Raw genomic sequence first — 1153433 nt, 5'->3', positions numbered from 1 at the left:
GGTTTTTGGACAGACAGCACCGGCATCATCTGGGAGCCTCTTGGACAATCTTGGACCCACTCCAGACCTGCTGAAACAGGAGCTGCACTTTAACCAGGGCCCCGGGTGAACTATATTCACCTTAGGATTGAGAAGCTTGCTGACACAGAGCCTATTCAATAAACATGACTAAAGAGGCACACATCTGATCACTTTAGTTCCCCAACTTATAACCCTTCCTTGGACAGCTTTTACTTTCAGAATAAAACCCAGCTTTGTGATCTGGCTCTACATCTGAAGCCATCTCATTCTCTCACTTCAATGACCTTCTTTCAGTTTCCGTAACAGTCTTTCTTTTTTTGTGGAGTTCACACATCTTTTTTTCTCTGACTAGGGGTCTCCTTACCCCCGCCACCACCGCCCCCAGAACTCCCCACCCTGCCCCAAGCCATTTCTTACCTTCAAGGCCACTGTCTCAGGAAAGCCTTTGGTGCCCAGCCAGGCAAGATTAAATCTTCCTTGAGTATAGTCTCACAGCTCCTTGCTCTTTTCTTGGATGAAATCGTGGATGAATAATCTTTTGGGTTGAGAAGGAAATGGCAACCCACTCCAGTATTCTTGCCTGGAGAATCCCATGGACAGAGGAGCCTGATGGGCTACAGTCCATGGAGTCGCAGAGTTGGGCATGACTGAGCCACTAACACAACAATGATCCTTTGGTAATTCTGTCTGTGGTGTTTTGTAGATGATTGTTACCTATCCATAAATGTACACGTCAAGTTCCATAACTGGAGTTTGAGCTCCTTGAGGGTAGAGAATATTCTTTGTTCTCTACAGTACTGTGCCATATGGGGAGTACTCAGTAAATTACTTTAGTAAATACTGTAGTAAGTATTCAGTGAGTAGTTGCAAGTTCTGATGTGCTAGGTGGTCCCAATAAGGGTGGCAAGTCATTCTAACTGAGCTACCATGTTGGAAAGCAGAGTTTATAAATCGATCATGTAGACTAGCTGGTTACTGGGACTGAAATGCTAATACACACAAAGACACAAACTTATTAATCAATGAGTCTCAGTGTAAAGGATCAGAAAGTAACCTGTTGCTTGTAAGCAGGGTGCGCCTGGGTAAGTGGTTAAGACAGTAGGTCTGGTTTTGGAATTCCCATTCTCGATTTTATTTTAGGCAATAGTTACCATCCCTCATACCCCCTGAGCTTTTTTTTTTTTGACTGTGGCCACTTCTCTTGAGGTCCAAAATGGTACCAATGGATACATAATGCTAACTGATAGTAGAAGGCGTGATGTTTGTTCACTGGTAATATACATCATTTTTCTTTTAAAAATATTTAGTTATTTTAAAGGAAACTCTACCCACTGTCAGTTATGTGTCTTCTAAAAATATGGACATTTTATTCTATAACAATGTGCTATTATCACACTGAACAAAATGTTATTCCTTTGTTTTTTCTAATAGTCAATGTGTAAGTCAAATTCCCCTAACTAAATCTTTGAATGTTTGGTTTGTTGAAATTAGGATTCAAAGTCCACACAGTGCATGTGACTTTTGTATCTCTTAAGTTCCTTTTAATCTAAAGTAGTCCCCTCCCTTCCCCCGCTTTTTTCTTTAAGCCACTGAGTTCTTGAAGAGGGTATATTTTCCAGTAGTCTCTAAAAACTCTCTAAATGTCAGGACTCATTAATTGGTGGGGATTGCAGGACAATTAGGAAAAGTGAGTAAGAAAGACAAAAAATATTTGCATCAGGAAGGTATTCGGAGTAAGGCCGTGTTGCTTAAGCATAAAAAGGTCCTGCTTTTAAGAGAAGGCATAAAAACCAGAACTTTGCATGTGAACCATGGAGTCTCACTGAACGCTGACTCTAGGATCTGAGAACCATTACCTTTATTCCTAATGTGCAGTCACTGTATAACAAATGAAGGATTCTGGACTGTGGTGTTGGATTAATTCCTGTGAAATCTATAAAACTGGCACTATGAGTATGCGTTTGTGTATATTATCTACTTCTCTATATTTCACCTAAAAAACAAACACAACTCCATAAAAAAGGTACAAACAAGTACATAATCCCAAGGGTTAGAATAAGATGGCACAGGCTCATTTACAAAAAAGACTACGCATTTCTCCTCATTAATTTATCATTTAATATAAATGCTGACAGAAAGCAGATAAAGACCTTGTAGACACTTTCATATATTTACAAACCAAAAGGCGGATCACCTCCGATCACCTCCTTCTACTGGTTAAAATAATCTTTTTATCTGCAACTTGTGGGAGCCTTAAACACTAATTTGGAGCAACATGAGGCTGAGTCAGTTTCCAAGATAATAAAGAAAATAACACCATTTTAACAAAAGTGGCAACTTTGATATAAACAGCATGCACACAGGTTGAACAAGATGGCCTCATCCTCTCAAAACCCTGCAACAAGTAGACTATATACTTACTCAGACCCATGCATTTAGCTGTCCTAAACATCTTTCTATTACTACTTTACCCCACCTCACTTTTTTTTAAAGGCCATTTAAAAACTGAACATATAAACAGATTTTTAAAGAGAGAAAAATGGTCTACTTCAAACACAGGGTTCTTCTTTCCTATTCCCAAAGAACTTCTAGGAGATAACGTCTTCAAATAATAAGATTTCACAGCTTGCCAGATGCTAATTTCACAGCTTGTGAAATTTCAACTCATTATCTGTCTTCACTTTTTAAAGAAAAGTTGGAAACACTTGGAAAAAGTGAAATTTCACAAACTTTAGCAATTTAAAAACGAGCTGTCCCTTTAAGGCTCAATATTTTTAATTCTTAACAGGTGGGTGAGGCAGGCGAGAAAGAACAGGGAGCTAAGGTAAGGGGAAAATAACAGAAATGCACAAAAACTTTTAAAAATGATATTCTGTCTAGCACTAATTTAAGAACAGGAGACATAAATTTTCACTATTCAAATTGTAAATGATTTCATGGTCATTTATAACCTGACTCAAATATAATGGGCTCCTTTATTAACCTACATTATTTTTGTCTTGTTAAATATACCTCTGTAGGGCACAATCACATACAATCAATACGATTGGTAAATTACACAAGCTCTATCCCAAGCAAATATGCATCAATATTAAAAAGTTATTAAAAAAAAAACAACAAAATAAAACAAAATAAAATCCACCCAAAAAGGTGATAATGACTGCAGAATGTCTCGGGGAGACTGGTATGAGCCTAAAGACCACACTGACTATAGTCAGGGGAAAAGGGGTAACACGGGGAAGAGACCACACACAAGAAGAGGAATCTCACAACTGGAAAATGTTTAAGTGGGTGAAAGGTTTTGTTCATTATCTTAATTCATTTTTTCCATTTCTGTTGTTCTAAAAAGTCATAGATTTACTATAAAGTAAAATAATGAAGCCTATGGATTAGTGGTGGGGTGGGGGTGGGGGGAAAAATCAACTTTTTTCTTCTAAGTTCCTTTCATTCCCAGAATGTAGGAAGAAGAGAAAGGATGAAGAAGAAATAAAGGAAATTTAGGCAACAATACACTTGGAAAAAGTAGCTCTCAGAACAGTGTCTTGGTATGAACAGAGGATGTAAACATGATAAGCAAAAGCTTAAAATGCCTTGAAATCAGAGGAACATTTTACAGGGTGGCTCAGATATTACTGTGAGAATGGCAGTCAATTAGTGGAGAAAGATAACGCTAATAAATGGTGATTTCTTAAAAAAAAAAAAAACAGGCTACCGATTATCCACCCAATAGTTTGCTTCCATTCTTTTCCTGATCCTTTCATACACCAGCTGGAGTTGGAGGAGGGGGCCACCTGACAGTTTCCAGTTATAAGATGACTCTTGAGTGTACAACCTAGAATGGATGCCAAAGACTTGTGAGCTCTGTCTACTTAAGAGTTTAAATTAAAACAAAACCAAACCAAAAAAAAAAAAAGAAAAAGAAAAAAACCACACAAAAAACCCCAACTAGAAACAATGAGACCTCAATACAAGAAAATAAATCACCTTATCTAGTATATAACATACATTAGGACAACAAACTCCACAGGATTTTATTTTTCTAAATACATATTTTGGACACAATATTTTGTCGTGAGGCTTATTTTAAATTCTCTCTCTCTTGGGTTATTGTGCCTTATTTTCTTTTGAAAATAAAAGTTATTAATCTAGGGATGTTCTGCTCAGGAATAAAGTTTAGGGGAAGGTCAGTGTTTGGCTGAAAACTCACAAGCTCTGTAATTCCAGTGGTGAGGTTAGTCCCTTTATCACAATAGAATTTCAAAGGGATCTTTACCCACTTTGTTCAGTGCAGTATTGAAAACTCACCCATTGGGAACATATTTATTATTAAAAGGTGTTACTTCTTGGTGGTGGCAGTTTTTTTATAAAGTAAACTTGCTGCTAGTGTTATTATCAGTTAGAATCTAAAACATGTGAAAACATCTTTAGCAAAGAAAATCTTAATCAAATTGTAAGCTGGCATTTACTATAATTAATAGTGTCTTTTGACAAAAACATCTTTCTTGTTCCAAGTGGCTCAGGAAAGTTGAAATAAGAATTTAAAAAAATATATTAACTGCAATCCACCTGTAATTCCCAATAAGTAATTTCAGCAGGAAATTTTCATAAAGCTGAGTTGAAGCCACAAATAAATATAAAAACCATAGTTGTCCAAGGCAGAAAAGTGTGCATATAGGCCAGCAAAATGCACAGTCAGGTAAAATAATGACAGCAGTAGACTGCTTACTTTTTCAATCCCTAATGTAGAACATAGAATATGCTTTAGTTTAGAAGCCCTAATTTTTACCTAAAAGGATAGGCAGATTTTTCATGGAAGATATCACCTTGCAAACACAATAATCATCTATCATCAATAACAACAAAACACAATTGGACTTTTAGGGTAAAAATCTAAGTAAATACTGCAGTTAATTTCCAGACAGGTTCTTAATTTCCCCTAAAAAGTAACTGGGCCTTTTAATGACATATAAAACATTACAAGTGCTTTTCACAGACACAGTTTATACATGAAACCTTTACTCAACTCTTTAAAATGAGCAAAAAGAAAGCAGAAAAGAGATGGTTAGATCTCCATCTATCACCATTTATATATAAGCAATAGCAACCGAGTACTCTTTATCTTTAGTGAAAAGAATCTCTTTTTCTCTGAATCTGAATATAATCTAACAGGTACGAACCACAGTTAATTATTTTTCACCAATCACATGTTCATGGATTCTTTTACTCAGTCCCAAGACTTGATCATACTGACAATAGATTGTCTTATAGGCACAAGTAAAACAAAAATATAACAAGCTATCATGACAAGACAATCTCAGTATATGGGGGCAGGAACTGCTTACACACAATACTGTAAAAGATGACATTCATGGTTTTAGAAAAACTGATGGATTTTCATTACTTTTATATTTTATAAGGCCAGCTAACTTTAAGAGTCAACTTTAGACCTATCTCCCTACACAATATAATCAACTCATGAATACTAAAAGGTTTCACAATCAAAATGGCTATTTCCTCCCAAACCAAAACAGAGTAAAGCACAAGTCTTTGGCTCTCCTTTAAAGAAAACAGCAGGTTACCATTCCTAACCAGACCTTTGTTTTGCCTACCAGTAGGGCAAATACCACATTTGTGCATCACTGAGTAATAACACCATTAGAAAAGGCAACTTCACAGAAGTTATTGGCTAAGCGAATTCATTTGAATGCTCTGTTTTGAGGCAGCAAACTGTCACTGTTGCAGATTGGGGAGGGCAGTGGGTAAATCAAGGGGAATTTGCAAGATAGAGAAGGGCCAGAGAAAAAAGAAAAACAAAAGCAAACTTTGAGCTCCAACTTTGAAGACCTATGGAAAATCTGATGGAGTTACATATTCAAGATAGCAAATGAGAATCATACCAATTTTAGGTCTTTCAGACCGAAAAAAAAAAAAGGGAAAGACTAGGAGAAGGAAAGGGAAATAAAATGGGAAAAGGAAATTAGCCATATTAATGCTGTATGAAATATATTTTTATACTTTGAGTAGTTAAGTATGTTGTAGCTGGTATTAAAAATAGTGTCTTACTATTTGAATATTACTAGAAACCTATAACTAATTTTTCTTTTGATTAGAAAAGTAACAAGGAATGGATCTTTGGTCACATCAGCCTCTGTAAATTACCCAAGACATTGCAGCTACTGAACTTATGACAGTATCTACAAGCAAGGAGAAAAAACTACATATAGGTCAGAAAATTGAGTCTAGATATCTTATTCTCAGTTCTTCTACCCTTTTCCTAAGACCCAATGAATAAAGAAAAGGTCAAAGTACTTTTATACTCTGGTTATAATAAAATTATGGTGTTATCCAAACAGAACTGAAAGAAATGCTTATTACTCCTACCTTAACCCTTCAAAAGTGTTCATTTTCATCAGATGTCTGAGTATTGCCTTATAATTCAGAAGAAATTAACATCTGAATAAGCAAAAAGCCTAAAGATGGAATTTCCTATCTGACTGGCTTCATCGTTTTACCTGTCTCTGGGAATAAATCTAAGAAGCCAGAAAAGTCACTTTCTTTCACAGATTTTAAGAAAAAAGCAGTTAAAAAGTCAAACAGTTTTGCCAAACAGGCCATTTACCACCATAGGCTCATCATATGACAAAAAAATATCACAGGGAAAAGGAAAACAAAGTAAGAGAAAAAATTTTTGGAGGTTTTATTGAATTCCTAAAACTGCTTATAAGCACTGGAAAAGTTGTAAGAATTTCCATGAGGTAAGGCAAAATAACTAATCTTAAATAGGCGAGTTACAGGCACAGTGGGACAGTATAGCTTCCTCTTGCTGTTCTACCCACCCAGACTTCCTCTAAAGGGTGGGGTCTTAGAGAGGTATAGCTAGAATTAAGGCTATAATTTAAGAGATCTGCATCCTCACTCCATGAAAATACCTTAAAAAGAGAGACTATTTTAAGTCAGTTCCAAACAGTGGCTTTTCTGGTTTTATTCAGAATAGGAAAACATAAATTAATCTCTCTTTCTACCTAGCTTACAAAATCAAAATGGTGAAAGAATGAGTGTATTTGAAGGAAATAAACAAGAACAACAGAAGTTGAGTTATTAGGAGTTTCAACAGATACCCAAAATGGAATTTTACTTTTACTCCATATTTCAACAAAATCAACACCCATAAATTTCTTTTTAATACCAGAATCATTCTGAATTCCAAACTGAACCAACTGCTCCTAAAATTTAGGAATTATTTAACATGTCCAAAGAAGAAATAAGATCTGCCCAAATCTGCCTACAGAAGGTTAGAGGCCAAGAATGTTGCCTTTTATGGTTAGAGAGAGAAATTATAAAAATCTCAGGACTCTGTCAGACATAAAATTTCTCTCCTTCTCCTCCCCAAAACAATAAGTACTTAAATAGTAAATGTAAGAGGGTTTTAAGCAAAATAAACGAAAAAAGGCAAAAAAGCAAATGTATTTTTAAAAAATAGGAAAACATGGATATCAACTGATAAAATGCCTCATCTTCATTCAGTGCTTCTACCTCCCAATCAGTCATTTTATCGCAACAGCTGCGCTCATGCGAAAAAATCCATAAAACATACCCAATATATATACAGATATAGCTATGTATATATGTATATATATAATATATATATATAAATTTTTATTTAAATAAAAAAGAAAGCTCGAATCCCAAGCCAATATGTGTATATCAAATCCTTGACCAGCCAGGTCTGTAGGGCATAATCAAATTCAATGTGAAATAGTATATAAACACGGTGCCTTGACTGGGCAAATTAAATAATTGCTACTCAAAAGAGTGTTCTGTTTGGACTCTCCTACTGGTAGGCAATGGCAGGACTGTATTACCCTCCCCCCTCCCTTACCCCCCATTTGTTTCATTTAATAGTACGATAGACACAGAGCTTAGACTGAGGTGGTTATGACCTCAGCAGGAGTTACGGGTTAAGAAAATAAGAAACAAGAAAAATACAAACTCTTGCTTTTACCCAACCAAAGCAATGCAGTAACTTATTACATAACCAGTGCTTTCTGTTTTAGTATAATCCAGAAAGGGAAATTTCTAGAAAATCAGGCAAACATAGGGATACGGTGGGTGACTATGTCAAATAATCCCCACTAAACACATTTTATATGGTCTTAGTTCAGTATAGACATGTGGCATCAGAATATGTGCAGCAGAACTAAATGAGAAAAATTATTCCTTATTCTCTTCAACATTTTCATGAAAAGTCTTTTCAGTATAGTGAAGCCAAGACTACAAAAATTGACTTCTAGGTACTTACTACCTACTTGCGCTAATGATTCCAAAAGGCAACTACCGATCAATTTGTAAACTATCCTTAAGATTCAGGCAGTTCTCATTTGCCAAATCTCCTTGAAAGCCAGGGGCTCCAGTATATAGGAATTTTGTACTTTTGGTTTTTGAGAGTAAAACAAAACATTCATTGAAATAATGTAGCTCTGCTCATTTTAAGTTCAATCAAGTGTTGAGCAGTTTTAAAACATGATGGATTATCCTGGTTTTTGAATATTCTATTATTTCAGAAGTTCAACTTGGAAAAGGATTGCTCTGAATTTCCAGTCATCAGCTCAATATAGGTAATAAACTAAATATGTATTTTCAGTGCTAATAAATTATAGTTCATCCTTAAAATAATTTCCATTTAAATCTAATCAAGCAGTCTAAAATTGACTTGGATTTCTGATTACATTAAGAGAATGAAAGTGGTTCATGATATGAAAATGAGGTCTTCAAAAATTAATTGGTAATTATTTCTCTGAAAAGCTGATATAAACAAAAAAACAGAAATAAAGCCCTCCTGAGCAACAACAGAAAGTTTTAATGCCATATGAAAAACCTCCCTACACATGAAGCTTGTGACCCAGAAAGAAAGCAAATTATAGCTTCCAAATAATGGCTCTTGGAAAAGTTGCTTTGCTGCACATTTTCTAATAACTAGTCTATTACTAATTCTCAAGCACCACAGAATTCTCAGAATGGCCGGGGCTTTTAGTCTGTGGTAATTTATGGGGTTGTGAGAGCTGGAAAGGATTGGGGATATGGAATTATACACTGGGTATGTAATAATACCAAAATACAAGAAAAACCTACTTCATTAAGATCATACAATTAATCAAACAGAGTGTATATATAATATCTTCTTCTTTTTTTTAAAGCCCTGGATCCAAGGCGTCCAAAGTTATTAAAATAAAGTTCATTCACAGAACAAAAACAAATTTAATCTGAATTGCTTGCAGATACTGCTAATTTTCTTTTTCTTTAAATTAAAAAATGCATTACTGTGAACTATGTGCAGGGTTTGTTTTTAGTAGTGGTGTTTGTGCACATTGCCTCCGGTGCTTTTCCTGGATTTCTCTGACCACCCTCAGAGAAAGGTTAAGAAGTTATCTGTTCTCCTACCCCTATGCCCCACAGATTGGTTAGGAGCAGAAGATAAAGGTAGGACTCCTCATATTTTATGGAGTAGAACTGGATGTAACTCCTGATCTCTGGGAGTCATTATTGTCCCCTCCTCCCTCAGGGTCCTCTGACAGGTTCAGAGAGCTGGTCTTGTTGGACAGGAGGCTGATATTCTCTTGTGTCAATGCTGATCCATTAGGCACGTCACTGTTAACATTTAAAAAAAAAAAACGAGTTGGAATTTTAAAAGAGGAGAGAGAGAAAACTGATTATTAGTAGAATAAAATCAACAGGGCCTTTCTATATAGCACTTTGGAAAATACGTGAATGGCTTTCAAACTTTAATTTATAGCTCTATATCCATGCTTTATTTTAGCATATGGGTTGGCAAACCAAGACAAGCTAGGTGACTGGTTTCTGTTTTGTTTAGCTGTTTCTATAAATAAAGTTTTATTGGAATACAGCCTGCCCATCTGTTTACATATTGTCTATGACTGCTTTCACATTACAACAGCAGAACTGAGAGTTCTGACATGGATAGTAAGACTAATAATTTTAAATATTCACTATTTGGCCTTTAGGAAAAATGCTGACCCCTGCTTTAACAGGTTTAATAGGACAAGATAACACATGGATTTAAACAGACAAAAACTTAAGCCTGGAAGCAACAGAGCATTAGAAATTGTTGTTGTATATCATCAGGAAGGCAACTCAGGACTATGCATTAAAAGCCTCAAAGTGCCCTAGTTGTAAAATATCCTAAGGTGCAAGATGTACAAAGAATTAACTACAATATATTTTTTGCAGGGTTGTTCATAATAGTCGATATGTATTCTTCTGTGCCTGTAGAAGACTAATGGGTGATATGGACAGACCAAATTAAAAACCAGGTGGGACAGAACAGGGGGTATGTGGGTGAAAGAGGCTAAATGCTCGCACACTTAAGGGTATATATACATCAAAATGTTAACAATGGTTTTAAATAAATTATAAAACAAGGCGAAGAAGGAGATGGAAGCAGAAAATTTCATTTCCTAGATATTAACTGATAATTCAACCTTGACTCTATTCTAAAATAAGTTTTATTAACTCCTTTTTGTTGTTTAGTTGCTAGGTCGTGTCCAACTCTTTGTGACCACATGGACTGTAGCACTTCAGGTTCCTTCTATCCATAGCATTTTCCAGGCAAGAATACTGGAGTGGTGTGTCATTTCCTTCTCCAGGGGATCTTCTAACCCAGGGATTGAACCTGTTTCTCCTGCACTGACAGGCAGGTTCTTTACCACTGAGCCACTAAGGAAGCCCCTTTATAAACCCCCAAATTTATGCAAAAATATTATTTTCTCAAAGTATACAAAATAATGATATTGTAAAAATCAAATTATATTTATGAGAGTGCTTCTATCATGACTGTATGAGACTATATGGAAGTGTCCCTTTCTTTACCTGAATGTTAATGTAAGGTCCTCAGCTGGAACCTTATTTTGTGGTTCTGGTTGTCCATTTTCTGCTTGCTTACTTGTATTCAATTTGCTTTTCACGTCCAGAGAACACTGGTTCTCCTTTGAAAGAAAAGGAAATAAATTTGATTATCTTCTATTTAATAGTGCTGATGGAGGAGAAACCAGCTACAAGTAATACAAAGTGATGAACAGAAATCATATTTAGTTATGTAAAATGACGAAAGAAACAGGCAGATTAAAAGAACAACAACACAAAAATATAGTGGAGTATGGTCCACTTGCTCATCATCCAAGATGGGCAATAAGGGGGCAATGTCTCATGTTAACATTGGAAAATCTCATAGGAAAACTGATGATTCAGAAAAATCAAGTCAAAGTATAGTAAGTATCTATAATACATTTATTGAAAACAGGAAAACAAATAAGCCCCATGTATTTCCTTTAAAAGAATGTGAAAACTATGCAACAACATCAAAAAGAAATATCAATTACCATGCAATCTGAAGGAATGTTTCAATCACCTAAGATTCAAAATTTACTGAAATGAGTGTTCATGTACCATAACATAAATCCTAAGCATATCTGTGGATTCAATTCCACAGGAAAGAATATGCTGATAGCATTTCATTCATGACAAAAAAAAGGTCATCAATAACTTAAGGGCTGTGAAACCTAGAAATGTTACTTGGTAATATACCTTTGTATAACATATGATGTGAAAGTCACTCAGTCATGTCCAACTCTTTGCGATCCCATGGCCTACACAGTCCATGGAATTCTCCAGGCCAGAATATACTGGAGTGGGTAGCCTTTCCCTTCTCCAGGGGATCTTCCCAATCCAGGGATCAAACCCAGGTCTCTTGCATTGCAGGTGGATTCTTTACCAGCTGAGCCACAAGGGAAGCCCAAGAATACTGGATGGGAACCTACCCCTTCTCCAGCAGATCTTCCTGACCCAACCCAGGAATCTAACCAGAGTCTCCTGCATTGCAGGCAGATTCTTTACCAATTGAGCTTCAAGGAAGCCCTTGGATAACATAGCATTGCAAAAAATGCCATCCCCTCTGCTTCCTTAACCAACATGTTTAACAGAAATATAGTAACTTTCAGATAATCACCCTGTTTTCCTTGAAACTTTATTATAAATACAGAAATCTAAGACAAAAACCACACTCAAACCAATAGATAAATGAGGAGAAAAGTGATAAAATAAGAAGGCAGTCCATTTTCACGACACTCTAAGTATTAATCACTCATTTTAGCCTTGGGGTGATGATTTTATAGCTCTAGATGATTCTAGAACTCTAGAGCCACACGTTCAGTGACACAACTACACACAGGGTTTCCTTTCACCTTCCCTCTCTCTTTCCACAGTAACACTTACCATACTCAGTTCCCGGGTTCTCTTCCCAATTTCCCTTTCCACCTGGTGCAGTTCCAAGCTCAACTGCTCACTTGAAATCATTCCAGGCCATTTTGGAGGTGGTGGTGGTGGGGGCTGTGACTGGCCTGCCAAGGTGTTCGCCTCCCTCTGCAACACCAGTCTGTTACTAACAGCCTAGTGCATAAAGCCAAGCACATACACAGCTCAACACATTTCACACCAAGCATAGAATGACCAGGCCCGATTCCAGACCACAGCCTTAAGTAGCTTATTACTCATATATATTTGCAATAAAATCGATGCAACTATAAGGCACTGTTTCTTTGAATACCATTTGAATAAAAAAGGAAGAAGATGGGGGATTTAAACTTGGTGAACAGTAATTTAATCTTTGGTTTAAGTCGCTCTTCTTTTCTTATTTAAGACAGAAGTCAACTATAAATGTGGGGGGAAAAAACTATAAACATGCTTTTTTTTTTTTCTTTTTTAACTGAAAGAGAGAAGTCAACTATAAATGTGGGGGAAAAAAACTATAAATGTGCTTTTTCTTTTTTAACTGAATTTTCTCTGAAATAAATTCTATAATTTCTTTCAATGAAACTTCAATTATGACAAGGACTTTTAACCACAGTGAGTTAAACAATGCTGAAATTTTCTGGAACAGAAAATCAGTCTAGGAAATTTCAACTAAGATAAAAAGCCATGAAATAGTAAGGTAAAGAATTATATTTTATGAAGTTAAAGGTCCAAATCTTTAATAACTAGTTACCTGAAGATGAACATAATAAACATAGCATTCTTTTTTCTTACAATAGGAATTAGCAAGAAGTTTTGGACCAAGGTAAATAAAGCAATGGAAAAAGGAGACAAACATGAATACTATACAGGTTTATATTTCTAAACTTTATCACTTACACAAGAGTATAAGCCAGACACATGCTCAAAAATAAGCTCAAAAATAAACACACAAAACATCCTACCTATTGGTCTTGCTAATAAGAAAGTCTAAGACAGAATCAGTTAGAAATTTATTTCCAAAGCAATGCCTTACATATTATTAAAGATCCTGGTAGAAAGATAAAGACTAACGTTCTAAGAGTATCTTTTTCTTCAGAAGAGAGCAATGCATTTATCACTAGAATGTCTTTAGCTTTTCATATTCAAAGTCTATGTTCCAATCCAAAGGATAATATAAACAACCTAGTCTTCCTGATGTGGCACTTAAAGAACTTCAAGAATTTTTTGTCTTCTGACATTCTGTTTCTCTTAAGTACTAGACAGCATGGTGGAAAAAACAGTGAACTTAGAGTATGAAGACTTGGGTTCATGTTCAATCTCTGTGAAATTCATATCCTTCAACCAAAAAGGGAGGAAAATACCACCTGCCCAATCTACGTGTCAGGAACCCATATGGGTCAAATAAGATATGTAATAATAATTTATAAAGTGAAAAAACTATATTAATGAAAGGTATTGTTATTATGTAGAGGATTTTTTTTTTTTTAGGTCAAAGTTGTGAGCTTCTACTAAAGATACTGAGGAATAAAAGAAGTGAGAGAAATTTTTTAAAATTAAAGAAAATGTGAGAAATTAAAAAACAAAATTTAAGTTAAAAGCATCTGTTGATTAAAAAACTATATAGTATACCCTCAACTTAAATGTGTTATCAGGGAATATAAGCTCCTTTTATATATTTTATTTTATTTAATATTTTAGATAATCTAGGAAATTTAGATTATCTAAAATATTATACAGTATAAAAATATAAAAGGAGTTTATATATAATATATAATAACATATAAAACATATAAAATATGTTTTCTATTCTCAGATAATAGAAATTCTAAATTTCCTAAAGTCTGAAAACTTCAAAGTATTAAAATTCTTTGAAAAATGGACACCTATACTAACTCTTAAGAAAAAGACTTTAAAGTTTGAGGTTCATTGAACCTCAAAAGTTCCTCCTTTTAAAATCTCTTTGAGAAGCTTTAAAAACTGGAATATTTCTAAGCTTGTACCTCTAGTCCACGTAGCTGGGTCTGTTGGCTAATTTGATGGTTTAGCTGCTGTAATTCTAGTCGTAGCTGTTCCCTCTCAGCAGACGGAAGGGGTTTTCCATGACTAGCCACTTCTGACATAGATATTCTCTCCCTTTGGTGGGAAGGAAAATGTGGAATAAATTTTACATTTTATTAAAAAAAATACTATTGATCAGAAAAACAAAGCAAGTTGAGTAATTCTAAAGGTTTATAAAAGTAATAAGAATGACATAATACCTCTCACTGAAGTGTCCCTGAGAAGGTATGTTTTGATGAGGTGAATATGGAGAACCTCCCCAGCCACCATGAGTTCCATATGGACCATAATCTGTAAGAGAGTAATTTACAGTGAAATGATGCAATTCGTGGATTTGATTCTCCTTTTCAGGTAGTCACAATCTAAAAGTCAAAACTATATTCTGTACAGTTATCTTCAAAGATGGCTACCAAAATGGTAATAGGGTATTGATGTTTGCTTTTTCCCCACTAAAATATCAGTCTTTGTAATTTTTCCTCTGGTATGAATTTTTTAAAAATAAGATGTGTTATTTTAACAAAAACAATAAAACTATTAAAAAACACATAGGTTATCCCTCATATACAGATATTTTAGTTTGTACCCCTATAATTCCCCAGGTTATAATTACTTTTCTACAGGGCTAATTCCACAGAAAACTTTGCAGACTACTGCCCCTGAAAATTATGAAGAGCACTGATGGTAAATAGGGAGAAGGCAGTGTTGACAGTTGTGAATATGAACCCTCTAAAATCTGATTACATCTGATTACCTGAAATGTTAGTAGATTTTGTGGGAGCTCCCTGAGGTGCCATAGCCTGCATTGGGCCAGCACCCTGATAGATCGTTTTGGAAGTTCGAGAAATGGCACCAAACCGAGATACTGTTGGTCGGTCTCCAAATGGGATGAGATCATCATCACTGGTTTCTGCTGCTCTTCTCTGAAGGTCCAATCGCTGGTCTCTCATTCCTTTACTCTCCACATTCTGAGAAAAAATGCAATGAGAAATCCACCCCTCACTTAGATCTCTAACATAATTTCCTTTAGCTCTGTAATAATTTACTGGTAAAAACTAAAATCATTGGTTGCTTTTAGTTGTCATATAAAACACTACCTTTTGAATCTCTGATCACTCCCTATAATGGTATTTTTTTCTACATCATCAGAAATATTTTTTACATCATTATCCAGTATACATACACACACACACACACACACACACACATATACAAATATATATATATGTACACATTCAAATAGATATATATAAACATTCTTTAAAAATATGTGCCAACATAGGCTTTTAAAAGGGATTACAGTCAGAAAGATAAATGGAAACTGAACTGTCCGACCCTTGCTACTTAAAGTGAAGTGAAAGTCACTTAATCGTGTCTGACTCTTTGTGACCCCATGGACTTCATAGTCCATGGAATTCTCCAGGCCAGAATACTGGAGTAGGTAGCCATTCCCTTCTCCAGGGGATCTTCTCAACCCAGGCATTGAACCCAGGTCGCCCACATTGTAGGCGATTCTTTACCAGCTGAGCCACGAGGGAAGCCCAAAGTATAGCCCAAAGTCCAGAAGCAACAGCATCACTACAGAACTCACTAGAAATGCAGAATTTCAGGTCTCATCCCAGTCTTACTGAATTAGAACTTGACCTTTAACAGATCCTTAGGTTAAATTCTAAGGATCAGAATTCACATCCAGACTCATGTTTGAAAACACTGGGGGAGATTTTTATCCATTTGGGAAATGTTCAATAACATGTAGGTTAGGTTGGACAACATTTTTATTCTTCAGTAATTTATAAAACTTATTTTAATTACTCTTTCTGAAACAAGGGTTTCTATCTACTCTGCCTCCTTATCTCATTCCTGTTCTTAGAGAGGCTGTTTTTTATGGCCTAAAAACAATGTTGCCCTAAACCCACTACAGAAAAGCAAAAGGTTCCTTTCTGCTTTTTTCTCCTCTATATTCCTTTCTTTCTCTTTCTTTTTTTATTGCCTGGCATCTAATCATATTCATGCTATAGATGCTACTTCACTCATTTACAGCTATACTGGCATCTAAGTCTTGCTTTTCTATTACCAAGAACTGGTCTTCTCTCAACCTGCTGGACAAGTCTTCCTCTTTGAAAATCTATATCTTACAACCCAGGGAACCTTTCTTAGAATTAATAAGGGCAAATGGCTTAAGAATAATAGTAAAAAAAAAAAAAAAAAAAAAAAAAGTCAAGGCATACCTTTAACTCATTAACACTACTCCTAAACATAAATTTCATCCATGTAAACAAGGAAACATAGGCAAGAATGTTTACTGTAGCACTGTAGATAATAATAAAAGATCAAAAACAGCCTAAAAATATCAACACGAAAATGAATAAACAATTATATTTATTTATTGTATGATTATCAGTTATCATAAATGGTATCTGATAAAAGAAGTGAAAATGAATGAATTTGGACTTAGATATAAATTTGGATACATCTCAAAAAACAATGCTGAAAGAAAACATAGGCTGAAATTTATAATATGTATAAGGTCTATAAATATTCAAAACAAAATTATTTATAAGTCAATAAAAGTATCCATGAAATGATAAACTCTCAATTCAGGATAGGATTTACCTTAACTCCAGGGAAGGAGAGGAGCAGAAAATGAGATTAGGAAGGTATAGAAAGTCGGATTTAATTACTTAGGTAAAGTTTTATTTCTTTAAAGGATAAAGAAGCAATTAAGATAAAATAGTCATATATTTTAAGCTTGAGTATTAGATACACTGGTGTTACACTACTTTTGTTAAAAAATAAAATGATTTTAGTGTAATACATTTCGGTATACCACAGCTTATTTGAAGCTAAGTAACTATAATTGTGACACAAAAACTAGTGTTGTTCACTAGATTCAACTTTATTGTTTAAACTTAAGAGTTAAGAATTATAAAAGAAATCAAAAAGGTTTTAAATATAATTCAATCACACAGTATAGAACTATGGCTCAGTTGTTACACATACCATCATTTCCACACTCCCTGCTGCCACAACATCTTTAGGTTTTGCATCTTTAGTTCCAATGTAGGAGCCAATAGTGTCACATGACCAGGGTGAATACTGGCTATAATCATTTCCTTTGTATTTCCCAGCTACCTTCAAGTCTTCATCCAAAAACTAGAGATAGAAAAAAGAAAAAGGAAACAAAATAGGAAATAGGTCTATGAGTAACAACACCGAGAAAGCAGGAATTTCTTTAGAACAGCATGCTAAAGCAACAAAATAATGGTTATTTGATTTGTGTCACAATAGAAGATTTTTGTTGACTATGAAAAATGTAAAACAAACAAAAACTGATGTTGAGCCATTACATTTTGTTAACACAAAGTCAAAAAGAAGTATCTCAAAATCTTTCAAAGAATCAAATTAGGATTTTTGAAGCAATTTGCTCATCCCCTTTCTCAACAGATTAAGTTAACATTTAAGCAAATAAGTACTAGGCCCTGGTTTTGCTAGACTCTTTTTAATGTTTCTTTCAATAATATTTCAGGTAAACAAGAGCACTAAACACTCTTTAAAATGTAATCATAAATGTTCTATTTAAGTACATGATGACATAATGACTTTTTCCCTGAATCTCTTTAATAGCAACAACTTGTATCTTGAATAAAATCTGGTCCTTACGTTGAATGATTCAATGAAGTGAAGATTCCAAATTTTCTTAAGATGAGCTCTGAAGTTATATAATAACCAAATAGGTATTCTAAGTCTGATGTATTTTTACTTACATTCACATTTGTGTAACCTTTTACAGCCTTCTAAGTGCTTACACTATCTCATATGTTCTTCAAGTCCAGGTGAGACAACATGGGTGATCTGACCAAGGTTATACCAGTATAAGGAGTGCTAGGACACTATTAAATTGCCCTCACTTTATCACAGATGTATATACTGGCATACTAACACTCCAGGGGGATACTGGTACATTTAAATGGCTCTATGCTTCCCCTATACTGAAAAAAAAATAAAATAAAAAATTCTATTTTCTGAGTCATCATTCTGGTCTTCTGCAATGGCAGAAGGATCTGCTGTTCATAAATACCACTCATTTTCAAGCACAACTCCTGTTTCCATTGTGTATAACTTCTTCCCATTTTTTTCTGTCCTACTTCTATTTTAAAAATCCCATCTCTTTTTTACATGTCTTCTCCACACACAACTTTTGTATAAAACAACTAGTTTTTTAAAAGACATGGTCTACTAACAAGACCATTTTCTGCCTCCAACAGCAAGACATGCAAGATAATTGGTTAAGTAAAAACAAAAACCAAAAATATGCAAAACACAAAACCTGAAGATGTAATTACTAAATAATCCTATTAAAAATATAATGATAGGTTAGTTCATGTACAGAAAAGTTGAAATACATATTAAAAAGTTGAAATATAATAAACTGACAATGATACAGAAAATGAGATTTTGGAGAAATTTCTATGTTACATTATTTTCATAATGTATCAGTTTAGTATAACTATATGTGGGGTTGTAATAATCAGAACTGAAGTTTAATTATATAGCTTTATGTTATTAATAAGACAAATTCTAAAGTTCCTTAACAGTCACACATTATTACTTTTTAGAAATAAAAAAAAATACAAAGTTATTATTTACTGAATGCCCACTATGTGCCAGATGCCTTGTGTCATATTTAATTTTCACCACACCACTATGAGGTAGGTTTTGTTATGCTTGATTTACAAATAGAGAAACCTGAGCCTCAAGGTTAAGGAAAGCTAAGTAACTTACGAAAGATCTGAGCCACAAAGCTGAACGTGACAGATAAGTGTATTTCATTCTAAAACTGGCTCACTTTTCATGGTGTCATATTGCTTTCCATATTTCTCAAAAAATGGTATTGCATAACAAAGCTCAGGGATGTCTCTAATAGTCAGGTTTTGAAAAAATATCATGTCATGTTTATCCTTTACAAGTAAAATGATATTAAGAGAAGATGTTACAGCTTTACTAATTAACCTAACCTACATTATTGTGGAAAATTCATACAGTGTTTAGACAGGAAAGCTAGATACTGTGAACTATCTTTAGTAATTTTACTTTCATACATCCCAAAGTTTACTGTTTATTATATGCAATATGGTATACTTTACTTTTCAACTTTCATTGCTTAGAAATACTGTTTAGAATTATAATTCTACACGTAAAGCATGTAAGACATTTTCCTTACATAAGATAAACTGCACCCATATGAAAAAAATCTATTTGACTTAAAATGGCTATACACATTGAACTGAGGCAGTATGTATAACAACAAGCCAAAATAAATACATAAGATCAACAAAGCAAAAAGATAGCTTTCTGAAGAGATAAAATTGATGATAAATTCCTAGTAAGACATTAGAAGTGGAATAAAACCTGTAGACATTAAAAAGATAGTAAGATAATACTCATAATAACTTTTAGCATTGTCTTGTTGAAATACTGATAACCTTGAAATTATTGTTTATTACTCTCTAGTTTATTCAACTATTCAACAGTTTATTCTAGTAACTCTATTTCAGTGTTTTTCTGCCTTTTACTACCTATATTAACCTGTCTCTTGTATTTGAATTAACCTTATCATCCTACTGCTTTCCTCGCTATTGAGTTCAACAAAACTTAGACATGTCTCAGTTATAAAAATAGTCTAAAACTAGAAATACAAGGAAACTTTATTAATCTGATAAAGATTACCTATGAAAAAGCTGACAGCAAACATCATAACGTTAAACTGTTAGAAGTTTCATTTGCTCAAAGACCAGAAATAAGAAAATCTATCATCATCTCTCTTTCTAATATTACACTGGAGATCTAGCTTACATAACTAATAAGAAAAAGAAAATACTTTAGAAAAGGAGAAAGCAAAATGGTCACCATTCATAGAGAACACAAAAATCCAAAAGAATCCACTAACAAATACAAGAATTAATAGGGAAATCTACCAAAGCTGCTGAACACAAGGATCAAATTCATAAAAATCTACTTAATTTTTCTGTAATAAGAACAAAGAGAATATGAAACTTCAAAAAGGATTCCATTTAAAACATCTTCAAAAACATTAGTTTTCTAGTAATAAGTTTAATGAAAGATGTGAAAGACACTGAAAACCATACAAGGTAGGACATTATTGAGAGAAATTAAAGAATATTCAAGAAAATGGAGAGTATACCATATTCGTAGAGACTCACTACTAGAAAGATGTTACTTCTCCTCAAATGGATCTAAAGCAACACTGTCCAGTGAAAAATATAACTGACTCACATATGTAAAATTTTTTAATAGGCACATTAAAAAATAAAAATATAAAATTCATTTTAACAATACATTTAATAATCCAAAGTGAAAAGGGGACTTTTCTGGTAGCTCAGACAGTAAAGAATTTGCCTGCAACAAAGGAGACCCAGGTTCAATCCCTGGGAGGGGAAGATCCCCTGGAGAAGAGGTTAAATTGTTAAATAATTTTAACAATACCTTTTATTTAACTTAATAATCCAAAGTAGTATAATTTTAACATGTAATTAATATATATTACATATAATCATAATTACTATATAGACTATATAAATTAATATAAATGTATTACTGAGGAGAAGGGGACAACAGAGGATGAGATGGCTGGATGGCAACACTGACTCAATGGATGTGAGTCTGACTGAACTCCGGGAGTTGGTGATGGACAGGGAGGCCTGGCGTGCTGCAATTCACGGGGTCGCAGTCAGACACAACTGAGCGACTGAACTGACTGACTGACTGAAATATTTTTGAGGGGGTACTAAATCTTCAAATCCAATATATGTTTTATGCTTATAGCACCAGGGAACTCAGATTAGGCTTAATTTAGGTATCATTATCCATATATGGCTAGTGGTTAGCATAGTGGGTTGTGCAGATCCAGAGATTCGATGTAATTCTAATAAAAACTGCAGCAGATATTTCTGTGGACATCCACATGCTGATTCTAAAGTATGTTTGGAATTTCCAAGGACAAAGAACAGCAAAGATAAACCTGAAGACCAAAACTGGAAAACACACATCACCACATGAAGACAGTGTGATGTTGGTAGAAGGACAGAGAAATAGATTAATAAAACTGAAACATATACAGTCACTTGACTATGACCAGATTATGATATTATATACAAAAATCAATTCTAGATGGATTACAGATCAAAATAATAATAATAAACCTTTCAGAAGAAAACATAAAAATATCTTCATGATCTTGGGAAGGGTGAAGATTACTTAAACCGCTGATAAAGGAAAATTTGATAAATGAGACTAAAAAGTCACAGGCTTACTTCCTCTTGATGGAAGGCAGAAGGCAATGTTGGTGAAGGTGCAAAAGGAGGTGGAGAGATAACCTTCCTTTCTTCTAGCTGTGCCATTATTTCCTTTCGTCTTCGATGTAACTCATCTAGACTAGGATGGGGCTGGGGAGGAGGCGGAAGCCGACTGTACGGAGGCTCCTGGAAGTGAAAAGATGAGTATAAATTGAAAAAGAATTTCAGGACACAATGATTCACTTAGCACACATTTTGAATAACTAGCCTGTATACTCATCTGCTGTGATTCATGGGACCGCAAAGAGTCGGACACAACTGAGCGACTGAACTGAACTGATACTCATCTTAACATCTGGAAATAGCAAGACTTAATAAAACAAAACAAAACCCCTAAAAGTTCTCAGGACTTCCCAAAGACCTAAATATAAGTTTCTTTTTCTTTGTCAGAGACCATACTTTCTAAATGAATCTAGAAACATTAATAAAACCATCTAACATTTTCAGAAACTAAGATGGGTTAGTGGGAGTGGGGCAGTAATTTATTTCCCTTTTAATAGTCAAAAAATAAATAAAACCTAAATCTATGAAGATTATGAAAAGGTGACAAAAGTTGCTTTCTTTTAAAAGAATTAACTGATCAAAGGTTTATTACCATGGTAAAAGGTTAAACAGAAAATCGCTGTAAGCAATAGTCTAATTAAATCTACATTAATAATAAATAAAAGAACTCAGCATACTCTGTTGTATGAAGGTCTGATCTGAGTTGGGTGTGCAGCCACTGGATAGTAACCTTCCATTTGTTGGTATCTTTCTCTGGGTTCTGGTACATAGGGTGGCACTGCTGCAGGTGGAATCTCAATGGGTATAGGACTTTCTCGGAAAATCTCCTCTCTTGCATAAGACTGAGCTGGGTATACTCGACGGCCATCATAGTGTGGTGGGTACATAGGAGGGTACTGTTGTGGCTGTGTGCCATACTGTGAGTTTACTACACGATCTTGGAGGTATGGTGGATAATGATCCAAGTAGGGAGCACCAGGTTCAGGAGCAGATGGTGGAGGTCGGACAAAACGAGACACACATTGTGGAGGTGGAGCATAGTACATACCTGTACAGTACAAAAGAGCAACCGAAAGCAACAATCAGCCAATCTATTTTTCTATGTAAGACTTTTCCTTTTAAAATATTTCAACAGCAAAGAATCAAAAATCCACTCATTTTTTAGATGTTTTCCCCTCTGCTTAGGTATGTAGTCAGGCTAGATTTATGAAAAATATCAAGCAAAAATTCTCCTTCCAAATTATTGAAAACACCAACCTATTCACAGTCTACAACAGTAAACTGGCTCTCTCGATTCTCTGATCATCTTTCTGGTGTGCCTAATATACTGCAAACACTGGAAAGCAAAAGAACTATATTTTCCTGAAGCTTAGGTTCCACAAATCTTTCATTTGCATAAGTTTAGAATGTGAGACTGAGTTAACTGGAAAGAGATATGGCCCTCAAAAGATCCATTCTGCTGGTACAGATAGAGTGGCTAACTGCATAACTCTAGAGTTATTTTTTTGGCCATGCTGAAAGGCACGTAGGCTCTTAGTTCCCCAATCAGGGACTGAACCCGTGTCCTCTGCAGTGGAAACATGGAATCTCAACCATTGGACTGCCAGGAAAGTCTCCTAGAGTTCCCGACCCAATAGTTGTGGCAGTAGCTTCCCAATTTCAAGACATTTGCCTCAACTGATGAGCTCCTCTGTTGGCAATCAGGACAGAAGCTTCCTATATGTATTTTCTTCATTGTTTATTTTTTTTTAACATGAATTACATTATGTGAAAACTCATTCTCCATACCTAGTATTACCATTAAAATTGGCTATGTCTGTTTTCTCAAATACCTGCTTCCTATTTTCTCACCACATTAGTCCAGACCTCAAGTCACACCTGGATTAACAATAGTCTTACTCCTCCTTGACTCTAGACTCTCATCTTTACAATCCATTTGTAAATTTTCCTTTCTATTCCCAAAACCTCTATTTAGGGCATTCTTCCTGAGTCTTTTGAGTCCTCAAGTTCTCAATGATCTTCCTTGAGTCTTGCAGTTAATTTCTACCACAGTAATATTCACCACCACAAGTGAACACCTCATTTCAAACATGCATATAGTTTTCTATTCTTTATAATATTGATTCTATACTATGAACTCTCTAGAAGTACGTACTTGCATTTTCTCATGTATATTACAGGACCTAGAAAAAAATATTACATGACAACTGAAAGGAAAAAATGTACCATGTGTGTTTAATTTATATTCACCATAATATTATATTCTTTTCTCATGCTTGAAGAAAACTTTTGTCAGGAAAATATATATTGTGCCTCAGCAAATTTCCATTGTCTACTTGAAGGACTTATTTCCATAAATATGTAAACACTTTTAATATACAACTGCTTCTAGCAGTTAGGGTAAACTGGTTTTCCTAGCTTTGCTACTTCATTTGTTTCATATTATTTAGCTGATCATATAACTTCAGTTTTTTCCCAAGTATTAAAAAAAAGCATTTTTTTGAGGAGATTACTGAAAATATGGTCACTCTTACTTGAAATCATTCTTCCAACTCCTAAGAAAAGTGAGTGACATAAATGAAAGATCATTACCCTGCTGATAAGGTGCTGATTCGAACGGCGGAGCGGCTCCTCGAGGATCCTGGTAATAAACATCAGCCTGCTGTGCTGGATAGAGCTGAGAACCTCGCGCCACCATCTGAAGAGGTTTAGTGACAGGCATAGGGGGCAGCTCTGTTGGTCCTCTTGGAGGTACAGGATGCGGATTAACAGGCAAGGTAGAAATACTCTTAGGGACTGATTCTAGCCTAGGGGAGCAAGAGTCTGCATGTCAAGTTTAAGGTCTTAAAAACATTTCTAAATGTATACAAACTGTTACATGTTTAAAAAAATTGCCAAAATTTGGGAAACAGGTTTCTTCCAATAACCATTGTTTTCCAGAAATCTTGCAAACTTTGATCTTATGTCACCTATACTGTTTCTCAAAAAATCACTGGCACATGAAATAGAAATAAAAAACAACAGAATAGAGCCCTCCAGTTAAGGGTTTTCCCCTCCCCCAAACAAAACACTGATTATTCTTTCTTCCTTCTACTTTATGTCAATAAAGAAACTTTAAATAAAAGTTAGTAAAAACAACGTACAAGTCAGGAGGGGACCCAGGGGCACTACTGCTCAAGTGATCGATCTTTCCTGGTTTCAGACTGGATTCGTAGCTGGGGTCTGTCCCTCGTGGAATCAGTTGTGTTACTGCATTCCCTGCTGATACAATCCCATTCGGCAGAGCAGGGGTTTTTCTGCTAGGCAGATCCACTGCCCCTTCTTCCGGAAGGATAGCTGTTGAAGGCAGGCCCACCTCATTAAGTTGACCCAAAGAGGCACTCAGGGGTCTTCTAGGAACCAGGCGTTTGTTCATTTTACGAAATCTATAGAAAAAGCAAAGGTGCACAACAAAAACCAAAATTGTGGAAGCAAAAATTAAGAAATAAAATGTATTTAAGATACAAAAGGAAAAGATTCTGAGCATATTACTTTCTAGAAATTCTCTTGAAACAATGGCTCTAGCTATCATCTTGGAAACTTGTGTGTGTGTGTGTGTGTATATATATATATATATATATATATATGTCTGTATATATATAGACACACATAGACAAACTTTGGAGTAGGGGTTGGGGAGGGATCACCCATCAACAGTAACTACTGTTAAGAGTTTGATATATAATACAGATTTTTCCACTCTATGCACTAGTTTAATATTCTTACATTTATAAGATTATTATTTACAGAAATAGGGTTATATATGGCAAAGAGTCAGACACGACTGAGCAACTGAACTGAACTTAACTGATGACTGCTTAGTAAATTTTTTCCTCTACTTCAAAATCTTAACTATTCCTTTATGTCAGTATACTTTAGGTTGCCCCTAATTTTTGCTATTAAAACAATGTGGTAACAGAAAATTATATACATATACTTCACACCTGTGTAAATAACCAAAAGCAGAATTACTAAGTCTAATGTATGCATATTAGAAATTCTTATAATGTCCAAAGCTATTATAACTCCTACTGATTTTTTTTTAAAAAAAAAGGCTTTTTTTCAATATCTTATTAAACATTGGCTAGTCTCAGCCTCTGACAGTTAAAAAAAAAAATTATGTTTTAATTTGCATTTCTTTAACAATTAGTGAAACTGAACATCGGAGAAGGCAATGGCACCCCACTCCAGTACTCTTGCCTGGAAAATCCCATGGACGGAGGAGCCTTGTGGGCCGCAGTCCATGGGGTCGCTAAGAGTTGGATACGACTGAGCGACTTCACTTTCACTTTTCAGTTTCATGCACTGGAGAAGGAAATGGCAACCCACTCCAGTGTTCTTGCCTGGAGAACCCCAGGGACGGGGGAGCCTGCTGGGCTGCCGTCTGTGGGGTCGCACAGAGTCGGACACGACTGAAGCGACTTAGCAGCAGCAGCAGCAGAACATAGTTTCACATGTTTGCTGGCCATTTGTGTTTCTTTGGTGAATTGTTTACATGTCTGATCCATGTATCTACTGGTTCTTCTCTTTCTTATAGATTTGTAGGAGATCATTTTGTGTTACAGGTATCATGTCATTTCACCACCACTTTTCCTTCTTACTTTTGTGGTATTTGAGCCATTATCTTAATTTTTAACTTTCATTTAATCAAATTTATTCATCTTCTTTATGCATGCAGGTGTCATTCTTCAAAAATCCTTTCCTGGGCTTCCCTGCCAGTGTAGTGGTAAAGAATCCACCTGCCAATGCAGGAGACACAGGTTTGATCCCTAGTCCAGGAAGATCCCACATGCCACGGGGAAACAAAACCTGGGTGCCACAGTTACTGAGCCTGTGCTCTAGAGCCTCGGAGCTGCAACTACTGAAGCCTGAGTGCTCTGGAGCCCATGCTCCGCAAACAAGAGAAGCCACATAAATGAGAAGCCTGTGCACTGCAACTAGAGTAGTCTCCACTCACCACAACTAGAGAAAAGCCCATGCAGCAATGAAGACCCAGTGCAATCAAAAATAAATAAATAAAATTATATTAAAAAAAATCCTTTCCTACATAAGATAATGTAACAACAACAAAAATCTCTAAGTACTCTATAATTTTCTCCTAAATATTTAAATCTCTGAGAAATTTATAATTCATTTTGGTGTAAAGGTTAAGAATCCAGCCCTAATTATTTTTCAAATAGAGTTGTTTCATCATCATATTTTTTTGATATTGATGTGAAATGTCACTTTTTTTCACATTGCTGAGTTCCTATATGTATCTGGAATTCTTTCTAGATTTTCTACTGTATTTCATTGGTCTATCTATTCCTATGCTAATATCACAGTTTTTATACTTTAGCTTCATAAAACAGGTTAATATTAATAGTTATTAGTCTAGTCCCCACTGAAGACTTTTTCCCTCAGAATTTCCTGGTTATTGGCAACTTTCTTCTTCCAAATGAACGAATTTGTTAGGGCCTAAAAATCATCCTGTTAAGATTCTGAGATTTCACTGAATTTACTGTTTAAGAGAAAATAAAACCTCTTTATTTTATTTAAAAAAATAATGCCAAGTCTCATCCAAGAACACAGTATGCTTCATTTAGTCAACTCTTATGTTCCTAGGTAGTTTACTAATTCAATTCAATATAGATCCTGGGTATTTATTAGATTATTTGGTGTTTAACATTTTTTGTTGTTAATGCAAAAGGGATGTTAATGTCACCTTAATTTTTAACTGGTTATGTTTCCCTTTTTAGTTTATATGAAAGCAATTCATTTTTTTGATTTGCTACTTACTAAATTATTGGTTCTTTTGATTCTAGCATTTCTCTTGAATTTTCCCATTTAATGATTTTGGATATTTTATTCTCTTGCTTACATACATTAACTACAACTTCTGGAATGTTAAGTAACACTTTTTACTAGCAGAAAAATTTCCCTGAGTCTTGTCTGAAAAAGGACTGTATATAATAAACTAATACCAAGTAAGCATCTGGCTCTTGACTTGAGATATAATTATCATGTTGGGAAAATATCTATGATATTTTTGTTCTACCAAGGAACCTTGATGGACATCAAATATTATTCAAATGCCTTTTGGTATCTTTGGCTATGATCACATGGTTACAAAACCCTTCTTCTCTAACCTACGGTAATTATACTGTGCTACCTTTGCACCTTTGTAATGGTGTCTATTTTAATGTACTGAATTCCAAGTTGTAATAGTTGGGATTTAAAAAATATCAAGTGAGATGAATCTGTAGCTTTCTTTAATTGTGCTATCTTCGTCAAATTTAGTGTCAGTGTTACACGGGTTTTATAAAACAATTAAGAGGTTTTTCCTTTCTTTTTACTCTGTGCTGGAGATTTAAAATCATTGAAATTATCTGGTCCTTGAAATTTGAAAGAATCTGTAAAAATGAGCCTGGCAGTAAATATTTTCTTGATAGACAAAGGGCAAAATTTTCCACTGGAAATGCAATTTTCAATTAGTTAAGTTCAATCAGTTAAAGCTGATGAAAATTCTGAGACTTTTAATTTGGGGGAGGGGGTAATGAAAATGACTCACTTCTAGATTTAGTTAACCATAAGTAGTTTTCCATTTGTAGGCACAATGTAATGAAAGGTAAGGAAACTGATTTGCTTTTCTTTTTTTAAAGTTTTGTATTACTTTCCAAACATTTCCTATTCATCAAAGGGAATGCAAATACATTTCTTCCTATTTCTCAATGGCAGCAAATTATTCTCTAACAAATTATTGGAAGGTTGAGTCTGATGACTTTCAAACTTACTTTTCCAGTTCCTCCTGTGAGTGTGCAAATGTACAGCTGGCCCCCCGAGGGCATCCTCCTCTCTGCTTCATGTCTCGACACATGTATGTTTTATATTTGCTATGCTGTGGAGGCTAAGATCAAAATTAAACATTAGCTATTTAAAATAATGTAAATTTTGTGTCACTATTTAAAGAACAATCCAGATGAATAACTCAGACTAACTTATACACTTACCTAGACTACTCAGAGCAAAAGTGCTGGAACATTATCCTGTCTGAGGTCTTAGAGAGTCCAAAAATAAATTACTTAAAAAATGTAGCTCTGATTTTTCTATGTTGATATTAACTATCAAACATGTAACATCACATAAATTCTTGATTCAATCTCATGAGGGCTCTATGATCTTCCCTCCAACATTGTACAGTGGACAAGCAAACCCCTGGAGTTTAGGACCTTCAAATACTTAACCTGTCTTTTAATAGTTGATTTGGATAGTGTTCAATGTAACTATGCTTACAATTATGTTCCTTTATAACATACTACAAAACATGGGAAGAACTTAAAAGTTAATATTATTTTTGTAACAGGGAGTTAAAAAGTAATTTTAACTAAATTTTAACATTAATTTTTCTAAATGTCTTAATCATAAAATAAAGTTCTGATCTTAGATTGGGAAAGCATATGTGTACTATTCGACTTAGCAGGACACTTTTAATATTTCTTAATTTTAAAGAAATTGTTAATATTTACCTGAGCCAGATAAATTAATAACAAAGTTTTAATTTCTCAAGCTTCCTATGGCAAAATAAAAGATAAAGTGAACCTAACATAAATTCTGAGGGTGAAATGAAATCTTTGGGAGTAAAATTTAAAATTCCAGCCATAACATAGGCTATTATATTTTACTGCCATATATTCCATTAAAAAATATCTGAGGAAAATTTGTCCCACTGGCATAAGAGACATTATGAATGAAAAATATTTAAATAGTAATAGAGAAAAAGCATTTACAAAATATGTGAACAGTACTGGAGAAATACAGCATTAGCACTAGAAAGTAATACTTATAATCAAACAGAAAGCAATAGTAGCCACGAAAAGAATAAGTTTATATAACTGGAATGACCTTTAACATGGAATCAAATGCTGCTATATCCAATGTGAAGTGACTCCAGCACGACATCAGGCCAGCAAGGATTACTTAATTTCAATGCCGTCAGACAAAATTACTAGGCTAATCCAGTAAACTGGCTGCTAACCATTCTCTATAAACCTTATTATTTTTGTTACATTTTTCTTGATGTCTAATGGAATAGGGAGTTAAAAATAGATTTTTAATTTTAATTTCTAGTCTTTACAGAGTCTAAAAATATTCTCGTCGTCTTATTGGGTTAATTTTTATCTGTAAGGATAACCACAGTAGCTTACTTTTAAATTTCAAACACCTCCCTTACCTGCTGTTGATCTGTTCCTTTTTTGCTGTGATTCTGGATATAATCAACCAGCCCATGTACCACTGTACGCACAGCAACCAACCCATTTTCTAGCTGTTCCCAAGTAGGAGAAGGAGCATCTATACAACAAATAAAAAATTTTTTTTCAAACTATGTTTTTCAAAGTTCTGCCCAATACTAAATTAGTAAAGGAGTGTCAGCCCTTCAGTGGAATTAAGCTAAGTTTTATACAGCTATTCATGAAATAGCTTATTCACCTAAACATCATTTTAAAGAAATAAATATATCCTTTTAAAGTAGGGGCTGCAATCTAAAATAACTACAGAGAGTGTGAAGGTAACATACAGGAATGAAATATGACAGATAATAAACAGCAACTGTCATCAGACCCTATTGTTGGAAATAACAATAAAGAGTAACAGGCCTGGTGCTCTGTGATGACCTAGAGGGGTGGGGTGGGGTGGGGTGGGTGAGAGATAGGAGGGAGGTTCAAGACAGAGAGGATATATGTATACTTATGGCTGACTGACGTTGTTGTATGGCAGAAACTCAACACAACATTGTAAAGCAATTATTCTCCAATTAAAAAAAAAAAAACTCATATTAGAATCACTGAAAAATAGAGTAAAAAATAAATTCCTAAGAAATAAAGTACTTTAAAAAAAAAAAGGTGACGGAGACTGTGTTAAAGAGTATGTCTCCCAGCTAAGGTTACGGTGACTACTCAACTTTAGCTGACTGCTGTTATGTGAAGATGCAAGGATGACACTTTCAGATACACTTCTGTTTCCCAGGGAAAACTGAAATTTCAGATTTTTATGTAAAAAGTTTTAGTTTTTAAATGTTTGCACCTAAAAAAATGAGAGTATAGTACAGACCAACACACTTTGGATCAAATGTAATTGTGAACTGCCTATAGTCAAGCCAAATTGTAATGTCTATTTTGAAATTTTGTATAAGTCAAGTACTGGTAAACAGAATGCTTAAAAAGTTTAATAGAAGAGCCATTATATAAAGCAGCTGTGCTATACACACTCTTCATTTAGTAAGTGCTGTCATTTCCTAAAGGAAAAATTAATTACAAAGCTACATATGAAATGTTCTCTAAAAGAAATACAAAATGAAGCAAGAATGCATATGTATAAATGACTTCCTGTTGGAACACTGAAAAACTTCTGGGTGATGGCATTTGAACTACGCTTTGAAAGACACATGGAACTTCATCAGGAAAAAAGGATAAAGGCACAGAGAAAGTAAAGAGAACAGTCATACACAAAGTATTTTACTGAATACCTACAAAGTTTCAGGTATTATTCAAGTTGCTCAAGAAGCAGTAGATATCAAAACAAAAATCCTTATTCTATTCAAGGAGAAAAGCCAGACAATACATAAGATAAATAATCAAAACACAAATTATCTAGAGAATGATGAGTTGAATAAATAATGCAAAGAAAGGGAGTGGAACAGGTATGTGTAAAATTTTAGACAAGGTTGCCTGTAAAGGGCTCCTTGAGAAGGTCACATTTGATTAGAGACTCAAAAGTAGGGTTTGAGTGTGCCTTGTGGATCTACTACGATATATGGGGAGAAAAACATTCCAAGAAGAGAGAAGAATAAGTACAAAGGCCCTAATATGGGAGTATGACATGTTAATGGAGGTGAAATTTGGAATGAATGCAGTGGGAAAAGAGTAAAAGAAGTAGGAGAGAGGTAAAGGAAGACCAGATCATTGTGAGGTCTGGTAGATCATAGAAAAGACTGGCTTGTATTGAGTGATGGAAACCACTGGAGTTTTTGAGCAAAGGGGTAATAGAATCACTCTGGTTCCTATGTTAAAACCAGACAGACAACAGGAGGCTATTCCATCATCCATGAAGATAGAAGAGGGAGGTAGTAGAGAGGTGATAAGTAGATGGATTCTGAACAGATTTTAAAGGTAGACCCTATGCGGTATGCTCAAAGATCAGATGTACCTTACGAGAGAAAGATGAGTTAATGATATCTCCAAGGTATTTGGCCTGAGGAAATGGAAGAATGGAGTTGCCACTAAAAGGAATGATGGGTGGGTGGCTGGAGGATATGGGCTGGAACTCACTTTTAGACAGACTACTCTTATAATTATTAGATTTTCAAGTAGAACTATTGGATAACAGGCAGGTAGATATACAAAAGAATTTAAGAAGAAAGTCTAGGCTGTAAATACTAAGTTATACAGATTTTTAAAACACCATCAACTATAATATGTATAATCATTTTATGTGCTACCAAAATAAAAAAAAATTGCTAATTATTACATGTCACTGATTATACAAATGCAGCCCAATTTCAGAAATACTAAAATCTGAAAAAATGTGAGCCTCAGAACTGATGAAATATACCAAGTTTGTGAGTCATACAAATAAAATCTAAAGCTGTGAGACTAGATGAGATTATCTAGGGAAAGAGTATAAATAGAAAAGAGAAGAGACACAAGGATTAAATTCCAGATGCACATCAAAGGTTAGAAAATATGGGGGGGAAAAAGAAAAAAAGTTTAGAGGTTATGGAGAGAAGAAGAAATCAGCAAAAGAGGCCGAGAAGGAGATTTCAATGTAGTAAGAAGAAAACTAGGAGAGTACAGTGGCCTAGAAGTGAAAAGAGTGGTACAAGGAGTAGAGAGTAAACAACTATGTTAAAGGCTAACAGGTCAAACACAAAGAGAATCAAGAATTGATATTTGGAATTAGCTGCATGGAAGTCACTTGTGACCTTGAGAAAAGCCACTTTGATTGAGTGGTAGAGATAAATGTCTGATTGGAGTGTGTTCAAGAGAGTGCTATAAAAAGTATAGAATTGGAGTTGTAGGTAGATGGCAAATGATGTCAAAAGTGGATTTTGATGAAAAGAATGATAAAATGTTTGTATGTTGACAGAGCTACTCTATAGAGAAGGAAAACTGATGACATAAGAAACAGAGGCTACTGGAAGGATATACTTGACAAGATGATATTGATACATAAGGAAAGAGGGTAGCCTTAGCTAGAAGTATGGTTTATCCACTGTCACACAAGGAAGGAGTAGAATATATTGGCTCAGACTGATGTAGACATATTGGTGACTGATGAAGTAGTGAGCTTATGAAGTGATCTTTTGATTGCTCAGAATGTTCAAAGCACAGCAGTGGGGGGAAAAATAAAATCACTGTGTTCTAAAAATAGATCTTAGAATCCCTGGCAGTCCAGTGGTTAGGACTATGGGCTTCTACTGCAGGGGGCCCAGGTTCACTCTCTAGTCAGGGAACTAAGATCCTGAATGCTGTGCAGCATGGCCAAAAAATAAAAAAATAAAAATAGATCTAAACTGATTTGATTAAGCAACTTTGGTAATAAATTTACTACTCTGAAATGTCATGGTCAAGTGTTCCAAGCCTTATTCTACAGGCAATGCATGTCACTAAAAGTTTGAGTATTAAAATCAGAGATGTGATTTATTTTGCAGCAGTAAGCATATAAGATTAGAAGAATCAAAAGAGTAGAGGAGAATGAAAGGCATTTAGTTTCAGGAAAAGGAATGAGGCACTCATTGAAGCAGTATTAATCTATGGGTTAGAGAGATACTGTGAAAGAACAGACAAATCTTGTCTGAAATGGGGTGTAGAGCAAGTGAAAGGAAAAGATATTCGGTAAGACAAAAGACTCAGGTTTTAAGCTTGCATACCTCAGAGAATCAGGTCATTTATTGAGAAAGGGAACACAGGAAGAAGAGCAAGTATCACGTGAAGATGAGTTTGCTCTGAAACACTGAGCAGAGAGGATGTAGAATCTCAGAAAGCATTTGGGAAAGTATGTCTGGAGTGATGAACAGATAATAGTGACAGAGGTATTTGGGAGTCTATTATCTGTGAAGGAATAATACCTGATGCTGATAATGAATGACAAACATCTTCAACAGAGAGTGTAGAGAAAGCAAAATTCCAAGAACACAAGCAGCCTACTCTTCAGGGGGCAAGAGAGGAAAGAGCAGACAAAGTGAACAAAATAAGACAGAACTAGCATTCAGACAGGCCAGAAGAGAATCCTAAGACTACAGAAAGATAAGGTACCAAGACAGTTTATCAAGAAAGTAGTCGACAACATTACCAAATGCTGAAGACAAGTAATTTAAGAAGCCTTTGGAATTAGAAACTAGGAAATTACTAGTAAATATTAAAAGTTTTTAGTTCAGTAGTAGGAATAAACACAAAGACAGTAGCATATAAGCTAACACACCCAAGATTTAAGTATCAGGTGAAAAATGAAGCTTGGTTGATTTTCAGGTTAAGGAGAAGGAACAGGAAATGGCTTGACAAATTAGACACGCAAAAGAAGATATGTGATGGAACAAGATTATGGTGGAGAAGGGAAACTTGGAACCAAAAAAATGCAACTAAGGACATAGTATACAGAAAAAAATGAAAAAAAAAAAAACAAAAAAACCCACAAAACTGGAGTTTTGTCAAAAGAGATGAAAATGGTAAAAATATAGCACAATGTTGTGATGAGACAGGGAAGAAACATAAAGGATCCCAGAAAGAATCTATTTTCCTGGTGAAAAGTAAAAATAAATTAAAAAGTATTAAATAAATATTAGTTGAAGTAACAAACAGACAGACAAGATCAGGACCAGAAACTTAACTACTACGTAAGAGATTCAGAATTACCACTCTGGGAAATTCTAGAGAAATTTAACAAAAGACAAAAGAATCACTGAATAGTACTAAGGCACATATAGGATAGTCCATTAATTCCCCCTGGATTTACCTGGACTAGGGTCAATGTTTGCTAATAGCTCCAAATGGGGTCTTAGTCGATTCAAGTTTGCTGGATCTCCAGTCCGCTGGAGAGCAATTGTTAGTTCCTGAACACTTTGTGCAAAAGAGGCTGGGGTCTGCAACTTAAAAAAAGATAAATATTAACTTCCCCCAAAGACCAGATAATCCTTTTAGAATAAAGATTATTTACAAGATCACAATCAGTTTTTGCAATTAATTACATTTAATTTTTATCCTCCCCCAAATCCCATGTGTTGGCCAATTGGATCACTCGCTTCCTGAAGAAGCCTTGCACTTCTCTGCATCAACACGTTGGTATATTGTATACTCTCTTCTCTCTGTCATTACACTCCTCAAATGTGAGATCGTTCTCAACTCCTCAATTTGGAAATACTCTTTAGAGCTCAGGTTCTTACAGCACCATGTTAGTTTGCCTCCTGGATCCATTCAAATAATTGAAATTTGGAAATACAGTCTAGAGATAATGTTATACAACAACAAAAGCAATGAAACTGGAGTCAAACTGAGTTTGAATTCAAGTTCTGTTATAGACCAAAGGTTATGGCACCATGTACAATATTTACAGACTCGATCTGAACTCACCTGTTGCACGGACTACATAATTTGAGCTAATTCCAGTTCGGAAAAATTCTGTATTTGGTTTGGGATTCTTGGAAGCTATCAGATTGCGTGTTTTCCTAAGGCTTAATGGACACACATACTTGCCCTAACTCTCCTAAGGGAGCCAATACATTTGACCGTTAAAGAAAAGATTAGGTGATGCTTCCCTAGTGGCTCAGTTGGTAAAGAACCTGCCTGCAATGCAGGAGACCCGGGTTTGATTTCTGGGTTGGGAAGATCTCCTGGAGAAGGAAATGGCAACCTACTCCAGTATTCTTGCCTGGAGAATTCCATGGACAGAGGAACTGGGCAGGCTACAGTCCGTGGGATTGCAGAGTCGGATATGACTATGTGACTAACTTCCACTTTTCACAACTAAGGGTTCTTATTTGAAAACATTTAGCTCTGTGGTTTATTAATATAGAAGAGGGCTGCTCTCACCTTATGAAACTGACTGCATCCTGCCTATGACATGCGCATCTTTCTACTTTCACTTAAAAAAAAAAATACACGTATGAAACTTTTTCTCCCCTACAGGTCGTTTTAAAAGGTATATTTTAAATAGCATACATTTAAAAAAACATGGAGTAACACAACTAACTAATCATTAAAATGGTGACATGCCTTTTATTCAATTTTTTCATCTTTGCATGTTTTTCACATACTTTTAATGGGCTATTTATAAACTTCTGGATTTGTTTACCATTAACATTATAACAAAGATATTTTTAAAATATCTAACCGTCTTTATTATAAAATACTTCAAAGTAATTGTCTAATATAATTCCTGTGCATCTATCACTGAGATTTAACAAAAATATTTCACTAACATTTTTAAAAAGAAATTTAATGCTATTTAATAGCTGAAGAGGGTATCTGTCCTGACATAACTGCAATTTTATTGGCCATGTAACTACTCAGTGTTCTGAGTAGATGAACGTTAACTTCTTTAACCATCCCCTTATAATAATCCTTTATAAATAATTTAGCAAATAACACTTTTGAATTTCTAACTTTTTTGAAAGTTTGGATTATTCCTTTAAAATAAATTCCTGGAAATAGTAACTTTGGTAAAGGCCATGAATATTTTGAGGTTTGGGGACTTCCCAGTGGCCTGGTGGTTAAGACTCCTCTTCTGCTGCAGGGAACTAAGATCCCGCATGTGAAAGTAATAGAACACTGTAAATCAACTATATTTCAATTTAAAAATGGAAAAATTTGAGGCTTCACTGACAAGTTAGTTCCCTCAAAATCTGTAATCCATTTTACAAACCACAGCAATGAATGAGAGAATATGTTTCTTTATAGTTTAACAGACAATATTTGTCATGTTACTGTTTTAGATGTGTATTTATTATTGGGGTCCATTCTATCCCATCAATTAGATACACTTCCTCTTTGTGAACTCCAAATTCATATTTATTAATTTAGTACGGTTATTGATTTTCTTGTCACTTTTAATAAGTTCTCTATTTCCATGGTCCAATACAATAGCCCTTAGCTACGTAAGGCTATTAAAAACTTTAAGTAATATAAAAATTTTAGTTTATCAGTCACATAAGATACATGTCAAGTGTTTAATAGCCAAGTATGGCTAATGATCACCATATTGGACAATGCGTGTATACAGAAGATTTTCATTATCACAGGAAGTTCTATTGCTCTATATAGTAACAAGATATCACACTGCAAACTTCATTTACCAGTTTGTTGCATGAAAGTTTAGGACATTAAATTCAAATTAAATTCACAATGTGAGCAAATTATTACAGAGTATACATTTAGGTATATAGTCCAGTTCAGATAAGAAGGTTAATAATCTCCTACTAGAGTTTTCACAAAAGTCAGTCAAGTTTCTCTTCAGAAGTAGAAAGGAACTCCTCTAAAAGATCATGATTAAGGTTATAATCAGTCTATTACATAATTTCACACCTAGGAGTGGCAGGTAAAGTTTTGGTAAAGGTATCTACTGCTACTGCTGCTGCTAAGTCACTTCAGTCATGTCCAACTCTGTGCGACCCCACAGACTGCAGCCCACCAGACTCCCCTGTTCCTGGGATTCTCCAGGCAAGAACACTGGAGTGGGTTGCCATTTCCTTCTCCAATGCAGGAAAGTGAAAAGTGAAAGTGAAGTCGCTCGGTCGTGTCTGACTCTTAGCGACCCCATGGACTGCAGCCCACCAGGCTCCTCCATCCATGGGATTTTTCCAGGCAAGAGTACTGGAGTGGGATGCCAGTGCCTTCTCCACAGGACAGAACAAATAATATATACTGAAAATTATGCATCACATAGTTATAAAACACATTTCCTAATTCTCCTTTGACATCGACCTACTACTCATTTCAAGAATCTTATCTTTAGGAAAAGCAACAACAAAAAAAGGGTGGGGTGGGGTGGAGAGAATAGCCTGGAAAGAGGTTTGCGTGGTTAAGAGCTGGATTCTTGAGTCAGAAGGTCCAAGTTCAAATCCAGCTCTGTCACTTATTACCAATATGACCCTGGAGAAATGTACTTAACCTGCCTCTGTTTCTGTATAAAAGGAATATTACAGGGCTGTTGAGAAGATTAAATGAATTATTTAAAACTACCAGACAGGGAGTTCCCTGGCGGTCTAGTGGTTGGGACTTGGCACTTTCACTACCATGGCCAGGGTTTAATCCCTGGTCAGGGAACAAAGATCCCACAAGCCATGTGGTATGGCCAAAAAGTAAAACATTCTAAGCAAAGTATTAACACATTAAAATAAAAAAATAAATAATTAAAACTACTAGACACACAGCAAGCTCTCAGTAAGTGTTAAATATTTTTTATTTAGGCTACTCTTACATACTGACATTTCTTTAAATTAAATATAGGGTGGACTCTCACATATAGTCTCATTTCTATGGTTATAAGGATTTAAGATAAAGTAGCAAAAATTAAGGAAAACAGAAAGTTTTTAAAAATCATTGAACATAATATATACAAATGGCACTTAAAGACTTTTATACAGCACTTTCACAAATTTCATGTTGAATTACAACAAAACCAGCTTAAATACTTACTCTATAGCTTTAAGATAATTAAATATAGCTTTTAGAGTCAGAAATTTTAGGGGTCTGACCTAAAATTCATGTGTACTTAAGTGATCTTTTCATCAGAACAAACAACAATTAAAAGTAGAGATAAACTGAAAATCTGATCAAATTTAGAATGGTTGATAATTTATTATGTGAGATTTTCCTGGCTGAGAGTCAAAAGAAACCTCAGTGTACACATCTTTCAGGCTATTAAATAGGTGCTCCAGGAAGAAGATAAAAGCACTGAGAAAATGAGTTTAACAAATATAGTGATCAAAACTCAGAGAAAAATAAAGGGGAGAGAGGCAATGAGAAAATAGAGACGGGAGACCCTCAAAGGGATGGAAAGCAGCACTGGATAAAATGTAAAACATTAATTAAATCAATTCTTATATAAGCAATGTCAGCTACACCTCAATTTAAAAACCTTTATATGAACAAACTGGTATTATGATGCGACTAGTTATGACATGACACTCAGCTATAGAGAATATAATTTACAAGAGCCTGATATATAGTATTCATTTTAATACATATTTATTAAATAAATGAATTACCAAACTCCATGATTAGTCCAAGAAATAAAGAACAAAAAAAAGAGTCTACCTTGTCAATAATGGACTGCATATGAGATTTGTGAGACTGGTCCCCATACAGCAAAGAGGACCACTGGTCTGGTGCAATTCGTAAGCCTGCTTCCATAGCAATCTGCACTATCTGGGAGTCATGTTCTCGCCGCAGAGCTTCATAGGTTCTAAATTCTTCTTTCAGCTGCATCAAAGAAGAGTCTTCATCACGTTTGGTGACCTAATAAGACATATGTAATCTCATGAGTCAAGTAAGAAACAAACTGTGTTTATATATTATAAGACCACATAGAGACATGAAAATACTTTGAAAAGAAGAAAATTCTCATGCAACTATTCTGAAAAACACTGCCTTTTTTAGTTTGAGTGTCAGATGAGGGGATGCGATGGCCTCCTTATAGCTTGTTATCAATTAACAATTTTTTACACAGGCTCCCTGGCCCATGAAGTACTTGTTATATGTTGTGTCAAAAGCAGGAAACCATGACTTTAAGAAGGAAAACAAAATGAACAGCAAGAGACAACATACTGGACACCAATGTTTGAAGTGTGCCAATTCAATCTGGCATACAAAGGACTACGTTCTGCGTTACTGCATATACTAAAATCAAAATGGCAAATGGAGCTCCTGTGCTGTATATGTGGAATTATGTCAGGAGCAAATAGCCACGTAAAATGCACTCCTGCTTTAATGACTCTCTCTTTAGATCAATTCTGTTTGTAGTCTTGATGGAAAACTGACATGGCTTTATAGTCTCTTCAAATAAAAAAATCTATATGCCTTGATTTGATCTTTGCTGTTCAATATCTAATATAAAAAATTCAATGCAACAAAATTTAACTTTAATAAGACACCATCTCCCTGGACAAGGGAATGGCAACGCACTCCAGTATTCTTGCCTGGAGAATCCCATAGACAGAGGAGCCTGGTGAGCTATGGTACACAGGGATGCAAAGTCAGACACAGCTAAGTGACTACATTCTTGTTCTTTTTTTTTAGATTTTTTTTTCTTCTTTTCTTGATAAGGACTATTTTTAAAGTCTTTGTTTAACTTGTTACAATATTGCTTCTGTTTTATGTTTTAGTTTTTTGGCCAGGAGGCCTGTGGGATCTTATCTTCCTGACCAGGGATCCAACCCGCACCCCCTGTTTTGGAAGAAGTCTTAACCACTGGACCATCATCTACATTCTTTAAAAGAAAATCTGCTAAAATTTATGAAAAGATACAGGCAACTTTATTAAACTCAAGTTTTACTACTTAAGTTTGGGGAAAGAAAGTTTCCTTTTAACTTGAAATTTACCATACCTTGAAGCAGGAGGCTCTATAAAGGAGCTGGACAACATGCCCAATGCTAGTTTTAGAGGCTTGAGGAAACCGTGGCTCCAATCTTTGCACCACAAAGAGAACCAATACTTTTCTAGACAAAGCAGAACCATCTTCTAAGGCCAGGAGAACCAGCTTTAGGGCTTCCTCCTGCATTGCTAGGAAAAGTTGAAAAAAAAAAAAATTTATCATGTACAGATACTAGATAAATCTATTTCTTAGAAGGGTGATATTTAATAATTTCTACAGGTACCACTTAATTAATGGGCAACACAACAACAACCAATATTCACAGCTACACTTTTTGAACCATATGGGGGCAATCTTGTATTACATTCCATATATTTAAGAAAGCAGGTTAATACAGTTAAGAGAAAAGTTTTAAGTGTACTGAAAAACTGACCTGGAATTACCCACGCCATGATTATAGGAAACCAAGTGAGACATTACTTGATAACAACAGAATATTGCAAAGAACTGGCCTTTTTATATCACCTATAGCGCCTACACTATACTTTAAATATAAAATTATATACCTGGTCCAAGGAACTGGCAGCCTCTAGCTCTGACTGCTGCCCAAAGATTGGAAGAGAGTTGCTGAGGATTCTGGTGTTGGAGAATGAGCTCTGTAACTGTTCGTTCACCTAAAGATCGGGCTGCCCTCATGGCACGAATCCTGCCTTCTTCTTCCACTAGTTGGCAGTGGACCAGCGTCACTAGCTTCCTCTGCATTGGGCGACTCAGAACACTCTGAGTAGTACTATTCAGACCCACGCCTTTAAAATAGAAGAAAGAGTTATTTCTAGGTTTCCAATGAAGTTTTGGAGTCCAGAAAAACTTCCTCTAATGGGCTGACTGACTTACAGGTATATGGAATAGTTCTGGGTTCTATCAGGATATTTAAAATAAACAATACAAATCACACAAATGAAGCCTAGTTTGTAGTTTAAAAGTATACAAAGCTGTTAACCACATGCAAGTGGAATACTCACGATGACATTAAATATATCATTATTCATTTTAAGCATAATTTTAAAAGGCTAGTCAATATTGATAATTAAAAATTCAAATCTTAGGTCCTAACAGATTTGGTACATTTCACAGTGGTTAAGCTCACCTTTTCAATGAAAACAAGCCATACTGGCAAGACAGTAATGGTAACTTTCAATTGTATTATATCCCCAATAGCACACCACACAAAACTGGATAGAAGGCAGACAATTCAGGGCTGTCAAATGATACAAAGCCCTTCTGAAACCACTAGTATGCTTATACCTACTTTTGCAACCCATTCAAAAAATGTTTCCAATAAACGGTACCTAAACTTTAAATTCACTACTTTATTTGATATGGTTTATAATGATATTATTTAACATCAGTGGGTTTGGCTTATAATAAATAAATGAATTTTGTTAACACAGCCCACAATTTTTATGGTCACAAAAGCATCTTTGATGAACTTGTGCTTAATTAGCATGGATAATTTCATCCAATTTACCTCTAGCACTGCTGAGTGGTTTCAGGTACAGTGCTAATTCTTCTACACATTTCTTGGCTTCCTCATAATGTTTTGTATCTTCAACCCCACTACACAAAGTAATGGGCTGCTGCTCAGGAACCTAGAGGTCAAAAAAAGGGTGTTTGAGTGCTCACTAATTATGATCAAATGCTTTGTTGAATAGATTTTATGCACTCCTACTCTCCCTGGTGGCTCATGGTAAAGAAGCGGCCTGTAGTGCGGTTCACCCAGGAGTGGTAGTGTAGTGCGGGAGACCCAGGTTCAATCTCTGGGTTGGGAAGATCCCCTGGAGGAAATGGCAACCCACTTCAGTATATCTTCCCTGGAGAACCCAATGGACAAAGGAGCCTGGTGAGATACGGTCCATGGGGTCGGAAAGAGCTGGACACAAGTGAGCAACTGACACTTTCATTTGCACTCTATCACTGTCACTATCAAAACTCCCATTAAATTAACTGAATTCTTTCAAAAGATCTTTTCTATACATACATACAAAATTATAGCATTTTAAAATTTTTGTTTTATTTCTGTAACAGCTTTATTGAGACATAATTTGCATAACATATAACTGACCCATTTAAGGTATATATTCAATGACTTTAAGTATATTTAGTTATGCAACATCAAAATTTTAGAACATTTTCATGGCCCCTTAAAAGAATCCCACAGTCACGCCTGCCATATTTCCCCTCAAACCTCCTCCAGTTGTATGAAGAAACTATTTTTTGTCTCTCTGGATTTGCCTATTTACAACATTTCATATAAACAGAATCATATAATAACTTCCAAAGCAGCTGTACGATTTTGCATTCCCATCAGTAATAAATGAAGGGTCTCTGTTGCTTTATATACTCACCAGTATTTTGCACTGTGTTTTGAATTTTAGCTATTTTAATTCATGTGTAGTGGTATCTCATTGCTGTTTGCACAATTATTAAAGGTTATATTTTGTTTATACTTGCTATAAAATGTGGGCTATCTTTTCCTTATTGTAAAATATATCTTTGCCCCTTATTTATTTTCTACATAGTAGTTATACCTCTGACTGTCATTTTAATTTGCAATTTTTTAATGACAAACAATGCTGAGCAAGTTTTTATTTGCTCATTTGCCATGTGCATATCTTTGGTGAGGTGTACAGATCTCTATCCATTTAAAAATGATGTTCTTTTTATAATGGAGTTGAAAGAGTTCTTTATATGTTCTAGATACATGTTTCTTCTCAGATATGTGATTTACAATTATTTTCTTCCATTCTGTGAGCTGTTCTCTTACTCTCTTGACAGTGTTGACGCACTATGCTTCTGGTTTCGTATTTGTTTTTTGGCTGCAGCTATTGAGATCTCAGTTCCCTGATGAGGAATTGAACCTGGGCCCTCGGCAATGGAAGTGCAGAGTCCCAACCACTGGATGTCCAGGTAAGTCCAGTAAGTTTTCCTTTTGAATAAGCTGTTCTAGAATCACTCTCTTTATCTCCAGCATACATAGTATCGACCTTCCTTACTTTTTATCCACTTAGAGGAAGACTGATTCAGCAAATATTAGTGGTACTAATATTAACATAAGTATTAATGTCCAAGTTCTAGTATATTTAGAACTTGGACAGAAAATAATTCACAGTAAACATAGGACACTTCAGACTCACACTATGCAAATCAGTGAGGGATTGTTTAAGTGAATCATATTTATCTCTGAAAAGCCTGCCTTCCTTGGCTTTGTGAAACCTTCTGAAGATACTACTGATCTCTAACTTGAGAATACTGACACAAAGCTTTCAGAGTATCACCTTCAGAATCACTAATTTTTACATTTTATGTATTAAAGGAGCATTTGCTCCTACTCTAGACAAAAGATTCCAAAGGCAGTGTTCTACAGTTTTCATTACCTTCTGTATCTTTCATTTCAGTTAGTATCTACTAAGTAAAATTGTCTGAAGCAGCTTCATTTTTCTTATTAAGTAAAATGCAATTGTTTAGCAAATAATATCTTCCTTAATATTAAGAAGTCCTTGTGACTTACCTCTAAGGTTTCTCTAGTGATCTGAGAGCTAAGGCTGTTGAGAAAATCTAACCACCAGATTGAATGTTACTGTGCAATGAGAAACACTGCACCAGCACAACAGAACCTAAGGTGCTGAAACAAAGTGTCTAAACAATACTTTACAGAATTGCATCTATTTAAATAGAAGGCAATAGGACTCAATCTTAATCAGTTTCTCTCAGAAGGAAAATACACATATACAGACATTTAAAAATGTAACAAGTTACCCAACTAACCTGAGCACCCACTAGCTGCAACAACGCTGAGTTCACTGGGAGGAGTTCAATGTCTGTATTGATAGTGGTCTGGTCAAATGGGCAAGCCTTGCGGTGGAGTTTGTTCAGGCACATCTTGCAGACAGTATGGCCACAACCCAAACTGATGGGCTTTCTAATTGTTTCGTCAAAAGTCTGAGTGCAAATTGGGCAGGAGAGGAAATCCGTCCACTGTGGAGCTTGCACAGGCATTGTTCTGGAGTTACAATTTACTCACACACACACAAAATCTAAAGCAAAGATTCCACTGGAATCAAAATCTTTGAAAAAAGTTTTTTTTTTTTTAAATATCTTCTGTAAATACAGTCAGCACATAGTGTGAAATATAACCTGAAAAACAAAGAAAGAAAATGACTGCCTTCCTTTACTGTACATTCTCACCCCACTACCTATAACATTTTATACCACATTTATATCAACACAGTCTACCTTTTTTGCATTTTGACAAAATCAGAGCCATAATAAAACAGCTAGTCTCATCCCTTCATTTTAGAGATGGAGAGTAGACCTCAGAAAAAGGAAGTAATTTGCTGTAGGTGACAATAACAAAGCTGGATCCAAGATCTAAGTCTCTCAATTTATCTAAGTTTATGATTGTTTTATATTTTAAAATTAGACTTAAGATAGCTAAGACTACTTTGATCTGCACACAATCTGTTCATCTGTGAAAATTCATGAAGCTCTACACTTAACAATGTATACATTTCAGTGTATGTTATACCCTAATAAAGAGTTTTTTTAAAAACTGGCCTAAAGTAAAAACTACCCTAAAATATTTTTATCATCAAATTCAGTGTGGGTAATGAGATTAAAAAGCGATTGTGGGGTTTTTAACATTTATCTTAAGAGTTTTTTTGTTTGTTTTTTAACTGGTAAAGATCTTTAAGCCTCTGTTATGGCTTATATTTGCTGCTATAGTATATTGTGTTATAGTTAAAATTATTTACTTCAAAAGATTTTTTAAATTCTCAAGTTTAAGAATGATAGAACAATACAGTTAACCAGAACACATATACATACAGTAAAATTTTACTGTCTCTCCACTTCCTTTTGGTAGGGGATAAAAATCAAATTACAAAACTTATCACCTGTGTCTAACATAAATTTTCTTTACATATAAAATCTAATCTGAAATTTCTTGCACATATCTTAAACAACCTGCTATACTTACTGTAACTGTAGTTTCTAAAAATGAGAACTGATGAACAGAACAATAAAGTAACACAGTATTACATGTTCTTAAAGATTTGATTATGCTCCCTAGAGACTGCTTATGGAAAAAAAGAAAAACTCATCTAAGCTGTAATTAATTAGAAAGGTAAATTATCTACACATTTTATTTTCCAAGCATTACATTTAATTTAGGTTTTACTGAAGTAATTCAACCTTAAATGCAAGCCCATTATTGAGAGAACAATTTCCATTAGTATGCTAAAAAATTTTATCCAGTCACTGAACAAATTTTTACTAAGCACTACTAGTACTGTGATCCAGACTCTGAATTATTAGGGAAACAATGAAACTCTGTAGTATCTGCCTTGTGAGTAACCTGAGCTTTGTCTGGATTTTTGTGCTATCAAACAAATGGATAATGGGGGAAAAAATATAAGAACCTAGACAGTTAACAAGTTAATTTCATATGTAGATCTAAAATTAAAGTTATCTGTGTATATGTTCAAATGGCCTGTGCAATAACAGGACAGAGTGAGTAAAGAAAATGCCCACATTTTTATTTCTATAATTAATTATAAATATTTTAAATAAAATATACCTGCAAATAGAATGAGTAGCTACAGGCATGTTTACATTAATTAAATCTTTATACTTAATAAAAAGAGCCCATCATCCGAAGTGTTAAAAAAGAAAATGAAGTATCTAATTACTCAATTGTAAAGTCAAATGCTACAATTTGCATGGGGTTGTAGAATGCTCCAAAATAAAGGAGAAAAGTGCTTAAAAGACATAATATTTAGAACAAGAACTGGTTATTAGTCAGAAATGTTTGCTGAAGTTGATTAAGTATCATCCAATCTTTTCTATAAATTAGCATGCAGCTTAAATTAATGCCTAAAAAGAATGTGATCTTAGGTTAAACCTTCACACAGTGAATGATTCCTTCCTTTTTACTAGTATGGCTGTGTAAAGAACTTAACATTTGTTAATTAATCATAAAACAAAGTTAAAACATGGCTCTTTATTCCCTTAACACTGTAAAACTATAGAAACCCAAAAGAGCACAAAACATAAATGCTTTATTGCACAATCAGTATAATTTTTACTATTTATATGTCATGTGCCACATACTATAAATGTACTAAATGCTTTACATAGAACAAAATGATAAAAAGTAGGTAACTACTGTTATCTCATTTTACAGATACAGTTGACCCTTAAACATCATAGGTTTGAATACCAAGGGTCCACTTGTACGTGGAATTTTTTTTTTTCAATAGTAAATACTGCATATTACAACGACCTGCTTCCCTGGTGGCCCAGATGGTAAAGAATCTGCCTGCAATGTGGGAGACCTGGGTTCAATCCCCGAGTTGGGAAAATCCCCTGGAGGAAGGCATGGCAACCCGCTCCAGTATTCTTGCCTGGAGAATCCCATGGACAGAGGAGCCTGGTGGGCTACTGTCCATGGGGTTGCAAAGAGTTGGACATAACTGAGTGACTAAGCACAGCACAGCACAACAACCTGCAATTGACTGAATCCTTGGGTGCAGAACCACAGATAAGGAGGAACCATACATATGGAGAGCTAACTGTAAATTAAACATAGATTTTCAACTGATCAGAGGGTCAATGGAGTTCAACTGTCAACTCCATGAGAAATGGAGGTTTAGTAAGGCTGAATAAGCTAAAAACAGAAAGAGCTGCAATAATAACCCAGATTTTATTGTTTAGTTGCTAAATTGCGTCCTGCTCTTTTGCAACCCCATGGATTGTAGCCCTCCAGACTCTTCTGTCCATGGGAGTCCCCAGGCAAGAATACTGGAGTGGGTTGCCATTCCCTTCTTCAGGGGATCTTCCCAACCCAGGGATTGAACCCAGGTCTCCTGCACTGCAGGCAGATTATTTACTGTTTGAGCCACCAGGAAAGCCCAATATGCGTTGTGTATAGATTTTATAACAGGTAAAAGAAAAACATAATCACAGATTCTGAGACTAAATTCAATATAGTACAAATGGGGAGCTTGAAAAAAAAATCAAAGCTACAGGGAAGCCAGAAACAAAACAAAAAATAAAACAGAGAGCAAGACAAAAAGATATGAGGTGAGACTAAAGAATTAGAGGGAACCAAAAACTATAGGATCTTTTAACTCATAACCAGTAGCTCATGGTAAAGAATCCACCTAAAAAGCAAGAGATTTTCCTGGGTCTGGAAGATCCCCTAGAGAAAGAAATGGGACCCACTCCACTATTCTTGCCTGGGAAATCCCATGTACAGAGGAGCCTTGGCAGGCTATAGTCCATGGAGTCACAAAAGAGACAAACATGACTTTGCAACTAAACAACAACAATGGTATCTGATCGTAATGTTAAGGCACTGAAGAACCAGGAAATGATCCACTTCATTGTTTTTTAAAACAAGGTATGCCTATACTATCAAAACATGCAGAATAATTAAAAAGAGAATTAAGCATGCAGAAATGTTAAGTTAAAGCAAAATTTTCAGACCAATATGTATGATGTCATTTGTGTTGGGGGGGAAAATCCTACAGTCTTGGTATCAATGAATATAAATGGATAGAAGAAAAAGATACAGAAAATATCTAACAAACTTGACAGCAGTTACACAGTTGGGCAACTTACAAAATGTATACAATCACAATTTACTTATATAAGTACAAAAAACCTGAAATAATGAAAACAAGAGAAGACAGACCACATTTAGAACACAAAGAATTACTATAAAACTATTAAAAATATTTTCTTTAATAAACTGATCTTCTTTTACTATACATATTTGGATGGTCAAGTCATCAAAATTACTTATTAGTTCTTTATAAAATTCATTAAAAACCCTTTAAGAACTTCTCTATAATTTATGTTTCAAAGAACTAGCATAGTTTATTACTTTTATAATGAAATGTATCATTTCCATCTGTATTAACCTAGTAAAATGAAGTATATAATTGCTAACCCCTCACACATTCCAGTTAAGTAGCTCTTAGAGGCATAACAAAGTTTATAGAATTATCATTCAGAATCAGCACCCAGTTCTTCGCTAAAAAGCACTCTTTTGACCAAAAACATGGGTTTGAGAGACAAGGAGAGAACAATATTTTAAAAGTTTGACTTTGGATAGAAAATTTAATGAATAAGAATAGGGTTAAGTCACACTTTGATGATTCTATTTCAATCAGCAAAATCAAAAACCAAAGCTTTTCTCAAGACTCAAACTGTTGTAGTAGATACAAGAAGAATTTCCACTTCCTCATTCTTTAAACATCTTTCTCCAAAGTCATCTTTTAAAACATTGTTCAAGCTTCTCAAAGACAGTTCTTTACACCACCTTCAACTACAAAACACATCTAAACCACAAAGGACATATGACTTTGCGAATATAATAAACATTCTTTCAATCAAGAGTAAACATGAGACACTTTAATCATAACAAGCATGAGGAGGCTGAGAAGACAAAGGAGCTGTCACTGGACAAAGAAACAGGAATTAAGTGACTTTGTTGGAATTCTAGGTGTGTCCAAAGAGATTATTGCAACAGGTGACCACCTGGAATAAAAATGAAAAAAATAAAAAAGTAACAGGAAGAGAGTGCCACACCCCACCTACGGCGACTGTGCTGGTATTTTGGTCTCACCACTCCAGTGAAATAAATGGCTCTTCTCAACATCACCAAGATCAAGCCCTGAGCTTTTGGAGTGGGAGCACTGACTCCAAGACCCTAGACTACCAGAGAACTAACCCTAGGGAGTATCAAATAGTGAGAACTCCCACAAAGGAAACCATAAGTATTCCTTGTGAGGAAAACACAAGTATTAAATAATACATTAGATGAGATGGATCTCATTGATATCTTCAGGACATTCCATCCAAATACAGAAGAATACACCTTCTTCTCAAGTGCACATGGAACAGTTAATTTAAGAAAATTGAAATCATTATCAAGCATCTTTTCTGACACACTAGACTAGATATCAATTATAAGAAAAAAACTGTAAAAAACACAAACACATTGAGATTAAACAATACATTTCTAAATAACCAACAGGTTACTGAAAAAATCAAAAGGGAAATCAAAAAATTTCTAGAAATAAATGACAATGAAAACACAACTCAAAACCAATGGGATGCAGCAAAAGCACTTCTAAGAGGGAAGTGTATAGCAATACAGTCCTACCTCAAGAAACAAGATAAACATCGAATAGACAACCTAACTTTACACCTAAATAAAGCAAGTGGAAAAGAAAAAGAAGAACAACAACAAATTAGCAGAAGGAAATAAATCATAAAGATTAGAGCAGAAATAAATGAAAAAGCAATGAAAGAAACAGTAGTAAAAGATTAATAAAACTAAAAGCTGGTTCTTTGAGAAGATAAACAAAATTGACAACCCTTTAGCCAGACTCATCAAGAAAGAGAGAATAATCAAATCAACAAAATTAGAAATGAAAAAGGAGAGGTTACAATAGACAACACAGAAATACAAAGGATTATAAGAGACTATTATGAACAACTATATGGCAATAAAACGGATAACCTGGAAGAAATGGACAGATTCTTAGAAAACTTTAATCTTCCAAGACTGAACCAGGAAGAAGCAGAAATTATTGAACAACCCAATTACAAGCACTGAAATTGAAGCTGTGATCAAAAATCTCCCAAAAAACAAAAGCCCAGGACCAGATGGCTTCACAGGAGAATTCTATCAAACATTTAGAGAAGAGCTAATGCCTATCCTTCTAAAACTCTTTCAAAACACTGCAGAGGGAGGAACACTTCCAAACTCATTCTACAAGGTCACTATCACCCTGATACCAAAACCAGACAAAGACAACACAAAAAAAGAAAACGACAGGCCACTTATCACTGATGAACATAGATGCAAAAATTCTCAATAAAATTTTAGCAAACAGAATTCACCAACACATCAAAAACCTCATACTCCATGATCAAGTTGGGTTTATTCCAGGGATGCAAGAATTCTTCAACATACGCAAATCAATCAATGTAATACACCATATTAACAAATTGAAAGATAAAAACCATATGATAATCTCAACAGATGCAGAAAAAGCCTTTGACAAAATTCAGCAGCCATTTATGATCAAAACTCTTCAAAAAATGGGCATAGAAGAAACCTACCTCAACACAGTAAAGGCCATGTATGATAAGCCTACAGCAAACATTCTTCTCAGTGGTGCAAAACTGAAAGCATCCCCCTAACATCAGGAACGAGACAAGGGTGTCCACTTTTGTCACTAGTATTCAACATAGTTCTGGAAGTCCTAGCTACAGCAATCAGAGAAGAAAAAGAAATAAAAGGAATCCAGATAGAAAAGAGGAAGTAAAGCGCTCACTGTCTGCAGGTGACATGATACTGTACATAGAAAATCCTAAAGATAGTATCAAAAAATTACTACAGCTAATCAGTTAATTTAGCAAAGTTGCAGGATTCAAAATCAGTACACAGCAATCACTTGCAATTCTATATACTAACAATGAAATACCAGAAAGAGAAATTAAGGAAGCAATCCCATTCACCATTGCAACAAAAAATAAAAATATCTCTAGGAATAAACTTACCTAAGGAGACAAAAGAACTCTACACAAAAAATTATAAGACACTGATAAAAGAAATCAAAGATGACATAAACAGATGGAGAAATATTCCATGTTCCTGGGTAGGAAGAATCAATATTGTGAAAATGACTATACTACTAAATGCAATCTACAGTTTCAATGCGATCCCTATCAAATTACCAATGGCAGTTTTCACAGAACTATAAGAAAAAATTTCACAATTCATATGGAAACACAAAAGACCCTGATTAGCCAAAGCAGTCTTGAGAAAGAACGATGGAGCTGGAGGAATCAACCTTCCTGACTTCAGATTATACCATAATGCTACAGTCATCAAGACAGTATGGTACTGGCACAAAAACAGAAATATAGCCCAATGGAACAAGATAGAAAGCCCAGAAATAAACCCACACACCTACAGGTATCTTATTTTGACAAAGGAGGCAAGAATATACAATGGGGGCAAAGACAGCCTCTTCAATAAATGATGCTGGAAAAATTGGATAGCTACACGTAAAAGAATGAAATTAGAACACTTCCTAACACGACACACAAAGATAAACTCAAAATGGATCAAAGACCTAAATGTAAGACCAAAAACTATAAAACTGTTAGAGGAAAACATAGGCAGAACATTTGATGACAGAAATCAAAGCAAGATCCTCTATGACCCACCTCCTCCTAGAGTGATGGAAATAAAAACAAAAGTAAACAAGTGGGACCTGATTAAACTCAAAAGCCTTTTGCACAGCAAAGGAAACTAAGCAAGGTGAAAAGACAACCCTCAGAATGGGAGAAAATAACAGCAAATGAAACAACTGACAAAGGATTAATTTCCAAAATATACAAGTAGCTCATACAACTCAATGCCAGAAAAGCAAACAACCCAATCAAAAGTGGGAAAGAGACTTAAATAGACATTTCTTCAAAGAAAACATGCAGATGGCTAGCAAACACATGAAAAGATGCTCAACACTGCTCATTATTAGAGAAATGCAAATCAAAACTCCAATGAGATATCACTTCACACAGGTCAGAGTGGCCATCATTTCAAAAAGTGTACAACAACAAATGCTGGAGAGGGTGTGGAGAAATGGAACACTCTTGCACTGTAGGTGGGAATGTAAATTGATACAGCCACTATGGAAGATGGTATGGAGATTCCTTAAAAAACTAGGAATAAAACCACCATATGACCCAGCAATCCCACTCCTAGGCATAAACCCCGAGGAAACCAAATTGAAAAAGACACATTTCCCATCGTTCATTGCAGCACTATTTACAACAGCTAGAGCATGGAAGCAACCTAGATGTCCACCAACAGATGATGGATAAGGAAGTTGTGGTACATATACACAGTGGAATATTACTCAGCCATAAGAAGGAACACATTTGAGTCAGTTCTAATGAGGTGGATGAACCTAGAGCCTATTATACAGAGTGAAGTAAGTCAGAAAGAGAAAGATAAATATTGTATACTAATGTATATATACGCAATCTAGAAAAATGGTACTGAAGAATTCATTTGCAGGGCAGCAACGGAGAAACAGACATATGGAATAGATTTATGGACATGAGGAGAGGGGAGGAGAGGGTGAGACGTATGGAGAGAGTAACATGGAAACTTACATTACCATATGTAAAACAGATAGCCAATGGAAATTTGCTGTATGTCTCAGGAAACTGAAACAGGGGCTCTGTGTCAACCTAGAGGGGTAGGACTGGGAGGGAGATGGAAGGGAGGTTCAAAAGGGAGGGGATATATGAATACCTATGGCTGATTCATGTTGAGGTTTGACAGAAAACAACAAAATTCTGTAAAGCAATTATCCTTCAATTAAAAAACAAATAAAAAGAGTAAACACAAAATAAAATTATTAAATACCAACATCTAGATTCTTTAAACTTCCTCAGAGCAAGGCTATGTAAGAAAAAAAATTTTCTATTAATTAATGCACATGTGCTCAAAGTCTGCAGGTAAAATATGTGTTAGAGCTCAGACTGAATCTAGCTCATTAAGAGTAATTCTACTGGAACCTTCCTAATCAGAAACAGAACATAAATGATGGATCCTCTTATTTCTAAAAAAAATACAAGAGTCACTCTGCTGCTCAATGATGAGAGCAATGGTTAACTTTCCCATCAGTTTAAACAAGACCTACTCTCCTTTGTAGATGGCAACAATTGGTGATCTTACTGTTGATAACTGGTAATAGATCATTCAGAATACAAATTAAACAGCACTCAGTCTGACCTTGAAGAGAGCCCAAACTTATTTTAAAAAATCATATATAACTTCCTAAATAAAATACACATTCTTACACCCACAGGAGTATGCTTAAACAGCATTTAGAAGGTCATCTTCTGTGCCTTCTTCCATACCCTTGATAGGAGTTACTAGACAGAATGTGACATTGACATTTTACTAATTCTTCCCAACTTCTAAATTCTGATTAAAAACCATCACTCAAAATATCTCTTATGCTGTTGATGTTCAATCACTCAGTCATGTCTGACTGTGCGATCCCACACACTGCAGCATGCCAGGCTCACCTGTCCTTCACTATCTCCCGGAGTTTGCTTAGATTCATGTCCATTGAGTCCATGATGCTATCTAACCATCTCATCCTTATCCACCTATATTAATAAAATTAATCTTCAATATTATCATCAGAGTTTTTTTTTCTTTTAAAAGGAAATAAAATCTTATCAGAGTAAGAAAATTATTTCAGTGAACAGTAAACAATAAAACCACTGACTCATTCCACCAGCTAAGTGACTAGTTTGCAGACATCAAACTCCAAGTCATGTAAATGCCTTGTAGTAACTCCTTTCAAACCCATGCCTCTGCAAAACAACAAACAACTACATGTTGTGAGCCTTAAGGTTTAAGGGTGATTAAAGCAATTCCCAAAGAGCTACTATAGGCAAAATTATGATAACATGATGTGTAACAGAGCTTGGCTTTCCAAAAGTAAACCATGTGTCATGTCTCATGCCAAGTGTTTTCAGGTGTGTCTCTCATTTAAATGTCCACCACAAATCTAAACCACAATCTAAACCACCACCAGTAACCAGTATTTGTTAAGCACCAACTAGGTGCCAGTACTTTCAGTGCTCTATATACTGTATCTAATTAATTAAATGTTCACAGCAACACTGTGATATAGTTATTTCCATTTTAAAGATAAAGAAACCAGAATACTAGTGAGTGGCTGGACTATGATTCAAATTCAGGCCAGCTTAACCCATAAGCTGGTACTTTAAAATTCTCTAATTTCTGCCACTTAACAGGTGCAATTAAGTCATTATGGCAAGGGAGCTTAGGATGATGGAAATGTTCTAAAATTGTGCCGATGGTTGCACAAGTCTAAAAATTTACTAAAAATTGTTGAACTGTACACTTAAGTAAATTTTACAGCATGTAAATTATACTTCAATAAAGCTGTTTAAATAGCCATTAAAGGTTTTTTATAAAGTCATAGTTTTTAATTTTAATGTAGTAATTTAAAAATATAAAGATACGTTTCAGACTGTTCTATGAGCACAGCAGTAATTCTAGTAGTAGTAGTAGTTTGGTCACTAAGTCGTGTCCGACTCTTGCAATGCCAAGGACTGTAGCCTGCCAGATTCCTCTGTCCATGGGATTCTCCAGGCAAGAATACTGGAGTGGGTTGCCATTTCCTTCTCCAGGGGATCTTCCTGACACAGGAATTGAACCCAGGTCTCCTGCATTGCAGGCAGATTCTTTACCGACTGAGCTACAAGGGAATAGCTAAATTAAATAAATAGCTAAATTATACTGCTTTGAAGATTTCATTTAAATATATTCAAACTGACATTTTAAAAATTGTTAAAAAGTTATTACCATCTCCTCCATCAAGGTTTATTTTATGTGTGTCTGATTTAGAAAGAGAAGTAAGAAAATTAAAATTCCTCAAGCATCTATTCTGGCCTAGTCACTCTTCAGAAGCATTATTATACCCATTTTATAGGTAACTCTTGATCTTCAGCAGCATTAAATAACTTGCCCAAAGTTAATAAATTGTCAAGTTGAGACTAAAACTCAGTTCTTATGTTAATTCACAGCGTAAGTTACCTAGAGCAAGATATTACATCAAACAAAACCTTATTGTCTGTAAGAAGAAAATCCTGGATCTCCTTCCACCCTGCCCTACCCCATGAGATGAGTTTAATTATTATCTTTGGCCTTAATTTGCCATTTGCCTGGGACATTTCCATAGCAACCAAAAAACAGGGCAACATCAGAGAAGAGAAAATTTTTAACTATCTTGAAAAGTGATGCTAAGAGCAGAAAATAAAAACAAAAAGAAGAAAAATAAATGAAGGTTTAGTACAATACCACTCAGGGTTATAATTCTCAGAATATTAGTTAATTCACATATAAAACAGTGTGAGATTTCTGAAGACTCAAGGTTTCTCCAGCAATAACACCCTGTGAAGACTCAATTTTGACTGTAAAAATACTTCTTCCCAAAATAAACAAACTGAATTGTAACTTTATACTGTTCACAACATCCTAGATATAAATAACTTAATATGCTAATGTTAGTGCAAATATAGACAAATTCTTAGGACCAGTATAAAGAGAAGGACTTCTGACTTAAGAGGAGGAACAGGCCTGGAAAACAGAACTCGATTAAAAGGGTTGAGAAAGCTACACAGGGCTAATTTAGGTGGCTTATTTTCCCAGAGTTCAGAGGGACAAAAGCAAACACTTCTATTTCCAATGTAAAGCCAAATTTAGCAGAAGAAATAGTAAGGAAGGATAAAGCCATTCACAGAGAAGCTGCTTGATCAAGCTGAAACACTGCAAGTGAAGGACAGCTACTAACTTTTGGTATAAAGTCTGAAGCTTCAGATTCCTATTCTATATAGCAAAGTTCTACACTGTGTGTAAAAACGTGCTCCACAAGAGGTCATTAGAGTTATTACAGAGGTGGTGAAATAAAAAGGCCAAAGTCAAAAGCATCATCTTAAAGGAGCTGTGAGGCAGTAGGCAGGGAAACTTATCTGTCATAGCAAAACATCAAAGAGTTTTTTTTTTAGTTTGCATTAATAGTCTGCTGAAGATTACATATGCTGTATGTACATATGTCCTCACCATTTAATGGTGGCCCAAAAATCAAAGAATAATGAGAATAACAAAGTCAGATATATGTTGTTAACTGCTTTCAAATTAATTGTAGATGTCTGAAACTTGTTTTCTTTGTGAAAACTGATGTCTTATGAATAATAACACTTCCTAAAAAACAATAACAAAACCAACACCAAGAACAATGCACAGAAACTGTTTTGAGCCCTTTCTGTATATTAATTCATTTTACTTTAAAAATTAAATATCTTTTAAAAAAAAGAAAAATAAGAAAATAAGCTTAAAGACAGGAGAAAAAAAAAACTGAAGTCTCCTTAATTAAGACTCTTTTTTAAGCCAAAAAGATAACTCACTTATCTTTTGAAATCTGTCCTCCTGCTAAAATAATGGCTCCTTTTCATAAAGGAAGTTTACTCCTCCTGTCCCTAGAAGTTATTTTGAGACACAATGACAAATCTGATTGGCAAGTCCTCAATAATCTTGAATGTAAGGGAAAATGTTCACTATAAAAAAAAAATTAACTTGTGTCTCAGAAATTTATATTCCAGATTGTTAAATACTAATTTATAAAACTCCTGAGGAATTCAATGAAATTGAGACATTTTAAGGTACAACACTAATACTGTTTCTTTAATGTATCCTAATTTATTAGTTCTTTCCTTGCTTATATGGAAGCATTTAAACTTAAATCTTTGTGAAAAGGAGCTAAAAAAAAAAAATTTTACTTCTATCTCCACAATGCTATAAGTAAAAAAAAAAAAAAGTAACTCAATCCCTGTGCCTATCCTCTGGTCTCTATTTTCTTCTCCCTCACCTCTGAGTTTTCAAATTATCACTTTATTCCAACCACTATTAGTGTATCAACAATCTTCTTATGAAATTCAACAGTCACATCTCAATCCTTATCTTCTTTCTATGTGTTTAGTAATGTTAACCAGTTTCTCCTGCAAATGCTGCCCTTCTGGGCTTCTATAATGGCATACTTTCCACGTATTCCACTAATTAGCAGGCTACTCCTTACATGTCCCTTTTGAGGGCTTCTCCTTCTCTGCCCATCCTTGCCCTCCACCCATAAATGCAGTTCTTCAGAATTCCTTCCTCAATTCTCCTCTCTACAAAATTTCCCTGAGTGATTTCATCTACTTTCAGCCTTTGACTACCAACTGGATGCTTATGACTTCCAAAATTTCAAGCCACTCTTCTGAGTGCCAGCATCATATAACCAGTTGACTACTAGTCATTCATGTCCAACTGGGGTCTCAAACTATCTCAACCATACCAAACCTTTTGTTCCGTATGTTAATGATGAAGTGACTTACCTATTGAGAGAAGCATAAGTAATCATCCTTCACTATTCAGTTTTCCTCAAACCTGCTCTCCCCTCAACTAACAATCATTATGTCCCATTCATTTTATTTCCTCAGTGTTTTTTGAAACCTTTCCATCCATTTTTAAATCCTTACTTTAGGCTGCCAACATCTCTAACTGGGATTGCTGTGACAATTTCTTAAGTCCATGTTAAAAGTATCCTCAACAGAGCAGGTTCTTTAAAATCAGAGAATGTCTTGGGCTTCCCCCCGTCCCCTTTCTTGATATCTTCCCTATGGTTTTAATACAGAAGAAGCCAGCTAATATACAATAGCAAACATATCAAGCTGGAATATTTATGCTTTCACCAACAGAAAGTCAACTGAATTAATAGAAAGCTGCTAGAGAAGAAACCTAGGGCTTTACTATCCAAAGTATCACGTACAGATAAACAAGGATAGATAAGACTTGAATAACACTATAAATCAACTAGACTTAAGACATCCATAGAATGTTCAACACAACAGAACTCTTTAAGTGCTTATGCTTATGAAACATTCTCCAAGATAGACCATATATGCTAGATGATAAGACAAGTCTGAGTAGGCTTAAAAGGATTGAAATCATAAACACTGTAGTCTCTGAATACAATGGAATGAAATTACCAACAAAAAAACCCTTAAACTCACAAATATAGGGAAGTTAAACAACATACTGTTGCCATTTCCTTCTCCAATGCATGAAAGGAAAAAGTGAAAGTGAAGTCGCTCAGTCGTGTCCAATTCTTAGCAATCCCATGGACTGCAGCCTACCAGGCTCCTCCGTCCATGGATTTTCCAGGCAAGAGTACTGGAGTGGGGTGCCACTGCCTTCTCCAATACTGCTAAATAACCTAAGTCAAAGAAGAAATCAAAAGGGAAATTAGAAAATATTTTGAAATGAATGAAAATGAAGATACACCATACCAAAATTCATGGGATGCATTTAAAGTAAGGCTTAGATGGATTTTAATAGCCTTAAGTGTCCATATTAAAAAGAAGAAAGTCTCAAATCAATAATCTTACTTTCCCACCTTAAGACATTGGGGAAAAAAAGATATCTAACACCAGCAACACAATGACAAATTCTCTGTGGCCAAAATATAAGTTCTGAATTTAATATTGTTAAGTAATGCCAATTTTAGATGATTTCTTCCCTAAATACTACAAAAGAGAAACTTATAAACAAAAGACATTAAAAACTTAAAAACCCAAGTATTCTAATATCACAAACAGTTTAATATTAGTTAATGAGGTGTAAATGCAATTTAAAAAAAATCTTGACAGTTCCTTTTTACAATGAATATACATATTTCAACTTGGAAGAGGGAGGTAGAGAGATACTTCAAGGCTGATGTACCCAAATATAAAATCTAGGGTTTTGTTTGATTATTTTAAGCAGATAACTTATAAGCAATCAAGTCTTAACATCAAAGCTAGCAAATAATAGAGGAAACAATTCTCAACTGTATCTTTCAGAGGGCCTCTGGGATACCACTTATTAGTAGCAAATTATGCTGGCATTCCTATCTTTGAAGGAGATTATCATAGGTTCAAGTAATAAGTGAGCAATATGACAACCCAGATAGCATACTAAAAAGAAAAGACATCTCTTTGCTGACAAGATCTATAAAGTCAAAGCTACAGCTTTTCCAGTAGTCATGTACAGATAGATGTGAGAGTTGGACCCTAAAGAAGACTGACAGCCGAAGAAGTGATGCTTTTGAACTACAGTGCTGGACTCTTAAGAGTCCCACAGACTGGAGATCAAACCAGTCAATCCTAAAGGAAATCAACCTTGAATATTCATTGGAAAGACTGATGCTGAAGCTGATGCTCCAATACTTTGGCCATGTGAGCCTATTCACTGGTAAAGACCCTGATGCCTGGAAAGACTGGAGGCAAAAGAAGAGGGCGGCAGAGGATAAGATAGCATCACCGACTCAATGGACATGAATTAGAGCAAACTCCAGGAGACAGTGAAGGATAGGGAAATCTGGAATGCTGCAGTCCATGGGGCTGCAAAGAGTTGGACATGATTTAGCAACTGAACAACAACATAAGCAAATGGAAATTTAAAGGAATGACAAGTTCTAAAATAATAATAGAATGTATGGATGGGTCAAAATATTCTAAAAACTTAGAGTGCTTTATTTTTTAATCCTCAGAATAACCTTGCAAAATATTATTACAACTTTGAGAAAATCAGGGCTCAGAAAAGTTAAGCAATGTTCTTAAGATCTCACAGCCACCAAGGGTTGAGATTCCAACCTAGTTTATCTAACTTTACTCTGAAAAAAGTTTTCCCTTAGGTTTTTGAATCATTTCCTGTGACAGTCTGCAAAGATGGCCACAGTTCCTCCCATCCCTTTAGCTACACCCCTTTGTAATTTGACTTTGCTATTCTTTCTATCAAGAAAGAGAATCTTTTCCTCCACTTTGAATCTGGGTGACCTTGGCTTACTTTGAAAACTGTAGTTGAATATAGCATTAGTGATGTTTGTAGAGCTCCCGACAGAACATAAAAGCCTCAAGAAACCTTGCAACTTTCCACTCTTACTCTCTTGGAACATGGTGCGACTATGTGAAGGGCACCTGAGCTAGACCTGAGATGAGACCAACAGAACAGAGAAAAATTGTCCCAGCTCAGACCCCTAGAACAATCAGCCCCAGTTTTAGCTGCCAGATGACTAACCTCTGAGACCAGCAGCAGAACCACCTGCAGCTAACCTAGTTCCAAGCACTAACTCAATTATAAGCAAACAGTTGCTGTTTTAAGCCACTCTAAATTTTGGAGTGGTTTGTTACTCAGCAATAGATTATCTGATTGTTTATATAGTCAAGACACAATTTTACATTTATAAATTTCACTAAAGCCTTTTGAGAAAAGAATAATACTGAATATTCATAGTAGAATCTAAAAGGTTCCCTCAACTGAATTATAAACTTTTAATAAAGTGAATCTCTTCTTTTTATAAGGCCTAAAAATTACCAATATATTTAAATACCTTCACAAACACCACATGCCTAAATTTAGCTTCTTATTCTTGCAGCATAAATTATCAGTAACTGAGAAGAGCACTCAAGTGTACCAAAATGGTGATATTTTCAAAGCACAGCATGAACAACAAATCCTTAGACTTAACAATATGTACTACTTAGGCTTAATTTGGAGAAGGCAATGGCAACCCACTTGCCTGGAAAATCCCATGGACAGAGGAGCCTGGTAGGCTGCAGTCCATGGGGTCGCTAAGAGTAGGATACAACTGAGTGTCTTCACTTTCACTTTTCACTTTCATGAATTGGAGAAAGAAATGCCAACCCACTCCAGTGTTCTTGCCTGGAGAATCCCAAGGACGGGGGAGCCTCGTGGGCTGCTGTCTATGGGGTCGCATATAGACGGACACGACTGAAGCAACTTAGCAGCAGCAGCAGGCTTAAATCTATCTGAATCTTTGTGTTCTATTCCAACCTAATACACTGAAACTGTCATCTATGTAACAGTCCTCCATGTTAATGTGCCAGAGCAGCATTATTAACTTATTGAAAGTGATTCAAATACTCCCAAGTTAGCTATTATTAGTCTTCACTGGTACAATCTAAAGGCCTAAACTTCCTTACCAGCATCACCTTAGTCATCTTCAACAGGCTATACTTGCTTTCACCCACCTCTAACTTACCTTTACGTACTCCCTGAATCTTTTCCCCCTCTATCCCATATCCCAAAACTGTGTGTGGCGGGGGTGGGATCTGGGTGCTAAGCACTTACAAACCATCTCATTTAATCCTCCAACAACCTTCTGATCAGGTTACAGCAACTTCTATTATTTCTTTGGAAGAGAACCACAAAGCATATTTTATTAGAATATTTCACTGAAAAATAATCAGGGGACTAAAACACAAAGTGAATTTTAATTTTATAAATATTTTAAGATACTTAATATATTGAAATATAACATACATACATAAAAGGTATACAGAGTGTTCAGCTCAATGAATTATCAAAGTAAGCATACCTGTATACCTCGTCCTTCCCAGAAAGCCCCTCACTATCCTTCTCAATCATTATCTCTTTATTCTTGTCAGAGCCCACTGCTATCCTAACTTCTAATATTGTAGATTAATTTTAACTATTTTAAAATTCTATGTAATGAAGTCATCAGCATGTGTTTTCTATTTTGGCTTCTTTCATTCAACATATTTGTTAAGGTTGTTTTTCCTACACTTACATTACTAAACTGTTACAAAACATTCCAGTTAAACTACAATTAGAAAGCAAACCTTCATGAACTCATTTTTGGAGTACTGATGATATTTGATTTTGAATGAAGCAAATTTCTAGTGCTGAACTAGAAGGAAAACACCAGGTATCAAACAACAAAACTGGAGAACAAAGAATTCCCTCTTTACTCAAGAAAACAAAGCAGCACATGTGTTACACTAATAGCCCTCAGTCCAGTTCAGTCGCTCAGTCGTGTCCAACTCTTTGCGGCCCCATGAATCACAGCCCTAGGCCTTTACTTTTACTTGTTTCTACCTTTTTCTTCCTGAGGGAGCTTGTGTCCTAGACTTCCTTGTGGAACTTCGTAGCTACCACAGGGCTCTGACTGAGTCTAGAACTGGGCAGCAAAGAAAAAACAGGCACATGTATTCAGAATAGGTAAGCTTCAAAGGCAATGTGCTTCTTTTGCAATGGGTGGGTGATACTTAGTGCACACTCTGACCTAGGGAATCTTTGTGTTAAAGATATAACCTATTTAATAATAGCAAAATAACAATAACATTCGTACTATTAAAATGTCCCCATAATCTACTGGCCAAGGCCTAAGGACATTTTTATCACTGTTTATTTTAGTGAAATATGCCTAAAAGAATTCAAACTATTTCCAGAACACAAAGTCGCAAGGATATTCAACTGCACATACTTGAAAAAGAATGCTTAAAAAAAAAAGTATAGATTCATTTTCCACTTTAGAACTATTTCTAGACTGTTAATCTCAGGCAAACTTCTATTTTGAAGAGTTTAAAAGAATGAACCAATTGCTACATGGAGTCCAAACCCAGAAGCCTACAGCTACAATGTATCTTATTTACATATATCAAGTGGTTTGAAAAAGCCATATAAATTGTAAAAAGATATTTTGCTGTTCCCAAGTAGTAGCTCAGAGAAGGCAATGGCACCCCACTCCAGTACTCTTGCCTGGAAAATCCTGTGGACGGAGGAGCCTGGTGGGCTGCAGTCCATGGGGTCGCTAAGAGTTGGACACGACTGAGTGATGTCACTTTCACTTTTCACTTTCATGCATTGGAGAAGGAATTGGCAACCCACTCCAGTGTTCTCGCCTGGAGAATCCCAGGGACTGGGGAGCCTGGTGGGCCGCCGTCTATGGGGTCGCACAGAGTCCGACACGACTGAAGTGACTTAGCAGCAGCAGCAGCTACTGTTAGAGAACCTACTGATTTGTTACTACTGTACCAGAATTAAACACAAAACATTTCCTCCAAAATAGGTAACAATGATCTCTGAGGGAATAAATACGTGCTTAGGTCTGTGTAGTGTGTGCAACAGGCAACAGAGGACAAAAGGATGGGATACGCCAAACCGCCGTGGGTTATACAACAAACAAATCTAATTTTACATGCTATTCTTTCATAAAATAGGGGGCCTCCTTTCTTATCTTGGAGAAGGCAATGGCAACCCACTCCAGTACTCTTGCCTGGAAAATCCCATGGACGGAGGAGCCTGGTAGGCTGCAGTGCATGGGATTGCTAAGAGTCGGGCACGACTGAGCGACTTAACTTTCACTTTTCTAATCTTAAATCACGAACAATTTGTCCCTCTCCCAATCCTGAACTTTCTCCCTATTTCCCTACACATATTATTATGTGAATTCCCTGAGGGAGGGCCTCAGTTGATTACCTTATTTAAAATGGACCCCTCAACCCTAATCATACTACCACCACAATCTGTGCTTCCCATCTCATTCCTGATTAATTTTTCTCCAAAATACTTCTCACCATTCAATATGCTGTTTCTCTTATTTTGCTACAGTGTGGAACTGCCACTAGTAAAATTTAAGTTCCATGAAGACAGAGATTTTTGTTTGTTTCTCTCTCTCATCGTTTTTGAGTATATTTTATGTGCCAGGCACTATTCTAAATTTTACATGCATTATCTCACCTAGTCCTCACGATGATCCTATTAGATATCAGATATCATTATATCTTAATATTACAGTTGAAGAAACTCAGCACAAATGTTAGGTAATAAGCACAAGGTCACATGGTAATTAACTTGTCTCTATTTTTTTAAACTGGTAATGCCTTCTGTAGCCTTTGTTTCTTTAGTTACCTCACTACACAACGTGACACTCAATGTACACAACCTAGTAATCTGGTAAGCATCCTAGATTCCACCCTCTTCTACCTTCATTAAAAATTTTATATCATTTCTTACATCTGTATCTTCCTTTCTATCTCTCTTTCTATGATTGAAGGCTGTATTCATTCATTCATTCAAAAATTACTTACTGAGCACTGACCAAGTGCCACACACTGTCTTAGGATCTGAAGATGTAGTTCCTAGTGAAACAAAGTCCCTGCTCTCATACAGGATATATATAGTCTCTCTCACCTGGATCACACAGTGACCTTCTAAGTGATCTGTCTCCAGCTTTGTCTTCCTTCACCCTCCTCACAGCAGCTGGTCATTCACTTATGGTTTTCTTCTATGACCAAAAACAAAAGCAATAAAAAAGGACAATAACTTGAAAGATCCTCTTTCACAAGAGGATATCAAAATGGCCAATAAGTGTATCAGATACTTCTAAGAATCATCACAAGGGGAGTTTAAAGTAAAATGGCAATGAGAAACTATACCTAGCAGAATGGCTAAAAAAAAAAAACTAACTGACAATACCACATATTAAAGGCTATATGAGCATGCAAAATTCTCATACAATGCTGCTAGCAGTGTGAACCGGTACATTTGGAAAACTGGCAGTATCCTCTTAGATTAAACAAAAGCCGACTAAGGACTCCCAAATTTCACTGCCAGAGGAATGACTACATATGGTTACCAAAAAACGTATGCAATAATGTTCATAACAGCTTTACTCATAAAATGCCAAAAACAGACTGTAAACAACCCAAATGTTCATAAACAGTAGAGTGGATAAACTGTGACAATTTCATACAATGGAATACTATACAGCAAAAATAAAAACAGAACAACTGATCTACTGTTAAATATAACATGGCCAAATTTCAGAATACTACAATCAACAAAGCCAGATACAAAATAGCACCTTCTGCAGGATTCAGTTTATAGAAGGAGCAAAAAGAATACATGATGTACGATTTAGAAGAAAAACAGACTATGGTGCTAGAAGTGAGAATTTACTCTTGGGAAAGTTGGGAAACACTGGGGAGGAGAAAGAGTAGAAAGAATTCTTAGGTGCCAGAAACACTGAGTATCTTGATCTGGATGGTGGTTACACAAGTGTACATACATAAAAAGTCATCAAGATGTACACCTATGATTTTTGCCCTTTAGTGGGTGTGTTTTGTACCTCAAACATAAAACAAAAACAAAAAAAAACACAACTCTTTGATGGTGCCTTAGCAGAATTGATCCCAACTGCTTGAACACGTCATACAAGATCCCTGGGTTGTGGCCCCTACCTACCTCTCTAGCTTTATTTTTCATCACCATCTGCCTCAGGTTTTATATTTTAGCAACGAAAGTATGAAGATTTCCCCACACACAACATATGCTTTTTCACTCTAGGTCTTGACTGGCTCAAATAAGTTAGGGATGTTAAACCCCTATTCACCCTTTAAGTCTCATTCAATTCAGGAAACTCCAGAAATCTCTTTAAAGCCCAGTATATATTAGGTTGCTCCTCTGATGGCTCCAATACATTCTAAACTTTATCTATAAGAGAAAATCCATACTGTTGTATACTGCAGTATGCCATTTCATTATTGTTTAGTTGTTCAGCTGTGTCTCTTTGTGACCCCATGAACTGTAGGTCACCAGACTTCTCTGTCCATGGAATTTTCCAAGCAAGAATACTGGAATGGGTTGCCATTTCCTCCACCAGGGGATCTTCCCAACCCAGGGATTAAACCCACATCTCCATGTCTTCTGAATGACAGGCAGATTCTTTACCACTGAGCCACTGGGGAAGCTGCTCCATGGCACATATCTGCTCAATAATTTTTAAATGATTGAAAAATATCACTACCTGATTGTGGCATGTTTCACATTTCTAAAGATAGTGCTGGACAAGTCACATGAAAGGTAAGAGTGCAGAATATATCACATTGGTTCTATTTTTATAATTCTGGTACTTAATATTTAGAAGAAAGTATACCTCCAAAATTAACCACATTCTTAAAAATATCTATAAATGAGGCAAAGCTAAAACTGAAGTAACAGATTAAAAAGTTAAGGATAAAGAAGCTAATCTGAAAAGACTATATATTGTGTGACTCCAGCTACACAATATTAGATTCCACAGAAACATATGAAAAGATACTTCACATCATATGTTATCAGGGAATGCAAATTAAAACAATAAAACACCACTACACACTATTAGAATGGCCAAAATCTGGAACACAGACAATATCAAATGTTGACAAAGATGCGGGGCCAACAGGAACTCTAATTCATTGTGGATAGGAAGGCAAAATAGGCCAGTTAACTTGGAAGACAATTTGGCAGTTTCTTACAAAACTAAACATATTCTTACCATACAATCCAGCATGACTCTCCTTGATATTTACCCAAAGGAGCTGAAAATTTGTATCCACACTAAAATCTGCATGTGGATATTTACAGCAGCTTTATTCATAATTGCAAAACTTGGAAGCAATCAACCAAGACGTCCACCAGTGAATGGATAAATAACTGTGGTACAATCAGACAATGGAATATTATTCAGTTCTAAAAAAAAAATAAATGAACTACCAAGCCATGAAGAGACATGGAAGAAACTTGAATGCATATTACTAAATGAAAGAAGAATGCATATTGTACAAATCCATAGAATGTACAACACCAAGAGTGAACCCTAACCCTAATATAAACTATAGATTTAAACATCAATTTTAAGTTTATCAATTATAATCAATGTACCACTCTGGTGGTGAATGTTGATAATAAGGGTGGCTATGCATGGGTTGGGGAAAACTTGGTACCTTCTCAATTTTACTGTGAACCTAAAACTGCTCTAAAAACAAACAAAGTCTTTTTAAAGCTAAAAAGAATATTTTAAAAAGTTAATAACTGAATTTGAAATCTTCCTTCTCCTTTGCCACTTATCATTTTGTCATTATACAGCTGTAAAGATGAGTAAAGTTTTAATACTCTGAATACGGTGAATTAACTAATAATGCATGTCAATCATTAGGGGAATAAGTGCTACAGCTTCAATATTTAAAGGTGTTTTCAAGAGATTATCTGTTCTAAGCTACTCTTAAATGCTTTTAAAGAGATTTAAATATTACATTTTCTATCCTAAGGATTTTCTTATTCAAAAAACCCTCTCTCCCTCCTCCTCTCCTTTTTAAAGCAGGAGAAAGAGAATAAATTGAAAGGAACTTTTGTGACCTTATGAGTAGATTTTATCAACTGCAGACTAACATAATAAAATGACATTTTCAAAAAACTTGACTCAGGTAACTCATAACTCAACTTTTCTAAATGTATGAAGAGCCTTACATTTTTTTAAAGTTTTTAATAAATTTAAAGAGAGGCTAGATTCAAGCAAAGAGTGACAGTTTTAATCAAAACAGTAATTAATGTAAAAACTGACATATAAAACATGGGTTTTAAGAGCAGTAATTACAGGGAAAGCATTTCAAAATGAAGGTTAAAATTCAGGCTTTTTTTTTTAATACAGTACTTGAACATGCAAGACTACTACTCTTTTAACAGAATGTCTTCACAAAAATGAACTTTTGAGCAAGCATAACTATCAATAACCTCAGATATGGAGATGACACCACCCTATGGCAGAAAGTGAAGAACTAAAAAGCCTCTTGATGAAAGTGAAAGAGGAGAGTGAAAAAGTTGTCTTGAAGCTCAACATTCAGAAAACTAAGATCATGGCATCTGGTCCCATCACTTCATGGTAAATAGATGGGGAAACAGTGGAAACAGTGTCAGACTATTTTTTTGGGCTCCAAAATCACTGCAGATGGTAATTGCAGCCATGAAATTAAAAGACACTTGCTCCTTAGAAGGAAAGTTATGACCAACCTAGATAACATATTCAAAAGCAGAGACATTACTTTGCCAACAAAGGTCCGTCTAGTCAAGGCTATGGTTTTTCCAGTGGTCATGTATGGATGTGAGAGTTGGACTGTGAAGAAAGCTGAGCGCCAAAGAATTGATGCTTTTGAACTGTGGTGTTGGAGAAGACTTGAGAGTCCTTTGGACTGCAAGGAGACCCAACCAGTCTATTCTAAAGGAGATCAGTCCTGGGTATTCTTTGGAAGGACTGATGCTAAAGCTGAAACTCCAATCCTTTGGCCACCTCATGCGAAGAGTTGACTCACTGGAAAAGATTCTGATGCTGGGAGGGATTGGGGACAGGAGGAGAAGGGGACGACAGCAGATGAGATGGCTGGATGGCATCACTGACTCGATGGACGTGAGTTTGAGTGAACTCCAGGAGTTGGTGATGGACAGGGAGGCCTGGAGTGCTGCAATTCAGTGATAGACAGGGAGGCCTGGTATGCTGCGATTCATGGGGTCACAAAGAGTTGGACACGACTGAGCGACTGAACTGAACTGAACTAAACCAGTGTACAGTGAAGGTCAAATCAAGACCATACACAGTATGGCTATTTTCAGCAAAAGCAGAGGTACAGCTTACCCCAAAAGAAAAGCAAGAGAGACTGACACAAGGCTCTCCATTTTTCAAGCTCTGGAAACTTGAACATGATAATCTGAAGAATGTTTAAGAAGATACAGGTTTATGTGGTAACCAAATTGGATGTTACAAAGTATTTGAATAGAATATAAACTACACCAGGGGCCAACAGAGAATTTTGGATGGCAACAATGTTCAGTTAAAATTCTATTCACTCTTACCAGCTAATATTCATATTAGTACAGGAAATTAATTTTTATTAGACAAAGTGGGTCATACACAGAGCAAAAAAGTTTTTCCATCATAACTGAATTATAGAGAAGAATCAGTGAAATAAATTTCATTTTCAAGTTCTCATTTTTTAAAGAATTAGTACATCATTATTTATTAAATCTATAGCTATAACCTCTACAGTTTTGATATAAATCACAGTCCCCAATAAACTCTTCAAACGTAACTGCAACTTTAAAATTACTGTAAAAGCAACCCCAACTAGTGGAAATCCCCAGAGAGAACTAGAAAAAGGAGTTCTAGATTCTGATCTAATTTCTGCCAGTTATTAGCTCTGAGACATGTTTACCTTTGATAAGAATTCAAAAGGTGTAGAGAAAAAACGAAGAAAAAGATGACTCTAGATTTTAGGGACAAGAAGAGTGGAGTAAAAGATGATGCCCTGATAGGAAACCACATTATAATGGACAGCATCTGAAAAGGCTGATTCTTTGGGAGAGTAAAGAATTTTAAATTATGTTAAGTTTAGGACTGCTGGCAGCATAAGCCAAAGCACTGAAAATGTAGGCTTAATGACAAATTGAGGCTGTGTAGGTAAATTCTCTGTGAGAGTGAATGTAAATGGAGAATCAGATTTTGACTGGTATCAGCGTTCTTCAATAGAACTTCTTGAGATGATGGAAATGTGCTATATCTGCATTTTCCAATATAGTAGCCACTAGCCACATGTAGCTACATGTAGTGATGGACAAGGAAGCCTGGCATACTGCAGTCCATGGGGTCGCAAAGAGTCAGACACGACTGAGCAACTGAATTGAACTGAGCCACATGTGGCTACTGAACCCTTGAAATGTGGCTGGTGCAACTGAGGAACTAAATTTTAAATTCTGATTTTAATTAATTAAAATTTAAATTTATCCATACAACAGAGCATTATTTAGCAATAAAAAGAAATGAGCTATAAAGTCATGGCGAGACAGGGAAGAATCTTAAACGTACGTTGCTAAGTGAAAGACAATCTCACCCGTAGAACCATACAATACAAATCATGAACTGTAAAGTAAACTATGGACTTTAGTTAATAATTTGTCAATACTGGTTTATCAATTATAACAAATGAACCAAACTAATGTAAGATGTTAACAGAAGTAACTGTGGGGAAAGGCATACATGGAAACATTACTTACAGTGCAGTTTTTCTATAAACCTAAAACTGCTCTATAAGAAAATCTAAATAATCACATGTAGCTAGTGCCTGGTAACAGCACAGGTTCATATTAATGAAAGACTGATGTGGGAAGAGAATGAGAATGGTATTTCATTCTTTACCACCAACTCCACCAGTACACAAGGTTTATTTTTATGTTGAATACTAACATTTGACAGCAGAAAATGTTCAAATATTCTAGATGAATATCTTTCTAAAGTGATTTTTATTAAAATTTAAGAAAGTAACATTTATTGAATGCATACTATACTAAAGATATGTTAACTCACTTAAATTTCGAAACAATCCTTTAAGATATTACCATTTCTGTTTTTAGAGACAAAAAATTATACAGTTATATGATAAAAGATGGGAACTAAGATACATCTGACTCCAAAGTCTATGTTTTAATATACTCTGTATATAGTTTTATGATTCCCAAATCACACACATAAGGGAATGTTCCCAAAATGAATCTACCATGAAGAACAACAGGTTATACTGCAAAATACAATAATTAATTAATTAATGATATACTCAGAAGTCTAAAGTGTCTTTGTATTTCATTGTCCCAAGCTAATGTGATAATGTAGGACTGGATAAATACAAGCTGGAATCAATACTGCTGGGAAAATATCAACAAATATGCAGATGATACCAGTCTAACGGCAAAGTGAAGAGGAACTAGAAGAGCCTCTTGATGAGGGTGAAAGAGGAGAGTGAAAAAGCTGGCTTAAAACTCAACATTAAAAAAACAAAGATCATGGCACAAAGTCCCATCACTTCATGTCAAATAGAAGGGGGACAAGTGGAAACAGTGGGCTCCAAAATTACTGCAGATGGTGACTGCAGCCATGAAATTAAGAGACGTTTGCTCCTTAGAAGGAAAGTTATGACCAACCTAGACAGCATACTAAAAAGCAGAGACATCACTTTGCTGATAAAGGTCCATACAATCAAAGCTATGGTTCTTCCAGTAGCCATGTATGGATGTGAGAGTTGGACCATCAAGAAGCTTGAGCGCTTAAGAACTGATGCCTTCAAATCAGGGTGCTGGAGAAGATTCTTGAGTGTCTTTTGGACTGCAGGAGATCAAACCAGTCAATCCTAAAGGAAATCAACCCTGAATATTCATTGGAAGGACTGATGCTGAAGCTCCAATGGGAACAGCTGACTCATTGGAAAAGACCTTGATGCTGGGAAAGACTGAAGGCAAAAGAAGAAGAGGGTGGCAGAGGATGAGATGGTTAGATAGCATCACTGATGCAATGGACATGAGTTTGAGCAAACTCCGGGAGACAGTGAAGTACAGGGAAGCCTGGCATGCTGTAGTCCATGGGATTGCAAACAGTCGGACACAATTTAGAGACTGAACAACAACAACGGTGATTTTTATCTTACTACTCTTCCTGCTGTCCATCTTACCTAGAGTGCCTCTACTCCCACACCTAATTTGCATTTTTAATCTGCTGTGAAATTATATCAAACTTCTTAGAATAACACACAGTGCAAGAGAGGTTCTAAGCCAGTTGCCTTCATATAGATGATTTAGTTCATTAATATTTAATGAAGGCTTTTTGGCTATTTCTTATTCTAAATTGGGATCTGGCCAGATGATACACTGTTTTATAATGAAGCTAAGAATATAATGATCCTGTTTCATTCACAAATCTTACACTAAACCATATTTTCAAGCATAATCTCTAAACATAACCTCATTTAAAGATGTTCTTTTATGATTAAATGTATTAATTTAGCACACTAGCTTTCTAATAAATGTTACTAATAATTCTAATAATTAAATGTTCTAATAATTATGTTATCAACATAAACGAGGTATATGTAAACATAAATATTTACAAAGAGAGTTGAAATTTTCCTGAAAAAATTCACTAGTAAAAAAAAAAAAAGAAGGGGACTTTGCTGGTGGTCCAGTGGCTAAGACTCCATGCTCCCAAGGCAGGGGATCTAAGTTTGATCACTGGTCAGGGAACCATATCCTACACCTGCAACTTCGACCAGGTGCAGCCAAATAAATAAATATTAAAAAAAAAAAAAGAGAGAATAAGAGAAAGCAGGAATTTTACGGCATTGAATTCTAAATATATCTATATAATTTTTTAAATCACTTTTAAAGTTGCTCTTAAAACACTTAATAATTAAATTTTCCCTAAAAGAGATGAAATTAGCATCAAAATTTAAATTTTTCTTCCCTGCTTAGAGCTTTTGTATCTGTAAAGTATTATAAATCTTTAACAGATAATATAAAATCTGTATTTCACTTCTCATCGTAAACATTAAAATTCAAATTTATTAGGGGAAGTACCTAATTTTGAATTTTGGAAAAGAATAAAAGAGTATTTTCAAAGCCCAAAATTGAAGCTTTAAATTCAGCAGTAATTCTAAATTTACAGAAGTCCAACTTTATTATACTTTATTCCAGAAAGAAAAAAAAGTCTGTTTATTTTCTCCCTCAATCAACCAACAAACATTTACAAACCAATTGCTTCTGTTTAACATGCTTTTGGAGGGAATTAGGTATAGAGTTGGAGAAGGCATTGGCACCCCACTCCAGTACTCTTGCCTGGAAAATCCCATGGACGGAGGAGCCTGATAGGCTGCAGTCCATGGGGTTGCTAGGAGTCGGACACGACTGAGCAACTTCACATTGACTTTTCACTTTCATGCATTGGAGGAGGAAATGGCAATCCACTCCAGTGTTCTTGCCTGGAGAATCCCAGGGACAGGGGAGCCTGGTGGGCTGCCGTCTATGGGGTCGCACAGAGTCGGACATGACTGAAGTGATTTAGCAGCAGTAGCAGCAGGTATAGAGTCTGGAGAAGGCAATGGCACCCCACTCCAGTACTCTTGCCTGGAAAATCCCACGGACGGAGGAGCCTGGTAGGCTGCAGTCCATGGGGTCGCCAAGAGCCGGGCACGACTGAGTGACTTCACTTTCACTTTTCACTGTCATGCATTGGAGAAGGCAATGGCACCCCACTCCAGTGTTCTTGCCTGGAGAATCCCAGGGACAGGGGAGCCTGGTGGGCTGCCGTCCATGGGGTCACACAGAGTCGGACACGACTGAAGCAACTTAGCAGCAGCAGCAGCAGCAGGTATAGAGTCAAGACCAAGGTTTTGAAGATTTAGTCAACAAGCAAATCCAAACAGCCTCAAATGTTAGCTGAATAAAAGTCATAAAGTTAGACTCATAAAGATAAAAGACCTTCAATCTAACCAGCATTTTCTACTGTAACTTCAAATAAGTTCTTGTTTATTAATATTCCAAGTTTATTTTATATATTAAGAAAAAACAAAAGGCAAACAAGTTGCAGACAACAGACTAAGTATTCATTGCTCACAATTGTAGAGAACATTAAAATTTAGTTAATTCTCACAACCCTAATGAATCTGAGAGTTTAAGTACAACTTCTCTGGAGTGATCAAAACAAAAACGTCAAAATGCTGTGACTTCCAACTTTTCTCCCATAAAGAATCCCTGGCAGCATGCCTACTGTACTTAGAGAAGAACACAAAGAATGAGGTGGTTTTTGATTCCTAACAATCATATCACAAAGTCTTTTCTTGCAATTTCAATTATACACAGCACTCGTGCTCAATCTTGGCTCAAAGTGATTTTATGTTAAATTCACACAGACAGAAAGTAGTATGGTGGGTTGCCAGGGACTGGGGGAGGGGGAATGGGGAGTAACTGCTCAATGGGTACAAAAGCTTCCTTTTGGGGTGATAAAATGTTTTGGAATTAGACAGAGGTGGTGGTTGTACAACATTGTGAATGTATTGGCACTGAACTGTTAAATATGGTTAATTTTATATTATGCGATTTAAACCTCCATTTAAAAAAATTTATGTTACAACATATAGACCATTTTAGAGTTCTTCAAAAACATTGTTACCACATTCAAATGCTGTTTAGATCTTGGAGATATTTAGAAAAAAAGCATTACAAGCTAAATTATCACCATATATATACAGTAATAGGTGTGTATTGATATCAGTGCTAAAATGCCTGAGAAACATCGAAATATTGCTGACATACTTTGTAAATAATCTCAAAAAATATATAAATGAACCTTGCGATATTTAATCCTCTAGGACAGAACACAATTTTAGTCAGCTCAACTGGGCATGTTAAGGTGAACTCAAAATTACTAAAATTTTTCTCTCAAACCTCAATCAGAAATACTGTAAACTGATGAGAAATGTCTAATATTACATAAAGAGTAAACAAGAATATAAGAAGTAAACAAGCACAAATCTGACCAACACTGGATATAAATAAATATGCTAAAGCTAACTGTCTTGCGGATGTAGCGCAACATCACTTCAGATTGAGTAAACTTCACACATGAAAATGTATAAACTCAACATTAAGAAACTTTGGAGTAAGAAAAATTCCTTTATATAAATGGTTGACAAAATTAATATTATGCTATACCCTCAGAGGCTAGTCCAAATACAGTCTAGACTTTAGGATTAAACAAAAGAGATGGTAATCTTAAAGTAGATCCTAATAGCAGGCTGATTTTGAAATATGTGACTGTCTTGATGCAGGTCAACCTGAGAATTTAAATCCACTTGAATCCAACCCCAAAGAATACCTGAACTCCTGAGCACATACAGGGCCAAAGCTAAACCAGGTCAGCATACCCTGCCAAGGAACATCCTGCTCCGAAGTGTCCACCAAACAAGGATCATTTATCAGTTTATTCTTCACTTTACTGGATACCAACCACATCCAAGATATATGCAAGAAAAGACTCATCAGGCCCCACCAAACTCCATTTCAAGCTCTAATATCTGGAGATAAAAAATGCTGCAGAATTCTAAATGGTCTATGGCTTTAAAAAATTATAAATGAAGAGCTTCAAATGTAAGCTGACCTGACCTTAACATCATTGAAAGTTACTAAAATCATTTAAAAATCTTCGTATTTATTTCAAAGGTACAATTTAGTTAACAAATTAAAGCCATGAAACAATTACAACATTACCACAAATCTGTTCTATGTAAACAGTATGAGTTTCTATATGTATGGCATTCAGATGTAATAAAACCAAAATCGAGGGTTTTTTCTGTAATTTACATGAGTAAATACTTTCTCAAACTTGTAAGTGAATACTGGCAGGGTACAAATAATGAAAATAGAAAGGATATTAGCACAAAAGGCAAACTCAATATTACAAAACATAGTTCATAGTTTAAAAAAAAGAAATTCGTCACAAAGGAGATGCAAATTTAACCTTGGGACATATGGCAGGAGTAGCAGTAGTAAAACATCTATTAATAAGTTGAGTCACAAGACTTGGGTTTGAGTAAGCTTTTTCATCTATTAATTAAGTGGTCTTTTTGCCAGTTATAGTAGCTTCTCCTTAGACTGAGACTCTTACTATATAAAATGAGAATACCAGCAATACTACAGACGAATTAGGAGGAATAAATGCAAATATTTTTATTCATTTTATAAATATGCTTTGAAAAACTGTAATTTTAGATTTTTAATGTATTAAAAAAAGCCTTTCAAATTTCTTCAAATGAATCAAACATATAGTAACTTTTAATATTACCTCAAAAATACAAAACTAATTCTTAAGCTGTAGTCCCAAAACTTCTTAGAGGAAATTCTTAAATTATCACTTGAGAAAATCTGAATTGACATAATTGGAATAAACATTAATATTGAGGACATGACAATTGAGGGGTCACATCTTAAAACAGCTTGACACAAACAAAAGCACAATTCTCCAAGAGCTTTTTCAATATCGAATAGAAATTGGGACCTAGCCTCAATGCTTGTTGGGTCAGCATCTAATTTCAAACACAAAACCATCAACACTTAAAAATCTTTGTTTTCAGGAAGATGATGAGGCAAATTAGTCCTTAACACAAGATCTGTTTTCACAACAAAGCACACTGACCACTTAAAATTTACAAAATCATAAGTTACTACAATTGTTCTAATAGGTTTAGAGTCACAGATAAATTTAAGTATCAGTCACAGATAAATTTAAGTATCATGATATAGAGATTACTTGCACTCTGTATCAATCTAACACAATTCAGCAAAAAAAAAAAAGACTGACTGATTAAATTATAACTTTGAACACTTTAAAAATGTCCCTTTTGAAATGTATTCCCAGAAAATTCATATCAGCAGGAGCCATGTGAAAGTTGTTCTCTCCCCACTACCTAAAAAGTCAAAACATCCGCAACGTTATTTATACTAGACATAAAATGAAAGTCATTCATATTCATCTATTATACTTCAATTCTAAACAATAAAATAGTCCAACCTCCACGTTTATTCAATTGCTAGTCTATTTACCGTGAGTTTTTGTGGAAGAACCAAGGACCAGTGCCTCTCATTAAAGTTCATATAACCTGAAAATGCTCTAAATTACAACAGACATGGACAATTCTAACTAGAAGTTCACCCTAAAACTGTGTAAAAGATATTAACTGGCATATTCTCTGCACAGCACAGGTTCTGTGAAGAACGCAAACCAGTTGGACCATGAGAGTGAATGTTAAATAGTGCAAAGCAGTCTTTCGGACGCATTCAAATATTTTTAATATAAATTTCTCCATACCGCCGTAGAAACTGAAATAGAAATAACTTGGATAATTTCCTCCTTGAGAAATTAAGTTTAGGAGAAATAGTAGTTAATTGTTTTTTTTTTTTTTTTAGTAGTTAATTGTTGACGTTTCAGAAATCACTACACAGGGCAACTACAATGCGTCTTGATAAGCCTAAACATTCAACAGAGTACAGTTGTTTCTACTTTTTGAAAATTGTTAAAAAAAAAAAAAAGACAAGTTCTAGCCTGGCGATGAACCTCTTCTGTCTCCTGAAGAAATGCTTCATTCGGTCTATTTTATCTAGTTAATATTGCTTCTTATGAGGCACACTAATAATTTAAAACGGTTCCTTTGAAGAAAAGTTTTATTCAAACATTACAATTTGTCTCCGCGTTGCCAGTAAGCGGCTTTGTTTCCAGTTTCTGGGACTATTCTGGGATGTCAAGAGTTACATTATTTACCGTTCCAAAAGAGCCCTTGTTTCACTCTCACCCTGGACGCGAACACAATTGATGTTTACAGAGAACCGATGCCTAGAGATGTTTAAAGAGGAACAGTCTTTAGCTCTCTCTCTCTCTCTCCATCCTTTGTCGATAATCACATTTTACCTGGTAGATTTCTTGCTGTTGTGCACTTAATTTTTTTTTTTAAACACCTGCAAACATAACCGCCCTAGCGCCGCCGGGAAGAAAAAAAGACTACCGGGCTCGCTCTGCAGTAGCTCCAGGCAAACAGACTTCGTAAAACCCACTTGGCCAAGGAAAGGGAGCGCTTAAGGGGTAGGGGAGAGGGAGCAGCCTTGAGGTGCAGGGAGGCAGAGGCGGCGCCTGTTTACAGACGCCTTCACCTCCTCCACCCCCGCAGCCTGAGGGTCCAAAAAGCATCCCCTGGGCGCTCTCTGCTCCCGCCGAGGTCCTCGGACTAACAGAGGGGCTGGGCAGCCTGGTGGCCCCCTCCCTATGGCCGAAGCCTCCCTCGCCCTCCCCACGTCCAGGGCGGCGTCTGTACCTCCCCACGGCCTACCCACCCCTGCAGGCCCTCCCGGCGGCATGCGGAGGCCTGAGGCCTAAAGGACGCCGGCCACTGACAAGCCCCTGGACCACCGGCGAGGTCCGAGACCGGGCGGGCGGACGCCACGGCCGAGGAGCCGAGGGCGGCCGAGGACAGACCCTGCCCCGCCGCGGCCGCCTATTGTTCCCGACGGAGGCCAGGCCGCGGCCACCCGGCTCCCCACGCCGCCGCCGCCGCCGCCGCCGCCGCCTGCCGCTCGCTCACCGCGCTGGTCCGAGCAGTAGCTCCTCTCAGCTCCGAGTCCCCGCGGCCGTCGCCACCGCCGGGGCAGCCACCGCTGCCGCCGCTGCCACCGTCGACTCTGACTCTGTCCCAGGCCGCCGGGCCACGGCCGCCGCCGCCACCACCAGCGCCGCCTCCGGCCCCCCACCTGCTGCTGAGGCTGCTCCTGCAGCAGGGGCCATCTTGTTGGTCTGCCTCCTCTTCCTCCTCCTCCTCCTCCTCTTCCTCCGCCCCGTCGCTAGTTGTCCTCGTCCCCTTCCTCTTCCTCGGGCTCCGGCCCGCCCCAGAGACTGGGGCGGAGACGAGGGCGAGGCTCCTCCTTCCGGGGGCGGGCCATGCGGAGGGGGCGGGGCGGGCGCGGGAGCAAAGCTCTGAGTCACCCGCCACCAACGCCGTGGAGGGAGGGCGGCGTCGCTCCCCGCCTGGACCCGGCGCGCACCCACGCCCTGAGCCGAAGAACTGGTCCCCCAGCGCCTCGGCGTCCCGCGGGCAAGTGGCCAGACGGCGAGGGTGAATTCGAAAATTTCTGACATTTCCAACCGGTCCGGCGCTCACCTCTAGTCCCTTGGCTATCTCAACCCGTCCCTCTACTCTTGTTTCTTTTTCACGTCTCTCCTCCTACACCTCAGAAGAATTTGTTCTTATCTCGTTTTATCCTGGTTCTTGATCACATCAGCTTTGCCCTAGTCACTCCTTTTACAGAGTCTCTGAAGAATTCAGCCTCCCAACAGGGCTGAACAGTCCAAAGGCCTGGACACTCGACTGCCTCAAAACGTCTCTCCAGGCCTATGTGACCAATTAACAGCTGTCTGAGGGAGGACAGGAAAAAGAACTGGCTCTTAGAAGAAAAAACTCGGATCTAAAAGCTAACCTTGTGGTTATTGAAAGTCTCTTCTCCCTTATGGAAAAGAAGTCATCTTCATTTGGGGTCATGGAAGACCCCTTCAAGACAATTCAGTTTAACCAAACATTTGCTTTTAAGAAAGGAGAGAAATGGGGATTCTTCTTATACCATACAGTCCTAATTTCAAAATAAATCAGCTAGAATAGAGAGAGACGGTCCTCAAATAAGCACGCAATTAATACTCTTCTGCATTATCATCCCTTTGTTTTTTCCTCAGGTCTGGCCAAGAGAAGAGAGATTTTGCTGTCCTGTCCTTTCTTCCCTGCATACATCCCCAACACCAAGAGAAGTACTATATTTAGAGAAGCTTCTGTTTTTAAGCTGATAAATTCAATTACTGTAACAGCCAATGTTTTTATATTATTTGTAAATAATATATCACACACCTTCCTAAATTCTGAGCAGAGAACAGTTCTTTTTAGTTGCTAACACCCTCCTGCAACTCAAATTTCAGCTTCTTTCTAGAAGACCTATTGATGCCTTTATACTGATTGGAATTTAGTCTCTTTGAAGTGGGCTGAATCAGTAACCATCTCTTCAACCCAGTAAATAGTAACCCCAGTCCTGACAAGGGCAAATTTCTAGCTACCATGGAGGGATTAGGTGGGTGTGTGCTAATCTAAAGGCTGTCTTTTGGATAGCATTTCCCTTCTCAGCCAGGCCTCCCGTCTCCTGCTGGGAAAAAAAGATTAATCTGTTCCTCCAGTTTTTCCTCCTCCTCCCTTCTCACTCCTAGGGAACCTTCCACAACAGAAGGTTTCAGCGGCTGTTGCTAGGCAAACATGCCAACTTCCCTGTTTAGGTGAAGCAAGTAAGCCAACTTTCATTACAGTCAACCTAGATAATGTAATTTATTTGAACTGTTAATAGTTACACCTCAACAGGTAGACCCACTTCAAGGTTCCCTTAAAAAGTGAGATTTTTAAGTTAAATTTATTTTTATTTTGGTTAAAAATAAGTTTTAAATGCAGGGGCTTCCCAAAATTCATTTTAATGATATAGTTAAGAAAACATTTGGCAAAAAAAAAAAAAAAGACCAGCTTTGAAGAAAGCAAGTGTTTGCAATAAAAACTAATCTACAAAAAGTAGTTTATATACTTTGAAGCCCCAGGTAGGGTAGATGTATAAAGTGCAGAGAATAATTTATCCCATGAGACTAAGTCTGTTTAGCAGATAATATGGTTATTCGGTGGAAAAATATATATATATATCCTGGATTTTATTCCCAAATTAACTCTGTAAGAATTCTAGCTAGTGAATTCAGCACTTTTCCCCCCTGATGCTGCTGTTTAAAATTTTTACTATGTTATTGTTAAGTGATAGTAACCACTTTTAGGGTGTTGAGAGTTAATATGAATAAGATTAAATAATTATGTTGAAATTTAAATTATATTTAAGCTTCTAAATGCTTAAATTATATAATTTGTTTTAATCCAGTGAAATTTATATGTAAATTTTCATGTAAAGGGCTTAGAACAGCACATGGCACACAAAAGGTATACAAATGTTCTTTAAAAATCCATTTTAGATATATATCATTATAGTCTTTAGTTTCTTGATCAGTCAAATAAGGATGACAGTAACCAAATACAATTTTGCTCTTAGCATGAACCCTAAAAATTTTTAGTGCTGTTTTTTAATGTCACACACAAATCAGTTAGAATAAGCCCTTATAAATTTTTTAAATGTGTTTTCTGATATGCCTATATAATGTTTTTCTTTTGATTATTTATTTAGAATAGGCTATGCTTTTTAGTTTATGCTAAGTGATTTTCTAAGTTACCATATGCTTTAAAATTGATCTGGAATGTGTAATTGTCAACTTAAAGCACTGCTTATTGTATTAGGGCTAGGAAAAAACCTTACTGCAAACCAACTCACTGCGACAGCTGAAACAGAGACTACTATAAGTTAGGTAGGTGACATATATACTCAACTCTTTGTTACAGATAAGTGCCATGTTATTGAGTAGGGAGGCTAGAGAGTGGGACGGACTGGAGGAGGAGGAAAAAATTCAAAGATAAATGAATCATGTGTCCCTGCCTTAAAAAAATGTAATAATCTAGTGGGAAGAATACAATGAGAAGTACTTATCAACAGCTAGAGTATAAAATAGATGATTCTTGCATAAAAATATAGAATTCTGTGAAAGTTAAAAGGAAAAACTAGTGGGAATTGTCATTCTTATGTCATAGAACCTACCTTTTGACAGATGTCAATACTGTGCGTTAGATCTGTATGTAGAGGCATATAAGTACAATCAGCTTTCAATAGACGCCTGATTGGAGGATTTGCTCACACACTAGCAAATAAATCTATTAATTAAGTTGAATTAGATCTATTAAAGTACAGCTGATTTTGGTATTGACCATCTGGTGATGTCCATGTGTAGAGTCTTCTCTTGTGTTGTTGGAAGAGTGTTTGCTGTGACCAGTGCATTCTCCTGGCAAAACTCTGTTAGCCTTCGATGACCTGCTTCGTTTTGTACTCCAAGGCCAAATCTGCCTGTTACTCCAGGTATCATTTGACTTCCTACTTTTGCATTCCAGTCCCCTATAATGAAAAAGACATCTCTTTTGGGTGTTAGTTCTAGAAAGTCTTGTAGGTCTTCATAGAACTGTTCAACTTCAGCTTCTTCAGTATTACTGGTCGGGGCATAGACTTGGATTTCCGTGATATTGAATGATTTGCCTTGGAAATGAACAGAGATCATTCTGTCATTTTTGAGATTGCATCCAAGTACTGCATTTCAGACCCTTTTGTTGACTATGAGGGCTACTGCATTTCTTCGAAGGGATTCTTGCCCACAGTAGTAAATAGAGTGGTCATCTGAGTTAAATTCACCCATTCCAGTCCATTTTAGTTTGCTGATTCCTAAAATGTCCACTGTTCACTCTTGCCATCTCCTGTTTGACCACTTCTAATTTACCTTGAATCATGGACCCAACATTCCAGGTTCCTATGCAATACTACTTTTTACAGTGTCAGACTAAACTTCCATCACCCGTCACATCCACAACTGAGTGTTGTTTTTGCTTTGGCTCTATCTCTTCATTCTTCCTGGAGTTATTTCTCCACTCTTCTCCAGTAGCAAACTGGGCACCTTCCGACCTGGGGAGTTCATCTTTCAGTGTCATCCCTTTAAAATCACTGCAGATGGTGACTGCAGCCATGAAATTAAAAGATTCTTACTCCTTGGAAGGAAAGTTATGACCAACCTAGCATATTAAAAAGCAGAGATATTACTTTTTTTTTTTTTTTTCAGAGATATTACTTTGCCAACAAAGGTCCGTCTAGTCAAGGCTATGGTTTTACCAGTGGTCATGTATGGATGTGAGAGTTGGACTGTGAAGAAAGCTGAGCACCGAAGAATTGATGCTTTTGAACTGTGGTGCTGGAGAACACCCTTGCGAGTCCCTTGGACTGCAAGAAAATCCAACCAGTCCATCCTAAAGGAGATCAGTCCTGGATGTTCATTGGAAGGACTGATGCTGAGGCGGAAACTCCAATACTTTGGCCACCTCATGCGAAGAGTTGACTCATTGGAAAAGACCCTGATGCTGGGAAGGATTGGAAGCAGGAGGACAAGGGGACGACAGAGGATGAGATGGCTGGATGGCATCACTGACTCGATGCACTTGAGTTTGGGTGAACTCTGGGAGTTGGTGATGGACAGGGAGGCCTGGCATGCTGCAATTCATGGGGTCACAAAGAGTCAGACACAACTGAGTGACTGAACTGAACTGAACTGAATTGTTCATGGGGTTCTCAAGGCAAGAATATTGAAGTGGTTTGCAATTCTCTTCTCCAGTGGACCACGTTTTGTCAGAACTCTCCACCATGACCAATCCGTCTTAGGTGGCCCTACATGGTATGGCTCATAGTTTCACCAAGCTATTCAAGACTGTGGTCCATGTGATCAGTTTGGTTAGTTTTCTGTGATTGTGGTTTTCAGGGTGTCTGCCCTCTGATGGATAAGGATAAGAGGCTTATGGAAGCTTCCTGAGGGAGAGACAGACTGAGGGGGAAACTGGATCTTGTTCTGATGGGTGGGGCTGTGTTTAGTAAACCTTTAATCTAATTTTGTTGATGGGCAGGGCTGTGTTCCCTCCCAGTTACTTCACCTGAGGCCAAACTATGGTGGAGGTAATGAAGACAATGGCAACCTCCTTTGAAAGGTCCCATACAGGCACTGCTGCACATTGCCTCTGACCCTCCAGCTGGCCACTGCCAACCCACACCTCTGCTGGAGACTCCTGCACACTCATGGGCATGTCTGGGTCAGTTTCTTGTGGGCTCACTGCTCCTTTCTCCTGGGTCCTGGTGCACAAAAGATTTTGTTTGTACCCTCCAAGAGTCTGTTTCCTCGGTCCTGTGTAAGTTCTGGTGGGTCAATGGTGGGGTTAATGGTGACCTCCTCCAAGAGGGTTTATGCTATACCCAGGTCTGCTGCACCCAGAGCCCCTGCATCAGGCCACTGCTGACCCATACCTCCACAGGAGACATCGAGTGGGTCTTAGGAAGCAACACTACAAGCAAAGCTAGTGGAGGTGATGGGATTTCAGTTGAGTTATTTCAAAGCCTAAAAGATGATGCTTTGAAAGTGCTGCACTCAATATGCCAGCAAATTTGGAAAACTCAGCAGTGGCCACAGGACTGGGAAAGTCAGTTTTCATTCCAATCTCAAAGAAAGACAATGCTGAAGAATGTTCAAACTACCACACAATTGAACTCATCTCACACACTAGCAAAGTAATGCTCAAAATTCTCCAAGCCAAGCTTCAACAGTACATGAACCGTGAACTTCCAGATGTTCAAGCTGGATTTAGAAAAGGCAGAGGAACCAGAGATCAGATTGCCAGCATCTGTTGGAGCATCGAAAAGGCAAGAGAGTTCCAAAGAAACATCTACTTCTGCTTTATAGACTATGCTAAAGCCTTTGACTGTGTGGGTCACAACAAACTGTGGAAAATTCTGAAAGAGGTGTGAATACCAGACTACCCGACCTGCCTCCTGAGACATCTGTATGCAGGTCAAGAAGCAACAGTTAGAACTGGACATGGAACAACAGACTGGTTCCAAATTGGGAAAGGAGTATGTCAAGGCTGTATATTGTCACTCTGTTTATTTAACTTACATGCAGAGTACATCATGAAAAATGCTGGGCTGGATGAAGCACAAGCAGGAATCAGTATTTCCAGGAGAAATATCAATCACCTCAGATATGCAGATGACACCACCCTTATGGCAGAAAGTGAAGAGGAACTAAAGAGCCTCTTGATGAAAGTGAAAGTGGAGAGTGAAAAAGTTGGCTTAAAGTTCAACATTCAGAAAATGAAGATCATGGCATCTGGTCCCATCACTTCATGGCAAATCGATGGGGAAACAATGAAAACAGTGACAGACTTTATTTTGGGGGGCTCCAAAATCCGTGCAGATGGTGACTGCAGCCATGAAATTAAAAGATGCTTACTCCTTGGAAGAAAAGCTATGACCAACCTAGACAGCATATTCAAAAGCAGAGGCATTACTTTGCGAACAAAGGTCCTTCTAGTCAAAGATAAGGCTTTTCCAGTGGTTATGTATGGATGTCAGAGTTGGACTATAAAGAAAGCTGAGCACCGAAGAATTGATGCTTTTGAACTGTGGTGTTGGAGAAGACTCTTGAGAGTCCCTTGGACTGCAAGGAGATCCAGTCAGTCCCTCCTAAAGGATATCAGTCCTGAATATTCATTGGAAGGACTGATGCTGAAGCTGAAACTTCAATACTTTGGCCACCTGATGGGAAGAACTGACTTGTTGGAAAAGACCCTGATTTTGGGAAAAATTGAAGGCAGGAGGAGAAGGGGACAACAGAGGGCGAGGTGGTTGGATGGCATCACCGACATGGTGGACATGAGTTTGAGTAACCTGCAGGAGTTGGTGATGGACAGGGAAGCCTGGCATGCTGCAGTCCATGGAGTCTCAAAGAGTCAGACATGACTGAGTGACTGAACTGAACTGAAAGTACAGCTAGGTCCTGAGACCTCTCCAGTGTAAATTATTTATGTACGCAGAGGAAATGACAGCCTCAAAAATGAACACATGCACAAAATACAGGGTACTGGAGCTGAGTCATTTGGATTTTCTGAATTGCTTTAGGTAAATTAACTATGGGAGGCCAAGTTAGGCCTCTCTTTCTCACCCTCCTTTCCTTGTATATAGATTCCCCATAGTCTACATTTTCCCCCAGTCTACACTCTTTACCAGTGTTCATTAAGATAAATCTGTGGGATAAGAAATAGAGGAAGGTGTCCCAAGGAAATAGGAAATCAACAGTTTCTGACCTGCCCTTAATCTTTACAGTCCAATCTCAAAAGAGGCCTGAGGTAGTAACTGCAAACTAAACCTAAAGGTTGCCTTAGATCCAGGGTAACAATCCAAAATGATCATGGAAGATGTAGCCAAGTTAGTTCTGGGATTTCTGGAACTAGATTCCTGTAGACTTGATTTCAAAAGAGCTAAATAATATGATGTTTCTGAGTCCTGCCTGTAATTGCTTTTGAACTGGCCTACCACCTTATTGCCAAATTCAGACTGAAATTGAAGAAAGTGGGGAAACCACTAGACCATTCAGGTATGACCTAAATCAAATCCCTTATGATTATACAGTGGAAGTGAGTAATAGATTTAAAGGACTAGATCTGACAGAGTGCCTGATGAACTATGGACTGAGGTTCGTGACATTGTACAGGAGACAGGGATCAAGACCATCCCCATGGAAAAGAAATGCAAAAAAGCAAAATGGCTGTCTGGGGAGGGCTTACAAATAGCTGTGAAAAGAAGAAAAGTGAAAAGCAAAGGAGGGAATGAAAGATATAAGCATCTGAATGCAGAGTTCCAAAGAATAGCAAGAAGAGATAAGAAAGCCTTCCTCAGCAATCAATGCAAAGAAATAGAGGAAAACAACAGAATGGGAAAGACTAGAGATCTCTTCAAGAAAATCAGAGATATCAAGGGAATATTTAATGCAAAGATGGCCTCGATAAAGGACAGAAATGGTATGGACCTAACAGAAGCCGAAGATATTAAGAACAGGTGGCAAGAATACATAGAAGAACTGTACAAAAAAGATCTTCATGACCCAGATAATCACGATGGTGTGATCACTCACCTAGAGCCAGACATCCTGGAATGTGAAGTCAAGTGGGCCTTAGAAAGCATCACTACAAACAAAGCTAGTGGAGGTGATGGAATTCCAGTTGAGCTATTTCATATCCTGAAAGATGATGCTGTGAAAGTGCTGTACTCAGTATGCCAGCAAAGTTTGGAAAACTCAGCAGTGGCCTCAGGACTGGAAAAGGTCAGTTTTCATTCCAATCCCAAAGAAAGGCAATGCCAAAGAATGCAAACTACTGCACAATTGCACTCATCTCACATGCTAGTAAAGTAGTGCTCAAAATTCTCCAAGCCAGGCTTCAGCAATACGTGAACAGTGAACTTCCAGATATTCAAGCTGGTTTTAGAAAAGGCCGAGGAACCAGAGACCAAATTGCCAACATCTGCGGGATCATCGAAAAAGCAAGAGAGTTCCAGGAAAACATCTATTTCTGCTTTATTGACTATGCCAAAGCCTCTGACTGTGTGGATCACAATAAACTGTGGAAAATTCTGAAAGAGATGGGAATACCAGACCACCTGACCTGCCTCTTGAGAAACCTATATGCAGGTCAGCAGATTGGTTCCAAATAGGAAAAGGAGTATGTCAAGGCTGTATATTGTCACCCTGCTTATTTAACTTATATGCAGAGTACATCATGAGAAACACTGGGCTGGAAAAAGCACAAGCTGGAATCAAGATTGCCAGGAGAAATATCAATCACCTCAGATATGCAGATGACACCACCCTTATGGCAGAAAGTGAAGAGGAACTAAAAAGCCTCTTGTTGAAGGTGAAAGTGGAGAGTGAAAAAGTTGGCTTAAAACTCAACATTCAGAAAATGAAGATCATGGAGTCTGGTCTCATTACTTCATGGGAAATAGATGGGGAAACAGTGGAAACTGTGTCAGACTTTATTTTGGGGGGCTCCAAAATCAGTGCAGATGGTGACTGCAGCCATGAAATTAAAAGACGCTTACTCTTTGGAAGGAAAGTTATGACCAACCTAGACAGCATATTGAAAAGCAGAGACATTACTTTGCCAACAAAGGTCCGTCTAGTCAAGGCTATGGTTTTTCCAGTAGTCATGTACGGATGTGAGAGTTGGACTGTGAAGAAAGCTGAGCACCGAAGAATTGATGCTTTTGAACTGTGGTGTTGAAGAAGACTCTTGAGAGTCCGTTGGACTGCAAGGAGATCCAACCAGTCCATTCTGAAGGAGATCAGCCCTGAGATTTCTTTGGAAGGAATGATGCTAAAGCTGAAACTCCAGTACTTTGGCCACCTCATGCAAAGAGTTGACTCATTGGAAAAGACTCTGATGCGGGGAGGGATTGGGGGCAGGAGGAGAAGGGGACGACAGAGGATGAGATGGCTGGATGGCATTACCGACTCGATGCACGTGAGTCTGGGTGAACTCCGGGAGTTGGTGATGGACAGGGAGGCCTGGCGTGCTGTGATTCATGGGGTCGCAAAGAGTCAGACACGACTGAGCCACTGAACTAAACTGAACTGAACTGAACCACCTATGAATTAAGAATATCTGAACATCAACTGATCTCCTGAGACCTATTCCAGGGTGATAGTAAACAGCACCCCTTTATGAATGAAACATCAGACAACTTGAGGCAGAGAGGTGCATTCTAGGTTCTATAATACTTTAAACAGTGTTATAGGAGAAAGTAGCTCCACTTTTAAATTGGGCAAAACTCACTGGAATGTTGTTGGTTTTCATTATTTTGTTAGTTTGCTAGGGCTGTGGTAACAAATAGCACAGATCGGATAGCTTAAACAACAGATATTTTTTCAAAATTCTGGAGGCTAGAAGTCCAAAATCAAGGTGTAGGCAGGCTTGGTTTTTTCCAAGGCCTCGCTCTTTGGCTTGTAGACAGCCATCTTCTCCCTCTGTCTTCACATGGTCTTCACCATCATGTCTGTCTGTGTACTATCTCCTCTTCTTATAGGGGCACTAGGTATGTTAGATTAAGGCCTACCCCTATAACCTTATTTTACCTTAATTATCTCTCCAAAGGCCCTATCTCCAAATTCAGTCATGTTCTGAGGTACTCGAAGTTAGGGCTATAACATGTGACTTTGGTGGGAGCAAGAGGGATCGATAGACACAGTTCAGCCCATAACAATAATAAATGCTCATTTTTAGAGTATCATCAGATCAGATCAGATCAGTCGCTCAGTCGTGTCCGACTTTTTGCGACCCCATGAATCACAGCACGCCAGGCCTCCCTGTCCATCACCAACTCCCGGAGTTCACTCAGACTCACATCCATTGAGTCAGTGATGCCATCCAGCCATCTCATCCTCTGTCATCCCCTTCTCCTTTTGCCCCAAATCCCTCCCAGCATCAGAGTCTTTTCCAGTGAGTCAACTCTTCGCACGAGGTGGCCAAAGTACTGGAGTTTCAGCTTTAGTATCATTCCTTCCAAAGAAATCTCAGGGCTGATCTCCTTCAGAATGGACTGGTTGGATCTCCTTGCAGTCCAAGGGACTCTCAAGAGTCTTCTCTAACACCACAGTTCAAAAGCATCAATTCTTCGGCGCTCAGCCTTCTTCACAGTCCAACTCTCATATCCATACATGACCACTGGAAAAACCATAGCCTTGACTAGACAAACCTTTGTTGGCAAAGTAATGTGTCTGCTTTTGAATATTCTATCTAGGTTGGTCATAACTTTCCTTCCAAGGAGTAAGCGTCTTTTAATTTCATGGCTGCAGTCACCATCTGCACTGATTTTGGAGCCCCCCAAAATAAAGTCTGACACTGTTTCCACTGTTTCCCCATCTATTTCCCATGAAGTGATGGGACCAGATGCCATGATCTTCATTTTCTGAATGTTGAACTTTAAGCCAACTTTTTCACTCTCCACTTTCACTTTCATCAAGAGGCTTTTTAGTTCCTCTTCACTTTCTGCCATAAGGGTGGTGTCATCTGCATATCTGAGGTTATTGATGTTTCTCCCGGCAAAGTAAAAGGCACCCTAGTGAAAGTACAATTTTAAATCTACCCAGTGAAATCTGAAGCTACTTTTCTTTTTCTAATTACTCCTTGCACTATAAAATATCAATGCTTTGGGAGGCATAAATTAGCAACAGTAAATAGGATACTAGAATTATAAAAACCAAATTATCAAAATTATCTAAGTCACAGCTCAATGAGAGTTAGCAGAAGACAGATACTTGAAATTGAATAGACCCAAGATTAGTATGACTGGATTAAACATTTTTATCAAGCTAATGATTTGAACAGCATTTAGAGCTCTGCCTAAATAAGTAATTATAGATATTGTTGCTGTTGTTCAGTCACTCAGTCGACTCTGTGACCTCTGGAGCAGGATGCCAGGCTTCCCTCTCCTTCACTGTCTCCTGGAGTTTGCTCCAACTCATGTCCATTGAGTCAATAATGCCATCCAACCATCTCATCCTCTCTTGACCCCTTCTCCTCCTGCCCTCAATCTTTCCCAGCATCAAGGTCTTTTCCAGTGAGTCATTTCTTCCCATCAGGTGTCCAAAGTATTGGAGCTTCACCATCAGTCCTTCCAATGAATATTCAGGGTTGATTTCCTTTAGGATTGATTGGTTTGATCTCCTTGCTGTCCAAGGGACTCTCAAGAGTCTTCTCCAGCACCACAGTTCAAAAACATCAGTTCTTCAGCACTCAGCCTTCTTTATGGTCCAACTCTCCCATCTGTACATAACTACTGGAAAAACCATAGCTTTGACTAGATGGGCCTTTATTGGCAAAGCAATGTCTCTGCTTTTTAATATGACATCTGGGTTTGTCATAGCTTTTCTTCCAATGAGCAAGTGTCTTTTAATTTTATGGCTGCAGTCACCATCCACAGTGATTTTGAAACCTACGAAAATAAAGCCAGTCACTGTTTTCCATTTTTCCACATCTATTTGCCATGAATTGATCGGACTAGATGCTGTGATCTTAGTTTTTGAATGCTGAGTTTTAAGCCAGCTTTTTCATTCTCCTCTTTCACCTTCATCAAGAGGCTGTTTAGTTGCTCTGATATATTGAGGTTAAATACATTCTGTAACCAAATTATATCATCTAGCAAAAGATGTATGTTCAATATTTCTTAGGCATTATTAGATTTACCTTGTTATAAGTAACCAGTTTAAAAAAAGTCTGACATTGATATGTAAATCATTCAGGAAACCAGCATTTGAAAGTTGTGCTGTAAGCAAGATGGAGAGGAAACTTCCTTTTGCTCCATGCCTTAATTTCTAAGATCTGGGCTTAGGTGAGTCTTTAGAGTTCTTTATGATGTTCTAAGAGGTTAGGGATTAAAGTTGAGCTCTACCAGTGGGAGACAGGTCATGAACCAGATGTCCCTGTGGCATACTCCTCATTGAAGATGAGTTTTCACCCTTATGTTACTCCATAAATTTATTTCCCTTTTGTTATCCTCTAGATTTGAATAACATCTTATTTGAATGTTCCAGTGTTTTCTCAGACGTGGTAACTTCTTTTAACGGGAGAGTTCAGCAGTTATACCTAGGCCTAAGTCATACTCAGCCCAACCATTCTTATGGGCGGAGAAGGCAATGGCACCCCACTCCAGTACTCTTGCCTGGAAATCCCATGGACGGAGGAGTCTGGTAGGCTACAGTCCATGGGTTCGCTAAGAGTCAGACATGACTGAGCGACTTCACTTTCTCTTTTCACTTTCATGCATTGGAGAAGGAAATGGCAACCCACTCCAGTGTTCTTGCCTGGAGAATCCCAGGGACAGGGGAGCCTGGTGGGCTGCCGTCTATGGGGTCACACAGAGTCGGACACGACTGAAGTGACTTAGCATAGCATAGCATAGCATTCTTATGGAGGTCCGTGTCGCATTAGTAACAGGAAATACTACAGCTCCCCCAGAGAAAATGCATATCTCAGGAGATAAGAATCAGTATCTCTTTCCACCTGTATGTTTTTCTTCTGTTGTCAGTCTTGGAGAGGTAGACCTAGTGCAAACCCTTGTCCCGTTACTTACTAGCTGTGCTGTACAAGTTAACCTTAGAATGCTGTATTTCCTTTGCTATAAAATAAGGATTAAATGTATTTAATGTATTAAATAATTCAATTAAAATGTATCTAAGATGGTTTTTACGTAGGCAAATGAAAAATACATGTTGAGCATCTAGTGCAATGCCTGACATCTATTAGTAGTAGACACTCAGTGAATGAAAATTATTAAAATTATACTGTGCTTGTGTGTGTTCAGTCCCTTAGTCATGTCTGACTCTTTGTGACCCCATGGACTGCAGCCTGCCAGGCTCCTCTGTCCATGGGATTTTCCAGGTAAGAGTACTGGAGTGGGTTGCCATTTCCTTCTCCAAATAATCTTCCCAACCCAAGAATTGAAGCCATGTCTCCTGGTCTCCTGTATTGGCAGGCGGATTCTTTACCACTGAGCCATCCGGAAAGCCAAAATTACTAGGTACTGTGTATTATATTAGACTGGTGATTCTCAATTTTGTGTGAACTTTTAAAAACTATATCTCCAGCTCTTCAGAGATTTCCATCTAGGATATTGGTGTGGGACCAGGGAGTTTTTCTTTTTGGGGATTTTACAGAAGGTCCCATCCTGTGATCTGAGATGAGATCCACTGACATAGATCAATGGTCAGCAAAATTTTTTGGTAAATGGCCAGATAGTAAATATTTTAGGCTTTACAGGCTATCTGGTCTCTGCCACAACTACTCAACTCTGTTATTATAGCATGCAAGCAGCTCTAAACAAAGTGTAAACTAATGACCATGACTGGATTCCAGTACAACTTTGTTTATAAAAGCAGACATAAAGAGATGCTGGTGGGCTGGATTTGGCCCCCACACTGTTGTTTGTCATACCTGTCTTCCCTGAAGAGAGATTTTATTTGCTGTAGCCAGGCAAGCTATTTAACAGCAGCTTTAAAAATCTTCCTTACGTGTAATGACCAATATTTGATGTTAAACACAATTAGACAGAGATCCTGCCTTTTCAAGGAATTAGTAATCCAGAATAACAACAGCACAGACATAATATTTGCAAAGAATCCTGTATGAGTAATTGTCATGCAAACAGATGACTCTACAAGACTAAATGGGAAACTAAGTTCAGAGGTGGGCAGATTTTCCTAATACTTTTGATTTGTAAATATCAGATAAAATCAAAGGAGCACAAGGGGTCATTCAGGAACCAATGTGAAGAGAACAATGCCCCTGATTAGAACTTCCTTCTCATCAGTAAGCTATATAAGGGAACATCTTTTAAAAGGAGTCCCTTAAACAGAACTTCATGACTGTACATGGCTGAATTGCCTTCTCACAATGTCATTTCATCAAAATATATTATTTTCAAATTTATTCTCTGAGGTTAGGTGCTATGATACAGCTGTTGTTTAATGACACCTGTGACCGTACCCTTTATTTGACCTGGAAAAAAGAAAGTTTCCTTTTCTCAATAGGAACAGTAAATGTAGGAAAAAAAGAAAAAACTTCAGTGGATCAATTTGTGAGCTTGTGTGTACATGTATATATGGATATGTTTATATCAATAGTTGGTGATTTAGTAAGCTACCACCTCATGTGTGCTCAGTTGTGTCTGACTCTTTGCAACCCTATGGACTAGGGCCCACAAGGCTCCTCTGTTCATGGGATTCTCCAGGCAAGCATACTGGAGTGGGTTACTGTTTCGTCCTCCAGGGGAATCTTCCCAACCCAGGGACAGAACCCACACCTCCTGCACCTCCTGCACCTCCTGCATTGGCAGACAGATTCTTTTTTACCACTGAGCTGCCTGGGAAGCCCCTAACCTATTGCCTACAGCTGCAGAAATGATGCATAGTAGCTGTTGGACAGAGCAAGATTCTCTTATATTGCCTCATACCCCTGAAAGATAGATGTATATAGTGGATATTTATAGTTCTTTGACTGCTCATCATCTTACCCTTCCCTTCTTATACTGTTAGGGAATTTTCCAATTGGGAATATTTGTGGGTGGCAGGATCTTTCTTCCCACTACAGGCAGAAAATCCAGATATTTGCCTTCGGCCCTCCACCCGCCACCTCCTCTCCCTATACCCCACAGCATCCTAGAGTAAGAGAAAGTGATCTAAACTTGGTAGGCTGGATGCTGTTACCTAGAACTTTGAGTCTAAACTGAGTTACACAGAAGTAAGTAGAATTCATCCCACTCACAACTTTCATACCCAGAGTCCGAAAAAACAGTGGCAATAATCCTGAGATGGGGTCCAGCCTCTACTGGTCAGGTCAACAGTACCCTTACCAGGCCATTTCTGGACTGACTTTAGCCCAAGTTCTGGCCATCTAGCTTCCTTCAGTTCCCTACCTTACTATTAAAAGTATAAGCCACTCAGGGTTCTTCCAGAAAATTCCCTCTCTGCTGATGTTAACCACCAAAATAGTTTAACATACAAGGGAAAAGGTACAGCAATCAAGGGTCCACAGAAATAAGCCGTTTTCCCATTTTTCATATAGTTGACATTTACTCACTTTAAAGGAATTACCATGTTTTTTCTTCCTTTGGGCCCTGATTTCATGATCCTAGTCAAACAATCTCAAAACTTAACATCTGTATCCATTTCACTTAAACTGAAGTGGAGATATCCTAAATTATATGTTTCCTTCTGTTACTCAGTTCATTGATATACTCAAATAATAAGCAGTCCTCTCAAGCTTTTGATGTGATTGTTTTCCTTATTCTGCCAAGAATGTTTAGTGTCTACATTAAAAACTAATATTGCACAGATTTCTCAAGGGAAAAGTCTCCATGTAAATATCTCTTAGCTAAAAATTATGAAAAATGCAAAGTGCTTTTTATTTTTTCTCAAATTCCTTTTGCTAACAGGCATTCTTTCTAATCAAGCATTTCATCTGGGGCAAAACCTTCTTTGCTAAAATTACATGGAAAAAGAATTATTTTAAAAATTTTGTGCAAAGGTATTTCCACTCTCATAATTGAAGTGTTAATTTGTGGTTCTTTTCTGCAGAGATTTGTAACTTTGTTTCTGCAGCATCTAACTGAGCATCAGATGTTCTCAAATGATGATATAAAAGTCACAGAACAAAATTAATTTGCATCGACTTTATCACAAGGAATCACAGCAAATATTTGATAACCTGTTATATATGCCTATCCCTGGAGAAGGAAATGGCAACCCATTCCAGTACTCTTGCCTGGAAAACTCCATGGATGGAGGAACCTGGTGGGCTACCATCCATGGGGTTGCAAAGAGTCAGACACGACTGAGCGACTTCATTTTCACTTTCTTATATATGCCTATAAACATCATTTTGCTTCTCAGATGAGATTGATATGCAGAATGGGTTTTTTGTATTTATATGTATTTAACACAAATGATCATGAAAGAGTATTTGTGTAAACATTGTGGATGGGGGTTCAGATCAGGATGATGCCTGGGATGGATTGTCTTGCTATGATGCTAACGTGTAAAATATTCTGTCACATACTCACACATAAACCCCAAACAAAACAAACCATCTATCAACTTTCTGACCTTAACAGCAATTCCACTTCTAGATATTTACTCAAGAGAAATGAAAACACATCTCCACAAAGATTTACACATAAATGTTCGTAGCAGCTTCACTTATGATGACCTCACATGAGAAACAGCATTTTAGTGTCCATCAATAGAAGAAAATCTAAACAATGGTGTCACCATGCTGCTGCTGCTGCTGCTGCTGCTGCTAAGTCGCTTCAGTCGTGTCCGACTCTGTGCGACCCCATAGACAGCAGCCCACCAGGCTCTGCCGTTCCTGGGATTCTCCAGGCAAGAACACTGGAGTGGGTTGCCATTTCCTTCTCCATTGCGTGAAAGTGAAAAGTGAAAGTGAAGTCGCTCAGTTGCGTCCGACTCGTAGTGACCCTATGGACTGCAGCTCACCAGGCTCCTCCATCCATGGGATTTTCCCATACAATATAGTAATACTCATCAAGAAAAAGGAACAAGCTAATTATACTTGCAATGACATGAATGAGTCTCAAAAACATCTTGCTGAATAAAAGAAGCCTTACATATAAGAAAGAGTTCAGTTCAGTTCAGTCACTCAGTTGTGTCCAACTCTTTGCCAGCCCATGAATCTCAGCAGGCCAGGCCTCGATGTCCACCACCAACTCCCGGAGTTCACTCAGACTCACATCCATCGAGTCAGTGATGCCATCCAGCTATCTCATCCTCTGTCGTCCCCTTCTCCTTTTGCCCCCAATCCCTCCCAGCATCAGAGTCTTTTCCAGTGAGTCAACTCTTCGCATGAGGTGGCCAAAGTACTGGAGTTTCAGCTTCAGCATCATTCCTTCCAAAGAAATCCCAGGGCTGATCTCCTTCAGAATGGACTGGTTGGATCTCCTTGCAGTCCAATGGACTCTCAAGAGTCTTCTCCAACACCACAGTTCAAAAGCATCAATTCTTCGGCACTCAGCTTTCTTCACAGTCCAACTCTCACATCCGTACATGACCACTATATACTATATAATTTCATTTATATGAAACTCTAGAACAGGCAATCTTTGGTGGAAAAATATCAAAAATATGGTTGCCTCTGTGGGAGAAGGCAATGGCAACCCACTCCAGTACTCTTGTCTGGAAAGTCCCATGGACGGAGGAGCCTGGTGAGCTGCAGTCCGTGGGGTCTCGAAGAGTCGGACAGGACTGAGAGACTTCCCTTTCACTTTTCACTTTCATGCATTGGAGAAGAAAAAGGCAACCCACTCCAGTGTTCTTGCCTGGAGAATCCCAGGGACAGGGGAGCCTGGTGGGCTGCTGTCTATGGGGTTGCACAGAGTCAGACACGACTGAAGCAACTTAACAGCAGCAGCAGCAGCAGTAGCAGCAACTGTGGGAGAGGGAGTAGAGACTGACTGAAAGGGACTTGAGGGAATTTTCTGGGGTCGTCATGATGTGTATATATTGATAGGAATTTGCATTAAACAGGCAATTATACATTTGTTAAAATTCATCAAATGGAACATTTTCATTATATATAAATTTCAATTTAAAAAGTCCCATAGGCCGAGAGGAGTTACCCCTCGCCCAAGGTCAGGGGCAGCGGCCAAGAGGAGCTACCCTACGTCCAAGGATCAGTGGCTGCGCAGGTGCAGGAGGGCCGAGAGGAGCTACTCCACGTTCAAGGTCAGGAGAGGCAGCAGTGAGGAGATACCCCTTTTCCAAGGTAAGGAGCAGTGGCTGTGCTTTGCTGGAGCAGCCGTGAAGAGATACCCCACGTCCAAGGTAAGAGAAACCCAAGTAAGATGGTAGATGTTGTGAGAGGGCATCAGAGAGCAGACACACTGAAACCATAATCACAGAAAACTAGTCAATCTAATCACAGGGACCACAGCCTTGTCTAACTCAATGAAACTAAGCCATGCCATGTGGAGCCACCCAAGACAGGCGGGTCATGGTGGAGAGGTCTGACAAAATGTGGTCCATTGGAGAAGGGAATGGCAAACCACTTCAGTATTCTTGCCTTGAGAACCCCATGAACAGTATGAAAAGGCAAACAATAGGATACTGAAAGAGGAACTCCCCAGGTTGGTAGGTGCCCAATATGCTACTGGAGATCAGTGGAGAAATAACTCCAGAAAGAATGAAGGGATGGAGACAAAGCAAAAAGAATACCCAGCTGTGGATGTGACTGGCAATAGAAGCAAGGTCCGATGCTGTAAAGAGCAATATTGCATAGGAACCTGGAATGTCAGGTCCATGAATCAAGGCAAATTGGAAGTGGTCAAACAGGAGATGGCAAGAGTGAACATCAACATTCTAGGAATCAGCAAACTAAAATGGACTGGAATGGGTGAATTTAACTCAGATGACCATTATATCTACTACTGTGGGCAGGAATCCCTCAGAAGAAATGGAGTAGCCATTATGGTCAACAAAAGAGTCCAAAATGCAGTACTTGGATGCAATCTCAAAAATGACAGAATGATCTCTGTTCGTTTCCAAGGCAAACCATTCAATATCACAGTAATCCAAGTCTATGCCCCAACCAGTAACTCTGAAGAAGCTGAAGTTGAATGGTTCTATGAAGACCGACAAGACCTTTTAAAACTAACACCCAAAAAAGATGTCCTTTTCTCTATAGGGGATTGGAATGCAAAAGTAGGAAGTCAAGAAACACCTGAAGTAACAGGCAAATTTGGCCTTGGAATACGGAATGAAGCAGGGCAAGGCTAATAGAGTTTTGCCAAGAGAACGCACTGGTCATAGCAAACACCCTCTTCCAACAACGCAAGAGAAGACTCTACACATGGACATCACCAGATAGTCAACACTGAAATCAGAGTGATTATATTCTTTGCAGCCAAAGTTGGAGGAGCTCTATACAGTCAGCAAAAACAAGACCGGGAGCTAATGGTGGCTCAGATCATGAACTCCTTATTGCCAAATTCAGACTTAAATTGAAGAAAGTAGGGAAAACCACTAGACCATTCAGGTATGACCTAAATCAAATCCCTTATGATTATACATTGGAAGTGAGAAATAGATTTAAGGGACTAGATCTGATAGATCGAGTGCCTGATAAATTATGGACATTCATGACATTGTACAGGAGAAAAGGATCAAGACCATCCCCACGGAAAAAAAAAATGCAAAAAAGCAAAATGGCTGTCTGGGCAAGCCTTACTAATAGCTGTGAAAAGAAGAGAAGCAAAAAGCAAAGGAGAAAAGGAAAGATAGAAGCATCTGAATATAGAGTTCCAGAATATAGCAAGGAGAGACAAGAAAGCCTTCCTCAGCGATCAGTGCAAAGAAATCGAGGAAAACAACAGAATGGGAAAGACTAGGGATCTCGTCAAGAAAATCAGAGATACCAAGGGAACATTTCATGCAAAGATGGACTCAATAAAGGACAGAAATGGTATGGACTTAACAGAAACAGAAGATATTAAGAATAGGTGGCAAGAATACACAGAAGAACTGTACAAAAAAGATCTTCACGACCAAGATAATCACGATGATGTGATCACTCACCTAAGAGCCAGACATCCTGGAATGTGAAGTCAAGTGGACCTTAGAAAGCATCACTACAAACAAAGCTAGTGGAGGTGATGGAATTCCAGTTGAGCTATTTCAACTCCTGGAAGATGATACTGTAGAGTGTTGCACTCAATATGCCAGCAAATCTGGAAAACTCAGCAGTGGCCACAGGAGTGGAAAAAGTCACTACTGCAGTTCATGGGGTCACAAAGAGTCGGACATGACTGAGCGACTGAACTGAACTGAACTGAACTGATAGATAAATATTGAACTCTGGTTGATGTGCATGCTTTTAGGGGTGAAATGTACTAATATCTGCAGCTTACTTTGAAATGCATCAAAAATAAAATACCTTGTTAGATGGATAGAAGACTAGACAAATAAATAGAAATGGGAAAAAGCAAATATAGTGAAAAGCCAGTTATAGAATGTTGGTGGTGGGTATATGGATGCTCACAGTTTAACTCTTTATGTTTAAAGTTTTTCATCATGAAGTGTTGATGAGGAAATTATGTTCTTCAAAGCTTAGTTTTAGGCCCCCCTTTTTTCTTTATTCTGTTCTCTCTTCCTGTTTAATCTTACCTACTCCTGTGACTTAAATACCAACTGATGATGCCCTCATCCTTGTATCATTATCCTAGATCTATCTGCTGAGCTTCTGATCCATATATTTCTTACCTGACACCTCACTTAGATGTCTGGTTGCTGCTGCTGCTAAGTCGCTTTACTCGTGTCCGACTCTGTGTGACCCCATAGATGGCAGCCCACCAGGCTCCCCCATCCCTGGGATTCTCCAGGCAAGAACACTGGAGTGGGTTGCCTTTTTCTTCTCCAATGCATGAAACTGAAAAGTGAAAGTGAAGTCACTCAGTCGTGTCGGACTCTTAGTGACCCCATGGACTGCAGCCTACCAGGCTCCTCCATCCATGGGATTTTCCAGGCAAGAGTACTGGAGTAGGGTGCCATTGCCTTCTCTGTAGACATCTCAAATTCAGCATTTCAAAATAGACTTACATTTATCTTCTTCTTGATCTAAACCTGCACTTTTAGTGTTTCTCACCTCAGTAAATTGAGTGCTGCACTTTCACAGCATCATCTTTTAGGATTTGAAATAGCTCAACTGGAATTCCATCACCTTTAGCTTTGTTTGTAGTGATGTTTCCTAAGGTCCACTTGACTTTGCAATCCAGGATGTCTGGCTCTAAGTGAGTAATCACACCATCATGATTATCTGGGTCATGAAGATCTTTTTTGTATAGTTCTGTGTATTCTTGCCACCTTTTCTTAATTATCTTCTGCTTCTGTTAGGTCCATACCATTTCTGTCCTTTATTGTGCCCATCTTTGCATGAAATGTTCCCTTGGTATCTCTAATTTCCTTGAAGAGATCTCTAGTCTTTCCAATCCTATTGTTTTCCTCTATTTCTTTGCATTGATCACTGAGGAAGGCTTTCTTATCTCTCCTTGTTATTTTTTGGAACTCTGCATTCAAATGGGTGTATCTTTACTTTTCTCCTTCATGTTTCACTTCTCTTCTTTTCACAGCTATTTATAAGACCTCCTCAGACAACCATTTTGCCTTTTTGCATTTATTTTTCTTGGGGATAGTCTTGATCCCTACCTTCTGTACAATGTCACAAACCTCTGTCCATAGGTTGTCCACTGGAATGGGTTGCCATTTCCTTCTTCAGGCACTCTATCAGATCTAATCCCTTGAATCTATTTCTCACTTCCACTGTATAAATGTAAGGGATTTGATTTAGGTCATACCATTTTAGTTCAATGATTCCTAAAATGTCGATGTTCACTCTTGCCATCTCCTGTTTGACCACTTCTAATTTGCCTTGATTCGTGGATGTAACATTCCAGGTTCCTGTGCAATATTGCTCTTTACAGCATTGAACTTTACTTCCCTCACCAGTCACATCCACAACTGGGTGTTGTTTTGGCTTTGGCTCCATCTCTTCATTCTTTCTGGAGTTATTTCTCCACTGATCTCCAGTAGCATATTGGGCACCTACTGACCTGGGGAGTTCATCTTTCAGTGTCCTATTTTTTGCCTTTTCATACTGTTCATGGGGTTCTCAAGGCAAGAATACTGAAGTGCTGTGCCATTCTCTTCTCCAGTGAACCATATTTTGTCAGAACTCTCCACCTGCCTGGCTCATAGTTTCATAGTGGCCACAGGACTGGAAAAGTTCAGTTTTCACTACAATCCCAAAGAAAGGCAATGCCAAAGAATGCTTAAACCCCATAGTTTAAGCTGCTCTGGGTTGTTGGACATTTATATTGAAGAATGCTCCTCTAAATTACAAAGTGCAATTAACCATGGAACTAGAGTTTTATTTTTGTTAAAACTTGAACCAAAAGTAGACTGTCACATTACCGACACTGGAGGCCTAGGAGGGCGGCTGCCTGGGGCCCATGGCTTCTATATTTTAAAAGAATATATAAAGACAAATTTAATTTAGAGATTTTTGTTTAATATCTATAAAAACTACACTCCCATGTAGGGACCAGGAGACCTCCAGCCATATTGATTTTTAAGTTATAGCGGAATTTTGATGAAAACGTGAGCTGCAGTAATTTTGTGTTGCAGGATGGAGCAGTAGAGGGGTACTGGGGAAATGGACATATTTTCAATAGTTTCCCATATTTTTCTACATTTGCTTCTTTTTGTCCCCCTTCTCTACAAGGATGGTGTTTCAAAAAATTAATGCACATTTAATTCTCCAAGCCAAGCTTCAATAGTACGTGAACCATGAGCTTCCAGATGTTCAAGCTGGATTTCGAAAAAACAGAGGAGCCAGAGATGAAATTGCCAACCTCCATTGGATCATCAAAAAAGCAAGAGTTCCAGAAAAATATCTACTTCTGCTTTATTGACTATGCCAAAGCCTTTGACTGTGTGGATCACAACAAACTGTGGAAAATCTTCAAGAGATGGGAATACCAGACCACCTGACATGCCTCCTGAGACACCTGTATGCAGGTCAAGAAGCAACAGTTAGAACTGGACATGGAACAACAGACTGGTTCCAAATCGGGAAAGGAGTATATCAAGGCTGTATGTTGTCACCCTGCTTATTTAACTTATATGCAGGGTTCATCATGCGAAATGCCAGGCTGGATGAAGCACAAGCTGGAATCAGTATTGCCAGGAGAAATATCAGTAACCTCAGATATGCTGATGACACCACCCTTATGGCAGAAAGCAAAGAAGAACTAAAGAGCCTCTTGAAAGTGAAAGAGAAGAGTGAAAAAGCTGGCTTAAAACTCAACATTCAGAAAACTAAGATCATGGCATCCAGTTCCATCACTTCATGGCAAATAGATGCAGAAACATTGGAAACAGTGACAGACTTTATTTTTGGGGGCTCCAGAATCCCTGCAGGTGGTGATTGCAGCCATGAAACTAAAAGACACTTACTCCTTGGAAGGAAAGTTATGACCAACCTAGGCAGCATATTCAAAAGCAGAGACGTTACTTTGCCAACAAAGGTCCATCTAGTCAAAGCTATGGTTTTTCCAGTAGTCATGTATGGATGTGAGAGTTGGACAATAAAGAAAGCTGAGTGCCAAAGAATTAATGCTTTTGAACTGTGGTATTGGAGAATTGAGAGTCCCTTGGACTGCAAAGAGATCCAATCAGTCCTTCCTAAAGGAAATCAGTCCTGAATGTTCATTGGAAGCAGTGATGCTGAAGCTGAAACTCCAATCCTTTGGCCACCTTATGAGAAGAACCGACTTGTTGGAAAAGACCCTGATGCTGGGAAAGGTTGAAGGCAGGAGGAGAAGGGGACAACAGAGGGTGAGATGGTTGGATAGCATCCCCAACATGATGGACATGAGTTTGAGTAAGCTCCAGGAGTTGGTGATGAACAGGAAAGCCTGGCATGCTGCAGTCCATGGGGTCACAAGAGTTGGACAAGACTGAGCAACTGAACTGAAGTGAACCTCAGTAAATTATGCCACCATCCAGTCATGGCCATGCCATAAATCTAGACACTCAGGTCTTGCTTACATCAAGATAATCACTAAATGGTGACAATGCTTATTCCTAAATTTGTCCTAGAACACATTGAATTCTCTCTGCTCATCACTGACACCAAGGAGGCTCCAGCTGCCTTATTGTATCTTGGCTATTTAGTCTCGTAACTGGTCTCTCCTCTTCTGTCTTTGAAGAATCACACCAATTCTTTCAAGACATAAACTGATCATGTGACTTCCTGGCATGAAACTCTTCAATGGCTTCTTATCACACTTAAAATGAATTTGAAATCCATGGCATATGCTACAGGCTGAATTGTGTCCCCTCCCCAAATTCATATGTTGAAGCTCTAACCTCCCATGGATTGTATTGGTAGTAGCATCTTTAAGGAGGTAATTGAGATGAAGGGTGGAGCCTTGATCTGATAGGGCTTCCCTGGCAGCTCACATAGTAAAGAGTTTGCCTGCAATGCAGGAGACTTGAGTTCAATCCCTGGGTAGGAGGATCCCCTGGAGAAGAAAATGGCAAGTATTCTTGCCTGGAAAATCCAATGGATGGAGGAGCCTGGTGGGCTATACCCCATGACATTGCAAAGAGTCAGGCATGACTGAGTGACTAACACACACCTGGTCTGATTGCACCAAAGCTCTTTATAAAAAGAGGAAAGGCTACCAGAGCTCTCTCCCCACCACATGAGGCCACAGCCAGAAGGCCACTGTCTGCAAGCCAGTAGAAGAACTCACACCAGATCCTGCCCATGCTAGCTAGCACCTTGATCTTGGACTTTCACCCTGAATAACTGTGAGACAATAAATTTCTGTTGCTTAGGCCACCCAGTCTTTTGTAGCAGCCAGAGCTGACTAATAGAGCATAGAAGACCATGTATGATCTGGCCCCAGTGTATTTCTCCAGCTTGTGTCTCACTCTCTCCCCCTTGGATCTCTACTACAAGTTCTCTGCTTGATTTCATCTTCAAAACATGACACGTTCCCTCTTGTCTCAGGGACTTCATACATGCTCTCCCTTCTGCCTGGAAGTTCTTCCCTTCCCTCTTCACCTGGCTAATTCTTATTTATCTTTGAGTCTCTAATGTTTCTTGTTCAGAATGGCCTACCCTGACTTCTCAGTCTAAACTGAGGGCCTCTCTCATAATACCCTCTATTTTTTCTTCATAAGAAAGTTTGTAATTATATAGCTTGTTTTGTTTGCTAAGTCACTTCAGTGGTGTTCAACTCTTTTTGACCCTGTGGACCATAGCCCACCAGGCTCCTCTGTCCATGGGATTCTCTAGGCAAGAATACTGGAGTGGGTTGCCATGCCCTCTTAAAGGGGATTTTCCTGACCCAGGGATTGAACCCATATCTGTTACAACTCCTGCATTAGCAGATGGGTTCTTTACCACTAGTGCCAACTGGGAAGCCCAATTATATAGTTTACTGTGTTATAATCAATAACCTCAGATATGCAGGTGACACCACCCTTATGGCAGAAAGTGAAGAACTAAAGAGTCTCTTGATGAAAGCGAAAGAGGAGAGTGAAAAGTTGGCTTTAAGCTGAATATTCAGAAAATATTGGCATCCGGTCCCATCACTTCATGGCAAATAGATGGGGAAACAGTGGAAATAGTGCCTGACTTTATTTTTCTGGGCTCCAAAATCACTGCAGCCATGAAATTAAAAGACACTTCTTGGAAAGAAAGTGATAACCAACCAACAGCATATTGAAAAGCAGAGACATTACTTTGTCCACAAAGGTCCATCTAGTCAAGGCTATGGTTTTTCCAGTAGTCATGTATGGATGTGAGAGTTGGACTATAAAGAAAGCTGAGTGCAAAAGAATTGATGCTTTTGAACTGTGGTGTTGGAGAAGACTCTTGAGAGTCCCTTGGACTGCAAGGAGATCCAACTAGTCCATTCTAAAGGAGATCAGTCCTGGGTGTTCATTGGGAGGACTGATGCTAAAGCTGAAACTCCAGTACTTTGGCCACCTGATGTGAAGAGCTGACTCATTTGAAAAGACCCTGATGCTGGGAAAACTGAGGGCAGGAGGAGAAGGGGATGACAGAGGATGAGATGGTTGGATGGCATCACTGACTCAACGGACATGGGTTTGGGTGAACTCCAGGAGTTGGTGATGGACAGGAAGGCCTGACATGCTGCAGTTCATGGGGTCACAGAGTTGGACACAACTGAGCCCCTGAACTGAACTGAATAGGTTGATATTTCTCCTCCCCTAGAATTTAAGTTTCATACATATAGGAACTGTGTATTATCCATTGTTGTATCATTAGGGGCTAAAAATGTCTCAAAGATATCAGGTCTTCAGGAAATATTTGTTGAATGAAAAAACAATTGATGATTGCAGACACATATTCCTTAAAATATGTTCTTTATACATGGTGAATATTAAAAAGCAGGTTATAAAACCATGTATTGATACAATATGATCCTTTTGAATAACATAAACAAAGAAAAATAATATCAGTGACTTAGACCCTCCTGTTGAAAGCAACAAAAAATGTTGGTTGAAATATTTTCTTAAAAATTATCTTGTAGGGACGTCCGTGGTGGCATAGTGGATAAGAATTTGCCTGCCAGTGCAGGGAGGGGACATGGGTTCAATACAGAAGACTCCATGTGCGATGGGCAACTAAAGCCTGCAACTACTCTAGAGCCTGTGAGCTGCAACCACCTGACAAGAGGAGTCACCATGAGAAGCCTGTGCTTTGTAACGAAGAGTAGCCTCTACTCTTCACGAGTACAGAAAGCCCACACATAGCAATGAAGACCCAGCATAACCAAAAATAAATAATTTCTTAAAAGATCTTAAATATATATATATAATATATATATAAACCAAAAATAAATAATTTCTTAAAAGATCTTAAATATATATATAATATAATATATATATAATATAATATATATAATATTTTATATATATATAATATATATAATATAATATATATATAGAGAAGCTGGCAAGGAAGTTAGGAATATTCAGACCAAGTTCTGAATAAAGTCAGGCGCTCTCAGTTTTACAAGGAGCTCTGAGTTTTCTCCTTGAGAACATTTGCTGAATTTGCCTCTCTTGGTAAATTCAGTTTTTGTGACCGAGAAGGACTAGGGGCACAAAAAACAGAGGAACATTCAAGATGTAAACTATAAAATCAGAGTTTTCCCTCCTAAAGCCAGGATCCAGAGGGCTCTACCCCCAATATTAGGATGAAATATAATATGAACCTGCCCCCACCCCACAATCCTATTTTCAAAGAGAGACAACAGTAGACCACAGTTAGGATCAGCCAATCAGACAAATGTTTACTTTGTTCCTTGTTAAGTGTTGTACTCTGTGACATGCCAAATGTATATCAAGAACAGTCTTTTCCAGACTTCCCTGGTGGCCCAGTGGCTATGAATCTGCCTACCATTGCAGGGGGCATGGGTTTGACCCCTGGTCCAGGAAGATTCCAAATGCCCTTGGGCAACTAGAGCCCATGCTTCACAACAAGAGAAGCTACCTCTATGAGAAGCCAGCACACTGCAACTAGAGGAAGCCCATGTGCAGCTACCAAGACCCAGTGCAGCCAAAAATCAATCAACTAATTTATTAATCTGGAAATTTATTTAAAAAACCCCAGTCTTTGTCCTCAAGGAGATGACAGTCTCATTGTGTACATAAGAACAACAGGTTCGATCCCTGTTCCAGGAAGATCCCACATGCTCTTGCACAACTAAACACATTGGCCACAACTATTGAGCCCACATTCTAGAGCCTGCGTGTTCAAAACCACTGAAGCCCCCATGCCCTAGAGCCTGTGCTCTGCAATGAAGCCCATGCTTTGCAACAAGAGAAGCCACTGCAATGAGAAGCCTGCGCATCACAGCTAGAGAGTAACCCCTGATCGCCTCAACTAGAGAAAAGCCCAAGCAGCAAGGAAGACCCTGCACAACCAAAAATAAATAAAACTGCGTTAAAAAAAAGATTGTGGCACAAACTCTAGGTGCCTAGATGTCAAAACTATCAGAAAAGAGAAATATTGTTGAGAGCTGGCATAGTTAGAGAAGGCTTTAAAACTGACCAGAAACCTTGAGAATGGTTTTAATTTAGATTGGTGGAGGCGAAGGATAGTGCCTCTCAATGGTTTAAAGATTATGAAGGAGGGAATAACCTCCAAGGAGAACAATGCAGCTGAACAGAGAGTTACACAGGGTAAGAAGAGGGGGCCTGATGATAACAGGCCTTCAAAGGCAGGAAGGGGGTTTAGACAGGATAAATTTGGTATACAGAGTGAGAGTGTTCAGGGATGCCAGCCAGGTGACTACTGTGGCGATCCAGATCTGAGATGCTGAGGGATCCAGCTGGGGTGAGGCAGGTGTGAATGGCAGGAGGAAGTGATATTTGAAAGGAAATATTATTAGGCCTTCATTATCAAGAGGAGGGAAATAAAGGATGGGTTCAAACATAACTCTCAGGGGGGTCTCCTCTGTTCACTGATGTTTATGCTTACCCAGTGTTTACACCCTCCTTTCTTCGAACAGGCTTCCATCAACTGCGTGTAAAACTATGCAGAGTAAAATAAGATCAAACATTTTTGATAAACTCTTTCGGGGCCAGTTTAGAGTTGTTTATCTCAATGGGAAAAGAATCTTGAGAATCAAGAATCGTTCTTATTTTCAGTCTGCCTTCTTTGAACATTGAGTATGTGGGTTTTTCCGCCCTTTCCTTTCTTTGTTTCTTTCATTCTTTTTGATATTTAGGTATCATTAGTCTGTATTTCCTTAGTCTACAACAGAATTACATCTGCTTTTGTCAGTTACATGTTTACCTGAAAACTTCTTAAGTTTCATTCAGTTCAGTCGATCAGTCATGTCCGACTCTTTGCGACCCCATGCACTGCAGTATGCCAGGCCTCCCTGTCCATCACCAACTGCCAGAGTCTACTACCCAAACCCATATCCATTGAGTCGGTGATGCCATCCAACCATCTCATCCTCTGTCATCCCCTTCTCCTGCCCTCAATCTTTCCCAACATCAGGGTCTTTTCAAATGAGTCAGCTCTTTGCATCAGGTGGCCAAAGTATTGGAGTTTCAGCTTCAACATCAGTCCTTCCAATGAACACCCAGGACTGATCTCCTTTAGGATGGACTGGTTGGATCTCCTTGCAGTCCAAGGGACTCTCAAGAGTCTTCTCCAACACCACAGTTCAAAAGCATCAATTCTTCAGCGCTCAGCTTTCTTTATAGTCTAACTCTCACATCCATACATGACCACTGGAAAAACCGTAGCCTTGACTAGACGGACCTTTGTTGACTGAGTTTCATTATATTCCTCCAAATGCTGTTTGGTTTTTCTACAAACACTAATAAAAAATAACCTGAAGTTAATACTTCAGCTTTCATTCAGAAAGATCCTAACATTCTTTACAATGTGTACTGATCTTATTATTTTATGTAGACACACTGCATTTCCTTAATGCCTTTCATCTTAGGATCATAAAGTACAGAGCAAACATTAATTAATTTTAAAAACAACCTTGTGAACTATAACTTTCATGTGTATATAGTAGATGAATCACCTGAAGGATCAGCAAAACACAGGCTTTGGGAGGAAGATTAGGCTTGGCACAGCTTACTATGTAAACAGCCCAGTCAAACAGTTTAAAGCAAGAAAGGCAGTATCATTTTTTAATTTAACTATAACCACCAATGGAGTTTCAGTGACAGAATAATTATGCAAATAGCAACTTGTCTAGGTTTCTATAAGTAGCACTTCATGTTTTGAAACAAACAGTGCCAAAAAAAAAAAAGGAGTTATTTTTTAGTTAGAGTCTGTTAATATCTACACCCTCAGACCTATCTATGGTCATTCCCGAAACAAGTGTTTCAGCAACAAAGCAATCCTACTCATTAACTGAAGCTCCGATTTAGTATCAAGGCAGAAAAAGTGTACCACCAGCTGACTCATCAACACTTTGCCTCCCACTGAGGTTTCCCTGGAGGGTCTCTCCTTCAGGTTCTTAGCAGGCCAAGGCCTGTTTTGCTGATGAGGATGAAATCTTTATTATTGTTATGTAGGCTGCATATAATGGAAAAGATTGAAAAGAAAATGGACTCTTGCCTTCCTAAGTTGACTCACTGAACAAACAAAGATAGATATTAACAAATGCTTTCCTTTATTGGAAACTGAAAAGTGTTAGTCACTCAGTGGTGTCTGACTCCTTGCAATCTCTTGCACTGTAGTTTGCCAGGCTCCTCTCTTCATGGAATTTTTCAGGCAAGAATACTGGACTGGGTTGCCTTTCCCTTCTCCAGGCAATCTTCCCCAGGGATCAAACCCAGGTCTCTCACATTGCAGGCAGAGTCTTTATTGGCTAATCCACCAGGGAAACCCTTTATTAGAAGCCTTCCTTTATTGGAAACCCACCTTTATTCTAGCTGTTTTAGTAAAGAAAATTCCTGTACAAACAGAGGTAGATTGAATACTATAATCGAGACCCTAAATACTCATCACTTAACTAGCAAGTATCATGTGCTTTGTTTTACAAACTATAGTCAAAGGATCTACTAAAGCTCAATTCAAAAGACATATGTCACTAAAGTTAGAGGGAGAAAGAAAATGGCAGTTCTAATTTGGGGGGAGGGTGTGAAAAGAAACCCTTAAGAATTGTTGAAGTTTAATACCAAAGCTAAGGCAAGGGAGTTAGTCAAGTCCACCTTGCATTTGCTCCATTTAAAAGAACCCTAGGACTTCCCTGGTGGTCCACTGGTTGGGAATCCACCCGCCAATGCAGGGGACGTGGGTTCAATCCTTTCTCCAGGAAGATTCCACATGCCATGGGGCAACTAAGCCCGTGTGCCACAACTACTGAAGCCCAAGTGCCTAGAGCTGGAGCTCTGCACCAAGAGAAGCCACTGCAACAAGATGCCTGTGCACCATAATGAAGAGTAGACCCAGATCCCTGCAAAAAGAAAGCCTGTGCCCGGCATTGAAGACCCAGCACAGCCAAAAATAAATTAAAAATTTGAAAAGAACCCTAGATATCTTAATATGACAAAATGAATAAATATGTCATTTGCCCAGCAATACAATCATTTAAAATAGCCATAATTGCATAATAAAGACTATTTTAAACTTCCTATGGATATAATGCTAGGTTAGATCAGAAGCCATGCAAAATCACCATTAGTGCATTCTCTAAGTCCATTATAAGCTCATGTCTAAGTCCATTATAAGCTCATGTCATTCAAGCACAATGCATTAACTTGAATTTCATTGGCTCAGTCATCCTTACCTTTTATAGCAAATTGATTGTCAAGGTGCCAAAAGAGCAAGTGCAAATTTGTTTGGCATATTTTTATTTAGGACAAGTGATCCTTTTGTGTTCAGCTTTTATTTATAGTACTTAGATATTTTATAAGAGAAAATTGTTTTATTTAACCTTTTATCAATTACTTAATTAACATTTTAATCAAAGTATTTGCTACATGCACATATTTTTAAAAAAAATCAAATAGCACCTAATAAGTTATAAAAACAAACAGGAGTTTCTTGCCCCACTCCTTCAAATTATCTCTCAGTGACTGCCTCTGAAACAATTACTTTTTAAAAAAAATCCATATTAACTGTTTCTTTGTGTATAAACATATCTCCATATTCCTAGATACCTCTGTCTTTTTTCAATCTGTATTGACTGTTCTCTGGGCCTGCTTCTTATATGTTGCACTGTAGTGTTTCCCAGATTGCATGTCTTTCTCTGTCTTTATCTATATCTCTCTTTTGTTGTAGTACATCTTTAGTAAAATCCAGAGAAGGATGGACAGAAAATAACATATCTGGGTCCTTGAATCAATGAATCTATGTTATGGCCTTGAATGGTACTTTTTCCTCACAATTCTGAAAGCACTGTTTCATTATCTTCTAGCATTCTTACTGATGACAGAATTCTGAAGCCATTCTCTCTTGCTTCTATGCATACCACCTGTTTTTCCTCTCTGGAAGATTTCAAAATCTTCATCTCCGGTGTTATAAAACTTCACAATGACAAACTTTTGTGTGAGTGTTTCTTTAGCCACTGCTTAAGGTATCTGGGCTTTTTCAATTTGTAGCCTCCTGTCATTTGGGTCTGGGGAATTTTCTAGTATTATTTCATTGATAATTTACTCATCTGTATTTTCTCTTTTTGCAAAAATTCTACAACTTGGTTTTCAGCCTTACTGGATTGATCATCTATATCTCTTTTATTTTCTCTTTCTCTGTTTTCCGGGGGATTCATTAACCTTCTCTTCCAACACTTCAAATCACATTATTATTTTGGCTATTACATTTTTAATTTCTAGATAGCTTTTACATTTTCTGTTTAATTTTTTTACAGAAGTCTTTTTTTTTAATCGACTGTCACATAATCTCTTACTTCCTTGAAAGTTTTAGAGTTTTAAAAAGAATTTTCTTCTTCTTACATTATCTCTGTCTTCTCTGGGCCCCTTTTTTCTGTTTACTTAGGATGATTAGGCGGAAGCCAGCTGTTTCACTGGAGAGTTACAAAATGTATTTTTTTCTGGAGCTATTCAGTTTCTGCTTTGCACAATCAGTAACTGCTACTTCATCTGATCTTGGTTTAAAAAAAACTGTTGACATTTTTAATCTGCTGTTGTTTCTTCTCCAATTCTCTTAATTTTAAAGAGGTTCTTAGGCAGGCAAGGAGAAGAATTTATATGATCAGCCTGTCACTTTCAGCTAGAATCTACTGGAGAAACGTAAAAGCCCTCAAAAATACAATTTTTGGATTACTCTTGGTGGTGATTGTTAATGGAGGCAGCAAGATTTATAGAAGTAGTCTTAAAATCTCATTTTTCAGCTTTCTCTGTGAACCCATTAGCTCGGCTGGGCAGAGCACGGTAAAATAATGCCAAGGTCATGAGTTTGATTTCCGTGAAGGTCAGTTAAACTTACCTAATTTCACGGGCTGTCTTCTCCCTCATCTCAGAGAAAATTAAGAATATTGTTTTGAGTAGCTATAAAATAGGCAGGGAATAACACAGCTTTCATTTTACTGCTGTCATTAATACTGTGTCCTATGCAGCTGCAGGAACTTAAAAAGAACAAAAACCACTGGAAAATTGAAGGGAAATGTTAAGAAAAAGAGTACAGGGCTATTGCTGAAACCATTTGGTGTCATTTCAGGGGCTTTGTAGGGCTCTGGTACCACAGTCCTTTATGTTTCAGTGCAGAAAATAATTCAGTGAGAGGCAGTGTGATAGATAGGAAGTGATTTATTAGAATAGGATGCTTGTGAGAATTACAAGCAGGCAGGCAAGGGGGTGCCACACCCTGAGAACTTACTTGGCTATAGTTTCATAATCATAGGAAAAGGGGGAAATCATGGGAAGGGGGAAAATAACTTCTTTGTATTTCTTGAGTAGAGCTCATGCTTTCATCATCAGTTCCTCCACCAGGTCGACAGGTGAGTTTTCTTGTCCTTACTTGGTCAAGCTAGGTCCGCAAATTATTGTTTTTGGTGTGTGCAGAAAGCATGTCCTAGGGATCATTAACTTACTGAGCTCACTGGGCAAGATGTTGTTTTATTGTTTGGGGACATGTCTCATGCTTCTGCTGCATGGGTTTTATTGCTAAGCAAGCCTGCTTGGTTTTGTGGTTAAGTAGACCTGCTCTCTTGAGTAATCGTTAACTTACAGGGGTCTCCCATATTTTTCTACTTACAATCCCCTACTGGGATTAACTATTTAATCACCGACTTTGTCCCTTTCCTCTGTCCCTGTCATTACTACAAAGCAATTTACTTTTGCTGGAAGAAAATAAAATATGCCTTAGATTGTCTCCTAGAAGCAGACTCTTACTTAGTGATTGATGGAGAAAGGTTTTTTGAGAAGTACTTTCAGGGACAGCACCTTTAAGGAATGAAAGCAATGGGAAAAGCTGATCTTTGATCCAGTCACAAGAGAGGCCTCCACAAGAAGTTTTGGAGCTGGGAGTCCCTTCACACATGTTCCACCTTGAGACAAGAGGCCAGTCATTTATAACCTCACATTGACCAGTTATCGGGTGAGAACTATCTTTGGGAAAGAAGCATAAACTTTTGAAAGAATGGCTTTCATTAGCTGATGGAAATTTCCAGAGTGTTTTGAATCAAATTTGGGCCACCAGTGAGCTGGAGTAGCAGACCATAATATTGACTATACTTTATAGAGTACTGTCCTTTTGAAAGTCCAAGATCTGAGATGTTGGTTCTTCTTTTTATTTCTCCTAGATTCTTATGGGGAGAAGAAAATGAGTGGTTAAATGGCAGAAGTATAACTATATTTGGAGTGAGAAGGAGCAAAAGATCTGTTCAGTCCATAAACCAGACAATTATGCTCCAAGAAACGAAATGAATGGAGTAAACTCTCCAAGGGTTTGAGTATTTTTATTCCATATTATTGCTTGCACTTGTGCATTTTGAGTATATTTGCTTTGGTTAGCAATCGTTCTTAGGTTTTAAAAATGAAGCCAAAGTTGTTATTTTTAGGTTTATGCTGTTAAATTTGGGGTAAGTTCAAAGATAATACCTCCAGGAGGAAGAAAACACTCAGGGTGTATTTCAACTTTGGTTAACAGAGCACAGAAAAGTAATGGTCAAAAATTCTCACTAATTTTTCACTCTTTATTTATGGAGAAAGAGTAAACTAGTAACTCATTACTGAAATAGATGTCTTTGAGCATATATATATATATATATATATATACACATATTTTTAAATTAGTACATTATTTTAATATTTATGGCAGGAATCTATAATATTGCCTATACTGCATGCTCTAAAATTGTATTTTGTTGTTGTCAGTAAAAATATTTTTAATGCTTCAGAAAAAATGATTGAGGATAACAGGGTATCAGTTAGAGTAGTCCCATTTCCATTTCCTTAACTAAGGTTTTCCTTAAGGTTTTCCTTCCATTTCCTTAACTAAGGTTTATGTATGCTATTTTATCTCTAATAATTACATTTTACTTCTTGGAAAAGAGAAATTTAATGACATCTTTTGATTCATTTTGTCGTTTTTTAAAAATCAGAAGTTCAGTATTTTCTAGGCCAAGGTATATCAAAATTATTCAAAACATAGCTAAATAAAACAATGGCTTGAAACTTTACTTATTTTCCTTCAAACTTAAAGTCTGTGGAAAACCAAAGATAAAGAAAGAAAGCAGAACTTCACAACCTATAAGTCTATTTCTCATTGCCGGGAAACTGAAGAACATTAATCAACTAACCCAAAACTGTAAAAGAGGGAGGGAGCAAATTTTTGTTAAGCAGTGACTTAATGGGTTCAGCATGACAAGATGCACTGTGAAGACGAGTGGTAGCTGAGTCATGTGTAGGCAACAACTAAGCTTCAACAGACATCTGAATTTAGCATCCCGTGGTAATTGAGAACAAAGTAAGTTGGTTTGTCTGTGTTGCAATAAAGGCTGGGAATATGGTGTCAGCATCATCTCAGAGAATCTTCAGAAAACTCTGGAGGTTAGGCTCATACAATTCAAAAGCTACTTTACATAGACAGTAAAATACGTCTTCTTCCTTCTTCTGTTCTCCAGCCTTCTCATTCCCTTGCCAGAGGCAAACATTGTTTCCATTCCATTTCGTTGTGTATTTGCCCCTAAGATATTCTAAAATGTAGGTTTTAAAAATCCACACTTGCCTTTCTACTTTTGCCCCATTACCTCCTTGTCATTTAGAATCAATATAATAACTTTGAAAAAGAATTTTGTCTTAGGAGTTTATAGAAAACCTCTTGGCTCTTAATGATCAATTACTACTTTTTCTTAAAGTGATCCTGTGCAGTGTGTATGTGTCCTCAAATTTCTCCTGCGACAGATTTCTATGGTTTCTGGGGTTATATATTGAAATTTCTTTGCGGGCCAGACAGGAAATCAAAATATATAAGATGGCTGGGAGAAGACAGCAGGAAGTGGAGGGCAGGGTACAAACTGAAGTGCCTAGTCTAAAGGTATTTCAAATACCAAGACTGTTATATATATAGTTCAACTAAATTATCTACTTTTGTGGTCCCTTATTGTATAATTTGCTCTTCTTAAAATCATAAACATATTTACCCACCATTTAGTATTGGTAAGACTAAGTCTTCTAACACTTAGTCTGTTTTTTCTAATTTCTTCATAATTACAAAAAGCACTTTAAAACTTTTAGGATCCTGATAGATAATGTGGTTGGGTCCCAAGAGGAACTAAAGAGCCTCTTGATGAGGGTGAAAGAGGAGAGTGAAAATGCTGGCTTCAAACTCAACATTCAAAAAACTTAGATTGTGGCATCTGGTCCCATCACTTCCTGGCAAATAAATGGGGGAAAAGTGGAAATGCTGTCAGATTTTCTTTTCTTGGGCTCCAAAATCACTGCATCACTGCAGACAGTGACTGCAGCCATGAAAGTAAAAGACACTTACTCCTTAGAAGGAAAGTCATGACAAACCTAGACAGCATATTAAAAAGCAGAGACATCACTTTGCTAACAAAGGTCCATATAGTCAAAGCTATGGTTTTTCCAATAGTCACATATGGATGTGAGAGTTGGACCATAAAAAAGGCTGAGAGCCCAAGAATTGATGTTTTCAAACTGTGGTGCTGGAGAAGACTCTTGAGAGCCTTTTGGACAACAAAAAAATCAACCCTGAATATTTACTGGAAGGACTGATGTTGAAGCTGAAGCTCCAATACTTTGGCCACCTGGTGCAAAGAGCTGACTCAATGGAAAAGACCCTGATGCTGGGAAAGATTGAGGGCAGGTGGAAAAGGGGGCAACAGAGGACAGGATGGTTGGATGGCATCCCTGACTCAATGGACATGAGTTGGAGCAAACTCCAGGAGATAGATAAGGACAGGGAAGCTCGGGGTGCTGTAGTCCATGGGGTCGAAAAGAGTTGGACACAACTTAGTGACTGAATAACAACAAGGGATTTAAATATAGTATGGAAATGTTTTGCATTCATTGGGCAGAATCACAGCATGTTTAAGGACACAAGCTCTGAAGTCAGAGAGACCTGAGTTTGAACTTTGGCTTGGACATTGGCCAGATTGGGCAAATTCCTTAAGCCTTTGGCCTACTTAGCTTCTTTATCTACCAAAGAGGATAACAATCCCTTTGCTTTGAGGATTATATTAGATAATATAGGTTAAGTGCCTGACACCTACTTGGTGCGTAATAAGTTATCTCAATTTTCAATACTTTGTTTCTTCTTAACCAATTTTTTCCTACATTTTTTTTTGCCATGCCACATGAGACCTTACGAACCAGGTAAGGTTGGTACTAACCTTCCCCAACTAGGAATTGAACCCATATCCTCTGTATTGGAAGCATGAAGTCTTAACCACTGGACTGCCAGGGAAGTCCCTTTTTCTTCCTTGCTTTAATCCAAAGGTCATTTTTGACAAAAGACAGAAACAAGACAGGTTTGTTTTATTGGCTGAATTATTGGATTCGGCCAATAATAAATATTTATTGAATATCTTTTATGACAGGTATAGTTTTTGCAGACCGAGTATTGATGACAAAGTTCCTCTGCTCATGGAACTTACTTTAGAGTGAGGAGACAGACAACAAACAAATTAACAATGTATAATACAATTTCAGGTATTGATAGGTGCTAGGATTTAACTTGGGACTTCCCTGGTGGCTCAGATGGTAAAGTGTCTGCCTACAATGCAGGAGACCCAGGTTCAGTCCCTGGGTCAGGAAGATCTCCTGGAGAAGGGAATGGCATTAGACTTCCCAGGTGGTGCTAGTGGTAAAGAATCTGCCTGCCTATGCAGGAGATGTAAGAGACTCAGGTTTGATCCCTGGCTTGGGAAGATCCCTTGGAGGAGGGCACGGCAACCCGCTACGTATTTTTGTCTGGGGAATCCCATGGACAGAGGAACCTGGCAGGCTGTGGTCCATAGGGTTTCAAGAAGTTGGACACGACGGAAGCAACTTAGCACACACACATGGTACAGAGTAAAGCAGAGTTAAGAACCTCAGGTGTGAAGGTAGTGGAGGCCCAATGGAGTAGAATATTGATAAATCATAATTACTGGGCGCCTTGTTGACACAAAGGTAGGAACCAATGAATTAACATTGCCATTGGACCCAAGAGGTAGGTTAGTTCATTTTTCTGCACATCCTCCTTAGCATTTATTCACAAGTCTTATTAGTTCATTTGGTTTCAGCCTTGCTGATACTTTATGTTAGAGCCAATCTCTTATATTTGCTTTTGGCTATGGATCTTACTTTGTGTCTTCTGGGTTTTTTTGTTGTTGTTAAGAATTGAGTTTATGATATGTTGCACACTTGAAACTAATATGGTGTTAAATGTCAATTATATCTCAGTTAAAAAAAGTACAAAAAGGCAGTATTGGAGGAACAACAACAAGCTATTAAAAAAAAAAGAAGAAGAACCAAGGGACTTACCTGGTGCTTCAATGGCTAAGACTCCACACTTCCAATGCAGGGGTCTTGGGTTTGATCCCTGTGTTAAAGCCCACATGCTGCAACGAAAAGTTTGTGTGCCACAAATAAAGATCCTGCATGCTGCAATTAAAGATCCTGCATGCCCCAACTCAGACCCAGCACCACCAAATAAATAAATATTAAAAAGAAAGAATTGAGATTATCAGAGACCTTCCTGTGTAACCACAGTTACTTCCCTGACTCCCTCTTGATTTTAGTCTTACCAGAGATGTTTGCAAATGCTTCCCCTAGCACTTTGCTGTTGGTAACTGTAGTCATGTAGCCATCCTACCATAGACCATGTCTGGCTTCTCCTTGTACAAACCTTGAGACACAATTCATTTTTTGCCACATTCCCTCTAAAACAAATCTGCTCCACAAAATATTGGGAAGAAAAGCCAATTTTTACTATTGATTTCATTGGAAGAAAAAAGTGTAGCGTTATAAGGCATACCACACAACAAATAATTTTCAGTTCCCAGTTGGACTTTTCTATCCCCTTCCCAAAATGCTGCCAGCCACAGGGTGTCTCACTGTCTTCTAACCCTTTGTATACTCTCCCCATAGAGTATTTTAGGACTTCTCAACTTCTGCAAGTTACAATTTTCTACCTTCCCATAGACTTTTATTTTTTAATGGTTTTATGAATTATAGTTGATTTATAGTGTTGTGTTAGTTTCTGATGTACAGCAAAGTGATTCAGTATATGTGTGTGTGTAGTATATTCTTTTTCAGATTCTTTTCCGTTAGGTTATTACAATATATGGAATACAGTTCTCAGTGCTATACAGCAGGACCTTGTTTTTTATTTTATATATTGTTACACATATATGTTAATCCCAAACTCCTAGTTTATCCCTCTCTCCACCTTCCCCTTTTGGTAACCATAAATTTGTTTTCTATGTTTGTGAATCTGTTTGTTTTGTTAGGAAGTTTATTTGTGTCATTTTTTTTTTTTAGAGTCCACAAAAAGTGATGTCATTCAATCTATAGACTTTTGAAGCCTAACCTCTTCTAACTTGGTCTAGCACAGTAGGTCTCCTCCTAGGGAAGGATTCATCTGCTCCCTTCCCCACAGTCTTCTTACTTATCTTGTTACATTTCCAGTTCTCTTTTTCCAGACCAAATCTTTCGTATGAACTCTTGTTCTCTTTTTTTTTTTTTTTTTCCGCGCCTGAACTCTTGTTTTCTGTATCTAGTTGCCATCTGCCTTCTCTGCCTAAGTGTCTTGTAGGTACTTTATTTGATCATGTGTTAAATCAAGCTTGCGTTCTTTCCTGTCTTTCCATTCTGTTTCTCTTCTGAGTTTTCTGTCTCAGAAAATGGTACCACCATCTACTCAGGTACTTTAAGTTAGAAACCTGAGAACCATCCTTGACTCTTTCCTCCTTTCTCATACCTTCTGTGTTATCATTGCTTGCATCAGTTTAGCAATCAATTACCAGGTTCTGTTGAGTCTATTTCCTAAGATTTTAAAAATCTACTTCTTTCCATCCCCACTTGTCATAATGAATGGGTTTCTTTTGCTCAAAAATGTACAATGCTCTATTGTTTGGCAAATAAAAACTTTTTTGCCTTTAAAATGAATATTAACATGAAAACATTTTATTATGATCAGAGGATTATCAGTAGTTTCCCTTTCAATAAAGCCGTTTACATCTGATTAATTTGTAAAGATCCCTTTCTCTACCTTCTTCTTTTTTAGTGTTTATCTTCATGAAAGATATACACATCTCTAAAGATAAAAATAATATTGTAAGATTTGAAACTAAAATGAGCAGTCCATCACATTTTACACTTTCCTTCTCTGTAGAGGCAGCACTTTTCAACTCTTAATTCGTTTGGTATTCCAGATCTGTAAGCATACTATCTTTCTACTTCTTCTTTTTTTTTTTTTAAATTTAATTTTTATTTATTTTTGGCTGTGCTGGGTCTTTACTGCTGCATAGGGGCTTTCTCTAGTTGTGGTGAGTGGGGCCTACTCTTCCTTGCAGCCCACGGGCTTCTCACTGCCGTGGCTTCTCTTGTTGCAGAGCACAGGCTCTAGGGGTGCAGGCTTCAGTAGTTGGGGTGCATGGACTTAGTTGCTCTGCAGCATGTGGAATCTTCCCGGAGCAGGGATCGAACCCATGTCCCCAGCATTGGCAGGCCAATTCTTCACCTCTGGACCACGAGGGAAGTCCCTTTTTTCTTTTTCTAATTGAAGTGTAGTTGGTTTACAATATTATATTAGTTTCAGATGTATAATATTGTGATTCAAATTTCTTCTAGATTATACTCCATTTAAAGTTATAAGATACTGGCGATATTCCCTATGTTATACAGTATGTCCTTGTAGCTTATTTATTTTATACATAAATAGTAATTTGTACCTCTTAATCCCCTCTCCCTATTGTGCCCCTCCACTCTCCTTGCTAGTAACCACTAATTTGTTCTCTGTGTCTATTGAATCTGTTTCTGTTTTGTTACATTCAGTGGTTTGTTTTACTTTTTAGATTCTACAGCTATTAATACTTCTTAATTTTGAACTTTAGGTCTTATTGTAATTTTGCTGTGGTAAAGTGTTCTATAGTGACCATGTAAAAACTGTTAACAGTTAAACCAAGTAATAAACTATGACAACTATTCTTGTACAACATTTTGTTTCCCTTAGAATTAAGTGTCTTTTTTTGAAGCTGTTGTTATATAGTTAGTTTTCTATATACTTATCAATAATTCAACCCCAGCTCTCTGCCACATATCTAAATCTCCTCTCCATTCCTTCAGCTATATTAGTCATTCTTTTGATTTAATCTTCATGGCAAAATGTCTCCGAGTATTCTGAACTGCTCCAGTGTGGACTAGCTGTCTGGTGCATGTCATTTTAGGATCTTCCTGCACCAATATCCTGGGAATTTTTACACCTCTACCTGTATACCACGTATTCTTTCTTGATTTATCCACTCCCGCTCCCCCCCTTCCCCAATTTTGATGAAGCAGGTACCAGTATCTTGCTAAGAAAGAATACATAGGAGCTAAGTTTTTGAGACCTTGTATGTCTGAACATATCCACAATTAACTGTAAGAGCTAATTGGCAGTTTGGTGAGGTATGTAATTCCAGGTTAGAAATTGCTTTTCTTCAGAATATTGAGTGTGTCTCCATTGTTGTCTAGCTTCTGTTGTTGCTGAGAAGCTGTGCTCATTTTCTGTTGCTGTTAACAAGTGACCACGAATCTAGCAGTTTAAGCAATACCTATTTATTAGCTCACAATTCTATAGATCAGAAATCTGAGCACAGCATGACCAAATTCCCTGCTTAGGATATCACAAGGCTGAAATTACCTCCAGGCTCATTCAGGACATTGGCAGAATTCAGCTCCTTGTGCTTATAAGACTTGGACCAGTATTTCCTTGTTGACTGGCAGCCAGTGACGCCTCTCAGCTGTGATCAGTCACTCAGTCATGTCCAACTCTTTGTAACCCCATGGACTGTAGCCCATCAGGCTCCTCTGAAAATGGGATTCTCCAGACCAGAATACTGGAGTGGGTTGCCATGCCCTCCTCCAGGGGATCTTCCCAATCCAAGGATCAAACCCAAGTCTCCCGCATTGTAGGTAGATTCTTTACCGTCCGAGCCACCAGGGAAGCCCAAGGTATTTCTTGCCACTTGACCTCCTTGTCTTCAAAGTCACGTATGGACAACCTCCTTTCTCAGAAAGAGCAGCATCACTTTAAAGTGTCCTTTTCATTCTGATTCGGTCAAGCTTTTCTTAAAGTCAGCTGGCCCATATAACACAACCTAATTATGAGAGTAATATCCACTGTATTTATAGTAAAACATGTACACAAGTGATGGGGAACCTTGAGGTTAGAATTCTGCCCACCACCGAAGTTCAAAATTATTTGAGTTCATATTATATGTCCTATTTTTACCTTTGGAAGCTTGTAGAACGTTTCATTGTCTTCAGGTTTCTGAAATTTCATGATGTGCCTTCATATGGGTTTATTTTTATCTATTGTGTTGCACAGTAGATGTGTTGTGTTTCTCAGTCAGGAAATACACATCTTTCAGTCCAGTTTGATTATGTTTATTGATTATTTCCTCCCTTTCATTTTCTCTGTTCTTGTTTTCTGGAACCTGAATTATTTGGATGTTGGTCCATCTGGATGAGTATTCTTATTCTTTTTCCCACTCCCTTTCCCATTTTTTAATCTCAGTTTTTTACTCTTTGCTGTACTTGTTTATCTACAACATCATCTTCTGATATTGAATTTGCATCTGGGTTGTTTAAGTCTTAATTTACAAGGGCTGATTTTATTTTTTTGTCTTGTTTGTTTGTATTATTATTATCAGTGCTCTTTTTATTTGGTGTCATGTTCTTCTTTCATTGATGCAGTGCTGTCTATTATTTATCTGAGTCTAATGAGGATATTTTTTAAGAGTATTCTTTTCTCCACATGGTCTTTTTTTCCTCCAGTTACTTTAACATATTTGTTAGAGGCTTTTCTGAGATAACTGTGAACTTTACTTATCTGTTTGAAACTGCTGAAGAGCTGATTGTAATCCTGAGCCCACGAGAAAAGCATGTGTATTGTGAAATTTACTGTAGAGTGTGCTGCATTGGCCACTAGGTTAAGGAAACCCCAGTGCTGGTATCTTTACGTCTTTCCTCTTGGATGACTCAGATAGTTCTGGAAATATATCTCAAAACCTTTTATTGGAGATTTTTGGCCTGGTTTTCAGCATCTTGGAGCTGAATGGGGGAAAGAACTGAAGGTGTATATTCCTGGTAATATATCTGGAATTCAGAATTCTCTGTGTTGTGGTATCAATATTAATATATGCCCTGGTTTTCACCAGGTGTGAACCTGGTGGAGTGCTTAGAATGGATTCTTTACCCCTCATCTTTGTCTGTTGAATTTCCACCATTCTTTAGAACTCAGTTCAGTTGACCTGCCTAGATGTAGTCCTTCCCTCTTTTGTGATGATTTAAAATATGGTTTATACCACTCATAGCACATTAAATACGCTTGCCTTGAATCATGTATAATACTTGTTTACTTATCTCTTTACTAGAGACAAGCTCTTTGAGGGCAGTGACTGTGTCTATACAATGGAGGTTCATATCATAGTTATCCTGCCCTTTATAGGCTTCTAACAAATACCTGTTGAGTGACCAGTGATCACAAAATTATGTTGATATTCTCCAAGACATATCGCTACTAATTCTTTACTGTTGGTCTTTCTGGAGAGAGGTTTTTTTTTTTTTATCTTATTCATTTGGTTTTAGATATATCATTCAGAAAAGCACATTGTGTGGTTGGAAACATAACAGGAATAGAGATGAAATGGCCCACCATCTTCCTGTATCAGCTAACTCCCATGTGGAACAGTAAGGGTCAAATATATAGATATTAAGATAAAACTATCTCCATTTCCTGCTGCCAGATTATTGTCAGAAACTTCCATGGCAGCAGGTACTACTCATCCTTAAATAATTTGAAACTAACCTCTAGCATTATCTAGTTTATGAATGGTTGACAACGCTTTTTTTTTTGGTTGACAATGTTTATGATAAGATATCTAGTCATTCTCATTCATTCTACATTTATAAGGCTCTGTTCAAATACAATCAATCTGATTATATTAATGCTATTCTCCAACAGAGATGTTCCAAAAAACTCATTTTTAATCCTAGAAAAGGCCTTTTCCCCAATACTATTAGCAATGTAGCCTGGAGTATCAGAAGGGCTCTTCTTTTTCTAGCTTCATTATTAATTTTTGTGAACATGTAACCTTTCTTATCTTGGTCTCAGCTTCATTTTGTAAAAATGACAAATAAAATGCCCTAAATGTCAAATCTCTTTTTGAAAAACATCTTGGAAGAAGCAACTTATAGAAACTCAATTTTTGCCTGCTTTTTCTTTTTTTTTTTAAAAGTATTCTATTGATGTATATTGACTTACAGTGTTGTATTAATTTCTGCTGTACAGCAAAGTGACTTAGCTATATATATATATGTATACTTTTTCATATTTTTTCCATTATGATTTATTACAGGATACTGAATATACCCTGTGCTACACAGTAGGACTTTGTTGTATATCAGTTCTTTATGTAATAGGTTGCATCTGCTAACACCAAACTCCCAACCCATTCCTCCCTAACCCCCCGCCCCCTACACATTGGCAACCACAAGTCTGTTCTTTGTCTGTGAGTCTGTTTCCTGGATAAGTTAATTTGTGTCATATTTTAGATTCAACATGTAAGTGATTCCCTTGCTTTCTGATTCACTATAGGGATTTTGAGAGCAAACCTTAAACTTCCTCCCACTTACTTTTCTGCAAATTTTTACTTAATTTCTCTTCATTTGTCAAGACTCAGCACAATTTTTACCCCCCTTAATAAGTAATCTCCCTTAATTGAAAAACAGTTGGAAATATAAAACAGAGAGGGAAATAAAATGTGTAAGCCTACCATTCATAGAAAGTAGTTTATTAATATTTTAGAATATCTTCTAATGCTTTTTTAGAGCACAAATATACTATATACATAATTTGATTAAAATTATATATAAAGTTATATCAATATCTTGCACTTTTTAATCTAAAAATGATAGTACGGATATTTTCCCATGTTGGAATCCTTTTCTGGAGATGTTGTAGTTAAAAGCACAGGCTCTATAGTCAAATTCATCTCTGGGTTCAAATCTTTCCTCTCCCACTTACTCACTATATGACTTTGAGTATGTTACTTAGCCTCTCTGTGCCAGTTTTCATATCCTACAAAATGAAGTAATAAAATAGGATTTCTGTGTTTATTAAGTAAACTACTATATACACAACACTAGAAGAATACCTGGCACATAGTAAGCACTGAGTGAACATTAGTTACTACTATTTTAAAATATTTTGAATTGAAACAAAATTCCCCATTACTTAGATATTCTGTAACTTATGTAATTAATACCTTATTATTGGGCATTTAGGTGGTTTTCAATTTTTTAATGTTGTAAATAAGCATTTTAATATGTCAGTATCTTTGTGATCACATCTAAGTTCAGTTCAGTTCAGTCGAGTCACTCAGTCGTGTCCGACTCTTTGTGACCCCATGAACTGCAGCACGCCAGGCCTCCCTGTCCATCACCAACTCCCGGAGTTTACCCAAACTCATGTCCATTGAGTCAGCATGAACACAATAAACATTGTCTTTGCAGTTCTTCCCACAGAGGATATAGAGGAGAGGGCAGTTAACCCCAGGCATATTCTCAGGACCCTGGAAGCTGAACCATAATCACATTGGCCCCTTTTCTATCTTCAATTCAGTCCATCACCAACTCCCGGAGTTTACTAAATTCATGTCCATCGAGTCGGTGATGCCATCCAACCATCTCATCCTCTGTCGTCCCCTTCTCCTCCTGCCCTCAATCTTTCCCAGCATCAAGGTCTTTTCAAATCAATCAGCTCTTCGCATCAGGTGGCCAAACTATTGGAGTTTCTGCTTCAACATCAGTCTTTCCAATGAACACCCAGGACTGATCTCCTTTAGGATGGACTGGTTGGATCTCCTTGCAGTCCAAGGGACTCTCAAGAGTCTTTTCCAACACCACAGTTCCAAAGCATCAATTCTTCAGTGCTCAGCTTTCTTTATAGTCCAACTCTCACATCCATACCTGACCACTGGAAAAACCATAGCCTTGACTAGACGGACCTTTGTTGGCAAAGTAATGTCTCTGCTTTTTAATATGCTGTCTAGGTTGGTCACAACTTTCCTTCCAAGGAGTAAGTGTCTTTTAATTTCATGGCTGCAATCACCATCTGCAGTGAATTTGGAGCCCCCCAAAAATAAAGTCAGCCACTGTTTCCACTGTTTCCCCATCTATTTGCCATGAAGTGATGGGACTGGATGCCATGATCTTAGTTTTCTGAATGTTGAGCTTTAAGCCAACTTTTTCACTCTCCTCTTTCACTTTCATCAAGAGGCTCTTTAGTTGTACATTTATCTAATTATTTACTTTGAGTTCTTAGAAATTATGAACCACATTAATTAATTAATTATTCTTTATTTCTTCCTTGACTCCCTGCCATTGTAAGAATAGTTCCAGGCAGGCAGAAAATTTGTCTTTCTTATTTAGTATTTAATTTCTAGAATCTAGAAGATTCCATGAAACATAGTAAGGACTCAATAAATTCTATTTGTTGAAAAGAGTATGTCTGGTTAAAGAATCTTGACAAATTAATCTCCATAAACACTTTACCCTAAGTCTGTGAGTGCCTAGCTCATTCCTCCCTTTCTTGTCTGACAGTGTAGTTTACATTTTTTGTGTGAAGCATCTTTGATAATATCCATGAGAGATTGTTGCTCTTCTGGTATGCTGTTTGTCATACTTCACTAGCTCGATGCTTATTAAAGAAGGTGCTTAGCCTTATCCTTTTTCATTGCTACTCAGTGTTCTGTGTATAGAATGATCTGCTTTAGTTAATCTTGTCTGTTCATGATCATTTCCATTTTCATGACTGTACTGGGCTCAGTTCAGTTCAGTTCAGTTGCTCAGTCGTGTCCGACTCTTTGCGACCCCAAGAATCTCAGCACGCCAGGCCTCCCTGTCCATCACCAACTCCCGGAGTTTACTCAAACTCATGTCCATTGACTCGGTGATGCCATCCAGCCATCTCATCCTCTGTCGTCCCCTTCTCCTCCTGCCCCCAATCCCTCCCAGCACCAGAGTCTTTTCCAATGAGTCAACTCTTCGCATGAGGTGGCCAAAGTATTGGAGTTTCAGCTTTAGCATCAGTCCTTCCAATGAACACCCAGGGCTGATCTCCTTTAGAATGGACTGGTTGGATCTCCTTGCTGTCCAAGGGACTCTCAAGAGTCTTCTCCAACACCATAGTTCAAAAGCATCAATTCTTCAGTGCTCAGCTTTCTTTACAGTCCAACTCTCATATCCATACACAACCACTGAAAAAACCATAGCCTTGACTAGACGGACCTTTGTTGGCAAAATAATGTCTCTGCTTTTTAATATGCTATCTTGGTTGGTCATAACTTTCCTTCCAAGGAGTAAGTGTCTTTTAATTTCATGGCTGCAATCACCATCCGCAGTGATTTTGTAGCCCAAAAAATAAAGTCTGACACTGTTTCCACTGTTTCCCCGTTTATTTGCCATGAAGTGATGGGACCAGATGCCATGATCTTAAGTTTTCTGAATGTTGAGTTTTAAGCCAACTTTTTCACTCTCCTCTTTCACTTTTATCAAGAGGCTCTTTAGTTCTTCTTCACTTTCTGTCATAAGGGTGGTGTCATCTGCATATCTGAGGTTATTGATATTTCTCCGGGCAATCTTGATTCCAGCTTGTGCTTCTTCCAGCCCAGTGTTTCTCATGATATACTCTGCATATAAGTTAAATAAGCAGGGTGACAATATACAGCCTTGACATACTCCTTTTCCTATTTGGAACAGTCTGCTGTTCCATGTCCAGTTCTAACTGTTGCTTCCTGACCTGTATATAGGTTTCTCAAGAGCCAGGTCAGGTGGTCTGGTATTCCCATCTCTTGAAGAATTTTCCAGTTTATTGTGATCCACACAGTCAAAGGCTTTGGGATAGTCAATAAAGCAGAAATAGATGTTTTTCTGGAACTCTCTTGCTTTTTTGATGATCCAGCGGATGTTGGCAATTTGATCTCTCGTTCCTCTGCCTTTTCTAAAACCAGCTTGAACATTTGGAAATTCACGGTTCACATATTGCTGAAGTCTGGCTTGGAGAATTTTGAGCAGATAAGGCAAATTCCTTCTATGCAACTAACTTGAGGCAAGTTAAGCAAACAGGGTAATTATCTTAACGACAAGGAATTTTCTTACTGAATTCAAGGATAATGCAGTGAGAGACTCTGGAAGGGTGTAGAGACTCTTGAACCAAGCAAATAAGGATTTTTCTCTTGCTCCTTCATCTTGCAGATCAATTTTCCCCACTTCTCTGCCTATTTATGGCTCCTGATGTTACATGTTACAGTTCCGCCTTGCTTAAAGACTAACCTACCTGTTTTGAGTTCCAATTTATACTGTCTGAGATAGAGAATTTGATTGACCTGACTTGGTTTGGGCCAAGCATCCAGGGAAGTCTAGTCAGTCTTGCCATAGTATAGGAATCACACAGTAGATCTTGGTTATCAGGTTCTCATTCCTGTGAAGGGAGGGTCAGTTGGCCAAGAAGTTCGAGTTTTTCTGTAATGCCTTACAGAAAAAAAAAAAACGAATGCACTTTTTGGCCAACCCAGTATTTTGAGCTGAGCAGAAATTCCTAAAATATTTGCCATAATAATCTTATGCAGATCCTTTCCTTGCCTGAATTTGTCGGTTCACCTAAACTTTATATATCCTTAAAATCCCCCAAAGAATCTTCCTTTTTAGAACTATAAACATACCTGGATAGTCCAAAAAAAATTTTTTTAAAACCTCTGTTCTTCTTGAGAACTTACTTTCTGCCCTTAGTATTTAGTATTATATTAAGCAATAGGTTACTTTCTAATTGTTTAATTCAGAGAGCTTTTGATTTCCAAGCTGGTACATATTTTGAGGAGGAGCAAAATCTCTCAAATTTTATTTCTATACACTTAGAAGGTATTCGATTAATATTTGGTAAATTGATTGCATTCCTTGATAACAGCTTTGATTTCATTGAAAGAGAACTCATCCTGTCAAGAGAAAAGATTCTATCTTATGTATTACGCATAGAAAAAGTTTACTGATAACCAGTAGAACAATAGGTATATTTGATACACCTCCAGTTTGTGAACAATTTTTCATATCATCACCATCTTTGTTGAATTCTTGTCATCTATCTGAGAGAAATAATATGAAATAATAATGATAAAATGAAATAATAACTTAATTACTCTCATTTTGGTTCCCTGTTGCTTCTCTTGCTCCTTTCCAACTCATTCTTCTCACAGTAGCAAAAAGATCTTCATGAAATACAAATCCACTCATGTCATCCCTCTCTTTAAAATCCTTCTGGTGACTGTACATTGTACTCAGAAAAACATCCAAACTTTTCCATGGCCAGTAAAACTCATTGTGATCTGACCCCACCATATGTCTTAAACCTCGTTTTCCAAGTCACTCTCCCCTTGCTCATCTTGTTCTGACTACCCAGTCTTCTTTCAGCTCCTGGAGCACATCAAGATCTTTCCTCAGGGTCTTTGCATGTGCTATTATCGCCTCTGTCAAGAGAGCTGCAGCCTTCACAATCTGCTGCTCTTTCAGGTGGTGATGGTGGTGGTTTAGTCACTGAGTCATATTTGACTTTTGCAACCCCGTGGACTGTAGCCCACCAGGCTCCTCTGTCCATGAGGTTTTCCAGCCAAGAATACTGGAGTGGGCGGCCATTTCCTTCTCCAGGGGATCTTCCTGACCCAGAGATCAAACTCACATCCTTGCAGGCAAATTATGTACTGCTGAGCCACTGGAAACCCTGTACTTTTAGGACTCAGCTTAAATGTCATCATCTTTTACTGACTTGACTTTTCCTGAATTCTCTCTAAGATCATTTTCCTCTGTTTGTTTCTATTTTAACGTAATGAATTCGTGTTTATTTCCTTTCTTCATGGAATGTTCACAACTCACAGCTATTTAATTTTTCTCCTCACATTTTTTTGGGGGGGCTCTGTTTATCATCTGTCAGATGATAAACTTCCTGTGCAGGGACTGTGCTGGGTTCTTTTTCCCTCCTTATTGTAGCTCTGACACCTTCCGCAGAGCCTGGCATATAGTAGCTATTCGGAATATATTTGTTAATTTCATAACCTAATGAATAATAAGATAAACAGAATGGAACTTAGAATGCTAATTTTTCAATAGTCCCATGTGATTCCAGTTGTTGTTCTGTTGCTAAATAGTGTCTGACTCTTTTCAACCTCATGGACTGCAGTACACAAGGCTTCCCTGTCCTTCAGCATCTCCTGGAATTTGCACAAACTCATGTCCATTGAGTTGGTGATGCCATCCAACCTTCTCGTCTTCTATTGTCCCCTTCTCCTGCCTTCAATCTTTCCCAGCATCAGGGTCTTTTCCAGTGAGTCAGTTCTAAACATCAGGTGGCCAATGTACTGGAGCCTCAGCTTCAGTCCTTCTAGTGAATATTTAGGGTTGGTTTCCTTTTGGATTGAGTGGTTTGATCTCCTTGCTGTCCAAGGGACTTTCAAGATAGTAAGGGGTTCCAGGATGATTAGAAGGTGAATGTCCATGATTGACACTATGTCATTTTAAGTAAATAATTTCATCTTTCTGTTCCTCAGTTTTCTTATAGATAACTAGAACATAATCATATCCTATGAATTTGTTAATGGAAACATTACTCATCAAGGCATTTGGAAGTGATGCTGAGTGACCATACTGCTAATTAGGCATGCAAATGGGGTGTGTGTATGCATGTGTATGTTTAGTGCAAAGTGTACAGATGGATGTGTTTTTCTCCCCCAAAACTGGGAAATCTGTCTGTGCAAATTAATGGAAGTTTTTCTGTTGATAGAGATGATTACATGATAAAAAGATCTCTTATCAAACCTTCATTATTTAACTTGTACTTTTTCAAGATTGAGGAGGAAAAAAAAGAGACTTGCAGAATCTTAAGAGGGGAGAGAGTATTCTGAAATCGTGATAGTAGATTTCTGACTTTTATCTTTGTCTACACTAACAAGATGAACACTATTGTCAGAAGGTTCTAAAGCCAATCTCTGTAGACCTGGAATCAAAAGGGTATATTGCATTTAGTTTCTGGAATTTTTTTCTAACAGCTTGACTTTTTACACTTTGTAGTACCTACCTTACGTATTTACAGCACTTTGCAACACACTTTTACATTCCTAAACAGGAGCAAAATTATCAATATTTTAGATGTATGGAACCTGAAATAACACAGTTTGCCCTCAGGTTATACAATAAGTAAGAACTGATGGGGTGAGGGCAGGCGAGAGATGGAGGTAGATAAGTGCTCTCAAACCCTAGCCTTTTGATTTCTGGTCCATAGTTTATTCCACTACCCTAAGCTATCTCTCTCATAAGTACTAGGTGCTAAACTGACATTTCCTGGTGGTCCTGACACTTGCAAATAAGTAGTGAAAATCATATTATAAACAGAATCACTCAATGACAAAAATTTGTAACTATGCAAGCATCTAGAATATTAACCTTAGTGATCTCACCAATATTCATATATAAAACCTCTTTTCTTTGGTTCATGACTTGATATGCTTTTTAAAATATAGTAAGTCCCCACATATTCCATTCTGAGAGTACATTCATAAGTCTTATTTGTTCCTAAATCCAACAAAGTTAGCCTAGGTACCCAGCTAATACAATCAGCTGTATAGTACTGGGCTGTAATAGGTTTATAACACTTTTTGCAAAAATAATACATACATAAAAAATAAACATAAATGTAGAACATTTAAAATCTTATAGTACAGTACCTTGAAAAGTACAGTAGTGCAGTACAAAAGCTGGCATATAGGGACTGGCACACATGTTTACATCTTTGAAAGTTAGCAACTTGAAGGTTCATATGTAGGGGACTTACTGTAATGACTACGCAGTTCTAAAAATATGCATCTATTAACTATTTTGCCACCTGAAGTTCAAAACCATCTTGATCGCCTAGTGCCCTCTACTGAAACAGCCATAGTATAACAATCAATTTCTTCTAAGAGACTGATAATTTATTGTTCTTAGGATCACAAAGGGCTTTCAATTTTGTACTGGCTCTTCAACAAATCTTTATTTCTAAGTATATTGTATTATATATGAAGAAATTATATTGCCAATACTTAGCTCAGCAACCAATTCAGAGGTCACTCCATAAATGTTTGGTGAATTAATTTTGGTTTATTCTAATAGTTCTCATGTGACAGTCTACAGTGGCATTCTTTTATAAAGTAATATCATTCTTTTGCAGTTTTAATTGGTCCTCAGTAACTTCCTCTTCCACTCCTAGAGGCTTACCTTGAGGCTTGACAGCCAGAGTGATTTCTAATCTTTCCCCATTCCCCCTTTCCCCTGGTTGTCAGTTTCGGTTTTGTTTGAAGTACACTGGAAGTTTATAAGAGCTTTGGCTTTTGAGTAAGACAGATCTGAGTTTATATCCAGACTGCCATTTCCTTGAACAAGTTAGTTACTCATCCTTTTAAAGATTTTCCCATATGCAGAATGGAGAAATAGTCAAATCTAACTCCTAGGATGACTGTGAGGATAGAAATGATGTAATGCAAATAAAGGACTCAGCACAATGCTTATCGCTTAGCAACTGCTCAGTTACTGTTAGCTTTTACTATTATTATTATTTTTTTTATTATAGTTTAGCTTAAGCATTAGGTTTGTCTTGAATATTGAATTCACTGGCTGAGTGAATGCCCCGAAGGACTGGTTGTTGCCATACTTAACAGCATCTCCAGAATGTATTTGTTTAATAAAAATTTTTTCTTTCAAGGAAGGAAATTTCTGAAGAAGATCCCCACATTCTAGAATTCATTTTCATATCTCATGTTCTAACAATTTTTAGCCCAAAAGACTTGCCCAAGACTCCTATTCTTTTGAGCCTCTTTATACTTGCCATTTTTTGTTTTTCCTCATTCTTTGTGAAAGTGGCAAATAATTTTCATTTAATAAAATCTGAGGGAGTAGAGCACCAAGAAGAGGAAATTTGGAACCATAGAAGTGGAATAAGATCAGACAAACAAGATTTTGTGTATTTTGCTATACTTATATAAAGGAGTTGGCTACATTTTAATTTTGTTTTAGTAAAAGAAAAATCTTCAGTTTTCAGGGTTTTTATTTAATCTAAATTTTTGTCACAGTATAGGATGTACATAGTTTAAAAAGTCAAATTATATTATAAGGATTTTAATGAAAAATGTGATCTCTGGACTTGTCTTTCCTCCAAGATTACCCTCCTCCCTCCATTTCCGTGAGTCACTGCTTTCAAATCTTTAAGCTGGCTGTTGTGGTATTTACACTCAAATGTCTAAATAACATGTCTATACTGCTATATCTTTTTAAAAAATTGTTGTATAGTTGCTCTACAATGTTGTGTTAGTTTCTGCTGTACAACGAAGTGAATCAGCTATATGAACACATATGTCCCCTCTCTCTTGGACCTCCTTCCCATTCCACTCCCCATTCCACCCATCCAGGTTAGCACAGACCAACAAGCTGAGCTCCTTGTGCTATACAGAAGCTTCCCACTAGCTATCCATTCTACACACAATAGTGTATTTGCATCAATCCCAATCTCCCAATTTATCCCACCCACTCCTTCCTCCCCACCTTGTCCAAAAGTCCATTCTCTACATCTGTGTCTCTATTCCTGTCCTGCAAATAGGTTTATCTGTAGCATTTTTCTAGATTCCACATATATGCATTAATGTACAATGTTTTTATCCTTCTGATTTCATTCTGTATGATGGTCATTAGGTCCATCCACATCTCTGCAAATGACCCAGTTTCATTCCTTTCTATGGCTGAGAAATATTGGAATGGATTTCCATTTCCTACGCCAGGGGATCTTCTCACTCCAGGGATCAAACCTACATCTCTTGAGTCTCCTGCACTGGCAGGCAGATTCTTTATCACTGCACCACCCAGGAAGCCTTGCTGCTGTATTGGATCCCATTTCCTGGGTCCTGTATCTCCCGCTATACTAGATATCCAATATTCTAGATTCTGCCCCCTCAACTCCTCTCCCCACTTTGCCACTCTGCTATATACAGGCATAGCTTGCTTTATTTCACATTGCAGATAACACATTTTCTACAAATTAAAGTTTTACAGCGGCCCTGCATTGAGCAAGTCTATCAGCACCATTTTTCCAACAGCATTTACTCACTTGGTATTTTGATATCACATTTTCATAATTTTTAGATTATTTCAAGCCCTCCACTAGCAAAATAAATTATGACTCACTGAAGGCTCAGATGATGGTTAGCATTTTTTAACAATTAAGCATTTTTAAATTAAGGTACATACTTTTTTTTTTAAGACACAGAACTATTGCTCACTTAATAGACTATAGCATAGTGTAAACATAACTTTTATATGCCCTAGGAAACCAAAAAGTATGTGTGACTTGCTGTGATACTTGCTTTATTGTGGTAGTCTGGAGCCAAATCTGCAATAACTCTGAGATAAGCCATTCTTTTTGTTTTTTGTTAGGGTTTGGCTAATTGGAGGCTCAGCATTTGATGTGAGGGAGGAAACTGAAAATGGAGTATTTATTCTCCTGACTCCTTCCCTCTGTCTAAAGTCACAACTCCTGTCTGGTAGTCTCCACCAGATAGCGCTGTCTCTTATCTCTGGTTTCACTAACCACTCCTGCCCCTTGCCCTTTCAGGCCCAGAGGCGTTACTAGGTCCAGAGTACTACTCTACACCTTATTGCTTTCCCTAAACCCTGTCCATGCCCTTCTGAACAGTCCCTTTATTAAACTGTCTTCAGTTACCCAGTTTGATGTACCATCTGGTTCATTCCGTCTTTTTGGTGATACGTTCTTCAGCAGCTTCCTGAGAAAGGGTATATGAGAAGCAGGGTATATGTGGACTTGTTTGTCCACAAATGTCTTAATTCTATCCGTACACATGACCACTAGCTTCGCAGGGATGGATATCTAGGTTAGAAATAATATTCCCCCATACTGTTCTTGCTTCATTGTTTTCTACCTTCAACTGTTGCTACTGAAAATTCTGAAGATATTCTGGTTTTTAACTCTTTGCATGTGACTTTGTTTTCCTTCTAAGAGCTCTTATAATCTTTTCCTAATCCCGGATTTGAAATTCAACCATGATGTGCCTTGATGTGGGTCTTTTTCAGTTATTGTGCTGGGTACTCAATGAGTTTCATTCAGTCCTAAAATTTGTCCTTCAACTATAGGAAATGTTCTTGTATTATTTCTTCAATAATTTCCTACATGCTTTATTCTTTTTCATTTCTTTCCAAATTTGGGTGTCAGAGCACAACTGACCCTTAAATTTTCTTACTTTTTAAATCTCTCATTTTCCTTCAGTTTTTGTTTTTGTTTTATTTTCTGGGAGATTTCATCAATTTTATCTTCAATTCTCCTATGTATTTAAAATTATTTTTATATTATCTATTTCCTAAAATATTTTGTTGCTCTCTGTGTCATCCTTTTTAAAAATAGATTTGTCATCTCATTTCATGGATGCTATCTCTTTTATATCTTTGAAAATAAGCTAACTAAAAAAAAATAGGAATTGTTTTTCTCCCCATCACCTATTTTTCTCCAAGTTCCATTTGGAGTATTTCTATTGGTCTGTTCCATGTTAGAGACTATCCTGAAATATCTGATGATTCTTGATGTTTATTCACATTTAAAGTTAAATCTCCTTCAGGGATTCTAATTACATTTATCTTAGGCTGCTTAAAATGATCTCACAGCTTATTCTCTGTTCATTTTCCCGTCTTTTGTTTTTTTTTTTAATCTGGACATATACATAGAAAAACTGTATTGGATAATTTTTATCACTGTCCCTACAAGTTCACAAAAACCTTCATCTGCAGCATCTAAACTACTGCCGTTTCCATCTTCTGAAGTTCAATTTGTATCTTTTTACTATTTTCTGTGTTTGTATTTATTATTCAATATTTCCTCTACCCTGTAGAGCACATGGAATATAGTTATAATAAATTTTTATATGCTTGTCTAGTAATTACATCATCTGTCTCATTTGTCAGTATGTTTTTATTAATCTTTTTATACTTATTAAAAAAAATTTATTTATTGGATTCCCTGGTGGTCCAGTGATTGAGAATCTACCTACCAATGCAGGGGACATGCGTTTGATCTGTGGTCTGGGAAGATTCCTCATGCCATGGGGTCAACTAAGCCTGTGCACAACTGCTGAGCATGGAAGCCACCACAATGAGAAGTCTACGCACCACAACTGGAGAGCAGCCCCTGCTCGTCACAACTAGAGAAAGGCCGTGTGCAGTAAGAAAGACCCAGTGCAGCCAAAAAAAATTAATTAATAAAATTTTAAAAATTGTTTATTAGGCTGTGTGAGGTCTTAGTTGTGGCATATAGGGTCTTCACCATGATGTGTAGGTTCCTTGTAGCCCCTGCTAGAAACTTAGTAGTCTTAATTCCTCCTCTCCCTTTTCTGCAGTATCTAATCATTCACAATATCCTACTGGTTCTGTCACCCGAGTGTATGTTCCTCGGTTCTTTGTCTCGTCACAACAAAGATGTGGAGCAACGGACATTAAAGCCCTCGGCATGTCACAGCTCTCAGGTCTTGGACAAACCGTGCTACAGCTCTTAGGCAAATCAGTGTTACAGCTCTATTTTATTTAGAAGATAGCAGGAGAGAGAGAGAGAGAGAGAGAGAGAGAGAGAGAGAAAAGAGCGCATGCACGCGGGAGAGAGAGTCCGAGAGAAAGCGCTTTGGCTCCTCCTTTTATATGTTTTTTCCTCCACCTGGGCCTGCCCTATGCAAATTGGGCTTACCAGGAGTGCTGTTTGTTCTGCCTGAAGTCTTCACTCTGGTCCTCGGACCTTCCTTGTCTTTTAGCCACCGCCATTTTGGACTCCTTTTCCCTATTCTACCTACCTAACAGTTCTGTCTCCTAAATGTCTTTTCTTGGTCAGTATCTTCTGAATCCACCCACTTTACCTGCATTATAGTTCAATCCATTAGATAATTTTTTTTTCCTGAATTTTCTCAAATCAGATTTTCTCAAGTCTGATTATCTCTTTCCTGTTAAACTTTTCCATAATCTTTCAACCTACCTATGGGATAAAAGCCAACCCTCTTGGTATGGCTTATCCAAAGATGGAGAAGCTCTATACAGTCAGCAAAAACAAGACCGGGAGCTGACTCTGGCTCAGATCATGAACTCTGTATTACCAAATTCAGACTTAAATTGAAGAAAGTAGGGAAAACCACTAGACCACTCAAAGTAAAGAAAGTGAAAGTGAAGTCGCTCAGTTGTGCCCGACTCTTTGCAACCCCATGGACAGTAGCCTGCGCCAAGCTCCTCCATCCATGGGATTTTCCAGGCAAGAGTACTGGAGTGGATTGCCATTTTATTCTCCAGGGAATCTTCCCGACCTGGGATTGAACCCAGGTCTCCCGCATTGTAGACAGACGCTTTACCTTCTGAGCCACCAGGGAAGTAGACCACTCAGGTATGCCCTAAATCAAATCCCTTACCATTATACAGTAGAAGTGACAAATAGATTCAAGGGATTAGATCTGATAGACAGAGTGCCTGAAGAACTTTGGACAGAGGTTCGTGACATTGTACAGGAGGCAGGGATCAAGACCATCCCCAAGAAAAAGAAATGCAAAAAGGCAAAATGGTTGTCTGAGGAGGCCTTAGAAATAGCTGTGAAAAGAAGAGAAGTGAAAGGCAAAGGAGAAAAGGAAAGATATACCCATTTGAATGCAGAGTTCCAAAGAATAGCAAGGAGAGATAAGAAAGCCTTCCTCAGTGATCAATGCAAAGAAACAGAGGAAAACAATAGAATGGGAAAGACTAGAGATCTCTTCAAGAAAATTAGAGATACCAAGGGAACATTTCATGCAAAGATGGGCTCAATAAAGGACACAAATGGTATGGACCAAACAGAAGCAGAAGATATTAAGAAGAGGTGTCAAGAATACACAGAAGAAATATAAAATAAAAGATCTTCACGACCCAGATAATCATGATGATGTGATCACTCACCTAGAGCCAGACATCCTGGAGTGTGAAGTCGAGTGGGCTTTAGGAAGCCCACTTTGTTCACTATGAACAAAGCTAGTGGAGGTGATGGAATTCCAGTTGAGCTATTTCAAATCCTAAAAGATGATGCTGTAGAGTGCTGCACTCAATATGCCAGCAAGTTTGGAAAACTCAGCAGTGGCCACAGGACTGGAAAAGAGGTCCATTTTCATTCCAACCCCAAAGAAAGGCAATGCCAAAGAATGCTCAAACTACCACACAATTGCATTCATCTCACACGCTATCAAAGTAATGCTCAAAATTCTCCAAGCCAGGCTTCAGCAATACGTGAACCATGAACTTCCAGATGTTTAAGCTGGATTTATAAAGGGCAGTGGGACCAGAGATTAAATAGCCAAAATCCATCTGGAACAAAAGATTTTTCAGAAAAACATCTGCTTTATTGACTACGCCAAAGCCTTTGACCTTGTGGATTACAACAAACTGTGGAAAATTCTTCAAAAGGTGGGAATACCAGACCACGTTACCTGCCTGCTGAGAAATCTATATGCAGGTCAGGAAGCAACAGTTAGAACCGGACATGGAACAGCAGACTAGTTCCAAATGGGGAAAGGAGTCCGTCAAGGCTGTATATTGTCATCCTGCTTATTTAACTTATATGCAGAGTACATCATGAGAAACTCTGGGCTGGAAGAAGCACAAGTTGGAATCAAGATTGCTGGGAGAAATATCAATAACCCCAGATATGCAAATGACACCACCCTTATGGCAGAAAGTGAAGAAGAACTAAAGAGCCTCTTGATGAAAGTGAAAGAGGAGAGTGGAAAAGTTGGCTTAAAACTCAACATTCAGAAAACTAAGACCATGGCATCTGGTCCCATCACTTCATGGCAAATAGATGGGGAAACAGTGGAAACAGTGACAGACTTTATTTTGGGGGGCTCCAAAATCACTGCAGATGGTGATTGCAGACATGGAATCAAAAAACGCTCCTTGGAAGAAAAGCTATGACCAACCTAGATAGCATATTCAAAAGCAGAGACATTACTTTGCCAACAAAGGTCTGTCTAGTCAAAGCTATGGTTTTTCCAGTAGTTTTGTATGGATGTGAGAGTTGAACTATAAAGAAAGCTGAGCGCCGAAGAATTGATGCTTTTGAACTGTGGTATTGGAGAAGACTCTTGAGAGTCCCTTGGACTGCAAGGAGATCCAACCAATCCATCCTAAAGGAGATCAGTCCTGAATGTTCATTGGGAGGACTGATGCTGAAGCTGAAACTCCAATCCTGTGGCCACCTGATGCAAAGAACTGACTCATTGGAAAAGACCCTGATGCTGGGAGGGATTGGGGGCAGGAGGAGAAGGGGACAACAGAGGATGAGATGGTTGGACAGTGTCACTAACTCAATGGATATGAGTTTGAGTAAACTCCAGGAGTTGATGATGGACAGGGAGTCCTGGCATACTGCAGTCTATGGGGTTACAAAGAGTTGGACATGACTGAGTGACTGAACTGAACTGAGTCATTATCCAGGCTGTTGGGGGCCGGCGTGAGGCACTCCGCCCGTGGCAAAGGTCATGAGGAAGGAGGCTCAACATACGCAAAGGCAGGATCGAGCCTCAGGAGTCCCCCTGGAAATCCTCGAGCATCTACCCCCATAACCAGAGCCTGCCTACTTTACTACTTTGTGCTTTCACCTACACCTCTGACTTTACGGGGGGGCTGTCCCCCACCACCTCTTTCGGAGAAGGAGTTAACTTAGAGCTCCAGTTAATAAAAACTCCTGGGCGTGATAGGAGTGTTTCAACCTACAAACTCCTCTGAAGGTTCTCTAGCCTGCCTGACAGGCTTGTCCAGCCACATGTGATTGCTCACAGCCTCCCACCTGTGAGAGGCATGAGATGCTTTAAACCTTCTAAAAACAGGTTCTTTAGAGAAGTTAGAAAATTATTAGTATAAGTATAATGGGCTGATTAGAAATTGTATTGGTGAAGGGTTTTTCATTTGTTGAGCCAATGTTTACTGCTAAGTTTCCACATCCCCTGCCCTTATACACGTTAATGAATATATAGAAGAAATAAGTATTAACCTTTGATATAATCACATTGGACCTTAGGCTAAGTAAATTATTTCCTTAATTAAAACCCACTACACCCTCACCCTATAGGAATGTAACTTTATCTGGTACCTTCAGAAGGTGGCGTCTGTTTAAAAAATAATCACCCCTGGAGAAATAAGTGTTCTGGTTGACTGACCGCTGTCACAAGGAGAGGGTCATAAATTGTCAGCAGGCCCCCTGGCCAGAAGATGATGTAACACCCCTAAGACCTCTGTATACATTTGTATGAAGCACCTGACTTTGATAAAAGTCAGGACTGCTGACCCCGCGTGACTCAGTGTATAAAAGTAGACCATGGAAAATAAAGAATTGGGATCAGTTCCTCGAAAGACTGGTCTCCCCATGTCTCTCTCTCTCTCAAACTCTGGCTGAGTCTCCACCTGGAGTGCAGAACCCGCCATGCTTACTAATTATGCCTGGGCTTCTAAGATCTGACCGGGGAGGCCTCAGTGTCTCCTCTCCTTTGGGAGAAGGGAAGGATGCCTACGGCCTACGTAAGTGGTGCAAACTTCTTGTCTTTAAGTTTTATTGGTCTCCTGCGTAAACCAAGCTACTCAGCCTCTTTTCTCCACTGAATTTTCCTACTGAGCTATCCTCATTCTATTACTCTTTACATCTCTAATTAATATCTAATTGAAGCTATTGTATCCTGATCCTCACCGATGCCGTCCCCGCTTCGAACTCCCTGGATCAGCCGGGGCTGGACCCCGGCACCAGGCCCAGACTATTTCTCTAGCCTGGTGTCCAAGTTCCACCTACAGTGAACATGTTTTGTTTTATTTTGATACTGTATGGTGCAGCTTGTGGAATCTTAGTTCCCTGACCAGGGGTTGAACCCGCACCCTTGGCAGTGAAAGTGCAGAGTCCTAACTGGACCCCCAAAGAGCTCGCAAGTGAACATGTTTCTGTTCTTCAAGTGTCCTCTATTGCTTCTAAGGCTTATAAGAGCTCTTTATTTTTTCTAGAACACTGTCCCCTCTTCTTGTTTGCCTGGTTAATTCTTAGCAATCTTGTAGGTCTTGGTTAAAATTTCACCTCTGGTTTGACTTCTTTGACTCCTAAAATAGGAGGTCAGCTTCATTGCCACACATGATTGTGATTATTTGTTGAGTTTTCTTTTTCTATTTCCCACAAGTTCCTGGACAAGTCTTTTTCACTGTTGCATTTCCAATGTTTATTACATAGTAACAGCTGAATAAATACTTATTAATTAAATGAATGAATAATGTTTAATGGGCTTTAATTTCCGCTGCCCATATTTTACAGCACAGCTTCCTCATTTGGAATTCCTATTTTTCTTTCTTTCTTACTTAGTTGAATATATACAAGATTTCTTTAAAGAAATGAACATGAATGGCATTCCGAAGCCTCTCATTCTTCTCTTAACATCACACGTAAACTCAGTGGTTCATGCTTGCTTCATACTTAAACCATAGCTTGGATTTCAAATGTTATCCCTGCAAATTTGTTACAAACTCTGTTACAGTGCTGGTGGTGGTGTTGGTTTAGTCCCTAAATCGTGTCCGACTCTTGAGACCCCATGGACTTAGCCCGCCAGGCTCCTCTGTACATGGGATTCTCCAGGCAAGAATACTGGAGTGGGTTGCCATTTCCTTCTCCAGGGGATCTTTCCAACCCAGGAATCGAACCCATATCTGCATTGCAGGCAGATTCTTTACTGACTGAGCTATGAGGGAATCACTGCAGATTTGTTCCAAACTCTATTACAGTGGAAACTCTGAAGGAGGACTACATGATTTTTGGTCACTTAGAAGTAATCTGTTTTAATCTACTCAACGCTTGGGCTTCCCTGGTGGCTCAGAGGTAAAAAATCCACTTGCAGTACAGGAGACCCAGGTTCGATCCCTGGCAACCTTGAAAAGTAGACAATAATCTGAGATGTGAAATCTGTAGGGGAAGGTAAACCAAGAACTGGATCTTTTTCAAAGATTATCAGAGAAGATTGACCTTAGTGGACTTCCCTGGTAGTACAGTAGATAAGAATTTGCCTGCCAGTGCTGGGGACATGTGTTTGATCCCTGGTCCAGGAGGACTCCACATGCCATGGAGCAACTAAGCCCATGAATTGTAATTACTAAAGCCCACACCCCTATAGAGTCTGTGCTTCACAACAAGAGAAGCCACCACAGTGAGAAGCCCAGGCACCATGACAAAGAGTAGCCCCTGCTCACTGCAACTAGAGAAAGCCTGCAGGCAGAAACCAAGACCCAGCACAGCCAACAATAAAATAAATAAATAAATAATGATTAAAAAAAAAAAAGATTGACCTTAGCTAGTAGGTTCTGAAGACAAAGCCAGGAATGCTAACCTGAGGAAATAAAACACATGAGCATGTGATAGCTTTTCATAGTGCTAGATTTGGTGGGAATTATGAAGACCTTAAGTCAGTTTGGAAAGTTTTTCCCACTCTTTATTTTCTCATCCTCAACTGTATATGATTCATATAGGAGGAAGTATGGATTTCCTTTGGCTCTACTCTTAGATCTTTGGGGCTTCCCTGGTGTCTCAGATGGTAAAGAATTCACTTGCAATGCAGGAGAACTGGGTTCTATCCCTAGGTTGGGAAGATCTCCTGGAGAAGGGAATGGCTACCCTCTCCAGTATCCTTGCCTGGAGAATTCCATGGACAGAGGAGTCTGGCAGGCTACAGTCCATGGAGTCCCAAAGAGTCAGACGTGACTGAGTGACTAAGACATTCACTTAGATTACTTAGCTAAAGCTAGAGCCCAGATTAGTATGCCCATGGCCAGGGCCATTCCCAGTGTTTCTTCTTACCCGGCTCTGCTTTATGGCAATGGGACACTGTGAACCTAATGTTATTTATGTTCTGCCTGAGGGATAGGAACTAACTGATTCTCTGATGAAACAAACTAGTGGAATTCATGATCTGCTATCAGCTCAGAAAACATTATGACCAGAACTCTGTCTATAGACTTTGTTCATACAGACAAATCTGCTAGAGCACAGTGGACCACTACCTGCTTCTCCATTCCTACCCCATCCTTCCCCGATGAACTTTGGAAGTTGCTATCTTCCGACATACAGAGAAAGAGGCTAGCCTCTAATAGTATTATAACCAGAAAGCATGATTTGGGATTTTTGGAGGCAAAAGAAGGTTGATAGCTCAGTTTGCAGCTCTGTATGGATCCTGGCTTTCTGGGTCAGCAAATTGACAATGGGAGAGGGATGCTCAGACATCCTACCTTTTTCTACATGATTGGATCTGCTCTTAATCATGAAGCAGAATGTGGGCATGCCACCAACTGTTTTTCTGAATTCAACTCCATTGACCTCATAAATTGGGGTAATTCCTCTTGGTAATAAGCCACCTGTCCATCTTCATGCTCTGTGTTGGTATAAATTTTATCATTTTTGTCTTTTTATGTGTTTTAAGCAGCAGTTGGGAGAGACTGAGTCAGGAGCTGCCAAATACTACTTAAAACTAGAAATGACTCATTGATTTTTATCACAGTTGCACATCAGTCTGGTCTCATTCCATCAAGCCTCTGATTGTGGGATTTCCCACGGCATGGTTTTTGGCTGGTTGTTCAGTCTACACTCTCCTTCAGAGGATTAATCCTCTCGTACACCTTTACATTTGATACCTGCTGACTGTCAAACTGCTGTCGCCAGTCCTGGAGACTAGAGACAGAAAAAATAAATATATGTGGGCGTCCCTGGTGTTTCAGAGGGTAAAGAATCTACCTGCAATGTGGGAGACCTGGGTTTGGTCCTTGGGCTGGGAAGATCCCCTGGAGGAGGGCATGGCAACCCACTCCAGTATTCTTGTCTGGAGATTCCCCATGGACAGAGGAGCCTGGTGGGCTACAGTCCATGGGGTTGCAAAGAGTCAGACATGACTGAGCAACTAAGCACACACACACACACACACACACACACACATATAGGCCACACTGCACAGCTTGTAGGATCTTAGTTCGCAACCAGAGATTGAACCGGAACCCTTGGCAGTGAAAGCACAGAGTTCTAACCACTGGACCTCCAGGGAATTCCTAGGGTATCGTATATTAATCAGAGGTTTAGAGCATTTATTACATTGTGTAGGACCATGTCAACTTCACACCTCAATACAGCATGATCCCCCACTTGACAAATTCAGTAACTGAGTTTTTGATAGCCATGTCACCATTCTATAAGATCAGTACCAACTGCTTCTGGGTGATGAGATGCCAGATAAGATTTGTAAATCCAATGGATGTCATACTATGGACTCTTTTGTCTGCAGCAATGCTATGTGGAAAATTCATATCATATAAAATGTTTTCAGTTGTATGGAACAGAATATCCTCTAAGTTATCATTCTTAAGGTTTTTGCCACAGGGGGATATTTCTTTGCCACTGTCCTTCAGGGTTCACCTAAATGAAACCAAATATCACAGAAGTCCTTTTAGGGCAAGAGCTACTATATTATACAGCACTTTCTATGAACTTGTTAGATTCCTGCCCCATTTCCTCAAGCAAATGATCAGAACCAAACAGAAGTGGGAGGCCATGGAAGTGGGATGTAGGAGGCATGGCAGTGAAGTCAGAAAAAACATGCTGGCAGTGTGACAAAACTACATGTGTAACTTCCTTGTGACCTTTAGACCGGCTTGGCTGTAGTCCTGTTTATGTTTCTTCCATTTGATTATGATGTGCTGATACTTTACTTTGTGTGTAGTTAGATAATATTAAGTTTATGATAGAAACAGGTATCTCATGATCATGCACTCAGTATCTACCAGGGATCAATATGTACTCAGGATCAATATAGCAAGCCACAGGCAGTTTCTTTAAAAACAACATGTAGAACTTCCCTCGTGGTATAGTGAATAAGAATTCAACTGACAATGCAGGGGATGTGGGTTCGATCCCTGGTCCAGGAAGATTCCACGTGCCGTGGAACACATAAGCCCACGTGCCACAACTACTGAGCCTGCGTTGCTGCATCTACCGAAGCCTGTGCACCTAGAGCCCATGCTCTGCACCAAGAGAAGCCACTGCAATAAGAACCCCTTGCACTGCAGTGAAGAGTAGTTCCCACTCAGCGCAACCAGAGAAAGCCTGCGCAAAGGAACGAAGACCCAACAAAGCCAAAAAAAAAAAAAAAAAATTTAATGACATGCATTACATGTGTTTTTACTATATTTTATATACTATATTTTTAATGAGAGAATAATTTTATTTTGCTTTAAAGTCCTGGTATTATTCACCTAACAAACTTTGGAATACTCTCTATATAAAATAATCAAATGCAGCCACTGGCACAGAACTACTTGCACTTTAGCCTTGAAAAGTTGGGGTATTTTTCTCTAAATGAACATCAGGTTGCTTCTCTACCTACCACTAAGAAAGAGACAATGTTTGGTGAGCCCCCTTGGATTTTAGAGGCAACATGTGTCACATGAGCCTGCTGCTCTGACCCAGTTTCAGGTTAACACAAAAAGTTCTTGACTTGAGAGAGATCTAAAGCAAGCTCAGTTTTTCTAAATGATTAAGGCAGGTCTGAGAGCTGTATGGAGATGATGGTAAGTTCTAATGTTGTTTAGCTGCTCAGTCGTGTCCAATTCTTTGTGACCCCATGGACTGTAGCCCACCAGACTCCTTTGTTCATAGGATTCTCCAAGCAAGAATACTGGAGTGGGTTGCCATTTCCTCCTCCTGGGGATCTTCCAGACTCGGAGATAAAACCTATATCTCTTGCATCTCCTGCATTGGCAGGCAGATTCTTTACCACTTAGCCACCTGAGAAGCCTGGAAAGTTCTAATAGGTAAATCAAAATGGAGGCATCCTACAATCTGGGAGAAAAACTGTACTCTTTTTGGCAAGTAACTACGTTATTTTTGATAAGAAACTCTTTTTTTTTTTTCTTTTTTTATACAAGTCTCTTGCAGAGACTGAGTACTTGACCTCAAGATATCAGAGGGCTATGAATTCTGAGGAGCCCTCCATAAACCAAACCATAAAGTCTGATGTTCTCAGCAGTATTCCATCATCAAGTGAAAGTGATATATGTATGGCCATGGACAAGCAAAGTAGTAAATAACATTAATAGCTTCTTTTCTGCTGCTTTTTCCTCAACCCATACCTAGTGCTTCATGTGGAATTCTCTATATTCATTCACTGAGAAGAAAAAAATCCCATCCTGACTTACATTTATTCAGGTTTTACAACCAGAAGGCTAACAGTTCTCTTCAGCCATGACAGACCAGAGGCTTAATTTTGAACAAGTTGAATTTGAGACAGCTATTATTCATCCAGGTGACAATGTCTTCAGTTGGATATATGAACCTGGATTTTAGGGAGGAGGATCAGACTATAGCTCTATGGAGAGGTGATTGTGAAGGGCAATGGAAGAGAGAGCCCCTCCTACCCCTCATCAATTAAATTTTAAGCAGGACATTGCATGGCTCACTTCACCTAGAAAAAAAAGATGTCATAAGGTAAATATGTCCACTGATTCATGGGCAATAACTCATAGTTTTGATGAACGGGCAGAGACTTGGAAGTAAAATAATTGAAGAGTGGCTTACAAGAAGTTTTAGAAAAACAGTATGAGGGCACATTTCTTTAGAGTGGGCCCAGGATATTAGAATATGTATGTCCCATGAGAATGCTCACTAAAAAATGCCGATTTCAGAGGAAGCACTCAATAATCAGGTAGACAAAATGTCCGATACTCTTTTCCCATCCACCCAAGTGTTTGTTGAGTGATCTCATAAATACTTAGATTCACTGCTGCTGCTGCTGCTAAGTCGCTCAGTCGTGTGTGACTCTGTGCGACCCCAGAGACGGCAGCCCAGCAGGCTCCGCCATCCCTGGGATTCTCCAGGCAAGAACACTGAAGTGGGTTGCCATTTCCTTCTCCAATGCATCAAAGTGAAAAGTGAAAGGGAAGTCGCTCAGTCGTGTCGGACTCTTAGCGACCCCATGGACTGCAGCCCACCAGACTTCTCCATCCATGGGATTTTCCAGGCAAGAGTACTGGAGTGGGGTGCCATTGCCTTCTCCATTAGATTCACTAATTGTTAACATTTTGCTGCTGCTGCTGCTGCTGCTGCTGCTAGGTTGCTTCAGTCGTGTTCGACTCTGTGCGACCAGGCAAGAACAATGGAGTGGATTGCCATTTCCTTCTCCAAACATTTTGCTACATTTGCTCTCAAAAAACATTTTGCTACATTTGCTTTATTTCTCTTTCAGTTGCACTATTAATGTACACACACACACACATTTTTGTTGTTGTTGCTGTTCCTTTGAGAGTAAGTTGCAGGCATCATTATGCTCCATTCCTAAATAATTCAACATTCATCAGTTATGATACATATAGTACATAACCATATCACACTCAGGATAATTCACATTTGTATATATATCCAGTCTATTTTTGAATTTTCTCAATTGTTCCAATAATATTTTTATAGCTTTTTAAAAAAGTCTGATACAACAGCCAATCAAGGATCATGCATTGCACTTAGTAGTCATGTCTCAACATTTTGAAGTCTAGAATGGCTCCCCAGTTACTTTGTTTTCACTTTATAGCATTGATAGTTTTAAAGAGTCCATGCCAGTCTTGATAAATGTGTTCTAAATGAAAGCATACTAGTTTCCTCAAATGTTTTCGCTTCCTGTACCTGCAGCTCTGAGTGTTGATTATTTATTAACCTAAGAAAGCAAGAGAAGAATGCTTCTACAGGGAATACAAGAGCAATTTAATAGTTTTATCTGGTCATTTTAGGTTACTTTTACCATTGGTCCAATTGACCCAGAAAAGGGGGATATTATGATGATTTATTGAGGTAACTGATTTTGGATATGGGGAAAATAGGAATTGCTGCTCCAAAAAAGGGGGGAGGAATGTTATAGGTGGAGACCATCTATTGGGGCTTCTGTTATTGACATATTCAGAGGTATAAGGTGATGGAAGACTGTAGAAGATTATACAGGCAGGACCACCAAAGATTCATATCTTTCAGGAATGAAGAATGACTACCTGGTGACTATCTCGCTAAAGACAAAGAGAATGTGCTATCTTCATCTAAGACTTAAGTTCATAGATATCTCGTATGCTCTCATAACCATTTTCAGGGAAAAGAACTGCAGTATAGATCTGTATTTTCTCCTCTGCTGTGTCACATCAGAGAAAGAGTTAAAATTTTCATAATAACTTTTTGACTACATCATCTGGCCCCTTCTTTTTAAATTTTTTTTCAAATTTTGTATTACTTTTTAATTGGAGGATAATTGCTTTATAATGTTGTATTGGCTTCTGTCATACAACAACATGAATCAGTCGTAAGTATACACACATCCCCTCTCTCTTAAACCTTCCTCTCATCCCCTCACCCTACCCCACCCCTCTAGGTTGTGACGGAGCATCAGGTTGAGCTCTCTGTGTTATCCAGCAATTCCCGCTGGCCATCTGTTTTATACACAGTAGTGTATGTGTTTCAGTGCTACTCTCTCAGTTCGTCCCACCTGCTCCTCCCTGAACTGTGTCCACAAGTCCATTCTCTATGTCTGCATCTTTATTCCTGCCCTGCAAATAGGTTCATCAGTACCATTTTTTCAGATTCCATTGTTCCTGTTCAGTCGCTCAGTTTTGTCCAACGCTGCAACCACATGGACTGCGGCACGCCAGGCTTCCTTGTCCTTGAGCGATCTCAAGCATCTTCTGGAGCTTGCTCAAACTCATGTCCATTGAGTCAGTGATGCCATCCAACCATCTTATCTCCTGTTGTCCCCTTCTTCTCCTATCTTCAATCTTTCCCAGCATCAGGGTCTTTTCCAATGAGTTGGTTCTTTTCATCAGGTGGCCAAAGTATTGGAGCTTCAGCTTCAGCATCAGTCCTTCCAGTGAAATTCAGGATTGATTTCCTTTAGGATTGACTGGTTTGATCTCCTTGCTAGATTCCATATATATGCGTTAATATATGGTATTGGTTTTTCTCTTTCTGACTTACTTTACTCTGTATAACAGACTCTAGTTTCATCCACCTCACTAGAACTCTCAAACACATCCCTTTTTATGGCTGAGTGATATTCCTTTGTATAAATGTACCACAACTTCTTTATTCATTCATCTGTCGATGACATCTAGGTAGCTTTCATGTCCTGGCTATTGTAAATAGTATTGCAGTGAACATTGAGGTCATCTGCCCTCTTTTGATCTCATATTCTACTACTCTCTCCAACACTGGCTTTCTTCCTTAGAGCTTCAGTGCATGTTGTTCCCCTTATCTCAACTGATCTTCCCCATATACCTGCATATCTCATCTCATCATCTCTTTAGGTCTTTATTCAATGTCAGCTTCTCAACAAGGATGTCTTTGGTTACCCTGTCTAAAATTGCAACTCTATTCCTCTTCATATATTTCCTCCCTCCACCCGTTTTATTTTTCTTCTCATCACTATCTAAATGATATTTATTGCTTGTCACTCCTAATAATGTTTGTTCACAACCATAACTCCAGTATATGGAAGAGTACACATGGTAAGTATTCAATAAACAATTGTTGAATTAAGTAATAAAGTATAAATTTATCTTTGAAGATTTAAAAAAATGTTTTCTATTTTCCCCACCATTTTATACTGGATTTGTAGTTGGTATTTGTCTTTATAATTTAGTTTGGAGGTTAGAATATTGTGATGGGATAATGATATGATTAAAGGAATAATAGATATTACTCCAGAGAAGGCAATGGCACCCCACTCCAGTACTCTTGCCTGGAAAATCCCATGGATGGAGGAGCCTGGTGGGCTGCAGTCCATGGGGTCGCTAAGAGTTGGACACAACTGAGCGACTTCACTTTCACTTGTCACTTTCATGCATTGGAGAGGGAAATGGCAACCCACTCCAGTGTTCTTGCCTGGAGAATCCCAAGGACGGCAGTGCCTGGTGGGCTGCCGTCTATGGGGTTGCACAGAGTCGGACACGACTGAAGTGACTTAGCAGGAGCAGCAGCAGCAGCAGCAGATATTACGCAGAAACTGTGGACTTGGAGCTGAATGAACTAATTCAATGGTCGGTAAACTTTTTCTGTAAATGGTCTGATAGGAAATATTTTAGACTTTCTGAGACATACAGTCTCTTACCACTGTTCAACTTTGACACTGTAGAACAAAAGCAGCCATAGATGATATGTAACAAATGGGAATGGCTGTGTTCCAATACAGCTTTAATAATAGTTAAACCCTCCTGCACCAACTGATGATGTCCCCATTTGGGGGTGATAGAACAGGTTTCAATTTGTTGAAGGATATGTTACAGTTATTATTGAGCAGAAGTAATTAGTTATATAACAATAGGAAGAAGTGTGTTTGCTTCTATTGGGCAGTTACAGAGTGAATTACAGTAACACTGGCTTTTTTCTTTTTGACTGCCTAGTATTTGAAGCTCTTTGGTAATATGGATGGGCTTCCCTGGTGGTTCAGACAGTAAAGAATCTGCCTGCAATGCAGGAGACCCAGGTTTGATCTCTGGGTCAGGAAGATCCCCTGGAGAAGGGAATGGCAACCTACTCCAGTATTCTTGCCTGAAGAATCCTATGGACAGAGGAGCCTGGTGGGCTACACTCCATGGGGTTGCACAGAGTTGAACATGACTGAATGACTAATGCTTGTAGTATACAGGGTTTCTGTCTTATATTAGAGAAGCTGACTATTCCAGATACCTGCTCTTCCAGCACCAGTCAGAGCCACTCTCCTGAAACATTTAGCAGGTGGTAGTGGAGAAAGCAATGGCACCCCACTCCAGTACTCTTGCCTGGAAAATCCCATGGACGGAGGAGCCTGGTAGGCTGTAGTCCATGGGGTCGCTAAGAGTTGGACATGACTGAGCGACTTCACTTTCACTTTTCACTTTCATGCATTGGAGAAGGAAATGGCAACCCACTCCAGTGTTCTTGCCTGGAGAATCTCAGGGACGGGGGAGCCTGGTGGGCTGCCATGTATGGGGTTGCACAGAGTCAGACACGACTGAAGCGACTTAGCAGCAGCAGTAGCAGCAGTAGTGGTGGCTGAGACTGTGAGGAACTCAGGGGAAGTTGCTGAAAGATCCACTCCCTGGAGCAGAGTGATAGACATGTCTTATGGTGATACAGTGTCTTGTATTAGTGGTATTGGGTGGTACAGGTTGTTGCAGATGCTGCTTTGTGTTAGGAGGAATGGTGCCTTTCCTGTGCCAGTCCTGAAATATTATTATGAACATCATTTAAGTTTAGGTAGCCTAAGGATCTGGTTCTCCAGTTCTTCAGTAGATTCTGTAAGTTATCCAACATCCATAAATTCTTTTTCTATTTGAATCAACCAGAGTTGATTTCTATTGTCTAGAACCAATAATTCAGATTTACGTTCCTTTTATATTTATCAAACAATCCTTTGACACAGTCATGAAGCTCTTTTTATAAATGATCATCAGCTAGCTTAAGTAATTTTCCCTTGGGTTTTTTATGTCCATTATGGTATTTTTTAGTTTATAAAAGATCTAGTCGGTTTTCTTAATCTGCTTTAAAAAATAATATCTTATGTCTCTTTCCTACCATGGTTCCTTCCTGTGTTTCTTTAAATAGTGCTGGATTTATGATAGCTAGAGTTTATGAATAGTACAACTCTGCTTCTCATCACTCCTTTTTTTTTTTTTCAAAATGTCAACATGATAACTACAATTTAACTTGAGAGGTACTATTTTAATCTGAGTACTTCAAAGATATTCTCATTACTTTACTACCAAAGTAGTACACACACAAACACACACACATACACACATAGAGAATCTGTCCTTTTAACCAAAGCTCTTCCAATACTTAAGACATTCAGCTCCCTTTTCTCTAATTCCTTTTGTGCTTAATTTCTAAACTGCATAAATCATTGGGTTATTTTGTACTTCCACAATATTATTTGTGTAATATGGCTTTTAAAAGCAATTATTTAATGTATTTATTGTTTGACTATATTGTGAGCTTTTGTACCCAAAGACAACATGCCTAAGGACCTACATAGAGGTTGCTCAGAAATTGTTGATTGACTTTTTCTGCCTTAAAACTAGGCAGTTCCTCTCAGTGAAGACTCTATTTAATATTCAAAATAGTAACAGGAAGGAGGACCTGAATGGGAAAAAAGAATGTTGTGACCTAGTTCTAAACATAAACTATTAGATAATCTAAATATCTAGGGATCTTCCTGTAGCAGGTTATTTGGCCCTTTGGAGCATGGAAATTTTCTCAAAGACCAGAGAAAAACTTCCAAATTCAGAGGGACTTTCCAGGCAGGGTGAAAGCGAGCAGGGAGATATGAGATAATCTAGTTAAAAAGCCATTTGATAGCTTAAAATGCCTCTGACAGCTATTTGAGCAACAATGGCTCTAGCATCTCTGATTTCAGGAAGTTCTGTTATTAATGCATGTATGAATGTTTAACCGAATTGTATGACCTCTCTCTTCTTTCCTTTTTAAAGAATGGGGACTCTTGTAGTCTACATGAGTAAGAATAGGGTTTTCTGGAGAACTCTTGAGCACTGTTTTCACTTCCCTTGTAAGTTGAATGATCATGCAATTTATCTCCCAGATTGAGATGAGATTTTTTTTAATTAAATTATTTATTATTTTTAGTTACACTGGATCTTCATTGCTGCACACGGGCTTTCTCTAGTTGCAGCAAGCAGGGGCTACTCTCCAGTTCCAGTGGGCAGGATTCTCATTGCAGCGGCTTCTCTTGTTGTGGAGCACAGGCTGTAGGGCATGCAGGCTTCAGAAGTTGGGGCACACACAGGCTTTGTCCACAGTATGTGGGATCTTCCCGGACCAGGGTTGGAATCTACATTGGCAGGTGGATTCTTATCCACTGACTACCAGGGAAGTCTAGATGTTGTTTTCTTTAGTAATGTAATCTTTTTTTTAATAATCTTTTCTATTTGGAAAAACCTCATACTCACAGAGATTTAATTTACTGGATAAATCTTCCATAACCTCTCCATTTGATAAAATGCCCCAAGCTTGAGCCATTTATTTTTAAGTAGCATACTTGAGGCCTCACCTTGATATTAAGTGTTGCTTAATGCCACAGAAGTCATGCTGGGAAGTTTGGGAGTGGTGGTAAAAGGGAATGAGAGTCTTGTTTTCATGCCAATGGAGCATATGGAGTCTACTGTTCAGATGACCTTTTTTATATTTCCACAGTGTGATTGTAGGCATGCTGATTTTATTAGTTCAGGGACTGATTAAATTACTCATGGAACCTCTCCCCACTCTTCTTGTTCTTTTTTAAAAAATTAATTAATTTATTTAGTTGCATCGGGTCTTAGTTGCATCACACAGAATCTTCATTGCCTGGCTTAGTTGCCCTGTGGCATGTGGGATCTTAGTTCCCTAACCAGGGCTCAAACCCGCAACCCCTGCAGTGGAAGTGAGCAGCCCTAACCACTAGACTGCTAGGGAAGTCCCACAACCCAGTTTAAAAATGGGCAAAAGATCTGACCAGACACCTCACCAAAGAAGATATACATATGATAAGCATATGTGAAGAGATGCTCAACATTATGTCACCAGGGCACCGCAAATTAAAACAATAGTGATTTCCTACTACATATCCATTGGAGTGGCTAAAATTCCAAATACTGTCAACACCAAATGCTGACAAGGATGAGGAACAATAGGAACTCTCATTTATTTCTGATGGGAATACAAACTAGTATAGCCCCTTTGGAAGACAGTCTAGCAGTTTGTTAAAAATAAACATAATCTTACCATCTAATTCAGAAACATTGCCCTAGGTACCCAGATAAGTTGAAAATTCATGTCCACACAAAAACATATACACAAATGTTTATAGCAACTTTATTCATAACTGCTACTACTTGGAAGCAACCAAGATGTTCTTTGCTAGGTGAGTGGATAAACAAACTGTAGTACATCCATACAGTGGATTATTTTGCATTGATAAAAAGACATAAACTATCAAGTCACAAAAAGATATGAAAAACCTTAAATGTTGTTTCACATTGTTAAGTGAAAGAAGTCTGTATAAAAAGGCTGCATACTGTATAATGTCAACAATATGACATTCTTGAAAAGGCTAAACTGCGGAGACAGGAAAATGGTCAGTAGTTGTGAGTGATTTGAAGAGAGGGAAAAAAGGATTGAATAGGTGATGCAAGGGTATTTTATGGCGCCAAAACTATTTTGTATGACACTACAGTGCTGGATACATGACATTGCATTTTTCAAAACAAACAAAAAAACCCTGTACAACACAAAGAATGAACCTTAGAGGAAACCATGGACTTTAATAGCATATCAATATCGGTTCATCAATTGTAACAATGTACTCCACTCATGCAAGAGGTTAAGAACAGGAGAAACGGTCGGGGGGTAGAGAGGGGTATTTGGGAACTCTGTATTTTCTGTGTAATTTTTCTGTGAGCTTATAACTGCTCTAAAAATGAAGTTTATTAATAAAAAACAGGTATTAATTTTTAACTAATAGTACAGCCTAAATCAATATTGTAGAAGAAAATACGTCATTGATTAGTGATGCTTCACCCTACCCATATTTTAATGGGGCTTCATTTTTTGTGTGGAGTGACATGCCGTTTTTTTCTCTTCATTAGCTCCTACTGGAACAAGAGGAGAACTATGTTAGCTTTTGATGGTGTCTCTCTGATGATTCTGGTTTGGATTAAATTCCTTTGATTCAGTAGTCTCCCAGTAAAAAAATAAATGGGGGTTTCTCAGTTAAAGGGAGCATATACACCTAATTTTGCTCCTTCCCGAAACTTCAGTAAAACTAGGTTTTAAAAAAATATAAGGCCATAAACTGACAAGCTAGAAAACAGGAGAATAAACAAAATTAATGACATTTTGTCTGCTATGAAGCAGACAGGTATAGATTGGTGGTTACTGAGAGGAGTCCAGTGAAAGTAACTTACTAAACTAGCAGGAGGAAAGCCAAGAACTGAACTGACTTGTGCTGCAGAAATGCTTAAAATGCCAGGAATTAGCACGACTAGATATCTCTTTAAATGCAAATAAAAATAGGGGGAATTTTTTAAAAGGAATGTTAGTTGAAAGATAATAAAATACACAGCTAGATTTTATTTCTCAGTCCATGCTACTGATTGATTATCTACTCCCTGCCCCCAACAAAAGACTATAGACTTTTTCTGTGGAGAGGGTAAAACAGAGAGGTCTCCGGTCTGACTGTCATTAGTCACAGTTGAATGTTGAATACTGTACCAAGCATGGGAAAATGTGAGTGCATGCTGACTGCTGAATCCTAAGTCCTCTCACTAGTTTCTCAGGTGGCTCAGTGGTAAAGAACCTGCCTGCCAATACAGGAGACATAAGAGACACAGGTTTGATCCCTGGGTTGGGAAGATCCCTTAGAGGAGGAAATGGCAACCCACTCCAGTATTCTTGCCAGGAGAATCCCATGGTCAGAGGAGCCTGGTGGGCTACAGTCCATAAGGTTGCAAAGAATCAGGCATGACTGAGTGTCTGAGCAAGTACTCTTACGACAGTTGACTCCAAAATACCAGCAGTCAGGCCTAGACCTTCTAGGCAAGAAGTTGGAAGATCCTTCTCTGAGGATCACAGTGCATAAATAAAGCTAAAGATAATACTTCAGGGATTCCTCAATAAACAAAAAACAACTCAACCATATCATTTCACACTAAAACTTGAAATTGACATATGCTCAAAGCTTTCAATCAGCTTTCAGTGTCCTACATGAGCAAACAATCAATTTAATACCATAAAGTTGAAGAAATCATAAAACAGATAAAAATAAAAATGAATATTTAAAAAGGAAAAGAAAAAAAAAGTTGAGATAGCAACTAGGCAAGGAGAAAAAAAACTTAAAAGAGAAGATGTTATATTCATGAAACAAGATGCTACATAAAAACAATATTCAGACAGCAAAAATTATTCTTTGAAATGAAAGTCATGGTAGCATGAAAAACTCAACAGAAAGCTTGGAAGATCCAATTGAGGAGATCTTTCAGAAAGTAGAGCAAAAAGAGCAAGAGCTAGAAAATAAGAGAGAGGGAAAAAAAATCCAGAGAACAAGTCCAAGAGGTCTTACAACTGAATAATAGGAGTTCCTGACAGAAAGAAATAAGAAAACAATTGGAAAGGAATTAATAAGATAATTTACAAAAATTTCCTAGAACTGAAAGCCGTGAGTTTTCAGATTGAAGAATCTTACTTGGGTATATATGATCAAGGATGGAAAAAAAAGACCCCCACCCAGACACATGACCATGGATTTTCACTGGGAAAAAGGTAGGATCCTACAAACTTCCAAAAAAGAGGAGAGAGGTTTCATACCAACAATCAAGAATCAGAATGTCTTTTGCTTTTTCAGAAGCAATATTAGAAGCAGAAAGCAACAGTGAAATGGCCTCACAATCATGAAGGAAAATTATTTCCGACCTAGAATCCTATACTCAGTATGCAAGTAGAAGGGGGAAAAGGCATTTTCAGACATGCAAGGTCTCAAAAAACTTATTTTCCATGTATATATCCTTTCTCATGAACTTAATGAAGGTTGTGTTTCAATCAGGACATCTTCATAGGACAGGAGTGAAGGATTCTCCAAGGTGTTTGCCAAGGGAGATCTTAGGACCATAGCTATGCAACAAATCTGAGCTGGAGTAGGTCAGAGGCTGGGGATAGAAATATTTAGGAAGATGAAACTGATAGTATACATTAATGAATTTAAGTACCTGACTGTTTGACTGAATTAGGGATTAGAATATTAACTAAACTTACATAGAAGTTATCAACTCTAGAGAAAGCAAAATATTTTGCAAAAATGGCCCTAGTTGATCACTGTTCTGAAAGCATATATAATCATAATAGAAACAGTATACATTTATCTAATCACTATATTGGGATGATGAGGAATGGGAACTTATCATGATTGTGTGTGTCTCTGTTTAATTGTGATGGAGTGAGGGAAGACTCTTGATAAAAGTGAAAGAGGAGAGTGAAAAAGCTGGCTTAAAACTCAACATTCAAAAAAACCTAAGATCATGGCATCAGATCCTATCACTTAATGGCAAATAGATTTGGAAACAATGGAAACAGTGACACACTTTATGTTTCTGGGCTCTAAAAATCACTGCAGATGGTGTCTGCAGCCATGAAATTCTAAGACCACTTGCTTATTGGAAGAAAAGCTATGACCAACCTAGACAGCATATTAAAAAGCAGAGACATTACTTTACCAACAAAAGTCCACATAGTCAAAACTATGGTTTTTTCAGTAGTCATGTATGGATGTGAGAGTTGGACCATGAAGAAATCTAAGTGCCGAAGAATTGATGCTTTTGAACTGTGGTGTTGGAGAAGACTCTTGAGAGTCCCTTGGACTGCAAGAAGATCAAATCAGTCAATCCTAAAGGAAATCAGTTCTGAATATTCATTGGAAGGACTGATGTTGAAGCTGAAACTCCAATACTTTGGCCACCTGATGCAAAGAACCAACTCATTAGAAAAGACCCTGATGCTGGGAAAGATTGAGGGCAGGAGGAGAAGGGGATGACAGAAGATGAGATGGTTGAATGGTATCACCGACTCGATGGACTTGAGTTTGAGCAAGCTCCAGGAGTTGATGATGGACAGGGAAGCCTGGCGTGCTGCAGTCCATGGGGTCTCACAGAGTCAGATACGACGAATGACTGAACTGAACTGAATGAAAACAACAGAGAATCCCTACAACAGAAAGAACATGGTATAGCAATAGTGAAAGTGAAATCCACTCAGTCATATTTGACTCTGAGACTCTATGGGCTGTAGCCCACCAGGCTTCTCTGATCCCAGCAAGAAAATTGGAGTGAGTAGCCTTTTCCTTCTCCAGGTGATCTTCCCAACCCAGGGATCAAACCCAGATCTCTTGCACTGCAGGTTGATTCTTTACTGTCTGAGCTACCAGCAATCCAAGTGTGTTATTTGCAGTATGGAAGTTCATATGAAGAAAATCACAAAGAGTTGAGAGTTACTGTCTTTGGAAACAGAGAAATGATAGGTGGAAGGACTTAGGACTCTTCTCTGTTTTAAATATCCTGTAAAACTTACTGACTTTTATAAAAGAAAGACAAAAATTTAATTGATAATCATATTTCATAAAAATTATTTAGAACACTGCAATAGGAATTATTATTTTTTTAACCATGCCTTGAACATGGTGAATAGTCTCAATTGTATTTTTGTTTTGTTTTGCTTCTATCCGTAGATAATTTTATTGTTAAAGAGTCATACAGACAATGCACAAAACAGATGTACATTTTAATGAATTATGTTTATATATATGCCTGTGTTCAATTGTATTTTAAATTGAGTCTTTTATTTATTTATTTGGCTGTCCCGGGTCTTTGTTGCAGCATGCAGGATCTTTAGCTGTGGCCTGGGAACTCTTAGTTGCAGCATGTGGGATCTAGTTCCCTGACCAGGGATTGAATCTGGGCTCCCTGCAGTAGGAGGATGGAATCTTAGTGACTGGATCACCAGGGAAGACCCTGAACTGAATCTTTTAAAAATGTGTCAGAAGTTATTGTAGCAAGTCATTACTAGGCTGTGATATCCTTGTGATCAGGGATTATTTCTTATACATCTTTATAGTTCTTTCAGGGCATAGTGTGGCATCACCTGCATTCTACTCGTATTAATGTGTAGGGTTTTGCATGTTTTAGCCTCATGAAGAAGTAAGTCAAATTCCGTCATATTCTTAGGTATTAAAAATCCTGAATTGAATATTTAACTCTACAAATAGGATCTACTCTCTTCAGCACTGTGAATCTAAGCTCTGCCTCGCAATCAAGAAATCAACCAACAAAAAGTTTTCATCATGAGCAAGACAGATCACATAGTTCTTTATTAACTATATCACATTCTCTATGAAAAGAATCTGAGAGCTCGCCCAAGGTCACCCAGAGAAATAGGCAGTACTAGCTCTGCAAATCAAACCAATTGCTTAAGCCAAACTTCTGTGATAAACACACTTAAAGTAGGTGTGAGAGAAAAGTCAGAAGGGTTTATCCCACTTGAGATTAACAGGCAGTGTAGTTTGTCTTCAACTAAAGTGCTGATGGATAAAAGGCAAAATCTGGTGTGTAAATTCTGCTTTCACTATGTTGAAAGGGGATTAAAAATAGAAAGGAATTCTATTTAGGTTTAGACAGCGAAGGCTGAGATATAGAAAGGACTTTTGTAAAGGAGTGGGATTGAGATATTCTTTCCCTACCCAAAAGCCCCAGTTATGAAGCTGCCAGAATATGCCTCTTGCCTGCTTGCTTATATTTCTGGTATCTTGATTAATCACATGGCTGTCCTATATCAGCAATTTTTAATCTATAAATTTACAGCTCCAGAGAGTTAATGTGAGATTATCCAGACACTGTTCAAAGGGCCAGCTATCAAGGAAACAAAGGAGCCTCTTCATTGGGGGCATGTGAGTACTTTTCTAGTCCTTAGGCACTTGGTAATTTCACAAAGTAGATATGGTATATTTGTCAAGCAAATCTCTTTCAACAGATTCTCCTCCTCCCCATTTGTTCTTCTCAGTATAAATGGAGTTTACATTCTATACTTCCATTAGGGGGCAATTATTTTAAGTAGAATCATTTGCTACTATTTCCTGTATTAATGGTTGTCTCTTGTATGCAATCTTATCTTGGACATCTTAGGTTAAAAAAAAGAAAAAACCACAGAAGAGCATCCCCAGGACTTCAGAGACTGTAAATATAATTCAGAAAGCTTTTGAAAAAATGGAGTTTAGGAAACGGTAAGTGTAAGAAAACTGAATTAATAATTACCACTTAAAAATCTACCATGCAGAAGAAAACTATAAATGTGAAAGGATTTATCTATTAGCTTCTATAATTTTAAATTTATTTTCAGAGACATATTTTCCAGATAAAATAAAAGGAAGCATTCTGCATTTTTAGCACTAAATCCTGAAAGAGTCATTCAATAATAACACTTTGCACTTATTGTTCTATACTTTTAAAAATCTTTTTCTCATATATATTTGAAATAGTATAGATATTATCATTTATAGATCAAAGAAATTGACATGTGAGAATTTAAGTGATATTCTCAAGAATGCACAATTACACCATGAAAGGCAGGACCAGGCTCTGAGTCTGTTGTTTTGTTGTTTATAATCAGTTAAAAACTGTATCTTTGATCTATTATGGGCATTTTCACTTTTATAGTTCAGTATATGAAGATAAGACAAAAAAATTTTAATGGGTTTGTTCCAGGTCATTCTGCAAGAGAAATGAACAGCTACGAAAAGTATACAAGTGCTGATTTGAAATCCTTTGCTCAAGTCACTTAACCACAACAAATGTAAGAGTGAAGGCCAAAGAGTTACGCAGAACACATTGTCCATTACTGTTCTTAACATTTGTCCTTGATAAAAGTTTTCCATTCAAATCCATTTCTCCTTGGCAAATATTTGTCTTCTCTAGAAATATTAAAAATATTAAAAACAAAAGAGAGAAAAGATTTCTCCTGAGAAAATAATGAAAAGGGAACAATCCATTGTGGTGGATAAAAATCAGAGGATTAAACTTTTTACAACCTAAATATAGGATTATGTTTGTCATATAGTTATAAAATTTTTAGCAAACATAAACTATTGTGTGATCAGGTAATTAATATTGTGTGATCAGGTAATCAGGTAATAGTATTACAGTGACATGTTGTTAGTCTGACTTTTAAAACTTAATTTAAATCAAAGAAACTACAATGTCAGCAGGAGCATCCATATCCTTACTGTGTTTGGAGTGCTCTTGGTTCTGAGCGGAAGGGAAGGCCAGAGGGGCCAGAGAAGGGAGGGGCAGCTCTTCCCTCAACTGTTGGTCATCAGGCTGCAGTGCCTGTCTCACCCACTGAATCACAGTGGGAGACTCACAGCATTCGCATTATTGTGACAGCCATGAACCCATTGCTTACAGCCCCCTTCTGTTTCATCCTTGGTCACCCTGACCTTTGGTTCTGAGTCGTGTTCTGGCCAAAGCACGATGACGAGTGTTTAGGGTTTAGTGTTTAGGAGTGTTTATGTTTGCATAAGGGGGGGTTAGTGGGAAGGGACGGAATGAACTTTTTCTGCATTTTGTATTGTATGTTTTCTTTAACATGTAACCAATCAGAATCCTGTCAATATAGTCAGCCAATTGATCGACAAAAAAAAAAAAAAAAAGACAAATGATTGCCTTAGTGTCCTGTAATGTTAGAGAGTTAAAAAGATTAATAATTTGGATTCTGTAGGGGAACTGGTCATTATTTGGGTCACCTGCACTGCTTTCCTCTATCTAGAGAATTCCTCACTGTGTAAACCTTGGTGGTAAGCAAAGATGTCTCCCATAGTAGAAGATGTCAAATAATCTTTCTCTGCCTTCCTTGCAGCTAGGGTAAAGGCATATGACCCATGACCCAGGCTTTTCAATCAGATATCTCTGCTGTACTTTTGACTCAAACCTGAAGATACAAGCAACCATCTCTCTCTCTTAATCTACTGGCAGGAAAGATTACTGCAATCTACCATTTCCGGTGTAGAGGTAGCCAAATGGCAGACTGTGTGGTCTAGCCTGATGTCCCTGGCACTGGCTGGGGGGGTGCGGGGGGAACCCTCTTCTCACAGCTTGCATAGCTCTTACCCAGTCTTAGCATGGAAACCTCTGAATCTCTGGAAATCATTCGACCCCAGGAAAACCAGGATGGTTGGTTATTCTAGCCAGCTCCTTCATCAGATCAGTTCTGTGGGTGGTTTATCCCTACTGCTTGACTTCAAGCTTAGTTTTTCAAACATTCCTAGCAATTCTGTGAGGCACTCAATATCATTTTCAAAAATTATGGAAGTATAACCCAATATCCTGGGGAAGGCAATGGCACCCCACTCCAGTACTCTTGCCTGGAAAATCCCATGGATGGAGGAGCCTGGTAGGCTGCAGTCCATGGGGTCGCTGAGGGTCAGACACGACTGAGCGACTTCACTTTCACTTTTCACTTTCATGCATTGGAGAAGGAAATGGCAACCTACTCCAGTGTTCTTGCCTGGAGAATCCCAGGGATGGGGGAGCCTGGTGGGCTGCTGTCTATGGGGTCACACAGAGTTGGACACGACTGAAGTGACTTAGCAGCAGCAGCAACCCAATATCCTTTTAATCCACTATTGATCTGCTTAAATCCGTGAGAATTGGTTTCTAACTACTGCTACTAAGAACCTTGGCTAAAACAGACACTTTTGTGTATAGTTTGGAAACCTGCATTTCGTGATGACCTATGAATCACACTGCTTTGATACAGCTTATATGGGCTTCCCTGGGTGGCCCAGGTGGTAAAGAATCTGCCTGTGAGGCAGGATACCCAGGCCTGATTCCTGGGTCAGGAAGATCCACTGGAGAAGGAAATGGCAACCCACTCCAGTATTCTTGCCTGGAAAGTCCCATGGACAGAGGAGCCTAGTGGGCTACAGTCCATGGGGTCGCAGAGTCCGACATGACTGAGGGACTAACAACACAACATAAGGTTATTACAGATGCTGTTTGATGTTAACATTTTGAAAGGTGCTATAAAAGCATCTGTATGATGGTTCTTACTGTATATTTGAAATCTTGAGATATTTCTGATGGTTGAAGACTATTGTGAACCATTTTTCCTTGGTGATGAGATAAACACTGACAGAAGTAAAGCTGCTGACAGAAAATATTTGAATTTCCCCACTCCATCTCATCCTATATCCCCCAATTTATGAAAGTGTAGTTCTCCAGATGAAGAATTTTTTAAGCCAGAAAAATAGAATAAAATGATGACCTAAAAAAATCTTTGCTGAATTAATCATTTCTGGAGCATGTATAAAAGTTCTTCATTGTTTTTCCTGAAAGTTAGACTCTTGAACACATGCAATTCTCATTCAGCTTCATCTTCTGGACATCCTCACACTCCTGCATTCTGATTTTTTTCATTCTTTGGAGAGAAAACCTTGAGTGAAAATACTTCTGTTCATAAAGTAGTCATTAAAATGTTATTATAGTGCTTACTTTGGCAACATTTACACTAAAATTGGAATGATATAGAGAAGATTAGAATAGCCCCTGTGTAAGGAAGCAAATTTGTGAAGCATTCCACATTTTTTAGACTTATCACAGTGACCATTTCAATGACTATAATTACTATGATGTACAGCTGAAACGAATGATATTGTATATCGATTATGCTTTAATTATTAAAATATTGTTACATAAATAGTACATCTTTATTAAAGAAAAATAGAAAATATCAGAGGATAGAATAGGTATCCATAATTCTGTCACTGCTAACATTTTGGGCTTTTTTGGGGGTAAGCATTCATGTCTATAGTTATAAATTTAAAAAAATTTGAAGTCAAACTATACAATTTCAGAACCTACTTTATTATTAGCATTATGAATTTCTTCCCAGGTATATGCATATAGGTATAATTTTAAATGACTGCACACTTAATGGATAGAAATATCATCATATTCATTAATTAACTCTTGGACGTTTTCAGCTTTGTAAACAATACTATTAAAATTTTATATCTGGCCTTAAACATTCATGCTAAGTTGCTGCAGTCGTGTCTGACTCTGCAACCCTATGGACTGTATCCCTTCTGTTTATTTCCCCAAAATAAATATTAGAAATAAAATTCTACATCAGATGCTTGGCTCATTTTTGAGATTTTTCTTATATTTTGCTTCCCAGAAAAGTCATACCTTTTATGCTCCCTCTAGCCACCTGTGAGACTATACAGTTCTACCCTCAACAACCCTGAGCATTATTGTTTTTTTTTAAATTTTTATTAACTTGATAAAGACATTATCTCATTGTTATTGATTACTAGTGAGGCTAAATATTTTAATGTATTTTTTTGGCCTTGTTTTCCTTCTTTTTAAAATTATCTGCTCTTAAAAACATGATCTGAAAGGATACACGCACCCCAATGTTCACTGTGGCACTGTTTACAATAGCCAAGACATGGAAGCAGCCTAAATGTCCATCAACAGAGGAATGAATAAAGAAAATGTGGTGCATATATACAATGGAATATTGCTCAGTCATTAAAATGAATAAAATAATGCCATTTGCAGAAACATGGATGGACCTAGAGTTTGTCATGCTGAGTGAAGTAAGTCAGACAGAGAAGGAGAAATATTGTATGACATCACTTACCTGTGGAATCTAAAAAGAAATTATACAAATAAACTTACACAGACTCACAGACTTAGAGAACGGACTTAAGATTGCTGGGGGGAAGGTTGTAGGGAAGGATAGTTAAGGAGTTTGTATGGACGTGTACACACTGCTATACTTAAAATGGGTAACCAGGAAGAACCTACTGTATAGCACAGGGAACTCTACTCAATATTATGTGACAGCCTGGATGGGAGGGGAATTTGGGGGAGAATAGATACATGTAAATGTATGGTTGAGGTCCTTTGCTGACCTCCTGAAACTATCCCAACATTGCTAATCAGTTATATTCCAATAAAAAATAAAAACTTTAAAAAAGTGTTTGCTCCTGTCAAGTTACCTGTTTTATTCAACATGAATATATGAGATTAACTACTTCATTATGTCATGAAATGCAAAGAAGTAAACTCAGATTCTGAAAATTTATCACCCCCTCCAAGAAATGTCATGATTTGCTTTGTCACCATTATCTACCTATTTGATTTTCACAAATTATTTCCTCCCTGAATTAGGTTTCTGGTTGATTTTCACCCTTTTATTCCCTTTTCAAGAAGTCCTTAGATTTTTAAAATTTATTTTCTCTTATCCCATGAAGTACCATAATAATATTACACTATTTTAAATACAGGTGTTTAGGAGTTTATGTCTTGCAGAGGAGGAAGTCAAGTAGGTGGTACCAAAATGTAATTAATCTAATCCATTTTCTCTTTTTATTTTTATTGAAGCATTGTTGATTTACATTGTCATTAATTCCTGTTATACAACAAAGTGATTTGGTTGTGTACATATATATATATATTCTTTTTAAAATATCCTTTTCCATTATGGTTTATCATAGGATATATTTTCAATTGGAGGACAATTGCCTTACGATGTTGTGTTAGCTTCTGCTGCACAATAATGTGAATCAGCTCTAAGGATACATACGTCCCCTCCCTCAAGCCTCCCTCCCACCCATCCCTCCATTTTCTCTTTAGGTTAAAAATATTGTTTCCCTTTCAAAAAGAAAGAACATCTTTTGTATCCTGTCTTCTGAGGGACATATAAACTATTAAGTAAAATATTTACAATGCTGGCCTTTGTCCCAGGTGGGAGTTGAGAGAGGTGTAATCAGTATCTTTGCAGCAGGATTTGCTGTCTGTTTCCCAACTACTTCACTGTTTTTTTGCTGACCCTCATGTCCACTGTTGCCTCAAAATCTATCATCACCCACTTCTAAAGCCTACCTGGTGGGCGTTGCTGGAGGCTGTTGATATCTGTCACATCAGAGAGAGGAGAGTGGGTGAGAAACTCTGCAGGGGATCTTGGTTGGCTTCTATTTAGTGCTATTTTTAACTCTCTGCGGTCAATGCTGATGGCTTTAGACATTTGCTTCATCCCAGTGCAGTCACTCACCGTTTCTTTGGCTCACACCTTAGTGCTTTCTCCCAAACTACACCCTGTGCTTCCAGTGACCATATGCTGTCTTCTACTGGAGAGTCCCAATTTCAAATATTCTGTCATATTGCCAAATCAGATATCCGACCATATGCTTCATTTTCTCTGGGGAAATATATTCACCTATCTATGCATCAGTTTCCTAAAAACTCTGCTCATCAAGATTTCTTTTTTTCTCTTTCCTATTTAAAGTTATGGAAGTGTGATAACACATTTACAGAAGACTAGGAAAATACAGAACAAAGTTACATATACTTGGTTTTGCTAGACAGTTTATGGAAAATGTTATTAATCCAAAATGCGGCTCAGATGTCTTCTCCTATGGGAAGCATTCCTTCAGAGCCCTCCTTCCTTGGATGTCACTCATATGTGCTCTCAGAGTTCTCTATTCATCCTCTTCAGGGCACAACCCAAACCTCAGATTTCCCTTGCCCACTCACTGGAATCACTTTCCTTAGTATACTTAGGAAAATGAAGGGTAAGAGGAGTTGCGCCACATCCATTATGGATTCACCCACCTGCACTCTGTTGCTCAGAAAGGCATTCTCTGTCCAGTCAGAAAACACTCTTCATTTTTCCGCTGCTAATGGTTTGTTTGAATTGTAGATTATAGTTCACAACCTCCTTTCCTCTCCTGATAGTCTATGGATCTGAGTATCTCCCAGCAACATGTTTCCCCACCTTGAATATTTCAGTCTAGAATCAGTTCAGTCACTCAGTCATGTTCGACTGTTTGCTACCCCATGGACTGCAGCACACCAGGCTTCACTGTCTATCACCAACTCCCAGAGCTTGCTCAAATTCACGTCCATCAAGTCGGTGGTGCCATCCAACCATCTCATCCTCTGTTGTCCCCTTCTCCTCTGACCTTCAATCTTTCCCAGCATCAGGGTCTTTTCAAATGAGTCAGTTCTTTGCATCAAGTGGCAAAAGTATGAGTTTCAGCTTCAGCATCAGTTCTTCCAATGAATATTCAGGACTGATTTCTTATAGGATGGACTGGTTGGATCTCCTTGCAGTCCAAGGGACTCTCAAGAGTCTTTTCCAACACCACAATTCAAAACCATCAACACTTTGACATCAGTTTTCTTTATAGTCCAACTCTCACATCCATACCTGACTACTGGAAAAACCATAGCTTCGACTAGACGGACCTGTGTCAGCAAAGTAATGTTTCTGCTTTTTAATATGCTGTCTAGGTTGGTCATAGCTTTTCTTCCAAGGAGCAAGTGTCTTTTAATTTCATGGCTTCAGTCACCATCTGCAGTGATTTTGGAGCTCCCCAAAATAAAGTCTGTCATTATTTCCATTGTTTCCCCATCTATTTCCCATGAAGTGATGGGACCAGATGCCATGATGGGACCAGTCTAGAATAATACCATGGAAAAGGCATGGTGGTTCCAGGCGTACTTTCTATTCTAAGTCCAGCTGCATAGTCTAGTATCTAGAAAGAGCCTTGTTATTCTGAGGATTTAGTAGACAATCATCAAATCAGGCACACAAACACACATTGATCTGCCAAGGACAAACGTCAGTTTCCAGAGTGGTACCAACAAGAAGGAAAAGAAACATTTTCATGATTTTCCTACATAACACAACTCTCACACACAATGAACTTAGAATTTAAATTATAATGCAGAACAGTCTTAGCTATTTTGTTCATCTTTTTTCCTCTCCTGCTTTTTTAAAAAATTGAACTACAGTTGATTTACAATGTTTCAGGTGTACAACAGTGTTTTATATATATATGTGTGTATATATATACTTTTTAATATTCTTTTCCATTATAGGCTATTACAAGATTTGAATATAGTTCCCAGTGCTAGACAGTATATTCTTGTTATTTATCTATTGTGTATATAGTACTGTCTATGTGTTAATCTCATATTCCTAATTTATCTCTCCATCCCTTTCCTTTTCGTGACCATAAGTTTGTTTTCTATGTCTGTAAATCTGTTTCTGTTTTGCAAATAAGTTCATTTGTATTAATTTTTAGATTCCACATATACATAATATATTTGTTTTTCACTGTCTGATTTTATTGCATTTAATATGTTAGTTTCTGGGTCCGTCTATGTTGCTGCAAATGGCAATATTTCATCGTTTTTATGGCTGAATAGTATTCATATGCGTGCGTGAGTGCTTAGTTGCTTCAGTCGTGTCCAGTTCTGTGCGATCCTATGGACTGTAGCCCTCCAGGCTCCTCAGTCCATGGGGATTCTCCGGGCAAGAATAGTGGAATGGGTTGCCATGCTCTCCTCCAGGGGGTCTTCCAGAACCAAGGATAGAACCCACCTCTCTTTTGTCTCCTACATTGGCAGGCAGGCTCTTTACCACCAGTCACCTGGGAAGCACACAACAATGTACATAAATTTCAAAATAATTACGCTGAAAGCAAGAAGCCAGACAAAAAAAGAGTGTGTGATTATATTTTAAAAAAATTCTAGAAAATACAAGCAATACTTGTATTTTATGTATTTTATACTTGGAATTATGTATTTTACAAACATAATTTGTGAATTACAAACATAATCCTATGTTGTTGTTGTTCAGTTGCTACGTCATGTCCAACTCTTTGGGACACCATGGACTGCAGCATGCCAGGCTCCCTTGTCCTTCACTATCTCCTGGAGTTTGCTCAGATGCATGTCCATTGAGTCGGTGACGCTATCCAACCATCTCATCCTCTGCCTGCCCTTTTCCTTTTATCTTCTATCTTTCCCAGTATCAGGTTTTTTCCCAAAAAGTCAGCTCTTCACATCAGATGGCAATAGTATTGGAGTTTCAGCTCCAGCATCAGTCCTTCCAATGAATATTCAGGGTGGATTTCCTTTAGGATTGACTGGTTTGATCTCCCTGCTGTCCAATGGACTCTTGAGAGTCTTTTGCAACATCACAGTCCAAAAGCATCAGTTCTTCAGAGCCCAACCTTCCTTAGGGTCCAAATCTCACATCCATTATGTGACCACTGGAAAAACCATAGCTTTGACTATACAGACCTTTGTCAGCAAAGTGATGTCTCTGCTTTTTAATGTACTGTCTAGGTTTGTCATAGCTTTCCTTCCAAGTAGCAAGCATCTTTTAATTTCATGGCTGCTGTCACCATCCACAGTGATTTTGGAGCCCAACAAAATAAAATCTGTCACTGCTTCTACTTTTACCCTTCTATTTGCCATGAAGTGATGGGATCGGGTGCCATGATTTTAGTTTTTTGAATGTTGAGTTTTAAGCCAGTCTTTTCACTCTCCTCTTTTACCCCTCAAGAGGTTCTTTAGTTCCTCTTCAATTTCTGCCTCTGGAGTGGTATCCTTTGCATATCTCAGGTTGTTAATATTTCTCCTGGAAATACTGATTCCAGCTTGTGATTTATCCAGCCTGGCATTTTGCATGATGTCCTCTGCGTATAAGTTAAATAAACAGGGTGACAATATACAGCCTTGATGTACTCCTTTCCCAATTTTGAACCAGTCAGTTGTTCTATTGTTGCTTCTTTTCCTGCATTCAAGTTTCTCAGGAGACAGGGAAGATGGTCTGTTATTACCATCTTTTTAAGAATCTATTTCACTGTGATGCACACAATAAAAGGCTTTAGCAACATAGTGAATAAAGCAGAAGTAGATGTTTTTCTGGAATTCCCTTGGTTTCTCTATGATCCAGCAAATGTTAGCAATTTGATTTCTGTTTCCTCTGCCTTTTCTAAACCCAGCTTGTTCATCTGGAAGTTATTGGTTCATGTACTGCTGAAGCCTAACTTGACGGATTTTGAGCATAACTTTTACTAGCATGTGAAATAAGCGCAATTGCCTGGTAGGTTGAACATTATTTGGCACTGCCCTTCTTTGGGATTGGAATGAAAACTGACCTTTACCAGTCCTGTGGCCACTGCTGAGTTTTCCAAATTTACTGACATATTGAGTCAGAAAGTAAATTAGAGGTTGCCTAGGACAGAAAGCTGGAGAAGGCAATGGCAACCCACTCCAGTGTTCTTGCCTGGAAAATCCCATGGGCGGAGGAGCCTGGTAGGCTGCAGTCCATGGGGTCGAGAAGAGTCCGACACGACTGAGCGACTTCACTTTCACTTTTCACTTTCATGCATTGGAGAAGGAAATGGCAACCCACTCCAGTGTTCTTGCCTGGAGAATCCCAGGGACGGGGGAGCCTGGTGGGCTGCCGTCTATGGGGTCGCACAGAGTTGGACACGACTGAAGCGACTTAGCAGCAGCAGGTCAGAAGCAGACAGGAAGAGATAAGAGGGAGGGATTAAAAAGAGGCATGAGAAAACTTGGGGTGATGGATATTCATTATTTTGATCATGGTAATATTTTCACAAATAATTTCATAAATACATATGTCAAGAGGTATCAAATTGTACACTTAAATATGTATAATTCATTCTGTGTCATTTCAATCTCAAAAAAGCTATTAAATTTTGGAGGAAAAAGAGTGAAAGGAGGCTGTCTCCATGCCCTAACAATGGCCTAAACGTCTTTTTTACCCCATAATTGAAGAGCAAGGCATGGGGCTTTCAATTCAGGTGGCCAGGCTTGGACCAGGTACCTGGTCAAGGCTTCTGATGATGCCCTGGATCTCTTTAGAGGAACTGTTTTTTGGGGACCAGCTGAGATTCTTCACTGTGACTTTAAGTGGTGCTGCCTCTTACTCTTTACTAACCTCTCATTTGCTACTTTAAAGCAAAGATAAGAATGGATGGGTTGAGACTTCTGGTTCTCTGCAGATGAGAAAAAGATGATTTAATTGATTACACTAAATAGAGTCTGTGTTCTTTAAGACTGAAAATTTTTTTTGCTTTTTATTGAAATTTATTTTTGGTTGGAGGATAATTTGGTTGGAGGATAATTTGGTGTTGTGTTGGTTTCTGCCATACTACAACATGAGTTGGCCATAAGTATAAATATGTCCCCTTCCTCTTGAACCTCCTTCCCACCCCGCACCCCATCCTACCCCTCTAGGTTGTCAGGGAGCACCAGGTTGAGCTCCCTGTGTTCTACAACAACTTCCCATCAGCTATCTATTTTATATATGGTAGGGTACACGTTTCAATGCTACTCTCTCAAGTCCCACCCTCTTCTTCCCCCTCTGTATTCACAAGTCTGTTCTTTAAGTCTACATCTCTATTCCTGCCCTGCAAAAAGGCTAATTAGTACCATTTTTCTAGATTCTATATATGTGTTAATACACAGTACTTGTTTTTCCCTTTCTAAGTTACTTCACTCTGTACAACAGGCTCTAGTTTCATCTACCTCATTAAAACTGACTCAAATCCATTCCTTTTCATGACTGAGTAACATTCAATTGTATATATGTACCACAACTTCTTTATTCATTCATCTGTCGATGGACATCTAGGTTACTTCCATATTCTAGCTATTGTAAATAGTGCTTCAGTGAATATTGGGGTACATGTGTCTTTTGGGATTATGGTTTTCTCAGGGTATACGCCCAGTAGTGGGATCGTTGGGTCATATGGTAGTTTTACTCCTAGTTTTTAAATCTCCATACTGTTGTCCATAGTGGCTGTATCAGTTTACATTCCCACAAACAGTGCAAGAGGGTTCCCTTTTCTCCACAGTCTCTCCAGCTCTTATTGTTTGTAGATTTTTTCTTGATGGCCATTCTGACTAGTGTGAGGTGATGCCTCATTGTAGTTTTAATTTGTGTTTCTCTAATAATGAGCAAGCAGAAGATATTAAGAAGAGGTAGCAAGAATACGCAGAAGAACTGTACAAAAAAGATCTTCCTGACCCAGATAATCACGAAGGTGTGATCACTCCCACTCACCTAGAGCCGGACATCCTGGAATGTGAAGTCAGGTGGGCCTTAGGAAGCATCACTATGAACAAAGCTAGTGGAGGTGATGGGATTCCAGTTGAGCTATTTCAAATTCTAAAAGATGATGCTGTGAAAGTGCTGCATTCAATATGTCAGCAAATTTGGAAAACTCAGCAGTGGCCACAGTATTGGAAAAGGTCACTTTTCATTCCAATCCCAAAGAAAGGTAATGCCAAAGAATGTTCAAACTACCACACAATTGCATTCATCTCACACGCTAGTAAAGTAATGCTCAAAATTCTCCAAGCCAGGCTTCAGCAATATATGAACCGTGAACTTCCAGATGTTCAAGCTGGTTTTAGAAAAGGCAGAGGAACCAGAGATCAAATTGCCAACATCCACTGGATCATAGAAAAAGCAAGAGAGTTCCAGAAAAACATCTATTTCTACTTTATTGACTATGCCAAAGCCTTTGACTGTGTGGATCACAATAAATTGTGAAAAATTCTGAAAGAGATGGGAATACCAGACCACCTGACCTGCCTCTTGAGAAACCTGTATACAAGTCAGGAAGCAACAGTTAGAACTGGACATGAAACAACAGACTGGTTCCAAATAGGAAAAGGGGTACATCAAGGCTGTATATTGTCACCCTGCTTATTTAACTTATATGCAGAGTACATGATGAGAAATGCTGGGCGGAGGAAGCACAAGCTGGAATCAAGATTGCCAGGAGAAATATCAATAACCTCAGATATGCAGAGTGGCAGAAAGTGAAGAACTAAAGAGCCTCTTGATGAAAGTGAAAAAGGAGAGTGAAAAAGTTGGCTTAAAACTCAACATTGAGAAAACTAAGATCATGGCATTTGGTCCCATCACTTCATGGCAAATAGATGGGGAAACAGTGGAAACCGTGGCTGACTTTATTTTCCTGGGTTCCAAAATCACTGCGGATGGTGATTGCAGCCATGAAATTAAAAGACACTTACTCCTTGGAAGGAAAGTTATAACCAACCTAGACAGCATATTAAAAAGCAGAGATATTATTTTGCCAACAAAGGTCCATCTAGTCAAGGCTGTGGTTTTTCCAGTAATCATGTATGGATCTGAGAATTGGACTATAAAGAAAGCTGAGCACTGAAGAATTGATGCTTTTGAACTGTGATGTTGGAGAAGACTCTTGAGAGTCCCTTGGACTGCAAGGAGATCCAACCAGTCCATCTTAAAGGAGATCAGTCCTGGGTGTTCTTTGGAGGGACTGATGTTGAAGCTGAAACTCCAATACTTTGGCTACCTGATGTGGAGAGCTGACTCACTTGAAAAGACCCTGATGCTGGGAAAGATTGAGGGCAGGAGGAGAAGGGGACGACAGAGGATGAGATGGTTGGATGGCATCACTGACACAATGGACATGGGTTTGGGTGGACTCCAGGAGTTGGTGATGGACAGGGAGGCCTGGTGTGCTGCGGTTCATGGGGTTGCAAAGAGTCGGACACGACTGAGCGACTGAACTGAACTGAATAATGAGCAATGGTGAGCATAAGATTGAATTTTTTATTTTATTAAAAAATTTTTTATTTAAAGACCCAAATTTATTTTAGTATTTTGGCCACACTGCCTGTCACGTAGGATCTTAGTTCCCCTTCCAAGGATTGAATCTGCACCTCTTGCACTGGAAATGCAGAGTCTTTTATTTTTATTTGTTTAATAAGCATTTAGTGAGCACCTACTAAATGCAAGATGTTGTGGACATATTTACTGAGCAAGTTCCTCACATCTTGAATGTGGGCCTCATGATTTTCTGTGAACAGTACAATGTGGTAGAAGTAATATTGAATGCCATTTCGTAGCCTTCACCTTAAAGGACCTGGCTTGCCTCTACTTTCAGTTTTACATAACCTTCATAGTCCATGGGCTAAGCCCGGGCTAGTCTGCGGGAGGATGACAGACTAGTTTAGTCTAGTCTGCTAGATGATGCGGGCTCAACTACCCCTATTCCCTAAACTGACAGCTTTTTTTAAGTGTCTGAAGTAGGACCTCTGAGCTGCTGGGCTTTTGACTGCAGAGACGTGAATGAGTCAAACTGAACCAGAAGACTTAACATGTTTAAGCCCAGCCCAGACTTCTGACCCATAAAACCATGAGTTCAAGAATTGTTTTAAGTCTTACACACACACACACACACACACACACACGGTTCCTATTCTGATTACTAGTGCTCGAGTGACTCAGTCAAGTTATTAAACCTGACTGTGCCTCCATTTCCTGATTTTAAAAATGATTGTAAAGCATACCTGCCACATAGGATTATAGTTATAATTAAATAAGATGGCACTTGTAAAGTGCCTTACACAGTGCTGGGCACATAGTATGTATTCAGAATTTGGTGGCAGTGTTTTTATTTTGTGTGTGTGGGGGGAATGATTTTTCACGTCAGGACCCATATCTTACTCATCTCTGTTTCTCCAACACCTGGCACAGGCTTTTCTTCATAAGAGGAATTGAGTTAAAATTGTGACTATTTGGGGAACTGTAGTAAGTTCAGTGAATATTCTGAGGGTGCTAAGTCGGTTCTGTTGTGTCTGACTCTTTGAGGCTCCATGAACTGCAGCCCATCAGGCTCTCCAGGGACTGAACCTGTGTCTCCTGCCCCTCTTGCATTGTCAGGTAGGCTCTTTGCCACTAGCGCCACCTGCGGCTAGTACCCTATAGTTACCTGGGGCTTCCCTTGTGGTTCAGCTGGTAAAGAATCCACCTGTAATGTGGGAGATCTGGGTTCGATCCCTGGGTTGGGAAGATCCCCTGGAGAAGGGAAAAGCTACCCCCTCCAGTATTCTGACCTGGAGAATTCCACGGACTGTACAGTCCATGGGGTTGCAAAGAGTTGGACACGACTGAATGATTTTGACTTCACTTCACTTCACTATACTTACCTAGGGCTTCCCTGTAGCTCAGTTGGTAAAGAATCCACCTACAATGCAGGAGACCCCAGTTTGATTCCTGGGTCAGGGAGATCCCCTGGAGAAGGAAATGGCAACCCACTCTAGTATTCTTGCCTGGAGAATCCCATGAACAGACGAGCTTGGAAGGCTACAGTCCATCCATGGGGTTGCAATGAAGGAGGAAACAGAACAGGCTCTATCTTGAAAGCAGGACTTCATCTTGGGCCGGACTGTGGACTTTGAGCTGTATGCCTAGTATGACATACCAATTGGAAAACCAGGCCCCTGCAAGGAAGAGCCCCAGGGCTCTCCATCACCTAAAAGAATACCCTAATTATCTGTGTAACCTAATAGATCATACATTCTATTATGCTTATTGGGATATGACCACAAGCCTATTGATAATTGTCTACTGTTAACTACCTAGGCTTAAGGCATATGAATCACGGGTTAATTTTGATTGTATTTTTCTTTTTCCTTTGTTTAGACTAGTTTCAGGGAATTTGGGGAGGTGGGTTTGGGCACCTACGCTTAGGGTATATAAGGTTTTCACAAAAACTGGTTGGGGACCTTGGCTAAGAGAAGACTATGCCTTGGGCGTGCTGGTGTAATAAACTGCACTCCACTATCTGCATGCATTGTCCTCCTGAGGGAGTTTGTTTCCCCAGAATGCAAGGCTACAACAGCAAGAGTTGGACACAACTTAGCAACTAAATCACCGGTGGTTCCTGCAATGCAGGGGATGTAGGTTCCCAGATCTATGGTCCGGGAACTAAGATACCACATGCTGTGGGGCTACCGAGGCTGCCACTGCAACTAAGAGCTGATACAGCCAAACAAAATATAAATAAATAAATGCAGACAAACAAACAAACAAAAATTTTTATCTTCATTCCATTGAAACTCAGGACTGATACTGAATTGCTCAGTTCTTATCTTCTTGACCTATCAGCGGCATTCAAAACCAGCTGATGATTCCTTTACCCTTGAAACATTATCTTCATTTGGCTCTACGTACACACGCTTGGTGATGGACAGGGAAGCTTGGTGTGCTGCACTCCATGGGGTCAGAAAGAGTCACACACGACTGAGTAACTGAAACTCACTGAACACCACACTTAATCTGATTTCTCTTCTACTTCTCTAACCACCTGCAGTTTCCTTTTGAGAGTTCATCCTTATTTCTTCAGCCTTTAAATATTGAACTTCTCTAGGGATCGGTCCTTGGTTCTTTTCTCTATTTCTATTCCCTCTCTTGGTGATCTAATTAAGTCTATGGCTTTAAATATTGTCCCTATATACTGGCAGTCCCAAATTTATATCTCGGCTTCTCTCCTGAACTCCAGTTTCATAAATCCAACTTTGTATATCTAAGTGCCTCTTTGACATCTGTATTTGGTTATTTAACAGGCACCTGGAACTTATTGCATCCAAAAATTAAGTCCTGATTCTGTCCACTCCTATGTACTCCTAAATTTTCCCCTATCTCAGAATATAATGATTCCATCTTTCTAGTCCCCTTTTCTGTTAGAAGAACCTAAAACACAATTCTCCTGGTGTATTTTTCCAATGCTCTGCTTCATATTCCACATAGCAGCCAGGGGTAAAGAGGAAGAGATGAGTTGTGACAGTACAACAGTTCTCAGAAGTTGCCAATCTCAGCTTGAGCCCATTCATGACCCCCTGCCTCTGCAGCAATTCTCCAGTCCTAATTTGCTTTTCTTTCTGGTCATTCTAGGTGATAGGACAGATACTATGATAAACTATTAGCCTTAAGGTGCTATTTGTCAACAAAGTTTTTGTCCTTAAAAATCTTCCCTTTATTAGTGGATTTCACTGCTGGTATCTTATGTTGTGGTTCACTTGCCAAGTCATGTCCGGCTCTTTCTGACCCTATGGACTGCAGAACATCAGGCTTTCCTGTCCCTCACCATCTCCCGGAGTTTGCACAAGTTCATGTCCATTAAATTGATGACGCCATCCAACCATCTCATCCTCTGTCACCATCTTCTGTCTTCAATCTTTCCCAGCGTCAGGGTCTTTTCCAATGAGTTGGCTGTTCGCATTAAGTGGCCAAAGTATTAGAGCTTCAGTTTCAGCATCAGTCCTTCCAGTGAGTATTCAGGTATCTTATAAGGAACCACTTTTCCTTGCTGAATTATTTCAGGATAATATGTACATATTAACAGAAACCTTCAGTGTCTTAAATTCAAAGCAATAATGTTAGCCACTGTAACCTGACCAGTGGAGAATATATTATTAGGCAAGATACTCTTTCGGTATCAGTCAGGGATATTGTACTTGGCCATCTACTTACATTTCTCATAGATGAATTCTCCCTCTCACAGGAGGTAATTCTGACTCAAAAGTATCATTTTAACATTTTTCTATCTTCTTTTCTTCTTAAGAGTCTTATATGCAAGGAGCCTAATTCTCTTTCCAGAAGAGTATTCCTGAATGAAACATAGTCTCTTCCCTTTTTTGTAGATTTATCTACAGTCTGGAAGATCACTCAAAAGAGGAGTTTATCTGCATGGATTGGCTCACATTGTGTAAAGTTTAAAGATTATTTTCCATCTGATTTCTTGTCTAATTCCATTTCTATCCTAATTCTAATACTATTCTTATCCTAATTCTATTACTATTATTACTATTGTATCATTACCACCACTGCCTTTCATCCCTACCATGAACTGGTAACACATCTTTACAAACCAATTTATTATATAGTTTTCTAACAGAGTCTCTGACTCTATATTCTTTCCTCTGATTCATTATGCATTCCTCTATTTAAAAGAAACCCTGATTTATAGAATCTGGACTACTTTTTCTTCCTTTAATTCTTTCACTTTTGCTTTGTATAAAACTTTAAAATTTTCAAGGAGTTTTCATATTTATTATATTGCCTAATTCTTATAATAATCCTGTAAAGTATTATTAACCTTCCTTTAACAGACAAGGCAACAACACATAGAGAAACTATTCCTTAAGAAAATCACAGGAAATGTATATCAGATCTGTGATTCAAGTCCAGATCTTTATTTTTTTTAAATGATTGTTGATGTACAATATCATATAAGTTATAGGTGTGCATGCATGCATGCTCGGTTGCTTCAGTTGTGTCCAACTCTTTGTAATCCTAAGGACTGTAGCCCACCAGGCCCCTCTGTCCTTGGGATTCTCCAGGCAAGAATACTGGAGTGGGATACTATTCCCTTCTCCAAAGTTATAGGTGTACAATATAGTGATTCACAATTTCTAAAGGTTTTCCTCTGTTTATAGTTATTATAAAATATTGGCTATATTCTCTGCATTGTACATTATACACCCAGATCTTCTTATTCCAACTTGTGCATTTAAAAAAATAGAGATGCTCTTTTATTTGGCCCAAACTGAGTCATTCAAATTCTTCCTTCTGGGAAATTGGAAATGGATCACAGAGACTCTGATAAATTACTGGAGACTAGTGCTTGGAGACAGAGAAGACAATGGCACCCCACTCCAGTACTCTTGCTTGGAAAATCCCATGGATGGAGGAGCCTGGTAGGCTGCAGTCCGTGGGGTCGCTAAGAGTCAGACACGACTGAGCGACTTCACTTTCACTTTTCAGTTTCCTGCATTGGAGAAGGAAATGACAACCCACTCCAGTGTTGTTGCCTGGAGAATCCCAGGGACGGGGGAGCCTGGTGGGCTGCCGTCTATGGGGCCGCACAGAGTCGGACACGAGTGAAGCGACTTAGCAGCAGCAGCAGCCGCAGTGCTTGGAGCTGGGGTGGTTTTTTCCCTATGTGTGTCTTTTTTCTTTTTTTAAAACCTTTTGTATTGGGATATAGCCGATCCTATGTGCATACTCTGATGTTTACCTCTTGGAGGCTTCAGACTGACTCACCAGGGTGGAGAGAAAGAGAAAAGACATAGACAATGAAAACTAGAAGTGAAGGAAAGATTAATCTTGGTTCTTAACTTTCTTCTTCCTGGTTCCATATACTTGTCTGGCCCAGATCCACTTTGTACCATTTTTGAATCTGTGAAAAATTCTTTTTAAACAAATTCTACTTTAAATTTTATCAGTGGATTTTTGCCCTTGCTACCAAATGATATCTAAAACATGTTATTCTTGGGAGTTCCCTAGTGGTCTAGTGGTTAGGATTTGGCACTTTCACAGCTGAGGCCTGGGTTCAATCCCTTGTCAGGGAATTGAGATCCTGTATGCCATGTGGTGTGGCCAAAAAAACCCAAAAGACAAAAACTAAAGGAAACAAAATAACCAAAATAAAATAATGTTCTTCTTTCCACTCGTTTCCCCTTCCTTATCTCCATGTCTTTGCTCACCCATGCTTTTGCAGGGAAGCCTTCTTATTCTAGTCTCTGTCTTTCAAAATTCTGCCATCTTCAAGTTCAAATACCACATCTCCATATCTTCCTTAATAACTTCTTTGTTCATTCCTGGAATGAACAATCACTCTGTATAACTATAGGTGCAATTTATATAAACAATATAACACTCATCACAGACTGCTTTATGGAATTATGTGTGTGTATGTCTCATCTGGAAGACTGTTGAGGAAACCTCTTGAGGGCAGAAAGCATAGTAGATTAATTTCTGTGTCCCCCCACTGAGCCAACACAGGGCAGTTGTTCAAATAGTTGTAAGAGAATATACAACGGATGACTGTGCAAAGACCTTGACCCACCCAGTTCTAAAAGGGACTGAGGCCTAAGGCACATCTGCATGTCAAAAGTGGAGCCATCTGTGATACACACATAACTATTCTCACAAAGTCAATACTAATGGATTTTCTTACTGGCTTATACTGTTTGGAGTGAGATAATAAAATTACTAAAGTAATAGCCATGTAAACTGTTGGTGCCTCAGGACGGAACAAAGGTGAGATGAGTCAAAACAGTTAATAGCTTTCTAGATGCAAAGAGAAAAGTCTTAGCCCTGAATTTCCTAAACTGCATTCAGTTCTGAAATAAGAAACAATAGCTATTTATTACAGAGCTCATGGTTGTATAGTGAAAATATTGATGATTACAGTAATACTGACTTCTGAATTTATTTAGCATTTGTATCTTTTGCACACACAAATAATATTATCTCCAAAAGTGGCTGTCAATTATAGTTAATAAGATAATATTTTTATCTATCATGACACATATACATTTGGAAAACTATTTTATAATGATTTAAATTTTCAGTAAAATGCATTTTTAAACATTATATAGCTAATATTGTTTAAACTCTTTCATGAGATGGTTTATACTGTGAGAGTCACACCCTCAACACTCTTTTCTCTCCTTTGGTATTTGCTTGCAGAGCTTCAAGCCTCCCTACCTACTTAGTGCCTGCACCTGATCAGTTAGAGAAAAAAAAATCATCATGCTGACTGGACTCACTTTAGAATTATGGCCTCAAGTTTCAAGTGGGTTCTCAGCATTATCCAGCCATTCTTTACATTTCTCTAGTCATTGTCTCTCCCACTCTTCCAGATGATGCCATTCCCCTCAAGCATCTTCCTCCCTTCTCCCTCTCAGCAGATGACCTTGCTTTTTATTTCTGAGTAAAAAGCATCAGTCAGAAGAGAAGTTTTACAGTCTCTCACCATTAATTCCACCCCCCTACTTGCATTTCACCTTCCCTCCTATTATGAAGACCGAACTGTTCCTGTTTCTGTCCGAATCCAAACTTTCCTCCTGTGCTTTGGGTTCTAGCTCCTTTTGCTCATTCAAGAATTTTGCTCTTAAAATGATCCCATCTGTTTCCTGTATTACCCTCCCCCCACTACTTCATGGGATTATTAACACTAATGGGGTGACCCAAGGACGAAAGAGCAGATAAAAACCAAGGAGGGTCTTGGAATGCAGGAACAGAAAAACCAGACCCTTATTGTCCTTCCCTCCCCCATGTTGTAACTGTTAATGGAACAGTATAATCTGTCTCTCCTCCTACCCCACAGGGAGAAGGTATTTGCCCTACTCTTCCCCCACCCAGTATACATGCCTCATCCAATCAGCAAATGAACTGCAAGACCCTGAGCCCACTCCTTGTACGCTGGGTATAAAAGTGGACTGAGGATATCTGTTCAACATCGGTTCTCCCTTGAGCTGACCCATTGTTCTAACAGTGTCTCCCGCTCTAATAAACTTTATTTCCCTCTCATTCTGTCTCATGTCTGGAAATTCTTTTCCAACTCACACCCAGACCATGACAACCAACATACAAATATATTTAGTATCTCAATTAATAAAAGAAGCCCTCTCAATCTCACAATCTTCTTTAGCCACTGTCCCATTTCTCTACTCCTGTTTACAGAAAAACTCAAAAGAATTTTTATATGTGCTGTCCCATATCATTAACTCTCATTCTATCTTGAATTTACTCCAGTTACATTTTTTCCCTCACCATTTCACTGGTAATACTCTCATCAAGTATACCTTTGCTCTCCATATAACTAAACCCAATGATAAATTCTTCATCATGCTTCACCTTTTAGTAGTATTCAATGGAGTACATTGAATAAAGGAAATCATAATGGAAATCAGTCCTGAATATTCATTGGAAAGACTGATACTGAAGCTGAAACTCCAATACTTTGGCCACCTGATATGAAGAACTGACTCATTGGAAAAGATCCTGATTCTGGGAAAGATTGAAGGTAGGAGGAGAAGGGGATGACAGAGGATGAGATGGTTGGATGGCATCACTGACTCAATGGACATGAGTTTGAGCAAGCTTCAGGAGTTGGTGATGGACAGGGAAGCCTGGCGTGCTGCAGTCCATGGGGTCGCAAAGAGTCGGACACAACTGAGCAACTGATCTGAACTGCATGGAATATATCTTTTTGGATTTTGGAACACATTCTACATTGGCTTCCAAGAAATTTTACTCTCCTGGTTTTCCCCCATCTCTGGCTCCTTCTTTGCAGTCTGCTTTATTTGTTCCTCCTCATTATTTTGACAATAAATGTCAAAGTTGGAGTTCCCCCAAGGCTTATTTCTCCTCTATTCTCATTCTCTAAGAGATCTCACCAGTTTTGTGGCTTTGCAAACTATATATATGACTAAGCCTCTTTCTTTTACTTCCTCTTCTTCCCAAAGCCATTAGGTAAGACAGAGTAAGGCTGGCATTACGTATGAGATGAGAAGAATCACAGAAGCTCAGAGAAGGGTTTCAGGACCATCTGGAAAAGGAGAGTGCCTTATAAGAGGACTGCCTAGAATGGATAGTCCTAGCCTGATCCAAGTGAGGAGGACATGCATGAGGAGGCAAAGGTTCAGCAATATGAGGAGAAGCTTTATATTGTAGGAGCAGACAGGTATGAGGGTCAGAACCTGAATGGGTGAGGAGGAAATCTATGCAGAAAAGGGAGTGGGGTGACCTTGGAAGACCTGTTACTTATAGGGGAGTTGATTACATAAGTTAATATATTAAAAAGTTGGGACCAGGTTTCCCACTATCAGATGGAAAAAAAAGAAAACTACAATATTGTGGTGTCGGATTATTGTTGGAAATATTTGTGTGAATTTGTGGTTATATCCAGATAAATTATATTTATCATAGATAAATAGATGGATAGATATAAAGAGATATAAAACAAATATAGAACTAAAGGTGTGTTTTTGTATCTCTATATCTATATCTCTGTCCACTGAAAGGGCCTGGGAGAAAAAACATTTCAATACAATTGAGCACATCTATTCCCCAGATTTTGGCTTCTAAATACCATTTCCCACAAAAGTAACCAGGATTCTTGGAGAAGTAGCTGGTTCCAGTCCTGGGGCAGCAACAGTACAAGATAAGTTTAGAACATCTAGGTGACCCAGAAAGCAAAGTGTTCCCGGAATGAGGGGGTCTGTTGAAGAATCTAGCCTGAAGGGTCTACATGGGCAAACCTGGCACATTTTGAGCATTAAATTAAATATTGATGGAAATAGACTATAACCCATTAAATATTCTAAGAAACGATGAGTCAATATATGAAAAACTTTGACTAAGAAAGAAGGGGAGGAATTTGAAGTACTTTTTTTATCCTCAAAAGGTAGAGTTTCAGGGGTAAGTAAAAGTTGTTATATTTTATTCAGGTTAGAGAAAAAAGTAATAAGGAAATCATGCCAGAGAAACAAGTCTACTACATGCCTACATGTTTTCTTCTTTCTGTTTACCCATTTAGAAGAAAAGGAAAGTCTTTGGATAAGAGAAAGTTAAAATATGTAGAAGCAGCAATACATATATCTAAAAGGAATTTTGATTCTTAAAGAGGTGTTTGATTTTCAAGAGGACAGCCAAACGTATATTCTGAAAGATTTTTTTTACTCTGAGGTGAAGAATGCAGGGTTTGTTAGAGGAAGGTTTCTTAGTTCTGAAAATATTCATGATGGAGTAGGGAAGAGGATGTAGTAATTCAAAGAAACTATTGATAAAAGTTACTGATCAGAGAGAAAAATACCAAAATTTACTTTGAACTGAATGACTAGTCCATTCTGAAGGAGATCAGCCCTGGGATTTCTTTGGAAGGAATGATGCTAAAGCTGAAACTCCAGTACTTTGGCCACCTCATGCGAACAGTTGACTCATTGGAAAAGACTCTGATGTTGGGAGGGATTGGGGGCAAGAGGAGAAGGGGACGACAGAGGATGAGATGGCTGGATGGCATCACTGACTCAATGGACGTGAATCTCAGTGAACTCCGGGAGTTGGTGATGGACAGGGAGGCCTGGCGTGCTGCGATTCATGGGGTCGCAAAGAGTCGGACATGACTGAGCGACTGATCTGATCTGAATGACTACTCTGGTATTCCTGTTGTTCTAATAAAGGATTTTAATTTTTTAAAGCATAATTATTTGGAAAATATGCTAGTTTTCTCTTGGTTAAATAATTCTGTGAAAAACATGGCTTTTGAATCCTGAAGCTATAACAAATGTAACAGGAAGTTATATAGGAAATTGTGAGTAAAGCACTCCAGTGCAACAGGTGTGATTCTTCAGGGTGAAAGTACCAGACCACCAAGCAGAAATTTCAAACAAATTTCCACTGATTAGACAGTTCTTAAAAACCACAAGGGTCAAAATGATGGATAGTAAGATTGAATTTGTGAAGAGGCCTTCTTTAGAAGAAGCCATGCTGTGTACCCTAGGCTCTCTCACAAAGGTGAAGGAGGAAAGGATGCTTGCCCTTTCACCTTCAGCCTAGTGAGTGTGGACTCTTACTGGATTATTCAGAGAAGAGTGGTACGAAGGATGGAGTATAAAGGACTTAGGTCTGACTCCTCCCTCGTAAAATCTAGATGGCCAGAAAGAGATGGCCTGGCAGGCTCTTTGTTATTGGAGAGGATATACTCAATAGTACTGGGATCTGGCTTCTCTGGTAGCTCTGGCGGTAAAGAATCTGCCTGCTATGCAGGACACCAAGGTTCGATCCCTGGGTCAGGAAGATCCCCCTGGAGAAGGAAATGGCAACCCACTCCAGTATTCTTACCTGGGAAATCCCATGGACAGAGGAGCCTAGCGGGCTACAGTCCATGAGGGTGCAAAGAGTCGGACACAACTGAATGACTAACACGCTTCAAACAGTGGGATCAGTGAACTCTCTTAGAGTTTGAAGGATGAAGGACCCAAAAAGCTTTCCACAGAGCAGATGTGGGCTACACAGGGGAGAAAGAATCAGTCCAGAGATCTTTTTGACTCCCTATTCAAGAAAGCTGACTAAAATGTCAATTTGGCTTTAACAGAAAGAACCAAATGATGTAGATGTCCAAGAAATCTGAGGATGAGGGATAAGTGGCAGCAAGAATAGAGTATATGCCCAGTGTCAGGAGTTGTTGACAGAGTTGTAGCTTGTTTGACCAACCATGCAAATCCCTGAAGACAGAGGATCAGTTTTAAACAGCTGCTAGTCCTAGAAAATACAAAGTCATCTCACTACAGTAAGACCTTTCTGTTCCCTGTTTCCTATTTGCTCCTTGTACTCCAACCCAGAGAGTCAAGAACAGCAACTACTTAATAGGAAGAAGGTAAGCAGGAAAGATGAAGCAGCTGACCACATTTCTTTTCTCTAATGCTTTCCCTTCTAAATGTCAAATTGAGGCTGACTTTTGTGATTTTAAAGTGATCATAAAATAAGTGAGCAGAAAGGTCATGAGACATGCTGGAATTTTCTTCTTAGTGGCAGAGGGAAAAAATCAAAGAGAATAGTTATGTTTTGACTATATTTCACAAGTCATACTATCTCAGGGTAACTAGTATACAGATTTTCCATGTACAGTTAGTGGAAACCTTTCAGAACTTGCAAGTTCAGGTCTTTGGAGGAAATAAGCATTGCATATCCAGATTCATAAATTAAAAAAACATACAACTCCTGTGTTAGTTTTATTCACCAGTCACTGCAGCGGAATCCTGAGATAAATGAGTATAGAATACTCAAACCTTACAGAAGAAATAAATGTAAAATTTGAATGAAAAAATTCAACCTTCCTAAGACAGGGAGAAAATTCAGTGTCCTTTCAGTAAAAAGAATATCAAACCCAAATGTACTTAAATCATACATTTTAGCTATGGTTATTGAGATAAAATAATTACTGAAATTTTTATCCAGCCTTCCTGTATCAGCTATCATAAGTATGATGCATCTAAATAAATAATTCCCATTTTAAAGGAATTAGAGTATTATGAAACTATTTTAACTCTCTATTCTAAAATCATGTGAATCAATGAAGGAGGATTACCTGAAAATGACTTAAGCATTATAGCAATATTTCGATTTAGGTTCAGCTGCAGTGAGTAAAACCAAAGTTAAAAAAAAAAATAATGGATTAAATATACAAGGTTTTATTCTGTATAAATGAACTGAAGAAAAGCATTTCTAAGACAAATGTGTGAATGTGTTATTTAATTTTTCATACAATAAACATTTACTAAATGTTTAGGTACTAGGTGAAAAAAGACATGATTTTTGTCTTCCAAGAGATAGAATCTCAGTTCAGTCAGTTCAGTCGCTCAGTCATGTCTGACTCTTTGTGACCCCATGAATCACAGCACGCCAGGTCTCCCTGTCCATCACCAAGTCCTGGAGTTTATTCAAACTCATGTCCACTGAATCGGTGATGCCATCCAACCATCTCATCCTCTGTCATCCCCTTCTCCTGCCTTCAATTTTCCAGGGTCTTTTCCAATGAGTCAGTTCTTCGCATCAGGTGGCCAAAGTATTGGAATTTCAGCTTCAGCATCAGTCCTTCTAATGAATATTCAGGGATGATTTTCTTTAGGGTTGACTGGTTGGATCTCCTTGCTGCCCAAGGGACTCTCAAGAGTCTTTTCCAACACCATAGTTCCAAAGTATCAATTCTTTGGCGCTCAGCTTTCTTTATAGTCCAACTGTCACATCCATACATGAGTAGAATCTAGTGGAATAAATAGTCATGAAAAAATTCAAAGATAAGAAAGTGTTATAGCTGCTGTAAGTAAATGTGTACCAGACATTGTGGGGGTACAGAAGAGCGATATTAATTCTATAAAAGAACTTAAAAGGTATGTATCCAAAGTAAGGCACAAAGTGATAATGGAATTTAAAAATTATTATGCAATTTTAAGTATACTGAAAGACATAGAAAATGACATAATGAACATCCAGTCATCACCAGTTATCTTATAAGATATTGTGAATATGATCATAGGATATACTTTTTAAGAAAAATAATCCTCAAACCTGGATTTTGGTGTGAAATTTAAAATATTAGTAATAATATATACAGGTATAAATATCATAGATAAATGATCTTCCACAAAAAGTTCTTATTGTCATCAAATCAGGAAATTAAAGGGAAGTGAGAATCTTCCTGAAATTGGGGAAATTTTAGAGAAAGTGTTAGGAATCTTTTAGTATGCTGCTGCTGCTGCTGCTAAGTCACTTCAGTGTCCGACTCTGTTCGACCCCATGGACTGCAGCCTACCAGGCTTCTCTGTCCATGGGATTCTCCAGGCAAGAACACTGGAGTGGACTGCCATTTCCTTCTCCAATGGATGGAAGTGAAAAATGAAAGTGAAGCCGCTCAGTCGTGTCCGACTTTTAGCGACCCCATGGACTGTAGCCCACCAGGCTCCTCCATCCATGGGATTTTCCAGGCAAGAGTACTGGAGTGGGGTGCCATTGCCTTCTCTGAATCTTTTAGTATATTCTAAAGCAAAAGTGTCATTTGATAAGTCTCAATTACTTTAATGTTAGATAGACTCTTATAGAACTTTGACATAAATCTTTTTTGCTTCAAATTTTCAGCTTATTTTTTAACACGGCAGAGGGAAAAGGGAGTAAGTGAATGTCTTGGGGGAGGGGTGGGAGGTGGTGGAGAGGGCAGATTTCTCTCCACCAGAAGAGGAAAGTGGTAATTTTCCTCCCTTTACCATGAAAGTATTTGTAATTTTTGAAGTTGATTTCCTGCAAAACATATGTATTTAAGAAATATATCTTATATGTCCAAAATCTAAATTCTAGGCCTGTGGCAAGTACTTCAAAGGAATGTGGGGTCACTGCCAAAGCTGTTTGCCTGCCTGGTGCTGGGAATTCATTGAGGAGCAAAAACTCTGCTAAAATGGCTGACACCACATCAACACATCACTCTTTGTATAGCTTCTTTTTTAAAAAAAAGATTTCTTTATTTAGGCTGTGCCGGATCTTCGTTGTTGCGTGTGGGCTTTCTCTAGTTGCAGCCAGCCGGGCTTCTCTTGTTGCGGGCCTGGGCTCTAGGTGTGCTGGCTTCAGTAGTTGTGGTGCTTAGGCTTAGTTGCTCTGCAGCATGTGCCATCTTCCCAGACCAGGGATCAAACCCGTGTCCCCTGCACTGCAAGACAGATTCCTAACCACTAGACTACCAGGGAAGCTCTGTATAGTTTCTTGACATTGTTAAAAAAATAAGAATTCCTTTCCAATATGTGTTACGTTGCTTCAGTCGTGTCGAACTCTTTGCAACCCTATGGACTGTAGACCACCTGGCTCCTCTGTTCATGGGATTCTGTAGGCAAGAATACTGGAGTGGGTTGCCATGCCCTCCTCCAGGGAATCTTCCCCACCCAGGGATCAAACCCATGCCTCTTAGGTCTCCTGCATTGGCAGGCAGGTTCTTTACCACTAGCACCACCTGGGAAGCTAAAAGGGAGTTTTTTTCAATAGTTTTCAAAAACTTTGTTAAAAAATCAATCAAATTCCTATTAAAATGGTGAGGTCAAAAGTCAGCTGATAAAGGAAGACACTCTTTTTTGTTGTTTTAGTCACTAAGTCCCATCTTGACTCTTTTGCAACTCCTTACCTTTCCAAAAGGGCTTCTCTGGTGGTACTAGTGGTAAAGAACCTGCCTGCCAATGCAGGAGACATAGAGAGGGGATTCGATCTCTGGGTGGGGAAGATTCCCTGGAGGAGGGCATGGCAACCCACGCCATTACTCTTGCATGGAGAATCCCACGGACAGAGGAGCCTGGCGGGCTACAGTCCATAGGGTTGCACAGAGTCGGACACAGCTGAAGTGACTTAACACACATGCAGCTTTCTAAAAATACACAAATGCTAGATAATAATGTAAAAAATTGAAAAAATATGTTGTCAATTTCAGTATGTTTTGAAAGCAAGAATGGGGAAATTGTCAGATTCTAGAAAAAAGGAAACAGAAAAATGGATTATTAAACTCTACTCAATGCACTGTAATGGCCTGTATGAGAAAAGAATCTAAAAAAGAGTGGATATATGTCTATGTGTAAGAGAGTCACTTTGCTGTACACCTGAAACTAACAAGACATTGTAAATCAACTACCATAACATTTTTTGAGAAAAGAAAAACGAAGTATTAGAGCAAGCTGAAGCCACAGGCTCACATGGGTACTGGAGCTGGAAGCATGCCATGAGACTGGAAGGCTAAAAAGCAGCTACTGATATCTACACAACTGAGTGACTGAACTGATACGTGGATAGGGAGGATTAATCTCAAATAATTCTGTTGAGGGAAAGAAGCAACATCAAATAGAATACATATTGTGTGGTTCCTATTTATAGAAAACTCTAGAAAATGCAGACTAGTCTAGAATGACAGCAATGCCTGAGGTGCCTGAGGACGGAGGAGAACTTACAAAGAGGCACAAGGAAACTTTTTTGGGTGATAAATATATTTGCTATCTTTACTGTTGTGATGGTTTCACAGGTGTATACATATGTTGGAACTTGTCAAATTGTACATTGTACATATGTAGAGTTCACTTTGGCAATTAAACCACATGAAGCTCTTAAAGCAGCTTCCCAGGTGGTGCTAGTAGCAAAGAACCCACCTGTCAGTGGAGGAGACATATGAGTCATGGGTTCAGTCCCTGGGTCAGGAAGATCCCCTGGAGGAGGGTTTGGCAACCCACTCCAGTATTTTTGCCTGGAGAATTCCATGGACAGAGGAACCTGGCGGGCTACAGTCCATAGCATCGCAGAGTCAGACATGACTGAAGTGACTTAGCATGCATGCATGAAGCTTTTAAAAACAAGCAAAGAAAATCAAAATTCAAGCAATTTAAACATATTCTCCTTCCTAATTTTATTTACGCAATACATTTGTTGAGGAACTTGGTGGTTTGTCCCGTAAATTCTCCCATATTCTGGATTTTGTTGATTGCAAAAAAAAAAAAAAAGAAAAGAAAATTTCTTACCTTTTAGAACTGTATAATGAAGTATATACATATATTTATTGTATTTTTTAATAGGTAAAATCCATATGAGGGATAGGGAAGAGAAGATTGGCCATATGGTGATAATTGTTCAAGCTGAATGCTTGGACATGACGACAAAATACTATTCTACTTTTTATGTGTTTAAACATTTTTGTAATAAAATGTCAAAATAAAACAAATCCTGAGCTTCGTCCCAGAGTTACTGAATCTCTTTGGGGCTGAGTATAGAAGTCTGCATTTAAAAAATAAACTCCCAAGGTGATTTTGTTATACATGAAAGAGGAAGGCTGCCTCAGACCAAAGAAAAGGACTCTGAGGGGAAGATGAATTTCAGACACCTGCCACAAGGTATGGGAAAAGTTTTGGTAAGTGTCCTTTTTATTTCTTATTGAATCACAAAAGTAGTACATCAGCATTCTTCTTCAGAGAAATATCTATGATTCTGCTTATCTTTTCTACTGCTGAGGAAATTTTCTGATTCCTATATACGTATTGTTTGATTTTGCTCTTAGTCTTATAAGGGTGATTTAATAGGTTTGGTTTATCACGTAGGCTTGGGCTTCCCACATGGCACTAATGGTAAAGAACCCGCCTGCCAATGCAGGAGACGTAAGAGACACAGATTTCGTCTCTGAGTCAGGAAGATACCCTGGAGAGAGGGTGTGGCAACCCACTCCAGTAGTCTTGCCTGGAGAAACCCATGGACAGAGGGGCCTTGCAGTTTACGGTCCACAGGGTCTCACAGAGTTGGACATGACTGAAGCAACTCAGCTCAGAGTGGCAAAATTGTGAGGCTTACACGAGCACCATCATGTAGGCTTAGTATGACTTGCGTGAATTAGTCTGACGAAACCTACATGATGGTGCTCATGAATTATTCTGAATTTTGGGCTTCCCAGGTGGTACTAGTGGTAAAGAACCCACCTGCCGATGCAGGAGATGTAAGAGATGTGAGTTCGATCCCTGGATCAGGAAGATCCCCTGGAGGAAGGCATGGCAACCCTTGGAAAATCCCATGGACAGAGGGGACTGGCGGGCTACTGTCCATTGGGTAACCAAAAATCGGACACTACTGAAGCCGCTTAGCATGCAGGCACACACAGTCTGAATTTCAGCTCCACATAGAACTGTGAAATATAAAAATTTGTCTTCTACAATATATCTATGGTCTCTTTTTTTAAAAACATTTTTTTCATTTGGCTGCGCCAGGTCTTAGTTGTGGCATGTGGGATATTCTATCTTACCTGTGGCATGTGCAAGCTTTTCTTGTGGCTTGCAGAATCTTCTGGTCGCAGCTAGATGTAGGATCTAGCTCCTCGACCAGGAGTCAAATGCAGGCCCTCTGCACTGGCAGTGTGGAGTCACCAGGGTCACCACCACTGGGTCACCAGGTAATAAGTCCCAACAATATATAGTCTCTTCTATCACGTCTTTCTCTGTTGAGTCTTCCCTTCCTCAGGTTCCCATTGTCTCTTTTTCTATCTTTCCAATAGTAAAAAACCGCTCCAAACTCATATGATAAACTCATTTACACAAAATTACTGATACTCTTCTCAGTGAAAGCTGATTTAAACAGGGCAGAGGATTGAAGTCACAGTTTTTTTTTTTTTTTTTTTAATGTAGTGATGGATTCTAAGGGATAAGGTTACCTAGTCAGGGAAAGATTTGTGGGATGGTGGTGGTGAAGGTCCTTTCAAGACCCTGTAGAATTTTATCAAGTAGGTTGTTACCTATTCATCCCATTGGAAGTGTATTCTTAGAAGTGTCAAATAATGCAACTATAGCTTTTTTTTCTGTAACATGCATGGAAAATTCAGCTTTGGCTGCAAGTAACAAAAAGCCAAATTCAAACTTTCTTAAATAGATAAGGAAATTTATTGGCTTAGCTAAGTTACTAAATGCCGAGGAAGGTTGTCGGTTTCATTCTGGGTTCAAGCTTGTGTGTCATGTGTCAGCTTCAGGCTGGCTTCACTTATGGCAGCAAACTGGCTATAGTAACTATGGGATTCACATTCATCCATCACACTCAGCAAAGAGAGACAGAGAGAAAGAAAGGTGAGAGGGCACTTTTCTTCTCCCAACACAAGCCCAGGCCTTCCTTATACTGGACCAATTTAAATCTGTGTTAGCATCTATTACTGACAGAATCAGGTGAAGACCTGATTAGACTGATTGTGTGCCTCAGTCAGGGTCTACACTTGGAACTGGGCCTATTCCCATTCAAATCATTAGCTGCCTTATAATTGCAGAGGGCTGGAAATGCACATGTGGGTGGGAATCAACCAATAATACTCATCATAAAAACAAGATAATATTCCATCTCGACTTCCCCGGTGGTACAGTGGATAAGAATCCACCTGCCAATTCAGGGGACATGGGTTCGATTTCTAGTCTGGAAATACCCCACATGCTTTGGAGCAATTAAAGCCTGTGTGCTGCAACTACTGAAGCCCATATGCCTAGAGCCTGTGCTACATAGCAAGAGAAGACACTGCAATGAGAAGCCCATTCACCGAAATGAAGAGTAGCTCGCGCTCACTGCAACTAGAGAAAGACTGGGTGCAGCAATGAAGACCCAGTGCAACCAAAAGATAATGAATAAATAAATAAAGCTATAAGAAGATTATAAGACCTTTTTTTTTAAAATTCCACCTGCTTAAATACTATAGTTTAAACTCTTCCATTTTTATTCAACATTGAACTTCTTCCCAGTTTTCGATATTCTGATATTTAAAATTGGGAACTGCAGACCCACATGGAAGAAACAGGGCAATGTGAGATACAATAAAGAATGCAGAGACTTTGGAAAAGAGACAGTACGTGTTTTGTAGCTTTTTGTCCCCATGTGAAACTGTAATCCCACTATTTCCAAATTTTCTACTTTTTAAAAAGAGGGCTGAAAAGAATGTGGAATCTTCTGGCTTTGAACTTTGGCTAACTTTTTAAGCACCATGCACGCTAAACAAAATACATCTGTGGGTTAGATATGGATCTAGGCCACTGGCTTAATGTTATGAATCATGTTAGAACATTTTATAACACCTTCCCTCAAAGTGAGAGCCTCAGTCCTCTTATGAACCAGGGCTGCTGGTGTATGTTTAACGCTAAGAAAGCCACAGTGGGGAGACAAGTGAGCAGTACTCATTTTGTGAAGAACGCTTTGTTACTAGTTCTCTGGCATATACTTAGAACTGTTTTTCTGGTAGCGAGGATGCGTTTGTATCAAATCACCTTCACTGTCTCTTATCTGTGTTCTCTTGTGACTCACCTCTTATCTAGGTTCTCTTGTGACATCTCTTATCCAAATTCTATTGTGAGGAACAGCTCAGTTTTACAGAATGACTCCTCGTGATTAAGAGGTGTAACATGTGGCTATGGGACAGAGTACTTTTCCTTGTGGCAAGCTGGCACATCAATGACTTAGCTGTTATGCTCCACTTTAATAGGACAATTAACTAGCAACAGCCAATGGTAGACATTCTTATGCTGCCAAAGGCTTATGGTACTGAATATGGGAACACTAGGAACTAAAAGGCCTCTTGATGAAAGTGAAAGAGGAGAGTGAAAAAGTTGGCTTAAAGCTCAACATTCAGAAATCATGGCATCTGGTCCCATCACTTCATGGGAAATAGATGGGGAAACAGTGGAAACAGTGGCTGACTTTATTTTGGGGGGCTCCAAAATCACTGCAGATGGTGACTGCAGCCATGAAATTAAAAGATGCTTACTCCTTGGAAGGAAAGTTATGACCAACCTAGATAGCATATTCAAAAGCAGAGACATTACTTTGCCAACAAAGGTCCGTCTAGTCAAGGCTATGGTTCTACCAGTGGTCGTGTACGGAAGTGAGAGTTGGATTGTGAAGAAAGCTGAGTGCTGAAGAATTGATGCTTTTGAACTGTGATGTTGGAGAGGACTCTTGAGGGTCCCTTGGAATGCAAGGAGGTCCAACCAGTCCATTCTGAAGGAGATCAGTCCTGGGATTTCTTTGGAAGGAATGATGCTAAAGCTGAAACTCCAGTACTTTGGCCACCTCATGCGAAGAGTTGACTCATTGGAAAAGACCCTGATGCTGGGAGGGATTGGGGGCAGGAGGAGAAAGGGATGACAGAGGATGAGATGGCTGGATGGCATCACCGAGTCGATGGACATGAGTTTGAGTGAACTCCGGGAGTTGGTGATGGACAGGGAGGCCTGGTGTGCTGCGATTCATGGGGTCGCAAAGAGTCGGACACGACTGAGCGACTGAGCTGAACTGAACTGAAACTTATTTTGAACTTATGATTTAAAACTTTTAGTTCCTTTTTTGGGGGGTCTGTTTCTTAGTGAGTGCTGATAATTGTCATGGTGTTGCCCTTTTTGTCAGAAAGCTTTTTTCCAGTTAGCAGATATCAGAAAGCAGAAACCATGTCATTGTCATCTGTTGACATCCTTGTGCCCAGTGTAAGTTTACTAGTATTTTATTTAGTAGAGGCTCAGTACATACTTGTTGGCTTCTTTATTAATAGATACATTTGATCTGAGTTATTCTGACCTTAACCTTATTAAATACCAAAAGTTCAGCATTTACTGGGTCAGGCTCAGAGTTAGGTAGTCTCTTGGAATACATAGGTTAAAGGATTTCCTAGGAAGACGCCCAGCGCCTAGGGGAAATATTAAACAAATGTAATACTGTTGGTCTGTCCCAGCATCTATGAAAGTGAAAGTCCCTCAGTCCTGTCCCTCGGTCCTGTTAGACTCTTTGCGACCCCATGGACTATACAGCGTATAGTCCACTATACCACATATGGAATTCTCCAGGCCAGAATACTGGAGTGGGTAGCCTTTCCGTTCTCCAGGGGATCTTCCTGACCCAGGAATCGAACCAGGGTCTCCTGAATTGCTGGTGGATTCTTTACCGAGCTATCAGGGAAGCCCCCTAGCATCTATAGAAACTTAAATTAGGGATTTCTCAAGGTAGCTTTTGGATCCAGGTGGGGAAATGAGTGCAGAAGAATTTAAGCAGGAGAGAGAATTTTAAACTAAAGAAGTCACTTTAGAGTGGAAATTATGGGACACATCTAACTCCTCCTGCGATGTCTTCACTTATTTATACAATAACATTTATGGAGTACTTTCTCTGAAGTCAGATGCTCTGCTAGGCACGTTGGAAGATAAAAATGAAGCAGAGCCTCAAAAGATTCTTTAGTGGGCTAAAGTATCACACAAATTTACCCAGATAAAGCTGAATATATTCGGTGCCACAAACCTTTAGAAACAAAGTGCTAAGGAAATTCAGAAAAATTCCTGGTCTTTTTTTTTTTTTTTGCCTGTAAGATCTAGGAAGAAGGATATCCACAGTTTAAGGATCAGTACAGTATTAGTCGATGAAAGAGTTGGCTTATTTTTATCTCTGCTAGTTTGTACCCCCCAATTTATTACCCCACAGGATAAAAAGGTGCAAATGAGGGTAAGTTTTCTTCATAAATACATAATAGTGCTTCCCGTTTAATCCCCACTGGTTATTTTCTTAATCTTTCCTGAGTCCCACAGAAGGAACCGTTATAAGCCCACAAGACACCTTGAAAGAGGCACAGAAAAGAGTAACTGACGAGAGAAGTTAGAATTCTTTAAGGTGACTTCCCTGAGGAGTACTGGGCATTAAGAATGACAATATACGTAAACCAGATTTATGAGCAAGAACACAATAGCCCCAAAGTAAGAATTATCTAAGAGATCAGTAATCGCTGGGCAAGGCTTCAACCCAAACTCGCTCGGAGATTGAGGTCGCCCTAGCGAACCCGCGCGGCTGGGCTCCCGGCATGGGTAAGCTCTGGGAAGTTCTGAAGCACCGCGAGCGTCTCTAGCCCCTTCCCGGGTCCCTACTCTTCACAGTCTAGGTGGGCCAGGTCTTCACTCACAGAAGTTAACCCAAACACCGCCAGGCGCGGACGTGTACGCGCGTGCGCGCCCGCCGCTCAGGGCAGAGAAGGCGCCTCCGCCGTCAGGAGCGCGCACGCCGCGCCGAGGGGCCCGGACGTGCGCGCTCCCGACACGTCATCACCACCGCCACCACCTCCTCCTCCCCGACCCGCCCCCTCCCTCGCCTCTTCCTGCCGGGCGGTCCTCCTCCCCTCCTCTCTCCGCTCCCTCCGCCCTGTTCCCTCCGCCCTCCCAGGGCTTCGGCGGCGGCAGAGTGAACGGGACGGGCCGGGCCGCAGAACGCTGGGCGGCGGGTGCGACGCGGGCGCCTGGCAGAGTTGTTCCGGCCCTTCCCGCGGAGACGAGAGGAGGTGAGACGAGGGCGGCCTCGTAGGGGCCGGCGGGCGCACCAGCGGCCCGGGGCCGCGGGCTGGGCTGGGGGTGTTGGCGCCGGGGCTGCGCCTGGGGAGGGTAGCTGTGGGGGCCGGGCCGGGACGGGATGCGAGAGGACCGCGGGAGGAAGGCTCGGGACTGTCGGTGGCTCCGCGGACATCGGGAGTTCTCCCGGGCGGCCGCTCCTCGCGGCCGGGGCGGGTCGGCGGGCGGGCGGGGTCGGCGCCCCTCACCTGGGGGCGGGGGTGGTGACTTGGGCGCTCGCCTCCAGATCTGCCCTCCTGACACTGCCGCCGGCTGCTGCCGGGGTCGCAGTCCCGGCAGCCCCACGTCCGGGGGTGGGGGTGGGCGTGTGGGGAGGGTATTTTCTTACCCACGTTCAGGCATCTGTTCGTGACCGCGTCTCGCCCTCGCGCTCCCCCTGTCTCCGCCAGGCACTTTGCTCGGCTCCTGCTGTTGATGCTTGTGGTTTTGCTGGCTGGGATGGGCTGCGTGCTGGGCAGATCTCTACCTGTAAAGAATGCCCCGCTTCAAAGTTGACCGCCTGGCCATGCCAAACATCCCTCGTCCAGGTCGTGGGTATTCAGTGTCCTGATAACTGAGTCAAAGTTTCTGAGACTGGACTAGTACTTTGCACTGGTCGCCAGCGGTGCAGGGCTGGGCAGTGCGTCAGCATGTGGAAAGGGGCCACTGGCCAGCGGGGAGGTGTTCGGGTGCTAGGGAACTGGACCGATAGGATTGTTTCTGATCCCAGGGCAGTGTGTCCAGGTGCTTGTGTATTGTCCCTGTACTTCTTAGATAGGGTCAGTTTAGAAAACGTACCGAAATTTACGTGGTCACTTGTAGAAATGAGAGTTTCATGTAAGTGACGAGAAATACCAACCTTATTTTGCTGATGGTAAGGACAGCTTTCACTTGCCTGATAGATTTCAACGCTGACTGGAAACTTGATTTCAAGGTCTGCAGTTCTGGTGCTGGAAGGTTTAGGGATTTAAAAAAATACATTTAAATTTTCTTGCATGTACTGGGGAGATAGTTGCTTTTTATCATTCTGGAAACACCGTATCACGGAAACCTGACTTTTCTCATAATAGTGTTTGTGTGTGGCTTCCGCTGCACTTCAGTAGAATATCTGCGCATTTGTAGAATGATGGCAGAAGATACATGAAGTTTGCTTGTGGTAAAATTGGAAGTGGATTTTTGCCCATGGAAAATACTGGTCCACAAGTTGCCAGTATTGGAAAACTGGCCTGTGATTCATTATCTCAACAGAGTCCCATGTGAAACTGACAATGAAACTGCAAAGGAGAAAGACCAGGTGAATTTAATGTATACATTATCTTCAAATTGTATTAAATGCTTGTTTGGTTGGGGAGTTAGTTGAGACTGAGACTGGAGTCTTCAATCAGGTCAAAGTGTGCCCTGATATTTTGTATTGAGAAGTCATCTGGGGAGAAGTGATGTAGTTGGTCAGTCTTTATATGTGAATGTATTACATAGCCTACATTATATTCTAGGAAGCTGGAAACAAAGTAGTAAGTCCCAGTACTATTGGGACATAGTGAATATACCAACTGACATAAAAGGCATGAAAGGTGTAAATGTGTGACTTTTTTTTTTTTGACCTGAGTTATTTGATGGTGATTTTTATATATTATAGTTGCAATGTTCTGTGAATTTTTGTGCCCTTGCTAATTGTTTCATAATTCAGATAATTTTCTTTTCACCTTAGTGGTTATTATGGTGTTTTAAAACTTGAGTAACAGAATTTTATTGGGTATGTGAAACAGTTTTTATGTTTTATCAGCTCACCAGTTTTAAATTTGTGATTTCTAAAAACTTAAAATTTTCTTTGCCTTAACCCAAAGTTGAGCTCATTCAGTTAGTGTATATTTATTTGAACTCAGATGATACAGCATTGAAGCTCAAAGTGTTTTTACCCATTCTTTTGGAGGAATCAAAAGAAGGAATTCTCTTGTGCCAAGTTAAAATACTGTGAATGGGAGCTTTGAGAGATTAGCTTTGAAGAGAGTAGTAGCTAAGTAGCAAAACTTTCTTGTTTTGAGGGTGTAGAAATTGGTCTGAATTCTAGCCTGCTGTTGTCTTGAAGTGGTGTGGGGTCTTAATGGCTGAATAGAGGATGTTTGGAGGATGGATATACTGTAGGCTATGGGATTCCCAGGCACAGAGTTTTCTTTTTGCTGTGTCTCACAAGTTTTAATGAGTTGCTACATGTGCATAGCTCTTGTATGTGTGTTTGTGTGTTTTCAGTTACTCAGTTGTGTCTCACTTTTTGCCACCCTATGGACTATAGCCCTGTAGACTTCTCTGTCCATGGGATTTCCCAGGCAAGAATACTGGAGTGGGTTGCCATTTCCTCTTTCAGGGAATCTCCCTGACCCAGGGATCGAACCCATGTTTCCTGCATTGCAGGTGGATCTTCACTGCTGAGCCACCAGGGAAACCTAGGTATAGCGCTTACTTTCTATTCATAGGTCAGCCAGTGGACCTGAGCATGACCAGCAGCCCCAGGCTATTCCAGTCTCTGGTACAGCCTCTTATAGAGATGGTCTTATGAGCATTTGGCACCACAGATAGTGGAGGCAAAGAAAATATTGACTAGAGCCTGAGTATGGTAAAACACTCAGTTTTAAAGGCAAAGTTTAATATTGTGACCATGAAGAAAGACATTGCTTGACTTGACTCTTGGCTTTTCAAAGAATCAGACATGACTGAGCGACTGAACTGAATAATTTTCACTTGATGGTCAGTATTTGAAATTGGATAGAAGTACCTAGCAGTGGACCCTAATAAGGAATAGTTAATGGAATTAAGCAGGACTTGTATCTCAACATTCTCTTTTTCCTACTTCATTTACTTTCCATATTGTACTCATGCAACAGATAGGATACTACAATTGAGTATTGCCAGTTTGTGTTCGTGCTGACTTCTATTTTTCATCTTCTGTGTTTTTTGGTGTAATTTTTGGGATTTTCCTGGGAAACTTCTGTGCATATATTCAGTTGATTTGGAGTTAGATTTGAGCTAACATTATTAGCCTGCTTGAAATTCTGAGCCTCTTTGTTTTCTAAATAACCTTAAAAATAGAAAACACAATTCTTTATAAACACTCAGGAAAAATCTGGTTACGGACTGTGTTGTTGTGATAGACATAGTACAGCCCAAAATATATTCAGTAAACTTTACTTCTCACCCAGTTTAGTAAGCTTAAGTAAGAAAATAAGAAAGTATGTTTTTCAATAAAAGCCTGATTTTCCTAGAATATCAAGTCTAACAACTGTTTGCTGTGCTATTTTTCCCCTTGCCTATTCTAAATTCAACAAGTACTACATGTCTCTAGTCCCTGGCAAAAACTTAATTTTAGTAGTAGGGGATTCTCAGTAATGGAAGTCTATTGAGGGATGCAGGCTTGTGCTGGAGAATTTAACAGGGAAACATCAGGGATGGAAATTCACCTTTTTATAGCTCTGGTTTTCTTTGTACCCAGGTTCTAAGCAAGGGCTTCCCTGGTGGCTCAGTAGTAAAGAATCCGCCTGCAGTGCAGGAAATGCGGGTTAAATTCCTGGGTAGAGAAGATCCCCTGGAGAAGGAAATGGCTACCCATTCCAATATTCTTGCCTGGGAAACCCCATGGACTGAGGGGCCTGGCAGGCTACAGTCAATGGATTGCAGAGTTGGACAGAACTGAGCGACTGAACAAAAACAACAAGGTTCTTAGTTGGGTGGGTGAAGGGCACATATTCACAGTTACATGGACCTTTTTTCCTCCTAAGATTTCCTTCTCCTTTCCTCCTGTCTCCCCTAACCCTTTGCTGAATGAGCCACTGCAACTAGTAGGAGGATGTTGTAGCCCTGGGTTGTAGCTGAACAAAGGCTGAGAACCTTGGTCTTTTGCTAATACTTCCTAAGCCAAATTTTCCCTTCCTGTAATTTGCCTTCTGGTGATGCCAGTAGGCATCTCTCATTTTTGAAGAGACATATAAATTTTGATGTCGAGATTACGTATGTAACTAAGAGTGCAATTTATTGCATTGTGTACACATGGAAGAGGACTAGGAGATTGTTTAGCTGAACATTTATGAACGGTTTTGACTGTGACTCACAGTAAGAAATACATTTTATACCGATTCAGCATGCACGTGCGTGCACGCACGCACACACACACACACACACACAAACACACGCGAAGTTGAAAGAAAATTTTGGTGAAGTAATACTTGTCATTTTAGGCCTTTGCTGGAGCTGGCTTATCAGTTGACTTGTAAGAGTAGTTATGCCTCTCTTTCCACCCAAGTGCATGTGTAGCTTGAAATTGGCTTTGGTGGGAGTATTTACACCACGGACATCAACAGATGTTACAATTCAGAGCTTTTCTCTCTCCTTTGGGTAGCCAGTTAAACATTCACAGTGTACCACTTCACTGCCTACAACATATTTTGATATTTTCTATTTTATTTCATTTTATTAAAAAGATAATGCTGGGTTTTGACGCCAAAATTGATTTTACAGCCTGATAATGGATAACCGTCTATGGTTAAAAACTGGCTTAGTCCACCTTCTTGACTTTGTGGATGAATACAGTAAAAAATTGAAGTTCAAGGTCATATAGCTAGTCATTAGCAAAGTGGGGTCTGTGGACTCCTAATCTGAAGTTCTATCTAGTGGATTTATCTCTTTTCCTAACCCATGGAACTCAGAGAGTTTAATATGTGTAAGACGTGTTAAGCAGTTTGAACAGAGATGAATAAGGCATGAACCTTGACCCTGAGGCTTTATGCTTGTGTGGGAGATTAAATATGGAAACAAAGATAATGTAAGGCAGAAAGTAATATGTAGTAAAGAGATAAAGATAAGGAGGTACAAGTTAGAGAGAGGAGGGAGGGATTACCTTTAGTTGTAAGGATATGGGAAGAGGTGACATTTAAACCATGCTTTGAAGAATGGGTAGGATTTGGACATGTGGAAATAGGACGCATAGTAAATAGAGAAAGGTCTTTCTGGGCCAGGGTGATCAAAGGTATAGAGCGAAAGAGCTAGGCAAGAAAGAGTCAGTACCAAATGGTGAAGAGCTTTGAATGGCAGTTTTCCTTTCTGTTTTTCAGCTTATCTTTCACTTTTGTCTCTGCAGTCATTTGGTACTCACTTCTTAACGTTCAGTAAGCTCTGTATGCTTTGCTCCTGACTTGACTATGACCCAGAGAGCACTTAAGTATCCTTAGAGTAAAAGCTGAGGGAAAAATTATTAGTGTAAGAGAAGCAAAGTTGAGTATACCAATCCTAAAACTGTTGGAAAGAAAGGGAAAACATTTTCTTTGTAAGGAGATACCATTATTTTTTGTTTTGCCAAATAGACAGCATCAGATTGGCTGTAGCAGGAAGCAGTTTTGAAAGACTTTTTAAAGCACCTTCTAAAATGTGCTTTCTATATGACTGGGTCTTAATTTGGAGGCAGGTTTGGCTTAGGCAGAAAGGCAGTTGATACAGATCCACAGCTGAGCTGACTAGTTTTCAGAATTTAGGACAGCAAAGCAGGGTATTCATACCACAGCCAGTTGTGAAGACTTGCTAGATTCTTTACTCAAGTAGTTCCTTTGATTTCAGCATTTATGTCTTTGACAATCTGTATGACGGGGGATGTTTTGAAGTCCTGGATGGAGCTTGCTTTGTTCCATAAGGGAATTAGATGGCTGGAAATGAAGACAAATGACAGTATGTTGTATCTGTTAATGAAACTGATTCTCAAGATTTTCTGCCTGTTGAAGATTTCATACTCACTGCTTCTAATTAAAATGATGCACAGTCAATTTGAAGAAGCTTTACTTCTCTTTGACCTACCTATTCTATAAAGTAAAAGCCCTTTTAGATTGTTGCCCAGGTAACACATACAGACTGCTGGAAGTGTGTGGAAAATTTTGGTAATCTTGGTAATGAAGTTGCTATAGTAAAAAAAAAAACAAACAAAAAACAACTTCTTGGTAATAAGTTGGGCTACTTCTGGATAGTTGATAAGGAATTTTGGGGTTGAGATTTGGTTCCAAAATAAATATGAATGAATGTCTAGCCATACTGTTTTCCTCATTTAAAGTTCTGATATGTATATTGTCCTGTTACTGTAGGTTTTAGCAGTTTCACATGAACTGCTTCACAAGATAGCACATCCCAAATAGCATGATAAGAGTTTAGAGGCAGCATGCTTCAGATACCTCACACCACTTGAATGGTGCAGCTAATCATGTCAGCACAGAGGTGTTTTTTTTTTTTTAACATGTTTTTACAAATTGAGTTGATTAAAATTTTCTACCATCAGTTTTTTTGTGTGTATGTGGTACACAGTGTCCTTAATTTAAGCTATGCAAACATTTTCCTAAACACGTACACATTGATGTGTATGTATAACAAACACCGCTGCTGCTGCTAAGTCACTTCAGTCGTGTCCGACTCTGTGTGACCCCATAGACCACCAGTTGTTGGAATTTTTGGTGAGAATACAGTCAACCTGGTAAATGACTAAAAGTAAGTGATTTGGCTCTTTGAAGACTATCTCTTAAGTCACAAATATAAAAGAGCCATGCATACCCATTGGGTTTTTTTTTTTTTCTTTGTATGCCACATTTCCAGGAAAGTAGCACATTTTACAAGTCAAGCATAGAATTCATTGGTATCAGTGAAGGAGTTCCGAATTTCACCCTTACCTGTGTTTTACATGCACCTCTGTTCTGCCCTCCTTATCAGCAGTAGGAAACATTGTATTATGCGCTCAGACACGCAGTTTGCGACCCCATGGACTGTATAGCTTACTAGGCTCTTCTTTCCATGGGATTTCCCAGGCAGTAATATTGGAGTGGGTTGCCATTTCCTCCTCTAAGGGAATCTTCCTGACCTAGGGATTGAACCCGTTTTCCTGCATTGGGAGGCAGATTCTTTACCACTGAGTCACCAGAGAAGCCAGGCAAAATTACAGGACCTAAAAAATCAAACTTCCACCAGAGGGGATGCAAATAACAAACACTATTTTTAGAGAAAATACAAACTTGTGGTTTTTCAGTTTTGAAGGTTTAAGAGAAATGTAGCGCTAGTTTTTGATAAACAAGGTTGAGTGTTTATTCTGTGCTTCAAGATGTACTTTGTCATTTTTGAGCCCCATTTCTAAGAGCATTGTATAAATGCGAATGTTTGTTAGAGTGGTTATTAGGTATTTCCTTCAATAGTTTCTCTTTAGTAAATTTATCTTGATAAGACACTTGGGATGAATTATATCTTTGTTTAGTGAGAAGTCAACCTCTGAAGGGAGACTATACGTATACTGGCAGGTGATATGGTTTCTTAGGTTGTTTTATAGTAATTTTGTTGTCTCAGCAGCTAATAGCCATCTGACCTTAATCATTTATTATTTTATTTCCACAGAGATCCCTCATGGGCTGTATTCTTTCATTTAAAATCTCTGCCTCATATTTTGCCCTACTGTTAGTGGTCAGGTTTGGACTAATGTTAAAGACTTTGTCCTAGTCTTTCCATGCAAATATGTTGCTTATCAAGTTGGTACTAAATTGTAATTTAGTTAATGTCCTCTTTCCTGCATCTATTTTTCTCTCTTAATATTCTAGAATCTTCTTTTAACACTAACCCAAACTTCCTGGTAAACTTAATGGGAAAAATGAAGTTAGATGTTATTATTCAAATCTTTGGACCACCTGTTTGCTAGTACTACAGAACCTGTAAAAATTTTTTTGCATAAGTTTGTTTGTTGTTCAGTTGCTAAGTCATATCCAACTTTTTGTGACCCCATGGACTACAGCATGCCAGGCTCCCATGTCCTTCACTATCTCTCAGAGTTTGCTCAGATTCATGTCCTTTAAATTGGTGATGCTATCTAACCATCTCATCTTCTGCATGAGTTAGGCAGCTTAATTTTTCAGTAATGAGTCTAGGCCTCTAATTTTGTATTTATTTTATTTAATTTTTAAATTGAACAATAGTTGATTTAAAAAATGCTGGTTTCAGGTGTACAGCAGAGTGATTATATATACAATCACTCTGATTATATATATAATCAGAGTGTGTATATATATATATAATCAGATTCTATATATATGTAATCAGAGTGTATATGTATATATATATAAACACACACACAAAAGATCTTCGTGACCCAGATAATCACAATGGTGTGATCACTCACCTAGACCAGACATCCTGGAATGGGAAGTCAAGTGGGCCTTAGGAACCATCATTACGAATAAAGCTAGTGGAGGTGATGGAATTCCAGTTGAGCTGTTTCAAATCCTAAAAGATGATGCTGTCAAAGTGTTGCACTCAATATGCCAGCACATTTGGAAAACTCAGCAGTGGCCACAGGACTGGAAAAGGTCAGTTTTCATTCTAGTCCCAAAGAAAGGCAGTGCCAAAGAATGCTCAAACTACCACACAATTGCACTCATATCACACGCTAGCAAAGTAATGCTCAAATTTCTCCAAGCCATGCATCAGCAATATGTGGACCGTGAACTTCCAGATGTTCAAGCTGGATTTAGAAAAGGCAGAGGAACCAGAGATCAAATTGCCAACATCCGCTGGATCATCAAAAAAGCAAGAGAGTTCCAGAAAAACATCTATTTCTGCTTTATTGACTATGCCAAAGCCTTTGACTGTGTGGATCACAATAAACTGTGGAAAATTCTGAAAGAGATGGGAATACCAGACCACCTGACCTGCCTCTTGAGAAACCTGTATGCAAGTCAGGAAGCAACAGTTAGAACTGGACATGGAACATCAGACTGGTTCCAGATAGGTAAAGGAGTACATCAAGGCTGTATACTGTTACCCTGCTTATTTAACTTATATGCAGAGTACATCATGAGAAACGCTGGGCTGGAGGAAGCACGGACTGGAGGAAGCACAAGCTGGAATCAAGGTTGCCGGGAGAAATATCAATAACCTCAGATATGCAGATTACACCACCCTTATGGCAGAAAGTGAAGAAGAACTAAAGAGCCTCTTGATGAAAGTGAAAGAGGAGAGTGAAAAAGTTGGCTTAAAGCTCAACATTCAGAAAACTAAGATCATGGCATCCAGTCCCATCACTTCATGGCAAATGGATGGGGAGACAGTGGAAACAGCGGCTGACTTTATTTTTTTTCTGGGCTCCAAAATCACTGCAGATGGTGATTGCAGCCATGAAATTAAAAGACACTTACTCCTTGGAAGGAAAGTTATGACCAACCAAGATAGCATATTCAAAAGCAGAGACATTACTTTGTCAACAAAGGTCCATCTAGTCAAGGCTATGGTTTTTCCAGTGATCATGTGTGGATGTGAGAGTTGGACTATAAAGAAAGCTGAGTGCCGAAGAATTGATGCTTTTGAACTGTGGTGTTGGAGAAGACTCTTGAGAGTCCTTTGGACTGCAAGGAGATCCAACCAGTCTATCCTAAAGGAGATCAGTCCTGGGTGTTCATTGGAAGGACTGTGTTGAAGCTGAAACTTCAATACTTTGGCCACCTGATATGAAGAGCTGACTTACTTGAAAAGACCCTGATGCTGGGAAAGATTGAGGGCAGGAGGAGAAGGGGATGACAGACGATGAAATGGTTGGATGGCATCACTGACTCAATGGACATGGGTTTGGGTGGACTCTGGGAGTTGGTGATGGACAGGAAGGCCTGGCGTGCTGCGGTTCATGGGGTTGCAAAGAGTTGGACACGACTGAGTGACTGAACTGATGTGAACACACATATAAATGTATATATAATTTTTGATTATTTTCAATTACAGGTTATTATAAGATATTGAATATAATTCCCAGTACTATATATTAAATCCTAGTTGTTTATTTTCTGTATGCTATGCTAAGTCACTTCAGTCGTGTCCGACTCTATGTGACCCCATAGATGGCAGCCCACCAGGCTCCCCTGTCCCTGGGATTCTCCAGGCAAGAACACTGGAGTGGGCTGCCATTTCCTTCTCCAGTGCATGAAAGTGAAAAGTGAAAGTGAAGTCGCTCAGTGTCCGACTGTTAGTGACCCCATGGATTGCAGCCTAACAGGCTCCTCCGTCCATGGGATTTTCCAAGCAAGAGTACTGGAGTGGGGTGCCATTGCCTTCTCTGTATTTTCTGTATAGTAGTGTGTATATGTTAATACCAAACACTCAGTTTATCCCTCCCACCCTCTTTTTCCCCTTTGGTACCATAAGTTTTCTCTGCCTGTGAGTCTATTTCTGTTCTGTAAATAAGTTCATTTGTATCACTTTTTAGATTCCACATATAATATTTGATATCATATGATATTTGTCTTTCTCTGGAATAATTCACTTAGTATGATAATCACTAGGTCCATCCGTTTTGCTGCAAATGGCATTATTTCATTCTTTTTTATGGCTGAGTAATATTCCATTGTGTATATGTACACCACATCTTCTTTATCCATTCATCTGACAGTGGATACTTAGGTTGCTTCCATGACTTGGTTTTTATAAATAGTGCTGCTATGAACAGTGGGGTGTTCTAATTTTTTTAAAATTTTGATGTGCATTTTATATTTCTTGTTGGCACTGTCAATAGTTTTGATAGGTGAAACAGGTTTCTCCCCTTGCACTTGATTTCACAAACAATAAAATAGCGATCTCTACCATATGAAGATACCAGATAAAGGTTTTAAAGGATAATCCAATAATAGTAGTTCATAGAAGCTAGTTCATTTAGCAGTTGATGTGGTGCTTCTCATTTTACTTGTAAGTTTCATTATGTTTACATGCTAGTCATGGTGGAACTTTATTATTATGTGCCATTGAGAATTTATTTTTCTAGATAGAGAACTTTGGTAATTTTTATACTTGTGAAAATTTCATTTGGAAGAGGAGCATGATAGTAGATTTTATAAATTATAGTTGGTCAAAGTGAATGGAAAAAAACATGTGCTTTAAGCCACAAATTACTGAAAACATTTTTTGGTTTTGTGGAACACAAGGTAGGTAGAGCCTAAGAGCTCAATTTTCGATGTAGTGTTGCAGTTAAATTCTGAGAGCATAAGTGATTTGCCACAGTTTTTCCTCTTTGCATAATAATAATAACAAAAACTAACATTATTGAGTGTGAATGGGTTAGTTATTCTATAAGATAATGTTCATTATCTAGTTAATCTTCACAATAACTACCTGAGGTAGGAACTATTACAGTGTCCAGTTTGCAGGTGAAGGAACAGACTTAGAGAAGGTCATAACTTATGATTACGCAGCTCGTAAGAGGCAAGTCTCTTTCGCTACTAAATTACCTCATAGCAACTCTCAACTGCTACTCTATATTGATGATTTCTTTAAATGGGGTTGATGATACTTGCCTTGAGTGTTTTGTAGGGTAATTATGAGAACCTAAAAAGGTAAGATTTACAACAGGAAACCTATAAACGTGCCTGGTGTTTTCATTTTACTGGGAATTTTTTTGAGAAGCCAAAGAAGTCTTTGAAATAGATAAGCACATATATTACTTTTAATCACTAAAATAAGTCAAACCATAAAATAAATCGAGCAAACAGATTTTGATAGGCTGCTGTCTGAACAGCAGAAGACATGTTTTGTGTGGGTCCAGATGATCAGTGAGTGAAAGGCAAGTGGAGGCAGAAATGTAGGGATGTATTGAGTAGAAAGTGGATTGGATCATCTCTAGCAACCTGAATTCTTTCTGCAGTGAGGAGGAGTATTAAGTAACATTAGATGATCTCAGAGATGCTTCCAACAGCAAGATCTCTGAGTGTTTGTAATGGGTGACTTTTATTTTATTCTTGTACCTCAAAATAGCTAGATATACCCCCAAATGTTTTTATTTTAGCTTGGATAATTAACAATCACTGTTCTTTAAATGTCAGTTTATTTATTTATTTTTTTTGCACTGAGGGTGGAAAAATATATTATGGTTGCCTGGAGAGAATATATTTATGTATTTTGCTTTTTTCCCTACAAGATAAACAGATTTTTTTGAGGGTGCAGTGGGTAAAACAGCTTAATAGTATATTGTTGCTTGCTTGCACTTACTACTTTTTTGTGATTTTCCCTCAAATTTAGATTTCATAAGTTTGTATTTCCAAATGAAAGTTAACATTATGAGTATGAAACGTCATTTTTATTGTATGGGGTGTTACAGTTTTATGGCTCTTTATACAGTTGGTTTCATTCTCTGACACTGTTTTATTCAGCAGGCATTTGTAAGGCAAGGAAAGGATTCAGTGCTTGAGAAACAGAGATAAGAGATGGTTAAGAAAATGACAGTCATATTGGAGAAACATACAAGTACAGTGGGGTGTAGCCAGGATGGGGGCAGTGTCGGATGTGTCTTACAGGAAAGCTTCAGAGGGTTCTGTAACCTGGTCTGAGTTGAATTTAAAGAAGGTGAGAGAGGCCTCTTAGGGGTATGAAAATTTGAAGTTGTAACTCTTTACTTGGGTAGACCCAGTAGCTCCTTATCTTCTTTCTGAAACATGCAGAAACCCCCAAATGGATGTAATTTTTTATAAGTAAGTAATTAAAAATAAAGCTCTCACTGAGAACTTACTTTTACTTTATATATGATGCTGTGGTTTCTAAAGTAGCAGATTAAAAAGAATAATATAGAATTGAAATGGTGTCATAAATATACATACTGTAATAACAGATTGCTGACATTGATAGCAAGGAAGAAATAGGAAAAACTAAAAAAAAAAAAAAAAAAGAAATAGGAAATACTATACACACACACACACACACAACCCAACTCTAAAAACCATAGATAGTAAAGGAAAACAGCCTTGCACACCCATTTAGCTTTGGGTATCTGTTGTATTTCTATTGGTATATATAGAATAATAATGAAAGTTTGTCATGTTCTCTCTTATAAGAAAAGGTTAAATATATGGTCTGTATAGTTCATTTATGAAGACATTAAAGTTTTTTCTTAGGAAGATTTTAAAGTATGAAATAGTGTGAAAACCAGAGAGTAAACTCTTATGTCAGTTATCAAATTGTTTATCTTGAGTGATTGATTTCCAAAGGGCTTTGAATAACCTTAGATTTAGTTTTTTTCTTATATATGACACATCTTTGTTGTTGTCTAGTTGCTCAGTCATGTCTGACCCTTTTTGCAACCCCTCTGTCCAGGCTCCTCTGTGCATGGAATTCTCCAGGCAAGAGTAGGTTGCCATTCCTTTCCCCAGGGGGTCTTCCCAACCCACATACTGAACCCACGTCTCCTGCATTGCAGGTGGATTCTTTACTGCTGAGCCACCGGGGAAGCCCATATGACACATATACTGCATATTTTATGGAATATTAGACATAGTTCAGACAGTAAAGAGTCTGCCTTCAATGCAGGAGACCCAAGTTTGATCCCTGGGTTGGGAACATCCCCTGCCGGAGGGCATGGCAACCCACTCCAGTATTCTTGCCTGGAAAATTCCATAGATGGAGGAGTCTGGCGGGCTATAGTCCACAGGGTCGCAAAGAGTTGGACACGACCGAGAGACTTCTCTTTCTTTTACTTTCAGACATAGTTCAGCACAGTCTTTGCTGTGTAACATTGGCTAGAAATTATTTGCTTATATTGTTCATTTGCTAAGTCCTGTGTGACTCTTCAGAGAAGGCAATGGCACCCCACTCCAGTACTCTTGCCTGGAAAATCCCATGGGCAGAGGAGCCTGGTGGGCTGCAATCCATGGGGTTGCAAAGAGTCGGACACGACTGAGTGACTTCACTTTCACTTTTCACTTTCATGCATTGGAGAAGGAAATGGCAACCCACTCCAGCGTTCTTGCCTGGAGAATCCCAGGGACAGGGGAGCCTGGTGGGCTGCTGTCTATGGGGTCGCACAGAGTCGGACACAACTGAAGGGACTTAGCAGCAGCAGTGTGACTCTTCTGTGACCCCATGGACTATAGCCCACCAGGCTCCTCTTCCATAGGTTCTCCAGGCAACAGTACTGGAGTGGGTTGCCATTTCCTTCTCCAGGTATTTGCTTATATAAAATATCAAACTTAGGATTCTTGACCGTTTGGGTATTAAGTCCTTTTGAGAGTATGGACCAGGTTGTCTTTCTCTTCTGGATGACTTATAGTTGTCTCTCTCAGTCTAGATGCTATCATCTTGAAAGCCTTCACTGAGATTGTAGACTGTTAGAAATCTGTTAGATATCTCTTATCTGTGTTTTTGGAGCATCTTATTTTCCTCCCTGTTGTGATACTAATAACATTGCATTGTACCTTGTCTGTTTCTACTTTAGACTACAGTATAGGCATTTTGAGAACAAAAGCTATTTTGTCTAGGGCTCTTGAATTGGTCTCCCCTTGATTTGAATCTTGGCTGTGTGTGGCATTGGGGAAATTATCTGTAAAGTGGGGATAATCGTACTACATAGAGTTATTTATCTTGAATATATTAATGAATGTAGAGGATAAATAACACAGTTTCTGGCATGTTGTTTAGTTCTCATAAATGTTTCCTCTTCCTTTTTTTTTCTTACTGTGTCTGGCATTTACTTTTAAATGCTTTTAAAAGTATTACTACAGTAGTACTTTTAAGGTGGTTTTGTAAACTATGTTAGAGCTCATTTGGATCTATCATTATTAAATGAAAATTTCTTAAAATGAATAATAACTAGTATATAAAAAATACAGTCTTTGAGCTAGATATCAGCAAGTCATGTAGTCTCCAAATTTCATTATCAGCCTGAAAAACTTTCTCCAGGCCTTGTCAAGCATGTAATTGTTGTGATGGCAGTGAATTTCAAGTAGGTGGGCCTGGTGCTCTGTCTGTGGTGACCTGGAGGATGGGGGTAGGGAAAGAGGGGGAAGCTCAAGAGGGAGGTGATATATATGTATATAATTATGGCTCATTTGTGGTGGTGTATGGCAGAAACCAATACAACATTGTAAAGCAGTTTTCTTCCAATTTAAAAATAAAAAATAAAGATGCTTCTGAATGTAAAAAAATTAAGTAGGTGGAAAAGATTGTAGAATTCCTTTTTCTGAATTTGCTGCTTTCTGACCTTGTTCACTTGTCTTGGTGGCTGTGCCTCTTACTGCCATCATCTTGGCCTTGTTATTGATCTGTTTCTTGGAAGGAAAGAACCCTGTCTGACAAACTTACTAGCTGTGTGACCCTGGGTAAGTAACCTTACTTCTGGGTTTATATATGTGTATAATGAAGTAATAATAATACCTCATGACTCTGAAATTTTAGAAATAGGTGCCTGGTGTATAGAAGGTGCTTCGTAGATGGTAGGTATTCTTAGCTCTCTTTTCAAGCCAGAATGCTTGGTATTCCTTCTTTATTAGTAACTTTGTTTGACAGCAGCAAACCAAGAAATAGGGTAAAGGAGAGCTGGATCACCAGGGGAATGAAAGCAGAGATTTTGCACCAGCATTCTTGACCTCAGATGGGAGATGGGTGGGAAGGGCCTGTAGCTTTATGTGAAGGAGGATGGGCAAAACCTGATTGGATCAGATGTAGCATAACATCTGTAGTCTGGCCTAAACCCTCATCAGCTGGTTGGGTGGTTTTTAATTTACTTAAAATTTAAAAGTTTGGTTTATTTTTTAGTTATTAAAATGCTTACAATACTAAACTACTTACTTGATTACAGAATGATTTTTCAATGAGCTGAGCACAACTTATTCAAGGCTTATGGACTATAGAGCTGTTCCTCTGTGATAGTGTGTTAAGACATTTCTAGAAACGAAGTGTCCCCTACCCTGCCTCCCCCCACCTATCCTTTACTCGCTTAGTGCCACAGGTTGTTGAGATCTATATGACTGCTACTCCTGTTGGGATCTGTCATTTCATTACATCTCTCTGTTGTTTGCAAGGCGTCATGTTAAGTGCTGTGGAGGAATGTAAAGAAGTAAAACCATGTATTGCAGGAAATTGATTGCAATGGGGAAAATGATACATACATGTATTAAAAATAACTAATTTTTTAAAAAGCAGAATTATTAACTAAAACATCTCATTTTCTGAGCCCAATGTCCCTAGGGTCATTTAAGGTAAATAGTTTTGCTGGAAAAAAAGTCTTAGGCTGTTGTTATGCAAGTGTCAAACTTGCATAGAAAAGTTGGAAACTGAAGTTTCTGACTAATGTTAATTTTTCCATCTTATTTGTGAACCTTTATTAGCATTATCTTGTACTGATTCCTTCACTAATATCTTCTAACAATTTAAAAAATTATTTGTCACCTTCAAATGTGATAATTGAAAAGTTGGTTAATTATTCTGTGTCTTTCAAAGCAGAATAAGTTAAATCATCATGATTTAGATGTTTTCCTATGGTAGTATTTTATCTTAGTTTGTGTCATTTGCAGCAGATCATCAAGTTAGTGCTGTATTTATTATTAAATCTAGTATAAATGTAGTATCTTTACTGCAGAATGGTGCACATTTTGATCAAAAGAAGCACTGCCACCCTCCCTGTCACCTCCAGCTGTACCTTGACTAATATTTGGATATAAAGGAATCTAATCAGATTGCTCTCTCCTTTGATTTTCCTGTTGCTGACTTCCTGTCATTCAGATCTCTGCTTAAAAAAATTTTTTTGAGTGTTTCCTGAACCACCTAATCTGAAGTGGTTCTTGATGCTCTTGGCTTGCTCTGCCACGTTGCCCTATGTATTTTCATGCAGAATACTTATCCCTGTCATAGAAACTTTCTTCTTTCCTTTCTCCCCCCTCTCCCTTTCTTCACTCCCTCCTTCCTTTCTTCCATTCTCCAGTAGCTTGTATGCTCTTTGAAAGCAAGGACTTAACTGGTTTTTATCACTTCTGTTATCTCTAGAGCTTCAAATAATTCGCTCAATAAAGTTTTGTTACTGTAGAATGAAACAGACATTCTTTCCCCTAAGTAGCTTTATGACTGTCTTGAAAGTTCATTTTACTTCATTATGCCTTGGTTTCTTCCATTGCAAAATGGGTGGGGGATGGGAGAGGAAAGAGATTGAATTAGATTATTTCTAAAATTTCTGCTGTTAGCTTGTGGTGAGCTTTGAGTCCTGCTCTAATGGTGTTGATGAAGTTGGGCTTAGCTACTTAATTATTTTCTTACTCTTCTCTTGAAACCAGTAGTGCATATTTATATTTGTAAGATTACTGACAGCATTGGTGAGTTAACTCTGATTGTAGACTCAGTTTTTTGGTGTATATAGATTATTAAAGAGATTAGATCTGCAACATGATTTCTGTTTTGATCAAATTAGGTTCTGTGGCATATCCAAGTATTAAGTTGAACTGATCTTTCTGGTATTTACTCTAAATATCAGGAAATTTTCAGATCAGATCAGTCGCTCAGTCGTGTCCGACTCTTTGCGACCCCATGAATCGCAGCACACCAGGCCTCCCTGTCCATCACCAACTCCTGGAGTTCACTGAGACTCACGTCCATCGAGTCAGTGATGCCATCCAGCCATCTCATCCTCTGTCGTCCCCTTCTCCTCCTGCCCCCAATCCCTCCCAGCAGCAGAGTCTTTTCCAATGAGTCAGCTCTTCGCATGAGGTGGCCAAAGTACTGGAGTTTCAGCTTTAGCATCATTCTTCCAAAGAAATCTCAGGGCTGATCTCCTTCAGAATGGACTGGTTGGATCTCCTTGCAGTTCAAGGGACTCTCAAGAGTCTTCTCCAACACCACAGTTCAAAAGCATCAATTCTTTGGCACTCAGCCTTCTTCACAGTTCAACTCTCACATCCATACGTGACCACAGGAAAAACCATAGCCTTGACTAGACGAACCTTTGTTGGCAAAGTAATGTCTCTGCTTTTGAATATGCTATCTAGGTTGGTCATAACTTTCCTTCCCAGGAGTAAGCGTCTTTTAATTTCATGGCTGCAGTCACCATCTGTAGTGATTTTGGAGCCCAGAAAAATAAAGTCTGACACTGTTTCCACTGTTTCCCCATCTATTTCCCATGAAGTGGTGGGACCCGATGCCATGATCTTCATTTTCTGAATGTCGAGCTTTAAGCCAACTTTTTCACTCTCCACTTTCACCTTCAACAAGAGGCTTTTTAGTTCCTCTTCACTTTCTGCCATAAGGGTGGTGTCATCTGCATATCTGAGGTTATTGATATTTCTCCCAGCAATCTTGATTCCAGCTTGTGTTTCTTCCAGTCCACCGTTTCTCATGATGTACTCTGCATATAAGTTAAATAAACAGGGTGACAATATACAGCCTTGACGAACTCCTTTTCCTCTTTGGAACCAGTCTGATGTTCCATGTCCAGTTCTAACTGTTGCTTCCTGACTTGCATACAGGTTTCTCAAGAGGCAGGTCAGGTGGTCTGGTATTCCCATCTCTTTCAGAATTTTCCACAGTTTATTGTGATCCACACAGTCTAAAGCTTTGGCATAGTCAATAAAGCAGAAATAGATGTTTTTCTGGAACTCTCTTGCTTTTTTGATGATCCAGCGGATGTTGGCAATTTGATCTCTGGTTCCTCTGCCTTTTCTAAAACCAGCTTGAACATCAGGAAGTTCACGGTTCACATATTGCTGAAGCCTGGCTTGGAGAATTTTGAGCATTACTTTACTAGCGTGTGATATGAGTGCAATTGTGCGGTAGTTTGAGCATTCTTTGGCATTGCCTTTCTTTGGGATTGGAATGAAAACTGACCTTTTCCAGTCCTGTGGCCACTGCTGAGTTTTCCAAATGTGCTGGCATATTGAGTGCAGCACTTTCACAGCATCATCTTTCAGGATTTGGAATAGCTCAACTGGAATTCCATCACCTCCACTAGCTTTGTTTGTAGTGATTCTTTCTAAGGCCCAATTGACTTCCCATTCCAGGATGTCTGGCTCTAGGTCAGTGATCACACCATGGTGATTATCTGGGTCGTGAAGATCTTTTTTGTACAGTTCTTCTGTTTTAGTCATCTCTTTTAATTAATTTCAGTTATGAGAGTTATGATTTCTATGAAATGAACTTTGAGATAATATACATATAAATAAAATGAAAGTTTACATTAAAAGTAACTTGTAGTAATTTCTGGAAGGCAGTTAGAATTGTAGATATAAACTAGTTTTTCCTGTGGTGCATGTGACTATAATTTTAGACAGTGGGCTATTTTAGTCTTCATTTGTGAATTTGTTTTATATTGAACAAAAACATTTTTGAAATGGGTAAAGGAAACGAGCAGACAGTTGATATTAGAGGATATACAACCTGTAAGCAACTGTTAGAAGAATGTGTGATCTTCTCAGTAATCAAAGAAATGCTGACTAAAACAAAATGGAATACTTCTTTATACTTATTTCAGATTTTTTCAAAAACAGTTATATGTAATGCTGGTTAGATATTAATAAAGCAGGCGTATTCAGATAGTGCTACTGGATTGCAATTTGGTAGGATGTATCTAGAATTTTTAGACTATTCATAATTGTTTTATAAATCTGATCAGTAGCTTTCCTTCTGAGAATATCCTAAAGAAATAACTACAGAAGAAAGAAGGCAAAGATAAGAAACAGGTATTTGCAGGAGACTATTCAGAGCAATATTATAGTAGTGGCTTATTGGAAGCAACTTAAATTTTCAACAGTAGGAGACTTTATATATGGTACACTTATTGCAAGAACCATTGTGTAGCATAAAAATAATTAGAAAGACTATCATTTTAAGGAAGAGTGAATGTAACCATTTAAAATTATAAGAAAAATATCAGGAATGCACTAAAATGCCAACTGTATTAGCTCAGTAGTATTATGGATCTTTTTTCCCCCTAAATTTGTGTAACTTTTATAATGAAAAAAGCATAAGTAAAATCAGATTTTGCTAGCAATGATAAATTTGGTAGTATAACTAGGGTTGCCAGATTTAACAAATAAAAATATGTACACTATTTGGGATGTATATTCCAAATACAATAAAATTATTTTTCTGAGATTCAACATTAAACTGAGTGCCTTATGTTTTATCTGACAAACCTAAGTGTAACACATTTTGTTATAGTTGAATGTTGTTGAGAAATGTTGGGACACTCTACCTCCCAAATAATTCCAACAATTGTTTTCAATTTAGTTAAAAACTAGAATTATTTAGCTAGGAAAATTACTCTTATGGTCTAATTTTTTTTCAGAACTTTTTTGACTGATGCTTGAAGGAAGTATGCTTCAGTGTTTGGCAGGAGTAATTAAAAACTCATGTTACTTAACAAAAACATGATACTGGATACTGCTTTTTTACCTTAGATAGAAGGATGACTTGTTGAGTTAACATTTTTTTAGTTTTAGAAATAATAGCATTTCTGGATTTCCCTGATGATCCAGTGGTTAGGACTCCATATTTTCACCGCCAGCGGCCTGGGTTTGATCCCTGGTTGAGGTCCCGCAAACCAGTAGCTGTGGTGAAGGAAAAAAAAGGCATTTCTGCAGTGAAACATCTTTCTACATATATCTGGGAAGGTGCTTTCCCTATCAGAGACTTATTGATATAATGTTTGAGAGGTCAAGGAAATGAGAATAAGGAGGGAAGTTGAAATAGGATTGTAACTACTCTGCTTTGAAAACTGGAACTTTTAAGTTTCATATTTGAAGTGAAAATAAAATGCACTTGTAAGAAGTTCTGACAGTTTTCTAAATTTTAAGTAATCCTCCCCCAGAGTAACATGTCAGGACTTTTTGGATTGAAAAAGATGCAATTTTGGGGTCCAGCTGAAAATAAATCATACGAAAATGAAGATCAATTTAGTAATTATTGTTGATATAGTTAATGTATCCAATCAAGGGCTTTGGTATACTAGGTACTAATAACAGAGGTACCCCGCCGTCATAGAATTTATAGTTTAGGGAGGAGTTAGGCAATTACTGTGCTCTGTGATAAGTATAGTGATAGGCCATTTGAGCTGCAAGGCTAGCTCAGAGGAGGGGCACCTTAGCCAGAGGAGAGATTCTACAATCAGAAGGAGTAGGAGTTAGCCAGGGAAGATGATGTGCGAGTCCTGGAGATTGAGAGCAGATATGAAGGTCCAGAAGCAGGGAAGAACATAGCAGATCTGAAGAGTGAAAGAAGGAAGTGGACAGCAGTGTATTTGAAGGAACGGGGAGAGCACGTGGTGAACACATGAGGCTGTAAAGGTAAGCAGGGGCCAGGTAATGGTGGGTCTTACGGATCATTTAAGATGTGGGCTTTATTCTAAGAATGCTATGCTGTGCTTAGTTGTTCAGTCATGTCTGACTCTTTGCAAACCCATGGACTGTAGCCCACCATGCCCATGGGGATTCTCCAGGCCAGAATACTGGAGTGGGTTGTTGTGCTCTCCCCAGGGGATCTTCCCAACCCAGGGATTGAACCCAGGTCTCCTGCACTGTGGGTGGATTCTTTACCATCTGAGACACACATTAGATTTTGTTCTAGAGAGATTATTTTGGCCTGGGGTGTGTACAGTTGATTTGGAGAGAAGTAGGCTAGAGTATGGAAGACAATTTAGAAAATTGTTACAGTAATCCAGGTAACTGAACTAGGATGAGAGCAGTGAAGCTTGAAAGGAGTGGACAGGTTTAAGTTTTTATGAGACAAAATTATTGGGACTTTTGATATGTTTGATTTATGTTTGATATATGTCATAATTCTTGGGCAGGTTTACCAAGAGGGATTGGAGGAGGAGCAGTGTTTTGGGGGAAGAAAATACGAGCTCAAAGTTTGACATTGTAGATGTCTGTAGGCAGCTTGACAAATGGTATAAAATGTGAGAAAGATGTCTGGGTTTGAAATGTACTAATTGAGATTAAGTGGGTAGAGTTGAAGAGACCCGGAATAGAACCCTGAGGAGCTCCCTTTAAAAAAAAAGTGATTGTTTCGAAAATCTTAGATTTTTATTTGTTTTTCTTCCGTTTGTGCTTACTGTATTTACTTTGTTTTTACATGTCTTTCCTCTGTTAGATTATAAGCCCCTTAAGGGCAGGACCATGTCTCTCTTGTTTACCTCTGTATGCACAGTGCTTGGCACATAGTATACACTTGATAAATATTTGTGAAATGAATACAGTTTTCCCTGTTACTTTTGTTCCTCATTTGAGTCTTTAGTTGTGGGCATTTATTTCTGGAATCTCTGTTCTATTGTATGATCAGTTTGTCCCCTTTCAGTCAGTATCATGCTGTTCAGTCACCCAGTCATGTCCGACTCTTTGTGACCCCATGGATTGCAGCTCTCCAGGCCTCCCTGTCCCTCACATCTCCCAGAGTTGGCCCAAGTTCCTGTTCATTGCATTGTTGATGTAGCCAGCCATCTCATCCTCTGACATCTTCTTCTCCTGCCCTACATCTTTCCCAGCATCAGGGACTTTTCCAGTGAGTCGTTTGTTCGCATCAGATGACCAAAATACTGGCGCTTCAGCATCAGTCCTTCTAGTGAATATTTGGGGTTGATCTCCTTTAAGATTGACTGGTTTGATTTCCTTGCTGTTCAAGGGACTTTCAGGAGTCTTCTCTAGCACCACAGTTTGAAGGCCTCAATTCTTTGGTGTTCTGCCTTCTTTACGGTCCAGCTTTCACAGTCAGTGTCGTATAGGTGTGTTTTCTTTTAACTTTTCACTATGGAAAATTTGAAATTCATGAGAAAGAAAACAGTTTACTTAATATCCACATAGTAATCTAAATTATGTTTCTCATTTTTGCTTAATCTCTTTTTTTGGGTGTAGCACTGCAAGTTACAGAAACTGGTTTATTTTTATCCCTAATTACTTGAATGTATCTCTCAAAAGTAAGAACATTTTCTTATATAACTATAATCACATTATCACAGTATCATACCTAACTAAATTAACAATTTCTTAATATCATCAGAAACCCAGCCTGAATTAAAATTTTGCCAGTTATACCCAAAATGTTTGTGTTAGTTTGCTAGAGCTGCATAACCAAATACCACATACCAGGTGGCTTAAAGGACAGGATTTATTTTCTCAGAGTTTGGAGACTGTAAATCCAAAATCAGTGTATTTCTCCTGAGGATCTCTCCTTGGCTTGCAGGTGGCTGCTTCTCTGTGTGTCCTCACGTGGTCTCTCCTCTCTGCGTGCATCCCTGGTGTTTCTGTGTGTCTGAATTTCCTGCTTACAAGGGCACCAGTCAGATTAGATTAGGACCCACCCTAATGGCTTCCTTTTAACTTACCTTTTTAAAGGCCCTATCTCCAAAAATAGTCACATTCTGAGGTACTGGGGGTTAGGGCTTCAAGATATGTATAATTTTTTTGTGGTGGGAGTAGGGGGCACAATTCAGTCCTAAACAATGTCTTTTATACTGCTGGCTTGTTCAAAGCAGGATTTAATCAAGGACTATGCAGTTGCATTTAGTTGTAAATTTCTTGCTGCTGCTGCTGCTGCTACGTCGCTTCAGTCGTGTCCGACTCTATGCGACCCCATAGATGGCAGCCCACCAGGCTCCCCCGTCCCTGGGATTCTCCAGGCAAGAACACTGGAGTGGGTTGACATTTCCTTCTCCAATGCATAAAAGTGAAAAGTGAAAGTGAAGTCGCTCAGTCGTGTCCGACTCTTCACGACCCCATGGACTGCAGCCTACCAGGCTCCTCCATCTATGGGATTTTCCAGGCAAGAGTACTGGAGTGGGGTGCCATTGCCTTCTCCCCACGTACACTTTAACCTACATACATCTCCCCACTTTACCCCTTTTCTTCTCTTGACAATACAGACATCTAGCCAACTGTCCTGTAAGATATTCCGTGTTTTGAATTTATCTGACTTATTTCATTGTTTCCTGTTTCCTATAAGCTGAAAGCTAGATCTGTAGAAGGTTTATTTAAACTAAAACATTTTGGGCACCGGTATTTATGGTTTGTGCTGTATGGGTCATAATGGTTGTGTCTGGAGGCACATGTCTCATTGTCCTACTCTTAGTGATGCTGAGATTGATCACTGGGTAAAGTGGTAACAGAATCGAGTTGTTCTGTTAAAAGTTTATTTTTTTCCTTATCACTAAGAAGTTATCTGTGGTACAGCACTGTAAGTATTATATGGTTTTGATCGTTGCAATTTAGGGTAGTGTGGTTGCTTGAATGCCATCAATAAGGGTTGTTATGAATAGTGAATATTTCTCATTTTTTGCTTTCCAGCATTTGAACCCCTTACCTGTATTTGGCAAATTTCCCCAATTTATGAGGCAGAGCCATCTTTTTACTAGAGAAGCTGAAAATGTTAGGTGCTTTACTCCCAGACCCCTTTTCATCTAGGGCATGGATACATACCTGTGTTCTATCAGTCAAATACCTATCTCCAGTTTTGGACTAGAAGCTTGTAATATGAAGATGACCCTGGGAACAGATCCCTCCCAGTGAGGGTTGGTAGCAGTAGCCACTGTCTTGTCTAGTTTAAGAAGCAGCAGGGGCGCTGATTCTCAGTGTGGCATCCACCCAATGTCTAGACCGTTGGTAATGTGGGCGGTACGAGCTCTCACATCTGTGCCAGCGGCAGCGGTGTCGTCACTGGAAAGGTTGAGGCTTGCTTTCAGGCATAGCCTTGGCTGTGTGGCCTTTTACAAGTCCAGTTCCTTGCTTTTCTGAAGATATATTTTAATAAATTCCATTTCTGCTCCGGTAGCTATAATTTCTTTTTCTTCTTAATAACTAAGAAATCTTACTGGGAGAAACACTGAGGGGATAATTTAGGTCAGAAGTTGGATGCAGTGTCATCTTAGATCCTCTTTTAATCTGTAGTTATGTTTGCCTACCCATTCTTGGTTTATAAAAGTCATTTTATATTTGTCTTTATTTCCTTTTTTCTTGTTCTTTGAAATACAATTTGCCACCATTGTTAAGTTTTACAAGTATTCATTGCAAAAGCATTCATTTTATGCCCACTGTGAGCCTGAGCTGGAAAAACAAGGTGAATAGTAATCTGCCCTCGAGGAAGATAAATCACGTAGAGGTGTTAATCTTGAGAGAGGTTCAGATAAAGTGCATTGGCAGTTCAAGTAGGAAGAAATTGTTTGCATTAGGAGGGGTAGGAGATGATGAAAGAGGTATGATTTGAGCTGAGTTTTGGAGGCATGGTAGTGTCTAGGTATAGCCAGATGAGAGAGAAGGGGGCTTTGGGTAAAGGGAGTAACCAGAGGTAAGATGTTGAATGTGTATATGGGGATATTTATTCTATTAGGAAGCAAAATTGATAATTTAGAATGCTTATTTGTTCATGAACAATAATGGTAAGAAATCCATTGCATGTTGACATAAATGACATACATTTTATTGGAAAGTATTTCTAAAAACAGTTTAATGAGAAAGCATGGTTTTGCATTTTGTGAGTTCCTTTAATGTCTGCCTTAGTAGATGACAGATTCTCGTATCTGCTACTACATTCACTTCACGGTAGTATGTTGTTTGGGTTGAAATATTTGAAGAGAGTCTGGCCATTTTCCTTTACTTTTAGCCACCACTCATCTTGGGGCAAGGAGTGAGGAGCTGAGAGTGCAGGTGTTTGAAGATGGTCTCTGCGTACTATTTAACCAGAATTAGATAAACAGTGAAGATTTTGTGGAGGAGGTGAGATTTGAGATGAGGGTTGTAGGCATTAGATAAACAGGAGGAAATAGAAAGGCATTATTGTTGGGGTCAAATAGTATAAACAAAGTTATGGAAAATTAAATGTCTCAGGATCAAAAGATTGAAACAGTTGCCTTGATTTCAAAAGGTAGATCAAAAGTAAAAGTGATCTTCATGTCCTGGGATCTGATAAACTCTGGAGGATAATGGAAAGGCCGTGGTACGATTAGTTGGCTCGTAATGCTGGAGAGTAATAGTGGCTTGCTGTTTACTGTGTGCTTTCTACGTGTCAATTCCTGATCTAAGTTTAATACATGTATTCATACATGCAAATAACCTGAGAAGGTTCGTATTATTATTATCATCATCATTTTGCGTATGAGAAACCTGAGGCACAGAGAAATTATGCTACTCACCTGAGGTCAGACTATTAGTAAATTGCAGAGTTGGGATTTAAACTCAGACAACTGGATTCCAAGGCCTATTCTTTTATGGAGCACACTAAATTGCTTCTTAAATATTAAAAAATAAGTTTATATAACAAGGATGGTACTAGCTTCTGAAGGAATATTGAAACTGAGGAATTTAGACTTGTACAGGAGAATCTGTAAATGTTTGTTTTTTTCAGTTTAATTTATTAGAAATTTTTATTTCAAAATATTTATTGAATATGTTAGCCGTTGTGGTGAGGGTGTAAGCATGAATGTGGCAGAGCCTGCTAATTTTTCCTCAACAGCTGTCTGTCCTTTCTTCTGAAGTAATATCTTCTTAAGCTGGGCTCATGTTCATTGATAATAATGACTACATCTCCCAGCCCTTTTTGAAAGCTGGCATGGTCATATAACAAGTTTAGGCCCTTGGAATATAAGTAGAAGTACTGTTGGAACTTGGCTTAAGTGATAGATGGTATGTATCCTTTGTTCTCTCTCTTTTTTCTTTTGATTTGGGCCTTTCCTCAGTCTTACAGCCTGTAAGGGTTACTTACTGCCAAAGGGAAAAGTGTTAAAAAAGAACAGAATCTCTTTGAATGGAAATTCTTATAAAGGATTACATAGGAGCTGTCCACAATGTCAAGTGAGGGAGAAAACTCTACGTCATAGGAATTAAAATTTGGTAGCACAGTAAGAATACCAAAGATGTGTGGAAAACTTTATTAGAAGTACTCAGTTGGTGAATTTGAACATGCTGATCCTGGAGCAGCTAACATCCTTACTCACAACCTGGCATTCTCAGAAATTTTGAACTCCTAAAGATGCTTGGCCAGAAAGGGCCATGATTATCTATTCATTTGAAATGTAAGTAAAGCTTGGGAAAAAAGTGGCAACACGACTCAAGTTACACAGGCAGCCCTGCTTTATTTTTTTTCTTTTAACCTCATGATACTATTATTTCTATTTCTTTAAAATATTTGAATAGATGATTTTTCAGAGAAGTTTTAGGTTCATAGCAAATTTGAGCAGAAAGTACAGTTTCCATAGACCCCTCCTGCCGTATCCTCCATGCAGAGCCTACTTCACTGTCAGCATCAGACATCAGAGTGGTACATTTGTTACCATTGATGAACTTAGGTTGATACATAATCATCCCCAAAGTCCATAGTGTACATTGGAATCAACTTTTAGTGTTGTACAATTTATGAGTGTGCATGTATAGCAACATGTATGTGCCACTATAGTATCATACAGAATAGTTTTACTGCCCTAAAAATCCCCCATGTTCTGCTTTTTCATCCTCCATCCCACCTGACCACCACTTATTTTTCTTCTGCCACCAGTAATTTTGTATTTTCTCGAATGTTGCATAGTTGGAATCTTACAGTAAGTAGTCTTTTCACATTGGCTTCTTTCACTTAGTATTATGAATTTGAAGTACTTCCATGTCTTGATTGTTGTTGTTCAGTTACTCGGTCATGTCCGAATGGACTGCAGCATACCAGGTTTCCCTGTCCTTCACTGTCTCCCAGAGTTTGCTCAAACTTATGTTCATTGAATCTATGATGCCATCCAACCATCTCATCCTCTGTTGCCCCTTTCTCCTTCTGCCCTCAATCTTTCCCAGGATCGAGGTCTTTTCCAATGAGTCAAGTCTTAGTGTCAGGCCAAAGTATTGGAGCTTTAGCTTCAGCATCAGTCCTTCCAATGTATCAGTCAGTTCAGTTCAGTCACTCAGTTGTGTCCGACTCTTTGTGACCCTGTGGACTGCAGCATGCCAGGCCTCCCTGTCCACCGCCAACTCCCGGAGTTTACTCAAACTCATGTCCATTGATTTGGTGATGTCATCCAGCCATCTCATCCTCTGTGTCTCCTCCTCCTCCTGCCTTCAGTCTTTCCCAGCATCAGGGTTTTTTCTAGTGAGTCCATTCATTGCATCAGGTGGCCAGAGTATTGGAGTTTCAGCTTTAGCATCAGTCCTTCCAGTGAGTATTCAGGACTGATTTCCTTTAAGATGGACTGGTTGGATCTCCTTGCAGTCCAAGGGACTCTCAAGAGTCTTCTCCAACACCACAGTTCGAAAGCATCAATTCTTCAGTGCTCAACCTTCTTTATGGTCCAACTCTCACCTCCGTACATGTCTACTGGAAAAACCATAGCTTTGACTAGATGGACCTTTGTCAGAAGAGTGATGTCTCTGGTTTTTAATATGCTGTCTCTTTTTAGCACTTACTAATAGTCCATTGTCTAGATTATTTATGAATTCACCTACTGTAGGAATCTTGGTTACTTCTACATTTCTGTAAATATAAATAAAGCTGTTGCAAATATACATGTGCAGGTTTTGTGTGGACATACCTTTTTGGTTCCTTTGAGTAAATAACAAGGAGTGTGATCACTGGATCATATGGCTAGTTTTGTGAGAAACCACCAAATTGTCTTCTGGAATGACCACATCATTTCATATTCCTGCCGGAAATGACTGAATTTCTGTTACGTCATGTTCTTGTCGGCAGTTGGTGTTGTCAGTATTCTGGGTTTCAGTCCTTCTAATAGGTGTATAGAGGTATTTTATTGTTTCAGTTTGCATTTCCCTGATGACTTAGATGTGGAGCATCTTTTTATGTATTTATTTGCTATCTGTTAAGTTCTTTGAGATAATCTATTTTATCCCATTTTTTAAATGAAGTTGTTCATTTTCCTGTTATGCTATTATTTTCACGCCTTTCTGTTTCTTAGTGAAGTCCCTTAGAATCAGACTGTTAAAATCCTGCTTCCATCATTTAATCACTGTGGTTTTGTGAAAGTTAAAATAAGCTCTTGTGCCTCAGGTTCCTTCTTGGTAAAAGAAGGGTTATAATGTGTGATGGTTAAATAAGTTGATATATATAATATAAAAAGGGCTTGGAGTAGGGCTTGACTTGTGTTAGTACATAGTATTTATTATCCCATCATTTTATATAATTGTTATCAGTCACTGCTCTTTACCACATTCCCTCTAGAAAACTTCTGTTAAACTTATTTACACTAACTTGTGTATGATTTTTAGGAATATTTATATTTTCAGTCTTAATTGAATTTTAAAAATCACGTTGGTACCATATGAGCATTTTCTCTTGGTAAAATGTTTAATAAATACACAAGTATATCTAGTTAAAAATAAAGTTTCCCTGCATGTAACACCTCTTCCCCTTATTTCCTCTCCTCTTTCCAGATGCCAAGTACTGTTCACAGTTAATAGTAGATTGAGGCTGAGCAGATAGGCCTGTGGTGTTCCATCTTAAAAATATTTTAAAATCTGAAGTCTCCTGGCAGCTGTTCTAATCTAGAGTCTCTTGTAGTAGAAAAGTTTCACGAAACCCTGCAGTGTTAATCTCTTGTACTCTCCTCAGGATTTATTTGTAGATCCAGTACCCTGAGTACGATCTACTGCTCTTTGTTTACTTCTTCAGTTTGTGGTCATCAGGGTATTTTGTTTCTCATCTTGGCAGTTGTATGCTAAGAATTCCCAGCTTATTTAAGAAGATGCTCAGCCTTAGTGGTGTGGAAGTTGATCCCACAGGTCGTTCAAGGTTGGGGTGGAGTTATGGTGGCAATCTTGGCCTGCTCATGTTGACATTTTCTGTATAAAGCAGTGATTCTTGACTGCTTAGGATTCATGATGGGCTCCACTGAAACGTGATTGTAGAAATAGGAGGCATCAGAAGGGATGTGTCAATGCTCTGGGTCATCCAGCTGTTAGTGATCTGAGAAATGTAAGGAGACCTGGAGATGCCTTACAGTCTTTTAGCTCTAACATCAGAGCTTACTGGCTAGCTGCTGTTCACTAAGAAAATATCCAGCTGAGAGGCATAAAATTGTATGCAGTTTGCTTTGAAAACTATGGTGCTTAAAGTACTTGAAGGGTAATTTAGAATTTTGTTTTGGGTTTTACTTATTGAAATGGATTTTTAAAAAATGTTAAATTGTACATTCAAATAATTATTTCCTGAAAATTTCCACCTTTATTTTAAAATCCTGAGTAGTATGTAATCATTGTAATATATTTAAGAGTACAAGTAAAAAGTGAAATCTCCTCATTCATTGTTTACTAAATACACACATTTAAAAATTAAAAAAATGAGCTTGCAATGGATAGTGTATTTTGGATATTTTTCTGTGACAATTATTTGGCAGCATAATACTACATAACTTATGGAACTGTTTACTTACTGTTGGATAGAATCTGGATCTCCCTTGCTTCCCTGGTGGCTCAGTGGTAAAGAATCCGCCTGCAGTACAGGAGATGTGTTTTGGTCCCTGGGTCGGAAAGATCCCCTGGAGAAGGAAATGGCAACCCACTCCAGTATTCTTGCCTGGAGAATCCCCATGGACAGAGGAGCTTGGTGGGCTACAATCCATGGGATCACAAGAGTCAGACACGACTTAGAGACTACACCACCACCTCCACTGAAAGCAAATCTAGTGTTCTTGTCATTGTATTTTCTTGTATTAATGGATATTTATCTAGGACAGATTTTTACAGGTAGAAAACAGTGTACCTTTACTTTAAAATTAAAAAAAATTTCAGTAGAATTAAATGTTGATCTCTGTAAAGCTCAAACTCGTTTTGGTAGAGATGAAAAGTGTTTCATTTAATAATGAAAAACGTTTATCCAATAGACTATTGCAGGTAAAAACTCCCAAGGAAATTTCTACATAGTTGAGTTTCAGGTAGATGAAGATGTGAGGATAATCTCACAAAATAATGGCTAATACTTTTTCATTGTCATTAAAATTAAGAAGAAAAGATTTCTGAAAGACTTGGTGATGTTTTGGCAAGAAGTTACATCAATTTAAGCTGCTTCCTAGTGAGAGATGTAATAATGATAGTTGATGTTTTGTTATAAAAGTGATGGATTCATATGGTTAAAATTTAAGCAGTTTCAGAATGTCCGTATCTTCTGCATAGAGCCCTGCTCCCATTCCACCCTCACCTTCAGAAGAACAACTGAGTTCATTTATGCAGAGGGTGATTTCCCAATTTGTCATTACATTTCCATGTCCTTTTTTTCCCTTGAGGTACAGTTGATATACAATATTAGGTAAATTATATGTTTCAGGTGTACAACATAGTTTCACAATTTTTAAAGGTTCTACTCCATTTATAATTATTATAGAATAATGGCTATATTCCCCATGTTATGCAGTGTATCCGTGTACCTTATTTATTTTATACATAGCATTATAGTTCATACTTCTTAATCGACTGCTCTTTTCTTGCCTTTCCCTTCTTTCCTTCCACTATTGGTAACCATTAGCTTGTTCTCTATATCTATGTGTCTGGGTGTTTTTTTTTATTCACTAGTTTGTTTTATACTTTGAATTCCACTTGTGATACCATACAGTGTTTGTCTTTTCTCTGACTTATTTCACTTAGCACGGTGCTCCCCAAGTCCACCCATGTTGCTGCAAATGGTAGCATTTCATTCTTTTTGTGGCTGAGTATCACTCCATTGTGTATGCCACCGCTCCTTTATCCATTCATCTATTCATGGACACTTAGATGGTTTCTGTATCTTGGCAATTGTAAATAATGCTTCTGTGAACATTGGAGGGCATGTATCTTTTCTGATTAGTGATTTGCTTTTTTCTGATACATACCCAGGAGTGGAATTTCTGGGTCACATGGTAGTTCTATTTTTAGTTTCTTGAGAAACCTCTATACCCTTTTCCACAGTGGCTGTACCAATTTACTTTCCCACCAACAGTGTAGAAGGGTTCTCTTTTCTCCACATCCTCACCAACATTTGTTATTTGTGATCTTTTTGCATATCCATGTACTTCTAGTCTCCTTTGTAGTTAACCACTTTATTGCTCAGCTGTATCTCTGCTGATGTGAATGTGTAAAGGGAAAGCGAGGAGTGTGATCATGTCTGGTAGATGATGGATTATTTGAAAAAGTTGTTCAAAATAGGGAATCATGCGAACATAACACAAATACCTTTTAACATGTTAAGTGGAAATCTATCTGTACCTTTATTTACCAAGCTTTTGATGTAGGGCCAAGGCCTTCTGGCATTCTGTATATTGGTCTTTCTTGCATACACCTCAGCTATAATGCTTCATTTTAGATTTTTTTAGTGCGCCTAGAGTAAAACCTTAAACCCTTAAATGTGGTACAGAGCTGTATACAATCTTGTCCCTTACCAGATTCTAAGAAATCTACTCTTCCTCTGGTTTTCTGTGATCAAGTTAGGCTGACTCTTCATTTTCTGAAACTTGCCTTAGAACTTTCCCACATGCTGCTCCCATAATCTGAAATGATCTTTTCTTCAAATCTTTGAATGTGGAATCTTAATCTCAAGTGTCCTGTTTTTAGAGAGGCATCCTTAGTGTTCCAGTCTAAAGCGGGATTACCCCCAACCCCTGCCACCACTAATATCACCTGACTCTCTTCCTTCATTCTACTTGCAGCATTTGATGAGTATAGATCTGTGGGTTTATTCGTTGAATTTCTGCCTTTTCACAAAACTAAAGACTACAAAAGGCAAGGGTTTTATGTGTTAGACTTGTCATAGCCTATGCTTAGAACACTGTATGGATATAAGAAGAAGCTTAAATATTTGTTGACTTAATTAATCAAATATTTATTAATTGTGTTTTTGTCAGTACTCTAGGGGCATTAATAAAATGCCACTTAGTCACCGTATTGGTAGCCTGTAGTATATTTTTAAATGGAAATGTGTACATTCAGGTATGCATCATGTTTAATAAAATATATGACATTAAAATTTTCAGATGATAATATTAGAACATGCAAATTTTCTACTAAATTAAATAGAACCCTTTTTAAAACATGGGAGAAAATGTTGCTTATCTTTTTGAAATTAGTTACTCATTCCTTTTTCATTGACACTATCTTGAGAATTCTGATCATCTTTGAAAACCTAGGAAGATCATAGGCATTGTAGCCTTTTTTCCCACCGAAGTAATTAAAGTTTTCTTTGAGACTCTGCATAATGTAGTTATACTTGCCCTCTGGAGAACCAAATAGGTTTAAAGGATAGCACTAGAAGGAAGTCCAGCATGGGCAATTAAAGCTAAACAAACACACTGCAATTCTGATTTGTTATATCTTAATATCTGTTGTCCTTAATAAGATGTCCTGGGATGAACAGAATGACAGTCATCACTTGTAAAGGTTTTTAATCATAGTTTTGTTTTTGCAGGACCAGAAATTTTCTGATTTGAAAGGGTATACTTTATATAAGAGAACTGTGTGCAGTAAGTGTTCAGCTTTTGTTTTTATATTAAGTCTATGGAATGTAGTTTCTTGACTATGGGTGAGTGGATTAATATTTCAGATCCCATTATAGTGGTAAAGTGGATTTGGGTTAGGTATTTGTATGGGTTGTCTGTGATTAACATATTAAAAGATTCTGTGTTGACATGATCTTGCTAGAGAGAAATTATTTGGTCTTTGAAATGTGTAAGTTTACCCCAACAAATGTGAGGTGGTGTACTATGTTCTTGACATTTTCCTAGGAATTCTAAATAAAAGACAAAGAGACATATGGTTGCTGTCCAGGAGGAATTAGTTGTAATTGATGAGGTAGACCCATAAGTTATTATGTGATTGACAAATGCTTAAGTAAGAATATAAAGTCATGTAAAATGTTGTATAAACACTGTAGAGGGAGTGATCTACTCTTTCTGGAAAGGTTGTTAGTCAGGCAGATCAAACTGTTGGGATTTTACCCTCCCGAATTTGTATAAAATAGGGCTTCTTAAACTACCTGAAAAGAACCTCACAGACAGAGGAGAGTACAACTACCCTTTGAATATACCTCAGAGCAACTTGGAAATTTCTTAAATTCTGTTTTATATTAAGAAGTCATGTGAATGTTGCCTTCTATTGCATACTGATTATATAAATATAGTAATATTTCACTCTTAGAAGAGAAAAAAAAATCCTGCGGGTCTATTAATTTTGGAAGACTGGGGTGAATGAAGAGGACTGACACAGTGTCTGAGACACCTTCATTGTCTTAGTGTATCCCCAGCACGCCTCAGTTTGTGCCTGAGGGTATATGTATATTGATTGAGAAAAAACAGATTGGTCAGTCAGATCATGGAGCATTGCATTCTCCCTCATTTCCTTCCCGCATTCCTGTTGCTTTCTTTCTCTTTTTCCTTTACTCTGTTCTTATAATTGCTTGGTATGCCGTGATCGTTTTGCTTACTGCCCGGCAGGTCTTTATCAGCCAGTGAATAGAGAACATTGCTACAAGATGTTTGGGGGTATAACCAAGGGTGTTCCTAGAATAACAGAGAAAAGCTGAGTCAAGAGCATTCATTGTACACGAGGAAAGGGTCGGATTTGGCTCATGAGAGTTAGCAACAGTCTAGGAAGGCAAGTATATTAATAAGGGAAAGATGGGCCAGACTATAAAGTTTGGGATTAGAAGATAGAAGTTCAGTTTCATAGCAACAACAAAGTGGGTGGTGTTGACTTAGTTTTTTCCCAAAGTGGTCAGGGTATTAGACCAAGTGGTCTAAAGATTTCATAAATTAAGTACATATTCAAAGATAGATTATCTGTGAAACTTTATAGTTCAATATCAAAAGGAATTATGTTACTGGTTTATTTTGTAGATGATAATATCCCTCCCTGTGGTTCTCTTGATGTTAGTGTGTTTCATTAATGACAGCTGCTTGATCTCTAACTTCCTCTGTTTCTTACTATGCTGCACATGTCAGTTGGAGTTTCAGGAAGGTCTGTTGAAGTCACTTCTCCACATTTCCAAGCTCTTAATTCATTGAGAACAGAAACGAGGAGCCGAGTGAAGTGAAAGGGTTAGTTGCTCAGTTGTGTCCAATTCTGTGTGACCTCATGGACTGTAGCCTGCCAGGTTCCTCTGTCCATGGGATTTCCCAGGCAAGAATACTGGAGTGGGTTGCCTTTTCCTTCTCCAGGGGTTCTTCCCAACCCAGGATCTAACTCGCATCTCCTGCATTGCAGGCGGACCCTTTACCATCTGAGCCACCAGGGAATCCCAAATGTGGGAAAAAATTGTTGAGCTTTAGTACTAGTAAGGATGAATTGTGAAATGTAGTAAGGATTCTAGTATTGTATTCTTCCTTGCAAGAAGTGAAAGCCCCCACACAGAAGTAAGAGAACAGAAGAATAGTTCCCCCGCCCTCCAGTGCAATGAATCATGACACCTGCTACAGCCACAGTTCATTCAGATGGAAACTTTGGTCAGGGAACTAGGCAGGCATGTTTTTAATTTGGTCACTTCCCAGACCAACATCAGGCACCCAACCTATGGGCCATCCTTGCAGGAGACACACTGCTATAAAGTGAGATTGATTTGGTTGCTTTGAATCTGGTCTCTGTTTGATTAGCTGTATTAACTAGAACAAATTGTTTAATCATATGAATGTATTTCTTCATTTATAAGGTGGGAGTGCAATTAGTTCAGTGACTGTTGTGAACATAAACAACAAAAAGATAACTAAAATGCCGAATACTGTTTGGTTCATAGTAAGCATTTAGTAAATAAAAGTAATAAAATGGTAACTGTTATTTATTTTCAACAGACTAGACCCTGAATGTTTAAGTCTTTAAAAATTACAACTACCACATTAAATACACAGTATGTGATACTTGTTACATTCTAAATTGTACTGTTAATAGACATGTATGCCTTCAAATTAATATTGCTTCTTTGGCTTACTCATTTCATCAAAGCAAAGGTTATTATTTTTATGCTGAAGTACCCTTATACTGCAGGGTTTACTGAATATTACACAGACAACTAGGTATAAGTTTTCATTTTCTTGTCAGAATGAAATCTCAGTAATATTTTCCACATTTTGAGGGAAGGGTCAACCACACATTCATAAACACTTGCTTATCTTAACTGTCTTGTGTCATTTGAAGTAGGAGCTTTAATTTCAGACATGTTGATATTTTGTAAGAAAGGTATTATTTATATTAGTGTGTAGCAACACATCCCAAAAGCATTGACTGGCCTTAAACTTTATATGAATGCCTTGCACATAATTATTGTTTAGTAAATATTTGTTGACTGGCCTATTTTGTACATTCATTTTCTCAGATACTCAGATTAAGGGAGATCCTAAAGTACTTCATTAAGATTTGGATATGTAAAACAGGGTAAATCGGAGAAGGCAGTGGCAACCCACTCCAGTACTCTTGCCTGGAAAATCCCATGGACAGAGGAGCCTGGTGGGCTGCAGTCCATGGGGTCGCTAAGAGTCGTACACGACTGAATGACTTCATTTTCACTTTTCACTTTCATGCACTGGAGAAGGAAATGGCAACCCACTCCAGTGTTCTTGCCTGGAGAATCCCATGGACAGAGGAGCCTGGTGGGCTGCCATCTATGGGGTCGCACAGAGTCGGACACGACTAAAGTGGCTTAGCAACAGTAGCAGCAGCAACAGGGTAAATGGGCTTCCCAGGTGGCTCAGTGGTAAAGAATCTGCCTACCAGTCAGGAGATAGGGCGTTTGATCCCTGGGTCGGGAAGATCTTCTGGAAGTGGAAATGGCAACTCAGTCTGCCAGGATAGTCCTATGGATAGAGGAGGCCTGTGGCCTACAGTCCATGGGGTCGCGAAGAGTCAGACATGACTGAGCATTCATACAAGCAAGCAACAGGTTAAAGAGTCCCTGTATCTATGGAATGAGATAAGGTTAAAACATAGTTGTATAGAGTCTGTATGCTGTGAGAAATTGTAACAAGGGGTGGGATTCCTGGTACTAAATTATGTTGTTCTTTGGCTGAAGAAGTCAGGAGCTTTTCTCAGACTAATTACTGTTTACCGATTTGGTTTTAAAAATATACATGAAGAAAACCATTTAAGACATGGACTTTGCTGAGTTTTCTTAATTGCCTGCATTAAACTTTTCCCTGCCTCTCTCCCATCCTCCTCTCTCCCTCCACCACCCACCCCCCAGCCCCCGCCCCCAGTAGTTAACTCTGCATTGGAAGTATGCTAATCTTAAATTTTTCTTATTTGAAAGGTAGAAACTACTTCATATTGGATCTGAATTGAAAGGACAGCGGTCCCCCCAGGGGATTTTTAATCGTTACTGGTTAGAAACCAGAAAGTGAAGAGATAGGCACCAGAAGTTAGTATTTACTATGTGGGAAAATGCCTTTGATTGCAATTAAATGAGGATATCATTTTCATAGAAGCCAACCTTGGTCTACTGTGATGCTCTTCGATGTCTTCTCTGCCAAGGTAGCCTTGCTCCCTGGCTACTCATTATTAGGGCATGCATGAACTTTTGAGTTCATTTCTATGTGACCTGGAGTTTGAAATACTGTTGTACTTTTGTGAATCAAGGAGGAACCTGAGATTTTTTTTCTCCCAAAGTGCAATATGTGATTACTAGGTAGCTATATCTAAAACATAATAGATTAAGATTTACTTCAGATGTAGTGTTTGAGTTTTATTTCTGGATATGTCAAATGTGAGTTTTATTTCTGTGTTTCTCTAGCTGTTTATTTTCCTCATTCTCTTGATAGAACACACTAAAATATGTTCTTGGCTTACAGAAGTTTGATGTATTTTGACAAGACTATGACAAGTTGTAAAAGACCCCATCCTTCCATATTTTAAGCTTTCATCTTCTGGTTTGTCATATCAGGTGTTACTGAATTTGTATGCTTAGTACTCTTATAAAAAAAGCTAGTGATATTTAGCATATCAGGTACAAGTTACTTAAACAACACATATAAATAAAAAATAAAGTCGGACAGAAAATTTCAGGCCCTGAGATGGGCTTTGACTAGAGGGAGGAAAGTTATTCACTGCTATTTGGGGGAAAAAAAGGAAGTGAAGTTCAGATGTCAAGTTAACTACTCTGGTTTATTTGTTGATTTTTCTTGGAAACAGCTTCACATTTGTAGAAATTGATTTAGAGGTAATTTTGATATCAGGTATATGAGTTTTTATCTGAATTCCTTTGTTCAGAAGCAGGAGAGAATCCCTGCCTCATTTTTTACCTTTAGGGAAAAAATATAACAAATAACATTTAGCTGTGTGTTAAAAATATAAGCTGGAGAATTTAAGGGGAGGGGGGACCTTTAACTTCTCACTTTGAGTATTGGCTTGCAATTGTTAAATTCCCAAGTGTAAACTTTGGGAATCAAGAGGGGATTGCCTGAATAAAGTACCATTACTGTGTTTATGACTATGTGTTCACTGTCTGGGCCTATTAGGAATAGTCAATATTTATTTTGTATTTATAACCTATGATATATTTTTTTATGGTAGAAATACTTGTTCATTTCTCTATTATCTCATCTGTGACTGGATTGAGTAGATGAAAAGAAAATACCATTGGTTAAACTGAACTCAAATCTCCTAACAATGTAGTAAAATAAAAATGCCTTTGGGCAAGCAGAGTTATCTTCCCAACTTAACTAATAAGTAAGTGAGACTGTCATGTTGGAGGATCTGTACCCACTCTTAACTTATTAATTGATAGAATTAGGGTGAACACTTCGTTTATTTTTACTTGCTCCATGCTTTTAGATGGAGTGCTGTTTTATGTATGAAGTTTTGATGGTGACTTTAAAATGTAACAGTAGTCAGACTTTGGGAACCAATTAGATCACTATACTCACTTCTTTAAAGTATTTTATAACTTCCTGGTGGAATTGGTTTTGGTATTGAAATTTAGCTTAGTATAACTAACTGGAACTTTTCTTTTATATCTTTGGTTTCATCTCATGTTTGTAAAAATTAGTATAGAGTTGAAAATTGTTATCCTAATGATTGAAGTTGTGAAAGCCTTATTTGAATTCAGATAAGACTAATTTTTGTTTTGTTTAAGTTTACAGAGAAGCTGCATGCTTTGTGACTTGCAGCTGTAAGAGCCAGTATTAAGTGGAGCTGTTTAAATTCCTCTCTCAGCAGTCCTCACCCTTTTGGGCACCAGGGACCGGTTTTGTGGAAGTTAATTTTCCCAAGGCCTGGGGGTGTGCGGGACAGTTTCAGGATGATTTGAGCGCATTACATTTATTGTGCACTTTATTTCTATTATTATTACCTCCACCTCAGATCATCAGGCATTAGAACCCAGAGCTTGGGGACCCCTGCTGTAGATGAATGCTTCCATTTGTGAACCTGTTACACGGACGTAGTGCTTTCCATCTAATTCTTATGCTTCAAAATAGTCTCATTTTGATTTTCTGTCAAGTTCCATAAGTGGGTTGGATAAATGGTTTGCTCCAAGAGTCTAAATAGTATTTTTGGAGAGTAGGGAGAATTACTTGAAAGTGCTGAGATTTTTGTTTATTTTTAAAGAGATCAAATAATCCCCAAAGCATATGTGGCAGTGGAGAAGCTGCAAGGATCTTCTGTGTTGTTGCCGGTATCAGGGCCTAAAAGAGCCCGCATGTTTGATTCATCCTCCAGCTTAGAGTGCTAAGTATATAATGGACTTCCGGTAAATGCTTGAATTAATGAATCTATGTCATGCACATTAAAAATAATTCTTTGTTACCTTTAGGCAAGTATTTAATGATTTTTCTTCCACTTTGAGGAGATCGTTTTCAGAAATTGTGACATATCCTGTTTGTTCCATTTTTTTCAAAATTGGAAAGACATGACCATTTATAGAAGTTTTTAGTTTTTATCTGGTTTCCATGTTCTTGTACTTTTTCATTGTTAACCAATTAGTCATTTAAGTGTTTCTTAAATAATTCAGATATGGAATGACTAGTTTCTTATTTCCAAGATTTTTCCTACTCTCGAATATATAAGATTGCTCTCCCTTCCCCCTCTTTCTTCATCTAAATACATCTCTGGTAATAAATTCCCTAGATTTTAAGGTATGAAATAATTTGAGAGTGGTACTTTGGAGGAGAATTGAGTTTCCATCTCATTTTCATTGCTTACTGGTTGTGTGGTTCCTAGATGAGTTACTTAATTCCTTTTTAATACCAATTAACTAATTAATTGACTCCTGGCAAAGCAACTGAAAAATAGTCAAATAGTAAATGCTAATACTCAATCCAGCCGAACTATTTTAAAATACTAAAAGATGATGCTCTTAAAGTTCTGCACTCAGTATGCCAGCAAATTTGGAAAACCCAGCAGTGGCCGCAGAACTGGAAAATGTCAGTTTTCATTCCAGTTCCAAAGAAGGGCAGTGTAAAAGAATGTTCAAACTACCACACAATTGCACTCATTTCACGAGCTAGCAAGGTCATACTCAAAATCCTTCAAGCTAGGCTTCAACAGTACATGAACTGAGAACTTCCAGATGTACAAGCTGGCTTTAGAAAAGTCAGGGGAACCAGAGATCCAGTTGTCAACATCTGTTGGATCATAGAAAATTCCAGAAAAATATCTACTTCTGCTTCATTGACTATGCTGAAGCCTTTGACTGGGTAGATCACAACAAACTATGGAAGATTCTTGAAAAGATGGGAATGTCAGACCCCTTACCAGTCTCCTGAGAAACCTGTATGCAGGCCAAGAAGCAACAGTTAGAACTGGACATGAAACAACAGACTGGTTCCAAATTGGGAAAGGAGTATGTCAAGAATGTAGATTGTCACCCTACTTATTTAACTTATATGCAGAGTACATCATATGAAATGGTGTATATGAATAGGTACAGCCTGGATGAAGCACAAGCTGGAATCAAGATTGCTGGGAGAAATATCAATAACCTCAGATACACAGATGACCTCATTCTTAAGGCAGAAAGTGAAGAAGCACTAAAGAGCCTTTTGATGAAAGTGAAAGAGGAGGGTGAAAAAGCTGGTTTAAAACTCAGCATTCAAAAAACTAAGATCATGGCATCCGATCCCATCACTTCATGGCAAATAGATAGGGAAACAGTGGAAACAGTGGCTGACTTTATTTTTTTGGGCTCCAAAGTCACTGTGGATGGTGACTGCAGCCATGAAATTAAAAGATGCTTGCTCCTTGGAAGAAGAGCTATGACAAACCTAGCCATGTATTAAAAAGCAGAGATATCACTTTGTCAAGAAAGGTCCGTATAATCAAAGCTTATGATTTTTCCAGTAGTCATGTATGATGTGAGAGTTGGACCATAAAGAGAGCTGAGTGCCGAAGAATTGATGCTTTTGAACTGAGGTGTTTGAGAAGACCCTTGAGAATCCTTGGACTGCAAGGAGATCAAACCAGTCAATCCAAAAGGAAATCAGTCCTGAATATTTGTTGGAAGGACTGATTTGGCCACCTGATGTGAACAACTGACTCATTGGAAAAAACCCTGATGCTGGGAAAGATTGAAGGAAGGAGGAGAAGGGGACAACAGAGGATGAGATGGTGGATGACATCACCAACTCAATAAACATGATTTTGAGCACACTCTGGGAGATAGTGAAGGACAGGGAAGCCTAGCGTGCTGTAGTTCATGAGGTCACAAAGAGTTGGACAGGACTGAGCGACAGAATGACAAAAATGCTAATAATAACGATTTGTTTCTAACTATTATGTTAATTAAAGGAAAAGCAGAGTTAATCACGCAGATTTAGAATGTATTCATAGTTGAGGATGAGGGGATATTGCACAATTGATAAAATTGTGGCAACATAGTAAAGATATTGTTGATGTATTGAGGACTTTCTAAATTTGTCTTCTAGATTTAAGTTACTTTTTCTGTTAAACATACCATCTTAAAATTCATTGAAATGGTGAAGTAAAAGGCTGTTTTAGTCGAGGAATAGTAGTTGCTGAACTTTTAGAAATCTAGAGTTTGTTTAGTTGTTCTTGGAGGTTCTTGTGAGAAAGAAAAAAGTATGTAACACAGTGCCTGCTAAGTAATGAGCTTAATGATTGGCAGCAAATTCGTGTGTGTGTGTGTAGTGGTTAAGGATGTGGTCTCTCTGTTTGAACTGTTGTACTAGTCTTGTGACCTAGGGTGTCATTTAGCATCCTGTTGTTTCTTCATTTATAAAAATAGATTAATGTTAGTTCTATCTCATGTTTTTGGGGTTACATGAAATGGAGTGTAAAGTGCGTAGGACAAAATAAGCACTCAGTAAATGTTAGATGTTATTACTGTATATATTTCTTTTGAGAGGCATCATTTCATAGTGGAAAAAGGAGAATCTTTGGGATCTGGTTAAGTTGGTTTTGAGTTTTGCCTTAACTGTATACTAACTCTGTGTCCTTGGGCAAATTACTTAATAAATATTCTTTTCCTGTTTTCATATCTATAAAACGAGACTAATAGGTACTTTGTAGAGCTTTTGGAAGTATTACAAATACACAGATACTCAGTGAATAGTAATTATCATAGGCATGATGCCTGTAATTCAGGTCAGTAGTATTTTCTTGGGTTGGCAGTGTGAGCCAGCTGGATAAAATTTTCCCTGACACTGATGGCTTTCTGAATTGATACTTAGTCTATAATGAAGTCAATTATGCCTTTTCTATAACAATACAATTTTATAATAACAGTTTAGTGTTTACTTATTTATAATATTTTGAAATGAAATACAAATTATGTATATTATATTTTATTTCTCGGGGTTTCTCTTATTTTTTTTTTTTTGTAGAACAAAGGTAAAAGCAACACCACTTTGGGCTCAGGATAAAGAAATGCCATTCTGACTTCCCCTAGACGGCTTTTGCCCTGTGTGTCCTGGAAAAGAGAAATCCTGCTTATGTGGGGTTGTTTCTGGGCTTTTGGAGCCTTTAGAGAAGTGACAGTTATCTGTTTGAGGTAGACAACCTAGAACTTGCCTTGCCCAGAACACAGAACTCCTAAATCAGAAGTGGCAGGTGTCTTTTCTTTATTGTCACATTCTTTGTTGTATGAACAGAGCTGTAGCTGTCAGTGGGATCAGGCAGCCCAGCTCTCAGCTTAGGTCTGCAAAGGTCTGAACATTTTTCCCACAAGAGAGGATCCAGCTATTAGAATTTACTGAGCATCAGTGACTAATGTGGAAAAAAAACAAAAAAACAGTGATCAGCTACTCTAAACTGAAACTGTAGCAGACTCTCACAAGGTTCTCACACATAGAAACTGTTTATGGAGAATGTTAACAAAGGATTTACATGTCCGTTCAGATATTCAAATCATGGGGCTTCTTAGGGTGACTAAATATGTACTTATGCCCTTTCCCCCCTTTTTTGAGAAGATACATTTTGGAACTTATAGAAATCTATGGCTTAATAGTAGATTCTTGCAAAACACAAAATTTCTTATGAATAACAGTCATTTATGTATATTTTCCTTATCTTGGGAGGTTTTGCATGTAAATGTCAATTTGACACAAAATTTTTGTTTTTGAGATGTAATTTACCATTTTAAAGTGTACAGTTGGGTGGTTTTTAGTATACTTAAAAGATTGTGCACCATTATCTGTTTCCATGTAGAGTATACATTTTAAAGAAATACATCTTTTCCCACAGTTTGATGAATTTACTTATGATTTTCTTTTCTACCTTAAGAAAAACTTGTTTTGTCTTTCAGTTTATTTCTTTTAAATTCTTTGAAGCTTTGTTTTGTTTTAGTTTAGAGGGATTGATCATCTGGTTTTTTCACATGAGTTACTGTTGTTGTTCAGTTGCTAAGTCATGTCTGACACCATGCTCTTCTGTCCTCCATTATCTCCCATAGCTTGCTCAAATTCATGTCCATTGAGGCGTTGATGCTATTTAACCATTTCACCCTCTGCTGTCTCCTTTTCCTATTGCCTTCAGTCTTTCCCAGCATCAGTCTTTTCCAATGAGTTGGCACTTTGCATCAGATGGCCAAATATTGGAGCTTCAGCTTCAGCAACAGTCCTTCCAATGAATATTCAGGGTTGACTTCCTTTTAGGATTGACTGTTTTGATCTCCTTGCTGTCCAGGGGACTCTCAAAAGTCTTCTCCAGCACCAGAAATTCAAAAGCATCAATTCTTCAATGCTCAGTCTTCTTTTTGGTCCAACTCTCACATCCATACATGACTACTGGAAAAACCATAGCTTTGACTAAATGTGCCTTTGTCGGTAAAGTGATGTCTCTGGTTTTTAATATGCTGTCTAGGTTTGTCATAATTTTCTATCCAGATATCAAGTGTCTTTTAATTTCATGGCTGCAGTCACTGTCCACAGTGATTTTGAAGAAAAAATCTGTCCCTGTTTCCACTTTTCCCCCTTCTATTTGCCATGAAGTGATGGGACTGGATGCCATGATCTTTGTTTTTTAAATGTTGAGTTTTAAGCCAGCTTTTTCACTTTCCTTTTTGACCCTCATTAAGAGGTTCTTTAATTCCTTTTCAGTTTCTGCCATTACAGTGGTATCATCTGCATGTCTGAGGTTGTTGATATTTCTCCTGGCAGTCTTGAATCCAGCTTGTGATTCATCCAGCCTGGCATTTTACATGATGTACTCTACATATAAATTAAATAAGCAGGGTGACAACATATAGCCTTGTCATACTTCTTTTACAATTTTGAAACAGTTACTTGTTCCATGTCTGGTTCTGTTACTTCTTGACGTGCATACAGATTTCTCAGGAAACAGGTAAGTTGGTCTGGTATTCCCGTTTCTTTAAGAATTTTCCACAGTTTGTTGTGATCCACATAGTCAAAGACTTTAGCGTAGTCAGTGAAGCAGAAGTAAATGTTTTTCTGAAACTCCTTTGTTTTCTCCATGATCTGATGAATGTTGGTAGTTTGTTCTCTGGTTCCTCTGGCTCTTTGAGACCCAGCTTGTACATCGTTAAATTCTAACAGCTGGATCTTCTTGAGGGAAATTTTTTACCAGTTTCAAGAAGTCCTCAAATATTTCTTTCTGTATCACTTTCATTTTTATTCTATTTCAGAGAAGATGTGGAGAACGCAAAGGCACCCTACTCCAGTACTCTTGTCTGGAAAATCCCATGGATGGAGGAGCCTGGTAGGCTGCAGTCCATGGGGTCGCTAAGAGACAGACACAACTGAGCAACTTCCCTTTCACTTTTCACTTTCATGCATTGGAGAAGAAAATGGCAACCCGCTCCAGTGTTCTTGGCTGGAGAATTCCAGGGACGGTGGAGCCTGGTGGGTTGCCATCTATGGGGTCGCACAGAGTCGGACACGACTGAAGCAAGTTAGCAGCAGAGAAGATGAAAACAATGTCATTTTGGATGACTTTGCCACAAAGCTGAATAATTTTTTTTTTGACAATGGAACATTTGTTTCATTAATTATTCACTCCTTCCTCCTGTATGAGTAGTTAACTTTTAATATAAGCATTATTTTTCATAGACCAACTAGAGATGATCAGTTTTCTTCCTAGAGAAGCTATACCTCTCTTTCCATCTGACCAATTTCAACAAGATTTGTACAGGGCTTTATAATTTTCTAGGACATTTACTTTCCCTAGACAATGCAAATGTGCATTTAAATTTTTCATACAAGTAGAAAGAGATCAATACATATAGAATTTAGCTTTATCTACTTAATTTGTCTAGCCTATTATATGTCTTTTTCCTTTTCATACTGTTCATGGGGTTCTCAAGGCAAAAACATGGAAGTGGTTTGCCATTCCCTTCTCCAGTGGACCACGTTTTGTCAGAACCCTCCACCATGACCCGTCTGTCTTGGGTGGCCCTGCATGGCATGGCTCATAGTTTTATTGAGTTAGACAAGGGTGTGGTCCATGTGATCAGTTTGATTAGTTTTCTGTGATTGTGGTTTTCATTCTGTCTGCCCTCTGATGGATAAGGATAAGAGGCTTATGGAAGGTTCCTGATGGAAACTGGGTCTTGTTCTGATGAGGGCCATGCTCAGTAAATCTTTAATCCATTTTTTAATGTCACATGACCCTGATGCTGGGAAAGGTTGAAGGCAGGAGGAGAAGGGGACAACAGAGGATGAGATGGTTGGATGGCATCACCGACTCAATGGACATGAATTAGAGCAAGCTCCAGGAGTTGGTGATGGACGACAGGGAAGCCTGTTGTGCTGCAGTCCATGAGGTCGCAAAGAGTCGGACATGACTGAGCAACTGAACTGAGCTGATTGGCACTTTCAGTCCTCATAACAACCCAGTGATGCTGGTGTTACATCGTGACTTGAGAGACACAAAAACTCAGATGCAGAAAGGTTTAGTACTTAGTTTGAGATCATATTAAGCTGAGGAACCAGAATTCAAACCCAGGCAGTCTCTGGCTTTAGAGTGCAGGCACTTACCCACCATCCCAAAGCTTATTTTGTTAAGTTTCACAAGAGCTTCTTTCTAAAATTTTGATGTAGATTATTTTGTTAAGTTTCATAAGAACTGCTTTTTAAAATTTTGATGTAATTTGATCAAACTGGTAAATCAACTTGGAGAGAACTGGCATCTTTACACTCTGTAGTTAGTTACCTAATGGTCTGTTTTCTGAATTCTACTCTCCTGAAACATTGTTTCTATTTGTTGGCTTTTTTCTTTTTTGGGTCTTCAGTAGAGTTTACTAGTATTTTTTGTAGGTCTGTATATGTAAGAAGTTTATATTGGGCATTTATTTTATTGATCCTTATGAATGGGTTCCTCCCCACCTCCTTTTTGGCATAGAGTGATTGAAGGCAGGAGGAAAAGGGGATGACAGATGAGATGGTTGGATGGTATCACTGGTTCAGTGGACATGAGTTTGAGCAAACTCCAGCAGATGGTGAAGGACAGGGCAGCCTGGTGTGCTGCAGTGCATGGGATCACAAAGAGTCGGACACAACTGAGCGACTGAACAACAAATGAGATACAGCTGGCCTATAAGAAACCTATTGAATTAATATACATTATGCCTGACAATCTTGCTTAATAATACAAGCAATACTGATTATCTGCTATCTTCACAGAGAATATATGTCCGAAAATGTTTAAAAATTAAATGTCTAATCGGAACATGATTGATTTATGTGTCTGTGTGTGGCGGGTGGTGGTGAATATATTCTATTTATACTTAGCTAAGAAAGTGTGAAATATTTAGATAACAGGCTGAGGAAAATCCTGTAGCTAGTTGAAATTCTTTCCAGAAACTCAGGGTCCCTGGGTTAGGAGGGAGGCCCACTAACTTTCTTAATACCTGATTGGCCAGGTAGTCTTCGATGGGACCACACGCTTGTCTGTGGTAGTGTGTGGGAGGTGGTTTACTCGAAGGGCACTGCTGCAGAGGAGATCTGACCTTCTTCCTCAGGGGCAGATCTTGTCACCAGAGAACAGGAAATAATCTTTGCCTTGTGGATATAAATTACTGAATTTAGCATAAGAAAGGTAGGCTGAGAGTGTCAAAATTGTGAAATGTGTGAAAATAGAGAAGTATCAAAATAACAACAGCTTGCACTATTTTGTGTATTTAGTGTCCTAAGAGCTGTTATTTTTTTGGGAAATCTTTTACTAGTGTTAATAATTTTTCAGTTGACACTTTCAGATTGTGGCTGTTTGTGCAATAATATTACTGTAAAGGTATTGTGGAACAAAACCAGCAAGATTTTGATATGTAGTATTCTCATTTTCACATTTTAAACAATCTGTGATGGTAGCTCTCATATGTTTTTTGGTCCAAGTGTTTAGTGATTTTTAATTTTGTTAATTTAGTACATATTTGGTGTTTACCATGTGTTAGACAGTCTTAGGTACTTGATGTTTTTATATACGTTCTTATGTAGGTGGTAGCGAACAGTCTGGTATTCCTAGAATGTGAAACATGTATAGTAACATCTTACTCTTTGGCAAAGTAACAGAGTAGGCTGTCATGAATAACAGTTTCTATTCCTGATGGGAAAATTTTATACCTTTTGTACTTAATCCATTAGGTCTTTATTTCCAGTTACTGGAATGTGAATTAAAAACTGATAAACATTTATCTGTACATGAGCATGATGGGTAGCTCGCATCTTGATATTAGGAAATATTTTACTAGAATAGGTTTAATCAGCTGAGGAGATTGTTGGAACTGCTGCCAGTGTTATAAGGTATGTTTTGAAGAATGGAGTTTTATTATATCCAGTTTATATTACCTTAATAGTTGTAAGATTAAATTTTTTTTGTTTACTTGCTCTTTCTGGGATTGAGATAGTATTTTTGTTTCCTGCTATATTTGTTTTCTAGTCAAGTTGGTCCTTATATTTCTTTTTCTTTTTTTTTTTGACCATGCCTTGCAGCATGCAGAATCTTAGTTCCCTGACCAGGGATTGAACATGCGCTTACTGCAGTGGGAGTGTGGAGTCTGAATCACTGAACCGATACTTGTATTTCTCTGGGGTCGCACAGAGTCGGACACGACTAAATCGACTTAGCAGCAGCAGCAGTAATTATGCTGCAGTGTTATTTGGTACATAAAATTTCAACCATGTTCTCTTGTCCTTGATAAATATAGTTTGCATTTATATAAATGACCTTTTTGGAATATAGTACACTGCCTTTTATCTTGGAAAAATATGAAGACTTTTCATTATGTTCCTATTCTGTCCAAGTCATCCATACATATCTGAAGTCACTGTGACCATCACTTTGAATCTCATTTTTATTTGAAGCCGGGCCTAACTTTAGTGACTAATTTTTGTTTTAGTCTGCTTGGCATTATGGTAGTTTATAGAAACTATTGTTTAGTTTTGACATATACTTTAGTCTTTCATCATTTATTTATTTCATTTATTATTTAGGTGCCACTAATGTGTTAGATGCTAAAGGTGATATAGGCTTTTGTTTTTGTGTTTTTGTTTTTTTAAAACCTACTTTCCATGTTATTCTTACTTTGCCTTTTTTCTCACAATTTCCAAACATATGCAAAATCAGGGCAAATGATGTAAGTGTTCCTATGACTTTTTACCAATTTAGCAGTTTTAAAATGATCACAATCTAGTTTCCCCTGTGCTTATCTCAGATTATATGAAATAAATCTCAATGATCATATCAGTTAATTAATAAGTATTTCACTATGTATTGCTAAAGGCTCCCTCCGATTGATTCCACATATTGACACTCAAAAATATCAACAGTAGCTTCTTAATATGACTGACTCTCTAGTAAGTGTTGTCATTTTTGTTGCATAAATGGGAAATTCGGTGAGGAGGTCTCTAACATTTTAATTTACTCTGTCTTCTGGTTATTTCATTAAATCATAAACCCTTGGAAGTACTATGTAATGTCAAGAATGTGTGCTGGTTAGTTACCCAGTGAAAGAGACCAGCAGTGCTCTTATCATGTCCCTTTAGAGATGAAGTCCTAATCAGGCTGGAAGGCATTACAGGGCTTTTTGGGTTTAGGAACTTTGTGTTTCTTCATCTTGGACATTCATTTATTCAGCAAATATTTACCTTTCTGCTACAAGCCAGACATTCTTCTAGGTGCTTGGGCTACATCAGTGAATAAAAGAAAGATCCTTGCCTTTGAAGATGCTATTAATACATTCTAGTGTATCAGTAAATATAATACAAAAGTGAAATTGATTGTATGTTAGAAAATAAGTGTTCTGGGAAAAGAGTAAGAGTAGGACAAAGGGGTATTGGAAGTTGGTGATGGGGAAACAGGTGGGGAACTGTTATTAAAGTTATGAATAGGGCTTCTGTGTTACCTCAGCTGGTAAAGTAGAGAGTCCACCTGCAATGCAGGAGACCCTGGTTCAGCTCCTGAGTTGGGAAGATCCCTTGGAGGAGGGTATGGCAACCCACTCCAGTATTCTTGCCTGGAGAATCCCCGTGGACAAAGGAGCCTGATGGGCTGCAGTCCATGTGTCTCAAAGAGTCAGACATGACTGAGTGATTAAGCACAGCACAGCCATGAACAGGGGACTAAGAGTGTTAGTCAGGCAGACATTTGGGAGAAGAGTGTTCTGTCTTGAAACAATCAAAGTATGTACGTCAGAGTTTTTGAGAGAAAGTCAGTTCAGTCTCTCAGTCAGGAGAAAATAAGGAGCTCATTTAGGTGGAGTTGAGGCAACCAGGCAGAGAATTGTAGGGAATAAGTCACAAAGGTAAAGTAAGATGAGGTGAGGAAAGTAATGAGGAGGCATAAGTTTGTAGCACAGGCATGTAATGGCATTGAAACTTATTTGGCTTTTGTATGAGTGAAATGGAGGAGTGATTGGAGGGTTCAGAGGACAGGTAAGAACTACATTAAAGGGATCATTCTGCTTGCTTTTGAAAATAGACCATAGAGGAGCAAGTAAAGGAAATGAGTTAGGAGGCTTTTAGAATAATTTAGATAATAGATGATGGTACAACTGGATAGTGGCAGGGGAAGTAAGGAGAAATGGATAATTTCTGGATGTGATTTAAAGGGAGAACCAAGGGAATTTGCTGACAGTGTAGTTGTAAAGTTAAAGGGAGCGAGTGAGGGAAAAAGATTGATTGGTGAAGGAGAGAAAAAGGAGTATCATGACTCTAATATTGGCTGGAGTAACTAGAAGGATGGAGTTGCCATCAGTCAAGATGAGAAAGTCTATAGGAGGGTGGTGTGGGATGACTTGGTAAGGTTGGTGGGGGAAAGTTGGGAAGTATGATTTTTGAATGTGTTGAATTTGGAATGTCTCTTAGATACTTGGTATGCCTGTCAAATAATACATGTTCAGCATTAGCAACAACAGCGAAAGGTTCTTAAAAAATTAACTGGATTCTGTGTGAATGGCATTGAAGACCATGAGGCTGTAACACTCCATTCTTTACCTACAGTATGGTAGGTACAAGTCTGTTGTGGCTTGTAACCTAGGATTCAAAGACATGACAAATACCAAAATGGATATGTGGATTTAGGATGGTGAGAAACCATCAAATATTGGGTTTCTGATGGTTTGTATTTTGTCGCATTTTTCCTGTTTAAAATATCAGAAAACATTTGAAAAACATCCTTCATGTAGGATATTCAATAGAAATGGTTATGAAGCCATTGAATAATTTACTCTTCTAATGATATAATGTATCACTGGGTTTTGTTTGCTTTGTGAGAGTGAAAACTTGTCAAATAGAAACCAGTACTAGAACACTTTTTATTTTGACTTCTTTTTCCATTGAACAGTGAAAACTGTTTTTAGTTTATAGTTTCAACTCAGCAAGACCCTCTTCCCCTTTGCTTTTGTAGATACATGACATATAATTTCATAGAAACTGTTTTCTTATGAATTTTAATATTTAGGACATACTAGCTTCTTCAGATTATTCTTGGTATTTTACTTTTGTTTTGTGCAACAGAATTTGGATGTCTTTTTTTTAGTATTTCAAAACTTTTTTTTTTTTCCCACATTTCTTAACTTTCCCCATAAGCATCCCGCTGAGTCATTTTACTGAAAAAATTAGGAAGTAGTATTATATATTATCCCTTTGTTAGAAATTATAAAATGAAGGAAAAATGGCTTTTCTTGAAACCTAATCTGAGGGATTTTCATGAATTTTAGCTCTTTTATGTGGATCAGTAATTCTGTAGAACTAAGCATGTACAAATACATACACAGATACAAACATACATTCACACTGTATGCCAAGAAGCTTTTGTGTGCTCTACATTTAAATTTCTTCTCATGAGCAGGAAGGTGTTAAGTCAGTCATCTTAGAAATACTCAGTGTTCTGGTATACCCAGAAGGACCTGTGCTTCCAAGACAGAAGTCAGGTCTTTGCTTATGGGCTCTAATAGGGGGAAAAAAAAATGAAAACACTTTTTACTTAATTTCCTGATTTGTGTTGATGCTTGGGCAATGTCTTCTTGGGCAATTACTGAGTCTCCCCTGACTGATGAGCTTGTATGGATCAAATAGTTGAAGAGAGCAACAGGGAAACCCTTATTCTTCTCCTTAGCTTCAGAAACCATGTCTGGTTGTCCAGTTCATGAAGTTTTGGTTGCTACTTTGAATCTCTCCATGTTAGAACTAATAAATTGGTAATGACCATATCTTCTATTAACTTAGTGCCAGTTATATGGGAAATAAACAGTAAATATTAATTCACTACTTTCCTCTCTTAATTCTGCTTATTGTTACCAAATTCTGCTTCAGTTCAGTTCAGTTCAGTCACTCAGTTGTGTCCGATTCTTTGCGACCCTATGAATTGCAGCACGCCAGGCCTCCCTGTCCATCACCAACTCCCGGAGTTCACTTAGACTCACGTCCATCAAGTCGGTGATGCCATCCAGCCATCTCATCCTCTGTCGTTCTCTTCACCTCCTGCCCCCAATCCCTCCCAGCATCAGGGTCTTTTCCAATGAGTCAACTCTTCGCATGAGGTGGGCAAAGTACTGGAGTTTCAGCTTTAGCATCGTTCCTTCCAAAGAAATCCCAGGGCTGATCTCCTTCAGAATGGACTGGTTGGATCTCCTTGCAGTCCAAGGGACTCTCAAGAGTCTTCTCCAACACCACAGTTCAAAAGCATCAAGTCTTCAGCCCTCAGCTTTCTTCACAGTCCAACTCCCACATCCATACATGACCACTGGAAAAACCATAGCCTTGACTATACGGACCTTTGTTGGCAAAGTAATGTCTCTGCTTTTGAATATGCTATCTAGGTTGGTCATAACTTTCCTTCCAAGAAGTAAGCGTCTTTTAATTTCATGGCTGCAGTCACCATCTGCAGTGATTTTGGAGCCCCAAAAAATAAAGTCTGACACTGTTTCCACTGTTTCCCCATCTATTTCCCATGAAGTGATGGGACCAGATGCCATGATCTTCGTTTTCTGAATGTTGAGCTTTAAGCCAACTTTTTCACTCTCCTCTTTCACTTTCATCAAGAGGCTTTTTAGTTCTTCTTCACTTTCTGCCATAAGGGTGGTGTATCTGCATATCTGAGGTTATTGAGATTTCTCCCAGCAGATTCTGCCTAGTTATGCCAAATTGAGGAATTTGGTATACTTTCTAGAGTATATTATGTGAAGGCAGAAGGGATAATAAGATGAAAATGTTTGCAGTACTCAAACAGAGCAGGACCCTATGTGCTTTGTCCCCTCATGTTCTCTGCTTGCCTTTTGTCTTTAGCCAAAGAATGAGTTTAGCCAGAATAAGTTTAATCAAAGAAGTGAGAACATGCAGAAACAAAGGAAAGCAAACAAAGGAGACCAAATAATAATAATCACTAAACATAGTTAAGGACCTTTAGTTCCTTCTCAGGGGTTATAGACAATATTCTGAGCCATATCCTATGAGCTGTGTTGTAGATATTGAAACCCCCACCAGGTGGAAGAAGTTAACTACGTGATGATCAGACTGTAGCCATGACATAAACTGCCACAGTTCCGAGAACTGGCTTCAAAAAATGGAAACAAACCAACCCTGGAACTCGTACTTAAAACAATCAAGGATGATGCTGGTCAGACCACTGATGACCAATTTCAAGATGCTTATCAGCTCTGACTGTGCTTTTTCTGGATGTAGCCCCCTCCCGCAGCCTATAAAAGCTCTAATCTGCCTTTGGACAGAGTCCCCCATCCCTTCTTATTTGCTGGCATCCAATATAAAGCAGACTTTTCTTTCCTCCAGCCTCACCTCTTCATTGGCTTTGTATGGCGAGCAGCTGGACCCCACTTTGGGTTATAAAAGGCAATGGCACCCCACTCCAGTACTCTTGCCTTGAGAATCCCATGGGCGGAGGAGACTGGTGGGCTGCAGTCCATGGGGTCGATAAGAGTCAGACACGACTGAGTGACTTCACTTTCACTTTTCACTTTCACTCATTGGAGAAGGAAATGGCAACCCACTCCAGTGTTCTTGCCTGGAAAATCCCAGGGACGGGGGAGCCTGGTGGGCTGCCATCTCTGGGGTCGCACAGAGTCGGACACAACTGAAGCGACTTAGCAGCAGCAGTGTAATAGTTTCCAACTCTTGGAAAGGTAGTTTGCTAGTAAATAGATTTCTTAACAGAGGATTTCTAAATTCTACTTCTGACTCTCTAACTTTTTAGAGAAGTTACTTAATTTCTCTGTGCCTCAACCTTTTCATCTATATTCTGTTTCTTCTTCATCTACAGATATATTCAGAAAATAAATGATGTGTACATTTTTTAGAGTGAGGTCAGTTAGTCAAACCTCCTATTTTTCAGATAAACCAGCATGTTCACAGAAGTGAGATAGATGCCTTTCCCATGAACACAGTGGGGCAGAAAGAACTCAAGATTGTTGACTGTGTTTTGTATTTTTGTGCAGCAGCATACAACATATGAAGTATTAGATGGTTTTATTAGACAAGCGAAGGAAGGGGACTGTAGTTAAGTGGACTCCCTAGTGTAGTCTGTCATGTGATGGATTTTTTCCGCTTGACCATATATCTTTACCTGCTGGGCATAAAGCTGGCTGTTAATCTTAAGCCAAGTTTCTGGAATACTGACTGAATTGCTTAGTTGACAATCCTTGGTTTTCCAGGCAAAAAGTGACTGTATAGTGCATATAACTTCGTAAACTTTATTCTTGAATAGATTGCATATATAGTTGTGGTCCAAAAGCCAAGAGGAAAATCTAGAGTTAAACTTAGTCTTCATTAGAATTTTTATTGTATTTATTTTCAGAATATTTTTCATTTGTATTATTGCCTAAGAGATACTGCAGAATAGGCTTTTCTAAACAGCGATATAATGCATGGGTCAAAGTTTTACACAACTGAGTATACTTAAGGTTGAACGTTAGTATTAGAAGGATAGACTATTGACGTGCATTGTAATTCAGTGGAATATAAATGAAAATTATGGAGAGCACCAGATTTTTTGAGGCAATAGTTTAAGAAGTATATCAGTCTCGTCTTGGAGATTAACTTATTAGTTGCAGTGGTAGCTTTAGCTGATTTGTATTTGCAGATAGTATAATAATGCTGAAGGAATGTAAATATAGTAAGTCTCTGAATTAGCTATTACTCTGGTAATGCTGTGTAACAATGCTGGAGTGTTTGGCTTATGACAAACATTTAGTTTTTAATGCATGTTCTATGAGTCTGTGAGGGAGACTCTTCAGGCTATAGATTGGATTCAGGTCTTTTCATGTTGTATTTTGGATTCACTAATTTCCTGGTACATATTCTCCTTACGATAAATGACAGAAATTCAGGAAACCAAGTCAAAAAACTCAAGTACCTTTGAAATCTCAGGTTTTGTTTATTGATATTCATTGACCAAAGCAAATTACATGGCTAAGCCCAAACCTACTTGGGTAGGGAAATATTTTGCTTCACTTACTCCAATTGGGGATGTTAAAGAATCAACATGGCAAGGGGCATAAATGTACAATTCTGTAATAGGGAGGAAGTAAAAATTTGGTAACAGTAATCTGATCTACTTCAGTCACTCCACACATCTCACCTCCCTAGTATAAATTCTTAGGTTAAATTTTTTTTCCTCTATTGCAGTCTGTTTTTATGACATAGGAATATTAAATATATAGCAGTAATCATAATGTGCCAACCATTTAAAATTCCTCTTTGTCCTATTTTGATGGCTTCCTATTTTGGTTATAAAACATTCTTCTATTGCCTTTTAAATCATGCTTTGACTATAAGTACTTGTATTATCTTTTTTTCTTAGAATTATCTCAAGTAAGTGTTTTTATCTACTTTTTTCCTTTCTTTCATTTCTTTCACTGTACCATTTATCTGGGAATTATTGTCAGCTTTTCAGATTCTCTTCTTCACTTATATTTCTTTTCCCACAAATATTACTATATGAAACCATATGGCCATCTTCAGCCTATTGAAATATATCTTGTACATCTTATTGCTAGCATATAATTATGTTAGGACTTAATTAGATGCCATACGACAGAAATGCAATTTAAGCATGCTTATTCAAAAAGAATTTATAAGAAGTGTTAAGTCTCTCAGTCGTGTCTGACTCTCTGCAACCTCTTGCACTACAGCCCACTAGGCTCCTCTGTCCATGGGATTTTCCAGGCAAGAATACTGGAGTAGGTGCCATTTCCTTCTCCATTTATAGGAAGGGAGATGGGTTAATTGGTCTAGTTTGGATTCAGTGTTCACCTTTAGATCTGTTTGGCCACAGGGTTGAGGTTTCTATAAAATACATGTGATTTGAGTAGAGGGAAAGCTTGTTTTCAGAAAAAAAGATTTGGAGAGTATTGCTGGACAAACAGAAATAGGTATCCACTAAAGTGACGTGAATTAATAAGGCCCCTCTGTGCCTTGAATCAGAGGCAGGGACACACATACATACACTGTTGGTGTGGCCCTCGCCTGATAACTAAAATAGCAGATGGACTGGTTAGTAAACAGAGGTCATGGTTGTTTTTTCTAGGACCAACTTAATTCTTCAAAGCACAGAGGAATTATGGTTGGTAAATGATGTTTTAAATTATTCATGTCTGTTTTCTTTCTGTAAGTTAAGAATATTTCCTGTTTCCACTGTTTTAATGGATCTACTATAGTCATTCTAATTTTCATGTCTGGTTATCTCCCAGCTTACCAGTTTTGACTCACACTCATATTTTCAGTTTCCTATTTTAGTTCAAGAGTCGCTTGAAAATGAATAGGTACAAGCCCTCAATCTTAAAGCAAGAAGAAGTAGGCTAACAACCACATTTGGCACAGAAAGAAATTGGACCATGTGTACCACACCACGATTTTATAGTTCTGAATATGTTTGGTTATTTTGGGAAGAAGATAGCTTCCAGTTAGGCTTTGCTGAATGTTGTACTGTTTATTGTACATGTGAAAACTGTAGTTTTAGGTCTCCAAGTGAGGTGTTAATATAGATATATTGCTCATTTGACAAAAATTATATGGTATTAAAGTAAGAAAAGCTGTTTCACTTAATAGAATTTCTAGAATTACTATGTGCTTGATGCTTTTGAACTGTGGTGTTGGAGAAGACTCTTGAGAGTCCCTTGGACTGCAAGGAGATCCAACCAGTCCATTCTGAAGGAGATCAGCCCTGGGATTTCTTTGGAAGGAACGATGCTAAAGCTGAAACTCCAGTACTTTGGCCACCTCATGCGAAGAGTTGACTCATTGAAAAAGACTCTGATGCTGGGAGGGATTGGGGGCAGAAGGAGAAGGGGACAACAGAGGATGAGATGGCTGGATGGCATCACCGACTTGATGGACGTGAGTCTGAGTGAACTCCGGGAGTTGGTGATGGACAGGGAGGCCTGGCGTGCTGCAATTCATGGGGTTGCAAAGAGTCAGACATGACTGAGCGACTGAACTGAACTGAACTGAACTGATGCTCAGTGGTTTCCAAGTCTTTGCGACCACATTGACTGTAGCCTACCAGACTCCTCCGTCCGTGGGATTCTCCAGGCAAGAATACTGGCATGGGTTCCTCTTCCAGGGGATCTTCCCAACCCAGAGATCGAACTCGTGTCTCTTATATCTCCTGTATTGGCAGGTAGATTCTTTACCATTAGTGCTACCTGGGAAGCTCAGAATTACCATAGGTGTGGGGGAAATGTGTGTTTAAGTCATTTAAGTCAGTCAGTTTATAGAACATTTTTGGGTTTAGAGCAGAGGAGAAAAAGATGGATAGAAGAAACAGTAGACTTTCTGAAGCACTGCTTAGTTTTCTTATTCTCATATACCATTAAAATGCCCTCCTGCTGCTGCTGCTGCTGCTAAGTCACTTCAGTCGTGTCCGACTCTGTGCGACCCCATAGACAGCAGCCCACCAGGCTCCTCTGTCCATGGGATTCTCCAGGCAAGAACACTGGAGTGGGTTGCCATTTCCTTCTCCAATGCATGAAAGTGAAAAGTCAAAGTGAAGTCGCTCAGTCGTGTCTGACTCTTAGCGACCCCATGGACTGCAGCTTACCAGGCTCCTCTGTCCATGGGATTTTCCAGGCAAGAGTACTGGAGTGGGGTGCCATTGCCTTCTCCAAAATGCCCTAAAAATAAAAATAAAAATGTTTATGCCTAGACTATAGTTCCCAGTGTTGGTGTCTTTGTTTTTGTTTTCCTTCTTCTGTGCCTGAAGAGATATAAAAATCCTTTGTCAGGTTTTGCATTATAATTTTGGGGTTATAATAGGCCAGACTTTTAACAAAATGCATTTAATTTAATTTATTTATTTATTTTTAACAAGATGCATTTTAAAAGCAGCTTTGCTTTTGTGTATTGCTGTTTTACGTGCTGAGTTGAAATGGATGTATTAGTCTTGAGTTCGTAGAACAGTGAAGGTCCATGTTATTTAAAAGACTGAAAATTTTCCAACTGATATTTCTTCTGATTTGATGTGATAGCAAATCACCATATATAAAGAAAAAGTAACATTTTACTTAGTGTTTATTCTGCTGCATAATAGTAGACTTAGTAGGTTATATTTTGAATTGACTTGTTGGAATGGAATTCTTCTGCACTTTATGTAGAATGAGAATCTTAAGATTAAGTGACGTTAGAATCCATTCAGTACAACTTGCTATCTGATGCATGAGTCCAGCCTGCTATATCCAAAATAATTGACTTGTTTGTTAAGCAGATGTTTATTGAGTCTGTAGTTTGTATAGGTACTGTGCTGGGGATGTGTTGGTGAATAAAATAAAACTAGATATGGTTCCTGTCCTTGTGTCGATAGGTGAGTGCTAAAGATGTTTATTCAGTCTTAACAAGTTATTTTTTGAATCTACGTATTTAAATAGGAAAGAATCAACATCTTAGCAATACTGAGTTTTCTGATCTATGAACATTTGAGTATCTTTTCATCTTTTAGATCTTCTTTAATTTCTTTCATTAGTGTTTTGTAGGTTTCTACTTACGAACAGATCCTACAGGTATTTTGATAGATTTTTTACATAATTATTTCATTTGTTTGGTGTTATTGTAAATGGTATTGCTTTTTAAAAAATGAAAAATTCAAATTCTTTATTGTGTGTATGTAGGGAAGAGATTGACTTTTGTATATTGCCCTTGTATCCTGTGACTTCTGGACTCAACTCAGTTTGGATAGATTTTTGGGATTTTCTGCATAGATAATTATGTAATCTGTGAATAAAGACAGTTTTATTTCTTCCTTTTCAATCTTCATAGCTTTTATTTCTTATGATGTTATGTAATTTGTTAATAAAGACAGTTTTATTTCTTAATGTTAATCAGAGGTGAGAGAGAGGGGATATCATTACACGGTTCCCAGTCTTAAAGGAAAGTGTCCAGTCTCTTTGGTCTCTCACAGTTAAGTATGATGTTAGCTGTAGGTTTTTTTTTTTATAGATACTCTTTACCAAGTTGAGGCAGTTCCATCAATTGCTGGTTCACTGAGAGTTTTTATAATGAATGGATGTTGCATTCATGATAGTGATTTTACTTTTGCTTATTGATTAATTTTTGAGCCAGTCTTGCATACCTAAGGTATAATTCTTTTTAAACGTTGTTGAATATGATTTTATAATATTTTATCTATAGTTTTCTTGTCTTGTACTCTGGTGTTAGTTTTTAATATTAGGTCAATTCTGGCCTCATAGAATAAGTTAGAAGGTATTTCCTCTCCTATATTCTGGACGAGATTATGGAGAATTGATACTGTTTCTTCCTTAAATCTTTGGAATTGCCAGTGAAGCCATTTATGTCCAGTGCTTTATCTTTTGGAAGCTTATTAATTATTTTTGGTTAAATTTATTTAAAGATATAGAGCTGTTCAGATTATCTATTTTTTCTGGTGTGAAGTTTGGTACTTTTATGTCTTTCAAGGAACTGGTCCATTTCATCTAAGTTACCAAATTTGTGGGCATAGAATTGTTGGTAATATTTGTTTATTATCCTGTTGATATCCAGGGATTGGTAGTGATGACCTTCTTTCATTTTTGATATTGCTAGTTTGTGTATTCTCTTTTTCTTGTTTAGCCTGGCTAGACCTTTTATCAATTTAATCTATATTATTTATCTTTTTAAAGAGCCATATTTTGATTGTTAAATGTTTCTGTATTGCTTTTCTACTTCAATTCATTGATTTCTGTTTATTATTTTTTATATGCTCCCCCTCTTTTTTTTTAGTTTCCTAAGGTTTCTAAGGAAGCGTAAGTTTTAGATGTTTTTTAGATTTTAGATGTTTTTTCTTTCCTAGATGTATGCATTCAGTGCAACAAATTTCTAAGTACTGCTTTCACTATATCCCACAACTTTTAATGTGTTATATCTTCATTTTTGTTTAGTTAAAAGTATTTAAAATCTTTCCTTGTTTCGTCTTTGACTCATGGTTACTTAGGCGTATGTTATTTAATTTCCAAATATTTGGAAATTTCTGGGCTATCTGTTCTTGATTTCTAGTTTAATTATATTATGAGTTTGATAATATTTGTATAGTTGCCGAAGAATTGATGCTTTTGAACTGTGGTGTTGGAGAAGACTCTTGAGAGTCCCTTGGACTGCAGGGAGATCCAACCAGTCCATTCTAAAGGAGATCAGTCCTGGGTGTTCATTGGAAGGACTGATGCTAAAGCTGAAACTCCAATACTTTGGCCACCTCATGCGAAGAGTTGACTCATTGGAAAAGACCCTGATGCTGGGAGGGATTGGGGGCAGGAGGAGAAGGGGACGACAGAGGATAAGATGGCTGGATGACATCACCGACTCGATGGACATGAGTCTGAGTGAACTCCGGGAGTTGGTGATGGACAGGGAGGCCTGGCGTGCTGCAATTCATGGGGTCGCAAAGAGTTGGACATGACTGAGCGACTGAACTGAACTGAATTTTTAAAAATTTACCAAGGAGTGTTTTATGGTCCAAGAATATGGTCTCCCTTGGTGAATGTTCCCTGTAAGAAAGTACATCCTTCTCTTTTTAGATTAGTATTTTATAAACATCAATTACATCAGGTTGACTAATAGTGCTGTTTAGGTCATGTATTTCTTGCTTAATTTTCTGTCTGCTTGATCTCTCAGTTTCGGATAGAGGTGTTGAAATATCCAACTATAATAGTAGATTTTTCTGTTTCTCCTTTCAAGTTCTACCAGTTTTTGCCTCAAGTAATTTGATGCCCTCTTGTTACATGCGTACTCAATGCAGATTGTTATATTTTCTCAGAGAATTGACCCTCTTATTATTTTATAATACTCCTCTTTATCTCTGATAATCTTTCTAGTTCTGAAGTCTGCTTTGTCTAAAATCAATGTAGTTATTTCAACATTTTCTTTTTTGAATGTTAGAAATTTCTTTATTATTACTTATTATTAAGTACCAACTAAATATGAAAAAATTTGAAGCCACCCTTCCACAACCCACTGTCCACTCCCACACTCAAGTCCCATACTTAGCTTCCGGCAGTTTGTCAAAATTAGCATTTAAGTGTTCCTTCCAGCTTATGGCTCTAGCAGCTCTTACTTGCTGTCTTTCTCTTGCTTGTCCCAGATTTGAAATGGCAGTTTGTCCTGTGACCTCAGTTTTCTAATGGATCCAAGGAAGCTTTGCTTTTTGGTTTGTCCAGCCTTTTCTTCTTATAGGGAAGAAGGTGATAATGTCCATGCTCTTTAGCTGGTAACAGAAGTTTAATTATTTGTCTTTTTATTATTGACTTGTAAGAGTTCCTCATTTAATCTGGATAATCAACTATTGTAAATATTTTCTCATCCTGTGGATTTTACTTTTTCATGGTATCATTTTCAGTGCATTTAAAATTTCAATGTATTTAACTGATATTCTTTTAACTGTTCAACTATTTTTTTCTTCTTTCACGTATGCTTTTACTGTTGTATCAGAAACCATCCTTAATCCAAGGACATGAAGATTTACTCCTTTGTTTTATGCTAAGAGTTTTATAGTTTTAGTTCTTATATTTAGGTCTACAATCCATTTTGAATTGAGTTTTGTGTATGGTGTGAGGTTGGGGTCCAACTTCATTCTTTCACATTTTGATATCTAATTTTCCCAACACTATTTATTGAAAAGACTATCCTATCCCTGTTTAAATCTTATTACTTGCTGTTGGAAATATTTTAAGTATTGACTTTTCATTCTTTGCACTTTAAAGTATTGCCTTTCACTGTGTTTGTGTGCAAATTTGATAAGCATGTTGTCTCTATATTGAGGTTCAAAGCAGTCTTCAATCCTGTAAGGTATTAGTTGTTGTTCAGTAGCCAAGTTGTGTCTGACTCTTTGTGACCCTGTGGACTGCAGCATGCCAGGCTTCCCTGTCCCTCAACATCTCTTGGATTTTGCCCAAGTTCATGTCCATTGAACCAGTGACGCCATCCAACCATCTCATCCTCTGTCACCCTCTTCTGCCTTCAGTCTTTACCAGCATCACAGTCTTTTCCAAAAAATTGGCTATTTGCATTAGGTGGCCAAAGTATTGGAGCTTCAGCTTCAGCATCAGTCTTTCCAATGTGTATTCAGCATTGATTTCCCTTAAGATTGACTGGTTTGATCTCCTTGCACTCCAAGGGACTCTCAAGAGTCACCACAGTTTGAAAGTATCAGTTCTTTGGCACTCTGCCTTCTTTATAGTCCAGCTCTCACATCTGTACATGACTACTGGAAAGACCATTGCCTTGACTATCCAGGCCTTTTTGTGGCAAAGTGATGTCTTTGCTTTTAACACTCTGTCTAGGTTTGTCATAGCTTTCCTGCCATGAAGCAGCCATCTTCTAATTTCATGTCTGCAGTCACCATCTGCCATTTTAGAGTCCAAGAAGAGGAAATCTGTCACTGCTTCCACCTTTTCCCCTTCTGTTTGCCATGAAGTGATGGGGCCAGATGCCATGATCTTAGTTGTTTCAATAATGAGTATTAAACCATTTAAAAATTTTCCTCCTTCACCCTGCTTTAGTAGTGAAGGTACTAGTAATACCTTCACTACTAAGATAGTAGTAGTACTTGGCAAACTTATAAAAGTATCTTTAAGACCCTTCAAGGCAGGGTTGTGATGGTTGTATTAAGAGCTGTCTTAATTTTGAGTAGAATGAGAGGTGCCAGGCTATGTTTGGAAGAGGTCACAAAATTACATATGGTAAACTTAGTTTTCCTGTTAGCATGACAGAATATCTGACATTCCTTTGGGATAAAGAAAACCTCTATTAAAAATGGACATCTTATTTGAATAAGTTACCACAGTGCACATTAGTATTGAGTTACATGCTAATTCAGAATTAACTGTTAGTTTAACTGTCAACCACTAGACCATTCAGGTATGACCTAAATCAAATCCCTTATGGTTATACAGTGGAAGTGAGAAATAGATTTAAGGGACTAGATCTGATAGACAGAGTGCCTGATGAACTATGGATTGGAAGTTCCTGACATTGTATAGGAGACAGGGATCAAGACTATCCCCAAGAAAAAGAAATGCAAAAAGGCAAAATGGCTGTCTGAGGAGGGCTTACAAACAGCTGTGAAAAGAAGAGAAGCAAAAAGCAAAGGAGAAAAGGAAAGATATACCCATATGAATGCAGAGTTCCATAGAATAGCAAGGAGAGATAAAAAGCCTTCCTCAGCGATCAGTGCAAAGAAATAGAGGAAAGCAATAGAATGGGAAAAACTAGAGATCTCTTGAAGAAAATTAGAGATAACAAGGGAACATTTCATGCAAAGATGGGCTCAATAAAGGACAGAAATGGTATGGATCAAACAGAAGCAGAAGATATTAAGAAGAGGTGGCAAGAATATACTGAAGAACTGTACAAAAAAGATCTTCATGACCCAGATAATCACGATGGTGTGATCACTCACCTAGAGCCAGACATCCTGGAATGGGAAGTCAAGTTGGCCTTGGGAAGCATCACTATGAACAAAGCTGGTGGAGGTGATGGAATACCAGTTGAGCTATTTCAAATCCTGGAAGATGATGCTGTGAAAGTGCTGCGCTCAATATGCCAGCACATTTGGAAAACTCAGCAGTGGCCACAGGACTGGAAAAGGTCAGTTTTCATTCCAATCCCAAAGAAAGGCAATGCCAAAGAATGCTCAAACTACCGCACAATTGCACTCATCTCACATGCTAGTAAAGTAATGCTCAAAATTCTCCAAGCCAGGCTTCAGCAATACATGAACTGTGAACTTCCAGATGTTCAAGCAGGTTTTAGAAAAGGCAGAGGAACCAGAGATCAAGTTGCCAACATCCTCTGGATCAACAAAAAAGTAAGAGAGTTCCAGAAAAACATCTATTTCTGCTTTATTGACTATGCCAAAGCCTTTGACTGTGTGGATCACAATAAACTGTGGAAAATTCTGAAAGAGATGGGAATACCAGACCACCTGACCTGCCTCTTGAGAAATCTGTATGCAGGTCAGGAAGCAACAGTTAGAACTGGACATGGAACAACAGACTGGTTCCAAATAGGAAAAGGAGTTCGTCAAGGCTGTATATTGTCACCCTGCTTATTTAACTTATATGCAGAGTACATCATGAGAAACGCTGGGCTAGAGGAAGCACAAGCTGGAATCAAGATAGCCGGGAGAAATATCAATAACCTCAGATATGCAGATGACACCACCGTTACGGCAGAAAGTGAAGAAGGACTAAAGAGCTTCTTGATGAAAGTGAAAGTGGAGAGTGAAAAAGTTGGCTTAAAGCTCAACATTCAGAAAACGAAGATATGGCATCCAGTCCCATCACTTCATGGCAAATAGATGGGGAAACAGTGGCTGGTTTTATTTTTTTGGGCTGCAAAATCACTGCAGATGGTGATTGCAGCCATGAAATTAAAAGATGCTTACTCCTTGGAAGGAAAGTTATGACCAACCTAGATAGCATATTCAGAAGCAGAGACATTACTTTGCCAACAAAGGTTCATCTAGTCAAAGCTATGGTTTTTCCAGTAGTCATGTATGGATGTGAGAGTTGGACTGTAAAGAAAGCTGAGTGCAGAAAAATTGATGCTTTTGAACTGTGGTGTTGGAGAAGACTCTTGAGAGTCCCTCGGACTGCAGGGACATCCTAGGAGTCCATCCTAAAGGAGGTCAGTCCCAGGTGTTCATTGGAAGGACCGATGTTAAAGCTGAAACTCCAATACTTTGGCCACCTGATACAAAGAGCTGACTCATTTGAAAAGACCCTGATGCTGGGAAAGATTGAAGGCAGGAGGAGCATGGGATGACAGAGGGTAATTGGTTGGACAGCATCACCAACTCAATGGACCTGAGTTTAGGTGGACTCCGGGAGTTGGTGATGGACAGGGAGGCCCGGCTTACTGCGGTTCATGGTGTCGCAAAGAGTCGGACACGACTGAGCAACTGAACTGAACTGAAGAAGAATCCTTTGAGGGGAGACACAGTTGGAATTGGAAAGGGGGTATATTTAGATAGCCTTTGTGACAGGGGTGACCTCAGGCACTCTGCCTTCCTATCTATATTTCATTTCATACCAAGTATAGTTGACCTTTGAACAACATGCGTTTGAATTGTCTGAGTCTACATATACATAGATTTTTTTCAATAAATACTACAATACTACGCAGTCTGGTTGGTTGAAGCCACAGATGACAAATCGAGGATATGGAATGTCAATTACGATACTTGAGCATCTGTGGATTCAGGTGTCTGTGGTGGGTCCTAGAATCAATTCTCCATGGATACCGAGGGACAACTGTATTCGTACTTATACTTATTATTTTGAAGCTATCATGGCCTCCTTTCTGTTTCTCAGTAAGCCTTCTCTTAGTGGCAACCCACTCCAGTACCCTTGCCTGGAAAATCCCATGGATGGAGGGGCCTGTTAGGCTACAGTCCATGGGGTTTCAAAGAATCAGACACGAATGAGCGACTTCTCTCTCTCTAATTTCAGTTCAGTCATCTCTGACTCTTGTGACCCCACGGACTGCAGCATGCCCAGGCTTCCCTGTCCATCACCAACTCCCAGAGCTTGCTCAAACTCATGTCCATTGATTCGGTGATGCCATCCAGCCATCTCATCCTCTGTCGTCCCCTTCTCCTCCTGCTTTCAATCTTTCCCAGCCTTAGGGTCTTTCCCAGTGAGTCCGTTCTTCGCATCAGGTGGCCAAAGTATTGGAGCTTCAGCTTTAGCATCAGTCCTTCCAATGAATATTCAAGGTTGATTTCTTTTCGTATTAACTGGTTTGATCTCCTTGAAGTCCAAGGACTCTCAAAAGTCTTCTCCAGCACCACAGTTCAAAGCATCAATTTTTCACTGATGAGCCTTCTTTATGGTCCAACTCTTAAATCATACATAACTACTGGGAAAACCATAGCTTTGACTACATGGACCTTTGATGGCAAAGTAATGTCTCTTCTTTTTAATATGCTGTCTAGGTTTGTCATTGTTTTTCTCCCAAGGAGCAAGCGTCTTTTATAAAAATTTTCACGGTTGCAGTCACCATCTGCAGTGATTTTGGAGTGCAAGAAAATCAAGTCTCTCACTGTTTCCATTGTTTCCTCATCTGTTTGCCATGAAGTGATGGGACCAGATGCCATGATCTTCGTTTTCTGAATGTTGAGTTTTAAGCCAACTTTTTCACTTTCCTCTTTCACCTTCATCAAGAGGTTGTTTAGTTCCTCTTCACTTTCTGCCATAAGGGTGGTGTCATCTCTATATCTGAGGTTATTGATATTTCTCCTGGCAATCTTGATTCCAGCTTGTGCTTCCTCCAGCCCAGCGTTTCTCATGATGTACTCTGCACATAAGTTAAATAAGCAGGGTGACAATACACAGCCTTGACGTACTCCTTTCGCAGTTTGGAACCAGTCTGTTGTTCCATGTCCAGTTCTAACTGTTGCTTCCTGACCTGCATACAGATTTCTCAGGAGGCAGGTCAGGTGATCTGGTATTCCCATCTCTTCAAGAATTTTCCACAGTTTGTTGTAATCCACACGGTCAAAGGCTTTGATGTAGTCAGTAAAGCAGAAGTAGATGTTTTTGTGTGATTTTCTTTTTCTATGATCTAACAGATGTTGGCAATTTGATCTCTGGTTCCTGTGCCTTTTCTAAATCCAGTTTGAACATCTGGAAATTCTTGGTTCATGTACTGTTGAAGCCTCCTGCTGCTGCTGCTAAGTCGCTTCAGTCGTGTGTGACTCTGTGCGACCCCATAGACCGCTAGCTTGGAGAATTTTGGGCATTACTTTGCTACTACTCATGTGAGATGAGTGCAGTTGTATCTGTGGACACACACTCCTGGAGGGCACAGACAAAACCTTATGCGTACCAGGACCCACGAGAAAGGAGCAGTGACCCCACTAGAAACTATGCCAGCCTTCTCTTACGTCTTGGTTTTTGATTGGATTGGCCAAGAAGATTGTTCGAAATATCATCTGGAAGAATCCTAACAAACTTCTTGTCCAACTCAGTATTTGCTATTTCTTCTACATGAAGTTCTTTCTCCCCAGTTCTTTCCATGATTTGCTCATCATCATTAAATCCAAATGTCGATTGAATCCATATTGCCTCCTGCCTTCTCAGCATCTTTTCCATTGCTTATTCCAATAGATGATCCTAATTTACTTTGTTCTGTATTATTTAACACATCCTTAAGAATGTTAGGTCTAAAAAAATTGGGCCTACATTCATCTCAGTAACTGTTTAGTCTCTAGTTCCCATTACGATTTCTGTCACGTAGTAGGGACTCATTAAATTAATATTTGTTGAGTCTATGAATGGCAGGTGATACCTTTAGGAGTCAGCCATATGAAGGCAGGGGATAAGTGCTAAGACCTAAAGTGGGAAGGAACTTTCCATGACTAAAGAGCTGTAATGAAAAAGTGACAGATGCAAGGGTGTGTCAGGCATTTAAGTCATGGCAGGGAGTTTGGATTTTATTTGAATTTTAGTTAAAATACTTTAGTCTGGAGCTTTAATGTAATCCAACTTAGCTTTCCAAAAGATTTCTTTGGCTGCTCAGTTAGTAGATCAGGGAGGAGAAGACTGGAAGAAGGAGATGGGCTGCTGCTGCTGCTAAGTCGCTTCAGTCGTGTCCGACTCTGTGCGACCCCATAGACGGCAGCCCACCAGGCTCCGCCGTCCCTGGGATTCTCCAGGCAAGAACACTGGAGTGGGTTGCCATTTCCTTCTCCAATGCAGGAAAGTGAAAAGTGAAAGTGACGTCGCTGGAGACTGTTATAATAGGTGAGATCATGGCTTGTATTAGGTTTGTAAAATGGATGTAGAGAGATAGATGTGGGATTTATTTTGAAAGTGAGATTGACATGACTTGGTAATGAGAGGAATGAAGAAGCAGAGATGAATCAAGGATGATAACCAGATTTTTTGTTTGTGCAACTTAGTAGAAGGTGGTGTTCTTCAGAAATGGGAAATCTGAATAAGAAACAATTTTGCAGGAGACATTAGGAATTCCACTTGGGTCACATTTTAAGATACTGATAGAATTCCACAAGGAAATATCAAAGAGTTGGATTCAAAATCAGGAATTAGAGGAGACATTTGGGTTGGGATAGAAATTTGGGAGACTTTCAGTATATAGATGCTATTTAAATCCTTGGCAATAAGAGTGAGTGGCAAAGAATCAGAGAAAAAAGCTCAGAATTTGGGGAATTTCCAGCATTTAAATGTCAAGTAGAAGAGTGGCAACCGAAAAGGATTTGAAGGATTGGCCATAGAAAGAACACCTGAAGTGTGTAATGTCTTGACAATCAAGCTTTCATGGGGCAGCCGGAAGGGTAAAAAGTTGCTTCTAATACATACTGCATTTTCAGAAACATATAATATGCAAGGGCGCTAGTGGTAAAGTCCCCGCCTGCCAATGCAGGAAACGTGAGACATGGGTTCGATCCCTGGGTCAGGAAGATAACCTGGAAATGGCAGCCCGCCCCAGTGTTGTTGCCTGGAGAATCACATGGACAGAGGGAACCTAGTGGGTTACAGTCTATAGGGTTGCAAAGAGTCAGACACAACTAAAGCGACTTAGCACACACACATAATATGCAAAATGAGAAAAACCTTTTAGAGGACAGATGAATATGCTTGAAGGGTTTTAAAAAAGAAGTATGTTTACATGCCTAGCAGAAATAAATGAGAGGTAGGCCTTGGAGTTGGCAGTAATTATTCTTCGTTTTGATGTTATTAGAAACTTTGATTTTTTCAATAATGTTAGGAAGTAGTTTTTTCAACTGTGACTTGAAGGAAAAAGTAATTTTTTTTCCTCCTTTTTTGATGAGAGTAATGGTATTAGTGTCACCTACTGGCAAAATGAGATATTGCAGCCTTTTTTTTTTTTTTTTAATGAGGAAGTGAACAAAATAACCTAATTAGAGAAAAAGAACATTTCTGGGGGAATTTTTGGCATGGGTCAGCCTTACCATGGTTATGAGGTCCTGCATTCTTCAGCACTGGTCTGCTTGTCCGCTGAGAGGGCTCAAACCTTGTGCGCACCAGGACCCAGAGACCTCCACAGAGACTGAGCCAGAATTGTGTTTGAGTGTCTCTTGTGAAATTATGGGTCAGCAGTGGCCTGCCTCGGGGGCAGGGGCTCTGGGTGCAGCCGACCTGGGTATGGCATAAGCCTTCTTGGAGGAGGTTGCCATTCACCCCATCATAGAGCCACCAGAACTTACATAGGACTGGGGAAGCAGACTCTTGGAGGGCACAAACAGAACCTTGTGTGCTCCAGGATCCAGGAGAGAGGAGTAGTGACCCTACAAAAGACTGACCCAGACTTGCCTGTGAGTGTCCAGGGGTCTCTGACAGAGGCATGGGTGGACAGTAGCCTGCTGCAGGGTCAGGGGCACTGAGTGCAGCAGTGCCTGCATGGGACCTTTCAAAGAAGGTCCCCATTATCTTCATTACCTCCACCGTAGTTTGGCCTCAGGTCAAACAACAGGGAGGGAACACAGCCCTGCCCATCAACAAAATTTGATTAAAGGTTTATTGAGCATGGCCCATCAGACCCAGTTTCCCCCTCAATCTGTCTCTCCCATCAGGAAGTGTCCATAAGCCTCTTATCCTGATCGATCAGAGGGCAGACAGAATGGAAACCACAATCACAGAAAACTAACCAAACTAATCACAGAGATCACAGCCTTGTCTAGCTCAGTGAAATGGTGAGCCATGCCATGTAGGGCCACCCAAGATGGACGGGTCATCTTGGAGAGTTCTTACAAAACGTGGTCCACTCAAGAAGGGAATGGCAAACCACTTCAGTATTCTTGCCTTGAGAACCCCATGAGCAGTATGAAAAGGCAAGAAGATAGGACACTGAAAGATGAACACCCCAGGTCGGTAGGTGCCCAAAATGCTACTGGAAAAGAGTGGAGAAATAACTCCAAGAAGAATGAAGAGATGGAGCCAAAGCAAAAACAACACCCAGTTGTGATGTGACGGGTAATGGAAGTAAAGTCTGATGTTATAAAGAGCAGTATTGCATAGGAACCTGCAATGTTAGGTCCACGAATCAAGGCAAATTGGAAGTGGTCAAACAGGCGATGGCAAGAGTGAACATTGACATTTTAGGAATCAGTGAACTAAAATGGACTGGAATGGGTGAATTTAACTCAGATGACCATTCTATCTACTACTGTAGGCAAGAATCCCTTAGAAGAAATGGAATAGCCATCATAGTCAACAAAAGAGTCCAAATGCAGTACTTGGATGCAATCTCAAAAGCGACAGAATTATCTCTGTTTGTTTCCAAGGCAAACCGTTCAGTATCACGATAATCCAAGTCTATGCCCTGGCCAGTAATGCTGAAGAAGCTGAAGTTGAATGGTTCTATGAAGACTACAAGACCTTCTAGAACTAACCCCCTCAAAAGATGTTCTTTTCATTATAGAGGACTGGAATGCAAAAGTAGGAAGTCAAGAGATACCTGGAGTAACAGGCAAATTTGGCCTTGGAGTACAAGATGAAGCCGGTCAAAGGCTAACAGAGTTATGCCAAGAAAACGCACTGGTCATAGCAAACACCCTCTTCCAACAACACAAGAGAAGACTCTACACATGGACATCACCACATGGTCAATACCAAAGTCAGAATGATTTTATTCTTTGCAGCCAAAGATGGAGAAGCTCTATACAGGGAGCAAAAACAAGACCGGGAGCTGACTGTGGCTCAGATCATGAACTCATTGCTAAATTCAGACTTAAATTGAAGAAAGTAGGGAAAACCATTAGACCATTCAGGTATGACCTAAATCAAATCCCTTATGATTATACAGTGGAAGTGACATAGAATCAAAGGATTAGATCTGATAGACAGAGTGCCTGAAGAACTATGGACAGAGGTCCGTGACGTTGTACAGGAGGCAGGGGATCAAGACCATCCCCAAGAAAAAGAAATGCAAAAAGGTAAAATGATTGCCTGAGGAGGCCTTATAAATAGCTGAGAAAAGAAGAGAAGTGAAAGGCAAAGGAAAAAGGAAAGATATACCCATTTGAATGCAGCATTCCAAAGAATATCAAGGAGAGATAAGAAAGCCTTCCTCAGTGACCAATGCAAAGAAATAGAGGAAAACAATAAAATGGGAAAGACTAGAGATCTCTTCAAGAAAATTAGAGGTGCCAAGGGAACATTTCATACAAAGATGGGCTCAATAAAGGACAGAAATGGTATGGACCTAACAGAAGCAGAAGATATTAAGAAGAGGTGGCAAGAATACACAAAAGAACTATACAAAAAAGATCTTCATGACTCAGATAACCATAATGGTGTGATCACTCACCTAGAGCCAGACATCTTGGAATACGAAGGCAAGTGGACCTTAAGAAGCATCACTACAAACAAAGCTAGTGGAGGTGATGGAATTCCAGTTGAGCTGTTTCAAATCCTAAAAGATAATACTGTGAAAGAGTCGCGCTCAGTATGCCAGCAAATTTGCAAAACTCAGCAGTGGCCACAGGACTGGAAAAGGTCAGTTTTCATTCCAGTTCCAAAGAAAGGCAATCCCAAAGAATGTTCAAACTATCACTATCACACAGTTGCACTCGTCTCACATGCTAGCAAAGTAATACTCAAAATTCTCCAAGCCAGGCTTCAACCGTATGTGAACTGTGAACTTCCAGATGTTCAAGCTGGTTTTAGATAAGGCAGAGGGACCAGAGATCAAATTGTCAACATCTGCTGGATCATCACAAAAGCAAGAGAGTTCCAGAAAAAAATCTGCTTTATTGACTACGCCACAGCCTTTGACTGTGTGGATCACCACAAACTGCGGAAAATTCTGAAAGAGATGGGAATACCAGACCACCTGACCTGCCTCTTGAGAAACCTGTATGCAGGTCAGGAAGCAACAGTTAGAACTGGACATGGAACAACAGTCTGGTTCCAAATAGGAAAAGGAGTACATCAAGGCTGTATATTGTCACCCTGCTTATTTAACTTATATGCAGAGTACATCATGAGAAACGCTGGGCTAGAGGAAGCACAAGCTGGAATCAAGATTGCCGGGAGAAATATCAATAACCTCAGATATGCAGATGACACCACCCTTATGGCAGAAAGTGAAGAAGAACTAAAGAGCCTCTTGATGAAAGTGAAAGAGGAGAGTGATGGCATCCAGTCCCATCATTTCGTGGCAAATAGATGGGGAAATAGTGGAAACAGTGGCTGACTTTATTTTTTTGGGGTGCAAAATCACTGCAGATGGTGACTGCAGCCATGAAATTAAAAGACTCTTACTCCTTGGAAGAAAAGTTATGACCAACCTAGACAGCATATTCAAAAGCAGAGACATTACTTTGTCAACAAAGGTCCGTCTAGTCAAGGCACCGTTTTTCCAGTAGTCATGTATGAATGTGAGAGTCGGACTATAAAGAAAGCTGAGTGCAGAAAAATTTATGCTTTTGAACTGTGGTGTTGTAAAAGAGTCTTGAGAGTTTTTGGACTGCAAGGAAATCAAACCAGTCAATCCTCAAGGAAATCAATCCTGAATATTCATTGGAAGGACTAATGTTGAAGCTGAAACTCCAATACTTTGGCTACCTTATGCCAAGAACTGAGTCATTGGGAAAGACCCTGATGCCGGGAAAGATTAAAGGCATCATCAATTCGATGGACATGAATTTTGAGTAAAGTTCGGGAGTTGGTGATGAATAGGGAAGCCTGGAGTGCTGCAGTCCATGGGGTTGGAAAGAGTTGGGTATGACTGAGCAACTATACTAAACTGAACTTGTCTTACCTCCCTGTCTTATTATCCCCTTTGTCGCTGAGCAGATTGTTTAACCTAAGGTTCCTTTTTTAAATCTTCCTGCTTTCAGCTCAAATATTTCCCTTTCAGAGAGTCTTTTCCTACTACCTCCCTTATAGTCATCTGTATACTACTCCTTACAGCTCCTCTTTGTTATATTAGGGCTGTTGTGTTTTCTTCATAGCCTGTTGAATGATTTGGGATTTCCTTCCTTACTTGCTTGCTTGTTTCCTCACAAGCTGTAAGCTCCAGGAGAGGAGGCATCTTGTTTGCCTTATTCACTCATGTAACCCCAAATGTTGAGTATAGTGACTCTTATGTAGTGTACATGTTCAGTTTAATTTAGTTGTGTGAATATTTGGGTTTCTGGAAGTGGTAGAGAATGTTGAGTTTCTATGGTGTGAAGTGAAAGTGAGTTGCTCAGTTGTGTCCGATTCTTTGTGACTCCATGGACTTTACAGTCCATAGATTTTTCTAGGCCAGAATATTGGAGTGGGTAGCCTTTTCCTTCTCCAGAGGATCTTCTCAACCCAGGGATTGAACCCAGGTCTCTCACATTGCAGGCAGATTCTTTTCCAGCTGAGCCACCAGGGAAACCCAAGAATACTGGAGTGGGTAGCCTATCCCTTCTCCAGCGGATCTTCCTGTCTCAGGAATCAAACCGGGGTCTCCTATATTGTAGGTGGTTTCTTTACCAGCTGAGCTTCTAGAGATCTATATAGAAAACAGTATTGAGATCTATATATAGAACACAGTATTTGAATACTGCTGCATGAGTGCAATATAAAGCTTTGCTCCCCTTGGCACGCCTGCCCCAACTCCCCATTTTCTGCTTCCTATAGATAAGTGGTTTTGTGTTTGGAAAGGAAAAGATACATGGCTTAGAATGTTGAATTCTGTATTAATCTGTCAACTTAAGTGACACATAAAAAATATTTTAAGGTACAGTGCTTATTAGTGTGAGGAGATAAGTTATGCAGACATTTGGATTTGGTTATAAAGTCACCAGTGAATGTATTTTTGTTTGTGTGTGAATTTGTACATACTTCTAGCTTATTTCTTATTTGTTTTCTATATTTATAAAAAGGACAAAAAGTATTTCTCAGAGAAATATAGAGAGTGCCTTATAGTAGTAAATCCTTTTAGTTGAGATGGGCAGGTTTGTGGTGGTGTTCAGAGAACAATATGGTTCGTTTAGTCTGGAAACTCAGGGTACATCTCTATTATGTGGCCCAGTCCAAGAAGGTAGACTCCCTAGTTTTGAGATGATTATCTAGCCAGCAGAATTCTTTGCCTGAACCATGTTTAAAGGCCCCCCCAAAATTGATCCAGGTACTCAATAGTTCATGTTTTTATTCACCAGTTTTTTTCTTAATCTTTGTGGTTTTGACCAGGTGGATGTGGAAAGAGAAGTTTGCAGAACTGAAATGGAGGTCAGAGCTTCATTACAGAAGGTTAGTGGGTCATCGGATTCTGTGACTACACTCAACAGTGAAGAATTTGTTTTGGTTCCTCAGCATGGAGGTGATACTTCTACAAAAGATGATGAAAAACCTGAACTGAAGGTATTTTTTCCTTTTCTACAAATGATATTATTTTAAATTATTCTTTTTAACTAGGTGCAACTTACCTTAGGAAGTGTATACAATCCAAAGTTTTTTCTTAAGTACTCACTTTGAGAATAGAATCAATGTTTGATTTATCCAGAGACATAATTGTTAGGTTTGTTATTTTTAAATTTTTTTATTTTTGGTTGTTTATCTTTTAGAATTCAGAAATAAGAAATAGGAGGGAAAAAAGAAGAGAAAGGATAATTGGCAAGTTAGACTTAATGGTTAAATCTTACAGCAGTTTAATTTATCTGGATACTTTTGTCTCTCTCACTGCTGCTGGGTTTTAAAAATTACTTATATAAATATGTAGTTATGTATTACTTTCACTTGAGAGACTTTGCTTTATGATTTTTATGCTTTAAGTCAGCTTGTAGCATTCATCTGTGTGATTAACACTTGTCTGAATATTTTTTAAGTATAGGTTTTGTAATTTTAGTCATTGAGTTTTTATTTAGATGTGGTCGTTTTTATTTTTCATTTTTATGTTGCGTTTTTGTTAGGCAGCATAACGTTTGAGTTATCAAAAAAAGTCTTTTCTTTGAAGCTGTGTACCAATTCAGGTATGTATTTGATATATATATGTTTTTTATTGCAAACAGATATATGTATGATGTTTGACCAAATGAAAACTGTTTTCTTATTTATAAATAAAACCAAACAAACCCAGGTATATATCTATGGGAATTGCATAACCACCTTCTAGATATAGGGAGAAAGGAATTAGCCTAAAATGCTGTATATTATTTATGACTTGTATTTAGTATTAGTTATGATACAAAGGTATGTTAGTATGTTAATCTAATAAAATATCAATCTAATAAAAAATTTTACATCTAATTTGTAAAAATTAGATGGTTAAGTAATCATTTTACATTATGTTGAGGATGTATAGTTTTATAATTTCATTAAAATAGTCAATCAGATCAGATCAGATCAGTCACTCAGTCGTGTCCGACTCTTTGTGACCCCATGAATCGCAGCACGCCAGGCCTCCCTGTCCATCACCAACTCCCGGAGTTCACTCAGACTCACGTCCATCGAGTCGGTGATGCCATCCAGGCATCTCATCCTCTGGCATCCCCTTCTCCTCCTGCCCCCAATCCCTCCCAGCATCACAGTCTTTTCCAATGAGTTAGCTCTTCGCATGAGGTGGCCAAAGTACTGGAGTTTCAGCTTCAGCATCATTCCTTCCAAAGAAATTCCAGGGATGATCTCCCTCAGAATGGACTGGTTGGATCTCCTTGCAGTCCAAGGGACTCTCAAGAGTCTTCTGCAACACCACAGTTCAAAAGCATAAATTCTTATGTATACTTAAATAAATAGCTATTTAAATTCATTTAACTCTGTTTTCACATTAATGTGCTTAAGGCATTTATTTACTTATGCTTGGTGTGTCTCACTTGGCTTTTAAGAAAAAGGTCAGCCAACTTAAATATAAGGAAATTACCGATACTCCTTGGCCGCTCAAGCAAAATTTGTAAAGAAATCACAAACATATTTATGTTATGATAACAGAAAATATGACCTTTTAAATGATATTAACACTATATATTGTCTATTTAAACTTATCAATTTTTCTCTTTAAAACACATAAATTTAGGATTACTTGATTTTTAGAATGTGTTACTGAAAGGTAAAAAAAAGAAAAAAACCCCGAAAATCTCTAAGTAAGCTCCTAGGCCAAATATAGTTGGAAACTGCCTTGGGTTTTTCTGGAGAATCCTTTTCTGAAACTAATAGTCCTCTATTGTTTCTTGGTTTTTTAAACTCAGAATTTTCTGTTATATCTCATGAAATTAGGTACAACTAATTCTTGGTATTCAGTAACTATTTTTAAATTTAAATATGTTCTAGAAATGCAGTATTTTGTAGTAGTAGAACCATATTATGATTGAAAGGAATTGTTTTCCTTTGTCTGTAGATAGTTTCTAATGGTGATGAACAACTGGAAAAAGCCATGGAAGAGATTTTGAGAGATTCGGAGAAGGGGCAAAGCAGCCTTCCTGTTGATTGTCCAAGTTCCAGTGAGATTTCAGACCATTCATTTGGAAATATTTCAGCCAGGCAAACAAATAAGCCATCTCTTCAGTTAATTTTGGATCCATCAAATACAGGTACTGTATTGAACTCTTGGAAACTGTAAGAGAAATACTGATGATGAAAATTTTATTAGCTTAATTTTCTAAGATCAAGGCCACCAACTTTACAGTTCTGGTCGAGAGTTCCCACTTTGGTTCTTAAGCTTCTGTTTGTATCTCTACCTGTAAAATCAGTCTCAGTGTTGCTTGAGAACTAGTACTATGTCTGGGTACTCACTTTACTATGGTACTCAGTTTACCCATTAATTTCAACCATGAAATTAAAAGGCGCTTGCTCCTTGGAAGGAAACTGTGACAAAACTAGACAGCGTATTAAAAAGCAGAGATGTCACTTTAACAACAAAGGTCTGTATAGTCAAAACTATGGTTTTTCTAGTAGTCATGTAGGGATGTGAGAGTTGGACCATAGAGAAGTTTGAGCTCTGAAGAACTGATGCTTCAAATTGTGGTGCTGGAGAAGACTCTTGAGAGTCCTTTGGACTGCATGGAGATCAAACCAGTCGATCCTAAAGGAAATTAACCCTGAACGTTCATTGTAAAGACTTTGAAGCTCCAATGCTTTGGCCACCTGATGTGAAGAGCCAAGTCATTGGAAAAGACCCTGATGCTGGGAAAGATTGAAGGCAGAAGGAGAAGCGGGTGGCAGAGGATGAGAAGACTGGAAAATATCACCGACTCAGTGGGCATGAATTTGAGCAAATTCCAGGAGATAGTGGAGGACAGGGGAGCCTGGTGTCCTGCAGTCCATGGGTTCACAGAGTTGGACATGGCTTAGTGACTGAACAATGACTTGGAGTATAGTAGATCTTCAGTAAATGCTTAACAAATGAATAAATTCTTGGGTATCAAAGAATAATTAATATACACATTCTTTTATATGCTGTGCCTTCTTATTCAGTTTAAATACAGTTATTTTAATTTATAGTTTGTGAAAATTCTAAGTAAAATAGCATATCAACTCCATCAGTGTAATAATACTGTAAAAGTGTTTATTACAGTATAATAAATGATAAATACATGCATGAATAAGTAGAATTTATAGTAGGAATACCAGCCTTATAAGTGAAAATGATTTTGGATCAGGAAAAGGCAAACCCACCTCATCCCAACTCCTACTGGTTTAAACACTGGAGGTGTGGTTTGATCTGGGCTCTGGTAATATTTCTTTGTAAACTACTGAGCTTTGATCTTCTCCATGTCATGGCTAGTTAGCAGCAGAAATTGATAAGTAAGGGTAAATGATTTGTTTATACCTGGTGGTTGAGAGAAAGGCTCTGGTGTTTTAACCATGGAACAAAAAGTTGTGAATTTTACTCTGATTGGACCAACTGAACCATTTTGTTGTGGTCAAGGGAATGACATGAATCAATACATGCTGGTCTTGGTTATATTCAGATTCCTCACTAAGTCACTCTGCAGAAGAGATAGCATCCCAATTGATTTAAGGCCGTGTGATCCATTTCTGCAGAGAGGGCAATGGCAACCCACTCCAATACTCTTGCCTGGAAAATGTTATGGGCGGAGGAGCCTGGTAGGCTGCAGTCCATGGGGTCGTGAAGAGTCAAACACGACTGAGTGATGGGGTTGCTAAGAGTCGGACATGACTGAGCGACTTCACTTTCACTTTTCACTTTCATGCATTGGAGAAGGAAATGGCAACCCACTCCAGTGTTCTTGCCTGGAGAATCCCAGGGACGGGGGAGCCTGGTGGGCTGCCGTCTATGGGATCACACAGAGTTGGACATGACTGAAGCGACTTAGCAGCAGCAGCAGCAGCAGATCCATTTCTGAATGTTTATGTAGGCTAAATGTAAATCTAGGCCAAAGTGCTACAAGCTAGCTTGTGCCTCCTGCAGTGTGAGGACACAGCGAAGAGATGCTGTCTAGAAAGTGAGCTCTTATGAGACAGCCAGAGCCTCAGTCGTGGACTTCGCAGCATCCAGAGCTGGGAGAAATAAATGTCTGTTTGTAAGCCATCCATGTGGTATTTTGTTATACAGTAGCCTGAAAGAACTAAGAGGAGACTTTTCAGCTGCCTCTTCATAGTTGCAGTTTTTAAGAGAATTCTTGTGGTGAATTTAAAATAACCCCTAACTTGAATGGTAAGGAACTACCTGGAAAGTGTCTATATTTAAATGGGCTGAAGTGAATATTAAAGATATGTAGTTTGCCAGTGATAAAATTGAATAGATAAATGCTTTTGTTTAAACATCGTCAGTTTAACTTATTGGTTAACTTTTTGGTTTTTGTCATTTGATGATTGTATATCCTGGCTACTTGGATTCAGCTGTACAGGGAATTTTTGCTAGTTTTCGGCAATTTACTAAAATACTGTTTGGTTACATAATGAGTCTTCTCTTTCATGCTCTTTGTTACTCTTTGCATCTTTCTGCTGAGGAAGGGATAATAGAATTGAAGAATGACTTGTATAAAACTGAATTTATATTTATAAAGATATTAGCTTATTGCAGTGGTGTGTGATTTTACTAGGTCTAAAAGTATTGGCTTGCTAAAAAATATTTGCCTCCTTAACCCAGGATTTCCACTCATCATGAGTTTTTGTCTACATGGTGGCTGCAGTTATGATACATTTAGTTGTGGATAGAATAGGATCCAGGTGGTGTCCAGAGATGTGTGTTTGCCATTACTTGGTTGCTGAAAGGATCACTAACTCTAAAAAATTTCATTTATTTACTGATTGATTTGTTTGGTGTATTATTGAGTATCTAGTCTTTTAGAGACTGTTAAAAGTGCTGGGAATAGAAGAAGGATAGAACAATTCTTTCCCTTGAAGAGCTGATACTCTCTATAATTAAGAGCAGAATATACTTCATTTTGCTTTTAATTCATTCTATTTTAGACCTTTTTTAGAGATTAAGACATATTTGGAGCTCAGACCTGGGTTGAAATCCAGGCTCTGTCTGTGGCTTGGGCAAGTTATTCAACTTCTCTAATGGTAAGTTATCTCATCGGTCAAGTAGAGTTAAAATAGAAACAATTTCATAGGGATTTAGAAGCTTAAATGATACCATCTGTATCATCCATAGAAAGTATTTTGTATTAATAAAATGTGTGGCACAAAGTGAGTACCAAGTTAAATGTTTGTCATCATCAATAGTTCTGGAAATCTTGAACCTTAAAATAAAATTGCACACAATTTTAAGTCTGAGCCCGATAGTTACAACACATCTGCTTAAAACGGGCCCTGGGCAGGGTGTAGGCCTTTTCTCTCCACTGATGTACCTAACCCCTGGAATTCTGTGGCGCAGTCAGTGTTCTTTGAATAGTTGTTTTCTTTGAGTACTGTAAAGATGTTGTTCTGCTGTCTTCTTTTCTCCATAGTTTCTGATGAGAAATCTGAGTCATTTGAATCATTTGTTGTTCCCTTGTTTGTAACATGCTGTTTTTCTATGTCTACTTTTAATATTTTCATTTTCCAGCAGTTTGATTATATGGGGATGATTTTCTTTGAATTTATCATTATTGATGTTTATTGAGATTTTTGAATCTGTAAATTTACATCTTTTATGAAATTTGGAAGTTTTTTTTTGTGCATAGTCTTTTCCCCTAACACAACAAAACTGTTACATTTTCCTACAATTCCTAAGACTCTTCATTGTTCCCAATCTTTTTTCTCTCTTCTTTAGTTTGGAAAATTTCTGTTGATCTGTGCTCCAGTTTACTGACTCTTAGTTCTGTTACCTCCTTGCTTTTGAGCCCATCCAGTGAATTTTTAATTTTAGATATTCTCTCTCTCTTGTTTTAAGTTTACCTTGTTCCTTTTTATATTTTCTGTTCCTCAGCTGCAGATTTTAATATTTTCATTCATTCTGAATTTTTTCACCTTTATGCCACAGAGCGTGGTTATAATACCAGTTTTAAAGTTTTTTTCTCATGCTTCCAGCAACTGCATCTTTTGGGGATTGGTATCTGTTGATTGCTTTTTCCCCTTGACAGTTGGTCACCTTTGTTTGATTTTTTGTTGTTGTTGTTAAATAATGGAATTTTTCCCCAGACTTTCTGATTCTTACATTTGAGATTGTGTTTCCAGGTAAAAATCCTCTGAAGGATGTTGATTTTATTTTAGCAGGCAATCCAGTTGGTTGCATCCAGACTGCAAGTTCTGTCTTGCTTTCTGGTTCCAAAGTCAGTCAATTCTAAAACCTTTGCTATGCTTCTTTGGTCTGTTCCACACATGTATAGCATGGTGGTGAACCCCAAGATTTATGTTAGTTCATACACAGAATTAGGGGATTGCCTACTCCAACTGTCCTCCTCACGGTTTCCCCCATACTCTTTGGCTTCTTGGGGCCCATTTTCCTTCTTCCCCTAAGTAGAAAAATGGATTTCTTACTTAGAATTTTTGTTACTTTGTACTGTTATGTGGTCTTGTATGACTAGAGTCAACTTTAGGACAGGGTGGTGAGAGAAAAGAAAGAAAAAAATAGCAGAGGCCTCCTTTTTCTTTTTTGAACCACAAGATCCTTGCCCCTTGCTTGGGTATTTTAACTACTGAGAGGTTTCCTTTCTTCTCCCTGGAGTTGTAGATGCTCTATTTTCTCCCCCAGTCCTCCCCACCCCATGCTCCCCCAACACACACACACACACACACACACACACACACTCTCTCTCACACACACAGTCCTCCCCACCCCCCACCCCATGCTCCCCCAACACACACACACACACACACACACACACACAGTCCTCCCCACCCCCCACCCCCCCACCCCATGCTCCCCCAACACACACACACACGCACACACACACACACACACTCTCACACACACAGTCCTCCACACCCCCCACCCCATGCTCCCCCAACACACACACACACACACACACACACACACACACACACACACACACACACACACACACAGTGGTGCAGCTCTATCACTGGGGCTGGCCTTGTGGTAGAACTGGGAGAGAAGAAAGAGAGAGAGAAAAATGGTATAACTCCCCAAACACCCTGTGGTTTACAAGGACTCCTTTTTCTGTTTGTTTTGGCCAGATATTGGATTTCTCTCACAGTTTTGTTGCTCACTGCACAGTTCTGCAACTTGGGCTGCCCTTAGATCAAATATGAGATATAAAGGATGAAAAAATATAAAAGGAAATTCAGTACTATCCTGGTAGTCCTTCAGGTTTAGACTTCTCTTTCCAATTTGTCTATGGTTATTTGCTTTAAACAAAACAAAACAAAACAAAAACAGTCCTAAGGTAGTAACTTTTTATATTCTGCCCAGTGTTTTCAGTTATTAGATAGAAGCTATCATAGACTTGTTACTTTGGCTTGACTGACTCAGTGTGAGGGTCTTCAGTTCTGCTAGTTTTTGCTTCAGGTGTTTTGAAGCTCTGGTATGAGGGTCATAGCCACTTTTTAAATTACATTTTTCTTATAAATTGACCCTTTTGTTATTGTGAAATGTCTGATTTTCTCCTGTTACTGTTCATTGTTTTGAAGTCTGATTTTTCTGGTACTGATATACCCATTCTGGTTTTCTTACAATTAGTGTTTACATGGTGTATCTGTTTGCATGGTATATCTAATTTATTTCCTCTCTCCCTCCTTTCCTTCCTTCCTCTTTCTTTCATCTTTATGGAAATCTTGGTGGCTGAAGTATAGGTAATAAATTGGAGAAAAGAAGAACTGAAAGTTACTGCTGTAGTAATTTGGGTAATGAGTATGGAGCCAAAGAAAAGTAGGATGGATTCAAGAGTTATTTGAGATATGAATAGTTGAATAAACATCTAATGAATTCAATTTTAGACATACTAACTTATAAGATTTCCAAATGGATATACCCAGCAGTCTGTTGTATTTTAAAGAAGTTAAACAATAAGAAAAAAGTCATATTTATGACTTTTGGTGCTCTTCAGTTTCCCTCTAGTTTCATTTTTCTTTAACATTCTTATTATGTTCTTTACAATATAAGGAACTTCTTTAACATTTGTATTTTCTTATGCAAATTAGAATTAGTTATATTCACCAAGAGAATACTTCATTTTAGCTCTTGCATTTTTTGGCTCTAGAATTTCTTTTGGTTCTTTTTTTTCTGTCTTCCACTTTTCTCCTTTTGTTAGGTGCTTTCCTTTAATTCCTCTACCATATTTATAATAGTTATTTTAAAAGGTCTCATCTACTGATTTTGCCATCTGTCGTTTTTGGATCCATTGGTGTATTGTTTTTGTATTTGGAGTATACAGGGTTTCATGAATCTGTGCATTTCACAGATTTTATAAAATATTTATTTCTTTAGAAAGCTTTTCCTGCACCTTGCCTCTTTTGTAGGACTCCAGTTACACATAAATTAGACCATTTGAACTACTTAATCTACCATGTTCATCAGTCACTGAAGCATAGTTTTACCAGTGGCTCTTGCGTGTAATTGTTTTGCATAAGTACTTGCTCGGTTAACAAAATTCATTCTGTGCACACACACACGTAACATATTAACATTCAGGCTTAAATTGTATTTGTAGTTTTTTCTTTCTTTTTTTTTATATTGTATTTATAGTTTTTTGTCTCTTTTGAAATACATTATACTGAACTGATTCAAAGCAGGGAGAAACATGCTTCAGTGATTGAAGAACATGGTAGATAAAATACTTCATTTTGAATGGCTTTAGTTTTTGAATAGAAAAAAAAGTGGTGAAGGGTGCATGGTTTAGTATAATATTTGAAAGCTGGGGTGGGGAGGTTGAGAATGGCTTTTATGAATTATATATTAATATCCTGTAAGTATAATTTTGCTAATGAGAATTAGAGCATGCCACAAGGATCTAGTTTGGGTGAGACAGGCATGCTTAATATTGTACAGCATGGATATGGGTAACGGGAAGAGTTGGAGACTAGCTGAATGGGGTTTTTAGGTGCGGATGGGGAGGGTGCAGAGGGGAAGCTTTATACTAGCTGATATATGCAGATGAATGCTGTCTAACCACAGTTGGGACTTTGCTACGTGCATCCTCTGCTAGAATTAAAGTGGATTTTTTAAAAAAAGAATTGGGGGAGCAGTCATAGGATAATTCATCAAAATAATTACTTTGAGGAAAACATTTTCATTGGGATACTTACATAGTTTGTAGAAGCCAGCAAGCCAGGATCGAACAAAATAAGGAGTTTGACTTTTGTTGATACTAGTGTGAGATGAAATATCTTAACATTGTTAATTTTTGCTTAGGAAATTAGGCTGCTTAATAAATTTGATGTTATTTTCATTATTTTTTGGCACTTTTACACTGTCTTGGTATAGTTTTTTCTCTTCAATATTTTATATCATTTGAACTCTGTATTTTTGACTTTTTAAAATACGAAGTGTAGACTTTTTTCCCTTTCCTTTAAAGAAGTTATAGATAAGTAAGATAATACTTTGAGAGATCTGCAGTACAAAATGGCCAATTCCAGAACTCATAAGATATAGGATAAACATTAAAATAAATGAAAACACAGAGAGACCTAAATTTTTTAAAACTTGAACACATTCACTGGATCATTGAAAAAGCAAGAGAGTTCCAGAAAACCATCTATTTCTGCTTTATTGACTATGCCAAAGCCTTTGACTGTGTGGATCACAATAAACTAGATCACAATAAAATGAAAAAGAAAGAAAATTCCGAAAGAGATGGGAATACCAGACCACCTGACCTGCCTCTTGAGAACCTGTATGCAGGTCAGGAAGCAACAGATAGAACTGGACATGGAACAACAGACTGATTCCAAATAGGAAAAGGAGTATGTCAAGGCTGTATATTGTCACCCTGCTTATTTAACTTATATGCAGAGTACATCATGAGAAACGCTGGGCTGGAAGAAGCACAAGCTGGAATTAACATTGCTGGGAGAAATATCAATAACCTCAGATATGCAGATGACACCAACCTTTATGGCAGAAAGCGAAGAAGAACTAAAGAGCCTCTTGATGAAAGTGAAAGAGGAGAGTGAAGAAGTTGGCTTAAAGCTCAACATTGAGAAAACGAAGATCATGGCATCTGGTCCCATCACTTCATGGCAAATAGATGGGGAACAGTGGAAACAGTGGCTGACTTTATCTTTTTGAGTTGCAAAATCACTGCAGGTGGTGATTGCAGCCATGAAATGAAAAGACGGTTACTCCTTGTAAGAAAAGTTATGACCAACCTAGACAGCATATTCAAAAGCAAAGAAGTTACTTTGCCAACAAAAGTCCGTCTAGTCAAGGCTATGGTTTTTCCAGTAGTCATGTATGGGTGTGAGAGTTGGACTATAAAGAAAGCTGAGTGCTGAAGAATTGATGCTTTGGGGGTTTTTTTTTATTATTATAATTTTTTTTTTTACTTTACAATATTGTATTGGTTTTGCCATACATCACCGTGAATCCGCCATGGGTGTACACGTGTTCCCCATCCTGAATCCCCCTCCCACCTCCCTCCCCATACCATCCCTCTGGGTCATCCCAGTGCACCAGTTCCAAGCTTCCTGTATCCTGCATTGAACCTGGACTGGCGATTCGTTTCTTACATTACACACGTTTTAATGCCTTTCTCCCAAATCATCCCCCACCTCCCTCTCCCACAGAGTCCAAAAGACTGTTCTATACATCTATGTCTCTTGCTGTCTCTCATACAGGGTTGTCGTTAACCATCTTTCTAAATTTCATATATATGCGTTGCTGCTGCTAAGTCACTTCAGCCGTGTCCGACTGTGCGACCCCATAGATGGCAGCCCACCAGGCTCCCCCGTCCCTGGGATTCTCCAGGCAAGAACACTGGAGTGGGTTGCCATTTCCTTCTCCAATGCATGAAAGTGAAAAGTGAAAGTGAAGTCCCTCAGTCATGTCCGACCCTCAGCGACCCCATGGACTGCAGCCTACCAGGCTCCTCCATCCATGGGATTTTCTTGGCAAGAGTACTGGAGTGGGGTGCCATTGCCTTCTCCGATATATGTGTTAGTATACTGTATTGGTGTTTTTCTTTCTGGTTTACTTCACTCTGTATAATAGGCTCCAGTTTCATCCACCTCATTAGAACTGATTCAAATGTATTCTTTTTAATGGCTGAGTAATACTCCATTGTGTATATGTACTACAGCTTTCTTGTCCATTCATCTGCTGATGGACATCTAGGTTGCTTCCATGTCCTGGCTATTATAAACATACAGATGGCTAACAAACACATGAAAAGATGCTCAGCATCACTCATTATCAGAGAAATGCAAATCAAAACCACAATGAGGTACCATTTCATGCCAGTCAGAATGGCTGTGATCCAGAAGTCTACAAGCAATAAATGCTGGAGAGGGTGTGGAGAAAAGGGAACCCTCTTACACTGTTGGTGGGAATGCAAACTAGTACAGCCACTGTGGAGAACAGTGTGGAGATTCCTTAAAAAACTAGAAATAGAACTGCCATATGACCCAGCAATCCCACTGCTGGGCATACACACCAAGGAAACCAGAATTGAAAGAGACATGTGTACACCAATGTTTATCGCAGAATTGATGCTTTTGAACTCTGGTGTTGGAGAAGACTCTTGAAAGTCCCTTGGACTGCAAGGAGATCCAACCAGTCCATCCTAAAGGAGATCAGTCCTGGGTGTTCATTGGAAGGACTGATGTTGAAGATGAAACTCCAATACTTTGGCCACCTGATATGAAGAGCTGACTCATTTGAAAAGATCCTGATGCTTGGAAAGATTGAGTACAAGAGGAGAAGGGGATGACAGAGGATGAGACAGTTGGATGGCATCACTGACTCAATGGACGTGGGTTTGGGTGGTCTCCAGGAGTTGGTGATGGACAGGGAGGCCTGGAATGCTGTGGTTCATGGGGTCGCAAAGAGTTGGACACGACTGAGTGACTGAACTGAACCGAACTGAATTAATTTGTTTTAATTGGAGGACAGTTACTTTATAATTTTGTGATGGTTTTTGCCATACATTGACATTAATCAGCCACTGGTGCACATGTGTCCCCCATCTTGAACACCCCTCCTATCTCCCTCCCCACTCATCCCTCTGGGTTGTCCCAGATCACTGCTTTGAGTGCCCTGCTTCATGCATCGAACTTGCACTGGTCATCTGTTTTACATATGGTAATATACATGTTTCAATGCTATTCTCTGAAATCATCCCACTCCCACATTCTCCCATAGAATCCAAAAGTCTGTTCTTTACATCTGTGTCTCTTTCACTGCCTTGCATATAGGGTCGTTACTGTCTTTCTAAATTCCATATATCTGTGTTAATATACAGTATTTATGTTTCTCTTTCTGACTTATTTCACTCTGTATAATAGGCTCCAGTTTCATCCACCTCATTAGAACTGACTCAAATGTGTTCTTTTTTTTAACAGCTAAGTAATATCCCTTTGTGTATATGTATCACAACTTCCTTATCCATTTGTCTGCTAATAGACATCTAGGTTACTTCCATGTCATAGCATTGTAAACAGTGCTGCAATGAACATCGGGGTACATCTGTCTCTTTCAATTCTGGTTTCCTTGTGTGTATGCCCAGCAGTGCGATTGCTAGGTCGTATGGCAGTTCTATTCCCAGTTTTTTTAAGGATTCTCCACATTGTTCTCCATAGTGGCTGTACCATTCTCACCCTTTTCTCCACACTCTCTCCAGCATTTATTGTTTGCAGACTTTTTGATGGTGGCCATTCTGACTGGCATGAGAGGATACCTCACTGTGGTTTTGATTTGCATTTCTCTAATAATGAGTGATGTCGAGCATCTTTTCATGAGTTTATTAGCCATTTGTATGTCTCCTTTGGAGAAATGTCTGTTTAGGTCTTTCGCCCACATTTTGATTGGGTGGGTTGTTTTTCTTGTATTGAGCTACACGAACTGCTTGTATATTTTGGTTATTAATTCTTTGTCAGTTGGAGACCTAAATTTTATTTGCAATTTTTTCATTTGTTTTTGGGCAATAGGTGAAATTATACTGGGAAGTTTTACATTAACTTTTGGGTGTTTCTTTTTTTTTCTTCCCTCAGAAATTTCTACACCCAGACCATCTTCTCTAAGTGAAATACCTGAAGAGGATAGTGTTTTATTTAACAAACTGACCTATTTAGGATGTATGAAGGTTTCATCCCCACGTAATGAAGTGGAAGCTTTACGGGCAATGGCAACTATGAAATCTGCCAGTCAGCACCCGTTTCCTGTTACTCTGTATGTGCCAAATGTTCCAGAAGGTTCTGTGAGGTAAGCGCTAATCTTTTTTTACTGCCCTTAGACACGTATGAAGTTTTTTTTGGATAGTGGTGATAATATTTTATCATGAATGAGGCCTTGGACTTATTTTGAATTCACTTTTACTCTGTAGCTGTGCAAGGCAAACATGTTTAGGTTTAGACTGTATTCCTTATTTGCTTGGGGTATTTGTAAATTTGCTTGGAATACTGTAAATGCACCTATAACTAAAAATACCTATGATTTGTGTTTCACCTTGTCATTTAACAGTGATTCAGAAAACAACTATTCCCTAGATTTTAAGCTCTTTACATCAGACTGGAAAGAAGCAAAATGGCTTTTTCTCGTATGCTTTGCTGGGAGTAATTTTTAATGTCATCTGAATCTTGAATTTCTTTTTTCTTTTTTTGGCCTGGTTATATTTATTTGTTTTGCATAGTATCTGGAATGAATTCATCACATTATTAGTTGGAGAGAATTACGGCCAGCATATGTGGTGTGTTGTGCTCTGTGGGTATGTAAATACAACCCATTTGTTTTATTTGGGCTTCCCCTGGTTCCAAATAGGAAAAGGAGTACGTCAAGGCTGTATATTGTCACCCTGCTTATTTAACTTATATACAGAGTACATCATGAGAAACGCTGGACTGGAAGAAACACAAGCTGGAATCAAAATTGCCAGGCGAAATATCAATAACCTCAGATATGCAGATGACACCACCCTTATGGCAGAAAGTGAAGAGGAACTAAAAAGCCTCTTGATGAAAGTGAAAGTGGAGAGTGAAAAAGTTGGCTTAAAGCTCAACATTCAGAAAACTAAGATCATGGCATCCAGTCCCATCACTTCATGGGAAATAGATGGGGAAACAGTGGAAACATTGTCAGACTTTATTTTTTTGGGCTCCAAAATCACTGCAGATGGTGACTGCAGCCGTGAAATTAAAAGACGCTTACTCCTTGGAAGGAAAGTTATGACCAACCTAGATAGCATATTGAAAAGCAGAGACATTACTTTGCCAACAAAGGTTCGTCTAGTCAAGGCTATGGGTTTTTCCTGTGGTCATGTATGGCTGTGAGAGTTGGACTGTGAAGAAGGCTGAGCGCCGAAGAATTGATGCTTTTGAACTGTGGTGTTGGAAAAGACTCTTGAGAGTCCCTTGGACTGCAAGGAGATCCAACCAGTCCATTCTGAAGGAGATCAGCCCTGGGATTTCTTTGGAGGGAATGATGCTGAAGCTGAAACTCCAGTACTTTGGCCACCTCATGCGAAGAGCTAACTCATTGGAAAAGACTGTGATGCTGGGAGGGATTGGGGGCAGGAGGAGAAGGGGACGCCAGAGGATGAAATGGCTGGATGGCATCACTGACTCGATGGACGTGAGTCTGAGTGAACTCCGGGAGTTGGTGATGGACAGGGAGGCCTGGCGTGCTGCGATTCTTGGGGTCACAAAGAATCGGACACGACTGAGCGACTGAACTGAACTGGTGGCTCAGACAGTAAAGAATCTGCCTGCAATGCAGGAGACCCACGTTTGATTGCTGGGTTGGAAGGATATCCCCTGGAGAAAGGAATGGCTGCCCAATTGAGTATTCTTGCCTAGAGAGTTCCACGGACAGAGGAGCCTGACAGGCTCCAGTCCATGGGGTTGCAAAACAGTTGGACATGACTGAATGACTAACACTTTATTTATTATTTGTACTAGAGTATAATTGCTTTGCAATGTTGTGTTTATTTCTGCTGAACAGCAAAATGAATCAGCTATATGTTGAACCTTGAATTTCTTTAAATGTAAATCAGATACTGTTTTCCTACATTCAGCCTATCAGTGTCCTCCAGTCACACTTGTGATTATTTTTGAAGTTCTTTCTTACCATGTCTGGCCCTTATGATCTGCTTTGACCTGATCGTCTCTCCCACCCTCTCTGTTCTCTCGCTTCTGTCACTACATGTACTTCATTCATTCGCTCTCTTCCTGTCATAGTAGCCTCTTTGTCCTTTCTCAAAGGTAGTCATGAATCCTGCCTCAGGACCTATCAGTCAGGAGTCCTCCCATGGGGCTTTTGTTTGGTCTCTTTACTTTGCCCAAACAAGCTTTCCTTGGTTTTCCAGTGACTCTTTCACTTCTCTCCAGTTTCACCTCAAGAAACCTTTTGTTGAAAGAAGTCTTTTTTTTTCTCCCTGTTTTTCTTAATAAGGTTTACTTTTGAGAGTGATTTTAGGTTCACAGCAAAATTGAGCAGAAAGTACAGAGATTGACCGTATCCCGGATAGGCACCCCCATCTTCCCCAAACACACACTTCCCTCACCATCAACGTCCTCTTCCATGTGGTACATCTATTACAGTCGATGAAACTACACTGACATATTTTAGAAAGTCCATAGTTTACATTAGGGTTCCCTCTTGGGTGGTGTACATGCTGTGAATTTGGACAAATATATAATGACATGTATCCAGCATTAGAGTATCATGTAGAGTACTTTCACTGTCCTGAAAATCCTGCCTTCTGCCAGTTCAGCTGTCCCTTCCTGCAGCCCCTGGCAACCGCTAATCTTTTTAGTATCACCATAGCTTTTGCATTTTCCAGTAAATTATATAATTGAAATCATGTAATAAATAGCCTTTTCAGATATTAGACATTTAACTTTCTTATTTTTTTTAAATTTTATTTTATTTTTAAACTTTACATAATTGTATTAGTTTTGCCAAATATCAAAATGAATCCGCCACAGGTATACATGTGTTCCCCATCCTGAACCCTCCTCCCTCCTCCCTCCCCATACCATCCCTCTGGGTCGTCCCAGTGCACTAGCCCGAAGCATCCAGTATCGTGCATCGAACCTGGGACATTTAACTTTCTTACATGAATTTTTGTGGCTTGGTAGCTCGTTTCTTTTTAGTGCTGAATAATGTGCTGTTGTCTGCGTGTACCACAATTTATTTGTCCATTGGCCTATGGAATGATGTTGCGATTGCATCCAAGTTTTGGTGATTATGGATAAAGCTTCTGTAAACATCTGTGTGCAGGGTTTTAACTCATTTGAATAATACCAAGGAATGTTATTGCTAGATCATACAGTATGATTAGTTTTGTAAGAAACTATCTAACTATCAAAATAAACCTCCTTTGATCTTATCATAACCATCCTTCTTTGTTTTCACTGGGCCTTTTTCCCTTCAAAGAACTTTTCTTTGCCTTGATATTACGTATTTATTTGTTTATCGTTTTTCTTCCTCGCTAGAATGTCAGTTCCATGGAAGCAGGTTATTGGTATTTCTTCCTGCTGCAGCTTCATTGCCTGGAGCAGTTTTGGTCCATAGCAGGTTTTTAGTAAATATTTGTTGAATGAACCCATAAATGAACGAAGTCTAGGAAATTAGGTTAAATGTATCTTCAGTTCAGTTCAGTCACTCAGTCATGTCTGACTCTTTGTGACCCCATGGACTGCAGTATACCAGGCTTCCCTGTCCATCTCCTTCCCTGTCCAACTCCCAGAATTTACTCAAACTCATGTCCATCGAGTCAGTGATGCCATCCAACCATCTCATCCTCTATCGTCCCCTTCTCCTCCCACCTTCAATCATTCCCAGCATCAGGGTCTTTTCAAATGAGTCAGTTCTTCGCATCAGGTGGCCAAAGTATTGGCCTATACTATTCTCTGAAGGCTGATTTAAATCTTTTTCAAAACTGTTCTGATTTGCCTCATTCTCTGAAGTTGAAAATGTGGGAAAAGCACTAAGTACCACAATAATAGCAATACAAATTTACAAGATTTTGGTAAAAATGCTTTGATTTTTCAGGAAAGGGTTTTGTAGATGGACTGTTTGTATAATATCTCTTATAAGTGTCAAAATGCCTTTCACTGTTATCTGTTGAATTTCACAGTGCCAAACATGCCTTAACAAAGATTTAGTGTTTTGATTTGCCTCTCTATTCCTAATGGGTACCCCTTAGTTTTACCACTTGAGATCCTGAAGTAGTCTGGAGGTTTTGGATCAATCCACAACCTTAGGATTCAAACAGGGAAAGTCAGAGAAATATTTGAAAAGTTCCACAAACTCCTTTTACCTCTTAAATTTCATTAAGTTCATCTTTGGAACCACTCTGACCTTTTTTAGGGTAAGAGAGGTCTTTGTTGAACAATGAATGATCTGGGACCTAGATAAACTTACAGATATTGCTTTAAATAGAAATGAGCTCTCCAGGGATGGTTTGTTCCTTTTTTTCTGGGTGTTTCTTTTGCTATAACAGAAGAAGTGTAGTATTTAGGGATAGGCGACATTAGTTTTACCAGGCAGAGTATCCTTGGCTTTGAGATGAAGTGAATTGGATCATGGGACACAAAAGTGAAGTAATTGTGAAAAGAAGGTAAAGAATTTGTGTGTGTGTGTATATAATAAAAATATGAAGATAATTTGTTTTCTTGGATTATTATTCAGTTCAGTTTATTAGTACCAGTTTGTTTTTGTGATTTTAAGATAATTGTATGTTACTGGCCTAGTAAAACTGCCTTTGTTCTTTGCTAGTTAATATTTAATCTCATTTCTCATAACTGTTTTGCAGAATCATAGACCAATCCAACAATATGGAGATAGCATCTTTTCCAATTTATAAGGTATTGTTCTGTGCACGTGGCCATGATGGGACAACAGAGAGCAATTGCTTTGCGTTTACAGAGAGTTCCCATGGTTCTGAAGAATTCCAGATACATGTCTTCTCCTGTGAAATTAAAGAAGCAGTAAGTATAATATTTTGTAGCAATTTGCTATTGAGATGATTCAGTATTTGATTTGAGTTGCACAGAGTCGGACACGACTGAAGTGACTTAGCAGCAGCAGCATAGTTGAAATCAAATCGACTATTTGATTTCACTGTCAAATAATTTAGTATGTATGACCATATATCATATTACATAATACGTTTGGAGTATCTTTCTAAATAGAAAGTTAATATTTGTGATGGCATAGAATGAAATATGGAAATTTAAATCCGGTTACTCTGTGCTCTGAAGTGGTACTCTGAGTTTAACATATGTAACAGAAAAATCCCACTTGATGAGCTGTCCTCCCATCCCACCATGGTGGTAATTGCTCAGGCTTAGAAGGGAAGAGTATTTTTGCCTCTCTTTTATTTTTTTGATCTGGTTGTTCTCTGTGACTTTAAAAAATGTCCATAACAATACCTGTTTCTCTACTGAGCCTTCCACTTAGATATTGCACTGAGATTGTGTTATAGATCTCTGCGGTTTTCACTTGTGATCATTTACTGTGTGCAGTTGTTCAGAGGCTGGCTTTTGTTCTATAAAACTGTTTTAATTGTAAATGCAAATGCTCCTATTCAGCAGAACTGTTTGAAGATGCCAATGAGTTCCTCACACTAATGATTAAATGTTAGTTTATTTTTAGACTCAGAGTCAAATGGCTGTTATGTATATACATGGGGAAATTGCTTTCTCTTTGGTATCTATTGAATTCTTCTCAAATTAAAAATAAGTTGCACTTTTAGAACTTCGGTAATTATACAGCAATTTTAGAGGCATTAATAACTGGGTTTGGATGGACAAATCTCAGTTGTGTTTGCTTTTGGAAATATAAGTTGTCAGCAGAAAATGCTAAAAGCAGCAGTTACTCTGTTTTCTCTTTACTGTGAAACGTAAATAAACCATTGTATGAACAGGAGTTCTGAGAGTTTATTTCTGGCCACAACATGGGAACTCATAGAAATTTATATTTCTGTGTGTCTGATACTAAGCATGAGCAGTATGTCACTTGTTATGCCCTGGTGATCGATTCTATTTACACTGAAACAAACATGTACAGACATAGAAGTTCTCTGTCAGAGCTGTGCCCATGTGAGGAGTTCACATTTGTTTTGTTTGTTTTAGGCAGTTCTAAATCTATCTAAAATAGTTCTGTTTTATCCATGTGTGTATGTTGCGTGTATATAAATATATATAAACATGTGTATACATAAATATATATATAAATAGAGATACATATATCAATACATATACCAGTATGTATACATATATGCATGTACTGACTGCTTGGCCAAGTGTTTGATAGAGTGAATGAGTACAAGTGTGTCTGGTACATAGGAGACAGTGAATATAAATATGTTGAAAGAATGTATGTGTGTTTGTGAATTAGGGAGTCTATTTCTGATCCTTACAACTCCACTACAGAGGTGGGGAAGCAGATGGTAGAATCCTGGCATTTCATGTTGGCAACCATCATTTAACATGCCTGTGTGGATTCTGGATAATTGGCGCTCAACAATTAAAAAAATGAACTTTGAAGAATTGGAGAACCTGCTTCTTGGAGAGGCAGAAACACTGCTGTGGAACGAAATTGAAAGGCACCTGGTTGCAAGCATTTTTCATAACTGTGATGGTATGAAACTCTCTTTTTGGATTATAGCATCCACTTGTTTATGTGGGGGGTTATTTGTCATCTTGAGAGCTTTAACAGTGGGTAAGCAGTGGATAAAATAGTGGAGGGGATTCTCGGCCTATTTTGGGTATAGTATTAAATACTATATTTCTAGAGAGGGTCGGAGAAGGCAATGGCACCCCACTCCAGTACTTTTGCCTAGAAAATCCCATGGACGGAGGAGCCTGGTAGGCTGCAGTCCATGGGGTCGCTAGAGTCGGACATGACTGAGTGACTTCACTTTCACTTTTCACTTTCATGCATTGGAGACGGAAATGGCAACTCACTCCAGTATTCTTGCCTGGAGAATCCCAGTGATGGGGAGCCTGGTGGGCTGCCGTCTATGGGGTCGCACAGAGTCGGACATGACTGAAGCGACTTAGCAGCAGCAGCAGCCGTAGCAGCGAGGGTATTTGGTACATGTAGATTGTGAGAAAGTGATGTTCATGTATTTAGTTTTTTTGAGTAAGTTTTTCAAAGTGTTACATTCTGGGACATTGGTGGTAAAATTGTTTGGAGGAAAAATACTTGACAGTCATTCAATTTTATTATGAGCGATCATTTCTAAATACATATAACCCAGTATAGACATAGGGCTTATGCCAGGCACTATGTTACTTACTTACTTGATACTCATAACATCTCCATAACAGAGATAGTATTTATTTAGACTAGCGATCTTACACTTCTCTTTGCCTGGAGCAGTCATAGATTATGCCTGTTGTCTAAGTATATTATTAAAGCCTCCATTTTATTCTCAAAAGTGTTCTGGTTTGGGTGATAAATTGGTTACCATTTCCGTATCCCAAGTCTAAGAGAATAGATAATAAAGCTGGTTTTCAGAGGAAGTATATGATTCTGAAGACCCACGTATTTTTCAGTAACAACTTTCCTGTTACTTTACATAAAAAGTAAATGTAGATTTTTACCTTTCAGTTATGCTTTATAAAGGGATATCTTGGTCATTCCAGCAACCTTTGGGTTTTACTCATGCCTTTTATAGAAGGTGTCTGATATCTTCCTCTCTCCTCTCAAAAAATAATGACTTGGCTTTTGTCGCATTTACTGGTTGTCTGATTATCTGGTTCCCAGAAGTTTCTTGTTCTATGGTGAAGGGACAACATTAGTTCTTAGTATATGGGCCCCTCTTAATGGGTACAGACAATTGGCAAAGATAGTTCTGGCACAGACGACAGATGTTCTTACTGCTTAAATATGTACCATGCACAATGTCGCTAATTTGTTTTCCATTGTTTGCAGAGTCCCTGGATGAGATTTGAAGAAGTTTGTCAGTTAAAAGCAAGAAGACAACTTCTAAACAGAAAGTTGCAGCATGGCTGCCACTACCATTTGTCACTGTGATATGCTCTTATTTCACCATAAAATTCCACAAGCAGCAGATACCAGCCGTGGTAGAGGGGAAGCCCAGTGTGGGTGATGGGTTTTTTGGACCTATGACATGAGGATTAGGGGTTCCCACAGGAGTGTTAGGATCTGTTTGATCTGTTACCCTGGGTATTCTTTCGAGAGACTCTGCTGGAGTGGATGTTAATTGTCTTTGGCAAAAGAGTTGGGGGATCCAGCCAGAAGTATCTTAATGCTGATGATCTTTGTACAGGGAGCATTCTGGTGAAGAATTGCAGACAAAGCATAATACCAGAAAGCATAGTAAAAAAAGCCATAGAGGCACTTATTCTTGTTGAATCTTTATGGATATATTATACAAAGCTATTTTTAAAGATACAGTTAAAAGTCTTAGTTGACTCTCTTAAGAATTTATTTCTACTAGTCAGTGTAACGGTTTCCTTCAAAACAGATTTTTCTGTTTGGATGTTATACTTACTATTACTAGCAGTTCTCAGTGTTGTATTTTAGAAGCAAGTTGTTATCATCTTCTGTTAAAGGCATTCAGCTGTATTTTATGATAAATACCAAGAATATCATTAAGAAGATCTTTATTCTTAATGCTCTGGTTTTTCTTGGGATTGCTGATATACCACTACATAAAAGAAACCATAATTCTTTGGGAAAATATTGTTTCTAAACATATATTTACTGAGACGGTATTTTAGCAAAATACCTTATTTTGGAAATTAATTTGGAAGTTGTTAGTGTTTTTCTCAAATAAGTTGATTTTTATTATTAAAAAATTTCTTGTTTGATAATGCCTTTTTTTGTTCCTTTTAGTAGTATATTTGAGCAAGTTTTAAAAAATTTTAACACATACCTTTCTGGGTATTATTTTATAGGTATTTTATAGGATTTTTCTACATTTATTTTTTGGGTGAACATTTTCTTGATACTTGTTTTTAAAAGAAGTGATTCTCTTTCACCATTTTTAGTGAAAAGGCCTTATTTTAGAAGACTTGGCTATGTTATTTAAGTAAATATTTTGTCTAATAGTATTTCTTGGACTGTTAACATGTACTACATATTTGAAAATTTGGAAACTACTGAAATACCAAAGAAAGGTTACTCAGAATTCCACCAGAATTAAGATTTTGGTGTATCTCCTTTCCACGTATCTACCTGTGCCCTTTTCCCCAACTCTTCAAAAACAACAGCTACCACACCAAGAGATACTTTTGTGTTTAACCAGTGCTTTCTATAGGTACTGCCTCCTGGGGAAAAATTGTACTGTATTATTTGTTAATAAACCTTTTGACATCTGCAAAGAAAATGCCTGTTCTAGATTTTGTGTGTGTGTGTATTTAATAGTGTGATGCATATAGAATATTTTCCATGGTATTATGTCTTAAATTTTCTTTTCATGATGAGATCAGTTACCCAATTTGTTCCAATAACTATAGATACTGATAATCATTGTCTTTTAAGCCACTCTACCTTACCCATTCTTGGATCATCATTCCAGCTTATTCACAGACTCTAGAAGTCACAAATGATTTTAACCTTGTTGGAAATAGCAACTTCTAAGACATAGTCAGGAGTGGATTAAATTGTTGTTAATGTACTGTTGAGCCCTTCCTTCAAAAACAGCAAGTTGTAGTCTTATTCCACTCCCTCCACTCCCATCATTCTCTGCTACTCTGGCTCCACTGCATACACTTAGGTTTTTAAAAAAGAATTTCCTGACCCTTGCCCATGCTTTAGAATTTGCGAAGTTCTTTGACTTTTTTTGGTGTAGACTCAAATGGCAGGCTTGCTGATAGCTCTGATACAAAGAAAACGAAATGACTATAGGAGAGAATAATAAATATGGTTGGGGTTTAACTCTACTAATGTATCAAAAATCATAGGTATTCTGTTTTCACATATAATGTTTTCTTAAAAATATGCTTAAAATTTGTTTTCTTAAAAATATATAAAGTAAATAATAGACTTCACATTGTATTTGAAGTTAGGAACTGGGGAGTACTCAACTGAAAAGTTTATTTTTTTTTTTTTGAACCTGGACTGGCATCTCGTTTCATACATGACATTTCACATGTTTCAATGCCATTCTCCCAAATCTTGCCACCCTCTCCCTCTCCCACAGAGTCCATAAGCCTGTTCTATACATCAGTGTCTCTTTTGCTGTCTCGTATACAGGGTTATCGTTACCATCTTTCTAAATTCCATATATATGCGTTAGTATACTGTATTGGTGTTTGTCCTTCTGGCTTACTTCACTCTGTATAATAGGCTCCAGTTTCATCCACCTCATTAGAACTGATTCAAATGTATTCTTTTTAATGGCTGAGTAATACTCCATTGTGTATATGTACCACAGCTTTCTTATCCATTCATCTGCTGATGGACATCTAGGTTGCTTCCCTGTCCTGGCTATTATAAACAATGCTGCGATGAACATTGGGGTACACGTGTCTCTTTCCCTTCTGGTTTCCTCAGTGTGTATGCCCAGCAGTGGGATTGCTGGATCATAAGGCAGTTCTATTTCCAGTTTTTTAAGGAATCTCCACACTGTTCTCCATAGTGGCTGTACTAGTTTGCATTCCCACCAACAGTGTAAGAGGGTTCCCTTTTCTCCACACCCTCTCCAGCATTTATTATTTGTAGACTTTTGGATCGCAGCCATTCTGACTGGTGTGAAATGGTATCTCATAGTGGTTTTGATTTGCATTTCTCTGATAATGAGCGATGTTGAGCTGAAAAGTTTAAAGTGCCTATTTACACTTTACCTTGTAGGCATATTCTTTAGTGACTTATTTCCAGCATATTCTTTGATTCTGTTGTCCTTAACACTTAAATTATTGTGCTAAGTGAATTAAAGATCCAGTTGAGACTGAACATGTCTGCTTTTGTGTTACCTAATGATTCCTTGCCACTCACCCCAAGCACATTCAACTTAACCTGTGCTGAAACTTAAGCTCCATGTTCATTGTTGTATCCCTTGCCCCTTAAAACAAATACTTAATACACAGAAGACACTAAAAGAATATTTGTTGCATGAATGAGTGGATTTATCATTGGCTTAATTGTATAAAATTTGAAGTATAAAGTTTTTATTCTTTAATTTTACTTTTTATATAAAATAATAGTAGCATTAACATTTTACAAGCAGTGTTATACAAATATGATGCTGTTGCTGAAGCTCAACTTTGGGATGACAGGCAGCATTCTTATACAGTTAAAATGTATAAGTCAGTTAATTTAGATAACTATTGATTTGGGCCTGGAAAGGCAGTTAGGATAATCTTTCAGTACTTAGGTGTAAGTGTGGCTGCTGGAAGTTTTTGAAGTTTGTGATGGAGTGTGTGTATGAGAAAAGGTAGGATATAAGAATGTAGCAAAAATAGAAAATTGAGGAAAGACCTCCATACTTTAAGAAGTTCTGTTAATGAGAGTTCTCTTACTTCGAGTGAATTATAAAATATTATAGTCTTAGACTAATACCAAGAATAATTTGAATTCACTTTATCCAAAGTGAAGGGTTTGTTAATATTCAGAGAAGTCTCTTTACTAGTACCTTCCAGTGTGAGATTTTGAAAATGTTACTTTTGTTTAAATCATTCTTATTTCATCTTGTTTTTATTTGTTCAATGCGTGGGTGACCTGAGAGATTTCAAAGGTCTTTTGTGCTTCAAGAATACAAATTTGAGATGATATGGTACTTCTTTTGGAACCAAGGAAGATAATAACCTCTGGAAGATCGTGAGATTTAGAGTGCTCCTCCATATTAGGGGAGGAGAGTAAGTCATTTATAATATATATATGCATATTTATATATCAAGTAATCACCAGGGTGGCTTAATACTAATAAATAAAAACATTTCAGATTCATTCATTTTGTGACACATTTATATAGCAACAGCATTGGGAAACAACACTGGAAGCTCTTTAAATCACGTTGCCATGTTTTGTTTCATTTTGCAAAGAACAGAGTTTATTGTATGGCTCAGGATCTAGCCCTCTGAAGCTGAGGGAAGTGAAAGGAGAAATTGACAACTTGGGCTAAAACCTCATTTGTGTGTGTTCACCGGGAAGATTTAGATGCCAGCATCAATCTAGTAATTGTCTTAGGATTCATTCTTTGCAATATAGTATCTTATGAGTCCTAGAAACATCTATAAGTACATGCAACTTTGTTTGTGACTTTAAATGTCTTTATTATGCTGTTTATTAAATGCCAGATTGAAAGAAACAAACTACAGTTGACCCTTGAACAGTGTGCTGGGGAGGTGGAGTGTATTAGGGGCACTGACCTTCTGCCCAGTCAAAAATTCATGTGTAATTTATAGTTGGCCCTCCATATTAGTGGTTCCTCCTTATCCACTGTTCCACATCTGCTGATTCAACCCACCATGGGTCATGTAGTACTGTAGTATTTAGTGTTGAAAAAGTGTAAGTAGACCTAGGCACTTTAAACCCGTGTTGTTCAAGGGTCAGCTGTGTGTGTCTGTGTGTGTGTATACACTATATGTTACAAACTCTCTCTCTATATATATATATTTATGCTTACCCTATATCTACTTTGTCTATTAGGAACATTGTGACCTTGAGAAATTACAGATTAAAAAATTAGAGGTGATCAAAATGCAGTTAAAATCTTTGTCTAATATTATTTCCACTTTTTTTCTTTTAGGTAAGCAGAATTTTATATAGTTTCTGTACAGCTTTCAAACGTTCTTCTAGACAAGTATCTGATGTTAAAGACTCGGTTATTCCTACCCCCGACAGTGATGTGTTTACCTTCAGTGTCTCCTTGGAGGTAAAAGAAGATGATGGAAAAGGAAACTTCAGGTGAGATTATCTGGAAAAAATAAAAATTAGTATTGTGTCTGAAATATAATATTGACTAATATGTAGGTTCCAGAAACTATACACTGTTGTTATAAAGCTTTAGGATGATACAGAAAAACTTCATTGGTGGATGCGTGGTTCACTTTTGTCAGGCTTTTCAGATCGTTTGTGTAAATTATTTTCTTGATATTTTAAAATACTGAAAATTAGAATAAAAATTTTTGGTCTTTTCAGCAATAATCACTTTTTAATATTATAAAAATTTAAAAATTATTTTGTCAAAATTATTAAAAATAAATTTTATTTTATCACAATTTTATCAAAAATATTTGATACTAGGGTGTACTTTTTAAACTTCATATTTTATATTGGAGTACAGTTGATTAACAATGCTGTAATAGTTTTAGGTGTACAGCTAATTATCTGTATACAAGTCTCTATTCTTTTTCAAATTCTTTTTCCATTTAAATTTTTACAGAATATTGAGCAATGTTCCTTGTGCTATACAGTAGGTCCTTGTTGGTTATTTTAAACATAGTATGTACAATCCCTACTACCCCTCCCCCTCCACCTCCAGAGTGTATTTTTTACAGTTATATATACATATATATATATGTAGTTTTTTTACTTTTAACTTCATGATGTAAGAATTTTTCCATTAAAATGTTTTTATTTATTCATTTATTTTAAAATATTTATTTGGTTGCATCATGTGGGATCTTGTCTTACGGGCTCAGTAGTTGCTGTATGTCTGCTCTCTAGTTGTGGCGTGCAGGTTTAATTGCTCCATGGCATGTGGGATCCTAGTTCCCAGACTAGGGATCAAACTTGTGTTCCCTATATTGCAAGGTGGGTTTTTAACCACTGGACCACCAGGGAAGTCCCTAAAATATTTTTAATTAGAATTGTTTTTAATAGTTGTCAGTAGTAGTTTGTATGATTTGACCATCATTTAATTATTTCCTTCTGTTGTATATTTGGAATGTTGTTCTTTAGTTCAAAAATAGGCAGATAATAAGAAATAGTTACACTCTTATTGATCACCTATGTGCCTTTACTTTGCCTTTGTTTCTGACAATAATTATTAGGTAGGTATTTTATCTTTTTTTTTTTAAGTTATAGAAATTGAGACTTAGGCCAAATAAGTTACTGAAAGTATTTTTCCTTTTCAAATAAGACAGCTTATATTACAAACACTTATTGTTTTAATGGACTAATTCTTAAGAATTGTCAGTCTGGCCTAGGTTAGAATTTAACTTGGCCTGATCTATTCCTCTTTGTTCATCTTTTATTTATATTTTCTTGGATTTGTCACAATCATCTAATTCTGGATGTTTAAAAGTAAGCTCTTTTTCTCACTTGTTTTGCCTTGGATTTAACTGTGTTAAAAGCATTCATAACCATATAACCAGCTAAACCAGAAATATAACAGTCTTAAAATTAAATAAACCGTGTTCCCAAATTTGTTAAAATTTAAAACTAAAATTTGAAATGATGTAATTTAAAAAGTTTTGATTTAAAACAAACTTACAGTTACAAGGGGGAAAGTGAGGGGAAATGAATCAATTGGGAGAATTGGGGTTGGCATATACACACTGCTATATGTTAAAAAGACAACTAATTAGAACCTACGGTATAGCAAGCACAAGGCACTCTACTCAGTACTCTGTAATGACCTATATGGGAAAAGAGTCAGGAAAAGAGTGGCTATATGTCTATGTATAACTGACTTACTTGCTGTACACCTGAAACTGATACAACCAAAGTTTGTATTTATTTTGTGTCAAGGTGAAAGTTTTATATATCTTAATAAGGTTGTTAAATACTCTTGTTTCATTCTAACCTTGAAATAGATGACCTTTTTATTGTTTTTAATTATTGATCATTTCTGTTCTTTTTTGCATTTTTCAGTCCTGTGCCTAAGGATCGAGATAAATTTTATTTCAAATTAAAACAAGGAATAGAGAAGAAGCTTGTGATTACAGTGCAGCAACTTTCTAACAAAGAATTAGCTATTGAAAGGTAAGCAGCTTGCTCCTACATACTATCAAAAACTTGTATTGACATTGTTATTGTTTCAAGAGACATGCTATTGAATCTCTGCTGTATTACTGACTGTGGCTTTTCACCATGTTTCAGTTTCTCCATTTAAAAGTGAGAATGACAATAATAATGTTTTCCCCACTTAAATAAGTTAGATGTAACTGGTTCATTGAAAATCTCAATTGATGGGGGTAAATAAACATGAAATGGCTTTATTTTTTCAGTAGTAACTGTTTCAATCCAATTTGGGCTTTTTCTTGCTCTTCCTTATTTACATATAGGACAGACACCTTCCCTTCTCAATCATTTTTGATTATTAAAAAGTCCATTTATTTACTGAGATTTTAGAATCTTTAAGAGATTTGTGTTTTAAATATATAAACACACCCATACATACATACACATGGGTGTGCATGCATTTCTATATTTATTTCTGTGTTTAATTTTTGTTAGCAGTAGATATAGCAATGTGTTAAACTTTTTATTTGTAAAAAATTTCAATTACAGAAGAGTTAAAACAATAAAACTAGTACAGAGAATATACTAGTATATTCTATATATATATATATATATATATATATATATATTCTATATATATCTATATATATATATACTAGTATATATATATACTAGAATATACATGTATATTCAGAATCACCTTCTAATAATGTTTTATCCCATTTGCTTTCCAAACATTTTCTCAGCCTATGTCTCAGTCTTTCCTTCCCTATACACACTCATAGACACACACACACACACACACACACACACACCCACCCCACACCAAAAAACATGATTGTTTTTCTGAACAATTGAGGAGTGGGTTGTATATACCATGATGCTTTTTCCCTATCTACTTCATTAGGAAATGTGTCTTTCCCAGGAAAACTACGGGTAGGGCTTTCTCTTATGTAACCACATTACATGTATCATCTTCAGTAAACTTATTTTCCATACAATACTTTTTATCTAATCTTCTATTTGATTTTGCCAGTGAACCCAGTAATGTCCTTTCCCACCCATCCAGTTTGGGATTCACATTAGGGTCAGATACTTTGTTTAGCTGCCATATGTCTTTAGGTTTCTTTAATTTTGAAAGATTTCCAGTCTGTCTTAAAACATGGACATTATTGAAGAATACATCTCTTTTCACTCTTTTTAATATGACACTGCTCAGTTTGGATTTATCTAATATTTCCTCATGATTAGATGCAGATAATTTATTGCTGCATAGATTATTTCTCTCCTTCACAGTGTATCACATGTGGAGGCTCTTGATAACCATCTGTCCCTTTCTGGTGATGGTAATTTTTGATTTCCAGCCAAAATGTCTGATTTCTCCACTGTAATTCCGCCCCCCCCCACCCCCCCGCTTTGTAACTAGTAAGCAGTTTGTTGGGAGACCCAGGAAAATATCTTGCTTTTCATCAAAATTTCCTCTTTGGTTTTGCTTCTCATCAAATCAAAATTTCCTCTTTGGTTTAGCTTTCATTCATAATTCTTGTCTGATCCAGTCTTTATCATGATGAATGCAAAGTGGTAATTTTCCATCTTTTACATTTTCTCTAGGCAGCCCTTGACATTTCTCCTGTAAGCCAGACCTCTCCCTTTTTGTTTTTCCATTTATTACTGTTTGTTTTTGATATTCACTCTTTTTTTTTTTTAATAAAATTCTTTAATAGAAAATTATTTAATTAGTATACATGTGTTCCCCATCCTGAACCCTCCTCCCTCCTCCCTCCCCACACCATCCCTCTGGGTCGTCCCAGTGCACCAGCCCCAAGCATCCAGCATCGTGCATTGAACCTGGACTGGCATCTCGTTTCATATATGACGTTTCACATGTTTCAATGCCATTCACTCTTGAATTCCCTCTCTGAAATAGTTCATGATTCACTGTAGTGTTTAATTATCTAGGTGCTCAAATTGTCCCAGAATTTGCCAGGAGCCCAGTCAAACCCTTTGTCTTTGAAAAATGCCCTGAGCACTTCCTTTCTGGTGTAAAAAAAGGCATTTCTCTTTGGCATAAAAAAGGGCATTAACCAGTTTGTAGTATATGAATAACACAGGCAAAGAAGTGTTAGGTGTTGGATAATTTAACTTTAAACAAATAGTAGTTACTAATATTGAAGTTTTATGATTAAATGATACATTATGCCTGTACTATAGAGGCCTGTACTATGCTTGTATATAAAGCAGTCCTTCCTTTTACCAATGAGAAGTTCCAAGATGGATTAATTTGAATATAGAAACCTTGGTGAATATAGGTGAAATAGTTGAATGCCTATTTATGTTTTCATTGTTAACTTAAACATTTATACATACATTTAAAATATATTGCACATAATAATTACTTAGAAATGTTGCCTTTACCCATATTCTCATATTCATAAGACAGCTTAATTCAGGCTCTTCTCAATAATCTTTGACATTAATGCCTTCATCATTGCTTAGCTACTTTTTAAGTAACTTTAAGGCATTTTTCCAGAGCGTAGTATCTCAACTTCTGCCTAAGTTGTTTGAGATGAAGCACTTTTTGAATGATATATATTGCTTTCATTAGAAATTTTACCTAAACCAGATGAACCCGTTTGTATAACAGTAGAATAGTTTAAAAAATTCATTCCATGTATAACTACTTAATATATTGCTTTTATTTTAACATAATTAATGTAGATGGTAATGTCTAACAACCATGTGTTCATATACTCAGCAATAATTACCAAATTTGTTTTTTTTTTTTTGCTTCTTTTTTCACACATTCTGTCAGATGACCTCTAAACATCCAAACTAAACCTGACTGAGATTGCTTCTGCTAATGGGACTTGCCCAAGCAATACTTGGTTTAACACAGCAGACATAACTTCCTGTGACATGGGGTGTTTTTTAAATACTTGAATTTCCCTTTTTTTAAAAAAAAAAAAAAAAGAAACCCTTGCTTTTTATTGGATTATATTTGTGTTTAAATCACAAAATGTTAATAGTGGAATTTAAGGTGATCCAGTAGGTGGCAGTCTTGTCAAGGGAATTCTTAACCTCTGAATTTTAAGCACTGCTGTCGACAGAGTTTATTTGTAGTATAAAGACATCTGTGTTAAGGTAAATACTTCAAATCACATAATTTTGGCTTACCTTCTGAGATGGAAAGTGATTTATCATTTTTAAAAACAACTTCTCATTATGTGAAATTTATAACATACACAAAAGTAAAAGAATAGTATATTGAACCCCAGTGCACCCATCACCCATTCTGGATGCTAATTTGCAATATTTTGGGATTTAAAAATGTTAATTTTTATTATGAAAAATTTATTTATCTGTGAATTCAAGTTCAAGGATTCCTTCAGTTCAATTCAGTCGCTCAGTCATGTCCGACTCTTTACAACCCCGTGAAACGTAGCACGCCAGGCCTCCCTGCCCATCACCAACTGCCAGAGTCTACCCAAACTAATGTCCATTGAGTTGGTGATGCCATCCAACCATTTCATCCTCTCATCCCCTTCTCCTCCTGCCTTCAACCTTTCCGAGCATCAGGTTCTTTTCAAATGATTCAGCCCTTCGCATCAGGTGGCCAAAGTATCGGAGTTTCAGCTTCAACATCAGTCCTTCCAATGAACACCCAGGACTGATCTCTGTTAGGATGGACTAGTTGGATCTCCTTGCAGTCCAAGGGACTCTAAAGATTCTTCTCTGACACAGCAGTTGAAAAGCATCAATTCTTTGGTGTTCAGCTTTCTTGATAGTCCAACTCTCACATCCATACATGACTACGGGAAAAACCATAGCCTTGACTAGACAGACCTTTGTTGGCAAAGTAATGTCTCTGCTTTTGAATATGCTATCTAGGTTGGTCATAACTTTCCTTCCAAGAAGTAAGTGTCTTTTCATTTCATGGCTGCAATCACCATCTGCAGTGATTTTGGAGCCCAGAAAAATAAAGTCTGTCACTGTTTCCACTGTTTCCCCATCTATCTGCCATGAAGTGATGGGACTGGATGCCACGATCTTAGTTTTCTGAATATTGAGCTTTAAGCCAACTTTTTCACTCTCCTTTTTCATCAAGAGGCTCTTTAGTTCTTTTTTGCTTTCTGCCATAAGGGTGGTGTCATCTGCATATCTGAGGTTATTGATATTTCTCCCAGCAATCTTGATTTCAGCTTGTGCTTCTTACAGCCCACCGTTTCTCTGCATATAAGTTAAATAAGCAGGGTGACAATATATAGCCTTGACGTACAAGGATTCCTTATGTGTAGATAATTGTATATACCATTTGGTCTTGACTGCTTTGTAGGCAAGTTCAGTTCAGTTTAGTTGCTCAGTCGTGTCTGACTCTTTGTGACGCCATGAACCGCAGCACGCCAGGCCTCCCTGTCCGTCACCAGTTCCCAGAGTCCACCCAAACCCATGTCCATTGAGTTGGTAATGCCATCCAACCATCTCATCCTCTGTTGTCCCCTTCTCCTCCTGCCCTCAATCTTTCCCAGCATCAGAGTTTTTCAAATGAGTCAGCTCTTTGCATCAGATGGCCAAAGTATTGGAGTTTCAGCTTCAACATCAGTCCTTCCAATGAACACCCAGGACTGATCTCTGTTAGGATAGACTGGTTGGATCTCCTTGCAGTCCAAGGGACTCTCAAGAGTCTTCTTCAACACCACAGTTCAAAAGCAAGTACTTGTAGGCAAGTACTGTGTAATTTATCCCTGAATCTCCAGTATCTAGCACCATGCTAGGAACCAGTGCTTTATAGTTACTTAGTCCTTCCTTAGAACTTTCTCTGTGCTGAGCACTGTTCTAGATGTTGCCTATGAGGTGGAGATCCTATTGTCTTCATTGTACAGTTAGGGCGACTGAGGCTAGAGAGGTTAAATAGCTTTCTCAAGGTCATACAATCAAATATCAACTACCACATAAATATTCTTACTCTGGTCTTGTTAAACACTTGTTGAGTAGGTGAATAAAAAGTATGTGAAGATTTTATAAAGTTAGAGCATTGACTAAATTCACTGTAATTTGTAGAGAGTAATAGAACGTTGTACCTGATAGACTCCTAACTTGTTTAGAGGATATGTGAAAACTGTTCTCATGTTTTGAAGATTTGTTGTGTTCGTGTTCTTTTGCTTTTTTCAAACACTCATGTTAGATTTTACATATTAAGCTTTATTTAGGAACTGGACATAAGAAAAAAAATATTAACAGGCAACATTTATTGACTTACTGTAATGGCCATTGTAAAATTTAATTGTCATAACAACATGTGAGAGCGATAATTATAATTATTACCCTATTTTTTTTTTTCGGAAGATGAAACAGAAGCTTAATGAAATTAAGTACCTCAGTCAGTTGGCCAGAAACTAATAGAGCCAGGGTTTAAGCCAAGCCATTTAACTTCTGAGTATATACTTTTAAAGACTGTACCCAATTAAATTTTGTTTATATGCTAAATTTAAAATTAAACCAATTAGAAAATAAATGGATTGGTATTCTTTGGTGTGTTTCCAGTGGAATTTGAAAGGGAGAGTATACCTGGGGCATTCAAGTGATTGCTCAGCGATTTCAAACCCCAGGACACCTTGCCCTGGGAGAAAAGCTGATTTGTTTAGGAGAAGACCAACAATAACAGCTGAGGGGTGAAAGCAAGATGATTGTAATCTGAAATGTGTGAGATGAGCAGCCTAAGCCTAATTATTGAGAGGTTCCAGTTAAAATGTCGAAGCAAATCCAATCAGGTCAAGCTCTTCTGGTGTTTCCAAAGTGGAGATGGCAATCTTCTCTGTCCTTCTCCAGCTGCTGTTTTCATGGATTTCTGTCTCACCATGTGTAGAAATACTGCAGAGGATTTTCTTATATACCCTGAAATTGATATGAATTTTAAAGCTTTGTCTAGTATTTGAAATACACTATATACACGATAAGTAGCGTTATTGTATAGTACCCACTTTGATGCTTTGATGGATTGTTGGTTATGCTACTGCTGCTGCTAAGTCGCTTTAGTCATGTCCGACTCTGTGTGACCTCATAGATGGCAGCCCACCAGGGTCCTCTGTCCCTGGGATTTTCCAGGCAAGAATACTGGAGTGGGTTGCCATTTTTTCCTCCAGTGCATGCATGCATGCATGCTAAGTCGCTTCAGTTGTGTCTGACTCTGTACAACCCCATGGATAGCAGCCCACCAGGCTCCTCTGTCCACGGGATTCTCTAGGCAAGAATACTGGAGTGGGTTGCCATTTCCTTCTCCCTTGGTTATGCTAGATAGCCAAAAAGTGAGTGGGAAAAATTTCAGTTTTTGTTGTATTTGTTTTATGACTAGTTGATTTTTGCTAAGTATTACTTCTTAATTTGTAATAAAATGATTCAGGGAAAGTAATACCATACACATTTGGAAAACTGGCCTCTTCACAGTTCCTTAACAAGAAGTAGAGTTGTAATGATGGTAATTTCAGACTTTGTGGAAGGTTAGCTGGGGAGAGATTTTGGCTTCATGGTTTTATGTCTGTCAGATCACTTTGTTCCCAGGGGTCTGCCTTGATGTTTGATGTGTGAGTCAGAATGAAGTATTGATATAGCAAGCAAAGTGTAATTACTAGATTTGTTGTAAGTATGCAGCTTCATTTGTACTGAGTAACATAAGAAGGCAATGGCACTCCACTCCAGTACTTTTGCCTGGAAAATCGCATGGATGGAGGAGCCTGGTAGGCTGTAGTCCATGGGGTCGCTAGAGTCGGACACGACTGAGCGACTTCACTTTCACTTTTCACTTTCATGCATTGGAGAAGGAAATGGCAACCCACTCCAGTGTTCTTGCTTGGAGAATCCCAGGGACGGGGAAGCCTGGTGGGCTGCCATCTATGGGGTCACACAGAGTCGGACATGACTGACGCGACTTAGCAGCAGCAGCAGCAACATAAGCCATTACTGCTAGGAAGAAAAAATTTCCATGGGTTACTTGTATCTGATCCTAATTTGGGAGAGTACAATCATTACACATACATTTTTATATGTATACACACACACACACACACACACACACACACACACATATAAAACACATCACTACTAGCCGGCAGTTTGATCATTTGTAGGGTGATTCAGAGATGTGCCTGTTTTGATAATAAATTGTTTCAGTTTTTAATTTGTGCTTGCTGGCTTAATGCAAAAACTATATAATGAGAAGTTGACGTAACTATTGTACAATACACAAACTAGAAAATTGACATTGGTACAGTCTATAGATCTCTGTTGGAGCTCTTTTTGAATACTTTTGTAAATCATAATGTCATTCTATAATAGAATGATAATTTCTTGTTTTTCCAGTGGCAAAAGACCTTTACTTAGCTTTATTTAACTTAAGGTAACTGATCAAGATAGTTGTGGACAAAGAGGCTACCAGGTCCTAGCAGAGAAGAGTTCCAGATTGTTCAAATGCAGTAATTTTTTTGAAAATTGAAATATTTTTGACATATAACATTGTGTAAACTTAAGGTGTACAACATGTTGATTTGATGTTTATATATTGTAATATGATTGCAGTTGTAGCATTAGTCCCTCTGTCACATCACATGATTATCAGTTATGTCTTTGTGATCGGAATGATTAAGATCTAGTCTCTTACCAGTGTTGTCTATATTAACTATACGGTGTGTTAGATATTCAAGGCTTATTTACCTCTGGTTACAAGTTTGTACTCTGAAACAACATCTCTCCTATTCCCTCACTCCCCAGTAACCACCAGTTTACTCTCTGTTTTTACGAGTTTGACTTTTTTAGATTCTTCATATAAGTGATATCATGCTGTTTTGTCTGTCTCTGTCTGGCTTTATGTCACTAGCATAATGTCCTCAAGATCCACTTTTATTGTTGCAAATGGTGAGATTTCCTTCTTTCTCATAGTTGAATAATATTCCATTGTACACCCTTTCTTTAAAAAGAATTAATTTATTTATTGATTTATTTTTGGCTGTGCTGGATCTTCGTTGCCATGCGGTCTTTTCTGTAGTTGCAGGAAGCAGGGGCTACTCTGTAGTTGTAGTGTGCAGGCTTTTCATTGCAGTGGCTTCTTGTTGGGCTCTAGGTCACGTGGACTTGCGTAGTTGTGGTCATGGGCTCAGTAGCTGCAACTTCTGGGCTCTAGAGCACAGGCTCAATAGTTGTGCCTGGGCTTAGTCGCTCCATGTCATGTGGGATCTTCGCAGACCAGGGATCGAACCTGAGTCTCCTGCATTGCAGGTGGATTCTTTTTCTATGAGCCAGCAGGGAAACCCATATGCCACATCCTCTTTATGTATTTGTTGCTGGACACTTAGGTTGTTTCCATATCATGGCTATTGTGAATAATGCTGCAATAAACACAGGTGCATTTATCTCTTTGATATCCTGTTTTCATTTCCTTTGAGTATATACCCAGAAGTGGAATTGCTGAATCATATAGTAGACCTAGTTTTAACTCTTTGAGCCACCTTCATTTTGTTTTCCATATTGTCTGTACCAAGATCCACTTTTATTGTTGAGTGTATCTGTACCAAGATTTATCTTGAGTGGATCTGTACCAATTTACATTCTTGATTTACATTAGGAAAAGAAATTTGACTTATAACGTGGATATTAAGTAATTAGAAAAGATGATATATTTTAACTGTATCCTCCCTTTAGTCACTAAGTCATGTTTGACTCTCTGTGCCCCATGAACTGCACGCCAGGTTTCCCTGTCCTTCACTGTCTCCTGGAGTTTGCTCAAACTCAGTGTCCATTGAGTCACTGATGCCATCTGGCCATCTCATCCTCTGTCACCCCCTTTTCCTCTAGCCCTCAATCCTTCCCAGCATCAGGATCTTTTTTAATGAGTCTGCTGTTCACATCAGGTGGCCAAAGTATTTGAGTTTCAGCTTCAGTATTGGTCTTTCCAATGAATATTCAGGGTTGATTTCCTTTAGGGTTGACTGGTTTGATCTCCTTGCTGTCCAAGGGACTCTCAAGAGTCTTCTCCAAGACCACAGTTTGATAGCATCAATTCTTTGGCCCTCAGCCTTCTTTATAGTCCAACTCTCACATTTGTACGTGACTACTAGAAAAACCATAGCTCTGATTATATGGACCTTTCTTTGCAAAGTGATGTATCTAGTTTTTAATATACTGTCTAGGTTTGTCATAGTTATTTTTCCAAGAAGCAAGTGTCTTTTAATTTTGTGGCTGCAATCACCGTCCACATTGATTTTGGAGCCCAAGAAAATGAAATTTGACAATTTCCACTTGCCATGAAGTGATAGGACTGGATGTCATGATCTTCATTTTTTGAATGTTGAGTTTTAAGCCAGTGTTTTACTCTCTTCTTCTAGCTTCATTTCTTCACCTTCATCAAGAGTCTCTTTAGTTCCTCTTCACTTTCTGCCATTGAAGTGGTATCATCTGCATATCTGAGGTTGTTGATGTTTTCCCCGACAATCTTGATTCCAGCTTGTGAGTCATCCAGCCCAGCATTTTGTATGATGTACTTTGCATATCCGTTAAATAAACAGGGTGACAATATACAACCTTGGCGTACTCCTTTCCCAATTTTGAACTAGTCTGTTGTTCCCTGTGGTTCTAACTGTTGCTTCTTGAACTGCATATAGGTTTCTCAGGAGGCAGGTAAGGTGGTCTGGTATTCCCATCTCTTTAAGAATTTTCCAGTTTATTGTGATCCACACAGTCAAAAACTTTAGCATAGGCAGTGAAGCAGAAGTAGATTTTTTTTTTTTTTTTTTTTAGTTCCCTCGCTTTTTCTGTGATCCAGCATGTGTTGGCAATTTGATCTCTGGGTCCTCTGCCTTTTTTAAGTCCAGTTTGTACATCTGAAAGTTCTCGGTTCACATTTCAATTCTACCCTCATACTTGATCTGGAAGGGAATGGCTACCTACTCCAGTATTCTAGCCTAGAGAATTCCACCGACAGAGGCCTGGCAAGCTACAGTCCATGGACTTGCAAAGAGTTGGCCACGACTGAGCAACTGTCACTTCTTCACTTGATCTTCATTATTCCAATTTTATGCATTTATTTTTTGCAGCAAGTGCAGTATTAAATTCCTGGAGAAGGAAATGGCAATCCACTCCAGTAACCTGGCAGGGAAAATCCCATGGACAGAGATGCCTGGTGGTCTACAGTCCATGGGGTCATATGCTATGCTATGCTAAGTCACTTCAGTCGTGTCCGACTCTGTGCGACCCCATAGACGGCAGCCCACCAGGCTCCCCCGTCCCTGGGATTCTCCAGGCAAGAACACTGGAGTGGGCTGCCATTTGTAGTTGGATATGACTGAGCCACTGAACACACGCAATATTAAATTATGCCAGTAGAGGGTGCTGCAGAGATACCCTGAGGAAGGGACTTGTGTTCTTGGTTGTGATGTGTTGTGATTGCTCCCTGCTCTTGCTACAAGATTCTGGTACATCCAGTGGTGTTGTGCTCCAGCTGTGCACACAGTTCGAGCATTCCCTCTGTGAACTCATGGTCTAGGTCCTGGCTCAGTGAGGTCTTCCTCAGTGGTCTTCCAGAAACAGACACAGGCTCTGCCTCTGAGCTGCCTCCAGGAGTCCTGATTTTCTTTGTTCACCTGCCTGCTGACATTGGCTGCCTGCACCCTAGAGGATGTTTCCTGTTACCTTGTGGTCCTGCTTTGCCGGGGCAGTCCATAAAGCTTCTTCGTTATCCACTGGTCTACAGTCATACCTTCTACAGTGAGATCAGACTCCCAGCTTTAGGGAGAGGATCTTCTTTCTTGATTTGCTCTTCTTTGGGTTTCTCTTCCTCAGCCTTAGGATAGTTTTAAAAATTATTATATACAATTTTTTTTTATTAATAAGATTTCCCTGTTCAAATTATTTTTGTGCTCTCTCCCCTATTTGGACTTATACTGACAGTAATTAATTGAACTAGTATCTAACAAAATTAGCCAGTCTGGTAGATAAAGTTCCTGATACATTTCTGGGGGAAAAAAATTTTAATAGTATTTTTTTTTTTTTCCCATCTCCCAAACTCCTTTTATTGGGAAACTACTGAAGAATGTCCTCTACCAAAAAATGAGGTTTTGAATTAAATAAATACATACATGGGGTCCAGGACTCAGAATATCCAATGCAAGACAGAATCAGAAGGAGTCCTGAGGGTGACAGTAATGGGGACCCAGGCCAAGAGAACAGTGAACCCACATTTTTAGAGCAGTCTTCAGAAGTGATTTCCTCAAGAAGACAAATTTAACGCAACACCCACAGTACCAAAACATTTGTAAAAGAGATTTACATAATTAAGAAAGTGTTTGAATTTGAATTACTGTTAAGTACATAGAAAAATTAAGCCAATATAAAAACACTGTAAAATAATTTCGCTCCAGGGAAAACAAAGTGCACTGGAAAATACTAAGAATAGTATACTATATGGTTCACCTACCCCACTCCAGTACTCTTGCCTGGAAAATCCCATGGATGGAGGAGCCTGGAAGGCCGCAGTCCATGGGATCGCTGAGGGTCAGACACGACTGAGCGACTTCACTTTCACTTTTCACTTTCCTACATTGGAGAAGGAAATGGCAGCCCATTCCAGTGTTCTTGCCTGGAGAATCCCAGGGACAGGGGAGCCTGGTGGGCTGCCGTCTATGGGGTCGCACAGAGTCGGACACGATTGCAGTGACTTAGCAGCAGCAGCAGCAGGAAATAGATGCCGTGTTGTTGTTTAGTCAGTTGTGTCCAATTCTTTTGTGACCCCATGGACTGTAGCCCGCCAGGCTTCTCTGTCCTGGGATTTCCCAGGCATGAATACTGGAGTGAGTTGCTATACATAGTCTTTTTAACTGACAGTCTTTTTTTGCTGTTCAAATAAAAACGTGTAATTTAACCCCAGACCTTTAGAAAATACAGTACAAACAGGTCAGAGTTCATTCAAGTCAAAGTTAAATGGAATCATTTCTTATCTCAAATTGTGATAAAAAAAACTTTTTATTTTTTAATGGGTTATAGCTGTATTAACAATGTTGTGATAGTTTTAGGTGAATAGCAAAGGGAGTCAGCCGTACATATACATGTATCCATTCTCTCCAAACTCTCCTCCCATCCAGGCTGCCATATACCACCGAACGGAGTTCCCTGTACTGTACGTTAGGTTATCTATTTTAAATATAGAAGTGTGTACATGTCCATCCCCAATTCCCTAACTATCCCTTCTCCCCATCCTTCTCCCAACAACTGTAAGTTTGTTTTCTAAGTCTGTGGGATCATCCTGGATGAGGGATCAAACCCATGTTTCCTGCATTGGTAGGCAGATTCTTTACCACTGAGCCAGCAGGGAAGACAAAAAAATTATCTTTTTATTTACTCTTTTTTGGCAAAGGAAGGAACTAAAGTGTGTTATTTTGCCTGCTAAGAAACAGCTAATAAGAGGCAGCAGGGCTTCTTGCTAGTCTTCTTAATGCTTTTCTATTTGACCCTTTTGTATGACTTTTTTTGGGGAGAAGAGCTGAGGGAGCTATTGTACCTATGGATACAATTATTTTATATCACTTAGTAAACATTGTTTAATTACTAATGTTTTGTTCTTATTTGTAATGGCAACATAGTTTTTCTTTTTTGAAAGATTTTGGTTTATTTGAAAGGAAGCAGGAAGAAGAACTACATAAAATGTTCTTTTTATTTAGTAGGAGTTTAGGCAATAATTAAAAAATGTGAAAGAAGTTTTCTGTGTGGAATACTGTATTTGTGCTCTAATTATTAACTTGATTTTATCTATTTTAAATACATTTTACTAAGTTTAGTCATCCTTTTTCAGTTCAGTTCAGTTCAGTCACTTAGTCGTGTCTGACTCTTTGTGACCTGATGAACTGCAGCACACCAGGCCTCCCTGTCCATCACCAACTCCTGGAGCCTACCCAAACTCATGTCCATTGAGTCGGTGATACCATCCAGCCATCTTATCCTGTGTTGACCCCTTTTCCTTCTGCCTTGAATCTTTCCCAGCATCAGGGTCTTTTCCACTGAGTCAGCTCTTCGTATCAGGTGGCCAAAGTATTGGAGTTTCAACTTTAGCATTAGTCCTTCCAATGAACATTCAGAACTGATCTCATTTAGGATGGACTGGTTGGATCTCCTTGCAGTCCAAGGGACTCTCAACAGTCTTCTCCAACACCACAGTTCAAAAGCATCAATTCTTCGGCGCTCAGCTTTCTTCACAATCCAACTCTCACATCCATAATGACCACTGGAAAAATCATAGCCTTGACTAGACGGACCTTTGTTGGCAAAGTAATGTCTCTGCTTTTAAATATGCTACCTAGGTTGGTCATAACTTTCCTTCCAAGGAGCAAGAGTCTTAATTTCATGGCTGCAATCACCATCTGCAGTGATTTTGGATCACCAAAATAAAGTCAGCCAGTTTCCACTGTTTACCCATCTATCTGCCATGAAGTGATGGGACTGGATGCCATGATCTTAGTTTTCTGAGTGTTGAACTTTAAGCCAACTTTTTCACTCTCCTCTTTCACTTTCGTCAAGAGGCTCCTTAGTTTTTCTTCACTTTCTGCCATAAGGGTGGTGTCATCTGCATATCTGAGATTATTGATAGTTCTCCTGGCAATCTTGATTCCAGCTTGTGCTTCCTCTAGCCCAGCGTTTCTCACGATATACTCTGTATATAAGTTAAATAAACAGGGTGACAATATACAGCCTTGATGTACTCCTTTTCCTATTTGGAACCAGTCTGTTGTTCCATGTCCAGTTCTAACTGTTGCTTCCTAACCTGCATACAGGTTTCTCAAGAGGCAGATCAGGTGGTCTGGTATTCCCATCTCTTTCAGAATTTTCCACAGTTTATTGTGATCCACACAGTCAAAGGCTTTGGCATAGTCAATAAAGCAGAAATAGATGTTTTTCTGGAACTTTCTTGCTTTTTTGATATTCCAGCAGATGTTGGCAATTTGATCTGTGGTTCCTCTGCCTTTTCTAAAACCAGCTTGAACATCTGGAAGTTCATGGTTCACATATTCTTGAAGCCTGGCTTCTCACGTTATTTTTTAAATTGTTCTTTACCTGTTTTCTTTAAGGTTTATATATTTAGGTAAATTATTCTATTTCCCACTGTACATAGAAAATTCTTATCCTTTTGATAACTAGTTAGAGCTTCATATAGCTTGATTCAGCTGTTTTAAGTCAAATTGAGCTTCTGAGGAATCCAAATTATTTTACATGCAGATCATGTCGTTTAGTGTTAAATTTTTTTTTTTTTTCTTTTTGGCTTCAAATATAAATACCAAAATAGGACTGTGTAGGAAAGAGTTAACAAAGGAGGACTGAAGCTACTGTCCTGAAAGTTCTGCGAGTAAGGTTGGTTCTTGTCTGGCAATTGGAAACCTGGCTTTGGGGTGGTTTCCACCATTCTTATAACTGAGACTAGGGGCTTATTATGCCACTTAGTACAAACAATGTGGTTTGTCCTGGGCTCCCGCTTTCCTTATGGAATCTGGAATTTTGGTATATGCTAGGCAGAGGGTGCCTATGTGATTAGTCTTGAGAAAAACAGACTCTTGTCTGTGGGCGTGTCACATATGTGACATGTGTCATTTCTCACATGTCACAACTCATTGCTGGGAAAAGGGTGTCCTCTGTTTGACTCCCCAGGGAGAGTACTCTTGGAGTTTGTGCCTAGTTTCTTCTGAACTTCACCCTGTGTGCCTTTTCCCTTTGCCAATTTTCCTTTGTATTTGTTCACTCTTCTATGTCCTGAGCCTAAGTACAACTCTATGCTGAGTCCTGTGAGTCCTCGTAGCAAGTCATTGAACCTTGAGTGGTGTTGAAGACTCTGACAGAAGAGCATTTTGTTGTGACTAGTTTTTCATCCAGAAATCACATTTAAGATAACTATTTCCATGTGTGTGTGTGTGGCTTTTACTGATTATAGAAAATGAGTATTTGCCTAATTGAAGGTCTCTTTTTGAGGATACAAAATAGCTTTTCTGCACCTTGTCTTCAGAGGAGCAGTAAGAGTTGATGATAATATATAGTAAATATACATGGGTTTATAGTTTTGGAAACTTAGCACCAGATACTGTCTTCAGACACCCAGAATAAGTTTTTCTTGATGCACTTCAAGTAGAACCTCATCCACATTCATGTTCTGGTCCCCTTTCTTCTCCCCATCAGAAATAGTAAGAGAATACTCAGAACTCCTCGTTACTCTAGTAATACTGCCCCTTCCTTGTCTTGTGTACCAGAAGGAGTAAAGCAGGGTACTCCTGAGTGCTGTGTTCTCTTTCCAGGAGCCTTTTTCCTACACTGAACCTTCAGCATTGCTGAAATAATTCTTCGCTGGTTTCTTGCAGCCTTTGTAGGAAGTCCCAGGTTTTCCATCAGTACTCAGATTCTGATTCCCACATGACTCTGCATATCCCCTCATCTGACTCCTGTCTGCACCTTAGCTCAGTTTCCTAAATGATTTCATTGTATACTCTGGAACTTAAAATCTGTTGTCAGCACAATTCCCTTTTATCCTTAATGTCATTTCTGATTGTTCCATTCACTTTATACAACCTGGCTTTTGCCAGAGTCCACCACTTGCCTTATAGTCCTTTCGGATGATGGCTGATTCCTCTCTTGCCACCTCTTGAAATCTCTGTATTGAATGTGGGGAAGTATCTTTCTTGCATGCCCTTGCTACTCTTGGGCAGAGGATGCATATATGATTAGTCTTAAGAAAAACAATCTTGTCTGTGAGTGTGTCACATATTTGACACGTGTCATTTCTCACATGTCCCAACTCATTGCTGGGAAAGTGTGTGCTCTGTGTGACTCCCTAGGGAGAGTACTCTTGGAGTTTGTGCCTAAGATTCCTCTCTTGCCACCCCTTGGTATCTCTGTATCGAAGGTGGGGAAGTATCTTTCTTGCATGCCCTTGCTTCTTTTAGACCATGTTTCTCTTTTCTTCTAGAAAACTTCCAGCTTCCAAGTTCATGCTAACAGATTTTAGCATCTGCTAACCTCTCTTGTTGTGGTTATCCACAAGTCCTTGGAATTCCTGTCAGACTTAGAAGATTTTAGCTCCTGACTTCTTTTCATCCTATAATTAGTAAGCTTGTCTTAATTTGGAAGTTTTAATATCCATGCAGATGATTATTCTAATAACCTCTTAGCTTCTTAGTTTTTTGACCTCTCTTTGTCCAAAGATCTTGTCTTTCTCCCTACTCTAACCATCTATTCCTATGGTCATTCTTTAGAATTTGTCATGACCTATAACTGTACTCCCTTCATAATCTCAATTTTAAGTATCCTACTCACTACCTCTTATTGCTGTAAGTCACTTCTGTTTTCTTAATACCATTAATTTTCTAATTAATGTTACTGTTAGTCTATGGTTGGTCCCATCAACCCATAGATTTGTTTTAGTGTCCCTTACCCCCTCACTTCATGTTTTTACTTACCTCCTTCCCAACTTAGATTCTGTTATTTATCTGTACAAATTATTACTTCATATACTTCCACAAACTCCTTTACTCTCTTTCTCATCTTCCTACATGCCTGGCATATTCCCAGCTCTAGTTAATTCCAGCTTTCTGCACCTTTGTACCAACACCAGTGGTATAAATGAATGCTGCTGGGGAAGAAACAAGACAAAACTGTATATACATGTGCTGATTGACCATAAGCTTAGGTATACCTTAGTGTTGATAGCATTCCTGTTTCATTTTACTAGACAAGCTGTTAAGTCTCTTTCCTAGATAATTTTACACCTTCTCATTAAACCTCCATCATATCGTCTACTGTGTTTATTTTCAGCCAGTGGTCTTTTAAGACAATAGAAGCAGTAAGAATAGAACTTTAGATATTCCCATCACTTTGTCTACCAGTCTTTCTCTTCTGTATTATAGATTCTGCTTTCTCTTATTACTCTGGATGAAATGTCCATGTTCCTATGGCCAATTTCCAACTTGTACACTAGATTTTTAATCCATTTTGCCTTCTTGATGATGTGATTCTATTCTTTCTGCTACCACACTCACTCCTGAGGTTAACTCATCCAGTCTCATTCCTTTAAACATATCTGTAAAATAGGTAACTTCCAACTTTTCATCTTTCACCTGAGGTCTCAGACCTCTATGTTCCTCATTCATGTATCCTGCAACTTTACTTCTTTGGTGTCTCAAAGTCACTGTGCTCAAAGTCTAGACCCCCCCTAGTCTAGTCACAAACCTGTCCGTCCTGTAGTCTCCCCCAGCATTATGATTTATAGTCTGATCTTTTCAGTTACTCAGGCTGAAAACTTGGAGTCATTCTTGACTTCTTTTTCTTTCCCTGCACATCTGATTCATCAGTAAATTATATCTGCTCTAATTCCAACTATATAAAGAAAGATAAAACTCTCAAGGAAAGGGATAAAGAAAAATACGTGAATAGACATAGGTGAAAATGTCTATAAAAGAAATATAATTAGAAGAAAAGGAAAAAGGAGCAGGAACTCCAGGTGGAATCACTAGTATTTTATTTTGTTAAAAAGTAAACTTGCTTATAGGGCTTCCTAGGTGGCACAGTGGAAAAGAATCCACCTGCCAATGTAGAAGACAGAAGAGACACAGATTTGATCCCTGGGTCAGAAAGATTCCCTGGAGAAGGAAATGACAACCCACTCCAGTATTACTGCCTGGAAGATTCAATGGACAGAGGAGACTGGTGGGCTACGGTCCACGGGGTTGCAAAGAGTTGGACGCGACTGAGCATGCATGTTAACCTGCTTATGCCTTAAACTTTCTCATCAAATTGAATTTATAATTTTTTTTGCTGTTGTTTGGCTCAACTCCAGCTTCATTTGCTTTATGTTTATGAAAGAGAAAATGGGCCCTTGTTAGGGAGAAAATGTTATTTTTCGTTTTTGATGTTTTAAAATTATAGTTATACTCAATTCTAAAAATATTTGTAGTTTGGCTTTTGATTATTTTGATGTATAAACCTGATACATGCAAAAGCCCAAATGTATCACTACCCAAATCTCCCATATTACTGCTATTGAATAATAAAGCAAAATAATTGATTTACTAAATGTTTTTAGCAGTGATTAAGGCAAGTTTTAGATTTTAATTGTTTTAATCATTTTTAATATTATATTTTTGACTATAGCTAATTTCTCATTTTTTTAATTTGAAGAGAGTTAGTAAAAAGTATTCATATTTGAATCATGGTTCTGCATTTCAAATTTTTATCCATTATGAAAGTTAATGGGACATTATTGTCCAAGGAAGGTGTGGACGTTGTTGTATCTTCTTGAAGCTTATTGATTGACACTTTTTTCAGTAATGGACCTAAAGATACTATCTATTCTTTCATAACTTTCCTATAGGTTAAATTCTCTGCACTGGTAGCAGATTTAAGACAATCCTAAGCAACTATTAAATTTTTTTTTTCATAGTAATTAGTCTTAGTGTTCTAAAAATCTTTGGGGAACAAATAAAATTTCCTACCTGATGAATGAAAAGAAAAAAATAACCAACTTTTAAATCTCTCTTGCTGATGAGTATAATTCCTAATGATGAAACTTATTCTTTCCGTTATTGAAGGCACTGAAGCAAGCAAGATTTTTAAGGTTCACATCTATGGAATCCCCTCATCTGGGTTTGAAATCCTGCTCTACAGTGACTTGATCAAATTATTTAACTTCTCTATGCTTCAGTTTCTAGTTTGTAAATTGTGAATGATACCTCTTAAGAATGTTGGAAGGATAAAATTAGGTGATACTTGTTAAGTGTTTGAAATAGTCCCTGAAACAAATAAATGCTTGCTCTACTGCTAATACCAGTACTATTAGTATTGGTGGTACTTATAGTACTACCACAGTCATGCTTTTTTCTGAGATTGCTGGTGCTTTGTGAGTGATTACCGGAAATCAGAACAGCCTGCAGAATCAGAGTAAACTACCCCTGTGAGAAGGCAAAATGTTGGTTATATTTATTTGGAACCTGTGTGTATATGCATGCAGTTTTTGTTCTGCAGATATAATATGCATGGATTTATGTTACCATGGTTTAGTTAAAGAATACCAGTCCCCCAGCCACATGGTTCAAATTTTTGTTAACCATGGTATATTAATTGTGAGTAATTGCATAAAATGTAGACTTTGCTGTTAGCTCTTCAGTTCACAGTCACTACATATGCTTATCCAGTGACTGTTAACATCACTTCTTTCAGAGTATGTTGATGATTGGTTATGGTGTATCTGTTATTTAGTTCACTCATAGACAGCAAAGTGTGTTGTTGTTTTGCCTCCTTAGTCTCTCAATGATAAACCCATGTAACATTTTACAATAATGAATAATTGAAAGAGGTAGCCAACAAAGATGAATGCAGCAAACCAATGAAAAGTGATAATATTGAAAATGAAATTGCATGTTATCTTAGAAGATTTGAAAATGGTGACTGCAGTAAATCAACTATACTTCAATAAAAAATTAAAAAAAAAAAGAAAATGATGACAGCAAAATGAAGATAGGATGAGACCTAGCTCTGCAGGAAGCTACAGTATGAAGCATATTGAAAAAGTCTGATAAACAACAAAGACATGATAAAGGCATTTCAACATTTTTTTAGTTTAAATTTCACTAGAAATAGAAGGCTTCTTATGATTGAAATGGAGTGTTTATTTTTATGCTGGATTGAAGACTGCGGTAAAAAATAAAATCCTGGTTTTGCTAGTCTTCATGCCACAGTTTTGCAGTTAGTTGCGACACTGAAATAAAAGGTAATTATAAGAAACTGGAGATCATACAATTTCCTTAGCTGAGTTTTGGAAGAGATATGCAATGAAGGCATACAATTGAAAACATTCACACATCCTGACAGGAAGTAACAGTGAGTTGTATTTGTGTAGTGTGGCAAAGCGTTCACTGCACCGTACAGATAACTTGGCAGGATTTGAATAGGGCATAAGTGGAGTTATAGAAGAAATAGCTGACTGTGGGAAAGTTGACACTAGGTTTACACTAGGTATACAGCCAGAGGAGCTTAGTGAAGATGAACTTACCAACATAAATAAGGCAAGTGGTTTGATGAAAAGGATGAATGTCCTGGGAAGTCAAACCAGCAAAAACTTCATGTTAAAGGAGCTCTTAGAGATGTAAAAGTGCAAAGGATAAAATACTGGAAGCTCATTCAGAGTTAGAATGGAGTATAACTGTTCGCCAAGGCATAGGAAAAAAATGCTTATTCTATGTTGTTTATCACAAGAGAAGAAAGCAAACACTGTTTTGTTGTTGTTCACTCACTAAGAAGTGTCTGACTCTTTGTGACGCCATGGACTGCAGCATGCCAGGCCTCCCTGTCTCTCACCATCTTTGGAGTTTGCCCACGTTCATGTCCGTTGAGTCAGTGATGCTATCCAGCCATCTCGTCCTTTGCCACCTTCTTCTCCTTTTGCCTTCAGTCTTTCCCAGAATCAGGGTCTTTTCCATGTAAACACCGTTTAAACTATACTTAGTAACTTTTCCAAAGAAAATATTTCAGTGTTCAATATTTCTAAGTGCTTTAAAATATAAAGTACTAAATAATAGTTTTACCTTTTAAAAAATTTCCCTATATATTTGTAACTGATGAGAGTTTTTAAAGTTTAGAAAATATTTATAGGTCACAGGACAGTCATAATGTTTCCCATTGTTTATAAGATCAAATGCAGTTTCAGCTTGTATGGTTATTTTTATGGTTCCACACTGCTGTGTATAGTGAGGAATGCCTGTATATCTTTCTCTACCTGATAACTTTAATAAGGGAAAAAATAATTCCAACAATTCTTATATAGAAGACTTTCCAATATCTTTTTTGCTTTAAATTCTATAAGATGGCTAGGATTCCAATTTTATGAAATTATGTAGTTTTTGCAGTTTTTGTGTATTCTAATTGATTTAATTTCAGCTTTTCTTCTTTGTTGTAGTTCTGTTCATTCTGTCTGTCATACTGTCACTTTCTCATTTTTAATAGCACAAGTTTAGTCTAGTAAGAGACAGTGTTCTTTAACCAAGAACACTGGTCAGTTCCCTGCCTCTTTTCCTTTTCTTTTCCTCCTTTTTATCCATGGTCTTCATGGAGATATGTAGAATTATGATTTTTATAGATTATAAAAGTAAAGTAGTTTCCTATTGCAGGACATTAACATATAATCCTTTTTTTCCCCTCCTTTTCTCCATCAATTAAGCCTAAAACCATATAAGATATGCAGAGTTTTTGGTGTTTCTATGGATGCTTTGGTTGATTGGTTTAGTCACTTACTGGTTTGTGACCCCATGGACTGTAGTTTACCAGGCTCCTTCTGTCCATGGGATTTCCCAGGGAAAAATACTGGAGTGAGCTGCCATTTCATTCTCCAGGGGATCTTCCCTGCCCAGGGATTGAACCCAGGTCACCTACATTGACAGATTCTTTACCACTGAGCCAACAAGGAAGCCCATATAGATGCTAACTTGGTATTAAAAGCTGTGTCAAGCTGTTTCGAGTAAAAGACTGGCTGGGCAGTGTGTCAAACTTCACTTCTTAATAATACTGGCAGTTATTGTTTAGTCGCTCAGTTGTGGCTGACTCTGGGACAGCATGGACTGCAGCATGCAAGGCTTCCCTGTCCTTCACCATCTCTTGGAGCTTGCTCAAACTCATGTCCATTGAGTTGGTGATGCCATCCAACCATCTCATCCTCTGTCGTCCCCTTCTCCTCCTGCCTTCAATCTTTCCCAGCATTAGGATCTTTTCCAGTGAGTCAGCTTTTCACATCAGGTGGCCAAAGTATTGGATCTTCAGCTTCAACACTTCCAACGAATATTCAGGGTTGATTTCCTTTAGGACTGACTGGTTTGATCTCTTTGCTGTCCAAGGGACTCTCAAGAGTCTTCTTCAACACCACAGTTCGAAGGCATCAATTCTTTGATGCTCAGCCTTTTTTATTGTCCAGCTCTCACATCCATACATGGAAAAACCATAGCTTTGACTATAAGGACCTTTGTAGGCAAAGTGGTGTTACTGCTTTTTAATACGCTGTCTAGGTTTGTCATTGCTTTTCTCCCAAGGAACAAGTGTCTTTTAATTTCATGACTGCAGTCACCTTCCACAGTGATTTTTGGAGCCCAAGAAAATAAAGTCTGTCACTGTTTCCATTGTTTCCACATCTATTTGCTGTGAAGTGATGGAACTGGATGCTCTGATCTTTGTTTTTCGAATGTTGATTTTCAAGCCAGGTTTTTCACTCTCCTTTTTCACTTTCATCAAGAGGCTGTTTAATTCCTCCTTTCTGCCATAATGGTGGTGTCATCTGCATATCGGAGATTATTGATATTTCTCCTGGCAGTCTACAGAAATGGTATGGACCTAACAGAAGCAGAAGATACTAAGAAAAAGTGGCAAGAATACACAGAAGAACTATACAAAAAAGGCCTTCACGACCCAGTTAATCATGATGATGTGGTCACTTACCTAGAGCCAGACATCTTGGAATGGCAAGTCAAGTGGGCCTTAGGAAGCTTCACTATGAACAAAGCTAGTGGAGGTGATGGAATTCCAGTTGAGCTATTTCAAATCCTAAAAGATGATGCTTTGAAAATGCTGCACTCCATATGCAAGCAAATTTGGAAAATGCAACAGTGGCCACAGGAGTAGAAAAGGTCACTTTTCATTCAAATCCCAAGGAAAGGCAATGCCAAAGAATGCTCAAATTACTGCACATTTGCACTCATCTCACACGCTAGTAAAGTAATGCTGAAAATTCTCCAAGCCAGTCTTCAGCAGTATGTGAACCATGAATTTCCAGATCTTGAAGCTGGATTTATAAAGGGCAGAGGAACTAGAGATCAAATTGCCAACATCCATTGGATCATCAAAAAAGCAAGAGAGTTCCAGAAAAACATCTATTTCTGCTTTATTGACTATGCCAAAGCCCTTGACTGTGTGGATCACAATAAACTGTGGAAAATCCTGAAAGAAATCGGATTACCAGACCATCTGACCTGCCTCCTGAGAAATCTGTGTGCAGGTCAAGAAGCAACAGTTAGAACTGGACATGGAACAACAGACTGGTTCCAAACTGGGAAAGGAGTATGTCAAGGCTGTATATTGTCACCCTGCTTGTCTAACTTATTGCAGAGTACATCATGAGAAATGCTGGGCTGGATGAAGGAATCAAGATTGCCGGGAGAAATATCAATAACCTCAGATACCCAGATGACACCACTGTTATGGCATAAAGTGAAGAGAAATTAAGGAGCCTCTTGATGAAAGTGAAAAAGGAGAGTGAAAAAGTTGGCTTAAAGCTCAACATTCAGAAAACTAAGATCATGACATCCAGTCCCATCACTTCATGGGAAATAGATGGGGAAACAGTGGAAACAGTAACAGAGTTTATTTTGGGGGGCTCCAAAATCACTGCAAATGGTGATTGCAGCCATGAAATTAAAAGACACTTACTCCTTGGAAAAAAGCTGTGAACAACCTAGACAACATATTAAAAAGCAGAGACATTGCTTTGCCAACAAAGGTCCATCTAGTTAAAGCTATGGTTTTTCTAGTAGTCATGTACGGATGTGAGAATTGGACTATAAAAAAAGCTGAGCACTAAAAAATTGATGCTTCTGAACTGTGGTGTTGGAGAAGACTCTTGAGAGTCCCTTGGATTGCAAGGAAATCCAACCAGTCGATCCTATAGGAAATATGCTGTGAATATTCATTGCAAGGACTGATGCTGAAGCTGAAACTCTAATAGTTTGGCCACCTGATGTGAAGAATGGACTCACTGGAAAAGACCATGATGCTGGGAAAGATTCAAGGTGGGAGAAGAAGGGGTCGACGGAGGATGAGGTGGTTGGATGGCATCACAGACTCGATGGACATGAATTTGAGCAAGCTCCTGGAATTGGTGATGATCAGGGAAGCATGAGTCCATGGGTCACAAAGAGTCGAACACAACTGAGAAGCTGAACTGGAACTGAACCTGGCAATCTTGATTCCAGCTTGTGATCCATTGAGCCCGATATTTCCATGTTGTAATATGCATATAAGTTAAATAAGCAGGGTGACCATATACAGCCTTGATGTACCCGTTTCCCAATTTTGAACCAGTCCATTGTTCCATATAATGTATAAGTGGCAACTATTCTGTAGTTTGTGGAGAAGGAAATGGCAACCCACTCCAGTGTTCTTGCCTGGAGAATCCCACGGATGGCGGAGCCTGGTGGGCTGCCATCTATGGAGTCGCACAGAGTCGGACACGACTGAAGCGACTTAGCAGCAGCAGCAGCAGCTATAGTTTGCAGTGTCCTTTCCCTGTGAGACTTTTTCATTTTAACTGTATATTAACATAGTGGAACTATAAGCAGGTATATTTGTGTTTCAGAAATGTGGAAAATGAGGCTTTGAAGTGTGTGACATGCCCAGGATCACACCAGGAATTTATAATTTTTTTCTGATAGGCAAAAGGAGAGGGGGCAGCAGAGGATGAAATGGTTGGATAGCATCCCCTACTCAATGGACGTTATTTGAGCAAACTCCAGGAGATTGTGAAGGTCAGAAGAGCCTGGCATACTGCAGTCCATGGGATTGAAAAGAATTGGTCATGACTTAGCAGTTGAACAACAATGACTGATAGGCCAGAAAGTGACAAATTATAACATTAAGTGACTATGCAGTTTTGGAGTCAGAGTCATGGCCTACTAGTTATGTGGTTTGAACAAAACACTTCTACTTTCTGGAAACCAGTTTTGTCATTTGTTATATGGCGGTTGGTTTTAAAATGTGGATGCAACAGTATAGTAAATGCCTGAAAGCATTCAATAAACAGCTGCTATAATATGGTAATTATTAATATGATAACACTATCATCTTATTCTCAGGAGGTTTGATTTCAAATTTTGGGCCAATAATGTTGGATGTGTCTTCTCTGTGCTTTGTGCTCTGTACTAACAGCTATCATAGAACTTACCATACAGGTTGTAATTGTCTGTTATTTTCCTCCCATACTAGATTGTGAGCTCCTTGAAAAAAAATAGGTGTAATAGCAGTTTGCTTAAAACATTATTTATAGAGTTAATAAGAGAAGGGTTAATGCTTTGAATTCCCTAGTGAAGCACTTAATATTCACATTAGGTGTTTGTGGTACTAATAATATCTAATTACTGAGATGTTATTCCTAATAGACCCAGCTTGTCTCCATAGGAATCATGTTGTGCTTTAATGAAATATAATTTTGTAAATGACTATTATAGCTTGATAGGAAACAATTACGCAGTTTTAATGCTGGAAGAATCCTTGGAGTTCATGTGTTGCACTTCTCCTATTTTGTAGAAGAGGAAGCAGAGGCCCAAGGGGATAGGTGCTTTCACTAAGGTCACACTGTTGTCACTTCGTGTTGACAAACAGTGAAGTGAAAGTTGCTCAGTCGTGTCTTGACTCTTTGCGACCCCATGGACTATACAGTCTATGGAATTCTTCAGGACAGAATACTGGGGTGGGTATCTTTCCTTTCTCCAGGGGATCTTCCCAACCCAGGGTAGAACTCCGGTCTCCCACATTGCAGGTGGGTTCTTTACCAGCTGAGCCACAAGGGAAGCCCAAGGATACTGGAGTGGGTATCCTATCCCTTCCCCAGGGGCTCTTCCCGACCCAGTAATCGAACTGGGGTCTCCTGCATTGCAGGATGATTCTTTACCAACTGAGCTATCAGGGAATCCTGACAAACAGTATAAAACTTTAATTTTTAAAACAAGCAAAAGAAAAGTAGGGACAGTACTTGTTAAACCCTTAGTATTGGTTCCTGAAGGGGCTGAGTTTAGAGATGAAGGAGAAATTCCCTACACACTTTGGTATTCTTTAGCTTTTTACAGTGACTATATGATAGTTTTGTAACTTAAATGAAAGTGAAGATCGCTCAGTCATGTCCAACTCTTTGCGACCCCATGGACTATACAGTCCATGGTATTCTCTGGGCCAGAATGCTGGAGTAGATAGCCTTTCCCCTATCCAGGGGATCTTCCCAACCCAGAATCGAACCCAGGTCTCCCGCTTTGAAGGCAGATTCTTTAGGCTGAGCTACAAGGAAAGCCCTTTGTAACTTAAAAACAGTATAATTAGGACTTCCTTGGTGGGCCAGTGAGTAAAACTCTGTGCTTCCAATGCAGGGGGCCTGGGTTTGATCCCTCATCAGGGAACTAGATCCCACATGCCACAAATAAGATCCATCACAACCAAATAAAAAAATAAATAAGTAAATAAATAAACCAACCCCAAATCCTGTAATAGAAGAAATAAAACACCCATGAGAGATGCAAGCTGAAGCAAAATATGTAGAGAACGTAAGACATGTCTTTGTCCTCATTGATCTGATGTTTTAGTTGGAGAAACTAAATTGTTTTAAATTAATTAATTTATTTTAATTGGAGGATAATTGCTTTACAATATTGTGATAGTTTTTGCCATACATCAACATGAATTGGCCACAGGGATGCATGTGTCCCCCCATCCTGAACTCCCCTACCTCCTCCCTCACCACTCCATCCTCTGGGTTGTCTCAGAGCACCAGCTTTTGGTGCCTTGCTTCATACATCATACTTGTGCTGGTCATCTATTTTACATATGGTAATGTACATGTTTCAATGCTATTCTCTCAAATATCCCACCCTTGCCTTCTCCCACTGAGTGTAAAAGTCTGTTATTTACATCTGTGTCTCCTTTGCTGCCCTGCCTGTAGGATTGTCGTTACCGTCTTTCTAAATTCCGTCGGTTCAGTTCAGTTCAGTCGCTCAGACGTGTCTGACACTTTGTGACCCCAAGGACTGCAGCACGCCAGGCTTCTCTGTGTATCATCAACTCCTGGAGCTTGCTCAAACTTCATGTCCATCGAGTCAGTGATGCCATCCAACCATCTCATCCTCTGTTTTCTGCTTCTCCTCCTGCCCCCAATCCCTCCCAGCATCAGGGTCTTTTCCAATGACTCAGTTCGTCGTATCAGGTGGCCAGAGTATTGGAGTTTCAGCTTCAGCATCAGTCCTTCCAAAGAATATTCAGGACTGATTTCCTTTAGGATGGACTAGTTGGATGTCCTTGGAGTCCAAGGGACTCTCAAGAGTCTTCTCCAGCACCACGGTTCAAAAGCATCATTTCTTTGGCGCGAAGCTTTCTTTATAGTCCAACTCTCACATCCACACATGACTACTGGAAAAAAACCATTCCATATACATGCATACAGTATTTGTCTTTCTCTTTCTGACTCACTTCACTCTGTATAATAGGCACCAGTTTCATCCACCTCATTAGAACTGACTCAAATGCATTCCTGTTTATAGCTGAGGAATATTCCATTGTGCATTTATACCATAACTTGTTTATCCACTCGTCTGTTGATGGACATCTGTGTTACTTCCATGTCCTAGCTGTTGTGAACAGTGCTTCAGTGAACATTGGGGTATACTTGTCTCCTTCAATTCTGGTTTTCCCAGGGTGTATGCCCAGCAGTGGGATTGCTGGGTCGTGTGGCAGTTCTATTCTCAGTTTTTAAAGGAATCTCCACTCTGTTTTCTGTAGTTATAAAGAATTTAAGGCACAGTTAGAAATAGTACAATGAAGTAGCTGATAAATTAATATTTAATTTGTATAGACAGTGTTTGTTATGTGAGTTCAAAGTTCATAGCAATGTATAGGAAGCATATTAAAATTAAGAGTATTAGGTTATAATTATCTCTATTTTAGTTGATTATATTTTGCTCACAATAGTGTGTTTGGAAGGTTTTCCTCAAAGCTTACTGATTTTGTTGTATCTTTATTATATACTTGATCATTTTTACATGACTTCTAGAAGGTATCCTCAAATATTTACAGGAAGTAAATATTGTTTTACCACTTACTAAGCTCATATTTGCATAGGACCACTCTCTGTCTTGTTTATGGAAGGAAAAACCCTGCCACTGGAAAAGTAAACCTTTGGAAAACAAGGATCAGATTTAGTATTGCCTGCTCAGCTGCCATTATTTTGAAATTTAAAAAATCTTACATTTAGTTTGTTTATATTCTTTACTCCTTTTATAAAATGCTCCGTAGCATATTTTTAACATTTGGAAAGCTGTAATAGAAACTATTCTAGAAAGTGTGGGTATACGTTGTTGGCAGAGAGAGGCGCACTGTGGATAGATCACATTGCCTCTTGAGTACAAGAGGAGTTTACGTTTGCTAACAATAAAGAAAAAATAATAATACCATAACAAATATAAAGAACTGTTAGGTGTAACTGAATTTTATAGTTGATGAAAACCCTTTACAAATAAAGTGATAGTGTTAATTGGATTCCTAAAACTTCCTTAGTATCAGGAGGCACAGAATAAGTATTTAATAATATATTATATTCTGGATAGTATCTTCACTAGTATAATAGCATTTTTTAGTAATGAGTTTCATATAACTTTTTTTTTTCAAACTGAAGATACAGTATTGATAGTCTACTCAGTGAACATGCCTGTGGAGGGCCAGGTGATTGCCTGTATTAACGTGGCTTGATGCAAAGAGAGAGTACAGTGTTTTATTCAAATTTTTTAAAGTTTTCTTACTTTTAATTTAATTAGGTTAGTTGATCTTGATCAGTATGTTTGGAATAACTCTAAGGCAAACAATCTCTAATTTTTACCTAGAAATTAGTTCATGTCTCAGTACTGTATTTTGTTTCAGTTAACAATTTGTGGCTATTTTTATCACACTTTCTGTTCATTGGTAATCTTTCAGAAGCAGAAATAGAGATCTGGGAATTTAAATAATTTATTTCTGTGTGATTTTATTATGTATCTTGATGGATTCTTATTTGTGATGTTTCTCTAAAAAATGTTATTTGTAAGTATAGAGCTAGACAGATTGTATAGTTACTATTAAAAGGCTTTTGCTCACTGGGCTTCTATATATTCTTGATACCTCATTTCTTCTTTTTTTCCCCCTAATATTTTCAGATGTTTTGGAATGTTATTAAGCCCAGGTCGAAACGTGAAGAACAGTGACATGCATTTACTGGATATGGTAATGAAAATCTTTAGCACCTTAACCAAGTATAGATGATAGTTATTTTATGTTCTTAAAGTATATTCTATTTTGAAATCTTGTCATTTTGTCAAAATTACTTCTAACTTTCAGCTGTGTGATAGTAGTCATTTAATTTGGAACCCCATACTTAAAATTTCTAATGAGGGAGAAACTTAGGAGTTAAAAAATTTTGTAGAAAGAATCACATGCAAGTTGAAAGCAGATAAAAGGATAGTGTTATGAAAAAGTTCATCCACTCATCTGTTTGACTTCTTAGGAAAAAACCCTTTTAAGCCAAAAATAACAAGTACATGATTATAACAGGCATATCCAAAATGGATATGATTCCTTTCATTTATTTTAATGCAGTGTTATTGATATTAATTTGAGTATTGTGATGGATGCATTTGTTTTCTTTAAAGCATTTCCCTTTCTGTATTTTTCCTTCTTGATTACCTTTCATTAGCAAAGTATATTTATTGTGGGAGTGGTATTCATTTAAGGAATGCCCTTGAAGGTTAATATATATTCAAGAGTTGGTTTTTGATGTAAAAATGGCAAGCCATCTTAACTTTTAAACAAATACCTGTTAATAGTGTAGTTAATGAAAACATCCAGTTCATGGTTTAGAAATGTTGTAAGAAATAGTTATTTTAGTATAAGTATATAGTTCTTTACTTAAGTGAGATTTTTTTTTTAAGGTAGCACTACATGTTCTCCTTTCAGCTGTATTTTGCAAATGTCATTTAAATATCACAAATTATATCAACTTTTTCTTTATTTCATGGTAATTGATTTTTTAGTGGTAGCAGGATGGTTTATTCAGCATTTTTGAGCACCTAATTGTATGCTAAATATCGTGTGGAGTGCTGGCATTATAGGTATGGTTATAAAGGTCTGACATCTTTGGGTTCATAATCTTGTGATGGAAATAGATCTTTAAATCTGTAATGATATCATTGGGTTAAATGCTGTCATAGAGTTGGTGCAGTGAGCCACAGAAATAGCGAGGAAGCATTGCTTGGGTAGGTAAGGTAAGCACAACCAGTTACATTTAGCTATTGGTTAAACAGATTAGCTATTGGTTCATCTCTCTTCCATCCATTTTTACAGCATATCAGTAATGCAGGTGGTTTTGCTTAAGGCAAGACATAACATTTTGGAGCCCTGAAAATTCTGTGAGGAGGTAGTTTCAAGGACATTAAATACTTATCAGGTCCTAGATCCTAATTAGTAATGATCTTGCAGAGTTTAAAAGATTAAGATGAGTCACTGGCAGAGATGTAGAGACCTGGCTTGAGTTTCTGATCCCCCCTCACTTGTAGTGCATCCCTCTACCTTAATGAGTCCATACTGAAATCAAAGGCTTATCAGCACTGAAGCTCCTGGAGGGAGCAGTGGGCTTACCAGTGCAACAAACAGTTGATCAAGTTGGAGGATTTGTATGTACAATTATCAGCAGTTGTGATTTGTTGTTACCCAATGTTATTAATCTTTGTGGTATCTTAATACACAGTTATTGAGCTTTAACCAGACTACATCTAATAAAAATGAACTCATTACCTTATAATGAAGACTGTGGGACAGTTGTGGTTATTACAGGTTACACCTTTGTAATCACCTGAAATCATATTCCTTGTAACTTTGCCTCATGTGTCTTAGTTCTGCCCTCTAGAGCAAGATATTAATACTTCTATGACATATCCAAGTATGTGAACTCTTTGAAAACAGATTTCCCCTTGCACTTTATTCTGACAAACTTTGAAAAAGGGTACAATTGAACTTCAGAATTTATGAGGCTTTTCTGTTTGACTTGAATAATTTTTGAGCAGTGCATACTTTGTTCCCTGAATGCTAAGTGAGCAGGATGAGCTGAGACTTTTCTATACATTTATAAATTTTGTTTAATATAAAAGATACATGAAAAAGAAAGCTATATTTATAAACAAAATATATTTTTAGTCAGCCAAATTACTTATATATATTATGCATAGTATATAAACAAAATCACATATAAATAAAATTAATTAAGTTCTTTTGGGGAGGTGCAGATAATGGACTCTGAATTTTCTCCCAGTAGTGAGAATAGTTTTGAAGATACTTGTAGTGTAGGAATAAGGAAATGAGAATTTTTGATTTATAACCATCAATACCTAGGAAAAGCTGAACAGGAAAGTACCAAAAAGAGGTGAAAACTGAGTAGAGTCAGATTTCATGGAACTGGAACACAACTTATAATCCTAGAGATGCCTCAGAAAGTTTGTGAAAGAAGTGAAAGAAAGTGAAGTTGCTCAGTCGAGTCTGACTCTTTGCGACCCCACGGACTGTAGCCTACCAGGTTCCTCTGTCCATGGGATTTTCCAGGCAAGAGTACTGGAGTGGGTTGCCATTTCCTTCTCCAGGGGATCGTCCCGACCCAGGGATTGAACCTGCGTCTCCCGCGTTATAGGCAGATGCTTTTACTGTCTGAGCCACCAGGGAAGTTCAGAAAGTTTGTGGATCTTCATAATTAACTATTGAGACGCTAAACCAGTAGTTGGACTCACAGAAATAAAATTTACATTATAATCTAACACACTTATAAATGTTAAAAAAGCTGTAGTAAAATTTTTATGAAATAATTCTTAAATTATGAAATTTAAGAAATAGTGAAATTTATGAAATAATTCATGTTTGATGAAATCTGTTATTTTTTTCTTCTACTTGATTTAAAAGTGTGATCATAATCCACTAACTTGATTTTACTGTTTGGAAATCATTAGCCTGTCAACTCCGTAAAGTCAGGACCATTCTCTTGTTTTCTTTGCTGAATACTCACAGGCATAGAGTGTAACTCATAGTAGGCTCATATTTGCTTAAGGAATGAATGGATTAGCGAGAACTTATGTTTCTTTGTTTCTTTGTGTGTTGTCTCCTTCTCCTGATAACATCTGTGTGCTTTACCCTGCTGTCCCTACTTGACCTCATAGCTTCGGCTTACTCATAACTTGACAGTAGTTTATTCACGGCTTTGTATGTGATTCTTCAGCTTATGTTCCATTGCAAAGTGCCGTATTCTGTTTCTATTTCCTGGTTTATTTTCTTAAGAGGAGGGCATCTGGTGGTTCCAGCCTGGCCTCTTCGGGGCAGAGGTGTTTGTTGTCCAGATGTCTTTTCCCTGATGTCCCTGATCTTGTCAGCCTTCTTGGGGGAGGGAAGGCCTGCAGAGGAGCTGGGAAAGAACTCTAGAGCAAAGATTGTGAAAGTCTCTTCATAAGGGGATGGGAGCAAGCCAGACTATGTAATAGAAATATCAAGTACAATAACAGAAGTGACTCGAGGAGAAACTTACTGAAGGCTTTTAATGTATGAGACAGTATTTTTGTGGTTGTGAAGACTAAAGAGAAATAAAAATATGTTTGATTTGGTTAGGCTGTTTTGCTTACAGGGAACAAAGATTCACTTAGAGCACCTGAAGAACAAAAAAGGTACTTGACCTTGATGAAATTAGACCTGAACCTGAACAGTGGTCTCTGTCTGGTCTCTTTCTGTTTGCTTCCCCGCCCCGCATGGGCTTGCTCTTTCAGTGAGCCTCTTTCTTAGGAGCTGCCCCTGTTCTCACAGCCTCTGGTGCTCTGCTCCCTTTTCTCTTTCTGCACCACCTTCTCTCTCCCCCTCCCTTCCTCCCTCCATTGCCTGCCTCTTTCCTTTTTTCCCTGTCCTCGCCTTTTCCCTCCTTGCCCTTTCTCTCCCTCCCTGTCTCTTCTTTGCCCTTCTCTCTAGGTTTCCCACTCTTTCTGCCCCTTCAACTCACCTCCTTTGTATGTGCCTTTGTTTTTTTGACTACATGATTCACTATTTTTAAGGAGTTTGTTTTCTCCGTTTCTTGCTTAACACTTTAGCAGTTTACTAATACTCTGCTGTTCTTTATATATTTTCCCCTACCCTAAATTCAGTTATAACTTCATTCTGCATGTGATCTGTCATTTTTGTATCAAAACCTTTCAGCCCCACTGCTGACTGCCCACTTCCTTTGGTATTTGTTAATTGAAAGAAAGAATTTGATTGGTCTAGCTCATTTTTTGGACTCAAGCATAGCATAAGCTCTTGTCCAGAAATGAACTAGATATTTTGGGGTCAGGTGCTCATTCTTGCTCTGAATGGGAGTCTAATTAGACAGTAGAGAGAGAGGATAGGCACATGGAAGGGAGGGAGACAGGGAAAGAGAATGAATATGAATATATAAGTGCGTTGGAGGTACTGGGTGGATTTCCTTTACATGGTCTTGAGTGTTTTTCTCCTCTGCTTTATAGTCTGATCAGTGAACTATCACCAGTACACTAGAAAAATGTGCATACTAATTACCAATTGACTGAAATAGTTTCATAAGGATTCAGAGAAGCATCTTTGTGTGGAAAATACTGAAAAAAAACTTTTTTGTCTTTTAGCCTGAACTTTTTAGCACTCTCCATTCATAATATGAGGAAATTGGTACAGAAAATTGAAAGTATTATAGATAATAACATTCTTTTTCTTTTGCAAATGCTATATTTGTGTACTGTGTGCTTTTCTCCCTTGGGACAGCCTTTAAGCTCCCCCACACCACATACACATACATATACACAACTGCATGTGGCCTTGCTTTCACTATAGAAGTTTCTGCTTTAGTGAGAATCAAGAGCTGGCTTGGTAAAAGTCTTAAGGGGTGGAGGAAGTGAAGAGGAAGAAGAGAAGAGAAGGAGAGAATGGAAGAAGGAGAATAAATATAAGGGTAGAGGAAGATAGTTAACAATCTTGGGTATAGATACAAACCGGTATTAGTCTCCTAATGTTGATTTATGATTGTAAGAAAGTGTCCATATATCTGGCATATAGACAATAGAAAAGTATTAACTTTAAAGGTGTTAATTGTGACAAAGGTAATTAGTTATTTTAAGAATATATTAAAAATTAGAACATTAGAAGAAAAATTTTAATATTTTCCTGTGATTAGCTTAATTCTCACTTTATATATCCTTGTATGTCTGGGTATGTGAGATTTTGACAACCAGCCTAAGATAAAGCTAAATAAAACTTCATACCAATACTGTGTTTTTGTGAGTCAGCATCTAAGGGCATACCTTTTATCTTAGAGTATGTGTCTCTAAATAGAAATGCTGGAGAAAGCTGCAGGAGAATTTAATATTTAAAGAAATGCTTCTGTAGAGTGAAAAAAATTTACCAAGAAAATAAATGCCCTGAGTGTAAATTCAAATTTAATTAATTGAATTGCTTAAAGTAAGATATACTTACAAGTTAACATGATGATTTTGGGGGTGTAAATATTCTCAGTGATTTCTGTTTGAAATGTCATAGGAATCCATGGGAAAGAGCTGTGATGGGAGAGCTTATGTTATCACTGGCATGTGGAACCCCAATGCACCAATATTTCTGGCACTTAATGAAGAAACCCCAAAAGGTGACTTTTCCTAAAAGATTACTCAATATTTATTATAAAATTTGCACTATGGACAATATTGTTTTGCCATGTTTAAAAAATATTCTGGTACTTATTTTAAATGGAGTTATTCTTCTTTTCATACTTTATGTATCAGTGGGGATAACCTCCACTATTCAGAAGAAAGCCCTCCAAGGATATGTGGATTAATTTTATTACATTATTTAGGAAAGTATTTGGGCTTAGTGTTTCATGTGTCATAATAGCGTTGTTTTATTTGTAGGGGAAAAGAGAGAATATGAAAAAAATGATGAAAGAAAATTCTGGAATTTTTGCATATCTTTGATATCTATTTTAACTTTTTTTTCTTTATATTACAGATTACTTATATATATATATATATATATATATATATTTTAAATTTACTAATTGTTTATTCCAGTCTTTTGACCTTTGGGCATTTAGTAATGTATATTTAAGATTTCATTTGTGGCAAATACTTTTTTTTCAAGCTTTTTATTTTTTCATTTTGTTAATATATCTAGTGTTAAACAGAATTTATACATGATAAATAGGCTCATTTTTCATTTTTCTCATTGTTTTTATTTTTATTCCTCCTCTATCTAGATATCTGTTCATTGCCCATGTGGTTTTTTGTTGTTTTCTTCTCTACTGTCTGCCTTTAAACTAAAATTTAGTTTCATCTCATGGAGTTATAGTGAAAGTTGTTCAGTTGTGTCCTGCTCTTTTGAGACCCCATGGACTATACTGTCTGTGGAATTCTCCAGGCCAGAATACTGGAGTGGGTAGCTATTCCCTTCTCCAGGGGATCTTCCCAACCCAGGGATTGAACCCAGGTCTCCTGCATTGCAGGCAGATTCTTTACCAGCTGAGCCACCAGGGAAGCCCAAGAATACTGGAGTGGGTAGCTTATCTTTCTCCAGAGGATCTTCCCAATCCAGGGGTCGAACCTCCTGCATTGCAGGTGGATTCTTTACCAACTGAGCTACCAGGGAAGCCCTTCATGAGTTATAATCTTCTACTAAATGCTTTACTGTGATTCAACACAATAATTTATATTGAGAAAATCTGGATCAGTTTGCTTGATCTTCAGTTTTATATTATTTACTTTATATCCACAATAGACTTTTGGTTAAAGACAGGAGCATTAGTGAATATGGATATGGAAAGATATTAATGAAGAACAGTAAATTATAATTATTCTTGAATTTAACAGGAGTATTTACCACTTCCATAAATTGCATGCATTTGATCACACATCAAGCTATTTCAAAATGAGGGCTAAAAAGAGAAAAACAATGATGACTATGTAAAATTTAGGTTTTCATATATTAGGAATAAATAATCTTTACACCCACAGTTTGTTATTTCTGGATGCAGACTTGTGAATATCAGTCTATAAACTTCTTCCTTTTAATCATTCAGAAAATCAACATGAAAATGGAAAAATAAGTCAGCTGATAATTTTGATGAATAAAATACAGAAATTTCAAACAATAACTTATAAAAGCAGTTTTTATCTGTTTTTAATGTAACACAGTTCAGTTTCATTTTGTATTTTAACACCTATTTGGTTGTCAATTAAAAATAATTTATTTAAAAATTTATTTGTTCAGTTAAACTATATAATTCTATATCAAAATAACATCCTGATACAGTGTTGAGAGAATCTCAGTTTCTCTTGACTTGGCATATAGAATGCTTGCATTTAGTACAAATGTAATACATCTTTTGTTGAGTTTAATTGTATTAATAGAAGTATAGTTGATTTTAAATGTTGTATAATAGTTAAAAAGAAATTATTGAAGGTTTCTTCTAATGGTAGGCTTGATTATTTGAACTTTCCTTTTAACAGAACTGACAATTGCAGATGAAATATATTTTTAAATTTTAAAATAATTTAAAAATAATGCAGTTATATGGAATAATGAAACCACAGGTTCAAAAAGCCCAGTGAATTTCAAAAGGGTAAATCAAGTCCATATCAGCCTATCATCCATTCAGTTCAGTCGCTCAGTTGTGTCCAACTCTTTGCGACCCCATGGACTGCAGCACATCAGGGTTCCCTGTCTATCACCAACTCCCAGTTGTCCATCAACCTATCATAGTGAAACTAAAGAAAACCAATAGACACTGGCCTAGAAGATTCTAGATTAAAATTTAAAGGAGGCTGTAGCAAGTAAGCATTTTAAATGGTAGCTGAAATGTTCACTTACAATAGTATACTCTTGTTGTCTAAAAAGGCACTTGCCAGGGCTCTGATATATATTATATATATATTTATAGTATGTGCTCAGGCGCAAAGTTGTGTCCAACTCTTTGCGACCCTGTGTACTATAGCCTGCCAGGCTCCTCTCTGTCCATGGGATTTCGCAGGCAAGAGTGCTGGAGTATATTTATATATATATATAGTGTATATATAGAGTATTTTGTATGCTATATATAGAGTATAGGCTTTCCTTAAGGCTCTGCTGGTAAAGAATCCGCCTACAATATCAGAGACCTGGGTTTGATCCCTGTGTTGGGAATATCCCCTGGAGTAGTGGAAGGCTACCCACTCCAGTATTCTGGCCTGGAGAATTCCATGAACTGTATAGTCCATGGGGTCACAAAGAGTCAGACACAACTGAGAGACTTTCACTATATCATATATTTGTAGTGTATATATACTATAAATAGTATATGTATATTTGTAATATATTTATAGTATGTATAAATATACTGTGTGTATACATGGAGTATATACAGAGAATATTTTATACATTATGTATGCAGAGAGTATATATATATATACGAAAATTACACAGAGCTATTTCATTAGAGCTTTGGTCAGTGATTTTCCTGAGAGTAAATATATATTATGGACATTGTGGGTATTAACAAATCCCCAGAGACTTCCCTTAAAGCATACAACATTGAATCATTTTAATAAAAATTTTGCAAGCAAATTGAACGAAGTGAAGGTTGAGTGTCTCTTCTGATTTGACATTCCTTCCCATGCAACTCATCAAACAAACCTAATAATTTCTAGTATCTTTTTTTTATTGAATGAAGGGCAAATTTTTGTGATTTTCTGTTTCTAGTGTTTTTTGTTTGTTTTGTTGGGGGGCAACCTGAAAGATAGTTTTAGTGTAAAAGATAGTTTTAGTGTAAAAGACATTCGAAATTTTTATTTTTTATATTAAGGGCCTGATTTTGGGAAGGAAAAATTAAAATCATCAGAGAAGATTTAGTCTTTTCATTAAGATGGGATTAGGAGAATTGAGAAATGTACTTGGGAAACTTGATTACTTTTGTCAATCTATGTGTCAGTAAAACACTTAAACATAGAGGGTAACGTGAGTATAAAGAACCTAAGTTCTTTAACTTTGTTTTCTCAATCAAGTAGTAATAAAATTAGCATAAAACACAGAATATTTCTACTGCAGATAAACGAGTATACATGACTGTGGCAGTGGATATGGTAGTCACAGAGGTGGTGGAGCCAGTCCGCTTTCTCCTGGAGACAGTAGTACGTGTGTACCCTGCAAATGAGCGATTTTGGTATTTCAGCAGAAAAACTTTCACGGAGACTTTCTTCATGAGGTTAAAACAGGTAGGATCTTTTTGTTCTTTTCATATATTGTTTTCTACTATTTTTTCTTTAATGCCAGTGTAATTCCTTAAATAGCAATAAAAAGCAATAAAATTCTTCAGATAATCAAATGATATTTAGACTTAACAATAGAGTATTTGTAAAATGCATGTGTAAGATTCAGTTCAGTCGCTCTGTTGTGTCCAACTCTTTGTGACCCCGTGGACTGCAGTATGCCAGGCCTTCCTGTCCATCAACAATTCCTGGAGATTTCTCAAATTCATGTCCATCCAGTCGGTGCTTCCATCCAATCATCTCATACTCTGTTGTCCCTTTCTCCTGCTGCCTTCAATCTTTCCTAGCGTCAGGGTCTTTTCCAGTGAGTCAGTTCTTCGCATCAGGTGGCCAAAGTATTGGAGCTTCCGCTTCAGCATCAGTCCTTCCAGTGAATATGTAAGATTAATGTCAGTTGAAAAAAACAGCTAGTAAAATTATATAGAAATTTGTTTTAGAAACATATAATGGTACGTGTAAAGTATCAACATACTTAATAGAAATATTAAATCATCAAAAACTTTTCTTTTATATACGATTCAGTTCAGTTCAGTCGATCGGTCGTGTCCGACTCTTTGCGCTCCATGAACCGCAGCACGCCAGGCCTCCTTGTCCATCACCAACTCCTGGAGTTCATCCAAATCCATGTCCATCGAGTCGGTGATGCCATGCAACCATCTCATCCTCTGTCATCCCCTTCTCCTCCTGCGCTCAATCTTTCCCAGTATCAGGGTCTTTTCCAGTGAGTCAGCTCTTCGCATCAGGTGGCCAAAGTATTGGAGTTTCAGCTTCAACATCAGTCTTTCCAATGAACACCCAGGACTGATCTTTAGGATGGACTGGTTGGATCTCCTTGCAGTCCAAGGGACTCTCAAGAGTCTTCTCCAACACCACAGTTCAAAAGCATCAATTCTTTGGCGCTCAGCTTTTGTGATAGTCCAACTCTCACATCCATACATGACCACTGGAAAAACCATAGCTTTGACAAGACAGACCTTTGTTGGCAAAGTAATATCTCTGCTTTTTAATATGCTGTCTAGGTTGGTCATAACTTTCCTTCCATGGAGTAAGCGTATTTTAATTTCATGGCTGCAGTCACCATCTGCAGTGATTTTGGAGCCCAAAAAAATAAAGTCTGACACTGTTTCCACTGTTTCTCCTCTATTTCCCATGAAGTGATGGGACCAGGTGCCATGATCTTAGTTTTCTGAATGTTGAGCTTTAAGCCAACTTTCTCACTCTCCTCTTTCACTTTCATCAAGAGGCTCTTTAGTTCTTCTTCACTTTCTGCCATAAGGGTGGTGTCATCTGTAGATCTGAGGTTATTGATATTTCTCCCAGCAATCTTGATTCCAGCCTGTGCTTCCTCCAGCCCAGTGTTTCTTGTGATGTACTCTGCATATAAGTTAAAGAAGCAGGGTGACAATATACAGCCTTGATGTACTCCTTTTCCTATTTGGAACCAGTCTGTTGTTCCATGTCCAGTTCTAACTATTGCTCTCTGACCTGCATATAGGTTTCTCAAGAGGCAGGTCAGGTGGTCTGGTATTCCCATCTCTTAAAGAATTTTCCACAGTTTATTGTAATCCACACAGTCAAAGGCATATAAAACCAAAAAGAAAGAGCACAGAAATCTATCTATAGAAAGTAATAGTGAAAAAGTTTCCAAGTGATAACTGATTGTTATAGTTCTTTTTACCTATGTAATATTATATGAATGTGTTGTTTGACTTATTAGTAAGGTTATACAATTATTTTCGGAGAAGGAAATGGCAACCCACTCTGGTGTTCTTGCCTGGAGAATCCCAGGGACGAGGGAGCCTGGTGGGCTGCCGTCTATGGGGTCGCACAGAGTCAGACACGACTGAAGCGACTTAGCAGCAGCAGCAGCAGCAGCAGCAGCAGCATATAGTGATTTTAATATTAGATGAACAAAATTAGGGTTTCTGTGAAATTCTTAAGTTCTTAAGCAGTGTTAGTATGTAAAACACCCTTTTTGTAAATGAAGGGAGAACGTTACTGTGGAAAATAATTTGAATTCTAACAGTATCTATTGTATGAAATCAGAATGAAATATTCTGTTTGAGTGATAGGAATTTCTCATATCCTATTTAGTGCTCCCTCTCTCCCAAATTTAAAAATGCTTGTTGCTTCATATACTGTAATATGCAAAAGGTAATGTGAGAGCAAGCATCAGTGCAGTGAACAAATACAGAAACCACTTAACCATTTTCATATTACAAAAACTTATCATTGCTCAGTTAGGCTTCATATGCTATACACATACATCTAATTATGTAAATATATAAATTCCAGTACTCTTGTTTATCTTGCAAGAGTACTGGAATTTATATTTACTTAAAAATAAAGAATATATGAGTGGATTTTTATTATTAAGTGTTATTTTTATATTTTTTAAAATTGCTGATATTGAGTGACTAAGTCATAAGTACCAAAAGATTTCTTAGTAATTAGAAAAATAGTATTTGAGGCAAAAAAAAAAAACAACTATTTGACGTCATTTCATATGAATTAAAAAGATTAAATTAGACTCACTTGTAGTACTCAGCTCCATTAAATGTGAAACTGATTTAAATTAATGTAAAATAAGAAGACATTTCTAACTTTGTACTTGGTCGCTCAATTGTGTGTTAGTTTTTTGACCACATGGACTGTAGCCCGCCAGGCTTCTCTGTCTGTGGCATTTCACAGACAAAAATACTGGAATGTGTTGCCATTTCCTACTCCAGGGGATCTTCCCAACCCACGGATCGAATCCATGTCTCTTACATTGGGAGGTGGATTCTTTACCACTGCACTACTTGGGAAGCCCTTCTAACTTTGCAAAGTGAAAGAAAGTGAAAGCGTTAGTTGTTCAGTTGTTGTCTGACTCTTTGTGACTCCATGGAGTGTAGCCCACCAGGCTCCTATGTCCCTGGAATTCTTCAGGCAAGAATAATGGAGTGGGTTGCCATGCCCTTCTCCAAGAGATCTTCCTGACCCAGGAATCGAACCCAGGTCTCCTGAGTTGCAGGCAGATTCTGACCAATGGTATAATTTAATTTCTTTAGTAGATGCTATGTTACTCTGTTTATTATTATTTTTATTTCCTCTTGAGTCATTTTTTGGTGATCCTTGTCTTTCAAGGAATCTTCAGTTTAATCAAGGATATTTAATTTATTGCTTAAAATATTCCCTTTTTATTTTTAATGTCTTTAGAATCTCTATGATCTGCTTTTATTTCTGATACTGTTAATTTATATATTCTCCCTTGTGTTTTTTTTAATCAGCCTACCTTGAAGTATATTGATTTTATTGATTTTCATTCTTCCCCATGGAACCAAATTTGGGGCACATTCATTTCTCTATTGTTTTTATGTTTTTTCTTCTGTTGATTCTTTTTGTTTTCTTTTTTATTTCCTTTTTTTGTTCTTTGGATTTAACTTGTTTAGTTTCTTCATGTGAAGATTTTGAAAAACATTTTTTTACTAATATCTTTTTTCCCTAAAATCTTTTAATTTTTAAGATTATAATTTCCTTCTAACTTCTGCTTTAGCTGTACCCATAAAAACTCGATCTTTTGTGTGCTCATAAATTTGAAATGTATATTCTGATTTCCCATGTTATTTCTTTTGTGATATGTGAGTTCTTTGGAAATACGTTGTTTAATTTCCAGATATATGCAGAATTTTTAGATATCTTTCTTAATCTGATTTTTAATTTCATTTTGAACAGAGAACATACTCTGAGATTTGAATCTTTTTAAGTTGTTGAGACTTACTTATCCAAGACATGGCCTATTTTGGTGAATGTTCCAAGAGTATTCGTAGGGAACATGTATTCTGCATTTGTTGGGTGGAGTATTCTATAAATGTCAACTGTGTTACCTTCTATGATGAGGTTTTTCTGTGTTTTCTACTCCATATTCTGTATATTCAAGGAGATCTCTCCATTCTTGTTGGAAAGAACAGTAGCAACTTCCCTGACTGTTACTATGAGCAATAGTAATGATGCAGCCATCATTTAAAGGGAGTGTCCTACATGGTGTACCTCCTCAGTACAACTCTGTTGAGATGAAGTGTAGTGTTAGTTGCTCAGTTGTGTCTGACTCTTTGTGACCCCTTGGACTGTAGCCCGCCACTGTTGAGGTGTAAGTAGCTTTATTAACCCCATTTTTTAGATAAACTGTTAGGCACAGGAGGGTTGTTATTAGGTGATAGATCAGGAATTAAGCCTAAGCAGTTTGCCCTAAAACTTATCCTTCTGAAATGTTTATGAGAAATGGAAAATATGGTAGCTGTAACACTAAAACTATTATTTTTTTCCTGAAAAATTTTCCATATGAGCAGTGATCATTTTTGTTGTATTTCACTTGTCTTTCTTTGTATCATCTTTGTTGACATCACTGATTAGATTAGGTATATAGTATATGAAGACGTTATAAGAAAATGTAAGGATTTGTAACATTGGAAACCTTGGAAGTGCAGCGACTGATTCCTTTTCTAAGAAAACAGGCTCTTAGCTGCTGAAACTTGTTTTTGTATAATGCTGATCTGAGAAGAGCACTCTGCTTACATGGAGTCACTTGAAAATGGTTTGCCAAAAAGATCTCTTGCTCTAAAAGCCTTTTTTTTTTGCTAATGAACATCCCATATTTTACTATTGGATGCTTATTCCACTGTCTTAAAGCTTTGCTGCCTGTTACCAGGAAATAGGCCTTAGTAACTTTTACCAGTCTTATTGACCTCATTGTTAATGAGTTTAATAAGATGCTCTCCTTCAGCTAGGTTTTAGTAGGGGTCAAGATCCAGAAATCAAGAGGGCATTCATGCTTGATATGAAGTGTTACTAAACTAAGAGGGTCAAAGGCCTGTATCATAATAAGTAAAATTAGTTTGCTGAGATACCACTATTCATTTTAGAAATGATTTTCAGTGCTTTGTTTATTAAATATTTATTGAGTACCTTTAGCATGATAGTGTTGGGGATAAGTGAATGAATAATACATGTTCTCTTGTCTTTAAAGAGTGAAGAATGTAATGGTAAAAAGATTACCCTACTAGATGATTCATGCAACGGTGGAAGTGTATGCACAGTGCAGAAGTGACACTCACTAATCATACCTGTCAACTTGGATTGGAGTCAGGTTCCTAGGATTGAATCCCAGCTTCCCCCCATTTCCTAGATATTTAGCCTTAGGCAAGATGCTCCTCATCTCTGAAGTGGGGATTTTTGTTATACCACCTCAGATCTGTGTAAAGAAAACTCTGTTTCCTTTACTACTGTTCCCACCACTTCATTTCTGATACTAGACAGGTGGGTGTTTTTTCTATACCAATTAATTCTCCAACGTGAAACCAATTGGATGGCCTTCAGTTCAGTGATGACAGTACCTGAAGTTAGCATGGACCTCACAGTTTAAGGGCTCAGTCCCACAAAACTGTTCCCCTCCTCCTTACTTCAGATACCAACTGCAGGTTCGGGTTGTCACCTGTGTTTCTGACCAACCAGCTGTAATTTGGAGGTTCCCACAACCTCCCCCTCAGGTTTGATGATTTGCTAGAATAACTCACAGAACTCAGGAAAGCAGTTTGCTTAATAGATTACCAGGGTATTAGAAAAGGATACAACTCTGGAACAGCCAGCTAGCAGAGATGCATAGTGCAAGGTATCGGGGATATACCGTCTTACCACCCTCTACCTCCACTTGTTTACCAACCCAGAAGTTCTCTAAACAGTTAAGTTAGGGGTTTTTTGGATGCTTCATTCTGTAGGCACAATTGAGTAAATCATTGACTGTTAGCCGTTAACTCAAGCACCAGTCCGTTTCCCCTCCCTGCAGGCTGGTGGAGCAGGGCTGAAAGTTCCAACCCTCAAATCAATGTGATAGATTCCCCTGGCATCCACCTGCTCTGTTTCCAGCCCGCATGTCCTTAGGGGCTTTCTAGAAGTTACCTCATTAACATAAATTCAGCTGTAGTTGAAAGAAGCTCATTAGAAATAACAAAAAATGCTCATTTTACCTTTATTGCTCTGGAACTGTTTCGTGGTTTAAGATTTTTTTTCTTTTGGTGACACCTTGCAGCCTGTGGGATCTTAGTTTTCTGACCAGCGATCAAGCCCATGCCCTCTGCAGTGGAAGCATGGAGTCTTAACCACTGGACCACCAGGGGATTCCCTGGAACTATTTCAGAAAATGGATAAAAACCAAATATTGTAACAAATCTTTCACCTTTATTGCTATGGTGCTGTTTCAGGAGCCAGGATGAAGACCAAAATATGTATTTCTTATTATATACAATATCACAGCTCTCATGGTGATTAAATATGAATTCATGTAAGGCCCATTAGCACAGTGCTTATCACCTGTTACATGCTCAATAAGTGTTAGCTATTATTGTTATTAATATTAATTAATACTTCTTGTCTTCTATTTAGTCTGTATTCTTTTTGGACAGATTCTTTTGTATCTTAGGCCTAAAATAAATGAATGAATAAATTAACCAATAAATGAATAACTAACTCTTGAAGAAAGGTCAAGATTTTGAATTGTGGTAAGACAGAGAAAGGCATTTTAGTCAGAGACAATAGTTGAGTGAGTTCATACAGCTCTGATGCAACATGATATGTTGAAGATCTTTAGGAGATTAGATATTGCTATATTGCTGAAGCATCAGTGGGCATGGTGGGTAATTATTCTGAATAGGTAGGTCATTGCTATGCTTAGTACCTTATCCTCAAGTTGGGAGAATTTTAAGCTCTGAATGATAATATGTTTATAATTGGCAAAGTTCAGTCTGATAGCGGTGAAAAGGATATTGACACTGGAGGCAATGCATATGAAGTAGGAAGGCTGTTGTGGCCAAGATGTGAAATGATGAATGCTTGAAGAAAGGCGATGGCAGTGGGGATAATTGTTCAGTCACTAAGTCATGTCTGCCTTTTTGTGACTCCGTGGACTGCAGCACGCCAGGCCTTCCTGTCCCTCACTATCTCCTGGAGTTTGCCCAGGTTCATGTCCATTGAGTCGGTGATGCTATTCAACCTATCCTCTGTTGTCCCCTTCTCCTCCTGCCCTCAGCCTTTCCCAGCATCAGGGTCTTTTCCAGGGAGTTGGCTCTTTGCGTCAGGAGACTGAAGTACTCGAGCTTCAGCTTCAGCATCAGTCCTTCCAGTGAATAATCAGGGTTGATTTCCTTTAGGATGGACTAGTTTGAGCTCCTTGTTGTCCAAGGGACTCTTGAAGAGTCTTCTCTAGCACCACAGTTCAAAAGCATTAGTTCTTCAGTGCTCAACCTTCTTTATGGTCTGCCTCTCACATCCATATATGACTACTGGAAAAACCATAGCTTTGGCTGTATAGACCTTTGTCAGCAAAGTGATGTCTCTGTGTTTTAATAATGCTGTCTAGGTTTGTTGTCACTTTTCTTCCAAGGAGCAACCATCTTTTTCATGGCTGCAGTCACTGTCCACAGTGATTTTGGAGCCTAGGAAAATAAAATCTGCTGTTGTTGCCATTTCCCCCCCATCTCTTTGCCATGGAATGATGGAACTGGATACCATGATCTTAGTTTTTTGAACGTTGAGTTTTAAGCCAGCTTTTCACTTTTGTCTTTCACCTTCATCAAGAGGCTCTTTGGTTCTTCTTTGCTTTCTGCCATTCAGGTGGTATCATCTGCATATTTGAGGTGTTGATATTTCTCCTGGCAATCTTGATTCCAGCTTGTGATTCATCTGGCCTGGTATTTTGCAGTGGGGTAGTAGAAAAGATGTATTTGAGAGACTTTAGGGAAGTAAGAATCAAGATCTGGTGTTTGATTTGATGCGAGGTTGAGGGAAAGCAAAACCTAGGATTACTTCTATGTGACTGGGTGGTTGTTTATCGTTCTGATTGACCTAGACTTTCAAGGAGAAGTGTTTGCAGGCTCATGAGGAAAGCTAGCAGAGGTTTAGACATGCTAAATTTCACATTTCAAAGGGACGTTTAGGTTTAGTAAGCAGTCAGATATTTGTATCCTACACTTGGGAAATAAAGATTTTAAAAGTGGTTAATGCTTGAGAATTGTGAATAGGAATAGGTGAAATTACCCCAAGACCAAATGTTGAAAGAGGAGACATTTAAAAGATTGGTATAGGAAGAGGATTGAGCAAAGTGAATGTAGAAGGATTAGCACAGATCTTGGGGTAAAACCATGAGTGTGAGGCCAGGAATAGCAAGGGGGGAGATTGTTTCCAGCAGGAGAGAAGGCCTGCAGCATTAGGTACTGCAGGGAGGTTAGATTGGGATATGATTGGTAGATAAGAGATAAAGATCTTAGACTATAAAACCTGAACAACTTGAGAGGAGTATTGAGGCAGAAGTCAGACTGCAGTTGATTGAGGAGTGAGTGGGAGACAAGATGTTTTCATACTTCACCCCCTTAAACTGGGGACAGAGAGAGGCTGGGTACAAATCCAAAATATTATGATACATTTTACTTTGCTTTAAATACAAAGTAAAAATTTTTAGAAAATTCACTTCAGTTCAGTCCTCCTGTCGGACTTTTTGGGACCCCATGAACTGCAGCATGATAGGCTTCCCTGTCCATCACCAACTCCTGGAGTCCACCCAAACCCATGTCCATTGAGTCAGTGATGCCATCCAACCATCTCATCCTCTGTTGTCCCCTTCTTCTCCTGCCCTCAATCTTTCCCAGCATCAGGGTCTTTTCCAATGAATTAGCTCTTTGCATCAGGTGGCCAAAGTATTGGAGTTTCAGCTTCAGCATCAGTGTTTCCAGTGAACACCCAGGACTGATCTCCTTTAGAATGGACTGGTTGGATCTCCTTGTTGTCCAAGGGACTCTCAAGAGTCTTCTCCAACACCACAGTTCAAAAGCATCAGTTCTTCTATGCTCAGCTTTTGTTATAGTCCAACTCTCACATCCATACATGACCACTGGAAAAACCATAGCCTTGACTAGATGGACTTTTCTTGGCAAAGTAATGTCTCTGCTTTTGAATATGCTATCTAGGTTGGTCATAACTTTCCTTCCAAGGAGTAAGCGTCTTTTAATTTCATGGGTGCAATCACCATCTGCAGTGATTTTGGAACCCAGAAAAATAAAGTCAGCCACTGTTTCCACTGTTTCCCTATCTATTTGCCATGAAGTGATGGGACCGAATGCCGTGATCTTAGTTTTCTGATTGTTGAGCTTTAAGCCAGCTTTTTCACTCTTTCACTTCAATCAAGAGGCTCTTTAGTTCTTCACTTTCTGTCATAAGGGTGGTGTCATCTGCATATCTGCTGCTGCTGTTGCTGCTAAGTCACGTCAGTCGTGTCCAACTCTGTGCGACCCCATGGATGGCAGCCCACCAGGCTCCCGTCCCTGGGATTCTCCAGGCAAGAATACTGGAGCGGGTTGCCATTTCTTTCTCCAGTGCATGAAAGTGAAACAGTGAAAGTGAAGTCGCTCAGTCGTATCTTAACTCTTCGCGACCCCATGGACTGTAGCCTACCAGGCTCCTCCGTCCATGGGATTTCCCAGGCAAGAGTACCGGAGTGGGTTGCCATTTCCTTCTCCTGCATATCTGAGGTTATTGATATTTCTCCTGGCAATCTTGATTCCAGCTTGTGCTTCCTCCAGCCCAGCATTTCTTATGATGTACTCTGCATATAAGTTAAATAAGCAGGGTGACAATATACAGCCTTGACGTACTCCTTTTCCTATTTGGAACCAGTCTGTTGTTCCATGTCCAGTTCTAACTGTTGCTTCCTGACCTGCATACAGGTTTCTCAAGAGGCAGGTCAGGTGGTCTGGTATTCTCTCTTTTAGAATTTTCCACAGTTTATTGTGATCTACACAGTCAAAGGCTTTGGTATAGTGAATAAAGCAGAAATAGATGTTTTTCTGGAACTCTCTTGCTTTTTTGATGATCCAGCAGATGTTGGCAATTTGATTTAAAAAAAAATTTTTTTTAAAATTTTTTTAGAAAATTCAGTCTTTTTTTCTGTTTTTTTTTTTTTTTTCTGGATTTGGAAGTCTAGCCCTCTGCTAGTGATTTTGCTGAGTGAATACCTCATCAAAATATGGATGCAAGTGCCAAAAACTTTTTGTTGCCAACATTTAGAGGAATGACATAGCAGATACTGTAAAAGTGAACTCATTTCTTTCTGCTGAAATGCTATAGTTAAGAAATTATGTAGAAACTGTAAATTAGTAGATAGAAAAACGTTCTTGAGGTCTAATAGAAAACTTAGTGATTGTAGTCAACAATCTAGTGGGCCCTTTTTCCATGGGTTCCTCAAGGGTGGATTCAACCAATGTTTAGTTGGCCTTTGGATTAGTCCATGATTCAGTTCCTGGTTGGTTGAATCTGTGGATGCAGAACTTGCCGATACGCAGGGCCACCTGTACTATATCATTTTATTTGAGGTACGTGAGCATCTGTAGATTTCAGTGTCCACAGTGAGGTCCTGAATCCAGTCTTTCCATAGATACTAAGGGTTGACTGTACTGTACTATAAATTTTAAAAGTTGTTAAGAGATTAGATCATAATTATTCTTACCATAGGAAAGAAATGATAACGATGTGAGGTGTTGGCTTATGCTACAGTGGTAATCGTATTGCAATATATAAATATGTCAAGTCAACACATTATACACATTACACAATGTTATATATCAGTTATATCTCATTAAAATAGAAATTATGCATCACTTGGTATTTTCTTTTTTTTAAAAACAATTATTAATTATGGGAGGACTTCCAAAGCAGCTGGTAGCAAAATGAGAATTTTGGAAGGTACTAATGCTTAAAATATTATCTGCTTATTACTGTGACATTTCAGAGTGATTTTTTAATGACAGGTTTTTTTTTTTTTTTTGGTTTGCTTTTATTTTTGTGTTTTTTCAGCCACACCACGCTGCCTGTGGGATTTTAGTTCCCCAGCCAGGGATTGAACCCAGGCCCTCAACAGTAAGAGTGTGGGGTCCCAACCACTGGGCCACCAGGGAATTCTCTTAAATGACAGTTTTAAAATACCCCAAAGTAGAATTCATAATGAATTGAAGATACTCGTGTCTTTAAACTATGGTGACATCACCTGCTGCTACATTAATAAATTGCTTAAGAAGTAATTTGATGAATTATTTTTTCTTTTTTTTCTTATTACTAAAAATAAATGCTGTGCATTCCATCATCCATAAAGTGTTTATTGGCAGGATTCTTTCATAAGAAGGTTATCAGAATATAACCTTTGTAGTACTGTTTTTTTTTGTTTTATACTTGTTAAAATCATTGAATAATTTTATGTTCTGCTGGTCCTATTTTGCTTAAAGAAAGAACTATAAGACATTCAGCTGTTACCATTTACTTTCAGGTTTGATTTGTATTGTGCTATAGAGTGTATCTTACTATGAGACTACCTCAAAGGAAATAGAGTAAAGCAGGTTTTCATTCTGGGTACTGAAATGAGAATAGATTGTTTATTATAGGCCTTCATTGAAAACTTGAATTTATTTATTCTGAAAAGGATTTATTCTGAAAATTTGTTGTTGTTCAGTCACTAAGTCATGTCTGACTCTTTGTGACCCTATGAACTGCAGCACATCAGATTTCCCTGCCCTTCACTATTTCCTGGAGTTTGCTCAAACTCCAGTCCATTGATTTGGTGATGCCATCCAACCATCTCATCCTCTTGTTGTCTCCTTCTCCTCCTGCCTTCAATCTTTCCCATTACCAAGGTCTTAAAAATTAGTGTTTTTAAGGTCTGAAAAATTAGTATTTTCAGATATCAAAAATTAGGATTTTAAGTTTTGAAAATGTAAGCCAGAGAGGAGAGACTCCTTAAATATATATGTACTCTTTTTCTGGACATGGAACAATGGACTGGTTCCAAATAGGAAAAGGAGTACGGCAAGGCTGTATATTGTCACGCTGCTTATTTAACTTATATGCAGAGTACATCATGAGAAATGCTGGACTGGAAGAAGCACAAGCTGGAATCAAGATTGCTGGAGAAATATCAATAACCTCAGATATGCAGATGACACCACCCTTATGGCAGAAAGCAAAGAGGCACTAAAACGTCTCTTGATGAAAGTGAAAGAGGAGAGTGAAAAGTTGGCTTAAAACTCAACATTCAGAAAACGAAGATCATGGCATCTGGTCCCATCACATCATGGGAAATAAATGGGGAACGAGTGGAAACAGTGTCAGACTTTATTTTTATTTTTGGGGGTTTCAAAATCACTGTAGATGGTGACTGCAGCCATGAAATTAAAAGACGCTTATTCCTTGGAAGGAAAGTTATGACCAACCTAGATAGCATATTCAAAAGCAGAGACATTACTTTGCCAACAAAGGTCCGTCTAGTCAAGGCTATGGTTTTTCCAGTGGTCGTGTATGGATGTGAGAGTTGGACTGTGAAGAAGGCTGAGTGCCGAAGAACTGATGCTTTTGAACTGTGGTGTTGGAGAAGACTCTTGAGAGTCCCTTGGACTGCAAGGAGATCCAACCAGTCCATTCTCAAGGAGATCAGCCCTGGGATTTCTTTGGAAGGAATGATGCTAAAGCTGAAACTCCAGTACTTTGGCCACCTCATGTGAAGAGTTGACTCATTGGAAAAGACTCTGATGCTGGGAGGGATTGGGGGCAGGAGGAGAAGGGGACGACAGAGGATGAGATGGCTGGATGGCATCACTTACTTGATGGACGTGAGTCTGAGTGAACTCCTGGAGTTGGTGATGGACGGGGAGGCCTGGCGTGCTGCGATTCATGGGGTCGCAAAGAGGCGGACACGACTGTGCGACTGAACTGACTGACTGACTCTTTTGCAATGCATTTAAAAAGTAATAAGCCAGTTGTGAAGCAAAGCAAAATGGTAAGCACCGTGACTTGGGTTCTTTTCATTAAGTACTAGTACCTCTCCCTTGTCTTTCATTTGTGTGGAGTTTAAGAAATCACACATTACCGAGGCCATGTTATCAAGTGGCCTATTAGTGAGGAATAAATGATCCTTTTATCTAAAGATTTGTATTCTTTTAGTGTGTTGAAAATTTAATAAAAACAAAAAGCTTCTCACTTGGAGAATAATGTGACAAGGGTATGATGGTGAACTAGCAACCTAATTGATATTTAAATAAGGAAATTTTGCTTATTTCATAGTCAAATATATTTTCTTAAGGTATAGATAATATTCTTGCGCTTAAGACTATGGTATTGCTCTTAAAATACTAGTTGTATGAAATGTTGAAATTATTTTCTGTGTTCGGAGATAATTGATTTTGTTGCCAGTAATGGTGTGCAACATTCTTAGCTGTGTTGTCCTTCTTAAAAGTATTTTCTACTTTGCGCTGGTACCAAAATTTCGTAAAAATTGATAACAGTTAAGTTATGTTAGAGATAAAAGTGTGAAAGCATATGGAGATAGGAGCTTGGAAAAAGCAGCACTTCAGTGAATTCAGTAATCTTTTATTTCATAAGTTAGGAATATATATAAATAAGATAGTTTCAAGAAAAATAGCTGATTAGGTGAAGTTATTGTAAAATAGAGCTCAGTTTCAAGGGATCAGCTGAGTCAGCAGCACTGAAAACATGTAGGGGATGGTTCTTAAATCCTTGCTTCATTTGTAGATTTATGGTAAACTCTAAAGAGCAATCGGAGGCAATTATAGAGAAAAAATTGTGTTAACGAAGAAACAAATATTTATATTCATTTTAAAGGTAATCTTAAGAAATGTTATTTACATTAGGTTAATTCAGGAAATGCAAAACATTTTGAGGCCAGTACAACATATTTTAATGTAGCTTGACATTTCTTGAAATACAAAACATATGTTGTAGAATTAGTAGGGTTTAAGTAATTTAACGGAGAAGGTGATGGCACCGCACTCCAGTGTTCTTGCCTGGAAAATCCCATGGATGGAGGAGCCTGGTGGGCTGCAGTCTATGGGGTCGTGAAGTCGGACACAACTGAGCGACTTCACTTTCACTTTTCACTTTCCTGCATTGGAGAAGGAAATGGCAACCCGCTCCAGTGTTCTTGCCTGGAGAATCCCAGGGATGGGGGAGCCTGGTGGGCTGCCGTCTATGGGGTCGCACAGAGTCAGACATGACTGAAGCGATTTAGCAGCAGCAGCAGCAAGTAATTTAAATTGAGATTTCTGTAAGCACATCTGATTATTATGATGAACAAACTTTCTGGAAAAGGGTTGCTGATTATTATGGAGATTTTTAAACTCTTAATAATAATGACAAATTAAGTTATGTTTAGTTTTTGGAGCATCTGACCTTAAATGACATAGTGAAATTTACATTTGATTGAGATCAGATCAGTCGCTCAGTCGTGTCCGACTCTTTGCGACCCCATGAATCATAGTACGCCAGGCCTACCTGTCCATCACCAACTCACGTCCATCGAGTCAGTGATGCCGTCCAGCCATCTCATCCTCTGTCGTCCCCTTCTCCTCCTGCCCCCAATCCCTCCCAGCATCAGAGTCTTTTCCAATGAGTCAACTCTTCACATGAGGTGGCCAAAGTACTGGAGTTTCAGCTTTAGCATCATTCCTTCCAAAGAAATCCCAGGGCTGATCTCCTTGAGAATGGACTGGTTGGATCTCCTTGCAGTCCAAGGGACTCTCAAGAGTCTTCTCCAACACCACAGTTCAAAAGCATCAGTTCTTCGGCGCTCAGCCTTCCTCACAGTCCAACTCTCACATCCATACATGACCACTGGAAAAACCATAGCCCTGACTAGACGAACCTTTGTTGGCAAAGTAATGTCTCTGCTTTTGAATATGCTATCTAGGTTGGTCATAACTTTCCTTCCAAGGAGTAAGCGTCTTTTAATTTCATGGCTGCGGTCACCATCTGTAGTGATTTTGGAGCCCAGAAAAATAAAGTCTGACACTGTTTCCACTGTTTCCCCATCTATTTCCCATGAAGTGGTGGGACCAGATGCCATGATCTTCGTTTTCTGAATGTTGAGCTTTAAGCCAACTTTTTCACTCTCCTCTTTCACTTTCATCAAGAGGCTTTTTAGTTCCTCTTCACTTTCTGCCATAAGGGTGCTGTCATCTGCATATCTGAGGTTATTGAGATTTCTCCCGGCAATCTTGATTCCAGTCTGTGTTTCTTCCAGCCCAGCATTTCTCATGATGTACTCTGCATATAAGTTAAATAAGCAGGGTGACAATATACAGCCTTGACATACTGCTTTTCCTATTTGGAACCAGTCTGTTGTTCCGTGTCCAGTTCTAACTGTTGCTTACTGACCTGCATACAAATTTCTCAAGAGGTAGATCAGGTGTTCTGGTATTTCCATCTCTTTCAGAATTTTCCACAGTTTATTGTGATCCACACAGTCAAAGGCTTTGGCATAGTCAATAAAGCAGAAATAGATGCTTTTCTGGAACTCTCTTGCTTTTTTGATGATCCAGCGGATGTTGGCAATTTGATCTGTGGTTCCTCTGTCTTTTCTAAAACCAGCTTGAACATCAGGAAGTTCACGGTTCACATATTGCTGAAGCCTGGCTTGGAGAATTTTGAGCATTACTTTACTAGTGTGTGAGATGAGTGCAATTGTGTGGTAGTTTGAGCATTCTTTGGCATTGCCTTTCTTTGGGATTGGCATGAAAACGGACCTTTTCCAGTCCTGTGGCCACTGCTGAGTTTTCCAAATGTGCTGGCATATTGAGTGCAGCACTTTCACAGCATCATCTTTCAGGATTTGGAATAGCTCAACTGGAATTCCATCACCTCCACTAGCTTTGTTCATAGTGATGCTTTCTAAGGCCTACTTGACTTCACATTCTAGGATGTCTGGCTCTAGGTCAGTGATCACACCATCGTGATTATCTGGGTCTTGAAGATCTTTTTTGTACAGTTCTTCTGTGTATTCTTGCAGTCTCTTCTTAATATCTTCTGCTTCTGTTAGGTCCATACCATTTCTGTCCTTTATCGAGCTCATCTTTGCATGAAATGTTCCTTTGGTATCTCTGATTTTCTTGAAGAGATCCCTAGTCTTTCCCATTCTGTTGTTTTCCTCTATTTCTTTGCATTCATCGCTGAAGAAGGCTTTCTTAACTGTTCTTGCTATTCTTTGGAACTCTGCATTCAGATGTTTATATCTTTCCTTTTCTCCTTGGCTTTTCGCTTCTCTTCTTTTCACAGCTATTTGTAATGCCTCACCAGACAGCCATCTTGCTTTTTTGCTTTTCTTTTCCATGGGAATGGTCTTGATCCCTGTCTCTAGTACAATGTCACGAACCTCATTCCATAGTTCATCAGGCACTCTATCTATCAGATCTAGGCCCTTAAATCTATTTCTCACTTCCACTGTATAATCATAAGGGATTTGATTTAGGTCATACCTGAATGGTCTAGTGGTTTTCCCTACTTTCTTCAATTTAAGTCTGAATTTGGCAATAAGGAGTTCATGGTCTGAGCCACAGTCAGCTCCTGGTCTTGTTCTTGCTGACTGTATAGAGCTTCTCCATCTTTGGCTGCAAAGAATATAATCAATCTGATTTCGGTGTTGACCGTCTGGTGATGTCCATGTATAGAGTCTTCTCTTGTGTTGTTGGAAGAGAGTGTTTGTTATGACCAGTGCATTTTCTTGGCAAAAGTCTATTAGTCTTTGCCCTGCTTCATTCCATATTCCAAGGCCAAATTTGCCTGTTACTCCAGGTGTTTCTTGACTTCCTACTTTTGCATTCCAGTCCCGTATAGAGAAAAGGACATCTTTTTTGGGTGTTAGTTCTAAAAAGTCTTGTAGGTCTTCATAGGACCGTTCAACTTCAGCTTCTTCAGCGTTACTGGTTGGGACATAGACTTGAATTACTGTGATATTGAATGGTTTGCCTTGGAAACGATCAGAGATCATTCTGTCGTTTTTGAGATTGCATCCAAGTACTGCATTTTGGACTCTTTTGTTGACCATGATGGCCACTCCATTTCTTCTCACTTATTCTGGTATAGAGATGTAGTGTATATCATATATGTTGGATTTGGTACATGAAATGTTTTGAATTTTTATATGAAATAAATTTGACAGATAAAGCTTTTTCTCAGTAAATAGTTAAAAAAAAATAAACCTATTGAGTGTCCCTTTATGTCTGGAAGCCTTGGTTTTCTTATTATAAACTAATAATGTGGGTTAGTAGTATTACTGAATTTTTTTCTAAAATTCTGTGACATTTGGATTAGTGAATTTTTAGTACAAATAATTCCATGATTGTTGTAGTCAAGTTAATTCAAAATTAATTTATAATATCTATTCTAGTGGCACAGTGAGAATAAGATATTTCAAATAACAACCTTATCCCCAAAGGAACTTTGTGTCACCTCGTATTAATAAGAAAATGTATAAAAATTGCCATTTTACTTGGAGGGTTGTGATAAATACTAGATAAAAATAATGTACAGAATTCTGTGGGGTTTAGAAAAGGGAGGGACCATAGCAGTAGAATGAAAGAAAGTGGTGATTAAAAGAAGCCCCTTTGAGGATCTTTGTGAGTCATGTTCTGTGATCACAGTAGAGAAGGAATATTTTAAGGGTGAACAAAATTTCTCTTCTTCCCTTTTACGTTCTTTGGCTGGTCTAATACGTAAAAAAATATAAGACAGATTAATAGGAGGAAAATTTAATTATGTGCTTGTGGGAGCCCTAGAAAGATATGAAGACTCAAAAGGCAGCTGGTAATTGAAGCTTATATTCCATCCTGATCCAGGGAACAGGGAGGAATCTGGGAATGCAAAGAGGAGGAAGGTCATTCACAGGAAGTGGGAGGAGATATTTGGGGAATTAAAAAAAAAAACAAACAAACAGGTAGTCCTGTTACAAGATAAGTTTCTTAAGTAAAAGGATATCTCTCTTAGCAGCTTTCTCCCTTTCTTATGTAAATTTAGGCAATTGAGGGAGAGGTAGAAGAGCTTTCAAGAATCTGCTGAGTTTTGATTGCCCTTAGCTCAAAATAGTAATCCTTATGCTTGTTAATGAACTCATGTTTAGCTGCTTGCCTCTCAGTAGCCAATACTCATTGTTGGGAAAGGAAATATTGCTTTAATAAGAAGACTGGCAACTGGGGAGAAGATGGACTCATGCCAAGAACCATCTCCTATGATTCTGCTTTGTTGTTGCTCAGTCCCTCAGTCATGTCTGACTCTTTGAGACCCCATGGACTGAAGCCACTCCAGTCTTCCCTGTCCTTTGCCATCTCCTGAAGCTTGCTCACACTCATGTCCATTGAGTCGGTGATCCTCATCCTTTGTCATCCCCTTCTCCTCCTGCCTTCAGTCTTTCCTAGCATCAGGGTCTTTTCCAATGAGTCAGCTCTTTGAATCAGGTGGCCAAAGTATTGGAGCTTCAGCTTCAGCATCAGTCTTTTCAATGAATATTCTGGTCTGATATCCTTTAGGATTGACTGGTTTGATCTCCTTGCAGTCCAAGGGACTCTCAAGAGTCTTTTCCAATATCACAGTTCAAAAGCATCAATTCTTTGGCGCTCAGCTTTCTTTATAGTCCAACTCTCACATCCATACTTGACTGCTGGAAAAACCATTTTTTTGACTAGGTGGTAATTCTTGATAAGAATTAAAGTGACATGAGATAGATTAAAGGAAGAAAATAAAAAGTTTAGTAGCACATGTACATTAGGGCTTCCCAGGTGTTGTTAGTGGTAAAGAACTTGCCTGCCAATGCAGGAGACATAAAAGATATGGGTTTGATCCCTGCACTGTAAAGATCCTCTGGAGGAGGGCATTGCAACCCACCTCAGTATTCTTGCTTGGAGAATCCCAAGGACAGAGGAGCCTTGTGGGCTACAGTCTATAGGGTTACAAAGAGTCGGACATGACTAAGCAACTTAGCACACAGCATATACATTGGAGAGACCAAGGAAAACTGAGTAATTCACCAAAATGGCCAAATCCCTCAACTTAAATACCATCTTCAGTTGAAGACAAAAGAGCATGTTGGGCAGAGTGTTTTTGGAAAAAGAGGTAGTTCATATGGATCTGGGAAAGCAAATGTTTGGTAAACAGATGTTTACTGGGCTACACAGTGACAATGGGACAGAGGGGACTCTGAAATCTAGGCCCTACTGAGTTTCCCCATCACACCTAGCCCATATCCTTTGCAGGTTGTTGTAGCTCTGTTCCAGGAACAGGCCTGCTATCTAAATTTAGGCAGTGAGGGGGAAGGTCAAAGCTTTTTCCTGAGTCTTTTGGGCCTTGATTGGTTCCAACTCTAAATAATCTAAATTCCAAAGAGACATTTTGGGGTGGTAAATTTTGCTGGCCTACAAGGGGAAGTTATAGAGAAATGAGAAGCAGAGTCATAATATTCAAGAGATAAGACTGGAGATCACTGTTAAGGAGAGAAGAAAAGCTTCTTTATTTATAAGCTGTTCTCCGGAGGCCACCATCCTGTTTTGTGTTTTTAGTTGACATCGTTTAGAGGGAGGAGGCTTGCCTGAAGAAAAGGGTAGATTTTAGGGCATGACAAGAGTTCATCATAGCTCTCAGAAGCTCCTGTGGCTTGAACCTTATTAAAAGGAAGGGAGCCATCTCTTCTTTATTCTCGAGGAGAGTATGATCCAGGCTGGAGATGGAAGTAGCTGCACTTTCTTAAATCTTGTCCTAGCTCAGGCCTCCTTTAGGCTTGTTTTGGGCTCTGGGCTAAAAATAGGTTTAATGTTAAAATAACTATTTTTTGCCCTCCTCCCAGATCTCTTCTTTGCTTTCAGGTGCCTTAACATTCTTTTCACTTGGAGGTAAAGCTTTTTATCAGTTACTAGAGTTAAAAAGCATAAGAGGAAGTTTCCCATTTGAAGATGCATGTTGATTTAAACCTATTTAAATATGATCAGTTAGGGGAGGGATCAGTTGGGAATTTGTGATTAGCTGATGCTACTACATATAAATTAGATAAAAAGCAAAGAATTACTATATAGCACAGGCTTTCCTTGTGGCTCAGCTGGTAAAGAATCCGCCTACAATGCAAGAGACCTGGATTTGATCCCTGGGTTGGGAAGATCCCCTGGAGAAGGGAAAGGCTACCCACTCCAGTATTCTGGCCTGGAGAATTCCATGGACTGTATAGTCCATGGGGTTGCAAAGAGTCGGACACAACTGAGTGACTTTCACTTCACTTCACTGTATAGCATGGGGAACTATATTCAATATTTTGTAATAACCTATAATGGAAAGAATCTGAAAAAGAATATGTATACATGTATATATCACATATATACATGTATATACACTCATATGTGCATAAAACTGAATCACTTTGCTGTATATGTGAAACATATAAATCAACTATACTTCTACTGAAAGAATACAATCTTTTAGTAAATTACTAAGACTATGTCATGTGAAGGATGTTATTGTGGTAGCTATTTTGCAATATATAGAGTGTATCAAATTATTATGTACAGCTTAAATTTGGTGCATTTTTCTAAGTTGTACAGTTAATATGCATAGGATTCTTTGCTGTATTTATTATCGATTTGAATTCATGAAGTATATAGTGATACCCAGGCTTTTGTTCCTGGTATTGATCATTTGTATCTTCTTTGTTTTATGAATTTAGCTAGAGGTTTATCAATTTATTGATCTTTGTAAAGAAACTACCTTTTGGTTTCATTGATTTAAAATTTTTGTGTCCTCAGTTTTATTGATTTGTGCTGTTATCTTTATTATTATTATTTTACTTCTGTTTACTTTATTTTGCACTTCTTTTCCTCATTTCTTAAGGTGCATGTTTAGATTATTGATTTCTGGATGGCTCATTTGAAATACATATATTTATATCTCTAAATCCTAGATGTATCCCACTAATTTTCACTTGTTGTATTTTCATTTTTGTTCAGTTCAAAATATTTTCTACTTTGAGTTTTCCTCTTTGATCCATGGAGTGTTTCAGTTCAATTCAGTCGCTCAGTCGTGTCCAACTCTTTGCAACCCCATGAATTGCAGCACGCCAAGCCTCCCTGTCCATCACCAGCTCCCGGAGTTCACTCAGACTCACGTCCATCGAGTCAGTGATGCCATCCAGCCATGTCATCCTCTGTCGTCCCCTTCTCCTCCTGCCCCCAATCCCTCCCAGCATCAGAGTCTTTTCCAATGAGTCAACTCTTCGCATGAGGTGGCCAAAGTACTGGAGTTTCAGCTTTAGCATCATTCCTTCCAAAGAAATCCCAGGACTGATCTCCTTCAGAACGGACTGGTTGGATCTCCTTGCAGCCCAAGGGATTCTCAAGAGTCTTCTCCAACACCACAGTTCAAAAGCATCAATTCTTTGGTGCTCAGCCTTCTTCACAGTCCAACTCTCACATCCATACATGACCACTGGAAAAACCATAGCCTTGACTAGACGGACCTTTGTTGGCAAAGTAATGTCTTTACTTTTGAATATGCTCTCTAGGTTGGTCATAACTTTCCTTCCAAGGAATAAGCGTCTTTTAATTTCATGGCTGCAGTCACCATCTACAGTGATTTTGGAGCCCAAAAAAATAAAGTCTGACACTGTTTCCACTGTTACCCCATCTATTTCCCATGAAGTGATGGGACTGGATGCCATGATCTTTGTTTTCTGAATGTTGAGTTTTAAGCCAACTTTTTCACTCTCTTCTTTCACTTTCATCAAGAGGCTTTTTAGTTCCTCTTCACTTTCTGCCATAAGGGTGGTGTCATCTGCATATTTGAGGTTATTGATATTTCTCCTGGCAATCTTGATTCTAGCTTGTGTTTCTTCCAGCCCAGCGTTTCTCATGATGTACTCTGCATATAAGTTAAATAAGCAGGGTGACAATATACAGCCTTGCTGTATCCTTTTCGTATTTGGATCCAGTCTGTTGTTCCATGACCAGTTCTAACTGTTGCTTCCTGACCTGCATACAGATTTCTCAAGAGACAGTTCAGGTGGTCTGGTATTCCTATCTCTTTCAGAATTTTCCACATTTTATTGTGATCCACACAGTCAAAGGCTTTGGCATAGTCAATAAAGCAGAAATAGATGTTTTTCTGGAACTCTGTAGCTTTTTCCATGACCCAGCGGATGTTGGCATCCAGAAGGACCCCATGCCCGACGGGCGGCGGCCAAGAGGAGTTACCCCACGTCCAAGGTCATGGAGTGTTTAGAAGTGTGTTATTTCCAAGTATCTGGGGATTTTTCAGACATATTTCTGGTGTTGATTTTCAGTTTAATTATATTATGGTCACTAAACATTATTAAGTCTAAAAAGATTTCTTAAAGTTTGTTTTATAACCCAGGACATGGTTTGTTTTGGTGAATGTTTCATGTGCATTTGAAAAGAATGTGTATTCTTCTGTTATTGAATGGAGTGATATATCATATCAGATCCTATTGTTGATAATGTACAGTTCTTCTAAACATTGCTAAATTTTCATATACTTCTTTTCATTTCTGTGAGAGAAGTGTTGATGTTTCTAATTGTAAATGTGGATTTGTCCATCTCTTCATTTCTGTGAATTTTCTTCTTCATATATTTGAGAGCCTGTTGTTAGCTACATACGTTTATAAGATTCTTATATATTCTTGTTGACTAGATCTTTTTAACATAGTGTAGTGTCCTTTATGGGAGAAGGCAATGGCACCCCACTACAGTACTCTTGCCTGGAAAATCCCATGGGCGGAGGAGCCGGGTAGGCTGCAGTCCATGGGGTCGCCAAGAGTCAGACACGACTGAGCGACTTCACTTTGACTTTTCACTTTCATGCATTGGAGAAGGAAATGGCAACCCACTCCAGTGTTCTTGCCTGGAGAATCCCAGGGACGAGGGAGCCTGCTGGGCTGCCGTCTATGGGGCCGCACAGAGTTGGACTCGACTGAAGCGACTTAGCAGCAGCAGCAGCAGCAGCAGTGTCCTTTATACCTAGTGATTTGTTTTTTCTTGCTTGGTAGTCAACTTTGTCTTTTATTCATATAGTCTCTCCAGCTTTCTTTTGATAGGTGTTTTCATGGTATATATTCTAACCTCATTTTACTTTCAACTTTCCTATGTCACTGTATTAAAAGTGGGTTTTTTGGTAGACAGATTATAATTGTGTCTTGTTTTCAACATAACCTGAGAATTATGTTTTTCAATTGTTACATCTAGGCAATTTATGTTTAGCATAACTATTGATATGTTTACATATAAGTTTACCATTTTAATATTTATTCTCTGCTTGTTTCTTTTTATACATTTCTTTGTTTCTCCTTTGCTGCCATCTTTTGGATTATTTGAATGTTTGATTACTATTTTCTTTTTCTTGTAATTAATTTATTTTTTAACTGAAGGATAATTGCTTTACAGAATTTTGTTGTTTCCTGTCAAACCTCAACATAAATCAGCTATAGGTATACATATATCCTCTCCCTTTTGAACCTCCCTCCCATCTTCCTCCCCATCCCACCCCTCTAGGTTGATACAGAGCCCCTGTTTGAGTTTCCTGAAACATACAGAAAATTCCCCTTGGCTATCTATTTTATATATAGTAATGTAAGTTTCTATGTTACTCTTTCCCTACATCTCACCCTCTCCACTTCTCTCCCCATGTCCATAAATCTGTTCTCTATATCTGTTTCTCCATTGCTGCCCTGCAAATAAATTCTTTGGTACCATTTTTCTAGTTTCTGTATATATATGAGTTAGTATTTGATATTTATCTTTCTCTTTCTGACTCACTTCACTCTATAATAGGCTCTAGGTTCATCCACTTATTAGAACTGACTCACATGAGTTCCTTTTTATGGCTGGATAGTATTCCATTGTGTATATGTACCACAACTTCTTTATCCATTCATCTGTTGATGGACCTCTAGGTTGTTTCCCTGTTCTAGCTGTTGTAAATAGTGCTGCAGAGAACAATGAGATACATGTGCCTTTTTCAATTTTGATTTCCTCAGGGTTTATGCCTAGGAGTGGGATTGCTGGATTGTATGGTGGTTTTAGTCCTAGTTTTTTAAGGAATCTCTATACAGTCTTCCATAGTGGCTGTTATCAATTTACATTCCCACCAACAGTGCAAGAGCATTCCCTTTTCTCCACACACTCTCCAGCATTTATTATTTGTACACTTTTTTATGATGGCCATTCTGACTGGTGTGAGGTGATACCTCATTGTAGTTTTGATTTGCATTTCTCTCGTAATGAGCAATGTTGAGCATCTTTTTGTGTGTTTGTTGGCAGATGGCTAACAAAGGTCGCATTTCTTCTTTAGAGAAATGTCTGTTTAGGTCTTTTTCCCACTTTTTAATTGGGTTGTTTGTTTTTCTGGTATTGAGTTGTATAAGCTGCTTGTGTATTTTGAGAATTAATCCCCTTTCATTATTTCATTGGTTATTATTTTCTTCCATTCTGAATGTTGTCTTTTAACCTTGCTTACAGTTTCCTTTGCTATGTAAAAGCTTTTAAGTTTAATCAGGTCCCACTTGTTTACTTTTGTTTTTATTTCCGTTACTCTAGGAGGTGGGTCATATAGGATCTTGCTTTGATTTATGTCATTGAGTATTCTTCCTATGTTTTCCTTTAAGAGTTTTATAGTTTCTTGTCTCACATTTAGGTCTTTAATCCATTTCTAGTTTATCTTTGTGTATGGTGTTAGGAAGTGGTCTAATTTCATTCTTTTACATGTAGCTGTCCAGTTTTCCCAGCACCATTTATTGAAGAGGCTGTCTTTGCCCCATTGTATATTCTTGCCTCCTTTGTCAAAAATAAGGTACCCATAGGTGCGTGGGTTTATTTTTGGGCTTTCTATCTTGTTCCATTGGTCTATATTTCTGTTTTTATGCCAGTACCATACTGTCTTGATGACTGTAGCTTTGTAGTGTAATTTGATGACAGGAAAGTTGATTTCTCCAACTCCATTGTTTAGGATCAGAATCAGGGTAGTTCACGGCTAGGGCAGCAGGAAATATAGTTCTCTAGAAGGGTATGGCTATCAGTATTGGCCAATACACTACAGTATTCTTGCCTGGAGAACCCCCCTGACAGAGAAGCCTGGCAGGCCATAGTCTATAGGGTCGCAAAGAGCCGGACACAGCAGAAGACCCCCCGCATGCATAGATGCAAGACTTTTTTTTTTTTTTTTGCCTGTGGCAGCTGTGTCCCAGTGAGGGTTGAGTGTGAAGGTGGCACGGCTGTTTGGGTCATGGGGACCCTGGTGGCGCCAAGTGTGCAGGGACACGGACTGCCTCAGCTGCAGAAGTTATGGCCCTATCAGTGTCTTTTTTGGAGCCTCCGGTAGCTGGTGATCAGAAGGCCTCTTTGGTGTTTCTCCGTAGTTCCACCCATTCAGGCACTTAGAGGGCTCCTGTGCCTGGGGTCCTTTTCTGTTGTTCAGTTTGTCAGGCATATAGAGAGTCCCTCCTGGCTGGGGTCCTACCCTGTAGTTTGGTGTGTCAGGCACTTGATGGGCCAGGCTCTGTACTGTTCTGCTGCTAATGGTGGCCTATGGGGAGAGAGAGGCTATGGTGATGACTCCATGCCCTATGCTTGACTCAGCAGTATGGCCTTGCTTCCATGGCTTCCTGGCTTTTCTCCACAGGCATTTCCCACCACAGTCTCCTCCCTCACATCCCCTTGGTCCATCTCTCCAGTCAAGAGCAGCCCTGCCCTGGGATTGCTCTACAGTCCCTAAGCTCCAGCTCCCAGCTGCTGCCCCTTTTAGGGGACCTGCATCCTTGTCTGGGGTATGTATGGCTGCAGCAAGAACTGTCTGATTCTTATTCCATTTAGGCTGCCACAGATCAGCTGTTTCACTCTCAGCCTTAAATGTTTCTCCTCTGACTCAGACAATTGCCTTGATGTGGGGATCGGACCCCTGCTTCACTTCCCCCACCCACCAAGGGCAGGTCCAGTCCTTGTAACACTCCTGTTTTTCCTCCTAGTTCCTCCATCCGCCCGAGTTTTGCGTGATTCTATATACTCTTCTCCGCTGCTCGGCTACTCCTGTCTGCTCTCAGCTGGTGTTCTGCATGCACTTCTGTGTCTGAAGGTGTATTCCTGATGTATCCATGGAGAGAGATATACTCCATGTCTACCTACTCCTCTGCCATCTTGTTTTCTAGTATTTCATTTTTATTGTATTTCTTTATATAATTAGTTTAGTTGTTGCTTTAGGGATTGAGATCTTTGTTTCCTGAATATAGTAGAATTACAACAACAACAAAAAATGTTTGATTTAAACCTAACCATGTAATTTTTCATGGCTGTCTTCTTTTTCTCCCATGTTTAATGCAGTGGACATTTTTACCTTTTATTATTTGCTAAATGGCTTGAAAATGGGCCTGAAATTTGATTTATTGTTCAGAAGAAATTCTTGAAAAGAATGAATAATTAAAGTAGTTATGTTTTTGTAATTAAATGAATTACAGTACAGGTAGATATTTGAGATAATTATACCTCTATATATGCCTATACTATTCTTATTTTATGTTCTTTAGAGTATAGTAAAATGGTGTAAAAACTGAGATAATAATAGTAATAAAAATTTATTCCCGTCACTCTAATTTCATGTTCTAAGTATTATTATATTTAATCTCCTTAATAAATGAGATGGTTTATTTTGGTTTTATTGATAAGAGGTAATGTGCCTCAGCAAAGTATTTTGTCCAAGACCACACTCTTAACTTGTAGTGAAATATGAATTCAGACTCAGGTCTATTTGACTTTAAAATTCATGTTTTACCATTAGTCTAATCATTGATTCCACAGATATTTTTGAATACTTACTATGTGTCAGGTACCATATTGTTTCTGATTGAAAGTCAACATCATCTCTGCCCATATGATACTTCCTCTGTTGTGGATGAGATAGCCATTAAACAAATATAATAAAAATATAATGTGTAGTTATATTATAGTAAATGCATTGAGGGAGAAGGAAAAGTTGTGATGAGAACTGAAAACATGGGAATGTAGATTCTTTGTAGAAGTAACATTGAGGGCAGGAGGAGAAGGAGGTAACAGAGGAGGAGACGGTTGGATGGCATCACTAACTCAATGGACATGAGTTTGAGCAAACTTTGGGAGATAGTGAAGGACAGGGAAGCCTGGCATGCAGCAGTGCATGGGGTCACAAATAATTGGACCCGACAAAGCCAGTGAACAACATCAACAGAAGTAACATTAAGAAATAAGGATCCAATATTGATGGTAGTTAGCAAAGAGTAGGAGGAAAAGCTGTATTGTCAGAGAGAAAAAGATATCCCAAGGCGTTGGGCGGGTGAAAGGAGAAAAAGTTCTCAGAACTGAAACAAGGCCAGAGTGGCTGAAGAATAGTATTGTAACAGTCTTTGAATATGAGATGAGGCTCATGAGAGAGGCAAGGTTCAGTTTATCTAGGACTTTGTAGGCCATGCTAAGTTGGTTAATTAATGATTGCCTTGGAAATTTTCCTCCTTAAAAAAAGGCCATTTAGAATGTAAGCCATTTGTAAGATGAAAACTACCTACTTCCATGAATTAGTTGATGGATATAGCTGGTATCTCTTTATCTCAGAGCAAGGTAGTCAATCCTAAGAATCCAGCATCACTTGCTTATCTGTCTGCCCTGGACTCTGTGGTGTCTTAGGTTTTTCTGATAAAAGAAATTGAGATTTTTTTTTCCAATGGTTAATAGGTTTTATTGTATTGGTTAAAATAATACTAAAAGAACCATACATTTAGAATGTAATGTGAACATTGCACTTGAAAGATTTTTCTCAACTTCAGACATGCTGTAAATCAAACATGACCTGCTGCTCTTCTTCATTTTAGCTCTTTTTAATGACCATTGAAATACACCATCTTTCAGTGTTTCCTTCAGATTTCTAATGTTTAAACACATTTTTATATCTTTCTCAGTCTGAGGGAAAAGGCCATACCAATGCTGGGGATGCAATATATGAGGTGGTGAGTCTACAGCGAGAGTCTGAGAAGGAGGATCCAGTCACTCCTACTAGTGGAGGGGGCCCATTGTCACCCCAGGAGGATGAAGCAGAAGAGGGTAAGAAATGAAACTTACTCAGTTTCTTCTCTTTACGTAGCTGCTTTACTTGTATCCTCACAGATGTGTGTGTGTGTGTGCGTGCATGCGTCTCTCTCTAAGCGGTAGGGGGAGGAGTGGTGTTTCTTCATAGTCTCTGCTACTTTTAGACTAGATTCTACTAGATGCAGAAGAGAATTTGGTCCATTTGGTTCCTTGGTTGTGTACTCCTAAGTGCAACTTACACAATTATTTATATTTGACAGCTTAACTTTGCTGTCTTGCACGTTTGAAGTGTTTAATGAAAAGTTTCAAATTCTCCTAAGCATTTTTAGAATTTTAGTGGTTAATGTCATGTCCTACTCCTCACTTGACATGATTCAGTTTTGATTTGTTTATTGTTGTTGCCTTATCATTTACCATTCACTTTTTTGAAACACTAGCAGTTATCTGCTTTGTTTACTGCATGAATCCTGCTGAAAGTTGCTAACCAACCTCTTGAGAGTCATACTTCATTTGGCTCTGTGCTGAGTAGTTTTTATAGAAACTAGAGCTAAATGATGGATCTTTACTTTTAACCTTTATATTATCTGCTTATAGGATAGGGTTTATTAAAAGAAAGTTTCTTTATATCATCTTTGCCATCTGTTTATCCTTCTTGTCAAGATTCTATTCAAATCTGTTGCCCTTTCTAATATTGGGTTATTTGTCTTCTTGTTGATTTTTAAGCTTTCTTTAAATACACTGGTAAAGGTCCTTTACCTGGAGGAGGAAATGCCAACCTACTCCAGTATTTTTGACTGGAAAATCCCTATGGACAGAAGAGCCTGGCAGGCTGTATAGTCCGTTGGGTCACCAAGAGTTGGACACGACTGAAGCGATTTAACACATACAAAGGTCCTTTATTGGATGTGTTTTACAGATATTTTCTTCCACTCTGTAGTTTGCCTTTTCACTTTCTGAACAATGTCTTTTGAGAAACGAAAGATTAATTTTTGTGGAGTTGAATTTGTCAATTTCTTTCTTCTTTTTTTTTTGCTGTGCCCTGTGTCTTGTGGGACCTTAGTTCTCTGACTAGGGATTGAACCTGGACTGCCCGCAGTAGAAGTGCAGAGTCCTAACCACTGAACTGCCAGGGAATTCCCTGTCAGGTTTTTTTTTTTTTTTTTTTTCCCCCCATTAATGATGTGTCTGTGAACCATTTAAATTTTTACATGTAGTTGGAAGTAGAGTTCTGTTTGTTTTTTCACTCAGAAAACATTTATTATCTCATGGTTTCTGTGAGTCATGAATTATGCTTGTCTGGTCAGTTGTGGCTTCATGTTTATTATGGAGAGTCAGATATTATTTGGGGGATTTAGTTATTTGAAGATGACATTGATGGGGCTGAAAGCTTGAGGAAGCTTCCAGGGGGCTGATTCAGAATAGCTGCCAAAATGATGCTGGCAGTTGGCCAAGATACTTCACTTTCTCTCCACATAGGCCTCCCACTAGTGCTGCTTGGGTGTCTGTGTGGTACAACGGTGAGCTCTCCCCAGACGGCAGTCCAGGGAACTAAGGTGGAAGTTGCAATGCCTTTTATATCTTAGCCTTGGAGTCACAGAATATCACTTCCATAGTATTCATCTGCTTTGTGGTATACAATGTAGTTGCTATTTAATAGACTTACCATGCATTTTGTCTGACATATTATTACTCCATGCCATTCAAGTCTTGGGTATTTTTTGATCCAGTGAAAATTTAGGGCTCATGAGGTTTGAAAGTTGTGTAGATGTGCAGTGTAAGGGAAGAGCCATTTACTTATGGAAAATAACATAATTAGAAAACTGATACATTTAGAAGTAAATGGCAAACTAAATGATCCCAATTTTGACTTGTTATTAATCGACAAAATGTTTGGAGACATTCACTGGCAGGATCTGAAAGTACTGTACGAAATATTCGAAGGCCATCATATTCTAGTCTTAGCAAGAGAGCTAACTTGGGCTCCAAATTCATTTTTGATGCAGCCCTTTTGACAAAGTTCGTTCTGCGCAGGTGCATCAAAATGGCTGCCTCAGCATATAAGGAACAAGGGGCAGAAGAGATGTGAGAATATTCCTGTGGTAAAAGCAACGAGGCTTATAGCTGAACTGGATGTCATGGGCAGCAGAAAGAAGAGAATGAAGGGACAGAATCATAGATTAAATCTAGGTTTCTAGGTTAGGTGACTGGATGATGTTGATGCCAGCAAACAAGATAAGAATACCTGGGAAGAGTGGGTGTGGGATTGGGGTATGATACATTCAGTTTCAGATAGTGATGGATTTGAACTCACTGTGGAACATTGAAGTACAGCTATTTTTCAGTGATTAGAAATGGTATTATATTGTGAGAGAAGTTTTAACAATTGGAGATAAAGGTTTGAGGGTCATCAGTGTGAAGCAATGATAACTGGCTGAAATTTCTTTGAGAGAAAATGTGGGAGGGGTGGGTTAACATTAGAGTTTTGAGAGATCACTAACATTTCAGGGTCGATGCAGGAAGAGAAAGTCCAACTAAAAGATCTGCAGAAGAAATGATCAGAACAGTAGGAGGAGAACTAAAACAAGGTAGTAATGGACCAAGGAGTGGAGATTCAAAAGGAGAAAATGGTGTTGCAGTACTGACAAATGGAGCAAGGAGATTGAGTATAGTAAGAAACAAGATTGTTCATTGGATTCGGTAAATCTGAGAGGCTACTGGGTACCTCTGCGGGTCATTTTAATAAAGTTGGAAAAGAAGCCTTCTTATACTGGACTGAGGAATGACTAGAGGTGAGAAAGGGATGTTTTAAATACTTTTCAGACTATCTTTTCCAAGAAAGTCAATGGAGAAGAAGAGGAAAGAGCCTGGACTTAAAACATTGAGTTGCATGTGGCCAGAAAAGGGCATTTTTAGGGTGTAAGAGATTTGAGCTCATCTGTAGCAGGGAAGGGAGAGCTAAAAATAGTTACCCACCCCACACTTAAGGGTGCAGTTTCCTAGCAGGCTTCCTGTGTCTTTATAAATGCTGTTTACTCTGCTTAGAGACTCTTTCTACTTAAGGCCACCTGAGTAAGCTCTTCAACAAAGACATGTTAACAGTCAAAAGAAAATAGTGATTTTAGTATATAGGCAGTTTCCATACTTAGCAATGTTTAAAAATATTTTCTATGATATTTTTTAGTAGGTTGCTTAGGCAAATTATGTTTAAAATGTATTCAATGCAGGAATGGCTTGAGTGAAAAGCTTGACAAAACTGCTTATGAAAAAGCAGTCATAAATATCAATAAAATGGTCAAAAAACGGGCAGTGAAGGACTTGAGAAGGTGATCAAATTGTATAAAAATATGGAGAAAAACCACTGAGCCTTGAGTGAGAACTGTGAATGGTGTTTTAGTACTTGAGGCATCTCCTGTTCTGCTCATTCCCACCACTGGTTATAATCATGGTGGTTTTGCTAGGATGGGGCGAACTGTGAAAACTGGTAGCTTTGCTTTCACCCCTGGAAGGGACTCACTCGATTTGGAGCAAATGTAGAAAAAGCACAAATCTCTGGAACATTATTGGAAACAATAGCGATTTTTTTTTAATGGCAAAAGAATGTGAAGACCAGTGTTTTATGTAGAATGATGTAATTCTGGTTGGGAAAGAAGAAATCTCCTTCCAAAGGAGATTTAAGGAATGACTGGGCCTCGTTAGTTCTGCATATCACTGGTGGTCTGGGAGGCTGTGTATACATGCAAGGCTGCATACACACTCAGGCAGATTAGAGAGGGTCCTAGCTATTCACAGATATATGCTGGACACGAGGCCTTGCACGTGTACAGCGGTTTTGCTTCTTCTCTGTTCTACGAAGAGAATGTGTTCCAGGTGGAGTAAATGGCCGAAGGCTCATCTTCCCTGTAGGCTTCCCCTGTGAGCAAGTGGCAGCTCCTGGGCTCTGGATCTCAGAATGCAGAATCTACCCTCTCTCTGGTGCTATCATTTCTTGGACTGGATTATTGCAGTACCTCCTAACGGGTCTCCTGCATTCCACCCTTGTTCACTCCCCCTTTGTCTGTGGTTCTGCACTAGCCATAGTCACCCTTTTAAAATTTGTCAGATTACATTTCTTCTCTTCTAAAAATCCTCCATTGGCTTTTCATTTTGCTTGCCAAAGTTCTTTACCATGGTTTACAAAGCCGTATGTGATCTTACTTTCTGATTTTAACCTTTCTGACCTCATTCGCTGTCACTTTCGGCCCCACAAATTCCACCCTTGTCCTTTGCTCTCCTTCACAGTTCAGTTCAGTTCAGTTGCTCAGTCGTGTCCGAATCTTTCCAACCCTGTGAACTGCAGCACGCCAGGCCTCCCTGTCCATCACCAACTCCGGGAGCCTACACAAACTTATGTCCCTTGAGTCGGTGATGCCATCCAACCATCTCATCCTCTGTCGTCCCCTTCTCCTCCTGCCCTCAGTCTTTCCCAGCATCAGGGTCTTTTCAAATGAATCAGCTCTTCACATCAGGTGGCCAAAGTATTGAAGTTTTTCAGCTTCAACATCAGTCCTTCCAATGAACTCCCAGGATCTCTTTTAGGATTGGCCGGTTTGATCTCCTTGCAGTCCAAGGGACTCTCAGGAGTCTTCTCAAATACCACAGTTCAAAGGCATCGATTCTTCAGTGCTCAGCTTTCGTTATAGTCCAACTCTCACATCCATACATGACTACTGGAAAAACCATAGCCTTGACTAGACGGACTTTTGTTGACAAAGTAATGTCTCTGCTTTTGAATATGCTGTCTAGGTTGGTCATAACTTTCCTTCCAAGGAGTAAGCATCTTTTAATTTCACGGCTGCAAACACCATCTGCAGTGATTTTGGAGCCCCCCAAAATAAAGTCAGCTACTGTTTCCACTGTTTGCCCATCTATTTTCCATGAAGTGATGGGACTGGATACTATGAACTTAGTTTTCTGAATGTTGAGCTTTAAGCCAACTTTTTCACTCTCCTCTTTCACTTTCATCAATAGGCTCTTTAGTAGTTCTTCACTTTCTGTGTCCTTCACAGACACTGCTATAATCTGCCTCTGGGCTGTCGCACTTGCTGTTCCCCTTGGAAGGACACCTTGTTTCCTGGATTGCCAAATGGGTCTCTCCTTCCTCTTTAATAAGTACCACCTTCTCAGTGAGATTTTTGCCTTCTGAGTAAATAGCATGAATAATAATAAATGAAGGAGTAAATAAAAGTAAATATATTTATCACAAAAATTACAGAATAAATTAATATGTTTTCTTTACATTGCTTCAAGATGATTTCATACTGAGAAAGACTAGAAAAACAGAAGTGACATTTCTGAAATTACACTTGAAAAATGAAAACATAAATAAAATTTTCAATTTCTTATTCTTATATATGGTTTGAATAAGAACAAGTCACCAGATTTCTATTTTTCCCTAAAAATTTTTACTTCTGTTCTTAACAAGTTTTCACTGTTTGAGATGTCAGCTTGTCTTTTGAAAATCTATTAGCCATCACCCATATTAAAAAAGCTACAGAAATCAGAGTAGGAAGTAATAGTTTCTTTTATAGATGAGACATTTCATACATTTTCAATACACTTTATTATTAGTTCTTTAATTGACATTTCTGTCAACGCAGATATCAAAAGTTAGAGCTGGAGGTGGCATAGAAATGTTTTCCTGCTGGGGGGATTTGGAGTATTCTTTTATTTAATTATTTTCAGCAATTTGCCTGTCAAAGCAAAAGTGGAAGTTCAAGTCACTAAATTGTCTTATCTTAGCTTGTAATTTAACTAAAAAGGGATGCAGACTTTAAAGGACTAAAATTGCTCTTAATTTCCTGGGATAGATCTAAAGTAAAATGAATTAAAGTATCTTTGCATATTTTTCAAATGCTGTTCAAAAAATGAAGTGTGTTAAAGGGAATTAATTTGAATGCAAGGAATCTTTGCAGAAAGTTAGGTCCATCAGTGCAACTGCCATAGGGATTATTTTTAAACAACCTTGTCACCTTTATATACTCCTTCATGTTCTGAATTGTTCCTGCTTTTGAAACTTGAGGTACACTTGATTCTGCTTCATTTGGTTTTCAAGCTGACTTTCTGTTTGTTGACCTCAGACTTGTATTTAGTTCCTTATAACATGGATGGTAAACTATAAGAAGACAATAGATGGCAAATACAGGGTGATTTCCTTTAAGACACATGCCCAAGTAATTGTAAAAGACCAGATTCACAGTAATATGAGGCAAGCTTCACACTTGCTTGTAAACTAAATTTTACTGTAATCTGCGTTTTTTTTGTTTTGTATTTAGATTGGTTAAATGCTATCTAGACTAAAATTATTCCCTTTGATCTGAGTGACTGGTAGCTAATACCACTTATAATTCATTTTGTTTGCAGAGCAAAACAGTCTCAAACTCAACTAGAAGTTTATTTTCTTTTAATTTCTTAATTCATAGTCTGATTAAAGATTATAGGCAGCTTTTACTGTAGAAATCAGTTTGGAAATGAGATTTCTTTATATTTGAATGAAAATACAATGGAGAATATAGAAAAGAAATGAGTTTTTTTTTTTTAAGAAATATAGTGATCAAAACCTGACAAAGATGCCACAAAAAAAGAAAACTACAGGCCAATATCACTGATGAACATAGATGCAAAAATCCTTAACAAAATTCTAGCAACCAGAATCCAACAACACATTAAAAAGATCATACACCATGATCAAGTGGGCTTTATCCCAGGGATGCAAGGATTCTTCAATATCCGCAAATCAATCAATGTAATACACCACATTAACAAATTGAAAAATAAAAACCATATGATTATCTCAATAGATGCAGAGAAAGCCTTTGACAAAATTCAACATCCATTTATGATAAAAACTCTCCAGAAAGCAGGAATAGAAGGAACATACCTCAACATAATAAAAGCTATATATGACAAACCCACAGCAAACATTATCCTCAATGGTGAAAAATTGAAAGCATTTCCTCTAAAGTCAGGAACAAGACAAGGGTGCCCACTTTCACCATTACTATTCAACATAGTTTTGGAAGTTTTGGCCACAGCAATCAGAGCAGAAAAAGAAATAAAAGGAATCCAAATTGGAAAAGAAGAAGTAAAACTCTCACTATTTGCAGATGACATGATCCTCTACATAGAAAACCCTAAAGATTCCACCAGAAAATTACTAGAAATAATCAATGACTATAGTAAAGTTGCAGGATATAAAATCAACACACAGAAATCCCTTGCATTCCTATACACTAATAATGAGAAAACAGAGAGAGAAATTAAGGAAACAATTCCATTCACCATTGCAACGGAAAGAATAAAATACTTAGGAATATATCTACCTAAAGAAACTAAAGACCTATATATAGAAAACTATAAAACACTGGTGAAAGAAATCAAAGAGGAAACTAATAGATGGAGAAATATACCATGTTCATGGATTGGAAGAATCAATATAGTGAAAATGAGTATACTACCCAAAGCAATTTATAGATTCAGCGCAATCCCTATCCAGCTACCAACAGTATTCTTCACAGAGCTAGAACAAATAATTTCACAATTTGTATGGAAATACAAAAAACCTCGAATAGCCAAAGCGATCTTGAGAAAGAAGAATGGAACTGGAGGAATCAACCTACCTGACTTCAGGCTCTACTACAAAGCCACAGTTATCAAGACAGTATGGTACTGGCACAAAGACAGAAATATAGATCAATGGAATAAAATAGAAAGCCCAGAGATAAATCCACGCACATATGGACACCTTATCTTTGACAAAGGAGGCAAGAATATACAATGGATTAAAGACAATCTCTTTAACAAGTGGTGCTGGGAAAACTGGTCAACCACTTGTAAAAGAATGAAACTAGACCACTTTCTAACACCATACACAAAAATAAACTCAAAATGGATTAAAGATCTAAACATAAGACCAGAAACTATAAAACTCCTAGAGGAGAACATAGGCAAAACACTCTCTGACATACATCACAGCAGGATCCTCTATGACCTACCTCCCAGAATATCGGAAATAAAAGCAAAAATAAACAAATGGGACCTAATTAACCTTAAAAGCTTCTGCACATCAAAGGAAACTATCAGCAAGGTGAAAAGACAGCCTTCAGAATGGGAGAAAATAATAGCAAATGAAGCAACGGACAAACAACTAATCTCAAAAATATACAAGCAACTCCTCCAGCTCAACTCCAGAAAAATAAATGACCCAATCAAAAAATGGGCCAAAGAACTAAATAGACATTTCTCCAAAGAAGACATACAGATGGCTAACAAACACATGAAAAGATGCTCAACATCACTCATTATCAGAGAAATGCAAATCAAAACCACTATGAGGTACCATTTCACGCCAGTCAGAATGGCTGCGATCCAAAAGTCTACAAATAATAAATGCTGGAGAGGGTGTGGAGGAAAGGGAACCCTCTTACACTGTTGGTGGGAATGCAAACTAGTACAGCCACTATGAAGAACAGTGTGGAGATTCCTTCAAAAACTGGAAATAGAACTGCCTTATGATCCAGCAATCCCACTGCTGGGCATACACACTGAGGAAACCAGAAGGGAAAGAGACACGTGTACCCCAATGTTCATCACAGCACTGTTTATAATAGCCAGGACATGGAAACAACCTAGATGTCCATCAGCAGATGAATGGATAAGAAAGCAGTGGTACATATACACAATGGAGTATTACTCAGCCATTAAAAAGAATACATTTGAATCAGTTCTAATGAGGTGGATGAAACTGGAGCCTATTATACAGAGTGAAGTAAGCCAGAAAGAAAAACACCAATACAGTATACTAACGCATATATATGAATTTTAGGAAGATGGTAACAATAACCCTGTGTACGAGACAGCAAAAGAGACACTGATGTATGGAACAGTCTTATGGACTTTGTGGGAGAGGGAGAGGGTGGGAAGATTTGGGAGAATGACATTGAAACATGTAAAATATCATGTAAGAAACGAGTTGCCAGTCCAGGTTCGATACATGATACTGGATGCTTGGGGCTAGTGCACTGGGACGACCCAGAGGGATGGTATGGGGAGGGAGGAGGGAGGAGGGTTCAGGATGGGGAACACATGTATACCTGTGGCAGATTCATTTTGATATTTGGCAAAACTAATACAATTATGTAAAGTTTAAAAATAAAATTAAAAAAATAAATAAATAAAATAGAAAAAAATAAATCAGCCAAAAAAAAAAAAAAAAGAAATACAGTGATCATACGAGGGTTTCCCTGATAGTTCAGTTGGTAAAGAATCCACTTGCAATGCAGGAGATCCTGGTTCAATTCCTGGATCGGGAAGATCTGCTGGAGAAGGGATAGGCTACCCCCTCCAGTATTCTTGGGCTTCCCTTGTGATTCAGCTGGTAAAGAATCTGCCCGCATTGTCGGAGACCTGGGTTTGATCCCTGGGTTGGAAAGATCACCTGGAGAAGGGAAAGGCTACCCACTCCAGTATTCTGGCCTGGAGCATTCCATGGACTGTATGCTGCTGCTGCTGCTAAGTCACTTCAGTCATGTCCGACTCTGTGCGACCCCATAGACGGCATCCCACCAGGCTCCCCCGTCCCTGGGATTCTCCAGGCAAGAACACTGGAGTGGGTTGCCATTTCCTTCTCCAATGCAGGAAAGTGAAATTTGAAAGTGAAGTCGCTCAGTCGTGTCTGACTCTTAGCGACCCCATGGACTGCAGCCTACCAGGCTCCTCCGCCCATGGGATTTTCCAGGCAAGAGTACTGGAGTGGGTTGCCATATAGTTCTGGACTATGCTGGAGAATTCCATGGACTGGTGTCAAAAAGAGTCAGACATGACTGAGTGACTTTAACTTTCAGTGATCATATTGCACTTACTTATGGTAGGTGCTGATTAAAGAAGTGCTTCTCAGGTTTTAAGTGTGTGTGTGTATTACCTGGAGATCTTGTTCAAATGAAGTCTTACTTAAAAAAAAACTCTATCAGATGCCATTGCTCCTGGTCATACTACACTCTGAGTAGCAAGAATTTAAATTGCCTACACATATTAATTTGTTTATTCCTCATATCAACCCCATAAGGTCAATACTGTTATTATATTCATTTTACAGATGAGAAAATATGTTTCAACAAAATAATTCTGGCAAGCTAGATACTATTTATTTTCCACTCAGGTACTTTTTATGTTTATAAAATTGATGTGTGCACTTCTGTGTATATGTGAGAGAGGAAAGAAAGGGCTTCATCATGTTGTCTGATTCTTGAATCTGTTTAAACAAATGAAAGTTATCAAAAATGCATTTGATAAGGGATGGTATTTGAGAGAAAGTAGAGTATATTAGTTAGTTTTATATTGCTCCATAATAACTTATTTCAAAAATATAGTGTCTTAAAGTAACACCCTTTTTTTATCTCACATGGATCACAAGTGTGGCTCTGGATTAGCTGGGTCCTGTCTTCATGGTCTCCTGAGGCTGCAGTCAGAGTTTTGGCTGGGGCTTTGGTCTTATCTGAAACTTGGGGTTCTCTTCAGAGCTCGCAGAATTCATTTCATTGTTGTTATAATACTCATAGGGGCTTGATTCAAGGCCAGCAGCAGAAGGCCCAGGCCCCCCATTTTTTTTTTTTAAGGATAGTTCTTGGTTTTGTTTTAATTTTTTTTTGGCCACATGGTGCATCTTGTAGGATCTTACTTCCCTGACCAGGGATTGAACCCGTGCCCTCGGCAGTGAAAAACATGGAGTCCTAACCACTGGACAGGCAGGGAGGTCCTCCAAAGTCTCTTTTAAGAGTTTACCTGATTAGGTTAGGCCCCTCTAGGGTAGCCTAGGGGGCTAAATGAATCTAGGGTAGCCTCCCCTTGATTAACTTAAAGCCAAATTGGTTAGGGACTTCATATCTTCAGAATCCCTTCAGCTTTGCCATGTAACACAACGTTGCCACAGCCATGACATCCGTCTTATTCATATGTCCCACTCACATTCAAGGGTAGGGATTATATAGGGTGTTTATACCAGGAGGCAGGAATGTTAGTGGTCATTTTAGAACTGGCTGTAACAAAGAGTTATGTACCAGAAATGAAGGAAACTATCCTTTTTCAAGCATCTGTTATATATTGATAACCACCACTTTTGCATACACATTACCTCACTTATTACCATAACCATGCAAGATAATTACCGTTACTCCTATTATTTTCAAGTTTGTATCTTATTTCTCCTGTTAGACGAGGTCCTGTTAAAGGTATACATACATGCAGTATTAGGTAAGCAAAAAATGATCCAGACAATTTCAACACAGTACGTGATGAATTTCCAAATGAATTATAAGAACATTGATTGCTGTAGGTCTCTAGTGTCTTTTATTGAGCAATTTCCATTACATGTGGCATCCTCACCATCTCTGCCTTTTGAAACCGGGGTTCAGCTATCTCATGATTGCTGTATTTGTCCCCAGTCAGAAGTGATCTCCTGTTCCCTGACTGCAGAATTCCACTATATTACACGTCTTTAGTGTCATTTATGGTATTCCATATTAAATTATAGTTCCATGTGTCTTCTCTCCCCCTTATGACTGTAAATTCCAATGAGAAGCTCAGATTCTTATTCGTCTTAGTGGGTTTGTCAGTTAGTTCCACACAGTGGGTCTCCCGTAAATACTAGTTTTAATTCATTTTCAAATGACCACACCTGGGAAAGTCTGAAAGAGGATTTGGAAGAGTAGAAAGGAAGAAGTGTAGCATTCTGACATATGTGAAAGCGGAAAGTACAGACATGAGCAGAATCTTCAGTATGCCCAGGAGACAGTGAGTGTGAGGTCAGAGAGAGACTGAGAGCAGGCCTTCCTTGGAGAAAGTGACTAGAAACATTGAACAGTACAGACTTTGTATAAAGCAGCGGAGAGTCTTAGAAGGATTTTGAGCTTGGTCATGGCCTGAGTGAAGGTTTGAGTTAGATAGATTAAGCTGTCAGTATATTATGGAAAATGAAGTTAAGAATAGTGAAGAATCTATGATATATATATATCTAATTCGAGGACATAAAGCCTGAACTAGGATGCTGGCCCTGTAAATAGAAAATGACCAATTTTAGAGAAATAATGGGCAGGGAAATGTGACTGCATCACACCTGTCTTTAATTGCCATATTCAAAGGCTCAGTGCTAGGTTAGTTCACCCTGGAAGAGAGCATATTTTTATGTTAATTAATTTCACCCATTAATTAATTTAAGAAATATTTGTGTTGTTGTTCAGTTGCCAAATTGTGTCCAACTCTGCAACCCCATGAACTGCAGCATGCTAGGCCTCTCTGTGCTCCACTGTCTCCTGGAGGATGCTCAGACTCATGTCCATTGAGTCAATGATACCATCCAACCTTCTGATCCTCTGTCGCCTGCTTCTCCTCCTGCCTTCAATCTTTCCCAACATCAGGGTCATTTTCAATGAGTCAGCTCTTTACATCAGGTAGCTGAAGTATTAGAGCTTCAGCTTCAGCATCAGCCCTTTCAGTGAATGTTCAGGATTGATTTCCTTTAGAATTGACTGGTTTCATCTCCTTACAGTCCGAGGGACTCTCAAGAGTTTTCTCCAGCATCACAGATTGAAAGCATTAATTCTTTGGCTCTCAGACTTATTTATGGTCCAACTCTCACATCCTTACATGACTACTGGGAAAACCATAGCTTTGACTATACAGACGTTTGGTGGCAAAGTGATGTCTCTGCTTTTTAATACTCTGTCTAGTTTGTCATGGATTTTCTTCCAAGGAACAAGCATATTTTAATTTCACAGCTGCAGTCACCATTTGCTGATTTTGGAGCCCAAGAAAATAAAATCTGTCACTGTTTCCACTCTGTCCCCATCTATTTTCCATAAAGTGATGGGACTGGATGCCATGATCTTCGTTTTTTGAGTGTTGCATTTTAAGCTGACTTTTTCACTCTCATCAAGAGGCTCTTTAGTTTCTCTTTGCTTTCTGTCATCGAGTGGTATCATTAGATATTAAATATGCAGAAGTATCATCTGCATATCTGAGGTTGTTGATATTTCTCCCAGTAATCTTGATTCCAACTTGTGAGTCAGCCAGCCTGGCATTTCGAATGATGCACTCTGCATATAAGTTAAATAAGCAGGGTGACAATATTCAGCCTTGACATACCCCTTTTCCAATGTAGAACTAGTCCACTGTTCCATGTCTGGTTCTAACTGTTGCTTTTTGACCAGTGTTCAGGTTTTTCAGGAGACAAGTAAGGTGGTCTGACATTTCGTTCAGTTGTCGCTCAGTCGTGTCCGACTATCTGTGACCACATAGACTGCAGCACACCATGCTTCCCTGTCCATCACCAGCTCCTGAAGCTTGCTCAAACTCATATCCATTGAGTTGGTGATGCCATCCAGCCATCTCATCCTCTGTCATCCCCTTCTCCTCCTGCCTTCAATATTTCCAAGCATCAGGGTCTTTTCCAAAGAGTCCGTTCTTTGCATCAGGTGGCCAAAATATTGGAGTTTCAACTGCAGTAGCAGTCCTTGCAATGAATAATCAGGACTAATGTCCTTGAGGATTACTGGCTTGATCTCCTTGCAGTCCAAGGGCCTCTCAAGAGTCTTCTCCAACACCACAGTTCAAAAGCATCAATTGTTCAGTGCTCAGCTTTCTTTATAGTCCAACTCTCACATCCATACATGACTACTGGAAAAACCATAGCTTTGACTAGATGGACCTTTGCTGGCAAGTGATGTCTCTGCTTTTGAATATACTGTCTAGGTTAGTCATAGCTTTTTTCCAAGGAGCAAGCATCTTTTAATTTCACGGCTGCAGTAGCCATCTGCAGTGATTTTGGAGACCAACAAAATAAAGTCTGTCACTGTTTCCATTGTTTCGCCATCAATTTGCCATTTCCAGCGGTCATGTGTGGATGTGAGAGTTGGACTGTGAAGAAAGCTGAGCGCCGAAGAGTTGATGCTTTTGAACTGTGGTGTTGGAGAAGACTCTTGAGAGTCCCTTGGACTGCAAGCAGATCCAACCAGTCCATTCTGAAGGAGATCAGCCCTGGGATTTCTTTGGAAGGAATGATGCTAAAGCTGAAACTCCAGTACTTTGGCCATCTCATGCGAAGAGTTGACTCATTGGAAAAGACTCTGATGCTGGGAGGGATTGGGGGCAGGAGGAGAAGGGGACGACAGAGGATGACATGGCTGGATGGCATCACCGACTCGATGGACGTGAGTTTGAGTGAACTCCAGGAGATGGTGATGGACAGGGAGGCCTGGCGTGCTGCGATTGATGGGGTTGCAAAGAGTCGGACACGACTGAGCGACTGAACTGAACTGAACTGAACTGATGGGACCAGATGCCATGATCTTAGTGTTTTGAATGTTGAGCTAGCCTTTTCACTTAAGCCAGCTCTCCTTTTTCACTTTCATCAAGAGGCTCCTTAGTTCCTCTTCACTTTATGATATAAGGGTGGTGTCATCTGTGTATCTGAGGTTATTGGTATTTTTCCCAGCAATCTTGATTCCAGCTTGTGCTTCATCCAGCTCAACATTTAGCATGATGTATTCTGCATATGTTAGATAAGCAGGGTGACAATATACAGCCTTGATGTACTCCTTTCCCAGTTTGGAACCAGTCTGTTGTTCCATGTCCAGTTCTAACTGTTGCTTCTTGACCTGCATGCACATTTCTCAGGAGGCAAGTCAGGTGGTCTGGTATTCCCATCTCTTTCAGAATTTTCCACAGTTTATTGTGATCCACACAGTCAAAGGCTTTGGCGTAATCAATAAATCAGAAGTAGATGTTTTTTCTGTAACTCTCTTGCTTTTTCTGTGATCCAGCGAATGTTGGCAATTTGCTCTCTGGTTCATCTGTGTTTTCTAAATCCAGCTTGAAACTTAAAGTTCACAGTTCATGTACTGTTGAACCTGGCTTGGAGAATTTTGAGCATTACTTTGCTAGCATGCATAGTGCAATTGTGTGGTAGTTTAAACAGTTTTTGGCATTGCCTTTCTTTGGGATTGGAATGAAAACTGACCTTTTCCAATTCTGTGGACACTTCTGAGTTTTCCAAATTTGCTGGCCTATTGAGTGCAGAACTTTTATAGCATCATCTTTTAGGATTTGAAATAGCTCAGCTGGAATTCCATCACCTCCACTAGCATTGTTTGTAGTGACACTTCCTAAGGTCCACTTGACTTCACATTCCAGGATATGTGGCTCTAGGTGAGTGATCACACTGTCGTGGTTATCATGAAAGTCTTTTTGTATGGTTCTTCTGTTTATTCTGGCCACCTCTTCTTAATGTCTTCTGCTTCTGTTAGGTTCATATCATTTCTGTCTGTTATTGTGCCCATCTTTGCATGAAATGTTCCCTTGGTATCTCTAATTTTCTTGAAGAGATCTGTAGTCTTTCCCATTCTATTATTTTTCTCTATTTCTTTGCATTGATCACTGAGGAAGGCTTTCTTATCTCCTTGCTATTCTTTGGAACCCTGAATTCGGATGCTTATATCTTTCCTTTTCTCCCTTGCCTTTTGCTCCTCTTCTCTTCTCAGCTGTTTGTAAGGCCTCCTCAGACCATTTCTTTTTCTTGGGGATGGTCTTGATCATGAACCTCTGCCCATAGCTCTTCAGTCACCTCATCTATCAGATCTAATCCCTTGAATTTGTCACTTCCACTGTGTAATTGTAAGGAGTTTGATTTAGCTCATACTTGAATGGTCTAGTGGTTTTTTCCTACTTTCTTCAATTTAAGTCTTAATTTGGCAATAAGGAGTTGATCTGAGCCACAGTCAGCCCCCAGTCTTGTTTTTGCTGACTGTATGGAGCGTCTCCATGTTTGGCTGAAAAGAAAATCATCAATCTGATTTTGGTATTGACCATCTGGTAATGCCCATGTGTAGAGTCTTCTTTTGTGTTGTTGGAAGAGGGTGTTTGCTATGACCAGTGCACTCTCTTGGCAAAACTCTGTTAGCCTTTGCCCTGCTTCACTTTGTACTCTAAGTTCAAACTTGCCTGGTAGTCTAGGTATCTCTTGGACTTTCTGCTTTTGCAATCTATTCCCCTATGTTGAAAAACACGTGTTTTGTATGAGTTTGTGTGTGTGTGTGTACCTAGATATTTTAGCAATAAGCTTGGTTCTGAGAGTGACAAAAATTCCTTTAATGTTACTTATGTTTTAGGTGGGAATAAACATTTTGAATCATTGCAAGAATTAAGTAATACTATGACACTTCACAGTGTGTATTGCATTTACCTAATCAAGAGTACAATACTCATATAAGATGATTAGTATTGTTTGGATTTCTGACCTTTTCCTTTACAAATAACTGGTGGTGTTTCAGAGAACACTGCGATCTAACCATGGAATGACTGAGTGTGATTGGGTTCCATATCAACTGAACTCAAGCATTTAATTTCATCCCCTGTGATTTGTATTTCATTTAGAAATCTAAAATACAAACTTAGTGTTTGTTTCATGAGTAAGATCTGTCAAGGTCTAATCTTATTTTACCTCAATCGTACAGTAATCTTTATATTTTAAAATACCTCCAAAGAGTGAAAATCTGTACCATTCAGTATAAGTAAACTGTATTGTCATGTGTCTAAGCTGCATGTCTTTTTACTCCCTCCCCACAAAAAAGTTTTTATGCAGTTTTGAACAGTAATTGACCTTTCAGTTAACAAAGAATATGTTTTAATTCACTTCCTGCAGTGTTATTGTGCCTGGAAAGTTTATTATTCTATCTTTAACTTGTGGATTTTCACTGAAATCTGGTGTTTCAATTTGTTTTAAGTGATAAGATTCTTGGAACTGGCAGCTCAAAATCTGATTCTAACATATTCAATGTGTATGGGAATGATTTATATTATATTTAAATTATAAAATAAATAGTCTTTTATATTACTGTAAGTATACCCTTATTCTTTTTTTTTTTTTAGTGTTCTTTTTTTTTTTTAATTTAATTTTATTTTTAAACTTTACATAATTGTATTAGTTTTGCCAAATATCAAAATGAATTCATCACAGGTATACATGTGCTCCCCATCCTGAACCCTCCTCCCTCCTCCCTCCCCATACCATCCCTCTGGGTCATCCCAGTGCACTAGCCCTAAGCATCCAGTATCGTGCATTGAACCTGGACTGGCATCTCATTTCATACATGGTATTTTACATGTTTCAATGCGATTCTCCCAAATCTTCCCACCCTCTCCCTCTCCCACAGAGTCCGTAAGACTGTTCCATACATCAGCGTCATTTTTGCTGTGTTGTACACATGGTTATTGTTATCATCTTTCTAAATTCCATATATATGCGTTAGTATACAGTATTGGTGTTTTTCCTTCTGGCTTACTTCACTCTGTATAATAGGCTCCAGTTTCATCCACCTCATTAGAACTGATTCAAATGTATTCTTTTTAATGGCTGAGTAATACTCCATTGTGTATATGTACCACAGCTTTCGTATCCATTCATCTGCTGATGGACATCTAGGTTGCTTCCATGTCCTGGCTATTATAAACAGTGCTGCGATGAACATTGGGGTACATGTGTCTCTTTCCCTTCTGGTTTCCTCAGTGTGTATGCCCAGCAGTGGGATTGCTGGATCATAAGGCAGTTCTATTTCCAGTTTTTGAAGGAATCTCCACACTGTTCTCCATAGTGGCTGTACTAGTTTGCATTCCCACCAACAGTGTAAGAGGGTTCCCTTTCCTCCACACCCTCTCCAGCATTTATTATTTGTAGACTTTTGGATCGCAGCCATTCTGACTGGTGTGAAATGGTACCTCATAGTGGTTTTGATTTGCATTTCTCTGATAATGAGTGATATTGAGCATCTTTTCATGTGTTTGTTAGCCATCTGTATGTCTTCTTTGGAGAAATGTCTATTTAGTTCTTTGGCCCATTTTTTGATTGGGTCATTTATTTTTCTGGAGTTGAGCTGGAGGAGTTGCTTGTATATTTTTGAGATTAGTTTGTCCGTTGCTTCATTTGCTATTATTTTCTCCCATTCTGAAGGCTGTCTTTTCACCTTGCTGATAGTTTCCTTTGATGTGCAGAAGCTTTTAAGGTTAATTAGGTCCCATTTGTTTATTTTTGCTTTTATTTCCGATATTCTGGGAGGTGGGTCATAGAGGATCCTGCTGTGATGTATGTCAGAGAGTGTTTTGCCTATGTTCTCCTCTAGGAGTTTTATAGTTTCTGGTCTTATGTTTAGATCTTTAATCCATTTTGAGTTTATTTTTGTGTATGGTGTTAGAAAGTGGTCTAGTTTCATTCTTTTACAAGTGGTTGACCAGTTTTCCCAGCACCACTTGTTAAAGAGATTGTCTTTAATCCATTGTATATTCTTGCCTCCTTTGTCAAAGATAAGGTGTCCATATGTGCGTGGATTTATCTCTGGGCTTTCTATTTTATTCCATTGATCTATATTTCTGTCTTTGTGCCAGTACCATACTGTCTTGATAACTGTGGCTTTGTAGTAGAGCCTGAAGTCAGGTAGGTTGATTCCTCCAGTTCCATTCTTCTTTCTCAAGATCGCTTTGGCTATTCGAGGTTTTTTGTATTTCCATACAAATTGTGAAATTATTTGTTCTAGCTCTGTGAAGAATACTGTTGGTAGCTTGATAGGGATTGCATTGAATCTATAGATTGCTTTGGGTAGTATACTCATTTTCACTATATTGATTCTTCCAATCCATGAACATGGTATATTTCTCCATCTATTAGTTTCCTCTTTGATTTCTTTCACCAGTGTTTTATAGTTTTCTATATATAGGTCTTTAGTTTCTTTAGGTAGATATATTCCTAAGTATTTTATTCTTTCCGTTGCAATGGTGAATGGAATTGTTTCCTTAATTTCTCTCTCTGTTTTCTCATTATTAGTGTATAGGAATGCAAGGGATTTCTGTGTGTTGATTTTATATCCTGCAACTTTACTATAGTCATTGATTATTTCTAGTAATTTTCTGGTGGAGTCTTTAGGGTTTTCTATGTAGAGGATCATGTCATCTGCAAATAGTGAGAGTTTTACTTCTTCTTTTCCAATTTGGATTCCTTTTATTTCTTTTTCTGCTCTGATTGCTGTGGCCAAAACTTCCAAAACTATGTTGAATAGTAATGGTGAAAGTGGGCACCCTTGTCTTGTTCCTGACTTTAGAGGAAATGCTTTCAATTTTTCACCATTGAGGATAATGTTTGCTGTGGGTTTGTCATATATAGCTTTTATTATGTTGAGGTATGTTCCTTCTATTCCTGCTTTCTGGAGAGTTTTTATCATAAATGGATGTTGAATTTTGTCAAAGGCTTTCTCTGCATCTATTGAGATAATCATATGGTTTTTATTTTTCAATTTGTTAATGTGGTGTATTACATTGATTGATTTGTGGATATTGAAGAATCCTTGCATGCCTGGGATAAAGCCCACTTGATCATGGTGTATGATCTTTTTAATGTATTGTTGGATTCTGGTTGCTAGAATTTTGTTAAGGATTTTTGCATCTATGTTCATCAGTGATATTGGCCTGTAGTTTTCTTTTTTTGTGGGATCTTTGTCAGGTTTTGGTATTAGGGTGATGGTGGCCTCATAGAATGAGTTTGGAAGTTTACCTTCCTCTGCAATTTTCTGCAAGAGTTTGAGCAGGATAGGTGTTAGCTCTTCTCTAAATTTTTGGTAGAATTCAGCTGTGAAGCCATCTGGACCTGGGCTTTTGTTTGCTGGAAGATTTTTGATTACAGTTTCAATTTCCATGCTTGTGATGGGTCTGTTAAGATTTTCTATTTCTTCCTGGTCGAGTTTTGGAAAGTTGTACTTTTCTAAGAATTTGTCCATTTCTTCCACGTTGTCCATTTTATTGGCATATAATTGTTGATAGTAGTCTCTTATGATCCTTTGTATTTCTGTGTTGTCTGTTGTGATCTCTCCATTTTCATTTCTAATTTTATTGATTTGATTTTTCTCCCTTTGTTTCTTGATGAGTCTGGCTAATGGTTTGTCAATTTTATTTATCCTTTCAAAGAACCAGCTTTTGGTTTTGTTGATTTTTGCCATGGTCTCTTTTGTTTCTTTTGCATTTATTTCTGCTCTAATTTTTAAGATTTGTTTCCTTCTACTAACCCTGGGGTTCTTCATTTCTTCCTTTTCTAGTTGCTTTAGGTGTAGAGTTAGGTTATTTATTTGACTTTTTTCTTGTTTCTTGAGGTGTGCCTGTATTGCTATGAACTTTCCCCTTAGGACTGCTTTTACCGTGTCCCACAGGTTTTGGGTTGTTGTGTTTTCATTTTCATTCATTTCTATGCAAATTTTGATTTCTTTTTTGATTTCTTCTGTGATTTGTTGGTTATTCAGCAGCGTGTTGTTCAGCCTCCATATGTTGGAATTTTTAATCGTTTTTCTCCTGTAATTGAGATCTAATCTTACTGCATTGTGGTCAGAAAAGATGCTTGGAATGATTTCTATTTTTTTGAATTTACCAAGGCTAGCTTTCTTTAATGAAATTAATGCCTTTGGAAAACGTAGTTTTGGGCATTTAAAAGATTCTTTCAGCTTTAAGATTTTGAAGCAAATAAGAATGAATAGTTATTCTGAAAGGGCGAACTGTAGCCTACTGGCAAATCTGGTCCACAACTTATTTTTTTCTTATATGGCTTCTGGGCAAAGAATAGTTCTTAGATTTTTAAAGGATTGTAATAACAACTTCCCCCAGTCCCCCGTCCCACCACCCCCACCCCCAAAAGTAAAAGGAAACAGTAACAGCATGTGAGAGTTAAAAATACTGTTTGGCCCTTTACAGAAAAATTGGCCAATCCAAACAGTCAAAGCATATTTGTGAACAGTTTTAAGTATACTTTATGTAATTTCTGAAACTGTGGAATGTTTCAGTATTACTGTAATGTCTTTTGTGTACAAAAATGGGGCCACAGTATAGCTGATGTTCCTTTTTGTTAGTTACATTTTATTACATAATAAATGCCCTTTTTATTAGTGTTCCAAAATAAGCCGTTATAGGACTTCTGCTATGTACAGTGTGTTATAGTAAAGTTTTAGTGTATTTCTACTGGAAAGTATCAAAAAGATAAATTATTTTTTTTCTTTTTGCATTTTGAAATGACCTTACAGACAGCAAAAGAAATTTCATGATTTAACTTCGTTCTTAATACAAAATACATTTGAGAGGAAATAGAAAATGCAAGGAAAAAAAAGCAATACTGCTAGAGTTAGTGTTTGCATCATATAGGTGTGATGGAAGCACCCATCCTCTCATTTAGTAACTTCAGTGTGCCTGCACAGTTGGTTAATATTCAACGTACAATTGTACTTGTGGTTGTTTTGGCATGTCTGAAATATATATTTAATTCAAACTGTTATAAATGGGTAATCTAATAGAAAAAAATACATCTTAAGATCATAAAAATCTTTTTATATTGATCCAGGGAGGATTGTTCTTCAAGGTTAATACAGTGCAGAATCTCTGATAAGAAAATCAGATTCTTAGACATTTTATTCAAAAGTATATAAATCCATTGCATGAAACTTTTTTAACCTTATAGAAAATATAAGATTGTGAATATAGTAAATATGAGTTGTGGATTTTTATATGGTATGTTTTTGTTAATTTTTTTTCTTTTTGTGTTGTGTGCTTTTAGAAAAGTGTTAGATAAATGTTTTATTTTAAAATACTGTGATTTAGTTATTAAACTTCTATAGGTTTGGTTTTTCTTGGTGTCCCTTTTTTATTCTTTTGGTGTTCTGTTTTTATGCTCATGTCAAATTTGGTTCATTTAGTACTTTGTAGATACAGTGTTTATATTATCTGGAACATTTTTAATGTAAAAATATGCAGTCAAGCATTAAGTGATCATGGTCACTTTTCTTTCTTTCTAACTTATTTGGACTGTAGCCCGCCAGGCTCCTCCATCCATGGAATTCTCCAGGGAAGAATACTGAAGTAGGTAGCCATTTCCTTTTCCAGGGGATCTTCCCAATCCAGACATCAAACCTGGATGTCCTGCATTGCAGGCAGATTCTTTACAATCTGAGGCATCAGAGAAGCCTCTAACTTATTTAAAATATTTATTTCACAAGTTAGAAAATTAATTTTGAATTAACTAGTATTCCCACAGAAATTTATCCTTAGTTCTTCCTTAATTAGTGCTATTTTCATGTCAGTCAGATGAGCATACAATTGTCCTTTATCATTTTTTAACTTCAGTGTGATAAATTCATTTTTCCCAACCCCCTGTAAATTCTGCTGAATGCCATCTAATGTGTTACTTCATTGTTGCTTTCATGTCTCAAACTTCTTGAAAGGTGAATGTTAAAATTATTTTATAATGCTTAGAGAGATTGTCCAAATGCTACTTTTGCAATTTCCCTATCAATACTTTCTATAAATATTATAGAATAGGATGAGAATGGAGAGTAAAAAGTATTAGAAAATAAGAGGGAGATTGAGTTCTATAAAATCTGATTATGCAGATTGCTCGATACAGCACCAAGGCTAGTGCTGCATCGTTTGGATGAAAATTTGAGCACTTACTCATGTTTCTTATCATATTATTCAGAGTTCACGTCACATAGAAAGATGTTTTTCTTTGAAATCACAGAAGTTTAACTGAAATGGGATTCCCCACCTTCATTAAGACTTCCTTTTCATACTTAATTCGTAGAATAATTGAGAACTGAGGGAAAATCTTTGATATCTAAAATTTTAAATTAATACAGAATTTCTATCTTGTTGTTTCTTTTTCAGGGTATGTACTTATCTCATGACCTGAAGATTTTTTGTTTTAATAAAATAAATCTCACGTATTTATGTGCACAGCAATCATATACTAAATAGAGTTTATACTGGTACTTTTTAAAAAATTGGAAGCCCTAATTTATTCCTATAAATGTCATTGTTGATAGTAGGGCTGACCTTTATAGAGTGGCTAAATGAACTTTGTACTTGAAGGGTCAGTGCTACTGGCTAAATTCAGCACAGTTCTGGTATAAGTCTGACTTTATCTTTCTAGTAACATTTTTGGTGTAATTATATTTTCCAAAGTGGTTCAGTCAAGCATGTGTTTGAAAAGGTTGTTTTGATCCAGCGTACTAAGGGAGATAAGAGTATTTATTCCTGGTGGCTTCAGCTTAATATGATACCAATAACATTTTAAATGGTAGTGTTAAAATAATTACTGTTGTTGACAAATGATGACTCAAATGTAAAACCCCCAAGTGAATTTGAGATAAACTTATAATAGCATGTTCTATTTTCCCTTGCAAATACTATTGATATGTTTGTCATTTCAATTTAACCACACACATGAATCAACTAAAATGGGTTTTGACTGAGATAATCATTTACTTAATCAAATCTTTAAGACATTTAAATAAATTAACAGTGTGACTGAAAAATTTTCTGTGTAAAGCTAATCATTGATTTATGATTTGGGAAGATAATCTTTGTATTACTTAAAAAACAAATACAAAAATACACGAAATTTTTTCTCTCTTTTTCATATTTAAAAATTTTAAATAAATGTAAAACAGACTCCTATTGCCCACCAATACTAATTCTCAAGAGAAATCATTTAAAGAGTTTATGTATTCGTTTCTAAAAGGAACATTGTGTATATCATGTTTGGCAACTTATTTTCTTTTATTAAACAATGTCTTATGAACACTTCATTAAACCGTTTTTCACTATGTAAAGTTCCATAGTATTTTGTGGCATGGGTATAGCATAACTTACTTTTCCATTTCTCTTTTGAAGGTTCTAAAAGCAATTACCATTTTTATTTTTTGCTATTACAGCTGTTATAAAGAATAGTCTTCTTTGTATATACTCTGAAGCACAATCTGGTTTTTGATAGGTAATGCTAAATTGTTTTCTAGAAAGACTGCAAATGTTTTCCCCTTCCAATAGTGTATCTGAGCACCCTTCACCTCTTCCCTTCACCAACGGGAGATATTATTGGTTTTAAAATATTTGCCATTCTTACTGGCATCTCATTTTGTTTACATTTCCCTGATTATACATGAAGTTGAGCATGTCTTATATGCTTGTTAGGCTAATAGATTTGAATTTTGTTAGCACCTATGTGGTTGTTAAATCTAATATAAACTGCTTTTCTTGTCAAAGATTTAGTATTTCATAATACCTGTAGTCAGATTCTCAAAATCTTGTTTGGTTTATGTGCCTGCATATTTGTCTAAAGGGAAATGGGAAAGAAAGTAAGCATTATTATTGTGGTAGTTACATCAGGGGAGAGTCATGGAAAACTATTGCTTCTTTCACACCCACTCCTTTTGCATTTTTATCTGTTAAGAGGTGTATATTGTTTTGGGATCCCATCAAACTATGGATATACGGATCAAAACCACTCTATTTGAAGGGAAAGAATTTTTGCTTTCCCTTTGGATTCTGTCCCTGCCAGATGTTTATTGAGTGTCTATACTCTGTTGAGACTGTGGTCACTTCAGCTGACGTCATCTTTATATCTTAATACTTTTGACAAACTGAAGTGTCTCCTGATTACACTAGAGATCATTCTCCAGAACATTTAAATTTCTTCAGTCAGTTGAAGCACGATGAGGATGTCTTCATCTAACACAAATACATTTTGATATGGTCTGTTACCACCACAGCAGGTAAAGCAAGTCCTATCACCCTCTTCTCCTGCCCTCAATCTTTTTCTCCAGCATCAGGGTCTTTTACAATGAGTTGTCTCTTCTCATCAGGTGAACAAAGTATTGAAGCTTCAGCATCAGTCCTTCAGTGAATAGCAGGGTTGATTTCCTTTAGGATTGACTGGTTTGATCTCCTTGCTATCCAAGGGACTCTCAAGAGTCTTCTCCAGCACCACAGTTTGAAAGCATCAGTTATTTGGTGCTCAGGCTTCTTTATGATCCAACTCTCACATCCATACACAACTGCTGGAAAAACCGTAACTTTGACTATACAGACCTTTGTTGGCAAAGTAGAACGTCCTTAACACTTGGTAGGTAGACTGGTCTTTGGAAACAGATTGAGTAACCAATTCACAAGGCAGTTAATTCTGTTTTCTAGTTACTAATAATAATGAGCGATCAATGCAAAGAAACAAAGAAAAACAATAGAATGGGAAAGACTAGAGATCTCTTCAAGAAAATTAGAGATACCAAGGGAATACTTCATGCAAAGATGGGCTCAGTAAAGGACAGAAATGGTATGGACCTAACAGAAGCAGAAGATATTAAGAAGAGGTGGCAAGAATACACAGAAGAACTGTACAAAAAAGATCTTCACGACCCAGATAATCACGATGGTGTGATCACTCACCTAGAGCCAGACATCCTGGAATGGGAAGTCAAGTGGGCCTTAGGAAGCATCACTATGAACAAAGCTAGTGGAGGTGATGGAATTCCAGTTGAGCTATTTCAAATCCTGAAAGATGATGCCATGAAAGTGCTGCACTGAGACCCTGAGATTAAGTGACAGTGGCCGGACCAGAATGTGATCTGATTACTTTATAACTGCATTTGTAAACAGTTAACTCCTTTAAGTGAAACAAGACTGAGAGTTTATTAACTATTTGTAGAAAGCTTATGGAACTAATTCATATGCCATTTTCTTTAGCAGCAGTTAGTATCTGAAAAGAAAGGACTTAATTTTTCAGTTGGAGAAATTATGGCTTTTGTTACACCAGGGGGTGTGGTGTTCTAATGCTTTGAATATGGCATTGGGAGTTGAGTGACTCAGATCTCTTATAATGACAGGAGGAAAGCTGAGCTTTCTGAAAACTTAATGTTAAAAATTTCACCCTGCCTTGAATATTTGGATTCGAGTAAATATTTGTAAAGTGTATGTCAGCAGAAGATCTATGTAATACAGTACTATTAGTGTTTTCATTACACTGTAAATAGAGATAGGCAAATTACTCAATAAAAATTCTAAGTTACCCATTTGAATACATTAAAATTTTTTGAGTAATATTTAAATAATAAAACAAGTTTGGCTTTAGATAATTAAAGCTTTAATTTTTCCTTTCTCTTTTTACAAAAACCACAAATTTTACATCAGAGAAATAAGGGTATTAGATTTTTTATGTCTCTTCAGAATTGCCCAGCTATAACCTGCTTAATAGTCCTCCTAATCATCTCTCTTCTCATACCTTTATGACTCTCTAGTGTTAGTTTTCTCTTCCTTGCTTCTGTCATTCTCAATCTTTGCTCTGTCGTGCTTATCTTTCCTTTTCAGTTTCTATTCTTTCATCCTTCTTGCATCCTAAGTTGCTTCAGTTGTATCTGACTCTTTGGGACCCTATGGACCAGACTTCTCTGTCTATGGGATTCTCCAGGTAGGAATACTGGAGTGGGTTGCCATTTCCTTCTCCAGGGAATGTTCCCAACTCAGGTCAGGGATTGAACCCGCATCTCTTTTGTCTTCTGCACTGGCAGGTGGATTCTTGACCACTAGTGCCACCTGGGAAGCCCAGTGTGATTTTTTAGCAGTAAGTTTTCAGAAAGCTCCAGTTGGTAAAGAATTTGCCTGCAATGCAGTAGATCTGGTTTCGATCCATAGGTTGGGAAGATCCTCTGGAGAAGGGAAAGGCTACCCACTCCAGTATTCTGGCCTGGAGGATTCCATGGACTGTATAGTCCATGGGGTCACAAAGAGTCGGACATAGGTGTATGACTTGCACTTTAACTTTTCAGAAAGCTCAGCTTTCTTCCAGGCATTATAAGAGATCTGGGTCACTCAACTCCCAATGCCCTATTGATCCTTCTCATATTCAGTTATATTTAGAGCTTGCTATAATCTAGGCATATATTAAGTGCTGTATCAAATGCTTAAGATCCATTCCTGTCTTCCTGGAGCTTACAGTCTAGAGATGGAAAGAGATATGTAAAATAAATGCAAGATATTAAAGGTACAGACACTCAGATAAAGACAAGTTAGTTGAATTCTAAGAGAATTTGGATACTTCTTGAAGACTTTGTACCTATGATCATTTCCAAAGTAAGATTTCTGTTGAGTATTTATGTCATGTTATGGTTAAGGGATTAAAACTTCATAATTTAAGAAATCTTGAGCTTCATTCTTACTACTTTTTTTTGAAAATAGTGTGCTGTTTTGCATAAGTAGAATAATGTGCCTTAATCATAGAATGATGCAACAAATTTCCATTTCTTTCACTATGACTATCAACTGGATTTTAAGGGCAGAGATGCAGAGACTTTGTAGCTTGATTTTAATGAAGTGACTGACCTTCACGTGAGTCACATTTTGTATGTTGGCCTTTATTACATTTTTTTTAGGAAAAGAAATATAAATATAAATATACACATAATATACTTATAAAAGAATTAACTTGTCAGTTCCTATGTGATGCTTTCAAATTCAATTAATATATGTAGATCAGTAATTCTCAATATATAGAAGTGCCTTGTTACTTTAGAAGTGTATGTTCTAAGTTGAGAATTCACTGTGTTGAAAAAAAATTCATGAGAATGGGCTACATACATGAATGATACAGAGGTAGAAAGAATTGCAAACCACTGATCATGGAAAATCACCTGTTCTGAGATTCAGTGGCCCTCAGCCCAAGTGGCAATACATGGAAGACTCTGACTTCTGCAGTGCAGTTTCATTTTCCTGCTCATTCACCTAAAAAGTATACAGAGCAGCTGATCTTCTCTTCACAATGCAAACCACAGGTACATTTGGCACTTGCTGATGATGTCTGTTTTGAAGAGTCTGTACTATAGACTGAAAAATGTAGATAATTGATATTCAGGATGTTCCCTCTAAAGAAAACTAATAATTTATTTTTTAAAGTTTTTCAAGTGTGATTCCTGGATCAGTTGCAATGGTTAGAAAGCCATCTATAACTCAGATTTGTTTTTGGTAATTTTTATCAAAGTTGTAAAAGTTTAATAAACTTTTAGTGGGCACCCACAGCTCTGCTCATTGCTGTGGACACAAAAATAAGATGTGACTATTACTGCTGAGGAGCTTATAGTCTGGTTGAAGAAAAAGACCCATAAATAGATAATTTTAGTAAAATGCAGTAAATTCAGTACAGTCATCCCTGGGTGTCTGGGAGGGATTGGTTACAGGACTACCTGTTGATACCAAAATCATTAGATGCTCAGGTACCCTTACAGATGGTCCATGATTGTTTGCATCTATGGATGCAGATCCTACGGATCAGGTGGGCCAACTTTCGTAAGATGAGAACAGGGCATAATGTGAGCTGACTAAAAGGAACTTGGTTTGGCCTGAAAATTCAGGGAAGACATTCTGAAAATTATGCCTCTGAGTTCAGTCTTGATTAATGCTATTATTTAGCTGGAAATGTTTGGACACTACCATAAGGGAACCCTTCCAAGCAGAGGAAAACTTGAGGTGATGGGAAACCACATTTTGTATGCAATAAAATATACATTCTTCATCTGTAAGGGTGGGAAATGAGATTAGAGAGAATACAGAGGTTGAATAATGGAGGGCCTTTTACGTCATGCCAATTTTGTATTTTCTGATTTAATCAAAGATTGGTGTAAGAGATATTTTACAGTTGTGTTAAAAGTGTCTTTTTGGAAATGATTTATTTTATTCAGGGTATTTTTTGTGTAAAAGATTTAGGCGATAAATTGGTTACACAGTTTAGGAAAATGTATGTCTATTAGTCATGTAACCCTTAATTTTTTTTCCATATTTGTGCTGCCCCCTTCCTCACCCTTTATTTTGAGCAGGGTAAGGCTTAGTTTTTCATTTACCTATTGCTTTAGCTTAAGTGTTCTGATCTAAGGCATGTTTCCTAGCCTATTCCAACCACTGACTTTTCTGTTCCTGTTTCTGTTATAGCTCATATTCTGCTTTCCTCTCGTGTGTCTGTGTCCAAGTACTTATTTTTTCCTAGAACATAAATTCCTCAAAGTTAGGAGGCATGTCTTTTTCATCTTCTTAAGTTCGGTCATGTAGTGAGTACTTAGTAAATATTTGAATGAATGAATAGGTAATCAATTTTTGCTTCATTTTACTTGCACTATTTTTAACTTCTGTCTAAAATTAATTTTTTTGGTAGATGAATAGAGTAGATATGAATGGTATGGTATGCAAATGTACTAGAGGTATGGGCTTCATGTATCTAATCTCTAAAATCATCAGTTTCTTAATGCGTGAAGAGGACACGGTATACTAATAGCTACCATTTATTGAACGTTTAGAATATTCTAAGTGTTTAAAGCTTTCTCTCTAATCGACCTTTCTTAGTGTTATTGTGTATGTTATTCTTTGTTTGAAAGGTACTTTGATCAAAACTTCTGCTGGCTGCATTTTCCTTATCATTTAGATCTCTGTTCAGGCTCAAGTATTACTCCTTCAGATAATCTTATAGCTGAAGTAGGCCCTTTCCTCTCTCTCTTAATTTTTCCTGGAAGTGATTTTGTTATATATTGAGGTAGTGTTAGTCTTTCCATCATCATGCTCTAATGGCACTTCGTACGCACCACTATTAGTAATTTTTAAAATGCTTTCTTATAAATATGGTCTTTTAAATTAATTTCACCTTCTAGAGTGTGAGTTCCTAAGGGGCAGATGGTGTTTTATTATTTTTGGAGCTCCCAATGCCTACCATGTATCAAGTGTTAGGTAAATATTGTTTAACGAGTGGGAATTTCTTAGAAATATTCGATTCAGAGACAAGAAAATGTATTCTTGTTTTTAAAATCTGTTAATGGAAGTTATAATTGGTAATATAGGGGTTGATAAATGTGCAGGAAAAGAGTTAACATAACAAACTTTAGACTTCTGTCCTTAGAAGAGCCTGTTTGCAAGGTTGGCCTTTGGCTGTTATTGGTAAACTTAGATTTTAGGAGGGTTGCCACATTCCCTAACTGAGAAGAGTGATTAACTGTGCCTGAATTGTTTGTACTACAGTATGGTTTATCCTGAACACCTGCTTTTCTTCTGGCTTCTGAAATTTTGGTACATGCTCAGCATAGGGTACTTATGACCAGCCTCAGAAAAAACTTCAGGCACAGAGTCTCTGATGGGCTTCCCTGGTAGATAGTGTTTAACACATGGTGTCACAGCTCATTACTGGAGGGATTGAGTGTGCTTCCCTGGTGGCTCAGATGGTAAAGAATCCACCTGTGATGTGGGAAACCTGGGTTCAGTCCCTGGGTTGGGAAGATTCCCTGGAGGAGGGCATGGCAACCCACTCCAGTAGCCTTGCCTGGAGAATCCCCATGGACAAAGGATCCTGGCGGGCTACAGTTCATGGGGTCAAAAAGAGTTGGACACAGCTGAATGACTAAGCACTGAGCACCTGGAGAGGATTCCACTGGGAGAGGACTCCTGAAAGTTTCTGCTTCCTTTCTGCTAGACTTCACCCAGTGTGCCTTTTCCCTTTGCTGATTTTTCTTTGTATCCTTTCACTGTCACTAGTAAATCATGTGTTGCAAGTAACTATATGCTGATTTCTGTGAGTCCTCCTAGGGAATCATTGACCCTGGAGTTGATCTTGAAAACCTCTGAAATAATAGGATAGATAAATTTTTTATACTTCTAATTGGGAAGAAGATAGTAGATGATAAATAAATAAGAAAAATGTAAAGAACTAATGATGTTTGATTGGTTTGGGTAGCTGCTTTAGATTAGGTGGTCAGCAAAAATTCCTCTGAGGAGGTGACATTTAAATTGAGATCTGAATGACAAGAGAAAGTCAGCCATTGGAGGATACGAAAGGGCATTTCAGGAGGGAGGAAGGTGGTACAGAGTCTCAGACATGAAAGTATGCCTGATGATTTTGAAGAAGTGAAAAGGAGGACAGATGACCAAAGGGCAGGGGACAAGCAACTTAGTAGTATAACAGATATGGACGGGTAGCCAGGGAGACATCATGTTACTTTCTGTAAGCCACAGTGAGGGCTTTCTCTTTTTGAAGACTTTGAAGGGTTGTAAGCTGGAGAGACAAAGATTTGGTTCATGATTTCAAAATGCCACAGCAGCTGGATACATGTAGAATGGAGTTTAGTAGAGCATGGATAGAATCAGGAAGATCATTTGTGAGACCCTCATTGTAAGATCTGTCAAAATGTTAGAGGTTAGTTAGAGTTATATTTGGAAAGGGAGAGAAGTAGATAGATTTGAGATAACATATTGGAAGTGGTATGCACAGGGTTGGGTAATTAAATGTAGGTGATCAGGGTAAAAGAACAACTTGTAGATTTTCAGTTTGAGCAACTGGATAGATAGTGATATCATTTATGAAAACACCGAAGAGGAACCAGTCCAACCAGTCCATCTTAAAGGAGATCAGTCCGGGGTGTTCATTGGAAGGACTGATGCTGAAGCTGAAACTCTAATACTTTGCTCACCTGATGCGAAGAACTGACTCATTTGAAAAGATCCTGATGCTGGGAAAGATTAAAGGCAGGAGGAGAAAGGGATGGCAGAGGATGAGATGGTTGGATGGCATCACTGACTCAATGGACATGAGTTTGAGTAAACTCCGGGAGTTGGCTATGGACAGGGAGGCCTGGCAAGCTGCATTCCATGGGGTTGCAAAGAGTCGGATATGACTGAGTGACTGAACTGAACTGAGCTGAAGAGGGATAGGAAATCAGGCAAATAAAAGTATTTGTTGTCTTTGGAGAAATGTATACTTAGGTCTTCTGTCCATTTTTTGATTAGGTTGTTTGTTTTTTTGCTAATGAGCAGCATGGTCTGTTTGTAAATTCTGAAGACTAGTCTCTTGTTGGTTGCATCATTTGCAAATATTTTCTCCCATTCTGTCAGTTGTCTTTTCATTCTGTCTATGGTTTCCTTTGATGTGCAAACCCTTTTGAGTTTAACTAGTTCCTATTTGTTTATTTTTGTTTTTATTTCCACTACTCTAGGAGATGGCTCAGAAAAGATATTGCTGCAATTTATGATGTCAAAGAGCATTTTGCCTATGTTTTCCTTTAAGAGTTTTATAGTATCTGGTCTTATGTTTATGTTTCATAACCATTTTGAGTTTATTTTTGTGCATGGTGTTAAAGAATGTTCTAATTTCATTTTTTAAATATATAGATGTCCAGTTTTCCCAGCACCATTTATTGAAGAGACTTTTTTTTTCTCCATTGTATAGTCTGCCCCCTTTGTCATGAATTAATTGAACATGGGTGTGTAGGTTTATTTCTGGGCTTTATATCCTGTCCCATTGATTTGTATTTCTGTTTTTGCGCCAGCACCATAATGTTTTGATGACTGTAGCTTTGTAGTATAGTCTGAAGTCAAAGAGCCTGATTCTTCTAGGTCTTATTTTCTTTCTTAATATTGCTTTGACTGTCTGTGGTCTTTTGTGTCTCTATAGAAATGTTGCCAGCCAAATCGCCCAGTACTTTGATAGGGAGGAATACAGTGATGACTGTAACACAGTTTCTGACAAAAGTGAGTAAGTTAGTCTAGAAAGGAAGGCAGACAAGTATTCAGGATGTCACAGGAAGATGTGTGATCATGGGCCACACAGAATGTTAGCAGGCCCAACAGATGGAACTTAAATTCCAAACCTTGAGTTTTTCTCAAAAGTCCATTATTTACTATTGTTTTCACAAATATTTTTTTCCAACTTTTGAATTTTAAAATCCTTGTCTGTATGAGATCATCTGTACTGGAGTGGGTTGCCGTGCCCTCCTCCCGGGGATCTTCCCAACCCAGGAATCGAACCCAGGTCTCCTGCATTGCAGGCGGATTCTTTACCATCTGAACCACCAGGGAAGCCCATATTAAAAGCTAACCCAAGTCTATTTTTGTCAGTTTCTTCTTTTCCCCCTATTGTGTTCTATACTTGGCAATCTCTTCATATACTTAATATGCTTTCTCTTAAAGAGAACCATTTCTTCCAGATTTTGTCACCTCTCCTTATTTTGGTTACACTTATCCATTTCTCTTTCTCCCTCCGTCCTTCTCTTCCTCTCCTCATACATACACACAGAGAGACACGTGTGTATATATGTACACACTCAGGTATGTGTTTATAAGTGTGCACAAATATATGTTATATATATTTATATACACACACATATATACAGATAGATGGATGGATAGTTATTCAGTCTTCATCATGTCTGGTTATCTAATTTTCTCAGTAACTGAACTGAATTTATATTCTGAATTATAGTCTCTCAGCGGAATATATAAACCCAGCTGCAGGCATGAACCTAATTTCACTGTTACTTCAACTGCCTGATTTCATATGGCTTCTTTTTTTTTTTTTTAATTTTATTTTATTTTTAAACTTTACATAATTGTATTAGTTTTGCCAAATATCAAAATGAATCCACCACAGGTATACATGTGTTCCCCATCCTGAACCCTCCTCCCTCCCCATACCATCCCTCTGTGTCATCCCAGTGCACTAGCCCTAAGCATCCAGTATCGTGCATCGAACCTGGATTGGCAACTCGTTTCTTACATGATATTTTACATGTTTCAATGCCATTCTCCCAAATCTTTCCACCCTCTCCCTCTCCCACAGAGTCCATAAGACTGTTCTATACATCAGTGTCTCTTTTGCTGTCTTGTACACAGGGTTATTGTTACTATCTTTCTAAATTCCATATATATGCGTTAGTATACTGTATTGGTGTTTTTCCTTCTGGCTTACTTCACTCTGTATAATAGGCTCCAGTTTCATCCACCTCATTAGAACTGATTCAAATGTATTCTTTTTAATGGCTGAGTAATACTCCATTGTGTATATGTACCACAGCTTTCTTATCCATTCATCTGCTGATGGACATCTAGGTTGCTTCCATGTCCTGGCTATTATAAACAGTGCTGCGATGAACATTGGGGTACACGTGTCTCTTTCCCTTCTGGTTTCCTCAGTGTGTATGCCCAGCAGTGGGATTGCTGGATCATAAGGCAGTTCTATTTCCAGTTTTTTAAGGAATCTCCACACTGTTCTCCATAGTGGCTGTACTAGTTTGCATTCCCACCAACAGTGTAAGAGGGTTCCCTTTCCTCCACACCCTCTCCAGCATTTATTATTTGTAGACTTTTGGATCGCAGCCATTCTGACTGGTGTGAAATGGTACCTCATAGTGGTTTTGATTTGCATTTCTCTGATAATGAGTGATGTTGAGCATCTTTTCATGTGTTTGTTAGCCATCTGTATGTCTTCTTTGGAGAAATGTCTATTTAGTTCTTTGGCCCATTTTTTTGATTGGGTCATTTATTTTTCTGGAGTTGAGCTGTAGGAGTTGCTTGTATATTTTTGAGATTAATTATTTGTCAGTTGCTTCATTTGCTTCTTTGGCTAGTTTTGTGGGCATTTCCCCTTCCTTTCTTATTTATTTGTGAGTATTTTCTCTTTCAGTTACACTCTTGGTTGAAGAGGGTCGTCTGCTCAGAGGACTCTTGAGTATGTTGTATACCACATGGTAGATGTCAGTGAGTTCTCTTTCTACCATAAGTTAGATTTGACCTAGCCTGATGAATTCTTTCTTCTCTTGCTACCCTTTGTTTCTAATGATCTCTAACTCTTGCTTAATTTTTCCCTCTAATTGAATAGCTGCCTTAAAAAAGTCATTCTTTGAATGTGTTTTAAAACAATTTTTTATTAAATCGTATGTTCTTTTTAAAAAATCTGCCAGATGCTATTTTCCTCTTTTACCACCTCAGTTTATTTTGCAAAGGGTCATAGATAATACATTCAGATAGACATTACTCAAATTTCTTATTCTAGGACTATGCTAACCTCCACAAATACATTAAGTTTTATACACTAAATATCTACAGTTTTTTGTATGTCACTCATACATACATACATACAGTTTTAAAAATCGGAAAATTTAAGTAAAATTGAAATGCATATCCAAAGAACTGAAATTCAAAGTGTAAATACATAACTGAATAAATTCTAAGTCATTAATATCCCAGAAAAATGTAAAATGTAACAGTTTGTTTAACATTGTTAATTGTCCTTCATGTCAGGTGTATTGGTTGCCCTAGTTCTCTTGAGTGTGGTTGACAGGTTTCAGCAAATAATGATACATTTTTATTAATCACTTATGCTTAAGAACTACAGGTATTATTAATTTTAAACTTGTAATTAGATTTAGAATGACAGTGATGATAATTAAGTTGGAAAGAAGCAAGCAATTTGTGGTCTCTACCTTGAATCTTTTCTCTATCGTAAATCAACTTGCTTTGGACAGTGGGAAATGTTAGAACATTTCAGAAACTAAGGAATATATTTTCTTTTACATTAATGATTTACATTTGCATATAAGCTTCTATGTAAAACAAGTATATTCTGACTCTGTGATGTGAAAAGTGAGAGATTATATTATATTCAAAGTCATTAAAATGTGGCTATAGCGTTTGGCCATCAAAATGACATTCTTTACAACTAATTAATCAATGTGGCAGTAGTGGTAAAGAATCCACATGCCAGTGCAGAAGACAAAAGAGACGTGGGTTTGATTCTTGGGTTGGGAATATCCCTTGGAGAAGGAGATGGTGACCCACTCCAGTATTCTTGCCTGGAGAATTCCATGGACAGAGGAGCCTGGTGGATTACAGTCCATAGGGTCTCAAAAAGTTGGACATGACCCAAGTGACTTAGCAGGCAACAGACAATCAAAATGAACCACTGTTTTACTACTCCAGGTTGGTAGGTGTCCTTTTACAGACCTGTTTCTACCCATTTTGCACAGTTAGTAAAATTTTCAGTATTTTTCTCCCCAGTGTGTTTAGAAGAAAGTTTTTAGCAACCTGTGATTGCCTGTATTTCTTTCAACAAATATTTATTACTTATTAAGAAAGACTAAAATTAAGGGGAAAAATATCTGAAAATCCTCAGTAGCCACATTTTATCTGTGCATACTTTTCAGCTTTGTATTTTATGAGTAATTCTTTAGTAGAAAAGAAAATGAGATTTTTGTTCTTATTTGTCCCTAATTTTGTTATTTATTTTTAACTTTATTTGAAAAAAAGTATTTTGTATATCTGTGTCTGTACTTTTTTTCCTTTTATGATGTTTGTTGACACTAGTTCTCAAAATTTCCTTTTATGATTAGGATGAAAAACATCACTAATAGAAACACAATTCTTTTTCAAAGCAGGGAATGGTGCCAAAGTTAAGAAACTAAATTATTTTGATTGCGGCATCATACATATTTATTTTGTTTGATCTAAAAATTTACATCAATTATAATTTCTTTTGGCATTGTACAGTTGGTTTCTGCTCTCTGCATACTAGAAATCCGTGGATAAGACAGAACAAACCTGAAATCCTTTTTAAGTTACTTTTAAGTGCTTTGAAGGTAGGCAACTAAGGGCTCAATAACAATAAGAATAAAAATGATAGCTACACTTGAGTGCTGTTGTATGCCAGGCACCCTGTGTAGCACTTCAAATACATTTTCATTTAATTTTTACAACGCTACCTGATTGATATTATTTGCATTTCACTGATGTTTAAAGAAAGTAGTAGTCCTACAGTCTGAATCCAGTGACATCTGAAATGCTCTTCATGGTCCTGCTTTCTAAAGGACACCAGTAACTGCAGGGAAATTGAAATTGATGAGGAAAATGTTCATGATAAGGAAGTGAAATTATGCATATTTAAGAAGAGTCTCTACCAAATCCTGCTGTGTAAGTTAAGCAGAGTCTGTCAGAGACCTCTCCTAAAGTTACGCTTTATAGAGGAAGATGAAACTATTACCTACAAATTCCCTCAACTAACTCTCTTAACATTGTCATATTTCTCCAAAGCCTCCCATGCAGTCAAAATAGGAATTATCCTCCTCTTCAATCAGTACTCTGAAACCTGGGCAATGTCTTGTCTTTACAGAAAAATTGCCTGATTTCTCATCTTTCTTGCTCCAGGGTTTTCCTTCCCAATTGCCTTATATGTATGAAGGTATTCTCAAAATAAAGCAGCAACAAAATAATCCTTCCATTCATTCCACAGTCCAGTGTTATGTGCTGAAGTTTACTATATAAAGGCAAATAAGATACAATCCCAGCCCTGGCAGAGCTTGGACTTCAAGAGAAGGACATGAATGTTACAGATATTAAATATATGACTAAATAATGTAAACAGGCATGGTTTTTAAAAAATTTATTATTTTTGACTGCACTGGGTCTTCATTGCTGCACATAGACTTTTACTAGTCACAGTGAGTGAGGGCTACTTTCTAATTGCTGTGCACTGGCTCCTCATTGTGGTGGCTTCTCTTGTTGGGTTCCAGGGCAGGCAGGATTCAGTAGTTGGTGGTGTGTGGGCTTAATTGCCCCACTGCATGTGGAATCTTGAGCAGGGATTGAACCCACGTTCCTTGCATTGGCAGGCAAATTCCTAAACCACTGAACCACCAGGGAGTCCAACAGGCATGTTTTCATGGAAGTCTTAAAGATATTGTAGGAGTCTGTTTTGTTCGTTTGTTTATTCAGTCACTCAGTCATGTCCAACTCTTTGTGACCCTTTGGACGATAGCCAACCAGGCTCCTCTGTCCATGGGATTGCCCAGACAAGAATACTGGAGCAGACTGCCATTTCCTTCTCCAGGGGATCTTCCCAACCCAGAGAACAAACCCCCGTCTCCTGGGTCTCTTGCATTGCATGTGGATTCTTTACCCGTTGAGCCTTTGGGGAAGCCCCCTAACTTACTTGACTAAATCCTACTTTTCATCCAAATATTTGGCTCCCGGCCTTCTGTTGTCTCTACCTTAATTGTTCATCAGGGGTCTGGTTTTACTTCAGTGTGCCCATTTTCTTTCCTTCTCCTTGGAGTTCTCCATTGCTAATCTAGTTGCTTACAGTTCTGATTTCCTTTTTTGGTGCACAATAACTTGGGAGAGTGTCAAGAAGACAAGACATTGTTGTTATCATTCATGGTTTTATGACATAGCAGTAGGGGTTTGTAATAATAAAATAGGTTTTTGTTTCATATAGCACAGGGGTCATTTAAAAAATTAAAATCCTTTCCCTGTGCTTTTTATAGTTATACATAACTTATTTTAAAAGATAAAAGTATTACAGTAATATAAAACTTAGAACTGAAAGATGTATTCCCTGAATATTTATTGAATGCCTACTGTGTGATAAGATACTGTTAGTTATTGAAACGTAATTGCTGTTAATAGTTTGGTGTCTATTCTTACAGCTATTTTTAAAGATCTTTGTAATCATATAAGGAATAATATTTACTAAGATAAAACCATACTTAAGATTACTCTTTTATTTCTTTTTATCACCATATATTTTGGATGATTTTCATGTTAGCCTATAAAGATTCACCAATTCTTTTAAACTGCTAGATAGTATTCTTTTGACTGGATAGACCATAATTTAGTTAATAAAACTCCTGTTGATAGATTCCTGATAGTTTTCAGTTTCTTATTTTCACAAACAATGATACAATTAAAATAGTTTTCCATATTTTTTTTTTTTGCATATCTGTTTCTGGATCATAAATTTCTAGAAGTGAAGTTACTAGACCAAATGGTATATGCATTTTAGAATCTTAATAAATTAAAGATTGCTTGTTTAAGTATCAACCTTCCTGTTTCCTGTTTTATCAGCACCAGATATTATTACTCTTTATACTGTCTGCCAGTCTAATTGATGAATATGTTTCATTGTTTTAATTTGCATTGAAAAATTATTAATGAGATAGGGCTTTCTTTTTTAGCTAGTTGTATTTTATGTATTTTGCCCTGTACTGTGTTCATGTCCTTGGCCCAATGTTCTGTTGGACTGCTCTTTATTTTGATATGTTACACAAAATAGTCCGTCATATGTTAGATTTTTTTTTTTGCTAAATATGTACTGTAAATATAGTTTTAAAAATATATATACTGTACCTTACTTCATAGAAGTTTTAAAATTATAGGTAGTCATATTTCTTATTCTCTCTTAAAGCATCTTGGTTTTGTTTCATGCTTAGGGATTCCTTTCACAGCAAGAATAATGAGTCCAAAAGATTCTCAATATCAGTAGTACCTTTTGAGTTTTTTAATATTCAAGGTTAGTGATGTCCATCGGTGTTTGTTTCCTTGTTTCTTTTATTGTGTTCTTAGATTTTGATCTCCCAACTTAGCAGGTACAACTTCATCAAATAATTTGGCACTTTGGTGTATTATTATTTACTGTGTGGCAACTTAGAGTATAATGTGGGATCATCTTGGACCCTGCTTAATTGAATATCAACTTATAAATGCTTATGTTTGGTACTAATTAATAAGAAGGGTGACCAGAAGTCTGTTTGCCTGAGATAGTGTAAGTTTAACCTGTTTTCTAGTGTAATTTTTAATAGTGTCCCTTTTCACTGCTAATGTTAAACAAACAAAACCAGCCAGTTATTTTACCAGCAGAATAAGTTTATTATGTAATAGGAGAGAATTGCAATTTGAAACAAGCAAACAACAGTAAATGATAGGCGTATCTGGAGATTGGAGGAGAGGGGCTTGCTTTTATAGCGAAAAGGAGGAAATTGGGGAGGGCTACAGGGGTTCTTCACTGACAGTAGGTGGCTAGCAGCTTGACCTTGCTGGGTTGGGAGGAAATCTTCCTTCCTGTTAGTGCCTGTAAGCTGCCACGAATGATACATGTGTGAGAATTGCCCCTTCAGGGTTTCCTGACTTCATTTTAAATGAGATTTCCTTTATTCATTTTCATATTACTCTCAGAAGTGCCTCATTTTAGTTAAAAAATTATAAGGACTATAAAGCATAGTTTTTCATGTTAGGCTATTTTACTCTTAAGGCTTCAGTTGTTTCTGTTTACTGTATTCCTCCAATACTGAGTAATACTTCATTTGCTCTAGCTTTAAAAGAAACAGAACCTCTCACTTCTATGTGAGGTATTTCTAGAGCAGTGATGTTAGCATATAACCTCTTAACCTTCATTACCAATATCCAGAATAATACTTGCTTTTAGAATAAAATGTCCATCATCGTTCTTGTTGATCTGATGTTGTCCTAAAGATGATGAAGCATTTGTTTGTGTGTATGTATATAGTTTGTTTATATTTTGCTAAATATGTAATAAAATCTTTTCAGGTGCATATAAGCACATCTTTTAAACCTCACCAAATAAGTCTTTATTTATCACATTAATTTTTGGTGTTGAATATATCCACTGGTATGAACGAGTTTCTGCTTGGATCGCTGGATTTGTCGCATGCTAAGCAATATTGTTTTTAGCACAGATCCCTGTGCGATTCACTTAATGCCAATCCCTATTATACTGTAAGAGCATTGGTGAAACCTTGGTACTTGCTATCAGCCAGACAGATTTTTATCCAGCCTATTTTATCATTCAATCTGTACTTCTCCAGCCTTTTCTTAGGTAGCACTGTGTCAAAAGCTTTGGTATAATGTAGGTGAATTGTGCCCACTACATTTCCTTTCTCTACCAGGTCTGTTACCATTCAAAAGATTTATAGAATTTAGAGTTAACTTATTTTCACTACTGATTGTAAACTATAACTCAAGCTGTCTTATTCTTTCTAAAACTATTACTTTATATTTTGCGATGTTTTATGAAGTTGTCATTTTAAAAGATGAAAGTTTCATCTCCAGGAGACACTGGAGACATGGATTTGATCCTTGGGTTGAGAAAGGTCCCCTAGAGCAGGAAATGGCAACCCACCTTAGTATGCTTGTCTGTAGAATCCCATGGACAGTCAAAAATAACTTGTACTTTTCAATATGTCTTAAAAAATTTTTTTTAGATTTCTGGTTGTGTATTTGTATCATAAATGTTTCTCAGTGTTATATATTGATATATATGTCTGATTCTTTAGTATTTATTTTTCATCAAATATTAATATTAGTAACTATAATATAAAATGTATAAATGATTTTAATAAAATATAAGGGCTTCCCAGGTGATGCAGTGGTAAAGAATCTGCCTGCAATGTGGGAGACACTGAAGATGTGGATTTGATCCCTGGGTTGAGAAAGATAGCCTGGAGCAGGAAATGGCAAGCCACTCTAGTATGCTTGTCTGTAGAATCCCACGGACAGCAGAGCCTGGTGGCCCTCAGTCCATAGGGTCTCAAAGAGTAGAACACAACTGAGCGACTGAATACACACACACAATATTTGAGAATACTAAACTGATGAATAGAACACTAAATAGGAATTTCTAACCATGTTACCATTAGCTTTTAAATTTTACTTCCTTTGGGTAAAGATATTTGTTTATAGGTGTTTTCAGTTTCATACCATGTAAACTGTGGACAAGAATTTTAATAAAAACTTTGTGCTTTGAAAATATTTATTTTGGCACTGAAATAATACATATTATTGAAGTTTATACTGTTATTTTTGCAGTGGTGTAATATAAGCAGAAGTATTTGTTTTATTAGAAACAGTCATGCTTCTTGTTTTATAACACATAAAAATAGAATGTACTATATAATATAATCTTTGTTGTTCTTGTGTTTCTTCTGCAGAGAGTGATAATGAACTCTCAAGTGGAACAGGTGATGTGTCTAAGGATTGTCCTGAGAAGATCCTATATTCTTGGGGAGAATTGCTAGGAAGATGGTAAAAATTTATTTTTCTTACTGAAAATTTCATATTTACATGATTGTAAATCTGTTGTATTAATTAAAAAACTGTTTATGTATCTTTATATTGAGATAACTTAGGGAGTAAATATAGATAGTCATCTAGGTGCTGAGCCCTCAACCACTCCAGTGTTCGGCAGTTGGAAAGATGAGGAGGAAAGATACGGCAAAGGAGCTCCAGAAAGCACACCAGTAGGGTAGCAAGAGAGTCAAGGTAAACGCAAGTGAATAAGTCTGTCAAGAAGGAAGTGCTCAGCTGCTGAAAGGTCAGGTTGTAGGAAGCCTGAGAATTCCATTGGGTCCAGCAGTTTGAATGTCGCTGGTGACTCACACAAGACACTCTCCATAGAGAGGGAGGAATGAAATCTGGTTGGACTATATCTAGGAGGAAAGGTGATCATCAGGTATGGATAGATAACTCTTCATAGAAGTTTTGCTATAAAGGGGTGATAAGAAATAAGGACATATTAGTAAGTGAATGTGGGTTGAGAGGTAATTTGAGAAATTCTAGAAATTAGGATGGTCAGTATAGAATGTACATTGTGTGTTGCTGGACATGACTTGCAGAGAGAGAAAATTTGATGATGCCAGAGGAAGAGGGCACAATTGCAAGGGAAGCTGATGAATAGGCAGGAATAGATGGGACTTGTTGAGTGATGGAGTTACAGTTAGGAGCATGATCATGCTGCAAGTCAATGACCTAGCCAGGGTTTGAATCTAGGCAGTCTGGCTCCAAAGGCAGGACTTTTTAACCAGTTGGACAGACTCCCATTTCTATAATGTACGTAGATTTCTGGATTCATTATTATGGATGCATGTAGAAGGTTTACTAAGAGACAGAATAGACTGAGAAAATTGATACTCTTTCCAGTCTTCTCAGTTCAGTTCAGTCGCTCAGTTGTGTCCAACTCTTTGTGACCCCATGAACTGCATCACGCCAGGCCTCCCTGTCCATCACCAACTTCCAGAGTTTACCAAAACTCATGTCCATCGAGTCGGTGATGCCATCCAACCATTCATCCTCTGTCGTCACCTTCTCCTCCTGCCCTCAATTTTTCCCAGCATCAGGGTCTTTTCAAATGAGTCAGCTCTCTGTATTAGGTGGCCAAAGTATTGGAGTTTCAGCTTCAACATCAGTCCCTCCAAAGACATTAAAACAGAATTGTGACATAATGGATAAGTGTTTCTGTTAGCACCCAGTGGAAATTTTGGAATGAACATGGAAGTAGAACAAAATACAATAAACATAATAAAGACAATTCCCAACAAATATTTTAAAGGTGAAGTTGCTATTATGGGGACTTGCCTGATAGTCCAGTTGGTAATCTGGGGGCTCAGATTCACTCCCTGGTGAGGGAACTTCATCCCGCATGCTGCAACTAAGAGTTCGCATGCCACAACCAGAGATTCTCAGTGCCGCAGCAAAGACCAGGCACAGCCAAACAAATAAAAGTAAATACTAATAAAAAATTTTCTTGGAAAATAACTTTTAAAAAAAGAAATTGCCTTTATGATGCTTTTAATTATTTAGAAGGTAATTTTGGAGTTGGAAGAAATTAGCTAGTTAGGACATAACTGCATGGGTTGATGAGGTCTGTACCAAACTCATGGGCCTTATGTATAAAGTGGAGTTCCAAATGGAGTAAGAATTCTAAAGTAGAGTGATGGGATTCCTCAGCTACCATTCAGTGTACATTTTTTCAGAAATATCTTTCTACATTATATTTTTTGTAGTGGACTTCAACCAACTTGTTTATAGAATCTTAGGGAACTGTTTTAAAGAACTCAGGTAACTGGTTTTTAGACCTGTAGAAAACTTGCTGAATTTTTTACAGTTGAAGTATTTTTATTTTTACTTGTCTTAATTGTAGTTGTGTCATGACAGTTTATGTGAAAATGATGACATTTGAGAAGTTTATTTCTATTACACAAGAATTGACAAAGTTTTAAAATTGCTCTTGGCATATCTTTTTTAACATTAATGTTTTTGTGGGTTTAAAACATTTCAGTGAGTCTTAGGAATATTAGCTAGGGACTTAGAAGAAGATATTTTTGTGGTTCAGTTAGGTAGAGCACCTATTGTGCTTCATTTTGTGCTTCGGGGGGAAATTTTTTTTATGAGGAGACAGCCTGTATTATCAAGGGGCTTTTAAATAAAATATAGTTGAAAGTATTTTGAACTTACTGTGAAACAATGAGATCACTATATTAAAATAAAGTGAAACTTTTATGGATAAAATCAGAACTCAGATAATGAAATGTGTTATTAGAAAGATATAAAGGAAGAGTAATACTAATTTTAAATTATCAGAAAAAATAAAGATATTATGGAAAAGATAATGGAAAACAGACTAAAAATTCAGTGATGGAGGTCTTCATATGAGATTAGAGTTAAGGTGTTCTGAAATACTACATAAAAAAGTGAGCAAACAAAGATTGAGAGAAAAGGAGAGAAAGAGGGCCAGGGAGAAAGAAATTGAGCAAATGTTTGTGACAGAAATTTGGGAAGATCCCCTGAAGAAGGGAATGACTACTCACTCCAGTATTCTTTCTTGGAGTATTCCATGGACAGGGGGGCCTGACAGGCTGCAGTCCATGGGGTCACAGAGTCGGACATGACTGGGCAACTAACACACTTGTGAAAGAAAGACTTGAAAACACCAAACTGAAAGTGGCAGCAAGGTTTTTTTATGTGTTGAATATATTCAGAATGGTAATGCTGATGTCTTGCATGTTAAATAATTTAAGGAATTTAAGGAATTCGGGTAGAATTATTTCTGGAAGACTGTTTCTGGTTTTGAATTGTATCAAAGTTGTTGAGATTCTTAAAGACTAGGAGAACACTGTGCTGACCCTGAACAGTTAGATGTAAGTCAACTTTTGTGACAGGAAGATTTTCTAACCAAAATACTAAGGGAACTTTGAGATAAAAATTGAGTATTGGTTTACTATATATAAATAAAACTACCTTCAGACTATTCATTTGCCTTTGTTAGACTTTCAGAAAATTGGTACAGATTTAATAGGCACTTTGGTTGTATTCTTCATGACTATCCTTATTATCAAGATGGGAAAACATGTTCTTAATCCATGATCTCTCAACCTAGCTGAACATCAGCAAAATGACCCCCCAAAATATCTAAACTCGGAAAACATGAAGAATTCAAATTGCTAAGCATGAACATAAATAGCTTCTTTTCTTTTCACATCAGTATAATGTTCAACTTTTTCCACTAATGAAAAAACCCGGTGAAAGCATATACAAATCAGAACAAAATATGTGCCCTTGCTTTTCCTAGTGATCTTTAATCTATCTCTTTTCTTGAAACTTCTTCATGTATCTTGATTAACTTAAAGTGAGACCTCGGTTGACATATAGGTCTTACCATGAATGAGGGAAGGACAAATCCCCAACTTCACTTGATGTTTCCCATCTTTTAGTTTCAGTTCTAACTATTCCTTTTTCTGAGAAGACCTTTTAAATTGGGTCAAGCTGCTGCCCTCACATTCTCATATCTTCTAGCCACCTACTTCCACTTCTTCTCTATCAGTTGGGGCAATTGGAATTGCCCCAATTCCATAAGTGACCAATGAGTATCATTCAATGGCTTTTCTTCTCACTTCTTGATTTCCCTGCTGTTGTTGTTAGAAATTGTAGCTCCTCTTTGAAATTCTTTCCTAGACAATCTTAAAAATAGAGAAAGTTCTTATATGCCCGAACAGTTTCAAGAAAAGGTCCCTCTTTTGAAGGTAACTAGAAGGTAACTGCTTTATGATGCTGTTAAATCAGTGAGACTGTTTGCCTTTTAAAAAAGCATTCTTTAGCTTAGCCGTATTAGTTGTTCATGTTAATTTAGTCTCATAAGTCTATTCTTTTATCTAAAATTACTGAATACCTTGTATATAACAGGCACTGCACTAGGTGCTTGGGATATATAAGTAAAGAAGACAGAGACTCCTTCCCTTGTGGAACTTACATTCATGCATTACAAACTTCTCAGTTACTATTTGTTTAGCACATCTGGTTTATATGTGACTTTTTGAATCATTTGATAGCTATATTGCTTCTAGTGCCGAGTTCAACACTTGTCGTAATTAGATGCCTGCTTCTAAGTCTCCTGATAGGTATAGTTAATGTTGTATTAAAGCAATGACTGTATGCAATTATATTTTTATTAGAAATACTGAAACAATGACTATTTTTATAAATTGTCCTTTTGTTTTGGATCTTCTCTGGTCATAGATATATACTATAGCTTTTGGCTTGGTATCCATTGATATCAGTATCTCTTAAATACAGGGTGCTGTATACACTATAATTAATTACTGTATCATTACCAGAATAATCAGTAATTTAAAGCTGTTAATCATGTTGTATTATGAACGACCCAGTTCTTTTTAAATGTCAGTCTGTAAGTTAGCTCAACTGATGAAGAACCAACCTGCAATGAAGGATACCCTGGTTCAATTCCTGGGTGGGGACGATTCCCTAGAGAAGGAATAGGCTACCCTGGTGGCTCAGAGGTTAAAGCATTTTCCTGGAATGCAGGAGACCCAGGTTTGATCCTTGGGTTGGGAAGATTCCCTGGAGAAGGAAATGGAAACCCATATCAGTACTCTTGCTTGGAGAATCCCATGGAGGGAGGAGCCTGGTAGGCTACAGTCCATGGGGTCACAAAGAGTTGGACATGACTGAGCGACTTCACAACACGACACGACATGACACGACACAACCCCCTCCAGTGTTCTAGGGCTTCCCTGTTGGCTGAGATGGTAAAGAATCCGTCTGCAATGCGGGAGACCTGGATTTGATCCGTGGGTTGGGAACATCCCCTGTAGAAAGGAATGGCTGTCCACTCCAGTATTCTTGCCTGGAGAATTCCATGGACAGAGGAGCCTGGCAGGCTACAGTCCATGGGGTTGCAAAGAGTTGGACACAAGTGAGCCACTTTCACTTCACTATGAAGATAAATAGTGCCTGGGTTTTTAAGAGAGGAGAAAAGACTTTTTTGTTATGCCTGGCCGATTAGACGAGGGCCAGCTAGAATACTGGTTGAGTTGAATCATATTACAGTAAAAGGTATACTAGGGACTGTTGACTGTTAACCTGAAGGTGTGTGTTTGCATGTGTATGTGTGTATGTATGCCTGTGTAAGAAGAGATAGTTCAGATTCAGAATCTTATATAATTGATTATGCAGAGTAATTTGAGCCAATATGATATTTAATCAAGCTGTTTTCCTCTTCATTTTGTCTGCTGTATTGGAAATACATTACCATGTAATAGGATGAGTGGAAGTTAGGAGGTCATTACAGAGGTTGTAGAATGAGTAGAATTGGTGGCAGTGGAGATCGGAGTGCAAGGATTTTGGAGAGGTTGGGAAAATAAAATGCATTAGATTTCTTGATAAATTAGTAATAAATTATGGGATAGAGAGTAATGTGAACATTAACATCTAGGTTTCTAATTTGGTTGAATTGTGGTGACAATCACCGAGGTAGGACACCCTGGAAAACGATCAGGTTTAGGGAGAAAGAATATGAGTTCAAATTTGAATATATTGATTTCTGGAGCTCAGAATTTGTGGGGAAGGGTAATAATGCCCAGAGATGAGAGAGTGGAGAGAATTAGATCATTGAGGGAGAGTGGAGAGATTGACAGCTTGAAACACTTTAATAGAGGAGAACAATCAGCAGTTGGGTTTGTGAGGAGGGAAAAGAGAGTGCTTTGTCACTGATGCCAAGGAAACAAAATGGTCAACAGTGGAAGGACTGAAAAATGTCTCTGGAATTTAGTGGCATGGAGAGAGGTCATGCATTACTCATATAAAAGAGAGAAGCCATGCTGAAATGAGCTGAGGAATGAGTGTGAGGGAAGAAATAGAGATAATGTACAGTCATCGTTACAGAAATTTGATGTGCAAAGTGGGAAGACAGTATGACATCTGGAGTGTTATGTGGGGTTGAATAAAAAGGTTTCTTTTATATGGGAGGTATTTAATAGCTGTAGATATACAGAGCTGACATTGAGCTCTGTATAACATGTTCAGTTCAGTTCAGTCACTCAGTTGTGTCTGACTCTTTGTGACCCTATGGACTGCAGCACAGGCCTCCCTGTCGATCATCAACTCCTGGAGTTCACCCAAACTCATGTCCATTGAGTCAGTGATGCCATCCAGCCATCTCATTCTCTGTCGTCCCCTTTTCCTCCTGCCCTCAATCTTTCCCAGCATCAGGGTCTTTTCAAATGAGTCAGTTCTTCGCATCAGGTGGCCAAAGTTTTGGAGTTTCAGCTTCAACATCAGTCCTTCCAGTGAACACCCAGGACTGATCTTTAGGATGGACTGGATGGATCTCCTTGCAGTCCAGGGGACTCTCAAGAGTCTTCTCCAACACCACAGTTCAAAAGCATCAATTCTTCAGCACTCAGGTTTTTTTATAGTCCAACTCTCATATCCGTACATGACTACTGGAAAAACCATAGCCTTGACTAGACAGACCTTTGTTGGCAAAGTAGTGTCTCTGCTTTTTAATATGCTGTCTAGGTTGGTCATAACTTTCCTTCCAAGGAGTAAGCGTCTTTTAATTTCATGGCTGCAATCACCATCTGCAGTGATCTTGGAGCCCCAAAGAATAAAGTCAGCCACTGTTTCCACTGTTTCCCCATCTATTTGCCATGCAGTGATGGGACCGGATGCCATGATCTTAGTTTTCTGAATGTTGAGCTTTAAGCCAACTTTTCACTCTCCTCTTTCACTTTCATCAAGAGACTCTTTAGTTCTTCTTCACTTTCTGCCGTAAGGGTGGTGTCGTCTGCATATCTGAGGTTATTGAGATTTCTCCTGGCAGTCTTGATTCCACCTTGTGCTTCCTCCAGCAGTTTTCATTCCAATCCCAAAGAAAGGCAAAGCCAAAGAATGCTCAAACTACTGCACAATTGCACTCATCTCACACACTAGTAAAGTAATGCTCAAAATTCTCCAAGCCAGGCTTCAGCAATATGTGAACCGTAAACTTCCTGATGTTCAAGCTGGTTTTAGAAAAGGCAGAGGAACCAGAGATCAAATTGCCAACATCCACTGGATCATAGAAAAAGTGAGAGAGTTCCAGAAAAACATTTATTTCTGCTTTATTGACTATGCCAAAGCCTTTGACTGTGTGGATCACAATAAACTGTGGAAAATTCTGAAAGAGATGGGAATACCAGACCACCTGATCTGCCTCTTGAGAAATCTGTATGCAGGTCAGGAAGCAACAGTTAGAACTGGACATGGAACAACAGACTGGTTCCAAATAGGAAAACGAGTATGTCAAGGCTGTATATTGTCAGCCTGTTTATTTAACTTATATGCAGATTATATCATGGGAAACGCTGGACTGGAAGAAACACAAGCTGGAATCAAGATTGCTGGGAGAAATATCAATAACCTCAGATATGCAGATGACACCACCCTTATGGCAGAAAGTGAAGAGGAACTAAAAAGCCTCTTGATGAAAGTGAAAGTGGAGAGTGGAAAAGTTGGCTTAAAGTTCAACATTCAGAAAACGAGGATCATGGCATCCAGTCCCATCACTTCATGGGAAATAGATGGGGAAACAGTGGAAACAGTGTCAGACTTTATTTTTCTGGGCTCCAAAATCGCTGCAGATGGTGACTGCAGCCATGAAATTAAAAGACGCTTGCTCCTTGGAAGGAAAGTTATGACCAACCTAGATAGCATATTCAAAAGCAGAGACATTACTTTGCCAACAAAGGTCCGTCTAGTCAACGCTATGGTTTTTCCTGTGGTCATGTATGGATGTGAGAGTTGGACTGTGAAGAAGGCTGAGCACCGAAGAATTGATGCTTTTGAACTGTGGTGTTGGAGAAGACTCTTGAGAGTCCCTTGGACTGCCAGGAGGTCCAACCAGTCCATTCTCAAGGAGATCAGCCCTGGGATTTCTTTGGAAGGAATGATGCTAAAGCTGAAACTCCAGTACTTTGGCCACCTCATGTGAAGAGTTAACTCATTGGAAAAGACTCTGATTCTGGGAGGGATTGGGGGCAGGAGGAGAAGGGGACGACAGAGGATGAGATGGCTGGATGGTATCACTGACTCGACAGATGTGAGTCTGAGTGATAGACAAGGAGGCCTGGCGTGCTGCGATTCCTGGGGTCGCAAACAGTCGGACACGACTGAGCGACTGATCTGATCTGATCTGACTCTGCATGTAAGTTAAATAAGCAGGGTGACAGTATACAGCCTTGACGTACTCCTTTCCCGATTTGGAACCAGTCTGTTGTTCCATGTCCAGTTCTAACTGTTGCTTCCTGACCTGCATACAGGTTTCTCAAGAGGCAGGTCAGGTGATCTGTTATTCCTGTCTCTTTCAGAATTTTCCATAGTTTATTGTGATCCACACAAAGGCTTTGGCATAGTCAGTAAAGCAGAAATAGATGTTTTTCTGGAACTCTATTGCTTTTTCTATGATCCAGCACATGTTGGCAATTTGACCTCTGCTTTCTCTGACTTTCCTAAAACCAGCTTTAACATCTGGAAGTTCACGGTTCACGTATAACCATGTAGTACATGTAGTATATTTAACATGTAGTATATTTAATTACTTTGAATTACTTTTTTATTATTCATCATGGGACTCACAATTAAGCATACTTTGCATTTAATTTCATGAGATACGAGCTTAGCCCTTGGGACACTGTTGTTTTTAGTTAGTTTTATTTTACACTAAGAGTTTTATACTGAACTAAGAGTTCAGAAACTCACCTTGGCCTCAAATCATTTATGTTTTTCCTATTAAAAAGTATGTTGTTGCTGTTGTTGTTTAGTCACCCAGACGTGTCCGACTCTTTGCAACCCCATGGATCGCAGCATGCGAGGCCTCCCTGTCCCTCACCATCTCCCGAAGTTTGCCCGAGTTCATGTCCATTGCATCAGTGATGAGACTCAAATAATAAAATTACAAAAACGATCCTTTTATGAAACTGCTCCTGCCTCTCTGTGGTGCACCATTCTTTTGCTAATTTTAAATGCAGTTGGAGATTGAAGAATAAGCAGCTGGAAGGAAACCCATGTGTCATATAGTTTACTCAGGTGTAAGTCTCATCAGGAACAGTTAATAATCTTTCTACCTGACATATTTTTTTAAATCAACTCTTTTTTTTTTAATTCTTTCATTTTTTGTGGGGTTTGTGCTGAGTCTCGGAGAAGGCAATGGCACCCCACTCCAGTACTCTTGCCTGGAAAATCCCATGGACGGAGGGGCCTGGTAGGCTGCAGTCCATGGGGTGGCTAGGAGTCGGACACAACTGAGTGACTTCACTTTCACTTTTCACTTTCATGCATTGGAGAAGGAAATGGCAACCCACTCCAGTGTTCTTGCCTGGAGAATCCCAGGGACGGGGAGCCTGGTGGGCTGCCATCTATGGGGTCGCACAGAGTCGGATATGACTGAAGCGACTTAGCAGCAGTGCTAAGTCTCGTTGCTGTAAGGGCTTTTCTCTAGTTGCGGTGAGCGGGAGCTGCTCTCTAGTTATGGTGTGCAGGACATAACATTGTAACATTGTTATGTTACGACATAACATTGTTGTAGCCTCTTTTGTTATGGAGCATGGTCTCTAGAGCACAGGCTCAGTAATTGTGGCAGGTGGGCTCAGTTGCTCAGTGGCATGTGAGATCTTCCCAGACCATGGATCTAACCCTTGTATCCTGCATTGATAGGCAGACTTTTTACCACTGAGTCACCAAAGAAGCCTCTACTTGACGTATTTTATGGAGCATATTTGGCTATGGTGTTTTTCCAAATTAATTTATTTTTTAATTGAAGTCCACTGGAGAAATTTAAAGACTTGAAATGATTTTTTTTGTGTATGATTATAAAAGGGTTCAAGATCATTGTAAATGTTTCAAACAGTATAGAATAATAAAAGGAATACTTTCTCTTAATTCCATTACATAAATATTTTGGTGTTCATTCTTCCATATTTTTTCCCTATGCATGTCAAAAGCAGGTTTCAAAATAGTATGTGTTAAGGAGAGAGTGTGAGAGAGAGAATGTGTTTTTAAAATAATACCATATATGCTATTTTGAAACCTGCTTTTTTCACTTAGCAGCATAATTAAGGTTCTTTAATGGTGCCATGGCGTGTTAAATCGTGTAAGCTTTACCTCTTTTTACTCTGTTTTGCTTCAAGCCTGTCAGTATTGTCAGCTTAGGTTCTCTAACTCAGCAATATAAAAGTTTTCCCTTAAGAGGCTGAAAGAAAGCAGAATGGTCACAAATTTGATGGTTTATTATAGATATTAATGGGATGAGTTTACCTGAACTTTCAAGTTATGGAAATTGTTACAGTTTTTCTGAGATAGTTGGGTTATGAGAGTATGGGGAAAGCTTGAAACATATTTTCAAATGAAGGACATGCCAAAACTGAGGTCTGGGCTGCATTTGGAAGAGTGTAAAGATAGAGAAGTTGGTAAAGTAGGCAGGAGGCCAATTTCAGAAAGTAGACATATGGTTTCTATGACTTCACAGGTTCAGAACCTGAAGCCAAAACCTGGGATGTTAGACCAAACCACAGTACATCTTTAAAGTTTGAATGGTTACGTTAGGTAAGAGATTAAAGGTGAGCAGCAAATAAAAGTAGAGATAAAGTCTGAACAAAAAGGTGTGGAACATAGCTCCAGGTTCAAGCTAGGCATAGGCTGGGAACTACAATTCAGTTTTGGTTCAGTTGGGCAGGTTATCAGAGTCGCATACCTGCTACGTGATCACTGGCTTCATGACAATGTATTTGTCTTTGTTCAGGTTCTAAGCACCCTTCAGTTCAGTTCAGTTCAGTCGCTCAGTCGTGTCCGACTCTTTGCGACCCCATGAATCGCAGCACGCCAGGCCTCCCTGTCCATCACCAACTCCCGGAGTTCACTCAAACTCATATCCATTGAGTCGGTGAAGCCATCCAGCCATCTCATCCTCTGTCATCCATCCCCTTTTCCTCCTGCCCCCAATCCCTCCCAGCATCAGAGTCTTTTCCAATGAGTCAACTCTTCGCATGAGGTGGCCAAAGTACTGGAGTTTCAGCTTTAGCATCATTCTTTCCAAAGAACACTCAGGGCTGATCTGCTTTAGAATGGACTGGTTGGATCTTGCAGTCCAAGGGACTCTCAAGAGTCTTCTCCAACACCACAGTTCAAAAGCATCTTTTTTTCGGCACTCAGCCTTCTTCACAATCCAACTCTTACATCCATACATGACCACAGGAAAAACCATAGCCTTGACTAGAGGGACCTTTGTTGGCAAAGTAGTGTCTCTGCTTTTGAATATGCTATCTAGGTTGGTCATAACTTTCCTTCCAAGGAGTAAGCGTCTTTTAATTTCATGGCTGCAGTCACCATCTGCTGTGATTTTGGAGCCCAGAAAAATAAAGTCTGACACTGTTTCCACTGTTTCCCCATCTATTTCCTATGAAGTGATGGGACCAGATGCCATGATCTTCGTTTTCTCAATATTGAGCTTTTAAGCCACCTTTTTCACTCTTCTGTTTCACTTTCATCAAGAGGCTCTTTAGTTCCTCTTCACTTTCTGCCATAAGTGTGGTATCATCTGCATATCTGAGGTTATTGGGATTTCTCCCAGCAATCTTGATTCCAGCTTGTGCTTCATCCAGCCCAGCATTTCTCATGATGTACTCTGCATATAAGTTAAATAAGTAGGGTGACAATATACAGCCTTGACGTACCCCTTTTCCTATTTGGAACCAGTGTGTTGTTCCATGTCCAGTTCTAACTATTGCTTCCTGACCTGCATACAGGTTTCTCAAGAGGCAGATCAGGTGGTCTGGTATTCCCATCTCTTTCAGAATTGTCCACAGTGTATTGTGATCCATGGGTAAAGCTGCTAAGTCTGTGTGGCTCGGGAATTGAATAGGTCTTATGAGGTTTGTAGGAAAGGGCTAGGGTCTTCCTTTTGCAAGCACTTTGGATCAGGATTTAGAGGTATAGTCAAGGTGTTAATAGGTCTCTTTTCTGATCCACTCTCAGCATCCCTAGCCCCCAGTCCTTGCCGCACACACCGTACATTCATCTCAGGGGATTCAAATGGCTCTTTTTATGCCTTGAAATGCTGCCTGAGAATATACAGTTAACACATTCATTATTATGAGTAAGTTCTTCGAATGTTTAAAAAGTAAATGAGAGGAAGGAGGGTGGGATAACGTGGTTCACTAATAAGCAAGATGCAATCAAGAAAAAAAGTTGAAGACGTTACTAAACTTAAACACTACTAATATTATTTCATGCCGCTTCCTTCCATTTTCCTCCTGATTCAGTCTTACACTTTTTTTAAAAAAAAAATATAAACTCACTAATACATTTTCCATAACAGCAGCAGATCAGTAGTGGTGAAGGGAGTATGAATGGTTTATTTTCTTGTTTTCTCAGGCACAGTAATCTTGGTGCACGACCAAAGGGATTGTCCACTCTGGTGAAGAGTGGTGTTCCTGAAGCATTGAGAGCAGAGGTATGGCAATTATTAGCAGGCTGCCATGACAACCAAGCGATGCTGGATAGGTACCGACTTCTTATCACAAAGGTAGGAGCTCTTTTCATGTTACTCTCATGTGACAATATATTAAGTAAATCCTGTTTTCATAGCTCCAATAAGTCATAAATGCTTGAACTTTTTGAAAAGCTATACTGCATTGTTTGGTGACTTTGTCTGCCTTTTGTTCTGAACACTTGTTGAATAGTGATAAACAATGGACTGTAGTCATCTATGAACACTTAATGCCTTGGCTTTCATTTTTTTCCTTTTAGTGATTGTTATAACTATTTACTACGTTGGAATATACTTATATTTCAAATACTTTCAATTAATCTTTCTTACTGTGTGAGATTTATATACAGTTGTACACAGTATAATTGTACTCTAGTATAATTTTAAAGTCAAATTAACTTCAAATTATGACTGTTTGTGCTTATGTAACCTTACACGTAGATGATGTGGATAGTTGCCCAGATCCTTATCCTGTCAGGAGCCTCTGGTTCCAATGTAAATTACTCTGCTTATGTCCTAAAAACTGATTTTAAAACATGCGTAATCTTGGCTCCTAGGCTTTCTTCTTAGGTCTTACCTCCCAATTTCTTAATCTACTCTAAATCATGGATTTTAAAATAATGATAACTTTTTTTAAAAAAGAAAATCTCTATTCATAAAGGAATTTTTTTTGTTCAGTAAGACTTTATTCCTTAGGCTACATCAGCTTTTAAAATTCTTTAGCCCCTCTAATTCCTTCTCCCCTCCCTTACCTCTTTGCCTCCAATCCTTCCACAGATATTTTCTGAGTTCCTAGTATATTCAGTCACTGCTCAATTCATATATTAAACAACCCTTTATACCATTTGTAATTAGTATTTTCTGTAGTGGGATGTTCAGGATAATCCATTGATGTTGGGGGCAGAGATATCTAAAGTTCCATTTGCAATTTTAAATTTGCAAATATAAAATGATGTTAAGCTATGCTCATATTTGCTATGCTTTGGTACCTTACTAAGTCCTTGGGGCTAATGGCCACTTATCCCTTGTGGTTCAGGAGTGAGGTGGGGGAAGAAGGGACTTGCACACTTTGGAATGAAATAACAGTGGTGCCCACACTCATGTATTCACTTTTAGAATATTCAGTTTTCTTGCAGTTTGCATGCATTAGGTTAGGTGGATTTACAGGTTATCTAGTTCTAATCTTCATAGGATAGATGAATGGTTTACAAAGATTGATGTCACAGGATGCTACATATCAAGATACTAAAAAAGAGAAACACAGTACTCTTTTCCTTCAGTCAAAAACTAAAATTATAATAATGGATGACAAAGCAACTACTTTGGGAAATAAATTCATGTTATAGGAACGGATGTTTGAAATTTTTGGCAATTTGAACATCACTGTGATTTTTGTGATTGAAAACTGCATGTCTGTGTTATAAAAAAACTCTTACCATTTTCTTTCTTTGAAATCTGGAATCATAAATTTCAAGAACATTTAAATCTTATGCAAGTAGTTGCAGGAAATTTGAGACTGATTGTTAGAAATATAAAAATTCACTGCCTTCTGATTTATTAAGAACACTTTGAGAAAATGAGGAATCGCCTAGCTCTATTTCATCAAAATGGTTGATGGGTGGGACTGAAACAGGTGATGCGCCTCTGCTCTGTGTTAGTGTTTTCCAGATGTGATCATGATTAAAACCATGAATCAAAAACCTGATTTGGGAATGTTTTCAAACTGTCATTTCATAAATTGCTTGACAAACATATTAAAAGATAAGGAGTCATAGTGTATGATTCTGTCCATATGAAATGTTCAGAATCGATATGTCTATGGAGACAGAAAATAGACTACTGTTTGTCAGGGTATGGAGGAGGGGAGGAATTGGGAGTGACTGCTAACAGGTTTGAGGTTCCGTTTTGGGATGATGGAAATATTCTGGCATTAGATGTGATGGTTTCTCACCATTGTGAATATACTAAAAACTAGTGAATTGTACACTTTGGTGAATATTATGTCATATAAAGTTTATCTTCATAGAAAAGTTACAGAAAATAGAAAAATTAAATGACCCATATTTTATATTGAATAGTATTTTTGTAGTATTTTTGTTAAGCAAACATTTTTCATTTTAAAAAATCTTTTTTATAGTCTGTTTCTATGCTTTATAGTATTTTTATTAGTACAGTAGCACTTGTGAATAATAAACATAAATAATAAATATACATATATTGGAAGTTTATGCTCAGACATTTTTATTAATGATACCCATCTGAGCAAAAATGTCCAGAGACCATAACTCTTGGCATCAAATCACTTTTTCCTATGAGTAAGAAATTGTGTACTTTTAATGACTATTTATGGGGTAGTAGCTACTGTCATATTCCTTTCTTCGCTAAGAGGCTTTGTTAATTCATACCTTTTAAGATTTCAAACTTTGAGAGAAAAATGAAAATAGTCTGACACAATATTGTTTATAAACTCCAGACTATATAGTATATGTTTTTATGTGTGATAAAAGCTTTACTAAGCATATACTTATACACATATACTAAGCACCATGGTGGTTTTGAATATACAGTTTTCAGGAAGAAGATCCAAGAGACAGAATGACATAGATGTTTTCATTGAACAAAATATTCCCAGACTCCTTTCACTCTGGAATTCTGACAGTGGTTTTCTTTCTGCCTGAGAAGACTGGAGGGAGGAAAAAGCCATATTGTTTTTCTTTGACAGTAGTAGGCAGATGCCTGGCCTTTGCCACTTGTGAGATTTTCATCTGCTCTGGACATTCCCTTATGAATCTCCCGCCTTCATTCTGTGTTCCTTTTCCCTGCAGTTTCCTATCTTGATTAGCAGTGGCAACCTCCTGATTCTTTGGACTGTAGTTGTGGCAGACCTAAAAGCTAGCAGTGATGTTCCCAATCTTTTGGTCTTCCAGTGTTTAAGGACCTAAGTCCTTGCATTAATCCATTTTGAAATGTTTAACAGGTTCTGTGTCCCTGACTGAACTCTAATATATTTGGTCTGTGCTTGTCACCTTGTTGTCTCAAATGACTTCTCTGCATTGTATTGTGTCCAGTAAAGAGGAATGGAAAGACAAAACCATCCAAACTTAAGGTTAAAGGAGTAGTCCTCCATACTGCCAAGTTCTGCCCAAGATCTCTGAAATCAGCTGCAAGGTTGGGGATCCCCAGTGCCATTCTCACTTCATACTAGGTGGCTAGAAATTTTGGGGTCCTCATAGACTCCTGCAATTCATGGGGTTGCAAAGAGTTGGACACGACTGAGCTACTGAACTGAACTGAATAGACTCCCCCAGTCATGTAGCAAAGTGTTATACTTATGATTACAAGTTTTTTTTAAATAGCAAGAAGATATACATCAGATATAAATTAGAGTCAGCCAAAAGAAGAGATACGTTGGAAAGAATCTGCAACTGCAAGGGTTCCAAGGAAGCTTACATTGTCCTCAGGGGCACCTTAACTTCCCAGCATCAATCTGTAGTAGTATGCATCACCAACCCAGGCATTTCAGCAAGCTTTGGTGTCCAGAATTTTTATTGGGGTTTCTTTATATATATAGTTAGAGACTTCCCTGGTGGCTCAGATGGTAAAAGCATCTGCCTACAATGTGGGAGATCCGGGTTCAGTCCCTGGGTTGGGAAGATCCCCTGGAGAAGGAAATGGCAACCCACTCCAGTATTCTTGCCTGAAAAATCCCATGGACAGAGGAGCCTAGCAGGCTACAGTCCATGGGGTCACAAAGAGTCAGACACGACTGAGCGACTTCACTTGACTATATATATAGTTAATCTTTATATATATAGTTAATCACATACATGGGTGATTGATTGAATCATTGCCACCATTTGGTTGAACTAAGTCTTTAGTCTTCTCTCCACTGAGATTGGTTTGAAATCACCTGGCTCAACAACCCTATCCTCTAATTTCATGGTTGGTCTTTCTGGCTTGGCCAGCTCCCATGCTTAGTACTCTTCTTAGAATAAACTGTCTGTGGTTCTTCCATGAGTCACCTAAAATGTAAGCATAAATTGTAAGAGGTGATTGATGGGTCCTACCATGAATGACAAAGATGCCTCTGTCATTTGGGAAATTCCAAGTGTTTAAAGGTTACCTTCCATGAGCCTGAACTTTCCTTGAATCTAGAACTTGTTGGCATATCTGGACCAGGTGTGTCACCCTTATAAAGAGCTTTTCCTTAAACCCCCAAACAACAACTTCCACTTAATTTCCTTGACCAGGATTCTGTTACATGACTATCTCCGTGGAAAGCTGGGAAATGTTTTTTTAAAATGGTTTGTTGTGGCTCCTCTTCATCCACTGACATACGAGTTTATTAATAAGAAAGAGAGACTCGATACTAGGTAGACACCTGCCTTTCTCTGCAAGACCTGCCTATTGATAGTGACAGTGATTGAGCTTTGTTGTGGAATAATTTATAATGAACTAAGCTTAGTAGCTTATTTTAGGACAGCAAATGTTCACTAATTGCCATTTGAGATTGACTAATAATGTACAATTTAAAGATAGTATAATAAATATTTTCACCTTTGGTTTATAAATCAATGACCACATAAAATTTTTAATGTTATTAATATTTCTATCATTAACAGTGCCATTTATCAAAAGCATTTTAATATAAACAATGTAGAAATATGTGGCTCTGATCATGTGCCTTTATTCGGGCTCTCAAGTCATAACATTTCTGTGAGAGGAAGTACAGTGGTATATTTAACTTCATTGTCTTCCTTGCTTGATAGCCAAACATAATAAAAATAAGATGAATAATGACAGTATTGTTCTTTCTCTTTGCTTTTGGGTAGAAATCAGACAGCAAGTGCTTGTAGCCAAGAACATTAAGAATGCACTTTGGTGGTGAATGCATATGAGCTTAGGAGATGCTCAGGAGAAAGAACGTGAATACCTAGAGGATTTTCAGTAAGAAGTGCCTGCATATTTAGTCCAAAGCTGGTAGTATTTTCTTTTGGTCCCATTAATCTCTCCTCTCTTATTAAGGGAATGGCAAGAATTCAAGATCAGTTAATGAACTGGTTCAGCTTGAACAAATAAATTTGCTAAAATCACTCCCAAATATATCAGATAATATAAGGAAGAAGGAAAAGGTGATTGGGCTCTTAGGAGAAAAACTAGTCTGTTTATCATTTCATCCTTTGGTAGTAGTGTGCTGGTTCACTCTTTGAAAAAACAAATCACATTCTAAAGCATTCTTTTCAGGTGAGATGGCATATAGCCAACAGACTGAATCAGCCTGTCATCTGCTTTGTGTAATCATCAGTACAATACATTAAAGAATAGTATCCGTTGCTCACTCAAGCTTGTACTTCCTGTTTCATAGACATACTATTCCTACTCTTTATTACTTACTTTCTGTTCTTCATACATTGTAATACCTGACTAAGCCCTGAAATATGCTTGATTTTGTGACTCCATCATATTAGCATATCAACCTTTGCCTCGGGGGAGGGAGCTGTCATAGTGTGCTTTTAGTTGATAAAAGCACTTTGCAAGCCTTTTTGACTGATAGGAAAAAGACTTTAGGGACCACAGTTTTAAAAAGGATGGAAAACTCTAGACAGATTTAAGATGAACCAGGACAGGAGCTGCAGACTAACTGGTAACCTTAATCTGGAGCTGAGGACCAAACAGAACAAGCCAGATGAGCTGATCCATCTAAATCATGGAGAAATTATGTTAACTCCAGTGCCAGGATCAGGGAACTATTAGGTACAACTTGCCTTGGTGAAAGCTATAACTCCACTTTGGGAGGAAATGGTGCTCACTCTGGAGGGAGGATGAGATGGTTGGATGACATCACCAGCTCAATGGACATGGTCTGAGCGCACTCCAGGAGACAGCGAAGGAAGGGAAGCCTGGCGTGCTGCAGTCCATGGAGTCACAAAGTCAGACACGACAGTGACTGAACAACTGGAGGGAGACCATGGGTTCAGATTTCAAGCTCTGCTGGTTACTAGCTCGTGACCTTGGGCAAATTCCTTAATTATCCTTCATCTCATTTATAAAGTGGTCTTAATAATACATATTGTATAGAATTGGGAGGGTTGAATAAGATAATAAGGTAGTTTACATAAAGCTCTCAGAGCATGCCTAATTCATGGTAAGCACTCTCTAGTGATAGGCGATGAGAAAAATTATAGAACAGTGTATGTTTCAATGTTAAATGAGTAGCATGGAAAAGAAGGAAATATGGAGATTATTATGGGTTCGTGATATCTGTGCAGATTAAGGACATTGTTCTGAGCAATAAAGAGAAAGAAGGAAAATGAAATATGTGTAACACTTTTATGTACTTGTGCCACTGATTTCATCCTTTAATTTATTAAACATGCAGGTGTTTTCTCTGTGAAGAGTAACACTGGTATCTTATCTAGTAGAAATGCACAGTCCAGTGGGGGAGTCAGTCTGGAAGGCAGAGGAATGGTGATGACATGGTTAAGTTCTGTGACAGAGATATGAACAAGGTGATAGGGGAGCCCGGAGACTGGAGGAGCAAACTCTTTTGCCCAGGGGCCAAGAATAGGAGGGTGTGTTTAGGCTGAGGCAATGCCATACCCAAAGACACAGAGTTGTGAAAAGTTGTGCCATGGTCAGAGGCTGTAGGAAATTCGGTATGAGCCACAGGGCACTCTTCACTATCAGCTTTAGGTCAGCAAGGACTGCGAATGGATTTGCTCACTGCTGTAATCTTAATACTAGGACTGCCCTCTAGCAGATGCTAAAACATACTTGCTGAGAGAACCAGTGGAAAGTGTGATGGGTATTATGTCTAGTGCTTTCATATGCCCTTTCCAGGTAAACCTGACAACTTCAATGATGGCACTCCCATTTTTACCATCGATGAGATGTGAGGTTCAGAGAGTTTGAGAGACCCACAGTTACTAAACAGCAGAGTTAGTATGTGAATCCATACAGTAGAGAACTCTAAAATAGATGTGAAAGGGATAGGGCATTCTTATGTTTTGTCTTTTAAAGATGCTTTGGAAGGGAAAACTCTTTGTATTTTCCCCATCATTAATCATTAAGGGTAATAAAAGGTTAGAGAAATACAAGCAGTATTATCCCCTTTTCTCTACTTTATGCTAATCATTGTATGGAAATGAGATTTTAGTTTATTTGAGGAATTCTGTTTATAGCAAAAAACATGTATAAACTTTCCACATGATAGAAAATTTCTAACAGTACTTTATAGAATCAGTAATAGAAAAGCTGAAATCACCTAACTTCAAGCCGTCCCTCTTCAAGTGGGTATTCACACATCTCTCCTAAAGTCGACGTGATGCTTCAATCACTGTGTGCTGCTACAGGGTTTCTGCCAGAGGCTGAGGACGCCGACACTGTTGATGGATCAGTGGCAGACTTGTACCACATACTTCTGAAAGTATAATTTCTTTATTGCTTATCATTGAGATTTCTTGTTATTTCTGTTAGCATTCTTCATGATATTGAGGTGATCTGAAAGGGCAGTGGAAGGATTGTAACCTTGCTGCTCCTTATAGAAACAAAAAGAATTTAGAGCTTCAAAGATTAGGATCAAATCTTTTTAAAAAGAATATTTAATTTTGGTTACAGCGGATCTTTGTTGCTGGGTGCAGCTTTCTCTGGTTGTGGTGAGCTGGGGCTACTCTTCGTTGTGGTGCACGGGCTTCTCGCTGTGGTGGCTCCTCTGGTGGCGGAGCTCAGGCTCTAGGTGTGTAGGCTTTGGTACTTGCAGCTCACAGGCTCAGTCGTTGTGGTGCATGGGCTTAGTTGCTGCACAGTAGTGGGATCTTCCCAGACCAGGGATTGAACCTGTGTCCCCTGCATTGGCAGGCAGATTCTTGTCCATTGTACCACCAGGGAAGTCCAGAATTAAATCTTAATTGCTGGCTTTAGGAGCCCTTGAGTATGACAGGGTAAGAGTATAAGAAAATGACAACATTTTCACACATTATGAGCCATTTGACATAGGGAAGATTGTGTGTGTTTTAGGGCAATCTGCATTTTATGTAGCTTTACAGAAATGTATAATTTTTGTAATTACATGGCATGTGTGGTATAGTTTATCAAATCTGATTACTGCTTATATAACATAACAAGTATTGGACTGTAATTCTCTCCTTTTTTGTAGAAGTGATCTAATCGATAACATTCATTCTTTATATTTTGTTAAAAATAAGCTTTTAATTGATAAGCCTTCAGAAGTAATGTTATCATAAGCCATTTCCTTCTCTCACTTAAATTTTCTTTTTTCCAAATGAATCTTTTCTTTAAGAAGTGTTTGTATACATATGTGCACACACACAATTTCTTTTAAAGGATTTAAATTCTAGTGCTAGATTGACCTGAATGTGAGTCTCACCCCTGCCATGTATTAACTTGTGATCTTGAGAAGTTATCTCAACTTTCTAAGCCTCAGCTTCATCATTTGTAAAGCACAGATAATAGTAGTACCTACTAGAATTGTTGTGGGAATTAAGTAAAATGATAAAGTGCTTGGCGTATAGTGTGTATTTAAGATATGAATGTATGATATTAGTAATAATGGATATTTGTATCAGCGTATACCACTACTTTCAGAGAAGGCAATGGCACCCCACTCCAGTACTCTTGCTTGGAAAATCCCATGGACAGAGGAGCCTGTTAGGCGGCAATCCATGAGGTCGCTAAGAGTCGGACACGACTGAGCGACTTCACTTTCACTTTTCACTTTCGTGCACTGGAGAAGGAAATGGCAACCCACTCCAGTGTTCTTGCCTGGAGAATCCCAGGGACGGGGGAGCCTGGTGGGCTGCCGTCTCTGGGGTCGCACAGAGTCAGACACGACTGAAGTGACTTAGCATAGCATAGTATACTGCTACTTTAGTGTTAGTCAACTTCCAGTCACATAGTTTTCATGAGAGCATATGATGTGAACAGTAGCTGATAGAATTAAGCATTAATCTTTTTAGAAGTATGAAAAAATCAGATTTGTCTTTTTTTTTTTTCCTTCTGGCTAGTGAATATCATGGAATGTTTGAATCCTTAAACTTGGCTTTATAATGATTATATGAATTATTATTTAGTCATCATGCGTATTCAAGTATATAATAAAGTTAAATGATACTCTCTAAAAATCACTCCTAATGGCTATATGATGTAATCAAGACTGAAGGCAGATAAAGTGTCATTCACTTATTAATTCACTCATTCAGTAACTCATTATTGAGCATCTTTTATGGGCCAGACCCTGTGCAGTTCTAAACCTGTGTAGACAAAAGGGGCTCACAGCTTTGAGGAGCATGGCCTAGGGAAAGCCAGACCTATATGCAGATAGATCAAATATATGATGATACAGGTTATAACAGGTATTTTAACCAAGTGTGTGGAATATGAAAGAGGTAGTGGCAGCTCTGCTTGGGTGAGTCAGGGAAGACTTCATGGGGAAGTTGATGCCTGAGATGGGAATTTAATATGTCTGAGTGGGATAGGGGAGGGAGTAGTTTACATGATGATTCAGGTGCCCTTTGGTGACTTAGCTTGGATTATCCTGGAAGCCTTAGGAAGTGAAGTCAGTGTGCTCCTTCCTTCCCTCACTTCCACCACAGTTGGCTAACTACATCCACTACTTATGGGTCAGTGTTTGTTCCCTGGTAAAATGAAAAGAACATAATACAAGTCTATTCTTCTTAGAATAAGTATGTGAAGTGAAAAACCTTAGAAAATATGTCATATCAAAATGGATATTTATATTTAATTAATGTACCTAGAGTTGATGTAATCATCATAATTGGTTGATGTACCTAGAGTTGAAGTAATAGAATTCGAACAAGTAATTTTACAGTATCTATTCGGTAAATGAGTACCTACTGTGTGTCAGGTACTGTGCTAGGATGGTAATGCACATTCATTTTTAAAATCAGTGAACTGAAAAATACCACACGCTAAGTACAAAACAGTAAAACTTGCAAAGAAGAAGTCTAATTTGACATAGTACAGAGAGCATATGCTTAAACCTCTATCAGCGAGTAAAAAGGGCAAAGTTGTAAGTAGTTGGTAGTTCGGTAGTTGCTGCCAAAAAATATTTTTTGGAATATAAATAAAAAACAACAGTAAGAGTGGCCTGTTTTAAGATTCTGCACGTTCTCTGCTTTCTTGAGCATTGTATGGACAGATGAAGCTTCACTGTATTTATTCTTGTCAGGTTATTGGTGCTGCTCAGAGTAAAGCCTGTCTTCTCTCTGTTCTCCAGTGTATTATTGTAGCAGATGGCTTTTAATAAAACATGTAGCTAAAGAAAAAAATTTACCCTATTTTAGTGGACTGTACTGTAATTATAATTACTGGACAGTCTCAAGAGGGAATGTTTAAATTGTTTTTTTTAATGATCAAATGAAATTTAGTGAATATTTGAAAAGTGAAATTAGGAATCAGTTACATTTTATTTTCAGTTTCCCCAACTAAAGTAAACTTTGTATGTCATTTAACCAGGTAGATATTTGCTTTTTCTTTACATGGCTTAATTTTTAAAAATTCAATGCTGCATGTTAGTCAAATAACATTCAACACTAGTTTCATTGAGAGGCAGGGCATTGCTTAATTACATAGCTGTTCTGTTGTCTGTCATCACCTTGTCTGTTTGTAGGAAATGAGCTTTTTGATAGAATGGGGTTACTCCTGCTGAGTCTGTACCATTGGTATTATAAAAGTCACAGACGCTTGTATGGGTATATTACTGATATTGCCATAAAATTTATACAAACTTCTCCAGAAAATTTATAATTCTTTAAAATTTATTAACCAAAAAAATAAGGGGAGCAAGGACACTAAAGAATACCCACTGTGTTGTAATGAAATGACTTGAACATGTACATACTGGAAGGTCTATATTAAAGGAAACTTAAGAATTATTGAGATTCTTTAAGAAAATGTGCCTTTTATTTTCTTTTGCATAATAAGGGCGATGGTTTCTTAATACATAATTATACCTTTGCTTGTTATTTATGGGATAAATTTTATTAAATTTTCTTTGTTCTCATTACCTGAGATCTTTAATTTTCTATCGTATCAACATGGACAACCACATGTATAAAAACTATGATGATATGTGTGAATCTGAGACGTCAGAATTTTCTCCCAGCATCGATCGATGTTTCTATAAAAAGTTAAAAATATATTCTTAATTGTTTTCATGTACTTAAGTGATAATGTTCTACTTCTAGTACTAAGTATTGTTTTTGTTATTCTTTAAACATAGTAAATAGTTTTGAGGTAAATTAAAGGAAAAGATGATTTTCTAATGAATTAGAGTAGGAGAGAAGGCGATGGCACCCCACTCCAGTACTCTTGCCTAGAAAATCCCATGGACAGAGGAGCCCGGTAGGCTGCAGTCCATGGGGTCACTAGGAGTCAGACACGACTGAGTGACTTCACTTTCACTTTTCACTTTCATACATTGGAGAAGGAAATGGCAACCCACTCCAGTGTTCTTGCCTGGAGAATCCCAGGGACAGGGGAGCCTGGTGGGCTGCCGTCTATGGGGTTGCACAGAGTCGGACATGACTGAAGTGACTTAGCAGCAGCAGCAGCAGCATACTGTTTTGAGAGAAGACTTTTGGGCTATTGCTGAGCATGGATTCAGTGGCATAAAAGCTATATTTATAGCTATAGAATTAAGGATAAGAGGAAGGCACTAATATTTTTCTTAAATCTCATAATTTTCAAGAGGGTGAGGTTATAATGTGATTCCTGGGTCCCAGTTTTATAATAACTGTGTTGGACTTCGGAGAAGGCAATGGCACCCCACTCCAGTACTCTTGCCTGAAAAATCCCATGGATGGAGGAGCCTGGTAGGCTCCAGTCCATGGGGTCGCTAAGAGTCGGGCACGACTGAGAGACTTCACTTTCACTTTTCACTTTCATGCATTGGAGAAGGAAATGGCAACCCACTCCAGTGTTCTTGCCTGGAGAATCCCAGGGACAGGGGAGCCTGGTGGGCTGCCCTCTATGGGGTCGCACAGAGTTGGACACGACTGAGGCGACTTAGCAGCAGCAGCAGCAGTGTTGGACTTACCTGCATATATTTCTAGAGCATATTTATATTTTATTGGATAATATAGTGTAATAAGGTTTCTCCAGGGTTTTTCTTTGGCTTTGATTTACTTTTCCATTCAAATTTGTGCTTAGATAAGTTTACTTCCCTGGTGACTCAGACTGTAAAGAATCCTCCTGCAGTGAGGGAGGCCTAGGTTTGATCCCTGGGTTAGGAAAATCCCTGGAGGAGGGCATGGCAACCCACTCCAGTATTCTTGTCTGGAGAATCCCCATGGACAGAGGAGTCTAGTGGGCTATGGGTTGCAAAGAGTCCTGGGGTTGCATGGGGTTGTAAAGAGTCGGACACGATTGAGTGACTAAGCACAGCACATGTTTACTATTAATTAGTGCCAAGGTTAAAAAAAAAAATGAAAGTGGATATCCATGAGGCAGGCACAAAGATCCCCCCTCCTCCAGCGTATTATTTATTTCTGCTTGTATTTTAGTGACAGTTTTATTTGCAACTTCTTGCTTGATTACTTCATGACCTTCTCAGCATCTTCTCTTTCTATGTCTCTTTATACTTTATATTTCTTTGTCTCTCCATCATATATTTCATTCTTTTTTATTACCTGCCTCCCTTTCTTAACTATCATAATGTAGTTCTGAAAAGTGGGATTTTTAAAAATTTGTTGTTTTTTATTTGCTGGGTTTCATGTTACCAGTGAATTTCTCAGATTAGGCTGCTTTTTACTTGAATGGCTTTTAGTTGATTTTTAAACTAACTGGACAGTAGATTGTGTCATCATACAGAAGCTGTCATTTTGTTGTTCTCTGTATTCCCAGAGCCTGGCATTAGTTCTTACTAAATATTTGTTGAATATCTATATGAATTAAATTCTTTAGGTTAGTACTTCATGATTTGAATTAAAAAAGTAGGAGTTAATGGCTGTGACATTGTATGTAAGGAATTGGATTAGAAATTATGACTGTTGGGTTTTTTTAAATAGAACATTTCAAGTTATAGATCAGAGCTGATTAATTGAAGCCTCACTTTTTTCGTCACATTTAATGAGTAGCTTTTAGGGACCAGACACAAGACTAGTCCTTGAAAAGTTGTCTTTTTAATTTATTCTTTCTTGTTATCATTACTTCTTTCCAGATTATGTAGTCTATATGTAATTTCTGATATGCATACAAAGATCTGAACATTTGACATGGACTATGTCTCTTACTGCAGACTCAATCGTAGTTTCTATTTCCTTTTTTCATCAAATAGGAAAAAAATAAACAAAGGGAAAAAACCCAGAAGAACCACTGAGTAAATTTAAGCTTATCATAGCCTTAGAAAAATTCAGTTTCTTTGTGAAATTTCTTGAACTGTTTCAAGAAAATACTAGGTAAATGCCATGTTGGGGATACTCTTGATGCTGCAAAATTTTTTCAGATTTAAAGCTGTAATGTACAGACTGGCTTTTGTCTTAATATATTCATTTCATAGAGTGTTTCAAACTAAATATTGTAATTAATTCAATATGTTGCAATTTTGAAAGAATAGTTATACCATAACAATTAAATATGATTCTTATTTGTTTCCTTTTTTCTTTATGTTAAATCTTTATTTTTTCTAGTATCACAATTTATCAATTATACTTCTATTAAGCACACAAAAGACTTTAATTTTTTACATACAAACTTTTTTTATCCCTATGAATGGCGAAGAAGAGTGAAAAGTGAAAGTGAAAGTCGCTCAATTGTGTCTACTCTTGCCGCCCCATGTACTATACTGTAGTAGGTAGCCTTTTCCTTCTCCAGGGCATGTAGGTGAAAGTTGCTCAGAACTTTAAAATTTTTGGATTGGAATATTATAGGTATGCACATTTTCTTCTACAAGAGAGAGCTTTACTTGTTACTACTGTCAGAATAATTCAATCACTTCTACCCTTTAAGAGGATGATCTCTGACATGTTTAAAAAAGCTGCTTAATCTTTTAATAGATGACTAATTTTTTGAAGACAGCATCACGAAACTTTTACCTTGACACCTGTAAAAATGATGTGAAAAGGAGCAATTTCATTGAACTCTTGAACCTTCAGTCCGTGTTTGAAAAAGTATAATTAGTAATTTTTAATTGAATGCTTGTTAATTTTTTTACCCTCTTTCTAGTTGGTACTTAGGTACACTAAGTAAGGTTCTGTCTTTTCATACAAATTATTTAATCAAAGTCTCTGAGGCTCTCTTGCTTTACTTTCTAGGGACCTCAAATCTTTACTTTTGTTGTTCACTTGTTAAGTCACGTCCGACTCTTTGCGACCCCATGGACTGCAGCACACCAGGCTTCCTGGTCCTTCACTATCTCCTGGAGTCTGCTCAAACTCGTCCTTTGAGTCAGTGATGCTATCCAACCATCCCATCCTCTGTTGCCCCCTTCTCTTCTTGCCCTCAGTCTTTCCCAGCATCAGGGTCTTTTCCAATGAATCAGTTTTTCGCATCAGGTGGCCAAAATATTGGAGCTTCTACTTCAGCATCAGTCCATCCAATGAATATTCAGGATTGATTTCCTTTAGGATTGACCGGTTGGATCTCCTTGCAGTCCAAGAGACCCTCAAGAGTCTTCTCCAACCCCACAGCAAAAGCATCAATTCTTCGGCACTCAGCCTTCTTTTTGGTCCAAGAATCATCCATACATGATTACTGGAAAAACCACAGCTTTGACTAGAAGGACCTTTGTCAGTGATGTCTCTGTTTTTTAATACACTGTCTAGATTTGTCATAGCTTTTCTTCCAAGGAGCAAGTGATTTTTAATTTCGTGACTACAGTCATTGTCCACAGTGATTTTGGAGCCCAAATAAATAAAATCTATCACTATTTCCACTTTTTTCCCATCTATTTGTCATGAAGTGATGAGACCAGATGCCTTGATTTTCATTTTTTGAGTGTTAAGACAGCTTTTTCACTGTCCTCTTTCACATTCATCAAGAGGCTCTTTAGTTCCTCTTAGCTTTCTGCCATTAAAGTATTATCTGCATATCTGAGGTTGTTGATATTTGTCCTGGCAATCTTGATCCTAGATTGTGAACCATGCAGCCCAGCATTTTGCATGATGTACTCTCCATATAAATTAAATAAGCAGGGTGACAGTTATACCACCTTGATGTACACCTTTCCCAATTTTGAACCAGTCGGTTGTTCTCTGTCCAGTTCTAACTGTTGCTGCTTGTCTTGCTTACAGGTTTCTTAGGAGACAGGTAAGGTGGTCTGGTATTCCCATCTCATTCTAGGCCCCACATCAGACTTCCCAACCTGGAGATCTGACAGAGGAACTGGGAATACCCAGGGAATCTAACTTTGAAGGACAGCGGGATTTGATTTCAGAACTTCCACAGGACTGAGGGAAACAGAGATTCTTAGAGGGCACAGATAAAATCTTGTGTGTACCAGGACCCAGAGGAAAGGAGCAGTCACCTCACAAGAGACTGAGCTAGACCTGCCTGTGAGTGTTTGAGGATCTCCTGCGGAGGTCTGGGTCAGCTGTGGCCTGCTGAAGGGACACAGGCAATGGCAGCAGCAGTCCTGTGAGGTGGATGTTGGCATAAGTCCTTTTTGGAGGTTGCCAGTAGCCCTATAATTGAGCCTGCAGACTCTAGGACTAAGCAACTAACAGGCCAAACAACTAACAGGGAGGGAGCATAGCCCCACCCATCAGCAGACAGTTGGATTAAAGATTTACTGAGCATAACTCAGTCCTCCAGAGCAAAACCCAGTTTTCCTCAGTGTGTCCCTCCTATCAGGAAGGTAGAACTATAATCCCACAGCCTCCAGAATGAAAACCACAATCACAGAAAGCTAACCAAAGTGATTGGATGGATCACAACCTTGTGTAACTCAAGGAAGCTGTGAACCATGCTGTTCAGGGCCACCCATACTGGCTGGGTCATGGTGGAGAGTTCTGACAAATTGTCACTGGAAAAGGGATTGGCAAATCACTTAAGTATTCTTGCCTGGAGAACCCCACGATCTTTACTTTGATGGGTTTCAAAGCTCAAGTATGTGCAAAGATGATTTGCATATGTTTACAAAATTTCTGTCTCATTTAGATCAACTATAGAGTTGATCATGCAGTCAAAAAGGAAATTGATCTTTATTACATACTACTGAAAATCAAGATTTTCTCAGTAAATAAAGTTATTTGAGAACCTTAAGGAAGTGAAGGAATTCCCCTAGATAATCTACATGTTCTTTTTTTTTTCTTCCCCTTTTGGGTCTGATGGTAACACCTTTCCATGTAGCTATTTAGTTTTTCCAACTCACTTTTTGTGAGAGAAGGTCCTTTCCCAGCTGATCAGAAAACAGGTTGAGCTTGATCCTAGAGAAAAGATGATACTTAGTAGTACCGTGAGGAGAATTGTTCATCCCAGTGGCACAGTATAGTCTTACATTAGGTGTTCTGGGACTAATTAATCAGGAAACTACTCTAATTAAAAGGGAAACTGCTCATCAGCTGCCTGCTCAGGCTTTTTATAGAAAGAAACTGTAGACTTATAGCTACTTGCTCTCTGGGTTCTAGCAATGTTCTTTAACTGCTTATGTCTCCTACGGGAAAGGGGTAATTTAAGAATTTCTAGCAGATTGTTTTGTGGTAATAAACTTTGGTATTTGATGAACTTGTTTTCAGATATAGATTTACATAATAGCAGTAATTCTGGAGTTAGAATATTTTGGCTGACCTGCAAGGCTTTCTAACTTACAATCTTGTCATCTTATCATGTTTTCTAAATCCCGAAATAAACCATGCTATATGGAAAGTATCATAGTAGATAACTTTTGGGTTTGTATATGCATATGTGCCCAGTCTTGCCTGACTCTTTGCGACTCTATGGACTGTAGCCCTCCAGGCACTTCTGTCCATGGGATTCTCCAAGCAAGGATACTTGGAGTGGGTTGTCATTTCCTTCTCCAGGGGTTCTTCCGTACCCAAGGATAGAACCTGGGTCTCCTGTAACTCCTGCCTTGTCAGGTGGATTCTTTTACCACTGAACCATATGGGAAGCCCCGGGTTTGCATATAGATACATATAAGCAAATATATATATATATAATGTACAAGATCAAAATAAACATAAATACCTAACAACAATTAGTGAATTTATCTATTAAAGTCATACTGGATTTTCTGTTACTTAACATTCTGTCTTACCTGAAGTCATCTTAGAGAATTACTGTATACAAGAAAGTACTTAACAAAGGTATGTGTTTTATGTATGTGTTATATGTCTTGTCTCCTAGGCCTTTTTATGTTTGTGATGATTATTATATACAGCTAATCAGTTATTTCTTAATTTACCAAATCATAATTGATAATGGACTACTAATGAGAACTTTATCATTTTTCCTGATGTTGCTTTTGTTAATTTTACTCCCTGTCTTTTGATATTTGTCCTAATACACATATAGGGGTTTATTAGTTTCTAAAATCGGCAGATATTTGGAAGAATTAGGAAGATAAGGGCAGGAAAGCTACCCTTAGTGAGGGCTAGAATTGTAACTTACTCTTCCTTGTATCCTTACCAGCCTCCCATTCCCACCCATTGGCACATGGTAGAGTCAGAGCATACTTTAGTAAAGTTGATTTGAATTGCAGCCTTATGGCACTCAGTTTATTCTGTGCAATTATTTCAAACTGGTTGTAATTCAAGATGGTAAATCTTGCACAGATGTTTGCTGATACAACACAATCTAATACTTACAAACCTCATGGTGTGCTTAGCCAGGGCAAACATAGTCTCAAGAATGAAGGTGTAATTGCTTTTTAAAAGTAGATGCATTTCTTTTAGACCTGTAGTTTGTTTAAACAAAGAGAGAAAAGTTATTAACCTCAGAAGGTCACTCACCTATATTGTATGTGATGTGTCTGATGGGAGCAAGTCAGTGTCTTGAACAAGAACAGTATTAAAGCCAGAAGCCATAGCTTTATTCATTCTGGTCTTATTTTTGTTTGGGGTTTTCTTTGAACTTTAGGTAGGTGGATTTGTGTTAATTTGAATAACTGATTTACTCAGATGTTCACATTATTTGAAATAGTCTGATGTGTTTAATACATTAATTAAAAATTGATTTAGAAACATTTGTTAATTTCTTTGTGACTTATCTATGGAATAGATTGATTTCAAGTAATAGTATTACAACTTAATGCAGAAGTCTAAACATTTAAATATTCAGGCCAAAGTCAAAGGTGTGTCCAAATTGGAAGTAAAAACTGGACTTACCTTAATTTATCTGTGATTTATAACTCTCTTCTTAATGTTCTGCATTGAACATTGCTTGGAGCATATAAACACAGAGAATATTTCTTCTTTATATGGTGATAAAACTATAAGCCTATCAAAGTTCTCATCAATAGATAAATACTTCCTGAGACTAAATGCTAAGAAGCAACTTGCCGGCTTTCCAGAGCTGAGCTTTTGAATGCTGAGGCATGACAGCACGTATGTGGAACTCATTTTGTTTGCTCTCTGGGCTGCTCGCCAGTATTGCTACCTACCCTCCTAGGTGTACACATGGCTGTGGATGAAAACTGTGCCTCACTCAAAATGATGCTGCTCCAAATCAGGCACGCAAGTCACTTACTGTTCTTAGGTAAAAGGTCAGATTTAGATTTAGCAAGGGAGTAGGTATTATTTCCACTTGTATTGTTTGTGGATCTCTCCCAAGAATAATTTTATTACCGTTTAAAGAGAGATTCTCTTGGTGTTAAATTCTATCCAGTTTGTACCAAATTTGTTGGTGTCTTAAGTCACTGAAAATTCTTGAATATAGGGTCCTCTGGTGGCACATTAATACCCTGCTGCTGCTGCTGCTGCTGCGTCGCTTCAGTCATGTCTGACTCTGTGTGACCCCATAGACGGAAGCTCACCAGGCTCCCCCGTCCCTCGGATTCTCTAGGCAAGAATACTGGAGTGGGTTGCCATTTCCTTCTCCAATGCATGAAAGTGAAAAGTGAAAGTGAAGTCGCTCAGTAGTGTCCAACTCTTAGCAACCCCATGGACTGCAGCCCACCAGGCTCCTCCGTCCATGGGATTCTCCAGGCAAGGATACTGGAGTGGGGTGCCATTGGTGAATAGTTATAATTAAGTTATGATTATGTCTTTTTATTTTGGAGATAGAGAAGTCCTTTAACAATGCTTGCAGCAGTGAAGCATCCTTTAAAAACAAGAGAAGCCCGTGTCTTATCTTGCTAATTTTAAAGGTTAAGAATCATATGATGCTCCAGGGGCACCCCAAAGAGTCTTTAAAGAGTGTTTAGTGTTAGTTGCTCAGTCGTGTCCAACTCTTTGCAACCCCATGGACTATAGCCCACCAGGTTCCTCTGTCCATGGGGTTGGTTCACCAGGCAAGAATACTGGAGTGGGTTGGCATTCCCTTCTCTAGAGGGTCTTCCTGACCCAGGGATTAAACCCTGGTCTCCTGCATTATAGGCAGATTCTTTACCATCTGAGCTAAGAGTGTTTGCTAAGTCACTTCAGTTATCCCATGAAAATATGTCAGTGAAACTAAATGCCAGCATTATGTCACTTGGATCCTATGCAGAGTATAAACTTTGAATATAATCTAAGATGCCAATTCCATATCCCTCTGCAAGTTTTGATTTAATCATTAAACACCGAGTCATACCTTGAAAATCTGTTTTTGGTTTGTTTGCTTTCAGTTTTAACTTCAACCATTGGTTTTTTTTCTTTTGTCAGAAACATTACCTAGGACAGACATCTGCATTTAATGGGCATTCAGAGCACCTGTCACTCTTGTTAAAACACAGATTCTGGTTCAATAGGTCTGGGATGGGGATTGTGATTGTCATTTCTAACAACCCATCAGATGATGCCAACACCAGTACTTGTCCATGAACCACAGTTTGACTAGGAAAGATCTGGGTCCTAGACCTTAAATACCTTAAACACCTTAAAGTGTTTCTGAAGTATTTTTAAAATGATTATTAGCTCAGTGAATGGGTGTAATTATTTCTGGCTTATTGTAGTTAAGAAAGATAAATATATTAAAAGGTCACAATGTAGTTTACTGTTTAATATAAAATAGTTAATTGTTTATAATCATAGATAGCCTTCATTAATAAAGAGTTTACAGATGGACAGATGAGTCAGTATAATTTAAAAAGTAAAACAGTTATACAGTAGTTCCTTGTCAAAAGAATACTATGTAAAGAAACATAAAATGGGTTAAACATAGTTGCCTTATAAGGTTTACATTTTTTCCTTAATTTATGCTTTATGTAACAAACAAGTCATGTGATACTTGGCTTTTACTTGATGGGAAAGAAGAAAGGAAAGTCAGAGAATCAGAGAAGTAGAAGATGATTCTTTTGAACAGTTTTTCTCTCCTGGATTTTGGCTGTCCACTTTCATTTTTGATTCAGGCTTCTTCTTTAATGCTCAAATTGTGTGGAGTCTTTTAGGTTTTCCTCTTAAGCCTATTGAACAAAAATTAAATTTTACTTCCATTTATCTTCATTCTGTGCTACTCAACCCATCACATTTAAAACCATAGTACATTTTACTTTCTGGGAACATAAGTCCCATTCCCATTCTTTCCCATTCCTTCAGGTTATATGGGAGAAGAGTCCTTTAGTGAAAGAACCAACCACATTAATTTTAAATATTCTATCACAGAGATAGTAGCTTAACACAGAATTTAAGGTTATTGGATGGCTTTTTTTTTTTTTTTGAAATTGGGTGAATATGTAGCCAGAGAGATACTGTGACAAAACAGTCCTCTGGGAAAACCTAACCAGTGCCTTTGCTGTGAAAGTGAAATGATGCATATTAAATGCATTAACCCTCAAAGCCTCTTTATTTGTATTACCCTTAGAAATCACTCCTCGGAAGAAAATCTTAATTACTAACAGGTATCTTGAACATACTACATTATTGATTTAGAGACCATTAGGTCGAATGTTACTAATTCAATTTGTGGGAGTGCTTTTTAACTGACTCTCATCATTCAAGACTTTTTAGCTAAATACCCAAGAAGATTTTTAAAATAGCTTTTGATTTTCATTTCTCATATACCTTTCATCTCTCCGTTTTATGCTGCTTAGCTTTGTCAGAGTATCTAATGTGGATTCAGAATTTGGGTGTGAAACATATATAATTTTTTTTTTGGAGGGGGGAGTGGAAGCTTTTCAAGGAAAATATTCTTTTTTTTGCAGATTTTACCAAAGCATATAATGATGTGAACATATTTCTGGGGCCCTTCCAGAACAGAATGAAGCTTAAGCTAAGCTTTATCTTCTGCCAGTATCTCCAGCTGAGAAAATACTTTGTACTTTTTTCCTGTTGAAGTATAGACCAGTGTAGTTGGGAAGAGCCTACTTAGGATTCAAACATGGACTTCCTTCATCTTTGTTATTGCTAGAGTCCTAGTTACATCTTTTTCCAAGATGACAACAGTAACTTTCTTGATGGTCTTCCCACTTCCATTTTTTCATACCCCACCAACTTACCTACAGCCTGTTTTCCATATTATGGCCAGAAAAGGCTTTTAAAAAAAACTTGCATTGATGCTTTTAGGATAAAGAACAAAATCCAGATTTTTATTACTGTTTTCAGTGTTCTTCATTCATCTTTGAAGATTCATGTTTTCTCTCTGCTCTCATTTCCCTTGAACCTGAAGTAATTTCTTTAGTATTTGTTATGGCATATATCTGCTGGTAACAGCATAGTTTTCCACTGTCTGAAAGTACCTTTATTTTGGCTTTATTCTTGAAGGATTCTGTCTCTGGATATGGACAGAGTAGCCTGGTGGGCTGCTGTCCATGGGGTCGCAAAAGAATCAGATATGACTTAGCGACTAAGCAGCAACAACCACAGACTATTGGGGTTGACGGTTTTTTCTTTCAGCATTCGAGGAATGTTATTTACCATCCTTGGCTTCCATAATTCCTGATGAAAGTAAATGATCATTTCAGAGTCAATTTCATAGGCATGTGACCTGTGCAGCTGCAGAGGGCCCCATATTTAGACAGGATCTGTGATTGGTTACATTTTCTGCTGTTGCTTGAAATCCTTAATAGTTTGGAACAATGAGTCTTGAATATTCATTTTACACTGACACCCACAAATTATATAGCTGGTCCCGCATCATTCGTACAATCATCATTCACATCCCCAGTATGTAATACATTGTCTTTCTTGGACTACTTTCAAGATAATTCTCTTTAACTTTAGTTTTCAACAATTTGACTATAATAGGCATGGTTTTCTTCATGTTAATCCTGCATTGGGTCATAAATCCATAAATTTATGTTTTTCATCAGATTTGGAGAAATTGTGAACATTTTAAAAAATATCTCGTATTTTCCAATTCTTTCCTCTACTCATTTCAGTTCAGTCATTCAGTCGTGTCCGACTCTTTGTGACCCCATGGACTGCAGCATGCCAGGCCTCCCTGTCCATCACCAACTCCCGGAGTTCACCCAGACTCATGTCCATCGAGTCAGTGATGCCATCCAGCCATCTCATCCTCTGTCGTCCCCTTCTCCTCCTGCCCCCAATCCCTCCCAGCATCAGAGTCTTTTCCAATGAGTCAACTCTTCACATGAGGTGGCCAAAGTACTGGAGTTTCAGCTTTAGCATCATTCCTTCCAAAGAAATCCCAGGGCTGATCTCCTTCAGGATGGACTGGTTGAATCTCCTTGCAGTCCAGGGGACTCTCAAGAGTCTTCTCCAACACCACAGTTCAAAAGCATCAATTCTTCGGCGCTCAGCCTTCTTCACAGTCCAACTCTCACATCCATACATGACCACAGGAAAAACCATAGCCTTGACTAGACAGACCTTTGTTGGCAAAGTAATGTCTCTGCTTTTGAATATGTTATCTAGGTTGGTCATAACTTTCCTTCCAAAGAGCAAGCGTCTTTTAATTTCATGGCTGCAATCACCATCTGCAGTGATTTTGGAGCCCCCAAAAATAAAGTCTGACACTGTTTCCACTGTTTCGCCATCTATTTCCCATGAAGTGATGGGACCAGATGCCATGATCTTCGTTTTCTGAATGTTGAGCTTTAAGCCAACTTTTTCACTCTCCACTTTCACCTTCATCAAGAGGCTTTTGAGTTCCTCTTCACTTTCTGCCATAAGGGTGGTGTCATCTGCATATATGAGGTTACTGAGATTTCTCCCAGCTATCTTGATTCCAGCTTGTGTTTCTTCCAGTCCAGCGTTTCTCATGATGTACTCTGCATATAAGTTAAATAAGCAGGGGGACAATATACAGCCTTGACGTACTCCTTTTCCTATTTGTATCCAGTCTGTTGTTCCATGCCCAGTTCTAACTGTTGCTTCCTGACCTGCATACATATTTCTCAAGAGGCAGGTCAGGTAGTCTGGTATTCCCATCTCTTGAAGAATTTTTCACAGTTTATTGTGATCCACACAGTCAAAGGCTTTGGCATAGTCAATAAAGCAGAAATTGGTATCATGCCCCCACATTCTTGTACACCTTTTTTGCAGGTGTTTTTCTTTCTTCTTCAGATAGGATAATTTTTGTTGACCTTTCTTAAAGTTTACTTATCTTTTATTTTTTATCTCAATTCTTAGTCCATCCAGTGAATTTTGATTGCGTGTTTATATTCTAGAATTTTCATTTGGATCTTTTTTTAATATTTCAGTTTCTGTATTGAGATTTCTTCTCTTTCTATTCATTACAAGTATAATTTTCTATCAGTGAGCATAGTTATAATAGCCTTTTTCCCCTTTCAAAGATATGTTAATAAAACAGACTAAAAATGAGGTGATGATGACTCTGGAGTGAAGAGAAAAAAACAGAATAACATATATAATCAGGGTATAATTGTTATATAGAAATGTTTTTGACTTTTAAAAAATAATTTAATTTTCTGAGGATTTTTCTAGCTAATGCTGGGGCTCCTTTGCTGATAGCTCCATGTCCAGACTGTGCTTATTCATGGGACATATTTTTAAAATGTTAATTTTTTAATAAGATAACGGAATTTATTCACAAAATTTCATGCAGGAATGAGACTCAATGTCACCTTGTGATATAAACAAAATAACTATTTCATATAGGCAACAGTTTCTGTGCATAGAAACGTTTAGGAAGTGAAGCATTTTACATTATTTATACATATACAACAGCCTCTGAAAAGTCCTTGTCTGATAATTTCAACATTTGGATCATCTTAAAATTTTCTTCTTTTAATTGCCTTTTCCTTTGCAAATGGGTCATAGTTTCCTGGTATTTGTTTGTCAGATAATTTTGGAATTGTCCTCTGGAAAGTGTGAATGTTATGAGAGGATTTTTTTTTTTTTTTTGCAGGTATTTAACTTTTAACTATAAACTCTGTCTTGCCTGTGGTGGTCAGCAGCCCATTTCTCAGTTCAGTCCATTTATCTTGAACTTACCAGGTTGCAGTCTGAATGTCACGTGTGTGTTTGATTTGGGGGTTACCCAGAGACTTGGGCAGATATTATGCACTGAATTTAGGGTTCTCATTTTCTAGCTCTTTTTCCCTATTATCTCCCTCCTCACGCTGTGGCAGTTGTAATTACCTTGGGTACTGTCCCTGGTTCCTCAGGAAACAAAGATGAAGTGGTGGGCTTTCTTTTGGAACTTCAGCCACCCAACATCACGCTGTGAATGTGGCCTGCCCTCATGCCAAAGGTACAAAAATGTGAACTTACCTCTGTTACTCCCTTTCTCCAGATTTTGACTACCTCTCCAAAGTATACCTGCACTCACTCTCTCTCTTCAGTGCTCAGTGAATTGTTTTTGGGATGTGTTTAGTCTATAACTTATGCTTGGTCTGTTAAGGCACACCCTATCGTACAAGAAGTACAGCTCCTGTGTGTATCAAGCTTTATTACTTTTGAAGGGAAGCAAGAGTGATTCTTCTGAGGTTTGTTAGGCAGAAATTTTATACTTTTTATAATTACAATATTAAATTATATTTAAATATAAATATTAATGATATATTAGTAGTGATAATAATTTTGAGTATAATTTAATCTTTTAATTCACTTAACCTTACCTTACGATGTTGCCACTGAAGTGTAAAGATTTTATATTTTATAAAGATTTTGTCCAAAGTTGAAACAAACCAGAGAGTAGAGCTGTCTGGTTTAAGAGCACATGTTTTAGAAAAAAAGGCTTTGTGTGATTTCTTTGAGTTTGGAGACTTGTAGATGTAACAAACTAGAGTCTTTTCTCTGCCTTTTGGGTGAGCTCTGCCTTGTATCTAGGCTTCCTGTGCCCGATTAATAAGGAACATCAAGATTTAAGTCAATTTTTCTTAATATTTGAGCAACTTCCAAAAAAAGTTTTAAGAATAGAAACTTTAATAATAATAGGAATAATCATTTGTGTTTATTTCATAGCTTTCTTAGTCCTTTTTGGGTATTACAACAAAATATATATCATAGGGTAGGTGGCTTATAAACAATAGAAATTTTTTCTCATGGTTTGGAGGCTGGGAATTCCAAAATTGTGGCATCAGCAGGTTCAGTGTCTGATGAAGGCCCATTTCCTGGGGGAGCTTTCATAGATGGTACCTTCTTGCACACATGGTGGAAGGGGCAGGCTTTCTTGGACATAATTATAATCACTTCCCAAAGTCCCCATTTCCTAATATTTCAAAATTCAAGTTTCAAGGTATGAATTTTGTTGTGACATCAACATTAAGTTCATAGAAATAGCCTTTCATAGTTTATAAGATTTTTTTATATTGTTTCTAATTTTATCCTTATTGAAAGCCTCATATAATATTAAATTAGGCCAGTAATGATTCTCCCCACTTTATGGATGTGGAAATAGAGGCCAAATGGAAGTTATGAAGTAGTTGGTCAGGTATCCATTCTTCTGAGTAAAATCTTCTTTAAAATATTTTCTTTTAATTATTATTAGTGAAAAAAATGATATTTTAACGTACTTTAGAATTGTTTTCTCAATGTTTTATAAATATTTTATCAATATTTCAGCTGACCATCTGGGATAAGCAAAACAATTGGTGTATTATTCTATTTTGAAATGAGAAATCAAAGGTACAGGAACTTATTTGTAGGGATATATAGTACATAGTGATAATTATAAGATCTGACGCTATAACCTAGATCTCTAACACTAAGTTTGGGGTCCATTCTTCTATACTACACTATCATCTTTTGCTTATAGGTGACTGTGCCCCTATAGAATATATACTTATATCACCAACGTTTCTCCATAATATCTTTAGTATCATTCTCCATAGTATCATTGTGGGAAGCACTTACACTTTATTAAATTGACAATAATGAAAACAAATATTTTGGCATTATCTCCTCCTTTCTTTTTTTTTTTTTTATTTTTAAATTTTATTTTATTTTTAAACTTTACATAATTGTATTAGTTTTGCCAAATATCAAAATGAATCCGCCACAGGTATACATGTGTTCCCCATCCTGAACCCTCCTCCCTCCTCCCTCCCCATACCATCCCTCTGGGTCGTCCCAGTGCACTAGCCCCAAGCATCCAGTATCGTGCATCGAACCTGGACTGGCAACTCGTTTCTTACATGATATTTTACATGTTTCAATGTCATTCTCCCAAATCTTCCCACCCTCTCCCTCTCCCACAGAGTCCATAAGACTGTTCTATACATCAGTGTCTCTTTTGCTGTCTCGTACACCGGGTTATTGTTACCATCTTTCTAAATTCCATATATATGCGTTAGTATACTGTATTTATGTTTTTCCTTCTGGCTTACTTCACTCTGTATAATAGGCTCCAGTTTCATCCACCTCATTAGAACTGATTCAAATGTGTTCTTTTTAATGGCTGAGTAATACTCCATTGTGTATATGTACCACAGCTTTCTTATCCATTCATCTGCTGATGGACATCTAGGTTGCTTCCATGTCCTGGCTATTATAAACAGTGCTGCGATGAACATTGGGGTACACGTGTCTCTTTCCCTTCTGGTTTCCTCAGTGTGTATGCCCAGCAGTGGGATTGCTGGATCATAAGGCAGTTCTATTTCCAGTTTTTTAAGGAATCTCCACACTGTTCTCCATAGTGGCTGTACTAGAGCTGCTCGGACCTGGGAAGATCTCCTCCTTTCTTTTAGACTTTTCTTTATTCTCTTCTGGAAAAGTTACTATGAATAAAATTGCATTAAAAAAAAATCTCAGAATGACCTGCATAGTATTTCCAAAATGCTATGTACCTGTACTTTAAATTTTGAGTCAACTAGTGAAAAAACGTTAAAGACTTCTGGACCAACGGGGCTATTTGCTGCTGCTGCTGCTGTTGTTAAGTCATTTCAGTCGTGTCCGACTCTGTGCGACCCCAGAGACGGCAGCCCACCAGGCTCCCCTGTCCCTGGGATTCTCCAGGCAAGAACACTGGAGTGGGTTGCCATTTGTGCATGAAAGTGAAAATTGAAAGTGAAGTCGCTCAGTCATGCCTGACTCTTAGCGACCCCATGGACTGCAGCCTACCAGGCTCCTCCACCCATGGGATTTTCCAGGCAAGAGTACTGGAGTGGGGTGCCATTGCCTTCTCCGAATGGGGCTATTTAAATGCTAAGTAATATGCCTTGGAATTAAATGCATTATAAATATTTATATTTAATAATTTTTCTAAAGTTCCTTTTTGGATGTCTTGAACATACCTTTCTTTGTTTGCTCCTTTCTTTCCTCCTCTCTCTACTTCCTTCCTTTCCTCTCTCTTTCCTTCCTAGGATAGACTACTATTCTGTAAAAGCTATATTCTATCTTCTGCCAAGCCCTCATGTCTAATTTTGAAACAACTTCTGTAGGTAATTTAAGTACAGAAGGCAGACTAAGTGTTCATTTTACTTTTGATTTATATGTGACATCTGTTTAGAACTAAACTTTCTCTCTTTTCAGAAACAGGAAAAAAATTATTTTGGGATATGTAGGCCAAAGGCAAATCTGAGAAATAAGCATCCTTGTTCCTAAAGGAAAAGTCACTTCAGTTTATAAGAAAAGATGCATTTGACCAAAACCAGAGGATTTCAAAAAGAAAGCATTGGTATAGTAGGCTTTCAAGAAGTATGATGAATGAATAAAAATGTGTGTCTACATTTTTGTGGCCTTCCTAGAATATAGGATTTATCTTTTTCTTTCTGACCCACTGCCAAAGAGAGATTGTTAAGATTTCTGTGTTCAGTAGTATTGGCCTAGAGCAGGATGTGCTTATGGTGTGAAAGTAATAATCTCTGTGTGTCTTCCTCTCAGACTTCATGCCCTTTGGGTAAGTAGAGATACTGCCTCAGAGTTTAACTTCTGTTGCTTTTGCATTCTCAACCTGTTCAGTTCAGTCGCTCAGTTGTGTCTGACTCTTTGTGACCCCAAGGACTGCAACACGCCAGACTTCCCTGTCCATCACCAACTCATGTAGCTTACTTAGACTCATGTCCATCAAGTCGGTGATGCCGTCCAACCATCTCATCCTCTGTCATCCCCTTCTCCTCCTGCCTTCAATCTTTCCCAGCGTCAGGGTCTTTTCCAGTGAGTCAGTTCTTCGCATCATGTAGCCAAAGTATTAGAGTTTCAGCTTCATCATCAGTCCTTCCAATGAATATTCAGGACTGATTTCTCCAACTAATAAACTGCAGATTTAACCTTCATTTATTTCCTCAAGTCCATGTCATTTCTGTGTTTCTTCAGTTATTAAACTCTTTTTGATAGTGGTAAAATACACATTTTACTGACTTCTAGAAATGTTTTATCATATACTTTTCAGACTTTAATGTAAGTCATCTCAGTCAAGTGTACTCAACCATATTTTAAATAAATAATAACTATCTTAGATCAAAATTTCTGGAAAAAGGTGCTGACTAATGTAAACCATATTCAAGACACTATAGAAGGGAATGGCAACCCACTCCAGTATTCTTGCCTAGAAAATTCCATGGACAGAGGAGCCTGGAAAGCTACAGTCCATGTGGTTGCAAAGAGTCAGACACGACTGAGCAACCAACACAAAATCTCCTTGAAATCACACTCTTTCTGAAATGTGTTACTGTTACTCTGAAATAAAAACAAGAATAAATTCCAGACTTTATTGCATTTCGTTGGCATATATATTATCATTTATGGCACACTTTTATGTCCTATCTGTGCCCATGATTAGTGCTTTATTGGCATTATTATTGTTCTAAAATTGTGGTATACAATGGAATGCAAGCTTTTGTGGAATTAAAATAAGCCAACAATAGGATTATGATTTAACATTTAGAACAGAATGGTTAGCTCATCCTTGTCGGTCAGTGTAAGCAAATAACAGGGGAATTTCCACCTTTCCCCACCCTTTTTCTTTTTTTCTGTTTCAGTTGGTAAGGAACGTTGTTACATACTGAGTATTATTTGAGATGCTTAGGTTATCAGCCACAGCGTTGGGAATCTTTTTGTCATGCTGAGATTTTTCCGTTTGAATTTGTTATGGCATTTGCTGTAAATAGGATTTGACCTGTATAATCAAGATATACTGTAGTATGTTATTTCTTATTAGTAGTTTTCTTTGGCTTTCATGTCTACAGTCTTTGTGTTCTAGCCCATGCTTATTCTTAATAGGCAATGTTTGGATGTAAAAATTTCAAGGCTCTCAAGAACTCTAAAAAAGGATCTAGTGTTTTTCATGCTTCATATGTTAAGTATCTCACTTTATATAAATGAGATATGTTAGGCATTTGGGACTGGGAGAAGTCAAGGGGTTTCCTTTATATCATGCAGTACATAAGTGAACTAAAACTTTCTTCTCTCATTTCCAGTAGCATTTGACTAAGACATGAAGAGCATTCACAATACTGTGTTCAGAATTCTCCACAGAGTTGAATTCTTGTGAAAAGCCCCCTAAATATAAGGAGCAAATTAGATATAACCTAATATTTTTTATTTTTAATAGATTAAGAAAGTAAATAAAGGAAAATGGAAGCAAGCACTTTAGTCTGATTGTCCTTTTCACAGTTTTATGTTAATGATGGGGTGTAGACCAATGTTTTCCATAAATATAGTTAATCCTCATGTTCCCTAGTAATTGACATTTTCCTCTTGATACTGCTTGTGTTACTTAAACTCATTTTATGCAAAGTTGAAATTGATAAATGTAAAGACATTCCATAAATACTGCGTAAGTTATCTTTTCCAAAACTTTTCTAATACCCACTTTGTGTGCAGCAAAAACCTTAATTGTAGTAGTACCATTCCATATATCTAGTTTATTAGGAAGCTCAAAGGGTTAGAATTATATTTATAATTAACTTTCATCTCCTTAGAGGGAGGAAACTTTATTGGTGGAATAACATTTATTATTGCAATTGTTATTGCTTGAAAGGTTTAATTTTACTGTACATTGCAGTCACTTATCCACCATCATTCTCATGAAGTTCTATAAAGAATACTTTGTATTTAATACCTTTGCTCTTAAATAACACCAATAATTTCATTTTCCTTTGGGGTATATAGCTGTTTCCAGCCTACTCAGTGTCATGTCAGGGCATAAAATCATCTTGATGGAAAGTTCTAAATTATAAATAGTCTCATAATGACATTCAGCTTGGGCGATACATTTATAAAAGGAGTTATTAAGGAAAATGTCATTCTAACTCATAACTAGAATCCTTCACACTTTTGCAGCCATCTTTTGGTACAAAAATTTGGTAAGATTTGCATATGTAAGCATTTAAACAGGATTATTAAATTTATAAATTTAAAGACATACAAGAGATGTTGGATAAATGGTTTCCTGAAATTTTCTAAAACTTTTCTATCACAAATACATCTTAATCATGTTTTCTCCCTGTCACAATCACTGAAAGACTGGAGTATAAAGACTCCAAGGTTTTGATATTATTCAAATAGCATAAGCACAGGAAGTATATTAATAAAAGAAAAAATATATATGGTCAAAATATATATGAGAAAAGAAAAAAGAATCAGGTTGATTTATCTCAATTGTTATAAGCAACTTCATAATATTGGGTATTGAGTAAAATTCTGTAAACGCTTTTTTTCTAGTGTAAATGTTGATTATTAATTACTTAGGATTAGTGTTCTGACTTCTAAATACCCAGTTAATTCTACCCTACTGGCACGTTTAAATCTTATGAGAATCTACTTTTAATCCAAAGCGTAGTTTTCTTTAAATAAAACTACGTTTTTTTCAAAAAAACCTGTAACTTTTAAATAACTGTATTTCTATAAATCATCTTTATATTTTATACTGCTTGTGTATCAGGCTATTTCAGCACCTGAAGGTAGGGATAGTTAAGAGACAGTGAATGGGAAAACCAGAGGGTTATAGCATTTGTAATGTGAGTTCATGTTGTACAGCTACACTTTTCAAGGTTAACCTTGTTACACTTGTCCCTGTAAACATCTAAAGCATTGCTGAGTTGAAGCTGGCTTTGTGAAGGTGTCAGTGTTAGATTAATAGGACATTTAATCACACACACACGCTGTGTGTGTGCTCAGTGGTAAAGAATCTGCCTGCCAATGCAGGAGACTCAGGTTTGATCCCCAGGTTGGTAAGATCCCCTAGAGAAGGAGATGGCAATCCACTCTAGTATTCTTGTCTGGGAAATCTCATGGACAGAAGAGCCTGGCAGGCTATAGTCAATGAGGTCTCAAAGAGTTGGACATGACTTTGTGACTAAAAAACAACAAAATACACGACTCTGTGACTAAAAACAACAAAATATATAAATAAATCCATACATACATATGTGTGTGTGTGTGTAATGAATGTCTATAAATACATAGCCATTCATTTTACTTAAAGTCTATCCCTCAGCTCAGGAGTTTGTAAACATTGTTGCTTGGCTCTACTTAGGGGGCCCCAAATTACCCAACCACCCTGCTGATCCCTACTTCAATCTTCTAATTCAGTTTTTAATCACATTTTCTTCTTTGATCTCAAATCCTTCTCAATAGAGACATTTTCTTACAAGCTTCTGCCAGTTTAGCAACATTTATTCCTCCTAGTCATGTCTTGAAAACAGCATAATAGGTTTATTCTTCCCTGTCTCAGTTTCTTTCTCTTAAAAGTGATTTCTGTCAGAGGTTCAGTATTCTGAGATGTTCTCTATGCTACCTAATCACTTTAGCTACTTAGCTTTGATACTGCCTGGTGAAAAAGTTGTGCTGGAAAATGTAGGTCAATTCGTTTGATTTCTCATTTTCCTCATTCCCCCATAACATGACCCAAGGATAATGAGACAGTATAATGTTTTTAGCTTTCTTTTGAAAAGCTTTATATGGATGAGTTTAAGCTACCATAATTTCTGATATTTTAAGAGAATTCTGCCGTTTGTTCTAGATTAAAATTAGTTACTCAGTTGTGTCCGACTCTTTGCAACCCCATGGACTCTTTGCAACCTGCTAGATTAGACTCCACACTTATAAAATAATTTTTATGTTGATATTTAGCAAGAGGGGAATGCAAATCAATTAATTTGATTTATTTAGAAAATACTATTACCTAAGGAAAAGGCAACCCACTCCAATATTCTTGCCTGGGAAATCCCATGGACAGAGGAGCCTGGCGGGCTACAGACCATGGGGTTGCAAAGAGTCGGACATGACTGAGCAACTAACACTTTCTGTAATATGCCAGGCACTGTGCTTGCCACTCAGAGTAACAGTGGTGAAAGATGTTTTCAGAGGAGCTTATAACATAGTGAAGAAGATGGCTAAATATACTTAACCTTTTTTTGGTTGGTGAATTAAATTAACAAGTAAATAATTTTTTGTTGCTACAACAGAATCTTAATGACCTTAATACATCCCTGGTCTGAGGGTTTTCATTTCACTCCTTTCTGTGAACTTTTTCTCTTTCATCATATTTTTAATGTGATCTTGAGTAAGCCATAAAATACATTTATAAAGTCAGCAATAAAGTCTGTTGATAAAGCATTTTGAGATCTTTGAGGGTGGGGAGTTCTGGATCAACAGAAATATTATCCTTTCAACAAACTTGTTCTGAGTAAATATGATTGAAGCACTGTGTACCAGGCTTAAAGAAAAATGAGATGATAGTGTAGGACTAGGAGCTGACAGTACAGTATATGGGATGGAAATATATCACATTGTATTTCCAGAATATTCATTTTGAAGACTATGCCACACCATTTCATGGGGAGAGAAGTCCTCAACAGTCCCCTTTTACCAGTGTTGACTATAAATATCATTTCATTATTACCTCAATATGAACCATATGTGATATAAAATTAAATATAAACTCTTTATACTTTTATTTCTGATGACCATAATAAATCTAACAGAAACAAGCTGTAAAATCAATAAAAACGCACACTTACCATATTAATTTAATGTTACGGATGAGGTTATTTTCCTGAAACTAAACTGCTGGTCACAGTTTGCGTGTGATCCTGACAGTTATAGTACAGATTTTCTTTGAGTTTGGCATGCATATGGGGCCATGTGCCCTCAGATGACTCAGTTTTCCCAACACACTCTTATGACCCACTGGAAAACTTCCTTGTACAGTGTGGTGTTAGGTCATGTAACCTTTATTTGGTACATCATTTACATATTAAACCTCTTTATGTTCTGATTTCTCAGCCTGCACAAATTAAGAACTACTTGGCTCCAAAACAGTGGTAAACACTTGGACAAATGTTGGCACCAGTATTGTGTAACAATACTTCATTATGAGATAGCCATCAGATTATCAGAATCTACTTCTAGTAAAGCCTTAAAGATTGTTGTGGAAGTAAAAACTGAAAATTAAAAGATATTATTGAATACTCATGGGATCCAAAAGATAACTCTTAAAGATTCGTTGGACTCCAGTTTGAGAGATATTATAAAATGTGTAATGTGTACATACACATAGACACTATATATTTGGCATAAATGAATAGAAGTCTAACAGCTGTTACACAAGTCGTAATACAGGCACTGTGTGGATATAACTTACTACATTTTTAAATCAAGTTAACTGTTGAATAATTTATTTTGTACATACAATCTAAGCACTTAATACAACTCTGTGACTTTAAATTAGGTTTTTTTCCTGGTGTTTTTGAGTGTTTGTATTTTTTCCATAAAAATTATAAAAATAAGATTTTGTTGGATGATACTAATAAACATGGATTCAGAAAAAGCAAGTTATTACAAATCATTCATATAAGGGATCATATCATTTATTTTTAATAAAAAGCAATAGAATTGTATTGGCGTCAGGATCAAAATAGTACCAGTCATCACTAGTCATTCTCTTTACTGGGTAAGGTAGATAAGGAAATGTTTGTGTGTGTGTGTGCATTTATTATATGTAACAGGAGGCTTTACTAAGCCACAGTCACACCAACAATCCCTTTCTAGGTCTAAGATATTCCTATTTCCCACTGAGCCAAGTCTGAACTTCTCAAGTCTATCTCACAGGATAAATCACTGCTTGTTTAAAAATAAGCTGATGGTTTTAGGGTGAAATACTAAAATGCAGATTGATACAAATAAAACAAGGGAATCAAGAAGTCTGTTCGCAGCCAATTCTCTTCAGTCCGTAAATGCTGGAGTTAGCACCAAATGTTAACTGTATTTGTTATCTTGGTCATTAGTTATCAAAAAGGAACATACAAAGCTATGAGAATAAAGATGTGTCTTGATTTAAGCATATAAATCTGCAGTTTTAATTTCTTAATCTGAGCTTCTCTGGGAACTGACAAGAAATTTATGTTACCTCATGGTTTAATTTCTTCAAGGATCCTACCACTGATTAGAGGACCTTTATGAATTTTCTCTTGATAATTTCATTATATTCTGTCATTGCACTTTACATTTCAATGGTGGCGACTTGTCTTAGTTCTTCTGTTCTATACTGTGAACTCTATGAAAAAAAGTCCTAGAACCTTGCGTAATATCAAGTATGCAACAGGACTTCAATAAACTTTTAAATTAATTGAGCTAATTAGATGAATCTGGGCAAAGCACTTTGGCAATGGGTAAAAGTTTCCTGCATTTTTAGTGTTTTCTAGAGCAGAACAGTGAAGCCTAGAGGTTAGAAATGAGTTAGAAAATCAGAAACTCCAGGTTTTGTGCCAACTGTATGCTGCTGCTGCTGCTAAGTCGCTTCAGTCATGTCCAACTCTGTGCGACCCCAGAGACGGCAGCCCACCAGGCTCCCCCGTCCCTGGGGTTCTCCAAGCAAGAACACTGGAGTGGCTTGCCATTTCCTTCTCCAATGCGTGAAAGTGAAAGTGAAAGTGAAGTCGCTCAGTCGTGTCCGACTCTAGCAACCCCATGGACTGCAGCCCACCAGGCTCCTCCATCCATGGGATTTTCCAGGCAAGAATACTGGAGTAGGGTGCCATTGCCTTCTCCAAGCCAACTCTGTATAGTTGAATTCAATTCAACACACATTTATTTAGTAATAATTTTCTGCTGTTCATGAAGTTTGGTAACTCGTATGGTTAGCAAAGCCACATTGTTTAATATGTATAGAATAGTGAGAGAAATGTAAGGAATATAAGAAATACTTCAACTATTATGCCTAAGTTTGTGTGTGTGTGCGTTTAATTTGGACTCCGGAGACAACTTGTAAAGACAAGAGCATGAGTACTTCAAATTTTCTTTTGAAAACTGAGTCATAGATGTTGCATTTCAAGCCAAGTAAAGGTTTGATTATTTTATACTTCATGGCTTTTTAAAATTCCAGTTGCTATAACAACTTTGATATTTCTTTATTATTTTTAGCACTTCAGTTGCCATAACAATAAGATATCTTAAAAAATAGCAATTTTCTTTTATAAGGGAAAAATCTCTTTCAATTAAAAATGAATTTGAATCAACATTTCTTTCCTATAATGTGAACCCATTATTTAAAATGAAATTGTGCTGTTCTATTTTCATATAATTTTAACAGACTTTCCTCGGAAATGTTTTAAGGTTTAACTTTTCCTTCTGTGTTTTTATTGTACAAAAATTAAAGGGAGGTGACTGTATTGAGCCCATTCTTAGAGACAGTATTAATACTTGATGGGATTTCATTGATATAAAAATTAAATTTCCAAATTTGTTGTTATATGAAGTAAGAAAAGAACATGAATGATTGATAGCTCTTATGTGAATGTTGTAAGAAAGCCTGGAATTTCCTTTTTTCCTGTGTTGTTTTTCAGTGTATTTATTATGTCTATTGCCATATTAAAATAGGGACCACTTCACTTACCTGGAAGTAATTGACAGGGCAGACCTGAGCTATGATGCTTTATTCATAGAGCAGTACTTCTGTTTACTGTTGGAGGAAAAAGTTCTTATAAACTTAGTTTCTGATATTTAATCCTCTAGAAAATTAAAGACAGCAAGTTAAAAGAGGAAGGAAGAATACTGCTGTATTTATATATAAAAATATAGGGAGCTATGTATTCTTTTCTGTGCAAACAGAGTCAGAATATATAGGGATGCATATATACAATTTATATAGTCTCTTATAGGTACCTAATTGCTCGTAAAAATTAGTTTCTCTTGATTCAGTATACATGTATATTGAATCCAAATTTTGATTTGTGTTATGAGATAGTATTCTAATTGACATTAACAGTGATGATTCCAGCCTACTAGGCAAAAATTAAAGTATGTTCAGAATTCTGAATAAGTGGATGATACATCTTATAAAGATTTAAATGTAAAATTGTATAAAATAAAATTTAAAAAATTAAAAAAGAAACATTTGTCTGGGAATTGCAGGATCCTTGTAACTGAGATTTTTATGGACCAGGGTTTGGTAATTTTTATATTACTGTGTTGCTAATTACATGAATTTTCTAAGATGTGTGGTGAGGTTCAGATAATGTATATTTTAAGAATGTATTTTTAACGTATATTATATTTTAATGTATATTTAATGTATATGTTAAAAATATATTTTTTTAAAAGGACTGTTGAGAGAGAGGGCAACTCAAGAGAAAAGTGAGAGTATTGTTTTTAATTCCGTAATCTCAGCAGGTTACTGTGGGCATGGTTTCTTGAGGAGAAATGACTAAACAAAAAGCCTGTTTATAGTGAAGAATATGTTTAACTTCATTATCAGTGAGAATTGAATGAACTACCCTTATGTGCTTTTTCAGGTTTACTTTAATTCCTGATTTTCATAACCGACTTTAAAAAAGTTAACTATTATCTCAGTTTTACATATGGAAACTGAGATATATGAAGAAAATGACGTAGCTAAGGCCTTACGGCTATTAAGTGCTGTAGCCAGTGCGAACTCAAATCTGGCTGATTCTAAAGCCTATATTTTCTTCTCTAAGTCACAGTCTTCAAACTAAATAGATGTTTATTAAAAATAATAGCATAACTTGGAGAAACGTGAGGGAAGATCATCCTGTGCATGGTTGTATTTTATTGCTCTGCATACTGCTTTTGACCAATTAATTTGATTTTAATTATATATTTGAGCGTTCTCCCCACTGAGTTAAACATGCACATAAATTAGTATTTTGTTTGTCCATTTTCCTTTGTGACTGACTACAAATACTGGATTGCCGCAAAGGTCTTGCTTTCTCAGCCAGCTGTCTCGGATCCCAGCTAGCTAGGGCAGTCTCAGAGTGTTGTGTAACTGGCATTTAATAAGAAGCCTTTTCTCGCTCAGTGTCTCACTTGCATCTGGACTGTTGTGTCTGTGAGTACAAACAGTGAGCAGTGAGTGAGTCAGGTATAATGACTGAGAGAGTGTGAAAGTAGACACGGGCTGAATGTACTTATTCTGTCCAGCAGTTTCTGTTCTTTCAGACATTGCTTCGGAGAATTCTGGTGTTTTTCTTTTTCAACATCAATGTATATGATTTCCTGGCATTGCCTTTAAATGCACTCAAGTAATTTAGGCCTCTAATTTGATGGCTTTGCACCATAATGGGAGCACTTGAAAAAAGCAAGTGTAGTCATCTTTATCATTCTCTTCAGCTATAACTTACACACACACACACCCCCACACCCACACCCACCCCCACCCCCCGCCCTCAGCAGCCATGTTCCTATTTCTTTCATCAAAGTTTTTCCTGTTGCAGAATTTCATTGTATGGACAGTTTTGGGCTCTATTCTTTTAAGTCATCTGTTTGCTTATCTTTATGCCAATCTTAATTATTGTGGCTTTATAATAAGTTTTGAAATCAGGTTGTGCCAGTCCTCCAGATTTTTTTCTAATCCTTCCCTTAGATTGTTTTTGCTGTCCTAGGTCCTTTGTGTTTATATATACATTTTAGAATCAACTTCTTAATTCTACCAAAACCTACTTGGATTTGAATTGGAGTAGAGAAGGCAATGGCACCCCACTCCAGTCCTCTTGCCTGGAAAATCCCATGGACGGAGGAGCCTGGTAGGCTGTAGTCCATAGGGTCACTAAGAGTCGGACACGACTGAGTGACTTCACTTTCACTTTTCACTTTCGTGCACTGGAGAAGGAAATGGCAACCCACTCCAGTGTTCTTGCCTGGAGAATCCCAGGGACGGGGGAGCCTGGTGGGCTGCTGTCTATGGGGTCGCACGGAGTCGGATTGAGAAAAATTAATATTTGTAACAATATTGAGTCTTCTAATTTGTACAGATTATATATCTCTCCATTTACTTAGGACCTTTTATTTTTTTTCAGTGACATTTCGTATTTTTTAGGGTAGAGGACACACATGTCTTTTGTTAAATTTATTCATATTTTCTGTGTTTTGATGCTGTTGTAAATAGCTTATTGTTTACAATTTTATTTACTGTTCCAAGTGTATAGAAATGCAGTGATTTTTGTATGTTAACCTTGTTTCTGAAAAAATTTACTCATTAGTTCTGATGGGCTTTTGGGGTAGAATTTTGGGGGTTTTTCTTACATATACAGTCATGTCTTTCTTTTCCTTTATCACTAAACTATTTGTCATGCCTGTTGTATTGGTTGAGACTTCCAGAATATTGTGCGTGGATGTGGTGAGAGCAGACGTCTTTGCCTTGTTTCCAGTTTTAAAAGAAAAGCATTTACTCTTTGACTGTTAAGCATTATGTTAGCTGTGATCTTTCCCATATAGTGTCTTTGTCAGTTTGAGGAAATTTTTTTCTATTACCACTAATATTTTTAAAATATTTTTAATAGCTAGTAACTTGCCTCATAATAAAATGAAGTTGATCTATAAGCTTGTTTTCTGCTCTTGAAGGATCACAAAATCAGTGGATTCTAAGATGTCCCACTTTATATTCATTTTTTTTTCTCTTGGTGCTTAGACCAAGTTGCTTTGATACTACATTTGATAGTACATTTAAAATACATTGATACTATATTTTGTAGCATTTTTTTATTCTTAAAATGATAATCATTATCTCTCACTAGATAGGATTTTTCAAAGTGGCAGTTAAGTATGCATATTGAATTGGATTTAGGTAGAGGTATAGATGAATAATGGGCTTCTCTGATAGCTCAGCTGGTAAAGAATCAGTCTGCAATGCAGGAGATCCTGGTTCGATTCCTGGGTCAGGAAGATCCACTGGAGAAGGGATAAGCTACCCCACTCCAGTATTCTGGCCTGGAGAATTCCATGGACTGTATATGGTTTCTTCCAAAGCACAGTGGTTTGAAAAAAGCCCCTATAGCCCATGGGGTTGCAAAGCATCGGACTCGACTGAACAACTTTAATAAATAAATAAATGAATAATATTGCCCTTAATTTGAATATATTAGGATTTTATATATATATATATAATATATAATTATATATTAGGATTATATATATATATATCTGAATTAACTAAAAAGAAAGAAAACTATGATGTCATAATCAGCAGCAGGTACAAATATCCTGTGGCAAGTAGGGAACATAGCAAATACGTGTGGGTTGAGGAAAGGGTGGAGAGGGGGCAGGTAGAGCCAGTTTGGTGGTGGTGCTGCTGGTTTAATCACTAAGTCATGTCCAACTCTTGTGACCCAATGGGCTCAGGCTCTCCAGGCTCCTCCGTTTATAGGAGTTTCCAGGAAAGAATACTGGAATGGGTTGCCATTTCCTTCTCTAGGAGCCTAATTAGCTAATCCCAATAGAAAAGAGAAGTTAGATTGAATAGTATACAGAGATCAGATTTTGTAGGACCTGTTAGAATTGTATACTAAGGGCTGTATGAAATGGCTGAAGCATTTCAGTGAGCATGGTGCCATCTAGTTTGCATTTTGAAAAGAATATTCTGTCTGTTTTGCCCATAGTGGTTTGAAAAGAGGCCACCAACCACTCGGGAAGACCACATTGAAAGCCTCTGTAGTAGTCCACACACACGATGATGGCTAGCTGGCTTAGGGTAGTGACGGTGAGGTGGAGAAAAGTTAATAGGTGGGGAGGAATAGTTGAAGAAATAAGTAAATTCTGAGTCCATACACCTTTTTGTATCTTTTAAAAATAAGCTTAAAAACACTTTACATTATCTTCTGTTTTTTTTTTCCTCCCACAGTATTGGTTTTGCATTTCTCCTTGATAATCATTGCCTATTGTTTATGCTGTTTACCACCAGTGGCTAATGGTTCTCTCTTCTTTTGCTGTTTAACCCCGATTGAGTAGTTGCTTAGATGTCTAATGAAATATTGATTCATATTTGAATTTTATATGTACAAAGGTTGAACATATAAAACATATATAAGGTATGAATGAAAAATTAAACATCTGTGATGTATCATCTCAAGAAGTTCTAACTTATAGTTGTTAGAAATAATTCTGAAGTAATCCCAAATAATGATTCATAAGTTGAAAGGAGAGGGGGGTGGTTGATAATGACTAATAAGAATGGCAGTAATAAAACATCTAATGACCCTTAAAATGAAGAGAATTATGCATAATATAAAAACAGAGTGCTTTATGTAATGAGCTGTGTAAATATATGCTATTAGTGCTGTTGTTATTAGAGCTTCACTTTATAAATTAGTTTCTCTTATAATCAGTTCAGAAAAAAAGAACAGAAGGGAAAGAAAGTGAGGGGCTAGTAGTAAGAGTCAGTCTCAGAAAAGAAGAAAATTACCTTGTCAGAACTCCTGAAGCTGATTTTTTGAAGTTGGTAGAAGAAAAGAAGGAAGCTTGGTGGGTCAAATCTATTGCTCCTTGAACTCTCCCTCCCATATTATCATATACCTTTGAATGCATGTACAACTAGGGATTATTTGTATTTTTCTTAGATGTAAGTCTCTACCAGTGATTATTTGTTGGAAATAAATGGGTCAAAGTGATCTAGTATTTGAATATCTGTAAGTGACATTTTGGTCATTTCTCTGATTTTTTAAAAATATTATGATTCAAAACTTGAAAAATAATGTATAGTGTATACTTTTAAAATGATTTTTTAAAGATTTTTTTTAGATGAAGCCACTTTAATAATTAGTAATATTTTATTTCTCAGTGTTTTTGTCAGAAACCTTCATATTTAACTCTTTATGTGGAATGTAGGACCTGTCTACAGTCATGAATATTTATCATCTATAATTTTTATTTTGAATATTTATTATTATTGTGAAAGAAAGTTTTAGTTAAGCCAAATCTTGTTTGCTTTTCATGGTTTTATGTGTCCCTAAAAGTCAAAATGCTTCCCTGTAAAATAGAACTTTTCTAGCTTTTATATTAATTTCTCATTTAAATGCTTTCTTCTGCAATCAACCTCTGTGCTTTTTCAGTCTTTTAACCTTCTTGAGGCTTTCAGTGACTAGGTCAGCGATCTCTCTTGGTAAATGTCACATTGCACTTGAAAGTACGTGGGTTATTTTCAAATAGCTTTTGATATTGGTTTCTAACATAATTCCACAGAGATAACAGAACAGACTTTGTATAATTGCAGTACCTTTAGACCATGAAATTTTTGCACCTTGTTTTATGTCCCTAGATATGTTCTGGTGTCTTCTGGTTTATCGTCAATGGGAACTTTTTTACCTTGCTATTGTATGAAAATTGTATATATCTTAATTATGTTGAATAGGTTCATACTGCTTTTCAGATCTACTATATACTTCTGCTTTCTAATTTCTTCTGTTAATTTTTGATAGTTTGATATTGAAATGCCAATTAAAAATTTAATTTATCTACTTAAAAATAGTTGTAATATAGAGTAGAACTGTATGTGACTTTTTTCTGTATTTTCCAAGTCTCTGGTAAATGTGTTGTCATACTTTCATAATTTAAAAATATTTACAAAATTTACTTTCAAATCTTAGTATGGTACTCTTTCTAAGATTGTTATTCTAACTTATTTTATAAATTTTTCTGGTAATGAGAAATGTGGTTTCTTAATTTCACCTAACCTCATGAAGATTTTAGCAATGATACGGTCTTCCTGAAAGTTAGTTAAAAATTAAGGAAAAAATAGGGTCCTGTGGTTTAGAAATAATTTTTTAAATCTGAAAATAATTGTTCTTAGACATTTTATTAATAGCTGCTCTAAGTGGAAAACAAAGAGAATGAGGGAGGGGTTCATCAAAATGGTTTTAAGAATGACAATTTTGACCTGTTTCCTTCCTAGTTTCATGACTGTTAGTAAGCAAATTATACTTACTTTCTCTAGGTACCCACTCTCTTCCTTTGGAAGATGATAATGATGGGTATCTACTTCATATGGATTTAGTATTTTTACTGAGAAAAAAATGTAAAGCATATAGCATAATGTTTGGCACATAGAATATGCTCTAAATGTTGGTTATCCGTTTTCATCTTAAATTTCCTGATTCAATTCTGAAATAATGTATAAATTAATTCTAAATCACTTTTAAGAAAGTTGCTGACCCTATAAGAAATATTTTTAAAGTTGGGAATGTTTGTCTATAGTAAGTCAAAATAAGTGGAAATGGTTTTAAATATCTATTATGTAAATGAGCTTATAAATTAGCTTTCCTCTTACTTGGGTATGAGTAGCTCAAGAAATATATGAAAAAGTTCTTTGACTCTTTAATTCTTTTTTCTATTAGGATAAAAAGTGAACTAAGCAGTCATTCTGTTTATTTCTAATGTCTACTTTTCTGAGGTAATATTTGACCTTAAATAGTCCAGCTAGTAGATTTTAGTATAGAGGTATTAGTTCCAATGCTTTGTACAGTTAAATACGTCAGATTCAGCAGTTTAGTGTGGGTGTGGCAGAGGTTGGAAAGATTATAAAGTAACTTCTATTAATCAAAATATAATATATTTAGAGAATAAAAATAGTTGCTCTGTCACTTGAGTTCATGAAGACTTAGATGATTTTTAATAATTAATAAGTTTTTTCTGCCAATGAGCATTAGATTACTGCTGACTTTTTAGTGTCATAGTACCTTGTGGTAGTTTCTCTACAGGGTTTAAAGGTGCATCCTAGGGTCTTTTTCCTGTCCTGCTCATAGAAAATAATCTTTACAAATGTTATAAGGACAATACCTCTAGACATTCATACATGTCATTAATATGTTATAAGCGTCGGTCAGTTCCATTGTCTTCTTTTGTCAATCTTGATCGGAGCTTGCCGAGTTTAAGTCTATAAGCCTGCATGTGCCTGGCAACTGTTACCTAGTGACAGTTTCAGCTGCAGTGGCCATTGGCTGTGCTGTTGACTGGGGCAGGAGGACCGAGTCACCTTTCTGATGGTGAGTTCTTCTGCATCAGCTCAGGGTGAGGAGGAGGAGGAGCAGGGCTTCGGCTCAGGTGCAGGCAGTGAGAGATTGTGAAGAATATACTGACAGCATCTCGGTAACTGCATCACAGTAAATTGGACTTCTGAATCAAGCAGCCCAGCCTAGCAGCTGATAAAGAGTGAATGTAGGTGAGAAGCATTGTTTTATTCCTGTAACAAGAAAACTATTTTGTGATAAGTGAAACTAGGAATGTACAAGGAGGAATATCCTGTGGATATTATTATGAAAGAAGAAAGACTTCCCTGGATGACCTGATGGTGCACAAGAAAATAACTTTGAGAAGAATGCTTTCTATTAAGCTCCTGCATTGTTCCTGAAGGAAATGTTTTTATTTCTAATGCATGGTATTTCTTCAAAAGGTATGATAACAAAGACTGACAGGAGAGTCTCTGAAATGCCTGTACTTTAAAAAAGACTTTTGACAAATGCTAACCTGATATCAGAATGACCTTGGAAGCCTTTTGGATGGATTCTATCCTGCCAATCTTTCAGTATTTCAAACTCTAGGATTTAAACTCATCTCGATGCTTTAGAAGTATTTTAAAACAAGAACATCTTATAACCTACCTAATGGCCCCTGTACTAATTGAGCACTTGCTCAAAATAGAGTACAGAAATAGAAGAGACATTTTCTTAACATATGGCTGCTATAGAACTGCAAATATAACAGACAAGGTAATATTTTACTTTGAAAAGATTTAGTCGAAATAATGATTTAATGTATTAATCATTTAAAGAAAACAGAAAAGATACAGCAATATAGACTATAAAGCCTACTAGAAATACCTAAATAATAAATAATGGTAGCATTTCTAGTCAGAAGTTCAGAGCATATAGGAAAGTTTCTATTGTCTAAATTTTATATATATTTACATATATTTGTGAGAGAGAGATGTGGTTGCAAAGGTGAGAATTAACTTTGAGCTATATATTTTACGATCATGCTCCATTATAAGGAAGGTGGCGTATCAGATAATGAAGGTTATTTTCGGTTGTTGATGCTGAATTAATAGCAAAAATGATTTTGCTTTCCTTTTGAAAAGGAAAAGATATAAATTACAGTCCTGGTGGTAGCATCATTAACTGTAATGGACTAAAACTGTTTTCATCTGAATGCTTAAAAAATGCATGCAGAATTAAAACTTTCAGAAGTTTGTTTTTCTATTTTTTCAGTGTTGACCCATTGTGTATTATCTTCCTTATTGGAAGGATGCTTTTTTCTTCCTCTCATGAGAGTTATAGGGCAGTCTGGAGTCTGTTACCTCTCTTCTGCTCCTTTGTGCCCCAATAGAGATGAATCTTTTAGAATTAATCTTGTTGGAGAAGGGGATTCTTAGCTTTTGAGATAAAAGAGAGAGAAATGGATCATAAAGTTGACCCACCAGTATCAAACCCTGAACTGAACCTAAAGACACTATTTAGCCCAATGAACTTTTTCTTAGCTTTCCAACCAAATTTGTGATTTTAATTAAGTTCTAAAATTTGAATCCATTTCTCCTGACAGATGAAACAGGAAGCCTGAGACTATTTAGGACTTTTTTTTTCTTCCTCGTTCTTCCTAGTTGATCCCTAAGAAACTACCTTTCTGAAGAGAACTAATGGCCCACAGGAGCTTTTCTTTCCTTGGCAATTGCTTTTTTCCTTTTACAGATTTAATTTTTCATAGTGCAAGATATCATTAAGAAGTTCATTTTCTCTAGAAGTGCCTTGTGTCTGCAAAAAGTTGTTTGAAAGCATCGGAGGAAGCTAATTGGTGACCTGTTTTTCACCTCCTTTCTAGCTTATTCCTCTTCCTCCCCCCCCAAAGCTGAGGTGTGTTACTGCTGCACCGAGGCTGATGAAGAGACTTGAGTACTCCCCGGGATGCTCAGCTGTGACAGAAGCACTGCCACTGTCTGCCGAAGCTGACGCTGAGACACTCCTGGGCAGAGTTTAGCAGATGCTAGGCAGGGCACCTGCTTGCTGTAGCTAGGGCTGCAGGTCCTTTTAATTCCAAGCCATGAATGATTCCAGGTGGACTGAATGGAGGATCCTGAACACGAGCAGTGGCATTTTGAATGTGTCTGAACGTCACTCCTGCCCACTTGGATTTGGCCACTACAGTGCGGTGGATGTATGCATCTTCGAGACAATTGTCATTGTCTTGCTGACATTTCTCATCATTGCTGGGAATTTAACGGTCATCTTTGTTTTTCACTGTGCTCCACTTTTACACCACTATACGACCAGCTATTTCATTCAAACAATGGCATATGCTGATCTTTTTGTTGGAGTTAGCTGCTTGGTTCCTACTCTCTCACTTCTCCACTACTCCACAGGTATCCACGAGTCACTGACTTGCCAGGTTTTTGGATATATCATCTCAGTACTGAAAAGTGTTTCTATGGCATGTCTTGCTTGCATCAGTGTGGATCGCTATCTTGCCATCACCAAGCCTCTGTCCTACAATCAACTGGTCACCCCATGTCGCCTGAGAATTTGCATTATTTTAATCTGGATCTACTCTTGCCTAATTTTCTTGCCTTCCTTTTTTGGCTGGGGGAAACCTGGTTACCACGGTGACATTTTTGAATGGTGTGCCACCTCTTGGCTCACCAGTGCCTATTTTACCGGCTTTATTGTTTGTTTACTTTATGCCCCTGCTGCCTTGGTTGTCTGCTTCACTTACTTCCACATTTTCAAAATTTGCCGGCAGCACACCAAAGAGATAAATGACCGGAGGGCCCGATTCCCGAGCCATGAAGCGGCTGCCTCTGGAGACGCCGGGCATAGCCCTGATCGTCGCTACGCCATGGTTTTGTTCCGGATAACCAGTGTGTTTTACATGCTGTGGCTCCCTTATATCATCTACTTTCTTCTAGAAAGCTCCCGGGTCTTGGACAATCCAACACTGTCCTTCCTAACCACCTGGCTGGCTATAAGTAATAGTTTTTGTAACTGTGTTATATACAGCCTCTCCAACAGTGTTTTCCGGCTAGGCCTCCGAAGACTGTCTGAGACAATGTGTACATCTTGTATGTGTGTCAAGGATAAGGAAGCACGAGACCCCAAACCTAGGAAACGGGCTAATTCCTGCTCCATTTGAAGAAAACTCCACAGTAAATCACATGTAATCTGACAGTAGTTTTGGATTGTATCCTTGCTTCATCTGGAAATTTGCCACTAGAGAAATATTTACTTGAATAGTTGACTATGAGAGGAAGGGACTAAACGTTTCTTTTTTTTTTTTCTTTTTCCTGGAAAAAAAAAAAAAAACCTAAATATATATAGAGGGTAATCTCATGAGATAATTGTGGTGTGTGAGTATAAATATGCAGTACTAGGAAAAGTGAAGCTCTGAGGATGGAAAAGTACCTCAGATCTTCCACAGGGCATGAGCGAAGCCCCTGGCGTTCTGTCTCTCTCTCTCTTTCTGACTGGACTCTCTCCTCTGTCTCTGCCTCTCATTCTCTTTCTCTCTGTCTCTCTCACTCTCTTCTGTGTTTGTGGAATTACTTACATAAATTGCCCTTTATAGAAAAATGCTACATATTTTATATGTGGTAAAGTATAACCTTTTGCATCAAAGTGTACTTCTAAACTCACTAATCTGCAGTCCCTAAAAGGTCCCTCCATGGAGGATGCATAGCAAGCATTATATTTTATTACCTGCCACACAACCCTTTTGCTTGTGTTTTTATATCCGTAGCACAAATTTCTGCAGTGAAGAAACAGTTTTTTCGTTTGTTTGTTTCTTCTGGGTAAATGTATGCTCCCTCCGCCTTTCTAACAGCCTGCTATTATTTTTCCTCCATTTTTCTTTATCTGCATCCTTTGGTACCTTAAGCCAGAAGTGTCTTAGCTAATGAAAGAATCTATTATATAAAAGTCATAATGTTGAATGGCTTATTCCTTCTAAAAAAGTATTCTATATATTGTTTAAGATATTGTGTTAAGTATTTTTTAATGGGTTTGGGAAACATTTTTATTTAGTTGCTTTTGAAATAATACATGTGCCCAAAGTGGTGTCCTTTCTCGGGGGGCCTATAATTAAGCTTTGTTTTTCTTTAAGATAATTCACAATGCAAATGCAGAGGACTCACTCAGAAGTGGGATATTGCTCTTAAAGCTACTTGGTGTGTTCCACCTTTTTTTTTAAAGAGTAAAATATTAGCCTTTTTATGTTAGGTCTGCAAAGCTTACTGTTGTGGTCCACTAAAATTTGTATGATAATGCATTTGCACATACTATATTTTTTACAACAAAGAACATGTAAATTACATTATGTGATCTGTGCCTAATGTCTTCTTAGCACACTATATAGATCACTGTTGCTTAAATCGTCAACATTGGACACAAATATATAAAAACGTCTTTTAATAGAAAAATACTTTTGTTAGTTGTTAATTAGGTGTTTCTATTAGACCAAGCTTTATTCCTAGAGATGCTGAGAATAAAGCATACTTAATTATCAAATAACAGGTAAGAACTGTCAATATTTTCTTTTGTAATGATCTGTTTTCCCATTCAGAGATTAAATTAATTTTTTGTGTGCTATATGGAGTTGTGTAATAAATTGTCAGGGGTTTAGATGTAGCAAAATGGCATTTGAGAAATTAATAGTGAAGCAGGTGTAAGTGCTAAAACATCTAAATCTTACTTTTTTTTTTTTACCTTAAGTTTCCTGTCAGATATTTTAAAATTTATATCAAACTACTGAGTATTCTCAGCATTTTTGATTATTTTATGAAATGCATATAGTGAAATGTGCCTATGACTCTTCAAATTGGAAGCCAACAATGTTTGCACACTGATGGTTTGACTTAAGAGGTCCTTTAGTAAAAGAAATGTCATTGTTTTATTGAGGTTGTTCTGAACCCCTGTATATTTTTAAACATGTAAGAAAGGTTTAAAATAAAGAATAAAACAGTATTCTACATATTGAAAATCAGACTTTGCTTCAGTTGCTTCAGTTTAATAAAACATTTAGAATAAGAGGTTACTGTTGGGAAATCAAAAATTTATTTCACATTTTTGTGGTTTGGGTTGTTTACATTGATTCTCATTCCGTTTGCCAGTGACATCTTGGATAAGTTGAAATGTGCCTTTGAGTTCAGACCAGTTTAAGGAAAATAAAGTTTGAGGAAACATAATACTAACTTTCAAGTTGAGTGATATAAATAGAACCTTCAACATTGTGTGTGTTATTTGGGAATCAGATGTTGATTCCTTTAGTTTGGTATGTAAGTATAGTTAGAAAAGACTTCATACATCCTTTGTAATGAAAACCTGAGGCTGTGTTTATGGCATTTTTTCTTTTTTGCTTTTCCTCATGCTAGTTAATAATTATATGCCAGGCACAGTGAAGTTTTACGTATGTGATAACTTTTAATTCTCACTGCAACCCTTGGAGATAGCTACTGTTTTTATCCCCATACTAAAGATGGGAAAGCCAAAGAAAAGCGATTTATCCAAGGTTCAGTGGTCAGTGGTAGAGGTTCGTCCACACTCACATAACCATTTTGCTACCCTGCCTTTTCCCCCCACAGCCTTCAAATTTTGTACCTCTGTCTTTACCTTTTCCCTGCAAAGCTTGTTTGAGTTTTTTATTTTTTTCCCCTCACCTAAATCTTTGCTTCAGTTCTTTCCTTGTGATATCTTTTTCCTTGATCTTAAAACTCTCTTTTATTAAAATAGCAATCTGATAAGCCCACACTTAGTGCTTTAGTCTTTAATCAAACTGAAACCCTGGCGCATGACAGTCCCTTGATAGTCCTTTTGTTCATTTCTGTTAAGTTTTCATTGCATATCTTTTCCAAGTCTCTATAAATTTTTTAGTGATTTTTTTGAAGACAAAGGGTGGAGAAGGAAAGCTTTGTTATAGGCTGAAAGGAAAGCCTCTAGAAGGCAAGTCCTTGGTTTAGATTCTTCACTTATTTTAAAGTTTTGTGGGCAATGCCAGGATAAGCCACTTAACTTCCTTTTGACTTAATATGTGTTTTGTTATAAGATAATATTTATTTTGAAACTATTCTGCCTTTTTAAGGTGAATATGTTTTAAGAATGGAAAGCATAACCATCATTCTTACCACTATACTGTATTCTGTGGTAATTATCCAATTTGGTTATAGATGGCAGCCAAACAATAATGCTGTAGTCTATTTCTAAATGTTCTGTTACCTGTGGAGTTGTTTCTAAAGTTATATAATGTCATAAGGCTTTGTAACCTATGAGTTTGTGAAGCCTGGACTGAAACCCTAGCCCTCATAAGCTGTTTAGCCCTAGGTAAGATACTAAATGTTCCAAGTCTTCAGTTTTCTCATCTGGATCAGAAAGATCCAGAGACTTGTACCTTCCTAGTAGGCTGGATTTAAAGATTAAATGAGATAAAGTGTTCGAATTGTGGTAGCTGCTGTTTTATTGTCTTTGTGGCTGCCATATTTATTGCTATCACAAGTTAAAGATTACTGATTCTGATAAGGAAGTTGTATTTTATAACACTTTAGAGTTATATAAAATGACTTTTTTTTTTTTTTTTTGCCAAATCTGTTAAACTTGAATTTGGGCTAAACCCGGGCTTCCCTCATAGCTCAGGTGGTAAAGAATCTGCCTGCAGTGCAGGAGACCTGGGTTTGATTCCTGGGTTGGGAAGATCCCCTGGAGAAGGAAATGGCAACCCACTCCAGTTTTCTTGCCTGAAGAATCCCATGGACAGAGGAACCTGGCTGCTTCAGTCGATGGGGTCACAAGAGTCGGACATGACTTAGCGACTAAACCACCAGATTTTTTTAAATGTAGAAAGCTTCCTTAATTTCTGAAAGCTCTTTTCCCAGAAATAGTTGTTCATGAAGACATCATTGGAGATGAAAGGTATCCAGCAAGCAGACGATGAAACGAGACAGGATGACTCTGAGATTAACCTACATCCCTGGTGGCTTAGCTGGTAAAGAATCTGCCTACAATGCGGGAGATCTGAGTTTGATCCCTGGGTTGGAAAGATCTCCTGGAGAAGGAAATGGCAACCTGCTGCAGTATTCTTGCCTGGAGAATTACACTGACAGGGAGCCTGGTGGGCTACAGTCCATAGGGTTGCAAAAGAGTTGGACACGACTGAGCGACTAACACTTTATTGAATATAGTAAATACAAAAATTATATTAGTTATATATTTAAAACAACATCCTTAAACATTTTTCTTTCATCAGATTGGCAGTAGTAGGAAAGCATTGTTGAGTACCTTGCCATTTGTCTTTGCATTTTAGTTTTCCTTGTGTACTAACTTGGAATTTAAGGTATTTTGTCATAAACGTATTACCTGGAAGAAACAAAGATTATAAGTAGAGTTGCTCTCTTTATATCATTTATTATATAAAATTAGAAATGAAGTTGTTGCCTTAAATGACTTTCCTCTGTCTCTCCCTACCCTGGAAGGTAATCATTAGATGTGAAAACGATATAAATGTGTGATAAGCAGAGGAAATTAAGATGTGGGGAATTTGCTTGTGTAATGTGCTGAGCATAGCATCCTTCTGTCCAGGAAGGACCATCACAGTGCACAGGAGCCTTTGTTACTGAGTTGATGCTCTGTTCTGATGTGTAGGGTCCAACAGTTGCTCCTTTCCCTGAGTAAAACTTTAAGATTAGGAAGGATGTGTAGAAAGTTGTAAATCAACAACCAAGTGTGTGGACATTGAGGAAAAATGATTTGAAGAGAAAAAATAATCCTCCTTTCAGTGTTTCTTATAAACGTAAGTTTTTTTTTTTTTTACTTATTAATAGTAAATTTATTAATATTGTTCATTAGTAATAGGTCAGAGGAGAAAAGCAACATAATTGTTCCTGCAGATGCTATAAAATTATTCAACAAAATTTAATATCTATTCCTCAGGAAAGTCTTCTTAGAAAATAAGCAAGGGAGGAAATTTCCTTAACACTTCAATGAATAACAAAATCTAGAGGCAGCAGTTTTATCCAGTGCTAGTTTTGCTCTATAATTTAAAATATTTTACCTTTATTTAATAGTGTAACAATTCTTTAAAAATATTAAAAGTGATGTGATTAGGTTTTCCTTCTTTATTAATACTGTTTAAAAATTTTTTATAGTGAACCTTTACTTCTTTTATAATTGGAAAAATTGTCTTGTTAAGTGTGCTGTTTAAAAACTATTTTGATGTTTCACAGTAGATTTGTTGATTTTACAGGTAACATTAGCAAATTTTGTATCAATACAATTTTCATTTAAAGAGTTTATGTAGTTTCTGACTTGTATAATATTTGTTATTACATGTAAAATTTTCAGAGACATTTGATGCCTTTCTTTGATATTAGATGTTCTTTATATAATTTTGCTTCAGCATAATCATTTTTAAGTGTTATTTGCTGAATCTAAAATGTATCTCTGTTACCTACCACATTTTTTTAATGCACCATTTTAAAAAAATGCACCATTAATACATTTTAAAATGCATTTTTCACATCTTTAAATAACAGAAGGATGACCTTGCATTAGGGAAGTGGAGTCCAGCTTATGTGTTAGCTGCCTATTTCACAGATAGGCAAGATTCTGTTTTTTAGCACCCCCATCCCCAAAGATCATATCTGTAACTTTTTAATGATAACTTTTATTTTATTTTCACATACGATTCCCTATTATGGTGAAGAAAATCAGAGTAATAAATTCAGCTGGATATGGTTATGTCTGATGGGTGTTTAAGGCATATATGATATCAATATCTTCACTGTCATAAATGGGATCAAATTAATTTTGGAGATTGTAAAATTTCAAAATATGCAGGTGATAAGTATCAAGAAGCAACATAAAGTATAGAGATAGAATTTATTGGATGGAATTTTTTCCTTAAATTCTGAAATTTCCCCAAATGCTCCTTTATGCAAAATAAATCACGTTTCTCTTTGAGTTTAGAAATCTGACTCCAATTTTATTTTATGTTTTCTACTTAAGCAAGTGGAAATGATGTTGATGCTGGTTAAAACTACTCAAATATACTCTATAAATTCAAAGTGATGACATTATTTTCAGTGGAAGGCCCACACATTAAAAAAAATCAAGGACAAAGTTATATAGTCTGTTCTTTAAAATTCAAAATGTGTCTTTGAATGCAGTGCAGACTGTAGCAAGAAATGACCTGTGCATTTGTCTGAGGTTATGCCTGACAGGAGCAAGTGTTCATGCATATACTCTGTGTAACATACAGTTTTAAAACATTTACTTATATTCCTAATAAAGTCTGAAGTTTAAAATAGGTATTTTTAGAGTATACATTTTATAATAATAAATAGCTCCTTCACAATTATTTCATTAACTCCTCCACAGGTTTTGTAATTAAAAATGGTATTTGTAAAATTGGTACTATAAATGATAGGTTTTGCCAAGGTTAAAAGATAATTTGTGAACAATAGGTTAAAAAAATCATAAAGTTCTTGTTTTAATATTTTAACAAGTTAAATTGTATTTGGATTTTTCTTGTGATTATTTTGGCAAGAAAAAGTTTCAAAATTTTGTCTTTAGAATTCCTTGCCAATTGCAAATTATAATTTCTTATTTGTAAGAAAACAACTTCTGTGTAATGTATATGTAGGTTTTTGTGAAATGTTCTTGCCATAAATTAGATTTTCAAATTTAAGGAAAATTACAAATAAATATGCATTTAACTTCTTGCACTCCAAGATCTCAAAAGATTACTGGATTTTTAGGTATATTTACTTGGAGATAACTGTGGAAAAGTACATTTTGAAGATTTATGTTTAGAATATATTATTATTAAATGGGTCTTGTAATGGCTTCTGTTATTTCAGTCATCAGCACGACTTATCAGCTCTATCTTCTCAGTTTCTATATGTGATTTAATACTTAAAATTGAACAAAAAATTTAAATTTATTAGAGGGCTATACCTTGATATACATTTATAGATTTTGAAGTCCAGAACATTTTGTGGTAGCATTTATTTATGGGACAAGATAAAAAGGTGTGTGCATGTGGATATATGTGTATTTGTTATAATGCTTAAAAATCATGTTCAACTCTTTTGCAACCCCATGGACCGTAGCCCACCAGACTCCTCTGTCCATGGGAATCCCAGGTGAGAATACTGGAGTGGGTTGCCATTACCTTCTCCAGGGGATCTTCCTGATCCAGGGATCAAAACCCATGTCTCCTGCATTGGAAGGCAGATTCTTTACCACTGAGCCACCAGGGAAGCACCTGTTACAGGCTGAGAAAAAATCCCTCTGCTTTCAATTTGCAGTCATTGCAGAGTGTTTACTTTTGCTATAGTTAAAGGTACACATATTTTTTAAATAGAAAACTTATTAGGATTTGAGGTAACATTCTTTGTTGAGATTACCAGTGATGTCTTAGTTTGGGAATGTTAATATGGGATATATTCAAATGATTCTGTGTGCATAGAGGAGATTGGAGACAAGTACTTGCCTCTCCTGTCATATGTGTTAAGAAATTAAGTTTTGAGAAAGCTTAAAATGCTTTTGAACATGTATAATGCCCTTGGCATTATGAATTAAATGTATTCTAAAAGCTCCTGTGAGTAAACCCTATCTCATTTTACATGTAGAAATCTGAGATAAGATTTTTAAGTGACCCTCACAAGATCACGTAGCCAGACAAAGATAGTACTGACCGTATACCTTGTGCAGCAACGTTTTTGCCTGTGATAAAGTTCTTGAATAATGTATTTATGGATGGCTGGTCATTAAGGGATCTGACCCTTTTTCATTGAGTAGAAAATGAGGACTGACTTAGTTAATACAGGAAAAATTCCATATGAAGTTTTAATTGTATATTGAAGGTGGGATTTTGAGGTCATGGAAAATTTTAATGAGATGTATTCTCAGCACTGCTAATTTCTTAAAGAAATTTCTTATCCATAGAGGGTCATAAAATTTACCTATCTTTTTAAAAAACACAACAGTTTAAAAACATCTGCTGAATTTATTGAGAGATATGTAAACTGAATTGAGCAGTGTTCAGAGAAGGCAATGGCACCCCACTCCAGTACTCCTGCCTGGAAAATCCCATGGACGGAGGAGCCTGGAAGGCTGCGGTCCACGGGGTCGCTGAGGGTTGGACATGACTGAGCAACTTCACTTTCACTTTTCACTTTCATGCATTGGAGAAGGAAATGGCAACCCACTCCAGTGTTCTTGCCTGGAGAATCCCAGGGATGGGGGAGCCTGGTGGGCTGCCGTCTATGGGGTCACACAGAGTCGGACACGACTGAAGTGACTTAGCAGCAGCAGCAGCAGCAGTTATATATTTAAAAACTATAACCTTAATGATGATGATGTTGTTCAGTCACCAGATCATGTCCAACTTTTTGTGACTCCATGGACTGCAGTACGTCAGGCTTCCCTGTACTTCATTATCTCCTGGAGTTTGTTCAAACTCACATCCATTGAGTTGATCATGCCATCCATCCATCTTGTCCTCTGTTGCCCCCTTCTCCTTAATGATGAAGAATTGTCAAAAACACTAGTACATATATATATATATATATATATCCGCTTTTGAAAAGTAAACATGTCATAGCTGTTCACTTTATGTTCTAAATATTCTTTATAATGGATTTGCAGTGTTGTTGAAGTCATAATAGGATGTTTTTTTCTGAACCTACTGATAGAAAAGGTCTTGACATTTCTGGCTACCGTGCTTTATGAAGTGCTTTGTTGTGTATAGTCTAAAAAATTGTACTCAGGGAATCAGAGAGAGCAGTCTGAATTAGTGATATTTTTACATAAAACCCTGTTAATGTATAATTCAGTTTTCTTTCAGTGAAATAATGTGGTTATAGAAAAATTAAAGGAACTCTAATTAGGCTAACACAGGATTGCCTTATAAATGTCCTTAGATGAACTGTTTCCTTAGTTTCTACTGTATGCATCAACTGAATATAACTTAATTTTACTGAATTGTTTGAAAAGTTTGTTGTTTTAAACATTTAAGGTTTTTGTGAAAATTTTGATCATTTAACTTATGGTACCCATTAAAAAGATTTTCAAGATGAGTCATTGCAAAATTCAAATTATTGAAATCTGAATTAGCTGGTTATGTTTGCATTTTTGTATCAATAAATCAGGACAATAAATATTTGTGTATGTTTTATGTGACATAAATTGTGGTTCTGCAGATACTCCTGGATGCTTTTAAGTCCAGAGAGTAATTTATTGAATTGTGGGAAGCAGGCTAAGGGGCAGACTATCTAATTTCTAGAATTTGAGGGAGAGATTGCAAAACAATTTTAGGAAAAATGGAATAGACTGAAGAATTAGAGAACTTGATGCATTTAAAAGATGGCAGTTTAGTTGCTAAGTTATGTCCAACTCTTGAAACCCCATGAACTGTAGCCTGCCAGGCTGTCAGTCCATTGAATTCTCCAGGCAAGGATACTGGAGTGGGTTGCCAATTTTAAAGATGAATTGACCTAAATATATAGCTATGTGTTTGGATGCTTTAGTCTCAGAGGATACCTTGAGATATTTGAAAATTTATTAAAGTGAAAGGGAAGGAAATGTTCAGTGTTCAGCATAGTACAAAAGTGTCGTTGAGTTTAATTAGGTCTCATTTGTTTATTTTTGTTTTTATTTCCATTATTCTGGGAGACAAAGTGAATAGTACCTTGCTGCGATTTATATTAGAGAGTGTTCTGCCTATGTTTTCCTCTAAAAGTTTTTTAATGTCCCGTCTCACATTTAGGTCTTTAATCCATTTTGAGCTTATTTTTGTGTCAGGTGTTAAAGAATGATCTAATTTCACTTATTTACATGTAGCTGTCCAGTTTTGCCAGCACCATTTGTTGAAGAGGCTGTCTTTCCAACATTTGTCATGGATTAGTTGACCATAGGTACATGGGTTTATTTCTGGATTTTCTGTCCTGTTCCATTGATCTATATTTCTATTTTTCTGCCAGTATCATACTGTTTTCATGATTGTAGCTTTGTAGTACAATCTGAAGTTGGGGAGTCTTGATTTCTCCAGCTCCGTTTTTCATTCCCAGGATTGCTTTGGCTATTTGGGGTGCTCTGTGTTTCCATAAAAATGGTAAAACTTTTCTTCTAGTTCTGTGAAAAATGCCATTGGTAATTTGATAGGAATTACATTGACTCTGTAGATTGCTTTGAGGAGTATAGCCATTTTCACAATATTAATTCTTCAGATCCAAGAACATAATGTATGTATCCATCTGTTTGTGTCATCTTTGATTTCTTTTCATCAGTGTCTTGTAGTTTTCTGCATGCAGATCTTTTGTCTCCTAAGATAAGTTTATTCCTAGGTATTTTACTCTTTTTGTTGCAATGGTGAATGGGATTGTTTCCTTAATTTTTCTTTTGGATTTTTTGTTGCTAGTGTATAGGAATACAAGGGATTTCTGTATATTAATTTTATATCCTGCCGCTTTACAGATTTCATTGATTAACTCTGGTGATTTTCTGGTGGTATCTTTAAGGTTTTCTATGTATAGTATCAAGTTGTCTGCAAACAGCGTTTTATTTCTTCTTTTCCAATCTGGATTTCTTTTTCTTCTCTGATTGCCCTGCTGGGACTTCCAAAACTATGTTGAATAATAGTCTGCCTCTTCTAATTCTCATTGCTTCAACATAGCTAATTCCCCTTTTTCATCCTCAGTCAGAATTCATTTTAGTTTTTATTTTTGATCTTTAAACAAGTATTATTCCTTAAGGAAATATGTGTGTGTTAGTTTCTCAGTTGTGTCCGACTCTTTGTGACCCCATAGGGTATAGCCCACCAGGCTCTTCCTTCTGTCCATGGGATTTTCTAGGCAAGAATACTGGAATGGGTTGCCATTTCTTTCTCCAGGGGATCTTCCTTACACAGGGATCAAACCTGGGTCTCCTGGATTGCAGGCAAACTATGTCTGAGCCAGCAGGAAATATAAGGAGTATTTAAAAGGATATAAAAGAGAGTAAATCACCCATAATTCTATATAATATTAACACATAGATATAAAAACTCATTTGTTTCCCCCGCCCCTGTCATTTTCTACCATGGACCAGGATTTTTTCTATGTAAAGGGTTTTTAATGTAGTTATTTGTATCTTAAGCAGTTTTCTATGTTATTGCATACTTTTTATGAACATTTTATAAATAAACTTTAGTATTATTTTGTTTGAATTTTTAAGAAAGAGAAATACTTAGTATTATTAAAATGATTATTTATACATGGTAACAATTTTCTAAAAGAAGAGAGCCGGTTTACCTTCACGCTAACAACTGTCAGCCTACCTTTAGGCTTCCCTGGTGGTTCAAATAGTAATGAATCTACCTGCTTCACCACAGACTTCCAGCAGCAATTCTACATTAACAAGTAAATTAAGAGAATTGATTTTCACTTTATCTCCTCTGAGCCCCTGAAAGAGGTTGCTTTGTTTAATGTGTTTTTTGTGGTATTTATCTTCCATACACTGAAAAACAACACTAAAACCCTTAAAACTGGGATGGGTCTGCTGAGCCTCATTTAAACTATGGTACTCAAATTCTTTCCTTCCTTCCTTTCTTTCTTTCTTTCTTTTTTTTTTTGGTGGAAAGCATGTTGCGTGTGTCACACAGCCACCTATATTAGAGTTTGAGAAAGACTTAGAACATTTTCCCTCTTGTGTTCTTCTGCCTCTGTTATAGCTGTGGGGGAGGATCTTTTCTCAAGCAGACACCTTGGAGGCCTGTGTCTTTGAGGGTGGACCTTAAGACATAAGCTGTTAATGGTTGAGAACCCCAGGCCTGGTTTTGATACTTGGGATTTTTCTAACCTTCAGAACCATATTCCCACAGTGGTGACTGGAGCTGTGGTAAGCAAGTGAGAGGCTTTACCAGTCTGGAGCTGTGACACCTGGTATAAATGTCTAAGGAGCCAGGGAATGCTTGTAAGTCCAGCTTTTCTCCCCATTCTTTTACACTGCCCTGGTTCCTCAGAGCGCTTTGTACATGGTGGCTCCTCAGTTCTTTGTTGAGCTGAACGTAAAGGGCTCTCTAGTACGTCATTTATTTGTTGAGTTGAATTGAATAATTTGGCTTAACTGTATTTTGAAGTCTTATCACTTTTCTCCTCAACTCAGTTAAGGGTGCAGTGGGACTGAAGATTACTTCAAAATTCTTTCCCTCTGCCTTTCTAGTAGAGTATACATGAAGCAGCTATGGAAAAGAGTATTTAGAAGAAATGAAAGATTATTTAAGTTTTATTTAATATAGCTATCTGCCTAATTGAATTCTTCTTCCAAAACCCACATTAAGTGGACATTTAGGCTTCAAACATGTGTTTTAAAGGAGGGTAAATGGTCTTTGGGGTAGCTTTGAATTTTAGATAATTTTTTTATTTGTATGCAACTTGAATGAATGTCTTCCTGATTTCTTTTCCTTGTGATTATATGGAAAAAATTAAAATTTCTATTTTACCCAAGAACTTTGTATATATGTTAGTAGAACCATTGTGCCTGTCTCCAGTCGTCTTTTAGTTTTGAGCTGTTCCTTGTAAAATATGGTTTTAGAGCTCGTCACCAGCTTTGCCATGAATGTGCTGTAATATATTCTTCTTTAAATGGATAAATATAATTTTCTATATGTGATATGACCAGTAACAGAGGAGAATTGTGCTGTTATTTACTCTTGGTTTGTATACAGTATGCTTTTTATTTAGCACAGAAGTAAATTAGGAATCTTTGATAGTTATATCTTACCATTTAATATATGGGTTTATATTAATTATATAATATATATTAATTTAATTATATGTTATATTAATATATGGATTTATTTTCAATAAACCCTGAAGTCTTTTTCATACCTACTTAATTATAAGTTCCTTCTTCCTACATGTATAGTAGCTTGTGTTATTTTTTTCCCCTCCCTCTTTTTAAAAATTTTATTTATTTTTTAGTTGAAGGTATCTCATGGACAGAGTAGCCTGGTGGGCTACATCCCATGGGGTTGCAAAGAGTTGGACACACCTGAGCAAGTAAAACACACAATTGCTTTACAGAATTTTGTTGGTTTCTGCCAACATGAATATGGATTAGCCATAGGTATACATATGTTGTGTTGTTTTTTAAAAACATAGTCCTAGACCATCTTATCTCACTTAATTTCATTTTGTTAGAATCAGCTCAGTTGTTCAAGCCTTTTTGATACTTCACTGTATCTTCCAATACATTCATTAAGCTTTTGCCATCTGCATATGTGATAAGCATCTTTAATGTGTAAATCAATGTTTAGTAATCAAAGAGTCTCAAACTGTCTTTATCATTGATCCTGAGATCATCCTCAGGCTTGGTGTTCTGTTGGAAGAACTCATAAGATTTAGTAAATTGTACTCATGGTTAAGGTTTATTAGCAAAAGGATATAAAGCAAAATGAGCAAAGGAACTCAGACAGAAGGTTATAAGAGTCCTCTCCCAGTGGAGTCACATAGTATGCACTTAATTCCTCCAGTGAGTTGTGACAACATGTGCAAAATGTTGTCTATTAATGAAACTAATTAAAGACTCAACTCTCAGGGATGTTACCCAGGACTGGTCATGTAGGCATTCTTTCCTTGCACCTACCAAAGTTCCAGACTCCCACAGAAAAACATATTTAACTTAAACCATATTATTTGTACACACAGTCTAGGCATAATGAGTTCTTTATCATTTAGGGGAAGTTTTATATGATTGTAGGGAACTGTTTATCTGCCATGTTCCTAGAAGCTAGCCAAAGGACAACCTTACAAGGAGGCTGTTCAAAGGGTAAGTAGTCTTAGGCTAGCTATATTAACTTTTTTTACACATTATGTTATGTTGATATTTACTTATATAAATGTCATACACATACATATATACATATAGTATAAATGTTTTAGGATAGCGATAGAGTACAGTTTCCTACAGTATACACCAAGGGAGGCATTCAGTTCTTTTTATGCTCATAGAAGTAACTGAATATAGGCCTCTTTGATTAGGTTAGACCTTTTTAAAAAAAATTTTTTATAGCAGTAGACCTTTTATTTGAAATACACCTTTCCTTACTACTTATTTTCATTTCTTCTAAACAACAGTTTAGTGATGTAGTATTTTGATAAGAATTTGCCTCTCCTTTCTCTTCCTGATTACTAATTGCAATATACTTACTAATTTTGTAGTTTCCAGTCTTCCAATTGGGGCTAAATTACAAAGATGCTCTACAGTTTTTAAAACCTAGTTTTCCTGTAATTTTAATCATTATGTTAACCTTGTTTATGATTAAGTAAGATTGAGAAAAGAATTAACAATAACAACAACAACAAAAATCACATTTTGGAAAAAAACAAGTAGATCTTTATAATTAAATTTCATTAATTATAATGTCTCAATTTGATCCAGAAAGATACTATTTTAGAACATTGGAGCATGTATTGAAATGCAGAAACCTTTTTTCACCATTTGAGAAGTGCTTAATTTGATATAATACAGATAGATATTTTGGACTTGTTAGAAGATAAGATGTTATTTTCTAAACTTATGTGTTGAACTACAAATTCAGGAAAAAAGTGTTTTAAGTCCTTCTGCTTATCTGTTTAGCAAATCAAAGTATAATGTAATACTTGCTATTTTAAATAGAAATTTAAATTATTAATTATTTGATAGCATTTGCTAAAAGAAAATTTACCATTTGTATTCCATAACTACATTTAAAATGTAGAAAGATTTTAATACAAATATCTTTACTGTTTGGAATATATTTTGCAGGGGGATTTTTAAGAATGCATTTTGGTGCAGGTTTTTACAAAGATGGAATGACCTTTGGGATTTTTAAGTGAACTGCTAAGTCACTTCAGTCGTGTCTGACTCTGTGCGACCCCATAGACGGCAGCCCACCAGGCTCCCCCGTCCCTGGGATTCTCCAGGCAAGAACACTGGAGTGGGTTGTCATTTCCTTCTCCAATGCGTGAAAAGTGAAAGTGAAGTCTCTCAGTCGTGTCCGACTCTTCACGACGCCATGGACTGCAGCCTACCAGGCTCCTCCATCCATGGGATTTTCCAGGCAAGAGTACTGGAGTGGGGTGCCATTGCCTTCTCCCAAGGACAAATGAACAGTTAGTTGGCCTTTAAAAATGGCCCTTCCAGAGCTATAATTTTGATGTTCTCCCTTTCTTTAATTTATTGCTCTCTTTGAATATTTCTGCAGAAAGCTCATCCATTCTCGGGGCTTGAAGTACAATTCTTTGACAAATATTTTCAAATGATGTTCTCCAAATCTGGCCTTCTACCTTTATCTTGTCACACATATTTTCCCTTTTTATTCTGGATTTCTCATAAAATTTTAAACCCAAACAATTACAAAAGGAATTCATTGTTGCCAACTGGTTCCTTATACTACCATCTCCTTTTGTTGTGTTTTGTTTTCTTATTAATTTCATTGGTACCTTCCTAGTGTCTTCCTAGACCTCCAGCTCACAACTCTGAATTTAGTAAATGCTCATTGGACAAAAGTCTATCATAACTTTTTCTTCTCCCTCACTCTCCATTTCATTCAGAATCCAGTTTGTACTGATTTTTTTCTATACTCTCTTTCAAGATACCATCTCTGAGTAATGACTTAGATCACTTTCTTTCAGTCTTCATGTATCATCTTATTATATTCTTAATGTACTCTAAATCATAGATTTAAGTTAACTGATAACTTATGGACACAACCTCCTACCCCTAGGAATTGTTTTGTGGCCAGTAAGATTGCCCTTTCCATTGTTAGACAGCTGTATGACTTAGAAGATGTTTCTTAATTATGAGCCCAAATCTTATGAGACCCGGGTTCAGTCCCTGGGTCGGGAAGATCCTCTGGAGAAGGAAATGGCAACCCACTCCAGTACTCTTGCCTGGAAAATCCCATGGACGGTGGAGCCTGGTAGGCTACAGTCCATGGGGTCATAAAGAGTCGTACACGACTGGTGACTAAACTTTTACTTTCATCTTCTGCAGAAAACAGAAATAGATCTTCTTTTTTGATATAGGTCTTTTGATATGTGATAACTGCACTTATATCTTCCTCCTCTTCCCAGATTAAATGTCTTTATTTCCCTGCACTTTGCTCATTTGTTCATTCAATAGATATTTATTGAGTACCTCTTAGGTGCAAGTCGGTTTGAAATATTTGGAATATGGTGGTGATTAGGAATGACTAACTCTCTTCTCTTCATAGGGCTTCTGTGAAAATAGAGGTAAACAAAAAGTATTCCAAGTTAAGACTTTGTAAGGTAATTTTGGATTATAATAAATGTCATGAAGAAAATAAAACAAGGTAGTTCAGCTGGTAAAGAATCCACCTGCAATGCAGGAGAACCCAGTTTGATTCCTGGGTTGAAAAGTTCCCCTGGAGAAGGGATAGGCTACCCACTGCAGTATTTGGGAGCTTCCCAGGTGGCTCAGATGGTAAAAAATCTGCCTGCAATGCAGGAGACCTGGGTTTGATCCCTGGGTTGGGAAGATCCTGGAGAAGGGAGTGGCTACCAACTCCAGCATTCTTGCCTGGAGAATCCCTCTGGACAGAGGAGCCTGGCGGGCTACATTTGCAGGATCGCAAAGAATCAGACATGACTGAGCAACTAAGCACAGCATAGCACAGGGATTGGTTTATTCGTAGCAGTAATGCCTTGTTTCACCAACTATAGTTTCAAATGAATTGGTAATTCCAGTTTAAGAAAATATATATATACCAGATATATCCCAGATATACTTAGCTGTTTCAACAACAGAGTCATCCTAAGTTTATAGTGAACTTTTTAAGGTCTGTCATTTTAAACTGTTTGTCAACCAGATTTTTCATATTCGGAACTTGGAAAGTTAATTTATTGAGCTTAATTGCAGGGCTTTAAATTGCAGGGCTTTAAAGTCATCCCTGTAAAATTTAATCTTACTAGTTTTTCCTTCTAGTTTTATGTGATATTTTTGAATCTCGTTATAGATTGAAAAGCTTACGTTTTCTGTTGTCCTTCAAGTCAACAGTCATGATGTAAACAGAATACCAAGAACAGAACTTAACTATAAAGCTTCCTTCTAAATGCTTTATTCAATTAACACTTTTTGAGCATAGATGTGTATCTGTGTCTTAACTCTGCCCAATATCTAGTTCCCATTTTATCTAGTGTTAAGATATAATTCACATTTTTTCCTTCTTATTGTCATTTCATGAGATGTTTGCTAATGAGAGCGAAGCATAGTCATTCAGTCATTCCAGAGTCAAACCAATCTGGGTTTTAGTTTTTCATTTTGTCTCGTTATCTGTGTAGTACTGGGCATGTTACCTAACCTCTCTGAACCTTGGTTAATAACCTGCTTCATGGGAGTACATGCAATAATGAATATAAATCACCTGTAATAATGCCTGGCATATGAGAGCGTCCAGTAAATGTTAGCAACAGCAGCTGTCATCATTGTTGTCAGCCCTACAGAAATTAAATATGTTCTGTCTCAGGTTTTCCTAATCGAAACCGATTAAATGCACGTGCGTGTACACAAAGATAAACACAGTTAAGTTGTTGCTATTTTTTTTTCCAGGGGTGAACACAGTGAAACATCTTTGTTTCTTAAATTTTATAAGCCATAGAAGTCAATGGCACCCCACTCCAGTACTCTTGCCTGGAAAATTCCATGGACAGGGGACCCTGGTGGGCCACAGTCCATGGGGTCACTAAGAGTCGGACATGACTGAGCGACTTCACTTTCTTTCACTTTCATGCGTTGGAGAAGGAAATGGCAACCCACTCCAGTGTTCTTGCCTGGAGAATCCCAGGGACGGGGGAGCCTGGTGGGCTGCCGTCTATGGGGTCGCACAGAGTCGGACACGACTGAAGCGACTTAGTAGCAGTAGCAGCTGCCTAGAATTTTACTAGATGAAGCATAGAACTTAGTATATCTGAAATCTGTATATTCATATTGACAGCTTAAACTTTGTCTTTCCTCTAGTCATCATCTTTCTGCTGGTCCACAATTTCTCAAAGATTAATCTGATCTTTTAATAGCTACCTTAATTTTTCTTTGTTCAAGCCTAGTTGAAAGTGTGACATGGGCATGGGATGCTGAAACTAAAATTGCAAGTTGCTTGGATATTTCACTTAGCCATGGTTCTCATCTTTTTAAACACAGAAAATAAAATTATAGCAGGGAGCATAACCTTGTAAGTAACTTTGTAAATCAACACTTCAATAAAAAATATATTGAGGATGAGAAATAATACTTATAACACAGCTACTCTGTAACAAGCATTATGAAAATGTCTTTATGTATATTATTTTATTCAACTATTTAGTAAGTCTGTTTCACAGGCAGGTATATCAAGCCTTGAAATTTAAATGCCTACATCATCTCATATCTATTAGGTAGCAGAATCTACAGAATTTAAATCCAGTTTTGTCTGACTCCAAAACCGTTTCCTTCCAACTCCAATAGATGCTGCCTCTCTGTTTCCCCCTTTATTTAGCAGTTAACCTGAAGCTGCTATTCCTTCCTTTTGTTTGTCATCTCTCCTTGGGAACCTAATGGAGGGTTGCTGTAGAGGAGATTTTCAAAGTCAGAGAATTGAGGAGAATCATGACTAACGTTGGCAAATTTTCCTTGATAAGAAAATGTTAGCATTTTATAAATACTGTAAAATCATGGAATCTTAAGAGTTAGAAGAGACTTTTTTGGTCATGTGTTTTGTTTTCTGGCTATTTCACAGTTATAAATGTGGGATATGTATATTATAAAGAGGTTATTTTAATGTTTTTGTGTCTGAAATATTTTGATTGTCATTTAAGGTCAGCTTTTGTCTTCCTTTCTGATATTTCTCTACAATGCATGTATTTTAAAAGTTTTTTCTGTGTTTTGGGGCTTCCCTGGTGTCTCAGCTGGTAAAGAATCTGTCCCCAATGTGGGAGACCAGGGTTCGATCTTTGGGTTGGGAATATCCCCTGGAGAAGGGAACGGCTGCCCACTCCAGTATTCTGGCCTGGAGAATTCCATGGACTGTATAGTCCAGGGGATCTCAAAGGGTTGGGCACAATGGAGCGACTTTCCATTTTCACTCACTCTGTGTTTCTAAATCTAAAGGTTACATAAAGATACATATGAATAAGGATAAATGAATAGAAATTTTAGTATTCTTATTTTGTGTGTGAGAGATACGATCGTGCTCCAGTTTATCTGATGACTTAATGATGACATTCTGTAAGAGAGTTTATACACCAAAAAAATAAGTAGACTGATTTTATATTAAATAATTCTGCTTTTTATGTGTGTGTGTGGGGGGGGTACATCAGAGCTACTATTAGTAGTTTATTTCATCTTTCTGTCAGCCATATTTATAAAAATTATATTGTAATTTTTAATTAAAAATTAAATTTGCAATTTGATTTTAAACATAAAAAATTACTTTAAAATATTAAAATGCAAATAGTCATTATCCTTATGCTCTGATATCCCAGTTTTACCATCTTTTCACCTCTAGCTTTTGTAAAAAAGCAGTTCAATGCACAAAAAGTTGTATTTGCAATCACACAGAGTTAGAACAAGTTGGGCTCCCCCCTTAACAATCATTTGCCCTTTACCTCCAGCTTTATTGATATATAATTTTATTGAGATATAATTGACAAAATTGTATCCATTTAAAATGTGCTTTAGTTTTTTATGAGAATTCATCCTGATAGTTATTCAACGATGGATTCACATTCTACATTAGTTTTATAATCTTCTAGTGTTATAGCAGAGTATACACTTACTATTTTGAGTTTAAACAGGTATTATTGATGAGGTAAAACTAAACAGGATCCATATGATGGAATTGACATATATTTGGTATAAATATTACACAGTGAATTTCAAATAGTGGTTAGTTTTTTAGGCTACCATTGGACATTGGACATTAAAGAATCTAAAAAAAAATTAAAAACCCAGAGGAGAAGGATGGACATTGACATATGTATGTAAAAAGCATTCCAGTTTCCTTTCTCTAGAACCTTCCATCCCAGGGGGACAGGGACTTTGTCACATTCATCACTGTATTCCTGTCACCCAGAGTAGCACCCTACATGTGATAGGTGTTCAACAGGTATATGTAGGCAATCTATCTTGGATTTCTAAGTGAGCACTATACAAAAATGAGAGTATTTTTGCTTTTGAGTAGATTATACTGATGATCATTTTGGAGCTTTTCTTGAACATTTCTAAGAATGTGTGATTGTTTTCCCAGAATTTCTAGGTGCTACTAGCAAAGTGCTTTATACAAAAGCTAAGAACAGGGCATACGTATTTGAGGTAACTGTACCAAACACATGCTTGTGTGTGTTTATGCTCATGTCTTTTTAACTGATATTAGAAAAATGACAGTTGTAACTGTGTAAGAGCCTCTCATAAATTGCTGATTGTCAGATAAGTGCTGCTTTGATTTATTGTCCTCAATAGTAGGCTCAAATATGTGCGTGTATAAATAATTTTACGTGAATACATTGGTGATAAGGGGTATTATTTTGGTTACCAAATATCAGAAAGTTGTGTTGCCTATATCTTTCTAGCAAATATATCTTTACTACTTTCTAATGAATGAGGTCTTTTCTGATGTGAATTAATCACTGATCTAGCATTTTGCAGAAGTGTAGGCTATGAACAGTTTCCATCAGATTTTCTGATAGTGCTTACTAGAACTGAGCATAACGTGAAACCACCTTAGATCCACTGCATCAGAGTATTTGGTATGTAGGTCCCTGGAACCTGATTTTTTTTTTTAATTGAATTTAGTTGATTTACAATGTTGTGTTAGTTTAAGGTGTACAGCATAGTGATTCGTTTATACATATACATATATTCATTCTTTTTCAGGTTCTTTTCCTATATAAGTTATTAAAGAATATTGAGTAGAGTTCCTTGTGCTATACAGTAGATCCTTTTAATCTGCTGCTTTATATATAGCAGTGTGCATATGTCAATCCTGTTCTCCCAATTTACACTTCCGTCTTCCTCCCCCAGCCCCCCACTGCTGGTAACCATGTTTGTTTTCTATATATATGTATGTGTGTGTGTGTGTGTGTGACTCTGGTTGTTTTGTAAGTAAGTTCATGTGTGCCATTTTTTTTAGATCCCATGTATAGGCAATATCACATGATATTTGTCTTTCTCTGTCTGACTTCATACAGTATGACCATCTCTAGGTCCACCCGTGTTGCTGCAGTGGCATTATTTCATTCTTTTCATGGCCGAGTAATATTCCATCGTGTATGTGTACCATGTTGTCTTCATCCATTCCTTCGTTAATGGACATTTAGGTTGTTTTCATGTCTTGGCTATTGTAAATAGTGCTGCAGTGAACTTGGGGTGAGTGTATTTTTTCAAATTTGGGTTTCTCCAGTATATGTCCAGGAGGGTGATTGCTAGGTCATATGTTAGCTCTGGTTGTAGTTTTCTAAGATATTTATCTTTCTCTGCCTGACTGACTTCACTTAATGTGATAATCTCTAGGTTCATCTATGTTGTTGCAGATGGCAATATTTCGTTCTTTTTTTACGGCTGAGTAACATTTCATCATTTATATATATTCCTAGTATATGCCCAGGAGTAGGATTACTAGATCATACAGTAGCTCTGTTTTTCGTTTTTTAAGGAACCTCCATACTATTCTCCATAGTGATCGTGCCAGTTTACCTTCCCACCATAGGTGTAGAAACGTTCCCTTTTCTCTGCAGCTCTCCAGCTTTTATTGTTTATAGACTTTTTGATGATGACTGCTGTGAGCTGATAACCTCCTTTTAGTTTTGATTTGCATTTCTCTAATAATCAGCAATGTTGAGCATCTTTTCATGTGCTGTTTTGGAACCTGAATTTTTAACTAAGTATTTCTCTCTGCACTCAAAAGATTGAGAGTCACTGTATTAAATATTGCTGAAAGTGTCTGCCCTGGGGAGAGGCTAGATCTTAGAGGCTTTGCAGAAAGAACTCCTCATCATAAATGCTCTGTCCCACTGAAGCTCCAAACTAATCAGTTTTAAGACACTGATTATTTCAGTGTGAGTTGGAACCAAACATACACTGTTTTCTAAACCCTTTGGACTGGAACAGAACGGGTGCATCACAATTGTTCACTAGACCAATACTGAAAGGAAACAAATTTCACTCAGTTCCAATTTCTGACAGCATCCTGGGAAGTGGCTCAGCTGTCTTCACTGGGGATTGTCACTGCCAGACAGACCTTACTTACCCTCCTGAAGCCCAGGAGGGCCAGGTACTATAGAACTAAGCTGCCTTGAGAAGAAAAAACAAGCTCTGATTATTTTACAGCTACAAGAGCAGAGTTCTTAGTGGTACTGAGAACTTTTGCCCAAACATGCCTTGTGTGTTTGATTATTTCTTGACAGTGGTTGCATGATCAAGTTCTCTCTATGACCATGACCCACCTTTCATGGTCTTACTGGTTGCACAAAATGACTACTGCATTTGGCAGGTACCTACCAAAATGTCCTGGCTCAGCATCACCCTCTCTCACAGAGTGGATTGATATACTTTTTTTTTCTTTTACCTCTCTTTCATCAACTAGGAATTGATTCTGAATTTCACAGATTAAGTTTGGTACTTTTTTTTTTGAATCCCCTCAAGACTCAGTTAAAAAAAGTAAATTGACATATGCACAATCTGTGTAAACTTAGTTATATTGCCAAAGTAAATGGTAATGCTGCTACCTTTTATATGCAAAGGTGTTGATTAATTTTCCAGAAGTAAAGGCAAATTTTTAGTTTTATGTCCGTGTTATAATGCCTGACCCTCCCTTGCGTTCAAGGGAATTCTAGAATGTAGTGTTCAGGGAACAAAGCATACCAGTTGTCATAGATTAAACCAATGACTTCACTGACATTGTGTGCTAGCCAAGTTAACTGAAAGTTGGGTTTTGCCTTTTTATTTTATTTTTCTAGTCAGGAGTTAAGAGGGCTGACACTGTGTATTAAGCGTCTATAATTCCACTGAAGTAACTGATTAGCGTAGTGGTTTGCAGAAATTTAGAAAAAACTCTTGATGTATTGATACTGATTATGTTTCAATAGAAGCACATTTTAGCCACTTTCCATGAATTTCTTTGAGAAGGATTCACTAGGATTTAAAAAATTTATCCCTTTTTAATGTAGTTTTTTTGTCTTTAAATTCAGTTATACTTAGCACTTAGCTGGTTTTTTTTGGCTGAAGCTCCTTTCTGTTTGAATGTGATTATTGCACTGATGGTATATTAGTTATTTTAAAGAATTAACATTCGTTTCTAGTTCAGTTTAAAAAGTTAAGAGTAAGACAACGATATGAAGATACAAAATTGAGTGGCTTGGGGATACAAAATTGATATTAAGACAATGTTTACCTTCTTTAATAGGGAGGGAAGGTAAAATATTCCGCTTGCTTTCAAACACTCAAGTATACTTATTAGGGAGTAATTTATTTATGAAGATGATACTTTCTTCATATATTAGAAATTTTGCAAATTGGACAATACCGTAGAAAAGTAGATACTTATTAGAATTTAACACTAGGCAATTAATATTTTTAAAAGAGCTTGAACATATCCAAATCAGAACTAAATACTCTTTCAAACCACTCTATTAACTTCCAAAGTAAATCCCATTCAGATGTCAGATACTGACTGGTTAAAGTCACCAGGTTAAAGTACTTGTTTTGTATACCATTGGTGTTGGAGATCCCTGCTTGGTGACTACAGTCCTCCCAGAAAGCTTAATCTGGCTGCAGAATGCAGAATTTATTACAGAAGTCAGAGAGACCAGATACGGGACTGTTATGTTCTCAAAGTTTAACACACATACACCCCAAATCCATGTGTTCAAACTATTAACACCCGGTGTGACTATATTTAGAAATAAACCTGTGAGAAAGTGGTAAAAGCTTAAGTGAGGATATAAGGGTGAGGCCCTAATATGATACAGCTAGTCCTCTTATAAGAAGAGGAAGAGATAGCAGAGTGCTCTCCTGTCTGCTGTGTGAAGGCACTCCAAGAAGGTAACTGTCTGCAGACCAGGAAGAGAACTCTCAACAGGAAATAAATTGGTCAGCACCTTGATCTTGAACTTCCTGGCCTCCAGAACTGTGAGAAATAAATTTCTGCTGTTTTAGCCACTTCATCTGTAGTATTTTGTTGGGGAGTCAGAGCATAATGAGAGAGACTGTTGTCATAATCTGAGCTTGAGGTGATCAGGAGAGTGGTAACTGGAAAGAAATCAAGGAGATTGGTCTGGTGGAAATGGAAAGAAAGTAATATTATAAAAAAAGAGAGTCTGTAGGACCTTGTGGCTGACCACATATAAGGGGCAAAGGATGAGGTTAGAGATTGCTGATGAGTCTTCAAGTGGATCATTTATCCACTTTTCCTACAGTGGGCAGAAGTGTTATCATGGTGAGAGTTCCTAAGACCACTGCCAGTTTGGGGATTTGCTATAAGGACTCACAGGATTCTGCATATAGTCACATTCATGGCTATGATTTATTATAGTAAAAGGGATACAAGCGTATTAGCAAGAGGAAAAGGCACAAAGTCTGAAGGAAACCAGGCATGAGCTTCCAAGAGTCCTCTCTCAGCTGAGTTCTCCAAGACAGGCTCACCTGAGCCTAGAAGTTCAGAGTTTTTTATCGAGTCACATAGACATTTATCGGGTGTGTACAGAAATTCCAGATTCCTAGAAGGAAAGTAGGTGTTCAGTATAAAATGTGTATCTGTACAAATAGTTTAGGTGTACTTATCAGTTAGAGTGTACTGATACTCCAAATTCAAGTTCCCAGATGCCAGCAAATGGCCAGCCTTGTAAGCTGGCCCTTCTAAGGACAGCAGTCTCAGGGTTGCTATGTTAACTGATTTTTGTACTGTAATATTTTAAACTAGAAAGAGAAAATTACATTTATGTCTTTCTGTTTTCATTAACGAAGTTTATATGTAATAACAGAGAAAATTACATTTATGTCATTCTGTTTTCATTAACAACGTTTATATATAATAGGAACCGATTTTAACCCATCATTGTCCTCAGTTGGTCATACATATTATAAGGATACTTTTGAAAAGTATTAGGAGGAAAAAACAATTTTGAGTACAGAAATACTGCCATGTATTTACAGTCAAAGCATGGAGCAATATTTTAGGTTGTATCTGCTTATATAGTAAGAATATCTTTACAGTACCTTTAGTAATAAATACCTGCTGCTGCTGCTAAGTCGCTTCAGTCATGTCCGACTCTGTGCGACCCCATAGATGGCAGCCCACCAGGCTCCCCCGTCCCTGGGATTCTCCAGGCAAGAACACTGGAGTGGGTTGCCATTTTCTTCTCCAGTGCATGAAAGTGAAAAGTCAAAGTGAAGTCGCTCAGCCGTGTCCAACTCTTAGCAACCCCATGGACTGCAACCCACCAGGCTCCTCCATCGATGGGATTTTCCAGGCAAGACTACTGGAGTGGGGTGCCATTGCCTTCTCCTAGACAGGTTCAAAGAGGTATGCCCACTTTATAATAAATGTCTGTGTTCTTTATCTACATTTCTATTAGAGTGTTTTCTTCATTATCAGTTAGCAAAAGAATTCCTTACGAGGTAGAAATATTAACCACATCATATATAGTATATTGTTACCTTCTCTCCCCACCCCTGCCAGAATATTATTAAGTCAAAGAACTGAAATCTCTGCAAAAGAAATGACAAACTGATTTATTTCCTGCAAAAAATCAGTGCAGTAAACAAAGTTGATTAGTCATGTGTCTTTCTTTCTTCAGCATGCTCTTTCATCTATAACCTTCCAGTCATAAAATTGTGTTTCTTAACCATGACAGGGGCAGAAACTATGGTATAGGAATATTCACATGGTTTTTCTGATTCTACCGTATCAGCATTCTCCCCATTGTTTGTATATTCAAGAGCCCAGTTGGTACTAGCTACCTTATTTGATGATGTCCACTTCTGCATCCTGGTAGGCCACTGCTGTTTGGTGTTTGTGCTGTGAGTTCTGTCCCTTGACAACATAGGACCTCTGTGAAGCATGCTGGTGTGCAGAATTCCTCATATGCCAAGTGGTGTTGCTTTCTCTGGGGTTCTGCAGAAGCAGGCTACATTCTCTGTTATTTAGTAAAGCCAACTCTCTCCCCGCTGCCCCGCCCTTGCCACCAAAGCCTTCCCACCTTATACTCTCAGAGTCTCAAACATACGTTTTGAACAACATCTTGTTTTCTTTTTCTTGGTATGGCATCTGCCATCTGGAACTGGGGGACAAATCCCAGTTAGAACTTGGAGGTGAACTTCGCATAGGCTCAAGAGCCTCCAGGGAACAAGACGCCTTGATGATGTTTTCCCTTCTTACAGTATCTGCAGCCCTTTTCCCCCTTAGGTTGATTTCTTACTTTAGAGGCTCCTTAGCAAGTAATTGAGATAGTCTCCTGGCAGACTAGACTTGCTTTCAGGTAAGCATAATTTGGCATGTATAATTCCACAGTGCTAAAGTGTCTTAAATTTTTAAACTTTCTCTTGGCATTGTAGAATTATATATGCCATGTTATGCTTACCTCAAAGCATGTCTAGTCTGCCAGGAGACTGGATGTAGAATTCAGACTAAAGGTTGTCAGGGGATAAGGTAGGGGAGGGATAAGTTGGTAGATTGGGACTGACATATACACACTGCTGCTGCTGCTGCTGCTGCTGCTGCTGCTGCTGCTAAGTCGCTTCAGTTGTGTCCGACTCTGTGCGACCCCAGAGACGGCAGCCCACCAGGCTCCCCCGTCTCTGTGATTCTCCAGACAGGAACACTGGAGTGGGTTGCCGTTTCCTTCTCCAATGCATGAAAGTGAAAATTGAAAGTGAAGTCGCACACTACTATATATAAAATAGGTGTCTAATAAGAACCTGCTATATAGCACAGGGAATTCTGCTCAGTACTCTGTAATGGCCTATATGGGAAAATAATCTAAAAAAACCCAAGAGTGAGTATATTTATAACTTATTCACTTTGCTGTACACCTGAAACTAACACAACATTGTAGATCAACTATACTCCAATAAAAATTTAAAAACCACCACCAACAACAACTTTCTTTTAAAGCCAGTAAAACCTCCTTTAGATGCGTATACAGAACTTATGATGGCTGAGCTGCTCTATGTGAAGCAGGTTGAGGAGACCTGCAGTCAGCCATTCCCCTGAGGCTCCTGCCTAGAATGTTACAGGTTCTTGGCGATTTCTCATCTCTAACTCCCTTGTTTTACAGACAAGAAAATGAATGCACATGAAATTAATCCATATCAACCAGTTCTTTTAGGGCCTTACCAAACTTTCTTTAGACAGTCTTTGACTAACCCCATTTTCCTGTTTGTGGGGCATGGTGGAGTGGAATTAGCTGTCCCTCTGACGTTTTGCATACATTTATCTTGTAATGGTTATCATTTTTTCTTTTATACTTAAATGTTTATACTGTCAGCCTCACAGTCCCTAAGCTCAGAGAATCTATTTTAAAAAAATTAATTTTAGATCCTCATTACATCCCAATGTAATCCTGTCATATATTAAGTAATTAATAAGTGTTACATTAAAATGAATAAATTTATTCAGTACTTTTCCTGGAAATTATGTACTCATTTTGTAAAGTATCATTTTGCATTTGTTGATATTTTAATTTCTTATGGGTATTCTGTTTATGTGAGCTACCTCTGTTCTTCAACTGGATTACCATTCTTTTCAAACCTTCAATGTCAACCCCCACCATAACACTCAGTATAAGAGAAGCATTTTGGTAAACCCAAAAGACTCTGATAAAAAGATGTCAATGTCACGGTACTTTGCTTTATTCCCATGTTCTTATTGTTTTTGCTAAGTCGCGTCAGTTGTGTTCGACTCTGTGCAACCCCATAGACGGCAGCCCACCAGGCTCCGCCGTCCCTGGGATTCTCCAGGCAAGAACACTGGAGTGGGTTGCCATTGCCTTTTCCAATGCATGAAAGTGAAAAAGTGAAGTTGCTCAGTCATGTCTGACTCTTCACGACCCCATGGAGCCTTCCAGGCTCCTCCGTCCATGGGATTTTCCGGGCAAGAGTACTGGAGTGGGTTGCCATTGTTGCTTATTGTTTAGTTGTTTCCAGCTCTTTTGTGACCCCATGGACTGTAGCCCACCATACTTCTCTGTCCATGGGATTCTCCAGGTAGGAATACTGGATTGGGTTCCCATTCCCTTATCCAGGGGATCTTCCCAACCCAGGGATCGAACCTGCATCTCCTGTATCCGTGGGCGGGGGGGGGGGTTCCTTACCCTTGAGCCACCTTGGGAAGCCCTTTCCCTTCTTAGTTCCTCTTAAAATATTTCAGACGTTGACAAGTAACAGTTAAGAGTGATTCTTCTTTTCATGAGACCAGCGGTTAGAGAGGCCGTGTGTAACTGCAGTAACCTGGATGCTATCTATAACTGCAGTAACCTGGATGCTATCTGAGGTCTATCACCATTAACTTTTGACCATGGCCATCAGGTAGCACTAATGGTAAAGAACCTGCCAATGCATAGAAGACGGGTTCCACTCCTGGGTCAGGAAGATCTGCTGAAAGAGGGCATGGCAATCCACTCCAGTATTCTTCCTGGAGATTCCCATAGACAGAGGAGCCTGACAAGCTACAGTCCATGGGGTCACAAAGAGTTGGACATGACTGAAGCAACTGAGCACATGTTACTTAACCTCTGTGACCCCTAATTCTGTCATCTATAAAACAGGGAAAATAATATCTATCATATTGTTATAAGTAAATGAAATAACACATGAAGTGTCTAGGAGTACCATGTTTGCCATCAGATCAGATCAGATCAGTCGCTCAGTTGTGTCCAACTCTTTGCAACCCCATGAATCGCAGCACGCCAGGCCTCCCTGTCCATCACCAACTCCCGGAGTTCACTGAGACTCACGTCCATCGAGTCAGTGATGCCATCCAGCCATCTCATCCTCTGTCGTCCCCTTCTCCTCCTGCCCCCAATCCCTCCCAGCATCAGAGTCTTTTCCAATGAGTCAACTCTTCGCATGAGGTAGCCAAAGTACTGGAGTTTCAGCTTTAGCATCATTCCTTCCAAAGAAATCCCAGGCCTGATCTCCTTCAGAGTGGACTGGTTGGATCTCCTTGCAGTCCAAGGGACTCTCAAGAGTCTTCTCCAACACCACAGTTCAAAAGCATCAATTCTTCAGCACTCAGCCTTCTTCACAGTCCAACTCTCACATCCATACATGACCACAGGAAAAACCATAGCCTTGACTAGACGAACCTTTGTAGGCAAAGTAATGTCTCTGCTTTTGAATATGCTATCTAGGTTGGTCGTAACTTTCCTTCCAAGGAGTGTCTTTTAATGAATATTTACAATGATAGTTGCTGTCATATTCAAGCAGGTAAAATGCACCTACTAGTTGAGTAGTGTTTAAACTTTAATGTGGGTACAAATCACCTGGGGATCTTGTTAAATTGCAGGTTCATAAACAGGTCTGAGGTGGTACCTGAGATCTTCATTTCTGATAAACTCTTAGGTAATGCTGGTGCTCTGATATGGAGATCACACTCGAAATAACAATGTGTTAGATTATTTGAGATTCCCATTGTGCGTTTTTTTCTATTTATATATGTTGAATGGTTGGTTGGATTATCTTTTTCAGTCATTGTGTGTCTTGTTGGACATTGTTACTGTATTTTTTGTTCAATTTTTTTCAACTTTATATTGAAGTTTAGCAAATTAACAATGCTGTAATAGTTTCAGATGGACAGCAAAAGTACTCAGACATATATATACATGTATCTGTTCTCCCCCAAACTCCCCTTACATCCAGGCTGCCGCATAACATTGAGAAGAGTTCCTTGTGCTATGCAGTAGGTCCTTCTGGGTTATCCATTTTAAATATAGCAGTGTGTACCTGTCCATCCCAGACTCCCTAACTATTCTTTCTGTCCATGCTTTCCCCCTTTTAATCATAAGTTCATGTTCTAAGTCTGTTTCTGTTTTATAAATAAGTTGGTTTGTATCATTTTTTTTTAGATTCGGCCTATTAGGGATGCCATATGATATTTCTTCTTCTTTGTCTGACTTCATTCAAGTATGACAAAAAAGTACAATGGAGAAAAGACAGATTCCTCAATAAATGGTGCTGGGAAAACTGGACAGCTACTTGTGAAAGAATGAAACTAGAAAATTTCCTAACACCATGGAAAAAATAAACTCAAAATGGATTTAAGGCTTAAATTAAATGTAAGTCCAGAAATTATAAAGCTTTTAGAGGAAAACAAGCAGTATACTCTTTGACATAAATCATAGCAAGGTCCTCTTTGACCTACCTTCTAGAATAATGGAAATAAAAACAAAAAGTTTGCAGTGCTGAGTATCAAGAAGTTAAAGGCAGACATTTAAGGTAACCGTGATGATCCTGTCTATTTTTGGAGATTTTGAATTTGAAAGGATATCAATCAAGGACTTCTAGCACATAAAGTGCTAGGCAGATCAAGTCTGTTGCTCTAAATGCATTACTTTCAGGTCAAGAAATTACAAGTGTAAACCTAAATACCCCATGTAAGATGAACTTTATAAATCTTCCTAACTGAAACTGAAAGAGCACTAGGTTTGGAGTCATGCGTGCATGCTAAGTCCCCTCCGTTGTTTTAGACTCTGGGCAACTCTATGGACTGTAACCACCAGGCTCCTCTCTCCGTGGAAGTCTCCAGACAAGAATACTGGAGTGGGTTGCCATGCCCTCCTCCAGGGGCTCTTCCCGACCTAGGGATGAAACCCAGGTCTCTTATGTGTCCTGCATTGGTAGGCGGGTTCTTTACCACTGGCACCATGTCAGGAAGAATTCTGGCTTGGGGTCCAACAAAGTTTAGCAGAAGAACCTTGGAAAGGTCAGAATTAATTCTAATTTTCTATGCATTTATGATACTTGGTAAGAAAACTTTTCAACAAAGCTCCCAGTCTGCCGTGTAAGAAAAGATCTCACCTACAAGAATTTTCTAATCTTCAGTATTCTGAATTTAAATTTAAAACTGTTGAGTACTCTTAAAAATTAGTTAATTACGCCTATACTATTTTTATTTTAGTTATATTCATTTTGTTAATAAAATTTAAATAAAATTTGGAGCAATTTACTGACCAAATATTTCAGCTGTTTCACCAAAATTTGAATACATGTTAATAAAAATATAAATTAAAGGAAATATAAACAGTTTAAAAACTAACTATTTTCAGGTTATTTTTCTTCTCATATGTACAAAACTATTGATGTAAAAGGCAAACACAAGAGATTTATGAATTTCTTAATATTGTAAAATAGTCTTCTGCTGCTGTGTGCAACTTTTGCAAACACCATGCTCATTTGCAAGTACCTCCAGAACCATAAATTAAAACATCAAGCAAGAGAATGGCCCTTGGCACTCTTGGGAAATGATACGTGGTTAAGCAGGGATTTATTGCATTCATGATGTCTGAGAGGAAGGATTTGACAAGTTAATTAATTTGTCTTTTCTCTTACCTAAGTGCTTTCATCGCTCAAATCTTCCCAAAGCTCCAGAGCAAAATCTGTCTCTGTCTTCTGCAGCAGAGTAGCCTGCACATCTTCAGGGCATTCTGACATAATCTCCTTATGTTTTGAGGAGGAAGGATAAAAGATGGAGAGATGCATTTCCTTGGGGCTAAAGGAGTATTACTTGTGAGAGTAGATGTTCAGGGTTAGGGTCACACTGTGTCAGCCATGAGCCCCAGATCCAAGTGGCAGAAGGCATCCCAATGTTCATCAGTAGATTTGGTTTGGGCTATTGGCGATACTAGGATCCTCTGCAACACAGGGTCTGTGGTAGTGTCTCATCTTTCCTGGACCTGAAGTTGGTACTGTTTGAGTACCAGAGGTGCAGGAGCAGAACTGGATGTGCTGAGATACCAAAGCTGTGCATGTGGTCTCTGCCAGATGATTGTAATGAAAATATTATTATTAAAGATCAAATGCAGAAGTTATTGCTAGGTAGACTTCTTTCACAAATCTTTCCCGCTAATCTATATGTATGAATAGCAGTCAAACTTTGGAAATGTATGAAGAAATAGCATCACAAGCTAAAATTATGCTGTTTATAAGCAAATAACGTCCACTGAGCTACTAAGCATCTTGTGCAGTGATTTCCTTGGCTGTAGGCATTGCTGTGCTGTTTACATATAGTAATTATCATTGTATAACATTTAGGTAGGACTTCTGAGCAATGAACTAAAACATTGTTAGTATAGCAAGTAGAAAAGGGTATAATGTGACTTCGGAATTTAGTGTTGATTCTGGATCAACCAATATGTGACAGCAGTTTCACTTGATTTTCTGGTATTTGCTTCCTGTAACATGTAACATTGTTTTCAAATTCAGTTCTAAGTTATTAAGATGGAGCAAAGGTACTAGACATTTGGATACATTTCTTTCTCTAAGGCTTCCCTGATGGCTCAGTGATAAAAGAATCTGCCTGTAATGCAGGAGATGCGGGTCTGCAGGTTCAATCTCTGGGGCAGGAAGATCCCTTGGAGAAGGAAATGGCAACCACTCCAGTATTCTTGCCTGGGAAATCCCATGGACAGAAGGAGCCTCCAGGCCATAGTCCCTGGGGTTGCCAAAGAGTTAGACAAGACTTAGCGACAAGACAGCAACAACATACAGCAGGGACCCTGACACAATGCATGAAGATAGCAAAACTATGTTTTATTATCATTTGACATTTACTTTGTACTTGACTCTACATAAAACTTACTCTTATTGTACCCACATTACTAAAATTTTTAGCAAATGCTATGAAATCAGTTAGTGCTTAAATGGGGGGGGAAACAACAGAATGGGAAAGACTAGAGATCTCTTGAAGAAAATTAGAGATACCAAGGGAACATTTCACGCAAAGATGGGCTCAATAAAGGACAGAAATGGTATGGACCTAACAGAAGCAGAAGATATTAAGAAGAGGTGGCAAGAGTACACAGAAGAACTGTACAAAAAAGATCTTCACGACCAAGATAATCACGATGGTGTGATCACTCACCTAGAGCCAGACATCCTGGAATGTGAAGTCAAGGGGGTCCTTAGGAAGCATCACTACGAACAAAGCTAGTGGAGGTGATGGAATTCCAGTTGAGCTATTTCAACTCCTGAAAGATGATGCTGTGAAAACCAATACAATATTGTAAAGTAAAAAAAATAATAATAATAAAAAAGTGCTTCACTGAATATGCCAACAAATCTGGAAAACTCAGCAGTGGCCACAGGACTGGAAAGGGTCAGTTTTCATTCCAATCCCAAAGAAAGGCAATGCCAAAGAATGCTCAAACTACCACACAATTGCACTCATCTCACGCACTAGTAAAGTAATGCTCAAAATTCTCCAAGCCAGGCTTCAGCAATACGTGAACTGTAAACTTCCAGATGTTCAAGCCGGTTTTAGAAAAGGCAGAGGAACCAGAGATCAAATTGCCAACATCCGCTGGATCATGGAAAAAGCAAGAGAGTTCCAGAAAAACATCTATTTCTGCTTTATTGACTATGCCAAAGCCTTTGACTGTGTGGATCACAATAAACTGTGGACAATTCTGAAAGAGATGGGAATACCAGACCACCTGACCTGCCTCTTGAGAAAGCTATATGCAGGTCAGTAAGCAACAATTACAGCTGGACATGGAACAACAGACTGGTTCCAGATAGGAAAAGGAGTCTGTCAAGGCTGTATATTATCACCCTGCTTATTTAACTTATATGCAGAGTATATCATGAGAAACCCTGGGCTGGAAGAAGCACAAGGTGGAATCAAAATTGCTGGGAGAAATATCAATAACCCCAGATATGGAGATAACACCACCCTTACGGCAGGAAGTGAAGAGGAACTAAAAAGCCTCTTGATGAAAGTAAAAGAGGAGAGTGAAAAAGTTGGCTTAAAGCTCAACATTCAGAAAATGAAGATCATGGCATCTGGTTCCATCACTTCATGGGAAATAGATGGGGAAACAGTGGAAGCAGTGTCAGACTTTATTTTGGGGCTCCAAAATTACTGCAGATGGTGATTGCAGTCATGAAATTAAAAGACACTTACTCCTTGGAAGGAAAGTTATAACCAACCTAGATAGCATATTCAAAAGCAGAGACATTACTTTGCTGACAAAGGTCCATCTAGTCAAGGCTATAGTTTTTCCAGTGGTCATGTATCGATGTGGGAGTTGGACTGTAAAGAAGGCTGAGCGCCGAAGAACTGATGCTTTTGAACTGTGGTGTTGGAGAAGACTCTTGAGAGTCCCCTGGACTGCAAGGAGATCCAACCAGTCCATTCTGAAGCAGATCAGCCCTGGGATTTCTTTGGAAAGAATGATGCTAAAGTTGAAACTCCAATACTTTGGCCACCTCATGCGAAGTGTTGACTTATTGGAAAAGACTCTGATGCTGGGAGGAATTGGGGGCAGGAGGTGAAGGGGATGACAGAGGATGAGATGGCTGGATGGCATCGCCTACTCGATGGACGTGAGTTTGAGTGAACTCCGGGAGTTGGTGATGGACAGGGAGGCCTGGCATGCTGCAATTCATGGGGTCGCAAAGAGTTAGACACAACTGAGTGACTGAACTGAACTGAACTGAAGCACTAACTGATTTCAGAGCACTTCCTAAAAATCTTAGTAATGTGGGTACAGTAAGAGTAAGTTTGGAGACTTCCCTGGTGGTCCAGTGGCTAAGACATCTTGTTCTCAACACAGGGGCTCAGGTTCGGTCCCTGCCAGGGAACTAGATCCCACATGCTGTAGCAAAGAGCCTGCATGCTACAGCTAAGACCCTGACCAGCCAAATAAATAAGTGATTTTTTTAAAGAGTAAGTTTTATGTAGAGTCAAGTACAAAGTAAATGTCAAATTATAATAAATATAATTTTACCATTATTAAGTACTTAAATGAGTGCTCGGAGATCATTTTTCCAAAGATACTTTTTAAAGTATTTATATCAAACCTGCATAGTACATTTTATAATAAGCTGAATATGTAGATAGTATTGCCATAGTTGAGTGGTAATATTGTCCTTACCTAGCAATAAATTTTATAACTAACTTAATATGCTTCTGTGATTAAGAAAATAAGTTGTCATTTCTTTGTAGTGTTATGGCGGCATGATATTTTGTCAAGTAGCACAAAATGTATCTAGAATATGCACATTAATTCTTGTTTTTCCTGTCTAGTTTTCAAGTGTATCTTTCTGGACTTTAGTCTTATCTTTAATTTGTGCCCTACTATGTTTAAAAAAAGGTTCTAAGAGAGCTGTCTCTTAACATTCTGTTTCTGATTCTTTTCATCAAATCTTTTTATTCAGTAAGAAACTGTACCCCAACCAGAAATGCATCCATACATGGGAAAACAACTTTTAGAATGTGCTGAATTAAATGAATAAGGTTTTGCTTATTCTTTATATATTAAGTGGGTCTGAAGTTGGGGACCAGGACAACTCACAAACCCACAAACCATTGCTGCTTATCCAGTCTCTCCTTTTCAGCTTTTGTCTGTTCTCAGTTGTATTTTGAATGACTTCTGTCTTCCATGATTAATAAAATGCTTGGTAGAAGGGAATGGAGAGGATATTATCATGGACATTTAAAAATTCAATGAAACATATTCAAAATCATCCCTCAGTGGTTTCAGCAAGGCTTTAGTTTTGATTGCCTTTTCACTATAAAGTATATTTTGGGTGTTTACCATAGTATCCAGAATATACTTTGCCGTTTACTGATTGGGAAGTGCCCCAGGACACCTGCCTTCAAGAATAATACTGCTCTAGACAGTACAGCTGTCTAGAGCAGTATTATTAAAGAACACCCCGGGCTTTAATGTAAATATGAATCACCTGGGGAGCTCACCTGGAGCAAATTTTGATTCAGCAGAACTGGAACAGGGCCGAGATCCTGCATTTCTAGCAAGTTCCCTGGTGTTTCTACTGCTCTTGATCTAGAGATCATACCTTGAAAGTGAAGGTTATATGTGTATGTCCAGTGCTTCTTAATGCATGTACGAAGTGTCACAGGAATAGCTTGTTCTTAGGCAGAGGTTCTCAAACATGAGCATGCGCCAGAATCTTGTGGGAGGATGTTTGCAAAAAGTTGGGCTCCGCTTCTCTGAGTTCATTTTGGTGGGGCTTTGGAGCCCAGAAACCTGCAATTTTCAAACCTTCTCAGATTTTGGTGCAGGTAGTGTAAGACCACACTTTGAGAAATAGTACTTTAAAATTTGAAGATGCTGTGGAAATTCTCAAACCTTTCTGGAATGACAGCTTTTTAAGACAGAGATGCAACGAAAAGCCCATCTGAAAGGTGGGCTTAAAATGCCAATGTAGAATTTGGTTAATGAGGAAGCAGTGGTATGCTTTTGTATGTTTATCTGTCTAGCTGATTACCTCAGGGAGAAGGTTCTTAATTTATTATAGTACATCAGTGGTGAAGATCATAGCTTTCTTTACTCCCTACTCAGCCCTGAAAGTGAAAGTGAAAGTGAAGTCACTCAGTCGTGTTCGACTCATTGTGAACCCTTGGACTGTAGCCTACCAGGCTCCTCTGTCCATGAGATTTTCCAGGCAAGGGTACTGAAGTGGGTTGCCATTTCCTTCTCCAGGGGATCTTCCCAACCCAGGCCTCCTGCATTGTAGGCAGATGCTTTACCGTCTGAGCCACCAGGGAAGTTAGATTTAGCTCTGAAGGGGTCTTAAATTTGATAGTTGGTTAGAGGTAATAGGTGGGTGGGTAGGTATATTAAATGATGGTGAATGGTTGCCAGTATTCTTTTTGCTCCTGGATATTCTGACTAGGATATTTACTCTGTCTGGAGTACATTTATATCTCTAATATTGCTATCATATATACCTAGTGTCACAAGTCTAGCCTGTTCTATATATAAAATATAGAATTAGTTTTCACGTCAAAAAATAGGAATTCAGATAACTAACGAGTTATTTGTAATTTTAGTTTAAGGCAGCAGTTAAAATTTAAAAGTATGTCACTCAAAGTGAATATTTAAAAATGACATCGTTTCATAACTTTAAAATCAGTTCTTCATCTGTTCAAGTCTCTGTTTTAAGGAAGTGGGTGGTATTTATATAATACTTAATTGATTCTATGTAGATTATTTAAAACAAAAGGGAGTTACACAGAGGTTGCAGAAACAGTGAGTGCCATTTAGAATACTCTGATCAGCAAACTGTGTAATGTTAACCAAAGATATTTTGAAGGTTTATTTAGGATTAATCCATTATATGGTTAAATTTATTATCTCATTTATTCCTTAATTTGCATGTGATTTTGCAATTCAGAAACCTTAAGCAAACAGAGGTGTACCCAACAATGAACTACAGGATGAATTGAAATAAAGCATATTGTAACCAAGACCAGCCTTGGACAGAAACGTGGGATGGGTGAGCCGTGATTACATTTTTCCTCTTGTGCTCCTCTGCGCTAGAGAGCAAACTCCTTTGTGCCACTTCTGGATGGCTTTGTTCCACTGCCACAGTCTCCTCCGAGGTCTCTCCTGCCCTTGAGAATTTCAAGGTGTAGAGCAGAGGCAGTTTTGAAAACCATCATGACCTAGTACAGTAAGTGCTGTGTGAGAAGGAGATCTATCACACAGAGTACTTTAAGATCACAGAGATTAATTCTGCCTGAAGGGAAAGGGGAGAAAAAGATAGACAAATGTGAGCATATAAACTGCATGACCTTTTTGAGATACCTTTCTGTTGTGAATTTTCTGGTTTATTAATAACCTAAGAACTGTGCTTTACTATTCATAACATTTGTACCTCTTGACAAGAAGGTCATTAACATTGGGGAGGAAAAACATCTACTAGTTTTTAAAGCAGAGCAAAAAAATTTTCATTGCATGTTAAGTAATTTTATTGAAATTTGAGTACAAATTTTGCTTTAATATTCTCCAACATGGGTCAGTTGTTAATGCATAGAAAGGCATTATGCTTTTCTAGATAGTCCTTTGTATATTCCAGCAGCTCTGAGTTAAGAGGCATGTGAATGGAGAAGTGTGAAAACTATTTAAATTCTATCACATTTTTAAGAGCAGTTGATTTCAAATTAAGATGAAATTCAGGATACTTTTTTGTACGAAAGTAGAAAGTGTGTGTTTTACACCCATTGTCAAATTGTCTTCATCCTCACAACTAACATATTCCAAGTTTCTATAGGCATAGCTCAAGTTAATCATAATAACATTACTCTGTTGTTGTTTAGTCGTTAAGTCATGTCCAACTCTTTGTGACCCCATGAACTACAACATGCCAGGCTTCCCTGTCCTTCACTAACTCCTGGAGTTTGCTCAAACTCATGTCCATTGAGTTGGTGATGCTTTGTTATCCTCTACCACCCTCTTCTCTTTTTGCCTTCAGTCTTTCCCCAGGATCAGGGTCTTTTCCAGTGAGTTGGCTCTTCGCATTAGTTGGCCAAAGTACTGGAGCTTCAGCTTCAGCATCAGTCCTTCCAATGAATATTCAGGGTTGATTTCCTTTACGATTGACTGGTTTGATCTCCTTGCTGTCCACAGGACTCTCAAGAGTCTTCTCTAGCACCAAAGTTCGAAAGCATAAATTCTTCGGTGCCTTCTTGATGTTCCAATGCTCACATCCGTATGTGATTACTAGAAAAACCATAACTATACAGACCTTTGTTGGCAAAGTGATGTCTTTGCTTTTTAATACACTGTCTAGGTTTGTCATAGCTTTCCTTCCAAGAAACAAGCATCTTATAATTTCATGGCTACAGTCACAATCTGCAGTGATTTTGGAGCCCAAGAAAATTAAGTCTGTCACTGTTTCCATTGTTTCCCCATCTATTTGCCATGAAGTGACAGGGGACCGGATGCCATGATCTTAGTTTTCTAATGTTGAGTTTTAAGCCAGCTTTTTCACTCTCCTCTTTCATCCTCATCAAGAGGCTTTTTAGTTCTTCACTTTCTGCTGTTAGGATGGTATCATCTGCATATCTCAGGTTATTGATATTTCTCCTGGCAATCTTGATTCCCACTTGTGACTCATCCAGCCTGGCATTTTGCATGATGTACACTGCGTATCAGTTAAATAAGCAGGGTGACAATATATATTACTGTAGCAAAGTATAGTTATAGGCATGTTTCTTATTAAAATGATGTTTGCAGTTTTACTATATTGTTATATATAAATTAGGGAGAAGTTTTATATTGTTTAAAATTAACTCAATTACAGTTTTGATGTTTTTTTAATACCTAGAGCTGTGCTGTCCAATACAATAGCCATTGGCCACATGTGGCTATTTAAATTTAAATTAATTGAAATTAAGTAAAATGTAAAATTCAGTTTTAAATGTTGAAAAACATTTCAGTTTCTCAGTAATCACACATGGCTAGCAACTACTTGATTGAATAGCAAAGATACAGAATATTTCTGTCACTCTCTTAGATAGCATTGGTCTACACTTTTGAGTATATGCTGTGTGTGGACTTGTTAGGATATGCACCTTGTATCAGGATTAGCTTCACTTTTGTTGTTTAGTCATTAAGTTGTGTCTGACTGTTTTGGGATCCCCTATGGTCTGTAGCCCACTAGGCTCCTCTATCCATGGGATTTTGTGGGCAAGAATACTAGAGTGAGTTGCCATTTTCTTCTCCAGGGAATCTTCCTGACCCGCGGATCAAACTCACATCTCCTGTGTTGGCAGGTAGATTCTTTACCACTGAGCCACCTGGGAAGCCAAGAGAGGATGGGAAATGTCTTTTAGCTGGGCAGCTGTGTGTTTCTTTGAGAGGACTTGCTGTTGTCAAGTTCCTCAGAAGAACCAATGACAAATTAGGTTTAATATTTAGAAATTAATTTAAATGAATAATTTTTCTATGAATAAAACTCATTTGTAGTGTCTTCTAAACCCTAGCAGGGCAATAAGAAGCAAATATTACTTCATTTAAGTGAGGCAGAGAGATCATTCAGACATCATAAATTTAATTAATCCCTATTGTGCCTATTTTTTATGTTCCTAGAGTTCAGTACTGAGCTTTTTTTTTTTTTAAGTAATAGTTTATCAGATTATCTGGGAAATATTATTATTGAGTTAAGGCTTCAGTTGTGTGAGATTTTGCTCAGATATATAACCAGAACTGTCCAAATTAAACTTTTCTGAGGTTATTGAAATGAGCAAATTAATCAGAGATGATCATTTTCAGAAGAATAGTATTCTTCATTTTATAATTTAATATTTTCTAAGATTTTGTCTATGTTTGTTAATAGGTAGTATAATATACAGTTGATTTCACTGAAAAATGAAAAGTTGCCAGTAATATTTTCAATATTTATTGTTTTTCTTTATGTATTTTGTGCTGTTGGAATCAAATTTTTCTTTTTGCCTTTTTCTTAATTTTTCTTTGTTTCACTACTACTGGTGCTTTCAGTAATTCACTTTTTAAATGTCTATCTGCAGCATCAGGAAATTTAGAAAGAGTATGAGAAAATATCATAGTGAAGAGGGCACATTGAGCTGCCATTCTGCTTTTTGATCACTGGTTCTTGCATGACAGATCTTGATCACCACTATTCTTGTCATTCCTTCGGGGCTAGTGTTGTTCCATGTCTTGTGGGGGATGTAGAAACAGACTAGAGTCATCTTAGAACATGCCGTAGGCTTGTGTTTTAAGTCAAATGTAGTTCCTTAGTGCTACACAATTAAATATTTAATTGTATTCTTAAGGGCTTTTTTTGTTTTTGTTTTTAAACAGAGGCATTAAAAGACTACATTATCAGAAGGAGATAGACATAAAATAGCTATGAAATGGGCTTCCCTGGTGGCTCAGATGGTAAAGAATATGCCTGCAATACAGGAGACCTGGTTTTAGTCACTGGGTTGGGAGAAGGGCATGGCAACCCACTCCAGTATGCTTGCTTGGAAAATCCCCATGGACAGAGGGGCCTGGCAGGCTACAGTCCACGAGGTCGAAAAGAGTCGGACACGACTGAGTGACTAAGCACTGCACAGCATATGGCTTGGTTTATGTCCAGTTTCATTGATTTCTTCCTCTCGGCATACTATGTACTACTGAACCTTTTACCTTGTCTTCTCAACCTTCTTTTTAAAAAGATTTTGCTGTTTGAAACTAGGTTTATCAAAAGAATCATTTACACTTGCACCAGCCCACTTCTGTAAGAGCTGCAACCTGGCTCCTGCCACCAGCACTTGGCTGAATGCTCATTTGAAGTTCACCAATCATCCACTAATTAAAACTCCAGTGACTTCTCTGTCTTTGCATTCCTTTATCTCTGCAACATTTTAATAATTTTTGACCATTGTCTCCTTGGAATTTTCCATTCCCATTGCATCCCATTGAGTGCTCTTCACTCCATCCTATTGAGACTTGTTACATATGTCTTTCTTTTTCTTTTTTTAAAATCTTCCTCCTATTTAGTCATACAAAGCCACCATCTGAACTAGCCCCCATTCTCCTCTCTACCTGTTCTGTGGATCTTACCTATGCTTTAAGACCTACTTTATATTTCATTCTCCCTTAAGCTTTTAAAAGTGTTCTTTCTCATTTCTGTAGTCACCTAGTTACTACTTAGAGTACTCTTAGGATGCATTTTTTCCCTTGACAGTGTGATATTTGTGTGTGTACACATTTTTAAATCTACCCTAGCAGATAAAGATCACAGAAGTATAAAGGCCACCACTGCAACTTCCTCAATGTTGTATTAAATATTCATTGAGTGTGCTGTGGTAGGCAGAGTAATGACTCCCCCGTCATTCCAAATTCCCAGAACCTCTGAATATGTTGGGTTACATGGCAAAGGAGAGTTAAGATAACAAATGAAATTAAAGTTGTAATCAGTTAACTTTAAAATACATCTCACTATTTGCAGATGACATGATCCTCTACATAGAAAACCCTAAAGACTCCACCAGAAAATTACTAGAACTAATCAATGATTATAGTAAAGTTGCAGGATATAAAATCAACACACAGAAATCCCTTGCATTCCTATACACTAATAATGAGAAAACAGAAAGAGAAATTAAGGAAACAATTCCATTCACCATTGCAACGAAAAGAATAAAATATTTAGGAATATATCTACCTAAAGAAACTAAAGACCTATATATAGAAAACTATAAAACACTGGTGAAAGAAATCAAAGAGGACACTAATAGATGGAGAAATATACCATGTTCATGGATTGGAAGAATCAATATAGTGAAAATGAGTATACTACCCAAAGCAATTTATACATTCAATGCAATCCCTATCAAGCTACCAACAGTATTCTTCACAGAGCTAGAACAAATAATTTCACAATTTGTATGGAAATACAAAAAACCTCGAATAGCCAAAGCGATCTTGAGAAAGAAAAATGGAACTGGAGGAATCAACCTACCTGACTTCAGGCTCTACTACAAAGCCACAGTTATCAAGACAGTATGGTACTGGCACAAAGACAGAAATATAGATCAATGGAACAAAATAGAAAGCCCAGAGATAAATCCACGCACATATGGACACCTTATCTTTGACAAAGGAGGCAAGAATATACAGTGGATTAAAGACAATCTCTTTAACAAGTGGTGCTGGGAAATCTGGTCAACCACTTGTAAAAGAATGAAACTAGAACACTTTCTAACACCATATACAAAAATAAACTCAAAATGGATTAAAGATCTCAACATAAGACCAGAAACTATAAAACTCCTAGAGGAGAACATAGGCAAAACACTCTCTGACATACATCACAGCAGGATCCTCTATGACCCACCTCCCAGAATATTGGAAATAAAAGCAAAAATAAACAAATGGGACCTAATTAAACTTAAAAGCTTCTGCACATCAAAGGAAACTATTAGCAAGGTGAAAAGACAGCCTTCAGAATAGGAGAAAATAATAGCAAATGAAGCAACCGACAAACAACTAATCTCAAAAATATACAAGCAACTCCTACAGCTCAACTCCAGAAAAATAGATGACCCAATCAAAAAATGGGCCAAAGATCTAAATAGACATTTCTCCAAAGAAGACATACAGATGGCTAACAAACACTTGAAAAGATGCTCAACATCACTCTTTATCAGAGAAATGCAAATCAAAACCACTATGAGGTACCATTTCACACCAGTCAGAATGGCTGCGATCCAAAAGTCTACAAATAATAAATGCTGGAGAGGGTGTGGAGAAAAGGGAACCCTCTTACACTGTTGGTGGGAATGCAAACTAGTACAGCTACTATGGAGAACAGTGTGGAGATTCCTTAAAAAACTGGAAATAGAACTGCCTTATGATCCAGCAATCCCACTGCTGGGCATACACACTGAGGAAACCAGAAGGGAAAGAGACACATGTACCCCAATGTTCATCGCAGCACTGTTTATAATAGCCAGGACATGGAAGCAACCTAGATGTCCATCAGCAGATGAATGGATAAGAAAGCTGTGGTACATATACACAATGGAGTATTACTCAGCCATTAAAAAGAATACATTTGAATCAGTTCTAATGAGGTGGATGAAATTGGAGCCTATTATACAGAGTGAAGTAAGCCAGAAGGAAAAACATAAATACAGTATACTAACGCATATATATGGAATTTAGAAAGATGGTAACAATAACCCTGTATACGAGACAGCAAAAGAGACACTGATGTATAGAACAGTCTTATGGACTCTGTGGGAGAGGGTGGGAAGATTTGGAAGAATGGCATTGAAACATATGAAATGTCATGTATGAAACGAGATGCCAGTCCAGGTTCAGTGCACGATGCTGGATGCTTGGGGCTGGTGCGCTGGGAAGGCCCAGGGGGATGGTATGGGGAGTGGGGAGGGAGGAGGGTTCAGGATGGGGAGCATGTGTGTATCTGAAATTAAAAAATTAAAAAAAAAAAATAATAAATAAATACAGAGCGATTATCCTGGATTATACTAGTGGGCTCAGTATAATCATAAGAGTCCTTAAAAATGCAAAAGGGAGGCAGAAAAGAGATTTAGAGTGATGCAGACTTGATTAACCCTTAATTTAAAGATGGAGGAAGAGAGCCAAAAGCAAGGGATGTGAATGGCCCTTTAAAAATCAGGAAAACAGATTTCTCCTCTTGGAGACTCCAGCAGGAATTCAGTCCTGTCAGCCCTTGATTTCATCCCAGGGAGATCTGTGTCAGATTTACCTACTGAACTGTAAGATGTACATATTATGAAAATTCAGAGGCAGTGGGATAAGAAAAATGGGAAAATAAGTAAAACAGTTATTTGAAGACTTAATTCCTTCTCAGAGAGTTTATCAATTTGACAATAATTACTTTTTGATTGTTTTTCAAAGGAATTGTGTATAAGGTCATCCTAAGATAAAGAGCCCTTATATGGAGTATTGATTTCCTTTTATTTGGGCTTTATAATTTGAAAAAGATAACAGACCCTTGCCCTTTGAATGGGGCAGCTGATAATAGAAGCTGTAAAATGACAAAACTAAAACAACTTAGTAATAAATTTGATGTCCTTTGTTGAAGGGAAAATGATCCATGCACCGGGAGAGTACAATGTCTTACAAACAGTAGATCTTTGTTCTGGAAGGATTTGGGGCAAAAGCAAGTTTTATAGAGCATTAGAAGAGGCAAGTCAGAAGTAGGGCATGATTGACCAAGAGGTCAGGGACTTCTTATTAGGCAAGCAGGTCCTAGTTTCTAGGGTAGGGTAAGTTAGCTGAAGCTGAGTTGGCGGATTGCAATTAGTGTATGTTAGATTTCCTTGACAGTGAGGTGTTTCCTGTACGTGTAGGCTGACGTAAATTTAGACATGTGATGAGGACTGGGCCAATGGGTGGCCTCCATTTTGAGGGTCCTGATATATGCATTAACTTTGTCAGAGTTCAGTAAATTTTAATTGAATGAATGACTAAGTAGAATTGAGGAGTGAAGGAGAATGTTTTCATTCATTTACCTGAGAAGTGAATTAAGTACTTTTAGTTTCTCAAATGCCCTGCCTTCTACCTCCCTACCCTACCCTGTGCCTCTCCTCTCTTATATAGATAATTTTTCCTTTATTGGAGCCTTCTTCCTCTTTCCCTTTGAATAAGTCCTAGTGACCCTTTAAGTCCTACTCTACATGTGAAAACTTTTTAGCAAGGGTCCTAAATTCCTTCACCACTGTTTACCTCTCCTGCTCTTCCATACTGGTCAGGTGTTGGGCAGATGAACCTGCTCTGCGGCCCCACTGCATCTTGTACTTCCAACTTAGCCTTAATTCATTGCAATATTATTACCCATTTAATTCTTTCTCATTGTCATTGTCAGAGACTGTCTTTTTTTTTTTTTCCTCACTGTTGAATTCCCAGAGCCTGGCATAATGTGTATTTGAGACATATTTATTGAATGACATTTGTGAAATATAGTAACAATCTCAAATGTGCCCAAAATAGCACACATGATTAAATAAGTGTATAAAGTATCATTTTCAAGTTTATTTACTTATCTGTTGAAGTTCATAACCCACTGAACATTAAACTTAATAATAATTTTATAGGCAGAATGCAGTCTATAGCAATAAAATCTACTTTTATTTTTAAATATGACATTGAAATCTATTCAGACTTCAGACTGGACATTTAATCTCAAAGCCTAATCTATTTCATCTTTATATTTGAATTTAAGTATTTCTTGGAAGTTACCATTTTGCACTTAGTCATTCTTTTTTAAGAAATAATTTTATTTTTCTGTGACTTTTTCCCACTGGAAATGGGAAATGCTCTAGCATTTTTAAGAGCATATATTTAGAATATTGTTTGTGTATAAGAGTTTTTAGAGAAAAAATGGCATTGATCTGTTTCTTGCCTTTTGAAAATAATACTCTGATGGAGGCTTGGAAGGGTTTAGGTCAAATTAAGTGGACTTATGTCTGCTGATGCTCTCCTGCAGATAAAGCCACAGCCACCTTCAGCTGGGTTGCTTTTGTGTTGATGTACTGTTTTTCCCTTGGGCCAGTGGATGCTATTCTTGTAAGATAAGAATGTGATAGGAAAGGAAATTCGCTCTGTGTTGTTCCTATTTAAAGCACTGTGGAACTGGCTGGTAGACTGTGACACAGTTCATTTAATCTTCTGTTGAAGTATTATTGTTGTTGTTTTCCTGGAGGAAAAAGTACCTCTGAGATAATTTCTACCAAGCAGTTATAATTTGCAAGAGATTGTATGGTTTTTTTGCGTGATATGAAATGATTCTGTAGAGATTTGGGCTTGTTTGTATAAGGTTTTAGAATCTTAACCTCTCGATTGTTTCAATTCCAGTTTAGATGATTAAAGTTAATAAAGCTAATTTTTCCCTCTGTTTTCCCTTAAAATTTCCCTCTGAAATTTTAAGTTGGCCATTAGAAAGAATTGCTAGCAGCCAAAATCTTTGGTCTTTTACGATGCCATTTTAAACTACTGGTAGAAGGTATGCGTTGCCAGAGGAAGTTGCTCACTTCTCCGAAGCCCATGGGACTCTCCAGCATGAGTTGTAAGGTTGTGGTGAGTGTTTGCCCGAGTCTTTGAAACTCAGTCTTTCCACCCTGTGAGTGTTTGGTAGAAACTGGTTTCCCTCTGAAATGTATGCCATGAAATGTCATCATTCCAGTTTACCTTCTTTCAATGTCGCAAACTCATGGGATGGAAATGTGAAAGTTGGCCTAGTTCCCAGGGCGATGTGAAGAAACTTTTGGGGCTATTAAAAGTATATCTTTGTTCCAAGTATTCCCTTGTTCCTGTCCTTCCAGGCCTTCCCCCATCAGTCCATGGAACCATTTACATGCATTGTTTATTTCAGGATGAGGGTAGATGCAGCCTCAAATAAAGGAATCATTTGCTCAGCTTTGAGTTTTATTTTCAGTAAATTATTTTCTTAATGTGAAATACATGTATAATAACAAAATCCAAAAGGTACAAAAGGATATAAGTTTATATAAATCTTCTTCCCCTACTTTCTCCCTAACTGGCCTCTACCGTTTCTCTCCCATTCAGTTTTGTGTACACAAAAGATACATAGTTTACACTCTTGTACACCTAGATTTTTTCACATAATATCTCTTGCTGCAGTTCCATATCAGTATGCATGAAACTACTTCATTCTTACTAGCTATAGTAGCCATATCCAATTGGTAGACAGTTCAATTCCTAATCTTATGCTTTTACAAATAATGCTACAGTGAATAATTCTGACCATACATCATTTTACATACATATCAGTTTATCAGTATGATAAATTCTTAGGATAATTACTGGATCAAAGTCCAATGTTTTGAGTTTTAAATTAATTTTTGTATCTGTACCAAGTTAGGATATTCTGGATTTTATGAGAGAAATAACGATGTTAAATTCTAGAAACTCTAGTGTATAATGAGCAAAATTTGAAAATGTATACATAATTTAGCTATAAGCATATATGTATACACATATATATGGTATATAAAGGATTTAGGATGATGTATTTGTAGAAGGAAATGGCATCCCACTCCAGTATTCTTGTCTGGAGAATCCCATGGGCAGAGGAGCCTGGTGGGGTCCATGGGGTCACCAGAGAGTTGGACACGACTGAGTGATTAAACAACAAAATAGGCAATTTCTGCCAGACCAGAAGAAGAAATCTTTTCCAGAGCTGAGAAGAGCCATAGTGTATTCATTCCCCTACCTACCTTTTCAGAGGCTGAAAGTCTCAGTAGAAGATATGGAGATATGATGATGATGATGATGATGATGATAAGAATAATCTGTTGTCTTCAGGAGAGAATCTAAGAACAGCAAGATTGCCTGAAAAAACTGACTCTCTAGTGATAGAGAAATACTAAGAGTGCTGGTCAGCTGGCCAAAGCCTTTAAACAGAAAGCCTGGATGCTGCAGAGTATCTGGACCTCAAAACCAGAGGGTCTCAAGCCCATAGGCTATAGCAGTATTCAAGGATGTAAACCAAAAATCAGCCAGATCTCACTAGACACAAGCATAGGACACACAGTGATTAGGTAGAATGGCAGATGTCTAAGGGGAAGCCAGTCAGTTGCCTGAGCTACATACAGCACGTGAATTACCATGCCATAAGACAATTCAATCTCCTCCTTTTAACTAGCTGCCATCCCAAGAAAGAAAAGAGGGTTGGGGAAATTCCTTAAAGAGGTTGAACTTGTAATTGAATGACACAAGAAAGTTAAGGAACGTCTAAGTTGAATTTGAAGTTAGAGTTCACCCTCAACCAAGGACGTTGCATTGGGTTACTCCTTGCATTTTTGTCTTCAGCCCTTCCTTCATAACACCACTGTACATTATGTAAATTGTTTGTCTTCCTGTGCTCCCTTCCTCCTACCCCTTTGATCCATTGGTTTTCTGGGCTCTCTGTGTTGTATGAATTCTCTTTCCCTCCTTTTATAACCTGGAGGCTTCCTGGTGCACTGCTTTCTGGTTCTCTGAGCCTGTTTTTTATGCACCCTCCCCCTCTTGCCCTTTTGTCATTGGCAGCTTCTTGCAGACTCCCTTGCTCTTTTTTCTCTCTCTTTCAGTCCGACAAAGACTGCTTATAAAGATCAACAGCCTTGTCATTTGAACAAAAGATTCCAAGAACCCTCTGTAGGTTGGCTGTTGATTTGCTTGACTGAAAAAACAAATTAGCCACTTCATCTCTGGTTGAGTATCTCTATTAATGTCAGAGAGTTGCACATTACATTATTAGTGAAAGTGAAGTCGCTCAGTAGTGTCCGACTCTTTTGCCACCCCATGGACTGTAGCTTACCAGGCTCCTCTGTCCATGGGATTTTCCAGACAGTAGTACTGGAGTGGATTGCCATTTCCTTCTCCAGAGGATCTTCCCGACCCAGGGATGGAACCCAGGTCTCCCGCATTGTAGACAGACACTTTACCGTCTGAGCCACCAGGGAAGTCAGCTCTGGCCTATACATTAATTTCATTTCTGATATCTGTCTCAGAGGCTGTAACTACACAGTGGTCATTGCAGTATATCCCAGAAGGGAAAATAAAATCCCTGAAAGCACGTTACCTTACAGGCTTGATTTATTTCAAGGGCCTGTAAGTTTTATGGATAAGTTACTCTTATCACATTTGGAAAGCTAGTTTTATATTTTTATTCCTTACCTTTAAAGTTCTAAACCATGCTTAGAAAAGTTCTAAACCATGCTTAGAAAAGATGGCATAATTTAGCCCATTTTGTTTATTTAGTTTGAACTAATTAATTTGTATTCTTTGTTTTGTATTGAAATATGGTAATTGAGCAAGTGAGAGTATAATGATTCAGCTAAGAAAGGGTGAGATTATGTATGAATTTACATAGAAACCTATTTATAGGAATATGTGTACTTTTAGGGCTTACCTGGTAGCTCAGATGGTAAAGAATCTGCTTGCAGTTTGGGAGACCTGGGTTTGATTCCTGGGTTGGGAAGATCCCATGGAGAAGAGAATGGCAACCCACTCCTGTATTCTTGCCTGGAGAATCCCATGGACAGAAGAGCCTGGTGGCTACACTCTATGGGGCCACAAAGAGTCAGACACAACTCAGTGACTTTAACTTCACATGTAATAGTCACATGATGTTGGTTGGGTATATTCGTTTATAAAGAGAGCTTATTTAAATCAAATATATTTTATAATCTTTCTTTTAATAATTTCCTGATATCATGGTATAGACTCTAGTAAATCTGATCAGTAGGTCAAGATTAATTGATCCTATGGATATGAGGAATAAGCATTTTAACAGAAACAAAATTTTAATTGTGACTATTTAGCATTGGTTTCTCCTCATAGAGACTAAGAATTGGCTCTTTGATCTCTATTATCTAATCCCAGACCATGAAATAAATTTGATATAATGTTTTTAATTGATGTCTATATATTTTATCACTTCAAGAAGCCTCTCTTTCCAGAGGAACAATCTCTAAGTCAATATGAGTTGATGATGTGCTATAGATTCTTATTGCAACAAGAGTGTTTCTTTATATTCTGAATTCCTTTTGGGCAGTATTAGGAATTCATAAATGGAATGTGTTTTCTACAAATTAATAAGTTGTAATTATTCACTCAGAGTTGTTTTTCTTTCAATCTTATGAAAGGCCAAAATACCACAATACAACATGCACATTAGAACTGGGAAAAAATTAAAAATGAGTTCCTTTATGCAAGATCAATTATCACATATACCACATTATGATCCAGGAAATGGCTTAAATTAGAATGTAGTTCATATATTCTTGATGAAATCTTACAGCACATAGAAACTCAAGTTTAAAACACCTGGTTATATTTTTATGGGAATCAATATTAAAAAGGAATAGCATAGTATAATAATTATAGTCATCAAAGGTTTTAAAATTAGCGTACGCAGTTGGTATGACTTAGAACATTCAGGGATGCTAGAGGTATATATTAGTATAAGAAAGAGTACCATGTGAGTGATTGCTTTGTTAGTTATTTGTATGAGGTCAGTTGGTGTTCAGTCGCTAAAGTCAGGTCCAACTCGGCAACCCCATGAACTGCAGAACGCCAGACTTCCCTGTCCTTCACTGTCTCCTGGGAGTTTGCTCAAACTCATGTCCATTGAGTCAGTTATGCCATGCACCCCCTTCTCCTCTTGCCCTCAGTCTTTCCCAGCAACAGGGCCTTTTGCAGTGAGTTGGCTCTTTACATCAGGTGGCCAAAGTTTTGGAGCATCAGATCTTCCAGTGAATATTCAGGGTTGATTTCCTTTAGAATTGACTGGTTTCATCTCCTTGCTGTCCAAGGGACTCTCAAGAGTCTTCTCCAACGCCACTGTTTGAAAACATCAATTCTTTGGGGCTCAGCCTTTCTTATGGTCAGTACTTACATAATTATAAGTGGTGAGATTATTTGCTCTTACATAGAATTAGAAAGCTTATAGGTACCGAGATACATGTATTCTTTTGTGGGTTTTGGCATCAAACATACTTTGGCTTGAGAGTTCCAGCTCCAGTCACCGTGACTTTGGGCTACCACTCTGAGTCTTAGTGTCTTTGGCTCTAACGGCAGTAATTACTTCATCTAATTCTTGTGAAGATGAAATGATAACGTTTACATGAAGAGTTTAACACAGTGCCTGGCACATATTGAGACTCAGTAAATGGTAGCTGCTCCTAGCAGTAGGGGGCAGCAGTGACAGTTTTGTTTAGTATAAGAAAATAAAAGCTGAAACATGTATTACCCGTCAGTTTCTTGGCTTTCTCTGTCTTTTAAATCTGTATTCCTAAAACTTTTTAAAAGTTTATATATTTAATACAAAATTTTAGACCCTTATAACTTCTATACTGTTTAGAGTTACAGTCATATAATTACAAAATTTTGTAGCTGGAAGGAAGTTTTAGGATCTTTTAGTCCAAACCTCTTATTTTACAAGTGAGAAAATGATGTCCAGAGAGGTTAAGTGATTTACCCAGTGTAAACAGCTTGTGGTAAGTTTCCTTATAAGTGGAACAGTGTTCATTTTACTGTTACTTCCTGATGCTTATGTACCATTCAGTTCAGGTATTAGTGGGTTCTGTTACTATGGCTGACTCATTTGAACCCTTACTGTGTATTGAATACTATACTAAATGCCCAGATACAAAGATGAGGGATATAGAATTCCTAATATGCAAACATTCATAGAGAAAGGAACTGATAGACAGTCAGGACAAGGTGGTAAGTATTATGAAAGTGAGGTGCCGTAAGTGCACTTAAAGAGGAAGGAGAGAAACTAAGGTGCATGAAGTACCTGTGGGACAGGTAGCTCACATGCATTGTCACTTAATGATCACCATAACCTTCTGATGGGGGTATTACTATCCATAGTTTTGTTTCTTGGCAAAGTTCAGTCTCTGGTTGAGAAGGAGCTAGGAGGTACAATAGCTCTGAATCCCAGTGAAAAAACTCAGTGTTAATCAAGACTTGGGACTTCTATAAAAGATTTGCTCAGTATGGTGTCATGGTTAAATGGGAGTGATAAATCTTTGTGATGTCACATTTTTTATTTGCAGCTAAAATTAAATACCAAGTTGCTTTTTCCTAATTTGTTTTCTATAAGCCTGTTGCCATAATTGAATGGAGGACATGCCTGACTTCTTAGAAGAGCAACTTTGGGAAAGACACAGAAGCTTCTGTGTCCTTTTGGGATTCTACATTTTCTAAACTGCTTGGTCTTTTCACCTTATTACTTATTTTTCTCCATATACCTCCATTAAAATTTTTTTAGTTGCTCTTTGGATGGGTACATAAGGCACTATGAGAAGATTTAGTTATTCAGTGACAACTGTAAGTAGTCATTATTGTTGATTATTTAAAATAAAAACTTTGGGGAGAGCAACTATATACTAACAATTAGCATACTTACTTAAAGTATTTCTATTGCATAATAATTTCTTTTTTGTAGGTGTTTCTAAAATATGTGGTTGCTCTGATTTCCAAGAAGATTTTCAGCAGTGAAAAAAACACATCGATTTGGAAAATATTTATTATATATGCCCCCTTTTTGAGGAGCATCCCATTTGGAATTCTTAGAATATCTATTAATTTTTTCTTAACTTAATTTTGAGCAGTAATGGAGCAGTTTAGAAAATATTCTAAGTTTTTCTTAATCTAAAATTCTGCTGTTTCACTGGAACACTGATTACCTTTGAATACTATTAATTGATATAAAGATGTGTTTCATGTACAGAAACTGAAAATTATAAGTAGAAAATTATGTTGGTAAAAATGTGCCTCAAAACTTTCTACTCTTCATAATTATTGAAATGTAATTTCAAATAAGTTTCATCATACAGTGAACTTTTTATAAATGAGGTACATAGAAAAGTTCATGTAGTTAATATAAGCAGCTAAAATGCCAGACAGAATATTAGCAACTGGGCTTACACAGTGAGGAAATTGAAGGATTCCTCTCTGGGGAAACTGACTTTTCCAAAGAAAAGTCTCCTAAAGAACGGACCAGCTGCCTGGTCCATCTCAGTGCCACGTGCATATTGCATCGCTCACTAACAGCTGTTATAAGCCGTGGGGTTGGTTGAGGGGTGCACATACTATTTAGATGTGTGTATGTAAATATAGGAAGAACTAGCTCAAAGAATTGAAAATGATTTCCTCAGGAGAATAAAATGGGACAAAACACTGCAGATTTTCACTTTATCCTAAGGGTACTATTTTAAAATGATGTACATTCATTGCTTTGATAAAAAGTTTAAAAACATAGTGGTCAGAATTATGTTTGTTGATAATAGTGTTGCCATGTTATATTGGTGCTTCCATTGTATTACTAAAGATATGCTGAATTCACATACTTAAACAAAAGGCACTGTTGTTTAGTTGCTAAGTCATGTCTGACTTTTGTGACGCTATGAACTATAGCTTGCCAGGCTCCTCTTTCCCAGGCAAGAATACTGGAGTGGGTAGCCATTTCCTTCTCCAGGGTATCTTCCTGACCCAGGGATCAAACTCGTGTCTCCTGCATTGGGAGGCAGATTCTTTATTACTGAGCCACCAGGGAAGTCCCAAACAAAAGGCATACCATGGGAAATATTAATCTGTAAACACAAAAGTTATGAGTACCTTCTAGCATTCTTTTCTACCACTTTTTATTATCTGTTTTTAGGGGTCAACTGTAGTAGGTAATTGATACTGATAGATTATTTTCATCTCTTACTTTAATGTTATCTTTAATGTTATTTGTAGTTTCAAAACTTCTATGCAGCAACTTCTTTATACTATAGCTGGAATCAAGAAGCTGAAACGAAGAAAAGAAAACCAAAAACCAAACCCAAACTGATTTACTCTCATAGCACATTCTTGTGGGGGTGGTGATAGTAAAGAACAAAACAAACAAACAAAAAAGCACTTGAGGGGAAACATATGCAAGAGTTGCAGTAGCCTTGATGATCCATAGTCTAGTGAATGGGTTCGAATTGGATCAGATGAGTAAACACTGTAACCTAATGGTAGATACTAAGATGTCTCTGAATTCTGTTTTACTGTTAAGTATCTTTAATATACCATATTTTGTACTCACCAAATAGAGCCATTGCTCGTGTAGTTAGAGATTCTTTAAAGGCAGAAACCACACTTTATTCAGTAGCTGTATTCTTTACAACATAGTGATGCCAATAAAGGCATGCTCTATCTTGAATGAATTTTCACTGCTTATGAAATAGTATGTTGTATCTGCATTTCAAAAGAATTTTAAAGTTGTAAGTACATTAAAATTTTTATGAATATTATGACATCTTGAATAAATAACATTTATTTTTCCTGATTCATTTATACATTTGTGCTAGTGACAATAAGGACTCTGCCATTTTCCACTCTGTTGGAAGAGGAGCCCATATCTTCCCCACACCACACCAGCTATATGTTCCTATAAAACAAGGCCCAGGATCCCCTATCTACTATTTTTTCCCTAAATTTCACCACCCTGGCAGAAAATATTTTTACAGTTTTCTGCAGAGCTTTCAATGTGCCTTGAAATATATTTCAGTTCAGTTCAGTTACTCAGTTGTGTCTGACTCTTTGAAACCCCATGGACTGCAGCACGCCAGGCCTCCCTGTCCATCACCAACTCCCGGAATTTACTCAGACTCATGTCCATTGAGGCATTGATGCCATCCAACCATCTCATCCTCTGTTGTCCCCTTCTCCTCTGGCCTTCAATCCTTCCCAGCATCAGGGTGTTTTCCAGTGAGTCAGTTCTTTGCATCAGGTGGCCTAAGTAATGAGTTTCAGCTTCAACATCAGTCCTTCCAATGAATATTCAGGACTAATTTCCTTTAGGATGGACTGGTTGGATCTCCTTGCAGTCCAAGGGACTCTCAAGAGTCTTCTCCAACTCCACAGTTCAAAATTACCAATTCTTCAGTGCTCAGCTTTCTTTATAGTCTAACTCTCACATCTACACATGACTACTGGAAAAAGCATAGCTTTGACTAGACAGACCTTTGTTGGCAAAGTAATGTCTCTGCTTTAGAATATGTTATCTAGGTTGGTCATATCTTTCCTTCCAAGGAGCAAGTGTCTTCTAATTTCATGGCTGCAGTCACCATCTGCAGTGATTTTGGAGCCCCAAAAATAAAGTCCGACACTGTTTCCACTGTTTCCCCATCTATATATTTAGTAAATCTTTTATGTACTTTTGTTTCACAGTCTTTTGCTTTTTCTCTGAATCAATACAATTATGCCCTTTACTTTGCTATTGAATCTCAAGGTTATTTTCTTAATATAGTTTTTCATCTTTTCTGCAATGTTCTCGGAAGAATCTTGATTGCTTTTTAGCTAAATGGTACCATAACCAGAGAAAAAGTGGTTAAGATCCGATGACATATGATGAATTGGCATGTCATTTGCAATTGTGTATTTGACCCAACTGTCTCTTTAAGGGAGATGTTCTCTCCTGGGAGGGCTAGAGAAATCGTTACAGCTTCATTCCTCAGAAAAGTTGTTCATAGGAATGTGTCTGTGAGAAAAATCTAGTCTGAGTATTTCTCAAGGAAATGATTGTCCTTTCTGAACAAATGTCACATATTTTTATATGAAGATATACTTTCTTCTCACCCTAGAAATAATGTTATTAAGCACATTATATGAATCTGAAGAGCTGTGACTGACACACAACAGTGCCTGTTTTATTGCTTCAGTGTAACACGCATGCGCTACTTAGTTGTGTTCATTTCCTTAGGAATGAACAAAGAGCACATTTGTGTTTAAATCGGAGTGCTGTAGTGTTACACCATCTTTTAAGAACTACTGGCAAATTTTAAATGTTCAAAGCACTATATAAATAGGGGTGAGGAGAGTCTATTCAAGGCAAGGTAATTAGAACATCTTTGGCTAGTAAATCTCTGAGTAAAAATAGCTAGTCTCAGATAGTGTTGAAAAAAGATAATTAAAGCTTGAAGAATAATGATGAAAACCTTTTGCTTGGATACTCTTTCTTTATTTTAGGTTTAATGCCTTGCATTCAAAATGGTGAACCCTACCTAGAAATCTCTATGTAATCAAAACTGGCCCAGTGGGTACTACAGAGTAAGATAAATTATAATACCTTATATCATATCCCTGCTGAAGGAGGGAAATGCATGTGGCTCAGTAACGTTAACAGCTTATATAAATTAAGAGCATTCATCTTGCCCCTCTTTTGTCATATTTCAACTCTGTATATGATGGTATATATGATCCCCTAACCCCTACTTCCTCCTGCTTCATCCTTTTTCCTCAGGTAATGTACAAGAATGCATTAATTTTTTAATGCTCTTAACTCCCTGACAAAGAATTTATCACCCCTTTTTCTCAAACCTTAAACACATTCATCTTTCAGTCAGTCTTTCCACCACCCCCTACCCCTGTAATCCATTCCTTTGAAGTACTTCATATTTCTACTTTTGAACCCATTGCAGTGATCCCCAAATATATATTTCTGGACTCCAGAAGCTATGTTGCCAGGATATCTATACTCAAAGTATAGTGACATCTCAAATTAAGTGTCTTGAAAGTCAAGAGTCATTCTCTATTCTCTCTAACCCTCTACCCTCTGCTACACACAGTGTTCATTCTCTCACTTCATGGCATGGTTAGTCATGCTTGACAACTTTTAAAGTTTTTTATATTCAGTGAGACACATGTCCACTCTACTTACATAACTGACCTCACCTAATTTATTTCCTCCATTCTATTTTTTCTACCCATTGCCGAGGTTAAGGTCCATACATCTTCTTACTGAGAAAGTAGCAATTGTTGCTATTGGTCTTCACATCCTTTCCTCCTCCCCAGCTTAAGTCCATTCTATCCACCGTTCATAGCTCTGGTCTTCCTTAAGCCCTCACTTGATAATGCCATTACGCTGTTTAAAAATTTTCCCCTGGGTTTTTTTTTAATTAATTTATTTTAATTGGAGGCTAATGACTTTACAATATTGTATTGGTTTTGCCATACATCAACATGAATCTGCCACAGGTATACACGTGTTCCCAATCCTGAACCCCACTCCCACCTCCCTCCCCATACCATCCCTCCAGGTCATCCCAGTGCACCAGCCCCAAGCATCCAGTATCATGCATCGAACCTGGACTGGTGATTCGTTTCTTATATGATATTTTACATGTTTCAATATCATTCTCCCAAATCATTCCACCCTCTCCCTCTCCCAAAGAGTCCAAAAGACTGTTCTTTACATCTGTGTCTTTTTTGCTGTCTTACATACAGGGTTTTTCAGATCAGATCAGTCGCTCAGTCGTGTCCGACTCTTTGTGACCCCATGAATCACAGCACGCCAGGCCTCCTTGTCCATCACCAACTCCTGGAGTTCACCCAGACTCACGTCCATCGAGTCAGTGATGCCATCCAGCCATCTCATTCTCTGCCGTCCCCTTCTCTTGCCCCCAATCCTTGCCAGCATCAGAGTCTTTTCCAGTGAGTCAACTCTTCGTGTGAGGTGGCCAAAGTACTGGAGTTTCAGCTTTAGCATCATTTCTTCCAAAGAAATCCAGGGCTGATCTCCTTCAGAATGGACTGGTTGAATCTCCTTGCAGTCCAGGGGACTCTCAAGAGTCTTCTCCAACACCACAGTTCAAAAGCATCAATTCTTGGGCACTTAGCCTTCTTCACAGTCCAACTCTCACATCCGTACATGACCACAGGAAAAACCATAGCCTTGACTAGAAAGACCTTTGTTGGCAAAGTAATGTCTCTGCTTTTGAATATGCTATCTAGGTTGGTCATAACTTTCCTTCCAACTGCATCTTAAATATAACCTAAGATGATAATTTTCAACCTCACTTGCAAAACCTATCTCAATCTAGTTTTTAAACCTCTTTTTCCACATGTCAAACGCAATGAAGTTTTTCCCTCAAATATTTTACATTCTTTTCCACTCCTGTGTCTTTTCATATCATTATGTATGCTTCATGAGTGCAGTGATTTTCTTTGCAGCTGTTTTATTCACAGTTCTGTCCTCAGCTCCTAAGACAATGCCTGGCACATAGGAGGTACTCAGTAAATATTGATTGAATGAATAGGCAAATGAATGAAAGGAGGAATTGGGAGATACCTTTCATGGGATTTAGCTATTCTTTTCTGAATTTGCAGAGATTCTGAGTAAAAGTCCTATATTGTTTCAGTGAATTCCCTTTGCCTATGCTAACTTAAGTGGATCATGTTCCTTCTAATCAAACGATCCTTGACCAAGACAGCATAATAAAGTTAGGAAACGCTATTTCAGAATTTGGATAAAGAAACTTGGTTTGGAGACCTCAGGACTCCTGTGGCTCTTCTCACCTTTGCCTTCACAAAGTATAAACAGACAAAATTTTACCCCCAAGGTCAGGTATCCCACAATCCAAGTTTGTGTTGAAAGAGGAAACACCTGCATTTCAGTGAAACTACTCATTGAATGGATGCAGGGTTTCCCCATGACTCTATATGCCATGTTTTGTTTACATGAGAACAAAGAAATTTGTCATGTATTAATTATAAAGCTTACCATAGCTCAACAGACTATTCTGTTAGGATGCTAATTCAGGAGATTAATTAGTTGATTTTCAAAGTACACTAAATTGGTTGATGGTCAAACCACAATAGAAACAATACCATGTATCAGTATCCACAGATTTTCTTTCTTATTAAATGACCGAAACTTTAGGCAGAAGGAGGAGCAGAATCTTAGTGAAAATGTTTTGTCAAAACTTTGAAGTTTTAACTAGTAATCATGACTTCAGGGACTCCACATTCCTAACCTGTTGTAGAATTCTTATTTGGATAAAAACTTAGAGCATCACTTAGAGGCACACAGCACACAAAAGTCAGCCACATGGTTTTGGTTGTATGCAGGGATGGGAGAGAAAAGGGACCACATAGATTTCAAGCACAAAGTCAACAGAGTTATAATGTAAAGAAAGCTACAGATTAAAGGAGAATGAAACCTGTTTCTTTACCAGCAAAACACTGAGGCAGTGGTGCATGTTTTCAGTGAAAATAGTTTATGACTAATTTTCCTTAGTCATAAAAGAATCCAGGAGGCTCACATGTAATGCTACATGTGTACAGTTGAAGTAAGCCTGCTCTTAAAAGCACAAATGTAGAACACTGGAACTAAAATAAATTAAGCCATAATTTCCACCTAAGAAAAATTAGAATTTCATGCCTTTTTTTCCATGGTTCCTGGAATAATTTTAGATATACTGAGCATGCATCCTTCCATTTGATTATATGTTCTGACTCTCCATCAAGTTCCCTGGTTAATTTCTCTCCTCCTGGACTTTTCAATAGCATGTGGCTTATTTACACAACTAATCATGTTGTGAAGTATATTACAATGTTTTTTAATGAACAGTAAGCCAATATTAATTTTAATTAATAAGAACAAAGGATTTCTCCATGTGTTTATTCATAGCACAAGTATGTTCTTGAGAAGATGAACCTTAACCATTTGGGACAAATATTTCTTGCCTAGTACTCTAGTCGTGGTAATAGCTAATAGCTGGCATTTTTCTTGGAGACAGCAGTAATGGGAGTAGTATCACTTTCACTTCTTCCATTCTAGTTACTGCTTTCTAGCAAACCTGTTTTGTATTTTCTAACTACCACTGCATGTAACTTTTGAAATGTATGATAGTACATATTCTAGCCCATTTTACTCTAATGTGGAAGACAGAGAATAGAGATATAGAAGTCCATGCTTAAGACTGTACTAGATTTTACATTATACTCTAAAACATTTGCTTGGAAGCAAATGGGACAACTGAAACTTATTTTATATATATATATATATATATATATATATATAAGGGCTTTCCTGGTGTCTTAGATGGTAAAAAGCATCTGCCTACAGTGTAGTAGACCTGGGTTTGATCCCTGGGTCAGAAAATTCCCCTGGAAAAGGGAAAGGCTACCCACTCCAGTATTCTTGCCTGGAGAATTCCATGGACAGAGGAGGCTACAGTTCATGGGGTCACATCGAGTCAGACACGACTGAGCTACTGACACACACCATGTATAAAAATCATGTTTCAGAGCATAATGACCACACTGTAAGCCTCCAGTTTTTCTCTAACCCTCTCTCAATTTGCCTGTTGTAGCAGACCAGAAATTCAAAATGAGGTAGCCAGGTAAATTAGAATCTTTGTATGACTCACCTGGTGAATTGGAGAGGCCTCTGTGACAGTGGCGCTAATGTACTCTTTTCTGGAGCCCACATTGCTGAAGACATTGCTTTTTAGGGTAGATTGTGCTGCTCAGAGAATCAGATCAGATCAGATCAGTCGCTCAGTCATGTCCGACTCTTTGCGACCCCGGTAATCGCAGCATGCCAGGCCTCCCTGTCCATCACCAACTCCCGGAGTTCACTCAGACTTATGTCCATTGAGTCAGTGATGCCATCCAGCCATCTCATCCTCTGTCGTCCCCTTCTTCTCTTGCCCCCAATCCCTGCCAGCATCAGAGTCTTTTCCAGTGAATCAACTCTTCGCATGAGGTGGCCAAAGTACTGGAGTTTCAGCTTTAGCATCATTCCTTCCAAAAAAATCCCAGGGCTGATCTCCTAATATTTAAACATGTACATGTATAAAATATATTATTCAGGATGGTTATGTTTTAAGTCAGAGGTGTATGTAGTACTAGTTTTCTTGATCCTGCTAACATTCTGCACCTATAGTGACATTATTGTTGAATTGCTCAATCATGCTTGACTCTTTTGGAACCCAAAATTTCCAGGCAAGAATACTGGAATGAGTTGCCATTTCCTTCTCCAGGGGATCTTCCTGACCCAAGGATCAAACCCACTTCTGCTCTGCAGGCAAATTCTTTACTGCTAAGCCAGAGGGGAAGTGTAGTGGCATTAAGGCAGTGGAATTAAGTCTCCCTGATAGTCACAGTCCTCCTTGAGAATGACTTCTGTCATAGCACTGCTAGAGAGTCATGCAAATACCTTAAAGGAAGGCTTTGTGACAGATGTTAATATTATAATCAAACTATCCTTTCATTTCCATTTTAATAGTTCATGTAAGGCCCAGATAGTTAACATTCATTAAGTACTTACAAAGCAATGATTCTACATCATCCCTCAATAATATTTCTCAATATATTTTAAGTATTATTTCCTTTTATCCAGTTTAAAATATATTTAATATTCAGTAGATCATTTTCTAACTAAAAAATAAACGTTGAACCTAGTAGCTATTGTCAGTTGCCACTCATCTAGGAAAGCATGTGATATAGGCTAAGATGTATTACTGGTATCATGTTTTTAACTAGTATAAAAAAATTTTAAATTTTTAATAGCTTGTCTATTTTGATAGGGAATTTCTCCTAATAGTGTACTTAAGTTATCTAAAATTATTGATTTTACTTATTTAAAATTATCTACAGTAGTATTTAGGACAAATAACTCAGGTATGTAAGAGTCTATATTTTAAGCACTCTTCATATGAAAAATTGTAAAACTAAACTAACACATTTTTATGAATTTGTATATGTGTTTTTGGGATGATGCATAGTGTGATGAAAATCAAAAGGAGAGAGAGACTCTTAAAATGATAACAGTGAATGCTTATATCCATTTAAAGATGAAGTTTCAGCTACCAGAGCAGGAAACTGTAGGTAAAATATGAAACAAATGAATCAAGAAATAGCTATATAAGCTTATGACTATTTAAGTACAGCTCTAATTATTATTAAAGGAAAAACAGTTGATTCTCGGAAGAGGAATCTTATGAAAAGAGGAAACAGGCTGTTTTGTGCTACTTGACTTTTAAATCATGAAATTGCTGCTACATTTTAAGCTGAAAGAGGGGAGGAGATTCTCTTTTTTTTTTGGTGGAATTCATTTGCCACCCTTCAAATCTTAAGAATTTTAGGCTGGGGTAGAAGCCAGTCTGTAAGAAAATGTGAAATGGAAAGAAAGTGGAGTAGCAGCCATAGCTAGCTCCTTCCAGAAGCCTGATCTTACAGGAGTTAAAGACCATGAGATAGAGGAGGATAAGTTATAAACCATGGAGTTTACAGATTTTTATCATGTAATATAATGATATCTGCTTGTTTAAACATTACACTCTCAGTTGTTTAAATTGATGCAGTAAGTGGCCAAAACCTCTGTATAAGAAGTTGAAGGCAGAACCTTCAATCCCAGCGCTTCAAAGGTTTGGTAGTGAGTCTTCTTCTCCTCAGATAATTTTTCTTTTATTTTGTATTTTTTAAATACTAGTTAATCTTGATATTTTGAGCAAGATGGTAATTTTTTTCTTTTCTTTCTTTCTTTTTTTTTTAAACAAGGCACTCATTCTGTTTACTCACAGTTTTTTCCTGATGTATTTTTGATTGGATCCACATTTGTAACCCAGATCTTGAGAATCTCATTTGTTTGTCTGTTGTAGCTGTTCTCAATATTTGAGTGTCAGGACTGCTTTATACAATTAAAAAATTGTAGAGGACCACAAAATTTTTGTTTATATAGGTCTTGGCTATTCATATTTGCCATGTTAGAAATGAAAGACTGAAACATTTAAAAAATATTTTAATAATTTATCTAAAATAACATTTAAAAGCTCATTATATTTTGTTATAGCATTTTTAATGAAAAATAATTTTTATAGCATAAAAATATTGAAGCAAAAAGAGTAACAGTGTTTTACATCTTTGAAAATCTCTAATATCTGGCCTAATGTAAGACACTTAGGATCTCAGATCTTCTTTGCATTCACTTTGTTACATGTCATGTGGCCGCTGGAAAACTCTACTGTACACTTACAGAGTGAAAAAAGTAAATAGCATCTTAGTATTAGCAGGAAAATAGTTTAGACCTTGAGGACCCTCTAAAAGGGGCTTGAGCCTCCTCTTCACCAGGTTAAATGTTGATACTCTCTGCCTGTTGCCCTCTTCACCCACCAGCACATGTGTGTGTGCCAAGCTGTTGGCATGAAGCTGTGATTGCTTCATGCTTTTCAGTTATTTACTCCAGTTGTTTTTTGTAAAAAATTTCCTTTCCCTTAACCCTTTTGTCCTTTCTTCTTTCTCTTTGTAAAAGGAGGCTTAAATTCCAGGATTCTCTCTCTATTCTTAAACCCACGCTCAGATAGAAATGAAAGGAATTAAATTCTGGACTGGGTGACAAGAGGGGCCTTAGGTATTTCCCTCCACTGGCTGTTCTGCAAGTTTTTTTGAATGTGTACTCTGGGGTTTCCAGGGTGGTTCACTGGTAAAAAAAAAAAAAAAAAAAAATCCACCTGCCAAGCAGGAAACATGGGTTCGATCCCTGGGTTGGGAATACCCCTGGAAGAGAAAATGGCAACCTGCTTCATTATTTTTGCTTGGGAGATCCCCATGGACAGAGGAACATGGCAGGCTACAGTCCATGGGGTTGCAATGAATCAGACATGACTGAGTGAATAAATAAGAGCAGCAGTAAAAGATATTTGAGCACACAGTTTTAATTTTTGTAAATTTACTTATTTAGAAGTTATATACATATCCTACTGCACTCATATATTTATATATTTATGAGTTACATATGTATGCACTCATATGTTATAAAATGTACATAAGTATAAATAAAATAGATTAAAATAATTGTGGAAAGTTTGAGTTCTTTCTACATCTAAGTAGATTATGCCACATACCCCACTATAGTCTTTCCCTCACTTTGAAGGCACAGTCCACTGTGGCTTAAACCACAAAAGAAAGGGATGAGGAGATGTTACCTTTGAGGTTATTTTCTTTATCTGATCGACTGGGGAAGAATCTATGAAGCGAGTGAAAGACAGAAGATAGAAAGAGATGAGTGAAAAGTCATATGTTCAGGATTTACACTGACAAGCAGGAAGAACAATTTCTAACTATCCAGCAAATAGAACAGATATTGAGATATGAAGTGAAGAAGAGGGAAGTAGAGAGAATTGCAGTTTTTAGTAGAGGTGAGATTATCTGCCAAGACTAAAAGTAGGTAAGATGGGATTTGGAGTTGAAGACAGCAGCAGAAATTTTAAATGACCATCATGGGAAATGTGAACTTGCTTCAGTAGACACAAGAAATGACAACATGGATTACTCAGCTATAATAAAAACCTCACAGCAGTTACTGAGACTTACATTTGTTTTAGCCCCAAGAAGCATGGTTTGGTGACTTTTTTTTTTAATCAGTGCTTAGCATCTATGGAAATGAGAGTAAAGAAACTGACAGTAAAGACAATGGAATAAAAATTTTTCAAGGTTGGAAATTTGTAAGTTTTGCATAGCAGAATTTCCAGAGGAGAAGGAATAGAGGGTGCTATTGAAGACTTATTTGAAATGGTTGCAAATGAAACTGGGTAGAGAGGTAAGTGAAACCAAAAGTGTTTTGATAAATTAATGGGAGATTAAGATGAGTTTTTACAGGAGTGAGGAATCAGATAGAGGGAAGAGAGTTGAGTATAGTGTTCAGAGTCTGGGATACAGAGAAGGTCATAGTTACTATTAGTAGAGTATTAATGGTAGGTATTTGGAGTGGGTGGAAATAAGACCACTTGAAGTTCAGGAAGTGCTAGTGGTCAGTGTGACTTTCAAGGTCGCTTCTGGGCAGAGGGAATAGGACAAAGACCAACCTTTAAACCTGTCAAGTCTGTGGAGTAGGGTTATTAGGGTGGGAATATATATAGAAGTAGGAATTGGTAGAAAAGTTTATGGCTAGGAGTTGAAAATGAGAAGTTGGTAGAACAGTGGTTTGTAATTGGCAAAGAAGAACTGAGGAGTGAAGGGTGACACAAATAATTTGTGTCGGAGAGATTGAGAAGGAAAGCCAGATTGTTAAAGGAACAATCAATGAAAACTTGAAGAGTAGGAGAGTTAACTCATTATTCTCCAGAGTTCAGTGAGAGTACTATCAGAATGGTCTGGGGAAGAGTAGAGTGGGTAAAAGTAATGTTAAGTGTTTGGCAGAATGTGCCAAGGATGATAAATACAAATAACAAACAGGAAGGAAATGAGTGAAAACCAGTGTACCCTTGGCAAATTTGACCAACTGGAGCTTTTGTCGTTAGAGACACTTGCAAAAGTAACCAAGTCCATGTGTCTAGATGCAGTGGAGTTTCCCGGACACAGCCTCTGCAGACTTTCCTTTGTAGGACCTGAGGTTCTCACTGTGAAAATTAGCTGATGTAGTGCTCCAGGGAACCAGTTTATAGATACTCCTTTTCTGAAAATCAGCTCACCAGTATATATTAAATTTTGTAATATTACTAGAAAGGACTAGTTGTATGCAGACTTATAACCAGTAGCCAAATCTGATTCATCTCTTCACACCAATTCATCCTCTACCCATAGTATCTGAATTTCTCATTACACCTGTATCTATATGATTGTAGGTACTCCATGTTCCTTGAAGAGTTTACCCATTAACCCTTTCTTCCCTGTGCAGATGACTTACTTCTTCTGTTACGTCTGAGTTCTCACCTACTCTAATAAAGAATGTTGCTTATGAAGTACATTATCATTTAACATTCGTGCATGCCGTCTCTTTGAATAAATTCCTTTGATTTATTTCCTAATATTTCTATTTGTTTTCTAATGCTTCTTCCCTTGTTTCACCGTCTGCTCTAAAACTCATTTGGTTGAGGAAGTGTTTTCTGCCTCCGCACCTCTAGGTACTTTAATCAAGGTTGATAACCAGCAGAGGGAGCCTGGCTGGGAGGCAGGTTGTTACTCAGCACCCCTATTTCTCAGGGGTGCACCTTGACTTGACATTGTGCCACCCACCAGTCCAAGGGGAGGGGTGCTTTTTCCTAATGTGCACAAAGGCACTTGATGGACTAACAGGGCCATGATTAGCCATTCCATAAAAGCTATATTTACTGAATAACAATGAGAAAAAGAATCACTAACCAGCAACGAGCACTTGGTTAAATGATGGTGTTGTGCTAAACCCAATGAAGATTTTTTTCATTTTTATCTCAAAATAATCCTGTAAAGTAGTTCCTGTAATTACAGATAATCTAGACGAATGGACAAATACCAAGACCAAGTCAAATTCTTCTGAAATAGCCATTACTTTTGCAAAGTAAAATTATCTGCTCCTTTAATAAGATAAAATCTTGAAATCAGTTAGAAGGTACTTGAGTTATTCTAGTTTTGAAAAGTGTGTATGTGAGAGAGAGAGAGAGAGAGAGAGTGTGTGTGTGTGTGTGTGTTTGTGAGAAATGCTTTATGCCTTCTTGAATCCTCAAAACAACTGGATGAATTAAGTGTTATAATTATGCTCATAGATGAAACTTAGGCTTAATAAGTTTAAATAGCCCTAGTAAGGGACAGCAGAGAAGGCAATGGCACCCCACTCCAGTACTCTTACCTGGAAAATCCCATGGGTGGAGGAGCCTGGTAGGCTGCAGTCCATGGGATCACTGAGAGTAGGACACATTGAGTGACTTCACTTTCACTTTTCACTTTCATGCATTGGAGAAGGAAATGGCAACCCACTCCAGTGTTCTTGCCTGGAGAATCCCAGGGACGGGGGAGCCTGGTGGGCTGCCGCCTATGGGGTCGCACAGAATCGGACACAACTGAAGCGACTTAGCAGTAGCAGCAGTAAGGGACAGAGCTGAGATTTGAACCCAGTATTTGAACAGTAATTTTTAAAAAATAATAGATGCTGTAAGATGATTATTAATATAGTTATTTATTCAACTGTTAGCTCATAATTCCTTTAAAATGTGGAACTAATGAATTATTTTAAAATGAGACCTATTGAAGACCCTGGCAGTTTCACTAAGATGAAGATTTCAGATGCACATTTGGGTAATATTTCACTGAAGTATATAACATTATTATCATTAGTGCTATATTATAAGAATGCAATCTAAATTTAACATGATATTAAAATAGATTATTTATGTTGGATTAAGCATGGGAAATATTTACTTCATTTCAAATATGTTTTATAGGGGGAGATGTAGCAGCAGGACTTGGCTGAATAGGACCCATTAAAAGTAATTTGAAAGAAATACTGATGTCTTTCTTGTGATATTTTAATGTCTTTGAAAATACCTGTAAGAGCCTCCATTTTTGTTTGTTTGTTTGTTTTTTTAACTTTTTTTTAAAATTTTATTTTATTTTTAAACTTTACATAATTGTATTAGTTTTGCCAAATATCAAAATGAATCTGCCACAGGTATACATGTGTTCCCCATCCTGAACCCTCCTCCCTCCTCCCTCCCCATACCATCCCTCTGGGTCGTCCCAGTGCACTAGCCCCAGGCATCCAGTATCGTGCATCGAACCTGGACTGAGCCTCCATTTTTATTTCTAAGAGAGCCATAAATTCTCTTCTGGCAAGTGACTATAAAACATTACCAATCTATAGTGAACAAGTAATAACCCCTCCAGTTCTAGGGAACTACTGATACAACTTTTAGCAAGGCAAGTTTTTTTAAAGAGTCTTAACCCATAGAAATACATACTGTAGAAATACATGGTAACAGTCAGTCAGGGCTGTATTTGTTAAACTTCAGTTCAGTTCAGTCACTCAGTCGTGTCCAACTCTTTGCGACCCCATGAATCACAGCACGCCAGGCCTCCCTGTCCATCACCAACTCCCGGAGTTCACCCAGACTCACGTCCATCGAGTCAGTGATGCCATGCAGCCATCTCATCCTCTGTTGTCCCCTTCTCTTCCTGACCCCAATCCCTGCCAGCATCAGGGTCTTTTCCAATGAGTCAACTCTTCGCATGAGGTGGCCAAAGTACTGGAGTTTCAGCTTTAGCATCATTCCTTCCAAAGAAATCCCAGGGCTGATCTCCTTGAGAATGCACTGGTTGGATCTCCTTGCAATCCAAGGGACTCTCAAGAGTCTTCTCCAACACCACAGTTCAAAAGCATCAATTCTTGGGCGCTCAGCCTTCTTCACAGTCCAACTCTCACATCCATACATGACCTCAGGAAAAACCATAGCCTTGACTAGACGGACCTTTGTTGGCAAAGTAATGTCTCTGCTTTTGAATATGCTATCTAGGTTGGTCATAACTTTCCTTCCAAGGAGTAAGCGTCTTTTAATTTCATGGCTGCAGTCACCATCTACAGTGATTTTGTTAAATTTATTAGGAAGTAAAAAAATTCAGCTAAGCCACTATAAATGCTGTGTGGTTATAGTAGACTTCCAGGTGGCACTTCAGTCATCTCAATAAATTTATTTCTCTCATGAAGCAAAGTGTTCCACCCCTAAGGAATATTTTATGATCTTACATGTATTATGTTGTAATTTCTAATTGCCTTTTTTTAAATTTAAATTTTATTTTATTTTTTAACTTTACAATATTGTATTGGTTTTGCCAAAAGTGACTTTTTTATATTATTTTTGCATCAACATAATGCTTTATATTTGATATTTGCTAGCATCAATCAGTTAAGGATATTACTGATTTTTTGAATGTGAAAGCTAGGAAGTGATTATAGGTAAAAATTTTCAGAGGGTGAAATCATTTTATCTTGAAAAACTTTGATACAGATATTGATATTATTAGGCCAGTGATAGTCAATCCTAATTGTATATTAAATCCACGTGGGGAGTTAAAAACAAATAAACAAAACATAGCAAAACAAAACGAAAGCAATCTGTTCTGTTCTCATTTCATCTTAGGCATTAAATATACATTTAATTCTGTCATGTTGCACAGCTCTAGGGACACTATTTATACTGTGTTCTGTGCCTCCTGGAGTTTGCTGTTGATGTAAGTAAGCTAACGGCTTCAGTAATTAATGATACAGGAATATCAGGGTTACTAATATAGGAATATACAATATGACTGTTGCCCTATATACATTCCTCGTCAGTTACAATATCCAAATGACTTCTTTGACAATCATTCTCTATTTTAAAATAGGTCAAATGTATGTAATGGCGAGGTTGAGGAAAGGTCTATATCTTACAGTGGCTAAGGATTCAGAATATCCCAAAAGAAATATAGGGAGCTGTGTTGAAATGAAAATTTGCATAGCATTTCAGCCTGGTGGCTCAGATAGTGAAGAATCCGCCTGCAGCGTGGGAAACCTGGGTTTGATCCCTGGATTGGGAAGATCACCTGGAGAAGGGAACAACTACCCACTCCAGTATTCTGACCTGAGTGAGAATCACACAGAGATGGGGTCGCAAGTACTGCAAAAAGTCAGACACGACTGAGCAACTTTGACTCACTCACTCAGAACTGAGTGTAAGGAAGGGTCAGGCACAGCAAAAGGGCTTTTTCATCATTAAAGAGCTTATCTCTTTAAAACAGAACAGGAGAATATCCATGATTATAGAAAGAAATGCTTTATTAAGTATCATTAGTATAAAAACTACATGGGTCAACTATGGAGCCTCTAACTTGACAAACATATATTGCTAACTATACTTAGGTTCTTTACATTTTAATTAGTCTTCAGTGATGTAAAATCAGTGGGCTCCAACAATAGTTTGGTTTCAAACTCATTTACAAGGCTGAGGCAAAATGTGGCTTTAGGGTGTCTCCACACCATTGTGTATGCTTTATTGTGGTGAATATCAAAATAGCAGTTAATTATAGTAGTACCATTTCTGTTCTTCACTTCATTATCTCTGTCTTGCACTATTATTTTCTGTTGCTGTTGGCAATACAGCATCAGGCCTGGCTCCAGTGAAGTGTGAACACAATGCCAGCACTGCATTCAGCACAAGAATAGAAAGGCAGATGGCAGATTTTACTATTTATAGTTGGAGCCAATTTGCCTGAGGTGAGCCCTGCTGAAATGGTTCTTATCAAGAATGTTTTCATGTATTAAAGGGATAAAGAAATGAAAGCCAAATAAAAGACAGTCCCCAGGACTCTGAGAGCAAAACTCCTGCTATAGATTGGAAAGCAATTCTAAATATTGATTAGACATTTATGAACTGGAAAATTATATAGTTTTCTCCCTATTTTCAAAGACTTCAGGTCGGCAGCATGCTTCATGGCAGAACTTGAAGAATTTATTTTCCAGTGAAGTTATGTTGCCATAGCAACTTGATGTAGAGTGAATTTTAATTATTAAGAATAAAATAGGTTTATGATAACTAATACCATCAAATATATTATTTAAACTATGACTGTCTTATTTTCTGTCATCATTTCTTGACTACCATAGGAAAAAAGACAAAATAACTGCTTTGCATTTTATTCTGTGTATTGTTTTAAAGATTGATTACTTAAGACACTGGTAAATACATTATCAGTTAGTAATAACTGATAAAAACTGTTGAAAACGATTTTATATTCCGAATTAAAATCATATGTGAATTATACAGATTTTCTTATGTTCAGTTCGGTTGAGTCGCTCAGTTGTGTCCGACTCGACTCTTTGCGACCCCATGAATGGCAGCACGCCAGGCCTCCCTGTCCATCACCAACTCCTGAGTTTACCCAAACTCATGTCCATTGAGTTGGTGATGCCATCCAGCCATCTCATCTTCTGTTGTCCCCTTCTCCTCCTGCCCCCAATTTCTCCCAGCATCAGGGTCTTTTCCAATGAGTCAACTCTTCGCATGAGGTGGTCAAAGTATTGAAGTTTCAGCCTCAACATCAGTCCTTCCAATGAACACCCAGGGCTGATCTCCTTTAGAATGGACTGGTTGGATCTCCTTGCAGTCCAAGGGACCCTCAAGAGTCTTCTCCCAACACCACAGTTCAAAAGCATCAGTTCTTCAGTGCTCAGCTTTCTTCACAGTCCAACTCTCACATCCATACATGACCACCGGCAAAACCATAGCGTTGACTAGACGGACCTTTGTTGGCAAAGTAATGTCTCTGCTTTTGAATATGCTTTCTAGGTTGGTCATAACTTCCCTTCCAAGGAGTAAGCATCTTTTAATTTCATGGCTGAAGTCACCATCTGCAATGATTTTGGAGTTCCCCCAAAATAATGTCTGACACTATTTCCACTGTTCCCCATCTATTTCCCATGAAGTGATGGGACCAGGTGCCATGATCTTATTTTTCTGAATGTTTAGCTTTAAGTCAACTTTTTCACTCTCCTGTTTCACTTTCATCAAAAGTTCCTCTTCACTTTCTGCCATAAGGGTGGTGTCATCTGCATATCTGAGGTTATTGATATTTCTCCCGGCAGTCTTGATTCCAGCTTGTGCTTCTTCCAGCCCAGCGTTTCTCATGATGTACTCTGCATATAAGTTAAATAAGCAGGGTGACAATACACAGCCTTGACATACTCCTTTCCCTATTCAGAACCAGTCTGTTGTTCCATGTCTAGTTCTAACTGTTGCTTCCTGACCTGCATATAGGTTTCTCAAGAGGCAGATCAGGTGGTCTGGTATTCCCATCTCTTAAAGAATTTTCTTATGTAGGCATCTGATTTAAAGTGTTTTATTATCAAGAACATAATGTGTTTAAAGCTAGAAAAACCTATTACTGAATTTAAAATTTAGGTGGCCTAGATTATCTGAAATATAAGCAGTGGCAGATACAATGTATATTCCACAGAAAATAAAGAGCCTTTATTATAGATTTAAAAAATTCATTTGATTCAATCATAAAAAATATTTTAGCTGAATGTATTATAATTTAGCACATTATTTAGTCACATTATATATTATGCCAGAACATCTATCTATTTTAAATCATGGTAAAATATTTGTCATACAGGTTTATTGGTTTTATTGAAATAAAATAACTAGTGGTCATACTCAGAAAGAAGGAGCTTATAGAAAGCTAGATTTGGAAAGAGATAGCTGCAGTCTAAATTTAATTTCTTGCTTTGTGAATTTTCTATTCATTATTGAAATGTAGTATAAAAAAAATTGAAAGGATTTCTGGTTAGACCTGACACATTAAACATACAATGACAGCTCATGTCCTTCCCAGAGCCCCTCTAAAAGGAAACTAAAGGGGCTTATAAAATAAACTCAAAAAGACAAAGAAAATGGGAGATAAGTTACAAAATTTGAAAGATGAAAAGCAGATACATGAGTGCAAACTAACTTAGCAGATCTGAGAAAATGCAATTATAAGTTGGCAGAGGAGAAAACTGAGAAAACTGATTTATATACCAGGAATTCATACTACTCAGAGTTGAAAACACTGGGTACCTCTGGAAATGGGAGTTAAAATGGGGTTAAAAACAAGAGAACTGATTTAAAAACCTGTTTAAGCAATTGGTTTCCAAGATTCTGTCCTCCTCACCATATAGCTGGGTTATAGTGCCTGTCCTACATGGCAGGAGTCTAAAGGCAGAATTTCTGTAAAGGGTAAAATAAAGGCACCAGGACCGAACACCACAACAGTAGAAGGCAGAAGACAGGTGGGTACTCTGTTGAAATCAGGGATAATAAATGAAAATTTTGCATGTTAAATATTGAGACTTCCAATCTTCTCTGTCAGCCCACAGGATGCAGGTAATCAGACATATATTGTCAGAGCAAGAGACTGGAAGAATTTTTCTAGTGAATGTAAGAAGTCCAAGAAGGAAAGACTTATATATAAATTCTTTGGGGGTTCCCCAAAGACATGGCTTAGTCAGATCATTCTTCAGTGAGCACCATTGTCAGCGAGCTCCATCCATCCTATTAACCTCTCATTCAGCTCTTTAGTGCCCTGCTCTTCCCCACCCCCAAGCTTTGTTGAGCTGTAGTTGACCTGTAGCATTATGTAAGTTTAAGGTGTAAAATGTGATGATTTGATGGACATATATATATACTGTGACATGATTATCACAGTAAGGTTAGTTACCAATTCCATTACATCACACTACTAACTTGTTTTTAATGGTGAAGAATTTAAGATTTCTCTCTTAGCAACTTTAGAGTATATGATAGAATATTGGTAACTATAGTCACCATGCTGCACATTAATTCTCTATAACTTATCTATTTTCTATAATAAATGGAAATTTGTATCTTTTGACTAACATCTCCATTTTCCCCATTTCCCAGCCTCTGGCAAACACCATTCCACTCTGCTTTTATGAGTTAGACTTCTTTAGATTCCACATATAAGTGAAGTCATACAGTATTTGTCTTTGTTGTTCTGACCTATTTTACTTAGCATAATGGCCCCAAGATCCATTCGTGTTGTCTCAAATGACAGGATTGCTATAATAATCCATTGTGGATTGTGTCTGTATCAGTCTTCTTTATCCATTCATCCATCAGTGGATACTTAGGTTGATTCCATCACTTGGTTATTGTGAATATTGCTTCAGTAACACTGCAGTAAACATAGGAATACAGATACTTCTTTAGGGTTACAATTTCATTTTCTTCAGGCATATACAGAAGTGGACTTGCTGGCTCTTCTGGTAGTTCTGTTTCTTTTCTTTTTTTTTTTTTTTTTTGAGGAACCTCCATACTGTTTTCCGTAGTAGCTGTATCAATTTACAATCCCACCAACAGTATACAATGGTTCTCTTTTCTCCACATTCTTGCCAACACTTATCTCTTTTCTTTTTGATAAAAACCATTCTAATAAGTGATATCTCATTTTAAAATTTTGATGGTGGTTTTGATTTGCATTTCCCTGAGGATTAATGTTATTGGGCACTATTTCATATTCCTATTAGCCATTTTTATATCTTCTTTGGGAAAATGTCTACTCAAGCCTTCTGCCCATTTTTTAAATGGATCTTTTTTTTTTTTTTTTTAACCATCTGTATGTCTTCTTTGGAAAATGTCTATTAAGTTCCCCTTCCCTGGTTGGCTGTTTCTCTGATGTTGAGTTGAAGCTCCTTATTTTGGATGTTAACCTCTTATCAGAAATGTATTTTGCGAATATTTTCTCTTATTCTACAGGTTGCCTTTTCATGTTGTTGATTTTTTCTTCTTTTTGCTGTACAAAATCTTCAGTTTGATATGATCCTGCTTTTTTCTTTTTTCTTTTGTTACTTGTGTTTTTAGTATCATATTCAAAAGAAATTGCCAACACCAATGTCACCGGATTTTTACCACTGTTTTCTTCTAGGGTTTTTGTGACTTCGGATCTTACATATAAGTCTTTAGTCCATTTTGACTTAGTTTTTGTGAGTGGTGTACGATGGGAGTCCAATTCCATCTTTGTGTGTGTGTGGGCATGCACTTTTGCTAGTGTCATTTATTGAAGGGACTGTCTTTTCCCCATTGGGTATTCTAGGGTCCTTTATGAAATATTAGCTGGCTGTATATTCATGGGTTTATTTCTGATCCTGAATTCTGTTCCATTGGTATGGGTGTCTCTTTTTATGCCATTACCACTGTTTTAATTACCGTAGCTTCATAATATAGTTTGAAATTAGGAAGTGTGATGCCTCTATTTTGGGGTGTGTTTTTTTTTTTTTTTTTGCTGTTAGGATTGACTTATCTATTTGAAGTCTTCTCTGGTTCAATACAAATTTTGTTTTTTTTTGTTTTTTTTTCTATTTTTATGAAAAATGTTTTGGATTTTGATAGGGATTGCAATGAGTCTATGGGATTTCCCTTTGTGGCTCAGCTGGTAAAGAATCCACCAGCAATGAATCTATAGATGACTTTGAGTAGTATGGACATTTTAACAACAATATTTATTTTTCTGATCCATGGACGTAGCATATTTTTTCAGTTATATGTCTTTTTCAATTTCTTTCATCAATATATTATAGTTTTCAGTGTACAGATCTTTCATCTCCTAACTATCTTATAGGTTTGAAATGACAAATTGGGTTGCTTAAAATATTTTTTTTCAGATAGTTCATTGTTGGCATACGTTCAACTGATTTTTATGTATCAATTTTGTATCCTGAAACTTTACTGAATTTGTTTAATAATTCTCTTCTTTTGGTGAATTCTTTAGGATTTTCTATATATATAGGATCATGTTACCTGCAAATGGAGACACTTCTTTCTGATTTGAATTTTTTTTTTCTTGCTGAATTGGTCCATTAGGACTTCAGTACTATGTTGTATTAGTAGTGTCGAGATTGGATATCTTTGTCTTGTTCCCGATCTTAAAGGAAAAGTTTTCAACTTTTTACTACTGATATGATTTTAGCTATGGACTTGTCACATATGGCCTTTGTTTATATTGAGTTATATATACAGTTTGTTGAGAGGAAATAAACAAACTTCATCATGACAAATTCATCCTTATCATGAAAGGATGTTTAAATTTTCGAGTGCTTTCTCTGCACCTATTAAGACATCATGTGGTTTTTAGATTTTATTCTTTTAACGTGTATCACATTCATTTATATATGTATATTTGTGTATATTTATCAGACCTTCTTTATGGATATGCCTGTTTCACACTCTTGTTCCCTCTTCTGGTGGAATTCTTAAACTTGGGTAACTTCTTTTGACCCTACAAAGCTGTACTGGGTGCTAACAACCTCTTGTTGGCTTACTTTCCCTAGAGCAGTGCTGACCATGTGAGTCTGCGTGGCTTTTCCCAGTCCTGTAGAGGTGGGCCAGTTTTCTTCACATGCACGCTCGCAGCCTGTTGCATTGGGGCTGTGCACATGGAGCTGGTGTCCAGGTGGGAGTGTGTGTGGTTGAGGTGCAGAGAAAATTGGGGCTGTCAACTGGGGACCAATTGATGGGATCCACCAATGAGGCATCCACAGCGGTTCATGGACCACTTTCCTAATAGAATCTGTGATGCATTTGTATGATTTACATCCCATTAATGTCTTCTGAGAGCCTCAGCTGCTCTTCTCCCAGCTGTTTACCACTCCCCAGTCATGCAGTACCTCCCGTGGAGCTTATGGATGAGGCAAGAAAGATGTGAGTGTTTTAGCACTGTTCTGCAGAGCTGGGGAGGCCAGTGCTCTATTATTAAATATCACTAGGTAGTAGAAGGAAGCATTTAACTTAAAAAAAAAAAAGACCAAACCAATCAGATAAAAAACCACTTGGAGAACATGGAAAATGTGCAGAGAAAAGAGCAAACATGAAAGTAGAATAAACTAAAATTAATATCTTGAGATGTAAGAGATAGATAAAATAGTATAGTCATACACACACATATATGTTCCTATAAGTAGGAACATTCAGGGAATTAAAATGAGCAAAGAGATTTTTTTTAAAAAAGCAAAATTAAAAAATTATTGTATAAAGAGTTATAAAATGAAGTTGAGGAAGTCCCCCAGCAAATATTCATAAATACAAAGGGGTAGAAAACAGAGTAGATAGTTTAGTAGAATTAGGTCATAGGATTAAGAATAACAAACTTGCCATAGACAATAACATGAGTGAATCTGAAAGTGCAATTATTGAGTGAAAGAAACCAGTCACAACTGTATAATGCATGTGTCTATTTATATGAATTTCAAGAATAATGAAAACTGTGGTCATGGGTAGAATAGTGGCTAACAATCAGAGGTGGGTATAGTACAGGATGGTTATTAATATGAATGTGTCTTCCTAGATTTTATACCTTGAATGTAAATGTAAAAATCTTCTGGCCTGCGTGCTTTTCTGTACTTTGTATAAGTTAATTCTGTAAAAAATAGAGGAAAAATATCAGATAGTCTAAGAGGTCCATACTTGAAGAGTAAGAGGTCTAGGAGAAGGGTTTTCCTGGCAGTCCAGTGTAAAGACTTCATGCTTCCACTGTAAGGAGTACAGGCTCAGTCTCTGGTCAGGGAACTAAGATCCCACATGCCATGATGCGGGGCAGAGCCAAAACAAAAATCAACCAACCAATCGATCAATCTTACTTTTTGAAAGAATTTTAAAAGGAAAAAAGAGAACAGGAAATAAAGAATTCATGAACATGTTCATGAGTTTCGAGAATGATAGAAAACACCAGATGTCCAGCATATTGGATAAAAAGGTGGAAGAAGGCAATGGAACAACACTTTCAAATATGTGAGGGATAATTCCAACCTAGAATTCTATACCCAGCAAAAATTAACAACTATGAACACAGATTAATAACATTTTAAGATGTGCTAGGTCTCCATTCGTCCTTTCTCAAGCTGCTGTGAAATGTTCACCATGAAAGTACGCAAAAACAAAGAGAAAGACGTAAAATATTGCAGATAGAAGATCTACCATGAAAGAGAGGTACAGAGAACCCTCTGGTTGAGGAAAAGGAAAATTTTAACCTGATAGCTGAATAGGAGGTCTGTTGAACAGCCAATTCAAATCAGAATTCAGAAGCATCTGGGAGATTTTTTTTTTCAAGATGATAAAGTTGATAAAATATTGACAGTATTTGCATCTACTGAGAAGAGATTTATAAAATTAGGAAAGAAGTTTTGGGTATGTAGAAAATTAAATAAAGAAATAGGACAACTATGAACTCTGGGGCTGGGAGAAACAATATGGAAAAGGAAAAAGAAAAGAGAAAGTTTATTGTATGATTCAGCTATGAATAGGGTATGTAAGTACATAACTAATAATAGAAATGTCCTATGTAGATGGTACACTGTGAAGCATCAAAAAGTAGTGAAAGACAGACTCCTCAACATGGATACCAAAAGCATGATGTGGCACGAGAAAAGCAAATTTAGGAATACAGCCACTTGATACCATTTCTATCAAGTGTTGGTATGTTATGAGTTGTTTCTAAAACCTCATAAAAAACTATAGAGAATAATGTAAATATCCGTATATCCACAACCAAGCTTAAGAAGTTAAGTATTACAAATGTAATGGAAGCCCCCTCTCTGGTGTCATCTTTCTTCCTTTTTGCCTAAAGGTACTAACTGTTTAGAAGAAGTTTACATCTGTCATTCTGTGTATGTCTTTATATCTGTCCCTGAATAGTATTTAGCAGTTTGAATGCTTTTAAACTTTGTGTGAATGGTGGTATACTGTATGTTTTCTTCTGCCGTTTACTGTAAGTTTAAAAAAAGAATTTATCTGATTTCATAAAAGGAATAAAAATAAGGATCTTAAAGGCTAAAACAAGCCTTTTGGAAAGGTGATGGGGAAAGGGAGAAGAGATAAACCTTAGATTATTTTTTCAAAAGTTTCTGAGCCATGAATTTGATCATTCCTCTTGTAAGTGCTCTTAGGAAATGCCCCAAGAAATAACTAGGAATCATTTATATATCTGGAAGGAAGGAGGGTGTCTCCCTGAAAGAGTATTCTCAAAGCTTGATGAGCTTATGAAAGCTCAAAATACTGGGCTACACCACCAGAATTTCTTTTTCAATTGGAATAGGGCCCAAGATTTTGCTTTTTTTTTTTTTAATTAAGTTCCCAGGTGATGCTTCTCCGTTGCTTAACTGAGCTGGTAAGAGAGTGCCCTGAATTGCCAAGTTTTGGAGTAGCAATTACAACAACTAGCCAAAAATGAGTTAAGTCAGGGAAAGAGTATGATTGGCCAGGGGGCCTGAGTCCTTAAGTGCAACTCCTTTAACACATTGCAGTGTTTTGGCTGTGCATCAAATCTGGTGTTGAGAATGTGACTTTCTTCATTTTTCCTGGTAAAGCATTTTCTAGATCTGCCCAAAGGCAATCACAAAGCATACATGAATTTTTAACCAGGAGTTGGATTCTTCAGTGCTGATGTTGTTGACTTGGAAACCACACTTGGAGAACTAATGATCTAAATTCTAAAGTATAGCAGTGCTCTTTCGTCTACCACTCATCAGCTCATGCCTACTTAATATATTCATCACGTTGAATTGTCACATTTTCAAAGTAATACTCATGCATCATTTTAAGACAGCTTTCAACCATTTGGTGACTAGTAAATATTAGCCGTGTTACTAAGTAATCATGTGAAATGTTTGTAATATGATTAAACGCTAAACCTTACTGTGCTTGAAATTATATGTAAACTCCCACAGTTGAAAATTAAAGTGGTTTGAATCCCAATTTGTAAAGCATAGTCCTTGGTCTTAAATAGAGTTTTGTTTTCTTTTGCATTGTAACAGCGTAGTCCTTAAGAGTTCAGGGTCTGAAGCCAGATTGCCTGAGTTTCTTGCAGCTTTACAGCTTTCTAGTTTGGACAAGTTATTTGCCCTCACTGAGTTTCAGATCTATAAAATGGTAATAATAATAGCACCTACCTCATAGGGTTGTTGTGACAGTTACGACATGTAAAGCACAAAGAACAGTGCCTGGCTCCTGGTAAACACATAATTGACATTAACAGCCATTATTAAAACGGCTATCACCATCGATCTGTTTCCCTTTGAGAAGACTTTTTTTTTTTTTTCCACTGCTAGTTATTTTTTATTTTTATTTTTTTAAAATTTTATTTTATTTTTAAACTTTACAATATTGTGTTAGTTTTGCCAAATATCGAAATGAATCCGCCACAGGTATACATGTGTTCCCCATCCTGAACCCTCCTCCCTCCTCCCTCCCCATACCATCCCTCTGGGTCGTCCCAGTGCACCAGCCCCAAGCATCCAGTATCTTGCATCGAACCTGGACTGGCAACTCGTTTCATACATGATATTATACATGTTTCAATGCCATTCTCCCAAATCTTCCCACCCTTTCCCTCTCCAACAGAGAGGGACTTTTGTGTCACATTGAGTATTTTGTTTCATAAAAAATGAATCATTTGTCATAAACAGGTACTTCCTTACTTTTTTTTTCTAAAAGCTACTAGCTGTACTTTGGTGAACTGTGGATAATATTTAGCCTTTTGCAGTGTTGTGTCCTATTGCAGGACACAAAATCAGATCTTTAATTACAAGGTAAAGAGTAAAATCTAAGCATTAGATTTGAAAGTGAATGGTGGTTTTTATTGCAGTTTGTTTCAAGGTATGTCTGCCATATTGTATCTTTTATTCTCTTAATCCACTTGGACAAAGTAATTTTTGAAATGATTTCAAAATGATTTTCTTCTAATTTTGGTATATTGCATTATAAGGCACGTATGAAAAGGATTTGTGTCCCGCTGAGCAGTTCTTTTTATTTCTAATAAACATATGATTATATTTGATTAATTTACTTGCTGAAGTTTTGGGGTTTGCTACCCTTGCCCAAGTTAACTGTACCATATTTTTTTGAATATGGAAAATTTTTTGGATTTGATATTATGGGATCCATATGGATGAAACTTTTCTGCCATGGCCGAAGATCATAAGACCATAATAATCCCAGGAGATGAAAATAGATGAATTTAGGGTAAAGATGTTTTTGTTTCAGTAATAAAACTTTTGGGATTCTTGATAAGATTCCAAAGTATTCAGATCCAAAGGTGGAGGCAATGACTAGAGTATCTTAAAATAAAAATACAGTGAAATGGACTGCAGTTATTGTTGTTTAAAAACTCCAAGAGACATCAAGATAAAGTCTGTCTAGAAAACTAAAACTAAATAATGATAAAGTGAAAGAGAGTGAAAAAGTTGGCTTAAAGCTCAATATCCAGAAAACTAAGATCATGGGATCCAGTCCCATCATTTCATGGAAAATAGATGGGGAAACAGTGTCAGACTTTATTTTTGGTGGGAGCTCCAAAATCACTGCAGATGGTGATTGCAGCCATGAAATTAAAAGACACTTACTCCTTGGAAGGAAGGTTATGACCAACCTAGATGGCATATTAAAAAGCAGAGTCATTACTTTGTCAACAAAGGTCCGTCTAGTCAAGGCTATGGTTTTTCCAGTGGTCATGTATGGATGTGAGAGTCAGACTATAAAAAAAGCTGAGCGCCCAAGAATTGATGCTTTTGAACTGTGGTGTTGGAGAAGACTCTTGAGAGTCCCTTGGACTGCAAGGAGATCCAACCAGTCCATCCTAAAGGAGATCAGTCCTGGGTGTTCATTGGAAACACTGATGCTGAAGCTGAAACTCCAATACTTTGGCTACCTGATGCGAAGAGCTGACTCATTTGTAAAGACCCTGATGCTGGGAAAGATTGAGGGCAGGAGAAGGGGACAACAGAGGATGAGGTGGTTGGATGGCCTCACCGACACAATGGACATGTGTTGGGTGTCCTCTGGGAGTTGGACAGGTGATAGACAGGAAGGCCTGGCGTGCTACAGTTCATGGGGTCACAAAGAGTCGGACATGACTGAACGACTGAACTGAACTGAAGTAATATATGAAACTTTAGCTGTGGAGAGAAGTTAAGTGATTTGCCCAAGGTCACACAGGTGGTGTGACAGGTCTCCATTCTTCATACTAGCAAACAGGAAACAAGATATTTGGCTGCTGTGGCCTTTAAACTGTAATCCTCTACTAGTCTCTGTGGAGTTAGGATCCTGGATTTTCAAGTTTTGATACTGTTTTCATTTGTTCAGAAGGAACTAGATTCAGTAAATGGCAAATACTAAGCATCCAAACCAGAGTCTCCAGATAAAATAGAGAATTTTTGGTTAAAATTGAATTTCAAATAACGACTCATAGTTTTTTAGCATGTGTATGTCCCCAGTATTCATTGCATGCATATGCTAAAAAATTATTTACCATTTATTTGAAATTCAGCTTTAATTTGGTATCTTTTAATTAGGTAAATCTGCCAACTCTGCTCATAAAGGTGGCCTAAGGAATCTTTGGGAAAGTTCTGAGGAGGCTGTTCACTGTCAAAGAGTACTGTTATTCCTTGAACATTGTGCAGGATGGCCCTGCCTGCCTTTTTTTGATCCATGGTACAATTTTTCCCCCTTTCCTATTTGCTAGCTGTATGCTCAGTCATGTCCAACTCTTTTGCGACACCATGGACTGGGGCCCACCATACTCTCTGTCCATGGGATTTCCCAGGCAGGAAATGGAGTGGATTGCCATTTCCTTTTCCAGGAAGTCTTCCCGACCCAGGGATTGAACCTGCATCTCCTACTTCTCCCGCATTGGCAGGCAGATTCTTTACCTCTGCACCATCTAGGAAGCCCATTTATAAGCTCAGATTCCTTATGTTTATGTATATATAATTGTTCTTTATAATTAATATATAAATACTTATATATGTGTGAATAAAAAAACTGGAGACTCTAATTTTTGCTTTTTTTTTTTAAACTAAGTTCCCTAAATTATGCTGCTTTTTCTGGCTTCATATTTATTATAAGCATCTACTTTTGTAAACCATTGTTCCATCCTCATTCCCCATTAGGCATATTCTTTATTAGACTCTAATTGTTCTCTATCCTTTTGGGGAAAAAGAGGTGCTAGTGTGTTAAATCTCCTGAGTTTTTGCCATGATTGTGTTTTCACAATTGATGTGAGAAATAAGCAAGAATGAATTGGTTACTTAAATACTTTAAAAGAAACTTATGATTTCATTGGGTCATTTAGGGATTAAAGGAAATAATTAATCATTAATAGGTACAGGTGGGCTTCCCTGGTGACTCAGTCAGTAAAGAATCTGCCTAGAGTGCAAGAGACCTGGGTTCAATCCCTGGGTTGGGACAATCCCCTGGTGAAGGAAATGGAAACCCACTCCAGTATTCTTGCGTGGAGAATCCCATGGGCAGAGGAGCCTGGTGGGCTACCACCCATGGAGTCGCAAGAGTCGCACACAACGGAGTGACTAAATCACCACACCATGTATAGGTAGAAAATGGAAATATTAGATTGTGAGTTTCAAAAAATGAAGTAAAAAAATGAAATTAATGAGCATAAAACCAAAAATAATCAATACACACAAAATAATTATCTCCATAATTTATAGTACCTATTAAAATTATATTTGAAACTTTTGATTAGAAAGCAATAAGAGCAGGCATTATTGTTAGAAAAAGGTATATGCATCAATATAATCTGGAGGATATAAGTCAGTATGCTTGCATTTGTGACTCATGTGGAAATAGACCAAACATTGTCTGTCCATCCATTGTCATGGATCCTGGCATTCTTATTAGGTATTTGATCTTAAAGTTGGACAGTTCTAAGGAGAGGTTTCACTAGCTTTCTTTGTGATGAAGTTTCAAATATACATGAATTTGGTTTTTCCTCTTTAGAGTTTTTATTTTCACTTGGATTTAAACATTGCTTGAGTCTGGATCCAGAATTGGATTTTGTTAAGTTTAATAAATTTTACTAAATTTATTAAAAAAATTTATTGTTCTTCAGATGTTAAAAACAACTAGGCATAAACACACACAAAGAAATGCTTATTCATTATCCCTTATAATTTAATTGTATTCAGTTTTGTTAGTCTCTTTGGATAAGTGTGTCCATGTGTGTATCTTTCAAAAGTTTTAAGATGTCTTAGTTTTGTCCGTTGCTTTTAGTAGATCATTACCTTTGTGTATTCCAGTAGACCAAGTGTTTGTGTAAAAATGGGGTCATGATCCTTGGACTTCAAGCTTTCATGATTATTATATGAAATTATGCTTAAATTTTGCTTTCTCACTTTTGGGACTTCGGAACTATAAAATGCCACTTTCCTGACATGAATGAATGGTATTCATTCTAAGAGCACTACTGTGTAGTTAGCGCTATTCTAGTTTACCTTGAACTTTCTAAATTAATATTTGTGTTTCATCTCCATAGGATGTGATGTTTATCATGTCTTTCCTCTGTTGCACATGTGTCAAAACTAAACAAAATCAAGCAAAATTTCTATGAGGGCCCCATTTATATACAAATTCCTAGGTTTTTCAGGATTGTACCCAGTCATTTTTTTAAAGAAAATCTCCTCTACATATCTTAGGATTTTGGAATGGTCCATGAGGCCCAGAACTTTGCAAGTCCAGATTGTTAGGATCTAAGAGAACTAGTTGCTCTGTGCTTTGTAGGCTTAGGCTTCCCTGGTGGCTCAGAATCTGCCTGCAGTGCAGGTAGACCCAGGTTCGATCCCTGGATCGGGAAGATCCCCTGGAGAGGAAAATGGCTACCTACTCTGATATTCTTACCTGGAGAAGTCTATGGACAGAGAAGCCTGGGGGGCTACAGTCTATAGGGACGGTAAGTGTTGGATACAACAGTGATTAACACGGCAGTTAATAAATGATTTGCCAGAGAAAGTTTGTCTCTAGTCTGAGTAATGACTATTATGAGAGGACTGTAGAAGATGTACTTGGTGCCTGTTAGCTGTTCAGAATCCTTTTGGAAGAACAGAGGTGTTTAGTTCAGTGGGAACATCTTAGGTGTTCTTAGTTATAATTTTGTAGCCCTCCACTTCCCAATTTCTTCAGCCTTTGTCTTTCTTGAAAACTGTGTTTTCCTAGTTACGGGGATGTACTTCGTTTTAAGAAACATGCATTTCCTAAATGATTAAGGATTAATTCCAGAGGAAAAAATATTCGTTGTGATTATGATAAGTGCTCTGACAACAGGCTTTCATTTTTCAGAATTGCTTCTATGGTTTTCATTGAACTAAAATATTTCAATTTGCCATGGACTTCGTAGAAAAATTGAGAATCTTTTAAAATTAAATCGAATGTGTATAATTTTCTAAGCATCAAAAAGATTCTTGAAAAATTCGTCTTTTTATACTTCATTTGTTGTAGTGTCTGCGTGTGGTAGGCAGTTAATGAATATTGTTAAATGAACATGATAGCCTCGTATTAATGGAATTTATAAAGGCTGAAATAATGTGCATGTGTGTTTTCTGTAGAAAATCTTGTCCTTATTTCACCTCAGGTTTTTATCATGACATTTTTTTCTTCTTTGCTAATATCCTTTCATCAGTATTTTAATTATTGATGAGGTCTGCTCTTGGAGAATTTATTCAAATGGATAATTTCAGTGTCAGAGCAAATTTAATATATGGCCTGGAAATTTCTCAGTGTTCATATCACTTTCTTTAAAGGTGCAGTTTGAGAATGAAAAACTCCAAAGCAAAAATAATCTTAACTTTCTGCAACTCTATAGGAGTGTGTGTGTGTGTGTGTGTTTCTGTATATGTATACAAAGGTTGAGAAAGAAGGATAGAAGAGGAAAGGGTGTGGGGATACAGAGACAGGAAGAGTTTTCATGTGACTTCTATGAAACTGTGATATATCTCTAGGATGACTGACAATGATAGGTTGACTATGGGAATAAGTAAACCTTTTTACTTTTTAAAAAAAACTAGTTTTCATCAAAACAAGCATTCATAAGGTTAACAAATGGTAACTTTTAGTTCAAACTGATAAATGCTTTTAGATAATAGAGTAAGTCAATGACTAGAAGAGGGAAAAACTATAGATATCTTTTGGGAAAAGGTATGTATTATATTAGAAATGTTTTATAGTCACTTTAAGGAAATTTGCTAACATTTAGCAAAGAATGTTGTTACTTGTTTTGATCAGAAGGTAGAGTATCTGAATTATTGCCTGGTATGGTTGTATACTGCTGCTGCTGCTAAATCGCTTCAGTCGTGTCCAACTCTGTGCGACCCCCTCCAGGCAAGAATGCTGGAGTGGGTTGCCATTTCCTTCTCCAGTGCATGAAAGTGGAAAGTGAAAGTGAAGTCCCTCAGTCGTGTCTGACTCTTCGCAACCCCATGGACTTCAGCCTACCAGGCTCCTCCATCCATGGGAATTTCTAGGCAAGAGTACTGGAGTGGGTTGCCATTGCCTTCTCCGATGGTTGTACACTAAGATCTTTTAAATAATTCACATTTTTCTCTTAATAGGGAAAAAAGGCTTAGATGTTACATGTTTATTTTCCACTTTAAAATAATTTTCTTTGTTGATATAAGAAGGAATAGATATAAAGGCAGGGAGATTTTTAAATTGTAGAACATAAATAGATATTGAAATATTATCTTTCTGCTTCTGAAGTTGATTTTTTAACCTAAAAGGCCACAATCTCATTTATTAATTTCTTTGAAATAGAGTTGCCTTTCCTTTCTCCCTCAAGAAACCATAAAGATAATTTCAGAAATGCGTTTCCAGCTGAGCTTTTGTATTTTGTCAGTTCTTCTGTGACTTAGATGAAGTTTCAATTAAAAATAGACTATAAACTTCTATGTGGGAAGCAGCTGAATGAGTTGCTATGACAGTTCATATTATGAGGTTGAACCAAGTGCAAAGTAGCTTAATAAGATTTGAGAAACATGGAGCTATATCAGTGCTAACAATCACCCTTCTTTAACCTGGGGTGGGTGTAAAGGTATATGTCTTCCTCTCAGAGGACAAAAGGCTAATTAGGGAGTCAGTGGAGCCTGTAGCCCTGAGCACACTGCTTCTAAGAACCTATCTTCCTAAGGAACACCCCTCTTTCCCATTTGAGATTATGTGTAAAAGATTTTGGGGATCCAGTCATTTCTATATGGCTGTCTCCCCCTTCCTCAGCAGAGGTGCTTAATAAGTGCTACATAGCATGAGCAACTCTTGAACTTCCTGATTCTAAATAAAGGATATTTAGATTTTTCCTTTCTTTATGGAATTTTCTAAGCCAGATTCTGCTATTTTATATACTATTTATTTATCAGTAGATTTTTGGAGTATTGCAAAGTATATCTGTGTGCCTACAAAGAAATTTTAATATTTAATTATTAATGTGCCATTGGACAGTAAGCTTAGATATTGGGCAGGAAAGCAAACAGCATTTTAACTGGATCTCTATTTTTATAGAAGATTTCCATTTATAGAACACTGGCAATTAAAAATGAGGAAAATAAAAGAGAAAAAAGTTGGCAGCTGTATTTCCATGAGGAGATGGCTAATGAAATTCATTTGGATAATGAAAATCCAGCTATCAGAAAGCATATATGTATCACATTTATTTCCACATTTTTAGACAGAGCTGTGGTTAGATGAAATGGAAAGATTTCATTCTCCTACTGATAAAGTGTTGGTTGTTCAGAGCGAAAACAGTCAAAACCAGAGATGGAGAGCCACAGGTTTCACATGAGAAATAGAAAATCTCTTTAATTTTCCTGTATTTCAGGAAAAAGCTCAGTTCTTCATGGGGGAAGTAGGGCCACCATTCTAACTAATCATGTATGTTTTGTGTATGCTCTGCTCTGCTTATAATCTGCTCTTTTACTTTCACTTAATAAATCATTATACATATATTTTCCATGCCATTAAACATTAAATATTTTCCATAATATAATGTTTAAGGAGTTTATGTAATATTTTTTGGTAAGGGTTTTATTGTATATATTAAACTTTTCCTATTGTTGAGCGCTCACACCATCATGGTGTGATCCAGATAACCACAATGGTGTGATCACTCACCTAGAGCCAGACATCCTGGAGCGTGAAGTCAGGTGGGCCTTAGGAAGCATCACTATGAACAAAGCTGGTGGAGGTGATGGAATTCCAGCTGAGCTATTTCAAATCCTAAAAGATGATGCTGTTAAAGTGCTGCACTCAACATGCCAGCAATTTGGAAAGCTCAGCAGTGGCCACAGGACTGGAAAAGTTTAGTTTTCATTCCACTCCCAAAGAAGAGCAATGCCAAAGAATGTTCAAACTACCACACAATTGCACTCATCTCACACACTAGCAAAGTAATGCTCAAAATCCTCCAAGCCAGGCTCCAACAGTATGTGAACTGAGAACTTCAAAATGTTTAAGATGGGTTTAGAAAAGGCAGAGGAACCAGAGATCAAATTGTCAACATTAGATGAATCATAGAAAAAGCGAGAGTTTGAGAAAAACATCTGCTCATTAACTATGCTAAAGCCTTTGACTCTGTGGATAACAACAAACTGTGGAAAATTCTTAAAGAGATTTGAATACCAGACCACCTTACCTGCCTCCTGAGAAGCCTGTATGCAGGTCAAGAAGCAACAGTTAGAACTGGACATGGAACAACAGACTGGTTCCAAATCGGGAAAGGAGTATATCAAGGCTGTATATTGTCATCCTGCTTATTTAACTTATATGCAGAGTACATGATGTGAAATGCCGGGCTGGATGAAGCACAAGCTGGAATCAAGATTGCTGGGAGAAATATCAATAACCTCAAATATGCAGATGATAGCACTCTTTTGGCAGAAAGTGAAGAGGAACTACAGAGTCTCTTGATGAAGGTGAAAGAGGAGAGTGAAACAGTTGGCTTAAAACTCAACATTAAAAAACTAAGATCATGGCATCCAGTCCCATCATTTCATGGCAAATATTTGGAAAAACAATGGAAACAGTGACAGACTCTATTTTTGGGGGTTCCAAAATCACTGCAGATGGTTACTGCAGCTGTGAAATTAAAAGATGCTTGCTCCTTCAAAGAAAAGCTATGACCAACCTCGACAGCATATTAAAAAGCAGAGATATTACTTTGGCAACAAAGGTTTATATAGTCAAGGCTATGGTTTTTCCATTAGTCATGTATGGATGTGAGAGTTGGACCTTAAACAAGCCTGAGCGCTGAAGAATTGATGGTTTTGAACTGTGGTATTGGAGAAAAACTCTTGAGATCACCTTTGACTTCAAGATCAAACGAGTCCATCCTAAAGGAAATCAATCTGAATATTTGTTGGAAAGACAGATACTGAAGCTGAAGCTCCAGTACTTTGACCACTTTATGTGAAGAGCTCACTCAGAAAGACCCTGATGCTCAGCAAGACTGATGGCAGGAGGAGAAGGGGATGACAGAGGATGAAATGGTTGGATGACATTACCAACTCATTGGATATGAGTTTGAGTAAGCTCCTGGAGATGTTGAAGGACAGGAAAGCCTGGTGTGCTGCAGTCCATGGGGTCACAAAGAGTCGGACATAACTGAGGCACTAAACGACATCACTGAGTATTTCTTATAGAATTTTAATATTATACCATGATGTACAAAGAATCCTGTTTTCCTTTGTAAAGTACTATATGCTGCCTTGGTACAATGACATGCAAAGAAAATATTTTTGTTTTCCCCTCATTTTAAATACCTGATGTTGAAGAAAAATTAGTTTCAGAAGTCCACATTAAGTAGTCCAGTTAGTAAACTTCTCTTCTTGACCGCTTTTTTAGACAGCTTTCTTGACAAGGCTAGTAGCACTGAATGGGACACTCATACTTAGTTTTTATTTATTTTTAGAAGATTGCTTGCAACTTTGCCTATTTGTTCTACCACCAGCATTAATCACATCACTAGAGCAGGTTTCTGTCTTTGCTTCCTCCCTTTTCCCATACGCTGAGCTCTGTGAAAGTTGTCTTGCTTGTCTTCTGTGCCTCATTGGCAGCAAGTTTTCTGTTTTTTTTTTTTCTCCTGATGATTCGGGAAGTGAAATAAGTAGGGAAGGAAGGAATGAAAGGATGGTTATTTCTTGCAGCCTTCTCAATCTTAAAACCTGTGATAATAAAATTTAACTTGAAGAGAAACATTTTCCCCAGAGTTTATTTATAAATTTAATTCAAGCTCATTAAAGCATTCCTATGTTTTAAGTATTTATGACCCTTATTGTTGAGGCGTTTTTCTGAAGTATTTTAAAAATATTTTTATTAAAAGATTCTATTGAAAATAAACCTGTTGTGACCCTTAGATTTTGAATATTATAATATTATTTGGAGATACAAATATTAATAGATTTACAGGTGGTATACTGTTAATCCATTAGGAAATGTTACTTTAAACCCAGTACGTCTAAACTAATATGTTAAAAGTATGTAAATGTAAAATTTATATTCACTTTCAAATAAAGCTCCATGGTTCACGAAGTCCAGAGCAAGCCTTTTAATATAGCAGCGGTTGTCTTTGCTGTCCCTACATTACATGCACAGGATAACTCTCCCAACCTCCGCGAATGAGCTCCTACTCTGTACACAGCATCAGTGCATGTGGCTGCTCTAACTAAGCAGTGGTTAGGGAGGTGGTTAGCAATGTCAGAAGGACAATCAAGTGGTTACTGCCAAGCACTCTTTAAATTTGTTTTGAAAGAGTAGGAAGGGTGGTTGAAGGTTTCTCCCAGGCTACCATAGCACACCTTACCTCGGCTGAGAAAACATTCTCATTTCTGGCCTGATTAAATCTTTGTGAAGGGACAGGATTCTCAAGTCAAATGGATAGGCAAGTTCCTTCCCTCTGTGAAAGGAATATATGAATAATTATGATGTGATTTCATCTGTTGCTTCTATAATTATTTAGTCAGCAGACATTTACTGAATACTTACTAGATGCCAGAAGTTGTACAAAGTATTATGAATACATCTGTATCCCAGGGCAGTCCCTGATTTGGTATGAATTAAGGTGAGGAATACACAAACAGGAAAACTGTCAATTTGGTATAATAAATGCTGAGCCAACAGTGTCCAGTGTTCTGTGGAAGTTTGTAGGATGGACACCTAAACCAAATCTGGGCAGAAGGATAAAGAAGGGATGACAGCCATTACCTTAGCCCTAATAACTACCCCACCCATTTCCTCCTTGCAGTTTTGCCCATAACTGCCATGTTTTAGACCTTCCTACTTAAATGATTAAAATCTTGTACTACTACTACTACTACTAAGTCGCTTCAGTCGTGTTCGACTCTGTGCGACCCCATGGACTGCAGCCTACCAGGCTTCTCTGTCCATGGGATTCTCCAGGCAAGAACACTGGAGTGGGTTGCCGTTTCCTTCTCTAATGCATGAAAGTGGAAAGTGAAAGTGAAGTCGCTCAGTCGTATCCGACTCTTAGCGACCCCATGAACTGCAGCCTACCAGGCTCCCCCATCCATGGGATTTTCCAGGCAAGAGTACTGGAGTGGGGTGCCATTGCCTTCTCCGAAAATCTTGTACAGTGTTTGCCAAATATTTGTGACTTAGAACTTTGAACAGCCAGTGAAGGAGAAGGGAGCCTAGTTATTGAGTAGAGAGGAGGAGGGTGGTACTGTCTTAGAGTACAACCCTAATGATCTGGCACCATGTGAGTTTTACATGTTTTTCTATATTATTTATGATCACTGTGCAAAGTATGGTTCTAATGCATGTGTAAAGAACTTTTAAGGGGCACAAAAAGTTGTTCTTGTTTCCACCACTCCAGATCTTCCAATAAAATTACATTTTAAGAAATACCTTCAGTGAATATCCAGTGACTTCACATACCCCAGGCACAATATCATTCAACAAGTATGCAGCCAGTTAGTTACTCTCATCCCTAGTTAATCTTCTAAAACTTTTGCCAGAGCAGTCTCCTTGAAGCTTGCAATCTGTTATGTCATTTCCTTGTTCTTCTTAGTTTAGAAGAAAGCTCAGTTCCTTAGCCTGCTTGAAAATGCCCTCTCTAGTCTGCATCAGGGCTTTCCTGGTGACTCAGTGGTAAGGAATACACCTTCCAATGCAGGAAGCAAGGGTTCGATCCCTGGATCAGGAAGATCCCCCAGAGAAGGAAATAGCAACCCACTCCAGTATTCTTGCCTGGGAAATCCCATCGACAAAGGAGCCTCATGGGCTATAGTCCATAGGGGTCACAAATCGGTCAGGACTTAGTGACTAAACAACAGCACAGTCTGCATCAAGCTCTCTTTCCCTCTCTCAGATCTTATTGTTTTCTTCTCTGTAGGTCCCATGGTGCAGCTTCCTCTGAGCTGTTCTTTGGGAAAATCATTTCTTTGTTTATGATGATATAATACTTCTATCTGGAATGCAGTTTTCTCTACCTGTATGTGTGAATATTTTAACTGTTCTTAAACTGAAGTGAAGTGAAGTCACTCAGTCGTGTCCGACTCTTTGTGATCCCATGGACTGTAGCCTACCAGGCTCCTCTGTCCATTGAATTCTCCAGGCAAGAATACTGGAGTGGGTTGCCATTTCCTTCGCCAGGGAATATTCCTGACCCAGGGATCGAACCCAGGTCTCCTGCATTGCAGGCAGATGCTTTACCGTCTGAGCTACCAGGGAACGTTCAGTTCAAACGCTAAGTCACTTTGAAAATTTTCCCTGTCTTTCAGCCTGAGAGTGATTTTTCCTGTTTTGGTTTCTTTGTGCATGTCATAGAGTTGTTTTTTTTGTTTGTTTGTTTGTTTTCTTTACTAGTAGTTGCCTTATTCTTCCCTTATGGTTCTTCATACAACTGTCTTTTTCTATAAGATTATTAGCCAAGAATGATTTTTCTTATATTTTCCCAAACCTTATGTTGTCTGCCATGTATCCTCTATAGTGTATGACGCACAAATGTCTACTGAAGGATGACCTCACAGACTCACCACTGAATTTTCTATGAGTTCGTTATTTTTTACCCACAAAGTGGGTGTAATGATATTTCTCAGTGCATTATAAAATTATTTATCGAAGTATAACCTTATAGACATACCACTAATCTATGACTTTTGTATTCTATTCCCAGTGCTGCCGTTTACTCTTTGAATTGCAGCCTGACATTTAATTTTTCTGTGACTTAGTTTTTTTTTACCCACAAAGTGGGTGTAATGATATTTCACTCTGTGTTGTAAAATTATGTTATTTATCAAAGAACTACTTTGAACTCCCTGGGAGGAAAATGGTCAAATTTACAGAAAAAAGTAAGAGGATTTTGCCTTTGAAATACGAAAATTTTGCACACAATTTACAGATAATTTTTTGAAATATCAAATAATCTAGAAATCAGTTCAGTTCAGTCACTAAGTCATGTCCGACTCTTTGTGACCCCATGAATTGCAGCACGCCAGGCCTCCCTGTCCATCACCAGCTCCCGGAGGACACTCAAACTTAAATCCGTCGAGTCGGTGATGCCATCCAGCCATCTAATCCTGTGTCGTCCCCTTCTCCTCCTGCCCCCAATCCCTCCCAGCATCACAGTCTTTTCCAATGAGTCAACTCTTCTCATGAGGTGGCCAAAGTACTGGAGTTTCAGCTTTAGCATCATTCCTTCAAAGAATACCCAGGACTGATCTCCTTTAGAATGGACTGGTTGGATCTCCTTGTTGTCCAAGGGACTCTCAAGAGTCTTCTCCAACACCACAGTTCAAAAGCATCAATTCTTCGGCGCTCAGCTTTCTTCACAGTCCAACTCTCAGATCCATACATGACTACTGGAAAAACCATAGCCTTGACTAGACAGACCTTTGTTGGCAAAGTAATGTCTCTGCTTTTGAATATGCTATCTAGGTTGGTCATAAATTTCCTTCCAAGGAGTAAGCATCTTTTAATTTCATGGCTGCAATCACCATCTGCAGTGATTTTGGAGCCCAAAAATATAAAGTCTGCCACTATTTCCACTGTTTCCCCGTCTATTTCCCATGAAGTGATGGGACAGGATGCCATGATCTTAGTTTCTGAATGTTGAAATACAGAGTCATTAATAGTGCATGTGTATGTATGTGTACACATTTGTACATGTTACAAGCTCATTTGAAATGTGATACCAATAACAGACCACAGTAAATTTGTCTGCTAAATTTTTATCAGGCTGAAATTGTCACAGAAAAGTATATTGCTTTAGTGTAGTGGTTGAGAGTCTGGGCTCTGACAGTAGAATGCCTTGGTTTAAATTAATTTTTAGCCTTCTCTGACCTTAGGTAAGTTATTTGACTTTTTAATCCTTTGGTTTCCTCATTTATAAATCAGATTAATAACTTCTTTTAGTTAGAGTATCATTTTTAAGAATAAGTTAACGCTGACACATAGTAAATACATGTTAAGGTAAGGTAAGGTGAAGTCGCTCAGTCGTGTCTGACTCTCTGCGACCCCACGGACTGTAGCCTACCAGGCTCTTCCATCCGTGGGATTTTCCAAGCACGAATACTGGAGTGGGTATGTTAGTTATTATTATTATGATCTTTCCATGGAAAAATCAAACCTAGTGTGCCTTAGTTGGCAGTCAGGCTGAGGTAGCTTAGCATTAGATAAGCCTGGGTTTTAATTCTTGTTCTTCTTGTGCTTCATGTATAATTTTGTGGAAGTTACCTAATTTTTTCCAATTAGATTTTTTTAGAATTAGGTGAAATAATACCTGTAAAATGTTGAACGTATTGCTTGGTGTATGGCAGTTTTTAACAAACATTGTCAGTTGGTTTTATGTTCAATCCCTGGGTCGGGAAGGAGAAGGAAATGACAACCCACTCCAGTATTCTTGCCTAGGAAATGCTATGCACAGAGGAGCCTAGTGGTCTACCGTTTATGGGGTCGCAAAGAGTCGGACAAGAATGAGTGACTGAACAACAAGATGTTCTGCCTTTATCTCAGTCACACAGGCTGCTTCATTCTGTGCAATATTTACTTTAGCATAAAAAAAACAACAACTTCTAAGTAGAAAAGAGTTGCTGTTGTAAAGAGAAAAAAAGTCTTAAAGTTAAAAAAGAATAAATCTAAGTGTACCTATAAAGAAAACAAGGCTTTTCTAGACCTATCCTGAAAACGTTTTTGTTTACTATGAGATTGGATCTTCCACTGACCCTCCTGAGTGTTAGGAAAAATGCCCTTGAACTGCTCTAAGGTTGGCTCTGGTGTCAATTCTAGTGAAATAAGAAGCCAGAAAAAAAATCTGCTTCTTTCATTCCATGATCTCCAAAATGAGGAAGGAGAGTACTGTATAACCCAGAGGGAAAGGGGACATGTAAGACAATCTATTTACACTTATTTTATCTAAGAATATTTACTCTATAGGTTGACAGTAATGCACATAGCAAATGTACTAAGTATAAATGCATTAAGGTGGAGCTCAGATGTTCACGCACCCACTCACATACACGCACACACACACACTCTCTACAGTAAGCTCTCAAGTCTCGCTAAATAAAGTAGGAGTTCTAGAATAAACAAAGTTTAGACGTTTGCTGGTAGTATAATTTGGATGTTACTCAGTTATCTGAATTCATCAGATCTCTGATTTCCTGTAATGTGCCATCCATAATATGGGGAATAAGAACTTTGCTCTGAATCCTTTTCTATAGTTGATTCTTTTAAAGATGCCTCTTTTGGTAAAGGTGAGGTGGAATATTTAGAGTCACTAAAATTGTTTTACAAAAATTGAGGAAAACGACTGTTGAGCCGATTTGTCTGATTATTTTTTTTCTTAAATTGCCTCTGTTGGATTAAGATAAAGCAGTTAAGTGAAAAAGCCACTAGATGTTCATTAAATCACTTTTGAAAATTGAGTTTTAACATTGTGATTTAAAGTTAAACAGACTTGGATTCAGGTCCTTGCTCTCGGTTGTGCTAGCAGTGGTGCTTCTTTGTGGGAAAAGCTGAGAGTGAAATAAGTAGCCTCCTCCTAGACTGATTGTAAACAGTCAGTCCATGCACAGTGTCTGCCACAGAGCAAGCCCTCAGGAAATGCCAGTGTTCATTATCGTTATGGTGGTAGAGGTGGTGAAAAGAGTAAACGCTTCTTTTTTTTCTCCCTTCTGATTTATTTATTTATTTTGACATATAGTTATTTATAATATTGTGTAAGTTTCAGGAGTACAACAAAGTGAGTCAGTTATATATATATATTCTTTTTAGATGTTTTTCCCATTATATATCATTACAAGATATTGAATATAGTTCCCTGTGCTATACTTTGGGTCCCTGTTGTTTGCCTATCTTGTATATAGTCATGTGTTTATATTCATTCCAAACTCCTAATTTTTCTCTCCCTCCAACTCCTGCAAACCCCTTTCATAACCATAAGTTTGTTTTATATGTTTGTGTCTCATCTTCTGTTTTGTTAATAAGTTCATTTATATAATTTGTTTAGATTCCGCATGTAAGTCTTTCTCCGTCTGCTCTGAGTTACTTAATATGATAATCACTAGGTTCATCCATGTTGCTGCTAATGGCATTATTTCATTTGTTTTTATGACTAATATTCCCCTGTGTGTGTGTGTGTGTGTATAAATATACACGTTACATCTTCTGAAGTAACCATTTGTTATACTGTAGAGCTTGATTAACTTTAAAAGAGCAAAAATTGCAGGTAAACTAAGCAGTTTTAGAGATGGAGAATTTATCTGCAAAGTTTGAATATGTGGTCATAGTATTTAAGCTGACCTCTGATCCATCAATTTATTGCATACTGTATTTGTTTCTTTTTATTAAAGAGTTTATGTGTAGGGGATAATGAAAGTCATGGGTATTTGTGTTTATTTTTGGCTCTGTTGGGTGTTCATCGCTGCATGAGGGCTTTCCCCAGTTGCAGCAAGCGGGGCCTACTCTGTAGTTGCAGTGCTCAGACCTCTCATTGCAGTGGCTTCACTTGTTATACAGCAGAGGCTCTAGGATGCGTGGCTTTCAGTAGTTGTAACATGTGGGCTCACTAGCTGCAGCTACCAGACTCCAGAGCACAGGCTCAATATTTGTGGTACACAGCCTTAGTTGCCCCCGCGGCATGTGGGATCCTCCTGGAGCAGGGACCAAACTCGTGTCCTCTCCATTGGCAGACGGATTCTGAACCACTGGACCACCAGGGAAGTCTAATACTATATTATATTTGAAAAGGATCATATTTATGTTGTCTTTCAGCAAGATTAAATTTGCTTTCACATTGGGAAAAACAATTTACCTAATCAAAGATGATCTTACAGTCTTGGTTAGGTTCTGTGAAGGTCTCTGTGACATCCTGTCACCAATTATCATTTAACATTAGATGAGATGTTCTAATGTCTCACTTTTTTTTGTTCCAGCTCTTTCCTTGAACCTTAATTGTACAAATATGTCCTGAGACACCAGCTTCTTAAGAGACTTGATGCCTGTTAAATTCATCAGCGTTTCTTGACAGCTTGACATGAGCGCTGCTCACTTTGTGAGGGAGCTTAGAGTTTAGAAGTAACTATGGATGATTTCCCCGGTTGATGTCACAAATGTTCACTTTAGAACCTGTATGAATAATCTTTCAGGGTGAAGGTAATTCATGGAAAGCATTATCTACAGAATTAAGCCAAACAATCTAGGATTTAAAAATTTTGCTATATAATGTTAATTAAATTGTTTTGCCTTCTTAATGTACTTGTTTGTAAAATTACAGTTTCTGTTGTTCAAGTACTTCATACTCCTTAGTTTAAAAGTCCTGTTCACCAGTATTCTTAGGACTATGATTAGAACTATTGAAGAAACTCTGAGCTTGTTTATTTATAAATGTATCATGTTATATGCTTAGTATTAGAGATAATTATAGGAATAACCTAATTTTCTCATTCTCTTTTACAAATTAAGCTGTTCTCTTAAGTTTCTCAGAAGAGTGAAACCTCTACTCTTCATCTGTTTCTGAGATACACTTTCATCACTTCATATAGATTTGCAGGAGTATTGGTATGCCATTTGTCTTCCAATATTTCAGTCCGTGGCTTGAGTTCCCTGATTTTGCTTAACTAATTTATCTTAGTTGGAAAGCTCAATTACTACTACAACTTCATGTTCTATCTCCTTGTCACCTTTCTCATTTTTAAGTTTAACATTCACTAACTACTTGCTGTTATTTTTGCTGCATATGTTTAAATAACACTAAAAGAATGCCTGAATCTCCAGTTGATATTTTACAAGTTTAGTTAGAAAGTGTCCAAAAGGTTTAAAAAATAGTTTAAAGTGTCAACACTGACCTAGATTGAAAAAAGAAAACCATACAACTATAAAAATATATTTCAGTTCAGTTCAGTCACTCAGTTCTGTCTGGCTTTAGTGACCCCATGAACTGCAGCACGCCAGGCTTCCTTGTCTATCACCAACCTCTGGAGCTTGCTCAAACTCCTGTCCCTCGAGTTGGTGATGCCATCCAAGCATCTCATCTTCTGTTATCCCCTTCTCCTGCCTTCAATCTTTCCCAGCATCAGGGTCTTTTCTTAGGAGTCAGTTCTTCACATCAGGTGACCAAAGTATTGGAGTTTCAGCTTCAGCATCAGTCCTTCCAATGAATATTCAGTATTGATTTCCTTTAGGATTGATTGGTTTGATCTCCTTGCAGTCCAAGGGACTCTCAAGAGTCTTCTCCAGTACCACAGTTCAAAAGCATCAATTCTTTGATGCTCAGCTTTTTTTATAGGTCAACTCTCACATCCATACATGACTACTGGAAAAACCATAGCTTCAACTAGACAGACCTTTGTTGGCAAAGTAATGTCTCTGCTTTTTAATACACTGTCTAGGTTTGTCATAGCTTTTCTTTGAAAGAGTAAGCGTCTTTTAATTTCATGGCTGCAGTTACCATCTGCAGTGATTTTGGAGTCCAAGAAAATAAAGCCTATCACTGTTTCCATTGTTTCTCCATCTATTTACCATGGGGTGATGAGGCCAATTGCCTTGATCTTAGTTTTCTGAATGTTGAATTTTAAGCCAACTTTTCACTCTCCTCTTTCTCTTTCATGAAGAGGCTCTTAAGGTCTTCACTTTCTGCCCTAAGGGTGATGTTATCTGCATATCTGAGATTACTGATATTTCTCCTGGCAATCTTGATTCAGCTTGTGCTTTATCCAGCCCGGTGTTTAGCATGATGTACTCCTGCATGTAAGTTAAATAAGTAGGGTGACAGTATACAGCCTTGATGTACTCCTGAAAGGTTGTTGCTGAACCATGAAAAGATGCCAGGATTCTTGGCCTCTGGAAGAAAAGAATTCAATCCGGGGCCAGAGATGAGGCTTGATTGCTCAGAGCTTTTGTGTAATGAAGTTTTATTAAAGTATGAAAGAGACAGAGAAAGCTTCTGATATAGACATCAGAAGGGGGCAGAGAGAGTACCTCCTTGCCAGTGTTGGCAATGGAGTTATATACCTTTTAATTAGTTATTACAATGAATCAAAAGAATGTCTCAAGTTTGTGAAAATTTTACCAGACCTACTTCCACGATTTACATTTTAGGATAACAAGATTAGAATTTAACAATAGAAAGATCCTCTAGACCCACTCCCATAATATACATTCTAAGATACCATGATTAGTCAGAAAGTTTTCAGGAAGGAAAACTGTCCTCCAGCAGTACATTGTTGTTGTATAATCCCTAGTACAGAGTTTAAACTGAGTTGTGTAATTGACTAAGACTAAGGAATGTAGAGGGAAAAAAAGTTTGTCCTTTTCTCCTCCTTGAGAATTCCAGACCCCCAATCTCCACTTTGAGAGCCCCCGACCCCTTTCTCCTCCTTGGGGACCCTGAACTTCTTATTAATCTGCCTAGGAATTGACTCTCTCACTCCTTTCCCAATTTGGAACCAGTCTGTTGTTCCATGTCTGGTTCTACTGTTGCTTTTTGAGCTGCACAGGTTTCTCAGGAGGCAGGTAAGGTGGTCTGGAATTCCCATTTCTTTAAGAGTTTTCCACAGTTTGTTGTGATCCACATAGTCAAATTTGGGCTTTGGAGTAGTCAATAAAGCAGAAGTAGATGGTTTTCTGGAAGTCTCTTGCTTTTTCTATGATCCAACTGATGTTGGCAATTTGATTTGTTAAAAATGTCTTAATACTGTGCTTATATGATGAAGATTTTAAAATTCAGTGATTGATTCCTCAAATATTAATAATATAGGAGCATGTTGTTTAGCACATGTGAAACCATTTTGTCAGTGTACATGAACCCCTGTCTTTGATTCTCCTGTGAACAGTGAAGGAAAAAACTAGGTTATTGCCCCCCAATCCATCTGTTTATCACCAAGTCTGTGTGTGTGTGTTAGTTGCTTAGCTGTGTCCGACTCTTTGCAACCCCATAAACTACAGCCCACCAGGCCCCTCTGTCCATGGGATTCTCCAGACAAGAACACTGGAGTGGGTTGACATTTCCTTCTCCAAAAGGAACTATAGAAAGAAAGAAAGGGATGTTCCTCAGTCTTGTCAGACTCCTTGTGACCCCATGGACTGTATCCTACCAGGCTCCTCCATCCATGGAATTTTCCAGGCAAGAGTACCGGAGTGGGTTGCCATTTCCTTCTCCAATCACCAGCTCTACAATGGTAGTAAAGCCAAAAGCTCCTGTGTGAGCAGCTTTTGCTAATATCTCAGCCTACTGTACCTCACTTTTCTTAAACGTATAAGTTTATGTGTGTGTACATTTGTTGTTGTTCAGTTGCTCAGTCATGTCTTACTCTTGGTGACCCCATGGACCACAGCATGCCAGGCTTCCCTGTCCTTCACTATCTCCTGGAGTTTGCTCAAACTCATGTCCATTGAGTCAATGATGCCATTCAGCCATCTCATCCTCTGTTGCCCCCTTCTCCTCCTGCCCTCAATCTTTCCCAGCATCACGGTCTTTTCCAGTGAGTCAGCTCTTTGCATCAGGTGGCCAAAGTATTGGAACTTCAGCAGCATCAGCAGCTTCAAGTAGTTCCAAAAGCAGATAGAAGTGGCAGCCTTATTTCCATAGGATGGTGCATTGTTTTGACTATTTTCTTCATAGTGATAATTATAGGAAGTAAAGCTCTACATTTTCTTGGTGTTTGGAGGTTGTTGGCGTGGTTGCTGGAGATACTTTGTGGAGTAAGAATGCTTTCAAAGGGGATAATGGATTTAAATATTGTGATGCAGTCCTCTCTAGGTATTCAAACCTTGAATGCTTGTGAAGAGAAAAGCAAGTTTGTACAAACTTGGTCACCGTTCTCAGATAAAGTTTAGAATTATGCAGAGATGAAGTGAAAGCTTTCGATGTTTTGGGAATAGCTCTTGAGATCTCAAGAAATGGAAAAACCTGCAGAAGCAAAACCATTGAAAAGCCAAGCCACCTTGTTCCTGAATCCCTAAAACCAAGAATAATTCCAGAAGCTTAGGGTTTTTTCCTATAAATAGTGTAGAGGAATTAGCCTTGCCATTAAGTAGGAATTGAGCGCTATACCAGTCTGAAACACTTGAGACCAAAACTAGCCAGAGACCAAGCTCTGTTTTACTTTACAATCCCTTTCTCTATCCTACCCTGACCTTTGTTTTAAGAAGTACTCTTATAATAATTGAGGGATCTCATTTTTAATATTTCACTTGGATCTGTTATATTTAAACTAATTGCCTTCCTATAGTCATTACTTTCTGGAGAAGGCAGTGGCACCCCACTCCAGTACTCTTGCCTGGAAAATCCCATGGATGAAGGAGCCTGGTAGGCTGCAGTCCATGGGGTCGCTAACAGTCGGATACAACTGAGCGACTTCACTTTCACTTTTCACTTTCCTGCATTGGAGAAGGAAATGGCAACCCACTCCAGTGTTCTTGCCTGGAGAATCCCAGGGACGGGGGAGCCTGGTGGTCTGCCGTCTATGGGGTCGCACAGAGTCGGACACGACTGAAGCAACTTAGCAGGCAGGCAGCAGTCATTGCTTTCTAGACCACACACCCTTCCCTCCTGACCTGTCTGCACATTAATCTAGTCATGTCTTTTGTCCTATTTCAAAAATGTCCATGGTACTTACTGCCTGAAATCCAAAGTCTCTATCAGGAAACACACATTCTCTCACAATTAGGATAGCCATGTATCCCATATTTAATGATTGTATTGTGTGTCCTATATTGACTTTATTAGAATGCACTAAATATTGTGTATTTAGCATTTATAATACAATATCAAAATTCAGCAGTTAAAGGTTTTTTATTTTTCCAACCCAATAACTGACACTTAAATCTTTTATATGGCAATACTAGTTGAAAATCATACCTGCAGAAGTATAGATCTGTATATTCCTTTATGGTCTCTCCTGTAGGTTATTCTGAAGGGAAATGAGAATTAAAATATTTAGTTTTTATGTTGAGTAAAGGAATAGACTGTTCTTTGCCTGAAGTCCCAAGTCATGAATAAGTAACCATCACTAATTAGAAATAACACTGGATCAGTGCACATGCTGTGAAAATCAGCCAATCAATGACAGCCTCACTCCAGTGGCCATGCCTCTGCAAATCAGCCAGTCAATAACAGTCTCAGTCCAATACCTGCACATCTGAAAGATAAGAAAGCAGTCATCACCCCTGGTTTCTGAAAGTCAGCCAATCAGTGACTGCTACTGTAAAGTTTAGTATACCTGTTCAAAATTTATTAATGAATATTCATTGGACAAAAGATCAAAGTCTGTTGGATGTGGCCACTCTAGAAATTATATTAAAATGTAAATGGACCCAGGACTCCCTTCTCAGCAACACATAGAACTAGTATCCAGAAAATCAACAGGTATTTAAAGATCTGAACAATACAGTCAACCAGTAGAATCTATCTGGCACACATAGAACATGCTTCCCAACAACAGCAGAATACAAATGGAACATTGGCCAAGTTAGACTATATTCTTGGCCACAAGACGAACCTCAATAAATTTAAAACAATTGAAGTCATAGACAGTATGTGCTAAGTTGCTTCGGTCGTGTCCGACTCTGTGCAGCCCTATGGACTGTAGCCCCCCAGGCTGCTCTGTCCATGGGGATTCTTTAGGCAAGAATACTGGAGTGGGTTGCCATTTCCTTCTCCACATAGAGAGTATGGTCTCTGACAATAGATGGAAAGTGGAAATCCATAACAAATATAACAGGAAGAAAAGTGATTTATAGATCAAAGAGGAAGTCTCAAAGGAAATTTAAAAAAATACTTCAAATTGAGTATAGATGAAAATAAAACATATCAAAATATGTCAGAGGTAGCTAAACCAGTGCTGACAGGTAAATCTGTAGCCCTAAATGATTATATTAGAAATGAGGAAAGTTTTCAAATCAATAATCGAAATCCCTAACACAAGAAATTACAAAAAAAAAAATAGAGAAAATAAATCCAAAGCAATAATAAAGATAAAAACAGAAACCAGGAAATTCAAAATAAGAAAACAGTAGAGTGACATCAGCAAATGGCAGACTGGGAGGTTCCAGTGCTCAGCCCCTCCACAGAAACAATGAAAACAATGAATAAGCAACTGCATATTGGTGAAAATATGATGGCTTACAGCAGGGGAGCTGCAGAATGCAGAAACTGAGAATCCTGCTTAGAAAGCATAGACAGCATTTTGTCTGTGTCACCTCAACCCCTTGGTCTGACCTTCTCCCACAAAGAAAAGAACAGGAGGGCCCTAGCGATCCTCATCACCTCTGTAGACACTGGTGGCTCTCACCATGGAGGACCTATGCAGTCTTCCTTAATCCTGAACTCAGCTGCCAGAGCTTCCAGAGTCCTATGTTGCTGTGCTCCCCTGCCACACAAACAAATGAGCCATTGCTGTCTCTACCCTCTCCCAGGAGGAGGACCAGTTAGCCCCACCAGACCCTGACTTCACAGTCGCTCAACACGTGCCCACACCTTCGACACCAGCACTACCACTGCAGCAGGCGTTTCTGTTCCCCAGTCCAAGGCACTGTGGTCATTCTGTGTCCCCAAGCCCTGGACTTCAACTCCATACGTGCCCACACCTTGGACACTGATGCCACTGTCAGTGAGTGTGCTCGTGTTTTCATCTCAGGAACTGTAGTTGTTCTACAGGATCTGAGCTCCTGGCTGCTCCCTGTGCATTCCATGCCCCAGTCATCTATGCCATTACTGGCACAAGCGCCCCAGATCCTACTAATGAAATAAAGAGGCCTACATGCCGCATTCAGTGCCAAGAATGATTGCTTTGGCCAATACTTCCCCCGTATGGGAAGAAAATGAATAAGAGGACATCAGAAGCCTTTACCATCAAGGATCCAACAGCTCTTACCCTGAATAGCCAAAGCAGTCTTGAGAAATAGTAACAAAGTCGGAGGAATCACACTTCCTTATTACAAAATATATTGCAAGTCTACCTTAATCAAGACAGTATGCTACTGGCACAGGAAAAGGTGGATAGGCCAGTGGAACAAAATAGAGAGTCAAGATAAAAATTTACACTCTTTTGGGCAACCAGTCTTTGACAGTGGTGCCAACACAGAATTGGAAAAGGATCATCTCATCAATAAATGGTGTTGAAAAAATGGGTATACACGTGCAGAAAAATGGAGTTGGATTCTTGTATGTAAAAGTGTTAGTCACTCAGTTGTGTCTGACTCTTGAGACCCCATAAACTGTAGCTTGCCAGGATCCTGTGTCCATGGATTTCCCAGGCAAGAATACTGGAGTAGGTTGCCATTTCCTTCTCCAGGGGATCTTCCTGGCCCAGGGATCAAACCAGTGTCTCCTGCACTGGCAGGCAGACTTCTTATATCACACTATATATAAAAATCAACTTACAATTGGTTAAAACTCCTAGGGGAAAGCTTCGAGGGGTGGGGGAGGCGTGGTGAGCACCTTGAAATTGGTCTAGGCAGTGATTTTTTTGGATATGACACCAAAAGCACAGGCAACAGAAGCAAAATAGACAAGTTAGATTACATCAAAGTATAAAACTACACAGGACAGGAAGCAGTTGACAAAATGAAAAGGCAACCTGCGAATTGGAGAAAATATTTGCAATCCATATAAGGGGTTAATGTCCAAACTATATAAGGAACTCATAAAGCTCAACAGCAAAAAAAAAAAAAAAAAAAAAAAATCCAAATAATCTGTTACAAATGAGCAAAGGACCTCAGCAGATACTTTTCTCAAAGACTTACAAATGGCTAGCAGGTACATGAAAAGATCCCCAGCTTCACAAAATGCAAATCAAAGCCACAGTGAGGTATCATCTCACACCGTTTAGAATGTCTATTATCAGAAAGACAAAACAAGTGATGAGAAAGATGTGGGAATAAAGAAACCCTATTCACTGTTTGTTGTAATGTAAATTACCAATGTAAATTGGTACAGCTGTTAGAGAAAAAGTACGGAGATTTCTCAGTAAAAATACAACTACCATATGATCAGAAATCTTTAAGTATATACCCAAAGGAAATCTAATCATAAACTGGAGAGAGAGCTGTACTCCCAAGGTCATTTCACTATTATTCATAATAGCCAAGATATAGAAACAACCTAAGCCTTCACCATCAGATGAGTGAAGAAAGTTTTAAAATATATACATCACTCTATACATATATGAAGGAAGTCCTGTCATTTGTCATATCATAGATGAGCCTGAAGGATGTTACGATAATTGAAATAAGCCAGATGCAAAAACACAAACATGGCATGATCTCATTTCAATTAAAATCTAAAATAGTCAGAATCATAGAAGCAGAGAGTAGAATGGTGGTTTCCAGGGCCTGGGAAAAGTGGGAAATTTGATAATGTTAGTTAACAGGTATAAAGTTTCAATTATGCGAGATGAGTAAGTTCTGGAGATCTAATGTAGTGCAATGTGACTATAGTTAACAATACTTTATTACATAATTGAAAATTGCTAAGAGGGTGGCTCTTAAGTGTTCTCACCATAGAAAAAGAAAATTGTGCTAACTATTGAAAAGATGAATATGTTAATTTTCTTGAATGTGGTGATTATGTAACAATTGTAGTTTCCAAGGCCAACATACAGGGAATTGTATATGCACATTAAATCATCAAGTTGTACACCTTAAATATATACAAACCTTATTTATCAAATATACCTAAATAGTTAAAAAAAAAGAAGGAAAGAAAATTAATGAAACAAAAAACTGATTTCTTTAAAGGATCATTAATGATAAACCTCTGGCAAGACTGTAAAAACAAATTTAGAAAGATAAAACACAAATTGCCTATATCAGGAGTGAAAAATAAGATATCAGCACAGATCCTGCACACATTAAAAACACAGCAAGAGAATACTTTAAACAACTTTATACCCATAAATGGATAATTTAGAAGAAAAAAATCAATTCTTTGAAAACCACACACTACGAGAACTCAGCCAAGGTGGAATAATCTGAATATCTCTTTATCCATTAAATAAATTAGACTTGTAATTTAAAAGGTTCTGAAAAGGAAATCTCCAGTTCTGGGTGTTTCACCGGAGAATTCTACCAAACATTTGAAGAATTCCAGTTTTACACAGTTTCTTCTAGGAAAGTGGAGGGAACACCTACTGAGTCATGTTTGAAGCTAATACTACTTTGATACTGAAAATAGACAAGGCAATATAGAAAAAAAAATGTATAGACCATTATTTCTCACTTGCTTAGATACAGAGATCCTCAACAGGAATCATAGAACCACAGGTAATTACAACTAGTGTTCCTCCTTATAGAAAGTAGCAGAATTTGTCACTTAAATGAAAATATTATTTCAGCGCTCCTTTTAATGATAGCCTCAAAATTCAGTTGATTTATAATCAAATTCAACAGGTTTTTATTGTTTCATTTTGTTCTCTTCATTTATATCCCTAATGTTTTCAAGTATAATTGCTTTTACAAATTGAACCAAATCCTCTTATAAATTGAGGTTCCCATTTATCTTTTCTGAAATAGTTTTGCACCTTTTCTTTATTTTTCTATATTTTTTGTAGTATTCAGTCTGTTTCATCTGAAGTTCTCCTCCTTTTTAAAGAAGGTATCTAAAATGTTGCAATATGTTCATGATTAGATTAAACCTTCATCTTTTTGACTTGGTAAAACTGATATTGGTTTGAGTTATAATAATCTATTAAATGCCTTCCCTGGGTGGTTCAGCAGTAAATAATCCACCTGCCAAGCTGGAGACCTGGGTTCTGTCCCTAGGTCGAGAAGATCTTCTGGAGAAAGAAATGGCAACCAACTATATTTTTCTTGCCTGGGAAATCCCATGGACAGAGGAGCCTAGTGGGCTACAGTCCATGGGGTCAAAAAGAGTCGGACATGACTTAGTAACTGAACCACTACCACCAAGGTACTAAATTCCCATAATATTTGCACGTGAACTCCTTGACATTTTATGATGGTAGGTTTTCAAAAAGCAGTACATTTACATGGCAGTCAAATATGGAATGGCATGTGCCATAGGAGGAAATGTTTAATTTGATTTATACATTGTGATTCCTGTCTTTAAAAAGACACCTTGTACTTGTTTGAAAATAATTTTTTCAGTTTTGAGCATAGTACATTCCTAGAAATTTAACATTTTCCCTCAGAAGTGATGATTCTCTGAAAATAAAATGTTTTAAGGGGGTAGGGGTGTCATATATCTTACCATGGACATTATTTGTTTTAAAGGAAGAAAATAAGTCTTTAAGTTTATTTGGCGACATGACTCTTTTTGCTTTTTGGTGCTTAATAACTCTTGAGGTCGTAATAAACAGTAATAGTTGCATAACCCTTTTCACAGTGTTGTATTTTGCTTACACTTGTAGTTTGCAAGGCCAGCATGTAGGAAATTGTTTATTGCTCCTTAATTAGGTTTCCAGCAGTTAGAAGAAGCAAGAGGGTGCCTGGCTTATGGCATTGCAGTATGTCCTGTTAGGCTTCCCTTGGCTGTAGTTAAAGACAAAAGAGAAAGCAGCAAGCATTCTTTTACTTTATACCTTTTACTTCCTTTGTATATGAGAACTCTTTGTTTAGAGTTAAGCATTGGGAAGTAATAATATGAACATTAAATAAGTGGAGTATATATTTAGATCCTTTTTTAAAAGGTTGTAATTATGCCAAGGTACAAATTACCTTTCATATTCAATTGTAACTATTTTCCATTGCTGCTTAACTCACCCTTGAGTAATATCTACATTCGTCAAGCTTTAAAATGCTCCATAATATGTTAGTAATATAGGTAGAATACCCTTCAATAGCTTTATGGCAAAAGCCCTTGTACTACAGAATCATGTAAATACTGAATGTTTATCAAGTACCTGGTTTAATTATATGTTAAAGTTTTTAAGTATGTTTAGGGATTCATGCAACAAACATTCATTGACCATCTATTATGTGCCAAGAAGAAAAATGCAAGTTGTGTTCCTTTAATGTTTAATGAGATTAGTGAAGGTATAAGTAGTATTTACATAGGAAAACAACTCATAATCTATGTCAGTAAATTATCAGTTGGCTCTCAGTTTGCAGAGACATTTTAAGAAAGAGGAAAATTTCACTTTTGGTCTATAGTAGACGTCAGTCTGTCAATCAGTTCAGTCGTGTCCGACTCTTTGCGACCCTGTGAATTGCAGCACACCAGGCCTCCCTGTCCATTACCAAACTCACTCAAACTCACATCCATCGAGTCGGTGATGCCATCCAGCCATCTCATCCTCTGTCCAAGGTGATGTAATCTATAAAAGTGAAGATGATTTTGTTAAGGGAAGGGCTAGGGACTGCATTGTGGTAGAGAAGCAAGAACAAATTGCAGGAATGGTAAGACAATGACTTGTACTCAAGAAATGTAGATCATTCAATAAGTGTAGGAGTCACTGTAGAAGGTCAAATGAATTGCCAGAATGGGGAGGCATGGGGTCCTGGATGGTGGAAGGCTGTGCATTTAGACTATACTCTGAGAATGAAATAATGAAAGCAGAGTTTTCTTTTGATTGAAAAAAAAAATGTCTTTGTATATGTCCATTGTAGAAGAACTAGAAGGGGCTTCCCAGGTGATGCATTTGGTTAAAGAATATGCCTTCCAGTACATGAGACACAAGAGATGTGAGTTCAGTCCCTGGGTTGGGAAGATCCTCTGGAGAAGGGCAGGACAGTCCATTCAGTATTCTTGCCTGGAAAATCCCATGGACAGAGGAGCCTGGCAGGCTCTAGTCTATGGAGTCACAAAGAGCTGGACCCAACTGAGCATGTGCACACATACCTAGAATTATAGTGATAGCAAAAAGTAGAAAATAAACATGAAATGGAGGTTTTTAGAAGTACTAATTTAGTGATATCCCGGATGGATGAAATAAGGGCAGTAATGACTGAAGACAGGAGACCAAGGATACTATTCCCATGGTCCTCTTTCTCTCACGCCTCACTGTGTACCCTTCTTTTTAGTGTACCCTTCAACTGGCTCAGTTCAGTTCAATTCAGTCACTCAGTCGTGACCCCATGAATTGCAGCACACCAGGCCTTCCTGTCCATCACCAACTCTCGGAGTTCACTCAAACTCAAGTCCATCAAGTTGGTGATACCATCCAGCCATCTCATCCTCTGTCGTCCCCGTCTCCTCCTGCCCCCAGTCCCTCCTAGCATCAGAGTCTTTTCCAATGAGTCAACTCTTCGCATGAGGTGGCCAAAGTACTGGAGTTTCAGCTTCAGCATCATTCCTTCCAAAGAACACCCAGGGCTGATCTCCTTTAGAATGGACTGGTTGGATCTCCTTGCAGTCCAAGGGACTCTCAAGAGTCTTCTCCAACACCACAGTTCAAAAGCATCAATCTTCGGCGCTCAGTTTTCTTCACAGTCCAACTCTCACATCCATACATGACCACAGGAAAAACCATAGCCTTGACTAGACGGACCTTTGTTGGCAAACTAATGTCTCTGCTTTTTAATATGCTGTCTAGGTTGGTCATAACTTTCCTTCCAAGGAGTAAGCATCTTTTAATTTCATGGCTGCAGTCACCATCTGCAGTGATTGTGGCAAAAGCTTGAAATATGAATCAGAGCCTGATAAGAATGCAATCTGAATAGAACTTTGATACTAGGTTTAAAAGTTTGAAATAAAAGGAAACACTGCACGTTAAGTTTCTTTGTTGGGTCCTGAGGAAGTTCTTTACTGAGGGCTCGAGAAATTTGGAATTATTTGTAGATGGATGAAGTAAGCTCAGCTTTGAGAGCACTTTTCTGCTAGTCAGCAGTTGTATTTTTATAAACCTACAAGTAGCATTGCTTCTGGTATGAAAGAGGAGTCTGGAGATTTGTACCAATGAGTTAGGGGCATTTTTGTAAAGGGAGTTTTGTGTCTCTGAATTCTTTAGCCATTCAAAGATTGAGCACATCAAGGAATCTTTATCACTGAGAGACAGCTATAGGATCATAAAGGCAGGATCATACCTCATGTATATTCACTCTTAAATGACATAAATTATTTGGCAAGTACATAAATACTGCATCGGGACTAAATTACATCCATGTTGTATCTAGAAAGGTCAATGGAAATGACTTGTGCAGGACCCTTTGCAGTTGCCCATAGCAAATGATGCTGAGTTGCCCATGATTTCCCTAAGGACTTCAGGAAAAGTTAGCCCAGGCTGAAGCTCGGGGTTCTCTAGTGAATTTTTCAGGGTCATGGCCAGACTAGTATCTTTAGTTTGGAAATTGCCAACAGTTTGGAAATGGCTGAAATTATTGTAAATGCCTTGATTGAAGCTCGGTGGCATGGTATTCATCTGCTGTATCCAACTATCACTTCTGTTTATTTGATAGACATGTGTATCTCTTGCTTAGATGCCAGTTCCTGCCTGAACCAGTGATACACTGTATACCAGAAGACTGTCCTTCAGGAATTCTTCTCTTCACTTCTCTGACCTTATTCCCAACCCCTTCATTCCAGTCTGCCACTTTGGGGACCTGTACCTCCATCATGGCCTTGGTATAAAACTAGGTACTTGTGTCCTGCTAAACAGTTCCTGTCTAGATTAGGTCAGAGGCTGTACTTGAATTACATCATCTTACTGCCCTCTCAGTCGTATATGAAGACAGTCGACCCAAACTAGGATCCCCATGGTTCCTTTTTCTTTATGCCAAGCTCAGATGAACTGGAGATGTTGCCTCAGAATTCTAAGCTTCTCCCTGTAGAAGTATGGTGCAAGTTTTTAAGGGCTAGGTTCTCCTATTCCCTGGTGTCTCAGACAGTAAAGCGTTGGCCTGCAATGTGGGAGACCAAGGTTCGATCCCTGGGTCGGGAAGATCCCCTGGAGAAGGAAATGGCAACCCACTCCAGTACTCTTGCCTAGAAAATTCCATGGATGGAGGAGCCTGGTGGGCTACAGCCCACGGGGTCGCAAAGAGTCAGACACGACTGAGCGACTTCACTCACTCACTCATTCTCCTTTGCTTCAGGATATACACACTGGAAAAAGAGGATTGCTCTTCCAGGAGGGCTGGCTACTTTCTGACTGAGAAAGATCATGGGCCCCTGGGAAGCAAATAGACCACAGCAATTTGGGGTCAGAGAACAGACCCAGTGCTATGAACCTTAGCTGGCTTCCTCAGAAGAAAGAGCACTCAGTTCAAAGAGTTACACTGCAACCTTTTGCGACCACTTCCACCTAAAAATGGAGAAGGCAATGGCAACCCACTCCAGTATGCTTGCCTGGAAAATTCCATGGATGGAGGAGCCTGGAGGACTGCAGTCCATGGGGTAGTGAAGAGTCGGACAACTGATGCGACTTAGCAGCAGCAGCAGCAGCAGCCACCTAAAGAAAGATATAAGGATAACATTCTCTCTCCTTAGAGTTTTCTCCAAAAAATTGAAAGAGAAAAATTTACGTCATGTAAAGACAGTCAAGGACAGTTTACTCCTGCCACTCTTTGAGGCTGTGATAATGTCTGAAAAATCTATGTTAATCTTCCTACTGTTCAGTTGCATTGTGACCTCCTTTTTCACACCAGAGGTCCACCCTAGAGCTGCAAGCCGGCCACCCTGGTGCTTTCTGTAAAGGCTGTGATGTTTTGCCTCAGCCTAAGGGAACTCCTTATGCTGTTTTATAGTTTTACTGCCAGATGAAGTTAAAATTTTCATCGAATCAAGTCTATATATAGCTTAATCAGTTTGCTTCTTTACCTCATATAACCTTGTCTCACTTTCAAGGTTTGCTAAGAGTTCCCCTAGAGAGAGACAGATTCTGTCTGTGACATCTATCATTCTGTTGACCTCCATGGTTGATTAGGCTGATCTTTCTGAACAAAGGAGAAACAATTGTTGGTAGAAGTAGCTGGACTCTATTCCAAATAAATGCTCAAGTTATATTTAGAGATGCTATTCTTAAGTTTTGTTTTAAACCATAATATATCTCTTAAATCACTGTGCTGCTGCTTACCCATAATTTCCTAATATTTATCATCCCTGATAGCAGAACATTACAGTGGTACCATGGTGTTGGGAAATAAACTCCTGGAGAAGGAAAGGCAACCACTGTGCTTGCCCAGAAATCCCATGGACAGAGAAGTCTGGTGGGCTACAGTTCATGGGGTCGTACAATTCAGACACGACTCATCGAATATAAACAACCACCACCACCCATTGGTGTATTGTTTGAGGCGATAATGAAGTTGGTTGAGAAAGCAGAATTAAGGGAAGGCGAATCTATGAACTTATAACCTAGGCAGGTGTTTTCTTTTGGTTTTATTTCTCAGTCATTGTGAGTCTCCAATTCTGAACAAATGAAGGTGTTTTTCCCTCAGAGAATTCGACGGAAGGAATCTGAAGACGGCAGCCTAGCTCTCTGCTGACAGTGAAAGACGGACTAACCCATTCAGAAATGGGTCACTTAATCATCTTTTCAAACTATGCTTTGTTACCTAATTAAGAATTCACTGAAATTTTTATTTTTTTATTTTATTGTTTTTAAATTTTATTTTATTTTTAAACTTTACATAATTGTATTAGTTTTGCCAAATATCAAAATGAATCTGCCAAAATTTTTAAAGTCACATGTTTCATCATTTGTTTTATACTCCAAAAGTTTCATTTTATAATTTATTATTGTAAAATTTTAATTTATTCTCAGATTGTTCTAATATGTTTTTGAAGGAAGTATTATATTTTCTCTTGCTCAGTATTATCATTAACACAGAAGTCTTAGAACTTTTATCGATATATGGCAAAGCATTGATATAAAAATTTCAAGTTCACTATGTCTCAACAAAAAGAGCTTAGAAAATCGAATACTGGCATAAACAAACACACACACACACATCAGACTTTTACTTTGTTAAAAAAAATTGCCAGAAATTGCAAATTCAAATTATTTAATACTGAGTGCAAGAGACCTAGACCTGATATAACTGTACTGTCATGGGGCTTTTCCACATCTTTGATAATTCAGGATAGATTGTCTTCCTCTGTGCTGGAGACCAAACTCTTCTGGGCTGATAACGCATCAAGAATATACTTAAAGCAGGCTCTGAATTGAAATACTGCTTTTTAGTTTATATGTCTCTAGTTTAAAGATGGTAGGAGTTCATTTTCTTGTACTGTTGAGTAGGATTGAAGAGAAAAGGTAAAACTGGATTGAAGAAATAATTTCATTTGAAATCTAGCAGTATTTCATGTCTTTCTAAACTGGTCAGTTTTTCTGCTTCTAGTTGTGGTGAAATCATTTTGATGAGAGCTAGAGTTGATAGAGCCAGAAGTACGACCTGGGAGGCTCCTATGGGTGCTTAATTCTGCCAAAGCCCACAAACACCAGGGGTTCTGGAACTGTGAGAATGGAGTTGTCATATGTGTTCAAAACGATTCCCTTTGATGGAAGCTATATTTTAGGACAGTTGTTGTCCCATTTAAGTTTCAGTGGAGGGAATACTCTGGACTTTGTTTCTTCCATATTCCCTGATTCTGCAGACTGAAACTAAAGTACATTTCCATTACCATCAAAAATGTACCTCAATATAGTATTCATTGTAGTTCTATGTATTCAGTTCTAAGAAAGGAATTTAAGAACCGTGCTTTGAAAGGAATATTGGGACTGATAGGCGACTCTGTAAATGAGTCAACAGAGAATAGGAGGGGAGAATCTGCTGTCTAAGTTATGTGTAAATTGTGATGATTCTCTCCTAGGATATTTTTGAAAATTAATTTGACATTTCTAAATTTCCTTTGTACTGTACCTCCCAGAGTTGAATCTTATTTTTTTTTAATTTCCTGAGGTATCTTTAAAAATTAATTTATTTTAATTGGAGGCTAATTACTTTACAATTACATTGTACTCTGTTACACATTGACATGAATCAGCCACAGGTGTGAATGTGTTACCCTGTCCCGAACCCCCCTTGCACCTCCCTCCCTATCCCATCCCTCTGGGTTGTTCTGGTGCACCGGCTTTGAGTGCCCTGTTTCATGTATCAAACTTGGAATGGTGATCTATTTCACATATGATAATGTGCATGTTTCAATGCTGTTCTCTCAAATCATCCCACCCTCACCGTCTCCTGACAGTCCAAACGTCTGTTCTTTACATCTGTGTCTCTTCTGCTGTCTTGCATATAGGGTCATTGTTACCATCTTTCTAAATTCCATATATGTGCATTAATATACTGTATTAGTGTTTTTCTTTCTGACTTACTTCACTCTATATAATAGGCTCCAGTTTCACCCACCTCATTAGAAGTGACTCAAATGCATTCTTTTTTATAGCTGAGTAATAGTCCATTGTGTGTATGTACCACAGCTTTCTTATCCATTTGTCTACTGATGGACATCTAGGTTGCTTCCATGTCCTATTTATTGTAAACAGTGCTGCGATGAATACTGGGGTACACATGTCTCTTTCAGTCCTGGTTTCCTTGGTGTATATGCCCAGCAATGGGATTGCTGGGTCATATGGCAGTTCTATTTCCAGTTTTTGAAGGAATCTCCACACTGTTCTCCATAGTGGCTGTACTAGTTTGCGTTCCCACCAACAGTGTAAGAGGGCTCCCTTTTCTCCACAACCTCTGCAGCATTTATTGTTTGTAGACTCTTTGAGGGCAGCCAATTCAACAAGACCTAAAATATGGAATTCAGTGTTTTTATTAATAGCTTTATATTTTGACAATACAATTATAAAAGCATTTTTTCAAGTTTTTATTTGTTATAAGCATGTCTTTAAATCCTATAAAGTAAGGGGGGATGAACCCAGGTTTTAGGATGTGAGTGTGAATTTTTGCTCTGATATATAATTGGCTTTGTGAACTGATTTGTATCATTTAGCTTCTCTGAATATTAGTTTTCTTCTGTAGAAAATCAGATAAATGTGCCTACTTTGTCTTCTTTACAGGGTTATTTCAGGACCAAATAGAAAAGCTGTTTTAAGACAGATAGAAAAGATTATTTATATAAATTATTGTTCTTGAAATCAAAGTTCTTCAACCTCAGCACTATTAGCATTTTGGATAGGATAATTCTTTGTTGTAGGGACTGTCCTGTGTAATATAGGATATTTAGTAACATCCCTGACCTCTGCCTATTAGATGACAGTAACAATCCCCTACCTGTGACAGCCCCAATTGTCTCTAGATATTGCTCTTGGGGGGAAAATATCACCCCTTGGTGAGAATCACTGTCTGAACCAGAGAAATTATTTTAAGCAATGTGCTTCTAGTACTTCAGTTGTTCTAATTTTGCCATAGTAAAGCTTTTGTTTATGTATATATTGTTTTTATTTAGAGTTGGAGTGAGTAAACAAAAGACCCTTAAGCAGAATCTGGCCTTCTACTTGTTTCGCAGTACACTTTGAAATTTATCATTTACATAATATCTGTGGCTGTTTTTGTGCTACAGAGAAGAGATGAATAATTCTTACAGAGATGTTCAAGCCACAAGCCTAAAATGTTTTCACTCTGGCCTTTTACCGAAAAAAAATTTGTACGCTCCTTATTTCACAGTGTTTTAGAGTGTTTTAACAGAATGCTTTTTTCCTTGTACTGAACCATGAAGGCTAAGACTTAAAATTGTTTGGTTTATGTAAAGTTTTTGGTGAAAAAATATTTTTCAGTTTGTACAAGCATGTAAATTAGGTATAAAATTAGATTTAACAAACAGTTATTGCATATATCTATGCTGGCTGCTATATGGACATACGATACAGCATATTCAGAGAGCAAAAACTTTAGAGCTAGGCTTTTTTGGCTCAAATCCTGGCTCTGTTCTTCTGTGGGATTTAGAACAAGTGACTTAACCTCTCTGTGCCTCAGTTTCTCATCCATGAAATAAAAATATGAGGAATAAGTAAATTAACATATGCAAAACATGCAGAACACTGTTTGGCATCTAATAAGCACAATACTTATTACTGTGATAGCAAAGGTTTCCAAAAATCAACTCAGTTTATATTTAGCCTCTGAGATTCTTTACCTAGCATTGCAGTTTAAAGATATGCATGTGTAGTACTAGTTGTTTTAAAAATAAGGGCAAATAATTTTACTTAATTTATTTCTTCTCCCTAATATCAGCATCCTCAGTGACACAGAATGTACATGGTCTGGTCTGCTTAATTTACAGAAATGGATGAATAGGGGAAAGTTGTTGCATTGGCATCTAGCCAGGCTACTTGTTTAATTCCAGCCAGAGAATTGTTTTAAGACAAACCCACACAAATGTTGTCACCCCAGGTCTTGCCACTGGTAGAAAATGAATTAAGTCTAAAAACCACAATAGCTTTTTGCAGATGTTTATCATTTTCGGTGCCCTGCCTGGCATGCTTATTCCAGCTCATATAAAGCTCTGCCTTGTCTCCCTCAGAGTTTAGGAACTGCAGGCACAAGCCTCCCTGGCTTCCTAGAAATGGGTATTTTAATACAATTTTCTATTTATGGAGTATCATTTTGCCCTGAAGCACAACAGTGATTACAGATGATCTTATTAGTCCTCTTGCAAAATGTTTAACAGTTAGAGTTTTCCTTATTTTCTAGATAGAAAACTAAAAAGGAGGTCAATAATACCAAGAAGAATTTTTTTTCCCATTTTTTTCCCCTTGAACATAATGATTATGTCAAGTTGCCATATATACTATGACTGATGAGCTAGCAACTCTTTATTGAACTCCTCTGTATGTGAGCTGCTGCTGCTGCTAAGTCGCTTCAGTCGTGTCCAATTCTGTGCGACCCCATAGACGGCAGCCCACCAGGCCCCGCCGTCCCTGGGATTCTCCAGGCAAGAACACTGGAGTGGGTTGCCATTTCCTCCTCCAATGCATGAAAGTGAAAAGTGAAAGTGAAGTCACTCAGTCATGTCAGACTCTTAGCGACACCATGGACTGCAGCTTAGCAGGCTCTCCCGTCCATGGGATTTTCCAGGCAAGAGTACTGGAGTGGGGTGCCATTGCCTTCTCCGTATGTGAGAGGTGATACTAAATAATATAAAATTCGAAAGAAAATATAAGGCCTGGATCTTGCCCTCAAGTGCTTTACTGTATATGAAAAGACCACAATACATTTATAATTGTTTTAATAGCAACATGAATCTGCACAATATTCTAAAAGTATTCCAAGAAATGCCACGTAATGTTTTCATAGTAATTGTCAAGTGAGCTGTAGAGACAGTAAGTATTTTACATTCAGAGAAAAGGCTGTTCGTAATTGATCATAGTGTATTTGTCCTGAATTCCACAAACATTATGGCCTTCTAAGTATGAGGCACTGTACTACAAATTTGGGACATAAACAAGATAGTGTTTTTCCTCTGGGCCTTATAATTTGATGAGAGACTTTTTTTTTTTTTACTATAGACAGGAATATAGTAAATACTTTAATAAAGATTGTGAAAATATAAAGGGTAGAGGGAATGCTTGGGAATCCATGTTTTTAAGTATATTCTAAAATAATCCTTTTTCTCTTCTACCTAAATAACTTGCCATGTAGAGCATTTATCAAATGTTTTGCTTTTTTGAAAAGAGATTTTCATTTTTAAAATAATGTGCACATATGCACTATTCATTACCTCAGTGAAGAAAGCAGAGATGAGAACTGCTTGCTTCTCATTGCTGCTGCAAAGTCGCTTCAGTCATGTCCGACTCTGTGGGACCCCATGGACTGCAGCCTACCAGGCTTCTCCGTCCATGGGATTCTCCAGGCAAGAACACTGGAGTGGGTTGCCATTTCCTTCTCCAATGCATGAAAGTGGAAAGTGAAAGTAAAGTCACTCAGTCGTGTCCGACTCTTAGCGACCCCATGGACTGCAGCTTACCAGGCTCCTTGGTCCACGGGATTTTCCAGGCAAGAGTACTGGAGTGGGGTGCCATTGCCTTCTCCCTGCTTCTCATTAGACAGACATATATTAAACAGAATAAAAACTTCAGAGCTCCATGTTATATAAACTTTACCTATTTGTAGTATTTTTATAGTGGCTTCACATATCTGAGTTTATTTGATTCACACAGTTGGCAAGGTTAAGCAGGTAGTTTTCCTCATCTTTATTTTTCAGGTGTGGAAATTGAGGCTCCCAGAGATTGTGCTTTATTAACTCTAGGTGACATGGCCAGCAAGTGAATCCCAGGAGATGTAGAATCCAAGTCTCCTAAGTGCATGTCTGCCTCTTTCTGCTTGGCAATGACAGTTAAGATTTATTGATCATTTAGGATGTGTTGGCCACTCTGCCAGGTACTTTGCACATGTCTCATTGTTTAACCCCCACAACAGCCTGTGAGATGACTACCATTATTACCATCATTTTGCGGGTAAGGATAGTGAAGCATAGGTAAGTAACCTGCTCAGAGTCACATATTTGGCAAAGTAGCATGTAGGCATTACACTCAACTCTGTTAGATGCTGACATTCTCCTATTCTGCTGTGTTTTACTCTCTTCCAGCTTAGTTGAAACGTCTCAGATCCCTTGGGCAATAGAGACAGATGTAATTCAAAGTATCTTCAGAGAGGAAAGATGGTCTTTCATGGATTCAAAAAAATATTTTTTTTGAGCACTTACTGATTACATGCATCTGAAACCTCTTCCTTGAGGCATTCACAATCTGACTGGGAAGGTAGATAAAGTATCATTGGCTTTTTCATGTATTGCATGCTTAACTGGAACTTTACAGAGGATGTTATGAGAATAGAGAGGAAGTTATGATTCCCGTCTTAGGGCATCGAGAAATGCTTCCTGGAAGAAATGGTACCTGAGTGAAGGATGAGTGAATTTTGCTGGAGACTCTTTGGCACTCTGCTATGGAAAAGACTTCTGAAAGAATAACTCCTATTTTCAATCCTGAGGAAGAACTTTAGAATAATGATACTTTTTCAGTGGTGACAATACTGGTCTCTGTTCCTGGAATCCTTTAGATATTATTAACTATAAGACTACTTTTCTAGGATTCATTCATTGGAGAGGAGGGTAGACAATTCAAGAGCTCACCATAGTCTCTTTGAATCCTTTCTCTTGTGGGAAAGGTTCTGAAAGCTGTTTACAAATGCTGGTCCCGAAGTCCTTCCCCTATCTCTTCCTCATGCTCTTTCTTTCCACGGTCCAGTTTTCCTGTGGTTATGCTTCTGGGCTTCTCTTCTTCCCAGGAACTCCACCTGCCAAAGACTCTGGTTGGATTTCAGGGACCTAAAATGTCTTGGAACTTTTTGCTGGGTTAGAAGTATCAACTTCTGAGAAGTTAAATATATATGGAATTATTGAGGAATCTCTTATTTAATATGTTTAGAACTCTCTAGATCTTGTAGGAGGCAAAATTGTTTTAAAAGTGGTAGATCGGGTAAAAAGGTAGAGCCACCTTGAACTCCTGCAGGGATTAGCTGTCTTCCACTTCCCCCAAAACCATACAAGTTTCTAACCACCCCTCACTCCCCTGCCCCGCCAAAAGTTATTTCTGAGCTCACATTCATCCTTTTGAGCCCTTTAGTCTTTTCCCCACAGAGTGTCAGATATTTGCCATAACTTCAATTGAATGATTGTATTTGAAATGGCAAGAAGCATGTGTCACAGGGTATGTAGGCAGTGTGCCATGAAGTGAAGGGATATTCATGGTTAGTGGGAAGATATTAGGAGGAATGGGTTTTGGGTATATGAGGTGTCTGAGGCCAACTCAGGCAACAGAAGCATAAAAGAGCTAGAATCAGTTATTGTCTAACCTAGCACATATCTTCCACTCTTGAGACACATGTCATGAAACATGGTCTTTCTCTATTATCTCCCTGCTTCCACTCTGTGTAATGGACGTGTCCAGCTATGTTGTGGACACGCTACATCACCTCCTCCCAATGGAGGAGTTTTGCTTCCGTAAATTTTAATGATCACCAAGCTCACTTTAGGATTCTCTCACTACTTGGAATCTAGCTAATTGCCTTTGTGTTTTTGACTGATTGCTTTCCTCTTATGACCTGTCTAATATCTCTTGGCTTCCACTTTCCTTCTGTTCCCCCTTGAATTCTTTTGCATATGTTAATGTTCAGTTGATTGTCGTAATATCTGTAAAGGATTCATTGTCTGGATTTGACACAGTTTAGAATGTTTCTGTGTATAACTTCTGAAGATAAATCTCTAATATCAGGCAAAGCTGGACTACATTATAACTTAAGCATCAGCTGCAACTCAAAAGAAATTCTACCTAAGCCTTGTTTCCCTTTGTTCCCCATGTCCCACTTGCTTTGTTTTGAGATTCAGGCATGGGTCTGGAAGATCTGCTGGAGAAGGGATAGGCTACCTACTCCAGTACTCTTGGGCTTCCCTTGTAGCTCAGCTGGTAAAGAATGTGCCTGCAATATGGGAGACCTGGGTTTGATCCCTGGTTTGGGAACATCCCCTGGAGAAGGGAAAGGCAACCTACTCCAGTATTCTGGCCTGGAGAATTCCATGGACTGTATAGCCCAGGGGGTTTCAAGGAGTCAGACACGATTGAGTGACTTTCACTTCTTTTGGTCAAAGGTTGTTCGTAACAGAAAGTGCTATTGTGGCGGGGGTGGGGGGCAAGTGGAGGATGAGATGCTTCAGGAAGTTGATAGATCGATTCACTTCTTGAAAACTTTAGTGACGATTTGGCTGATTTTCAGTGGTATTCTTTTCCTCATATATATAAGATATAACCTTTTGATTGTTTCATAAATTTAAAATAATCCTAAATTGTTCCTCAGATAGGTAAGTATGAATAACCTTATGATATACCATTATATTAACAATTCTTCATTTCTAATTAGGATTCTTAACTCCCTTTAGAATTCATTCCAAGAAATACAAAGATATCTCAGTGATATTTCCAGTTATTAAATGTCCAGTTGATGTATACTTTAGCCTTTATTGCATCCTTTTTCCTCTGGTATGAAGCTTTTAGTATTTCTATGGTTGTTAATCACTTGTACCTTCAGTAGAAGTCAAACAAAGAGCAAGAAGAGAAATTCCATGTTTCTGCCCTTGTCAGTCGGAGAAGGCAATGGCACCACACTCCAGTACTCTTGACTGGGAAATCCCATGGACGGAGGAGCCTGGTAGGCTACAGTCCATGGGGTCGATAAGAGTCAGACACGACTGAGCGACTTCACTTTCACTTTTCACTTTCATGCATTGGAGAAGGAAATGGCAACCCACTCCAGCGTTCTTGCCTGGAGAATCCCAGGGATGGGGGAGCCTGGTGGGCTGCCGTCTATGGGGTCACACAGAGTTGGACACGACTGATGCGACTTAGCAGCAGCAGCAGCAGCCCTTGTCAGTAATGGTAAAGGGGATGAGCCTGAGTGATGAGAGGTGGGGGAGAGTTTGGCTAGAGAGCCAGTTGTCTCACTTGAGACAAGGTTTTGGAGCCTCTTCATTAGAAGGGGTTCAGGTCACTTTCTTAAAGGACAGATGCTACCTTGTTTCTTTTCCCATCATGGTCATTGCTGGGTGGGTAATAATCAGTTACCTCACCTGAGTTATGGTCTTCAAATACTCCCCTTTTAGTTTAGAGGGTGTGTTGAATCATGTGGGGGGAAGGCTGGAGGAGGAAGGCTGCGGGTGGTAATCAGTGTTCACCCTGCTCTGATTTACTTACTCCTTGGGCCCTGAGGTTCTCTGTTGCTCCAGCAGATCAGAGTTGGCGCTCCTGCCTCAGGGGCTCAGGCCTGATCTCGGCGCAGCTGCCAGTCTCAGACGCCTGGGGACCCATGATTTACTCTCTTGGATGAGTGTAGTATCATGGGTGATGTTTTGAGGCATTTTTCAAGGTTGTGTGATTCAGTAACTTACAAATGTGAGGCAGCTCTCAGTATCAGATTTCTAGTTATTGAAATAGTATTGCTTTTCTTCTTCATGTGTTGTATTTCCCATTTGTAAAATGGAGATTGTAGAATTTCCCTTGAATCCTGATGAAATAATTGCAAAGATTACTTGTGTATTTGTGTCTTTGAGAGGCTTTGAATATTCTATTTAATTAAGCAAAATTTCATTGAGCACCTTGTTTGTGTATGTGTGTGCGCACAAAAATTTTCCTAAAAATACTGTTGATCACATTGGGAAAGCGAGACTTGGTTTTAGATTTACTGTTCAGGTGTTTCATAGAAATGGACATTTTCATCTTCTGTCTGCCACAAATTTTAAAGAACATGAACCAGCCATGTAAAAATATCCTAGTGCCTCCTGGCCCTAGAAGGTGTTCATCAGCCTTCAAGAGTCTGTGAAGTGTGACTGTCCAATAATATGCATGATATGTTTTGTTGTGGTAAAATATATAAAACATAGTATATAAAAATACATAAAACATAATATGTAAAACAAATATGTGAATATGTATACTATATAAAATATATAAAACATAATATATAAAAATATATAAAAACAATATACAAAACAAAATATATAAAGAACATAATATTTATCATTTTAAACCTTCAGAAGTAGACAATTGTCTTGTCATTAAATCCGTTCACAGTGTTGTATAAACTTTACCACTATCTGTACTCAGAATCTTTTCATCATTCCCAACAAAAACTCCATGCTTTTGAAATAGTAGGTCTCCTTTTCCCCTGCCCCCATCCCTTAGTAACCTCTCTTGTACTTCTTGTCTCTGTGTGTTTGCCTATTCTAAGTACCTCATGTAAAGGAATCTTTCTGTATCTAACTTATTTCACAAAACATAATATTTTCTTTTTTTTATTTTTTATTTTTTTAATTTAATTTTATTTTTAAACTTTACATAATTGTATTAGTTTTGCCAAATATCAAAATGAATCCATCACAGGTATACATGTGCTCCCCATCCTGAACCCTCCTCCCTCCTCCCTCCCCATAGCATCCCTCTGGGTCGTCCCAGTGCACTAGCCCCAAGCATCCAGTATCGTGCATTGAACCTGGACTGGCATCTCGTTTCATACATGATATTTTACATGTTTCAATGCCATTCTCCCAAATCTTCCCACCCTCTCCCTCTCCCACAGAGTCCATAAGGCTGTTCAATGTCTATCCACGTTGTAGAATGTATCAAAATCCATTCCTTTTTATGGCTGAATAATATTCCACTATGCCACATTTTCTCTTGTGTGTGATATTTTAATATGTTTAATGGTTATATTGTTTTATAGTATAAGGCTCTATATGATTAAATATCTAAGAAAGAGTTGTGAAATTGGAAGCGTTAGTTGATTCAATTCAGTTCAGTTGCTCAGTCGTGTCTGACTCTTTGCGACCCCATGAATCGCAGCACGCCAGGCCTACCTGTCCATCACCATCTCCTGGAGTTCACTCAAACTCATGTCCATCGAGTCAGTGATGCCATCCAGCCATCTGTCCCCTTTCCCTCCTGCCCCCAATCCCTCCCAGTATCAGAGTCTTTTCCAATGAGTCAACTCTTCGCATGAGGTGGCCAAAGTACTGGAGTTTCAGCTTTAGCATCATTCCTTCCAAAGAACACCCAGGGCTGATCTCCTTTAGAATGGACTGGTTGGATCTCCTTGCAGTCCAAGGGACTCTCAAGAGTCTTCTCCAACACCACAGTTCAAAAGCATCAATTCTTCGGTGCTCAGCTTTCTTCATAGTCCAACTCTCACATCCATACATGACCACTGGAAAAACCATAGCCTTGACTAAATGGACCTTTGTTGGCAAAGTGATGTCTCTGCTTTTCAATATGCCATCTAGGTTGGTCATAACTTTCCTTCCAAGGAGTAAGTGTCTTTTAATTTCATGGCTGCAGTCACCATCTGCAATGATTTTGGAGCCCCCAAAAATAAAGTCTGACACTGTTTCTACTGTTTCCCTATCTATTTCCCATGAAGTGATGGGACCAGATGCCATGATCTTCGTTTTCTGACTGTTGAGCTTTAAGCCAACTTTTTCACTCTCCTCTTTCACTTTCATCAAGAGGCTTTTTAGTTCCTCTTCACTTTCTGCCTTAAGGGTGGTGTCATCTGCATATCTGAGGTTATTGATATTTCTCCCGGCAATGTTGATTCCAGCTTGTGCTTCTTCCAGGCCAGCTTAGTCATGTCCTATTCTTTGTAACCCCATGGACTGTAGCCCACTAGGCTCTTCTGTCCATGAAATTCTCTAGGCAAGAATACTAGAGTGGCTTGCCATTTCCTTCTCCAGGGAATCTTCCAATCCAGGGATTGAACCCAGGTCTACTGCATTGAAGGCAGATTCTTTACTATCTGATCCACCAGGGAAGCCAAAAAAGGGTTACGGGAAGAATATATTTGTCAGACAGGAGATAAGGTGTAGAAGATAAATGAATGGCAGTATGGTTCAGTGGTGAAATGCACAAGATCTGCATCCAGGGGACCTGGGTTGGAATCCTGGCTTCAACATCTACTAGATATGAGAACTTGGGCAAGTTGTTTAGCCTGTCTCAGCCTCATTTTCTCATTATAAAATGGGGACTGTTACGGTCTAACTCACAGTGTTGTTGTGAGGGTTAAATGAGTTAGTATATGGTGCTGAGAATTGCATGCTGTCATATATAATAGTATAAGTGTGATTTTGGTGTTTATTATCTTTATTATTATAATTACTATAATTATTCTTACATTACACTTGATAAGGGGTCATGGAAGAGATCAGAAATGCGCTAGACCTTAATGACACTCTGCAGGATGTGATTAGAAGAATTTTAAGATGACTCAGGTGTGTACAGAGAATGCAGTTGGTAGGTTTGTGCAAGACACCTGTCACACAGTGGTTAAATGAACAGCTCTGAAGTCCAACAAGACCTCTGTTCAAATCACAGCCCTGTCATATACTTACTGTGTAACTTTGGGTATAAACTTTCTAAGCTTTAGTTGTAATTTATAATGTAGGGATAATGTGATAACCTTACAGTATTATTATGAGGGTTAAAAGAGAGAGTTAGCACAGACATAGAGAATAGACTTGTGTTTGCCAAGGGGAAGGGAGATTGGCGAAGGATGAAGTGGGAGGTTGAGGTTAGCAAGTGCAAACTATTATATATAAGATGGATAAACAGCAAGGTCCTACTGGGACACCTATTCAGTATAAGAATCTATATTCAGTATTCTGTGATAGACCATAATGGAAAATAATATTTTAAAAGATTATGTGTGTGTGTGTGTGTATGTGTTTGTATGTAACTGGATCACTTTGCTGTATGGCAGAAATTAACATAACATTGTAAATCAACTATATTTTTAAAAAAGGAGAGAGTTCATGAGAAACCATAGCACATTATCTGGCAATGACAAAAACTCAAAAAGTGATATAGCCTCTATTAATTTAGTACTTTTGATTATTATCAGGTTTGTAGTTGTTACCATTAGTATCGTCTACATTGGATCATAGTGGGGATATTGTTGAAAAGGTGTTGAAGAGGTAAGGAAAGAGGAGTTTTAGAGGTTATTGCATAGATTTAGGAGTTTTTTTGCACATGAATTTAGACAGTAACATGCACTAAAGTTTTCTTTGAGAAAGAGAGAAATGTGTGTGTGTGTGTGTGTGTGTGTGTGTTAGGGACATTAGAAAGAGGAGGGGCCTTGCTGAAAGCAGTGACTTGAGAGGATCAATCTGTTTATTCCATGTTGATAATATGGGGTTCAGGAAAGATCAATAAACTAAAGGGAATAAAACAGTTTCTAAAATTTTTAGCAATTGAAAGAAAATCAGTAAGCAAAAGAAAATATCTGAAGAAAAATAATTATTTACTTTCTTGAGGATTATGTGCCAGACAGTATGCTAACCCTTCTGTGTTGATTATTACTATTTCACATTCACAGTAACTTTATAATAGGAGGTTCTATTATCTTTTTCATTTTAAAGATGAGACATCAGTGGCATAAAGCATTTAAGATCACAAGATAGTGTAGTAGAGACAGCTAAGTACCCCAATATCTGTTTTCACCTACTCACAGTAATAACAGCTCCAGCAGGTCATGGGGCCTACATTTTCTAACCTCCTTTGTAGTTAAGTGTGACTTGTTCATTCACTAAGTCATGTCTGACTCTTGGCAACCCCATGGACTGCAGCATGCCAGGCTTCCCTGTCCTTCACTATCTCCTGGAGTTTGCTCAAACTCATGTCCATTCAGTTGGTGATGCATCCGACCATCTCATCCTCTGTTGCTCCCTTCTCCTCCTTCCCACAATCTTTCCCAGCATCAGTCTTTTCCAATGAGTTGGCTCTTCACATCAGGTGGCCACAGTATTGGAGCTTCAACTTCAGTATCAGTCCTTCCAATGAATATTCAGTGTTGATATCGTCTAGGAGGGACTGGTTGGATCTCCTTGCTGCCCAAGAGTCTCTCAAGAGTCTTCTCCAGCACCACAGTTCGAAAGCATCAGTTCTTCAGCACTCAGCCTTCTTTGTGGTCCAACTCTCACTTCTGTACATGACTACTGGAAAAACCATAGCTTTGATTATATGGACTTTTGTCAACAAAGTGATGTCTTTGCTTTTTAATACGCTGTTTGTCATAGGTTTCTCTGATGGCTCAGATGGTAAAGAGCCTGCCTGCAATGCAGATGCTCTGGGTTTGATCCCTGGGTCAGGAAGATCCCCTGGAGAAGGAAACGGCAACCCACTCCAATATTCTTAACTAGAAAATCCCATGGACGGAGGAGCCTGGCAGTCTACACCCCATGGGATTGCAGAGTTGAACACAACTGAGCGAGACACACACACACACACACACACACACACGACTGAGCGACACACACACACACACACACAGTTTGTCATAGCTTTTCTTCCAGATAGCAGGTATCTTTAAATTTCATGGCTGCAGTCACCGTCCACAGTGATTTTGGAGCCCAAGAAAATAAAATCTGCCACTGTTTCCATTTTTTTTCCCATCTGTTTACCATTGTGGCAAAAGAAAAAAATTGTTGTGGGTAATTTTGATGGACTTTCTTAAGAGAGACTTGGCTTGCATCATCTACACCTTCTCCTTCCCTTCTCTACTCCTCCTTTCTTTTGTCGTAAGCATGTGACAGTTGATGCAGGTCTAAACCAACCAGAGCTGCACCTTAGAAGGATAAAGCAGAAAGCTGGAAGGAACTGGGACCCTGTGGGCCTTGAGAAGCAGAACGTGTACATCAGCCCTGAACAGCCAGTCTTTGAGCATTTATATAAAAGAGATAAATAAACTTCTGTCAAGGGTTTCCTATAATTTTTTTTCAGCCAACAGAATTCTCACTAACAAAGATCATGAGGAAAGAGCTAGGAGTTGGACCTGACCACTGACTCGGGAGCCTGTTGTAACCACTCTGTACACTGCCTCATTGTATTCTTTACCTTGGCAACCATCAAATGTCTGCTGGATTTTGTAAGGAATTGTTAAAAACTAACTGCTGTTGCAGAGCAGAAAGCCAATTTTATCCATGTTAGGCATTTGTCCAGAAATGGTTTTAGGAATCTAGCAATGTTTTCTCTCAGCCAACTAGAGAAACTTAAAAGCTTTTCTACTTCTACCTCCTTATAGATAATATTTCTTGCATTTCTCTTTCCTTTGTATTAATGTGTGTAATCTGGAGAAAGCACCCTCCCACAAAAGGAAAGAAATTGAAGAGTATTTTGTTTAATTATCAAGAGCAACAATTTGTAAATGGTTTTTGGAAAACTGATACCTATCTTTGAGCTAAGAATCAATTGTAGTTGTTATTGTGAAAAAATAAATAAATTCTATAAAATCATTGCTAGAAAGTGAATGTGCTCTTAGGTGCTACAGAATTATTATTTTATGATTCTTATTTTGAACGATTACTAAATGATGTTGGAATTGTATCAGTTGATCATTTGCTGATAGATAATCCTGAAGTATTAACTAGAACTAATGAAAGGTTACCAATGTTACATGTTCATAGAAATTCTCAACTTGAAATACTTTCTAAAGCAAATAATTCAGTTGTTGTCATTGCTTATAGAAGTATCACAGTGGTTGGATAGGTTTGGGCTGGTTTTCGGATATACTGAGTTTTATTTTCACTCTGAACAGATTGAATGAACACAGGGCTTTTTATCTTAGAGACCACGGAATAAGAATTGTATTTAATAACCAGTGGCAATAAAATGCTTTCTTCGAGGATCTCAAGATCTTACAGTCTTTCTAAGTAATATATATACCAGACCTCTTTTGATAAGAGCTTCTTATACAATCTAAATTTGAATTCTGTGGAGTCTGAAAAGGACATTACAATTTTGAAATATCCCAAATTTATTAAGCATTATATAATTTCAGTATAGGGAATGAAATGAATTATCACCTATATTTACATTGTTTCAGCATGTCTCCACTTTAGCTCCTAACAGAAATACTTGTTTTTATTTATAAGATTAGTCTTAGTTACTTAATTTTTGAGTTATCCTGCATTGTTTTTCAGGAACAGCTTGCAAGTTGAAAAATGAGGAAATTTTGATGTTGTATTTTGGACAAGATTTTGCTCTTTGGGGACTATAACAGTTTACAGTTAAGCATTTCAAAGCACATACCCTGCTAAATCAAAGTGAGGTCTATCTAGGAGGTTTATATGTGCCTTTGAGGTAATATGGTGAACTGGACAGAGCATGGACTGTGAACTCTCCCAATCCTCATGCCATCTTAGAGCTTGACCTTTGCAAAATAGTCAATATAATAGCTCTCCAACTTGTAGAAAAGACTGATTGAGATAACATGTGAAATTTCCTTTTAAACCTTAATGTTAGATGTTGTTAAACCTAGCCTGTATTTATGTGGCATCTTAAAATTTTCTATAAAGCCTCTAACCATTGTGTTTTAAATATACTAAAGTCAGAACATACAGTTTTTAAAGGCCTTATGTGGTGGTTTAATTGCTAAATCATACCGACTCTTTGCGACCCGTGGACTGTAGCCCACCAGGCTGTCTCTGTCTCCATGGGGTTCTCCAGGCAAGAATACTGGAGTGGGTAGCCATTTCCTTCTCCAGGGCATCTTCCCCATGCAGGGATTGAACCTGGTCTTCCACATCACAGGCAGATTCTTTACCATCTGACCCACCAGGGAAACAAGACTCAGAATGGCCACACTTGGTTGAAGCTTGCTGTACTGATTGGGTAGCAAAGTTTAAGGCAGAACAATCAGTTGAAGATCTCGCACTGTTGAGTTGTAAAACAAATGGTAGTTTTCTACTTTTAGTAATCGTTGTACAGAATGGGAGCAAGTTGGAACTAGGAGAAACCTTGGTAATAATTTTGGCCAATTCCTTCATTTTGTGGCTAAGTAAACTGAGATCCTGAGATAAACTGAGTTTTTAAAAACCATTTAAATAAGCAATGTCAGAAAGGAAGAAACTCTTGAATCCCAAGCCACTGCCCATTTCACTTTGCCATTATTTAAAAAAATGATTGATTTAGTATACCCAAAACTTCTATTTTTTTTTTTTTTTTCTGGCCATACTCTGTGACATGCGGGATTTTAGTTCCCCAACCAGGGATCGAACCCGCTTGCTCTGCATTGGAAATGTGGAGTCTTAACTACTGGATCACCAGGAAAGTCCTACTATATGCAAAACTTTTAAGATCATTTTCTAGTGTCAAGGGCCATTTGAAATTCAAATTCAGAAGATATTACCATTCAAAGTAGCTGATAGTTTTCTGTTTTTGATCATATAATGTGGTTATGTAAGAACAGATCCTTGCTCTTAGGATTAAAAATATAATAATTACTGAGTACCAATTTTTATGCTAAGTACTGGCATCTATTCTTTTAAAAAACTTATTCCTAAGGGAGTTGATCTGTCATCTCCCTGTGATACGGTAAACTTTGTCTCAATTATTTTTTTCTTCCTTCTTGCTTTTGAAACATAGGTAGAAATGATAAGAAGTGGCCACTGTTGGTCTCAAACTTGTTTTGCTTCTTTTACCATAATAAACTCTTGAATGCAAACAAACAGCAAGAAAACATATGAGGGTAATAAGTGCTCTACAGAGAAAAGTTTAGCAAACGATGAAACCAAACTTAGTAAAGACCTCGTTAATTTAAACCCTTAAGGATTGTGAAACAGCTCCTGAAACGAAATTTGCTTTTGCTTCCAGAATTCTTTCTTCATTGCCTATGACTAATAATGTGAGCCAGATTAGAAAGGGAATGTTTTAAATGGTTAAAAGAACAGAATGTTTCTGAGCCACCTTCAGTAGTAGGGCATCCTGATTAACACAGAGAGGAAGCATGCTAATTACAGCCAGCCTTATCTGGTCATTACAGCAGGTCCCCTAGGACCTTGCTGTTACTGAGTGGAATTTGAAAGTAATAAATTTGCTTTCTCTGTAATTATTCTGTAATTAAGAATTGTACAAATTTAAATCTTTTTCACATGATATTACCCTCATTAACTGACTTTAAGCAAATAACCATAAAAGTCCTGATACGTAGTACAAAATAGATACTGATGTTTGATAAAGCAAGATGGTGCTTGTTAGAACTCATCATCCTTTCCAGTTTTCCACAGTACCGTTTTGATGAGAAAGTTTAAAATCTCTTATGCATTTTTTAATTGATTCATGTGGTAAGGTTCTTACTGATCTTGTTCTTAATGAAAATAACAACCTTCTTAGATCTCAGGACTTATCTTTTCATTCTTTGATGGAGCAAAGAATAAAGAAATTCTTTTCTTCTATTGATGTGAAGACTGAAGCCTTAAACAGAAAGGAAGTATCATCAGTTTCATCTTTCAGAGAATATAGCTGATATTTAAATTGTGTCAGATTTGCTTTCCCACATGTACAACATGTCACATATTGAAATAGTATGGTAATTTTATTACTTAGAAAAAGACATTATGTTGTTGTTATTATTACTATTATTATTACAGGTATTTATGTGGCATAAATGCCACATAACTGTTGAAATCTTCTAAACAGCTGATTGGCTGTTGTACTGTTTAATGTATGGTCATTTTCCCCCATAATATTTAAATACCACGAACAAGCGAAAATAGCCTAAGGGTTATACTTTATTATTCGTACCTAAGAAAGCAGTCAGACTTTTTTCATTAGGTGAAAGGAAGGGTGGGATGAATTCTCCTAGCTTGTTTCTACCTCTCTTTTACTGATACGATAATGTGAAAATATCTGGTACATGGCTTGTTCCTACCTCCCTTCTCTGAACATTGATGGAATATCACTTTGATGTCTGTTATGCCCAGAAACATAGTTAAAACAGCTTGTTTACACTCTAATAACACACAAGTGAAGAAATAGAAGATTTAAATTGCGGACCTCTTGACTGTATTCCCTCCATCATGCCACTGGGAAGCACTGTCCCTCACCCGTATTCTTTAGAGTCAGCCTCAGTCTCCTTGTTTTAGTTCTTATTTGGATTTGTGACATTTGATATTAAGTATTCTTTCTTGAAACTTTCTCCTTTTATGTCCTTACCACTATTCTCTTTTACTTTCTATTTGTGCAGTAGGTCTCGTAGGTCTTGGGATTTAAGTGGTGAACAAAGACACATTCCCTGCCCTCAAAGAGGTTACAGTCTAAAGAAGGAAATGGGTCAGTGCTTTTATCCATCAGAGTCCTTCTAACCTGAGATTTTTCCCTTTCTCCCCCGCTTCCTTCCCCTCTCCTCTCATCCCCTCCCTTTTCTCCCCATCCTCGTTTAGACAAACACACACACTCACACTCACACCCATATGCTCCTGTGCTTTTGAATCTTTAAGACACAGCTCAACTATTAGACAAATGCACGCACAAATTCTTTTTAACACAAAGTCTAAATTCTAATCTTGCCCTGCCATTTTCTAGCCATGTAACTGAGCTCTGGAGATTTTGTTTTCTCATCTTTTAATGTAGTTTAGTAATTATCTGTGCTTCTTGCCAGATTGCTATGCCCATTAAATGAGTAAGAATGTATAGGAAATTCTTAGTAAATTACAAACATTATAATAAAGTAAAGTGGTTTTATCTCTTTCAGTTGGCTTTCTCCCTTACTATCATCCTGGCTCTCTTCTTTTTCAAAGGTCCCTACAGTAAGTTGTTTTTGCCTTAAAAGTAGTGTGTTTATTGGACAAAATACAGCTATTAATCTAATCAGAAAATATATAGATTCTTTGTGGCTATAAACTATTTTCAAGTCATTTAAAAACCAACCATTACAACGGGAATTTAATCTGTTTAACACATAAATAAAGCTGTTTCATAAGACCCTGAAACAGATTTATGCTAAGTAGTCTTATAAAATGAAAATGCTGTAGCATCAAATATTAATATTTTGCTAGCAGCAGGCAGCCCAAATGTTAATGGCTGGTATGCATTTGAAGGCCTACTTAACTGTGAGTTTTATTAGGACCATTTCTCAGAGCTAGAGTTATAAATGGGCTTTATAAATGAGAAATTAGCCTCCCCTCTAGAGAGCAGCAGGTTCTTTGAAATCTTAATTAACCAATCACATTGAGCTTCTCTCTTTTCAGTTTCCAACATTTGGTTAAATGCTGAAGAAAACATTTTCTGGTGGGAAACAGCTTAAATAATGGGAACACCATTCTTTTGTATGTTGAAATATATGTAAGCATAAAAAGAAAAATGGGCAAAATAAAAACATGGCTCAAATATGCCTTTTTGGCTGTTTTCTTTTGTCCACTGTATCTAAAAATCAAACCATAATATTAGGAAACTTCTTTTAAAATGTCAGAAATAAATATTAAAAAGCATAAACTAGTCTGTCTTTATAATAATAATAATTACTTACGATAGGACTTTTGAAGTACCACGTTATTTTCTTCCACACAGAAGGTAACAAATTGAGGCAATTTGTGTAAAGAAAGTTAATTTTTTTGTAATGAATAATCAATGAGTTTACTGTACTTGTCATTTCCAAAAAAGAGTGCTTTAATAATAAGTTTATGAAATAGAGCTTGCATTTTATTTAGCAAAGTCTCTTTATTTGTGATTTTGCTTGAACCTTGATGAAGAGTTAGACTTTAGCTATGCCCTTACGTGTAATTACCAACATTTTATTTCTTTCTGTCCTTCTGCTTGATTAATACATATTGCATACATATTAATACATCCACATTCTTGACCCCAGGAATCAAACTGGGATCTCTTGCATTGCAGGTGGATTCTTTAGCAGCTGAGCTACCTGGGAAGACCCAAAATAGTAAACTCAGTGAAATGTAACATCACAATCTGTTAATTTATTTGTTAGGTTTCTTTAGAAAGAGTCAAAAATGTTAATACCAGTGTTCTATAACTTTTTTCATTAGAGATTTTAGTAAACCTTAAGACTATAAAGATAGAAATTTACAAATTTTAGGGGCTTCTCTCGTGGCTCAGATGGTAAAGAATCTGCCTGCAATGCAAGTAGACCTGGATTTGATCCTTGTGTCAAGAAGATCCCTTGGAGAAGGGAATGACTACTTACTCTAGTATTCTTGCCTGGAGAATTCCATGACAGAGGAGTCTGGTGGGCTGTAGTCCATGGGGTCACAAAGGGGTGGACGCTACTGATCAACTAATACTTTTACTTCATAAATTTTAAGAAAAGCCCTCCTCAGCTCCCTACAGTTATTTCTTTATTCTTATGCCTTCCCTTAGTCTTAGTTCCACAGATTTCACGTGCTATTCCCACGTAATAATGGCAATACTTGCATACTTTACTTTGATAACTATTTCTCCTTGAATTCACCCAGTTACTCTTTAATTATTTTACATCTCTCTTCCTGAATTTTTCCTCTCAAAGATCTTCAGCGTTTAGAACTAGTTGTCCTATTGTCCTGATTCTTAAGGGTTGATTCTCAGCTGACATAACACTTCTTGCCCTGCCAAGATATAGCTTTCCTTTGGTGTTAGGTTCTCCCACTCCAGTTTTATTGAACTGCAGTTGGTGTATAACATTAGCTTAAGGCGGACAGTGTAATGATTTGAAGTGTGCGTATATTGTGAAATGATTGCCATGATACTGTAGCATCTATTACCTCATGTAATTATAATTTTTTCTTCTTGTGATAAGTTTTCAAGAGCTATTTATTCTCTTACCAGCTTTCAAGTACATTGTACAGTATTTAACCATGGCATCCTTGTAGTATATTACATCCCCAGAACTTATTAATCTTAATATTGGAAGTATATACTTTTCCTCACCTTTACCCATCCCACCAACTTTAGGAACCATAGATGTATTATCTGTTTCTATGAGGGTTTTTTTTTAAGTTTCTACATATATGTGAAATCATATAATATTTTTCTTTATCTGACTTATTTCACTTAGCATAATTCTCTAAAGGTCCATCTATGGTTTTTTGCACATGGCAGAATTTCCTCCTTTTTATGGCTGAAAAATATTCCATTGTATGTATAGGCACACACACACATGTGTCACATTTTCTTTATCTGTTCATTCAATGATGATCACTTAGTTTTTTCCGTGTCTTGGCTATTGTAAATCATGCTGCAGTAAACATGGGGTTGCAGGTATCTCCTCAAGATAATGACTTTGTTTCCCTCAGATATGTACACAGAAGTGGTAACTTTAACAAAATTTAAGTAAATTGATGCATTTTAAAGTGATGTCTGGAAAACATCACTGATAGTGGAGTGAACATATCTAGGTGAAAATTTAGTAACTTTTTAACTGAATTTCTTTTTCTAGAGGCAGAACATCATATTTTCTGATGTTTGTTCTTCTGTGTTATTTCATATGAATACATCAACCAGTATAATCTTCCTTAAAAATTTATAAGAGGAACTTATACAGTGAGTTGGTTTTGTGATCAGTTCACCTTCCCTTAGGCTTATTATTGTTACCTGGAAATTGTCTTGTTCTATATGATTTCCATACATACACATATTTGGATTTCCAATATTAACTATTGAAAGAAGAAATACAGATATAACACCATTGTTTAAGTCACTCAAATTTCTGGAAATAAAATATAGAGTCATTTCCCAACACGCTAAGTCTTTTGTTTTCAAATTTAGCAAACATTATGTCTTCTAACTTCCAGTACATTTGCATAGTTATCATACTTAACATTTAAAACAGTCTTGTGAGATGAGAAATATGTTTTGGGTGAAAAGAATAGCATGCATGTGCAAAGAAATGTGGTGATAATGTAGTATGACATATTAAAAGAGAACTTTTAATGCTAACCTGTGAGAGAGAGTTTGCAGACTGGAAGACAAGGAAGCTAGATGGTAGGTCAGGAAAGATGATGGGGGCATGGAGTGCCAAAGGAGTGCAAAGGGGTTTAGGCTTTATTCTTTGGGCCGACGGTCTTTGATGGATTTTAGTGTTTTGCTATGCTATGCTAAGTCGCTTCAGTCATGTCTGACTCTGTGCAACCCCATAGATGGCAGCCCACCAGGCTCCCCCGTCCCTGGGATTCTCCAGGCAAGAATACTGGAGTGGGTTGCCATTTCCTTCTCCAATGCATGAAAGTGAAAAGTGAAAGTGAAGTCACTCAGTCATGTCCGACTCTTAGCGACCCCATGGACTGCAGCCTACCAGGCTCCTCCATCCATGGGATTTTCCAGGCAAGAGTACTGGAGTAGGGTGCCATAATACTCTGAAATTACACACAAGAGTGTGTACATGTATGTTTTTATGTGTTAGTGTACACATGCACATATCCTGGGGGTAGTTTTAATCAGTTACTCTAGTCTCACAAAGTTAAATATCACTACCAAAATATGAAAAGGCCATGTAGAGATTTTAATTATACTTTGATGGCAACAGGAAAAATTGTTCATTTTCTTTTAAGAAGAATCATTTGAGCAGCAAGACCAAAGGTTGGTAGAGAGGTTAAAAGATTATAATAAAACCCCACCTCATATTATATTTAAAAATTACCTCAAAATAGATGAAAGATCTTAAAGTAAAAGTTAAAACTATGAAACACTTAGGAGAAAACACAGGGGTAGATCTTCATGACATTTGATTTGACAAGGGTTTTTTAGATACAAAGCTAAAAGCACAAGTAACAAGAAAAAATGATACATTTGACTTTATCAAGTTTTAAAACTTTTATAACACACCCACCAGCACCATGATAGTTCCAGCTATGACAATCAAAGATCAAAAAGTGGGTACTAACCCAGTCCCTGGAATCCTCACCTCTTCCCTGTAAATACTTGAAATAAAACTCCCATTCACTAGCCTATGAAATTGCCCAGACCGTAAAAACTAACCACGCCATGTTTCGATGATGCTCTCTCCTGCTGAGATGGTCCACATTCTGTCTGTGGAGTGTGTTTCTCTCTTAAGTAAATCTACTGTTTCTCTAAGTAAATCTACTCCTTACCTACCTATCAAAAACAAACAAACAAGCAAACCACCCAGAACACTTATACATCAAAGGACATTACCAAAAAGGTGAAAAGACAACCCATAATGGAGGAAAACATTTGCAAATCATGTATCTGGAAGGATCTAGTATCCAGAATCTATAAAGAACACTTTGAACTCAGTCATGAAATGACATCCAAAGTGAGAAATGGCTAAAAGATTTGAATCAGTTATTTCTCCAAAGAAGACACACAGATGGCCAACTAGCATGTGAAAAAATACCCCAGATCATTTACTGTAAGAGAAATGCAAGTCAAAGACACAGTGAGGTACTGCTTCATACCCATTGCTGCTGCTGCTAAGTTGCTTCAGTCGTGTCCGACTCTATGCGACCCCATAGACGGCAGTCTATCAGGCTCCCCTGTCCCTGGGATTCTCCAGGCAAGAACAATGGAGTGGGTTGCCATTTCCTTCTCCAATGCACGAAAGTGAAAAGTGAAAGTGAAGTCGCTCAGTCATGTCCGACTCTTCTCGACCCCCTGGACTACAGCCTGCCAGGCTCCTAAGTCCATGGGATTTTCCAGGCAAGTGTACTAGATGGGGAAACAATGGAAACAGTGACAGACTTTACTTTGCTGGGCTCCAAAATCACTGCAGATGGTGACTACAACTACAACAAGAGTTGGGTGCCATTGCCTTCTCCTCATACCCATTAGGATGGTTATAATCAAAAGTTAAGTTTGGAGAAATTGAATCCTTCATACACTGCTGGTGGGAATTTTAAAATGGTGTAGCTGCTTTGTTGGAACTGATTGGCAGTTCTCAAAAGGTTAGGTAGAGAACTGCCATATGACCTAGCCATTTCACTTCTAGGTATATATTCAAGAGAACTGAGAATATGTTCACACAAAAATTTGTACTCAAATGTTCATAGCAGTATTCTTTACAATAGCCAAAAAGTAGAAACATCCCACATGTCTATAAAGTAAGGGATGGATAAATAAAATATAGTATATCGATGAATGTAGTATATCCATACAGTGGAATATTATTCAGGAGTAAAAAGGAATGAAGTATTGGTACATGGTTCAGGGTTGATCTTTGAAGATACTAAGTGAAAGAAACCAGTCACAAAAAGACCACATATTGTATTATTCTGTTAATATGAAATGTTCAGAACAGGCTGATATATAGAAACATAAAGCAGAAGTTGCCTTGTGCTAAGAGGGATGAGGCTAATACAATGTGATGACTAAATGGCATGAGGTTTAATTAGGGCATATGAAGATGTTCTAAACTTAGATTGTAGTGACGATCACATATACTAAACACCATTGCGTATACTGTACATATACTAAACACCATTGAATTGTGCGTTTTAAATGGTGAATTTTTTTTTTTTGGTAAGTCAATTGTGTTCAAAACAATTATTTTCAAGGGGAAAGAAGGTTATAATATCCTAGAAAGAGGAATCTCAGTTACTGAAGTAATACTGAAAGATACTGAAATAAGGAGCAATAGTAATGAAATACATGATGGTGATGGATTTGAGGGTCAGTTATGAGAAAGAAAAGATAGGGCTTTGTGACTGGTTTTGACAGAAAGTCATATGGGAGGACACATCTATGAGGACTCCTAGATTTTTACTTTGAGGCACTTAATATAGAGTGGTACCATTCATAACAAGGGGGAGGGAATATGAGAGAGGCAAAGATGCTGAATAATGGTCCCATCACTTCATGGCAAATAGATGGGGAAACAATGGAAACAGTGACAGACTTTACTTTGCTGGGCTCCAAAATCACTGCAGATGGTGACTACAGCCATGAAATTAAAAAACACTTGCTCCTTTGAAGAAAAGCTATGACCAACCTCAATGGCATATTAAAAAGGAGAGACATTATTTTGCCAACAAAGATCCAACTAGTCAAAGCTAGTCCCCCTTGTGATGAATGGTACCACTCTACATTTAGTGCCTCAAAGTAAAAAACGGCATATTAAAAAGGAGAGACATTATTTTGCCAACAAAGATCCGACTAGTCAAAGTCAAATCCAGTAGTCATGTATGGACATGAGAGCTGGACCATAAAGAAGGCTGAGCATTGAAAAATTTATGGTTTTGAACTGTGGTGTTGGAGAAGACTCTTGAGAGTCCCTTGGACAGCAAAGAGATCAAACCAGTCAATCCTAAAGGAAATCAATCCTGAATATTCATTGGAAGGACTGATGCTAAAGCTGAAGATCCAGTCCTTTGGTCACCTGATGTGAAGAGCGAAATCATTAGAAAAGACCCTGATGCTGGGAAAGATTGAAAGCAGGAGAAGGGGACAACAGAGGATGAGATGGTTGGATGGCATCACTGACTCAATGGACATGAGTTTGAGCAAGCTCCATGAGTTGGTGATGGACAGGGAAGCCTGGCGTGCTGCAGTCCATTAGGTCACAGAGAGTCGGGCACCACTGAGCAACTGAAAAACAGCAGCGAAGATATTGAGATACTTTTGGGAAAAGATGCTGACTTTGTTTTTTCACACACTGAGTTTGAGGTACCTGTAGGGCAACCAGGTGGAGATGCTCAGTAGGCAATTTAAAATGTAGGTCTGAAGCCTGGAGACATAATTTGAGAATCATTCATGAATGGCTTAAAGGTGAGGCCTTATATGTAAATACAAAATCAAAAGGATAGTGTTGGTTAAAAAGGAAGAAGGTTGAAAATATGAAGTTTATATAAGTTATATGAAGTTTTGCTGGCAAAAGAGGCTGAGAAACTGTAAAGAGATGAGAGGACTATCAGATAAGTGGTATTCAGGAGCCTGTCGGGGAGGAGGTTCAAGAAAAAAAAAATGGATTATAAAATAAATAAGTCCTGGAGGTGTAACATACAGCATGGTAACTATAGTTAATAATAGTAAATTGTGCATTTAAGGATCACTAAGAGAGTAGATCTTAACGGTTCTCATCGTACACACACAAAAGGAAGGAACATTTAGCTTTCTCAAATGCTGTCTACTTCACACAGTGTGAACACTGACAAATAGCCTTTGTGCTTGACAATTTAAAGGTCATCTCAACCTCTAAGCAGTTTCAGTGGAGTGTTGAGGGCAGAATCCATAAGGTGTTTGAAGGAGGGTGTCTTTGAAGATAAGATAGAGTTCAGTTTGTTACAGAGACTTAGTTTCCTTAAGTCTTTTCTGTCTTAATGCTAGAACTTTTTCCTTTAAGCATTTCTAACCCATGGTGCGTCATTGTTTAAAAATTATGTGTGTCTTTTTAATCCATTGTTAGTCTTTCTTTTTCATAACCAAAAATAGCATTGCAAACTACAGCATCTGTATTATACACGTTGAAAGTGAAAAAAATGAAAGTCGATCAGTTGTGTCCAGCTCTTTGCACCCCTATGGACTGTGTCCATGGAATTCTCCAGACCAGAATACTGGAGTGAGTAGCCTTTCCCTTCTCCAGGGATCTTCCCAACCCAGGTCTCCTGCATTGCAGGTGGATTCTTTACCAGCTGAGCCACAAGGGAAGCCCAAGAATACTGGAGTGGGTAGCCTATCCCTTCTCCAGTGGATCTTCTCACCCCAGGAATTGAACCGAAGTCTCCTGCATTGGAGGCAGATTCTTTACTAACTGAGCTATCAGGATAGCTGATATTTTGAAGTCTCAAATTATGTAAATCTCTAATTCCTTACACAAAAAGGATTTATATCAAATTCTATTTATAAAGTCCTGTCACTAGTGCATCAAGTTATATATTTCCCAAATGCTTTTATTTTTTTAAATTATTTATTTAATTGGAGGCTAATTACTTTACAATATTGTAGTTGTTTTTGCCATACATTGACATGAATCAGGCATGGGTGTACATGTTTTCCCCATCCTGAACTCCCCTCCCACCTCCCTTCCCATCCCATCCGTCAGGGTCATCCCAGTGCTCCAGCCCTGAGCACCCTGTCTCATGCATCGAACTTGGACTGGCAGTCTGTTTCACATATGATAATATACATGTTTCAGTGCTATTCTCTTCAAGTCACCCCACCCTCGCCTTCTCCCACAGAGTCTAAAAGACTGTTCTTTACATCTGTGTCTCTTTTGCTGTCTTGCATATAGGTTCCCAAATGCTTTTAAAAGGAAATAGCCATTCAGAAAAAATGAGGGGACTTCCGTGACGGTCCGGTAGTTAAGACTCTGCCCTTCTGCTGCAGGGGGCACAGGTTCTGTCCCTAGTCAGGGAACCCCATGTGCCTGTTCAGTGTGGTAGGAAAATAAAAAGAAAACATACAAGTGTGTTTGTTTGTTTGTTTTTTTAAGAAGAAAATGAACTTGTCTTGTTCAGTGAAGAATGTATATCATCTAGCTTACCAGCTGTGTTTTGTTCTGTAGCTGTTTGAAGGTAGTTGATCTTAATACAGCCATATGGATTGAAGCTAGGATTTTTATATCTTTATCCCAGTATCCATGTTTTAGAGCCCATATTTGGCAACTCTGTCTCATGATTGCCCTAAAAATTCCTTTTTAAAGGAGTTAAATGCTCTCTTCTTTCTTGCTTATTTGTGTCTCATAAATATTAAACAGTATCAGGGCTCCTTGAAATCCTAGTGTGTTCTAAGGCAGTGGTAGTCAAACATTTTTGACCGTCCCCATATATAGATCTATGTTTGTCTGTCGGAAGCAGAAGTTTTCAGAACAGTTGGAGCAGTGGTAAAGAATCCGCCTGCCCATGCAGGAGACACAAGAGACGTGGGTTCAGTCCCTGCATCGGGAAGATTCTCTGGAGTAGGAAATGACAGCCCTCTCCAGTATTCTTGCCTGGAAAATTCCATGAACAGAGGGGCCTGACAAGGTATAGTCCATGGGTTCCCAAAGAATTGTATATGAGTGAGCATGCTTGCTCGTCCACACTGAACATCAAATCATTATCATGATTCAGAAATGGAGATTTGAAGTTCCCATGGCTTACAAAGAAATGCCAAGAATTGCCATATTTTCACTAACTCCCAGTCTTTTCACCGTAACTCTATCTGAGAAGTTTTGGGTATGATCTGGTTGCCTGGTAGCATCCAAAAGCTTCAGCAGTTACCCAGCTTCCAGGTGCTAAAATTGCTGCCCTCATGCTATAGGAAAAAAGCAAAAGGATTTCAGACTTAATGATATCCGCCATGAGTTGAATACCTATTATGTGCCAAGTACTATGATTGGCATATATAATATCTAATCTTAAAAAAAATTCTGAAATTTAGAATTAGCATAATTGTTTTGTTGGAGAAGTAGTGAGGCTGAAGAAAACAAAGGTTAGAGACATTAAGTAACTGGTCAAAGATTATATACTTTTCAGTTGGCTTTAAAACCTAAATTTTTAAAAATTACATTATTTTTTAATTGGTGGAAAATTGCTTTCCGTTTTGTGTTGGTTTTTGCTGTACAACAACATGAATCAGTCATAATTTTATTAATATATATCCCTTCCCTCCTGAGTCTCTCTCTGCTCCCCCCATCCCACCTCTTGAGGTCATCACGGAGGGCCAGACTGGGCTCCCTGTGTTACTTAGCAAATTCCCACTAACTGTTTTACACATAATAGTGTATTTACGTCAATGCTACTTTCTCAGTTTGTCCTGCTCTCACCTTCCCATTGGAAGGACTGATGCTAAAGCTCCAATACTTTGGCCATCTCATGCAAAGAGCTGACTCATTGGGAAAGACTCTGGTGCTAGGAAAGTTTAAAGGTAGGAAGAGAAGGACTGACAGGATGGGATGATTGTATGGCATCATTGACACAATGGAATGAGTTTGAGCAAACTCTGGGAGATAGTGAAGGACAGGGAAGCCTGGCGTGCTGCAGCCTTTGGAGTCACAAAGAGTTGGACGTGACTTAGCAACTGAACAATAATATCTTCCCCTGCTGTGTCCACAAGTCTGTTCTCCTATATATTCCATATATATATGATACTTATTTTTCTTTTTCTGACTTCACTATGTGTTACAGGCTCTAGGTTCATCCACCTCTGACTCAAATTTGTTTCTTTTTGTGGCTTAGTAATGTTCTATTGTATAAATGTACCACAACTTCTTTATCCATTCATCTGTCAGTGGACATCTAGATTGCTTCCATGTTCTGACTGTTGTAAATAGTGCTGCAATTTGAGGTACATGTGTCTTTTAGAGTTGTGGTTTTTCTCAGGGTATATGCTCAGTAATGGGATATATGATAAGGAATCTGAATGCAGTGCAGGAGACCCAGGTTTGATCCCTGGGTCGAGAAGCTCCCCTGGAGAAGGGAATGGCAACCCACTCCAGTATTCTTGCCTGGAGAATTCCATGGACAGAGGAGCTTGGCAGGCTATAGTTCATGGGGTCACAAAGAGTCAGACACAACTGAGTGACTAACATGGTAGATTTACTCCTAGTTTTTAAAGGAATCTCCATACTCTTCTCCACAGTTGCTGCATCAGTTTACATTCCCACCAGCCGTGCAGGTGGGTTCCTTTTTCTCTACACCCTCTCCAGCATTTTTTTTCTAGATTTTTTTTTTTTTTTATGATGGCCATGCTGACTGGTGTGGGGTGAATCTTCTTTATAGTTTTGATTTACATTTCTCTAATAATAAGCAATGTTGAGCATCTTTTCATGTGTTTATTGGCCATCTGTATGTCTTCTTTGGATAAATGTCTGTTTTGGTCTTCTGCCCCCTTCTGCCCTTTTTTTTTTTTTTTTTTGATTGGATCATCTGTTTTTCTGATACTGAGCTATATGAGCTGCTTATATATTTTGGAAATTAATTCTTGGGCAGTTACTTGGTTTGCAGTTATTTTTGCCCATTTTGAGGGGTTGTGTTTTCATCTTGTTTACAGTTTCCTTTGCTGTGTAAAAACTTTTAAGTTGTATTAGATCCCATTTATTTTTGTTTTTATTTCCATTACTCTGGGAGGTAGGTCAGAGAATCTTGCTGTGAATTATGTCAAAGAGTGTATTACTTATGTTTTCCTTTAAGAGCTTGATAGTTTCTGATGTTAAAGTCCTTAATCCTTTACAGTTTCGTTGTGTATGGTGTTAGGAAGTGTTCTAATTTCATTCTTTTACATGTAGCCATCCAGTTTTTCCAGCATCACTTATTGAAGAAGCTGTCTTTTCTCCATTGTGTATTCTTGCCTCCTTTGTCAAAGATAAGGTGCGCATAGGTGTATTGTAGTGAAGCGAATGAACCCAAAGCCTCTTACACAGAATGAAGTAAGTCAGAAAGCGAAAAACCAGTATCATATATTAACACATATGTACGGAACCTAGAAGAAACTAGTAGAAAATAGACTTGTGGACACAGAAGCGGAAGGTGAGGATAGAACAAATTGAGAAAGTAGCATTGACATATATATACACTCAAATAGTGGGAAGTTGCTGAATAACACGAGGAACCCAGTCTGGTGCTCTGTGATGACTTTTAGGGGTGGAATATGGGGAGGGAACACCCCACTCCAGTACTCTTGCCTGGAAAATCCCATGGATGGAGAAGCCTGGTAGGCTGCAGTCCATGGGGTCGCAAAGAGTCAGACAAGACTCAGCAACTTCACTTTGACTTTTCACTTTTATGCATTGGAGAAGGCAGTGGCAACCCACTCCAGTGTTCTTGCCTGGAGAATCCCAGGGACGGGGGAGCCTGGCGGGCTGCCATCTATGGGGCCGCACAGAGTTGGACACGACTGAAGCGACTTAGCAGCAGCAGCAGCAGCATGGGGAGGGAAGGGAGGGATGGGAGATAAAATTATGACTGATTCACATTGTTGTATGGCATAAACAACACAAAACTGTAAAGCAATTTTGTACCAATTAAAAAATAAAATAAAAAAAAATTAAGTCTATCTTATCTGAAAAAAGAATATTTAAGAAATGGATGCTAACATTTATGTACTTAAAATTTTAATTAAAAAATCATTTAAAATATGAAACCCATAAATTTTCATTTTTCCTGAATTGAAGTTCTATGTAAAAGTTGCTTGTCCCCGGGCCACCATACCCACCAAGCCTTTCAAGTTGTTCTGATACTTCTTCATATCAATATTTGGTATGTAAATATCAGGGGCAATATATTGTCCTTTGATAAGGCAGAGTAGAGTACTAAAAACTCAGGTGCAGGCTTATGTCATTCTGCTAATTTTGAAGCCATTTTCTTCTTAGACCAGAAACGTTTTTCAGATGTTAATTGATCAAGTTTTATTTGGCATTTGAACAGAGTAGAGACAATGTTGACTAAGTAAACATTCTGAGCATCTTTGTCTTCTATTCACTGAGAAGAATCTTTATCTGTTCCCTGCCTTCATGTCTGCAGGGACCTCAGATCAATCCGCTATATCTTAATTTGATCTTATTTTCCAGGTCATCAATTCAGTTTTTCTGTGCCTCACAGGCTTGGTATTCACACTAATAATGGTGTCTGTCCATTGTTGTATAGATGTCCTCATTTTCCTCTCAGTCTTTTATAGTTTTGAACAGATCTTTCTAATTCTATTCATATCAATATCTGTGGCTTTTAACTAATATTTTCTCAATGTTTAAGTAAATTTAATACAGCTTTTTTTGAGAAGTCAAATGTGACTGGTTTCTATCAAATATGGTACCTTCCTGGGTCGGGAAGATCCACTGGAGAAGGGATAGGCTACCCGCTCCAGTATTCTTGGGCTTCCTTTGTGGCTCAGCTGGTAAACAATGCACCTGCTATGTGGGAGACCTGGGTTTGATCCCTGGGTTGGGAAGAGCCCCTGGAGAAGGGAAAGGCTACCCACTTCAGTATTCTGGCCTGGAGAATTCCATGAACACAGTCCATGGGGTCACAAAGAGTTGGACACAACTGAGCGACTTTCACTTTCACTCAACCAAGTATTTAAAAGCAACTTGAACAGAATAATATGAGAGCAGTACTCAGAAACTGATCTGCCAAGTACTGTGACAATAGTCATCTGGATAAGACTTCCAGAATTAGCAAAAATATAAATATAGGATGCCCAGTTAAATTTTAATTTCAGATATAAAAATAATGTTTTCAAGTAACAAGTAAGTCAGCCCTATGCAATATGAAATCACAAGCAGTTGAACTGGGCATCCTGTATTGTATGTGGGAACCCAAAAGCTGGGCCAGAGCACAGTAGTTTCTAACCCTTCTGGAATTATGAAATTTTAAAACAACTAAAGCTCACATTATAGTTGAGCAGATTGGATTACATACATTTTTTATATGACACTGGTTTTTGTACTAGTCGCCCTATTTAATCACTCAGTAAAATACAATAAAAAAGCTAACAAGTCAGGAGTTCTGCTCATGAAGTATTGTTGAGCCCTCCTCCCCTCCAGTGTCATTCTCTGCTGCTCCTCCCCTTTGCCCACATGGCCTTGATCTCTCTGGGGGTAATTGCATAGTGGTATTGTGATATCTGCTTTCAAGGTTAAAGCCAGACCACTTTTTTTTTGCCTCATTTACCTCATCCCATCTCCATCTCTTTCCTTACATCTAGCAGTTGTAGATATTCCTCCAGTGGCAAATGCAGAGGTGTCCTCTTGACTGATATCCGGGGTCAGAGTGCTATATCTTTGTTGTTTAAAGAATCAAAATCCTTTCCCTGTCTGTGGCGCTTAGATTTGCTGTGTTTGTGACAGTGTCTTGGTCCTGCTATCCCCGTCATGTTTCAGGGCTGTGTTATTTACCATTATGATCTTGAACACATTATCACAGCCGTAGCACGAAATGCCAGCTCAGTGGCTCCTTAGGCAATTGCAGCAAACACTATCTTCATAAAGCATTTCAGCCTCTGCTAGGTTGAAGATAGATTTAAGTAAAATGTGTGCTTTCTGATGATCATGATAAATCTGTGTATAGACTTCTTTGATTCTCTTCTGTATATCAGGAAGTTAGCATTATGAACTAAAATGTGATGACTTACTCCAGAGTTACCTCCGAGTAGCCCGTGACAAAGCAGGGTTTTGAATGAGACTATCTATTTCTTGTTCGTAAAAATATTAACCATGGATTTGGCGATGATAGATAACATCCTTCCTTATGGTGGTTTTTTATCATTCTTGTTCCCAGGGAGCTCAAAGCATTTCACAGGGCAGATATGAGTGACCAAGCACAGAAAATTTACCCCAGCCTAGTTTTCATTTGTGGCTCAGTGTGGGACATGACCCACCCTTTACTTAAGTAGAAATACAAGCTCTTTCTTTATTCTCTGCCCTTTTGCTTTGGTTGACCATTTTCTTGTGTCATAGAATCATTTATTACACAGGTATTTTTGTTTAGCCCCTACTGCATAGGGTACTGTATGGGTTACTATAAGGGACCATCTTTAGTGGCCAGGAGCTTAGCGGAGATAAAATGTCTTACCCCAAGGCAATACATAGTAAGTTTTAGTTAAGTCTATAGAAGTTGGTATTATCAGAGCATAAAGGAAGAGGGTATTATTTTAATTTTGGATCATCAAGAATGTACCAGGGAAGAAGTCTGATATGATCCTTTATAAATGGACAGGATTTCAGAAGGGGAAAATGTGGGAAGTAGGGTCATCCAAGAGAGAGGAAAGTACACAAAAGCATTAAAACTTGAAAGAACAATGAAACTTAGGGACATGAGATGTGATTCAGATGGAATAGAATAAGGATTTGTTTCTATTAGAGGATAGCAGGTGGGACCATACTGTAGATGGGTTTGAATGCTGCTGCTGCTGCTAAGTCACTTCATTCGTGTCCAACTCTGTGTGACCCCATAGACGGCAGCCCACCAGGCTCCCCCGTCCCTGGGATTCTCCAGGCAAGAACACTGGAGTGGGTTGCCATTTCCTTCTCCAATGCAGGAAAGGGAAAAATGAAAGTGAAGTCGCTCAGTCATGTCCGACTCCTAGCTACCCCATGGACTGCAGCCTACCAGGCTCCTCCGTCCATGGGATTTTCCAGGCAAGAGTACTGGAGTGGGTTGCCATTGCCTTCTCCAGGATTTGAATGCTACCTGGGAGTAAAACAGTGCTTTATCACTATAGTATATAAAGTGGATAAGCAATAAAGACCTACTGTATAGCACACGGGACTACAGCCAATATGAATCATTTTGTTCTGTGTCTGAAACTAATACAATATTGCAAATCAACTGTACTTCAATTAAAAAAAAAAAACTATGTATTACCAAAAAATAAACAGTAAAACATTTGTGATACTATGGAAATACAATGACAACAAAACAACAGTGCAGTGCTTTAGGCAAATTAGCCTAAGTATTGCACAGCCTGATTGAAAGAGAGAAAATTTGTGGATGATTTAGAGGCCATGGAAAGAGCCTGAGCTTAAAGCGATAATATCCTGAACTATGGTGATGGTGCCAGAAAAGAAAATATGTTCTGCCTGACCTAAATGATGCTTGGTTTCTCCGAGGAATAACATTATTTTCATATTATGAACTAGTTACAAATTGTACCTAAGTACCCTGCAAGATTGGAACCATTATGTGTATATAACTTACGAAACACTTAAAGCTCTGGAAAATAAAAGATCTTTTATTTGTAGTTTTGTTGTTCTGCTCAGTCGCTCAGTCATGTCCACCTGTTTGCAACCCCATGGACTGTAGCCCATCAGGCTCCTTTGTCCATGAGATTTTCTAGGCAAGAATACTGGAGTGAGTTGCTGTGAGTTGTTTAGCTGGAGTGAGTTTCCTCCTCCAGGGGATTTTCCGGACCCAGGGATCAAACCTGGATCTCTGAGCCTCCTGCATTGACAGGCAGATTGTTTGCCACTGAGCCAGAACTAAGCCTAAATAAAAAAGCAGTGCTGGACAAACACCTGGGAAGAAACCTTTCAGCTCCCGTAGCACTGAGTCAAGTCGAAGTAACTTCCACAAATGTCCATTTAATAAATGAGAAATAAATGGAGTTACTTTTACAATTTCTTAATGTTTATAGAAGTTGCACTTTCTTTCCCTTCATTAGAAATTCAGACTTTATTTTTTTAGTTTATTTATTTTTCAGTTGAAGGATAATCGCGTTACAGAATTTTGTTGGTTTCTGCCAAACATCAACATGAATCAGCCATATGTAATGTATGTCCCCTCCCTCTTAAACATACCTCCCATCTCCCTTCCCATTAGCCCTCTAGATTGTCACAGAGCCCCACCCTGAGTTCCCTGAGTCACACAGCAAATTCCCGTTGACTATTTGTTTTACATATGGTAATGTAAGTTACTCTTACATGTTATTCTCTCCATCCATCTCACCCTCTCCTTCCTCCCCCACCCACTGAGTCCATAAGTCTGTTCTCTATATATGTGTCTCGATTGCTGCCCTGCAGAAAATTTCATCAGTACCATCTTTCTAGATTCCATATATATGCATTGGTATACGATATTTATCTTTCTCAGAAATTCAGACTTTAGAAATCCTGTCTTAGCAACTTGGATCTATTAGGAACAAATTACATAAAAATATGTGGGCAGTATAGCATTTAAATCAGAAACAAACATATGTTGATTAAAGCAGAGGAGATGGTGGTGTTTCAAAAATGACAACCAATGAAAGAGGACAGCCAATGCACTCTTTCTTTTTCACTGTTTCTCTCTCTACTCTTTCATGCTACTGTTATAGAACTTAAATAGCAAGCAGCTTGAAAGATGAAAAAATTCTCATTTTATGAGTATCATATTCTTATGAGATAGAATAGAAGGTGTTAGTCTTTCTAAAGGATCCTAAAATCGAAGAAGAAAGGATCTGTGTCTTCCTTTGATTGAATTAAGACTAATAAAGAAACTGAACCTATTAAATATTCTAATCCAGAGTTACAGTGATTCCTGATTGTTGTCTAATGTTGATCTCAGTCTAATACTTCAAGCTATTTTATTGAGAAAGAGTTAACTGTAAAGGATACTTCAGATTTCTAAAACATCATACTTAATGTAATTTGCTTCTAACAGGGTTTTGAACACATTAATTATGTAATTCATTTCCTCTCACTTTTAAAGTAAAAAGACTAATATTTTAAAAAATGCAGCACTTGAATGTGTCTTTAATCTTTTATAAACGTTCATATAAAATGAGGTAAAACTCAGTGAGAAAACTCCAGATAGCTTTCATAACGATGACTTTTGGCAATTGCAATAGTGATAGAATTTCTAACTTCTATTTTAAGACAGATCCATTTTGATTTGTTGTAGTTTATAGAATATCTGTAATTATTTTCATGTGTCTCCTTTGATAGTAGGAGCAAGAACATTTTGGTATGCATTTTGCTGTGAATTTTTGGTTTGGATGTTTGTGACTCCTTATCTTTGGTTTTGGTGCAAATTATTTCCTTTTGTCACTGCTCTTGACTAAATGAGGTTAGAAGAGAATTGAAATCTCAGATTTAAAATTATATAACTTGAGTCCCTTCAACATAAAGCACACACACACACACACACACACACACACATATATATATATACACACTTCCTGTGCCTGCTTCCCTTTTATGATTCATTCAGCACCCATTTATGAAGCACCTACTAAAGTCTCAGGCCACCAGGGAGACAAAGACAAGTAAGAACTGATTGTCTACCTTGAGGTGCCACTCAAATGGGGATATTCAGACATGGGTACCAATTAATTAGAAAAGCAGAGTGGAAGACTGGAGGACAAATTGATTTAGGGAGAAAAAGAGGGGAGACTTCTAGAATAACTCTTTCCATGTCAGATCAGTCATGGAAACTCATTCCACTGAGAATCAGAATATAGGAAATTCTGAATTGAATGTTTGGCTTGTTTTAGATGTGGATTGGTAAGTCTGTTAGACCGGTAGTTTCCAAATAACAGTTAGCAGACTTTAGCTCAAGGACGGATAGATCTTTGTTAAAAATACAGATTGTCTGGAAGTGCTTAGAGATATTAGTAGATTATATCTAGGTGAAAGCTGGGTATTTAGCTTCAGAAATAAATTATCAGATGATTCTGATAACCAGTAAGATTTGGCCTCTACTTTAGTAAAGATCCAGGAGAGAGAAGACAGATGGTAGTTGAAGTTACAGAGATGAATGTGATTTCCCAGGGAGAGCACGGAGAGTGAGCACAGAACAATGCTAAGGATGTAACACCATCAGATAAGGAGTAGGCAGAGGAGGAATCAGCAAAGAAACTAAAAAAGGAATATACTGTGTCAAGGAGCTGGAATATATTTACCTAGACCTTCCAAGTCTTAGAATAGTAATGCTCATCTGTGAGTCCATATAGAGAGAAGCAGTGCAGAATAAGTCTTTAGTTTCTACTCATTATTTGGCATTGTTCCAAAAAGGATTAATCAGATTTCAAATGTACCATGTTGCAAAAAGGATTGTACTACGTCCAGAGAAATCTGTTGGAGAAACAAAAATTGACCCTCTTGAACAGAGAATTATGAATACAATATCAGAAAAGAAAGTTGCTATATTAACCAGAATATGTAAAACAAAAAAAAATACCTTATTGTACACTTTCTAGATTGAATTAGAATATTTAATTATTGAAGTGACCTTTGTTATTGAGAACTACAAGTTTTATAGTCTGTCAGGAACAAATTGTTCTGTTCTTGCCCCTTCCTATTTTATTTTTATTATTGTTGTAATCAGTGCATCTTCTAGTCCTGCTGCTGCTGCTGCTGCTGCTAAGTAGCTTCAGTCGTGTCCGACTCTGTGCGACTCCATAGACGGCAGCCCACCAGGCTCCCCCGTCCCTGGGATTCTCCAGGCAAGGACACTGGAGTGGGTTGCCATTTCCTTCTCCAGTGCATGAAAGTGAAAAGTGAAAGTGAAGTCGCTGAGTCTTGTCCGACTCCTAGCGACCTCATGGACTGCGGCCCACCAGGCTCCTCCGTCCATGGGATTTTCCAGGCAAGAGGACTGGAGTGGGGTGCCATTACTTCTAGTCCTACTTGAGTAAAATCTTATGTTAATGGAAGCATGTACTGTTACATAAAGGAATAAAATGGCAATTATGTAACCTGATTTGATACAAAAATGGACTTTTTCAAAACCCACACTCCAGTATAGAGTAACTTTATTGATCATAAAGGATTTAAAAATACGCATGTTATTGACATTTACTCAGAGTTGTTGTTATAGTTTGGGCTTCCCAGGTGGTGTTGGTGGTAAACAACTCACCTGCCAATGCAGGAGACATAAAGAACTCAGGTTTGATCCCTGGGTCGGGAATATCTCATGGTGAAGGGAACGCCTATTCACTCCATTATTCTTGTTTGGAGAATCCCGTGGACAAAGGAGCCTGTCAGGCTACAGTCCATGGGGTTGCAAAGAATCAGACATGACTGAAGCAGCTTAGCATGTACTGTTTACTTACACTCACTCTCCTGTGAAGTTCCAGATGATCCTTTATACAAGTTATAGGATCATATCCATAGTTGTGTGACCTACTTTTAATTTAATGGGCTTTACTAATTACCTAGAGGTTTTTGAGAAACTCAATGAACAGATGGCCAGATGGTCAATCGTAGACCAACATTTTCAACATTTGAGGTTCTACATTAAAAGTGAGTTTTTGAAAAGTCATCTGAATTGACACGGTATTGGAAGACTATTTTATTGTGAATAATATGTTGTCAAAGACTAAAAGGAAGGCAATGATTCGTATCGTTGAATAGAGAAAATTTACTGGTGAGAATACGACAATGAAAACTTTTATTTGTTGATGGCCTACTTGTCAGAATTTAACCAGCTTCAAAGTTAAGAGAGGGAACATAATCTACCCAAGACAGCCCTTGCTTCTAACACTGATTGTGTCAAGGTGTTAACCAAAATCACCCTCAGGTTCAGTAATTCACTAGAAACAATCGCAAAACTCCATGAAAGCTGTGATACTAATGTGTGTACATACTTAGTCTCTCAGTCGTGTCTGAATCCTTGCAACCCTGTGGACTGCAGCCTGCCCGGCTCCTCTGTGGTGACATCATATTACAGCTACAGGATACAGATTAAAGCTTGCCAAGGGATGAAGGATATTGGGCAGACTCCATGGGAAGTGCCAAGCATGGTGCTTCCTTTGTCCTTTCCCCATGGAGTCATGGACCATGTAGTTTCCTGACATCAGTATGTGAACATGTGCTGGGAGTATTGCCAGTTAGTAAAGCTCACTTGAATCTTGTCCAGAGTTTTTATAGGGGATTGTTCATGTAATGTTTATATGACTGACCTTTAGCCTCCAGCTTCTCCATAGATAGAACTAATACTCTGTGCTTCAAAAACCCCATGATGAGTCACATTGCTAGGCTATTGGGTGGTCATGCCCACGTGCAAACAAAGACTTCCTGTTAGACTTGATATCACAGGGGCCTAGAGATCACCTCCTAGAGTCCAGTGGCAAAAGCCAGTCATTTTTTTGGGTAAGGTTAGTCTTCACTACACAGCAGTTGTGCAGATGAGGCTCAGCTGAAACAAGAGTTCACAAAACTGACTGCAGAGACCATAGCAGATGAAATAACTCCTTGTTTGCAAGGTTAAGTTAAAACATCTTCATTCAAGATTAACTTTTCATAGTTTAGATCCCACTCAACTTGCCCTTTTATAAATTTCCTTCGCTAGTCAGAATCATATTTCCTGGGCATGCCAAGTGCTTTCCTGCTTTGCAGCCTCTACTCACACCACACTTGTTCTTCTGAGATCATTCAGCTTTGTTGAGACTGTCTTGTCTACAATGCTCAGCCTAGTCTCCATCTCCTGTAGAAGGTGACTTTTCACCATTTGATCCCTTCTATAATCACTTTCATTGGAAGAGACTCTGATGCTGGGAGGGATTGGGGGCAAGAGGAGAAGGGGACGACAGAGGATGAGATGGCTGGCTGGATGGCATCACCGACTCGATGGACATGAGTCTGAGTGAACTCCGGGAGTTGGTGATGGACAGGGAGGCCTGGCGTGCTGCGATTCATGGGGTTGCAAAGAGTTGGACACGACTGAGCGACTGATCTGATCTGATATGATCTGATAATCACTTTCTTTACTGAATTCCTATAGCCAACATTACTCATATCATTTACTTGGCTGTTAGCACATGTTTCCTTCCATTTTGTCTTTACAAGTAAATCTTAACCTCTAGCAATTTAGGGACATTATGGATTATGTCTTATACCTTTTTGATCCTGTAGATCCTAATACAATGTCTCACCCATAATGTTAAATAAATATTTGAATGGTAAGCTTTCATATAGACACATGTAACTAGGAACACATTATTCAAATATATTAACTGAAACATCTCATAACAGTCATCTCATTTATCCTAACAAATTTCTGAGGTAGCCAGGTTAATCCAGGAGAGTATCAGAGTGATGTTTAAGAATTCATTGAAGACATCTGCAAACATAAAGATCAGCAACATGCTGGAGACTGTTCAGAAAAGTATTGGCATCCTGCTCCACCTCAGGGCCTTTCCTACAAAGCTTTTTCTTTAAATATTTGAATTCTTACTCAGAGAAGCAAAACCACTCTACCTGAAATACCATCCCATTCCTCACTATATCTTGTTTTATTTTTTATAGTAGTTTTCACTAAACAATATTATATACTTGTTTTTTTATGTCTTTCCTGTATTGAAAGAATGCAAACTCTATAGGGGAGGGACATTGACTTGCTAACAGTGATATCCTCTGCTCCTAAAGTAGTGTCTGATTCTTAGTAGGTACTCAGAAAAGTAGATGTTGAATACATAAACAGATTTGAACTATGCAGCAAATAAAAAGCTTAATTTTTAATGTATATTCAATTTTTATGTTGGCAATTCAAGACAATTAATTGAGAAGCAAAGAGACACATCTAACATGATTGAAGGAATGATAGAATGTTTTACAAATTATTAAAATATTCAACCTATTACAACAATAACTAGTATGTATGTGGCACCCCACTCCAGTACTCTTGCCTGGAAAATCCCATGGATGGAGGAGCCTGGTAGGCTGCAGTCCATGGGGTCGCTAAGAGTCGGACACGACTGAGCGACTTCACTTTCAATTATCACTTTCATGCATTGGAGAAGGAAATGGCAACCCACTCCAGTGTTCTTGCCTGGAGAATCCCAGGGACGGGGGAGCCTGTTGGGCTGCCGTCTGTGGGGTTGCACAGAGTCGGACATGACTGAAGCGACTTAGCAGCAGCAGCAGCAGCAGTAGCAGCAGTATGTATGAGGTAAATACAATGATAAAATGTAATGATTAGGTGAAAATAGGCATATTTATCAAATGCTGGTTATCAGAAGCATTCTTTAAAGTTTTATAGAAAAATGAAAGTTATTCTTACACAATGGTTAGTAAATATATGGCCCTTAAAATTTTTTATTTATCTTAAAAGAGTTTAAAGGACTGTTTTGATAAATTTTATAATTAATGATTTAAATAATTTAAATATTTAAATAATAATTTTAATAATCTAACTTTGGAAAATACTAGCATATTTTCCAATCTGAACTAACAGAGTTCAGTTATTGTGCTTCATTTTAACAAGAGTTGCAGAATTTATCATTGCCCATTGATACGAGTTTCCAAGACTGTCAAGTACACCAGCTGAACCTTTATTTTGAGACAGTGAGTGGTCAGCAGTCCTGGGAATGAGGGCATATCCAAATATGGCCATAGATGCATTTGGAGTCTAAAAGTAACCTCAGATATTCATCCTGGAGAGGTACCTGACTGGATTCCCTAGGATTTCAGGGAAATCCAGGCGTTCTCATAGGCTACAGTGCTTCTTAGTCTTCTAGTCCCCAAGAAATGCTTTATTCTAATCACATAATTCCGCTGCACTCCCTGCAGTCCCTTCAAGATTAAGATATTCGTTATGGATATTGACTGGTCTTATGAAGACAGTACTTCCTGTCCCCTCACTTTCCCCTGCTCTTTGTTCTCACCGTTGCTACTCCCCCTAAGAGATTTCCTTCTAGTTGAAGCCAGAATACGGCTTATATTTTTGACCTTTGTGTCAGGCTTTGATTCTGAGACATCTGGCAGCATGTTTGTGCAGTTCCCAGGAAGCAGCTTGCTAACAATATGGTTAAGTTGTCATTTACTTCTTTGCTTCCATATTACCCTGCTGATGCTGAGACTCCCCCCGCCCATATTCAAGAAATGAAGGCTGACAGTGATCCAGCCTTTTTGTGTTACTGTTTCTAGCTCATGATTTTAGTAGCATGTTTGAAACTAGAATGAACTTTTTATGTTTTCTCCTTTCATCTCTGCCTCTTTGGAATTTTGGCAAACATCAAGGCAAATAAATCAGAGCCACCACTGCAAACCCATCTGCTTTCAGGGACATGTAAGCTGACTAGTTTGTGATGTTTCTCCACAGATCTAGCTCCAGCATAGAACTAAAGGAGGATCCCTGTGGAGTTAGAATAGAAGGCACGTTTTAAGGTCAATTTTTTTTTCTTAGGCTCTGAATCATTTATCTGCTGACTGCTTGTGGCTACGCTTGGTCTACATTGGCATCTCTAATAATACAAGTTGACATGGTACTTAAAAGTTGAAATGAAAAGTGAAAATTCACTTCGTTTGGATTTGACAATAGAGATTCATAAGAAAAGGTGCAGCGAGAGTTGTAAAAATGTAGCAAATCAGAGTACAGCCAAAGGTGTTTGTTTATCAGGACATTACTTTTTCACTTTATCTGGTGCTAAAGTCACATGTGACAACACTCTCCTCACTAGAATACCTTTCCAGTTGTTGACAGCCTAGAAATTGTTCCATAAAAAATAATAAGGTATGGTCATCCAAACCTGTCTTCCTAATACTTGCTGACACTTCAGTGCTGTATTCATTTCTTTCTCACAACAAGCAAGTAAGTGATGATTGTCTTCAAAGAAGAATTAAGAGGATTAGAAAGATGTCAGAATATATACAATATACTGGAAGAAAACTTACATAATCCTCTTGATAACAGGCTATAAATTGTCTCCACTTAAAATGATCAAGAGTTAATTGAGATACTTATCATACCTCTTAGCAATGATTTTAAACTGATCTTCAACAAGTTGAATTATATATCCTTTGTCAGGCCATGGATTTTGTCACACTAGAGATTGATGTATTGTTAAAGAAAAGTTTTATTTTATGACTTAGCAGTTTGGAAATGAAAGAAAATCCTTAAAGGATAAACTCAATAGAAATTTCATTTCTGTGTGGTGGTAGTATCAGGGGAGTGTGGTTCAAGGAAGAAAGAAAAGACTTTCTTCCAAACCTCTCACTACTGTTTCTGCTCTGAGTCAGCTTGTATGTGTGGCCCAAGCTGATGCCTCCTTAGGCAGGATAGAAGATGATCTTAAGGACTTTGCCTACCAGTGATTTTCTTGATGGTGATGGTCCAGCAGGGAGACTTGTATTAGAAACGGTGGCATTTGTTCTGTCCCTAACCGTGACTTCAACCCCTCGCTGATCCTCAGATGCTGAATTCTGAAGTAAAGAATGAAAACGGTAACTGTTCTGGCAAATTTAGCTTCTGCTGTACTCTGTGCTTGCCAGTCTCCTTTCAGGGTATATTTTTTTCTTCCATGAATATATGCAAAGCTGGAGCCAGAGTGTTCACACTGGCGTTAGTGGCCCCAGCATTGCATATTGGGTTAAACATCACTTTATCTAAATAATTGTTCACTTTTGCTTTTCATCATGGGCTAATAGAAACCAGGATAATTTCAGACATAATATACATAAGATGCCTGATAGAAAATTTAGAAGAGGGTGTATATGCATTAGTGCCTCATCACGCTGAAAGCTCAAAGGAAATTGGTTTCATAATCACAGTGTTTATGATATCTGAAGAAAAACAGTGATTTATTTCATTATTTAAAGTGTACAAATACAGAAGGATGTCTAAAAATAAATTCACCACAATTTTAAACAGCTGAACATGATCCTTAATGAGAAGGAGGAATAATTATTATTTTTTTAATTTATTTCTTTAATGAGTATTCTTAGATTTGGAGACTTCACTGGTGGCTCACTGATAAAAAACCTGCCTGCCAGTGTAGGAGATGGTGGGTTTGATCCCTGGGTCAGGACGATCCCTTGGAGGAGGAAATGGCAACCCACTCCAGTATTCTTGCCTAGAGAATCCCATGAACCAGGGAGCTTGGCAGGCTACAGTCCATGGAGTCACAAAGAGTCAGACACAACTTAGCAACTACACAGATTAACGTGTTCACTTGATAGTAGGCAGTGTGCTAAGCACTTTAAACACATTATCTTATTCTAAACAACATGAATTTGGTATGACCACCCCATTTTAAAGATGAGGAAACTGAGTTTAGTGAGATTAAATAACTTGTCTGAGCTTCTATAGTTGTTACGTGAAGTAGCCGGAAGTAGACCCGATGAGTTTGACTGGGCCCAGAGCCACTGAGCCACCATATTGGACTGAAGATCGGAATGGGACATACATCCCCGGGGAAGTAAATTGTGGGTAAAGTTGTGAGTCTCTAGATAGTGGTAAATTTGCCACCTGTCAGGAAGTGAATTCTTCCCTCTTGTCATTCTAAGAGTAATTGTAAGGATTTGAGACTGTTTATGGGGCCCTTCCAAGAACATGACCTCATATCAATTTTGGTTGTACTTATAAAATGTTTTTGGCCATATTTTAAGAGAGATTTTCACATGAAAGTTTTAACTCTAGATATTTGGATGGTCAGTTACTTGGCTTCTTTTTTGTCCTCTGTTCATTTTATTTATTTCTTATAATTGGAATAAGTTTAAAGAAGGGATGAATATTGAAGAGAAAAATCATTTTGTCTTCCTTTTGCAATGTTAGGTTTAGTGATTCCCTGACTCAAATAATTTAATGATTGAGTGGATAAATTCGGGGGATTAGATGTGGGTTCCTGAATATATACCATTCCTATTCTTAACAGTATGGGTAATTGGAAGATGATTAACTTCAGCTTTTGCTTTGAAAACACTATTATTTTCTCTAGCAATTTCATTCATAATAGTGTGTAAACAGAGTCTAGTGTACTTCTTCGGAGAAGGCAATGGCACCCCACTCCAGTATTCTTGCCTGGAAAATCCTAGGGACAGAGGAGCCTGGTAGGCTACAGTCCATGGGGTCTCGAAGAGTTGGACACGACTGAGCAACTTCACTTTCCCTTTTCACTTTCATGCATTGGAGAAGGAAATGGCAACCCACTCCAGTGTTCTTGCCTGGAGAATCCCAGGGATGGGGGAGCCTGGTGGGCTGCTGTCTATGGGGTCGCACAGAGTCAGACACGACTGACCCAACTTAGCAGCAGCAGCAGCAGCAGCAGCAGCAGCAGCAGCAGTGTACTTCTTAGGGCTTCCCTGATAGCTTAGTTGGTAAAGAATCAGCCTGCAGTGCAGGGGACCCCAGTTCGATTCCTGGGTTGGGAAGATTCTCTGGAGAAGGGATAGGCTACCCACTCCAGTATTCTTGGGCTTCCCTTGTAGCTCAGCTGGTACAGAATCCGCCTGCAATGTGGGAGACCTGGGTTGGGAAGATCCTCTGGAGAAGTGAAAGGCAACCCACTCCAGTATTCTGGCCTGGAGAACTCCTTTGGGGTTGCAAAGAGTTGGACATGACTGAGTAACTTTCACTTCATTTCAGTGTACTTCTTAACCTTCACTTAAATGAAAGGCATCAGTGAATAATGTAGCTAAAAATAGCTTGTTTAGTTTATAAAGTGAAGTTCCAGAAATTGTTCCCTTAGTCAACTGAGAGCAATATGTAGGAAGAAAACTCTAGAAACACATATGTAGAAAGCATTTAAAAGTAATCATAGCAAGGTAAAGTTTATTAAGTGCAGAAAAGTCTATGATTTTTAATGGGTTATCCATAACATCTTATGGAAAACTCCAAGCAAGCTTTCTGCCCAACCCAATATTTTCATTTGATTTTGCCCCTTTACTTTTTAAAACAAACAAGGAAGATTCAACTATTCGTAGAAAAAATTGACAATATTATGCAGTTATATCCTAGAAATTTTTGATAAATTTCTCTTTCTCTGAATCAGACTGTTGGCACCATTTAAACATAGCATGATACCAACAGAGTAGGCAGTTTCTAGGGAATATAGTCCAATGATTTCTTTCCCGCAGCATCTCAGAAAGTGAAAAGTGAGTTATCCTGTGAAGCAGTCGACACATGTTAGCCCCTAAAATAGTTCAACTTGGGAGGAGTAACATTTTCATTGGCTGTTTTTTTCAAAGAGTTTGTCAGTGGAGACTTACTGAAAAGAAAACCCACTGATGGAGGAAATCTGGACAGTGAAAACTCATCTGCCCGGTACCAGATTCACCTGCTTAGACTCAATATCAGACCAGATAAATCATTCATTTTGTAATACATTTCCATATACATTGCCTTTATATTTACCTTGTTCTGTATCCCCACCTTGCCCCAATAGTCTGTACCATTAGAAACTACATTGGCCATGATAAATGTAAACTTTCTTTGTATTCTTTTATTTAAGGTATGGTAATTTTTTGAAAGTTTCATTTTTATTTGTCTTTAGCATTCCATTCCTATAAGCCATCAGAATTACCTCTGGACTGATTTATAATATGTTTGGTGTTTGCTGGCAGATTTGGAATGTTTCAGTTTTAGTTGTTTCTCCACATGATATACGATCTAATTACCACCCAGCATGATATGGCAGCTGAAATGAAAAAGGCAGCAAGAGAAGGCTCTGGCTTAACTTTAGAGCTCCTCAGCTACTCCTCCTTATATACTTTTCGGCTAGAAAAGAAAAAGAAATAGCATTTATTAAAGTAACTCATATATTAAACATTTTTTTCTTTTTCTTAATTTTAACTGAAAGAAGGGATTTGTTCAAATATGGAAACAAGATATTAAACAACACTTTTAATTTGCATTAATAATCATTGATGCTTCTTTAATTGTGGAGAATATTTTCATTATTGGGGTTGCTAGAAATAGTCTCGTTCTATTTTCTTGACATTTAAACATATAAAACAAACATTGAGAAGAATAAACTCAAGTGAATGATTAATCATTTTTTTTAATCAATTTTTTTAAAGCTTAGAACTTACTCAGTTTTGAACTTTTAGATCCTAAATCTGTCTGGAAAAGAAAAGCCTCTGGATTTATATTTAAAATGTATGTCATCTTAGGATGCTAGTTTGGGGGCTTTTTATTTTCTGAAGCAAATGAGTCGGGTAATTTACCTATTGGGAGGAAAGATTGATAATATTTTGTATTTTTTAAATGACTATGGTCTGAGTTTTCACGTATCAGATTCTCTAAAAAGTCAGATAATATTTGGTTTGGGGCAGATGTGGAGAAACACAGACACTATCATTGTTTGGATTATGTGTGGTACAACAACTCTGAAGGGAAAGTACCTTAAATGGAAATGCATATATCCAGTATCCTAGCAGTTCCACCTCTAGGAATCTGTCTTGAACATGTATGTATGGAAATATTCCTAGTGATAATATTTGTGATATAAATAGAAAAAATACAAAACATCAGTGATAAGAAAATGTTAAATAAATTGTGGTATGTCTATATCCAGATGTATCTCATTCTTTTTAATAGTTGCTCTTAAAGAGAATGAAGTACATTTACATGTAGCAATACAAAATATTTTATCAGTTATCCTGTTAAGTGAAAAGAGCAGAGAGCTTATGTCTATTTGTGGGTGTATGCAACTTCCCTCTCTCCTCTCCCCCTCACATAAATATGGATTCACACATCTAGAGATAAATGGGTGGAAAGACACAAAAGAAACTGTCGGTGGTATTTATAATATCTCTGGTGAATGGAACTAGGCATCTGGGAAGGAAGGCAGGTTTTTTTGTCTTTTTTTTTAATGGAGGAAGTGGCAAATATTTTTTGTGCTGTTTGAAATGTTTTAACATGTGCATACTATTTTTCATAATTAAGAAAATTTAGATTAATGACCAACTCTACTGTTTTTTTAGGACTCAGCCCAGGAGAGTGTTATTACTCGAGATATTCATCGTACATTTCCTGCACACGATTACTTCAAAGATACTGGAGGAGATGGCCAAGAATCTCTCTACAAGATCTGCAAGGTAGGGCCCTCTGCCTTATTTTTTTCTAACTTATTTTTCAGGGCTATATTCTAAGAACGCATCTTAAAGTTTTTTCGATTTTCTTTCTGTCTGCGTTTCTTATTTGCCTTGTGCCATTGTTTGTCCTTTACACTAACACCACCAGATCCTCCATACTGAGTCCTGAAGGTGACTTTCGGGCTGCGTGCTCTGTACCTTCTTGTGCGGGAGGGGGCATCGTCTGACTTCAGTTTGGCTTTGATGCTAACAGGAAAGGCGCTGAAAGGTCCTCTTAGGCTACTGCAGTGGAGGCTCAGAGGATTCTCGACGACTCTGTCTGCCTGACAAGATAATGTGGCAGTTGTTGCAGTTTTTGACAGCAGGCAAAAGGAGGAAACAGCCTGGCACCTGTTTTGGATACTGGCAGGTTCTCTGATACTGTTGATATCCTCTGAGTTCTGTCACATCTTTGTGCAGTTTTTAATGTCCCGTTTTGAAATCTTTCTTCTCTCTCATTATTAGTAGACTTGGAAGAAAACTGTTTCCTGATTTTCAGTAAATAGGCCTTGCTTAAATTAAAAAAAAAAAAAGACTTTATTAGTGGAGAATAGTTATCAGATTATTCATGTCTCAAAGTTCTGTTAGAAATGCAGAATAACTTTTCAAATCATTGTATATCATTAACTTGTATTGTCCATGCTAATTGAGGCTAGAGACTCAAAATTGCAAAATTTCCATTAAAAAAAGTTTTGCCCTTTATCCTCAAAGTTAAAATGTCCTACAAAGTGTGGTGCGTATATTCAGTATTTGTCCTTAGCTGCCATTCCAGTAAAGATGGTGAATGAATAGTGAGCTACACAAAAATCTTGTAATAATATGGGAAAACAACAAACACCATGGCTAATTTTCAAGCCAGATTACACATTTCTGAATTATCAAATTTAGCCTTTAGTTAAGTATTAAGTAGCAGAGATTAGTAAGTAGATAGTCAGAAATACACTCACATATCAATATCATTTTATATTTACTTTTTAAAAAAATGGCACTTATAAAAGCAGTGCTTACATGTGCTAATCAAGTAGGATTGATGTTCTGCAAATGTAACACTTTGATTAAAATCCTTCTTGCATGTTTGTGTTTTAGCCTTCTACCTACTCCTATCTTGTCTTTTTTTTTTCCCCATTTCTTTTCTTTTGATGTAGCCATATTGGAGGATTATAAATGTACACACTGTTCAGAAGTCTATTTTTATATGAATATATCATTTAGAGCTAGAAATATATTACTAACTTAAAGTCTGACAGTGTACTAATTTCTGGAAGGTGATATGTCATCTAGTCTTTAAAATGCCCCAAACCATCAAATATCACAAAAAATGTATCTTATTCATTATATGCTTGTAAAAAGGAAATGTAATTATTAAGATTTTTTTCTACCAGTTTTGAAATTTTACAAGCTAGTGTCTGGCTTGTATCAGGAAGATATCAAAACTTACATAGTCTCTTAAGTTATTTAGAAAGGTCTGGTTTATGCTATATGGAGCACCGTTTTTCTCCTAGACTTTAGTATATTTTCAGCCATTCAGTAACTTTTCTTGCAATTTGTCTCTGATTGAATCTAGAAACTTGTTTCACATATCTGAAACAGATGGCTCGATGTGCTTGCAGCCTTTACCTCACAGTTTTGCTCCATTGTAGTAAACCAGTATTTGCCTCCTTATGTAAGATTTAGAGGGGAAACATCCAAAACACTACTAAACACAAAGATAAAAGTTAAATAGTTGGTACATTTAAGTAGTTGATACCCAATAATCCAGCCTTGAATTCACTAGAAAGTATTTGGTATACATTCCCACAGCTTCTGTAGCCATTTTAGATTATCAGTGTGTGTTTTGTAATATGATGACACAGTTTTAAACTCTTTCTGAGTAAAAAATGTTATGAAAATGTAGCTCTAAGATACATTATAATTGCTAAGTAGCTTAAATCACACTGAATTTCATGAAAATGTGGAAAACCAAAAAAAAAATCATATTAAAAACATTTCAGAATTCAAGATAGTGAATAAAATTTCTTAAGGCTTTTAATATTGTACTAAAATATATATTACCCAAACATAACTTTTCAACTGTCTTTGATGATGGAGGAGAGGAGAGATGAATATATGAGAAAATGTTGGAGAAACCAAAATTTGTTGGGGTCCTGCTTTGTGGACCACTTAGTTTGTAACTGACACAATTCCTTTTCCTCTTGAGCTGCTGTGATTTAGTAGTCCAGTCCTCTTGCAGGAAAACCTGTGATGGTGGTGATAATCACAAATGGTTTAGATTAAATATTCTTCTCAAGTTTGTACATCCACTTTCCTTTCCTTTTTGTATTCAATTTGAGCCATATGAGCTCTATCCTGCCATGTATGACTTTTAAGGTCACTGAGTATGATGTACCTCTTCTATCATTTTTATTTCTAGAATAGTATCTAACATCATACCTCACAGTCTCAGCAATAAAGTTTCCATTCTGGATACTTTGCACAAAGCTGAATAAGCGTTAATAAAACCTTGGCATTAAATCAGCTATTTAGTTACATAATCTGTAAATTAGGACAGTTTTGCTTCTTAAGCCATTCTTATTGTTTTTTTTCCTTAATAAGTTTTGTCTTATTGCACTGACCTGAACCTCTATTATAGTGTTAAAATGAGGTAATGATAGTAGACATCCTTGTCTCACTCTTGATTGTAAAGGAAATGCATTTAATGATTTACCACTAAGAATGGTGGTATTCACATAAGCAACACATTTATAGACTTTTTTTTTCACACAATACCTTCCAGGTGTTATAATAAATTCAAATTTACAGAGTACTTTCACATATATCACCTCATTTATTTCTGACAACTCCTCATCAATGAAATCTGTTCTAGAAATGTAATATGCTGTGCTCTTAAATTGAGAGAGAAATTATTAAGAGAACTGAAGTTAGAATAAGTGTAGAAATCGACTCTAGTTTCAAGGATACAGTCTGACTTTGTAGTTAAAAAGTTTTCAGTGACTCTGATGAAATGAGGAATGATCTGAACTGTCAGATTAGAGGGAATACTGGTAAAAACTCACTGTCATGTTTTAATGGCCCTGTCAATTTTAGTGTTTGACTCTTAATATCTTTTTCAGAGTAGGAGGAAGTTGAAAAGGTTCAAAGATTCTTCCGTTGTCATAAAATTTTGTGTGGAAGTGGAACTGAAAGTATAATAGGATTCATAAGATTCTAGAAACAAGAAGGTTTTGACACCCTTCCCCTCCCTTTTCTCTCTCCTCTCCCTCCCTTTTTTTTCCCTTCTCTCCCTCCTTTCTTTCCTATTAATTATGTCAACAACATATTTTAAAATAGTGTCCTTTAGAGGAGGAAGAAGATACGGTCTCCCCAAGTATCTTTAGCACTTTTCTAATTTACATATGATATAAATCTGGTTTTAGTTGGGAGACAGTTTGGCATAGTTTAAAGGACTAAACTTAAAGAGATCCGGTTCTGCTCTTACTTCTCCTGTAGGCAGATTTAAGACTTTGGGAAAATCACTTCTTAAATTTCCTCCTCAGTAAGAGCGTGGGGTGTGATAAGATTATTCTTATTATAGTTTGCTTGAATTTTTTTTTCTGAAATAGGACATATTGAATGAGGAATCAAACAGTTACTAATAACTCCTATATTAGGTCCCAGCTCTGTTTGTCAATACCAGGACTATAAATGGGTGTGATTTTACTTTGAAATCTTTACCTTGCTTTCTGTTACTGTGTTTGGGAGTGTGTTTCATGCACGCATGAAATGTAGTACATTTAGTGATTTACTTCTAGATATATATCTCTAGATATATATATATCTATACAAGTCAGTCATAGTAATTAGCTAAAACATTGTTCACAACAGATTAGACTGAAGTGACTCTTGTGCAGTTTAATTTGAGGCATGTTGCTTTTTCAAATTTTCTGATTCCAGCAAACTGATTTATATAAAAGAGGCTACTGCTGTGAATTAAAGTAAGGGATTGAGCATATTACAGAAAAATCATACCTCTGTTCATCTGGGTTAATAATTGGACAGTATAATGGTTTGTAGAAGGACAAAAATAAATGTAACCCCTGTTGCAACAAATATTTTTCTAAAAAATGAGGTTGTATTTAATGTAAGAACTAAAGCATTTCAGGAGTTATTTTGATACCAAAATGATGAGTGGTCTGATACATGATTTTTACAGAATGCAAATGGTTACTGACTCTTGTGAAAGTAGATACAATTGTGTATTATTTATATTGTTTTCTTGATTTATGGGGGGGTTGATTGAAGATTGAGGGCAGGAGGAGAAGGGGATGACAGAGGATGAGATGGTTGGATGGCATCACCGACTCGATGGACGTGGGTTTGGGTGGACTCTGGGAGTTGGTGATGGACAGGGAGGCTTGGCATGCTGCGGTTTATGGGGTCGCAAAGAGTCAGACATGACTGAGCAACTGAACTGAACTGTGACTAGGGATGAGTTGCTACAGAATTGATAGTACTTTCAATACAGTTTTGTACCTATTTGACTACTTGTAATGCATCTCCCTTCTTTGGGCTTCCTGAATGATTCCTAGTTTGAAGGACATTTTCTGAACACATTATAGCCTACTATCATCCTTCCTCTAATCTATTAAATTCTTGATTAATGTTGTTTTATTTTTCAGTTCTCAGTTCAGTTCAGTCACTCAGTCGTGTCCGACTCTTTGCGACCCCATAAATCGCAGCACGCCAGGCCTCCCTGTCCATCACCAACTCCCCGAGTTCACCCAGACTCACGTCCATCGAGTCAGTGATGCCATCCAGCCATCTCATCCACTGTCGTCCCCTTCTCCTCCTGCCCCCAATCCCTCCCAGCATCAGAGTCTTTTCCAATGAGTCAACTCTTTGCATGAGGTGGCCAAAGTACTGGAGTTTCAGCTTCAGCATCATTCCTTCCAAAGAAATCCCAGGACTGATCTCCTTCAGAATGGACTGGTTGGATCTCCTTGCAGTCCAAGGGACTTTCAGTTCTAGAACTTCCATTTGATTTTTTTTAAAGTAGATTCTAGTTCCTTGGTTAAATTACTTTTTTCCCCCTTTCATTTTCTTGAACAGATTAATCACAGTTATTTTAAAGTCCAAGTCTGATAAAATCTAGTATCTGATCACCTATGAATGTATTGTGGCTTAGCTGGTAAAGAATTGGACTGCAATGTGGGAGACCTGGGTTCAATCCCTGGTTTGGGAAGATGCCCTGGAGAAGGGAAAGGCAACCCACTCCAGTATTCTGGCCTGGAGAATTCCATGGACTGTATTGTCCATAGGGTCACAAAGAGTCAGACACCACTGAGCGACTTTCCCTTTTACTTTACATGAATGTATTCCTATTTTCTCTTGATTTTTATTTATTCACTCATGTTTTTTTGCCTGCCCAATCATATTTAATAGAATTCTGGGTCTTGTGTATGAAAAAGTATAAAGGCTTTGGATGATGTTAGTTTATTCCGAGCAGATTCAGTATTCCTCTGTTAAGAAGATGGAGTATGCCATATCCCTTTGAGCCAGTTTTTCTTTTTTTTCTTTTTTTACTTGGAGGGTTAGGATCTTCCAGGATCTTAACTAAAAGTCTGAGATACTTCCTGGAGACCTTCCTCTTTGGTTGGCCCTACCTTTAATTTTTGTGTACCTGATAGTGTACTACCAGAAAATCTCTGCTGAGCTATTCTTAGTATTATTATAGGCACTTTCCCACAAATTTCCCCTTCTATAAGGTATTACATAGCTCCTGTAAGGAAATATGAGAGATCAAACCTTTATAATGTATTCCTCAAACTTTTCAGTAGACATATTGTTAGTTATTAGTTTCAGAGTTTCTGGAGGAGGAGGAAACTCACTGATGATCTTGTTTACAGGGGGATAGTAGATTATCATATTGCTAAGACTTAATCTCTCAGAGTAAGAGCTTGTTTAATTTTCCCCCCTCCTTTAAATCAGTCATTTCAAATTTTAGAAGAATTGGCTATTTCTGCTTCTTTTATGGAAGGACAATTATGTTTGTAGCTATTCAGAACATCAGGTGCATGCTTACACATATACATACACATAAAAAAAATCTTTGCAACCTAAAGTTGAAAAGTTTCACTTGTGTGTATGGTTGGGGGGTTAACTTCATGCTTAGCTTTTGCATAAATATTTTTAAAATATTTTTTATATTTGTTAGTATCATTAAAGTCATACATTAAGGATGTTTGGATTTTTTTTCTCTTTAATACACATTAATAGGATAGACTTTGTATGAGTCAGAGCTCAACTGGGAAGACATACTGTTATTTTAAATATGGAGTTTTCTTCTGAAACTGTAACAGTGAAAAGGTCAGGTTTGTGAAGCTGGAGTTCTGGAAAGAGAAGGAGAGATTTGTAATGCTCTTGAGAGTGTCTGAAGAGGTTTTTTAAATTTCTTTATATGCATAAGCACATAAGAGCTTTTCTTGAAATAGCTTTGTAGTTTCTGTGGAGCCTGTAGTCTTTCAACTGAAAGGCTAATTGAAGCCGTCACACCATTATTAGAATAAAGAAGAGAAATGGTGGGATTATGAGGATAATAAAAATGTATAAAATTAGAATTCAGGGATTAGAGTATATCCTAAGGGTTTGATTATAGTCACTCTCTTAAGAAAACATTACTCTTTGAGGAAAAGGAGAAAAGTAAGGTTACTTTTTAAACTAGAAAAGGAGAAAACAAAACTAGCCTGCAAAGACATACACTAAGAACCTTCAAATAAAATGGTAATCGTGTACCTCCTGAATTTATGATTTTTCTCACAATAGAGGTGTGTTTCTATACCAGATTCAGATGCCTTAAATATCCTAAGTAATAAACTCTTCAGTTATTTCTGAGTTAGTTAGCTGTAGAATTATGGGCACTTCCTTCCTGTTTACCAATTGCTATGCAGTTGGCAATGTCTTTAAAACTCTGAAGCCTCCTCCTTAACCAGACCTCTTCTCACATGTCTTAAAGACCTTGGAAGGGTGTGAATCTGAATTGCTCTCCTCCTCCTTCCCATCTGTCCAGTTCTTAGTTGCCCACTTCCCTTGTGAAGCTTGTCCTACCCACTTCTACCCACAGTGATTTAGAGATTAAAAATACTCTTGCACAATTTAGGTTATTATGGATTATATTTTGAACATTATCTGATTAGTTTCATTTACGTCTTTTCTGCAGTGTGTTCAGTCTTGGAGGGAAGAGGCTGTCTCTGACATTTTCTTTTTCTTTGTCCCTGCTTGCTGATGCAGTCAGTGCTGGTTATCTGGTGTTAATGTAGTTGAGTCAGCATTCTTGACTTGATGCAACTGACTGTGTTATTCCATGTCCTGTAGGAAGCCTATCATCCAGACAGGATTAAATGTGTAAAAAATGTATTAGGGGAAGTGTTTGTAAGAGAAAATGGGAAGGAAGCTGGGTGAGCCATGCTAGTCTGACTCCGAAAGAAGAGGGGAAGGGAAGAGGGTCAGATGGAAGTGTCTTGGATGTGGGGCACTTTTAAGGAAAGTTTGGCAAAGCCACTGGGGTGGCCTGTGAGCGCCCACTTTTCCCAGAAGCTGGCCTGCCTTTGGGTTCTTGCTGTGCTCAGTCATTAATTGGGAGCAGCCCATGGCAAGTGTGATCTTGGTGCAACCGCTTGGGACCCTTGGTCAATATGTTCCCTGATGTTGGAGATCTGAGAGGTGCATTTTCATGGTCACCACACTGATATTTCAGATGAAAATTTAATGTACATAGACTCTCTCTTTCTACCGTTTCCTTCTGCAGTTTTATTCATAACGACTATTCAGGTTAAACTTCTTCAGAACATGGCTGCTGCTTTTCTTTATTTTGTAGAGTTCCTTCCTCCTTTTGATGCCCTTTATGTGCCATTTTTTAAAAATCAAGAGTATAAACCCTCCGAGTAATTTACCATAATCACACAGTAGTTTCTTATAACAAGGACATAAAATTTTTTTTAAAGGATATGGCAGTTACTTTACATTTCCTTAAAAACAAAAGGGTATATCAGTTCACTTTTAAGTTGTTGCCAGGGTTTTTTTTTAAAGTGTTATATAAAAGGAAACTTAAATCTAGGAATCTTGCCAGCTATGTTAGATAAGAAAATTGCTTTGTGGGTGAATATTTGTGAGACATGTAGCCTTCTGCATTTATCGTCACCAGTGTTTAGATGATTTCATATCGTTGAATCTGTTTTTAGAGCTTATGTTGATATTCCCTTTTTATCAGCATATAGGAAAAACTTAATAATCTTTTTTTGAGCTCCAAGTTTTTATTATTAGAATCAAGGCAAAAATGATCCTGTCAAATTTATTTATATATATGTATGCTTATTTCCATATTTCTCTATATTTTTTAAACAATCTCAAACTTAGAAGAAAGTTGCAGGTACAGAATTTTATTTTCCTGTACTATCTGAGAGTGATTCTCCAACATGATGCGACGTCACTCCCAAATACATTAGGATGTTTTCTAACAAGCAAGAATATTCTCCCACATGACTTGAATACAGCATCCAAGTCAGAAAAACAAAAACTGCTGTATTGCTACCACTTAAGCCTCAGTCTTTATTAATGTTTCACTAATTATTTAAATATTATCTATATAGAGAAGGAATCTAGTTTACAATTACATTTTTCCTTCGATTATCTTGCCTTCTTGATTTCCTTCTGTCTAGAACAATTTCTCACTCTTTCCTTCACTTTATTGACCTGAAGATTACAGACCAGTCATTTTTTAGAATGTCCCTCAATTTCACTTGCCTGTTTTTTCCTCATGGTTAGATTTAGGTTATATGTTTTTGGCAGAAATAACACAGAAGGAATTCTCTGCTCTAACTTCTTTCTCCCAGGTAGCACACAGGTATGGGTGCTTCCCCATTTTTACCTTGTTTGAATAAGATACTGTTTACCAGGCTTCTCTGATATGAAGTTACTCTTTTGCCTTTGTAATTGATAAGTATTTTGTGTGACACAATTTGTAGCTATGTAAATATCTCATTCCTTATCAGACTTTCCATTTAGTTATTACTTACTGTAGTCACTTGGACTCGTGAATCTTCCTTTTATTCAGGGGATTATATTCTCTCACTTGCATTATTTCTTTTGGTGCTCAGTTTGTCCCTAATTAGAAAGCAGGAGACTTTTAAGACCTTCAAGTGATAGATGTACTCTGTCATTCTTAGAGCATTGCCTTTCTTTCTGCTTCAAAAAGATGTCCCAAGATTTTTTTCTCTGCCCTAGTTCTACAATTAGCCATTTCTCCAAGGAGCCCTGTTTTCTTTAGTCAAAAATGGTAAGAAACCAAGATCTGCTAGGTGTATTCATTGCTTTGGGATGTCATTTCTCACAAGGCACCACAGTGAACAGGGCTGGGAAGTATAAATATACACATAGACATGCATAAGCATGTGTATGCACACAAACATACGTTTTTATTGAGATATAATTCACATCCCATAAAATCCACCCCTTTGAATAAGTGAACCAACTTAGTGGTTTTTAGTATATTTAAGAGGTTATGAAAACATCACCACTACTTGATTCTAGAGCGTTTCCATCATTTCAAAAAAAAAATCCTGTATCCATTATAAGTCTCTCATCATCTCTGCTCTCAGCCCTTGACAGTCATTGAACTTTCTGTCTCTATGGGTTTGCCAGCTTTTATTGTTGTTTGTTAATATAGTTTGGTTGGTAACTTCTATGCATTAATTCCGTGAAGTCTTTATTTTTTGTCATTTGTGGCCACTGAAGTCTCCACTTGGTGATTAGCTAGTGTTTAGACAGAGATTTCCTTAAATGCTTGTAACCATCAGTTTCTCAGTCTTTGCCGTGGGGCTGTGTGTGTGTGTTTAGGTGTGTCTTCAGTACTCAGTCAGTCAGTCAGTTGACTTTCTACTTGCGCAGAATCTCATGGGTAGCCAGAGGCGAGGTTTTAAAACTGTCTCAGGCCTTTCCTAAAGCATACAGAAAGCTTTGGGCATCTCTAAAACCTTACTCATAGGTATGGCCCTATAAAATCTCAGAAATATATCTGAGTCTTTCATAACCCTTATGGACATCTTGTTTCCAAGCTTTACCTTTAAGCCTTTTGATTAGTCTCTTGTCTTCTCCAACTTTCATCTATCACCTTAGGCATTGGCCATGTTTAACTTGTCTGTAATTGTTTTTGACAAATGCTCCTGGGGAAAAGGCTTTCATCCTGAGTGAACCTTGCAGGTAGACTCCTTGGGGAATCAATAGGTCAAATAATCGTAATTTTCTGGGAGTGGGTCTTTACAGGAAGCTCTAGTCCCATTTTGCTCCCTCTGGTGGCTGCCAGGCTGCTTGTTTTCACTGCAGAATGCAAGCTGTTAGTTTTCAAGGTCGTCATGTTGCTACGGAGCAGAGGATGGAACTATGGCAAGTTAAAAATGTCACAGAGTTCCTCGCTCTTACCAAAATTCAGTTGCTTTTCAGGAATAAATGTCCCTCAGGCTGCTGCAAAACTTTGTTCAATATCCAGAGCTCTGAAAAACTTGATTTTAACAGTTTCTGCCATTTTTTTTGTTGTTAAGGAGAAGCACATTTTTGGAGATCCTTACTTTGCCTTTTTTTTTTTTGCTGATGTATACTGCCCACATTTGTTTTTATATTGGTTTATATGTGTTGAAAACCATGAATTCATAGAAATACTTCCAACTTCAGTCCAACACCAGAGGATTAATTCTAGTGTCCTGCATCTGTAATTCCCTTCTCTGACAATGAGAAACCCAGCTCCCATTATCCTTAAAATATTAATCCATTAGATCAACATTTCTGTGTGTGACCAATCTCCCCTTGCTGCTGTCACTTCTGTCTTGCACAGAGAGCCTCTTTACCATGGTCAGGCTTTAACGCCTGTGCCAGAATGTCACCCCGCATGTACTCACCTTGTCAGCCACCACTTCCCCACATGGATGGTGTTGTCATCCTGGTTCAGTTCAGTTCAGTCGCTCAGTCGTGTCTGACTCTTTGCAACCTCATGAATCGCAGCATGCCAGGCCTCCCTGTCCATCACCAACTCCCGAAGTTCACTCAAACTCATGTCCATCGAGTCGGTGATGCCATCCAGCCATCTCATCCTCTGTCGTCCCCTTCTCCTCCTGCCCCCAATCCCTCCCAGCATCACAGTCTTTTCCAGTGAGTCAACTCTTCGCATGAGGTGGCCAAAGTATTGGAGTTTCAGCTTCAGCATCAGTCCTTCCAATGAACACCCAGGACTGATCTCCTTTAGGATAGACTGGTTGGATCTCCTTGCAGTCCAAGGGACTCTCAAGAGTCTTCTCCAACACCACAGTTCAAAAGCATCAGTTCTTCAGTGCTCAGCTTTCTTCACAGTCCAACTCTCACATCCATACATGACCACTGGAAAAACCATAGCCTTGACTAGACAGACCTTAGTTGGCAAAGTAATGTCTCTGCTTTTCAACATGCTATCTAGGTTGATCATAACTTTCCTTCCAAGGAGTAAGCATCTTTTAATTTCATGGCTGCATTCACCATCTGCAGTGATTTTGGAGCCCAGAAATCCTGATTAGGGTCTGGTATTCCATACCAGCTTACCCTTCTCTGTATCTTTCTCTCCCTAATGGCATCAGGAAGGAAATGGGTAGAATAATGTTTTACAGATGAATTTTATTATCCTTTCTGTCTTTCCTGAGTTTTACTTGTGAGAGTTTGTGAAGATATATTAGACTTACATTGGCATATCTGGCTTCAAAGAGTGAAAAAAAAAGGGCACAACTTACATAACTAAACTGGAGAAGGCAATGGCACCCCACTCCAGTACTCTTGCCTGGAAAATCCCATGGATAGGGGAGCCTGGTAGGCTGCAGTCCATGGGGTCGCAAAGAGTCAGACACGACTGAGTGACTTCACTTTCACTTTTCACTTTCATGCATTGGAGAAGGAAATGGCAACCCATTCCAGTGTTCTTGCCTGGAGAATCCCAGGGACGGGGAGTCTGGTGGGCTGCCGTCTATGGTGTCGCACAGAGTCGGACACGACTGAAGTGACTTAGCACATATCTAAACAAACTTGTGTGTTTTTTGAGGGGAGGCATCTATAGAAAACTGATCATTCTCATTCTCAAGAAGTCAGTGAGCCTAAGAATCCATAAGAATTTTAGTAGTAAGACCCCTTTCAGATAGATTCACATTCATTCTCAAGATGGCTCAAATGAGATATTTGGGAAAAGGGTATAATAATCTTTCTTGATGTCAGCTTGTCATTGCTGTCATTTATTCAGCACTTCACTGTGTACTGGGCACTCTGTTTAATTCTCAGATAAACTTATATGGATTCTATATTTACCTTTGTGTTATAGATGAAAACATCTGTTCCACTTTATCACAAAAGTCCTCAGAAGATTTGTCTACACTTGCTGTAACCAATTCTTCTTCTCCATCTCTGTCTTAAACTTATATCAGTGAGGATTTCACCTGTGTCACTGCTCTGAAAATGGTCTGGTCAGAAAACAAATGTATTCCAAACAGAAAGAATCATCATAGTGTTTTCTGTCTCGGTTAGTAGTACTCCAGGTACTCAGCTAGAAACCTTGAATCATCCTTGACTCTCCTTTCTTTCTCTTACACTACTTGTTAACAAGCAGCAACCATTCCCTACCCAGCAGGGGCAGCAGCCCCAGGATTTCAACCCACTGCATGGTTTGTAGATGTTGGGGGTACTAAGAAAGATACGACTCACACAGGCATTGGAAGGAGCAATGCATTACTCTCACAGAAAAGAGAGAGCAAAGTAAGCTTCAGCAGTGAGTGTCAGCCCCCTATGGTGAACGAGTCCCACCTGTGCTGTTGCAGGGAGATGGTCTGTGCTGCAGGGATGGGCCACGTTCCATCTCCACTGAGACTGTAAATAATAATGGTGGGGTTGGTCAGGTGCCATATGACACACACACGTCAGCAGAACAAGGAAATACACATCAAGCTAGAAAAGGAAAAGATACCCTCAAACAAGACAGTAAGCTCAGCATAAGCTGTGAGGGCCCCTTATTTCCACGTGTGGAAACGTTCCAGGCCTATGGTGCTTTTACAGCCATGCAAAGGTCAACAGGCCGTGCATGACTTCCTTTCCCAATACCACATACCTGTCCTTTAGAAAGCCTTTTTGGCTCTGTCTTCAGAATATACGCAGCACCTGACTGTTTAATCACTATCTCCACTGCAGATACCCTGGTCCAAGCTATAATTATTTACCTGATCTTTCTGCTTCCAGTGGCTTTCTGTACTATTCATTGTAAAAACCAAAGTCTTTGTAGTGGTTTACAGGGCTGTAATTTCATGTATTAGTCTTCTTTCCATCCTGCATTTTTCCCCAGCCATACATGCCAGCTTTGCTCACACACTGGAGTCCTTGCACTGGCTATCCCCTCTACTTGGAACAGTCTTCTCCCAGAGATCTTTGTGGCTTGCTGTTTCACCTCTCTAGACTTCTTGCTCAAGTGTTAACTTTCTCGGTGTGGCTTGCCCTAACCACCTGGCTTAAAATTGTAATCTCCTCTTGACCCAGCACTACTTAGCCCTTTTCCCTGCTTTACTTTTTCCCACTGCACTTAATAATTTCAAACATACATGTGTGTATCTTTGTTCCTATGTTGGCATTTATTTATTTAGGCTGTTATATTTTTCCACTAAGAAGGCTTATTTTTTGACAGCAAAAATTTTTGGCCTTTTTGTTCACTGCTTAGATCACCTTTTCACATAGTAGATGCTCAATAAATATTTGTTGCCTCAAAAGAATTGAAACAGGGAATTGAAATAATTCTGGTAAATGGCAAAGCTGAAATTTGAAGTATTTGGCATTCAGATCCACTAGTAGAAAACTTCTGATTAAGCTTTTTCTAACCCAGCAATGCAAAGAAATAGAGGAAAACAACAGAATGGGAAAGACTAGAGATCTTTTCAAGAAAATCAGAGATACCAAAGGAACATTTCATGCAAAGATGGGCTCGATAAAGGACAGAAATGGTATGGACCTAACAGAAGCAGAAGATATTAAGAAGAGGTAGCAAGAATACGCAGAAGAACTGTACAAAAAAGATCTTCACGACCCAGATAATCACGATGGTGTGATCACTCACCTAGAGCCAGACATCCTGGAATGTGAAGTCAAGTGGGCCTTAGAAAGCATCACTATGAACAAAGCTAGTGGAGGTGATAGAATTCCAGTTGAGCTATTCCAAATCCTGAAAGATGATGCTGTGAAAGTGCTGCACTCAATATGCCAGCAAATTTGGAAAACTCAGCAGTGGCCACAGGACTGGAAAAGGTCAGTTTTCATTCCAATCCCAAAGAAAGGCAATGCCAAAGAATGCTCAAACTACCGCACAATTGCACTCATCTCACACGCTAGTAAAGTAATGCTCAAAATTCTCCAAGCCAGGCTTTAGCAATATATGAACCATGAACTTGCAGATGTTCAAGCTGGTTTTAGAAAAGGCAGAGGAATCAGAGATCAAATTGCTGACATCCGCTGAATCATGGAAAAAGCAAGAGAGTTCCAGAAAAACATCTATTTCTGCTTTATTGACTATGCCAAAGCCTTTGATTGCGTGGATCACAGTAAACTGTGGACAATTCTTCAAGAGATGGGAATACCAGACCACCTGATCTGCCTCTTGAGAAATTTGTATGCAAGTCAGGAAGCAATAGTTAGAACTGGACATGGAACAACAGACTGGTTCCAAACAGGAAAAGGACTACGTCAAGGCTGTATATTGTCACCCTGCTTATTTAACTTATATGCAGAGTACATCATGAGAAACGCTGGACTGGAAGAAACACAAGCTGGAATCAGGATTGCCGGGAGAAATATCAATAACCTCAGATATGCAGACACCACCCTTATGGCAGAAAGTGAAGATGAAGGTGAAAGTGGAGAGTGAAAAAGTTGGCTTAAAGCTCAACATTCAGAAAATGAAGATCATGGCATCCGGTCCCATCACTTCATGGGAAATAGATGGGGAACCAGTGGAAACAGTGTCAGACTTTATTTTGGGGGGCTCCAAAATCACTGCAGATGGTGACTGCAGCCATGAAATTAAAAGACGCTTGCTCCTTGGAAGGAAAGTTATGACCAACCTAGATAGCATATTCAAAAGCAGAGACATTACTTTGCCAACAAAGGTCCGTCTAGTCAAGGCTATGGTTTTTCCAGTGGTCATGTATGGATGTGAGAGTTGGACTGTGAAGAAGGCTGAGCGCCGAAGAATTGATTCTTTTGAACTATGGTGTTGGAGATGACTCTTGAGAGTCCCTTGGACTACGAAGAGATCCAACCAGTCCATTCTGAAGGAGATCAGCCCTGGGATTTCTTTGGAAGGAATGATGCTAAAGCTGAAACTCCAGTACTTTGGCCACCTCATGCGAAGGGTTGACTCATTGGAAAAGACTCTGATGCTGGGAGTGATTGGGGGCAAGAGGAGAAGGGGACAACAGTAGATGAGATGGCTGGATGGCATCACTGACTCGATGGACATGAGTCTGAGTGAACTCTGGGAGTTGGTGATGGACAGGGAGGCCTGGCGTGCTGTGATTCATGGGGTCGCAAAGAGTTGGACATGACTGAGCGACTGATCTGATCTGAACCCAGCAATCAATGATTTTAGAGTTATTGTCCTGGTCACTGTAGTTAGGGACTAATTTTCTGATTCCAGCTAATCTGATAACCTAGCTATATTATGTTCATGGTAAAACACATGCTGAGTTTCACAGAAAATAGTGGTTAATGAGTGGTTCATTACTGTGGACTACTGGTACTGAATAGTAAAGAAACAAATAAAAATATGTCAGTGATAATATTTTAAAGGTTTGCATGAAAAGGAATTTGATCAGGAAATTGAGTACTGAAAATTTTTAATAAAATATTGATTTATAATCAAATTTTAAAACTTCAAATTGTATGTGGGGCTACATTCACATTAAGTTTTCATTTACTTGATTGTTCTAATGTTTGTGGTCCTTCATAAAACTAATAATTTATTATTCCAATCAATAACAGTATTGGTTTTATTAATTATAAATGCTTTGTATTGATTAACTTTTTGTAGACTTCTTCAGAAATAAACAAGTTCAACTTAATTTTGGATATGCCTGTGTGTTTATACATGTGTGTGTCCAAAAAGATGTGTAACTTCAAGAATATATGTAGACATGGATAAATATATTTATCCATACGCACATACACAGAGTTGATCCTCGTTATTCATTGATTCCATATTTTCAGATTCACCTACTTGCTACGATTTGTTTGTAACCTCACAATTGATACTTTTGGTGCTTTTGTAGTCATTACTGATGTGCCTGTGCACAATGTCTGAGTTGCTTGATGAGTGAAGACCTGCCGAGTCCAGATGCAGCTAGGTTATGCTCTGCCTTCTTGCCTCAGCTTTCATACTACACACCAGTGTGTTTTTTTCAGTGTAGTTATTACTTCGTTTTTGTGCTTCTGGTGATTTTGTTGTTGGTGATTTTGCTGTTTAAAGTGTTCCCCACGTGTTGTGCTGAAGTGCGACCTGTTTTGCTAAGCATCAGAAGGCTGTGATGTGCCTCTGGAGGAAATACATGTGTTAGATCAACTTCATTCAGGCGTGAGTGAAACGCTGTTGGCTGTGATTTCACCATTAATGAGTCAATAAATATTTTAAAAGGTGTATTTAAGTAGAAACACATGTAACACAAGGTTGTATATTGATCAGTTGCTGAAAGTGTTGTGACCAGAGGCTTGCAGAAGCCTAAGACACTGTATGCCCTAGGGATAGGAATTGAGTATATGCTCGATTCAGTGTTTGAAGAAACTTCATGGAGCATAACTAGGGTAAGTAATGAGAATCAGCCATACATGTACAGTTTTCTCCGAGAAAAGCAGTTTTCATTAGTTGTCTGTTTTACTATTTGAATCATTATATTAAACTCCAGCTCAGTGTGTCTTTCATAAATTTATATCCTAGAGATGTCACCCAAATTGAAATCTTAACATAAACCAGTGCTGTGTTCCATTCAGTGTAATAAGTCATTTTTTAAAACTTTAATTAAATTTTAAAAATTATGAAACATGTCATATTTTTAAAATTTATCAAATTTTTAAAATTATGAAATATTTTAAAATATATTCAAATTTTAAAATTATGAAATGTATCATACATTCAAATGAGTAAACATAATTTGTATTTATGATTTTGAAAAATTAATAATAGAAGCAGCATCCCTGTAGATACAATTTAGGAAATATATCATTATCAATATTTTTGAATATTCCCAGGTGCTCTTCTCAGATTCAGTGTTCCCTCACCAGAGTCAACCACAGTCCTAAACTTTGTGTTAGCATTCCTCCTCTTTAGCTAAAGCTCTCTCTGTGATTTGTTTCTGAACATTCATTGATTACATAGCAGAAAGAAAACTTTGTGTTTTATCATTAGGTCTTTCTTTTGCTCACGTGAACTGTACCACATATGTCACAGTCACTGAGATCTAGAGACTTTATACCGACAGTTGCTAAGGCCTTGGGCTCTGCAGCAGGTCTTAGTTTGTAGACTGGAGCTGCCTGAGTCTGGCCTGCTGCTTACTAACTGGGTGACCTTGCACAAGTTGTTTACTTTTACTTTCCCTCAGTTTTTTCTTCTATAAAATGGGGATATTAAGAGTGCTTAGCTCAGAGCGTTGTTGTAAGGGTTAAATAAATTACTTACATATCCCAGGTAGCTTAGCTGGTAAAGAATCCTCCTGCAATACAGGAGACCCCGGTTTGATTCCTGGGTTGGGATGATCCCCTGGAGAAGGGATAGGCTACCCACTCCAGTGTTCTTGGGCTTCCCTGATAGCTCAGATGGTAAAAAATCTGCCTGCAATGCAGGAGACCTGGGTTGAATCGCTGGGTTGGGAAGACCCCCTGGAGGAGGGCATGGCAACCCACTCCAGTATTCTTGCTTGGAGAATCCCCATGGACAGAGGAGCCTGGTAGGCTGCAGTCCATGGGGTTGCAAAGAGTTGGATACAACTGAGCATCTAAGCACCACAACACAAAATCTGGAAAAATAGTAGTTATTAATAAATGTTACTGGTTATTTGTTAGAAAAATTAATGCTGAAGAATTATTTGAAAAGCCACTTATATTCTTGTGCTATATTAAGTAATCTTTTCTTTAAATGTTATTCTACTTTTAGACAACCATGTGTTTTAATGATTTTGTCACTTTGTGACCTCTTTTCATTTAGCTTATTGTAGCGTTACTTAAAATAGTATTTCTTCGGTATCTCTTTTTTTGTCTCAGATTGTGTGAGATCAGATCTCTTTTTAGTTTGTAAGTGAATTTATTCTACATATTTTATATTTGGATTTTTCTCCATAGCATACTCATTTAAGGGCTACTGAGCAATAATTCAGAGGCTGATTTGTTTATCTGTTTGTTTTGGTCACATGTTGGCAGAAGTTCATTGTAGTGATAGACTTAACAGTTTATCTAATATTAATAAATGAAAAATGGCTTTACATAAATGTCAAGCTCCTATTAAAGTAGGGAAATCTGAGTTAGTATTTCCTGTTCTCAGAGCTATATTAAATTGTGAGACAATTCAATATTTAGGTTAGAGTTTAGAGAAACACTTAACATGTCATGGTTAAAACCAATAAACTTAACTACTGTCTATTGATAGCCAGTAAGTCAGCAACTACATCAGTACTCTAGTAGTATCAAGAAGCTGAATGGGACTGTGTTTTAGAAGTTTAATTCCTTTTTGCATGCCCACATAGCAGCCTTTGTGTTTTGTTAAAGAGAATCTTATGATTTCATTCTTCCTGTGAGTCTGAATTTCCTTCATCTTTATCTGTAAGTGTGATTGTTTGATAAAATAGTGCAGTAGGTTCCACATTTCTGAGACAAAAGAGGAACACCATTCTATATTTTCTGTATCAATCTGATAAAGACATGTGAGTGAGAGTGTTTGGGGAGTAACAGGTTGTGGATAAGGCTTTAGACAATCTAGCTCTAAGACTAAAAACTTTCCTTTAGGATTTTAAAATAATTCAAGGACAGTAATGGTTATTGTGTATTTTGGATTGACAAAGAAAGTCTTAGTACCCTTGGAAAATTATTTTCAAAGTTAGCATCTTTATCTACATAACAGTTACTCACAACGCAAAAAAAAAAAAATCAAGTATTTTCCATATTTTTTTCTATTAATTTTTAATAATTTATTTTTAATTGGAGGATAATTAACTTTAAAATGTTGTGTTGGTTTCTGCCATACCATAGCGTGAAACAGCCATAAGTATATATATCTCTCCTTTCTCTTGAGCCTCTCTCCCACTCTACTCCCCCATCCCATTCCTCTAGGTCATCGCTGAGCACCAGGCTGAGCTCCTTGAGTTATACAGCAACTTCCCACTAGCTAGCTATTTCACACATGGTAGTATATATATTCCAATGCTGCTGGTGCTGCTGCTGCTGCTAAGTCGCTTCAGTCGTATCCGACTCTGTGCGACCCCATAGACAGCAGCCCACTAGGCTCCGCCATCCCTGAGATTCTCCAGGCAAGAACACTGGAGTGGGTTGCCATTTCCTTCTCCAATGCTACTCTCTCAATTTTTACCAACCTCTCCTTCCCCCACCATACTGATTTTAATAAGGAGAACTTAAATTATATGTACGTGTTAGCACCAACATGATTAAGCTTTAACAGCTATCTATGTTTTCATGTCTAAGTTGTAGCTTGTAGTCAGTATGTTAATAAACACGCATATTACATAAAGAAATGAAAACTTCTCCTTCCCTAAACCCAGAAGTTATGGACTTAAAAATATTAAGCTGTCCTTGATCAGACCGTCTTTTCTTTTTTCTTGAGAGTATGCAATGTGATTTTCCATGTCTATTGAACCCCAAGGCAAATCAGAAGATGGACCCTCTTATCTTACATGGATCCAAACACATAAATGTCTAAGAAGAATAATTCTGCACATAGTCTAAGTGAACGTCTTAGCCTGTTACTATTACAGGAACACCACTCACTGAGGGGCTTAAACATTTACTACTCAGAGTCCTTGAGGCGGGGAAGCCTTGGTCACGGTGCTGGCAATTTTCAGTGTCTGGTGAGGACTCACTTCCTGGTTCATAGATGGCCATCTCTTTGCTGTGTCCACAAGTAGCGGAAGAAGTATGGGAGTGCTCTTGAATCTTCTTCATAAGAACAGTAATACCATTCATGAGAGCTCTACCTCAGGACCTAATCAACTCTAAATGGTTCCACCTCGAAATAACCATTACTTTGGGGGTTCAAAATACGAATTCTGAGAGAACACAGTCTCCAGCAGTGATAAAATAAAGGTATAATGTATGTAGGCTCTGTATTTGAGAAGATTTGGGTTCAGATCCTGGCTTTAACTGTTTGACCTTGCCCAGGTTAATTACCTTCTCTCAATATCACTTTTGTCATCTCACAGGCTTTGTGAGGATTGATTGAGAATGTGGGAAAGCATTTAGTACAGTGTCTGACATCGTCTGCCTTTGACATGCAGCATGTCTGAAGAATCTCAGTATTCTTCCTTCAAGAATGTGAGACCAAGCTTGCAGCAATTCAGGTCACATCCTCTTCTATAAGACTAAGACAGTAGCACCTTGTCTAAGATGCTTCTCTTGCCTTTATCTCCATTCCTTGCAGTATGGTTTGGTTACACACCCTTTCCCTCTGGTTGGAATTCATCTCACTGTGTACTTTCTCATTGTACGTGCTGAGTTCTTCTATAAGATTCTGAGCTAAGGAACATGGACCATATATTTTCATCCTTGTGTCTACCTCAGCACAATGTTTGATTATATAATAGATACTCAGTAAATAGTGACTTGCTGACTGAATATATAAAATTCCCTTGGGACCCCAGCCAGAAGAGTAGTCTGTAGTCCAAATCAGAGTGAAGAGAGTATAGGAACAATATTTTCCCCCCGAAAGTTACAAAGTATTTTCAAATACACAGAAAAGCTCAAAGAATTGTACAGTGAACATCCATAAATCTATCACCTAGATTCTATAATTAATATTTTATTACCTCTTTTATCAGATGTCTCTTGTAGTAGACAAGTAGATCTCTTGTAGTAGACAAGATATCTCTTGCAAGTAGTAGATCCATCTACTCTTGCATTCAATTAATTAATCCATCTTAATACTTTAAAGTATCTTGGAGTATTAAAGGTGCTGGTTTAGGCATTTGGGGTAGGTCAGGCCTTGGGCTGTGGCAGTTTGCTTGTGGTCTGAGGCCCAGAAGGCTTCTGAAGCACTGGAGCAGGCACTGGAGTGGTCTTCAGGAAGCTGGCCAGCCTCCCATGCAGTTTACAAACCACAGTCTGAGTCCTGCTTCAGGAGCAAGCAAATGTGCGCATGCTTCTCACAAGTGGAGTCCCATCTTCACACAGCCCTCCTGTTAGTCCCGTTGTCCCTCCAACTATCCACTGGGCTCATCTTCCCTGTGTTGGTCCCCAGGGTTGGGGCACCAGTATGTGGCTCAAATCATTCACTCCCTGGGAGGATCTCTTTCCTGTATAATTTCCATTTTCCTCTGAGTCTGCTCCCAGGGGCACAGGTCTGATCACTTCTCTTCCCTTCCTACTTGATTCTGTGTGGGTCTTTCTTACAGTCTTGGTTGTACAGTAGTCTTTCTACCAATCTCCAGTTAGTTTTCAGTGAGAACTGTTCCGCATATAGGTGTATTTTTTGATGTGTTCGTGGGAGAGGTGAGAATCCTCCATTGTCATCTCCTCTCCACTTGGACATGTTCCCAATGACCATTCATAGATATTTCTCTGTGATGTATCTTTTCAGATCTTCAGTACATTTTTAAATTGGGTTTTTTGATACCAAGTTAGAGGAGTTCTTTATATATTCTGTTCAAGACTTTGTTTAGATACATTTGCAAATATTTTCCCAGTCCGTAGTTTGACTGTTTTCTTAATGGTATCTTTTTATCAGTGTTGTTGTTGTTCAGTCACCCAGTCATGTCCAACTCTTTGCAACCCCATGGACTGCAGCACACCAGGCCTCCCTGCCCCTCATCATCTCCTGAAGTTGCCCAAGTTCATGTTGATTGCATCAGTGACGCCATCCAGCCATCTCATCCTCTGACACCCTCTTCTCCTTCTGCCTTTAATCTTTCCCAGCATCAGGGACTTTTCCAATGAGTCATCTGTTCTCATCAGATGACCAAAATCCTGGAGCTTCAGCTTCAGTCCTTCCAGTGAATATTCAGGGTTGATCTCCCTTAAGACTGACTGGTTTGATCTCCTTGCTGTCCAAGGGACTTTCAGGAGTTTTCTCCAGCACCACAGATCAAAGGCATCAATTGTTTAGCATTCTGCTTCTTTTTGGTCCAGCTCTCACAACCGTATGTGACCACTGGAAAGACCATAACCTTGACTGTATGGACCTTTGTCAGCAGAGTCATGTCTCTGGTTTTCATTTTCTAAATATTGCTAATGTCTATTGTATTCAGTAATTTTTTTAATAGTTAATAACTTCTGTGCCCTGGCTAAGAAACCTTTGCCTTTACCAAGTTACAAAGATGTTCTGTCTTTTCCCTGAGTAGCTTTATAATTTTACTTTTATATTTAGGAGTATGTTATATCTAGAATTAATTTTTTCATATGAAATAAAGTTAGGGATAAAGGTTCATTAATTTCCCCCATATGGATTCCAATTGTTTGAGCACATTTATTGAAACAATTTCTATAGATTTACATTTTTACATATGTAAAAATTTCTCCTTTCCTCACTGTTATCTTGGTAACCTTGTTGCCATTAAATGACTATATGAGGGTGGCTCTACTTCTAGACTTCTTATTCTGTTTTATTTATTAGTCTGTACTTGTATCAGTTTTACATTGTCTTGGATATTGTACTTTTACACTAGGTGTGGTAAAGGCTTCTCTTCTGTTACTTTTCCCCTAGCATTTCTACTCTTGCTTTCTAGCTGTTACAGTCATCCTAGTCTGTTCTCTGATTCTTCAAGCCAGAAAGTCTATAGTTTAATATCCAAGTTTTATCCTTCCATTGTGGCACCACTGGCACATGACCTCCAACAAAAGCCATAAAGAATGAGAATTTTACCCAGTGTCATCACCTTCTTCCAAGTTTATTCTCCCCTCCAGTTTCTTCCTCCTGCTTTTTGCTCAGTGCTTTCAGATAGTTGTTTTATACATTTTGTCTGTATATAGATTAAATTTGTTACCAGACAGAAGGTTGGTTCAATAACCTCCTCCATTATAGTAGTGCTGTTCAGTTGGTTTCTGAAAGTCAGTTTGAGCAGGCATCTGGCCAGGGAAGCAGTTACAGTGAGAGGTGGGACAAGGCGGTATGGTGCTAAAGAGAGGCAAGTTTCAAATGGAGGGAACAGATTTGGTTCAGCTCAGTTAGAGAAGGCTTAGACTAAACCCGAAGAGTGCTTGGAAGAACTCCAGGGGAAAGAACGTACTAGAACATTGTGTTTTTCAAACTGTGAATCATAAAATCGATTTAGTAGGTGGCCTCTGAAAAGTCATTTTTGTTGCTAACCTAATCCAAAGCCATAACACAATTAGAAAGTAAGATCGATACACTGCTGATGTGTACTTTTATCCTCAGCTTTCCAGTTAGAGACTAGTTTGTGGGGTCTCAATGAATTCATCCCTCCTCTGGTGGACTCTGGACCCTTGTTTTATGTTGGACTTCTCTTGTAACACAAATGTGCATGTACATAGCAACACTTCTCAGTAACTGTTAAATATATAAAGATGGATCAAACATTTGTCAAAATTATGTCAGGGCTGATGAAGCATGATTGACTTTAGAAATCCCCAGTTTTAAGGAATCCTCAGCTTAGACTATCTTTTATGGGAAAGGGAAGCCTTGGTAATATATGTGACATGATATCTTATCAAGAAATCTCAGAGTTCCTTGTTCATGGAAAAAGAAGTAATGGAGAGCCATCAGGGATGCACTAAATAAGGATAGTATTAGAACCTCTCCCCTCTTTCTTTGTTAATTGTTCCTCTTCTTTTCTCTCTGTAATCCTTCTACACACACACACACACACCCCCACCCCAACCCACCCCGATCCATAAGCTCTGGATAAAAGTACAAATAAGGACTCATAAATAAAACTATATAAATCAAAGAAAATTAAATAAGTAAAAGGATGGTAATCCATCTTTCAGTTTTTATAATTAGGCCAAGCTTGGGAAACTGGTTATAATGAAGAAAAGCTTCTTTAAAATTCATTAGGAAATGATTCGGTGATCTAATTTTTCTCTCATTAGATGAGGGCATGATAATGTCATCATTGGCAGAAGGTTAAAAGATAACAACAGTTCTTCAAAAGGCACCATTAAAACAATAAAAAGGCAGACCATGCACTGGGAGAAAATATCGGTAATACATATGTCAGATAATGATTCTGTCAACAGAATGTATGAAGAGTTTTCATGAATCGACAGTGATAAGATAAGCAACTGAATTAAACAAATGAACAAGAACTCAAAGAGATATCCTCAAAAGAAGGTATATCAGTTGCCTAAAAACACATTATAATACATTCTGTGTCATTAGCCATCAGAGAGATTTAAGTCAAAAGCACAGGAATTAATAAAAGGAAAAAGACTGGCAATATAAAGTATTGACAAGAATGTGAGCAATGAGTACTCTTATATTTTGCTGATGTGGAGGCAATAACTGAACAATCACTTTGCAAAATAATCTGGCAATATCTTAGAAAGTTAAACATACACTTAGCATTTGAACCTTGAACCTCCACTCCTAGGTATTTACCCAAGGGAAATGAAAACCTATATACACAAAAGGCCTTGTGTATACAAACCAGTTTTACTTTGTACTAGCCCCAGTCTGGGGGGAAAAAACCCATATGTTCATCAGAGGGAGACTGGATAGACCAATTGTGGTATATTTATACAGTGGACTACTACTCAGTAGTGAAAGTGGATGACTTACTGATGCTTTCAACAACATTGAAGGCTCTCAGAAACATTATGCTGAGTGAAGGAAGTCAGACACAAAAGAGTATATATTAATCCATTTATATGAAATTCTTCTAAAATGCAAAGCTAATAATTGTGAAAAAAATCAGCTCACTGGTAGCCTAGGGTGGAGGTGGTTTGACTTCAGAGAGTCATGAGGGACATTCTAGAATGCTATAAATATTCTATAATGATGGAATTACATGAATGACTCAACTTATTTAAGGAACTGTGAAATTAAAAGGTATGCATTTCATTGAATATATGCTATATTTCAATAAAGATTTTTTAATAATAAAAAAGAATTCTAGTCCTTATACTCTGACTACCTTGGCATATGGGAGATATGATAACTGTTCCTGTTTATCTTTGATAATCATTGCCCTGGACAGAGAGAATTTTTATACTTATAAAATCACAGTGCATTGTATTATATTAAGTACATTAAATGGAGATGCCTTCACTAAAATGAATTACCACAGATAGGTAGGATGCATGGAATGGGGTACATGTCCAGGATTTAAACAGCACAATTGGGGTTGTTTGTATTTTAAAAATAAATGGGGGAGCACCTGAATTATTTTTTTGTTGTTGTGCTAAACCAGGGGTCAGTAAACTGTAGCTATAGCCCACACTGTCTACCTTTGTACTACCCTGGAATCATAAATGGTTTTTATATTGTAAAGGGTTATATGAGAAAAGAAAAACAATGTACAACAGATATGTATGTGTCCCTCAAAGTCAGAGAACATGTAGTGGCTAGAGAGGGTGATCTGAGGGGGGAGTCTATTAGGTTATGATACCTGTACTACAAGGTTCCCCCATATAGTGCATTAGTGGGTGATTTTGGGGGGAGTCTATTAGGTCATGGTATCTGTACTACAGGGCTCCCCCATATAGTACATTAGTGGGTGATTTTGGGGGGAGTCTATTAGGTTATGATATCTGTACTACAGGGCTCCCCCATATAGTGCATTAGTGGGTGATTTTGGGCGAGAGTCTATTAGGTCATGGTGTCTGTACTACAGGGCTCCCCCATGTAGTGCATTAGAATTCCCGCATCAACTGCAGAACCCTTCTACCCTCCTCCACATTTTGCACTTGCCTCCCATAGTCTTGTCTGCCTGACCACAAACCATAATGGATCTTTAAAAATTAATTTAGGTGCTCTGAGCATCTTTTTATTCCAGATTCTAAAGATGAACCTGGGGATAATGGCCATCTAGAATTGCTTTAGGAAATGTGCAGCCTCTTTGAAGGATTCCACTGTGCTAATGGCTTGCACATTCAAGATGAGGGATCAGTGAAATTGTGGTGGACAGGCCAGGGATAAGAACAAGTGGCAGCTTGATGTGAACTAGCACTTAGGTTAAAATCTGTGAATGTTTATAATATTTCTTTCCTCTCATCTTTTTCTAGGCCTACTCTGTCTATGACGAAGACATTGGGTACTGTCAAGGACAGTCTTTTCTTGCTGCTGTATTGCTGCTGCATGTAAGTAATTTTCCATGTGATAAATGGCACGGTACTGCCAAATTCATTTTATTTTCTGCTTTTTTTTTTTTCCCTCCCTTCCTATTCTCCATTTACTTGATGGAGATTATACATGGCATATCTTTTTAAACCTGTACTTTTGGTGAGAAAATAAGAGATCTGATGTCAAGAACAGGACAGTTAGTTTCTCAATAGAATTAATTTTGCGGGCTGGTAGGGAATACATTGCCTATTTGGAGTTATTTTTAACTAGAACCCACTAGGATTGAGGAAGTCCATGTATCTGCCCAAATGTGAGCAGGACCAGGAGCATCATGAAGGAATGTGACAAGGAAGTCTTTTACCTCTTCTGTGATTTATTTTTGTACATTCTCTTTCCTCTTAGTCACCTTCATTTGACAGAACATTTATTGAGGATCAGTTGTCAGTACTGGGCTAAGACGTGGGATTACAAATATGAATAATTTATTATTTGTGTTCTCAAAGGCCTTATGGGCTGGAATTGGGGCACAGGTAATGTAGGCACATACCTATTATTTTAACTCTCTCTCTGTATCTGCATTGTTTTTGTGATGGTCAGTATAGAAGACTTATGGTGTGCTAGGTGAAAGCAATGCAGAGAGTAAGAGGAGAGCGGAGAGTTTTCAGAAAGGACTTTCTAGAGGAGGTGGTAGCTTTGCCAAGACATAAATGAGGCTGGGGGGCGGAGACAAGATGGATAAGAGAAGGAGTAGAGATTGCTACGTGAGCAAATGTATGGCAAAACAAAGGGCACAATATATAAAAGGAACAGTGAATGACAGTTTCTGTATCATTGCTGTAGAAGGTGTATGGAGAGAAAGAGATGTGAGATGAAAATGGTCACATGGGCAGGGAAAAAATTATAAAGACTTCTTAAGATGAAGAAATGTAGGCTTTATAGAGGCTTTGTTCTGTACCTAATGAGGAGCCACAATCAGTTTGAAGCAAGGGAATGACAACCAGATGTTCATTTTACATATATTCGTATATCCACGTAGAGGATGGAACTGAAAAGAAGCATGTAATAGCAGAGATACCCGTTAGGAAATATCAGTCTAAATGAAAGATATTGAGACTTCGAGAAAAAGAAAGAATGAAACATTTTTCTGGAGGCAAAATTGGTAGGTTTCATGGATGGATTGACAAAGGAAAAGTCAAAAGTAGCATGTCTTGTTTCATCGCTTAAGCAACTGGGTAAATTATGGTATTTTGAGCTGAGGTAGAAAACACGTCCATTGAGAATGAATGGAAGAAAAACGGTTAGGAGTTGATGATTAATTTAGTTTTAAATTTGGAAAGGGAGGGTATTTGAGGGCCATCTGAGTAGCTGTCCAGCAGCCAGCTGTATACTGGAGACTGACTCTGGGGAGAAATCAAAGCTGAAATGATGAGAGTGGATCAGATCATTTCAGAAAAATAAGTAGAAGAAGAAAAACAGAATAGAACCCAGGAATGCCAATTATTTAAAGCGCTGATGAGGAAGAGGGATCTTTGAAGAGTTTCTTGATTTTCACCAGAGAAGCAGCATTGTATAATGTCAGATGCAGCAAAGAGAACCAAGTTTAAAACAAAAGGATTTTTTTTTACGGTTTGCATTCTGAAAATGAAGAACAATTATAGTAGATTCATGGTCCTAATTCTGATCATTTGACTTTAATGAAAAAAATAACATACTGTTGTTCTATTGTGATTATTCACTCTAACTTTGATTTCAATTTCTTTCTCTGTGGTTATCATCTATTTATGGTCTTTTGATATTCTCTTACTGTCCTTTTTTTTGTCATTTCCACACACGCAAACCACATTCTTGAGATTTCCTGTGATAATCAAGTACTTTATAGTCATAAATTCTTGGGCCCTTAGTTCTGTCACGCGAGTATATGTTCCTCGGCTCTTTGTCTCGTCACAACAAAGATTTGGAGTAACGGACATTAAAGCCCTCTCGGCGTGTCACAGTTCTCAGGTCTTAGATAGACTGTGTTATAGCTCTCAGGTCTCGAATGGACCATGTTATAGCTCTTAGACAAATCAGTGTTACAGCTTAGTGTTACAGCTCTATTTTATTTAGAAGATAGCAGGAAAATCCATCTTTGAGGTGTGAGGGCAGATCGATCCAAAGACACGAGGAGAAGAGTGCCCCAGCGCGCAGGAAAGAGAGAGAGAGAGCGCGCGCTAGCTTTGGCTCTTCTATTTATATGTTTATCTCTCCCTGGGCCTGTCCTATGTAAATTGGGCCAACCAGGAGTGTTGTTTGTTTTACCTGAGGTCCTCACTCTGGTCCTCGGACCTTCTTTTGTTTTATTTTCGTGGGCTTTTCTCTTCCTTGTCTTTTAGCCACCGCCATTTTGGACTCCTTTTCCCTATTCTACCTACTAACGCCACCTAGTAGATCTAGAATAGTCAGGTCCCTACACAAGGGGCTGGAGACTGTAAGCAGTGATGCGTGTTTTACCAAGGTTCAAAACCATCATTTTTCTAAAAGGAGCTTTCATGATCACTCGGATGAGAAGCTGATGTTCAGGCCACAGATAGTGAAGCTTTGTCTTCTACAAAGTAATCTTTGAATATGTCACAGTTTAGCATTTTAGACCTGTAGCCCTGTGAAACACATTATATCTATTAAACCTCAATGAGAAGAATATCACTTTAGAAAATCTGTTCTGAGACTTAACAGAACTTTAGTTAACTGTAAGTTCATGTTTACTTGGACACATTTTCTCCCTGAAAAAAAGAGAGTGATTCAAATAGCTAAGAAACTCAAATAACCCAGATTTTTTTTTTTTTTTTACATATCTACTCTTCTATTATAAGGGTCATGGAAAATCAGCTATTGTAAACATATTCAACAAAATTGCCTCCAAAGTGTGTCACAAGATGAATAGAAATGTAGTCTAGTTTCTACACCTTCTACTTTAATAGAAGTACACAGTTGTTGTCATTGCTTATAAAAATAACTGGAAATATAGAAATGCCTTCAGAATCCTGGAGGAAAGATAAACTGATAATCAATGTTAGTGAAAAACAGATTAGATTGTAATTTTTTTTTAATTTTATTTTTAAACTTTACATAATTGTATTAGTTTTGCAAATATCAAAATGAATCCATCACAGGTATACATGTGCTCCCCATCCTGAACCCTCCTCCCTCCTCCTTCCCCATACCATCCCTCTGGGTCGTCCCAGTGCACTAGCCCCAAGCATCCAGTATCGTGCATTGAACCTGGACTGGCATCTCGTTTGATACATGATATTTTACATGTTTCAATGCCATTTTCCCAAATCTTCCCACCCTCTCCCTCTCCCACAGAGTCCATAAGACTGTTCCATACATCAGCGTCACTTTTGCTGTCTCGTACACAGGGTTATTGTTATCATCTTTCTGAATTCCATATATATGCGTTAGTATACTGTATTGGTGTTTTTCCTTCTGGCTTACTTCACTCTGTATAATAGGCTCCAGTTTCATCCACCTCATTAGAACTGTTTCAAATGTATTCTTTTTAATGGCTGAGTAATACTCCATTGTGTATATGTACCACAGCTTTCTTATCCATTCATCTGCTGATGGACATCTAGGTTGCTTCCATGTCCTGGCTATTATAAACAGTGCTGCGATGAACATTGGGGTACACGTGTCTCTTTCCCTTCTGGTTTCCTCAGTGTGTATGCCCAGCAGTGGGATTGCTGGATCATAAGGCAGTTCTATTTCTAGTTTTTTAAGGAATCTCCACACTGTTCTCCATAGTGGCTGTACTAGTTTGCATTCCCACCAACAGTGTAAGAGGGTTCCCTTTCCTCCACACCCTCTCCAACATTTATTATTTGTAGACTTTTGGATCGCAGCCATTCTGACTGGTGTGAAATGGTACCTCATAGTGGTCTTGATTTGCATTTCTCTGATAATGAGTGATGTTGAGCATCTTTTCATGTGTTTGTTAGCCATCTGTATGTCTTCTTTGGAGAAATGTCTATTTAGTTCTTTGGCCCATTTTTTGATTGTAATTTTATTGAAAATATATGTGATAATTCTACTAATTAGCATATTTCATTGACAGACCAATATATCCATTAACCAATTTGAATAAGAGAAGCTAACTATAATTTTTTCTTGTTTGTATTTCATGTTGTCCCCATGGTTTAAATAGGTAGAAGAATACAGTCTAGCTTAAACAATTCATCAAATACACTATCTTGGATTCCAGGGAGATATGTTATTAGGGCCTTACTGACTAATTTTTTATCAGTTACATAAGCAATGGCTTCTTTTTCCTGCCAGATAGCCTTTGGCAGCTCCATATTAATCACTGTCAGAAGCGGCTTCTTTCTGGGATGCTGTCTTCCTCCCATGGTCATTTATATTTCACGTTCACTGCCTAAGAGGAAAGAAAGACCAAAATGAAAGTAGGTTTAAGAACAAAAATTTAGAATTTTAAAGTTTTTCCATGTATGAATAGTTTTAAGAAATAAATATCTTTTCCTGGTGCTTGGAAATTTTCAGATGCTTTGATAATATTCTTTGTAACTTGCAGTAAAGCACTCTTTGGAAGAATTAAATGTTTATCGCATAGATGCTGTTACATCCATTGATGGAATTATAAGAAATTTATCATTTATAATTCAAAAAAGCTGTTACAGCACAGATTGCTTGTAATCATTATAGTGTTTGCCTTTAAATTTAAATATGCAATAATTATCACTAATATCATTATATTATTAGTATAATAAATAATATCTTTTTGTATATTCATTTATTCTAAATACTATATAAAGTATTTTGCATAATTTTTAACACCAATATATTTCTCTCACAAATTTATTTTCAAGCAGCTTTAAAGTTTTTTTTAATCAAACATATACTTTTTTAGACTTTCAGAAGATTATGTTCCTTTTTAAGGTTAAATACTCTAATATCAGCGTGTATGGAAGCTTTCCAACTGCAAAAAAGAATTATTTGGGGGTAAGCCAGAATGTTTAAATGTATTGCATTTTTTCAAAAACTGTAACTAGGCACAACTCCTTTGGAAACCAGATTTGCTTTATCTAATAAAGATATGCATACCAGTCAATTCCACTCTTGTTATATATACTTTAGTCAAATTTAAGAACCTGTACACTAGTGGCTTAGTTGGTAAAGAATCTGCCTGCATTGTGGGAGACCTGGGTTTGATCCCTAGGTTGGGAAGATCCCCTGGAGAAGAAAATGGCTACCCACTCAAGTATTCTTGCCTGGAGAATTCCATGGACAGAGGAGCCTGGCGGGACACAGTCCATGAGGTTGCAAAGAGTAGGACACAACAGAGTAATTAACACTTTCACTACTTTTACACTAGAATCATGTTTTAAAATAGGATCATAATTACAGTTTATACTACAGGATCAGTGTTTATAATGATCACACAACTCAAATGCCCATTATTATAATGTCTAAGAGTCTAATATTACAATTGTAATTGGATATCAAAATGGATAAATTGTGGTATATTCGTATCGTGGGACACTATACAGCAATGAAAGGAATGTTTTGCACTACATGCCTGCATGCATGCTAAGTCACTTCAGTCATGTCTTACTCTTTGTGACCCCATGGGCCGTAGCTCACCAGGCTTTTCTTCCCATGGGATTCTCCAGGCAAGAATACCAGGGTGGGTTGCTCTGCCCTCCTCCGGGGGATCTTTTGACCCAGAGATCAAACCTGCATCTCTTACATCTCCTACATTGGCAGACTCTTTATCATTAGCACCACCTGGGAAATTCCTATACTACATGGGCTATTGTGAATGAATCATACAAGCATAAAGTTTAGTAAGAAAGCACATTATTGGTATCATTTGGTATGATTCCATTTAGTATAATTCAATAATGACAAAAGTAAACTCTGTTTTCTTAGGATGCTATGTAGATGGAAAATACAGATAATACCAATGAAGTCAATACAGTTAAAGTCAGGATCATGACCTTCCAGGAGAAACTGGGAGTCATGACTGGGAGGGGACACGTAGGGATCTTCAGGAGTAAACAGTATTCTAGTTCCTAACCTGTTTATATTCCTTAATCATTTATTCTATAAAGTATAATCTTAACTTTTATGTATTTTTCTGTGTGCTACATTTAAAAATAATATAAGATTTTAAAATTACAAATAAGTTTCGGGTAAGATTTAACCAATGAACTTAAGAAATGAGAAGCAGAGCTACTTCTTAGTTTTCCTGAACATAAAGATTCTACAAAGTCCGAGGTAACCAAACAGAGGCTTCCTAGTATCTTTATATGCTTATATAAGTAAACTATTTGTGCCATGATATTATTTAGGAATCTTTCTGCTACATGTGACAACATGAACTCAAAGTAGTTTAAATTTAAAAGGAAATGTATTGGCTCACATAACTGGGAAGTCCAGAGCAGAGATGATTTTGATATGCTTGATATTCCAGAGTTCATATTTTGTTATCAGAAATCTGCATCTCTGTATCTCTGTTGTGCTTAGAGTTTATTGCCTTAACTTATAAAGGCAGGGCACAAAGTAGGCAGTTTGCAAGTTGGCCTGGCTTCATACTTTTCAGTTTTACAGCTTCATTTAGAAGGCATCATGTTTATCTTTTGCTATAGCTTCTGCACTTAAAACAAACAAGCAAGCAAAAACCCTGGAGGATTCTGGCTGGCCTGCCCTTGGGGGTCTGCCATTCTTGAGTTGGTTATTGAGGTCAGGAAGTTCAAGTGTTCTGATAGGCCTGGCCTAGGTCTTAAGTTCACCTCTGTGCTGGTAATGATCTGGATCAACTCTTCCTGAAAAATGAAATGGTGTTCCTGTAAGAAAGGAGCTTTTGACATCCGATGATAGGAAGGTAGAATACTAGACAGATATATCCCATTATCTTACAGTGATTCTTTGATATAAGAGTTTGAGTTTATTTTTAATAAGCCCTTCTTTACTTCCAAATCACCTTTTCCTTATAAACCTAAGAGATTTTTCCTGTTCTCTGTTAATTTTTGCATCAGTGCTTCAAGAGTCATTCCTCAGCATCTTCTCCCTGTGTCCTGTAAATACAATCAAGGCATTTTGCCTTAAGAAAAAAAATCCTCTTTTGATCCTCCCATTTAGCTCTCTCAGATTTCTTTGTCCTTTCAAAGCCGAATTCCTTCAAAGGATTATAAAAACCACAGCTATGAATTTAAATTGTGGGTTAATACCTTTCAAGTTACATGACCTTGGGGAAGTTCCCTGAGATTGAAGAATCAGTTTCTTCATTTATAATATAAAGTGAAAATAATATTATCATCGTCCTGGGTTTCTATGAATGTTGAATACCATGCATTACAAGTGTAGTTTTATTTTGTATCTGGCATAAAAAGAGTATAGCCATGGGGTTAAGTCCAGACTTTATATAATAGATGTATGCTGCTGCTAAGTCGCTTCAGTCGTGTCCGACTCTGTGTGACCCCATAGACGGCAGCCTACCAGGCCCCCTGTCCCTGGGATTCTCCAGGCAAGAACACTGGAGTGGCTGGCCATTTCCTTCTCCAATGCATGAAAGTGAAAAGTGAAAGTGAAGGCACTCAGTCGTGTCTGACTCTGTGCGACCCCATAGACAGCAGCCCACCAGGCTCGCCCATCCATGGGATTTTCCAGGCAAGAGTAGTGGAGTGGGGTGCCATTGCCTTCTCCAATAGATGTATAGTTATTGGCAAATCACTTAACTTCCTTGAACCTCGCTAGTCTAATATTTAAAATGTGGAACTTATACCTACTTTTGTGAGGTTTAATGGGGTCATGAATGAATGAATGTAACAATGCTGTTCCTTCTAAAACTAATAATTATTTGCCCAGCCAGTTTTCTTTTGGACCCTAGTTTATATCGAGCACGCAAAGCAAACTAATAGGTGGAACAGCATGTTTTAAGACTTACAAATAGCCATTAAATTTAAATGTATTTGGCATGTATTTGATTTAAAAGGAAAATAAACACTCAGAAGTTTTCATCTATTTGCTTTTCAACTTGTAAACAGAAAATGAAAACTCATTAATTTATGATTGTCAGAATAGTCTCTAACATTCACCTTTGTTGAAGAAAACAAAAAAATCAGTGGAATATTCATTAACTTCATGGGAAAAAGGTAGATTGACTACAAAAAGACATGAAAACACATAATGTGAAATAAAAACTTAGTTTTATCCTAAACAGTTATTTAAGATTTTCAACATATAATTTTACTTCAAAAAAATCTTGATGTATGTCACTTCAGGTGAGTCTTAAAGACTTTTGAAATACTTAGCATGCTTTGTTTTGTGGTTGATCGCAGAGAGAAGCAGGAGTTCCTAGGTGGCACAGTGGTAAAGAATCGCCTGCCAGTGCAGGAGACACAAGTGACATGAGTTCGATCCCTGGGTTGGGAAGATCGTCTGAGTAGGAAATGGCAGCCCACTCCAGTATTCTTGCCTGGAGAATTCCAGGGACAGAGGAGCCTGGTGGACTGTACAGTCCATGGGGTCACAGAGAGTCGGACATAACTGAGCACATAGAGAGAAGCAGTGAAGCTTAAAGACTGGCTCCATTCAGTGATAACCTCTATTAGTACAGATGGCACATCATTATCAGCATTTGTTAATAAATAGTGATTATGTCATGCTTGATTCTCAGATTGTGCACATGAGGCAGGTATTTAGTTTTGTATTTCATAGAGCTGTGGATGACATTGTGATATCTTAAACATTTTGATATAAGCTTTTAATATTTATCTTATCATTTCCTCAGTAAAGCAATATTGTTTCCATGACAAAGCTCCTGTACACAGCAAAGATGGGTATTCACTACTAGAGACACACTGTGCTCCAATTTCTAATATCTGATTTTAAAATATATTGTTCAATGATTTATTTTAAGTTAGACAAATCAACTACATATCAATGATAAATTAGATTGTCTAGTTCAGTGAAATCACTGTAATAAGTTAAATGCTTCACTGGTGGCTTAGCAGTAAAGGATCCACATGCAAAGCAGGAGATGCAGGTTCGATCCCTGGGTCAGGAAGATTCCCTGGAGAAGGAAATGGCAACCCACTCCAGTATTCTTGCCTGGAAAGTCCTATGGACAGAGGAGCTTAGCAGGCTACAGTTCATGGGGTCGCAAAGGAGTCTGACACAACTTAGCAACTAAACGACAACAACAGTAAGTTAAAGAGTCATTTTAATGCTTTTTTAAAAACAGATGCCCCAATGCTACTTAGTGGGGGAACCCACTCTTACAGTAAAATGAAGTTTGCTAGTGCAGCTCCAGATTGATTTTCAGATCTTGACTGATTTTTAAAATGAAACACGATATAAGCTAAATGGCTTCCCTGGTGGCTCAGGGGATAAAGTGTCTGCCTACAATGCGGGAGACCCGGCTTCGATCACTGGGTCAGGAAGATCCTCTGGAGAAGGAAATGGCAAACCACTCTAGTACTCTTGCCTGGAATATCCCATGGACTGAGAAGCCTGGTAGGCTATAGTCCATGGGGTCATAAAGAGTCGGACATGACTGAGTGACTTCACTTTCATAAGCTAAATAGCCAATACAAAATACAGATAATACAAAAATTTCTTACATTTATCATTTACTATAATATTGAAATCCAGTACTAATATAGTTACATTTGGGACGGGCGGGTCATGGTGGAGAGATTTGACAGAATGTGGTCCACTGGAGAAGGGAATGGCAAACCACTTCAGTACTCTTGGCTTGAGAACCCCATGAACAGTATGAAAAGGCAAAATGATAGGATACTGAAAGAGAAACTCCCCAGGTCAGAAGGTGCCCAATATGCTACTGGAGATCAATGGAGAAATAACTCCAGAAAGAATGAAGGGATGGAGCCAAAGCAAAAACAATACCCAGCTGTGGATGTGACTGGTGATAGAAGCAAGGTCCGATGCTATAAAGAGCAGTATTTCATAGGAACCTGGAATGTCAGGTCCATGAATCAAGGCAAATGGGAAGTGGTCAAACAAGAGATGGCAAGAGTGAATGTGGACATTCTAGGAATCAGCGAACTGAAATGGACTGGAATGGGTGAATTTAACTCAGATGACCATTATATCTACTACTGTGGGCAGGAATCCCTCAGAAGAAATGGAGTGGCCATCATGGTCCACAAAAGAGTCCTAAATGCAGTACTTGGATGCAATCTCAAAAACGACAGAATGATATCTGTTCATTTCCAAGGCAAACCATTCAATATCACAGTAATCCAAGTCTGTGCCCCAACCAGTAATGCTGAAGAAGCTGAAGTTGAACGGTCCTATGAAGACCTACAAGACCTTTTAGAACTAACACCCAAAAAATATGTCCTTTTCATTATAGGGGACTGGAATGCAAAAGTAGGAAGTCAAGAAACACCTGGAGTAACAGGCAAATTTGGCCTTGGAATATGGAATGAAGCAGGGCAAAGGTAATAGAGTTTTGCCAAGAAAATGCACTGGTCATAACAAACACCCTCTTCTAACAACACAAGAGAAGACTCTGCACATGGACATCACCAGATGGTCAACACCGAAATCAGATTGATTATATTCTTTGCAGCCAAAGATGGAGAAGCTCTATACAGTCAGCAAAAACAAGACCAGGAGCTGACTGTGGCTCAGACCATGAACTCCTTCTTGCCAAATTCAGACTTAAATTGAAGAAAGTAGGGAAAACCACTAAACCATTCATGTATGACCTAAATCAAATCCCTTATGATTATACAGTGGAAGTGAGAAATAGATTTAAGGGCCTAGATCTGATAAATAGAGTGCCTGATGAACTATGGATTGAGGTTCATGACATTGTAGAGGAGACAGGGATCAAGACCATTCCCATAGAAAAGAAATGCAAAAAAGCAAAATGGCTGTCTGGGGAGGCCTTACAAATAGCTGTGAAAAGAAGAGAAGCGCAAAGCAAAGGAGAAAAGGAAAGATACAAACATCTGAATGCAGAGTTCCAAAGAATAGCAAGAAGAGATAAGAAAGCCTTCTTCAGCGATCAGTGCAAAGAAATAGAGGAAAACAACAGAATGGAAAAGACTAGGGATCTCTTCAAGAAAATCAGAGATACCAAAGGAACATTTCATGCAAAGATGGGCTCAATAAAGGACAGAAATGGTATGGACCTAACAGAAGCAGAAGATATTAAGAAGAGATGGCAAGAATACACAGAAGAACTGTACAAAAAAGATCTTCACGACCCAGATAATCACGATGGTGTGATCCAGTGATCACACCTAGAGCCAGACATCCTGGAATGTGAAGTCAAGTGGGCCTTAGAAAGCATCACTACGAACAAAGCTAGTGGAGGTGATGGAATTCCAGTTGAGCTATTCCAAATCCTGAAAGATGATGCTGTGAAAGTGCTGCCCTCAATATGCCAACAAATTTGGAAAACTCAGCAGTGGCCACAGGACTGGAAAAGGTCAGTTTTCATTCCAATCCCAAAGAAAGGCAATGCCAAAGAATGCTCAAACTACCGCAGAATTGCACTCATCTCACACGCTAGTAAAGTAGTGCTCAAAATTCTCCAAGCCAGGCTTCAGCAATATGTGAACCGTGAACTTCCTGATGTTCAAGCTGGTTTTAGAAAAGGCAGAGGAGCCAGAGATCAAATTGCCAACATCCGCTAGATCATAGAAAACGCAAGAGAGTTCCAGAAAAGCATCTATTTCTGCTTTATTGACTATGCCAAAGCTTTTGACTGTGTGTATCACAATCAACTGTGGAAAATTCTGAAAGAGATGGGAATACCAGACCACCTGATCTGCCTCTTGAGAAATTTGTATGCGGGTTAGGAAGCAACAATTAGAACTGGACATGGAGCAACAGACTGGTTCCAAATAGGAAAAGGAGTTCATCAAGGCTGTATATTGTCACCCTGTTTATTTAACCTATATGCAGAGTGCATCATGAGAAACGCTGGACTGGAAGAAACACAAGCTGGAATCAAGATTGCCGGGAGAAATATCAATAACCTCAGATATGCAGACGATACCACCCTTATGGCAGAAAGTGAAGAGGAACTCAAAAGCCTCTTGATGAAAGTGAAAGCGGAGAATGAAAAAGTTGGCTTAAAGCTCAACATTCAGAAAATGAAGATCATGGCATCTGGTCCCACCACTTCATGGGAAATAGATGGGGAAACAGTGGAAACAGTGTCAGACTTTATTTTTCAGGGCTCCAAAATCACTACAGATGGTGACTGCAGCCATGAAATTAAAAGACGCTTACTCCTTGGAAGGAAAGTTATGACCAACCTAGATAGCATATTCAAAAGCAGAGACATTACTTTGCCAACAAAGGTTCATCTAGTCAAGGCTATGGTTTTTCCTGTGGTCATGTATGGATATGAGAGTTGGACTGTGAAGAAGGCTGAGCACTGAAGAATTGATGCTTTTGAACTGTGGTGTTGGAGAAGACTCTTGAGAGTCCCTTGGACTGCAAGGAGATCCAACCAGTCCATTCTGAAGGAGATCAGCCCTGGGATTTCTTTGGAAGGAATGATGCTGAAGCTGAAACTCCAGTACTTTGGCCACCTCATGAGAAGAGTTGACTCATTGGAAAAGACTGTGATGCTGGGAGGGATTGGGGGCAGGAGGAGAAGGGGACAACAGTGGATGAGATGGCTGGATGGCATCACTGACTCGATGGACATGAGTCTGGGTGAACTCTGGGAGTTGGTGATGGACAGGGAGGCCTGGCGTGCTGCGATTCATGGGGTTGCAAAGGGTTGGACACAACTGAGCCTCTGATCTGATCTGATCTGATTTGCTTCGACTTTCACACTGATCCTTTTCTACATTTTTGCTGACTTTTACCTTCACAGTTGCCAACTGATTGCCCTGTGTGAGTGACATGGCTTCATTGATAAAGGTAGATTTATTCAGTTTTATTAAAATTATCTTAAATAAATATCAACTACTTGGGATTTATTTAGCTCTCTGTGCTAAGAGCTTTGGGGGATACAAAGTTACAGCAGTACCCAGCAGTTTAGTGAGTGAGAGTGAAAGTCGCTCAGTCGTGTCCAACTCTTTGTGACCCCATGGACTATACAGTCCTTGGAATTCTCCAGGCCAGAATACTGAAGTGGGTAGCCGTTTCCTTCTCCAGGGGATCTTCCCAACCTAGGAATGAAATCTAGGTCTCCCGAATTGCAGGTGGATTCTTTACCAGCTGACCCACAAGGGGAGCCCCTCTTGCTCATCATGGGATATAAATATGCATACCTGAGGGTACGTGCAGGTTTTTACATTCGCAAGGGGCTGAGTGCACAATAATAGTGGTTAATTTTCATGTGTCACTTATATATCGGGGAAGGTCTAAGAGCTATACATCTATCTCATTCAGTCCTCAGAACGAAGTAGATGGTCACGATCCCTGCTTTACAGAAGAGGAATTTGACACCTGGGGAGGTAGCATGCCCAAGGTCACAACTAGGATTGGTATTTGAACCTAAGTCATCTGAATCCAGCAGTTAGTAGGGGCATAGAAATTACTACATGCCACAAAGAGCTTTGGAATTAAGACGAAGTTAGAAATGATCTCATCAGCTAAAGTGAATAACAGAGATTTTATGTTCCAAGTGCCATATATGATCAGCCTTAAAAGAAAGTAACATTTCAAAGACACAGCTGTGCTGTATAATAAACCCCAACCCAGACATTACCCTGAGCTTGTGTGCCTTAATTCCTAGGGGAGCCTGGACACTGTAGGCTCTCACTGTTTTTGTAATAAAAAGGGTGAGGAACAGAAAGGGGGCATTCTTTTCATGGATCATTCTTCCCAGTGATACATAAGAAGTGCTCTTATTTATATGAAAAGAAACACATTTTGCCACTTCCTTTGTGAGAGCATATATTTCTGGAAACCATTTTAACAGTAGAAAGCACTTTAGTAGTAATTTCCTTTCTATTGATTTAATCTCTTTTAGCTTCATATACCTTTATCCAGATTATTCAAGAGACCCCTGCCTCTATTTTCTCAACGTTTAAAAAACTACACTCTAAAACCTGTAGTAGCTTTCAGTTGCTGCCAAATTATAAAGACCTTTTGGTTACTCTTGCCTGGAAAATCCCATGGACGGAGGAGCCTGGTGGGCTGCAGTCCATGAGGTCGCGAAGAGTCGGACATGACTGAGCGACTTCACTTTCACTTTTCACTTTCATGCATTGGAGAAGGAAATGGCAACCCACTCCAGTATTCTTGCCTGGAGAATCCCAGGGACGGGGGAGCCTGGTGGGCTGCCGTCTATGGGGTTGCACAGAGTTGGACACGAATGAAGTGACTTAACCTTAACCTACCCTAGCTTTATACCTTTATACCTTACCTCTACAATGGGAGTAGTAAATATCTCCTGCATAGTAAGACTGATGAGTGAGTTAAATGAGATTATACATATTAAAAAAAAGAAAAGAAATTTACTTTTGTAATTTTACCTGGATAAAAAGTTTTACCCATTTCATTTTAATTCTTGTGTGTACCTACCTATAAAAGCACTATGATAGTTGTTGATGTGTAAGACAAAGTTTCTGTGTTCAAGGAGGGAAAGACCCCTCCTTGGTCCCCTACCGCATGCCTATGTTGTCCCTCACATACATCTCCTTTATCCTTGCATGCATGCTAGGTTGCTTCAGTCGTGTCTGACTCTATGCGATCTTATGGACTGTAGTCTGCTAGGCTCCTCTGTCCGTGAGATTCTCCATGCAAGAATACTGGAGTGGGTTGCCATACCCTCCTCCAGGGGATCTTCCCCACCCAGGGATCAAACCTTTGTTTCTTGTGTCTCCTGAATTGGCAGGAACGTTTTTTACCACTAGCTTTATCCTTACAGCATCCCAAAGTGAGAACCCAAGGTGGAAATCCAGCTCCCCCAGTGTTGCAAGATGCTTTCTAGGAGGGCTACTTTGCTCTACCTAATAGAGATCACTAGGGGAATTGGCAGGGCTTGACCAGAAGAAATCAGATAGTGACAGAGAAGAGGGTCTTTGCAGCCCACATTACTGCTTTCAGTGGCATTCAATGAGATTTCCCAGCCCATAGCTCTGTCCATGTGTAGAGCCAAGCCAGTGACCTCATCTGGTCAGAGATACTGGTTGGCAGTCTGTTTGATGTAGATCACCAGTCAATGAGCTATACTGGCCATGGAGCTTGTTCTACTGCTCTGGCCAGGCAGGGAAGCAAATTCACAGGCCCCATACAATTGCTGGTTTAGGCTCCAGTCCTGATCGTCTAGGAAGTTTGGCCAGAGAAACAGAGCAAGCTGCCGATTGCATCTTACAGCCCTGCTCAGAGAGAGAGCGAAGTCAGCAACCTCGCCCAACTGTTGGGCACAGCCTGTCCCACTGTATAAACAGGAAGCCCGAAGGGTCATTCTGGGCAGCCTCAAAGCCTGGCCTTTAGTACCATCAAGCTATGGAGCCCAGCCAGTCTAACCACTGGTGCCACCCTGCCAAGGAACATAGTCTGTGACCGTGCCCATCCAGAGGCGATTACAAAGCCCAGCTAGTGGCCATTTTGACCATGGTGCACAGCCAGCAGCCCCACCCGAAGAAGGGGTTTATCCAGACTTATTATCAGTCTGTTTAGTCTCTCAGCAGAAACACTGGAGGCCAAGGAAGTGTGAGATGATATATTCAACATAGTGAAAGGAAAAAAATATCAACCAAGAATACTAGGCTTGGCAAAGCTGAACTTTGTAAATGAAATAGAGATAAATGTGTTCCCCAACAAACAAAAGTGGAGTGAGTTCCGCATCACTAGTCCTGCCTTTCAGAAAAATTAAAGGGCATCATCAAGCTGAAATAAAGGGATGCTGATTTAACATCATAAAAACATGAATTGTAAAATTCACTTGTAATGATAAATACCCTGAATATCCGTTGAAAGGACTGATGCTGAAGCTCAAGCTCCAATACTTTGGCCACCTGATACAAAGAGCCTACTCCCTGGAAAAGACCCTGATGCTGGGAAAGATTGAAGGCAAAAGGAGGAGAGGGTGGGAGAGAATGAGATGGTTAGATAGCATCACTGACTCAGTGGACATGAATTTGAGCAAACTCTGGGAGATAGTGAAGGACAAGGAAGTATGGCGTGCTGCAGTCCATGGGGTCACAGAGTCGGACATAACTTAGTGACTGAGCAACAACAATGATGAATATGTAGTCAGAGTCAGATTCTCTCATGTATACTGGTAGAAGATAATTCACTTACAGCTCTTTTTAAAAAGTATAAAACAAATACCATAACTATAGTAATTTTTATCACATATTTTAAAAAAAGGATGTAAATTATGACATCAATAAAATGTGAAGTGAGAAGAAACAGTATGAAGTTTCTTTACGCTTTCAAAATTAAGTTGTTATCAACTTAAAATAGGATGTTATATTTTATATAAGGCTCATATTAACCATAAAGCAAAACCAAGAGTAGAGTCACAAAAAATCAAAGCATGCTATTACAAAGAGTCAGCAAACACAAAGAAAGACTGCAAGAGCAGAAGCAAGAGTCAAAGAATTCACAAAGAGAAATACAGTTAACAAAATGTTAATAATGAATCCTTATCTATTAGTATTAATTTAAATGAAAATGAATAAATTATCCCAAAAGACATGGAGTGGCTGATTGGAAAAAGAAGAAAAAAAAGGCAGGATCCAATAATATGCTGCCCAAAGAGACTCACTTTAGCCTTAAGGATACACATAGACTGAGAGTGAAGGGATAGAATTAAAGTATTTTAAACAAATGGTAACCAAAAGAAAGTAGAGGTAGCTATGCTTATATCATACAAAATAGACTTTAAGTTAAAAATGTTCAAAAGAGATAAGGATAAACAAAATTACATAGCTTTAGCTAAATTAATCAAGGGAACACAAATAAATGAGATTATTAAAAAACAGGGGACATTACAACTGATACTACAGAAATATAAAGGATAACAAGAGACTACTTTGAAAAGCAATACACCAACAAATTGGATAGCCTAGGAAAAAAATGAATAAATTTCTAGCATTACGCAAGACTCAAGAATAGAAAGTCTGAATAGATCAGCAGCAAGTAAGGAGACTGAATCAGGAATCAAAACTTCCTCAACAAAGAAAACCCCAGGACCAGATGATTTTAGCTGCATACCACCAAACATTAAAACCAAACATTTAAAGAATTAGTACGAATCCTTCTCAAACTCTTCCCAAAAAATTGGAGAGGAGAAAAAACTCTCAAATTCATTTTAAGAAGGCAAGCTTTACTTTAATATCAAAACCAGAGAAGGTTACTACAAGAAAACTATAAGCCAATATCCCTAATAAATATAGTTCAGAAATTCTCAACAATATACCAGCAAACTGAATTGAACAAAACATTAAAAGGATCATATACCATGTTCAAATGGGGATCATGGAAAAAGCAAGAGAGTTCCAGAAAAACATCTACTTCTGCTTTATTGACCATGCCAAAGCTTTAAACTATGTCTATCACAACAAACTCTGGAAAATTCTTAAAGAGATGGAAATACCAGACCACCTGACCTGTGTCTTGCGAAATCCGTATGCAGGTCAGGAAGCAGCAGTTAGAACTGGACATGAAAAAACAGACTGGTTCTGAATAGGGAAAGGAGTATGTCAAGGCTGTGTATTGTTACCCTGCTTATTTAACTTACTGCAGAATACATCATGAGAAATGCTGGGCTGGATGAAGCACAAGCTGGAATCAAGATTGCTGGGAGAAATATCAATAACCTCAGATATGCAGGTAACACCACCCTTACGGCAGAAAGTGAAGAGGAACTTTAAAGCCTCTTGATGAAAGTGAAAGAGGAGAGTGAAACAGTTGTCTTAAAACTCAAAATTCAGGAAACTATAATCATGGCATCTGGTCCCATCACTTTATGGCGAATCAATGGGGAAACAATGGAAACAGTGACAGACTTTATTTTTTGGGGTTCCAAAGTCACTGCAGATGGTGACTGCAGCCATGAAATTAAAAAACCCTTGCTCCTTGAAAGAAAATCTATGACCAACCTACACAGCATATTAAAAAGCAGAGACATTACTTTGCCAACAAAGGTCCATCTAGTCAAAGCCTTGGTTTTTCCAGTAGTCATATATGGATGTGAGAGTTGGACTATAAAGAAAGTTGAGTGTTGAAGAATTGATGCCTTTGAACTGTAGTGTTGGAGAAGACTCTTGAGGGTCCCTTGGACTGCAAGGAGATCCAACTAGTCCATCCTAAAGGAAATGAGTCCTGAATATTCATTGGAAGGACTGATGCTGAAGCTGGAACTCCAGTACTTTGGCCATCTGGTGTGAAGAACTGACTCATTAGAAAAGACCCCGATGCTGGAAAAGATTGAGGGCCAGAGGAGAAGGGGACGGCAGAGGATGAGATGGTTGGATGGCATCACCAACTGAATGGACATGAGTTTGAGTAAACTCTGGGAGTTGGTGATGGCCAGGGAGGCCTGGCGTGCTGCAGTCCATGGGGTCGCAAAGAGTCGGATACGACTGAGCGACTGAACTGAACTGAACTGATGCAAGGATAGGTCAACAAATGGAAATCATAAAAGTTATGTGTCACATTAGTAGAGTGAAAGATAAAAATCATATGATTATTTCAATAGGTGAAGAAAAGCATTTGAGAAAATTCAACATCCGTTCATGAGAAGATGTCTCAACATAATGGATATAGAAGACATGTACCTAAACATAATGAAGGCTGTATGTGATAAGCCAACAGCTGACATCATACTCACTGGTGATAGGTTGGAAACTTTTCCTCTGGACATACAGGTGGCCATCCTATACATGAAAAGGTGCTCAACATCATTAATCGTTATGTATGTGTATGTGAAAATTGCTCAGTTGTGTCTTGACTCTTTGCAACCCCATGGACTGTAGCCTACCAAGCTCCTTTGTCCATGGGATTTTTCCAGGCAAGAATGCTAGAATGAATTGCCATTTCCTTCTCCAGGGGATCTTTCCAACCCAGGGGTTAAACCCAGGTCTCCCACATTGCAGGCAGACTCTTTATGTTAAGCATTAATGAAGTGCAAATCAAACCACAGTGCTAGCTGTCATCAGAAACACAACAGTTAATAAGTGTTGGTGCGAATATGGAGAAAATGTTTCCCTTGTGCCCTGTGGGTGAGACTGGGAACTGGTTCAGGCCCTGTGGGAAACAGAAGGGAGGTTGCTCACAAAGTGAAAAATAGAACTAACATGTGATCCAGTGATTATACTTCTGAGTATTTATCCAAAGGAAACAAAGAAACAAACTCATAAAGATACCTTCACACCACATTCATTGCAGCATTAGTTACAATAGTGAAGACATAGAGACAGAGATGAGATGGCTGGGTGGCATCACCGACTCGAGGAACGTGAGTTTGAGTGAACTGCGGGAGTTGGTGATGGACAGGGAGGCCTGGCGTGCTGCGATTCATGGGGTCGCAAAGAGTCAGACACGACTGAGTGACTGAACTGAACTGAACTGAAGTGTCTACTGTGTGATGGGTAGATAAGAGAGACTATGGTATACACATAGAGTAGAACAGTATTCAGCCATAAAAAGGAAATCCTTTCATTGTGACAATATGAATGAATCTTGAGGGCTTTATGCTAAGTGAAATAAGTCAGTCAGAGAACAACATGTTTGCTGTCACTTACATGCAGAAACTTTTTTTTAAAAAAGAGAAGTTACAAAAACAGAGTAGGTAGGTAGTTGCCAGGTGTGGGGGATGGAAGAAATGGGTGAGTATGGTGAAAGGGTATAAACTTCCAGTCACTAGATTAATAAGTTCACGGGATGTAAGGTACAGCATGGTAAATACACTTAACAATATTACATATTTGAAAATTGCTCACCACAAAAAAACTCAAAATTCTCACAATAAAAAACAAAAATAATATCTATGTGAGGTGATATGGATATAATTATACACACATTTATATATATGTAGAAATATATAAATCAGAAAAACCCATAATTTTGTGCATCTTAAACTTACACGCTCTTGTACATCAATTACATCTCAATAAAACTGGGGAAAATTTAATGATATAAACTTACATTATATAACATTAAAAACAGAAAAGTTGTAAAGACTGGAAATGAATTAATAATTATTTTGCCATATTCTACTGTTGCTTAGACTCTTGAGTCTGTTTATTGTCTGTTTTGTCTGATGGAAATGACATGTAATGATGTGCTTCTCAACTCCAATTTATTTATATTTTCTATATTTGATGAGTTTTGGTAAAATCCAGCCATTGCTAATGCTAGGTTCCTATCTCCCAACTTATTATTAGAATTTTTAATATTATATTTATTTACATTGCAAAATTTTAATTTATTGTTGTTTTTCCTGCCATCATGAAGCCACTAGTGGCTATAAGTAATTATTGTTTATTATTAACAAAATATATTTTTATCATGTATCTTATGTTTTACAGTATCATCAAATCTCATCTCAGCCTTCACTCCCTGTTGTTGACATTTTACTGACATATATTTCATGAACATACATTGTCTTACCCTTCAAAAGCAAAATACCATTATAAGTCTATGTGTGAACTTCCTTTTTTCTCTGTGGTGTAAATGTCCATGAGTATTTGTTGTTTAGCTATATTTTATACATTATTAGGTATTCTCATTTTTTACATCTTTGAGATTTTTACTAAATTTTGAGTGCATACCCTACTTTCTGCTTTAATAATGAATATATTAATTGAAGAGAGAGAAATACCAAGGGAAGCTTTAATTGAAGATGCTAAACAGATCCCATTTCATCTTTAAACTATAAAGAGAAGTTGAATTTCCACTTTCCAAAGGCTTATACATATTTCCCATTACTTTCTTACTCATTTTGTTAGCGAGCCTTTTCTGTTTTCACAGGGATTCATATTGAGTCAGTTTCATGATAAGGCAGTATCTGAGATCCCATAAGAGCTTATTATATCTGACCTTAGTCTTCACAGATAGTCAGTATTGATTCTACCCCAGCTGGACTGATATTTTATAGGTTTAGTCTATGACTTTCATGTGACCCATGAAGTAACTGAAAATCAAAACCTTGACTGTATTGCTGAAGCTAGACCTGAAGGATACTAACTCCAAGGCTATCCAACCTCCCAACAAATCCAGATTTTTTTGTTTTAATAAAGGTTATTAAGGATTTCTTTTTAGGGATCAAGTTCAAAGTTGATATGTATGTGTGAGAGGGACAGTTACATGGGGAAGGTGGAGGAGAGAGAGGGGAAAGGGGGCCAAGAGATAAAAGACAGAGGTGCTTTCAGGGATAGAGGAAGAGAGAATGAGTATGGAATGAATGAATATGAATGACCTTAAGCTCCATACCTAAAAGCACAGTAGAAATTTACGTCTCTTGTCATTTTTGTGAATAGTTTATTCTGATCTAGCTCATACTCAGCCATCCCTCTATTTGCACTGTAACTGTAGTGGCATCTAACTCCTCTTTCCACACATCCAGCCTCCCCTACTCCAGAACTTCTGTGTCTATATCAAACTCAAGTTGATTTGCCTATTTCCTCGTCCTTTGGGACAACACTCTACTTTCGCCTCTATATCCAGGGCCTAGAACAGTGCATGATCTCATATGTTCAGAGATTGCATATATGGATGCTGAAGGGCATTTAAACATTTGCTTTAATGGTTGTACCACATTCAAGGAAATAAGATGAGATAGCAGATGGTAAAATATTCAACTAACCATCACTCAGAAAGAAGGAGAGATTAAGTGAATTAATTTCTCCAGGGCTGGTTACAGTTATCTTACTTGCAGCTTTTTTGTATAGCCATTTTAGTAGAGATCTGAGAGAAGACGAAGAGGCTTAGAATGTGGTAATAAGAGAAGTACTGTGACTGTATATGTGCACGTTAGTGTCAACTGAAGCTTCAGTGCAGAATTGGTAAAGGGGTAGAAAATATAGTGTGCTTACCTTCCAGATAACTGCAAATAAACTGAAAGGTGTCTGCTGATTTGAACAGCTGGGGTCAAAGCCAAGCCCCCAACTCATAGATAAAAAAAGATATACGCAAATATTTAGAGAAGCAAAATGACAAGAGCTAACTGTAATTATTTAACTTTAGGAGATTTTAACTAACTCACATATTTCATGGTTTATAGTAGAAAACAGAAGTGGCCCATTTGTGTAGGGACTCCGATAAACAGTTCCATTTCTAAGTGGGTGAATAGAACCCTACTTGATTCAGTTATACAGGCAGGAAGTTAGTCTAACAGATGTGTCAGATACCATAAACAGCCAAGGTCAGACTTTGAAAGAAATGACATTTAAACTAAATGTTTACATAATAGATACATCCTACAACCTTGAGTAAGGACAACTTTTTCTGTTTGCTTGGTACAGATTCTAGAATATTGAATATGTCCCTCTCTAAATTCTTTCAGCTTTATACTATAATTTAGAGATCTGTTTTTTTGATTTTAGACTTTATTCTGTTAAGATAAAAATATCTCTGGAAAGGTATATCAAATTTTGTCATTTAAATCTTAATGAAAGAAGCTCATAAGCTTCTGAAACAGCTGAAAAATGTTTTTTATAGAGAGAAAAATAAGCAACATCAAGAAAATTCTGGGAGGACAATATCATACTACCTATCAAAAATAAAAACTTTCTATCCTTTGGCCCAGCAATCCCTCTTTTGGGAACATTATTGAGAGTGGAAAGCAAATATACACAGCAGTGTATTTAGAATGCTATCTTTTATGTAGGAAAGGGAAAATAAAATAAGTACAATTCTTTTATTTGCATAAATAAATTGACAGGATACACAAGAAATTATTAAGAGTAATTTTGGGATTATGCAGAAGAGGTGGGAGGCAGATACAGGGGTTAGTGGTTATAAGGATAGAGAGGAGTGGGACTTTTTTTTTAACCTTCATATACTTTTACACTGTTTTGATTTTTTGGATATCATCTGACTGTATTACTTATTTTTAAGATGGTTTAATGAGTAAATGAAAGGATGATTAAAATTAACAAAAGAGGGAAATTCATCTCAAATGAGGGAGCTCAAAACTTGGAGCATATATTTTACCTATGTCTCTGCAGAATGCTGGCTCTGAAGAATTTCATTCCCAAGTGACCTTAAACCACTGATCCAGGGGTCTAATAACATGCGGGAATGTTTCTGACATTCTGGTCACATGCACATTCAGTCATGTTCTATATGTGTATGTTTTCCTGTAGATGCCAGAAGAACAAGCATTCTGTGTTTTGGTGAAAATCATGTATGACTATGGTTTACGAGACCTCTACAAAAACAACTTTGAAGATCTTCACTGCAAATTCTATCAGTTGGAGAGACTCATGCAGGTAAATAAATACTAGGAACTTTTATCACTAAGGGATTTGCTAAGTTACAGAAAAATTCTAAAATTAAATAATAATGGTTTATGAAAATCTAGTGGAAAGTTACAGGAAATGTAAATGGATTTGATTTTGACCAATGTCTACAGTGGTCTTAATATCATAAAATATTTAATTATTTGATCGTTTATAAACTATTTTTATAAAAAAGTCTTCCATTTAAATATTCAACATTAAGAAACTTCTAAGCGTGAATATGGTGAGTTAAGTTAATGAAGAGGGTTCCCAGTATTATTTGTAAAGAAATGATATTTTCATAATAAAAACTGAAATACCTAATATTTTTCTCAGTGTCTCCTAGCACCAGTACTATATTTAGGTTTAGAAGTAAGGAACACTTTAAAGAGATAGATATTGATCAAATTAAAAACCACATAAAATATTGTAATATAAGCACATATTTTAAATGTTTTTCTCTGTAATTTCCAGATCTCAAACAATGTGTTACTATTTCATAATTTATATGATTATATGTATGAGAAATAGGTATTCTTTTATATATATATCATAAAATAGATTGTGAGCAAGAGCAAAATTGTTGTCTGGTGCTGTTAAAGGAATTACTGAGTAGCTTTCAAATTTTACCTGAGGTTGTACGAAAAGAAAGTGAAATCACTCAGTTGTGTCTGACTCTTTGCAACCCTATGGATTGTAGCCTACCTGGCTCCTCCATCCATGGGATTTTCAAGGCAAGAGTACTGGAGTGGGTTGCCATTTCCTTCTCCAGGAGATCTTCCAGACCCAGGGATTGAACCTGGGTCTCTTATATTGTAGGCAGACACTTTACTGTCTGAGCCACCAGGGAAGCTGAGGTTGTACAATAAATCTTAAATTTGTAATGACTCCATGAAGCATGTTTATATGGCTTTCTCTGTATGAAGTATTGGGAACCCAAGAGAAATGTGAAGAAAATACATAAATGAATTGATTCCATAGTTGGGGGAAGTAAAGTGGCTGGGAGGAAGATTAGTGGGATGTGGCGGTAGAGGCTACTGATAGGAGTTAATGGACATGAGCTGTCAGATCCCTAGTTGTCTAAAGGGGAAGAGAAGCCAAAGTCAGACTGAACAGGAGGAAGGCAGAGAGTTTGCCCTGAGGTTAAGGACAGCTTTATTGAGAGAAGGGAATGCAGAAAGGTATAAGAGCTTAACTGTGAAGAAGAAATAAAGGGGGAGGAGGATGTCAAAAAGAACTGTAAGCACCAACGACACATGGGCACTGAGGGGGAAAAGACCTTGTGGAAGAATCTGCTTATCTATGGACAGTAAGAGCAATAGGCTGTTTTACAGAAATTTAATTCTTCCAAGTAAATGTTTGGTGTTCTTCACTGTTTCACCTTTCATTTACAAAAGTTCATATTTTTTATCAAAGATCAATTATTCTTTAGAGTTTTGAGAGTCAAATAAAAGCACTTGATAAATGAATAGCTAGCTCATGGTATTATGAAGAAACCAAACACATTTTCTGTTAGCACTTTTTGTTTGTTAATGACTCTTCAATACCCCATTAAAAATACCTAATGGGCACATAGGGGTGTTTTTCAAAAAGCGTCTTGTATATGAAAAGAAAACTAAAGTCAGCTTTTATGTATCTTTGCCTTTGTCTTTCAGTTATTGGAATAGCTATGCTAATACTTTTTACTTTGCCTTTCATGCTTTTTAAAAGCATTTACTTGTATACTTTGGAGGGGAAAGACCTAGCATAAAGCTTTTCTTTTTAGGAGACATCCCGTTTCATACATGATATACTACTACATTTTCTATCCTTAATCATTCTTAATATGTTGAAACTAGATTGTTAAAAGTATGATTATCTTTTGGGCTTCAGTACCATAATGTACTGAAGTAATACCATACAACCTAAATGACATTGATATTCAATGGTCTTCAAAGAAAAGGTGCATTGTTTTCCTGGCTAGTTAGGCGTGAACCCTGAACAGAAATGCTGTGACTTGACCGTGCAGTCACAGTACTCACTAGACTGCAGGTGTTCTCTCATTGCAGGCGTTTCCCAAGAAACAGGAAGAGTCAAGTGAGCAAGAGCTGATCTTTGTTATTTGTTCATAACAAGTCTGTCTTGTCCTTGGTCACATCCCCAGTTCTCATGTCCTGTCATCACTTCTGTGTAGTTACATAAAATTCAGTGAATATTGTAGTAAATTGAGAGTCATCATAGCCAGCTCGTCATAAATCACAGCTGTGGCAGAAAATAGAGCATCCTCAAGTGTTCCTCCCCCTCAATTTTCCACTTTGACTTTCAGGAGCAGTTACCGGACCTGCACAACCATTTTTCTGATCTGAACCTAGAAGCTCATATGTACGCATCCCAGTGGTTTCTCACTCTTTTCACTGCCAAGTTCCCACTCTGCATGGTCTTCCACATCATTGACTTACTGCTTTCTGAGGTAGAGTGAATCCCATCTCTCATATTTTAGCCAAAATAGAAAATAGTCTCTACTTAAAATGGTTCCAGTTTTCTTCATTTCCTTTTTTCCTTAAAAAAAGAACATTAAGCCAGAAATACTGACCAAAAGGTTCTATTTGAATTTTCAGTCAAGACTACTTTATTATTTATGAGAAATTAAAATATTAGGCATATATAATTTCTACAAAGTAAAATAAGGTAATGAAATTTGTATCATTACATTCACAATAAGCCTGTATCTGTATAATTATGCATTACTAATATAAAGGATCTTTTAAATTAAATTAATGAAATCAGGATTATTTTTAATGGTAATGTAATTATACTCCAAGAGTGAATATAAATGAAAATTTTATGGTAATTAAATTCTCAAGTCATAAGGTATCTCTTCCTATATGTTATTTGAGACTCTTGCCAGCTAACTGAGAAGTGATAAACTAAAGCTTCTATACCATATTTTTTAGACAGAGTATTTCAGAAATTTGTTTGCCGAATTCCTTAGGTATCTATATTGTTTCTTTTTTATTTGTTTTTAGTTCCATAAGTGGCTGTATTTATTTACTTTATTTTTTTTTTAATTTTATAACTAAATACATTTTTATTTTTTTAAATTTTTCTAGTCAATTTATTCAACCTGTTTAAAGAAGATTTCTCTGATATATTTGCTTGGAATGCAAATTACCACCATGGGTTGCTGTCGCTCTGTACATGGTGGGAAAAGGAAAATGGTGTGGGTTTTTCCTCTTTAGCCTACGTATTTTATTTTATTTTTTTAAATTTTTATTTAACTTTACAATATTGTATTGGTTTTGCTATATATCAAAATGAAGCTGCCACAGGTATACATGTGTTCCCCATCCTGAACCCTCCTCCCTCCTCCCTCCCCATACCATCCCTCTGGGTCGTCCCAGTGCACCAGCCCCAAGCATCCAGTATCGTGCATCCAACCTGGACTGGCGACTCGTTTCATACATGATATTATACATATTTCAATGCCATTCTCCCAAATCTCCCCACCCTCTCCCTCTCCCACAGAGTCCAAAAGACTGTTCTGTACTTTAAAGATGTAAGTAATGTTACACACACATGTATCATCTACAGCCCATCAAAATGTTTAATAGTCTTTGCAGTGATGAAAAGTTGCTGGATAAGAACTTTTTTATTGAGAGTATAAATATATTTAAAAATATAACTGTCTTAATGTAAAAAGCTGGAGTAATCAAAAATGTAAGCCTAATATAATCTAGACAGTTTTGTATTACAGTATTACATTTTTAGATAAAGCTTTATAACTTCCTTAAAAAAATTCTAACCATTTTAATCACCCCAGAAACTAGAAATTTAATTATAAAAATAAGATTAAAAAGATAAAACATATAATCTTTATAAAGCATAATTGTCATTTTCAAACCTGCTATAGCAGTAACCACGTTATATGCAAACATAGCTGGGTTTTACTCTTCAAAGGTTCTAGGTGGCAGCTGCAGAATATACAAAGGTTGTGGCGCATTTTATAAACACAAGATTTTAAAACATTTGTAATATATTTTGATATAGAAGAGTTGAGTGACTCACTGAGAGTCACAGAATAAATTCTCAAATTCAGAATATTATAACAGCCAAAGAACCTGGTTGATGAAACATTTAATTCTCCTATTTATTTTACTTACAAATTAGTTTCTAAAATGCCTATTTAAATTAAGCCTAAAGGAAGAATGCAAAATTAGGAGCTAAAACCTTATTCAGAGTCAAAATGATGTGATCACAATATACACAAAACAAATTAAACATTTGTGCTAAAAATTCTGCTTTGCTTGATTGTCCAAATTGGTGTGGTAAATAAACAATTCTGGCTCTTTTAATTCAGTTTAATGCTCTTTGAAAGTAAAAGCAAATTCATTGAGTTCTGTAATCTTAAAACAGATTGATACTAAAAGTTAGTTTTGTTAAGTAAATATGCCTATATCTTATTGCAACTGAGCTGAGTTTAGTATTTCATGGTATTTATAAAAATAGAATAGTGGAGGTATGACATTTTAACAGTTTTATCTTTATATATAGTAAGAGCTTGCAGATACTATCATTGTTTCATTTTTGTTGCTGATATTATCTAAATATATAGCAGATTGGTTTGATGGTGTTCATTATAGAAAAGAGAATGAAATTAACATGCTTAATCATACCAGTAAAATTGGATTTCTTGAGTCGGTTTTGGTAGAGTAGTAACACTGGAATAGTGACTTTGTGAAATTGTCTCTTCCTGAACGGTGTGATTCCTAACATTGGAGCTCTGATTTCATAATTCCTCAGGAAGTTTCATCTTGAAGAGACCTGAATTTCTCATATCAGTTACTAAGAAAGTTAGCAATATTTATGGTAGGGTAAAGAAAAGAAAATTTATAAGCCTTCATCAGTTGTCCACTGTGATTCAGAATCATAATCACAGCACTGATGATTAATTAATCTTGATGCTCATTAAAATTAATAAGAGCATCAGGGGTGTTACTTTCTCTTCCCTTAAATGTGTACTCTGCAGCTGTTCAAGGAGGTTGCCTAGCTTTCTAAAATATGGAATTGCTTGTAAACACAGCATTGTGGAAACCAGGGAAATAAATGATAACATTCCTTAACATAGTAAAATAGCCTTTCAAAATAGAGTTTATTGGGAACGATATTGTAGTATGCTTCAGGACATTTGTTCTTTCCACTAACTCATCTTTGTCAGAGGATTAATTTACAAAGGAAATTTTTAGATAAACTTTTATTTCCTGCTTGTCTGTGTTTTCTCTTTGCCCCTTTCCTTCTTGTGGTTAATAAAATATTTATATCAAAGCCATTCTTTCATATGGGATCAAATATTCTAAAAGAAGAAACAGCAACATAGTCTTAATTAGAAACATCCATAGGTATTTCTGTCATATTTTCTCTTTAAAAAAAAAACAATTTAAATATTGATGGTTATGAATTAATATTGAGTTACACGTGGAAGGCTTGGAAATTCTCAGATGGAAAAGTGTTAAGCTTTTGGAATTCTTTATGCTGTACAGCTCTGCAGAGTATTTTGCCCAAAGATCCTATTGCAAAATGAGAAAGACATTGAGCTTATAATTTTACTCTTAGAAAGCATATTGTCATTTCATGTTTTCCTAAGTTAAATGCTTTTAAAGATTTCTTCATTCATCTTAAGATTAAGAACATGAAGTTAAGTAGCAGAAGAGGGAAGAATTTTAGTAGACTTTGTCAATGAATCTGGAATTAGGAAAAACTCTAGTTAATGATGGTTTTATTTAAAATATTGACTTAAAGCTGAATATGTGGTAAATCGGGTCAGTTTCTTTTCTTTGGTGAAGATGGATGGCTACTCGATTTGAAACTGGAGTTGAAAATACGTATTCTTAAATTGAGATGAATGGAAGAATTCTGTAGATTGACGTTTAGCCAATAGTTGAAAAAAAATTAAGAACAAAATCTTCTATGTTTATTATATACCTCTGTTTATATGGAGGGATAAGAAGAAGGCTAAAAGTATTAATATAGTGTAAATACTGTTCTGTTAACCCACCAAGAATAAAACATGGTGATTTTTAGCAAAGCAATCATACTAATGTAACACATACCCAAATTAAAGGAGAACATTGTCTGTATTTCATAAGCCCTCCTTGCCGCCACTCAGTCATTGCTCCTCTGATGAGTAATGTGGTCTTGACTTTCAATACCATAGATTAGTTTTAATTGTTTGAAGTTGGTTTAAGTGGACTCATACAGTATGAACTCTTTTTCATCTCGCTTTTTCATTCATCATATTGTTTGTGAGATTCATCCTATAATGCCCCTAGGCATTATTTATTTGTTCCATTGTGTGACTATACTACAGTTTATTTATTCTTCCATCCTATTGTTGATGGGCATTTGGGTCATTTCCAGATTAGGGATATTATGAGTAGTGTTGCTGTGAACATTCTTGAACTTGTATTTTGATAAACATGTGTATACACTTCAGTGGGTACACAGCTAGGAGTGAAATTTCTGGGTCAAGACATACGTAAGCTAGGGTTTTTGTAGATGCTACCAAACAGTTTTTCAAAGTATCTTAAACATCGCTTTTTGAGTTGTTTTTATTCAGCAAAAATCTTCCTTGTGAACAGGTGCAGATTTTTGTTTCATTTTCTTATGTTTTTATTTTTTTTAGTGGGCAGGTCCTGGATCAGATTAGTGTTCATGAGCATGAATCAAAATGAAACTCATTTGATGGTTGAAATCATTCACTTAATCTCTAATGCTGCATACAAATAAGAACTAAGAGCTGGATCTAAGACCTGAATCACTTTTGTGCTTATATGAGGGAAGTTACCCTGGTGGGGAAAATTCAGCAATGTATTCAATTACAGAAGAAGCGCTTCTTCTGGGAAGAAGAGACAGCTTAACATTGGAGTTGAGATAGTTGGTTTTTAAGTTAATCCTTCCTATATCACTTTACCAATATATGTATTAGTTTCTTTCTTTGTGAAATGAAGCTAACAGTATCTAGCTCCTGGGTTTATTTTAAGGATTAACGGCAATTATGAATACAAAGTGCCTGGCACTCTGTTTGCTATGTAGTAAGTATCCACTTACTAGTACTGCCCTCCATTCTGCTCCATCCACCTGTACTATCCTTTTAGTTGCTTCTCCATTTATTCTATAACTAGCTGACTTCAGGGATTCTTAAGAGGGCTTTAACTAGCTGTTGTTTCTTTCTTACCTTTCTAAACATCTTTGTTTTCCCCTCAATGGAGGTGCTTCTTTGCTAAAACCAAAATTTTAGCCATTGTCCCTAATGGAAGGTTTATTCTGTTTCTTTTTGACTATGGTGATTCAGTTAGTCTTCCAAAAGTGTTTTTTCTTCCATGGTCTTTCAAAAGATATAAGGAAAACAGTGTCTCTTTTAGTCTTGACAAGATAACTGACAGCTGGTGTTTGAAGTTGACTCTTCCCAGATAGTTCAGTTTTTAGAGTATCAAATACTTTCAGATTTATATAGTAACTTGGTATTTCACGAAATTTAAGGAAATCATTGACCCTTCAAATTGGGATATTTTTCCTGCCTCTCCTTTCTTCTTAGGGTGATGAGGAGAAAAAAAAATGACAGTATGGGATATATGATTAAATACCAAAAAGTGTAATCCCCCTTTAAAAGCATTTTTCTGAAGCTGTTATCTGAAGAATAGATTCATTATATATCCTTACTCTTTGCCTCCACCTTCCTCCCTCAAATAGTGATACATTGAGTTTTTAATTGATACATATATATGTGTGTGTGTGTGTGTGTGTATATAAAACATTGTGTAAGCTTGACCTAAATCAAATCCCTTACAGTTACACAGTGGACGTGACAAATAGATTCAAGGGATTAGATCTGATAGAGTGCCTGAAGAACTGTGGACAGAGGGTTGTGACATTGAACAGGAGGCAGTGATCAAGACCATCCCCAAGAAAAAGATATGCAAAAAGGCAAAATGGCTCTCTGATGAGGCCTTACAAATAGCTGAGAAAAGAAGAGAAGCTAAAGGCAAGGGAGAAAAGAAGATACACGCATCTGAATGCAGAGTTCCAAAGAATAGCAGGGAGAGATAAGAAAGCCTTCCTGAGTGATCAATGAAAAGAAATAGATGAAAACAATAGAATGGGAAAGATGAATGATCTCTTCAAGAAAATTAGAGATACCAAGGGAACATTTCATGCAAAGATGAGCACAATAAAGGACAGAAATGGTATGGATTTAACAGAAGCAGAAATATTAAGAAGAGTTGGCAACAATACATAGAAGAACTATACAAAAAAGATCTTCATGACTCAGATAACCACGATGATGTGATCACTTACCTAGAGACAGACATCCTGGAATGCCAAGTCAAATGGGCCTTAGGAAGCATCACTACAAACAAAGCTAGTGGAGGTGATAGAATTCCAGTTGAGCTATTTCAAATCCTGAAAGATGATTCAGTGAAAGTGCTTCACTCACTATACCAGCAAATTTGGAAAACTCAGTAGTGGCCACAGGACTGGAAAAGATCAGTTTTCATTCCAATCCCAAAGAAAGTCAATGCCAAAGAATGCTCAAACTGCTGCACAATTGCACTCATCTCACATGCTAGCAAAGTAATGCTCAAAATTCCTCAAGCCAAGTTTCAACAATACATGAAGCATGAGATTCCAGATGTTCAAGCTGGTTTTAGAAAAGGCAGAGGAACTAAAGATCAAGTTGCCAACATCTTCTTGATCATCAAAAAAGCAAGAGAGTTCCAGAAAAGCATCTACTTCTGGTTTATTGACTACATCAAAGTCTTTGACTGTGTGGATCACCACAAACTGTGGAAAATTCTGAAAGAGATGGGAATACCAGACCACCTGACCTGCCTCCTGAGAAATCTGTATGCAGGTCAAGAAGCAACGGTTAGAACTGGACATGGAAAAACAGACTGGTTCCAAATTGGGAAAGGAGTATGTCAAAGCTGCATATTATCACCCTGCTATTTTAATTATATGCAGATTACATCATGTGAAATGCTGGGCTAGATGAAGCACAAGCTGGAATCAAGATTGCCGGAAGAAATATCAATAACCTCAGATATGCAGATGACACCACCCTTATGGCAGAAAGTGAAGAACTGAAGAGCCTCTTGATGAAAGTGAAAGAGGAGAATAAAAAAGTTGGCTTAAAGCTCAACATTCAGAAAACGAAGATCATGGCATCTGGTCCCATCACTTCATGGCAAATAGACGGGGAAACAATGGAACAGTGAGAGACTTTTTTTTTGGGTGGGGGGAGTTCCAAAATCACTCCAAATGGTGACCGCAGCCATGAAATTAAAAGATGCTGCTCCTTGGAAGAAAAGTTAGGACCAACCTAGACAGCATATTCAAAAGCAGAGACAGTAGTTTGCCAACAAAGGTCCATATAGTCAAAGCTGTGGTTTTTTTCCAGTAGTCATGTATGGATGTGAGAGTTGGACCATAAAGAAAGCTGAGCACTGAAGAATTGATGTTTTTGAACTGTGGTGTTAGAGAAGACTCTTGAGGGTCCCTTGGACTGCAAGGAGGTCAAGCCAGTCCATCCTAAAGGAAATCAGTCCTGAATATTCATTGGAAGGACTGATGCTAAAGATGAAACTCCAATACTTTGGCCACCTGATTCAAAGAACTGACTCATTGGAAAGAACCCTGATACTGGGAAAGATTGAAGGCAGGAGGAGAAAGGTACGACCGAGGATGAGATGGTTGGCCGGCATCACTGACTCGATGGACATGAGTTTGAGTAAATTCCGGGAGTTGGTGATGGACAGGAAGGCCTGGCATGCTGCAGTCTAGGGGGGCAAAGAGTCTGACAGGACTGAGGGACTGAACTGAAGTGAATTGAAGGTTGTATCACTATGTATCACACCATATTAATTTGATACATTTATGTATTGTGGTATGATTACTACAGAAGTACTAATATCTTCAACAAGTAACATGTTGAATTTAAAGCACATTACAAAGAGCTGATATAAGGAAAATTAAGAACAAAAACAAAATTTTCTGAAAATTTTAGTAGTAATTGGTCATGAAATGAAACAAATACTTGGACTAACCAATAAACACTCTATAGGCTACTTTTATGTTTTACTTACCGATAGAAAATCTCAGGACTAGAAAAAGAACTCTCTTTAATATCTCGTTTCTGGGTGCTAATGTCTTTCCCACTTTCTAGGGTCTTTATGGTTCTCACATCAGTTGTCTTACCGCTTTTTCTTGTGTTTTTGTTAATTTTGACATTACATAAAGAGGCAGAAACCTACAGTTAAAAAATGGCGGAACAACTATCTCTACTTCTGTGACTTTGAGAGGAATATTCATTCATTCATTCATTCATTCATTCATTTAACATTTATTTAACGCCTGCTAAATACTTGGTATCATTCAAGTTCACGGATATAACAGTAAAGAAAAAACAGATAAAACTCTTACCCTTACTAATTTTGTTATCTTTATGGAAGAGGCAAGCAATAAACAGATGACTAAGCAGAATTATAGTATATCAGAGGTGTTAAATGCTATGGAGAAAGAGAAAGAAGAGAAATGTGGTGGACCTTAATCAGGGTCTTTTGACTTTTGTAGAGAATTTAGGTTTTAGTGGACCGAGAAACCACTGGAGAGGTTATGTCTTATCCCGAGCACCAGTTGCACTGTTGAAAAAAGATGTGGGAAGAGTTCAAAGAGGGGAGTGGGAGACCAGTTGGAGGCAGTTGTGGTAGTCTCGGTTGTCTGGATTAGCGGCAGTGAGGGTGGTTAAAAGCGGTTGAATTCTGGACAGCTTTCAAAAGTAGAGATAACAGGATGTGCTGATGGAGCATCTGGTGTAAGTTTATTGATTACATGTTTTCATTTGGTGTAGGGGGGAGAGGAAAAGGGTGGCTGATTGTGCAGCCTCTATGCTCCAGGGAGCATCTTGGAGACAGATGATGCTGTGGAGTGAAAGGGAAAGTTACTGCTACATGCTTTGTTCTCAAAGTGCTTGGATTACAGTTCCTCTGCAGTGTTTGTTCTAGAAGCAGGTTTTTGTGCCTCTGGGAATATGTAAGGTCAGTCTTTAAATAAGAACTACAGAGTGTGGGATAATTATGAAAGATGATCAATGGGGGAACATACATGTTAAACCTAGTACTTTAAAATACAAGAATAACAAAAAATAAATAAAATAAAATACAAGAATATATGTACTCCTAAAAATAGAAGTGGTATTTTGCTTCAGTAAAATCAGACTCACAAAGACTTTATATACCTTGAACCTGTTCAGTAACCCACAGTATTTGTGTGTTTAGTTCTCATAATCAGAACAAAGATCACTGACTTTAAGTTGTAGGGTGACATTTTTTTTCCCAATAAAAATCTTTCAGTTCATCTTGAATTGGAATAACTAAAGTTACTTCATACTATTTTTGGTTGCAGAAACACTGGTAGAAGTTAAATGTACCTACATGGATTGATTGAATAAAATAAACATAGTCTATTATTTTTATGGGGCTTCCCTGGTAGCTCAGATGGTAAAGCCTCTGCCTATAATGTGGGAGATCCGGGTTCGATCCCTGGGTTGGGAAGATCCCCGGAGAAGGAAATGGCAACCCACTCCAGTATTTTTGCCTGGAAAATTCCATGGACTGAGGAGCCTGGTAGGCTACAGTCCATGGGGTTGCAAAGAGTCGGACACGACTGAGTGACTTCACTTTCACTTTTCACTTTCATTATTTTTATGATTAAATATTCAAAACATACTTACAGAGATAAAAAACAAACTTATGGTTACCAAAGGGGAAAGGTGGTCGGGAGAGGGGTAAATTAGGAGTTTGGGATTAACATGCACCCACTAATATGTATAAAATAGGTAATCAACCAGGACCTACATTATAGCACAGGGAAGTCTAGTCACTTTTCTATATTAACGTGTATGGGAAAAGAATCTGAAAAAGAATAGGTTCATGTGTAACTGAATCACTTTGCTGTACACCTAAAACTAGTACATTGTAAATCAACTATATTCCAGTATAAAATAAAAATTAAAAAAAAAAAATAAGGACTTCCTGGTAGTCCAGTGGCTAAGACTCCACGCTGCCAATGCAGGGGGCCTGGGTTCAGTGCTTGGTCGGGGAACTAGATCCCCCTTGCTACACCAAAGATCCCACATGTCATAATTAAAGATCCTGAGTGCTGCAACTCAGACCCAGCACAGCCAAATAAACAAACAAAAATTAAAAAGTAATAATAAAGCTTATCAAAAATCATTAAGACATACAGTGAACTCCTGTGTATCTACCTCTCTGGTTAAGAAATAAAACAATACCAACAATATTAGCTTTGTGTATTATTACCTCTTCCTGATCACACACACTCCCTTTTCCCTGTTTCAGAGGGACCATTCAGTGTTTATCATTCTCATGTATGTCTTTGTGTATGCTCTGTATGTATGTGTGTGTGTGTGTGTATATATATATACATATATCTGAGCAATTTACAATTATTTGGAAAACATTGTACTCACTGGTTTCTCAAGTCCATTTTCAAGATATGTTTTCAAAGGAAAATATGTCTTTATACTCAATTGTTGTTCAGTCACTCTGCTGCTGCTGCTGCTGCTAAGTCACTTCAGTCGTTTCCGACTCTGTGCGACCCCAGAGACGGCAGCCCACCAGGCTCCCCCGTCCCTGGGATTCTCCAGGCAAGAACACTGGAGTGGGTTGCCATTTCCTTCTCCGGGGATCTTCCCAACCCAGGGATCGAACCCGGATCTCCCACATTATAGGCAGAGGCTTTACCATCTGAGCTACCAGGGAAGCCCCATAAAAATAATAGACTATGTTTATTTTATTCAATCAATCCATGTAGGTACATTTAACTTCTACCAGTGTTTCTGCAACCAAAAATAGTATGAAGTAACTTTAGTTATTCCAATTCAAGATGAACTGAAAGATTTTTATTGGGAAAAAAAATGTCACGCTACAACTTAAAGTCAGTGATCTTTGTTCTGATTATGAGAACTAAACACACAAATACTGTGGGTTACTGAACAGGTTCAAGGTATATAAAGTCTTTGTGAGTCTGATTTTACTGAAGCAAAATACCACTTCTATTTTTAGGAGTAAATATATTCTTGTATTTTAAAGAATACAATGCATGAAAGTGAAAAGTGAAAGTGAAGTCGCTCAGTTGTGTCCAACTCTTGGGACCCCATGGACTGCAGCACACCAGGCTTCCCTGTCCACCACCAACTCCCAGAGCTTGCTCAAACTCATGGCCATCGAGTCAGTGATGCCATCCAGCCATCTCATCCTCTGTCGTCCTCTTCTTATCCCACCTTCAATCTTTCCAGCATCAGGGTCTTTTCTAATAAGTCGGTTCTTCTCATCAGGTAGCCAAAGTATTGGAGTTTCAACTTCAGCATCAGTCCTTCCAATGAATATTCAGGACTGATTTCCTTTAGGATTGACTGGTTTGTTCTCCTTGCAGTCCAGGGGACTCTCAAGAGTCTTCTCCAACAACACAGTTCAAAAGCATCATTTCTTTGATGCTCAGCCTTCTTTATGGTCCATCTCTCACATCCATAATGAGTACTGGAAAAACGACAGCTTTGACTGTATGGACCTTTGTTGGCAAAGTGATGTCTCTGCTTTTGAATATGCTGTCTAGGTTGGTCATAACCTTTCTTCCAAGGAGCAAGCGTCTTTTAATTTCATGGCTGCAGTCACCATCTGCAATGATTGTGGAGCCCAAGAAAATAAAGTCTCTCACTGTTTCCATTGTTTCCCCATCTATTTGCCATGAAATGATGGGACCAGATAGTTTGATCTTCATTTTTTGAATGTTCAGTTTTAAGTCAGCTTTTTTACTCTCCTCTATCATCTTCATCAAGAAGCTCTTTAGTTCCTCTTCACTTTCTGCCATAAAGGTGATACTACCTGCATATTTGAGGTTATTGATATTTCTCCCAGAATCAAGCAATCTTGATTCTGGCTTGTTCTTCATCCAGCCTGATATTTCACATGATATACTATGCATATAAGTTAAAAAAGCAGAGTGTCAATATATACAGCTTTGATGTACTCCTTTCCCAATTTAGAACCACTCCATTGTTCCATGGCTGGTTCTAACTGTTGCTTCTTGACTTTACTCAGTTTCATATCCTGACCTCCTAACTCACGTTAACACTTGACTTTCTTTTATCCTGTGATTCTCCATAGCATCAAGAAATTTTCATAAAACTAATATCAGGTCATGTCACTGAAGCAAAACCCTTCAGTGATTTCCCACTAAATAAAACTTACATTATTTCACTTGGTCTGAAATCTTCCCTTCCTTTCTCCCCAGTGGCATCCCTGGGTCAGTCTTGCCCTTATTCACTATACTTCAACACTGACCACCTTTTAGTTTCTGAAACACTTAAGATCTTTTCAGGTTGAAACATTCATGTAGTCTTTACCTTCTGCCTAGAATGTATTCTTAATCTATGTGCCCACTCCTTCATATCTAAGTTTGAATGTTTCTTCCTCTAAGAAGCTTTCTGAGATCACTCATTCTTAAGTAATGCATCCTTTTACCTTCTCTGGTGGAACCCTGTAAGTTGGTGGTTGTTTATTTATTTATTGTGTATTACTTTTCAAATACCTATTTCTGTCACTGGATTACACATTTCTGAAAAGAGGAGCCATGTCTCTTTTGTGTTTTACTGTATACCTAGTTAACTTGTAGACACACGTGAAATATCTGTTGAAAAAGAGTAGGAATAAAGAATGCGGAAAATTATTTTTACTGTCCTCATGTAGATATTTTTATGATATCCTATGGGCTGAAATATAAGACTTCTTTTGAGTCTTTAAGAAAAAAAATAAGTTAATATATTTAGGAATCCTTTCTCTTTTAGTTAAGATATTTTAAGAAACAGAAACTTAGACATAGTAGCTTAAACACAGTGAAATGTTGTTATTTAGTCGCTCAGTTGAGTCCGCTTTTGTGACCCCATTACTATAGCCCACCAGGATCCTCTGTCCATGGGATTTCCAGGCAAGAGCACTGGAGTGGGTTGCCATTTCCTTCTCCAGGGGATCTTCCTGACCCAGGGATCGAAAACACATCTCCTGCATTAGCATTACCACTGTGTCATCAGGGAATTATTATAAATATAGAGGGAACCCAGAAAAATATGAGCAAATAGACCTCAGGAAGGACACGTGACACACAGACTCCAGCCACTCATCTGTATTGAGGTCTTGCTCTTTATGAATTAGATGTTCTCCCTTTTTTCCTGACCTATATATTTGTACCTTTACTTGTACAGAGCCTAAAACATCTCAGAAAATTATTCCATCACCTTTCAGCTCTAAGATTAAGCTCTTGGCACTATCTTTATATTTTTAAGATAACACTCTTCAGAGATAATGTAATTGGTCCTGCTCATGTTTCAAATCAGCCTGCGGATTCATGAGTCAGATACATGTGTCTCCTTAGGCTAGCTGTCCATCTCTTGTGCAGTATTCTGTGATGGGGTAGCCATTGGAGAAAGTCACATGACCTACAGCGCACTCAGCAGGTACTCTGTGTGGAAGCAGATTTTCTGAGAAGGGTCATTGGTGGGTCTGGAAAATCAAAATGTTTCTGAGTGTATAAACTTCATGGACTGAAATTATTTAGTGTTAACTGCTTTAAAATTTGGCATTTGATATTTATTAAATAAATATTTACTCTCAAAACTGTATTATCAATCTCAAAATAATATCTCAAAAATGTATTATCCAGCCATAGATATTTATTTAATTAGAATGAGGAGTAGCAGTTTTAATATAGAGTTTAATCTTAAAAATTATGGTCCTCAGAGTTGAAGTGGTAGCAGTATTCCAAATCATTTTCGTGGTTTAGTTTTTCCAACAGGGTTTGAGTAAAGGCAGCATGTAATGTCAGTCTGTATAAATTATTTTCATAATTATGTGCAAAGCAATATGAAACATTTGAATGCTTCCCATTGTCTGAAAGTTGGATTGTGAAGTGTCTTCTAACTAATACAAGTTGCTATTACTCATAACAGTCTGATTTATAAATTATTTAGATTGTACAATAGAGAAGAAACTGTCATATATGTCAACTGGAAGTAGATAGGAAATGAGACCTTCCTTTGGAGAGTAGTTCCTTGTCTTTACCATTCAGTTTTATTCATACCCAGTTTTTACTGATAAACTTTAAGCTTTCCTTTTTAAGTCTCAAAGATTTGAGCATGGCAGACTTTTCTGGAAATTGATTCTGGGCCACACTTTTCTTAAAGTTTTATATCCCTGGTCCTACCGATTCTTACCTTCTCCAAACAAACTGCTGCCCTTCATCTTCATCATATGACTGGCCAACTTAGAAATAGTTTTTTTGATAGACTCATTATTATTGTCCAAATAAACCATCATCTTTGTCTCTCATAAGAAATCCCCATTATCTACTTTCATTTAAAGACTGAGTTCTGTCACTTCTCAACATTAGTTGAGGTCTCTCAGTCCAAGAATCTGTTGCTCTTGTATCTCAGTTGCTCCTTCTGTGGTCTAGCAGGATTTCATCATGAAATGGCTTCTTCTGATACTCTGGTATTCTTCTCTGTCTTCCCTTTTCAGGTACTTTAGCATCAGCATCCATTATTTGGCATTTTTAACCAAATAATGATTTGACTTTTACATTATTTACCCAGAGCAATTGTATCTAGACATACAGTAATCAGCTACCACTACTGTAATAGCTGATTGCATTAGTTTTAAAAGAAGCATAAAAGAACATTCTGGTCTCTTGCTTTTTAGGTTGTCTCATCAGGGTTTTCAGATGCTCTTATTTTCTAAGAAGTCCACTTGACATTTTGCTTCTTATCCATGTCCTGGTAATATATCCCGTTTTGCCCTTCTTTGTGAGAAATACTGCCAGAAAAATTTCCTCAGTTGAACAGAACAGTTTCCTGCATGTTTGACTCGTTGACCTGTTGACCTGTTGCAGCTCGGGCTGTGTCATTATCTGGTAGTTGTTTCTGACTCACAGCACTTAGTGGTCATGGTCTAGTTGTTCTCCACCTTCCCAGTGAAGTAGGTGCATAGTGCTTCAGACTAGTCCTCTTGTTTATGCTAATTGGCAGATAGGCAAGAGTCCATTTTGTCCATAAGAATCTTTACTACCGAGAAAAATTAGTGCATTCTCAGTATTCAGAATCTGTTTTCCTGTAAATCGATTGAAAGGAATATTTATTAATATTATTATATGACTCTTTGTAAAAAGATGAATGATAGATATTCAGTAGTCCTGATAAAATCTCTAAGTGTTCTTTTTTCTGTTCAGCAGAGGAAAGCACATTATTGTCTCATTGTCTAATAATAAACTTTTAACTTGAAATACAAACAGCTTAAAAATAAGTGACTGGGTTGAAGCTAATAGTGCTAAACACATTCAGAGACAGTGAGCCTATCTTGAAATACATAAAATCATCAGGCTTCTGCAAAACAGGTCACCTTTGGTAGATATAACTCTGCCTACTCACCTGTCTCAGAGAAGGCAATGGCACCCCACTCCAGTACTCTTGCCTAGAAAATCCCATGGATGGAGGAGCCTGGTAGGCTGCAGTCCATGGGGTCGCACAGAGTCGGACACGACTGAAGCAACTTAGCAGCAGCATTCACCTATGTAGAAATATGATCCAGTTCTTGTCCCAGGTATTATTTTTCTCCCAAAATCAGTTTAGTTGTTTTCTGTTTATGTCCAATAGTGCATTGCCTGGAAATTTTATAAATATTCATTGTTCTGTGAGAATTTTTTTTAATATCAGAAGAGCATGATGACATAGTACAATAGTGAAAGTCTGTTAGCTAATTAATTATAGTATAGACGCATAGATTAATGGATTAGAATTGAGAGTTCACAAATATACATTTTTGGGTAGTTGATTTTGACAAGGGTGCCAAGACAATTCAACAAGGAAATAATGTCTTTCCAACAAAGTTGCTGGAATGACTGGATATTGATATATATATATATATATATATAGAAGTTGTACCCCCTGCCTCATATGTCTTTAAGAATTAACTCAAAAAAAACCAATCATAGGCCTGAATGTAAGAGTTAAAACTATGAAAGTCTTAGAAGAAAATCTAACTGTAAATCTTCATGACCTTGGATTAGGCAATGGTTTCTTACATATGACATTGAAAGTACAAGCAACAAAAGAATAAAGACAAGAGATTTCATCAAAATTAAAAATTTTTGTGTTTCAAAGGACACTATCAAGAAAGTGGGGAAAAAAACCCAGAGAATGGGAGAGAATATTTGTAAATCCCATGTCTGATAAGGGCTTTGTATCTGGAATACATAAGGAACTCTTGAAACTTAATGAATAAAGGGGTTCAGTTCAGTTCAGTTGCTCAGTTGTGTCCAACTCTTTGTGACGCCATGGACTGCAGCACGCCAGGCTTCCCTGTCCATCACCAACTCCCGGAGCTTGCTCAAATTCATGTCCATTGAGTCAGTGTTGCCATTCAAGCATCTCATCCATTTGGCTAGGATCAAGTATAATAAAAGAGCGATAGCCACTTTAAAAGTGGACAGTAGTCATGTGTAGATGTGAAAGTTGAACCATAAAGAAAGCTGAGTGCTGCAGAATTGATGCTTTTGAACTGTGGTGTTGGAGAAGACTTTTGCGAGTCCCTTGGACTTCAAGAAGATCCAACCAGTCCATCCTAAAGGAGATCAGTCCTGAGTGTTCATTGGAAGGACTGATGTTGACACTGAAACTCTAATGCTTTGGCCACCTGATGAAAAGAACTGACTCATTTGAAAAGACCCTGATGCTGGGAAAGATTGAGGGCAGGAGGAGAAGGGGATGACAGAGAATGAGATGGTTGGATGGTATCACCAACTCAATGGACATGAGTTTGGGTAAACTTCGGAAATTGGTGATGGACAGGGAGGCCTGGCGTGCTGCAGTCCATGGGGTCGCAAAGAGTCAGACTCGACTGAGTGACTGAACTGAACTGAAAGAATCTGGATAGACAATTCCCCAAAGAAGATATGCAGATTGTCAATAAGCACATTAAGAGAGCTTTGACATCATGAGTCACCAGGAAAAAGCAAACTAAAAGCACACACTTCATGCTCTCTAGAATAGCTATAATAAAAAAGTTGGACAAAAACCAACATTAGTGAGGATGTGAAGACACTGGAACCCTCATAAATTGCTGATGAGAATGTAAAGTATTATAGTTACTTTGAAAAGCAGTTTGGAAATTACTCAAAAAGTTAAAAATAGAGTTACCATACTACCCAACAGTTCAACTTCTGTATATGCACCCAAAAGAACTAAAAACATAAATTTACAAAAAAAATACCCCCACACAAAAAAAAAACCCTGTGTACTAATGGTCATGTCAGCATTATTCGTAATAACTAAAAAGTAGAAACAACACAAATGTCCAACACCTGAATTATGAAGAAACGAAATATGGTATATACATGTCCTGCTGCTAAGTCGCTTCAGTCGCGTCCGACTCTGTGCGACCCCATAGACAGCAGCCTACCAGGCTCCCCTGTCCTTGGGATTCTCCAGGCAAGAACACTGGACTGGGTTGCCATTTCCTTCTCCGGTGTACACATGTAGTAGAATGTTATTCAGCCATAGAAGGCCTGATGTGCTGATACATCCTAGATAAATCTTGAAAATAATGTACTAAGTTAAAGGATCCAGACAGAATGAGCACATATTGTATGATTTCATTTATATGCAAATCCATGGAGACAAAATGTAGATTAGTAGTTGCCAGGAGCTGGGGGAAGAGAGATTGGGTATAAAAGGTTTCTTTTTAGGGTGATGAAATGTTCTGAAATTAGATAATTGAGATAGTTGTACAATCATGTGAATATACTCAAAACTACTGATTTGAACACCTTTAAAGGCTGAATGTTATGGTACTTGAATTATATCTCAAAGAAATAATTTGGAAGAGGGTTGGGGAGAGGTTGTTAATCACACAAATTCTGTAGCTCCATCTGAGACTCAAGATTCTTGAAAGTTATGACCCTAGAAATTTATGTATTTAACAAATGTTTCTAGATTTTAAAATTCTCTGAAGTTTAAGGAATGCTCATTTAATACTTTTATGTGCTTGTATATTGAAATGTGTTTGGGCTAAAGGTTATATACTTGTTGATCATTCTAATCGTCAGTAGCAACAATAGTGGAGAGTTATGGGAGAGCTGCCTTCTGTCCCATATGGGAGCTATTGAATGGTTTAGGCACTGTCCTTTTTCTGGAGGTTGAAAAGAGTGAGATGGAGAGGCATGAGAATAGTGCACTTTTTCATTTCTTAGAATTCATTACTTTGGCAAATTCTAGGAAGTAAAATAATAGTCCAAGGTAATGAATTCAGAGAAACACAAAGGTGAAGGGAAATATCCAGCAATGTTTATGTGGTTGCTGTATTTTCAGATTGATTCTAGGGGTGAGAACCTCGTTCTGTTGATTTTCTTCAAGGCTATTTTGGTCATCTGTTACTATGGGCCTATCAACAAAGCCAAGTTGACAGAAAACAGATGTGTATTTTAACAGCTAAACTTCCTCAGAACTGATATCTGGATCAGTTTTGTTTCATGACAGTGCTGCAGCAGGACAAATTATGATTAAAAATAGGCAGGTATTTTATTTCATAAAGGTTTAGGTGGAGAGTAAGATGGAAGCTTTTAAAGTTAGCAGTTGCCAAATAAGGAATGAAATGAGTCTGCATTTTGTTTTCAATGTGGACGATTTGTGAGCCTTATTCAGACTTTCACTTTCACAAAGTCAGGAAATGATATATGATCATTAATAATATGTTTATATATACTAAACTTAAAAATCTCTTTGAAAATCTAAAATTTCTCCTTCTTAAAAAGTTTCAAAGCTTTTTAAAAGTCTGATTCACAAATAACATTTTTTCTTTTTTACAAAGAGAAGTGTGACTTGATACTCAGTTCTTTGTGGTTGATACCAGGCAGTCTTACTCTGACGAAGCCTATTTCTTTGTTTAATAGTAGAAATAGTTAACCAAGCTTAAAAGATTCTACACTTACATAAGTGGTTTATTAGAATGGTTTTGTTATATGTTAGCCCAGTAGCATACTGAGACAAATGCACTGATCAGTTAGGGTGTGAGAGCATGACTGTAAATGGCTTTCCCATTTCTTTTTAGGTCATGCTCCTTCAGTACTATTAAATGGCAAACAGGAGTTGTTTATGCCATAACCTGAAGGAGAGGGAATTTTTTTTCTCAAAATATAGAACATCGAATACTTGCTTATACTTGTGTACAAATTGATTCAGATTGAATCCTAAGCCGACATTTACTGAAGTCTGGTTTAGGCCAGTGATAGTAATTGATGATGGAGACAAAGAACTAACAGATATTTTTTTAAGGAGGCAGGTTGAGGTGACTGCATACCAGAAGGACTATTCTATTATGTTGAACTATACGTGTATGCCATTTTTGTAAATCAAAAGGCATTGAATATTGACAGTTTCCTGTGGTTCAAGCGAATATTATATCGACACTAGTGATATATTAGGGATGAGCTCCTAAGAAAAGGAAAACCTGATCCAAACTGGAGGGAGGTCCACTGCTCAAGCTCAGTATTGCTGGGCCATAATTGTCACTGTTTGTGTAATGAATGAAGTCGTCTGTGATGTCTCTGACATATTTACTGTTTATCATGTGTCTGACAGTTTCACAAACTCAAAGCTTCTGTATAGTTGCATATCATATATTTAAAATTCAGTTTTAAATTTTTTATTTTGCTCCACAGTAGAGCCAGAACTGTTTTAATGTAAATGTTTTTTCCTGAAAATGTTTAAGTAAAAACTGTTTGTCCAAAGAGATGTAGCATATTTGCTTTGGCTTTTCTTTCGCTCACACATAACTCACTGTTACCTCGGATTTGGTGTCTGCAGTTTGGGAAGCACAGTTATATAAATGGGAAGCCACTGAAACTTTTAAATCAGGGTAATGGTATGATGAAATAGATGTTTTCAAAAGGTAATCCTTGGAGAGCCAGAATAGTTGTGTGATGTCAACTGACACATATTCATTGAGAATTCAGCATTAAGAGTGAATGCTGATGTTGAAGATCATGGCTTTTACAGATTTATCCTCTAGTACTTACACCTTTTATCTTTTGCAGTAAACCTACATTTATGAGTATGTGGTGTAATGCCAAATTGTCTAATGGTCCTACATTGTTGTGGACTAACGGGGGAGGGAACACATTATATGTTGTATGCAAAAATTTTAATTAGATTTTTATAGCCTTTTTTGATATATTTTCTTATATTTGGGGGGACAGGAGTTCATAGAATACATTGGTGTGTTGCATCATTTCAACAGGGTAACAGATATTTTTAAAGTTGGGTTAGGTTTATAAGAGAGTCTAAATGGATTCAGGAGTTAATTTGCTTTCAAAGGCATTGAAAAAGAGTGAAAAGTAGGCAACTCTCATCCCAAACATGAATGTGAGACAGACTGGTACTTAAAGCAGTTAGGAGGATGCCAGGAAAGCAAAAACAGGGGCAGCATATGCTTCCAAGTTGTTTTGAAGTGAAGCTTTGTCTTTTGTCTCTAGAAAAACAATGAACAGTAAATTCAACATTTAGGGGACCAGAGATACTCACTAAAGGGAAATGTTGTATTCATTCATCCAATCATCCATTTATTTAAAAATATTGAATCTCTAATATATTCCAACACTGCATTAGACCTAACAGATATCATGGTTGATAGAACAGATTTATTTTTCTATCCATGGAGCTAACAGGCTAATGAGCAGACAAATAATAAATAAATACAAAACATATGTGATTACACATTTTGATGAATGCTATAATGGGAAATGCTATAAAGGGAAAGTACAAGCTGCCTCAAGATTTCTGTAATAACTAAACCTATTTTAGATTAGGGTCTCAGAAGTAACCTCTCTGAGTATGTGACATTTAGAGCTGAGATCTGAGAGATGAGCATGAGAATTCTCAGCAATGGGTGGGGAAGGTCCATGTGGGAGGCTTTTGAGTGGGAGAAAATTGAAGAAAGGCAGAACTGGTAGATCACAGAGAGCAGTTGGCCAAGAGGTGGGTGGGCCCAAATGATAACAGAGCTTGGCAGCCATGTCGAGGAGGACCTGGGATTTCATTCCAAGTGCAGGGAGGAGCCAGTAAAGATCTATAAGATGGAATTGTGTGGTCTGATTTAATTGTTTTAGAGATGAGTATGGCTGTGACCAACTAAACCACAACAGTGGCTGCTGTGAATGCATTGAAGGGGAACAAGAAGATCAGGGAGACAGGTTAGGGACTGGTGCCCATAGAACCTGGTAGTTAGTTGAAAGTGGCAACAGAGGAGATGAAGGGCAGCGGGTGGATTCACACAGAATTCATACAGAAAAGAGGGAATGGTTGTTGTTAAGGGCATGGTTAAGGATTGGAAGACTTGATGAATTCTTACAACTCAATGAGAAAAGATGAGATAGGGTAGAGTAGGGTTGAACTGAATTGAGAAACGAATGACTACCTAGAGCCAAGAGCATGGTTTTAAGTGAATTTTCATTTTTTTTAAAATCATTGTTTGGATCCAAAGAACTTTTATGATTGAAGGGCAAAACTATTTATAAGTTAAACCCTTGAGAAGTATTACTGCTGTGTTTCACTCAGGAAAAATACCTGAGACGATGAAAAACATCACCCTCTTCCCAAAGCATTACATATATAGTTTAAAGATTGAGAAAGGAAAATATTGTGGGAAAATTTCTGATGAGTTCTTGGGTATTTTTTTCTTAACTTCTGAAGACATGACCTCCGGTTTTGACCAACCCCTGCAAGTTTTTGGTTTGGAAAAAGAGATTTAGTGGAATTTAGTCTTACAAATTGGAAGTATCAATAATATATAACCTTCTATATCACTTTTATTTTTGCCTTTAAACTTTCATTTTCATTCTATAGCTGTTACAGAAACTGTGCCTATAGGATCTGTTTTCTGTCTTTGTAAAAATATAGTCCAGGTGCTTGATGTTTCCAGGAATGAAATAGTATCTGAAGTAATGTCTATTTGCTTGCTGGGTTGCTGGTCAAAGAAGGAAAGGACTCACTCACACTCTGTGTTTGGCTTTTAGCATGCCTCTCAGATTCTTACTGTGTTTTGGGACAATACTTGGGAGCATTTGGAGTCAAAGAAAAGAATTATGATGTGGTTTGGTGGCAAAAAATGTAATTCTTTGTGATGTGTTGACAATACCAGAGATTATTGATTAAAATCTCTTTTGAAGATATAGTAATGATTTTATGATCTTAAATTGTATATTAGATTTGTTCTTTTAATAATTTAGTGATTTGAATTTTCCCTTTGAATTTTTATTCTCCCATAAACCTTTCTTGAGTTGGGAGTTTTTAAGTTAAGAGCTCTATTTTTAAGTTGATTTGCAGTAGACTTTTTACAATGTAGGATACCTCTTTCCTGTTTTGTATCCTCACCCAAGTTTTCATCAGCAAAACTGGATCAAAAGTAACTTCCTCATCTAAAGTGAATCTTCAAAATGAAGTCTTAAATTATCTGTCACTATTATAAAGCTAATTAGAAAATTTGAGTTATTTTAAAAAGATATCAATTTTGACAGCTTTGACCTTTATGACATTTTTTTTGTCATTCTTTTCACTGATGCATGGTGCCATCTGCTGTTTGTGGGAAGTACGTTATATTTTGAATCACAAGGCAGAGTAAGTATATAATGTCTAGAAGAAAAATGTAAAAATAAGTGAAATGGAAAAATCCAAGAGTATGACCTGTTTGAAACTTTGAGGCCTGTGATTTGTTTGCTTATTTTTGTGTAAAATCATTTTTAATTAATCTATTTTATTATTTATTAAAATATCATATTAAACTGGTAGAAGCATAGCTTCATAAAAACTGTCTCTTTTTAGAGAATTTGATTAATTCAGATAAAGTTTAAAGCAGCAATTCTACTAACCATGAGATAACTATTATTAACATTTCAAATCACTTTTAAAGTCTGGTTGTCTCTAATAATTAGTTGAATCACAGATTTTATACTCACTGTCTTAATTTTGCTTTGTTGCTCACATCTTAGGTTTCCTTTAAGAGTTTCGCATTTCTTGGTCCAGAGTAAGTGATCGATAAACCTTTGTTTGTTGGTTGACTGAGCTTCACTTGGTTTGTGAAGTGACTACCCTTGGCACCTTTTCCTAGATTCTTCTAGTAATTGGTTTAGAAGCAGTTTAGGACTCGGAGGGAGAAAGACCTGGTTCCCCTAACAGACACTGCTGCTCCCAGGCTGTGCGGCCTCAGACAAAGCTTTTCACTTCTCAGCAACTTTTTCTTCTCTGTAAAAAGAAGATAATACTATTCATCTTTTAGGGTTTTTGGTGAGGATTAAATGAGGCAGTACTTCTTGCATGCCTGGCACAATCCTTTCTTTTCATTAAAATGTTATTATGTTCAAATTCAGTGCGTTTCTTTTTTACCTTAAAGACACCTTTGTCGGGAGTCAGATTTTGTTATTATAAGATCATAAGCTCCTCCAACTGGAAGGAACTTTAGCAATTGGGTCTCAAATTTTATTATGCATTTGAATCACCTGGTGATCCTGTTTAACTGCTAATTAAAATTCCAGTTCGTAGTTGAGGGATATAGAACCTGAGAGTCTGCACATCTCACTCACTCTTAGGTGATGCTGAACTGCCTCCACCAAGCGCATGTTGTGTATCAAGGCTTTAGAGAGCAGCAAACAAATGAAACCCCTGGCAAAGTTCTCGTGTTTTCTTTTACACAGTTAATCTCCTGTACCAACCATCAGAAGTGCATTTCTTTGCAGGGAAGGAAAGGAATCCAGTCTCTCCAGAAGACATTGCAGACTAATGTCTTAACTCTTCACTCTCAGAAGTAACACTGTTTAGAGAATGACATGCAAGACTTAGTCATTTATTGCCTAAGCACTCTAACCTCCAGATACTTGGTTGGAACTAATTCAAAATGCAAGGACAAGTTTTATTTCTATTTGTAACTTGTTACCCATTTAGATTGTCTTTAAAATTTTACAGCATGAAATAATGAAAAGCTAACCAGATTAGTTACAAAAACTCAGAATATAAATTCTTTTTTTTATTTTTTTTAAATTTTATTTTATTTAACTTTACAATATTGTATTGGTTTTTGCCATATATCAAAATGAATCTGCCACAGGTATACATGTGTTCCCCATTCTGAACCCTCCTCCCTCCTCCCTCCCCATACCATCCTTCTGGGTCGTTCCAGTGCACCAGCCCCAAGCATCCAGTATCGTGCATCGAACCTGGACTGGCAACTCGTTTCATGTATGATATTATACACATTTCAATGCCATTCTCCCAAATCATTCCACCCTCTCCCTCTCCCACAGAGTCCAAAAGACTGCTCTATACATCAGTGTCTCTTTTGCTGTCTCGTATACAGGGTTATTGTTACCATCTTTCTAAATTCCATATATATGTGTTAGTATACTGTATTGGTGGTTTTCTTTCTGGCTTACTTCACTCTGTATAACAGGCTCCAGTTTCATCCACCTCATTAGAACTGATTCTAATTCTATAACTTTTACTTGACTGAAATAAGACTTTTGGGGGGATGCATGGAATACACAGTGCTTCTCTCTGGATGTTTGAACTTTGCCCCACACTAATCGACTCTATTTAAACCTGAGTCCTCAGTGCACATATGTGTTCACTGGATCATAGTGTCTGTACATATAGACAGGAAGGGCTTTACTTGTACCCAGGCATAGAGTTTTCACACCTGAGCAGTCATCCAGCCCAGTCGCACAGTTTCACAGTCCTAAAGGAAATGAAAGTGGGCATAAAATAAATTCAGCTTTGGAACATATGAATTTGGTTTAAAATGTAAAAATTATTGCCTAGAGAATAATTAAATGGGCAGAACCGTTTTTTCCAAATTCAGTTGGAAGTGGAAAACAGCATTGCCCTTTTTGCCTACCTCCCTTGAGGGTGTCTCTAAGAACAACCTCTTTCTTTTTTTTAAGGACATTCTACTTTTACCTAGTGCACCTCACTGCCCTCATAAGCATTGATCTGAGACAACTAAAAGGTCATGAGGGCCGCTAGGAATTGTATAGACAATTTTCATTGTCATTCTGTTTGCACACAAGTAGATATCCCTCTCGGAGAAGGCAGTGGCACCCCATTTTCCAGTACTGCCTGGAAAATCCCATGGACGGAGGATCCTGCCTGGTAGGCTACAGTCCATGGGGTCGCTAAGAGTCAGACACGACTGAGCGACTTCACTTTCACTTTTCACTTTTGTGCATTGGAGAAGGAAATGGTGGCCCACTCCAGTGTTCTTGCCTGGAGAATCCCAGGGACGGGGGAGCCTGGTGGGCTGCCGTCTGTGGGGTCACACAGAGTCAGACACGACTGAAGTGACTTAGCAGCAGCAGATATCCCTCTAAAATGAGTGCTCATCCTATTGTTTGGGCTTCCCAGGTGGCACTAGTGGTAAAGAACCCGCCTTCCAGTGCAGGAGACATAATAGATGCAGGTTTGATTCCTGGGTCGGGAAGATCCCCTGGAGGAGGGCATGGCAACCCACTCCAGTATTCTTGCCTGGAGAATCCCATGGACAGAGGACTCTGGTGGGCCACCATCCAAGGGGTCACAGAGAGTTGGTGCTTCTGTTTAGAGTTTAGTCGGTCCTATTGTTTAGTCTCGAAAAGGAACTTTATACTTTGCTAACTTCTTCAGGTTTTTTAGTTCTCTTTCTTTTCATTTTTGAGAAATAGACTACAATGCTATTTTGATAAATATTTTTTTTTCCAGTGACTAATCCAGGAAACAAAACAAAGCAAACTGAAACTTTATACACTAGTTCAGTTCAGTTGTTCAGTCGTGTCCGACTCTTTGTGACCCCATGAACCGCAGCACGCCAGGCCTCCCTGTCCATCACCAACTCCCGGACTACTCTTGCCTGGAGAATCCCAGGGACGGCGGGGCCTGGTAGGCTGCCATCTATGGGGTCGCACATAGTCGGACACAACTGAAGTGACTTAGCAGCAGCATGTCCATCGAGTTGGTGATGCCATCCAGCCATCTCATCCTCTGTCATCCCCTTCTCCTCCTGCCCTCAATCTTTCCCAACTGTTCAAATGAGTCAGCTCTTCGCATCAGGTGGCCAAAGTATTGGAGTTTCAGCATCAACATCAGTCCTAACAATGAACACCCAGGACTGGTTGGATCTCCTTGCAGTCCAAGGGACTCTCAAGAGTCTTCTCCGACACCACAGTTCAGAAGCATAAATTCTTCTGTGCTCAGCTTTCTTTATAGGCCACCTCTCACATCCATACATGACCACAGGAAAAACCATAGCCTTGACTAGACGGACCTTTGTTGACAAAGTAATGTCTGTGCTTTTGAATATGCTGTCTAGGTTGGTCATAACTTTCTTTCCGAGGAGTAAACATCTTTTATTTTTATGGCTGCAATCACCATCTGCAGTGATTTTGGAGCCCAGAAAAATAAAGTCAGCCACTGTTTCCCCATCTATTTCCCATGAAGTGGGGGGACCCGATGCCATGATCTTAGTTTTCTGAATGTTGAACTTTAAGGCAACTTTTTCACTCTCCTCTTTCACTTTCATCAAGAGGCTCTTTAAACCTGCAGCCTAAGACTTTTCTTTTTCATGCTTTTCCTGACTGTCTAGCTTTACTTTTATGCATAAACTCACCCGCCATTTACATTTGTAAGATGTCTGGAAACTCCTCCAGTCTCAGAAAGGCTAGATTCTACAGGCATATTCTGTAAATGAGGCTTGGTTCTCAGATGTTGGCCCTGATAATATTGATATATTTTTTGTTACATATCCTAGTGACCCAGAGCTTAAAAGACAGACATATCTCTAGAAATCAATCTATTCTTTATTTGAAACCAGAAATCAGGTGTTTCTATTGTATTTAAAGTTTAAAGAATCACGGATTGTTCACCTTGGAAAATACTCTGTTGGTAATTCAAGCCAAGAGCCCTTATTTAAAAAGAAGGGGACTCGTGTAAGTACGACAGGACAAGCTATAAGATCCATGGCTGATCCTCAAGTTCAATGCAGGAGAAAGCAGTTTGGTTAGGAATTAAATTGAATACTTTGAGTATACTAGGCAATTCTTCAAAAGCTGTCTGTACTCTTTGGACCAATGCTACAGTATACTACCTAATTTTTTTTTTTTTTTAACTAGGAAATGTTATAAAAGCCTTGAAGAGAGTTCATAGGTAAACAGTGAAACAATTTACAATAGTACATATGAAGACAGATTGAAGGAATTAAGAATATCTAAACTTGAAAAGGGTGCCTTCAGAAGTATCTCAGTGACATGGAAAACTGCAACCAGGTGTTTTCCATTTCCTTTGCAGACAGAACAAAAGGAAGTAAATGTATACTATAGTAAAAGGAGCAGCAGTTAGATGTGAAGCAGACCCACACAATGAAGCCACTAAACACTGCAATAGAAGGGATGTTCAGCTTCCTGCTCGTCTTCCTCAAATTCTCTGGTTATTATCAGTATCTGTTTCCTGTGGTTGAGATTTGACATCTCAAGGCTTGAGTGCAGGCACGTCCAGAGATCGGCCTCAGCCCAGTGACCTGCACCGTCTAATAGTGACTGTTACAGGCAAGACGGCAGCCTAATCGCGGCAAATTCCCTACATCATCAGTGCAACCAAGCTCTTTTATTAACACGACTTTTAAAAACTGCAACTAGCCATTAAGGAATAAATACTCAAAAACTAAATTAGTCAGCTTCATTATTTTCTAAGAAGCAAAAGCTATAAACATCTCTCTTCTCTATTCATTTTTCAAGTCTATTAATCCTTTGATCTCTTTCTCCTAAAGTACTAGCTATTTATATTTCCTAGTGATCTAAGCTTTTCCTGTTAAGACTGAGTCTTTGATATGATCAATTTGATTGGGAGAAAGGAGAAAAAAATTTTTCGATAAGTTATACAAGAAGTGTATAGGTCAGCTTTGATCAAAATAGGGAGCAAATTCCTTAAGATCTTGAATAAATGAAATTCCATATATAAATTCTGGGAAGTCCAGTCTTGTAGACTACCATAATAATGTGTTCAGATATGTAGTGCCGAACTGTGTGTCAGGCATTGTTCTAAGTGCTTCGCATTAACTCCTCATAACAGCCCTCTGAGGTAGGTCACTGTTTATGAGGAAACTGAGGCAGAGATAGTTTGTAAGGCACTTCTCTAAGTCAGTCAGTTAGGAGGAATTGAAGGATTGATTCAGACTTAGGAAGGCTAACTCTAGAGTCCATCTCAAACCCCCGATACCCTACTGCCTTTTATGTCTTTCTTGAAGCTCAAGTATCTCTTGAACTGATAGTAAGGAAGACGAAGTTCTGGACAGTTGCAGGAGTCAGGGAGAGCCAGCCAGGGTGGAGCACCTGGCCCTGGCCCCACCCCACCAGCTCAGTCTTTGCTCCCTCACACTTTTCGTCTCCACCCTCTGGAATCCCAGGCAGTTCCAGAGTGCACTCTGCCTCTCTGTTTCTCTCAGCCCCTGGGGGTCATGTTGTTGGCTTTCAGTGTCTTCCTTTCAGAACTCCTGACCAGTGTGAGTTTATTCCTCGAAATCTGTTCAAGCATCCACTGCTTTGTGAAGCCTTTCCCAGTTTATGCAACTGGAACTTGTGTTTCTACCTTCGACTCCCTCTGTGTTGTCATGTACCTGCCTCTCTTGCTGTAGTTCTCTTCCTTCATTTGACAGCTGTTTATTGAGCACTACTATGTGGTCACTCACGATGGTGCGATCACTCACCTAGAGCCAGACATCCTGGAGTGTGAAGTCAAGTGGGCCTTAGAAAGCATCGTGACGAACAAAGCTAGTGGAGGTGATGGAATTCCAGTTGAGCTATTTCAAATCCTGAAAGATGATGCTGTGGAAGTGCTGCACTCAATATGCCAGCAAATTTGGAAAATTCACCAGTGGCCACAGGACTGGAAAATGTCAGTTTTCATTCCAATCCCAAAGAAAGGCAGTGCCAAAGAATGCTCAAACTACCGCACAATTGCACTCATCTCACACGCTAGTAAAGTAATGCTCAAAATTCTCCAAGCCAGGCTTCAGCAATACGTGAACCGTGAACTCCCAGATGTTCAGGCTGGTTTTAGAAAAGGCAGAGGAACCAGAGATCAAATTGCCAACATCCGCTGGATCATGGAAAAAGCAAGAGAGTTCCAGAAAAACATCTATTTCTGCTTTATTGACTATGCCAAAGCCTTCGACTGTGTGGATCACAAGAAACTGGAAAATTCTGAAGGAGATGGGAATACCAGACCACCTGATCTGCCTCTTGAGAAATCTGTATGCAGGTCAGGAAGCAACAGTTAGAACTGGACATGGAACAACAGACTGGTTCCAAATAGGAAAAGGAGTATGTCAAGGCTGTATATTGTCACCCCGCTTATTTAACTTATATGCAGAGTACATCATGAGAAATGCTGGGCTGGAAGAAGCACAAGCTGGAATCAAGATTGCCGGGAGAAATATCAATCACCTCAGGTATGCAGATGATACCACCCTTATGGCAGAAAGTGAAGAGGAACTAAAAAGCCTCTTGATGAGAGTGAAAGTGGAGAGTGAAAAAGCTGGCTTAAAGCTCAACATTCAGAAAACTAAGATCATGGCATCTGGTCCTATCACTTCACAGGAAATAGATGGGAAAACAGTGGAAAGCGTCAGACTTTATTTTTCTGGGCTCCAAAATCACTGCAGATGGTGATTGCAGCCATGAAATTAAAAGACGCTTACTCCTTGGAAGAAAAGTTATGACCAACCTAGATAGCATATTAAAAAGCAGAGACATTACTTTGCCAACAAAGGCCCGTCTAGTCAAGGCTATGGTTTTTCCTGTGGTCATGTATGGATGTGAGAGTTGGACTGTGAAGAAGGCTAAGCACCGAAGAATTGATGCTTTTGAATTGTGATATTGGAGAAGACTCTTGAGAGTCCCTTGGACTACAAGGAGATCCAACCAGTCCATTCTAAAGGAGATCAGCCCTGGGATTTCTTTGGAAGGAATGATGCTAAAGCTGAAACTCTAGTACTTTGGCCACCTCATGTGAAGAGTTGACTCATTGGAAAACACTGTGATGCTGGGAGGGATTGGGGGCAGGAGGAGAAGGGGACGACAGAGGATGAGATGGCTGGATGGCATCACTGACTCGATGGACATGAGTCTGAGTGAACTCCAGGAGTTGGTGATGGAAAGGGAGGCCTGGTGTGCTGTGATTCATGGGGTCACAAAGAGTCAGACACGACTGAGCGGCTGAACTGAACTGAACTGATGTGCCAAGTACTGTTCTAAATGGAAAAATCAGTCAGTCCAAACTTCTGAATTAATGAAGCTATCAAAGTTAAGGGGAAAAAAATAGGATTTTGAGCAGTGATTTTATCTAATGTCTCTTTTAAAAGGGTCCCTTTTAACATAGTGGCTGCTGTTTTAACAATAGACTAGAGGACCAACAGGTAGAAATAGGCAAACCAGAAGGCTATAGCACTAATCCACATCAAGAGGGGATGGTAGCTAGGGATAGAGTGGGAGCAGTAGAGATAGTAAGAAATAGGTGAATTATGGATATATATTGAATGTAGATTCTATAAGATTTCCCGATTGATTGATTGGGGGTTGTGAGAGAAATAGAAGATAATTCTCAAGGTTTTTGTCTGAACAACTGGAAGAATGCAGTTGCATGACAACTGGGGTTGCAAAGATTGGAGGGAAACAGGTTTGTGGGAAAAATAGAGAGTTCAGATTCAGACATGACAGAGATTCCCAAATGGACATGCAAATAGAGATCTTGAGGTAGCTGGATAAATGAGTCTTGAGTTTAAAGGAGAAAGCAGTAATCAGTACATAGTATGTTTAAACAGGATTTGATGGGGTCACCTAGGGAGTGAGTGTCAGTAAAGGAGGATCAAATACGGAAGCTATGGCACCCAGCATTTGATGAGAAAGTATGAAGAATCCTGCAAAGGAGACTGTAGTGGTCAGCTTGGTAGGGGATATTTTCATGCCTTTCTTAGAGCATGCAGTGTTCAAGGGCAGAGCTGTGGCTTATTTCTTTATAGTTCCTAATATAGTTGTTGGTAAGTGTTAGTATATTGAAAGAAGGAATAGCTCTTAGTAGGAACACAACGTGTGACTATAGAGATCTCAGGTGCGTGCTCAGTTGCTTCAGTCCTGTCCAGTTCTTTGTGATTCTATGGACTATAGCCCATCAGGCTCCTCTGTCCATGGGATTCTCCAGGCAAGAATACTGGAGTGGGTTGCCGTGAGATCTCAGGAGAGGGTAGTATTCAGAATGGAAAGCAGGTCCAGTAAAGCTTTCAAAGCCTCACCCAAATAGGTAGGATTTGGAAGCAGGACCTCATTTCCAAAGAGGGGATTAGGAACAATAAGGTCCCTGCCCTAAAAAAGTCTGGAAAATTGAACAAGTTCTCAGGTAAAAATTATAGAACCAGAGGTCAAATAGACAAAGGTAAAAGTTCGGAACAAAGGTAAAATAGACAAAGGTAAAAAGTCAGAACCAGAACTCAATAGGAGATAAAAACTTGCTCTGCACCTCCCAGAGTAATGGAAATAAAAGTAAAAAATAAACAAATGGGACCTAATTAAACTTAAAAGCTTTTGCACAACAAAGGAAACTATAAGCAAGGTGAAAAGACAGCCTTCAGAATGGGAGAAAATAATAGCAAATGAAGCAACTGACAAAGAATTAATCTCAAAAATGTAAAGCAGCTTCTGCAGCTCAGTTCCAGAAAAATAAATGACCCAATCAAAAAATGGGCCAAAGAACTAAACAAACATTTCTCCAAAGAAGACATACAGATGGCTAACAAACACGTGAAAAGATGCTCAATGTCACTTATTATCAGAGAAATGCAAATCAGAACCACAATGAGGTACCATCTCACACCAGTCAGGATGGCTGCTATCAAAAAGTCTACAAACAATAAATGCTGGAGAGGGTGCGGAGAAAAGGGAACCCTTTTACACTGTTGGTGGGAATGCAAACTATTATAGCCACTATGGAGAACAGTGTGGAGACTCCTTAAAAAACTGGAAATAGAACTGCCATACGACCCAGCAATTCCACTGCTGGGCATACACACCAAGGAAACCAGAATCAAAAGAGACACCTGTACCCTGTTGTTCATCGCAGCACTGTTTATAATAGCCAGGACATGGACCCAACCTAGATGTCTAGATGACCATCCGCAGACGAATGGATAAGAAAGCTGTGGTACATATACACAATGGAGTATTACTCACCCATTAAAAAGAAAACATTTGAATCATTTCTAATAAGGTGGATGAAACTGGAGCCTATTATACAGAGTGAAGTAAGTCAGAAAGAAAAACACCAATACAGTATACTAACACATATATATGGAGTTTAGAAAGATGGTAACAATGACCCTATATGCGAGACAGCAAAAGAGACACAGATGTAAAGAACAGTCTTTTGGACTCTGTGGGGTAAGGCGAGGGTGGGATGATTTGAGAGAATAGCATTGAAATGTTTATATTATCATATGTGAAATAGATCACCAGTCCAGGTTTGATGCATGAGACAGGGTGCTCAGGGCTGGTGCACTGGGATGACCCTGAGGGATGGAATGGGAAGGGAGGTGGGAGGGGGGTTCAGGATGGGGAACATATGTATACCCATGGCTGATTCATGTCAATGTATGGCAAAACCACTACAATATTGTAAAGTAATTAGCCTCCAATTAAAATAGATAAATTAATTTTTTAAAAAACTTGGTCTTAAGAGAAAGTCAAAGGACATCTATTATAAATGAGACACAAGATGAGATGAGCTAGGGTCAAAGCTATCTTCATGCTCAACCTATTGAATACTGAATTGTAGAAGTCCTTACCTTTCTGTGTGACTGAGACCTTGCACTAAAACCAGTAAGAATCAGTACACTAAGAATCAGTCTTCCAGGGTGGCACTCAGGAAGTGAACTTACCAGACCCCCCGCTTTGTTATTTTTAACCTGTGTTCCCCATTTTATTATTGAAGAATCTTACAGAGAGGTTGAGACACTTGCCTAAGCTCTGAAACTTTCGGTTTACAGGAGTAATGAATTCTACAGTGAATTTCCAGATTGTTTAATAGGAGTAATTTACTGTGTTTAAATGGGAATGAATTTCACAGAATTAATTTCTGGAATTTCTCCCTATAATTATAGAACTTTTACAACATCTCCTGTATTCTTGGGCTTCCCTGATGGCTCAGCAGGTAAAAAATCCACCTGCAAAGCAGGAGATGCACCAGAGACAGATTCAGTCCCTGAATCAGGAAGATCTCCTGGAGGAGGAAAATGGCAAGCCACTCCATATTCTTACCTATGCCGGGGTCCAGCCCCGGCTGATCCAGGGTATTCAAAGGAGAGACGGCATCGACGAGGATCAGGAAATAACTGCTTAATTAAACATTAATTAAGGATATAAAGAGTAATAGAATGAGGATAGCTCAGTAGGAAAATTCAGTGGAGAAAAGAGGCCAAGTAGCTTGGTTTACACGGGAGACCAATAAAACTTCAAGACAAGAAGTTTGCACCACTTACGTAGGCCGCAGGTGTCCTTCCGTTCTCCCGAAGGAGAGGAGACACTGAGGCCTCCCCGGGCGGATCTTAGAAGCCCAGGCATAATTAGTAAGCATGGCAGGTTCCGCGCTCCAGATGGAGACTCAGCCAGAATTTGAGAGAGAGAGCGACATGGGGAGACCAAGTTTCGGTGAACAAGGCCCGCACTTTATTTTCCAAAGTAGTTTTTATTCCTTAAGTTATGCATAGAGGATAATGGGGGGAAGGGGTGGAGTCATGCAAGGACAGCAGTTCCTGGTCCTAATCGAAGCCAGGCTTTCAAACTTATCGTATGCAAAAGTTCAGGTGATTTACATCATCTTCTGGCCAGGAGGCCTGTTAACATTTTAAGAAACTTATTTTTCTCTAAAGGTGATTATTCCAAAGTCAGGCACCAGCTTCCAAAAGAGCATTGGACAAAGCTGCATTCCTATAGGGCAAAGGTGAGGTGGGCTCAATCAAGAAAAGAATTAACTCAAGGGTCCAAGGTTACAAACATTGAGGCTACTACTTACATTTCTATACACCCATTATATCAATCAATACACTGCCAAGGACACAGTAGGTAAGGAGTATGGAGACTTAGCAGCAAATATTGGCCCAATAAGTGAAAAACTCTTCACCAATACAATTTCTAATCAATCTTTTAACTACTCAAAGGAATTTGTGTTTAGACAGTTTAGAACATCTCCTGCCTCTCACAGTTGGGAGGCTCTGAACAATCACATGTGGCCGGAAAAACCTATTCAGGCAGGCTAGAGGATTTCCAAAGGAGTTTGTAGGTCGAAACACTGTCACACCCAGGAATTATTAACTGGAGCTGTAAGCTAACTCTTTTTTCAGAGAGAAGTAGTGGGGGACAGCCCCCCGTAAAGTCAGAGGTGTAGGTGAGAGCACAAAGCAGAAAGTAGGCAGACTCTGGTTTGGGGGGTAGATGCTTGAGAATTTCCAGGGGGACTCCTGAGGCTCGATCCCGCCTTTGCGTATGCCGAGCCTCCTTCCTCATGACCTTTGCCACGGGTGGAGTTCCTCACGCCGGCAGTGATAGAATTCCAGTTGAGCTATTCCAGATCCTGAAAGATGATGCTATGGAAAGTGCTGCACTCAATATGCAATATGCACTCACTATGCAATATGCTGGCTCCCGGCATACCTAGAAAACCCCATGGACAGAGGAGCCTGGGTGGCTATAGTCCATGGGGTTACAAAGAGTTGGACACTCCTGAGCAACTGACACACTCACTGTATTCCTATTGCTGCAGTGTCCTTTATTAGTTAGGTCCCTTTGCTTTATTATAGCTCTTACTTTTAACTTGCTTTTTTGTTGTTCTTTTGTCATTCAGTAGATCTTCAGACCAAACTAACTGAACTAATTCTACTGTTTTTTCCTAAATGGAAATATCTCCTCCTCACCATGGCAGGTCAATCTGTGATTTCTTGTATCGTGTGTATTTCTTGACGTGAGGCCAGGATTTCTTAGAAAAGAACTTCCAGTATAAGTGATTCAACTATCTGCCTCCTTTAGATATATATCTTTCTTTTGGTCAGTTCTTAATAAAGGAAAAAGCTCCTCATCCATTTTATAGCTGGCATAATTGTGAATGACCTGAATTATATCCTGCTGCTGCTGCTAAGTCACTTCAGTCATGTCCAACTCTGTGCGACCCCAGAGACGGCAGCCCACCAGGCTCCCCCGTCCCTGGGATTCTCCAGGCAAGAACACTGGAGTGAGTTGCATTTCCTTCTCCAGAATTATATCCTAGAGCAATCAAATGACTATTGTTCATGGTACCTGAAGTCCTCAGTATTTGTTCCATGGTCGCTAATTTCTAACAAAAAATGATACATAAATGATAGTATGATACATAAATCATAGTACTTAATTGAAGTTATACTGGAAGCTCATTTACTTTTTGCTTTCTAAAAAGTGGATAATTATTATGGCTCATGGGTCAGAGGTTGTAGATTTTACATATCCCTGATGTATGAATGGATAAGTAGAAAAGGGAAAATTGTACTTTATTAAGGATGCTGTGGAAAAAATGCTTGACAGGAAACATCATAAAGCTATAGAAAATAGGACCTTTGCCAACTTCTAACTGTTTAGTATTCAAGGAAAATCGGTGCTCATCAGAATATTTTGTTACTTTTGAGAATCTGTCATTTCTGTTTTGTTTTGTAAACATTTTTAGTTTCAAGATTAAGTTTTCATATTGTAGTAAAAAATTACTACTATTTTCAAAAGCATGTGATTGTCTCTTCTAGTAAGGAATGTGATTTCTGGTGAAGCGAATAATATATATTTATGTTAAAATTTGGGGCACATTTGTAATTGATGAGCAAATGTTGACTTTCATTGGAATTTTTAAAGGAAATGATATTAATAACTTGTTTTCTCTGAAATCTTTTCTGTTACTAGTTCCACAAAATTAACTTGCTAAATTTAAATTTTCTTCTTAGTTTTTCATTATGTGCTGTTCTTTTTTCACCATTAATCTGCCAAATTTTATTACTTTAAAATTTTGCTGTTGGCATTTTTATTGGGCTGAACTGAGTTTATTGTATTTCCTGTAGATTCAAAAATAGACAGTTGTATATAGTTTCCTATAAAATAGAATAATACCACCTGTATATAAATATGTACACATATATACATGGAGATAAATCACTGAAGACATTTGTGAAATTGGACAAGTAACTATTTTCAACAATTTTCAAAGTGGCCACTTAATATATTTTTCTACTGACAAAAGATGGGGCATATAGATTAGCCTGCAGTGGATCCTAATGTTTATGTTTTTATTAATCATTTTATCAGATATGCATCATATCTCTCCTTTATTTCTGCGTTCATTTAAATAAAAAGTCAGATATTTTCCGTTATAAAATTCACCCATGCAAAAGACTGTGAGTTTTTGGTGCATTGTTTTCTATACATTATGTTTTAGTTTCAATTCATATTATATAGAATTATATTTATATTTTATAATGTAGTATGCTTTTTAGAATTTTCCATATATTTATTTTTAAATACATAAAACTTAACTTATCTTGATATTTTAAGCACATGAGTTTTTTTGCTTCAGTTCAGTTGCTCAGTCGTGTCCGATTCTTTGTGATCCCATGAACCGCAGCACACCAGGCCTCCCTGTCCATCACCAACTTCTGGAGTCCACCCAAACCCATGTCCACTGAGTCGGTGATGCCATCCAACCATCTCATCCTTTGTTGTCCCCTTCTCCTCCTGCCCTCAATCTTTCCCAGCATCAGAGTCTTTTCCAATGAGTTAGCTCTTCCCATCGGGTGGCCAGAGTATTGGAGTTTCAGCTTCAGCATCAGTCCTTCCAATGAATATTCAGGACTGATTTCCTTTAGGATGGACTGGTTGGATCTCCTTGCAGTCCAAGGGACTCTCAAGAGTCTTCTCCAACACCACAGTTCAAAAGTATAAATTCTTCTGTTCTCAGCTTTCTTTATAGTCCACCTCTCACATCCATACATGACCACTGGAAAAACCATAGCCTTGACTAGATGGACCTTTGTTGATGAAGTAATATCTCTGCTTTTTAATATGCTATCTAGGTTGGTCATAACTTTCCTTCCAAGGAGTAAGCGTCTTTTAATTTCATGGCTGTAGTCACCATCTGCAGTGATTTTGTAGCCCCAAAAAATAAAGTCTGACACTGTTTCCACTGTTTCCCCATCTATTTCCCATGAAGTGATGGGATCAGATGCCATGATCTTCGTTTTCTGAATGTTGAGCTTTAAGCCAACTTTTTCACTCTCCTCTTTCACTTTCATCAAGAGGCTCTTTAGTTCTTCACTTTCTCTCATAAGGGTGGTGTCATCTGCATATCTGAGGTGATTGATATTTCTCCCGGCAATCTTGATTCCAGCTTGTGCTTCCTCCAGCCCAGTGTTTCTCATGATGTACTCTGTGATGTACTCTGCATATAAGTTAAATAAGCAGGGTGACAATATACAGCCTTGACATACTCCTTTTCCTATTTGGAACCAGTCTGTTGTTCCTTGTCCAGTTCTATCTGTTGCTTCCTGACCTTCATACAGATTTCTCAAGAGGTAGATCAGATGGTCTGGTATTCCCATCTCTTTCAGAATTTTCCGCAGTTTATTGTGATCCACACAGTCAAAGGCTTTGGCATAGTCAATAAAGCAGAAATAGATGTTTTTCTGGTTCATGTCCTATTGAAGCCTGGCTTGGAGAATTTTAAGCATTACTTTACTAGCATGTGAGATGAGTGCAATTGTGTGGTAGTTTGAGCATTGTTTAGCACTGCCTTTCTTTGGGATTGGAATGAAAACTGACCTTTTCCAGTCCCGAGGCCACTGCTGAGTTTTCCAAATTTGCTGGCATATTGTGTGCAGCACTTTCACAGCATCATCTTTCAGGATTTGAAAGAGCTCAACTGGAATTCCATCACCTCCACTAGCTTTGTTCATAGTGATGCTTCCTAAGGCCCATTTGACCAGATTCCAAGATGTCTGGCTCTAGGTGAGTGATCACACCATCATGATTATCTGGTTCATGAAGATGTTTTTCGTACAGTTCCTCTGTGTATTCTTGCCACCTCTTCTTAATATCTTCTGCTTCTGTTAGCTCCCTACCATTTCTGTCCTTTATCGAGCCCATCTTTGCATGAAATGTTCCCTTGGTATCTCTAATTTTATTGAAGAGATCTCTAGTCTTTCCCATTCTGTTGTTTTCCTCTATTTCTTTGCATTGATCGCTGAGCAGGCTTTCTTTTTTTTTTTTTTTGCATAGTTCAAGTAAAATCTGGTGTATTGATTTACTCATTGTAGAAGCATTGACCCTCTATTCTTAGTGGATTATTACCTACATTAATGTACTTGAAAGGACCATTCAGTAGAGAATTGAATATGTTCCAGTTTTTTATAACACATGATTGGTATTAATAGATTCCAGAGATTATTTAATATCTTCATTTATTTGATCACAAGTTCTAAAAAGCTATACTGAGCTCCATATCAGTGTTATTTTTTAAAGATATATTTGTTGCTTCTATTTCTGCCATCATCTTCAGCTAGTTTCCATATCTCTTAATTAAATAATGCTACAATGCAGCACACAATATTTTCAGTGACATTTAATATCAGGGTTTGACTAAGAACTTTCCACATGTGACCTTTAGAAACATTTTAAATGATATGAAATAGCTATAAGCAGACTCTAAGGCATCTTAAGACGTGCTTGTTAGAGGCATTGTGCTATGGTTCCCACACTTGGCTACATATTATAATTACCTGGCCCCCACTCAGATCAATAAAATTAGACCTGGGAGTGTTAGGAAAGCTCCCCAGGTGATTCTAATGAGCAGTTATCTTGCTAACTTTAGGTAATGCTCTGTTCTCAGTCTGAATTCATGTTAGAGACTCTTGGCAAGTTCTTAAAAATAGAAGTGGGCAGGTTCTAACCTAGAGAAATTGTTATCTGAGGTGGAACTCCTGCATCTGTGGGTCATAAAAGTAGCACAGGTGATTCTAATGAAAATCCTGGCTTGAGAACTACTCACCTAATGACAAAAGAAGTGCATCAGAAGGAAACTTAACCATTCCAGTTCTAATTCTGTGAATTAAGATAAATCACCTAATATGTTTGAGGTTCCTTTGTAAAATAGAGGTATTACCATTAGCTTATATAGCACCAGGTATTGTTCCAGTTGAATGAAACAGTGTACTCAGAAGTTCTTTGTGATAAAGCCTCTATGAGATGGTAGCAATGAGAGCTTACCATGTAGTGGCTTCTGTAAAGTGGTTCATATAGTTTATTTCTAAGTCCTGTGTTGTTTTTGGCAGAAAGAAGCTACATCTATCTCTGAAGCAGAAAGAAATTTGGGTTCCTTGGCTATCTCCAGGGTATATTACCCTGGTTTTTAAAGTTTGCCCTACATTCTTTATTCAGACCAGGCTACTAGTGGCTCTTGGTCATAGGAAACCAGCAGTGGAGAGGAAGATGGAGCTGCCCCATCTAGAGATTTGAAAAATTTGTGAATTCCTGTAATTAGTAACATTCTTCTCATACCTCCACAGAGACATGGTGGGCAGCCATGGAGTTGTTTACCTGATTTAACTTTTCATTCTCTTTTGCAGTGCTTTGCTCCTGTATCTCTTCCACCTCTACTGTCCCTAGTGTTTAAGCATCACCAACATTTACCCATATACTGAGTGAGGACAGAAGAAAGAGAAAGGGTCTCCAAAGATGAATACACTCATTAGTGGTTTCCCACCATGACACAAACCTCAGGACTTCCGCTATGGAGGGGCAAGATTCACCTGTACAGGGCATTTCCAAAGGTAAATACACTCATTAGTGGTTTCCCACCATGACACAGACCTCAGGACTTCCACTGTGGAGGGGCAAGAGTCGCCTGTGCAGGGCATTCCCTGGTGTGGTAGTCTAGATGCAACTTGCCACTGGATTCATCAATCAAGCAAAATTACATGCAGTTTCTTGAGGCTTTTTAATCCTCTCCACAGTATATTTGACTGAAAATTCTTATTTTATTTCATTTCTTGACATGACTCTGGGTTGCGATTACTTAAAATATCAGTTCTTACTTATCTCTGAAGACGGTGATTACTCTGTGATTGGTTTTGTTTTCCTGATGCACTATACTATAGTTTTCAGATTTGTAAAGAGATGGTGAACCTTCTGGGACAGAAAAAGATGAACAGTAGCATCCTATAATTTAGTGTTACTATCGAAGAGCTTACTTTTTTAATATTTAGGGAGGAACTGAGTGTAACATGTTTATCTCTTCAAATAACCTGAAAAGGAGGCTCAGCAACCAAAAAAAAAAAAAATGTAGTTTATATCAAGGAATTTTAGGAAGAAATTAGTTTGAAGAACATTTCATGAATTTTAATTCTCATCAAAGATTTTTCCCTTGATCCTTACAACCCTATTTATGTCATCCATTTATTCAACTAATTCTGAGTACCTGCTCTGTTCCAGGTAGGGTCCTAAGTGATGGAAATATACCAGTAAAGACAGGCAGGTTTCTACCCTCTTGTAACTTACAAGGAAATAGAGATTGGTGAATGAGTAATTACCCATCAACATTCTAAAGGAGATCAGCCCTGGGATTTCTTTGGAAGGAATGATGCTAAAGCTGAAACTCCAGTACTTTGGCCACCTCATGCAAAGAATTGACTCATTGGAAAAGACTCTGATGCTGGGAGGGATTGGGGGCAGGAGGAGAAGGGGACGACAGAGGATGAGATGGCTGGATGGCATCACTGACTCAATGGACGTGAGTCTGAGTGAACTCCGGGAGTTTGTGATGGACAGGGAGGCCTGGCGTGCTGCGATTCATGGGGTCGCAAAGAGTCGGACACGACTGAGCGACTGATCTGATCTGATCTGAGACTGAATGCTGTGATGTGGAGAGCATAGGTGTTTTGAAAGAGATCTATTGAGGGGTGCCTAACCTAGCAGTGGAAAGCCAGAAACCCTCCCAGAGGAATTGGCATCTAATCCCAGACCTAAACAAGGAGAACAGTAATTACGAGAAGACGGGAGAGTGTTCCAGGTAGAGAAAAACACCATACAGTAAAGTCCAGAGGTTCAGGGCATGGTCTGATATGGGGGAGTATCTTAAAAACCTATTTCTCATCTCCCCATGGCTGTTAGATCACTAAGGAGGGTGGGATATAGGGGGAGTTGGGTACCACCAGTGAAACCCATAACAAGCAGCAGGGGACAGAGTGCCATTCCCTCCTGACATGGTAGATGCGGTAGCAGCCCGTGAGAGCCTTATCAAAGAGGACTTTATAGTCTACCAGTAGGTCTAATGGAGAAGGCAATGGCACCCCACTCCAGCACTCTTGCCTGAAAAATCCCATGGACAGAGGAGCCTGGTGGGCTGTAGTCCATGGGGTCACAAAGAGTCGGACATGACTGAGCGACTTCCCTTTCACTTTTCACTTTCCTGCATTGGAGAAGGAAATGGCAACCCACTCCAGTGTTCTTGCCTGGAGAATCCCAGGGACGGGGAGCCTGGTGGGCTGCCGTCTATGGGGTCGCACAGAGTTGGACACGACTGAAGCGACTTAGCAGCAGCAGCAGTAGGTCTAAAGCTTCTTACTGGGATTACCTAGATTAGCACTGTAAAGGGAATCACGTTTTTCCCTCCTGTTATAGGAAAAAAATCTCAGTTAAGTGTATCTCCTATGTTTCTTCTCTGTGTGTTTCCTTTGCTCGCACACTCCTAACACACTCACATGGAACACTCCTGACACTTTTAGTCTCCCAATGTGTGGCTGTTTTTTCCCACACCAAGCATTGCCCTGCAACACCACTTGGGTGTCCCACAATTTACTTCAATCCCAACACCATCTACCTGGATATAGTGTCAGGTCCCACAAGTTAAAGTCTTGCTCCCCCAACTCTGTGCTCCCACCCTACCTCAGATTACAGGTGCAAGTAGTAGCTCCCCCAGGTCACCCACAGTTCTGTCCATTTTGGCTGGACATCAGAGGCTCCCTTAACCCCCTTCTCAAGTTCAATTAATTTGCTAGAGGGGCTCACAGAACTCAGGAAAACATTTACTTACCTTTGCCAGTTGATTGAAGAGTATGATAAAGGATACAAATAACAGCCAGTTGAAGAGATGCATAAGACAAGGTCTGAGGGGGTCCTGAGCACAGTGTCCCCATGGAGTTGGGGTACATTACTCTCCCAGAGCAGATGTGTTCATCAACCTAGGAACTTTCCAAATCCCATACTACTGGGATTTTTATGGAGGATTCATAACATAGGTTTAATTGATCATTAACTTTATTTTCAACCCTGCTCCCTACTCAGGAGGGTGTGAAGTAGACCTGGAAATTCCAAGCTCCAATCTTGGCTTGGTCTTTCAGTGACCAGCCCTCATCCAGGAGCCATCCAGGAACCCACCCACAGTTACTTCACTAGAACAAAAGACACTTGTATCACTCTGGAAATTACAGAGGTTTCAAGAATCCTGTGTCAGGAACTGGGGTCAAAGACCAAGTAGTAGAACAGAGATGCTCCCAGTGTTCTTATCACTTTGGAAATTACAAGCGTTTCTGGAGCTTTGTGCCAGAGGCCAATATGTATTTTCTGTTGTCTCAGAAGCATATATTTAGTGCCGCTCAGGTTGGTATATTAATATATACCTTTAGTAATAAACTGATACACTCTCACATATCTCTTAGCTACTGGTCTTCTGGAACCATGTTTAGTCTGAAGATGCAGTATTAAATATCTCCATTGTTAATTCAGCTAACTTTTAAAATATCTTCTCACTTTAAATTAATAGCTTCAGATTTGAGGAAAGTGTATAGTGTACCATGGTCCTTTCAAACGCTCTCTGCAGACTGTCTGTCTTGAATCCTAGCTTCACTGATTTATGTGTGATCTTGAGTGAATTAATGAACCTTCAGCAGTGTGTGTCAATTTCTACATCACTTACACATCTATATCCCTCTCATCTCTTACCTTTTTTTAGTTTAAAAGAAAGGTGAAGGTATAGGTACAAGAATTCTGATAGAATTCATATATACTTTCTGGCTTCTGGGTGAATTGGAAGTTATGGAAGTTAGCAGGAGATAGGAGGAAGGAAAGAATCAAGATCAGCTGGTAGTTAGGAATTGGTGAGGATACTTTGTCCTTATGAAGGGCATCAGTAACACCCCTGCAGCATGGGATGGTTGACAGATAACTGTAGCTAGAAGACAACATAATCCAAGGCTCATCATGACTTAAGGGGATTTGAGGAGAACAAAGGGTGATTGCCAGAGTTCATTGCCAATAGGGCATCTTTATAGAAACTACAACATGTTTTCCAAGCCATACTTCTCCTTTTTTTGCCCAGGGACAATGTTGTCTGTTCACATTTTTATCTCATATTCTTTTCCTATCCTTGGAAGAGGATAACTTATCCATCCTTGTAAACTTAAAAATGCTAGTATATAGTAAACAGTTCTCAGAGTGCCTGGCACACAGATTTGATGAATACTTGTCAAAAAACTGATTTATTTCTCTTATTTTACATGCTTTGTTTTTGAAAGGTTTATTTATTTCAGATGTCACTAACTTCTAAGCGTTCTTCCCAGAGTTACGCATAATTAAGGACTCAGACTTTGTAGATATACCACTTTTCAGTCGTCGTTGTTCAGTTGCTCAGTCACGTCTGACTCTTTGTGACCCCATGGACTACAGCACACCAGGCTTCCTGGTCCCTCACTATCTCCCTGAGTTTGCTTAAACTCATGTCCATTGAATCTGTGATGCCATCCAACTATCTCATCCTCCTGTAGTCCCCTACTCCTCCTGCCCTCCGTCTTTCCAGCATCCGGGTGTTTTCCAGTGAGTCAGCTCTTCCCATCGGGTGGCCAAGGTATTGGAGCTTCACCTTCAGCATCAGTCCTTCCAATGAATTTTCAGGGTTGATTTCCTTTAGGATTGACTGGTTTGATCTCCTTGCTGTCCAAGGGACTCTCAAGAGTCTTCTCCAGGACCAGTTTGAAAGCATCAGTCTTCGGCATTCAGCCTTATTTATGGTCCAACTCTCACATCATACATGACTGCTGAAAAAACCATAGATTTGACTACACAGATCTTGTTGGCAAAGTGATGTCTCTGCTTTTCAGTACATTGTTTAGGTTTGTCATAGCTTTTCCTCCAAGAAGCAAGTGTCTTTTAGTTTCATGGCTGTAGTCACCATCCACGCTGATTTTGGAGCCCAGGAAAATAGTCTGCCACTGTTTCCATTGTTTTCCCATTTATTTACCATGAAGTGATGGAACCAGATGCCATGATCTTAGTTTTTTGAATGTTGAGTTCACTGAAAAAACGAATCCCTGGTGGTCCAGGAATTGGTTGACTTACCTGGTGGTCCAGTGGTTGAGAATCCACTGGATTCTGTCTTCTAATGCAGGGGACGCAGGTTCTATCCCTGGTCTGGAAACTAGGATCGTATGTGTGGCAGGGCAACTGAGCTCGCAGGCCGCAAGGAGAGAGAAGCCCATGTACCACAAGGAAAGATCCTGTATGCCGCAACTAAGACCTGAGGCAGCCAGAACTAAAGTAAATAAATAGAATGTTAAAAACAAACAAGTCAAGCAAAGACAATCACCCATGACTAAACCGACGCATCCATGTTACATTTACTTCTCGTCCCTCCCCCTTCTCGAACTCTTCTTCACCACTCGACTTAGGAAAAAATTAACAAATAATTCTATAACAAAAAAGGAGAATATTTAATAAAACTGGGGGAAGGAAGGGTGACAATCCTCCAAGTTTTTCGTATTTTATATTATTTTAGTGAATTAGTTGTAGACATAAGGGAGGACTTAGCCATGAGAGTTTTAACACATTAGGACTTAAATGAATCTGTATGCAAAGCTTCTATGAAAGTCTCAGAAATTTTTTTTTTTTTGGTAAAGCTGTTTTTGGTTTTCAGTGCTACAATCCTGCCCTCTAGCGGGCAACCAGAAACATACCAAAAGCCAGAACATCGCATCATTTTACTTAACTACTCCATCAAAGTCCATTGTTTAGTCATTCTAAAAAAAATTGAACTTGTAAACTACTTATAATACAAGAAGCACAGAATAAAGTAAAATACTTTTTTGGCTAACATTTACAATGTTCTTGCTATAGCACCTATATTTAAGAGCAGCCGGTACTCTTGCCTGGAAAATCTCATGGACAGAGGAGCCTGGTGGGCTGCAGTCCATGGGGTCGCTAAGAATCGGACAGGACTAAGCGACTTCACTTTCACTTTTCACTTTCATGCGTTGGAGGAGGAAATGGCAACCCACTCCAGTGTTCTTGCCTGGAGAATCCCAGGGACGGCGGGGCCTGGTGGGCTGCCGTCTGTGGGGTCGCACAGAGTCGGACACGACTGAAGCGACTTAGCAGCAGCAGCATTTACTTCTTTGTATTTGTGTGGTAATTATCTGTCACTTTCTCTTTTCTGTGGGGGAAGAAAAGAATTTCAGTGCATATCACAGAAGTAAGAAATTTATCAAAGAGAAGCCAAAGGGATTCTTTCTGGTTACCTGATGTTACAAACTATGCCAAATCTGAATGACTTTAAAACAATGATTTTGGAGCAAGACATTATTGATATTATGTAGCTTCTTGATAAAATGGGCTGACACAGCATTGAATCTGGGGTATTTGTGCTAAGAATAAATAATCTAAGTTTAATCATAAAGAAACATCAGACAGATCGAATTGAGGGGCATTCTACAAAATAACTGGCCGGTACTCTTGACAAGAGTCAAGTTCGTGAAAGATAAAGACTGAAAACTATCCCAGGAGAAAACCTAAAGAGACACGACAACTAAATTCAATGTATGATCAGGATTAGATCCTGGACCAGCAAAAAAATTGTTAGTGGGACACTTAAAAAAATTTGAACACAACTTTCTTGATTTTGGTGGTTGTAGTGTGGTTTTGTAAGATGTTAACATTTGATGAAGCTGGGTGAAGTTTGAGCAGAAAACTCTTGACACTATTTTTGCAAATTTTTTCCAAGTTAGAAATTATTTCAAAGTGAAAGTTTTTTTAAAAAATTGCGAATTATCTATTTATTTTATTAACAATTTCATAACTAGGGGATTTGGGAAGACTTTATCTGTGTGCTTCATCTCTGATCTACTTGGCATCAGCTTGGGCACCTGAGGCTGGAGGATTCACTTTCAGGATGACATCTTCACTCACCAGGGTGTTCCTTGGCCTCTTTCTGTGCATGGCATGTGTCCTGCACGCTCTTTCCTCTGTGTTCAGCCTCTTAGAGCATGGGAGTCTAAGTGTAATGGCACTTCTTACTTGGTGACTGGCTTCCAAGAGGGCACTCCAAGAAATAGGATATAGAAGCCGTCAATCAGTGTCTTACAAGACCTGAGCACAGAATATTGGTATAGTTTCACTTCTATCATATTCTGGTGGTCAAAGCAGTAATATAGTCTCACCAGATTCAAAAGGAAAGGACCAAGACTCTGCCTCTCAATGGAAAAAGTGTCTGAGAATTATGACCACCTTTCATTCATAACAGATATTTCACCAAAATCTCACTGGCTTTGCAATAGAGATGGAACTGGTGAAAAAAAAACATGGGCATTTTTTTGTCCGACATACATAAATTCTAATCCTGGCTTTACCATTTACTAACAGTGTGATGTCTATGGTCCTCAATTTCCTTATCTCTAAAATTGTGGCGGTAACGTAAATGCCCTAGAGTATTGAGAGAACTAGTGAAAACAATATATAAAATGTAAGATATGGCAGGCAATAAATATGCAAACCTAATAATAATTGCTGCTGCTGCTGCTAAGTCACTTCAGTCCTGTCCAACTCTATGCGACCCCATAGACGGCAGCCTACCAGGCTCCCCCATCCCTAGGATTCTCCAGGCAAGAACACTGGAGTGGATTGCCATTTCCTCCTCCAAGGCATGAAAGTGAAAACTGAAAGTGAAGTCGCTCAGTCGTGTCCGACTCTTAGCAACCCCATGGACTGCAGCCTACCAGGCTCCTCCGCCCATGGGATTTTCCAGGCAAGAGTACTGCAGTGGGGTGCCATTGCCTTCTCTGAATAATAATTGCTAGCGTTTATTGAATACTTAGTAAGTGCTCAGTTCATTGAATATGCTTTCTAAATGGTGTCTCAGTGAGTCGTTGCCCCTTCCTGGAGTGACGTGTCCCACACTGGATGGCTCAAAAAGAGCAGCACCCATTTTCTCCAGCTTCAGTTGTGTTCGTCCTTGAGTCTGCTCCGTTTACCTGTCTGATCATTTTTCACTGCCTTGTTGCTTGGATCTCCATTTCCACATGCTGTTTATTTCCCATTTATGCTGCTCCCTAAGGACCCAAGTGCTGATGTACATTTGGCACTTCTTTGACACTGCCTTCTCCGTGTTTGTTCTCAGTGCTGTCAATGTGGTTCTTGACAGCTTCTCACACAATCTGTCAGCCCCTCTGAGCCCGCGATTGCCTGCTCATCAGAGCCAAGACACTCGTGTCTTTGTTTCTGTGAGTGCTCTGCCGTCAGCCTTCCTTTATACAGGGTGGTGGGTGCTCAGTTGTTGGCCTACCCAGGAACACGATGATCTGCACTTTGGAGCAATTATTTAATTTGAGGCAATTACTTGTAGGTGTTCTTTAAAGTGCAGATTTTTCCAGGCTGTGACTAAATTTTGATACAGCAGCTTCCCAGGCAGTTAAGGAACTACTTCATACCCAGAAGGTTGTCACTCAGTCTGTTGTCACTGGATAAAGGTGGTGACCCTTTATTTTCGCAGCAAGCTGAGTTTCTATTGCTTCACATCCTGCAAGCAGTCAGATGATTTTTGTGTTTTTAATATGGAGATAAATAATAAAATTTGGTTTTGATAGAGGTCACCTATTATTAGTCTTTCTCCTCCTTACTCTCAAAATATCAGTTCAGTTCAGTTGCTCAGTCATGTCCGACTCTTCGCAACCCCATGAATCGCAGCACGCCAGGCCTCCCTGTCCATCACCAACTCTCAGAGTTCACTCAGACTCACGTCCATTGAGTCAATGATTCCATCTCATCCTCTGTCGTCCCCTTTTCCTCCTGCCCCCAATCCCTCCCAGCATCGGAGTCTTTTCCAATGAGTCAACTCTTTGCATGAGGTGGCCAAAGTACTGGAGTTTCAGCTTCAGCATCAGTCCCTCCAAGGAAATCCCAGGGCTGATCTCCTTCAGAACGGACTGGTTGGATCTCCTTGCAGTCCAAGGGACTCTCAGGAGTCTTCTCCAACACCACAGTTCAAAAGCATCAATTCTTCGGCGCTCAGCCTTCTTCACAGTCCAACTCTCACATCCATACATGATCACAGGAAAAACCATAGCCTTGACTTAGACGGACCTTTATTGGCAAAGTAATGTCTCTGCTTTTGAATATGCTATCTAGGTTGGTCATAACTTTCCTTCCAAGGAGCAAGCGTGTTTTAATTTCATGGCTGCAGTCACTATCTGCAGTGATTTTGGAGCCCAGAAAAATAAAGTCTGACACTGTTTCCACTGTTTCCCCATCTATTTCCCATGAAGTGATGGGACCCGATGCCATGATCTTCGTTTTCTGAATGTTGAGCTTTAAGCCAACTTTTTCACTCTCTTTTACTTTCATCAAGAGGCTTTTGAGTTCCTCTTCACTTTCTGCCATAAGGGTGGTGTCCTCTACATATCTGAGGTTATTGATATTTCTCCCGGCAATCTTGATTACAGCTTGTGCTTCTTCCAGTCCAGCGTTTCTCATGAACTCTCAAAAAGTTCATGAGAAAAGTATATTTAAAGGCAAGTATACTCTCAAAATACACTTGCCTTTAAATAGGAAGAATGACTTTGATCCTTTAAGAATTAGAAGCCACATTAAATAATACTCAGCTAAGGTATTCATTCATTCATTCAGCCATCTTCTCTTAACAGTGGTTATGAGTATGACTTCTAGACTTATACTGTATAGGTTAAAATCCACTAAAGAGCTGTATGACCTTAGGAAATATAATTTGACTTCTCTAAATCTAATTTTTTTGTGGGTAAAATGGAATTTCAGGTTGTTGTGGGACTAAGTAAGGATGTGTTTATGGTGTAATTAATTTAGATCTTGACATGTAGGAAATAGTCAATGGATATTGACTCATTTATTATCTTGCCCTTGGAGTTAGACTTTACATATAAATGGTAAGTAGCCATGACAGTGTATTTACCTGTTATTTTCACTGTTAATAATTCTTTAAATACCTTAGCCCTTTCAATTCTATTAGGAACACTTATTTACCCCTCAGTGAAAAACAAATTGTTATAGATTACATATTTCTGAAGAGGGAGGCATCTTGAAAGTGTAGGACATCTTTTCTTTAAAAAAAATTTTTTTTAATATATTTCAGCTTAATTAGACAAATGTTGGACCATGTAAGAGTAAGTGGGCAATGAAATAATGGAGTATTTAGTTCATTTTGTGGCTTGGAAGAGTGAATGGTTGCTTACAATGTACTTCATTGTTGGCTAGCAGGCTGAGGACCAAAGCTTCCACTGACATTGTCATCTTAAAAGAAACCTACTTGTGCTTCCTGATGCTGGCCTATGGAAATTACTATCATTTAATGATACCTCTAATTATATTCCTAAATGGGAATAAGTCTTATCTAAAAGAGAAAAATAGATAATTTAAAATATCTAACTAAAGTTGCCTTTTTTATTCTATTAGGAAATCAGGATAGATTTTGTAGTGAAATAAAGAACTTGGCAGAATAGCATGTTTTTTTCTAATTTCCAGCAATCTAGAGGTATGGAAATATTGTGTCTTTGTTCGTATAGTCTGGCCACAGTATTCTACTTTAGTTTTTTTTTTTTTCTACTTCAGTTTAAAGCTTATGAAGTCTTTACTTTTCTTCATTTTTTATGATAACATCTAGGGTTTCACATAAGCAGGTACATTATGAACTTAGTTAAATAATTTATTTGTATAAAATTTTCTAATAAATGAAAGTTACCTCTTTAGCTGCCCAAACTTAAAAAAACTACTTTTTATTTAAAACACAAACTGTGCTTTCTTCTTAAGCACAGTGTTTCAAATATAACATAAGCATTCATTAATATTTCTGAGATTATCACAGTAAACTAATAAATATTAGCTCTTGAAGGGCTATTGATGTCATTAGATGAGCCCAGATAGCTATATATATTTTTTAAAGTTTACCTTCTATCAAGTACAATATTTTGATTCTGGTAACTGTCTCTATAGGCTATGTCCCTAATCCCATCTAGCACATACTTTGTCTTTTAGCTTGCTACTTCTGATACCTATAAACAATAAAATCATGTTGTTTAGTTGCTTTAGTCATACTGACTCTTTGAGACCCCATGGACCGTAGCCTGCCAGGCTCCTCTGTTCATGGGATTCTTTGGTAAGAATAGTGGGGTGGATTGCCATTTCCTTCTCCAGAGGATCTTCCTGACCCAGAGATCAAACCCAGGTCTCCTACATTGCAGGCAGATTCTTTACTAATTCTAAGTGTAAGTGAAATTAAAATTTGAATCAGTTTTTTCCTTGCTATTAGCAAGAGCTGTTTTGGTTATTTACAGATCCTTTTTTCCCTAAATTATTCTTTGTGTGTTCCATAGCTCAATTGTCCAATAGTTTGAGATCGTTGAAGAAAATGTTACTTACTATTATTTGATGGTGACTCTACAAATTGGTCTAGTTGGGTCCATATGGAAAAGAACAAATCCCAGAAAACTTGGAGATACCTAGTATAGTTTAATCATTTGGTCATCAAATAAGCACTTATTATATATTTTACACCAACACTGTGAGGTGAAAATGCCATTAGACTACTCATTTGGAAGGCTTTGGAGAATGATCCTAGCCTGCAACTACTAAATGCTTATATAACTTAGGTAATAAAGTTCATACTCTGAAAAATGAGAATCGTAATACAGGTTGCTATATGGATCCCTAGATTTCACTCTTTCTGTGAAAGCATGGAGGTGGGGAAAATGTTTGGCAGGAAGGTCAAGAGCATAGCTAAGTTGGCTGAACATGGAGTGGAATACTCTGAAGGGGTCTGGGAAGGAGATGGAAGGGTGGGAGACGGGCTTAGGAGGAAGGCCAGAGGTTTATGGGGATTAGAGAAGTAGAGACAAGAGGTGCTTACATAGTAACAGTGATTGAAAAAAAAAAACAACTAAGAATCAGAGACACTGTGGATTTGGTCTTCATGGCAGGTTGATGAGCACAGCACTCCGGTTGGACTATGCCTAGTGGTTGTGGTGTGGGAGATGGAGGGAATGTGAAGCAGGGCCTACAAGTAGGCAGCAGCTAGAGGGCGAGGATCCAAATTTAGATTAGGAAAGCAAATTCTGCTTAATCGTAACCCAAGTTGTTTTAAAATTATTATTTTTGTTATTGTTATAGTACTATCTCTCTATTTTTTCTGCTGCTGCTGCGTCACTTCAGTCGTGTCCAACTCGGTGTGACCCCATAGATGGCAGCCCACCAGGCTCTGCTGTCCCTGGATTCTCCAGGCAAGAACACTGGAGTGGGTTGCCATTTCCTTCTCCAGTGCATGGAAGTGAAAAGTGAAAGTAAAGTCGCTCAGTCGTGTCGGACTCTTAGTGACCCCATGGACTGCAGCCTATCAGGCTCCTCCGTCCATGGGATTTTCCAGGCAAGAATACTGGAATGGGGTGTCATTGCCTTCTCCGGTATTTTTTTTTCTAATGGTGGTCAAAACTAGTCTAGAATCATTGCTTGGTGTGGTAATGAACTCTTTGTCAATTTGATTTTGTCTCCTAGCCTGATTGTGCATTTTACTGCTTTGGTTTCTTAAAGAATTAACTCAGTACATTCAAAACTTTCAACCAAATGTTTTGTGTTTATCATTCATCTCTTCTGCCATTACATCATATGTTCGGTAGTTGAATGTGAGAGAGTCTCATATTATAACGGGAATATACTCTAATTACCTAGTCCTAATCCTTGCTTCTGATTTTGGAGATAGTAAAAGGATGGTTCATTAGGAATTCTTTGCATAGCGCATCTAGTACAATTCCATGTCCAAAAGGTAGTTTAGATTATACTTGTGACCAAGCTGAAGAGGGCATGCCACATAGTTATGGGAAGATACGAACTTATGGGAAATATCAGCTCAAATTTGAAAGGTCTTTTTTCTCTTGATTGATGACTTGCATGGCAAAGAAACAGCATATTCTGTGGCAGTTTTGTTTCTGCCTCTGTCATCTTGAGCATTTAAGATTCCTTTCTCTTGACTTCTATATCTCAACATCTCACTCAGAGTCAAAATTCAGCTCCAGTATGGCTTCTTAGCAAGCTGTTTAATTTTTTTTTATTCCTGAAGAAATGTTGCTCTGGTTTTCAGGAAGAAAAAGACAAGGAAGTCTAGGAGATAGCTACTAATTACAACCTCTAGTTGTACAAATACTTCTTGAAAACCAACACTAAAACCACAAAACAATTAGCATGGTAGGTAGTAGAAATCCAGTGTGACGCTTACCCCCTCACATAGTCTGCCTCGGTTACCAGAAACACCTTTTGTTCTCTGTTTTGTTTTCGACGGGCAGTGTAACCATATAACACAGATAGGACTTGGAAATTTCACTTAATAATTTTAGACTTCAGTGTCACTGCAATTTTGATCAAGGAACTTGATTTTTCCAGGCCTTGAACCAGAAATAGACTGGAGAAAAGTAATTTACTGTAAAAACAATAATTTTATGTAAGCACCAGTTAAAAAGGACCTAAAATTTATAATAAGCCTCTCAGAGAAGAAAAATACCTTTAAAAAATCTCATTTAATTATTATTGTATGTGGAAATGAAAACAATCAGATTTTATTAATGATATGTGGAGGTCTTGGGAAAATAACAAAATAGTGATAGATGTGATTATTGATTTTGACTCTCTTTTTCTGTTTCAGGGTTTGAACATAATCTTTCATGTAGCCTTGGCTCTCCTAAAGGTAAGTCCGTTTTTATGTTTAACCAAACTACTGTATCTCTCTGCCCTTGGAACTGAGCATCATTCAGTTTACAACCTTTGACTCATTCTAGATTCTTGAACACAAAAAACGACTTCTCTGAGGAACTCTGCTCTTCTCTCCTCCCATCTTTTGTTGTTGTGTATTTTAAGTTTGATTTTCTTATAATCCATTTAATCTTGCTATCATAACACTCTTTTCAGCAGCATATAAAAATATTTCCATTCATTCAAGTTGGATGATATGAGAAAAAGTTAAAACCTGTTCTCTGTCAAAATGATGCCAGCTTTTTTCTTAAAATGCTTCTTACCATAATAACATCTCTAAAGGTAGCTAAACATATACTTGAATTATTAGAAAGCTTCTGTAATATGCTGACTAAAAAAGAAACTGCTACTTGCAATTTGCAGTTCTTTCTCTGATAGCTAGAAATTTATATGACGTATCAGAATTCAATTATAATTACCTCTTTGGATTTTATATCAACATATCAGTGCAACTTTTAAGTTTTTTTTTTTTTTCTCTAATTTTATTTTATTTTTAAACTTTACATAATTGTATTAGTTTTGCCAAATATCAAAATGAATCCGCCACAGGTATACATGTGTTCCCCATCCCGAACCCTCCTCCCTCCTCCCTCCCCATACCATCCCTCTGGGCCGTCCCAGTGGAAATCAGTGCAACTTTTAAAGTGTGGTAACAGCAAGACATTTGCTGCAGAGTTGATGAAAATAACCTGATTGGTTTTTGTCCTTTGGTTAAAAATGAAGTTCTATTATTGAGGGTGAAAATTGCCTTGTTTATAAAAAGATGCAGGCTCACCCTTTTCCTAGTAAAATGTAGTTGTTAAAATTGCAGACACTGGACTCAGATAGATTTGGTTCTAATTTCAGCTCTAGTGTATGACCTTGGGCAAATTACACAGTGCTCAGACCCTGAGTTTTGAGATAATAATGAAAACTAATCCGTAGGATTGCTAAATAATAGGATCCATAAAATCCCTTAACGTAATGGAAAGTTGTATTGCCTAATAAATGGTAGCTGTCATTATTGTGATTACTGTTATTTTCATGAAGTTACTCAGAATTTATTACTAGATTCCCCATAAGTCTTCCACATTTCCCCAAAGATCGTAACTTGAAGCTTCAGAGAACCTCTTGATATTTTAGGAGAGCTTTCCTGCTTAACCATTAAATACTTTTATGAAAGCAAAGGCATCACATTACATGGGCCTTATATAACTCAAGACATGGCTACTGCTCCTTATCTCTTATTCTGTTAAAATGTACATACAGTGTACTTCATATTTTTCATTTTGAGTTTAGATATGAACAATTCATTTGACAAAGTTACTTTAGGAGTTCTTGTTTGAATTTTGGCGCTGACCCCACATAGAATCAGTACACATAGGCTGTACCTAAGTATACTTAACTGATCTGACTGCTCCTGCCTAGAAAAAGAATACCCCAAAACACATCTGACAGTGATTAATTTTTAGCTTCTAATCTGTCAGATGAAAGAATATAAACTTGTTTATATAAAAATAATAAACTTAGGGATAGTGGAAAGTGCTAATGAACCTAGCCTAACCAATTTTCAGTATAGCTGCAGAGGGATTTCTCTCTATTTCTTATGATGAGGGGAATCAGAAAGGTAAGTAACATTACTTGAGCACTCAGTGCTAACACTTGAGCATTGAGTGTTAGCATAGATCATCTCATTAGCATATATTAAATATCCAGATGTTATTTGTAGGAGAACCATAAACTGTATCAGAGAAAACCATTTAATAATTCTCTCCCCCAGCTGATAATTGATAGAACCAAGGCCCCAGATTGTTTGAAATCTTTTGACTTAGCAAAGGTATAGCTGAATTAATAACATTTTTAAACAACATAAACATAGGTGAATGTCTCTGTTGCTCAGTATGATTTATAACATCTGTTTTCTGAATGGGAGCTATTTCCTTTTGGGTTAGAAACAGCCTGCTCCTGCTGCTGCTGCTGCTAAGTCGCTTCAGTCATGTCCGACTCTGTGCGACCCCATAGACGGCTCCCCACCAGGCTCCCCCATCCCTGGGATTCTCCAGGCAAGAACACTGGAGTGGGTTGCCATTTCCTTCTCCAATGCATGAAAGTGAAAAGTGAAAGTGAAGTCGCTGAGTCTTGTCCGACTCTTAGCGACCCCATGGACTGCGGCCCACCAGGCTCCTCTGTCCATGGGATTTTTCAGGCAAGAGTACTGGAGTGGGGTGCCATTGCCTTCTTCGAGAAACAATCTACCAGGTGGCTAGAAAGCTACTCAGCTAAAACAATGATTCCTTATAGTAGCATCATTAAATTATTTAGGCTGTTGGCAGAATCCATTAGGTAGGCTAGGTATATTCCTAAAAATCTAATTTAGTGATTATATGATGCATTCAGTAGTCATAGCATAGTACATTATAATAGATGGGAGATGATCAGTGAGAATTAATCTGAGTGACTTCATATTGCCAGAGAAAACTTCTAATCAGAATAGATTCTTTGCTTTCTGACAAGGATTAAAAGTAAATGGCAGAACGTTTCCCTCCACCCTGACCACAAGCATAGAAACATTACAGAGCTAAAGCCCATTTATAACCCTACCTTAGAGGAAACCATAATAAAAATTTAGTATAAAATCTTTCTCCCATGCTTTAGTCTATTGAATATGTAAGCATGTATTACCTACCTACATGCACTCATATACATATACATGTGTATATAAATAAATATGTTTTAATATGGGTTTGAGGGTTACAAATAAGATGATGGGGAGGTGGTAAGTACATCTTGAAGTACAATGTGAAAGGATTAACATATATTTATTTTCTTTTAAAAATTCCGTTGAACAAGACTTTTCGTATAATATTATAAATATCCTTCTGTGTTATAATACACATGTAGTGGTTAAAAGCACAGGGTCAGACTGGTTGAGTTTAAATCCCATCTTACACAATTTGTCCAGTGATCTTAGGTAAATTACAGTTTCCTCATCTTTAAAATGGGAATATTAGTAATACCTATTCCATAGGATTGTTGTGAAGGTTTAATGAGTTAATATATGATTGGTGCCTGTTAACTTAGTAAGCACTACAGTCACCCAGGAGCTATTATTACACATAGAACTTCCTTAGCCTTTTAAATGACTGCTTATTTTTCTATTGTATATATCATAATTTATTTAACCAATTTTATATTTAATTTTTATGGACATTAAAATTGTTTTTAGACTTCCCTGTTAAACAAAGCTGTAACAAACATCCTTAAATTCCATCTTTGCATATGGTATCTTTAGGATAAATTCCTAAGAATGTAATTGTTGGTCAAACTGTAATCACATTTTAATTTTTTTATTTAATTTTAATTTAATATTGCAAAACTACTTTCTGTTAGCAACCATACTCTTGAAAAATCAGAATTTCTAGATTTGTACCTTTATAGATCCTTAAATCAGGCAGAAAAACAAAGCAACTTAAAAGTAATTATTATAATAAATTTGAAATTGCCAACATCCACTGGATCATGGAAAAAGCAAGAGAGTTGCAGAAAAACATCTATTTCTGCTTTATTGACTGTGCCAAAGCCTTTGACTGTATGGATCACAATAAACTGTGGAAAATTCTGAAAGAGATGGGAATACCAGACCACCTGATCTGCCTCTTGAGATATCTATGTGCAGGTCAGGCAGCAACAGTTAGAATTGGACATGGAACAACAGACTGGTTCCAAATAGGAAAAGGAGTCCATCAAGGGTGTATATTGTCACCCTGCTTATATAACTTATATGCAGAGTACATCATGAGAAACGCTGGACTGGAAGAAACACAAGCTGGAATCAAGATTGTCGGGAGAAATATCAATAACCTCAGATATGCAGATGACACCACCCTTATGGTGGAAAGTGAAGAGTAACTAAAAAGCCTCTTGATGAGAATGAAAGTGGAGAGTAAAAAAGTTGGCTTAAAGCTCAACATTCAGAAAACGAAGATCATGGCATCCGGTCTCATCACTTCATGGGAAATAGATGGGGAAACAGTGGAAAGTGTCAGACTTTATTTTTTTCAGCTCCAAAATCACTACAGATGGTGATTGCAGCCATGAAATTAAAAGACGCTTACTCCTTGGAAGGAAAGTTATGACCAACCTAGATAGCATATTCAAAAGCAGAGACGTTACTTTGCCAACAAAGGTCCGTCTAGTCAAGGCTATGGTTTTTCCTGTGGTCATGTATGGATGTGAGAGTTGGACTGTGAAGAAGGCTGAGCACCGAAGAATTGATGCTTTTGAACTGTGATGTTGGAGAAGACTCTTGAGAGTCCCTTGGACTGCAAGGAGATCCAACCAGTCCATTCTGAAGGAGATCAGCCCTGGGATTTCTTTGGAGGGACTGTTGCTGAAGCTGAAACTCCAGTACTTTGGCCACCTCAAGCGAAGAGCTGACTCATTGGAAAAGACTGTGATGCTGGGAGGGATTGGGGGCAGGAGGAGAAGGGGACGACAGAGGATGAGATGGCTGGATGGCATCACTGACTCGATGGACATGAGTCTGAGTGAACTCCGGGAGTTTGTGATGGACAGGGAGGCCTGCTGTGCTGCGATTCATGGGGTCGCAAAGAGTCGGACACGACTGAGCAACTGAACTGAACTGAACTGAGACAAATGAAATGCCTCAGTTTTGAAGACTCCAATGCTATGTACTTTCGTTTGGAAATATCTGGAATGTTTTTAGGGAAGTCAGTTGATTCTGGTTAAATTTTAGAAGACTGAGCCCTGTCTTGGAGGGGCTGTGTATATTATATAAAGGTTATTAATATACCTTTTATATTATTGGCTTTTCAATGGTCTTTACTATGGTATGTTTCCTTACCATGCTATTGTAGCTTTTTTGATCAAGTCATTAATGAAATCTAGTTGACGTCTTTTCTATTTTTTATCTAACTTGATCTCTCAGTAGTTCTCAAAACAGCATTAGCATAGTACTTGCTTTTCTTGCTACTCTTCTTCTGCCTCCTGAGAACAGATCCCATCTTCAACAGTTTATCCAGTGATCTTAGGTAACTTATTGGCGTCCCTGGTGGCTCAGATGGCAAAGAATACACATGCAATGCAGGAGAACCAGGTTCAATCCCTGGGTTGGCAAGATCCCCTGGAGAAGGAAATGGCAACCCACTCCAGTATTCTTGCCTGGAGAATTCCATGGACAGAGTAACCTGACAGGCTATACAGTCCATGGGGTCATGAAGAGTCAGACATAACTGAGCAACTAATAGTAACATTTTAGGTAACTTACATTTCCCCTGTCTTTAAAATGGGATATTAGTAACACGCATCACATAGGATTGTTGTTAGAGTCTAATGAGTTTATATATGATTGGTGCCTATAACTTAGTAAGTACTACAGTACATCTGTATGCTATTATTACATGTAGAAATTCTCCTCTCTCTAACCCTTGGTAAAGAATCTGCCTGCAATGCAGGAACCATGGAGACGTGGGTTCTAGCCCTGGGTTGGGAAGATCCCCTGACAGAGAAAATGGCAACCCACTCCAGTAAACTTGCCTGGAAAATTCCATGGACAGAGTAGCCTGGCAGGCTGCAGCCCATGGGGTTGCAAAAAAGTTGGCCGTGACTGAGTGACTAAACAACAATTGACATACTGTCATTTTGTTAATTTTTTCGGGTCATTTTTGTAGCTCCTCTCTGTTCTTCTCTTTCTCTTTTCCCTTGATTTTTTTGGTGATTTTCTTTAGTATTAGATTTCTTTCTCATTTTCTTCTGTGTATTTATTAATAATATAAGTTTTTTCTTTGTGGTTACTATGAGGTTTACATACAACATCCTATATATGTACAGTCTCCATACGTATTATATTTTTAATGACACATTTTATACCTTTTAGTTTACTACGTATATCTTAATTATTGTACTTTAATTTTATTTAATAATTTTGTCTCAGCCTTCCTATATGCTACCTAAGTGACTGATCCACTACCTTTAGTATTTATTTGCCTTTAGATTGATTTTTAATTTTATATGTTCTCATTATTAATTACCACTTTTTAAGTTTAGAGGGGTCCCTTTAACATCTCTAATAAGGCCAATTCAGTGGTGATGAATTCCTTTAGATTTTGCTTATCTGGAAAACTCGTAATACATCTCCTTAATTCTGAATGGTAACTTTCCCAGTAGAGAATTCTTGGTTGGCAGGTTGTTGGTGTGTGTGTGTGTTTGTTTTTTTCCCAGCATTTTTAATATGTTATGTCACTTCTTTATGGCATGTAAAGTTTCTGATGAAAAAATTCTACTGATGGCCTTATGGGGTTTTCCTTAAGTAATTAATGACTTTTCTCATGCTGGTTTTAGGAGTCTCTGTTTATCCTTAACTTTTACCATTTTGACCATAATGAGTCTCAGTGTGTTTCTCTTTGGATTCATCCTATTTAGAACTCTCAGGGCTTCCTGGGTCTAGATGATTGTTTCCTTCCCCAGATTAGAGAAGGTTTCAGCCATTATTTCATCAAATAATCCTTCTGGCTTATTCTTTCTTCTCATGTGACTGTTATTCCACTTGATCTTGTACCAGAGGCCCCTAACATTTCCTCACCTCTTTTAATTCTTTGTTTATTCTGCTGCTCTGTGGGGTGTTTTCCATTGTTCTTTTAGCGTGGTGATTTGTGCTTACGTTTATTTATCTGTTCTGCTGTTGAAGCCTTTCAGTGTGTTTTTCCGTTGACTGTAATTTCTTGTATTTTGTTTCTTTGTTGAATTCTCTCTATGTTCTTCCATTCTTCTCCCAAGATCAGTGAGCATCTTTAAGATCATTATTTTGAACTCTTTATCAGGTAGCTTGCTTAGCTCCATTTCATTAAGGTCTTTTTTTCTGGAGGTTTGCCACATTCTTTGGTCTGGAACACAGTCCTCTGTCTCCTCATTTTGCCTGTCTCTCTGTGTTTGTCTGTATGTATAGGTAAAATGGCTGTCTCCCTCAGTCTTGAAAGAGTGGTGTTGGGAAGGAGATGTTCCCTGTGGCCTAGAAACGCAGTCTCCTGTGGTCACTAGAGCCAGGCCTTCTGTGGGTATCTGTCATGAGGGCTGCATGCACCCACTGCTTATGAAAAGGCTGAGATGCTGTGAGGGGAGAATGATAAATTGATAAATGATAAAATGATAATTTTTTTCCAGTTTAGCTTGTGTGATTCTGATTTGGATATCAAACAGAATCTACGTGCTGAACTGAAACATCTCTTTCTTTAACCAAACTTCTCTCATGTCAGTAGCCTGCTGCAGTAAGCCTGATTTTTGTATCATGGAAACGTCTTTCCAGAAATCTGTCTGGTATTTCATAGGAGAAATAATCTTTTGTATTTCATATTTTGGCCTCCTTCTAAACCTTCCAGGTTGCCCTGCTCTCAGTAGGCTGGGAGCTCTCTAATAAGCCATGCCCTGTGCGTCTCAACCTGCTTCCTTATCCAGTATCCTTCTACAGCTGAAATAACCTCTTCCTATACCATCGTAGGACATCCTTGTTTTCTCACCTGTAGTAACCTGTCATGTTGTAATCTTCCATTTGTCATCTACCAACTCATCTACCCTTCCCTCTGGGAGTGGACCCAGTAAAACACACTGTATACTAATAACATTCCTTCATTTATGTGTTCATTCAGCAAAGGACTTTTGAACACCTCCTGTGAGCCAGACACTGTGCTTAATGATATGGATACAACAGTGAACACACAGTCCCTTTCCTTAAGTTGTTTGAAGTAGTGTCTGACAGTCCTCTTAATGTATGGAAGCAAATCTCTTTTTCTTGCTTTTCCTTCTCCTCCTTCAAAGAAAAAATAAATCTTCCCACCAATTTTCAGTAAGAGACTATCCCAATTTATTTTAGTTATATCAGAGCATTGTGAGTCCCTTCAGCAATAGATCACTGATTCAATGGACATGAATGTGGGTAAACTTCTAGAGATGGTGAGAGACAAGGAGGCCTGGTGTGCTGTAGTCCATGGAGTTGCAAAGAGTCAGACACGACTTAGTGACTAAACAACAACAACAATAGAACTCAGTGATTATTAATCATTAGTGTACTTTGGAACCACCTAAATCCCAAGTAATTTGTTTAAATGGAACATTTCCAAATTCTTCCTCTCAGCCATACCCCTACCCTCTAGATCTGATGCAGGCAGTTCCAGAACCAGGAGGGTAAGAAGTACATGTGTGCTTAGTGGCTTCAGTTGTGTCCGACTCTGCGACCCCGTGGACCATGGCCTGCCAGACATTGAGTTATTAATGTACAGAGCAAAGATCCTCAGTCTTAACTCTATATCAGAATGTCCTGTAACTAGAGTAAGCTTTAAACATTTTCTGATCCTGAGTTGTACAGAACAGTTTCATTTGAACATCAAGGAAGCCTAAGCATCAGTATTTTTAAAAACTCCCCCGGACACCCCTCTGTGCTGCTAAGCATCTACTACACTGTGATCAAACATTCAAAATTAAATTATTTAAAAGTGATAGTGAGGGATGAAAGAAAACACATGAGGAAGGAAGAGGAAAAGAAAACACATGTGCAACTAAAGGAAACATTCACAGTCACACTTAGAAAATGGATGGTTCTTATTTTCATTGTTAGCAGTTGCTAATGTGTCCATTTTGTCTCCATGCTCCTCCATCGCAATGCCCATCTGTAGGATTGTAGCATCTGCTCAGTGGGGCCATGAGAATTACTGGTAGGTTCCTGAGGAGTATATTATCAGTTCAGTTCAGTCGCTCAGTCGTGTCTGACTCTTTGCAACCCCATGAATCACAGCACACCAGGCCTCCCTGTCCATCACAAACTCCCGGAGTTCACTCAAACTCACGTCCATCAAGTCAGTGATGCGATCCAGCCATCTCATCCTCTGTCGTCCCCTTCTCCTCCTGCCCCCAATCCCTCCCAGCATCAGGGTCTTTTCCAATGAGTCAACTCTTCGCATGAGGTGGCCAAAGTACTGGAGTTTCAGCTTTAGCATCATTCCTTCCAAAGAACACCCAGGACTGATCTCCTTTAGAACGGACTTGTTGGATCTTCTTGCAGTCCAAGGGACTCTCAAGAGTCTTCTCCAACACCACAATTCAAAAGCATCAATTCTTCGGCGCTCAGCTTTCTTTATAGTCCAACATTCACATCCATACATGACCACTGGAAAAACCATAGCCTTGACTAGATGGACCTTTGTTGGCAAAGTAATGTCTCTGCTTTTTAATACGCTGTCTAGGTTGGTCATAACTTTTCTTCCAAGGAGTAAGCGTCTTTTAATTTCATGGCTGCAGTCACCATCTGCAGTGATTGTGGAGCCCCCCAAAATAAAGTCTGACACTTTCCACTGTTTCCCCATCTATTTCCCATGAAGTGATGGGACCGGATGCCATGATCTTCGTTTTCTCAATGTTGAGCTTTAAGCCAACTTTTTCACTCTCCTCTTTCACTCTCATCAAGAGGCTTTTTAGTTCCTCTTCACTTTCTGCCATAAGGGTGGTATCATCTGCATATCTGAGGTTATTGATATTTCTCCTGGCAGTCTTGATTCCAGCTTGTGCTTCTTCTAGTCCAGCGTTTCTCATGATGTACTCTGCATGTAAGTTAAATAAGCAGGGTGACAATATACAACGTTGATGGACTCCTTTTCCTATTTGGAACCAGTCTGTTGTTCCATGTCCATTTCTAACTGTTGCCTCCTGACCTGCATATAGGTTTCTCAAGAGGCAGATCAGGTGGTCTGGTATTCCCATCTTTCAGAATTTTCCACAGTTTATTGTGACCCACACAGTCAAAGGCTTTGGCATAGTCAATAAAGCAGAAATAGATGTTTTTCTGGAACTCTCTTGCTTTTTCCATGATCCAGTGGATGTTGGCAATTTGATCTCTGGTCCCTCTGCCTTTTCTAAAACCAGCTTGAACATCAGGAAGGTCACGGTTCATGTATTGCTGAAGCCTGGCTTGGAGAATTTTGAGCATTACTTTACTAGCGTGTGAGATGAGTGCAATTGTGCGGTAGTTTGAACATTCTTTGGCATTGCCTTTCTTTGGGATTGGAATGAAAATTGACCTTTTCCAGTCCTGAGGCCACTGCTGAGTTTTCCAAATTTGCTGGCATATTGAGTGCAGCACTTTCACAGCATCATCTTTCAGATAGCTCAACTGGAATTCCATCACCTCCACTAGCTTTGTTCATAGTGATGCTTTCTAAGACCCTCTTGACTTCACATTCTAGGATGTCTGGCTCTAGGTGAGTGATCATACCATCGTGATTATCTTGGTCATGAAATCTCTTTTGTACAGTTCTTCTGTGTATTCTTGCCACCTCTTCTTAATATCTTCTGCTTCTTTTAGGTCCATTCCATTTCTGTCCTTTATCGAGCCCATCTTTGCATAAAATGTTCCCTTGGTATCTCTAATTTTCTTGAAGAGATCTCTAGTCTTTCCCATTCTGTTGTTTTCCTCTGTTTCTTTGCATTGATCGCCGAGGAAGGCTTTGATCGCAGAGGAAGGCTTTCTTCGGATGCTTATATCTTTCCTTTTCTCCTTTGCTTTTCGCTTCTCTTCTTTTCACAGCTATTTGTCAGGGCTCCCCAGACAGCCATTTTGCTTTTTTGCATTTCTTTTCCATGGGGATGGTCTTGATCCCTGTCTCCTGTACAATGTCACGAACCTCATTCCATAGTTCATCAGGCACTCTATCTATCAGATCTAGTCCCTTAAATCTGTTTCTCACTTCCACTGTATAATCATAAGGGATTTGATTTAGGTCATACCTGAATGGTCTAGTGGTTTTCCCTACTTTCTTCATTTTAAGTCTGAATTTGGCAATAAGGAGTTCATGACTGAGCCACAGTCAGCTTCTCTGGTCTTGTTTTTGCTGACTGTGTAGAGCTTCTCCATCTCTGGCTGCAAAGAATATAATCAATCTGATTTTGGTGTTGACCATCTGGTGATGTCCATGTGTAGAGTCTTCTCTTGTGTTTTTGGAGTGTATTATAGAGCTCCTTTAAAAGGGAGACAGAAGAGGTACCCGGGTTGAGGTGTGGATTGTGCTTCAGCTAATTCATGTTGGATTATCAAGGTTGTTGCTTGAACCATAAAACCTAATTTATAAAGCAAAGCTCATCTACTGTTGGTATCTTCAAATCAAGAAAAGAGTCTTAATAGAAAACGCCCAAAGTCTAAAATTTGGCCTTGTTCATGTATCTGGAGAAAACCATAATTTGAAAAAAAAAATGCATGCACCCCAATGTTCATTTCATTTATTATACAAATAGCCAAATATATTATACAGATTTACAGAGGTCAAACATGGAAGCAACCTAAGTATTAATTGACAGATGAATGGATAAAGAAAATGTAGAATATATGTGTGTGTGTATATACACATACACATAATGGACTATTGCTCAGCCATAAAAAGAAAAAAATAATCCCACTTATAGCAGTATGGATGGACCTAGAGATATCATACTAAGTGAAGTAGGACAGAGAAAAAGAGCCTCTTGATGAAAGAGAAAGGGGATGGTGAAAGCTCAACATTCAGAAAACGAAGATCTTGGAATCCAGTCCTATCACTTCATGGCAAATAGATGGGGAAACAGTGGAAACAGTGACAGACTTTATTTTCTTGGGCTCCAAAATCACTCCAGATGGTGACTGCAGCCATGAAATTAAAAGATGTTTGCTCCTTGGAAGAAAAGCTGTGACCAGCCTAGGCAGCATATTAAAAAGCAGAGACATTACTTTGCCAACAAAGGTCCGTCTAGTCACAGCTATGTTTTTCCAGTAGTCATGTATGGATGTGAGAGTTGGACTATAAAGAAAGCTGAGCACCAAAGAATTGATGCTTTTGAACTGTGTTGTTGGAGAAGACTCTTGAGAGTTCCTTGGACTGCAAGGAGATCCAACAAGTCCATCTTAAAGGAAATCAGTCCTGAATATTCATTGGAAGGATTGATGCTGAAGCTGAAACTCCAATACTTTGGTCACCTGATGCAAAGAAGTGACTCATTTGAAAAGACTCTTATGCTCGGAAAGATTGAAAGCAGAAGGGGATGACAGAGCATAAGATGGTTGAATGGCATCACCGACTTGATGGACATGAGTTTGAGCAAGGTTTGGGAGTTGGCACTGGTCAGGAAAGCGTGGCATGCTGCAGTCTGTGGGGTCTCAAAGAGTTGGACGCGACAGAATGACTTAACTGAATTTACATGTGAAATTAAAAAAAAAAAAATAGACTCACAGATGTAGAAAATAAACTTATGATTACCAAAGGCAAAATGGGGGAGGCGCAGAGATAAATTAGGAGTTTGGGATTAAAATATGCACACTACTATATATAAAACTAGTATATATAAAATAGATAAACAACAGGGACCTACTGTGGATTGTAGGGAACTATACTCAATATCTTGTAATAATATATAATGGAAGAGAATGTTAAAAAAGAATACATACATATATATGTGCTGAAGTGAATCATCTTGCTATATACGTGAAAACTAATACAACATTGTAAGTCAACTATATTTCAATAAAAATTTACAAAATAGAAACACAAATTACCAATAAACATTTTTTTTTTTAAGTAGGGAGTTTCCGAGAACTCTTTGATGTAACCCATAAATAAAGTAAAATAAAATAGGGCCTTGTTTATTTGAAAGTAAAAAGGTCAGTTTTTATTCAGCACTGTGCTGGTTGGTTAAGTATTCCTTTGACCTTTCAAAATGCAGTTCCCCTTTTCCTTTCTGTTGACGCCAGAAAGAAGGATCAATTCATATTCCAGAGGCTCTCTCCTTGCGGGACCATATTTGAATACCACACAGGGTTAGAAAACATGAAGTGAAGAGCAAAACAACTTGAAAATAGAAAATGGATTTTAGTTCTCTCTAGTCTTTGGTTTACCAACTTGGGTTAAAAAAAACAACTGTTTCTGAAGTTGAAGTTGGTGACCTAATGAAGGACTGAAATTAAGGCTGTAGTTTCTGCAGCGGCTATTTAGGTTACAAAATCAGAAGATGAAGACCTGAAAATATGAAGTAATGGGTTTGCAATGGTTTTTACACTTTAGTTAGTTTTGTAACTTTCATGAAGGAATGCCTGTTGCCCTGTAGGTGGCAGCAAAACACTGCTCCTTTTGAAATAGAAACACTAATAGAACTGAACTGACTTGAAATTCGGTGACATTGCTGTTCCTTTGTACTGGTTTCCCCTTTCAACATAATTTGTTGAGTGAGTGTTTAGTTTGTTTTTAATTTTTTCTGTACTGTATTTCATTTTGCAGATAGATTGGTTTAGTATTCTATCCAGTGAATGCTAAAACTGCTAACAAACACAAATTTGGGCTTCTAGCCAATACAAGATAATCAAGGAATTTTAAAGTTTTAGAGTTTTATAAATAGTACATTTAATGGATGAGGGATTTATATCAGAAAAAATATATCATCATCAGTCAGTTCAGTTCAGTTCAGTCACTCAGTCGTGGCCGACTCTGTGACCCCATGAATCGCAGCACTCCAGGCCTCCCTGTCCATCACCAACTCCCGGAGTTCACTCAAACTCACGTCCATCGAGTCGGTGATGCCATCCAACCATCTCATCCTCTGTCATCTGTTTCTCCTCCTGCCCCCAATCCCTCCCAGCATCAGGGTCTTTTCCAATGAGTCAGCTCTTTCCATGAGGTAGCCTAAGTATTGGAGTTTCAGCTTCAGCATCAGTCCTTCCAATGAACACCCAGGACCCATCTCCTTTAGAATGGACTGGTTGGATCTCCTTGCAGTCCAAGAGACTCTCAAGAGTCTTCTCCAACATCACAGTTCAAAAGCATCAATCCTTCGGCCCTCAGCTTTCTTCACAGTCCAACTCTCACATCCATACATGACCACAGGAAAAACCATAGCCTTGACTAGATGGACCTTTGTTGGGAAAGTAATTTCTCTGCTTTTCAGTATGTTATCTAGGTTGGTCATAACTTTCCTTCCAAGGAGTAAGCGTCTTTTAATTTCATGGCTGCAATCACCATCTGCAGTGATTTTGGAGCCCAGAAAAATAAAGTCTGACACTATTTCCACTGTTTCCCCATCTATCTGCCATGAAGTGATGGGACCAGATGCCATGATCTTCGTTTTCTGAATGTTGAGCTTTAAGCCAACTTTTTCACTCTCCTCTTTCACTCTCATCAAGAGGCTTTTTAGTTCCTCTTCACTTTCTGCCATAAGGGTGGTGTCATCTGCATACCTGAGGTTACTGATATTTCTCCCGGCAATCTTGATTCCAGCTTGTACTTCTTCCAGTCCATCGTTTCTCATGGTGTACTCTGCATGTAAGTTAAATAAGCAGGGTGGCAATATACAGCCTTGACATACTCCTTTTCCTATTTGGAACCAGTCTGTTGTTCCATGTCCAGTTCTAACTGTTGCTTCCTGACCTGCATATAGATTTCTCAAGAGGCAGGTCAGGTGGTCTGGTATTCCCATCTCTTGAAGAATTTTCCAGTTTCTTGTGATCCACACAGTCAAAGGCTTTGGCATAGTCAATAAAGCAGAAATAGATGTGTTTCTGGAACTCTCTTGCTTTTTCCATAATCTAGCGGATGTTGGCAATTTGATCTCTGGTTCCTCTGCCTTTTCTAAAACCAGCTTGAACATCTGGAAGTTCACGGTTCACGTATTGCTGAGGCCTGGCTTGGAGAATTTTGAGCATTACTTTACTAGCGTGTGAGATGAGTGCAATTGTGTGGTAGTTTGCGCATTCTTTTCATTGCCTTTTTTGGGATTGGAATGAAAACTGACCTTTTCCAGTCCTATGGCCACTGCTGAGTTTTCCAAATTTGCTGGCATATTGAGTGCAGCACTTTCACAGCATCATCTTTCAGGATTTGAAATAGGTCAACTGGAATTCCATGGAGAAATTCCATGACCTCCACTAGCTTTGTTTGTAGTGATGCTTTCTAAGGCCCACTTGACTTCACATTCCAGGATGTCTGGCTCTAGGTGAGTGATCACACCATCACTGATCACCATCGTGATTATCTTGGTGAAGATCTTTTTTGTACAGTTCTTCTGTGTATTCTTGCCACCTGTTCTTAATATCTTCTGCTTCTGTCAGGTCCATACCATTTCTGTCCTTTATCGAGCCCATCTTTGCATGAAACGTTCCCTTGGTATCTCTAATTTTCTTGAAGAGATCTCTAGCCTTTCCCATTCTGTTGTTTTCCTCTGTTTCTTTGCACTGATCGCTGAAGAAGGCTTTCTTATCTCTTCTTGCTATTCCTTGGAACTCTGCATTCAAATGCTTATATCTTTCCTTTTCTCCTTTGCTTTTCGCTTCTCTTCTTTTCACAGCTATTTGTCAGGGCTCCCCAGACAGCCATTTTGCTTTTTTGCATTTCTTTTCCATGGGGATGGTCTTGAGCCCTGTCTCCTGTACAGTGTAGTACTATGTATATATTGTGTAGCACAGCAGATTTCTCGAGGTGATTTCTCATTATTTCTCAGGAGACGGTCCACACTCCCAGGGAGGGAGGATGGTTGATTAAACGTGCGGCGTTCCCAGTTGTCAGTAATTAATATGACCTTGTTGTATCCTAGGAAATATGGGCTCACTTGACAGAAGTAAGAACAATAAAATTCAGTGTCCTTCTATGAGTACTTTTAGCACACTCAAGCCTTCTTTTCTTTTACTTAAAAAAAGGATCTCTCTCCGTCTTCATCCTCTGCTGTGCTTCTGCCTTTAACGAACGTGTGCTCTGCCTTCATTCCAAAGCTAACTTGCCACTTGCAGTCTTGGTGCCAGCTTTCCTGTCTCCTTTTGGAGAAGCTGTGGTGCTTGGTTAGGTCACCTCTCCAACGGACATTCCGTGAGTGCCTACTGCTGACGGGTCCAGGGTAAGGTGGAGCATCCAGAGACGACAGTGTGTGTCCTCAGGGTGTCCCAAGTCTAATGAAGATGGCAGATGAATGGACTGTTCTCATTCAGCATGCTTGTCCTGGGGCTTTAAAGGGGAGCTTCGGGAACCTAAAGGCAGGGGTCCGTGTTCGCTCCAGGGGAACCAGGAAAGATTTTCCAAAGATGACTGAATTTTGAGGCGAGCATTTAGGCAGCATGAGCAGCGTGTAAAAGAGGCATGAGGAGGAAGGGCTGAGGCAGGTTCTTTGCTCTGGTGCATTTGAGGGTGATGCATGGGATGAGGTCTGAAGGGCTTTGATTGCATTTGTGCTATCCATTTAATGTGGGTCTTAATCAAATCATCTAATCTTTCTAACACTTTATTTCCTTATTTACAGCTAAGGGAATAAGAAAACACTGTTTCTAAGGCTCTAAATTTTGTCTTGCTGACTGCTAATCTTTGCTATATGTATATATATATGTGTGTATGTGTGTATAAGTGAATGTGTCTGTACCCATATCTGTGTATGTACATGTACAACCACTATATATGCTATACACAGTCATCTCAGTTCTGTAGTAAATAGATAGGAATCATTACCACATTTGTTGTTTAACTCTTTGGGTGAAGTTGATGTTTGTCTCTCTTACAAGAGTTTTGAGAGCAATATAATAAAGTTAGATGCAAAAGAATAATCAATCTATTATAATTAGGAATGAATACCAACAAATTGTTTATAATCTTACTAAAAAGTCCCTTTTGCAGCACCCTTGAATGTGAGCAGTTCATTTGTACTAAACCAGTGAAGTGTCACAGTATGCATGTGTAAATGTGAGGGCGTATGTTTAGTGCATCAGTTCAGTCACTCAGTTGTGTCCGACTCTTTGCGACCCCATGAACTGCAGCACACCAGGCCTCCCAGTCCATCACCAACTCCCAGAGCCTGCCCAAACTCATGTCCATTGAGTCAGTGATGCCATCCAACCATCTCATCCTCTGTCGTCCCCTTCTCCTGCCCTCAATCTTTCCCAGCATCAGGGTCTTTTCAAATAAGTCAGGATACACCTCTGTATTTCCATTGTTCTTACCAGATGTTTCCAGACACCCAAGTATAAAATGTTGGATCCATATTTTAACAAGTCTAATGACTGTCATCTAAAATTCTCTAATTGTACATTTATCATTTATGATGAACTCTTAAATTCACTTTAAAACTAAATAATAAAGTTAATTGTTACACACTTATCATTTGTAAAGCACTTAAAATATACCTGATGCTATACTTTTAAACTAATCTTTATGACCTTTAATTTTTTTTTTCTTTTTAAAAAAATAATTTTATTTATTTATTTTTGACTGTGCTGGGTCTTCGTTGCTGCACAGGCTTTTTTCTAGTTTTGCCGAGTGGGAGCTACTCTGGTTGTAGCACATGGGCTTCTCATCGCAGTGGCCTCACTTATTGCAGAGCACAGGCTCCAGGGCGTGCAGACTTCAGTTGCTGTGGCACGTGGGCTTGGTAGTTGCAGTTCCCAGGCTCTAGAGCACAGGTTCAGAAGTTGTGGTGCACGGGCCTACTTGCTCTGTGGCATGTGGGATCTTTTCAGACCAGGGATCAAACCTGTGTCTCCTGAGTTGGCAGGCAGATTCTTTATCACTGAGCCACCAGGGAAGCCCAATTTCTTTTCTTTTTTAAAAAATTCTAGTAAAATATACATAACATAAAGTTGGCCACTTGTACTGTTTCTAAGCATGTAGTTCAGTGACGTTCATATATTCACACTGTTGTGCAGTCGTCATTACTGTCCATTTCCAGAGCTTTCTCATCTTCCCAAGTTGTAACTCTGAACCCATTAATTACTTCCTATTTCTCCCTGCCCCAATCAGCTAGCAGCCACCATTCTACTATTTCTCTACAAATGTGGCTACTTTAGATATCCCATATAAGTAGAATTATACAGTATATGTCTTCTTGTAACTGGCTTATTTCACTTATCATAATGTATAACCTTTCATTTCAATAGTGATCTTACAAAGATTGTTGAGTCTATATCCTCATTTACAGATGCAGAAACAAAGGCTTTGAGAAACTGAATAACTTGGCTCAAGTTATTCCTTTAGGTGAATGACACACCAGCCTCAGAACTGGGCCTGTCTTAAACTATTGAATTAATTCTTAATCCTTAAACTATAGATGTGTAGGTATTTTACACTTTACAGTTACCCTGTGAAGAAGAGATTATCCCTCCCATTTGATACTCAATCCCAGAGCTCCCACCCCAAATTCCATGCTTTTTCACGTTGCATAGCAGGGGATTCTTATATTGTAGTAGAATCAACTTGCATTTCTCAAATCCATGTTGACATTGTACTATGAATGAAAAAGTTTTCTATCCGTATTGTTTGAAGACTAAGTAGGGGTGGAAGAGTTTTCCTCAACCCTCATAGAATCCATGCCTGGATCTGAATACTAAATTGACAAAGACAGATTACCAGAAGAAAGCTTACAAATTTATTTAATATATTTTACATGACATAGGAGCCTTCAAAAGAAAGTGAAGACCTGAAGAACCAGTTAAACTTGAGTGTTTTCATGCTAGGTTTCATTAAAAGTGAACAGTTATGAAAAAGTATGATTAACTGAGAAAAATATTGTAAGACCTGTTTGTCTGAATTCTTTGCAGCATCTTTCTGTCTGGGAGATAAGGATGTTTTTCCTTCCAGGTGTAGAAGGGTACCTCTCACATGAGGGTGTTATGATCTGCTTCAGAGGAAAAAGATGGGGGAAGGTCTGGGGGAGGGTGGGAAAAGGCCACTTTCTCAGACTCCTTCAGCTTAAAGTATTCAGCATTCCAAAATGCCATATTTTGGGGTAGTGTGTTTTGAACTCCTTCAACTGCATGTTTAAAGATCAGATCAGATCAGTCGCTCAGTCATGTCTGACTCTTTGCAACCCCATGAATCGCAGCATGCCAGGCCTCCCTGTCCATTACCAACTCCCAGAGTTCACTGAGACTCACGTCCATCAAGTCAGTGATGCCATCCAGCCATCTCATCCCTCTGTGTATCCCTCTGTTGTCTCCTTCTCTTCTTGCCCCCAATCCCTCCCAGCATTAGAGTCTTTTCCAATGAGTCAACTCTTCGCATGAGGTGGCCATAAGTATTGGAGTTTCAGCTTTAGCATCATTCCTTCCAAAGAAATCCCAGGGCTGATCTCCTTCAAAGTGGACTGGTTGGATCTCCTTGCAGTCCAAGGGACTCTCAAGAGTCTTTTCCAACACCACAGTTCAAAAGCATCAATTCTTCGGCGCTCAACCTTCTTCACAGTCCAACTCTCACATCCATACATGACCACAGGAAAAACCATAGCCTTGACTAGACGAACCTTTGTTGGCAAAGTAATGTCTCTGCTTTTGTATATGCTATCTAGGTTGGTCATAACTTTGCTTCCAAGGAGTAAGCGTCTTTTAATTTCATGGCTGCAGTCACCATCTAGTCATCCCAATTTTGAAATGTCACTGGTTGAATGGGACAGAAACAGAGCCAGGGAAACTAGGAGCAATTGTTATGTCAACAAATAATTGAATTTAGGCTAATGAAAACAAACTAGCTATCAAGAATGATCATGAGGGCTTCCTTGGTTGTTGAGTGGTTAAGAATCCACCTTCCAGTGTAAGGGATGCAGGTTTGATTCCTGCTCGGGGGCCTGAGATCCCACATGCTGCAGCTAAGCCTGCTAGCCGCAACTAGAGAGCTTGCCTGCCACAACAAAGACCCAGCACAGCCACACAAATAAATATTTTTTTTAAAAAAAGAAGAAGAATGGTCATGAAATTAAAATATTCTCTGCTGTTGACTGGCTAGAATAATATTTGATTCCTAAACTCAGCCTATCCATTTCTTCTTTCATGGCCATTAAGATGTATAGAGCCATCCCTGGATGCTGTTTAATGCCCTACTCAAACTCTGTTTCACTCTGACTAATCATTGTGTGTGGGCTGGTCATAGGGAGATACTATCAAGAGATTTTGTGAGAGGATGTTACTGCCCAATAACTTTTTATGACCCTTTTTATCTGCAAGAGTTGCTGGCATTGCTTTTCAGCATGAAATAGACTAATTTTGTTCATTAAGGTGCTGACAGGGTTGATGACTCACTGTGGAAATCGATAGATATTATCACAATAGGAGAATCAGTCAGAGGAGATTCAAGTGAAGCATACAAAAATTTGATACTTGGTTTACGCAGGTTGAGAAAAGGTTAAAATATACTCTCTTTACTGGAAATACACTTAACAAAAACTTCATAGTCTTGGTCTTTTTTCTCCTTTGCTGTTTTCCTTTGACTAAGGAAATCTGGGTTTGGCATAGCCAAATGAATTTATAACAAAATCGTTTACTTGTGGCCTACGTAACTTTGATTAATTAGGGTGTAGGCTAAGCTGCTATTTAGAAAGCAGAAGAGCACATGAAAGAGAAACCATGAAAAATATGGTGGTTTAAATAAGATAGTCGCTTTCTCTCACACATACGTACCAGTCCAAAAAGAGAAAGACTGGCCCAGAAAGGCAGGCAACCCAGCTCTATAGATGACTTAGCTAATGTTACAGCTCTACTATCTCCTAGGACGTCAGTGCCATATCCAAGGTCCAATTCAGAGAGAGGGGGGAATTTTAAGCAAATGAAGAATTTTTATTTTAAGCAAATAGTGAGTAATTTGAATGTATTACTTTTGCTCATGTTCCAATGACAAGATGTTTGTCCACGCCACACTGAGCTGCAAGGGAACAAAGAAATACAGTCTGTACCACAGCAGCCACGTGTCCTGTTAAAGCAATTATGTCTGTGGAAGAAGGGGGAAATGTTCTAGAGAACAGTTAACAAAGTCAATCATAGTTTGCCTGCCCTTTGGCCATTCAGTGTCTGTGATCACCTTTTTTCCCACACTCCCTCCCTCCCTCCCAAGCGAGACATTCAAAGGCCCCCATTCAGTTACTTTATCTGCTCAGAGTCAAGGGTCCCTGGGTGATGCACAGTCCTATCTGTCAGGTCTGGGATGGTTCCTCACAGTCCAGTGACGAGGTATCTTTTTCATCTCACATCCAGTGTGCAGACGTGATAGGGAAAAGTCTATGTGCAACAAAAACTCTCATTTTGAAAAGAGAGAAATGGGAAACACACTGTAATCGGTGGTCCACAGAAGCATCCAAGGTTCCCTCCTCCAGCAGTTAGAGAAGCCTTCCTGGTTAGCCCATCTAGCTGCCCACTGGTTCTCATCTCCAGCAGCCGTGCCATTATCCGCTGTCCTCTGTGATGACATCTAAGTTAGTGTTCGAGAGTACACCCTCCTTGGGGATTGTTTTCAGAGGTGACCTCCTCCTCGTGGAGATTTGGAAGCCTGAGAGTTGTTTTAGTGATCAAATAAATAAGCTGGTCTTATTTAGGCCAGCCTTTTGGAAGTTAATCTCAGTATTTTTGTAGGCTTTGGGATTTTTGCTTCCAGTCAGTTCATTATGAGTAAACTCATAAAAACCCAAATCTTTCTTTTAAAGATAATTCTTAAGTCTTGTAGTATTTGTTTGTTTGTTTTTAGTGGTCCATCCTCATCTTACCCCATTTTATTAATGGTTTCAGGGAGGCCAGCTCTAAAACCACAAGTTTGGGTAGGAAGCCAACATCCTTCATTTGATCTTTGCCTCTTGAGTGTCTCCATATTTTGGCTGAGAAGTCTTAATGAGAGATACTTATGAAAAATTATAGACCCTGTGTATCCTTCTACTGAGGGGACAGGCTAGAGTTTCCAACTCTGAGGCGTCAGATCACTGTACTCGGTCAGTTCAGTGTATAGGCCCCTTTCCATCCACTTTCTCTAGAGTGACAGGTGGCACTTCTCCAGTGAAGACAAAATGTCTCCAGACAGTACCAATGTCCCCTGGGGAGCAAAATCACCCATGGTTGTGAAATGTTGCTTTATAACGTCTTAGAATCACCTTTATGTATATGGCCAAAGCAGAATTGGGTCCATAGTGAAGAGAAAAACCAACTGATCAAGATGTGCCCAGGTGTTATAATTAGCAGTGACGTTAACATGGTAATTATGACTTTGTTTCATATGTTCAAAAAGTTAAGCAAAGAAATTGAAGATATTAAAAAATAGACCCAAATTGAATTTCAGAAGATAAAAATTACTATGTTTAATAGAATTAAGAAATAGTAAATGAGATTAATGGTAGATGTGATATTATAGAAGAAAAGATTAATGAACTTAAAGACATAACAGTTGAAACTATGCAAAATTTAAAGTGAAGATGGGATTTTTAAAAAGAAAGGAATAATGAATTGTTAGACACTGCAAGAGCCTCCTGGGTGTGTTATTGGGGTCCCTGAAGAAGAAACAAGGGAAAAGGGGCAGAAAAACATTTGAAAAAATGATGCCTGATGTTTTTCCAAATTTGATGGAAGCTATAAAATCTACACATTCAAGTTCAGTTAAATTCCAAGCAAAAGGAACATGAAGAAAAATGCACCAAGGCATGTCATAATCAAATTGCTCAAAACCAGTGATAAAGAGAAAATCTTTAAATTGCCAAAGAAAAAAGACATAATATCTACAAAAGAACAAAGATCAGTATTTAGCAGATTTCTCTTTAGAAACAGTGCTAGCAGTAAGACAGTAGTAGAACAGCATCTTTAAAGTATAAACAAGAAAGGGAAACTTATTTTAAAAAAAACTGAGGCAAAATACTTTTACAGATAGACAAAACCTGAATGAATTCATCAGTAGCAAATACGAATTGCTGAAAATGTTAAAGGAAGTCCTTTGGCTGAGGAGTGAATATATAAAACCTTTTCCTGATTAATTATCTCTAAAATATAATTCACTGTTTAAACAAAAGGAATAACTCTGTATTGTGCAGTAATTGAGATGAAGCGGATGCTCACAGACACAGTTCAGAGCTATGGTGACTTGATGCTGAGTCCAGTTCCCAGATAAGGAGCTTTGGCGATGCCACTCTCTCTCCTTGGGGTGTGTGTTGCCTCTATAACTGCTCAGCTTGCTGCAAAACAAATGCTTAATGTTGGTTTTGCTTTTTGACTTTTTTTTTTTTTGTAAAAGTGAAAGTCCTCTTTGGATTTCTTTAGTTAGTGAAAACAGATGCTAATGTGAGTCTTTCATAAAAGTGAAGTGCTATAAGTGAACTTTCAGAAAGCACGGGATACCTGGAATAGAATAAAAGCCAGGAGGGAAGAAATGGTAGTATGACCATTGTACAGCATGTATACTGTATGTGAAGTGTATAATATCATAAGTTAAAGAAATCCTAAGTGAAGTGAAGTGAAAGTTGCTCAGTCGTGTCTGACTCTTTGTGACCCCATTGGATAGTCCATGGAATTTTCTAGGCCAGAATTACCCCCTGGAGTGGGTAACTGTTCCCTTCTCCAGAGGATCTTCCCAACCCAGGGATCAAACCTATGTCTCCCGCATTGCGGGTAGAGTCTTTACCAGCTGAGCCACAAGGGAAACCCTACTAAAATAACAAAACAAAGAATTACAACTAGTAAGCCAACAAAAGAAATAAGATAGAACCAAAAAAAAATTAAAAGAAACAGGAAGGACTTCCTTGGTGGTCCAGTGGTTAAGGATCTGCCTTCCAGTGCAAGGGACGCAGGTTCGATCCCTGGTCGGGGAACTAAGATCCCACGTGCTCTGAGGCAGCCAAGTCCGGACAGCACAACTACTGGGCCCTTGCACTCTATAGTCCACATGCTGCAGCGAAGACCCAGTGCAGACAAAATAAGTAAAGAAGCAGGAAAAGAAGAGGGGGAAAGAGTAGATCGAGCAAACAGAGAACGCATGTCAAGATGATAAACGTTTATGCACCTAATAAAGACTTCTCAGCAGACTGACCAGGGAAAAGAACTAGAGAAGACAAAATTACCAAAACAGAAATGAGAAAGATGATGTCACTGCAGATTTTACAAACATTAAAAAGGATAGTAAAAGATTATGAACTACTTTATGACAGTAAATTTGACAGCTTGATGAAATGGACAAATTCCTCAAAAAATACAAACTGCCAAAGCTCATTGACAAAGAAAGCGATCACCTGAATAGCCCTCTATCTATTAAGGAGTACTGTTTACGTAATACGTTTAATTTTGAAACTTGAAATTTTTAATAACTGTAGAAATTGAAGCATGTACACATGGGTACTAGATTCCAACATGGGATTCCCTGGTGGCTTAGTGGTAAAGAAACTGCCTGCCAGTGCAGGAAATACAGGAGATGCAAGTTCGATCCCTGGAGGAGGGAATGCCAACCCACTCTGGTATTCTTACCTGGAAAATTCCACGGACAGAGAAGCCTCTCAGGCTATAGTCCATGGGTTGCAAAGAGTCAGACACAACTGAGCGCACGTGCATGCAATTTTGTGTCTTAAGATGGAGAAGCTGCTCAGAAAAGCAGCTGGTTGAATATATGATCAGAAGATTTCATTGTTTACTTCCCGCTTAGTCATAACTCTCTAGTTAGACTGATCGGGAGAAAAAAGGCATTCTGCAGAGAGGGTACCATTGATTCTAACCCCAGTTTTCTACCCCTCAGGACCCTTACTTCTCTGCTCACTCCTTTGGTGGGTTCCTCTTTCTCCTCAGCTTTTAGCAATAGATTTGTCTTTGGGCCTTCTGAATTTTTGAATTGCATAAATTCAGTTTCCAAAGAAGATAATTCCTAAATTTTGTCCTAGCTCAAGTTCCAGTTTTAAATCTTGAGCCACCTTGTATAATGTTTTCAGAGTCCCTTGACATTGCTTTTTCATTATTATCTTTATCATCATTGTGTAAAGTTTATTTTTGATTGGAGGATAATTGCTTTACAATATTGTGTTGGTTTCTGCCATACATCAACATGAGTCATTCATAGATATACATAAGTCCCTTCTCTGTTAAACCTCCCTCCCACCCCATCTGACCCCTGTCCTGATCATTATTCATGTGTGGGTAAGGCAGCTATGTACACACAATCTCGGGGGGCGCTATTTACATAGATAATGACCTGCACATCTGTCGTGTCCCTGATTGTTATTCTTTCATTGAAAGTCTTTGAGCTAAACTCTAGCACTATATCCTGAAACCATCTTTATTTCACAAATCATGTCCCTTTGCTCTGTTTCTACAGAGCCTTCCTAGCCCCTATGCTCTAGCTTAAGTCCTACCCTCTTTAAAGAATGGTTCCTGACTCTTTCTGTATGAAATGAGCATCTATGCTATGCTATGCTATGCTAAGTCACTTCAGTCGTGTCCCACTCTGTGCGACCCCAGAGATGGCAGTCCACCAGGCTCCCCCGTCCCTGGGATTCTCCAGGCAAGAACACTGGGGTGGGTTGCCATTTCTTTCTCCAATGCATGAAAGTGAAAAGTGAAAGGGAAGTCGCTCAGTCGTGTCCGACTCTTAGCGACCCCATGGACTGCAGCCTACCAGGCTCCTCCGTCCATGGAATTTTCCAGGCAAGAGTACTGGAGTGGGGTGCCATTGCCTTCTCCGGAAATGAGCATCTACTGCAATTATAAAATGCATCATTCACTCTTTTGTTTTATGTAGCTATTTCATATGTAGTTGTTCTGCATTCTCCAGTTAGACTGTCTATTTCTTAGAGATAGTCTGAAGCTTACTTTTTATCCTCCAAAGCGGTACCTGAGTTCCTGCATGTTCACTAAGCATTCTCATTCCAGGATTGATGCACAGAGCAGCAAAGGGCCACAGGATTTACCTCATCCTTTTTGCAGTTGTTGTATTTAAGTAGATTGCACGTCCTCTAATGCAATATTTGAAGTAGTTTTGTTTTTCCCCTAAAGATCTATGCTTTGTTTTCAAGTGTTGCATTGGAGACAAGGAAACCACACTAACCCTTGCTTCTTTTGTTTAATATTTGATTGTTTATCCAGTAAATACAGATATTTTCACATAGACTATATATGTTAAAAACTCCTTTCTTTTGAATACAAAAGTCTCATGTTTCCCAAATTAAGTATTTTTAATTTAAATAATTACACACTGATTAAAATTTCCCTCAATTAACTTTAGTAGTATCAAGTACTGCCTGGAAAATCCCATGGACAGAGGAGCCTGGTAGGCTGCAGTCCATGGGGTCACTAGGAGTCGGACACGACTGAGTGACTTCACTTTCACTTTTCACTCTCATGCATTGGAGAAGGAAATGGCAACCCACTCCAGTGTTCTTGCCTGGAGAATTCCAGGGACAGGGGAGCCTGGTGGGCTGCTGTCTCTGGGGTCACACAGAGTCGGACACGACTGAAGCAACTTAGCAGCAGCAGTGTCAAGTACAAGGCTCAGACACTGTTTACATCCTTTTTTCCTATATTTAATAGGACTTCACTGATTCCTAAAGACTGAAAATGGAGTTCAGATACCTTGGTCTATTCCTAAAAACCTTTTACACTCTTCACATGGGTGGTTCTCATTATCTATCTCTACTCTGGCTAAACAGAAGTAGACTCAAATTAGCCTCGTGCTCCTTGGACTTGTCTGAGCATAGCCTTTTACTCTTTGTAGATCTACATGTTTTGCAGGTCAGGCTCACATCTGACCTCTGTTATCATTTACCTTCCTCTATTTTTACATTACAATCCTAAATAGAGATGACTTAAGAAATACTGTTGCATTATAGCCTACTTATGTCCACTGGGGGGGGGAAAGCACAATATAGGGTTGTGAATTAAGCTTTATTTGGGGCAAAATGAGAACTGTAGCCTGGGATACAGTCTCTCCGATAGCTCTGAGAAACTACTCCGAAGAGGTGAGGGAGGAGGTCAGTACATATGAGATTTTGGTGAAGAGGGGGTACATAAAGTCAAGTACAGTTTTGGCCGAAGTTTACTGCTAGTCACAGGAAGGTTACTGCTAGTCAAGAGGAACAGCTGTGTCTGTTAATGATTTTAGTGCTTTTCTAGATAGGAGAGGATGCAAGAAATCGGTCTCATAAAATCTCCTGAAAATAATCTAACCATCTGAAGGCCTGTTCTCTCAGTTTTCCCCAGAGCACAGAGTGCTACATTCCCCGTCTCCACCCTGAACTCCTTTCAGGGTGTGTTGAAGGTCATTGACTGCAGCGGCTAGTGACTTCATTCTTGTAGAACCAGACGGCAGGCAACAATTTTTAGTTGGCATTTGCTAAAGTGAGTGCTTTTAAATACCTGCTTCACTTAACTGCCTTTTAAAGAACTTGAGGGGAGCGCTTTGAAATAAGCTTGTTCGTTTGTTACTGTTCCCTGGGTGAGCTCCGCATGTCTGTGTCGGTGGCACTTTGCATCATGGGCAGGATTACACTTTTTGTGGGTATTCTAGATGGGAGTGGGACGTTTGGGAATATCAGATAAGAAATCTAAATGCTTTCCTAGTGCTTTCTGAGTTAGCTCTTCTCTAAATGACTTCAATCATTAAACTAAGATTTTTCCTAATAAGTGAGCTATTCAAGTAGAATTACAATTCACATTCAAATGTATGTTAGTCCTCAGTTTGATATTAGTGCCATCATTCTCTGTTGATAATTGAAAGGAGAGTGCATGTCTTTGCATCTTTAGTATTTTCTCTTTTTTGGAGCAACTATAGATTTTGACTACTTTTATTCTGTTCTTCTTTCACTTTAGTGCTCTTGTTCCATTTATTGTATTTACCTTGTCTCCGGTTTCTTTTCTTTCTTTGACATCACCTCAATGTCACCAATTTGAGATTTCTCCTCTTGTGGTAGGTTGTGGTAGCAAATGGGAGAGGCTGACCCCGGCAGGTGTGGGATTGGTAGTGGGTGTGTCATCTACCCAGAGGTGGTATTATTATACTAGAAAGGTAGAGGGGTGAGCAGATGAACTGAAGGGAGTAACTGAAACAGGCTTGGGCCATTAGGTAAGGCTGGCCTAAAGTGATTTCTAGGAACCTGGGTACAAAGCCAAAAATAGACAGACCTGCTAGGATGCCAGTGAAATACAGGTAAAGGAGGGCAGCCCAGAGGTGGAGGAGAAGGGGGAGGAGAGGATGCAGGAGAGGGTACTGGTCTCCTACTAGGCTTCTACATAATCTCCAAACATTTGACTGGGTGAACCAACCCCATTTTAAAGGATGAGCCTTGAAAGAAGCTAGCAGTCAATTTATTTCAACTGTTTTATTTAACATGCCCTTTCCCAATATATTTTGCACGTTAAACTTCAAACAAAAACATAACTTCTGGACTTCTGTTTGTGTCTATCCTGCAAAGTATGTAGATTTGTCCATTGATATACCTCCAGGGAACTAGTCAGCCTAATGACTGAGCCCCCACCCTCCCCCAATTAAGCTTGTTTCTGAAGAAACTACCAAATAAGCATGAGCATAGCGCTAAGGAATACTGAGTTTTATTTACTTTCTTATGGTATTTACACTGTTTTATCATGTATTTTCCTCTCTTCTTTTAGAAATCCCTAAATTCTTCTTTTAGAAATCCTGCTTTCATTTTGACAAAATTTAATGTCTTACAATGGAGAAGGAAATGGCAATCCACTCAAGTATTCTTGCCTGGAGAATCCCATGGACAGAGGAGCCTGGAGGGCTGCAGTCCATGTTGTCACAGAGTTGAATACGACTGAAGCAACTTAGTATGCAGCAATGTCTTACAAATACAGAGGTTCAGTAAAAGAGATACATACCTACCATCCTCTAGTTTAACACATGTCTTTAAAAATTAAGCTCATATTTTAACATATTCATAGCTCACTTCTTCATTTGAGATTCAGTCATTCATTCATTTCCTCAACATTTACTTAAATGATCTGTGACCACAGTGACTAGGAGTTGTTGGCTAGTGAAGACGCAATGCTGAGTATGTTGTAGTCAATCTCCAGGGGAAGCAGAGGAGACAGACAAGTGTACAAATATGGTCCTGAACAAATGGGACAGGATACAAAGGTGGAGGAGGGAGGTAATGACAAAGATAACTTGAAAGGGAAAGTGACATTTGAGTTTGGAGAGATTAGCAAGAGAAGACAAGGAGTGATATTTTAGGTAAAGAGAACTGCATACGTAAGGAACAGAAACATCATGACATGTAATACATTTGAGAAGAACCTTCATGAGAACGTTGAACATGAGGTGTTAAGTAACAGATGTGACTGGAATGGTAGAATAGGTCTAGATTGTCTGAAAGATGTCTTATGGTTAGGGCTGTGTGCTAACATTTGAACCTGTGCCAGACGGTACCCTTAAACAGGTATAGAGTTGGATAGGACATTTTGGAAGATAATTTTGGAGACAGTGAGAGAGACTGAAATGTGAAGAGATTGGTAATAAATATGGAGACTAATTAGAACACGGTTAAGGGGAGAAATAATGAAGGCTTCTTTAACCAAGGCTGAAACGGTGGAGATGGGAAGGAAGTGGCAAACTGCGCAGTGTCTTCCAGGTGCCCTCAGGGAGACTAGGCAAGATGCTGACACAGCGCTAGTCTCTGCTTTCTCTCTCTATCATTCCTTCAGAAACTTCCCTGTCATGTTTGTTCTTCAATGTGAAGGAAAGGAGCTGCGTATGAAGTGTTCTTTGTTTATGTAGAGAAGGCAGCTTAGTTACTGGACCTTACATTCTCACTTCCTGCTCATTTAGTGATAACCAGGGTGTCCCTAGACAATTGAATCGTGCTCCTGGATCAGCTTCTGCTTAGTTCAGCTTAATATATTGTGGTTTGAACTCCATTAATAATCAGACTTTCAGAGAAAGTGACCAAACCAATTGATCTTTTAACCAACTTTGTACCTCAAAGTCAGCAACTTTTAAGAGAGACAGTGTTCATATATCATGGGTGTTTTCTCTGTAGTGTGCCTTTTCCCCTGACTTGGTAAGGAATATTTTCTCTGACAGTTTTGTATCAGCAAGTTATATAAAGGAGGACATAGTAAGCTACATGTATTTGGAAAGTTACACAAAGATAATGAAGAGCTGTTTTTTCTTCATGATGCTTCTCATATTCAAGCATGGCTCTGTTTCCATGACAACCACACCAGTCCAGGCTCTCATTTTCTCGCATTTGGCATTCTGCAAGAGCTTTATAACTTGTCTGCCTTTGATGTCTTCCTCTCTTAAACTCCCTTGCCCTTGGCTACTAGATTAGTTGTTCTAAAAATTGTCTTCACTGTATCTTCACCTATCTGTTGTCTGCTATAAGCACATTCTCTAGCATTTCATTTTCATCATAATCTAGCCTCAGATGTACCTACTGCCTCAACTGTGCCCACTGGGCGTGTTACCACACGCTGTCGTGTGGACATCCTAATTGTCCCACTCATGAGGTAAGATCTCTGCCATAAAGTCTATGATGCCGTTGAGGGTAGACAACACATTATGTGCTGGTTTTGTCATCTTTCTAGTACCTAGCACAACCCTGAGACCATGGTATACACACAGAGAATGGAATATTTCCTGTTTCAGCCCTTGCCCTTGGGTTCATTTATTCCTTTCTATCCCCACTGGGCTTAAGGGCTACTTCTGATTGTTTTGTGTTCAACTTCCTTCTCTTTCTAAAAGTAGTCAACAGTTATATAGCATATATTATCCACAGCTTGCAGGACACTTTAAAAACCATTATGATATCTTTGTTTTTAAATATAGAAATCTCTCCTTTACCAAAAACCACAGTGACTCAGCTATTTGCATGTCTAAAATGGTTTCTGCATTTTTCTGTGGCCAGTCTTTATAATGGTTATAGATTAATAGTAGGCTTTTTGGAGGCATAATATTTGTTATTAATCATGGTATTGCTGTAGTTAACCAGGTAGACCAATTTAGTTGGAGTATCTATCATCTCTTTCTTTAATGTGTATAGACATAGGTTTGGGGGAAAAAGACAACTTGACATTCATAAAGGATACATTTAAAGATGCTCTTAAATTTCCTAATTTTTTAATACCTCTATGTTTTTTTATTCAGTTTATTAATAAAAATTGAGATAAAGTAACCATCTTGCCCTGAGAACATATAATAACTGAGAAGAATGAGACTATAAGCTGAGGTTACTCACCATCTGCTACATGGGAGTAACTAAATTCATTCCTTAGCGAACTCATAAGGTGCTATGTTGTGGCCTCATGGGGTCTCTCAGAGAGCTGAAGCAATAAATATTAAATCTATAAATGTCAAAGAGTCACTTTCGTTGACTCTTGGTTGCTAAACAAAAGAGAGATTCAAAAGGCCCTGTGAAATAATAATCTTCTAAAGTAAAAATGAGTGAATGAATGAAAGAAGCTAAGAAAAGAACCTTATTTTATGGTTATATTTTTCTAATAGCTTGTCAATCAAGATAATTAAAAAGCTCTCTCTCTTCTCCCCTGTGAGCTTTGCCATAGTACTTTCTAGTTGCAGAGAAAGATGATACATAAGAAAGGAATAAACAATTTCAAATAGTAATAAATGTTATGAAAGAAATAATACAGAGCAATCTAAATGTTACAACTATCTGCCACTAGATAATCTGGTAAGAAAAGTCCTCTAGGAGCAAAATAACATTTGAGTCAACTGTTGCCGTGGAACCAACCATATGTAAATTGGAGGCAACAGCAAGTGCAAAAGCCTTGAGGCAGGAAAAGCTTTATATGTTGGAAACAGAAAGGAGGCTAGTGTGACTAGAGCCCAGTGAGTGAGAGAGCAAGATGTAAAGAGGATGGAGTTGTGGTCAGAGATTTAGGCAGGGGCTGAATCAGTAGAGACCTATAAAGAACAGAAATACATTGGCATTTGAGTAACATGGAAAGCCAGTGTAAGTTTTAATCAGGAAGAAATTGGATGTGATTTATGGTTTTAAGACATTGTTTTGATTGAGGAATTCTAGCGTGTGGAATGTAGATTGAAAAGAGGCAAGAACAGAAACAAAGAGACTAATTAAGATGTTATTTCAAGCCCAGTCAGGAAATGATGGTGCCTTAGATCAAGGTAGTGACAATTAAGATGGAAAAAGAAGACAGATTTCAGATAGTTTTGTGGATAGGGCTGCCAGGACTTACAGATAAATTGGGTTTAAAAGGTAGAAGGGAAGTGAGAAATCAAGGATGTTGCAGAGATGGGGCAAACTGATTTTTCAAACCACGAGCAAATCCTTTATTTTAGCAGTGATGATTCTACAACATATTATGGGAATGAAGTGAGGTCATGCGTGGAAGCAGATGATACAAGGTCTGGCCCACAGTAGGAACTTACAAGATTTTTGTTTTTACCCTCACCTTGGGATATTTTTATTAGGAGCTTATAGTCTCACAATACTATTTATTTTAGTCACCAGATTTCAAAAGCATATGAGTAGAATATCCATTGGTGAGTGTGATGTGAGATTCAATCATTCATCAACTCAGTAAGTGTTCCCTGAGCTCCTTCTATAGGCAGTTCCTCTACTGAGTGCTGGAACATTCTGGTGAGGGAAACTAATGCAGTTCTGGAACTTTTCTGTCTGGCAGGGTTGAGATTTCCCTAACAGTATAATTATACAATTAGTTATTAAATCACATCTGGGATGATTAAGAAGACTATCCAAGTATACTGTGAGAACAGTTCTTCATAATTTCCATGTGTGTTAGTTGCTCAGTCGTTTCCAACTCTTTGCAAATCCGTGGACTGTAGCGCACTAGGCTTCTTGTCCATGGGATTCTCCAGGCCAGAATACTGGAGTAGGTAGCCATTCCCTTCTCCAGGGGATCTTCCCGACCCAGGGATCGAACCTGGGTCTCCTGCACTGCAGGCAGATTCTCTTCATAACTTCCATAGCTCCCTAATTTACTTCATTTATTCCCTTGTTTCATCTTGCATATGACTACCAGTGATTCCTAAACCCATCCGTTGGCTCCATATTCTATTTCCCCCAGCCTATGGAACATCTCCAATGGATTGCCACATATTCCTCACTACCGATTTCATCCTCCGTACTTTGTCCCCAGCACTTTCCCTATTGATTAATGTTTTTACCAGCATCCCAGTTTACCAAGCTAGAAACAAACATTAGCAACTTCATAGTATTACTATGGAAAGTGGGACTCAAAGAGGTTAACCTTCCTAAAGTCATGCAACTAATTGGACCTGGTTTTAAAGCCAGGTCTCTCTGATATCTCAGCTTTTGTTTTCTCTGTGACAACAGTTTGCAGGATTGTTATAATTTTTAAAGAAAAAAAATGGAGGAAAACATTCTAGAAAAAAAATGGAGGAAAACATTCTAGAAAGAGGGAATAATCCTTTATAAAAGGCTCAGATGGACTTCCTGGTGGTTCAGTGGTTAAGACTCTGCTCTTCAGATGCAGTGGGCATGGGTTCGATCCTTGGTCAAGGAACTAAGATCCACATGCTATGTGGTACAACCAAAAGAAATTGAAAGGCTCAGAAATATTAAAACATCAATGTCTCTATCCAGAGAAATGCTTATCTATCCCTCCCATGAATAATAATATTTTGTCCATTTCGAATGCTGAACCATTTCAACAAATAGTTATGGAATAGCCACTGTGTCTTAAGTAATTGCCTCTATTAAGTTTTTAGGACAAAAAGAAGGCCAATAGATGATACCTATCTCTAAGTGTCTCAGTAGGGGAGAAGGACCCTAAGTGTTGATTTTGATACTTAAGGTAGCAGCTCATTGAAGTATAAGACTACAAGTGTTATGAGAGATATAGCAAAGTTGGAAAGAGACCAAGCAGAAAGGCCACGCACCCCAACCCCAGGATCGAGGGAGGGTTCCTGCCGGAGGTAATACAAGAGTTGACTTTTAACAAATTAGGAAAAGGTAAGTGAAACTAGAGGGGAAGCACAGCTCAAGAAAAGGAGAGAGCAAGAACAAAGATATTAAGGTATGCAGTTACCTGCTGTGTAGAGGGAGGGTGACTTCAAGTAACTTGAGTATCACAGATTATAGAAGTCCCAGCATGTCATATTAAGGCTGAACTCAAATCAGAAGCATTGGGAATGAAGAAGAGAGGATAGTTTTGAGAGATGATGAGGAGATTAAATCAACCAGACTTGAATGATGGGTTGAGTGGGAGAAGTGGAGTTAAAAAGAGGACTCTAGGATGACCCCCCAGAGAAGGCAATGGCACCCCACTCCAGTACTCTTGCCTGGAAAATCCCATGGATGGAGGAGCCTGGTCGGCTGCAGTCCATGGAGTTGCTAGGAGTCGGACACGACTGAGTGACTTCACTTTCACTTTTCACTTTCATGCATTGGAGAAGGAAATGGCAACCCACTCCAGTGTTCTTGCCTGGAAAATCCCAGGGACAGGGGAGCCTGGTGGGCTGCCGTCTCTGGGGTCGCACAGAGTCGGACACGACTGAAGCGACTTAGCAGCAGCAGGATGACCCCCAGGTGTCTGCTAGGGTGATTGGGTAGATGAGGATACTGTTCACTAGGATGGGAAATGTAAGAGGAGGACCTGCACTGGGGAAGAAATGGTGACCTTGGACATGCCAGGGTGAACTTGCATGTGAGGCTGCCCTTGCCCAGGAAGAAGAGATACATAAACTGGGAGCTCTGGAGAGAGGGCTGATCTCGGGATTGGGTTGTCCAGTAGTCAAAAAAAAAAAGGTATGGGTAAGATCACCAGGGTACAGTGTACATAAGTTTATGTTTTTGTCATTTCTTTTAGAACCAAGACATGTTAGTCAGTAATTTATCTCCAATTAAATAAATAAAATTTTTAAAATGACACATTGGTAACTCTATGTGACTATGACTGCGAAAATCCTGTAGTTTCCACTGGGCTAACTTGACTGGGCTGTAGGATCTAGCCTCCACCTCCTTCTTTGTTTCAAATAACTCAAACTAGACTTAAAATACTTATATATCAGATGTGTAAATTATAGTTGCAGGTGCCATTTAGTAGCTACATGGTCTTGAGCAAGTCACTTTACTTCTTTTTTAAGCTCAGATGCCTCCTTTGTAAAAATGGGTGTGTGTGTGCTTAGTCGCTCACTTGTGTCCAGTTCTTTGTGACCCCATGGACTGTAGTCCACCAGGTTCTTCTGTCCATGGGGATTCTCCAGGCAAGAATACTGAAGAGGGTTGCCATGCCCTCCTCCAGGGGATCTTCCCAACTCAGGGATCAAACCCAGGTCTCCCACATTGCAGGTGGATTCTTTACCTTCAGAGCCACCAGGGAAGCCCAAAATGGGTGTACTTGGTTGTTAAGATTAATTGCAGTAATACATACTGTAAGGCCTTGGCATAATTCACGGCTGTTGTGTGTGTGCCAAGTCACTTTAGTCATGTCCAACTCTGTTCAACCACATGGACTGTAGCCTGCCAGTCCATGGGATTCTGCAAGCAAGAATACTGGAGTGGATTGCCATGCCCTCCTAAGGGGATCTTCCCAGCTCAAGGATCGAACCTGCATCTCTTATGTCTCCTGTATTGACAGGCAGGTTCTTTACCACTAGCACCACCTGTGAAGCCCAATTCATGGCTGTTATAGGCTCCAAATAAATGGATGATAATAATAATAATAATAATAACTTTTATTATTTATATTTTCAATCACTTAAATGTTTATCAAGAATTTGTGATGTGTAAGTTGTTTTGTTAGGATTTGCTTGAAACAAATATGTATGTGAGGTAGGGGAAGGAGCCCACCAAGTAGGAAAGACCCTCACACACTTGTTCATTTATTACCATCATCCTGCAAGACAGCTTGTGGCAACACTCAGGTATACAGGGCTGAACATGCAAGGGAGGTGGAGAGAAAGCCAGTCACCTTCAGTGGAAGTAAAGGAAAAAATCACCTCCACTCTCACCAGCTTGCTACTTCTGAAATTCTACTGAATCCATTCGAAGTCATGAGTGGGAAGAAGGGAAGAGGGAACTAGCATAGTCTATTAGCATCTTGATTTCAGAACATGGACTTAGCTGTTCAAAAAAAAAAAAAATTGAATGTCCTCATCTTGACATATTCATTTTGTGGAAACAAATTCACTTGCTAATACATGAGCTGACCCATATAACTCCTCCACTGAAAATATTATTTTTCACAGTGACAGCTGTTAAACTACACCTAGCATTCTATGTAACACAAAGATTCCAGAGATAGAAAATTTAATAGAAACTGGAGATGGACCATGAGAAGGAGGAAGAGGCAATTCACAACTTATCAAGATGAATATAGCACCTCATTATTTTCAACAACAATGACAAAACACAGAAAAAAAGTAAAATGCCGGTCTAGCTTGAGATCATCAAGGAACAGTCTAGATTCAATATGCCATCATTTTAATCTCTATTTAAAATTAAAAACAGACCTTTGGGGTTTCCCTGGTGATCCAGTGGTTAAGAACTTGCCTGCCGATGCAGGGGACACGTATTGCATCCCTGGTCTGGGAAGATCCCACATACCATGAGAAACAGTCCGTGAGCCACAACTACTGAACCCACGGGAGGCAACTACTGAGGCCTGCACTCGTAGTCTGTGCTCTGCAACAAGAGAAGCCATGCAATGAGAACGCACTGCAACTAGAGAGTTGCTGCCACTCAGCACAACTAGAGGAAACCTGCGCCACAAACGAAGACCCAGTGCAGCCAGAAATGAATCATTAGGTTGGTGCAAAAGTAATCACGGCTTTTACACTGTTGAAGTTTGCCATTTGGTATTGAAGTACATTCTTAACTAAATGTGGTTATGTTATACATCATTTTAACATGCATTTTTCACTTTATTTTTTTTGCTAATGACTTGTTATTTGCTGTGTGTTTTGTATTTATTTTAGACTATAAAAATGATATTAGACAAAAAGCAAATTTGAGCGATTTTCTTATTTAAGTTCAAAATGGGTCATAAAGCAGCAGAGACAACTCGCAATATCAACAATGTATTTGGCCCAGAAACTGCTAACGAATGTATAGTGCAGTGGTGCTTTAAAAGTTTTGCAAAGGAGACGAGAGCCTTGAAGATGAGTAGCAGCCAGCCATCAGAAGTTGACAATGATTAATTGAGAGCAATCATCGAAGCTAATCCTCTTAAAACTATTAATACACAAGAAGTTGCCAAAGAACTCAGCATCAAACATTCTGCTGTCATTCAGCATTTGAAGCAAATTAAAAAGGTGATAAAGCTTGATAAGTGGGTGCCTTATGAGCTGACCACAAATCAAAAAAATCATAGTTTTTGTTGTCTTCTCTTAATCTATACAACAGTGAACCATTTCTCAATGAGACTGAGAGGTGTGACAAAAAGTGGATTGTATACGACAACCAGTGAGGACCAACTCAGTGGTTGAACCGAGAAGAAGCTCCAAAGCACTTCCTAAAGCCAAACTTGTACCAAAAAATGGTCGTGGTCACTGTTTGGTGATGTGCTGCCCATCTGATCTACTTGAGCTTTCTGAATCCTGGCGAAACCGTTACATCTGAGAAGTGTGCTCAGCAAATCAATGAGTTGCACTGAACACTACAATGTCTGCAGCTGGCATTGGTCAACAGAGAGGGCCCAATTCTTCTCCATGACAACGCCCGAGTGCATATCACACAACCAACACGAGGTTGGTTTATCAAAAGATAAACAGATTTGAGCTAGGAAGTTTTGCCTCATCCGCCATATTCGTCTGACCTCTTGCTGACTCCAGCATATCGACAACTTCACAGGGAAGAGGCTTCCACAAAGAGCAGAAGACAGAAGGCGTTTTCCAAGAGTTCATGGAATCCCGAAGGATGCATCTTACATTACAGGAATAAACAAGCTTACTTCTTGTTGACAAAAATGTGTTGATTGTAATGGTACCTATTTTGATTAATAAAGATGTGTTTGAGCCTGCTTATTATAATGACTTAAAATTCATGGTCCAAAACCACAATTACATTTGCACCAACCTATTAATTAATTAAATAACTAATTTAAAAAAAATCAGACCTCTGCTACCATTTATGCCTTCTGCTTCAATTTGAAAATAAAGATGAGCCTCACACAAAGTGTCCAGAGGAGGGAATGAATGAGCCAAGTTAGCTTCCATTTTCAAGCTCATCACTAACATGGCTTCAAAAAAGCTGCTTTTATGTAGACACTGTGGCCTAGCGGCCAAGGGTGTAGCTTCTCTGTATGATTGAAGAAGAGAGTGCTTCTCAGTTCAAAACTAGAAGGCAGATGTGCTTTATTATCACAAGTGTGTGTGTTTAGAAGTGTCTATTATCAAGGTGGACTTTTGGAAGCCTCCTCTCAACTCAAATTTAAGTCTCTTAGGTTCATTCATATCAGATGGCAGGACCAGGCTTCAGACCAGTTCCATTAAAATGGTGGAGCACAGTCTTCCTTCTGAGAGGTTTTTTTTTTTTTTTTTAATGAGCTCCATTACCGAAAGAGAGCAAGTTACAGAGCAGGAAATGCTAGGTTCTCTGCAGTGCAGTGGGGCTCTGGCCTCCTGGCTCTCCTTCAGGCATGTTTTATGATTGTGAGCAAGTCACTTACCTGCCACCTCAGTCTTTTCATCAGTAGGATGAATGTGTGTGTTAGACTTTGATGTTTCTAGGGTCTAAAAACATTGCATTATTTTATGATTCTGTTAATCATAAAATCATTATTTCATGATTCTAGAGTTATCAAGTACATTAGTGTGGGTAATACTTTATTGAGAAACACTGTCCAACAAAATCATCTCCTTGGAGCAGGAGGTAGGACTGTGAACAGTCTAGAATGGTCCAGAAACCAGCTCATAGGAGACCCAGTTATCAACAAGGATAATTAGCTTGAAGAAAAGGAAACTGACTGTGTTTAGATATTTTCACTAACATCGCATGGAAAAAAATCCTGTATCCTGTATTATTATAAAATACATGATCCAGCTGAGTGCCTGGAAGTTTCAGGTTTCTCACTTACCATAAGTGGTCCTTTTTAAACAAATATAAAGGTCCAGTAATACAAATAGGCAGTCTTTTGAGCTAACTGCCAACAAAGATAAGGAAACAGAGCAAAATGACCAACTCCCAAAGAGACTGTAGAAGTTCTTGCATTAATAAATTATGACTTCTCTTAAATCTGATCACAAGAGTAGGTAACAAGGTAATAATGATACTGCCATGACTATTCAGAACATTATTGAATTGCTTTTGGTGGGGAAAAATTCTCTCTTCTACTAAAAAAGTAAAACAAAACAAAAAAACTCCTTTAAGATAGCTATGCTTAAAGTGTCACAAGAATCTAAACATTCCTAGAAAACTAGGTAAGTCTGTAATATTTTACAAGGATCTTTTTTCTTCTTTGAGTTCCAATAATGTTGTAAGCTGAAGTACCCATACCAGCCATGATATTAGTTAATTATGTATTTTCTTATTTTGAACTCTAATTCCTCAGTGTGTGAGTCCCAGCTACAAGATAAAGAGACTCATTTCCCTGTGATCCAAGTTGTATACTTGATCTCACTGCGTTTCATTTTAGCCTTTTCTTCAAATAGCTTGAATAATCCATAAAGACAGAAGCAGCCTCTGATGTTCTTTCTACCTCCAGAAGCACAAGGAACAGTGCTAAACAGAACCAAGACTTGAATGGCAGAGTGAGTTGTGGGGTTTTCACTGTTCCAAGATACCATACTGCTGCTGCTAAGTCACTTCAGTCGTGTCCGACTCTGTGTGATCCCACAGACGGCAGCCCACCAGGCTCCCCCGTCCCTGGGATTCTCCAGGCAAGAACACTGGAGTGGGTTGCCATTTCCTTCTCCAATGCATGAAAGTGAAAAGTCAAAGTCGAGTCGCTCAGTCATGTCCGACTCTTCACGACCCCATGGACTGCAGCCTACCAGGCTCCTCCGTCCATGGGATTTTCCAGGCAAGAGTACTGGATCGGGGTGCCATTGCCTTCTCCAAGATACCATACTACTCGATATTATTTATTTTTGTTGGATCTTAAAAAAAACATGAAAGTGTTAGTCACTCAGTCGTGTCCGACTCTTCCCAACCCCATGGACTATAGACCGCCAGGCTCCTCTGTCCATGGAATTCTCCAGGCAAGAATACTAAAGTGGGTAGTATCCATTCTTGTTGGATCTTAGGAACTTGCCAAACTGTTGAGGCCTCAGCTTTTTAAAAGTAGTCTAGAAGACAAAAAAGAAATAGAGAATTGAGTTTTTGAAGTTTTACCTGTCCTAGTTGAGAAGAGCATGGATTCTTTCGCTACTTATTATTCGCCATCTAAATCTCAACTAAAGAGGCAGTTGGTCTTACAGGAGCATCTCTCATCGGTATTTGGGTAACTGTCTGTTAAAACATCCAGAGCCTTTTGTCTTTCTAGACTCTAACCCAGGTGAAGACGATGCATTTTACACTTGCTCTCCTCTTTTCTTGACTTTCTAGAAAGAATGAAAGAAATTCTAGGGTTATCTAGTGCCCACCCTGTGTTAAGCACTAGGAGATAATTCCTTTCTTTTCTTTTTATTTTATTTTTAAACTTTACAAATTGTATTAGTTTTGCCAAATAACAAAATGAATCTGCCACAGGTATACCTGTTTTCCCCATCCTGAACCCTCCTCCCTCCCCATACCATCCCTCTGGGTCGTCCCAGTGCACTAGCCCCAAGCATCCAGTATCGTGCATTGAACCTGGACTGGCAACTCGTTTCATACATGATATTATACATGTTTCAATGCCATTCTCCCAAATCTTCCCACCCTCTCCCTCTCCCACAGAGTCCATAAGACTGTTCTATACATCAGTGTCTCTTTTGGTGTCTCGTACACAGGGTTATTGTTAGCATCTTTCTAAATCCCATATATATGTGTTAGTATACTGTATTGGTGTTTTTCTTTCTGGCTTACTTCACTCTGTATAATAGGCTCCAGTTTCATCCACCTCATTAGAACTGATTCAAATGTATTCTTTTTAATGGCTGCGTAATACTCCATTGTATATATGTACCACAGCTTTCTTATCCATTCATCTGCTGATGGACATCTAGGTTGCTTCCATGTCCTGGCTATTATAAACAGTGCTGCGATGAACATTGGGGTACACGTGTCTCTTTCCCTTCTGGTTTCCTCAGTGTGTATGCCCAGCAGTGGGATTGCTGGATCATAAGGCAGTTCTATTTCCAGTTTTTGAAGGAATCTCCACACTGTTCTCCATAGTGGCTGTACTAGTTTGCATTCCCACCAACAGTGTAAGAGGGTTCCCTTTTCTCCACACCCTCTCCAGCATTTATTGCATGTAGACTTTTGGATCACAGCCATTCTGACTGGTGTGAAATGGTACCTCATAGTGGTTTTGATTTGCATTTCTCTGATAATGAGTGATGTTGAGCATCTTTTCATGTGTTTGTTAGCCATCTGTATGTCTTCTTTGGAGAAATGTCTATTTAGATCTTTGGCCCATTTTTTGATTGGGTCATTTATTTTTCTGGAGTTGAGCTGTAGGAGTTGCTTGTTTCAGAGTGACTTGACTAGGTAGGTGATACTTCCTTTTCACAGAGGCCCAGAGAGTAGTAAGTACCTCACTTGTGTCATTCAGATAGTAAATGTGACTAATGGATGATATTTATAAGCAATGCCATGCTTTGCTCTTAGAGATCTGTTTAATTCTCATTACTCTTATATTTGGATCCAGGCCAATCCCACGAGTCTAAACCCACTTCTGTCTGTATCTGTTGCAGACATGGAGACATGACTAGATCACCACACTCAGTGTGTTCCTCCTCCTCTTACCCTGCTTTACCTTTGTGTTTGAATGCCTCCCTCATTTGAAGTGTTTTCCTCCTGCAGATTGGGAAGTGTTTTCCTTTTTTCACCTTTGTAACCACACAATTGCACTCATCGCACACGCTAGTAAAGTAATGCTCAAAATTCTCCAAGCCAGGCTTCAGCAATATGTGAACCATGAACTTCCTGATGTTCAAGCTGGTTTTAGAAAAGGCAGAGGAACCAGAGATCAAATTGCCAACATCTGCTGGATCATCGAAAAAGCAAGAGAGTTCCAGAAAAACATCTATTTCTGCTTTATTGACTATGCCAAAGCCTTTGACTGTGTGGATCACAATCAACTGTGGAAAATTCTTCAAGAGATGGGAATACCAGAACACCTGATCTGCTTCTTGAGAAATTTGTATGCAGGTCAGGAGGCCACAGTTAGAACTGGACATGGAACAACAGACTGGTTCCAAATAGGAAAAGGAGTTCGTCAAGGCTGTATATTGTCACCCTGATTATTTAACTTATATGCAGAGTACATCATGAGAAACGCTGGACTGGAAGAAACACAAGCTGGAATCAAGATTGCCGGGAGAAATATCAATAACCTCAGATATGCAGATGATACCACCCTTATGGCAGAAAGTGAAGAGGAACTAAAAAGCCTCTTGATGAAAGTGAAAGTGGAGAGTGCAAAAGTTGGCTTAAAGCTCAACATTCAGAAAACAAAGATCATGGCATCCGGTCCCACCACTTCATGGGAAATAGATGGGGAAACAGTGGAAACAGTGTCAGACTTTATTTTTCTGGGCTCCAAAATCACTGTAGATGGTGACTGCAGCCATGAAATTAAAAGACGCTTACTCCTTGGAAGCAAAGTTATGACCAACCTAGATAGCATATTCAAAAGCAGAGACATTACTTTGCCAACAAAGGTTTGTCTAGTCAAGGCTATGGTTTTTCCTGTGGTCATGTATGGATGTGAGAGTTGGACTGTGAAGAAGGCTGAGCGCTGAAGAATTGATGCTTTTGAACTGTGGTGTTGGAGAAGACTCTTGAGAGTCCCTTGGACTGCAAGGAGATCCAACCAGTCCATTCTAAAGGAGATCAGCCCTGGGATTTCTTTGGAAGGAATGATGCTAAAGCTGAAACTCCAGTACTTTGGCCACCTCATGCGAAGAGTTGACTCATTGGAAAAGACTGTGATGCTGGGAGAGATTGGGGGCAGGAGGAGAAGGGGACAACAGAGGATGAGATGGCTGGATGGCATCACTAACTCGATGGACGTGAGTCTGAGTGAACTCTGGGAGTTGGTGATGGACAGGGAGGCCTGGCGTGCTGCGATTCATGGGGTCGCAAAGAGTCGGACACGACTGAGCGACTGACTGATCTGATCTGATCTGAACCCCTGAAGTAACTATGCACTCAGCGTTCTTAATTACAGTTTCATAAATTAAGTCAAGTATGCTTTTCATTTTACAATGGAAATCTATTTATGTCCTGCACATGGCCACAGTCAGTGGAGTGGCTCAGGAAGCACACTCAAGCCCAGAGCTCTAATTAGGGCGGCACCACCACGCACCCGCTTCCAGCGCCCCAGCACGAGGCTGCTGTTCTTAGATGATGCTTTGGGACCACTGCCTGGCCCTCTTTACCTCTCTCTCACTCTGCCTCATAGGATGACTTGTCCACATTTCCCATATTATCTTCAGTTTGCTGTTGAACTTTGCAGAATTTTCTAAAAAATCTCCTAGTATAAGGAAATATGAGAAATCATGTATTATTAACTGGTTAATGCAGAAGAGTTGCTTTTCTATCATTTGTTTCATTTTTGGCCTACTGTATAACTCAAAAATTTGTCTTTCAAAAGTTTACTGTATTTATTGCTGAATCTGATGAGCAATAAATAATTTACTTGGGGAGTTGGGGAGGCATAAGGGGAAATGCTCACTGAAATTACTCACTCTTCTAGGGCTTCAGAAATCACTATTTACATTCTTTCTTTTTACCAAGTGATAATGTACAATAATTACTTTACCTGATGCTGATCAACAGCCTATTAAGGGGCAACCAACCTGAAAACAGTGAGATCATTGGCAGACAACGGACACCTGCCAGGCTTGGTGGGCCTTCTGTACCACATCTTCCTACCTGGCGTTTGATATCACCACCTTTGCCCTTTCCACCAACTTTGCCATGTTCTGGGTCCATGGCAGTGTTGTGGTCACTCAGTGCTGTAGCTCCCTCCTCATCTTCATCCTTACTCTCTACTGGCCTGTCCGGGGAATGAAGCCCTAGGACCTAGTTCCGACCAGGAGCTCCACCTTCTCCACCCACCACTGTTGCCAGTTCTGCACCTTCTGGTTCAGGATCTTGCTTCAGGGACCGGTAGGAGTAGTCAGCTAGACCTGCCCCCATGTCCTCCTGCTCCTTCCTCTAATCCCCTGTGCCTTCGGTAGGGCCCCAGTGTGATCCCAGTTCCTCAGCCTGATTGGAGGAGGTGTGCCCTGGACCCAAGACACGACCCGCTATAAATACTTCTGCCATCCCAGCAGGAGTCACCCAGAGCCCCAGGCTGACTGCGCCTTTTCCCTCTTCAAGAATAATAGGTACATTAGGGGAAGAATGATGAAGAGATTGGGAAAACTGAAACATATTACCACCTGTTTGTAGTGCTTTTTACACAGCATCTTGTTAAATATACCTACGTGTTTGAAGTGTAACCTGGTTTGCTCATTAAAATATCATATTTTAATTATTACACTTAATATTTAGTACATATATTTTTAATTTCTTTTGTGTGCATCAGAGCCAAACCCTAGAGTTCCAAAATCTTTTGATTACTTTTTTACTTCTTTTTTACCAGAGTTCTTTTGGATAATAAATTTTTTGTTTCTGGTTTATATAAATTTAAAATAATGCTTCTGCTAGTGTTCTTTGAAAGCAAGTCACATACATGGGAGCAACTCCCCTATCCTTTAAAAAAAAAGTCGATAATAAAAATCCTGTAAGCTAAGGAGTCACTGAATTCTTCCTTCTTGTTCAAGTCAAAATATTCCCTTGCTCTTAAATGTGAAGCTACTAAGGCAGTGCTCTTCACACAGTAACACAGTCTTTTCAAACAAAAGCTCATGCAGAACTCCACTATGTAAAGAAGATAAAAATCGAGCTGTTTCTTATGTGTGGGGGTGGGGGGTTGTTTGTTTTGATGGGGGGTAGTTAGGGATATGAGAAGCCCAGAACCTCTTCCTTCTTTCCTCCTTCTGGCTGAACCAACTGCCATCCTGGGTAACCTATCAGACATTTTCTCCAAATCCTTAGCGATCTGAAATATATATATATATTTTTTTTTTTCTAATGGCTTTGATAATTTTACATTATAATCTGTATATTTTTTGAGAAATGATTTTTGGAAGAAATAGAAGGGTTGACAGCAATATATACATATCTTATTTAAGATGTTTTGTTAATTAATACTTTACATGTTTAACCAAAATAATGTTCTCCTGAAGTTTTAGAAAAAGAAACCAAACAATATTCTGTTAAAGAGGGCAACATTTCCCTTAATCTTCAGTTCTGTAATTAATGTATTTTGGTAATCACGATCACAGAGATGATCGTGATTTATGTCAATAAATGAGATCCGTAACTCTTATTTGTCAGATTAAGAAACTAAGACTGAGAAGGAACTTGCCCTGGCTCTCCGAGCCCCATTACTCTGTACCATGCTACAGTTTTATATGGAGAAGCTGGTCTGGTATTCATGACCAACTCCAGAGATTTAGCACCAAGATTCTGGGTATGTGTTAGTTAATTGTTAGGATAAAGTTAAGAAACTACACTGAGTGGGGATCTTGTCCTTTTGCCTTGATTTTGTGACAACTGATCATTCACACCAAGGAAATTAATGTAAAACTGCAATACTGAGATTGTAAAATTTTAAACTATGGATAACTCTCAGTTATCTTATTACAAGACAGGACTAGACCAGAAGGTATTAAAACAATGTTTAGAACTATTAACTGAGTGTTTATCAAAGTCTTTAGATTAGGAAAGTTATTTCTACTTTGAGAATCTCAACTTTAATAGTTCCTTAAAGGTATGCTTTTATTATGATGATGTAGGTTTTTATGCTTTATCATATTGTATATTTATAAAAATCTTCATTTTCACTGTGTTGTACACCTGAAACTTATATAATATTTTACATCAACCATACCTCAATAAAAAAAAATTTTTTTAAATCTTCCTTTTAGTTGCAGCTAGCCTTCCCAAAATGCTGAGTTACTTTTGCATATCCTAGCACTGCAAAAAGTCATTACTGCATAAACACTCCAACTTGAGGGTGTGTCATTTCTTGGCTGCTCGGTCCTTGCTCTTCTGTCCATACTTTGTCATCTTCCCCTAAGCCTCTGTTAGAAATTTCAGTGATCTAACGAGGATTGGAGCCTCCCACTTTAAATATGTGGTATAAAATCAGACTGGTATCCATCGTTATGAGAAAGCAGGAGTGAGTAAAGGTCAGTCTTTTAGCCGGCAGGCTGTCTGATTTTTCTGTGAGCATCACATGTTGGGAGAAGCTAGTTCATCTGTCTGTGGGTTTAGGATTCAACAGCATAAGCTGTCAGCCTAACACTGATTGAAGGTGGACTGGGAGGGGAAGTGCATCTGCCCAACGGCTCGCCATTGGCTTCCTATTACAGCATTCTCCCCCGAGACACAGTCTGCATGCTCATTCACCTACCTCCTTCTCTTCCCTCCCCTTCCTTTCCTACCCCTTCATTACTGATTCACAGCGAGAGGCAGCAGCAGCAGCAACAGCAGCGCTGCTTGTCACGAACCAAGGATTGCAATGAGCTCATCCTTTTCTCCTTGCAGCTTCACAACTGCCCTGGCTTCCTGGCTACCGCTGCTGCTGTCTCTTCTTTCTCTCTCTCTCTCTCTCTCTCTCTCACACACACACACACACACACACACACACACCGTCTCACACACACATATGCACAGCACACACTCACACACTCTCTCATGCTAGACCCTTCTAAGCATCTTGTCCATTTTTACACATGTATGTGAACTCTCCTGCATCACTCTTGGCCATTTTCTTGCGTTTGATTGCTTTTGCCATTTTTTGTTTTGTTGTTGTTGTTGTTTTTAATTTAGATCAGCATTTGATTTCATTTCCAGTCTACTCTGGGGCTCTCTCACAGTGGATAATTTAACCAAAATGTTTTTCTTGTGGAGACGTTAGCTGGCAATTCCCACCACAGACTGGTTTGTGCGTGCTCCTGGGGAGACCGAAGCCTGGCTCCCCTCCCACGGCAGTTCTCAAAATTGTGGATAAGAGATCCCGCTTTCTCATTCTGGATACCTACTTACTGCTCATGGAAGAAGGGGTGCCCTGCCCAGCCCCAGCTGCTAAGCTCACAGCTCCCGTCAAAAAGTCCCAGGACATGCACGACGAGAGGAGCAAGCTGGTGAATGAGTATGCGTGTCGAGTGCTGGAACTTCTGGGGATGGGGCATCGTCTGTTTGTGCCTCGGCTTCTGGCGGTGAGACTGTTTTTCATTGAACTTCATTTGTAGAGAATCTGCCACCCTCTGTGAGAATTCCTTGTATCCCCGGAAGAGGCTTGTGGTCTCCTATTTCCTTCCCCACTCTACCGGGAAGGAAGTGCTGAGTGGCCACTGCCCTGGGGCTCTGTCCGAGCCTGGTCCACGCCACTCCTTAATTGACTGGAGGAGATATGGCTCTCCTCTCTGAGCCCACATCAGTGGCATTATCTCTCTGGCAGCAAAAAAGAAAAAGGTCTTATGGCTGGCCAGGCTCACCAATAAAGCAGGATACCCAAGTGCTTAGTGGAGGCATTCTGTTATTTATGTCTCCAAAGGGTTAAATTTTACAACAGACATTATCCTGATTTATCTAGACTATGTGTGGTTTCCTTTCTAACCTCTCTATTTGGTGTCCAGTTTGATTGTTTTAGTAGGGAATTTTATTCCCTAAAAATCATTGATTAGCAAATTACAGATTTCTCCCCTGGAATGTTTGAACTGTTTATCTGGAACCAGCTTAGGGCTGTTGGGTCTGTGCTGAGTCTGGGAAGTCTGATTTGTTTTTTTTTAAAAAAATTTAATTTCCTGAAGAAGAGAAAAAAAAAAATCACTCTTCCTCACTTCCTATCAAGGGTTAAAATTAAATACCCACAATCACTGGTGCAGGGTTCTTTTTAGCAGTTTGAGAACTATACCTAGCAACTGTTCTATAATATAATTGGTCTACAGTAGTCCTATACCATTATTTGGTAATTGGGCAAGAATAATTTCACTCTGTCTATTTTAAACAATGGAGTTTAATACCATTCTAGACTGTTCCTTCATTTGGTTCTCTCATATTTGAGTCTTTTCAGAAGTACAAGATTGACTTGACTGCATTTAACTCTCTCTCACACATATCTCCCTCTAGTATAGTTCATCTTTGTTTATACTTATCTTTACAAGTATTAACTCAGTCTTAATGTATCTATTTGCAAATAAATAGGATCTCTCCTATATCATCATAACAGACATGTTAGGTAGCTGTGCACGTAAGGGGTTTCTCACCCTGAAGAAAGTCTATTTATCACTGCAAGGTGAAGTTGGATGCAATGACCAGCATACAATTATAGGGAAGGGGGTGGTATTTTTTGAGAAATACAGTTCCTTTGTAATTTAAGAAAGAAGAGCTCAAAATATATGTTTCAATGCCCAGGTGAGGTCGTCAGCGCTCACTTGAATTTTGTTTCCCTGAGTTACATTTTTTTTCTTAATAAAGGAAAAAACTGAAGAATCATGATTCTATTAAAAAGGATTTTTTTAAAAACAGTGAAATAAAAAGCATTTTAGGAGCTTTGACACTGAGAAGTGCTAAAATATATTTCAACAAATGATCTGCTTCTCTTTAATGAATCAGTTTTTTATCTAACGCATTTCTATATCCTTACAGACTGCTTAACTTTGTGTCTCACAGGCTTCCACTGATAACTTTACAGAGATCTGGTACTGCCTTTCGTTGGCATTTACATTTTTAGCATTTTGAAGGGAAACATGAAATCGATAATAGGAAATATATCTCATACCTACATCTTTATCAGGGATGGCTTTAAATTGCCTGTAGTGTAGAATGATTGTCAACAGTAAAAGCTGTAATCTTCACAAGGTTCACATCTGTGGGGGGCTCATAGATATCTATATGTTGCAACTGTACAAAGTTGGCTCGGTTGCCAAATTAGGTACCCAAGTAGGTACAGCCCTTATGTTGTTCTGGGCTCGAACATTATAGGTCATAGAGCCACTTGCAGTCTATGTGAAAAGTGTATGCTGAGTTATCTGTAGGGCCCTTTGAAAATCTCTGACTTTATTACACAGCTTAAAAGATTGTTGATAGAATTAGGGTACTCTACATTCTGAGAAATCACATCACATGCCCTTTAATGAGCAATATGGCTATGAATTGGGATCAGCTATCCAATGAGTTATTATTCAAAGTTTAGTGTGTACCAGAGGGATGTCCAGTTGTTCAGCCTTGTGTTATTGGACTGCCTAATGATATGGGATCGATGGTTAATCTGCCCAGGGGGGTCCTAAGAGGAATCCTGCCACGTGCAATGTTGTAATCTTTCCATTACCAGTGAGGGAAGGAACTGAAGTTTAGGTTTTTAGTCATGTTTTCAATATGACTATGTAGGGGCTGCTGCTGCTGCTAAGTCGCTTCAGTCGTGTCCAACTCTGTGTGACCCCATAGACGGCAGCCCACGAGGCTCCCCCATCCCTGGGATCCTCCAGGCAAGAACACTGGAGTGGGTTACCATTTCCTTCTCCGTTGCATGAAAGTGAAAAATGAAAGTGAAGTCGCTCAGTCGTGTCCGACCTGTGCGATCCCATAGACGGCAGCCCACCAGGCTCCTCCGTCCCTGGGATTCTCCAGGCAAGAACACTACAAATCCTGTTTTGCATTTAAGATCCATGTAGTATTTTTTTCATATGAGGCCAGTTGCTTTTATTAATGAAACAGATCAAATTAAATGAAGATTTACCAAGACAGTGTTGTGGATTTGAACTCTGAGCCTTATATTTTGTTCCCTGAGGCACAGAGGGACCATCAAACTACAGGAACACCAAGCACATTTGGAATTTTTGCTTATGGTCCCTCAAAGGTATACTTAGTAAAGAATAATTTCCCTTTAATAAATCAAGTACCAGTGTTCCACTTTAGATATTACCACAAGACGTAGATTCTGTGTGTAGACCCACCAAGCATACGTTTCTTTGGTGAAATTAAAATACCGAAGCAAGGGATTCAGGTATCCTAGATACCAGCTAAGTAATGTCCTCTTCTAAAGCCCACACTTCCAAATGATTCTCAGACCTCCAGAAACTTTGCTCAATGGAACGGAAATCCTGTTAGATTCTATGCCTCAAGGAAGAAAAAGCCATTTGTGGTAAATATAGTGAAGGTGAGAAAGAGAACTGTGCCTACATTTTTTTCCCCCAATAATCCTCTAAAATAATCAAATCTAGATTTTGCTGCTGATAGAGGCCTTTAAAGAAAGATTTGTCTTTGGAGAACAGTGAGAGGTTTGGAATAGAAGCATCTGGAGCTAACACTCAAATGTTAGAACTGTTCATTACCACCCACCCTGCCTTCTTCTCTCTCTCTTGTTTTTTTAATCACTTGAAAATGTGATACTCTTGCACTGAATTTTTCAGTGGGAAAAACACTCCCAAAATGGTATTAACAGTGGCACACAGCCAGAGTTCATACTCCTCTGTAAGTGTGTGAAATTTGGAGAAAGAGGAGAGAAGCTTTTACTCATGTTCAAAATCTTCCTGTCCTCCTAGGTTTTTTTTTCTTCTTTTATATGACATGGGAAATTATTATCAGATCATTATATAACATGTCAGTGCTGGGTATAGTTTCAGTACTGGTACTCTGGGCCCTGTGCATGGTGAAACTGGAGGACTCTCAGGCCGAGGATTGATATACATCTATAGCCAAATGCTCCCACTGTCCCTCCAGTAGCCATTTAAGGTTTAATTTTGATCAGATTTCTAATGCTGTCAAACTGTATCCTAGTTGTGTTTTTTTTTTAATTTGTAAACTTCCTTAAAACATTAATTTTAAGGAAAGAATGAAAAAGCAGATGAGAACATTTTTCTCCCATTTTTACCTGTTGTTGATTGCTGCAAGGATTGATCACTCACTGAAGAGACACTATATTGGATTGGTCAAAAGGTTTATCCAGGTTTTTCCGTAAACCCGAACAATCCTTTTGGCCAACTCAGTAACTCTTAAAAGAAGTTAAAGACTCAAGTATAAAGGTTGCCATGTTGGGACTTTGCTGGTGGTCCACTGGCTCAGACTCCATGATCCCAATGCAGGGGACCCGGGTGTTTAGGGAACTAGATCTCCCATGCCACAGCTAAAGATGCCACATGCCACAATGAAGATTGAAGATGCTGCATGCCATAGCTAAGACCCAGCACAGCCAGATAAACAAATAAAGATTGTTTTTCGTTCTTTCGGTAGTGTCCAAATCTTTGCAATCCCACGGGCTGAAGCCCATGTATACTTCTGATCAGTTCAGTTCAGTCACTCAGTTGTGTCCGACTCCTTTGCGACCCCATGAATTGCAGCACGCCAGGCCTCCCTGTCCATCACCAACTCCCGGAATTCACTCAGATTCATGTGCATTGAGTCGGTGATGCCATCCATCACTGACATCTCATCTCATCCAATGAGATGCCATCTCATCCTCTGTCGTCCCCTTCTCCTGCCCCCAATCCCTCCCAGCATCAGGGTCTTTTCCAACGAGTCAGCTCTTTGCATGAGGTGGCCAAAGTATTGGAGTTTCAGCTTTAGCATCAGTCCTTCCAGTGAACACCCAGGACTGATCTCCTTTAGAATGGACTGGTTGGATCTCCTTGCAGTCCAAGGGACTCTCTAGTGTCTTCTCCAATATCACAGTTGAAAAGCATCAATTCTTTGGCACTCAGCTTTCTTCACAGTCCAACTTTCACATCCATACATGACCACTGGAAAAACCATAGCCTTGACTAGACAGACCTTTATTGGCAAAGTAATGTCTCTGCTTTTCAATATGCTATCTAGGTTGGTTATAACTTTCCTTCCAAGGAGTAAGCGTCTTTCAATTCATGGCTGCAGTCACCATCTGGAGTGACTTTGGAGCCCCCCAAAATAAAGTCTGACACTGTTTCCACTGTTTACACATCTATTTGCCACGAAGTGATGGGACCAGATGCCATGATATTACTTTTCTGAATGTTGAGTTTTAAGCCAACTTTTTCACTCTCCTCTTGTACTTTCATCAAGAGGCTCTTTAGTTCCTCTTCACTTTCTGCCATAAGAATGGTGTCATCTGCATATCTGAGGTTACTGATATTTCTCCTGGCAACTTTGATTCCAGCTTGTGCTTCTTCCAGCCCAGCGTTTCTCATGATGTACTCTGCATATAAGTTAAATAATCAGGGTGACAATATACAGCCTTGACGTACTCCTTTTCCTATTTGGAACCAGTCTGTTGTTCCATGTCCAGTTATAACTGTTGCTTCCTGACCTGCATATAGGTTTCTCAAGAGGCAGGTCAGGTGGTCTGGTATTCTCATCTCTTTCAGAATTTCCCACAGTTTCTTGTGATCCACACAGTCAAAGGCTTTGGCATAGTCAATAAAGCAGAAATAGATGTGTTTCTGGAACTCTCTTTCCATGATCCAGCGGATGTTGGCAATTTGATCTCTGGTTCCTCTGCCTTTTCTAAAACCAGCTTGAACATCTGGAAGTTCACAGTTCACGTATTCCTGAAGCCTGGCTTGGAGAATTTTGAGCGTTACTTTACTAGCATGTGATATGAGTGCAGTTGTGCGGTAGTTTGAGTATTCTTTGGCATTGCCTTTCTTTGGGATTGGAATGAAAACTGACCCTTTTCCAGTCCTCTGGCCACTGCTGAGTTTTCCAGATTTGCTGGCATATTGAGTGCATCACTTTCACAGCATCATCTTTTAGGATTTAACATAGCTCAACTGAGATTCCATAACCTCCACTATCTTTGTTCGTTGTGATGCTTTCTGAGGCCCACTTGACTTCACATTCCAGGATGTCTGGCTCTCGGTGAGTGATCACACCATCGTGATTATCTGGGTTGTGAAAATACATCTGATACCCCCCCGAAATATAAAAATCAATATGTATCTCAAAATAAGTCCTGCATCTCCTTTCTAATTTGCATCTGATAATCTTTTGACTTTTTAATAGTGGGTATGCTTGAAGTAAGCTTCCCTGGTGGCTCAGATGATAAAGAATCTGCCTATAATGCGGGAGACATGGGTTCAATCCCTGGGTCAGGAAAATCCCCTGGAGAAGGGAATGGCTACCAGTATCTTCTCCAGTATCTTGCCTGGAGAATCCCATGGACAGAGTAGCCTGGCGAGCTATAGTCCATGGGGTTGCAAAGAGTTGGACACAAATGAGAAACTCACACTTTCAGGCAATCTGGAGCTTCACTAACACCAGCGGTGTCTTGAAAAGGGCAGTCACAGAGAACTCTGAATTCTGGTTTCCAGAGACTTCATTTGAGTTGGGCTGTATCTTTCTTCTTTTGTATGATCTCAGAAGCTGGACTTGAAACTAGGCCTTGGGCAGTATTAGAAAATTAGGTGACCACACTGCCTGCAGGCGATAGACTGTTCCACACCATTGTGGGTCATCTGTCTGTAGGTAACTAGAGGTTAGTTGCACTGACAATAGAAAAGGTGTGCTTAGAGGTTTTGAATGATGAAGAAAGCTACCAGTCCTGTTTCCCTACAAACTCTATAAGCAGCCTGTCTTGAATTTTCCCAACAATTACCAAAGAGATAATCATCAGAACCAGTGTTACAGGTGAAATAGGATGTGGTATGTCTGGTATAACTGGTAGGTGGATGCTTTCTCAATAATTCAGCAGTTGATATTTCAGTTGAAGAGGCCCACTTTTGGGCTGAATTTGTTTCCAGGAACTGCCTTTCCCAGTTAAGGTGAGTTGATAGCACTTTATCCTGCTAAATATTCTCTCCACTACTTATTGCCACCATCTTTCAGTATCTGTGAGGGAGGAAATAAGTCTGAGGTGTACTGAAGCTTGTTTTTTCCCTTGGCACTGTTAACCTGGCTCTATTTTCTGATTACTAGTTTACGAATCTAAACTTGGGCCAACCTAGTCCCCAGTGAAAATGCCTGCTGTGTGAATTAATATTTTATTTTACATGTTTCTATTTAAAAGAGAAGCGAAGGGGAGAAAAAATTATATAGAGAGAGTGAAAGAGAGACGAAAGGAGGATTCATTCAGTTATTCAGTAAATTTTAGTTGAGTACCTCCTATAATCTAGGCATTAGTCTTACCACTGTGAATACAGTAAAGAACAAGACAGATAAGTCCCCTTTCTTTAGGATGAAAGCAAATGAAAAACTATAAAACGACTGGATGAAGAATGACTTGATGGGCTAGGAGGAAGAATTTAAATGCTCAGAAAAGGTCTAACTCAAATCTTATATTTGTGCTAAAATCTAAATCACAAAGTTATTATCATAATGAAGATGAGGGAGAAAAATATTCCAGACAGAGATAACAGGCAGTAGCCTTCAGTTAGGAATGAACTCAGTGTGTACAAAAAAAAAAAAAAAAAAACCCAAACAAACCAGAAAGAAGGCTAGTGTTCTTGGAGCTTGAGACTAAGAAGAGAGATGCAATTCAACATCATGTTGAAGGGGAAGGCAGGGCCCCAGATCATAAAGGGTCTTGCAGGTAATGGTAATGGTTTGGATTTTATTCTGAGCATAGTAGGGACCATTGGAGAGCTTTACACAGAAGAGCAGCATAATCTGAAAAAGTATCTAGCTGCTGTAAGGAGAGGGAGAAAGAGGGAGACCAGTTGGGAAGTTACTGAATGACTCAGCTGAGAAACAACAATGGCTTAGACCAGGGTGGTGGTGATGACAACTCATTATGAGCAGAATTCCTCTGACTTCTTCTGTCTTTCAATGTAGTTGTTAATCAGTTTTATATTTGAATTTAAATAAAGTAAAATTTGAACTTGCATGTAGTTCTGTGATTTCTAGCTACCATAATTTTTTGTTTTAATCATTTTCTTTCTGCCATTTTTGACAATTAAGTGCTGACTCTTAACACCTAGTTTCTTTTTGACTTGGCCTATTTCAGTGTACCCAGTATGCCTCAGTCTCATAATTTGTGTCTCAGTATTTGCCAATGATTACATGTAGTTGTTTATTAAAACATTTATTGCCTTTCTTGTTATAAGATCTTTCCCACAGGAAATACAGCAAAATATAAAGAAGAAGAAGAAGAAAAAACTATAACCTCACTCTTCACCATTTTCTTTTCTTTCCTTTCAGTCTTTTTTCTGTGCGTGCATATATTTTCTGTGCATGCATATAAGTAGTTGTTACTTCTTAAGTAAATTTTGCAAAAGTAGCTTTCCTAAGAAGTTCAGTAGTTAAATGGTTTGCTTCATTTACTTTTTTAAAAGTCTTTAAGATATGGAACAATTTCTTATTTGCTATTGTCATTAATTGAAAAGTCATTCTCTCATTAGGTGTTTGTTATGTAACTCTTCTGTGCTTTAATTGTACTGTCTGTGTCTTCCCAGCTTGGGGGGGGATAAAAAAAACCCTTAAAATGCCCACCAAGTTAAAATCACAGATGTGTCCCAGAGTTCAAATTTTTTCCTTTTTCTGGCTTTTTTTTTTTTTTTCCCCCCCAGAGCCATAATGTGGTTAGCTTTGCCAGGATCCATCATTCTAATCTAGAGGTTATGTAAATTAAATATGTTAGCTTGTTAATTAATTCCATTGTCACTTCTAGGATTTATGGTGACTTATTTCAGCTTATATAAAGCAGTTAGAAATCTCTTCCTAAAAATTTTTGGACCTCACCTAGATCTTGGCCAATAAAAGTTACATTTAGGAAAATAGAAATTGCTTTTGCAATGTATTTGTTATGAATGTAGGTTAAAATGTAATGGACGATTCTTGGTGATTGTTTTGTAGACCTCAAAGGAAGATCTTCTGCAGGCTGATTTTGAAGGCGCCTTAAAGTTCTTCAGAGTCCAACTTCCAAAGAGATACAGGGCAGAGGAAAATGCGAGAAGGCTAATGGAGCAGGCTTGCAACATTAAGGTAAGATAATAAAGGTGGAACCTGAATGCAGAGTAACGTGGCAAATTATGGAAAACCCTCTGTTTGTTGCTGGATTCTGACTGTGTTGAAGGCGCTGTGGTATCTGACCTAGTCTCTCTCAGACATTTTTGTCAGGGTGGTCTGTATCTGTAGTGGCTGTATCTTCTAGTAGGACTTAGAGTGAGCCTTGGCTGGTTCGGATCGTAACAAGAGGAAGACAAACATTGATCTTACAAGTGGGCCTCTAGAGGAGCCTGCTCTGATAGTGGTTTCCACAGCAGCAGACTTAGTATTTAGATTTTGCCATCTATTTTAAGATCATTTAGGGCCAAGCAAGAAACGCACCCTTCCCACCAATTTCCTGTTGGCTTGGGGATCTGTCAGAGGAGGATTTCTAGGTGAATCAGTTTCTGGAGTTGAAAGGGGTTACGTGGCTCTGGCTCCATCAGGTCTATGCATGGGCTTTTTGTGCTTAACTCTTACTGGATTTTAAGTTGGGTAAAGTCATTCTCATTTTCAGTGGATGTTCTTGATTTGGAGTGCAATGCTTTCCAGTGAATACCTGTGTCTATTGAGGAGTTTCCTGTTAGATGTCCCATTGCTTTCTTCTGCTTCCTGCTGCTACGCAGATAATGAATGTACAGTATACAGGACTTATGGTGGTGGTGTTTGTTCCTACCTACTTATATTTTGAAATTCATGGCTATGCTTAGTGGCCATCTCTGATGGTAGATGTTGTCCATGGGTTTTTGGTCTGCCACCTAGTTTCTCTCTGGTTTTTGTTCTGTTTTGTTGTTTGATGTGAATTATTTAATCCAGTTGTTATTTTTTGATGTGGGCGCAAAAATAGTACTTAAAAAAACTAGGTGAAAGAATCAAATAAGTTTTAGAGGTGTTTGTTGATGATCATAGCCAGAAAGTTGATAATTTCCTAATACAGAAAAATTATACAATCAAGTTTTATAATAATGTTAATTAATTTTGGGGCTTCTTTTATATTTATAATTAATCCAGTAATTTGCCAGAGTCCATCATATTACTAATTTCTGTTCCTTTACAGAACTAAGTTAAATAAGCTTGATTGTGAGTTTGACAAAACTAGCTAAATAAATTTGATTATGAGTTAAAGAAAAGGAAAGCACCCTGGTTAGGCCATGCTTTCCTTTCTTTAAGGGACTTTGAAAGCTCTGTCTTGATCTGCCCATTTCCATCCCACACCTGACAGATATATGTGGCTATATTGCTCCTTATCACATGTCTGATAAAACTAAACACATTTTATAAATAACTTGAAATAGAAATCCCTATGTAGAGAATTGTGGTATCAAGGTGAGATAGCACTTTTTAAAGGTTTTTTAAATCTATATTTGTTTTTTGGTCTGGGCTGGGTCTTTGTTGCGATGCAGGCTCTCCAGTTGCAGTGCCTGGGCTTAGTTGCCCTGCAGCCTGTGGGGTCTTAGTTCCCTGACCAGGGATTGAACCCACATCCCCTGCACTGGAAGAAAGATTCTTAACCACTGGGGTAGTACCAAGATAGTACATTCAAAAAAAAAAATTGGAACCAATTTACTGATGTAAATTCTTGTACCTTTGGCATATTCTAGGAAATCTTCTTAACCTAACCATGACAAAAATATAAATTTGTTTTCTGAACAAAGATCCCAGGTCTTGTAGACTTTACATTCTTACAGAAGGAAACAGACAGCAGTAACCAATGAACATAATAAAGAATATACTTAATATGTCAGAAGGTGATAAATAGCTATGAAAAGAGAAGAAGTAGGGCAAAATAAGCAAGATTGGGTTGATGGGGAGAAGAAGCATTACAGTTGTTAGATAGAGTAGATCTCATTGAAGGTAAAGAGATGAGTTAGTCATGGAGATGTCTAGGGGAGGAGCACTACAGCAGAGGCAACAGCTAATTCAAATTCCCCGAGGCTGGCTCATGCCAAGTAAAGTTAAGGAACAGCAAGAAGACCAGTGTAGAGCTGGAAAGAAGGGAAAGAAAATAAGGGCAATAGGAGAGGAAGTTAGAGAGCTCATAAGGCCACTGTAAGGGCGTAGGCTTTGCTTTGTATGAAGTGAGGAGCCCTTACAGAATTTTGAGTGGAAGAGTAATAAAATCTGTCTGAGGTTTTGGAGGATCACAGTGCCTACTGTGTTGAAAACAGACAAGAGGAAGGTAAGAGTAGAAGTAGGGAGATGAGATGTGGGTTTGCAGTAATCCTGGTGAGAAATGATGGACTGACCAGGGTGATCATAATGGGGAGAGACACAGAGTGGAAGTGGTTGGAACCTGGACATATTCTGAAAGAGAACCAACAGGCTTCATGATGTATCAGACATGGGTGTGAGAGGAAAAAAGGAGCCAAAATGATTCCACAGATTTGGGATGAAGCAATTATAAGATAGCATAGCCATTGGCTTATTAGGCACATGACTGAAAATGTGCTTTGACATAGACTTCCCTTAGCACAATGCCCAGTGTAACACTTTTTTTTTTTTTTTTGGTGTCATTAGACTTGTGTTTGAATTTTAAGTTATTTTAAACTAGATTCTAACTGTTCAAAAATAACAAGTCAATGTTGAATATAAGTAACTTAAAAGAAAAAGATTACATTGTCTTTCAAATGAACTCTGTATTCAAAGAGATCATTTTCCAAAGGTATTAAGAAAGATAGACCTCTAAAGTCTTCATCCTGAAACTTTTAAACCCTTTATGACTGTTTTATTTGACTAAGATCAGATGACTAAGCAGAAGCCACGTTTGTCTGTAAATGTTGAAAATATATTCCAATGGTCATGGTGCCTGAATTTTGTGGGTGGTAGGTTTGAAAGATAGGCTTCATCCAGATGATTGTTCCCGAGCTGTCAGAAGGAAGTACTATAACCTGGGGCAATGCTGTAGGGACCTATTAAAATAAAACATTCATTTCTAAGAATAAGAGAGTAGAGAGTTAAGAGGTACAGGTAAATGTTTTCAAGGGAAATCTAGAATGATGGGGAAATCACTGAAAACAAAAAACCCAGGAAAGAGATTTTAAAATATGAAATGTAACAGGGAAAGACTTTTGCCCAGTATAATTTTGAAGCTCCTCAGAGGATGGAGGAAACTAACAGTTGTCAAGCCAGAAACATGAGATCAGAGAGACACTGAAACATAAAATGTCAGAAAACAAGTTCAAAATATGACCTGAATGGATTGTTCCTGGGATGAAAGTGCTGTGTGCAACCATAGTGATTTATTTGCACATGAACAGATAGATAAGAATTCTTTAAAAAGTAATACTAGGGTTGTTTTTGTGTATTTTGTTAGTTTTTTGTGTTTTCTAAGGAGAGTACCTTTTTCTTAGATACACTACCCACAGGGTTGTTTGGTTGTTGGTTGATCAGTCACTGTTGTATGTGACTCTTTCCAACCCCATGGACTGTAGCCCACCAGGCTCCTCTGTCCATGGGGTTTTCCAGGCAAGAATATTGAAGTGGGTAACCATTTCCTTCTCCAGCGGGTCTTCCCAGATTAGGGATCAAACCCATAGCTCCTGCCTTAGCAGGCAGATTTTTACCACTGAGCCACCAGGGAAGCCCACCTACAGGAACACCATTTTAATTTGTAACATGATTATAAGGTGGATGTGAGGTTTAGTTGAAAGAAGGAAGGCATAAATAGTACAGTATTCGGGGTTTGTGCTGGGACTAGAAGGTAGGTCTCCCAACATGAAAATTTAAGATTGTTAACCAACACCTGCATTTTGAAATAGCCTTTATATCAAGACCTTAAACATTCATACATACTCGCACATATATACCTGCAGTGATACTTAATCCTTATGTATGAAGCACTCTGATGTTTTTTCTTCTACTGTATTATATTCTAATTCATTTTAAACTTCTCTCCTTCTCCTTCCAAATCCCCAAACCAAAAAGCTAGTCACAACGCACTAAATGGATTTCACAGCAGCTTACAGTTTTGAAAAAGAACTCAGGCCTGTTCCACTACTGCTCCCTCCTCCCCTTCCCCCATTCTGATCGACTGCAACTGTGAGAGGTTGTGGAGGGTGAGGTGTTACACTGAATAATGAAAGTGGGAGTCTGGTAAGGATGTGAGTCATCGTGCCATCTTTATAGCAGCATATGCGGGCAACTGGAAATGTTAGGAAATGATGGACAGACCAAAGCTCCATATTAGATGGAACATTTAAAGAAAAAGGCAGCTACAGTATGGAATAGGCAAAAAAGTTGAACTCATGATTTCTTATCCACAACCTGTATAAGATTAAGAAAAGAATTCCTGTTGAAAGTAATCCATTTTTTAAAATTTTAATTATTTGTATAATATTTGTATATGATCATATAGTCTTTGAATGGACATGTTCTCATTTAATTACCCTTCAAAATGAATCTGTCCTCTAATTCAAAGAAACTGGGTAGCCAGTAATTTCAGTTAACTGACTGGTTTTAAAATAAACGCAACAGTTATAGGTAAAAAATAACTTGTGAGCTCTGTGTGTTGATGAGGATTTATTGATAAAGCACATTGGATTGGATAAATAACTTTATTCTTCTGAAACCTGTGTGATACTAAATATCAGGAATATTTTTTTTTTTTTAATTTACTAACATGACTTTAAATCATTCTGATATTTCTTCTGTTCCTTATGATCCAGCGAGGCTAAAATGAGAAAATATGTTTACCCATCAGACTTTACTTTGAAAAATCATTTAGTTACTAATATATGAATATCTTACACTTTCAAAAGAAGGCAAATTTTGTTGAATATCATTATTCAGTTGTTAGCTTATAGTTTAAAATTTTGCTGTGGAGAGCTTCTTAAACTTGGATCTTGGCTTCATGGACTCTGAGTCACTAGAAATTTGAATTTCTTTATATAACCTTCTAAGCATCCTGTGTTTCCTAGTGAGACAATATATAGCTTTTATTGGATTCTTAAAGGCAACTCAGTGACTCAAAGAAGTTAACTTTTGTGTTGTGGGATCATCTTAAACATATTAAGAAAATAGATATTTCTTTACAGCATAAGAATTTATAACTGTACCTATATATATTCAAGTATATATATATCAGTTCAGTCCCTTGATTGTGTCCGACTCTTTGCAACCCCATGGGCTGTGCCACAGGCTTCCCTGTTCATCACCGACGCCCAAAGCTTGCTCAAACTCTTGTCCATTGAGTCGATGATGCCATCCAACTGTCTCATCCTCTGTCATCCCCTTCTCCTCCTGCCTTCAATCTTTCCCAGCATTAGGGTCTTTTTCCAATGAGTCAGTTCTTTGCATCAGGTGGCCGAAGTACTGGAGCTTCAGCTTCAGCATCAGTCTTTCCAGTGAATATTCAGGACTGATTTCCTTCAGGATTAACTGGTTTGAGCTCCTTGCAGTCCAAATATACATATAACCTTTATAATTATTCCTGTTTTGTTTTTTTTTTTTTGCATACTTTTATTCAACATTAGTCACATATTGTATTAGGTTAAATTGATTAAGTTACCATTTTCTTTGGTCAAATGCTTGCTAAGTTGCTTCAGTTGTATCTGACTCTGTGCAGCCCTCTGGACTGTAGCCTGCCAAGATCTTCTCTCCGTGGCATCTTCTAGGCAAGAATACTGAAATGGGTTGCCATTTCCTTCTTCAGGGGATCTTCCCAACCCAGGTTCAAACCTGTGTCTCCTATATCTCCTGAACTGGCAGGTGGCTTCTTTACCATTGGCGCCATTTGGTCAAAAGCTGCCAGTTATTGAACATTGTATATGACTTAATTCAATATTTCATGCCTCCTTATGTTTCAAATAGACTATTTATGTGATGATGACATATTAAAAATTAGGCTTTTTTAAACATAGAGGTGTTTATTTAGTGGTCATTGCTCTGATAAAAACAAAAAGATGGAAAAAAAAAGATGAATTAGAAGAATAAAATATAACGGAAGTCAGAGTATTATAATACGTTAGTCCTATGGCTGTGGAAACCTTTCCTGAGGATTAGTCTCCAAAAGTGGGGGAGCACGTCTTTTTTTCTCCAGTTAACTTTTGTTTGGAACAGTGTTACAAGTGCCACAGTTGTGATGAACCCCATTAGCAGTGAAGTTCAGCATATCGTTCAAAATATTCTTTTGGTAGATCTTCAAAATAAAATGTTTGAAAAAGTAAAATAGCCTATATTACTTGAATTTTATTGGTAAAATAACTTGAACGATATTAAAACTGCAGTCTGACATTAAACTGAAAGAAGGAGATTAGAGGGAAAAGGTCATTTACTGAATAACTACTATGTGCCAGGAGCTATGCAGGAAGACTTCTCAGAGGAATTAAGAGTTAAGGTGAGACTTAAGGATTAGTAGGAATTAAGGAGTACATCAGGGGCTTCCCTGGTGGCTTAGATGGTAAAGAATCCACCTGCAATGCAGGAGACCTCTGTTTGATCCTTGAGTTGGGAAGATCCCCTTGGGGAAGGCATGGCAACCCGCTCCAGTATTCCTGCCTGGAGAGTCCCATGGACAGAGGAACCTGGTGGGTTACAGTCCATGGGGTCGCAAAGAGTTGGACATGTCTAGTGACTAAGCACCAGAGAAGGCAGTGGCACCCCACTCCAGTACTCTTGCCTGGAAAATCCCATGGATGGAGGAGCCTGGTGGGCTACAGTCCATGGGGTCTCTAAGAGTCGGACACGACTGAGCCACTTCACTTTCACTTTCATGCACTGGAGAAGGAAATGGCAACCCACTCCAGTGTTCTTGCCTGGAGAATCCCAGGGACAGGGGAGCCTGGTGGACTGCCGTCTATGGGGTCGCACGGAGTCAGACACAACTGAAGCAACTTAGCAGCAGCAGTGACTAAGCACAGCACAGCACAGCAAGGAGTACGTGGAGGCAGGGGGAGAGAAGTTCCATACAGAGAATATGCAGAGGCTCAGAGGTAATAAGAATAGATCGAATTGTCCAAAACCTAAATGCAGTTAGAAAATAGAGTTTGAGGAGGGAGGGAATGAGAGGAATAGATGGAAGACTAGAGAGATAAGCGGGGGCCAGACAGCTGGTACAGAGCCATGTAACCCTGTAATCCAATGGTAAGCAGCTTGGATTTTATCCTGGGGGGAGGGGAACGGATTGAAGTTTTAAATAGGAGACATAAATGATCAGATTTACGTTTTAGAAAGGCTTTTCTGGCTGGTGTGTGGAAAATGGATTAAAATGGATAAGGTTAGATATTGGTAACAGACCAATTCAAGAGTGGTTGCATTAATCCAGTTAATAAGTGACCAGCCTAGTATTAAAGAGATGTGGACAGATTCCAGAAATGTTCATGAGATAGAATCAACAGATTCTAGTGATTAAATGAGAGCTTAGGGCAGAGAAGGAGAGTCAGTAATGACTCTAAGGATTCTTACTTAGGCAACTTGGTAGTAATCACTTTATGAAGGCAAGCAAAGAACAGACTACAAGGATGGAGGATAATGAGTTAAGTGTGAGACATGCTAAGCTCGTGGTGTATAGCCACAATCTCAAATCCAAGTACATAAAACTATCCAATAAGCAGCAGGTATGGAGTGGAAGTCAGATCTGAGCTGAAAGTAGGCATTTGGATGTCATCAGTATTTGAACTATGGGAGTTGGTGAATTTTCAGAGGAGCAGAGAGAAGGGTTGAGGATAGATTCATTAACATATAAGAGAGGCACTGAGGCATAGAAGCTAGTGAGACTGGAAAAGCAACACTCAGAATAGTGTGAAGTGTGAAAGCTAAGGGAAAAGGTATATTTTCAAGAAGGAAGAAGTTGAACAACTAACCAGATACTTAGAGTTCACATAAGATACCGAGAGTGGAAGTGGATGTCATGCAACAGTTAATGATAAAGAGGTGCTTTAGTGACAGCAGTTCAGTGTGGTGATGATGTATAACAGCCAGTGATTCAAGGAATAAATGGGAGGTGAGTCAATGGAAAAGGGAAGATGAGACAACTTCTTCTAAGGAGTTCAGCTTAGGGAGAAAACAGAGGATGACAGCCAGCAAGCCAGAGCATAAGTACAAGAAATGTGAGGTTGAGATGAATTTTTGGAGGATGCGGAAGATGGCTTTAAATGCTTAAAATTCCCTCAATGAATCAATGTCTTCATATAGTGTCTACTACATATCAGGCACTCTGCTAGGCCCAGGGAATGCAAAGTTGAACAAAAGCAGAAAAACTCCCAGAACTCATGGAGTTTATATTGTGCATAACATATTAATTAATCATGCCTTAATAGATACACAATTACAAAGTGAGACAAATGCTCAGAAGGGATATAATAAAGATATATGAAGAGCAGAGAGCAAAGGAACCTGACTTTGACCCAGGGGATTAGGTAAAGCTTTCTTGCACTGAAATGATAAAGCACTTCAGACTGAAGGAAATGTGCAGACGCTGTGGGGTGGGAGTGTGGTATGTTTAAGAAATAGGAGATGGCTCAAGGAATGATGACGGTTGGTATCCAGGGGCCAGACCATTCATCTTCAAATAAGAAGGAAAGGTCCACAAGAGAAAAAGCTAAAGATTCGGTATATATCAACAGAGACAGACCTCAGATAAAAGAAGGTACTTTTTTTCCATTACAGCAGGAGGGACTGAGTAGATGGGGAATAAAAGCAAATGTGCAGGTTAGGGAAGGGAAGGGAAAGATGAAAGAAATTGAATTCTCATATTCCATTTAAAGGTTTCTCTTATTTCTGTTAAGCAGCATCCAGAATCAAGGGAATGTAGTAGAGCTAGAGCTCTAAAGAATACAGACAAACTTTTAGATGTTATAGAGAATGGAAGAACTAACTGAGAAAACACAAAAGAATTCTTGGGCTGAATTGTTGGAGATCGTGAATTCATAATGGCAAAAATCTGCAACTGTTTTTTGGAGTTTCTCTAGAAACACCCACCAATCCAAATGTATACCTGAAGAAAGCGATTAGTTTCACTTATAGCTGAGGTTTCCCACCATCAGACAAAAGAAGGGCAGTGCAACCTGGGCAGTGGTGCACTAATAAGTCAGACCTTTGGGGGCATGAGAGGGAGGAGTGAAGGGAGAATCTCTGATTTGTAGCTTTTGCCAGTTTCCAGGTAGAATACTTCCACCATGGCCAATTTCAAGGTACCAGTGACTTAACAACTGGCACACAATTTCTATTAACAGTCATTTCTGTTGGACTGGTAGCTTCTAACACCAGCACGCCATGGGGTCAGAGAGATAAGGCTCGTAGCAGGAGAGTGGTTAACATGATAGATAATGGAATAGAACCAGTGAAAGAGAGAGTGACAGATAGGGATTGAGAGACTATAGGACAAGGGGGTGAGGGAGAGGGACAAAGAACTGAACTCTAAGAACGCAGAGAGTGGTGATTACCCAAGAGAAATGCATCTTTTCGCCAAAAACACTTTTGTTTTAAGGACAGTTTAGTGACATTAGACGATAATACCGACCTGTGCTCAGAATTTTCAGTTGGTAGCTCAGGCTATGATTTTTCCAGTAGTAATGTACAAATGTGAGAGTTGGACCCATAAAGAAGGCCGAGCACTGAAGAATTGATGCTTTTGAACTGTGGTGTTGGAGAAGACTCTTGAGAGTCCCTTGGACTGCAAGGCGATCAAACCAGTCAATCCTAGAGGAAATCAACCTTGAATATTCATTGGAAGGACTGATGCTGAAGGTGAAGCTCCTTTGGTCACCTGATGCGAAGAGCCGACTCATTGGAAAAGACCCGGATGCTGGAAAAGATTGAGGGCAGGAGAAGGGGACGACAGAGGACGAGATGATTGGATGGCATCACCGACTCAATGGATATGAGTTTGAGCAAGCTCCGGGAGATGGTGAAGGACAGGGAAGTCAGGCGTGCTGCAATCCATGGGGTCTCTAAGAGTTGGATACGACTGAGCTACTGAACAACAAAAGCTCAGGTTTCTTAGTAGCAGCAAAATCACACCAGTTGCTAAATATTTTGCCATCCATGGCTAGTTCATACAGTTTGCTTCTCTCTGTCCTAATAAAATTACCACCATCACTACCATTTTACTCTAATTGTAGAGATTTAAAATGCATTGTAGGAGGAATAAACAAAAGGGCAGAGACTGTAAGAGTAAGGGAAATAAGAGTAAGAGGAGGGCTCTAGTGGCTAAAAACAAAGTCCTACCCTAGCATCTTCCTCTTTCACACCAAAATCATCTTCCTAACCCTGCTAAAGAGGGGCCCACCACTGACCATATGTTACCATGGTAACTACCTGCCTCCAAAAACTTGAAGGTCTTCTTTACCTATATATTATACTATGATGGACCATTATCCGTTCTCCCAAAGTGGGTTAATACAATTTGATCTTGCCTCTCACAAATCATGCTTTTCATGGACTAGAGGTAAATTCATTTGTCTGGAGACTTAATATTTTTCCCTCTAAGAACTCCGTATCTGTAACCATGGTTTTGAAGTTAACTGTTTGAAAATAACTTTCTCACTAGAGGAAAACTATAAAGAACATTTGTATTAAAAGCAATTTACCTCTAATTTCTTCATGCCGTTTGCTATTTCTTTCTGGCGATTGTTGCTGTGTATAAACAAGAATGTAATCTCCCAAATAGAAGCTTTTTCTGAATTAGCAATGAGGCCCCACAGAGGCTTTTGTTGACTCCATGAATCTAAAAGACACACCGTTATGTGCATTGTGGAAAGGGCTCATGTTTAATGGAACCATATCTCGTGTTCCTTTCCTGTAGAGACCACTCACAGCCACAGTTTGGACTCTTCGGTTTCAACTGTCATAGTGTTCTGCCAGATTAGTGTTAGTTTTGTTATAGGCTACAATGATGTGATCATTAACAAATAGATAGTGAAGGAGTTTTGATATCACAACATTTGCCTCACTTTTCCTTTGAAGCTTCTATTAACATTGATAACCCTCAGTGTGCCTTAAGATTGGGGGAATTGTTTTATTTTCCTCCGAACAAGGATTAATAAAATTTGATCCTGCCTCTCACAAAGCACACATTGTAGGAATGAGCAGAACATGTATTAATGTTCTCCATGCTCTGAAACAGTTCACAGCAGGTAGAGAAAACAGGCCAGAGCTCCAGATGCCCAAGCCTCAGCTGCCCTTCATCTTTAGAAATCTCTGTTCTTCTGGCCATTCCTAATCAGCTGGAATACATTTGTATCCTTCGTTGCTTCCGCTATTTTATTCAACCATCATATCTGCTTCTGCCTTTCATTCTCTTTCAGTTTATTAAGGAGAAACCATGTAAACACTTTTAAATTAACTTGATGGGTGAACCTGGATATTGCATGATGAACTGATCTATAAAAATCATTTCATTGTCCTAGTCCAAGAAAAGTAAGATAAATGGATATAAAAATTGATTTTTATGTGGGCATCTCTTTTTTCAGAAACACAAATACTAAATCATAAGAATACTTGCATCTCAAACTTGGTACAATGTCCTTAGAGCTCTCCACATACAATTAACAACAAAAAAGGACATTTCAGAACTACTCTTTCAACTAGAAGTTTCCCTCCTCTCAAACTTTTAAGTATTCTTTTTCCCTGCAGCTAATTCAGTCTCAGCAGTCTTCTAAAGACTTAGTAAGACAAATGGTTATGCTCTTAAGTGAGAGTTTTCATATTTCATATAACTTTCTGCAGTGCTTTGCCAATTATCCAGTTGTTGTGATTTATGTTTATCTGTGTAGGAGAATAAAGTTAGAACCCCTCTTCCTTCTCTGGAAGGAGTGGTAATAAATAACTTTCCCATAGCTATTTACAGTGAGAGGCACATCTCTTTGTTTTCCTTTGTTGAATTTGTTACAGTATTGCTTCTGTTCTGTGTTTTGGTTTCCTGGCCATGAGGCATGTGGGATCCTAGGTCCCCAAACAGGGATGGAACACGTACCCCACTCCCCTCACCATTGTAAAGTGAAATCTCAACCACTGGACTGCCAGGGAAGTCCCCCTCTTTGATTTTTTTTTTTAAACTACTTGAATTCATGTTGAGATTATATTTCAAGTATACTTCACAGTTTGTGTTTGGGGATCTGATTTAGACAAGAAAATAAATGTACTTCTCTGTGCCCCTGTTGCTGCTCATTGATAATAATTTAAGTTTTTTTTTTAGGTAGCAATAAAAATAAATTATAAATGTCTTAGGTGTTTAAAATAGGTTAGCTAGGAAAGCTGAGCCATTGGAACTTGGGGGTGTTTCAAACACTTCAACTAAAGCTGTGTCAGACGCCAGTGCCTCTCCTCTGGGGTGCATAAAGTATAATTATATTTACTTAGTTATTCATATTCTTGTTTCATGAACTCTTGGATCCATTTAGCATTTAGCTGGGAAATGACCAAATCTAATTATTTAATAATACTCTGGAGAGCTTACTTATTTTACTATTACACCTTTTTCTCCCTCTCCCTGCTCAACCGTGAAAAGTTCTTTTCTTTTTAAATGAAACGTATCAATGAGAATAGCAACCCAAAAAAGATAATGGAGATTTTTTAAGTGTTATTCACATATCACCAACTGTTTGTCAGGCTTTCTGAAGCTCCACTTAAAGGCAGACAAACTTCTAAGGGGAAAATTATATACCTTGATATAGTTGTTGTGCTGTGCTGTGCTTAGTCACTCAGTTGTGTCCGACTCTTTGTGACCCCAGGGACCATAGCCCTCCAGGCTCCTCTGTCTGTGGGGATTCTCCAGGCAAGAATACTGGAGCGGGTTGCCATGCCCTCCTCCAGGGGATCTGCCCAACCCAGGGATCGAACCCAGGTCTCCCGCATTGTGGGCAGATTCTTTACCTTCTGAGCCACCAGGGAAGCCCTCTGTAGTTGCTAGTTGTGATTACATGGGACGCTCCTTTCTCATAGTCAGTTCCTCTGGTCTGGTGACATTCTATTGCTGCCACCTGTGGAAGCGATTTCTTTCATCTGGAATGTTTGGCCTCTTCCTTTTCTGTGCCTGTACCACTTTCTACCTAAATTTCTGTAATATGTGATTCAAATGGTTTTGTCATCACCATCATCACTCTTATCATCATTATTACGTGAGGGAATCTTGGCATACAAACCACCTGAAGAGGTGGTAAAACTTACCACGACATACCACTTGTCACGACTGAACGAGACAGAGTGTTCCGTCTCGTTGTTCAGGTTGGGGGAAGCTTCAGTCACTCGGTTTGGCACAGGCTCAGTGCTTTCAGCAGTGTGTTCTTGGCAGCGTTTCATTCATTCTCCTTGCCAGGCACTACATTATCCTGTGTTATCCTCTGTCCTTAGGGTCACTGTACTTTTTATTAGCTCTTACTACCTACTGAAGTTGTTCACTAAGTTGGTTCCTAACCAACAGTACTGTTTTTTCTGGGTCTCATGTCTGTCCCCCAGTTTCATGCCTGTGGTAGTTTGGTAGAGCTGCTATAATAAAATACCACAGATTGTGTGGCTTAAACAGCAGAAATTTATTTTCTCACAGTTCTGGAAGCTGGAAGTTCAAGATCAAGTTGTTGGCAGTTTGGCTTCTTCTGAGGCCTCTCTCCTCACCTTGGAGATGGCTTTCTTCTCTCTGTGTCCTCACATGTCCTGCCTGTGTTACCTGTGTTCTTATCTCCTCTTCTTACAAGGATACCTTCCCTAGTGGCTCAGACGCTAAAGAATCTGCCCGCAATGTGGGTGTACCTGGGTTCAATCCCTGGGTCGGGAAGATGCCCTGGAGAAGGGAATGGCAACTGACTCCAGTGTTCTTGCCTGGAAAATTCCATGGACAGAGGAATCTGGTGAGCTACAGTCCATGGAGTTGCAAAGAGTTGGACATGACTGAGCAACTAACACTACTACTGTACTACTACAAGGATACCAGTACTGGGAATTAGGGCTTCAACATGTGCATTTTGAGAACATACAGTTCAGCTCCTAGCAGTGTCTTTCTCATAGTCAGCAGAATGCTAATTTTTCTGAAAGTGTTCCCTTCTTAACTTGAACTGTATCTCCAGCATCTGATGACACATGACAGTTTCCTGTGTTTGTCAGTGTACCCAAGTTCTCCCATTTTCTCCTAAATTCTCAGATTTTCTAAAATATCCTATTTTTCTTCACTGTCATCAGCCCACTTGGCTGGCAAGGAATTTCCTCTGGCATGCATGTTAGCTTAATTTATCTTGTGTACCCTCTTCTGGTGTGGTCCACATGCATTAACTTGCGTATACTCCTATCTCTGTGCTGTGTGCTGTGCTTAGTTGCTCAGTTGTATCCGACTCTGAGGCTACCATCTGTCCATGGGAATTCTCCAGGGAAGAATACTGGAGTGAGTTGCCATGCCCTCCTCCAGGGGATCTTCCCGCATTGCAGGTGGGTTCTTTACTGTCTGAGCCACCAGGGAAGCTCAGTCCTGTCTCTATATAGTATCATATCTTATACAAACCATAAGCTCCCCCAATTCCCATCAGTTCCTAAAGGAGAGGCTGTGAGTTGTACAAGTAAATAAGTTACATCTTAGCAGAATGTCTAGTGATAGAAGAAAATCTCTATTCTGTTGTAATAGAATGAGTATTTTAAGCAACACCATGATTTGGATACTGTTTAAGACCAAAGGATTTAGTTTATTTTCTAAAATCATTTATATACAACCTTTTATTCAAAAATGAAAGTAAAGTGGAAGTAGTCGCTCAGCAATGTCCAAATCTTTGCGACACCATGGACTATATAGCCTGCCAGGCTCCTCTGTCTCCAGAATTCTCCAGGCAAGAATTCTGGAGTGGGTTGCCATTCCCTCCTCCAAGAGATCTGCCTGACCCTGGAACCGAACCTGGGTCTCCTGCATTGCAGGCAGATTCTTTAGCATCTGAGCCACCAAGGAGAAGCCCTTATTCAAAAAATATTTCATGAAATTTTAGGATGGCTTGCCAAGTGGCTCTAGTGGTAAAGAATTCACCTCCAGTGCAGGAGACACAGGAAATGTGGGTTCAGTCCCTCGATTGGGAAGATCCCCTGGAGGAGGGCATGGCAACCTTCTCCAGTATTCTTGCCTGGAGAATTCCATGGACTGAGGAGCCTGGTGGGTTACAGTCCAAAGGATCACAGAGTCAGACACAGCTGAGCGACTAAACATGCAGGGTTGTAGACATTACGCTTGTAAGGGAAAATTTTGGGGTTAAATGGGTTTTTTTGACATGGTAGGATCTTAGAACCTTCAGAATTTGTAGTTATAGGCCCCTGACATTGCTTGTCTGGACTATTGTAGCTGCCTCAGACTGACTAACTGGCCTCTCTGGCTTCAACATTTTATTTTTTAATTGAAAGATAATCACTTTAAAGAATTTTGTTGGTTTCTGCCAAACATCAACATAAGTCAGCCACAGTTATACATATGTCCCCTCTGTCTTGAACCTCCCACCCCATCCCACCCTTCCAGGGTGTTACAGAGCCCCTGTTAGAGTTCCCTGAGTCATACAGCAGATTCCCATTGGCGGTCTGCTTTACATATGGTAATGTAAGTTTCCTTGTAGTTTCTTTTACTTTTCTTTTCCATGTAGTTTCTGGAGTTTCTTTTACTCACTACCACCAGAGTTTTCTGCCTGGAAAACCAACCTCATGTTACCGCTCCTCACTTCAGAGAGCACTGCTGGTTCTCAGCTTGGCACTCATCCCCAGGTTTCACATCAATATGCCATATGTTTTCCTGACCTCGTCACATCTTGTCTCTTCTACCTGGAACTTGTAATGACTATCCTGAGAAAGTTACTCGATTTCCTTGAGTATGAGTTTTCTCATTATGAAATAAAGCTGCTGCTGCTGCTAAATTGCTTCTGTCGTGTCCGACTCTGTGTGACCCCGTAGACGGCAGCCCATCAGGCTCCACCGTCCCTGGGATTCTCCAGGCAAGAACATTGGAGTTGGGTGCCATTGCCTTCTCCGTGAAATAAAGCTAATACCTACTAAACAAAAATGAAGAATTAATAAAGCTAAACATATCTGTGAAGCACTGGCTAAATTATTTATCCAATCCTTTTGCAGTTATGAGGTCAAGCAAACCCCTATCATCCTTTCATACCTAGAACTGACACCACCCGTTCTGGGAGCCTAGGCTGCTGTTTAATTCTGGCAGTTCCTCCACTAGAGCACCACAGTTGGAGTTAAGAATGTGGTTTTCTGAAGCCATGTGGTTAGAGTTAAACCTTGGCTTCTCTATTTCATTTTATCTGGTGTTACCTGTACCTCAGTTATCTCTTCAGTAAAATGAGGATTATATTGTCTATATAATAGGATTACTGTGAGGATGAAGTGGGATAATATATGTAAGAAACTTAGCAAATACTATGCATCATTAGTATACAAAAAATGTTCATCGTTATTACTGTAATCGGTTTGAGTTCGTTTCTCCCATTGTGAGTTCCTCAAGGGTTTTTCTCTACCTTGCTACTCTCTAGATGCTTTGGGTTGGTTCAATGCCTAGCATAAAAGCTGGATCAAAGAGGTCACTCATTAAATATTTATTCAGTTAACATAGCCTATTCATTCCACATGAGGAATATTGGGCTTTAAATCCTCTCTGAAAATACTTGGGAAATAGAAAAACCCTCATGTGTCCCACTGAAAAATATTCCTGGTTTCTTCCTATAGAAAAGTGGAGTATCTAAATTTCTTGGTATGAATGCAGCTTTAAGAAGGATGTCCATCATATTGTATAGATTACAGAGATCATGTAATATAAATTGGTGAATTTTCCACCTTTCAATACCTTTAACACTTAGATAGACTACATAGAAGGTCAGCTTTATTCCCTGATGCTTAGGTAACCAAATGCTCTTCCTTATATTTAACTATGCAAGTTTTCAGATTATTAGTCAATAATTTTAGAATTCTAAAAGTTTTTTCAAGTTTTATTTGCATAAACCTCTTGGTTGTCTGTGGTCAAAACAACTGTTGCAAGAACTGAAGCCGAGGTGTATATACCACAAACTTTTGAAATAGGGTAGACGTGGGACTTCCCTGGTGGTTCATTGGTTAAGACACTGAGCTTCCACTGCAAAGGGTAGGTGCAGGTTTGATCCCTCATTGGGGAACTAAGATCCCACATGCTATGTGGCAAAAAAAAAAAAATTAAATAGGGTAGACAGTCAAATTTAATAGAGTGTATAATCAAAAGACTGCTAATACAGATCCCAAATGACAGACTAATCTGTTCCGTCTTTACATAAGAAGTTATAGTCATGTTTTGTGTTTTTTATGAAAAAATGCTCTTTTAACATATTTCATAATTATTAATTATATTTTATTCTTCATGAATTGAAGTCAGGGAATATCAAAAATATAGCTGCATGTTTATGCTCTGCATTGATCTATTGTTGAATAGCAAGTCATTCCCGAACTTACTGGCTTACAACAACAAAATTTCCCACAATTCTGTGAGTTGACTGGCTGGTTCTGCTGCTGTTATCTCTGGATTCATTCATGTGGTAGCATTCAGCTGGTGGGATAGCTCAGAGTAGGGTCTCCCTTTCCACATGGTTTTTCATCCTGGGCTGCTTCTCAGCATTGTGGTCTCAGATTTCCAGGAAGGCAAGACCCAGTGCATAAGCACCTTTCAGGCATCTGCTTGTGTTACATTTGTCAGCGTCACATTGACCAAAGCAAAGCACATGGAGAGCACTCCACAGGGAAGATGATGCCAGGAGACGTGATTGATTGGGAGCCTGTCTTATAACAATCTACTACACACACTCAGGGTAAATTTGTGTTTCAGTACATAAAAACAAACCAACCACTCCCCACATTAACTTCGTTTCTGATGAGAGGACTGAGTTTGATGTGGAGAGGAGACTTCCTTTCCATTTAATGTATTTACTTTCATTTATTAATACTTTTTATTTAATTATATCTATATCCTTTGGTGCAGTTTCTTTTACCATAGGCTGATACTGCTTCTTCAATTGAAAAAAAAAAAAAAAAAAAACTTTTTCTATAAACCATTATCAGTTTGGGTTCCCTGATGGGAAGTAATAGTTGCTTTTGAATTGTTAATGAAACTTGAGTAGAGATACTCTGATTACAAAGAAAATTCAGTCTGTGATATTAATTTTATTATACATGAGAAAAGTTCACAGGAAACTTAAAATTCTTCAGGTTTACTGTGACATAGCTACCAATAATTTATAGGGGATTTGAAATAAATATTCTATTTTATTTTCAGGATATTTTGGTTTTATTTCTGTTGTACTGTGTGTTATCTATCCACCATGTTGACCAGAAAGAATGGTTTAGATGACATAAGTCACTGGGAAGAGAGGAATGCATTTGCTTAAGACAATCGCACACAGGTATATTGCAATCAAAGATTTAGAGACAAATCTGAATCTCCTAAAATACCTACTTTTTTGGCCAAAGTAGAGCAGCAGCTCGCCTTTAAATTCACATACTTTGATGAGAAAATTAAGGTTGACTATTGACATTGGTTTTTCAAGAAAAATGTCTCACATTTTTTCCGAGGGTAGGATGAGTTCACCTTATTTTAAAGAAAGGACAATCTGATACTTTCTCTGACACAGAGCAATGAAAATATGGTGGAACCAAATGAAAGTTTGCCACAAGATACCAGCCTAGCTATTCCGTGCTTTGCCGTGGCGGACTCTTTCTTTGGATCTAACGTATTTAATTGAGCTCAGGGTTTGGCTGTGGTCATCTGATCCCAACAGATGTAACTTCAGACTTCTAACATGGATGATGTAGTTAAACTCATCTTCATGTAAGTTTTTCATGGTGGACCATGCATAACTGAAAAAGAGCTAGTTTCCTATCTAGAGAAGAGGGTAAAAGTGTGAAAGTGAGTGTAACATCACAAGATCGAAACTCTAATGACTTTGTTTTTGATGGATCCAGGATCTGGGGAGTAGGGAATGGACACAAGAGAAGAGACTGTGTAATATATTCCCAGTATTGGGAGGGAAATGCCATTGAAAAACGAAGGAAGACAAAAGAAAGTGGGGGAAAGATTTAGTACTTTCTCTTTTGAAAAATCGGATCCCCTAGTAGAGTACAGAAGGTGTCCCCAACTGCCGAGGATCTAATGCCTGATGGTCTGAGATGGAGCTGATGGAATAATAGTAGAAGTAAAGTGCACGGTAAATGTGATGCACTGGAATCGTCCCCAAACCAGCTCCCTCCTCTGCCCCACCCTTCTGATCTGTGGAAAAATTGTCTTCCACAAAACCTGTCCCTGGGGACCAAAAGATTGGCGGCCAGAGTACAGCATTTATCAGGAAAACTGCTGCAGGAGACAGATCTTGCCTTTACTGCCCAGAGATACTTGCTGCTGTGAAGAAGCGCGCAACTTAATCTTGCCTATTGGCTGATGTTCCCTACTGTTTTCTATTAACTGAGCCCAAAATCAGATCCAAAGACATCCTCCCCAGAGAGTAGGTGGATGGATGGTATAAACTAAGTGCTTGCTATGGGCTTGTGGCTCGAGGAGATGGCAGGCCTGTCTCAGGCTCTCCCTACCATCGTGTTGATAATATCCTCGTGCTGTCACTGGGCACCCACGCAGCCTGCTCCTCCCTGCCTCCCTCGAGGATGTCCCTGTGTGCTCCTGCATCTTACTGGAACATCAACAGCCCAAGTCCCTTTCAACTGCTTGCTGCTCCTACTTATTTCCCTCTCTCATTCTGTGTAACTTCCTTTTTTCCTTTGAAGGAACCATTGATTAGCATTAACTTTGAAATGTTTGAAATGAGAGAAGCCATAACAATGACACCTTCCTTCCTTCCTTGGATGCCTGGCATGTTTATCATTTAATCATCACCTTAACATCATGAAATGCGCTTACTGATCTGATTGTACAGATCAGAAAACAGGTGCAGAAAACAGTGGCCTCTAACAAAGGCCACTTGGTCAGTAAGTAACAGAGCAGAAATCTGACTCCAGGCAGTCTGGTTCCACAGTCTGTGCTTGACTATCATTGCTCTATATATTAATCTTATACTACATAACTTTTGAAGGTGGTCATTTTAGAAGTTGTTTACTGTTGCCAGTATTTATTGGTCACTTACAGGATGTAAGACTCTTCTGACTCACTATGATTGCGTTCAGTTGCACCTATTCATTCTTTTGTTTAATAGGTATTTTTAAATTTCTTGTGCACCTTCTGTGTCCCAATCCTGCATTAGTCTTTCTATTCAACAATAATCACAACAGACAAGACTTCTGTCCTGATGCTCACAGGATAATAGAACAGGTGGAATAATCCCAAAATAAAGTATAATCAAGCGCTGTAATAAAGGTTTCAAAAGGAAAGAGAAGTTTGTTACAAGAGAGAAAATAGTAAGAAGATAGTTTAGACTGAGGAATGCAGATCAAGGAAAACTTGTGACATTTTCTGCTGAAGCTGTAAAAGATTAACAGCGCTAACCAGCTGTAGAGGAGTAGTAAAGTATGCTATAGAAGGTCTTTTGTTTCTGGTGAAAGAGTGGACTAGATGTCAGTATAAACTCTTGTGATACAGAACATCTAAAACTTCTGGATAAAATAGTTGAAGTATATTTTTAAATGTGTGGCTGAGTGGGGAAATAAGGAAGAATTTTAGGAGCCAGAAATTCTGTGAAAACCTGAATTCTGAGATACAAGTAAATTCTAAACCTATATTTTGTTCTTTGGGCCTTTGCTAATCCTTGGTGGCCTAGATTTAGACTTTAGCAGGCCTTGTGCAGAAGACAAAGTCAAACCAAGACTTCTGTGTCATGGGTGAGTCAGAGGGAAAAGCCCATCCCCTCCTTACCTCTTCTTCAGAGGGAGACAGTTGGGAGAATCACCCATCTTGGCCTTGGTACTTGAGCGAGTGAGGGTCATACACATCAATCACATTCTTCTATGTGAAAAGATATTTCATGGTAAAAGGAAAGTGAATTTCATTATTAAAGAAAAAAACAAACAAACCAAAAAACAACAACCAACCATTTTCTGGGCAGAGGAAAGGCTGTGTGGGAAGGCCCTTATGGAAAAAGGCACCTGACCTTTTCAGGGAACTAAAAAGCTGGTGTAGACTGAGCAAAATAAGTGCTGACAATTGAGGTTGTTAATGAAACCTAGGACCAGATCCTTGCTTGTCCTCAAAGGCTTTGGCTCGGATTTTGGATTTTATCCTAAGTATAATGCAAGTCTTTTGGAGAGTTTTCAAGAGATTATCTGATTTATGTAAGAATGAATAGATTAGAGAAAATATAAAAGTAAAGAATTCTTCTAAAGGCAAAAGCAGAGAAAAACTACAGTAATAATAAAGAGATGAGACATGGATTTGACTTGGATTAGGGACAACTGGAAGACAGTGATGGGTTCAGGATGTATTTTGAAAGTAAACCTGCTGATGAATTAGATGGTGAGTAGAATATGCAAGGCTGTCCCCAAGCATCTGTCTTGAATAACTGGTTGTCCAGAGGTCTTTTTCTGAATTGAGGAAGTCAGGAGGAGATAGGAAGAGGGAAGATCATGAGTTTGGCTTTAGAAATGTTGAGTTTTAGGAATGCTAAGTTTGGCAAGTAAACGCAAGTGGAGACAGCACCACTATTCAATATACTAGAACTTCGTTATTCAGTTGCCAAGTCGTGTTCAACTCTTTGCAACCCTATGGGCTGTAGCACACCAGGCTTCTCTGTGCTCTGCTATCTCCCCGAGTTTGCTCAAACTCATGTCATTGAGTCGGTGATGCTATCTAACCATCTCCTCCTCTGCCTCCCTGTTCTCCAAGATACTTAAAATATGTTTATATAGTTGAACTCATATTCGAATAAGCCATCCCTAAAATGCAAGAACTGAATATATTTGCATATGAAGTATAATATTTTGGGAAAGACACTGTCAGAAATTGACTGATTGTTCACCAAACCTGTTCTCTTTTCTTCCTGCTGATACAGCTTGAACTGCATTTCCCAGCCTCCTGTGCAATTGCATGTAGTCATCTGGGCAGAGGATGGGCATCATGGGCAGAGGAATGAGAGTACAAGTGATATACATTTTTATGTTTCTTTCTGGCTGTTTGAAAAAAAAAAAAAAAATTCCCATACAGCTTCTGTGCTGTCTGCACTTTTGCCAACTGATACACTCAAATGCCTTTGGAAACCACATATTGAAGATGATAGAATCTCTTCCTAAATGATAACATAGTTCAGAAAACCCCCAATCATACCCTCCTGCTTACTGAACTCTACATGAACAAAAAAATACACTGCTTTTATTTTAAATTACCAAGTTTCTGTAATTTAGCCACTAGCTTCCTTGGTGGCCCAGACAGTAAAGAATCCACCTGCAGTGCAGGAGACCTGGGTTAGATCCCTGGCTTGGGAAGATCCCCTGGAGGAGGGCATGGCAACCCACTTCAGTATTCTTGCCTGGAAAATTTCATGGACAGCAGAGCCTGGAAGGCTACACAGTCCATGGAGTCACAAGAGTCGGACACAGCTGAGCAACTAAGCATAGCATCATGTTAAAAGATAACGGATTTTCTTTCAAGGTGGCATCAAGGACCTAATTTCTTGTCCATTCTTTTTTTTTTTCCTCTCATTTTTCTTCTGTGTATATTTGATATCATATGTAACTAGGCAGTTTGAAGGTTAGGATGTTAGAAGGTTTATATAGGGAGTAAGGGAATTTGAGAAGCTTGAGGTATGAGAGAGGAGCTGAAGATTATAAATGCCTCCTGTTCTCCATATAAGATAATTATCACTCCTCCTCTGTCTAGCCAAGTAATTCATTTCAAAGATTTACACTCTTGTAGCCACTTTATCCCACCCACTGATAGCACCCTCTTTGCAAAACAGAGTTGATAAAGACCATGATCACCTCTGCTTTTCCTCATTTGGTATTTACAGAATCAGATTCACACACTGGGATGCAAGAAAGTCATAAGTTAAAACTGAGAAACATCTTGTCTTCCTTTATACCTCTGATAATAGATGCCACAGGATCTCTCATGGTGAACACTTCAGGGAGAGATGCAAAATGTATCAGAATGTGTGTACATGTTTCATAGGACACGCTGAAATCAGAATACACCCCTCTGAATCTTTGGCTGTTGGATTAGCCTGATAAGATGTTCTCTTAAATCATTTTCTCATAATTTATCTATCAGTCTATTTGCTTTTCTGGACCTTCATGACTCCTTCCCTCTAGGGAAGTGAAAATCACTCAGTTGTGTCCCACTTTTTGTGACCCCATGGACTATACAGTTCATGGAATTCTCCAGGCAAGAATACTGGAGTAGGTAGCCTTTCCCTTCCCCATGGGATCTTCCCAACCCAGGGATCGAACCCAGGTCTCCTGCATTGCAGATGGATCCTTTACCATCTGAGCCACAAGGGAAGTGCCCCCCCCACCCACCAAGGGCAGGTAGGAGGTAAATCCAGTTCCATATTCTGATCACCCAGCATAATACCTGGTGTATTGTAAGTGCTTAGTAACTCCTTGGTTAAAAACCAAATGAAACTTTGCTAGTTAACAAACATTGTAAATCAACTGTACTCCAATAAAAAATAATTTTTTAAAAAAGAAAAAAGTTAAAAAAAACACAGAAACACAAAAACTGTTGCATTTTTAAGAGTTCTGTCTATATTTTGGACACAATTTCTTTATTGGATTTACGTTTTGCATCCCCCCCCCCAACATGTGCATTATTTGTAAAAATCTGGAAGTAGAAACAAGCAAATGTCCATCAACTGATGAATACAGAAAAAAATTGTAGAATATCTGCATAACATAATTCGTGTCCATAATAGTAAAAGAACACCTAATGAATGGTTTGTATCTGGCTGATAGGAAAAGTGTTCCTAGTGATGTGCATTATATGGATTATTCACTGTAGAGAATTTCCTTTTAACCACATCAGTAATGTACCTTTAAGATACAGGTCACTATCTGGCCATAGAAAGTATTTTTATGAAAAACATAATGATAATTTTTTTGTATAAGGAATTTATCAAAATTTGCATTCTCTTTGTTTATGAATATATCTTCAATTTGTAAAAAAAAAAAAAAAGTCAGATTATACATGATTGACAGAGTTTATAGTTTTGCAAGAATCAGGTAAATTGCACGTACAGGGACAGGTTGGGCACATGCCCCTACAGGAGCTTTAAGGAATACGTTATGGCTCTGTTGGTAATTGCCTCCTCTTCAGTTCTAGTGGCATATGGCTAGGCTTGGGCAAACAGATGTTTGTACCCAATCAGGCACTTACTGTGTCAGCTCAGGTGTTAAGCCAGGCTGAAGTTTACAGCTGTGCCCTGCTTGAAATTCTAAAGCCATAGCAGTTTATACTCTGAGTCTGGTGTACCTCTCATCTAGAATATGGCATTGTTGACTTCTGGAATCATTTTCTTTCCCAGTCTATGAGCTGATGATAAAACCTGTTCTCGTAGGGATTGTAAGCAAAGTGAAATTCAGTCCTGAATTGTCATAAGTGAAATGAAAAGCTTTCATTTATGTGGTATTAGATGACAGAAATGTGATTATAAGTAAGTCCTCGTTTCTTTTAGGCACACTGGCGCTGAGCTATAGTGGGTCCTTTACATAAGTCAGTACATTGATCACCTCGGTTCCTTGGACTACTAGCAGTAGGTACTACTTGATATAACCCTTTCCCCAGGAATTTCTGGCTGGCTAGACTAAATTCTCATGCCTTTGATGTTACAGTATATGGATTCTTATCTTGGTAGTGATTACAGTTAAGTATAAAAGAAAATCTCAAATTCTATAAAATAATCATTTCTTTATGACTTCCAAGAAGCATTTTGATTATCAGAACTGAGGAAAGCTTACTGCAATAGGCAGGCCCAAGCTAGGAGTATCTGTATACCCACAGGCCTTTTCTAAGGACTCCTACCTGTAGCCTCTTCCCGAAGATGTCAGCTCTAGGCATTGCGTGCAAGTGGCCATGCTCTGTGTTGCTAGACCTTACCACCTACATTTGACGTAGAGCAATCAGAAAAAAATAAATGCTAAAACAGGCTGTGTGGAGGCTGATCCATTAGAAGACCTAGCACCAGTGCTTTACCTTACTGATGATGGTGACCTCGTAGGCTGGTCAGATCCTCTGCCAGAAAAGTGTATACTTGAGGTCGAGAGATTTATTTGATAGGAACAGAAGTCAAATGCTTAACTAGAACAAAGGTAGACAGAGATGATATGAGTCAGCAAGAAGCCATGAGTAAGCAAGAGTGATGAATAAGTGAAAGTTAAGTCATGAAACTTTTTTTTTTTAATTGTGTGTGGGGGAGATACAAAGATTTTACTTAACATCTGTAGGCAAAGAGCATGATCAGTAGGTTATTGTTGCCAAAGACACAAGGAACTAACCAAATGCTTACACACTTGCCTGAGCAACTTGAAATTCTCAATCTGTGTTCCTGTACTTCTCATGAGGCCTGCTTAAGCAGCTTTCCATGATTTACTATGAGGCCTAGCCGTGTGACATGCTTTTATTCCATATTTTCCCATGAAACATTATAGTAGTATTCCCGCTCATACTCCTCTGTTACACACACACACACACACACACACTATATACAGCCACACACAGTTACTTGGGATACCTGATTGAGTGTCTGTTCCTTGTAGCCAAAGGATCCTAAATGACACACCTGCTCTACAGGTTCAGCTTTTATTACTTGGGCTCCACAGCCAAGACAAGGACTGAAGAACAATAGCAGTTTTATGCCCAATGAAGAGGGCACAGACTTTGAACAGGAAAAGGCAACCCTGATGTGATACAGGGAGGGACCAGAGAAAGGCAGGTAACATTAATGACCTGAAACATGGCTTTAGAGGTGACTGTGTGGAAATGTATATTAGCAAAAAAGTGTAAGAATATGATTATTATTTCTTCTTTTCTTCTACTAAAGTATGAGTTTCTGAAGCATTCACGGCAGTGTGCCTCTCTAATGCCTAGAAGAAGGCCTTGCACGTGGTAGGTGAAACGCTAAATTGAGCACATAATGGCCCAGCTATTGATTTGTCTTAAAGTTTAGTATTTGCTTTGAATTGACTGGTAAAAAAAAAATATATATATATATATATACTTTCAGGCAAACTAAACTAAGCCAAAGAGAGAAATGTAAGTTAGAAGTGAGAGTAGAATTTCCAGAAGCTTCTGGGAGAGGTAGAGGTAGTGTAGAATAGCCTAGAAACCATGGGAGGAATTTCAGAAAGCTGGATAAGAAACTACCTTCCCCATTCACAAGGCTAAGGAGCGGAACATACTGTTGTCAGAAACACCTGTAGAACACAGGACAGCAAAGCCTTTCACCAGAGAGCATGACGTAGAGCACGATAGCGGAGGAGAACTGGCAAAAACAAATTCTAGATTCTAGTTTTTCAGTGACAGAATATCAGGGCATCAGTGCACTAGGAGAACCAAAAGAAGAAACAAGAAACATGAGCCTCATCTTCAAGGGAAGGAGGAGGTATACACATCGCCAAACCACAGGATGTGATGAAGAACAAATAAACGCAGTTGAAGAAAGATGCCTACAGCTGCCAATCTCAGAAGAAACCGAAAGAACTCTCTGAGGGACAATCCAGGAATGCCCAGTTTAGACTGATGGGACAGGGCATGTGGATGGCAGCAGGAGCGTCCTTGGCCCTGGCTGGGCATGAAGAAGAAGCTAGGCAATGGCCTCAGTGAAGAATCACCCAGGCAAGGCTGAAGAGAGAAACAAAAACTTACTGGGAAAACACGAACAAAAAAGTAGGGATCACATCTTTAACATAAGGCAACTTTAGTTAGAGGAGAAAGCTTTAAATAAGGCACAGAGGGACGATTCATAACAGCAGTGTACTACTGTCATCTATAAAACAGAAACAGCAAGTGGGAAATATGGAGAGAAATATGTGCTATGGTAGGAGACTTTAATTCACTCCTCTTGGTTAGTGAGACCAGGTGGCCCAAAAAACAAGAAAATGAAAACCCAAATAAAGATAATAAATGAACTAACTCTTTATTATTAATATTTGTCACTTTGTGTTCTAAAAGCTAAGAACAGACCTTTTATACTGCTGAATAAAAACAAAATACACTGTAAAGAAAATATCAATGAATTTCAAAAGGCAAAACGAATACATATAGCATTCTCTAATCACACTGTAATAAAACTAGAAATTAAGAACATAATTATAAATTGTTAAAATTTTTTATTTAAACAACTCTTGGATCATAGAGGAAATCATACAGATTATAGAAAATCTAGGAGGAAAAGCAGTGTATGTCAGAACTTATGGAACAGCTAAAAGTAGAATTCAGAAAGAAGCACCTATCTTAATGAAGAAAGAAAATAGCTGAATTCAGTCTCTAACTCAAGAAGTTAGAAAAATAATCAATAAAACAGACATTAAAAAGCAGAAAATCAGAATAACGATAGAAGTTAATGAAGAAAATTAATCAGACTAGTAAATAAAAGAGCTGGTTCTTTTTTAAAAAATTAATTAAATAGATAAATCTTTAGCTAACCTAATAAAATTGAAATGTGGGTGGGGAAGAGAATATAGAATGAGAAATAATAATGAGGAAAGTATAGAAACTAGAAAGAATAAGAGAATTATAAGAAAATATTTTGCTCAATCCTGCACAAATTAACTTGAGAACCTGGAAGGCATGAATGATTTTCTAGGAAAACAGAAATAATCAATACTAATCTCAGATTATTAGTCAAATCATTAATCATCAGAAAATCTAAACTGACTATTTATCACAGAATAACTCCCCCCGCCTGCCCCTCGCCCCAACCCTCTCAGGAAGAGCTTGAGTGAGGCCAAGGTGATGTAGCAGGGACTGTTCATAACCTTTCAGGACCACATCAGACCAGAGTTCCCAGATAACATGTGCTTTAGCAAACATGGAGATTTCTCACAGGAGACCTGGGAAAACAGTAAAAAGTTGTTGTTCTTGGGGATCAGAACTGGGACTGAGGGACAGTATGAGAAGGATGTCTTGCTTCTTGTGTACTTTTATTATTTTATACCATTTGCAAATGTTTCTTACTCAAGTGTGAGGAATTTAGAATACCTTTGTTTCACATTGGACAAGTTCACAACACCCTTTGGCTTTTGTTTTTTTTTTTTTTATCTGCCTTAATTTTTTGGCTAGACAGAATTTCTTTCTTTTTTTAAAATATTTATTTGGTTGTGCTGGGTCTCAGTTGAAGCATGTGGTATCTAGTTCCCTGACCAGGGATCGAATCTGGGCCCCCTGCATTGGGAGCCCAGAGTTTTAGCCACTGGACTACCAGGGAAGTCTTAGACAGAATTTCTTAAATGCCCTTCAGAGATGTCCCAACCAAAGTCCTGGAACCTGAGAATGTGATGAGATATGGCTTCTCTGATTAGATTGTGTTATATGTCACAATTGACCAGAAAATAGGGATGTTTTCCTGATTTATCTGAGTGGGCCTGATCTCATCAAACGAGCCTCAGATGCAGAGAGCTTTCTTTGGCTGATGGCAGAAGGGAAGTCAGGGAGGGAGGAATTATGAGAAGGACTCCATACACAACTGCTGCTTTGAAGTTGGAGGGGACCATGGGAGAAGGGAGGCAGACAGCTTTGAGGAGCTGAGGGCAGCCCCCCAGCCAACAGCTGGCAAGGAAACAGGACCTCATCCATCCTCATCCATAGTTCCACAAGGAACTGTGTTCTGCCAACAACCTGCAAGAGCTTGGAGGCGGATTCTTCCCCAGAGCTCCCAGATGAGAGGCCAGCCCAGTAGGCATCTTGATTTCAGCCTTATGAGACCCCAGGCAAAGCCCAGCAGAACCCACCCAGGGTTCTGACCTTCAGAGTTGTGAGATAGTAAATGAAAGCTGCTTTCAGCTGCTAAGTCTGTGGTAATTTGTTATATAGTAATAGAAAACAAGTAGAGTAAAATTGCATTTTAAAACCTTCATACAGGAATCTGCAAAGATGGTACAGATGAGCCTGCTTGCAGGGCAGGCATAGAGACACAGACGTAGAGAACAGGCCTGGGGACACGGGGGGTGGGGAGCAGGAGAGGGTGGGACGGATTGAGAGCGTGGCACTGACATACACACACCACTAGGTGTGGAATGCATGGTGGAAAGCTACTGTAGGGAACGCAGCTCAGCCTGGTGCTCTGCGATGACCTAGTGGGGTGGGATAGGGGAGTGGGACGGAGGTTCAAGAGGGAGGGGATATATGTATACACACAGCTGATTCATGTTGTTGTACAGCCGGAACCAACACAACATTGTAAAGCAATTGTACTCTAATAAAAAAAAAAATTAAAAACACAGCCTCCGTACCTGTGGGGCTTTATGAGGACTTAGAGGCGGGAGCATCTTTTCTCCTGTGTGGATGTGGCGGAATCGTGCAGATCAGCCTCAGAGCCCCCAGCACAGAGACCACATGTAGAGTCGGGCTGCATGACTCCTGTGAGGTGCCATAAGTAAAACATACTCTGCTGTATTTTCATTATTTTCTCTAATTGTGTTGAAGTGCAATTTTCTTATTATTCTTTTTAGTCAGCGACTCAGTGTATAGGATGATAATTTTATTATCTTAATGAAGAGAATAAAATTTTTATAGCTGTCTTGTTCCTCTCTCCCCCCATTCAGATTATATAGTCTTGAAAGCGATTTGGGGGGCATTTCCATTTTAAATAATCTTTTCTGTTTTCAGTGAAGAAATTGGAATTTTTTTCTTTGGATACTTTAGGAAATTAACTCCTACCTTTCTAAAAATTCTTTGTTTATGTGACCTGGGTTTTATTTTTTATTTATTTATTTATTTTTTGACTGAACTGAATTTATTTATTTTTTCTCTCTCTCTCTTTTTTTAATTTTATTTTTAAACTTTACATAATTGTATTAGTTTTGCCAAATATCAAAATGAATCCACCACAGGTATACATGTGTTCCCCATCCTGAACCCTCCTCCCTCCTCCCTCCCCATACCATCCCTCTGGGACGTCCCAGTGCACTAGCCCCAAGCATCCAGTATCGTGCATTGAACCTGGACTGGCATCTCGTTTCATACATGATATTTTACATGTTTCAATGCTATTCTCCCAAATCTTCCCACCCTCTCCCTCTCCCTCAGAGTCCATAAGACTGTTCTATACATCAGTGTCTCTTTTGCTGTCTCGTACACAGGGTTATTGTTACCATCTTTCTAAATTCCATATATATGCGTTATTATACTGTATTGGTGTTTTTCCTTCTGGCTTACTTCACTCTGTATAATAGGCTCCAGTTTCATCCACCTCATTAGAACTGATTCAAATGTATTCTTTTTAATGGCTGAGTAATACTCCATTGTGTATATGTACCATAGCTTTCTTATCCATTCATCTGCTGATGGACATCTAGGTTGCTTCCATGTCCTGGCTATTATAAACAGTGCTGCGATGAACATTGGGGTACACGTGTCTCTTTCCCTTCTGGTTTCCTCAGTGTGTATGCCCAGCAGTGGGATTGCTGGATCATAAGGCAGTTCTATTTCCAGTTTTTGAAGGAATCTCCACACTGTTCTCCATAGTGGCTGTACTAGTTTGCATTCCCACCAACAGTGTAAGAGGGTTCCCTTTTCTCCACACCCTCTCCAGCATTTATTATTTGTAGACTTTTGGATCGCAGCCATTCTGACTGGTGTGAGATGGTACCTCATAGTGGTTTTGATTTGCATTTCTCTGATAATGAGTGATGTTGAGCATCTTTTCATGTGTTTGTTAGCCATCTGTATGTCTTCTTTGGAGAAATGTCTATTTAGTTCTTTGGCCCATTTTTTGATTGGGTCATTTATTTTTCTGGAGTTGAGCTGTAGGAGTTGCTTGTATATTTTTGAGATTAGTTGTTTGTCAGTTGCTTCATTTGCTATTATTTTCTCCCATTCTGAAGGCTGTCTTTTCACCTTGCTAATAGTTTCCTTTGATGTGCAGAAGCTTTTAAGGTTTTAAATTTGTCATTAGAGCAACTGCTAATCATGAAAGTGCAATCCAATGACACTATAATGCTTTTTTGACTAGTTTTTCTAGAGTCTTACTTGAGTTGCTACATGCATGCCATGCTTTGTCACCTAAGTCATGTCCAACTCTTTGCGACCCCATGGACTGTAGCCCACCAGGCTCCTCTGTCAGTGGGATTTTCCAGGCAAGAATACTGTAGTGGGTTGCCATTTCCTTCTCCAGGGAATCTTCCCAATCCAGGGATCGAACCTGTGTCTCCTGCTTTGCAGGCAGATTCTTTACTGCTGCTCCACCCAGTTTTGTTCTAATGGCAATTTTACCTGCGACTGAATAAAAATTGTTTACCTTTTAAATTGCCAGACACTAGAAGTTATCTTTCAATTAATTATTTGAGTTTAGTGGTGTGGGAATCAGATATTTAATTCATTGGACTTTCATAAACTTCGCCTTGAAATGTCAACTCTGAGAACCACAGAAGAGAAGAATATCTGTTCAGGTCTCTAAAGAGCTTAGGAAGATTCGAGATTGCTTCTGTGGTCTCCATCACTTCAGCTTCTGAGTAGAAAATACAGTCACAAGCAAGTCAGTGTCAAGAGCCCAGCATGATCAACAGATTCAATAACAGGTAGGATGTCTAATTCTGAGTCTTAATGTCATCTGTTTTTGGTCAGTTACGTTGTTCAATTTTTCTTTCCTAGCCTGTTCCAGGGGTTTGTCAATAGTGTGCTGAGGTCAGAGACTGCTTCTGCCTCTAATATAACATCTCTGGGCAATGTGTTATAAAAAGATTTATCTATAATAAATGTGAAACCCAGGAGGAAAAATTTAAACAACTGATTTTAATGACTGTACAGGGTGTGCCTAGCAGACAGAACAAACAGTTTCTATTTTTCTTTAATAATGAAATTTCTTTAAAGACGGTATTGGTCATTTTTAGCAGAAATGTTTTGTTTTTCATAAGGGAATGAAGTTAAATATTTTTGTTTTTTCACGAGATGTTTCTAAAAGGAAGAGAACGATATTATTGTTAGTTCTGTAGTAGATGGAAGCTTTCAGAGCAGCCGCACTAATTATATTAATGCTCAGTGCCAAAACATATAAAATAACCCTCACTGACTGGTGTCTGAATTATGAAAAGGTAAAAACTTGCATAATAGAAGAACACCAGGCTCCTCCGTCCATGGGATTTTCCAGGCAAGAGTACCGGAGTGGGTTGCCATTTCCTTCTCCAATTTGAAAGAAAACAGAGTGCTTTTCTTGAAGTCCAGTACTCTTTTTATCTAATCAAACTACTTTATCTTCTTTATAAGCCATACTTTACAGTTACTGATTTAAAAGAAATTCCCTCTAGTGGAAAATCTGATCTCAGAATTGTGCGTAATTTAGGGGGTCCACACTCCCAGGTCTCAACTCAAAGGCTAGCTTTGCTCCAACGTCCAAGCCTGGCTCTGGTAGACTGTTTTCAAAGACTCTTGATGATCTCTGCTAAACGTTCATTTAGGAAGGGTACAGATCACCCTAAAATCCTGGTTGACTTGCTCCTGAGGTCAGGGTTTTCCTCTGGCATGTTACCTTCCAAATAATGCTTCTACTACGCTAAATATAAAAAATTAGTTTGCCATCTGAACCCTCCACCTAATAATATGTGTCAGAGGTGTGCTGACGGGTGATGAATTTGCTAGCCCCAAAAGAGAAAGAAACGTGTGGGAATGAGGCTTTGAGAAGTATTGTAAGCTGCACATGGTAAATCCAGCATCCGCACATTATAGTTTGCCTTCAGTAATTTGGACCTCCTCAGCTTTGGGGCAATAGTGCATATATGTGGTATAAGATAAGCTTATTTAACAGAGTTCCATCAAGTAAATATAAAAATCTCAATTTTCTTATGGTAATAATATTGACCTTACATTTTTGTTTTTACTTTTTGTTCAGTGGTTTCAGGAATGAATTGCTTGGTAGGAAATCAAGCAATACACTTCCCAGCCTGATATTATGTATGTATTGAGGCTAAAGAGTATTGTACAGAGGAGTGCCCTTTTTCATAAAACATTAGGGGTAGAGAGGGTGGAGCCTTTCCATGTTTTAATAGCAAAGACCTCTCATTGTAAAAAATGAGATTATCCCGTTAGAAACCATATAAATTACTGAAGGGAAATATGACCAAGAATATGTTTTGGTTAAATAGATGCCAGATGCCCATTTCACTGGATGATTACTATTCTAAATATTTTTCCATTAGCTAGTTTCAGCTCAGGAAATAGATTAGACCCTTAATGGCCTAAGCAACCAGGAAATGCACAATATATTTATAGATTTCACCAGTGAATTTGAAATAAAACTTGTCTATTAAAACTTCTGATTGCAATACTCAATGTAAATTTTTTTAATGCTTTTTAAAATATTCTCTCTTGAGTTCAGTTCAGTCACTCAGTTGTGTCTGACTCTTTGTGATCCCATGAACCGCAGCACGCCAGGCCTCCTTATCTATCACCAACTGCTGGAGTCCACCCAAACCCATGTCCATTGAGTCGGTGATGCCATCCAACCATCTCATCCTCTGTTGTCCCCTTCTCCTCCTGCCCTCAATCTTTCCCAGCATCAGGGTCTTTTCAAATGAGTCAGCTCTTTGCATCAGGGGGCCAAAGTATTGGAGTTTCAGCTTCAACATCAGTCCTTCTAGTGAACACCCAGGACTGATCTCCTTTAGGATGGACTGGTTGGATCTCCTTACAGTCCAAGGGACTCGCAAAAGTCTTCTCCAACACCACAGTTCAAAAGCATCAATTCTGCAGTGCTCAGCTTTCTGTATAGTCCAACTCTCACATCCATACATGACTACTGGAAAAACCATAGCCTTGACTAGATGGACCTTTGTTGACAAAGTAATGTCTCTGCTTTTTAATATGCTATCTAGGTTTAATATGCTTCCTTCCAAGGAGTAAGCGTCTTTTAATTTCATGGCTGCAGTCACCATCTGCAGTGATTTAGGAGCCCCCAAAAATAAAGTCAGCCACTGTTTCCACTGTTTCCCCATCTATTTGCCATGAAGTGATGGGACCGGATGCCATGATCTTAGTTTTCTGAATGTTGAGGTTTAAGCCAACTTTCTCACTCTCCTCTTTCACTTTCATCAAGAGGCTCTTTAGTTCTTCTTCACTTTCTGCCATAAGGGTGGTGTCATCTGCATATCTGAGGTTATTGATATTTCTCCCAGCAGTCTTGATTCCAGCTTGTCTTTCTCCAGCTCAGCATTTCTCATAATGTACTCTGCATATAAGTTAAATAAGCAGGGTGACAGTATACAGCTTTCATGTACTCCTTTTCCTATTCTCTCTTATCCCAACCCTTTTAAAAGTCTCATAATCTCAGTAAAGAGAAGTTACCTAAAATCATATTTTGAGGAAAGCCTAAGTTTATATTAAGTGCGGGGAGTCAATTCCTGCTGAGCCTGGATCCTGTGTTTTAGTAGTAGAAACTAATCCATTTCTGGTCTAGTGTTGGAAATCTGTAGCAGTCTAACAGGGCAGCTACCATGGGCCATTCTGATGGCCCTGTTCAGGCCTAGAGCTTCTCCAGTCCAAAAGGCACTGGAGGAAGCTTATCATCACCTTATTTAGCCCTTAGAGTTTAGCTGTGCTCTGTGAAAGACTGGAGTGAGTGTATCCTGTACATAGAACAAAGGCAAGACAGGCTTTGGCTTCCTTTAGGGCTCAGGCGGTAAAAGCGTCTGCCTGCAATATGGGAGATCTGGGTTCGATCCCTGGATCCAGAATATCCCCTGGAGAAGGAAATGGCAACACACTCCAGTACTCTTAGGGCTTCCCTTGTGGCTCAGATGGGAAAGTGTCTGCCTACAATGCAGGCGACACAGGTTCGATCCCTGGGTTGGGAAGTTCCCCCGGAGAAGGAAATGGCAACCCACTCCAGTATTCTTGCCTGGAAAAGCTCATGGACAGAGGAGCCGGTAGGCTACAGTCCATGGGGTCACAAAGAGTCGGACAGAGCTGAGCAACTTCACTTCACTTCACTTCCCTTCCCTCCCAGTACTCTTGCCTGGAAAATCCCTTGGACTGAGGAGCCTAGCAGGCCACAGTCCATGGGGTCACGGAGAGTCGGACACAACTGAACGACTTCACTTTCACTTTTCAGTGCCCTTGCTTAACAGTCAGGAGGGCTGATTACCACCTTAACTTCACCACTGAATAGCTTTATTGGGGGCCTTTGACATAAGCAGTTAAGTTAGAGGACCCCAGAGGCCCAGTACAGCTCTTACACCATCAAGTCTAAATTCCACCTGTGATTTCATGGAATCTTGAAGTAAGCATTCCATTCCCCTTCAGTGGCCATTGTTTTCTGCACCTGGTAAAGAAAGATACAGGCTCTTGAGAGTGAGTGAAAAGAAAGGCTCAAATCAAAGACATTTTAAACAAAATGAGATTAAAAGGTATTTGTTTATTTTTTATGGGAAATGAGGGATTAATCCATGGATTTTCATTGTGTATAAAAGTTTCTTTCATTGTCTTCCTACAGTATTTTAATAGCCTGAATTCTTGAGTTTTTCTTTCTGGCACCCCAGATGTTTAACGCTGTCTTCTGTATGTAGGAAAAACAATAACTGTGTGTTCTCTTGAATTTCGCTAAAGTACCACTTAAAAAAGTAAAGTGTAAACTGCCTTTTAGTATTTGCATTAAGTCAGTTTTTCATGATTGATTGATGCTTATGCAGTGACCCATTTTTATTTGTTTGTACTAACAAGAGCATAGCTTTCATAAATGGACAGTTCAAATGAAAAGATATTTTGTATTATTGAAACTGAGCAGGAGACTCTGGGGCTCCAGGCCACGGACCCTTTCTCTGTCCCCTGTTTCTTGTTTGTAAGGTATAGACTCCAGCTTCCATGACCTTCCCTCAGTCCCAAAGGGAAGATTCAAACAGTTGCTAATCAGAGAAGGGAGGGAGTGAAGACACAAAGGAGGCGACCACCTGAGGCCAAATCCAAGAAGCCAGAGAAGCTCATCAGGAGAGGTCAGATTAAAGGAGTGCAGGCCCTGCACACACCCTGATACTTATTAGCAACTCTGCCCTGGAATCATTGCTATAAAACTCTCAGGAAAACCTCCCCGTTGGGACACATAGTTTTAGAGGCATGAGCCTGCTGTGTCCCCCTTTGCCTGGCAAAGCAATAAATCTTTTCTTTTCTATTTCACCCAAAACTTTGTCTCCAAGATTAGATTTGGCACCGGTGGACAGAGGCTGAGTTTTTGGTATCCCTCTTAACTTTAAAATATTATGTAGCCCTATTCGCATCCATATGCTCTCAGATTAGACTGACCAATTACATATTGGAATACCTGGACCAATTTAAAATACAACTTAAGGAAATTCCTTGAGTCCAGTGGCTGGGACTCCACGCTTTCACTGCCGAGGGCATAGGTTCTATTCCTGGTCGGGGAACGGAACCCCGCAGGCTACATGGTACGTGCAGCATAGGAGAAAGAAATGAAATAAAATGCAACTTAAAACTCATACAGAGGCGGTAAAGGTTCACCACTACATTTTATAGGATTTGCTTTTATTTTTCTATTTTATTTATTATATTTTTAAGTTAAATACCTTTAGATTAAAAGGCCCCAGGAAAAACACATGAAAAAACCTTTCCAAATTTAAGTTTAAAACACCACACTCTTCCTCCAACCCTGCACACCACCTAATAGCAGCAAATCAAGTTAATCAAGTAGTATAAACCAAAAAGAATGGAGACTCTATCCACCTGATTTTACAGATCTTCACCAGCAGCAGTTTCCCCTTGATGGTATTGTCAATCAAAAGTTCTTGTACCCAACACACAGTGAGACCAGACAGACCAAAATATCAGAGTTTGGAGCCCGAAAAGTTTATTACAGGGCCAAGTGAAGAGAACAAGTGCTCTTGCTCAAAAAATCCTGAACTCTCTGATGGTTTTCAGGGAAAAGTTTTTGTAGGAAAAATTTGGGCTGAGGGTTGCAAGTGTGTGACCTTCTTCTGATCTGTTGGTGATCAAGTAACAGAATGGTGTTGGAGGACTCTTGTACTCAGCCTGAAGTTACCATCCTCTATCTGAGTGGGGGCCTTAATTCTAGCAGAAGAACACAAAGGTATTGTTATATATATCCCTTGAAGACCCTGATGCTGGGAAAGATTAAGGGCAGGAGGAGAAGGGGGCGACAGAAGATGAGATGGTTGGATGGCATCAGCAACTCAATGGACTTCAGTTTGAGCAAACTCCTGGAGATAGTAAAGGACAGAGAAGCCTGGCATGCTGCAGTTCATGGGGTTGCAAAGAGACACGACTGAGTGACTGAATCACAGCAACAGTCCCTTGATAAGGAACAGAACCCTTCTTTATCAGTGTGCTCTTATTTCTTGACTGCTCCTCCTTTGTTTGTGCATTCCTCTTGCTGGCTCATACAGTAAAGTGTCTGCCTGCAATGCAGGAGACTTGGGTTCGATCCCTGGGTTGGGAAGATCCCCTGGAGAAGGAAATGGCAAACCACTCCAGTATTCCTGCCTGGAAAATCCCATGGACGGAGGAGCCATGTGTCCATGGGGTTGCAGAGTTGTACATGACTGAGCGACTTCACTGTTAGTTAGTAACTGTTTGAATCTGCCCTTTGGAAATGAGAGAAGGTCTAGGAGGCTGAAAACTTTTTCCTACACACAAGAAAAAGTGAACACAAAAAGCATTTGTACCTGGCGGGGCCCCACAGGCTCCTGCTAGGTTTCAGTAGGAAGCACTGATCTTATCAAACCTCTATAACTACATCCATCATCTCTCTAGCTCTTGTTCTGTACAGATCCCAGAGGCTGAGGTCTACAGTTAGTCAGACTTAGTTTGCTATACCCTGCCACACTCCATTAAAGAATTACTTTTTTCCCACTTGGCATTGTTTCTTCTTCCTTCTTATACCACTTTCTCACTTTGATCTTCCTCTCATTTTTAAAATGTAATTTGTTCTTACTTTTTTAGTTGCCTAAGTCCTAGGCTTTGGTTTCCCCATCTTGTTGCAGGAAGGGGGACCCCTTTCAGGACGTGAAATGGGCTCTTATCTAACACTAAGAAATGAATTATCTGAGGAGACACATGTACTGACAAAGCAAGAGACTTCATTGGGAAGGAGTGCCCAGGCCAAGAGCATCATGTGAGGGAACCCAGGAGGACTGCTCTGCCGCATGGTCACAGTCTCGGGTATTATGGTGATGGGGTTAGTTTCCAGGTTGTCTCTGATCAGTCACCGTGACTCAGGTCCTTCCTGGTGGTGCATGCATCACCCAGCCAAGATGGATTCCAATGGGGATTCAGGGAGCTTGGTGTGGGACTTACGGACTGGTGTCTCCTCTCTCCCTTTGGCCTTTCCTGAATTATTCTAGTTGTCGGCATTTTGTTATTTCTGTGTTCCTTACCAGGACCTCCTTTTGTAAGATAACTCACGCAAGTGGTTACTCTCATGCCTGGCCGGGGCTTGTGGTTTCAGTCAGTGGGTTCCCTAACAATGTATAAATCAGGAACTAGATTTATAGTCAGTGCCAATACTCTGTGAATTCATAGTGGTATGTACTTATGAATAAATAAAATTGTCACCATTTTGATGATAAATACATCAACAAATTATTTGTTGGAAATGAGGGTGGGGAGAAAACTTTTCTTCTACCCGCTCAGGTTTGGTTTCTTGGGAACTGTGAGTTAAACTGACAAAAGTCGTATATTTCTTCATTGATGTTAATATTTTTACATGATTGGAAACTTCACAGAAAAGAAGTGAAAAACCAATGAAGCATTTGGACCTGGGGCCCACTTGGCTTCCCATGGCACAGTGGTAAAGAATCCCCTTGAGAATGCAGCAGACACAAGAGATGTGGGTTCGATCCCTTAGTTGGGAAGATCCCTGGAGTAGGAAATGGCAACCCACTCCAGTATTCTTGCCAGGATAATTCGTGAGCAGAGGAGCCTGGTAGGCTACAGTCCATGTGATCACAGAGAGTTGGACACGACTGAGCAATTGAGCATGTACACCCACAAGAAATTGTGACAAGACAGGAAAAGGGGACTGGGGCTTCTAGGAAAGTGAGTTGTGGGAAGATGACTAGAAAATGCGTGAGGAAAGCATGGTAGGTAAGGGTTGTAGAGGAGACACATTTACTGAAGGAAATTTCCTTTGCAAAAGAGAAATGTATGTCCTGCTTTTGGGATTCCCAGGTGGCACAGTGGAAAAAAGTTGCCTGCCAATGCAGGAGGTGTGGGTTTAATCCCTGAAGATCCCCTGGAGGAGGAAATGGCAACCCACTCCAGCATACTTACCAGGAAAATCCTGTGACAGAGGAGTCTGGCGGCTACAGTCCATGGGGTCACAGTCGAACACAGCTGAGCATGCAGGCACATGCGCTTCTTTTCGGCAGATAAGGGGAGGACAGGAGCTCCTCCTGTGTCTGCTGTTTCTCAGTTGCCTTCAGCTTTAAATAATCCTTAAGTCACATCAGCATATTTGGGGTGTTATATTCTGACCACCTTCAGAAACGTAAGAATCTGAAAACCATTCAGAACCTCGTGTCTCTGAAATTCATTAATTCTACTGTAAGGAAGGAATCAATAATTGTCCATCTATCCTTTGAGGTTCTTGGTTGAGACACCTCCTATAATAAAACACAGATTCATAGGATAAAAACAAATAGGAGTTTGATAACATGCACACATCCTATATACATGGGAGATATCCAGGAAAACAGAGCAACTTCCCAACATTGCCCAAAAAACCATCTTTGATAGCTTTTCCAGCTAGAGACAAAAAATGTTTAGGAGGACAGTCATTTATGGGAGGAAAAGCACAGTAAACAGGGACAAGGTTATTATGCAGAGCTTAAGTGCTTACCTTCTCCAGTGGTAAGAGTTTCTAGAAATTTAGAATCATCCTTCTCTTCCTGGTACAGAGAGAGACTATAAGTGTCTCTTACAAAAAAAAAAAAAACAAAAACAAACAAACAAAAAAAAAACACACACACACACAAAAAAAGTGTCTCTTACAAAAGGATAGCTTTTACTTGGTTTTCAGATCTTTTCCTATGTCTGCTATTTTCTTAAAATTAATAACTCTAAAATTATCATTATGCCAAAGAGGCATTTTTAGGGTGAATATTCTGTTCCCTTTTGCAACTTTATAAAACTGATTGATGACATTGAATAATATATATTTCAACCTGTAACTAATTAATACTGATATATAAACAGTACCTATAACAATGAGGTACTCACAGGTGATTTTTTATTTTCCAATTTTAAGAATATTTAGTATCAAAATATCAAGTTGTATATATTAAGTACATTTTTGTGAATTATACCTCAGTAAGGACTCCATTAAGGAGAAGGCAGTGGCACCCCACTCCAGTACTCTTGCCTGGAAAATCCCATGGACGGAGGAGCCTGGTGGGCTACAGTCCATGGGGTCACTGCGAGTCGGACACGACTGAGTGACTTCACTTTCATTTTTCACTTTCATGCATTGGAGAAGGAAATGGCAACCCACCCCAGTGTTCTTGCCTGGAGAATCCCAGGGATGGGGAGCCTGATGGGCTGCTGTCTATGGGGTCCCACAGAGTCGGACACCACTGAAGCAACTTAGCAGCAGCAGCAGCAAGGACTCCAAGGAGATCCAACCAGCCCATCCTAAAGGAGATCAGTCCTGGGTGTTCATTGGAAGGACTGATGCTGAAGCTGAAGCTCCAGTACTTTGGCCACCTCACACGAAGAGCTGACTCATTGAAAAAGACCCTGATGCTGGGAGGGATTGGGGGCAGGAGGAGAAGGGGACGACAGAGGAGGAGATGGCTGGATGGCATCACCAACTCGATGGACATGAGTTTGAGTGAACTCCGGGAGTTGGTGATGGACAGGGAGGCCTGGCGTGCTGTGATTCATGGGGTCACAAAGAGTTGGACACTACTGAGTGACTGAACTGAACTGAACTGAACTCAAGACTGAAAAGCGGGCTTCCCTCGTAGCTCAGTTAGTAAAGAATCTGCCTACAATGCAGGAGACCTGGGTTTGATTCCTCAGTTGGGAAGATCCCCTGGAGCAGGAAATGGCAACCCACTCCAGTATTCTTGCCTGGAGAATCCCATGGACAGAGGAGCCTGGCATGGTGTCGTAAGAGTTGAACATGGCTTAGCGACTAAACCACCACCAAGGCTGAAAAACAAAAAGAATATTTGAATGTTCTGGTTGTAATCTCTGAGGCAAAGACTTTGTCAAAGTGAAAGAAAATTTATCACAGTATGAATCAGTGGCTTATTTTTTGTGATATTTATGAAGCAACATCGTTTGAGTTGAAACTAGAAATTATTTTCAAAAGTCTGATGGTTAGAAGTAAATTTGCAATCAAAAATAATCCCTCTCTTAATTTACTATGTGTTCAGGGTTCCCAACTCAGGTCAGTTTTCACTTCCAGGGGACATTTGGCAATGTTTGGAAAATTTGTCCCAGCCTTAGGGGAGGGGCGCTGCTGGTTTCTAGTGCGTAGAGGCCAGTAATGGTACAAAGTATCTTAAACAGGACAACTCCATGCAGCAAAAAGTTATCCATCTCAAAATGTTACTAACACCAAGGTTGAGAAACTTTTCTGTATGTGACTGTGACTCAGGATGAATTCTGCAATTTGATGCATCTATTCATGTTTAATTCTAGTAGGTCTTAAAGATAAAATAATGGTTGTTAAAAATGTCACATCTCAGGTGCTTCCCTTGTGGTCCAGTGGTTAAGACACTGTGCTTCTACTGCAGGGGACATGAATTTGATCCCTGGTTGAGGATCTAAGATCCCACATGCTGCAAGGCCAAAAAAATATAAACAGAATAATTTCTTTTAAAAAAAGAAAGGAAAGAGGCTGTATGAGATTAGATCTTCACAGTGGATTCTTGATTTTGGTCTGAGGCAATATTATTACTATGGTAAAACAAAAAGAGAAAGCATTTAAAAGATTCTAGTAACTGGTACTAAGGGTCCCATCTGAGAAGGTTTAAAGACTGAGTAATCATTCTTACATAGATAAGTCTTGTATCCTCAAAGTGGAGTCATGGACTGTTAAGCTAAACTGGATTTGACCAATCATTTAGTCCAATGCTGTTGCTTTAAAATAAAATAAGAAGCTGTGTATCTAAGCTCATATGGTGTTTTGGTTGCAGAGCCAAAACAAGTCATGATTACAATCAAGCTACAAGGCACTTCCTTCCCCTCCATGAAGATAGTCATCACATTTGCAGGTTCTTTTCATTGACTCATTTAAGTTGACCCTCACTAGCCTCTGCATCAAGGTTTGTTCATTGTGGACTTTAAGAAAACTCAGTGAGGAACTGATTTTGTGAATAAGGGAATTGGCAGTTGCAGCCCTATAGCATTTACACAATTGCAGCATGATATTAAAAATGGTAGGGTAGGGAATTTCCCTTGAATCCTCAAAATGATAGAACTGGAATTCTACTTACTATCCTCTCTTTCCCAACAATAGTTGGATTTCTACAGCCATTTCCCCTTCAGTCATTTGCCTCTTTGCTTTTTTAAAGAAGTTTCCATTATTATACCTAATAGATTCAATAGCATTCATCTTTACTCATTGTGTTGCTATAGTGAAAAGAAGAAAGTGTTAGTCAGTCAGTCGTGTCCAACTGTTTGTGACACCATGGACTGTACCCCTCCAGGCTCTTCTGTCCATGGAATTCTCTAGGCCAGAATACTGGAGTGGGTTGCCATGCCCTTTTCCAGGGGATCTTCCCCACCCAGGGATTGAACCTGGGTCTCCCGCATGGCAGGCAGGTTCTTTACCAACTGAGCCACCAGGGAAGCCAAGATCTGTTTTTTTCTTTTTTTTTTTTTTTTTAAAAAAAAAAAAAAAGGTTTTTCCAAAATGGTGATGTTAAAGAACAGAATTTTCAGAGATCTTAACAATTTAAGTAGCATCATGAAGTGGTAGCTTTACTAAAATGCCATGTCACAACCAGATACATTTTTTTTTTTAAGTGTAACCAGGCATGTGACATATCTCAAAACTGGGAATTTGAAGAAATATTGTTGGAGAAAGAGATCTATAGAGATCACCATTAGTGGTAGTAATTAGAGTATATCCTGATCTAATTTGAGATTTTCAAAATAATTAGGCTGTTGAGTGTAGAGGTCAGTATAATCATTACTGTTTCAATAAAATTAAAATATTAATGTGCTGAAATAGCATCTCATTTGGTACCAGTGGAAAACAAAATGTTTAACCATTATTTCAAAAAGCACTAAACTTCTGTTACTGCCTGATTAGCTGGTTAATGTGTTTTCCTTTATACTTTTCAAATGCTGTTCTCTAATTTTTTGTTCAAGTTTTTTTTTTTCTGAAAACATGCTAATTTCATGTGCTTTAGCCCTACAGAAGAGAATGTTGCCTAGCAACCACCAGAATAACTAATAAGCCTATATCTTGTAAAGCCTTAAAAGACTTATTTGTCTTAAATTTATGTATTTCTTTATTGGGGTGGCTTAGACGGTAAAGAATCTGCCCGCAATATGGGAGACCCGAGTTCAATCCTTGGGTCAGGAAGATCCTCTGGCAACCTACTCCAATATTCCTGCCTGGGAAATTCCATGGACAGAGGAGCCTGGAGGGCTACAGTCCATGGGGCTGCAAAGAGCCTGACACAACTGAGTGACTAACACTTTATTGATCATTAAAATCAAGAGGAGGTTTGTTTCACTTTGAATTTCTTCCAACTTCTGCTTTTATTATTAATTTATAGATGTTGCCTGTTTTGTAACAAAAACAAAACATATAGTATATTTAACATGAATGTCTCTTTTCTCCCATCAACCTCTTAACATTACCCTGTGTTCGTCATTTGCTTTAGTTATTCTTTTCTGATAGGATGGCCTATCAGTGATACTGCTGACTAAAGAAATGTTTTCTAATTCATTGGATATAGAATTCTACAATATTGGTTTTTAATGCTAAGAAGCTAATATATTAAGTACATTAAGGTTTTAAGAGAGGGAAATGCTTAAAGATTCAGTTGAAGTGGTTGATATTACATATAGTGATTTTATTTTTGGTTATTTGACCCAGAAGTACCTCAGAAGAGTTATCTGAGCTAAGGGCTTAGAGTGGGAGGTGGTGCTGCCACATTCAGTCTCCTGTCAAACTCGTCACTTAGCCTTGGCATGTTCACTTGTCAGAGGTTTAAGTCTTCCCACTATGGCATACAGAGCTTTGCCATTGTTACTCAGTTGCTCAGTTGTGTCTGATTCTGTTGAGACCTCATAGGCTGCAGGACACCAGTCCTCTACTGTCTCCTGGAGTTTGCTCAAGTCATGTCCATTGAATTAGTGATGCTATCCTATCATCTCATCCTTTGCTACCTTCTTCTCCTTTTGCCTTCAGTCTTTCCCAGCGTGAGGGTCTTTTCCAGTGAGTTGGCTCTTGGCATCAGGTGGCCAAAGTGTTGGAGCTTCAGCTTCAGCATCAGTCCTGCCAATGAATATTCAGGGTTGATTTCTTTTAGGATTGACTGGTTTGAACTTCTTGCAGTCCAAGGGACTCTCAAGAGTCTTCTCCTGCACCACAATTAGAAAGCATCCTTCCATTTTAGTTCACTGATTCCTAAAATATCAATGTTCACTTAGTTTACCTTGATTCGTGGACCTAATATTTCAGGTTCCTAGGCAATATTGTTCTTTACCACATCAGACTTTACTTTCACCGCTAATTCACCGTCAGACACATCCACAAGTGAGCATGGTTTCTGCTTTGGCCCAGCCTCTTCGTTCTTTCTGGAGCTATTTCTCTGCTCTTCCCTGGTAGCATATTGGACACTTTCTGACTTGGGGGAGTCATCTTCTGATGCCATATCTTTTTTCTTTTCTATACTGTTTATGGGTTTTTGAGGCGAGAATACTCAAGTGGTTTGCCGTTCCCTTCTCCAGTGGACCATGTTTTGTCAGAATTCTCCACCATGACCTGTCCATTTTGGGTGGTCCCTCAGAGCGTGGCTCATTATTTCATTAAGTTACAAAGGTTGTGATCCCCGTGATGATTTTGGTTAGCTTTCTGTGATTGTGGGTTTAGTTCTGGAGGCTGTGGGATTGTAGTTCTTGTTTCTTCTGTCTGTCCTCTGATGGATGAGAATAATAGGCTTATGCAAGCTTTCTGATGCAAGGGACTGGCTAAGGGGAAAACTGGGTCTTGCTCTGGTGGGCAGGCCATGCTCAGTAAATATTTAATCCAGTTTTCTGCTGATGGGTAGGGCTGTGGTCCCTCCCTGTTGGTTGTTTGGCCTAAGGCGGCCCTTTCCTGGAGTCTACAGGCTCTTTGATAGGGCTAAAGGCAACCTCTAAGAGGACTTATGCCAATGCGTGCTTCCCAGGACTGCTGCTGCCAGTGCCCCTGTCCCCTCATCAGGCTACTGCTGACTCACACCTCTGCAGGAGACCCTCAAACACTCACAGATATGGCTCAGTCTCTTGGGGGGGTCACACTGATATAAATACATATCAAATAAGATGCATATGTGCCAGAGTCAAACAGTTTAGGACAAAAAAATAATCTTTTAAGAGAGGTATGTATGAAAGAGGGACTTCCCAGGTGGCACTAGTGGTAAAGAAGCCACCTGCCAGTTCAGGAGACATAAGAGTTGCAGGTTTGATCCCTATGTTGGGAAGATCCCCTGGAGAAGGAAATGGCAAGTCACTCCGGTATTCTTACCTGGAGAATCCCAGGGACAGAAGAGCCTGACAGACTACAGACTACTAGTAGACTCTACTAGTAGTCTACAGACTAGTAGACTACAGACTACTCTTTGTGACCCTATGGACTGTAGTCCATAGGGTCACAAAGAGTTGGATATGACTACAGCGACTTAGCTATGTATGAGAGAGAAAGATAGACAAAGAGAAAAACGAAGATAGAGAAGAATGGTGAGGAGAATAAGAAGTTATGGTTGAAGTTTAAAAACTCTTTGAACCTTAACATGTTAGTTTTAAGACCAGCTTACTATTTACTAAGTAAATAGTAAGTTATCAAAAGTAAGTAAGACCAGATTATTTACTTACTAAGACAGTTTTTCCAGAGGAAAAGAAAAAAAATTTACAAGATCACTAATAGTGACTAAAATAGTTAATAAAAGTAGACACTTGTTAATGCTTCAGTTCTGTTTTTCCAAGCACAGATAATGGGCGATTTCTTTTATCCTTTATAAAGTTTAATGCCAGAACTCTTTGCTTAACATGAAGTTTATTTAGCCTGCTTTATGAACCAGTTTTCTTGTAAACTCTATTTTAGGCAGCTCTCCTTTATACGTGGGAATAGAAAAGTGAAAATTGGATAGACATTTGATAACTGAAATTTACATAAAATGAGACTTGTATTTATTTTAACTCTTAATTTTAACTTATTCCCATAGCCTAGCTATTTGATATAGATGATAAAAAATAACACCCACCAATTAAAGTCACTAATTAGAGTTTTTCCCTCTTTCCCTGTTTTTGCACTCCTTGAAAGAGAAATACAAGTAGTGAAATGACAAAGAACTAGTTGGCCATTAGAAGAAGCAAAAGACATTATATACATAAATTTAAGTTGTCCACAAGCCATTAAAAAAGATTTGTATCCAGTTTTACAGTCTGACCATTTATTCAGATTTGCTTGTTTAGAAACATAATTTCAGCTAGTTAATTTTTTGTTTCACCATTATCTCAATTGTAGTTAAACATTGGTCTAAAAATATGTCATAATCTCATATTATATTGCACAATTAAAATTCTCCCTAAATGTATGCTAAGTTTAATATAAAACAACAATTCCATAGCATTTTAATATTTAAAATTTGTATTTAAGAACACACTGAGGATTTTTTTTTTAAAACTTTACAATATTGTATTAGTTTTGCCAAATATCGAAATGAATCCGCCACAGGTATACCTGTGTTCCCCATCCTGAACCCTCCTCCCTCCTCCCTCCCCATACCCTCCCTCTGGGTCGTCCCAGTGCACCAGCCCCAAGCATCCAGTATCGTGCATCGAACCTGGACTGGCGACTCGTTTCATACATGATATTATACATGTTTCAATGCCATTCTCCCAAATCTCTCCACCCTCTCCCTCTCCCACAGAGTCCATAAGACTGATCTATACATCAGTGTCTCTTTTGCTGTTCTCGTACACAGGGTTATTGTTACCATCTTTCTAAATTCCATATATATGCGTTAGTATACTGTATTGGTGTTTTTCTTTCTGGCTTACTTCACTCTGTATAATAGGTTCCAGTTTCATCCATCTCATTAGAACTGATGCAAATGTATTCTTTTTAATGGCTGAGTAATACTCCCATTGTGTATATGTACCACAGCTTTCTTATCCATTCATCTGCTGATGGGCATCTAGGTTGCTTCCATGTCCTGGCTATTATAAACAGTGCTTCGATGAACATTGGGGTGCACGTGTCTCTTTCCCTTCTGGTTTCCTCCACACTGAGGATTTTAATACAGGATAATAAGGACAACATAATAAGGAATGTGGGCTTCCCAGATGGCACATTGGCCAATGCAGGAGACTCAGGAGAGGCGAACTTGATCCCTGGGTCAGAAAGATCCCCTGGAGTAGGAAATGGCAACCCACTCCAGTATTCTTGCCTGGAAAATTCCATGGACAGAGAAGCCTGGAGAGAGAAGAAGTCCAAGGGGTCACAGAGAGTCAGACACAACTGAGCAACTGAGCATGCATGCAATAAGGAATGCATAGCCAGACATTCTGTAAATTAATGGCTGCTTGTTTTGCCTGATTCTTTATGTATCAGGTTAACTAATAAACTACTTAACCTGGTTAAACTAGGCCTTCCTCACCTAAATATATGAAGCTTTACTTAGATCTCAGTGAACATTTAAAATAAGGAAGATGTTTTGCAGAATATGTATATCCTTAGGCCTGAAGGTGGTTGTCGTATTAGAATCAGTGACTGAAAATGAAACTTTTAGTCAGCTATGCAGGCCCTAATATTCCATCTTAACTTCCTGCTTAGTTTGAAGAGGAATTAAAGCATAAAGATTATAGCTATTTTTATGATCTCTATGATTTTAGAGAGAGAGTCTCTATGATGATACTTGCTAACACTTCTTAAGCCTGAAATGATCACTTTTTTGGAAAAAATTTTAGATGGAATATAAAAAGTAAATTCTTATCAAAATGAATAAAATTAGAATGCTTTGGGCATTGCTACTTATGACTACTGTTAAAAAATTATCAAAAAAATTATCAATACCTTTTTATTATTTTACTGTCAGCCAATTAAGCAATTCACTGTTGCTCTTAACACAAAGAAGAAGCTAATTTTTAACGTCGTAAACACCGCCATTGACAGTTCAAAGAGTGCTGTCTCAGTTCACATGGTATTTGTTGTTGTGGCAGACTCTGAGTATGTACATCGCAGTTGTCAGTAGTTTGCCTCCAGTCTTTTCTTTTTCTTTAATTTGCAAACGCCTAGTAATAAACGTTATTAGATGCAATGAGTTTTTAGTTCATATTTTCAATATACAGTGATATAATATTAAAAACAAAATTTTAAAACATTTAATATAACATTTAAAACAAAAGAGAAGAGAAATACAGAATCTCACTTTAGAAATTTTAAAGTTTCTATTTCAGGATCTCCAAGTTGAACTGTTTTTCTTCTCTGTTAAATTCATGTTATGAAGAACTTGTTGTAGGTGGAGAAAAAACAAAAAACATGAAAAAAAAACACCCAACACCCAGAGCCTTTGTAATCATGTATATCAGTTTTAATCATGGTTCTGATTTACTACTGGTAAGACCTCAAATAAACTCTTACGGCAGTGGTTTCCCCTTCTGTAAATTGGGGATAATAAAACCAGTCGAATAGTATTGCCGTTAAAACTAAAAGAAATACAAAATAGTTAAAGCACCCCCCCCACCCCTGGCACAACAACTGTTAAATGTGTGTTATTTTTCCTCTCCTTCCACCTTCACCCCTAATCAAATTCAGTTGATATCTTTGAACCGAAGTAGATTACAGGTTTATTGGTCAGTTCTAAGCTTGTGGATAAGCTGTTACTCTAAACTATTGCATAGGATATTTCTTTTGACTCTAAGATACAAATGAATGCTGGAAAATCTTATTATAATACAATTATGAAGAAGGATTATGTATTTGCACATGATAGCCCATTGTAAGTGTTTTCTTGATCAGGTTTTAACAGATGGATATCGTTATACAACAAATGCTGTCTTTGTTCCCTGTTCTTGTCACAATTGCTCAATTTAATAAAAGGTAATTGATTAGGCTCTGTTTGCACTGTAGTCAGGAAACTGGAGAGGGAAGTTAACTGTAAGAGGTCCCCTCCCACCCCATTATCAGTCTTTTACCTCCACTAACCTGCTTCAATTATTTCTGACAGAAGGATTTGTGTAAATTACCAAATGACTCCCAAACAAAGCAACATCTAGAAAGATTAATTGTGTTGGGAAAACAGGTACAGGATTGAAGTTGTATGACACTTTTTATTTCTCCCTCCTGAATTTTTTAATTGGACAAAAAAAATAGAAATGGAGGTACTGACTGCCGTCATACACTGAGAACAGCCCCCGCCTCATTTCTAAAGGTTATATTCCATCTTCTCCGTTTTTGACAGATGATCTTACCCCTCCAGCCTTTTCTCTTTTTTTCTTTTCTGGCCACATGGCGTGACTTGCAGAATTTCAATTCCCTGACTAGAGATTAAATCCAGGCCATAGCAGAGAAAGTGCTGAATCCTGACCACTAGACCACCAGGGAACTCTCCATCATTTTTACTAATGTTGATAATAATAGCAACTGTCACTAATCAGATACTTTATGGAGCCTGGTGGCTTAGTAAGGACTTTTATATGCATTATCTTATTCCTCATAACATTGGTACTATTATCATTTTCTCATTTTATGGATGAGAAGACCAATAGTGAGACAGCCTGTGGAACTTGCTCATGGTCAAAAAGCTAGTATGTTGCAAAGTATTGTATCAAACCTGGGTATTTTGAATCCTGGAGTCTATGTGTTAACCATTATACTGTGCTTTCTCTAATGACCTAATGACAAAAAAAAAAAAAGTGGAGGCTAGAAAGACAAAAACCCTGTAGTCTGCACGATCTGCCCTTGGCCTACATACCTTGTATTCCAAATTTGTTGACCTGAGATTAGAAACCTACCACAGGCTGATTCAAAACTGCCTTTGAAACCTTATTTCCTACTGTATCTAAATATCAGTTCACCACTCTGACCAGGCTAATTTTATTTTTTCTCTTAAAAAAATTACTTTTCTTATGAAAACGAATCCATTTTTTTCCCCATGAAGACTTTCCTGTCTGCAGAAGGACTTAATTCTATTATAATCCTAATGTGACTTGACAAATACAGTGCATTGTATTGTGTGACCTGAAGTGTGTGAGTGTGAAGGAGATCCCAGCATGGAAGGAGCAATGGTGTCTGGCTCAGGCCTGATTCTCCCTGCATGTTTGCTTACTTCCCTTATCTTACTTTAGTCATGAAGCACACGGCACGCACTTTGCAGCCAGACAGGCTGGTTTTGGAATCCTGTCAATTCCATTTCTGACTGTTGAGAACAGAGTCAAATCCCTAAACTTCTCCACACTTTAGTTACTTCATCTATAAAGCAAGGATATTTGTAGTACCTAGTTTGTTGACTTATGTGAAGATTAAATGAGAGTCTGTGTCTAGGGCAGAGTGAGTACTTGTTAAACACTAGCTATTATAGAATTTTAGGGTAAGTTGTTCAGTCGCTCAGTCATGTCTGACTCTGCAACCCCATGGACTGCAGCACACCAGGCTTCCCTGTCCTTCACTATCTCCCAGAGCTTGCTCAAACTCATGTGCATTGGATCAGTGATGCCATCCAGTCATCTCGTCCTCTGTCGTCCCCTTCTCCTCCAGTCATTATTATAACTAGTTATATTTTACTATATTACAAATCTGTAAGCCCATCTCATGCATGTTGTAGGCATTCTGTAAATGCTGCTGTTTTTATTTTTATTGATATAATTCACATACCATGAAATTCTTCCAGTTTTAACTGAAGAATTTTAGCCAAGTCTACGGCTTCATGCTTCAGTGTATGACCTACTACAGGGATCTGAGGGCTCATTTGGAAGGGAGTTATCCAGGTTGGGTCACCAGCCCTACAGGAAGAACTTGAGACAAATGAACACTTGAATGAAAAGGAGCTTACAGTTCATTGTTCCCTAAACCTACCTTCTGACCTTGTGAAAAAAAGGAATCTGAAACATACTCCGTGTGGAATGGTTTGATTTAGTGGTCAGTAAAACTTTTAAAAAGTTACTCAAATGCTTTAGAAATTAAGGTGAAGGTATTTGTAATTACAATTCAGTTGTATATTCTGCTCAAAATGAGACAAGATGCAGCATTACTTATATTCCTGGATTGTGTTTGAAACCATCTTCACTGAGGGTGATATTAATAGCAAATAGCAGTGAATGCTTTCAGTTCAGGTCAGTCACTCAGTCGTGCCCAACTCTTTGCAACCCCATGGACTGCAGCACACCAGGCTTCCCTGTCCCATCACCAACTCCTGGAACTTACTCAAACTCATGTCCATCGAGTTGGTGATGCCATCCAACCATCTCATCCTCCATCGTCCCCTTCTCCTCCTGCCTTCAGTCTTTCCCAGCATCATGGTCTCTTCCAATGAGTCAGTTCTTCGCATCAGGTGGCCAAAGTATTGGAGTTTCAGCTTCAGCATCAGTCCTTCCAATGAATATTCAGGACTGATTTCCTTTAGGGTTGACTGGTTATATCTCCTTGCAGTCCAAGGGACTCTCAAGAGTCTTCTCCAACACCACAGTTCAAAAGCATCAATTCTTCAGCACTCAGCTTTCTTTATAGTCCAACTACTTTCATGCATTGGAGAAGGAAATAGCAACCCACTCCAATGTTCTTGCCTGGAGAATCCCAGGGACAGGGGAGCCTGGTGGGGTGCCGTCTATGGGGTCGCACAGAGTCGGACACGACTGAAGTGACTTAGCAGCAGCACATCCATACATTACTGGGAAAACCATAGCTTTGACTATGTGGACCTTTGTTGGCAAAGAAATGTCTCTGTTTTTTAATATGCTGTCTAGGTTGGTCATAGCTTTTCTTCCAAGGAGCAAGTGTCTTTTAATTTCATGGCTGCAATCACCATCTGCAGTGATTTTGGAGCCCCAAAGAATAAAAGTCTGCCACTGTTTCTGCTGTTTTCCTCATCTATTTGCCATAAAGTGATGGGACTGGATGCCATGATCTTGGTTTTCTGAATGCTGAGTTTTAAGCCAATTTTTTCACTCTCCTCTTGCATCAAGAGGCTCTTTAATTCTTCTTCGCTTTCTGCTATAAGTGTGGTGTCACCTGCATATCTGAGGTTATTGGTTATTTCTCCTGGCAATCTTGATTCCAGCCCAGCATTTTTCATGATGTACTCTACATATAGTTAAATAAGCAGAGTGACAATATACAGCCTTGACGTACTTCTTTCCAGATTTGGAACCAATCTGTTGTTCCATGTCCCATTCTAACTGTTGCTTCTTGACCTGTGTACAGATTTCTCAGGAGGCAGGTCAGGTGGTCTGGTATTCCTGTCTCTTTAAGAATTTTCCATAGTTTGTTGTGATCCACACAGTCAAAGGCTTTGGCGTAGTCAATAAAGCAGATGTTTTTCTGGAACTCTTTTACTTTTTTGATGATCCAGAGGATGTTGGCAATTTGATCTCTGGTTCCTCAGCCTTTTCTCAATCCAGCTTGAACATCTGGAAGTTCATGGTTCACATACTGTTGAAGCCTGGCTTGGAGAATTTTGAGCATTACTTTACTAGTGTGCTACTTTGCTAGCATTGCTTTGCTAGTGTGCTGCTTTGCTAGCCTTATTTTTCTAGTGTGCTACTTTGCTACAATTACCACACAATTGCACTCATGTAATTGCACTAGCAAAGTAGTGGTCAAAATCTCCAAGCCAGGCTTCAACAGTGAATGCTTAGGAGCACTTGAAATTATTATTTTTGGTTAGGTAAAATTTAAGTGAATATGTTAAGAAACAAAATTCAAGTGAGTAAATTTTAAAGATCTCACTGGCTTTATTCAACAATTCACGCATGGGAAGCAGCCAGTCTAGGAGATAGAATGGCGCTCTGAGGAGTTGTACTTTTATAGGCACGACGGAGCAGAACCCAGAAAGTTACACTAGACAAAAAAGTGGAGTGGTTACTGCAAGATCACTTTCCCTTAGGGGAAAGTCACCTGGTCTGCCAGGCAGATCACCTAACTTGTGCTGATCAGGTGCTTCCTGGTTTAAGATTTCATTTCTGGGAGAGTAGAAACTGTAGCAGTCTTTGGTGACATGGGGTTTTAGCATAAGGTACTCCATGTTGGACCTGTTTTGTTTTTAATAGTTAGCTGTGGGTTTTCAAGTTACAAATATGGTAGAAAGCTGACTTGTTAAAACTTGTAGCTACTCTTTCATAGTCTGGAATGTACCTCACCATCATTCTTTGCAGTGAGATGCAAATGAAGAAGTAAGACACCCAGTATAACAGTTAAGCAAGTATTTGTGTCCCACTGGTTTTTGTTTTCTTAGTTTAACTCTAGGGATTTTTTTTTTTAAAATAATCTCTGTTTTCTGAGGTTTTGAATTTGCCTAGCAATTACTGGCAAAGATAAGAAAGATAATGAGCTCAATGGTTGGAATTTGACACAAGAATAATGGTTTTCTTTATTTACATTTGCATGATTTTGAAAAGAACCACGATTTCTTTTATTTATCTTCTACTTCTTGTTCTTTTCCCTTTGTAAAACTCAGTATGTTACTGGACTATTCTGAAATCCAAAATCTTCTAAAAAGTTTTCTTCTATTGATACTTCTATGGTTTCTCTCTCATTTTATCTCTTCTTCCTCCACTAAGAGCACTTAGGTTTTAGTAATGTGCACTCCTACATGTAAAGAGAAACCTTGGAATATTGCTTTTCTGTGATTAAGAAAGGGTAGAATTTTGTCTTTCTTAGAGTTCTTTACCTCTGTGTCAATACCATGAACATTTGCGACAGTCCGTTAAAACTGAGTTGTGTATACTCCATGAATATTTATATTGAATTGAACCTATTATATTATTAATTGAATCTATAAAGATGTTTATAGATTCTATAAACATAGAATCTATATTCAGTTTAGTTCAGTTCAGTCGCTCAGTCGTGTCCGACTCTTTGCGACCCCATGAATTGCAGCACGCCAGGCCTCCCTGTCCATCACCAACTCCCGGAGTTCACCCAAACCCACGTCCATCGAGTTGGTAATGCCATCCAGCCATCTCATCCTCTGTCGTTCCCTTCTCCTCCTGCTCCCAATCCCTCCCAGCATTGGAGTCTTTTCCAATGAGTCAACTCTTCACATGAGGTGACCAAAGTACTGGAGTTTCAGCTTTAGCATCATTCCTTCCAAAGAAATCCCAGGGCTGATCTCCTTCAGAATGGACTGGTTGGATCTCCTTGCAGTCCAAGGGACTCTCAAGAGTCTTCTCCAACACCACAGTTCAAAAGCATCAATTTTTCAGTGCTCAGCCTTCTTCACAGTCCAACTCTCACATCCATACATGACCACAGAAAAAACCATAGCCTTGACTAGACGATATTACTGAAATCTATATTACTGAATGATTAGACGAACCCCTGGGGAAGAAAAAAACGGTCTCTACCAGGCTTTGTCAGTACGTGGTGGAGGCACAGGAGACCTTTCTGTCCTCCAGGCCATATTTTTGTCCTGGTGGTTTTGTCTTCTATCTTATCCTGATTTTATGGCTGTTGTGATGAGAATGTTCAACAGGTAGAACCTGAGGCATGGGAGAAAGGGTCTTTAAAGCCACTCTTGTGAGGTGAGATAATTTTTTAATGATGTGTGTTCATTTTTTAAATGTATTTATTTGCTGCTTTGATGGTGGATAACAAAATACTGCTCCCATAATTAAACTACTTTACTTTGCTGCATTTGGGGAGAACACAGAAATAAAAAATGTTCACATCTTATTCAGGCTTCTCTTGATTTTTGTTTTGGCTTTTACTAAATTTGTCTCTTGAGAATAGATGTTCTCTGAAGGCCAGGAATGGTTTATTAGACTCACACTCATTTAGTATGACCCAGTTATATTTTTGTTAAATAGGAATAATCCCAGAAAAATGGCCATTGGAACAAAATCAGCTAACAGAGTAAAATCTGTAAAAAAATTTTAAAACAGCATTCAAAAATCATTGGAGATATTTATTAATACTTTTTTTTTTATCTTAATGAGATCTAGAAGCCTTTTGAAAATTATTTTATAGCCAGTTTGGCTTCTGAATAGAAAGACTATAAAGAGTAACTAATAAAAAGTGAAGCAACTGTCACCAAATCTTTTAAAAGCAAAAGAGTTGATATTAGAAAATCCAATTTAGGGTACAAAGTAGACAGCATTTGTTGGGACACATTATAACAACCGTGGGGGGTACTTTCCTAACATTTGGGATTAATGTTACCCTTTGTGTTTCATTCTGATAGAGATTAAAAAGGTATTCTCACCTTCAAATCCTCCAATAAGCCTATTTACTGGAGCAGAAAAGGACACACTGCTTTTGACTCTGAGCACACTGAGCATACAGGAAAACCTCTCATCTATTCCATCCCTCTCAATTTACATGACCACAAGGAAATTGAAACCTTGGGAGGTTAAGTGACTTGCCCTGGGACAGACAGCTAGCTCGTTCCTGCTGGAACTGGAGCTCCTATATTGGTTACCACGAATGCTTTATTTTCTGCTGCTCACTTAATACACAATCCTCTCCTGGTAAATTTTAGCAGCAACTGGTGCTGTCGGCAGTACACTCCTTGATCGCAGGTAATCCCTCCAACCCCATACCTTTCTTTCAGTGGAGCTGAGTGGTGTGAAGTCAGTGACTGCAGAAGCTCAGGTGGGAACCATCCGGGGAGATCCGTGGGTCTCAACTCACTGGGGAAAGGCAGATGAGTCAGAAAGATGTCTTGCAAGGCAGTGAAGTACTGTATGTAAACATGACTGTGTACAGTGACTCCTGAAGTCTGAAAGGGGGGTAATAGCTGTTTATTTCTGAGACTGGAGGAAAGAATCTTTAGGAAAAGAGGAAAAGGTAGTATAAAGACAGTTTTTTAAAAAATAGATCAGTGGTTTGCTAAAAATTTTTTTTAATTGAAGGATAATTGCTTTACAGAATTTTGGTTTCTGGCAAACATCAACATGAATCAGCCATAGAAGTATGCTTTTTTGGTGGGGACCACAGATATACATTTAACCGTATGAAAAAAGGACATTTAAATTTTTGTTTCCCAGACTGTAAAATCTGGAGGAACATTTAAGGGTGACAGAAAATGAAGGATACATACAAAACTGTACAGAACCCTTGCTCTAGAAAGCGTATGCAGCGTGGCTATTGGAGAAGACCTCTTGGATTGAGGCACAAACTGTTACGGATAATTCTAAGGCACTCTGGCTAATTAGAACAGTATTTTGAAGATAATAAATCAGGAGCTTTGTAAAAATACCTAATTGTTTACCTAATAACCCACGTGGAGCTCTAAAAGGACTTAATTGTTTGAAGTGGTTAGCTTTTTCGTCATTTTAAAACCGTCTTTACAGCCTTTGATTATGTTTCTAAAAGTGTTTTGCACTCTTATAGCCCCAATGCCTTAACGGTTTTATGACTTTATAACACAGTACCTAAAACGATTTAATACTGTTTTCCCTGGTCCTTTCTTTTTTTTTTCCTTGGTTATGAGTGTTCTTAACCAAGAAGATTACCTATTGTTAAACCGAATGTGTTCTCCCAGGCTGCACAGGCAACTGCTCAAATGCAGTCATAATTCTTGTTTGCCCCTGGGCGGTTGCCAGCAGGGAATAAGGCATTATGGGAAGTGGTTTCTTTACCTTCCACAACAGGTGTCTTTGTCAGCGCACCTGATTCAGATACCATTGTGGAAGCACTGAGTCACTGGAGCCAAGGAAAATATGAAAGCCAGAGGAATTGCTTTCACAGCTAGAAAGTGGTCCTGCGAGATAAATCGGAAGCTTTCTGGTGCTAGTGAATGCACGAAGGGAGTCACAGTATCTTTTCAAGTACTTCTGAAAAGATAAAAAGGAATTAAAAAGGTATGAACTGCCTGACGCTTTAGAATACCTCATCTCCTGATGATCATTTAATCTTTACCTGGTTAGTCAGTGTTGAGTGTGGGAAGAATTTTTAAGAAAAATAATGCTTTAAAAGGCACAACTGCCTTGTAGGGGAAAAAAAAATGAAGTGAAAATGCTTTACCAGCTCCAGCATGGGTCAAACACAGTTTGAAGCTGTTTTAATCTTGAGGATTTATTTAAAGCATTGCATTTTCTGTTTAAATAAGCCTCTTAGTCTTGCTTCTGTTTCCTGGCAGTAAGGTGTTTTAGCCCTTCTGTGTGTGTGAGAGTGTGTGTGTGCGTGTGTGTGTTTTGTGTACGTGTGTTTTGTGTGACTGTGTTTGTAATCCGGAATGCTATGGTAGCTGCAAAACTCTTCTAATCACATTTAAATAGAACAGGGTACTATTTAAGTAATCATATTCATCTAGGTGGAAATACTTTTGAAAGACAAGGAAAAATAGGCACTAGAAATTTCATTCCAAGTCTTGTTTTCTGAAAAACAAGCAAACTAAATAACATAATACTGCTATGGGTAATTAGGACTGAACATTGTATTTGATTAAAGATAAACATTCCCAGTTGATTTCTGATTCTAACAAATATTTCTCATAGTATTGCACTGTCATACTCTAGAAAAAGCAGAGAAGATAATAGCTTAATTAGAAATACTGGCAAAACAACTTCGGGAGGAGCTTTATCTGCCCTCCTCCCTTTTTATTTGCTTAATACTTTCCCCATGGAATTAGCCTACATTATATTTCCTGGTGATTTAGGCAACCTTGTAATGATAATTTGGACAGTTTTCACATTTTTCATCAGGGCACATTGAGGTTCATTTACTGTCTTCAGCTTTACTTAAAAAGACGCTTCTCATAGCTAAGGCACCAATAGTTCATTACTATCTGCTGATTTGGGTAATTAAAAGAAATCTCTAAGCTTAAAAGTAGACAAAGAGAACTTTTATCATGGGAGAATAATAATCAGTTTAGAAATGACAACCTTGTGTTGTTTTCAGAATAACAGTGGAAAACTAAATTCTCTCAAAATCAAGAATTCTGTTTAAAATATTTGTTGCTTTTTTAGTGGGAGAAGAGGAAATGGTTATTAACTGATATTGCAGTCTGTTTCATTTTTATATTTTGGTACTTTTTGTTTTTAACAGAAATACTCAGAGGGGAAAAGGAACCTTTTTTTGTTTTTCACACTTCTTGAGATAATTTTTAATTACACCAAGAATTCGATAAACTCTGAAAAATTAAATGTTGCCATCTATTTATTTTCTGTGAACGTGAAAAAAATAAGCAGTAAGAAAATCTACATCTTCTCCAAGAAGACAAATCTTGATATAAGTAATACTGAAGTAAGAAGATAAACTTAAAAAAAATTCTAATTATCAAGAACATAACATCAATTTTTGTGGTTTTGGGTTTCCTTTTTTTCATTTTTGCTCTAGGATATTTCCAGTTAGGAGACTTTTTTGAAGTTTAAAGAAGATTTCCAAAAACTAAATTTTCCAGCTGCTCTGTTAAGAATGCAGAAGGTGTTTATAGTATATACTTCCTCCGTAGATAAGAGACCTCGCTCAGTTTTCTACTGGGGGTGAATTGCTAGACAAGCCTATGATAGCAGCTGCTTTTTTTTTTCCCCTCCTCTGGATTTTTGACACTCCACCCCCTCAAACTCAGGTGGGTGTGTGCACTGGCACCAAGCTGCAATAGGATTTTCCCCTGGATAGTCTGGTCTGGAGCTGGGACAGCAGCTGCTGCTGTGGAAAGACAGCTGGCAAGATGATGGAAGAAATCTCCATTATGGTAGCCTATGACGCCCATGTTTTCAGCCAGCTGCACGACGAAGACTTCCTCACTAGTCTGGTGGCCATCAGCAAGCCCAGGTCTATGGTAGGTGGGGCCTTGCACATTCCTCTGGGGCTGTTATTTCTTTTCTAATATGATAGTTGTACTCGTGTAGCAGTTGAGGCATAACTTCCTGGGAATTAAAATAGAAGTATTGCTGTTGGCATTGTTACAGCTGCACCAAGGTCTACAGGTTTTCATGGTTTTATTTATAAAACTAAACACTGTTATACCTTAGTAGTACTTTTCAAGTATCCCAGGAGTAAAACTTAGGTTAATGGTTTCTTATGTAGTGAGGTTGAAAGAAGTTTTATAGTGCCAAACATAATATTCTCTCATGTGTTTGCCTTGTATGTACATATATGGTTATTAGGTGAGGGATACCTACATTTACACATATATAATTGAGTATTTCTGAAGTGGAGCATTTTTACCAGTGGGCCATAATAGAGACATTAAGAATTGAGCTATCTAAAAATCAAATAACTTTTGGAGTCTTTACATTATTACTAGGAACTATTATAAGTATAATTTTAGTTAGGATTTAAATTTGTAATTTTTTTTTTTAAACCATTCTCCAAGAGTCTTAGTTTGCATGTCCTGGTGTAATAGAAAAACAAAGTCCTTGCAAATGTTTGTTGTTTCTTCTCTGTAGATGTCATCCTTAGTCATTGATCCATATCTTTTAAACATACTTTCCTGACTGTTGTCATAGTGACCTCTTCTATTCAGTAGTACTCATCATAAGCAACAGAATGAGCAAGTATAATAACGATTATCTTACTAGTTGTTTTTGTTTGTCACTAAGTTGTGTCTGACTCTTGTGACCCCATGGACTATAGCCCGCCAGGCTCCTCTGTCCATAGGATTTCCCATGCAGAAATACTGGAGTGGATTGCCATTTCCTCCTCCAGGGGTCTCCCTACGCAGGGATCGAACCCATGTCTCCTGTGTCTCCTGGTTTGCAGGTGGATTCTTTTACCGTTGAACCACCATCTTTCTAGTATGAAACTATAATTCTCTAAGACATAGGAACCTTAATGCAATGTGGCAATTTCTTCAAAGAATATATTGTAATAAAAAAAAAAAAGGTGGAAGGGGAATTCATAGGTTAATTTTCAAAGACTTAAGGGTAGTATCAGCTTGATGCAGTATACGGACCTTGTTTCGGTGTACTGATGACACCATAATAAAATCTGTAAGGTAATCAGGGAAAATTTGACCACTAATTAGATAGTTAGTAATATTGGGAAATACTCAATTTTGTGTGTGAAGTAATATTTTGATTGTGTTTAAAGTGATTTAGAGGGCTGTATGGAGATAGTTAATGATGATAAACAAGATAAGGTAAGGATAGTTAATGTCTGCAAAGATTCAGAGTGGTCCAATAGAGAGGTTGGTGATGTGGGTAAAACTAAATGAATAGGTGTTGATAATTGAAACAGGAAAGTAGTACATAGGAATTCATTATACTTTCTCCTCTCGTAAATGTTTTATAGCTACAGTTTAAAAGAATCAGCTAGACCAAAAAAGCAAAACAAATACAAAACCATAATATACTTTTTAAAGTGTTCATTAGTAAAGAAATATCCAGCCTATTACATTCTTTTCCTGTTTAATATGCATAATTTCTATTTTTATAATTAAATATATTATATGGAGATTATTGCCAATCCTTAGTTAACCATAAATATGTATATGTACCAAGTCAGGATAGGTTAATTCACAGTTGTAAATAATCTTTAAGCTTCATTTTAGCCATTAATTTAAAAATAATCCATCATGAACACTTATCCAAAAAATTCAGAATTCTGTTTTGCTTTTTTCTAATGGTCCTATCAAGGTCCTTTTAAGGGATCTGACCTGAGTCTTCAAAAATGTGTAGGAATTTTCCAGGCTAAAGGGGAGAAGAACAAAAACAAAGATGTAAAGTAACCCAGTGTAGACAGAAGATTCAGAAGAGGTAGGTAGTGACCAGGTCATGGGCAGCCACATGTGCTCAATAAATTCAAGACATCTGGGGTGTGTGCTTATACACGTACAGAGAGGAAGAGAGAAAATGAATGAATGAGTGAATATTGATGTGCTTACCAGGAAACACTCTTCCATATTCTGCATATTGATATATATTAGGCCTTGATGCAATTCCAGCTCCCCCAAAGGGGATTTAGCCCATGGAAAATCTCAGAGGCATGATAAAGACACAAAATATAGCTCTATACACTGAACGTTTAAATAGTATAAATGTCAGGATGTTAATTACAGAACGTTCTAGAGATTCTTAGTTCTCTTTATTGGGTTTGAAATTTGAAAGAGTTTATTTACTGGTATCATCTTTTGGAGGTGATAGTTTGGTTTTAGTTTGTCTGGGAAAGTTATACTAAAATTGTGGGAAGATAAAATATTTATCATTTGCTTTTGATTCCATATTGAGTTTTCTTCTTTGTCCGAGATGAACCCTTTAAAAAATTGTATGAAAGAGATAAATACTCAGATTTTCCGCAGTATAAAATAAATTGCTTCTCAATGTGATTTATCACAGCACTGTAAAGCAAATTATAGTCTTGCTAACATATAAAATCCCCTGAGTTTAAGTTGACTATTATAAGGGTATTTAGAAACTTTCCTAGTACAGGATTAATTAATATATTTCTGTAATTGGACTTTGTTTCATAATGAGAGTTATCTTGATTTCTTAAATGGTAGTAATGCCGTTAGGTACAGTGGTTTTCATGTGGACACTGAATCTTTTCTTGTTCATAAGTAACTCTGTGGCTTTTGTGACATCTTTGATGGAGACACATAGTGAAAAATACATCTCACGACATTGTACACACAAGACTGAAAGAAAATTTGACTAAACCATACTTACTGTTGCTACATGTGATGTATTCAGTTTTTTTTTTCTACTCTGTTATATATATGGCTGCATCCTGTTGATTTTTTAAAAATGAATGATAATGAAGAAAATGACAGATCCCTTTATATAGGCCCTTTTGATAAAACAGATAAGAAAAAAGGATAAGGAAGTCAAGCATAATCTCGCTTATCATCCAAATCATTCATACATACACAACATAAGGTTATGCAGATCAATACTGTATTTGCTAAGATAAGCTAAACAAAAGCCTAGAACTTGTAAATTACAGCATAAATAAGTTGGTATGTAAGGTGAAAATTCAGTCTAATCAAAATGACTCAGAAGCATTGAGAAAGCTGCCTCATTGGACACAGTATTCTTGCCTTTCCTTAAATCCAACAGCTTACTTTTCCTCTTGTTGTTCATTGGCTGAAATTAACTCTTTCATTTTGAGACAAAATTGTACCCATTTCCTCATCTTCCTCTTACTGCAAGGTGCTCACACAAGGAATAATAACAACCGAAGGAGAGAGACTCTTAAGTTTTCCTCAGTCAGGGCCTTCTGTCTCCTAGTGGAATCACCGGAGTTCCTCTCTCCACGTCCACCATTTCTAATTATCTTTATACCTGACTAGTGTAAATAAAGGAAAAAGATCACATCTGTTACATTTGTTATGCATTCCAGAAGGAAGCTTTAAATATGTATTTAAATTCAGAATGTATGATTTAATGTTTAAACATGAGTAAAAATTACCAATGCATACTCTGTCAAGCTTGAATATTTCAGGTTAAATGTTAACTTATGTTCTGGTGAATTATTTCAACTTTTTAATCTATAACAAAGGGAACGTTGCTTTAGCCAGTATGTAATATTGTAAACATTTTGGGATTACTGCAATATGCTGGGTATGAATAGAATATCCTTTACCCAAAGATCTCATAATAAAGTAAAAGAGACAAGCAAAATCAATATTTATGGGGATGATATTTACTGTTATAGGGTAGAATGAAGTGGAGAATAGTTATTCAGTGGAGGCAGAATTCCAAAGGGGATGGAAGCAATTAACTGAAGCTTTAAGGCCGATAAGGTGTTTGCCAGCGAGTGGAAAGTAGTAGGGTCTTTCTGAGCAGGGTGAAAACAGCTTGTGCAAAGGCCAAGGGATTAACTGTTTCAGAGGCTTTAAGGTTATAAGGTTCCCAGTTCAAGTTTTACATCTGCTGCTTACTGGCAAATTACTTAGTTTCTCTAAGCATCTGAATGAGGGATATAGTAGCATTACATTACTTGGTTATTTCAAGGATTAAATGAAAGCACTTGGCAGTGAAAGCTCTAATCGTCTCCCCTTGTAACTGCCTGAAGAAAGCCTGAAGGCTGAGTATGGTGAGTAGATGAGGCGTCACAGGGATGTGCAAGAAAGCGTTGTTGTTGTTTAGTTGATAAGTTGTGTCCGACTCTTTGTGACCCCGTGGACTATAGCCTGCCAGGTTCCTCTGTCCATGAGTTTTCCCAGGCAAGAATATTGGAATGGGTTACCATTTCCTTCTCCAGGGGATCTTCCTGACTCTTGGATTGAACCCATATCTCCTGCATTGGCAGGGAATTCTTTACCACTGAGCCACTAGGAAGGCCCATGGAAGAAGGCAAGGGGTAGACAAATGTACTAGTTGGGTTGCCCTAGTGAATTGCTTTGTTTGGTAGGGGGTCACTATCAGGATATCAGTCTTACAGAAAACTTGAAGTCTATTGCCATGAAGATGGTATAGAGCAGTGGTCCCCAACCTTTCTGGCACCAGGGACCGGTTTTATGAGACAGGGTGTAGGGGATGGTTTGGGAGTGGTTCAAGTGCATTGCATTTACTGTGTACTTCATTTCTGTTATTATTACATCAGCTCCACCTCAGATCAAGCTTTAGATCCCAGAGGCTGGGGACCCCTGCTGTAGAAGAGCTTAGGTTTGAGCCTCAGGATGGTGAGAAGGCAATGTGGCATTAATTGGAGGGATTTATATGGGTGAGACCATCTGTTGAGTAGATGTATCGATTATTGCAGGAATGGGCAGTAACAGATTGACAGGCGCCACATTGCCCATGGAAAAAAATTTTAAAGGTCATTACAGCAGGTTAAAAGAATTGACAGGAGTCTGGACTTCTTGACATTTTGGCAGCAACAGTGTAAATAAATAAATTCGCTCAGGCACGATGCTCAGTTCCTGTAGTGGATAAGTACAGTAGAATTACTTAGGAGGCAGCACCAGCTGATCTATTCAAGAAGAGTAAATGACTGAGATAAATTGTAAATTACTGTCATGTAAACTTTCCACCTTATAAAATTAAAACTGGAAAGAGTGTTACTATGTCAGTTTGAATAGGAAAGTTGGATATCAAGACATGTAATGGAGAAAAGATGGCCCATTTTGGCTTTATCGTGTTCCACATCTAGAAATTCTAGATCACAGCATCACTGTAAGAGACTTGGTTGTTTGGTGGTTTGTCCATTAACAAAGGCTTTTTACCCAGACTAACACATGTTTATACTCGATTAGCACTGGATATAATATTCTTAACAGACACATACCAACATAGCAGCACTGCGCCAGGTAAAGAAGGGAGGTCTTCAGGGAGCTACAGTTTCTCTGTTGTATAACTGAGAGATGAGGGGGAGCTTTCTGAAATAACTTCCTCCTTACCAGGTTGGCATATAAATTTCATCTCACATGCCAAATTAAAAAGAAAAAACTCAGAGCAATTCCTTGTGCCAGAGATGGAGAAAACAATGAAATTAGTAGTTATTTCTCAGTCTTCATTCTGTATACAAAAATATTGATTAGAATAAAGCCATATTTTTTAATGTTATTATCTGAATACTTTACATTCTGATTGTTATTTCAGTGAACGTATTTTGGTAGTACTTCATCAACTTCAGTTTAGCAAGGAAGCCATTTCCTCCCTCATTTGGTTTATCAGTTTTGATATAAGCTGAGATTCTTACAGTTGCAAGTAATAAAATCTTGAGCTGTCTTAAACAAGAAGCAGAATTTATCATGTGGGCACCAGGGAATATTCCTTTAAACACAAGAGCAGGAGTTCAGCATAGCCAGTAGTGGCAAACATTTTCCATTATCTCTTTCCATCTAATGAGCTTGTCTCTTTGCATCTATTTTATCTCTTTCCCCAAGTTTCATTTCATTCCCTTGACAGAATATAGTCGCCATACAGCATTCAGATTTATAGTTCTGTCATTTGCAGAGTTAAGTTGTTACCCATGAATCACAACTCTACATTCTTCAGAGAGAATCTGAGTGACAGGGGAGGTAACATAGTCTAGAGTTGAGCCCAGGAGCCAGAGTGTCTGGGTCAAACCCCACTTCTTCACCAATTAGCTCATTTACTTGGGGCAGGTTACTTGACCTCTCTGAGTTTCCTTTCTCTCATCTGTGAATTGAAAGTATGTTAGAGGCACCTTATAGGAAGTTAATACATTAAAGCATTTAAGAATACCCAGGACCTAATAGAGGTATATGTGTATGTGAAAGTGAAAGTGAAGTCGCTGAGTCATGTCGACTCTTTGCTACCCCTGGTGGACTGTAGCCCACCAGGTTCCTCTGTCTGTGGGATTTTCCAGGCAAGAATACTGGAGCGGGTTGCCATTTCCTTCTCCAGGGGATCTTCCCAAGCCAGGGATCGAACCCAGGTCTCTCCCGCATTGCGGGCAGATGCTTTAACCTCTGAGCCACCAGGGAAGTATGTGTATGGTGCTGCTGCTAAATCGCTTCAGTCGTGTCCGACTCTGTGCGACCCCAGAGATGGCAGCCCACCAGGCTCCCCCGTCCCTGGGATTCTCCAGACAAGAACACTGGAGTAGGTTGCCATTTCCTTCTCCAATGCATGAAAGTGAAAAAATAAAGTGAAGTCGCTCAGTCGTATCCGACTCCTAGCGACCCCATGGACTGCAGCCCACCAGGCCACTCCATCCATGGGATTTTCCAGGCAAGAGTACTGGAGTCGGGTGCCATTGCCTTCTCCGGAAGTATGTGTATAGATTAATATAATTCCAAACTGATTCTCCTTTACACAGTCTTGAAATAAGAGATTAACATTTAGCAGGACTTTATAAATTCACTTTCTAAAGCTCACTTAGGTTGTTTTGCTATTAAATATGAAATGATTGAACCAGTTGCTATGACAGTCGTTAGAGCTCTTCTGCATTGAATCCTGTTTCAGAAGTTGAGAAGTTATCTTCTATACTTGATTCTGGGAGTGAGGTTGATTTGTGAGTTAACTCAAAATATCTTTTTTGGAGGTGTTTTAGGAGCAACTGACATGAAACATATAATACCTAAAGTTTTTGTTTTGTAAAATCATAGCTTGTCCACAATGACTGAAAAATAATATTCTAGTTTTTTATTTGTTTTAGCACCCATATTTGCATTCAGTTTAATATTTAATAAAAAGTATTCATTGATCTACTCCTGTGTGCTGTGCTGTATTTTTGGCCCTGGGAATCTAGGTGTGACGTAGATAGTAGAAAGACCTATATCAATTGCAAATCTTATATTATTTGGAGAGGTAAGACACAAATATTAGCTAATAATAACACTTGTCAGCCAGTGATAAGTATTATGCAGAGACTTGAAATGGAATAATGTAATTAAATTGTTTAATTGGAGGCTTTATGTTGGGTAATCAGTGAGTGCCTCACTGGTGTCATTTGAGATCTGAATGCCATCCAAGGGAAAATAAGGAAAAAAAGAGTGGCTTAGGCAGAGGAAACCTCTGAGAGAAAGCCCCAAAGTGGTACAGAGCTTGATATGTTAACAAATACTACAGTAGATTATTGCCTACATTCATAATTTTAATTTCAGAGGTTAGTATCAGAGGTTCAGAAAAATATAGATATTTTTCCATCTAAGGTCAAGGACATTTTATTCTGTCCACAATTTCCTAACATAACATTTTTTTAAAAAATTGTTTTTTTAGGCCCCCCTGCACTGCATGTGCCATCTTAGTTCCCTGACGGGATCGAGTCCATGGCCCCTACAGTGGAAATGCGGCATCTTAACCACTGCACTGCCATGGAAGTCCCCACTAACATAACATTTAACTTACATTTTCTGAGACATAAAGGCTTTAGGTAACTTTTCCTTTCCTTATGACTGCCTCGGAGAAATTTGACTGTGCCTGGCAGTTTCTCTCTTCTCCTCCTCTGTTGTTCAGTTGCTCAGTCATGTCCAACTCTTTGTGACCCCATGGATTGCAGCATGCCAGGCTTTTCTGTCCTTCACTATCTCCCAGAGTTTGCTCAAATTCACGTCCATTGAGTCGATGATGCCACCCAACCATCTCATCTTCTGTCGCCCCTGTTCTCCTCCTGCCCTCAATCTTTCCAAGCTTATGGGTCTTTTCCAACGAGCCTGCTCTTAAAAATACTTGTGAAACTTATGTGATTGTTTGACTAGTCTCTTACTAACCCATAACCTCCATGAGAACAGGGCTATGTCTGTTTTTGTTTACCACTATATCTCTAGCTCAGCCTTGTGCCTGGTGCTTTATATGCTCTCTGTACATATTTAATCAATAGTATTGGGGGAAAAAAGAAGCACCGCATATGTGTAATCATGGTCTGCAGTGGATAATGTTTGTAATGATTCAGTTCAGTCGCTCAGTCATGTCCAACTCTTTGTAACCCGTGGACTGCAGGACCAGGCTTCCCTGTCCATCACCAACTCCTGGAGCTTGCCCTAACTCATGTCCATTGAGTCAATGATGCCATCCAACCATCTCGTCCTCTGTCTTCCCCTTCTCCTGCCCTCAATCTTTCCCAGCATCGGGGTCTTTTCCAGTGAATTAGTTCTTTGCATCAGGTAGCCAAAGTATTGGAGCTTCAGCTTCAGCATCAGTCCTTCCAAGGAATATTTAGGACTGATTTCTTTAATGATTGACTGGTTTGATCTCCTTGCAGTCCAAGGGACTCTCAAGATGATTGGATACCTTCATAAATATCTGTACACATAAGATAGCAAAGGTTATTTCAAAATCTTTTTCTCCTTAGACCTTCATACTAAATTTTTATAAAATTTATTGTAGAATTAATTAGTTTAGAGTCTAGTTGAATGGGCTTCCCTGGTAGCTCAGATGGTAAAGAATCTGCCTGCAGTGCAGGAGACCTTGGGTTCAATCCCCAGGTTGGAAAGATCCCCTGGAGAAGGGAACGGCAACCCACTCCAGTATTCTTGCTTGGGGAATTCCATGGACAGAGAAACCTGGCAGGCTACAGTCCATGAGGTGACAAAGAGTCAGACACGATTGAGCGACTTTCACACAAACACTAGTTGAATACTTAAATATTAGTTTTTCACTGTCTAAAAAAATAATGCATCGCTTATTTCTTTAGCTTATTCGGTGGTTCATTGAACATGCATACCTCCTATGGGCAGTGCACTGTGTTAACCTTTACGGTATCTTCAAAGAGATAATAGTCTAATCTGGAAGAGAGCCTTTCCTTGGTGTGCCTGTCACATCGTGTACCTGGGGCCTCACTGAAATGAATATTCTATCTGCTTCCCTGAGTTGGACCTTGCAGGTTGTTTTCATTTCTCTTCACTTGGCACAGAATATCTGCAGTCCGGTGTTGTAATGAATGAATAAAGGAGTTGATGGAAAAGACAGTATGGGAAATAGAGATACTATCGAAAGATGTGAACACTTTTTAGCACTTTGATTTTTAAACTTTTACAGTTTTACCTTTTTAATAAGTAGTATAATCACATGGTTTAAAATTTCAGTATATATAAAATAGAGTCCAGTGAAATTGTTCCTGTTGTCCCAGTGGTGTTCTTTTTCAGAAATATTTTATGCAGATACAGGCAAATTGGTGTGTGTTCCTCCCCTCTCTTTTTACAGAAATTTTGGCATCCCATTCATGTTCTGTACTTTGCTTTTCCATATGTGTTAGAAATTCTTCTATGCCAGTACATCAAGGATTTCTTATGCAGTTGATAGATGCATAGTATTTCACTGTATGGAATTCTGTAATATGTTTAACCAGCTCCCAATGTATGTGTGTTTAGAGTTGTTCCCAGTATTTTGCTACTACAAACTGGTGTGGTAAATAACCTTTTGTATGTCATTTCACAGAAGTGTTAGAATATCCATATATCCAGTTCCTGGGGGTGGAATTGCTGGGTTGAAAAGTATGTGCATTTTGTAATTTTGATACATAAGCCAAATTGCTGTCCTTCAAAGATGTATCGTTTCACCCACCAGCAGTGTATATCTGTGCCCCTTTAAAGGTGAAAACTTTTGATTAACATTCTAAAGAAAAAATGGAAAAATTTCAGGTGGCTATATGGAGAAGAAAGATGTTACAGGTGAAGAGAAGAGCACTTTGAGAAGCACACAGGAGAAATAGCATGTCTGGGAATTTTATCCTGTTTGATCTAGCTAGAATATGAGAATATGAGAGGAAGGCCAGGAAGTGGTAAGAAAATAGGTGTTGGTCATGGAGGGTTTTGTGTGTAATGCTAAGGGATCGATATTTTAGTTCTATAGATGAAGGTTTTGAGTAGGAAAATGATGTACTAAAGTTGATTAATACATATTACAGAAAGAATAGCTGTTTGTATCATTTATTTAAAGAGAAGCATACCAAATAGCTCTATTCCCTAAAGATCTTACAACTTAGTCTTTTTTTTAATCGTTAATGAGTAAAATAATGTTGATTATACATGAAAATTTGGAAAAAAATAAATAAAAAATAAAAGGCAGAAATTACTAATAATTTTACCACTCAGAAATTCTCTCTATCCAGAGAACTTCTGTGGTCCTTAAAACAATGAAAGAGAATCAATATATGTATTAGGTTAGAAAAGACAGTGATCTCCAAAGACAACCACTTGTTAAGAGATTGTGATTTCTCCCAGAAAGGAAGAAAAGAAAAAGGGATAATTTACAGCAGAGTTGTTAATGTAAGCGTATAAAGTGAAGGCCTTATCTTAAACATACAGGTGCCTATTAGAGACAAAGAACCATTTTTGTTTTCTTTAAGGACCTTTGTTGTTTTTCAGTCACTCAGTCGTTTCTGACTCTCTGCGACCCCGTGGACTGCAGCATGCCAGGCTTCCCTGTCCTTCACTCTCCCAGAGCTTGTTCAAACTTATATCCATTGAGAAGGTGGTGCCATCCAACCATCTCATCCTCTGTCGTCCCCTTTTCCTCCTACCTTCAATCTTTCCCAGCATCAGGGTCTTTTCTAGTGAGTTGGCTCTTCACATCAGGTGATCAAAGTATTGGAGCTGCAGCATCAGTCCTTCCAATGAATATTCAGGACTGATTTCTTTTATGATTGACTGGTTTGATCTCCTTGCAGTCCAAGGGACTCTCAAGAGTCTTCTCCAACACCTTACTACAAACCTTTAAGTAGATCCTGATTGCATGTACTGTTTGTCCTGTTTATGACATTTCATTGGCAGGTACTTCTCTAATTAGGATCTCAGCAATTATCAGCCATGCAAAATGTCTGCTAAGTTTCAGAAAGCTGGAGTGCACTGTTCATACTCAGGAGATCTCTTATGGAATAATCCTAGTAGTTTTAGTAACCAGGTCTTCGTTTTGTAGGGTCCATTGAAACAGTTTGTGGCAGATCCTTTCCAGGCTGTTCTTTGAAAACAGGATTTGAGAACATCATCTCCGAGTCACTGTTGTTCTCTTTAAATGCATGTGTCCTGCCAGTGCGTGCTTCACAAGTACATTAAAGTACCTTCAAATAATTTTCCCCTCCTTGATTAGATCCTAAGAATTATGAGGGGAAGAGGAGGAAGGTCCTAGGTACATTTACTGAACTATCTGTTGGAGAACTCCAAACTGGTAGATTGTGACAATAATTTTGGTGTTTTGGGATTCAACATATCCCAAGATAGTGGTAAAACTCATGCAGTATGTGATAAATGCTGCAATCAGCAAAATTGCTTAATTGTTAAAAGGTGACTTTTGGTTAGAAGCCCAAAAGCTCTGAAGTACCCTCTAACCTAACAGTCACACTTGCATTAATTTGACTTCTTCATGTGAAATGATCATTTTTATTGCTCCTGCCTAAAAGGTGCAAATTGCTTTCTCTCTTGGGTGTAGGCTGTTGAGCTTTCTTCTTATTAAAGAGACAGGAAATATATCTTCTGTTTAAAGGATTAATGTCATCTGTAAATGTGTACTCTAATTTGTCATTGACTTGAACTCTTCAAAGAAGATATGAAAAACAAGGGATAGCTTAGCACTCAAGACTCTTGCTCTTGGATGAAATGTTTTCAAGGACCAGCCTTTCCAATGATGGAAGGGTGCAGAGAGGATATGAGAGAAGACTGGAGAACATCAGAATATATTTTGTCTCTAACCAAGATGGCCATGACAGAGTTGGCTGGACTCACGAGTTCCTTTTTCTCCTACACTTTCTTCAGGAAGTGAGTACTCTTTATAATCATTGATGGAAATGGAACTTAGCACACTGCATTTGATGCAAGAAGGTTGAGACTGGACCCAGGGGAGAAAAGAGATCATTTGTTAACAGAAACTTGCCAAGACACAAGGAGTTTTTTAAAACCCTACCAGGTCAAAACATGGTAGATATTCTACAAAATTAGGCAAATAAATAATTGGAATAACTGAGCGAAAACTATTCATTTCTGTTAATTAGAAATAAGAGAAACTGTCCTATGAACTTTCCAGAATTAAGAACACTGAAAATATTTAAAGGGTATACAAATTTGAAGTGATATTGATATCCTACAGTAAATTACCACGCCTCCCCTAAGCAATCTTCAAGGGGAAAACAGAAATAAGAACTACGTAAAATAAAGGTACTAATTCCATCTGGAGTGAAATGAAGGCATTCAGCCTACTCAAGCTTTCAAACTATATAGAAGTTTTTTTATATGTTGAACATGATATAAAATGACTATGAATTCATGCTGAACAATTTCACTCACCAGTGACCTATTTAGACCAAACCCATAGGATTCAGCTTGCTTCTGGCTGCAGGAGCCAGGGCCCAGCTGTGCAGAATAAGTGTGACATTTGACAGGGTGACCACAGCACTGCTGACGTTGGACTGATCCACCTTTTTCTAAGCACCTCTATAGCCCAGCTGCTTGCATAGATCCTCGGTCTTCCCCAGCTTTAGAGAATTTTTCATAGGACAGTAAGGTACGTATCTTCAGTACCCCTACAAGGGGAAGGAATTAATTTCCTTTCTTGACTATGCACTGATTTCATGTTAGGAGACTTAGAGTAAGAATAGAAAATTAGTAGACTCACAAATTAAGATGAAAGGGATTGACATAATAAGGAACGTAAGGCTCAGGGTCCACAAGTTCTATAGTATTATAACAAGTTCTATAGTATTATATTTCATCTTCTTTTATTATCTATTTATTTTTAATTGAAGGATAATTGCTTTACAGAGTTTTGTTTTCTGTCAAACCTCAATATGAATCAGCCATAGGTATACATATATCCTGAGTTTCATCTTAATAGTGATAAAATGATTCAATAAAAAGAATCACATTATTTTAAAACTTTATTTAATTCAATTAACTCATTATTTTTTTTAAATCATTTAACCTTCACAACAAAACTGTAGGCTTATTTTACAGATGGTCAAGCTGAAGCAGGGGTTCAGAAGATAACTCAAGGATACACTGCAGGAAAGTAGCAAAGTCAGAATTTGAACACAGGCTCCCTTGCTCTGGGACAGTGTTCTTAATTATTATTGAAAATGCATGGCATTAAAAAAAAAAAGATAAAATGTTTTATTTGCATTCAAAACAAAATACATGGCATTATGCTTTTTTCTCACTCATTAGTTATTATACTATAAGTATAATACTATACTTATAATTATTATATGTTATTGTATAATCTTGAGATTATATATCCCTTTGATTATCAGAATCCTGAACTTTTCTACACCCAAACAGTTTCTAAGGAAGATGGTAAGTTAGACGTTAAATCTATAATTAGAGTTTCTTTAATTTCTTGAAGGTGAATGATTGCTCTAACAGTGATCAGCCCTGTTGTTATTTACTATCTTTCGGGTAATGTGGATATTAAGGTAAACATGCTTACTTAAATTCTAAAAGCTCCATGTTTGACTCTGAGTTCTATACATGCAAAGGTTCTTCCTGTAGCAAGCATGCTTACAATGAATAAGTAAAGCAGTTAATAGTTTTGTCTGTTTTGAATTTCCCTAACTGTGGAAAAAGCATATGCTAACAAGAAAGTTATTGTTTGAATGTGGAACTGCTGCCGTCTTACTTGAATCTCACTTTTCAGTCTATTTATTCAAATACATCTGTGAACTTATTGTTGTAATGGGAAAAAAAAAAAAACAAAACTTTGATAGTCCAGAAACTGGCACTTGAGAAGAAGATTGGACAGGTACAAAGATGGCTTATACTAAAAATTATCTTAAATGAAGGATACTTAATTATACAAAGGCAGCCAAAAATATCAAATGTATAGAGGGCCCAGCGTGGATAGCTAGTCTTTTGGTTGACAGACTCAGGACCCAGAAAAGTCTAGCTGAAACAGTGTGTCCATGAAGCATAGTAGGGCAAAGAGTAATATGTGGGATTCAAATCCAGAAGAATTGTGTGTAGTATAGCATGTTAATAGCATTTTATAGATATCTTTAGTTATTAAAAGCTAACTTAAGTCTTAGTATTAATAAAATTAAATTTTTATTAACTATGTCCTTTGCACCCAGTAATACTAGTGGAGTTAGTGCTAAGCTTACAGAAGAGAGCCAGGTAAAACGGGGTTCCTACCTCCATGGGATTTACAGTCTAATAGGCAAAATAGATGTTAAACAGTTATCAAAAAACGTTATGAATTTTATGAAGAGAGGGGAAGACCTGAGTCCTAAGGGAATTTTTAGGGAGATCTAGTCCAAATCAGAGGGACTAGGCTCTGCGGGAACACAGAGGGAGAAGTGATCTAAGTTGGGTATCAGGGACCTGAGGGACAAGGAGGTTTTAACCATCTGAAGAGAATGAGGGGAAGGGGTCTGGTGTTCCAGCAAGAGCAGCAAGTGTATCCTAAGTTTCAGGAGTGAGCAGGAAAACTTAAAGAAACGGAGCAGAGAGTGCTGGGTGAGGGAAGCAAAGATTGGCTCAAAGTTAGTCTAGAGAAGAGAGCGGCCTTTAATAGCCATGTTAAGGAAACTGGACTTCATGTGCAGGGCGATGGAATGCTGTTTCAAGGTTTTAAGCAGGGAAGATCTCAATTTTATGGCACTTGTCAGAAACACTAAGCTAATGATTTAAACGTGGCAATGCATTTGACCTTTCTGCTTCTGAATTTTCTCATCTTTAGAGTGAGAGTCTTGGGTTAACCATTTCAGATCAAAGATCTCTAATGTGCATGTAAATCTTCTGAAAAGTATCATGTCTAGGAAGAAGTAACACAGTATTTTTCGTCTGTTCTGCTCTGATTCTATTTTTCTTCCTTTCAGATTTAAATATAAGTTTTGCTATGGAGCATATTTTAGTATTTTAGAGTACAGAAAGTACTCTAATGATTCCTCTGATGTGGTTGTTTTTTTTCCCTAAAATAGAATTTTGTCATCAGAAAGGTAATATAGATGTATTATGGAAAAAATTTTTAAATGTGGAAAATAATGAGAAGGAAATAATAGTGATGGATACCGTGATACTAAAAATACTTGGAATATAGCTAGAATGAAGGGTGCAGGCTGGTATTGTCGTCGTTGTTCAGTTATCCTGCCACGTCCAACTCTTTGCAACCGCATGGACTACAGCACGCCAGGCCTCCCTGAACCTCACCATCTCCTGGATAGGCTGGTTTGAAATCTTATCAAAAGGGAAATTCCGCTGCTGGGATAGCAGAACATTGGAGGTCCAATAATAGTCTTCAGGTTTCTGAAGGACTATTGTGTGGAAGTTGGAATAAAAGGCAGAATCATGGTTAATGAGTATAGGCTGCTAGAGATCCAGATTTCAACTCAGAAATGGGAAAAACAAAACTAACTATTAGAACTTTCACCAGAAGGTTAGTAAGTTCTTCTGAATGCCTGTAAGTGTTCCAGTAAAGTGCTATGTGTGTTTAAACAGTATATAGTCACTTAGGGATAATACTGAGGACATCCCAGCATCAGCTAGGAAGTTAAACTATATGAACTTTGACTCCACAATCAAGGCTTTTATTTTCGAATCTTAATTCATTACATATTTTGAGGAACACATAACTGACTTGAATAATTTAATACTTGTTAAAGGAAGAAAAGTAATTTAAGCTACTAGGTGTCTTGACTTTCAAGAGATGCTGGAAGTTTTAAAGTAATTTTTAGGTATGTCATTTTTTGGTATACAGTTCAGTGGCATTGGTTATATTCATCACTGTTTATCTCCAAAGCAGTTTCACCCACCTCCCCCCACAACCCTGATTACAGAAACTCTGTCCAGTAAGCAGTTCTTCCCTATTGCCCTACTTTCTTCTAACCCCTCGTCACCTCTCATCTACTTTGTGAAATGCTTATTCTAGGTATTTCATACAAGTGGAATCATAGAATGTTTGTCGTCATGTCTGGCTTATTTTACTTACTGTAATGTTTTTGTGGTTCATCCACGTGGTATCATATTAGAACTTCATTCCTTTTTATAACTGAAGACAGCTTGTTACATGTGTATACTATACGAGCACATTCTGTTTCTCTGTTCATCTGTTGTTGGGCATGTGGATTGTTCCCTTATTTTGGCTGTTGTGAATAATGCTACAGTGAACACGGGTGTACAATTATCTGTTTGAGTCTTTGTTTTTGATTCTTTTCAGTATATACCTAGGGGTGGAATTGGGTCAGTTGGTAAAGAATCCTCCTGAAATGCAGGAGGCCCTGGTTCAATTCCTGGATTGAGAAGATCTGTTGGAAAAGGGATAGGCTACCCACTCCAGTATTCTTGGGCTTCCCTTGTGGCTCAGCTAGTAAAGAATCCACCTGCAATGCAGGAGACCTGGGTTCCATCCCTGGGTTGGGAAGATCCTCTGGAGAAGGGAAAGACTACCCACTCAAGAATTCCATGGGCATCCATGGGGTCACCAAGAGTTGGACATGATTGAGCAACTTTCATTTTCACTTTCACTTTCAAGTTAAATATAGAATTATCCTACGAGGAATCACCACAGTGCTTTCCATGGGGGCTGGACGACTTTGCATTCCCACTGGCAGTGTAGGAAAGTTCTAATCTCTCTACTGCCTCACTAACATTCTTAACACTTTTCTGACTTTTTATTTTTGTTTTTTATTCTAGCCATCCTCATGGATATGAAGTGGCTATCTCGTTGTGGTTCTAATTTGCATTTCCTTATGATGACTAATGATGTTGAGCATTTTTCATTTGTGCTTATTAGCCATTTATGTATCTGGAGAAATGTCTACTCATCTCCTTTGCCCATTTTTAACTGCATCAGTTCAGTTCAGTTGCGCAGTCTTGTCCAACTCTTTGTGACCCCAGGGACTGCAGCACGCCCGGCCTCCTTGTCCATCACCAACTCCCATAGTTTACCCAAACTCCATGTCCATTGAGAAGGTGATGCCATCCAACCATCTCATCCTCTCTCATCCTCTTCTCCTCCTGCCCTCAATCTTTCGCAGCATCAGGGTCTTTTCAAATGAGTCAGCTCTTCACATCAGGTAGCCAAAGTATTGGAGTTTCAGCTTCAGCATTAGTCCTTCCAATGAACACCCAGGACTGATCTCCTTTAGGATGGACTGGCTGGATCTCCTTGCAGTCCAAGGGACTCGCAAAAGTCTTCTCCAACACCATAGTTCAAAAGCATCAATTCTTCAGTGCTCAGCTTTCTTCACAGTCCAACTCTCACATCCATACATGACCACTGGAAAAACCATAACCTTGACTCGATGGACCTTTGTTGACAAGTAAAGTCTCTGCTTTTTAATATGCTGTCTAGGTTGGTCATAATTTTCCTTCCACGGAGTAAGCGTCTTTTAATTTCATGGCTGCAATCACCAACTGCAGTGATTTTGGAGCCCCCCAAATTAATAACTGCATTATTTGGTGGAATTGTAAGAGTTCTTTATATATACTGGATATTAAACCCTTATTAGATATATGTTTCACAAATATTTTCTCTCATTCTGTAGATTGTCTTTTGACTTTCTTGATGTTCTTTGCATAAAAATTTTAATGTTGATGAAGTCCAACTTACTTTTTTTGGTTTGTGTCAAAGATATTTTTAGTTAGTTAGTTCAGTCACTCAGTCGTGTCTGACTCTTTTCGACCCCATGAATTGCAGCACGCCAGGCCTCCCTGTCCATCACCAACTCCTGGAGTTCACTGAGACTCACGTCCATCGAGTCAGTGATGCCATCCAGCCATCTCATCCTCTGTCGTCCCCTTCTCCTCCTGCCCCCAGTCCCTCCCAGCATCAGAGTCTTTTCCAATGAGTCAACTCTTCGCATGAGGTGGCCAAAGTACTGGAGTTTCAGCTTTAGCATCATTCCTTCCAAAGAAATCCCAGGGCTGATCTCCTTCAGAATGGACTGGTTGGATCTCCTTGAAGTCCAAGGGACTCTCAAGACTCTTCTCCAACACCACAGTTCAAAAGCATCAATTCTTCAGCGCTCAGCCTTCTTCACAGTCCAACTCTCACATCCACACATGACCACTGGAAAAACCATAGCCTTGACTAGACGAACCTTTGTTGGCAAAGTAATGTCTCTGCTTTTGAATATGCTATCTAGGTTGGTCATAACTTTGCTTCCAAGGAGTAAGCGTCTTTTAATTTCATGGCTGCAGTCACCATCTGCAGTGATTTTGGAGCCCCAAAAAATAAAGTCTTACACTGTTTCCCCATCTATTTCCCATGAAGTGATGGGACCGGATGCCATGATCTTCATTTTCTGAATGTTGAGCTTTAAGCCAACTTTTTCACTCTCCCCTTCACTTTCATCAAGAGGCTTTTTATTTCCTCTTCACTTTCCACCATAAGGGTCATGTCATCTGCATATCTGAGGTTATTGATATTTCTCCCGGCAATCTTGATTCCAGCTTGTGTTTCTTCCAGTCCAGCATTTCTCATGATGTACTCTGCATATAAGTTAAATAAGCAGGGTGATAATATACAGCCTTGACATACTCCTTTTCCTATTTGGAACCAGTCTGTTGTTCCATGTCCAGTTCTAACTGTTGCTTCCTGACCTGCATACAGATTTCTCAAGAGGCAGATCAGGTGGTCTGGTATTCCCATCTTTTGAAGAATTGTCCACAGTTTATTGTGATCCACACAGTTAAAGGCTTTGGCATAGTCAATAAAGCAGAAATAGATGCTTTTCTGGAACTCTCTTGCTTTTTCCATGATCCAGCGAACGTTGGCAATTTGATCTCTGGTTCCTCTGCCTTTTCTAAAACCAGGTTGAGCATTCTTTGGCATTGCCTTTCTTTGGGATTGGAATGAAAACGGACCTTTTCCAGTCCTGTGGCCACTGCTGAGTTTTCCAAATTTGCTGGCATATTTTTGCTTGACATAAAACATCATAAAATTCATAAGAACGCCTGTTTAAGAGAGTGTTTATGTAGTTTAATAGGAGTGCAGACTGTTCAGTTGAATACTTGCAGAATAGCGCATGTAGATATACGTGGTTGTTGCTCAGTCGTATCCAATTCTTTGTGACCCCATGGACTGTAACCCACCAGACTCCTCTGTCCATGGAATTTTCCAGGCAAGAATACTGGAGTGGATTGCCATTTCCTACTCCAAGGGATCTTCCTGACCCAGGGATTGAACTTGCATCTCCTGTGTCTCCTGCATTGCAAGCAGATTCTTTACCCACTGAGTCATGCAGAATACCATGGTAGCTAAATTGAATGAAAATTTGTAGGAGTTATTTTGTTTCCTTCTCTAAGCTTTATCTTTCTGTGAAAAGATTTCAATTTACTTATGAAAGATGTTTTGAAATTTTTAACTTAATGCTTACAGAATCTGAGAATGTGCTTGTAAGACTAGCAGTAAATTTTGTGAGCATATTATCTGCTTAGTAATGACATCATCTGTCTTATTAGATTTCAAGATGTTGAAAATAGCTCATTCAAATACTCCTATTATGTGATTGAATGATTACTTATTGTTATAAAGATCAAAGCTCCTTTGTTACTCCTATGATTCTTTACAACTGCTGAATATAGAGACACATGATTAAACAGAAAGATCCTTATTAGGCTATGCTTGCCTTGATGGTGTAGAAAGGAGATAGAGCTGACTCTGGAGATAGTGATTTTTAAACTCCTCCAGAACTAGGATGGGTTTTAGTCCAGATATCCCAGTTTTCTCCCTGGAGCTTCTGTGTTACTGCTAACTAGACTCAGAATAATACAACAAGCCCTGGTCAGTTAGGGAATGTCGTCTTATTGCTCTGTTTCTGGAATTGTTATTCACAGTGGCTCCTACCCTTGGCAGACCTGATTTTGTTTTGTAGTCAAATGAGTTGAATAGATAAGATTTGACTTTTACTTCTGAACATTTAAAGTCCAAATTGAGCTGAGTAATATGCATTTATGTTTTCGCAAACTCACTGTTTGATAAAATAAAAACATAAAAAATTGATCGATGGCATTGTCCATGGCTGGCAGGTGTTAATGACATACAAGCCATATGTTCCATATCCACACGAGACAGATGATTGTGTTCTGTTCTATAGATTTTACTGCTTTTCTCTGCCAGTGGAAGTGGTTTAGTTGCTCAGTCGTGTCCGACCCCATGGACTGTAGCCCGCCAGGCTCTTCTGTCCATTGGATTTTCCAGGCAAGAATACTGGAGTGGGTTGCCATTTCCTTCTCCAGGGGATCTTCCTGATTCGGGGATCAAACCCAGGTTTCCTGCACTGCAGGCAGGTTTTTTACCAACTGAGTTACCAGGGGAGCACTTTTCTCTGCCAATAGCCTCTCAAATTTTTCTCACAAAAGTGGGCCAGGTAAGAGAATATGAACATACTAGCTCACATCCATTATCATGGAAAAGTAGCCCAAAGGATTGGATACTTGTTTTATCCTTATACAAGCTAGAGCTGTGCATTTTTAAGTATCAAGGGTGTGTACCATGCCTTATTACAGGAAATACGTGAAAGCCAAATATGTGGTCTTTGATCTCAAGAATTTTCAGTGTCTTCAGAAAAGAACACACCCACATCTAGAAATGTCTTAAAAGAAAAGTGTAGATAAGTATAGATGAGTTGGACACAAACTGAATCTGTTTTTGACAGTGCCAGCTGTGTCTAATCAGATAAGTTTATTATGGAAATATGTATCAGTCTAAAAGATAAGTCATGTCAGGTAGTTGAAATTAACTGTGAATTCATTCTCTTCTAGATTTTCAAGAAAGAAATCCTTTAACAGTAAGATTTATCTCAGATGTTTATAGCCTGTATGTTTTCAAGTTTTTTAACCTAGAAAACAGTGAAAATTAATATGTGCCGTTCTAATGGCAGCAACTCCTTACTGCTGTCATTTGCATTGTTATCTGGTATACCCAGTAAACAGCACAATAATTGAAAGTTTAATTTATGAACTCTTAGGTCTCTGTTGTGTATGACACAGATTCTGCCTTGCCTCTAAGTAGAGGTGTCCACTCATAGTCCACTTTGCATGCTTATTTATCAGGGCCACGTGATGAAGTCATACAACTATAGGGATTTTGATTGTTTCCCCCACAGGTTTTGACATGCTCGTCATTGCCATGTGAGTAAGATAGGAACAGTAAACATTGTGTTTCTAGAAATAAAAGGTTTGTCCCTGTGGAATGTCAGAACAGGCAGCTTCTGTCTTGCCTGAAGAACATAGCTATTTTTGTGTTATAATCTTCCTGATAATGTAAATATGTTTACCAAACTCTCACCTTGTGAAAATTCTACAAAGCTTATTAACTTCTGTAGGGTTAATACCTGCCTCTCACTTTCAGCTCTCTCCTAGTTGATTACCTGTCAGCATTCTAAGTCAGGTGGCAGGAAAGAAAATACCTAGCTTCTTTCTATGAATGAGCTGTCTGCAAAAGGTTTCTTTTTGTAATATTTATCTTAAAGTTTTATTGGAGAACTACAGGGGAAATGGCACCCCACTCCAGTACTCTTGCCTGGAAAATCCCATGGACAGAGGAGCCTGGTAGGCTGCAGTCCTTGGGTCGCTAAGAGTCAGACATGACTGAGCGACTTCACTTTCACTTTTCACTTTCATGCATTGGAGAAGGAAATGGCAACCCACTCCAGTGTTCTTGCCTGGGGAATCCTGGGGACCGGGGAGCCTGGTGGGCTACTGTCTATGGGGTTGCACAGAGTCGGACACGACTGAAGCGACTTAGCAGCAGCAGCAGCAGCAGCACAGGGGAAAAAAAAGACAGATTTTTCTTTGGTCCTATTTAAATGCCAGTGATTATATGAAATGAAAGACTACTGATTCCTTGTTTTAGAAAATAAACGTTGACACCTAAAAGATAGAAGCAAGTTAGAAAGCTTTCATGACTTTCTGGAATGTTCTTTCAACACATATCCTTCCTATATATACTAGTGTCCAGGATAGATTTCCCACCATATTTATCTACAGTTGGAAACAGAATTCGTTGCATACATTTTTCTGTAATTAGATAAGAATGTTCTTATTGCTGATCTGCAAACAGTTCATAAAGATAGCTGTTGCCTAAGATACTTCACAGTTAACAAATGTTGAGTGGTGAACTTTATTCTTCATTTTCTAAAATGTAATGGTAGTATCCTAAAAATCCAGTGATTTTCTCACATACAGTCCATGATTGTGAGATCCAAGGCTAGAAGGACGTAGGTAGGTCTGCCATCCTCACAAGCTACTTCCATCTCTTGAGTCTAAGGAGTTGTTAGAGCCTTTGCCATCTCATGGCCAATAGGAGAAAGGAAAGCTACCAGGGCTTCCCTGGTAGCTCACCTGGTAAAGAATCCACCTGCAATGCAGGAGTCCCTGGTTCAGTTCTTGGGTCAGAAAGATGCCCTGGAGACTGGATAGGCTACCCACTCCAGTATTGGTGGGCTTCTCTGGTGGCTCAGTCAGTAAAGAATCCACCTGCAATATGGGAGAGCTGGGTTTGAGACCTGGGTTGGGAAGATCCCCTGGAGAAAGGAGAAAGGAAGGGGAGGACAAACCCCTTCCCTTTTAAGAGCAGTAGTACCAAACGGAGTACATAACCTTTGCTTACAGTCAGAGTTAGTCACATGGCCTCCCAAGTTGTGGGAAAGGCTGGGAAAGATAATCGTTTTCTTTTTCTTGGCTTGCTCTCTCTCTTAGAAAAAAATTTTTATCTTATATTGAAGTATAGTTGATTTACAATGTTGTATTAGTTTCATGTGTACAGCAAAGTGACTCAGTTATGCATATGCATGTATCTTTTATATATAGAAAAAATAATCAACAAGGACCTACTGTATAGCACAGGGAACTCTACTCAGTATTCTGTAATAATCTATATGGGAAAAGAATCTGAAAAAGACAATCTGTAGACGGGAGCCCAGTTGAAACTCAGGAAGGGTAATTATTTATAGGCTTATGCATCTGTCACCTCATCAAGTTTTAGAATATTCTTGTCACCCCAAAATTACCCTCATCATCATTTGCAGTCAATCCCTATCTCATCCCCAGACATGGTAATTTGGAATGTACTTTCTATGTTTATGGATTTACATTCTGTTAATTTTATATCAATGGAATTAAACAACTGATAGCTTTTTACCTTGCGTCTTTCACTTAGCCTGACGATTTTGAAGTTCATCTCTGCTTTGTTCCCTTTCGTCGCATAATAGTATTCCATTGTATGTGTATCCCATATTTTATTTACCCATAGTTGGATGCTAAACTAGTTGTGTACTAGTTGGTTGACTTTTTTTACTTGCTTCAGTTTTTAGCTACTGTGAGTAATGTTCCTAAGAACATTCGTATACAACTTTTTGTGTGAACATATGTTTTCATTTCTCTTCTGTGGATGCCTAGGAGCAATTGCTGAGTTGTATGGTAAGCCTGTGTTTCATTTTTAAAGAAACTGCTAAACCATTTTGCAAAGTGACTCAACATTTTACATTCCCACCAGTAGTTTCTGAGGATTCTAATTTCTCCATTTCTTCAATAGCATTTAATATTGTTAGTTTTTTTCATTATAGACCATTCTAGTGGGTATGTAGTAGTAGTTCATTGAAAGTTTTTGTTTACATTTTCCTAATTATGTTGAGCATCTTTGCATGTCCTTATTAGCCATTTGTATTTCTTCTTTGATAAAGTGACTGTTCAAATATTTTGCCCATTTTTTAATTAGGATTTTTTGTCTTCTTGAGTTGTGAGAGTTCTTTATATGTTCTGGGTATGTCCTTTATCAGATAAATGATTTATATATATTTTCTCTCAATCTATGACTTTTCTTTTTTGCTTCCTTAATGATGCCTTTTGAAGAGCAAGAGTTTTTTATTTACCATTTTTATTATTTTACAGATTATGCTTTGGGTGTCATATCTTTAAAATATTTGCCCAGTCTAACAAGAAGATTTTTTTCCAAGGTTTTCCTCGAAATGTTTTAGTTTTGGCTCTCATATTTAGGTCTATCTTCTATTTTTCTTTTGTTTTGGGGGTGCAAGGAGGTATGTTGTGAGATAAGAGTTTACGTACATTTTTTTTTTCAACATAAGGATATCCATTGTCTCAGCACCATTTGTTGAAAAAACTATTGCATTTCCTTAGCAAACTTGTCAAAACTCAGTTCAGTTCAGTTGCTCAGTCGTGTCCGACCTTTTGAGACCCCATGAACCACAGCACACCAGGCCTCCCTGTCCAAACAACTCCCGGAGTTTACCCAAACTCATGTCCATTGAGTCGGTGATGCCATCCAACCATCTCATCCTCTGGTGTCCCCTTCTCCTCCTGCCCTCAATCTTTCCCAGAATTGGGGTCTTTTCAAATGAGTCAGCTCTTCACATCAGGTGGCCAAAATATTGGAGTTTCAGCTTCAACATCAGTCCTTCCAATGAACTCCCAGAACTGATCTCCCCTAGGATGGACTGGTTGGATCTCCCTGCAGTCTAAGGGACTCTCGAGTCTCCTCCAATACCACAGTTCAAAAGCATCAATTCTTCAGCACTCAGCTTTCTTTATAATAAGTCCAACTCTCACATCCATACATGACTACTGGAAAAACCATAGCCTTGACTAGATGGACCTTTGTTGGCAAAGTAATGTCTCTGCTTTTGAATATGCTGTCCAGGTTGGTAACTTTCCTTCCAAGGAGTAAACATCTTTTAATTTTATGGTTGCAATCACCATCTGCAGTGATTTTGGAGCCCCCCAAAATAAAGTCTGTCACTGTTTCCACTGTTTCCCCATCTATTTGCCATGAAATGATGGGACCGGATGCCATAATCTTAGTTTTCTGAATGTTGAGCTTTAAGCCAACTTCTTCACTCTCCTCTTTCACTCTCATCAAGAGGCTTTTCAGTTCCTCTTCACTTTCTGCCATAAGGGTGGTGTCATCTGCATATCTGAGGTGATTGATATTTCTCCTGGCAATCTTGATTCTAGCTTGTGCTTCTTCCAGCCCAGTGTTTCTCATGATGTACTCTGCATATAAGTTAAATGAGCAAGGTGACAGTATACAGGCTTGACGGACTCCTTTTCCTATTTGGAACCAGTCTGTTGTTCCATGTCCAGTTCTAACTTTTGCTTCCTGACCTGCATATAGGTTTCTCAAGAGGCAGGTCAGTGGTCTGGTATTAACATCTCTTTCAGAATTTTCCACAGTTCATTGTGATCCACATAGTCAAAGGCTTTGGCATAGTCAATAAAGCAGAAAGAGATGTTTTTCTGGAACTCTCTTGCTTTTTCGATGATCCAGCGGATGTTGACAATTTGATCTTTGGTTCCTCTGCCTGTTCTAAAACCAGCTTGAACATCTGGGAGTTCATGGTTCACGTATTGCTGAAGCCTGACTTGGAGAATTTTGAGCATTACTTTACTAGCGTGTGAGATGTGTGCAATTGTGCGGTATTTTGAGCATTCTTTGGCATTGCCTTTCTTTGGGATTGGAATGAAAACTGACCTTTTCCAGTCCTGTGGCCACTGCTGAGTTTTCCAGATTTGCTGGCATATTGAGTGCAGCACTTTCACAGCATCATCTTCCAGGATTTGAAGTAGCTCAACTGGAATTCCATCACCTCCACTAGCTTTGTTCATAGTGATGCTTCCTAAGGCCCCCTTGACTTCACATTCCAGGATGTCTGGCTCTAGGTCAGTGATCACGCCATCGTGATTATCTGGGTCATGAAGATCTTTTTTGAACAGTTCTTCTGTGTATTCTTTCCACCTCTTCTTAATATCTTCTGCTTCTGTTAGGTCCATACCATTTCTGTCCTTTATTGAGCCCATCTTTGTCAAAACTCAATTGACTGTAAATGTAAACGTTTGTTTCTGGACTCCCAATTCTGTTCTGTTGATCTTTGTTTATTTTTGGCTAGATTTTTAAGGCTTTCACAGTAATATATCTGACCTTATCTTTTTGCTTTGTCATCAAGTCTAGACAATGATGGGACTTAAAATGACCTCGTAACACTTAAACATCACTGAAAAGAATAATACAGGAGCTAAGGAAAGTTTTATATGTTCGTAGGTTAAATACAAGTTCAGAAAGCGAAAAAGGTCAAAACCTTTTACAAAATAAGAAATTATAGTCACGAAATTGTAGTATTTGTTGTATGAAAATACAAGTTAACCAACAAACCTTAACCAACAGTGGCTTAAAGAAGGACAATTTTCATTTTTCTTTTCAGTTTGAGTATGCACAGTCCAAATTGGATGTAGAGGCTGCATTGAGGTGTCTCTACTGTTGAAATAACTATTGACATTAATACGGGTAACAGATGTTATTTTCAGTAGTTAAGTGTTGTTTTGAGGCACTCTGCCCTCTGATTATTAAAGCTACTTTTTTCCTTGGCAGGTTCTTCAGATCCTGGCTCTTTTTCTCAGCACTGCTTTCTCATCACGAACTTCTAAGAACATGACCTACTCCTGTACCAGGAGAGAAATAATTCTGAATAAGGGCCAGGCTTTTGGTCATTGTGAGATTTCAGCTGGAGAGGTCTCCTCCAGCTGAAAAATCTAATGACAACATTATTTCTAAAACTAGAACTCGTGCATGTTATCCACATCTCAAAGACACTAAAACTTGTTGTTTCCTGGTAAAGGAATTCAATATAGTTGTTACAGTGCGGGCTCTGTCTGGGTTCACATCCTTTCTGCGTCCCTTTAGGCAAACAACTTAACTGTGCTGTGTACTTCAGTTTTCTGTTGTGTAAAATGTGAACAGTAATAGAGTGTATCTGTAAAATTGTGAGAATTAGATAGGATGAAACAATGTTATATGCTTATAACAGCATATGGCACCTAGGAAAGGCTCAGTTAATGCTAGTCATTACTGTTACCTATTAGGTATTTGGATATTAGAGAAAACTGAAATAACCTTTAAGGCTGATGGTTTGTGTGAAACATAGTAGATATTCAGTGCATGTTTGTTGGATAATAGTTAAAAATATATGAAGTGCCTTTTTTGAAGGCATGGAGCCTTTATTGAAGAGATAACTAGTTTTCAAAGACAGTGAATAGACAGATTTTAAAGAGTTGGTTTATGTTAAATGTATAGTACATCGCCACGATTTTCATGATGCTGAATTCTGCTAGAACCTTCCCAGTGAACAGGGGCTCAAAGCCTTACCCTTAGTACCATGTCTGCATAAATGATATATAGTCAAATTACACAATAGTGTTAATCATTTGAGTATATTCTACAATGAACAAAGATTTAGAAGTCAGTTGTTTGATTATAGACTTTGTCACCTCTCAAGTTTCATCAAGAAAATATTTAGTCAAAACTTACGTTGTCAAATGGTTCCACTGGGAGATGCAAACATGACTGAGTTCTCACACCTGAGTCAGAGGCACCTAAGGCTTCTGAGGGCTTCACTCATTAACTAAGTCCAGTCTGTTTCATAAGGTACAAAATACTACAGAAATCTGGGAAAGGGAAAAAAGCACCTTTCGTTTCATAATCAGGAGGGATTACTTGATGAAAGAAATGGCATTTATGGGGAGGCTATAAATAATGACCTTGCTTCCTACTTTCCAGAAAATTTAGGGTAAGCAGATTCTGCTTAGATACATTTTTCTACCCCAAACTTACCTAGCTTATTTTCTCCAGGCTTTGGAAAAGATTTGTCTTCCTGCTGTTGTTCAGTATTACTTCTTTCAGCCTTGCTCCCAATCTGATCCCTTCCCATCTCCCCCAGAGTCTCACACCACATGATAATCTCACTTGACATAACAGTTTCAACTTCTCCTCTGGTGACTCTTTCTTTAAACCTGGGACATGTTATCTTTCTCAGAGTAAAAACAAACAAACAAACAAACAAACCCAGAAAGTTCTTGGGTCCCCTTGTACTGATAATCACCTTTGTCTCCCTTTCCCTTAAAGACAAAGTTCATAAATAAAGGGTTTATACTTGTCTCAACTTTTTCTGCATAGTTAAAAACACTGTTATTCATTATGAACTACAGTTGACCCTGGAACAGCACGGAGGTTAGAGGCACCTGAAACTCTGCACAGTTGAGAATCCATGTATTTCTTACAGACAGTCCTCCATTTGTGTGGCTCCTCCATAGCCGTGGTTCTGCATCCATGGATTCAACCAACATGGACCATGGAGTGCTACAGTGTTTACTACCGAAAAAACAGCCTGCTAGTAAGTGGTCCTGCGCAGTTCAAACCCATGTTGAAGAGTCAGAAATATTTCAAAAACAGAATTATAGAATAAGTACCCATGTATTTGTGCCCCAAATAATAAATAGCCATTTTTTGTCATACTTGAGACCATATTTTAAGAAATAAAACAATGTAAAAATGTAAATGAGTTAAACGCTCATTTACTTTCCCACTGTCCTCCCTTCTAGAGGTTCTGCTGCCCTAAAATTAGTGTGTATCCATCCCATTAACTTTGTGATACTGTTACTACGTTATATTTAATAAGAGCTAGTAGTTTTGTGGCACTTACTATGTACCAGGAACTATTCAAATCACTTGTCATGTTTCACTTTAGTCAAGGTGCCACAAAGAAGCAGGACCAATAGCATTTAGAGAGAGCAGGAGAACATTTTATTTTAAGGAAGTGTCTTACTAATGTGGAAACTGGCAGGTGTTAAATCTGAAGGGCAGGCTGGCAGGCTGGAAATTGAGGCTAGAGTTGATGTTGCATTTTGAGTTTGAATTGTGCAGGCAGCAGGCTGGAAACTTGAGCGGGATTTCTGTGTTTCCATCTTGAGAATGTTTCTTCTTTCAAGAAACCTGGGTTTTTACCCTTAAGGCCTTCAACTGATTGCACAAGGACCCCTACATTGAGAGTAATCTGCTCCACTCAAAGTATACTGATTTCAATGTTAATGTTAATTTCATAACAGCATCTGCGTTGGTGTTTGACCAAACTCTTGGGCACTGCAGCATTCCAGACTGACACACAACCTTATCCATCTCCTGTACTAACTGCTTTCATCCTAATACCTGGCATACAGTTATTGTTCTCATTTTTAGATGAGACTGAGGTACAGATAGATAAGGGATTTGCTCAAGATCACACCAGTGCCAGGTGGTTGAACCAGGATTCCAACCCAGGAGACCTAACTTTAGAATCAATGTACTTTATACTGTGCCACTTCTTCATAAAAAATACTATATTTATGTGGCTTCCCCAGTGGCTCAGACAGTGAAGAATCTGCCTGCAATGCAGGAGACCTGGGTTTGATCCCTTGGTTGGGAAGATTCCCTGGAGGAGAGCATGGCAGCCCACCCCAGTATTCTTGTTTTATATGTCTTTAAATTTTATGTAAATGATTTTATACTATACCTACCCTTTTTAAGTTTGCTTTTCCACTCAGTTTTGGTTTTGAGATGTGCCTGTTTTATTACATATACATCTACTAGCAGTCCGTTGTATGACTATAAATCTATAACATTCCTTTATTTATAAACATTGAGTTATTTCTAGTTTCTGCTATTTGAATAATCCTCCCCTGGACAGTATTTTTATGGCCATATCCCACAGCATGTAGAACTTCCCTACCAGGGACCGAACCCACACCCCCTGCAGCGGAAGAGCGGAGACTTAACCCCTGGGCTGCCAGGAAAGTCTTCCCCTCGACGTTTTTGTACATATGTATCTTTGTATATCTGATCAAGAGTTTTTTGAAGGTGTATACTGCAAAATGGAGTTGTTAGTCCGTACGACATGTACAACTTCAGCTTTCAGTATTGCCAGCTTGTTCTCAAAAGTGATTATTCCAGTATACACTCCAGCAGCATTATCTGAGTTCCTGTTTACCCACATCATCATGTGCACTTGGTATCTTTAGATTTTCTAGTTTTTTGCCAGATTTATATCTGTGAGTGAAATGATAGCTCTGTACATCTTAAACTTACATAATGTTTTATGTCAACTATATCTCACTTAAAGCTAGACAAGGAGAAGAAAGGGGGAAAAACAGATATCTCCTTGTGGTTTCCTTATTTTGCTGATGACTGGTGAGATGGTGCCTTTTTTAATGTGTTAATGGCTTTTTCTTTGAGTTGCCTATTCATATCATTTGCTCATTTACTTAATGGGTTGTCTGTTTTTCTACTGGCTTATATAGGTATTTATATATTAATCCTTTGTGGGTTATACTTGTTATACACATCTTTCAGTTTTTTCTTATCTATGCACTTTGTGGCATGTTTCAGTTTACCAAAGTTTTTAATTTTAATGAGTTAGACTTATCTTCATTCAGTATTTACTGAGAACTTGTGTCAGACACTGTACTACTCTGGGAATATGATAGTAAATAAAGAAGACAGTGTGAAACTTACATTTATGTAACAACAGGTAATAAACACAATAAGTAAAACTATACAGTGTATTATAAGATGATATGTAATACGGGAAAAGTAGAGCAAGCTCAGGGGAGATCAGTAGCTCTGGCAGGGGGCACAGAGTTAAATGGAGAGATTGGGGTGGATTTCACTGTAAAGGTACATTTGAACAAAGCCTTGGCTGTGGCAAGGGAGTGATCCACAGGGCTGTATAGAAGAAAAGGTGTTGAAGGGAGAGGAGACAGCCAGTGAGAAGACTGAGGCAGGAATATGCCTGCTGCACTAGAGAACTGTAGAGACTGAAGCATAGTGACCTAAGAGGGGAGTGGAGGGGACCACGAAAAGAGAGGGGAGAGAGCCAAATGCTAAGCTGTGTAGGCCACAGTAAGGCATGTTCCTTCTGTTTTCTTATGATTTGTGCTTTTGGCTTTTTATTTTAAATTTCTTCCTTACTCAGAGGTCTAGGTGATGATGATGAAGATAGGTAATATTTATTAAGTACTTAACTGTGTGCCAGGAACTTTTTAAAAACTGATTTTATAGATTTATGGAGATGATAGTTCTATATGTAAATTTTAAACATTTACTAATATTTGTTTTTCTTATTTATGTATTTAGTTCATCTGTACAAATTAATTTTTTTTCTGCAGTGTGAGGTAGAGAACCTATTTTTTTCCCTCTCTTTTTAATGTTATCAGTTCTTTCTTTGTGCATCTATCTAGATGATGTTATAATTTGTCTCTTTTAATCGATTGTTAATTACAGTAATATTTCTTATCTAATACTATTAATATTTTGAATAATTAGTAAGATCACATGGTTTAAAATCCAGGATATAAGACTGCACTTGTCTTCTAAACCAGCTCTTCCTTCTCACTTCTCTGTGCCAAAGAATGGTATCATCCAGCCAAAAAACTTCAGAGTTGGTGTAGGCAATGTTCTCATCTGCTCAGTGACCAAGTTGTGTTCATTTTTAACTTCTTAACATTTGTCCTCACCTCTTCATTCCTTTCTCATCACTTAATCATTCTCCAAACTTCTACTAGGGCATGGCATTCTTTTGTTTAAAATGCTTCAGTGATTCCCTAATTCATAGAATCTAGAAGTCTGAACTCCTTACTCTGCCCTACCAGGTCCCTCAGGATCTGGCCTTTTCCAGTCTTTACACCCCACTTATAGTTGATTCCCTGAGAACCGGTCCTTCTGGGGGGCCTTTCTCAGTTTATTCCTCTTAGTTCAGCTGTTCAGCACTTATTTTTCTAGGTCCAAGACTTCCTATCTCGGTGATACTTGTCCTGACTTGTACCCCATACAGATCTTGGTTAATCTATTGTCACTTTATGGTCTTTCTTCACTTATGTATTGGATGGAGGAACGAAGGAACAGACAGGCAATAACTGAGATGCAAGAGAAAGATTATACAGAAAGAAAATGATATAAGCAAAAAAGCCTATAAATATTTCAACTTTGGCTGTTAATTTCATTATTTACCTAGAGCCCTGAGTAGAACCTTATGGAAGTCCAGAAATGTTTGCAATGATTGTCTAATGATTGACTGAAATCAATTCTTTTCATCTCTAATATTTTGTAACTTTGTTGCCATTTTTCTTTTTCTGTAATCTTTTTTCTGTAATTTCCCTCCCTCCTTTTTTGTAGATTTTTTAAAAATTCATTTATACATTGGATTGATAAATATTTATTGAGTACCTGCTGTGTACATGGTCCGTGCCAGTGCTGGAACTAAGTAAAGCCCCATCCTGAAGAATCAGTCTTGTTGGTAGGGGATCAGTTCAGTTCAGTTCAGTTGCTCAGTCACGTCCAACTCTTTGCGACCCCATGGACTGCAGCACACCGGGCTTCCCTGTCCATCACCAATTCCTGGAGCTTACTCAAACTCGTGTCCATTGAGTCAGTGATGCCATCCAACCAACCCTTCTCCTCCCGCCTTCAATCTTTCCCAGCATCAGGGTCTTTTCAATTGAGTCAGTTCTTCGCATCCAAGTTTTAGCTTCAGCATCAGTCCTTCCAATGAATATTCAGGACTGATTTCTTTTAGGGTTGACTGGTTATATCTCCTTGCAGTCCAAGGGACTCTCAAGAGTGTTTTCCAAAACCATAGTTCAAAAGCATCAATTCTTCAGTGTTCAGCTTTCTTTATAGTCTAACTCTCACATCCATTCATGACTACTTGGAAAAACCATAGCTTTGACCAGACGGACCTTTGTTGGCAAAGTAATGTCTCTGCTTTTGAATATGCTGTCTAAGTTGGTCATAGCTTTTCCCAAGGAGCAAGCGTCTTTTAATTTCATGGCTGCAGTCCCCATCTGCAGTGATTTTGGAGCCCAGAAAAATAAAGTCTGTCACTGTTTCCATTCTTTCTCCATCTATTTGCCATGAAGTGATGGGACCAGACGCCATGATCTTAATTTTCTGAATGTTGAGTTTTAGGCCAGTTTTTTCACTCTCCTCTTTCACTTTCATCAAGAGGCCCTTTAGCTCTTCTTTGCTTTCTGCCATAAGGGTGGTGTCATCTGTGTATCTGAGGTTATTGATATTTCTCCTGGCAATCTTGATTCCAGCTTGTGCTTCATCCACCCTGGCATTTCACATGATGTACTCTGCATATAAACTAAATAAGCAGGGTGACAATATACAGACTTGACATACTTTTTTCCAGATTTGGAACCAGTCTGTTGTTCCATGTCCCATTCTAATTTTTGGTTCTTGATCTGCAATCAGATTTCTCAGGAGGCAGGTATGGTGGTCTGGTATTCCCATTCTTTTAAGAATTTTCCCAATTTGTTGTGTCCACACAGTCAAAGGCTTTGGTGTAGTCAATAAAACAAAAGTAGATGTTTTTTTGGAACTCTTGCTTTTTCAATGATCCAGTGGATGTTGGCAATTTGATCTCTGGTTCCTCTGCCTTTTCTAAGTTTGGTAGGGGATACAGACTTGTAAACAAATATAGCAGTGCTTTTGCATAGTTATACTACTACTTTCCTCATTTTTCCACTGTGACCCCTACCTTGTTAAGGAAGTTTGCTGCTCAGTGGGTTTTTAACAGTTGTGTTTGGTGAGCAAGAGCATGAATGGAAGTGATTGAGGATGGAGTACTGGGAAGAAATTGTCTGAGAAGCCACTTTCCTCTTTTAGTTACTGCTCTCTTCCTGTTCCCCACTGTCAGTATTGAAGAAAGATTCTGTTCTTCAGACTTGTTAAGAAAAATATGACTAAGCTTTTGTACTTTGGTCAGATTAGAAATTAGAAATGTAAATTCCTACTGATGATAGAGCAAAAATTCAATGAGCTTGATTTTGTACTTGTCAAGTGATGATTTACTTGGTACTTATTTTCTTCATTTTCCATGTTGAGAAGGAGATAAGAAAAAATGTGTCTCAAAGAACTATGATTCAGAATTTGAAATAGAATGAAATCCATTTATAATGGTGTCATTTACAACATGTGCACTAGGAAATAGGACAAAGTTACTTTATAAATCTTTTTGTCTAACTTTTATTAAACGCTTGCCCCATGGTATATCTAAACGTGGATGAAAATGGGCTATGTTATATTTGGGGCTTGCTACAGCTGTTAAATCGGAGAAGGAAATGGCAACCCACTCCAGTGTTCTTGCCTGGAGAATCGCAGGGACGGGGGAGCCTGGTGGGCTGCCGTCTGTGGGGTCGCACAGAGTCGGACACGACTGTACAACTTAGCAGTAGCAGCAGCAATAGCACAGCTGTTAAATAAGGCTTCCCTGGTGGCTAAGACAGTAAAGAATCTGCCTGCAATGCAGGAGACCCAGGTTCAATCCCTGAGTTGGGAAGATTCCCTGGAGAAGGGAATGGCAACCCATTCCAGTATTCTTACCTGGAGAATTCCATGGACAGAGCAACAGGTGAGCTACAGTCCTTGGGGTCACAAGGAGTCAGACACGACTGAGTGAGCACACATGCATAGGTGTTAGATATCTCTATAACCTGAAACTATCACAAAATTGTTAATCAGTGTGGCTCAGACGGTAAGGCGTCCGCCTGCAATGTGGAAGACTCAGGTTCAATCCCTGGGTCGGGAAGATCCCCTGGAGAAGGAAATGGCAATCCACTCCAGTACTCTTGCCTGGAAAACTCCATGGACAGAGGAGCCTGGTAGGCTACAGTCCATGGGGTTGCAAAGAATCAGACATGACTGAGTGACTTCACTTCTTCTTATACCCCAATACAAAATGTTTTTGTATTAAAAAAAATTTTTTTAAATCTCTCATTGTAACTTTAAGTGATTAGAACATCAAGGATAGAATTAGAATTCTAAACCAGTGTTTTAAATGGAAAGGACCTAAATCCAGACCAAATTTCATTGTGTCATTGCCATAATTATACACAAGAGCTTTAATAATGGATGCATTAAAATATCTTTTTATTATGGAAATTTTTGTTGTTCACAGGTTTTTTTTGAAGTATAGTTGATTTACAGTTTTAGTTTGAGGTGTACAGCATAGTGATTCAGTATTTTCATAGATTGTATGACATTAAAAGTTATTACAAGATAATGGCTATAATTTCTTGTGCTATACAATATATCCTTGTTAGTTACATATTTCATACATAATAGTTTGTGTCTCTTAATCCCATACCCCTAATTGGTCCCTCCTTCTTCCCCTCTCCCCGCTGGTAAGCACAAGTTTATTTTTTATGCCTGAATCTTCTTGTTTTGCATATATATTAATTTGTATTATGGAAATTATTAAATACACACAAAACTGGAGAGAAGAGAACCGTTAATATTCATGTATCATCACCCAGCTTCAGTAACCATCAGTCTCCCACTTTTCTTTATTTCATTTCTCCTCAACTTTTTTTGCTGGGGTATTAAAAATTTCAGATATATTATTTCATTCATCAGTATTTAAGTATACATCTTAAAAGATAAGAGCTTTAAAACTGTAACCAAATATTGATAAGCATTCCTACTAAATTTAATGGTAATCTGATGATACATTTTTGAAGTTCAGGTGAATATGAAGCCACCGAAGTCCAAGTAAAGGAATTTATCAGTTTCAGTTTATCAAATGGGGAATAGTTTGTTCTTTTTTTAGACCCTCAATTTCAGTGAGGTTTTGTTGTTGTTCCAGTTTGGGTTTCACTGGAAACATTTTGAAAAATCATACCTTCATCGTTCCCTCTCTTAAAGGAGAGAGAGAAAATAAACAATATGGATGCTTTTAATACCTAATTTTATTTATTTTCAGAGTACTTCACAGTATACATGTACCTCCTCCAGACCAGGCTCTGGGTAGTGGGAATGAATATATGTGTCCAGTGAAACTCAGTGTTTTCTTATGTGATGAACATTTCCCATTTCTTTTTAAGAAGAAAGCTGATGGAATGTCTTTTGCATTATATTTAAAGAATAAAATTCAGAATCCCCAGTGCTAATGGTAAGATTGACATTTTAATACTCTCATTCTAAGCCTAGCTTCGAATGCTTTGAATAAGGGAAGTCATTTCTTATGGCTTCAAACAGTTAATGCTTTTTTCACTGATCCTCTTTCAGGGATTTTCTTTGTGAGGCTTTTGAAGCCTAATAGAAGCCAGTGCTTTGAGCTAAATCAAAGCTTGCTTCAGCCCTGGCAAGACATATTTTTTTTTTAAAAAAGAGAGAGATTAGGGAAGACAGCTATTGTCATGTGTTTGACTCAGCTATACTGAACCAGCATTAGTTATCTCAGCCAATGGGAGTTTTTAAGAGGGAAGGAGGAAGGCAGGGAATTTTCGTATCCATATAACATATATAGCTCTGCACTGCTCTTTGCCTCAATATGCTAAAGATTCTGGTTAATTGGTAAACTAGCCATCTCAAGTTGTAAAATAAATGGGTAGTAACTTTAGATGTCTATTTACTACTTGCGTAACAGTCCCCTGGCACTGTAAGAAGCCAGAAATGACTCCTGTTTTATAACAGAAGGTTTTGATAATATTTAACATAAAAAAACCCATGTTGATACATTGGTTCTGATCACTTCCTGGTTGAGCATACAACCAAATGGCAGAAATACCATCTGAAAGGCTGCATGTGATGGTCTCTACTGTTGACACTGTCTGCCTCCCATTTTGTGTCCAGATATATGTAGGTTTTTGAGATTTGCCTACTTAGTGTTAAATTAAGACTTTAAGCTTCTTGCTGTTTTTAATAAGGCCGCTTTCCTTGGACTTCCCTGATGACTCAGATGGTAATGAATCCACCTGCAATGCTGGAGACCTGGGTTCAGTCCCTGGATTGGGAAGATCCCCTGAAGAAGGGAATCGCTACCCACTCCAGTATTCTGGCCTGGAGAATTCCATGGACTGTATAGTCCATGGTGTCGCAAGGAGTTGGACACGACCAAGCAGCTTTCACTTCTTCACTTCCCTTCAGCTTTCCTTAGGACTGATCGTGTTCCTTGGGTGTGTGGTTGTTTGCCTGTCCAGTGCAGTTCTGAGCTATCCGTGCTCAAATTCTATTGTTCATTGTGCTCTGAGTGATAGATGAGCAGGAAGATAGTGAACCAGATAGAACTGGTAAACTGTAAAGGACCCAGAGAAATCCTCTGGTACTTCTCTTTCTCCAAGTAGGATTATATCAGAACAAGTCTGCAAAGTCCATCCTTTTCTTTAATATTTCAAATTATTCACTTAATTAAAGAAATTTTTTTAAAGGTAAACTCTGAGCCAGGCACTGTGTTCAGCTTCTGTCTTTAGACACCTTCAGTCAGCTGTTTGGTCTATCTTTGACGTTTGTAACCTTGATACTTTAGAAGATTACAAGCTAAGTTATTCAATAGAATGTCTCTCAGTTCAAGTTTGTCCTGATGGTGCCTCACGATTAGATTTAGGGTATACATTTTGACCAGACTATCCTAGATATGATATTTTTTTCCCTTTTTTATTTTCAGTACGTGGAATCATTCATTGCAGCACACAGGCTTCTCTGGAGTTGTGGCACAGAGGGCTCAGTAGTTGCAGCACATGGGCTCAGTTGCCCAGTGGTACGTGAGATGTTTTTCCCTGACCAGGGATCGAACCTGCATCCCCTGCATTGGAAGGCAGATTCTTTTTTTTTTTTTTTTTTCTGGATATTCCCCTTAATCTGAAAAGATCCCTTTTACCTCTCTAGTTTACTGAGGCTTTGTACAGGGTCAACTTTCTTTTCTCTCTTCCTTTTTGGTCCTCCTGTTCATTTTTTTAAAGTTTTCTTTCTTTCTTTCTTTCTTTTTTGTTTAATGAGGACGATTTTAAAAGTATTTATTGAATTTTTTTTTTTCTTTTTACAATATTGCTTCTGTTTTATGTTTTGGTTCTTTGGCTGAGAGGCATATGGGATCTTAACTCCCCAACCAGGGATCACACCCATATCTCCTGCATTGGAAGGCAGATTCTTAACCACTGGGTAACCAAGGATGTCCCGGGGGCACGATTTTGATTTGTCCAATTACTGGTGATGCTCACTTTGCTCATTTGACTAATGGTGGTTCCTACCAGGTTCTCCATGTAAGGTTCTGTTCTCCTGCATAACGAATAAGGTTTTTGTGGAGAAGGCTTTAAAATGCTATAAATATCCCTTTCCTAATCAACATAATTTAAATAATTTAATTTAATTCACGTCTATATGAACTTGTGATTTCCTGTTATTTTGTTCCTGTAACTATTCATTTTAATGCTCAAATATCCCTTTGGGGACCATTAGGAGCTCCTCCAAGATGATGTCTGTGTCCTGTGACATGTTCCCATTTTTCTCTGAGCAAAACTTGGTTTTGGAACAGCAAGATATTCCAGGCTCTTTTTGTGCTTTCCTGGCCCTGACCTTGAAATCATGTATTTAAGAAGCCCTCGTTCGCTTTAGTAGAGAGTGATAATTTAGAAACCAAGATCTCTGCAATAGAGGTACACCACCAGGGAGGTGTCATTGCTTCTAGGCCCCCTGAGCAGATGGAGCTAGGAAATACACACTACACATGTGCGCGCGCACACACACACACACACACACGTGAAAACTCTGACTTTGCACCTTTACCTCCACTTTGAAGCCAAACTACAGGGCTCATTCTAGTTCTTTTTTCATTAATATTTTTATGAAATGTTTTTATTGAAATACAGTTCACTTACAGTATGTTAATTTCTGCAGTATAGCAAAAGTGATTCAGTTATATATATGTACACTCTTGTTGTATATTATTTTCCATTATGGTTTATCTTAGTGTATTGAGTATAATTCTCTGTGCTATACAGTAGGACCTTGCTGTTTATTCTTTGTATAGCAGCTTGCATCTGCTAAGTCCAGCCTCCCTCCGCATCCCCCACTGGACCCTCTCCCCTTTGGCCACCTCCAGTCTGTTCTCTGTGTCTGTGAGTGTTCATTCGTGTCATGTTTTAGGTTCATGTGTGTCGTAGTTTAGATTCCACTTACAAGCAGAATGGTATTTCTCTTTCTGACTGACTTCACTTAGTGTGATAATCTAGTTGCATCCATATTGCTGCAAATGACATTATTTCATTCTCTTTATGGTTGAGTAATATTCCATTGTGTATATGTACCAGATCTGCCTTATCCATTCATCTGTTGCTGGACATTTAGGGTGTTGCCATGTCTTGGCTATTGTGAATAGGGCTGCTATGAACATAGGGTTTCTTTACATTGTTATAACTACTTTCTTTGACATTGAGCAACCTGGATCCTTAACTTGTTCCATCAATCCCTTTGTATGCACAAGGCTGTTATTTCTACTGCCCCTGCTTCCTCCACATTGTGAGGCTGCCTCCTTCCTTCTGCTGGAGCTCTAACTCCCCATGTCAGATTGTACCTCTCTTATGGATGTCTTCCCCTTGGGTTGCAGCACACGCAAGCTAGGCTGCCTCACTGTGTAAATGCCCTTCTCACCCTTCTTGGGCTCTGATGTCCCACACAAGGTCATCCCCTTGCATGGTTACCCTCCTCACTCTTTTTTGGCCCAGTCTACCTGCAGAAGGCCATCCTGCACTCTGTTTTTATGGGTTGACTACAAAAGGAGATTGGGTGGACTGATGAGTCCTCAAGGATGTACCCTAATGAGCAGAAACTAGGGCAGAGGTTCTCCAAGTGTGTTCTCTAGACTAGGTCCATCAGCATCACCTGGCAACTTGTTAGGGATGCGCAATTTCAGGGCTTGCCTCAGACTTGATGAATCAGAGGCTCTGGGAACAGGGCCCTGAAATGTGTGCTTTAACACGCCCTCCAGGAGACTCTGATGCACACTTGTATTTGAGACCCACTGTCCTGGGGAAGACAGATTTTTCTACTCGGTATTCCAGTCTTCATTGAGGTTGTCTCTTGAATAATGAAGATTCCCTGGTTGTCACGTGTGCTTGGGGACCATTTTTAGGGTTTTGGAGCCATCCGAACACTTCTGGTCTTGCATCAGGGTCAGACTGAAGTATCTATCCAGATCAACTCACAGTTTGTGGAAAATTATAAAGTTGTAGAAGAATTAAACTCTTCTTTGTCTTCTTGGTTTAGAAACCTTTTCTGTTAAAGCCTAACAGAAACAGTTAAAGCAGGGATCAGCAATGGTAACAGTTACAAAGCAGTGGAATTGGTACATTTTTTTTTTTAATGTCACATATAAGAAAGTGCAATTAATGAACTGTTTCTCTCCTATACTAGCTATGTTTTCTGTAGTCATCAAAAGTGTGCCATGCAAACCTTGTGCACTGTTGTGGAAACTTAAATTGGTATAATCACTGTGAAAACCTCTCTTTTTTCCCTTGAATGACCAAAAATATTTATACTAGAAAACAGAGCATGATTGATTCAGTGTTGTGACCTTCACCTCACGGGATTATCAGGGAATCTGTTCTTTGTTTAGATTCCTGGGCTAGATATTATATCCTTTAGCTTTTCTGTCAGCAAAAAGGGATAATTATGACAAAGTACCTGAAGTAAAAATTTTTTCAATTCATATTAAAAGTTCCCTTAAATTAAAACTTACACGCTTCTTAAAAGGTGATTGATGTTTCTGATTTTTATTTTTCTTTGTTCTCAAGGAAGACCTTTACTACTGTTCTCAAAAAAATTTTGTAAATATTTCTGGGTTCTCTGTTTTGTGTTCATATGAGTAAGTTTTAAGAATATCTAGGTGTAATACCTTTGACTTTTTTTGCACTAAAAACAATAGATACATAAATACATACCTACTTCTGCTTACAAAGTCTAAGAGATGAAGTAAATCACTTAATTTGAACTTTGGCTTAATTTTGGCTTGTCCTTACATATTTGCATTTATAAATAATCTCTTGAAAATGTATCACAAGAAATCATTAGCTTTGAAAAAGGAAATTTGAGAAATTTAATTTCTCATAAAGGCCAAAGGAATTATGGTTTTTAGCAAGGAAAGAGCCATTTGGATTAAGTTAAAGCATGCTTTAGCTTATCAAATTTAATAGTAGGTCCTATCTATGCTATGAACCTGTATCACCATATACTTTACATAAGTATCAAAGTGCTTTATAAAACTATCTTAACTATTATGTTAGCCAATAGAAATTTGCTCATGAAAATAGAAAAAGCATTTATGCAGAATTGGAAACTACCAGAATTTATTAATAACTTTGGGCCTATATTTATATATTCACCTTGGGTCACTTTCATTTTTTCAACTACTAACCTGCATTTTATAGGGTATGTTATCTGTTACATTATAAATAACATTCACAAAGTCTCAGGACAACCCTCATGAATATCAAGATCTATAGAAATGAGGGCTGGGGAAAGAGAACTCCATGTATTTTTTAATAAGATTAATTTTAAAATAGTAATATCTCATTCAAAAATAGATACCTGGCAGTTAGAAACTCAATCTCATTCATAACTGTTCGTGTTACTAGCACCTGGAGCTAGATGATAAGAAGGTTTTCAATATGTACTGCTTGATGTAAACGAAATTAGACTATGTGAATCAGCAGTGAAAACCGGTTGGTTATCTTAACTTGGAACTCTGCTATAGTTTATTCTTATATCCTGTTTTTGGAACTATCACCATGAAGATTATGGTAAGAATAAGAAGCCCATGTAGGCCCCAAAGGTCTATTATAATATTCCCACTTACCTTGCTGGCTAATGCTCTTGACACTATTCTGTTGAATTGTATTAGACAGTGTTCAGATTTTGTATTTGCCTGAGGCATTTGTGAGTAGAAGCCAAGTTATAGGGAACAATGGGGAACAAAGAGTGAAAAGGTACCTCAGAGATAAAATTGAGTCACTGACATATAAAACAAAAAGAATTTTTTTTTCCTTTGTCAGCCTTCACATATATTTTAAAAGATTGTGTTCATTAATCTGAAATAATCTGAATTGAAGAAGCTATTTCCCCTTGAGCTAAAAGCTTATAACATAGATTTTTATCTATAAGTCACTTAGAGTGAAAAAGTTGGCTTAAAGCTCAACATTCAGAAAACTAAGATCATGGCATCTGGTCCCATCACTTCATGGCAAATAGATGGGGAAACAGTGAAAACAGTGTCAGACTTTATTTTTTGGGGCTCCAAAATCACGGCAGATGGTGATTGCAGCCATGAAATTAAAAGACGCTTACTCCTTGGAAGGAAAGTTATGACCAATCTAGATAGCATATTCAAAAGCAGAGACATTACTTTGCCAACAAAGGTCCGTCTAGTCAAGGCTATGGTTTTTCCTGTGGTCATGTATGGATGTGAGAGTTGGACTGTGAAGAAAGCTGAGTGCTGAAGAATTGATGCTTTTGAACTGTGGTGTTGGAGAAGACTCTTGAGAGTCCCTTGGACTGCAAGGAGATCCAATCAGTCCATTCTAAAGGAGATCAGTCCTCGGTGTTCTTTGGAAGGAATGATGCTAAAGCTGAAACTCCAGTACTTTGGCCACCTCATGTGAAGAGTTGACTCATTGGAAAAGACTCTGATGCTGGGAGGGATTGGGGGCAGGAGGAAAAGGGGACGACAGATGGCTGGATGGCATCACCAACTCGATGGACGTGAGTTTGAGTGAACTCCGGGAGTTGGCGATGGACAGGGAGGCCTGGCGTGCTGCAATTCATGGGGTCGCAAAGAGTCAGACGTGACTGAGCGACTGAACTGAAAGCCCTTAAAAGTAGAGAGGAATTGGGCAGTCTTTTTAGCAAGTTCTGGTTTGTCCTTTCCAATCACAGTAGCAAATATATATATACACACATACATACACACACACACGTATGAATATATGGGTATACCTCTCCATTTGAACTCCAACCAAAGAGATTTGAATACAGTACTGTTTATTTATAGAATTCTTTGCAAATGCCTAAGTCAAGATCTCTCACCAACATCATTGGACTCAGGGTTCCATCTCTATGTGTAGCTGACAATCTTCACATAATTTTGTGTAATAAAATATAATTAAACATTTTTAAAAGCTAAATTAGATCCCTCCTCTCCTTGTCCTTTTCTCTCTCCTCCTCCTTTTCTCTCTCCTCCCTGAGTGTAATTAGTTGTTCCACACTTTTCCACGTCCACCATTTGGAAGAAGTTTGTGACATCCCAGTGACTTGATGAATACACTCTTCATTTCACTGCCTTTCCTATTTCAGTCATTTGTTTTAAAATGATATATGATATTAGAATTATGAAAGACAGCAACAGACTAAGCCTCAAAACATCCCTTTGAGTGTTCTTCCTCATGCTAGTTATATAGTCAGTTTCCCCCTTGTAAATTATTATAGTGAGGAATTTATTAGGGAAAACATCATTTAAAAATTTTAACAGCTGCTATAAACTGTCATTTGCAGTGCTCAGCTGACATTCAAACAGCTGCAGTCTATGAGTGAGCTTTAACTTTCAGCTGCTGGAGGTCTTTCAATTCCTGTTCCCATGGAAATGAGGAGGGCTGGATGGGTGGAAGGGAAGTGAGGGCTGACTTACACATTTCCCCATACATTATTTTTCTTGCCTCCTCACAATTTCCATGGAAATGAGGGCGTAAGGGCCACTCCACCCCAAGCTTTGGAGAGCAATCGTTCATGTGTAAACAACAGTGGATGGACCTTAAACAGGCATATACAAAACTAATCTTAACCTTTCTTCCAGCTGTGCAGCCAAGCCTACTTGCAAACATATTCTTATTTGATCTATTTTCCCGTTTAAAATGATTTCTTTTAGTTAACTTTTAGAAAGTTAGTTTGATATTAGCTTTATTCAAAGTGAGAATTGTCTTAGACATACTGTCAGATATACATATATATCTGTCCTGCCTATATTAAGCATTTAGTATGCATGATGTTTTTACTAATGTCTTTCCCCCTAAGATTACAGAAATGAATTTCAGTTTATGAAACAGCATCTAATTGCATAGCATAAAAAGTTTCCTCAAATAGTCTCATTCTTATGCACTACTTTAGAAATTGCCCCACAGAGCAGAGCTAATTATTGGCTCTGTCAAACATATCAAGGAAAACTGCCATTTTTAATTGGTTATCACAGTCTTCTCATTTAGGTAACAGAAATATCCTATGTTAAGTGAATTTCTGTATCTTTCTACTTATCAGCTATCTGTCATTGTGTCTCCTATAATACCCATACTCAAGGAAAATATATAGGCACAGTCTTTATCTCTTTTTTTATTCCAATATTTTGACTACTTAACACGGTCCTTGTGAACCCTGAGACATGAAGAATGTGCTTAACCTAACAAATCTGCGTTAAGCATCTACTGAGTATTCAGCTTTTTGTTTCAATTAAAGCAGGAGATACCAAGTTTAAATAAAGCAGTTGTTTGTTTGTTTGTTTTTACCATAAGGCATCCTAATTGGATTAAGAAAATTCATGCCCAGGAAAAACTAATTATAGCCATATGTGATTGTTAAATAAGTTGTATAGACTAGTTTGAAAGAAGTTTTAGGAGGGAAGGGTTCTCTTGGCCTGACCAAAATGAGCAAGGAAGACTTGCTTTAAAGGCCTCTCTATTATTGGTTTTAATGGTCCTTCCTTTGTATTTCTACTGTCTCCTTTTATTTTTTTGTAATTTATTATTTTTTAATTTATTAATTTTATGGGTGCACCATGCAGCTTGTAGGATCTTAGCTCCTCAACCAGGGATCAAACCCAGGCCCTCTTCAGTGAAAGCGTGAAATCCTAACCATTGGACCGCCAGGCAAGTCGTGTACTGCCGCCATCTAACAAAGGCCTTTCCTCCTGAGCTGTTTTCATAACTTTATAAGTATTTTTTCAGTTGTCACCTTCCTCCTTTCTTTATCCCCCTTTCTAGTTTAGCGTAGACACCATTTCCAGTGAACATTCTTACTAGCACAGTTATGATCTTTCTGTGTCTTAAAACCTTACTGACTTCTTATCATTTCTGGGACCAGACTTTTTTTTTTTTTTAAGGTAGTTCTGATGTCAAATATTCTACCTTCTAAGTCCTATAAGCTACCAAAACAATTAAAAAATTCAGTATTCTATGTTCTTTCGTACTCCAGATTGCTTCTCATATTCAGAATGGTTACAAACATCTGCTAAGCCCATGTGCCCAGTGTTTAGTTCAGAAAATATGGTCACACAACTAGCAACTACCAAAATAATTCACACTTTCATCAATTTGGCAATGACCTAGATCTTCTAATGACCTGGCTCCGGGGTATTCTTTCCAGCCTGCTCTGCAGGCGCCATACACCAGGCTCCTAGGTCCTCACTCAGACAAACATAACTGCGTGGCACAATTAGTAGGCCTATGTTTTTAGCTCCATGCCTTTTGCTTACAGCACTTTCTTTCTGCTTCCTTTATGGGATGAGGAGAGAAATAAACCGCAGTGAGCTGTTTCCTCCTTAATCTTACCCCTCTCTATAGCTCTTACAGTCCTACCCTACTGTTAGACTCTACAATTTAAATGAAGACACTACAGGCTACACAGTGTGATATGTGTTAGTTTTAGTCTATACCTTGGACTTGATTAATATTTGAAGCACCCTGATATGGAAATGGAGAAGGAAATGGCAACCCACTCCAGTATTCTTGCTTGGAGAATCCCAGGGACAGAGGAGCCTAGTGGGCTGCCGTCTATGGGGTCACACAGAGTCGGACACGACTGAAGCAACTTAGCAGTAGCTGCAGATATGGGAATGGTAGTTAGTTGGCATTAGAAAAATGCCAATCAGGAAATAACTACTATAAATTCAACTTACTTATATTTAAATCTACACTAGAGGGTTTTCTCGGAGAAGACAATGGCAACCTACTCCAGTACGCTTGCCTGGAAAGTCCCGTGGACGGAGGAGCCTGGTAGGCTGCAGTCCATGAGGTCACGAAGAGTCAGGCACAACTGAGCGACTTCACTTTCATGCATTGGAGAAGGAAATGGCAACCCACTCTAGTGTTCTTGCCTGGAAAATCCCAGGAATGGCGGAGCCTGGTGAGCCACCGTCTATGGGGTCACACAGAGTCGGACACGACTGAAGCAACTTAGCAACGGCAGCAGCAGAGGGTTTTCTAATTAGCATAAAGGATGTCAAATAATTTTTCATTGAATTGGCTAGAAATACTATATGTAGGCCCCTCTGGCCTTATATAGATTGCATGTAAGATTCTGGCAAGCTAGCAGTCTTAACACCTGCAGGATGGCACCTGCAGCTGAACATGCTGGGCTTGTTGACTACCACCTAACAACTGATGCTTCCTTCTTGGTAGAAAGGTAGTAGGGAAAAGACTTATGGCCGTGATTATCTCCAGTCCTTGGAGGCTATTGATGCCTACCAAAAAGAAAGAAAAGAAAAATGCTGATGAAGATAAAAAGAAAAATCCTGACACTTATAGAAAAGAAAAGTGAAAGTGTTAGTCACTCAGTTGTGTCTTGCTTTTTGAGACACCATGGACCATAGCCCACCAGGATCCTCTGTCCATGGAATTCTCCAGGCAAGAATACTAGAGTGGGTTGCCATTCCCTTCTCCAGGGGATCTTCCTGACCCAGGGATTAAACCCAGGTCTCCTGCCTTATAGGCAGATTCTTTACCATCTGAGCCACCAGGGAAGCCCAGTGCTTTTAGGTGGTCAATAGCAAAACCTCCCCGAGGACAATGCCTTCTTACATACTAGCTCCATTTTAAAGTTTGTCCTAAATTTCCTTGTAGATTTGTGAAAATATCCTCCTTTAAACTGCAATAGCGGGAGTCTCAAATTTAAATTACGGCATTAATCAAATTCTGTAGATTATTGTGTTTCTTTTTTTATTCTAAGTTTCTTGATGAGAGGATTGTGTCATAGCTGTCTTTGTATCCCATGTAGTATCTGGCATAGTGCCTTGTACACAGTAGATATTTGTTGAATGAATGAGCACATACACACACTTCCCAATTCTATGAGGAACAGAACTAACTTTGGGTCATGGGGCCACTGAGAGCCAATGTGTGAGTTCTCAGAGTTCCATGAATTCAGATTTAGAGTCCTCAAGGAGTCAGTAGTAATTGTCCTTGTCTGTAACTGTATCAGCTCTGGTTGTCCCATCAGTACAAAGATACATTGGAACAGTCATCAGTAGTAGAGGAAGGTAGCATTGTCTGTATCATCTTCAGAAATCCACACCTAAATGTATCTGTTTCTGTTTCTTTTTTTTTTTTTTTTAATGTTATTTATTTCACTTATTTGGCTGTGCTGGGTCTTGGTTGTGGCATATGCAGTCTAGTTCCCTGACCAGGGATTGAACCAGGCACCCTGAATTGGGAGTGCAGAGTCCCAGTCACTAAACCACCAGAGAAGTTCCCATCCAGTTGCTGTTTCTGCCAACTCTGGCTCTAGAAGCTATAGTTGGAAAAATCTTTAGAAAAATTATTTTTTCTTGTTTTTTATCTCTTAGCCAATTTGAGGCAGTGTATATAGCTAATCAAGTATATAAAAAGGTTAAAGTGACAACAGAAGACCAGGGAAAAGAAATTAAAAAGGCATAAGAATAACATATAAATATAAAACAGGAAAATAAGATGTTTGTAAAATGATAACATCATATACTAGTTCAAAGCCAGGACTTCAGATCCAGACTGCCCTGATTAGAATGAATAGCCACCTGGCTAGCTCTGTGACCTCTGGCAAGTTATTTAACCTTCCTGACTCTCTATTTCCTCCTCTGTAAAGTGAGGGAAATTAATAGCACCTACCTCACAGATGTGAGGCGAAAATAAATTAATACATGTAGAGTGCCTGGCATATAAGGAAGTGATACAGCCCAATCTTTGCTCTAAAGGCAGAGGAATGCTAATTTCAGTCCATTTGAAGTCCTTCTGTCTGTGTTTACACATTGTGCCTCAAATGAGTGATCTTCATGCCTTGAGTCTCCCACAAATTGGTGCTTATAGTCTCTTGTGGAACTTATCGCATTCTACCCTAAATTATGCAATTATTTGTAAGCTGCTTAGAAGCAAAGACTGTCTTCTTTGTCTTCCTCTTAGCACCCAGAAGAGTGCTTACATAATAGTCTGACTTACACAACGGCTCTGCAGTAACTCTTTGTGGAGCTGTGCAGGAAACAGCAGTAGGTTGGTCTGTGAGGTTGGTCTCTGGAGGCCCTGTACCTTGGGCTGGTGCCCGCGGACCTCGCATACCTCTTCAGCCTCAGCTAGCCATTTCTCTCCTCACTGTGCTCCAGCAGGTCTTCAGTCCCTCCAGCTGGCTTCATGGGCATGTGCCCTGCACGACTGCGTTTAGTTTAATGCTCTACTCTCACCTTGAAATTCTCACTTTTTGAACAGGTGGCCTTGATTTTTATTTTGTGTTGGTCCTGGCAAATTATGTAGCCGAGCATGCTCTTTGCCATCCTATGCCCATCATTCCCTCTGCTGGGAGCACTCTCCCTCCCTACTCTTCACTGGCTGACTTAACTTTTTTTTAATTGTATTATTTATTTACGGCTCCACTGGATGCAGGGCTTCTCTAGTTGCTCCAAGCAGGGGCTACTCTAGTTGTGGTGCTCAGGCTTCTCACTGTGCTGGTTTCTCTTGTTGGTGAGCAGGGGCTCTAGGGTGCGAGGCTTCAGTAGTTGGGGCGCAAGGGCTTAGCTGCTCCATGGCACGGGCATGTGGGAGCATCGCAGACCAGGACTTCAACCCGTGTTCCGTGCATTGGCAAGCAGATTATTAATCACTGGACCACCAGGGAAGTCCCTGACTTAACTCTTCACTTCTCTTCTGCTTTGTTGTCATTCCACAGAGAAGCAATCAAAATTTAGAACCCTGTCCACTTTTATCCCCCAACCTTAACTTAACAGTGCTCACCTTATGTAAGTGCGCTGTTTATTTCAGTTGTGTGATCATTTCTTTGAAGACTTCCTCCCCACCAGACTGAGCACCTGGAGGGGCCGCACTGAGCATTTGTTCTTGGCTGGCTTTGCCTGCAACACTGTAGGTTATCAGTATCTATCTGTGGAGTGAAGGAGCAAATGGGCGGTTTTTAAAAATGCAAAGGAGGGATGAGTTTTTCTTCCCATGTTAAACACTTGGTATATAAAATGGCAGTGCAAGATGGGAGGGAGGTTCAAGAGGGAGGGGGTATATGTATACCTATGGCTGACTCATGTTGAGGTTTGACAGAAAACAACAAAATTCTGTAAAGCAATTATCCTTCAATAAAAAAATAAATTCAGAAAGAAAAAAAAAATGGCAGTGCAGTTATCATGCATTGAATACTCCTGCTGATAATTTCTAGCCAGTTTGACTTCCTTCCTTCCAGGGACTACCTTTAAGGTAGGTGACTACAGTAAAGGTTCTCAATTTCTCTCGCTTTCCCACTGCTTTCCTTTTCAGATAGTAGGGTACGGTAAAGGTGAATCTGAAGACAGACACACTCAGCCTGTTTTATACAACTGCTGTTTGGCATATGTGTGTGTGTGTGTGTGTGTGTGTGTGTTTAATGAGGACCGTTTTTTAAAGTCTTTGTTGAATTTGTTACAGTATTGCTTCAGTTTTATGTTTTGATTTTTTTGGCCCCCAGGCATGTGGGATCTTAGCTGTAGGATCAGGAAGCCATGCCCCTGCATTGGAAGGCAGTCTTAACCACTGGACCGACAGGCAGGTCCCAGCATATTAGTCTTGAATTAAATTTTGTGTAGCATAAATATCTATAGCCTCCTGCCTACAGTGAATATTTTCAGCAAGAATGTATATTTACTTCTGACCTAATTGCCAGTGGCAACTGACGTAAAAATACCGCTTGGGGTTTCTCAGCATCTGCAGTGCAAAGGCCAGCGCTATTCCAGTGAACGTAGCATTTGGTGGTGATAAAGAACAGTGTCCTCCATAGCTCTGCTACCATTCTTCCCCTCCTGTCTCATTGTCTAGTTTTAAATAAGCTTAATTAGCTCACTCTGAATGCATAGCTGTATCAGCTTTCTGTGGCCCAGTTTGGGAACTACAGCTGGTTAATCTGCTCCCTGGAATCAGACCAATACCATTCCACATGTGACCAGATTTAGTATATTACATACTACCTTACAGTCTTAATTTTTAGCACTGGGTAGCATTCAGTTATTTTTCAAATGCTACAATAAACATTTTCAGTGATATATTTCTCTCCAAAATCTAAGAGAAAATAGAATTTCTATAATTCAGTCTAAAATTGAAGTTAACCAATATAGTGAGATAAGGATTTGTGTTGCTTTAAAGAAAAATAGGCTAAATGTCTTTTTTCTCCTTCACATACAAAAAAAAATCTGAGAAAAAGACTTAAAAACTAATAGGAATGGTTGTAACCCTGTTGCAACTGTTGCATGTGGGTGAAAAAAAGAACCTGTCTTTTTTTTTATTTGACAAATCTGTACATGCAGCAGGGGGAACAGAAAGAAAGGGCATTCTCATTGAAGCTGTAGGCCTCAAAAACTGTTCCATCTAAGCTCTGACTGATTCCAATACCTTAAGGTAATTTGCTTTAAGCTGTAAATCTCTTGAGTTGTTTATGCCTCAGTGCTTTTTTCAGAAGGCTGGGAGAGGAGGAAAATATATCATTTCAATCTGTCCCCTCTTGAGACTTTATGGAATTTTAAGCAGGCTTCTCTCAGAGTGAAACTCCCGGCTCAGTCACCTCCGGGTCTGTTTGACCTTCCCTTTTTTCCTAGCTTGCCCAGAAAGTTCAGGGTGAACGTGTTTATAGTTTTCTGAAGGTGGCTACACACAGTCCCCTGAGGGCTTTGGATCTCCGACAGCTTCCCAGGCCGAAAAGAAATCCAGAGCTCGAGCTCAGCACATTGTACCCTGTACCATATCTCAGCTGCTTTCTGCTACTCTGGCTGATGAGGTATTCAGAATTGAAAATGTTGAGATTTCACAGGTCACTATTGTGGGGATTATCAGAAATGCAGAGAAGGCTGCAACCAACATTGTTTACAAGATAGATGACATGACAGCTGCACCCGTGGATGTTCGCCAGTGGGTTGACACAGATGACGCAGTGGTGAAAACACTGTGGTCCCTCCAGAAACATATGTGGAAGTGGCTGGTCATCTGAGATCTTTCCAGAACAAGAAAAGCCTGGTAGCCTTTAAGATCATGCCCCTGGAGGATATGAATGAGTTCACCACACATATTCTGGAAGTAGTCAATGCACACATGATGCTGAGCAAAGTCAAACAGCCAGCCTTCACAGGGAGAGCGCCTATCAGCAATCCAGGAATGGGTGAAGCTGGGAACTTCGGTGGGAATAACTTCATACCAGCAAATGGCCTCACTGTGGCCCAGAACCAGGTGCTGAATTTGATCAAGGCTTGCCCAAGACCTGAAGGATTGAACTTGCAGAATCTCAAGAACCAACTCCAACACATGTCTGTAGCCTCAATCAAGCTAGCTGTGGATTTTCTAAGCAACGAGGAACACATCTATTCCACCGTGGATGATGATCATTTTAAATCCACAGATGCAGAATAACTGGATCTAATTGGGTACCCCAGATATTTTCCAGTTGGACCTTTTTTTTGCAGCCTCTTGTCTCCAGCTGTGCATATAGTCTACTTCTAGGAAGTAGATTTCATCTATAAAAGATCTCAACTGACATCCTTTTGAAACTTATTACTACTCTTCTGTGTTTTTGATGGGCTTCCCTGGTAGCTCAGATGGTAAAGCGTCTACCTACAATGCGGGAGACCTGGGTTCGATCCCTGGGTCAGGAAGATCCCCTGGAGAAGGAAACTGCAACCCACTCCAGTATTCATGCCTGGAAAATCCCATGGACCGAGGAGCCTGGTGGGCTACAATCCATGGGGTTGCAAAGAGTTGGACACGACTGAGCGACTTCTGTGTGTCTGTGTGAAGGTGTTTATAGTTCCTGCTTTGTGCTGGTTAAGATGGCACATATCCTAGGTTCACTATCTCCCAGTCAGCTGTTAAAATAGAGCATCTCCATCATCCTGCAGCTGCTTCACTCAGCTAGCTGCAGCAGGTGACTGATAAAGCTTAGCAAGGCTCTTGGGTTTGAGAGCCTTGTGTGCTGAGTGGATGACAGACATATAACATACTGCAATGAAGGCTTTACCTTTGGTGTCAGAAAGGCACCTTACCTTGGGGTTGGTGATTACTTTGGTCCCTCTGCGTGTCACTTAGTCTTTCTCAGTCTGCTCAACTTACTGAATGGACATAATAAACCCAGCCCAAATGTGACTGCTGGGTTTCTGGCCCGTGCATCTTGTTGAGGGTGAACCATGGAAGAGCAAGTTGGGGTGTAGGGGATGGGTTGTGTCTCCTGATTGAAAACATCTCAAATATGAAACATCCAAAACACATGAACTTCACAGTGGGTTATGTAGATTGAGCTCAGTAGAAGTCTTGGGCTGGGCACTGTAAATTTGGAAGTTGTCAAAACATGAATAATAAAGAAATTACCTCCAGGTATTATTTATTGATAGGAAAGCTCTAGAGCAGAAGTGCCAAGAAGTTCCATATAAATAGTACATAGATTATTTATAGACCTGGAGATGAGAAATTAGAAATGAACAGATAAGCAGTTTCTATAAAATGCTGTGTCTCTTAGAGTTACTACAGCTCTGGGGCCAGACAGGTTATATTAGAACATGATAAAGAAAGTAGAAATCAATATTTCAGAAGCTTTCATAGATACTCTGATGAGCACACTACATTCAGGAGTAAGCCACAAATGCCGGAAAGTGACTCACATCATACAATTATTCATGAGTGAGAACAGGAGCCTGTCACAGGAGTGTGCACCATTAGGCTTGAGTAATTGGGGAAGCTGAGCACGCCTGACGAAATGAAAGTGCAGCATTGTCGACCATGTGTGAATTCAGGAAAAGTGTGTCGAGTAATTTGATGTCTATAAACATTAGGAGTTACGTTAGAATTACTCCAGGAGATGAATACGTTTCTTGGCCTCACCCCTTAAATCACTGTATTTCCTTAAGTATTGGAGTACAGCTAATGTTACCAGAGGCTCGGGGCTGGGGTAGTGGTGGGGGTGGGTGGAATGGGTGCAAGGGGGTCAAAAGGTACAAACTTCCAGCTGTAAATAAATAAGTCTCAGGGATGTAACGTACAGCATGGTGTCCATGGTTAATACTGTATAACATATTTGAAAGCTACTGAGAGAGTACATCTTAAAAGTTCTCATCACAAGATGAAGTGAGAGTAACAGTAGAGATGGATGTTAACTAGACTGAATTTGGTGATCATTTTGCAGCGTGTACAGATATCAAATTGTACATCTTGAAACTGATAGCATGTCATGTGTCAGTTATACCTCAATAAAAATGAATGCAGTGAATAATCATTTATAGGCTCTTAAGTTCTCTGAAGGTTTCCCCCAGTTGTTGTTCAGTCACTCGATTGTGTCCGACTCTTTGCGACCTGGTGGGCTGCACCACGCCAAGCTTCCCTGTCCCTCACCATCTCCCGGAGCTTGCTCAAACTCGTGTCCGTTGAGTCAATGGTGCCATCCAACCATCTCATCCTCTGTCGTCCCCTTCTCCTGCCTTCAGTCTTTCCCAGCATCAGAATCTTTTCCAATGAGTCAACTCTTCGCATGAGGTGGCCAAAGTACTGGAGTTTCAGCTTTAGCATCATTCCTTCCAAAGAACACTCAGGACTGATCTCCTTTAGAATGGACTGGTTGATCTCCTTGGAGTCCAAGGGACTCTCAAGCGTCTTCTCCAAGTACCCTGGTGGGGGGGGGGAAGGTGAGGAAATTAACTGTTTCCCTCCTCCTAGTACTAAAAACTCAAAAAGAGTCAGGGTAGCTTCTTTTGCTGAACACCATGAGGAGGGTGAAGTGAAGCCTAAAGGACATGCTCCCTCTTCTCAGATGTCCTCTCTTGATTTCTTCCCAGTTATTTCATTCTAAGTCCTTTAGGTTTCTGCAAACTTACTATTAGGGTTTTGGTTGCCACTGATCCACTTTCTGTTCACAGATCTTGATGGAAGTGACTCAATTAAAAATTCTCAGTCTGAGCACCAGCCCCCCATAACCAAGAAATGTGGTGCTATACTACTTTTTTTATGTTTTTCTCTATCCAGTGATTAATATATTAAATTAGAATCATTGATGTTTAGTTTCAGAAATTATCTGAAGTAAGAGCAGTAGTACATAATAGGTAATACCTTTGGCCTGTTAATTTTTTAGGCACTCAGACCTCTGACAGTCAGGAAAATATTGACTGGATCTTATCAGCCTTTTTAAAACATAGTGATTTACTTTGCCAGCATTTGTATAGATTAGTAAATAGTTTTGTATGTATTTTTGAAATAAAGAAGCAGATTCATCAAGCCAAAAATAAATGCCTCTTACAAGTGAGTGGCCCCTTGTTAAAAATTAGCAAAGGGAAGTACAGGAATGTTTGATTGGGCAAGGAAGTTTACATAAACCAGTCATAATGAAAAATCCTTATTGAGGTGCTCTCCCCCTACCCCAGCAAATTTCTTCCTGATCACCCTTGTACCCTTATGAACATCTGCTGTTGGACTTACGGAGCTATATGTAATTAGACACATAATTAGCACTATGTCTAGGCTGTCAACTTCTCAAGAAGCTTTGCCTCAGTCATCTGGTCCCAGGCAGTAGATCTAAGTGGTCAAAGAGGAGAGAGTTTGCAGGCAGACTGCCAGGATCCCATTTCTGACTCCATTTACCAGCTATGTGATGTTGGGCAAGCTACCTCTCTTGGGCAAATACTCTCCAAGTATTACTTGGATTTTATTTGTAAAATAATTTTTTTTTAGTTTATCTTAATTGTTGGGAGGCTTAAATATAGTTTTCTAATATAGAGTTTTCTAAATTATATCTCTAAAACTATAAGGAAATTCTCTGGCATGAAGGCATTTCATGTTTTTCTTAATGCTGATTACTACTGATCAAAGGCCTTCCTGGGTGGCCCAGTGGTAAAGAATCTGCCTGCAATGCAAGAAATGCATGTTCTATCCTTGGGTCAGGAAGATCCCCTGGAGAAAAAAATGGCAACCCATTCCAGTATTCTTGCCTGGGAAATCCCAGGGACAGAGGTATTCAAAATAATGTAATAAAAATATGAAGTGAGGTGATAACCTAGATGGGCATGATTACTGAAGTAAAGATTATTAAGACAAATTCACCTAAAATTAATTGATATACAAAAAAAACTTGTATATACATATGCATGTTTTCTATCAGAGTTATATAAAAACAGGAAATCAGTGCTTTAAATGAAAAGGAGAGAGAGCATGGAAAGTGGAGAATGTTGAACATACAGTAGTTGCTCCAAGATTTCAGTTACCCTAGTCAGCTGCAATCCTGCTGCTGCTGCTAAGTCGCTTCAGTCGTGTCCGACTCTCTGCGACGCCATAGACGGCAGCCCACCAGGCTCCCCCGTCCCTGGGATTCTCCAGGCAAAAACACTGGAGTGGGTTTCCATTTCCTTCTCCAATGCATGAAAGTGAAACGTGAAAGTCAAGTTGCTCAGTCGTGTCCGACTCTTGGCAACCCCATGGACTGCAGCCCACCAGGCTCCTCCGTCCATGGGGTTTTTTCCTAGGCAAGAGTACTGGAGTGGGGTGCCATCGCCTTCTCAGGCAATCCTAAAATACTAAATGGAAAATTCCAGAAATGAACAAGTGAAAAATTCGTGAGTTTTAAATTCTGAGCTGTTCTGATTAGGATCCACTGTCCTGCTGCAGTCCTCCCAGGATGTGGATCATCCCCTTGCCCAGCGTAGCCACACTGTGTTCCACCAGGAGTCACTTAATAGCCACCTCGGTTATCAAGTCAGCAGTCTGGTCTCACAGTGCTTGTGTCCAAGTAACCCTTTTATTACAGCGTGTGATGATTGTTCTATAATTATTATTGTTACTGTTCCTATGTATAGGAAAATACAGAGTGTATGTAGAGTTTGGTCCTGTCTGCAGTCTGACTACCGGTGTGGATGAGAGGGAACTACTGTATTCTTATTCATTCTTCGCCTTCTGTATCTCCTACTGAGGCCAGCTTGATTAACCTTGAGAAAGAGTAAAGCAAATTAGTAATTACAGTCATTCCTCAGTATCCATGGAGAATTAGTCCCAGGACCCCCCATAGATACCAAACTCCATGAATACTCAAGTCCTTTACACAAAATCACATAGTATTTGCATATAACCTACACACACGCTTCCCTATACTTTAAATCTCATTGTTCAAGTGCACAATTACATTAAATTTATGTAACTTAAGGGAAAAGATACCTATCCTACTCTTGAGATAGTAGGTTGTTTAAATTTTAATAATTCTTAATGACTTTCTGTTTTTTTAATTAAAACTACTTACTGAAGAGGTTTTTTAATATTACGTTCCCTAAAATAAAATCAATTTTGTCAGTTTTTAAAACCACAACTGTCTATTTTCTTTGATTATCTCATAAACGACAGGAGTTTCATATCAGCTCTCCTTCCTCCTCCACCTTTTTCTCCCTTTTACTTTGTGCCAATCACAGGTGGATGCTCAATATCACCCCACAACACAAGATAAATAAGCCTGGAAGGTTTCCTAGCAACATATTGTTCTGGGAACCTGCTTTATTTTCCTGAACAAGATGAAGCCAAACATCCTAGAATCTCAGCCAGATGGGAAAGGATTAGCTTACTGAGGGGTGTTTAATGCATTTTTAAAATATTTCACTTTGAAATGAACCTCTTAACATAAGTAACAAGATTGACTTTTAAAAGGACACTCTTTTACATGTTAACAAAAAACCCTCAGTCATAAATAGTTTCAATTGAAAAAATACAGTTTTAGAAGAAATTCTCTAGAGACAAGGTTATACTATGTAATTGACTTACTGGTGAATGAATCCATTTCAGAACCATGTAGAAAATGCTCCCTCCTAAGACTGATGTTCCTGGGCTTCCCAGGTGGCATTAGTGGTAAAGAACCCACCTGCTAGTGCAGAAGACGAAAGAGACGTGGGTTGGATCCTTGGGTTGGGAAGATCCCCTGGAGGAGGGCATAGCAACCAACCCACTCCAGTATTTTTGCCTGGAGAATCCCCATGAACAGAGGGACCTGGCGGGCTACAGTCCGTAGGGTACAAGACAGACATGACTGAAGCCACTTAGCACGCATGCAAGACTGATGTTCAACCTGGTACCCAGTGGTACCAGTATTCAGCTACACAAAAATATTTACATATTGTATAATACTTCCTTCTCATCTTGTGGGTAAGTGGCTGCTGGAGTAGGCTCCCTCCTCCTCACAAATCCTTTCACTTCTCCCCTTGACCCCGCCTCCTAGGGATACCGGGGAAACCCCTCTCACTGCTTAAAACACTGGGACTTCTTCCTTTTTCTCCCCAGCTTCAGGCAACTGCAGTTCCAGTGATTTGCCACTTCATCTTGAGAATCTGTTTTTGGTTTTCAGAGTTTATGATAAGTACAGAGAAAAGAAAACTGGATAAAATTGTCCCTCTCAAAGTCAAGAAAAATAATGTTGTTGCTGTTTTGTTAGTACATGATCATTTGTATTTTCCTCATTGTTTTTCAGTGATCTTAAGGCCATACTGTTGGCAGGTGGCATTTTTCTGCCTTGCACTCACGTTGGTCACAGTGTTTTGTTGAAGGTCTCTGGAGATGGAGTAGTAAAGATTAGAGTTTCTTATGCCAATATTCAGTAATGGTTTTGCAATTCAGTGAACATGCTTGAAAGCGCCCTTTCTTGTCTTCCTGGGTAGGCAGTCCCTGTCAGCCAAATGAATATTGTCGTCATATTGTTGAATGATTTGCACTACCCGATGGGCTTGGACTGTGTGAAACTTCCCAGTTGTGATGAAAAGCAGATAATTCCAGCACTCACAATGTGCCTGGATGGAAAGAACAAAGTAATTAGAATAACCTAGTGTCTTTGCTTTTTATTTGACAAATTCTCTGGCCAAATACGAGAGAATTGAAACAATCCTTATCCCAGGATACCATAAGTTTATTTTATTTTCCTTCTGCTGCTTTCCATCCTCTCTTTCACCCTCTCACACACATACTTACATGTTTTCTAAATGCCAGGTTTTGAACTTGACAAAAAGCAATCTGTTGAGGGCCTCCTAGGGGCCAATTACTTGGGTAGATGTCATGATGGAGGCTGAGGAGCATCAACACATGGTCTTTGCCTTCATTCAGTCCCCAAGAATTTAGCCAAGTAACACACTTGTTTTCATTTTAAAACTTTAGCTTCATGTTAGGACCTAAACATTAAGGGGAGATTTTGATGTTTAAAGGAATTCTGTAAGTTTTGATTGATCAAGAATAACCTAAAAGTAGACTTAGTCTATTATATAAAATATATGACAGATTCTAATGGATTAATTTTTATAATATTTTCTAGAAACACTGTTTTTAAAAATCCCATGAACCAGGCATTACTTTAGATACTTTATGTCATTTAATTCTCTTGACAACCGTTATGAAATAGAAATCGTTTGCCTACCAGTTCTCGAATCTGCTTTCTCTCCAGTATATAGGTTCCATTAAAAATTTTTCTTTGTTGCTCAGTCTTTTTATAAAATAATAATTATGATCTTTAACATGGCAGAAGAATGAATTTTACTTTAAGAAAAGCAGTTAACAGAAGTAATAACACTGTTAAATACATTAACAAGAAAAAGGGATGCTATGTCAGCAGTGCTGTGGAACCGACAAGGACCAACTACAACTTCTTTTGGTAAATAAAGTTTTGTTGGAACATGACCACACTCATATCACCTATTGTTTGCATATCACCTATCTGCAGTTTTTGTGTAGTAACAACAGTGGAGTTGTACCCTAGACCGTATGGCCCACATAGCCTAAAATATACACTATGTGGACCTTTACAGAAAAACTTTAAAAGTGAAAGTGTTAGTCACTCAGTCATGTCCAGCTCTTTGGACTGTAGCCTGCCAGGCTCCTCTGTCCATGGAATCCTCCAGGCAGGAACACTGAAGTGGGTAGCCATTCCCTTCTCCAAGGGATCTTTCCAACCCAGGGGTCGAACCCAGGTCTCCCGAATTACAGGCAGATTCTTTACACATTGTGAGCCACCAGGGCGTCTAGATTTCCACCCTACATTGAGTCAGGTGTCCTCCTTTAGAAAGCCAGAGACTTCGTTGGGAAATACATCAGAAAATGGTTGCCTAAATGATTTTTTTCTAACATGGTTTTCCTCTCAACCCTGCAGGTACCAACCAAGAAGCTAAAGAAATATGAGAAAGAATATCAGACAATGCGAGAGAGTCAGCTGCAGCAGGAAGACCCAATGGATAGATACAAGGTATGGGAGACACAGGGCACCTGTTTGAGCCAATATCCTCTTTCCCCTAGAGCCGCAACTGGGGGACATTCGTTCCCTCTATTCCTTCTTGATTGATGTTAACTGTGACTTTGCTCAATGTCCAGGTATGTTTTCATCTCAGGAGACTCCTGAGTAGCCAAACATAATATTTCTTTTCTTTCAGTTTGTATATTTGTAGGTGACTTCACCTGTTGCATTTATACTGGGAGTCTTCATAAGAAGCTGAAAGAAAGGGAAAAAGAAAAGAGAGAAAGTGGCTATCAACTACTTTCAAAAATGAGAAAAAAGAAAAATGGCAAAGTATGGTTTTAGCTGTGCACGGTACATCCACAAAGACTGTTAGAAGGCGAACTGTTCCAAGACTGGCCCGATAACGTTTCAGACTCACCCCTGTCTGGAGCCAATGTTAAAGACACAAACTCATTCAAAAGTAAAGAATAAAAACCACAAAGGTATATTGAGCACAGTCATGGTGTTTGTCGCAACATTTATTTCCATGAACAAGTTTATAAAAAACAGTGACATTTTACAGAGTGCAATTCCAAAATCAAAATGATTCAGTTTAATATCCCAGCTAGTTGCAGTATTTTTAAAAAATTGGGCTGGTTATAAAGATGTCCTCAATGGTAATTAGCAACAGTTTCCATAAAGCAGGGTTGGGGAAATACTGACCCCACCCTTACTTTTTTCTGACTGAAATATTAGTGTCTCTCTTCAGCATGTTTTGATTCTTCAGATTCCTACAGACATATAATGATTCCCTCTCCACATCAGTACATTAGGACAAGAGAATATTGCATTCATACACCTGAGTCCCAGCGATGCTGAAACAACTTGCCCCAAAAAGTACAGTGATGACATCATTAATTAAGCCACTCACTGTGAGATGACTTCCACTTCTGTAACTAGAGTTGCTTTTATGTAGTCAGAGAGCTGGACACAGGCCACTGCAGTCATGCAGTCTATCTTGTTTCTGTTGCTGAACTGAACAGCATGGAACGTTGACATAAGGGAGTGGTGGAAGGCGTGTATGGATTCTGTAGTCAGATCTGAATTCAAAACCTGAATTTCTGAAAAATGAGACAGGATTTGGAGTCCAAGTTGGGGATTTTAACCCCCATGCCACTGTTCAGCATCTTAGACTGATTACTGGACCTCTTCCCCATCTGTAAAATGTGTAGTATACACGTTTCCTTGAAGGATTGTTGTGAAGATGAGGTACGTTGTATGCAAAGTACCCAGCACAAAGTTGTTCAGTAAAATGGTTGTTATTAGCCTTATTAGGCCTGCTGCCTCTAATTACCCAATTATTGCTAGAATACTATCCCCTTAATTTGTTTTTGCCCCACCAGTCCCTCACTTATCTTTCTCCTAATTCTCCCAAGTATTGTTAACCTAATAATCTAACATCTGTATGTTTCTCCCTTTGTTTGTAAAACTGGCTGACAGTAGAATCCCACTGCTATGCAGAACTGTTACCATATAAAGTACTCATAGTTGGAAGCTAATTTCTACCCCTCAATAAAACCAATTTTAATGTAGCTTATGTAGCATGCTGCTGTAGAAAGCTTTGAAGTAGTAATTAAAAAATATTTTTAAGAATCCAAAATGAAACTCTCCTGCTGCTTGCATCATTCTGATTTTCTTATTGCTGCCATCATTCTGAGTGACGTCTGGGAAGGGTGCTTTAAATAGAAGACAGGGGAATGAAAGACTAAAATTGTGTTCAAATTCAGTCTGGAACTGAACTTGTTATTGTTTCTTATATCCTTTTTGTGTCAAAGCAGGTACGTATAAGTGAATAGTACAATGTGTATTATTATTTTTTTAAAGTGACTATCATACATATACTATTGATGTGTACAATTTTTACTGAGGAATCAAAGTAGAATTAAACTTTTTTTTTGGCGTTTGTTTTGAACACAGGTACTACTTTTTGGCTTAAATGCTCTATTTATGTATATAAGATATCCTTTATAGCTATTTTTGTATTATTGTAATAGCTTGCTAATGCATCATTCAGCTAATATTCCTATACCCTTTTAATAATGTCTAAAAATTTGTACTGGAGATAAACTTGGTAAAGTTATCACATTATAATTACATTTCCAAGGTGACAATTGAGCGCATGGTTTTCACCCATCAGGAGATTTGTTCTTTCAGATAGTCAATATCTAGTTTAAGAAGCTAATTACAGTTGTATTCATTAACTTAGGAAAGTATCTTAGAAAATACATTTTAGCATCTTATAAATTTAATCCTGTCAAGAGTAAGATTTATGCCCTGGGCATAAGCACTTTATAATTCACTGTTCATGTCCAGGGACTGGGAACCTAGATATGAAAATTCTCAAGAATAACTTGGGGAAGATCTTTGAAGGCATTGAGTTAGAACTTACACAGTTCACTAACAGTCCCTCCTCAGCAGTTACTATCTATAGTGTTTAAAATGCCTTGCTTGCCCCCTAGCTTGCCCCCTAGCTTAATTCAAGAGAATTAAGAAGGTTGTGTCGATTTAAAAAAAAGACCCAGAAATGTCATACCTTATGATATTCCAAGAGATTTTTTTCAGCTTAATACTGTTTCTCTTGGGCATGGTGGGGTACTAAAAGAGCTGTTTCAGGGAAACCAGACATGGATTTAATTTAATTTAATTTAAGATCCAACAATGTAGAGATAACTCTCAGCACTCACATTCTTGCTGTGTCTATCTAAACATGTGTTTTGTGTCTATTTTTATGACATATGAAAATATCTCCTCTTGAGGTTATGTCAGGATACTTACCTGTACCTAACACTTGATGAAATGGCGTCGGTATAAATTTAAATTTTGGAACCCTAAGCACAATGCAAATGTTCTGGAATTTGATAATGGTAACAGTTGTACAACTTTGAGAATGTAGAAAAACCACTGAATTGTACATTTTAGAAAGGTGAATTTTTGATATGTGAATTATATCCCCCCACACACACAAAAAAACCCTGCCAAGCTAAATGTCCCAAGAGAATTAACATCTGCCTGCCGTGTTTTTTCATAAGCCTCAGTCATACCAGAGGTACCTGTGCAGAAACCATACTTAAAGGAGGGAGACCTCCTGTCAGAATTAGAGTTAATCAATAACTATAGATCCTATATGTACTCATATTTATAAGGGAAAGGCCAGCCAACAAAAGTGGATGATGGATTCATCTTTATATGTGTGTGTGTATGTTTATATACATATATGTATGCACATAGATAAAACCTATAAATAGGTAATGCATATATATGCACAGTGCCTGTGCTACCTGATCTTGAAATAAGTTTGTATTTGAAACTCAGTGAGCTCTATAATGACTGCTTACAGCCTCTGGTGTACTTTTTCTGTTTTATCTTCATGACTAGATTCCAAGATACAGAAAGGAAACTTTATTGGAAGAAGAATGCAAAGTATTTATTATAAGCCTCTTTTATTATCCGTCTTAACTTTGACCTGGCCAGATTTGTGCAGTGATTTTTATTTGCTCTGATGATTTGGTTTGCATATTTATAAATTTTGGATTAAGTGAAATACAAGATAAAGAGTTGTCTGTAGAAATACATCATGTATACTTTCATCTTTGTATACATCCCCAGAAAACAAACATTCATGGATATGTACAGCTGTTTTAGTCATTTTAAAAAATTAGTAGCCAAGCACCTAATAGGTGGTTATCAATTTCAGAAGTTAAAATATTATTTTTTATTTTAAGATGATGAACTGTTTTCATTTGGGGGAAGTTAGTTTTCTAATGATGTAATCATTAATGGCAATTTTAGAGAACTATAGCCTTCATCTGTCTTTAGAAGATGATATGCTTTTCTTGTTTAATTAAAGAAAGAACTACTTGTACAAATGTGAGTTAAGCCTTCAAAAAGCACAGCTAATTAATTAAATTCAGTGAATTTCCCAAAGTGTAATGAAGGTTATATTATTACCTTTTCTAGTTGGGCAAATCCTAGAAAGAATCAGGAATGTTTAAAACTCTCTTGGGTTTGGGAGACAGTATTATAAATATGTAGTTTCTAATTGAAGGATCTTATCTATATTCAGTATAATTAAATTTAGAATGTTTAACTTCTTTCTTGAGGTTAGACATAGTACTTTTTTTCTTTAACTAAAATGTAATTCAAACAGAAAGAAAATGATTCCTGTAATTTCACAGAAGGTTTTACTTGCTCATACTAATTTTTGTAGAGTAGTTGTCCCTGCATGTAATTTAAAATTAAGCTGTTTAATTATAAATAGTACAAACAAGGTTTTCTAAATAAAACTTAATTTGTACTTGTATTATTTGCTATCCTTACATATCTGAGGAAATAATTTACAACAGTGATCATATTTTGTTTTTAAATTATGCTAAAGTTTAAATAATGCTAATCATATCTGGAAAAAAAAGATCCTCACCCCCGCCCCATTTTGTTTTGTTTTGTTTTCGTATCGGATCCTTCCTTACTCATAGAAGTCAAGAGAAGTGAATCCATCTTTGAAAAATGTTTTTCATCCAGTGAAAATAAACATACTTTATTATTTTTCACATCACAGAGATGTTACTGGCTTTTGGAAATATTTGTTATGAAATCACATGCTTTTAATGAACAGTGATAGTCAAGAGGAGGGTTTCTATCTGTGACAACCTAATTCTAAACCTCGGATGCTGCCACTCTTTCCCTCTTTGCTCTTGGCTAACTCATGCACTCACTGCTGTAGGATGGTGGAGAAGGCAAGCCTGAGCTCTCTTGATGCTTCTGGAGCCACTTACTAAGAAGGAGCAGGTGGTTTCTGATGCTTTCTGATGATTGAAACTCAATCACCTTGTCTGCTGATTGAGTTATACTTAACACTCAGGGGAGATATAAAGGTTATGCATATTAAGAATCTCTCAGTATGTTTATCAATGGTCTTTAGAATTAACGCTCCAAAATTTTTCTTCAATTTTTAGTACATCTTGTTTCCTGTTAAAGGAGGATGACTGGAAAATTACATCACACTCCTGTTTCTACATCATCTGTAACCCATTTGCTTTTTAAAAATTTGATTTATATGCTAGAGTAGTAGAGAGATTTATAAACCATATGGCCTGTGGGCCAAATATGGCCCACTGCCTGTTTTTGTAAATAAAGTTTAATTGGAACACAGCCGCGTGCTTATTATCTATCACTGTTTTCACACGACAGTGGCAGAGTTGAGTAGCCGCAACAAAGGCCATATGGCCTACAGAGCCTAAAATATTTACTGTTTGGGCATTTACATTAAAAGTTTGCTGACCCTGTGCTAGAGTATAATCTAAGATGGTTCTTAAATGCTAAAAGAAATTCAGTCTGGTTTGCCAACTGCCAGTTAGTTACTACTGACAAGATTTTCTCTTTAGTTTGACATTTAAAATTGTTTAAATTTCCACCAGAAAGATAAAACTGGCTGTGTTGGGTGAAGGAAGAGCATGAAATGATTTCAGATATCCAGATTTGCTTTCTCAAATCTCATCTACAATGTAGACATTTAAACATTTTTGTCTGTAGGCATTTGTCTTTGAATGTCAAAAAACTGTTGGATGAAATTTGAATTTGATGACTATCAAGGTTTTTGAAAGAGGCACCCAGAAGAAGAAAGGTGAGAGTTGAGTGTGCCGTTGCTAATAAAATTGCCCTGGGTCTTTTAGGGGAACATTTTCTCTGGACCCTGGAATGTCTTTAAAATCATGTGCCAACAATTCATTATAGCAGCAGATAGCACACCCAAAATACTGAGCTAGCATTTATAAAGCCGCCTCCTTCTCCATCATTTTTTCCTTTAAGGCTGAGTTTATTTTCTTCTGATTGCCGGTTCACATTTCTCTGGTTTCTCATCTTGGGAAAAAATCACTTTTACCATTCCTTATACTGCTTCACCCAAACTCCAATCCCCAGACACCAAGGAGACCTGGAACCTCCGTTTTTCTTCTGCATTTCCCTGCCCAGCAATATAATTCTGTTGCCTGAAGATGAAATATTTTGCAAGGTTGCTGGCTTTGTCATGCCTGAAGATGAAATATTTTGCAAGGTTTCTGGCTTTATGATTGAAGGAAGTTCCTTCCACCCAGTTCTTAACAACACAGTGTAAACAACTCACACCCTAGTTGCAAATAGTTCCACGGACAGCGTTTGCATCAGTCACTCGGACTGCAAATAGCAGTGTGGAGAGGGAGGAGTTTAGTGTATCACTCTTCGCTGCCATTGGCTGCCTCAAGTATCATTTCTTCCATCAAACGTTAGCTGTCCTGGAGAGAGCACAGAGTAAATGACACTCTAAGGAAAAACAACAGAGCAAAATAGCATTACCAAGTGTCTGTTTTTTGTTATCACCATTTCCTAATTGTATTAGTAGGTGTGCAATTTCATTGGATATTCTTTTTTTTTTTCAATTGTCTTTGTACCTATGATTGAAAACGATAGTTGGTCTGTGACTTTTGAGGAGGTAAGTTTTTTTGTCTGTGTGTGTCTGTAACATCAGCGTCTGTCTCTCCGAAAAATGCAGTATCCTCCTCCCCCAAGATACTAATCCAACTTTCCTGGCTACACATCTCCTGTGCAGGAGGGGACGAAACTAAGGAGAAAAGTTGCTCTCTGCTTTTTGTGCAAATGTTGTTAATTGTGTGACATGGAGGAGGTTTCCAAGAGTGTGATGTGAATTTGTAGGGTTATGTAAGCATTATCTCCTGTAGTCTTTTCCAAAAGGCAAGGGAAGCAATTTGCCTGTGTTGTCTATGGGCTCTGAGCGGTCAGCACATCTGCTTGGGCAGACGTGTGGCGTGTGAGCATTTCTGCCCTGGCTGAGGTTAGGGGGCCACTTCCAGTCCACTTCTGGTGGACGCCCTTGCCAACATTTCAGAATGAACCAGGCAACATTACTACCTTTCCCAAAGCTAACCCTATCTTCTTTAGTATAAAGGCAAACTGTTTCTTGAATCAGTCAGTTCTAAAAACAGTTCTGACTCCTCAGAAAGGCTGGAAGAGACAGCCAAGTCATGTCGTCTCTCTTTAACCCATGGTAAGTGTGGGCAGGTTCTTCTTCATGGAAAATCTCCATCTGACCACCCCAGGTTCATACTTCGGAGGACGATACTGCATTTTTGGCCCCAGAGCTTGCTTCCCCACGTGTCTGTGAGTGCAGAGCAGGAGTCCACACTCCCCACCGTGCTGCTTGCTTTGCAGACACTGAACTGAAGCTTCTTGCTAGAGCAAAAGCCAGTAGGCTTGCCCCCTAGGCTATTTGGCTTTTTAGGGACCCTCTTGCGTGCGTGCTCAGTCGTGTCCGACTCTTTGCAACCCCAGGAGCCACGTAGCCCACCACGTTCCTCTGTCCATGGGATTATCCAGGCAACACTACTGGAGTGGGTTACCATTTCCTCCTCCAGGGGATCTTCCTGACCCAGGGATCGAGCACACATCTCCTGCTTTGGCAGGCAGATTCTTTACCACTGAGCCACCTGGGAAACCTAACAGACCCTCAGACACCCATAATTTCTCCCAGATCTTCCCCTTAGCATCCCACCCCCTGAGCACTGTGTCAAAGGTTCGAGTGTGACAACCATGGTAAGAGGAAATGACCAGTCAAGTTTCAGCTGCGCTCATATCTCTTTCTTATATGACATAACCCATCAGACATTTATCTCTAATCAATAGTGAAGTAGCTACCTGGTGCGTTTTTTAAGTCCTTTGAACAAAGTGTGTGTCCACTAGTATTGTATTGTATGCCTTTCAAGTGAAGTGAAAGTTGCTCAGTCGTATCTGACTCTTTGTGACCCCCTGGACTGTAGTCCATAGAATTCTCCAGAACAGAATACTGGAGTGAGTAGCCTTTCCCTTCTTCAAGGGATCTTCCCAACCCAGGGATTGAACCCAGGTCTCCCACATTGCAGGTAGATTCTTTACCAGATGAGTCACAAGGGAAGCCCGGAATACTGGAAGGGGTAACCTATCCCTCCTCCAGCGGATCTTCCCACCCCAGGAATCGAACCGGGGTCTCCTGCATTGCAGGCAGATTCTTTACCAACTGAACTATGAGGGAACCCCTCACCTGGAGGTTATTTTAACTTGGTTCTAAGCCTCTGACACTGCAATGTGAAAAACTGGTAGCTGCAGCATTGCCACTTGTGCCAAATGAACGCTGTAAATAAATAGTCGAGGGAGCTCTGTGCCTTGGAGACCTCCAGGTTCATCTTCAGGAGAAACAGGACACTTGGGAATAGGTATTCAAGTCATCTTACCATGGTCTCTTTTGAAGGGATTTATCAAGAAATGAGAAAAATCTCTTCCTGGCCTGAAGCAGTCTGCCTTGTGAAATATGTTCTGATGCAATTGTGCTAGATATTGCTGCTTCTTCCTGACAAGGAGGGAGTTTATTGGAAAAGTTTCTGAACCATATTTTTTTTAATCTAAGTTTCTACCCAGTATGTAAGTACTGGGGGTCATAGTTTGATAGATCAGAATGAAAGACTAATCTCTATCCCCTGCTAGAATTTGGATGACTTCAGCACAGATTGAAAGATTCAAGTGTAGACACATACAGTATTTGATGGGTATAATTTTCCCCTACAAATATGTACTATCTTTTCAGGAATATATCTTGGGGAAGAGTTCCTGGAAAGGTGGCAGTTTTGAGGGGTTCCATTGTACCTTGGTCACAGAGAAGCACCCGTTACAGTTTCACATGCTTCTATTAGGAGTAAACTTTTTAAAAAGTTCTTGTTTTGGCATTTTATCCTCTCCAATGAAATTGATATTCTGAATTACTTTTTATTTTTTAACAACTTTTTAAACACATGTATTATAAATTTATTGTAGACAACTTGGAAACATTAACAAAAAAAGACAACAATAAAATAATCCACTATCCACAGTTAATATTATTTGAGTTGTTATAAAAATGGGATTTTCTAGTTACTTGTCTAATTTTTTCCCCATAAGATAGCATACAGGCTACCCCAGTGGCTCAGTGGTAAAGAGTCCACCTGCCAATGCAGGAGAAGCGGGTTCAATCCCTGGGTTGGGAGGATCCCCTGGAGAAGGAAATGGCAACCTGCTCCAGTATTCTTGCCTGGGAAATCCCATGGACAGAGGAGCCTGGCCGGCTACAGTCCATGGGGTCACAAAAGAGTCAGACAGCACTTAGCGACTAAACAACACATTAATACCTACAAAGATAGCATACACATTTCTCCTGTCATTCTATATTTTTTACTTATGTGTTAACACTGTATTGGGATTGTTTTTTCTTTCTCAGTAGCTCTTTTTAAAAAATGTTTTGACTGTTCCCAGCTATCCCAGGCTATGTTTTCCAAAGGAAAAGACAGAAATGGGCCCTGTCGACTGAGTGTAGTCAAAGTGCAAGTTTGTTCTTTGGCTTCTCTGCTGGCCCTGTTTTTGGATCGTCTGCCTCCATGAAGAGTCTCAGGCTTTGTCCTTACCGTCTGTTTCTTAGCCCGTTTCTAAAAAACAAAAAGAAAAAAATTAGGTTTTCTCATTTTCAAGTCCAGGTTGTTCTATAGAAGATAAAACTCACCCCCTGCCCCTCCCTCTCCTCTGTCCCTCTGCCCCCCATTCCAGGCTGATACGCTGCCTTCCAGGGCGGAGCTTCGTCTTCTGGTGTGCAACACCGCTTTGTCTTGAGTATTTGCCGCGCTTGCAGAAAATGCTGTTAGGAGTGTAAATCTGAAAAACAGGAAGGTCTCATCACATTGATGTCTTTCCTGTCAGCTCTCTTTTGAATCATCTGTAACTGCTAACAATAGCAAAGACAGCACTTTTGATACTTTAAAATGGAGGACACTAAATTGCTCTTGGAAAAATAGAGTGAATGTACACAGTATATAATGACTGGTTAAGGGGAGTCCATGCTTCATAAGAATGAGTGACTTGCTTCTTTCATCATATAGCTGTTTCACATTTTTTTTCTGGGAGTTCAAGGGAGAAAAAACCAACTCAGCCATTTATTTTACCCAGAATCTTTTAATTTGAAGTTTTTTTTTTTTTTAAAGCAAAACAAACTTTGAGACATTATCATAAGGACTGTTGCTTATACCAACAAAGAAATTGGCCTTCAGAAAAGTAAATGCATTCATATCCAAAAAGAATGAAAAATATCAGTTGATAGCAAAACAGACCAAACTGTGTATCTTAAATATACTCAATTAATTTAAACACTGAAAGGGGAAAAACATTTCAGAGAAAGGCCTAGTGGTTTACCCAATTTCATCCCTACTGTCTTGCAGTTTCCTTTATGGTCCAGGGTGGGATTATTATGCATGTTTCCAGCAAAGACTTGCCTGTGTCTGTGTTCTGGGTCTCTGAAAATCTCACAGGATTGGGGGTGGCTTTGGAAAGTTTGCTTTTCGTGGCATGGTTTTTATGATGAAGCCCTGTCTGGGGGGCTGAAGGGGTTGTAAGTTTCACTGGGTAGAGTTCTGCAGCTGCACCGCTCGCTTAACCCACCGTTGTTTCCCAGACAGCAGTCCTGCCTTCCTGTGCCACTCGCGCCTTCTCCTTCTGACACTTTCAAAAGTTCACTTTGTTGTTTTTGTCGCTTGTCTTTCCTCACCAGTTCTATTGGTGTTGATAGTATGTCCAGGCACTAATGCCCACCTCTGGCTGTTGCTCTTTTTCTGCAGAGGGAGAACCGGAGACTACAGGAGGCCAGCATGAGGTTGGAACAAGAGAATGATGACCTTGCTCATGAACTAGTAACCAGCAAGATTGCTCTGCGGAATGACTTGGATCAAGTAAGCCTGGTTTCACTAGGTAGAAATAAGACTCTGGTGACCTTCAGGGCAAGGACCAAGTTGCTCTCAGAGCAGTCCCACCAGGGCTTGCTCTGTGCTTGATGCTGAGTCAGCTGCTTGATGGGAGAATGGGTGGGTGGCATGCGAGAGAGTGGCAGGTGGGAGGGGACTGTTATACTCCTTGGAGATGGTGAAAAACACAAGCCTTTAGGGTTTTGGTCATTTTCAAACAGCATATGTAAGATACTTAAAAAAAAAAGCTCTAAGCTTTTCTGGTGTCTCTCCTCTTAATCGCTTGTTGTTTTAGTCACTAAGTGGTGTCTGACTCTTTCACAACCCCATGGACTGTAGCCTGTCAGGCTCTTTGATCCATGGCATTTCCCAGGCAGGAATACCAGAGTGAGTTGCCATTTCCTTCTCTGGGGGATCTTCCCAACCCAGGGATTGAACCCACATCTCTTGCATTGGCAGGTGGATTTTTCATCACCGAGCCAGCAGGGATGCCCTCTTAATCTCTTCTTTTCCTAAGCCAAGGACTTACAGCATCATTACCTGAGACTGTCAGTCACCAGGAGTATATTAATGCCACTCTAACGTTTATAGTTACTATACTTTTTGCTCCAAGATTTCTCATCTGCAGTAAACATGAGGATTTTATATGAACCATGTACGCTGAGATATGCGTATTGGTGGACTGACAGGCATCCTAGGGGCAGAGAGCCAGGACTGCCTGGGTGTCAGTCCTGGCATCACCACTCACTAATCACATGACCCAGGGCCATCCTTAACCTGCCTGCAGGTTTCAAAAAGTGTTTCCTCATGGGAAAGATGTGAGAAATAAATGAAGTAAAGCACTACAGTAGTATGTGTTCAATAAACATTAGCTGTTGCTAGGAAACCCTTAAATTCTTTAACTTCCTCATCCTTTCCAGCAGTACTCATAGCTTTAGGACTTCTTGTTTTTCCATTGCTAGTGTCTTTGGAAATAATTGGCAATATAGAAGGAATCTTGCACAGTTTTAAAATCATCATACTATTTTCTAACTTTTAAAATGTGATTATTCCCAGTGGGGTCAAAAAGTTGAAACTTTGAATGGCTGAATTTGCTTTAAAAAAAAAAAAAGAGAGAGACTCTACCTGTACTCTAACTATGCATTGGCAATATTTAAAATACAAATCCATTAATAATAAAATGTGATTGGATATTTAAAATGGAAGGTTTTTTTTTTAATGTTTGAAAATGGTCCCTGCCACAACTCCTTTTCCCATATAACAGCTAATTTTGCAGCTTAGAAGTTTTAACCACAGTAAGTTGTTGGTGTTCATGTTGTTGTTATTGTTCAGTCACTAAGTCGTGTCCAACTCTTTGTGACCCCATGGACTGCCATGCACCAGGCCTCCCTGTCCTTCACCATCTCCTGGAGTTTGCTCAAACACATGTCCATTGGGTCAGTGATGCTATCTAACCATGTCATTTCCTGCTGCCCCCTTCTCTTCCTGCCTTCAATCTTTGCCAGCCTTAGAGTCTTTTCCAGTGAGTCAGCTCTTTGAATCAGGTGGCCAAATTATTGGAACCTCAGCTCTAGCATCAGTCCTTCCAGTGAATATTCAGGGTTTGTTTCCTTTAGGATTGACCACAGTAGGATGGGAGATAAAAACCACTGTTAAGAAAAGTGCTGAAAGTGGAGAGGAGGAAGCTGAAGGAGTCAGCACTAACTGGAGTTTCAAAATAAAACAGAAACTGTGCTGCTTGGGACAGGATGTAGAAGGTAGAAGCAGCAGCCCTGTGAGGGGTGGGGATTGCCTTTTGGACCACAAACTGCATCAGCCAGCTCATCTGCAAGCTGTCAGAGGTGAAATGAAAAATGTGTGACTAAGAGTAAGAACCAGAGAAGGCAGAAGGGTCCCATTCAGCAGGGCCATTGACCCAGCATGACCTTGACTATTTTGCTCCTATCATAAGTAAGACCATTGTGGTGACTCAGCACTATAAGGGAATTTTTGGCTCCATATTAACTTTGCAAATGACCTTGACTGACACTTGATTCTGCCATTTTGAATATCCTATCCATTAATAGTTTTCTTAAGATGGCTAGCTGAATGAAAAAGTTTACACTAAATCTGTTGTGGTAATCATTCCACGATGTATGTAATTCAGGTCATTTTTTAATATACCTTAAACTTACACAGCACTGTATGTCACCTCTATCTCAATAAATCTAAAAGAAAAAAAAGTTTTAAGTAGTTAGACTTTATAGGGATGCAATGAAACAAGTTAGAGTTGTAAACTGAAAGTTTTATGGGAAATGTATCACTATATGTTGAGGGACAGCAAAGAGTCGGACACGACTGAGCAACTGAACTGACTGACTGAGCCTTTAAAAAGTAAAAAAATAATAAAGTTAAATATTTACTGAGTTCCTACTATGCACCAAGCACTTTATTTAGCAATTTATAAGCATCATCTCATTTAATTTTCCTAATGACTCCGTTAAGCAGGTAATCTTCCATTTTATAAATGAGGCAACTGGCATATCTACCATTACTTGGAAAGCTATCCTATAAAAATAGAGACTTACGTGAAAATATATAAAAGCAAAGTTGTTTACTGCAGTGTTACTCACAAGAATGAAAAAGTGAAATAAAGTATATGTCCAATAGAAAGAAAGGATGAAGGCACATCTATAAAATATATTTTTGGAATAATTTTTAAAAACAATGAGAAGATAATGATATAATATTTTTAAAAGAGTAAATTTATCTGTGTATAATGTTTACATCTAAATTGCAAGGGATATACGCTGGCCTAGGGCCAACCTGGAGGAAAGGAAAGGAGGCTGGAATCTACCTTGTGACAGGAAAAAGGCCGACAGGGAAATAGAAATACATCAAAATGTTGCTACCAGAGGAACTTACCTGGTGGCTCAGTGGATAAGAATCCACATGCCAATTCAGGGAACACAGACTTGAAAACACAGGAAAATTCCACATGCCTGTGTGTCACAACCGCTGAACCTGTGCTATAGGGGCCCACGAGCTGCAACTGCTGAGCCCATGTGCTGCGACAATTGAAGCCCTCACAGCTAGAGCCCTGTGCAATAAGAGAAGCTACCACAATGAGAAGCCCGTGCACTGCAAAGAAGAGTAGCCTCCCCGTTCCCCACAACTAGAGAAAAGCCTGATGCCACCAAAAATCTTGGCTTTCTCTGACTACTGAGGCCTAATAAAAAAATCAGAGACAAGAGTCTGGGGGAACTAGAAAGGTGAATTTAATCCTCAGCTGGCGGAAGGGAGACACAGCAGGCACATGCCTCAAAAATTGTGCCCCACTTCCATGAGGAATCTGGACTGTGCTTAGTCACTCAGTCTTGTCCGACTCTGCGACCACATGGACTAGCCTGCTAGGCTCCTCTGTTGTTGGGGATTCTCCAGGCAAGAATACTGGAGTGGGTTGCCATGCCCTCCTCCAGGGGACCTTCCCAACCCAGGGATTGAACCCAGGTCAGTGGAACCCAGGTCTGGCGGATTCGTTGCCATCTGAGCCACTAGGGAAGCCTGTGAGGGATCTGGAGGATTCTACGGATGAGGGCTTGCCCTCAGGGGTCGGTGATGAGGAACAAAAGTGTAAAGATCTTGTATTCTTCCTCTTGCATTGTTTCAAAAACAGTTGCAGACTAGCCTCAGCCTGTTAATTGGGTCTGGCAGTCCCATAGCCTAGTAGTTGACTCCATTGTCTTTTGTGTATTGTACTGTGGCCTTCTTTTATAATGCAAAAAGAGAGAAAACGACACGGAGTGCTCTGCAAAGAGTGCGGTAAAGGTGAGCACCAGATACAGGATGTAATTAGCATAGAGTTAAAGGATAGTAGGTGCAGAATGCAGCTCCTGCAGAGCCAGGGGGCAGAAAAGCAAGCTTAGTTATAGGCTACAAATTCGGACCCGTTAAAATAAAAACTAGCAGTGATTAGGCCTGCTCACTGTTCTCTCCATCTTCTTTGTTGTCAGGAAAGAAAAGTAAGACTCATTCTTCTTTTTTCCCTTTTCATTGCAACAAGCCTAAGTGCAGCAATGAAGACCCAAGGCACCCAAAAATAAAAATAAAGAACAAATTAATATCTGAAAACTCTAAAAAATGTTGCTGTTAGATATCTCTGGGTGATAAGAGTAAGTCTAATTTTTATATTCATTTTTATACTTTTTTCAATTATTTATCTTTTCTAAGACCTTAAATTACTTAAGTACCTTTGGTTAGAGGCTTCCCTGGTGGCTCAGACAGTAAAGAATCTGCCTGTAATGTGGGAGACCCAGGTTCAATCCCTGGGTCAGGAAGATCCATCCCCTGGAGAAGGAAATGGCAACCCACTCCAATATTCTTGTTTGGACAATCTCATGGACAAAGAAGACTGGCAGGCTACAGCCCATGGGGTTGCAAAGAGTTGGGCACGACTAATATTTTTACCCTTGGTTAAGTAATAATATGCCTTATAATGTTAATGATCAGAAAAATATATTATTTAAAAAATTATTTCTCCACCCCCAAAAAATTCATTTTGTAGATTAGTCTGGAAAAGTTTGTAGGGTCCTCCTGAAATAATTAATTATTGAGTACCTAAGTATCTCATGGAGCTACTAGATCAGTCCCAAAAGAAAAGATTCCTTCATTTATTCCTTCTCTTTATTTCCCCCTCTCATGCCTGTCATTCTCTTTTTAAAACAGTAGTTAAGACCTGGCCCCTCTGCCTTTTGAAGCTTATTATCTAGATGAAAGAATCAAATTGCTATGTCATTGAATTGCTAATTCAAAACTTGCTATCTTCTCCTAAAATCTGATCCTGCAGTTTCTGCCCCAGTGGGGTTTATATTGAAAAGCTGTCCCTGCAATTTAGGCACCTGGCCCCTCCAGACTTTGAGGAAAGGCATTAGCTTGAGCCTTTGCCTGCCTTTACCCAGTTTGCCCAGTACTTTTTCATTCCCAGCTTAATCTAAATCAAATCTCTTAATTCAGAGCAGAACATTGGCAAAACTCAACATTCAGAAAACGAAGATCATGGCATCCGATCCCATCACTTCATGGGAAATAGATGGGGAAATAATGGAAACAGTGTCAGACTTTATTTTGGGGGGCTCCAAAATCACTGTAGATGGTGACTGCAGCCATGAAATTAAAAGACGTTTACTCCTTGGAAGGAAAGTTATGACCCACCTAGATAGCATATTCAAAAGCAGAGACATTACTTTGCCAACAAAGGTCCATCTAGTCAAAGCTATGGTTTTTCCTGTGGAGTATGGATGTGAGAGTTGGACTGTGAAGAAGGCTGAGCTCCGAAGAATTGATGCTTTTGAACTGTGGTGTTGGAGAAGACTCTTGAGAGTCCCTTGGACTGCAAGGAGATCCAACCAGTCCATTCTGAAGATCAGCCCTGGGATTTCTTTGGGAGGAATGATGCTAAAGCTGAAACTCCAGTACTTTGGCCCCCTCATGTGAAGAGTTGACTCATTGGAAAAGACTGTGATGCTGGGAGGGATTGGGGTCAGGAGGAGAAGGGGATGAAAGAGGATGAGATGGCTGGATGGCATCACTGACTTGATGGACGTGAGTCTGAGTGAACTCCGGGAGTTGGTGATGGACAGGGAGGCCTGGCGTGCTGCGATTCATGGGGTCGAGAAGCGTCAGTCGGACACGACTGAGCGACTGAACTGAACTGAACTCAGGCTCCCTGGGCACCAGCAGCTCTTCATGTTTCTCTCTGACAGAGCCTTCTTTCTTGACAACTTGCCCCCGACCCTCTGGACCCCTTCAGTAAGGACTTCTCAGTGATCAGAAATGAAAAAAAGATACATCTCCAGTTCAGTTTTGGTTACCTGCTTTCAGGCCCTTCCTGTTCTTTCTGTTCCCGAGGAACAAAAATCAGAGACACAACCAGTGCTTTCCCAACGCAGACTGGGCCCAGGTCCGTTCTGACCACAGGGAGTTCGTGTTGAACCAAACGCTGCATGTCACAAGCGACACATTCTTTTGTTCTGTTTTCAACTAAACAGTTGCCTTGGTTAGTCCTTTGAGAAATCATTTCTGAAAGAGCCCCATGCCTAATGTTAGAGCGGAGCCTTCTGAGAAGTTGATTTATGTTGTAATCACAGATCAAGTGCCTGTCTCTCTCATTTATATGTCATCAGTTCAGTTCAGATCAGTTGCTCAGGTCGTGTCCGTTCTGCAACCCCATGAACTACAGCACACCAGGCCTCCCTGTGCGTTACCAACTCCCGGAGTTGACTCAAACTCATGTCCATCGAGTTGGCGATGCCATCTAACCATCTCATCCTCTGTCGTCGTTACTTTGTGGGTAACTTGTCATCTGGTTTGCAGCTCTAGAATTCTCTGTTTTAAGTGTCCATAGTCAGTATCAATCATCTAATAGGGCTTCCCAGGTGGCTCAGTGAGAAAAAAAAAAAAAAAGTTAAAAAAATCGTCTCATATCTTACAATTTATTAAAACTTAACTTGCAGTATACACGTTGCTCTTTTTGAGGCCCACCTCTACTTTTAGAATGCATTTTTTGCTGTGTAGATTTTCTTCCTGAAACCTAATGTATCAGAATAAATTTCAGAGTCTTCAGAAGGGAATTTTTCACTTTAACTACCCGGCAGTTCCAAGTCATCTGAAAACAGCTATGAGCACTGGGCTGTGGGGACATCAGGAACTGGAAGACAGAACCGAGAAGCTGGAAGGTAGTTTCTCTGCCAGGACCCAGCAGACTGTGCTGGCCCGGCCATCTGGACACGTGGGAGACACGGCGAAACACAGACAGAGGGCCACCCGGCCAGTTCTCACAGTGACTTAGCGTTTTGCTGCTGTCAGCCGGGGACGGCTGCTTCAAAGAGCTGCCTGTCTTCAGTGCCTGTAGTTTTCTCTGCTGAACCCATCCTGTGGCCCCCTCCCCCAAGTCTGCTTCTCCGATAACTCAGAGAACCACGTCCATTCACACAATAAACACTTACGGAGCATGAGCTCTGTTCTGGTCCTGGGCTTGGTGCTGGCGGTGTAGTGATGAGCACAGGAAAGAGGGCTCCTGCCTCCTAGAGCTTGCAGCCAAGTGGGCAAGGCACGCACATCACACACAGTTTGTCACTGTAGATCGTGCAAGTGCTACCAGGGGAAATATGAGTTCAGATGAGGGTGGGGAACCGATTTGGATGGGCTGAGTGGGACGGGGCTCAGGCCGCCCTGTGCTGCAGAAGTGAGCTTGAAGCTGAGGTGAGGGTGAGGTAAGGGCCCTAATGTGTAAACAAGGCAGACACACGTTAGCTAAGTTAAATGTACACACACAGTGCTTTCACAGTGAATTTTGGTTCTGTATCCAAATTAAGAGCAGAGCACTCTCTCTGAGTTTTCTTGGCTGTTCTGGAAATACGCTCTTGTGTGCCTGGATTCCTGGTCCTTACTTCAGTTTGCCTCTGGGCTGTCCCTGTTATGGGTTTTTGGTCTTCATTTGTCCTTACTGTACTCACTGCTTTGTGAGTAGCCTGGTGGGCCAGGTTCCCTCCACTGATCTTTAAACTTTCTCACCTGACTGTGCTTCACAGATCAGCCTGTCTGCTCCTCCTCTCTGGCTCTGCCCCACACATCACCAGGTAGAAGCTTCCCAGGGAGGCTCCAGCCCTTCACCCTGTCCTACCACAGCCTCAGAGTCTGTGCTGTTATGGCTGCTGGAAATGCAGAAGAAGCACTTAGAAGGAGCATAGCCTTCCATGCCTTTCACATCTGAATTCAGATTGTGACTCTGATCTTAGATGTGTGTCCCAGTCCAGTTTTTTGATCTCTTCAAAGCTTGCTATCATTACCTGGAAAATAATTTTTGCTATGAGGATTAGAGATAATGTGTGCCGAGCATGCGGTACCTAGTTGGCATTCATTGAAAGCAACCACCCCGACCCCCCACCCCTGGGTGAGCCAGAAGGGAAGAAAGGATTCTGGGGATGTTGTCCCAGAAAGTATATACATGCTTTCTTCACCTTCTTCATGACTAATGCGCTCTGGTTTGCAGGCAGAAGACAAGGCAGACGTGCTGAATAAGGAGCTTCTCTTGACCAAACAGAGGCTGGTGGAGACCGAAGAAGAGAAGAGGAAGCAGGAGGAAGAGACGGCTCAGGTAACAGGCATGGGCGGGGGGATAACTAGTCTTTACGCAGGTGCATTGGTTCCTGGACTTGATTAATACTATAAACAGGAAGTAAAGTTGTTGTCGGTCAGTTGCTCAGTTGCATCTGACTCTTTGCGACCCCATGGACTATAGCACACCAGGCTTCCCTGTCCCTCACTATCTCCCAGAGCTTGCTCAAAATCGTGTCCATTGAGTCGGTGATGCCATCCAGCCATCTCATCCTTTTGTCATCCCCTTCTCCTCCTGCCTTCAATCTTTCCCAGCATCAGTTAAATATGAAGTAAAGTTAAATTTGTTCTAAATCAAGGCTGGTGCTGAAGCGGTACATGTGAGTAGCACTGAGTCATTTCTCCTGAAGGGTGTTAGGAGAGGTGGCAGCATTTCCACCCTGGAACAGCTTTCAGGAATTTGCCTTCACTGAGATGTCTAGCAAGAGTGTTAAGTCTTCTCCAAGTTTAAGAACTTGGAATTATGACCCAAGAGCTGTGACAAATCTGTAAATTTCATGTCACATCTCCAAGATGACTGACTTCTCTGAAGTCATTTATGAGGATCATTAAGCCAGATGCCTACAGAGATCTCTGCTGAGATTTGCCTCCATCAGTCTTGCTTCATTTTCTGGATTGATGACTTTGAAGAAGGAACACCAACATTTCTGTTCCTGGCAGAACTCTCAAATCATATTCTCTGAGGGAATAGAAAGAAACCCTTGGGAATCAGCCTTGAAGTTAGCTCCCTCCTAACTTCAAGTGGTGAGGATGATCAGCTGGAAGACACGCCATTGCCCAGGAGCCCCAGAGGTGACAGGTGACAGCTGGAGTCAGAGCTTCCAGCTTCCGTAAGGAAGAGCAGGCTGTTTCACCAGTGGTCTCCATCTCTGTCTGTCCCAGCCAGGCACGATTAGCTCAATTATTTTAATGAGTTTCATTCGGGGACATCAATAATAATAATAAATATAAAACAGAACACAAAGCATTTCAAAGACCTCCTTCCAAGCAACCAGGAAAAGTTCCAGTAAAGTTACTAATGAAGGGATGTGTTATTTAGCATCTTCCGGAATTTATAAAAAGTATTCCATGATTTCCATTTTTTCCCCTAAATAATGAAATGTTTTGGCAATTACGGTGGACCAGGAATTTTTTTTTAACGTAATCAAAAATATTCAGGGGCTGATTATTGGTTTGATCTTGGCATTTTGATGGGTTTTACTCTTTTCTTGATTTCCTGCTTTTTGAGGGCCTACTTCAGTACTTTAGGTAAAGAATAAAGCTATTAACAAAGGAATTTAATCCATGATTTTCCTTTTGTGTGTGTGTGTGTGTCTTATTTTAATTATGGTTCCCTTGGGACTATGGTTCCCAAGTGAGATCATTCTCATTTGTCAAATGAATTAACTACAACTTAGAGAAACTGAGGGAATTACTCAAAGCCTCTCAGCTACCTAAGTTGACCCTGAGTCAGTGGAACCTTATGGCAGAAGGGACAAAGGGCATGGTTGATGTCCTTGAATTATGGAAGATAAAGAACAGAGACCAATAAAAACAAATAAGTTTGAATCAGTATAACCTACAAATGCTCTTAAAATTTTAGAATGTAGCAAATATGAAGAAACTCCCAGGTCCTCTAATGAGAAGTTCAGCTATCAATTGCAATAACTTGTGGATTTGGAAGTACCAAGTATCCTCTGTTCATATTTTGGGATGCTGCAAAGCAGAATTCATCCGCTGTTTTCTGATTGTGTACTTGCAGAGTAACCAGGGTTGGTTTTCGTTTGGTCATCTTAGGAGAATTGAATTCTTTCCCTTTTATCTGGTGACATCTAAGCCTTTTCATTGCTCTAACCTTCTTCTTGAGCTGCCAAGCTACAGAAATAACTGTGGTTTTAGGTTCAGCATTCATAATTCAGTATTTCTGTGACTGTAACAAGTACTGCCTCGTATGTCACTTTAACTTCTAAAGTCAGTGTTTCTTTAGTCCACACCTCCATTTCTGACTCCAGTCCCAAAAGCCTCTTGTTTCTACCTCCAGAGAGGTAACAACAGAGTCAATATGAGATGAGAAAGAAGGCTAAAATGTTTTTTCAGTAGTCTCTGACAGAGCATCGAGAGTACATGCAGTGTTTGCCGTGATGTTTTTTGTTTTAGACTCATGAGGATAAAGATAGCTTCTGAACAGACCCTTATTCGACAGTTGTTTACCTTGCTGTTGACTGGGAATCAGGCAAGTCAATATCCATATTACACTCGAATATGGATATTGGTGGAAATGTGTAAAGATTTTGATTGAGTCTTGATGTTTCTCATTCTTACTCTTTATAGCTAAAAGAAGTCTTCAGAAAACAGCTAGAGAAGGCGGAATATGAAATCAAGAAGACTACAGCTATCATTGCCGAATATAAACAGGTAATGTACCCCTGTGGGCTTCATCACTGTAGAAGTATTTGTTTCACTTTTTTCTTTGAGGAAATTTTGTTTGTTTGTTTTTAGAGTTTCCAGAACAGTTGCTGCACTGCACGGATTATATTTGTTGGCTCATTTTCCCCTCTGAAACAGACAGTGGTTAGACATGCTTGCTGATAACATGGGAAGTTTAATTGAGCAAAACAATCTGTTGGTTGTTTTCAATGTTTGATAGATTTAGAGGAATGAGAAATCTTATTACCATTGGGATCCTGCCTCTGCCTTACTCAGAAGCTAATTTCCAGTAGATCACATTTGCCAAGCACTAGAATTTAGCGTTTGTGCAGCTAGGAGATCCGTGCGTCCTTTGCTGTCACCGTAGAGAACACGGGAGCTCTTTTCTGCATATGCCTGTGTGGCTTTACCCAACAGGGGCTAGTGCCTAGCAGGAAACCTCTTGTGAACCTTAAAATGATCTTTTAATGGGCGGGGGTGGGGGGTGGAGGCAGGGGCTATTCTCCTTGAGGACGTTTCTGATCTCATCACCAGACAGGGTCTCAGAAAGCCTCCATTCCAGCTCCAGTGGTCCCTGCTGGTTAGGCTGGGGCACAGCCAGGAATCCGCTTGTTGTCACAAGACCCTGACTCGACTGTTCCAGCTTTCCCAAATTATTAAGGCACCATATGCCACCTACTTATCCAGAAATTTCCTTAGGGTCTCCTGTTTCACAAAGAAGCTAGAAGTCTAAGTCTTACTTTTTTTAAAAGTGGTTTTTTGCTTGTAAATAAAATGTATGTCCCTCGTGGAAGTGCAGAAAAACACAAAGAAAACAAACCTCCCTTAATCTTTCCAACTAGAAAGAATCACTTAATGCACTGAGTATGCTTTGTTGCTATTGATATATAAATAAAAACGGCAGTCATATTGTTCATGCTTTTGGAGGAAAACTAGTTCATTTGTTATTATGAATATCTTTCCACAAGGATTCCCCCCTTTCTTGGAAGATTGCTTAGAACTAAGGCCTCAGAGCTATCTTACTCTGTTTTATAATCTGTTTATATCTATATGCTTATTTATCTATACATATATATAATCAATATATGTTTATTTAATGCCTGCTGCATGTGAGGCTTGATACTTTGGAGAAATAAAAGAGAAATTGATTCAGTTTCTCTTCTCTGGAAGCTGATCTTGTAATAGGTAAAACTTGGCCATAATTAAGAGGAGAGGGAATTATGTATGGGAGATAAGGAATCCCTTCCTGGAGAAGGAAGTGATTTGAGTTGTGCTTCAAAGGTAAGGTGAGGTTCAGGCATCTGGAGATGGAGAAGCAAAGTCTGGAAAGGTTGGAAAAGCATGTGCAAAGGCATGGGAGGTTGGTTAGCCACAGTTTTGTTTAGCAAGAGTTTCAAGTACAGGCAAGAAAAGCAAAGATGAGTTGGGGCCGAGTTCAGGGAACGTCTTCAGGGACAGGCTGAGGAGTTTGTATTTCATTCTGTTTGTAGCAGGACGGTGGCATGACTGGGAGCATGGATCTGGCACTACTCGGTCCCAGGGAGAACTGTGGAAGCAAGTGGAGAGATGCACAGGCAGAGAAAGACACAGAGCAGCCAGAGGCCAACAGCAGAGGCTAACGGAGACAAAACAGGGTCCTGAGCTACAGTAGATAGCAGTGGAAATGGAGAAACAAGAAATACAAGAGAGTTAATAAGGACATTTTGAATTTGGATAACCAGGAGAAAGACTGGTTAGACATTAAGCAGTACGAGGAACATCAAAGACCACGTGCTTGTCATCACTGCAGATGCATTTTTTCCATCACATTAGGCCATAGGTGGCCTCCATATGCAGCACTTTCCAAAGAGCAGTCCTTGGGATGATTCTTGAATATTATCTGGCAAGCACTTCAAGCAACAGGCCCATCTCTTTGAAAATAATTATACATATAATCCAAATGCATTCTGTAGTTGGAATTAGCTACCTGTTGGCTATATTTCAGAAGGTTTGGGCTTATTTAAAATGGTTTATGGTTTGCCAGAATTGCTATAGAGATCGCTTCCTTTTAACATCAGTCAGTACAGTCCTGCCTATTGTTTCCAGGCCTGGATCTGGAGAAACTGGAGACTGAAATCAGTAAGTTCTGATCTCTGAAACTATAGCCTGGGATTATTTAAGTGTCTGTTTTGATAATAGAGGTGGACCTTTTATGTTTTTAGTCCAAATTGCACTTGAAAATTTGACATCCCTAAATGTTTTATTCCATTTTTTTCCCAAAATAAAAAGATTCTTACTTCACTCGGGCTTAGTAATACTTGACCTTCCAGTTTTATATGTATATATATATAGTATATATAGGGCTTCCTAGGTGGCACAGTGGTAAAGAATCCGCCTGGCAATGCAGGAGATGCAAGAGACACAGGTTCAGTCCCTGGATTGGGCAGATATCCTGGAGGAGGAACCCACTCCAGTATTCTTGCCTGGAAAATTCCATGGACAGAGGAGCCTGGCAGGCTATAGTCCATGGGGCCACAAAGAGTCAGACATGACTGAGACACTGAGCACAGAGAGAGAGAGAGAGAGAGAGAGAGAGATCAGTGTACACACACACACGTACACACACAATTTGGGGGACTTTAAAAGCACTTTTTCTCTGTTCCCTGTACTTGTTAACACCTTGTTTCACAATAATGAGATGTTTTTTAATGGCCCTATATTAAACCTTTATGTAAATTTTCTTTCCCAGTGATTATCATAACAGTACTTTTCAGTCATGAAGAAACTGAGGCTTAGAAAGATGAGTGAATATACCCAAGGACACCATGCTAGGAAGTCATAGAGCTAGACTTCCAGGCATTTCATTTTATTCTGTGTTGCCAAACCTCTTGTTTAAAGTTTTAAGTCTCTATTATTTTCTGGTCACTTTAACTTTTAAAAAATTCACTCTGCCACTTCCTAAAGAAACTTGTGATTGAAAACAGAAACTCTTTGTGTTGTAGCAGACAGGAGACATTTCTGATTCAGAATTATTTTCATCAGATTCCTAGAATAGTACCTTGGCCAAAGTAGACAGTCAGCAAGATTCTACAGATTGATTCCAAAGTGAGGACAGGAATTCTCTGGAACCAGTCACAAAAGCTAGTGACAGACATAAATCAAACTTATCCCCTGTGTTTTTTCTACTGACTGAGATAGAAATGTGCTTATATACAGAACAGGCTTAGGCTTTCTGCAGCTCATTGTGGGAATGACTGGCAAATTTGCAAAATTTCATCTAGTGTCAGAGATGCTGGAGTGATATATGGGTAAATGAACAGCTATGTGCACATGCTACATGAGTCGTTGTACTTTCTAATAAAGCAGCTCTTTTCTTTCTCTTAGATCTGTTCCCAGTTGAGTACCCGACTGGAGAAACAGCAAGCAGCCAGCAAGGAGGAGCTGGAAGTGGTAAAGGTGAGAAAGAATGAAACAGTTCTGTCATACAGTGTCTTCCCAATTCATGTCATCTTAAGTGAGTACCTGATCCCAATATATGATGACACACCACAGGCAGGACAGCCTGTAAATACAGCCCCCACCCCACCTTTGTTACAAAGGATTTAGGAATTATGGAGAATAGGATTTGTCTCTGGACTGGGATGTGGGCCAGATGAAAGCCCATAAACCTTGTGGGCTGTCAGAGACAGGTAACAGGAAAAGAGGTTAGATTTCAGCCTTGGCACACGAGGCCCCTGAGCTTTCTTGCATGTTGGCAACCTGGGAACCCTCAGAAGCCCGCATCCCAACTGTGCCTGGATTGATGTGACTTCAGTGTGCAGCCCAGGAGGATCATCCCATTAATCTCTTAAAACAGCAGATGCCATGGGCAATATAGAACTCAGCTGGAGGTGGATTTTTCCACCAGTGTTTTAGAGATGTAAAGGAAATCTGTAGCATTTATAGGGATCCCCTGGTGGCTCAAACAGTAAAGAATCTGCCTGCAATGCAGGAGACCCGAGTTCTAATCCCTGGGTCAGGAAGATTCCCTTGGGGAAGGGAATGGCAACCCACTTCAGGATTCTTGCCTAGAGAATTCCATGGACAGAGGAGCCTGGTGGGCTACAGTCTATGGAGTCACAGTCAGATTTATTTATATGCCGCCCCCTCGTGGTAGAACTCCTTGTGTTTCTTTTCTGTTTGAAAAAAGCAATAGCTTACTCTACAGAACCAGGAGTAAATTAAGTGGATTGGTATTCTTTAAGCAGCAGCGTCGGCACAGCCCACTCTTGGGACCAGTGTTACAGAAACCTGATGCAATTCAATTTGAATATATTCAGGTTTATACAGTACTAGTAAGTAAATGCATTCTAGGCACTTTTGCATATCATTTAACAACTTGACAAGTTATTTAACCTCGGCTCAGACAGTAAAGAATCCACCTGCAATGTGGGAGATATGCGTTTGATCCCTGGTTAGGAAGATCCCCTGGAGGACAGCATGGCAACCCACTCCAGTACTCTTGCCTGGAGAATCCCCATGGACAGAGGAGCGTGGTGGGCTACAGTCCATGTGGTAGCAAAGAGTCAGCCATGACTCAGTGACTAAGCACAGCTTTATTTTGTGTTCTGTAAACTAGAGATATTACCTACCTCATAAGGTCATTTTGAAGATTAAATAAGATGATGTATATAAAGTGCTTAGTCTAGAACTTGGCACGCAGTAAATACTCAGTGAATACATATTTTATAAATTATAACCTGAAAATCTGAGACATGAGAACTGAAAAATCTGAACCTTGCTCTGGGAAGGTGACTTTTGGGGCTTTGGGCCTGGGAGACATGCTTGGACATACCAGAGAAAGAATTTAATGACCAGTGGAATGAAGAAGCAGCTAATGAAAAGATGACACCAAAGCCTTTAGGCCTACATGGTGGGGTTATGCACGGTGACACAAGTGTGAGCACGGTTGCTTTGTGTGTGTGTGTGTATGTGTGTGTGTGTGTAAAGAGAGGAGCATGGTTATGGTTAGGGACATCCTGAGCTTGTAACAGTAGGGCATCAAAATAAAAATATTCTATAATATCCCTGATCTCTTAAATTTTTTGAAGATATTTTAAGAAAACAGCAGATCTATTGTTGCTATTGTTCAGTGCTCTCTGCTTGATTGACAGTCCAGGCATATAACCTAGTGACTTTTATCATCTTGAACAATAACGACCATCTTTCCTTAAAGTTGAACAAAAGGACATATCTTGAGTTGGCCAAAAAATTCATTTGGGTACTTCTATACCATCTTATGGAATAACCCAAACGAACTTTTTGGCCAGCCCAATACTTGTTTGTTACTAGGGTAGACCTAGGTTACTCATAATGACCTTCCTTGTCTAAGTAGGCAAATTTACTTGTACTCTTTAAGCCTCTTCATTTGTAAATGGGGATGATAATAGTACCTAATCATATGGTCAGATCAGATTAGATCAGATTAGTCGCTCGGTCATGTCCGACTCTTTGCGACCCCATGAATTGCAGCACACCAGGCCTCCCTGTCCATCACCAACTCGCGGAGTTCACTCAGACTCACGTCCATCGAGTCAGTGATGCCATGCAGCCATCTCATCCTCTGTCGTCCCCTTCTCCTCCTGCCCCCAATCCCTCCCAGCATCACAGTCTTTTCCAATGAGTCAACTCTTTGCATGAGGTGGCCAAAGTACTGGAGTTTCAGCTTTAGCATCATTCCTTCCAAAGAAATCCCAGGGCTGATCTCCTTCAGAATGGACTGGTTGGATCTCCTTGCAGTCCAAGGGACTCTCAAGAGTCTTCTCCAACACCACAGTTCAAAAGCATCAATTCTTTGGAGCTCAGCCTTCTTCACAGTCCAACTCTCACATCCATACATGACCACAGGAAAAACCAAGCCTTGACTAGACAGACCTTTGTTGGCAAAGTAATGTCTCTGCTTTTGAATATGCTGTCTAGGTTGGTCATAACTTTGCTTTGAAGGAGTAAGCATCTTTTAATTTCACGGCTGCAGTCATCATCTACAGTGATTTTGGAGCCCAGAAAAATAAAGTCTGACACTGTTTCCACTGTTTCCCCATCTATTTCCCATGAAGTGATGTGACCGGATGCCATGATCTTCATTTTCTGAATGTTGAGCTTTAAGCCAACTTTTTCACTCTCCACTTTCACTTTCATCAAGAGGCTTTTGAGTTCCTCTTCACTTTCTGCCATAAGGGTGGTGTCCTCTTCACTTTCTGCCATAAGGATGGTGTCATCTGCATATCTGAGGTTATTGATATTTCTCCTGGCAATCTTGATTCCAGCTTGTGTTTCTTCCAGCCCAGCATTTTTCATGATTGTACTCTGCATATAAGTTAAATAAGCAGGGTGACAATATACAGCCTTGACGAACTCCTTTTCCTATTTGGAACTAGTCTGTTGTTCCGTGTCCAGTTCTAACTATTGCTTCCTGACCTGCATACAAATTTCTCAAGAGGCAGATCAGGTGGTCTGGTATTCCCATCTCTTGAAGAATTTTCCACAGTTTATTGTGATCCACACAGTCAAAGGCTTTGGCATAGTCAATAAAGCAGAAATAGATGCTTTTCTGGAACTCTCTTGCTTTTTCCACGATCCAGCGGATATTGGCAATTTGATCTCTGGTTCCTCTGCCTTTTCTAAAACCAGCTTGAACATCAGGAAGTTCACGGTTCACATATTGCTGAAGCCTGGCTTGGAGAATTTTGAGCATTACTTTACTAGCGTGTGAGATGAGTGCAATTGTGCAGTAGTTTGAGCATTCTTTGGCATTGCCTTTCTCAATCGTATGGTAGCTCTAGGGTTAAATGAGGTAATTAATGCATGTAGACTGTATGCCATGGGCTTGGCATCCAGTTAGGATAATGGTAGAATAAAATTTCTAGAACACATACAAGAAAATGCTATAACACTTCCTATCTCCAGAGTTTTTCTATAGTTACTTTAAGAAAAAGTAGCACCTATCTTCAATAGTTGGGGTTTGTGCTGATTATAACCATTTTGGTCACAGCCCAAGAAAAATACTTTCATAAATGGGCCTTCATTTGATGACCAGAAGCAGTGTCCAAAGAAAAATCATATCACAGTGTCTCAGAACATGATCTATGCTATGAAGCACAGTTGAATACTGGTTATCTCTTTTGGGTATTTCAGGGTAAAATGATGGCATGTAAACACTGCAGTGACATTTTCAGCAAGGAGGGTGCTTTGAAAGCAGCGGCCGTAAGCAGAGAGGACCAGGGCATTGAATCGGATGATGAGAAGGACTCTCTTAAGAAGCAACTGAGGGAGATGGAGCTGGAATTGGCACAAACCAAACTGCAGCTGGTGGAGGCCAAGTGTAAAATCCAGGTTGGTGATTTGGTAAAAGACCAATAAGAAAAAAATAAAAGTTAGTGGTCCAAGATATTCTAGTATTAAAGCTCAGAATCATGAAATGTTATACCATATATGATGAATACATTTTCTGCCCACTAATGAGTTGTATTTTACGTCACTTTTAAACACTGATATAAACCAGTCAATCCTAAAGGAAATCAGCCCTGAATATTCATTGGAAGGACTGATGCTAAAACTGAAGCTCTAATACTTTGGCCACCTGATGCAAAGAGCCAACTCATTGGAAAAGACCCTGATGCTGGGAAAGATTGAGGGCAGGAGGAGAAGGGGACGACAGAGGATGAAATGGTTGGATGGCATCACCAACTTAATGGATATGAGTTTGAGCAAACTCTAGGAGATAGTGAAGGAAAGGGAAGCCTGGCATGCTGCCGTCTGTGGGGTTGCAAAGAGTGGTGTTGCAGAGTCGGACACAACTAAGCAACTAAACAAAAATAAACACATAATTTTAAATTTTTAATAATTAAATTTCACACACACACACATCTTATGGGAACTTAAGCGTATGCCTTTTTAGTTTTCCCTGAGATTTTTTTTGCCATGGTCCTTTCTCATTGAACTTGGTCACTTAGCTGATGCTTAGAGATGAAAAGCCAAACCCCTCCTGCTCTCCTTGCCCTAACAGTTGAACGTTGGCCAACAGCTATTCTTTTCTTTGGAGTCCCTTTTCATCTTTACCTGATTTTGCCAAGTCCCTTTCCCCATAATCTCATTCCACTTTGGAGGATATCAGAATTAGGAAAACAGTCCTGGCTTCTGATGGACTGTTCCCATTTCTTTCCATCAGTGATCTTCACCCTCACTGCGTTCTGCCATGGCATCCACTGCACTACACTAATGATCCTGAACTTTCTGCACCAGACCTTGTACATTCTCAGGGCCACAGGCTGTGTGTTGGGACCCAGAACTCATTCATGCTTACACTATCAGTAAAACTTCTTTCCATCCATATGCTTATGTTTACCTGTGGTTTTAAACATCGTCTCTCAGGTTGCAGCCTAAATTCGACCTAAATTGCAAGGGGGAGGAAAGGGTAAAATGAGGTTTCCTGTCACTGATCAGAGAAAGCACAGATTCTGGGTTTTAGTGCTAACTCTTTTAGCTCTACATTTTTTTTTTCCTGCATTCAGAAGCCAACTAAATCTCACCTGGGTGTGTAGGAAGAAAACTACGGCTATGTGGATTCCAAAAAGTTGCACTCTGATTTTAATTTTGGCAGAGAGAAAACATTTATATAACTCAGATGACTTTCTTTCTTTAATTAGGAACTTGAACATCAGAGAGGAGCCCTTATGAATGAAATCCAAGCTGCAAAAAACTCTTGGTTTAGCAAAACCCTGAACTCTATCAAAACGGCCACGGGCACGCAGCCGCTGCAGCCGCCACAGGCCACCCAGCCCCCCAAGGAGAGCACATAGTTCCAGCCTCACCCGAACACAGGAAAACAACGATCAAAGCGACGGAAACCCAGGAAGAGTCCTGGTGTCCCTTTGAAAGGAAGGGAGGGAGGCCAGAAAGCAAGCCAGGATCTTTCAGTAGCTCTCAATCTTTCTCGTATGACACTTTTCAAAGGGATGTTATTTAAACTAACCTGATTTATGTTGAATACCTGTGTTCATGCTTCATGGAAGGCCGTGTTCCGATCCATCATAGTATTATTACACATTATTTTATATGCCTGATATCTGGTTGGAAACAAGTAATTCAGAGCTAAATGCTTTTTATTTAGAATTATTCATAATTATTTTTATCTTACATGAAAATGGAGATGTCTTTTATTCCAAGGTTGAATTGATAGGAAGATATTTGTCACAGCAAAAAAAAAAAAGATTGAAACCTAAACCTCATAACTTTCCAGGACTTCTTCAGATAAAGCACACTGTGGGGCCAGCCACGACCACTGTCAGGTTTCCTCCTGAAAGTGATTCCCTGGACAGCGATAATCCTATCCGAAGGAAAGAACAGATCTGGGGTTGGACAGTTCCCAAAGAGAATTAGTTTATTTTTATTTTCTGTGGGGTACATCTGGAAATTAAGTGCCAAGAACCATGGAATAAGATAGGCTATTGAGAACACACACTAGATAAAAAAGAACTGAGTTTTTATAAATGCAGGATAAAATAAATCACTTTGGTCCTGGTCTTCTAACAGGTCCTTTTCAGAATCCCACAGGAGAATCGCGAGTTCCTAAACAAGCATACAGTTGTGCCTTCTGGCAAATGTGAAGTCAGAAGTGGATATTACGAGTTTCATCTTTAGGAGACCTTTACCAGAGAAGCCTGAAAGGCCCAGGAACAGTTACTGTGCTTAGAATGGAATGTAGAACCAGGGACAGAGTATTCGTTTAATGTTGACATATACTTTGCGAAGGAAACACTAATATACTGTAACTTTGTTAAAGTTATGAAATGGGAAATAGAGGTCAGCTTCATATCACCTTAATTTAATACTAGGCCCCTTTTTCTGAGTTCTGTAGCTTCCTAAAAATGTGCCCTTGGTACCCCTAGATGAAGAGATGCAAATGCATTTGTAACATTTTTGACTGCATATAAAACCTTTATAGAAATACTTATCTCATGGAAAGGCAAAGCTATTGTGTAAAAGTTGATGGAAATATTTTTTTTCAATTATATTTAACATGTCTTTATAAATAGTCTTTGCAGGAAATCCTTTGGTAAGGGAAAAACCAATTTTCCCATTTTTTAAGCTGTTTTGGAGGCCTTCGTTCCTTTTACGTCAACCAAACTACTGTCGTCTGTGTACAGTAACATTTATTGATGCTCATCCTTGGCTTCACTGTCGAACATATTCTTTGCAGAGGATCTTAAACCCTGTAGTGGCAGAGTGACTCTCTTCTGCGCCATATGTTTCAGTTAAAAGTGACACACTCTTGGAAGTAAAAATCATGTAAGAGCCATCTCAAGTCCAGGAGCATGCACTACAGGTTGCTCACGGTGGATCCTCTCCTCTAAAATAATCATTAAGCTCTAAAAAGTGAAGTTCCCCTCATCGGTAAGTGTTCTTCTGTCATCTATAGCCTATAAAATTGATGTGGTTGTTTGCTGTCCTTCATTACACTCATCAAATAATACTTTCCTTACAGAATTCCCTTTTTTTTTTTTTGTCCTGACATCTTTCATCATAGTTTTCCTTTCACCCCAAAGGAAAATAACTCAGCATTCTGAGTATCTGTGTTGACTTTAACATTCCATTTATGGTGGTTTAGAAAAGTTAATATTTTTTTGTAAAATATAATGGCTAGAAAATTGCATCTTGGTACTTGTTTTTGTAAATCATTTAGTAAAATTTGTTAGCTTTCCTGGTACTTTATGCTTTGATCCCAAGAAGCCTTGTACAAGTTGCCTTATCAGATGGCTAGCTAAATTAAGGATGTTCTTTTGTGTTTTGTGAATCTCATAATTCTACTGTACAGAGCTCTTTTTACATTTCACTGAATGCCTAAATCGCATAATTTTCCTTAAATGGTAGTTGAGAGAGAACTAGCTCCAGGCTCACTTCTTACCTGCAGACCTGGCTCAGCTTTATACTCCCTAACATTTGTTTCTTTAAACAAAATCACCAGGTACAAACATTGTAAACATTTAATCGGTTGCATTTTAACAGATTATAATGGCCATCTATAGATTTTTTTTCCTCCTCCAGTTCCACATCATACTTGGGTGTGTGTATTAGTATCATAGTCTAAACTGTCTCTCACTACAATGCCTTTGGGTGAGTAGCAATAGCAAATACAGAAAGAAAGAAAATGCAAAAGTTGGTATATATTATTCATACAATGTTACAATAGCACTATCCCAGACCACATGCCTTTCACCATATATTGTTTAAAAACTCATGCATTCCAGCATTAAGTATCTGCTAGTTTTAATTTCGGAGAAGGCAATGGCACCCCACTCCAGTACTCTTGGCTGAAGGATCCCATGGACGGAGGAGCCTGGTAGGCTGCAGTCCATGGGGTCGCTGAGGGTTGGACACGACTGCACGACTGAGCGACTTCACTTTCACTTTTCACTCTCATGCATTGGAGAAGGAAATGGCAACCCACTCCAGTGTGCTTGCCTGGAGAATCCTAGGGATGGAGGAGCCTGGTGGGCTGCCGTCTCTGGGGTCGCACAGAGTCAGACACGACTGACATGACTTAGCAGTAGTAGCAGTTTTAATTTATCTTAACTTGAAGTATATTTGAGAATTCATACTCTTCTTTTGGTTTTAGAAAGAGGTTGACCAGCTCAAATATCCAGGAAAACTTCAAATATTTTAGTGTTTTTCATCTTTTCCTTGGATACATTGTATAAAACATTCCTCCAAAAATCCAACATTTGCAGCATTCTGAAAAGTGAAGAGTTCTCCTTTCATTAAATTCTTCAATATCAGAGAATGAAGTTCAATTTGATAATTCACTCATTAGCTTTTATATCTTGAGAATCTTTAACACATTCCTTAGAGCTGAAAGAAACCAAGTTGAATTTTGCAGTGCATATGTTTTCTAGCTTCCCACATCCTGAGCCATGGCACAATTTGATTATATTTAGTTACATATAATTTAATGCAAAGAAATTCTCCATTACTGTGTATGAGTGCCTATCAGAAACACTAATAGGAATGTCACGTAGGCCTATGGCCTATCCTTCCATGCAACCAATAATTCTCTTTCCCTCTCCCAACTATTAAGTTCGTGGTTTGTTTTTCATTGGCTTTCTTAAATTTCCATAATAAAGTAGAAAAGTAATCTTTGTACTGATTTTGGGATATTTAATAGTATTTATCTGGTTTTATTGTTTTCAAAACTTTCATCCTCTTGTACTATGTATTAATATTTATGTTTCTCAAACCCTTACTCCATTTTCCTAAAATACTTTCCAGTTGATAACGAGTGGCTTCATTTCCTAGCTGAAGTGAGAGAAACAAGAGAATACACAATTTAGGGCACAAGAGATGAAAGATCCTTAAAGAAACTGATTCATTTCTGAGGATAAGAATCACATATGTAACTAATGTAAGGGATTGAGTTTTCTTTTTCTTTAGTTGAGATCAGTCTACTAATTATTCTGGTAAGGTGGTTGTCCAATTTCATGATTGTATTAGGGAAAAAGAAGCTTTTAAAAAGTGAAATGTTTTATCTTTCTGGCACAGAACACTTTTAATACTGAGTAAGATGATTCTGTTGTATAACTTACTCTTAAAAAAAAAAATTCTTCTTCTCTTGTTCAAGTATAGGTAAACGAGAGCATGAACTATTGTTTGATTTGAATGCTGTGAGATTTGTGTGTGTGTGTGATTAGTGATTGGTATAACTTTATATGGCTTATCCCTGCCTCTTTGGTATACCCTGGTACCATCCAACTGAATATGCACACGGTGATCAGATACAGAAGGCCAGACCCAGCTCAGTGGCCTGTGTTTCCTACCACCAGATACAAAACTCTTGCCCTCTAGTTGCCATGCTGATGGTCACACTGAACTGGAACTGCTCCAGAACATCTTCCTGTCTCGTCGTGGCTTCCATGTAACACAGGCAGAGCCCTTAGGGATTTTCTTATCTTTCAAGAGCTACCAACATGAAAACTTGCATGTGGGCTGCACCTCGATAGGAGATGATCATCTTGAGTTGTAAGGAGAAAAGTGGATATTCGTGAGTAGCTTAGCAACTATAGGCAGCTGTCAGACATTCCTGTCTTAGCTTCCATCGAAAAGACTACATGTCGAGCTTATCTACAAGTGTGTTTGCTCCCTGCTATAAAAACATCTTCATCAACGTGTCCCACTCTCCCTGCCTCCACCCCTGGTTTTTTGTTAGTGGTATTCTGGAAACTTTAAAAAAAAAAGAATCATTGAGTAGAAAATGAACATTTTAAGTTACTTTCCTTTTTCATTGGCAATAAATTAACATGTAAAATCTCTTCTGTTGAAATGTAACTTTTAATAACTATATATTATATATGGAATAAAATATAGGGAACTGAATGATAAGGACATAAATTCATCAAGACTCTGGTGTCATGAAAGCACAAGAATAAAGTCTGGAATTGGTCCCAGAATCCAAGATCGTAATAGCCTTTGCATCAGTTTCTGTATTTTTGGTATTCTGCATAATGTATGGATCCTTAGTTCAAATAAGAAAGAAAGTTTCTCAGTCAGCCTCACTTCATTTCTTTCAACTCCTACCTTTCCCTTGCTGAGGAGGTAGTAGAAATTCTATGCTATCTGTTTTTACAAATTCTATGATTTTGCCCATGGCTTCTCCAATGTAAACAGGTTCCAGAATAAAAGAGTTGATTAGCTCAAACAGTGCTAATTGACTACGAAAGAAATTGGTGAGCAGCCTCTCTCCTCTATCAACACTGACCAATTAGATGTTTCCATTATTCCATGTATTATGTATAGTACACTCTATAAATGTAAATGTAATGCTTGTTAAGAAAAGTGCAATTTATTGTACATTGTCCCAACAAATGTTTACTTTTATAATTGTTATGAACTTGAATTGGATTAATATCTTGTTTTCATGTGTGAATGAAGCCTTGTGAAATAAACAAATGCAACCGAGAAGGTAGCAAGGTGACTGTTTTTGTGAGCCAGTGATGTTCTCAATGCTTTGTGTTGCCCCTTTGGCCCCATTAAGCAGTAATAAACATTTGTTCTAAAATCAATCTATGTCTTTTTGATTTTTTTTCTAGTTGACTTTATTCTGAATCATCTGAACCTGGTGTTGGTGAAAAGCTTCTTATCTGATACTAGACTCTAGTCACTGTAGCAAGGAGAAATAAATAGGAGTTTGCCCTGCAAAATGATATCCTGTACAGCAGGCACAGCCAAGTGCCCTGTATGCCTCTCTATAGAGATTCCTTGGTTGCAAGTAAGAAACTCTCTCAAGCTAGCCTAATAATAATAAGGTAGTTAATTAAAAGGGGGAAAGTATATTTAGCTCATAATACCAAAGGCCAAAGTTTTGGGCCTGAAGAGGCACAGGGACCAGGGGCTGGAATGCCATTAGGAATGTGAGCAATTGTTCTCATAATCACTCTTCTGCTTGACAGGTGATGCTTTGGTGCTACTGCTGCTGCTGTCTCTGAAAAGAGGCACCCCCTGCTTCAAAGTGTGTAATCTCCAAGTTTATATGCCCTGTCTTCAAGTGACCGGCAGAGATGGGCTGGCATCTCAGTGTCCCAATTCAAAATCTTGCAACAATCTGATTGGCTACTATTGGATTAGGTGGCTGCTGCTCGTCTTTCAGAGTACAACCCAGTGGGTGACATCACGTAATTCATGCAGAACTTTGAAAACTCCATAGGCTCTCCTAAAGTGGAGGCAGGGTACAGAGAATTGTGATTTGCACTGGGTTCTAATTTGCATTTTGTTTTGGGTGTTCCTAGAGCCAAATGAAAGCCAGATTAGTCAGCTCCTCTTAGAATTCAGCATGTATTAAAAAAATATTAATCAGAGATTGTAAAATTAGTTTTGTGTCCTGAACCCAGACTACAGACATCTTTTGTTTGGCCCATGTAGCAATGAAAACAATGAGAAATTTTACATAAAAAGTAAAACTGTCAAATTATCTAGAAAATATCTACTGAACTTGGCAGTTACAAGGTCATGAATGGTCCTGTCATGAAAAGTAAGTGGAACTCGCTGTTCATTATTGATTAAAGGTCCTAGAAGTTACCTGTTAACCTGTAGGTTTTGTCCAGGAGGGACACAAATCCCATTTTCTTTCCAGTGGAATAGATGACTCCAAAAGGTAGATATAGTTTTACTACTCTGTAGGACAGTAAGTAATTTGTGTCTAACTTTGCAACCCTACACTAATATTCCATTGTTAAATTGTCTATAAATACTTAGCGCTGCAGATGCACTTTTTGGCAGCTTTAACAAGGCTCTGGTTCCCTCACTGCTTTATGCAATGAGTTGTATAAAATATTTGTTAATATTCATTTTCTACTTGCATGAGAATCAATTTCACCTTTTTGAAATTAATGCTTTTAACAAAACTTTGGAGCGCTGTCAAAGGGACACTCAGCAAAATCTTTTAAGATTTTTTTTGATGTGGACCATTTTTAAAGTCTTTATTGAATCTGTTACAAAACTGCTTTTGTTTTATGTTTTGATTTTTTGGCTGTGAGGCCTGGGATCTCATTCCCCCTACCAGCGACTGAACCTGCACCCCCTGCATTGGAAGGCAGAGTCCTAACTGCTGTGCCACTAGGGAAGTCCAGAATCAACGCTTTTGAAAGTGTACTTGCAAAGAAAGTTTGTGAGGAAGTTCAGGCTTTAGAAGAACAAGCTTGCCAGATAGAAACTACAAGAATTTATAGAAAGAAACTACACAATTTCCAAACATAGAGTCTATAATTAGTTTGTTCATGGTTCTCATACTATCCATATTTTTAGACATCAGCATAGCAAAAATCATATACACAGTGTTTGATTTTAGGGAGTCTAATTTTAGAGGAAAGGCTCAGGTTCCCGAGTTTCATTTATTTGAGGGACTAGAACTGGACACCGTGACCCTGATGTGTGTGTCATTGATGATAGTCTGGCTTTATCTCAGGACACAACGTTCACTTTCTTCCCCTTGATTTGGGATCTCAATGGCACCCCACTCCAGTACTCTTGCCTGGAAAATCCCATGGACGGAGGAGCCTGGTAGGCTGCAGTCCATGGGGTCGCTAAGAGTCGGACACGACTGAGCGACTTCACTTTCACTTTTCACTTTCATGCATTGGAGAAGGAAATGGCAACCCACTCCAGTGTTCTTGCCTAGAGAATCCCAGGGATGGGGGAGCCTGGTGGGCTGCCGTCTATGGGGTCGCACAGAGTCAGACACAACTGAAGCGACTTAGCAGCAGCAGCAGCAGTACCATTCAGGTATGACCTAAACCAAATCCCTTATGATTGTACAGTGGAAGTGAGAAATAGATTTAAGGGCCTAGATCTGATAGATAGAGTGCCTGATGAACTATGGAATGAGGTTCGAGACATTGTACAGGAGACAGGGATCAAGACCATCCCCATGGAAAAGAAATGCAAAAAGGCAAAATGGCTGGGGAGGCCTTACAAATAGCTGTGAAAAGAAGAGAAGCAAAAAGCAAAGGAGAAAAGGAAAGATATAAGCATATGAATGCAGAGTTCCAAAGAATTGCAAGAAGAGATAAGAAAGCCTTCTTCAGCAATTAATGCAAAGAAATAGAGGAAAACAACAGAATGGGAAAGACTAGAGATCTTTTCAAGAAAATTAGAGATACCAAGGGAACATTTCATGCAAAGATGGGCTCAATAAAGGACACAAATGGTATGGACCTAACAGAAGCAGAAGATACAAGAAGAGGTGGCAAGAATATACAGAAGAACTGTACAAAAAAGATCTTCACGACCCAGATAATCACCATGGTGCGATCATTGACCTAGAGCCGGACATCCTGGAATGTGAAGTCAAGTGGGCCTTAGAAAGCATCACTATGAACAAAGCTAGTGGAGGTGATGGAATTCCAGTTGAGCTATTTCAAATCCTGAAAGATGATGCTGTGAAAGTGCTGCACTTAATATGACAGCAAATTTGGAAAACTCAGCAGTGGCTACAGGACTGGAAAAAGTCAATTTTCATTCCAATCCCAAAGAAAGGCAATGCCAAAGAATGCTCAAACTGCCTCTCAATTGCACTCATCTCACACGCTACTAAAGTAATGCTCAAAATTCTCCAAGCTAGGCTTCAGCAATGTGTTAACCGTGAACTTCCTGATGTTCAAGCTGGTTTTAGAAAAGGCAGAGGAACCGGAGATCAAATTGCCAACATCTGCTGGACCATGGAAAAAGCAAGAGAGTTCCAGAAAAGCATCTATTTCTGCTTTATTGACTATGCCAAAGCCTTTGACTGTGTGGATCACAATAAACTCTGGAAAATTCTTCAAGAGATGGGAATACCAGACCACCTGATCTGCCTCTTGAGAAATCTGTATGCAGGTCAGGAAGCAACAGTTAGAACTGGACATGGAACAACAGACTGGTTCCAAATAGGAAAAGGAGTTCGTCAAGGCTGTATATTCTCACCCTGCTTATTTAACTTATATGCAGATTACATCATGAGAAACGCTGGACTGGAAGAAACACAAGCTGGAATCAAGATTGCCGGGAGAAATATCAATCACCTCAGATATGCAGATGACACCACCCTTATGGCAGAAAGTGAAGAGGAACTCAAAAGCCTCTTGATGAAAGTGAAAGTGGAGAGTGAAAAAGTTGGCTTAAAGCTCAACATTCAGAAAACGAAGATCATGGCATCTGGTCCCATCACTTCATGGGAAATAGGTGGGGAAACAGTGGAAACAAGTGTCAGACTTTATTTTTCTGGGCTCCAAAATCACTGCAGATGGTGACTGCAGCCATGAAATTAAAAGATGCTTACTCCTTGGAAGGAAAGTTATGACCAACCTAGATAGCATATTCAAAAGCAGAGATATTACTTTGCCAACAAAGGTCCGTCTAGTCAAGGCTATGGTTTTTTCCAGTGGTCATATATGGATGTGAGAGTTGGACTGTAAAGAAGGCTGAACGCCGAAGAATTGATGCTTTTGAACTGTGGTGTTGGAGAAGACTCTTGAGAGACCCTTGGACTGCAAGGAGATCCAACCAGTCCATTCTGAAGGAGATCAGCCCTGGGATTTCTTTGGAAGGAATGATGCTGAAGCTGAAACTCCAGTACTTTGGCCACCTCATGCGAAGAACTGACTCATTGGAAAAGACTCTGATGCTGGGAGGGATTGGGGGCAGGAGGAGAAGGGGACGACAGAGGATGAGATGGCTGGATGGCATCACTGACTCGATGGACTTGAGTCTGGGTGAACTCCGGGAGTTGGTGATGGACGGAGGCCTGGCGTGCTGTGATTCATGGGGTCGCAAAGAGTCGGACACGACTGAGCGACTGAACTGAACTGTACCCAATTACTCCTGATGGCAGCAGTGCGAGGAGGCAGTTTGCTTCTACATGATACATGGAAGGGCAATTATACAACTGGAGAGAAGCAGCACTCAATTTCTGTTGACTCTTAAAAATGGGAAATTCTGAGGTGTTTTATGTGCTGGCAGAAAAGGAAGAGAGAAAAAGCTCTGTGATGATCTGGAGGAAAACCATTCCAGACTGAAAGCAAGCGCAGAGCACAGACCTGGAAGTGAGAACAAACTCAGTGGATTCGGGAGTGACAAAAATGCCAGTGTTTTTAATCAGGGAGAGGGGAGCTGGTGAGAGATGAGTTCCCCTGGATAAAGGAACTCAACAGTGAGATTTAAGGTCATGCAGAACAGTCTAGGTTGTGTAAGGAGTGTGGACTTTATTCATTTGAAAAGATTACCTTGGCTACTCTGGAAAACTAACTGTAAAGGCACAGTGGGGAAGCAGAGAAACCAGCTAAGTGGCTAACAGTCCAGACAAAGTACTCACGCCTTGGCCTTGGGTGGTAGCAGTGGACGTCGTGAGAAGTGGTTTTATTTTCAACATACTTCGAAGATAAAGCCACCAAGACTTGGCAGAGCATGGGATGTAGGACTGAAATTGAAGGCTCAAGTATGACTCCTTGGCCTGAGCCACAAAGAGAATGAGGTGACCATTCACAGAGCTGGACAATAACTGGAAAAGCTGATCTGGGGTGTGAGGATGAGAAATCCGGAGGTATGTTGTTGTTTTTCGGTTGTTTTGTTTTTCAGACAAGCTGAATTTGACGTGCTTATCAGACATCCAAGCAGAGGCAGAGCCTGGAGCTCAGAGGAGTGGTGGAACTGAGCAGTGATGTCTGAGTCACTGGTAACTGGTGGTATTTAAAACTGTGACCTTAGGCTATCTGGTGGGAGAATTTGCCCCAGGTGCATAATCGAGCAAATTTAAAAATCATTGGGTTAGGTCAATTTCTCACACAGTGAAATGGGATATTTATTCCTATTTAATTAAGTACCTAAAGAATTCCAGGTTTCCAGTTAGACTTTTTTGTTTTGGCTGTGCTGCAGGGCTTGTGGGATCTTAGTTGCCCGATCAGGGATTGAATCCAGGTCCAGCAGTTAAAGACAAGTCCTAACTATTGGGCATTAGGGAATTCCCTAGACGCATTAAAACAAAACAAAAAAACTTGAGATATAACTAAAAAAAACAAAAACAAAAAACAAACCCCCAACAAACCCACAGATCTTAGGAGTTAGTTCTATGAAGTCTGACAATGGCATGTATCAGTGTTTCTATCATCCAGGGAAAATTCCCTCCTGGACCTACTTAAATATACCTTTTAGTTAACTATATCGCTTCCCTAGTGGATCAAACAGTAAAGAATCTGCCTGCAATGCAGGAGATTCTGGGGTTCCATCCCTGGGCCGGGAAGATCCCCGGAGAAGGGAATAGCAATCTACTCCAGTATTCTCGCGTGGAGAATTCCACGGTCAGGGGAGCCTGGCGGGCTACAGATCACTAGAACAAACAAAAGAAAACGCAAATTACAGTTCAGTGAAATTTCTACAAAGTGAACACATCTGTAACCAGCATCCACAGCAAGAAAACAAAATACTGTTTGAACCGCAAAAGCCCCCTCGTGGTTCCTTTCTGTCATTGTCTCTCCTGCTTAAGGAAAGACTAGTCCGATTTTTAATGTCTCGCAGTTTTAGACTTCGTTTAAAGGGAACCAAACGATAGGACTTCCTCCTGGCGTCTTTTCCTTTAACATCAGGTTGGAAATTCGTGCACGTTGTGCATACCTGTCATTTGTTTTTGTACTGCCCTTCACATTCTTGACCATAATGGTCCGCCTGCTTTTTATACTCCTTTTCCTCCTTTGACTTGCAGATTCTAATCTCTACCTCGGACGACATTATAAAGCCGAATGAGGGCTATTTGACTTCTCAGGGGTTATTGTTTATGTTTTCGACGGGCTGCCAAGAGCTATAATAATCTGAAAAGAGGGTTTCTTAAGGGTCTTAGGAAGCCAGATAACGGGAGCTAGAACAGGAGCAGAACGCATCCCCAGGAAAGCTTGGCTCATATTTTCTACGGTCGATGTTGTTCAGTCGCTAAGTCGATATCTATGGTCTAAAGGCTCACTTAAACCGACTCCAAACCTGGGTGACAACTAGAGATTCGCAGAATGGTCGGTGAGGACTCCACGGGAAGTGCTTCCACGGTGTACGGAGGGAAGGGGACAAAAAAGAGAGTCGCTCAGTCACGTCCGACTCTTTGCAACCCCATGAACTATTACAGCCCGTCAAGCTCCTCTGTGCACGGGGTTTTACAGGCAAGAATACTGTAGTGGGTCGCGGGGCCGCAACCCCCGGGCCCACGGAGATAACCATATATTACTACGCTTACTACCCGAGCCGCGACGCGGGTCCGGGTCACGTGCAACCCCTCCTCCTCTCCTGGTCCGTAGTGACGTCACCACGTCGTACACGCTAAATCGTGACGTCTCCAGGTGCAGCTGTATTACTTGCCCCGCCGCGCTAACGGGTCCGGTCACGTGGCCAATGCAACTCCACCTCCTCTCGCAGTCCGTGATGACGTAACCACGTTGTACACACTAAGTCGTGCCGTCTCCAGAGCGCCAGAACGTAGTGAAAATTAAAACTATTCTCTTCAGGACTCTGCAGTTAACGTTCTCGTTCCCTCTCACATTAATATAAATAGGTTTCCTTTTCTCCCCCTTTTTTTCCTGGCCTCGTAGAAGTTCACAAATTAGTCTTACACAAGATGGCCGCCTCGATGGCCCCGGAACCTAGAGCGCACGGAAACAACCGACTCTGTCAACTTCCGGTTTGGACCCCGCAGATTTCCGGGGTTGGGTTATGGTTATTACCGTACGGAAGGCAGCAGTTCCGAGCTGCGACTGCGCGGGCGGGACAAACTGGGTCAAAGTACACTCCGTAGAGTTCCAGGGCTGGGAGGTGGAGGTGTTACTCTTCTCGAACTGCCGGTTTGATCGCGAGAGTTGAGTGTTGCTAAGAGACGAGATGGCTGGGGCGGGGCCAGGAGAGGCGAGGAGGAGCCGAGCCCGGTAGGCGGTGTTTGAGGCTGGCTGGGCGGTGGCGAAGGACTCGCGAAGGTTCCAGAGGCGCCGCGTGCGGGAGGCGGGCCGAGATCTCGCGCAGGGTCAGGTGTGCTCGCCGGCTGTGTCCGCCGCTACTCGTGCCGGTGTTGTCTGCGCTCGCGGTGAGAGCGTTCGGTGCCGCGTTTCACGTTCTCCGTCCTACGCCGCTGCAGCCCGGGCCTTGCCTGACGCAGCCCGATCATGTCTTCAGCTTTGGAAGAGGTAAGGAGTTCGGCCCCATCTTCCTCTCTCGGCCTTGCTACAGCTTTCCGCTCCGTCTCCCGCCCGTTTCCCGTGCCGAGCTGCCCTTCGGCCGCTGGCGGCACCTGCCAGTCGGGCCGCCAGCCTGCGTCCTCGGATTCCCGCCCTTGCCGCCTAGCCTCCCATCCGCCCAACTGCAGCGGCCTCGGTGCCGACCCGGCCGCTGCGGGCCTCGGGGCCTCCGCTTCCCCCCGGAAAGTTGCTTTCCGACGCCTCCACGGCTCGGTGTGGGTGAGCGGGAGATGTGGTTCCAGGTGGCAGGTAGGTGCGGTGGTGGACCTGAGGGCTGGTCACCTTCACGTTATCCTCAGGCTCCTCCGCTCGGGTTACACTAGCCTGAGGACGTGAAGCTTCGTTAAATTACAGCTGATTGCAAAAACTGTTGTTCTATGGTAGAGGGCGGTTGGAAATGGGAAATTCTCGGTCCTAGCACTTAAATCTCTTAGTCATGTTTTCTCTGCACGGACTTTGGACAAGTTATGGTGCTTCTGTGGGTCACAGTAGTATCCATTTCATAGAGTCGTAAAGACCAAGAGTTCTAAATGTTGAAAACAGCAATCTGCTATAGGCGTTTTCAAAAATAAATAAATTGAAAAGTTGTAACTTAGTAGTGGTAAATAGCTTTTTCTCTTTTAAGCCCTGTAAACTGAACAAAGGCAGTATTTTTGGAGACTGCGCAGTGGCAGAACGGGAATCATAAACTTGATTTGCTCTTTTTCTGACTTAAGATGTCAATACTGTTATTCACAGTAAAGTGTTGAGTATCCACTGACTAGATTTGTTCTTTGGAAATCTAATGGTTAATATGAGCAAGACTGGGAAATCTCACAATTGACTTTCGTGAATCTGAAAATTTGCTTTAAATGAAGAAAACGCGCATGTGTGTGTTATTCTAGATAACTTGCCACAAGTTTGTTGTGTGTTAAATATAGGCCTGATGGTACCATGTGCCCTGAGGAAAGAGTCTCTGAAGTGGCTTTTTTGTGTTTCAGTCGCTCAGTCCTGTCCGACTCTTCGCGACCCCATGGACTGCAGCATGCCAGGCTCCCCTGTACCTCACCAACTCCTGGAGCTTGCTCAGACTCATATCCATCGAGTCAGTGATGCCATCCAACGATCTCGTCTTCTGTTGTCCCCTTTCTTACCCTCAGTCTTTCCCAGCATCAGGGTCTTTTCCAATGAGTCAGTCTTCACATCAGGTTGGCCAAAGTACTGGAGCTTCAGCTTCAGTCCTTCCAATGAATATTCAGGATTGATTTTCTTTAGGATTGACTGATCTTGCAGTGCAAGGGACTCTGAAGATTTTCTTCTCCAACACCACCATTGGAAAGCAACAGTTCTTCAGTGCTCAGCCTTCTTTATAGTCCATAAAGAAGTGGCTTTACAGTCCTACATATGGATAGTTCTGTACTAGTCATCTTCAAAGTAGGGAGCTTTCTAATTGCAGTGTATACAATTTAGGGACAGTTTGGATTTTTGGTTTTGTTTGAGATGAAAGTCACAGGTTTTAACCATTTTCGAGTGTACAGTGCAGCGCTTTTTAGTATTTTCACAGTGTTGTGCCGTCATCAGCATTGTATAATTTTTCAACTCTCAGAGAAATCTGTCAAGCAACCATTAAGCAGACACTTCCCATTACTCCTCCCACCAGCCCCACCAGTCTAGTTGTGTCTCTATGGATTTGCCTGTTCTGAGCATTTCATAAAAGTGCAATGTTACAATATATGACCGTTTTGCTTTTTGCCTTCTTTTACTTAGCATAATGTTTTCAAGTTCATTCCTTGGTGAAGCATGTATTTCTTTATATGGCTGAATAGTATTCTTTTGTTTGGATATACCACATTTTCTTTATTCATAAGTTGATAGACACTTGGATGATTTTCACTCTTCGGGCCCCTAGAACAGTGTTGCCCTGAATACTTGTGTACACCTTTATATGTGGATATATGGTTTTCAAAGCTCTAGGTATATATCTGGGAGTGGAATTGTAGGATCGTATAGTAACTAAGAAACTGCTGAACTCCTTTCCGAAGTGCACCACTTTACATTGCCACAAACAGTGTGTGGAGGTTTCAATTTCTGCACGTCCTCAACAACACTTGTTGTTTGCTGGATTTTGTTGTTAGTCATCCTAGTGGATGTGAGGTAGATTTAATATGTTTGCTTAATGATGTTAAGCATCCTTTCCTGCGCTTGGTGGCCATTTGTATATCTTTGGAGAAATGTCTACAAATCCTTTGCCTGTTTCAAGGCACTTTGGTTTTAATGCTTCCTAGTGAAGAATTTGGAAATAAAAAAAAGTATGTTTATGAATAGGGATAAAAGGGAGATGTGATTTTGCATAAGGAAAACAAATGAATACCTAGACAAATTAAAATGCTGTATCTAAGGTATGTGTACAGGAAAAGTCCCAAGGGATCAATTTTACTGGTCATATCTCTGCAAATAACAGAGAACTGAGGAATTACCTTAAACAGGCTTGCTGTAAGTTGCTTCAGACTTTGAGTGGATACCTTATTTTTGTAGTACTATAGAGTTTGACTGTAGAGAGGGCTTAGGGATCTCTTGCATAATTGTCTGTTTCTTTTTCTCCTAGAAAAAGGATTTCTATTTCAGTCAAGAAGTAAAACCTCTTGTTTAGACTATACATTTTCATTTGTTAATCCTTACTCTGAAAACAGAATATACTCATTGTGCATTTTAATTTTTTTGTCATCTTTTTATTATGATGTGAATTTTTAAAACCATGATAACAGAAAAGATTGATTTGAACTAAAAGGACTTGGTACTATGCTTAAAAGGTGAGCTTGCAATTTTTGTCTTAGTAACATGAATTTTGGGAGGCGGTGATAGAATTTGTACAGGAGACTGGGCACAATTGGACTTTTTATACCAAGTTCGCAGTTACAGATAGGTGAGACAAGCGCATCTGAGTGAAATGAGATAAAAGACCTGGGGTAAAAGGCATCTATACGGAAAATGCAGAAAGTCTTTGCATTTTCTAAGACTCATAAACACTTTCAAGCTGTTCTTTGGGTATTATACCAAGTTACCAAGCATTTAAATATTTTTATATTGAACCTTACATGATCTCTGGCTATAATGTCAGTCTTCCTGTCAAATTGCTAGTATCAAGTGAGAATGTAAAGTCATTTTAACAAAAATGAATCCCTTGTTTATAAAGATCTCATGCGTTTGCAGTAGGTCAGAAGATAAGTGGGAAAAAGTTTTTAAGCCCATTAATTTTTTAATAGTGTCTTGGTCTCTCTCTAGAAAGAAATAGAAATCGGCCATGTGTTGGCGTGAGAAGAAGGAACAGGTGGCATTCGCAGTGATCAGGAGTGTGGTGGATTGTTTGCCCAGGTTTTCCCCCTACTGTGCAACCCAGTCCCAGACTTCTGATGGTAAAATTAACCAGGAGCTTTAGAATCAGACAACTTATTATAAGAAGTATGTCTTTTTTAATCTTTTGTCTTAAAATAGTAAGCTTTTTTATTTATACTATTTGAGGTGGGAAGATCATTGAGGACCAATCATTGATGGAACGTAGAGGATTACCTCAGTCGAGTAGCTGTATCATTTCACCATGCTTATCATGTACTCATTTATTTTAATATTTAAAAAATTCCTAGTATCTGATGACAGGATTGCATGTTACAGTGAAATCCATGAATCCCTTTTTGTTGAATTTATTCATCTTATCAGGAAATACTTATAAATCACAAACGTATCTTGTAAATACAATTTTTAAAACAAAGGCAGATAGCAAACAGTCTACCAAACTGGAAAAATCTGGCTTGATTACCTATTGTTAATTCCAGGTTTTCCTTTTTAAAAGAAAGGGACCTTGAGTTATTTACAATTCAGTAGGCTGGAGGAAAGACTCCTAGTTGCTACCAATCCTAGACAATTTAAGTGACCCTCTTATTCTTAGCTCTTAGTTCAGTAAGTTGAAATGATCAATATGCACAATATCAGACTATCTTTTTTATCATATCTAATTTATCTTTTATTTTAACACAGCTCCAGAAAGATCTAGAAGAGGTGAAGGTGCTGCTGGAAAAAGCCACTAGGAAAAGAGTACGTGATGCCCTGACAGCTGAAAAATCCAAGATTGAGACAGAAATGAAGAATAAGATGCAGCAGAAATCACAGAGGAAAGCAGAACTTACAGAAAATGAGAAGCCAGCTGCTGTGGTTGCTCCTATTACAACAGGATATACAGTGAAAATCAGTAATTATGGTATGACTTGTCCCTCACATCGCATCCAGCTCTTTCTGCCTCTGAGGAGGCCTGTTCTTCAGTAGTGACTAACAAAATCATTTTTGAAAAGTTCTGAGTGAGTGTTTTTGGTCATTCGAAATAGAGGACCCATCAGCTCTTATTTAATAAGATGGTTTTTAAGAGATTAAAAAGGAACCTATTCTGAAATATATTCAGTATATGTGGACTCAGCTTTGTATCTGTATATGTTTATCAAAGAAAATTTGGATAATAGAAAAAAAACATGAAGGAGAAAATAATAGTAATTCTACTATTCAGAGATACTCTAGTAATAACCATAATACTGTTTAGAATACAATATTTTATAAGGGATATAATGCATGTCCCAAAAAAACACAGGTACAATTAACATTTTTAAACTAAAGTGGAAAAGCATTAATCAATACTTGTTTATTTTACCACAAATTGTAAGCATTCAGTATTTCCAACTCATTGGTAATAGTGATACATTGATATATGTTAGCTTGCTATGTATTTAAATTTTTTTCTTGTGTGTATGTGTATATACACTTTTTTTTTGGATTTGCTGAATTTTCATAGATATCTCTTTTACTGGAGTATAGTTGCTTTACAACGTTGTATTAGTTTCTGTTGTACAACAAAGTGAATCGGCTATGGGTATACTTACGTCCCCCGTTTTGGATTTCCTTCCCATTTAGGTCACCACAGAGCACTGAGTCGAGTTCCCTGTACCATGTAGTCAGTTCTTATACCTGTTTTATACACAGTAGTGTATATATGTAAATCCAGTCCAGCCCACCACCGCCGCCCCATTTCCCCTTGGTATCTGTGTGTGTTCTCTCTGTGTATGTCTTATTTTTACTTTGCAGATAAGTTCACCTATACTGTTTTTCTCTTTCTGACTCACTTCACTCTAAGACAATCTCTAGGTCCATTTACATCTCTGCAAATGATACAGTTTCATTCGTTTTTATGCTTAGTAATATTGCATTGTATGTATGTACCACATCTTCTTTATTCATTCCTCTAGATGGACATCTAGGTTCCTTCCCTGTCCTGGCTGTTATAAATAGTGCATCAGTGAACATTGGGACGCATGTGTCTTTTGAATTATGGTTTTCTCTGAGTATGTGCCCAGAAGCGAGACTGCTGGATCGTACAGTAATTCTGTCTTTACTTTCTTAAGGAACCTCCAGACTGCTCTCCGCTGCGACTACACCAATTTACATTCCCACCAACAGTGGAGGAGGGTTCCCTTTGCTCCATACCTTCTCCAGCATTTGTTGTTGTAGGTTTTTTGATGAGGGCTAGTTTCATATATATGGACAGCTTTTTGCCTTCCTGTTTCCTATTTCACTTTGCCAAACCACCACCCATATTAACTGAGGAAGGGAATCCAGTTAAATTCAAAAAACATTTCTGAGCATCTAATATCTTGTATTGTACTTGGACTTGTGAATACAAAACAGTGAGCAAGACCCAGTCCCTGCTCATGGTGTGGTTGGGACATACACACCCGGTACCATAACAATGTCATAATACCATTTTTCCTCAGTTGACTGTAGACTTTTATTTTGGAAGCAGTACAGCTTGAAGTCTGAGTAATGAGCTCATGAAGGCAGGGATAATCTTTTTTTCTTTGTACTCTCAATATCTAACACATAGTAAGTACTTAAATACTTGCTTAACCGAATAAAGCTTTATAAAGTATTATGAGACTATAGCTGATAAAATAACTCTGCTGGAAGGTAAGAGTCAGGGAGAATTAGAAGAAACATCTCAGTTTAAAAGGTGCATTCAGCACTTGTGAAGAAAAGAGAATTGTATGAGCAAAGGACATAAAGAGAGATATGAAGGTCATCATGTGTTTAGAGTATTGTCATAGCAAAAAGCAGTTTAAGTGCTGTGTTTAAGTGATGTGCTGCAGTACTGTAGGAAATATGCTAAGTACTTCTTTGACTATAGAAAACTGGCCTGAAGGTGGTAGGGCTATGGCATCTTAACTAGGAATCTAGGTTTGTGTTTAGGGAGAAACTTATCGGTGGGGAGGATGGGTTGAATGAATGGGAACAAACTAAATTAAATTCTCCAGAACCCTCTAGCACATTTTTTTTTTTTTTAACACTACATTTCTATTATACTGGACCAGGTAAGAAAATGTCATATATATAGTATACAATAAATAAATAAAAATATATTTTGTTATGTAATATGCTTTTTATATGATGTTTGTGTGTTTTCTGTAAACCCTCTAGGTTAGAGACTAGTTTGATAATATATACTGAAGTAACATATATTAGATGTTGTTAGTCAAATTTGGTGTATTTGGATGAATTTGACTCTAAATTTATATTCTGCTTTATCAGGGAAAGGGATTGAGGAAGCTAGGATTGCATTTGTTGAACTGCTTAGAGAAGTGGGTATGATTATGGAATTAGATAATTATCTGAATTTTTTTTATGAACTATATGCATTTGCTGTTCCAGAGATAGTATCAGGCTTTACTTCTGTTGTTTTCTGTTGTTATTGTTGCCAGGATGGGACCAGTCAGATAAGTTTGTGAAAATCTACATTACCTTACCTGGAGTTCATCAAGTGCCTGCTGAGAGTGTGCAGGTGAATTTCACAGAGAGGTGAGTTCTCACAGTGGAGATGATTGCTTTATAATGGGTCCTTTCCTTTGCAGTTTCTAAAATTCTGCTTGAGTATTAATTATCCTTTACATCTGCTTTAAAAGTTGAGTCTTCTGCTCTGAGATGGCCAAATGCACATCCTAAAATAGAACTGTGGCTTTTTTCCCACAGGAACTGATTATCACCTTTTATAGAACTAGAAAGATAATGTACTTACTATTGTGTTGTAGGTCATTTGATCTTTTGGTAAAGAACCTAAATGGGAAGAGTTACTCCATGATTGTGAACAATCTCTTGAAACCCATCTCTGTGGAAGGCAGTTCAAAAAAGGTAAGTTTACGTTTTTGGTCATAATACTGTGAAATCTTAGGAAATGAAGATGAACTGGAATTAACTTATCCTGCTGCTTGTTTTTTAAATAAAGTTTTATTTGGACATACCCATGCTCACCTGTGTACATGTTGTCTGTGGCTGCTTTTGTGCTACAATGGCAAGTTTAAGCAGCTACAGTATACCGTGTGGCCCACAAAGCCTGAAATGTTAAACTTATCTAGTAGCTCTTTACAGAAAAAGTTTGCCAGCTCCTGTTCTAGAAAAGTAGATTATAAGAATACTGCATTAGAATCAGGAGGGTATTGAACAAACAGAAAATAGTTAGAATGAGACTTGGGTTTTAATGCCAGGTTTATCACTTGCTGTGACCTTTGGCAGCTCACTTCATCACTTTGTACCTCAGTTTTCTCATTTGTACAATGGGAATAAAATCTGTTTCACAAAATTGAAATAAAGTGTCTTCGAAAATATTTTTCACTGATTCATATAATCTGTACCTAATTTAAATAAAGTTTAATGCCTCTGGTATATAGACGCGCCATTCTGCTGTGTTTACATAGTTAATGAAGCAGCTGAAAGGTAACTTTAGAATATAGTTCAATGATTAGCTTATGACTCCCTGCTCCTTTCTTTGTCCACTAATGGCATAGTTGAAGGTAGTACTCAACTCCTAGAGTCGTATGAGTGTTTGTTGAAAGGGTTATATGTTCTTGCTCTTTTTGCATATTCATCTTCCAAACTCCTTAACCAATACTGCCTGACATGGTTTTCTGCATGACTCTGACTGCTCTTACCATATTACTCTGTCCTTCAGCCATCAAAATCCAGCATTCCTCCTTATTTTCAAATAACCAAAATCATCCCTTCTTGCAGCCTTTCTCCTTGCCATGTCAACTGCCTGGAAGGCCCTCTTTTGCTGTATCTTGGGCCACGGCTCAAATTTCACCTCAGAAAGGCTTTCCGAGTGAAGTTCCTTCCCTAGTCCCCATTAATATCCTCTTTAATCTCCCCCAGTCCCATTAATACCCTCTTTTGATAGCACCTAGTATTTGAAGGTATTCCAGTTTTACTTGTATATGATTTCATTTCTCCATAAGTCTTCAGACTCCAGCCTATTTATAAAACTATTACTAATACCTAAACAGGTCCTGTACATAACAGTAACTCAAGTAATTGAATAAATAATTATATTCTAAATATTCATGCTTATCACCATGTGTTCTAAGTTGTACCTGTTTTCTACTTTTTTCCTAGGTCAAGACAGATACAGTTCTGATCTTATGTAGAAAGAAAGCAGAAAACACGCGGTGGGACTACCTGACTCAGGTTGAAAAAGAATGCAAAGAGAAGGAGTGAGTCTGTTCTCATTTATTTGAGAATTATAATGTATTTTTTACTGGGATTATAGATTTTCATTGATAGTAGTCTGTAATTTGTATTATATTTGTATTATAGTCTATAATTTGACCACTTACCTTATGTCCTCTGACTGACCAGCCCATGTCTGCTTCCAGCTTGTCAGAGGGCACCAGAAGGGGGCATGTGTCTAGCAGGTTGCTTCTTAAGGAGGTCTTTGTACTTGTGGTTGGTTGTTTTTGCCAGTTCTTAACCCCGGGCTGTGGTGCTTCTATACAGGTAACTGCTCGTTCCTGGGAGACTGCATTTCAGTAGCTACAGAGTAGCCCAGATACCCATATACAGCTTTTGAGTTCCACAAGTTTCTGCTATATAATTAGAATTTCACTATCACTGGTGGGCTTCCCTCATAGCTCAGTCGGTAAAGAATCTGCCTGCAATGCAGGAGACCTGGGTTCGATTCCTGGGTCAGGAAGATCCCCTGGAGAAGGAAATGGCAATCCACTCCAGTATTCTTGCTTGGAAAATTCCATGGACAAAGGAGCCTGGTGGGCTACAGTCCATGGGGTCGCAAGAGTTAGACACGACTGAGCGACTAAACCACCACCACCATCACTGGTACAGAGTGAAAAAGAGAGTATTTTTATCTTACTTAGTAATGGCTATTCTGAAAAACATTTTTATTCAGAGCTGCTTCCATTATAGGTCAAACATTCCTCTGTTCTCCTGCAGTGGTAATGTACTACATTGTGTCAATTAGTCATCAACATCTCTTATTCCCCCTTCCCATAGCCACTGGGCATTTGGGTTGTGGTTGGCTAAGGTTAGGCATTATCTGTGGAATTGCTTTTAAATCTAGAATGGGTCACCTGAATATAGGAACCTGTCTTACTGTTACTGTATCCCAAGAATCTGGCACTTAATGAGGTGAGTGGAAAAGTTAACGGGCCCAGTTTGCACACTGATTAAACTAGAAGTGTGCTTTTATACCACCAAGCCCAAGACTCTTGTATTTCAGTCTTAAGAGGAAGGCTTTTCTAATTAAAATATATATGTATTTCAGTATGTGTCTATGTGTTATAATGTATGTATGTTTTATAATACATGAGGAAACATGGTTTTAAAACATTAAAACAGTTCAGAAAGGTAAATGATTATTTACTTACCTTTTCTGCTAAAACTCCAGGAAATGCCAGGGTCCCAAGATAACAACCCCTTACCGTTTTTGATGACATTCTTTGATGAGCTAGCTGTGGGTGTATATTGTCTTAGATAAATTCATGCATGTTTTGATTCTTTCTTTTAGGATACTGTCTGGCTCTTATCTCATGTACTTCCTACAGCCTAATTAGTCTCTCTGTACTTAGTAATCAAGGTATAAAATGTTATATATATATTCCTTCACTATTTATTGTGTATTTTTTTTTAATAGAAAGCCCTCCTATGACACTGAAACAGATCCTAGTGAGGGATTAATGAATGTTCTAAAGAAAATTTATGAAGATGGAGATGATGATATGAAGCGAACCATTAATAAAGCCTGGGTGGAATCAAGAGAGAAGCAAGCCAAAGGAGATACAGACTTCTGAGACTTTAAAGTCTTTTGGGAACTGAGATGTGGAAAAATGATGTTTCCAGTAAGGAAATGTTGCTGAGCTGCACAAATAAATGTGACATATAACTACTTACACAGCCTTCTTCTAAGTAAAGGCAGTGAATTCTCCATTTCCTGCTGGAGGATTTATTTAAATAAAATACACTTATTAAACACTTCCTCCATGGATGGTTTCTTTAGTAACCAGGCCATTTTATTCAAGAAGAGTAACGTTGTATTCTGGTGTGAAATGTAAAAAAGCGAATCTTGCCTAATGAAAATGCCGCATCGTGTGTATTGTTCAGCTCAGAGGTAGAAAACAAAGTTCGTGCTTGCCTTTCAGTTCCTAACATCAGCTCCCGCCAGTGTAAGAATAAAAATAAAGCCTGAATTTTTACATGAAATGCAAATTTGTACCTGTGTTTTAAGGTTGTTACAGAGGTTGATTGCTTTACTCCCACAGCTTAAGTAATTCACATAGCATGTATCACAATGGCCTAATCACAAATATTTTTCTCTAGGCTTAAATATATTTATGAATAAATTAGAACTAAATCTAAACATAACAAACACATTTGTATGGTACTAATAAGGATTTTTGCTATGGATCAGATAGATGGCTTATAAAAACAGTAACCCTAGAGCAATAATAAATGTGCACATCCATGTATTTTATGCTCAGAAAAGTTAGTAAAGCTATTCTGTCCAAGAGTATGTTAGAAATGTCAGGTTTTTAGGGGTATTGTTTATTTAAAGGTTATTATTCCTCCTAAAATGACAAGAGCAAGATGCACAACCCCCCACAATAACCAAAAACATTGAAAGAATTCTAAAATTATTATTAACAGTTTCTTAGAAAAAGGAATGTAAAGTGACCTTTAACATACAAAAGTACCTTGTTCAGAAGAGAAATAATTTTAAAACAGTCTAAAACGTACTGACTGTTACGGTATGGGGCAATATATATATGGTAATGGATTAAAAAGGTTGAGAAGCTTAAAACTTGTATAGAGGAATACTTGGTAGTATTTACCAGAATTATATATGTATTTATCCTCTCACAATTCTACTAGGCTCTTTCCCAAAGATAACACTGGCAAAAATTTGGAGTGATACTGAGGTATACACAAGATTGGAGACACCCAAATGTCAACTCATAGGGGAATGGGTGAGTGAACTAGTACTTTGAAACATCCACACAGAAAGTACTGATGATAGTCACCAAAAAATGAAGATGGTTTCCATATACTGATACACAGTGATCAACCAGGAGACAGTAAGTGGAAAAGCAAAGTGCAGAACCTTGTTTCTGTTAAACCTACCTTAGTGTCGGCCAGGGTGAGAAATGTGAATATGTAATATATATATATATATTTGCATATAAATAGTGGAAGAAAAAACTCAAAACTAATAAAAATGGCCACCAATAGGGAAAGAAAAGAGATGGGATGGGAGCAATCCTGTGAATGTACCTTTTCCCATTGTTTTGACCACCTACAATTTAAGAATTTAAAACCTAAAAACCTGGGGATGGATCAAGATGGCAGAATAAAAATATGTGGAACTCACCTCATACAAATACAGCAAAAATACACCCACCTAAAGAATAATTCTCACCAAATGCCCACTGAACACTGGTGACAAATCTCATAGAACCAAAGTGGCAAGAAATATCACCACGTAGCTGGGTAGGACGAAACTGACCAGTTTCCTCACCCTGGGATCCTTCACCAGCTGAAAGGTCAGCTGGGAAAGAAAGCCTCAGGTGCAAACGTGGGGTGCAACACCCAGCTTGTGGCAGGCAGGGCACAAAGAGATCAGCACGGAGGGTCATGCCACCTCTGCACTTCCTAGCCCAAGCGAAGGGAATTGTACAGTATTTTATAAAAACCTATAAGGGAGAAGAATCTGAAAAAATAACCGATACATGTATGTATAGCTGAATCACTGTGGTACACCTGAAACATTATTGAATAAGTCAACTACATTTCAGTTAAATCATGATCAAAACAAAATACCTTAGGAATGAACTTGGTGGCTCAGCTGGTAAAGAGCCCTCAATGCAAGAGACATGGGTTTGATCCCAGGTTGGGAAGATTGCCCGGTGAAGGCAGTATTCTGGCCTGGAGAATTCCATGGACTGTATAGTCCTTGGGATTGCAGAGTCGGACAGGACTGAGTGACTTTGACTTCACTTCAGGAATGAATCTAATCAAGAAGGTGAAATACATGCTGTAAACTATAATAAACACTGATAAAGGATATAGAAGGTGGTTCAAAGAAAAAAACATGCCATGTTGTTGGATTAGAAGAACTAGTTAAAATGGCCATACTACCCAAAGCAATCTACAGGTTTAATGCAATCAATGTACCCATGACATTTTTCACAGAACTAGAACAAGTAATCCTAAAACTTATATAGAACCACAGAAGATCCAGAACTATCAATGTAATCCTTAGGAGGAAAAACAAAGCTGGAGGCATAACCCTCCTAGACTTCAGACAGTACTACAAAGCTACACTAGGCAAAATAGTATGGTGTTGGCACAAAAACAGACATGGATCAGTGGAAGGGAACAGAAAGTCCAAAAATAAACCCACAAACCTGTGGTCAGTAATCTTCGATAAAGGAGGCAAGACTATAATGGAGAAAAAGCCTCTTCTGCAATTGGTGGTGGGAAAGCTGAACAGTTGCATGTAAATCCAGACTTATTTCAGGAAAATAAATTAAGTTCCTTACAGAAAAATGACAGCTGATGCAGAAAAATCATGGAATTTAGAAAATCACCATTAATTGAAACAGAGGTCAGGGTAACAACCATCAGTGAAATGCTAAAATCATTAATGACACCCCTTCAAATGCAGGGGTGACGCTGCCCCTCCCAAATCCACTGAACTTAAATCAGGAGGCAAGGGATGAGACTGCCGGCAAAGAGAATAGTGGAAGCAAAGGCATCAAACAGTGACACTGTGGCCACTTCAAGTATCAGAACTAAGACGCACACAACAAAGGCCTATCAAGGAAGGCATCACATATGTGAAGGAGCTAACACTTAAACACCAGTTTTAAGCAAAGGAATGGAATGAGAGTTTGCTCTACAGACAAGTGACTGTAGAGCAAAAGTTGGACAACCAGATATGAGCCTTCTGATCCATTCCTAAAATATTAAACCTGAATCTGGTCAAGCTACTGGATGTAAATACCACTTTATAGGAATAGACTAAGTTAAAGGACACATAAAGAAGCAGCCAAATGTTGACATTCTATAGGACCAATAACCTGGCTCCTCCAACAAATGAATTACATGAAGAAAAAAGGGAGTAGAGATGGCAAAAAAAAAAAAAAAAAATGTTAACAGTACTTGAACCTGATTCAAAGGAAAAGGTAGGTTATCAGTGATATGCCAGAAGTCAGCAGCTTTCATGGTCTCCTTATGATCTGTAATCAGTAAAGTCACTCAGTCATGTCCAGCTCTTTGCAACCCCATGGACTGCAGCACTCCAGGCTTCCCTGACCAGCATCAACTCCCGGAGCTTGCTCAAATCCGTGTCCATCAAGTTGGTGATGCCATCCAACCATCTCATCCTCTGTCGTCCCCTTCTCCTGCCTTCGGTCTTTCCCAGCATCAAGGTCTTTTCCAGTGACTCAGTTCTTCGCATCAGGTGGCCAAAGTACTGGAGTTTCAGCTTCAACATCAGTCCTTCCAATGAACATTCAAACTTATTTCCTTTAGGATTAATGGTTTGATCTTGCAGTCGAAGGGACTCTCAAGAGTCTTCTCCAAAGCCACAGTTCAAATACATCAATTCTTTGGTGCTCAGCTTTCTTTATAGTCCAACTCTCACATCCATACATGACTACTGGAAAAACCATAGCCTTGACTAGATGGACCTTTGTTGGCAAAGTTATGTCTCTGTCTAGGTTGGTCATAGCTTTTCTTCCAAGGAGCAAGCATCTTTTAATGGCTGCAGTCATCATCTGCAGTGATTTTGGAGCTCCCCAAAATAGTCTGTCACTGTTTCCATCGTTCCCCATCTATTTACTTGAAGTGATAGGACTGGATGCCACGATAATAGTTTTTAATGTTGAGTTTTAAGCCAGCTTTTGCACCCTCCTCTTTCACTTTCATCAAGAAGCTCTTCAGTTCCTCTTCACTTTCTGCCATAAGGGTGGTGTCATCTGCGTATCTGAGGTGAATGATATGTCTCCCAGCAATCTTGATTCCAACTTGTGCTTCATCCAGCCCAGCCATTTCACATGGTATATTCTGTATGTAAGTTAAATAAGCAGGGTGACAATATACAGCCTTGACGTACTCTTTTACCAATTTGGAACCAGTCTGTTGTCCCATGTCCAGTTCTAACTGTTGCTTCTTGACCTGCATACAGATTTCTCAGGAGGCAGATAAGGTGGTCTAGTATTCCCATCTCTTTAGGAAGTTTCCAGTTTGTTGTGATCTACAAAGGCTTTGGTGTAATCAATAAAGCATAATTTGATGTTTTTCTGACATTCTCTTGCCTTTTCAATGATGCACTGGATGTTGGCAATTTGATCTGCGGTTACTCTGCCTTTCCTAAATCCAGCTTGAACATCTGGAAATTCACAGTTCACATACTGTTGAAGCCTGGCTTGGAGAATTTTGAGCATTACTTTGCTAGCGTGTGAGATGAGTGCAGTTGTGCGGTAGTTTGAACATTCTTTGGCATTGACCTTCTTTGGGATTGGAATGAAAACTGACCTTTTCCAGTCCTGTGGCCACTGCTGAGTTTTCCAAATTTGCTGGCGTATTGAGTGCAGCACTTTTCACAGCATCATCTTTTAGGATTTGAACTAGCTCAACTGGAATTCCATCACTTCCACTAGCTTTGTTCATAGTGATGGTTCCTAAGGCCCACTTGACTTAGCATTCCAGGATCTAGTTGAGTGGCTCTAGGTGAGTGATCACACCATCATGGTTATCTGGGTCATCAAAGATCTTTTTTTGTATAGTTCTTCTGTGTATTCTTGCCACCTCTTCTTAATATCTTCTGCTTCTGTTAGGTCCATACCATTTGTGTCCTTTATTGAGCCCATCTTTGCATGAAATGTTCCCTTGGTATCTCTAATTTTCTTGAAGAGATCTCTAGTCTTTCCCATTCTGTTGTTTTCCTCTATTTCTTTGCACTGATAACTGAGGAAGGCTTTCTCATCTCTCCTTGCTATTCTTTGGAACTCTGCATTCAAATGGGTATATCTTTCCTTTTCTCCTTTGCCTTTCTTCTTTTCTCAGCTATTTGTAAGCCTCGTCAGACAACCATTTTGCCTTTTTGCATTTCTTTTTCTTGGGGACGTTCTTCATCCTCCTGTACAGTGTCACAAACCTCCTTCCAGTGGTTCTTCAGGCACTCTAACAGGCACCTAATCCCCTAAATCTATTTCTCACTTCCACTGTATAATCATAAGAGATTTGATTTAGGTCATACCTGAATGGTCTAGTGGTCTCCCCTACTTTCTTCAATTTAAGTCTGAATTTGGCAGTAAGGAGTTCATGATCTGAGCCACAGTCAGCTCCAGGTCTTGTTTTTGTTGACTGTATAGAACATCTTTGGCTGCAAAGAATATAATCAATCTGATTTTGGTATCAACCATCTGGTGATGTCCATGTGTAGAGTCTTGTGTTACTGGAAGAGGGTGCAGCCAAATAAAAAAGTTGTCTCCTTTTCTACTTTGCTAATTCTACTACCTTAGTTCAGGCCCTTGTCATCCTGAACAATTAAGATATCCTCCTAGCTGTCTATCTTGCTTGTAGTCTTTCCCTTTCATGGCCACCCACCACCACACAGCTGTCATTCCTTTGCTTAAAACTCTGACAGCTGGTATTTAAGTCTTAGCTCCTCACATGCGATGCCTTCCTTGATACAGCCTTTGTTGTGTGCTTCTTAGCTCTGATATGTTGAAGTGACCGCAGTTTCACTGTTTGATGCCTTTGCTTTCACTGTTTTCTTTGCAGACAATCTCATCCCTTGCCTCCTGATTTAAGTTCAGGTGTCAGCTCCAGGAACATCTTCTAGACGGATGTTAGGTAGGTGCTTCTGTACTACCCCATGGGTATTTTAACACTGGGCTGAGTTACAGCAAAAGACAACTTTTTCTCCCTTTATTCATTTCTGTTACAGATGAAATAAATATGAATACAGCAAATACATACCATTCCAGCAGGACTTTTCCTCCTGGGATAGGTTTTGAGGCCTTAAAGAGGCACATTTTGTTCTAAGGGCTCTTGAAGATGGAGCACGAAAACAAGTAGTGATTCTCTTTTGGCTGAGCCATCACACAGAGGTTGAGCATTAGTTAGATAATCCAGAACATCACATTTACCTTCCAATGTACTGTCTTTACAATCAACTAAAAGTAAAGTGAGCTGTGCAGATCTGGGTAGCCAGCCCAGGATTAAAAATTGCCACACATGAGCTACATGTCAACGAGCTGGAGGAACAGTAAAACAATACTGCTGGATGAAGTAATGCTCTTTAAAAAAATTCGAACACTTACATGTTGCTAAAAGATTAAACTTGAAGGAAAAGACAACCATACAGAACATATTTTCACAAACTTTTTTTTTTATTACTGTTTGCACTATGCTTGGGAACAATATGTTTAGAAAAATATTATTCACTGACAGAACACTCAAATAAAAATCAGGTTTTTATCTATTAGAAAAGTCTCTTCTTGCCTAAATGGTTTTCCTGCAAGGTCAGTAGGTTCTGGAGCTGATCACCATATTGCTCGCTGGATCCCAGACAGTTGCCCATGATCAGCTAAGTGACGGAAGACAATACGGCTGAGCCTCCAGCGCCTCTTTACGCCTCGTGGACGGGACGTCATGACACATCGATTTCTGATTCTAACGGGGCAGCTATCCCGGGGAAGGGCAGCAATTTCTTCATCAGCCACCTCCTAAGGGAAGTCACAATGTTATTTACACGGATCACACACCTTTATTTATTCTAGATGATGAGTCAATGCTCAGAGGAGGAGAACACAAAAGGCTAGATTCATTAATGCAGCCAAGTTTGGCAAAAGAGCCCTGGATACCATGATGAATTTTACTGAGTAGAAACAAACAGGCCAGAAAGAAACATGACAGAATTGTTTGACATACTTGCAATGTAATTTTTCAAAATTAAATTGAAACCTAACGAACATAACCAAGAATCTACAAACTAAGTGTAAAGCTCAAAAAGCTTTCACCAATAGAAAACAGCTGTGTAACCAGCAACTAGACTAAGAAACAGTATCTGTACCCAAGACTTCCCTCTCCTTCCTTTCGGTCACTGAGCTCCTGGCTAACGTTCTCATTTCTCTTTTGGAAAATACATGGATGCATTTCTGTTGTCTCCCCAAATGATTTTCCCAGCTTCACTGAGAAAATCGATATATAACACTGTGTAAGTTTAAGATGTACAATGTGATGTTGTGATACATGTATATACTGTGAAAAATAATTACCACAATAAGGTTAACACCTCCATCACCTCACATAATTACCCTGTGTGTGAGAGAACATGAAGATTTACTCTTTAAGCAACTTTCAAATATGTAATACAGTACTGCTAACTATGGTCCAAATACTGTACTTACTTAACCCCAGAACTTATTCACCTTTTAACTGGAAGTTTGTACCCTTTAGCCAGCACCTCCCCATTTCCCCTAATCCCCAGGGTCTGGTAACCGCCATTCTACTTTTTCTATGAATTTGGTTTTTCAGACTCTTAAATATAAGTGAGATCATACAGTATTTGTTTTTCTGACTTACTTCATTTAGCATAATGCCCTCAAGGTACATCTGTGTTATTGCAAAGGGCAAGATTTCTTTTTTTAATGACTAAATAGTATCATACTCTGGGCTTCCCAGGTGGCTCAGGTGGTAAAGAACCTGCCTGCCATGTGGGAGTCCCAGGTTCAATCCCTGGGTAGGGAAGATCCCTAGGAGGGCATGGCAAACCGCTCCAATATTCTTGCTGGAGAATCCCATGGACAGAGGAGCCTGGTGGGCTACAGTCAGCGGGGTCGCAAAGTCAACATGACTGAGCACACATGCAGTATCACACTACCGTACTCTGTGCCGCTCTGTGTGTGCAAATCACATTCCTGGAATGGCTCGTTCACCCGCTGATGGACAGTCAGGCTGCGTCCATGCCCTGGCTACTGTGGATAATACTGGAGTGAACACGGGGATGCAGCTCTCTCTTCATTTCTATCTAGTGATTTCATTTCCTTCAGGTTTATACTCAGAAATGGAATTGCTGGATCATACATGGTAGTTCTAATCGTTACTATTTTGAAGAGCCTCCAAACTATTTTCCACAGTGGTTGTACCAATTTACATTCCCACCAGCAGTGCACAGGGTTCTTTTCTCCACATCTTCACCAACACTACCAGCAGTGCACAGCGTTCTTTTCTCCACATCTTCACCAACACTTATCTCATCTTTTGGACAGTAGCCATTCTGACAGGTGTGAGATGATAGCTCTTTGTAGTTTTTGTTTGCATTTCCCTGATTAGTTGAGCATCTTTTCATGTACCTGTTGGTCACTTGTGTCTCTTTTGGAAAAATGTCTATTCAGGTTCTCTGCTATTTTTTAATCACTTTTTTTTTGGGGGGGTGCTATTGAGTTGTATGACTTCCTTATATTTCGGGGATATTAAACTCTTTATCAGGCACATGGCTTGCAAATATTTTCTCTCATTGTGTAGGCTGCCTTTCCATGTTGTTGCTTTCAGTGTGCTGTAGTCCACTTGCTTTTCTTTGTCGCTTGCGCCTTTGGTGTCACAACTAAACAAAAAATCACTGCAAAGATCAATGTCAAGGAACGTTTACCCCTTGTTTTCTTCCAGCAGTTTCACACTTTCAGTTCTGTCTTTTAAGTCTAACCCGTTTTGAGTTTCTGAAAGTGGTGTTAAGATAGGGGACCGATTCTACTCTTCTGCATCTGAGTATCCAGTTTCTCCAACACCACTAACAGAGAAGCTATCCACAACACCCACTGAGTATTTTGGCTCCCTTGTCAAATACTTGTTGACCACGTATCTGTGGATTTATTTCCAGGTTCTCATTTCTGTTCCACTGGTATATGTGTCTGTTTTTATGCCACTACCATACTGTTTTGAATATTATAGCTTTGTAAATCAGGAAATGTGATGCCTCCAACTTTGTTCTTCTTTCTCAGGACTGCTTGACTCTTTGACGGTCTTTTGTAGTTCCATACAAATTTTAGGATTATTTTTTTCTATTTCTGTGAAAAAAAATGCTACTGGAATTTTGATAAGAATTGCACAGACTCTACAGATGGCTTTGTGTAGTATGGGCATTTTAAAAATATTAATTCTTCCAACCTATGAACATGGAATATCTTACTTATTTGCATCTTGATTATGGTAAATGTTTCTTTTAATGTGCTGCTGAATTTGGTTTGCTGGTATTTTACAGGGAATTTTTCCATCTCTATTCATTAGGGATACTGACCTGTAGTTTTCTTTCTTTGTAGTGCCCTTATCTGGCTTTGCTATCAGGGCAATGCTGGGCTCATAAAATGACTTTGGGAGTGTTTGTTTCCCTCTTACTCAATTTTTTGGAAGAGTTTGAGAAGAATTGGCACTGCTGCTGCTGCTGCTAAGTCGCTTCAGTCCTGTCCGACTGTGTGTGACCCCATAGACGGCAGCCCACCAGGCTCCCCCGTCCCTGGGATTCTCCAGGCAAGAACACTGGAGTGGGTTGCCATTTCCTTCTCCAATGCATGAAAGTGAAAAGTGAAAGTGAAGTCACTAAGTCGAGTCCAACTCTCTGTGACCCCATGGACTTCAGCCTACCAGGCTCCTCTGTCCATGGGATTTTCCAGGCAAGAGTACTGGAGTGGGGTGCCATTGCCTTCTCCGGAATTGGCACTAGTTGCTCTTTAAATGACTGGTAGAATTTATTCATGAAGGCATATGGTCCTGCACTTTTTTCTGATTACTGATTCAATCTCCTTACTCATCATTGGTCACTTCAGATTTTCTATTTATTCATAATTCAGTCTTCATAGGTTTTATGTTTCTAGGAATTTATCCATTTCTTCTAGGTTAGCCAGTTTGTTGGCCTACAGTTGTTCTTATCAATTCGTTATGATTCTCTGTATTTCTTTGGTATCAGTTGTAATATTTCCTCTTTTGTTACTGATTTTATTTGAATCTTCTCTTTTACTATGTTAGTCTAGCTAAACGCTCATCAATTTTATCTTTTCCAAAAAATCAGCTCTTAGTTTCACATATCTTTACTGTTTTTCTGGTTTCTATTTTCATTTATTTCTGTTCCAATCTTGGATTCTGCTAATTTTGGGCTTACCTGTTTTTCTAGTCCCTTGAGGTATTAGGTTATTTCCCATAACATTTTTGAAGTATGCAAGTGTGAAACCTCAGAAGGCCAAGTAGAAGGAAATGTTTGACATGAAGATGAAGAGGAGGAAGCATAGGCGCACACAGAGCCTTGACATCAACAGTAAAGATTCTGACTGCTGGAGATGCAAAGACAAGTGATCAGGTGAGATTTACATTTTTAAAACATCATTTGCAATGTAAGGAAAAAAATATGGTAAGGGCAAAAACGGTTCGGGGGGAAAACATAGATTACTGCAGTAGCTAGCACTAAGGTTTTGTCAGGACAGATTTATTCTTATGTATGTGCTTAAATGTATGTGTATTGTGCATGTGTTTGTGTGGGATTAGACCCTTACTAAACTATGATGGAAGCAAAATAATTACTCTAACATATTAAAACCACATAAATGAGAAAATGTATATGAAATCCGCTCAGTTTATATTGGGCTTCCCTGGTAGCTCAGAGCAGGTAAAGAATCCACCTACAATGCATGAGACCTGGGTTTGATGCATGGGTGGGGAAGATCCATTGGAGAAGGGCGTGGGAACCCACTCCAGCATTCTTGCCTGGAGAATCCCCATGGACAGAGGAGTCTGGTGGACTGCAGTCTATGGGGTCACAAAGAGCTGGACATGACTGAGTGACTTCACTTTCACTTTTATATTAATTATTAAACAAGTTTATATTAATTATTAAACATTAAGAGTAGTTTCTGACCTCCAGAAGCTCACACATATGTTGCTATTAAGAAATACTGACAAATAAAAATTACAAAACACTGACGGAGAAAAATCAAAGACGAAAATAAATGAAGTGATATACTTTAAAAAAAAAAAGAAAGAATGATAAAATTATATGAAACATGATTAAGTCAATGAATGGTAAATAGTAAGAGCTACAAAAGGAACTGAACAGGAGAAATGATTGGGCTGGTGAAATGAAGTAAAGTTTTAGGGAGACGGAACATGAAGAACAGCTACAAATTGTTTATGTACATATGAACATAAAAGGTTTAAGGCAGTGTACAAATGAGGAAACTAGGCAAAGGGAAAATGAAACAAAAGAGCATTCTGTGAGAGCCTATAAATTCATTAGCACTGGGACAGAAATTCACCTTGTAAGCTAGTTGGCAGGCAAGAAAGAGCCATGTAAGTTCCAAGGATTAAGAGAAGCTCTGCACAGCTATTGATGGTTCTCAAACCAGAGACTCTTCATGGAGGTCTTCATAAATTTGTCCTCCCTAACATCTTAAGCTTTGTTTCTCAGGAGCCACTTCTTATTACTGCCTAAATATAGGCAAGTAGCTTAATGTCATTACAATAAAAGCTATAACAGAGTGGTCCAAGGCACTCCGTTCTCTGCTTCAGTTCAGTTCAGTTGCTCGTTGTTTCCGACTCTTTGCAACCCCATGAATTGCAGCACGCCAGGCCTTCCTGTCCATCACCAACTCCCGGAGTTCACTCAGACTCACGTCCATCGAGTCAGTGATTGCCATTCAGCCATCTCATCCTCTGTCGTCCCCTTCTCCTCCTGCCCCCAATCCCTCCCAGCATCACAGTCTTTTCCAATGAGTCAACTCTTCGCATGAGGTGGCCAAAGTACTGGAGTTTCAGCTTTAGCATTATTCCTTCCAAAGAAATCCCAGGGTTGATCTCCTTCAGAATGGACTGGTTGGATCTCCTTGCAGTCCAAGGGACTCTCAAGTCTTCTCCAACACCACAGTTCAAAAGCATCAATTCTTCGGCACTCAGCTTTCTTCACAGTCCAACTCTCACATCCATACATGACCTCAGGAAAAACCATAGCCTTGACTAGACGGACCTTTGTTGGCAAAGTAATGTCTCTGCTTTTGAATATGCTATCTAGGTTGGTCATAACTTCCCTTCCAAGGAGTAAGCGTCTTTTAATTTCATGCCTGCAGTCACCATCTGCAGTGATTTTAGAGCCCCAAAAAATAAAGTCTGACACTGTTTCCACTGTTTCCCCACCTATTTCCCATGAAGTGATGGGACCAGATGCCATGATCTTCATTTTCTGAATGTTGAGCTTTAAGCCAACTTTTTCACTCTCCTCTTTCATCAAGAGGCTTTTTAGTTCCTCTTCACTTTCTGCCATTAGGGTGGTGTCATCTGCATGTCTGAGGTGATTGATATTTCTCCTGGCAATTTTGATTCCAGCTTGTGTTTATTCCAGCCCAGTGTTTCTCATGATATACTCTGCATATACGTTAAATAAGCAGGGTGACAATATACAGCCTTGACGTACTCCTTTTCCTATTTGGAACCAGTCTGTTGTTCCATGTCCAGTTCTAACTGTTGCTTCCTGACCTGCATACAGATTTCTCAAGAGGCAGGTCAGGGGGTCTGGTATTCCCATCTCTTGTAGAATTTTCCACAGTTTATTGTTATCCACACAGTCAAAGGCTTTGGCATAGTCAATAAAGCAGAAATAGATGTTTTTCTGGAACTCTCTTGCTTTTTCCATGATCCAGCAGATGTTGGCAATTTGATCTCTGGTTCCTCTGCCTTTTCTAAAACCGGCTTGAACATCAGGAAGGTCACGGTTCACGTTTTGCTGAAGCCTGGCTTGGAGAAATTTGAGCATTACTTTACTAGCATGTGAGATGAGTGCAATTGTGCAGAAGTTTGAGCATTCTTTGGCATTGCCTTTCTTTGGGATTTGAATGAAAACTGACCTTTTCCAGTCCTGTGGCCACTGCTGAGTTTTCTAAGTTTTCTGCTTATCTGGCTGAATTTAGATAAGATTTAAAAAGAATCCATGATAGTGAAAAACCTGTATATTATTCTCCAAATTTATATGAATGAAATAATTTTTACTCTAAGCTTTTGATAAGTTTAATGGCCTTGAGTATGAGTTATAGACTCTGATAAGACTCTTGAATGCAGGTATTTTAGCTAACAGTTAGGCACAGGACTTATGCTTCAGGAAGCCTGAGCTGACATTCTCTTTTTCAAGTTAAAGAGTATGACAAGAAGTCAAACCTATATGGAAGGCCACCTCATGGGTAAAGAAATTCAGAAGCAGGCTTAGGGATGGCCTTGGATAAGGAATAGTGTAGGTCATGTGCTGGGCACGCTGAAAGACTGGGATGAACTGGAGAGACACTATAGGTCAAATAACTCCAATTTCTGTGTGGTCACCATGCCTCAGTACTTTCTAAGTATCACCTAATGAAATGGTTGAAAGGCTAGTTAAGAATGAATAATTTTTTTATTTGAAAATAATCCAAAGTTTCAATGGTATTTGTTTATGTTGACCAAGAAAACGAGATTCTAGTCTCCACAAAGTATACTAAGTTTCAACAGTATGAAGTGATTTGAGTTAACGATTTTCTGGCAGATACTCATCTTAATTAGCTAACCTGAAGGTGTTTTGGAAGAATAGTATTCTTCCTGAGAGAATTGATCCGTAGCCTCTCATCTGCATACTCGTAGGCCATTTTTCTTCTCTTTACATCACGCAACATTCTCCAGTCGACATAGTAACTTCGAGCTTGGCCTGAAGCTGATGAAGGAACCACCTAAAAGAGACAAGGAATAAGTGAAGGAGAGTCAGACCCAGGGTTTGCCAGAGGATCAAAACCCAACTCCACCCACCAGGGGACAGCGACCAGCCTCTCAAAGAGAGAAAACCACTGTTCCGCAACCCACACAATAATCTGCAAATTCAGGCCAGACACTACCCTGGGACTACCTGGCCCCTGGCCCTCGGTGGGTGGACACTGCTGGGATGCAAAAGGATGTCTCCCACAGAGGAACACTTCTCTAAAGTCGAGAAGCGTAACCAACCTAACCACATACATAAAATACAAACAGCACTTGAGATAAAATGAGGTGACAGAGAAATATATATAAGGTGAAGGAACAAGATAAAACCTCGTAAGAAAAACTAAGTGATGTGGAGGTAGGCAGTCTACCCAAGAAACACTTCAGAGTAATGACTGTAAAGACGATCAAAGGACTTGGCAGGAGCACAGATGCAGAGAGCAAGAAATTATAAGCTTTCAAAAAAGAATTAGAAAATACAAAGAACAATGAAACAGAATTAAAGAATGCAATAACCAAAATGAAGGATATCTCACATGCTAGTAAAGTAATGCTCAAATTCTCCAAGCCAGGCTTCAGCAATACGTGAACCGTGACCTTCCTGATGTTCAAGCTAGTTTTAGAAAAGGCAGAGGAACCAGAGACCAAATTGCCAATATCTGCGGGATCATGGAAAAAGCAAGAGAGTTCCAGAAAAACATCTATTTCTGCTTTATTGACTATGCCAAAGCCTTTGACTGTGTGGATAACAATGAACTGTGGAAAATTCTACAAGAGATGGGAATACCAGACCCCCTGACCTGCCTCTTGAGAAATCTGTATGCAGGTCAGGAAGCAACAGTTAGAACTGGACATGGAACAACAGACTGGTTCCAAATAGGAAAAGGAGTACATCAAGGCTGTATGTTGTCACCCTGCTTATTTAACGTATGTGCAGAGTACATCATGAGAAACGCTGGGCTTGCAAGAAGCACAAGCTGGAATCAAGATTGCCGGGAGAAATATCAATCACCTCAGATATGCAGATGACAGCACCCTTATGGCAGAAAGTGAAGAGGAACTAAAAAGCCTCTTGATGAAAGTGAAAGAGGAGAGTGAAAAAGTTGGCTTAAAGCTCAACATTCAGAAAACGAAGATCATGGCATCTGGTCCCATCACTTCATGGGAAATAGATGGGGAAACAGTGGAAACAGTGTCAGACTTTATTTTGGGGGGCTCTAAAATCACTGCAGATGGTGACTGCAGCCATGAAATTAAAAGACGCTTACTCCTTGGAAGGAAAGTTATGACCAACCTAGGTATTATATATAGAAAATCATAAAGATGCCACTAGAAAGCTACTATGGCTCAATGAACTAGATAAAGCTGCAGGATAGAAAATTAATACACAGAAATCTGTTGCATTTCTCTACACTAACTACAAAAAATCTGGAGGAGAATTAAGAAAACAACCCCATTTATCATTGCATCAAAAAGAATAAAATGCCACCCTTGTGGCTCAGATAGTAAAGACTCTGCCTGCAATGTGAGAGACCTGGGTTCGATCCCTGGGTTTGGAAGATGCCCTGGAGAAGGGACAGGCTACCCACTCCAGTATTCTGGCCTGGAGAAGTCCACGGACTGTATAGTTCATGGGGTCACGAAGAGTCGGACACAACTGAGCCACTTTCAGTTCACTTCAAATCTACCGAGGGCTTCCCTGGTGACTCGGTGGTAAAGAACCTACCTGCCAATGCAGGAGACATGGGTTCCATTCCACCATCAGGAAGATCCTCTGGAGAAGGAAACGGCATCCCACTCCAGTATTCTTGCCTGGGAAATCCCATGGACAGAGGAGCCTGGTGGGCTACAGTCCATGGGATCTCAAAAGGGTTGGACACAACTTAGCAACAACAATAAAACCTACCAAAAGAGGCAAAAACCCGTACTCCAAAAACTGTAAGACCCTGATGAAACAAGGCACAACACATGGAAATATATACCATGTTCTTGGATTGGAAGAATCAATATTGTGAAAATTACCAATTTTATTTTGAAAATCACCAATACTACCCCAGGCAATCTATAGACTCAATGCAACCCCTATCAAATTATGAGTGGTATTTTTTACAAACTAAAAAAATTTTTTTTATTTGTATGGAATTATAAAAGACGGAATAGCCGAAGTAATCTTAAGAAAGAAAAATGGAGATAGAGGAAATCAGGCTCCTTGGCTGCTGACAATACTGCAAAGCTACAGTAATCAACAGAATATGGTCCTGGCACAAAAACAGATTAACAGAACAGGACAGAAAGTCCAGCAATAAATCCCTGCACTAGGGTGAATTCATCTACAACAAAGAATATACAATGGAGAAAAGACAATCCATCCAGGAAATGGTCCTGGGAAAAGTGCACTGCTACATTTTCCTAGAAGAAAACATAGGCAGAACAGTCTTTGACATAAATTGCAGCAATGTGTTTTTGGACCCATCTCCTAGAATAATGGAAATAAAAACAAAACTAAACAAATGGAACCAAGTCAAACTTATAAAGTTTTGCACAACAAAGGAAACCTATAAACAAAATGAAAAGACAACTCATGGACTGGGAGAAAACATTCACAAGTGATGTTACTGACAAGGGCTTGATTTCCAAAATACACAAACAGCACATGCAGCTCACTAACATGAAAACTAACAACCCAATTAAAAAATGGGCAAAAGATTTAAATGTACATTTCTCCAAAGAAGACATACAGATGGCCAAAAAGCACACAAAAAGAAGCTCAACGTGATTAATTCTCAGAGAAATGCAAATCAAAACTACAATCAGTTATCACCTGATACCAGTCAGGATGGCCATCATCAAGAAGCCTACAAATAGTAAATGCTGGCGAGAATGTGGAGAAAAGGAAACCATCCTATACTGCTGGGTCAGAATGTAAACTGGTACAGCCACTATGGAGAACAGCATGAAGTTTCCTTAAAAATCTAAAAACAGAATTACAGCAATACGATCCAGCAATTCCACTCCAGGGCATATACCTGAAGAAAACCCTAATTCAGAAAGATACATCCACCCCAGTGTTCACTGCCACACTATTTACAATAGCCAGGATATGGACACAACCTAAGTGTCAATCACAGATGTATAATAAAGATGTGGGGTATATACACACACCATGGAATATTACTCAGCCATAAAAAATGAAACAAGGCCATTTGCAGCAACATGGATGGATCTAGAGATTATATTAAGGGAAGCAAATCAAAGACTCATGATATCACATAAATGGAATTTTTAAAAAATGATACAAATGAACTTATTTACAAAATAGAAATGGACTCACAGATATAGAAAACAAACTTACGATCATCAGAGTGGAAGGGGGGAAGAAGAGATAAATTGGAGAGTGTGGGATTAACAGATACACATTAGCATGTATAAAATAAACAATAAGAATTAGGGGTGGCGGCCGGGAGGAGCTACCCCAGCATCCAAGGTCAGGGGCGGCAGCTGAGAGGAGCGACCCCACGCCCCTACACCCGAGGCAAGGGGCAGCAGCGGGGAAGAGCTACCCCGTCTGAGGCCAGGGGCGGCAGCTGGGAGGACCAACCTCACGCCCGAGGCCAAGGTCAGCGGCCTGGAGGACCAACCCGACGCCCAAGGAATGGTGGCTGCGCAGGCGCAGGAGGGCCTAGAGAAGCTATCCCACGTTGAGGGTCAGGAAGGGCGGCGGTGAGGAGATACCCCTCATCCAAGGTAAGGAGCAGCAGCTGAGCTTTGCTGGAGCAGCCGTGAAGAGATACCCCATGCCCAAGGTAAGAGAAACCCAAGTAAGATGGTAGGTGTTGCAAGAGTGCATCAGAGGGCAGATACACTGAAACCATACTCACAGAAAACTAGTCAATCTAATCACACTAGGACCACAGCCTTGTCTAACTCAATGAAACTAAGCCATGCCCGTGGGGCGACCCAAGACGGGCAGGTCATGGTGGAGAGATCTGACAGAATGTGGTCCACTGGAGAAGGGAATGGCAAACCACTTCAGTATTCTTGCCTTGAGAACCCCATGAACAGTATGAAAAGGCAAAATGATAGGATACTGAAAGAGAAACTCCCCAGGTCAGTAGGTGCCCAATATGCTACTGGAGATCAGTGGAGAAATAACTCCAGAAAGAATGAAGGGATGGAGCCAAAGCCAAAAGAATACCCAGCTGTGGATGTGACTGGTGATAGAAGCAAGGTCCGATGCTGTAAAGAGCAATATTGCATAGGAACCTGGAATGTCAGGTCCATGAATCAAAGCAAATTGGAAGTGGTCAAACAAGAGATGGCAAGAGTGAATGTCGACATTCTAGGAATCAGCGAACTGAAATGGACTGGAATGGGTGAATTTAACTCAGATGACCATTATATCTACTAATGCGGGTAGGAATCCCTCAGAAGAAATGGAGTAGCCCTCATGGTCAACAAAAGAGTCCGAAATGCAGTACTTGGATGCAATCTCAAAAATGACAGAATGATCTCTGTTCGTTTCCAAGGCAAACCATTCAATATCACAGTAATCCAAGTCTATGCCCCAACCAGTAAGGCTGAAGAAGCTGAAGCTGAACGGTTCTATGAAGACCTGCAAGACCTTTTAGAACCACACCCAAAAAAGATGTCCTTTTCATTCTAGGGGACTGGAATGCAAAAGTAGGAAGTCAAGAAACACCTGGAGTAACAGGCAAATTTGGCCTTGGAATACGGAATGAAGCAGGGCAAAGACTAGTAGAGTTTTGCCAAGAAAATGCACTGGTCATAACAAGCACCCTCTTCCAACAACACAAGAGAAGACTCTACACATGGACATCACCAGATGGTCAACACCGAAATCAGACTGATTATATTCTTTGCAGCCAAAGATGGAGAAGCTCTATACAGTCAACAAAAACAAGACCAGGAGTTGACTGTGGCTCAGATCATGAACTCCTTATTGCCAAATTCAGACTTAAATTGAAGAAAGTAGGGAAAACCACTAGACCATTCAGGTATGACCTAAATCAAATCCCTTATGATTATACAGTGGAAGTGAGAAATAGATTTAAGGGCCTAGATATGACAGATAAGAGTGCCTGATGAACTATGGAATGAGGTTCGTGACACTGTACAGGAGACAGGGCTCAAGACCATCCCCATGGAAAAGAAATGCAAAAAAGCAAAATGGCTGTCTGGGGAGGCTTTACAAATAGCTGTGAAAAGAAGAGAAGCAAAAAGCAAAGGAGAAAAGGAAAGATATAAGCATCTGAATGCAGAGTTCCAAAGAATAGCAAGAAGAGATAAGAAAGCCTTCTTCAGAGATCAATGCAAAGAAATAGAGAAAAACAATAGAATGGGAAAGACTAGAGATCTCTTCAAGAAAATTAGAGATACCAAGGGAACATTTCATGCAAAGATGGGCTCAATAAAGGACAGAAAAGGTACGGACCTAACAGAAGCAGAAGATATCAAGAAGAGGTGGCAAGAATACATAGAAGAACTGTACAAATAAGATCTTCACGACCCAGATAATCATGATGGTGTGATCACTGACCTAGAGCCAGACATCCTGGAATGTGAAGTCAAGTGGGCCTTAGAAAGCATCACTACGAACAAAGCTAGTGGAGGTGATGGAATTCCAGTTGAGCTATTTCAAATCCTGAAAGATGATGCTGTGAAAGTGCTGCACTTAATATGACAGCAAATTTGGAAAACTCAACTGACCTTTTCCAGTCCTGTGGTCTTTGCTTTCATTCCAATCCCAAAGAAAGGCAATGCCAAAGAATGCTCAAACTACTGCACAATTGCACTCATCTCACACGCTAGTAAAGTAATGCTCAAATTTCTCCAAGCCAGGCTTCAGCAATACGTGAACCGTGAACTTCCTGATGTTCAAGCTGGTTTTAGAAAAGGCAGAGGAACCAGAGATCAAATTGCCAACATCCGCTGGATCATGGAAAAAGCAAGAGAGTTCCAGAAAAACATCTATTTCTGCTTTATTGACTATGCCAAAAACTTTGACTGTGTGGATAACAATAAACTGTGGAAAATTCTGAAAGAGATGGGAATACCAGACCACCTGACCTGCCTCTTGAGAAATCTGTATGCAGGTCAGGAAGCAACAGTTAGAACTGGACATGGAACAACAGACTGGTTCCAAATAGGAAAAGGAGTACGTCAAGGCTGTATATTGTCACCCTGCTTATTTAACTTATATGCAGAGTACATCAAGAGAAACGCTGGACTGGAATAAACACAAGCTGGAATCAAGATTGCCGGGAGAAATATCAATCACCTCAGATATGCAGATGACACCACCCTTATGGCAGAAAGTGAAGAGGAACTAAAAAGCCCCTTGATGAAAGTGCAAGTGGAGAGTGAAAAAGTTGGCTTAAAGCTCAACATTGAGAAAACGAAGATCATGGCATCTGGTCCCATCACTTCATGGGAAATAGATGGGGAACCAGTGGAAACAGTGTCAGACTTTATTTTTGGGGGGCTCCAAAATTACTGCAGATGGTGACTGCAGGCATGAAATTAAAAGACACTTACTTCTTGGAAGGGAAGTTATGACCAACCTAGATAGCATATTCAAAAGCAGAGACATTACTTTGCCAACAAAGGTCCGTCTAGTCAAGGCTATGGTTTTTCCTGTGGTCACATATGGATGTGAGAATTGGACTGTGAAGAAGGCTGAACGCCAAAGAATTGATGCTTTTGAACTGTGGTGTTGGAGAAGACTGTTGAGAGTCCCTTGGACTGCAAGGAGATCCAACCAGTCCATTCTGAAGGGATCAGTCCTGGGATTTCTTTGGAAGGAATGATGCTAAAGCTGAAACTCCAGTACTTTGGCCACCTTATACCAAGAGTTGACTCACTGGAAAAGACTTTGATGCTGGGAGGGATTGGGGGCAGGAGGAGAAGGGGACAACAGAGGAGAAGGGGACAACAGAGGATGAGATGGCTGGATGGCATCACTGACTCGATGGACATGAGTCTGAGTGAACTCCGGGAGTTGGTGATGGACAAGGAGGCCTGGCCTGCTGCAATTCATGGGGTCGCAAAGAGTCGGACATGACTGAGCGACTGAACTGAACTGAACAGGCAACTATATTCAGTATCTTGTAATAACCTATAATGGAAAAGAATTAAGAACACACACACAGCACCAAATATAAGCATACTATAAATCAACTACAGTTCAATAAAAAAAATAAAAAAAGACACAAAGTGGATTCATCCTCCCACCTCGTCGCTTATCTGCCCAGTGACCATACCCCCACCCCAGAGGTACCCAGTTACTAATTTCTTTTCTGTAGCCTTCCAGAGATTTTTGCCTATAAAATACACGTACGTACTCCCTCTCCCATGTTTCTTCTCCTACCCATTTTTTTCACATTTAACAATAGATTTTAGAGCTCTTTCTATATCCATGTTTAAAAGCTTCCACATTGTTTTAGGTTGCATAATATTCCACTATATGGAAGTGACCAGGTTCAGGAGATACTATCTCAAAACAGGGCTTCTCTGGCATACTGTTTATTTCAAGCAAAAGGAATCTGAGAAACAGCAGGTGCAAGAAGGACTTTCTGACCTTCCCCTGAAACAGGTCATAAGACGCTCACATGAGAGGGTCCCTCCGTATACCCAGGGCATAAAAGAAGCATGCTTATCTCTGGAGCCTGAGGAACACTGAGAAGAATCTAAATAACTGGCCATGCTAAGTTTCCTTTAGTTTTCTATACATAGCTCATGCCTTTAGTCTTACCACATTTTCCCATGACTTACCGGGCTTCATTAACCCTAGCACAAAACCCACTTAGGTTTAACTCCTTTGGTTCTTCTTCCCTTATGAAAACTCCTGTGTTGGGTAAAACTTACAAATTTGTATGCTTTTCTCTTGCTATTGACACAAGGGCTCCAGCTGAGAACTCTTTTCCTCCCCACAGATGCATCATGATTTATTATCCTGAGACCTACTGGTGGACAACTAGACCATACCTGACCAGTTATCATTATAAACAATGCTACAATGAATAATGTCTTATGTAAATCATTTCATATGTGTTTATATATATCAGCAGGGTAAAGTCCTGGAAGCAGAACTGCTGGGTCAATGGGTACTTTGCAATTGTCACTCAAAACCCATTTCTTAGCGTGAGTTGTCCAGTAACAAGACAGAGGGTCCTCGTTGTCGCGTGTTTACGTGGTGATAGCCAACAGTTCTAACAGTACACTCGGAGTGCAGGCCGTTAGGAACTCAAGTCTTTCCCAAACCAGAGCAGATATTATATGTTCATTAAATTACAGCTATGGAAGATGATGATGGCTTCTTATAACTGCTGTTTTAGAAAAAACACATGTACAGCATGATACAGAACATAAAGCTGAAAATGAGACTACTAGACTAGAAAGATAACCTTTTTTCAACCTGTCAACAAAAGATAAACTGCCTTCAATGCTCAAAGTCTCAAGGGGAAATACAACTCTAAAATCATCTTTTAGAAATAAGATAGCATGTATCAAATCGATATTGAAATTTCATTCATGACTGAGTCAAATGAGTACCATGGTCACAGTGGCTGGAAATAAGCGTCATGGAAAGAGGGCTCAGGCAAGGCCTGGAAGGACTGACAGAATTCTGATACAGTTAGGAAGCGGGGGAAGGCAGAGAAGGTGAAGTTTTTCCAAACCAAATGAGGAAATGGACAAGATTAGAGTGGTAAGGTTCAAGGAGGTCATTCCAGCTGAAAGAAACAATTCACCTGAAGGGGCAGTGCAGTGTCTGCTGTTACCTATGAAACTAAAAGCAAAAGAGAATTAGAAACCAAAATGAAATATTTTCCCCTTCTTTTCCAGACTATCCCTAATCAGTGTTCTATCATCTCCTAACACCTTTCTATTTATTTAAGAAGAAACAAGGAACTTTTTATTCTTTCTGTACAACTTTTTTTTTTATGACTATAAAGGCAATACACTTTTAAAATAAACATTTACTGGTCTCTTAATTTCTTCTGTAATAGTTTATGTCCTTTGCCCACATTTCTATTATGTTGTATTTTCTTGCCAGTTTATAACAGTGCTTTACATGTTAAGATTGCTTCTATTCTGTTCTGTACATATCCTAACCTACCCCTCTCTCTCACCCCTCTTCACCTAAAACTATTCCATTGGCCTTTCTTCAACTCATGGTCTACCATCATCAGTATCTTCTAAATCCTCAACTTCTCTTAACAACTCCTCCAGATATTTGCTCAATACTTTCCCCTATAGCTCTTTTTCTCCCATGACTGGGAGGAAGCTTTCTTGCTCTTTACTGCAGCTTGCAGACTGTCCCTCCTTCCTGAGAGGAAGCTGTGACTCTTGTGCCACGGGGTTACACTTCCACCACTGCAGTCATCTACCACAGCCCCCACCATTCCCTTTCATTTTTCACTGTCAATCCTGGCTGTCACTCCTTCTGTCTTAATTCCTGGTGATCTCAACACAAGTGAAATTATACCCCGATCTCTCCATTCCTCGAACTCTTTTCCTCCAGGCATTTTGTCCTCCACTCCTCTTTTCCTATTTACTTCCATGCTGGACCTCTTTTATTCCCAGGAGGTGGAAGTTTTCTATTACCCAATTGTGTGTATCTCATACTCTATCACTTCTTTCCAGCATGTTTCTTCTAACAGCCTAATAACAGCCCTTCTGGAACTTTTAATCCGTTGCTCCTACCAGCTTTTCACCTCTCAGCTTCGAATTCCTATCTCCTGCTTGTGTCCTTAGTCGCTTAGTCGTGTCCGACCTCTTTGCCACCCCATGGACTGTAGCCCGCCAGGCTGCTCTGTCCATGAGGATTCTCCAGGCAAGAATACTGGAATGGGTTGCCATGCCCTCCTCCAGGGGATCTTCCCGACCCAGGGATCAAACTCAGGTCTCCCACAATGTACACGGATTCTTTACAGTCTGAGCCACCTGAATTCCATGGTCTGTAAACACAATACTGTCTTTCATACACCCTCCACTCCCTGATCCCTCTTTCACTTCACCTTATTGGCTCTAATCCTTGCCACTATTCTTCTGATGTACTTTGACTATTTTACACCATCTCTTCTTTCTTTAAATCCCTGACACCTGCTCCCACATCCCCATGTTTAGCTGATGACTTCACTTTCTCTTCAATTATGAAATCAAAAGCATCTATAATCAGATATATAGAATAGACTTGTGGTTGCCAAGGGGGAGGAGGCATGGGGAAGGGCTCGATAAGGCCTTTGGGATTGGCAGATGCAAACTATTGTATATAGAATGAAAAAACAACAAGGTCCTACTGTATAGCACAGGGAACTAAATTCAATATCCTATAATAAACCATAATGGAAAAGAATATGAAAAAATATGTGCAACTGAATCACTTATGTTAATAAATTAACATAACATTGTAAATCAACTAGACTTCAACAAAATAAATTTAAAAAGCATCTGCAATCATATAAACTACATTCCCTCCTACTATTAAAGATCTGCTCTAATACAGTAGCCACTAACCGCACATGACTAGTGAGCCCTTGAAAAGTAACTAGAAGAATGCAATTCTAAATTTTATTTAATTTTAATTAATGAAAAAATCTAAACTTAAGCAAGGCAAACACTAAAAAGTTTTAGTTTTGATAGGACTACACTTTCCATCTTAATCGTGAAAAATTTAGAATCCAAACTAAGATGTACTCTTAAGTGTAAAATACAAACCTGATTTTGAAGATTTAGCATTAAAAAAAGAATGCAAGATCTCACACATCACATTTATAGATTACATGTTGAAATACAATATTTTTGATAAACATATTTAAAATATTTTAATAAAATTTATTTCATCTGCTAATTACTTTTTTAAATGTGGCTACTCGAAAACTGTAAGTTACAAATGTGGTTGGTATTTTATTTCTATTGGACAACGCCATTACGGAGTAACTGTTCATGTTCTGAAGACCAAATAATCTAACATTAAACTCATCACCTCTTGTCTACACAAGCTACAGCTTCAGCAATTCTTCCCTCTCCTACATTATCTATTTTCCCCCCTCTACAGAATCTTTCCCTTTGACACAGAAACACGCACTGACTTCTGTCACGCTAAAAATAAAAAATACCACAAAACACCCACTCTTAACCCACCTCCTCTTCAGCTATTGACCCAATTTTTTGTTCCTTTTTGCAGCAAAACGTCTTCAAAGGTTCGTCTATGTGTGTAGTCTGTAGTTTGCAGGAAAGACAGAATGTATTTCTTTCCTCCCATTCTGTCTCTAATACTTTCACCCCCACCACACCATCGAAACTGCTATGCTGCAGGTTCCAACAATTTCCACGCTGCTAAACCCAACAGAGGGGCTATCAGGTGCCGCAGTGGTAAAGAATCCGCCTGCCAATGAAGGAGTCCCAAGAGACGCCAGTTTGATTCCCGGGTCGGGAAGGTCTCCTGGAGGAGGGCGCGGCAACCCACTCCAGTATTCTTGCCTGGAGAATCCAACGGACAGAGGAGTCCGGCGGGCTACAGTGTATGGGGTCGCAAAGAGTCGGAAGCGACTGAGCAGGCACGCACGCAAACCAAACAAGCAATTCTCAGCCCTCTTTTAATTGACTTTAACCAGAGTTCCCCACTCGCTGCTCCTGGAGTGCTTCCAGGTCACCACCTCCCTCCCTCTGTTCAAGTCTCCTTTGCTCGGCTTTCTTTTAACTTTAGGAGGTCTGGGGGGCCTCATTCTTCAGACACCTTCTGTCTCCACCTACAATTGTAAAGTGGAGTCAGTCTGCAGGCTTTCAACGCCAGTCAGCTCTAAGTTTACATAAAGTGGAGTCAGTCTGCAGGCTTTCAACGCCAGTCAGCTCTAAGTTTACAAATAACCCAATTTACATTTGCAGCTCGGCCCTCCCCGGAATCAAGTAGGAGGAAGGAAGTGGAGAGAGAGAGAACCCTGGAACAGGTCTGCACTGGGCGCTCCTGGTGGCAGAACAGTGGAGGACCTCTGGGTTTGGAAGTTCAGAGAAGGGGAGGAGGGTATAACGGCGCGGGCCAGACCTGTCGGACGATCCGCAGCAGAGATCCGAGCATGGAAGTAGCCATCTTGTTGACCGCAAATGTCAAACCGCTGCAACTTTATTAACACTGCCGCAGACAGCGAGGACACGAGGGGCGGGACCTGGGCCGCAGGGGGCGGGTCTTTAGCGTTCGGGAAGAAGGGGATAATTAATTGGATTAGCGTTCTCGCGGTATTCAACGGAATTTGGGCAAAATAACAATCTGGAAGCTTAGCTGTGATACTGATAGTGGACTGCGACGCTCTTCACCTGTTTCTCCCTTCTTGAGCAGTTTACACACCCTCTTAAATTACCTTTGTCCTCATTCACCTCCTTTTCTTCCACCCTTTCTTACCTATCTGTTCATTGTCACCAGTGTCTCTTTCTCTAAATTCTCGCTCAACCTGCTTCTCCTGTATCCTCCATTAGTTTAGGATGCTCCTTGCTAGAAGCCCACAGTTAAGGCCAGTTTTTCTCTGTCCAGTTCTTCCTTCTTCGTCCCTCGTGTAAATTTTGCAGATCTCTCTTTTCTCTCAGCTATAATGGTCTTATAATCATGTTGGTAATGGCAATGCTGTAGTTCATGTATATGTCTAGGACTTAAAATATATATTTTAAAATATGTGTATTGTGTATTAGAACTTTAGGTGAAAAGCACTTAAAACATCCCCCTCCCCGGAGCAGGGGGATGGGTAGCACGGAGCTTTGCCATTTTGTTAAAATTGCTGTTTTCAGTCTGTAGTACAAGGAACTTTAAGTTCATGTTTATAACAAAAGTCCTTGGGTCTGGAATGAACCTTTTGTGGGGCTCCTTTGTATAGCAAGCAAGGCAAGTACCACCCACCTGCTGTCCTCCTAGACGAGTATCAGGGAGTATATGTTAGCTTGTCAAAGCTAGTATATTAATAGATGTGTTGATTTATGAATCTCTGTCCCTGTGTGCCATTTACCTCTACATTATTGGACAGGAGTCTTCTGGAAAGGGAAGTTGAGTGCAGACTCCTTTCTTTAGAGGTTCAAGATTTTTGGAACATGGCTTATGATCTGGGGAGGGATTGACTGAGGCCAGCTGGCAGGAAAGACCAGCATGAGCTCCTGTTAGGGTAGAATCAGAGAATTCCTGGACCAATGTCAAGCAGGCATCTAGTCCTAACTCTAGTGCATTTGATAACCTTTCTTTTCTCTCCCTACAGCTGAGGGTTATCTCCTGCAATTGTAATATGGAAGAACCTTTGTATTCTATTACAAGTTAATCACCAAAGGGATGCTACCTATAAGCTTAAATTATACATAATGGCACATTTCTGTGAAACTTTCTTGATGGCTTAGCTGTAAATAACCTGCCTGCCAATGCAGGAGATTTGTGTTACATCCTTGGGTTGGGAAGATGCCCTGGAGGAGGAAATGCAACCCACTCCAGTATTCTTGCCTGGAAAAAATATCCCATGGACAGAGGAGCCTGGCAGGCTACAGTCCATGGGATTGCACAGAGTTGGACAGGACTGCATAACTAAGCACACAGGCACATTTCTGGGAACCCTGTCTTTCGGATAATGAGAATTAAGTTTAAGAAAAAAAACTTTATTTAGTTCACAGGAAACGTCCTGACCTGGCCCCTCTGTGAATGACTGAAGGAAGGAAGAAATCAACATATCCACTCTGGAATCCGGCTGGAGCCAGGACAACCCCCTCCTGTTTTAGTATAAAAGAAGCCTAAATTGTAACTTCAGGAAGATAGTTCTTTGGGGCGCTAGTTTCCATCTTCTCCATCTGCCAACTTTCTGAATAAGGTCGCTGTTCTTTGTCCCAGTAACTTATCTCTTGATTTATTGGCCTGTTGTCTGGTGAGCAGTATGAACTTGGACTCAGTGATGTTGCCAAAATAGTAACACGATCAGCTAACAAAATAAATGAGTCAACTTTATATGCAGCAGTCTTTTGCTTTCTTTCTGTAAAATTCGTTCTGACAGCATCTTTAAACAGCTTTGTAACTTTTTTAAAAATTGTGGTAAAATATACATAGCATAAAATTTACCATCTTAACTATTTTTATGTGTACAGTTCAATGGCATTAAGTACATTCACATTATTGTACAAACATCATCGCTGTAGATCTTCAGAATATTTTTATCTTCTCAGACCAAAACTCTTTCCCCATTAATCAGTAACTTCCCATTACCCCTGCACCCTAGACTCTTGCAATCACCATTCTGCTTTCTGTCTCTGTAAGTTTGACTACTCTATGTACCTAACATAAGTGGAATCATACACCTGTTCTTTTGTGTCTGGCTTCTTAATATCTTCAAGGTTCATCCACGTTGCAGCATGCTTCAATACTTCCTCAGTTTTTATGACTGAATAATACTCCATTGTATGGATGTTACAGCATATTGTTTCTCTGTTCATCTGTTGATAGTCACTGACTTTGCTTCCACTTTTTGGCTATTGTGAATGCCTCTGTAGATATGTATGTATTTATGTTATCTTAAATATGAGCCATGCCATGTAGGGCCACCCAAGACAGATGGGTCATGGTGGAGAGTTCTAACAAAATGTGGTCCACTAGAGAAGGAAATGGCAAACCACTTCAGTATTCTTGCCTTGAGAACTCCATGAACAGTATGAAAAAGCAAAAAGATAGGACACTGAAAGATGAACTCCCTAGGTTGGTAGGTGCTCAATATGCTACTGGAGATCAGTAGAAAATAACTCCAGAAAAAATGAAGAGATGGAGCCAAAGTGAAAACAATACCCAGCTGTGGATGTGACTGGAGATAGAAAAAAGTCCAATGCTGTAAAGAGCGATATTGCATAGGAACCTGGAATGTTACATCTGTGAATCAAGGCAAATTGGAAGTGGTCAAACAGGAAATGGCAAGAGTGAACATTGACGTTGTAGGAATTAGTGAACTAAAATGGACGGGAATGGGTGAATTTGACTCAGATGACCATTATATCTACTACTGTGGGCAAGAATCCCTTAGAAGAAATGGAGTAGCCCTCACAGACAACAAGAGAGTCTGAAATGCAGTACTTGGATGCAGTCTCAAAAATGACAGAATGATCTCTGTTCGTTTCCAAGGCAAACCATTCAATATCACAGTAATCCAAATATATGCCCCGACCAGTAATGCTGAAGAAGCTGAAGTTGAACGGTTCTATGAAGACCTACAAGACCTTCTAGAACTAACACCCAAAAAAGATGTCCCTTTCATCATAGAGGACTGCAATGCAAAAGTAGGAAGTCAAGAAACACCTGGAGTAACAGGCAAATTTGGCCTTGGAGTACAAAATTAAGCAGGGCAAAAGCTAATAGAGTTTTACCAAGAGAACGTACTGGTCATAACAAACACCCTCTTCCAACAACACAAGAGAAGACTGTACACATGGACATCACCAGATGGTCAACACTGAAATCAGATTGATTATATTCTTTGCAGCCAAAGATGGAGAAGCTGTATACAGTCAGCAAAAACAAGATTGGGAGCTGACTGTGGCTCAGATCATGAACTCCTTATTGTCAAATTCAGACTGAAATTGAAGAAAGTAGGGAAAATCACTAGACTATTCAGGTATGACCTAAATCAAATCCCTTATGATTATACAGTGGAAGTGAGAAATAGATTCAAGGGATTAGATTTATAGAGTGCCTGAAGAACTATAGACAGAGGTTCATGACATTGTACACGAGGCAGTGATCAAGACCATCCCCAAGGAAAAGAAATGCAAAAGGCAAAATGGTTGTCTAAAGAGGCCTTACAAATAGCTGTAAATAGATGTAATAGATGGACAGGGAGGCCTGGCATGCTGCAGTCCATGGGGTGGCAAAGAGTCAGACATGACTGAGCGACTGAACTGAACTGAACTGAATGATATCTTAAATAGTATTACTGTGTTATTAGCCTCTTTTTATTTAGAAGAGATTAAAGCTATGCTCCCTGGCTATTTGACAAAAAGTGGGGAAGGCTGTTGACCTTACGGTTCTGGAATTCTAAGATCAGGAGAACCATCATCATTCATTCATTTATTCCTTCAGTTCAGTTCAGTTCAGTTGCTCAGTTGTGTCTGATCTTTGTAACCCCATGAACTGCAGCATGCCAGGACTCCCTGTTCATCACTAACTCCCAGAGTTTACTCAAACTCATGTCCACTGAGTCTGTGATGCCATCCAACCATCTCATCCTCTGTCGTCCCCTCCTGCCTTCAATCTTTCCCAGAATCAGGGTCTTTTCAAATGAGTCAGTTCTTCACATCAGGTTGCCAAAGTATTGGAGTTTCAGCTTCAGCATCAGTCCTTCCAATGAACACCCAGGACTGATCTCCTTTAGGATGGACTGGTTGGATCTCCTTGCAGTCCAAGGGACTCTCAAGAGTCTTCTCCAAAATCACAGTTCAAAAGCATCAATTCTTCAGTGCTCAGCTTTCTTTACAGTCCAACTCTCACATCCATACATGACTACTGGAAAAACCCATGGCTTTGACTTAGATGGACCTTTGTTGGCCAAGTAATGTCTCTGCTTTTGAATATGCTGTCTAGGTTGGTCATAGCTTTTCTTCCAAGGAGCTAGCGTCTTTTAATTTCATGGCTGCAGTCACCATCTGCAGTTATTTTGGAGCCCCCCAAAATAAAGTCTGACACTGTTTCCACTGGTTCCCCATCTATTTGCCATGAAGTGATGGGACCAGATGCTATGATCTTAGTTTTCTGAATGTTGAGCTTTAAGCCAACTTGTTCACTCTCCTCTTTCATTTTCATCAAGAGGCTCTTTAGTTCTTCACTTTCTGCCATAAGGGTGGTGTCATCTGCATATCTGAGGTTATTGAGATTTCTCTTGGCAGTCTTGATTCCAGCTTGTGCTTCTTCCAGCCCAGCGTTTCTCATGATGTACTCTGCATGTAAGTTAAATAAGCAGGGTGACAATATACAGCCTTGATGTACTCCTTTTCCTATTTGGAACCAGTCTGTTGTTCCATGTCCAGTTCTAACTGTTGCTTCCTGACCTGCATACAGATTTCTCAAGAGGCAGGTCAGGGGGTCTGGTATTCCCATCTCTTGAAGACTTTTCCTCAGTTTGTTGTGATCCATATAGTCAAAGGCTTTGGCATAGTCAATAAAGCAGAAATAGATGTTTTTCTGGAACTCTCTTGCTTTTTCCATGATCCAGCGGATGTTGGCAATTTGATCTCTGGCAATTTGATCCTCTGCCTTTCATAAATCCAGCTTGAACATCTGGAAGTTCACGGTTCACGTATTGCTGAAGCCTGGCTTGGAGAAATTTGAGCATTACTTTACTAGCATGTGAGATGAGTCCAATTGTGTGGTATTTTGAACATTCAAAATAAGCATTCAAAAAGAATTTGAACATTCTTTGGCATTGCCTTTCTTTGGGATTGGAATGAAAACTGACCTTTTCCAATCCTGTGACCACTGCTGAGTTTTCCAAATTTGCTGGCATATTGAGTGTAGCACTTTCACAGCATCATCTTTTAGGAATTGAAATAGCTCAACTGGAATTCCATCACCTCCACTAGCTTTGTTCATTGTGATGCTTCCTAAGGCCCTCTTGACTTCACATTTCAGGATGTCTGGCTCTAGGTGAATGATCATACCATCGTGATTATCTGGGTCACGAAGATCTTTTTTGTACAGTTCTTCTGTGTATTCTTGCCACTTCTTCTTAGTATTTTCTGCTTCCATTAGATCTATACCATTTCTGTCCTTTATTGAGCCCATCTTTGCATGAAATGTTCCTTTGGTATCTCTAATTTTCTTGAAGAGATCTCTAGTCTTTCCCATTCTATTGTTTTCCTCTATTTCTTTGCACTGATCACTGAAGAAGGCTCTCATCTCTCCTTGCTGTTCTTTGGAACTCTGCATTCAAATGAGTGTATCTTTCCTTTTCTCCTTTGCTTTTTATTTTGCTTCTTTTCATAGCATTCATTCAACAAACATGTATTAAATGTCTATCACGTACTATGGTGTATGTGTGTGAGGTAGGATGACAGAAAAAAAAAAAAAAACCCTGTCTGACGCAATTCAGCATGATAGATTTAGATGTAGTTGAAGATACCCACTGTTGCCACTTTTATTGCCTTTGTTTTTTTCCATATAGTCTTTCCTTTAGAAAAGACTTAAAAATTACTTTTGGAGACACAGATGTATAGAACAGTCTTTTGGACTCTGTGGGAGAGGGAAGGGGGATGATTTGGGAGAATGGCATTGAAACATGTATAATATCATATAAGAAACAAGTTGCCAGTCCAGGTTCGATGCAGGATACAGGATGCTTGGGGCTGGTGCACTGGGATGACCCAGAGGGATGGTACGGGGAGGGAGGTAGGAGAGGGGTTCAGGATGGGGAGCACGTGTATACCCGTGGTGGATTCATGTTGATGTATGGCTAAACCAATACAATATTGTAAAGTAATTAGCCTCCAATTAAAATAAATAAATTTAAATTAAAAAAAAGTTAAAAAATTACTTTTGGAGTAAAAAGTTTAAAATTTAATTGTTGAATGTTTTGAGGTTTGTTTGTGAGAGACTGTATTAGCTGCTGTTTGATTCTATAAAATAACAAGAATCATTGTATGTATGATGAAATTGAGGCACAGAGAGGTTAGACGACTTGCTGAGCTCATGGAGCTAGTCCCAGGCCAGGGTCTATGACTGTAATCCTCACTCAACAATGGGGAAGTAACAGTTCAGGACAAAGCCTGGAGTACTGTCATGGAATCCTTACTTATAACCTTATCAGTTGGTTAAAGTATAGACTTTATGGCATTTCAACCCAAGCCCTCAATGCAAATTTTCTTAAAATAATACTAAAATTTATATAAAAGAACAAGTGGGATTGGAAAGAGATAGAAAGCTATGAAATTTTCAAAGAGGAAAAATAATGAATACTCTTGCTCTATCAGATGTTAAAATGCCATATATTATAAAGCCATAGTGATTAAACTAGTGTGATACTGATAAAAAAAATCAACAGACTGGTAAATAAACTAGCTTAGATAGGTCAGAAAGAAACCCCAGTGTAATTACAATTTGTTATATATTAAAGGAAGCATAAAAATCACTGAATGAGTGATACTGGAAAAACTGTTAAACAACAACTGGGAAAAACTTTTAATTATATCTTTACCACTTACCATTTATCAAAATAAATTTTAGATAAAGAGTTAAATGCTAACAAAGCCTTAAAATAGAAAAAAAGACAGGTGAACATATTTTTAAACTGAGAATTATCTCAGTAGATAATTCTCCAAATGTCTAATAAGTATCCATCCTCATTAGTTTCTAAAAGAATGCAAATTAAAACGATGACAATTCAATCTTGCAAATTAACAAGGGTTAAAAAAAAGTTCAGTGTTGTTATCCGTGTGGGGAAATGGGGAATTTCATATCCTAGAGGTAGAAATATAAATTGGTATAACTTCTCTACAAAATAATTTAGCAAGAGCCTATTCCAAGTTGTTATCTATTGACCCAGTTATACCATTTTTAGGAATCTATCCCAAAGAAATACTGAGTAACTCTAAAATTTATATACAAGGACACATACCCTGGGATTATTTATAATATGGACAAATAAATAACTTAAAAGTCTAGCAGTAGGGGGAGAGTTAAATGAACTAAGAAATAACATGTTATAATTCTAGTGTTAAAAAAAATCTGATGGGTTCCAAAATTTTAAATGTATATTTAAAGATATAGGAATGTTTATAAGTTAGATACACAAATTACAGGTAGATAAAAGAAAGGTGAAGAAGGAAGTACACTTGAATACTAATAGGTGAGTGGCCAGATTACTGGTTACATTTATGTTCGAAAATTTTTTTCAGTTTCCTTATGATGTACACAAAATGTTGATTTAAAAATGTCAACCTGTCCTTGTTTTTTATGCCTCTATTATTTCACCCAAAATATTTGAAAAATGTGTTTCTAAGAGGGAAAGGCCATGATATGGTCCCAATTAGGGGATAGCCTGTGCTAACCCTTGGGGACAGGCACAGTAAGAATCCAGGGATGCCCTCAGTTCAGTTCAGTTCAGTCGCTCAGTCATGTCCGACTCTTTTCGACCCCATGAATCGCAGCAGGCCAGGCCTCCCTGTCCATCACCAACTCCCAGAGTTCACTCAAACTCACATCCATCAAGTCAGTGATGCCATCCAGCCATCTCATCCTCTGTTGTCCCCTTCTCCTCCTGCCCCCAATCCCTCCCAGCATCAGAGTCTTTTCCAATGAGTCAACTCTTCACATGAGGTGGCCAAAGTACTGGAGTTTCAGCTTTAGCATCATTCCTTCCAAAGAACACCCAGGACTTATCTCCTTTAGAATGGACTGGTTGGATCTCCTTGCAGTCCAAGGGACTCTCAAGAGTCTTCTCCAACACCACAGTTCAAAAGCATCAATTCTTCGGTGCTCAGTTTTCTTCACAGTCCAACTCTCACATCCATACATGACCACTGGAAAAACCATAGCCTTGACTAGACAGACCTTTGTTGGCAAAGTAATGTCTCTGCTTTTCAATAGCTATTTAGGTTGGTCATAACTTTCCTTCCAAGGAGTAAGCATCTTTTAATTTCATGGCTGCAGTCACCATCTGCCTTGATTTTGGAGCCCCCAAAAATAAAGTCTGACACTGTTTCCACTGGTTCCCCATCTATTTGCCATGAAGTGATGGGACCAGATGCCATGATCTTAGTTTTCTGACTGTTGAGCTTTAAGCCAACTTTTTCACTCCCTTCTTTCTGCCCTACTCCTTCCTATTTAGTTCTAGTCATTCAGTCATTCACTGCCCCTTTGGCCTTCATTTCTCTGACTCCTTAGTGTCTACCATCAAATAAGTTGTTCCTTTGGCATTTAGTCTATACCTAATATGGGACTGATCATTTCCTTTGCCTTTCTTTTTCTTGGGGGGGGGGGCGGCAAGGATTATTTAATGATTCTTTTTGTTGTTGTTTAGTTGCTAAGTCGTATCTGACTCTTTGTGTCCCCTGTCAGGCTCCTCTGTTCAGTGGGATTTCCCAGGCAAGAATACTGGAGTGGGTTGCCATTTCCTTCTCCAGGGGATCTTCCAACCCAGGGATCTCCTTCATTGGCAGGCAGATTCTTTACCACCAAGCAACCAAGGAAGCCCCAAGTATTCCTTTTTATTGTTTTGTAATTGATAAATAACAGGCTTAACTTGACTGTAGCCTTGGGAGTTGCAGAATCAGAACACTGACCTTGGTTTATGCCCGTGCCTAGCGACCTTATCTGGCTCAGGCTGACTCAGCAACTTCCTAGGACCTGAACACTCTGCCCGTTTCACCCCCGCTGTGCTCTCCCATTCACGATTCTCTCCTAGAGCGGCCTCCAGGGCCAGGGAAAGCTGGATATGGTTTGACTCAAAGAACCAGACTTCTTGGGCTTTCATTGGTCTGTATATAGGGAAGGGCAAGAGGAGCAACAAAGAGAAAGAAAGTGGGAGTGAAAGAAAAGACAGTGTTGGAGGTTGGAGGGAGAAAGGCACACACAGACATACATACACACACAACCATTTTCAACCCAGGCTCTGATATGGTGTGTATGGATAGTCTAACTTTATTAAATACCACCAGCTGAATAGTAGTCCTACTGGCCTACCAGCTTGGCTGTGGAGTGCAATGGCCTGAGCACTTCTCTAAGCAGGTGCTTGCAGTTCTGCCTGCTGGAGCTGCATGCTATGCATGGGGTTGAACACAAGGTGGCAGTAGTAGCACATTGGAGCGCCAAGGTCTGCCAGCAAACTGGAAATGCGTGCGGCACGCGCACACACACAAACACATTCACTGCCAGCAAACTGGAAACACACACACACACATACACACCTGTTCTCCAAATACAATGATGACATGGTGTCTATCATCAGGTAGGACCTGTGTTTGCAATTGAGTTTGCCTCTTTTGTTTTGTTTTGCCTCCAAGATCCCTTGGAGAAGGGAATGGCTACCCATTCCAGTATGCTTGCCTGGAGAATTCCATGGACAGAGGAGCCTGGTGGGCTACCGTCCATGGAGTTGCAAAGAGTCGGACACGACTGAGCGACTAACACTTGCCTCTTTTGTAGGACTCAACAACTGGACAGGCCACATGATTTGTAGGGCTCAGTGCAAAATAAAAATGTAGGGCCCGTTGTTCATAAAGGAGGAAAAAGCTGCAGTTAACCTCAGTGAAATGTAAAGTGGAGCTCAGGAGCAGTGAGACAGCACCTCACGCGGGCTTACCTTGGGCACCTCTCACCTCTTGGCCTGGGACGTCTTTGAGGTTGACATGGGACACTGGAGGAACCAGGGGATAGCTCAGCTCTCACGCGTGCATGGCCACCAACTGCAGGACAGTAGATGCCCGTGGGACACCCTGAACCAACAGATGATGGAAGACTGTGAATAACATGCTTCGTGGGACTCCTGGAAGGCATAAGCAATAGGGAAGTCCTTTCAGCAACGTGGTAATGCATCTCTGTGCTGCCTTTTCCGTCTTTCTTGATCACCATCCTCACTCCTGACTCCTGCTCACCAGGGTTGCTGGCAACTAACTACTTGCACATAAACCTCTATTGAAGAATCTGCTTTTGCAGGCGGTGGAGGAGTAGGGGGAACTCAGGCTAAGACAAAAATATCCCATCCAACAGATCATTCAAATCTTGTTGATTCTACTTTTTTCATTTTTATTTATTATTTAATTAAATTTTTTTTTTTTTTTTGCCTCACTGTGTGGCATGTGGGATCTTAAGTCCCCCGACTAGGGATTGAACCCACACGCCTTGCAATGGAAGTGCTGAGTCTTAACCACTGGACTGCCAGGGAACTACTGGCAGTCATTCTGCTGCTAATCATCCTTTTATTTTCTCCTTTCCTACTCCTGCTCCTCTTGGTCAGATCCTCTTTATTTCCACCTGAACTGGTAAGTGGATTCGTAACTGGTCTTTTTGCCTCATTAAAAAAAAAAAAAAAAAAACTTAACCCATCTCCTTTTGGTGAAATGAAAATAGCTCCTGCCATATCAATAAACAAGAAATGTCACAGCCATCATCGATTTCTGGTCTCCGAAAGTGAATGAGGGCTCCCAAAACTGAGATCCAGTGGACGCTGCCACACCCCATGGTGATTGCTGAGGAGTTGGGGGAATGCAAGAAGCAGCCATCTGCCAATTGGGCCACTCCTTAAGGTGAACAGAGAAACAGGATTGGCTCCAGATAGCTGAGGTGCATATGAAGGGAATGAATTCACGGAGCCCAGAAGCTTGCATCTTCCAATACACAGAATGCTAAAGTCCTTAACTTGGTATCTGATCTTTATATTCAGATTGCCTATTGCCTGTGTTGCAGACTTGTATATAGCCTGACTTCCCCTCCTGCCTCCTTGGAGCAGATTTCTCAGAGCTACTGATATGTTGTCTTCTGGCCTTGGAGTCCTAAACATTCCCACCAAATAATTCTCTACTTTCAGATCATGATTGTATTTTTCAGTCGACATTTCCCCCCAAAACCTCCATGCTTTTCTGCTGCCAGAGTAAACTCTCTCACACATTACGACTCACTTTTGGTAGCTTGCTTTCTCTTATAAAATAAAGTCCAGCCCTCTGCAGCAGCGCCCTTTCCTTCCCCCCAGGCACCTCTAACCGCAATGGATAATCCCCTTTCCAACGTTCCCCTTGGTGGCCCTTTCTCAAAAAGATTTTATTTTAGGCAGCCTTTCCACCCAGTTCAATTTAGTTCACTAAGTGCTTAATTGAATACCAACAACACCATAGTTTCTGTCATCTAAGGAGGTGAGGAGCAGATGACAAGATGGGTGGGTGGGGAAAGATATTTCAAGTTACTGGGGTTAGCACTGTATCTGTCATATGTCAACACAATCCCGCGAAAAGGTTTTTGGCTAAGCCACCCCAGTGGAGGAGACTGAAAGTACTTTTTCACCAGGCCAAAACCACTGCTGGAACTTTGCTAGGGAGATAGGAAAAGTTGCGTTTGTAGAACCTGAGATCTTGTGTATCAACCACGTTCTGAGAGGAGGTAAATGTATCCTTTTTATTTTTACATTAATCATAAAGACAGGTCTCTAAATGAAGGTGATGTGATTAATATCTTGCACATTTTAAATCAGTGGCGGCGGATATCATCCCCAACTCATAAAAACGTGTTACATTCTCTTCCCAAGCAGTTCCAAGGAGATGCTCATTTTCTGAGTCTCATTTTCCGTATCTTCCTGATACTAGAGACTTGGAATTGCTGATTTTTCACCTCTCTTGTTCTGCCAGCAGGCTAGGTACGGTGTACAAGTTGGCACTGCCTAAAGAAGCGATGACCTGATTCTGGGCCCCTCGTTTTGCCAAGCCTGGCTGCCTGGCTCGCAGCTCTACTGCTTTCCTTTAATTCTGCTATGATCCAGAGATGTCAAGTAAGTTGGTGCTTGAGAAGGAATGGTTCCGGATAATCTCATTTAACCAGTGAGGCACAGCTCAGCAGGTCACTCACTGCCAATCCGTCCGTCCAGCTCCCAGGATTCATAATCCCAGTCATGGCCTTTGTATCTGTGTGCAGAGGAAACTGCTGCCAAGTCCTCTTTCTATTTTAGCTACCTTCCTCTTTCTCTCAAGCTAATTCCCCATTCTAAGGACCTGGTTTACTTTCCCTCATTGTATTCATTTCCTGTGGCTGCCAGAACAAATTGCCCCAGACTGGGTGACTTGAAACAGTAGAAACTTATTCTCCCAGGGTCTGGAGGCCAGAAGTCCAAAATCAAATGTCAGGGGGTCCCACTCCCTCCGAAGACTGTAGGGGAGGCTCCTTCCTCTTCCAGCTTCTGGTAGCTCCTGGCCTTCCTTGGCTTGTGGCATCATTATTCCAACCTCCGCTCCTGATTCCCCCTGGCCCTCCTCGCTCTGTCTTTGCATTCTTTTCTGCCTCTTATAAGAACATTTTCATTTGAATGTTTGCCATTCGGATGATCTCATCTCAGTCTTACCTTAATAACATCTGCAAAGACCCTATTTTCAAATACAGTTATATTCTGGGTTGTGGATTCACATGAATTTTGGGGATCGGGGGGTGAGGACACTATTCAACCCACCACACACACCAACTTTGTCAAGATGCCATTGCAGCGGGTCTACTGCTAATGCTCTTTCCAGCCTCATTTCCAAGCTCCTCTTTTGCTATCTGACTCCATTAGGAGCGACTCGTAATATGTGCACGCAATATTCACCCATTCTGAATTTCTAAAGAGATATCCAAAGGTAAACACATATTTACTAGAATTTCTCATGGTGTAAAGTCAAGGTTAGGGAGGGTGGGACTGATATACTCATATACAACTCTTTCAGTAACGTACTTGGTTGCCATATTTCCCCCAGCTGTCTATATATATATATATGTGTGTATATATACATGAAAAATGCAAATACTATAAATATCTATAATACCTAAATATACTATGTATATTATTAATATAATTAATACAATTATTAATTTATATTATTTTCCTCTACTTTTAAATTTTTTTCATGACTTTTTAAAAATCGCTTTTTTTAAAAAAAAATATTTTTAATTGAAGGATAATTGCTTTACAATATTGCTTTGGTTTCTGCCATACATCAACATGAATTAGCCACAGATATACATATGTCCCTTCCCTCCTGAACCTCCCTTCCAGCTCCCACCCCTTCCCATCCCTCTAGGTTGTTACAGAGCCCTGGTTTGAGTTCCCTAAGTCAGGCAACACATTTCCATTGGCTATCTATTTTACATATAGTAGTGTATCTGCTTCCCTGCTCTTCTCTCCATTTCGTCTCACCCTTTTCTTCTTCTCCTCCATCCACGTCCACAGTCTGGTTCCTATGTCAATTTGTTTTTTTAATTGGGAGATAATTGCTTTACAGAGTTGTGTTGGTTTCTGCCGTACACAATACAAATCAGTCATAATTACTTATATTCCCTCCCTCATGAGCCTCCCTTCCCTCTCCCATCCCTCCCTTCCAGGTCGTCCCAGAGTACAAGGCTGGGCTCCCTGTGTTATACAGAAGCTTCCCACAAGTTATCTGTTTTACACATGCTAGGGTGAATACGTCGATGCTACTTTCTCAATTCATCCTACTCTCTCTGTCCCCCACTGTGTACATAAGTCTTTTCTCTGCGTCTGCATCTCCATTTCTTCCTATAAATAGGTTCATCAATACTATTTTTTCTAGATCCCACATGAAAGAAAGAAAGTGAATGTGAAAGTCACTCAGTCATGTCCGACTGTGTGGCCCCATGGGCTGTAGCCATGGACTGAATATATATATGCATATATATTCCAGTTATATGTATTCTTTTCAGATTCTTTTCCATTATAGGCTACTACAAGATATTCAATATAATTTCTGTGCTATACAGTAGGACCTTGTTGTTGTTTTTTTTTTTTAACCTATTCTGCATATAGTAGTGTATATCTGTTAATCCCAAACTTCTAATTTATCTCTCCCCTTCCCATTTGGTAACCATAAGTTTGTTTTGTGTGTCTGTGAATCTGTTTCTGTTTTGTAATTTCCCTGTCTAAAATAAATCAGGACAAAGTTTAAATTCACCCAGTTTGCCTGACAACTGATAAACTCAGCAGAAGACAAGCATATCCAGGAACATTTTTCTTAGTCTGACCATGTTAGCCTGGAGGTAGGGGGTGGGGAAAAACTTAAGGATTATGGGTTTCTGGGAGAAAGCCATGGAGAGGGCTGTTGGACAGACATGTAAAGTGTACTTTACAGGGTTGTAAAGTGCCTGCTCTCCTCTTGCTTCTTCGCAGGCCTCAGCACAGACCAGGGACGTGAGGACACAACACACACTTCCACTCTGGGGCTGCTGGGTGGTCTGCAGGGTCATACCATGCATCTTCTCCAAAAAACAGGACCTCTGCCTTGTTGCTGGTATCAACAGGACTTGCCCTGTGATTTGCAGAGGTTTTCCACCCTTGAAATCTCAGTAACTTCTGATTCTTTGGTATTTTTGTCCCTATAGCTACTAAGAGCAGTGTATTTCAGCTAGGTTGCTAGTATTTTGCCTTTTCATTTGGATTTGAAATGTAGAAAACCTAGGAAGAGAAGAAGGGGGAAAAAAAAGAAAAAGAGGAAACAATGTGAAAAAAAGAAGCTGCTTTCCTATCAGCTGTTTATTCCCCCAACTCAAACTCTACTAAGAACATTGCAAAAGAAAACGGGTGTGACCTTGTCCCTGAAACCACACGGAACATTTTGCTTTAGCTGGGGCCACAAGCAGCTAGACAGATAGTATCTTGGAAGTCCCTGAGTTGGATCCAAAACCTCATAGTGTAAGTGTAGACTTCCCTCTGGGAGGAGGAGAAGGAGGCACCCCCACAGCTGGAGAGGCGGGAGTGAGCAACAGAATCAGCTTGATGATCAAGAGGACCATGACCAGGGGGAAAAGGCGAGGGGAGGGATAAATTGGGAGATCAGGATTAACATATGTGCTGTGCTTAGTGGCTCAGTCGTGCCTGACTTTGTGACCCCATGGACTGTAGCCTGCCAGGCTCCTCTGTCCATGGGGATTCTCCAGGCATGAATGCTGGAGTGGGTTGTCATGCCCTCCTCCAAGGGCTCTTCCCAACCCAGAGATCGAACCCAGGTCTCCCTCATTGCCGGTGGATTCTTTACCAGCTGAGCCACAAGGGAAGCCCTGAACCACAAGGGAAATCACAAGAGAGCTACCAGGGAAGCCCACTACTAAATACAAAATTTACTGGATTGAGTTTGGCTTGCTGGACATCTGCTTTCAGGGTTTCACTTAGGGTTTTGTTTTTCTCTTTCTTAGGTATCATTCATGGTGATGAAGCATCCCTGATTTCTCTGCTCAGGAAAGAGAAGAGAGGGAAAAAAGTACAATGGTAATTACCTAAATTCCTACACCTCCACAGGATTCAAGCTGTAGGGCCAGTAGTATCCTACATAGCACTGAGAAATGCAGTGTGCACGCTTAGTCACTTCAGTGGTGTTCGACTCTTTGCGACCCCATGGACTGTAGCCCAGGCTTCTCTGTCCATGTGATTTTCCAGGCAAGCATACAGAATGGGTTGTCATTTCCTCCTCCACTGAATCTTCCCAACCCAAGGATTGAATCTGTGTCTCCTGTGGTTCCTGTATTACAGGCAGGTTCTTTACCTCTGAGCCACCAGGGAAGCTACAAGCCACCTGGGAGATGTGGTGTATATTCCCTAAAAAACACACGAAGAACACGTGTGTGCTTATTTGTTCAGTCGTGTCCAACTCTTTGTGACCCCATGGATTGTAGCCTGCCAGGCTCCTCTGTCGGTGGAATTCTCCAGGCAAGAACACTAGAGTGGGTTGCCATTCCCTTCTCCAGGGAATCTTCCTGACCCAGGGAGTGCACCCAGGTCTCCTGCCTTATAGGCAGATTCTTTACCATCTGAACTCCCAGGGAAGCCCACATGAAGAACATAAACTGCCATCCATTCATTTACTTCTTTCATAGAACCACAGGGTAGTACTTCATTAATATGGATTCCCTTCTACTACAGGGAGAGCTAGTCTGTCCTTCCCTCTAGAAATGTACACTCCAGAGGCCAGTGATGGTGATGAGTCTGTTTTGTTCAATTCTATATCCCCATCTTCTAGAACAGTCCCTGGCACATAATATGCATTCAATAAATATTTGAATGAATAGAGTTCAGGTTATATTCGGTATATCCTTACAGACTTTGTTAATCAGCAGAGAATAGACTTGTCCTCTCATATATTTGAAGTCTGTCTTTGAGGAATGATTCAGGCCGAGTGTCTCCTGTTCTGATGTGATCTGGGATTCAGTACAAAACCTCAGCCTCATACTTCCAGTAACCACAGGGTCTGCTTCTGGAAGAGGAGGGGCATTTGTAGCATGAAGGGGAGTGACAACCCAGTAGGAAAAGCTGATGTAATGACGATGGAAGGACAGGCCCGCACACATGGCCACGTCACTGTAGAATGCAGTTGTGACAGAAGCCTTTTACAGGATTCTCTTTCTTCTTTTTGCTTCGTTTAGTTTTCCTTCACCCCTCTGTTGTAATAGGTTGGGTTTTAATGTTCATTTTAATACTGAGGAACAATTAAAGAGGATTAGCACCAACTAGTCACTGTCATATTTAGATTAATTAATCTTGGAGATAATTGTTTTCTCTGAGGAGATTCAGACTTCTCAGATAGAGACATGAATTTTTTTCATCTTGTAGTGCTCTAATGAGTCCCAGCGATCATCAGCTCCGTTTTTCAGATGGTGACACTGAAGCATGAACACTGACCCGAGGGCAGGAAAGCCAGTCCTATCCTGGTGGTCCTATATCCTGGTCCCCAGGCCCTGCTGAGCATCTACTGCCAGAAGGCAGTAGGCCTTTGGCTCATCACTATCATCTGATTGAGAGAATGATGTGCTTTGCGATTCTAATATTATCTTGTTTTCTGTGGCTTATTGTTATTTTTACCACTGGAATAAAAGCCTGGAGAAAAGTGATAATCTATAAAGTTTCTTGAATTTAGGACCTTCTAATTTCTACAGGGAAACAGAAGGAAGTAGGGAAGAGGAACTGGTGGATATTATATAGCTTTAAAAGTTTTTCAAATAATTAGGCAACTCTGGCCTGTACACTGGGGCAAGCTCAAGATTCTTTTGCTTTTAGGTTTTGGTCCTGAGGGTGGGATGCAGTAGAAGCTGCAGGCTTGGAACCGGATGGCACTGACTCCACCATCTACTGTCTTTGGGACCTTCCCCAGGTTATGTGACCTCTCTGTGTGTCGACTGAAGTCCTCACTTCTAACAATACCCACCTCTTTGGGTTATTGAAAATGAAACGATTCAGCACACTTCATACTTAAAGCCCTTAAAATAGCATCTGGATCTTTGTGTTCAGTAAATGCTCTATGATGATTATGATAATGATGATTTCCCTTCTTACCATTGGCCACGGTATCTTCCCCTCCAATATTGCCTCATATCATAAGATAGCAGTTTCTGTATCTGATTGACATCCAGTTATTGGACCTTACCTCAAAATGAAACTCTCTGGGCAATGCCAGCAAAGGCAAAGAAAAAGAAGAAAGCAAAGGAATAGTTAGAAAGATACAAATATAAAAAGTAACTAATCCTTGTGTTCACACAACAACCTTTTTATTATCAGTCATATGCAAAATGCTCTGCAGGACCTTGGGGAATATGGATTATGCACATGTACATGTGTGCACATGTGGGAACACACGCACACATGTGTGCACACAATGTTATTTCTGCATTCAAAGCACCTATACTTGTCTTCTTCAGAAGGCTTTGCCAGGGACCCCAGACAGGATTAGGGCCGCTCCTCTGTGGGTTCCTAGCACCCTGGACCTGTAACATTCACCATGTTAGCAGACCTTTAGGAGCCTGTTTGTCTGGAATACTGTGAGCTCTGTGAGTGCAAGAACCTTAGGATGCGTGGTGCTCTGTGTGTTTGCTGGACGGGACAGGACCGGGTAGAACTAGCAGAGATTGTCTCTTTGGTATGTATCTTTTTCTCTTTTACCCCGGCTTTGACATCATACCCTTAGTCCTAGACCTCACTTTTAGGCCTAATTATTATTCTCGATCCCTTCTTGGTTCCTCTTTATCTGTGATTTTCCGTCTGGCTTTTTTGCCTCTTCAATTTCACTGGACACATTGGGCCTCACTACTGAGCCCAGAGCTTCCCTGGTGGCTCAGATTGTAAAGGATGCCTGCAATGCTGGAGACTGGGGTTCAGTCCTTGGTTGGGAAGATCCCTGGAGAAGGAAATGGCTACCCACTCCAGTATTCTTCCCTGGAGAATTCCATGGATAGGAGTCTGGCAGGCTATGGTCCGTGGGGTCGCAAAGAGTCAGACATGATTCAATGACTAATACTTTTACTTTTTCACTTCCACTAAACCAAGAGTAAGGAGGGGCCTGTCTTCTCCAACAAGGCACATCTTTTCAATTTTTTAAAAATGGAAGTATGGTTGATCTACAATATTGTGTTAGTTTCAGGTATACAACAAAGTGATTCAATTACAGATTTTTTTTTCAGATTATATTGCATTATAGGTTATTGCAAGAAACTGAATATAGTTCAATATCTTACACTACAGTAAATCCTTGTTGCTTATCTATTTTGTGTATAGTAGTTTTCATTTACGTTATTTTTAGATTCCACATATAAGTGATATCACATATTATTTGGTCTTTGTCCAACTTACTTCCCTAAGTATAAAATCCCTAGCTCCATCCATGTTGCCGCAAATGGCAATGTTTCTTTCTTTTTGTGACTGAGCAAGATTCCACTATTATATTTCACAATATTCTATATATATACCACGTCTTCTTAAGCCAATCATCTATTGATGATGGGGCTTGGGTTGTTTCCATGTCTTGGCTGTTATAAATAGTACTGCTATGAACTTTGGGGCGGAGAAGGCAATGGCACCCCACTCCAGTACTCTTGCCTGGAAAATCCCATGGATGGAGGAGCCTGGAAGGCTGCACAGTCCATGGGGTGGCTGAGGGTCTGACATGACTGAGCGACTTCACTTTCCCTTTTCACTTTCATGCATTGGAGAAGGAAATGGCAACCCACTCCAGTGTTCTTGCCTGGAGAATCCCAGGGACGGGGGAGCCTGGTGGGCTGCCGTCTATGGGGTCGCACAGAGTTGGACACGACTGAAGTGACTTAGCAGCAGCAGCAGCAGAACTTTGGGGTGCATATATTTGTTTGAATTCATTTTCTTTTTTGGGATATATATCCAGGAGTGGGATTGCTGGATCATGAGGTGGCTCTGTTTTTTAGCTCATTAGTATGGAAATTTTTAGATTTTAGATTTAGTATGGAAACCTCCTTACTGTTTTCCATGGTGGCTGCACCAATTTACATTCTCACCAACAGTGTGGGAGGGGTCCCCCTTCTCCACACCCTCTCCAGCATTTATCGTTTGTAAGCTTTTTGATGACGGCCATTCTGACTGGTGTGAGATGATATCTCATTGCAGTTTTGATTTGCATTTCTCTAATAATTAGCATTGTGGAACACCTTTTACATCTTTTCGTGTGCCTCTTGGCCATCTGCACGTCTTCCTTAAAGGAATGTCTGTTTAGGTCTTCTGCCTGTGTTTTTATTGGGTTGTCTTTTGCTGTTGAGTTGTATGAGCTGTATGCATAGTTTGGATATTAACCCCTTGTTGGTCGCATTGTTGGAAAATATTTTCTCCCATCTTTGTTTTGTTGATGGTTTCCTTTGCTGTGCAGAGTTTCTAGTTGGATTAGGTCCCATTTGCTTATTTTTACTCTATTTATTTTACCTCCACAGGGCACATCTTGAGGACACTTAGAGGGATCAGCCACAAGCTCCTTGTGCTTCAGTACATCAGCTATTTAGACTCTGGCTTTTGTATCCTTCAGAGATGGCCTCTCTCCTTAAAAGATTTCTCTGCCTTTTCACTCCCCTTCCCCTAGACGTGAAACTGGGGACTGGAGGGAGAGTTGATCAAAAGACTGGATCAAAAAACCTCCCATTCAACTGAGTTTGCCTTGCTCTTTCTTCCCTATTCTCCCCAACCAGGCTCTGGAGCACAGAGTTCTCAGGGCCAGCCCATTTCCCCAAGGGCATCAGTCCTGTCCAGCTCATCTTCCAGTCAAGTGTCTGCAGCCTCTGGCTTCTGTCAGAGGCTGGAACCTTGGTGCTTTCTGAAAGCAACCGCACAGTGTGTGTCTGGGAAGTGTTTATGTCAAGTTCAGTCTCCTGCAGACATTCACAAACACACTGCCAGTTACTAACCATCATCGGTACTCTTTCCTTTGGTCTGAATTGCTGTGTATTTTTCCAGTCCACACAGAGAGGTGCATCCTCCTGTAACATGCATGCTCCCTAATACACGCTGCCCCCCAAGGCATCCACCCAGGAGGCTTCCTGAACATTCAGGTTCACAGGCTCACCATGCACCCCAGTGCCTTTTGCAAAGATGCAGCTCACCTCCCTCTCCCTCTTTGGTTATGTTTAATCAGATCCTTAGTTTGTGATTGTTTTTGAAGCTTAGCTTTCAACCTCTCCCCAAGCTGCAGTGGTATGGTAGAAGGTACAGCTGCCAGGGTTTAGAAGAGTCCTGGTGCCTGTCTTCCCCTTGCCTCAGGCCATCTTCTTCTTCTTCTGGAACATTATAATGGAAATGAGGACAGACATTTTTCTGCACTTGTCTAATGGCTCTTTCTGGAACATAAACTAACACATGGCCCATGTGGCGCCAAAGAGGTTCATCACAGAAGCTATTGGATGAGCTGTGGTTGGTTTTGGAGTTGGCTAGACCAGAAGAATTCCTGGGGGATATTTTTTGTCCTTCATCTTTGCTGAGGGCCTGGCTATAAGAACCAAACAAAAATAATGATGGTTTTTGGAAGTCTGGGTTTTACTCTTCAGCTTATTCAAGTCAGTGGTGACTTGAGTTAGATGACATAGAGTTTGATAAGAATGATGAGAATGGCACCCCACTCCAGTACTCTTGCCTGGAAAATCCCATGGATGGAGGAGCCTGGAAGGCTGCAGTCCATGGGGTCGCTAAGAGTCGGACACAACTGAGCGACTTCACTTTCACTTTTCACTTTCATGCATTGGAGAAGGAAATGGCAACCCACTCCAGTGTTCTTGCCTGGAGAATCCCAGGAACGGGGGAGCCTGGTGGGCTGCTGTCTATGGGGTCACACAGAGTCGGACACGACTGAAGTGACTTAGCAGCAGTAGCAGCATATTGTTAATGGGCCACTCTCTACTTTCTATCTCCAGGTTGACTGTATGGATCAAGATTTTGGACCCTTGACCCACCACTATTTCTCAGTTTCCCTGCAGGGCTAGGAGGCTCAGTCAGGTACAGCCAGAACATATACATTGTCATCACCACTGATCATGAAGGTTCTGGATGAAGAGTCAACTTCTTTGCCTAGTATTCAGGGACCTCCAAAATCTGGCCCCTACGTACCACGCCAGTGTATTACTTCTTTGTCTGAACTCTTGCTTTGATCAAAATGGCACTCCTTGTTTCATGTAATCTAATATTCTTACTCCTCTGAATCTCTTTCAATCTCCTCTTAGGGCATCTCTTCCTCTGTAAATATCAGTTTCTCCCGGGTTTTGATGTTGGTGTTTTTCTGCCCTTCTCACTGTATGCCTGTTCTCATTTACCTGATGGGTTCAACTATCACTACTAAGTCTGCATGTCTGTCTTTGTCCAGCATCTGCTCATAAATTCTAGACCCCTATAATCTCATTAGATAGCTTGGATATCTCAATGAACACCTCAAACTCAACATATCCAAAACCTAATTAACATTTCTCCACAAGCTTGATTCACCTTCTGTATCTCCTGCCTAAGAGAATAATTCCCTAGCTAAGATAAGCAATTCCCCCTCCATCTTCCCTATCCTTACTTTTCATCCAAAATTGGAACTTTTGATGCTTCGCCCAACAAATGCCCTTTCCATCTCAGGAAACTGTATCATCATACATCCAACTGCTCAAGACCAGAACTCTTGAGACCTTCTTGGTAGTTCTCTTTCCATCATACTCACATTTAATTGATCAGTGAGCCTTATAAATCCTACCTCCAAAATAGTCTCCCAACTATTGCTTCTTGTTGAATGAATCCAAAAGGAAGTCATTAGGTTCTCCAGATTTGACACTTTAACAGCATCACGGGCTAGTTCTTCTCTTCTTCCTCTTCATCACTCTCTCTCTCTTTAGTTTAGGTACTGTTTATCCTTGTCGATTATCACAATCACCTCCTACTAATCTGCCTGTCTCCAGTCTTACATCCTTTATAGATAGAGCTGATCATTCCAGTAACATTTATGGAGTGACCAGTGTGCTTGGGAAGCAGCTGTGGACAAGGTGAGTATGATGCATGCCCTATGGGGTTTACAGTCTGGTGAGAAAGATGAACATCAGGCCCTCACGTGTAGCTATATCCAGTGGTGGGAGACACTCCCAGGGGCTGAGAATGTCAAACATGCACACCTAACCTAGCCTTAGGGGCCAGGCAAGTCTTTTCAGTGAAAAACAGTTTCAACTGAAAACTAAGGAGTGATGAGGCAGCAAGCAGATGAAGAAAAAGAAAGCAAGTGCAAAGGAAGTGTATCTTAATGAGAAAAACATCAGATGACAAATGTGTGATGCATTTCTTCCACATTGTTACCAGCTTGATCTCTATCTTCTTTCTCTAAATATTTTTTCTGATAAAAAAAGTTGTACACACTTATTGTGAGATATTTGGAAAATACCGAAAGATTTAGAAAAGAAAATAACGTTTATTCACAAACTCAGCACCCAAAGATGAGCAGTGATTACACTGCAGTGCATTTCCTTTCAATTGTGTCTTTGCATATACGCGTTTTCAGGATGATCTTACACTAAAAACCTCATCATATTATTTCCTGTCTTAGGAACAATCAGTGGCTCCTCGCTGTCTAGAAGCTCAAGGGCCTAGCCCAATGCTTATAATAAATATTTGCTGAGTGGATGACTAAATGCATGAGTCAGTGAGTAAATAAAAATATGCCTCCTCACCTCCACATTCTCTTCCTCTTTTTTCATTACCTGTTTGATGAAGTCTTGTCTTGGGGTTTGACTCTATCCAAAGCCTTCTTCAAAGGTCCTTATCTTTTTTTCAAAAATTTATCATTGTCTTGTCCTAGGGTTTGACTCCATCCAAAGCCTTCTTCAAAGATCAATCCTTATCTTTTTTCCAAAAATTCATCATTTGTATTGAGTTATCGTTGATTTACCTCCTTATATATTAGAATATTATATTAGTTTCAGGTGTATAGAACAGGGATTCAAAATTTTTGTAGATTAAGCTCCACTTAAACGATTATTCTAAAGTCTTGCCTATATTCTCTGCATTGTATAATAATCCTTGTAGCTTATTTATTGTATACATAGCAGTTTGTACCTCTTAATGACAAAGCGTGCCTGTAAGCACAGATGGTGTTGCTCCTCAGGTCCTTGTTGTTGTGTTGTTCAGTTGTCGCTAAGCAGTGTCTGACTCTTTGTGACCCCATGGGCTGAAACACACCAGGCTTCCCTGTCTCTCACTGTCTCCCAGAGTTTGCCCAAGTTCATATCCCATTGAGTCGGTGATGGTATCCAACCATCGCATTCTCTGCCACCCTCTTCTCCTTTTGCCTTCAATGTTTCCCAGCATCAGGGTCTTTTCCAATGAGTCAGCTGTTTGCATCAGGTGGCCAAAGTATTGGAGTATCTTAGGTCCTTAGCACAGGTTAACTGCCTCTGATTTACCTTAGAAGACTTTCATGGCAAAGTTGTTGACAACTCAGCATCATTTCACCCCTTCTATGCTCCACCTTATCTCAGGGGTTGGAAGCCTGAGAACCACACTCCCCAGAGTCCTTTACTTCCATTGTTTCTGGTTGGATTTCACCAGTGAGAGGCATTCCTCTGAGATCAGGCATGAGAAAGCGAGGCAGATGTGTTTTTAATTGCTTCTCTGACTGTGGAAGCACCTTTTTGCTTCCTGTGTGAAAGCAGTGGTGCTCCCCCTGAACATTTCCCAATGGCTGAGTGATATCCATCCTGAAAATTTGCTACTGGAGTACCTCCCTGGGTACTGGAGGCAACTGGGATCATCAGTGGTGGTTTCCCAAAGTCCTGTAAGCTCCTGATTTTCTCAAGGATGGAAGCAAATGTGAGAGCTGGCCTTTACTCTTTTGCCCCTTCCCCTCACCTTCTGTGTTTGGGCTTCTGTTTTTCTGACCAAAGCCTCACTGAACTCCCCTGTGAGTCACAGTACGGTGCCCCTTTTTCTTCTCCTAACCTGCTCAGTGTGGGACCTGGCTTAGTTCCTCAGTACATGCTGGCTACCGCTGAGAATGACAGTAACACCTGATCCTTCATCGTCGTATGCAAAACATCTTATTTAGTGGACACAGTTGCATTTGTTTAGTGATTTAACTTTCTCCTTTATAGCAACTAATTGAGGGTGTGTGCTTAGACATCAGAGAAGAAAATGGCAACCACTCCAGTATTCTTGCCTGGGAAATTCCATGGACAGAAGAGCCTGGTGGGCTGTAGTTCCTGGAGTCACAAAGAGTCGGACATGACTGAGTGACTAACACACACTGCACTTAAACATATGCACACGTTAAACATATGACAGAAATGTGTTATAAGACAGATGACTCAGCTCCCCGAGGCGAACACCTCGCATTGTAATTGCAACTGCGTGAAGTACCCACCAATATTTATTAACTATCTATTGCATGTCTAGGGCCTGCATTAGGCCTAACTGTGGGGTGCACGCAGGGGAAAATTTAAACCAGCTTGTGTCTATCTGTTAAGTGCCTGTGTGTACCAGGCATGGTGCTAGAGCAGCAGCTGTTTGCCCTTCCTGAACCTACAGTCTAGCAATCTAATTGCTTAATGGTGTCGACAAAAATAATCAATAAGCAGTCAGTAGTAAGAATAGAAAAAGAATTTCATTTGAACCAAACTAAGGACCAGCCCAAAGGCCAGTTTCTCAGATTACTCTGAGAAGTGTGCTCTGGAGAAGCAGAGTTTTCAGCACAGCTGTTTTTTTTTAATTAATTAATTAATTTTAATTGGAGGCTAATTACTTTACAATATTGTAGTGGCTTTTGCCATACATTGACATGAATCAGCCATGGGTATACATGTGTTCTCCATCCTGAACCCCTCTCCCACCTCCCTCCCCATTCAGCACAGCTTTATGTCTTGGCAGGGCTAAGAATATTAAAGCCAAGGATACATTTCTTCAAGATTTCAGAAAAACATGCCAGAACGTACAGTATGGCCTTGGTGCCTGTGAGGGATGTCTTATCACTGAAGGAGGAGCAGCATCAGGAAGAGGGGCATTTCATCTGGATTTCTAGCAGACATTCTTTACTCCTGGTCAATGTACCCTTTTCTTTAGTAATTAAGGCATATGTATGTTTCATAGGCCACAAACAGGCTGTTTTAGTTAGTGTAAACTTCAAGTTAACTCATGTATAAGCCAGAATGACTTCCCTATATCTCAGTATGTGACATTTTCTTTGATCAATGGGCATTACTGAAAAGAAATGAGGCCTGTCACTCACTATTCCCACCCCCACTCCCTGTGACCCTGGCATGAATGTCATCAAGCTTACCAGCCCTGCTAACCCCCAGTACAGCACTAGAGTTTCTTGGAGATGTGGCTGCAAACCGGCTCTGTCCAGAGTTCTGCCAGTGAGCCAGCATCTCTATGGTCAGGTTTGGTTTGGTCCTTCCTGGACTGCTTGCTTCTTGCTTAGTATTTCATTCATTGTGGAAGGCTAGTTTGAAAGCCAGTGGCATTCAAACCTAAATACTAGAAGAAAAGGCAAGGAGAGTAGTAATACCGTTGCTACCAGGCAGGGTTGGATAAACTTTAACAAGTGAACTAGAGCTGTGTTCTGTGCCGTGCCACAGGGTGGAACACAGGGGATAGGGTAACACTTAAACACCGTATTTTGAGATTTTTATGGAAAAAGAAAAAAAAACAAAAAACAAACCCACTAAGCAAATGAATGGCAGTGCAAAGGTGGCTGTCCCCTTGGCTTAGCTAATGTTTATTGAGTGTTTACTATATGCTAGGCACTGTTCCCAATAAGTTATATCAATGATTAATTTATCCCACCCTCCAACCCCCATTGTGAGAAAGTGCTAGGGATTTTCCAGGTGGTGCTAGTGGTAAAAAACCCACCTGTCAGTTCAGGTTAGACATAATAGATGCAGGTTTGATCCTGGGTTGGGAAGATCCCCTGGAGGAGGGCATGGCAATCCACTCGAGTATTCTTGCCTGGAGAATCCCATGAACGGAGGAGCCTGGCAGGCTGCAGTCCATGGGGTTGCACAGAGTCGGACACCACCAAAGAGACTTACTAGGGAAGCGTGATGAAGTGCCACTGTGATTCCCATCTGAGAAGTCAGACAATTGGGGCAGGAGAGAGGAAGTGCTTTGCCCAAGACCATTTAAGCAAGTGGAGTGTGAACCTGGGTAGTTTGATTCAAATAGGGGAAACATCAAGTCCCCATCCTTTGGAATTTCTCCTGGTTTTATCTGAGTTAGTATGAATCTGGATGCCCAGAGAGAAGTGGTATTTTTTTTAAATTACTTATTTAATTATTTTATTTTGGGTTGCACTGGGTCTTCATTGCTTCATGGGCTTTCTCTAGTTGCAGCCAGCTGGGGCTTCTCTTGGTTGCAGTGCACAAGCTTCTCATTCCTGTGGCTTCTCTTGTTGGGGAGCACGGGCTCAAGGGTGTGGGCTTCAGCAGTTGTGGCATATGGGCTCAGCTGCTCCGAGGCTTGTGGAATCTTCCTGGATCAGGGATCAGACCCATGTCCTCTGCATTGGCAGGTGGGTTCCTATCCACTGTACCACCAGGGAAGCCTGAGAAGTGGTATTTTTTAAAGGAAGCTGTAAAGGGGGCTGTGTTTCCCATGACTGTCAAGAAGATGAACACTCGGGCCCCAACAGTCACATTTGTTCCTCAGACCTAGACTTCTGTCTTAAAATGTGAATGTGCCATCTGATCGATAATCAGCCATCAGCATCTCATGTGAATCTCCACATGACTTCACTTTATTTTTAAGACACAAAGCTCAGAACAGATAGGTTGTACTGAAGGAAGAAGAGTGAGAAGAGGCTAGAGAAAGAGGGGGCAGGAGAGGGATTTATCAAGCTTGTGTTACAGGATGTTAGGTAGCAAAACTCCTTCATAAAAATGTTTAGTGCATCCTTGCAATTGGAGAAGTAATACCTTGAAGATCAAAAGCAACACAAGGACACCAGCTTTCAGTGCTTCTGTTCCGTCATATCAAAAATTATAAGGGTAGGAAAGAAGTTTATTTATTCTGTTCTGTCATATCAAAAATTATAAGGGTAGGAAAGAAGGAAACAGTTTATCACTGTTTATTAATACATGATATGAATATTTACATAAAACCTGTAAAAATCTATGGAAAAACTACTGGAATTAAAAGAGAATGAAAAAAAAAATATGACGTACCTTAGAGTAAATCTAATAAAAGATCTTTAAGATCACTATGGAGAAAATTGTAAAACTTTCTTAAGGAAGATCCAGATAAATGGTGAGAGGGCTTATCTCTGAAGACAGGAAAACTCAGGGTTGTGATTCTTTCAAAATTCCCTGCATTAGTTTGTTAGGGTTACCATAACAACACCATAGACTGGGTGGCTTAAACAACAGAGAATTTTTTTTTTTTTTCATAGTTCTGGAGACTAGAACAGATCAAGTTGTCAACAGGTTTGGTTTCTTCTGAGACCTCTCTCCTTGGCTTGCAGATGGTCATTTTTTCTCTGTGTCTTCATCTGGTCATGATGTCTGTGTCATAATCTCCTCTTCTTAGAAGGACACCAGTCATATTGGGTTAGGGTCTACCTGTATTTAACTTTACCTCTTTAAATAATCTATCTCCAAAAACACATTGGAGGTACTGGGTGTAAACACTTCAACATATAAAATTTAAAAGGAAAATTTTTAGCTTATAACTTTCTTTAAATCAGTCTACAAATTGAAGACTACCCCAATCAAATCCCAGCAAGCCTTTTCATGGAACTTGACCTTCTGAATCTAAGTGTATATAAAACAAACCCGGTGTATGAGACAGCAAAAGAGACACTGATGTATAGAACAGTCTTATGGACTCGTGGGAGAGGGAGAGGGTGGGAAGATTTGGGAGAATGACATTGAAACATGTAAAATATCATGTAAGAAACAAGTTGCCAGTCCAGGTTCGATGCACGATACTGGATGCTTGGGGCTAGTGCACTGGGACGACCCAGAGGGATGGTATGGGGAGGGAGGAGGGAGGAGGGTTCAGGATGGGGAACACATGTATACCTGTGGTGGATTCATTTCGATATTTGGCAAAACTAATACAATTATGTAAAGTTTAAAAAATAAAATAAAATTAAAAAAAAAAAAAACAACAACAAAGGTCTTATATAGACTAATTTTTTTTTTTTTTTGAAGAGAAGAATGAGATGGTAGGGTAGATGCCTGATTGGAAAATAAAACATAAAATTATAATGATCAAGGCAGGGAATACTGGTATAGGAATAAACAAATCAAGGAAACAGAATAGAGAACTGAGAAGCAAACCCACACACATCAGTTCAGTTCAGTTCAGTTCAGTCACTCAGTCGTGTCCAACTCTTTGCAACCCCATGAATCGCAGCAGGCCAGGCCTCCCTGTCCATCACCAACTCCCGGAGTTCACTCAGACTCACATCCATCGAGTCAGTGATGCCATCCAGCCATCTCATCCTCTGTCATTTCCTTCTCCTCCTGCTCCCAATCCCTCCCAGCATCAGAGTCTTTTCCAATGAGTCAACTCTTCGCATGAGGTGGCCAAAATACTGGAGTTTCAGCTTTAGCATCATTCCTTCCAAAGAAGTCCCAGGGCTGATCTCCTTTAGAATGGACTGGTTGGATCTCCTTGCAGTCCAAGGGACTCTCAAGAGTCTTCTCCAACACCACAGTTCAAAAGCATCAATTCTTCGGTGCTCAGCCTTCTTCACAGTCCAACTCTCACATCCATACATGACCACAGGAAAAACCATAGCCTTGACTAGACACACACACATAAAGTAATGCTCAAAATTATCCAAGCCAGGCTTCAGCAATACGTGAAACGTGAACTTCCAGATGTTCAAGCTGGTTTTAGAACAGGCAGAGGAATCAGAGATCAAATTGCCAACATCCACTGGATCATGGAAAAAGCAAGAGAGTTCCAGAAAAACATTTGTTTCTGCTTTATTGACTATGCCAAAGCCTTTGACTGTGTGGATCACAATAAACTGGAAAATTCTGAAAGAGATGGGAATACCAGACCCCCTGACCTGCCTCTTGAGAAATCTGTATGCAGATCAGGAAGCAACAGTTAGAATTGGACATGGAACAACAGACTGGTTCCAAATAGGAAAAGGAGTACGTCAAGGCTGTATATTGTCACCCTGCTTATTTAACTTATATGCAGAGTACATCATGAGAAACACTGGGCTGGAAGAAGCACAAGCTGGAATCAAGATTGCCAGGAGAAATATCAATCACCTCAGATATGCAGATGACACCACCCTTATGGCAGAAAGTGAAGAGGAACTCAAAAGCCTCTTGATGAAAGTGAAAGTGGAGAGTGAAAAAGTTGGCTTAAAGCTCAACATTCAGAAAACAAAGATCATGGCATCCGGTCCCATCACTTCATGGGAAATAGATGGGGAAACAGTGGAAACAGTGTCAGACTTTATCTTTTTGGGCTCCAAAATCACTACAGATGGTGACTGCATCCATGAAATTAAAAGACGCTTACTCCTTGGAAGGAAAGTTATGACCAACCTAGATAGCATATTGAAAAGCAGAGACATTACTTTGCCAACAAAGGTCCGTCTATGAAACCATAATAAATTAGAGATGACATAGCATATTAGAGGGGCTAACATGGCCTATTAAATAAATGATGTTAAAACAACTAGGTATCTACATAGAAAAAGAAACTAAAATTGGATGCTTTCTTTTACCCTGGGTATACTAAAACATAAATTCTGGGTATACTACTATAGAAATCTAAATGTGTTAAGCAAAACTTTGATACCTTTATAGGAAAATATAGGTGCCTATCTATTTACCTAAAGATAGAGAAATAGTTCTAAAGTCATTAAAACAACAAATCATAAAGGGAAAGGCTGATAAATTTGAACAAATTAAAATGAAAAACTTCTGCACAGAAAAATAACAGGAAAAATAGTTAAAAGAGAAGTACAAATAGGAAGAAAATAGTGTTAGTGCAATAATGACAAGAATTAAGATCTAGGATACATAAAGGACTACAAATCAATAAGAAAATACACAAAATCCAGGACAGTTCCCAGAAGCAGAAACAAACAATAACTGAAAAAAAAGGAAAAAAATACTCAACCTTAGTATTGATTAGGAAAATAATAAATAGGTCCAGCCGACACTGTTTCACTCATGCCAGGTTGCCCATAATGTAAAAAAGTAAAGTAATTCTATTTCAAGAGTAGGAGAGTCATATACTCCTGGGTAGAATAGAAATAGGTATAACTACTCCAGAGAATAATTTAGCCATATTTAGTAAAGTTGAAGATGTGTGCTTCAGGGTCTAAAACTTTTTCCCATGTATAGAAAAGACCTGTAAGGATTATTAAGCATAGCATTATTTATAACTTCAAGTAATTGGAATTACCCTAATCACCTAATCATTAACAGCAAAATGGGTAGATTTTTGTGGTGTATTCATACAATGCAGGTAACAACAGAAATAAGTGGACCAGAGTGACATGTATCAACATTGTGGCAGATCGATCCTAGGCAGACAAGATCCCAATAATCCCCATGTACTGGTATCCACATCTTTGTGTAGCCCCCTCCCCTGGAATGCAGGCAGAACCTGTACCTTGATTCTAATCAATGCACTATGGCAAAATCAACAAGAGCAATCCTATACATTATATAATTCCATTTTAGCAGACTAGAGTAAGAGATTTACTGACCTTGCAAAGAAGCCAGCTGCTATAAGGTGACCTGCCTAGGGAGAGGGCCACACGGCAGGGAAGTGGATGTTCTCTAAAAAATCCAGCGCTCTCAACCACACAAACTCAAGGAAAAGAATTATGCCAAAAACAGAATGAGCTTAGAAGCAGATTCTTCCCCAGTCAGGCCTTCAGATGAGAATGCAGCATAGTCAACACCTTGATTGCAACCTCATGAAACCCTGAGCAGAGGACCCAGTTAAGCTATGTCTGGACTCTGGGTCCATAGAAACCATGAGATAATGAGTGCTCTTTTAAGCTATTGCATTTGGGGTAGTGTGCTACATAGCAATAGAAAAATAATACAGAGAGTCCCTGACGGCCTAGTGGTTAGGATTCCATGCTCTCATTGTCATGGCCAGGTTCAATCCCTGGTTGGGGAACTGAGGTCCTACAAGACGTGTGGCACAGGAAAAATAAAAAATTAACACAAACATGGATAAAAGCATAATATTAATAGATATAAAGCAAGTTTCAGAAAGAGACATACAATATATATGATACCATTTGCATAAAGCTTAGAAGCACACAAACCAATTTTTTATACTGTTTTTAGGCTTACATATAGACATGTATAGTAAAAGTATAAAGACAGGCAACTGGAATAATTGTCTCAATTTCAGGAAGATGTTTCTCTCTTGGAGATAGGGCAATATAATCAGAGAGGCACATGCAGACACTTTAACAGTGTTTATATAGCTTTATTTCATAAGCTTGGTAGAAGTTTAAGAGTGCTTACAATATTCTTCTGGAGAAAGGAATAGCAACCCACTCCAATATTCTTGCCTGGAGAATTCCATGGACAGAGGACCATAGCGGGCTACAGTCCATGGGGTTGCAAAGAGTCAGACACTACTGACTGACTAACACACATAATACTCTATACCTTTCTGTATATCTGAAATATCCCGTAATTCAAAACAAATTATCTTCAACTTTAGGTTCCAGTGGGGATGACTTGTGTTGACAATGAATTTTGTCCACTTTCCCAAACCTGTAATTGGGAAGAGAGTGGGAGAAAGAGGAGCCTTATAGAGCCTGGATGGGGATGGATATGGGATAACAGAGATGGAAGGAGATGGGAGGAGAGGTGGCCAGAGGGATAAGTGTACAGAGGTACCCTCAGTCACCAGGGAGCTATGCATAGACTCATCTCCCAGAGACCACAGATGGGCTTAAATGGGTGACCTCAGCAGTTCCACAGTAAGACCTTATCATTAGCTGTGGCTTTGCCCTTGCTTGCAATGGAATAGCTACCACACAGCAGCCTTGCTGTAATCCTACACTCTGAGAGAACAGCAATTAAAAAAAAAAAACATAAATGAAAATGCTGGCAATTAGGTGATTAGGGAGAATCAAAGTTGCGTTAAAAATAAAAACAAAAACCGTAAAACGGAAGTCTGAACAGCCTGGCCTTAGAAGGAAAATTTGAGATAGGAGGCTATGACTCAGTTTGTAGAGCAACTGATTGAATTTTCCTATCATATTTCAGCAGTTAGTCATCTTCAGGGAGGGACAGTGGGGTCTTTCTCTTCTTTGATTTATAGTCATGAAGTTTGGGAGATATTACGATACCTTGGTTGTATAAAGGAGCATTCAAGCCCCAGGAGGACAGAGAGAGGAATTTCCAGTGGTATGCTGGTAACACTGAACACTTGGTTCTCCAGAAAGAGAAAGCTCCTTGCTGATTTCCATGCTATAAATACTCAGTGATTTTTAAGCCACCAATATGATGTCACTGAGTGTGGACCTGGGAAGAGTTAGGAAGCTCTCAAAATCGCATACATGCTGGTTTCAATATACAACTGAAATTTCCATCCTAATTATTAGGGTGGCGAGCAGCCCTGGCTGGAGAAGGACTACTATCAGGGAGGAGATTCCGTATGTATGGCTTCTCCTGTCTCCCTCCCGATCCAAAGATGTTGAGATTTTATTATTCCACTTAGAATGTAAAAGCATTCCCTCTGTTGTTGTTGTTTAGCCTCTCCTTCATGTCCTTCTCTTTTGCAACCCCATGAACTGTAGCCCGTCAGCATCCTCTGTCCATGGGATCTCCCCGAACCAGGGATGGAACACACGTCTCCTGCATTGGCAGGCAGGTTCTTTACCATAGAGCCACCAGGGAAGCCCACTTCCTTTATAACCAACAGTTTTAGAGGATAAGGATATATTAAATACATTAATACCAAAATTCTATTCTTTTTTCAGTAAAGCAGTAGAGATGAGCTGCCCTCCCTGAGGAAGCCAGGGGCTCAGTCCTTGGATGAAGTTCAACCTGTGTACCATAATTTTTCCATCATCGTCAGCCTAGAGAGTAGGTCTCCTTGTAGATCTCAAGGAAGCTCAGATGAGGCTGAGTTTGGGAACTCCCCTTGGAGAATGTCAGGTCCCTGGGTCACTGTGCTCAGTTTTACAGTCCCCTTAAAGTTTTGCAGTTTAAGGGCATTTTCTGTAAAAAGTCAGGAGGTCTGTATTAGTTAGAATGATCTGAATACAAGTAACAAAGCACCCTGGCCCAACTGCTTCAAACAACGAAGAAATATATTGTCTCAGATCATGAGAAGTCCCAAGGTAGGAAAGCTCCCAGGTGGGCTCAGGCTTCAAGAAATGTCATTAAGGACTCAGATTCCTCTCACAGTTCTGCTCTGTCATACTTTGTCCCATTTAGCTCCCTCATAGTTATAAGATGGCTGCCATATTCCAGGCAAGTGTGGCCAGAGCCATGGGAAGGAGAAGGACCCATTCTTTCCATACATAAAAAATTTTCCAGAAGCCCCATTTGACAGAAGTAGATCAAATTTTTTTTTCCTAAATCAACCTATTTCATAGAGACTGAAAATCACTATGATTAGCTTAGAATAAACAGGATTTAACCATGAGTCACACAGGAGAGAGGAATAGACAAAATCGTAGTCCCACTTGAGAGGCACCCATCATCCCAAAGATTCTTTCACCACTCCAAATCTAAGCCTGTTGACTTTTACAGGTAAGTTTGGTCCTTCTGGCTGATTGGAGAGAGCCACTTGAATCAGACCAATCAACTCAATCAGAAACAAATTATGCTCTGTTTATGCAATGGATTAACCTTAAGATCATTTTATCAAAAAGTATTTGTTAAGGACCCAGTGGGAACTGGCACTTGAAAGTCACAACTATTAGACACTGGGCCCAGTGACCTGTGGAAGTGAACAACTGGACTGAGAGCTTCTAATCAACTGACAGAATAAACATACATTTCTTCCAGGTGAGCAGAGGTAAAATTCAAAAAATACATGACTATGATTTTTTAATATGAGTACCAAGACAATTTATTCAGGGAAAAAAATTCTTTCTAATAAAATGGTGTTAAGACAACTGGATGCATGCAAAAGAATAAAGTTGGACCCCTACCTCCTGACATATACTAAAGTTAACTCAAAATGGATCATTGACCTAGATATAAGAGCCTAAGCTATAAAAAACTTAGATGAAAACTTGTAAATCTCATGATCTGAGATTAGTCAATGGTTTCTTATATATGATACCTAAAGCATCAGCAACGAAAGAAAAAAAGAATAAATTTGACTTCATCAAAATTAAAATTTTTGTGCTTCAAAGTACACCATCAAGAAAGTGAAAAGACAATCCAAAGAATGGAAGAAAATATTTGCAAATCATTTATTTATTAAGGGTCTAATGTCCAGAATATATAATGAACCCTTTCAATACAACAATAAAAAATGAATAATTCAATTTAAAGATGGGCAAAGGATTTGAATAGACATTTCTCCAAAGAAGATATACAAGTGGCCAATAAGCAGATAAAAAAAATGCTCAACATTATTAATTATTGATAAAATGCAAATCAAAACCTCAAGATATTGCCTCACACACACTGAAAGTAAAAGTCGCTCAGTCATGTTTGACTCTTTGCGACCCCATTGACTATACAGTCCATGAAATTCTCCAGGCCAGAATACTGGAGAGGGTGGCCATTCCATTCTCCAGGTGATCTTCCCAATCCAGGGATAAAACCCAGATCTCCTGCATTGCAGGCGGATTCTTTACCAGCTTAGCTACCAGGGAAGCTCCAAAGGGGATGCTGTGGCTGCATGGACTGGGAGTTGAATCTGGGCCTCCCACATGGCAGGTGAGAATTCTACCACTGAACCACTCATGCACCAGTCATCACACACACTGGGATGACTCTAATTAAGAAAGACAGACAACAAACAAGTGTTGGAGAGGACACGAAGAAATTGGAACTCTTAGACACAGCTAGTGGGAAAGTAAAATGGTGTAGCCACTTTGGAAATCATTTGACAGTTCCTCAAAAAGTTGAACATAATAAAGTTACCATATGGCCCAGAAATCAATTCCATACCTAGGTGAATATCAAGAGAAATGAAAACATGTATCTGCATAAAAACCTGTGCACAAATGTTCCTAGTAGTAACATTCATTATAGGCAAAAAGTGGACATGACTCAAGTTTCCATCAATGGATGAATGGATAAAATGCAGTATATCCATACGATGGAATATTATTTGGCCAGGAAAAGGAATGAAGTACTGATGCACTCTATATGAACGTTAAAAACACTATGGTAAGTGAAAGAAATCAGTCACAAAGTTCATATACTGTAGGATTTCATTTATTTTAAATGTCTAGAATAGATGAGATCAGTGAGACTGCGGGTAGATTAGTGGCTGCCACAGGCTTGGCGAAGGAGAAATGAGAAGTGACTAGTGGGGGTTTGTTTTTAGGTTGAAGAAAATGTTCTCAAAGTAAATACTGTTAATGGTTACACAATCTGATGAATACGCTAAGAACCACTGAATTGTATATTTTAAAAGAACAAATTCTATAGTATTTGAGTTACATTACAATAAGAATATTTATAGGACTACCTCAGGCCTTGGTGTGTGGGGGGGTAAAATCAGACCAAAACATCAGTGGACTAATAAACATGGAAATTTCTAAAATTATTTTATGATTCTGAAATGTATACATTCCATTTTATCTCCTTCTGCCTCTTTGGTCCAAATGAATTCTTATGTAGACCAGTGGTTCTTAACCTTGGCTGCATATTTTAGAGTCACCATTGGAACTTTCAGAAAATCTAATTCATTGGCCCAACCCATGGCCAGTTAAATCAGAGTCTCTGGTTTCCCTTCCCAACACCTCTGGCATTTTATTTTATTAAAAACTCCCTGGTTATTCCCATGTGCTGTCAAGACAGAAATTAAACAGTAGACAAAGATCTGAGCAGAACTGCTTCATATTTTGAGGTGGTTCTTTAGCTAATTCTTTCCCCTCCCTTGGATTTATTGAGATACAATTAATATACATTAAAATTGATCCTTTTAAAGAATATGATTCAATGAATATTGACAAATCTATATAGTCCTTTGACAGCCAAGGTATAGAACATTTTCATTACTGTCCCCAATGCCTTTGTTTCCCTTTGTAATCAGTCCTTTCCCCCGTGTATTAGATGCATATATTAGAATACTATGCAGCATAAAAAGCAGGTCCTTGAAAGTGCATAAAAAAATTGGGAAAAAATTTACTATATAAAATTGAGCAAAAAATATATAATGTAATCTTGTTTAATCTTTTTTATCCATAGGTGCGGATATGGACGTTTCTTCATATATGTATACGTCTGTAGAAAAAAAATCAGTTGTTATCTCTGGTTGTGGAAATTACAGTAATTAAATTACAGTTAATTTTCTTCTTTACATTTTTATGCATGTTCTAGTTAGTCTATAATTATGTTATGTTTATAATGAAAATAATAATGGTATCTACAAAACAGTGATCTGTGGGCAAGGGATGCATAAAGAGCCTCATAAAGACCAAACTGCCATCCCCTTCAAGGTTCCAGGTCCCTTGCTACAAGTCGGACATGACTGAAGCAATTTAGCAGCAGCAGCAGCAGCAGCAGCAGCAGCAGCAGCTACAAATCTAGCCTTCTGACCCCACACATTTCAGGTCATCAGCTCATTACAAATGTTATAGCGAAAAGAAATTAATAAGAAGATATCGACTTCTACTGAGATAGATATCACAGAATATTGACCCAGAGAAGAAAATATTGATGAAAGAAGAACCAAGGTCTCCCATTGCCTTGAAGGGAGTAATAAACCCTCCTGTTTGCTGAATGCCATATTCTGTTTATTTTGCAAGCACCTGTGCATTTAAAAATCAAAGATTCCATATCCCCGTAAACACTATTAGAATTTGAAATCAGAGTCTACCACGAAGGGAATGGGTCCCTGTGGGCATGGTGCTGCTGCTGCTGCTAAGTCGATTCAGTCGTGTCCGACTCTGCGCAACCCCATAGACAGCAGCCCACCAGGCTCCTCCGCCCATGGGATTCTCCAGGCAAGAACACTGGAGTGGGGTGCCATTGCCTTCTCCAATGCAGGAAAGTGAAAAGTGAAAGTGAAGTCACTCAGTCATGTCCGACCTTCAGCGACCCCGTGGACTGCAGCCTTCCAGGCTCCTCCATCCATGGGATTTTCCAGGCAAGAGTACTGGAGTGGGGTGCCATTGCCTTCTCCTCCTGTGGGTATAGAATAGATAAAAACTTAGAGCAAAGACACAGCGAGCAAGTGAGCGGAGATGAGATCTTGACAGTGGAGGTCTGTTCAGTTTGTGTTTTAGTTCCTTTAGATTCAGCAGAATCCTAATTAAAGATACTAAGACATATCTTCCAACCAGCTCAAACCAGACCCAGACCAGCTAAAGCCAGCTCCAGGTCTCCAAACTAGACACAAGTGATTTGGGTTCCTCCATAGCCAGCACACTGGTGTTCTGTGTTTTGGGTGATTTCTTAGGACAAATAAAATTGGATATGACCACAGTTGGAATGCTTTTTCCTACATCTTTCTCAAATAAAAGAAGATGATATAATAACATGTTGGTTGAACCACCATTTGAACAAGCAACTTTTCTTTTTCCAGGTTGTTCTGGGATGGGTTACATTTATTTGGACAGAATAATGGGTTGAAATTAGTTTCGAGTTAAACTATTCCCCTAGTTTGGGTATAGGCTCCATATGATTTTTCCATTGTTGCATAGCAAACCTCTCCAAAATACAGTGACTTTAAATAATGACTTATTTGTTCATAATTCTGTGGGTTGGCAGTTTGGAGTAGACTGGGGCCAGGATGGCTCACGTAGTATTGGCTGGGCTCATTCAAATGTCTGCTGCTTCAGCGAGGCTGGAGAGGCCTCTTTTTCCTGTGCTCCTTCTTCATTGGAAGGCATTTGTTTTCCAAGATGGTGAGAGTAGAAGCTTCAAGCCCACTTGAGGCTCAAGCTCAGGTTCATAGTGACACTTAGCCTCAATCTTTCAGGCAAAGGAAATCACAAAGGTAAGTCGGGTTCAAGTAGTGGGGACATAAATTCAGTCCCTTGCAGGGAGAAGCTGCAAAGAATCTATGGCCATTTAGGGACTTCCCTGGTGGTCCAGTGGTTAAGACTGCCTTTCAATGCAAGGGGTTTGGGTACAATCCCTGGTCAGAGAACTAAGATTCCATGTGCCTTGGGCCCCAAAATCAAAACATAAAATGGAAGCAATACTGTAACAAATTCAATAAAGATTCAGTTCAGTTCAGTCTCTCAGTCGTGTCTGAGTGTGCCAATCTTTGCGACCCCATGGACTGCAGCACGCCAGGCTTCCCTATCTATCACCGACTCCCAGAGCTTACTCAAACTCATGTCCATTGAGTCGGTGATGCCATCTAACCATCTCATCCTCTGTCGTCCCCTTCTCCTCCTGCCTTCAATCTTTCCCAGCATCAGGGTCTTTTCCAATGAGTCAGTTCTTCGCATCAGGTGGCCAAAGTATTGGAGTTTCAGTTTTAGCATCAGTCCTTCCAATGATTATTTAGGACTGATTTCCTTTAGGATTGACTGGTTTGATCTCCATGCAATCCAAGGGACTCTATAAAGTCTTCTCCAATACCACAGTTCAAAAACATCAATCCTTTGGCACTCAACTTTCTTTATAGTCCAACTCTCACATCCCATACATGACCACTGGAAAAACTATTGCTTTGACTAGACAGACTTTTGTTGGCAAATTAATGTCTCTGCTTTTTAATATGCTGTCTAGGTTGGTCATAGCTTTTCTTCCAAGGAGCAAGCGTCTTTTAATTTCATGGTTGCAGTCACCATCTTCAGTGATTTTGGAGTTCAAAAAAATAAACTCTCTCACTGTTTCCATTATTTCCCCATCTATTTGCCATGAAGTGATGGGACTGGTTGCCATGATCTTAGTTTTCTGAATGTTGAGTTTTAAGCCAACTTTTTCACTCTCCTCTTTCACTTTTATCAAGAGGCTTTAGCTCTTTTTCGCTTTCTGCCACAAAGGTGGTGTCATCTGCATATCTGAGGTTATTGATATTTCTCCCGGCAATCTTGTTTCCAGCTTCTGCTTCATCCAGCCCAGCATTTTTCGTGATGTACTCTGCATATAAGTTAAATAAGCAGGGTGACAATATGTATAGCCTTGACATACTCCTTTCCCGATTTGGAACCAGTCTGTTATTCCATGTCCAGTTCTAACTGTTGCTTCCTGACCTGCATACAGATTTCTCACGAGGCAGATCAGGTGGTCTGGTATTCCCATCTCTTTCAGAATTTTCCACAGTTTATTGTGATCCACACAGTCAAAGGCTTTGACATAGTCAATAAAGCAGAAATAGATGTTTTTCTGGAACTCTCTTGCTTTTTTGATGATCCAGCAGATGTTGGCAATTTGATCTCTGGTTCCTCTGCCTTTCCTAAATCTAGCTTGAACATCTGGAAGTTCATGGTTCACGTACTGTTGAAGCCTGGCTTGGAGATTTTTAGCATTACTTTGCTAGCTTGTGAGATGAGGGCAATTGTATGGTAGTTTGAACATTCTTTGGCAGTGCCCTTCTTTGGGATTGGAATGAAAACTGACTTTTCCAGTCCTGTGGTTACTGCTGAGTGTATTTGCTGGCATATTGAGTGTAGCACTTTCACAGCATCATCTCTTAGGATTTGAAAAACTCAACTGGAATTCAACTGGAATTCAAAAATTCAAAAAATTCAACTGGAATTCCATCACCTCCAATAGCTTTGTTCATAGTGATGGTTCCTAAGGCCCCCTTGACTTCACATTCCAGGATGTCTGGCTCTAGGTAAGTGATCACACCATTGTGGCTATTGGGTCATGAAGATATTTTTTGTGTAGTTCTGTGTATTCTTGCCACCTCTTCTAATGTCTTCTGCTTATGTTAGGTCCATACCATTTCTGTCCTTTATTGTGCCCATCTTTGCATGAAATGTTCCCTTGGTATCTCTAATTTTCTTGAAAGATCTCTAGTCTTTCCCATTCTATTGTTTTCCTCTATTTCTTCACACTGATCATTGAGGAAGGCTTTCTTATCTCTCCTTGTTATTCTTTGGAACTCTGCATTCAAATGAGTGTATCTTTCCTTTTCTCCTTGCCTTTAGTGTCTCTTCTTTTGTCAGCTATTTGTAAGGCCTCCTCAGAAAACCATTCTGCCTTTTTGCATTTTTTTTTTCCTGTGAATGGTCTTGATCCCTGCCTCCTGTACAATGTCATGAACCTCCGTCCATAGTTCTTCAGGCACTCTGTCTATAAGATCTAATCCACTGAATCAATTTGTCACTTTCTCTGTATAATCATAAGGAATTTGATTTAGGTCATACCTGAGTGGTCTAGTGGTTTTCCCTACTTTCTTCTATTTAAGTCTGAACTTAGCAATAAGGAGTTCATGATCTGAGCCACAGTCACCCCCTGGTCTTGTATTTGCTGACTGTATAGAGCTTCTCCATCTTTGGCTGCAAAGAATAAAATAAATCTGATTTTGGTAATGACAATCTGGTGATGTCCATGTGTAGAGTCTTCTCTTGTGTTGGAAGAGGGTGTTTGCCATGACCAGTGCTTTCTCTTGGCAAAACTCTATTAGCCTTTGCCCTGCTTCATTGTGTACGCCAAGGCCAAATTTGCCTGTTACTCCAGGTATCTCTTGACTTCCTACTTTTGCATTCTAGTCTCCTATAATGAAAAGGACATCTTTTTTGGGTGTTTGTTCTAGAAGGTCTTTTAGATCTTCATAGAACCGTTCAGCGTCAGCTTCTTCAGTATTACTGATTAGGGCGTAAACTTGGATTACTGTGATATTGAATGGTTTGCTTTGGAAACGAACAGAGATCATTCTGTTATGTTTTGAGATTGCATCCAAATATGTGTATTGGACTCTTTCATTGACCATGATGGCTACTCCATTTCTTCTAAGGGATTCTTGCCTGCAGTAGTAAATATAGTGGTCATCTGAGTTAAATTCACCCGTTCGAGTCCATTTTAGTTCACCGATTCCTAAAATGTCGATGTTCACTCTTGCCATTTCCTGTTTGACCACTTCCAGTTTGCCTTGATTCATGGACCTAACCTTCCAGGTTCCTATGCAATATTGCTCTTTACAGCATCAGACTTTTCTTCCATCACCAGTCACATCCACAACTGGGTGTTGTTTTTGCTTTGACTCTATCTATTCTTTCTGGAGTTAGTTCTTCACTGATCTCCAATAGCATACTGGTTACCTACTGACCTGGGGAGTTCATCTTTCAGTGTCCTATCTTTTTGCCATTTCATACAGTTCATGGGGTTCTCAAGGCAGGAATACTGGAATGGTTTGCCATTCTCTTCTCCAGTGGGCCACAGTTTGTCAGAACTCTCCACCATGACCTGTCTGTCTTGGGAGGCCCTACAAGGCATGGCTCATAATTTCATTGAGTTAGACAAGGCTGTGGTCCATAAATTTAAATATATGGTGTGAAGTGAAAGTCACCCAATCACATTTGACTCTTTGCGACTCCATGGTCTACACGGTCCATAGAATTCTCCAAGCCAGAATACTGGAGTGGGTAGCCTTTCCCTTCTCCAGGAGATCTTCCCAACCCAGGGATCAAACATTGTAGGCGGATTCTTTACCAGCTGAACCACAAGGAAAGTCCCAATAAAGATTTAAAAATATTAAAAAAAAAAAAAAAAGAATTTAAAATCTACCATGGAGTCCCAACCTGAAGGCCATGCAGTGCTGCTCAAGGAACGGAAAGCTTTGGAAACTGATTTACTTGTCTGTAAGTTATGGCCCATCCCTGGCTGTGATGATTTCTTCCTAGGGTTTTCTATCTCTCTCTCTTTATGTTCTTAGTGGGATGTCAATAAATCACTTTTCTATCAATAAATTAACAGAGAAATGTAGAATCCCGTGGAATGCTCTCAGTTCTAAGAAGCAAAATCCTGACTCAAGAAAGTGCTGAAGTAGAAAACTTGTGTGCTAAGTTGCATCTGGCTCTTTGCAACCCCACGGACTATAGCCCCCCAGGCTTCTCTGTCCATGGGATTTTCCAGGCAAGAATACTGGAGTGGGTTGCCGTTTCCTTCTCCAGAGGATCTTCCTGACTCAGGGACTGAACCAGTGTCTCTTGCATCTCTTGCATTGGCAGGTGGGTTCTTTACCCACTGAACCACCTGGGAGCCTAAAGAAAAACTTGAGGGGCAATTAATTCAGCAGCTTAGCAATGTCATTAAAAAACCCAGATTCCTGCTATCTTTCTGCTTGGCCATCTCTGAAAGATTTTCTTTGTCTTTGGCTAAGACTCCCTACATTTGGTTGCAAGGTATCTGACACAGTCTCAGCCTTTATATAAAGATGGGACAATGTTTGTCTCCTCTCTGAGTCATTTATTTTTTTTTTTAGTTAGGACCTTTCCCTGAAGCCTCATCAGTAGCCTCTCCTTACAACTCACTGATCCCTAAAGCATTGCATGTTCTTGTCTGAACCAGTCAGTAGTAAGGACTGTGGAATTACCCTGGTTAGTTTAGATAAATCAGAACCCGCTTCCTCGAGCATGGAATGGGCCTATACACCCCTGAAGCCCAAAATCAGGAGAAGGCAAGTGGCTATTTAAGTAAAATTGGGGTTCTCATGGGCAAGAGGAAGGGCAAGGGGGTTGGGGAGGCAGACAAAACAGTGCCTTCCACCATTCATTAGGCCTGGATAAGTTTGGGGAATTTGCTTTGTCCTTGGGCATCTCAAGGAATAAATCTGTCATGCTGGAAAATTTAAAGTAATGCATTATGTACTTGGCAATACCATAGGTAGTGAGGGAAAAAGAAGAAAACTAAGTCCTTATTCTCCAGGAGCTCTTATTGAAATTAATGAGCCTCTGCATAAACACATAGAGAAGTCAACCAGCACTATGGATCTCAAAATGAGGGCTACTGAGAAGAAATCCTGTAACATGAATGGCAATGGAAGTCACCTTTCTTAGAGAGTTAAATAAAATCAGCTCCAACCTCCATCTGACAATCTGTGGGAAACCCCGCCCCTGCTCCCATGACTGATTCTGTCCATCCTGTCATGGACAGGGTGAAAGTGCTTATGGCTTGTGGTTAGGGTCTTAGGTCTGGTTCTGGATTCTTGCTTTCTCTGAACTCCATTGCTCTGTGTCTCACATCTTGTGACAGTTTCCTTCTCTTTGTGCAGCGTGGATCCCATGTGGGACCTGACTCCTCTCCTTTGATTGTTTTTCCCTCCCTCTTCAGGCTAGTCAAAAATACACACACACACACACACACACACACACACACGCATATTGTTTTTCAGGTTCTTTTCCATTACAAGGTTATTACAAGATTTTGAATACAGTTCCTGTGCTATGTAGTAGGTCCTTGTTGTTTATCTATTTTATAAATAGTTGCCTGTATCTGTTAATCACAAATTCCTAATTTATCCCTTCCTCCCTCCCCTGAAGCCAACAGTTATTGAACCACCATTGTATCCCTGGGATTAGTCAAAATTCTTTACATGTATCAACTCATTTACTCTTCACCATAATCACATTATTCTTGTTTAGAGATAAATAAGCAGAGGCAGGAAGAGGTTAAGTCAAAGTTCATCTGCCAGTAGCAGACACAAGCTTCGGATACACTCAGTCTGGCTCTGGGCACACCTTCACACTTCTGAGAGCAGCTCCCTGATCCCACATCTCTTCTGTCCTCTTCCTTCTCCTGCTCTCTCTCCAACAACATTTGATGACTATGGAGCTGAACTAAAACATGTGGGCTCGTTCCATTATGTTGTAGATATGTGCTCCAGAATCCACCTCAAGCAGGGCAGGAGAGGGGTGGAGGGTAGGGCTGTGACCTATTGGAATAGCTGGTTCATAGAAAGGGTAAAGGCCTGGCCATCCGATGGCAAAAGGGTAAGGGTAGATGAAAGGGCACCACTGTGCCTTCCTGGTGATGGGGGTCTTCAGTGCTGGTGAGCGGGAGGCCTCTGGGAAGGGCTGGGGGTCAGAATGGGCTGTGAAGTGGACCCTCTGGGTCTGCTATTGCTCTCAGGTGTCCTCAGAAACCCACCACTCCCAGCTGTGAGTCGATGGAGGGAGAGGGGGAGGGAGTCACAGAGGTTCTGTCCCTGAGGTCTCCACTTGTTTCTTTCTATGCTTGAGGTCTTCTCCTATTTTAAAAATGGTAGGCAATAAATCCCAGAGTGCCTGAAACAGCAAAAAAAGAGAGACTCGCTGAATGCACTTTCAAACCCTGAGACCCCGCTCTTGGCCAGGAGACATGCAAACTCTTTTAATAACCTTATTCTGGACCTACTTAAATGGAAACAGCCTCCAGTATTTTTAGCTGCTGTGTAACTGAAGTAAAAACAAAGAGGGGAAATTTTGTATATATTTTTTCCTTTCCTGGTTAGAATAAGAAAGACTTGTTCATTATCTCTTAACTGAGTTTTTGCTGGGAAGAGAAGGGAACACCCAAGAGTCCCTCTTGGCTCCTCCCCTGGCCTGGATGGGATTTAAACCCAGAGAGGACAGCTGAGGGAATTAGAGAGCGAGGGATAGACAAGCACCAAGGTCTGCAGCCCCAGAGGCCCGGCTTCCAGGTAGCAGAAGTATTGGAAGTGGTACCCCACAGCATCCAAGGTAAGAGCACCAGTCTCTGAAGATCCTACCTGTAGGGGGAGGATGGTGGCCAGGTGCGAATGAATTCATGGGCTTCACTTCCCGATCCTGAATATCCAGGCAGAGTAATTGGTCTCCTGTCAACTCCATGAGGTGATATTTATTTCCAATTAGGAAATACTATTTCCTAATAATATTTCCCAGGACCTGAGTAACATGTTCCTAACCAATGGTATACTTGATTCCCCAACTGAGCTAAGCACAATCTTCTTACCTGGCCAGATACAGTCTGTATTGTAGGGAAATTTCCACATGGAATAATAGATTTTTATATTAATGTTTCTTTTAAGTCTAGCAGGTTCTCATCTCTATTTTTTTGTTGGCTTTACAATGTCAAAGACTTCTCTGTTTTTGTAATTTATCTGCTATATTTCACTTTTAAAAATTCTAAAATGGAGCTTTCATTTTAGTTGTGATCAGGAAACTATTATAACTTTTTTCTTTTCTGGATTTTGTATATTCCAATAAAGATGATGTTTGTGAATGAACCTGAAGAGCTTTGAAGTTTATTCAAATATTTAATTTGATCAGTTTTGATTCTTATTGTAAGAGGACAATGTCTTTTCTCAAAATCTTAATGCTATTACCCATAATGCCACAAAGGAAACATTTTGAAACTGTTCAAGGAATAATGTTGTGGGTTAGTTTTGGGAGATGTTTTCATTTACGTATCTATTTATCTATTTTTATGTTTGGGAGAGAGCTAGGAGAAGGAGAGAGAAAGAATGAGTGAGAACAAACATTTAAAAGCACAAAACTGAGTTGCCTATATAAGCATTAAGAAAAGAACAAGTCCTAACATAAAAATGAGAAACTGCCCAAATCTGGACATAGGTTAACCACAGTGCCCAAAGTCCACTGGTTCTTGGAGAAGCTGAAGTATTACTAAGGTATCGGGTGACACCTGCTCAGCCAAGACTATAGATTGGTGGCTGGCTGAGCACAGAGACTACATGGAAAAAACTCAGTGTTTTTTGGCATTTGGACATTTGTTGGAGACTCAGAATCAAGGCGAGAGTGTTGGGAGAAGGAACTTAGGAAGGAATAAAGAGTACTAGCATCAGTATTATTTTCCCAGGGAGGAGGGAAAAAACCACCTGACATTCTTTCATGCAATTCTGAATCCTGCTATGTCCCCAAGTTTGTGGGCTGTAGTTGACTCCTGGAAGAGAGAAAATAGGACAGCATGACTTGAAATCATCTTGTGGCTTCTGGTTTCCATCCCAGTCCTCGTCTGTGGTTTGAAATGAAGGGTAGACTGAGGTCTGTTCCCAAGAAGATGCCAGAGGAAATCATGCCCAGACCCAGTGGAAACTCTTGTCCACCCAGTGCTCATTCCAGAGCCTTGGCTCCTATAAGGTCTGGATACAGACATGAGATCATGGTTGAGGTTCTGTAGCAGTATCTGGAGTCACCAGAATGCGAGCCGATGAAGCTGAGATCTCAGATCTGAGATTTCAGGGGCTTTTCTGGGTTTCAGCACAGTAGACTCACTGTTAATGACAACCAGCCACCATCTGAATATGTGCTGTTGGTCTCAAAGAGAGATCCAGTGAGTGTGGGTGGAGCAGTGCAAATCCTTGGAAATTAACAAGGAAAGGCCTCTCCTCTTCGATAGAAGGCTGGAGCTTTCAAGTTATTTCAATATGTGGAAAACCACATGCTAAACTAAAGAAAGGAATTGCAACTTTTTCATGACGTGTCTCTCTTCCTTATCATTCAGCTGCAAGTATAGTTTCTCATCAGACGCCCTCAGGGCCATAGGGAATAAGGTTAATTTTGTATAAAGTAATATTTAGTCATTCTGGAGCCTGGGTGTTTGGTTTGATGTGGTTCGAGGTCTCTGAATTTTTGCCCTTGTGCCCATTTTGTCTTCTCCTCATGCATGAGCCTGTGCGTTCCCTTGAAAGCAAAATGAAGGTCTTTTTGTGTGTGTGTGACCTTCCTGGGGGATAAACAAATATCTTTGTTGGAGCTTCTAAACATTCTTAGTATAGAGGCTGGCACATAATAAGTGCTTAGAAAATGGTAGCCACTTTCTCATCACCCATGTGAGTCTTTGCAGGGTGGATTAAGATTCAGTTGATAGAGACTTCCCTGGTGGTCCAGAGTTTAAGAATCTGCCTTGTAACGCGTAAGACCTAGCTTCAATCCCTGGTTAGGGAACTAAGATTCCACATGCCTTGGGGCAACTAAGTCTGTGTGCCACAACTCCTGAGCCTATGCACCGCAGTGAAAGATTTATGATGTAATGAATATCTTGAGTGCCCTAAGACCTGATGCAATCAAGTAAAAAAAAAAATGTTAAAGAGAGATTCAGTTGATAGAACAAAACAATCACACGAGCAATCTAAGAAAAAGTGATTGAGTGCTGAGGCTGGGTCAGGAATGCCATCCTTTATCTTTTCCAGCCTATGGCACATAGGCAGACTTGATAGAGTTCTTTGTGAGAAGGGGTATTGCATGGCAGTGTGAGGTCTTCACAAGGATTTCTTGGCCACTCACTGGGTGTATTCCACTGAACTAGCAGAGTGGTTGAGTTGAGGGAACTGAGGTCTGAAATGTGACCGTATTAAGCCTTATCACATAAAATCAATTTTTCATCCTCACTCACAACTTGCTGACTCATGTCCTATGGAGAATGGCTGTGCAGAGTTCAACGTCACAAAGACTAGAAATGAAAGTGCTCATATACACTTGGTTTGTCTAAAGAGTGACCCAGATGGAAACAGTATGACCTTGGGCATCATTTGTTGTTGTTTAGTTGCTAAGTCATGTCTGACTCTTTTGCAACCCCATGGATCTCAGTCCACCAGGCTCCTCTGTCCATGGCATTTCCCAGGCAAGAATACTGAAGTGTCTTGTCATTTTCTTCTCTAGGGGATCTTCCTGACCCAGGAAGTGAACCCACGTCTCCTGCTTTGGCAGGAGAATTCTTTACGACTGAGCCACCAGGGAAGGCCTTGTGTATCATAGGTGTTTGCAACCTGCAGGAGAAAAAGATACAAAGGTGAAACTCCTTACATAAGGTTTCCAGGCCAGGGTGAGTTGAGCCACGGCAAGTACTCAGTTGCATGAGAACTTGTTCTCCTAGACTGAATGTTTGACTTAAAAGACCCTCGAGTCACTCAGGGTCTTTAGAGTTAAAAGACCCTGAGTTAACAGATCACTGGTGAATATGCCAGAGGGAGTTTGGGAGAGGAGTAAATTTTCCAGGGAACTTTTGTGACATCGCGACATCCCTAGCTACCCACCTCCTTCACTTTCCTTCCTAGCTCAGTGATGTTCACCCTTTCATTTGGGGACAGAATATCTTTTGAAGTGATTCCACCCTGAAATCCAAGATAATACAGCTTTTCTAAAACCCAAAGCAGTGCTCTTATTTGCTGTGGTTAACTGTAAGGGCAAGATGAGGTAATAAGGGAACCAGAGAAAGCCCTAAATTTAAATAGATCTGTAATGGTAGCTAAGAAATTGGCCACTACTCTCTTTGATCTAAGTAGTATATTTTATTCCTGCCCTTCTTTGGAGAAAATGAAGTGACATAAAGACCACCAGCCCTAGGATTGGAGAGGACTATCTGGGATTACAGTCCATCCTTCTCCTCTGGCCAAAGACTTGGTTGATAATTACCCCTACAGACAGACGTCTTGGTGTGCTTTGTGTCTCCTAGGAAGAGAGCTTTCCAGCCTCTCAAGATAACTGACCAGAATTTAACCTCTTTATGGGACAAACAATAATTTCTCTTTCCAGGGGTTTATCTTTGGTACTGCTCAGAAAAAGTTTGTGTTTAACTGAGCACTCGGTATGCCTTGGGCTTCCTTTATTTTGGAGAATCCCTCTCTGAAACATTTCAGGAAGGCGGACATTTGGTCTCTTTTTCACATGTAGTAATCTTATTGGATTTTTTCCATTTGATGCAATAATTATAGCAGAGAAATGAAGAACAAGGATATGGGGAGTGGACAGACCTGGTCTTGATCCCAGCTTGGGATATATTCCTTAGCTCAGATGGTAAAGAATCCACCTACAATGCAGGAGACCTGGGTTCAATTTCTGGGTTGGGAAGATCCCCTGGAGAAGGAAATGGCAACCCACTCCAGGCTTCTTGCCTGGGAAATCCCATGGACAGAGGAGCCTGGTGGACTTCAGTCCACGGTGTCGCTAAAGAGTCAGACACGACTGAGCGACTAATACACTTGCTTCTTATTAGCTGTGTGACCTTAGGCAACTTACTTAACCTCTCTGAGCACCTGTAACAAAGAATGACATCAATTGACTACCAGGATTTTGAGGATTAAATGAGAATCCTGTCTCATTATTAAGCATGTGACACAGTACCCATCATCTAATAAACACACAAGCAAAAACACACCAGCAGAAACCCAGTGGCTATTCTTATTTACACAAAATATTACTTTGGCCAGGACTGTGGTTTAAGGCTGTGAATATGGAGAAATTCAACAGTCACGGCCACTGTCATCCCTGAGCTTACAGGGATGTCTCAGGTAGGAATTCACATATAGATCGGGGAGCTCTCAGTGTTTAGTTGGAAATGAAAGCCACAGGGGTAGATGTGGCTGCCAAAAGAGAATGAAATAAAACATAAATGTAGAGCCCAGTGACATCAGTTCAGCCTCAGGGCTGAACTAGGGGGAACATCCATCCAGTTCATCGTCAGCAGGATACACCTCAAAGAACCTTTCTCAGAACAGCAATAGGAGGCAGCATTTGTCCTGAGTTTTAATGCACATGGCTCCTATTTCTCCCCATCACCCACCGCCCCTCCTGAAGTCAGAATTAAATAAAGGTTCAGTCAATGAGGGGCTTCCCAGCTGGCACTAGTGGTAACAAACCTCCTGCCAATGCAGGAGATGCAAGAGATTCGGGTTCGATCCTTGGGTTGGGACAGATTTCCCCTGGAGCCACTCCAGTATTCTTGCCTGGAGAATCCCCATGGACAGAGGAGCCTGGTGGGCGACAGTCCATAGATTTACAAAGACATGACTGAAGTGACTTAGCATGCACCACATGCACGTCAGTCAATGAAACTAATCCTCGAGGACGCCTGGTTTCCTGCGTGCGTTTTCCCGGCGCTCCTACAGCCTTTGCCGATATATTCCTACAGCAGTTACTCTTCTCTCCACGGAAAACTGTTCCCCATAGGATAATCATCCCCATTCAGAATCTTGCCCTGCATTTTTCCGGGTGACGTGTACTGCCCTCGCTGTCTCCTCCCTGTCCTCACAGAGCTCTGTCTGTGGTCACCGTTCATAAAAGAGTGGGTGAAGTCATCCCCTTCTTCCCCTGAGCCCCCTGCCACGTGTCGGAGAGAGAGCCAGAAGGCATCTCCTCCCGCCCATTACCCTTGACAGAAGAGCTAGGTTGAGGACTCCGCCATTCTCATCATCTTTCGAGAAATACCCCTGCCTAGGAAAATCTGCTGAAACGGCAATGGCAACCCACTCCAGTACTCTTGCCTGGAAAATCCCATGGATGGAGGGGCCTGGTGGGCTGCAGTCCATGGGGCCACACAGAGTCAGACACAACTGAAGTGACTTAGCAGCAGCAGCAGCAGGAAAATCTGACCTCAACGTGTGGCATCCAAGAGGCTGTAATTAGCAAGGACATCTTGCTACAACTTGGAGGGATGGGTGACAGTGAACACTCCTACAAGGGCTTCTGGGATTTCCCCTATTCCAGGCTTCAAAGACAAACATGGAGAGACTGGGTGGGCTATGCCCAGTCCTGCTGAGGTTTATGACAAGAGTCCATGGATTTTTTTGCGTTTGTTCAGAACTTCTTCAGAAAACCATCTGTACTCCATTTATATTTTGGAGAATAGCAAGCCATGGGCTGGGGGTAGGGGGGTAGTTGGATAACAGCAGTGGGCAGAGAGGTCCGAAGCCTGCCTTTTTAGCTCTATTTTTGCCTGGGAAGCGGAGATTTGACAGTGGAAACTGGTGTGCAGCCTGTACCTAGAAAGTGCTTTTTCAGATCCATCTGTGTGGTAACTGGTGATGGCAGAGCGCCCAGAAGTTAATGGCTCAGTTAGTGGACACTGTGCTCCTGGGTTTCAGTCTACGATCTTGCAGTTTCCTTGCACAATCAGGGGGCACATTGCTTGTTGGCTCTGAGCCTCAGTTTCCATCCTAGGGAAGTAAGCAGAGAATGTGTGTGTGACTGATTTATCACTCAGCTGAACTTTGGAAGACAGTAACGATGAAATACGGTCATTTTTATCCTACACCTACCTTCCAAATCACTCTACTGGTGCTCCTCACCTTCTCCATCTTCTGACAAAGGTCTCCAGCAGATTCCAGAGCTCTGTTGGTCATTTTGGGGTTTGGAAGAGAACCCCTTTTGTGAAAGGCAGGTCCACTCCCATATCAGAGTCTCGGTCTCCCACCCAAGCTGCAGCTTTTCTTTTCACTCAGTTTAGGGTGATGTTGGAATCCAAAGATGAGTGAGCGGGTGGGAGCGGGGGGGTCACATTTGGCCTGGTAAGTTGCTTTCCTTCTTCCATCTCCCCCACTCCAACTAGCACATTGCTCACTGAGGCAGGGTCGGGGGTCAGAAGAGAAGGGAAAAGGCATTTCGCTAAGCAAGGGCTGTTATAGTTCCCTCTGGTTATCAGACGCCTTGTTAAGGCAGCTGCTCCCAGAGCTGGTTCCACCTGCCCCCTCTTTTCTTCAGACCGTCCCCATTCTACCCTCTGAGCACCTCCTCTGGTAGTTCGCCCCCTGGAGTGAGCTGTGGCGGGTGCATCTCAACTCTGGCCCCAGATGCGTCATTTTTGTGGCATGAACTTCACCTGTGGAAGGACTTACATACCTTGTCTCCCCAAACTCTGTGGTGCAAGCCCTCCCACTGTGGCTTCCCTCTAATGTCTGCTATGCAGCCCGTTCCAAGAAAACTCCCATCTCTGAATTCCTCCAGGCAAGGGGCAGGTACTGTATTCATCTCTTATTCACCCCAAATTCCCCACCTCCAGAAACTCTCCAGTTGTACAGCGTTCTCTAAAATGTTTGGGGACTTATTAACCAACTGTCTAAATAAGCTGATGACAAGAAATGTCTTACTGACCATTCCATTACCTCTGCAAGCTGTTGGGTCCAGTTCCTGGAATGTAATAAGTGATCAGAAGAGGTGTGCTATTACTATTATCAATAATACATGCTTTGGATAATATTAATAGAAAGAGCCAAGATGGAGTGAGTGTGGCAAAGGGGTAACATGAAGAAGAGCTTTCCTTTGGGGCTGTTCTGGTTAGTTCACAATGGTGGCACAATCTTTGGGTACAACATATAGGACATTTGTTCAAAGGAGGGGATTGCATAGAAATGATATATACTGAACTCATCCGTTATTTGTATCAGAATGTCGCATCAATGAAGAACAAGCACAGGCTTGCAATCAGATACACCTAAATGAGAATCCTGTCTGTTTGCCTACTGGTTGAGCAGCTCCTGGTAAGTGAGCTTACTTTCAACACCTGGTTCTTCACTCAGGGTAAGGAGAATAACACCAATCTTACATGAGGATTAATGCATCTGGTCAATGCCTTGCACGTAGCAGCAACTTGACAAATAACATTTACTGTTGTAATGTTCTTATTTTTTAAATAACAATTCTGCCAGGGTCCTTCAGCATTTATTTCCTCCACTTTCTGATACGAAATAAATGGTGACTATTAAGAATTAAAGATTTTATACAGTATTAGAATTTGGCTTAATGACTAGGGAATTTCCTTTTTTTCTGCCCAGAAGTAGTCTGCCCAGGTCAATTCTTTTGATCGTGTTCCTCTGATTTCAACTATTGATGTGGAGGAGAGGCAGTATCAGATGAGGACACATGGGGGTTTCTAGGATTCTAGCAGCTTCCCTAGTGGCTCAGGGCTTCCCTGGTGGCTCAGACAGTAAAGAATCTGCCTGCAATGTGGGAGACCTGGGTTCGATCCCTGGATCAGGAAGATCCCCTGGAGAAGGAAATGGCAACCCACTCCAGTATTCTTGCCTGGAGAATCCCATGGACAGAGGAGCCTGGCAGGCTACAGTCCATGGGGTTATAAAGAGTTGGAGACAATTGAGTGACTAACACTTTCATTAGCAGTATTCTAGTTCTTTTTAAAAAATTTTTAATCGACAACAATATTACAGTAGTTTCAGGTGTACAGTGTAGTAATTTTATATTTCATCAGTTACACCTCATATGAAGTTATAAAATAGTGACTATATTTCCTCTGCTGTACATTATATCCTTGTAACATTTATTTTATACCTAGTAGTATGTACCTCTTAATCCACTTCACTTCATTTGCCTCTCTCCCACCTCATTCCTCTTTGATAACCACTAATTTTCTCTATCTGTGAGTCTGTTTCTCTTTTATTTATTCATTTATTTTTAAGATTCCACATATTAGTGAAGACATAGAGTATTTATTTTTCTCTGTTTGACATTTCACTAAGCATAATATCTTCCAGGTCCACGGTATTCTAGTTCTTAATTTGGATGGTGGTTCCACGACTGTTGCCTTTAAAACAGTTCATTGTGTGTGTGTTCAGTCGCTAACTCATGTCTGACTCTTTGCAACCACAAGGACTGTAGCCTGTCAGGCTCCTCTGTCCATAGTATTCTCCAGGCAAGAATACTGGAGTGGGTTGCCATTTCCTCCTCCAGGAGATCTTCCCAACCCAGGGATCAAACCTGTGTCTCCTGCATTGGCAGGTGGATTCTTTACCACTGAGCCACTGGGAAGCCCATAACAGTTCATTCAGTTCAGTTCAGTTCAGTTCAGTCACTCAGTCGTGTCTGACTCTTTGCGACCCCCTGAATCGCAGCACGCCAGGCCTCCTTGTCCATCACCAACTCCCGGAGTTCATTCAGACTCACATCCATTGAGTCAGTGATGCCATCCAGCCATCTCATCCTCTGTTGTCCCCTTCTCCAACTATTCAATTTATGTTGTATATTCTTTTCAATATCACCCTTCCCAATAAAAGAGATAAGAGAAAAAAGGAAGCCATACTGAGTAGCTGATTAAAAATAAAACCTCAAAATAATTACTGAGGCCTTACTATGTGCTTGGCAGGGCTTTCAGGTGTCTCATGGGGGTAAAGAATCCCCCTGCTACCGAGGAGATGTGGGTTCCGTCTCTAGGTCTAGAAGATCCCCTGGAGGAGGGAATGACAACCCACTCCAGTATTCTTGCCTGGGAAACCCTATGGACAGGGGAGCCTGGTGGACTATAGTCCATAGTGATAGCTTATGGTGAATGATGTCGGATTCATGATCTCTGAAGAAGATTTAGCTTCGGGACCAGGGACCGGGCTTGATCACGCAAGACCTTTTGTGTAGTAGAGTTTTATTAAAGTATAACAAGGGACAGAGAAAGCTTCTGACATAGACATCAGAAGGGGGATGGAGACTGCCCCACTTGCTAGTCTTAGCAAGTGAGCTATATACTTTTTAACTGGTTATTACAATAAATCAAAAGAATGTCTCAAGGTTGTAAAGGTCTTATTAGATCCACTCCCAAAATATACATTTTAAGATGACAGGATTAGCCAGAAGGTTCTCAAGAAGGAGACACATGTCCTCAAGCAGGATACATTGTTATATACAGAATTTAAGGAAAAACATATCCTTGAGCAAGATGAATTCTTTTGTTGTGGAATCATCAGTTCTGCGCTTAAAGAAAAAAAGTTTGTCCTTTTCTCCTCCTCGAGAACTCCAGACCCCTTTCTCCTCCTTGGGGACCCCCAGACTTCTTATCAGCCTACCTAGGAATCGGCTCTCTCAGTAGGGTCACGGAGAGTCAGACACAGCTGAAGTGCCCGAGCATGCACACATGTGCCTGGCATGGTGCTAAGTGCCTTCCACATACAATGCAGTCCAGCAGCCACTGTTATTCCCACTTGACAACTGAGGAGGCTAACACTCAGTTGGTGATGGACAGGGAAGTCTGGCGTGCTGCAGTCCATAGGGTCGCAAAGAGTCAGACGTGACTGAGCGACTGAACTGAACTGAACTCGCAGGGATAGACACCTAGGACCCACTCCATTTGTCCTTTCAGTACATAGGAGCTGCCTCGCCCACAGAGAGGCAGACCCTGAGTTTGCCTGGGACGTAGCCACCGGGAAAGGATTAGGCTTCCTGACTTCTCCCGTCTCTAGTACAAATGCTTGTGAGTCTTGAGTTGGTCACAGGAGTCCATTGTCAGGAGGCAGCTCTGCAGACTGGTTTCTGGATGACAGCTTGACTGAGAGATGTACTGGTTGGTGACTGAGCACCTGTGAGTCAATGTGAGGTACAAACCAGGTCCTTGGCATCTGCCCTGACTCGGCTTGTTAGTGATCAAGAATGTGCCATCCCAGATGGGGGCCAGGGGTCCCAGGAGAGATGGGTCCTCCTGCACACAGATGGTGCCAGAGGTCTACACCTTCTGTGGGCAGCAGAGGTGGAACCTAACAGCCAGCTCTGGTCCAGGTGGCCTGACTTACTAATCACCTGAGCACCAGAGGAGTTGGAGGCTGACTGAACCCCTCAGCATGGGGCTCTGTGCTCCTGTCTTGGGGGCGGTCCCTGAGAGGACTTGGCTCTGGGTCCTGGCCTTAAAAGGCTTAGGCTTGTGTGGATACAGGTTGCATCCAAGAGTAATTACAAGACAAGAATCACTGCTAAGAGATGCTCAGAGGGACACATACCCTGCTCTGAATGTTCTGCAGAAGGAGAGCTAATTTCCAGCTGAGGTGAGGGAGGGGGTGTGAGAGAAGACTTTGTGGAGAAGTTATTTTTGATTAGAAATTCTGCTCTTTTGCTCACTTGTGGGCAGAGGTGGTGAGTGGGACACTCGCCTGAGTGGCTGAGAACAGGTTCTGCCCTTTCTGGCCGTGGTACCCAGGTCAACACTATCCCATGAGCCTCTGCCTCCTCATCTTCATGAGGCAGCACGATGTCTCTATACCAGAATGGACTCTGGTGTCAGATTTCTCAGGTTCACATTCTGCCACTCTCAGCCATGTGTGCCTGTGGGCAAGTCATTTGAGGTAGCTGTGCCTCAGTTTTCCTATCTCTAAAATGGGGATAACCATATATTCCATGAAGGGTTGTTGTGATGATTGAATGAAATAATAAATGTAGAATGTTTAGAATAGTGCCTGGTACACAACTTGTGTTCCACATACAGCTACAATTGTTAGTGTTGTCAGGATAGATTAGGGTGAGCAAAGCTTGGCACAAAGTATGCCCTGACTTCAAGAAGTTGTTCTTGTTATTATTAAAGTGCAGGTGAAATACAGAATTAGAAATGAAGAGGAGGGCCTCCCAGGGAGTAGGAACAGTGTCAGCAAAGCAGGAGGCAGGAATGTGCAATGTATGAAGGAGGAACAAAAAAATAATCTAATTCGAGCCGTCAGGAGATAAAGGATGAACTTTTTTTGCTGGTTTCTCAGCTTCCCGTGGACCCTGAGAATCCATTAAAAAGGCCAATTTCCATCAGCAGATGTCCCTGGCTTTCTTTTGCATGTTCTTCTGGATGCAGGCTTCCAGGAGCATCAGTTCCCCGTCTCCCCAAGGATGGGTCTCCAGGGGAGGTTCTGCTTCCCCCTGGTGCTCCTGCTGGGCTCTGTGCTCTTGGTGACCTCGGCCCCAGCCACTCTCGAGTCTTCTGGATGCAGCGAGAAGGAGCAACAGGTTACCGTCAGCCACACCTACAAGATCGACGTGCCCAAGTCTACCTTGGTCCAGGTGGAGGCTGACCCCCAGCCCCTTCGTGGTGATGGAACCTCGCTCCTGGCCCCAGAGGAGACCGAGGAACAGAATATCGTCTTCAGGCACAACATCCGCTTGCAAACGCCACAGAAGGACTGTGAGCTGGCAGGCAGCGTGCGGGACCTCCTGGCCCGGGTGAAGAAGCTGGAGGAGGAGATGGCGGAGGTGAAGGAGCGGTGCAGCGCCCAGCGCTGCTGCCCGGGAGCCGCTGGTGAGCGCACCACCTGGTATCCATTCAACAAACTCTGAATGAGCACCTCAGGTGTTCTGCCAGGCTCGTGAGCACCCTGCCTCTCACTCTGGGTTTTCTCTAAGGGGGATGTTATCTGGTACTAGCTCTAGGGGTTATCTTCAAGCCTGAGCAGGGAGAGACCAGCAACTCTTAAAGTGAGTCTGGACTGTTGGGTCAGTGCTTTCAGAAGAGACTACTTCTGGGCGCCGGTTTACCCGTGGATCCAACCTCTATTTCCCTTTATAAGGGAAAGCCACAGGTTGACGAGGAAAGAAGACTGACGGCTTGGAGCTAGACAGGATTGGGTTCAAATCTCAGTCCTGCCATTCTTCACTGTGTGACTTTGGGCAAATTCCTCATTTCCTCAACTGTCCGTTGAGGAGAGTTCTATCAGCTAGTCTAGTTCTGAGAACTATAGATGATGTACAGAAGATTTCTTGGCCCATTATTCAGCAAACTGTTCGATAGTAATGAAGTACTACAATTTGACTTTACAAATAGTGAGCACTTCCATCACATTTTTTTTTCAACATAAACTGCTCATATTATTTTCCAAAGAATAATAATCAGTGATACTTTGGCATACATTTTAATGCTGGAAGAAATTGCTACCATTAAGAGCGCCTCCTATAGGCCAGACGCAGAACTAGACACGGAGGACGCTGCGGGCGAATAAAATGGCAATAAAAGAGCATAGAATTGTCCCTGAGCAATTTCAAACTTCTGACCAAACGTCAAAAGTTTTTACGAAGGAAAGAGGATGTTCTGGGAATCAGGAGCTGGGGCTGGTGAGCAGACCAGGAGGACTGGCCCACCCTCCAACTGCCTCTTGCTGTCTGGGATTAGAGAAGGGAGCCTGGTTAACCCTTCTCCCATCTGTTATCCCCATAATGAGACCGGGCTGTTTTATAGCTTCTGCAGGTCCACCTTTCTTTCAGGCTTCAACTTCAGCTCATTTCCTAAGGACTCAGACTTGCTAGGTTCAGCTCCTCCAAACAAGACAAACTCCCACCCAGCCTAACTCTCTCCTGCCCACCCCAGGAGCTCTGCCCCTTAGTATAACCTGGCCCACTGATACCTAGGTTGGAGCATTTAAGGCGCTTTCATAGAAAAGTACTAAATAATTAGCCTCTTTTATGGGTTGGTGGTGGGGGAACCAAGTGAAGTCACAGGAGTGCTTGGGATGGAAAGGGAAGGGCTAGGGTGGTACCTGTGACTTTTCAGGCATAAAGTATAGATTTCGCAGGTTCAAGTCTGGCCCATGGTGGAAAGGGCAGGCTCCTAGTCTTCCCTTACAGACCCTACCTTCCTCTACAGAAGGAGTCTTGCAGAATTCTGAAATCGTCTGCTCTCAGGGTCCCCAGGGATGGAAATTCCCCATTCACAAGCCCTCCAGGCCCCGCTGACTGTTTCCCTCTCTCTCGGGTAGGTCTAAGCCGCCACTGCAGTGGCCATGGGACCTTTTCCCTGGACACGTGCAGCTGCCACTGCGAGCATGGCTGGGAGGGCGCCGACTGCGAGCGGCTCGCCTGTCCCGGTGCGTGCAGTGGCCACGGGCGCTGCGTGGATGGCCGCTGCGTGTGCGAGCCGCCCTACGTGGGCGCCGACTGCGCCTACCCCGCCTGCCCTGAGAACTGCAGCGGGCACGGCGAATGCGTGCGTGGCGTCTGCCAGTGCCATGAGGATTTCATATCGGAGGACTGCAGCGAGTGGCGCTGCCCCGGCGACTGCAGCGGCCACGGCTTCTGTGACACGGGCGAGTGTTACTGCGAGGAGGGCTTCACCGGCCTCGACTGCGCCCAGGGTGAGTGGAGATGCGCCTGGGCCTGCCTCTCTTCTGACCCGGCCCCCATGGTCCAGGCACCCTTTAACCATAGTTTACATTTTGTCCTAAGTAGGGCACCCCACCTTTATTTAGTCTACTCCAGAATCCCATGGGGAGAAGGCAATGGCAACCCACTCCAGTACTCTTGCCTGGAAAATCCCATGGACGGAGGAGCCTGGTAGGCTGCAGTCCATGGGGTTGCTAAGAGTCAGACACGACTGAGTGACTTCACTTTGACTTTTCACTTTTATGCATTGGAGGAGGAAATGGCAACCCACTCCAGTGTTCTTGTCTGGAGAATCCCATGGACAGAGGAGCCTGGTGGGCTGCCGTCTCTGGGGTCGCACAGAGTCGGACACAACTGAAGCGACTTAGCAGCAGCAGCAGCAGGAGTCTTAGGTGATCTAGTATGTGTGTGTGTGTGTAGGTGTTACTGAATGAAGTCTTGTAGACCCTGCTCCGGCCCTGGCCCTGCTGAGGATCTCTGCCTGGCTGGGGGAGGGTTGCAGTTCTAGCTGCCAATAACAAAACTTAAGCTGAGATCCCTACAGCACAAGCTTTATTCAGTGGTCAAAGAATGGAGAAGCAGGAACTAAGTGCACAGGTCAAATTCTGGCCCACCTAGCAAGAGATTTAATTTTGAAGAGTAAAAACAAAGGAAGGAGGAGTGAAGTTAATGATGGGGAGCTGTGTACATTAGTCTACCTGAGAAGGAACAGTGCTTTTTCAAAGGAGTGGGGTGCCACTCTCTTTTTATCATTTTTTTGACTCCTAATGTCCCAGTCAAGGCTGCTGGTAGGCATGTCCTTTAATATGCCACTATAGAAATTCAGGGTAGAGTGAGACTCAGGGTCTGTTGGAGGTCATATTCACCATCTTGGTCCCAGCTGGTTCTCTCTCCCTCTCTTTCTCTCTCTCTCTTTTTTTTGTACCTTTCTTTCTCATCTCTGGACTGTTTGAAGATTAATGTTAACTTCTGCTAAAGGCATAGGTTGAATGGTTTTGAACTAAGACTTGGAGCATCACTGGCAACATAAGCGGTCAATATTAACTTCTAACTAGATAGTAACTTCTGGGGGTCCACCATGGTGCCTTACCCAGGCTGTGTATCCTCCACACCCACCTTCATAGTGTTAAGCAGTGGATTGGCCATAAAGTTCATTTGGGTTTGTCCAGGTACTATGATTTGGCCAACCCAATATAAAGTAGGTGCTCAAGGAATACGTTTTGGCTATGGATCCCCACCCCTGTTCCCTCACTGTCTCCACCCCGTTCCTGTTCTGTGTGCAGTGGTCGCCCCCCAGGGACTGCAGCTGCTCAAGAGCACGGAGGATTCCCTGCTGGTGAGCTGGGAGCCCTCCAGCCAGGTGGACCACTACCTCCTCAGCTACTACCCACTGGGGAAGGAGCTCTCTGTGAAGCAGATCAAAGTGCCCAAGGAGCAGCACCGCTACGAGATCCTTGGTTTGCTGCCTGGAACCAAGTACATTGTGACCCTGCGCAACGTGAAGAAAGACATTTCCAGCAGCCCACAGCATTTACTGGCCACCACAGGTGAGGAAGCAGCCAGGTTTCCCAGGAGAGGTCCTGCGCTATACATCTTCTTCCATTGTCCCCACAAGTACCCTTCTACTACTCAGGCCATTACTCTGGTTTGGAGTTTGTAAAACACAGCTGCTGCAATCCTAGGTTCTGAGGAAAAGTCTCCATTCTTATTCCCCTCGCGCTGCTCCTCCAAGCCAGTGATGGAGCCTGCTGGATTGGGAATTACAGGCTCTTCTCCATTTCCTGAGATTGTTATTCATCAGTTGCTCAGTTGAGTCTGACTCTTAGCAACCCCATGGACTGCAGCACACCAGGCTTCCCTGTCCTTCACCATCTACCAGAGTTTGCTCAAGTTCATGTCCCTTGACTTGATGATGCCATCCAACCATCTCATCCTCTGCCATCCTCTTCTCCTCCTGCCCTCAATCTTTCCCAGCATCAGGGTCTTTTCCAGTGAGTCAGCTTTTCATATCAGGTGGCCGGAGTAATGGAGCTTCAGCTTCAGCATCAGCCCTTCCAACAAATATTCAGGATTGATTTCCTTTAGGATTGACTGGTCTGATCTCCTTGCTGTCCAAGGGACTCTCAAGAGTCTTCTCTGCATACCCTGGCACCCATGTACAAGCAGCCATGGAGGACACCTGCATCCTCATGCCCTCACTGAGCCTCTGAACAAGGTCACGTTCGTATGATTGGGGGTCTGCTGAGGCCACCTGTATCAGATTCATCTTAGCAGGAAAGAGAGGGAACAAATGGGGCAGCTTAGAAAGTTTAGTGAAGAGGTTATTTATAAAGGTATAGGTAGGGTTTGGATGATGAAATACTCCAGGACTAGCGTCAGTGGGGATCCACCCCAGTCTGAAGGGACAGGGGATGGAAGTTGGTACTGGAACCCAGAAAGAGCTTTAGGAGATGGCTGCCTGTTGAAGTGCCTTTGGTAGAGGAACACAGGTAGTCCACTGTGTCCTCATCAGGAGGCAGTGAAGGAGAACAGTTGCCCAAACTCTCTGTCTGCCCTCTGGTCTTCTGGTGACTCTCACTGGCTGCACATGACCAGAAATCAGAGGGCCAGGGAACCCAGCTAATACATTTCATAGAGGTCATAATCTGGGATACAGAACAGGAAGGCAGATGGATCTGGAGGGACAGAATCTCTAGGGCACCACTAAATGCTACCAAGATGTTTGTAAGGACAAGCATCACTGCTTATTCTTTAGAAATTATTCATTCCTATGAAAGTACCTGAGACAGCCTAGATCTTCAAGGGTTCAAATTCATTCCTTTTCTCAGCATACTTTATTGAACACTTACTTGAACATTGCCAGGCACTGTCCTGGGCTTCCCTTGTGGCTCAACTGGTAAAGAATCTGCCTGCAATGTGGGAGACCTGCGTTTGATCCCTGGTTTGGGAAGATCCCCTGGAGAAGGGAAAGGCTACCCACTCCAGTATTCTGGCCTGGAGAATTCCATGAAGTCTAGGGTCCATAGTCCATGGGGTTGCAAAGAGTTGGACATGACTGAATGACTTGAAAAAAACAAAAAGGCACTGATCTAGGTGTGATAAAATGAGCTGCCTCTATTTTCCCCTAAACTCTCAAGGAAAGTCCAGGGAGATCCAGGTGGATGGGCCTTTGGAATGCAGTGTCTTTGCAGAAATATCTGGCTGCCTGTCCATTTTGGTGGTAAGAATAGAAAAGGGTAGGGGTAGCTCAGTGTTTGAAAGAGCGTGAAGGACTTATCCTCTTTGGGAGGACAGTTTGTGATTGCCATCGTCAATGCCCTGTAGCCAAAGACCTCTCAGAACACCCCTGTAGTTGAACAAGTTGGGTTTATTGACTGTTGCCTCACAGAAGTACACACAACGAGGGACCGTGGGTGTCTCAGGAAGACAGCGTTTGAGGGGTCTGGGGTAGGATTTGGGCTTGTATTCGGTGATCTGAGAGAAGGGTTAGGGAAGCAGGGATTTACTTTCGATTGCATATTGTCATGAACTGGGGATAATCCTGTGATTGGTATCTTCGTGAATCTTATCTAGAAAGAGGGCAGACTAGAGGGAGACTAAAGCTGTCATTGGTTTAAAAAAAGGGAGGGGGAATAGTCACTCATATTAGTCAGAAGGGAGGGTGTTTAGTCATTTTTGTGATTTGGACAATGTTCATGTTTGGCCTATGTGTGGACGTGATCTTGGAATGGTCTTGTTTCGTCTTACTTTGTCTGCTGCTGATGTCCTGTGAACTGGATTTTATTTATTTAGGCTGCTCCCAGTCTTGGTTGTGGCACTAAAGGATCTTCGTTGTGGCATGCATGTGGGATCTAGTTTCCTGACAAGGGATGGAACCTGGGCCCCTGCATTGGGAGCGCAGTTTTACCCACTGAACCACCAGGGAAGTCCCTGTGAAATTGTGTATGTTCAATGGGAGAGCACAGAGGCCCACCTGTGAGAGTCAAGCCAGCCCCCTGCTGTTGGGCTGCTTTTCTCTTTCTGTTTTTGTCTGACTGCCCCTGTCTTCAGCCAGGACAGTGCCCACAGTCTCTCAGTGAAGAGCAGAGACATCTGCTCTGACAGTTCTGAAAGTCTTAGCAACCCCTCCTGGTCTCTTGCCCTGGGGACTTGTAAACTCCTGCAAAGACGACTAATCCTGCAAAGTCGTCTAATCCAATTCAAGTGAAACCCTTTCTGGTTTGTTCCTCTGGGGAACCTCAGCCTGAGAGACACTTATCCCCATGCTCACCTTGCGCTCTTTCATGAAGTTCCTGCTTTTTCACTTGTGAGCCACGTGGTGCCCCTTCTGTAACCCTTGGGTCTTTTCATTATTCACCTCTTGACCTGTTGTTCCCTCAAAGAATTGCCATCTTTGAGGGAAGAACCTGGAGGCTGGCAGGTGAAAGGCAGAGCTTGAGAGGGAGTGCTTCAGGGAAAAGGCTCTTTATCCGTAACAGAGAGATTCAGAAACACTTAGAGCCACAGGCCTTGAGATTTTGCCCCTTGACCGATGCACAAATTCTCTGTTCTTTGTCCTTGACAAGGGGTTAGTCAGCCTCCTGGGAACACCTTCAGAACCAAGGCATAGGAGGTGAGGAGAGGGGTGAGGCTGAGAGTCTAGGGCTTGGCTTTCCTGTTCCAAACTTCAGGCCAGCTGACACTGGCCTGGGATGTGGCCATTGGAATTCAAAGCACTCCCAGAGACCCCAGACCCCTCTCCAACACCAGCACCCAAAAGTCCTTCCCACAGAGCCACACCAGCAATCCGTTCCTTGGTAACAGGCATCATATTTTCATTTTCTTTTGAGTGGATGGGTGAACATTTAGCCATTAATACTTCGTGTGGCAGTAGTATGGTTTAGTTCCTCAGTCGTGTCCAACTCTTGCAACCCCATGGACTGTAACCTGCTTAGCTCCTCTGTCCATGGAATTTCCCAGGCAAGAATACTGGAGTGGGTGTCCTATTTCCTTCTCCAGGGGATCTTCCCAACCCAGGGATTGAACTCCAGTCTCCTGCATTGCACTGGAGAAGGAAATGGCCATCCACTCTGTATTCTTGCCTGGAAAATCCCATGGACAGAGGAGCCTGATGGGCTATAGTCCATGGAGTTGCAAAGAGTCAGACACAACTTAACAACCGAACTCCTGCATTGCAGGCGGATTCTTTACTGACTGAGCCAGCAGGGCATGAAGAACTATGCACAGTTACTTTCTTCCTTCACGGGATCAATTGGTAGAGCTGCTGAGGATATCAGGTATCTGGGAGAGGTGCTAAAATTTGGTAGAAGGTGCAGGAAGAATCCTTCAAAGGACCAAGCTAAAATTCTGCTACTTTACAGTTTTGCCTAGGGGTAAATCTTACAGGAGAATTTGAGGAAGGGGAAGCAACTGTAATTTGGGAGACAAGGAAGGAGCTGGTTGTATTACCAGTGTTGCATTCCAAGAAATTTGAAATATATTTCCCAAACTCTACATGGCCTTGAGAGTCTTGTCATGGGGCTGCATCTCTGAAGAGCTAAAGAGTGAATGTTTGGTTCAGAGCAGTGTGACTGCCCCCAACGCCGAGAATGTTGACAGCTGGCCTCGGAGTTGAGGTTCGGGGCTTGGCCATGGCAATGTGGACGGGGAGGGTTGCTTGGCATCTGATGGGCTAGGATAGGGAAGAAGTTTTCCTGGAAGAAAGTCTGTCCTCCATAGACAGTGTGAAAACCAACAGTTATGTGCTGCTTTGGAAGTTCTAGAACACATTTTAAGGACATGTCCTGGGGCTGCAGCCTCCATTCAGAGTGTCAAGAATGGGAGCTGACCTGGTAGCCAACGGCCTGTTACAGACAGGGGGCCCTGGTCTTTACCGCTTTCTCTTGCCCTCCCTGACCCCTGCACTAGATCTTGCTGTGCCTGGCACTGCCTGGGTGACGGATGAGACTGAGAACTCCCTTGACGTGGAATGGGAGAACCCCCTGACCGAGGTGGACTACTACAAGTTGCAGTATGGCCCCCTGACAGGGCAGGAGGTGGCCGAGGTCACCGTGCCCAAGAGCGGTGACCCCAAGAGCCGATACGACATCACGGGTAAGAGCCAGCACTGGGGATGTGAGATGCTTGGTGTGGATGCTGAGGTGGGGACGGTGTGAGCAGTGGGGACCAGCAGCTGCAGCGCTGTGCACAGAGGATTCTGAGGCCTCGAGAATCACCTGAACCCTGACTCCAGGAGCTCACAGAGGTGAGCCCACTCTGAGGGGCCTGAAGACTCTGCTCCAGCATCCCAGGGCTGACTCCAGGATCTTGGAGCACCCGGGTCGCAGATTACACATCTGAAATGTTCTTCCAAGTCAGATAACCCCTTGGAAGCCTCTGTGTCTCAGAGGGGATTTGTTGGCAGACAGGCTTTCTTTTTGGAAGAACGGAGTGTGTGTGTGTGTGTGTGTGTGTGTGTGTGTGGTGTGGGAGAGAGAGAGACACTGAGAAATTGGTTGAACTTGGTTTGTTCAGCATCATATGTGGAAGGAGTTGAGCTAGGCGGCCAGGAGTGGGGCATTCCTCATCCCAGGTGACTGAGCAAATACTGGAAGACAGGAAATCAGATGGCTGCAAACACAACGGGGCCACGCAGGGCTGGGTAATGTTTTGTGGCACCTGAGGCTTGCACAGTTTTCAGGACCCTCTTTAAGAAAAGTAACACATAAGCATGAATGCCCGCGCACATGGCCTTGGAAGGGGCTGGTGCAAGTGAGGGGCCCTGAGGTTTACCAGCTCCTTGGTATGTCCTCCTCTGGGGCTTTGTCCTGCCCTCCACCCTCTGATTTCTGTCTTGAGAGGTCATCTTGGGGTTCTCAATGTTTTGTGCCTCATACATGCTACCATTTGCCTGCATTTTGTCACCAAAGTCTGAATTTTTGTGCCACAAGGAACAAGCATTCAGGTGGCGGCTACAGAGAAACAACAAAAATTAAGAACAAAAAAGAAACAGAAAAGGCCAAGTAGAGTGAAGACAAAAAGAAAATAAAGAGGAAGAAGTTAAGTGAATTATTACAATAGGAAGGAAAGAAACTTTTAAGGGAAAATGATTGTCGGGAGCAGAAAAACATTTGGGCTATAAATACAGTTGGGAAATGTGTGCTCAATGGCCCAAGGAAGAAACCAGAGCCTCATCAGATTCATCTCATCCATCTGGCCCGTAAGCTCCTCAGTGATGCCTCGTGTTCCACTGGTCCTGCAGCTCTTTAGCTGCCTTAGGTAGATTGTAGTCTTGAGGGGAGACGCACAGCCTCACCCTTCGCCCTGCCGAATCCCCGGAAGAGCAGTGCCGGGGCTCCAGGGTCCAGAGCCCGTTCTCAACCCGGCACTGGCTGCTTGTTTCCAGGTCTGCAGCCGGGGACGGAATATAAGATCACAGTCATCCCCATGAGGGGAGACCTCGAGGGCAAGCCGATTCTTCTGAATGGCAGGACAGGTAAGAACCGCGTGGAGGCACTGTGAATGCATCCTGTGCTCTCATTCTGCTATATTCTTGGCTGACTCCTCTTTGGATAAAAACTCTATACTTCTGTGTATAGAGACAGCCAGTCTCTCTGTGTACTGACATTTCTGGCGGAGGGGCGCGGGGCAGGAGAGGGGAAGCAAACTTGTTCTATCTCACATTTTTCTTGCTGTTGAAAATCTCCACCTGGCTCTTGGAGTCAAGGGGATAGGCCGTTTCCAACACCTTTCTGCTTATTTTAATAGCTTCAATCACTGACTTCTTTCCAAGGCATTTATTATCTTGGACTTAGGCACACGGCTCCACAGTACCCAAGACAGGTGATTTATAACTTTTTGCTTGTCATTTCGGTGTTTTTTCATGACAAACACACTCAGGGAGTTTGCTTTAAAATGTCAAGAGATATTAAAGACTTTCGCAGGGGAGTAGCAATAGATTTAGCATCTGTGGATTAAGAAAATATATGATGACAAATGTTGCTCTGAATCAGTAATATTTGACAGTAAGTTTGTAATTTATTAATCAGAAAAGAATTTGAAATCATGGTAGTTTTATATGCAAGATGTCCTATGTAATTTTTAGTTTTTAGACAGTGCTTGAGCCCGTATTGAATTGTGAGCCTCGTGCAAACACTCTGTGCTCCTGCCAAGTCACGTTGGGAGGCTGTGAGCTTGATGCCGCTGGGTAAAGGCTAATCCTTGGAGCCGGCAAAGAAGGGATATTTGAATTGGAGACTTTCTTGAAAAGTTTTGTAGTTCTTTTCAATTCAGTCCTGGCAGTAGCTGGTTGGGGTGGTGAGAATAAGAGTGAGATGGTGCAAGAATTGAATTCACTGTTTCAGTTGCCTAACAGATTGCATAGCTGGGATGTGAAAGAATTATATAGTTGGGCAATCATAAAGAATAAAATATACATTAATTTTTAACCATACAGTGTATACTGTACAGCCTGCATGAACGGTGGACTAGTGAATCACCATCAGTGAGCTGGAAAATGGCAGGTCTTTCCTTGATTCTAGAGGATTTTTTTTTAGCTGTGAATTAATTGAGAGCTTACCATGCCCCAGGCATTATACTAACTATGCACTGCTCATGAATTATCTCATTTAGTTCTGATTATGATCCTGTGTGGTAGGTCTTATTATTATTTCTAAGTCACATATGAGACAGCTGAGGCTTAGAGAAATTAAGCTTAAGATTGCCCAGCTTGGAAGTGACAGGGCTGGGTCTGGAACCCCGGATGTCCACTTTGGTGAACGCAAAACTAAAAGGGCACCTACATTTATTTCCCTGTTCATTGTGAAATTGAAAGTTTCTGTCATTCAGTCGTGTCTTTTGTGACCCCATGGACTGTAGCCCACCAGGCTCCTCTGTCCGTGGAATTCTCCAGACATGAATACTGGAGTGGGCTGTCCTTCCCTTCTCCAAGGGATCTTCATGACCCAGAGATTGAACCTGGGTCTCCGGCACTGCAGGCAGATTCTCTATCGTCTGAGCCACCAGGGAATTTCTGGTTAATTTTCATACTCTTTACTCCCTGACTAAAAAAATTCTGTGACTTCTCATTGTCTTGGGTAAGATAGAGTCCTTTTATCTTGGCTTTTGTGGGCCCATCCAGCCTGGGCCACTGTCGTGCCCAGAATTTCCCACCAGGAAGCCTTCCTGCAACTGGACTCTTCTTGGGGTTCCCTAACACAGAAGACTTCTCTCTACCTCGTGGGTTTGTTCATGTTGTTACCCCTGCCTGGAAAATTCTCTACTGTTATCTCTAGCTGTCAATTAAGTCAGTTCAACGAGCATTAATTGCCAAGTATCATTGGGTCCTAGAGACATGGTTCCTTTAGATATATAGACGACGAGCCCTGGTCCCTGACCTTCAAGGGCTCACAGCAGTAACATCACACATCCCTCCAGGGTCAGCCCCTACACTGGCCGCTCCACTGAGGCCTTCTAGGACCATGTTAAATGGCAACCATTTTTGCCCTTGGATTTCTAGAGCATTTAATTACAAATGGCCTTGAATTGCCAATTAAACTTTCAAGTGTATTATCCTAGCTAGAACATGAGTGTTCAAGAAATATTTTTATTGCTTATTATATTCTAAAAGCAGAATGGGATATTTTATTGGATTGCAAATAAATTTGTATTATGTGCCTTATTAACATGACCAAAAAAGACACAATAATTTCTAAGGTCAGGAAACACTCTCACACCTGGCTAGACTGTTAGTTAATTTAAGAGGGAGGGGAAGAATCTCTCTTTTCTCCAGATGTTTTGCATTCCGTGCGATGGAAAAACACACTGGAATATAAGAATGGCATATGCATGTACAGGGTGGAGCTGGCACAGTTCAAATATTTTTCATTTAATGAATCACTCAGCGGAACTCAGACCATGGAAGAGAAAGTGTTGACTGAAAAATCTTACCCTGTTAACATGCTCAAAGTGCACTGAAAAGCACTTCTAAAAACCTCAGGACCAGGTTAGCTTCTGGAGAAGCACACATCAGCCAGGCCAGTGTCTCCAGGGAGAAGTGTTCCCAAACTTCCCCATCAGACCCTCACAACTGCATCACATCAGATGACCAGAGAGGCAGGCCCCTCAGACCAGGAGAGGTGACGCTCCATCTGTAACATAGAAAGTTGGACTGCATGAGTTTCAAATTCCTTCTCTTACTTTTTTATGTTTATAATTTTGTAATAACGTCTGTAATTCATGCCTTTCCATAGTGAGTCTGAAACAAAGGACCCCTTGCTTTTTCATAATCTCACGTGTTCCCAGGCACATTAGAACATACGGTCTAGCGTATTCACTTGTTAACAATTTTCTCAGAACTTTTCCCCTGAGACTATGCTCTGAAATAAGTTTTGGCAACTCTTACTATCCTTTTCACTTGTCATTGCTTCCCAAACACAGTGCTTCATTTGAAATGGCCCAGCCCCTAAAACTTTCCTTCTCTAGCTCCTTTTTGTTTCAAGATGAGCTCCCGTATCATTCGGAACTCCTGTCTCTCACAGCCACCTCACACCTACACCTTGTAGCTGAAAAATAATGAGAATCTCTAGCCTTTGAGGCCCCACTGTGTTCTAGGTACCGAGAGGCTTCATGAACATTATCTTTGGTCCTTCTACTAACATTGCAAGCATTGTTATTCCCATTTTACAGATGAGACTGTTGAGGCCTACAAAGTTTAGGAGATTCAGAGTAAAGTAGTGAATGACATTTGAGTTTAGAGTTGCTTTCCAGAAGCAAAGTTAGACGAGGACAGCAGGAAGATGGATTGATCTCTGTGAGCACATTCTCTACATATGATATCTTTTGAATAATTTTATTGCCACAATGAACAGCAGTGGAGGAGACCTGAGAAAACATAGCTACTATAGCTCTACTGAAGAGGTACTATACATATCTCTTCAGTGAACTCACCTTCAGAACAGTAGTGTAGGCCCTGTCCCCGTCCCTGCCCTCAAGCCCATGTCTCCATAGATTTTAGGCCCTGACTATGCCATTTTCCACATGCCAGCTAGGTGGCTCACATGTGGCTGTTGTGAATGGAGAAGGCTGTCCCTAAGCCTGTGGCCATGGGTTGGAGTGTGGACCCGTGCTGTTGAGGGTGTCTGCATAAACCCAGGACAGCTGTAACCCTACCCAACCGTGTGGGGGAATCTTGTCATAAAGCAGAAAAACCTGTCCTTACGTGCTAGAACTCCTCACTAGCCTTTTCTGTATCCCCAGTTTTGTAGATCTCTCTGAAATGGGGCTCACCTTTATTTGAGTGTGTGTGTGCTAAGTCACTTCAGTCGTGTCCGACTCTTTGCGACCCTGTGGACCACAGCCTGCCAAGCTCCTCTGTCCATGGGGTTCTCCAGGCAAGAATACTGGAATGGGTTGCCATGCCCTCCTCCAGGGGATCTTCTCGACCTAGGAATCGAACCCGCATCTCTAATGTTTCCTGGACTGGCAGGCAGGTTCTTTACCATTGGCGCCACCTAATACATGCACTCAAAAGTGAATCTCTCCTATCAAGCCTCATAACTCTTGTCTTAGATGTCCCTCACCTCCCATGGCCCCGAGAAAGTTCCCACCAGGGCTGCTAGTGTCCAGCAGGTGGGAGATTGCAGCCTGAGGAGGAAGCTGGGGCCAGGGCAGGAGGGCCCATCTCCCAGTTGAGCCACGGCTGTGATTCATCTCAGATTTGGCCAGCTGCAGCAGGCTACTAAAAGGCTTTGTTCCATGGAAAAGACTGTTTATGACCCCCATATTCATTCTTGGCAGAGAGGGAGGTCTTGGTCCTGGTAAGCTGGCTCCTTCCAGTGATGTAGTGCATTGTGGGGGGTCCTATCACTGAGGCTTTCCTCCTACATCTGTATCTTGGCATCCGATTCCCATCCTGAAATTTATCAAGGAGAGGAGCAGCTCATTAAAGAGCCTCTTAAACACTTAAGTTGTTGTTGCTGTTTTTAGGGAGTTGAGAGAAAGGGGGCGGGGAGTCCCGAGTTCCAGGCTAGCCCGGCCTCTCATTGGCTTTATGAGTTTGGAGAAGTCACATGTCCTCTCTGAGTGAGGTCTCTGTAACTCTGACATGCTTTGATTCTATTTTGCCTCCTACCTTCTCACTCTTCATAGCCGAGATGGCTTTTTCCTGGTTCTTCTCTGTTCCTGGGGGTGCTGGGACTGTTGTGGGGAGGAGGAGGAGCCTCAGGGCTGTGTGTCAAAATCAGGCCTTGTGCCAGAAATCTGTACTTCCCTGGATTGGTTCCCATAATCCTTGGTGGTAGCTTAGCCCTGTTCATCCAAGTGGGACAGATGCAGTCTAACACGTCTCTTTAGGACTGTCCTTAATCCACAGGCAGTGATGGAAAGACAATATTCAGTTTCTTTTTCTTTCTTTTTTTTTAGAAGAAGATTTCCTTCATCTTTCTTTTTTTGTTTTTTTGGACTTACCATAATTTTATTATATGTAAAGGCAAGCCTGCCCTCATTACTGTTTATGTTAAAAACATTTTATCAGAGTATAGTTGCTTTACAATGTTGTATTAGTTTCTGCTGTATAGCAAAGTGAATCAGTTATATATATGCAAAATGGTACAGATGAACCTATTTGCAAAGCAGAAATAGAGACACAGTCGTTGAGAAAAAGTGTATGGACGCCAAGCAGGGAAAGAGGAGGTGGGATGAATTGGGAGATTGGGGTTGACATATATAATATACACAACTGTGTATAAAATAGTAAACTAGCGAGAACCTCCTTGATGCTCTGTGGTTGTCTAGATAGAAAGGAAATCCACAAACGAGGGGATATATGGAAACATTCAGTTTCTTCTTTGAGGGTCATTCTCTAATCTTTCTGATCTCTGTTTCCCAGATATTAGAGTATTGTAGTGGCTGCCACAGAGCTAAATTGGTGTGTAATCCTATAGGTAGCCCTTTGTCTCATGCTCATTCCTTATGTGCTTTTTCTTCTCTAAGAAGAGGTGTGTTACATAAGCTCACTTTTTGCGAATGACTTATAAAACTATAGTGTTGAAAAAGCCAGGTGCCATTGATTGACCACATACTACATGCCAGGTGCCTTTCATATATTATTCTATCAAACTTGATTATAAAAACATAAGGCTTCCTCCATCTAGCCATGTGGATTTGATGGATCTTGACAGGGCTGCACACTCAGGCAGCCCTCACCCTACAACGCCGTGGGCCTGGGCTGAGGGTCCTGGCAGCCATAGTGACAAGTACTGATCTGGGGCAGGGGGAGGTGGTGAGAGGCCTGGGGGTTGTACAGATGTGGGAGAGGATGGGGGCCAGGGACTTCAAGAGGCAGGACTCTCTGGGTGTTCCCCATCCTCACTTTGCCAAAGTGTCCCCACTCCCAGTTTAGCACTGATTTCCCCAAAGTGACATATCACCATTGGAGGCTCTCTTCATATCCTCCCTGAATGTGCAGAATCATGCTTTGCACAGAAAGGGGTAATGGGGTGAGGAGGGAGCCCTCTCCCTCAGGGTACACACTTTCTCCTGAGCATCCTCGTAGAGCCTGCTTGAGCCTCCGGAGGCCCAGGACTAGGCTCTTCTTGTGTCTGTGTTCTGAACGCACTGCCCTTTCATCCCAAGAGACCCACTTTGCCAGTGGGTGTGAGATACACCCAGCCCCAGTCTCCCAGAGGTGACAGCCTGGGACCATGTCCTCCTTCTAGTTGCCCCTCCAAGTTCCAATCTACCACTGCTGCTGGATTTCAGGTCACAGGAAATTTTCAGATCATATTTTATTTTATTTGCAACTGATTATTATCATTTTAGCAGTGGGCCTCCCTGGTGGCTCAGATGGTAAAGAATCTGCCTGCAGTATGGGAAACCCAGGTTTGATCCCTGGGTTGGAAAGATCCCCTGGAGAAGGGAATGGCAACCCACTCCAGTATTCTTGCCTGGAGAATCCCAAGGACAGAGGAGCCTGGTGGGCTATGGTCCATGGGGTTGTAAAGAGTTGGACACGACTGAGAGACTAACACTTACCCTTTTTTGCATTCTTAGTAGTAGTCATAGTTCTGTAAGAAGAGGCTGATGGGGGACTTTCGCTGGTGGTCCAGCAGTTAAGAATCGGTCTTGCAGTGCCAGGGACATGGGTTCAATCCCTGATGGGGGAACTAAGACTTCACTTGCCTCGGAGCAACTAAGCCTTCATGTGCAACGATTGAACCCGTGCCACAACTAGAGAGTCTGCCTGAAATGCCGCGTAACACAATGAAGTTCCTGTGTGCTACAACTAAGGCTGGATGCAGCTAAACAAATAAATACTAAAAAAAGAAGAAGAAGAGGCCAATGGTAGTGGTATAAGGTGGAAATTTGTAGTCTTAGGTAGATGGGACTGGATTCAAATCTTGACTCTACTAGTTCCCAGTTAATAAGTCCAAAAGCAAACCTTTGGTCCCATTCCTCTCCTCGGCCTCTTCTGGAGACTCTACCCTCCCTCATATCTCCCCATCTCTTGTGTTTCCTGCCTAGAGAAGTTCCTTTAGCATTTGTTGTAATACCAGTACCAAAGATCTCCCCATCTCTGTAAATGTCGCCACTTTCTGCAAATTGCTCAAGACCCAAACCAACAAGTCATTATAGTCATGTCAAATTCCCGAGCGGACTCTGGCAGCTCTGTCTTTGCAGTCTCCCCAGTCCTCTTTCATCTGCCACAATTGTCCATGTTTCTGTCATCTCACACATTAACTGTTGTAGCGGCCTCCTAGGGGACTCCGCTCTTGACCTGCGATAGTCTGTACTCTCTCCAGCAGCCAGAGGGGTCCTTTTATAACATGTCAGATCATACTATTCTGTGAGCCACCGCCCCCCTCTGCCACCCCTAGAAGCTTCTCATCTCATTCTGTGCAAAAGCCAAGTTGTTACAATGACTTTCAAAGGCATCCCCTTGCCTCCTTAGCCTCACTTTCAGCCACTCAACCCCCTCACCTACTCTGTCCTGATGCCCTGGCCTACTGCTGTTCCCCGAATACATGGAGCAGGGCCTTTGAGCTCGCAGCTATCTTTGCCTGAAGTGAGGTCTCCCAGATTGTCCATGGCCCGATGCCTCATTCCACTTTGCTCTTTGCTCAGATGTTACCTTCTCACTGGCCTTCCTTCTAAAATCCCAAGTGTCTTTCTTCTCTCACTTTCTAATTCCTTTACCTTGCCCTATTGGGCTTCCTAACACTATCCCCACTTGTTTATTGTTTGGCTCTTCCAAGAGAATGTAAGCTCCCTGGTTGAGGGTCTTTATTCTCTTCATTGCTTATATTAGTTTCCCAGGGCTGCTATAACCAAGTACCAAAACCTGAGTGGCTTAAAACAAATTGAGTGTCTCTTGGTTGTGGAGGCTGGAAGTCTGAAATCAAGGTGTCAGCAGGGCCACATTTTCTCCGACAGCTCAAGGGGAGGATCCTTTCTTGTCCCTTCCAGCCTCTGGGGTTTGTTGGCAATCTTTGTGTTTTGTTTTTTTTTTTTTAACTTTTTTGTTTGTATTGGAGTACAGTCTATCAACAATATTGTGATAGTTTCAGGTGGACAACAGGGGGACTCAGCCATACACATACATGTATCCATTCTCCCCCGAACTCTCTTCCCATTCAGGCTGCCATATAACATTGAGCAGAGTTCCCTGTGCTATACAGTAGGTCCTTGTTGGTCATCCATTTTAGATATAGCCGTGTGTACATGTCCATCCCAAACTCCCTAACTATTCCTTCCCCCCATCCTTCCCTCTGGCAACCGTAAGTTTGCTCTCTAAGTCTGGGAATCTGTTTTTGTTTTGTAAATAAGTTCATTTGTATCATGGCTTTTTAGGATTCCATTATATAAGGGATATCATATGATGTTTCTCTTTCTCTGACTTACTGAGAAGTCATTCTCTAGGTTCAGCCATGTTGCTGCAAATAGCATTATTTCATTCTTTTTACTGGCTGAGTAGTGTTCCATTGTGTGTGTGTATATGGATACATACTAATATATATCTTCTCTACCTGTTCCTCCGTTGATGGACCTTTAGGCTGCTTCCGTGTCTTGGCTCTTGTGAACAGTGCTGCAGTGAACACTGGGGTGCCTGTTCACATGCCTGTCTCCTCCTTGAGTGTCTTCATCTTGTCTTCCATTTGAATGTGTCTGTGTCCAAATTTCCCCCTTTTGTAAGGATCGGTTCCACCACCATGAAGACCTCATTTTAACCCTATATCTCTAGACCTCCAAATGAAGTCACATTTTGAGGTGCTGGGGTTTAGTACTTAGATTTATCTTTTTGGTAAGGGGACACAATTTAACTCATACCACTGCTGAGTCTCTGGCTCCAAGTAGACACTCAATGATTGTTTAAAGAAGGAATCAGGATCTACCATTTACTGTCTGTGTAGTTTGGGCAATTTATCTAATCTCTCTGAGTCTTGCATATAATTAGTGATCTCAAAATGGTAACCATTATTAATTTTGCAAACTAGTACATGGAGGACCTGGCGAATGCCTTATGTTGTTACTATGAGGTCTGATAAAGTCATGAATTAAAAGCACCTGACACTTAGTATGTGGTCAATAAATGGCAGTTGATTTATTAACTAAAATATGCACTGTCTGAGGTGATAGAACGTCTTTCATTTCCTTGCACACAAAACACAGCCGCTGTGCTCAAGAAAAGTGCACTGGTGTCAGAGAACATAGCTATGTAAAGTTGTAACTTCTCTGCTGGAAAATCCTTGGCCAAGAGAACTAGAGCAGGATGAGGAAGAAGAAAAATGCTCAGATTTCCTTTCTGTGTGTACCCAGAAGGATACCAGTCTATATGTAAGGCGGGGTCTTGGGGCAAGCATCTTTATCAGTGACCTTGATGGGTGCACTCAGATGAATCACTTATTAAGTTTGCAAATGGTAAGAACCTGGAAAGGAAAGTGGGCATCTTGGATGAAAGACTACATTATAAATGGAATCTGCAAGATAAAATATAATGAGGATAAGTGGTGGGTCCAGGACATGTATGATATGCAAAAATTGGGAAGATGTGGTTTAATGTGGAGATCCTCAACCTTTGATGGACATCAGAATCACCTGTGCAGTTTTGTGTATCTGTTTTTTAAATAGAGATGTCAGGGCATATCTCAGACCTTCTGAAGTAGACCCTCTGGTGGTGGTACTTAGTAGGTGTCCTTGGTTGACAAAGGTTGAAAACCCCTGGGGTAACTGGGATTTTCTGAGGCTCTGGGCTGAGGCTGTTATTGAGGGGTAACGTGTCTGTGACATTTTGTTCTGGGTTAGTCCTTCTAGAATATGAAGTCTACATGAAGAGGGATTTTTGACTGTCCTGTTAATTGGTGATTCCTGAGAGCCATTACACTCCATGGCATGGAATGGATGCTCAGTGAATTGTTGAACGAATGGACTGAGTTCTGGGAATTTTTCTATGAAAAGGGAAAGACAAGAACACGTCTAGATGTAAATGCCAATTCTAGAAACTAAGTGGGAAGTTGGTAATATAAGTTTATAATACAATATAATAGATTTTAATTTGCAAGTGCATAAATTAGAGAGGTGAAGCTGTTTTGATTAGGGGAGAAGTAGGAAGAGACCAGGCCTCCCTGGTGACTCAGATGGTAAAGAATCCACCTACAATGCTGGAGACCCTGAGTTGGGAAGATCCCCTGGAGGAGGGCATGGCAACCCACTCCAGTATTCTTGCCTGGAGAATCCCCATGGATAGAGGAGCCTGGCGGGCTACAGTCTATGGGGTCACAAAGAGTCGGATATGACTGAGTGACTAAGTACAGCACAGTATAGGAAGAGACCATCCACCTGCTGAATGGTCTCTGGGAAGAGGAATTAGATGTATTCTCCATGCATACCAAGGGTAGACATCCTTGAAGGAGCAGCCACTTCAAGTGGCCACATTTGGAAGAGCTTTCTCTAATGTGTTCAGTGGTCTGAAAATGGACATCCATCAGGAAGACTTTTCTCAGCTTAGGGTTCAAGCAGAGGCCAGTTGTTCCCTGTCATAGATGACAGAGAGTCTTGCATTGCACAGACTATGGAACCAGGTCATCCAGACGAATGCAATCTTGAAACATTTGTAACCTTGACCAGCCAAAAGTCTTCTCTAATTTTTCTTTCTTGTGTTATGTTTATGAAGAAATTGATAGTCCAACCAATGTGGTCACCGACCGAGTGACTGAAGACACAGTGGCGGTCTCCTGGTACCCAGTCCGGGCGGTCATCGATAAGTACATGGTGCGCTACATCTCCGCTGACGGGGAGACCAAGGACACGGCGGTGCCCAGGGAGCAGAACAGCACTGTCCTGACAGGCCTGAGGCCGGGGGAGGCCTATGAAGTCTACGTGTGGGCTGAGAGGGGCAACCAGGGGAGCAAGAAGGTGGACACCACGGCCCTCACAGGTAACAGGAGAAGGGGAGTCGTCTCTTATTCTTATTCTCTCCCATCTCTAAATAAACAGACTTCCTCACGGCAGGGAGAAGATTGATTCTTGAATTAGGAGACCGAATCCCACCTAGCACCAGCTCTTTTGTTTGCAGGGGCAGGGGGTTGCCAAAGCAATTTTAAATTTCTTAATTATGAATTTGTCTCCTTTTTAACCTCAAGCAAAAGAGGTCACCCTTTTAATTTGAATCAGAAGGTCATACTTACGTGGGTTGAAATTCCACATGCGACTCCCTCAGAGCAGAGGAACACTTTCTAATTTTCATTTTTTTTTTGGATGTGAAAACTCAAAACATTTGGCTGACAGTGAATTTGAATGCTTATCTCAGCTTGCAGTGATGGCACAGGCACTGTGTGTGTAATCTGGAGCTGTCTTTCAGACCATGAAAATGGTTTGCCTCCTGAGTCAACATTTACCAAGTGTACCAATTCTAACTTTATGCTTTCCGAAACTGTAAGGGCTCCCTCACTCCATCCCATCATTCTGCTTGGCTGGGGCCTGCAGGTGTCCTGAGGCTGCATGGGAATGTATATCCCAGACATTCCTTCTGCTTAAACCCTCCTCTGGCACCAACTTTGAATTCAGAAAGCCTAATCCTGGAATCCACGACGTCCCACACACGTGACAGGAATCCTAGAAAAGTATTCACCTATTGATAGACTTCTGTTTTGGACAGTCTCTTAGTGTCAAGATGCTCAGAAAAGCTGATAATCAATTAGCAATACGGTTTCAGAAGCTTGACTGTCCAAGTTTTAATCTCAGCTCTACCATTTATTAGCCGAGAGATTTGGGGCAACTTATTTCACTTCCATTCCTCAAATTCCTGTCTATTAGATGGGGCATGTGACTCTCAACATCACTGGGTTAGTGTCAGGATTACGTGAATTATTAATCCATGTAAGTACCTGACATAGAGGTGGTGGTGGTTTAGTTGCTAAGTTGTATCCAACCCTGGGGCTGTATGGACTGTAACCCTCCAGGCTCTTCTGTCCATGGGATTCTCCAGTCCAGAATAATGGAATGGGTTGCCATTTCCTTCTCCAGACCTAGGAATTGAACCCAGGTCTCCTGCATTGCAGGCAGATTCTTTACCAACTGAACTACAAGGGAAGCCCCTACCTGACATAGAGAGTGCTACATAAATCATAGTCGTGCTTATTTCTTGAAATGTGTCTTAGTCTGCTTGGGCTGCTATAGCAAAACACCATGGGCTGGTTGGCTTAAACAACAGAACCTTATTTCCTGCAGTTCTGGAGCCTGGAAATTCCCATGATCTGGATGCCAGTTGATTCATTTATTGGTGAAGGCCCTCTTCTCGACTTACAGATGCTTCCTTCTTCTTTACATGCTGGAGAGGAGGAGGTTCTGGTCTCCTCTTTTTCTCAGAGAGACATTAATCCCACCATGGGAGCCCCATCCTTATGATCTCATCTAAAGCTCATTCCCTCCCAAGGGTCCCTCCTCCAAATACCATCAAATGAGGGGTTAGATCTTCGACATATACATTTTGAAAAGACACAAACATTCAGTGCACAGAAATGTTAATCCGCATTTGACCTGGAAGCATTTCACGGTCCATAGCCTCCTGAGGCCACGTGGTCTTTGTCTCCTCCAGGGGAAGAGGCAGTTGGCAGTAAGGGTGGTGAGATCTAGATTTGTTTAAAGTCAGGGTCAGAAAACCTTCTACAGAAGGCCAGAGAGTAAATATTTTCAGCTTTGGGGACCACACAGTCTCTGGTGGTCTACTCCACTCTGCCACTGAAATGAGAAAACAGCCATAGACAGTATGTAAATGAACTGGCATGACTGTGTTCTAATAACACTTGATTTATGTAATCAGGCAGTGGGTCAGATTTGGCCAATGGACTGACCGTAGATTACCAGATCCCGGGTTATATTACACGTGGCCTTCCATTTACCAAGATTTTGGGTGTTGTGAATAGAACACGTGGGTCAACCTTTTAAGAAAACATTTGTTTATTATTTATGTTGACAGTGCTGGATCTTCGTTGCTGTGCACGGGTTTTCCCTAGTTGTGGCGAGAGGCGCCAGTGGGGCTGCCCTAGCTGTGGTGCACGGGCTCTTCGTTGAGGTGGCCTCTCTGGTTGAGCAGCACAGGCTCTCGGCTCGTGGGCTCAAGTTGTTGTGGTGCACAGGCTTCATTTCCCTGTAGCATGTGGGAGCTTCCCGGACCAAGGGCTGAACCCATGTCCCCTGCATTGGCGGGTGGATTCTTAACCACCGGACCACCGGGGAAGTCCCTGGGTCAACCTTTTTAAGACAGCGAAAGTTGTAATAAAGAAGAGGTTTCCCTGCTCACAGATGAGGGCGGTGTGAATAAGTACCACGGATTAGAGGAGCTACTGGTGCGGTGCTGCCGGGCGTGTCAGGCACGGAGCCGGGCTCTGGGGGTACAGAGGTAGAAGACACGGTTTGCGCTCATACGTTGCTCACAGTCCTCTGGGAGGAGAAGACAAGTGAAAAAGATAAAGTGCAGTGACTTACGTTGTGTTAGCATAACCCTGGAACTATGGGAGTCTGAAAAAAGGTAGGGGTGAGAGCGGTCATGGCAGCCCACAGGCGGAGGTGACGCCTGAAGAGTCTAGAAGGATGGGCGGCTGTTGGCAGTGGGAGCAGCCCATGCAAAGAAGGACAGGGAGGCCTGGCGTGCTGCAACCCATGGGGTCTCAAAGAGCCAGACACGACTGAGCGGCTGGACAGCCAAGGTGTGGGAATATGACAGGCTGGTTTTCATGGCTTAACATCAGCTTATCTTGGTAATGTTATCTTTAGTGGTATTTATGGTGGGTGGGTGAGTGAGAGGGGTGGAGTGTGGAAAGATGAAGCTGGGACGGAGAAGCCAGCTCCGAATCCCAGGATAAATTGTCCTTTCATGTCAGCTGTTGGTGGTACATTCCGAGCTCCTGTGCTCCTTCTGGCATGTTCTCCCTTGTCTGTGTATCCCACTGAGCTGGCCTGGCCACACTGGCAAGTTATGGTGTAGAGGTCTGAAATAAAGCTGTTGTCATAGAAAGCTCATCCTTTCAGAGGTGGTTTTTGAAACAGGAGAGTAAAGGCATGCTAATCATTACACCTGATTCCTTAGATTATTGACCTTTTAAGGGTTTACGTTTTGAGGACAAAGTGATATTTCATACCTTAAGTGACATTCGTAATAGCAAAGAGCTCATATTTAAGATTTACTATGCAATATCTCATTTACCATTCATCATAAACAGAGGTAGGTACTGATATTTCCTTCTTTGTAGAGACAAGGAGACCAAGACTTAAGTTGTATAGTTTGTTCTAAGTTGGCAACCAGGATATAGTGGAACCCAGGTTTCAACTGCATAGAAACTCAGACAAGTAGGATTATTTTTATCCACCTAGACATCAAATACTTTAAAAGTCTCCCAGTTCTCTGGCCTCAGACATAATGTTTTATATGGAAAGAACTGACAGCTTCTACTTATTGGATATTTTTCTTCCAAAAGAAAATATTAGATCTGATGCAAAGATTTATTGAAGTGTAACTGCTTTCCAGTATAAGGAGTCAGGAACTAAAAGAGTACATTATGTAAATCCAGGGTAATGGAGAAATGTGTATATGAAGACAAATTCTTTTTATTCAAAGGTAACTTGTAGAGAAAAGTTTATAGAGTTGAGACTCAATATAGGCTTTGTCTGTAAACCTTACTTTTCATTAAATGCAAATGGCTCATTCTTGGAAATTTCAGACCACTTGCTTAATTAAACCCATAAGTTATCCCAACTATTGGCATATAACACACTCTGAAATTTGTTGAGGTCATCATTTTGGTTGTTTGTGTGCTGGCCTTTCACAAATTAGTGAGTTGGCAAATGGTACACTTTTTTATCTCTTAAAGAAATTGACAGCCCTCAGAACCTGGTGACCGAGCAGGTGACGGAGAACACAGCCACCGTCTCCTGGGACCCGGTGCAGGCCGTCATCGACAGGTACCTGGTGCGCTACACCTCTGCTGACGGAGACACCAGGGAGGTTCCGGTGGGGAAGGAGCAGAGCAGCACCGTCCTGACGGGCCTGAGGCCGGGTGTGGAGTACACGGTCAACGTGTGGGCGCAGAAGGGGGACCGGGAGAGCAGGAAGGCCGACACCAAGGCCCCGACAGGTAACAAGAGAAAGATGGTCAATGGGGATTGAAGTTTGAGGGTGTGGATTTGGGTGTGCATGGTGACAAAAGATGTGTCTTGAGTTGAGAGACTTTACAAAGCAGAGACTGAAAGCTCAAAGGAGACAGTGAGTTGTAGTGGTGATCTCATCATGCTGCCCTTCCTGACGGTGACAGCTACTCGTGGAGCCACTCAGCTGACTAGAAGACAGAAGGAAAGCTGTGCAGTGGCTGTGATTTTAGCAGACTCAGTCAAGATACTGATAGGATCTGGTCATTGCAATGATTATGATAGTACTTCTATAACGATTGCTTGGGAAGTAGCCCCTGATAGAATGGTAAATTAGATACCCCAAAATCATGCCAGGTACTTGATGGATTGTTTTTTTTTTTTTTTTTTCAGCACTTTATTATTTTTTTTTATTTGATAAATTTAACGCCTTTTATTGCCATACCTCATTTTACTGTGCTTTGCTTTAGTGAGCTTTATAGATACATGTTTTTTTTTTTTTTTTCTTGTTAATTTTCTGTTTAGTTGATCTATCCATAAGTGTGAGTGGGGTATTAAAGTCTCCCACTATTATTGTGTTATTGTTAATTTCTCCTTTCATACTTGTTAGGATTTGTCTTACATACTGCGGTGCTCCCATGTTGGGTGGATATATATTTATAATTGTTATATCTTCTTCTTGGATTGATCCTTTGATCATTATGTAGTGACCTTCTTTGTCTCTTTTCACAGCCTTTGTTTTAAAGTCTAATTTATCTGATACGAGTATTGTGACTCCTGCTTTCTTTTGGTCCCAATTTGCATGGAAAATCTTTTTCCAGCCCTTCACTTTCAGTCTGTATGTGTCCCCTGTTTTGAGGTGGGTCTCTTGTAGACAACATATGTAGGGGTCTTGTTTTTGTATCCATTCAGCCAGTCTTTGTCTTTTGGTTGGGGCATTCAACCCATTTACATTTAAGGTAATTACTAATAAGTATGATCCCGTTGCCATTTACTTTATTGTTTTGGGTTCGAGTTTATACACCATTTTTGTGTTTCCTGTCTAGAGAATATCCTTTAGTATTTGTTGGAGAGCTGGTTTGGTGGTGCAGAATTCTCTCAGCTTTTGCTTATCTGAAAAGCTTTTGATTTCTCCTTCATACTTGAATGAGATCCTTGCTGGGTACAATAATCTGGGCTGTAGGTTATTTTCTTTCATCATTTTAAGTATGTCTTGCCATTCCCTCCTGGCTTGAAGAGTTTCTATTGAAAGATCAGCTGTTATCCTTATGGGAATTCCCTTGTGTGTTATTTGTTGTTTTTCCCTTGCTGCTTTTAATATTTGTTCTTTGTGTTTGATCTTTGTTAATTTGATTAATATGTGTCTTGGGGTGTTTCTCCTTGGGTTTATCCTGTTTGGGACTCTCTGGGTTTCTTGGACTTGGGTGATTATTTCCTTCCCCATTTTAGGGAAGTTTTCAACTATTATCTCCTCAAGTATTTTCTCATGGTCTTTCTTTTTGTCTTCTTCTGGAACCCCTATGATTCGAATGTTGTAGCATTTAATATTGTCCTGGAGGTCTCTGAGATTGTCCTCATTTCTTTTAATTCGTTTTTCTTTTATCCTCTCTGATTCATTTATTTCTACCATTCTATCTTCTAATGATGGATTGTTTTGATGTGCCATAATGTTGCTAAAGAAGACATTGTTCCTCCCACATTTTAGAGAGTTGGAAGCTAAGGAAGTATGTCAGCTTTATAATGAGGAGTCCTTTGATGTGGAGAACCAGGGGTTACTTTCTCCCTTGACTCCCACCAGGGAATCTGGGATGGGAAAGCCATTGTCTTGTGCTAAGAGGGCTCTAGGAGATAAAAATCTCTGTGATGGGGTGATGGGTATCTCTTATGTTGCTTCAAGGCTTAGTCTTTCCCAAATGTTTTCTTAAAGAAATCGACAGCCCCCAGAACCTGGTGACCGAGCAGGTGACGGAGAACACGGCCACCGTCTCCTGGGCCCCGGTGCAGGCCGTCATCGACAGGTACCTGGTGAGCTACACCTCTGCTGACGGAGACACCAGGGAGGTTCCGGTGGGGAAGGAGCAGAGCAGCACCGTCCTGACGGGCCTGAGGCCGGGCGTGGAGTACACGGTCCACGTGTGGGCGCAGAAGGGGGACCGGGAGAGCAGGAAGGCCGACACCAAGGCCCCGACAGGTAATGGAGCACATATTGTCACTGTGTCACTGCTAAGCTCATGGTCTGTCTAGGTTGGTTTTCCTTCTCTCACCTTAGCAGAAAGAGAGGCTTAAGGATGAGCAGGCTGGTATCCTCGCATAGGAAATTGTGTACCCCTTTCTTCCATGGCGTGGCTTCTCTTAGAATGTGTAGCTTGTCCTGTTTGGTTAAAGACCAAAGTTTAGGCTTTCAACACTGACGTTCCTGCTCACGGTCATTTGTCTGTCTGTGCACCTGCTTTGTTGTTTACACCGAAAACCTTCCCCTTCATAAGGGATAAAAATAAAGAAAGCACAAGTAATGACCATGCTGAGGGATGGGCTGATCCAAAACCAAATTTCTTCCTTCCTCACCAGTTTAAAGCCTTTCCACGGTGCTTATTTTTGTTTCTGCCCTTTGGATGAACATTTTTGGTAGAAATGATGGTGTTTTATTGGTTCAAAATAAGCAAATGTCTAAGTCACTTTAAGCCCCCAATATGTTTCATTTTAGTAATTAAGATATATACATCCAAGTAATTGTACATATTTGAAAGTTAAACCTGCTCTTCTTCATCAGCTTGGGCCATTCGTGGGTGGACTGCCTGCCACGGAAGGGGGTGTGCTTGGCTTCTCTTATATTTCTCTTCTGTTCTTCAAGCACTGTTCTTCCAGAGTGCTAGCTAGACTTTCTGACCCATTAATGTTTTGTGTGTGGGAGTTCAGGGGTCAGCAGGAGGAGAGGTGAGGGATCTCACTTGACAGTAACAGTCACAGCTGGCTTGAGTCTGCCAATGGTGCCCAACAAGGATTAAAACCAACTTTTCCTTCATGGAACACTTCCTTGGTTCTTCAGAGACAGCTCATCTGTCCTCTTCCCTCAACTCTTTCACTGGAGTGATCTTGTGGGTGGGGTCTCTTCACCCTTCTGGATGATTCCCTTCGACAGCTTCTAAAGTAACCCCAGGTGGGCTGTCCTTGCCTTGGTCCACATCTGGCCATGTGGAACGCACAGGCACCCTTTGTCCACGCAGCCAGATATATGTTTTTTTTTTTTTTCCCAACGTTGCAGCATCTCCTTTCTGTGCATCAAGGCAACCAGCAGTTTTTTCACATCTCAGGTATTTTATGCACAGGTCAGACACCAGCGCATGATGTTCCCTAAGCTTTGGTCATGTTTTCTCAACCTGGGCACTATTGATAATTCTTTGTTGCAGGGGTCTGTCTTGTACACTGTAGCATGTTTAGGAGCATCTGTGACCTCTACCCATTTGGGGCCAGGGGCCTCCCTATTCCACACTGAACTGAGGTCACCCCTGGTTGAGAACTTTTGCTCTAGAGTATACCTGTGCAGGTCAGCAAGGGATCCTATTGCAACTGTTTACTCGAGGCTTGGCCCTCACCCATGGGACTCTCTGTGTAACTCTTTTCAAAGAAATCCACTCCCTAAGTCCCACCTCTTTGTGCTCTCCAACCTCATTCATAGTCTGTAGTTGGTTGATCAATCAAGGGCCACAAAACAGTTGCACCCACCTTGGCTTTGGGCCTTCAGGTTGGAATGTAGATACTTATTTTCTTGGGGTCAGGCCTAAGCCAAGATAAGGATGGTCCCACTTGAACATATGATTGTAAGTCTATGATAAGACCTTAGGGTAATGGCTTTTGCAATCAACTATAGGCATATCTCCAAAATATTGTATTTGTTTCCACATTACTGCAATAAAGTGAACATCACGATCAAGAAAGTCACATGAAAAAAAAAAAAAAAGAAAGTCACATGAATTTCTTGTTTGCCAGTGCATATAAAAGTTACATTTACACTGCGTTGTAGTCTATGAAATGTAAATAGCATAATGCCTAAAAAATGTATATACTTTAATTAAAAATACTTTTTTGCTAAAAATGCTCATCATTATGTGAACCTTCAGCAAATTGTAGTACCATTGAAGATCACTTGCCACAGATCACCAAAACCAATATAATAAGAATGAAAAAGTTTGAAATACTATGAGCATTACCAAAATGTGGCACAAAGATACAGAGTGAGCAAATGCTGTTGGCAAATGCAAAATGGTGCCAATAACTTGCTGTGTGCAGGTTTTGATTTGTGAAAAGTGTAATATCTGTGATGCACAATAGAGAGAAGCACAATAAAACTAGGTGTGCCTGTATGTGGAACAGAGAAGTGCTCTTATTCTCTTGGTGAATACATTTTTGAATACATTATCTATGTGCAGTATGGAGAAATATAATCTTGTACATTTGTAAAATATCAACAAACTGCTATCATTTAAAATAGCTTGTGGTCACTGGACATGCACTCTGTGCCAGAAACTGTTATAAAGGGCATGTTATTAACTCCTATGATACTCAACTCTACAGAATATGTACTCATGTTATCTCCCTATGCCTTTTTTCCCTATAAACACTGATAACCATATTATAGTCAAGACCCCTTTCTATATGACGTTTGTTGGTCTTGGTTTTCAGAGCTACCCTGGAGAGATGTACAATAACTGTTGAACACCCCCATTTTACAGATGCAGAGAAGTGAAGTGAATTGCCCAGGGTCACAAAGCAAGTTAATAATTTATGAGATTAGATGCATGCATGGACCAGTAGGGCTCAGAGGTACCTGAGACCATACAACCTGAAGGCAAGATTTACAGATCAAGAAACTGAGGCCCAGCCAGAGACAGCTGGGTTGTCCAGAGCCACGGCTCTCCTGACTCCGGGTCTACTGCTCATTCTGCTGTTCTGTGCTTCCTCCTTGAAAATCCTCAAGTCTGGATGTATAAAGAGATCTATGTCCATGAAACAGCTGAAACCTGACATATGAGATAGGAAAATTATGAGAACAGGAAACTACCCCGCCCCAAGCAACGTGGCCACAAGATTTCACTCTGTGAATAGTGTTTATTGATCAGCATCTTCCTTTCAGACATTGACAGCCCCCAAAACCTGGTGACTGAGCAGGTGACGGAGAACACGGCCACCGTCTCCTGGGCCCCGGTGCAGGCTGTCATCGACAGGTACCTGGTGCGCTACACCTCTGCTGACGGAGACTCCGGGGAGGTTCCGGTGGGGAAGGAGCAGAGCAGCACCGTCCTGACAGGCCTGAGGCCAGGCGTGGAGTACACGGTCCATGTGTGGGCGCAGAAGGGGGACCGGGAGAGCAGGAAGGCTGACACCAAGGCCCCGACAGGTAAGGGAGCATTGCTGTTTAGAAATGGAACCCCTGACATGCTAAAGTCAATGGCTGGTCAAGTTTTGTGTTCCTGAACTGACAGTGGCAGAATCGATGATTTCTGGAAGACCAGGAGGGTAGACTTCTGCCAAACCACATACCATCCCTCACTTCCTTTTTACACATTACATCAAAATAAGGGGCTCACATTTGGCCTCATACTTTGATCTTGCAAAGATAAATGATAATTGGTTTTATCTATCCACTGTCCCTCCAACTGTGAATTTACTTTGTGATAAATCATTAAACATTTCTTCTTGAAAGGAAAGAAATAAGCCACATGTTAGGATCTGTGAGGTAAGTACCTTAGGAAAATGACTTGCGCTGCAATCTCTTCGGAACAAGGAAGTCTTATGGCTTTCTTAGTGGAGAAATTCTCTTTTGATTGCTGTGTACTCCATTCTGAGGATCCTAAGGTTGCACTTTTAAATAGTAGCAGTTCATAATTTTTAAAGCTCTTTCATCTCTGTTTCTCATTTTTTAAGAACAGACTTATTGAGTTATAATTTACATACTATAAAGTCCACCTTTTTATAGTGTGTGTGATTCAGTGGTTTTTAGTATATACAGAATGGAGCAGCCATCACCACTGTCTAATTCAGAATATTTTCATCACTCTTAAAACAAACCCCAGACATTAGCAGTTGTTCCCCAGCACTGCTTCCTCCAGCCTTAGGAAGCTACATACTTTCTGTCTGTAGAGAGTTCCTTATTCTGGACATTTCATATAAATAGATTCATAGAATATGTGGCCCTTTGTGGCTGACTTCATTCACTAAGCATAATATTTTCAAGGTTCACCCATGTTGTAGCTTGTGTCCATACATTTTATTGCTGAATAATATTTCATTGCTTCTGCTAAGTCACTTCAGTCGTGTCCGACTCTGTGCGACCCCATAGATGGCAGCCCACCAGGCTCTGACATCCCTGGGATTCTCCAGGCAAGAACACTGGAGTGCGTTGCCATTTCCTTCTCCAATATTTCATTACATGGATCTAATTCATTCTGTTTATCCGTTTGTCAGTTGATGAGCATTTGGGTTGTTTCCACTTTGGGGCTATGGTGAATAATGATGCTGTGAGCATTTATGAACGAATTTTTGTGTGGGCATATGTTTTCCATTCTTTTGGCTATATACCTAGGAGTGGAATTCCTGGGTCATATGGTAACTCTATGTTTAACTGTTGAGGAGCTGCCAAATTGTTTCCAGAGCAGTGGCACTATTTTACATTCCTACCAGCAATGAATGAGAATTATATTCTTCATTTCATTGGTACTCAGAGGAATTCATTGAGATGGGTAGAGCAGGAATCAATATCCCCATTTTACAGCTGAGAAACCTCAAATACAGAGACGTGAATGATTTCGACAAGTCACAAAGTTAGCTGATGATTCATGGAATATTCATGGAATATTATGGTACCTTAAAATCTGTTTGGCAAGGCCCACATTTTACAAATGAGGATGGAGACCCAGCCAGGGGTGGCAGAGTTGTGCAGGGCCGCTGCTGGCTGATGATCGAGCTGGACCTAGAGCCCAGGTCTGCTGGCTCCAGCCCGTAGCTCCTCCTGGCGGTCCTCCCCTCTGCCTCCTGGGCTGGGATTGGAGTGGAGCTCTTCTGACTCTGGATCCAGTGCCCATTCTGCTGTCTTGTGCCACCTGCTTGAGGATCCAAGAGTCCAGCTGTGGTGAGAAGACCTACATCCATGAAACAACTAAAAATCCACACAGGAGACAGGAAATCTGTAAGAATGGAGACTGCCTCACCCCAAGGAACATGGTCTCAGTCTCTGGTGCTTGCTAATAGTGTACTTTACCTTTTAGACATCGACAGCCCCAAAAACCTGGTGACCGAGCAGGTGACGGAGAACACGGCCACCATCTCCTGGGACCCGGTGCAGGCCGTCATCGACAGGTACCTGGTGCGCTACACCTCTGCTGACGGAGACACCAGGGAGGTTCCGGTGGGGAAGGAGCAGAGCAGCACCGTCCTGACGGGCCTGAGGCCAGGCGTGGAGTACACGGTCCACGTGTGGGCCCAGAATGGGGACCGGGAGAGCAGGAAGGCTGACACCAAGGCCCCGACAGGTAACAGAGCACTGTTCTTTGGGAATGTAAGGCCTGTCATGCTAAGGCTATGCCTCATCTAGTTTTGGTTTCCTGAACTGAAAACTGGCAAAGCTGATGATTTATGGAAGGGCAGGATGGTGTTCCATCATAATGTACTGCATGTTCCATCTCTCATTTCCCTTTAACTGGTTTCTTTAAAAGTCAGGGCCACCTGGCAGCCTCCAAGCTACAAGTCTGCTGTGACTGATGGTCAGGTCCTGCCAGTGCTCCTTCCGAGTGTGTGAGTCTTCTGTTCAGTATTGAGGCTCTCCTGTTGAGTTTGTGATTGGAAACAGAAAATGAAAATCAAATGCCATGAATATTAACTGTAATGTGTTCAAAACTCAACTTCAAAAAGTAGACTTTACATCTACCAAAGTGAGTAGTTGTATGTGGTTTGCTTTACTATAATGAGATATTTGAGGATAAGGATAATTTCTATGTTATGTTCTGGCTTCCCTGGTGGCTCAGTGGTAAAGAATCCACCTGCCATGCAGGAGCTGCAGGTTCGACCCCTGGGTCAGGAAGACCCCCTGGAGGATGGCAAGGCAACCCACTCCAGTATTCTTGCCTGGAGGATCCCATGGACAGAGTAGCCTGGCAGGCTACAGTCCATGGGGTCACAAAGAGTCAGACATGGCTGAAGTGACTTAGCACACACACGCATGTGCATGGGTTTATGTCTGAACTTTTTATAGTTGATTTATAATATTGTGTTATTTTCAGGTGTAACTTCTAGGTTATATTCTCATCTTATTGTGAAAGAGATGTATGATTATATTTCTGTACTGTGATTTAGCCAGCAAACCAGCATTACAAGTGAATCTATGATCTGCTAAAGCATATTAAAACTGGATTTTAATTTTGCCGATTCATTTAACAACATATGTTGAGCATTTTCCATGGGCCCTACTCCCTCCTAGGCAGTGGGAACCCCAAGGGGAGTAGAACATAGCCCTCTTCCTCTGGGAGCTTATATTGGCATCTGGCTGGTAGAATCATCTTGTATGAACTGAGAAGTCTTTGTTGACATGATGCTAGAAACAAAATTTTTAGCTACTGTGGTGTTGGAGAAGACTCTTGAGAGTCCCTTGGACTGCAAGGAGATCCAACCAGTCCATACTAAAGGAGATCAGCCCTGGGTGTTCATTGGAAGGACTGATGTTGAAGCTGAAAGTCCAATACTTTGGCCACCTGATGCGAAGAGCTGACTCATTTGGAAAGACCCTGATGCTGGGAAAGATTGAGGGCAGGAGGAGAAGGGGATGACAGAGGATGAGATGGTTGGATGGCATCACCGACTCAATGGACATGGGTTTGGGTGGACTCTGGGAGTTGGTGATAGACAGGGAGGCCTGGCTTGCTGCGGTTCGTGGGGTCGCAAAGAGTCAGACACGACGGAGCGACTGAACTGAACTGAACTGAGCAGAGACCATGTCTTCTTCAACGGAACCCTGCAAACTGTCTAGTCCCATGCCTTGTATATAGTGGGCATTTGACACATGCCTAATGAATGAAGAAAGAAATTTGTCTTTCTAAAGTCTTGGTAGAGGTAATAGTACAGACACTCAGGTTTTGGTCTACTGTGCTTTCTCCTTGAGGAGTCAAAGTCTTTATGGGGACAGAACACATATGTCCATGATGCAGTTAGAGCATGCAAGATGGAAATCCCACGAAACATGAAAGGGTGTCACCCCAAGCAAGGTGGCTGTGATTTTCTCCAAATTGATTGTTGTTTTCTTTTCAGACATTGACAGCCCCCAAAACCTGGTGACCAAGCAGGTGACAGAGAACACGGCCACCATCTCCTGGGACCCGGTGCAGGCCGTCATCGACAGGTACCTGGTGCGCTACACCTCTGCTGACGGAGACACCAGGGAGGTTCCGGTGGGGAAGGAGCAGAGCAGCACCGTCCTGACGGGCCTGAGGCCGGGCGTGGAGTACACGGTCCACGTGTGGGCGCAGAAGGGGGACCGGGAGAGCAGGAAGGCCGACACCAAGGCCCCGACAGGTAACATGAGGGACAAGAAAAGCAAACTGGGGTTTTTCACTGTGGGCCGATCTACTGCTGCTGAATTACGGCACTGCTGCTTTTGTGGCCCATGTCCTCAGGGACTGTGGATTATATTAGGAGTTTATAGTAAAAAAACAAAACAAAACAACAAGCTCCATTCACCTAAAGAAAGAACAAAGCATAATAATGGGCCCAGTACTGAGCAATCCCATGAATGTCTTAAAACTGTTTTCCAAAGCCTGTGTTTTTAATGACAATGCTTCTCAGCTATAGGAAATTATCGGGAATAAGATAGAGCCAATATAAAATTCTTGAAACCACTGCATTAAAGTACTGTTTTGTAGCAAGCTATTTGATTTTATTTTTTACTTAATAGGTGGTGTTTAGATTAAAGGAACAAATGTAACTTTTGGCAGTTGAAGGTCAGTGTTCATTTCAACGTGCAGCTAAATTTTAATGAACATTTTGTAAGTGCCAGGCCTGGGATATAGCAGTAAACAAAATAAATATGATTCCTACTGTCTTGAAGTCCAGTGGGAAAGACAGATAGTCAACAAGCAAATGCATTTTTAACTATAAATTATAAGTTTTGTGAAGGGGATGAACATGGTATATGTGTAGATAATAACAGGGCAGGGATGAAATGGGGGAGTAGTAGATAACACAGGAAGCTCAACCTGGTACTCTGTGACAACCTAGAGGGGTGGGATGGGATGGGAAGAGGTAGGGAGGTTCAAGAGGGAGGGAGTATATGTATACCTATGGCTGATTCATGTTGATGTACTGCAGAAACCAATACAACATTGTGAAGCAATTATCCTCCAATTAAAAATAAATTAAAAAAAGATGCACATTGACAGAAACACCCAAATAACAGTGGCTTAAACAAGAAAGAAATTTATTTCTCTCTTGTGGAATGGTCAGAGCATAAGGCGCCAAGGCTGATATGATAGCTCCATGGTTCAGGAGACCCAAGCTCCTTCCATATTGTTGCTCAGCCATTCATAGGGAGTTTTCCCAGAAAAACCCAAATGAACTTCTTGGCCAATCCAATACATGGTCATCACCCATCCTCACTCCAGGCAGTGGAAAGGGGCGTGGGAAAGGGAAGAAATGCCTGCACTGCACATGTCACTCCTCACATTCCCCCGGCTAGACCGAAGACACAGTGTCCCTCACCACAAGGGGAACTGGGAAATGGAGTCTTTAGCTTGATGGCCATGTGTCCAGCTTACAGTTCTGTTATACTGTCCCATCCAATACAGTGGCCACTAGCAACATGTGGCTAATTAAATATTTAACTAACAGTAATTTAAAAATTACTTTCTCCTCGAAAGAAAAGCTATGACCAACCTAGACAGCATATTAAAAAGCAGTCATTACTTCACTGACAAAGGTCCATCTAGTCAAAGCTATGGTTTTTCCAGTAGTCATGTATGGATGTGAGATTGGACCATAAAGAAAGCTGAGCACTGAAGAATTGATGGTTTTGAACTGTGGTGTTGGAGAAGACTCTTGAGAGTCCCTTGGACTGCAAAGAGATCAAACCAGTCAATCCTAAAGGAAGTCAGTCCTGAATATTCATTGGAAGGACTGATGTTGAAGCTGAATATCCAATACTTTGGCCACCTGATGCGAAGAACTGACTCGTTGGAAAAGACCCTGATGCTGGGAAAGATTGAAGGTGGGAGGAGAAGATTGAAGGTGGGACGACAGAGGATGAGATGGTTGGATGGCATCACTGATTCAATGGACATGAGTTTGAGCAAGCTCCAGGAGTTGGTGATGGACAGGGAAGCCTGGCGTGCTGCAGTCCATGGGGTCGCAAAGAGTCGGACACGACTGAGCGATTGAACTGAACTGAACTGAATTTAAAAATGATTTCCTCAGTTTACTAGCCACACTTCCAATGGTCAGTAGCCACGTGTGACTAACATATAGATTCTACACTATTCCCATCATTGCAGAGAGATCTCTTGGACAGCGTGCTTGTAGAGGAAGGGCAGAAGGGGGTTGGGGAAAACTAGCCATCTTGGGCAGAGGGAAGAACAAGTGTGTGGCCCTGATTTGGAATAGCATGAGATGGTTGAAGAACTTGAAAGGAGGCTGGTGTCGCTGGAGCATAGAGGCGGGGAGAGAAAGTGGCATGAGATGATGGGGGCAGGGGGAAAGGTCAGGTCATACAGGACCACCCAGTACCTCAAAGAGGGAGCATGCTATATCTATTAGGAGAAGAATGGAATGAGGTAAGGTCATTCAGGCCACAGTGAGGAGGATAAATGGGAGAGATGACAGGAGTAGAGGGCGAAGATTTGTCAAGTTGGTAGGGAGAGATGGACAAGTGTGGTGGCAATAGGGATGAGAAAAGAGGACATCAGGGCGTGTATTTTGGACGCATCAATGACAGTGTTTGTTGATGGATGAGATGTGGAGCAGGAAGAAAGTGAGGAACCAAGTATGACATCTGTTTCCGACTTGAGCAACATGGACAACTGGGGCATCTTCTGAGCGATAAACAGATTTGAGGAGAAACATTAAGACTTAATGCTTAAGCTTGAGGTACTCATGGGATTTCTTGCTTAATTGAGAGACTTATTTATTGATTCCACAAGTATTTATTGAATGTTTAATACATGCTAGGTGCTGTGGTGGATCTGCTCTTGTAGATACAAGTCAGGGACTCAGAATTGCTAGAAACACAGGGGCTCAGAATTGATAGGCACTGGGGAGCTGTGAGCATCTGGCTGGTGTTTAAAGCTATGGAGGGTCTTCCCTGTTGGTCCAGGGTTGAGAATCCACCTTCCAATGCAGGGGATGCAGGTTCGATCCCCAGTCAGGGAATTGAGATTTCATATGCTGGGGGACAGCTACTGAGCACCTCAACTAGAAAGCCCACGTGCCACACCTAGAGAGAAGCCCATGTGCCACAACAAAAGATCCTGCATGCTTCAACGAAGATCCAACATGCTGTGACTAAGACCTGACACAGCCCTAAGTAAATGATTAGAATATTAATAAAGCTGCAGACATGGTGGAGATCACCTGTAGACAGAGAGGAAGAGAGGGTACCTCAGGTTCCCCTACATTTTCAGATTGCTGATGGAAATCAGAGAGGAGGAGGCAGTTAAGAGAAACCCAGTGGAGTGTATAGTCATGAAAGCCAAGGGCTGAGAGTGTTTTGAGACAGGGGTAGTGGCTCAGCTCTACCAAATGCTGCTCAAAGGTCGAGCAAGGTGAGGATGACAGGTGTCCATTGAATTTGGCAAGATGAGGTTGTTGGTGACCTAGACTAGCAGTTATAGTGATGTGCTGTAGAAAATGCTAAACTTCACTGAGCTGAGGAGTGAACAGGAGGTGGGATATACAGGCAGGTTCTCCTGAGAAGTCTGTCGGTTAAGGGGAGCAGAGGGACGGGAGAGCCTAGAGCTTGTTTGTCTGGGAATGACGGGAGATGGGGAGAGACTGATGGCACAGGTGAGAGAGGGCAGATGAAAGGGAGCAAAGTCCTTGAGAAGGTGAAAGGGCTCAAAATTCAGGAGGAAGAGTGTCTAGGTTTTTTATCTAGTTTTTTTGTTGTTGTTGTTTCTTTGTTTGTTTACTTTAGGCCAGGCCACACAGCATGTGGGATCCCAGCTCCCTGACCAGGGATCAAACCCACGCCCCCTGAATTGGCAACATAAAGTCTCAACCACTGGACCACCAGGGGAGTCCCCAGAGTCCAAGTTTTAATGCAAAAAAACAGCAGGATCTTGGACAAGTCTTTTCATTTCTCTAGATCTCCCTTCTCCTCCCCTTTTATGAAAGGGAAGAAGTTTGAAAGACGTAACTTCTCAGCTCTCAAATTCTGTGAAACAAAATAGCTATATACCATGGAGATAGCAAAAGAGGTCCCTTCAGCTGCCATTTGGGTCGCTTGTCTTGTTGCTCAGGAGATTTTTTAAAAAATTTTTAAGGGAACTAGAAGGACAAAAAATTTCCATGTCGATAAACTTGGAGAAGATCAAATTCCTTTCAGTTTTAATATAACATTTTTCCAGTGGTTTGTTTCCCCTGGAAAAATGCTTTCAGTGGAATTGTATTGTTAATAAAAGTAACATGAATGGTGATGTGTTCCTTTAGCCCTAAAATTCAGCATTTCCTTTTTAAAAAGAAATTGACAGCCCCCAGAACCTGATGACCGAGCAGGTGACGGAGAACATGGCCACCGTCTCCTGGGCCCCGGTGCAGGCCGTCATCGACAGGTACCTGGTGCGCTACACCTCTGCTGATGGAGACACCAGGGAGGTTCCGGTGGGGAAGGAGCAGAGCAGCATCGTCCTGACGGGCCTGAGGCCGGGCGTGGAGTACACGGTCCACGTGTGGGCGCAGAAGGGGGACCGGGAGAGCAGGAAGGCCGACACCAAGGCCCCGACAGGTACTGTGAGGGGTGGGGGACACGAGCCCTTCACACCCAACAGGAGATTGCCTTCCTCCACATCTAGTCTGAGGAGGGGAGCAGGGAACACAGTGCTGCCCCTGAGGGCGTTCTTCAGAGTGCTTCCCTTTTCACCCTTCCGAGGTAATGCCTTGACAGACAGTTTAGGAAGGGAGTGGTGTGAAGGAGCCTGTGTGGAAGGGGGCCTCCCTCACACCCCTCTTCACCCAGCCCAGCTCCCGGGCTCTCCGTCCCGACCTGAGGACCTGGCTGGGCCTCCGCTCCAGTTTGGGGAAGAGGGAGGCAAGGAGCCCTTTTTGCCTCCATCTCCACGCTGGAGGCAGTGGTGGAGCATCTTCCTTCTCTCACTGTCCCTCTCCAGTTGGCCACCAAAGGGGCCTGGACTGCCTGTATTTTGTGTGCGTGATGAGGCCTCCCAGGGGCCTGACAGGATCACGCAGCCCACCCTGACGTCCTTGGGTCTCCTTGGACAGCCTGGGCAGAGCCTGGCCATCCCCTGTGCGGCCACAGTATTACCATGTGTGGCCACTGGAACGAGAGGTGCCTTGAATGTATTCATTATTTTTATCAGTTACAGTTAACGGACGTTTTCAGTAAAAAAGTAATACACGCTTATAGTGAAAATTTTCAAACTAAACAAAGGTGTGTAGAAAGAAAAACTCCTCCACATCCAAGGCTCCCTGATACCCAGGACTTCTCTCCTGGGGTAACCAACATCTTCCTCCTTCCTTCTCCCCCTCCCTTCCTCCATCCCCCATCTCCCCCAACCCCAACCCCCAGTCTCCCTCCCTCTTCCTTTCTCCTCCATTCCTCTCTCTCTCTTTCTTCTTTATCTTCTCTTTGTTTCACTTTCCCGGTTAAAAAAAATTTTTTTTTGGCTGCGCTGTGCAGTGTGTGAGATCTTAGTTCCCTGACCAGGGATCAAACCTGCACCCCTTGTAGTGGAAGCTCAGAGTCTTAACCACCGAATCACCAGAGAAGCCCCTTCCCCATTTTTAAAGACAAAAATATTTCATCTTTCTACTTCATAGAAATGTAGAAATAACTAAGACAGACATCTCAGGTTCATAACCTGGGGATGGGTGGGCAAAGGGGTGGCAGAAGCCAGCTCAAGATATTTCCATAGTTAAGGTTTTCCTTTGATTTTGAAACCAGGAAATTCAGTTTTCCCGCGTGATGGATGGAATAAAATCCAGACCAGATGTTATGCGTTAGAAAGCCACACCACGCTGATATTACAGAAACTCAAAATTTGTCAAAACATCCTAATTCGAAACAACAGCTGTGTGATTTCTATTAAAATACTGCATTTCAGTTCTCAGCTGAAATGCTACTGGGTAGAAAATAGCCTGGAGACATCTTTTTTGGAAACTTCTAAATTAAAATCACCCTCTATGATAATGATTTTTCAAAATGGAAATTTCCATTCATATCTTGTTTGCTTAAAAAAAAAGTGAGCTGTCTGACCAATTACTGTGGTGTTGACTAGAATTTTTGCTGAGATGTAGTCTTCACGCTTTCCCTCTGGTGTTTGAGTGCAGAAGTGCGTGGGGATGAGAAGACATCTCTGCTTTTCCTCCATCTCCACTGCCCTGTCTCCCTTTGTCTCCTCTTTTGTACAAGCATCTCCCCTGCTTCCCCATTTTGTACGGGGTATGCCTCTAAGGCTGCACGCTTAGTTACCTAAGACACAGAGCTTTATATTTCTGTACCAACTTAATTTCTATTATAAGTTCCCGTTCTGTTTGTTAGTTGGAAATCTCAGTAAATTTAGAGTCATGCTCCTCCCTCAGGGCTGAGTGTGAGGTCTCAGGTGATTTTCCAAGGCCAGGCATGGGGTCCCATCTGGTTTTTCGGTCATCTTTCTGGGCAGGTGTTTTTACTGAGTGCCCCTGGTTTCTGTATGCAGGGGCCTTTCAGATCTGTTTGCCTCTGCTACTCCCAAACTCAGAGTGCCATTTACCACATCATATATATATATATATGGGTCTTAGCATTGGGTCTTCGTTCTTCCTTGCCACTTTGGGAGCCCTGCCATCTCCAGGACTTTGCTGACCGAAGTTGCTCATACTCACCACTCTCTGCAGCTTCCCTGGTGGCTCAGTCAGTAAAGTATCTGCCTGCAGTACAGGAGACCTGGGCTTGATCCCTGTGTCAGGAAGAACCCCTGGAGAAGGAAATGGAAACCCACTCCAGTATTCTTGCCTGGAGAATCCCATCCCATGGACAGAGGTGCCTGGTGGGCTACAGTTTATGGGGTCACAAGAGTCAGACATGACTGAGTGACTAAACCATCACCACCACCACTCTCTGCAGATCTGCTGGGGAAGTGGGAGCCCAGGTTCACTCCCTCTGAAACTCACCCCTTAACCCTCTTGTCCTCCATGGGTTTATACTTTTAGAAAAATAGATCCTAAAGACCTTATGGCAAAGAGGAATGGAGCCTGCTACTTGCTTGATAGGAAGAAGAAAATGGGAGTGTGTAGGTAGAGAATATAAGCGGAAATCTCAAAAATTACCTCTTTTCATTACCTTAGTAATAATAATTACTTGATGTTTTATATACAGACATTGACCCTCCCCAAAACCTTCATCCTTCTGCTGTAACCCAGTCCGGTGGGGTATTGACCTGGACACCCCCCTCTGCCGAGATCGATGGCTATATTCTGACCTACCAGTTCCCAGACGGCACTGTCAAGGTACCAGACACTTGCCTTTTCTCTTCTGCCCCAGCCTCCATGTACAGCAACTCACTGGGGCCGACCAATAGCTGGTCCATGGCAACCTTCTTATGAACGTGTTGATCCCTACTGATCACTTGCTGTATGCAAGGGAGAATGCTAAACGTGGTCATTTGTGAACAGTGTACGTGTGGTCTCATTTTATGGGACTAACCTTCGTGCCTGCTCCTTCCTAGCTGCCTGTCACGTATCTGCTGGCCACACATCTGTCCCGTGTTACTTCCCCAGTAAATGTTAGCTCCACGAGGACAAGGAATTTTTGTCTGCTTTGCCTCGCCTTGTGTCTGAAGTGTTTGGAACTTAGCACATGGTTGGTGTTCAATAAATATTTATTCAATGAATTTGATTAACCTTATTTCAAGAGTTATACCTCTCACCTGGAATTAGAAAGCCAGCATATTTTTGTGACTTGTCCCAGTGGAAAGTTATTATTCTCTTTCCTTGAAAGAAAAAAGGGAGGAAGGAAAAAAGGAAGGGCACCTTGATATATTCATTATCTCAGTGGTAAAGCTGCCACTATAAGCCTAGGGAGAAAGGTTATTGAAAACCCAGCTATCTCCCTGCCTCAGAGATCAGTGGCCAGCTTCACCTTGCCCATTACTTTCTCAGCTTGGTGTTGTTAGCCTGTTGCTGCCCGTAGTGGCTGTTGTTGGTGCCCCAGCTTGTATCTGGAGGGCAGGAGACCTCATGTGTACTCCCCTCGAGGTCGCTGCCCCGGTGGCAGTTTGAGGTGCTGGTTCCCAGCTAGACCTCCCAGAAGTGCTGAATCTTCATGGCACAGCCCTAAAGAGAAGCGGCTGGAACCTACTGGGATTCTGGGTTACTACTGAGCTCTCAAAAAGACAAAACTCTGCCCTCCCAAGGAGCTTCTGTCATTAGCACCAGGGAGTGCTGTTGACACTGAGGTGCTGCGGGTGATGAGTGAATGTCTGCTGTCTTCTTTGTTTGCTAGGAGGTGCAGCTTGGAAGAGGGGACCAGAGGTTTGAGTTGCAAGGCCTTGAGCAGGGTGTCACCCTGCCTGTCTCCTTGATTGCCTTTAAGGGTGATCGCCGGAGCAGGAGCGTATCTACAAACCTTTCCACAGGTAATGTGACCTCATGCACTCTGAATTAGACTGCAGTGCAGGACAAGCATGGGACAAGCCAGAAAATGTGTCCAAGGAAGAGCGAGTGGCGACAGGGCTCTGGATTTCTCTAGACAAGGGGAAATGGAAGTGGGGTTATGAATTCAGAAGAAATCCATCCCATGGTAAAGAGATGAAGGAAGGGAGTGAAGTGGAGTATTGTCTGGTGGAGGGGAAGAGGTGGGGCTTTGGTCAGAGGAGGAAGTGATATGAACTTGACCTTATTTGGTGGCACCAGTGGTAAAGAACCCCCCTGCCAATGCAAGAGATGTAAGAGATGTGAGTTCAGTCTCTGGGTTGGAAAGATCTACTGGAGGAGGACATGGCCAACCCACTCCAGCATTCTTGCCTGGGGAATCCCACAGACAGAGGAGCCTGGCGGCTTGCGGTGCATAGGGTCGCAAAGAGTTGGACACTGTTTAGCACACACTAGTACATTTGAGGGGTTTGATGAGAGCAGGGTGAGTGAGAAAAATAAGACGTGAGTGAAGAGTTGGAAGATACAAAATAGTAGGAGGTTCCAAAATAATTTCTAAACAAAATAAATGATCTTAAAATACGGGACTAGCCCCACTCCCCTCCTCCCTTGCCTTTCTCCTAACAACGCTGTCCTTCTGCTTGGTTCCAGTTGGTGCCCGTTTTCCACACCCTTCGGACTGCAGTCAAGTTCAGCAGAACAGTAACGTCGCCAGTGGCCTCTACACCATCTACCTGCATGGGGATGCCAGCTGGCCCCTGCAGGTGTACTGTGACATGGACACAGATGGAGGTGGCTGGATTGTGAGTCACACAGAGCCCTGGGCAGCTCTATTTCTTCTTCATCCATGGGAGAGAGATGCTTTGGTGCCTTGCAGCTATTTTCAGAGAACAGAGAACTGTAAGAACAGAGAACTGTAAGAACAGAGCCCGAGGTACTTGATTCCTGGGATAGAGCAGGCTTGGTTACATTCAGGCTGATGTTTGGGAAGGCTTGTGGGTTTATCACCATCTATTAATACTAATGGCCTCTTTACGTGAGTTGCCTACATTTTACTCTCTGCAAAGCACACTCATAAACACGACCTTCACATATAAGCTATAGAATGAGAGAGATTATATTGCTCATACTTTATAGATGGGTAGATTGAAGCCCAAAAGGAGAAGCACTCTGACCAAGTCACATGTCATTCAGTTGATCAGTCATGTCCGACTCTTTGCGACACCATGGATTACAGCATTCCAGGCTTCCCTGTCCTTCACCATCCTCTGGAGTTTGCTCAAACTCATGTCTACTGAGTCGGTCACATGAGTTAATAACAAAGTTGGGACCAGATTCTAGGATTCCAGCCTCCTGGGTCATTGGTTTTCCCAGTGGGTCATCTCAGGTCATCCAAGATGGAAATACATGGCCTCTTTGGGGGCTCAGTCCTCTGAATTTTGGAGCCTGTTGCCCAAGCTCTGCATCCTGGCTCCACAGTACAGAAGCAGGGCCTTTGGAACTTTGATACGAAAGGCTAAACCCTGAAAGAAGGAAACTTGCAATGTTCTGATCATCTCACATCTGTGTGGAGGTTTTATTCTCTGTGGACCATTAAACCGCATGGTACCTTCTTTGATTGCATCTGCTGATCCAATTATACGATGAGCTGCTTTTGAGACTTTCAATCTGATCTTTCCACTTCTCCTTACCCCCTTCTCCCTGTGCCTGAACAGTGAGAGGCTCTCACTGCTCCAAACCAGCCTGCAGCCTGACCCGCTGTGCTTCCAACACTTGCTGTGGGAAGGAGAAAGCATGATCTCATAGAGCTCAGACTATGTTCCTTTACACATTCGCTCAGGGCCTGTGGAACCAAAGACACTCGAGCAGCCGCAGATAAAATGATGCCATCTGATAAGCAGCAAAGAGGAAAACTTATTATCCACACAGCTGCATCTGATGGCCGAAAGGCAGAAATGGATCAGATGGGGGACATTCCTGATTTATTTGTAAAAATAATGGAACCGAGTGTCACATGGAGGCCATCCACCTGACTAGACTCATAGGGCTGCACCTGCTGTTCTCCTCAGCACCACTGTACCTCTGCGCTTCTGTACCTTCAAGCTTGAAGCCAGTTCCCTGCCTTTGTCCCTGTAGTCACCCATTGGCAGGATGTCTGTACTGTCCAGTGTGGTCTTTTTGTTGTTTCTTTGTTTGCTTTCGGGGGTGGACGGTGGTGTGCTGCATGGCATATGGGATCTTAGTTCCCCAATAAGGGATGGACCCCATGCTTCTGGCTTTGGAAGTGCAGTATCCTGACCAATGGGCCTCCAAGGAAGTCCCTGTTGATGTGGCCTTCTTGAAAGCCAGCCTCACCCAGGCAAAGAGATGTTTGTCTGGGACAATTTTTTGAAAGAGACCTGTTGCTAGTCTGTCTGCCTGGGAGTATCCATGATTCTTTCCCACTAATATTTATTGAGTGCCTACTGTGTGTCGCGTACTGTTCTATATACTTAGGAACCAGCAGTGGACCAAATAGACAAAAATCCCTGACCTCAAGGAGCTTGCCTTTTACATCTTGCCCACACAAGTGACCTTTGCCAGAACACAGAGGTCAGTTCCAGAAATAACTCTGGGTTCCCACCAATGCCAGTGCCCCATCCCCTCCCTAGTCTTGTTTTCTCACCCAGGTTCCTGAAGATACTACATGAACTGAGACTCTATAGGGTTCTCCTCGAAGCCACTACACTCCAGAAAATATGTGGAGTCCTGCAAACCTCTCCACTGAATCTTTTACTGGCAATTTCCATGTTTTGGGGTGTTCAAAAGTCTTCTGTCACTGAAAGATGATCATAGTATATTATCCTTATAAACTGAGCTTCTCAAATCCTTTTAAGGAAATTCTTCTCCACTCAGGCAGCAAGAACACAATTTGATTAACTTGGGTTAGCCAGAACTCTGCCCTGAGGTAACTGAGGCTACGGGTGGGAAGCTGGAATGGAGACTATTAAGGAACACTTAAGTGTCTCAAATATTTCCATTTCTGTTTCCCATCTTGCAAGTCCTAAGAACTACATGAGAGGCTCTTTCCACAGGCATCTAAGTGAGATTTTCATTTTTTCCTCCTGATTTAGTCATTTAGGACTGAAAGTTCTAGAGTACAACAAAGCTCTGTTGTTAGAATCAAAGATTTTTTTCTCCTTTGAGATTTATTTGGCAAGGGGTTTCTGTTATCCCAAATAGTTCATTATAAGGTATTTTCACCTCATAGAAGGGAATGGACTAGATTCTCAGTGAGTCAATTAAGGCTGCCTGATCAAGATGTACAAATGATCCCTGTGGGTCAGTTCATTTGAAATCTGACATTATAAAATGCAAGCTAACACATTTACTGAGATATAATAATCACTCATTATATCTGTATGAGCCAGACTCTGGCCTTTATGATTTATCATGATTCATGACCATGCTGAAGCCTTGATTTAAGATAATGACAAATAAGCTATTAACATCTTGATCTCATAGTTTAGAGAAGTGAGGCTAGTCAAGGCTAACTGACTTGCCCAAGGAGACAGCTAGTAAGTGTAGAGCTGGGTCTATAGTGATGCAAAGAGCATCAGAACCTTTTTTTTTTTTTTTCCAATTTCTCTAGCCACACTGAAGCATTAGTAAAATAAACAAATAAACAAACAAAAAAATACTTTGGCACTATGTTCATTGATTGGAGATAGAGACCAAATGCCTTTGTAAAGCCTCTGTCCTAGGAGAGTGGGATCAGATTTGAGCCTGACCTTACACGGGAACTAACTACATTAGTGGGAATAGAATTTGGTGCAGTGTGTATGGAACCAAATGGTGATGCCCTAGGATTTCATTGTTCATGATCCAGGAGTCCCAGGTGCCGTAATAGGAAATGAACAGCCCCAGAATCTTAAGGCATGCTCTTTAAACAGTAGACTCCACATAGCTGGTGTTTTCAGACTTCCTCAGGGAGAGATGAGGCAGTCTTTTATCTTTGCATCAGCCACTGAATAGTTGGCTGTGTGACTCTATTTGATTTTCTACACTTTCTCATCTGTAAAATGGCATTGTATATTCTTGCCCTGGAGTCAGCCTTTAAAAATGCTCAACGAGCACTTGTTACATAGATCAGTAAGTGAAAAGAGAAATCAAGGAAGCCAGGGAAGGAAGGTGGTGTCTCTACAAGATGGACACATAAGAAGAGGGGAGAGGGAACAACAGTGTTAGTGAGTGTTAGTGCAGTTGTTCACCGTGAGCATCCCTAAGTTCTGCTCGCAGCTCTCTACCCTTCACACACCCTGTCTCACGAGTCCTCCTAGCACCTCTAGGGGCAGACACCTCCTTCCCGCTTCCAACCCTGTTGGACAACAAGTAGACTGATGCTCAGGAACAGAAATGACTGAGTCACCAACCCCCTGCCAGGACCCCCACCCTTCATTCAGTGCCCCCCAGGCCAGCAGACAGGGACTGATGCTTCAGGAGTTGGCAGTGAGCTCTGGGCACTGTTGTGGGCAACCTGCTCTCTCCTCCGTCCCTGTGTCTTCCCAGAGAAAAATGTATCAAGAATGCTCAAATATTAGGAGGTCTACCTCACCAAATTCCAGATGAAGTGGTTGACTTCAAGGCACATGGTGGAAAAGAGGGGGACTGGATTTTGTGTTGGGGCTTCTGCTCTTGAAGGAGCGCAAAGGACAGAAGGTGGAGAGGAAGATGCCACTCCATTCCTAGGGAGTTCCAGACTCCTGTGTGGGGTTAGCTAGGGTGGCGTCTAGCTTGGCTGCCAAGGCCAGGAGGAATTAGAAGTGCAAAAGTATACATAGGTGTGTTTAGCCTTTAGATGCTTTTTAGATTTACTTCATAGAAAAGAATTGAGTGATTCTGACCAGCACTACCTCCCTTCCCCAGATGGAGGGATTTTTGAAAAGAAAGCAGCCCATACTCTCATGAAACAGCCCCAACTGTGTCTCTGTGTTGTCCCTTCTCACTCACTCTTCAGCTGAAACTGGTTGGCTTTCTGCCCTCATCACTCACTAGCACGGCCTTCGCTCAAGTCACTGGTGCTTCCGTGTCACCAGAGTCTGTGGGCAGTTTGGGCATCACGCTCCATGACTTCTCACCAGCATGTGACACTGTCGGGCACACTTTCCTCTGGTGGCCTTTCTGATTCCACATTTTCCCGATTGTCCTTCACATCACCAGCTGCTCCTCTTTCTCCTCCATGATCTCATCCTGTGGTGTGTGGCTCTTATATCTTGGGATCCACAAGTCTTCATTCTAGGCCACTTGCTCCTTTCAGTCCTGTTTTTTATCTCATCCTTCCAATGGCTTCATCTCCCTCTCTGTGTCCTGATGGCTTTCCATGTTAGGATGGAATGGGCTAAGCTGTAGTAGCAAACTAACACCTAATTCCAGTGATTTAACCCATAAAAGGCTTTTTTTCTCACGTGTGCAAAGTCACTACTAAGTGGTGACTCAGGGATTCAGGCTGATTCCAGCTCATGGTTCTGCCCTCTTGACATGTGGCCTTCACCATGGCACCATGGCCTGGGGCAATAGGGGAGAGAGTGGGGAGACCCCCTCCCCATACCCTGTGCCCCCGCTTTTAGTCCTGTAGCTGGAACAAGTCACATGGTTCCAACTTAACTGCAAGAAAGGCTAAAACAAAAAGTCTCTTTGTGTCCTGGAGGAGAGGAGAGTGAAATTGGACTTGGTGAGTGCCAGCACTATCTCAGACATGTGCTCACCTTCTAAGTCCAGCCTGGCCCTCTCCTGAGAGCTCTGGCCCTTACATTCAGCAGCTCCTATGGCACCTTCATTCACCAGGATACCTCAGAAGCCACTCACACTCACTAGGTCCCCAAATGAGCGATGTTGCCCCCATGGAAACTGTCCTCTCTCAGAGCCCCTTTCTCAGCAATCGGCAGAGTGAATTCCCATCAGCACTGGGAGCCCAGAACTCAAAAGGCAGTCTTGACGTCCTCCTCTCTCTCGGTTCCACTTCGGTCCTTCACCACCCCCATCAGTTTCACCTCCTGGCCACTTCTGTCCATCTTCAGGGCAGCCCCCAGCGTGCCATGCTGTCCTCTCTCATTCAGCCACGTCTGTCCACGTGTGTCAGAGAGAAACACCAGTCTCCCTCTTCAGGTCTTCCAGAGGAGGAACACCGGGCAGCTGGATTTCTTCAAGCGCTGGCGGACCTACGTGGAAGGCTTCGGCGACCCCATGAAGGAGTTCTGGCTTGGTATGATCTTTGAGCATCCCTGAAGGCTGGGGTGTGGAGGGGAGATTCCTCCCTAAGAAGCTGATCAGGCATCTTGAGGGAGCTCCCCACATTCAGGAAGGGCTCCAGGTGACGGGGGCACTGAGGAAGCTGCCCACCAGGGTGTTGGTGGGGCCAGGTCACTGGGAAGGTTCTCGTGTGCACTGAGTGTGTGGGAGGGTGGGACTGCCACACGTGGGCTTTCTCCTGCATCTGAGCCCCATACAATCTCCCTGCAGCCTGAACTTCTCAGAAGCCACAGGAGGAGAGCAGTTATTGATTGATTGGGATTCTGGGCTCTCACTGGGAAGTCGCACAGGTTCCCTGGAATTCTGTGAGGAATGCCAGTCATTGTGGCATTGTTTTCTCCCTTTTCCTTCTGCTCTTTTCTGGAGCAGATGTTCGTGGAGAATGAAATAGCCAGAAGCATCAATTGGGAAATGAAGAATTAGAAACTCATCATGCTGATTTGCAGCATCTGATAGAGTAGATGAGTTTTGTGGTTTGCTTGGTTCAAAAATCCCATCAGTGACCTTGAAGTCAGTGGTTGATCTCCTCTCCCGCTTGGTGAGATAAGTGGATGATAAGTAGGAATGCTCCTGCTTGAGAGAGAAGGAGTCAGTGGGGGTAGATTCATCCCATGATTACCTACCCTCCACCCCCGCTCCCTCCCAGAGGGCATGGTTTCCACACTCAGAAGCATGACTATGCCAAAGACATAATGGGTTGAGAAAACAGGCACCCCCTCCCCCAGAAGAGAAGGAATAGGGAAAACCCTCCCATTATCACAGGAGGAAAAGGCCAAGGCACCTTTGGGGGACTGAAAGTCTCAGATGCAAACGGTGGGTGCTCACACACACAGGGTAGTTGGTTACCAGAATTCTGTTCCTTGTTCTTAGGACTTGACAAGCTACACAACCTCACCATGGGCACGCCCACCCGCTATGAGGTGAGAGTGGACTTACAGACTGCCAACGAATCTGCCTATGCTGTGTACGACTCCTTCCAGGTGGCCTCCAGCAAGGAGCGGTACAGGCTCACAGTCGGGAAATACAGAGGCACGGCAGGTAAGACAAAATGTGTCCTTCCTGCTGGGGTCTCCTGCCTGGTGCGTCTTGAGGCTGGGTCGGCCACCTGCTGTAGACTTGGGGGACGGAATATTGTTTTACAAAGGTGAATTGTCCTCACTGAACAGCTGAGGCCCTGCTCCCTGTAGGGGGTTAAACAGAATCATCAAAGCAATCTTTGACCATAAAATCAGAACTTCTGTATGTTACACACTGATCCCCTACCAGTAAAATTCTTCCTCTTCTACTGCCCCAATTCAGGCTGCTGTACATTAGCTGAAGAACCCACATTCTGAGAGATTTCACGGTGTCTGCCCACCTCTTATTAGGCTTCAGCAGTGTGGCTGCCACTCTTGCACAGCGGTGCCTGTGTGTGTGTTATTTAAATCGATTGTGGTACTTTGCCATAAATAAAGACAGAAGAATGAAAGTGCTGATTCACACAATAAGAAGTCTAGGTCTCATTAACTCCACACAACTATGACAACACAGAAATTAACAGTTCAGCTGAAAGGAGGGGAACGGTAGCTGCAATTAGCGTCTCACTGGATTTAAGCCAGTTGGTGGTGTGTTAAGTCGTGAAAGGAAAAGAACAAAATTAAGCAGCTGATGAAATACTGAAATTATGACACTGAGCATTTTCTTTAAGATGCAAGGTGTGGTTATTGTTTTAATACTATACTTTAAACCTATATTTATCGTCTTTAAACCCTAGCAAGTAAGTCTAGTGTTTGACATAGCGTGTTTTTGACTTTGTTGGGGCTATGTAGGAATGTGTGTGTGTGTGTGTGTGTGTGTTAGTCGCTCAGTCGTGTCCAACTCTTTGGGACCCCAGTGACTGTGTCACACCAGGCTTCCCTGTCCTTTACTATCTCCCAGAGTTTGCTCAAACTCATGTCTACTGAGTTGATGATGCCATCCAACCTCTCATCTTGTGTCATCCCCTTCTTCTCCTGACCTCAATCTTTCCCAGCATCAGGGTCTTTTCCAATGGGTTGGCTTTTCGCATCAGGTGGCCAAAGCTTCAGCTTCAGCATCAGTCCTTCCAGTGAATATTCAGGGTTGATATAAAAAACGTGGAAGTCAGGCATAGAAAAAAGCCAGTTAAAATACAATTGGGAAGCACAGATGGGTATTTAGTTCAGTCTAAGGATATTAATCGAATGAGAGGGATTACAAGACACCCTTTTGTAAGAGTGAGTGCACTGCCTCTCACCCTCTTCCACCAACTGTAGCTGATCAGATTGCATTCCAGCCAGAGGGGAAGGGGTGTGCACACTGCAGTCTCTCTTAGACCTGTCAATGAAAAACAAGAAAGACATGGAAGTTTTATTCCAGCCAACCCGAGGATTATAACCCGGGTGGCAGTCTTTCAGAAAACTCAGAGGACTGTCTCTCCTGTTAGAGGTCAGAGCACAGTTAGATGAGTTTTTGAGATAGAGGATTATAAATCTGTCAAATGATGTATCATTGACAGTTTACAAAGTCCAGATCTACACCGCATACAAAGTATTGGATCACAGGTCATGATTCATGGTGGCTCCTTGAGGATATTAAGAGGGAGTATCATTTCCTAAAGAGGTCTGGTTAACACAGATGCGTGGTACACACTAAAGGGGAAGAACGAGGCCCAGATGGGCCCTGTATCTTGCCAGAAAATATGAGCTTTATTTCATCAAACCCGGCCTCCTCCTGGGTTCTAGCTCAGCCCACATGGTTAAATATCTGGCCATCCCTTTTCTTCCCAGTTCCCTGTTCAGTCCTGACCACAGTGATCAGTCAGCTTTCCTTTCTCGGGCTGAAAAAGCCCAGTCTTCAGAGACTCCACCCATGGCACCTTCTCCAGATAAGGTATGGGTTGGGCTGGTTCCCTTTGGCACTTGTGCCCACGTCCCTCCCTGAAGCCACTCCCCTCATGGGCCTTCCGCTGGGGACCTCGCTCAAGCCTGCCCTCCCAGGCTACCTCATCCCCCTCCCTCTAGTATTCAAATGTCCCTTCTCTGAGGTCTATCCTAATCCAGTAAATGACCTGATGCTAATGGGAAAATGAGTGAAAAGGAGTCAACATCTTTGTGAATTACTCTGATTCTCCTCCCGGGGACTGTATTTGCATTTTAACTGCGATTAGGGGCTAATTCCCATTCTAAGGTTGTGCAGGCCAACAAGTGCTGGTCAGTGGAGGATGTATTTTTTAATAGGAAGCCTTGAGAGACTCAGAATTCATGCAGCATTTAGGCAGCGGTCTAATCTTCCCCTGTGTGCTATCATTCTTACTCTTAAATTCTGAATTATAGTGGTGGGGTTAGTGGAGTTTGAGCTTTCCTTATATGTGCGGATTGGTCCCCAAGGAGGATTTTGAAATTTAGCAAGCTTCTGGCTGCTTATGTCCTAGATGATGAGGCACTGGTTAGAGGACATGGCATTCCGGTAGAAAGCGAACATTTGCTATCTCCAGGCATGGGCCAGCTCTCCTTAGAGGACAGGGCATTCCGGTAGAAAGCGAACATTTTGCATCTCCAGGCATGGGCCAGCTCTCCTTAGAGGACAGGGCATTCCGGTAGAAAGCGAACATTTTGCATCTCCAGGCATGGGCCAGCTCTCCTTAGAGGACAGGGCATTCCGGTAGAAAGCGAACATTTGCATCTCCAGGCATGGGCCAGCTCTCCTTAGAGGACAGGGCATTCCGGTAGAAAGCGAACATTTTGCATCTCCAGGCGTGGGCCAGCTCTCCCCAGCCTTGAACCCTGTTGTCACTCTTTTTGGAACTAGAGATGTACAGCTCTGGTGGATAACTGAGGTTTTAGACTATCCCTACTCAGACTGTCCAGGTGGACCCTCAACTTTTGCTTCTACTGAAGTCAAATCAAGAAGCTGCAAAGTAGAGATAGAGACACAGATGTAGAGAACAGATATATGGACACCAAAGCGGGAGGGAGGGGAGGGATGAACTGGGAGATTGGAATCAACATATCCACACTGTTGATACTATGTATAAAATAGATAACTAAGGAGAACCTGCTGTATAGCTCAGGGAACCCTACTCAGATATATGTGTATGTGTAGCTGATTCACTTTGCTGGACAGGAGAAACTAACACAACCTTGTAAAGCAGCTATTGTGCTAAATAGGGCTTCCCAGGAGGCGCTGGTGGTAAAGAGCCTGCCTGCCAGTGCAGGAGGCATAAGAGACACGGGTTCGATCCCTGGGTCAGGAAGATCCCCTGGAGAAGGACATGGCAACCCACCAGTATTCTTGCCTGGAGAATCCCATGGACAGAGGAGCCTGGCAGGCTACAGTCCACAGGGTTTCAAAGATTCGGACATGACTGAAGCATATGTGTTGCTGATTCACTTTGCTGTACAGTTGAAACTAAAACAACATTGTAAAGCAGCTATACCCCAATAAAAATTAATTTTAAAAAATCCAGCACATTATTCTCCTTGAAGGAAACTCCAGCAAGGTAATGCCAGATCAATTGACTTTCTGATTCTTGGAGTGAGACAGGTAGGACATTCTATGAGCTCTACCTTCAGGATGCCGCTGTTCATTAATTTGGAGATTATATTGAAAACATAAATAGGCAGACATTCAGGGTGGTGCAGAAGGATTTCTGTGGGCTAACTAGCCACTTACAGCTGATTTCAGAGACTTAGAGCTGCTCAAGAAGGGATGGTTCACCCTCTACGGACACTTAGAAATGTGACGAGGAACTCAGCCAGCATTCAGTGGGCTGGGGCCAGGGTTGCCAGATACCCACAGTGAAAAATTGTTCCACCCCAAATGCCAGTGTCTTCCTGGCTTTGAAGTGAATTTTTTAAGTACTGGCACTTAAAGAAGGAAAACATTGTTGACACATGAACAAAAGGGAAAGCTGGAGGTGACACAAATCACACTTTCATCAGCCTATTCTTGGTCTCCGAGTGGAAGATGCTCAAGGTCCAGACACGTGATCCTGCGCCTGCGTGTCATTCACAGAGGATGTGATGCTAACAGCTTCTGGCCTGAGACGGCTTAGCTGCCGGCTCATCTTTCCTATCTCAGGAAGTACGAGAGGAGAAGAGTTGGTTCCAGAGTGATTTTTATATATATTTATATTTTAAATATTTGTTTATTTTTATTTATTTTTGGCTGTACTGGGTCTTCATTGCTGTGCATGGGCTTTCTCTAGTTGTAGCGAGCGGGGGCTACTCTTTAGTTGCAGCACACAGGCTTCTCATTGCGGTGGCCCCTCTCATTGTGGAGCACGGGCTCTAGGGCTTCAGTAGTTGCAGAGCATGGGTTCTGGATCACGGGCTCAGTAGTTGTGGCCCATGGGCTTAGTTGCCCTGCAGCATGTCGGGGCTTTCCGGACCATGGATCGGACCTGTGTCCCTTGCAATGGCAGGCGGATTCTTAACCACTGGGCCCAGTAGGGACCCCCCTGGCCACCCCTCTGCCCCAAGAGATATTTTGATGAGCTGGGTGCTGACCATCTCAGCAGCCCCACCTGGGCTTGGGTTCAGACCTCTTACAGGCTTGCCACTGACTCCTCCCACCCAAGGCCATTACATTAGAAGTGGGGCACTTATCTCTCATCAATGTTTTCTCCTAAAACTCCCAGAGAACCACCATTGACTTTTCTGCTTTATTTTCCTTGGGGAGATAAGCTTAATACATCAGAACACTGTCTTAGCCAGGGCCTGATGACCAAAGAAAAGTTAGTTTTTAATTTATGGGAGCACTCACTATCTACATTTGGAACATTAGTGTGGCTTCAATCTCTGAAGCTAGAAGGTAGATAATCCATCATGGATTGGGGGTAGGGGCCACTGAGGCCACAACCTGCTTCACCTTTCTTTATCCCAGTGCCCAAGGTTAGATAGCCACAAGGAGATCTTTAAGAAACAGTCTCTGCACAGGTGCTTAGAAAACAGCTCTTGGAACTTACTTGCAAGTTAGGTAAACTGTGCTCGTTAAAAGTGTTACTAAGGGAGCCATTGTGTGGTATTTTGAACTATAGGGAACTATCTGCGGAAAATCTAAGGAGATGAAGAAATGCCTGTGAATGAAGGCACAGTTTGCTCTTCTTTCATTGGAGAAAATTAATGGGGGAAGAGGTTTTGCTGTGTCTCAGAAAAGACCCTGATGCTGGGAAAGATTGAAGGGAGGAGGAGGAAGGGACAACAGAGTGAAATGGTTGGATGGCATCACCGACTCAATGCACACGAGTTTGCACAAGCTCCGGGAGATGGTGATGGACAGGAAGCCTGATGTGCTGCAGTCCATGTGGTCACAAAGTGTTGGACACGACTGAGTGACTGAACAACAAAGGTGGACATGAGGGCTACCCGGGTGGCCTACTGGAATTCACCTACCAGTGCAAGAGACATGGGTTCAATCCCTGGGTTGGGAGGATCCCCTGGAGGAGGAAATGGCAACCCAGTCCAATACTCTTGCCTGGAGAATCCCATGGACAGAGGAGCCTGGCAGGCTATATATTGTCCGTCAGGTTGCAAAAGAGCTGGACACAACTTAGCGACTAAACAACACGGTGGACATGAAAGGGCCACCGTCTGAGCTCCCAAATGAGAAAGACAAACTGGGACCTTCCCTTTACACCGTTTTGTCAACTCTTTATGTATCTACCGCAGCCACCCGCAACTGAGAGCAAGGACCGCTGTTGGCATTCCCAGAGCCTGGGCCGTGGCAGGTGTACCTGACGTTTCCTGAGTCAATGAATGAGGTTGCAGGACAAAAGTTCTCAAGCTTCAGCTGGCGTCTGAAGGGCTTGTCAAAGCACAGACTGCAGGGTACCACCCTGGAGTTTCTGGTTCTGTAGGACTGGGGTGGGCCTGAGAACATGAATTTCTAACCAGTTCCCAGGTGATACAGATGCTGCTGGCCCAGGGACTGAACTTTGAGAATCATTAGAGCTCATTCTTGTTGGCATAATCAAAGCCTGCTGTTGAAATAAGGAAACCGCAGATGCATTGGTGGCTCAGAAAGAACCCTGGGCTTGGGGTCTCGGGTCGCAGCTTTGAGTCCTGGCTCTGCTGCCAGTGGACTGAGTGACTGTGGCAAGTCCCTAGAACAAACTCTGTGAGTTTCCTTCCTCGTGGGACGAAGAGCTGCCTAACCCACCCCTCAGGCTTGTCAGGAGCATCAGATGAGAATGTACATGTGGAGGTGATCCGTAACTTGGAAATCAGATTAAATGGAAGTATTGTTATCATAGGAATGGACTTGACTAAGCTTGGGATTTATATGAGCCCTTATTGCCGTTTATGAGCTGAATTAAAAAGTAAACTTGTAAAAGAATGACAAATGTGATGGGGAAATAGTGAAACACAAGTCAAGTAATTAAGGCAGGTTTCTAGACAGTTTGCAATGAGCACTTAATTGTACCTGTGTGCCCAGAAGGGCTCTAGAAGTTCAGGTGTGTGTGTTAAGAGGGCACGTGGGAGGATTAGGAAGGAGACTCTTCCTCAGGAGTGGGATTGCGCTGGGCTTCGAGGAATGGTGAGGACTTGGACTGATGAAGGGTAGAGAGAAGCAGATAAGCAGAGGCATGGACGATGGACTCATCCACCCTACGCATTCAGTGCCTTTGGGGACAGCAGGCTATGAGGTTGTACAGAAGGTACAGCCAAGGTACAAGCCTGCAAAGCCAGGAGGAGTAATTCACTCCTTGTGGGAGGAAGTAGATCTGAGATGATGAAAAAGGATACTTATTAAGCTTCGGAAGAACTGGGAAGCCTGTTGTGTTGACACAGGCCTGGAGAGGTGAGAAGACCCTAGGGTGGCAGCCGTGGGGGACAGGGGTGTATTGGAGTGATCTGCAGAAGGAAGGGCTGAATCATTGATGGGGGAGGGGGGCAATAGGATTGTCAAAGGTGGCTCAGGAGTGTCCAGTCTGGGCCCCTGAGGGGATACTGAAGCAGAGACAGCAGCATGGGACAGGGGTCAGTTGTGTGAGGTCAGTCTGGTACTATGAGGAATGTCGAGGAGTTCGGTTCTGGATGTTTGGATATTTTACTGTGAAGCCTCTAAGTGGAAAAGCTATTCAAGCTATTGGAAAAACAGGCCTGAAGTTTGGGTGACAAGCGAGGAAAGAGAACCTGTTCATTCGTATTGTGTGCTCATCTTGGCGATTTTGAGAAAAGCGTGACTCCTTGTGGCATAACCAACTGCACCCCTGGCATTTTTGTGCCCGGAGGTTTTCCTGCCGGGTCCTCTCTCAGGCCAGAGGAGGATCCCACCCACCTCTGTCACCTCTGCTTGCCCGCAGGGGACGCACTCACTTACCACAACGGATGGAAGTTTACAACCTTTGACCGAGACAACGACATCGCCCTCAGCAACTGTGCCCTGACGCATCACGGCGGCTGGTGGTACAAGAACTGCCACTTGGCCAACCCCAATGGCAGATACGGGGAGACCAAGCACAGTGAGGTAGGTGACAGGTGAACATCTTTTTTGTCCCAGTGAAAGTGTTAGTCACTCAGTTGTGTCCGACACTTTGCGACCCCGGGGGACTGCAGCCCACCAGGCTCCTCTGTCCATGAAATTCTCCAGGCAAGAATACTGGAGTGGGTTGCTATTTTCTTCTCCAGGAGATCTTCCTAACCCAGGGATCAAACCCGCATTTCTTTCATCTCCTGCATTGGCAGGCAGGTTCTTCACCACTAGCTCCACCCATATTCTGTTTCTGGAGTGACACCCTCCAGCTGGTGTGCTGCCCCTCTCCTTCGGAGGCCAACAGTCAGAGCAGTGCGGCTCCTTCTCCAGGCTCCGTGGCCTTGTGGTCTAGGTCCTTCCTGCCCACCTGCTGCGGCCCCCCCGCTCTCTGCATTCCCACCAGTGCTGCGCCCTTCCTCAGCGTCGGGCAGGACTCAGGCCGCCCACTGCTTAACAGAGATGGTATGCATCACACATCATCCTGCTTTACAAATTCACATGTGGACACTCTCTTCGTTAGCTTGAACTGCTGTAAGAAAATAGTAGAGACTAGGGGGCTTAAACAGCAGGCATTCATTTCTCATGGTTCTGGGGGATGCAAAGTCCAAGTTCCCAGCATATTCAGTTTCTGATGGGAGGTCTTTCTGGCTTGTGGATGGCCGCCTTTTCACTGCGTCCTCACACAGTAGAGGCAGAGAGCGAGCTCGCGAGTGAGCTCTGATCTGTCCTCTTCTCGTAAGAGCACTGATCCTACCGTGGGTGACGTCATCTAACCCTAGTTACCTCCCGAAGGCTCCACTTGTGAATACCATCACTTGCGGATACCATCACACTGGTGGTTAGGGCTTCATTGTATACATTTTGGGGGGTTGGGAGGGGACACAAACATTTTATCCATAACAGACACATCAGAATTCTATCCAGTTGTTCTTCCAGTTAAAAGTGAAAATTTAAAGTGTTAGTCACTCGGTCGTGTCTGACTCTGTGATCCCAGGTTCCTCTGTCCATGGAATCCTCCATGCCAGAGTACTGGAGTGGGTAGCCATTCCCTTCTCCAAGGGATCTTCCTGACCCAGGAGTCAAACCTGGATCTCCTGCATTGCAGGTAGATTCTTTACCATCTGACTCACCAGGGAAGTCCTTCTTCCAGTTAAACCAGAGCTATTTTTCTCTGTCCTTTGATCATGGGGAACACAGTTTTCTGCTTTAGGTAAGACCCATAGGGTCACATAGAGTTGGAAATGACTGAAGTGACTTAGCGTACACACACACCCTTGGATCCACTTCACCCTAGAGCCACCCAAAGTCTGCTCAGAGCGTTGTGCTAAACCGGTTTCTCCACTTCAGGAGTGTGAACACAGGCTCCTCACCCCTCCCTTGCTCTAAAACTTTCCTACCAGTGATTTCTCAGACTCTCATGCCCCGAGAACATCATCTTGACTCCTCGCCAGCAACTAGGCATCTCCTGCTTGCTCCCTCACAGCTTCTTGAAAATTGCATCTTTGTTCCTACTCATCATTAATCCATCCCACTTTATGAAATTTCCCCTCCTTGGGTTTCTAATTTCCTACCCTGGATCTTGATCCTAGCCTTCAGGAAGCTACCTCTCCCCAGAACTCACCTTATACCAATATGACTGTAAATATTAATACATCTAAAGTCCAGGTACATTCTGTTTCCATTGGTCCTAACCAGGCAGTAGGGACTCCCCATCTTTACATGATTTTTCAAAGGGAAGAAGAAGTTTGCACTTAGGGGAGCCAAGGAGGGTGGGCCCATGAATCCTGGAGGCTGCATGTGGACTGAGGGAAGCTGTGATCAGAGATCAGATATTTGAAATGAGCAGCCAGCGTGCCCTAAACCATCCCCATATTTGCTAATAAAAGACATTCATCTGGTTAATGTGCTTTTCACAGTCTGCACAGCATTTAGCTTCTTGTTTATTATTTACCTCACAAATTAAAATACATAAAATTGGTCACTTGGGCTCTTTATTGGCCAGGTTGCAAGGTTATTAAGTGAATTAAATATTATTGTGCTCACCAGTCAAAAGTCATAATGCGAAATTTAGTTTTCAGCAGGCTATTCGTTACCCCAGAGCTAATATCTGTACAGTGTAAATTGAAAATGATTTTACACAATTGGCCAATTAATATGTTTATTTTTGTCTTTAATTTTTTGTAAAGGAAAAGAGTGAAGCAAATCACTCTGAATTTAATCACTGCTGGCCAGGTTGACCCCGTGTTGTCTTTGCAGCTGCTCTGGCTTCACCCGCCTCCTGGGCATACACCCCCAGCCTCCAACCCCAGGGGGCTTCCCAGTCCTCAGCCTGTCTAACCTCAGCTGCCCAGCAGAGGGCACACACTCCCAGATCCCTCTCTCACTTCCGTTATAAGTATCCCAGTCTCCTTTTCTGTCCCTTGTGCAGAGAGGTGTGGGCTTCACAGGTGGCACAGTGGTAAAGAACCCACTTGCCAATGCAGGAGTCTTGGGTTCGATCCCTGGGTGGGGAAGATCCCCTGGAGAAGGAGATGGCAACCCACTCCAGTATCCTTGCCTGGGAAATCCTGTGGAGAGAGGGGCCTGGTGGACTGCAGCCCATGGGCTTGTGAAAGCCCTGGACACGACTGAGTGACTAAAGAACAACAGAGTAGAGAGGGAGTGCTTTCCCCGGTAGAGAAGCACTCTTTGGTGCCGTAACCCACTCCACTCTCCCAAGTGCCTCTTCTCCTTGGCTTGTTTATTTGTTGGCTTATTTATTTATTTAACGTAGGGGGTGAACTGGGAGCCATGGAAGGGACATGAATTCTCCATTCCTTTTGTGGAGTTGAAGATCCGACCTCACGGCTACAGCGGGGAGCATGTCCTGAGCAGAAAGAAGCGAATGCTGGGAGAAAATTCGAGAACGTTCTGACGGCCCCTTTGTCTACATACAGCACAAGAGGAGACCAGCCCAGGGTTGGGGACATCCGTGTAAGCATCAGGTGGGGTGGGTAGTGATGACTGGCTGATGGAAGTTTGAAGAATGCTCATAGCCCTGGCTTCTGAGATGGCTGGATAACCTGCAGGACAAAGCATGTCACCAAGCTCTCAGTCATGCAGCTTACTTCCCTGTCACCTGCATTTTGCCCATGTATATTGGGGCCCTGAAAATCCATACAAAAGTAGCTGCACAGTGTGTATGGGAGAGACAGCACTGAAGCTGTAAGGTTTTCTGTTCTGTCTTCAGTAACAAATATATGGGGTTAGGGGGAAAAAAAAAGTGAAGAATCATCTAGTACTCCACTAATTGGAAATCTCAAAATTGGTGTGTGTGTGTATATATATGTATATACACATAGTTCTACTAATACAAATCTTCTGTCTAAAAAGAAGCACCAAAGAGGGGTTTCTCTTTGATGACAAGGGGCTGATAGTAGCCTGAAACTTACCTTCCATTATCCCTGGATTTGGGGGGAAAAGGCATAAATCTTCCCCTTTTAAAAAAAATTGCCGATGTTATTCAAGGGAACTAGAAGAGACAAAGAGAGAGTTGAATTTTGCTAAGTTCTGACTGGTATCCGGCATGCTGGAAACCCCAGCTTCCATATTACTGCTATTTTGAAGTGCTCCCTACCAGCCATCTGCATAATCACTTTTGTAGATCCACATATGTTGTGAATAAATTCTCACTTATTTCAACCTTAAATAGTTTGACTCTCTTGGTAATTGGGTCCTCCCAAAGACTCTTCTTTGTCACTCCTTCATAACATCAAGTCCTCTGCCTTCCCTCCTCTCCCCTACCGCCTGTTCTGTTGGAACCCTGGGTTTTCTGAAAGTGCTCAGTACCAGATGCTTATTGTCTGAATGGACACTTGGCATATTATTATGACACAAGGTCAGATAATTTTGTCTTGTTTTCCTATCACTCTGGAAGGTTTTTGTGTAGCAAAGTCAGTAACCATTGAAAAAAGTCAAATTCCTATTCAAGAAAAAAAAATTAAATAAACCACTGATTTAAAAAAATATGCTGTGTGTTATTTTCCCCACATAAGTGCACTTGAATTCTAAATTTAACCTAAGTGCAAGCAAAGGTACAATTTGAGCGTTATAATGGAATTTGGTTGGCCGTGACCTCTTACTGCTGTGATGGTAAATAATGGTATTTGGAACCAGGAGGAGTGAGTGAGTGAGGAGGAAGACAAATACCCTACAAGCTGCAACCCTCCTTCAGGATTGGGAGTCCTTTATTACCTCAGGTTCTCCAGGTTTTAACCTCTGGCCAAATGCGAAGCCATACTTTTGGAATAGTGTTTGTCAACCTTTAAAATGTTCAGCATCCCCTTGGCTCCTTTTACACACGCACTGAGCAATGCCCTGGCAACTGCTCAGCCTGATAAAGGGCAGTCTGGATGAAGTATTGTGTAGGTGTTGGGGCTCATAGTTTAAAAACAAGCTTGCACCTTGTTCATTGATTCAAGGAGACTTTAAGGCTCTGCCTGCTTGCCAGGCAGCGTGAGGTGAGCTCACAGAGCGGAGCGAGCCAGTTCTTGCTCTGCTGGAGTGTGTGTGCTGTCATGCATTCATTCCTTCATTCATTCAACAAATACTGATTACTCCCTATTACATGCTGGTCTACTCTAAGTCCTACTGCTCTAGAAGTGAACCAAATGCAAGATTCCTGTCCTTGTGCTGATATTCTATCGGTGGAGGCTGATAATTAATAGACAACAGATATCCATACAATTTCCAGAAGTGATAAGTGCCATGAAAGAAAATTACAGTAGGATCAAGAGATGGAGGTAGAGATTGGTGGCAGTACTGGGGGGCTCCATAAGCCTCTCTGAGGAGCAGATATTTGTAGAAACCGACTAGATATCTTTAGTCCTGATCCAGCTTCCTTAGGGCCAGAGCAAGAGCTAATTTCCTTGTCGGTTTTAAAGGTCCCTTTGTGCAGCCTCTCAGTCCCGAGGCCTCTCATCTCCTGTTTGCAGGTAGAGTCTCCACCTCGCTGACGCAGGAGCCCTGTGCACACCCCAGTGGGTGCAGCCTTTTTAGAAAAGGAAAGCCACCTTTGCAAAGTGGATCAAATCCTGGGATGATTCAGAGTGGGGGGGTGGAGTGCCTGGTGGGTGGTCTTCCCAAATTGAATCAGGCTTCTCAGATGTGCCTGGGGAAGAGGACTGCTGTGCTCCAGCCCTTCTGACTCTGCAGGTCTGGGCTGGGGCTGCTGATGAACGAGTGACTGCTGTCTTAGTAGCTCCGGCGAAGGGGGCCACTCGCTGATGGGCTGTTTGCTCAGGAGGCGTCTGACATGGTAGCCAGAGAACTTGTGGGAAACTGGAGTGGTTTCTTGCATTCTTTCACCTGTAGGGTTCTTGCTGCCCTGAAAGGACAGGGCAGAGAAAACCTCAGTTGACTCCTCAAGGATTCCACCGGGGCAGAGAAGGAAGTCGGTGGGGGTAGGGCCAGGGAGCTCATTTTCAAAGGATGTTTGCCTGACGAAGGAGAACATTCCAGACCTAAACCTCTGTGCCTAACCTCATTTTAATGTGACCGACTCCGGGAGCTCCTGCTCTGGCAGCTGAATATAGGCCCCAGAATAGATTTCTGGGTAGACCTGCGTTTCCGAGGGTCAGACACTTTTCTTAGAGTCAGAGTATGAGCCATCAGCATTTTGAAGCTTCAGGGACAATTCCTACTGGTTAGGACAAACCAAATAAAATAATCCTAAAAGAAACCAACCCTGAATATTCATTGGAAGGACTAATGCTGAAGCTGAAACTGTAATATTTTGGCCACTTGATGCGAAGAGCTGACTCTTTGGAAAAGACCCTGATGCTGGGCAAAATGGAAAGCAGGAGAAGGGGGTGACAGAGGATGAACGGTTGGATGGCATCATCGACTCAGGGGACATGAGTTGGAGCAAACTCAGGGAGATAGTGCAGGACAGGGAGCTTGGCATGCTGCAGTCCATGGGGTCTCAAAGAGTTGGACATGACTGAGCAACTGAAGAACAGCAAGAAACAAAAGCTGTCATAGAAGGGACATGCAGCATAGCCAGGCACTAGGGTAGAAGTAAGGACAGAGTATCACAAACAGTTGATAAAGTCTCTTGAGTGGTTTCCTGTTCCATGGGAGATGCTAGCCAAGCCCTGAGTGATAAGCAGAACACAGCCCCTGCCTGCGATGTGGTGGACACAGCTATGGGGACGCCCAGTGGGCATTGCGATGGACAGAGTGCTGTGAGCAGAGCGGGGTGCCCCAGGAAGTGTTGCAGCTGTGGTGTCAGCATCACATCTGGAAGAACAAATCTGGATTCGCCAGGGACAGGCGAAAGGCTGGGGGCAGGCAGGGCACCTTGGGATGAGGTTACCTGATGGCGAAAGTGAGAATGGACAGAGTGTGGTGTGTTTCAGGGAGGAAGATGGTTTCTTGGTGGGGTGAGGAGTGGTTGGTGGGGAGCCATGCTGGAGAGACAGGCAGGAACTGATCTCAGCCATGTGAGCATGGTGGTCTCAGCTGGCACCGTGGTCCCAGCTGTCACTGATCATCAGAATCAGCTGGAGCTGTCACATAGCCAGACCCTACTTCACCCCCAGAGATGCCGCTTCTATGGGTCTCAGCTAAGTCCTGTGCAGCTGTGCTTTCTAAAGCTTCAGGGGCTTCTGACATGCATCTGGGGCTGAGAACCACAGCTAAGATGAAAAAGTTTGGGAGGGGCAGTGGAGAACACTGAGGGTGTTTAAACCTTGGACTGACACTTGTAGTGAGACTTATGTTTTGGAAGCATCAGTCTGGTGACAGCATAGAGAATGGAAGGAGGCATGGAAGGAAGTAGAGATTCACAGACAGTGAAGGGTTATTGCAATAGGCAATGGGTATGGGCTTCTTTCGGGGCTCAGTGGTAAAGAATCCGCCTGCAATGCAGGAGACAAAAGAGATGCAGTTTCGATCCCTGGGTTGAGAAGATCCCCTAGAAAAGGGCATGGCAGCCCACTCCAGTATTCTTGCCTGGAGAATCCCCATGGACAGAGGAGCCTGGTGGGTTATAGTCCATGGAGTCGCAGAGAGTCGGACATGACTGCAGCGACTAAGCACGCAGGCACTGACTTCCTTGGCCTGAGGCAGAAATGGTGGGAAACAGCAGAGCACAGATCAGTAATATTAATAGAAGGAAGGGTTAACAGGATTTGAGGGGGCTGGGTGGTAAATGAGGGGAGGGCTCCTTTCATGGCAGAGTTTAAAACTGGTTGTTCTTGACAGTAGCTTCCTCTGGGAAGAGGGTCCCCACGTTTTGGTTTGTCGCATGATGTCTAGAGTTCTGCTTTGGGGAATTCCCTGGCGGTCCAGTGGTTAGGGCTCTGCGCATCATTGCTGAGGACCTGGGTTCAATCCTTCGTTGATTTCACAAGCCGTGTGACCAAAAAAAAAAAAAAAAAATCTGCTTTTTAATTTGGAATTCTTAGGGATTCAAGGATCATTAAAGCCAGAAAACGCTGAAGGAGCTAGGGAAAAAGAAAAAAAAAATGACCCAAGGTATTATGATCAAAGGGATGCCCTGAAGGAAAAGACCAGGTGTGTTGTATGAGGAGAGGGAGGCTGTGGTCGGGATGGAGTGTCCCGGGTGGGGCTACAGCATGGGAGTGGAAAAGCAAGTATAAATAATGAAATAATCTCGGCGAAACGTAGCCATTTACAGGAGAAAGTCTTCCGCTAAAAATATTTCCAAGTCATACCCTTAAGCCCTTCACCGGGGCAGCGGAGAGGATAGGGAGGTTTCTGTCAATAAAGAGTGCAGATCAATCAATACGTTTGGAGCCCGCGGCCCGGCTCAGGGGCGCGCTGTTCCCGGCCAGGCCAGCAGATGGCAGTGTGGTCCTACCGGGAACCTCTAGCCTCAAAACTCCTTTCCTCTCCTATAGCGAGGGAAGTTCTGCGGGTCCTCACGTTTCTTCCTTCATCTGGAGAGTCAGCCTGTGGGTACGACTCACCATTCAGCATGGCTTGGTGGTTGCACGGGCAGTGTTGCCGCGCAAAACAGGTAACTGAGAAACTGTAATCCACTACCACCCCCTTTTTCATCTTAGCAGCTGTTCTCAGCCCCAGTTGCATGTTAGAAGCCCCTGGAGCCCTTTGGAAGAGATTGCCTGGTGAGCTGGGGACTGTCTCCCCCAACCTGGTCTACTGGGCTGGTGGTCCGGCAAGGGGATGGAGGGGCGCCCCTGGAAGGGGTTTTAGGCAGTTCCTAAAGCACAGCTGAATCCACTTCCCAATAGGCCTTGTGTTAGTTTCTACGGGGGAAATGGGAAATGGGTTGAGATCTAATTCCAATGGTATACAAAGGAGTTAGGTTCTCAGGTTAGCCCAGAAAAGCCTGTCCATTCTATAATGCAGATTGCAGTGCACTTTTAATGACCGAAGTAGAAAACAAAGGTATTGTAGTATTGCAATTTAAAAAGAAAAAAAAAATGAATGAAACAATTACTTATTTTGGCAAGTGAAGAAAATTAGGTTTGATGAGAGAAGGATAAGGAGGCCAATGAAGCTGGCTGTGTGTTCTGTGCTGGTCTCAACCTATCAATAACCAATGTTTTGGTTGGACTGACTTTTGTGATTCTTAAGACACCCTTCAGCAATAACTATTAGGAAACTTTGAAAAAAATGGAGGTTTATTTCTTGCAAGGCCTGGCAGTTACACTACATACCTGGGGCTGCATAGTGAGGTTGTGGGGGAGAGAGAAAACAGCTCAAGAGAGAGTGAGCTTAGGGTTCTGCTTTTATTGGGGTCCATGGTGGGGGCCTAGGATTTTGAGGGATCAGTCTTTCCTGGTGAATTTAAAGTGCAGGAAAAGAAAAAAAAAAAATCAAGTGGCCCAAATAGTTAATTACTGAAATCACCCAGGATCTCTAAAACAAGGGCGCCACAGTCCGGGGAGGCGGCCCAGGTCTTCGTCTAGTTGTGTGTGTTTGCAGTGTGTTTATCCTGCATAGTGGTCTTTGAAGTGGGTGCTTCTGCAATCCAAGCTTAAGTCAGGCACTTGGATGACAAAAAAAAAGACAGAACTCTCAGGGCTCACACTGCACGGTGGACCGCCTGAAGGAGACATTACAGAATGTCCGAAGACTTGTGGGCAGAGCCCTTTACTGGAGTTGTTATTGGAGTTTTTGACCTATAGGGGGTGCTGTTGCTAGTTAACAGTCTCTTAGGAGCCCAGATCAGTGGAGTGGATCTCATTGCCCTGTGTTCCCCAGAGGCCCTAGGGCAGGAGTCTGAGGGTTTTGGTTTGGGCAAGTTGCTCACTTTGGGTCTCACTTTCATCTTTTATAAAATGGGAATGATTTACTCACAACGTCAGTTGCTGCAAAAGTCACATGAGGTGATGGAAGTGCCTTTATGAGGTAGAAAGCACTCTGGTAGGTTAGAGGCCTTGCATCTTCAGTCTCCATAATTTCACTCAAAATGTTGGGATTTTTTTTTTTTCCTGATAAAGGTGTGTGCCAAGTTGCTTCAGTTGTGTCCGACTATTTGCAACCCCATGAACTGTAGTGTGTCAGGCTCCTCTGTTCATGGGATTCTCCAGGCAAGAATGCTGGAGTGGGTTGCCATTTCCTCGTCCAGAGGATCTTCCTGACCCAGGGTCGAACTTGCATCTCTTTTGTCTTCTGCATTGGCAGGCGGGTTCTTTTATAAAGGTGTATCTCTAGCCAACACTAAGGTATATTTGCTATGTATAGGCACCAATAGGATTATTATGGCTTGCTCACAGATGGAAGAAAGAGAAAGGGCAGAGTGAGAAAGAAAGGTTAAGTAAAAGAAAAGAAAAGGAGACTGTGTCTACATTTCACAAAAGGTTTCCTTGGGGATGTTATGAATTGAGGTGTTAGCAGTAGAAGACCAGCAGATGAAGCATGGGGGTATGCACACCCCCAGAGCAGCATTTCCCAAATGGTGTTCCTTGGAACCCTTGCTCCTCCAGATGTGCTAAAAGATGAGGTTTCATGGTCAAATAAGCTTGAGAAAACTCTGAGTCCAGCAGAGTCACACCCATTTCTTTATTCCAGTACCCATTAGAGCTTTTAATATGATACTTGCAGATTCCAAGAAAGACATGGAAAGACATGGTATGTAGCACTTTGAAAACTTGTTTGACTATGGGATGATTTTGGTTTCTGAATATCTAGACAATATTTCTCAAGGTATGGTTCAGAGACCACTGTCATCTACCTAGTGTGCTTGTTAGAAGAGCAGGTTGTCTGCTCTGGTCCAAGATATAACAAATCCAGTGGAAGGGCAAAGAGGAAGTGGGGATCTGCACTTGTAAAAAAAAAAACAAAAAACCAAGTGATTCTTTTTCTTTTTTTCCTTAATCAGTGCATTTATGTAGTGCCTAGTATGCACTAAGGCTCCATGCTAGGTATTGGAGATACATGGTGAATAAGTTACAATTCTGGCCTCATAAAGACTAACTCTAATATAGGTGAGAATGGAATGGAGAGCTGGGGATGTAGGAAGAGTGTAGTCTGATCTTGTTGTGATGGGAAAGACTTGAGTGGTTAGGGAAGCTTTCCTAGGCAGTGATGTAAAGTCTGGAAGATTTCACGGAAATAAGTTTGTAACAGCAATTAAGATTGTGAAAATCCCTTATCTGGCAAATGAGTGTGGCATTGTGATTGTCCCATGAAACCCAGTGAATTTTTAGCACATTTCATCTGAGGATCAGTGACATAGCTGGATTGATGTTCTAAGAGAAGCACCGCTGCTGCTGCTAAGTTGCTTCAGTCGTGTCCGACTCTGTGCGACCCCAGAGACGGCAGCCCACCAGCTAGAGAAGCACCATTGTAAGGTGAAAAACGCGTTGACACAAACTCTCTCCTGATCTGGCCACCAGGGGCGCTGTCACCCCAGGGTGGCTTAGTTGTGGGCAGAGGGGCTTGACACAGGGAAGGATATCTACATAAGAAGTTCACCGGTCACATCCTATAAGTTGGGAGCCCTTAATTCAAGGAGTATTGATAGTACTGTAAGTAGTGCAGTATGTGGTGAAACGAGGGAACTTATTACACCAACAGGAACAGAAAATGTCCATTATTTTCAATTCCTATCTCCTTTGACCTGTCTGTACCATTTAATTCCACGGACTCTGGCTTTCTTCTTGAATGTCTCTTTTCCTTTGACTTCTAGGACACAAGTCTCTCATGATCTTCCTTCTGTCCTTAATAATAAGGAACATTTACTGAGCACTTACAATAAGCCAGGCTCTGCGCTAAACGGTTTGTATGCATTATCTCATTTAATCCTCTCATCCCTCTGATATAGATACTGACTGGCATTAATTCTACTCAGAGATTAAGTCTGGCATGTACATTACACAATTGTGGGAGCTGGAGTTAGCCTCGGAATCAGGACAACCCAGTCCTCACCTCCCACACTGACAGTGGTCCTCGCCAGGCTAAGCCTTCAGGCTTCAGGTGATGTAAACAGTACCCTCTTTTTCCTGTTTCCTCCTCTGCAGCTAGCTCTTTTCCGGGTGATAGCTTCAGGGTGACCCCTGCCCCCAACCTGACTTGACATGAGCTTTGAAACTTCCCTCTTAGAAAGCAGTGACCAACTGTACTAGAATGGTCTCTTGTCTCATCTGTTCCCACAGCCAGGCTGTGAGCCCCTCTAAATGCCTTTATATTGTGGCCACCTGGTGTGCTTGGCACATACTAGAGTCAAAAATGTAAATGGAACAAATAGCCTCCAGAGGGAGTTATTAATAGATAGTTGCATACATAGCCCTTACTGCATGAAATGTCACAGGTATTTCAAAAGGTTCCTTTGAACCTCTGGCAGAGACTGCAAGTGGTGATAAAGGCATTCTTCTTTTCAGTTTTGTAATCCCATGACTTTGAATTTAGGAATTGTACTAAGGGCAGAGGGCAAGGGGCCAGTGGAGAGCATTCTGGTGAGCTGAGAATGCTTACAGCATTGTGCACATGTCCATTCATATCCCAAACGTCAGGGCTGAGCCTGGACAGGTGGAGCTGATGATATTGAGCTCTGGCATCCACCCAGCTGTGCAGCAGTGCCTCCTCCCCCAGATGCGGTCTGGGCAACATTTCCTCCATGAGGGTGGAATGTTTTGGAAGTCCTGGAGGGAAGAACAGAGAGCTGAGTGAAAGGTCTCTGTCCTCAGTTGGTCGTAGAATATGTGTGATAGGGAAGGAAACCCAAGAATAGACTGCAACTAGAGGAGTATCTTCTCTGGTGGCTCAGATGGTAAAGAATCTACCTGTAATGTGGGAGACCTGGGTTTGATCCCTGGGTTGGGAAGATCCCCTGGAGAAGGGAATGGCTCCCCACTCCAGTATTCTTGCCTGTAAAATCCCATGATTTTAAAATCACAAAGAGTTGGACACAACTGAGTGACTGAACAACAACAAATTCCCATGGGCAGAGGAGCCTGGCAGGCTATAGTCCACGGGCCACAAAGAGTTGGATATGACTGAGTGACTAACACTTTCACTTTTTGTAGGGATATCATCTTCCTGCCGTGGGGAAGATGAAGTGCAGGCCTGCCCTGGCCCTTGAAGTGCAGTTAGCATGGTGTTTTGCTAGTGTGTCTGACTGCTCCCCCTACAAGCTTTTAGGCCCACATTCTCCAGGATGGTGGCCACCAGCTGTGTGCAGCTGTTGACCAACTGAAATGCAGCTGATGTAAGTCAGCTACTGGACCTTTAGCTTTATTTAATTTTAATTAATTTAAATAGCTGTATACCGCTGCCAAGTCACTTCAGTCATGTCTGACTCTGTGCGACCCCATAGATGGCAGCCCACCAGGCTCCCCCGTCTCTGGGATTCTCCAGACAAGAACACTGGAGTGGGTTGCCATTTCCTTCTCCAATGCATGAAAGTGAAAAGTGAAAGTGAAGTCACTCAGTCTTGTCTGACTCTTAGCGACCCCATGGACTGCAGCCTACTAGGCTCTTCCATCCATGGGATTTTCCAGGCAAGAGTACTGGAGTGGGGTGCCATCGCCTTCTCCATGTATACTGCTAATGGTACTATATTGGGCAGGGAGTGGACATTTCCATCATTCCTAGTTCTGTTGGACAACGCTCCTCTAGATGGTTTTTGCTCTAATGACGGCTTAGCATCATCAAGGGAGGACTCAGGAACATTTAACTCATTACATTTTTAAAATGTTAATCACATCGTATGCATTAATTTTTTGTTGCACTGGGTCTTTGTAGCTGCACACCAGCTTTCTCTAGTTATGGAGAGCAAGCAAGGGCTACGCTCGTTTGGTGCACAGTCTCCCCATTGTGGTGGCTTCTCTTGCCGTGGAGCACGGGCTCTAGGCATGTGGGCCTCAGTAGTGGTAGTACACGGGCTCAGTGGTTATGGTGCCTGGTCTTAGTTGCTTCTTGGCATGTGGAATCTTCCTGGACCAGGGATCGAACTTGTGTCCCTTGCATTGGCAGGTGGATTCTTATCCACTGTACCACCAGGGAAGTCCTCATTGCATTTCTTAACCAATGCAAGGCTACGGCCAACTCGAAAAAAAGATACACATTGATTCATTCATACACATGTCTGTCTATCTCTTTATGTATAAAGTCTACCTACTATGATCTATTTATCTGTCTATAGATACCTACCTATCTACCTCCCTTGCTGCTACTATAGAGACTTTTGATCTCTCCTCTTCCCAGCACCAGATTTAACTCAGAAGTCTATTTTTACTTAGTTTTTTCTATTTTCCCCCTTTTCCTTTAAGAGGACATTGATTGACCTCATCGATGGGAATGTTCTCTAAGTGTTGCCAAGGAACATGAGTGTGTTTTTCTGCATCTGGCATCTCTGAGGGTGTCTAGTCTCCAAGGTGTCTGCTCTGCAGGCAATGGGGTGTGAGTTCACCCCTGCTCCTCGGACCTCTGACTCTGCTGGTAGGGGGAAGATAGTGCCCAGGGATGGCTGGGCCTTTGGTGTCCCAGAGGGAGTAGCCCCATCCATCATTCTCGGTGAACTCTGGGAGAGGGTAGTCTCTAATGTCAAGAAAATAATTAACTGATTTCCATAATAAGGAGGTTACACATGGCTTTTTAGTTTCAAAGTATTTTATTTAAATAAAATCTTCTCTTGGTGCATTTAAATTTTCCAGGAAGAAAAATACTGACAAATGCTATACAACATGGACCATTTATATTCTTCTTGAAAAGGTGACTGCCCTTTCTCTATATCTTCCCCTCCTCCCGCCGCCCCCCAAAAACCCCAAAGCGAATCCACTGAGCAAATGGGAGAAAGATCTCTTCTGATTGTTCAGAAGTCCTGGGCCTGGGGGCTCCTCCCCAAGCCTGGGCTGGTCTGGGAGGCCTCTTCCTTGCCATCCCTTTTGTCCTCTGTTAGCCTAACCCCACCCCCACAAGATGGGCCAGGCAGGCTCCAGTCCTAAAGGACTCCTGGCTGCCTGTGATAGTTCTGGGACAGAGGGTAGGAAGGAGAAATGAAGATGGAGAGGGATGGAGCCAGGGTGCTGCCTAGAGACAGAGAGAGGGGAATGGGAGAAGAAAACGGGAGAGGAGGATGACAATAAAGTGGGAAGAAAAGGCAGTGGAATCCAATAATTGCTTTTTGTTTCTTTGACACACACACTTATTCAGCAAAGCCTGAGGGCCTCTCACTCACTGGACACTGTTCTGGGTGCTCCAGTGAAGGCTGTTGGGGAGGCTGGATGGGATAAGAGAGGAGCCTCTTTCAAGCATTTGGCTCTCCAAACCTGGGTTATGGAAGCAACCGAGAAGTGTGTTTCTGGGTGTTCACACCTGGAGGTGGAACAGATACATTCAGATAGGAGATGGTGGGGCACGGCACCTGGAGATAGAGGCCTTGTCCTGGGTGATGACAACGGACTGCTGTCTTAATTCAGACTAGCAGCTGGTTGCCATGGCAACTATGGTACTTTTGTGGTTCCGTGATCCCGGAGATCAGCACTCCTAGATTGTATCTGACACCAGTCTCAGCCATCAGCCTCTACGTCTCCCCCAAGTCATCCATTTGATGGGGTGCTGAGAGTTGGAGACAGAATAAGCAACTCAGCGTGCTGGGCGGTGGGAGGTGTGGGGAGATGAGAAGTCATTCTGGGAGGTGAAGGGGATGGCCAGATGCTCCAGGACAAGGGGACAGAGCATCAGAGGGTACTTCTTTCACTGGTCAAAGAGGTTTATGCCTGAGAGGCCTGAGTGCCTGGGGTATTTAGGCCCACTTAGGGCAAGAAGGGGGAACAGGGCTGGTTTGAAAATAAAAGCAGGCCTGCAATATGCTTCACAGGGTGTTCCGTTAGAAGATCTCAGTGCAGCAGTCGCCAGCAGGCACCTCGCCTCCATAGGACTAGATCTGGACTTTACCTGAAAGGCGGGTGACTACCAGCTGCCTCAAGTGAGCAAACGACATTTTCCGTGAAACAATGTTAGAGAATTTAGCTTTTGCTTCTATAAATATCATAGCTTAGCTACATTATTAATGAAATTGCAATTTCACCATCATTTAGAACAGCTTCAGTCGGAAAATATTTCAAGAGAGCTACCCTGCAGATTGGCAAATGAGCACAACCTGCTCCCACATGGGGAATTATCCATCTTTGTGCTGTGGTCACAAGACAATCAAAATGCCACCCAGTTCACCCTGTGAGTGGACTAATTCAGCATCCCAAACTCGGCCCAGAATGTGGGGAGATGCTCTGCTCAACTAACTGCAGACCCAGCTTACATGTGCTTATGGATCTCAGGGCACACTTGTCAACCCAAACCTTGGCCCTGCATGCACCCTCCTCCTTCAGAATTCAATACCCAACTTCCACCTGTTGCAGCAATTAATGGGCTCACTTGGAAGAGAAGGTCACTTGGGGACTTGGTGAGGTATTACAAGTTTACCCTTAATAGCATCACATATCTGACAGCATCCACAGACAGTTGTGAGTACCGACTGTGTGCAAGGCACTAGCCTGAGCTTCAAGATAAATATTAATAAATCTCTATATAGCTTCATCCTACTTTCATTTAAACTCTGTAACTTCTGCACCCTGTCTGCAACATGCCATGCCTCCATGATAACTTTATGTAATTGTTTCCAGTGTGCCTTCTGTGAGACTGTACCAGTGATTGTCTTAATTCCTTCCCCACTGAAAACCTCTGGATTCATAGGAGATCCCTAGCTCAGGGGTAGCATCTGTTTCCATCTGTGAAACATACATTGCACAGGTACACAATGGCAGTCCACTGAAGTGGACGGCATAAACCTGGCCATGAAGATGGCCAGAAGCCATTTGTTCTTGCTTGGAGGAGGGAGGCTTGCTGGGGGTAGCATCTCAAAGAGAAGTCTTAGATACCATTAAACACCCATCAGTGGTGATGAGTTGTAAGACGATAGCTTTTGATTTTTCAACTTTTCCTCCCAGGTGAGAGGCCAGAAGCATGGGAACTTGGTGTGTCTTTATCAATATATAGGAATGGGGGTATACCAGATGGCTGGAATGTCCAGCTATGAAGATTTCCAGTAAAAGGCTATGTAGGGACAGGAACAGGAGAGCATTCATCTCTACCCTGAGTGGTGTATGGCATTGACAGCACGTAGGCTTCTCTTGTTATATAATTGTGCATGTGGGCCTGGATCTGCCATGCCTTCCTATGAGATGTTTTTCCAAGAGCAGACAATGAACTCTCTCGTTTAGGGCCTTGCTCAAAGTAGACATTCGGTGACCATTTGATGAACAAAATATACTTGCTTGGGTACCTGTGGTGTCGTGCATGTGTGCATTTGGGAGATATGTCAAGAAGTATGGATAAATGTTCCTTGTGCTTTTGCATACGGAATGTGCCAGAGATGGGTGGAAGGCATGCCTGAGTCTGCAGTAAAGAGCATTGCTATTGGACACATAGATGCTGAGAAAGCGCCCAAGACTTGTCCACGTGCTTCCCGGGAAGGCCTGCCCCGGGGGACACTCAGTCTGAGGTTTGCTTCTTGGTTGGGTAGTTCCTCTGTGAACATGAGCGCGTCACTGCAGGGGTTTCTGCTCCCCACATTGGGTGTGGTTAGAAGGCAGCTGAGCTCCCAAGGCAGGACACCTCTGCCCCCTGCCTAGCTAAACAGGCAGGGATGGCCTCTTTTCCATCTGGAGAAGCTTGGGCTGGGCAGAGATCCAGAGGTCTTCTTCAGCCTGCTTCTTCTTTTTCTTCTTCTTCTTCCCCTTGTTTTGCTCCGGCTGTCGGTCATTGTCACCCGGCCGGTTCCAGCAGCAGTGGCAGCAGATGAAGAGGAAGGTGATGATCACCAGGAGGGGCAGCCCCAGGAGGATGCCTAGACAGATGCTGTTGAAGAGGCCCTCCTGGTGTTTGGTGGAGATGACATCCCAGACGGCACTGAAGAACATGCTGATCTTCTCCATGGTGCCTGGCTAGGCTGGGCCAGAGGAGCCCCTTAGCCCACCCGCAAGGGCGGGACGTGAGAGGATGCAGGCTTGCCCACTTGGAACTTAGCCCTCTTCCAGCTCTGGGTTTGGGCAGGCCACAGATAGCACCTAAAGAGAAAACAGCGGATCATTTAAGAGAGGCGCCGTGGGGACGGTCTATAATTTTTAATAACATCATTGATTTTAGGCTCAGGAAATGGGAGGAAATCAAAGAGTTACAGAGTTCACTGAAATTGTATTGAGCCTCAATAAACAAGATAAATGCATGCATTTAGTCAGTTATGTTATTAACTAATTCTCACTATGTACACACTATACAGGGCTTAGGATATGACAGTCAATAAGATGTCAGACCTGGCATGCAGGCAGTGCTCCACGGTGGTTAGATAAATCAGTGTGTGCATTCCACACTGTTCTGGTTACAGGTTTGGCTCTCCAGACCCTCTACAGGAGTAGTTCTCCACCTTTCTTCATTTCAGCCTACCTGATAAATGATGGACACATACTCCCCACAGGACAGCTCCATATCTGACCTTCCATGAACACAACTTGTCATTTTTAACTCTAATGAAAGCTTAAGCACAAGATAGAATGTCCAAGAGTTGCTGGCTGTCATGGGGGCCCTGGACCTCCCCAGGCTAAGAGGTCATCAGTCCTCATCCTGTTTCACTCCTGCTTTTCTCACGGTCCCTTCATGCTTTCTTCCTGGTCCCATGTCTCCTCCCTCTTTACATTCCACTTTCAGACCTGGCAAAGACTCATTGTGCTGTGGGTGAGAAACCAGGTCTTTCTGTTTCTACCTTTAAATATTCCCAAGTCTCCTTCCCTGCCTGTTCCTCTCTTTGCAGTAAAAAGAGTTTTGCAGGCTGATCAGTGATGGTGCCTAGAAACTGGGAGGCGGTCCCTGGCTGCCTCCCTCCTCCTATCCTGAGGCCAAGCTTGCAGCTGGGCAGTTCTGGTTGCTTCTCTAGAGTGGTCCCTCTTCCTATGGTACCTTCTCCAACTCTCCACATGTATCTCAGGCCTCAGCTCACAAGTGTAAGATCTTAGAGGCGCCTTCAGTTCTGGAATCCACAGGTTCTTGGGTCTAAACAAGACTTGGAGGACAGGCATGAGTCAAAGGAATTTAAGAGACCTCTTGGCATTAAACATTGTTCAGGAGCCAAAGATCTTAAAGTCATTGATTTTCAGGCTGGAGAGCTTAGAAATCATCCTGACCAGCTGTCTCACTTCAAGATGCAGAAGCTGAGGCCCAGAGTGGTGGGGTGACCTGTCTGTGAGGTGACACACAAGCACATGTGTGCTTCTCATCACACACAAAGCTGTGATGAACACCCAGACCTCTGAACAATGGGTCCAGCACTCTCCAAGGCTGCCGGGCAAGCAGAAAAACTAAGGATGGTAACATTACTTTATATTTTACTTGATATTTTTCTAAGCCACCTTCATGTGAATTATATCTTTTAAGTGAGCAACAGGATGGTGCATTGTGAGTGGAGGGACGCACCAGGGGGGACCTAGGTCCAGAGTCATCCTGAAATTCAGGCTTCACTGGGTTGTCCTGCACTGGAGCATAAGTGTGTGTGTTATGCATCTGGGGGGTGTGTTACACACGGTGTCCCAGCAGCTGTGCTTGGAGGTCTCATTCCTTGGATAACACGCACTCTTGGTGTCCCAGTGCCCATGTGTCCATCCAGGCCCCACCCAGGATCTCTATCCTGGTCTGCAGGCATGTGGCCCCACCCCCTCATAACATTACTTATACAGTTTATGCGGTTGTATAAATTGGCACCTGCTTCTGTGCCATTGGGCCCAAGGAGCCTGACATCATGTTATACGGTGGCACTCATGGGACTCCCCTGGTGGTCCAGTGGTTAAGAATCCATCTTGCAATGCAGAGGACATGGGTTTGATCCCTGGTCTGGGAACCTTAACATATTATATGCTGCAGGGCAACTAAGCCCATGTGCTTCAGAGTCCACGCGTTCTGGAGTCCACGCACCACAATGAAAGATCCCACATAATGCAGTAAGACCTGATGCAGCTGAGTAAATAAATACATATTAAAGAAATAAAATTATTTTTTAAAAGATGGCACTTATTACATGCCGGGCACTGTTCTAAGCACCTTGCGCCTGTTGACTCTCTTGGACTTTATCACAGGCTTATGCAGGAGGTACAGTTATTCCTCCCATCCTACAGCCAAAGAGATGCAGGCACAGGTCACACAGTGTGTGAGTAGCAGAGCTGGCCCTGAGGATTCTGGGAAGCTTGGCTCCAGATCCCCAAGGGCTGAGCCATTCATAGCATGGCTCTGGGCCTCCGATTTCTTCATGTGGAATTAACCCATTTTTGGCAAGTAGCCCAGGGTTTATAGAATCCTCTGCCATCCCCTAGATCAACTGAAACATTTATCCCAGTCAACATTTATCCCAGTCTGCTGTAGAAAGAGACTACAAAGAAATTTATTTCCCATTGTCAGATACCTCAAAAATGCATGAAGACACATACAATATAAATCCAGTCCTGCCCAAGGGGAGGTTTATAGAAAGCATACTGGCATCTGAACTTAAACTCAATGTGCAACAAAGATGAGCATCCTGAGAAGTTATGTGTCCTCGCTGGAGCCTGAGCCCCTCCAGTGTCTGAAATATCACATGCCACGGACTTGCCTGTACACCATCAAGTGCACAGGTTCTTTACAGAGGAAAACCACACTTGGTCTCCCCAGACCCCTCAGAGGGGCCAGCCCGGCGCCTGTTCCTTCTAACACCCCTCACTCTCCTCTGGATTCTCCTCCCTTTGCCATAATCTTTGCTTTGACCTCAGCCTTATATGGTCCTGTTTTTTTTGACCCAGAGGGATTTTTCTGTTCTGTTGTAGGAAGGCTTTGGGTGCCTTTCTCTAAGCCGATCCTTCCTACACATACAGTTTTGAGAACCAAAGCCTCCTTGGACTGATTTCTATGATTCAAATTAGACAGCAGCAGACCACACTTACTGACAAGCTTTCTTGTGCCGGGGTCCTGCTGGTCTCTGTGGGGAGCATATGTGAATCAGGGCCCACTCTGGGTTCAGCCAGAGAGAGAAGGTCGTGGAGCTCCTGGAGAACAGTAAGGCAGTATTCATGAAAGTAGAGCCACTTGACCTTGAGAGACTAGTAGGCTCTTGACAGACGTGTGAAAAATATGTCAAAGATCCCAGGCAGAGAAACTTCTAGAACATCAGCAGGAGAACAGGGGACCTTCTGATGAGCCTGGAGCTCAGGGTGGGAGAGTGAAGGACCGTAGGCTGTGGCCAGGTTAGAGATGACCTTCACAGGGTGTGTTTCTTTGCGGGGAGGGGCTCTATAATGGGCTTCCCAGGTGATGCCAGTGGTAAAGAGTCCTCCTGCCAATTTTAGGAGATGCAAGAGATACCAGTTCGATCTCTGGGTTGGGAAGAACCCCAGAGAAGGAAATGGCAACCCACTCCAGTATTCTTGCTTGGAGAATCCCATGGTCAGAGCCCTTGGGGTCACAAAGAGTCAGACATGACTGAGCACATAATAGGAAGATGTTGTGATCAGAGCTTCCCTTCAGGGAAAGATAAGAGGGTCTGGAAAGCTCTGGAAGATGTTTTAAGAGAGCACTTCAGTCATTTAGCAAATATTTATTGAACACCTGATATGTACCACAAACTGTGTTTGGTATTGAAGATTCAGGAATGAATGACAAAGATATAGTTTTTGATATCATGGAGCCTCCTACATTTCACGGGACTTAGTATCATCAACGGATCATGTCAAGAGACAAGAAGAAGAAGCAAATTCCAGCTTAGGTTGCTTAGTTGGATGAAATAAAAGCATGCCTTTGAATTATGTCTTTATTTCAACATTCCAGGCCCTCCCACCCCTCCCAACTTTGGCTCAAACTCATCCATCCCATGGCACCTAAAATAGCCATGTGAATAAACAGATTTCTTTTCAAGCAAAAGCTAAGTCAATAATTAGCTTCTAGATTCCTAAAGGTACTTATTTGAGTCTACTCTCCATATGGCCAAAGAGAATATTCATTAACACTTGGGAACCCTGTCTGGGGAAAATTCGATTAAAAGGTATTCTTTATATTTTTTAATCTAAGAATTCTCTTCTAGGCAACCCCCACCCCCCAGGTTACTTGCTGAGCTCTGCTAATCTATAGCATTTCATTAGTATTTATGAGCTTTGCATTATTAGCATTTCCAGGAAACAATCAAATATCTCCTTGGTGGTATGAATTTAAAAAGTCAGAGCTTCTGTGGAATGTTTTTTGCAAAAGGAGCCACACTTCGGCCTAGAAATGCCCTCTGGGAGACCCCATCCTTTTGTCAGCTCTCAAGTGTTGCTGACACTGAAAAATAATTCATCTCTTCTCGTAAAATGGACAATAGGTGCTAACCAACCTTGATTGTGGTTGTGGGGGTGGGTGTGAGGAGACAGAAGAGGGGAGAAGTTTCTTTCAGTTTTCCTGAAACCAAGTAGTATTCCTCTCTATGTCCTCCTTAGTATTTAGCTGAGAGAGAGTCATTCATTCATTCTTCCCACAAACTTCTGTCTGCCTGCATGTGAGGTATTGATGGCGAACAGAGGTCCTGGAGCCAGAAGACCTGGGGGTTTGAGTCCTGGGTTAACTCTTGTGACCTTGGCCAGTTACCAAATGCTAGCTACAAAATGCAGTTAATAAGCTTCCCTTGTAATGAGGTTGTGAAGATTAAGAGCTCAATGTGTTTAATGCATTTTGTAAACTGTACAACACTATGAAACATAATCTACAAAGTAGTGAGTGAACTCCAGATAACAATTGACTAATTCTAGCCTTGAGCTTTTCTTCCCCATCTCTCACCTCTAGCCTAATCTTAATGGCCAAAGAACCATGGACCCCTACTCCATTCAAATGAAAAGGGCATCACAGTGACCTCCCTGCTTAGGGCTGGTCAGCAGTTCTGAGGCTGTAATTCAGACTCTGGCTTTCAGCAACAGGAATGGAGAAGGGTCATTGGGGAACATCTGATAGTGTCTGGAGGACTCTTGAGCTCATAAAACGAGGCCTGGAGAGAGCACCTAGTCCCCTGTAGCCCCCAGCCTCTCTCCAGACTTCGGAACCCCTGGAAATGGACAGGGATGGCTCCTGCCACAGGGATGACTGGTCCATCCCTGACATCCAAGAGCTGCTCCAGAGTCATGTCCAAGGCTAGCCCACAGACTGCTGTTTCTTCTGGAACTCCCCAAGAAAGGGGCAGGGCATTCTCCTTTGCACCAACCTCTTGTTATTTCTATTAGGTGAAATAATACACGTAAAGCTGGAGAATGGGGTCTGTTGGGTAGCAAATGCTTTCTAGAAATGTTAATAATAAGGATCATAATGGCAGCCAACTGAAATCCCTGAGACCTTCTCCAGAGTGCTTTCCATATGGTTTAAATCTGGCCTTCTTATAACGGGTAGGGTGAAGCAGGAGGGTCAGGCCTCTCTCAGAACCTTAAAAGATTCCTCTGCTGCAGCTGTAGACTCCTGAGTATGTGTGGGGGCCATCTCATCATTGTAACCTGGGGCCAAAGGGACAGAGACCCTGCCTTGGGCCTTTCTTCACTTGTTCCATTGAGCCCGTACCTTGTGTTGCGGTGATCACTGTGCTTGCGTTATCTCCTCACCGATGGATCTCAGGCGATGGCAGGATCTCAGGAGGGCAGCCCTAGTCTCCTCTCCGGCCTCTGACTCTGGCCACACGGGCTGCCTGAGGGTCACCAAGGGGGTTAAAGATTCAAGTGCCTGAATTACACTCCTGGAGATTTTGATTCAGTAGGTCTAGGAAACGCCCAGAAATTTATGTTTGTAACAAACAACCCAAGTGTTTATGGACAGTTATCAGGTTCAAAAACTGCTGAATGAGCAGGCTGAGGTGATGACCCTTTTCTATACGCTCAGGAGCCATGTGCTGAATGAGAGAATGGATGGATCATGGGCGAGGAGAGGTGGGGAAGACATTCACCTCCATATGCAGCAGCACTGAGGCCTGCTGCGGGCAGCCTCCTTGGGGGTCACTTCTTGCTCTTGTGTAGTCAGGGCATCTGGGCCAGAGCTGCTTTCCTGAAGATCATTGTTGTTGTTCATTCGCCAAGTCATGTTCGACTCTTTGCGACCCCATGGACTGCAGCACGCCAGGCTTCCCTGTCCTTCACTCTCTCCCTGAGTTTGCTTATGTCCATTGAGTTAGTGATGCCATCCAACCATCTTATCCTCTGTTGCTGCCTTCTCCTCTTGCCCTCAATCTTTCCCAGCATCAGGGTCTTTTCCAGTGAATCAGCTCTTCCCATCAGGTGGCTAAAGTATTGGAGTTTCAGCTTCAGCATCCGTCCTTCCAATGAACATTCAGGGTTGATATCCTTTAGGATGGACTGGTTGGATCTCCTTGCAGTCCAAGAGACTCTCAAGAGTCTTCTCCAACACCACAGTTCAAAAGCATCAATTCTTCGGTGCTCAGTTTTCTTTATAGTCCAACTCTCACATCCATACATGACTACTGGAAAAACCATAGCTTTGACTAGACTGACCTTTGTTGGTAAAGTGATGTCTGCTTTTGAATATGCTGTCTAGGTTGGTCATAGCTTTTCTTCCAAGGACCAAGCGTCTTTTAATTTCCTGGCTGCAGTCACCGTCCTTAGTGATTTTTGAGATCATAGTTCAATGCAATAGACATTCACAGAACACCCACTGTGTCTGACCCTGTGCACTCAGACCCTGAGCTCCTTCCTGTCTGGTAAGGAGGAGAGACAGAAATAGCAGAAGCACAAGGTGATGAGTCCTGTGGTCAAGCTCTGTGTTAAGGGCATGAGAGAAGCACTGGGGAAGGAGTAAGCCTGCTGGCCTGGAGGGGTTAAGGGAAAGAGATGCAAAGGAAATGACAATCAGGATGGCATCTACTCATCCCTTCTGTGACTACTTAGGCAGCACCTACTGCATGCCAGGAAGTGGGTTGAGTCCTGGGTATCCAGGAAATAGGCAGGATCAGTCCTTGTCCCTCTCATGCTCAAAGTCCAATGTGGGAAGCAAAGAAGCCTGAAGACTGGTGTGTAAGTGTAACATAGAAAGTGCTACAAAGGGGAAGTCTGGGATGCTGAGAAAATGAGTGATGCCCATCAGGGAGGCTGGGGCAGGCGCTGGGCAAGGATGGCTTTGCTAAGGTCTGAATGACAAGAAAACCACAACAATCATGTGGTCAAGGTGTCTGAGAAGTCTCAAAACTTAGACTAAACTTATCTAAAGCACTTTCAAGTAATATATGTGGTGTGTTTATCTTCAACTCTCCAATACCTTTTCAGATGAAGTGCCTCTAAATTTCAAGCAATGAGTTCAATTGTTACCACTCGATAAAGTGTCCCCTCTCCCCAAAGTCTGGAAACACAGGAAATAATGTGTTCACTGTGCTTTGTTTTTGCAGATGAACAATTGGACCCGTTGCTTTCCCTGAAAAGGCCCTGAAAGGACAGTGTGGCTGGGTGTAGCAGCAGGGTGTGTGGAGGGTGGTGGGGGGACAGGAAGCCCTTGAGGCAGGTGGCCCTGCACCCGTTGGGCTGGCTAAGCCACATCAATGGCTGGTGTGTGCGAAAGGGCCATGGAGTTTCAAGCAAGGAGGGAATAGGCTAGACCTGTGTTTTATAAAGAACACTGTCAAGGTGTGAGAGAACAGATTGCCGAGAATGGGAGCAGGAGGAGATGATTATAACTGGTACGGGAAAATGGCACCTGAATGAGGCTGAGGGTGGTGATGGCAGGTGGGACGTGGCCTGACGTGGGCGTTCTTCAGCCGACGCAGTAGCGGAACTGTCAGGCCGAGGGACATGAGGACTGTCTCTGGGCTGTGCTCTGCTTCTTGTCTTCTAACCCTAGTCTCCTCTCTGGTGTCCAACTCTGCTATATATATATATGTTTTTTTCCCCTAAAATAGTAATCCCATCCAACAGGCTCTAAGACTCCCACCATCTCTCCTGGGGGTATAAAGGATCTTATTCAGCCCTAGGGCTCTGTACCCTGCCTGCCCAAACCTTGCCCAGCTCTCAGATCCACCCTGCAATCCTTTGTAGAATCCCTTTGGTTATGACAATATCACACATTTCAGAAACCAAGGCTCTCTGGCAGCGAGGGCACGGCTGGAACCTCAGTCAGCGGTTATTAACTCTGCTGCTCTGGGTATATATTTTCTTCACGGTTCTCACCTTGCTAACCTGGCACGCTCAGATGCCCTCTAATAGATGTAAGTACTGTTTTGTACAAAAAGTGTCAGATCCCAGAAAATAATCTGCTAGTGGAATGTGACTTTATGACTTAAACCTGGCTCAAGGCATGATGAAATAGAGATCTGTATTTCCCCCAATTTAATTAATTGCTTTAAGTAACTAGTCCAGGTTGGAGCCTCTTCCTCCATCCTGCAGAGTATGCATATATGGTGTGGAACTGGATATTGAGTATTAGAGGAAAATTGATAGTATTTTCCTTCAAAATCAATGTTATAATTATGGTTGCAATTTTGAACAAAAGCACAAATAGGTCATCAATACAGAAATGATTGAGGCACTATGGTTATTAAAAATAATGAATTGATGCTTTGTCAGACAGACATCCTGAGTTGGAAGAATCCAGAGACGGATCATGTGGTTGAGTTCCTTCACTTTAGTGATGAGGAATCTGGGACCAGAAGAGGCTGTGTCTTGCTGGAGGTCAGACAGTTGACAGTTGGTGAGATCAGGACCAGAACCAATGTCTTCTGACTCCCAGCATCTCCCCCCACCCCAAGTCAGGTATCTCGTATAGAAGTCCTTGCAGGTAAGACTGAGACAGCAGTTGACAAGATGTACACTATGTCCTCATCCTGGGCTCAGGACAGCCTGTGCCTCTTAGCCCCCTGATACCTCTGGGGAGGTGACTGAGTTCTGGACAAGAAGTGTGGACCTGGGTCCCGAAGTCTCTCTTGAGGTCCTTCACGTTCTCTCTCTTCTTGCTCACTGGCTGGCCAACTCACAGGGCCCAGGGAAGGACTCCAGGGCCCCTGGGACAGCAGAGGTAGGAGATGTTCCTGAATGGCTGCAAGCGGATCACCTTGCTGACTACAGCAAACAGTGGAAGAGAAAGAAGCCTTTGTGGGGGGGCCACTGCGATTTGAGAGTTATTCGACATGGCAATTAACCCATCCTGACTCACACAGGTGACAAAAAGCTAACATTGGTAATGATTATAACAAACATGTGATCCATTTAACAGGTCTCTTGTAGTGCAGCTTCCACCCAAGAGGGGTTTAGCTAAGTGCTCCAGAGTGCAGGTTACTGGACCAAATAGCCTCGGTTCGAATCCTGACTGCTACCCACTGTTTATCCCATTGGGCAGGTTACTCAGCTTCTCTCTCTGCGGCTCACTTTCTTCATAGTAAAATGAAGCTGATAATAATAGGCTGTTGTGAAAACAAGTGAGTCAGTAAAGGTAAAACCTCTTGGTACCACGCCTGGCAACAGACACATGTGCCCTTATTATCTGACCCAGATGAATAGGCCAGCCGAAGAAACACCCCTGACTCCTCAGCGGATGCTCATTTTGTTTGCCTTTTTAGAGCTTGGGATGGTTCTGGAGCCATGACTTTGATTCTTTGTTGCTATTGTTGTTTAGTCACTAAGTTGTGTTTGACTCCTTTGCAACATCAGGGACTATAGCCCACCAGGCTTCTCTGTCCCTGGGATTCTCCACGCAAGAATACTGGAGCGGGTTGCCATTTCCTTCTCTAGAGGATCTTCCCGACCCAGAGATCAAACCCATATCTCCTGCATTGGCAGGTGGATTCTTTACCACCAAGCCACCAGGGAAGGCCCGTTATGTCCTCTTACTGTGTTATTATTTGAAAGCTACCCTTTCATGGGGGAGTGTGTGAGCCTCCTACCCAATCTCTACTTGCCTGGGTGCCACGATTCTTTAGCTCTCCTTTAAAAGGCATTTTTTTCCTCCTTCCCCTAGTTTTCCTGTAGTAAGGGGGCTCTTAACTCCATTCCATTCATCATTCTTTTTCAAAGCAACCAATTCAGAATTAAAATACAGAATATGAGGATGGGGATACCATCTCTGGGGACCTCATATCCCTGGGCAGAGGGTGACATAAGCCTCTGCTGCTGCTGCCGCTGCTGCTAAATCACTTAAGTCGTGTCCGACTCTGCGACCCCAAAGACAGCAGCCCAATAGGCTCCTCTGTTCAACATAAGCCTCTATCCTGCCCCCAAACCAGACTGTCTTTCTGTTGCCGCCCCCCTGCTTCTTCCTTCTGCATTCCTTCTTCCTTCTGCATGACAGTGCATGTCAACGCTGCCCTAGGCACTGCGTGCGGATATAGTCAGGAATGATGCAGGTATGGTAAAGCGACTTGTTTTCCGCAGGGAGAAGGTGGATGGTAAACAGGTACACAAACACGGAAACCAAGAGATGCTATTGATGCTGTAAAGGACACAGTCAGCATGGCCTCTGAGGAGGTGACTTTGAGCTGAGGTGCACAGGTGGGAACAGCAGGGTGAAGGCCCAGACATGGGGGAGAGCTTGGCACAGTCTAGGAGGGAGTTGGAGCCTGGGAGCACCAAAGGTGACCAGGGAGTTCTGGCGGCATGACGGCATGAGCATAGAAGGCAGAGGGTGGCGGAGCAGACAAAGGATCCAGAGGAGCAGAGGCACCCTCCTCTTCACCCGCCTTGCCACTGCATTTGTCCGAGCCCTCAGACTGGTCTCTAGTTTTTCCTTTCTTCAGTTCCTCTCCTAAAATTAGAATGGGGTCATGCTCCCCCGCTCAGCCCACCTTTGGCTCTTTGTCACTGGTACGATCATCCTGACTCCTTAGCAAGGGGAACAAAGTGCTTGTGAGCTGGTGGTTCCTGCTCCCACCCCAGCCTCGTCTCCCCCACTGCCTCCATTGCCACATTCCCTCAGGTTCTCCCAGGCATCCTGCTCTCTCGCACTGCCACATGCTCTGTTCCACCTGCCTGGAGTGGCTTCTCACCTCTCCCCTTGGTGCATTCAAAGGGGGACTCCTTGTCCTTCCAGACTCCACTGGGAGATCTGTAACTGTCAGGCCTCTGCCCGAAAACTTCCCCAAACCCATTTCTTTCTCTTCTGAGCTCTCCTGGAGCCAATAACTCACCATCACAGCCCTTGTCTGACTATATTGTAATTATTTGTTTTCTTTGAAAAATTAAAAGGCAGAACAGCACAAAGAATTATACACACACACACACACACACACACACATATATAGTATATGTCTATGTTGAAGAGCTAACCACTATCCCAAAATATGACCTTAATTGGACACAGCATTTTTGCAGATGTATCAATAAATTAGTTAAGATGAGTCATACTGGAGTAAAGTGGGTCTATAATCCAATATGACTGGTTTCCTTATGAAAAGGGGAAATTGGACATAAATAAAGGTGGACTTGCACAGAGGAAGACAGCATGAAGAGACGCCGAGAGAAGATGGCCATTGACAAGCCGAGGACAGGGGCCTGGAACAGATCCTCTCTTCATGGCTTTCAGAAGGACCCAACCCTCCCAACACCTTGATCTCAGATTTCTAGCCCCCAGAACCGTGAGGCAACCAACTTGGGTTGTTTAAAGTGCCCAGCCTGCGGTGCTTCATCACAGTAGCCCCAGGAGACTCATGTACGCCCCCTGACTTCACAGCCCTCCCACCCCTCAGCACTCCCATGTCCTCTCTCTCTAAAACATATCCCACATGTGTCCACTTCTTTCCACGTCGCGGCTAGGTTGTCATCACCCCTCACCTGGATTACTGTTCAGCTTCCTAACTATTCTCTCTGGTTCTACTCTTCCTTGTTTATGGCCTGTTCTCCCCACATGAGCCAGATCACGTTGCCCCCACCCACCACAGCTTCCCAATGCCTGTGGAGTCAAATCAACTCCTTGCCATACCCCAGACATGCCTCCATCAGCTAGCCCTGCCTCCGTCTCTAATCTTGTCTTGTACTCTCCTCCTCACTCACCATGCCCTGGACACACCTACTTCAGAGTTGTCCACCCTGCAGGACCTTGTTAATCCCTTCAGTCCATTTTCTCTGAGATCTTGGCATGATCAACAGCTTCATAACATGCAGAGCTCCACACAAAGGCATTTCTACTTACTGTAACCTCAGATATTAGCTCAACAGGAAGCCTTGGTTAACCAAGTCATCCGAGAAGCCAAGCCCCCAGTGAGTCTCTACGACACCATCCTGTCTTACAGCCCTGGTAGTTCTTCCTACTCTGAAATTTCCCATTCACATGCAGTGCTCTTGTCACTGTGGCGTATGCATTTATGGACTGTCTGCCTGCTCTGCTAAATGAGTTCAGTGAGAACTGGGGCCTTGCCTGTTTTATGCTGTTTAGATGCCCAGAGTTGAATATGTCCCTGAATGAATGAATGAATGAATGAAATGCTGATTAACTCAAGAGATCTTGAAAAAATTGTAAACTAGTCAATCCAGGTTTTGGAGGAGAGAGCCGGGGTAATGAAAGGCATAGAAAAGAGGCCATCAGTCACATCTGTGGTCAGACTCTGGTGACAATTACCCACCATTTAGCCCACTGTCCAGACAGATCCCTAGCCAAGAAACTCTTTTAAGGAGGAAATAATGATCAAGAAACTCCCATATCACTGAAAGCAGTAGGGAGTGGGGAGTATGCTTTATCAGGTCCCAAATAATCATCTACCTTCCTTTTGGTCTGTTACAAATTGCTCATCGTGGCTGTGACTTTCTGATAACAAAGGATCCTTCCCTAATTACTATATGCTCTATTTCAGGTTCAGCAGAAAAGAAAATTAAAAAGCTCCATTTCACTCCAGGTTCAAATGAGTCGATCTTTCAATCAATCAAGTATTAATTAAGCTATGCTAGGAAATACAGCAGAGGAAAAAGACCTTCTCTCTACTCAAAGATGATGCGTGGAAAAGAATTAGAGAATAATTTAAGGACAATGAAAAGAGTTTAAAAGGGTTTTCATCTGGGCTTTCTTTGACTTTCTGTTATGGATGGCCTAAAATCTCTAGCCACTTTATTCTCCTTTACTCTTTCTCCCTCTCTCTTCCTTTCCTTTCTCTCTTCCTTTCCCTAATTACATTGTCTCCCAAGGCTGCATGTCATGGACTCTGACAATAATTAGTCGTTTTCAGTCACTCTTAGGAATAAACACTAAAAATCGTGTCTCTCTGATACTCTGAAAATTCCAACAGTGCTAAATGTGATTGAATACAATATCCCCAGCCTGTTAGCAAGTTACAAACTTCCTCGTATTTATGTCCCTAGCTCATCAAGGAAACTTGAGTTTTCTTCTCAACCAAAAAACAAAGCAGTCAGGACTTTTGCCTCCTTCACTAACACCGGCTTGGAGTCTGGGCAACATCCACTTAAGCGCTTTGAGTTTAGTGTTCTCTTCTGTAAACACAGATATTAGCTATTAGCACATTTCTCAGAAGGCGAGGTGTTTTTTCCACTGTACTACATTGTTTTATTCCTTATACCCCTCAGAGTGCCTGGCAGACAGTGGGCTGGAAGTATTTGTTGAATGGATGAATGAATGAATGAATGAATGAGTGAGTGAATGAATGATATGTATAAAGATAATGTGTGTAAAGCATGTTGCCTAAGTACACTTCACACAGTGGGTGCCTTAAAATTGCCTTGAAAACCATATAGCACTCTATTTATTATACTACTCATTGTGTGAAAGGTAAAAACAGCCATTCATTACAGAATTCATAGAGTTTTTGCAGAGTTTGATCACTTTTACTGTGAACTGGTTTAAGAAGTTAATCAGCTGATCCTAGGAATCAAGGCAGACTCATTTGCCTTTCCCCTGCTCTCTCATTAATTTTATTTCCATTCATTCTCAGCTGCCGCCCCTCTTTCAGCCCTCCTGGTATCCAGGATCTAGTTTCTTAGGGCTACCTTGTCTTGTCCATCGCTATCAACTTTCTCCTCTTCATTTCAGCTAGAATGCTCACTTGTTTTCCTTTGACTATCCTCTTTTAACAGAGACCTCAGAGGCCAAAGCCTCAAAAACAGAGGGTTGGCATAATGTCTTATCACCTTTCACAGGAACAGGGAATGATCTGTTGAATCCAAAAGCCACCATTGGTTGTGCTCTTACTAAGTGCCCAACTCTGTGTGTGTAATCAAGGCTCAACAGACATGACCTCATTCAAGAATGCAGGAGGTGGGTCTTTTAAATCCCCATTATACAGATAAGGAAACTGAGGCTATCAGAGACTAAGTAATTTGCCCAAGGCCATGGAGCTACTTTTCACTGTGTTCATAGGGTTCTTGAGGCAATAATACGGAAGTGGTTTGCAATACCCTTCTCCAGTGGAGCACGTTTTGTCAGGCCCTGACTAACAGGGACATGCCCTCCAACCGCTCCACGGCAGCCAGACGACATGTAGTCATGTATGGATGTGAGAGCTGGACCATAAAGAAGGCTGATCGCCGAAGAATTGATGCTTTTGAACTGTGGTGCTGGAGTAGACTCTTGAGAGTCCCTTGGACTTCAAGGAGATCAAACCAGTTGACCCTAAAGGTGATCAACCCTGAATAGTCATTGGAAGCACTGATGCTGAAGCTGGGGTTCCAGTACTTTGGCCCCCTGATGGGAAGAGCTCACTGGAAAAGACCCTGATGCTGGGAAAAACTGAGGGTGAGAGGGACGGGGGCAACAGAGGATGAGATGGTTGGATAGCATCACAGACTCAGTGGACATGAGTTTGAGCAAACTCCAGGAGACGGTGAAGGACAAGGAAGTCTGGCGTACAGTTTGATCTCTTTTCCTGTGAACGGACAAAACTTGTAGTTCATGGGGTCACAAAGAGCTGGACATGACCGAGCAACTGAACAACAATAATGGAGCTACTGAAGTGCAGAAGACCCTGCTGTAAATGTTATGCTCTAGAACTGCCATTCTCCGGATGACTTCAGTCTCTGGACCCTCTGTTCTAGGATGAAGGGGTATTCACCGGTCATTCACCTGTCAAGCATTTGAAAGCCTGGCATGTGTGCCACACTCTGTGGACACACCCTTGATGAACTAAGACATCTCCTGTGACCCTAAGGGGCTCACATTTTAATAGGACCAGAAATATAAGAGAAGTGTAACATGTCACACGTGACAGTGGCTGCTGGGGACCTAAAGGCATAAAACTCCTTAGAGTGCTCACTGACAGCCCAGGAGCTATAACCAACCCTTAGACACTTCTATTTCATTTTATTTTTTCCCCCTCTGATTTCATATACAATTCTCATTCTTTAGCGAGTCCTAAAATTGGGCTACACTAACCTCCCATATCTGCTGGAGCATTAGAAGGATTGATGTTCCCCTAAACTGGACCCCAGTCCCCACCCTGCCGGCTTCACCCAGTCCTGACACCTACCTGGTCCCTGGAGGCATATTAGACCACACACTCCCTCCAGAACAGGGACTACACTGCCTGTTCTTCGTGCTATTATCTGTGTAGCCGGAAGCCAGGCAGGGGGCTTGCAAAAGAGATGACAAAAGGCAAGCCTTACTTTCCAGCTGTCAACCTCCAATTTGATGGATTGATCTTGGTTTCTGGCTAATTAAACAAATGATAAGGATGAGGGATGTTTGCAAGAGGAATGAATACATATCCAAATGTCCCAAGCAGAACATAAAAGGTTGGCAGAGGGGTGCGGTGGAAAGAATATTAAGAGGAACCAGTTCTAGTTCTGGGTTCACTTATCCTCCAAGCTTCTGACGTTGGGCAAATCAGTTAAGCTTTCTGAGCCCCTTTTCCATTTGAGAACTGCAGCTATTAGCCATCTCAGATATCTGTCAAGACTTGTGAACAATAGACAAGGTACGTCAAAGAACACTGCAAAAACTGCAGTCTAAATGCAAGGTAGGGGCATGTTAGAGGATTGTATTCAAAAGCTGAATTACAGCTAAAATTGGAACCCTGACTTCCCTTCCTGATGCAGCCCTCCACCCTAAATCTCCTCCCAAAACCCCCTCACCCTCCCTCCATCCTCACCCCTCCTCCATCCTCACTCCAGGTCCTTTATGAATCATAGTCATTAAGGGCCACGTTTCCAATTTGGAGAATTTATGGGCACACACTCTGACACCACTCAGGCTTGTGTTTGCCGTCTGTATATATCCAATCTGACCACATCCTGGTATTAGTGCTAATAAAACCTGTAGCCATGGTTACAGTGACATACCTGGGTTATACTGTTCTTATTTTCACTCTTCCAAACTATTGGGTAAAAAATTTTGGAGCCAGTTTTGGTGGGTGTGGTAAAGTGCCGAAGTACAGTTTTATTTTTGGAAAGTGTGAGCTGAGGCTCTGAGGTCATCTTGGATTTAGAAGCGGTTGGGGAGGGGCAGTGCGTTCTCTGGTCCCCAAATAAAGGGGACACAGTCTGTGCCTGACTCCAGTAACTGAAGTTTAACGTCATATCTGCTTAGAGGGAAGGTATGTTTTTAGAAAAAGCAAGAAGACAGCCAAGCACTTGTGTGATTCAGGGTCTCCCACAGGTGGTAATTAAAAAATAGACTCTGAATTTAAAGTTGCATCACTCCCTTTAATATTAGAGAACTCAGAGTCTGGCAAACTTTGCAGCAATAGCTGAATGACGGACTTATTTATTTTCCTCAGTGGTGGCGGGGGAGAGGTTTATAAGCTGGAATAGTCGAAAACTAATGGGGTGGCAAAAATATACAATTATGCAACTCAGAAGCAATACAGATACAATTTTATTTCCTTTCCATTTTCTCCCTTCATTTAATGTTAACAAAAGTTCAGGGCAATTAAAAGCTGAACGCTACCTTACTGTAATATTAAGGCTTAAAATGTAAAGGCCAAGTCATAGAGGGAGTGAGCAGAAGTATTCTCATTCCAGTCATAACTCAGCCCTGTGGAATGCGGTGTGGAAACAGTTCAGGTTCATCAGACTTTGGGCCGCAGAGGGTGGGTAGGGCGGAGGAGTCGATGTTACTGGTGGATGAATCTTCACTTCCTGTCTGTACGCATTTACATCTGTACCCCCAACATCGAGTGTGGATATAGATGTATTTTAACCGTTTTGATAAATAACTGTTGGTGAACGTACAAGATATATACGAATGTGCTAAGACATTGATGGAGCACCCAGCCAGGCAAGTAACACCCCCTTTTTTGCCTCAATACCCTCTTTCTTTGATATAGGTGACATTTTCTCAGTCTTATCAAATGCTGTTTTAGGTGTTTCTGTGCAAATAGATTGCTACCCCTAAGTCCTGTTCTAGAGGAATTCTGGAACTGCTACTGGCTTTGCTTTATCCCTGATACCCTCAGTGTGCCTGCCTTTGCCCCCCCAGCCCATATTAATATCTTTTCTTCTCCACCCTTGAAATGACCCATGGAGGCTGCAGGCTTTGCCCATGAGTGATTTGGGAGTATGGATGGAAGAAATTGCTTAAGCTGGGGATTGTGAGGGTAGGGGAGTTCCTCACAGATACTAAAGAGTACACACAAACACACACACACTCTTCCCTCAGCCCTACCCCATCCTCCCTATCCACCACTTCTGCTCCATCCTTGCCTGGAGACCTCAAAGTATTATGGAAGACACTCTGGAAAGCATATGGGGCCAATGGGAGGTGGGGGAGATGGTGGGAGAGGCCAGGGAACTCTGACCTTCTCTCCCAGCAGGTTCTACACCAGCCTTAAGCTTTATCTTTCCTTAGCAGTCCTATGTATGTATGTATATTTTATCAGCCCAATGTATGTATGTATATATATTTTATCAGCCCAACCCTCAAAGTATCAGTATCTTGAAGAAATAAGACATCGGGTGGGAACATTTTGATAGGGCAAAACGGTCAGGACGTGTAGTCCTTCTCCTGCTGGCTGGAAGGCAGGAGAGGGTCCCAGAGATGGGAGTTGGCTTGGAGCAGCCAGAGAAGGGCCTGGGAGTGCCCTTGAAGTGAGTGCTCTGCTCTGCTCCTCTGTGGACAGTCTATGAGGCTCTAGACCCCTAGGCCTGGCTTTGAATAATATATGGTTTTATTTGTTTATACTCTTGTAGATTTTCATACAAGCTGAATTCTTGGCTAAAAGATAGCTTGGGAACATAGGGGAAGTTCATGGTGGTATGAGAAGCCAGTTTAAACTCTTACCTGTGACTTAATGTGTGTCCTCAGGAAGCTCATTCAGTCGCTTGGGGCCTCGATTTCTTTTTCTCCCAAATGGGGGAAATCTGGGAAGAGACACAAGAAAGTGATGGCATGGTCCACCTCTGCAGAAGGGCACTGGGCACGGGGCTGGGGGGAGGCAGGCTGCTGGCACAGTTCTGAAGGCCTGACTGTACGCAGGCACTTTCCAAAGTCAACCACCGCCTGGAAGTGGGCACTTGCCTGGGTCCTTGTGTCAGAGCAGCAGGGCAAATGAATGTGCACCTAGGCTGTTCTTAAGAGTCACGACTGGTGTTACTCCAGGCTGATGTAGGGACAGGGCAGCAGCCGTCACCCCTCAGTTCTGCCAGGTAGTCACAGTGGCCTGAAGTTCTTGGAGAACTGGCTGCCATGCTGGGAGGTCTTCCTGCCTCCAACCCCGAATGGATGCATGGGTGGACCCCACCCCGACCCCACCCCAACCAGTGAGGCTCCTCTTTCCCCTCGAGGTGCCAGTGCTGCGGTGCTAGGTAGCGTGGATCCTCCGTGTGCCCAAATGACCCCAGATTTCCAAGGGCTGGTCAAGCATGTCCACCCTGCCGGGCAGGTTCTGATAAACACATTCCATCCTTTGCAAGAGGCAAGAGTCGGTGGGGCCAGGCTGCTTGGTGTGAGCAGGAGCAGAAACTGCAGGGGTGGCTGCCCTCTGACTGCCTGCCGGGGGCGGGGGTGGGGGTGGGGAGGTTTGTATAGAACATTCGAGAGCCTCCCTAAAGTTGTTTACTGGGTCACTAAAATAAAAATAATTCTGCAAACATCCTGTTCTTTATCTATGAGGAGGCTAATAGTACTAATAGTGATGATTTGCATCAGTGAAATATGCCATTCCAATTATTTTTCTGGTAGTTGCATATGGGTTTCATTCCAAGAAATGTTAGTTAAGTATCTGCTGTGTGATCAGCATGGTGCTGAGGGGGAAAAGAGAAGTGTATGATCTGGTTCACAGCCTAGGATTTCTTTTTTTTTTTTTTTAACTTTTAATTTTGTATTGGGGTATAGCCAATTAACAGTTGTGATAGTTTCGGGTGAATAGCACAGCGACTCAGACATACATACACATGCATCTATTCTCTCCCAAACTCCCGTCCCATCCCTGCTGCCACATAACAATGAGCCAAGTTAGGAGAATTTCTTAATGAAACTTAGAACATGGTAAGTCGTGCCAGGCGACAGTGCAGGTCCCTGAATCCCAAGCCTTAGGTTCCCCATCTCTCAGACGGGAAGATAATAACTCCACTGACCCCACTCACCATCCAGTGTTGTTGTGCAAGTCAAGTTATATATACATGAGAGTCTTGATAAACTGATAATGTTTAATTTTCAAAAATAATACAAGCAATTAAAGTCTAAGATAAATATCAGAAAGTGCCAAAATGCATGCACAGTTAGAAGGGAGAGTGATGGTTGTTGGCTTAGGTTTTAAGGAAGAGGCAGCCTGGAGGAGATGGAGGTTGTGTAGGGCCCCTGTACTGGGTGTAATCACATTGAGGATTGGACATTCGAGTGAGAGAAGGGAAGCTAGGCTGAGCTGGATGGGATGGGAAAGCAAGAGCTGGGGTACTGAGGCCAGCACGTGCAGAGTTTGGGACTGGGAAGGCAGTGAAGAAACCTCTTGAGAAAGGTGGGTGAGATTTCAGGGGGCTTGGAAGGCTCAGCAGAGGTTTGGTGTAACAGGAAAGCCCTGAATGTTGGTGAGCAGGAGAGACGTAGCAATGTCAATGTTTCATTCTCTCACCTGATCCCTCCGGTAATTCAAAGTATGCCTTGGCCACAGCAGGATTAAGGGCCACCCTGGGCTCATGGGCAGTCTGCCCTAACCAGCCAGGCTTGGTAATCACAAATATTACAATTAAAAAAATAACTTTTATTAATAGCGTACTTTCTCCCTTAGACAATATCCGATTATGAACTGAAATGAAATATCACCAAACCAATCAGAAAGAAACTGTGATTTATTTCCTGATCCCTTGGGAAGGGAGGCAGAGGGGAGGGGGGAAAAACCGTGGTGCAATCACTTCTCCAGTCTTAAAACTGATGCCTGAGTGGGTTTGAATTTATTTATGACTGGGGAAAGTCCTAGCATAGACCCTGCACTTATAACTCATTTTAATTTTTTAACAACTTCTCTTCTGCAAACATTTCTTCATTAAATCCACTGTAATGTGAGAAGGGATGGGATTTCTTGCCCTATTTCACAGATGAATAAACTAAAGAACAGAAATGGGTGTTCAAAATTGGTTTAAAATTGCAAAGCTGGTCAGTGGCCAAGGGCAGAACAGGTTCTAGTTTTTCCATTTCCCAGCGTGATACTCTCCTGACTGTATTAACTCCCAAAAAGCTACAGGAGAGGAACCCACAATGGCAACCAGTCACTCTTCCAGTTTATAAAACCTTCCATTTCTCAGACTCCCTGAGATACGTGGGCCTTCCTGCTTTGGGGCCTCATGAAAGTGTCTTTATCTCAAATCCCCCCAACTCTCCCCCAATCCCACCTCAACCAGTACTCCCCAGTCTCCGGGTCCCTATGTGTTTAGTCTCAGCTGAAACAGCAGCCCCTTAGGAAACCTCCCACGACCTCATTAGAACCCCTGTCCTGTACCCTGTCACTGTCCCTGTACTGTCACCACAGCCCGCAACCCACTTTAGAGTCACTGTTTATTTAATCACCTAACAAGATGTGAAACTTGTTTCCTTTCTAGACAGAATGTATTCTCACCTGTTCTGTTCTTGGAAAAATATTTGATGGGACATGTTCTTGGAAAATATTTGTACCTGTTTTGTTCTTGGAAAATATTTGTTGAATTAGAGAATGACCATATTTCTAAATGAGGAAACTGAAGTTCACTGAAATTCAATGAGTTGCCCAAGGTCTCACAGCCAATCGTGGCAGACATGGCAGTTCTTCTGCCCCTAAATATCTAGGGCTCATTCGCTGGTTTCTGAGTTTGCACCCAGCATTGTGGCCACGCAGAAGATACTCAGGAAAAGGAAAAAAAAAAAAATCTACCGATTGGAATTTCAGTATTTGGGGTTTGGAGAATTCATTCAACCTGGGCTCAGATGCCAGATAGCCGGGGGCATTCCAGACTGCAGGCACACTCTGCAGGCCTTTTTTGGTGACTGGCTACTTTTGGATCTCCAGTGAGGCTGTCAGTGCCAGAAAGCAGAAATGACAGCAGTGAGACCTGACTTCCAAAGATCGCTGGCCTCAAATGGATACGGGCCTTTGCCTCACAGGAGGCCATACTGAATATTATAAATCGCATGAGAGTGAGGCTATTGCCATGCTTTTGGAAAGCCCCAGTTGGCTGTGTTCCTGACACATTTTGCTGTCAGGAATTGCTAACATTGCATTTGGTAATTCTCAGACGCCAAGTCAACGGAGTAGCGAAAGTGTGTGTTACATTCAGCGTCTCAGTGCCTCACTGGTATTACTGCAAAAAGTTCTCCCTGTTTTTTTTCCTCAGAAAGAGGAACTCCTTTGGCTGGCTTTTTACTTCCTTCCCTGAGCCTGGGTAGTCGACACAATTGAGTCCAACGAGGCCAGGGAACTGCCCTTTCCCCTCTCTATGGCCCACGGTTCAATACAGTTCACATCCGTTGAGAACCTACTGTGCGCACAAGGAGCTTCTTTTTTCTAAGGCTCTCCCAGCTAATCTGCCTAACAAGACGTGAAACTTGCTGCCAACCTCCTGGGTAAGGGATTCCAAACTAAAGACACAGAGTGTGAATCAAGGAATTTATTTTTTGCCTGGGAAATGGATGAGCACAGGGGAACAGTGAAGCATGACTAGTTAAATGTCCCAAGGGAAACGCAAGCACATGGTTATGGGAGCAGCACGAAGGAAGCTGTTCATTCCAATGAGGGAATCTAGGCAAGGCTTCGAGGAGGGTAGGATTTGAAATGGCACCTGCCGGGAGAATGGGATGATTAAATGCAGTGAGGATGAGAATGAAGGGATTCCAGGCTGTTCAAGAAAGCACAGCTGGCTCAAAGAAAGAAGCCAATCAAGGTGGCCCAGGCATCGGGCCCAGATCTGGAGAGTTTGAATCTGCCACTGTTACCATGGCAACAAACAGCTCACTCTCCCAGCCAGCTGCTCTAATCCATGGCATTCCAGGCAACAGCTTGGCCCAAGGTGAGGGTTCCTAAAGCTGTGGCCTGAGGAGAAGAGATGCTACTGGGAGACTTGCTCTCCCTCTTCACCTCCTTCCTTATTCTGACTTGAATGTCCAAGGACAGAGCAGGGGTAACAAGATGATGCACTGGGCCAAGGACCTGCCCAGGGGTTGTTTTTCATGTTTAACCATGAAAGCAGATTATTGCGTGAGAAAATCTGAGTGGCTAGTCAGTTTTCTGCCTCCTTCCCTCTCAACTCCAAACATGCTTTATTTCTTTGTATATTCTTAAATGTGTAGATAATCCCAAATTCCAATCTGGGGCCATGAGGGTAACCAAAGTCAGTTCCAGCTGGCCTAAGATCAAAGAGATTGCTCCAAATGGCAACCCATTCCAGTATTCTTGCTGGGAAATCCCATGGACAGAGGAGCCTGGCAGGCTACAGCCCATGGAGTCGAAGAGTCAGACACAACTGAGCAGTTAAACAACAACAACAACTCTTTCATACACACACACACACACACACACACACACTCACTCACTCAGTTAGCCTACCCATGTAACAGTACTATTAACATTTAGCCCAAGGTTGGTGGAAACCAAATGAGTTTTTTGTGTAAGAAGGGCAACCTGAGATCATAGGCTGCAAGCTGGAAGCCTGTGAGGTAGATGTGGTCAGTGAAGAGAGGTCGGTTGAGACACAACTTCCAGCGAGTCCTGTAGGGATTCCCACACTACCTGTGTTACTCTCTCAGGTGGACCAGCTTGGGTCAAAGGCTGTTTGCCCTCCTCCATTCACTAGCTGTCTGACCTAGGAAAGTCCCTCTACCCCTCTGTCCCTCAGATATAAAAGAATAATCAGAATAGACCCTCTGCCATTGAATTGTTATGGAAATCAGATGAGTTGAATCATCTTTGTCATGTGGCTAAAGCAGCGCCTGGCCCACATTCCATAAATGTTAGTTTTATCTGTCAGGCCCCGTGGGTGTTGAGCTTGTGGCCCCTGCTGTAATCCAGCAGTGGGGAGTTCAAGGATGCAGAAGGGACCACAGTGATTGATGACTCCCGTGTGTAGTATGGCAAGATGCCTTTGGGTGTCCTGGGCACAGCCCATGAGGAATGCTTTGGCCTATAAAACTAGAGCAAACTCTGACCTATGTGTACTGAACAGCCCTCAGCAGACAGGGCAAGAAAAAGAAGAATTTAGTGACCTGGGGACTTATTCTGGAATCACAGTTACATAGAGATCATCACAGTTGAACATTTCTGTCCCTCTCCTACCTACCTCCCTGACAATGAATGTAAGATACTGTGGATACTTACGTAGTCTTCCTATTGTATACTTGTGGTACAGATGCTGTTCATATCCACTTTTCCACTTGATGTAGACTATTTGAGAGGTTTTTCCTCTAGGAATCCCCCATGCCTAGTTCAGTGTTGGTACATGGTAGATGCTCAATAAATGCTTGTCGATTGGTTAGTGAACCAACTGAATGGTTATGGGTTTGGGAGAGCTGAGAGTGTCTGTGTGAGGCTGTATGTTACCTCCTCCAGGTCAGGGTGCCCACAGTCATCCCTGGGAACCTGAACCCTCATATCTCCATGAGCTTTGGAGTGGCCTCGGCAGGGCCAGGTCAAGGTGCTATAACACAGTAGGGCTGCAGCAGTGGAGGGACCAGGACTGGGGCCTGTGCAGAACAAGAAGACCTTGCTTTCACAGTTGGGGAGGAACCCAGAGTAGCAGCTTATGACTTAGCTAAGTTGAGCCTGTGAAGAACAAGAAGACCTTAGCTAAGTTGAGCCTGAAGAGCCAGCCAAGCAGGGGTGAAGCAGATGTTGGGGATGCTGCGAGTGGCACAGTCCAGAGCCTGGGTGGTGGGCAAGGAAACGGTGGCACCTGCAAGCAGAGATCCCAGGACAGGCTCTCATTCCCAGGGTTGGGGGAGGCTGTTTCTTCCACCTCTAGATGAGGGGGCATGACTGCGGCTGGGCTGGGCTGAGCTGGGCAGCTTCCTAGGAATAGGCAGAGGGTCCCTGCAGGTGGGACCTGTGCCTGGTTTTGGTTTTTAAATTCCCCCACAGCCTCCAGGAAAGTGTTTGACACACACAAAGACTTTAAAGAAATGTGTATGAGAAAAAAATGAAGCCAGAGGGATTTCCTGGTGGTCCAGTGGTTAAGAAATCTTCCTGCCAGTGCAGAGGACACAGGATCAATCCCTAGTCTGGGAAGATCTGGTCTGGGGCAACTAAGCCCATGCATCACAATTACTGAGCCCGTGCTCTAGAGCCTGTGAGCTGCAACTACTGAAGCCTGTGCACCTGGAGCCCAGGCTCCACAACGAAAGAAGCCACAGCAATGAGAAGTCTGCGCACTTCTCTTCTTCTCTTCTTCAATGAATTGCCTCTTCTCACCACAACAAGAGAATGCCCATATACCAAAGAGGACCCAGCGTGGCCCAGCGTAAATAAATAAATAAAATGCAACCAGAGCCAGGCTGGGACAGCTTCTGCCTTCTAAAGCAAGGCCAGCAGGGCTCCCAAGAGTTTTTACAACTCTTCTTTTGTAACAGAGGGGCTGAATGTGAACCAGGGAAGGTAGGTGAGGGCCGAATCTCACTGAAAACCCCTGGGAAAGAGGAGCAGGGATTACCCACCGGGGAGAGTAGAGATCTTTCCACCAGGCTGCTGCTGCTTGTCCCTGTAGGCCGAGGTGAACTGCCTCAGATATGAGATAGCCATGAGTTTGGAAGTCTTGATGCAATAACTCAACCCTGAGATGAAGGGGAGAACTTTGAGTTTCAGAAAGTGGTTTAGCAGTTCATTCCGTGTCTGTTCCAGGATCCCAGGCACCTCTACAGACTCCTCACCTGGGCACGGGGAGATGTCTTCACAGCCTTGCCCCTCTCCCCACCCTGCTCCCCACCTTCTCTTGTCTCCTGATGTTTTCAGACTGAGAGAACAAAGAAAGCTGTTCTAGACCTCTCCTCATCTCCTTTCCCTCGTACCTGGGCCACAGCTGCTTATTTCTTTCTTTATTTTTGGCTGGGTCTTCGCTGCTGCTCAGCCTGTTCCCTAGTTGTGGCGAGTGGGGTCTACACTGTGGTTGTGGTGTGGACTTCTTGTGGTGCTTCTCGTGTCGTGGAGCACAGGCTCAGAAGTTGTGGTGCACAGGTTTAGTTGCTCTGCAGAATGTGGAATCTTTCCATACTGGGGGTGGAACCCATGTCTTCTGCATGGGCAGGTGGATTCTTTACCACTGAGCCACCAGGGAAGCCCCCACAGCTGTTTCAAGAAAGCAAATGAGTGGAGTCTCAGGCATTGCAGTCCTGCAGCAGCATGACAGGGCCTGGAAGTTCCATCTGCAGAAGCACATATGTTTATTAACCTGTGTGTAATGAGCAGCTACTGTGTGCCAGACACTGGGCACAAGGAATGATGAACTGGTGGTGCCAAAGGAGGATGGGGGAGGGTCCAGCCTCACCAAGTGGCACAAAAGCTCATTTACTTATAAATGAAATAATAACAGGAACTTAGATTTTGTCTCCTCTGGTAAGTCTGTCACCTAAGAGCTGGGCTAAGCGTATTTCCTCCCTATTGTCACACCTGTCATAGCACTGGTCACACTGTATTATAACTGCGTCTTTATCCATCTGCCAAAGCGGACCATAACAGAACAGCTTCTGATTCATCACTGGTGGCAGTTGCAGTTTCTTTGTAGGAGAGGCTTATCAATAACACTCTGGAGCCAGAGGAAGAGAACTTAACTCTTGGTAGAGGCCTCAGTTTTCCTCCTATGTCAAATAGGTATTATAGTTGGACTATGAGGATTAAGTGAGAGCAAGGATGTGACTTTCTTAATGCAATGCCTGGCACATAAACAGTCCTCCAGAAATGCTGCTGGTGTTACCTTTTGCTTACTACTTAACCGCGCCAAGAAGGATTTGTAGTTTACCCAAATATTTTCTTTTTTTATAATTTATTTACTTTTTGACTGTGCTGGGCTTTTGTTGCTGCACGCAGGCTTTCTCTAGTTGCAGAGAGTGGGGGCTATCCTCTAGCTGTGGTACACAGGCTTCTCATGGCAGCGGTTTCTCTTGTTGCAGAGCACAGGTTCTAGGCGCACAGGCTTCAGTAGCTGTGGCGTGTGGGCTCAGTAGCAGCAGCTCATGGGCTCTAGAGCATGGGTTCATAGTCGTGGTACACAGGCTTAGTTGCTCTGCGGCACGTGGAATCTTCCTGGACTCGGAATCGAACCTATGTCTCCTGCATTGGCAGGTGGATTCTTAATCACTGCACCACCAGGGAAGTCCCCCAAATATTTTCTATCTCAAGCATCCAAATAACTCTGCATCTCTAGGACAACAAGAAGCAGAGTTTAATATCTTTCCTTAAAGCATAAGATCAAAGGCAACAAACAAGGGACCAGGTGTGGGAAAGCATGCCACTTCATATGCCTCTTATCCTCAAGAAAGGAAGTGAATTTACATCTGCTGATTAAAATGTTAGAGAAAACAGTTTGATGGTTCCTCAAAAAGTTACACATAGAGTTACCCAATTATCTAAAAATTCTACTCCTAGGTATCTACCCAGAACAATTGAAAATAGGTACTCAAACAAATCCTTGTACTTACATGTTCATAACAGCACTATTCACAATAGCCAAAAGATAGAAACAACCCAAGCGTTTATCAACAGATGAACAGTTAAACAAATTATAGTAAATACACAGAATGAATAATTACTCAGCCACAAAGAGCACGAAGCACCAGGAAAGGCTAAAATGTGAATGAACCTTGAAAACATTAAGCTAAATGAAATAAGCCAGACACAAAAGGGCATACATTTATAGGAACTATCAGAACAGATAAATCCATAAATGCAGATTGCCAGGAGCTGGGAAGAGGGAGCAATAAGGGGTAACTGCTTAATGGGTCTGGGGTTTATTTTGCAATGACAAAAATATTTTGGAACTAGAGGTGGTGATGCTATTAATACAACATTGTGAATGTACTATGGGCTTCCCTTGTGGCTCAGATGGTAAAGAATCCTCCAGCAATGCAAGAGACCCAGGTTCAATCCCTGGGTCAGGAAGATCCCCTGGAGAAGGAAATGGCTACCCACTCTAGTATTCTTGCCAGGAAAATTCCATGGACAGAGGAGCCTGCTGGGCTACAGTCCATGGAATCACAAGAGTCAGACATGACTGAGCAACTAAAACTTTCAATCAATCCCTTTTGTGAATGTACTAAATGCCACTGAATTGTTCACATTAAAATGATTTTCTGTAATGTGAATTTCACTTCCATAAAAAAATGGGAGGAGATAATACAAAATTTCTTAAAAGCTGATAGATGATAAATGGAAAACAATGATATAGTTTCTATTATTAAGGTTTAAGAAGTATAACATTGTTGATTTGATTATCTTTTTGGTGTGTATGTATTCATTCCCTCCAGTACCAAATACCGAATGACCACATACCTCAGTGGTTCAAGTATTCCTTCTTGAAAGAATAATTTATTTTTTTAAAACATCTGAAGACTTATTCCTGGAAAATGTCAGTCAGGAGCATCAGACCTTCTTCCCCATGTGTCACATGCCCTGTGACTGTGTCCCTTCCTCTTGTCCCAGAGAGGGTGGGGGAAATGCAGTATTTCTACCTGAACATGAGATATTCTTTCCACACCCTGCTGTGGAAACCTGTGCCATCTATCCACTGAAGACACAGTAAAAATCAGCTCTTTCCTCAGAGGGGTCAATAATATTTCCCTGCAAAACTGCACAAACACAGTAGTTGGACAGCAGCGAGTGTCCTAAGGCACCCGGCACATCATTGCTTTTCTCTTGAGCCAGAGAAGGCGTCAGGCCAAACATCCTGCAGGGAAGGCTCTGAGTTTCTCTTCTGGAAACCAGGAGCACTCTGAGCAAGCAGGTCATGTCTGGGTGGTACGCTGTGCCTGTGTGTTCCCCTCTCCCTGGGAAGTCTCATTATGGGATAGGGTGGGTCACTCATGTAATGAGTCTGGAGGTTTTCATCTAGGCCATGGCTGTCACTGCTCTGGCAACTGCCGCTTGGCAGACTGTGGGCCTTGGGCAGGAGGGGATGTTTCAGGTCAGGACTGGAAGGTGGAGTGAGGGAGGTGAAGGTGGGAGCCATCAGTCAAGAATCAGAAAGGAGCCTGACAGATGAGGTGCATCTGCAGGGCTGGCCCTGACAGTGGCGTGTTCTCTTCCAGCCCCACTGCTTCTCCCCAGCAGAACATAAACAACCATGATATGCTTGATGTGCTGGTAGAGCAGCCTGGTGGGGGTGGGGGGAGGGAGCAGCGGCTGTCACTTTTGTATGCCTCAAGGTCTTAGAACCACGATTCAACCAATAGCTATGGAGAGCCTAGTGTGCACACTGCAGATCTGTGAGAGCAAGAAAAGTTGGGTGGACATGTGTTTACTCCCTGTCCCTGATCTCTGGGAAAGTCACTGTGACCCCAGCTCCTGGGGGATTGGGCCAGTGTGCCTGAGAGGCTCCCTGGAGCCCTGGACTGCTATGGAGCCTTTACAGCAGAGGGGCTTTTGAAAGCTGGTGCTTTGTCCCTTTGGTGGATCTGCAGAGGGACTTAGGATCAGAAATTTTGAAAGGACACAGCCCCAGGATCTCAGAGGCTCCTGGCTCGTGTGCAGCTTTCCTCTTATTTAAGGTGGCCACAGTCACATCTCATTTAGGTTAAGACCCAGCATGTGCACTGCATGCCATTCTGCTCCCATGACACTAAAGCTAATTGAATGTCCCAGTTTCCCCTGCCTAATTCTCTGCTCTAAACCCTTGCCTCCACACCCATCTCTAAACCTATGTACCCCCAACTTTTGACAATAGAAGACTAAAAGTATTAATATTATTATGTCCAACTATCCTTATTGCTGAGGGCTTCCCTGGTGGCTCAGCTGGTAAAAAATCTGCCTGCAATGCAGGAGACCTGAGTTCAATCTCTGGGTTGGGAAGGTCCCCTGGAGAAGGGAAAGGCTCCCCACTCCAGTATTCTGGCCTGGAGAATTCCATGAACTGTATAGTCCATGGGGTCACAAAGAACTGGACACAACTGAGCGATTTTACATCCTTATTGCTATTATATTTTTCCCCTCTCTCCTGCCAATTGTCTTTTCTAACTTGCCTGGAAAACTAAATGAAGTTGTAGATGGGCTTTCCTTAAGCTTATCCAGCTTGAAATCAGGGTTGTATTTAAGAAGAATAAAAGTCTACTGAAAAACATCCCAAGAGGAATGAGTTATAGACAGTTGAGAGCAAGGCTTGCTCTTTGTTAAAAAGAGAAAGACAGTTGAGAGTCTGCAATGACTTACAAATCTTCAGTTCTGATCAAGAAACATGGCTGTGATTAGGTTTCCTTTCATTTCTTAGCAACAAATTCCATGGAGCAGTTTGCTTACAAGCGTGGGAGGAAGCCTCTTCCCAGGGCTGGGATTCGGGTCGGTCACTACCACAGTCCCTTGGGAGTTACCCTCAGAAAGGAATCCTGTGTTTGGGTGGAGTTTGTTTGGGAGCTCAGCTACCCTTGCCTGGTCTCCCACTCACGTCCCCAGATTGTGCTCTGCTCAGATGGCTCGGGCTGATGCTGGGGACACGTCGGAAACCTGAGCTGCTTGGTATCCCTGGGGACTGTCTATCCAAAACTGTGCTGCAGATTTTCCTTCCACTGTTTTGTCTCTTCTGTGCCTGTGATGAGTCTCATGAGTTCCTGTGATTCACTTACAGCCTTTCCACTGAACAGTGAGTTGACTATCATTTTGACGTGTAATGATGACCCAAAAATGGTCTGGTCTGGAAATAGTCTTCATGACAAGTTTCATGAAACACTAATAAATAGGTTTAATAATTCAAAAAGACATATGTACCCCAATGTTTATTGTAGCACTATATACAATAGCCAGGACATGGAAGCAACCTAGATATGCATCAACAGAGGAAGGGATAATGAAGTTGTGGTACATATATACAATGGAATATTACTCAGCCATAAAAAGGAGTGAATGTGAGTCAGTTGAATTGAGGTGGATGAACTTAGAGTCTGTTATACAGAGTGAAGTAAGTCAGAAAGAGAAAAACAAATATCGTCTATTAAGGCATAAATATGGAATCTAGAAAAATGGTACTGATGAACCTATTTGCAGGGCAGGAACCGAGATGCAGACACAGAGACTTGTGGACACAGTGGGGGAGGAGAGGGTGGGATGCACTGAGAGTAACACTGACATATATACACTCCCATGTGTAAAACAGATACAGGAAACTGCTATGTAACACAGGGAGCTCAACCTGGGACCTAGAGGGATGGGACGGCGGTGGGTGGGACAGAGGCTTAAGAAGGAGGGGATAGATACTTTTGGCTGATTCGCATTGTTGTATGGCAGAAACCAACACAACATCGCAAAGCAGTTATCCTCTAATTAAAAAAAAAAGATTAAGAAAAAAACAAAAAACCCAAACAAACCAGATTTTAGTTCATTAAGGCACCCAGTACTGTATCCCTTCTTGAGGGAATCTCTGGGAATTCTTAAGAACAGTTTGAGGCTTGACACTGATGAAACAGAAGGCTGGGGTGTGGTAGAGAGACTGCTGTAAAGAAGGAGTGTGTGTGTATGTGTACTAGGTTGCTTCAGTTGTGTCCAACTCTGTGAGACCCAGGCAAGAATACTGGAGTGGGGTGCCATGCTCTCCTCCAGGGGATCTTCCTGACCCAGGGATTGAACTTGAATCTCTTATGTCTAACCTGCATTGGCAGGTGGCTTCTTTACCACTAGCACCACCTGAGAAGCCCCTTAAAGGAGGGGCTGCTCCTGGTTATCCCCAGGGTTACTCCCAGGGGCCACTGGGGGGAGGATGCAGCCTTTAAGTACAATCTTTCCACTTCTCCCCTCTGCCAACCTGAGTGCCTGCCTGTGCCCCCGTGTGTGAGGCACAGAGGCCCAGGTGATAGAAACCCCAGAGAATGTTCACTGTGCGAGGACTTGGATGCTGGTTCCCCCATTAGCCAGCTGTTGACCCCAGCACACACTTCCCTCTCTTGAACTTTAGTTTGCTCATCTGTGAAGTGAGGGGGAGGGGCTGGCTCATCTCTAAAGTGTTTTTCCATTTGAAGTCTCTGAGTCTATGGTTACTTCCTTTTCTTCATTCAACAACCAGCCCCTATAAGAAGTCTGTTTATTTGAAAGTTCTAATGTTGGCATAAAACTTGAGCTTCACTAGGTTGGAATATGTCAGGCTTCTCTGGCTGGGAGACAGAAAAACCACAGAGACATCTAAGCCATTGAAAATGCTCGGATTCAGGGCTACTGCTGGTTCAACTAGCACACTGATGAGGATTACAGAAAAAAAAAGTGTCCCTTTTGGGTGGCCTCAGCTGCAAATGGGGTTGGTCTGTGCCTTAGTAAGTGGAATCCTGGCTGCTTTAGCCCTATGAGCTTCCAGGAGCTCTTGGTCAGTGTACAACCTGCATTCGCTTTAGGAGACCATTCACTTCTTTGGTCTTTGATCATGTTAGGTAAGGAGTAAAAAGAGAAGCAGATACCCATCACTGCTCTGATGGAAGGAGACTTCTATAATTATGGCCTTCAAATATTGGGCCTATGATACTGCCCAAATCCTACACCTACACAGCCCATCTGATTTGATGACTTCAAGGGGAAAGATTAGTAATAATAATAAAAGCCCCTTACATTTTTATAGAACCAACAATTTATATAGCACATTAAATATACTTTCTTTTTCAATTTGATTCTGATCCTAACTATTGCCCTGGTGAGACATAATTATCCCCAATTTAAATGTAAAGGAAATGAAGCTGAGATATTCAAAGACTTGTGCAAGGGCAGCTAATAAGTGGTCAAGGCAAGAATTGAACTCATGTCTGTTCAGTTCCAAGTTCAAGGTGTTTTTTTCCTTCTGTACCAGCTCACATAAAATCCTGATCTGGGCATTGGCAGCCAGACCTAAAGGACCACTCTACAGAGGTTTAGAATTCATCTGAGAAAGTTGTCCTTCTTGTTTTAATGAAGGTAGGACTCTCCCACACAAGTGCCATGCCTTGACTTGGGGTATGAGTTCTGGGGAGATGGCCTGCAGATCTTACAATTCAACTAAAGTATTCAGTTCTCATGTCGGGGAGTGATTCCTGGGGATTGCTTGTTGGTTAAATGCATCCTCACCACCTGTGTGTTGTTAACCCAGGGTTCTCACCAACATTTTAGGTATCATCCTGCAAGATAGCTGGGGGAAACCATGGTCATCTCATGGGAGTCATATGGAAGTCAGTGTGTGATATGAAAATAAGATCTGTAGGCCATTACTGACCAATTCAAGACCCTTCAGGGTCAAGCGATCTCACTGAGTGTAATACAGTCCTGTTTATTTTCCTTCAACACTGCTTTTCTGCACAGCATCTGAGATAGTCTCATCAGAGCAACCTCTACGTCTCCTTGGGTTCCAGACCTGTGTACCCACTGCCTCCCATATATCTACACCCAGGCATCTCCTGAGTACATCCAACTCAAACATGTCTGAAGTGTTCAATGTTTTCTCCCAAACTCTGCTTCCCAAGTCCACTCCTCCTCCAGTTCACGTGGTTTCCATTACAAGCATCACAATGCACCTTCCCATCCCCAGCTCAACACCTTATAATCCTCCGTTCCATTCATTCCTCCTTAGCCACATTCACTTGGTCTCCAGGTACCTCTGACTCTACTTCCTAAACCACCAAAAGTCCATGCCCCTTTTCTCAGTTCCCTCTGCCATTCTCTTAGCTGAGGTCCTCCTTATTTCTGTTCCTTATCTCTCCAACCCGGCTTCCATCCGGCCATTAGTTCTCTCTCCAAACACAGATCTGACCATACTCTTTCCCTGTTTAAAAAACGAATTCCCACTGCCACAGGAAAGAGCTCATCATTCCTTGCATAGTAGTGTAATCTGCATTACCTGCAGCTCCCCCAACCTACCACTGAGTTTGCAGATGCTCTTTCCTTTGTCTGGAATACCCTTTTCCTGGGAATGCCTAATCATTTTCAACACCTGCTCATCCATCACTTCTGCAGGTGACCCCTGGGGGAGTTATTCACTCCCCCTTTGCATTGTTTCAGTAATCCATAGCTATGGCTATGATGATAGATACTATTCTTTTTATTTAAACTTTATTGTTTATTATTTTTGGCTGCCCCGGCTCTTTGTTGCTGTGTGAGGGCTTTCCTAGTTACAGCAAGTGGGGGGTACTGTCTAGCTGCAGTGTGCCAGCTTCTTGCTGTAGTGGTTTCTCTTGTTGGGACTCTTGCGCCCTAGAGAACAGGCTCAGTGGTTGTGGCACATAGGCTTAGCTGCCCCATTGCATATGGAATCTTCCCAGACCAGAGATCAAACTCCTGTTCCCTGCATTGTCAGGCGGATTCTTATCCACTGTACCACCGGGGGTAACTATATTTTGTTTCTCTGTCTCATTTACCAGATTTCATGTTCTTGGACAGAGAAGGCAATGGCAACCCACTCCAGAACTCTTGCCTGGAAAATCCCATGGATGGAGGAGCCTGGTGGGCTGCAGTCCATGGGGTCGCTAAGAGTCGGATATGACTGAGCGTCTTCACTTTCACTTTTCACTTTCGTGCATTGGAGAAGGAAATGGCAACCCACTCCAGTGTTCTTGCCTGGAGAATCCCAGGGAGGGGGGAGCCTGGTGGGCTGCCGTCTATGGGGTCACGGAGTCAGGCACGACTGAAGCGATTTAGCAGCAGCAGCAGCATGTCCTCAGATGCAAAGACTGTACCATTATCTTAGGCCCTGGCATATGGCCTACACGCAGTGAGCACAGTAACTCTGAATGAATGGATGGGATGGGTGTATATCTCTCTTTGATGAAATCAGTAACTCAGCTTGTTGCGTGTTCATTATTCTCTTGGGGTTAGTATTCAGGGGAGAGGGTGGAAAACATCCTTTCTCTACTCCACAGGTTTATTGTTGTTTAGTCTCTAAGTCATGTCCAACTCTTTTTTGACCCCATGGACTGTAGCCTGCCAGGCTCCTCTGTCCATGGGATTTCCCAGGTGAGAATACTGGGGTGGGTTGCCATTTCCTTCTCCAGGGGATCTTTCTGACCCAGGTATTGAACCCATGTCTCCTGCATTGGCAAGTGCATTCTTTACCACTGATCCACCAGGGAGGGGCTTCCCAAGTGGTGCTAGTGGTAAAGAACCCACCTGCTAATGCAGGAGGCATGAGAGATGCAAGTTCAATCCCTGGGTCAGGAAGATCCCCTGCAGTAGGAAATGGCAACCCACTCCAGGAGCCTGGTGGGCTACAGTCCATGGGGTTGCAAAGAGTCAAATACTACTGAAGCGACTTAGCACACACACACACACACACACACACATGCATGAGCCACCAGGGAAGCCCATTCCATGGGTTAAATATTAACAAAGTTTGAAGGCTGGAGAAACATTTGGTTTTCAATGCATTTCTTTCCTAAAATTATATCTGGACTGGGGATGGGGAGCCAGAATCTCAGATAAAATGAAAGACTTGATCAGATTTTTCAATACATCTGCCTCCCCAGCCCAGCACTGGGCAACAGGTAGACACATCAGACCAGGAGGTTGATGGTGACATCTTTGCTGAATTCTGTAGGTGGAACTTGGAAACCATTAGAACCGAGGTTAGGAACAGCCTAGCATCAGTGCTGTCTTCAAATCCTGCTCCATATAAATCAAGGCTCTTCCCTTACCCAGCAGGACTTCAGAATGAGGGTCCCTTCAGATTACCTTCAGGTTCTTACGCACTTGAGCTGAGTGAATAAAATGCAACAGCTTTGGGAGAAAAGTGCTTCTCAGACGCTTAAGGGTACCACCCTTCCTCATTCAACAGAATTCTTGCAGCAAGTGGACTGCCAGTGTTCTCTGAGAAATTAAAGCCCTGCTTGTCTGCTTCAGTTTCCCTTTCGGTTGGGCAAGACTGGTGTTCCCACAAGCTAATGTCTATAGTTTATTTAACTCTATTACACAATGTATTCCTGTGAAGTTCTTCAAAACACTAGGGAACCAGGTCTCATTGTGTCCTCATTCAAGGGTGGGGAGGGGAGTAGAACCGGGACCCTTGAGAGAGGCAGAGAAGTTAGGTAGCAGTCTGGGTCACAGCAAATCCCCTGAGGCTCAGGAAATAGCAGAAAGGCTCCCATTCCAGCCCTGGCTCCAGGCCGTATTTTCCTTGTGGCCAGTTTCTTAGACCCCTTGAAAATTCGGCTTCGCCTAGAACAATTTAGAAACCTGTGAGCCAGGGATGCTTTTTGGAGGGTCTCAGGTCTTGACTTCTTCTGTGGCAAACTGAATATCCCTCTGTCCCTTTCAAGCCGCTTCTGCTGGCAGCTGTTGTCAACTAGTCTGAGAACTCCACCCCAGACGCGGCTAGGAACCCATGTGGACTCAGCCCAGAAGCAGATGTAAGACTGCTGAGAATCCTTGCAAAGCGGGCGTGGGGGAACCCTGGAAGTGAGGGGCAAGAAGCTGTTTGGAAACGATCTTCAAATTTCACTGATCTCTGGGGTTGGACATCCTTCTAGAGGCAAGGAGTAGGAAGTCCCCTTGCCAAAGGAAGGCAACTTAAAAAGTATTTAAACACACACACACAGAGACAACCACCACACAAACTCTTGAGACTCACCTTTGAGTCCCACCAGAGGGCTTCTTGCAGGCGCGGTCGCCCGGGGATCCGCCGGGTGCCGCCCCAGCGAAGGCGGCCGAGGTCCCGGGTGTCTCCTCGGAAGCCCCTGCGGGTCCCGCGCGGTCCTGGCCCGGAGGGGAGGGTCAGCGGGGGCCGCCCTGCGCCGCGCGTACCTGCCGCCGGTGGCGAGAAAGGCGCCCTCTGTGTCCCCTGCCCTCCCGTGGGCGGACGCTTCGCATTTTTGAGGTTTCACTCCACTCCGTCGTCCTGTCCCTGATGTCAGAGTCTCGACTTCCTGAATCAGACTCGCTACCCCTCGCGCGTCTTGGGCTCGGCCCACACCCTCCACCCCGGGCCCGGGCCCGCGGAGGACTGGTGCCCTTGGACTTGGGCGCACACGGCCCGGACGTGCCCTCCTGCCAGGGCTTCCCGCCGGCTACCCCCGTCCCCGCCCCGCCCTTACGTGTCGGTGCCCCGGCCGTCCCGGAACACGCCTCCTGCGGGACACAGCCGCTCCCCTGCCTGCCTGCGGAACCAACCAGTCCCTCAGTGGCTTTCAGGGACGGAACAAAGTTCCCAGAGACCTGAGACCTATTTGGGAGGGAAAGTGGGCTTAAGTGAAAACAGCCCAGCCCTTCCTAATGGAGCAGCCTTCTTGGAGAGAGGGTGGGAGGTGCAGGAGAGGGAGCCCATGGGGCACACTGGGTGAAGGTTCTAGTGCCTTCACTGGACGGAGTCCAGTGACCACACGGCCCCTGGTCAGCGCTGTGTTTGGTGGGGTACACGCAACACCTTGGAGAAGGCTTTGCACGGCCGTAAGAAACAGTGTGTGTTCCAGCAGGAGCTGTCAGAAGCAGAGATGGAGGGGAAATGCCTTCACAGAGGTCTCAGAGTTGCTTCCCCTCTCCTCCTCAGTATTGCCCTGCATCCACTCTTTATTTGGATCTAGTGGGTCAGGTGTCCAGCCCCTGGGAAGCTAGGAAATGAGAGAGCTGCCCACCATGTGGGAAGGACTCCAGACCCAAAGTTTCTGATGACTCAGGGCAGGGAGCTCAGTGTTTCCAGGTGCTGTGTGTGTGAGAAGCCTGGCCCTGGAGTGTCCAAGGGTCCTTCCATGTCATGGACCTGAGATGCTGCCCTCTTGACTCTTTCTGCCAGCTGCCCAGGGGCCAGGTGCTGAGCCGTGTCTCGCCCTCCACCTCCTGTGCTTGAGAGCTGGTGTCCTTTGGCCTCTGCGGGTGGGTGTTAAAAATGACTAGTGCTGCCAGCTGTTTCCACGGAGGAATGAGAGATCTGTTTCTGTCAGCGCCAGAGAAACCAAATGGCTCTGAGTTGAAAGACCAAAGAGAAAACCCAGCACTCCCATCAGAACTGCCAAGGATCATTAAGGAAAGAGAGAGAAAGAAAAGTTTTCCTCCAATGGAAGGAAATTAGATAAGACCTCCTTGCCAGAAACTTGGGTGGAGAAAACTCAGTCTGGATTTGAACAAGAAGAGGGGGAAGGTGGATTCCAGGTGGGCTAACAGGTGGTCAGGTAGGGCCAGCAGAGATTGGATGATTGGGCTGGAGAGATTGCTTAGAAGGGTCAGGATGAAGAGCTTCTCTTAGCAGATGTGCTAACCAAGGTGGGAAACACTCACTCTGTAACCTCACTGAGTTACAGCTGTCTACCTATGTATTAATAGAACTGGTTCCTCTGACACTCTTGAGCTGAAAGCCAGAGTCTAACAGAGCCCTGAGCAAGGGATGGGGACGGGGCAGGGGTGGAATGAGGCCTTGAGTGCTGGCCTGAGGATTTGGGAATGGAGGTTTCCTTTCATGCTAAGGACATGGCAGTGTGCCAGGAGCTTGGCACATAACGTATCACTCAGCCTTTCGCAACATAGTTGTGAGATGTAGTATCATCCTCATTTTACAGATGAGAATCTGAGGTTCAAAGTAGCTCAGTAACTTCTGCACAGTCAGATAACTCATAAGTGGTGGAACCCAGATTAGAGTCTGTTCCCAGTCCCTCCAGCTATCCTTTTACTACTATATCATCAAGTAGAGGAGGAAAGCCCCTTCTGTGAAGGAATCCCACATGTGAGCAAGGGTCACATTCAGGCCTGGAATGAAGTCTATTGAGGAAGGAGTACAGAAGATGCTTTCCTGGAAAGCTGGAGCAATGTTACACATTTGTTCTGGCCTACATGACCATTTTTAGGGTTGCTTTTAGAGGAGAGGACAGAAAGCAACTAAAGAAGAGAAAGTGAGGCAATTGACTTGAGCCTAGGGCTTTATGGTCATGGCTATCAATGGTGGAAAGAAAATCCCAGGCCTAACCATAAGGTGCACTTCTCAGGTGGCGCTAGTGGTAAAAGAACCCACCTGCCAGGGCAGGAGACATAAGAGACGTGGGTTCGATCCCTGTGTCAGGAAGATCCCCTGGAGGAGGGCATGGCAACCAACTCCAGTGTTCTTGCCTGGAGAATCCCATGGACAGAGGAGTCTGGTGGGCATAGAGTCAGACACGACTGAAGCCACTTACACAAATCCGTAAGTTGTATCTCTGTAATGTCTCGATAAGTGAGACTGCTTTCTCTGCCGTCTCTTCTGTGGCAGAGAAAGCAGTGGGCAAAAAGGCAGATTTGCTCACGGTATTTTGTAAGTCTTCCAAGTCTGTGGAGGGACTGGCATTATGAGGAAGATGCAATTATGGTAGAAGTGAAGGAGTGGGCGACTGACCAGGATGTTCTCACTCTGGGTGGATGACGCAGTCCTTACAAAACAGCAGGTTAGAGCACTACCTACTGCTTTATTCTCTTAGCAGTGAAATCCCAGGTCTGAGACCTCATAGATGGCCACAAGCCACCACGGTGCTGTTACATTTTTTTTAATCCTCATTATTTTTCATGTTTTTAGTAAAGATATTTGAGAGTGGTCAAGAGGTTCAGTTCAGTTCAGTCGCTTAGTCGTGTCCGACTCTTTGTGACTCGATGAATTGCAGCATGCCAGGCCTCCCTGTCCATCACCAACTCCCAGAGTTCACCCAGACTCACGTCCATCGAGTCAGTGATGCCATCCAGCCATCTCATCCTCTGGCATCCCCTTCTCCTCCTGCCCCCAATCCCTC

At 39.5% G+C, this 1153433-nt stretch overlaps 8 protein-coding genes, 3 long non-coding RNA genes, 2 other non-coding genes and 1 pseudogene across 43 annotated transcripts; 9 read left to right on the top strand and 5 right to left on the bottom strand.

Moving 5' to 3' along the window:
- Positions 1-2115: 2115 nt before the first annotated feature.
- RC3H1 (ring finger and CCCH-type domains 1) lies at positions 2116-77859 on the bottom strand. Of its 9 annotated transcripts, none has more exons than XM_086343701.1 (21): positions 77649-77859; positions 64084-64177; positions 44181-44549; positions 41884-42004; positions 40922-41161; positions 40368-40543; positions 39080-39280; positions 34782-34914; positions 30004-30122; positions 28568-28680; positions 24899-25180; positions 24348-24562; positions 22433-22803; positions 21711-21878; positions 17380-17532; positions 15134-15347; positions 14583-14673; positions 14325-14457; positions 12307-12480; positions 10906-11021; positions 2116-9666 (listed from the first exon to the last, which is right to left on the bottom strand). In XM_086343701.1, exons 3-21 carry the CDS (start codon positions 44409-44411, stop codon positions 9516-9518), a joined length of 3402 nt encoding a protein of 1133 aa, XP_086199827.1. In that variant the 5' UTR covers positions 44412-44549; positions 64084-64177; positions 77649-77859; the 3' UTR covers positions 2116-9515. The 9 variants fall into 9 exon arrangements, with proteins under 9 accessions (XP_086199827.1, XP_086199831.1, XP_086199834.1 ...); XM_086343705.1 differs by having other exon boundaries at positions 34782-34908; XM_086343708.1 differs by having other exon boundaries at positions 12307-12453; positions 34782-34908.
- On the top strand, positions 73800-78965 carry LOC147356340 (uncharacterized). Its single transcript, XM_086342923.1, has 3 exons — positions 73800-73836; positions 77465-78176; positions 78788-78965. Exons 1-3 carry the CDS (start codon positions 73800-73802, stop codon positions 78870-78872), a joined length of 834 nt encoding a protein of 277 aa, XP_086199049.1. The 3' UTR covers positions 78873-78965.
- A 265-nt stretch (positions 78966-79230) lies between these two features.
- Positions 79231-82924, top strand: LOC147356339 (uncharacterized). Its single transcript, XR_015143226.1, has 4 exons — positions 79231-79381; positions 80418-80485; positions 80963-81087; positions 81836-82924. It is a non-coding gene; the product is annotated as an uncharacterized LOC147356339 (long non-coding RNA).
- Positions 82925-161108: 78184 nt separating this feature from the next.
- On the top strand, positions 161109-161210 carry LOC147356338 (U6 spliceosomal RNA). The gene has a single exon (XR_015143894.1). It is a non-coding gene; the product is annotated as a U6 spliceosomal RNA (small nuclear RNA).
- Positions 161211-182650: 21440 nt separating this feature from the next.
- LOC147356337 (uncharacterized) lies at positions 182651-194105 on the bottom strand. The gene is made up of 2 exons (XR_015143213.1): positions 193818-194105; positions 182651-183858 (listed from the first exon to the last, which is right to left on the bottom strand). It is a non-coding gene; the product is annotated as an uncharacterized LOC147356337 (long non-coding RNA).
- On the top strand, positions 193323-938240 carry RABGAP1L (RAB GTPase activating protein 1 like). Of its 13 annotated transcripts, XM_086343675.1 has the most exons (26): positions 193323-193422; positions 267656-267826; positions 269796-269988; positions 280955-281165; positions 285718-285892; positions 293629-293786; positions 295698-295808; positions 324773-324839; positions 330177-330279; positions 333708-333874; positions 361746-361887; positions 403317-403410; positions 415867-416017; positions 623047-623160; positions 649654-649728; positions 672973-673098; positions 675413-675556; positions 728297-728338; positions 784036-784164; positions 902711-902803; positions 913489-913599; positions 921641-921745; positions 924076-924159; positions 927535-927606; positions 931324-931521; positions 932835-938240. In XM_086343675.1, exons 2-26 carry the CDS (start codon positions 267689-267691, stop codon positions 932985-932987), a joined length of 3156 nt encoding a protein of 1051 aa, XP_086199801.1. In that variant the 5' UTR covers positions 193323-193422; positions 267656-267688; the 3' UTR covers positions 932988-938240. The 13 variants fall into 13 exon arrangements, with proteins under 13 accessions (XP_086199801.1, XP_086199802.1, XP_086199803.1 ...); XM_086343676.1 differs by lacking the exon at positions 931324-931521 and having other exon boundaries at positions 932835-933251; XM_086343677.1 differs by lacking the exons at positions 913489-913599; positions 921641-921745; positions 924076-924159; ... (1 more) ...; positions 931324-931521; positions 932835-938240 and adding an exon at positions 902988-903290.
- On the top strand, positions 461659-466519 carry GPR52 (G protein-coupled receptor 52). Its single transcript, XM_086343690.1, has one exon. It carries the CDS (start codon positions 461659-461661, stop codon positions 462742-462744), a length of 1086 nt encoding a protein of 361 aa, XP_086199816.1. The 3' UTR covers positions 462745-466519.
- On the bottom strand, positions 826916-826987 carry TRNAG-GCC (transfer RNA glycine (anticodon GCC)). Its single transcript has one exon. It is a non-coding gene; the product is annotated as a tRNA-Gly (tRNA).
- On the top strand, positions 894230-895093 carry LOC147356334 (replication protein A 32 kDa subunit pseudogene; annotated as a pseudogene).
- A 7374-nt stretch (positions 938241-945614) lies between the features above and the next one.
- CACYBP (calcyclin binding protein) lies at positions 945615-956465 on the top strand. 7 transcript variants are annotated; one of them, XM_086343692.1, is made up of 7 exons: positions 945615-945860; positions 949173-949303; positions 949923-950142; positions 952682-952778; positions 953009-953108; positions 954366-954463; positions 955900-956465. In XM_086343692.1, the coding sequence occupies exons 2-7, from the start codon at positions 949301-949303 to the stop codon at positions 956054-956056; spliced, it is 675 nt and encodes a 224-aa protein (XP_086199818.1). In that variant the 5' UTR covers positions 945615-945860; positions 949173-949300; the 3' UTR covers positions 956057-956465. The 7 variants fall into 7 exon arrangements, with proteins under 7 accessions (XP_086199818.1, XP_086199821.1, XP_086199817.1 ...); XM_086343695.1 differs by having other exon boundaries at positions 949173-949349; XM_086343693.1 differs by having other exon boundaries at positions 945848-946160.
- A 6176-nt stretch (positions 956466-962641) lies between these two features.
- MRPS14 (mitochondrial ribosomal protein S14) lies at positions 962642-982146 on the bottom strand. Its single transcript, XM_086343698.1, has 3 exons — positions 982090-982146; positions 969842-970000; positions 962642-962998 (listed from the first exon to the last, which is right to left on the bottom strand). The coding sequence occupies exons 1-3, from the start codon at positions 982132-982134 to the stop codon at positions 962816-962818; spliced, it is 387 nt and encodes a 128-aa protein (XP_086199824.1). The 5' UTR covers positions 982135-982146; the 3' UTR covers positions 962642-962815.
- A 45440-nt stretch (positions 982147-1027586) lies between these two features.
- TNN (tenascin N) lies at positions 1027587-1100496 on the top strand. Of its 2 annotated transcripts, XM_086342442.1 has the most exons (21): positions 1027587-1027718; positions 1035137-1035229; positions 1039300-1039740; positions 1041191-1041565; positions 1042877-1043140; positions 1047501-1047686; positions 1048978-1049067; positions 1059739-1060002; positions 1063934-1064197; positions 1066135-1066398; positions 1069339-1069602; positions 1071470-1071733; positions 1073502-1073765; positions 1077919-1078182; positions 1080772-1080902; positions 1081897-1082029; positions 1082697-1082848; positions 1088190-1088286; positions 1089204-1089371; positions 1096639-1096802; positions 1099582-1100496. In XM_086342442.1, the coding sequence occupies exons 3-21, from the start codon at positions 1039335-1039337 to the stop codon at positions 1099720-1099722; spliced, it is 4155 nt and encodes a 1384-aa protein (XP_086198568.1). In that variant the 5' UTR covers positions 1027587-1027718; positions 1035137-1035229; positions 1039300-1039334; the 3' UTR covers positions 1099723-1100496. The 2 variants fall into 2 exon arrangements, with proteins under 2 accessions (XP_086198568.1, XP_086198567.1); XM_086342441.1 differs by lacking the exon at positions 1035137-1035229 and having other exon boundaries at positions 1027596-1027718.
- A 10379-nt stretch (positions 1100497-1110875) lies between these two features.
- KIAA0040 (KIAA0040 ortholog) lies at positions 1110876-1150784 on the bottom strand. 4 transcript variants are annotated; one of them, XM_086342437.1, is made up of 5 exons: positions 1150322-1150784; positions 1132446-1132525; positions 1119867-1119990; positions 1117241-1117342; positions 1110876-1114348 (listed from the first exon to the last, which is right to left on the bottom strand). In XM_086342437.1, the coding sequence occupies exon 5, from the start codon at positions 1114214-1114216 to the stop codon at positions 1113914-1113916; it is 303 nt and encodes a 100-aa protein (XP_086198563.1). In that variant the 5' UTR covers positions 1114217-1114348; positions 1117241-1117342; positions 1119867-1119990; positions 1132446-1132525; positions 1150322-1150784; the 3' UTR covers positions 1110876-1113913. The 4 variants fall into 4 exon arrangements, with proteins under 4 accessions (XP_086198563.1, XP_086198564.1, XP_086198565.1 ...); XM_086342438.1 differs by lacking the exon at positions 1117241-1117342; XM_086342439.1 differs by lacking the exon at positions 1119867-1119990.
- LOC147356329 (uncharacterized) lies at positions 1146579-1148540 on the top strand. The gene is made up of 2 exons (XR_015142721.1): positions 1146579-1146684; positions 1148121-1148540. It is a non-coding gene; the product is annotated as an uncharacterized LOC147356329 (long non-coding RNA).
- Positions 1150785-1153433: the final 2649 nt, after the last annotated feature.

This window comes from Bos grunniens, chromosome 16 (assembly GCF_055505025.1).
Source record: "Bos grunniens cultivar Pamir isolate PY7600 chromosome 16, Bosgru_T2T1.0, whole genome shotgun sequence".
In the NCBI taxonomy this organism is placed as follows: domain Eukaryota; kingdom Metazoa; phylum Chordata; class Mammalia; order Artiodactyla; family Bovidae; genus Bos; species Bos grunniens.
The sequence above is the reverse complement of the archived record's forward strand: the minus strand, read 5'-3'. Positions and strand labels throughout refer to the sequence as shown.

Excerpts from the sequence above, each read along its gene's own strand:
- RC3H1 (XM_086343701.1), bottom strand. The coding sequence starts at position 44,411 with ATGCCTGTGCAAGCTCCACAGTGGACGGATTTCCTCTCCTGCCCAATT. Across the intron at positions 24,563-24,898 it reads CCTGGGTCCCCTCCTGACTT|GCTAGAATCAGTCCCTAAGA; the intron begins GTACGTTGTTTT and ends TTGCTCCCCTAG. Across the intron at positions 17,533-21,710 it reads CTGCCTTCCATCAAGAGGAA|TTTTTGGATGAAGACTTGAA; the intron begins GTAAGCCTGTGA and ends TTCTATCTCTAG.
- LOC147356340 (XM_086342923.1), top strand. The coding sequence starts at position 73,800 with ATGCCTGAGAAACATCGAAATATTGCTGACATACTTT. Across the intron at positions 73,837-77,464 it reads AAATATTGCTGACATACTTT|CCCCTGGACCACCGGCGAGG; the intron begins GTAAATAATCTC and ends GCCACTGACAAG. Across the intron at positions 78,177-78,787 it reads CAAGTGGCCAGACGGCGAGG|GTCTGGCCAAGAGAAGAGAG; the intron begins GTGAATTCGAAA and ends TTTTTTCCTCAG.
- RABGAP1L (XM_086343675.1), top strand. The coding sequence starts at position 267,689 with ATGGAGGTCAGAGCTTCATTACAGAAGGTTAGTGGGTCATCGGATTCT. Across the intron at positions 416,018-623,046 it reads ACCGACTTCTTATCACAAAG|GACTCAGCCCAGGAGAGTGT; the intron begins GTAGGAGCTCTT and ends CTGTTTTTTTAG. Across the intron at positions 728,339-784,035 it reads TAGCCTTGGCTCTCCTAAAG|ACCTCAAAGGAAGATCTTCT; the intron begins GTAAGTCCGTTT and ends ATTGTTTTGTAG.
- GPR52 (XM_086343690.1), top strand. The coding sequence starts at position 461,659 with ATGAATGATTCCAGGTGGACTGAATGGAGGATCCTGAACACGAGCAGT.
- CACYBP (XM_086343691.1), top strand. The coding sequence starts at position 945,840 with ATGTCTTCAGCTTTGGAAGAG. Across the intron at positions 945,861-949,922 it reads TGTCTTCAGCTTTGGAAGAG|CTCCAGAAAGATCTAGAAGA; the intron begins GTAAGGAGTTCG and ends ATTTTAACACAG. Across the intron at positions 954,464-955,899 it reads AAAGAATGCAAAGAGAAGGA|AAAGCCCTCCTATGACACTG; the intron begins GTGAGTCTGTTC and ends TTTTTTTAATAG.
- MRPS14 (XM_086343698.1), bottom strand. The coding sequence starts at position 982,134 with ATGGCTACTTCCATGCTCGGATCTCTGCTGCGGATCGTCCGACAG. Across the intron at positions 970,001-982,089 it reads TGCTGCGGATCGTCCGACAG|GTGGTTCCTTCATCAGCTTC; the intron begins GTCTGGCCCGCG and ends TGTCTCTTTTAG. Across the intron at positions 962,999-969,841 it reads TTCTTCCAAAACACCTTCAG|GAGGTGGCTGATGAAGAAAT; the intron begins GTTAGCTAATTA and ends GACTTCCCTTAG.
- TNN (XM_086342442.1), top strand. The coding sequence starts at position 1,039,335 with ATGGGTCTCCAGGGGAGGTTCTGCTTCCCCCTGGTGCTCCTGCTGGGC. Across the intron at positions 1,039,741-1,041,190 it reads CTGCTGCCCGGGAGCCGCTG|GTCTAAGCCGCCACTGCAGT; the intron begins GTGAGCGCACCA and ends TCTCTCGGGTAG. Across the intron at positions 1,096,803-1,099,581 it reads GGGAGACCAAGCACAGTGAG|GGGGTGAACTGGGAGCCATG; the intron begins GTAGGTGACAGG and ends TATTTAACGTAG.
- KIAA0040 (XM_086342437.1), bottom strand. The coding sequence starts at position 1,114,216 with ATGGAGAAGATCAGCATGTTCTTCAGTGCCGTCTGGGATGTCATCTCC.